This window comes from Symphalangus syndactylus, chromosome 1, assembly GCF_028878055.3.
Source record: "Symphalangus syndactylus isolate Jambi chromosome 1, NHGRI_mSymSyn1-v2.1_pri, whole genome shotgun sequence".
NCBI lineage: Eukaryota > Metazoa > Chordata > Mammalia > Primates > Hylobatidae > Symphalangus > Symphalangus syndactylus.
This window is the reverse complement of record NC_072423.2, coordinates 69,198,391-70,351,823: the sequence shown is the minus strand read 5'-3', so window position 1 is coordinate 70,351,823 and position 1,153,433 is coordinate 69,198,391. Positions and strand designations below refer to the sequence as shown.

Here is a 1,153,433-nt window from a genome sequence, read left to right as displayed (position 1 = left end):
TTCCCCCGGTAGCAAGTCTATTCTTTAAAGCTAGTTTGGAGCCCCTGTTGGTGGCATCAGTGATTCTAGTGTTTTAAATGAACTCCCTGGACCCATCTTTGTCTTGAGATAGTCTTCTAAGCACACAAGATAAGTCAGTTAGGTGAGAAACAGTGAAAGCCACTTTGTATTAAGTGTAAGAGTGTAAAATGTCAATCTTCAGAACAATAGGGACCTGTTGTGTCCCCTCTCACTGTCTATTTTTATCATTATACATATATATTTATATTTTAATTCTCAGAAAGTGGCAAACTTGCTTTGAAAGAAAAAAATGGCACTTTGAAAAAATGTTCTTTGTGTTGTTCTTTGAATAATTCCTGACACAGTGCTGGACTTAAGGAAATACGTTTTTTTTTCTTCCTTCCTTTCACTTGCAATTAATTATGAATGTTTCAAAGTAGTGTCTGAATTCCAGAAACTATCCAGATAAAATGACATAGGAGGTATTGTAAATCTGTCATCTATGTTGTATTGATATATGCTTTTTCCACCAGTGGAAAATGGACCACCATGTTGCCCTCTGATTTGGATTGCCTTGAGGGATACCCATGGCATTAATACTCCTGCTTTGGCGCGGGTGTTCTAGGTGCTGATGTAAACCTAATTTTGAGTTATAGTTTATAATTGCAGGAAAAATCCCTTTTCTTTTTCAACCACTAACTGAAGTTCTGAAACCTCACTTATGAATGTGAATATTTTTCCAGCTATGTGTAATCGAATGTACTTAAACTTAAGTAGTTGCTTATATTCTTGTTCTTTCCCGATACAATGAAGGTACCATTCTCTACCACGATTATTCTCTTAGTTATTTTCTCAAAGAACTAGTAGGATATAGTTGCTTCTATTTTTAGCATTTATTTCAAGATCATAGGAAGGCATGGGGAGAAGCCTTTTTTTTTGTTATTATTTTTGTTTTAAAATCAAACTGTTAGGTGCCTTACATAATCAGCCCATGTCTAGCATATGGGACTATTGTACTGTCCTGCCAGAGTCTTCTGTGACTTTGCTGTATTTGTCAGTCCTTTATGCGTTTTCCTCATATTATTATAATCTCTGATTTCATAGGATTTCCTTTTAAATTGACATTTTCCTTTGAAAGACTTTGAAAAGAGATACAGAAAAAAATTATGTAGAATAAGAAAATACAGACTCCATTCAAATTCATTAGATTTATTTTAACCCTCAAAGCTATTTCCCAGTAATATATGTAAGAGTAAATTAGTTTTCATCTTTATGTAATATTATATGTTTTTGTCGGCTCATGATAGCTGTGCTTTTATTGTCTACCTTGGGTATTACCTGTGGCATTTATATTTTGTTGTTGTTTAAGCTTTATTCCAACTTCTTCCTTGCCGTGTTTTCTTGCGGTCTCCAGAGCAGCAAATGTAAACTCAGTCAAATAATTGTTAGGAAGGAAAACTGACTTCACAGGAAAAAAATCAAACTGTATTTCAAACTCAGCTAGAACTGAATTTTGAGTTATCTAATGCTATTAAATGAGATTTCACTTGCTCTCATTCATTAATTAATATCCTAAAGAGTTATCTATTCTTTCCAAGTCAAATACAGTGAAATACTCATATGCTTATAAAAACAAGAAACTGTTGGATAAGGAACATTTTTGTCACGATCTTCCCTTCACTACACCTTTTGCACTTTCCTTCCTCAAAAGTCCTGTGACTTTGGTGTCTGGCATGTGGTATCTCTGCAGGCACACTGATCCTGAGAGCAATTTGACAGAGGAGTTTTGACTGGGACTGGGAAGTTTAAAGGTTGATGAGCAGATAGTTTGGGAAGGAACTGCCTTCCCACACTATCTGAGCAAGTGGGAAAAAGGGCTGCAGAAGGGAGCCAGGGAGAAAAAAATATAAGTGAGACCCAATTCTTCTTCTTGATATTTCATAGCCTAATTACTTAAGTGTGAAACCTTCTCCAGAATAGCAAATAGATCTTGCAAATAACCCATGGACGCTCAACTACAGTTTGGCAAGAAAAAATAATAATAAAGAGAAAGAAAGGAAGAAAAAGCTATTTCCATTCCAAGGGACAATCTCAACCTTTTAAATAATTATTTAAAAATTTGCATGCACATAGGAACAAATTTCTCCATTTTAAAATGTAACAAGACTTTGATTTGCATTATTAAAATATTTCATAAATATAATTTATAATTTGGCAGGAATATAATCAATGGGGGAGGGAAACTTTGTCATCAGAATTTTTGTTTGTATTTTAAAGAATGCATGGCGAAATATTGCCTATCATTTAAAAATTGTTTTGTTAAGGAGAATTTTTCACTAAAAACATCTTTTATTTTCTTTTCAAACATAGATAACATTAAGCATTGTTATTTTAATACCGAGTTTTAAAAATGAAAATTAAATAACTAGAATTTTCATTATGTGGGTAAAATTACATTATTTTTCTGAATTTTAAAAATTCAACCTATATATTCCAGCTGTATTTTAGTTGATCAGAGGGAAGTGGACTTTTTGGTGGAACTTCAGTACTTGGTTTATAGATCAGGTAAGCATTATATGCTCTCAATCCACATTAATGAGTAACCACTCACACATTGCAATGGACACTTTTAAACAGCAGTAGGGCCTATAACATATCAACTTTAAATTTTGCCAACATTTCCAAATCAGAACTAATAGTACCTACCATTAATTAATGTAGAAAATACACCTTTAATTTGCAATATTATTCAGAAGAAAAAGAAATGGTAAGAATATCTTTAAACCTAGTATTAGTCATGGTCAGAGTTCTACCATAATTCGTATATTGAGCCATTATCTTTTGCAATATAATACTAAGTGAAGATTTCAAACTGTGCTATATTGTTGGAGATAAGAACATCTATAAATCTGTACAATCTCCATTAAGGCTGGCTTGACCTGTAAGCATTCCAAATAATTGCTTTGGGAGACAGGGAAATTTTGGTGAGAGATGTGGTGAAAAAAATAAGCCAGACTCCATTTGCTGCTGGCTACAGACTTATCATTATGGACTCTAATGGTCCTTTTGACTGTCTTCTTTTTACTTCCTCTAATTTTTCTTTTTGCAAAGCAACTTTTTACCAATTCAGCGCTTTTTTATAATTAAAAAAGCAATACTCTACAATGGTAACATCCTAATGTTAAAAAAAATTGGCTTTGAGATCCGATTCTGTTGTTCATGGGCCAAGTGATCTTGAAAATGTCATTTCACCCTGTCTGAATCGTTCTCATCTGTAAAATAGAATTAACCATGTCTTCCCGGCCTGCTTCCCATAGTTTTCTTGAAGAGCAAATAAGGCATTTTCTTTGTTATTTTGAAAATGACTCTGCTAAGTGAATGTGTGAGGTTATTATATTTTAATTCCTAACATTAATAATATAAATAGAGATACCTGTTTCTGATAAACCTGTTTTGTTCACCAATTTAAAAGTAATTTCCTAAAATTTAGTGGATTAAATGAAACATTATAAGTAATATAGATGTGAGTTTATGACCTCTTATACATCTTAATGTCCTAAAGGAGTGTTAATATTATCATAGCTAGATTACATGAAGACATTGACTTCTGATTAGGTACTTATTGGCCAAAGAGTGGTGAAGTTCAGTTATTGCCAAAAGGGATGATAAATTTTAGTGTTCTCTGAAAGCTGTAATCAGTAGCCCCCTGCTATTGGATTGTGTAAGTGCTGAGGCTACTTTCTCTCAAGGAACCCTGGAACTTTACTCTCCCTGTCTGTGTCCCCTCAGTGTGGTGCTTAAATCACCTAGGTGCTTGTTAAAATATAGATTGCTGGGCCCTTGCTGCCTGCAGCCTTAAAATATAGTTTAGAATTTGGCAGGAATATAGTCAATGGGGGAGGGAAACTTTGTCATCAGAATTTTTGTATTTTAAAGCATGCATGGTGAAATATTATCTATCATTTAAAAATTGTTTTGTTAAGGCAAATTTTAAGCTAAAAACATGTCTTTTATTTTCTTTTCAAACATAGATAACATTAAGCATTATTGTAATACCAAGTTTAAAAATGAAAATTAAATAATTAGATTTGTCATTATCTGGGTCAAATTACATTATATTTTCTGAATTTTAAAATTCAACCTACATTTTCCAGGTATATTTTAGTTAATCATAGGGAAGTTGATCAAATTCCTTATGATCAACGGGATTATGCTTTTTAAAGAAGATCTCCAGATGCTGCTGACACACACTAATGATTAAATATCACTAGTTCTTGATCGCTAAATTCTCAGTCTGACAATAAGTGTAATTCTTCTAAATTTTATAAGCAGAAAACTCAGAAGGAAAAAAAAATACTTTCTCATGCCTAGTATAGTGCCTGGTACTTTTGTTCTGGATCTGTTTTTACTGGCAGTTGTGGCTTTTTTCTTCTATACAGAATAAGCAGCATGGTTTTTGCAAAGAAAGTAATTTTAAGAATGCAAAGATGAGGTTAAAAGATTTAAGCTTCTTTCACACCTTTCATCCAACCAGGGTCTGTGATTATTAACTGAAAAATTGTAGAATCCGTTTTGACAAAGGAGTTTTGTGTTGTGAGCTGTAATAGGAATTGGTTTGGCTCCACCTCCAACTGAAATAAATGAAACTTTGGATCTGATCATTAACCATTTTGGAGTGCCTCTGCTGACATTAGTAATAGTGTGTCACTTGATTTCCTGTTGCCTGCATGACTTACCCAACCTGATACTCTTTGGCTGATACTTCTAAGTAATTTGGAAGATTTTGACATATTTTTAACTACCCAAGGAAGAGAAGAGTTGACTTGTGTTTGAGTGTGAAAATAAGGACCTGCAGTGTATTTACAAATAGTAAACTTCAGTAGGGAGGATAGGCTGAATTCAGGGAAAGGAAATCTTTGAAACTTTGAGGCCAAAGTGGATTGATCTATAGCAGAGCTTTTAAAGTGTGATTCCCCAGCCATCAGGTTCAGTACACAGTGGAGGTTGTTATACATGCACATTTTCAAGCACCACCACGGATCAGTATTCTTGCCTGTTAAGTTAGCCATGATATGATGCCATCAGCTCTTGAATTTATTTTCTCAACTTCTGACTTTGTCCAAAGAGTCTTAACATCTTGGCCTCCTCAGTCACAGAGGTTGAGCCTTAGTTTCAGCTGCTGTGTCTACCGGTTGCTCCCCCGAGAGCCCCACAAAGAACATTCTGTGTATGTCCTGCAGTCTTTATTTCATGACCTTTACACTTAGTGACATATATCCATGAAAATACACATGGGACACAGGAAAGAGCCAACCTGAAAATTTCCTTCTCTGGATTGGCCCCAGTGGCCCAGGCATCATCTGCCCATTAGCAGATGCTGTAGCAGCAGGTTTGAAAACTCAGCCTGTCCTTTTTCCGTTCCGAACAGCAGCAGGAGAGGAATTGTCCTTTATGAGACATATTAGGTCAAAACTTGAATGTTTTCATAGAATTATTCAGGTCACCTTGTCCCCAGAGAAAATCAACCTGATCAGCCACCTGTTAACATCTTGTCAGAATCTTTGATTGTTTCCTCTAGTCCTAAAGGGAACACCAGCACCATGCTTGGCTGCTGGAGGAATGGGGAGTGCAGGCAGATGCTCAGGGGCGTGCTGCTCAGGGGCGTGCATGCGTGGATGTCCCGGGTAGTGGTTCAGGAGGAGGCCCTGGGGATGTGGTGCAGGTGGATGCCTGGCAGAGGTGGGGAACACGTGGTACAGGAAGCTGCCTTCGAGAGTGGTGCAGGTGTCACTGCAGATCCTCGATTTGATGACATCCCTATACTTTTTTTATCCAGGGCTTTATTAATGATGCTGTCAGGGCCCTTCTGAAACTAGACATACCTAGCTTTTAACCCAAATCAGGTTGCTGTTTAGTAAGCATAGTAATGAGTTGGTGCTTTACCGGTATTTATACATTGAAGGAGAGAAGGCAGGTCTTGGGAAATATAGGGCACTTACAGAATAGATTCTTTAGCTCCCTATGAAGTGAGGGATATTCTTCTTCATTTTTTTCCAATAGATGTCTCTCTCTATGCCTCTTACTTCTCTACCTGCCTCACTGGAGAAAGCCAGCCTCTGCACCTGTAATTGAAAAGTAGTAAGCTTCACATCCTGTGGGTTTAATTATGCTGAATCAGAGTGCTGGCTTTATCCCCAACAGTCTCAACAAAGGATATCTGAGGAAAGATGGAGAAAAAGCTATCCTAAGACATTGTAAAATAGTGAAAAATAACACTGACATCAGCTGCTTCTGTTTACATTTTTATTTCTCTACTCATTAGCTGTTTAATTTTGGACAAATAAGCTTTCTGACGCTCAGTTTCATCACCTGTAAGATGGGATTCTAATAATACTTATTTTACAAGGATTTTTCAAATAAATGTAATTAATATAAGGTAAATGCACATAAATAGACCCTGAAACACTAGTAGCTATCATTTGTTACTTTTGTTGTTTTAAAGAATCCTTGTTGGTAGTAGTAGATTAAACATTTCCAGTGTAAAAAAAGATAATTCTGCTTGGTGTCAATAGTTTTTTAAACATAGAAGTAAATCCTTTCTTTTTAACAATTTGACATTGAAGTGAGTTATCAAAAAGATACTTTGAAATCACCTTTCCTAATGATTTTTAAAATGGGTCAGTCTAGGCCAGGTGCGGTGGCTCATGCCTGTAATCCCAGCACTTTGGGAGGCTAAGGCGGGCGGATCACGAGGTCAGGAGATCGTGACCATCCTGGCCAACATGGTGAAAACCCTTCTCTACTAAAATAAAAAAAATTAACCGGGTGTAGTGCTATGCGCTTGGAGTCCCAGCTACTTGGGAGACTGAGGCAGGGGAATCGCTTGGAACCTGGAGGCAGAGGTTGCAGTGAGCCGAGATCACGCCACAGCATTCCAGCCTGGCGACAGAGTGAGACACCGTCTCAAAAAAACAAAACAGAAAAACAGCACTCTTGATCTGGAACAGCCTGGCTTGTCTTACATGGCTAAACTCTAAAAATTCTTCCAGGTTTTTGATTTAATGAATTACCCCTGGCTTAATGGACACATAGAGTATTGATTTAAGTAACACAGATGAAAGCAAAGGGACAACAGTTTCTCTCCATTTACCAATTTCCAGTGTTTCTGAAGTGGCTCCTATATTTATCTTTTCATAGCAGCAATAATGCCTTCAACGTCCATCACCACAATCATCTTCCATCAGTTTCAAAACATTTTCTGTAATAGCTGTTAAGTTAATAGACACTACGGGTCTGCTACACTGAGAGTTGGTAAACAATTTGTCCAGGATCAAGCAGGGCCAGGCATGTGTAATTTCAGTTGGTATGTCCATAGCATATCCACTAACTGTAATGCAGTTTCCTCTTTCACTGTATTTGACTTCAACTTCTAAGGTCACTGGAGAAAGTGAACAGTCACATTTCTAGTAATGAAAAAACATTTGCTTTATTAAAGTCTGTTTTTTTGTATTCCTGCAGAAAAGCAATGGGGACAAATTGGGATTTTCAGGAATTCCTATTAGATGTTTGCCTATTTGTACTTAAAATGCTTAAACAGATGCTATTCTTTTTCATTGTTTGCTATTCATAGATATGCCTTATCTCCTCATATGATTTTGTGTGGCCTATGGCTCTGAACACATACAAAATTTTATGAATATTTATTAACATTAATTTCGATATACATTGGTATTTCTAAAAAATAAATGGCAGAAACAATACACATCTGAGTATATACCCCTTAACTAATAGATCATATTGCATCCTCCATTCTCTATTTAGAATTATGCCTTAGGAAGTCATTACATCTTAAAAATAGAAGCACACACTAAATGAGAATAACATATTGATGAATGATCTATAAAACAGCTTTTTTTCACTCATAAACCCTGCTCTTATTAGCCAGATAAAAATGTCCTGAAAAAGATGATTTAAGAAATCTTTACCTCTGGCTGATTAATTTAAATTGTAAATACCACTGGTACCTAATATATGGTAAGATTGATCTACAAAAATTACCAATTTATCCTTATGTATCTTAAAATTTTATAAACTAAAAACATAATAATGGTTGAAATTTACTTATTTCAGCTCAAATAATTCCAGATTCAGGACAGTTTTACTCCATTAGCTTGTGGCTTGTACTGCTTATGGAAAAAAACACTTGTTATCTCTGTAAGGTGCAATAAAGAGTAAGGAGCATATCTGAGGAAAAAATGTTTGAGGACTTTGCATTTCTGTTACAATATACAAATGCATGCTGATAATTTCAAGTGAATATAATCAGTTCAAAGAAGATGAACATAGGATCCAAGAAGTGCTTTGCTATAAAGTGTGGTTTCAAAGTACATAGAAGTAATAAATCAGATGTTTAAAATGTTATTACCTAGACTTTACTAATTTAAAATGATCTATTTTAGTACTTACTCTGACTTTTATGTCAGTTACAAGTAACCAAAATCAGCTTTCTGAAGCCAGACTAAGGAAATATAGCCTTCTAATGACATAGTTAAGTCATGGTTGTTGAGGAAACCAGTACTAGTAATAATGACTACAACAACTTGTTATACATGCTACACACTAGGTATTATGCAAAGGACTTTAAGTGGTTTATTTTATTTACTTCTCTCAACTACCCTATGGTGGAGATACTTTACATGCCTATTTGACAGGTAAAGGCATGGAGCCTCAGAGTTTAAACACTCTGCCTTGGTTGCATAGCTAGTGAGTAACCCTGGGATCAGAACTCAGGTGTGTCTGGCTCCAGAGCCCACGTTGTTACCTTTTGGCTCTAGAACCTTCATTCCATGGCATCTTTACCCCTTTGTTTCATTCTTTCTCCACTGTGATTTTATTGTACAAATGATATTCTAATTAGCTTAGAGAGCAAATTTGTACACATTAAGCAATATGGGTTTGGGAAACCATTAGCAAAACCCAGCCAAGGGCTCTTCATTCAGTGAACCACAGACACTGCCCTCCAGCATGCTCACCCTCTCCACCTGTCTGGGAGACTCATCCCTCCCTCTGGCTCTATCTTCTGGTAAAAAGATATAGGAGGTTTTTCTCTCTCTTGCTCTTCCTTTTGTACTTCTTTTGGTCACCTAATCCCCAGCATGAGTTTCTACCTTTCCAAGTGAACCAACCAAATTGTTCTTGAGAGGGAAGAACATGTGGCTTCCTCTCAGAGACCCCCAATACCCAGCACTACTCAACTCCACATGACTTATCTATAGGAAACCTTCCTTGTACTTTGATTCCTGAGAAAGGCTTTTTCCTTCCTATCTCTCCGACTTCAGAGTAGCAGAAGACCATAATTCTTGAGAATAACCCAATCTCTTTCTTTAATTTTGCTATTTTGGATAAACTCTGGGTCCTCATCATCATGAAGGACACTTCTACTGCAGAGTTGCTACTGTCCATGTCATTGGAGTGGCTGTGGAATTCCATGCTGGATTTCTTGGTGGTCATATTCTTTTACAAAGTGGGGCTAATGAACCTTTTGGAATCATGGTCTTTGTGTCTTTGTTGAACATCCTTTGGATGTGGAAACTTCATCGATTTGCTGCTCTCTGCCTTTCTTTACACTTTTCTTCCTCAGACTGGGTATTGAATGTTAAATTTGTATTTGCTCTTACTAAGTCATAGAGGCAAATCCATCTAGAAAAGACTAACAATATCTTTTAAACCTCTACAGCCAATTACTCTAGCTTTTCCCGTGCCTGCAGCCGGTGGAGTTAGAATGTCTGTTAGCGGATACTCCTTCATATGTTTGTATTCTACAGGGTGCATATTTCTTGGGTTGAGGAGGCCGTGGGTCTTCTTCAGGTAGACTCTGTCACTTTTCCCATGGTCTAGTGTCAGAATGTAAGTGATCTTGAATTTGTCTTTATCATGGTGTTTAGGAACATGGTAACTGCAGCTCCCACATTCAGCATTACTTGGGCATTTGATTATGAATGTTTTTATATTTCTTTCTGGTATTCCAGCAAGGCTGTATAGCATATCCCCTCTCTCTCACAAATTAGGAGTTTTATTATTTAATGGGTATTGACTTAAGTAGATTCTGTTATAAACGCTTGTATTCAAAAATCATTAGGTTGGAAAAATGTTATTTGGCTCTCAAAAGATGTATATTGTGTTTATTTACTTTTACCAGAAAACACCGTTTCATCTTTCCTTCACCCGTCTCCACCCCTCCATGTTAATGAATGGCACATCTTTACAGAGAACCAGCTGCATGGCCAGCAGGTATCCCAGCTTAGGAAACCATCAGTCTCTGGCTATAGGTAATGCACGGAGCCCTCGTACTAAGGTAGATGCTAGAAATAATAATTCTAAAAGTAAGGCAAAATCTTGTTTTTACTTTATACCCCCTATTTGATTTTGATTAAGTTTATCTTGGTTTTTTTTGACCCAGAGAAAAGCGATACTTACCTCCCCAATTTTTTAGAGATGGTAACAGGGATATAAAAAGGAAAAAGAAAATATTACATAAAAGTTAATACCCATTTGGAATTTTATTTTCTCTTTCTTTTTCTTTCGTATGTCAATAGGGGAAAATGTGAACTTAGGTAAAGAATTCCCAATGCAATGTGCTATTTCTTTTACAACTTGTGTTTTGTGTTGGAACACTTCAAAATTAGGCATAAAACTCAAATGAAAGTCTGAAAAATCAGAAACTGGAAAATTAACATTGAAATGTCTGGGTAATTTTTAAAGACTGTTACTTGTTTCCTTTGTTCAAACACCATTTTCTGACTATTCTGGGCAAGATTTTATGTCTGGGTAACTACTAACTTTCAGTACCAAATGGCTTAATTCAGCACAGTAGGGCCGAATGAAGGTATTCCTGACCTGTCTCATGTTCACTTGTGCCGGCTGAGCATGCTTTATTTTCAATAGATGAGAACTGAAATTCTGTAAAGCAATTTATGAAATTCCTTAAGAGAAAAGAGATCTAAAAATATCACTATTGGCATAAGAACCTTACTAATTTCCGTGATCATCAAAATCTTGATTTCTAAAAATAGGTTTGTTCCCACCTATTTAAAATTAATTATCTGATTCACTGGCAGAGGAATTTGTATTACAAAGAAGATATATTTTAACAATGAACTATAGTTTTCATTTAAAACCTACATTTTCATAAATAATTAACTAGGCTAATTATTCAAAAAAATCCATTAAACCCAGTGATTAGAGGCATTCTATTTTGGGGATTTTTTCCCCCAAATTCTTCTCCAAGGGAATCCTTCCAAGTAGATGTGCATTTTTCTGGATTTTTATGTTATTGTTTAAATATTGTCACCTGAACAATTACTTAGTTTGAAGTCAGTTCTTTCAAAATGCCAGTGAAATAATGAATAAAGCAAAAGGAAATTTATTCTTAAATTCTTATCTCACACACCTTCAATAGCTTCTTGTTTCTTCCTGATTAAAGAACAGTAGACATTTGATAATTGATACTGATTAGAATTGTGCCCACTTATTAGCAAAAGCAAAATCCATGTCATTTAGTAAATGAATACTTTTTTTCAAGGCTCATGGAACTCATAGTCGTCCTGACAGTGGCTTTCTTCTTTTTCTGTTTGTCTTCACATATGCAGAAACTTTCTTGTCACCTTATTATGTTTAGCCATATAGCTACTTTTGTATTCATTTATTCAATAAATATTTATTACACACCTTCTATGTATTGGTTGTTCTAGAGCAGGGATCCCCAACCCCTCTGCCATGGACAGTACCAGTCTCTGGCCAGTTAGGAACCTGGCCACACAGCAGGAAGGAGGTGAGCCATGGGTGAGTGAGCATTACCGCCTGAGCCCCGCCTCCTGTTACATAAGCAGCAGCAGCATTAGATTCTCACAGGAGCGCAAACCCTGTTGTGACTGCACGTGCAAGGGATCTAGGTTGCACACTTCTTATGAGAATCTAATGCCTGATGTTCTGAGGTGGAACAGTTTCATCCCTAAACCACCCCTGCCCCTGGTCTGTGGAAAAGCCGTCTTCCATGAAACCGGTCCCTGGTGCCAAAAGGGTTGGGGACTGCTATTCTAAAGAAGGGCGACTCCAGGTGAGTAAAAGAGTAAAACAGATGTAGAGTTCATGTGCCAGCAGGAGAGACAAAAGCAATCAGACAAATACAAACGAAAATTCCGTTACAAATTGTGGTGTAGCTACATCAACAAACTAAGGTTGAGATCCAGAATAATGGGAGGGGTTGCCATTTTAAATAGATTGGTCAAGGAATGCCTCTTGAAGAAAGTAGCATTTGACATGGGACCCAAATATGACAAAGAATCAACCATCTGAAAAATTAGAGGTAGAGTCCATTCCAGGTAGAGTACAGAGAGTGTGAAAAGGCTCTTGCGTGGGAAAGAGACTGGCATGTTCATCAAATGGGGAAACACAAAAAGATGACTGTGGCTGAAGCATAGTGAGAGAGAGCCATGGAGTACAATAGAAGAGGAGTCTAGGTATGCAAATAAATACGGGTCTTGGTAGACAGAGTTTTCATAGGCTGCAGTAAGGAAATAGGATTTTATTTTAAGTGTTTTATTTATTCTGTTTTAAGGCAATCAACAAAATTGTTCAAGCATGCAAGTGACAAAATCTAATTTATGTCATAAGAAGATCATTTATTTTGCTGGAAAGAAACCAACTGTAGGAATTTGACAACCATATGAGGGCTGCTGTAAGTGGTAGACGATAAAAGTCTAGTTCAAGTTGATGGCAGAGGATGTATATCAATTCCTTATGTATCTTGGAAATACAGTACGCATGGCTTGCTGATGAATTACGTATAAGGCATGAGGGTGAGGGAGAGGGAGGGAACAAAGATGACTTTTACATTTCTGGTTGGAATGGTTGGCCGGGAGTGCCATATCCTAAAAAGGAGAGGGCTGGATTTGGGACCAATTGGACATCAGGACTCAAGAGTTTTATTTTGCTCATTCTAAGTTTGCAGCGTCTTTGAGACACCCAGGTGAAAATGCCAAGTAGACAGTTTGAAATGTGAGGCTGGATCTCAGAAGTAAGACTTGGCCTAGGGATATAAAATGATGTTTAAATCCATGGGCCTACAATCACTGTAGACTGTACAGTTATTACAGAGATTAGTAGATTATAAAGCTTCCTGTATTATATGAGCCTTTAAAATTTGAATAGGTGGATCAGCACTCTCTTTCAACTAGTTGTCCTCAAGAAGGCATTTTTTAAAGTGTGTTATGACACAAGATCAAATTCCTTTTTTTCTTGGAGCATCTGAAACTTGGATACAGCCTCAGAATAAATAATACATTATTAAATGGTCTACAACGAGGACCCCTAGAACTTTGTTAATTTTTCATGGGAAAATTCTGGTGTATTTTCACTCACATTTTAAGGGCCCAATCAAACAATAAGTGAAAATATCATGCAGCTTCCTAAGGGAAGGCAGAGAAGTCCCACCTGGATGTGAGCAGCTCATCCGCTAACATACCATAATGATGTGAAGCAGGAGGTCTCTATCCGTGAATCTCAGGCTGTGCTGCCTACCAACTGCCCCTCAACAGGTTTTGGGCTACCCATCTGGGTTGCTGGTGGCAATTGCTGGCTCTGGAATCCATTTTTTATGACCTAGTAATCAGGAGAAAACTGGCTTCATTTCCCTTGACCCACTTTCGTCAGGGGAAATTAAACTTTTGGTTCATGAGAAGAGAGCCATCAATTGAATTTCTCCTTTTAAGGGTTTCTAACCAAAACAAATGACAACAACAAATCAGTAACTGATTAAAAACCAACTACCTCAATCGCCTTTGTAGTGTGACTTTTTTTCTTTAAAAATATTTTTAGACCAAATAAAGAGGGTACGGTATCAAAGCCACGTGTGGATGTGGAGGGAATGAGGCTGGACTGCTTCTCCATTGCAGTAAACTACTGTTCTGGAGACATTCAGAAACTCCTTTGGCTCCCATGAGGTAAATGTTTAGCCCAAGAACATGTGTTTCTGGGACATACCTTAATAAAGGGTGTAGATCTGTCTGACTAAGAGGCAAAATAAAAGTCAGTATTTCTACTTGAGCAGTCCTGAAGGTTTATGCTTCTAGGAAGGACCAGGTTATTTAAATTGCAAGCTGGAATTCAAAAGGGATGTTATGGACTATGTAGTCGCTTCTTCAATTTCCTTCAAGCTAAGGGGATCTTCACCAATCAGTACCACAGAAGTCACCGAAAATAGGTGTCAGCCAGCTATGGATTGGGGTGAATATTTTTCGGCATTTGAGGTAGCAAAGAAATAACCACTGAGTGAACACTAGAGGATGGTGAAATAGGTAAATAGGACTATTTCCCAAGCAAGAAATTGAGATGCTAGAAATTATGAAACCCCACCGTGGGTCAAACCGGCCAAAGGCAAAAGCAGGATGAAGAAAGCAAACTTTCTGAGCACATCTTCCACAACTGGACTCTGCCATTTTTATTAAATGAAGGAAGGGTGGGAAAAGTGACCCAGTTGAGTTTCCCTAGTTGCAGAGGACTCCTGCTCAGTGCTGTTGAAAAACAAATGCTTGCATTTGAGAAAGTGATTGCAAGAGGAGCATCTTCCTTGGGAAATATGTATGTCGGTTTTGTGACATAGATAAGCTCTTCTGGGAGATTATGTTTATCTGGCTTAAAATAAATTTATATAAAAAGGATACACTGGACTTGATCATATGTGTCAATCGGGATAGGCTAAGGTAAATTCAGGTAACAACGCGTTTAAGGTATATGACCATTCTGTACTACTGACGATACCAAGCTTCTTTCTTCCAAGACGAGCGCAGGCTGATGGAGCAGGCCCAAGAGGAGCACTTCCAGTTACAGGTCAGAGACAAAAGAGAACATGGAGGAACCATGGAAAACAGTGTTAAAGATCTCAACGCTTTGCCCAAAAGGGGCCTCTAGAACTGCCTATGATTTTTATAGAAATTTTATTCATAATTGCCAAAAACTGGGAGGCAACCAAGATGTCTTCCATCAGTGGATGGATAAACTGTGGTATATCCAGACAGTGGAATATTATTCAGCTATCAAGCCACAAAAAGACATGAAGGAAACTAAATCCATACTAAGTGAAAGAAAATAATCTGAAAAGCCTATGTACTGTATGATTCCAACTGTATGATGTTCTAGAAGGGTCAGAACAATGGAGATAGTAAAAGGATTTGTGGTCACCAGGGGTTAGGAGGAATGGAAAGATGAATAGGTTGGGCACAGAGAATTTTTAGGGCAGTGGAACTATTCTGTATGATACTACAATGGTGGACACATGTCATTATACATTTTTCAAAGTTCGTAGAATGTGCAACACCAAGAATGAGCCCTGATGTAGAAACTGTGGACTTTGGGTGATAGTGATGTGTCAATAGAGGTTCATCAATTGCAACAAGTGTACCACTGTGATATGGGATGTCAATAGTGTTGTGAACATGTGGGGACAGGGGTGCATGGGACCTCTGTCCTTTCCTTTCAATTTTCCTGTGAACCTAAAACTGCTATAAAAACATAAGGTTTATTAATTAAGAAAAAAGGGGGAGGAATACATCTTTTTATTCACACAATTTGTTATGGGCCAACATGGTATGGGGACGTATATTCTTTCCATAAGGAAGGGCAGAGAATATTTTGGAGAACAATATAATACACCATTAGAATGTATTTCTTAAGATCAAAAACCATACCTCCTTTAGTCCTGTAGCCATTGGAGGGACTAACACAGTGCCCTACATGTATTTGATGTTCAGTTAAATTAAATGAATTAATCTTGAAGTAGAAGTATCTTAGAAACATGAAGGAAATAGACATCTAGATTTAATAATGAAGACTATTCACCAGTAATATTTAAACTATGCATTATTAATTGCAGGTTATAGTAATTGATGTGCATCTTAATAGACATCATTGTGTGCCAACAGCAGACTCGTGACACAGAATATAACAGAATAATGCAGCTGCTCTGAAAGCACATTGGAGATGTACATCAATTTGCGTATAATGGGTAGTGTGAACTGGTTCATTGGAATAACTTCTATTTTGACTATAAAAGGTACACATCCCGTTGTAGTAATTTTGGATAATCCATGAAGATAAAGAAGAAAATAAAAATCATTTAATTTAACCAATCATAGAAAATCATTCTACAGTCAATCCGTTTTTGCTGTCACCATTCCATTGCTTTATACAATTTTCCATTGTAGTAAATTACACAGAATGTTAAATTTACCATGTCAGCCATTTTTAAGTGTATAGTTCAGTAGTGTTAAGTACATTCATATTTTTGTGCAATCAGTCTTCGGAAATTTTTCCTCTTTACAAAACTGAAACTCTATGCCCATTAAACAACTCCCCATTTTCCCCTACCCATACCCCCTGGCAGCCATCATTCTACTTTATTTCTCTTGCTGTGAATTTGACTATTCTAGACACTTCATTTAAGTAGAATCATAAAGTATTCATCTTTTTGTGACTGGCTTATTTTACTTATTATAATGTTCTCAAGGTTCATCCATGTTGTAGTGTGTGTTAGAATGTCCTTCCTGTTTAAGGATGAATAATTCATAGTTTCTATATATCATATTCTGTTCATCCGTTCATCCATCGATGATCAGTTGTGTTACTTCCACTTTTTGGTTATTGTGAATAGTGCTACTATGAACATAGGTGTACAAGTGTCACTTTAAGACATTGCTTTCAGTGTTTTTGGCCATATACCCAGAAGTGGAACTGCTGGATCTTATGACAACTCAATTTTTAATATTTTGAGGAACTGCCAAACTTCTTCAGAGTGGCTGTACTGTTTTACACTCCCATCAACAGTAGACAAGGGCTCCAGTTTCTCCACATCCTCACCAACACTTGTTATTTTCTTTTTTTGTTTTTGTTTTGATAGTAGCCAACCTGATGGGTGTGAGGTGATATCTCATTGTGATTGTTACTTTCCTGATACATATATGAGCTAATTCTTAAAATTATATTGGATACTTTACAGTTAAGATGTCTTTGGCTGTAAGTAATAGCCAGGTGGTGGGGGAGAGTAACTTTTTCCTTCCTAATTTGAAGTCTGAAGTTAGTAAAGACTGTGATAAAGAAAAATTTGGGCATCTTACCTGCAATAGTTTCAGTACAGCATGACTCCTTATTTTTCTTCACCAATTTCTTTCTGCCTTTACCCACTCCTTAAATGCCATTGTCCTAATGGTTCTGTTCCTGAGCTATATGTACCCTCTAGGCAAGCTCACCCTTTCCCTCAGCTCCAATGGCGCTCTTCACTAAATGACCCCTAGCTCTAGTGTCTCCAGGTGAAGGAATCTCTCCTGTGTTCCAAGCTGCATATCCATCTGCCTCCTACATATTTCCCTATGGATGTGCCACAGACACATGTACAAAACTGAAACCATTTTTTCCTTCGAAACCGTCTCCTTGATCATTAGCTTCACCATCCTCTAATCAGAAACTTAAGTGTCATTCTTGAATTTCCCCTCTCTATGTTTTACTTTACTGTGTCCTTTCTGCTGCATTTCTTAACACTCTTTAGCATTGCCCTTACCCTAATTCAGAGCCTCATTTCTCTCTTGAAATATTGCAAAGATTTAAATATGACTTTAGCTCACTGTTATGCCTAGCTTCCACTCCATGCTCCACACTGCTGACCCCGATTCTTCCCCACTAGACACTCGGTCCCTGTAGAGAACAGCCCAATTTCCTGAGCTTGGCAAAAGAGACACTTCATTACCTGGGCCTTTTGAGTGTGTGTGTGTGTGTGTGTGTGTGTGTGTGTGACGGAGTCTCTGTCTGTCACCCAGGCTGGAGTGCAGTGGTGCGATCTCAGCTCACTGCAACATCCACCTCCCAGGTTCAAGTGATTCTCCTGCCTCAGCCTCTGAAGTAGCTGGGACTACAGGCACACACCACCATGTCCGACTAATTTTTGTATTTTTAGTAGAGACGGGGTTTCGCCATGCTGGCCAGGCTAGTCGCGAACTCCTGACCTCGTGATCTGCCCGCCTCGGCCTCCCAAATCCGTGCCTTTCTTTACTTTACTTCCTCAGCTGCATTTCTTCTTCATTCTCCCCTTCTGCTGTATGTGCATTTATTCTAGACAGCTTAGTTGTCCCCCAAAATGTCATAGAGAAAGCACTGGACTTAGAGATAGTGCAGATGACAGTTTGTTCTTATGAGCAAGAGACATAATTAGAAGTATGCCTTAGAATTAGTAGCATAATATTCATGAAATTAAAATGAAGTGTATTTATTTCCATTTAAGGAATGTACTTCCACCACAATTACTTATAATAACATTTTAAAATCATCGTCTGGTCAAATATATGGCCCAGCATAAATCTTTATTACATTAATTACTTACATATAGCCTTGTGTGGTTTATTTTCACTCAAATATGGCTTATTTCCCAATCAGACTGTTAAATTCTTTTTTTACTCCCCAAAGAATCTAGCAAAATGCTGTGCAGGCATGTTTGTTATAGAGGCTTAATAAATGCCTCTTGACTGATTGATATTGCCTACCTTTTCACTCAACCTTTCTCCCTCATTTCTTCATCTTACCCTTTTCCTCCAGTCCCATGGTTTTTAATACAATTCCAATGAGGGTTTAGGCATTTAGAACACAATGGGTGGTCCCTAAATATTGAAGAATAACAGCATCATCCCCATACTAACTTAATCTTATTTCATTTGCAAGTGACTTAGAAAGGTAGTTTACTCTTATTTATCTCAGAATATTATAAAGGCCACATTTCTCTTTCACCCCAAACACTCATGCGCCACAGATTTTATACCCTAATTATCCCTATTACGCAACTTGATGCTCTCCTATCTTTCTTTCTTTGCCTCATTTCTTTTGCTTTAACTGGCATCTTCTCCATTCTAAACATAGCCCTACTTTCTGTTTGCTTATTTTCATTCTCACATACCTAGGCCTTAGAGTGTTGTTCTCCCAGACAGTCAGTTTTTAATGGTCTCTAGAAGAGTTGCTGCCCATAACCCTATTTCCTTATAAATACTCTGCCTATGTGATCTTTCTCATTACTCTACAAACCTAAGAAAACTCATGCCCATATTTTCCCATTATTACCTGTATTAACTCTGAGCCAGCTCTTTGACCTTGGACAGGTCGATTGGCTATACAACTACAGCTCACTTAAAACTGTTTCATCACTGTCACTCTTGCTTCTACATATAGCTAATGTGACATTAATCATGATGGACTGTAGTTATATTTGATAATTTGCCATATCCAGTGGACTATAATCTCCTGAAGGAATGTTTGAGTCCCTAATGTCAGTTAATGGAAAATTTGGGGTTGTTCGTGTTTACTAGGTCAGTGAATAAGATAGATTTTTTTTTTGTCTTCTAATAATAAAAAGAAATTGAATACTATTCTGAGAAGACACTGCCTGTGAAATTACAGGATCTAACCTTCAGATAGGCTAGGTAGTCTTTCTCGATCTGGTCGGCATTCTGACCTTTGTGATTGTCAAAGTGATAAATGAGGATAGGATAAATTTAGCTATATTAGTATGAGGACATAAGAAGAAGTCATAGCTATCATTGTAGCCACCCCTTCCCCAGCCCCCAGCAATCCCTTGTCACAAACGCATTCAAATGTTTGTTGAGGAAATGACCCTTAAATGTGACACTTCATTTAGCCCACACCAGGCCATTTTCTAAATCCTCGAGGCAGCTTCTTAAAGTCCCAGTGCTCATTCCATATATTTCCTTGTGCTTTTCTGTGCTTGAAAAGCTTTCATAAGCTTTCCTCTAAATACCTACAGAAAGTTCGTATTTTCTACAAAAATGATTTCAACAACAGCATAACATTAGTGTCAATTTACGGGCATGTTTACTCTAACTGGATTCCACATGGCTCCACCACTACTATGAAATTATTCATAACGAAAGCGATGAAAGTAAAATGTAAAAAGGTTAATTTACTTTCCAATTTATTATATTTATGTGTATTTGTATTATGTATCTTGTTTTAGAAGTCTCTGGATGTTGACAGCCCTGAATCTGTAGATTTCTTTTCCTGGAACAGCCTGTCAATTGGATGCTAGCCTGTGGTTTCTGTGAGGTGCCTACTGCTCATTCCCATGGCTCTTGTTTTATTTATTTATATAATGTGACACATTATTCCTGGCAGCAACCAGCAATCTGAATCTCTCAAATCAGATGTGATCAACAACAGAGTTTTCTGCTAAGGTATGGAAAAAAATGAAAGTATTGTGATGATGTAACTAAAAAAGAATGAAAAACAAATATCCAATCTAATACCATTTTGACCCAGATTTCAGGGGGTCTGAGGAGGGCATTTTGAGAGCTAACTTTTCCGGAACACAGAGGTCGTACACTAGCTATGATCTCAAATAATTATAGAACAAGTTTCATTGTCTCACTGCTACTTTGGCATTTTCTTTATTCAAAATCTATATGCTGCCTGAGATCATCGGAGAGTATGTATATGAAAATGAGAGTGAAAATAAGAGAGGAATCTAGTGATCTAAGGACTACATTAAGGGAATAGTTAGTGTCAGTAAGTCTGAGTTCTATTTCTGAGTCTACCCTGCCTTCCTACTGTACAGCATGCCTAAGCTTTCATTATTACTTATTGTATTGTATTGTTTTTTAAAGTGATTATTTCCATGGCAACGAGGCACTGTTGCAGGCATTAGGGAGGCATGACAGCCACAGTGGAGTTGGGAATCAGCAAAGAAGGTAAAGGGAATGGAGAGAAAAGGAGCAGGGGTCAGAAAAACTTCGAAAGCAAAGATGTAGGATGAATCCAACAAAGCATCAAAGGTATTCTAATTTCTAATGTCAGTTAATGGAAAATTTGGGGTTGTTCATGTTTACTAGGTCAGTGAATAAGATAATCAGATTTTTGTTTGTTTTCTAATAACAAAAGACAATAGAATAGTATTCTGAGAGGACACTGCCTGTGAAATTACAGGGTCTAGCCTTCAGATAGGCTAGGTAGTCTTTCTCGATTGGTCGGCATTCTGACCTTTTTGATTGTTGAAATGATAAATGAGGATAGGGTAAATTCAGCTATATTCACATGAGGAAATATAGAGAGAGTATTTGATCTAGAGTTAGCCCTGATGTTAAAAAATAACAAAGGAAAACTCACACTATTGCTTTTAAAAGGTTCAACCTGTTTTCCAAAGATGAAAAATAAAATTCCTTTGATGAACAAGATATGGTGTATGAAAATGGACTAATCCTTGCTATTACATTCTGTCATCAAAGTGGACTAGATGGTTCCACATGAACACAAAGATAGTTATCAGATCAGTAATAACAATAATTATAAGGATCTCAACTTGCTGAGCACTTACTAAGATCCAGGTGCTAGTCTAATAAATTTCAACATATTAACTTAATAACTTCTCTGAGAAGAGAAAGATCTTTTGAAACCAGACTTAGTGTGTGCAGTTGCCTTCACAATGAAAATTTAGCTCTGCAGATGTCCTCCCTGGACCCTAAGAAACTTGGATAGAGCCGATATTAGGTAGGTTAAACATTTGCTTTTCATTATACATCAGATATAATATTGAATAATATCTTCGATTCTGTCATTAGCACTCAATTTAGGAGTAAGTCTCATTGCTGTTGACCAAAGTTATTTGAGAGGATGAAATTGCTTGTTGTCGCATGGCTCAATTTACCATTTTATGACATTACCATAGTGTATGGAAGCTGTTTTGACTTTTGTACATCTTATTAGCAGAGTGAAAGGGTGTTTTACACTAATCTTTTCCATTTCCCTGAGTCTGGATAATTGATCCAGAGCTATTTTATTTATTTGGTAGGAATCATTGAAATGGTTGCACTTAATCTCATCCTCAAACTTGTGGATTAGATGTGCCGGTAGAGTAGGTTCAAATGGAGATGGAACAATTCTGCTTCTTTCCTTCAGTATCATGATATTTGTGTTTTCTCCATTTGGTTACTTAAAACAGTCACATGGTCATATTATGTGGGTTATCAAAAGGAAGTATAATAATCCGTGATGTTTAATCACTTCACATTCTACATAGCATAGTCAGAAAGCAATTCTATTTGATTCTCATAAGTAAACATCCATTTTTTTAATGAGCAAGGATACTCGGTTTTGTCTAAGTGCATACAGAGCTTGTTCAGTAACTGATAGGTTTAAAACCCAGGTCTTTTATCTCCCTGTCTAATACTGTTTCTAGTACAAGCTGATGCCAGTAAACTAGAGGGAGATATCTTACATGCCAATTTTATTAGGATTATATTTTCAAAATTTAATTATGTAAGGAAAAGGAAAATGAATGCTAATGAAAATGAATGCTAATGAAAACCATGAAAATCCCATTAATGTACTAAATATTTTGAGTTTATGCTTGCACAGTAGTTGGATTTTAAAAGTTAAAATTCTAGAGATAATGACCTTTCAGTTAGATGAATATTAGAACATTATTCCCCAGGTAATGTTTCAGTGTTTTGTTTGTGCTTTTGTTCTATCTGGATAATGATGCAATAATTCTTAGGACATTTAGCTTTTGTAAAAAGGAGTGAAGGTAATTAACCTCTGATTTCTTTGCTAAACTCTGTTAGCAGGCAGATCAGTCATTTGACCTCTATTAGGCAAGAAAATGCAATGGAAAGACATGGCTGGTTATCCCCTATGAATTCTAAATACAGTTACTGATATACTGGCTGGCCCTATACACATTCTTTGGTTTCAAAGGTTCTTAGTTGCCCTGGCTTTCAAGTAATCCAATGTGTGGCCATTTAACCTGTTACTGAACTGTAGGGTCAAATTCGTGTTTGATTTAAACAACTTCAGGAGACCCATTTAATAAATCTTTATTAAATCCTGGCCTGGGCGCGGTGGCTCACGCTTGTAATCCCAGCACTTTGGGAGGCCGAGGCGGGCGGATCACGAGGTCAGGAGATCGAGACCGCGGTGAAACCCCGTCTCTACTAAAAATACAAAAAATTAGCCGGGCGTGGTGGCGGGCGCCTATAGTCCCAGCTACTCGGAGAGGCTGAGGCAGGAGAATGGCGTGAACCCGGGAGGCGGAGCTTGCAGTGAGCCGAGATTGCGCCACTGCACTCCAGCCTGGGCGACAGAGCGAGACTCCGTCTCAAAAAAAAAAAAAAAAAATCTTTATTAAATCCTTATTATGCCTAAAGTAGTATACTGAAGTGAGAATTGTATACATGTGAGATAGCACGGAATACACAACAAAGAATACAGAAAAGGTTTCATTTTTCATATAGCCTTTTCCAAAAACTGAATTAGCATTCCTATCTTTTAGAGTTAGCAAGTAAATATTTTATTTAAACCCAGGAGCTAAAGACCCGAAATATACAAAAGATAGGTTTTTTTTAATTGCAAAGTAATTGATTCTTCTCCAAACTTGTTCCAGTGGTTTTATTAGTTACAGAGTAAGGAACTTTACAAAACAGTTTCATACCAAGAAGTAATACTTAAAAAATAAAAAAAAAAAAGCATAATGCTGTTTTTATTGGCCCCAGAGTTATTTTTTTTCTCATGGTCAATTAGTAGATTTTTCTTAGAGAAAAAATTTCAAAATATAGAAATAAGTGCTGACAGCCATAATGCATAATTTTTAAATATCTAACAATGGCTAAACTTTATTGAGTACTTAATATTTTGAAAGTGCTGCAAGGTAACTCTTACAATTATCCTCATTATATATATGAAGAAATTAAAGTTTAGTGAGATGTACTGGGAATGGGACTCCAGCTGCATCTGACTGCAGAGTCTGACTCTTAGCCATTCCACTCTACTGGGTGACATAAGAACAATTAGATAAATATAAGAGATATGGCTTGGCTGTGTTCCCACCCAAATCTCATCTTGAATTGTAATTCCCACAATTCCCACATGTTGTGGGAGGGACCTAGTGGGAAATAATTGAATCATGGGGGCAAGTCTTTCCCGTGCTATTCTTATGGTAGTGAATAAGTCTCATGAGAGCTCATGGTTTTATAAGAAGTTTCTTCTTTCACTTGGCTCTCACTCTCTCTCTTGTCTGCCGCCGTGTAAGATGTGTCTTTTGCCTTCCGCCATAATTGTGAGGCCTCCCCAGCCACGTGGAACTGTGAGTCCTAAACCTCATTTTCTTATAAATTACCCAGTCTTGGGTATGTCTTTATCAGCAGCATGAAAACAGACTAATACAATAAGCAAGTGCCTGGAACCTTAGAGGGGAAAGAGAGCCTATCAGTATGAAGAAATCAAGAAAGATCTCCTAAAAATAGTGATGTTTTAGTTCGGCTTTGAAGACTGAATAGGATTTGAACAAACATGTTAGAGAGAGAGGAAGGTTAAATGTCAAAGGAGTAGGAAATGGGGGACTCCTTTGTCAGATTCTTAATCTGCTGGAACATGGAATTAACAGGAAGGAAAAGCAGGACAGAATGTTAGAAAGGAGGTGAGAAACACATCTTAAGTATGAAATAACAGACAGCATAATTAGTGACACCCGTCTAGATACTTTTATTTATTCCATAGAAGATTATTTTTGAAGATTTTGGAATAAGTATAAGATTCATCAGTTATTACCTGAGGACTGATTCTTTTGAAATACGCTCCCTATAGCTTTTATCAATTGGGCATCATTGTGCTTATATTATATGATGTAAATGCACTGCACTGTTGAATATTTATCAGATTGGTCATTTTTTATATCCATCTATTTATTTATCATGCAGTCATCTCTGAAAACAATTGTAGGCCCACTCCAATAGATAGAAGAATGGCCATACAAAGTCAAACTTCTAGGCTTTAGGGAGCAAAAGCACAGTAATTTTAACATGGGGAAGTCTTTTTAATCATCTCTATGTCAACCATTTTGAATCATTAACTATAAAATATATAGTGTTAACCACCTGGGAGATACTATGTATGATAAGCCAGTTGGAAGTTAATGATTGTTGGTTGGAAATAAATTAAATGAGTATTCTTGATTGTTGGCTAAAGCTCCTCGAATGTGAAAATAGGGTGTGCCTCACACTGTGATACATCTGCTTTAACCAGGTCAATAGGGAGAGAAGTCACATGTATGTACTAGTGGAGAACCGAATTGGCAGCTGCATCATTAAGCTGCCTTCTGGAACATATCTCAAGAGAGGCTGAGTCCTGATGCTGGAACAGTGGATCAAATGATAAAGATGTATCTCATCAATGCTGTGTCTGAGTTAAGGAGATGAGGTTCATTAATTAGTATACAAGCCAAGAGTTAAGATTCTGGGAAACATAGTAATGATATGGCAAAGACTGAATGGGATGGACAAATAGGAAGTCAGAGTTTGGTAAAGATTAAAAGAGAGTTTATGGTGAATATCTGCTAGATTAGATTCTATTCTCCATTATATCCCTTAAGCGCTTAGCTTGGTGTGCTTCTTGAGACTGGGAGCATGTGTAGAAGTAACCAACCTTCACATAGATCATCTTTAGTAAAGGGGGAGAGGGAGTGGATTGTGAGTAGAAAGCAAAGGAAAGAATGTGTTAATATCTGACTCCCTTTCTTCTATGACTGTTTACCCTCCATTTTTATTTATTGGTAGACTTACATTCTGCAGTCAAGGGCAAATGCCCAAGACACTCCTCTAGTCCTTGTTAAATTGGCAACTTCTTAAAGGTCATTGTAATTTTGAAGAGGTGGTGATTTTCTTTTGTTTTAGTGGAAACTGTAACAAGAATAATTTTCAAAATGTAATGATATTCGTTTTATTTTCCAGTAAGTAATATTTGGGAAATCATCAAGAAGTGTATGTTTGTGATATTATTCCTCATTATTAAAATCCTTAAACCACAAGTCCTATTCATAGTCATGAGTAAAATTTTACTTGACTTTTTCATCTATCTCATTTATTCTTTTCCTGGAAGGACATTTGTGTGTAAAGAGTACAACACATTAACAATAATATTTCACTTGCATTATTTTATTTCTCCATGAGATTGCATCTGAAATTTGAACATGGGCTTAATGCTTGCCACGTGTACTTTAAATATCTAGGTAATGTATATTGGTTTATTCATTTTTCAAAATTGGCTTAAATTTTCTAGCACAAAACACCTTTTTAAGGATCTCTTCTTTCATTTAAATATTCTTGTTAGATCTCAATGCCTTATATTAGAATCTATACTTAATTACTTATTTCAGTTGAGTGAGATTCAGTTATATTTTTGGAACATGGGCTCAGCAACTTAATTAACATATTTCTGGAATGTCTACTGGAGTGCTCCAATTATAGAAACTATTGAAGAAATACAACACTTTACCTCTGCCCTAAGGAAGGTTTCAGTCTAGTAAGTTACAGTCTATCAAAGGCATTGTTTCACAAATGAAAGTTGCTCCCATCTAAGCTTAAATTGTGAGGCACAGATTTTGTGTGATGTATTCAGGGATGATTGGTATGAGCTGGCATCATGTCCTTATCTTTTCATGTGATTCAAGAAAAAGGAAGAATTTGGGTGGGCCTTGAAAGATGTAGAATTGATATAGGGACAGTCAAAAGGGAAGTTCCCCATCAGATATCTAAGACACAGAAAGCCTGTCAAATTAGCTTCTCTAAGAAAATATTTATTAAAAGATGGCAGTAGTATTCAGGAGAACCAAAGAAAATGAAGACACACTGGGTTTTCTTGGGAGTAGAGCTAAAAAGCCTGGAGAACAAAGCAGCTATTTCTGTCCCATCTCCTCTACTCTTCTTTTCTCCTCTTCTCTTGTTCTCTCATCACCTGGTTCCTGTTTCTGCTTTTAAATGTCTGCAACCTGACTCTCTCTGCTAAATAATTAGTACACATAGCCCCTGGGGCTTCCATAGTTTCCGATTTTATATGATTTTCCAGCTCCACGAACTACTGGTAATTGATTCAGTCTTGACTCTGTTAGTTAAATTATTAAGAGAGAAGATCTGAGCTGTTTAGATCGTGAGTAAAGGATCAACCCTTGGTCTTATCAACTGCGGTCACATGGCACAGGAGATCACATGCTGTGAACATGGATAAGCAGCGACTCACTCTCTCTGGAGGGGAGTGGTGGGTGTGTAGTTGTCAAAGAGCTCCCAGGAGAGAGGATGTTAGCTGAGGAGGAACCCCAAGTTTATTAAATGCAGAGCTGAATAGTAAGAATGAATGAGGTTCATGGAATGGTGTTTATGGAATTGTGACACAACCAAGCTGTTAGGAGGGAAGATCTATTTAGGAAAGAGTTGGAAATAAAAACGGATAAAATGGGTTCAGATTAAGTAGTGAGTTAAAGTTCTCAAGAGGACAAGATACCTACTCTGATGGAGTACATATCAGGTACAGAGCACCATAGGTGCTTTCAAATTGTGTAGTGTGCCTCCCCACCACCAATTCTTAAGCACTCTAAGAGCTTGATTTTATTTGTTGATTTTGGTTTTAATAATTCAGTTTGTAGATTCATAGAAGATAAATCTTGATATTTCATCTCAAGGTATCAAACCTACTTACCAATAGGACAATCAAACCTACCTCAATTTAAGTGTTAATTCTATTTCCTGACCATACTCTTTAGATGTTTAATTATACAGAATGATTTTGTCGTTAAAAAGTTATAATGTATTGCATTGATCCTGCTAACATACCTTCTAAATTTTTAATTGAAAAGTGATAGAGTTACATGTTCAATGTAAATAACACAAAACTAAATGTGAAAAATAAAATGTAAAATGTGAAGACCTTTATTCTTACCTCTTTCCTGGCTTCCCCATTCCACACCTCCCCCATTCAGTAGTCTTCCCTATAGATAACCATAGTTGTAGTATCTTTGCAGAATTTTTTCAAATATATATAATATAAATTTTATATATAATATTTCTAATATATGTTATATATTAGAAAAAAGATTGAAAAGTGATATATATATTTTATAATATGTATATATAAAAACACATAGACAAAAATAGATAGATTTCATGTCAGTCTGTAATATGGATTTAATTTGGCCATACTCCAAAGTACATGCTCAGTAAGGGTTAAGTAATTATGCTATTATTAATGTAACAAATATTCTCAAACATAGTTTTGTGCATATATGATTATACTTATAAATGATGGATTCCAAATTGTAGAATTTGAAAATCAAAGGTACATACTCTTTATTAATACAGCCAAGTTGTCTTCTGAAAAGGCTCTACTGATTTACACTGCCACCAACAGTGTATGAGATAAGCTATTTTCCATTCCCGCACCATTTTTATTAAAAATTTTTTTGGCATCTTTTCAAAGTGAATCATGACTGTGTGTATATTACTCAATAGTGTGGATTATGTATTTTATAAGAAAGTAATAATTTACATGTCACAATATAAGGACAATATAAAAGAATTTTTTTTGTAGTGATTGAAGATTAAGTTAATTTAAAATTCCTAAGGAGTATAAGCTCTTCAATAAAACTTGTTTATCCTTTGAAAGGAAATGTTTATTATTCATCTCAGTGAGATCAAAATATACTCCATGTTTTCTCAAACTGACAAAACCATGGCCAATCACTAAAGTTCATTTTAGAGTTTTTATAAATACTTGACATTTTTAAGCAATGTATTTTCATAAGAAAATTAGCTCAGAATCTGGGAATCATGAATTTAGGGGAATATGATAGTTCTTTTCTATTCAGAACTTGATTCTCTTCTTTAGTGGATGAGAATGGTAGTAAATGCTCCCTCCAGTTTGCAAAAGGCAGGGTGCATCACTGGTCATTTCTTATTCTCTTGTGCATCCAGTTTTAGAGGGAGCATCATCCACAAATGTAGCCATTATGCCTGAACTCTGTGTGTGCAAGCGTGTATGTGTGTGTGTGAGAATGAGAAATGCATAACAGTGACCTCTGAGCCCCTGGAAATGCCTGGGTTGTATGGCAGAGTCACAGACCTTTGAAGGTTTAATATGTTGGGAAGTGAACAATTCTTTCTATTCAATCACTGGATGGATTCAGAATTTATGAAGTCAGAAAGTTCTGCCAAAGTTATACTCACACCAGATCACCTAATCTATAAGTAATCTAGATAACCATTGTTAAGGAAATTATATTTTAAGTGTACTTCGGATGGTTTTAGGTTAATATTTTAGTGCCCCGATGTACAATGCCAAGTTCGAACACCTGAAGACCCAGGGCTCTGCTCTGTGTCCAATAAGTGCCTGATGAATCTGCTAAATAAAATTAATTCCACCTCTACCGAGGATTTACAGAGAGAAACACAACCCATTAAGAATCACTGACCAAGTGCTCAGAATCATTCTTGAAATACACCCTGACTTTCTTACAAGACCATTCTTTTAAGACTGAAGGCCAGTTATTCTTCTGATATAGAAAGTTTCCTCTTGACATTAGTTATCTTTGGTCTAAAACTATTATATCCTAAATTAATGGATATTCCTTCTTAAGAAATGATAAAGACCACAGCCTTGAGATAGGAGCACTAGGATTCCTATTATCTGTGGTTGCAGTAAAGATTGATCACTTTTATTTCCACTGAAATTCAAATAACCATTAATAACAGTATGGGGTATGTGAGATAAAGCAAAGGGAGGAAGAACACAGAATTCAGTGATTTCTACATGGATTCCACAAAGGGAGTTGTGCTTTTACATCATGGAAAATGTAATCAGATTGAAAGCTCTTGAGATAGACGAGAACAGGTTATGGAACTGGAGTATGTGCCAAAAGTAATTACTGAATATACTCAAAAATAATTTTGTAAGTTGCATAGGAGAGCCCAGTGACATTAACAGCTGGTTGGTGCCTTGGCCCACATACTGTATTTGAAATAATGCCGTTATAGGTGCCAAGCATTATTTAAGTTCATGATGGCTTTAGATATCTATTTGATACTTTCTATCATCAAGTATAATTCAGTGTTTTCAAGCTCTTCTGAAAGGTTCTTCTCCTTGTATAATCTATAGAATTACCTTTTATATTGATATATCAAATAGAGATGCATTATAAATTAAAACCATCTGTGTTTGCCAAATTTCTGTATATCACAGTTATAAATTGTGAGTTTAAACTGATGAAGAGAAAAACAGTTGTTTTTGCATATCTGTAAGCAATGAGCTCGATGTATGGATAGTCTTAAATATTAACTAGAAATGAGGATGTACTCTGTTTGAAGAAAACATTTAGTATGATAAATTCAACTCTCAAATCATAATTCAATTGAAAGGATTTTATTCTATTGCTTCTTACTTACCAGGCTTTTGCACAGATACATCTTGAGCCCTGCCATAGTGTGTACAGACTAGTATGATGTTTAAAACTCACAGTGATTAGAGTGAAATAACATTGTTCCACTGCTTCTTCCTTGTAATGTTGAAATCAAATCAGTGTAGAAGGCTCTGGTAAATCAAATAAAGCTTAGAAAATCATTTGCTTTAGAAAGAAGAACATAGCTTTGGTCTCAGGTTAGTTGGTCTCACTTTTGAAAACCTAAATCTATTTATCACCAAGTAGACAACTGGCTTTTGGAGCTATATATTGTTGTGGCGCAGTGCTGAGCAAATAAAAGACAGAATATGTTTGGTTGCTTAATATGTAATTGAATGCTGACAATAAAACTTCTATTCCTGTTGAAGCTCAAGTTGGGTGAAAAGTATTAACAGGACCAAAATTTTTGGATTAATTTAATTCAACGAATCCAAATACTGCTGTATGATCTTTGACTGTCATTCTGTAGCTTCATTCCTCATCAGCATGCATTTATTAATATTTCACTGAAAAACACATTTGGAACTCTTAGGTGAAAACTACCAAATCAGTGGAAAGTGCTATGGTGAAGTGATAAAATTGCATCTAATAAAAGTTAGAAGAAAGAAGAGATCACAATCATAGAGTGCTCAAATACAATTTAATTTCTGGATTTTCTTCCAAAATTATGTCGGTCAAATTTATTTTTGTGAATTATGCATTAATTATTTGTTTGAAAAGCAATAAATCCTCTAAATAACTAGAAGATAAGTGATATTTTATTTTTTCCTTGTCAGTTTTTCTATTAATATAGTTAAAATTTGTCCATTTCCTTTTCTTTATTTCCAATCTAGTAGATATCTTTAAACTACAAATTGACATGTTACCCATACTTATATCTCATTAGGACAGTATTTTTTTTCCACTCCCTAACATGGTCAATGTTGAAATAACTGTATTTTCTCACTTCTTAACTGTTTGTCATACCACGTGATTGTATTTCTTAACATTTATCTTTTTACTGGTAAATTGTATTGGTATTTTACTGGTAAATTGTATTTCTTAACATTTACCTTTTTACTGGTGAACACACTGAAAACCATCATTATGTGATTTATTGGATTTAAATGATATATCATCTCAAGATTTAAAGAAGAGAAAATGAGAATCTTTAAACTACATGTCATTTTTTTACTCTTTTTCAACTTTTCTTGTAGTATCTGTCTTCTCTTGTATAGCCATAATCCTGCATTTGTTTACCTTTAGTTATGCCATTGAATAGATTCAGTGCCCCTGCCAATCTAGTGCTATAGTTTTTTCATTCATCTCTGGGTAGCTCTAGTACTTTCAATAATAAATTAATACTCATGGAAAATATATTACTTAATGTTTTTGCATTTTTAAAAAATATTGGTTTGTTTCTTTTTTACCTCCATGCCATCTTGGCATAGTATAAAATTCCTAAGTTACATTTTTCGTTCCTTTCTTTTTGTGTGTTTGTGTTTTCTTATGAATTTTGGAAGCATTGTTCCATAGTCCTCTAGACAGTGATATGTGGTCAGTGGCCAGCCTGGTCATGCGTTCCCCGTATAAATAGTCTTTTTGCCTGGCTCTCCAAATACTTTCTTCTTTAGTTTTACAGACAAGTAACTTTGTTAGATTATAAGTTAGTGTTGATCATTTCTGTGATTAATTTTCTCAGAAAACCATGTCCCTTTACATCTATAGAGTGAAATATTACTTTTATTGTCTTTATACTCTCCTTGAATTATATTGTTAAATGCTTTCAGGTTCCTTTTTCTTTTCTTTTTTTTTCAGTGACTCCAATTGTTGCCTACTTAAAACAATATATCCAAAACAGAAATACTTATCTTTCCTAGCAAACTTGCTCCTTTCTATCTAAATTTATTAGACAGGATAAATATGTTGAACTAAGTGTTTACACCAACTACTGTCCAGATTCCTGAGAAATGCAAGTCTAGGGAGGACCCTTTCTTTGACTGAGTGGGGCATGAGAGATGAATTAAAGAAAAGAAATAAGGGCTAATAAATATTCTATGTGATAAAGGTGTCAACTGACAGTTCCAGAGTGTGTATGTTGCAGAGGTGAGAGGAAGAAAAAGAAGAGATGCAGACGAGAGGAAGGGATTACCAGATTGTGTGATCGTTCATATGCGTGTATGTGCACCTGGACATATGTACTTATGTGTGTGCAGATGCATGTTTTGATCTAGCTAACCTAGAGGTGGGCACCAGGTGCAAACAGTGGTGGCATGAGACAGCCGAGTTACATTTCATTCATCCTTGGATTCCCTTTCCTCCATGCTGGAATCCTAGGAGCTTCCTTTGATGCCTCCCACTTCCTCACTTGCTTATTTTCTCACCTCCATTGCCCAGTGTTTATAGCTTCCACTTTCTACGGATTCTGCTTCTACCTCCTGAATCTGGCCCTTCCTGTCCATTCCTCCTGCTTGTCTTCAGTTTCTGCCTTACTCAGGCCTTCATTACTTTCTCTTAGATTATTACTGTAGCTGTTTTATTTCCTCCTCACCTGTAATCCATTGTGGACACCATCATTATTAGAGTGATCTTGCCAAAATTCAAATGCGCCTTTCTCTTGATTAAATGTACTCAGTGGCTGCCCGCGTCTACACTAAGCAGAATCAAGGCCGAACTTTTTAGTGTAAGCTGACTCTAGGCGCTTTGTTGACCATCTCCCATGCACCCCTAGTGCCTCAGCTGTACACAGTTATGTGCGTTATTTTCCTTTATTTTGTTTGTTTTGTCTTTGATCTGTACCTTTTCTTTTTTTCTTTTCTGTTCTTTTTTTCTTTCTTTTTTTTTTTTTTTGAGATGGAGTCTCGCTCTGTGGCCCAGGCTGGAGTATAGTGGCTTGATCTCGGCTCACTGCAACCTCTGCCTCCTGGGTTCAAGCGATTCTCCTGCCTCAGCCTCCTGAGTAGCTGGGATTAGAAGTGTGCACTACCACGCCTGGCTAATTTGTTGTATTTTTAGTAGAGATGGGGTTTCACCATGTTGGCCAGGCTTGTCTCGAACCCTTGACCTCAAGTGATCCGCCCGTCTCACTCTCCCAAAGTGCTGGGATTACAGGCGTGAGCCACTGCGCCGGGCCCGATCTGTACCTTTTCAAAGGATGTTTTCCTCTGCTTTTGTTTCTTCAAGACTCAACTCCAGCAGCAGTGAGATTTGCTTTTCTATTAGTCCACAAATCTATACCCCTTCCTCTACCACTAGGACTTCCAGTCAGGAGTAGTGACACTCTTCTATTCCTCTTTACATGCTGTGGGTATCTCCAGCACATGCTATTTTGAACTTATAAATTCAGCACATATTTATTGAGTATTCACCATCATGTCATCACTCAACTGAACCCCTCACAAGGCCATATCCTGGCTGTCCACTGCCACTGCCTTCCATAGTGCCTGTAAGCGGTAAACACAAGGTAAAGGCTTGTTGAATGAATGAAGTAGTAATGAAGAAATACTAGTATTTATTTGTACGATATGTATTAAATGTTCACATTAATATTTGGATTTTAGCCATTTTATGCCTGGTTGTATATACCTTGTGACCTAGCAAGCCCAAGTTCCTCAAGACATAAACCGTATATTGCATCTCTCTTTAACTCCCTCTATCTCCATCTTAGAATATTTTCTACATATTAAGTACATTGAAATTACATGGCTTTTAAGAATATCTTTGGTGTGCAGCTTGACTGCTGACAGAAGCATGTGCTGTAGTGTAATTTGAAGGAGGAGATGATTTTCTCTACCCAAGAACAGCAGCCTGATCTTAATATTCTATGTTCGGAGAGATACATTAATTTGGGTTAAGAATTAACACCTGTTACTTTGTCCTTCTTCGTAGTTGGAAATTAAAACAGCAACACCTTGATATCAATTAGGACATGAAGGTGATGGGACAGGATTAAGTACTGCAGCAAAAGGGCTTGCTGAAGGAAGGACCAAAAGGGAGGATGATGTATTCAGAAAGCTGACTTTACCTTTTTCACCATTTTGCCTCACACTAATCCCAAATACAAAATATTTACTCTCTGCGTGAAAGCTTCATACATTTGTAATCTTCCTGCATTTTTATTCCTAATAGACTTAGATACATAAAGCCCAATTTGAATAGGCAATGATTAAAGACTCAATGATTAAAAACAGAAGTTATAAGGGTGACCAAAAAGCTTAGGGCAGTCCTAAATAGAGCAGGAGAGCAAATAACATTTGAAGTGAAGTAGGGTTTGAGTCATCTGATTCTTTGTAGGTTAAGAGGGTTGTCTGTTGAAATCACAAATGCATGTGATGCAATCTGCTCTAACAAATATTTTATGGAAAGCAAACAAAATGCAAGTTCTAAAACCAAGATGTTAAAGGCAAGATTTCTCAATGCCATGCAGTTGCATAGGAGAGGAATGTACTTCTTTCTCTTCCATTGCTCTTCTCTCTCAGACCTGTACTAAGCCACATATATTTGACTTCTTAACAAAGTCTGTTGTAATCATTTATTTATTTATTTTTATTCATTTGTCTATTTTGTTGGCTAGACTGTAAACTCCTTGAGGATATTGGCAGTGTTATGTACACTTATATCTCAGACACCTGTAAATGTACTTAAGACAACTAATTGTTGTCAAATGAATGAATACAACTACAACAACTGCTCTTCTCTACTGGTCATGCTACCTCTATGTCTTCTGAATCTTTTTGTTTTGTTATTGACTTTGATGGCATGCATCTGTGTGCATGCGTGCATGCCTGCACTATCTTCTTGTTGTTATGTTGCTAATTTTGACTAAAGGATAGGAGAGGTACGTACTTCCCATCCTAGTGTACAACACTAGGCCCACTATTGTGGAATGATATATTATTGAAAAGATAATTGGCTGGTTACTTCAGATGGGGGAGGAAGTGATGAGTGTTTCCTTTGTACTTTTGTATTGTATAACATGAATATCACAAACATGTCTTATTTCCGAAAAAAGCCCCACACATATGCATACACATACAGCAGAATTTGGGAATGGACAAGCAGTGTAGAGATATGGAATAAAAAGCTTTTACTTAGAGGCACTTCTTCCTCTCTCTTCTCAGAATCCATAGCAACTCAACCTGCCACATTCCTCTGGAGGGGAAGAAGATCCAAGTTCACTCATTTTTCTTCTGGGAAGAAGAGACAGTACTTGGTACCATTAAGTCCTAAGCAAGATTAGGTAGATAATGTAGATAAACAGACTGAGGACTAGGGGAAAAGTCGATGAGAAGTGATCCCAGTTTAACAATGGTGCTTTGCCCAAGTGATCTCAGTAATTACCATAGTTTTAACTCCTCATGTACTGCTGGTCCTGAAATCTCTATTTCCACCTTGACTTCTTTCATGAGCTCCAAACCCCCATATTCAATGGATTAGTGAACCTCTCCGTCAGAATGTTCCACAGGAACTTTGCGTTCATGGTGTTATCATCTCTTTCCTACTTTTCTTTCCCTTGCCCTGATCTGGATCTGCTTTTCTGTCTACATTTTCAAGCTCAGCTAAAATTTTTGGATTTTTCTTCATATTGTTTCTCCCTCTCATCCAATTCTAAACATTCAGCAGGACCTGAATTTTTTGCTGCCTAAGTAGTTTTTCAAATTCACCCCTCACCTATAGCTTTATTACCTGTGTCCTAACACTTGAGTCTTTGCCTTGTTTCTCTTCCAGTATAAAGCTCTAGCTTCCTAATTAGTTTTCCTGCCTTCAGTCTTGCTCCCTGCTTCTCCTTCTGTAACAGCAATCGTGACAGCAATGCAATCATAACCATATCACAGCCTCCTCCAGGCTGCTCCAGCTGGGTCCCCTTCCTGGCCCTTTGTGTGTCCATAGCCCTGATGTGCTTTAGTTTCATCACCCAGATCACTTTTCTTCCCCCCGCCTTTTTTTTTTTTTTTAACTAAGACTTTCTCCTTTCAACCTTTAAGATTTATACTAGGATTTTTTACCTCTATGAATTCCTCCCTAAACACATTCACTAATCCCCCAGCCACATTCACACACTCTCATTCCCTTTCACTCTGGGCAAAATTTCTGTCCTCTTTATTCCCCGAGAGCCTGGGCCCATCTGTCTGTCAAACACTGACTATGGCACTGAAGTGAGTCATTGCCTCTGTTCCACATTGCGTACCTGGCTATTCAGTAGGCATTTTAATTTAGGTGCAGGAAGAATAAGACAAGGTCCTTAGATTGATATCCTAATTCCAGTGCAAACAGACACTATTAAGTTATTTAAATTAAAAAAAAAGAAATAACAGTTGTGGGTAACTAAGGCATTGGATAATGATTCTAGTTCTTGATTACAATTATAATTGGAAGATAAGATTTGGGATCTCTTGTCAGCAGGAGACAAGGTAAGAGAACAAACATATATTGTTTGCCAGGTATAGGATTTTTCACTGAAATACACACACACACACACACACACACTCATATGCATGTATACACAAACATATATGCATATATACTCAAATACGCACATATGTGCACACAGGTTTATATTTATATGCATACATATTAAGGAACATACACCTAGGAAAAGTTATTCCAGTTGAAGAGTACATCTCAGATATAAGGAGAGGCAGCTCTATTTCTGGCCCTTCCATCAGAGGTTTTGTGACCTTAGAGATCCATCTTTGCTTATCTGAACATGTTTCCTTCTCTCATAAAAAGAGCTGCATATCCCTGATGCAGTGGGATGCTGGTTAGCTGTGTTGGTTAAACTTGCCTGCAGTCTTTAACCTACTTTGCTCCACAGTTACTGCTCATCGGTATTTGCCATAGAAAAATAGAGGGAATGGGAGAAATATTGCGTGCTCTACTCTCCTGTCTGTCCATCTATCCATCCAGCATCTCTTTTTATCTACATAGACAGAACCATGAATTTTAATAATTTTTGTATTTCAATATTATATTGGGCATTATTAATACTTACTTTATTAAAACCTTTAGTAATATACCATCTTTAAAATTAGAAAAAATATAAATCTATAGTAGTCATGGTTCTCTAGAGAAACAGAACCAATAGGATGTGTGTGTGTCTGCATGTCTGTGTGTGTGTATGAGAGAGAGAGAGAGAGAGAGATTTATTTTAAAGAATCGGTTCATACGAATTTGGAGGCTGGCAAGTCTAAATCTGCGAGGTCAATGTGGGCAGCAGACTGGAGACCCAGGAATAGTTGACGTGAGTCTGAATGTTGTTTGCTGGCAGAATTCCTTCACTCTTGGGATAGGTCCTCCTTTTTCTTAAGGCCTTCTACTGATTCGATGAGGTCTGCCCACATTTTGGAGAGTAATCTGCTTTACTGAATGTCTACTGATTTAAACTTTGATCTTAAAAAAGACTACCTTCACAGAAACGTCCAGATGTTTTAAATAAAATATCTGCTTACTGTGGTCCAGCCAAGGTGACATTTCAAATTATCCATCACAATATCTAAATCATAAAAACTTAATACCATTGGCTAAAGTGGGAGATAAAATTGTGGCAGGTAAACAGTATAGACTTGTTAGAAATTTCTTTAAATTTTAGAACAAAATTTAGCCAAGATGCTGCCTCTGATTGATTATCCTTAAAACTTTTTAAATTGTATTTAAATTGTTTTTTTCCTTAGAATCATGAATATAGTCTAATGTGTTGCCCTTCGTTTTAAAGGTCATTAAAAATGTGTGCATTGCCTATGCGTATAATGTCTATGCTTCCTTATACAAATGAAATGTTGATAAAACAAGATTCATCAAATTTTTGCTTCATCAAGATTCATCAAATTTTGAAAATTGTTGAGAAAATACATGGCCAACTAAATACTAAAGTAGTAATTTCTTTAAAAAATTTTAAGTTTCTTTTTTTTTTGAGATGGAGTCTCGAAGTGTCGCCCAGGCTGGAATGCAGTGGCACAATCTCGGCTCACTGCAAGCTCTGCCTCCAGGGTTCACGCCATTCTCCTGCCTCAGCCTCCCAAGTAGCTGGGACTACAGGTGCCTGCCATGACACCCAGCTAATGTTTTGTATTTTTAGTAGAAATGGGGTTTCACCATGTTAGCCAGGATGGTCTCAATCTCCTGACCTCAGGATCCACCTGCCTCAGCCTCACAAAGTGTTAAGTTTCTTGAAGAAGCTGATTTACTATTTCTGAATGTGCCCTCTATTCCTACATATAATTTTTTTGGAATAATATTTGGTAGAACTGCTAAATTTTTAAGGAGTAACTTGATTCTTTTTACTGAAAGAAGTAGATACATTGAATTCAGCTAGGAAGTTTTGCAATTTTTTTGTTGTAAAAGAAAACTTACTTGGTAAGATGGAGTGAAAGCAACTCAGGATAAAATTAGGAAAGGGATCATAATGGATACATCTTTGAACTCTAAAAGTGATGAATCAAATCAAACTAAGATTTGACATTGGCTAGTTTATTTTTCAAATAATTCTGAGAACGATATGTGCACTAACTGTTCTGAAGTTATACTGCGCAAGTTCTTTTAATCCATCTATGTTGCTACTTTTGAATAACTAACTATATTACGTACTAGATGTAATTAGTGTTTAAAATTAGTTTCCTTGATGGTCTTGAAGTCAGTCCTTTATAATTTAGGTCAACAAAGAAAATGCCAGTGTACTAAATTAGCACAGTTTTCACTGTTTTTATTCAGCAGCTGCAGGATAAGAAAAGTACAAGATTTTTTTTTTTTTTTTTTTTTTTTTTTTTTTTTGCCATTGACAGAGCCGTATACTGGATTTTTACATGGAATTTACATATTATGAAAGTAAAAATCAAAAGATCAATTTTTCTGTGAGATAACTTTGTAATATGCTTATATGTAATTATTGTGTTCGTTTGATTTATGGCTTAAAGATAAGAAACAATCTTGATTTTTTGGATATAGCCTCTAGATATGCTCTAGAAATGTTTCTTGCATTCTTAATGTCATTTCACATTATCAAGTAGAAAGAGTTCAGTTTTGTAAAGGTAACCCACAGGTTCTTACCTACAGTGAGTTTTTTTTTTTTTTATGGAGGTTGGGAGGTAGAGCCAAATAAATTGATTTATCTGTAGAAGTGTCTTCTATACCAGTGTTTCTCAGTATTTTTTTAAATTATCTCCCCACTAAGGATTATTTTCAGATTTTTTTTTTTCTGAATGTTCTCCAATGACACTTTAATATCACAGGTATACTGTATTCGGTTTATGTACTCTGGCCCTAGGAAGGCCACAGATCATGATAGTGTCTAAGATTTTTCACTCCCTACAAGAAATAATTCTTGTATTGACAGTGCATGACATGCTCTTTTTAGTTCTTATCTTTTCCATCAATTTTAGAAATGAATGGGCTTTTAAATTGAAAGAATCTAAATTATTTTTTCTCAGAACCCTAATTTTCCAAGAAAAATTCAATTCCCCAACTTCCCTTAATATGGTTCAAAATTTCCCATTCCAAATGGTTTGATTTAACATAGATTTATTTACACCTAAAAACATTTTTAAAAGATTATTCAATATTTGGGACCCAGATGAATTCTTTTCAGGGTTTCAGGATTGTGTAAATCTATTTTATATTGAAATTTTGACCAATGGAATTCAGATTTATATCAGTTTTATTACAGAATGTTGCCCCTGACTATATCAGTTGAAAATATATCTCAGTCATTTTGACAATACATATACAGTACGTCTATAAATCATTCACCAAAATTACTGTGACTTACTTCAACCTTAATATAATTCCACTTGAAATCAGTGTATCTTGCTAAAGAGATGAGATAAGACAAATTTACGCTGATAATATTTAAAAAACTTATGAGTAATTGCCAAGCTATTTACATCATCATAGAAATACAGAGCCAGCTTTTGACTTAATACCTTAGGGATAAATAATATTTAGTTATTAAATAAAACTTTTAATTTCAAAAGTTGTCAATAGCCAAATATTATATTTAAATATTTTATTTTTAATGGGTAAAATTAGAAGAGGATATTTTATTGACTACACAATTTTAAGGAACAGGATTAAATAAGTTTCTCATTTTCAAATTCATGCCTGTGCTTAACACGGAATAGCTCAATTTAAGAATATTGAATTTCTTTAATTTGTGGTACATACACATATCCATATGCATATTTTCCACTGCCAATTGGGTCATTATATTTTAATAGTTTTATTGAGGTATAAATTGCATACAGTTAAATTCATTCATTTTAGTTGTGTAATTCAATGATTTTATGTCCATTTATAGGGTTACATAATCATCATTCTAATTTAGTTTTAGAACATTTTCTGTCACTTCAAAAGGATTCCTTTAGCCTGTTTACAGTCAGTCTTCCTCCCCACCCCAAGCCCTAGGCAACCAGTAATCTGCTTTCTGTCACAATAAATTTGCCTCTTTTGAAACTTTTCATAATAAAATCTGTTGGCTTTGGGTTTAGTTTGCCCTTCTGCTTCCAGTTTTTTAAGGTAGAAGCTTAGGGTACTGTTTTCAGATTCTTCTTTTCTAATATTGCTGTGTAAAACTGTAAATTTTCTTCTTAGCATTGCTTTACCTACATCCCACAAGATTTGATACACTGTTCATTCATTTTCATTCAGGTTGAAATAAAGGCTATTCACAAGGAATATTCACAAGGAAGATTAATTCCTTATGATCTCTTCCTTGACCCATGGAGGGTTTTGCTTATGCAAAAGAAATGAAATCATAACAATCAATCTCTTGAACCACAGCACAATCAAATGAGAAATCAAGACTAAGAAATTCACTCAAAACCATACAATTACATGGAAATTGAATAACTTGCTCCTGAATGACTTTTGGATAAATAATGAAATTAAGGCAGAAATCAAGGTCTTCGAAATGAATGAGAACAAAGATACAGCGTACCAGAATCACTGGGACACAGGTAAGGCAGTGTTAAGAGGGAAACGTGTAGCCCTAAATGCCCACATCAAAAAGTTAGAAAGATATCAAGTTAACAACCTAACATCACAACAAAAATAACTAGGAAACCAAGAGCAAACAAATCCAAAGCTAGCAGAAGACATGAAGTAACCAAAATCAGAGGTGAACTGAAGGGGATTGAGACACGAAAAACCATTCAAAAGATCAACAAATCCAGGAGTTGGATTTTTTTAAAACTACACATTTTAAATAATATATGGCAGCTGCTCGATTCTGGGCGTTCCCTCCCATGTTTTATGGCCATTACTGTTTGTTTCATTTCTTGTCTGAACTAATTCTATGAAGTCTGTATCCCCTGCAGTGTATACATATTGATGACTGTGCATCTTTAAAAATCTTAAGTCTGGTTTCCTGGAAGTTACCACTCACTGTGTTAGGACAGCTTAGTTATCCTGTGAATTATTACAGTGTATGTTTAAACACCTTTAGTCAATGAGGCTTCCACCTTTTCCCAGGGATCCCTGTGTAGGTTGGGTAACATCAAGTTTAGTGATATTCTGCCGCAGCTTTTTATTTCCTGTGTCTCCCCTGTGTATGTGCAAGCACGCACATGCAATCAGGGATGTGTGGATAGCCCAGGCCCTTCCTTGTCTTCCCTGTGTGCATGCAGCCTTGCCCATGTGTGCATATTTCCAGGCTTACATTTACATTTTTGATCCCCACAAGGAATATCAGGGAGCTTATCAAGGCCACTATGGCCATTTCATTTCCTGGGTCTCCCTGTAAATCTTAGGTCAGTATGCCAAGTCTGTTGCTTGCTCCAACTAGAATTGCAAACTCAGGTTAGCTGTGATGTTGGCTTTTCTGGTTTGTTTGCCATCGACATTGCTTCCAGTAATGCCAAGGGGATTGGGGTTTTCCTTGCTCCTCTCCAAGTCAAGTTGGCCCTCCAGCAGTGAAACTGCTGTTTTTAATGGCTTGTCAGAGACTCCTGCTATTCTTAGCCAAAGTTCAGTATTTTCTCTTGATTAAATGCCTTTCAATTGCTTATATGTCTTTGTTTGATTTACAGAGTCCTCAAATTGTTATTTTTGAACATTTTCATCCAGTGTTTTTCATTATGGTAAAATGTACATAACATATAATTTACTATCTTAAACATTTTTACCATTTACAGTTCAATGGCATTGAGTACATTCATATTGTCGTGCAACCATCACCACCATCCATCTCCAGGGCTTTTTTCATCTTGCAAAACTGAAACTCTTTACCCATTAAACAGTAACTTTCCATTCCCCACATCTCCCCAGCCCCTGGACTCCACCATTCTACTTTCTGTCTCTGTGATTTTGAATACGCTAAGTACATCCCATTAGTGGAATCATACAGCATTTGTCTTGTTTGTGACTGGCTTATTTCACTTAGTGTAATATCCTCAAGGTCCATTCATGTTGTCAGAATTTTATTTCTTTTTAAGGCTGAATAGTATTCCATCATATGTCTATCCCACAGTTTGTTTATCCATTCCTCCATCAATAGACACTTGGTTCACTTCCACATTTTAGCTATTGTGAATAATTCTGCTGTGAACACTGGTGTACAAATATCACTTCAAGACCCTGCTTTCAATTCTTTTGAGTATTTGCCCAGAGGTTGACTTGCTGGATCATAAAGGAATTCTATTTTTAATATTTTGAGGAACTACCATACTACTTTTTATAGTGGCTGTAACATTTTACATTCCCACCAACAGTGTACAAGTGTTCCAGTTTCTCTACATCCTCACCAACACTTGTTATTTTATGTTATTTTATAGTAGCCATCCCAGGAGGTGTGAGATGGTATCTCACTGTAATTTTTATTTGCATTTCCCTACTGATTAGTGATGTTGGCCATCTTTTCATGTGCCTTTTGGCCATATGTACATCTTCTTTGGAGAAATGTCTATCTAACTCCTTTGCATACTTTTAAATTAGGTCTTTTGGTTTTTAGCTGTTGAATTTTAGGAGTTCTCTATACATTTTGGATATTAATCCCTTATCAAATATATGATTTATAAATTTTTTCTCCTGTTCTGTCTGTGGCCATTTTTTTCTCTGCTGTTACTGTCTTTTGACACACAGTTTTTAAAAAATTGATAAAATTATTTTTTGTTGCCTGTGCCTTTTGTGTTAATCAAAAAAATAGTTGCCAAATTAAGTGTTTCAAAGCTTTTGTTTTATCGTTAAGGGTTTATAATTTTAGATCTTACATTTACATCTTTGATCCGTTTTGAATTAATTTTTATATGTAGCATTAGATGAGGGCACACTTTCATTTTTTTGTTTGTGGAAATCCATTTTTCCCAGAAGCATTTGTTTAAAAGACAGTCCAGTTTTCACTGAATGGTCTTGGCACCCTTGTCAAAAATCATTTGACCATTAATGTAAAGATTTATTTCTGAACTGTCTATTCTGTTCCATTGGGCTGTATTCTGTGTTTATGCCAGTACCACAATGTTTTGATTACTGTAGCTTTACAGTGTTGAAATCAGGAAATATGAGTTCTCCATATTTTTCTTCTTTTTAGGTACTGTTTTGGCTATTCAGGATTTCTTGAAAATTATTATTTTCTGCACAATGTGTTTTACTTCAAAAGAGATAATTTTTTGAAGTAAAATTATTTGCACGTATCAATAAAATATATTGTTATTTCATAGAAACATTATTATTAAGATATTAATTTCTTAGACACTCCCTGAAGCCCTCTTCTGAAATTTTCTTCAGAAAGTTTCTTCCAAAATCTTGACAGAAAAACTATAATTTCTGTTGATTTCTTCTACAAAGAATGTATCTATAGATAAGGTTTAGGTTTATCTTTGTCTCATCTTTTGACTCTTTTCATAACTAATAGGTAAGTATAAACACACTTTTTTTTTTTTTTTGAGATGGAATCTTACTCTTGTTGCCCAGGCTGAAGTGCAATGGCTGCCTCTTGGGTTCAAGCGACTCTCCTGCTTCAGCCTCCTGCGTAGCTGAGATTACAGGTGCCTGCCACCATGCCTGGCTAATTTTTTTGTATTTTTAGTAGAAACAGGGTTTCGCCATGTTGGCTAGGCTGGTCTCAAACTCCTGACCTTAGGTGATCCACCTGCCTCAGCCTCCCAAAGTTCTGGGATTGCAGGCTTGAGCCACTGCGCCTGGCCCAAACACACTTTTTTGATTCTCCTTTCATTCCATCAACATTCTCTGTTCCTTTTCACTCCCTACAGCAAATCCTTTTGACTACACAGTGCTGTATTCATAACACTGGATTATAGACTTCACTTTTCTCACCAGCCTCTCCAAACTTGCTTTATTTATCTATGTTTATCGTTATTTATGTGTGTGTGAAAATATTTCATTGCGTAATTCCACTGAAGATGAAAGTCTTCATTTTCACTTTCGTGAGTTCCACCTTTTGATTCACAGTTCTCTTTTTTTTTTTTTTTTTTTTTTTTTTTGAGACGGAGTCTTTCTCTGTCCCCCAGGCTGGAGTGCAGTGGCGCGATCTCGGCTCACTGCAAGCTCCGCCTCCCGGGTTCACGCCATTCTCCTGCCTCAGCCTCCCGAGTAGCTGGGACTACAGGCGCCCGCCAACACGCCCGGCTAATTTTTTGTATTTTTAGTAGAGACGGGGTTTCACCGTGTTAGCCAGGATGGTCTCGATCTCCTGACCTCGTGATCCGCCCGCCTCGGCCTCCCAAAGTGCTGGGATTACAGGCTTGAGCCACCGCGCCCGGCGATTCACAGTTCTCTTCTATCTCCATTTACTCTCACATCCTACTTACTTAGCTTCTGCTGTGTAAGTCTGTTCTAGACACTCCTTTTGCTTTGTCTCACTTTTGTCCTTTTTCTAATGTAACCCTATAAAATGAAATACATTAATTCCTGTTTTATAATTTTCTATTTTAATTTGCTCCCAAGTACACATATTCCATTCCACCCTGTCTAATGCCACAAAATTAAACTTTAGCACACTTCTTGGAGCTCTATCCTCAGCCATCGTCTTTTTTCTGTCTATATTCTTCCTCTAAGCAATTCCATGGTGCCCAGTGGATTTAAACACCATCTGAAAACTCCCAAATTCATGTTATTTTTCCAGACCTCTCTACTAGGCTCCATAATTGTCTACACAACTCTTTACCTGAGAACACACTTGGATAAGTCACTATTCATTACCTACAGCTACTCAAGACAGAACCTAGAAGTCATATTTGATACTAACTTTTTATGATCCCTACATCAGGCTTATAAATCCCTTCAGTTGACCTGTTTGTTTGCATGTATATTGTTTGCTTCCCTCCAACTTTCAAATATAGACTATATGGAATCAAGATTACTGACTATTTTCTTCCCTACTTTATCTCCAGTGTCTACAACAGGGCCTGCTTCCAGGGCCTGCTTGAATGTATATTCCAATTCTTTACCCTTCTCTCTCTTTCTACTATTATCAATCCTAGTCCAAGGCACCATCGTATCTATCCTAAATAACTATAGTAGTCTCGTGCAGAGGGATTCTCCTGCTTTATCTTTTCCCCACCAATTGCTAGGTTCATGGCTGAGGCCTTTATAACAAAAGACATTAGCAAAAGAAAAGCATACATATTTATTTAATATAAGTTTTATGTGACACGGGAGCCTTCAGAAATGAATATTTAAAGAAACAGGAAAACCTGTGTACTTGTATGGTAAGTTTGATGAAGAGGTGTATCATTGTGAAGAAGTATGACTGGAAGAAGGGGGGTATGATCTAATGAAGGGAATGTACAAGGCCTGTTTGTTTGGATTCTTCTCCATGTCCCTGTATCTTCAGCAATAGGTGCCTTTTCCTCCAGAAAGGGCACCTCTCACATGAGGGTCTTATGATCTACTCCAGAGAAGATCAGAAAATTATTTCTAGGTTTTATGAACTGGTTCAGAGGAGAAGGAAGGAGAAGTCAGAGAGATCATCCCACTTCTGCATTGTCTTCAAATACCGAGGTGCCATATTTTAGGGTAGCATGTCCTGAACCCCATCACTCCTCACTAATATCTTTGCTTTTCATTTCCCTCTATCTGTAATTCAGTCCCTAAATAAAAGCTAGAGTCATCTTTTTAAAACATAAATTACATAACTGTATTTCTTGTTCAAAAAAGAAAAACATACAAGCTTCCTTTAGGAGTTTGAGAGGGAAGGCTGTTAATTATAACTCCCTCATCCCCGCCAGCGTTTTAAAGCAGTAGAAGGAGACAAAGGAGTTAAACACATGGAGAACGGAGTGTCGGCTCTATTACTAACAGAGCTCTTGGAGAATGTGGCAGAGTGAGTGCCAGCCTGGGCTTCCTGCTGCTGCACCAGAATTAGATGAACTGACCCAGAAGTCACAGGCAACACCGAATACCTGCACAGCAGGTGCTACAGAGGTAAGCTGTGGCCACAAAGCTCAGCCCTAGGCCCAAAGCAGACAAGAGCCCTGCTCTCTGCAGGCAGGAGGAAGGGACTGAGCCTTTAATGCCCAGCTCTTCCTACTAAACTCACCAATCAAAGGCGTGAGAACAAGAGGGAGGCCCTAGGTTTCCCTTCACATGAAGAAAACAGTGGAGAGTGAGTAGTCTGCAGTTACATCTCTAATGCCTTTGCATTTGGAATAAAGCATGAACTCTTTACTTGAGGTCACTGGGATTGTCTACTTCTCCATCTTCATCTTTTCTAACTCCCTCTCACTCCCTAAGCGGCACACACACTGGCCTTCTTTCTTTGTTTCTCAAACATGCCACACTAGTCCCTACAGGCCTTTTAACTTTCTTTTCCTTCTTTAAGGACCATTCTGCCCTCAGGACTAATTATTTTTCATTATTCACATTTGTGCTCAAATGTCACCTCAGCGTAATAACATGATCACCCAATTTCAAAGAAATCTTTCAGTCATTTATCGTCTTATTTTATTAGATTCACTGAACCAATCATTATCTGAAATCGTATTGTTTATCTATTTGTTTGCATGTACATTATTTGCTTCCTGCCAACTCTCAAATATCGACTTCATGGAATCACGATTACTGGCTGTTTTGTTCCCTGCTTTATCTCCAGTGTCTAGAACAGGGCCTTCTTCCAGTAGGCCTTTTGTAAAGATTTGTTGAGTGAACGGTTTATGCTCTCTGTTACTCCATCTGATCCTTCCAACAGGCAAAGCTCGAGTTATAAGCTCCAGCCTTGGGCACGCACAGATGTAAATATTTATAATCTACAAACTCACAGTGCCGACTACACTGGGGCTCAAATTTCAGATTTTGTGGGTTGAGAAGCAATGAGGAGCACAGGTAACTACCTTCCTGCCAGCTGCATTTCTCGCTGCCATAGGACTGTGGAATCCCTGGGACTAAGGTGGTACATAGGCCCTGCCCTCCAAAGGGGCCTGTTTGTTATTCAGTGGAGAGGCGCTGCGAAGCACTGGGCCCACTGAGTGGCAGACCTTGCAGCAATGAAACGGTGTCAGCTGCTCTTGCCAGAGATGTCAGTCAATGGAGCAGATGGGCTACTCTGGTTTTTCAGAATTCTCAGGGTGTAGGCTACTCCAGCTACACCAACTCTTCTGTTATTTGGAAATAGAAAATTACTTGCATAATTGGTTAAATAATTCATTCAGGCCACGATTATATATTGACTTATCTTCTGTATTCCAGGCAAGATTTAGACACTGGGAATACAGAAGTGAAAAAACAGACAAAAATCCTGTCCTATGAAGTTTACGTTTGAGTAGGAATCCACAGATAATAAAGAAAGAAATGGTAGGAGGCCAAGGTGGGTGGATCATTTGAGGTCAGGAGATAGAGACCAGCCTAATTAAAATAGTGAAACCCCATCTCTACTAAAAATACAAAAATTAGCCAGGCATGGTGGCACACACCTATCATCCCAGCTGCTCGGGAGGCTGAGACAGGAGAATCACTTGAACCCAGGAGGTGGAGGTTGCAGTGAGCCGAGATGGTGCCACTGCACTCTAGCCTGGGCCACAGAGTGAGCCTGTCAAAAAAAAAAAAAAAAAAAAAGGAAAAAAAAACAAAGACAAAGAAAGAACAAAGAAAGAAATTGTATATCATACACACACACACACACACACACGCACACGTATATACACACAGAGAGAGAGAGACAGACAGATGATGAGTCCTATGGAGAACAGCAAGGCGTGGAAAGATAAGAAGGGTCATCTATAAAGGTGTCATGTGGGCACCTGAATGGGGAAGAGGGAGTGTTATCCTTGTGGCTACCCGTGCTGGAGGAACAACAAAGGCTAAGGTCCTGTGACATGTATGTGGCACATCCTAGAAAGACCAAGGAGGCTAGTGGACTACAGCAGAGCAAACAAAGGTGATAATAGGAAGGGAAGAAGTCGGAAAAGTAACAAACAACAAAATGTCTAAGGTCTTTTTGGGCAGAGGAATGTCATGCTCTAACTTGTGATTTAGGAGGAGCACTTAGTTTACTGCACGGAGCAGGCATGTAGGGAGTGAGGGCAGAGTAGCAACATAGAAAACTATTTCAAGAATCCAGTCAAGAAATAATAGTGGGCAAGAATAGGATGATAACAGTAAAGGTGGTGGGAAATGCTCGGATTCAGGATGTATTTTGAAAGTAGAGCCAACAGGATTTTCTGATGGATTGGACAAGATGCATGAGAGGAGAAATTCATGACACCAATATTTTTGACTTGTGTTGCTAGAAATACAAAATTGTCCATTGTTGACATAGGAAAAAATGGGGATGGGCAGGTTTGGTGGGGTATCTGGAGTTCAGTTTTGGTCACGTAAATTTTAAGGTGCCTACTGGTAATTTATGTAGAGATTTGCAGTGGCTGTTAGATACAAGTCTAAGATTCAGGGAAGAGACTGGACTAGAGGTATAAAATAGGGAGTTGTCAGCGTATAGATAACTATTTAAGCCTAGGGGTCTGGATGAGTTTACCAAGGGAATGGGTCTCTGGGAAAAAGAGAAGAACCTCCAAATGAGACCTAGAAGGAGCCACTCATCAGGAAAAAAAATCCAGGAGAGTCTATGAAGTGAAGACAGTCCACCTGAAGACAGAGTCCAACTGACTATGGTGCACTTCCTGCTGTCAAGGCAGTGTTGGGCCTGGAGTGATAGATGTGCAATGGAGATGAACAGCTGACCCCTAGACAGGAACATAGATGTCATTGGTCATCTTGACAAGGGTGGTTTCCTGGGAGCTGGTGAAAGAATCAGAGCTATGATTGGAGCAGATGCAAGATAGCATAGAAGAGGTATTAAAGGCAGCACATAGATAAATTTTGAGAAGTTTTCTATAAAAAAGTAGAAGAGGAAGCAGAGAGCAGCAGCTGGTCTAGTATGGGAGACTCAAGAAAAGATTTCTCTTTTTTATTTTTATACTTCTTATTTTGAAATTATAGATTCACAAAAAAATTGCAAAAAAAAAAAAAAAAAAAAAAAAAGATCCTGGATGGTCCCATGTAAATTTAACCCAGTTTTCTCCAAAGATAACTTGTGTAACTATAGTACAATATCACAACCAGGAAATGAATGTGGGCACCATCTACAGAAGTCACTACAATTTCACCAATTACACATGCACTTCTGTGTATGTGAGTGTGTGTGAGACAGTGTGTGTTCCATTTAATTTTATCACGTGTGTAGATCTGTGTAACCACCAGCATAATCAAGATCTAGAACCTTCCGTAACTACATGGCACCCTTGTTCTATTCCTTTAAAGCCACACATCATTTATTCCTAACCCCTGCTACCCACTAATCTCTTCTCCATCTCTATAATTTTGTTATTCCAATAATATTACATAAATGGAATCACACCACATGTAACCTTTGAAGGGCTGACTTTTAACACACAGTATATAATTGCCTTGAGATTCATTCAAGCTGTTGTGTGTATCAACAGCTCCCTTTTACGGCTAGGTAGTAGTCCATGGTATGGACGGACCCATTCAGGGACATCTGGACTGGTTCCAGTTTTTGGCTATTATGAGTAAAGCTGCCATGAACATTTGTGTACAGATTCTTGTGTGAACATAAATTTTCATTTCCCTGGGACAAATGCCCAAGAGTGTCATTGCTGAGTTATATTTCAAGAGTATGTTTAGTTTTAAAAGACACTGCCAAACTGTTTCCCAGAGCGGCTATACAATTTTACATTTTCACTAGCAATGTGTGAATGACCCAGGGTCGCTGCATCCTGGCGAGCATTTTGTGTTATCATTATCTTTTGTTGTAGCCATTCTGATGTGTGTGTGAGAGAATTTTTTTTTTTTTTTTTTTTTTTTTTTTTGGTGAGAGTAATTGCAGAAAAAGCCAGGAGGCTGCCTGGACCTCTAGTTTCTTCTTAGGTAGCTTGACTATTGTTAAAAATCCAGCCCATATTTAACAATAATGAGTGGCTGTTGAGACATGTGTATACAAAGATGGGTATTGTGTGCCTTAGATATGGATGTGTGGAGATCATCTTGACCCATGAAGATGAGGAGCAGTGTAGGGGCAAAAAAGATGTGATACCTTTCCTCCCTATCATGAGGGTCACAGCTGACACCCCTATAACAAAAGGCAGGTTAACAAGAGAAAAGCATAGCAAATTCATTTAATCAAAGGTTTGCGTGACATGGGAGCCTTCAGAAAATGAAGAGGCAAAGACTTAAGGAAAACTGTCTGTTTTTATGCTTAGGTTCAATGAAGAATGTACAGCTGTGTAGAAACGTGATCGGACAAAAAGATATTCATCTAAGGGTAATAAACTAGGGTCTGTCCAGATTCTTCTGGTCCTTCTGTGTGGCATTCCCTCCTCCTGGGTTTGGGCAGGGACCTTCTGGAAGGAGATAGGTCAGATTTCTCAGTGACCATCTTCCACATAGCAAGGTGGGGGAAGGTTAGAGTAATCGTTCTAGGTTTTATGATTGGCTTTTGAGGAGAGGGGTGCTAGTTTCTGTGACTCACCTTGGGGAAGAGAAACCCTAGTTTCTATGGTCTGCCTTGTGGGAGAAAGGAGAGTAGGAGAAAGAAGGGCAGGAGAAGGCCAGAAAGAGGCTTTGCTTTTGAGGCCCCTTCAGTGTCCTACAGTTCAAAGTACTGAGCATGCCAAAGTGCCATAATTCAGGGAGTCGTTTTCCGAACCCCAACAGCAGCAAGCATGTGCGAGCCGCAGAGACTCCATACCTGTCGATGGCGGTAACAACAGCCAGTTCACGCTGCTGTTTTGCCTCAGTCTGAAAGTCTCATTCATCTCAGTTGTACACGTTTACCCACAAAACCTACTCAGCTTCTAGGGTTAAATTTACAGTAGCTCATAGCAACTTAGGCATTATAAATTTGACTTCTCATGTTTGTTTGTCTATTGATTTTTCAGAGCGACAGTGATTTCAAAGTGCCTAAAAGTTGATATAACTGATTAGCCCAACACTAAACTTCAGGATTAAGAAAACCCTTGAGAAACAGAGTAGAGAAAAAATACATATTTAGACATATATTAATACATACATAAATTATATGTTTATATATCATGTGTATGTTATATATCATATATATTTAAATATAACATTTTAAATATCTTACACTAGTTTCACGGTTTTAAGACGTAAAATCCTTTTCCTTCTCAGTCTGAAAATGTTTTCTCTAGGTCAAATTTGCTCATTATAAAAAAGAGCCAAAAAGCAAAAGGCTGCAGAAAGCTTTTTACAATGAGGAGGAAATTATCCTGTGATGGAGAAAGCCAGACCGTAAAACTGCCAGTCACACGGAGGTTGCAATCTCTTGGGAACGGGAAGGAGCCGTCTTATGGTTGTTTGCTCAGAATGCGGCTCACTCTCAAAGGTCCTTGTAATAACTGGACTGAACAGATGTAGCTACTTCAGGTCATTTGAAACGTCAGCTTGGGGTGGGTGATCATCAGGGAATTGTGACTCGCTGCCCTGTGCTCAGTGGGAAGCCTTTACTGAGCCAATTTATCCCCTGGGACCTAGAGAGAAAGGAAGAACAAGATAAAACAAAGCAAAACAAAGCAGGAGATAAGCAGCCAAGTGTTCTGAAGGCAGAGAGTGAACAGTTGAAGACAGAAAAGCTTTGGTGTGTGAGGGCTTGTATTTTAACTGCTACAAATTCCTGACATGATAGATCTTTTTAAACAGAAGAGTTTGCTGAGCCAGGATTGTTGCCCAAATGCGGGTTTTCTTGCAGATGATAACTGTACTTGACTACAGGCTTTTGCCATGCAGTTCTGCCCAGAAGACTTTTCGGGAGTGAGGACCATCTGTAATCCAGGTGGATGATTGTCATACTCACCAAGGGCTCCAGTGCTTAAACGTGCTCAGTGCTCCACAAGTTAAAAGCAGTTCCTCCTCCCACATTTACAAAAGTAATGGAGATTCACATACAGAAAATCATTGGTAGAGAAGCATTAAGTCAAATAAGTGTAAAGACTGAGACATTGCCATGAAAACTGGTCGTGAGTGTGTGTTTTAAGGGCATAAGGAAAGAGTGAGTACAGAATTCTGCATTGTGGTTGTCCTGGGTAGGGAAATGTTAGCTTTTCTTAATTCAAACAGAAACGTTATGGAAAAGACAAGTTGTCAAGTGTGGGTAAGTGGGTGAGAGATTGTTTGACTGCTAGAAGATGAAGGAAATTCAGGCACTAGGGGCTACTTTATGTGACAAACAAATAAAGAGGACATTTATCTTTGTTTACAGAAAGCCACTTCATGTCCTATGTATACCTGTATCCCCCACAACAAGCAGAGCAGTGACTTTCATTGAGCAGGTGCTAAGTAAATGTCATAAGCTTGATCGATAGGACATTAAGAAGGCAGAGGGTTGCCTTATCAAGCCATGGTTAGAGAAAGCAGTATTGATGAGAATGCCACCTACAAACATATGAGGGGCAAAGTGCTGAGGAGAGGGAGAGGTTTGAGAGCATTTTTCTCTGAAGGCTGGAGTTCTCAGCATCTATAATGAAATTGACCTATCATACTGCAGACAGAATCTAGAAGCCTGATACGATGCTTCTGTTTTAGGTTGCATGAGACAACAAAGTAAGGGAAGAAAGAAAACTGGCAGGAGATAGCAAGGTGTGTCCTTGTTTTGATAAAGTTGGCAAATGCCTCTGAGTGATTCAAACAGGTGGCTTGATGCCATTTCGAAAGTTTATGTGAGCTTTTCTAGAAATAGTACTGTGAATATTTTTCTTCCATGATGATCTTATTCTTTTGCACCTCATGGTTTTATTCCGGATTTGTAAATTAAGTGTGATAAGGCAATCGTGAGGTACGATTTTTATGGAAAAACTACATGTTGCTTTTAACAGAAAGATAAAAAACACATTTGAGTGTTTGAAATATACCTAAACAAGCTTCTTACTAGAGTAAGGTTATTAATTTTAAATCTTAGCATAGTGCAAACAAAATGTATAGAACAAAATAAATTTGAGCCTAGTATGTCTTTGATTAATGATTCAATTTGCAGCACCACATTTGTACAACAAATCTAAACTATTCATGATGAAACTCATACTTTGATAACTGATAACTGACTAGCTATTCAGATTTATCTATGTTGGACAGGAATCAGAAGAAACTGAAGCAGAAATGCATGGTTTTAGATATTGATTTTTTGCAGTCTATTTTCACTTGCCATGGATTCAAAAATATTTTATTGTCCCATGTATGTATGTATCTTTTAAATTAGAAACAGAAATTAAGTCACCTAAGAGACCCTTAGCTAGATTTCGAGTCAGAATAATCTAAGATTTTAGCATATGTACTAAAAAATTAAATTATTTATCTCAGAGCTACTAATAACTTACAAATATGACCCTAGAATAGATAAGTATAGCTATTTTTATAAATTCTTACAAACCAGAAAACTCCTCTTCCAAATATGTCAAGCTTAATTTTCTGCTCTGTGGAGCACAGCTAGTGAGGCAGCAAAGCCCAGTGACATTTTCCACAGTGTCAGTTGCCAACCACTAGAAGCCTGTGGCAGTGTTTAAATCTACAGCAAACACTCTAACAATTGGTTGAAGAAAGGATTATGTAATTCCACCTTGATGTTCCTTTCTGTGTTGCTTACATCAGTGTCAAAGAATCATAAAGGCAGAACTGGGTGAGTGCTAAGGTAGCATTTTCTCAGTTATGAGCCAATTTAATCTTTATGCTTTCTGGAGATTACTTTAGTCAATCTCTCCATTTTTACTAAACTCCTAAAGAAATGAATCTTCTTTGAGTGTGGCTATTTCAGTGTGTGCTGGGGCTCTCATTTCAGTGGTCATTATTTCTGCAGAGTGGTCTACATTAATTCCAAAGTCTCCTGGAGACCATTAACTAGTGAAATAATAACATGCCTCTACCTAGATTCTAATAATGTTTTGGTAATTAGATTAAACCTACTATTTGAAAAATTGGTAATGGCAGAAGAGAGAGTTAAATTCTGAGGACCTGGAAAACTTTATTGTGTGAATAGCATAGAATAGAATAAAAGTCAAAAGAAGACCTCTAAAATATAATGGACAAAAAATATATGTATGTTATGAAATTCTATTAAAGTTCTAGGGGAAATATGATTATCCAAATTGTCCTACTGCATTGCCCCAGCTTTGTTCCCAGATCTGTAAATGACTTTACTTGGCAATATTGGTGAACAGAAGAGTCATAAATAAGTAAATTTTCTAGATAACTGGAACATATTCTCACTGCCAAACTTAATTTATTATTTTAAAATATTTGAATGTATATTTATTTCTCAGCCTTCTTTTAACAGAAGATGTTGATCATAATTTAATATTTTTTTTTCCTTAAAGGTATTACTTTTTGTAACTTAAAAAAACATTTATATTGACATCTGGCTGCATTCAAGACATGTATTAAAGGCCCTAATAGGGATCTTGAACATCTCACATTCTATTGGTGGAAACCAATACCTGTGTGACTACTATTCACATTTCATATGTTAATTACAGATGTAGTTAAATTGTAATTATCTGTCTTCCCCAGTAGAATGTAAAATGCCCAAGGAAAGGGACTGTATATTACTTATTTGCTTAAAAGTACTACTTTCAGGGAAAAACTCGTGGATGGTGGCTGTTTAAGAGATTTCAAATTAATTAATGTTGGCTAATTGGAGTTACTACAGATGAAGAATTCTGGAAATTTTACAATTAAGAGAAAATTATATTTACTTTTAGTGTTGAGGAAAATTGAAATGCATTGCTTTGCATTAGCACCTTTATATAGCTAGAGACATTTTGATAGTTTAGGAAAATATAATATCTCATTTAAAATTTGTTTTTTTCTTTAAAAACAATCAGTTTTGTTACACATATGTTAAAAATATTTTGCTAAGATATCTCAGGGTGCTGTATCCAATAGCTAATATTTCCCTCCATTTTTTGAAGAAGAAATAAACACTTTGAACAGATGGAATAATTAGCATTTATAGCAAAAACCAGGATATTTCCTTTTCTCATCATCGAAAGTGATAAACAGATATCTGAAGCATACATTTTCAGCAAAGGCATTGAAGAAGAAAACAATTCTGCTTCTCTTCTGTTGTTTTATGAAGAAGTGCAATCTCAGAAGTTAATACTTAGTTTTAATTGCATCCTTTAGAAAGTTCTGTCTGATAAAATGGCACGTTTAAACTATGAAAACTGAGACAGAAGAATACATTCAATAAATGTTTTTTCATAATTTTCCACTAATTAAAACCTACCTATGATAAAGTACTGGATCTTAAGTGTACAGCTTGGTGAGTGTTATGGATTAATACACATGTATAAGCCTCACAAATAGAAAGATACAGTGTATTATCATCCACCCAAAGGCCTTTCTGTTACTTGTCCTAATTAATACCCCCAGAAGTACTCATTAGAATACATTTTTTCACTAGAAATTCATGTTATCAGTTTTTTTTAATTTCGTATAAATGGAATGACACACTATGCTCTATTTTGATTTTCTTCCTCCATATCATCTCTGTGGGGCTGATCCATGTTGTATAATTTGTAACAGTTTGATCTGCTTTGCTGATGTAGAACAGTAAATTTTGTAAATATACCGTAATTTTTTTTTCATTTTTATTCTTTTACTTTTACCCTTTGACTAACATCTCCCTTTTCTCCTATCCGCCAGATCCTTGTAGCCACTATTCTACCCTCTGTTCCTATGAGTTTGTGCCACAAATGTCATTTTTCTGTATTAGGATCCAATCCAGGATCACAGACTGCATTTACTTGTTAGGTCTCTTTACTCTCTTTTGATTTGGGGTACTTCTTAGACTTTCCTAATCTTTTATGGCTTTGACAGTTTTGAAGAGTGCTGGCCAGTCATTTTGGAGAATGTCCAATTCTGGTTTGTCTGATGTTTCTTCATGACTAAATTCAGGTTTTAAAAATTTTTGCATGAATACTGCAGAGGCTACACTGTGACCTTCTCAGTGTGTCATATCAGGAGTTACATGATGTCAACACATCTCATTCCTGGTGATGTTAATTTTGATCACTTGACTGAGGTGGAGTCTGTTAGTTTTCTCCACTATAAATTTATGTTTTTTCCCTTGTAGCTAATAAGGATCTTACAGTGAGAGAGTTTGAGACTATGCCAATGTCCTGTTTCCTCATAAACTTTTGCCCACAAGTTTTAGCTTCCATCAATGATTCTTACCACCGTATTTGTGAGATGATTATTTTCTATATCCATCATTCCTTTTGTATTTTGAATTTGAATTTCATTCTAAGGATTTTGTCCTTACCTATTGATTCAATTACTTATTGGTGGTATGGACTCAAGGATCTTTATTTTATTCCATGAGATAAACTTCATTATTATCATCGTTTAGTTTGTTGCTCTCATTCTAGAATTGGCCATTGGGGGCTCCTTCAGGGTGACTCTGATGCCACGAAATTTTGAGCACATGCTTACTGTGGCACTACAAGATCTTGCAGGCTCATCTTGCTCCATTTCCTCATCTCGCTAATATCTACCCATTCCCAAAATCAACCTTTTTTGAAGGTTGTTTGGCTCTTTTTCTTAGCGAAAGGTATTTGGAAAACAAAATCTGAGTGCTAGATGTGCTCACTGCTCTTCTGCCATTGCTTCTAGGTCACCTGACAGAGCTAGGAAATATGTGTACATATACATCCACATATGTGTACACATCTCTACTTTATGTCAGTTTGTACAACACACACACACACACACACACACACACACACACACATTCCTGATCATCCTGAGGCACCTGATTCCAATCCAGCATCACAGGGTTCATTCTAGCCAAATCCCTTCCATTACTTGTAACTCCTCTTTTTAACATTGAGAAACTTCACTCTCAGTATCCTCTTTTTAACACCAAGAAACTTCACTCTCAGTATCATCAATTTATTTAATTATTTGCTTAATCTTCATATACACACAATGTAGTCTCACAGTCGCAATTTCATACCACTCTGAAAAACAAACCTTTAACCAGAGTACAATATGTATGGATACTTTTCCTTGTCTTTGGGCTTGGAGTAAGCAGTCAAAACACTGTTTTCTAAGAGTTATTTAGCTTAGTTCTATTCTTTCCCATCCCCTTCACTGTGGTTATTTATAATGCAATGTACATGAAGGATTAATATCTTAATTTATGAATATTAATTTCATATCCTGTTGCCTTACTAAATTGTTTTATGATTTAGGGATTAACCATATTAATTATTATTGATTCTTAAGTGTTTTTCAGGTATCATATCATCTATAAGTAGGGATACTTTTACCTCTTCTCTACCAATTCTAATACCTTTAATAGAATTGTTTTGTCTAATTGCATTTTTTAACACTTTCAGTAAAATAATAAATAGTAATGGAGATAACTAGCATCTTCCCCTTGTTCCTGATGTGAATAGGAATGCTTCTAGTGTTGTCCAATTAAGATACCGATATTAGCATTGAGAAATATATATTTTTAATATGTTAAAGATCACATCCAATTGCTTGAATATTCTTATAATGAGTGAATGTTGAATTTCATTAAGGTCTTTCAGCATATATGGAAAAATCATATTGCATATGATAATAATAGATTTCCTAGTAGGAACCAACCTTGAATTTCTATAATAAATCCCACTTAGTTGTATTCATTATTTTCTTAATATGATGTATAATACTATGCTCACCGAAATTTCTTTTAGTACTTTTGCATTGATATTCATGGACAATATAGGTCTATAGATTTATTTTCTTTTGAACAAAGTTTTTTAGGTTTAGGTATCAACGTTATTCTGGCTCAGTAAAAGGAAACATTGTCTCTTTCATTTCCAACGTTTTGCAGCAATTTGTAGAGTACTGAGATTATTTGATCTTCAAATGTTTTGTAGATTTTTACCATGACACTATCTGGGCCTGTTTGTTTTTTATGATATTCATCCTTAATAATGTTCTCTATTTCTTGTATGGAAATTGATCTCTTTAAACTTTCTCCATTAATGGAGTCAATTTTAGTACACGTGATTCCCTGGAAAATTGTCTCTTTTATCTAAATTTTCAAGCTTGTATACATAGACATCTGTAGTCAGTTACGCTACTTATTTCATTTTATCTTTTTTCAATAGCTAATTCTTCATGTTATTTCTTATTTTGTGTAGTTTTACCTTCTGTCTTTTGTTTTCTGATCAAGGTTACCAATGGTTTGTTTATTTTGTTAGAGTTTTTAAAAACTGAGGGTATTTATTTATAGAGTTACTGTCTTCTGATTCTCTGAGCATTAATTTTTACTTTAATCTTTATTATTTCTTCCTATATGCAATTATTTAGTTATTTAGCTAGAAATGTATTTTATTTTAATTCTTTCATTTCTCCTAACAAAAGCATTTAAATGATATACAGAAATAATGCAATGCTATTGTATCACAAACGATGGTTTTGTGAAAATTAGCCAACTGACTCTAAACTTTACTATATTCTCCTCAAATGTGAAAAAGGCCAGCAGATGAGACAGACGTGTTTTAAGTTCCAAATCCACTGTTTCCTTGTTGTCTGACTTCAGCAAATATCTAATTCCCCGATTATCAGTTTCCTAATTTGTAAAACTGAAATGATAACATCTCATCTGAAGATTAAGTGAGATAATTTCTGGAAAACACCAACTCAGTGCTTAATATTGTGTACTCCATAAATGGGCCCTCTCTCTATCTTTCTGAGTTAGGGATAAAATAACTACTCTTTATTGAGCATTGTTAGAAGCATTTTGTTAGTAATACCTTATTTCTTTTTTTCACAGTCTTCTGCAAAGGATGTGCATAGCTTGCCCTTAAATACGAGTAGGTCCAAATTTTGACGTGAATTCCATCCATCTGACTTGGAGCTCATGCTCTTTAAAAAAAAATCTGATGTACTTTTATTTACTTATTTTAATTGACAAATAAAGTTCATACTCTTGATGACTAAGCTAGCCTGCCTCTGAACTGTAAGTTAAAAGATTAAGACTGCTATTCATAAGGTTTAACATGTATGAGTAACATTGCAAAAGTAATCATGAAGCTCCATTAACAGACTTGCCTTCCTTCTTTGTCCCCTTCTGCATTTCAGCACATCGTGAGTGGTGCTCTTGAGTCCCTTCAAGTGATTACTACTTAGATCTTCCCCTGGGACACCTTCTTGAAAGGACCAGCGTGCATCCACTTTGCGTAGATATAATCCCAGATTAGTGGAGGTGTTGCAAAGCAGACTTCACTTGTCTCACTAACACTGGGTAAGAGTTTGAAAACTATATTTACTGTTTGCAGATGATATTTGATGTCATGACCTGATCTGAAATATTTCCGCTTTCTTGTAAATTGGAAAGCTATATTAACTAACTAGACACATAGCAGAAGGGAAAAAGTAGGCTAGCACAAAAAGGCATTGAACGTCGATTGAGGTGTTTATGATTAGCTAAGCATATGCTGATGTATTTGAAGATATTTTTCATACTTACGTAAAGTAGAAGGAGCTAACGTTTAGTGCAAGTGGAATTTCATGACAAGCATTCTTATTTTTTAGTATAACTGAAATACAGTTGTGTGAAACCTATAATTGCTACAATTTGTGTTGTTTCTGCCACTGTAAAACCAATACCTATAAAATGGAGACGCTAACTCCTTTAAACTGGTGATGATAAAAGTGTGCCTATTGTGATTATCTATATGCAAATCCTTCCCTAACTGTGGGGTTCCCTTACATGTACTGCTAGTGCATATAAGTTTACTTCCATCTATCTTTTCCTCAAACTTAAAAGTCTTCTGTTCCAAGATATTACATTGCCAGTTTTACTCTAGCCGGGATTATTATCAAAACAGAATTGGAGCTGAGAAAAGACAATAGAGTTGAATCGAACGGCAGAATGGGAATAGTTAGTGTAGGCAATCCTTGGGAGAGATTTAAAAAAAAGGGGGAGCTATGAGACTAAGAAGACTTTATGTGTCTTAGAAGTGCATTCCAGTGACTTCTAGGAGAGCAGAAGCTAAGGGATGTAAATTGGCGCTTGGGCCATGACACGGACTTATCTTGGGTGGACAGATGTTGAGAAATAAAGGTCATCCAAAGGTTTTCCCTCTCAAGCACACAGGTTATACTGCATCTCAAAGCCCTGAGATTCAAGAATGAGTCAGTATCTCTGAGACATAAATCAGAGAGATATTGAATATTAACATGGAGGACTAGGTCTCTTGAAATGCACATTTATCTAAAATGCGTAACAACTTTTGCAGTGTTTTATGTCCTGTGTAGGAAAAAGGTATCTCAAAAATGTCCTAGTGAACAAGGCTTGGTAAATGAAAACTGGGAAGATTGAAGGTGTATAAATGCCCCGGGTCATAACGCGGCGTCTGAGAACATGGGCTGTGGGGACAGATGGGTTTCTCTGGTCTGAATCCTGACTCTGCCACCTTTTGGCCATGACTCTTGGGGTAGTTGGGAAAATTAGATGTCTAATTTAAAGAGTGCTTAATACCAGACCTGGCACATAATATGTGTTCAATAAATAGGTATTTTATGTTAAGTGATTGTACAAATATTTTAAAAGCTTTGTAGCCTCACCAGTGACCTTGACCTTAATGCTTTTCTCTATTTTCTCTATGAGGACTTAAGTTTCTCATCTGTAAACTCTTCTACTATGTTGAATTTTCCTTAATCTCACTTAGCAAATTATAGTTGAGATGATATTACTATTATTTTCAAGAGTGGATTTTTTGTCTTTAAGTCTGGCATGTTATATTTCTGAAAACACTTGATATTTTAAGTTTTATCATCTCAAATCTGCCACTTTCTAGCATCACGATATTGGTCAAATTACCTAACTTTTCTCAATCTCCTCATCTTTGAAATGGGAACAATAGAGTATCTGTCAGAATCATTGTGGAGATTAAATGATATAACGCATAGTGCATGACAAAAAGTAACCAATACATGTTAGCTACTGCTAACAGTATCGCTACTGTCATCATTATAATTATTCTTCTTAAATGCATTCTTAACTACCTCTGGTATGATTGCTGATGTTGTCTGTCTTTAAATTGTGGAATTTGAAACAGGACACTTTATAGAATTTTAAATAAAATATTCATATATTCAAAATCTCAGGACACCTTTTCACTTTTGAAACCACAATTCATCATCATCATTTTGTACCCTTGTAATACAGTTTATTTAGCTTAAGCACAAATCTCATGTCATGAGGTTACTAAATTATCTCCAAGGACAATTTCTTTTATGAACTTCCCAGACTTGATCCTTTCCAGAGGAGATTATACAACTTCCATTTTAATTTAAAATAAATTTTAATTTATAAAGGGAAGTAACTTAAAAAATTTATTATACTTTAAGTTCTGGGATACATGTGCAGAACGTGCAGGTTTGTTACATAGGTATACATGTGCCGTGGTGGTTTGCTGCACCCATCAACCCGTCATCTACATTAGGTATTTCTCCTAATTCTATCCCTCCCCTAGCCCCCCACCCCCGAACAGGCCCCAGTGTGTGATGTTCCCCTCCTAAAAAGGGAAGTAACATTTTAATTTAGAAAGGAAAGTAGCATTTATTTAGTGCTCACCATATGCCAAACTTTATACTTTGATGGTTCTTAATATCACAGTTTGGCTGGGTTACCCTTATTTATAACTTTAAACTGCTGACCCAACCTAATAAATATTAAGTAATAAGGATACTACCACTATCCACAGCTCACTCTGTATAACTTGTCCAGATTTGTACTCAGGCTTATCTCCATGGTTCTGCATGCTTAGAAACTAGTTCCATAATCCAAACTTTTTTTTTTTTTTTTTTTTTTTGAGATGGAGTCTCGCTCTGTCACCCAGGCTGGAGTGCAGTGGCCTGATCTCGGCTCACTGCAAGCTCCGCCTCCCAGATTCACGCCATTCTCCTGCCTCAGCCTCCCGAGTAGCTGGGACTACAGGCACCCGCCACCACGCCGGGCTAATTTTTTGTATTTTTAGTAGAGACGGGGTTTCACCGTGTTAGCCAGGATGGTCTCGATCTCCTGAGCTTGTGATCTGCCCGCCTCGGCCTCCCAAAGTGCTGGGATTACAGGCATGAGCCACCGCGCCCGGCCCCGTAATCCAAACTTAATGTTCAACTATGATTTAGATTATATTTATCCCAGTACAATCCTGAATCTGAAATAATCCGTGGGCTTTAGGAAGCCAAAAATTTTGGCTCCATCTCTCATATTCAGATCTGATATTGTTTATGCAAAGCTATTTACTAGGGTTGATAATAATGTTCTCTTTGAATTGTTGTAAACAATTAAATCAAAAAATTTGTAAAGATTTTCTATCTATTAAATATTCTTCATTTTGGGGGGTTTATTTCCAGTGTCTTTTAAAATAACTTAATTGTATAAGCAAGCAGGTATAAGAATGATACGTCAAATCTTTCAACATACATCTAGAGATTTGTGGCAAATGTAGTATTAACCAAAACAAAAACAAATACATTTTCTTTTTTTTTTTTGAGACGGAGTCTCGCTCTTTCACCCAGGCTGGAGTGCAGTGGCGCGATCTCGGCTCACTGCAAGCTCCACCTCCCGGGTTCACGCCATTCTCCTGCCTCAGCCTCCGAGTAGCTGGGACTACAGGCGTCCGCCACCACGCCCGGCTAATTTTTTGTAATTTTAGTAGAGACGGGGTTTCACCTTGGTCTCGATCTCCTGACCTTGTGATCCGCCCGCCTCCGCCTCCCAAAGTGCTGGGATTACAATTTTCAATAGAGCTAATTTACCTCTTTATGTAATCTCAGCCTAAGCCAGATTCTTGGAAAGAATTATGTAATTAAATTATTTCATCAAAGCATTTACAAGTAAATGCACCATATGATCTTTCAAAGTGAGCAATGAAGTAACATTAGACCATTTGATCAAAGTTAGAAATGGCTCTTACTTAAAAGAAAGCAAAGTTTTAAAACCATTTAGCCTTAGTAGTGCAAGATATTTCCTTTCCAATTTTTAAAATGTAAGATATTTTGGAGTGTTTATCCATTTAACATATTCTATTTATATTCATAAGTATAATATTTTATATTTCAAAAATACAGATAACATCTAATATAAAAAATCCTCGCCTACCATTAAAATGCAAGCAGAATCAAGTTCAGGGGCTCTGTTGTAGGTGATCCCAGTGTTACCATTTCTAGAAACACCCTACTGCCAAACTGGGTGTCAGAAGACACTACCACTTTGAGTCTATTGCATATTGCCAGGTATTGAATCTTGTGTCTTTTAAAATTCTGTGGACTTGGGAAGGGAAGTAACATTTATTTAGTGCTCACCACATGCCAAGGACTTTATCCGCTCAGAAATTCTGAAGATGATCTTGTGTGGCAGGTTCAGCTATTCATTTTTACTTGTGGATAAAATGAGATTCAAGGAATTCAGTAATTTGCTCAAAGTCACACTACCAAGAGATGCAGAGAGAGAGAGAGAGAGAGAGAAAGAGAGATATCAGTTTAATTCACATCAGTTTAATTTCAAAGCTATCTTTCATCACTTTATCATGCTTTTCACTTCAGTATTCTTTCAAAGACTCTTTGAGAACAAAAAATTCTTCCAAGTAAGAGCTAAAATGAATCCCTCTTATGTTTGATGTCCGACAAAAAATATGCAGTATCCAGTATATCAAATACTATTTTAAAAAAATTCTAGACTATTATTCCTATTTCTTGATAGTCTGTAAGGACTGCTTTTCTTGTTTCTTGGAAAAGGCAGGTGTAGGGTGGGGATAGGTTTGTAGAAGCGGGAAACATAAAAGAAACCCCAAATGTCTGAGTATACTGTTAGTATAACCCAGGGTAGCTCCTGGGAAGAAATATTCTATCACTTCTCTACTGTTCTGAAGGAAATTAAGTATTTGGTATTGATATTAGTGGTTAATGAAAATTTAAGGTCCACTGAAACATTATGTCCTTTCATTAGATCATTACCTAGTCATTTTGGTATTGATTACTATGGTGTTCATTGATAATCCAGTTGTCTTGTTTTATTAATTTGTTAAGAGGTGTTGGGAAGGCTTCAGAGACAAAAATTTCTTAGTAAATAAGCGATTTTTTTTCTAAAGTGCATGATGTATTATTAGTACCTAATATTTCTACTGAATCCTGTTTTTGCTTCATAAGAAAATACTTTCCCCTCTTCTTCAGATTTTTCTTTATATATATATATTCCTCTATTCTTAAAGCAGATAGATAAAATAGCCGTAATTCATAGTTCTTAGTGTGAATCGAGAGGAAAGACTATGGAATTTCACTCAGGCCTAGTATTAAGTAGATTACATTTGTGAGATACTTAAGGGCTCCTTAACTCTTAAATAATATCAAAACTAGCATTATTTCATATGTTATCTCTTCTTTAAGTTTCTTTCTGTAACATAATTGCAAAGATTATGGTCTCGTGAATTTTCCTTACATATTTTTTGTAAAAGTCTATTATTTAGTAATAGAAGTATTTTTAGTGCATTTCTTGGCAGATTTACTCAGAGAGAGCTGCTTAGGTGTGTCGAAACCTGAAAGTGACATTCATCATGTTGAAGCAGGGATGATTGTCAAGCAAAGAAGACTAAAGTGGATGCACAAATATCTTCCACATTCTTATATTCACCCTAAAACTAAATCTGTTTGTGAGAGAGAAAGAGTGCTGGACTTAAGGGCAGAGAACCAAGTTACTAACTGTGATTTTAGGCAACTCAATTTCTTGATCTCTTCAACTATTAGTTTTTTGGGTTTTTTTTCTTAATAACAACAACTTACTGGGCTGTTGTGGACATTAAATGAGATAGTGTTTGTGGAAGTGTTTTTGAATTTTAAGTCTGCATAAAAATAATGCTTTGAATGTTGCTGTTACTAAGGGTGTACAGCAATCCCCTTATCCATGCCTCCATTTTCCATGATTTCAGTTACCCATGTTAAACTGCAGTCTGAAAATATGAAATGGAAAATTCCAGAAATAAATCCTAAGTTTTAAATTGCATGCTGTTTTGAGTAGCGTGATGAAATCTCACTCTGTCCTGCTTTGTCCTTCTGGGATGTGAATCATCCTCACATGTGGCATCTTCACAGTGTCTACACTCCCCACCCATTAGTCCCTCAGTAGCCATCTCGGTTATCATACCAACTATCAAGATACCACAGTGCTTGTGTTCATATAACCCTTATTTTATAATATGTCATTAATAATATTCAACTAATAATTTAATTATTAGTTATTGTTGTTAATATCTTATTGTACCTATTTTATAAATTAAACTTTACCAAAAGTATGTATGCATAGGAAAAACATTGTGTATATAGGGTTTAGTACTATACGTGGTTTCAGGCATCAGCTGGGGGTCTTGGAAGATATCCGCCATTGATAAGAGAAGACCGATGTAACATAAAACTTTGTTATAAGAGAGTTAAGGGTTTAAATGTATAAGTCTAAAATCTTGTAATTTAAAGAATTCCAAACTTAAACATCTTCAGTAGACTTGACATTGTTATATCCTATGTCAAGGCATAATATCTTCTTTCACTTTTTGTGCAAGAATTTATGCTTTTTCATTGGCAGGACTTGTACATTCAGGTTAAATGATGAGTATTGACATTCAATATTGTATTTTTGTTAAATATTAAATCCATCTTGGATAACTGAGTCTGGAAGATTCAGAGTTCCTTGGCATTGGTTTCAGATAAATTTTAAGTAAGGAATAATAGAATCTATAATTTTAGGGATTCTGATGAAGTCAATTAAAATTATGAATATTTCATAATATAATTGGAAACTGGAGTGAGCTCATTATTGTGTGATCAGGAAATACAAATAATTGATAAGTGGCATCAGTTTGTCTGTATAGACTGTATTTTTTACATTTAATTTAATTATATTTTATTTTATTCTAAGTTCCAGGATACATGTGCAGGATGTGCAGGTTTGTTGCATAGGAAAACATGTGCATGGTGGTTTGCTGCACAGATCAACACATTACCTAGGTATTAAGACTCACATGCATTAACTATTTGTCTTGATGCACTCCCTCCAGCTGCCTTCCCAACACACACATAACAGTGTGTGTTATTCCCCTGTCTGTGTCCATGTGTTTCTCATTGTTCAGCTCCCACTTATAAGTAAGAACATGCAGTCTTTGGTTTTCTGATGAACTGTATTTTTTGACACCAGCAGAAAGTTTTTACATATAGATGAAAACTTGGTCCTGACTTAACTCAGTAGACTGAAAGAGTCAATAATTCATGGGAATGGAGTCAAAACCCAGTTTTGTGTGAGTCTAAAGTCAGGACCCTTTAGCTCTTAACTAACCTTCCGCATACATATTCTAAATGAAATCATTGATCTGCAGTGTGTTAAATGACTATTTTGTCCCCTTCAGTTAGACACAGTCTCAGAGCTATATAAATTGTAAAGCACTTATATAATAAGTTATTTTCAAGGAAATTTTTAATATATGAGCAAATAACATATTTTTGAAGGTCCACTATAATAATAGGCCATTTACGTCGAATAAATGACTCTTTTAATGTCCTGATCAGTGCCTTGGTGACCTATGAAATTATTCATAGATGATCACATAGGGGAAATAGTTAATTTGCATAATGGAATCTGCAATTATACTTCTCAATCTATGTATAAAGAAACAAGCAGCTCCTTGCTGTAAATTTATTTAATGTCTTATTCATTCACCATCTGTCGTATTTATCATCTTGCCATACAAAGAATGTACACTCCTCTGTTTACCTTTTCATCGTGAACTCCTAGAGAGAACTGTCTATAATCTATTCATCTTGGTATACTTTCTCTGAGCCACAGTTCCTGATATATAATAGGCACTCAGTAAATATTTAGGAAATGGATGCCTGAAGGATCAATATAATCAGGTACATGTCCAGGGTCATTTAACAAACCTGTGTTACAATGGATAAGAAAAGGCCTTTTAAAATTTCCCAACTATTGACACTTGGTATGATTGATTTATTTACTCTAGAAGTATTATTGGACATGTACTATGTACTCAGCGCCTTTCTGGATTTTGGAAATATCTCAATAAACAAAACTGACAACAATTTTCTACTTTTAGGGATCTTACATTCCAGCTGATAAAACTGTGTCTGACCAAACTTCTAAATCCTTTAAAAATAAAAATATAGTTTCTTTCCAAGAAATTATTTGTGATCATGATTTGAAAATGGATTGCCTTGACAATGGAAAATAGATGTACAGTTTCACAAAATACTCAAAGATCTACAAACTGAGACTGATTGGAATTTTTTAATGGATGCTAAAATTAGTGGTAAGATTAGTTTCTATTCAACATCCATTATTATCTTACATACAGCAGAGAGATAAAAGCTATGATTCACTCTGTTTTAAAATATGTGGTGTTTCAAATGCCACTGATAATTTTTTAAAAGCAAAACAGAAGTGAAGGGAAATGTTGACACAATATGGAAAAAAAATGACCCCTGACAAAGCCTTCTGTGAAAAGAACATTGTAAAATACAGCACTGAAATAGCTGAAATGAAATTTCAGCTATGAAAGTATGAAATAAAAAGAACTAAAATGGCTCCAGTATAAGAGTAGCAGTTTGATTCAAATATTCCAATACTGCCAGTAATGTTCTCAGTGATGTTTATGAGAAAATTGTGACTTTATATATGTATCTATGTATTGTTTTTTGGTTTGGGCTGGTCAATTATTTTTCTTATTCATTGGAATTGACAATTGGCTCCCAACACACAACTCTTGAGGAGATTTGTATGATTTTTATAGAATACTAGAGCTAAAATATTTCTCTCTAAAATGTCATACATTTGTAAATTGTTCTTACAATCTTCTTAAGGATATGAACTATAATTGTTTTAAAAAGCCATCTCTTTTCCGGGCACAGTGGCTCACACCTGTAATCCCAGCACTTTGAAAGGCTGAGGCAGGTGAATCATTTAAGATCAGTTCCAGACCAGCCTAAGCAGCATGGCGACCCCGTCGCTACAAAAAGTAGGAAAAATTAGCCAGGCGTGGTGGCATGCACCTGTAGTCCCAGCTACTCTGGAAACTGAGGTGGGAGGATCACCTGAACCTGGGAGGCAGAGGTTACAGTGAGCCAAGATTGCGCCACTGCACTCCAACTTGGGTGACAAAGTGAGACCCCATCTCAAAAAAAAAAAAAAAGCCAACTCTTGGCCTATCAATGTATCAACTGACCTACTACTACTTTTGCTGTTTTTTTTCTTTTTTCTTTTTTTTTTTTTTTTTTTTTTTTTATTATACTTTAGGGTTTTAGGGTACATGTGCACAATGTGCAGGTTTGTTACATATGTATCCATGTGCCATGTTGATTTCCTGCACCCATTAACTCGTCATTTAGCATTAGGTGTATCTCCTAATGCTGTCCCTCCCCCCTCCCCCCACCCCACAACAGTCCCCGGAGCGTGATGTTCCCCTTCCTGTGTCCATGAGTTCTCATTGTTCAATTCCCACCTATGAGTGAGAACATGCGGTGTTTGGTTTTTTGTCCTTGCGATAGTTTACTGAGAATGATGTTTTCCAGTTTCATCCATGTCCCTACAAAGGACACGAACTCATCATTTTTTATGGCTGCATAGTATTCCATGGTGTATATGTGCCACATTTTCTTAATCCAGTCTATCGTTGTTGGACATTTGGGTTGGTTCCAACTCTTTGCTATTGTGAATAGTGCCGCAATAAACATACGTGTGCATGTGTCTTTATAGCAGCATGATTTATAGTCCTTTGGGTATATACCCAGTAATGGGATGGCTGGGTCAAATGGTATTTCTAGTTCGAGATCCCTGAGGAATCGCCACACTGACTTCCACAATGGTTGAACTAGTTTACAGTCCCACCAACAGTGTAAAAGTGTTCCTATTTCTCCACATCCTCTCCAGCACCTGTTGTTTCCTGATTTTTTAATGATGGCCATTCTAACTGGTGTGAGATGGTATCTCACTGTGGTTTTGATTTGCATTTCTCTGCTATCTACAACAAACCCACAGCCAATATCATACTGAATGGGCAAAAACTGGAAGCATTCCCTCTGAAAACTGGCAAAAGACAGGGATGCCCTCTCTCACCGCTCCTATTCAACATAGTGCTGGAAGTTCTGGCCAGAGCAATCAGGCAGGAGAAGGAAATAAAGGGTATTCAATTAGGAAAAGAGGAAGTCAAATTGTCCCTGTTTGCAGATGACATGATTGTATATCTAGAAAACCCCATTGTCTCAGCCCAAAATCTCCTTAAGCTGATTAGCAACTTCAGCAAAGTCTCAGGATACAAAATTAATGTACAAAAATCACAAGCATTCTTGTACACCAATAACAGACAAACAGAGAGCCAAATCATGAGTGAACTCCCATTCACAATTGCTTCAAAGAGAATAAAATACCTAGGAATCCAACTTACAAGGGATGTGAAGGACCTCTTCAAGGAGAACTACAAACCACTGCTCAATGAAATAAAAGAGGATACAAACAAATGGAAGAACATTCCATGCTCATGGGTTGGAAGAATCAATATCGTGAAAATGGCCATACTGCCCAAGGCAATTTATAGATTCAATGCCATCCCCATCAAGCTACCAATGACTTTCTTCGCAGAATTGGAAAAAACTACTTTAAAGTTCATATGGAACCAAAAAAGAGCCCGCATGGCCAAGTCAATCCTAAGCCAAAAGAACAAAGCTGGAGGCATCACGCTACCTGACTTTAAACTCTACTACAAGGCTACAGTAACCAAAACAGCATGGTACTGGTACCACAACAGAGACATAGATCAATGGAACAGAACAGAGCCCTCAGAAATGATGCCGCATAGCTACAACTATCTGATCTTTTTTCTTTTTTTTAAGACGGAGTCTCACTCTGTCACCCAGGCTGGAGTGCAGCGACACAATCTCGGCTCACTGCAAGCTCCGCCTCCTGGATTCACGCCATTCTCCTACCTCAGCTTCCGGAGTAGCTGTAACTACAGGCGCCAGCCACCACACTCGGCTAATTTTTTTGTGTGTATTTTTGGTAGAGACGGGGTTTCACTGTGTTAGCCAGGATGGTCTCGATCTCCTGACCTCGTGATCTGCCTGCCTCTAGATACCATGATGCTAACATGAGCTAGATTAGATCTTATCCTCAAGGAGTTTACACTCTAATAGGAGAGAGACTCAATTCTATAAGCTTCTACAACAAACTAGAAAAGTTTTATTCATTGAAGCTCCTTTGTTCGATACATGTCCATATCAACTGTTAATATTAAAATGCTATTAATTAAAGTAGAGTGGATGTTAGGCTTTGAATTAGCCACTGACCCAGCCCCTTACATGACATAAGATTAGATGCCACAGGACCATTTTGATAGAAGGAACAGAAGCTTTGGTGAAGGGCATTTACTGGGATGGCACACTAGTATATTATGTAGGTATGTCACAGGAGCTCATCCTGGCCTAGAAGTAGCCATTACTTTCCTTAGCTGCCAGCATCTTTGGGCCTCATTGCCTCTCTTTCATTCTTTCTTCGAATTCACTCGTCTATGTTTTTCTACCTTCAGACCAGCTTCTTCCACAATTGTATGTGGCCAGCACAGTGGTCCTCAAAGTGTTGTTTCCACGGACTTTCCAGATCAGCTGTCTAGAGCTAACAGAGTCCACCTCTGTGGACCACATTAGATTTCTGGGAATAATATGATTGGTCAACCTCGAATTATTCACTTATAGCCCAATAAGCAGTAGTTAGAAGAATGGAGTTGTATGGTGCATATATAACTTTTCCTGTGCCAATGGGCAGCAAAAGTACCTATGGATGGTGTGTGGGTCAGGAGGGCATCATCGGCACCTGCACTGTAATAGACATATTGCAGTGTGCTAATAGTGATAACAGGCAGATTGGCATTGATAGTATATTTTGTTGCTTCTTGTGTGATAAATTGAAGCTTGTATTTTTTTTTTTTTTTTTTTTTTTTTTTTGAGACGGAGTCTCGCTCTGTCTGTCGCCCAGGCTGGAGTGCAGTGGGGCAATCTCGGCTCACTGCAAGCTCCGCCTCCCGGGTTCACGCCATTCTCCTGCCTCAGCGTCTCCCAGTAGCTGGGACTACAGGCGCCCGCCACCATGCCCGGCTAATTTTTTGTATTTTTAGTAGAGACGGGGTTTCACCGTGGTCTCGATCTCCTGACCTCGTGATCCGCCCACCTCGGCCTCCCGAAGTGCTGGGATTACAAGCATGAGCCACCACGCCCGGCCAAAGCTTGTATTTTGATATATCAATTTGTGCCCCAAGTGGCAATGGAAATCAACCAATAGTCTTGTATTTCTAAATCATAAAAATGTCACAAATAATTCATGGCATGTATTTCATATGCACACTTTAAATACCTGGCTGTGTATTTATCTTCCAGCCATCACAAATAATTCATGGCATGTATTTCATATGCACACTTTAAATACCTGGATATGATAAATTGCTGATAGAATTTTCAATTTCAAAAGCCCAGTAGAGTGCACACTTTTTTTCTAACACAGTCTTTCAATTCTGTGACATTGCTGATTGCTCCTTTAAAACACATTTTGCACCAAACATTTTAGAATATTTGATTCCTGAGGACTTAAAACAGGACATATGTAATTTCATTTTTCTTTTTTGTACATTCTCAGGTTTAGTGCATAAGCTTGGATGTGAAGCCCTGGAGTTAGCCACATTGCTTTGAAAGAGGACCTTGTTTCCTCCAGACAGTACTGTCTTATGTTTCCTTCCTTTTCCAGAGCCAGGTGAAACCACAGGACTTCCCATTGCAGTTAAAGTAATCTGAATTTTCAACTGACCGGTCAACCTAAAAATTCAAGTCCTGATAAAACAAGCTTAAGCAGTATGATGAGGCTTCTTGGCTTTTTGAACTATTAAGTTATGTATTCACCAGTTATTGTTTTACTGATATTGTGCAAGGCACTGAGTTCCAGAGGACCTAGGAATAATCCTTGTCTTTTCTCTCATGTAGTGGATCATGCTGTGGAAGGTGGGAGGGGAGGTTAAAAACAGCTTTATGATTGGCTCTACTTTTATCATTTAGTCCACTGTTTCTGCTCATTCTTTGGGATGGTTTTGATGCCAACCACATAAATGTATTCATTTCTATTCTGGACATTCTCACCCATAAGAAATATGCTCCTATTGGGATAATTGTTTATTGCTCAGTCAACTGTTTTTTAATTGTGATGAATTAACTGCTCGCTGCCTTATTGTGTCTTTCTGCAGCCATTTGGCCTATAATTCATAAAGAGAGAGATTCTTGAACCAACAATTTCTTTTTAATAGTATTAGTGTCACAATACAGCTATTGCATGAAATGATGTATACATTCACATTCAATGTTAACAATTGTTCAAAGCCAAATGTAAACACTACTAAGCTTGTTAAGATTTCTCTTGGCTTTCTTCACTGTACCTTTTATTTTCTCCAAAGACTTGAAGAACCATTAGGGTGCATTACTATAGTCGTGATTTCTATAATTTAAATAAAGTCAAACTCAAAGGAATATATTGCTTCTATTTAAAATCATTCTTAAAACAGATGCAGGTGGAGGCAGGTTTGAGGTTGAGGAGTGGTATTAGTGTGGTAGCAGCCACTGTTGTTTCAAACCTCTTCCCACCCTGCCCTAAGAAGATTGGAAACCTCTCCTCTCTCTTGCATTTTGTATTCCTGTACAGTTGATCCCTCAGTAGAATGCAAAAGTTCATTTGCATGACATGTAGTTGCTGAAGACACATGACCTATCCCTAAACTCAGACTAGGACATTTTTACAAATACTTTTGCAAATTGAAGTCAGGAATCTTCCAGCCATCATTAGGGCTGTAGGATTTCAGTTTGCTATGGCAATACAGAGATACTTCTGCAGTACCAGGAAGGAAATTCATGCTAATTTACAGATTTCACATTGCCCAGTCGAGAAGTTGAGTTATCCCATTTCTTTTGGCCAATGTACATGCAAATGACACTAAAGTATTACCACAAAAAAAATCGAAGTACTTACTTTGTCATAGAGACTAGTCTAACATATGAAATAGACTGAGATGAGGGGTTTTTTTGTTTTGTTTTGTTTTGTTTTGTTGGAGTTTCAATCTTGTTGCCTAGGCTGGAGTGCAATGACACGATCTCGGCTCACCGCAACCTCTGCCTCCCGTGTTCAAGCAAGTCTCCTGCCTCAGCTTCCCACGTACCTGGGATTACAGGCATGTGCCACCACTCCCAGCTAATTTTTTGTTTTTAGTAGAGACAGGATTTCCCCACATTGATCAGGCTGGTCTCGAACTCCTGTCCTCAGGAGATCCACCTGCCTCGGCCTCCCAAAGTGCTGGGATTACAGGCGTGAGCCACCACACCTGACCTGAGGTGAGGGTCTTTTATCAGCCTGTTCATTTAGTTAAGCATTCAGTTAAAAATATGGCCGGGCGTGGTGGCTCACGCCTGTGGTCCCGGCACTTTGGGAGGCCGAGGCGGTCGGATCACGAGGTTAGGAGATAGAGACCATCCTGGATAACACAGTGAAACCCTGAAAATAGCCGGGCGTGGTGGCAGGTGCCTGTAGTCCCAGCTACTTGGGAGGCTGAGGCAGGAGAATGGCATGAACCCAGGAGGCGGAGTTTGCAGTGAGCTGAGATCACACCACTGCACTCCAGCGTGGGTGACAGAGTGAGACTCCATTTCAAAAAAAAAAAAATATATATATATATATATTATATATATATATCTTTTTTGAGTGCCTTTCATATATGCATGGCACTGATACTAGGTTCCAAAGAAAATGCTTCTTTTTTTTTTTAATCTAAAGATATGGTCCATTATAAAAAATGACCACAAATTATTTCTCTCTCTGTATTGATAGTGACATTATAGGTCTTCCTATCCAAAAGTGGGTTGCTTTGGCCACTGAGACAGTTGCAAAAATGATTTGAGTAGAATCGTGAAAAGCACTTGTATAGTAGAGCTTACCCTCTGGATGCTTTTAGTACCCAGTACCCATGGGAATAAGCACAGGCTAGCCTGCTAGATGATGAACACAGTGTGACCCAGTCACCAGCCAACTGCCAAACCCATGAGTGAGGCCATCTGGGATGAGCAGCCCCTGGCTGACTCTCAAACTGACTTCAAATGCATAAGCTGACCTAGCAAGATCAGCAGAACCCAACCAGGCCAGACAAACTGCTCAGCAGAATCGTGAGCTAAGTAAATGGTCGTAGTTTTTAGCCATTGAATTTTGGAGTCATTTATTAAACATCAATGGTTAACTGATTTGAGAGATGCAAGTAGTGCACCTATGAAACAGTTACACAGGGAAGCAGGATAGTATGTAGCTAAATATCACCAAGATTAGATTACCAGAACTTGCTGACAGAGAAACTTTTATAAAGATGAGAATTGAGGGAGAAGAGTTTAGTTTTAAGCTTGATTTTTTAAAATAAATAGAATTTGAGTAAATACGGGTAGGCAGAAATAACATTTATAGGTAAATAAGACATTAGTTAATTTCAGCATAGCTGAGAGGCCAGAAGGAAAATGGGGCTTAAATGTGAAATGTAAAATCACACTTTGAAGTCAATTTGGAGGAATATGTCAAGTGATTTGAAGTATGGCACCATTTGGTACATTAGATGACTAACTTTACCTCCAACCTAGGCCATTTGAGGTGTCAGCCCCAGAAACAAATGTGAAATATTCAAATGTCTCTGCCCTTTACATTGGTCCATTCTGCCTCTAGTTTTAAGTCCACATCAAAAGAAGAGTTGAATTGTTTTGGCATCTTTGGATGAGTCCTAAGGAATGCAGTTTTGGAAATGAAAGTATTTCTTGTTTTTACTAATCTTTACTATCATTAACATGTGTTTTTATTTTACTAAATTTACTAGTTAGGAATCAGTTTATTTTTTAAAAAAAATACCTTGCTATTACTCTTATAAAAAAATCTTTTCTATCTCACAATGCACAAAATATTATTCCTCTTCACTGAAATAATAAACCCATAATTTTACTTTCAGATAATATGACAAGATTGAGCCAAATTGAGCATGTTGTAACTAATTACTAATCATGATTTGTCTGATCAAAATTGTCATACTGTATCTTGTTAACCATACATATATATGAACTAAAGTTTTGATTAATATGATTTTCCTCACCACTGGATTCACAGTATGCTGGTTAACTCCTACTCCCTATTCCAATCATGGTCAAAGAATCCATCCTCAAGAAAGCCTTATTTACAGCCTCAGTTGATTTCCATTTTATTATTGGTTTCCATAGAGCTGAGCTCACTTTCTTTATGTGACTTCTTTTAGTGCATATTTGCACTTTCCTGGAGTGATGCCTGTCTGCCCCATTGAATTGTAAGCTCCTTGAGAACAAGGACCAAATATCTTTAGGCTCACCATTTCCTTCTCAGCATGAAGCTTAGTGCCGGACATCTTGTATGCATTGAACAAATATTTGTTGAGAGAATGAATGAATAAAGTGATAGCACTTTTGCATGCTTGCAGTCTCAGTTTAAATGCTAATAATGGAAAGTACTCAGGTGAATTTATTCCAGGCAGAGGCAATAGCTGAGGCTCTAGATAAGAAAGAATTTCATAGAATCAAGAAACCGAAAGACCAAGAGGAACCAAAGTGTGGTGGTCCACAAGGAGAAATGGGCTTAGAGAGGAAGTAGGGCACCAGTCATCTAGGGCCTTCTTGGTCATGGGAAGGAATTTACATTTTGTTCGAAGTGCAATGGGAAGGGACCAGAGGACTTAAAGCAGGGTCATACTGTCACGTATGCTAAGATCATCCTTGCTGCTGGTACAAGAAATGGCATGAAGGTGGGTTACAGAGGGAGCTAGGAGGTAGGTCAAGAGCTCTAGAGTCATGAAGATCTTGACCTCTTTTAGGTTTGTACTGTGGATATGGAGACAGGTAAATGAGTTTTTTGTGTTTTCTGAAGAATCACTAGGATCCCCTTGATGGGTAGGAGAAAAGAGGAATGGAGTTATTTCCCAAGTTTGTGTCCTGAGCGCTGTCTTGTGTCCCATTCACTGACACATAGAGAGCTTGAGAATGGGAGTGATGCACTGATGGAGGGGTGGAGAAAGCACAGTCCTGTGATACATTTAAGCAAGACATTAAAAGTGAAAAGCTGAAAATTGGTGTGCCACACAAGCAGTAATCAAAAGAGAACTAGGATGGCTTTGTTAATGTCAAATGAAGTAGATCTTAGACAAGGAATATTACTGGGGAAAATAGGGACATTTTGTAATAATAAAGAGATCACTTTATTAAGAGGACATTACAGTCCTAAACGTTTCTGCACCTAATGACAGAGCCTCACATCATAAGAAGCAAAACTTGATAGAGCTACAAAGAAAAAGAGACAAGTCCACAACTAACTACAGTTAGATATTTCAACACTGTACTCCCAGTAACTGATAGGACAAGTAGAGAAAATTGGAAAGAGTATAGAAGACTTGAACAAACTATCATCTGACATGATTTGCTTGAATATTTCTCTCATCAACAGAAAATACACACCAAGAACATAACCCAGAAGAAACCACATGCTGAGCCATAAGACAAATCTTAATGAATTAAAGAGGATTGGCATCATGTGAAGTATAATCTCTGACCACAAAGAAATTAAACTATAAATCAATAACAAGAGTATCTTGAAATTTGGCAGCTATTTAAAAACAAAAGAACACATTTGTATATAACCCACATTTCAAAGAAGAAATCACAAGAGAAATTAGAAAATATTTTGAACTGACTGAAAATGAAGTTACCATGGAACAAAATGGGTAAAAAACAGCTAAATAATAATTAGAGAAATATTTTTGCACTAATTGCTTATTTTAGAAAAGAAGAAAGTATCAAATCAATGGTCTAGGTTTCTATCTAAAGAGACTATATGGCAAGAAAAGAAAATTAAAACCAAAGCAAACAGAAGAAAGGAAATAGTGAGTATAAGTCAAGGACTTAATTAAATAGAAACAGAAGAACAGTAAAAAATAAATTTAAAGAAAACAAAAGTCCGTTCTTGGAAAACATTAATAAAATTGACAAATCCTTAGCCAGTCCAATCAGAAAATAAAGACAGAATACAAATTAATAATATCAAGAAAATTATATGAGTATCACTACAGATTCTACAGAAATGAAAAGATGGTAAAGAAGATGAGCGAGCATCTTTAAGCCAATAAAATTGACAACTAAGATGAAATGCAAAATGTTTTTGAAAAACACAAACTGTCAAAGTTCTGTCAAGAAGAAAGTGGTAAATGTCGAAAAGCTCAATGTCTATCAGAGATTTGAATCTATGGTTTAAAATATGAAAAAAAAAGTTCAAACTCAGGTGGCTTCACTGATGATTTCTACGAAACACTCAGGCAAAAAATATTTCCAATTCTGCGGCAGAGCGAGACTCCGTCTCAAAAAAAAAAAAAAAAAAAAAATCCAATTCTATAGGAACCCTTCCAGAAAATAGAAGAGGTAATTCTCGAAACCCCATTTTATGGGGTCAGCAATATCCTGCTATCAAAACCAAAGACATTATAACAAGAGAAAACTGAAGACCAGTATCTCTCATGAACATTAATTGCATTTCTCTATACTAACACCAATCACTAAAAATTGAAATTTTAACAATGTAATTTATAATGGCATAAAAGCATTAAAGACAGAAATAAATGTAACCCATGTTTTCAAAATCTATAGACTGAAAACATAACCAAGAAATTTAAAACGAACTCAATGATGGAGAGATATTCTCTTTTCACAGATTAGATAACTCAACCGTGTTGAGATATTATTTTCAAAGTGATTGATAGTTTCAATGTAATCCTAGTGAAAATCCTATAAAACATTTTAGTAGATTGACCACTCAGTTCTGAAAAGTACGTGAGACTGCAAAAAACAGAGTAATTAAACAAAATTTTAAACAGAAAACAAAGCTGGAGAACTTACAATATTTGATTTCAAGTCATACTCTACTGCTAAAAAAGTCAAGATAGTGTGGTATTGAAATAAGAATACATATTAGATCATTAGAAAAAAAAAATTCAGGAATATGGTTAATTGGCTTTTAACAAAGGACCCAAGGTGATTCAATGTAGAAATGCTCGTTTTTTCAAAAAATGATGCTGGAACAATTGGAAATCCTTGTGGAAAAAGTAAACCTCAACCTCACATCCTTCATACAAAACAATTCAAACTGGTTTATAGAGCTATAAACTATAGAGAGAGCAGTGAACTATAAAACATAGAAGAAAAAAATAAGAATATCTTTGTGACTTTCAGTGAGGCAAAAAGCACAAGTCATAAAAGAAAATGTTGATACATTGGACATTTTAAAGTTAAAATATTTGTTCTTCACAATATACCACTTACAAAATTAAAAGACAAGCTACAGACTGGGAGAATATATTTGAAGAGCATATATGATAAGAAATTTATATCTAGTAGATATAAGAGCTCTTATGACTTAATAAGGCAACCTGATTTTTATTAAAAATACATGCACTTTATTTGAAGAGAGACTTCACAAGAGAAGATAAATGAATGCCAAATAAGTACCTAAGTAGATGCTCAACATCGTTAGTAATTAGAGAAATGCAAATGGAAATTACAATGAGACACTACTTCACACTCACTGGGGTGGCTAAGATGAAACGGTCTGGCAATAATAAATGATAGTGAGGATGCAAAGCAATTGGAAACATACATTACTGGTAGAAATGCACAATGGTACAACTTATTGGAAAATAGTTTTACAGTTTCTTAATAAGGAAAGTAGACCCTGTGTGGCCCAGTAATCTCACTACTAGGTATCTCTCCAAGAGAAATGAAAACATACATTTATGCAAAGACTTGTTTTCAAATGTTCTTGCAAGCTTTGTTTATAATAGTCAAAAACTGGAAACAACTCTAAGTGCCCATCAACTGATGAATAGGCAAGCAAATTATGTAATACAGATACAATGGAACACTATCCATTATGAAAAGGGACAGATTATTGACTCATACGACAACATGGATGCATTTCAAAATCATTTTACTAAGTGAAAAAAGATGTAGGGAAAGAAAAAATTTTCTGTTTTCTTTAGTTCATTGGCTGAGCCCTTGTAAATTAGACTGACAAAACACAGCTTAAAGAGAGAGATAGCGGGGGAAAAAAGCAAGTTTATTAACATATGCGTTGCTCATATACTTGGGAGTTCTCAGTGATGAGTAACTCAAGAGGTGATTGAATTTGGGGTCTAAATATCTAACTTAGTAGGGGAAGGGGGGAAGAAAGAAAGGGCCCTTTTGGAAAAGAAAATTATTTTGGAAAGATAAATGAGCTCCTAAGAAAATAGATAAGCGATGGTGGTTGCTCTGGGGTAGGGGATTTATGACAATTCAGTTTTTTCATATTACATTAGGAGGCTCTGCTTTAAGGCAGATAAGGGATTTCAGGAACTCAAATGTCTTCACCTCAAAATAATTTTTGTGCTAATATGACACATGTCGGCATGGTATATACTGATTCCCATCAAAGCAAAACACAAACATTGCATCCTGTACGATTCTATTGATATGAAATTCTAGAAAAGAAAAAGTATAGTGACAGGAAGCAGAACAATGGTTTTCAGGAGCTGGAAGTGGAGTGACACTATTGAATACTAATGGATGCAAGAGAGCTTTCACAAAAATATTCTATATTCTGAATATAAAACCTGAGTATATCTGGAGTGTACCCATTATGCAAGAGTATATGTTACAAATTAAGATGTATGTGCACAATTGATAAATTTTATTGTGTGCAACATACATTTCAATAGAAGAATAAGTTTATATAATTCATACAGAAATATTGATCTGCTACAGAGACCTCAAAGCTTGATCAATTATACTTCCATATTGAATAATTTCTAATTCTACTAAAATTGATTTTTTAAATTCTAGAATCTAAAAGCTCTTGATTACTTATAACTTCATAAAGTGAAAAACATTGAGCAAGTATAATCGCTTCTTTTAAATTTAAATTTTTATTTTAATTGGCACATAATCATATATTTAGGGGTACAGGATGTAATGTGATGTTTTGATATATGTGTACCTTGTGTAATGATTAAGTTAAGCTAATTAACATATCCATTACCTCACATACTATCTTTTCTTTGTAATGAAAACATTTAAAATCTACCATGTTAACAGTTTGGAAATACACAATATATTATTATTAATTATAGTCACCATGCTGTGCAGTACATCTCAAAAACTTATTTCTATGTCTAACCGAAAATTTGTATTCTTTAATTAATTTTTTTTTAATTCCTTCATTCCCACCCCCATGCCTTTGGTGACCACCATTCTACTCTGTATTTCTATAAATGTGACTAGGTCCAGGGGTACATGTACATGTGCAGCTTTGTCATATAGGTAAATTGTACATCGCAGGGGTTTGGTGTATGGATAATTTTGTCAGCTGGGTAATAAGTATAGTACTCAATAGGTGTTTTTTCTGATTCTCTCCCTTCTCCTACCCTTCACCCTCAAGTAGGTCCACTGTCTGTTGTTCTCCTCCTAGTAACCATGTGTTCTCATTGTTTAGCTCCCATTTATAAGTGAGAACATGCAGTATTTGGTTTTCTGTCCCTGTGTTCATTTGCTTGGGATAATGGTCTCCCACGAATGCAGCACCATCCTTGTTGCTGCAAAGGACATGAGCTCATTCTTTTTTTATGGCTGCATATTATTCCATGGTGTGTATGTATGACATTTTCCTTATCCAGTCTACTATTGATGTGCATTAAATTCACAAATGCCTTTGCTATTGTGAATATTGCTATAATGAACATATGCGTGCATGTGTCTTTATGGTAGAACAATTTACATTCCTTTGGGTATATGTCCAATAATGGGATTTCTGGGTTGAATGCTAATTCTGTGTTCAGTTCTTTCAGGATATGCCACACTGCTTTCCACAATGACTGAACTACACTCCTTGTATATAAGTGTATAAGTGTTCCTTTTTCTCCACAACCTTGCCAGAATCTGTTACTTTTATTGTCTTTTTAATAATAGACATTCTGACATCTGTGAGACAGTATCTCATCGTGGTTTTGATTTGCACTTGTGTAATGATTAACGATGTTAGCATTTTTTCGTGTTTATTGGCTGCATGTGTGTCTTTTTAAAGTGTTTGTTCATATTCTTTGTCCACTTTTGCTTGTTTTTTGCTTATAAATTTGTTGGTTTCTTATAGATTCCGGATATTAGGTCTTCCTGGGATCCATAGTTTGCAAATATTTTCTCCCATTATGTAGGTTGTCTGTTTACTGTGTTGATAGTTTCTTTGTAATGTAGAAACTCTTTAGTTTAATTAAATCCCATTTATCAATTTTTGTTTTTGTTGCAATTGCTTTTGTCATCTTCATCATGAAATCTTTGCCAAGTTCTATGTCTAGAATGGTGTTTCCTAGGTTATCTTCCAGGGTTTTTATAGTTTTAGGTTTTACATTTAAGTCTTTAATACATCTTGCATTTATTTTTGTATGTGGTGTAAGGTAGGGGTTCAGTTTCAATCTAATGCATATGGCTAACCAGTTATCCTAACACTTTTTGAATGGAGGATCCTTTCCCCATTGCTTGTTTTTGTTAGCTTTGTCAAAGATCAGATATTTGTAGGTGTGTGGCATTCTTTCTGTGCTCCCCATTCTATTCCATTGGTCTGTGTGTCTATTTTTGTACCAGTACCATGCTGCTTTGGTTACTCTAGCCCTATAGTATAGTTTGAAGTTGGGTAATATGATACCTCCAGCTTTGTTTATTTTGCTTAGGATTGCCTTGGCTATTTGGGCTTTTTGTTTGTTTGTTTCCTATGAATTTTTAAATAGTTTTTTTTTTTTTAGTTATGTGAAGAATGTCATTGGTAGTTTGATAGGAATAGCATTGAATCTGCAAATTGCTTTTGGCCATATGGCCACTTTAATGATATTGATTCTTCCTATCCATTAGCATGGGATGTTATTTCATTTGTTTGTATCATCTCTGATTTCTTTCAGCAGTATTTTATAATTATCATTGTATAGATCTTTCACCTCCATGGTTAGGTGTAGTACTAGGTATTTTATTCATTTTGTGACAATTATAAATGGGATTGTGTTCCTGATTTGGCTCTCAGCTTGGCTGTTGGTGTATAGGAATGCTAATGATTTTTATAGATTGATTTAGTTTCCTGAAACTTTGCTAAAGTAGTATATCAGATCAAGGAGCTTTTGGGCCAAGACTATGGGTTTTTCTAGATATAGAATCTAGAAACAGAATCTAGTTATCTGCAAACAGGGATAGTTTGACTTTCTCTCTTCCTATTTGGATTTCTTTTCTTTCTCTTGCCTGATTGTGCTTGCCGGGACTTCCAATACCATGTTGAATAGGAGTAGTAAGAAAGGGGATCCTTGCCTTGTGCCAGTATTCAAAGAGAAAGCTTCCAACTTTTGCCCATTCAGTATGATACTGTCTGTGGGTTTGTCATAGATGGCTCTTAATATTTTGAAATGTATTCCTTCAATGCCTAGTTTATTGATGGTTTTAATATGAAAGGATGTTGAATTTTATCAAAAGCCTTTTCTGCATCAATTAAGATAATCATGTGGTTTTTGTTTTTAGTTGTTTATGTGATTAATCACATTTATTGATTTGTGTATGTCGAACCAACCTTGCTTCCCAGGGATAAAGCCTACTCGATTACAGGGGAATTAGCTTTTTATGTGCTGCTGGATTTGATTTAGTAGTATTTTGTTGAGGATTTTTGCACCTATGTTCATCAAAGTTATTGCCTGAAGTGTTTTTGTTGTTGTTGTGTCTCTGCCAGGTTTTGGTATCTGGATGATACTGGCCTGATAGGACGAGTTGGGTAGGAGTCCCTGCTCCTCAATTTTTTGGAAGAGTTTTAATGGGAATGGCACCAGCTCCTGTTTATACATCTGACAGAATTTGGCGGTGAATCCATCTGGCCTTGGGCTTTTTTTTGGTTGGTAGGCTTTTTATAACTGATTCAATTTCAGAGTTCATTATTGGTCTCTTCAAGGATTCAATTTTTTCATGGTTCAGTCATACGAGATTGTATGTGTCCAAGAATTTATCGATCTCTTCTAAATTTTCTAGTTGCTGTGCATAAAGGTGTTTATAGTAGTCTCTGATTGTTGGTTGTATTTCTGTGCGGTCAGTGGTAACATCTTGTTTGTCATTTCTAATTGTGTTTACTTGGATCTTATCTTTTTTTTCTTTATATGTCTAGTTAGTCATCTATCTTACTAATTTTTTTCAAAGAACCAACTCATGAATTCATTGATCTTTTGTATGGTTTTTCAATCTTAATTTCCTTCAGTTTCACTCTGATTTTGTATTTCTTGTCTTCTGCTTCCTTTGGGGTTGGTTTGCTCTTGCTTCTCTAGTTCTTCCTGTTGTTATGTTAGGTGGTTAATTTCAGATCTGTCTACTTTTTGAGGTGAACGTTAGATGCTATAAACTTCGCTGTTAACACTGCCTTAGCTGTGTCCCAGAGATTCTGGTATGTTGTATCTTTCTCCTCATGAGATTCAAAAATTTTCTTCATTCCTGCCTTAATTTCGTTCTTAACCCAAAAGTCATTCAGGAGCAGCTTGTTTAATTTCCGTGTAATTTTATGGTTTTAGTGATTTTTTAAGTATTGGTTTTTATTTTTATTTTGCCATGGTCCAAAAGTGTGGTTGGTATGATTTGTTTTGTTTTTTTTTTTTTAATTTGCTGAGTCCTGTTTTATATCTGATTGTATGGTTGATTTCAGAGTATGTATCATGAACCACATTTTCTCTATTTATTTGTTGATGGACGATAAAGTTGATTCCTGATTCCCTACCTTAGCTATTGTGAACAATGCTGCAAAGAACATGGGGATACAAATGCCTCTTCAGCATACTGATTTCAATTCCTTTAGATATATAGCCAGAAGTAGGAATGTTGGATTATATGTTAATTCTATTTTTATCTTTTAAGAAACCTCCATATTGGTTTCCATAATAGCTGTGCTAATTTTTATTCTAATGGTGTACAAGGGTTCCCTTTTCTTCATGTTATTTCTCAAATTTATCTTTTGTCTTTTAGATAATACCCATTTTTACAAGTATAAGGTGATATCTCACTGTAGTTTTATTAGCCTCTTCCTGATGAGAGTTATGATGAGCATTTCTTCACATATCTATTGACTGTAGGAATGTCTTCTTTTGATAATTGTCCCTTCAAATCCTTTGCTCACTTTTTAATCAGATTATTTGTTTTCTTGCTATTAAGTTCCTTATGTATTTTGGATATAAACCTTTCATCAGATGTGTGGTTTGCAAATATTGTCTCGCAGTCTGTGAGTTGTTTCTGCAGTCTCTTGTTTCCTTTTCTATGCAGTAGCTTTTTCCTTTTTTTTTTTTTTTTTTTTTTTTTTGTGAGATGGAGTCTCGCTCTGTTGCCCAGGCTGGAGTGCAGTGGCGTGAACTCGACTCACTGCAAGCTCCGCCTCCCAGGTTCATGCCAGTCTCCTGTCTCAGCCTCCTGAGTAACTGGGACTACAGGTGCCCGCCAAAATGCCAGGCTAATTTTTGTATTTTGTTGTAGAGACGGGGTTTCACCATGTTAGCCAGGACAGTCTCGATCTCCTGACCTCATGATACACTTGCCTCTGCCTCTCAAAGTGCTGGGATTACACGTGTGAGCCACCACGTCTGGCCTCAATGCAGTAGCTTTTTACTTTGGTACAATCCTATTTGTCTATTTTTATTTCTGATGCTTGTACTTTCAGAGAGTGATATCCAAAAATAATTGCCCAGATTACTGTTGTGGAGCTTTCCCCCTATGTTTTCTTCTAGCAGTTCTACAGTTTCAGGTCTTATGTTTAAGTATTTAATCCATTTTAGTTTATTTTTGCATATGGTATGTGATAAAGAGTCCAGTTTTACTCTTCTGCATGTGGATATCTACTTGGGTTCCCAACATCATTAAGTGAAAAGACAGACCTTTTTTCATTATGTATTCTTGGCACCTTTGTTGGAAAGCAATTAACTGTAAATGTGTGAGTTTATTTCTGGCCTCTCCTATTCCACTCCATTTGTTGATGCTTCTCTTCTTATGCCAGTACTATGCTGTTTTTATTATTATAGTTTTGTAATTCTTTTCCCTTTTTCTTTCTTTTTTTTTTTTTTCTGAGATGGAGCCTTGCTCTGTTGCCGAGGCTGGAGTGCAATGGCATAGTCTTTCTTCACTGCAACCTCTGCCTCCCAGGTTCAAGCCATTCTCATGCCTCAGCCTCCCATGTACCTGGGATTACTGGTTCCCCCCACCACACCTGGATAAATTTTGTATTTTTAGTAAGGACAGGGTTTCACCACGTTGACCAGGCTGGTCTAGAACTCCTGAGACCTCATGTGATCCACCCCCCTAGGCCTTCCAAACTGCTGAGTTTACAGGCGTGAACCACCCGCACCCAGCCTGTAATATATTTTGAAGTCAGGTAGTAGGATGCCACCAGCTTTGTTCTTTTTGCTTGAAACAACATCTGGCCTCATGCAAAAAGCAAATATTTATAAAAATTGTTTCAAGGTGTACACTTAATTTACTTCTCCTGCCTCGTTTTATCACATAATACCTAGAAACAAGAAATGTCTTAACTGATAAAATAATATAGTAAGTTCTTGTAGCCATTTCTAAATTCTTATTATTTTGTATTATTTAACCTAATTGGTTTAGTATTTGTTTCAGATGGTCTGCTCTGAATTTTCTAGGAGTGTTCAAAGGCTGTTTTCAATATCTGTATGGATACTTGAATTCTGGAAATCATTGGTGTCTGTATAGTTGGATTTTAATGTGAATGGGATCTGTGGGGTGGGGACTACTTTTAAGTTGGAAGTTGCTAGAGATAAACTTTCCAGTACTATGTGAAGCCACTCTGGTGTTTTTCACTGCAGTAGAGAATAAATGACAAACTACCCTCATGCTCAGACTTGAAGCTGTTGAGTAATTTTCTGTAGTTACATTCTTTGTCAATGATTGAGTACTTTTACTATGATCATAAAATCTAGTAACAGGTAAAATAATAATGATGATGTATCATAATACTTGTAATTAATGTTTTATGGCTAACTCAGATTGATTCTGTGTAAATCATTTCCACTAACTCATTTTATGTTAGCATTAATCTTATATATTTATAAATTTACAGTGAATATTAGGTGCTGACAACATCCAGGAGTCTCTCATCTCAGTCTGCATATGGAAAATGATGTTTTTGTTATCTGCAGGAGACTGCAGAGTCCTCAAACTAAGAGATGAGAAAAAGGGGATTAATAACAGCACTTTTCAAAATATTTTTCTTTTATGAATGATGACGAAGTTAATAAATATTTTTCACTTGTACTTAGAGATATTTACTCAATAATGTCTATTTTTCCATCCTGAAATTCTGGAATTAAAAGTGTTATGAAGGTTATTTTAATGTCAGCGCCCAGAAAGGCTTTATTAAATTTCACAATACACAATAAATACTGGGACAGCATTGGCCTTTGGTAATTTTTCATTTTCATTAAACATCTCAGAATTGCGAAGTATTCTTTTTAGTCTTGCAGGTTTTCCTTTTGCATTGGTATTCTGTGTGTGTGTGTAAAATTGTAATTAGGGTTTCCACCACAGATGTTTTAAAGCTTGGAAAGGGCAACTTTAATTCCTTATGCATGAGGGCAAGAATGAATTAAAATCAGAGCTTTTGATTGTGTTTACAGGAGAGTGAATGAGGGGACTCAGGCACATTGATTATACAGTTCCACATTTCACATCTTGCCTGTTGGCTTTCTGTATTTGCCTCCCACTCAGTTTTGCTACTGCTTTGGCTAAGAAGAGAGTCACAGTGTACTGTGGGGGTGTGTTAAAGAGAACAAGAGATTATAACTCATGAGACAATGACAGAATATGTCATTTATAGAGCTATAATAAAAAATAAATATATTTAATTCAAATAACTTTAAAAAGTAACTCCAATTTACCTGTTCAGCTTGAATGCATCTAGAAACAAAAAGGGAACTCATCAAATAGGCATGTTTTTCCATATTTGGAGTTGTTATGGTCACTTCCCTTAGCCCACCAGCTAAAATGACGCAAGCAGCTGTGAAAATCGTGGGAGGAAGAAACAGAATGAGCAGTTAAACAGTATCTCAAAAAAAAAAAAAAAAAAATAGTATCTCACTCTGTCTTTCTCATAATTGCCTCCTTTCAAAGCATGATGTTTAGGGGGGAAATGCCCCTAGGACCTTCTACTCTGCTCTCATTACCTTTCTGAATGGCATTCTTATGAAATTTAATTAACATTGGATTATTAAATTCTCACAAGAAGGTTATAACAGCAAAGACAAGGTTGGAGGGGGAATGGAGGGGAGACAAGTGATGGATGGAGTTCCCTCCCAGAGTGGGAGGGCTGAGACCCCAGAATGAGTGGATGGAGAGGCCTCGGAATTGAAGAGAGAAGAGGCAAATGTGTATATGAAGGAATGAGGGAGGCTGGAATTTCCTCTAAATATTGTGGAGTCGTATTCCCAAAATTCAAATATGATTTTCCTGTTTAGAAACTTTCAGTGACTATTGCCTAAGCCAAATGGGGATTTAACGACACAAAATGCCAATCAGCCTCATCTCTTACTAGTTTTTCGTTCTCACTTTAGTACTGTCCCTTGAAATGCTGAATCCTGGGCACAGTAAGTAGAGTTGAGCCTTTTCAACAACCGCCTTCTCTGCCTCTGTTCTTGTCAATTTTTATGAAAATCTTCTGGACCCACTTAAAATGTCTCCACCTTTCTATATCATTCTACGATAATCATCTTCAAGAATTAAAGTTAATTTCTCCTCCTAGGATCCCCCTTCTGATTATTAACATGACCCTAATGGAGCTTGTCTCATATATTAGTTATATTTGTTTGGTCCTCAAACTAGACTGAGTACTCCTTTGTTCAGCCCTCATGTTGTTTAGCATAATTAGACATCCACTAAATGTTTAAATTAGGATATACAGAAGAAAATAATTTAGGTCAGTATAATCATTAAAAATCAAAGCATGAAGGGCTACATAAGATAGTGTTACTGTTCTTTTGTTCCAGAGGTGATACATTTATAAATTTTTAACTGTTACCACAGAGGTAGCTCTTAGTAAAACAAGTGTATGCTAGGAATTTTGTTTTAAAAAAGCCATAGATATATCTTTTTAAACTAATTTATTTTTTACCTCACAGATAACAATTGTATTTATTTATGGTGTGAAACATGATGCTTTGATATACGTATACATTGTGGAATGGCTAAATCAAACTAATTAAAATATCCATTACCTCACATTGTTATAATTTTTTGTGTTATGAAAATATTTTAAAATCCACTCTCATAGCAACATTTAGGTATATAATACATTGTTATGAACCATAGTCACCTTGTTGTACAACAGATCTTTGGAACATATTCCTCCTATCCAACTGAAATTTTGTGTCTTTAGATGAAAACATCTGCATTATCTTAATCAGAAGCCCTGTAAAATGTTTTTGATATTAATAATGATAAACATAAGACAACTTCAGTACCTGGATCTAAAAGATTATTTTCAGTGTAATGCCCTTATTTAAACAGATGAGTACACTGAGTTTTTTTATTGAAATATGGTAGCATATGATGCACATTCTTAATGAAGCTGCAAATAGAAAATGACATTTTCTGAAAAATAAATAAAGGAGACCTTGCTGTTCCTGATTTCTTTTTCTCAAGGTGGGACTCCTGCACTGACTCCAGAAAAGCCTTTGTGTGTATATCCTACCAATTCTTGCCCCGATCTATTCTTTCATGCATTAAAAGGGATTCCAAGCAGGTCCACATTGTAAGCAAAGGCTTAATGCATTGTTCTCGATTCAGCCCGCACTTGAATTGGTCTTCGATTTTTATATCATGTTACAACTTTCAGATTTCCTACCGTTTTTCAAGCAGGGCAGCTTCATGGTTTAACAGCTCACATCTTAATAATTCTTATTCTCTATACGTATTTGTAAATTTTGCTATGTCAAGCAATAGAAATGCACTGAATTTTCTTTTTTTTTTTTTTTTTTTTTTTTTTTTGAGACGGAGTCTCGCTCTGTCGCCCAGGCTGGAGTGCAGTGGCGCAATCTCGGCTCACTGCAAGCTCCGCCTCCCGGGTTCACGCCATTCTCCTGCCTCAGCCTCTCCGAGTAGCTGGGATTACAGGCGCCCGCCACCAAGCCCGGCGAAATTTTTGTGTTTTTAGTAGAGACGGGGTTTCACCGTGGTCTCGATTTCCTGACCTCGTGATCCGTCCGCCTTGGCCTCCCAAAGTGCTGGGATTACAAGCGTCAGCCACCGCGCCCGGCCTGCCCTGAATTTTCTTTCAGGTTATGAATGGTGAAGCCACAGAGGAATGTTTTAGTGATGCTGGAAATAAAAAGTTTTCTGGGAAGTATTTGAGCCATTTGCTATATTTGGGTATTATGGTATGTCTTTCTTTTTTAATATCACTTTCTCATAGCTGGGAAATATTTCTTTTAAAAGGAAAGCTTTTATGGCCAGGCGTGGTGGCTCATGCCTGTAGTCCCAGCACTTTGAGAGGCTGAGGCAGGTCTGGCCAACATGGTGAACCCTGTCTCTTCTTAAAATACAAAAATTAGCTGGGCGTGATGGTATGCGCCTGTAATCCCAGCTACTCAGGAGGCTGAGGCCGGAGAATCGTTTGAACCCACGAGGCAAAGGTTGCAGTGAGCCGAAATCACACCACTGCACTCACATTCTGGCTGACAGAGTGAGATTCTGTTTCAAAAAGAGAGAGAAAGAAAAGGAAAGCTTTTAGCTCTTTTTATATATTTTACTTGTTCTATAACTGCCCAATGGCAATAGCTGTTAATCATCCTGGGGATCAAGTTCCAATTATGCTTCAGCTCTATGCCTCTCTTCCCCATCCTGTATCTGCACTTGAGATTCGAGAGGAAAACAAAAGAGATACTTAAATAGAAACAAGTTTCTGGGTGAATAGGGAGTATGCAAACTTTTAAATATCTGAATTCAGTGAAAGAGTTATTGATGAAAGAGTGACTGTACGGCCCTGGAAAACATATTTTTCCCTCAATCCTTTCACTGCTAACTTCAGAAACAGAAAATAGAGCAAGAATAGACTCCTTTATTGTGACAGTGTACAAGAAACTACATGGAATAGAATTTCAAAGGTAATTCTATGTCATGATACCTTAAAATTATCATGGATCTGATTTTTTTCTATGTCATGACCTGTCAGGTGGTACTAGCATAGCAAATATGTTATAAGTCCAGCTCAGTGAGCAGAACATATCATTTGAAAAAGATGGTAATAGATGAAGAATTATATAAGCTGGTGAATGTGTCAGTAACAAGGATGTGACGGCACGACATGAATAGGTGTCCCAACAGGTGGTAAAACCATGCAGTGAGGAATCTGAGATCATCAGTAGGACTGTGAACATGGATGTGAAATAGGAAGGCATCTGGCGATCTCCTTTCCCCCCTACACTTTCACATTTTGCATGGAAATATTAAAACCTGGCCTGATTTCAAAATAGGCCAGTGACATCTCTGCTGATGGTATCTCATGTCTAGGGTATCTCCAGCAGGGACCTCACCAATAGACCTGGGTGTAGGTCATGAGGGAAGGAAGGCAGAAGCAGAGGAGGGACTGCTGGTAGAAAAAGCCAACTAAGCCCCTAAATTCCTGCAAGGCGAGGGGCAACCGCAAATTGATGTCCCTATCCTAAATAAGCTGGAGAGCTCAGCAGGGATGGGCATGGGAAAAAATTATAAATCTAGTGGCCAAGTTGTGGCATAAGGTCAGAAACCGGACTCAGGAAGAGATTGATGCTGCTAATTTAATCATATCGGCACAGTACAGTGTGAGAACCAAGTGTCAAGTGTTCAGCTCGAGGGCCTTAAATGCTCCGTGCACATAGTCAGCATATGGCTGCAACCGTGCAGAGAGAATGTACCGTGGCAGGAAACTGTACAGAGGCCAACACTGTTCTCAGAGGCCTCCATCATTGTTGTCTTCTGTGCTTGGGGTCCCCTCTACTCTTACATGTCTCTCCAGGGCACACGTGGAGCCATAGGAGAGGACTGTGGTTTTCTGGGATATCTCTGAGTAAGACTGTGTCGGAGTGGCAGTTTCATTGAAGCAGGCTTGCTAACTACAACTGTGCCACCCGACCCTGCCTGATTCCCATCTTCCCTATCAAACATGTGATAGCACTTTCTACAGGATGGAGAGTAGAGGTAGAACCACTTGTTTTCTATAGTGTACGCCTGTGCATGGCAACCAGAACTTGTGGTGTTTTCATATGCAATATAGAGTTTAAACAGTTAATAGGCTATTACTCTCATTACTACTTTCAGCCTACACGATGCCATGTGACACACAGATAAACAGGCATTAGCAGCTCAAAGTTAATGAGAGAGATTTAGGGAAGAATTTTGTGATGGATCCAGTTGGGCTTAAGAAATAGGCTTCTGGTTTCCCTTTTAATCTGTCATATTTTCAACTAGTAGTTAAAGAAGGCATAGATAGCAATGAAACCAGATTGTACAAAAAAATTCACTCTTATATCAGTTCTGTTTGTGTTTATACCTTATGTTTTTCTCTGTGTTTATAGCAAGAACCTGTAGTACAGTTTTTGATAAATTTTTAATAGTAATAAGACCCAACCGTCCTATGAACTCCTTAGGCCATCTCATGGGAATACCATCAGTTCAGCCATTCATTCAATCGGTATTTTTTGAGCACTTACTATGTGCTGAATATTGTGCTTTTTCACTCATTTCTGCTTCAGAATCAAAAAATTACTAAGACGTATCATGCAAATGTTAGAGGCAAATAATCTGAATATTTAGGAAGTATATTTCAAAAGTTTGTGTAATTTTACCAGTCTTTAAAATATCTGATACCTGGGCTGAATTAGCTTTCATTAGTTTAAGTTTGCAAAACACTTTATTTTAAAATTAATTGACCTTCAGACTAATTTAGAAGGGATAATTGTAATGAATTTGGTAATTATAAGCATAATAAATTGCATTCAATGTATAATACTTTAAAGATTGTAACTTTTTACTTGTCTACTTCTAGAAAGCAATTGAGGTAATTTAGAGTTTTGAAAGTTACATAAGTCAATATAATTAGAGAGTGGTTAAAATATAAATCAAAAGCTAATTAGCAAGAGAAAGAGAATTGCCAGGTACCCAGGAATGTTTGCTGTGGCAAGCAAGCATTTAATTATTTCCAAAATGTCTAGATAATAACATGGCAGCCTGTATAGTCCATATTATCAGTTAAAAGTGTATAGATAGTAATAACAATAATAATCAATTTACATCCCACCTGCCATAGGCTAGGCACTGTTATAGGCACTTTAAATATATTGTATAAACACCTTCTTTCAACCCTAGGGCTCACTTTGCAGTTGCTCTCCCAGTTTGGCAGATGAGGAAATTGAGGTTAAGCATCTTACTCACCTAGTGAGGGACAGAACTGGGAGGCCACCCTAGCAGTTTGACTCCAGGGTCTATGCTCACAAACCTTCCCTTAAATTATAATTTAATACCTATGTTATAGGTAATGTTTTAAATAGTCTAAGTAATAAATTTCGTAAGTCCCAAAATTTAATTTTGGGGAGAAACGTAGATATTCTTTAGATAAATGTTTCTCGAATTGTCCCTCGGTAAACCTGGGAGCAATAACAGTGCTTTAAATGATTGAAGTCAGCACATATTCTCTGTATCTGTAGGCTCTGGGTATTTCATTTATCTCTTCTTGTCAACTGCCTTTCTAACAATTAGACTTTTTATTTTATTCTTCACCACACCCTTATGTGCCATCCTATGAAAATAGCTAAGTACATTTTATGTCATAATCCCTCTCAAGGTCTTATGTTCTGGATGTCTTCACTGATTATTTAGGGGAATGTTTATTGTGTGACTCCTTTAGGCACTGGGCTAGGTGTTGGGGAAACAACAGTAAGACCAACAAGCCTGGTTCTTACCTTTTTTATAAAACATATTTTAGAGAGATACATGCTGTAAATCACTATTATAGAATTAGTTATATAATATTCCATTATATAATTGTTCAATATAAGTGTAATTATATTTTAATTACCATTGTAGAAATCCTCTGACATTGCAAAGCCAGGCAAGTTTACATAGTAGGGGATTTGAGAAGGCTTCTTTTAGGAAGTAAAATTTGAGTCAAGGAATAAATAAAAATAACAAAAATTACAAATTTGTGATTAGAGAAATTACAGAGGTTCATAAAATCTTATTGAGTCTTCAGAGCACTTATTGCTTGGTTTATACTTCCAGACTTCCTTTCTCAGATCGTGGGGCATTAAGAAGTAGCAGCTGGTGTCCCCCAGTCAAAGTTCCTAGACTTCAGAATCTGCTTACCCAGTTCTGAATCAATGTGCTGCCAGGTTGCTCAGAATACAGATAAAGGTCAATCATTTGGAAAATGGGCTTCCAAATTGTTTTTTTTTTTCCTAGATGCAAGTCCCTCGGCTTTGTCCCATTTACATCTACATGAGGAAGGGGGTCTTTCTTTAGCTCAGAAAGATGCCTCTCTTCTCTCCACTCTTGTGGGGCTTCAATGTTTGCAGTCAAAGGTCTCTGATTTTTGCTTCTGAAACTCCTGTGCTTATCCTTGTCCCCATGGCAAAGGCGGATAGTTCTCCATATGACCTGCAGACATTTCCCGTGGGCTGCACGTTAGCTAAGAGTCTTGGCTTTATCCATCCAAGTCTTGTTGAGCACTGATCTGGGTCAGTTCTAGTCACTTCTTTGTTAACAATTTATTTATTCATTGCTTCTGCAACACGCTTACTAGCCATTTTTTAGGTCCTAATCTGTAGTGAAGTTCAACTTGTTATCTATTCTTTTTCAATGTATTACAATAGTAAACACCATCATTTCAGAAGCTTCTCTTTTTGTTCAGAGGATGTCCAGGGGAATTTTCATTTTTTGTCTCAGAAATACTGCTAAGCCAGAGCCTATTTGCAGGACAGAAACTATGAGTGTCCTGCATTTGTTCATTATCAATCTAGCCCTTTACAGCTCATTTTCACCCTTAATGAACTGTCAAAGTTTTGTCTAACACCCCATTTTGGTCTTCCTATTCACAAGAATGAGCATTTAAAAGCAGTTTTAAGTAATAAAAATATTCTTGACTGACCAGGTTGCACTCCCCTCATATAGCTGCATGGCTAACTCTATCTCTTTCTTCTCTTCTCCTTGCACAGGTAGCCATTTCTCAACGGTACCAACCAGGACCATGCTATTTAAGGATACAACTGTCTCTACTCCCATTACCCAGGTCTCTCTATCCACCCAATCCACATCTACTTTTTCTTTATTCCGTAGCACATACCACCTTCTAACCTACTATAAAAGTTCCTTATTTAGTTCTTCTATTATTTATTGTCTGTCTTCTGATACAAGCTTCATGCAGTGACGTTTTTCTGTTTGTTTACTGATATATGCCAAGCACCATAAACATTGCAAGCAGTAAACATTTGTTGGACGACTGAGTATGACTTGCAGAAAACATTACAAGCAGAATTTTTTAGGAGAGGAAAATGTGGGTCATTTTCTGCTACTCTTAATAAGGCTAAGAAGTAAGTAAAATGAGGACACAATATGGGAAAGCAAAGCTTAAGTGAGTTTGTGTGTGCATGTACTGGCACGCATGTTTGCACAACTAACACTAAGATATTACCATAGAGAGTTAATAATGACTTTCATTTTCCCTAAACAAATTTTCTAAGGCTATGATTATATTTTAAAGTCACTTAAATTCTAGTAAAACTTAGGAATAACAAAAATCTGTTATTTCTGTACTTTGGCACAGAAATGATTATATCATAAAATTATTCAATAAATATAATATTACAAATAAAATATGGTAAAATAAAACTGACAGATAAATGTAATGATAAAATGCTACAATTATGTTTAATAGCTTTTGTCAGAAATTTTATGATTCAAGTCAATGTTTCCAAATTGAAGTACAGATGCCCCTCATCTTGCAGTGGTATCACATCCCAATAAACCACTGTAAGTCAAAAATGTCAGTCAAAAAGACATTTCACACCCTGACAAGCTTAAAATCAAAAATTGTAAGTTGAATTATTATTAGTTCAGATGCTCTTCCACTTATGATGGGGTTCTGCCCTGATAAACTCATCATAAAACTGAAAAATTTTTTAAGTGGAACCATCATAAATTGGGGACCATCTGTACCACCTTAGTTAGTATTGTATAATCTTGGTGTAGGATGTAGTGGTAAGACCATGTTCAAATTCTAAACCTGTGTATAAATCGTAGGCATTGCTTCTTGGTTGTGAGACACTAAATAAGTTTTAAAATACCTGTCAATTTTTATGTGTATATAATCACTGAGAACAGTACATGGCAAACTCTTATTACTGAATTATCCCTTAGAAAATTTTTAATGAAATTATTGGCATTGGACCAGGCACAGTGGCTCATGCCTGTAGTCCCAGCACTTCGGAAGGCCAAGGTGGGCATTTCACTTGAGGCCAGGAGTTTGAAATCAGCCTTTCTAACATGGTGAAATCCTGTCTCTACTACAAATACAAAAATTAGCCAGGCATGGTGACTCACATCTGTAATCCCAGCACTTTGGGAGGCCAAGGCTGGCGGATCACTTGAGGTCAGGAGTTCGAGACCAGCCTGGCCAACAGGGTGAAACCTTGTCTCTACTAAAACTACAAAAATTAGCCGGGCGTGGTGGCAGGCACCTGTAATCCCAGCTACTCAGGAGGCTGAGACAGGAGAATTGTTTGAACCTGGGAGGTGGAGGTTGCAGTGAGCTGAGATTGCGCCACTGCACTCCAGCCTGGGCGACAGAGCAAGATTCTGTCTCAAAATACATACATATATTTAGTTGGCATTGGATCTAGAGGAGCACGTATTTAAATTTAGAATTAAGTATCAATAGTGCACTACTGAAAATGAGAAGAGAAAATGCTCAATGATCCACTAATGGCCTATAATTTCTAGCATTGGAATCAATATAAAAATCTCAAGAAGAAAATAAATGAAACTTGACTCCAATGTAGCCCCTAGACAATTCAAAAGGATTTGTTACTAAAAGATATTAAAAACCTGGTATTAACATTTCACAAATGTTATTCTCATATATTGTATTCAGTGCTAAAGATAGAAACTGCTAAGGCATCCCTGGCCTTTGAGCTTATTATCTAAATAAAGCCGACATGAGTGAAACAACCACCGTAATTATCCCAGTGGGCACTCTTAAAAAGTAAGGCTGATGAGTAAATGAGGAGGACTTATGAATTAGAGGGTAAAAAGATTTTGCCTTTGTCAAAGTCAAGCTGTCTGCAATAAAATGTTTATAGTTCTGCTCAAGTCAGTATCCAGTAGCACTGATTACAGATGAATTTTGCCCTAAGGGAGAACACATCAAGTAGGCCTGAGGTGTTGGAATTGGACTTTGACTAATGCCTGGGCTTACTTTGTATAATGCTGCAGAATTTTTTTAGTTGTTTTCTCTTTAGACCTAGGCTTTGAAAGGAAAAATAAGTCAGCATCCTTTACATGCAAGCATAGAGTAAACGTGCATTTAGTGGGCTAAGAATTTGAAATAATCAAACCCAGCAGAGAGAATTACTAAGGTGTTCTGTAAGGCACCTAAGGTGTTCTGTAAGGCCTTCTAAACAATCGGAGAATTGCTAAGATGATGTAAAGAACTGGGCTGGGGAGGCTGTGTCTTATATATGAGAATGATGTGAAGAAGTATTGAAGCAAGAATGAATGAACCTTTTGGCATACAGAATAATGTTTACTATTTAAATGGGAAGGGACAGGATGACATTTCTCTTGCTTCTAGATAAGTATCTTGTGTTCTTACCTACTGAGTGCATCGTTATATGCCAGAAAACTAAACACAGGATACAACGAGGAATAAGAGAGTTCTTGTTCCCAAAGAACTCACAGCCTAGAGTCAGAAAATGTACGTAAACCTGTACACTGTGACAAAGCACAGTGCTAAAGATGTGTTCAAGGTTGTAGGAAATCACATAAAAGGGGTACCTAACCTAATGGGAGGAGAGGAGTAAATCAGGAAAGCAGGGGATGATTCCAGCCTTCTTGAAGAAGTGGAAATTGAACTCACCTTAAAGAATGAAGTGGGAAACCTCCTGGGGAAGATGGCAATTGAAATTTTATTGTGGATGTTTAACTTTTTCAAAACACCAGTTGTTTTGTGTTTCAAAACAACGCACGCATGCATTGAGCATATGCACACATGCAAGCTGACTAATGTTAACAGTAAAAACAACAAAAAAAGGAAAATATGTAATCTAATGCAATTAAAAAAAAAACTCACAGCCAAGAAACTGGAAAGTATCTTCTGAATGAGGAGTCTCATTTCCCACAGGAACGATTCTAACCCAACCAAATCCTGGTATAATTCCTTCACAGAAGTATCTCCTAGGTGAGGTCAGAGCCTAGGTCTTCTAACAAAATGTGTTAACTGAAGCTTTCCCATTTCTCCTGCAATTGAATTAGATACAAAAATATGGCTAAATCACACAATATTTAGTCCTCAAGTCTAGCTTGGAGTGGGAAAAATGATTTCATAATATCACCAGCATCCAAGAAGCCACTCACACTGAAGCAGAGTAGATACTCAGGCCCTTCTCTAGACGTGGAGAACAGAAAGAGAGAAGAGAAAGAAGACACAGAGAAGAGAAAGACGTGGTGTAAGAGAAAGAAGCTAAACATTATCTCATATGAATTTAATTTTCAAAAAGCCCGTGGAGCCTTTTTTACTCTTTGACTCTTAACACCCCCATTTGATACATAAGAAAACTGAGGTTTAGAAATGCTAAATAAGTTGTCCTAGGTCACAAGGGGAGGAAACTTCTGGAGTGAGAATTTGACCTCATTCCTAGAAATCCAAAGCTGTCACTTTTTCTTTAAGACATCATGTTGCTTCCTTGGCTTTCATAATTACAGCATCTTTCCTTCTCCACTGACAGTGGGCATTGGACTAAGGAAGAAAAAAAATAGGCTAAACGACTTTTTATTTCTCTTTGTATTTCAGTTCTGTGATTATAGTTTTGGGGAAGATAGAGGCTGTTCTTAGTGCTTAGTTCATCCTGACTCAGCCTTCCAGAGCTGACCTCCTCATCCATGCCCCGTCCTTCTACTGTTCTAAATCTCATCAAATCTGCAAACTCTGCAAATTCTCTTGCACTCTCTCGCTTTTGAAACCTCCATCAGCATTTTAAAACTTTTCTCACCGGACCCACAAAATTCAGCACTGGCTTATCTTCCACCATATATTTAGTGCTATTGCTATGTGCACTCTTTCCATTTCCCCAAGTGGTTTGAAGGCCTGTAGTACATGTATTATACTGTAAATTTATCCTTGAACCCCAAAGTACAATGCTGAACAAAGTGTGTATTCTCAATGGATGCTATCACCAGAAACTATACAGGTAACCAAGCCCTGAGTTGAAAGCAAAGCCATGTGTGTTGTCGTATCTTACCTGCCTACCTACATCTTACCTGATAACTGTAGAGGCCTACAGTGTATGGAATATTTCCATATGTGTTATTTTATTTTATACTGCATCAAATATATTTATATGACTTAGTTGTTATAATGACCACAAGGTGTTTACTTTTCAGTCCACTTGTTAAGGAATGAAGCAATTACATTTGTTATTCTGGCCTCTGTATCTTTAAAGGGCTTGGATTTCACACGTCTTACCATTTAGTAACTTATTTTAGCTTGGCTGGAGCTTTTAAAAGATGAAGTTCATTTTATTTGGCAAAGGGTAGAATAGCAGCTTCTTCGCCTGAGGCTTTGTGTTGTTAATTAGATTTGCTGCCAGCTCTTCACATAGAAATTGAAGTCGTTCCGGTTGTTTTTCCTACTTTAGTCTCAATCATAGACCTACTACTATTTGTACCAATTTAAACCTTTTAATTTGATTCTTTGTCAGGTAAGTTTGGGGGTAGTCCTTGTGTTTTTATTGTTAATCTGATGGAGAGGTTTTATGATTTTCCTATATCTGAATAAAATTGGATGTTTAAAGTTACACGTATGGTACAAAAATAGTTCTTTCCATAATTGGAGTTTTCTTGTTCAATTTATCTTCCATAAAGTTGAAAATGTCACTGGAGCTATGACAGCTTATAATACACAAATTATTTTAAAGAGCAGCCATTAGATACAGTAGTTTTGATCACTGTTTGATGATTCTAGCATATTTATCATATTTATTAGATATTTTTATGCAGCTCAAAATAAGTTTATGTTTCTTAAGTACTGGTGGAAATCAGTACAGTTACAGAGTACCTCTGCACGGTTGCAGATATTTGGTAGAGCAAAGGCAGCAGAGGGCAGTGAGTAGAAACTTGGGCTGTAGGGGCAGGAAAGAGTCTTTGGGTCACCCAGTCACCAATTATCAGACAAGCAGTCTTCCTCAAGTGACTTAGTCTCTATGAGCCTCAGTTTCCTCTTGTGCATAGGTGAGTAACAGTAGTGCCTTGCTCGTCAGTTTGTGGTAACATTCAGATGGGATGACAGGTATGAAGTGTAGTACAGGGACAGGTATAAAGCAAACCCTTGGCCAGTCACGGTGGCTCATGCCTGTAATCCCAGCACTTTGGAAGGCTGAGGCAGGGGCATCACCTGAAGTCAGGAGTTTGAGACCAGCCTGGCCAACATAGCGAAACCCCATCTCTACTAAAAATACAAAAATTGGCCAGGCGTAGTGGTGCATGCCTGTAATTCCAGCCACTCGAGAGGCTGAGGCAGGAGAATAGCTTGAACCCAGGAGATGGAGGTTGCAGTGAGCTGAGATCGTGCCACTGCACTCCAGCCTGGGTGACAGAAAAAGAGTCTGCCTAAAAAAAAAAAAAAAAAAAAGTAAACCCTCAAGTTTGCTACCTGAAGGACACTAGAGTGCTGGGGGGCAGAGGGCAGAGTGTAGAGACTGCAGGCCCTGCCACCTGGCTCTGCCGTGTTCTATTTCTGTGGCTGGTGCACTGTTTTCTCTAAGCCTTAGTTTCTTCCTCCGTTGAAAGAGATCATATTACACTGGAGTATTGTTGCATATACGTGAAATAATTTATGTAAAGCACCTAGAATATTGTGTGGCATTTAGCACGATTTGGACAGATGGTGGCTGTGTAACTTTGTGTGTGAAAAACTATTTACCAAATGAATAAATCAATGCATTTCAAAGGTGGAAACCAGAGATGGCATTTGAGAGGCTCTGGTAGAACAGAGCTTTTGGTTGAAAGAGGAGAAGGAGTCCGTCACTTAGCAATGAGTATCCAAGCAGAAGGGAAAAGAACCTTCTGGAATGTCTTAAATATGCGTCTCTTCACTATTCAATGCTAAGACTTTCAATTCTATTGGATTAAGTTGGTCTTTAAGGATGTGTTTCTTCCAGGACAACCTGGATACACACAGTGCCCTCTCCTATAGCACATTAACACATTCTAAAGGGATTTTGGTGCTCAAAGAAAGCCTCACTGTGTAAAATCTAAAATTTCCCAGGTGTGAATTTGGGTGATTTATTTATTAGCACTAAACTTTTGATAGCTGTTATTTGTGTTTCTTGTGATTCAATTATGAAATCAAATTGTATGCCTTTTAAAGTTAAAATAACGTGCTATTGAGAAGGACAAACAAAAAAAAAAGCTCACTGATTCTCTGAAGAATTTTATACCATTTACCTATAACCTAAGAACATAAATGATCTACTTCACTGGAATAAACAAAATTAATAGACTTAATAAGTTCTTGTGAAAATTACTCAACTTGCCTTTGGATAGATAACTCAAGTCTTAGGTTTTGAGGTAGCAAATGTCATTTGAAACAGGCACCACATCCCTCAAAGAGGCTTTATAAGAGAATGTCAGTTAACTGAATCCCTAAAAGTAGTACTCTAACACTTCTCTATCATTTGGGAAATTTATTATAAAATGTAATAGTAAGTTATAATACTTTCTAAATTTAGATTTAATTTTTGCAAAGCTGTACAAGGAAATAGTTTAAAGCATAACCGTTTTACAGGGCTTCTGTTTTCCTCTCCCACTCCTTCCCCTTTCCCTCCTTTCTTCTTTATTTTCTTCTCTGTCTCTCTCTTACACACACACACACACACACTCTTACTTTCTCTTTTTTTCATTCTCATATCCTTCTAATATGATTATATTAAACTTTTGGGAGGGACAGCAGTATGATAGTTTGAGAAAGTAAAGCATGGGTCTTCCTTCTTCTAATATAGGCTTTCTGTCAATCCCTCTACTTGTGTCCCCTTTGTAGCCAACTTTCCTCGCAATGTAGAAGATCTGACATGTGAATCAACTTGCCAGTAAGCTTTCTTCATTCAGAGCTCAGGCAATTGCCTTCCTGGGATCTGGTTAAGCAGTCATTCGTTATCCATCAGTTTTCCAGATATCACCTATCTGCTGTTATTTAATTTCTCTCCCTCTCTCTCTCTCCACCCCCCCTCCCCCCAGTGTGTGTGTGTGTTTGTGTGTGTGTGTGTGTGTGTGTGTGCGCGTAATGTTTTGGGAGTTGTTTCATTAATGAGACTGATAGCATTCTACTCAATAACTTCCCCAAAACTAAAATCTAAAATTCCTCTTACAAAAAATAATAATAATAATAATAATAATTATGCCAAATTTTGTTGTACTGTTTTCCCAGGTTCCACACACTATCTTTTCTCACCTCGTGTAGATTTTCTTGTTTTGTTTTAACATTAGAAGGGATAGGTAATATCATAAAGTGATTTAAAACATAGGCTTTGAAGTAAAATGACCAGAGACAGATACCTCAAATTACGAATTTTCTGATATTGAGAATGGTATTGAATAGATTTTCTGAGCATGATTTTGTCATTTGTAAAGGTGAAATAACAATAGTACTTTACTTAGAAAATTGTTGGAAGAATCATCTGAGACAGCATGCATGTAAAGGTTGTGTCTTCATGGACTAAAACAACCTATGGTTTTTCTTTTACTTTTTTTTTTTTTTTTTGAGATGGAGTTTTGCTCTTGTTTCCCAGGCTGGAGTGCAGTGCTGTGATCTCAGCTCACTGCAGCCTCCACCTCCCAGGTTCAAGCAATTCTTCTGCCTCAGCTTCCCGAGTGGCTGGGACTTACAGGCACGTGCCATCACACCCAGCTAATTTTGTATTTTTAGTAGAGACAGGGTTTCACCACGTTGGTCAAGCTGGTCTTGAACTCCCAACCTCAGGTGATCCACCCGCCTCCGCCTCCCAAAGTGCTGAGATTACAGGCGTGAGCCACCACGCCCGGCTGATTTTTCATGTTATTGTTCATTCTCATTGTCATTATGCTTTGTCTGCCTTTCCTTTCATATCCCTACTCTTCCTTCAGAACATATGCACACCCAGATCAGGAGTTTTGAACTCAGGGTCTGTTCCTTTTTCTGTGTCCCCACCACAGGGCCTGGCACATGGTAGGAACAGAAACATTGTTTTAATTTATTCCATGAATGAATTAATATTTATTAGTGTCAAGACTAAAAGGAGTGGGCAAGGAGAGTAACATACAATGTTAGGAATGACTTTTAATGAATAATGTTAGCAAAGTTCACAATGACTACTTTTTTTTTTTTTTTTTGAGACAGAGTTTTGCTCTTGTCACGCAGGCTGGAGTGCAGTGGCGCAATCTCAGCTCACTGCAACCTCTGCCTCCCGGGTTCAAGCGATTTTTCTGTCTCAGCCTCCCAAGTAGCTGGGATTATAGGTGCCCGCCACCACACCCAGCTAAATTTTGTATTTTTAATAGAGATGGGGTTTCACCATGTTGGCCAGGCTGGTCTCGAACTCCTGACCTCAGGTGATCCACCCGCCTCAGCCTCCCGAAGTGTTGGGATTACAGGCGTAAGCCACCACGCCTGGCCAATGACTATATTTTAGTTAGTATTATTTTAGATACTAAGATACTAACTTTAGAATACATTTTCTTAAAGAAGCTTCTGCAATATTAACAGTGTGTAAAATCTGCAATAGTGACAAGGCATCATTAACTAATTACATCTTTCCAAAATGTGTTCACAGAATCAGCTAGCAATTGTTTTTCAAGTGGAATTGAATTATGTGTACAATACTAACAACTGCAAACATTAATATGAAAAAGCACAAATAGGTGTTTGAAAAATTTTTGAATAATGGTTTCTAATTATTGAGGGTTCCCCACCCAAGGTAGGCACTGGGATCACCATTTATTTTATTTTGGTTTAGTATACATAACACAAAATTTACTATTTAACAATCTTAAAGTGTACAGTTCTATAGTATTAAGTACATTCACATTGTTCTACAACCATTACCACCATCAATCTCCAGAACTTTTTATCTTCCCCCACTTAAAATCTGCACCCACTAAACACTAATTTCTCATGACCTTCTCATAACCAACTTTTCATTTCTGCACAGTTTTATTAATTCAAACTAAAAAATGTACATGCCAAGATCAACAACTGCTTACCATGCATCCACAAGTATGTCTGACAGGGGAAAGCATATGTTCTCAATTGGGAAATAGTTAAAATGTTTATAATTTTGCTTAGGAATAACACATGGGTTTTCCTTTTTTGTCAATGTTATCCTAAGTCATCTTCTCTTGAGCACTTTTCAAAACCAGTTCTAACAACCAGCCAAAAATAGAATTAAAAAGGAACTAGGATTTTCAGGACCAACAAGGTATTCTAAGCCCATTTGCATTTCTCCTTCTTCTAATACACTTCAGATACACTCAACTAAAATAATAAGGACCATTTCTCTAGTAGGCACAGAAATCAGGGAACATTACTCTTTGCATAATTGAAGTTCCTTCAGATTATGGAAGAAAATGAAGTAGGTGCCACACCAGGGTTCACTCCCTGCAAGGATTGAGATGATGAGTTAGGGAGGAGTCCCAGCCTTGCTATGCCACTTCTTCTAAATTAACATTGGCCAGTTTGGAGAAAAAAATTTGAATTGTCAATGCAATCAAAATTTGATGGTGCTGTAGCTTCTCACATGGCACTGCTGTTCTTGGGGACTAGAATCCTGGGGCCCTCACTGCTCTGAGAGAGGCCAGCCTGACTAACAGAGGGAGGTTTGTGGGGGTTGCTTCTTGCCAGGTTCCACTCTCAGCTGTGGTTGCTACAGCACACAAGAGAGATCAGCTGCCCTGATGAATGGAGGTGCCTACATGCAGCTGTGATGTTCTGCCTACATTTTTTTTCTCTCTCCACATTAACCTGATCTCCCAACATTGCTAATGAAAAAAAAAATAGAATAATACCTTTCTCTTCTTTTGGCTCAGATAGAAAGAAATGAACAGAAGCCACACATTCTTTTCCAGAGCTCAACCAAGCTACCAATATCAGACAAACTGATTTCATTCATTCATTCACTCATTCATTTAATCAACAATCGTTTTAATGGCCTCTATGTGCCAGTCACTATTCTGGGAACTGGGAACCCAGCAGTCAACAGGGAAAGTTCCAGCTTAAGTATTAGTGGAAGGAAATAAACTAGTAGAAGGAAAGTGCCACAAATAAAATTACACAGACAATCCCATCTACAATAGCTACAAAAATTAAAATACTTAGGAATAAAGTTAACCAAAAAAGTAAAAGAAATAAACACTGGAAACTCTAAAATATTAAGGAAAGAAATTGAAGACATAAATAAATGGAGAGATAGGCTGTGTTCATGTAGTGGAAGAATTAATATTGTTAAAATGTTCATGCTACCCAATGTGACCTATAGATTCAGTGCAGTCTCTATTAAAATTTCAATGTCATTTTTCATAGAAATTAGAAAAGTTTCTAAACCTCATATGGAACCACAAAAATTCCCAAATAGCCAAGGGAATTCTAAGCCAAAAGAACAAAGCTGGATGTATCACACTACCTAATTCCAAATTATACTACAAATACTAATTTAAAAGCATGGTTCTGCCATAAAAATAGACACATTGTCAATACATTAAAAACTTTGTGTTATACATGTTTAAAAAAGTACTTTATAAAAAATAAAAAAAAATTAAAAATACACACTGACCAGTGGAACAGAATAGAGGCCCAGAAATAAGCTCACGTATGTACACTGATTTTCAGCAAAGGTGCCAACAACATACAATGGGAAAAGAATAGTCTCTTCAATAAATGATGTCAGGAAAACTGTATATCCACATGCAGAACAATGAAATTGGACCCTTATCTCACAGCATATACAAAAATCAACTCAAAATGGATTAAAGAATTAAACATAAGACCCCAAACTATAAAACTACTAGAAGAAAATACAGGGGAAAAACTACACAACCTTGGTCTGAACTGTGATTTTTCTTTTATTTGACTCCAAAAATGCAGGCAACAAAAGCAAAAAAATAGAGAAATGGGACTGCATCAAACTAAACAGCTTCTGCACAACAAATGAAACAATATACAGACTGAGGAGATATCCTATAGATTGAGAGAAAATATTTGTAAGCCACACACCTGGTAAGTGGTTAATATCCAATATATATAAGAAACTCAAACAATTCAATAGCAAGAAAACAAATGACCTGATTAAAAAGTAGGCAAGGGACCTGAATAGACATTTCTCAAAAGAAGTCATACAAATAACCAACAGATGTATGAAAAAAAATTCAATTTCATTAATCATTAGAGAAATGAAATCAAAACCACAATGATTGTGACCTCACACCTGTTAAAATGGGTATTATCAAAAAGACAAAAGGTTGTTAGCAAGGATGTGGAGAAAGGGAACCCTTGTACACTGTGAGTGGGATTGTAAATTAGTCTAACCAAACTAGATGTAGGTTCCTCAAAAAATTTAAAAATAGAATTATTATATGATCCAGCAATCCCACTTTTTGGTATTTACCCTGAAGATTTGAAATCAGTGTGTCAAAGGAATGTCTGCATATCTGCATATCCATGTTCACTGCAGCATTGTTCACAATAGCCAAGTTATGGAATCAACCTGTGTGTCCACCAACCGATGAATGGATGATGAAATTGATATATATATACAAACACACACAATGGAGTACTATGCACTTTTAAAAAGAAAGAAATTTAATTGTTTGTGACAACATGAATAGAACTGGAGAATATTAAGTTAAATGAAATAAACCAGAAACAGGAAGACAAATACTACACATTCTCACTTTGTGTGGAATCTAAAACAATCTAACTTACAGAAGTAGAGAGTGGAATGATGGTTACCAGAGGCTGAGAAGTGGAGTAATGGGGAAATGATGGTCAAAGGGCACAAAGCCTCAGTTAGATAGGAGGAATATGGGTTGTTGTTTTTCTTTTGAGATTTATTGCATAGCATGGTGAATATAATTAAAAATAATGTACATTTCAAAATCACTAAGGAAGTGAATTTCAAATGTTCTCACCATGAAAAATGATAAGAATTTGAGTTGATAGATATGTTAGTTTGTCTGATTTAATTATTCCACATTTTATTCATATATCCTAATATAACTTTGTACCCCATAGACATCTACAACTATAATTTGTCAAATTATAATAAATATATTAATTAAAAAATTAAAGAGGATAAAATGATCAGAAGTCAAGTGAATATTTTTGGATTGGGTTGTTTGCCAAGGAGAGATAACCTTTGATCTAAGAGTTGAATGACAAAAAAAACCCTAACGTTGGAAATAGGGGAGAAAGCTTTCTTTTTTTTTTTTTTTTTTTTTTTTTTTTTTGAGACAGAGTCTTGCTCTGTCCCCCAGGCTGGAGTGCAGTGGCGCAATCTCGGCTCACTGCAAGCTCCGCCTCCCGAGTTCACGCTATTCTCCTGCCTCAGCCTCTCCGAGTAGCTGGGACTACAGGCGCCCGCCACCACGCCCGGCTAATTTTTTTTGTATTTTTAGTAGAGACGGGGTTTCACCGTGGTCTCGATCTCCTGACCTCGTGATCCGCCCGCCTCGGCCTCCCAAAGTGCTGGGATTACAAGCATGAGCCACCGCGCCCGGCGGGGAGAAAGCTTTCTTAAAAGAGCATGGTAGAAAGCCCTTGATGTGCAAGACTATATAACAAATCCTTACAAGTCAGTAATAAACCTATCATTCCAGAGGCAATGACAGAAAAATGTTTTAACATATGAGAACTCAAAGTGTATAACCATGTACACATAAAATCGTGAAAAAGACACTGTGCCATCTAGACATACTCAGAAAGGGAAGACATTTTAAGAGCAGAAAGAGGGGTGATCAGTAATACCAGTAGAGCTCAGAATCAAGTCTAAACTATTATTGCTGTTAGTGTGGCTGTAAGGCTTAAAACAAATATAAAAAAATTTCTAGAGTATTGCAAGAGTTTTTTTAATTGTAAAATCAAAAGAGACATGTAATTGTGTTTGGAGAATGAGTTTGTGGGTGTATCTGTACATAGGGTGGGAATAGGTTTTAGGGCAAAGCGATCAGTAAAATTTGCTCAACATTTTATCTTGCGTGTGATATTAGTAGAGATTCAAACATTTTACGATCTACATATAAACCATAGTAGAATATGTTTTGTGTGCATAATTTATAAGTGGCAGGAAAACTTTTAAACACTATCGTTTTATCAAAATAAGACAAAATATGTATTAAAACCATAATCACGTAGTATTAAATAAGGTAAATAATAAGATTAAATATTGTTATTGTCATGGATTATCATTGTGGATTAAATTCCTTTACTAAAGGACAACACTGTTAAATTGAATCAAGTATTTATCTATATGCTTTTGTATAAAAAGGACACACTATTTGCAAATAAAGACATGGGCAAAGCTTTATCGCACAAATGAGAAATAAAATTTGTTAGTACAGATGAGATTGCTTTTTTTTGGATATTCTAAATAGGTTTTGCTGGTACATAGCAAAGCTATCGATTATTTGAAAGTATGAATTTACAGATTTCTTATTAGTTTTAATAATTTTCCAATTGATTTGATTCTAGGGATTCCTTAGAGTGCCGGGTAACTTTTTATTGTGATAAATAGTTAAAAATATCACTTTTATACATCATACTGTAGATGATGAATTGCCTAAATAAATTACAGTTTATGGGAATATTTTACAGCCATTAAGACCTGATACTTGATATTGTCCTAAGGTAACCTTCTGGCATTTTTTTTTGTTTTTTTTTGTGTGTGTTTTTTAAATAAAATCTTGCAGGGAGGAATACAGAACATGTATCAATAACTTTTAATTTTTTCACTCTCTTTTATATTTGCTGAGTAAGTTTTATGACAAGTAAGCACAATTTTAAAAAGCAAGACATTTCTACTTAGTGACAGTGTGACAAAATGGGCTATTTATTTTCATAGATGCTCTGTACGGATGATTATTTTTGGCTCAGCCAAGTAATATAGTATCTGAAATTGAGGAAACTCTTCTAATTTACACTAAATTCTGGTTGTGAGTGCAGAGTTTGTACTACTATTAAATATTTGAATAAAAAAACTCAAACACATGGAAGTGATTTCTTCAAAGAAATCTTAATTCTTTTAGAGATAGATCTGTTGTGTTCTTTCAAAATGAATTTGTGTTAGCAGGGCACTGTCAAATGGAGCTACTGTTACTAGAAACATATGAATAGAGTATGTTTTGTGGTTTGTAAATCTTGGTGTGCACTGGAATTACATGAATGGCTTATTAAAGCATAAATTGCTGAGCTCCACCCCAGACTTCATATTCAGTGAATCCGGGCTGGCGCCCAATATTTGCTTCTATTTTTTTTTTTTTTCTCTTGAGACAGAGTCTTGCTCTGTCGCCCAGGCTAGAGTGCAGTGGTGTGATCTGGGCTCACTGCAAGCTGTGCCTCCCGGGTTCACGCCATTCTCCTGCCTCAGCCTCCTGAGTAGCTGGGACTACAGGCACCCGCCACCACGCTTGGCTAATTTTTTGTGTTTTTGGTAGAGACGGGGTTTCACCATGTTAGCCCGAATCGTCTCGATCTCTTAACCTCGTGATCCGCCCACCTCAGCCTCCCAAAGTGCTGGGATTACAGGCGTGAGCCACTGCTCCAGGCCAAGAATTTGCTTAACTATTCCCCAGGGCTGACGTGGGAACACACTTTGAGAACTTCTGATGTTAATTTAGAAACTGAGGAGGGTCTCAGATTACAGTTGACCCTTGAACAACATGGGTTTGACCTCCACAGATTTGTGTATATGCAAATTTTCTTTCAAGCAAACACAGATTGAAAATGCAGTATTCACGGGGGATGCAAACCTCACATCTAGGAGGGGCTGACTTTTTGTATATTCAGGTTCCTTAAGGTGGACTGCGGGACTTGGGTATGCACAGATTTTAGTATAGGTGTGGGTCATGGAGCCAATCGCCTGCATATAACTGAACTCTACTTGCAAGCTAACAGGTTAGCCTTGCACAGTTTTATGCATATACCGACAGAAGACACCAGAGCCCGGGGCAGAGACACAGAGCCTTATGACTCACAGAAAAGCAGCAGCCAGAGAACTGTCTTCCCTCTGGCTTGTGGTTCTAGTTCCCAGTCCTTTCATGGCGATGCTGTAAGAGTCAAAAGTTTACCTGCGTTTGCATTAGGTTTGCATCATGGGAGAGGAACCCCCAAATTAGGAAAGACTAAACTTTTATGGGCTGCTGGCAACTCTGCCTTGCCTGAGAAAGAGCAACAGCAATAGATAGAGAAAGGGAGAGAGAGATTGAGAGAGAGAGAGAGGAGAGATTAATTATCCATTATACCAGCACGTAAGCAAATCTCATCCGGAGAATAGAAAGGAGAGAGCCTTGTCTCCAGATCTCTCCCGTGCCGTCTATCTTAATGGAGACATTACTCTCTGGCTTCCGAGGCTGTCTGTTAAGCAAACATCCTTGCAGTACCCTTTGCTCAGAAGGCTTAGGATCATACTGAAATGTGAAAATAACCAAGGATAATAAAATAACCAGGGATAATTGTTTCCCAACAATAAGTTTAGAGGATATGTTACAACGTCAGCTATTTTAAATTTCTAATTAAGGATCTTTACCTTTGTCTCTTCGTGAATAAGTTCTAGTCATAAAGTTTTGTTGATTTTTCCATGTGGATATTATATTTCAATAATTTTTTTCCCATGGCATGGAGTGTCTTAGGCACCACCAGACATTGATGGTTTTCTACAGGTCATGGCTCAGTGTGGTGGGAAGAGAGGATGTCTTCATATTCACCTTTATGGGACTCCCTTCTCTGCCCCTTCTTGGCATCTTACCTTGATGCTAATCCTTACCTAAATCTCTCTGAGCCCCAGGTGCCTCATTTATAAAATTGGCATATCTTCCTTATACTGTTGTTGAAGATAAAAACAAAATTTATCCAGCACTTTCTATAGCATCTACTATAAAAACGGTGTTCAAAAATTATAGTTATTATGGGATGCATAACAGTCATAGGTCCTCTGCACAGACCTGTTCCACCCTTAATTTAGGTGAAGTACCTGTCAGGTTCAAGTGCCATTACCTGAAAAATAACTCCAGATGATGCATCACTTCTGGGGAAGTGCTATTTGGTGATGAAAGATGTTGGAAGTTTAAATCCATCCATTGCCTGCGCGGAAAGTGGCTACTTTTTCAGGCATAGGATAGCTGCTTGGTCAGATGCCACCCGCTCTGTCTTTCAGTGCACAGGTAATGGGAGAAGACAGGAAAATATGGTTTCTGATGGCAATAGCCTGGCCTCAGGAATGTAGGTTTCAGTTGGTTATTTATTCTTTTGATGCTGAAATTGCCAGCATCTAGAGGTAAAGAATTACTTTGGAACAAAAAATGTTTTGTCCACCGGAGAATGTAGACATTACAGAGCTACTAATCAAGACAGCCAAGCTGAAAGTGATTTGAACAACAGGATTTAGGAGAGAAGGAAAACTGGAATTAAACTATAAGATGACTCAAGGTTCAAGGGGGATGAACTAACTGAATTACAGATTTTAGAAATTCAACAAATTGTACAGGTATAACACTGTGAATGCAAGCATGTGGTTCATTTGAGTGGTCCAGTTCTTCTGTTCATTGCTAAAATGTTTCTGAGAGTGGCCCTCCTTTAACCTGCTGTGTCTTTTCCAACAATGTGGATCTACTTTGCCACTTCTCCTCTTTTTGTGTGTTTGTGTATGTGTTTCTGTGTGTGTGCACCTGTGTGTACACCAGCTTCAGGCTGTGAGAGTTATAAAGGTGAGTTACACAATCTCGGTCTTCAGAAAATGTACTGTTTACTAGAAGGTAAAGGATGGCAGTGTGCTTAATTATAATAAGGCAAGTTCTAACAAAATTAAGACGCAGGGTGGTGGGGCCATAATGTGTGACTAGATTCATAGAAGGTTGCTTGAATGTTGTATATTTGCTAAGATCCCGGATTATGAGATGAGAAGCACAGTTTTGATGCTTTCTCCTTACTAACCTTGTGCTGGTTATACTTTTTTAAAACTGTTGAGTTAATTTTGCAGTGGTATAATCCAGTGAGAATAGATGACTGGCTCAAAGTAAGCACTCAATAAATATTGACTCTGTTGACTCTCATTACTTTAATCATTAGTATCTTTAAATACACTTAATAAAAGCTTTTCTTAACAAGCATAGCTGGAGGCCTTTCAGGAAACAATAAGATGATAATAACTAACACTTACCGAGCACAAATTTGTGTTTTACACACTCTGCTAAGCACTTTACTTACTTTTATTTGGTTTTATAAACAGTGCTAAGAGCTAGGTATTCTTTTTGTGTCCACTTCACAGATAATGAAATAGAAGATCAGAGAGTATATGTGATTTGTCTCAGGTTGCATAGCTAGGAAGTAGCACAGCCAGATGAAATGGTGCTAGCTCATTTAGTATTATAGGTCCTTGACCTCCATTTATTTTTATGTGTGCTTGTTTTACTGCTTTGTTCCCACCCATGAACACTGCTAGAAAAATTAAACTTGGTTAATCTATTCATTTAGTATCTCAACAATCTTTTTTAAAGCTTCTAAGTGCTAGACATTGTGCCCCGGGGGAAATAAGACATGATACCTACTTTAGAAACACAATTCAGTGCAACTCAACCATTTTATTGAGGCCCATCTAAGAATCTTGCACAGGGAACACCATTAGTCTACTGAAGAAACCAGACATATAACCAAATTCCCCAGTGTGGTGTGATGAGCACTAGAATGCAGGCAAATATGAACCCTTTTAGAGCAGAGGGAGAAAACATAAACAGATGAATTTCATGTCTGCACCGACTGGGTACCACACATCTTTATGATGCAGAAAGGAGACAGGGAAATACTGGGTAGAAGAGGGCAGTTCCCCAGCAAAGGCCCCACCCTCTAGCCTGGATACAGGACAGGCATTCCTGTTTTCATGCCCAAAAAGTTGCCTTTTGACCTGCCACGCACCCTGTCCTGTACCTGTATAAACTCCAAACCCCAGGCTCCAGGAGCAGATGAGGAGACAGGAAACAAGGAGATGAGGAGATTAGCAAATTGAATGGCAGAACAATGCAGCAGAGAAGGAGAGAAGAGAAGGACTGTTAGGAGGAGTTCAGCTGGGGATGATCAGAGAATCAGCCAGTGGATGGCCAAGCTCCAGGGGAAGATGATCTTCCCACTCCATCCCCTGTCCAGCTCCCCATCTATCCTGCTGAGTACCACCTCCACCACTCAATAAAACCCCCACATTCATCCTTCAAGTCCCTGTGTCACCTGATTCTTCCTGGATGCTGGACAAGAGCTCAGAATACAGAAAGCTGTCACATTGGCCCTCTGCCCTTGCAAAAAGGCAGAGGGTCCACTAAGCTAGTTAACACTTGGACAGCAACACCAAAAGAGCACACTGTAACATGTGCCCACTTGGGTTTTGGGAATCACAGAAACTCACCCCTAGACACTGCTGTGGGGAGGGAGTCCAAAAGCTCTCGCTCTGGTTCCTGCACCTGCTCATCTGCATGCTCCACCTCTCGTAAGGGGTTTGAGCTCATACCAGCCAAAAAAAGAGCCATATCCCTGTCACACGTCCTGTGAGGGGGACCAGGGAACTCTCCCATTTCACTTATACGCACCTCTGAATGACAACAGAGGACATGTGTGGTCTTCCCACTCCACCCTGACTCTTAACCCTGTGGAATCAGGGGTGCTCTCAAGGAGGTGGTGACATTGGGGTTGTGTCTAGAAGGATAAGTAGTAAATGTTAGAGAAGGCATTTAGCTGGGAATATAACATAACAAATGTGGTCAGCTCTGGAAAGAATATATAGTTTGGCCTGACTAGAAAATCGTGTATTTTCAGAAGAATGAGGAGGCAATATGGTGGTGAAAGTTGTTTAGAACCAGCTGATAAAAGGTATTGAATCATACCAAGATAGATTCTTGAATCACAAGTGGGAAACAAAGGTTATGTCCCAAAAGAAAAAAAAAGGAAGGGATACAAGATACCCAAACTTTGTGTTCAATTAAACCCACTGGAATTTCTAACACACTGATTTCCGTACAGTTTGAGATGGGAGAAAGAAGCAGAAAAACAAGTTTAAAAGATATAAAGTTTTTGGCAGGTAGGAAAGTCTAAACATGGATTAAAGAAATAAAGTAAAAATATATTACTTTTAAGTGATCAATCTCATTCTTAAAATCTTAATTATCTCTGGTGGAGGTTGAGTGGAGGTGAGGAAGGAGTGTGGGGACAGGGACAGGGTAGGTGGGAAAAGGGCTACAGAAAACCCTTGAATTATACATTATGCACTATAGTTGTCAATTATTTTAAATGCAATAAGGATTCTTCTGAGCTAAAGCTTTTTGTCACTAAGATATTCATTCTATATTCAGGAAAACACAGATAAACATAACCTTTTTACCAAATACCAAAGGGTCTTGTACATATCTGAATGAAAATGAGACTTAATAAGGACATACAGTCTCAAGAACACGGTATCCTGTGACCTAATTGTTTTGTCTTTGCATACAGAAATCTCTAAGAGGAAGTTCTGCTTTTACATGATTCAGTATTGTTTTGGAGTGCGGTTTAATCTGATTTTGCAAAAAGCAATGTTCTTATTTTGATCATTGTATTTATGATCTCTACTAATATCATTGAATTAATCACATAAACTGCATCTTCTCTGTCCTTTCTCTGTCAAATGAGGAGACTTGTTTCAGAGCCAAACTTGACTATCCACTGAGTCTGCCACAGGTATTTTTTAGAGATATTGCTGCAGGCAGTCTTTTCTCTACTCCAAAGTGGTATACATGTAGTCATCACATTCCTCATTATTGGAACCAGATCCCACCTTTGTTCATTTGCTTCAATCTTCTTGCTCTATGAGAGAAGGCAGACATTTCTGTGGTCATTTCCAGACATAGAATCATAATCACCTTTGTCCTTAAACAGCTCCTTGAACTTCCACTGATTTCATCTCCGTTTCCTTGTGTTCTTTGGAACACTGTGCATATTGTAATCACAGCCTTAGCTAAATAGGTAAGTAAATGTCAACCTTTCAAAGTTATCACCTATAAAGAAATCCTCAAGAGAACTATAATGGATCTTCTCTGTTCACTCATGTTGTTGGCAGTTCCTAGGAAGACTGGGACAGGGATCAGCTAGGTATCAATCACATATTGATTTTGTATTCAGCTTCTTTGATAAGTTGTTTGGTCCCATCTCACACGTTTCTTACCAACTTTCTAACTTGTTTCTCCTGTCTGATTTCTATTTCCCAGTGGAGAGAAAAGACTACCCTTGAAATTCTATCTGGCCTAATATTTAGTTGCAAGAATTTTTAGTTTGTGTGTGTGTGTATTTAACCTTCAAGCCACATTCCTGGAAATATATTGCTTTAAAGATGTAGAAATTATTTATTTCAAAGACGTAATTAAAGAGCAATCTTTGTAATAGATAATTTTCTTCTAATTCTCAAATAATAAAAATTAGTAAAAGTATAGTATGAGCAAAGATAAATTTTAAAATGTAATGTTGTAAGAGATTATCCAGCAACATAGGAAATGCTCATATTTTACTACATAAAAAATTTGCTAAAATACAATCTGGTGATCTGACTTTAAAATATACATATTTTCAAATGAAAAAAAAATTTGGTAGCTGTGGCAACCATGGAACATTTTGATTTTGGCTGATTCTATCTGCTTTTTGTTTTTATCTCTGTTTTCCAAAAATAGCTGTATTTTGCTTATTTTAAAAATTAAACAATGATAAAGTTGAATTTTTTTGTAAACAGATTCATTTTTTATTACTCTGGACTATTTTTATGGTTGCTAATGCTGCCTAATTAGGGCAATTCCATATTGCTTATGCTATTCAATTTTGAACAATGGAGTTCATTAATGGCAGAATACAGATTGGAAATATCTATTTGTAATGTTTTAAATGAAAGTCATCTAGCAGTGATTTCTGTAGATTGCTGGATTTCTAGTTAAATATAGTTATTGGGCATCTACTGATTCACGGTGTGTATGTGAGAATCTGACAAATGTAAACAGTGCCCCAGAGAATTCTAATGTAGAGCCCAAATTTGCAACTTCTAGTCTACAGGCAGATTTGACAAAACAGTTTCCCTTTCTAACTTTGTTTTTATGCAATTCAAACATTTTTTTCTTTTCTAATGCTCCTCCTTCAAGATCAATGCTTCATACTATTTCTCACATTTATAATTATCAATATTCATTAAATTTATAAGTGTGTATAGGATTGGCACCTTAGTAGATCATAGGCTTCCTTTGCCAGCTGAAATTTTAACAGTAAACACAATATAAATTAATAATGAGACATAAAGTATTTTATAGCATCTTATTTCTCATGGTAGCTACTCAGGTACCTACTTTATTGTCATAAATGAGACCTACTGATGATATTAAAAATATATGTATGTATGTATAAAATAATCCAAATGTGTGTATGTATGTATGTATGTATAAAATAATCCAAAATTTATTATTTAAGAAACTGCTATATAGGTATACATGACACACCTGGTAACAATTGGAATTTGGAAAGATAGCTTTCACTGGACTGTCTTGTTGTGAAAAGTTCTATAAACAATATGCTTAATGAATATTTAATTGAGTGAATATTTAATAGTGTTTTGTGATAAAGACCACACCTATATACATAACACCATAAAACCAAGCAGGAAGAGCCACGATGATGCAGGGTTACCCCTCTCTGGACAAAACCAAAGAAATGCCAGTAGCCCTGTACTTATTTGTACAAAGTCCTTCCACTCATTTTCTAATGAATCTTAACATCTACTCAGTCTGTATTATGGTTTCCATTTATATTATCTGCCTGAACTGCACCAAGAGCAGGAAGCCTACATGTCATCATAAATGTCATCACCCATAATATAAATATTCCAAATAGATTCCTTTTAGTTTCAACATCTACCATTTTGAGCTAACAGGAAATATTTGTATGAAAGTGAAAACTAGATTCTCAGGTCTTCCTATTCCTCCCCTGACTATGCTTTTGATTTTTAAAAAGATTAATAATATTCAACTGCATTTCAGTTTGTATTATCAAATGCGCATTTCCTTATTCACACAAATGAGAACTATCAAAACATGCTGAGCACTCCATACAGGGCACTTCACGTCAGGGTGGCTAGAAGTTCATTACAGATTGAAAGCGTGAAAAAGACCACATGTGGGTTTGGTTTTTCTTTTCATGTTTTTTAGAAAATTTTCATTTTCTCTCCCTTTTCAATACTCATAACTTGATATTAAATCAAAATACTGTAAACTGTAACCTCAAAACATCTGAGTAATCATTGACAGCTCAAGCATATGGGCTTTTCTTGTTTTACTGTTAGTGGACTTTAATCAACAATTTAAATCTTCACCATTGGGAAACTGGAACTGTCCGTCTTTGATGAATTCTAAAAGATGACTCGAGACAGACTGAACTTCTCCCCGACAGTGACCGTGCACCTTCTATCTGTGCACTTAAGAGCAGTTGCCTGCCTTGCCATTTGGAGTCCACGTTACCTTTCATCACCACATACATGTACACAGCTATTGTCTCCTGGTAACCAAGAAAGAAGGGCTGATAGTTAGATTTTACAGATTATCTCAACTAACATTCGTTTTATAGAATGTTCCATTCTCTGTTTCCACCCATATTCTTTAAATTGCACCTGCAGAATGCATTCTCACTTGAGTTGTTTTTGATAATCTAAGTATTTCTCCTGATGCTTATTCTTTTTCTATTGGTTGTGAAACCATGTGCATAATACCTAGTATATAAATGCTAACAGATAAAAAGTATTTTTTGCAAGATTTGAAATGGTCCATTCATCTTCCTGGTGACAAGCACAGAGACAGTAAATTTCTAACAACAGTTCAAGCTACTGTGTTTGAAAAGTTTGCAGGGGGAATGAAATATACAAAATTTACCAGATGTAGTAGCACTTCTGTAAAATAACTTCTGACATTATTTCCTTTTTTACATAGAATGTTATATAAGAACAAACTAAGAAAAACAGAATATGCTTTTTGAAAGATAGAGTCTCAAAGATAAAAATTGAAAGGAGACAGAAAAATGCTCTTAATACATGAATGTTGTAATTGGGTGCATAAATGATTTATACCATTTAGTGTACAGAGCTCTTATAATTATGCAAAAGCTAGGTTTCAAAATAAGTACAATTATTTCTAAGTTCAGGAATGACTAAGAGGGATTTAAACTCATAATTCTAGGACAGATGCATTGCCACCTTAAAAATTTAAAATTTAAACATTAAAATTAGGTTTACTCATTTCCTCATTTTGCTTTCTAATGAAGTTTTTGTTTAAATTTTCATGAAAAAAAGTTTTCTTTTAAAATCTGTTGAAGGAAATACCTCCACTCCTACTACCCTCCTACCACCTGCACTGAAAATCTCCCTGAGGAACATTTTAACAGTTACGGAATCAAATTTGGCCACTTGGGTATTCACATGGATGTTGGAAGAGTTGACACAGTCAGAATTCATGGAACAATCTGTGATTTTGACCATATTTTCAGCAGCATTTTCATCATGTTTTATTTTTCTGATTTCAAACAACTCCTGTCATTCTTCAGAAAATAGAAAACTGCCCAACACATGCTCATCTCTGGCCACACAGGCTTTTCCATTTTGTCACTTACTTTTCCATACATCTTCCTGGTTACTGCTGCAAACGTAGGTAGAGAATGATTCACCGTTTGCAGAATGCTGCCATAGCCCTCCCTTCCACCCTAGACAAACACACAAGAAAGAACAATGGCACATAAGAAAAATCTGCCCCCATCTTCATTCAGCCAGTCCTTCTTTGTTCCTGGGAGAGTGAGCAGCTTGCCCTCAGAAGGCTCTGAAATAGGTCAGAACAGGGCAATATTTCAGTCATCTCCAAGAACACTCCTGCCCTGGGCAGAAGATTTATCTGTTATTCCGTTTTCATATTCATATTTGCCTAGACACTTAACACAATAGAGTAAGACAGGAGAAGTTTTACAACGGGAGCCACATGACAGAACAGAGGCCAAAATACCCAGCCTCTACATCCAACTCCCCAGATTAGAAGACAGACCTCCCTCTAGCATCATTTTATCCCCCCCAAAGAAATTAAAGTTAAAAATGAAAACCTGTTATGCAAATCAAATTCCAGTTACACCAAAGAATAAAATTCTGCCCTCGTGGATTGCTTTTAAGCTGTCTTCTAGTGTGCCCTACGTTGAAATGATTCTAACCCCTAAAACATACAAGTGTCTCCCTCTTTCTCCTTTTTACCCCTGCGAGAGCTGTGCAACACATGAAAACACGGCACAGCCAGACCCACCCACGAAATTGCAAAAACACAAGCAAATCCTCAGGGCCTAGAGCAGTCATCCAGGAAAATTGATATACATTTGAATTAATACATATTATTAACTGGAGCTGCCCTTCAGATAACAATCATGGAACCGGGTAGAGCTTTTGAGTTCTTTGAAGAAACGAACATATAACAGCCATAAAGGAAAAGCTAAAATTCTCTTGCTTCTGGCTTTTGCATGGTACTCGTCAGTCCTTTCCAAGTTTCTGGAGTCTGTGACTTGTTAATTCAAACTCCTTTGGGAGAATTTTTCCATTAAAACGTTAATTGTGACACTATGCCTCCCATATCCTTAGAGAAAATCCCCAGTGCATAGTGCTACTTTCTTGTAGAGTGGAAATTAAACCTCACCTGCCTTATTGCAAAACTTAACATTTGTCAAGTTGCCACCTTTATCCTCCTGACCTGACTCAGTTTCTCTCTTTGCCTTAATTCTTAACACGTGCCTGTAAAATGTTTACTTTCTTCTCTGTACCCCAAGGTGACATGTGTACTGAGGCAGCCTCCTCTGCCTTTGTTAGCAGGGTACCCGCTCTTTTTTTTCTTTTTAAAATTATTTATTATTTTATTTTATTTTTTTGAAGTTTTTTATTATTATACTTTAAGTTCTGGGATACATGTGCAGAATGTACAGGTTTGTTACATAGGTATACATGTGCCATGGTGGATTGCTGCATCCATCAACCCATCATCTAGGTTTTAAGCCCCACATGCGTTAGGTATTTGTCCTAATGCTATCCCTCCCCTTGCCCCCAACCCTCTGACAGGCCCCGGTATGTGATGTTCCCCTCCCTGTGTTCTCATTGTTCAACTCCCACTTATGAGTGAGAACATGTGGTGTTTGGTTTTCTGTTCCTGTGTTAGTTTGCCGAGAATGATGGTTTCCAGCTTCATCCATGTCCCTGCAAAGGACATGAACTCATTCTTTTTTATGGCTACATAGTATTCCATGGTGTCTATGTGCCACATTTTCTTTATCCAGTCTATCATTGGTGGGCATTTGGGTTGGTTCCAAGTCTTTGCTATTGTCAATAGTGCTGCAATAAACGTATGTGTGCATGTGTCTTTATAGTAGAATGATTTATAATCTTTTGGGTATATACTCAGTAATGGGATTGCTGGGTCAAATAGTATTTCTGGGTCTAGATCCTTGAGGAATCACCACACAAAAGCATTCCTATTTCTCCACATCCTCTCCAGCATCTGTTGTTTCCTGACTTTTTAACTGATGTGAGATGGTATCTCATTGTGATTTTGATAACAAATTATTTATTCTCAGACTTACGTTTATATGTTGACTAAGCTCTGTCTATACCAGACTGGTCTTGGCTTGGCTTGGTTCCAAACTACCAGCTGTGATCAGATCTACTATATGTGCTTTTTATTCTCCATGGTCTAATGAGCTACCCATGACATGCTTTTCTTAAAGCAATAGCAGAGGTGCAGAGGTACCCGCTCTTTTAACAGGCACCTCTTCATGGCCTCGAATTTATCCTGCTCTTGAGTCTGAAAGGGATAGATTCCCAAATATCCATGTGAACGTTCACTCCCCCAATTATCGTTAAAAAGTCATCTCTTTCCCTGGCCACTGTATTTTAGCCCTCAACCCCAATGCTTCATATTCTTGTCTATTTACCTTTTTTCTTTTAAGATCCTCCCTAACAAAATTATTTCTCTCATTTGTCTTGCTTATTTTCTGTAACCTTCCTGAGAATGTGAGTCCTGAAAAGACAGAGGTTTCTGCCTCTCTTGTTCCTTCACAATCAGTACTGACTAGTTCCATCATGAACACTGCCTGGCTCTCACTAAATATTTCTGAAATGAGTGACTGAAGGGTCAATCCCAAACTCTGCTCTTCTCTCTGTATTTCTCCATCCCCAGCAAGACCCTCTGACACTTTTAATCCTGTGCTAAATGGCTGCTGTACTCCGTCTGCTCTGAAATTCTGGAGTCCTAAAAGTCCTGTGTCCTGGGGGTGGCTTCCTCCCAGATCCTCAGCATTAGCGTCATCCTCCGTGCTTGAAATGAGTCATGTATTGGTGCTTTTCACTGCTTGTGCCCTAAGGGACCCCAAACCTTAAACATTCTAGGTTCAGAGGACAGTACTGTTTGGAATAGTTTTCTTTGTAGTGAGGGGTCTGCCTCTGGTGTTCTGTTTCCTTTCAAATAGGCTCAGCTGGATTTACTTGGTTGGTTTCATGTTTGTTTGTTTGATTTTATTACCTGCTACTTAATTTGGCCCATCTCTCCTCTACCATATAATACTGTTTTGCTCACAGTCATTTCTTCATCCTTCCTTTTTGGCTTCTGGATCCCAAAATTGCATCTGTGAACATTTTTGCCCAGACTCAGTCCTTTGACAGTGTCTCTGAGGAAGAGACATAAGCTGTTGTATTCTGAGTTTGCCAGAGCGACACTTTGTTTTTCAAATAAATTTTGTCCGCATTCCTCTCTCTCTCTGAGTGAGGTAATTTCACTGTCAGTCCAGGACCAGGCTACTTTAAAGGTCATCAGGAGGTTGTTAAAGCAAACTAAATATGGCCTGAGAAAAACTCCGCACTTCTATATTTGAGTCCTTGTGGATGAACTGTAGCCTGGATTAATAGGTAGACGAGACAAGATTGAAAACCTGACTTAGGAGTTTGCACATGTAACAATAGCTGAGTCTTGGCCAATCCCAGTGGCCATATTTCAACCACTCATAGACTGCTAAGCGTTCAAACTGTGTTCAAATAAGGCAAGCTCCAACCTGTAACCAATCTGTACCTCACTGCTGATTTCTGTATGTCATTTTCCTTTGTCTATAATCTTCTTCCACTATGTGGCTGCCCTGGAGTCTGTGAATCTGCTGTGATTCTGGGGACTGCCTGATTCATGAGTCATTCATTGCTCAATTGAACTCCATTAAATTTAATTTGGCTGAAGTTTTTCTTTTATCAAGATACATAATTTCTTTTCCCTTAAAAATCTGACCTGCCCTATATGTTCTTGAACATTCTCATCAGGTAAATTTTCTTCTCCTTGCACTCTGGCAACATCCTATTTTCTTTTCGGTTCCATTTTCTGCCCCTCTTCTTACTTTAGATACTTGTTTTTAACTAGTTCATTTCTCCTTGAGTCTCATTTTGGGATTCTAGATAGAAAGATATCTCTGGGCATGAGAGTTTTCCATTCCCCTTTTATCTTCAGTTTTGTAATAATTGTAGTGAACTTTTCTCTGTGGGTACTTGCATAAAAAGCATTAATAAGATTTCCCCTCATTCTACTTTTTAGCAACTAGAACTTCCACCTTGGGCCTGGGTCCCTGATATCCATATGATGAACAGGATATATAGGGATTGCCAACTCTGGTGAAAATAATATCTTTACAAAGAGTAAAAATTATTACTTTATACATTATTTTTGTAAAAAAATAGTTTTACAAAAAGTAAATAACATCCTCCCTTTCTTTATCTTTCCTAGTGCAAACTTTTAGGAGCATTTACTTTATTGTGAAAGCACTTTAACTCATCAATATTTCTTTTGAAAAGTGACTCTCAGAAATCAGCATTATACATCAGATAGGGTCCAATTTGCATAGAGTACAATGGGATTATTACTCTCCCTGTTGCATTCATTACTTCAGTTCTTCAGCCTAATATTTTATTAGCTTCTTTTGATAGCCATGCATACAACAGACCAATTGAGCCTGCAGTCTACTTCCTATAGCTTGTCACCTGAGACCTGTGAAGCAGTCACTCCAGAAGGCCATGGGTCTGACCCCACCTCCTTAGTTGTCCCCTACTGAAAGCCGAGCAAAGTAGCTGATCAGGTGTGTGGGACATCAGTTCCTAGTGACTAAGTATGTAAAACTTAGGAGTGCCAGCTTCAGCATCACCTGTAATAATTCTGCTACTACCATACATCAGAGGCTACAGTGGTGCCTATGACACACCTTCTAAAACTAGAAACCACAACTGTTTCCCCACAGGCTCTTTGACACTACATTTTAGCCTTGGTACTCGAACTCAAGATCTCCTTGTTCATAGGCCTTTGATGGGATAAAGTGTTTGATGCATTAACTGGTTTCCCTTCCTACTATTGTATTTTGTTTCCTCTGTGTCTTCCCATTCCACCTTCCCAACCTGCCTGTGTTCGGCTGTTTACCTCAAGGAAGAGTCGACATTATACCTCTGCTGCTGAAAGGCTTCTCCCTTGCTTGGAGGGCCACACTTGATTTTTTTTTTTTTTTTTTTTTTTTTTTTCAGTAGAGACAGAGTCTCACGATGTTGCCCAGGCTGAAGTGCAGTGGCTACTCACAGGTGGATCATAGTGCACCTATAATCACAGTGCATTGTTTGAGTCTCAAACTCCTGGGGTCAAGCCATCCTCCCCCCTCCACCTCCTCAGTACCAGGAACTACAGACACACACCATGCCGGGCAGGCACACTTGATATTTAATGCTCTTATGTGTGTTTCCTTTGGGGAAAGAAAGAATCATCTGTTTGTTCCTGCCTGCAAGCCCTTGTCTTTTATTTAACCCTGTTTGACTGTCAGGACTGAGCCTCGGATTTCTTGGATCAGACAAAAGCATATTCATTCGCCAATTTGGATATAGCTGTATGTTATTTGAAGTTACAGTTATACATAGTTTTATAAAAAAGAGTGCTTTTCTAATTACTTGTTAACTATATTGAATAAAACTTTTGTGCAAGTACATGGATAACTTCTTGGCAAAATCTGTTTATGAATTTTATCTTCATTAGCATGTTTAGTATTTTCAAAAAAAGTCTTTATCTCAAACTATTTGATCCCTTTAAAACTTTCTTTGTAAACTCTATTGATGAGGAAACTTTACGCACTCTCCCTTTATAAGTTGCACACAAGGTTTCTTGAAGAAAAGGGTGTGTGGAGTGAAAAGTAAAGAAATTATTTTCACTAGAGTTGGCAGTCCCTGTCAGTTATTGTTTTTATTTATATATATATTTATATCTTACAGGGCCCTTTACCCATTGGTGGTAACTAGTATATTTTTGTGTTTGTACTAACTAGTTCAGGAAATCAAAATAAATCTAATCCTTTTGCTACATAATATTGCCTCAAATATTCAAAGACAAATATTTCTCTAACTCTCCCATGTTACTTAAGAAATGTCTTCCATTTCTTTATCATTCCTAGTACAAACTTTCAGGAATATTTATTCTGAAAGCACTTTAACTCATCAATGTTTCTTTTTAAAAGTGACTCTCAGAAATCAACATTACACATCAGATAGGATCCGATTTGCATAGAGAACAATGGGATTATTACTTTCTTTGTTGCATTCATTACTTCAGTTCTTCAGCCTTATAGTTTATTAGCTTCTTTTGACAGACATGCACACAATAGACCAATATTGAGCCTGCAATCTACTTCTTATAGCCTGTCCCATTCATTTTGTCATTTTTCACATGGCATAATGTCAAAACAAGTTTTCCCCATCCTGTGTGGCTAAAGTTGACACTTTGAACAGACTGATTACTATTTTTGAAACTAAATAGGATAAAATGACATGACTGAGACAAAACAGTCCAGACAGTTTATTACAGTGTCTGCTAATTTATGACATATTTCCTGGAATTATTTGCTATGATCATATCCATATTTTTAAAAATTGAACTTTCAGTCAGAGGCATGCTGCTATGTCATAACTGGTAAAGCAGGCTCTTCTCTCGCAATGCCAGCCGCCAGTTATGTGATCACAGAAAAGTTTGCTTCTATTTTTTATGTGCATAAATTTAGCAAGGTTTTGTCAACAGGTATAAAAATTTGTTAATGCTTCTATGGCAAACTCTTCTTTTCAGATCTAAAGCATTTCATTATTTACTGAAATGTTGTCAGTGCTAAACATACATCAGATGTATTACTTGCATTGGAATGGAAACTGATGTTTATTTAAGATTAATTTACGGCTTTGTACATACTTACTATTTCATTTCTATAAGGGACTTATGTATTATAATATGTGTTATTATCCAGCACCTTATCTGTACGAGCTTTATTCACAAATCATTTTGTTTTAACAGCAGAAAATTCTATCATTTTTACTCCTTTTTTTTTTTTTTTTTTTTTTTTTTTGAGTTTAAGTCTTGCTCTGTCGCCCAGGCTGGAGTGCAGTGGCGCAATCTCGGCCCACTGCAAGCTCCACCTCCCGGGTTCACGCCATTCTCCTGCCTCAGTCTCCCGAGTAGCTGTGACTATAGGCGCCTGCCACCACGCCCGGCTAATTTTTTGTATTTTTAGTAGAGACGGGGTTTCACCGTGTTAGCCAAGACGGTCTCGATCTCCTGACCTCGTGATCCGCCCGCCTCGGCCTCCCGAAGTGCTGGGATTACAGGCATGAGCCACTGCACCTGGCCCATTTTTACTCTTTTAATGAAAACATTGTCATAGACATTGATAGCAATTGGGAATATTGATCACATTGATTATTAAACATTTTTAAATATTTCCTAAAGATACAAGTACTTGTAACAAAGTGGAATGCATTTAGAATTCATTATAGACTACCCTTCGTACATGATAGATGTTTCACACAGAAAGTCTCTTCTTTGATACACAGAATTATAAACATAGGAAATAGGTATAAATATTTATAATATGTGTACATCTTATGCATTTTATATGTGTATGTGTCTCTGTGCATGTGTGTGTCTGTAAGTGACTGTTTATACAACCCCTGAAGGAAATTAAGAAAGGAGCTCAACTTTGTATTTTTGAGGGAAAGCCTGAATATTTTTTGACCCTACAGAAAAGTGGCTATATTCTCTCCACTTGGTGTTGTGGGAAACAGTGGAAAACAACTGGTGCAAAGAAGTGAAAGTGAATTATTGCAGATGTAACCAATATCAATGCAATTTTCTAGATGGACCACTGTTTTTTGAGATGGAGTTTCGCTCTCGTTTCCCAGGTTGGAGTGCAGTGGTGCAATCTCGGTTCACTGCAACCTCTGCCTCCTGGGATTAACCATTCCCCTGCCTCAGCCACCCGAGTAGCTGAGATTACAGACGCCCACCACCATGCCCGGCTAAGTTTTTGTATTTTTTTAGTACAGATGGAGTTTCATCATGTTGGCCAGGCTGATTGCGAACTCCTTTCCTCAGGTGATCCAACCATCTTGGCCTCCCAAAGTGCTAGCATTACAGGCATGAGCCACTGCACCCGGCCCCACATTTTAAGAAACTTGAAAACAAACAACAAACAAAATATAACTTTAGACTGTAACATTTCTCCAACTTTTCTCAAACATATCCCAAAAGCAGCTACGTTCAGACCATTGACATAAAATACATATAAATGTTAGTACTTAGCAAGTATTACTTTACTGGAATTTCAAATGATGGAAGATGCAACTAGAAAGACATTATTAGGCTGACAGTTTGTTCCAAAATTAGCAGGCATAATTAATCTGTTTCTCATAGGATATCTCAAGTTATAAGTCCAAGACAATTTTAGGGTTAAAAAGAAATTTATATTTCCACCAAGCCCATGAAGAGAAAGACAAATAATCTCATTTTTGAAAGAATGCTGAGGGTGGAATTAGTAACAATGGCATAAAAATTATCTCAGAATTATTTATCAAAGCTAATCAGTCATCAAGTATTTCACACCAATTATCTATGCCCAACCACTGTGAGATTCACGAGTTTAAGAGGTCATCGTTGCTTACTTCATAATTGGGAAGGTAAGACCATGGAGCCTCCTCCCTAGAAAGGAACCAAAAGGGAAATCATCACTGCAAATGGTAAAAATTGTATTGTTTTTATCAGACTGTAGGAAAGTCTAATTGCAGCAATTGTTAAGTTACTGTTCAGAAATCATTACAAACAAGTGTGAGGTGGTGTGGTGAGAAGAGAAAAAGGGACAGTGTGGAATTGTGGGAATATCCCTAGTCTGGGAGTTGACAGACATGGATTTTAAGCCCTTCTCTACCATTAACTGGATATACTGTGATATGAAGTCAGGGAGTAAATACTCAGCACTATACTAGTTGTGTGCTTTTGATCAGTAATTTCTTCACTCTGTGCTTCAGTTTCTTCATTTGTTTTAAGTAAGACCATGAAGACAGGGATTATTTTATTTGTTATGTTCATCCATGTATCCCAGACACTAAGAACAGTTCCTGGCAAGATTGTTTCCGATAAATATTTGTTAAATATATGAATAAACTAATAATTGCCAGGGTGGGTAGATTTATTAAAATTATATCATGATTAATTGGCCCTTTGAAGGGCTGGCAGGACTTATACATGCTTACATTTTTTTAATCAACTTATACAGATATTAAGATTTCATCGAATGTCAGAAATGTGAAGTTCATGTTGAAGCTAAATAGCAACCAACAGCCAGTATGTCATATTTAACAAAATCAATGAAAAAAATGTAAATGTTAGAAAAATGTTGGTAATACTGCAAGAAAATAGCTTAAGATGACAACTTGTTTTTATTCATTATAAATTGAAAATAAATTGGGTACACTATGATTTAATGACTGTTTAATGAATAAATCAGATTTTTGGTTCAAAAACAGCCATGAGTATACTTCAATGTTTAGGATAGTAAGATGAAATAACATCAATAAAATTAGTTGGCATGGTTAATGCAATGCATATAATTAATGAAAACTAAAACGTTGAGATATGCTTAAGTTTTATCATTCTTCAAATAATTGAAGAAATGATTTGTTAGTAAATTTGACATAAAAGAGTTTATCTGCTTTACAATAAAAGTTTAGTTAAGAAAAATAGCAAATTATTTAGAGTTATCTTACTAATATTCAATATGTTAGACACATTTAAATCATTGTTGTAATTGGACATATAGGCACGCAGGTGTTTGTTGAGCTAGAGGGAAAACAGATCATTTGTTTTACCCACAGCTTTGTCTGAATCTTACACATCAAGCACTTCCCCACCAGCACCAAGATTCAGTCAATGGTTTATTTTTTAAAGCCCACGTGGTTTTTCTCAAAGAAGCAGGAGCTTTATTACTTTACTTTAACCTAAATACTCACAGTCTTTTGAAATCACTGCAAAAACATATTACTTGGTGTATCTAAAATGCCCAAGGCAAGAGATATTAGCCAAATAAAAATTAATAGATATCAGAGCTTCTTCTTAATCTAATGGTAAAAAAATTATTTGGATGTTCAAGGATTTCTATTTTAGAATACACTTTCCTGTATGTTACTAAGTGAAGTGAAGTGTTATTATCCCTGTTTCATGTTAGAAGAAACACAGAAAATTAAAGTGACCTAAATAGAGTTATACAGCTACTAAGAAATAGTAAGAATTGAACCCCAGGTCTGCCACTTCCACTCCAGCACTTGTTCTGCATGTTAACTGTTGCCTGTGTAACCATTGCCTTTGCAGAAGGCTGCTTCCAGCATGATTTTTGTTTCTCTTAGCCAGAAAATAGACACACTCCACTGGTGTTTACAACTGCCTCCAAGGTCAGGAATATCTTTTGTTTGCTTTGTACTGGAAGAAGTATTTTAAGGTTTTTTCTTGTTTGCTTAAAAATAGATCCAGCAATCCCACTAATGGGTATCTACCCAAAGGAAAAGAAATCATTATATCACAAAGATACCTGTATTCCTATGTTTATTGCTGCAATGTTCACAGTAGCAAAGATATGGTATCAGTCTAAGTGTCCATCAACAGATGATTAGATAAAGAAAATATGTGTGTGTATAACATTTTCATATATATACACACACACACATATATATATGAAAATGTTATGTACACACCCACACACACACATACACACACACACCATGGAATACTATCCAGCCATGAAAAACAATGAAATCATGTTCTTTGCAGCAACATGGATGAAACTGGAGATCATTATCTTAAGTGAAACAACTCAGAAAGTCAGATACTGCTTGATCTCACTTAAAAGTGGGAGCTAATGTGTACACGTGGACATAGAGTGTGAACTAATAATCACTGGAGACTGGGAAGAGTAGGAGAGTGGGAGGGCTGAGGACTGAGAAATTATTTAGTGGGTACAATGTACACTAGTTAGGTGATGGTTCTCTAGAAGCCCAGACTGCGCCATTACTCAATGTATCCATGTAACAAAATTGCACTTGTATCTCTTAAACTATACAAATAAGTAAAATAAAATAAAAGACAAATGTAAGCAAACTTCCTTTAAAAATAAAAGACCATAATACTCATTTAGCTTATCACTCTGAGAACAGAAGTATTATATAAATGCAAAAATCAGCCCCATAGCTTTTTTGTATACATATTTAACTCACATAACATGCTGTATTTAAAAAACTATAGATTTGTAACAAAAATATTGTTACCAAATACAAAACAACAACAATAAAAAAGAATAAAAAAGAGCCAAAGGTGAGTAGCTTTTCTCTTCTAAATCAATTTGAACATGTCCAATGATCTAAGAAAAAACAATGCAATCTCTCTCCCACTTATCAGGTTCCTAAGTAAAGGACTACCCAACAGTAGGTTTTTAGGATAAGAAGGTGGGAGAAAAGGCTTTTAGAGTGGAGCAGACATTGAATTTCCAAGGGCTGAAACTCCATGAAGAATAAAATGTAATGCAATATTACCAATATTTGGACAAACAAAAATTCAGACAGCCAAAACACATAAAGTGAAAGTGGGAGATAGCTTTGTGCCACCCCTGCTGAGTTCTATCACAGTAGTATCTCTGGAAATTGTCTGGGCTACAGTAATGTGAGATAACAATCCACCAAAAATAATTTGCACTAAATAACCCAAAAAAGAGAATTAGAACAAGTGCAATTTCATAATGGGTTTTATACAAAGGAATATTAAAGGGAACTTCAAAGTTTCCTTTTAAAATAAAAAAATAAATAAACCCACAACATTCTACGGTTCCTAATCTCATAGACATCCTTCATGGAACCTATGACATATATCTTACCCCACACAAAACCCACACAAACTATTCTTACTTTCAGAATGCTAACAAGCCTTGGGTTCAAAGTAACCATGACATCGTAAAATTATCAGAATACGTATTACAGTGAAACAGGGCACATAAGCTTACACACACAAACACACACACACACACACGTTCTCCATTTGTGAAACTGGATTTTAAATAAAAATTCAAGAATTCTTTAAGCAAGTCTTAGGTTAAGTAACATTATGCAATTCCATGTATTCATCAAGGCTATTTCTGATAGAAATTTGCAGCATTATTGGATCACAAGGGCATCCTTTGCACACAGTCCTCAGTTGGAACACGCCCATTTCTTACAGTCATCTCTATCACCTGTATACACAGGAAGATCATCAAATGCCATCATACTAGCAGGGAAAAAAGCCTCCCACTGTTTTGGTGATGAGATTTTATTTAAACTTTTTCTTCTTTTTAAAAACAGCATAAGCTAAGTTACTACACGAATTTATTTATGGGTTAGAAAATATATTCATTAAAGTCTAGCAAGCAAATGAAATGTGTAATGAGGCTGGAGCCAATATTTATGCATATTTAACAAATAATTTGAGATACACTTTTTAAAAATCTTACATATGCATTACTGTTTCTATTTATACTTACAGATACAACTCTAGTCAGGCACACAGAAATCTGTATTTCTTATTTAAACTTCACTTAAGAATCACACAAAATTTAGAGTACCAGATATTCATTTCTTGAGTTTCTCTGACCTTACACATAAAAAATAGACTTTTAAAATTACCTATTGGTAGAATTATACTGTAAGACATTTTACTTTTACCATGAAATACTCCTATGAGAAAATATATTTGTTTAATTTTTTTTTTTCAAGTCGGTGTCTTGCTCTGTCATCCAGGCTGGAGTGCAGTGGCGAGGTCTTAGCTCACTGCAACTTCTACCTCCCGGGTTAAAGTGAGTCTCCCAACTCAGCCTCCCAAGTAGCTGGGAATACAGGTGCATGCCACCACACCCGGCTAATTTTTGTATTTTTAGTAGAGACAGGGTTTCACCATGTTGGCCAGGCTGGTCTTGAACTCCTGACCTCAAGTGATCCGCCTGCCTCAGCCTCCCAAAGTGCTGGGGTTACAGGGATAAGCCACGCACCCAGCCTTGTTTAATTTATTTTAACCTCCATCTATAAACAGAAATTCTAAAAAGATCCTGAATAATCAGAGCTCATTGTAATTCTCCACACTATAGCCAAAGTCAAAGTTAGCTCATCAAAACATAATTCTGATCCTATTTCTTATGCCTCCCCGTCTCCTGCCCTGCATAAAAAAATCAAGCCCCCCCGCCCCCAACCAAAAAAGAGACACATCAGTGGTTTCCCATTTTTCTTGGACAATAGACAAAACTATCATTCAGCCCATAAGGTCTTTTCCGGCTGAACCCTCATACCCTCCTGCTACCCCATACAGTCCTCTCTCTTTTTTCTGCTCCTCTAGCCACAGAATATTTGCATGTTCTCTTTCCCTTGTAAACTCCTGCTTATAGTTCATATCTCAGTTCAAGAATAATTTTCTGATATTTGAGCAAAGGCTTTTCTAACCAATGAACTCAATTCTAGATATATTTTCTTTGTTATATTTTCATAAGACTTTATTTCTTCAGAATTAATATGTATCTCAATTTTATATTTTATTGTATATGGTTATTAATTAGCCTCCATCTCTGCCACTCAGAGATAAACTCCATGAGAGCAGTGAACACGTTAATTTTAACACATTATCTAATAGTATGACTAGCACAATAGTTAGCATCTAGTAAGTGCCCAATAAGTATTTCTTGCAAGAATGAGCCATGCTCAGTTTTGGGCATTTATGATATTCTAGAGAGAGAAAGAAGAATAAAAAACAGCTAACATCCTTGCTTTGTTAGGATTTACATTCTAGCATGGGGAGAAGGACCAAAACATATACATAATAAACAAGTAAATTAGGGAGGGTATTAGAAAATGATAAATTTATTCAACATAGAAAAATTTATATTAGAGTAAGGGGATCAAGATTGCCAACAGTGGGAGAGACATGGGGCAGGTTGAATTTCAAATAGGATTTTAAATACCTGTTTCAGAAGTAACATTTGAGCAGACTTGAAGGAAATAAGGGAATTCACCATGAGGATCTCCAAGGGAAGAGCATTCCTGTGAGAGAGAACACTCAGTGAAAAGATGGGAGAGCTCCTAGAATAGCAAGTAGCCAGTGTGGCTGGAGTGGAGTGAGCAAATGGGACGGTACTGGTCAAAGTCATTAGAGACATCATGGAGACCAGACACCTTAATAGAAATAATGAAAAGTATAAGATTTTTAAATGCATTTTGATACTCTCTCATTACCAGTAACTACAATTTATAATGCTGATTACAATTTGCTAACAGATAGATGTATGATTATTATATATTCCCATATTAATTCACCAATTTCCCAAATTAGAAGTCAGTCCCATTTTGATAAATTCTTTGAAAGATTATTTCTTAAATTTCAAAAATATTATTTAGTGGCATCTTACCAATTTGTTCCCATTAATGATCAATGGAGTCTATTTTTTCTTAGAACATTCACGGTCAGGACTGGTTTTGTCTCTCACTACTCTGTAATAAGTCCAGTCAAATATTACTTATGCAGTTATTTAAATGGTTTAGTGTGTTCATTTATGACAAAATAAACATCATTTCTACTTATTATCTACTAAAAGCAGGGTTTTCAAATACTCGATTGTTGTGGTTTTCTCAATTATAGCTGTCACAATTATGATGCTATTAAATTACAAGTGCAAGTTTCTGCAATGATTTAAATGAAGGAGGCCTGCATTGATGGGTAGTGCCTATCTACCTGTATTAACATTTGCATAAACATAGCCTGATTATAATATCAAAGCTCTCTAATGTGAGTCAGATTTCAGTGAAGAATTGGCTATATATTATTTCTATTTTAAGTTAGAATTAAAGATATTGAGTAAATTCTCGACTGTCCAAAGTGAGAGGGAAGAGGACTGTTTTCCAGAATGGACCACATACTAGTCCATAAAGCAAACCTCAACAACTTTAAAAGGAAAGAAATAATACAAAGTACATTTTCTGACCAAAATGGAATGAAATTAGAAATCAATAGCAGAAAAAAATTTGGGAAACTCACAAATGTATGGAAATTATATGACACACTCTTAAATAACCAACGAGTCAAAGAAGAAATCAAAAAAGAAATCCGAAAACACTTTGAGATCACTGAAAATGAAGGAAACATAGTAAGACTTATGGAATGCAGATAAAGTGTTACTAGAGGGAAAGTTATAACCATAAGGGCTTATGTGAAAAAAGAAGAGTTAAATAAATAACCTAACCTTCCACCTTAAGACGGAGGAAAAAAAAAGCAAACTAAACCTAAATGAGAGAGAAGAAAAGAAATAATAAAGATTTGAGCAGAAATTAGTGAAATTTAAAACTACAAAAATTATAGTAAAAATCAATGAAACTAAAAGCTGGTTGTTTGAAAAGATCAAAAAAATTGACAAGCCTTTAGCTAGATTGATGATCAAGAAAAAAAGGAGAGGAGACAAATTACTAAAATCAGAAGTAAAAGTAGGGATGTTACCAATGATTTTACAAAAATAAAAAAAGCATTGTAAGAAAATACTATGAACAATTACACACCAACAAAGTGGATGACGTTGGACTCCTATTTCTCACCGTATGTAAAAATTAACTTAAGGAGGGGCACAGTGGCTCACGCCTGTAATCCCATCTATCTGGGAGGCTGAATTGGGAGAATTGCTTGAGCCCAGGAATTTAAAACCAGTAACAAGGTGAGACCCTGGGTTTTCGGATTTCTTTTTTGATTTCTTCTTTGACCCATTGGTTATTTAAAAGTGTGTCATATAATTTCCATATATTTGTGAGTTTCCCAAATTTTTTCCTGCTATTGATTTCTAATTTCATTCCATTTTGGTCAGAAAATGTACTTTGTATTATTTCTTTCCTTTTAAAGTTGTTGAGGTTTGCTTTATGGACTAGTATATAGTCCATTCTGGAAAACAGTCCTCTTCCCTCTCACTTTGGACAGTCGAGAATTAACTGGGTAACAGGGTGAGACCCCATTTCCACAAAAAATTAGCCAGGCATTTTGGCACCCACCTATAGTCATAGCCACTCGGGAGGCTGAGGTGAAAGGATTGCTTGAGCCCAGGAGTTTGAAGTTACACTGAACTATGATCTCACCACTGCACTCCAGTCTGGGTGACAGTCTTGCTTTCATTCTGTAAAAACAACATTCACAGAATGGTTGTAATGCTGTGCCATGGAACATCGTCAGTAATACCTGGTGGTGCTGGGTAAAGTATGTGAGGGATTTCTTGGTTCAGCGAAGACCAGGAAAAGGAGAGCAAGTACCAAGAGGAGACCCATGTATGCTGGGGAGGCAAGAGCGGGAGAGGCAGGGTGCATGGAGGGTTTAAGAGATCAGGCTATTTCTCAACATGGTGAGAAGTTAACAAATGATTGCTTTCCTTCTCCACACTCAAATTTGCTATAATGGAAAGTTTTTGTTTCAATGCTGTATTAGTTTCCTGGAGGCTGCAGTAACAAATTACCACAAATAGGGTGTGGAGAGGTGGTAAAGCAACAGAAATTTATCCTGTTACAGTTCTAGAGGCTAGAAGTTCAAAGTCAAGGTGCTAGCAGGACCTTCCTCCCTCTGAAGGCCCTAGGTGAGAATCCCTCCTTGATGCATCCTAGCTTCTCATGGCTCCCAGCAATCCTTACTGTTCATGCCTTGGCTTGTAGCTGCGGTCTCCACCCCTGTCTTCACAAGGTTTTCTCTGTGTGATCTCTCCTCTTCTTGTAAGGATACCTGTCGTTGGATGTAGAGGCCACCCTGAACCAGTGTGATCTCGTTGTAACTAATTATGTCTGCAAAGAACCCATTTCCAAACAAGATCACATTCACAGGTTTCAAGGGTTAGCACTTGAACATATATTTTGAGGGCATACAATTTAGGCCACTATAAAACGCTTTCCCGGAGAAGAGTTAGGGCAATAGGAAATCCTTTTATATATATTGAATCTGTGTCTCTGGCTTTTTACTTCACATGGTGCTGCAAACAGTCTGATCTCACGGTGGCCTGCTGATGGCAGAGAAAATAGCCTGGAATTACTCAGCCTGGGGGCTAAGGGACTAAGTGGGATTATTATTTGACAAGTTTAACATTTTCCAGTATTTTGTAACTGAAATGCCATCACATGGCTGCTATGTTGCTCTGCATGGTTGACAGGGAGTTTTAGCTCAGGGATACTATTTAGTGAGAGAATATATTCATCTAATATTACACATATATTTCATACTTAAAAATCTCTCCTGGCTTTAACCCAAAGAACAAAAAAAGGTAAAATAAACTGAATTCACATCACACCTTATACTGTAACTTTTTGATGCATTCTTCTAAAAGGCTACAGATGAGGAAATCTTATATAAGTTTGTAGATGACAGTTTTTCAGAAGCAATTTTAATGACAGTAGACAAAGAATTACGCAGTTTTAAGAAATGAGATAAATATATATTTCTTATGCAATACACCATTTAATACTATTCATACTCTTCTACCTTAATATTAGCCTAACTTCATAAAGTTGGAATACACTGCACAGATCATAAACCTAAAATATAAAAACACCTGAATACAGACATGAAAGAAAAAAATGGATAAAGAATTGCAAGGAGGAAACTTGGTCTCAGTCTTCAAGTGCTTTCTCTTGCAGAAGAGCCATTCCTGTGTTCTCACCACAGAGCCTACTAAACATGAATTGTGTGCATCAGAAAAGGTACTTGATTTAATGAGCATGATTACCTGTTTCCTCAAGCTTTAAGGTCTTCTCAAAATATATTAAGTCATTTCAGCATAATCAATATTTACATCATTAGATTTGAAGCAGAAAGGTCAAAAGCAAAGGGAAATAGGTGGGTTAAAATCACTAAGAAGTAATAATTGAGACTGAGGCGTGATAAGAATCACCACCTCCAAAAACTTTCACAACTCTGATACCATTTAGTGGAGGGGTAGAAATATTACAAAGACAAGCTAATAAAACCACAGGTGTCTACAATGATAATATTGAACCGTCAAGAAAAGATTAAATAATGTTTAGTATATTTTCTTCAAGGTATAGACTTACATAATATTTATTAGAAAAATTCCCAATGAATTTGGTTAAATATTTAATATTCACCATTGATAGGCCAAATTTCTCTTATTTGCAGTATTCTTTCATTCATAATAATCATTCCCAAAGGATACCAGACAAATGGTGTGTTTCTCTAAGATTGCCTTACTTGCTGTCAATTCATATATGTGAAATTAGGTAGTATCATGAAAAGCAAGAACAACATGGTAAAGTATTTGTAGATGTTCTAACTAGAGGTTAGAGGTTAATGATTAACAATCATTAGAAGTACTTCAGGAGGGAGCTTCAAAAATATTGGTCCCGGGGCCTACTCACCACAGGCCAATTAAATCAGGACCTCTCGGGACTGGGTCTGAGCTTGAGTTCTTTGTAAAACTTCCCCAAATGATTCTAGTGTGAAACCAGCTTGGAGACAGCTGTCAACCACTTTCTAAGTCAAGAAAACTCCCCCTTTACAGAGGGGATTGTGAATCAGCTGGCTTCTGTGTCTTCTGGAATATGAGTCAGGATGGAAAGCTGCCTTTAAAATTATGTTTCTAAGCTTTGGAAAATAATCCACAAGGGAAAGGAAAATTCTCTGACGAAAACTGTTACTTCATAAAATGTTCTAGTGATAGGATCAAACAATAAAAGGACATAGTGATTAAGGAATCTCATTCACCATGAAAACGACTTAAGGTATAAGTCAACATCTGCAAACAGCATCTCAGAAATGCCCACACAAAATACATGACTGCAGTTCTACAGAAAGTTGTTCTTGGAACTTTACTTTTGGAAAGTAAGCTTACAAAAAAGTACCTGATTACTAAATTAAAATTGAACCTACTAGTAATAGCCATAGAATGCTTGTCAGAGGCTTTGGAAGGTATATTTGGAGGGAAGAAGAGGGATGGGGGAGTGTAAGTGTTCTTTATTTTCTTGTAAGTGTTCTTTATTTTCAATAAAGGCTCCTCTTCAGAAAAATATATTCCAAACATTAAAAATTATTAGTTTTGTGTGATAAAACCATCAATGTGAAATATTTTGGAAAAATATTATGTTATGACTAAATTAATTATTCTTGTGAAAAGTCATTTACTCAAGTTTTAAAGTAACAAATCATCTGTCCTACACCAAATGTTTTATATGCCTCCCAAATGATGCCATTTGAGCTAGTGGGAGAGACATTGACACAGTGAGCTGGAAGGAGAAATGTTGCTGCCTAAGAGTAGGATGTCCCCAGAGGAAGAGCAAAGTGAGGCTTGGCTTTGCACTTTATGTTAAATAAGCTGCAGGGTAATAAGAGGGGAAAATGAAATAAAGCCATTGCAAAACAACCTACCTGAGAGGTGCCAAGTGTGAATGCAACTACCCTGTATTAGTGATGACACAGTGCAGTAGTGCATCTCATCTACAAAGGGACTTTCTCAGAGAATGAGAGAGATCTGGTTCCTTAATAAGAGGAACTTGAGCCATTTTGTCAAAAACTAAATTTTAACACAGAGCTTCTGAACATTTAAATTGTACTACTGTAACAGGTGAAGGATCCTATTGTGAATAGCATAAATTTCTATTTCAATCATTAGCATGCTAAAGTGAAACAAGCTGCAATAGAAAAGGCCTTTGTAAAGGGAACCTAGAAAGAAGACTTTACAAACAGAATTTAAAACAGACAGGAGTTCAGGACAAAATTATGCCAGAACTCAAGAAATTCTCCCCCTAGTACTCACAGTCAGACCTAGCATTTTCTAGATAAATGTATGCATTGGTAGAATGTCTGTGATGTTTAATAACTAGACTTATCATTGGCCATTTTAACTTTATAGCTGTAACATTAATTATAGACTATGTCAATGGCCCTTTCAAATGGCTTTTATTTCTCGGTGAAAATAAAGTAATATTAGAATATGGCTGGGCGCGGTGGCTCACGTCTGTAATCCCAGCACTTTAGGAGGCCGAGATGGGCGGATCACGAGCTCAGGAGATCGAGACCATCCTGGCTAACATGGTGAAACCCCGTCTCTACTAGAAATACAAAAAAATTAGCCGTGCATGGTGGCAGGCGCCTGTAGTCCCAGCTACTCGGGAGGCTGAGGCAGGAGAATGGCGTGAGCCCGGCAGGCAGAGCTTGCAGTGAGCCGAGATTGTGCCACTGCACTCCAGCCTGGGCGACAGAGCAAGACTCCGTCTCAAAAAGAAAAAAGAAAAAAAAAAAAAATATATATATATATAATAATATGAATATTAGAATATGAATGGTATTGTGATTTGTTTTCCAAAGAGAAATTATTTCTACTTTCAGGGAGTCAACATTGTAGTCAATATTACGTGAAAATTAAGTAGATATATGGAAAGATCAGGCTGGTGTTTGTTGGATACATTTACTATGATATCTTACTGCAATTTGGGAGAAATTCAGTAAGTAGCAATGGATTTATTTAATCCTTTAAAAGGGATTTCTTGATATTATAAGAGTTAATATTAACTGGGACTACTCTGATTTACCAATTTTTAATAATCCATCAATCTGACATGTACATTTTGGCTTTGTTCAAATTATGTCCAAAAAACTGCTAATAGCTAAGCAAGAAAAACATTATATATAACACAATATTGAATAAAAGAACTCTTGAAAATTATTATTATTTATACGGTGGATTTTATTCTTTACTGATCTCTGTATTGTGTAATTTCTTAAAATTGGTACTGGACCAATGTAAAAGTTATTAAAGACATTGATTTTAGTCCATTGATTTTTATATGTTTTCAAGCAAGAAGCAGACATGAAATCTATTATCTTTAAAGTAAGAATGTATATTTATGGAGTATTTCAACTTCAGTAATTATTTCTTCCCAAAATAATAGTTTCTATATTTAATATCTAAAATAATTCTTATAGAAACCTAACGATTCTGCCATATTTTGCTGCAAATTACATAAATGAAATTGTAGTTACGAGATATTAGAATGGCTCTAACCCACAAACCCTGCTATTAAAACTAGAAAATAGAAAATTAATCTGATACTATAAGGAGAGAAGAGAGGAGAGATAAATTACAGCCAGTGTGGCAAGAGTTGTGGGATAAATGTTATCCTAATACCTACTTCAGCATCAAACAGGTATTCACTCCAGTCTGTCTATATTCATAATCTCCCTGTCTCTTTTATTCACTATTTTTTTCTTCCCTAGCATACTTTCTATTTAACTACACTGTAGGATAAAATTATTTAAAAATACTGTTTATTCCTTTTTGAAATTTCCAAAAATAACAGTCAAATTGAAATGTTCATATTCCAATAACTACAAGAGTATATAAGCCATCAACATCAAGGGAATTGTACTTGTTTCTTTCTCCTCATCTCTAATGAAGTTAAATTTTGGCCTGTCTGAGAAGAGCTGGTCTAACAGTTTTAATTGTGCAGAGATGGAATAGGCTGCCACCTGAGGTAGTAACCATCCTGTCAGAAACTGAACAAACATCTATGACAGCCGGCCTCCAAGATGGCCTCTGCTCACCACCCTCCCCTGGTTGGTATTCACACCTTTGTGTGATCTTGTCCGGAATTTCAGTAATGACATGTGACCAATAGAATATGGCAGAAATGATAGTATGTCTCTTCCAAGATTCGGTTGTAAAAGGCACTGCATCATATATTTTGGTCAATCTCTCTCACTCCCATGGATCACTCACTCAGGGAAGCCGGCTGCCATGTTGTGAGTGGCCCTGTGGAGAGACCTACGCAATGAGGAAGTGAAGCCTCTTGTCAACAGCTTGTAGAAGTGGATCCTCGTGCCACAGCCTAGTTGTCAAATGACTGCAGCCCCAGCTGAGAGCTTCACTGCAGCCTCATGTGCAATCCTGAGCCAGAACCACCCAACTAAACTGCTCCCACATTCCCAAACCTCAAATTGGGTGAGATAATAAATGTGTGTTGTTTTAAATTGCTAATTTTTGGAGTAATTTTGTATGCAGCTGTAGATAAGTAATATACCATCTGACAGGAATATTTCCTTTGGGTGCAAGATGAGATTTTATGATTTCTCACATATCTTCTAATTCTTGTGTTTGTTAAAACAAATGGAGGTGGGGAGAAATTTCCCGTTAAGCATTTTATAACCAGACAATGTAACTGTGGAGTTTAACCAAAGTAATTTGTAAGGCAACAAAATGTTTGTAATAGCAAGTAATCTTTGTAGTTTCCCATTGATAGTCCATTTATCTCTACCACAAATTAGAAGTTGTAAAGATTAGGTGCACAGGTGGGCAGGTAAGACATAGCATTAATCATAGTATTAAGACAGTAGTTGACTGTAATATTAGGCTCATTAGATAGGTAGATAGATACACACACACACTCATTACAGTGATAGAAACAAATATTGGTCTTCAATCTCACCAGGATATTGTGTTTGTGATAAGCTGTTATCATAAAATGTCCCAAACCAATATAGAAACCTAATAAAAACTCAGGCAAAAGAAAAAGAAAAGGCAAATAGATGCAAAAGAGTGAGGTAAGAGTTGTTCAGCTAATTCAGCTATCAGTGGGTGGGTGAGCACATTAGTAAACTCAGCACCTGAGATGAGTGTATGGATATCAGACTTGATCAAAATGCCACATTTATATAAAGATTACACTTGGAGTCTTTTATTTGTTTGTAAATGTTATCTAATGAGTTACTAAAAATTATACATATAGCCCACATGCTGATTTCAAAAATCATTTTTAAAAAATCACAGACAGTTTGTTTGCCCAGAATGCAGTTGATTTTTGATCATTGTTTTCATAAGACATGGATGTATGTAATCTTCTGAAATTTACCCAAATATCATTGAGCTTTTAGTTTTGACTTTACAGCAACTGGTGCACCTGGAGAAACTTGTGCTGTCTGCTGTCTTTAGACAGAAATTTGCTGGAAGTACGAAAGAGCAATTGAAATAATTATTTTTACTTTCTTCATCTCCTCTTGTTGCCTGCTAATCAGGGAAATAAAGAAAAAAGTGAACAGACAAATAAAGAAACAAAGGTCCTGCCCAGTCAGCTCTGAAGATACGTATGCTCTGTGCTCCCTGTTGATCTAGCGAGGCCTTCAAAAATGATTTAGCCCACTAGGAGTTCTCCAGTTCTTAGGATGAGCATTTATGCCCAAATTGCCATTATAGTGATTTTCTGTGCCCCCTAGTCTGTGTCATTGTATTTTTATCATCCAAGCAAGTGATTAGTGGAATATATTCATGCTTTATCTGTGGCAAACTCAAATTTACATTCTTTCCCAGCTTGAGGGCTGTATAGTTAGATGGAGTGTAGAGCTACTTATAAAGGGCCTGCAAGAAGAAGTGATGGAGGTTGATTGGCTAATGGGTAGTTTTATTCAATATAATTTATTTTGAAAAATCAGCTAAATGAAAAGTATCTGCATGTCCAAAATGATCTTTTGTGTATCCTACAAATTTCAAATTCCATTATATCACCGAGATTAATAAACACATTATAAGAGCAAAATATCTTAAGAGAGTTCCTCATACTGAATTATTCAGTGTTAATTATATTAATAGTTGGGCATGGTGGGTGATGCCTGTAATCCTAGCACTTCTGGAGGCTGAGGAGGGAGGATCGCTTGAGCCAAGGAGTTCAAGACCAGCCTGGGCAGTATAGGGAAACCCTATCTCTCCAAAAAACAAAAATAGTAGCCAGGTATGGTGGCACACACCTGTGCTCCCAGCTACTGAGAAGGCTGAGGCAGGAAGATCAGTTGAGCCAGGGAGGTCAAGGCTGCAGTGAGCTATGAGCGCACCATTGCAATGCAGCCTGAGCAACAGTGAGATACTGAAGAGAGGAAGGAAGGAAGGAAGGAAGGAAGGAAGGAAAGGGAGGGAAGGAGGGAGGGAAGGAGGGAAGGAAGGAAGGAAAGAGAGGAAGGAAAGAAAAAGAAGAAACAAAGAAAAAGGAAAGGAAGGAAGGAAGAGGCTGGGTGCGGTGGCTCACACCTGTAATCCCAGCACTTTGGGAGGCCGAGGCGGGAGGATCACGAGCTCAGGAGGTTGAGACCATCATGGTTAACACAGTGAAACCCGGTCTCTACCAAAAATACAAAAAAATTAGCCGGGTGTGGTGGTGGTCGCCTGTAGTCCCAGCTATTCAGGAGGCTGAGGCATGAGAATGGCGTGAACCCAGGAGGTGAAGCTTGCAGTGAGCCGAGATTGTGCCACTGCACTCCAGCCTGGGTGACAGAGGGAGACTCCGTCAAAAAGAAAGAAAGAGAGAAAGAAGGGAGGAAGAGAGGAAGGGAAGAAGGAAGGAAGGAAGGGAGGGAGGGAGGGAGGGAGGGAGGGAGGGAGAGACGAAGGAGGGAAAAATTATATTAATATGATTAAGATTTACCAGAAATCTGTCGTTATTTGAGAGAAAGAATTTTGTCTGATGCACAGAGAAAGGAAGGGGAGCCTGAGAAGTTCTAGGTGGGTATGTTTTGGCTAGGCAGGGGAGCACTGGAAAGCCAGTGAAAAGCACAAAAGGAAATTCAAAGGTAAGATTCAAAGATTCCAATCTTCCTACCTTCCTCATGGTTTTGCCGAGGGCTGTTTCAGCAGTTGGTGCACCTGGAGAAAGCCTTGCCATCTGCTCCCTTTGGACAGCCTCAAGTTTGCCTCTGCTGGAAGTGAGCTTCCAAAATTAGTCTGGAACATTAAAAACCTCAGTTTCCATTAATTCAGCTCAAGGTCCCCAAGGACTAGCATATTTAATCTAGATTTAGCTGATTAGCCTGCATTTCGCTGTGTAATTCCCATCCTTGGCTGCTAAAATGGGAGGAAAAAAGAGCAAGTGAAAGTAACAAGTCCTGTCGGGATTTGGCTCAAGGCAGGAGTTAGAGAAGCCAGGTGGCAGACTGCCTGGGAGGAAGTGCAGAGTGGGAAGCAAGGGTGAGGCAGAGGTAGAGTGTAGAGTTGAAGGTCAGTGAAGGTGAAGAATGAATCTTATGAAGTAGTTATTGATGCAAGGGCAGGAATCTAGCTACTGACAGATCATCAAGGATTAAGAGAAAATCTTACACAATACTTACCAGAGAACAATGACATTGGACTTTGTTCCTCTGACCGGATGTGGATCTCAGACTGTGAGTTCAGTGTGGGAGCCAAGCCAGCACATACATCTGCTGGCTTAGAGGAAAAGGATCTCCAGTATGGAGATGAGAAAAGCAAATGATTGCCTTGGAATGTTGAGAGCAAATGGATGCACTTTCCACATCTTCTCTTTCCCTCTCTATTTTTAGTTCAGTATACAAGGGTTTCTGTGGCTCCAAGAAATCTCAACATCCTTTTCCTAAAAATACAGGAAGCTCCTGGATGGACTTTATGAATTTTCCAATTTATAATTGATTTTGCCTCGCCAACTCTGGTCCTACAGAATGTAATTTAACAAAGCACATATGACTTATTTATATTTATGAGAAGTTGTGGGAAGATATCTTCATATGTGATGCTTAAAGAAATATTGACTTCAAAAAGACTATTTGCTTTTGTTATCATAATAATTGAGCCAATATTAACCAAATTATTTTTAATGAGTAGGGAGTCATTCATTTTGAGAGAAAATGTTTATAAATCATATCTTCTCATTCATGCAGTTTAATGTTCTGAAGTAACTGAAATCTATCTAAAAGAAAAAACACATTAAAAAATACAAAGATGATGTACAAAGAGCACCTTTTGAATTTGTTAGCAACTGCCCTTTCATAGGATATGCTGAGATGAACCAGAATTGATTAATTGCACATTTATCCATTTATTTTTCTTTTAAATATTGAAGTTCTGGGCACCAAATACCAAGATAAAGTGAGGAGGAGGACATAGGCCTTGGCTTTATTCAACTTAAACATTTAATGGAAGTATTTTTCATCTAGAATTTTCTTTGTCCTCTTTGGCCATATTTGGTAGTAGATCAGATTTTAGGACTATTCATAAAGTCTTTTTGTATTTCTTAAGTTTTGCATTTAATATTTACTTAAATATTAAAATATAGCACTTTGAACAAATTTTAATAAGAATTCATTTAAATGAATGGAAGAATTTTTAAAATCTCATATATGGGCATTTTAGGTAATTAAAAGCAATATGGAAAGATACCTACTATGTTAGTTTTCTAGTCAGTGATATTATTTTACTTTGTATTGATAGTTGTAGAACCACTCAGTATGAAAATGCGTCCTGGTATAATAATAGAAGGCAGGCCCGGTGCGGTGGCTCACGCCTGTAATCCCAACACTTTGAGAGGCCGAGATGGGCAGATCACGAGGTCAAGAGATTGAGACCATCCTGGCCAACATGAAGAAACCCCATCTCTACTAAAAATACAAAAATTAGCTGGGCGTGGTGGCACGTGCCTGCAGTCCCAGCTACTCAGGAGGCTGAAGCAGGAGAATCGCTAGAACACGGGAGGCGGAGATTACAGTGAGCCGAAATCACGCCACTGCACTCTAGCCTGGTGACAGAGTGAGACTTCGTCTCAAAAAAATAAAATAAAATAATAATAATAGAAGGCGATATTGTGAATACTTACCATGTTACACCTCTGTTCTTAGTGCTTTACAGGAGTGATCTCATTTAATCCTCCTCTCTCAATTCTATGACATAAGTCATATTACATCCATTTTACAGATATGGAAACTGAGGCATACTGAAATTGAGTAAACTTGCCAGGGACACATAATTAGGGATTACTGAGGGTGGTTCAAACCCAAGGAGTCTGGGCACAGAGAGTGTGCCCACTGGCACTCTGCTGTGTTGCCCACGTAGCACCTGGATGTTGCTGTGTCCCTGAGGATTTTAAAATCTATTGCTTTTCATGTCTAGACACAGGATCAGGAGCCATTTGAACAATGACCAGTTTTATTCCTATTTCCTTGCAAGTAATTAAATGCTAACAATCGTTTAATTTAGTGTCACGTAGTACAAAATGCATTCATTTGTTTTATTTGTCCCGCAGTGTGGCCACTGATTCCTGACAGTGCAAGGGCACACTGTAAGGGTTCAGTGTCTTCTCCTCAGTTATTTCTGATAATATAACCCACTTAGATATGCACAGCATCCCTGCATGAACACACACTGTGAACACACACACACCTACACAGGGACTGCCCGGGAATTCCTTTTACTTTCTTAGTTAAGGGAATTAGATAGAAGAAGTGCTAAGTACTAGCTCACATTTTTGCAGTTTGTGTCTGTCTGTATCCTGCTTCTCTGCAGCAAAAGTTTTCTTTGAATAGCTTTAGTTTTAATTACATGTAGAACTACATGGCTATGGATATGTCATTTAAAGATGAAAATGGATCTCCTTCACCTTTGAAATGGGGAATAAGTAGTTGAGACTATAGAATGTTAGGATTGGAAGAAATCTTAGAAAGTACCTAATGATCTAATATAGCCTCCCAATCATGAAATCATTTTTATATAGTACTCCTTGCACTATCAATGATGGTTAACATACTTTATTACCAGGTATTCTTTTCCATCTTTAAGCAAATATGGTTATTAGAAAGTTGTTTCATTTTTTAAATGAGTTTCTATTCACTTTTTCTTTCCTTCTGGTATTGTCTAGCTCACTGAGCTTTACTGCTTGGCACTCAGTAGGCACTTAGTATACATTTGTGATTAAGGAAGTTCATTTACCTTTTAGCATGATGAACATCGAGCCCATTTCATCAGATGTCTTTTCACAGCCACTAGCAGTAGAATCTCTGCTTAGCAGTTCACCAGCTACGGAAGACAGTCATACATAGATCATTTTAATTCACTATGTGCTAAAAAAAAATATGTATAAGATGCTACAGGATTCCAGAGAAGGGGCATTGGATGGGACAGAGAGGTGGAATAGGGACGAAGGGGGTCACAAAATGTTTTCTAGAGTAGATAAGTTTGAGCTGAGTCTTATTGAACATGAGGATGATTTATCCCGTGAAGAAGAAAAGCAGAGATAAAAGGGCACTTCAAGGGGAAGAAAAGTAGCAAAATAGCATGGAGACACAGCAGCATATGAGGGAAATCTAAGGGGCTCCATAATGTTAGAAGATAGAGTAAAAGTAGGAGCAGGGCTAGAGAATGGGGGAAGCCAGGTCATTGGAGGCCGTGAGTGCTGCGTGTGATCACTTCATGTTTGTGAGAGCTGGGGATCAAGGGAGGCATAGAGTCCCACTTGGACGGCTACCCTGTTTTCATTAGTGCAGCTTCTTTTCAGGCAAAGCAGCTATTCCCTTTCTTTCTCTCTCTCCTCTGTGACATATTTTCAGTGCAAATCCCATCATGGACATACTCTGCCTTTTAGATACCAATGTACCACTTGAAATGAGGATTCAGATGCTGAACTGAATATTCTAGAGGTTTCCTGACAGAATCAGGGCATGAAAAGATTCGTGTTTGTCCTTTACACACTCTCATTTCTTTAACACAACTTGTCTGTGTTAACTTTTTGGTAAGCTATGTTATGCTGTTGATTTGCGTCTATAGCCAATTAAAAAGCTAGATGTTTTGTGAGATGTCCTACTTTTGTGGCCAAGATTTTCCAATAGTTTCTGGATGTTTTTCCATTTTGTTTAACCTATGTGTATTTGTTTGTATTATCCAGTTCACCGTGTCTTATTATTAGTTCCTGATGAGATCATTAGAAGGCAGATATTGTCTCTAGTGTAATCACCAATTTGCCTTTTTGCTATTTGCCTATTTGATAGGCATGTCTTTGGATCTTGGGACAAAACATCATGGCTATGTTTCATCCTATCCCATATAAAACATATGTCTGATATTTATCGAGAAATATAGGTACTAAATAATGAAAGCAATTTAGCCATATGAGATATTCATTTATATTTAATATATCTTTGGTTATAATAAATTAAAATGGAGACTTGAATAATCTATGAGAAGACTAAGGCCTCATAAGTCACCTTAACTTTGCTTGATTTGCAAACATAAGTGAAACTTAACTTGAGCTTTTTCTCGTAAATTCTTATATTAAAGAAAAATGAAACTTAAGACTAATCAATCAGAAGTCACCAACTTATACTTCCGCAGGTTGGGACTTTCCAGCAGCATCGTAAGGTAATTGTATAACTGTAACCCATCAAAAACTTGCTTTGCTTCTCTGTTCATCCTATTAAAAAGCTTTGCCTTTGTGTTCCCTCAGCAGAGTCCCCAACCCATTTCCAGTTTGGAGTTGCATTTAACATGTCATTGTGCCTCAGTTTACCGTTTAACAATTTACATAAACTGAACCACATTCTCCTAAAGAAGATAATGTTAATTTGTTTTGTTCTCATGTTAGGCAGAGGTGGAGACATTATTAAATATTTAACCATAAAATAGATGCTTCTTGTTTTCAACTTATATGACCCTGAGTTTATACATAATATACTTGATTTTCATGGTTGTGACCTTTTTATTATATAAAATTGTTTTCATCTTCTTTTTTTTGTTTTTTTTTTTGAGACGGAGTCTCGCTCTGTCGCCCAGGCTGGAGTGCAGTGGCGTAATCTCGGCTCACTGCAAGCTCTGCCTCCCGAGTTCACGCCATTCTCCTGCCTCAGCCTCTCCGAGTAGCTGGGACTACAGGCGCCCGCCACCACGCCCGGCTAATTTTTTGTATTTTTAGTAGAGACGGGGTTTCACCGTGGTCTCGATCTCCTGACCTCATGATCTGCCCGCCTCGGCCTCCCAAAGTGCTGGGATTACAAGCGTGAGCCACCGCACCCGGCCCTAAATTGTTTTCATCTTCAAAGGAGGTCTGGTCCTTGATGTTATAGAATAGAATCTTTAGAAAGTAATAGAGAATTTAATGCATAAAATAGAATAATAAAAGATAGCAGTAGACCTAACACAGAGAGATTATTCTGATGGACGTTAGATGTTTTGCATTTGGAAATGTCTGCTTCATTAATCAACTCATCCTCTCTCTAAGGGCACAATAGGCCCATTGAAATTAGCTAACTATTTTATTTTTGTTCTTTATATTATTTCTATAATTTAAATTATCTATCAAAACACATTAACCTTGCTGCTGAATATTGAGTCTTACACTATGTAATAGTATTGGTCAACCACTGAAGCCAGTGAAGCTCAAGGGGTTATTTAGATTTCTTAGCAATCTGGTTTATTTCTAGAGATCACATTGCCCTTCATTCAGAGTGATGCAGACCCAGAAACTAAGCCTTGCCACTACAGCTGTTGAATATGTAATCTCAGTAAAAATTTCAGATCACAATCTTCTGTCTACCATTTGCCAGGAGGAAAGTTGACTGTGTGAATTAATGAATAATTTATCTGTGCCTTCTCTACCTCAGAGTATCCAATTTGTGTATGAGTTAGGCACAAGTCTAATTCACTGTCTTCTAAATGACTTTTTGAGGAGTTCTTTCAAGTGAAAACAGTAAAGTATTACATCTTTGAGTTTGTTCCACGTTCCATCCCACACACCCTAGGCTCTTCTCAGTGACACCACTAGGGCTTTCTCAGATTCCCTTTCTTCTCTTCCCTTCATTTTCACCTCTGCTGTCTCTAGATCTGACCTAACCACCTATCGCAGTGGTTCCCCACCTGTTAACTATGTACTATCTGGAGGGGGAATGATTGCTAGGAGTGCTTCAGTCCATTTATGTACCAGGCACGGTTAAAACAAAAATCACGGATGCCCGGCACATATGTACAACGAATATATTCAAATATATCTAGGTGCTTTAGGGACTAATAAAATATAAAATAATGTAAAAGCATTGCAGAATTTGCTTGGCAGTATTCCTAACTGATCTATAAGGACCACGTTCTATGAGATTTGCATTAGGAGTGTAGGAAGATGAAGGGTTGGAAGGAGTCTCTGCTTGGCTTCTATTGTTCCACAAGATTTAAGATCATGCAGGGCTTTTGTTCATGACCAAAGAGTAGGAAAAGGCAAAGTTTCAGAAACTTAGTACTTTCATCTCCTTTATTTTGCTGATCATTTCTATTTGAGTAAATGCACTACGATAAGGAGTGGTATTGCTATAACGAACGATAATCAGTTAAGGAACTATTGAAATGAAATCAATTAAATGTTATTAATTTTATCCAATTCACAATATAATTTAGTTGCGGTGTATAGTATTTTAATATTATATATTTTTTCACTTTTCCCACTTTGGTGTTTATATTTTTCTTTGTGTAGGAAAATGTTCACAATTATATCATGCTTTTTTTTGTATTTTTCACATAAGCACGTATGTAAAAGTGATGCTTGATAAGTCTTACTGCCTATAAGGGAAATGGGATATAAAACAAAATGTGACTCCAGATCAAAACATTTTGTCCTTCAAAAATGGAAACTTGAGAAATGGGCATTCATCAAGAGGTGGTCTTGATGGCTACGTTGAAAACAGGCATCCTGGGCTAGGCGTGGTGGCTCAAGCCTGTTATCTCAGCACTTTGGGAGGCCCAGGTGGGACAAACAGTTGATCCTAGGAATTCGAGACCAGCCTGGGCAACACAACGAGACCTCATCCTTGTCTCTACCAAAAAATTTAAAAATTAGCCAGGCGTAGTGGCGCAGGACTGTAGTCTTAGCTACTAGGGAAGCTGAGGCAGGAGGATCACTTGAGTCCAGGAGCTGTGATCGTGCCACTGCATTCCAGCCTGGGTGAATCCCATGCTTATCCAAGCTAAATAAATAAAGTTACTTTTTGCTGACAGAATTCAACATAGGTTTTTTATATATATATATGTATGTGTATATATATATATATATATATATATGTATATGTATAACTCTTGTTGTAATCCATAACAATTGCTAAAAAATGAACTGGGCCGGGCGCAGTAGCTCACGCCTATAATCCCAGCACTTTGGGAAGCCGAGGCAGATGGATCACTTGAGGTCAGGAGTTTGAGAGCAGCCTGGCCATCATAGTGAAACCCGGTCTCTACTAAAAATACAAAAATTAGCCAGGCATGGTGGCATGCATCTATAGTCTCAGCTACTCGGGAGGCTGAGGCAGGAGAGTTGCTTGAACCTGGGAGGTGGAGGTTGCAGTGAGCCAAGATCGTGCCACCTCACTCCAGCCTGGGTGACAGAGTGAGACTCCGTCTCAAAAAAAAAACAAAAAAAGAAAGGAAAAGAAAAAGAAAAAAAATGAATTTGTTAAAAGAGCTTTGGGTCTTCAACCAGAGTTTATAAAAATTCTAGGAGATAGTTCATTGAGGGATGTAAATGATAAAATGTATAAATTTCTTTGATGAATAAGGTTTTAAAATAAGATTTTGTTACAATTTAAATATTAAAACAATTTCCTTATTTAACCCTAACTATTTAGCCAGATAATGCCAAGTGGAGTAACATATACATTCACTGTATATTATAAATTCCAAATTGTAGATTTAACCGGGTAACCAGTTGACATCAGACTCTATTTTCCCTTCTGAACTACAAGACTTCACTGAGTGCCCTCCTCCAGCCCCTAAATTTTACCATGTTGATGCTTTAGGCATCCACATACCATTTGGACATTTCACTCAATATTTCTCTCACTTCCTTATTATAGATCACAATAGCTTTCTGCTTACCCAGGCAATTCTGTAGCCTACACTGTCAAGAAATTATTAGTGGTTTACACAATTATCAGTGTAAACATAACTAACCATAACTAACTCCCTTACTCTGCTTTCTGTAGGCTTCTTCTTCCTTTCTACTGTGAGTGCACATGCTAACATTCGCATCCTGGGCAGTGTGTCACTCTGCTGTTCGTCTCAGCCAGAATCTATGCCAGAGTCACACTGTGTGAGTGCTGACAGTACTGTTCACACGTGCTCTGTGCTGGGGAGAAACCCAGCATTTATGGTCCTTCTCCTCCTTTCCAGCTGTCTTCGCCCTTCTTCTTGGTAATGTCATGTTTCCTGTACCCTCAGGCTGTCGAGGAAGCCTGGCATTAAAAAGCAAAAAGAGTGAAACCATCTTTATAGCACATTATGCTTCTCAAGGAAAATGCATGCCCAATGATTTGTACAGTTTCACTACTGAAAGTTCTCTCAGGAGAGAGTAAAAGCTAGAATATTAGTATAATCTGAAATATTTTATCAAAGATTGTATTATTAAAAAAACATTCATGTAACAAGAAAATGAAAACTTCAGCACTTATATATGATTTTCCCCAGAAGGACACTGAGTTGAGTACATTTTAATATAGACACATGCACACATACCCACATATTTCCTCCTAAGGAATCTAAGTTGAGTAAGTCTGAGTAAATTTTACAAAACACAGTGGAGTAAAAGAAATTCTGTTTAAGTAGGAGAACTTACATACAGAGATATGATTTTTGTTTTATTTTATGTATTTATTTCTTATAGAGGGGATCTCACTGTGTCACCTAGGCTGGAATGCAGTAATGCAGTCATAGTTCACTGTAACCTCGACCTCCTGGGCTCAAGCAATACTTCCACCTAAGCCTCTTGAGTAGCTGGGACCACAGGCATCAGCCACCATGCCCAGCTAATGTTTTGTTTGTTTGTTTGTGTGTTTGTTTGTTGTAAAGATGGCATCTCATTTTGTTGCCCAAGCTGATCTCAGAAGAAGTATGATTTCTATTATATAGTATTGCTTTTGATTCGTTGTGGCCACAGGACTGGCCAGAAGAGCAGGGCATCAGAATGACTTGCTTATAGTAATGTGGAGAGTCAGTGGTTCAGCTTGGATTAGCATCTACATCCTTATTAGCTGCCTTGAGTTGTCAGAGTTCTCTGTGCTTCCCTTCAGTCCTTGTTCTTACACATAAATATTAAAAGAAACTTGGGTAGAGTGGTAAAATCTGACCTTTCGTTCTCTCACTAAAGAAACCAAAAATGATTGATATTGAATTTCCTTAGGATTTGTTGAAATTTTCTAGATAAAATATCTCTAATATTTTATGTTAAAAATAGCTTTTTTATATGTTTTCTCTTTCAAAAGTTAAAAAACATTAAATTTATATTTAGTTTATTTGGGGAAAAGTATAATTTTTATCATTTCACTTAGAGGTTTAGGTAGTAATAACTGGCTTCAGTGTTAGACCTGACATATGTGGAGATGATTCCTAAGCAATAGCCCAGATTTCAGGATAGATGGAACTGTGCAGAAAGATGCAAGGTTTCATTGGTGGTGGTCTTTTCTCCATGCTTAAAATTGGCACTTTACTGAATAGGGAAAATAGTGGTCACTAATGACTACAGTTGGAAAGAAAAAAAAATATATATATATATATCTTTTCAACTGTATATGTATATATATATATATATGTATCTCTCTCTCTTTTGGCTGTATATACGTACAGTTGCAAAGAGAGAGAGTAACAGAGAGAGAGAGTCAGTTTAAAAGAAAGTCAGAATAAAAGAAGAAGAAAAATACAATGTACTTGGGGAAATGATGGACAGCAATATTCTGTTGAATAAACACATGAATTAAGAGTTCAGAAATCTGCCACTTAGGACTGATGAAAATGAGTTTTCATATTCATTTGTCAGCTTCCTTGTTTCCACCTCTGCTTCTCAAGTAGTTCAGTAAGTCAAGGCAGAAGGCAATCTAAAGGATAGATGAACTTGACTGTGCACTCTATTCCATAATGCATCAAGTCTAAATCCCTGTGCACAGGTTTTAGTCTGGCATACGTAAAACTAACTTCTGCCATATTTCCCGCTGTGCCCCAGCACTCGACTGTGCTTTGACCAGGTTGGTTTCCTCACTAGTCCATCATGCTAATTCTGCGCATTCCTTTATGCTTTCTCCCTTGGCCTCTTCAAGGCTGAGCGTGTCTTCCTAGATTACGTTCCATTGAACTCCATTCTATTGCATACAGTTTAGCACCTTACTACAGACTGTCTTGATTCATGTTTTTGTATGTCAGTATTTCCTCTGCAAGGAAGCTACTTCAGGTCCTGTCTTATTCATTTTTGTTTCTACAGCTGTCAGAGAATCAAAGGGAACTCCAAAGCATTTCTTGATTCATTGTGTTTCTCTGAGAATTAGGAAGTAGAGTCATATGGGAAGAAAATATGTTCATTTTAGTCTCTTTCCAATTTCATAAACCAGGACAGAACAACATATGCATATTTCTTGCTTCCTGACCTTAGAATTTGGTCTCAATGTCTGTCCTCTAGATAATATGAGATGATATGGTTCTGAGCATTATTTTAGATTTTGGGTAGTGCTCCCAAAAGCAGGACAAATATACCAGGAGATAAAAGTGATGTTTTGGAGAAGTCCTGGTTGAGTTTAATAAGACCTAGATATTCGACCTGACTCAATTAAGAACAACTGGGTATCTCAGAATTAACATTTTGAGTGATAAAGCTTCTACTTACAAGCTGAATAACCATCAGCATGATACTTACTTTCTTTGGACATAACTGTCCTTACCTTTAAGTCAGAATGGACCAGTTGGTCCATCTCTAATCAACCTTTCAGTTCCCAAGTTTCAGTTTCCATTTAATTGTTAAAAATTAGGATCATCAACAGAAGCAGCTCTCTATACAAAATAAGATACCTATATATCATGGCACTTGGAGGGGGCAATCACTTCGAGAAATCAGGATTCCAAATTCATAAGAAGAAGGTACCTTCTATGAAACTTGTGCCGTGGATGAGTCTTGTTCTTGCTCCTATCAACAATTCCTGTCTGACATAGTACAATGTGGGAGAATAAAAACGTGCTGATCTTCAAAGTTATTGTGCATCGTGGGTTATATGGAAGGGGTGGAAACACTTCACTGAACCATGAAAATTTCAGAAAGGAATGGGGGAAGTAAGGGACTGACATGAAGGTGGCAGTCTCAGGCTGCCAAACCTGAGGACTGAAGCAAGTAGAAACAACATACAAAGTACAAATATAAATCAGGGAATCACTGGAATTTAGTTGAATTCCAGTGGAATAGAGTCTCGTCTCTTGCAAAATCTACCAGAGATTGGGTAAGTATTTATGTTTTTCTGTTCCAAAACTATTTCTATCTAGAGCCTTAACTGTGATCGCCATGGATAAAAGGGTAGTGTCTTGATAATAATAGTTCTGCCAGGCACAGTGACTCACACCTATAATCCCAGCACTTTGGGAGGATGAGGCAGGTGAATTCCTTGAGGCCAGGAGTTCGAGAACAGCCTGGGCAACATGGTGAAACCCTGGCTCTACTAAAGATATAAAAATTAGCTGTCATGGTGGTGTGCACCTGTAATCCCAGCTACTCCGGAGGCTGAGGCATGAAAATCATTTGAACCCAGGAAGTGAAGGTTGCAGTGAGCAGTGATCGTGCCACTGCACTCCAGCCTGGGTGACAGAGTGAGACTCTGTCTCAAAATATATATAAAATAAAATAAAATAGTTCTAAGAAATATCTCTGTTGTGTTTACTATGTTCAAATATTTCAGAATATTATTTTCCTTTTCTCACTGAAACTTATCTTTTGGGTAAATCATAACCCCACTGCTTATTCTTTTGTAATTCTTCATTGTATCTAACACAGCATCCTGCAAAGGGTTAGTTAGGGCTAGGTGAATGGAGTTGATTGGCCATAAAATCCTACTGCATAATGCATTAGTATGTTTCTTAGGATTCTTTCCTTTATGTGACTTTACTGAGGTAGTGAATGATTCTTTCCTACTTCCCCAGAAGCAGAGAGAGTTGGTGAGTATGCTGACATACAGCTACATAACACCGCATACTGCAGCAATCGCCTGCCTGTGTTTGTCTTCTCCCAGGGATTCCAAATGCCAGCTACTGGCCCTGGGCCTGTTGATAAAAATCTTCAGCTGCTGTGATACTTTAAATTGGAAGATCAATCTCCAAGTATCTTGAAAGCATTCAGCTTCAAAAATTCTTGAAAGTAAGAAGAATATGACTTTGTTTAAGAAAAAAGGTAGCTTGTGATTGGTGCTACAGCCATTGTGATGTGTGAATTGGTTTCTAATGTTCAGCTCTGTAGCGATAAATAACTCTGACATCTGGGGCAATGTTCTCTCGTCTCATAATCAGCAAATGTTTTGTCTTCAATGGCTGCATTTGAATTCTGCAAAAATTATTACGGTTGAAATTGAAGGGAAACCTAACAGTTTTGTTTTGTTTTGAATATTTGGCTTTTGTTTCTTTAGCTATTAGTTTAAAGGAAAAGTTCAACTGTTTTGTAAGCCAATTGCTGTAAGAGGGTCATGAGTGCTCTTTTGTGCAAAACAAAGGAGTCTAAAGCATAATACTGCATACAAACACTGCTTTTTTTCTTTTCTGACTCTCTCAATATAAGTATGCACAAACTTTCTTTCCAATTTATGCAGTGAAGCTGTTGCCTACCTCAACTTCAAATACTTTTCTCAGTTCCCCCATCAATACTTGAAGAGGTTGTTGTTAATTTCTGAAAAATATCCCTTCCCCCAAATTGCTCATATATCAGGCTACTATTTACAGTAATCTAAGTGAATAGATATCATTCACACCCTCACAACCTCAGAATTACAAAAATGAGGCAAAACAGAAATAAGAGACTAGCTCAAAATTCCGTAGAATACCTTCCTTCCTAGTCACAGTAGAATAAAACTCTCCTAATTTGCAGACTGAAGCCTCCCTCCATGAAGGTGTTGCCTCTCCAGTGACCCAAGCCACCGGGCCAACTCTCTGAAGGTCATTCAAGGCTTGAGATGACTCAGTCCAACTCCAGTTGGGGCCACACTCTTTTTAGTGGCAGGTGCCTGGGCACTTATTAAGCTGTTTAGTCCAGAACTCTGTTGACTCTTTTCCAGAGCTCACAGAGAGCCAGACTGGTGCCTGGAACAGAGCAAATGCTCAATCCCTGGGTATTACCTCCCCATCCCAACAACACTGCCAAAAATAGATGTTAGGGCTTGGGAAGGAGAGCCATATAAATGGTGAATGGCTTAGAAATAAATAAAGAAGTTCAGGTTGTCTTAGAGACATGTAAGCTGAAAGTGATACCAATATTCTTCCTCCTGCAGGGGTAGCACAGTCATGCGTTCATGTTTCCCTCTTGAGGCTCACTATAGAGTGGGAGTCAGGAACCACCCCCTGCTTCTTTAGACAAACTCAGCTTCCACTGTTTTTTAATAGTGGCTGTTACATACAATTTTATTTGTACCAGGGATTGTAGGGCTACCACATATTTTTAATCCTATTTTACAAAGAAAAAAGTTTGATACACATGCTCTATTTTCACTGGATTTTAAATGAGATAAAGCTGTCATGGGCATCTGCTTATTCATCTGTCAAATGAGACATTGAATTCTTTTACTCTAAGCAAACTGCATAACTCTCCAAGGAGATTGTAGTAGGTGGGTTGTCTCTGACATTGGTTACTAGAGACAGGCATCGGGGGAGAAGTTAGGACTCCTGTGGTCCAACCCTGCCTGCCCGCAACTCACTGATCTCCTCTGGCTCTGGTGCTTCCATCTGTAAAGTGAAGTTCTTGGACTAAATGAGCTCTGACAGACCTTCCAGCTTTAAAAGTTATATAATCTCACGTCTGAAAAACTTTCTTAAGAGAAAAGCAATTTGTAAGATTTATGTCTAAGAGGATTTTAAGGAGAAAGATAACACCCATCTGTCTTTCTCTCTATCTATCTATCTCTGTCTCTCCCTCTCTCAAATGCATGTGAGAGTGTTTTTCTGAAGGCCGGGAGGATTTAAAGACCCTTTCTTTAAAGACTCTGTCACTTCTCTGTTTCTAGAGTTTTCAATTCTCTAATACTCCAGTTTAATGCTGTTTCCTGGGGCATTATAGATTTCACTTGTGTAAATTCTTCCAGAAATGAGTTTTGTTTCTTTATTTCTGTGGCTGTTTTTTGTGGGTTTTTTTTTTTTTTGTATTGAATATAGTAGCTGACTTAAGTTACATGGTTATATTCTTCCTAAATTCATACTTTAGGGTTTTATTTTCTTTTTTCAGCTTCATGTAGGTCTGCTTTTGAATAAGTCATTGAAGCAATTGAATGATATTTTTGAAATCTTGTTTTATAAGTTCACTTCCACACACCAGAGTCTATTAAATGGAAGGGACGTATTTTCACTCCATAGTGGAAAGTTAATACATAGAACAGGTACCAAGACTCAGCATTTCTCCATGTTTGAAATCAAGATGCTTTTTTTTAGCAAAAATCTTGCTAAAGTATGAGGTGACAGGCATGAGAAGGTACAATGCCACTAAATATGAACCACATTATAAAAACAAATGTTCCTGAGCTGAAAATAAAAATTAGCTCCGCAGTAACTTAATGAAACATGAAGTATAAAATGGTAGCAAAATAATCTTTCATAGTGATCTTCAAAATTGTTGGCATCAGGACTTTCTCAAGTACAGAGGAACAGTGTGACACAGCAGCTGACGACATTATTTTTCGTTCCTGTTAACTACTCAAGGAGGTGACAGCTGTGAATGTTGTACCTAATAGCAGAAGTGAGCTCACCACAAATTATAAATACCAAGGGTAATGTAGTGATAACTTCTCTCACCTAAATATTTTGCCCTCTTGGTTAATAAGCCTTCTGTTTCACCTAAGAGACCATTTCTTTTTTGAAATTGCTGTTGTGAGCCCAAGGAAGAGAAAGTATCTTGGAGCAGAAGAGAAAAAAGCAGTCTCCCCAAACATCTATAAGCCCTGCCCTGCCTCCAACAAACTTCCAGCATCTGCTGAACTCCGAAGTGCAATTTGCTTAGTGGGATCTAAACCCTTCGCTCTATAAAGAGGAACAGAGGTAGTTACCTACCCAAAGATCCATGGCTGAAGGATATGAGCTTAAAGACTATCTGACGTAACTGTGGACAGTGGAATCGGACAGAGAAGAGTTTATAAATATATGGATATGGAGAAATTGAAACTTACGTGGCCACGCTTGGTGGCTCACGCCCATAATCCCAGCACTTCGGCAGGCTGAGACGTGAGGATCACTTAAGCCCAGGAGTTCGAGACCAGCATGGGGAGCATAGTGAGACCTCCATCTCTACAGAAAGCAAAATAATTAGCCAGTAATGGTAACACATGCCTATAGTCCCAGCTACTCGGAAGGCTGAGGTGAGACGATTGCTTGAACCACGGAGATGGAGGCTACGGTGAGCTGTGATTGCACCACTGCACTCCAGCCTAAGCAATTGAGTGAGACACTGTCTCAAAAGAAAAAAATAAATAAACTTGAGAAACAAATGCAGAAATCCATCATTACTGAATGGTTACTGTACTTCTATACAGTAAAAGTGTTGCCTGACTCCTTTGAGTACGCATATCTAATATGCATAGCCAATATTCACTTTTTTTTTTCTTTTTTTTGCCAGAACATTCAACCACGTCAGGCCATTAACTTGACAGGCTCCTTAGTACTCTCGTGTAGCCAGGTGCACTCTTGCTCTTTTTCACATCTAGTCTCTTTATTTTAAAAAACAAAATTCCATGCATCCTTCATTCGTGTATTAATTCAAGAGCTCTACACTGAGCATTTTACTTTGTGCCTGGCAGTGTTCTCTGCATTGGAAATGAAGCATGAGCGAAAGAGACTGAAATTTGTCCTCATGTAGTTCACATCTGGAGGGAGTATACAGCAATGAACAAAATAAGTGATTACAAATATAAGGCATAAGATATGGTGATGAGTACAATGGAGAGAAATAGAGCAGGGAAGGGGAGGGGAGTGCCTCAGGATTTTCAATAGGGGAGTGAAGGGTACTGCCTCGCTGAGCAAGGCATATTTGCATAGAGACAGAAATAGATGCACAAGTGCCCTATGTGGGTATCTGAGCATTCCAGGCAGAGGCAGCATATACATGGGCAGGAGGCTAGAGGGTGCCTGACCAATTCAAGGCACTGCATGTGAACCAGTGCCCTGAAGCAGTGGGAGTAATGGACAAGGATGTGGCCGGCGGGGTATGAAGGTCAGGCAGGGACTCGATGATGACTTGGCCTTACTCTGAGGAACAAAGGAAGCCATTCGGTAGGTTTTTAAGAAAGGAGTAACATGATTCGACTGACTTTTTAACAGGATCGCTCTGCTGCTGTGTTGAGAATAGTCTGAGAGGGAGAGATTGGAAGGTCATTTTTAAGCTTGAGAATGGTAATAGGCATCCAGGTGGAGATGACTAGGCAGCAGATGAGTCCGGAGTTCAGGGCAGCTCTCCATCGATATTTCTAGTTCGTTTTGTCTACAGTCATGGTAAGTCAACGTGTCTAAATATCTCCCCTCTCCCCCCTTGAATAATTAAACAGATTCGGCAGTCTCTATAAGAAAATGTTAAAACAGGCAGTTAGGCAGTTAGTTAAAGTAGAGAGCCATTTGTGAGCCTGATATGCTGGAAAATAATAAAGAAGAAAAGAAAGCTTTACATCAGGATAAGAGAAATCCTCATGCGGTAAACTCTTCAAAAATGTTACAGACTCCAACGAGTCAATATCCTGAAGGAACTGAAAGTATGGTTCGGGCTCCTGCTCTGTTCTTCATTTCGCCATGAAGGTTATTGTTAATTATTTCCTTTGAGCTTTAAAGTCAGCATTCATGCTTGTTTCCTCATTTTTTTTCCACTAAGCTAATTAATGCAGTTGTATAGGAACCCCAAGACAGGCTTTTGGAGAGGCAGTAAGGGTTTGCAGTGAAGACCCGAGTGAAGGCCCAGGGAACTCAAGTGCCAAGTCTAACGTTACCATTTGAGAGTGACTTTGACCAAAATCACGATATTTTTTTCATCTCTCGCACCAAATGCCATATTAATACTCCCAAAATTAAAATGGTTTTGCTTTGTCACTGGCATATTGAATTTTAGATCTCAGTATATCCTGAGTTCTCAGATAGTGGGAATTTGAAGATCAAATAGAAATAAGAGTGAAAACCTAGGTTAAATCCCAAGGGCCGTGATTTAGTGACCTTCCAAAAGACATTTAATCCTCTTGACTGCAATATCGTTACATCTCAAACCTTGCTGTGAAAAATATATGGGATAACTTTTTTTTTTAAGATGGAGTCTTGCTCTGTCACCCAGGCTGGAGTGCAGTGGCGCGATGTAGGCTCACTGCAACCTCCACCTCCCAGGTTTAAGTGATTCTCCTGCCTCAGCCTCCGGAGTAGCTGGGATTACAGGCGCCTGCCACCACGCCCGGCAAATTTTTTGTATTTTTAGTAGAAACGGGGTTTCGCCATGTTGGGCAGACTGGTCTCAAACTCCTGACCTCAGGTGATCCACTCTGCTCGGCCTCCCAAAGTGCTGGGATTACAGGTGTGAGCCACTGCACCCGGCCTGGGATAACATTTTTAATGACACTTTTCACAGGGAAGAGGCATAGAAATAAGGCAGTATATTGTAGCTATGAAAACCACGGAAGCTGAAGCCCAGGCTACATGGGTTCGAATTCTGGTTCTCTTCCTTACTAGCCAGGTGAACTCAGCCAAGTGTCTTAACCTTGTATGCTTCAATTTCCTCATCTGAAAAATGGGAATAAGAGTATAAAGTCTAATATAGCTGGTGGTTCTAAAGATTAAATGACTTAATACGTGAAAAATACTTACATCAGTGTGAAACACATGAATGCACTCAGAAATGATTTACAATAAATATTACTATTACTGCTAGTAATATAGTAATACTATTGTTACTGCCATTTTCCTCTTTCTCTTCCTCATCCTTCTTCTCCTCCTTCCCTTCCTTCTCCTCCTTGTGCTATTACAACTACTACTACTACTCCAATTCAGGTGAAATTCCAAACAACCAAAGCTTTTTAGAGACTAACAGAATTCTAAGCCATTATCATTGAATAAAATAAGAGAGCTTATCTCTCATGGGGCTTTACAACCTTGAAACAAGATATGATGATGAAAGAATTGGTATCTTATTCCCATTCTCTCTCACTTTCTCTTTCTTTCCTTTTCTTTTTCTGAAGGAAGAAATAAAGGTAAAATGAGCTAACAAATGTCACAACAAATTGAAAAGAAACTAACAATTAACTAACTTGAGTGCTTCTTAGACAACCCTTCTTGCTTTTTTTCAACCTTTTTTGTCACTCTTCCTTTGTCCAGTGGTAAATTAATAGAACCTTGTTTTCTGTTCTAAGCAATTACCCTTGAGACGGAAGTCCTGACAAACAAGAAAGAGATGCTGGGGATAGAGGGTGGGTGTGTGGGGAGACACTGAAAGCACCCCTGACCTTTCACCCTGGGGTTTGACACTGTGCGTTCCCAGGCCAGCACTGGCCCTGGGAGGATAGCTGACTCCTCACTGCAGTGAGAGGTTGTGACCAATTCTGTTCCTTGCTGAGTTCTCTGCACCCCAGAAGTTAGAGTTTCGAAGGTGTGACAATGTCCCAGATTGATGCTAATAATACAGTTAGTGTGCACTTTTATGTTACTGGAAAATCATCCATTTTCACCCAGAACTGTTATACATAAATGCTTTGTCTTAGAAATTCTAAACAAAATTTATTTGGCCTTCCTGAAATATCATCTGCCATGGCTATTTTTTTTTTCCTTTTTTTTTTTTTATCAAATCGGGAAGTGAAAAATGTCAGAACATTTCCTCAGCATCTATGTTAAGAACTTCATAAAACCTAATTACATTTTACCACGTTTTATAATTCTGTCATGCTGCTCCTACTGGGGAATATCATACATGCAGCCCCCAAATAGCCCCAGGATACACACACATACTTTAATAGGAATAAACACACAAACTTTTCAGTGATAATGAGATGAAGACATATAGGGAAGGTTTGTTTCCCATCACCAAGTGGTACTAAAAAGCTTACAGGTTTTCAGTGGTAACATTTGAATATATATTTAAGCGATTTATTATGAAAAGCTTCCCCCATTCCATGAGGATGACTTGAAGTGGAGACTTGCACAGGCAAAACAGACGAGTCGGAGCCCTGTCCCCAAGCTCTTGGCTTTGTTTTCAGCTTGTAGGTGTGATCATATTAGGTGAATAAAAGAGTATGTTTGCATTTCATTGATATAAATGCTCCCAACCTCTCTAGAAATAGCAGAAAAATCAAATCTTACTTGAAAAGGAAGCCTAATGCTTCTTGGCAAAGCGATGCCACCCAAGCGGATTCTGATGATACATCATTATTTCCTGCTGTAAGGTCAATGAATTGCTCTGGGACTCTGTGTTATCTCTGTGCTGCTGTAGTCTGGAACTTGCTGCTCATTTGAAAATCTAGGGCTATTGCTTATAAAAAATAATAGCTTTGCTAAGATTAATACTTTTGAGGGATTGGAATGTTTGTTTTGTTTCATTTGAAAAACAGAGCAATAGAGCAGCTAAAACAACAAGCTTTGCCTTTTTTCTGAAATCCCTTACTTCACTAAAGAAATGTGCAGGAAAATCTCTTTGTAATGTAAGCTCCCAAAAAAGTACATATGTCTTTTGTAGATTTTATGTCACAATTGTAACTCATCACAATATATGTTTTCATAATGCTGATGAAAGAAAAGTTGTGCACAAAATATTGAAACATCAGTAGCAATTAATATGAAAATATTTGGATTTTACAGAATATTATTATACTGATAATACCCCTCATGAATTGAATGTCAAGTACCAAGCACTTTCCCAAGCACATGTACAAACTTATACACTTTGAATATTGGAGCAATGTTCTGAGTTATACCAGTAGCAGTTAACAACATAGCAGACCACAGCTATCACAATTGCTAGGTTGAACAATATGAAATTGCTAATATAAGATCACTTTTAACCTATAAAATGGTAATTTCCTGTGGTTTCATCTTGCTATATTTATAACAAGAATAAGGGAGAACTGTTTATGGAATCTTACAGACTCTTCAGAAAATGTATTACTAGACACTTGCTGCATTATGAGAAAAGTTCTAATATGATAGGCTATCCTAAGTACTTGGCTAAGAACCATTTCGTTACACTGGATGATAGCAGATATCATTGAGATGCATACAGCTTGGATTTGTGTTATGCCCTGGCACCTATGAACTAAAAGCAATTCTATCCTATACCCATTAGCCTTTTAATATCCTTGTGATGTTGATGGTCATATAATCCTACCTATTTTATGGCTGAAGAAAATGACACACAGAATATGTAACTGATCCATTGTCTCTTAAATATTTTGGCTCAGGAGGGGAACAACCTTTGATATAGAATCAACAAAGAATGACCAACAGTATTTATTTTATTTTCATTGCCATTTCCCCCATCACTGATTTGGCAACTCATAGTTCTTATTACTCTGTTGCAACTAAAGCAGTATTTACTCCAAAAGATATACCGCATGAACTTCTATAAGAGTAAACAGGTGAATTGTGTAAATTAGGTAGTTTTTTTTTAATTTTCAAGAGTGAATTTAATATATTATGGTACTATCACAAATCTAGAAACATCTCAAAAAGTCTACAAATTAAAAGATGTTATTTAACATGTAATTTTTGTTAAATGGAAAGCTAAAGTCATTTGTTAAATTCTTAACAAATTCACAGTAATCTGAGCTGAGTGTGGTTGTCTTAAGCATCTTCCCCTCCTACACAGGACTTGAAGGGGGAAGGTGACCCTTGTTAGTCCGGATTTCCTACTGACACTCTTATCCAGGAAAATATATTTCAAATTATTATCTTGATAGAATGGACTACATATTAGATAAGAGATATTTTTGATGGACTTATGATTATGTGGGATATATGAGTTCTTAAGATATGCACAATGTCTACAACTTCAGATGGTACAGAAAAAAAAAGATAGCAAGAAAGCAAAATAATAATCGACGAAGTTAGACAGTGGGCACCCAGGTGTTTGTGGCATTACTCTTAATTTTTCTAAAGGTCTGAACATTTAAATTTTCAAAGGTAGGGATAAAATGTTCCAAAATATAGCTACCTTAATTTTTAAATGCCATTTTGACATTCTGTACCTTTCAGCCACAGTGTAGGGTAAAAAAAGATAAGCAGATTTCATTTTTTTCCAAAAATCAGAACTACACACCTGACTGAAACATCCCACTTTCCTTATTTCAAAATTAGTAAACATTTCTGGTGCCAAGGAGATATCCCAAAATGATAATATTTATCACTGAAGTAAGTGCTCTTAGAAAGAAACATCATGGGACATGAGGATATCACGGAAGATCACGTTGCTGTGACATTGTTTTGTTTTGTATTCAAATTTGTCTGTGTCATCATGAGTTGGTTACAGAATCTCTAACATATGTACTATAAAGTGACCTTGAAATAGCTTATTATATGACGAGATCATTGATGAAGAATACTTCTTGCCAAGGGGATGAGTTCTTTTCTCATAAAGCCCCAGAAATGCAGAGCCTTGGGAGGATCTGGCAGGAAGTCCACAAAAGCAAAACTGAGGACAATGCTGTCCTCAGACTGTGCCCATCCGTGGTCAGTCCACCTCCAAATGCCTTAGAGATGATAGCAATCAGACTTATGAGTTTTGTTTCGGTTATGTAAGGAGTACTTGTTATATTCCAGGCACTGTACTCTGCAGAGGCACTTTTTATCCCAAAAGAACTATTAAGGAACTATTATTGCATCGATTTTACAGATGGGAAACTTAGAAATTAGGAAGATTTTAAATAATGTGTTCCAAGAAACAGGTGTTTTAGGTGTCCAAGAATGATTCTACTAAACACTACAGTACAAGGCACAAGCCTCACAACACACCATCTAAGAGCAGTGAGAGGGCAGGTGATTCAACTGAGCACTCTCCCCTTTCTCTCCGACACTTTCTCACCAAACCAGTGTGATCAGGGCCACTGAGGACTGCTCCAGGGCCACTTTGTGTCAGTGCGTCTCTAGTCCTCACAGTGAGTACTCTTTGTGTGATCTAGCCCTCATCATGGGTACCACATGTGTGACCTAGCCCTCATCATGGGTATTACGTGCATTATCTAGTCTTCATCATGGGTACTACATGTGTGACATAGCCCTCATCATGGGTATTACATGTGTAATTGCCCTCATTGTGAGTTACTATGTGTGTGACCTAGCCCTCATCATAGGTATTACATGCATGATCTAGCCCTCACAGGTATGCTACATGTGTGATCTAGCCCTCAAGTGGGTATTACACATGTGATCACAGGCCCACCAGGTATCGGGTTCCTAGTGTCACTGCCTGCCCTTCCCGCTTTCTTCCTCCCAGGTGTGCAAATGTTTCTGAAAAGAATTTTTGAATGAGCATGCAAAGTGCCTTTGTTCTGTCACTTCCCAAAGAGAGTTCTGACTCTTTTTTTGAAGTGGAAAGTTTTTCCTAAGTTTGCATTTCTAAGAGCAGATTTACCCCAAATCCTCCTTAATGCCTGGCTGCTTGTGTTCTCCTTCATTTCAGATCCATGTGCCAGAATTCTGGGCGGACTTTCTAGCACCCACTGGAGCAGTCAGCTGCGAGAGCTGATTGTGTCCTTGAAAAGGTGATCCAAGAACAAAGTTAATTCCAGTGGATTAAAAAAAGAATGCATAAAATATCTCAAGATGAATCTTGATAGGTTCGTCATATGGAGAATAGTCTTTTGTCCCCTAAAAAGCCTGGGGAGAAAGCTATAATCTTCCTAAAACAAAGAAATGGAGTGTATTTTATTGTAATGGAAAGACACATTCTACAAAAAATCAGAATCATACAATACTAGGTCGAGGGCTTTGAGGATGAAGGAGAACAGCTATTGAGAAGCAGATATGTCTGGCGCCTGATGGTTTTCATGATGGAAGCAAAATAATGTATCATTTTTCTACATAATGGCAGATGGCCATCCCAGATAAATAACTATAAGGGATAGCTTGATTTACCCTTTCCACAATGTATGTATATTTCGAAACAACATGTGGTACATGATAAATATATACAATTTTTATTTATCAATTAAAAAATAAATTTAAAAATGTTTAGAAAACTAATGACAAGGAAAAAAATCTTAGGACAGTATCATTGGCCTGTCAATAGTCAACAGGTTTGCCTAAGTTTCTTTCCAAAATATTCAGGACAACACCAATGTGTAGGAATCTAATGGCAGTGCACAAAAACAATTTTTAGAAAAGCAAAGAAATACTTAAAATACTTTTTATTGGTGGCATCCCATATCCTCTAGCCAGTGCTGTTGGATATTTCATTTCTATTTGTTTCAGAATGATGGTATATTATTTCCTTTTCCTCCTTCATCCATTTAACTAAGATTTATCTCTTTGTAAGTGCTCTGTAATTTCTATCGTATGTTTGCATTTCATATGAGACCATTTTTTTTCTAAGAGTTGTGTTCATAGCTGACACAGCTTTGATGTTACTTTATGGACTTACAGTGAGATTTCATTATCATAACTGACAGGAAATGAAAGGCAGTCTATGAAAATTCACAGACTGGTTCATTTACCAATGCTGTAAGCAATGTGTGTTTCTCAGATAATAGCATCAGCATCACCTGGGAACTTGTCAGAAATGCGAACTGAGGGGCCTAACTCCAGACTTACCGAATCAAGAACTCTAGGAGTGACCTCAGCAATCAGTGTTTTAAGAACCACAGGCCACTGGAATCCCCAGGAGGACTTGTTCAATCACACGTTGCCGTGTCTCATCCACATAAATTCTAACAGACATAACCAGTCACAGGCAAGTTTTGTGCAGTGATAAAACATGTGACTCAAGCCCTGGGTAACTTATTGTTTTGGCTTTTAATAAACCAAAAATGAATTGCTCAAGTTAACCAAAAAAGAAATGAAAAAGATAACTTTTTTCTCCTTTAGTTCTCAGTACCTCAATTAAACTGGGGAGTAAAGTAACAGTGAATGATAGGCCTATGAATGCTGAGATGAAAGAGCAGGCACATCTTGTGCTATATTTGTTTTCCATCATCATTTAGCCAAAATGAAATTGTGTAAGTTCGTATGATTGCATAGAAACCACATGGAACTTTTGAGAAGCCCATCATTTGTTGATCTTTTCAACAGCATGCATTGGAAGAGATTTGAAACTTTTGCCAATTTCTAACAAAATACTTTCCAAATTTCAGTGCTCTCACAACTCAGTTCACATCAGAACAGAAGAAATTATTTCTATGGATCATAACTGGAATTATCCAAAAGGCTCTGATTATGTGAATTATGTTAGGACACTTATGATTTTTATTCTATTTGTTTCATTTTCATAGTTATCTATGTATACGAAAAGAAAACTGATGCACAGTTTAATCTCTTTTTTAACATTTTCATTCTGGTCTTACATAAGTTCTACTTTCACCAGAAAATCTGATTTCAAGAGATTATAATTAGTCTGATATTGATGTTCCAGAAACCTATTAAAAGACTTACTTTCTTAGGAATCTATGTCATTTTCTTTTTTCTCATTTCCTTTCTAATATCTTTATTTTGATTGTATTTTCCTCTAGCAGTGTATTTGGTAAATAAAGTTAAGGCATTATAGTGGTCATTCTTACTGATAAATTATACCTACTAGATTTTAATGCATAAATATAGATGTAATAAGATACATTATCAAGGCTATAAGGAAAACTACAAGTAAGAAAATTCTACACATTTTTTTAAATTAAAAAAATGCATATAAACACTGTGGAAACTATGTAAACAGTAATTATTCACTGGAATTTCCTGGCCTATTAAAAACAACTATTTGAATCTGAAAACCAGTTTGCATTTCAGTAAAGGACTATTTGGTTAATTGACAATTCCTAACACAAGAAGTAAATTACAAGACAAAGGAAATGTCTCTTTGGAGGGCTAACTTGACATGCTTGAAAGACTAAGAAGATGAAAAAAGAGGTTTAAATAAACAAACAGAGCATGGAAAAGGAGGATAAAACATATGGGGAGGAAATTATATTAAGTAGGTCCTAATGGATTCGATGTGGATTTGCAGACCCATATCCAGATTGAAAAATACTCTTGAAGTTGGACCAACTTGGACAATCTGCACTGCGAAAAGTGGTAGTCTCTCTTTGTAAACCTTCCAAATAAATATTATTTTAGATGCTGTTTCTGAAAATATCCATCAACACGCAGACAACTAAGGAGGCCTGTATAGTTTGATTTTAAATTGAAGACACTTTGTTTAGCATCTCATTTGAGGAAATGGGTGCTGAGACGCTACAATTTTAGTTGTGGCTTCAGAGCCACTTACCCTGAATATCACATGAATGTGAGCTAATTTTTATAATGGGAGACTATTTTTTAAAGCAGTATTTGGTACCACTTTCATATGAAAAAAAAGAAGAAATCAATTTTTATAGGTTTTTTTTTTTTTTTTCTTTAGGGACCTTCTGAGTATGTACTAAAAAACTGCAGACTAAAAGCTGATAATTCTCAGCAGGTAAAATTGTTTATTCAATACTTTAATGATCCAAAATTTCTCAACAAAAGATTTTCTTCTTCAGTTCCTTTGTTTAAAAAACCTAGAATTCATCAAATAAATGATGAAAAAACTGATTTTTTTTAATGATGTCAATTATCCCTTTAGGATTTAGGAGATAGATCAAAACACAGCCCTTCACACATCTCATGCTTGATGACATTGTAAAGCTGAAGATCTGAAAAGTGCAAATGTGATAGATTCTCTCAGTTGCTATTTTGGTAACTTCTCCTTGGCAACCATAAGATATGAATTAAATCTTGCAATCAGAGCTGCTGTACAGTATAGACTGTGATACCAACAGCACTGTCTGAAGTTGTGCACTGCACAACACTCCCAGCATCATGTAGTGGCCCACTTTGACTATTGCCTGCTCGGTGATAAAGTCTACCACAGATGATCCGAGTTACAGTTCTCAAATTTTGGTGTTCATGCAAATTATGTGAAAAGTTTTTATTGATGATTTTCCTGTATTCTACTTCTTCAGACATTATAATTCAATAATATGGGGTGGAGAGGGGCATTTTTCAAATTCACCTTATTGAAAAGTAATTCCAAGTAATTTGGATGCAGATGGTCCACAGATTACTCTTAGAGAGATCTTTGCCTAAAGGGCACCCATTTCTAATAATCTGAAAGCAGCTCCTATTGCCAGATTATTTGCTTTCAGTAACCTGAAAGGGTAGTTATGTATTTTGATTATAATTAATAGTGCTGCTATACATATATAATCCCTCATTATCTTGTATCATCATGTTCATATTTACTGAATAAAACTTCTCAATAAGTAGTTACTAAGTTTTTTGAAGGAAGGATACCAAAAATAGAGAGTGAAAAAGAGGTATTATTTCTCAAAACTTCTACGGTGTATTTACGTGGTTAAAAAATTTCAACACTGAGACGTCTTTTCTGCTTCTGTTTAATTAAAGGAGAGCACAATTCATCAAAATGTTGTCAAGAAGTTGTCAAATTGACTTAAATTAAAAAGCTAGCTTTATGCTTTCTTATGATCTAAGTAACTTCAGATGTCAGGCTTTTTTAGTCTATGTATCAAGGATATAAACCTGACCTTGGGTTTTCAATAGAAAATAGTTTGGAATGACTATTTAGATTGGGGTCATAATTCACAGAAGTTCTTCTAAGAACTTTTACAGATACCATCTCATTTAACTCACAATATTTTGAAGAAAATAGCATTATGTTTTATAATTGATGAGACAGAGAGGAAGCCTACCTTTTACAAGTAGAAATACAAATTGAGCATCCCAAATCCAAAAATCTGACATCTAAAATGTTCCAAAATCCAAAACATTTTGGGCACCAACAGGATGCTTAAAAGAAATGCTTACTGGAGCATTTTGGATTTCAGATTTTTGGATTTGGGATGCTCAACCAGGATGCTATACCTGAAATATTTAAATGGCATATGGCATCTACAGATTTTTTTTCAGGTAAGAGATTTAAAGGAATGTTTCATTTGGCATGTATGATAATATTGCATCATAATATTTTTATTATAGCTTTACAACTCATAATAACTCATTTGGCACTAGTCATGATCAGTGATATGAAATAATTACAAAGTGATTCATGTTAACATAACTTAGTTTAAGTTCAATAATTCCCGCTGTCACTGCAGCCATTTGTACATATTGAATTTAATCTAATCATAACTCAGGCAAAAATTGCTTCCTTTTTTTTTTTCTTTCTAAATGGAGTCTTTTAGAGCCTCTTGCTGAAAAAAGAAACTAACTCTGGATAACATAAGCAAGCAAGAACGTATTAGAAGGATCCTGAGGAAACTAACAAATTTGAAGAGAGGGCCGCAGAGTCAGTCTCAGAAAAGGCAGGAACCTGGACATTCCAGAGCTGTGGGTGGCAGGAACAGTGTGGCTGAACCACTCAACCCCTCTCCTTCCCCAGAATCAAGGCATTAACCCTGTTTCTTCTTTCTTTCATTTCTCCACTCAGTTCAAAATCCTAACAAAAGGAGGCTCCAGGGACTCCTTTAGCTTCTAGGATTTATCATCATACCAAGACTGCACCCACTGGAGGGAGGGAAATTCCCCAAAAAGAACTAGGTATACTGCTGAGAAAGGGAATGAATATTACTAGCAAACAACAACGAGTACAAATTTAGAGTTTCCAGTGCAGGATCTACAGGTCTATCCTATCCTTCAGATCACAAATAGGCAAGGACCGAAGCTTCAGAGAGCGTGGTAATTAATTGGCGAGTTCAGGATTAGTAACAGAAAGGTACACACAGTCATTTCCCGACTTCCCTCTGTCCTAACACTGAGCTACTCGATAGCTGCAGACGGTGAACTCTGAGAAGAGTGGAGAAAGCACACTCTTGACTAAACCCCTAATGTTCTATGTCGGGGTGAATATGCCTGAACCAGAAGGAGCAGGGGAGGCATGGTTCATTTATTTAGTTTTCAAGGATAGGAGAACTGTTGATATGTTTCTCCCATGCTAAATTGTGCCACGAAGCACATGTCTTTGAACTGCTCAATAAATGTTTGCTAAGTTAAAATGAAGGAATAAGAATAAAAGACCTATATGCAAACAATTGGTTATTCAATATTCTAGTGACTGGTAGGGACATGGCCTTACATGTTTGTAAATCAGCTAGAAAAGACAATTGCGCAGGTATTATTTTATTTTATCTAGTAGAAGCCACCTCGCTTAAGATAAATATCAGTGAAAGTAGCTCAACATGGAGAATGAACAACATGGCATTAAAGCAATAAGATAACTCATTTAAGGGAGGGAAAAAATTATTTATAAAACTTGAAGAGTCTAGGCTATAAAGTGCAGCCTGGAAATCAGGGTGTCACTTTTGACTGACCTTTAAAGATATTGGCTCAGTATGAGGCAGTGGCACATAAGCGAACAAATTCCTAAGCATTGTGAGGAAGAGGTGTAAAAGCACAAGGAAAATGATTGCAATCTCCTTCTACCATGTGCCACCATGCTTCAGTGGCACATTTACTAGGTGCAGTTTGCACACTATCCTTCCAAGAGACATAATGGACTTGATGAAGACCCAGCGAAAGGAATGTTAAATGACTAAAGGAATTGTGTCACTTCTACTGATAATCATTACAATTATGTCCAACACTGCTTTAGTCCTTACTGTATGTAATCCATGTGGGAGTTCATTTTCATGTACTTTCTGATTGAAACCTCGCAAAATCCTATGAGGCAGGTAATATTATTTTATCTTCATTTTACAGATAAAATTAACAAGGATCAGAGGCTTAAATGGCTTGTCCAAGTCAAAAAACTAACTAAGTGGCTGAGGCAAGATTTGAACCTAGGCAATCTGGTCCTAAAGTTCATGCTACATGAAGACAGAGAAAAAACATTGAGGCCAGGCATGGTGACTCATGCCTGTAATCCCAGCACTTTGGAAGGCTAAGGCAGGCAGATCACCTGAGGTCAGGGGTTAGAGACCAGCCCGGCCAACTTGGCGAAACCCCTCCTCTACTAAAAATACAAAAATTAGCCAGGCGTGGTGGCGCATGCCTGCAATTCCAGCTACTCAGGAGGCTGAGGCAGGAGAATTGCTTGAACCCGGGAGGCGGAGGTTGCAGTGAGCCGAGACCATGCCACTGTATTCCAGCCTGGGCAACAGAGTGAAACTCCATCTCAAAAAAAAAAAAAAAAAAAGACATTGAAATTGAAATTTATAAAACTGTAAACCATTCTGACAGACATAACTTGGGTTTATCTTTTATTTCTCAAAACACTGAAAATAGGTTGTATTTTCAGTCAAATAAGAGAAAGTGTTCATTTAAGCAGTGCTGGCAAAAACAAATGAACAAATTTTTATTTCACACTTATTCCAAATGGTGCTAGGAATTAAAAAAACAGCAGGTTCAAACAAAGCTTAGATAATTTCATAGATTATAGTTCGATTTGCAGAGTAACTGCTATTTTACAGACAAACATGAGCAATTCCCAAGTGGTTCATATGATGTTACTCTCACAATGTCTCCTCTGGCCCCCAGTTACCCTTCACATTTGAGGGGGAGGAAGTGCAGCAGGCTCAGTGCTTCCCCAGTTTTCTCCATTGAATATATGCAATTTTTGAATTTTTAAAATAAACAAGTTTTCTAAAATTCAACTTAATAAGTAGTTAATGGGTGTCCACTATGTGGTGGGCCCGTGAGGGTACAAAATGAATGTGTCATTCTAATTTCAAAGAGTGCTTCACCATAAGCTGGAAAACAGGTTTGAGTAGGGTGTTCAAAGAGAGACAAAAATATTGTGGGTAAGCGCAGAAAAGGAAACAACCCTGACTGGGCAGAAGTCAGGAAGCTTCACAAATGAAGTAAAGTCATCTGTGAAATTTTCTTTTTCTTCCCATATCAAGAAAGGGAAGGGAGAACAAGGGAGAGGAGGAAGGAAGGAAGATTTAAACACAAAGTTCAGGGTTCACATGCACATCCTTTTTTATTACATGACTTTCTTTTACTTATTTTAAATTATTCTTTTAGATTTGTTTTCATGAATAAATAAAACAGAAAAAAAAAGAATGTGAGCATCTATACAAATTGCCATGAGTTGAAATGGGTGTAGTGAGAGTTGATGCTGAGACTTGTAGAGAGTTGACATAGTAATGTAATTACTACAGTTATCTGAGTGGCACTAAATTTGTTCACCTGTCATTCTTCTACTGGTATATATTTGCTAAAATATGATTCAAAGAAGTGTTATTGTTTTTATAATTTGAAGAACAAAAGGCCTGTATTATATAAAATATTTTCCATTTAATATATTCTTTCTATAAAAGTTAAAAATCCAAAGAAATATTTCAAAGTAAATTATTATTCTCAGAAGGAAGGGTAGAAGAGTTTGTATATTTGAAATTAAATTGACTAGGTGCATAACTAAGAACATATTGAAAATGTACACCACTTGAACCCTGCTGTGTTATCATCATAGTGAATCACAAGTTTTGCTTGGTTACTGTCAAATGGAAATAGAAATTAAATTTAAACAGAGCTTATTAAGAATTGTTAGTCTGAAGAGCACTTCATCAGCTTTAAAGTGTATGTAAGTGTCATGGCTAATTAAAATTGAGTTTTAATGCAACTAATATAATTTGCTGTCTTAAAAATATGCTATCTGGGAACCTCTCCAGTACTTTGTCAAGATGTTCTTGGTACCATTATTAGTAATCATTAGGGACCATTATAGTTAATGTCTATTTGACCTTCCATCCAAGAAACTAAAAAAAAAAAATAGCAAAAAAGAAACTTTACATGGCTTGTGTTTGGAGGACAGTTCTTTGGTGTCGTTTTTCGTAGATGACTGGACTTTTTCTCAAACTGAGTCAGAAGTGAAAATTAAGATATTTAAATATTGAAATCATGCTTCTCAAAATATTTTAAAAACGTATGATGTAGTATAGCATGACAGGAGGAAAATAGAATACATTTGTATTATGTTTATTTGTATTAAAATAAGTATAGGAATAAAGAAATGGTAATGCACGTGAATAATCAAAATAAAGTTGAAATACTTTCACAGATTCCCTGTGATGTTATCTGTTTCCTATACAGCCCTCTATCTCCATCAAAAAGTATCTTTTATCTCCAATTAAAAACTAATTGATCTCTGAGGGGGTTTTAACATATGCACATATTCCTTGATAATACTCCCTCCAGGAGGTGGAGCTTAATTCCCTTCCCTTTGAGTGCTGGCCAAACTTAATGACTTCCTTCTAACAAATAAAGCATGGAAAAGGAGAAACAGTAAATTTACAGTAGAGAGAGCCAGCATACAACATCATAACCAGGCCGAGGTTCACAATAGCAATGATAAATCATGTTGATACAATGTATCATCACGTGATATGACGTGATGAGAAGGCACCTCACCTCTGAGGTAATCTCCCCCTAAATCCATAACTCCAGTCTATTTGTGAGAAAAATATCAGACAATCTCAAACTGGAAGACCTTATGCAAAATATCTGACCAGTAAGCTTTAAAATGTAAAATTTTTAAGGTCATGAAAGACAAGGAAATACTAAGGAATTGCCACAGATCAAAGGAAATACTAAGGAATTGCCACAGATTAAAGGAAATACTAAGGAATTGCCACAGATTAGAAGAGACTAAGGAGACACGATAACAAACTTCAATCTGTTTTCTGGCTTAGATCAGGGCCAGGGAAAGAACATAAGTGGGAAAACTGGGGAAATAAGTAAAATCTACAGTTTAGGTCATAACTCCATACCAGCGTTTCCTAGTTTTTGATCATTGTGATTTGATTATGTAGGATGTTAACATGGGGGGAAGATGGATGAAAGGTATGGGAGACTGTGCCAATCTTTCAACCTTTTATAAATCTAAAATTATTTTAAAATAAAGCATTTGAAAACTAACAAATTCATGAGCAGTCATGATTCTCCTCATTACTCAGTAGCTAAGCTTCAAGGTGGTCCCTGTAATCGTGCCTTCCGTGTTCTCACACTTGTGTGGTTTCCTTTGAAAAGGAATCAGAGCTGACCTGTGTACAAGATTTCTGCAGAAGTGAGGGTCTGTGGTTTCTAAGGCTAGGTCACAAAAGGTGCTGGCACTTTCACCTTGGTCTCTCGAGTTGCTTGCTCCAGGGAAAGCGAGCTTTCATGCTATGAGGTTCCTTCTGCTGCCTTAAGTCCCATATGAGAGGAGCTAGTGCATTTTTCCTTGACCATGGATTGAGTTACATTCCAGAGGTCGACAAACCAGATAGTGTAAAATTTCTTACATTTGTTATGCTGGAGCTTTGTTTCCTTGTTCTTAATGTCTGATTTTAAAGTTGATAGTAAATTTTAGGCTCTTGCACTTCTTTCTGCAAAAAATGGCTTTTACATTACCACGACATTGTCTTATAAATTCTCTTGCACTTTTATAATTTTAAGACCTTCATTAATAAAATGACACATTCATTACATCAGCCATTAGACTCTTTCAAGGTGCTGTTTTGTTGCAAAAAGTTCATTATTGAGAAAACAAGTCTAACCATTTATAATTTCTCACAATTTCTCTCTTTGGTGTGCACTGACTTCTGACTAATTTCTCTCCTATATAAATAAGAATACCTTTAGCCACATTTAAATTCAAGTTAAGCTTCTTTCAAATGTGATTTTTAAAAAAAATTTAAGGACCCATCAATAGAATAAGAGATCACATAATTTTTTGCTTTAACGAACATTACATTTTCTGACCAAAAACATCTATTTCTTTGTTGGATGGCAGGAATTCTTGGGATAGTTTGCAGGTTTTATGCTCATTGTTTTCTCTTTGTAAAATTAATAGGCGTAAATGTGACAAAATGCATCCTTGATTTCATAATACCTTACTTTTAAACTTCAAGCTCATCTCTTAGTAAACTCCAAATAATTATGAAATAGTTATTATTCAATTTATTCAGTTCTATATGAACTGAACAACTATGTATTAATACTATTATTAATAATGGACACAATGGGCTTAACCTATTAGGGATTGAACAGTGACCAGTAGCCACAGAATTTCATTCACAGTGTCAATAGCATATTCCCTCCTAACGTGTGCGTCTTGTAGACATTTAATATTCATTTCTTCTCTACGAATATTCTTTCCTCTCAATTAGATATATTAGTTTTGATTTAAACACCTTCTGAATCATTCATTGTCCTGGAAGGAAAGAGGATTTACTCAGATGAGTTAAATGAAGAAAGTTTTGAAAATAAAGAATTTGTTTACTAAGGAAAGAAATAGAGGATATGGAAGGGTCCAGAGAATAGACATGGTAGGAATGAGTGATTAAAAAAAAATAAAACTGAAAACAAGGGAAGGAGCCCCAGGGAGGGCTAGAGCTCTTACAGAGAGATCACACAGTGGGAGTGGTAGTCTTTAAAAATCTAATTGCTTCACAGTAATTTTGCCAAAGCAGTGAAGGTGCAGGGAGGAAATACCCCAATTTCTCTCTCAGCCTATCTGATAATCTCTTGCTCTACTGCCATTGCTTCCCACAGGCAAAATCCATTCAGAAGCCAGCTAGCTTGGCAGGCTGTCCTAGAGATCAGCCACCCAGGCTTCCAGAGCAGGGCAGAGAAGTATGAAAATTGATTTTGGAAAGGGGGCTAATGGAGAGCAAACACCATAAGAAAATGCTTTATTGGCAGCAGGCATTTTGTCTTTCCAGGTCATATTTTAAATATGCTTAAATATAAGGAGAAATTTGTATGTGTTTGAGATTTCATTTAAATATTTATATAAGTTGAATAATTATAATATTCCTGAGTATGACATTTATTTCTTCTCAAGAGATAATATTTCTGACAATAAATTAGGAAGAAAAAAACTACCTGGTAGGTAATCTTGAAATTAATTTGTATAAATTTGAGCAAGTATTGAAACAAACCAAAGTGGACTCCTGTTCAGGACTGTGGACAAGTACCACGGACAGCTACCACGGACAGCTACCACGGACAGCTACCACAGTGCTGCTTTTTAGGTTTTTTGTTTGTTTTATTTCCAATTATTTATTTTTAATTTTGGAGTATGTAGTAGGTGTATCTATTTATGGGGTACATGAGATATTTTGATGCAGTCATGCAATGAGTAACAATCACATCAGGGTAAATGGGGTATCCATCACCTCAAGCATTTATCCTTTGTGTTACAAACCATCCAATCATACTTTTTAAGTTATCTTAAAATGTACACTTATTATTGACTGTAGTCACCCTGTTGTGCGGTCACATACTAGATCTTAGTCATTCTTTCTATTTATGTACCCATTAACCATCCCCATTTCCTCCCCACCCTCCACTTCCCAGCATCTGACAACCATCATTCTATTTTCTATCTCCATGAGCTCAAGTGTTTTAATTTTAGCTCTCACAAATAAGTGAGAACGTGAAGTTTGTCTTTTTGTGCCAGGATATTTTACTTAACATAAAGACCTCCAGTTCCATCTATGTTGTTGCAAATGACAAGATCTCATTTTTTATGGCTAACAGTACTCCATTGTGTTTATATACCACATTTTCTTTATTTATTCATCTGTTGATGGACACTGAGGTTTTTTCCAAAATTTGTCTATTGTGAACAGTGCTGCAATAAACACGGGAGTGCAGATATCTCTTCGATAATACCAATTCACTTTCTTTGCATAATATATCTAGCAGTGAGATTGCTGGGTCATATAATAGCTCTATTTTTAGATTTGGAGAAACTGGCAAACTGTTCTTCATTGTGGTTGTACTAATTTACATTGCTACCAACAGTGTATGAGGGTTCCCTTTTCTCCACATCCTCATCAGCATTTGTTATTGTCTGTCTTTTAGATAAAAGCCATTTTAACTGGGGTGCTATAGCATTGTAGTTTTAATTTGCATTTCATAGATGATCAATGATGGTGACCACCTTTTCATACACGTTTGTTATTTGTATGTCTTCTTTTGAGAAATGTCTATTCAGATATTTTGCCCATTTTTAGTTGGATTATTAGACATTCTTCCTATAGAGTTGTTTGAGCTGCTTATATATTCTGGTGATTAATCTCTTCTCAGATGGGCAGTTTGCAAACATTTTCTGTGGGTTTGTGTCTTCATTTTGTTGATTGTTCCCTTTGCTGTGCAGGAACTTTTAAATTGATGTAATCCCATCTGTCCACTTTGGCTTTGGTTGCCTGTGCTTTTGGTGTATTAACTCAGATTGAGTTTCCCCATGTTTTCTTGTAGTAGTTTCATAATATGATGACTTAGATTTAAGTATTTAGTCCATTTTGCTTTTTTTAATATGGCAAGAGACAAGGGTCTAGACTCATTCTCCTTCATATGGATGTCCAGTTCTCCTAGGACCATTTATTGAAGAGACTGTCATTTCCCCAATATGTTCCTGGAATCTTTGTTGATAATGAGTTCACTGTCGATGTATGGATTTGTTTCTAGGTCCTCTATTTTGTTCCATTGGTCTATGTGTCTGTTTTTATGCCAGTGTCATGCTGTTTTGGTTACTATAGCTCTGCAGTATAATTTGAAGTCAGATAATGCTAGTCTTCCAGTTTTGTTCCTTTTTCTCAGGGTAGCTTTGGCTATTCTAGGTCTTTTTTTAGTTCCATATAAATTTTAAGATTGTTTCTCTATTTCTGTGAAGAATTTCATGAGTATTTTGATAGAGATTGTATTCCATCTGTGGATTGTTGTAAGTAGTATGGACATTTTAAGAGTATTTATTCTTCCAATCTATAAACATAGACTATCTTTCCATTTTTGTGTCCTCTCTGATTTCTTTCATCAATGTTTTATAGTTTTCATTATAAATCTTTCACTTCTTTGGTTAAGTTAATTTCTAGGTATTTAATTTTATGCGTAGCAATTATTAGTGGGATTACTTTCTTGATTTCTATTTCAGGTTGATTGCTGTTGGCTTATATAAATGTTACTGATGCTTTATGTTGATTTTGTATCCTGCAACTTTATTGAATTTATTTATCAAATAATTTTTGTGGAGTCTAGGTTTTTCCAAATATAAGATTACATACTTTGCAAACAAGGATAATTTGACGTCTTCTTTTCCAGTTTGGATGCCCTTTTTTTTTTTTTTCGTTGACTGCCCTAGCTAGGAGTTCCAGTATTATGTTGAATAAAAGTGCTGAAAGTGGACATGCTTGTTGTGTACCAGATCTTAGAGGCTAGGCTTTCAGTTTTTCTCCATTCTGTATGATATTAGCTGTGGATCTGCATATATTGACTTTTACTGACTTTTGTTGGGTATTTTCCTTCTATACCCAGTTTTTTAGGGTTTTTATCATGAAGCAATGTTAAATTTTATCAAATGATTTTTCAGCGTCAATTGAAATGGTCACATGTTTGTTATCCTTCATTCTGTTGATACGATGTGTTGATGGATTTGCATATGTTGAACCATCTCTGTATTCCTGTGATAAATCTCACTTGGCCGTGATGGATGATGTTTTTAATGTGTCATTGGATTCAGTTTGCTAGTATTTTGTTGAGGATTTTTGATCCATGTTCATCAGGGATATTGGCCTGTAGTTTTCTTTTTCTTGATGTGTCTTTGTCTTGTTTTGGTATCAGGGCAATACTGATCTCATAGAATGAGGTTGGAAGTATTCCCTCCTCCTCTGTTTTTTAGAACAGTTTGAGTAGGATGTTTAAATGTTTGGTAACATTCAGCAGTGAAGCCATCAGGTCCCAGGCTTATCTTTGCTAGGATACTGTTTATGGCAGCTTTGATCTGGTTACTTCTTATTTGTCCATTCAGGTTTTGGATTTTTTCGTGGCTCAATCTTGGTAGGCTTCATCTCACTAGGAATTTATTTTTTCATTTCTTCTAGTTTTTCTAATTTATTGGCTGACAGTTACTCATAGTAGCCTCTAATGATCTTTTGAATTTCAGTGGTATTGGGCTTAATGTCTCCTTTATCATTTCTAATTTTGTTTATTTGGGTCTTCTCTCTATATATTTTGTTAGTCTGGCAAGAGTTTTCTCAATTTTGTTTATCTTTTTAAAAACAAATTTTTCATTTTGTTGATCTTTTGTATTGTTTTCTTCATTTCATGTTCATTTATTTTTGCTTTAACCTTTATTATTACTTTTTCTCTAATAATTTTGGGTTTGGTTTGCTCTTGCTTGTCTAATTCTTTAAGATGCATCATTAGGTTTTTTTTTATTTGAAGTTTTTCTACATTTTTGGTGTTGGTGCTTATAGTTATAAAATGTCCTGTTAGTACTGTTTTTACTGTGTCCCATAGGTTTTGTATATTGTGTTTCCATTATCATTTGTTTCAAGAAATTTTTTAATTGCTCTCTTAATTTCTTCACCCACTTACTAATCATTTGGGGGCATATTATTTAATTTCCATGTGTTTGCATAGTTTTTAAAATTTCTCTATTGATTTCCAGTTTTATTACATTGTGATCTGAGAAGACGTTTGATATATTTCAATTTTTTTAATGTCTTAAGACTTGTTTTCTGGCCAAACATATGGTTTGTTTTGGAGAATGATTCATGTGCTGTGGAGAAGAATGTGTATTCTGCAGCCATTGGATGAAATGTTCTGTAATTACCTATTAGGTCCATTTGGTCTAGGTGCAGATTAAGTCCAATGTTTTGTTGATTTTTCTGTCTGGGTGATCTGTCCAAGGCTGAAAGTGGGGTGCTAAAGTCTTCTTCTATTAATGTATAGGGGTCTACCTCTCTCTTTAAGTCTAACATTTGCTTTAAATATGATGGTGTTCTAATGTTGGGCGCATATATATTTACAATTGTTATATCCTCTTATTGAATTGACCCCATTATCATTATATAATGACCTTATTTTTCTCTTTTTATAGTTTTTGTTCTGAAATCTATTTTGATGTAAGTATAGCTACCCTGCTCTTTTTTGGTTTCCATTTGCATGGATTATCTTTTTCCATCCCTTTTATTTTCAGTGTATATATTTCTTTATAAGTGAAATGTCCTTCATGTAGGCAACAAGTCTTTTTTAAAAAAATTTTATCTATTCAGTCACTCTATGTCTTTTGATGGGAGAGTTTAGTCCATTTACATTCAATGGTATTACTGACAAGTAAGGACTTATTCTTGCGATTTTGTTACTTGTCTTCTGGTTGTTTTGTGGTCTTCTTTTCCTTCTTTTCTTCCTTCCTGGCTTCCTTTTAGTGAAGGTCGTTTTCTCTTGTGGTCTGTTTTCATTTATTGCTTTCTATTTTTTTGTGTATACACTGTATTTTTTTTTAGGTTACCATGAGCCTTGCACATAATATCTTATAATACACTACTTTAAACAGATAATGTCTTAACACTGATTACATAAACAAATTAACAAGCAAAGAGAAAACTAATAAAAACTCTATTTCTTTGTCCCCACACTTTTTAACTCTTTGTTGTTTCTATTTATATCTTATTATACCACCTATGCCTTGAAAAGTTTTTGTAGTTATTATTTTTAATCAGATTATCTTTTAATCTTTCTACTCAAGATATGAAAAGTTTAACCACCACAATTACAATGTTATTATATTTTGTTTTCCTGTGCATTTACCATTACCATTGATTTTTATACCTTCAGATGATGTCTTATTGGTCATTAAAGTCCTTTTCTTTTAGATTGAAGAACTCTCTTTAGCTTTTCTTATACGACAGGTCTGGTGCTGATGAAATATCTCAGCTTTTCTATTGGTCTTGAAATGTCTTTATTTCTCCTTCATGTTCAAAGAATATTTTTGCTGGATATTCAGCAATTCTAAGATAAATGTTTTTTTCTCCTTCAGCACCTTATATATATAAGGCCACTCTCTCCTGGCCTATAAAGTTTCCACTGAAAAGTCTGCTGCCAGGTGTATCGGAGTTTCATTGTATGTTATTTGGTTCCTTTCTCTTGCTGCTTTTAGGACTCTTTCTTGAATCTTGACATTTGGGAGTTTTATTATTAAATATTTTGTAGCCTTTAGGTTAAATCTGCTTGATGTTCTATAACCCTTTTGTATTTGAATATTGCTACCTTTCATTAGGTTGGGGAAGTTCTATGTTATTATCCCTTTGAACTTTCTACCTCTATCTCTCTCTCTCTCTGTCCTTTTTAATGCCAATAACTCTTCTATTTACCCTTTGGGGGCTATTTTTTTTAGAACTTGTAGGTATGCTTCATTCTTTTTTATTAATTTTGCTTTTATCTCCTCTGACTGTGTAGATACAAATACCCTGTTTTCAAGCTCACTAATTCTTTCTTCTGCTTGATCAGTTCTACTGGTAAGAGACTCTGATACATTCTTCAGTATGTCATTTGCATTTTCAGCTTTTTTCTCCTTGATTTCTTTTAATAATTTAAGTATTTTTGTTAAATTTATCTGATCGGATCTTGAATTCCTTCTCTGTGTTTCCTTGAATTTCATTGAGTTTCCTCAAAAAAGCTATTTTAAATTCTCTATCTGAAAGGTCCTATATCTCTGTCTTTCCAGGATTGGTCCCTGGTGCCATATTTAGTTCATTTGGTGAGGTCATGTTTTCCTGGATGGTCTTGATGCTTGTAGATATTCATCAGTTTCTGGGCAGAGAAGAGTTAGGTATTTATTGTACTTTTCATGGTCTGGGCTTGTTTGTACCTGTCCCTCTTGGGAGGATTTTCCAGGTATCTATGGGATGTAGGTATTGTGATCTAAGTTTTAGGTCACTGCAACCCTAACTGCATTAAATGGCACCCCCATCCTTGTAATGCTGTGACTCTTCCAGCCTCATAGAGGCTTGAAGATCTGACCACTGAAATGGATGATTCCCCCCTGGCTAGAGCTGGTTTAAGTGCTACCTTCATGGTTCTTGGTAGTATTGCATGAGATACAAAAGCATTTTCTGGATTACCAGACAGAGCCTCTTGTTTTATTCCCTTACTTTCTCCCAAAGAAACAGAGTATCTGTGTGTGCATGCATGTGTGTGTGGGTGGGTGTGAGTGTGTGTACCTGAAGCTGGGGGAGCAGTGATATAAGCCTTCTGTGGCCATCACCACTGTGAATGCACTAAGACCTGAAGCCAGCACAGCACTGGGTCCCCCAAAAGCCTACTGTAAATACTTTCTTGCTACCTCCTATGTTTTCTCAAGGCCCTAGGGCTCTACAATCTGCAGGTGGCAACACCAGCCAGGCTTGTATCCTTCTATTCGTGTAGTGAGACCCCCGGCCCCAGGTGGGTCCAGAGATATGGGCCCAGAGCCAAGGCCTGGAGACAGATACCTTTGGAACCTATCTGGTGCTCTGTTCCACTGCGGCTGAGCTGGCACCCAAACACAAGACAGTTCGTCCCACTCTTCTCTCCCCTTTCCACAGGCAGAGGAGTCTTCCTCCGTGTCCGCCACCACCACAGGCCTGCAGGTTGTATTGCCAGGCTACTGCCAGTGTTCACTCAAGGCCCAAGGGCTCTTCAGTCAGCTTGTGGCGAATGTGGTCAGGCCTGAAACTCACCCTTCAGGGATGTGGGTTCCCATGTGGCCCAGGGCAGGTCTAGAAATGCTGTCCTAGAGCTTAGCCTGGTATCACGGACCCCAAGATCCCCCTTGGTACTCTACCTCCTTATGGCCAAACTGATACCTAGTCTGTTTTCTTTACTCTTTTTTCTGCTTTGCTCAAGAAGAAGGGGTCTCTCCTCATAGCCATGACAGCTGTGAAACAGCTGGTCACACTTGAAGTCAGCACATCTCAGAGTCTCACCCAATGTCCAGAGTGTGTGGATGCCCACAGTGTGTGCTACCTGGCTACTGCTGCTGATTATTCAGGGGCCAAAAGCTCTTTAGTCAGCAGGTGATGAATCCTGCCAGGACTGAGTTCTTCCACTCAAGGCAGCAGGTTCCCTTCTGGCCCAGGTTGTGTCTAGAAATGTCATCCAGGAGTTAGGGCCTGGAATGAGTGTCTCAGGACCCTGCTCAGTGTTCTATGCTCATTCTCATTTCTCTAATTAGAATTTTCCAAGTTGTATTTAAATGATTGATGCTACTGTCTGACTGGTTATATAAAAATGTTATGAGGTTACAGCCAAGAATTAAGTTATGATGATTTAGCTCTTCAATGTAGACATTCACCTTCCTATGGCAATGATTATGTGCCATAAGGATGCTCTTTGGACTACTGCTCTGTTCTCTGTATAGACTGGGAGGGGTGATATTTTATGTTATAGTAGTGGATTCTGAAAAACTTGAGTCTGACACCACTAATACACTTTCAAGAAAATTTTGCATTTCTGGCAAGGAAATATAAACATTTAGAGTAGCATTCAGAATTATAGTAATGCCTTTACATATCTGGTGACCATTTTAATATCTATTGTTGTTACATAATCTTGAGATTTATTAAAATAAATGATGAAATTCTGCATGACTTCACTAACCACACTTTTCTAACTATGTAAACTAGATTATTTCCTGTAAACAAATGCGATGATACTGTCATCTTTGCACATCTTGTTCAAATGTTGTGAGCACCCGCTGATACCTCAAAGTGCTATATAAAAGGCTGCAACTATTTTGGTACATAATTGTAGACTAACACACTGAAATACAAGGTTTCAAAACATGGATCTGTTCTTGGAATACTTCTTCCATTTGGAAAATATAAGAAACAGTGAACTAGGCCAGTCTCACTCTCTAATAAATTATACATTTTATTCCTGCAGAAACATGTTTCAAACTCAGCTGGAGATAAGAAAATGCATTTTTATATGTTTATTAAATATTAATTTAAAGGTCAGCAATATTTATAAAACATCTGTAGCATATAAAGTATAAAAATGTACTAAATGCTTCACACACCATTTAAAAAGAAAATAATAACAGTATTTTATTTTATTTTATTTTATTTTCTTAGAGAGACAAGGGTCTTGCTATGTTGCTGTTATGATGGTCTTAATCTCTTGAACGTAAGTGCTTCTCCTACCTCAGCCTCCAGAGTAGCTGAGACTACATATTTGTACCACCATATCCAGCAAAAATCTTTCATATATGTTTATCATTTCTTTTATTTCTTTTCTGCTTATGGTCATTCCAATATTTAATTATGTCCTCTTATTTTCTTTCTACATTTTAACTCCCCCAAATTAGACATTATTATGGTTTTATTCAGTGAGTGCCTGTATAAATTTACCCACATTTTTGCCACTTTCCTGTCCATCATTATTCTTGCATCTCAGCCTTCCATCTTGTATCATTTTTTTTTCTGTCTAAAACATATCTTTTGGAATTCCCTATAGGGAGACACCACTGGCAAAACAAACTCTTCATTTTTTTTTAATTTATATTAAAAAGTCCTTAATTCTGCCTTGTTCTTGGAAGATGTTTTTACTCAATATACTATTCTAAGTTGATAGTATTTTCTTGCAGTTTTTATATTACTCCACTAACTCCTGACTTCCACTGTTGTTGCTGAAGAATTAGTTGTCTAACTATAGTAAATCAACTAAGAAGCAAACTGCAAATGATCATATCTTTATCTGCAGTTTTACCCTGATGTACAGAATTGTAAATTGTTTGATTTATCATGCTGGGAATTTTGGTGCCTTGTACATCAGGTACTCCAAGATTCAAAAATGGGCACGGGCTCTGCCTCATGGAGTTTATGAGGGGAGGAAATGAGAGAAAACAAAATAAACACCAGAAACAAGCATGGTTTGGGGCAAAAGGTTAAGCATTATGTTTGGGGCATATTGAATATCGCTTTAAGGCATGTAAGTAGAGACATAAAGTAGGCAATTGGATATATGTATCAGAAATTCAGAGAAGTTTGGACTGAAAGCATATGTTTGAACATTATTTAAGTAAAGAAAGAAAATAAAATCATCAGATGAAGTTGTCTAAGAAGAGAATATAGAATGAAAAGAGATGATGTTTTAGGAGACAAAATTGAGAAACTACTATATTTAATAGTCAAGGAAACGGGGAATGAGAAGGACTGAGGGGCAACAACAAGGTATTAGGAAAAAATCAGGAATATTCTGTGTTCAAAGATGCAAGAGATTCTTTTAAAAAGACTTTCAAAAAGAAGGTAGTGATCAACTATTTCAAATGCTGCTTAGAGAGATCAGCTAAAGTCACACTGAAAAATCGCCTTTTAACTTATTGACATGTAAATGTGAAGAGATAACCCTGAAGTCAGATTTTAAGCAGGTTGAGTAATGGGGAGGGAGAAAACGGAGGCAAAAAGTCATGTACAAGTCAACATAGGGTAAAGTATGAGGCAGTAAAAAATACCTTTAAAATTTCAGCGGGCACACTATTGCAAGTGTTGATTTTGTACTCAAACTACCATGTACTGTCAGTCAGCTTCACCTCTGCTGATGGTCCTGCATCTTCCAGGACCAGGGTGAAGCAGCAGGTGTTATTCTGAGGCATCGTCGGTCTTATGATGGAAGAAAAAGAGAAAGGAGTAGGTGCATGCAATTACTCTAAAAGCTGCCTCTTGGAAGCGGCACACATAACTTTCATATATATTTTATTGATGAGAGAAAGTCACATAACCAAACCTGATGTCAATGAGGCAGCAATAGAGTGGGAATATTTTAATTAAATATATAATTTGTCATATGTACAGAGAGCTCTTTTGATTATTTTTTATTGTGAATGAGGAAAATGGGAAACAAGAAGCCATATAAGTTGAGAGAATTTTTTTAATGGAGATAATTGATAATGTTTAATTATAACAGGCAAGGGATTCAACTGTAAGAAAATTACTGAATATGTGGGAATGAGAGCGGATGGTTGCTATTTTGAGGTTCCCAAAAACATAGGATTCAAGTTACAGTCTTGCATTGCATAGTAACCAGAATACATTCTGAGAAATGTGTTGCCAAGCAAATTCATTGTTATGCAAACATCAACAAAAACCTAGATGATAGAGACTACTATGTACTATATGATATAGCCTATTGCTCGTAGGCTGCAAACCTGTACAGCATATGACTGTACTGAATACTTTAGGTAATTATAACATAGTGGTAAATATTTGTGTATCTAAACATATCTAAACATAGAAAAAGCACGGTAAAAATATGATATTATAATCTTATAAGACCACTGTCACATATGTGGTCCATTGTTGACCTAAATATCATTATATATTGCATTGCTGTGTAAGGAGAGGCCCTGGACCTAGATAGAAAGAATTTCTTTCCTGCTCATCAAATAAACATTTTTAAAAAGAGTAAGAGTTCACCTAGATAGATTTGTAGGTTTGTTAGGGAATACTAGATGGAATTTCTATATATATGATGGTTTCTTGCGTGAAGTAGATCACAAGAAATTTACTGTGTCAATGGAGAACATTAAGGAATTTGTCTAAGCTTGAGGCAAATGGAAACGTTTTGAAACAATCACTATGGGAGAAAGTAGAGAGAGTGGAAAAGAAAAATATAGTCAAATTGCTTATCCGTCCTGAGGGCCATTTGATGTTGTTGATGACAAATTTACAGTGTCACCATCCACCCTCTTCTGATTTCCCCACCTGTGCTTGCACAAATGGAGGCAAAATAAGCCAGTTGAGTTGCACTCATGCACAGTTGGGATTTTGCCAGATGGAAGTGAAGAAATGAGAACAAAGGATACTAAGTTCTTGGCAAGAGTCTTAATGAAATTATGAGCCATAGAATCTAAACTGGAAAAAGAAGGAAAGAAAGATTTTACGTACCGTCTTTGTTCACAGATGTAAAGAAATCGATCCCATTCAAAACAGCATAAAAAATACTTAGGTGTAAATTTACCCAAGAAGGTGAAATACACTGAAAACTATAGAACATTGATGAAGAAACTGTAGACGACACAAATAAATGGAAAGGTAGTCTGTGTTCACAGATTAGAAGAATTAATGTTAAAATGCCCACACCACCCAATGTGATGTACAGATTCAGTACAATCCCTATCAAAATTCCAATGTCATTTTTCTTAGAAACAGAAAAAACAGTCCTAAAATTTATATGGAACCACAAAAGACCTAGAATAGCCAAAGCAATCTTGAGCAAAAAGAACAAAGCTGGAGGAATCATACTATCTGATTTCAGAATCTATTACAAAGATGGATTAATCAAAACAGCATAGTCCTGGCATAGAAACAGACCTACTGAACAATAAAACAGGATAGAAACACCAGAAATAAACCCAGCCATTTATAGTCAATTCGTTTTTGACAAAGGTACCAAAAACTCACAATAGAGAAGGGACAGCCTCTTCAATGAATAATATTGGGACAACTGGATATCCACAAACAGAAGATTACAATTAGATGCTTAGTTAATACCATATACAAAAATCAACTTAAAAATGGATTAAAGATTAAATAGACTAAAGACGTGAAACTATAAAGCAACTAGAAGAACACATAATAGAAATCTCCATAACATTGGTCTGGGCAGTGATTTTTTAGGTATGACCCCAAAAGCACAGGCCACAAAATAAAAAGTAAATAGTATTACATCAAACTAAAGAGCTTCTGCAGAGCAAAGGAAACAGTAGTGTGAAGAAACATTGCATGGATTGGGAGAAAATATTTGCAAACCATATATCTGATAAGGGGCTAATATTCAAAATATTTAAGGAACTCAAACAACTCAATGGCAAGAAAGCAAATAACCCAGTCCAAAAAAATGGGCAATGGACCTAAATAGACACTTCTCAAAAGAAGACATACAAATGGCCAACAGATATATGCAAAAATGTTTATTATCCTAATCATCAGAGAAACACAAATTAAAACCCCAATGAGATATCATCTTATACCTGTAAGAATGGCTTTTAACAAAAAGACAAAAGATAACATGTTGACAAGGGCGTGGAGAAAAAGGAACTGTTGATGGGAATTTAGATTATTACAGCCATTATGGAAAACAATTTGTAGACTCCTCAAAAAAAAAAAAAAAAAAGAACTAGCATAAGGCCCAGCAATTCCACTGGGTATATATATATCTAAAAGAAATGAAATAAATATATCAAAGAGATATCTGCACTATCATGCTTATTGCAGCATTATTCACAATAGCTAGGATGTGAAATCAACCTAAGTGTCAATCAGTGGGTTAATGGATAAAGAAAATGTATGTGTGTGTGTGTGTGTATACACATTTTCTTTATCACTTAGGTATATACACACGACACACACATAGCCTTAACCTGGAGGATATTATGCTAAGCGAAATAAGCCAGGCACAGAAAGACAAATACTGAATTTTACCTATATGTGGAATCTAAAAAAGTTGAATTCATAGAAGTGTAGAGTAGAATGATGGCTATCAGAGGCTGGGGTGGGACATGAATGAGGAAAAGGGGATGTTGGTCAAAGGGTATAAAATTTAATTTAGACAGGAGGAGTAAGCTTTAGTGATCTATTGCCCAGAATAGTGATCATAATCAATAATAATGTATTATATATTGCAAAATTGCTAAAAGATTAGGTTTTAAATGTTTTCATCACAAAAAAACGTAAGTTATGTGAGGTGATAAATTTTCTATTTAGCTCAATTTAATCATTCTACATTGTAAATATATATCAAAATATCACAATATATCACCCCTACAAACATATACAATTACTATTTGTCAACTTTAAAGGTTTAAAAAGGAAAAACTACAAAGCTACAATAATTAACACAGCATAGTATTGGTGAAAAGACAGAAAAATAGATCAATACAACAGAATAGAGAGCCCAGAAATAGACTCATGCAAATATTGTCAACTGATCCTTGACAAATAAGCAAAGGTAATTCAGTGAAGAAAGGACAGACTTTTCAACAAATGGTCCATATGCAAAAAAAAAAAAAAATTCTAACATATCTTACACCTTTCACAGAAATTAAATAAAAATAAATCGTAGACAGACATGTAAATTGCAAAACTGTAAAACTTCTAGAAGATAACATAAGAGGCAAAAATATACATAACTTTTGTTTTGGCAATAAGTGTTTAGATATACCAAAAGTACAATTCATGAAAGAAAAATATTGATAACTTGGATTTTATTAAAATTAAAAACTTCTACTTTCAGAAAAAACCTTTTTATGCATCTATTGTTTTATTGAGGGATCTCCATACTGTTTTCCAAAAGACACAATAAAGATAATAGAAGGACAAGCCACAGACAGGGAGAAAATATTCACAGAATATGTGTTTAGTAAAGCGTTTGTATCCAAAGTACACAAAGAAATCTTAAAACTCAACAACAAGAAAACAACTAACCAAGGAAGTGGGAAAAAGGTCTGAACAGACATCTCACCAAAAACAATATACAAGCTGAATCATGGCACCAAACATATATATATATATATAAAATGTGTGTGTGTGTGCGTGTGTGTGTGTGTGTGTGTGTGTGTGTAGATGGTAAGTAAGCATATGAAAATACGCTGAACATCATCTATCATTAGGGAACTGCAATACCAAATGCTGGCAAGGATGCAGAGAAACAGGAACTTTCATTCATTGCTGGTGGAAATGTGAAATAGTACAGCCACTTTGGAAAACAGTGTCACTTACAAAATATAACCACATGTACTAGCAATCACATTCCTTGGTATTTATCCAGTTGAGTTAAAAACTAATTTCCACACCATAACCTGAACATGAATATTTATGTCAGCATTATTCATATTTGTCAAACCTTAGAAACAACCAAGATATCCTAGGTGAACATTTAAACAAACTATGGTACAAAAATAGAATGAAGTGTATTATTCAATGCTAAAAAGAAATGAGCAGCCAAGCCTCAAAAAGACATGCAGGGACCCTTACATACATATGACTAAGTAAAAGGAGGCAGCCAGAAAAGGCTGTATTGCATCTTCTCAAGTATATGACATTCCGGTATAGGTGAAAATACAGACAGAAAAAAGATCAGTGGTTCCCAGGAGTTCAGAAAGAGGGAGAGAGGGATGGATATATGGAACACAGGAGATACTTAGGGCAGTGAAACTATTTAATATGGTACTGTAACAATGGATACATAACATTATTGGTTTGTCAAAATTCCTTGAACTGTACAACACAAATGGTGAATCCTCATGTAAATTATGGACTTTGGTTAATGATAATATATTAATATTGGCTCATCAATTGCAATAAGTGTACCCCACTCATGCAAGATGCTAATAATAGAGGAAACTGAGTGATGTGGGGTTTTATGAGAACTTTCCATACTTTTCATTCAGTTTTTCTGTAAACCCAAAACTGCTCTAAAAGTAAGGTCTATCAATTAAAAAATTCAGTCATAATCTCTTTAATCCTAACTCTATGAGAGAGTAAGATAGAAGTTGTCTATTCCAAGCGTTCTGTGCTTATGTTAATAATGGAATCCTACAAAGAGTACAAGGTAACTCTACAGATTCAATCATTGTGGCATTAAGCTAGGATATATTTATTCATGCTTAGCAAAATCATGTGAATGTGTCTGTACATGTGTTTGTGTATGGCATGTCCGTATTTTTTCTAAACATTCAAAATGGTGTTTAAAAAATTTGACTATGAACATGAATGAAAATAAACAGGAGAAAATTAAAGAGTGTAACATTTAAAATTAGTTGGTAGATGATATGGTTTGGCTGTGTCACCAGCCAAGTCTCATTGAATTGTAGTTCCCATAATCCCCATGTGTCGTGGGAGGGACCTGGTGGAGGGTAATTTAATCGTGAGAGCAGTTACACTCATGCTGTTCTCATGATAGTGAGTGAGTTCTCACAAGACCTGATGGTCTTATAAGGGGCTTTTCCCAACCTTCACTCTGCACTTCTTGTTGCCGCCATGAGAAGGACGTGTTTGCTTCCCCTTCTGCCATGATTGTAAGTTTCCTGAGGCCTCCCCAGCCATGCTGAACTGTGAGTCAATTAAACCTCTTTCCTTTATAAATTACCCAGTCTCAGGTATGTCTTTATTAGCAACATGAGAATGGACTAATACATTTAGGAGACAGTGAATTTAAAGGATGCAGTACATTTTTGTGTTCTAAAATTGTTTCAAGTGTATTCCCTTTTTGTCTATGTCCCTAGTGTAATCTTTAACCTTCTTTCAGTGAATTTTCAGTCTGCGTCTTCCTACCCAAATGTGTTCCTGCTCCCACTTTTGGCAGGAAAAAGGGACCACCGACATCAGGAGGAGATGCCAGAGATGTGATGTTTTACCTTTGCTATGAAAATTGCATTACTGCCTGTTTTAAAAACACGCCAAGCCATTACTTGAGTGTTAAAAATCTGCCAATATCCTTGGCATAGAAAGGATGCCCCAAATTAATGCCGATTCGCTTTTGGACAGTAAATGAACCCATCTGTTTCAATGAAAGGGGAAAAAAATGTCCCTCTTACTGGCCACATAGAACCAGAAATACTGACTGCAGTATCAGGGAATGGTTGCTGTCCCTCCAAGAGTATTTACTTTTAAGGTTCATTTGTTAGATCTATTCGGTGAAAACACAGCATCAAGGCTGACAGAAACCTGGATCATATGAGATATGCCATTCAAAGAATGAGACTCTGCTCGTCCCCTTATTTGTTAATATCTTCACTGTTTCTCATGAAAATCTTGGAATTTGTGTAAAGCCTGTCTTTAAATATTGACATAGATAATTGGTAGCAACATAAGTGTTGCATAAAATAGCATCTTGTCGTACATAATTTTATTTTAAGATATTTTTTGTTGATACCCCTGAGTTGATGTATATCTAGATAATTTTTAATTTTTAATTTAAATTAATGCAGTAAAAATAATTTATGCAGATAGCATCATTTCAAAATATTTTAGCTTATCACTTTCTCGGCTATCTGGTATATTAGATATTGATAATACAAAATTATCTTGCATATTATGAAAAGGGAAACTGGAGCAAAATATAATAAAGTGAGAATAAAGAGAACAAATTTGATATTACAGTATAATAAATCTCAGCTTTCCCGATAAGTTAACCTGAACTCTTTATCTCTTTCCTTATCTATTTATTGGCCTAAAATGTCATTCTCTTTATTGTACATTTTCTTATCAGAGGAAAGACACATTGTATCAAGAATTGTATTAAAATCCTAATAATTATGGAAAAAATTCTGGTGCTTGTGTTTTCTTTTGTTGGGATTCTCTTCCTAAATGAACCAGATAATTAATTTTGTTCGCCAGAACAGAAAATTGCCCTGATTAGACTAAGTTCAAATGGAATTCACTGCTAAGGTGAATTAATTATAGTCCCCTGGCTAGATTTATAACTAATGTATCTATATAGTGGTCAACATTTAAAAGATTGCTGTTTGCAATTATGTTAAGGAGGGTGAACTATTTTAATATTGGTTTTCATGTCTGAGAGATAGAAAGGTATACAGGGCTTTCCACTGCAAACTGTAAATCAATGCTAAGATTTCCACAGATTGCCTTGGATTAGAAATGTACGTGTGTACCCTCTGCCTCCACCCCATCTCCAGCAGGGTGGGCTTCTTGTGGGCAGGGACCTTGTTTGATTTACCACTGTATCCTCTGTGTGCCTAGCACAATACCAGGATGAAAGAGGCCTTCACTGAGTCTTGCTGAATGTATAGGAAAAATGCGCCACCCTGTGAGTAAAATCAGAGTCAAACGCAGGGTTTTATACTGAATCCTTCTCCCTCACCAAAAAAAACTCTGTTTCCTTAACCTGTATCTGTATGCCCTGATCAGTCTGTAATCCACGACTCCGGTTGCCATCTCCTGCTGCCACCTTCCTGTTCCTCAGTTTCCTTCACTTTCTTGTTGCCTTTGATATTCCCTTCTCTTCTGTCTCTTTCTTGTAAGGGTTAGACAGGTCTGTCTTCAAACAAACAAAGTCCAAAGTCCTCTTTTGACCTTTGATCCGTCCTGATGGGTTTCGGCATCTTGGAAGCATTGTCCTGACTTCATGTCTCCACCTTATCTTCTGTAGCAATGACTCCTCAATCTAGGGCACTCTGGCGTCCACTGAAATGTCTTGGGCCACTGTCTCAGGAGACTCTTTGGTGCCAAATCAAGAAGACTTCCTACATGGACTCTGAATCACCTGCTGCCTCAGCCAGGTCCTGTTTCTTTACCGCTGGCTCCTGGACTTTAACACCACTTACTATGTTAATTTTCCTCCTGCTCATCTGAGTATTCTCCATTCTTCTTGTCAGGCTTGTCACTACTTTTTTTTTTTTTTTTTTGAGACGGAGTCTCGCTCTGTCGCCCAGGCTGGAGTGCAGTGGCGCAATCTCGGCTCACTGCAAGCTCCGCCTCCCGGGTTCACGTCATTCTCCTGCCTCAGCCTCTCCGAGTAGCTGGGACTACAGGCGCCCGCCACCACGCCCGGCTAATTTTTTTGTATTTTTAGTAGCGACGGGGTTTCACCGTGGTCTCGATGTCCTGACCTCGTGATCCGCCCGCCTCGGCCTCCCAAAGTGCTGGGATTACAAGCGTGAGCCACCGCGCCTGGCAGGCTTGTCACTACTTAAATCTTGGAAGCCCAAGACTTGTTCTTGTATTTGTCTTGTTACTCTCCGAAAACTTTCCTTGAGATATGGGGGAGGTCCCCATTGTCTTCTGTAGCTATTTGACACTGTTAATGCGTATATCTCTATAGCCCCCACTGAAATATCTCCCCTGATCTTCAACGGGTACCATTTCTACTAAAATTTCCCATTGACATTTCTGATATAAAATGTCCAAGTTTGATCTCATGTTGTCCCAAGGTTAAACCTGCTATTCTTCCAGAGTTCTACATCTCTGAGTGGCACCATATCTGCCCAGAGACCCCAATTAAAGTTTGGAAATAATCTTCCCCTAATTAACTCCCAAGCTAGTGGGTTTTACACTCTTGCTGTCACTCCAATGCATCTACTCCTTTCCATTCTTCCTCCTGACTCGATGTTACTTCAGGGGTAAACTTGGCATCATTTCTTGCCTCCGTTTCTGCCATGCCCCTCCAACTGGTTCCCTCAAATCGTTTCCCAAGAGAATCTCCATGCAAAGCTGATCATCGCTTTGCTCCTCCAAACCCTTCAACGGTTCTCTTTGCCCTCAGAGTAAAGATGAAATCCCTTGGTACCAACTCTCATGTTTTCGCCCCAATTTGCTTTGGCATCTGCTTCAAGGAAGGGCAGAGACTGTATCTCATTAATCTTTATACCTTCAAAGTGTAATTTCACTCTTTGTACTTAATCCCCAAAACATGTTTGCTCAATTAATAAGCAAACAAATGAAAGTAATAAGTACTATAATTATGCTTTAATATGTGAGAAAGTACCTTATGAAATAATGTAAATATAATTTTTTTGCACTTTATTATCTATAGATTGTTGGTACATCTTTAGATGACATAATCTCTTTTTATGACAAATATAATTGTTCATATAATACCAATTTATCAGGCCTTCCTGAAACATTTTTTTGAATGATTAAAATTGATAAGGTATAATAAATATGATTTATGTGATGGGATATTTTTATACTGAGTAAAAACTTTATAATCTATGTGATGTATATTGATTCCCAATTAACCAGAATATTTGTATTATGAAGGATATTATGAAAAGTATACCAATTAAGCTATTTAATTTTCATAAAGGACCTGTGATGAGGTATCATTATTATCCTTTTTTTTTTTTTTTTTGAAATGGAGTCTCTGTCACCCAGGCTGGAGTGCAGCAGTGCAGTCTCCTGCCTCAGCCTCCCAAGTAGCTGGGATTACAGGCACGCACCACCACACCCAGCTATTTTTTTTTTCTTTTAATTTTAGCAGAGACATGGTTTCACCATGTTGGCCAGGCTGCTCTCGAACTCTTGACCTCAAGTGATCCACCCACCTCAGCCTCCCAAATTGCTGAGATTACAGGTGTGAGCCACTGCGCCCTTTTAAAAATTAAATCACCTTATTTCCTTTTCCTTCATTTCCAGATTACTAGCAGAATCTGTCAGTTTGGGAATAAGTGACATATATGGTATGATTTAAGGACTAGATAGCTCTGGCAGTACCTATAGTCCAGCAGGACTCATCTCAAAGTCGTTGAGTTTGATGACATTTGGAGTTCAGTGTCCTTTGCCCTGCCTGTCAGTGCTATGCATTGGGCACCAACCTGCCTGCCTTCCTTCCTGTCACAGCATTAAGTAATGTACAATTTGACCTGTGTAGATTCTAAAACTGCAGGAAAAATGTATTTCTATTGGGAATACCTGCTTCTGCAAAAAGAAACTGTATATATAAAGTGCGGTAAATGCATACATTTTCAAAAACGCATACAAAATACAGACATGTTTGTATTTTTAAAAAGAGTTTCTTGGGACTGCTGAACATATGAAAAGCTGCTTGCATTCTCTCCTGAATTTGGTAAACAAGCTGCAAAAGAATGATCAAAAAAAGGAGAAGGGGTGAAGAGTGAAGCTAAAATCTAATTCAGAAAATATTCATTACTACAGTGACTTTTGTTGACATTATGTGTCACTTGCCTGTAGTGATTCATTCATTTTACATAGGGGTGTACTGCTTTATCCTTGTCTCGAGAGACTAAGGAAAATGCTGACCATTGTTTCTCTGTGGAAGCTAATTGAGTGATTGCTGATCTTTCTGGCTAAAATGCAGGGAATCATGACTCACCATCAAACCCTTTCATTAGGATCTGTGCTCATATGTACTCGCCTTATTGGAGAGTCCCTAGGATATTCCACTGAGGAAACATTTAAAGGCAGAGGTCTCACTGGGCTCTAATACAACATCAATTGGTATCACTCTCTGTCATTTGGAAAGATTAGGTCTAATGCCTTCCAGATTCACACTAAGGACCTACCAAAAATGGTAATTAAACAATCTCCCTTGATAACCCTTTCTAACATTTACTAATGGAAACAGTTCATACATATCCAGCCCAAGTCAGTAACACTGTCATGTTGGTCCATCATTTTTCTTCTGTACTTAGGCATTATGAAGAACAGATGTTTATCATTCTCTACAAGCTGCTCGTGATTCATGCCATTAATAACTCACCCCTCAACATAAAACCCCCCAGCCATCTGCAGATTCATTGTCATCACAGGTCTGGAAATCTGTGAGGTTCTGTAGGTTTGCTGTGATCTTAATGCACTAAACCAGGTGGCTACATTGTGCAGTGTGGACCCATCTCATTCTCGAGCTTCAGAACTCAGGTTGAGAGAACTAGTTTCTACCTTTAACTTCAGAAAGGTAGTATAAGTAGATAAAGCTACATTGTTCTCTTTGAATTTTATTCTTCAAACTTATGGGTAATTCTTTTGCCACTTTAGAGCTAATGCTGTGAACCCTGACCTCAAGGTCAGGAGACAGAAATTTTAGTCCTAGCTCACGACCTGCACAATGTCACTGAGCCTCTCCTGGGCTTCAACTTCCCTACATGTAAATGAAAGGGTTAAACTAGATGAGACATTCTCTTTACACATCAGGATTGTCTGAAGAGTTGTAATAGATCCTTAGGCCCCATCCAGATGTAGCACAGTCTCCTGGGATTGAAATCAGCAATCTTCTAAATTTTGGTTTTTATGTAGCTGTTCTCTATCTGGAAGCCACTGCTGCAGATAAACTTTATGTTCACTCCATCCCTGCCATTTCTATTCTCTGAGAGGCCATCGTCCTCTTTCATCTGCAGAGTTTTCCATTCCTGTTGCTCATTTTCCTGAGAGACGTCGTGTATATAGTAAATATTGAATCAATCAAGGCAGTAAGAATCATGTGAAAAAGTCTGTTCCACTAGAATCGTCTTTTCCTTTTCCTAGCCCAGCATAAATGAGGCATTAATGATAACTCTTGAGTCTACTTTTCCAATCAGTAGTGTCCCAATCAACAAAAAGATATCCAAGACTCCCTATGAGCTGAGTACATTTCCACCTTCATCTCCCATCACTCTCTGTTTAGAACTTAATATTTCTGATTATTATATCATATAATGCCTCTTCCATTCATATATCATTCATTTATTCATCAGATACTACACAACACCTTTTAATGACCATACTCTTGATAGGGGAGTGAATTTGATAGTGAATATAACTGGTGCCACCATTCAGGGAGCTAACAGGCCAGTGAAAGACTCAGACAATGAATTGACTTTTCAAAATTACGATTCATGGGAGAGGACATGAAGCATTCCATGGGAAGGTGTAATTCACCCATTCTGTGTGGTTAGGGAAAGTTTCTAAGGATGTGAATTTTAAACCCAAACAGAACTGCTAAAGATAATTTAAGCTGAATTAGGGCATGTTCAAGTCCCATGAAAAACCATATAATGGCTCAGGAAGAGAAGTTTTATTGGAGTAGAGCTGAAGTCAGATTGCAATGAGTAGGTGGGAGACCAGGAAATACAGATATTGAATATTTTGTGTCCTTGCTTTGGTTTTTCTATTATTTCTGCTATGCCTTATCTTCCAAGAGGGCAAGAACTGTGTCGTTCTTATACACTATTATATTTACTCCACCTAACATAGATCTTGGCACCAATGTGTACCCCCCAAAATTTTGTATGGTGAATTAACCTTTATAAATGATCATTAAAATTCAAACACATATTAAGTAATGTAGTATCCTGCTTTATAGTATATTTGTTTATACATGTTCTTGTTCCCCTCAAAAAGGATTTACGTTTGATATAAACAAATTAAATATATTTAAATATGAGGCCTATGATCTCCTTTAATTTTACTACATTAAAACAGGAGAGTATATACCTCAAATGCGTGATAGCTGTATCCGTTTCAATGACTCAAATAATTAATAAGTTGAAAGACTTATTAAAATGAGTATTTTGAAACACTAATCAAGGTAAATCTGCTTATCAAATATTCAGGATTGAAAGGGCAGGCTTTGACTCGTATACATATAACTTGCTACTATCCATTAAGTGAAAATGGTGTTTCTCTTTATGGCCCTTTTGTCTTCTGGAAAGAGTAACTTTAGTTTGTCTCTTTTGGCCTCTTGGCATGGCTCCAGTTCAGTCTTCCTGGCAGCTCTCAGGCTGCCTGGTGGAGAATCACCACCGCCATAACCCCAATCCTTGCCTCTCCAGCACCACAGTGAAAGGAGTCTCAGGTCCCCTGCCTTCTGTTGCTGGTAGATGTAGAAGCAACATTATTCCCACATGAGCCTCACTCTCAGCACCATCAGTTGACTCTAAATCCCTCCCTCCCTTCTTTTTAATGAAGGGAGCAGCTTTCCACCCGGCCTCACCGGGGAACAATTACCGTTATTTACTTCTTTTCCCACTACTTGACAATTTAATTGCCACTGACAGTTGTGGTCACGTGGGAGCTCCCTCTGCTTTCTGCAGGTAATGAGTTCTCTGCCTGTGATAGCTGCCATTTTGTCTTCCATTTGAGTGCATGTCTAGGTAGTTAAATAGTTGGCTTGTTCCCACAGCTCTCATTCATTCTCTCTCTCTCTCTCTCCCCCTCAACCTCTCCTTCTCCCTTTTCCTCTCTCCCTCTGTCTTTCTCCCTCTCCCTCTGTTCTTTCTCTTTCTCTCTCTCTTTTTCTCTCTGTCACCCTCTTGGTCTTGGTGAGAGAGGGAGCATCTTGAATACTTTGAGTCAAAAGCTGGTGAAAATAAAAATTTATTTCTTGGCTCAAAACCCATTTAACCATCTTTCCCTGTTACAAAACTCCCAAACTACAGTCAGTATCTTCCCACTCTTATTGTTCCATTCACTCTAAATTCCAATAACGTATGTTACTGGCATAATGGAAATAGATCAAAATGAGCTCCCAACTCCACCTATGGCTCAGACTCCAGCATTACATTAGTCAAGTCATTGGGCTTTGCATTGGTTCAAAAAGTGTTTTAATGTGTGTAAAAGAAAAACAGATCATAATTACATTTGCTATTTCCTATTATTTCATGTAAATTTATGGTATTTCAAGTATATTGTGTATCAAATTTGCTTTTATGAGCTGGTCTGGAAACATAATTACAATTTATAATATTTTTTCTATGGAAATTATTTTAGATGTTCCAAACACAAAATTTACAAGTGAACTTCCAAAACACAGCCTGCTCCTAAGGTGGAGACAACCTTACAGGAAATCTTAATGGCAGAGATTTTATGTTTTATTTCCTCTTTGATTGTTGTATCAAGAATAGAGCAATTTTCATTTTTAAACTTAATTGTGTAGAAATTTTCTCTGTGCAGCTGTACTTTCACTGAAAGTGAAAAATATTATACAGATGAGGATTCTCAGGGTGAGGTAACATTGTAAGTATTTGAACTAAAATGGACACCTGGTATCATTTAGAAAAAGTAGCAGGTTTATTATTTCAAAAAAATGTGGATGATTTCTAGTAGATAATACAATATGAGGCATATATTCTGCTCCACACACATAAATGATTTTTTAATAGGGGAAAAAAGAAAGCTTAAAAGACAGACCTAGAATTCAAACCAAGATAAACACATTCCTGGACAGAAATACAAATCTGGGATTTGGGTCCCCAAACAGGCAATGGTGGATAGCAGTTTCGCTCTTTGGTGGTTGGCTGGACTAAAAGCAGCTCATGTGGAGGAGTGGGTGGATCCAGAGGCAGATCTGTGTTTGGCCTCTGCCATGGCTGCAGAAGCTGCTCCCAAACCCTCCCAGAAGTCAAGATACCTGTGAAGCTACATGAATAGGGGGCCAAGCTGAGCCACGCCGCAGGTGGGCTTGTGACTACCTCGGATGGTAAATTCTGTTGAAGCCTTTGGGATTCAAATTAGATGTTCCCTTCTTTGCGGTCTGCATTCTTGCCTCCTAATACGGTTTGTCTCTGTCCCCATCCAAATCGCATCTTGAATTGTAGTTCCTGTAATCCCCAGGTGTCATGGGAGAGACCAGGTGGAGATAATTGAATCATGGGGACATTTGCCCTCATCCTGTTCTTGTGATAGTAAGTACTCACAAGATCTAATGGTTTTATAAGGGGCTTCCCCGTCTGCTTGGCTCTCATTCATCTTCTCCCTGCCACCATGTGAAGGATGTGTTTGCTTCACCTTTCGCCATTATTGTAAGTTTCCTGAGGCCTCCACAGCCATGCTGAACTGTGAGTCAATTAAACCTCTTTCCTTTATAAATTACCCAGTCTCAGATATGTCTTTATTAGCAGCGTGAGAACAGACTAATACACCTCCTTTCCTTCTGTGATAATGGAAGAGTGGTCTTTCCTCCACCTCAGTGCCTACCCGTCATCTGCAGTTGGATCCTGTTGCCTCCAGCTTCTTATGAGACATACCAACAATCCTTTCTCCTCTGTAACTTCAATGTCTTCGTCTTTACTATCTCTTTTACATTAATATTTAAACGTATTCAATTGCGTCCCATCCTAAAGAAATTCTCTCAGCTTCATGTCTTCCTCCATCATTAATCTGTTGTATTGCATGCCTTCTGTGACTTCATTTTTGCAAACCAGGGAATGAATGGGGATGGCTTTCTGTGAAACAAGCAGGAAATTGATGGAGATGAATGAAGGTAACAGAATTTAGAAGTGGAGTGTACCTCTGTTTTCTTTGTGATGTAGAAGACTTAGTCAAAAGTGAAAGAGAGGTGAAGGGGCATAAAGAAGGAGGAAATAGAACACTGTAGCAAGGAATTCTCTTATCTGACAGTAGGCAGAACCAGGCATGCTGATGTGGGCCTTCTCCAAACTAGTGTAAAGACTGGAAGACACGGTTTCTTTTTCTTGGCCTGAGGAGTTTTCCCTCCCATGGGCATCACTGACCCGCAGATCTTGGAACTAGGGTGACACCAGGAAAGAGCAGCCACTTCCCGGTGCCCTCAGCTGGCATAGTTCCTTTGCACTGCTTGTTTGCAGGTTTGGTAGCAAAATGGAATGAAAAAGCCTTAAACCCAGACTCAGTCATTTTTGCAAACTTAAACTTCAACTCTCCTTTCTTGTTTAACCTAGCTTAAAAACTTCTGGAATCATGAGAAACTCACAATGCTTGTTTGGGGCAGTTGAGAAAGGAAGTGGATTGTAAAGGAAAAGGACTGGAAATTACTTTTGAGACCTATTCACTTAAAGCTCCTCTTTAAGTCCCTAAGTCCCAGGCACCTCAAACCCAACAGATCAAAAAATAAACTAATCTTTCTCCAGTCTACTATAATTTCCTCTAGTGTCTTCCCGTTAAAGTGTTACCATCCGCCCAGGCATCTATACCAGATACTTAGCAAAGCCCTCTCAATTCTATCCCTGGAAATCTTCTGAAATAGGCAACTCTCTCCACCTCCCCATAGTTAAAGTTTCAGGTGAATCGCTAAATAGTTTCCTTCTCACTGGCCCTCTACCCCCATGCCCATCCTTCACACTACATGAGTTACTTCTTTAATCAAGCACAGTTTACATCAAGTAAATCTCTTATTTACAATTAGCAATTGTATGTGGCTTCTCCTTATTTAAGCAGCACTGTCTATTAGTATTTGGCTTGAAATGGAAACATTCTCTGTGTTATCCATTATGGTAGCCATGAGTCACATGTGGCTATTGAGCACTTGAAATGTGGCTAGTGCCTCTGAGGAACTGAATTTGTGGATTTATTTTTCATTGACATTTAAGGCTGGGCATGGTGGCTTATGCCTATAATCCTAGCAGTTTGGGAGGCTAAGGCTGGAGGATCACTGAAGCCCAGGAGTTTGACTTTACTGTGAACTGTGATCACACCACTGCATGCTGGCCTGTGTGACAGAATGAGACCCTGTATCAAAAAGAGAAAGGAAAAAAAGAAATGTAAATGGCCACAGGTAGATAGTGGCTATCATATCAGACAGTGCAGCTCCAAAGGATAAAATCTACAATCATTGGCATAACCTGCAAGATCCTTCACAGACCAACCATAGCTTCTCATCACCCCCTCCTATCCCATCCACTCAGCGCGATATGCTGTAGACTCACACAACCATGGCACCTCTTCAGATCTCCTAAAGGACCACTTGTTCTCACCTACTCTGTATGTGTGCTGGTTTGTATATGGTTTTTTCTGATATACTCTTTCTCTTCTTAACCTCCCAAGAACATCTACAAATCCTGAAAGGCCATGCTCACATGACTTCTGAAAAGCCCCCTATTACCTCCTCAGGCATCTGTCAACATGCTTTTCAGGGCTCCCACAACAACTTACATATTCTGCACTGAAGCATTGAAAGTACTCCCTGGTAATTATTTGTTTTCTTGTCTGTTATCTTTAATCTTAATTTTCCCCTTAAGCAATCAGTTAGAAAGCAGATTTCAAAATTATTATGTATGATAGATAGTTAATATGTTGGGGGGAAGAAGAGTCAAGCCAAAGTTCAAATGGGTTATGAAAGAAAACAAACCACAAAAAAAAAAAAAAAAAAAAAAAAAAAAAAAAAAAAAACGGGAGAAGGCTCACCTCAGTTACCACCACTGAATACTTCCATGCATATAAGTCTTTTGAGGGAACTTAAGGAAAGGAATTGACTTTGACCTTCATGGAACATCCAACATTTCCCTTTACAATTCTAAACTGATTTTTTTAACTTCTTACTTCATCTATATTTCAAATGTATTCCTGTTTGATGTCAAACCTCTTAAAACTAATTAAGTAATAGATTTTTCAATTGAGCACACCATATATCTTTCAAGGTTAAGCAAGAATAAAACACTTTGCGTGGATTTTCCACTGTGAAATTGATGGTGAGGAGGGAGGGTGTTTTTAATGTGATGCACTACAGTTGGAAAAAAAAAAAAAAAGCCACAACAGTCCTGTCAGTTAAAACTGCTAGATATAGCCATCTTTATGAATGTTTTATAATCATTGTAAAAGATCAAAGTGAATTAATGATATTTTTGAAATTTCCTGAGAAAATGACTTCCTGCCCATTGAATTGTCTTGGCAAGATTCCCACCTTTTGAGCTTACTGGAGAATGAAAAGAATAGCAACCTTCTTGTCCTGATTTTATGGAAAGCGAAGCAATCTGCTGTGTTTTTGAGGTTGCTGTTAGTACCATTTTTTTAAAAAGAAGATTATCTTAAAGGAGTTTGCTCCTTAGTACCTATTCAAACTCTTCTAGTTTTATTGACACTATTATGTACAGACAGTTGAAAGAATTATGGCGATTAAGCCGAGTTAAATATTATAGAACATGAATGCATAATGACTGGGTTTCTGTTACCTCCTGTTTTCACAATGAAGAGTTTTGTAGTCAACTAGATTTAAAATTATGGACCATGTGTTATTTAACAATCAAATCTAGAAGCATGGTAAATCCTAAGCCTCTTGTGTTTGCGGAGATGCTACCAGGAAAGCATTTTGAAAAACAGCTGAAGCGTTAATTCAGTGCCTCCTCTTCTGAGTTCTTTCTGACCTCCTCGGGCTGAGTAGGAAGCTGCTCTTCTGTGCCTCAAAGCACCGTGTGTTCATATACATTTATTAATGAACTTACTGAGTTGTACTGTAATTAGATGTGTATATTTCTGCATTTCCACTGACCTATGAACTTCCGAAGCCAAGTACCATGTTGTATTAGTCATCATTGTGTTCCCCTGAGCCTAGCATGTTGCCATGAACCAGAGAGGCCCTCAGTAAATGTTTCAGGGAGGGAGAAAAGGAAGAAAGAGTGGTTGTTTTCTGGGCCTGACTGAGTCATGAGCATGTTCTCACGAAGTTTTATGAGATCTAAAAGCTTAAATGCCCCTACGTTTTTTTTTTTTTTTTTTTTTTTTTTTTGAGACGGAGTCTTGCTCTGTCGCCCAGGCTGGAGTGCAGTGGCGCAATCTCGGCTCACTGCAAGCTCGACCTCCCGGGTTCACGCCATTCTCCTGCCTCAGCCTCTCCGAGTAGCTGGGACTACAGGCGCCCGCCACCACGCCCGGCTAATTTTTTGTATTTTTTTAGTAGAGACGGGGTTTCACTGTGGTCTCGATCTCCTGACCTCGTGATCCGCCCGCCTCGGCCTCCCAAAGTGCTGGGATTACAAGCGTGAGCCACCGCGCCCGGCCGCCCCTACGTTTTAAGATACCTTAAAGCTAAAACGTGTGTCAAAGTAGAAGCCCAAATAAAAGCTCATGGCAAACAAAATGTGTTTTTAAAAGACTAATTGATATCTGCTTCTATATTAAAGATTTGAAAAATGGAACTCAATTCTACCTGTTCTTAAAGTATTTCCTCATGACAAATGTGGACCCTTAGAAAATATTTAATGACTATTTCAAGGATGCATTCTTGCAACTAGAGAGTATTTTACACTATATTTATGCTTTAAAATAACACCCTTTTATAAGAGTATCTTTTTTTTTTTTTTTTTTTTGTATCTCTCTGTTGCCCAGGCTGGAGTGCAGTGGCGCGATCTCTTCTCACTGCAACCTCCGCCTCCCGGGTTCAAGCAATTCTCCTGCCTCAGCCTCTCAAGTAACTGGGATTACAGGCACCCGCCACCATGCCCAGCTAATTTTTTGTATTTTTAGTAGAGACAGGTTTCGTCATGTTGGCCAGGCTGGTCTCGAACTCCTGACCTCAGATATCTGCCCACCTCGGCTTCCCAAAATGCTGGGATTACAGGCATGAGCCATGGCACCTGGCCAAGAATATGATATTTTAATCAGGTGATTTAAGGACTAATTCAGAGAGAAAATCTGCCTGTGTTTATTTGTACTTCCTAGAATGTAACATGATTTAAATTATCATTTTACTGTCAAAAGATATGTATTTAGTGTAGAACGTTTATTCTGGAATAATATAAGATAAAACTTTCTAGTCAGAAGTGGTAAAATCTTATTGTAAAACCACTCCTGTCTTCCTCCTGCCAGAAAAAGAGTAAAATTATAAAATACCATGAATTTTGTTAAACGTTCCTGAATCCATGTAGATTGGAAAAATTGAGAGTGAATAGTTGCTAACATTAGTGTAATGTTGCATCTTTTACCTTTCATTAATATCAAATACAAAATCTATGCTTGATTTTTTTCTTTGAAATGTTTAGAAATATTCCTGGCTCGCCATAATGTGTTGGTTTTATCACTATTGATTTTAACTAGCTTTGATTTTTCTATTGGATATAGCCTATCTTTCTTATCAAAACTTTTTCATTTCAATAGTTTTAGGGATACAAGGGGTTTTGGGTTACTTGGATGAATTGAATAGTGGTGAAGTCTGGCCATTTACCTATTATGCAAGTAAGTGTACATTGTAACCAACAGGTAATTTTGGAATCTCCCTTTCCCCTTCTGAGGCTCCAGTGTCCACTATGTATTCCTCTTTGTACCCACAGTTTAGCTCACACCTATAAGTGAGAACATACAGTATTTGTTTTTCCATTCCTGAGTTACTTCACTTAAGAAAATGGACTCCAGTTTTATCCAAGTTCCTGCAAAAAACATCCTTTTATTCTTTTTATGGCTGAAGAGTATTCTATGGTGTGTGTGTGTGTGTGTGTGTGTGTATACATACACACACACACACACCCCACAATTTTTTTATCTACTCGTCACTTAATGGGCACTCAGATTGATTTCATATTTTTGCAATAATGAATTGTGCTGCAATAAACATAAAAGCGCAGGGGTCTCTTTGACATAATGACTTATTTTCCTTTGAGTAGATACTCAGTAGTGGAGTTGCTGGATCAAATGGTAGATCTACTTTCAGTTTTTTGAGAAATCTTTTATGCTGTTTTCCACAGAGGTTGTACTAATTTACATTCCCCCAACGGTATAGAAGTGTTCGCTTTTCATTGCATCCATGCCAACATCTATTGTTTTTTGGCTTTTTAATAATAGCCATTCTGACTGGGGTAAAGTGGTATCTCATTGTGGCTTTAATTTGGATTTTCCTGATGGTTAGTGATGTTGAGCATGTTTTCATATGTTTTTTGGCCATTTGTATATCTTCTTTTGAGAAATGTCTGTTCACATCTTTTCCATAGTTTTTAATGGGATTCTTTTGTTTTTTTTTTCTTGGTGATTTGTTTGAAAGCCCAAGTAGCCAAAGCAATCCTAAGCAAAAAGAACAAAGTTGGATGTATCACATTACCCAGCTTCAAATTATATTACAAGGATATAGTTACCAAAACAGCGTGGTGCAGGTACGAAAATAGACACACAGACCAATGGAAGAGAATAGAGAACCCAGAAATAAAGCCAAATACCTACAACCAACTTATCTTCAACAAAGCTGAAAAAAATCATACACTGGGGAAAGGACCCCCTATTCAATAAACAGTGCTGGAAAAATTGGATAGCCACATGTAGAAGAATAAAACTGTATCCCTATTTCTCAACATATACAAAACTAACTGAAGATGGATTAAAGACTTAAATGTAAGACCTAAAATCATAAAAATTTCTAGAGGAGTTACTCTTCTGGACATTGGCCTAAGCAAAGAATTTGTGACTAAATCCTAAAAGCAAATGCCTCAAAAGCAAAAATAAATGAATGGGATTTAACTAAACCAAAAAGCTTCTGAACAACAAAAAGAAGTTGTCAACAGAATAAACAGACAACCTATAGAATGGAAGAAGGTATTTGCAAAGCATGCATCTGACAAGGGACTAATATCTAGAATCTAATCAAATTTTACCTAAAGTCTAGCGGAGATGTTGAGCAGAGCAGATTCTCATTACAATCTTGTGAAGTTGTGAAAATAAAAATGAAGTTACTCTGATAATTTGTCAAAGGCCTGCAAGATTCCAATATTTCCCACCTCTGAAGTAAATCCTTTATGTCAGATAAACAGAAATGTAGTTTACAAGATGTAACATCACTATAGGGATTGTGACCAAATATTTGCCTTACATGTAGAAATTAAGGACAAGAATTGCCCTAGTTTTAGCATATACTAAAGTTAGCCAATTATAATTCACCTGTGAAGTATTGCTGACATTTGTCTTAAAATAAATGTATGATAATGGTGCTTAGTATCACCCTAATTATTTAACATTGTTTTGAAAGTTCTGGCCACTGTAGTAAAAAAATTTTAATATTTTCACAATTTTTTAAAATTTTTTAAAGTATTAAATATTTAATATTTATTCCTCTAAATATTAGGTATAAATATTAGGAACAGCAAAATATGTCATTCTTTATGAGTGATGTCATATATCTTATAAATCAAAAGGGATCGACTAAATTGTAATTAATAAGACGTTGGTAACTTGACAAGATAAAATATTATAAATAAGCAATTGTAATTTTGTGAATGTTCTTTTAGAAAATAAAATAGAAAATAATTTTATTTATGGTGGCAAAAATATATAAAAATATGGTAATCATTTTAATAAGACAAAGAATCTATGTGAATTACTGAAATTATGGGGGCATATTTTTGAAAGAGTGGTACATAGTATAGATATTTTAATTCTCTACAATTTGACCGATTTGTTAAAATCCTAATAAAAATTTCAAAAACATCTTTACAAATATCTCCAAATTACATTAGAAATATTGAGGAGGAAATGTACAAACATGTGAATACTGGATACTACTCAGAAAATACTTAGAATCCAATTGTAACAAAATAGACACAAGACAAAAAACTGTATATACATACAATAACAATGTAAAATATGGCTATGAAACAGACTAGAAGGAAATATATCCATAATACTAAGAGTTCTGTTTGGATGATGAGACTCTGATTTTGTAATTTTGACAGTGAAAAATACATTGAAATGTAGGACATTTTGAAGGACAGAGTTATTTATCTGGGGAGCCAAACTATCACTATGCTGCTCAATTTTCTGTAAAGCTCTTGGGGGAATTGTTTTCAACCACAATGAGACCCTTACATCCTTTTTATAACATCAAGGATGCCAACATTTTCAGGAAGGAAAGCTGCCTCTAAGAATTAAGCAAAACACCTTGCATTCTTCTTATCTCTTCCATGGTCCTAAAGCTAACCCATTAAAATAATTTCCCCATCAAATAGTTTTCCAAAAATGCTTAATTTCTAAACGCAGATCCAGAAGTCAGTCTCCCTGTAGATGTGGCTGTTATATTAAGGCAGTGGTTAAATGGGAGAACAGTTTCCCCAGTTCACATATGCCAGAAGATATTAACATGGATGACAACCTCTTATTGGCATGACCAGGATTATTCACAGTTATCTTAATTCACCAAATCTGACACCCGTCGTAAAATACACACTATGTACCAATGAGTCAGAATACAAAAATGTTTCCAATTAAACAATGACATGTTGTTGATTATAAGTATTCTTCATAGATGATGAAATGTTTTTAAAGGCATACTAAAATTAATGAAAACATTGATATAATATGCTTGCAATCACTCTTCTTTTATGCCACGCAGGAGAAGATGTCTGAAGGCAAACAAGAAGACAGAGATGCTTACAACCAGCATGAGTGGGAGGCCCGCCCTCCTCCAGGACAAAAGGTCCAGGCAGGATCAGCAGTGCTTCTCTGCTGGCTCCCCAAGCAGCTTGCACACAGCCTTAGGCTGATTTTCCACTGTTTTCCAATTTCACACTTGCAAATGCTCCTCTCATTATTCATTGCCAATAAAAAGTACAGTAGGTGAGGGGCAGGGCCTCTTCTTGTAAAACCGCACAAGGTTCCAGCTGCAGCTCCATTTTGGATGATGAGCACTTGCAGCAGAGCAGCCTCTTGCTGGCCCTCCACCCACTACAGTGCCCACCTCTCACTACGATGCCTGCTTTTCTTTTGAGCCACAGAGGTTGTGGCATTTGCCTCCCACTCCACTGCAAGTTAATTAGAATGACATTGTTAAAAGGATTATAGTGACTCTACCTTAATTAATTTTAAATCTATTCTCCAAAAACTTCAGAATGTAATACATCATTTGATATGCACCTACAAGGAATTTGAGGAGAAAGGTGAATTGTACCTTGAGGCCAATCTCTTATCCTTATTCTTGTTAAATTTCTGGCAGATTAAATGATGTTAAAGATACAGTTTTGAAAACTGCAATTTACTGACATTCTTGCCAACTCATTCATTCTATCAAATATATGGATTTCATTTTCGAGATTAAAAGTTTTCATAATATTATCGATGACCATCCTAAACTATTTTTAAAGGATTAGAAAGGGTGACAACTGTCTGATGCATTAAATGTGCATTATTCAAATATGTTCTCTAATAATATCTATTAATTGTTTAGTGGACCCATTACAGTACCTAAATGAAGAAAAAGAAACACACGTTATCATGGCCTTTGGGGACAGAGCTCATTGCTTTCATTGACAACACTCTTATTTGAGATCCTCTTGGGTTCTGGCTTCTTCCATAGATGAGAGATAAATCTCAAACAGGCCATGACCATCTCTTAGAAATCCAATAATAGGTACTTTTTTATATTATTATTATTTATTTTATTTATTTATTTATTTATTTTGAGACAGAGTCTCACTCTGTTGCCCAGGCTAGAGTGCAGTGGCACGATCTGGGCTCACTGCAAGCTCCGCCTCCTGGGTTCACGCCATTCTCCTGCCTCAGCCTCTAGAGTAGCTGGGACTACAGGCGCCCGCCACCACGCCTTGGCTGATTTTTTGTATTTTTTTAGTAGAGACAGGGTTTCACTGTGTTAGCCAGGATGGCCTCAATTTCCTGACCTCTTGATCCGCTCGCCTCAGCCTCCCAAAGTGCTGGGATTACAGGCGTGAGCCACCGCGCCCAGCCACAAGAATAGGTTTAAACATCTTTTTCCACAAAACTTTTCAGCTTCCCATGTATCATACTGCGGCAACTATGAGGGCCCTGGGAAATAAGTGCTGGATGCCCACTCTTCTCATTCAATAATTTCTCCCTACTTCATCTCTAATATTCACGAGGTTTTAGCTCACACCTGCAGGTAAATAATTCCTAAAGGTTTGCATCCTAACCTCTTTTGGAAATTCCAGCCTAGATATTCTGTGGGCAGCTTGTCTGGAGTGGCACCCATCATCCCTCTCCATACCTGTCCCTACTCTCTTTTGTATCCCATTAAAACATTACCATCTTCTCAGTAGTCCAGGCTGGAAACATTTGGAACTTCTTTAAATTTGTCTTCTCTCTTGTCTCCCTTGTCAAATCCTATCAATCTGGTCATGCTCTGCCACTTCACAATGTCACCATTGTTATCTTCCTCCAATACAGACTTGACCGTCGCTCCCCTTACACTGCCAGACACTCATATCTAAACTCTTTTGTCTACCATTCTAGATGCTCTGTATTTTGAAATCAACCAATTTTTGCTAAATTTATGCCCTATATACCACCCACCCCAGGGCCTTGTACTCCAACTTACCAACATGCCTCCCTCTCAATCAGATTCTTTATATTTCCTATCTCTGTACTTTTTTCTATATTTGAATAGTTCTCATTTGGGAAGCCTTTCTCTGGAAGGGTTGCTGCTGCCTTCTTTTCTTTTTTTACTTTTTTTTTAATTTGAGACAGAGTTTCGCTCCTGTCCCCAGGCTGGAGTGCAATGGCACGATCTCGGCTCACTGCAACCTCTGCCTCCCAGGTTCAAGTGATTCTCCTGCCTCAGCCTCCCAAGTGGCTGGAATTACAGGTGCCCACCACCACACCGAACTGATTTTTGTATTTTTAATAGAGATGGGGTTTCACCACATTGGCCAGGCTGGCCTCAAACTCCTGACCTCTGGTGATCCACCCACCTCGGCCTCCCAAAGTGCTGGGATTACGGGCGTGAGCCACTCCACCCAACCTCTTTTATTTTTATTTTTCTAATTTTCTTTTAATATTTATTTAATTGTTCTCTTTGTGAAAAGTTTTAAGATGTTTCACAAAAAATGCATACATATACAACACTTTGTAATTAAATGAGATAGAAGTGAGAAAAATGAAATAAATGTATACACATAACAAAGCCAGAAATAAGGTTACTTAAAATAAAAGAAAGAATGGCAACAGAATCTATGCGTCGCACAAGGCAGCTTTGTCATTGGGAGTGTCCTCACATGTCTCTTGTGCTGTTTCTGGCTTTCTTTGCTCCTCTGTCAGTTCTCAGCACATCCTGCTGTGTACAGAGTAATAAATCTTTCTGTCCAGCTAATCAGTAAGCGTGTTGGAAGTGGACGTCTGTCACATTCACACTGCCAAAAGTGTTGAGTAGGCACTGCTCATGTAGTAAGCAGTGTTTTTATAAATGAATAATACATGAATACTGTGTGAAACTTTGCAAATAACACCCACATGGCAATCAGCATTTTTGCTTTTGTTTTTTGAAGTTGGAAGCAGAGAACTTTCATTTCATTTCCTAAACATAGTGTTCATGGAAGCATTGCCTGTACTCAGGCAAGGTCAGTTTCCACCCCTGTGTTCTCTTACCTACCATTTCTCCATGGCCTGTTTTCAGTGTGTAGTAATTTATACTTTAGTGAGCTCTCCTATCTGTCTTCTTTAATGTCCATAAGAGTAGACACCCTGCCTGTCCCTTTGCACAATGACAACCCAGTGCCTAGATGGACTTTTGATGCTCAGCAGTGTTTGGTGCATGATTGATAAGTATTGAATGAAGCATTGGATGAAGGAGCACCAGTCCCATGTGGATTTTCTTTGATCTCGCCCTTCTTAGCACCCACAGGCATGAGAACCAGCTAACCAACCGATGATTACAATAACAAAGACACAGCAGACCGGATTATCTGTGCCCTATTTTTCTTATTCCTAAGGTTTATCTGCAAACTCCCTCTTCAAACATGTCCTCTGTTGTGCAGAATGGGGTCTTCCTTAAAAAAGTAGTCAGGCCAGGCGCGATGGCTCACGCCTGTAATCCCAGCACTTTGGGAGGCCAAGGGGGGTGGATCACCTGAGGTTGGGATTTCGAGACCAGCCTGACCACCATGGACAAACACTGTCTCTACTAAAAATGCAAAAAATTAGCTGGGTGTGGTGGTGCATGTCTGTAATCCCAGCTACTCAGGAGGCTGAGGCAGGAGATTCTCTTGAACCCGGGAGGCAGAGGTTGCTGTGAGCTGAGATGGCGCCATTGCACCCCACCCTGGGCAACAAGAGCGAAACTCCATCTCAGAAAAAAAAAAGTAGTCATCTGTGAAAAACAATAACACCCAACAGTTGAATGGCAATTTTAAAACCAGTCCTTTTGAGTAGCATGCAAATTTCGCATCTTTTATCATTTTTAGAGCAAGACAATTGGGGCTGACTAGAACCAGCCAACAAAGTCCCTACTGCAGCTGGAGCTTACTCCACTTATGCCTATTCGTAGGCTTAGGAGTTGTGAAAGATGCCTGTTGTTTCCTTAAATGGCTTGTTTATCCAAGGGTAGTTGCTTACGAAGTTAAAAAAAAAAAGTTCAAAGTCTCATATGTTGTACTGTGTCTCATGAATCTTGAATGGGAATGGCTTAATTTGGATGGCTTCAAGTGCAGAGAGACAAAATTTTCTAGAGTTCATGTAGATAAAACTGTAGTATTCTAAACTACACTCCGTATATTTAAAACAGTAATCATTAGTGATGGCAATTTCAAATATTTTGGTATTTGGCTTTTTTTTCTTCAAATGATATTTGTAAGTTACAAAGTTTCAGGTAGACAGGAGGAATAAGTTTTTAGATCTATTTCACATCAGGGTGACCATAGTCAACAATAATGTATTGTATATTTCAAAGTAAAAGAATAAATTTCAAACGTCTCACCACACACACAAAAAAAAATGATAGGTAAGGGAGGCGAGGTCTGTGTAGAGATATGTGTACACAGAGAGATCTGTGTACATACGTAGAGATATACATATAAAATTGTTAATGGGAAGCCTTTATTGATGTAAGTTCTAAACAATTTCAAAATTGATTTGGCCTTAAATTTACTAATCCAATTTGATATGATATTTTATCTGCAATAAAGCTAATGATTTAATGATTGGACAATAAATGTGTATCTTAATCTTTTTATCTCAGTATTTTTCAGCAATACCAAGAGATATTTCAAAATTTCAGCTTTAATCTGAGGAAAATAGAGGCCAACATTATCCTAAAGAAATTAACGCAGGAACAGAAACCCAAATACTGCATGCTTTCAGTTATAAGTGGAAGCTAAACATTGGGTACTCATGGGCTTAAAGGAGACAACAATAGTCCCTGTGGTCTACTGGTGGGGAAGGGAATGGGGCAAAGTTGAAAAACCAACTGTTGGCTACTATGCTCAGTACCTGGGTGAAAGGATTAATTGTACCCCAAACCTCAGCATCACACAATATACATATAACAGTTGGGGTTATAGGATAAGTAACAAACCTGAACATGTAGCCACCAATTTGAAAAAAAAAAAAGTTGAAATTATAATAGAAAAATAGGGGCCAGTAAAAATCTTTTTTAAAAATCTGAAAATTAATTTCTTTCATCTATGTTATTCTGTTTAATTTCCAGATTTTCACATTATGTTATGGATCTAAGTCCTTTACAAGTTTTCTTATTGTTGGCAGTGTTACCAAGTTCACTGGGGCATTGAAAATATATTCAAAACAGAGAAAGCAAAGTGCCAATATAGAAGAGAATATGCAAAACTCTAGCTTTTAGCTTTCTCTGGATTTCCCTTCTCAAGTTCAATATTTCATTTTTAGCCAATATTTATAAAACACTAACAAAAGTCATATTTTTCTCCAAATACCATAAAAAATGTATCCATTTATAAAATTCTACAAGATATGCTTGTTTCTGTAATCAAGTCTTTTCTAACCCAAAACTACAAAATTGTTTCATTTTATATTGTTAAATGAGTCTTTCTGTAGATTCCAGGATGGAAATTGGTGGCAGCCTAGCATTTGACTGTTTTTTTCCCCCAAAGCTGTTGTTTTTGGGCAGCTTCACAGAGTTGTAATGTTGGCTCAACCTTCATACAGCCACAAAGTTTCTCTAGGCCGTTCTATTTGGATGGGACAAATTGCAGAAGTGTCATAAATTATTAACTGATGATTTTACTTTTGACCTAGTTTCAATAATCTATGCAAAATTTGGAATATATAACGGAAACATATAAAAAATGAGATCAAATATGAATTCTAGCCACAGCTGGCCATGTATCAGTACTGAAGTCCAGGCCAGGCCCACGTCCAGCTGAGTCTCTTCTCTGCAGCATGCTCCTGAGAAGACGTATTGTCCTAGCAAAGAGCCTGGAGACTGTTGAGTCCTTAACAAATCTCATGGGCTATACCAATGCACTTGATAACACTGAATTCCAGTTCTATTCAGTGGCTGACTCATCAATGCAGGCAGTAGCCTGCACAAATGACAAACATTAGAAACTTAAAGTGAATCTCCATAAAGAAAGGTATGAAAATCTACTATATTGGCTGGGCGCGGTGGCTCACGCTCGTAATCCCAGCACTTTGGGAGGCCGAGGCGGGTGGATCACGAAGTCAGGAGATCGAGACCACGGTGAAACCCCGTCTCTACTAAAAATACAAAAAAAAATTAGCCGGGCGTGGTGGCGGGCGCCTGTAGTCCCAGCTACTCGGAGAGGCTGAGGCAGGAGAATGGCGTGAACCCGGGAGGCGGAGCTTGCAGTGAGCCGAGATCGCGCCACTGCACTCCAGTCTGGGCGACAGAGCGAGACTCCGTCTCAAAAAAAAAAAAAAAAAAGAAAAGAAAATCTACTATATTATGTAGTTTTGCAATACCCTTCAAGATTAAGTGGATTAAGATGTCTTTTTTCTGGAATTTGGATTATCAGTACCTTTCTTCAATGAGAAGGTAATTCCTGTCTTTGCCTCTCTTCCAACATGAATAACTTCTGTCAACCCTGTATCCAGAACATATCCTAATTTCCCCCCGAGCCTACAAAGCTCGTGATTTGGCATCTCCTTACAGCGCTAACCTCACCTCTAGTCTGCAGCATCCACGTTGGCCTCATTTGGTTCCATTGTCCTACCTTAGGGAACATTTATTCTTTTATTTGCCTGGAATTTGCTTCCTCTACATCTTCACTTGGCTGCTGCTTCTTGACTTTAATGTTAATCCCTCTCAGGGGCACATAATATTGTTATACTGTCATAGAAATAGGAAAGATCAAAAGAGGTTACATTTACAAAGGCTGATAAAATTGTGTTTGGCAGCATACCTTTCGGAGCAGGGTAGAGGGGAACTTCAAGTTAGTTGGGGTTACAGGATAAGTACATTCCAATAATAGCTTTGCTTTTAGGGTTAAATTAAATTTATTGTATTACTATTTCTAAGTGCTGGCCGTTTGGGGAGGAAGAATGAGTTGCAGTCGTTATCAAATGACATGCTTATGATAGTCTCATTCTTTCTTTGAAAGGTGAGCATTGACAAGCCATCATTGTTCTATCATAAGCCATTCTACTTTCTTTTACTCAATTGCTTATCAGGCACTTTAAAGCAGAACAGAAATTCAGACAATGGTTTTGTGTTTTTTATTTGAATGATTTTCTGAGGATAAAAGGAGAGATATCATGAGAAATAGGATTCTCCTCCCTTACCCTTGAGAAATTTTATAAATAAGGGCTTTTTTTATGATCAGGAGAAAAATGATGTGCCACACCAACTATATTGATGAAGTCATTTCTTCATTATGTTAATTATATTATCTAAACTTGAATACACCTTCCCCTTTGTCATATCTTTACTGTGAGTCCTAGTGTTGCTTCAGGGTTCTCTTGGTGTTAGTTTAGTCATTTAAGAAATAATTATTGAGCATATATGTGGTGAGCCCTGTGGTAGGTTTGGAGGACAGATATACATTTTGTGCACCCATGGAACTCTCATTCCATTAGAAGAAATGAACAGCAAATGTGTAATTACACAAATCACTGAGTCATTGCAGTTGGACAAGTGCTCTAGAGGATGCAACACATCCTGAGACTGCAAGAGGTGTCCTGACCTACACTGCAGAGGCTTAGAATGTGCCTCCCTAAGGAGTTACACTGAAGCTGAATCCTGAAGAATGGGGGACAATTAGCCGCAGAGGAGGGGAGAAAACAGTAAACTGTATGCTTAGAGACTTCGGAGGATTTTGACACAAATGTGATGGATCAGATTGTGCTTAGGTGAGATCACTATGGCCACGCTGGAGAGAATGGATTAGAAAGGAGAAAAAATGAAAACAGAACAGTTAGGAGGGAATTACAGTTGCCCATGAAAGAGATAGTCACAGCTTGGATAATGTACTGCAAATGGAAAGAGTAGATATATTTTTGAGTTATAATTAAATCTTATGTAAGTACTGTAGGGGACTGGCAGACTTCTAATTAATAGCATATCTGTGGTTTTCATCATTTAGTATTTAGACTCTATGTAAAGTAAAATGTATATAAAGAAGTCTTTGGTATGAATTATTCGGTTAAAGGAACATTTAGAAATATGCTTATACTTATAGAGTAATCAAAAAATTCGTGATGCAGTCGTGAAATGTGTAGAAATAAAATCAATGTAAACCTGAAGAGAAAAATGTCATTTTCATCTGTCGTTATGGCAAACATATTTTGATATGCTAGATGTAGCAAAATGATTGATTAAAGGAAAAAAGTCAATTTCAGGTATACGTCCATGAAAGAAAAAAATTTTTGTAACTTTTGGTAAGAGGGTTTATGTGAAGTGAATTCTTTCTAGATACTTTCTCTTTCTAAATTAAGGGATTAATGAAAAGACTCCTTTAAACCATGAGTTTCTTATTTAATGTATTTCACATAAGACTATCATACTTGGAAATATTTCAAAATGAAAATAACTTTTCAAACTTTAAGAGTAACTGCGTTGTATTTCTGGAAAAATATTTAAAACTTTACTTGTATTTTAAAGAGAAAAAAAACTGTATTATAGTCCTTAGAACTTATGTGGACAGAAAACTGACTGCCATTTATTCATAGCTCCAAACCTAGACACAAGGACTCATTGGAAAATCATAATGGGTTAAGCAAGCAAAACTATATACTTTTAAAAATAGACTTTGTTTTTCGAGAAGTTTTAGATTTACAGAAAAGTTGTATAGAAAGTACAAAGTTTCCATATAATCCCTTCCTTTCTGCACACAATTTCTCCCATTATCAGTATCTTGCATTAGTAAGGTACGTTTGTTACAATTGATGAGCTAATATTAATACATAAATATTCACTAAAGTTCATAGTTACATTAGAGTTCTCTTTGTGTTCTGTACCCTGTGGGTTTTGACAAATGTATAATGTCATGCATCCACCATCGTATTATCATATAGAATAGTTTCAATGCCCTAAAGTTTTCTTGTACTTCAACCATTTATCCCTTCCCCTGAACCTTCTGAAACCCTGGCAACCACCGATCAATTTATTGTATCTATAGTTTTGCCTTTTCCAGAACATCATATAGTTGGAATTATATACCATGTAGCTTATTAAGACTTCCTTCTTCCACTTAACAATATGTATTTCAACTTCCTCCATGTCTTTTAGTAGCTTGATAGCTCTTTTCTTCACATTACTGAATAATATCTCCTTGCATGAATATATCACAGTTTGTTTATTCCTTAATCTATTAAAGGATATCTTGGTTGCTTGCAGCTTTCATGTGCAGGTTTTTGTGTGGACATAAGCTTGTAACTCACTTGAGTAAATACCTAGGAGTATGATTGCTGTATCTTATCACAAGCCTTTGATAAGGTTTGCATAAAACTGCTAGGCTGTCTTCTAAAGTGACTGTACCATTTTGTATTCCCATCAACAATGTATGGGAGCTCCTGTTGCTTATATAGTCTGTGTCTAGATTCATTTTTTCCATGTGGAGGTCCAGTCTATCTTTTCTCCATTGAATTGCCTTTGCTTCCTTGTCAAAAATCAGTTGATTCTATTTGTGTGGGTAAATTTCTGGGCTCTCTATTCTGTTCTATTGATGTATTGTGTATTCATTCATGAATACTGTACTGTCTTAATCATTGTAGTTTCACAGTACATTTTTAGTTGGATAGTGTCAGTCCTCTGACTTCCTTCTTTAATATTTTGTTGACCGTTCTGGTTCTTTTGCCTTTCCATATAAACTTAGGAATTAGTTTTTTATATCTGTATAATAATTTTCTAGGATTTTGATTGGGATTGCATTGAATCTGTTGATTGAGCTGGGGAAACTGACATCTTTTTTTTTTTTTTTTTTTTTGAGATGGAGTCTCGCTCTGTCACCCAGGCTGGAGTGCAGTGGCTCAATCTCGGCTCACTGCAAGCTCCGCCTCCCGGGTTCACGCCATTCTCCTGCCTCAGCCTCTCCGAGTAGCTGGGACTACAGGCGCCCGCCACCACGCCCGGCTAATTTTTTTTTGTATTTTTAGTAGAGACGGGGTTTCACCGTGGTCTCCATCTCCTGACCTCGTGATCCGCCTGCCTCGGCCTCCCAAAGTGCTGGGATTACAAGCGTGAGCCACTGCGCCTGGCCCGACATCTTAATAATGTTGAGTCCCTCTTAATATCTCTTCAGTTTATTTAGACCTTCTTTGACTTTTCTTATCAGAGCTTTGTAGTTTCAAAGCTCACTTCTTAGATGACCTGTTGGTTGTGCAAGTTAAAATTTCTAAACCCAAATATGATATAGTTTTATTAAGACTTATACTTTTAAGCTACAACTGTTCTTATATAATAGTCTCCAGTAATCAAAACAGAAAAAAAATAAAAAGTTGCAACATCTGGGAAGGACTTAATGAAATAAAAATAAAAATCACATCAACAACAATTGGAAATTACCAAGAAAAAATATTATTCCATTATCTTTATATGTATAATACATACTCATTGGTAACAAGCAGGCCCTAGTTATAGAGCATTCATTTTATGGAGATGATGTTCATCAAAATTGAAATTCTTATTTCTGATGGTATTCTTGGATGTTTACAGCATTCATTATCATACAAATCAGAAAAGAACATAAAAAAGTAATTATCATTTTTAAGAGTTTTTACAGTGAGACAGATGAACTTTGAATATGATTAAATATAAAATAATAAAACATTGATGACAACATCGTTCAAAAATATCTCCAGTAAAGAAATCCAGTGAGTAAAAGGTCTTCTGGGTAAATATATTTGATTTAATTTAATATGTCAGTGACTTTATGTGACGCTTTGCATGTTGCAAAGAGAATATGAAATAGCTTATATGAATGAGTAAACCATTCTACTATAAAGACACATGCACATGTATGTTTATTGCAGCACTATTTACAATGGCAAAGACTTGGAACCAATCCAAATGCCCGTCAATGTTTGGCTGGATAAAGGAAATGTGGCACACATACACCATGGAATACTATGCAGCCTTAAGAAAGAATGAGTTCATGTCCTTTGCGGGGACATGGATCAAGCTGGAAACCATCATCCTCAGCAAACTAACACAGGAACAGAAAACCGAACACTACATTTTCTCACTCATAAGTGGAAGTTGAACAATGAGAACACATGGACACAGAGAGGGAAACAACACACACTGGGCCTTGTTGGGGTGTGAGGGGCAAGGGGAGGGAGAGGATTAGGACAAATACCTAATGCATGCAAGGCTTAAGACCTAGATGACGGGTTGATAGGTGCAGCAAACCACCATGGCACACGTATACCTACGTAACAAACCTGCACATTCTGCACTTGTATCCTGGAACTTAAAATTAATTAAAAAAAAATATTGCCTAACATATTTTCAATAAATATTTGAAATTGAATAAATGAGTGGATTCTAGAATGAATAAATTGTCAAATAAATAGGGATAAAAGAAAAGTAATGACAGAGTTTTAAGATGAAACCAATTAGCGCACAGAAATACAAAAATTGCTAACACAAATTTTTGAAATTTTATCACCAAAAACAAGGAGGGAAAGATAATCAGATGCCAATGTCCTTTTGATTTAAATTTGTTATAGCATTTTTTCTTAAAACAATAAAATTAAATTGACAATTTAATGGGTTTGTTTTGTTTTTGTTTTTATTTTGAGACAGGGTCTCACTGTCTCCTAGGCTGGAGTGCAGTGGCACAATCTCTGCTCACTGCAACCTCTGCCTCCCAGGGTTCAAGTAATTCTCGTGCCTCAGACTTCCAAGTAGCTGGGATTACAGGTGCACACCACCACACCTGGCTAATTTTTGTATTTTTAATAGAGACAGAGTTTCACCATTTGACCAGGCTGGTCTCAAACTCCAATCCCAAATTGCTGGGATTACAGGCATGAGCCACCATGCCCAGCCGACAATTTAATTTAAAATATTAATTATTTAACAACCCACATTACTTTCTTTAGTCAAATTTTCAATGAGATAACTTTGTGTAGAAATAGCCCAGATCTCACAGCAACAATACAGAAAATGGATGATACTAATCATACTCTGCTTTTCATCTAACTGAATTTATAAATTTGCATTTATACACACAATATTAATGTACTAAGAACTGAAAAGGAAAGTTTCTGTAGAAAATGTTTTTGTTCTTAATATTTCAGCACTTAAAATCTATGTATAAAATATTAAGACACTTCAAAGAGAAAACACTTTAAATACAAATTTTGGGGGGTCAGTATCTTGGAACATTTAAAGGAGCATTCACTGGGCAAAAGCTGGAAGCATTCTTCTTGAAAACTGGCACAAGACAAGGATGCTCTGTCTCACCACTCCTATTCAACATAGTATTGGAAGTCCTGGCTAGAACAATCAGGCGAGAGAAATAAAGGTCATCCAAATAGGAAGAGAAGAAGTCAAACTGTCTCTGTTTGCAGATGACATGGTTCTATACTTTTGATCCAAAAGCTCTTTAAGCTGATAAACAATTTCAGCAAAGTTTCAGGGTACAAAATCAACATACAAAATTCACTAACATTTTTATATACCAACAACAGTCAAGCCAAGAGCCAAATCAGGAACACAATCTTATTTACAATTGCCACCAAAAAAAGAGAATACCTAGCTAATCAGCGAGGTGAGAGTGCTACAATGAGAAATACAAGACACTGCTGAAAGAAATCAGAAGACACAAACAAGTGGAAAAACATCCCATGCTTGTGGATAGGAAGAATCAATATGATTAAAATGGCCATACTGACCAAAGCAATTTACAAATTCAATACTATTCCTATTAAACTACCAATGACATTCTTCACAGAAACTATTTTAAAATCCATGTTGACCAAAAAAGACCCTGAGTAGCCAAGGCAATCCTAAGCAAAAAGAACAAAGCTGGAGGCATCACATTACCTGACTTCAAACAGTACACAGGGCTACAGTAACCAAAACAGTATGGTACTGGTACAAAAAAAGACACATAGACCAATGGAAAAGAATAGAGAGCCCAGAAATAAGACCACACATCTATAACCATCTGATCTTTGACAAAGATGACAAAAACAAACAATGGAGAAAAGATTACTTTTTCAACAAATGGCGTTGGGATAACTGGTTAGCCATATGCAGAAGATTGAAAATTGACCCCTTCCTCACACCATGTACAAAAATCAATGAAAGATAGATTAAAGACTTAAATGTAAAAGCCAAAACTATAAAAACCCTGGAAGACAACCTAGCAATACCATTCTGGATATAGGAACTAGCAAAGATTGATGACAAAGATGCTAAAAATCAATGAAAGATAGATTAAAGACTTAAATGTAAAAGCCAAAACTATAAAAACTCTGGAAGACAACCTAGCAATACCATTCTGGATATAGGAACTAGCAAAGATTGATGACAAAGATGCTTTCTCAACAAAAGCAAAAGTTGACAAATGAGATCTAATTAAACTTAACAGCTTCTGCACTGCAAAAGAAACTATCAAAAGTGTAAACAGACAACCTACAGAATGGGAGAAAATATTTGGAAACTATGCATCTGAAAAAGCTCTAAAATCCAGCATCTATAAGGAACTTAAACAAATTTACAAGAAAAAACACCACCATTAAAAATTGGGCAAGTGACAGGAACAGACACTTTTCAAAAGAGGACATACATGAGGCCAATAAGCAGATGAAAAAAAGCTCAATATCACTGATCACTAAAGAAATGCAAATCAAAACCATAAAGAGATACTATCTCACACTGGTCAGAATGGCTATTATTAAAAAGTCAAAAAATAACAAATGCTGGCAAGGTTGCAGAGAAAAGGGAATGCTAATACGTTGTTGCTGGGAGTGTAAACTAGTTCAATCATTGTGAAAAGCAGTGTGATGATACCTTAAAGAGCTAAAAACAGAACTACTGTTTGTTCCAGCAATCCCATTGCTGGTGTATACCCAATGGAATACAAATCATTCTACCATAAAGACCCATGCATGCAAATGTTCATTGCAGCACTATTCACAATTGCAAACACATGAAATCAACCTAAATGTCCATCAGTGGCATTCAACCCAAATGAAATCAACCTAAATGTCCATCAAATGTCCAAAATGTGGTACATGTACACCATGGAATACTATGCAGCTATAAAAAAAAGAAAGAAATCATGTCCTTTACAGGAACTTGGATGGAGCCAAAGGCCATTAGCAAACTAACACAGGATCAGAAAACCAAATACCTCATGTTCTCACTTATAAGTGGGAGCCAAATGATGAAAACACATGGATAAATACAGAGCGGAATGAAAGACACTGGGGCCTATTTGGGAGTGGAGGGTTGGAGGAGAGAGAGGATCAGAAAAAATAACTATTGGGTACCTGGGTGGTGAAATAATCTGTACAACAAACCCCCGTGGCACAAGTTTACCTACATAAGAAATCTGCACATGGACCCCTGAACCTGAAGTAAAAGAAAAAAAAAAAACTCAAATACTTCATGAAAATCTTGTTTCAAATAGAAACCAAATTTTATTCTTGTCTTATTATATTTAATATTAAATCTAATTTTAAAAATAAAATATTAGAAAAAAGGAGCATTCACTCACACCTTTTGTAAATTTACTAAATATTAAGGTAAATACTATTTAACAGACACTGTCCAGGACCCTGGGCATAAAAAGATGAATGAGGAAAAGATAACTAGGAAAGTATCCAGTCTAGTGGGAAGACAGGGATGTGTGCAGATCGTTAAAATCAACTGCATTAAGTGATCTCTAACGTATTAGAGTGTTCACAGAACATCAAAGGAGTCAGGGAGTAGCTGGAAGAAGAGAAAGAATCTCTGAGTGACAGTGCAGGACACTAGGTGCATATAGCTCAGGCCTCAAAATATAAATGGCTTTTGTAGGGTGCTTAGAATGGAAGAAACATTCCTCCATCCGTCAGAGATGTGTATGCGATAATTTGCACAAGTATCACGGAATCCCAGAACTTTAGTTTAGTATGGCAAAATAAGTAGGTTGCACTCCAAAAAAAAATATACAAACTCATTGATTTCCCTTTTATCTTAAAAGAAGAAAAGGCAGGGTGATGTTGGCTTTTTATCCAAGTAGTAGGGTCCTGGGTAGTGTGTTTACTCTCTAAATAGGCTTATCAGTGATTAGAAATACCATTGAATGAAATCAGCATGTCTGTGAGGGCTATGTACAATACCAATTTATTGAATAGATTTAGAATAATGACCCAGTGTTTACACTGAGGGATTTTTCTTCTCTGAGTTAACTAAAATTATGGTCTACCAAAGCCCAATAGGAGAATTCTTGACTTTTGAGACTATGTATTTTAATGCAGCATTAGCCAGGAAAGATCTAGTTATCTGGTCAACCAACAAAATGATCTTTATCTCCATGTTAATAAATGTAAATAATTATTGTACCATTTGGTAATGTTAGGATGGCTATGGCTTTTCATCCCAAGGGGTTTTGGTTCCAGTGCCAAATGTAGCTCTATAAACTGTGCAGAAGCAAATTTAGGTCACGATCAATACAAGCAATTAAGCCTTTGCAAAAGTGGCTAAGCCTTTGAATTCATTTAATTATGTTAGACCCAATGTAGGAGAAGAAAAGGTTACCTTTTTTCTTAAAGTTTATCCAGAATTTTTTCAAATATTTAAAGCTCTTCTTTCTGCAGTACAGATTTGCTTTGCGTAAACTGGCTCTATTAATCTAAAAATAGACTGCTTGTAGAATATTATTAACTTTCCTGCGTGGGCATTATGCACATTCTGTACCATCACTCTCTGCAACAAGATGAGAAAATACCCTCAGGTCTGTCTTTTTACTGGGAAAGCTTTCTGTAAAAATAAAATGAAAAGGCTACTTAGGCCATATTTGATGTGGCCATACTGAAGAAAAAGAACAGTATTTTCAGATGTTAGTTGTAGACCAAGAGGGAGAATTAATTTATAGGTATGACTAGTGCTCAGTCTTGTTAAAGAAATGGTTGTGCATGAAACCCAGGTAAAGATTATCTGACGTCTTCCAAGGAAACCTACATGGCAATTAATTCTTCGTAGCTTCTAGCAGGAAGGTTGGAATCCATGACTCTTCCCTTTCCGGAGGAAAGAGGAAATGGACGACTCAAAGGAGCCACGTAATTTAAAAAAGCAAAGGAAAATGTACAAAGGTCAAGAAACAAGGTCAAAAGTTTAAGAAAGTTAAATTATAGTGCAAAAGGTAATTTTGTCAATAAAGTGGCTTGTACCTTCAAATAATTTTTTGATTTTTTGAAATGCCTACTTTTGATAGACATATATATATAGAAATAATATACAATGAAATGTTCCCTTTAGTCTGCTTCTTCTCATGTAATCTATGAAATCCTGATATATCCCTCTTTTTTCTAAATATTTCTTATTTCTTCAGTTAGCCTCTCACATTGTCAATTAAGTCATTTTATTTTGCACTAGAGTTAAACTTGTCTATTTTTCTTAAATCTCAATTGGGGAAAATTGTTTGCCTGGTAGTCATCAATTTATGCACAAAAAGGACTGATAGTTTTCAGTATGACTTGTATATTTAATTTTCTTGCATACTCAAAATGCCAAGAATTTGATTTAATGTATTTTCTTCCTATAAAGCTTTTTGTTCACATATTTCTGATGGTCTGTTTTGGTAGCTTATGTTTCTGTAACCATCAGACATTGGCCTACCTTTGAAATAATAGAGACATGTTTATAATTGCCATTTTAAGGAGCCCAACTATGATTACCCTTATCTGAAAAATGTTCCTTCCTTGTTCACAATCTCCTGCAAACATTGTTTTCTTCCTCTCTACCCTTATGAAGTGAATTCAGTGTTATCAACTATTGACAGACAACAGCTTCATTAAGGGCAGCACATTATTATTTCACTTGATTCTACCCGTCCATGGTCCAGCATTTCTAAAACCCAACTACCCCTTGTAGGTGCTAGTGTGCTGGTAACATTTAATAACCAGTGTAGGGGAAGAAGAATAATTATTATCTCAACCCTGATAAGTTCTAAGTTGGAATGGACCCCATAGCAAAGGACACTTTAAAAAGAGAAAAACAAACAAGTTTATTAATACATTTATTTAATACATGCATGGAAGATACCTAGGGAATGAGTAATTTTCAAAGAGGTGGCTTGAATTCCAACTTATGTGGGAACTTCTACAAAGAACAGTCAATGCTTAGAGAAGTGACAAGACAAAAAAAAATAAACATAAAAAGGCTTTGTATCTCTAGGGGCCACAAGGTGGGGGAAGGAAAATAACTGGCAGAGAAAGGCTGGTTTGCAAAGCTTGCTAACATAGTTTCCTCTGGTGCCATCTTCCGTCCCATAAGGGTGAAAAGCTCTCTTCAGTGGTTAACCTTTATTCTTTCAGAGAGGGGAGCTTTTGTCTTTATAAATTTACATCCCAATTTTAGGCAAATAGAGGGCAAAGAGCCTTCCTGCTTCTGCTTGTTCTTAATTCCTTCAGCCCAATCAGACTTCTGCCAAAGAGGCACATTTGGGTGTAGTGTATTCTGATTTCCCATACCTGCTGTCAGAAAAAAGGTTGGTAATATTTGCCAGTTTCTGCAGTGCGTGTGCTTTTTCCATGGCTAGCTTCAAGCTACCAGCAAGTCTTTCCCGACCCCTGCTTTGGAAAGAAATGGGTATGGTCTCCCTAGCCAGTCCCCACCATGCCAACTGAAAAATAGGTTGGAGCAGGGGGATCTGCAAATCGCTATCATCTTCTCTTTAATTGAGTGCACTTAGTGCTACAGATTGGAATACATGTGTTGCTACTGGTGTTTCTTCTAATGGAGGAAAACAGCTCCCATATTTATTAGTAGTACTGCTATTACTTTCTCAGTAAGGGCTCCCCTAATTTCTTTTTTTGGAGCAAACAAAACATTATCTACCAAAAGCTGTAGATGTGTTTGTTTATTAGTACCATACATAAATACAGCCCACGTGAGAAGTCAGAATGTCAAAATACCACTTTTAAAAAAAAAGAAGAAATCCAAAGACACTTAAGGGAACAATAAAGGAAAGAAATTAAAGGTTGATTGTTGTCCAGATATAGTGGCACATACTTGAAAATGTGTCCTTGAAAGTCTATTAAAAGATCAGACACAGGAGCTTTCGGTTTTGCTATGAATAAGAGTGTTTTCAACCAAGATAGTAGTGCTTCTCCTTGTTCACAGAGGTATTGACTTCTATCACCCGTAGCTCCTGCTGCATTTTCTCCTTTATACTGCCACAGTACATATTTCAACCACCTGTGAAATTAAAAATTTGTCCCTGTAGCAGTTGGATTCAGTTTGTTAGTCCATGTCTTATCAAAAACTGTTTAAATGTATCTCTGGTGACATTTCAATGATAATTAAAAGCAAGATTCCAAGTTTCAGGAGGGAAGTATATTTTCAGTTACATCTTAACTCATCCAATGTAACTCTGCCAAGAGATGAGTTCATCACATGAAATAACAGGAGTCTAATTCTTCCCATAATCTTTCATTTTAACATTTCATTTATGAACAACCAAGATGAGAAGATGGATGTGATCAAAGGACTCTATTTTATAAAATAGATGTGAAAAATCCTAGACATAAATCACCTTATTAAGTTAGGTCAAATAGTCAAGAAAATGTGAAACACTCTTATCTACCTTGAGCACTAAAAGAATATTATTTTATTTTTGCTCAAACCCATCAGTATCTCTGTCCATTAGTAGAAGTCCTTGGTGCCTGGACCTCTGAGCAGCTTCCTGACTGATCCCTCTGTCTCCAGCCTGGCCTTCTTTCTAGACCTCGCTGAACACCCTTGTAGTTGCCATCTTCCACAAGCAGAGCTCTGAACATTTGACTTCCCAGCAAATCTTTACTGAAAGCCAGTTTCTCCATTATTTCCTCCTGGTTAGAAATGATTTTCCCTACCTCTGAACATATGTCTATGCTATGATAAAATTTTGTAAACCTTCCCCATCTAAAGAATATTATATGTGTGTGAGAAATGGAACACAAATGATAGAGCAAAGTGGTGAAATGTTAATACTAGGTGAGCCTGGGTAAAAGTTGTATGCATATTCTTTGTACTAGTATTGAAACTTTTTGTATTTAATATTTATTTCAAACTAAATACTTTTAAAAAACCTTCAACATCAGATCCCAGTTTATTAAACTCTATACTAATTCTCCCATTGGTGCCACCTGCTCCAGTTACACCAGGTGATGATGGCATTGGCTCTAAATTAAGCCTTCCAAGATGTGCGCTTCCTGATAGAGCAACATAAAGGGCAATGTCAAATGTGTGGAAATTTGGGAAAGTGTAATGTCTTTGGGGTGACTGGCCACCTCTCCCATTTTGTTTGGGACTGACAGGTTTCCAGACACGGGACTTCCAGTGCTAAAAGTAGTAAAGTCCCAGACAAACCCAGATGAGTTAGTCACCCTCCTTTGTGGGACTCTGCTGGATGAGTGTAACTGAAGCCAAACACTGGTGTCAGGAGTGCTGGGAAACAATCCGAACGAGAACATTTCTGTTTCATTCTGTGTGAAGTAGGAAACCTGATAAGCTCTTTCAACTACAAAGGGAGAGAGTTGTATTATGAAAAGCGTAAGTTGTGTTAAAAAAAATTCATCTTTGATGCACACATGATTGTGGAGAGAGGGAGATCACAAGGGAGATCCGTGTTGCTGTGTTATTTGAGGATTTCCATTGCCTGTCAGTAAAGTCCAAATTCCTTAGCTCAGAATAGAAGACTTATTTATAAGGACTACCATGTATCCAGGGCAATATAAATGACTTTCACTCACCCCAAAACAACTGATAAAGTTAATGCCATTATGCCCAATTTGAAAAATACAGACACTGAAGATCAGAGAGGTAAAGTGCCTTCCCCAAGGGACTCAGCCGAGATTTAATGGCTCGATATGTGTCGAGTGAGGTTACTGGGGGAAGATTTCAAATTGCCAGAGGTTTTGATTCTAGGATTCATGTACTTAAAATAGGAGAAAGAGCTTTCTTTTTCATTTTATTACAAATAAACTTATTGAGACACTAAAGCACATAGGATATGTGTGAGGCTTTAAGAAGCTACAATTTGGGCATAAGTGTGAGAGCCTAGGCTAACATACTGCTCATAACCAGCTGTGTGACCTTCAATAAGTTACTCTGTGTCTCAGTTTCCTCATCTCATAGAATGATGATAGTCTGTCTTATAATTAATGTAAGACACTTATCACAATACCTGGTACTCAATAGGCACTGAATCAATAAGAACAATAATAACAAAAGGCATCATGACTACTTTAATGTTAAAAGGAAATGGTCTTAAGTTAGGAACTTAAATGTAAGCAGAAGCTAGCTCTATTTTATTGAATAGGGAGCATTTCTGCCTGTGAGCATCATTAGGGCCTTTACTTTTGACAGCTGTTAGAGTTGCTGGTGTCATTTAGCAGAATGCAGGGCACTCTCAGATGATTCCTATGAACAATGGTGACTTTCACTTATCATATGGTGACATTTTTATGTTTCATAATCCTTATCAGTTTGAAGGTTACAAAAAAAAGAGGTACAGACTTATCCAATAAATAAAAACCTTATTTCTTTGTCTTAAGCTTAAAGGACAGAGTTGCATTTTAATCTCTGCTTTGTTGTCCTGCAAAGGAGCTACCTTTACACAGATTGCTCTCAACATGTAAATGTTTTATTGTTTTAGGATAGGAATCATGTTCCTAAACACATAACATAATAATTTTCCTTGGAATGGATGGGTTTATTATAAATAAAAATGTTATGAATAAAGTTCTATTTCAAGATAATCTAGCATCATGTATGTAATCATTTTCAGTAGATATTACTTTAGACATTTCTATATTGCATACTCTTTATAACAATATGTTCACACTCTAAAATGTAATATGAAAATACATTGACCTTAATATATACTTACTATTTATTATTTAAGTTACATTAGATTTATCAAGCTCTGTATATTTTAAGATTCTTGGAAAAAGCTCTTGGAATGTTTTCATAATATAAAATATGACTATAAAAAGCATTTCCTTTACAGTCAGTATAAAATAATATCATTCTAAACCCTAGTGAGTGTCATTGGTTAATATGCAAAGAAATGGGTATGAAAAAATATTTACTGAACCATATAGTAAACAGACATTTAATGAGCACCTTATTCTATTTCTGAAGCACCATACTAATCACTATGAGATACACAAAGATAAATAAGGTTTAGCGTCTGACCTTAAGATTATTCATATTGGAAACTAAGAAAAGTATGCAAAAAATTATAAAACAAACTATGATGTGTTCTAAAACATGTTTTAGAATCAAGTAGGCAGAGATTTAAAAAATATAGTGGTGTGTTCTTATAGTTCCATCTAGGGAGGCTGAGGCAGGAGGATCCTTTAAGCTGAGAAGTTTGAGTTCAGCTTGGGCAACATATGGAGACCCCTATCTCTCATTCTGTGTGTGTGTGTGTGTGTGTGTGTGTGTGTGTGTGTGTGTGTATTCCAGGACCCATGGGATTTCCGCAGGTAGAGATAAGGAAGAGAGAGTAAGACCCCATAGTGGGATAATCTGAATCTCAGAAGTAGATAATATTTGAATGGAATTCAATAAAGATTTGAGTGGAAGTGGTGTGGATGGTGTGGATTTGAATAGAAAGAATAGGATTTGAATGGAATAGGATTGGATGAGGGTTTGAATGGAAGTGGAAGGGTGTATGTCTGGAAAGTTAAAGATAAAAGAATTAGTCTCCATAAAGACACATGCACCTGTATATTTATTGCAAGACTATTCACAATAGCAAAGACATGGAATCAACCTAAATGCTCATCAATGGTAGGACTGGATGAAGAAAATGTGGTACATATTCATGACGGAATACTACACAGCCATAGAAAAGAACAAGATAATGTCCTTTGCAGCAAAGTGGATGAAGCTCGAGGCCATTATCCTAAGCAAACTAACACAGTAATAAAAAAACAAATACTGCATGTTCTCACTTATAAGTGGGAGCAACACGTGGAGTATACATAGACACAAAGAAGGGAACAGCAGACACTAGGGCCTACATGAGAGTGGATGGAGGCAGGAAGATAAGGATGGAAAAACTATCTATTGGTACTATGCTTATTACCTAGGTGATGAAATGATCTGCACACCAAACACTTATGACACGCAACTTACCTATATAACAAACCTGCAAATGCATCCCTGAACCTAAAATAAAAGTTAAAAAAAAAAAAGAACCAGTCTCTAACTAAAGAGTTGAAACCAAACTTGGAAGCAGCAGCAAGCCAAGGAAGTGTGTGTGTGTGTGTGTGTGTGTGTGTGTGTGTGTTTGTGTGTTCAAAGTCAAGGCATATGTATTAGTCAAGTTTTAATGATGAAAACAGCCACTCTAAGTATTGTGTAAATCAAGTATTTAATATGGGAATTCCACTCTGCACAATTGTGGGACAAGGTGAGAAAGGGAAGATTTGTAAGGGGCATATACTGAAGAATCAAACAGTCACTAGCTAGACCACGTTAGGGTGTAGCCTGCAAGGAACCCAGGGAGCCTTGCACAATCTGCCACTGGCATGTGTCTGTTAAAGAAGAGCTCGACCCACCTCTATGCCTTCAGTGACAAGTTCAGAGAGATGGATGGAACTGCCAATCCTGGTGAAGCTGCTGACCTGGGACAGCACCTGTCTCTGAGGGTCTGCATCCCAGATCCAGCTGTGATCCTGGGGCTGATGTTGGGGCCAACAGGTAGGAAAATATGCTGGGCACACAGTGCATGAAAGCAAGAACAAGCTGGACCCTGATGGGCACCTCTGCATCTTTTATCACCATCATTTACCATGATAAACTTCCATGAACAATGGCATCCGCTCCATTCCTTCTTCCAATTCTCACACAAAGTCCTGTCTTGGCCAACTTAACTCAGAACAATAGAGAAGCAGAGGATTCCAGGAAAAGTAGTTTCTAGACTTCACCAAGTTGACATAAATGACCAAGAGCTTGACCAGTGCTATGCATTAGTAATAGTATTAATATCAGCAACCTGTAGGCTAAAAGCGGAGCAGAGCTGGGAAGGAGGGGAAAGGAAACTGCTGTAGTGTTGCAGGAGATTATAATAAAGATCTGAATAAGGGTAAGACCAGTAGAAATGAAGAAGCCTCCTCCTAGATGGAGCAGATAGAGTAGGTTAAGAAGTAGGAGTTAGCTCTGGGGCTTTGAACTCACATAATATGAATGGTTGGTCCATTAAAAATATACACCACATGAATGGCTGCTAGTTTGAAATAGAAATAAACTTGGTTTTAGATGTGTGGTGGTGCTGCATGACTATTGAAGAGGATATACAATAAATATCTGGAAATGAAGGGCTGGAACACTAGACACAGATTTGGAAGTCATTCACTTGGAAATGATGATTAGTCACTGTCCATTTACAACATGTAGTGAGAAAAGGGTAAACTTCTGACCTACATGAAGGGACTGATGAAATGAATCAGTGTGAGTCGCTATAAAGAGAATAAAATACCTAGCTAGCAAGGGATGTGAAGGACCTCTACAAGGAGAACTATAAACCACTGCTCAAAAAAATAAGAGAGGACACCAACAAATGGAAAAACTTTCCATTCTCATGGATAAAAAGAATCAATATCATACTGCCCAAAGTTGTTTATAGATTAAATACTATTCCAATCAAACTACCATTGACTTTCTTCACAGAATTAGAGAAAACTACTTTAAATTTCATATGGAATCAAAGAAGACCCCGTAGAGCCAAGACAATCCTAAGCAAAGAACAAAGCTGGAGGCATCACACTACCTGACTTCAAACTATACTACAAGGTTACAGTAACCAAAACAGCATGGTACTGTTTTGAGCATAGTACCAAAAAAGACATATAGACCAATGGAACAGAACAGAGGCCTCAGAAATAACACCACACATCTATAAACATCTGATCTTTGACAAACCTGACAAAAACAAGCAATGGGGAAACGATCTCCTATTCAATAAATGGTGCTGGGAAAACTGGCAAGTCATATGCAGAAAACTGAAACTGGACCCCTTCCTTACATGATATACAAAAATTAACTCAAGATGGATTAAAGAGTTAAATGTAGGCCGGGCACGGTGGCTCACGCTTGTGATCCCAGCACTTTGGGAGGCCAAGGCGGGCAGATCACGAGGTCAGGAGATTGAGACCACAGTGAAACCCCGTCTCTACTAAAAATACAAAATTTAGCCAGGCGTGGTGGTGGGCGCCTGAGTCCCAGCTACTCGGAGAGGCTGAGGCAGGAGAATGGCGTGAACCCGGGAGGCGGAGCTTGCAGTGAGCCGAGATTGTGCCACTGCACTCCAGCCTGGGCGACAGACCAAGACTCTGTCTCAAAAAAAAAAAAAGACTTAAATGTAATAGCAAAAGCCATAAAAACCCTAGAAAAAAAACCTAGGCAATACCATTCAGGACATAGGCATCGGCAAAGATTTCATGACAAAAAATGCCAAAAGGAATTGCAACAAATGTCAAAATTGACAAATGGGCCGGGCGCAGTGGCTCACGCTTGTAATCCCAGCACTTCGGGAGGCTGAGGCGGGCGGATCACGAGGTCAGGAGATCGAGACCACGGTGAAACCCCGTCTCTACTAAAAATACAAAAAAAAATTAGCCGGGCATGGTGGCAGGCGCCTGTAGTCCCAGCTACTCGGAGAGGCTGAGGCAGGAGAATGGCGTGAACCCGGGAGGCGGAGCTTGCAGTGAGCCGAGATCGCGCCACGGCACTCCAGCCTGGGCAACAGAGCGAGACTCCGTCTCAAAAAAAAAAAAAAAAAAAATTGACAAATGGGATCTAATTAAACTGAAGAGCTTCTGCACAGCAAAAGAAACTATCATCAGAGTGAACAGACAAGCTACAGAACGGGAGAAAATTTTTGCAATCTACCCATCTGGCAAAGGTCTAATATCCAGAATTTACAAGGAATCTAAACAAATTTCCAAGAAAAAAAACAACTCCAACAAAAAGGGGGCAAAGGATATGAACAGACACTTCTCAAAAGAAGACATTATGTGGCCAAAAAACATATGAAAAGAAGCTCATCATCACTGGTCATTAGAGAAATGCAAATGAGAACCACAATGAGATACCATCGCATACCAGTCAGAATGGCAGCTATTAAAAAGTCAAGAAATAATAGATGCTGGTGAGGCTGTGGAGAAATAGGAATGCTTTTACACTGTTGGTGAGAATGTAAATTAGTTCAACCATTGTGATAGACTGGATAAAGAAAATGTGGTACATATACACCATGGAAAACTACAGAGCCATGAAAAAATGAGATCATGTCCTTTGCAGGGACATGAATGAAGCTGGAAGCCATCATCCTCAGCAAACTAATACAAAACAGAAAACCAAACACCACATGTTCTCAGTCATAAGTGGGAGGTGAACAATGAGAACACACGGACACAGGAAGGGGAACAACACACACACCAGGGCCAGTTGGGCGGTGGCGGGTGAGGAAACTTAGAGGACAGGTCAATAGATGCAGCAAACCATCATGGCACATGTATACCTGTGTAACAAACCAGCATGTTCTGCACATGTATCCCAGAACTTAAAGTAAAATAAAATAAAATAAAGTAAAATAAGGCTGGGCACGGTGGCTCACGCCTGTAATCCCAGCACTTTGGGAGGCCAAGGAGGGTGGATCATGAGGTCAGGAGTTCAAGACCAGCCTGACCAAGATGGTGAAACCCCGACTCTACTAAAAATACAAAAATTAGCCAGGCATGGTGGTGGGCACCTGTAATCCCAGCTACTTGGGAGACTGAGGCAGGAGAATTGCTTGAACCCGGGGGGTGGAGGTTGCAGTGAGCTGAGATCATGCCACTGCATTCCAGCCTGGACAACAGAGCAAGACTCCGTCTCAAAAAAATAATAATAATAATAATAAAGTAAAATAAAATAAAAACAATGAAATTAATCAGTGTGTCCACAGGCAGCTCAGGGCAGGTGTTAGCCCCTGACTTAATGACTGGAATTCTACCACAGATGGGGAGCTCCTTCTTGGGCCTCTGGGTTGGGATTCAGTGTGGTTAGAATTCACGTAATTGGGAGTGCTGTGTTTGGGGAATATTCCCAGGCACCTAGGACTAATGCCCTGAAGCACTGAATAAAATGTCCAATTAACATTCCAGAAAACTGGAGAAAGAGGGTGGAGGTTGAGTGAATCCTGGGTCAAGGAGAATCACTGATGTTTAATTTTTAGCAGGGGAGGTGAGGGAAAGGGAGGCCAGGTAGGGGTGCAGAAGGTGGAACTTATGCAAATAGTGATACAGGTCATTCCTCTGAGGATAAAGGAACTGGAGATGTCCCGAGAGCCAGGTAGAAACCATGAGTGGATCTAACTGGGTGCAATAATGGGTCAAAGGAGGAAAAGGACCACATATTTGAAATTGCCCCTTTGTCAGGGGACAAGCTCTCAGCAGCCATTACATATATTGAGCTTCCATCAGGTCTGTTTACTTCACTGTCTTATTTTTCACCAAATCACAGAAGGTTTCCCTGGCTCAGAGTCTGGCTGGATTCATATATGCATTTCTCTTCCTCCTTTTTACTGAGACTTTGCAGTCTACAATTGGGCTAGGCTGCAGTGTCATGCTTCCCATGTGAAGTCCAAAACCTTGAATTTTAATAAGTAGAGCCTAGGATTTTTTTTAATTTTCAAATAGAAACCATGAGAAACGAGTTGATTAAAATAACCAATGTCTGAAATCAGTTGAACATCATCCCACTTTCTACACTTAATAGAGCAAATGTCTAATATCCCTGAGGAGAGAGGCATTTTATGGTCATATCGTCTCTACTGATCATAAGGAATTTTACCCCACCTTTCAGCCTTCAGCAACAAGTTGAGAAGTCTACCTTGACTGATTGTAATTGTATGGGCTTCTAGAGAAATCAGCATGGAATATTAAAGAAAGTCTGTATATCTAGCTAAATCCTGAGATTGGGGCTCTGCAGAAAACCTTGCATTCCCTACAGGTCAAATTACTATGAGGGTACATCCAAATATTATTAGGCTCTTGGTTATTCCAGCTGATGTTTCACCACCATGCTTCCTGGATCCCTCAGGATGACATCATCACCATTTTAATCAATATATTTCCTTTTAGATTTTAATATTTCTCAAGTACTGATTATGTGGATTTCTAACCAGTAAATCTTTCTCTCAAATGATCGTTTTTTAAAATTGTGGAAAACCTTCTATCTTAGCAAAATAAATGGTTGAAGAAAAGATTGTTCTCTAACATTGGAAGAAGCATAACAGTTTGAACAGTTTGGATGAGAACAACCTAGGAAGTTTTAGCTTCAAAGCACTTGGCCTTGAATATTGGAATCAAAGTGGCTTTCAGCCTGCACTAGAGCATTTACAGCTGCTAAGGAATTGTATCATTTAACACATTCATGCTTACAGTTTCTTTTGTTGCAGAAAAAATGTCATATCTGACTTTAACATGGATTATGCTTTTTTTCCAAGAATATTTCTTCTAATTTTTCTGGGTTGAAGCAGCTGCGGTTGCTATGCCATCAGCTCTGTTGCTATGGGGGATGGCTTGGGTGTTTGCCAAACTATGATTGGTTATTTCAGCACCCTTATGTTCACCAGTTGACATTTTTCTATGTTGAATCATTCTATTTTATTTTAATTTGATGGGTAGGCTCGATAATGTTGATCAGCTTTGAAATAACTGAAATTAGATATAAAGGAATCCCACCATTTCTCTCCTTAGAAAACTTACTCAGAATTCAAGTGGTATGTATAGGAATCATGCATGTATTCACGCACATACAAGACCAAATGGTGATATATTTAGAAAGTTGCCTGTGTACAAGACATGTGACTCTTAAGTCATGAGACTCAGAGAAATTAAAAGGGACGAACATTGGCATTTACATAGTTATCTTGAACAGAAAAATTATTTCAAATTGGAGGTGGCCACATCCTGTCAACTTCAGTGACAGCTGTCAAAATTAACACAATAACTTCTATTTATGGTTCATTCTCCAAAAATGCAGTTTTCTGCTGTACTTTTAGAGGAACATTAAGACATATGTATCTGAGGCAAAGGTTCTCTACCATTGGATCAACTTTCTAATCAGCTGTCTTTGCCTCTGAAATATGATGATGTTATTGAGTATTTCAGAGAATTACAAAACCCAAATCTAAAACTCTTTGAAAAGGAAGGAAAAAACTCATTATCATAATGATTGTCTTCCATCTGATCTTCTTTATCTCAAGTGGTAGAAGGAAAAATCTTTGGAAAAAAAAGATCCAGGAGGCTCTGTGCCCTGGTTGCTTAGCCACTAGTCTATTTAAACAGGACAAGATGCAGTTTGTAATTTTTTTCCAATATAAACTCAGAAGTGAACTTGTGAAAAGGATGTAAGTAAGTTGGCTTAATACTGGGTAATCAAGATTTTACTACTTAGAAGTACTTAATAACCATATTTTGTAATTTTTTTTCTATGGCATTTGTGCTCTTCGATATTAGAGAACACTGAAAGCTAGGTTTATGAGTGAATTTGACATTTCTATAATAAAATTTATTTTAGAAAATAACTTTGAATCATTACCTGAAATCATGTATTCTCAACTGCTGAGTGGGTTTTTCATCTCAATAATTCGCCTCCTAAAAATACTTTCTTTTTTTTTTTTTTTGAGATGGAGTCTCGCTCTGTCACCCAGGCTGGAGTGCAGTGGTGCAATCTTGGCTCACTGCAAGCTCCGCCTCCCGAGTTCATGCCATTCTCCTGCCTCAGCCTCCCAAGTAGCTGGGACTACAGGCGCCCGCCACCACGCCCAGCTGATTTTTTGTATTTTTAGTAGAGACGGGCTAATTTTTTGTATTTTTAGTAGAGACGGGGTTTCACCGTGTTAGCCAAGATGGTCTTGATCTCCTGACTTCGTGATCTGCCTGCCTTGGCCTCCCAAAGTGCTGGGATTACAGATGTGAGCCACTGCGCCCAGCAAAATACTTTCTATCTTTAACAATTAAAGAGGCCTTATGCATTTGGCTTGCAGAAAACACCATTTAACATTGATTTTAAGGAATTATTTACATCGTACTTTTCAGACTAGTGTTATATATGGACAAATAAATGCAGATATTGTATTGTTGGTTAGAAGTTTTTTTCATTCTATATAGAAAATGATTACTAGAGGATTTTAAAATATGAATAATATCCTATTTATGATATTTACACACATATATGAGTGCATATACTCATGCAAATTTAAGCCTTAAAATTCTAATATGTTAAAAAACAGAGTTCGCTGAGGTGCAAGAACAGACACATGCAAATATGGTTCTAAAGCTAGTTCTCCTCTCCCACTTGTATATAACCCCCATCAAAAGCAAACAAACAAATAAAGGTAAAATCTAAATGAACATTAATACTCTTTTTCAGTTATTTGAAAAATAACTGGAATTATCCTTTGTTGTGGAAGACGATAAGTAATTTTATTCTTATTTAAGTAAGTAAGGTTATTATTATATAAAGATTAGGTTAGATTAAGCTATTAATAGATAGCTTCACTCCTTTTTCCTCACTCAGATTTGCTGCTTCTCCCACACCGTGGTAAACTCTTATGTAGTGTCCCAAGTCAGATGTCCTGGGGTCATTCATGAGTCTTCCCTGTCTCTTATATCTCATCTCCAGTTTATCCTCAGTTTCTGCTAAACTCCGTTAAATCTCTTATTTTTTTCAGGCCCTACTGTATTCTTGCTTAAATTATACCATTGGCTTTCATCTGACCTCTCTCTCCATTCTCACCTGTCTTCAGGGATTTTTCCATAATATAAATCGGGCCTCCCTACTCATCATCTTTATTAGAATGTCTAATAGACATTTTAAAACTTAACATATCCGACCTAACACTTGAGCTTACCTACCACTGGAAAGTTTTCAACCTCAGTCTTCATCAAAGTAAATGGAACTCCATTAATCTCATCTCTAGAGCTAAAAATCTTGAATTCTTCCTCTACTCCCCTTTCATGCCCAATGTTCAATAAAAAAGCAAATCCTATTGACTTGGCATTGAAAACATATTTAGAATCTTACTATTCCTACCTATCTGCTCTGCTACTGGCTTCCTCTAAACCATCATCACTTGATGATGGAAAGTGGAAACAAACTTCCATCATTGTGGAAACAACCTTCCATCATCATGTGTCTTTTAAATAGTCCCTAACGGTCTGTCTCTGCCCATCCCTCACTGCATTGCCTTATTTAATTCTGACAGAGCTGTGTAATGTAGAGTGAGTGGATTATTTTCACATTTTACAATAAGGGCCCTGAGACTCTGAAAGTTTAGCTATGAATGATGGAGCTAGGATTTGACTCAGGCTCTGATTCCTAAGCTCATGCTGTCTTTACCTAAGACAACTGAGTCTTATAAAGGGTTAAGTGACTAGTTTACAATGGCACAACTATGAAGAAGAGAAACACAGATTGGAACTAGACTCAGTGCTCTGCCCATACAAGTGTTGCATAATTTATACAAGTAGAACGTTAAAGATGTATTTATTTTGACTAATAAGACTTTGAAATGAAAATACTCCTGGGACTTCAGCAAGCTGAGCTCTAGTTGATTCTACTGGGAAACATGAAACTTTCCTATGATGGTTGAGATCGGAGCATTGAGGGAGCTGGGATGTTTTTAAGCAGATTTCTAACAAAAAGTATGTGTTAATGATAGCAACTGAACCAACAGATACTTTTAATTTGCCATATATGTTTTGTTAGGTTATCTCCCTTGAGTATAACTAATACACGGACATTTATTACATAAGATTCAAAATAATTTACTTTTCTAATCATAAAGGGTAGTACAAGTTGTGTTCTTTTCACACTTAAATTTTTTAAAAATTATTATCATTAGGGAAATATACATTAAGAAAATGACAGTGAGGTACCACTTCACACCCATTAGTTTGGCCATAAGTGGTATAGTGAGATACCACTTCACACCCCTTAGTTTATACATATAAAACAGAATATAACAAACACTGACAAGGATTTGGAAAATTCAAAGTCTTGTGCATTGCAAGTGGTAATTTAAATGGGGTAGCCACATTGGAAAACAATATGGTTTTTCCTCAAAAAAATTACACATAGAATTATTGCATGATCCAGCAATTGCACTCTAGAAACATACTCAAAAGAACTAAAAGCAGAGATTCAAAGAGATATTTATATACTAATGCTCATAGCAATATTAACTCACAATAGCCAAAAGGTGGAAACAACCCATGTGTCTATAAGAAGATGAATGGATAAACAAAAAATATCCATACAAAGGAATATTATCCTGCCTTTAAAAGAAATGAGAGCCAGACATAGTGGTGTACACCAGCAGTTCCAGCTACTTGGAAGGCTGAGGTGGTAGGATCACTTGAGCCCAGAGGTTCAAGTTCAGCCTGGCCAACATAGCAAGACCCCCATCTTTAAAATAAATTAATTAATTAATTACTTAAAAGGAATGAAATTCTGATACATGTTTAAATATGGATGAACCTTGAAGACATTGTTCTGAGTGAAATAGACCAGTCAGAGGAGGACAAATATTGTGTTTCCACTTTTATGAGGTCCCTAGAGTAGACAAATTAATAGAAACAAAAAGTAGAATAGTGGTTACTAAGGACTAGGGAGACGGGGGGAATGTGGAGTTATGGTTTAATGAGTATAAAGTTTTAGTTTGGGAAGGTGAAAAAGCTGTGAATATAGATAGTGGTGGTGACTGTACAACATTTTTAATGTACTTAGAATGTAATTGTGAGTTAAATTTTGTATGAGGCATGATGTTTGGTTTGAGGTTCATCTTTTTTGCTTATAGATAGTTAATTGCTTCAACAATATTTGCTGAAAGATTCCCTTGTTCCATTGAATTGCTTTCGTGCCATTGTCAAAAACCAGTTGAACATATTTTTGAGGACCTATTTCTGGGTTTCCTGTTCTGTTTCATAGAACTGAATGTCTGTTTCTCCACCAATACCATACTGTCTTGATTACTACAGCTACATATCAAGCCTGAATATAAGTAGATTGAGTTCTCCATTTTTATACTTCATTGTCAAGATTATTTTAGCTATTCCAGTGCCTGTTTATTTCCATATACATTTTTTTAAAAGCTTCTCCATGTTACATAAGACCTTGACAAGATTTTGATAGGAATTGCATTAAGCCTATAGATCAGTTTGGGTAGAAGTGATATCTTTAGTGTGTTGAGTCTTCCAATCCGTGAATGCAATATGCGTTTCCATTTATTTCAATCTTCTTTTATTTCTTCATCAGAATTTTATAATGTTCAACATACAGATTCTGTACGTATATTTTTGTGTACCTAAGTACTTCATTTTCTTTGCAGCATTTGAAATTATACTGTGTTTTCAATTTGTTTCCACATGTTCACTGTTACTATGTAGAAATATGATTGATCTTTGTCTATTGGTCTTGTATCCAGCAACATCGCTGAAATCACTTACGTACTCTGCTATTGTTGGATATAGTTCTGCATATGTCAGTTAGAATCTGTTATTTGACTGTGTTGTTCAGCGCTTCTATGTACTTGCTAATATCCTGGCTAGCAGTTTTACTGGTTTCTAAGAGAAGGTCGTTGAAGTCCCCAACTATGATTATAGATCTACTTCACCTTGCAGTTTTATCACATATATGATAGTGCTTCACATATATGATAGTGCCATGTACCCTCTTAGGTGAAATTTCTTTCAAGTTTCATTTGGTACATACATATTTAAGATTCAGGGGTTATATCTTTCTAGCTAATCCTGTATTGTGATATGTCCCATATTGTGATATGTCCCTCTTTTTCTCTAGTAATTTCTCTTGTTCTGATGTCTACTTTATCTGACATTAACATAGCCACACTTATTTTTTAATTAGTGTTTGCATGATACATTTTTTCTATTGAATTTGAAATAAATCTCTTCCAAACAGCATATAGTAGGGCCATGTTTTTATTTACTCTGTCAATAATTATCTTTTAATTGGTGTATTTAGATAATTTATATTTAAGATAATTATTGAAATGTCAGCATATAACTTGGCCATTTAATTACTTATTTTGTTTATTTCCTCTGGTTCTTTTTTCTGTTTCTCTTTACTTGCTTTCCTGTTATTTGAACATTTTTTGGAGTCTGTCTTGATTAATTTGTAGTGTCTATTTATTATGGTAAAATATACATAATGTAAGGTTTATCATTTTAACCATCATTAAGTGTACAATTTACTGGTATTAAGTACATTCATATTATTGTGCAAACATTATCACTACCCATCTTCAGATATTTTCATCATTCCAAACTGAAACTCTGTATCCAACAAGCAAGAACATTTCCTCCTTCTCCAAGCCCATGCTAATGACTATTCTACTTTTTGTCTCTCTGAATTTGCCTATTTTAGGAACCTTGTGTAAATGGAAACATACAATATTTATCTTTTTGTGTGTTTGGTTTATTTCACTTAGTTCGTCCATGTTGCAGCATGTGTCAGAATTTCATAGGGCTGGATAATATTTCTCCATACGGATATACCCCATTGTTCATTCATTTATCTGTTCATGAACACGTGGATGGTGTTTCTACCTTTTGGCTATGGTAAATTAATGCTGCTGTGGACAGTAGTATACAAATATCTGTTTAAGCCTATGCTTTCGATTCTTGGGTATATACCCAGAAGAGGAATTGCCAGATCCTGTGATAATTCTGTTTAATTTGTTGAGGAAAGACCTTCACCTCCCATGTTCAAGCAATTCTCCTGCCTCAGCCTCCATAGCAGCTGCACTATTTTACGTTCCCACCAGCAATGCGCAAAGGTTCCAATTTCTTCACATCCTTGTCAACACTCATAATCTTATATATATATATTTTATAACAGCCAAACTAATGGATATGAAGTAGTAACTCATTGTGGTTTTGATTTTCATTTCCCTAGTGTTTAGTGATATTGAGCATCTTTTAATGTGCTATTGGTCATTTGTATATATTCTTTGGAGTAGTGGCTATTCAAGTCCTTTGTTCATTATTTAATTGAATTTTGTGGTTATTGTTTATTTGTTTGTTTTAGATACAGGATCTCTGTCTGTTGCCCAGACTGAAGTGCAGTGGCATGATCATAGCTCACTGCAACCTCAAATTCCTGAACTCAAGTGATCTTTCTACCTCAGGCTCCTGAGTGGCTAGTACTGCAGGCACATGCCACCATGCCTGGCTATTTTTTTCGATTTTTTTATAGAGACAGGATCTCACTGCATTGTTCAGGGCTGGTCTTGAACTTCTGGCCGCGGGCCATCCTCTCACCTCAGCCTCCCAAAGTGTTAAGATTACAAGCATGAGTCACTGTACCTAGCTTGATGTTCTTTCTGTATTCTGGATATTAGTCCCTTACCAGACATATGTTTGCAAGTATTTTCTCTATAATGGTTTTGAGTGGATCTCTTTGTATGGTGTTTATAGTGGTTGCTCTGGATATTTCAATATACATATGTGACTTTTCACAGTCTACTGGTACCAGCATTTTACCTTTTTAAGTAAAGTGTGGGAGCCCCACTTCCATTCAGGTTTCTTTACCTTCCCCACTTTTAGATATGATTGTCTTAAGTGTCAGATTGCATTTTACTGTTTTTTTAGTCATCAAATATATTTTATGAAACTCACAATATACCCATATTTCTGCTCTTTTACTTGTTCCTGTTTTTCTTATGCTTCTAGATTCTTTTATTATTTTCTTTCTGTTTGAAGAACTTCCTTTAGCCAAGTTTTAAAGTTAGGTTTGGTAGTGACAAACTTTTCTAATTTTCCTTTACATAAGAATGCCTTTATTTTCTCTTCTTTCCTTAAGACAGTTTTGCTGAATGTAGAATTTGCTGTTGACAATATTTTTGTTTTATCACTTGAAAACTGTTTTGCCACTTCCTTCTGGCCTTCATGGTTTCATATGCAAAATCTGCTGTTATTCAAATTGCTGCATTCCTAGAGACAGGCATTATTTTTCTCTGACTCCTTTCAAAATATTTTCTCTGCCTTTCTTTTCAGTTTAATTTTAATTATTGTACACTTTTTGGGGTTTATCTTGTTTGGCGTTTTCTTGACTTGTGAATATGTGTATTTCACCAAATTTGGGAAGTGTTCAATCATTATTTCCTTGAATATTCTTTCAGCCCCACCCTCTCTCCATTCTTTTTAAGGATATGAATTTGGATTTTTGTAATCGTCCTAAAGGCCCCTGAAGACTCTGTTCATTTTGTTAATATTCTATTTTCTCTCTGTTGATAAGATTGTGTGAATTCAATTGATCTATCCTTAGGTTCATCAATTCTGTGTGCTGTTATCTTCACTCTGCTTTTGAGTCCATCTACCAAGGTTCTTTTTTTTTTTTTTTTTTTTTTGAGACGGAGTCTTGCACTGTCTCCCAGGCTGGAGTGCAGTGGTGCGATCTCTGCTCACTGCAAGCTCCACCTCCCAGATTCACGCCATTCTCTTGCCTCAGCCTCCCAAGCAGCTGGGACTACAGGCGCCTGCCACCACGCCCGGCTAATTTTTTTGTATTTTTAGTAGAGACGGGGTTTCACCATGTTAGCCAGGATGGTCTCGATCTCCTGACCTTGTGATCCACCCGCCTCGGCCTCCCAAAGTGCCGGGATTACAGGCTTGAGCCACCGTGCCCGGCCTGAGGTTCTTTTTTTTAAAAATAATTATGTTTTTCTATTTTTTAGTTCTAGACTTTCCATTTGGTCCTTTTTTTATAATTTCTGTTTCTTTGCTGAAATTCTCTATTTTTTCATTTGTTCCAAGAGCACTTGCATTTGTTTTTGGTTGTTGTTGTTTTGTTTTGTTTTGTTTTGTTTTTTTGAGACAGACTCTTTCTCCGCTGCCCAGGCTGGAGTGCAGTGGTGCAATCTTGGCTCACTGCAACCTTCGCCTCCCAGGTTCAAGCAATTCTCCTGCCTCAGCTTCCCAAGTAGCTGGGATTACAGGCACCCGTGACCACACCCAGCTAATTTTTGTATTTTTAGTAGAGACGGGGTTTCACCATGTTGGCCAGGCTGGTCTCAAACTCCTGACCTCAGGTGATCACCCACCTTTGCCTCCCAAAATGTTGGGATTACAGGTGTGAGCCACCACACCCAGCCCCGGTGGTGTCTGATCGTTTAAACAGTCTTATGATAGCTGTTTTAAACCCATCAGATAATTTAACCATCCGGTTCATCTCAATATTGGTGTCAGTTGATTGTCCTTTGTGATTCAAGTTGTTGTTTCCTTGATTTTTGTATGACAGGTGATTTTTCTTTTTTTAATGGTATCTTGGGCCTTTTATCTGTTAAATTAGGGACTCTGGGTCTTGTTTAAATCTTTGATTTTAGTGAGGAGTCACACTGTTATGTTTAGCATGCAGGTTCTGGCCTACTTCTGTGGGCCATGGTTCCAATGGCAGTTTAGTTTTCAGTGCTTTCCATTGCTATTTTGGTCTGCTGGATTCATCTGGTGCTGCCAGGGTTTCCACTCACCCGTGCTAGTACTACATGAGTGAGCTGAGTGAATTTTCACTGGCCAAGCCCCTGGATGTCTCTCAGTGAGGGAGGAGCATCTTAGATGTACAGGGACAAGGATGCTTCTTGGGCTGGACCACTTCTTGTGGAGAATTATAACTTTAATGAAGGGAAATTTGAATAATAATATTTGAAAAAGAAAACATCAAAATGGAAAAGAGAGGTACAGAAAAGGGACACAGAAAAGTATGGAAGAAAATGTAACCCTCTGTCACGGCATTTTCCAGAGATGGCCCTACAAACTTTCCATCCATGATGGAAGCAAAGGAAATAAAAAGAGGCTCCCAGCATTTCTGTTCACTGTTTTTGCTTCTCGAATGGACTGTCTTAGCTAATTACTATATCAACAGAATTACTGCCTTCTATTTTAGCAGACATTTTATTGTGATGGCATTGGCAGTGGGAAGTATGTGCACAATTTACTTCTACAAATCTGTGCCCATTGTGAACCATGTGGGAACTAATGAAAATAAGTTACAATAAACTGCATTATTTGGGCACTCTGCAGTTCATATCACACTTTCATGTGGATTAGCTCACTCTGCTACCTGGAACACCTTTTCCCCACTGGGCCTTCTAAGGCACTGTAAAGAATAGTAGTGGGTACAGATACACAATGTTGTTCAACTACGATTGCTAAGCTCATAGACTTTTCTCCCACAGTTACCATTTAGTATATTTTCTGAATGTAAAGTTGTGTATAATTGCCCTTCCAAAGTAGTGAATAAGGAATTCATTAAAGATGAAAGTACACCACTGAAGAGTGGGTATATGTATATTAGAAGATGTATGTCCAGCAATTTAGCCCATAGACAAGCTTATGAGCAAAGATGAGTGGTTATGAATTTGTAACATTAAACTATATTTTGGGTTTAGATGTCTTTCTATTGCTGGACATTAGTTAAGATGTCTTAGTGCTGGCCTACAATGGGGACAGAATATCAGCTATACCTACTCAACACTCTTAGCAGTGGGAGAGTCAGACTCAAGCATTTAACATCATGGAAGACAACAAAGCATACTTCGTGACTTGCTCAAAACAGAACAATATTATTTAAAAAAAATACTCTGATTATTACGGATAATGGTGTGCATTGACATTGCAAAATATTGTAATTAAGGAACAGGCTTAGTAGAGCACTTAAAATAGCACAGCTTTCTGTTTTCCATTATTGAATAGCTTTAGGGTGACTGTTTCTATTCAGACTAATAGCACATGCCACCACACCTTGTGACCAGGAGCTCAATTTTGCTGCTTTATTACAATAATTATTGGCAAGAAGAAGATATATGTTGACCTAGAGGCAAATTTAATACTTTATTGTTGTTATATCTCTGACACTGGACATGTTCATATAAAATCAGGTATAGAACCCTTTCAAAGACTGAAATGGATTGATTTCAGAAAATTTAGGTGGAATTTTTGGATTTCAGATTATTTACTTCCTTATAGTTATAATTGACTTGGATTAGTAGCTGCACACAATGATTTTTATCTGTTAGGGTAAAAGATAATTTTTAATGTGACAAAATTTTCTTTAAAAAGTTTAATTGGAAGGTAAAACATTTCCTTTAATCTACATGACATACTTCATCCTTAAGTTCCCTGAGAGCAGAAAGACCCTATCTTATCATCTCTCCACTGGTACCACATAACCCACACCATTCCTATTTATTGATACCAATAATCCTTTCAATGTAACTAGTAGGCTTTTGAGTATATGCACAAAACTGTAACTCTACTAATAAGCTCTTCTGCCTATGAGACATTATAGCTTTGGATCATCCTTATTTCAATAACAGTTTGTTCCATTCTGCCATTACAATGCCAGGATGTAAAGCTTCAGGGGTGCAGGAATCTTTTTTTTTTATTTGTTTACTACTCTGTCTCCAGCATCTAGAACATTGTCTGGCACAGGTAACCACTCAGTATTTGCTGAATGTGTGAATACATTTTTTTAAGACACAATAACAAAATGGCTGCAGAGATTGCTTTTGTTGCATGGGACAAAGACCTCAGATTTAGTGTCAGAAAATCTCAATGATTGTCCCAAGCTTGCTATGAATTTACTGTGTCATCTTAGGTATGCCACTTAATCTCTCTGTGCTTTTCTTATATATGAAATGATGATATTAGATCTGAGGCATAATAAACTTCCATCAACCTTTAAAAGTACATAATTCTCTGCTTCATGATTAGCAGCATGCATTTTGCAAGTGGCTGTCTGGGAACAGAGTTACATTTTGTGGCAGTGGAACCAGCATTGCCAACTGGCATATACAGGCTTGGAAGTAAGATTTTGGTCTCTTTGGCAGCTAAAAATTTGGCTCTAACAAATGAACTAGTCACCAACCTGATTCTTTAAAAAATAAGCCTCTTCTGTACTTTGGCATAGAAAATTGATTTTTAAGAACAGGGAAAACTTATGTTCATTGCAGCACTATTCACAATATCAAAGACATGGAATCAACCCAAATGCTCATCAATGGTAGACTGGAAAAAGAAAATGTGGTACATACATACCATGGAATACTATGCAGCCATAAAAAGAAATGAGATCATGTCCTTCACAGGGACTTGGATAGAGCCAGAAGGCATTATCCTCAGCAAACTAACGCAGAAACATAAAACCAAACACCACATGTTTTCATTCATAAGTGGGACTTGAACGATGAGAACACATGGACACGTGGGGTTGGTGGGGGAAACAACACACACTGGTGTCTGTCCTGGGGAAAGGTGGGGGGAGGGAGAGCATCAGGAAGAATAGCTAATGGATACTGGGCTTAATACTTAGGTACTGGGTTGATCTGTGCAGCAAACCACTATGGCACATGTTTATCTATGTAACAAACCTGCACATCCTGCACATGTACCCCAGAACTTAAAAGTTGAAGAAAAAATAAATAAGCTATGGAATGTATTGTTCAGCCTTTAAAAAAAAAAGAATAAGGAAAACAAAATCTGACACAGAAGAGTACAATGTAGCATAATGACAAAAAGAACTAGATTTAAGGCCGGGCGCGGTGACTCACGCTTGTAATCCCAGCACTTTGGGAGGACGAGGCGGGCGGATCACGAGGTCAGGAGATCGAGACCACGGTGAAACCCCGTCTCTACTAAAAATACAAAAAAATTAGCCGGGCGTGGTGGCGGGCGCCTGTAGTCCCAGCTACTCGGAGAGGCTGAGGCAGGAGAATGGCGTGAACCCGGGAGGCGGAGCTTGCAGTGAGCCGAGATTGCACCACTGCACTCCAGCCTGGGCGACAGAGCAAGACTCCATCTCAAAAAAAAAAAAAAAGAACTAGATTTAAATCTTGGTTCCAGAATTTTCTGTGAGATCTCACTGGCTAAGTAATATAATCTCTTAGTGCCTCAATTTTGGTATCTGTAGAATGGGATAATGATAATAATATCTAAATGAAGTAATGTATTTAAAGTTCCCAGGACATGGTAAGCTTTGAACGCCTTACAGACAGGCTTATATTAAGGAATTAAATAAGAAGGGGGAAATTAATTCATAAAAAATAAATCTGCACATTTGACTTGAGACAAACACTGAGAGGTGAAGTTGAGACCAGACTGCCTAGGTCTGTATATACGTCCACTTACAGGTGTAATATTTTGATTTCTTAACATCTCTAATGTTGAGTTTCTTAACAGCTCTGCATCTGAGTCTTCTGAGGAGTAATAATCATTGAACAAAGTGGTAATAATCATTGAACCTACCTCATTAGGCTTATTGTGAATTTTAAATGAAATAATCGATGTATTAATAATATGCTTACAAAAGAGTCTGGCATATAAAATGTACTCAATAAATTGTAGCCTTTCTTATAACAGAAGTTAAGCTTATACAGAGGGGGAAAACTGAAAGAGATGTGAAAGGCAGTCAGCCCAGTGGATGGAGAGAAAGTAATGGGACTTCAGTAGGGACAAACAGATTATAGTAGTCTAGTGAATTTTACTCTCAGAGATTTTAAGAAAAAAAAATGCCTTACAAATGCAAGACATGGAGAGTTCCCACGTAAGTGATTGACAACAAATATCAAAATCTCCAGTTGATCCCAGTGCTTGGGTGATAAACCTCCTTTTAGCCAAGAATTCTACCTTAGGGAAAAGGATTTTTATTCTTCTGCACACGGATTATAAGATATTACCAAATAGTGCAATATCTTAGTTGTAAATAAATTGTAAATCTTTTTGTAACAAGACAACAGTTGTGATATCACAATGAGTCATTATGCACTTTCTGTTCATGGAGGATCCCAAAATCATCTTATTTGCAAAGAAGTGAGTTGGTGTGGGAGGCAGTACCTTAACATTTCAGCAGAGTCCTTTAGCCAAATTCCTGAAGCTGCCAAGCTTCCCCAGGCGGACTGAGATATAAGGACAAGAGAGAATAATGCAGACCAAAAAAAAGTACAAACAAGAGAATGGAGACTAAGTTTCCAACTAGCACTACATATTTTAAAGTGCTTTTCTTTTTGGTGAACTTTGAAGAAATGAAGGCCAGGTGCGATGGCTGACACCTGTAATCCCAGCACTTTGGGAGGCCGAGGCGGGCGGATCACGAGGTCAGGAGGTCGAGATCATCCTGACTAACACGGAGAAAACCCGTCTCTACTAAAAAAAAATTACAAAAAAATTAGCCGGGCGTGTTGGCGGGTGCCTGTAGTCCCAGCTACTCGGGAGGCTGAGGCGGGAGAATGGCGTGAACCCGGAAGGCGGAGCTTGCAGTGAGCCGAGATAGCGCCACTGCACTCCAGAGTGGGGGAAAGAGCGAGACTCCGTCTCCAAAAAAAGAAAGAAATGAAATAAGCCTATATATTTTGTGATTGAAAGGCCCTTTTCAGTTTACTGGAAAATATCTGATTATATTTGAGTACACATTACTTCATTTTTTTTTTTTTTTTACATTCAACCCACATTTGTATAGTACCTACAATGTACCAAACCTGAGTTTAGGTGCCAAAGATATCAGATGAACAACACAGGTTCATTCCGTGGGGAACTTTCATTTTACTGAGAAAAACAAATAGGAAAAGAGTGAAGAAAGGGCTGCAGAGAAGAGGCTTAATTTTTGGTGTAGTCATGAAGGGTAAGTAGGAGTTTGCTGGACAAAGAAGAGATCAGCAAAGATTCAATTGGTCCATGGACAATTATTCAAAAGCTGGAGGTTGAGTTCAAGAAAGCAGTTTGGTTCTGTTGGAGTTTACAGTGTCAGAGAAGGAAAGGAGAGTTTCAGGGCCAGATCATGAAGGGCACTGACTTCCTAACCAGGGAGATTGTATCAGACCCCGCAAGCAATTGAATTTAAGCCAATCAGGTTTACACTGTCTAGTATTTTAGAAGGACTCTCTGGCCGCTACTTGGAGAATGGATGGGAGAGGAGAGTTGAAGACAGGAAACCAGCTGGGCAGCAAAGTACTATGTGCACATTGTGTCATCTTTAAATAAATAATGTGCAATTGTTCAGAAACAGGGAACTGCTCATTCTTTCAAATGGATTAGGGTAGAAGGGCCTTCTTAGCAGAAAGTAATACGAAGCTTTCTTCCTTTAAAATATTGTTTCTTACTTATTAAGGTCATGTAGGCCTAAAAAGTGGTTCTTTTTTTAAAATAGCTTTATTGAGGTATGATTGATTGCAAAAAGCTGTACATACTCAATATATGCAATCTGATGAGTTTGGACATATGCTTACCTTAATATCCCTCTAAAGTATCAATTATTTTCATTATTCACACCTTAGACTAAATTTCTTTTATCACTGACTTTTCTCTCTTCCCCAGCTGAATATTTGACCTTGAGGGCAGTGGCATTTCAAATGGAAGATTAAAATTAAATTAAATTAGAACTCAAATTGAATTAAGAGCTGGGGGACTTCTGAGGAGGATTAATTTGAATTAGGAACTTTGATCAAATGTCCAAGAAGTCAGTTGGAAAATGAGAGAAGACATTGAGGAGAACAGAGAGCAGATTAATTCAGTTTGCAGTTGTACTAGGATTTTCAAAAGAAGGTGTTCTATTTCCAAAGTTCTCTATATAATACTTAAGCTGTAAGTTAATAATGCTGGAAGCACTTGCTAGTGTGTGTGCCAGGTCATAACATCAGGGTGAATGTTAATGGCTACACAATTTGCAGGGCCCAGGGCAAAGTGAAAATGCAGGCCCCTTATTCGGAAAGCAGGAACGAAGGGCCATTAAAGGTGATAATGTATAAAACTGTCCTTTCTTCTGCCATTCCTCTCTTGACTTTTTCTACTAGTTTTTATTTGATATTTCACATTATTCCAAGTAAATAAAAAACAAAAATATAAACAGCACAAATTTTAGCATTCACTTTGTATTGTGCAATGCAACTATAAGAATAGTTGATTTGCATGCAGAATCAGCAAAAATTAGGTATTTCATAGATCGTACATATGTATGTCATCCTTACCCAAACAGTGGAAATGATATACAAGATTTAAATAACTGTTTATATTTCATTTCTGGATACACTCTCTCCCTTTGACTTACTCATGAGTAAGAAAGGATTGCAAGAAAAAGAGCTGCAGTTTGCTCTTTCTTTCTCTCTCTTTGTATGTCTTCATTTTCAGCATAAACAGTTGGCTGATACAGGGAATTATTCAAGGAACAAAGGATGCAATAGGCTCCCGTGGTCATCTGTGTTTCTTAGAACCCTTTGCCTTCTTGCTAAGTTTGAAGGAAGTTCTGGTTCCAGTGGCGAGCATGGCCTCTTGGGGCTGCCAGCTTCCCCACTTACTCACAGACATAATACACTTACTCGTGCTCTCATGTTGAAACACACCAGACTCCCATGAATTGTGCATCCCCCAGAATTCACCATTATGAACACCATGTGTGAATGAGGCAGCACAGAATGGCTGAGCATGTGCAGAGTGTGCAGACAGCCCCTGCTCCCTTGATGCTCACTGTCCTATTGGACTTTGCCCACAAAACACAAGTTCAACTACTAAAATCACTGAACAAAGCACAGGGCTTTTCTGAGCATGGGGTCCTCCCTCTGAAGCTGCATGGGTCACACACCCATGAATCCAGCCTGCCTTGAAATTTCTTATACACAAATGAGGAACCAATTAGCAAAGTGATTTGGAAACTGACTAGTCTTCCTTCTTTTATTATGTGAGCTAATGCTGTCTCGGACACATGGAAAGTCACAGAATAAATGCAGACTTCATTCTGGAATTTATTTCTAAGATCTGCTGGAGTGAAGCAGATAGATAGTTTACCATTGTTTTCAAACCTACATAATTGTTTATGGACTATAAGGTAAAATTTAAGTAAAATTTAAGATAAAATGTGAGATTTAAAACAAATGATGCTCATTACATAAAACAGGGAGTTGGGTAAAACAACTTAAGGAAACTATTTGAGTGCAAAGACAAGCACCCAGAGTTAAGTGAGCTGGCGGCCCGGTCCCACCTCTGATCTTGGTGGTCCGTGATCTCAGACAAGCCATGTCTCCCTCTAGTTTTCATAAACTTCATCTCTAAAACAGGATTTAAACATAGATGGTTTCTGGTTTAAAATTTGTTCTGTGAAAGAGGCATTTATAAATCAAGAAACTCATTTTCAAGATACAATTGTAGACCTGAAAGATTTCACCCTGGAACTTCCAGAGTTTCTCAGCCATCCATGCCTTTCAGAAATGTTCCTCCTCAGCTGTGCACTCGGCCCTATGGTCATGATCATGTTTCTCGTATTTCTGCATCTTCTTCATCTTAGAGGACTATTAATCATTTCTTAAAAAAAACATTCTTAAGTGCTAGAAGATAAAGTAAAAAAGGAGATCTATGTCCAAAGAAATCCAGGGAGATCTGAGAAAAGTTTAGGGTTTTTTTAGGTCTATAGATTCATATCTGTTCAGTTTTCACTTTCTCTGTAGACCTTTCATCTCCTATCCAAACAAAAATTTACCTTGCTTCCTGGAAATTCTCTTTTATGACTTACTGTGTACAATTATCAACGTTTTATCAGGAGATTATTTCCCTTTGTTTTAAAAAGGACTGCCAAAATGTAAAGTATGATATTGTGTCTTGCAGAAATTGATTGTTTTTTCACAGAAGGATAAACATAATCTTATAATATAGTCAGCAGAAAAAGATATATTTATAAATAATGGCAGGAAACAGAAGGGAATTAAAATATGTTGCATTCCTGTTACATACCAGGTACTGCGCATTACATATATTATTTTATTTAATCCTTGTATAATCATCTGTGGTGGTGGAAATAGGAAAAACTACCAATTACCTATGCTATACTAGGAAGCTTCTAACACAAACTCCAGCCCAGACTTCTCTCCCACTTTCCAGTGTTGTATATCCAACCACCTATGTGGCAAGTCCAGTTGGCACTGATAATTCAATCAATATGGCCAGACTGAACACATCAGCTTTCCCTAAAAAGCCTGCTCTAGACTCAGTCTTTCTCATCTCAAGCGACATCGAGGTCGCTCTTCCAGTTGCTTAGGCCAGAAATCTTGGGGTCATTGTTGTCTCTTTATTTTCTCACCCTAATCACCCAATCCATCAAAAGGTCATGTCAACTCTTGCTTCAAAACAAGTTCAGCATGGATCTGACTGCTCCTCAGCCCCACCCGAGTCGGAGCAAATGTTGCCTGTCTTCGGGTGGTTCACAGCTTTCCAGCTACCTGCATCCTGACCTCTCCTATGTACTATTCCAGACCAGCAGCCAGGATGAGGTTTTGAAACATAAGCCATGTTGACTGTAAGCTCAAACTCCTGCCATGGCCCCCTTTTCACTCTCAGAGTAAAAGTTGAAAAGCCATGAGCCATCCTTGACCCACTCCTTCTTCCACTTCCCCACAGCACCCCACCACCCACCATGTTTAATGTTACAAACTCATAACAACTCATGTTTGCTCATAAGCTTATCTAAGTACTGAATTGCTGGACACATATCTTTCAATATACATATACCCACTTTTCAGTAGCATAGTTTCCTCTTAATGAATTCCTTATTCACTACTTTGGAAGGGCAAATATACACATCTTTACATTCAGAAAATATACTAAATGGCAACTGTGGGAGAAAAGTCTATGAGGTTAGCAATTGTAGTTGAACTACCTTGTATTATCTGTACCTACTACTATTCCTCACAGTGCCTTAGAAGACCCAGGGAGGAAAATGTGTTCCAAGTAGCAGGGTGAGCTAATCCACATAGAAGCATGATGTGAACTGTAGAGTGCCCAAATAATGCAATTTGTTGTGACTTATTTTCATTAGTTCCCACATGGTTCACAATGGGCAGCAGATTTGTACAAGTAAGTTGTGCACATACTAATCTCCTCCCTCACTTCACTCCATCCCATGACTTTCTTGCAATCCCAAGACCAACCAGGAACACCCCCACCTTAGCACTATAACCCCTGCAGTTCCCTCTGCCTGGAACTCTCTTCTCTGGCATGGCACTCACTGCCTCACATCTCTCAAGTTTTTGGTCAAATCTCACTTTCTTGGTGGAATCCCTTCCCCTCCCTACACCTCCCTACCCGTGCACTTCTGATACCTCTTACCTTGGTCTATTTTTCTTACATCTATAGCATGTTTAACCTTCTAAACTGCTCTATAATTTACTGCTTTACATTTAGTATTTACTTTCTGTTTATTTGTCTTTACTAAAATGAAATGTTCACTAATGTATTCTCATCCCCTAGATAGTGCTTGGCATATGACAGATGCTCAATAAATCTTTGCAGAATGGTGGGGCGAATGAATGAATGAGAGAATGAATGAGTGCTTTCCCTTGTTCCTCATACTAACCTGACTAAAGTTAGCCAGGAGGTATTTTACAAATAAGGATATTAAAACTGAGAGAGGCTAGGTAACTTTCACAAGGCAGAAACTTTATAAGAGTCAGATCTGAGATGAAAAGAGGACTTTCTGATCGGGACCTTCTCCACTTTATCACACTTCAAAACATGTATTTGATGAAAATATAGGTGTTCCATAAAATGCAATACCTTTGTAGTGTGTATTCTTCCTTCTGCACACTCTCAGCCAATAGTTTTTAAATAAGCCTCTTAGAATACTGTAACTAAAGTGACTGGTTTATAGAGTAACACACATAAAATGAATGATATGAGGTGTGTTCATCTTGACTCTGGCTGCAGAGTTACAGAAACAAACTAACTTGAGTTAGCTTAAGCCAAAAAAATTAATTTAAAAATAAGTAATGTAATTTAAAAAAAAAAAAAAAGGCGGAGGCCAAGGCAGGAGGATCACTTGAGGCCAGGAGTTTGAGACCAACCTGAGCAACATGGAGAGACTCTATGTCTACGAGAAATTAAATTAAAAAAAAAATAGCCGGCTGTGGTGGTGCACATCTAGTCCCAGCTACTCTGGAGGCTGAGGCAGGAGGAGCACTTGAGACCAGGAGTTTGAGGCTGCAGTGAGCTATGATCGCACCACTGCACTCCAGCCTGGATGACAGAGCAAGATTCCGTCTCTTTATCTCTTATGGATACATGAGCCCATGAAGGCCATAGGAAAAAATGAAAAAGAGGGAGCAGGAGGCAGATGAGTTGAGAGAGTTCTTGTTCCACCTTCCATGTGTGCCTCTTCCATTCTTCCTTCTCCATGGTTTACCCATCACTCTTTAACCTGGACAAAGCTATAGTCTCACAGTCCCAATTATGGGCCTGGTTTGGGAAAAACACCTCTCCTGGTCCCATCAGGGATGTCCAGGAACGAGGACCCCTTTGACAACTGCAGGATGGAGAGTGCTGGGCAGACCCCAAAGAAAGGGACTCAGCAGACAACTCCCAAGTAGCTGATTCTAGAAAAAGACAGTGGAAGAGTAGGAAGCACATGATTGAATCGAACAGCTGAAGTCCAAATTCCTGTTCTTCACCTTTCATCTGTGTAAATGGTTGCTAATGAGAAAACATACCTGAATCTTCTGATACTCCGATAATTATAGTGTACTTGTTCTTTTACGGTTGTTCTTTCTCAGATATAGATGCTAAATCTTGATTATGTGGTGGTTAAAAAAAAAGAACAGGAAGAAAAAAGTAAAAGAGGGACACTTGGGGTAAGGAAAAGAAAAAAAATTGGAGAATCAGGAGGTCTGCATTTTAATCTCAGTGCTGTCACCAAGAAGCAAATGCCTTGGGCAAGTCAATTCTCTGGTTTCAATGTCCTTCTCTATATAATGAGTAAATCAGACAGAATTGGCAGGTTTCCCAACCTGCTTCATCAGGAGAATTAGCTGGGAGCATTTTCAAAATGCAGATTTCCCCTCCCTTACCCATGAATATTCTGATTTAAACGATCTTGCGTGAAATTCTGTAATTGTATTTTAATGCAAATTTCCAGATGACTATGATGATCAGCCACATTTGGCAACCATTAGACTAGATGACATTTAAGACCTCTCCTAGTGATTAATATATTTGTTTACCTAACAATTATCTAACTTATAAAACCAATTATAATAAAATGAATTTCTTCTTGTGTTTCTGGGTGTCTTTTTCAGAAATTACATAATCTTTCCACTTTGTTTCCAAAGAAAATTAAGAGTACTATCTAGTAGACAATAAATTCTCAATAAATAGTTGTGAACGGATAAATGATCAGTTCTATATATTTTTAGAAATTAATAATTTTTCATTATCTCCTGAGTTACTTAGTCCTCATATATGTGGGGAAGAAATTCCACTCAGAGCTTGTCTGGTTTAATGGAATATTGAAGATACTTAGCAGGATAATAGTATATAAATCAGGGCTCATAATCTTTAAAGTATGACTAAAAGCTTTTGATGATGGAGTCTCATTTTTGTCTTCTATGGCATGGATAAAGAGATACGTGTGAAAGTCAAATGTTCCTCCTGTGCGTTATTATCATGCCTGAGGCTGTTGTGTTTCTGTTGTTCTTGCCTTTTACCACCCACGGCACTTTCATACCTGTCAGCTTTGCCAGTCTCAAAATATTGCTTTAACAAATTCTACAGAGAATTGTACTAGCCCTGAACGTTTTGAAAGTCCAGTGTTCTTTTTGGAAACAAGATGTGAGTTTCTAAAGAGACTGAACTTCCAGACAGAGCATCTGGGACGTAATTCTGCCTCTGCCTCTGTGCCTATTCACTGCATAAAATTGATCGAGACATTTCACCTCTTCTGACATCTACTTCCTCTTCTGTAAAATGAATTCCACACTCATTTAAACACTATAATTCTTATAAATAATTAGGATGTTAAAAAATGCAAATTATATTCTCAATTCTGAATATCACTACATTTCTGCTTATTACTTAGATTTATTATTTTTCTCATTCCCTTCTGACAATATTTTAATATGCTACCTAGATCCAAAAGAATACATTGCTTACAAAAAAATAGAAACAGATCTTTACAGGTACTTACACTTTCCAACATCAGATCATTTTTCTATGTGACCCAAGTTCTTTTCTATGTCACTGTTCAGAAAGGAAACTCATAGCTCAGCCATATAGCATGTGATATGATCTGGAATAGTTACCTCTTTCATAAGTGTGGGTCCAGTCATACATTCCATTTTGTCACTTTTCTAAGAAACTATTTTTTAAATATTATTATCATTTTACTTTAAGTTCTGGGATACATGTACAGAACGTGCAGGTTTGTTACATAGGTATACCTGTGCCATGGTGGTTTGCTGCATCCATCAACCCATCATCTAGGTTTTAAGACCCGCATGCATTAGGTATTTGTCCTAATTAAGGATAGTGGCTTGCACCAGCAAGTCCCTAGTAGCACACTTGGGAATATTATGCCATGAATGGCATCCTCCTGTGGTTTTTTTCCAGAGTGAAAAGAACCACTCTGGAAAAAAAATGATACATTTTAGCCCTTTTTAAAGTCACAGTGGCTTAGTTGTACTGTTGATAAAACAAATAATGCTCAGGAAGTGAATACAATCGCATATGTGTACTATGTCTTACAGAATCGGATCATTGATGTTTGCATTTTATTGCTTTTTAAAGAAAATAAATGATAGGAAATGTATATTGTAGAATATCAAATCTATTTATTACAGCAGCATTTTTTTTCTGTGTGATTGATTTTATTTTCTGAAAAGCATAAAAATACAAAGTGTGACATCATGCAAGAACACGGCCATGGCGGGCCGGGGCGCCCGGGGCCGGGGCCGAGGCGCGGAGGCGCGGGGCTGGATTCCTAGGGCCGCGGCGCTTCCCGGCATGCTCCGCTGCAGGCCCGCGCCTGCGCCCGGACTTTGCCATCGGCGGGGCAGTCGCGGGATGCGCCCGGGAGCGGCAGCCTGAGGTCCTCAGGTCTCTGAAGGTGTGGAGGAACCTAGCACCTGCCATCCTCTCACCCAATTTGCCACTTCCAGCAGCTTTAGCCCATGAGGAGGATGTGAGCGGGACTGAGTCAGGAGCCCTCTGGAAGCATGGAGACCGTGGTGATTGTTGCCATAGGTGTGCTGGCCACCATCTTTCTAGCTTCGTTTGCAGCCTTGGTGCTGGTTTGCAGGCAGCGCTACTGCCGGCCGCGAGACCTGCTGTAGCGCTATGATTCTAAGCCCATTGTGGGCCTCATTGGTGCCATGGAGACCCAGTCTGAGCGCTCTGAGTAAGAACTGGACGATGTCGTTATCACCAACCCCCGCATTGAGGCCATTCTGGAGAATGAAGACTGGATCGAAGATGCCTCGGGTCTCATGTCCCACTGCATTGCCATCTTGAAGATTTGTCACACTCTGACAGAGAAGCTTGTTGCTATGACAGTGGGCTCTGGGGGCCAAGATGAAGACTTCAGCCAGTGTCAGTGACATCATTGTGGTGGGTAAGCAGATCAGCCCCAGGGTGGATGATGTTGTGAAGTCGATGTACCCTCCGTTGGACCGCAAGCTCCTGGACGCATGGACGACTGCCCTGCTCCTGTCTGTCAGTCATCTGGTGCTGGTGACAAGGAATGCCTGCCATCTGACGAGAGGCCTGGACTGGATTGACCAGTCTCTGTCGGCTGCTGAGAAGCATTTGGAAGCCCTTCGAGAAGCAGCCCTAGCTTCTGAGCCAGATAAAGGCCTCCCAGGCCCCGAAGGCTTCCTGCAGGAGCAGTCTGCAATTTAGTGCCTACAGGCCAGCAGTTAGCCATGAAGACCCCTGCCGCCATCCCTAGGTGGCTCAGCTTAGCCTTCTACTTTTTCCTGTGGAGTTAGTTGTTCTCCACGGCTGGAGAGTTCAGCTGTGTGTGCAGAGTAAAGCAGGAGATCCCCGTCAGTTTATGCCTCTTTTGCAGTTGCAAACTGTGGCTGGTGAGTGGCAATCTAATACTACAGTTAGGGGAGATGCCATTCACTCTCTGCATAGAGGAGCATTGAAAACTGGTGGACTGTCAGCTTTATTTAGCTCACCTAGTGTTTTCAAGAAAATGGAGCCACCGTTTAAGAAATCAAGAGGTTTCACATTAAAATCAGAATTTCTGGCCTCTCTCGATCGGTCAGAATGTGTGGCAATTCTGATCTGCATTTTCAGAAGAGGACAATCAATTGAAACTAAGTAGGGATTTCTTCTTTTAGCAAGACTTGTACTCTCTCACCTGGCCTGTTGCATTTATTTGTGTTATCTGCCTGGTCCCTGAGGCGTCTGAGTCCTCCCTCTTACAGGTTTGGGTTTGAAGCTGAGGAACTACAAAGTTGATGATTTCTTTTTTATCTTTATGCCTGCAATTTTACCTAGCTACCACTAGGTGGATAGTAAATTTATACTTATGTTAAAAAAAAAAAAGAAAGAAAAGAAAAGAACACCGCCATGTAGATTTTCTATGAAACTCTCTTCTTAACAACATTGAATATAATGTCTGTCAGAATAGTTCTTATGAGATCATTTTTAAGTGTCTTTTTGTTTCAGGCTAGTTATTACATCTAATTATTGCATTGTTGTGTTTCAGAGCAGTTGAACATCAGATACCCAGAGTGACATCAGGTTAAAAAAAAGCCTGCAATTTGGATCTTTTCCTGCCTCGGAAGCAAGGAAAATGGACAATTGATAATCAAAGGTAAAACTGCCCCCTTTCCCCTTACTTGTATAGGAAGTAGTTTCTTAAATAACAGCTTCCTCTTCAGCTATCCTATATGAAACATTTTTTTAATAGCATGGTATATTTGAACAAAAATATTCCTGGCATACACTTTCCAGACATATTAACAGTCTGTTGAATTTAAAGCCTATGTTTTTTAACTTCCTAGCTATCTGTACAGAATCTAGGCCAGATGTATTTTATATATTTAATCTTCTTCTTGTTGTTAATCTGGAATGGCATATTGGGCAAATGCCATTTTTATAAATCTGTGGACCCAAATATTGTACATTAGGTAGGTTAGGTATGAAATTATGGAAGTAAATGGCATAGTGTTAGCTTTTCTTAGCATACTGAACAAATTTGCATTTATCCACACAGACATGTTCAACATGATGTAAGTGTGCTAAGAAAGGCAATGAAAGGCAGGGCACAGTGGCTTACGCCTGTAATTCCAGCACTTTGGGAGACCGAGGTGGGCGGATCACCTGAGGTCAGGAGTTTGAGACCAGCCTGGCAAATATGGTGAAACCGCCTCACCACTAAAAATACAAAAATTAGCCGGGTGTGGTGGCAGGTGCCTGTAATCCCAGCTACCTGGGAGACTGAGGCAGGAGAATCACTTGAACCTGGAAGGCAGAGGTTGCAGTGAGCCAAGATTGCGCCACTGCACTCTAGCCTGGGTGACAGAGAGAGACTCCATCTCAAAAAAAAAGAAAAGAAAAGAAAGGCAATGAAAACACTTGAGTCCTTGCTATCATCTCCACTCCTTTCATTATGTAGTTTTTGGAGGGAGAAAAAAAGAAGGGTCTTACCACATATAAATCAAATATACTACAGAAGTGGTGTCAGATCAGAAGGAGATTAATATTGCTGAATAATAAGCTATTGTCTTTGGGTTACTTGCTTGAGACAGTGACTTGGGTATGGCAATTTATTAGGGAGCTGATCCAAAGATCAAGAGTTAGAAGCAGGAACAATGAATCAGGGAAGAAGCACAGGTCAGATTGCAGGTGGGTTAGCAAGTCCATCACGGCAGGCAATGGGAACTTGGTTCCTCCCAGGAGGGGTACAGATGCCCAAATTTCTGTTAGAAAGATGTGCAGCAGGAGGTTTACTAACTGACTTTTTCCCCTTGGTTTTGGATTCCCCCCAAGGAGCATGAATTCCCTCACAATGCTGGGCTGTGCCAGCCATGCATGGGCAGAAAGCAGAAAGACACTCAGTTGTCACTTGAGGTGTACACTGTAAGGCAGTGGTCCAGGGACGGGTTTCATGGAAGACAATTTTTCCATGGACAGGGTGGGGAGGTGGGGAGATGGTTTCAAGATAAAACTGTTCCACCTCAAGTCATCAGGAATTAGATTCTCATAAGGAGCACATACCTAGATTCCTCACATGGACAGTTCACAATAGGGATCATGCTCCTATGAGAATTTAATGCTGCCACTGATCTCACAAGAGGCAGAGCTCAGGCCGTAATGCACGCTGGCCCACTGCTCACTTCCTGCTGTGTGGCCCAGTTCCTAACAGGAACCAGTACTGGTCTGTGACCTGGGGGTCAGGGATCCCTGCAAAGGCAAGGAGACTCCCCTGTAGCTGTGGCTGACATCCAAAGTGAACCCCGGAACATAATGCAGGGAGCCAGCCGCATCTGTTGCAGCTCCTTTTACTTTATTCTAAATCAGCATTTTTCTCCTCAATGAAGTATCTCCAAGAAAAAAAAAAGTTTTGTGTTTTAAAGACATTAAATAATTATACCTAAATATCATGGAATCCGAGTGAGTTCTGTTTTGAAACTAGCTTCTTCATGAATAAATTGTCCATGTTCAGTAAATGGCATAGTGTCAGCTAAGTAAGAAATGCATGTGAGTCCACATGTATATTTGAGACATTATATAAGATTCAAAGTATGACCAACATGCTGGAATAGTCAGAATTAATATAACAACATTTAATTATAGCTATATTTGTTACTCACTTTATATTGTTTCATTTACAAGAAGGTGTCTGTGTATACACAAAAATTTAATTTTTGTCTTTCCTATTTGGAAACAACCCTGTTTGTGTGAAATGCAAGACTGAAATTATATATATATTATCTGGGCATAATGTTAGATGAATGGTCAGCTGGCAAAACAGATTTAGCACATTAAGGTGAATCAGAACTTCTTTGTTTTGTTTTGACATGAGAACATTAAACAGATTGAAAATAAAGTTGGATAAAGCCTGTGGTTGTGTTGTGACCTAGAAGATCATATGCTCAGAGGAAGAATATAATTGATAAACTCTCTAAGGATCAGCTATTAAAAATAAAACAGACAACAACAAACATTTAAAGTGATGTGCATTTGCATGCAGATTTCCTTGTGAAGGAAATGAAAGTGAAGGGGACAGGAGAAAGGGCAGCAGAGAATGGTAGTGCAGGGAAACCAGGAAAGTCGTAGCAGATGCTAGGCAGAAATACCAAAAAGAGCAGACAGAATCAAACTAGGGATGAAGAGGATCCATGACATGCAAACTGAGTGAAGGGCCCCAGTTCATTTGAGGCTGGACATCCTCCTGAATAACCAAAGAAAAATTACTGTGTCTTCTCACCTGAACAATGTTATTGCCCCTCATTAGTTTACCTCTCCCTGGTCTCCTTTGGCTCCAAAGTCTTCCAGAATCACAGCTCTGATCATGTCTGCTTTTTGCTTGGAAAATGTTCTCTGATTTACCAATTCATCATCATCTAAATTTCTTAAGCAGACATTTAAAGCCTGCCACTCTAAGGTGTTAGACTTATTATTTTTATTATTTGACCTCACTTACCAGTGGCCTAGCCCATTGTGTAGAAATGTAAGGGCTGTGATTTTTTTCACGCCTTCCAAGTGATTTTAAGGCTTTGTGGTTTTCAAGCACAGATTGGCCTAGAGCAAGCTTATCTAGCCCGCTTTATTTTGTTGTTGTTGTTGTTGTTGCTGTGTTTTGTTTTGTTTTAGGCTTTTAGCAGTCTGAAGCCATGGCTTTTGGTTTCTGTCTCTAGTGATAAATGGAAAAGAGAGACAAGGATGGGGCTTTACATGCCCAACCAGAAACAGAAACTAAGAACACATAACTGTATTCTCTCCCTTGGACACCCCTGTTCTGGAGTGAGGCCCAAGAATGTACATTTCTAACATGTTCCCAGATGATGCTGATCTGTTCCATGAGACCTTAACTTGGAGAACCACTCTGTAAACTAAATGATCCAGGCTGGCACTATAAGTTCTGCATTACAGTTTAAGTCAAAGACTGATCACAATGAAAAGTCTTCCTTGCCAACATCACCATTGCGGGTGGGTGTGTTAGTTTAATAACAAGCTCTGAGTTTTCTGGTCAAATACCATCTTAATATCATAAAATTCCAAACAGTAAGATTTTTGATGCATTTTTATATCCTTTACTGTGTCATAGACTTTGGAAACCCATAAATATCTGTTGGATGGATAAAGGATGGATGGATTGATGGATGGATGGATGGATGGATGGATGGATGGATGGATGGATGGATGGAAGGAAGAATGGATGAACAGGTTTAACAACCAAGAACTGGTTTCAGCACAAAACTTAAATTCCTACAAAAAAACTACTCTGGCTTGTGCCATAGAGAAAGATAGTTTTCCTTCACACAGAAACCTTATTATATAAGCCCATACTCAATATATAAGACCTTTTATTAGATGAAATAACACTACGTAGTTAAAGCCCAAGCATCTGGGTGTCAATAGTATTGTGCTCTTTAATAAACAGAGTCTCTCACGAAAGACTTTTTGCTACTTGATTGAGTACAACCGGGGAAATGTCATTTCTATCAAGATAAATTGTACATTTTACTTTGTAAAAGAGCCACTGGTTGTGTGAAACCAGCAAATCACATCTATTTAATAAATTCCTTTGCAAATGTCTTTTCCTTGAGTTTAAATTTTGCAGCTGCAGCATAATTTGAATGTTTATTCACATTTAGGACAATTATGCTTTCTGGTTTTTTTGCTTTCTTGCATTCAAATATGTTCATGTGTCAGTGTTGCACATTTTCTCTCTACATCTTTTATCTGCATGCATCATCCCATGATTGGCTTGGTAAATTTTTCCTACTTTTCTTGCTAAAATAACTGTTCCTTCTGTTTTCTGCCTACTCTTTGATTTATTCCAGAAATTGGGCTCAATGCCTACTTTTAGAGCTCAGTGTGAAATTTATTTTGTATGTTTTTAAACCAAGTTTCCACTTATTTTTTTGTTATGTATTCCGTAGTGGAGTCAACCTCAGAATGCATTCATGAAAAAGCCTGTAATCATATATTAGCATAAATAACAACAACAGATGATAATATGAATGCTTGAAAATTTATTTTTTAAATGTACTTCATAATTCACTTTTGTAAGAGGAAATTAAAATGTTCATTTTATGTTGTGGCTTGCCTAATAGTAAAGCTTAAAATTAATTAAAACGTAAATGTCCTAGCCCCAACTTTGTTATTACCTTGATGTATGTTCTTGGCGAGTCCCTAGGCTTCAGTTACTTCCATTATAAAAAGAAAGGTTTAGGATAAATAACCCCTGGAATTCATTCTAGTGCCTTATCTTGCAATTTCAAGGTACAGATCATATGAAATCCTACCTAAAATCCGACACAAAATTATGAGTGAGTCAATCAGTCAACTAAGGGCACATATTTGAAAGTAGAGTTGAAAAGGCAGGATTTGGGATTCAGAAAGACTTGAGTTCAAAACTCAGCTCTTTCATTTATTAACTATGTGAACGTGGCAAATGGACTGAACCACTCTATGTACTTTAGTATCTTCATCTGTAAAATGAGGGCAGTGTTATTATCTGAAAGGTCACTTTAAAGACCAGAGGTAGTGTATAAAATAAATCCAGCATCTGGTAGGAGCTGAACATACATAGCTAGAAGCTGACCAGAATCCCACCACGGTTTTGGAGGTTAATGGAGATTACTGTATACCCTTCTTTTCCAATATAATTCTACAAGAGTAAGAAACTTTTATTTAGGACTTTAAAACATGAACACACTTTAGAAAATGTATCCATAATTTAGTCATCTGAGACTGAAAGGCTAGTGGAAAAATTCATCATTTTTTTTATCTACACGGGATAACTCTGGTTCTATAAACTGCTGATGGTTACATGTGTCAAGCCAGGCGTTTTCCATCAAGAGTGATTCCTCAGTGTCAAGCATGAAGTTTGCAAATTACATTTTGTTTTCTGCCTTGTAATCTAGCCATGGCTTGGGGAGAAACTAAAATAAAAATTCTTCAAGGCAAAAGTTTAACCTGAATAAATGTTCATATGGCCTCAATTTTTAACTGATTTCAGAATGACTAAAATTATTCATTTTTTTTCTTCTCATTCTCCAAAAAATTATTTTCATAGCCAATTTGCCAGATGCAGCTTTATACCCAGAGGCAAAAGAAATCAAATTTCTGGTCAATAGAAGATTCATTTACTAAGAGATTCATGCAGATATTGAATACTTTTCTGGTCTTTTTTATGTTTTTGAGTTTCAGTTGTCATTTTGATATTGGTTAACCCCAGTACTTGCCAGCAGAAATTCAAAGCTGCCTACTTCACAGGAGTAGATCAATAAAGTTTTGCTGGAATATTTCATCAATCTTAGCACAGGATTTAATCCTTTTGGCTATTTTTCTATTTTAATATTCTATAAATCCTCTCAAGTTAATGTGTTGTGAGATAAATCTTACTATTTCACTATTTTATACTTTTTATGTCAGAAATAATTTAGAAACTAAAAACTGCTATTGCTACTTGATACCTTGATTTTTTCAGACATCTGTAAGATACAAAATCTAATTGTAGAATACTGTGTTTATTTGTCATGTCTCAGAGTCCTATCACTATCAGGATGATAATCATACTGATGAGGCTGTCTCAAACCTTATGAGATATAGATATAGATATGTAAATATATAGACATATTGTGGGGGTGGTGATATTGTTAATTGGGCAACCAAGTCCTTCACAATAGAAAAGGTGTAGGCAATTATTACTGATATTGGAATTTTTAATAAAATGACCGATTAAGTACTCTCAGAGAGAAACATAAATGTTATTTTTAGATGATGAGATACTTTCTTTGTAAAACAACAGTATAATAGAATTTATTACAAATCACATATTTGAGTATTTGTTTATACTGTAAGAATGTTCAAGGACAACATTTGACTATGCAGTAAAAAGGTGCAACTTGACAAGAATTATAAGAAAGGAAGAAAAGGCATATTGACTGGATTTATTTTCTTTTTTCTATATTCTTATCATGTGCTAGACATTTTCACCTAAAATTTTTACCTGTCTTACTTATTTTTTTTCTTTTTTTCTTTTTTTTTTAATTATACTTTAGATTTTAGGGTACATGTGCACAATGTGCAGGTTTGTTACATATGTATCCATGTGCCATGTTGATTTCCTGCACCCATTAACTCGTCATTTAGCATTAGGTATATCTCCTAATGCTGTCCCTCCCCCCTCCCCCCACCCCACAACAGTCCCCGGAGTGTGATGTTCCCCTTCCTGTGTCCATGAGTTCTCATTGTTCAATTCCCACCTATGAGTGAGAACATGCAGTGTTTGGTTTTTTGTCCTTGCGATAGTTTACTGAGAATGATGTTTTCCAGTTTCATCCATGTCCCTACAAAGGACACGAACTCATCATTTTTTATGGCTGCATAGTATTCCATGGTATATATGTGCCACATTTTCTTAATCCAGTCTATCATTGTTGGACATTTGGGTTGGTTCCAACTCTTTGCTATTGTGAATAGTGCCGCAATAAACATACGTGTGCATGTGTCTTTATAGCAGCATGATTTACAGTCCTTTGGGTATATACCCAGTAATGGGATGGCTGGGTCAAATGGTATTTCTAGTTCGAGATCCCTGAGGAATCGCCACACTGACTTCCACAATGGTTGAACTAGTTTACAGTCCCACCAACAGTGTAAAAGTGTTCCTATTTCTCCACATCCTCTCCAGCACCTGTTGTTTCCTGCTTTTTTAATGATGGCCATTCTAACTGGTGTGAGATGGTATCTCACTGTGGTTTTGATTTGCATTTCTCTGATGGCCAGTGATGATGAGCATTTCTTCATGTGTTTTTTGGCTGCATAAATGTCTTCTTTTGAGAAGTGTCTGTTCATGTCCCTTGCCCACTTTTTGATGGGGTTGTTTGTTTTTTTCTTGTAAATCTGTTTGAGTTCATTGTAGATTCTGGATAATAGCCCTTTGTCAGATGAGTAGGTTGCAAAAATTTTCTCCCATTCTGTAGGTTGCCTGTTCACTCTGATGGTAGTTTCTTTTGCTGTGCAGAAGCTCTTTAGTTTAATGAGATCCCATTTGTCGATTTTGGCTTTTGTTGCCATTGCTTTTGGTGTTTTAGACATGAAGTCCTTGCCCACGCCTATGTCCTGAATGGTATTGCCTAGGTTTTCTTGTAGGATTTTAATGGTTTTAGGTCTGACATTTAAGTCTTTAATCCATCTTGAATTAATTTTTGTATAAGGTGTAAGGAAGGGATCCAGTTTCAGCTTTCTACATATGGCTAGCCAGTTTTCCCAGCACCATTTATTAAATAGGGAATCCTTTCCCCATTGCTTGTTTTTGTCAGGTTTGTCAAAGATCAGATAGTTGTAGATATGCGGCATCATTTCTGAGGGCTCTGTTCTGTTCCATTGATCTATGTCTCTGTTGTGGTACCAGTACCATGCTGTTTTGGTTACTGTAGCCTTGTAGTATAGTTTAAAGTCAGGTAGTGTGATGCCTCCAGCTTTGTTCTTTTGGCTTAGGATTGACTTGGCCATGCGGGCTCTTTTTTGGTACCATATGAACTTTAAAGTAGTTTTTTCCAGTTCTGTGAAGAAAGTCATTGGTAGCTTCATGGGGATGGCATTGAATCTATAAATTACCTTGGGCAGTATGGCCATTTTCACGATATTGATTCTTCCAATGCATGAGCATGGAATGTTCTTCCATTTGTTTGTATCCTCTTTTATTTCATTGAGCAGTGGTTTGTAGTTCTCCTTGAAGAGTTCCTTCACATCCCTTGTAAGTTGGATTCCTAGGTATTTTATTCTCTTTGAAGCAATTGTGAATGGGAGTTCACTCATGATTTGGCTCTCTGTTTGTCTGTTATTGGTGTACAAGAATGCTTGTGATTTTTGTACATTGATTTTGTATCCTGAGACTTTGCTGAAGTTGCTAATCAGCTTAAGGAGATTTTGGGCTGAGACAATGGAGTTTTCTAGATATACAATCATGTCATCTGCAAACAGGGACAATTTGACTTCCTCTTTTCCTAATTGAATACCCTTTATTTCCTTTTCCTGCCTGATTGCTCTGGCCAGAACTTCCAGCACTATGTTGAATAGGAGCAGTGAGAGAGGTCATCCCTGTCTTGTGCCAGTTTTCAGAGGGAATGCTTCCAGTTTTTGCCCATTCAGTATGATATTGGCTGTGGGTTTGTCGTAGATAGCTCTTATTATTTTGAGATATGTCCCATCAATACCTAATTTATTGAGAGTTTTTAGCATGAAGCATTGTTGAATTTTGTCAAAGGCCTTTTCTGCATCTATTGAGATAATCATGTGGTTTTTGTCTTTGGTTCTGTTTATGTGCTGGATTACATTTATTGATTTGCGTATGTTGAACCAGCCTTGCATCCCAGGGATGAAGCCCACTTGATTATGGTGGATAAGCTTTTTGATGTGCTGCTGGATTCGGTTTGCCAGTATTTTATTGAGGATTTTTGCATCAATGTTCATCAAGGATATTGGTCTGAAATTCTCTTTTTTGGTTATGTCTCTGCCAGGCTTTGGTATCAGGACGATGTTGGCTTCATAAAATGTGTTAGGGAGGATTCCCTCTTTTTCTATTGATTGGAATAGTTTCAGAAGGAATGGTACCAGTTCCTCCTTGTACCTCTGGTAGAATTCAGCTGTGAATCCATCAGGTCCTGGACTCTTTTTGGTTGGTAAGCTATTGATTATTGCCACAATTTCAGAACCTGTTATTGGTCTATTCAGAGATTCAACTTCTTCCTGATTTAGTCTTGGGAGGGTGTATTTGTCAAGGAATTTATCCATTTCTTCTAGATTTTCTAGTTTATTTGCATAGAGGTGTTTGTAGTATTCTCTGATGGTAGATTGTATTTCTGTGGGATCGGTGGTGATATCCCCTTTTTCATTTTTTATTGCATCTATTTGATTCTTCTCTCTTTTCTTCTTTATTAGTCTTGCTAGAGGTCTATCAATTTTGTTGATCTTTTCAAAAAACCAGCTCCTGGATTCATTAATTTTTTGAAGGGTGTTTTGTGTCTCTGTTTCCTTCAGTTCTGTTCTGATTTTAGTTATTTCTAGCCTTCTGCTAGCTTTTGAATGTGTTTGCTCTTGCTTTTCTAGTTCTTTTAATTGTGATGTTAGGGTGTCAATTTTGGATCTTTCCTGCTTTCTCTTGTGGGCATTTAGTGCTATAAATTTCCCTCTACACACTGCTTTGAACGTGTCCCAGAGATTCTGGTATGTTGTGTCTTTGTTCTCGTTGGTTTCAAAGAACATCTTTATTTCTGCCTTCATTTCATTATGTACCCAGTAGTCATTCAGGAGCAGGTTGTTCAGTTTCCATGTAGTTGAGCGGTTTTGAGTGAGTTTCTTAATCCTGAGTTCTAGTTTGATTGCACTGTGGTCTGAGAGACAGTTTGTTATAATTTCTGTTCTTTTACATTTGCTGAGGAGAGCTTTACTTCCAACTATGTGGTCAATTTTGGAATAGGTGTGGTGTGGTGCTGAAAAAAATGTATATTCTGTTGATTTAGGGTGGCGAGTTCTGTAGATGTCTATTAGGTCCACTTTATGTAGAGCTGAGTTCAATTCCTGGATATCCTTGTTAACTTTCTGTCTCGTTGACCTGTCTAATGTTGAGATTTGGGTGTTAAAATCTCCCATTATTATTGTGTGGGAGTTTAAGTCCCTTTGTAGGTCACTCAGGACTTGCTTTATGAATCTGGGTGCTCCTGTGTTGGGTGCATATATATTTAGGATAGTTAGCTCTTCTTGTTGAATTGATCCCTTTACCATTATGTAATGGCCTTCTTTGTCTCTTTTGATCTTTGTTGGTTTAAAGTCTATTTTATCAGAGACTAGGATTGCCACCCCTGCCTTTTTTTGTTTTCCAGTTGCTTGATAGATCTTCCTCCATCCCTTTATTTTGAGTCTATGTGTGTCTCTGCACGTGAGATGGGTTTCCTGAATACAGCACACTGATGGGTCCTGACTCCTTATCCAGTTTGCCAGTCTGTGTCTTTTAATTGGAGCATTTAGCCCATTTACATTTAACGTTAATATTGTTATGTGTGAATCTCATCCTGTCATTATGATGTTAGTTTGTTATTTTGCTCGTTAGTTGCTGCAGTTTCTTCCTAGCCTCGATGGTCTTTACAATTTGGCATGTTTTTGCAGTGGCTGGTACCGGTTGTTCCTTTCCATGTTTAGTGCTTCCTTCAGGAGCTCTTTTAGGGCAGGCCTGGTGGTGACAAAATCACTCAGCGTTTGCTTGTCTGTAAAGTATTTTATTTCTCCTTCACTTATGAAGCTTAGTTTGGCTGGATATGAAATTCTGGGTTGAAAATTCTTTTCTTTAAGAATGTTGAATATCGGTCCCCACTCTCTTCTGGCTTGTAGAGTTTCTGCCGAGAGATCAGCTGTTAGTCTGATGGGCTTCCCTTTGTGGGTAACCCAACCTTTCTCTCTGGCTGCTCTTAACATTTTTTCCTTCATTTCAACTTTGGTGAATCTGACAATTATGTGTCTTGGAGTTGCTCTTCTCGAGGAGTATCTTTGTGGCGTTCTCTGTATTTCCTGAATCTGAATGTTGGCCTGCCTTGCTAGATTGGGGAAGTTCTCCTGGATAATATCTTGCAGAGTGTTTTCCAACTTGGTTCCATTCTCCCCATCATTTTCAGGTACACCAATCAGACGTAGGTTTGGTCTTTTCACATAGTCCCAAATTTCTTGGAGGCTTTGTTCATTTCTTTTTATTCTTTTTTCTCTAAACTTCCCTTCTCTCTTCGTTTCATTCATTTCATCTTCCATCAGCAATACCCTTTCTTCCAGTTGATCGCATCTGCTACTGAGGCTTCTGCAATCTTCACGTAGTTCTCGAATCTTGGCTTTCAGCTCCATCAGCTCTTTTAAGCCCTTCTCTCCATTGGTTATTCTAGTTATCCATTCTTCTAATTTTTTTTCAAAGTTTTTAACTTCTTTGCTATTGTTTTGAATTTCCTCTCGTAGCTCAGAGTAGTTTGATCGTCTGAAGCCTTCTTCTCTCAACTCGTCAAAGTCATCCTCCATCCAGCTTTGTTCCGTTGCTGGTGAGGAACTGCGTTCCTTTGGAGGAGGAGAAGTGCTCTGCTTTTTAGAGTTTCCAGTTTTTCTGCTCTGTTTTTTCCCCATCTTTGTGGTTTTATCTACTTTTTGTCTTTGATGATGGTGATGTACAGATGGGATTTTGGTGTGGATGTCCTTTCTGTTTGTTAGTTTTCCTTCTACCAGACAGGACCCTCAGCTGCAGGTCTGTTGGAGTTTACTAGAGGTCCACTCCAGACCCTGTTTGGCTGGGTGTCAGCAGAGGTGGCTGCAGAACAGCGGATTTTCGTGAGACCACAAATTCAGCTGTCTGATAGTTCCTCTGGAAGTTTTGTCTCAGAGGAGTACCTGGCCAAATGAGGTGTCAGTCTGTCCCTACTGGTGGGGTGCCTCCCAGTTAGGCTGCTCAGGGGTGAGGGACCCACTTTAGGAGGCAGTCTGTCCGTTCTCAGATCTCCAGCTGCGTGCTGGGAGAACCACTACTCTCTTCAAAGCTGTCAGTCAGACAGGGACATTTAAGTCTGTGGAGGTTCCTGCTGACTTTTTGTTTGTCTGTGCCCTGCCCCCAGAGGTGGAGCCTACAGAGGCAGGCAGGCCTCCTTGAGCTGTGGTGGGCTCCACCCAGTTCAAGCTTCCTGGCTGCTTTGTTTACCTAAGCAAGCCTGGGCAATGGCGGGCACCCCTCCCCCAGCCTCACTGCCGCCTTGCAGCTTTATCTCAGACTGCTGTGCTAGCAAACAGCGAGACTCCGTGGGCATAGGACCCTCCGAGCCAGGTGCGGGACACAATCTCCTAGTGTGCCGTTTTCCAGGCCCGTTGGAAAAGCGCAGTATTAGGATGGAACTGACCCGATATTCCAGGTGCCGTCTGTTACCCCTTTCGTTTTTTTTTTTTTTTTGAGACGGAGTCTCGCTCTGTCGCCCAGGCTGGAGTGCAGTGGCGCAATCTCGGCTCACTGCAAGCTCCCCCTCCCGGGTTCACGCCATTCTCCTTGTTACCCCTTTCTTTGACTAGGAAAGGGAACTCCCTGACCCCTTGCGCTTCCCGAGTGAGGCAATGCCTCGCCCTGCTTCGGCTCACACACAGTGCGCTTCATCGACTGTCCTGCACCCACTGTTTGGCACTCCCTAGTGAGATGAAACCGGTACCTCAAGCAGAAATGCAGAAATCACCCATCTTCTGTGTCACTCGGGCTGGGAGCTGGAGACCGGAGCTGTTCCTATTCGGCCATCTTGGCTCCACCCCTGTCTTATTTATTTAAAGGCTATGTTTAGAGAAACAATGATACCATGTTAAAAAATAGACATTAGCAAAATTGAATAGTAAGGGAGGTGGAGCAAGATAGCTGGATAGAGGCCTCCACTGTCATCCTCTCTGCAGGATCACCACATTAAGCAACTATCTGCACAAATTCACCGTTATAAGAACTAAAAATCAGGTGAGTGATCACAGTACGTGGTGTTAACTTCATATCACTAAAAGAGGCACTGAAAAACAGTGTTGAATTGCCTACAGCACCCCTTCCCTGTCTCCCAGCAGGGGCCCTGTGGCTCAGAGAGGAAATCTGTGTGCCTGGGGGAGGGAGAACACAGTGATTGTGGGACTTTGCATAGGAACTCAGTGCTGCCCTATCACAGTGGAAAGCAATGTGGGACAGAACTTAGCCAGCACTCATGAAGGCAGCACTTAGACTAGTCCTAGCCAGAGGGGAATTGTCTGTCCCAGCAGTCAGAACTCTAATTCTGGCAAGCCTCACCACTGTGGGCTAAAGTGCTCTGGGGTTCTAAATAAACTTAAATGCTAGTCTAGGCCACAAGGACTGCAATTCTGGGGCAAGTCCTGGTGCTGTGCTGGACTCGGAGCCAGTGGGCTTGGGGTGCTTACGATCTAGTCAGACACCAGCTGATACAGCTAAGAAAGTGCTTATGCCACCCCTCTCCCAGCACCAAGCAACACAGCTGGCACCCTGAGAGAGACTTCTTCCTTCTGCTTGAGGAGAGGAGAGGGGAGAGTAAAGAGGACTTTGTCTTGCATCTTAGATACCAGCACAGCCACAGTAGGCTAGGACACCAGATAGAGTCCTGAGGATCTAGCTATTGCATGATATATCTAAAGAAAACTTGGGCCAGAAAGGAACCCACTGCCTTGAAGAGAAGGACCCAGTCCTGGCAGAATTCATCACTTGATGAGTAAAAAGTGGGCCCTGAATATTTAACTGTGGCAGCCAGGTAGCACTTGCCATGGGCCTTGATTGTGACTCAGAGCCATGCTGGATGCACATGTGACCCAGTACATCCCCAGTTTGGGTGACTAGGGGTAGAGACTATTTCTGCTTACGAAAATGAGAGGGGAAAGTAAAGTGGACTTTGTCTTGCACCATAGGTACCAGCTCACCCACAGTGGAGTAGAGCACCAAGCAGGCTTGGGGTACCCAATACCAGGCCTTGTCTCTTCACTGGCATTTCTAGGCCTTCCCTGGGCCAGAGGGGAACCTGTTGCCCTGAAGAGTGAGTCCCAGGCCTGGCAGCACTCACCAGAAGCTAACTCAAGAGCCCTTGGACCTTGAGTGACCACCAGCAGTACCCTGGCAGTACTCATCACGGGCCTTGGGCAGTGGTAGCCACGGAGAGAGGTTCTTCTCCTTGTGGAAAAGGGAGGGAACAGTGGGAAAGACTTTGACTTGTGAGTACCAGCTCAGCTGCAGTACAATAGGGCATCAGGTTGATTTTTATAGTATCTGACTCCAAGCCCTGGCTCCTGGATTGTGTCCCTAGACCTCCCTGGGACAAAGGGGAACTTGCCATCCTGAAGGATAGGATACAAGCCTAGCTGGCTTTGCTACCTGCTGATTGTAGAGCCCTAGGGCCTTGAGCAAATATAAGTGGTAGCCAGGCAGAGGTTAGTGCAGGCCTTGGGCGAGACCCAGTACCATGCCGGCTTCAGGTCTGACCCAGCACAGTCCCAGTGGTGGTGGCCACAGGTGAGCTTGTGTCACCTCTCTCCCAGCTCCAGGCAGCTCAGCACAGAGAAAGACTCTGCTTGTTTGGGAGAAAGTAAGAGAGGAGAACAAGAGTCTTTGCCTGGCAATCTAGAAAATTTTTCCTGATCTTCTCCAAGACCACCAAGGCAGTACCGCTGTGATTCTGCAAGAGCAGAATCACCTCACAGCATTGCTGGGCTTGGGGTGCTGCCTAATACAGATATGCCCATAGTGACAGAAAAACTTAGATCATAATACTCATATACTTTTGAATACCAATACCTGGAAACCCTTCCAAAGGATAGGTACAGACAAGCCTTTTAATCCTGTTGGCTATTTTTCTATTTTAATATTCTATAAATCTTCTCAGGTTAATGTGTTCTGAGATAAATCTTACTATTTCACCATTCTATACTTTTTATGTCAGAAATAATTTAGAAGCTAGAAACTTCTATTGCTATTTGATAACTTGATTTTTTCAGACATCCGTAAGATAATAAAATTTATTTGTGGAATACTGTGTTTATTTTTCATGTCTCAGAGACCTGTCTCTATCAAGATGAGAATCTTACTGATGAGGCTGTCTCAAGCCTTATGAGATACAGACAGATATAGATATGTAGATATATTGTGTTGGGTGGTAATGTTGTTAATTGGCCTACCCAGACCTTCGCAATAGAAGAGTTATTTCTTCATGGGCGATTATTACTAATATTGGCATTTTTAATAAAATGACATATTAACTACTCTCTGAAATAAACATAAATGTTATTTTTGGATGATAGAATAATTTCCTTAGAAAACAGATTACAATAGTATAATGGAGTTTATTACAACTTACAATTTTTGAGTATTTGTTTAAATGGTAAGAATGTCCAAGGACAAAATTTGACTATGCAATAAAAAGATGCAACTTGACAAGAATTATTTTAAACAAGGACTGTGAAGACTACAATAAGTACTTAATTCTTCAATGCTCAGACACCAAGGAACAACTACAAACATTAAGACCATCCAGGAATACATGACAGCACTGAATGAACTAAATAAGTCACCAGGGACCAATCCTAGAGATACAGAGATATGTGACCTTTCAAACAGAGAATTCAAAATAGCTGTTTTAAGGAAACTCAACAAATTTCAAGATAAAACAGAGAAGGAATTTAGAATACCATCAGATACATTTAACAAAGAGACTGAAATCATTAAAGAGAATCAAACAAATTCTGGAGTTGAAAAGTGCAATTGACATACTGAAGAATGCATCAGAGTCACTTACCAGCAGAATTGATCAAGCAGAAGAAAGAATTAGTGAGATTGAGGACAGGCTATTTGAAAATAGACAGTCAGAAAGGACAAAAGAAAAATAAATACAGGTGATGTTTAAACACCTAAAAGTGTGGTGATACCCATACTCAAAGTATGGTTTCTGGAGATCTCCAAGATTTTTCAGGGAGTCCAGAAGGTCAAAACTATTTTTATAGTATTAAGACTTTAAGACTTCATTTGCCAAAACTTTCATACTTAGTGAGCATATAGTGGAGTCTTCCAGAGGCCATATGACATGGAATGATGTCATGTAAAAGTGGAATGCATGCTTGTGTATTCTTCTGTTTTCCAGGGTTTTCTAAAGTAGTAGGTTTGGACTATAAACATGTGCATTTTCGAAGGTTCTCTCAGATCATTTTCAGAACTTCTACAGGTCCTTATTAGCCATCTTTGGTGTGCCTACTTAGTCTCTGTAACCTTATTTTCACCTAATAAATTATTCATTTGAAATCTTGGGAAAAACTGAATAAAGAAGAATGAAGTATACCTACAAGATCTAGAAAATAGCCTCAAAAAAAGAAAATCTAAGAGTTATCAGCCTTAAAGAGAAGATAGATACAGAAATCAAGGTAGAAAGTTTATTCAATGGGATAATAACAGAGAACTTACCAAACATAGAGAAAGGTATAAATATTCAAGTACAAGAGGCATATAGAACACCAAGAAGATTTAACCCAAAGAAGACTACCTCAAGACATTTAGTAATTAAACTTCCAAAGGTCAAGGATAATGAAAGGATCCTAAAAGCCCCAAGAGAAAAAACAAATAACATGCAATGGATCTCCAATATATCCAGCAGCAGACTTCTCAATGGAAACCTTACAGGCCAGGAGAGAGCAGCATGACATATTTAAAGTGCTGAAGGAAAAATACTTTTTATTTATTTATTTATTTATTTATTTATTTATTTTTTTTTTTTATTATACTTTAGGATTTTAGGGTACATGTGCACAATGTGCAGGTTTGTTACATATGTATCCATGTGCCATGTTGATTTCCTGTACCCATTAACTCGTCATTTAGCATTAGGTGTATCTCCTAATGCTGTCCCTCCCCCCTCCCCCCACCCCACAACAGTCCCCGGAGTGTGATGTTCCCCTTCCTGTGTCCATGAGTTCTCATTGTTCAATTCCCACCTATGAGTGAGAACATGTGGTGTTTGGTTTTTTGTCCTTGCGATAGTTTACTGAGAATGATGTTTTCCAGTTTCATCCATGTCCCTACAAAGGACACGAACTCATCATTTTTTATGGCTGCATAGTATTCCATGGTGTATATGTGCCACATTTTCTTAATCCAGTCTATCATTGTTGGACATTTGGGTTGGTTCCAACTCTTTGCTATTGTGAATAGTGCCGCAATAAACATACGTGTGCATGTGTCTTTATAGCAGCATGATTTATAGTCCTTTGGGTATATACCCAGTAATGGGATGGCTGGGTCAAATGGTATTTCTAGTTCGAGATCCCTGAGGAATCGCCACACTGACTTCCACAATGGTTGAACTAGTTTACAGTCCCACCAACAGTGTAAAAGTGTTCCTATTTCTCCACATCCTCTCCAGCACCTGTTGTTTCCTGCTTTTTTAATGATGGCCATTCTAACTGGTGTGAGATGGTATCTCACTGTGGTTTTGATTTGCATTTCTCTGATGGCCAGTGATGATGAGCATTTCTTCATGTGTTTTTTGGCTGCATAAATGTCTTCTTTTGAGAAGTGTCTGTTCATATCCTCTGCCCACTTTTTGATGGGGTTGTTTGTTTTTTTCTTGTAAATTTGTTTGAGTTCATTGTAGATTCTGGATAATAGCCCTTTGTCAGATGAGTAGGTTGCAAAAATTTTCTCCCATTCTGTAGGTTGCCTGTTCACTCTGATGATAGTTTCTTTTGCTGTGCAGAAGCTCTTTAGTTTAATGAGATCCCATTTGTCGATTTTGGCTTTTGTTGCCATTGCTTTTGGTGTTTTAGACATGAAGTCCTTGCCCACGCCTATGTCCTGAATGGTATTGCCCAGGTTTTCTTGTAGGATTTTAATGGTTTTAGGTCTAACATATAAGTCTTTAATCCATCTTGAATTAATTTTTGTATAAGGTGTAAGGAAGGGACCCAGTTGCAGCTTTCTACATATGGCTAGCCAGTTTTCCCAGCACCATTTATTAAATAGGGAATCCTTTCCCCATTTCTTGTTTTTGTCAGGTTTGTCAAAGATCAGATAGTTGTAGCTATGCGGCATCATTTCTGAGGGCTCTGTTCTGTTCCATTGATCTATGTCTCTGTTGTGGTACCAGTACCATGCTGTTTTGGTTACTGTAGCCTTGTAGTATAGTTTAAAGTCAGGTAGCGTGATGCCTCCAGCTTTGTTCTTTTGGCTTAGGATTGACTTGGCGATGCGGGCTCTTTTTTGGTTCCATATGAACTTTAAAGTAGTTTTTTCCAATTCTGTGAAGAAAGTCATTGGTAGCTTGATGGGGATGGCATTGAATCTATAAATTACCTTGGGCAGTATGGCCATTTTCATGATATTGATTCTTCCAACCCATGAGCATGGAATGTTCTTCCATTTGTTTGTATCCTCTTTTATTTCATTGAGCAGTGGTTTGTAGTTCTCCTTGAAGAGGTCTTTCACATCCCTTGTAAGTTGGATTCCTAGGTATTTTATTCTCTTTGAAGCAATTGTGAATGGGAGTTCACTCATGATTTGGCTCTCTGTTTGTCTGTTATTGGTGTACAAGAATACTTGTGATTTTTGTACATTAATTTTGTATCCTGAGACTTTGCTGAAGTTGCTAATCAGCTTAAGGAGATTTTGGGCTGAGACAATGGAGTTTTCTAGATATACAATCATGTCATCTGCAAACAGGGACAATTTGACTTCCTCTTTTCCTAATTGAATACCCTTTATTTCCTTCTCCTGCCTGATTGCTCTGGCCAGAACTTCCAGCACTATGTTGAATAGGAGCGGTGAGAGAGGGCATCCCTGTCTTGTGCCAGTTTTCAGAGGGAATGCTTCCAGTTTTTGCCCATTCAGTATGATATTGGCTGTGGGTTTGTCATAGATAGCTGTTATTATTTTGAGATATGTCCCATCAATACCTAATTTATTGAGAGTTTTTAGCATGAAGGGTTGTTGAATTTTGTCAAAGGCCTTTTCTGCATCTATTGAGATAATCATGTGGTTTTTGTCTTTGGTTCTGTTTATATGCTGGATTACATTTATTGATTTGCGTATGTTGAACCAGCCTTGCATCCCAGGGATGAAGCCCACTTGATCATGGTGGATAAGCTTTTTGATGTGCTGCTGGATTCGGTTTGCCAGTATTTTATTGAGGATTTTTGCATCAATGTTCATCAAGGATATTGGTCTGAAATTCTCTTTTTTGGTTAAGTCTCTGCCAGGTTTTGGTATCAGGACGATGCTGGCTTCGTAAAATGTGTTAGGGAGGATTCCCTCTTTTTCTATCGATTGGAATAGTTTCAGAAGGAATAGTACCAGTTCCTCCTTGTACCTCTGGTAGAATTCGGCTGTGAATCCATCAGGTCCTGGACTCTTTTTGGTTGGTAAGCTATTGATTATTGCCACAATTTCAGAACCTGTTATTGGTCTATTCAGAGATTCAACTTCTTCCTGGTTCAGTCTTGGGAGGGTGTATTTGTCGAGGAATTTATCCATTTCTTCTAGATTTTCTAGTTTATTTGCATAGAGGTGTTTGTAGTGTTCTCTGATGGTAGATTGTATTTCTGTGGGATCGGTGGTGATATCCCCTTTTTCGTTTTTTATTGCATCTATTTGATTCTTCTCTCTTTTCTTCTTTATTAGTCTTGCTAGCGGTCCATCAATTTTGTTGATCTTTTCAAAAAACCAGCTCCTGGATTCATTAATTTTTTGAAGGGTTTTTTGTGTCTCTATTTCCTTCAGTTCTGCTCTGATTTTAGTTATTTCTAGCCTTCTGCTAGCTTTTGAATGTGTTTGCTCTTGCTTTTCTAGTTCTTTTAATTGTGATGTTAGGGTGTCAATTTTGGTCTTTTCATATAGTCCCAAATTTCTTGGAGGCTTTATTCATTTCTTTTTATTCTTTTTTCTCTAAACTTCCCTTCTTGTTTCATTTCATTCATTTCATCTTCCATCAGCGACACCCTTTCTTCCAGTTGATCGCATCTGCTACTGAGGCTTCTGCAATCTTCGCGTAGTTCTCAAAACTTGGCTTTCAGCTCTGTCAGCTCCTTTAAGCCCTTCTCTCCATTGGTTATTCTAGTTATCCATTCTTCTAATTTTTTTTCAAAGTTTTTAACTTCTTTGCTGTTGTTTTGAATTTCCTCCCGTAGCTCAGAGTAGTTTGATCATCTGAAGCCTTCTTCTCTCAACTCATCAAAGTCATCCTCCATCCAGCTTTGTTCCGTTGCTGGTGAGGAACTGTGTTCCTTTGGAGGAGGAGAGGTGCTCTGCTTTTTAGAGTTTCCAGTTTTTCTGCTCTGTTTTTTCCCCATCTTTGTGGTTTTATCTACTTTTTGTCTTTGATGATGGTGATGTACAGATGGGATTTTGGTGTGGATGTCCTTTCTGTTTGTTAGTTTTCCTTCTACCAGACAGGACCCTCAGCTGCAGGTCTGTTGGAGTTTACTAGAGGTCCACTCCAGACCCTGTTTGGCTGGGTGTCGGCAGCAGTGGCTGCAGAACAGCGGATTTTTGTGAGACCACAAATTCAGCTGTCTGATATTTCCTCTGGAAGTTTTGTCTCAGAGGAGTACCTGGCCGGGTGAGGTGTCAGTCTGTCCCTACTGGGAGGGTGCCTCCCAGTTAGGCTGCTCAGGGGTGAGGGACCCACTTTAGGAGGCAGTCTGTCCATTCTCAGATCTCCAGCTGCGTGCTGGGAGAACCACTACTCTCTTCAAAGCTGTCAGTCAGACAGGGACATTTAAGTCTGTGGAGGTTCCTGCTGACTTTTTGTTTGTCTGTGCCCTGCCCCCAGAGTTGGAGCCTACAGAGGCAGGCAGGCCTCCTTGAGCTGTGGTGGGCTCCACCCAGTTCAAGCTTCCTGGCTGCTTTGTTTACCTAAGCAAGCCTGTGCAATGGCGGGCGCCCCTCCCCCAGCCTCGCTGCCACCTTGCAGCTTGATCTCAGACTGCTGTGCTAGCAATCAGCGAGACTCCGTGGGCATAGGACCCTCCGAGCCAGGTGCGGGACACAATCTCCTAGTGTGCCGTTTTCCAGGCCTGTTGGAAAAGCGCAGTATTAGGGTGGGACTGACCCGATATTCCAGGTGCCGTCTGTTACCCCTTTCTTTGACTAGGAAAGGGAACTCCCTGACCCCTTGCGCTTCCCGAGTGAGGCAATGCCTCGCCCTGCTTCGGCTCGTGCACAGTGTGCTTCACCGACTGTCCTGCACCCACTGTTTGGCACTCCCTAGTGAGATGAAACCAGTACCTCAAACAGAAATGCAGAAATCACCTGTCTTCTGTGTCGCTCAGGCTGGGAGCTGTAGACCAGAGCTGTTCCTATTCGGCCATCTTGGCTCCACCCCCCGCCCGATACAATTTTTAATGAAAAGACAGTGCTGAGATACTGCATTACCATAGTGTAGTCCGGACAGCCATATGCTTGCCCAGACTATTATATATATACGTGTAATACTTGAATTTAGATCAGAAATTGGAAGCTCCTTATGAGTTTCTCTTAAACAAAGAGAATCTTTAAAGGTGCTAACTGTCTTCATTGCCAAATATCATTACGTTAGTTTTTCTCTCTGTGGAATTTATCAAAAGGATTCTTTTATTTTCTTGTGCCTCATGCAATGAGCACTAATTTAGCTGTCACATTTCGGTAGCCCCTCTATTATGATTTTAATAATTAGGTGTAAATAACACAATTGTACTTAAAGATGGCCTTGGACTGCAAATGCCCCTTGCCCCTCCCTTCCTTACCAAACCAAAAAAAACTTCTATTCACTCTATGGCCTCTGTTATTGTTATGAACTTAGCCTTAACTTATTCTCGAATACTGAACACAACCTTTAGAAGGAAAATTTCCAGGCATTTTAGGAAAACTGTAAGTTAAAAAAAAATGCCAGTGTTTACCAGGAGTTAGTTGTTCAGTCAAGGTCTTCAGAGTAGCGTAATCTTCTGTGATGCAAAATGTCATATGGAAAGTCAGGAGATCTTGTGTTGGCTTCTGTCATTGACTCCCATCTTGGGCATGTATTTTTCTCTCCATTGGTAAATGTGGTCCAGCCTTGGAGGTTTGGGGTATTAAGTTGGGCCCTCACTGATAGCATGCTCCTTGGTCCTGCTTCTTCAGGCCAGTATTACTTTTTAAGGACCCATGTCTCTTTGTAGGAACTTAGCAGTTGGAGATGTTTCCATGGTTCATGCCTTCCTGGGTACTGGGGGCTTTCTTTTCTGCTTATTTGAATCCCATAGGAAATTGTAAATCATTTAGAAAACAAAAAGTGACACATAAATGACGAGTACTATAATCACATTTTCACGTTGGAATCAGCAGTTGCAGGAGATACATGCAGTCATTCCTTGGTATCAGAGGGGGATTGGTAACAAGCATGCCCTTGGATCCCAAAATCCACAGATGCTCAAGTCTCTTATATAAAATGATGTAGTATTTGCATATAGCCTACTCACATCCCCCCTGTATACTTTAAATCATCTCTAGATTACTTATAGTACATAGTACAATGTAAATCTTATATAAGTAATTGTTATACTGTATTGTTTAGAGAATAATGACAAGAAAAAAAGTCTGTATCTGGTCAGTACAGATGCAATTTTTTTCCTGAATATTTTTAATTAGTAGTTGATTGTATCCATGGATGTTGAACCCACAGATATGAAGGACCAACCATGATTGTCTCTAGTGACATAGAATGCTGTTACTGAACTTAGTGCTGTTATTGAGGGGAAATATTGTGTAGCTAACAAAGGAAGAAATGTCCCATAAAAAACAAGATTTATGTCAAACTCAAAATGCTTTTTGACAAAGCTCAGTCTTACTGTGGACTACTGTAGTCAGTGATTTCTTTTGACACATGAACCTATTGCATAGTGTTGAACCATGTAAAATGAATGTTTTACATGTGTTTCTTTTCACAGTGATTGGATAATTTAATTGAATAAGCCAAGAAATTACATATGAAAGCTTCAACCAGTTTGTGGCATACCTGGGATAAGTATTTTTAAATCTCCTGTGTTTCAGGCCTTATTTTCTGAGGTCTTAATTCACCATTTCATTAGATGACAAATTAGCAATAAAATAGTATTTTAGTATGTTTTCCTATTTTGTAGCAAATATGTGATTCTTACAATTATGTTCAGTTATGTTTTTCAGATAATATATTTTATTTCGAAAAATCATTATCAAGTCAATTGCTAGGGAATACACTAGTGAAGTAGCCCCAATTTTGCCTTGTGAAATCAACTGACTTTTTTGTTTCATCAATGGATCAACTAAATAAATGCTTCCAAATGTATTCTTCTGAATTTGAAATCTTCCATTTACTTCCTTTTCCTCTTTCTTTTCTCTTCTCTCTTTTCTACATTGTATTTTTGTACCTCTCCATTTTTGAAGTAAAATGACTAATGATTACCAAAAAATGCAAGTAGCCAATACCCTGATAGGGTGGAAAAACGAGACTAAATCATGGTTTTTCCCCTTTTGAAAAATACTTATTCTTTTAAAAGTGTATTATTGACTGCTAATCTATTTTCTCAGCCAGCCGGTACCACACCCTACTTTGAGAAGGGTGTGAAGGTGCATGCTGGCTTTTGAATAATCTCAAATTACGCATCGTAGCTCCTGCTGATGTTCAGAACTGCCACCTTGCTTACAGGTTCAACTCTGGTGGCTGCTTCCAGTTCCTCTTCTAAAATGATATAATTATTCTTGGAAATTTTCAACTGATATTACAGTGTCATAAGCCAAATGATTAGGGATACAAAATATGATTATGCAAATCTGATCTTAAGGCAGAACTGAAGGGTTAGTGCTATAAATGAAATGAAGGAAATTCATCTTCTGGAGATACTGTCATGCCACCTTTTGCTATTTCCTGTAGGATGTTCTCATTTCCCTTGAGGGAGAAAGGTTTCATTAATCTGGGACAGCTGTCTGAAGAGGTTTTATCCTTTTTAGAAGTTGCCTTTGAAAAGTGTCTTTGATATCTGTATTTTTGGGTTTCTGTGATTTAAAAATAAAAAATCTTGAAGCACCATATGTAACCACTGTTAGAGTAATGAGATTGCTGCTGTGAGGTTGCACAACAGACTTGTGGCAGGTCAGGGGAAAAGCCATTTTATGACGCTAAGCACCTATAAATTTCTAAAGGGATCTTCCAAGAAGAAAAGCATTCTCATTTCTTTTTTTTTTTTTTTTTGAGACGGAGTCTCGCTCTGTCACCCAGGCTGGAGTGCAGTGGCGCAATCTCGGCTCACTGCAAGCTCCGCCTCCCAGGTTCACACCATTCTCCTGCCTCAGCCTCTCTGAGTAGCTAGGACTACAGGTGCCCGCCACCACGCCCGGCTAATTTTTTTGTATTTTTAGTAGAGACGGGGTTTCACCGTGGTCTCGATCTCCTGACCTCGTGATCCGCCCGCCCCGGCCTCCCAAAGTGCTGGGATTACAAGCGTGAGCCACCGCGCCCGGCCAAGCATTCTCATTTCTTTAGGGCTATAAATGCAGGGCTAATATATCTACCTGCATATAAATATATATTTACCCTGTATGTGTGTATATGTGACACATACGCACATATGCATACTCCATTTATACAACTATATAAAGCAAACAGGTATAGAGATGTTTAAAAATGTGCTGTGCAAGTATTTTAAACTGTGCATTTGTGCATGGTATTGAACAGGTTAATTCAGGCTAGATGGCAAACAAGCTTTGTATTTTCCTGAGAGATGCGATCTTAGAAGTTGTCCCTTTGTACTTTTAAGCGAATGAGTTGGTGCACTGCTGAGTTGACTATTGCTATCTCTGCACTTAAGGGCAATATAAAATCAGCTCTGAGACAAAGTGTTTAATAATATACATAGGTCTGCTATATCCATCTTTGCAGTAGCTTTTATTTATTTTTTAATGTGATCCCCCTACCCCTACCCATGAAAGGACTCACTTACAAAAAGCTACAGCTGTGTCCCTGCTCGGTGCACGCTGCCTTGGCCAGGTGCTTCAAATTGCAAGCTTCCATCTATGAGCCTGAGTCCAGCTGTGCTGGGATTGATTCCTGCCACACAGGAAAGTAAAGAGGAAGCCTGAACTAGGTCAGAAAACTGCCTCGCTCATCAAGTCTCACCCAGTGCGGCTTGTGCCCTTCGTTTTCTGTTTGCTGATGCTTCAACCCTTGGTCTCTGTGATTCCGTTCCTGTGGCTCCAGTCACTGGGACCCTGGAAATGTTCGTAGCATCCACCTGTGAACCCAGTGCCCTGCTCTAATTTTAGGACAAATTTTTGGCCTGAGACCAAGACATAAAAACAGTAAATCTCTGGCCAAGAAACAGGTCCAGGTGTATCTAGTTTCACTGCTTTGTCAACTTCAATCTAGTTTCTTCAACATCCGTTACTTTTCCCTGTGATTAGAGTTCGTGCCCTTTGTCCTAATACAAACCCTCCTGGATTTGTTTTTGTTTTTGTTTTTTGTTTGTTTGTTTTTGATTGTTTTAAGTGCACAGCTCAGCCTTCCTGGGTTACCATACTTCCCGGGCCCTGACCATGTCTCATGCAGACCTGCCTCTTGAGTCTCCACTATTCCAGCCCTATGTCTACACAGATAGACACTGAGTCTGGGGCTTTTTGCCAATATTGCTTGAGTCTGCAATCCACAGCAACACAATGTGAGGCCAGCCCGTTTTCCCTAATGACAAAAATGCTTCTCTCCTTTGTCTGGTGAATTGCTCTGCATCTGTTATGACTCAGCTCAGGCATCCATTCCCCAGGAAGCCTTCTCTGGCCTCCTCCTGTAGCCCCCCCACTTCCTACTGCTAGGCTGGGCTGGAGGCCCTTTCACTGTGCTCTCATGATGACCTGTGCACATTTCAAACATACGCACTGCTGTGTATTGTAATTGTCCATTTAAATATCCATCACCCATAAGCACCCCTCTTCACTCATCTGTGTGCCTCCCAGTGCCTGGCATAATGCCTGATACTGTGCTTTTTAAATGTTTCTATGCACTAAGTCTACAATAAGTGACCCCTTGCCTTGCTCCTATATACTGATATCCAAGCTTCATCCAACTCTATCACTGGCCTTTGCTGGCATTGTCATACTGAGGCTATGACATTTGCCCATCAATGTGGACCCCATGCTTGCTTGCCATGCTCGACCCTGATTCCGGGGTACCTAGTCTTGCCCATTAACTCTGGCTAGTGGTGGATGGTCTCCAGGAAGGTCTGTCAAAGTTTCTACTGCTGGTAACAATGGCTAAAATCCTGGGATGTATGCATGGCCTTTCTCTGTTTCAGGCTAGGAAATAACCCATATCAAGATAATGTGATTCTCATGAACTCTGAACCCCGGGGAGAAAACACTAAGCAAGTAAACCTTCCTCCTTAATAGGAAAATAAAAAGTATTGAATGAGTCAATAATTTTATTCCTCCTTAATAGAAAATACAAAGTATTGAATGAGTCAATAATTTCATTCCTCCTTAATAGAAAATACAAAGTATTGAATGAATCATTTTTAATACTTTTAATGGTGACTGATGAAATAGCAAAATATTTTATGGTGAAGGATTTCTGAAAACAAGGCCATTGTTCCAAATTGAGCTGATAGTGTCAGTGGAGACCCAAGCTCTGCTTGAGGCCAAAGCTGTTCTGTATCTTACGAGCCAGAGGCCCTGGCCTATCATTATGTGTCTAGATTCTGAGCCCAAACTGCTGAGCTCTTTCTTTCTTCATCTACTCCAAAGTTCAATATTCTAAGCTATTTACAGTTGGCAAGAGATATAATGACTTTTAGAGGCATGAGGATTATTCGGACATTTTTTCCCAATAATATTAAATTCTGGTAGTATTCATTTTGGAGGTGTAGGGGTGAAGAAATTCCACCTCCATCCTCCTAGGGTCCTGGCTGAGTTTGAGAGTGAAATTAGCATAACATAGATTCATAGGAGAAAGCATATTACAAGTTTTTCCAGGCACAGGAGCTCTCAGGAAGAAATGAAGACCCCAAGAAGCAGTGTCAGATATTCTATGTCGAATTGGACAAAGAGTAGTCAATTGTGAAGAAAACAACTAAATTATGTGGGGAGCCTTAATGGACAGAAGTTAGTTTAGCAATATCTGTTCAGAATTCTCTTGGGATTGGCTTTCCATCCTTGATGATAAGAATATTGCTTCCTCTAGGAGTGCATCTTTAACATGGGAATTTCATCTTCTGCTTTTAAGAAACACCAAGAAGCTCAGAGTGATCTTTTCACACCTGCTGATGTTCACGTGGCCTTAACTTAAATGGTCAATATGCCAGAATAGTGCATTTTAACCCCTCCAGGGGCAAAAACAACCCACACATTGTTACCAGAAATCCACCTTATAAACAGTGTTCTCTTTTGCCCAAAGTCTCTGAAAAGTTGAGTGTAGATTAAGACCCTGAGAAAGGGAGAGGAGGGCCCTCCACTTTTTGTATTCACAGGGCAATTGCTGACACGGTTCCATCGCAGTTTCCACAACTCATGGGTTATGCTCTGTTCATTCAGCAGCTCCAGTGACTTCCCTCTTGATTGAAGAGTAGATCAGCCTTCCTAATTGTTCTACCCAGCTGGGCATGTAGGGTCATTTAGTAATATTAGGTAAGCATTACTTAAGATGGTCACTTTTTATGTTCCTGAACATTGTTTCTGTCCCCCAGTCCGAGTATATTTCCACGAGTAGACTTTATTAGGCCCTTCCTTTCTTCTTCCCTCCCTCTCCTCTGCGCATCCTTATGCATGTAATTATGGAGGGTCTCCTATGGCCCTGAGAGTGTATATTGTCCCAGTTCTACCTACTGGAAACAGTTTCCTCGGCCTACATTTAACTTAGCAGTCAAACTGATCCCCCTTTCTCCTTTCCTGCACCTGGAATGCAGGAAGTGAACTGGCCCAGAGTCCAAGCTCCTTGGTCACTAAAACTCCCCTAACTCCACCCCTCCTTCCCACCACCCACCTACATGGGCTGGTGCTTCCCTCCTCCCATCTCCATTGATGCCCATGAGGGAGAAAGAGCTGGAAGGATAGTAAGTTTCCAATTCTATATTTACTAATACTACCCTGAATGGAAACACAAGGTTTCTGGAGCAGAACAGATTAATTATCACTCCTTATACAATAATTTCCACTCCAGATCGCTTTAGCCCCAGTTCTTACCCTTGGGGCAATGCAATGAGAAGCAAATAGGGTCCACTGTAGGCAAGAAATCCCCCAAATATGAACCTGGGTAGTTATATAGGAGAGGGACAGCCATCTCCCCTTCCCTCCTGAAAGAGAAGGGAGAAGCTTTGCTCTTTGGCAAGGATCCTGAGTTCCTATTCTTAGCCTTTGGAATGCAAACAAATCCCTCCAAGGAGCAGACAAAGTCTCACCTCTCCAGCTTTACAACGCTAGGATGTCTCCATGGTCTCAGGTCTCATTCTCCCCTTGAAATGAAAATACAAATACTTACCTCCAGGGAGGTAGATGTCTCTGGATGGTCTCTTACCATCTAATCAATCATCATTTAATTTGCAGGCTTGCCTTTTAGCTCAGGTCCTAGAATTTAGTACAATTAGTTCAGAAAGTCCTAACTGTGCAAAAAACGTAAAAACATTTTCACTACAGTTCCACAGGGACTTGCCAGCTTGAGGTTAGACCTCATGATTAACCTGTTCTGGAACAATAACTTCATTTATTTCTCCCGCATCACCCCCTCAAAATAAGAAAGCGAAAACACAATAATCGTGGGGGAAAAGGCCTTTCTTGGGAATTACAGAATAAGATTTCAGTCTGAAATGGACACAACTACTTAGCTAAAGACTAAAGTGAACTATCATTTAAGTTTTCGCCTGCATGTGATGACTGAACTGTAACCATGCATTTGCTTTTTGGTTTAATATTTTTCCCCTCTTGTAACCCCTCCTGCTATAACATTTGTCTTTTTCTGGTTATAAATATGCTGAAAGCAAAGGTTGTGTCTATGAACCTTTCTCTGTGGAGCTGCTACTACACCATCACAGGCATAGGGTGTGCCGTACATATTTTTGGATAATGATAGAGCCCTTGTCTGTCCTGCTCACTTCCACATGATTGTATTCCCTCTAGTACTAAAGCATAGTATTTAAACTCACAGATGCTGGAATCAGACAACCTTGGTTCAACTCCCAGTTTTGCCTGACTTAGGATTTAGTTTCCTCACCTTTAAAAAGAAAATAATACTAATACCTACTTTCTGAGTTTGTCATGGGTATTAAATGAGATAATACATGTTAGTTTCTTAGAGGAGCTGACACACAGCAAACTCTCAGTAAATGCTGGTCATCATTATATTGCTACTGTTAAAGAAAAAATTATTCAATGGTACTTGTTAAAGTATGATAAGGAAGATTTTATTCAGGACTATCATGGTAGGTACAGGGACCACTGCAACAGGGTCTTGCAGTGGGGGAGAGAGATTGGGCCCAACTCTGAGTATGGCATGAGCATGTGGAAGTTAATAGTCAAGGGGCAGGGGGGCGGTCAGTGGATGGGAAATTGCTAGGAAGAAACATCAGGAGTAAGAGGGATTCTGGCTAAATTGACGTAACAGGATTCTTGCTGAAGGCAGGCCAGGATAACCAGACATCACCTGGGGGATGGTGGAGGATGAGGAACCTGATCAGAATCGAGAGTGATCAGATATTGAGGACGGGGGGTGAGGGGTTCTTGCCAAAGTGACTTAGCAGGGTTCTTTGCTAAAAGTAGATTTTACAAGGAAGTGCATAGATGGGCCTAGGAGAAGGTTCAGAAGCCTAAATAAAGTCTGGCCAACCAAAGATGCTTTGTCCCTTCATCCTCTTGCCCATCCTGACTTCCACAGCATTACCTCCTCCACCTCAATCTATCCTTGAGTTCCTACACACCCTTTCCTGTCTCAGGGATTCTGCTCTTGCTGTTTCCTCTGCCTGGAATGTTCTTCTCACAGTCAGTTCCTTCTCACTCTCAGGTCTTAAAACAGGTCTTTCCTAATGACCTAACTGGCATGGCCCAATCTCTATCCCACCTCACATACCCCCACTTGCACCCCCACTCCAGACAAGTTCTGTCACATTAACCAGTGTCCGTCTTGCCTAACAGCCACCATAACCAGAACTCATCTTGCATTTGTTTATGCATTCACTGTCTGTGCCTACCTCCTCCAACCACCACCATGAGAATGTGAGTACTGAGAACAGGGTCTGTGTCTACCTTGTTCTCTGCTATATCCCTGTATCTAGCCTAGCCCAGTATCTAGCCTAGTAACAAAGTGCCTAGCCTACTGTAGGCATTCAGTAAATATTTGTTGAATTAATAAAAGAAAGAGAAAGAGAGGAGATAAGAAGGGAGGGAGAGGGAGAGAGAGAAAGAGAAAGGGAGGAGGATGGCAGGAGGGAGGGAGGGAGAGCGGGAGGGAGGGAGGGAAGGAAGGAAGGAAGAAAGGAAGGAAGGAAGGGAGGGAGGGAGGGAGGGAGAAGGGAAGGAAGGGAAGGAAGGAAAGAAGGAAAGGCAGACATTGCAATTGGTTTGTTTGCATGACTGAGTACTTTTAATTCAGAAGAAAAAGAAACAGTGGAAATGGTGGGCAATTACTCTGCCATATTTTGATCTCTTCTCTTGTCAGGCAAAACCTTTAGACCTCCCTAGCTGCTTTGAGCACCGATCTCATTCTTACCTGTCTATCATTGCTTCGCTGACATTGCAGATTTTATGATTACCAGCTATGTCTCAGTGATTCACATCAAGATTAAACTGTGGACAATGGTTATGAAAAGCCAAGAGTGATGTGCAATTCACTTTTTCCTATTGGCTTTCTGTCATGCTGCGGATTAGGTACAGAACTCATGTTGTCTGATTGTTTCCTTTAGGGTGAAGGATTTAACTTCAGCCTTTCCACCAGTCAGTGACGCCATATGATGACCTGTAGAAATTTAATTGGGCACTCTGATATATTTAGTAGCAGCTCACTGCTTTTTTTAACAGTTGCTAACATAAATGTTTGAACAACTAGGAGCTTTATAAGTGTTTTTCAAACAAGGGACGGTTTTTAAAGGTCTCCTAATAAATAGCATTATAATTAATCTTCACTAATTTTCAGTCAAAATAAATATTCATTTTCAAAGTAGGGATTGTATTGAAAAGAATCCTTCAGTTAAATGATGAATTGTAATTCAGCAGTCCCTTTTATTAATTCAGCCAGCCCCCTCTGCTGTTAAAAGGTTGTTTCTTTTTTTTACTTTCAATGGCTTTTTTTAAACCTCAAAGAGATACTTAAAATTCAGTCATTGTATCAAATAAATAGGTGCCTATGTCAAGTAATTTTGCCAGTGAGAATATTTATATATACAAATGATGCCTCATTTCATAGGAAATCTTACCAAAAGCACAAGTTTCATTGCATTGTTACTAAATTAAAATATAGAAACAGAAAATTTCCAGATTAATGGTGATCCACATCTTTGTGGGTAGATAAGCTCCTACTCCAGACATAAAATAAGCAGATTTTTTTAAAGAGTGCTTTTGTCTAGTTCACTCTTTTTAGGTTGGAAGAGTTGGAAGTCTGGAGCCCTGATTCTAGTCCTAGCTCTGCCAGAACAACCTGTGTGCCTTTAGCTGTCATCCTCACTGTATTCCATATTGCTAAACACATTCCAGTCACTTTCCAATGAGGACAAAGTGCTATTATCATTTCAATAGCATTGTGAAACAATAGAGTGCTGTTCAAATGCAGATCGATTTAGTGAGGATTAGCTCTTTGCTCTGTCCTGCAGTGCACTAATTGTTGGTGGCTCTATTATTTAAAATACTGAGATAAGCTGACTGCAGTGGCTCACACCTGTAATCCCAGCACTTTGGAAGGCTGAGGAGGGAGGACTGCTTGAGCCCAGGAGTTCAAGAACAGCCTGTGAGACATAGTGAGAACACATCTCCACAAAAAGAAAAAATAAATTAACCAGACATGGTGGCACATGCCTATAGTCCCAGCTACAGGGGAAGCTGAGGCAGGACGATCACTTGAGCCCAGAAGTTCAAGGCTACAGTGCACTGTGATCATGCCACTGCACTCTAGCCTGGACCACAAAGTGAGACCCCATCTCAAAAAAATAAAATAAAATACTGAGATAAAGTTATTAGTATATAAAACATATGTAGAAGTAATAGAAGAGAAAATTTTCATTATGAAAAAATGTGTACCCAAAGGTAGGGGTCGTTATTTGTGTTATTTGAATTATTTGTAATGCAAAGGGAAAGATGACTCGAGAGAAGAGCGAAGAGTCCCTCAGAATCTCTCCCCAGTAAACATCCATTTATCAGGAGGAAAGCATTTTTTAAAAACATAGTTTTTTAAAGAGAATAATCCTAAGGACATAAAGTAAATAGAGTAATATTCATTCAAGAAAATGAGAAAATCAGCTAAATCTCATTAAGACAGGAGTCTGTAGCATTTCAGTCATGACCCTTACCTTCCACCCCGAGCTTAGGGAAACTGATTGAGGAGCTCTAATCCAGGGAGATGCAACCAAGAAAATGAGACTCCCCACCACCACCCCAGCTCCCCAGTCTGGGGCTACAGTTTCACCGTGGGAGGAATGGGCTGACAGAGTTTCTCATCTTCCAGCCCCATTTTACAGAAATTCCATTCTAGGCAGGGGTGACTAAGAGGCCCAGAGTTCCTTTCCTCCACTTAACTTCTATTCGTAGGACTGAAGCTTTTCCCCAGGCATAGCTAGGAAAGAATAGTGAGGCCCTGACCACCTTCATCCCAGCTCACTTCTAAGGCCAAGTTTCCATACAAGGAAAGGCAAGCCAGGAAGGTACATGCCACACACACTCCGTACCTGCTGGCAGAGCAGGATGTCACTCTGGGACAAGAGTGGGTTCTACCCCCAGCTCTTGTGCAGTGGAACAGAAGTGCTGCTCAGGAAGAGGCAGGCCAAAGAGGCAGATCTCAGGGTCTACGAACTCCACAGCTCGGCCTGCGGGGGCTGGCTTTGTTTGGAACAGAGCGTGGAGAATTCCATGCTTAAGGACATTGTCAAAAGCAATGAGCATCTTGTTGGAGAGCAATTTAGAAGGCACTCAGAGCTCCATGATGCAAGCTACCACATGTAAAATGGCAGAGCAATCAGAAGTGTAACAGAGTACAATGGAAAGACCACCAAGAAGAGCCCTCTTGGGATGCCACATAACCCTGGTGGTCCTGAAGGCTGTGTGCAGTGCAAGGCTGTACCTAGCAATAGTCAGAAGCAATCAGAGCTAGATGTGGGCAGATTTGAAAACACCACTAAACCACACACAGAATAATCCACAAACGGCAGAAACCTCACTGGCACTAGAGGCTTAAGCACAAACTTCACCAAATCAGGCTGAACCATAAGCTACTCTAACCCAGAGGCAACTCCTAGGAAAGCAGGCTTAAGAAGAAAAACCATGCTGATCCCTGGCAGCCTGAAAGTCCATGTACACACCCAAGACTGTGCCTTCTCCGGAGTGATGGGAGAAGAAAAATCCAAGCTAGTAGTCCCTCACAAAATGTGAAGGCAAACACATAATTACTTAAATTGCAATAGCAGCCTCCAAGCCACAAACACATCCAAGGTAAAGAGTAGAAGTATAACTGGCTAAACGGGCTTAAGCACAATCTATAACCAGTGATTTTATGCTGACCTGGGGAAATCTCTACATAGCCAGGCTCAAAGATATAAACACGAGGCTGCACACTGTGTGGGAAATAGAGTTTAAGTCATCAAAGTGTAAATAAATGGCCAAGACAACAACATCAATCCCCTGGGGTGGAGGAGGGGCAATCAATAAGCAGTGTTGCTACAATGTATTATGCAAAAGTTCCAGTTTTCAATGAAACAATTACAAGACATGCAAAGAAACAGGAAAATGTGACCCTGTATTAATTTGCTAGGGACACCATAACAAAGTACTACACAGTATGTGGCTTAAACAACAGAAATTTGTTTTCTCAAAATTCTGGATGCTGGAAGTCTAAGATCAAGATGTAAGCAGTGTTAGTTTCTTTTGAGCCCTCTCTCCTTAACTTGTAGATGGCCACCTCCCTCCATGTGGTCTTCACATGCTGTCTTCACATGATCTTCCCTTCGTGTGTGTATCTAATCTCCTCTTTTTGGAAAGACACCAGTGGTATTCCATTAGGGCCCACTCATATGACCTCATTTTACCTAATTACCTCTTTGAAAGTCCCTGTCTCCAAATACAGTCACGTTCTGAGATATTAGAAGTTAGGACTTCAATCTATGAATTTTGGGGAGAAACACTTCGTCCCATAACATATTCAGCTCATAGTAGATACATAGAAGAAAGGCAGGGAATAGAAACTGCTTTTGAAGGAGCCTAGATAATTGACTTAGCAGACAATGACATCACACATTATAAATAAGTTCAGAGAACTGAATGAGATCATGTCTAAAGAATTAAAGAAAATATATGATAACAGTATCTAATCAAATAGAAAATGCCAGTAAAAGAGAAATTATTTTTAAAGGTACCAAATGAAAATTCTGAATTTGAAAAGGACAAAAATATAAATAAAACAATGACTAAAGGGGCTCAACAGACAGTCTGAGCTGGTAGAAGAAAGAAACAGTGACCTTGAAGAAGATCAGTAGAGATTATGTAATCCAAAAGAGAAAAAAAAGAATGAGGAAAAATAAATAGTGCCTGGAAAAATAAAGTGGAACACCATTTAGTGTACCAGTTTATGCATAATAGAAGTGTCAGAAGGAGAAGAGAAAGAGAAAGGAGCAGAAAAAAATATTCAAGGAAACAATGTCTGAAAAATTCCTAAATATGATGAAAAGCATTTTTCTACAGAGTCAAGAAGCTCAATAAACCCCAAGTAGGAGAAATACAAAGAAATTCACACTCGGACACATTATAATCAAAATGTAGAAGGAGAAAACAGCAAGAGAAAAATGACTCACCACTTACAAGGGAATCTCAAAAAGATTAACAATTGTCTTCTTATTAGAAATATTGGAGGCAGTGGTATGACATATTTGAAGTGCTAAAAGTAAAAGAGGTTAACAAGACTCTACCAAAATTATCTTTGAAAAATGAAGGCAAAATAAAAACATTCTGAGATAAACAAATGCTTGTTAGGGGGGTTTGTTAACCCCCCTAATAAGAAATACTAAAGAGAGTTTTTAAAGACTAAAAGCAAACCACACCAGAGAATAATTTGAATCTGCACGAGAAAAGAAAGAGTGCTAATAAAGGTAATGATGTAGGTCAATAAAAAAGACAGTATAATTGAATATTCATTCCCCTTTCTTCTCTAAACTGATTTAAAGGACAAATTGTACAAAAATATGTGTATCATTATATTACTGAGTTTATAATATATAGAAATTTAATATTTTTGACAAAAACAGTGCAGAGAAGGTTGGTAGGAGCAAAACTATATCAGAGTAAGAAAATGACACCAGATGGGCCAGGCATGGTGGCTCACGCCTGTAGTCCCAGCACTTTGGGAGGCTGAGGTGGGCAGAGCACGAGGTCAAGAAATTGAGACCATCCTGGCTAACACGGTGAAAACCCGTCTGTACTAAAAATACAAAAAAATTAGCCAGGTGTGGTGGTGGGCACCTGTAGTCCCAGCTACTCTGGAGGCTGAGGTAGGAGAATGGTGTGAACCCCGGGAGGCGGAGCTTGCAGTGAGCCAAGATCTCGCCACTGCACTCCAGCCTGGGCAACAGAGCCAGACTCCATCTCAAAAAAAAGAAAGAAAGAAAGTGACACCAGATGGTAGTTCAAATCCACAGAAAGAAATGAAGAGGATTGTAAACAGTATATAATAAGGTTAATATAGCAAACTATATAAATACATACTTCCTCTTCTTTCCTCAGTTTTGTAAAAAAAAAAAAAAAAAAAAAAAAAAAAACATAAGATTATGTAAAATTATAACAATGTATTTTTTGGTTTGTAACATATTTAGTTCAATATACACAACATTAATAGTACCCAAAAGAGGGGAAAGGAATAGACATATATATGAGTAAAATTTCTTTATTTTGTAGGAATGAATTTTATATAAATCTGAAGTAGATTTTGATAAGACATGCATGGTAAGCACTAGAGACATCACTAAGAGAATAATACATATATTATTTAAAGATCATTAAGATAAGTTAAATAAATATCACACTAGAAAATATTTGCTTAACACTAAACAAGGCAGTAAAGAAGAAAGGAATGAAACAACATGAGACATACAGAAAACAATGACAAAACAAAAACGATGATAGATTAAATCTAAATATTACAATAAAATATTAAATATATACAATCCAATCAAAAGGCAGAGACTATCAGACTGGAAAAATAACAAAGCCCAACTATATACTCTACAGGACACATTTTACATTCAAATATAAAAGTAGATTGAAAGTAAAATGATAGAAAAAGATATACCATGCAAACAGAAACCTTAAAAGAGCTAGAGTGGCCATATAAATATGAGATGACATACATAAACTAAGAAACAAGAATATTGCTAGAGATATTGGGAAATATTTCATAAAGATAACAGGGTTAATCCACAAGGAGAATATAACAATTATAGACATATATGCAGAAGTCATACCCAGAGCAACCAGACATGAAAAAAGAAATAAAAGGCATCTAAATAGGAAAAGAAGAAGTCAAACTATCTCTCTTCACTGACAGTAAGATTCTATACCTACAAAACTCTAAAGACTTCATCAAAAACCTCCTGAAACTGATAAACAACTTCAGTGAAGTTTCAGGATACAAAATCAATGTACCAAAATCAGTAGTATTTCTAAACACCAGTAGCATTCAAGCAGAGAGCCAAATCAAGAAAGCAATCCCATTTACAATTGTCACAAAAAATAATAATAAAGTAAAATATCCAGGAATACAGCTAACCAAGGAGGTGAAAGATCTCTACAAGGAGAGCTACAAAATACTGCTGAAAGAAATCACAGATGTCACAAGCAAACGGAAAAACATTCCATGCCCAATACATATTGGAAGTATCAATATCATTAAAACAATCTGTAGATTCAACACTATTCCTATCAAACTAATATCATTTTCACAGAATTAGACAAAAAGCTAAAATTCATATGGAACCAAAAAAAATTATCCAAAGCAATTCTAAGCAAACCAAAAAAAAAAAAAAATTCCAGAGGCATCACATTACTGAACTTCAACTATACTATAAGGCTACAATAATCAAAACAGCATGGTACTGGCACAAGAACAGACACATAGACCAATGGAACAGAATAGAAACCTAGTAATAGAGCCACAGAACTACAGACATCTGATCTTTGACAAAGTCAATAAAAATAAGCAGTGGGAAGAGGACTCAGTATTCAATAAATGGTGCTGGAATAGCTGGCTAGCCATTTGCAGAAGGATGAAACTAGACCCCTACATTTCACCATATACGAAAATTGATTCCAGATGGATTATAGATTTAAATATAAGATTTCAAACTTTTATTCTAGAATAAAAGCTAGGAAACACCATCCTGGACTTCTACCTTGAGAAAGAATTTACGACTAAGTTCTCAAAAGCAGATGCAACTAAAACAAAAATTGGTAAGAGGGAACTAATTAAAGAGTTTCTGTACAACCATACAAACTATCAGTAGAGTAAACAGATAACCTAAAGAATAGGAGAAAATATTTGCAAACCATGCATATGACAAAGGTCTAATACCCAGAATCTAAAAGGAATTTAAACAACTGAACAAGCAAAAAAATAATAATAATAACCCCATTAAAAATGGGCAAAAGACATGAACAGACACTTCTCAAAAGAAGATTCACAAATGGCCAACAAACTTTTGAAAAAAGTTTAACATCACTAATCATCAGGGAATGAAAATCAAAACCACAATGAGATACCATCTCACACCATTCAGAATGGTTATTACTAAAAAGTCCAAAAACAGCAGATGCTGGTGAGACTGAAAAGAAAAGAGAATGCTTAGACACTGTTGGTGGAAATGTAAATTATTTCAGTCACTGTGGAAAGCAGTTTGGAGGTTTCTCAAATAATTTAAAACAGAACTATCATTCAACCCAGCAATCCCATAACTGAATATATATCCAGTGGAAAATAAATTGTTCTACTAAAAAGACATGTGTTCATATGTTCATCACAGTACTATTTACAATAGCAAAGACACGGACTCAACCTATTTGCCCATCAGCAATGGATTGGATAAAGAAAATGTGGTACATATATACCACAGAATACTATATAGCTATAAAAAAAGAATAAAATCATTTCCTTTGCAGCAACATGGATTCAGCTAAAGGCCAATATCCTAAGCAAATTAACACAGGAACAGAAAATGAAATACTACACGTTCTCACTTTTAACTGGGAGCTAAATATTGGATACATGTGGATATAAAGATAGCAAAAATGGACACTAGTGACTACTGGAGGGGGAGAGAGGTGAGGGGCAAGAGCTGAAAATGTAACTATTGGGTACCATGCTTAGTGATGAGATAAATTGTACCCCAAACCTCAGCATCACACAATATTCCCAGGTAACCAACCCTAAATGTATACCCTAACTCTAAAATAAAAGTTGAAAATATATGCTATAATGCACCTAACAACACAACCCCAAAATACAACAACAGAAATTGACAGAACTGAAGGGAGAAATAGATAATTCAATAATAATAAATGTTTCAGTACCCTACTTTCCATAATGAATAGAAATACTAGAAGATAAACAAGGAAATCAAAAACTTGAACAACAGTATAAACTAACACGATCTAACAGACATCTATAGAATCCTCCACCCAACAGCAACAGAATATCCTTCTGAAGTAAACATGAAACATTTTCCCAGATAGACCATATAGTAGTCCATAGACAAGCCTCAATAAATTTAAAGAAATTAAAATAATAAAAAACTATTTTTTCTTACCACAACAGAATTAAATTAGAAATCAACAACAGAAAAAAATGGGGAAATTCTCAAGTATGTGGAAATTACATAACGCATCCTAAATAACTAATGAGTCAGAGAAAAAAGTCACAAGGGAAATTAGAAAGAAATGAAAATTAAAATACAACATACCAAAATGTATGGATTGTAGCTAAAGCAGTGATCAAGGGAAATTTATAGCTGTAAGTGCCTACATTAAAAAAGAAGAAAGATCTCAAATAAATAACCATCTTCCATCTTAAGATGCTAGGAAAAAAAACTAAATTTTAAGCAAATATAAATAATAATTATTATTATGTTATTTTATTACAGAATAAATAAAAACAAAAGAGAAAAATCAATAAAACAAAAAATTTATTATTTGAAAAGATCAACAAAGCTGGCATCCCTTTAGTTAGAATGACCAAAAGAAGAAAGATGAGATTCACATTACCAAAATCAGGAATGAAAAAGTGAACAGCACTACCCATCTTACAAAAATAAAAAGGATTATAAAGAAATATTGTATAATAATGTGTACCCACACATTAGATAACTTAGATGAAATGGACAATTTCCTAGAATAACACAAATTATCAGACAAATAGAAAATCTAAATCGACCTATAGGAGACTGAATCACTAATTTAAAAACTGTAACTTAAAAAATTGAATTAGTAATTTTTAAATTTTCCATAAAGAAAATCCATAGTTCAGATGACTTCACTGATAAATTATTCCAGAAATTTTACTATGAAGAATGAATACCAATCCTTTATAAAGTCTTCTTAGTAATAGGAGAGGAGAGAACACTTCCTAACTTATTCTATGATGCCAGTGTTTTGCTAATACCAAAACCAGGCAAAGACATCTCAAGGAAAAAAACAACAAAACTCTGCAAACTAATATCCCTTATGAATATAGACATAAAAATCTTCAACAAAACACTAGCAAACTGAATCAAGCAACATAGAAAAAGGATTATTCACCTTGACCTAATGGGATTTATTTCAGAAATATGAGGTTGGTTCAACATTCAAAAATCAAATAATATAATACATCATATCAATACAACAGAAAAAACTCACAAGATCATCTCGATAGACACAGAAAAAGTATATGACAAAATTCTACAGCCCTTCATGATAAAAACACCACAAATTGGGAATGGAAGGCAGCTTCCTCCACTTGATACAGACCTAGGAAAAAACCACGGCTAATGTCATAACCTTTAGGTGAGATCAGCTTCATGAAATGAAGAGAGCTTCATTTGCATTTGGGAGGAAAAAGGATTTGTAAGTTGACAGGACTTTTGGAAGAAGAGCCCACCTGGGACAGGGAGCATGGTGCTGTTGGCCAATGAGGCAAGATGGGCAGTCAGAAAATCCCAGGAATCTCAGGGGACTTTCTGAGCAATAGAAGAGGAATAAAAGTAAATTAACGAAATGTGCAAAGAGTGAAAAATATAAAAAGCAAACTATTTCCAAATATTCTCCCAAATAGCCCTACTCAATAAAAAATAAGGAGAAAAATTTTCTTTTGTTCCCAGAATCCTGATCTCTATTACTATTACTACTATAATTCATTTTCATTGTGGGCTAATTAAACCCACAGGGAACCCAGAAACCTAACCAGCATTTTCTCCAAAATATAGTATCTCTAGGACTAGGCTGTAAACAATTGACTAAAAAGTAATCTAAGGAGACCTGATATATTCATAATTTGGAAACTGCCTGTGCACAGTATTTTTTATGGATGATTTGTTTTCCTAATTATGATTTGTTAAGCTTAATTCTATAGTCAGTTACCATTCCATGAGTACACACTGGGCGGATTAATGGCTTAAGAGTAATCCATATTACCAAGGATATAGACAGTCATGCACCACATAATGATGCTCAGTCAACAATGGGCTACATGTAGGATAGTGGTCCCATAAGACTATAACAATGTATTTTACTGTACTTTTTCTATGTTTCAATATGTTTAAATAACACAAATACTTACCATTGTTACATTTACCTACAGCATTTAGTACAGTCACATGCTGCACAGCTTTTCAGCCTAGGAGCAATATGCTATACCATATAGTCTAGGTGTTTAGTAGGCTAGATCATCCAGGTCTGTGTAAATAAATTATGTGATAGTCACACAATGACAGATTTGGATAGCAGCACATTTCTCAGAAGGTATCCCCATCGTTAAGCAATGCATGACTGTGTATCCTTTCTTTGGAGACGAGAGAAATCTTCTACACGTGTGAAACATATATGTATGTATGTATGTATAAAGACAATATAGATAATATGAATATATATATTTCACATTTCAAGACTTGAGTCCTGTCCCCACAAAAAACAAATAAACAAACAAAAAAAAAACACCTAGAGAAGGAAAACCGAACCCAAATCCTGCTTCTTAGGAGAAATTAAGAAAGAAGATGATAAAGAAGAATGATTTAAAATAAAAAAAAATGGGGGAAATAGTTTGAGTTAGGATTAATGGTGATTACATTCATTAAAGTTAGATCTGGACAAGTTTTGAACTTGGTATAGGCTGGAGTCCTAGAGATTCTAGGACTGAATGCAGGAAGGAGAGGACCCGGTTCAGGAGCAGGGGCTCAGGAAAGCTCCCACTGGTGTATATTTGGTGATTGTTTCATCAAGTTGGAAAGAACCTTCCTTCCAGCATCAAGAGCTGAAAAAAAATACAGGTCTCCAAGTAGTGAAGCAGGAGCTCTAAAGTCAATGGACACTTTGGCCTCCTCTGAACACTACAGTAACCATGGAATATTTTAATTCCAGTCTCCCTGTGAAGTACAGAATTCTAAGAATGGCCTAATGCCCCATGCTGATGTACAATTGCCTCCTTTTGAGTGTGGGTGGAACCTCTGAAGATGAGGAGATATCACTCCCTTAATTATGTTATGTTAAATGGCAAAAAGTAGATTATTTTAGTGGGCCTAATATAATTACATGAGCCTTTTAAAAGCTGGCATAGGTGTGCTTTGGCAAAATGATCTGATCATCAAGTGATATAGCTTAGTCCACGCTCAACCACTTCCCCAAAGGACACCCCCAGTGCCGGTTGCGGATGGCACCAGATATCAGTCACAAGCTGGACCTGGAATTAGCACATCCTTCCCACAGTATAATCATTTCCAGGTCATGAACCACACTTCTGAAATAGGAGCTCACTGTTTAATGAAGTAACTCACTCCCATTTAGACAGCTCCAAACGTTACGGAGTTCTTTCGTGTCTCGTTAGAACTTATACCTGTTGTATTATTTGTAAAACAAATACAATTTTATACTGTAAGAGCTATGTCAAAGAAGTTCATTCTTTCACATGACAGCCCTTCAGTTATTTGGAGGTAGAAATAGGTTTCTCCTAAGTGTGCCTGAGCCCTTTCTCTTTCTACTGGAAATATTCCAGGCTACACTGTTGTTTAAAGCTAACACCAAACCCCAGATGTGTCTGACCAGTACCAAGTAGAAGATACTTCCTTCCTCACTGTTAGCACCTTTATTAAATGCTGCCTAAAATTGCTTTAAAATATTTAGCTGTTATATCACATGATGAAATCATTTTCATGTAACAGGAAGTCATTTCCAATCTTGTTTTGCATATATACATATAATTGGCGTTAGTTAATAAATAAAATTTTCAAATAGGACAAATACAAGATATTATTGGTTTTTTTTTTATTGTGTAATACAGAGTATGGGAGAAATGATAATACCTTTTCCTCATCCAATTACAGGTTCATGGCTGAGACCCCTATAACAAAACACAGATGAACAAGAGCAAAACATACAGACTTATTTAATATAAATTTTACCTGACATAGGAGCCTTCAGAAAGGAGACCCAAAGCCCCAGGGAAAACTGTATTTGTATTGACAGTCACGCAGAAGTGTGATTGGAGGACAAATGGTTGTGATCTAATAGGGATAAACTGGGGGAACTGAACAAGGCCTGTCTGTTTGGATTCTTCATGTCCTCTCTGTGTGACATTCCTTTCCTCAGGGTATGAGGGCTATTATGGGAGGAGACAGGGAGATGGTCAGAGAGTGGTCTTCCTGTGTTTTATGACCTACTTCAGGGAAGAAGGTATGAAGGGAATTCTAGCATCTATGGCCCACTTCAGGGGAGTCAGGGGACAGAAGAATGTCAGTTTCCATGGTCTGCTTCAGGAGAGAGGGAATGGGAGAAAGTCAGAGATGTCCCTGCTTCCACTGTTTTCTCAAGTTACTCAGTATGCCTAGGGGCTATATTTTGAGGTAGCATTTTCTGTACCCCATGTATAGATTTTTCAATTCTTAGAGTAAATAAACAAAAACCAAGACTTTCGTCGGACCTGAAGCACTAAAAGGAAAATCTAGAAAGAAAATCAGACACACAAACACCAAATGGAAGAATAAAAAAATTAAAAGGAAACAGAATCTGACAATCAAATAATGTTGCTTTGACTCTCATTTTAGCTAAAAAGCAAGCGAGTTTAAACATTACTATTCATTACATTACATTCATTTCTATCTTAGAGATAAATCAATTTATTTTTAACAGGTTTATTAAGAGATAATTTACACACCACTTAGTTCACCAATTTAAAATGTGTAGTTCAACGGTTTTTAGTATAATTAGCAGTGCTGCGCAACCATCACTACAGCCTAAGTATTAGAACGTTTCAATTTCATCCCCCCAGAAAGAAACCCTGAAATCCCTTTTTTCATAGTGGTAAGGTAGAAGGCATCGTAATCCATTCTGGGTCATGGGGAACAAGTAAATTGGGAAGTGGAATAGGCAAAGGGGAGCCAGACATGGCTAGAGGAGGGTCGGTATTCTTCATCGATCGCACGGGCTTCCTGTGCTTCTACTAAAAGACAGCTTCCAAACGGCTTTCTCTAGTAAATTTAGCTGGTTGAAAATTCACTGTGTGATTCCATTTAAGCCTAATGGGAGTGTCAGGCCTTATAGAAAGGCTGAATTGTGAATCACATTCCACTACAGCGTTCTCCCGTTCCTTTCAGAAGGAGTTCAGGCTGAAGTAGAATCTAAGCACAATGTGTGTTTTGCTTCAGCAAAGAGGCAATTGTAATCAAGTGGCGCTGTGTTTTAGCTAGGCAATTTTAAAACAAATACTTGAATTGGGTTGCTTTTGTTAAGCCGTGTGGCTTTCTTTCTGTTTAGAGACCACAGTGGTAAAGTAAATCTAGTAAATCTAAAAAAGTAAAGTAAAATGCACTAGGTCTAGTGCATTTTATTTTAAATGATCAGAATGTGACTAGAATGTTCATTGGCATGAAACAACTATAACAAAATTCACAAATCTTTTCCTTTCTGAGAATTATACACTCTGGATTGACCTAAGAATTGACTGAAATTTGCACACTGGACAGCTCTGTATTCAGATCTCTCCTGCCTCATCCCTGCCACAGTTTGGGTGAATCTGGATGTCTTGACATTGGACACATCAAATACTAAAGTGGATATATTATTCTGATATTAAAAGCCTTGGTGAAAGTCCTCCTTCAAAAATGCTATTCTTCTATGTACAACTTTTCTAAAGAAACAAAGGAAAACATAGCTTCTGGTTTGTGTTTTGGTCTATGAAGACAAGCAGTGCATTGTTCTGTGAAGTTCTGTTCCTCTGTTCTGCCCTCTGCCGGCTGAAGGAAGTACTACTGGCACTTCGTGGGTTTCATTTATGTATTTATTTTAGCAAACCTGGGCACATTTTCTGACCTGCACAATTAAAATAGCTAAACGCAATGCAATGGTCAAACTTAAAATTACCAAAGGCAAATACAATTTCTTCTACCCACTCTTCTTCCTAGCCTCGTCCTACACCCACGGAATGTGGAAAGGTGATGCATGCAGGGCTGGGGGCATGAGAGCTGATTGTGCAGCCTGCCTTTCTGCCAGTGAAATACTCGCGTAATGATTGGAAAAAGGGGTGAATTCCAAGGGCAGAAGTTTCCCTTGGAGTTCTCAGGACTAGAACCTGGGTTTCTGTGTGAGCTACAGCCACATTGTAGGTTTCTTGGCACTGAATGTGCTGCCTTATCCTCTGAGTTGAGATGAGCAATCTGTCTTTTCCTGGCCATGTATTGTCTTTGAGCTAGAGACAGTTACCAACTGCTACTTCTTAAAACAAAACAAAACAAAAATCTTTTAAAAAAATTAAGCAGTTTTTAGTTTAATTGCAACTTTTTTTTTTTTTTGAGACAGAGCCTTGCTCTGTCACCCAGGCTGGAGTGCAGTGGCGCGATCTTGGCTCACTGCAAGCTCTGCCTCCTGAGTTCATGCCATTCTCCTGCCTCAGCCTCCCGAGTAGCTGGGACTACAGGTGCCCGCCACCACGCCCAGCTAATTTTTTGTATTTTTAGTAGAGACGGGGTTTCACCATGTTAGCCAGGATGGTCTCGATCTCCTGACCTCGTGATCCACCCGCCTCGGCCTCCAAAGTGCTGGGATTACAGGCTTGAGCCACCACGCCTGGCCTAATTACAAGTTTTAAGGCCTCCTTTTCTCCTGATTTTTGGATATTGGAGATAAAAAAGCAACAAACATTTGTAGAAATAGATTGCATTTAAATTACTTTAAATAGCAATACATTTCTGCCATTTAGGTGTTTCTTTGGGTTAACCCAAAAGTTCAAAGGTTAAATCAAAATTTATAAGTTGAAGTAAATACATGTTATTCACAAACTCAATGATAAGTGAGTATAATATGAATTTAAGTAATGTTGCTAAAAATATCGGAAGTAATGTGAGATTTAGACTAAATTTATAGTTTAACTTACAATGGTCTTTCCACCTCTGAAATAAAAGACTTTTATTTCACTTTGATATTATTAAGTTACATTGATTTTCCTTTCCCCAAAGAAATGGTATTTAAAATTCCTGGGCATGTGTGCATGGAGGACTTTGCTGCTAACTTGCATAGAGGAAAGCACACTAAGCATGGCCTTGAACACATGCTGGCATACTTGAGTGTCCCGTGGACTCAATTCATGCCACTTCCTGAGCATCCATCCCTGACTGCTCGTCTTGCTTTGAGAACACTCAGTACACATCTCTCTAAAGCATGGTCTCAGTGGATTATGCACCATGTGAGTGCTTCTCTCCACTCCTCTCAGGGCTTCTTTTATGCAGTGGACCTTGTTTGACTCCTGTGTGTCCTGGCAGCCAGCACAGTGCCTAGCCCCAGCGTGCGTGCGTGTGTGTGTGTGTGTGTGTCTTTCAATCCTTGTACATTGAATGAGTAAATGTGGTTCAGGCACTAGGCATTTCCATTGTCTGTTTGATGGTTGCATTTGCTCAAAGTTAACATGAAGGAAAACAGGAAGATCAGACAAACTTAATAGAATTGGGGTGACTTTTAAATAATTGACAGAACTATAAAGACCTGTGCCTTATGCTGTATTATTTGAACTAGAGAAGAACGTTGGTTGAGTCACCAAGACCCACCCCTTCTTATTATATTCTTATTTTCTAATATGTATTCTGGAATGAGAAAGAGAGACAGAGACAGAGAAGAGATGTATACTATACGTAATCTGCAATCAAAAAACAGAATGTGTCTCAAGAAGAATGTGATCAGAAAAGCATTATATTTGAAGACTTTCAAAAATAGAAAAGCATAAGCCAGAAATGATCAAAATGAAAAAATAAACAATACTAGAGTTGAAACAATAAATCAAAACCTGATTTCTTAAACTAACCAGGACAATTGACAAATCCTTGGCAAGGTTCATCAAAGGGGAAAAAAGAAATGCTACAAATAAGTGATGTTAGAAGTAAGAAAGGGGACATAATTACAGATAAATGTATGGGATATAGCTACAGTTATATAATCCCTGATATACTCAGGGATTCAGGAAAGCATGAGAATATTTTGTACACATCTGAAAATTGTAGACACAACTATTAGCTTTCAAAAATATATACATTACCAAAATTGGCTAAAATAATAGAATATTTCAAGACAATAAGAATCACAGAAGAAAATAAGGTGGTCAAAAATCTATCTCTAAAATAAGCATGAAATTCAGAAAATGTTACAGATGATTTCTACTGAATCTTTAAGAAACAAATAATTTTTATATTCTGAAACTGCATCCAGGTAGTAGAAAAAGACTGGAATTATCTTAACTAGAAATAGAAATTAGAGTGGAATTAGAAAAGGCTAGCAAAACTCTTAATACCAAATTAGATTGTAGAATACACACAGAAAAGGAAAACTGGAAGTCAGTCTCACTTGTAAATGGGGATGTAAAACTCCTAAATAAACTATTAGGGATTAAAATTATAAGAATGACTCTAAAGAATTAAAAATGTGGACAAAGTGCCATTTATATGAACTATGTGTAGCTAGTTCAATTTAGAATATCAATTAATGTTTTTATCTATGTCAACAAATGAAAGAAAAAATGTATTATTTGATTCTGAAAAAATACTTAATAAAACACAAAACCTACTTGATTTTCAAAGAAATAGCGAACAATAGACAAAACTTCTATCTTGCTGTGAACAGCAAGCATCATAATCAATGGTAAAACATTAAGTGCTTATCAATAAAAGTTATGAATAAGATATGTATACCTGTTATCTCAGGTATTATTCAATACTGTAATTCCTAGTCACTACAGTTAATTCAAAACGTGTAGTGGGGTGAGAGGAGAAAACTTTTATTATTTAAGATATTATTATCTATGTAAGACTAATAAAAGATTTAATCAAGTTGGCCAGAATAAAAATTAATAAGCAAACACAAATGGTTTTTCTTACACACCACCCTACCAATTATATTTTTTTAGTGCTCTTTACCATAGTAATCAATGTCATCAAATAGCTGGAAATAAATATATAAAGAAAAATATAAATACAAAGACAACTATTAAACTTTTGTGATATACTATACATAGAAGCCCTGAGTAAACAGAAAAATATACCAAGCTCCTGAACAAGATACCAGTTCCTCTAAAGTTATTATATGAAATTAATACAGTTCTGATCAAAGGGCCCAGAAAGTGTTTCCATCAGTTCTAAAATGCTGACCTAAAAATGTATCTAAAAGAGGAAACGTGAAAGAAGAGCCAAGAAATATGAGGAAGAAGAAAGGGAAAAACACTACAGAATATGGAAACGCTTTCTCCACAAAGTATCCAAACATACTGTTAGCCCCAGAAGAAGCAGAAAAGGAGTACACACTTGCAGGCCCTGCAGGTCCCAGAGAGACAGGGCAAGAACTCCACGTTCTCAGTCACATAAATCATTTTTCTTCCCAAGGGAAGGAGAGAGTTAGTATGGGAGAGAGAAGTGAGAATTCCCCACTAGGAAACATGGGACTGAGTAATAAAATTTCTCTAACACAAAGAATAAAGTTAAAGAAATTAAAACACTCTAATGTTGGCACAGGAATAAACATACTGCTTATGAGAATAGAAATAAATACCAAAATACATTCAAGTATGTGTAGATATTTATACATAATAAAAAACTGTGTCAGTGTGATCATTTCAGCTATAAGTAACAGAAAGCCTAATTCATATTAGCTTCAAAATTAAAGAGAACTTGTTGACTGAGATTATGAAAAATCTAAAGGGAGATGAAGGAAGCGACTTCATTTTCATGGAGTAAGTAGGGCTTACTCCAGGGGCCTTGAAACATCACCAGTGATCCTGTGTCTGCCTTTTGTCTGCTCCATTTTGTAGGATGTTGCTTTTATTCTATAGCTGAGTCTTCTCGTAGGTGTTCAAGGGCTTTTTCCTTTACATCCAGCACAAAAGAGATCATTTCTATCTCAGCATTTCAAACAATTTCCCAGAGTTCAGTCTAGTTGGCTTACAGCATGTGCCTAAACCCAATATGGCTGTTGTAATAAAGTGACTGAAGTTTATAAAACCCACCTTGAATCCTGAGTATGAATTCCATTTACACAAACCATAAGGCCAATGCCAAGACAAAAATCGTTTCTCAAAAGAAAATGCATAGTACTGTTTCCAGAAAGTGACACAATAGATACTTAATCACCAAAATGACAGAGGTCTGCTACTGGAGTCCTTTAGAACAGTTGGGGAAAGAAATAAAAGTTGAACATCTATTTTGGGTAAAAAGTTTATTCCTTTGTCAGATTATTTTCAAAATTTCTTATGCATTGGTATATGTTAAAGCAGTCCTTTTAAAGCATATATATATGTGGCTCCCTTTAATACGCAGAAGACTGCTTTAATGCTTTGATATATACCAATGCACCTGAAATTTTAATACACAAAAGACTGCTTTAACATTTTATATATCTATAACTGCTTGTATATGTATAAATGCATATATATATGCATTATACACACATATGTAATATATATGAATATAGATCTGTAACTGCTTATATATGTACAAATGCATATGGATTTATACATATATAGGCAGTTACAGATCTATATTCATGTATATTATATATGTGTATAATTATTAAATATATACATATATTGGCGTTAGGAAACACTGGAAGAATAAAAAATTAATTTCAATTGTTACATATAGTGGCAAGGGAGAAATAGAATAAAGTCAGAGTTGGCAGCAAGACTCTTCAGTACACAGGAATACCTCATTTTATTGCATGTCACTTTTTTATGCTTGGCGGAAATTGTGTTTTGTTTCAAATTGAAGGTTTGTGGCAACCCTGCGTTATGCGAGTCTATCAGTGCCATGTTTCTAACAGCATGTGCCTACTTTGTGTCACTATGTCACATTTTGCTAATTCTCACAATTATATTTTCAACTTTTTCATTAGTATGTTATCTATTATAGTGATCTGTGATCAGTGATCTTTGATGCTACTATTATAATTGCTTTGAGATGTCATGAACTGCACCCATATAAGGCAGCAAACTTAATAAGTGTGTGTGTTCGGACTCCTCCATTCACCAGCTATTCTCGTGCCTCTTCTCATGCCTTCATATTTCCTGAGACACAGCAATACTGAAATTAAACCAATTAGTAATCCCACAGTGGCCTCTAAGCGTGCAAGTGAAAGGAAGAGTTGCATGTCTCTCACTTTAAACCAAAAGCTAGAAATGATTAAGCTTAGTGAGGAAGCCATGTAAAAAGCTGAGATAGGCCAAAAGCTAGGCCTCCTGGACCAAAAAGTTAGCCAAGTTGTGAATGCAAAGGAAAAATTCTTGAAGGAAATTAAAAGTGCTACTCCAGTAAACACACAAACGTTAAGAAAGTGCAATGGCCTTACTGATAATATAGAAAAAGTTTGAGTGGTCCGGGTAGAAGATCAGACCATCCACAACATTCCCTTAAGCCAAAGCCTAAACCAAAGCAAGGCCCTAACTCTCTTCAATTCTATAAAGGCTGAAAGAGATGAGAAAGATGCAGAAGAAAAGTTTGAAGCTAGCAGAGGTTGGTTCATCAGGTTTAAGGAAAGAAGCTGTCTTTCTAACATAAAAGTGAAAGTGAAGCAGCAAGTGATGATGGAGAAGCTGCAACAAGTTATCCAGAAGATTTAGCTAAAATGGCTAGTGAAGGTGGCTACAATAAACCACAGATTTTAAATGTAGATGAAACAGCATTGCATAGGAAGAAAATGCCATCTAGGCCTTTCAGAGCTAAAGGGGAGAAGTCAATGCCTGGTTTCAAAGCTCAAAGGACAGGCTGACTCTCTTGTTAGGGGCTAATGCAGCTGGTGACTTTAAGTTGAAGCCAATGCTCATTTACTATTCTGAATATCTTAAGGCCTTTAAGAGTTATGCTAAATCTGCTTTTCCTGTGCTCCATAAATGGAACAACAAGCTTGGATGGAAGCATATCTGATTACAACATGGCTTACTGAATATTTTAAGCCCACTGTTGAGACCTACCACTCAGAAGAAAAGAGATGTTTTTTTCAAATATTACTATTCAATGACAATGTCCCTGTTCACCCAAGAGCTCTGATACAGGGAGATCAATATTGTTTCCATGCCTGTTAACACAATATCCATGCTGTAGCCCATAGATCAAGGACTAATTTTGACTTTCAAGTCTTATTATTTAAGAAATACATTTTGTAAGGCTATAGCTGCCATAGATAGTGATTCCTCTAATGGATTTGGTCAAAGTCCATTAAGAAACCTTCTGGAAATAATTAATTATTCTAGATGCTATTAAGAATATTCACTAGCCTGGGCAGCATGGCAAGACTCCATCTTTACAAAAAGTAAAATAAATCAGCCAGGCATGGTAGCATACACCTGTAGTCCCAGCAACTCAGGAGGTTGAGGTGGGAAAATCACGTGAGCCCAGGAGGTTGATGCTACAGTGAGCCATGATCATGCCACTGCCCTCCATCCTGGGTGACAAAGACCCAAACCTGCACATTGTGCACATGTACCCTAAAACTTAAAGTATAATAGTAAAAAATAAAAATAATAAAAAAATAAATAAAAATAAATAATAAATAAATAAATAAGAATATTCATGATTCATGCAAGGAGGTCAAAATATCAATGTTAACGAGAGTTTGGAAGATGTTTATTTCCACCCTCGATGACCTTGAGGGATTCAAGACTTCATTGGAGGAAGTAACTGCAGATGGGGTAGAAATAGCAAAAGAACTAGAATTAGAAGTGGTGCTGAATTGCTGATAAAGTTCTCTCATGATAAAACTTGTATGCGTGAGGAGTTGCTTCTTATGGATGAACAGAGAAAGTGGTTCCTCGAGATAGAATCTACTCTTGGTGAAGATTCTGTGAATATTGTTGAAATGGCAACAAAGGATTTTGAATACTACATAAACTTAGTTGATAAACACCATCAGGTTTTGAGAAGATTGACTCCAATTTAGAAAGAAGTTCTACTTTGGGTAAAATGCTATCAAACAGCACTGAATGCTACAGAAAAATGTTTCATGAAAAAAGAGTCAATTGATAAGACAAACTTCATTGTTGTCTTATTTTTTGAAATTGCCACTTGTAATCCCAGCACTTTGGGAGGCCAAGGTGGGAGGATCACTTGAGGCCAGGAGTTTAAGACCAGCCTAGACAACATATCCAGACCCAAGATTTCATCTCTAAATACAAAAAAGAGAAAGAAATTTACTTGCATGTGGCAGCACACGCCTGTAGTCCCAGCTACTAGGGAGGCTGAGGCAGGAAGATAGCTTCAGCCCAGAAATTCAAGGCTGCAGTGAGCCATGATTGCACCACTGCACTCCAGCCTGAGTGACAGTGCAAGACCTCAACTCTAAAAAAAAAAGTAAAAAAAGCAAAGAAATTGCCACAACCACTCCAACCTTCAGCAACCACCACCCTGATCATCAGCAGCCACCAACATTGAGGCAAGACCCTTCACCGCAAAAAGATTACAACTCCCTGAAGGCTCAGATGATCATTAGCATTTTTAGCAATAAAGTATTTTTAATTAAGGTGCACATATTATTTTTAAGACAATATGCTATTTCACATTCAATAAACTACAGTGCAGTGTACACATAACTCTTATACACATTGGGAAACTGAAAAAATCATGTGACTTTCTTTATTGCTGTGGTCCAGAACCAAACCTGCAGTATCTCCAAGGTATGCCTGTAAAAAGATAGATAGATGATGATTAGATAGATAGATAGATAGATAGATAGATAGATAGATGATAGATAGATGATAGATAGATAGATGATAGATGATAGATGATAGATAGATAGATAGATAGATAGATAGATAGATCTCTTTTCAAGTTCCAGGCTCTCTGGGAAGCAGCTGAGGTGTAGAAATAATATAATGGGTAAAATTTGTTAAGACTTTAAAATATGCCAATTATTTAAGTGCTTTATATCATCTAATTCTTAACAATAAATCTAGAAGACAGTTTTGAGGTGGAAGAATCAGTTGAGCCTGGGAGGTCAAGGTATGGATGGGAAATGCAGCTTAGAGGAATTGAAGTAACTTATGTAAAGTTACAGAGCTAACAACTTAAGCAAGTAAATCCAAAGCTGGTCTGATACCAAACCCAGTGCTTGTAAGGGTACTAGGAGTCCAAACCTTGGGTTCACGTTCAGACTTCTGGACTTAGGATTTTAAACAACTTACTTAAACTATCTGACTTGCCCATATGTCTAAAGGTCTCAAACAAAATAATAAATATTAAAGGGCTTTTTAAAGTATATAGTACCATGCAAATATCTGCTGCCCTCTGGATATTTATACCTGAACATTTTACCTTTCTACAATCTCAGTTTACTTAAAATTGCATTTCATTTTTTCCTTATTCTTTCTTCCACTGCCATCCCCAATAATTTCCTCCTTTTTTCCATATTTCTATTGGCAGTTTTCTCAATAGATTAAAACGTTGCAATATCTTAAACTAGTCTTTCTCCATTGCCCCTATTTAATCTCCATTTCCCATTTGTTCTTTCTTTAAATCAGCTTTGCTTCTCCTTTCCTTTTATCCTCTTCACCACAGCTGTTCTCCAATCCTAATCACCACAACCCTGGACTAGTGAAACAGCCTCCTCTCCTATCTTACCAACTGCATTATCTCCTGGGGTATAAAAGCCTTATCTTACATTTTTTATATCACTCAGTGACTTATGATAAATATTTGTTGATTGATTTATTCTGTGAAGACATTTAACCTTTTCCCCATATTTTGTAACTTGAATACTCATATTCTTGGTAGATTTTAATAGACATTATCTTCTTATATTTTTATTTACTTTAATTTGACTGCTGATATGAAATCTGCAACCAGCTGGGCACGGTAGCTCCTGCCTGTAATCCCAGCAGTTTGGAAGGCCGAGGCAGGAGGATCACTTGAGCCAAGAGGTGGAGACCAGCCTAGGCAATATGGCAAAATCCCGTCTCTACAAATACATAAGAGATTAGCCAGGCATAGTGGCATGGGCCTGTAGCCCCAGCTCCTCAGAAGGCTGAAGTGGGAGGATCGCTTGAGTCCTAGAGATCAAGGCTGCAGTGAGCCAAGATTGTGCCACTTCACTCCAGCGACAGAGTGAGATCCTGTCTCAAAAAAAGAAAAAGAAAAAGAAATCTGCAACCATCAATTATATGAGTGATTGAAATTATGCTGAATGATTAGTATCAACTTCCTCCTTCGTAGAAAAATATCCCACTATATTTGTTGACATTCAATGGTTTCTGACATCCTGTGGGAAAGTATATCTATCTGAATATTTTTGTCGAAACATTTAAAACTTTTGTTTTTAGCAAGTTAAGAAGCTCTGCTGTATGATGCAGCAAAAGTAGAACCAAGAAAATTGCTTTGTGTACTAGAGTTCTTAACTGGGATTTATCTGTATTGATTCCACTCAGAATAGTAACTATCCATTGCACTCCCATCGCATGAAAAGCGTGTGGCTGGAATTTTAGGGAACACACAGATAAATCAGCCTAAACTCCTGCCTGTGAGGTGCCTGGAGTCAGAAGGGTAGGAAAAGTGGAGGATGACTACATCCACATTACAAGAAGCTATAGTTCTCAGTACCACATGATGAGCACTTTTGACAAAGTACAGTGGGGCTTGCAAAGACCAAGAGATTACATTTGATGGGGAAATTATGATTGGCATTCTGGAGAAGGTAGAATTTAAATCTGCTGAGATAGATATAAATGGGGAAGATGGAAAGCGCCAGGGGCAGTAAGGACAGCTCTGAGGCAGAAAAGAACAGAGCAATTTCAAGGAAACAATCAGATCCCTACCACGGCCTGAGCATAATGCAGTGGACCAGTGAGAGGTGGGGACGAAGTCCTGATCCCTGTACCAGAATTATTTGAATCCCAAGCCAAGAAGGGGGTCCTTAATGTGGTAAACAATGGGAGCCTTTGAAAGTGTTTGTTCAATTGAATAATATATGTGGGTCTGTGCTGCAGAAAGGTTAATCTGGAAACAAAACACAAGATAAGCTGGATTGGGAAGAAAGAGGAGACCCCTGTAAGAATAATGATGACAACAATATACCAACCAACACTTACACAATGTTTACTTTGTGCCAGGCACTAATCTAAGCACTTTCATTAACTTAATTCATGTAATCTTTACAACTTTGTCAGGTACCATTGTTAGCTCAGTTTTATAGGTAGGTAAACTGAAATCCAGGAGGGTTAAGTGACTTGCTCAGCCTTCACAGCTAGTAAATGGCCAAGTCAGGACGTGAACCCAGGCAACCTATAAAAAAGCTTCTGCTTCAGTCCAGCAGACATAGATTTTAAACATAGCTGTGAGTCACGGGAAGGTTGTCTGAGGACTCTGAACCTATTCAGCTCCATTCTACCTTGAGATCTAAGAGGACAAATCTGGCAGCATCCTTAAGAACTGGGAGGGTCCAAAGGAAATATAGGTCAGTTGACTCACTCTTCATTCAAGGATGAGATAAATGAAACCTAGGAAAAGATTCCAGGAAAAAAAAAAAAAAAAGAATGGCAAAAAGTACCTTAAGCAAAGGAAAAAGCATATCTGTGTAAAGGACATATAGCAGATGAGAAATGTATACAGCTTTTTCTGATAAAATATGGTGGGTTTACATTTTCACAGGCCATGACGAAGCCTATGTGAAGAAATATTTTCTTTACTTTTCTATAACTTACTTTGATTCTTTTCTCGATTCCACATTCTGGCCGGGTGCAGTGGCTCACGCCTGTAATCCCAGCACTTTGGGAGGCCAAGGCGGGAGGATCACTTGAAGCCAGGAGTTCGAGACCTGCCTGGCCAATATGGTGAAACCCCGTATCTTAAAAAATACAAAAAATAGCCAAGCATAGTGGCACACACCTGTAATCCCAGCTACTTGGGAGGCTGAAGCAGGAGAATCACTTGAACCCAGAAGGTAGAGACTGCAGGGAGCTGAGATCGCAACACTGCATTCCAGCCTGGGCGACAAAGTGAGACCGTCTCAAAAAAAAATCCCCAAAAACATAGATTCCACATTCTGCCTAAAGGTAAAAAATAATCATCATCATCTCAGGCAGTTTCAGATAAACACAGGCTCTTTAGAATTTGTTTCTGCTGATCAATTCGGGTTTAAATGAAATAATTTCAAGGATTCCACCTACCCCTCCTTCTTTCTAAGGAGGCATCTATGTTCTCGGGGTGGAGAAATCTGATGTAGCTTCATGGCATTGGAGAGAAGTCAAATCTGAAGTTGTTTCCCTTTCCTTCTTGTCTTTATTCATCAATGTGTATCCCAATTGGCATCTAGTGTGTTATATTATGTGGTTTCCAGTTGAAGGTTGATGTCAAATTCCACAGACGCACCCTGTCACCATCATGATGCAGCCCCTCCAGGGCCACCAGCCCTATCTGTCTTTCTGGCCCTGACTTGGGGCACAAGGAAATTTCTTATGTTCTTAGGTCTTTACTTGATCATCTCTTACTACCTTGTCACCTATACTCTTTATGTAGCCTGTTAGCGAGAAAAGACTTCTCTACAAGGTTAGAAAGCACCCCTGGAAAAGGAGGTACAATTTGTCTCTGTTTCCAGATCACTAGAACTCTTTAGAGGTTCTGTTGTTCACCCAGACATCTCATGGGGATACATCTATGTCTAAAAGCATCCAAGCCTAAGCTTTTCCCCTCTATAAATCTCCCTCTCACTCGCATGAAAAAATGTGTACCTGATTGGGGAAGGTGGCCAGTGTCTCTGTTTATTCTCTTTCCAAAACTTTGTTAATGGCACAAATTTATGAAACCGGAAAAAAAATCTCTTTCAAAAGTCCCACTCTTGCCATATCTTGTCTTGGTTTTAAGACTTTTGTCTTTTCTGAGTTTTAGAGCTGGTCCCCTCTTGAGGCACAAGGAAATATCAAATGCTCTCAGGAAGATATCTGAGGTCCTCTTTACTTGGTCATCCAAGCAAGATTCTGAATCGTGCTCTTTATATTAGGTTGAAGGTGTTACTGCTGACTGAATGAACGGGAAGAAGGGCATGGAGGAGTGCACCCTTGTTTTATTATTTAAAATGTAATCCTACTAAAAAGATAGGAAAGGTAAGTCTAAACAAAATTGCAGATATCAAGAAAAAATAGGCAACCAGTCACAGTGGCTCATGCCTGTAATCCCAGCACTTTGGGAGGCCAAGGTGGGTGGATCACCTGAGGTCAGGAGTTCGAGACCAGCCTGGCCAACATGATGAAACCCCGTCTCTGCTAAAAATGCAAAACTAGCCAGGCATGGTGGCGCATGCCTGTAGTCCCAGCTACTTGGAAGGCTGAGGCAGGAGAATCCCTTGAACCCAGGAGACAGAGGTTGCAGTGAGCTGAGATCATGCCACTGCACTGTAGCCTGGGTGACAAAACAAGACAAAAAAAGAAGAAAGAAAAAAAGAAAGAAAGAAAGAAAGAAAGAAAGAGAAAGAAAGAAAGAAAGAAAGAAAGAAAGAAAGAAAGAAAGAAAGAAAGAAGAAGAAAGAAGAAGGAAGGAAGGAAGGAAGGAGAGAGAGAGAAAGACAGAAAAGAAAGAAAGAAAGAAAGAAAGAAAGAAAGAAAGAAAGAAAGAATATATATAAATAAAAATATAAATATAAAAACTGAATTTATTTAAGGCAATAAGAAAAGAGTCAATTCTACAGAAAACAATATACATGATATAGGACACAAATAAGAAAAGTTCATTAGAACACAGACTATATAGAGGTAACAACTGAAATGCAAGATAAAGATACAGAAAATTAATTTTAAATTAGCAGTCAATGTTATACATAACCGTGTACCATAAAGGCATTTTCAGTAAAATCAGAAATGTGACAAAAATTACCATCTTCACTATTTTTATTGCTTCCAAAAGTTCTGACCATGCCAATAAAAGGAAAGAGATAAGATTAATATGTAAACAGCTAAGAGATAAAACTAAGGAACAAAGAAAAATTAAGAAAAATCTCTTTGCATTAATGTCAATTTTAAAAGTCCCACATAATACATATCAGTATTTTTTTTTATTCCAGTCATTACAGTAGATGACATAATTGGAGGCTGGGTTGATTCATAAAGGATGTAAAAATCATAAAATACTAAGGAAGAATCCTAACAACAATGATGTCAGAACCACATGAAGAAAATTATAAAAGTTCACTTTGTGCTCTTAAAAGATTTAAATAAGTGGAGAGTCTTAAATTAAATTGAAGTTTAAAAGCAAGAGGTCAGGATATGAGGTTGAAAAGTCTGGGAACATTAGCATGTCAAAAGTGTAAGGGAGAGAAGAGAGGCTCATCAGAATTAGAACCAGAAGGGTATAGTTTCACAGAAGCCACAGGAAGCAGGAGTGCAATGAGACCAAGAGAGATAAAAACAGGAAAAAAGCCATCAAATTTTATAATAAAAAGACAAGCTGATTGCTTGTAGAGGTAGAGAACAGCTACCATGCCCCTAACTATTCAGTGAGTAACAGACACACAAAAACAAAACAAACTCTGCTCCTATAGAGTTTTCCAATTTTTATACCTCCTTATTGTACAAACTTCGAGAAGTATATCAAAGACTTTTTTTTTAAATGATTAATGTTTAGATTCAGAGATTGAATTTAACTTTTGTTTTCATATGCACTTATGAAATAACCTTCTTGTCCAAATGAGGAACTCTTCAAAATCCACTTCTTAAATATTTTTAAGAGACTAGTAGGCTTCCCACATTCTTGTCTGGTTTCCAGTGTTAAATCGGCATTTGGTCTCTCTGGTGCCCCACAGAACCTAGTTCAGATAAAGAACATTAAGAAATTCCTATTTCCTTCTTCCCCTTACTGGGAAAAAGCTCAAAGCCTAGATATAGTCACATTGGCTTTTCCTTTTTTTAATTATCCCTGTTTTCTTCCTTAAAATATTCTCATTCAATAGCTCTAATGTAGCCTTCACTTTTCTAAGCTGTGTTTTTGAAAGGAAACATGAACCACATGCACATTGCACACACATAGTTACATCCATACACATACAATACATATAATTGAACAAATCGCCACTTCCACCAAGGCTAAGGAAAGGCAAGATAAACTACCATGTCATAAATTTTCTTAAACCCATCAAAGAGCTGAGGTCACACATAAACAAGTAGCCTGAAATCCTAAGAAAGACAAGCTCCTCCAGGACAACGTGGTTGTGAGCACAGGAGGAAGAGGCATCAGGCTCCACACAGTTAAAGAAGAAATCAGCTAAACCTTTTAACAAATTGCTAAAGGCCAAGTGTGGGCTAGTGTGTGGGTGCAGAACCCCAGAAGCTACAGGCACAAAGGGAACTCCTACCCAGTCACAGGCTCTTTTCCACAGACCTTTACTGGTGCCCACAAGAAGGATCAAGGACAGAGCTGGAGACAGGACAGAGCCTCTCTAGGCGGTGTAAGCCTGGAGGATGGGCCACTTCAGGAAAAATATTAAGCAACATCTGGCCTGCCCCTGTTGTGGAACAAAAGCCTTAAGCCGATAGAGAAGGAGCAGCAAATCATGCTGCCTCTAGGCACAAGTGTGACCCATTTTGTTTAGGGAAAGAATAAAAGGAAAAAAAACAATCTCCATACCTGGATGAGGGGTACAAAAGAGTCCTAAGTCCGAGATCCTACACCAATACCATTAGAGTCTCCTATCACAAGGGGAGGGACGAGAAACCATCTCTCACGGGAGATCTACCAGATGCAAGGCAGAATTTGGTTGACACTGGGAGGAGGGGCAGGATCACAGAGAAAGCCCCACTCCTAAGATCCAGACACGCAGGGCCTCCCTAAGACTATTGGTGGGCCAGGACAACAGAGAACCTCTTTGCTGCTCCACTCCCGTCGGTCTTATAAGCACCAGGTAACAAGCAATAGCACTCTACTTCTGAGTGGGGAGAGCAAGAAAGAGCTCCCTGTGTGTTGGAGACACTCAAAGAAAGCAGAAAGCTGACAGCCGAGCAGGGACATTGAGACGCACCCTTTGATACCATAGCCCCCACCTACACACAAGGTAGCGCTAGAGGAATTTGAAGCTAGTAATATACTGAGGTTAACCATAGCAATAACAAAACCCAAACCCAGCCCAAATTCTAACTAGATTGACCAACTCCAGCCTACTAAAAGAAGTGTGCCATTTCCAGACATAGATACTATTTATCTTAGCCCATACTGTCCTATCCTTGATATTTGTGATTCACTAAAAAATTTTGAGATGTACAAAAAAGCATGTGGAAAAAAAAACATGATCAAGAGGCAAAATTATCAATATAACTAGACTCAAATATGACCTAGATATTGGAACTATCAAACAGAGAAGTTAAAATGACCATGTTTAATATGTTAAAGGATCCGTTGGAAAAGCTGAGTAACAGTCATGAACAGATATGGAATTTCACAGAGAGATGTTGACTGTAACAAAAAATCAATTGGAAATGCTAGAAAAAAAAACAGTGACAAACATGAACAGTGCCCTTCATGGGCTTATCAGTAGGGTGAACACAGTCATGGAAAGAATCAGTGAACTTAATAGGTCAATAGATATTACCCCCCTGAAAGAAAAGAGTGAAAAAGGAGTTGAAGACTGAACAGAGTATTGAAGAGCTGTTAAACAGTATCAAATGATTGAATATATGTATAATTGAAATGTAAGACAGAATATAAAGAGAAAATAAGGTAGAAGTATTTTAAGATGGAATTGTTGAGAATTTTCCAAATACAATGAAAGAATCAAAGCAAGAATCCAATACACTCATAAAACCTCAAGGAATATAAATAGAAAAAGAAATCCACACACCTACACATCATATTCAAATAGCTGAAGTCCAAAGATCAGACGTCTTAGATTCAGAAGAACAAAGATAAGAATTTTATTTTATTTTATTTTACTTCATTTTATTTCTGGGATACATGTGCAGAACGTGCAGGTTTGTTACATAGGCAAACATGAGCCATTGTGGTATATTGAACCTATCAACCCATCACCTAGTTATTAAGCCCCGCATGCATTAGCTATTTATTCTGATGCTCTCCCTACCTCCACCCCAACAACAGGCCCTAGTGTATGTTGTTCCCCTCCCTGTGTCCATGTGTTCTCATTGTTCAGCTCCCACTTTTGAATGAGAACATGCAGTGTTTGGTTTTCTGTTCTTGTGTTAGTTTGCTGAGGATAAGGACTCCAAGCTCCATCCATGTCCCTGCAAAGGATGTGATCTCATTCTTTTTTATTCCTGCATAGTATTCCATGGAGTATATGTACCACATTTTCTTTATCCGGTCTACCATTGATGGACATTTGGGTTGATTCCATGTCTTTGCTATTGTGAATAGCGCTGCCATGAACATACATGTGCATGTGTCTTTATGATGGAATGATTCATATTCCTTTGAGTATATACCCAGTAATGGGATTGCTGGGTCAGATGGTATCTCTGGTTCTAGATCTTTGAGAAATTGCCACACTTTTCCACAGTGGTTAAAGTAATTTACATTCCCACCAATGGTGTAAAAGCATTCCTATTTCTTCACAGTTTTGCCAGCGTCTATTGTTTCTTGACTTTTTAATAATTGCCATTCTAACTGGCATGAGATGGTATCTCATTGCGGTTTTAATTTGCATTGCTCTAATGAACAGGGATGTTGAGCTTCTTATCATATGTTTGTTAGCCACATAAATGTCTTCTTTGGAGAAGTGTCTGTACATGTCCTGTGCCCACTTTTTGATGGGGTTGTTTTTTTCTTGTAAATGTGTTTAAGTTCCTTGTAGATTCTGGACATTAGACCTTTGTCAGATGAATAGATTGCAAAAATTTTCTCCCATCCCGTAGATTGTCTGTTCACTCTGATGATAGTTTCTTTTGTTGTGCCAAAGCTCTTTAGTTTAATTAGGTCCCATTTGTCAATTTTTGCTTTTGTTGCAATTGCTTTTGATGTTTTTGTCATGAAATATTTGCCCGTGCCTATGTCCTGAATAGTATTGCCTAGATTTTCTTCCAAGGTTTTTATAGTTTGGGGTTTTACATTTAAGTCTTTAATCTATCTTGAGTTAATTTTTGTATAAGATGTAAGGAAGGGGTCCAGTTTCTTTTTTTGTTGTTGTTTAGACAGAGTCTACCTCTATCGCCCAGGCTGGAGTGCAGTGGTGCAATCTCGGCTCACTGCAAACTCTGCCTCCCGGGCTCACGCCATTCTCCTGCCTCAGCCTCCTGAGTAGCTGAGACTACAGGAGCCTGCCACCGTACCCGGCTAATTTTTTGTATTTTTAGTAGAGATGAGGTTTCACCGTGTTAGCCAGGATGGTCTCAATCTCCTGACCTCGTGATCTGCCCGCCTCGGCCTCCCAAAGTGCTGGGACTACAGGCGTGAGCCAGCCACCGTGCCCAGCCAGGAAGAGGTCCAGTTTCAATTTTCTGCATATGGCTAGCCAGTTTTCCCAGCACCATTTATTAAATAAAGAATCCTTTCCCCATTGCTTGTTTTTGTCAGGTTTGTTGAAGATCAGATGTTTGCAAATGTGTGGTATTATTTCTGTTCCATTGGTCTATGTGTCAGTTTTGGTACCAGTACCATGCTGTTTGGTTACTGTAGCCTTGTAGCAGAGTTTGAAATCAGATGGTGGGATGGCTTCAGCTTTGTTCTTTTTGCTTAGGATTGTCTTGGCTATACAGGCTCTTTTTTGATTCCATATGAATTTTAAAGTAGTTTTTTCTAATTCTACGAAGAATGTCAATGGTAGTTTAAGGGAATAGCATTGAATCTGTAAATTACTTTGGGCAGTATGGCCATTTCACAATATTTATTCTTCCTATACACGAGCATGGAATGTTTTTCCATTTGTTTCTGTCCTCTTTTATTTCCTCGAGGAGTGATTTGTAGTTGTCCTCGAAGAGGTCCTTCACATCCCTTGTAAGTTGTATTCCTAAGTATTTTATTCTCTTTGTAGCATGTGTGAATGTGAGTTTATTCATGATTTGGCTATCTGTTTGTCTATTGTTGGTGTATAGGAATGCTCGTGATTCTTGCACATTGATTTTGTATCATGAGACTTTGCTGAAGTTGCTTATCAGCTCAAGGAGCTTTAGGGCTGAGATGATTGGGTTTTCTAGATATAGGATCATGTTATCTGCAAATAGAGACAGTTTGACTTCCTCTCTTCCTATTTAAATACGCTTTATTGCTTTCTCTTGCCTGATTGCCCTGGCCAAAACTTCCAACATTATGTTGAATAGGAGTGGTGAGAGTCTTGCACCAGTTTTCAAGGGGAATGCTTCTGGCTTTTGCCCATTCAGTATGATATTGGCTGTGGGTTTGTCACAAATGGCTCTTGTTATTTTGAGATATGTCCCTTCTATACCTAGTTTATTGAGAGTTTTTAACATGAAGGAATGTTGAATTTTATTAAAGGCCTTTTCTGTGTCTATTGAGGTAATCATATGGTTTGACATCTTTAAAGGGCTGGAAGGAAAAAATCAACTCAGAATTCAGATTAAAAACCTCCCAAAACCACAGCAAATAATAACTTTTTCAAACAAATGAAAGGTAAGAGAATTTACTGCCAGCAGACAGTGCTACAAGAATGGTTAAATGCGCTCATTAGGCAGAAACAATCTATAATGAAAACTTGGATCCTCAAAAAGAAATGGGAAAGTTGAAGATATGTATGTTTGTAAATGTGTATACACACACACACACACACACACACAGGAAGGGAAATTATGTGAGGGTAAATAAAAAGATACCTTTCTTAATTTTTAGTCATGCTATGAGATAGTTGACTGTCTAAAGGAAAACTAGTAGCATTGTGTTGCTGGTTTATAGCATATGTAAAGGTAAAATTTTTGACAACAGCAACACAAAAGATCAGAGAGAAACACTGGAAGTATATTGGTGTGAGACTCCTACCTTATATATAAAGCAGAATAAAATTATTCAAGGATAAACTACAAATAATGATGAAAGTATATCATAAACGCAATAGGAAAAAATCCACATTTAAAATTTTCCTATAGGAAATTTTTTCTATAGGAAAAAAATCAATGTTTAAGAAATATAAATAAGAGATCAATAGTTGAGGAAAATTGAAATGATAAAAATTATTTAATTAAAAAAACAGAAAAAGAGGGAAAGGGGAAAGAGTAACAAACAGAACAAATAGAAAACAGCTAGCCAGATGTTAGATTTTAATCTAAACATAGCAATGACACAAATGTCAATGGTCTCAGCGTAACAAATAAAGACAGATCTTGTCAACTCAAAAAAGCAAAGCCCAACTACACAGTTCACATGAAACCCATTTTAAAATAAAGAAACAGGTTAAAAGGATGAAAATATGTATATATGCCATTTAAATATATATAGCACATAAATGTAAAAAAAACACCATGTAAATGTTAATTAAACGAGATATATAAATATATATATATGCCGAGATCAGCTCCATCGTGGAGACCCTAACCCAGTGGCACTAGAGGAATTAAAGACACATACACAGAAATATAGAGTGTGGAGTGGGAAATCAGGGGTCTCAGAGCCTTCAGAGCTGAGAGCCTTGAACAGAGATTTATCCACATATTTATTGACAGCAAGCCAGTCATAAGATTTACTAAAAGTATTCCTTACAGGAAATAAAGGGATGGGCCAAAATAAAGAGATGGGCTCTGGCTAGTTATCTGCAGCATGAACATGTCCTTAAGGCACAGATCGCTCATGCTATTGTTTGTGGTTTAAGAAGGCCTTAAGCGGTTTTCCGCCCTGGGTGGGCCAGGTGTTCCTTGCCCTCATTCCAGTAAACTGACAACCTTCCAGCATGGGCGTCAAGGCCATCACAAGCATGTCACAGTGCTGCAGAGATTTTGTTTATGGCCAGTTTTGGGACCAGTTTATGGCCAGCTTTGGGGGCCTGTTCCCAACATATATATAGCCACTGGAGCATTCTATAATCTCCACCTTTCAAATAAATGAATTTGGCACAAACAGCCTTCTTCTGAGATATATATAATATATATCTCAGAATATATATATATTATATATATCTCAGAATATATATTATATATATCTCGGCCGGGCACGGTGGCTCACGCTTATAATCCCAGCACTTTGGGAGGCCGAGGTGGGTGGATCACGAGATCAGGAGATCAAGACCACGGTGAAACCCCGTCTCTACTAAAAATACAAAAAAATTAGCCGGGCGTGGTGGCGGGCGCCTGTAGTCCCAGCTACTCGGAGAGGCTGAGGCAGGAGAATGGCGTGAACCCGGGAGGCGGAGCTTGCAGTGAGCCGAGATTGCCCCACTGCACTCCAGCCTGGGCGACAGAGCAAGACTCTGTCTCAAAAAAAAAAAAAAAAAAAAAAAATATATATATATATATATTATATATATCTCAAAATGTATATAATATATATATCTCAGAGTATATATAATATATCTCAGAATATATATATAATATATATATCTCAGAATATATATATATTATATATATAAATCTCAAAATAGACTTCAGAACTAAAATATTAATGAGGATACAGAGGAGTATTAAATAATGATGTGTATGCACCTAACAACACATCTTCAAAACACATAAAGCAAAAACTAATAGAACTAAAAGGAGATATAAATAAATCCACAATTATAATGGAAATTTTAACACTTCTGTCTCAGTAATTAATAGAACTAGTAGACAGAAAATCAATAAGGATATGGAACTTAACAACACAATCAACAAACTTGACCTGACTTAAAAAGAATATACATTCTTTTTAAGTGCATATGGAACATTCACCAAGAAAGATCATATTGTAGGCTATAAAACAAACTTCAACAAATTTAAAAGAATTAGAAACATACAAGGTATGGTCTCTGACCACAATGGAATTAAATCAGATTAAAAAAACAAAAACAGAAAAATTTCCTAATATCTTAAAATTAAATAACACAGTGCTAAGTAACCCATTAAAAAGTCACAATGGGAATTTAAAAATTATTTTCAATGGAATTAAAATGAGAACACAACATATCGAAACTTGTGGGAGACACAGCTAAAGCAGCGCTTGTAGGAAAATTTATAGCATTATATGCTGATGTGAATTGAATAAGTTTTCAGTCACCTTAGTTAACTACGGTAATTAGTAATAATAGTGTTTTTATTTAGCACCTTCCTGTTTAGAGCACAGTTTTTTTCATACTTTGTTATTGGGTCTTTACACAGAGGTGATGAAGATGAGGAGAGCAATTGAATGACTAAATCTAAACCAGCTTTAGTGCTCTTCTGGGATGCCCTTTTAACCTTCTTTTTCTCAAATTTGATCCAGCAGCTTCCCAAAGTCCTTCATCACCCCACCCCATCCTACCACATTCTTATCCTGCTCTGTTCCCATGTCAAAACTTTATCACAGCTCAAATGGTCCCCACACCAGAAAGAAGCAGAGTTGGACATTCTATAATCTTCACCTTTCAAATACATGAAAGGTAGTTATTTGACAAGAACAACCTCTTTTTCTGTTTCTGCCAAGCTTAGGTTTTATTTATGTTACCAATTTATTAAGTCAAACCAAGTTGAGAGCAAAGTCAGTAATCACTTTCAAAAGAAGTTCCCACAGTAAGCAAAATAGAGATAATTGAAAAATCAAAAGGAAATGAAAATAGAAAGAGCTGTGAAACATTGGAAGAAGAGGGAGTTAGGTCAGAGACAGCAGCAGAACTATAACTTCAGATTGACTGGACCAGATAATTGTGTTCTGAGGTTATCTAAAAAAATTCATCTGTGTTTAAAGGGGAAAAATACATTTTGTTTCCTTCTGGGACAAAGACAGAACTCAAGCAGGGTGAGTTGTCAACAAGAAGTCCTGTGATTTGAAAGCTACATCAAAGGAACACAGACTTGTAAAGTTTGTAAAACAGATATTGGCAGTTAGAAGGTTTTGCTCTCAAAGTATTTCCTTTCCCTGGGTCAGTCGAGTCTATTTCTAAAAATACTGTGTGACAACTCTGGATGTAGACTAGATCTAAACTTAGTCTTGCCCAAAATGTAAGGAAAGTTTCTCCTGTGATAAGGAGGGAATAAAGGCCTCCTGGGTAACAAACTTCTGACTTAAGCAGGTTTTGCTGAAAACTTAAGCAGGTTTTGCTGAAAAGGAAGCAGATTCCTCAATGAAGATAATTAGCATATAAGTGAATCAGATGCTGATGCATATAATCACTGCTTGGTGGAAATAATCAAACCCCAAGACCACCCACATTTTTTTTCTGCCTTGGTGACTTGTCTGTGCAGTAAATAATTAGCTTCTTGATTTTTTAAAAAGGCTGACAATTACAAGGATTCTGCAAATAGTATTTCCTCTTTCCTTTTTTATTTACCCATTTAATTCTACATTCAGTTGCACCAAGACTGCCTGTCCTGCCTCGGTCATTTTCTTTTGGTGTATATAGAATAATATAGAAGAATCCATTCTATTTTCATGCCACATAAGTACAGAAAACGTCCCTGGTTCATAGACTTGCAATCTGCAGTTTTGAGTGTGTGATGTGTTCCCCGTTAACCAGCCTGGACTTATCTGATGCCTGCTCCTTGCAGCATGCCCTCTTTGATTTAGATTCAATCATAAACAACAAAACTTAAAAAGAATAAAATGTAGGGGAGGAAAGGCTTTCCTTCACTCTTCCTAGGGTCCCCTGGCTGGGTCTAAAAATCAAACTGACAAAGACAGATTGATAGCAGAAAAGCATGCCAATATATTTAATAAGTGTTGCATAACATGAGAGTCTTTATCAGGAAATGAGAGCCCAAAGAAATAAGTAACCCCATATATTTTTATGCTAAGTTTGGTAAATAAGTAGTTAATCGTGGAAAAGTAAGATTAGACAAAGGGAGAATGATCTAATGGCAATAAACTGGAGGGAACTGAGTAAGGCCTGTTTGTGCAGATTCTTCTGTGTCCCTGAGTCTTAGAGATAACAATGCTCCTGTCCTGTGGGTATAGGGTGGACACCTCTCACACGAGGGTCATAGGAGAGAAGGGGAAAAGGGTAGAAGAAGGTCAGAGAGACTTTCCTGCTTCTGTGTTTTTCTCAAATTCTTTCAGCTTAAAATATTAAGTATGCCAAGGGGCTATTATCTGGCCCTTGTTCTGAGCCCTGTCGAAAACAAATCTAAATTTTTAACAATGGAAAGATTGTTAAACAAGTTACGGTAAACAATCATTTTTCCTATAAGGAAAATCCTTAGTATAGTTAAATGAAAAGAGTAAAAACCTACAGGATTCAAATTCAAATCGTGAATACTACTATAACCACTGCGTGCTGCAAGTCATTATACTAAGACACCAGGTTGCAGCAGAGAAGGAAGTTTAATCGCAGGGCTGCTCAAAGAGGAGATGGGAGGAAACCTCAAGTCCATCTTTTTGAGGAGTTTGGGGGCTAGGATTTTTAAGGGTTTTGGGAGATTGTTCCCACTCCATCCGTCTTCTGGCTCCCATCCATCTTCTGGAGCTACTTCCACCACTGAATAAAACCTTGCACTCATTCTCCAAGCCCACTTGTGATCCGATTTTTCCAGTACGATAAGGCAAGAACCCCAGGAGACAGAAAGCCCTCTGTCCTAGAGATAAGGCAGAGGGTCTAATTGAGCTAATTAACACAAGCCACCTGCTGATGGCCAAGCTGAAAGAGCACCCTGTAACACTTGCCCACTGGGGCCTCGGGAGCTGTCAACACTCAACCCTAGACGCTATCATGGGATCAGAGTCCATGCTCCCCCATGACCTGCTCGTCTGCATGCTCCCCCTAGGAATTTAACTCTAGGGCACCAAAGAAGCAAGCCACACCCCATCACATGCCCTGCAAGGAGGATAAGGGAACTTTTCTAGTTTCACAAGGTAACTTTCAGCAACAAGGAAATGGATCAAAGTACAGCATGATTAATGCTTCATTATATTTCTGTACAAATTCTTGGTAACCCTGTAAGAATGGCTTCACTATGATTCCAATTAGAGAGTTGATAGATATCAGTAGAAATAAAAATATATACTGACTCATATATAAATGTACTTTAAAATGATGTGTACCAAAATGTTTTCTCTACTTGGTTAATTACATGTAATTTTTTTCATATTTTCTGCAGGAAACATTCATTACTTTTATAATAAAGAAAAAGACACACTGTTTTTATAGAAAGAGAAAGATGGGAATGAAGTAGAAGTGCTTTGTCCCTAATGTAACCAGCAGAAATTAAAACAAAATATTACAAAACAAAACAAAATTAAAGTCATTTGGTCAAAAGCCAAAACAGCAGAATTTATAAGATCAAATCCCTGTTAGTGCATAAATCCTTACAAACATTTATGTGGAATAATTGGGGTGTTCCTTCTTTGAACAACTTTCTACTCTACCCCCTACCAATAGTAGGAATCACATGTACATTTATCTCTTCATTAGCAGAAATGATCAGAATTTCTGACTTTTGAGTTGGAAACCTTTGGGGGATCATAGCCTGAAGCAGCCATGGCAGTGAAGGGAGCTACATAACTAGCAAGGCCCTGTGCAAAATGGAAAGGCGGGGCCCCTTACTCAAAAATTGTTAAGGATCTCAGGGTAGCTACAGCAGAGCATTAAACCAAGCTTGCGGTCCATGTGCGTTACAGCAGACACATGGGGCCCTGTGTGACTGAGCAGCTGGCACGTCAATGAAGCCAGCCTTAGAAAAGAACCTGTGCCCTTGGCCAGACAGACCTCAACTGGAATCTTTCTTGTTCTGACACCAGTTGCCTGAATTTCTCAACTTAACCTGTCAGTCCCTCAGTTTCCCCACCTGCAAAAATGGAGTGTAGGGGCCAAAGGAAAACTTCCCCTTCATCCTATGAAGGATTACTGAAAAATCAGCTCAAAAAGGCAGGTTAATAGGAGAGAAGATATGCGAATTTACTAGCATGCATGGTAGGTGGCTCACTGAAAGATTACCCCACCATGGAATGGGGTACTGATGGTTATATACCCTTCTTTTTTTTTTTTTTTTTTGAGACAAAGTCTCACTCTGTCACCCAGACTGGAGTGCAGTGGCACAATCTCAACTCACTGCAACCTCTGCCTCCCGGGTTCAAGTGATTCTCATGCCTCAGCCTCCCGAGTAGCTGAGATTACAGGTGTGCACCACCACGTCTGGCTAATTTTTTTTTTTTTTTTTTTGAGATGGAGTCTCGTTCTGTCACCCAGGCTGGAGTGCAATGGCGTGATCTCGGCTCACTACAACTTCCCCCTCCTGGGCTCAAGGAATTCTCCTGCCTCAGCCTCCCAAGTAACTGGGATTACAGGCATACGCCACCATGCCCAGCTAATTTTTTTGTATTTTAGTAGAGACGGAATTTCACTGTTTTGCCCAGGCTGGTCTTGAACTCCTGAGCTCAGGCAATCCACCCGCCTTAGCCTCCCAAGGTGCTAGGAGTACAGGTGTGAGCCACCGTACCTGGCCTTTTTGTATTTTTAATAGAAACAGTATTTAATCGTGTTGGCCAAGCTGGTCTCAAACATCTGACCTCAGGTGATCTACCCACCTCAGCCTCCCATAGTGCTGGGATTACAGGTGTGAGCCACTGCATTGGGCCGATATACCCTTCTTCTTAAGGAAAAGGGAGATGGGAAAGTGTGAATGATTTTAGGAGTATAGAAAAATGATTTTTAGAGAAAAATGACTAGACTTGAAGAATATACAATGGCCTGGGACAAAGTCTGTTGGGCCCACAGAGCAGACAATGGCTGCTAAATGATTCTCTCTAAAATACCAAATGGGACCAAAATAGAAGGCAATGGTTGATGACAAATTTGTCCTGGTGCGTTGACAGACTTTAGTCTTTCTTCCTGCAATATGAGTTAAATGAAAACTCAGGGAAGGGACCAAGGTAATTGTTGTCTTCTTTGGCAGGTCTGGACTATAAGCAGATGAGACAACTTCATCCCTTGCTTTAGGAGAGAGAGAGGATTGAAAGGTGGGTGAGGGGTGGGTCAGAGAGACCTTGTGACTTCTTCAGTTCAGCATGTCAAAGCACTATATTTTGGGGTATCAGTTTCTGAGCCCCAACAGGAGGCATGCTGTAGGAGTCTTATACAAACAGAGAAAGAAATATAAGAAAATTCCTCTTTTTCACTTGGCCCCTCTGAAGGTTTGTTGGAAGGTCAACTGACAAAGGCAGATTACTTTTTTTTTTTTTTTTTTTTCCTGAGACGGAGTTTCACTCTTTTTGCCCAGGCTGGAGTGCAATGACACAATCTCAGCTCACCACAACCTCTGCCTCCTGGGTTCAAGCAATTCTCCAAGGCAGATTAATTTTTTAAAAGAAAAGGCATTCAGCCGGGCACCGTGGCTCACACTTGTAATCCCAACTCTTTGGGAGGCTGAGGCGGGTGGATCACCTGAGGTCAGGAGTTTGAGACCAGCCTGGCCAACATGGGAAACCCCATCTCTTCTAAAAATACAAAAATTATCTGGGCGTGGTGGTGCATGCCTGTAATCCCAGCTACTTGGGAGGCTGAGGCAGGAGAATCACTTGAACCAGGGAGGCGGAGGTTGCAGTGAGCCAAGATTGTGCTATTGCACTCTAGCCTGGGCTACAAGAGCGAAACCTCATCTCAAAAAAAAAAAAAAAAGGCATTCAAATCTATTAACATGCATCGGGGAGAACAACAAGGTGATGATTTCCCCTCATGGGGCTCAGGAGCTTATATATCACCTTCAGGTTACAGAAAGAATGGTGGCTCACAGGATGACCAAAAACAGGTTATAGTGGTAAATCAGGTTATTGTGGCAAGACAGGTTATGGGAGGAAGAGAAGAGGAGGCCTGGCTAGCAAAGGGGGTCTTGTTCTGTAGATGAAGCTTCCCAGGGAGCAGCCCGCAGAGAGAAGAGATGGTAAATGTTTCTTTTAGACCTTTAAAGGTATCAGACTCTGTTAATCATTTCCTAGATCCAAACAAGGCCTCAGAGAAAGCCTGACTGCATCAATGCAGATTCTCTACAGATGCAGATCTCCCCCCAACAAAAGAGAGCTTTGTAGCTATTCTCGTATTTCCAGCCCTTCCTGAATAGCCATTTTGCAATATGTCAAAGCAGTATATTTTGGGATGAAATATTTTTATTTTCTCCCACAGAAAATAAGAAAAACAAACATTTTGCAAGGTCCTGCTCATTTCTTTAATTTATATTTAACTTTATCATTAATAAAATGATAGCATTATCATTAAGAAATGATTTATTAGTTATCATTGATAAAATTGCGTTAAGAGCCATAGTGTAGCACAGTGAAATAAAATTTAATATTAAAATGTGGTTCCCCAGAAGCAAATTTTATAAAGGAAAGCACTGCAATATGTCTATTTTTAGGCATAAAGAACTCTGAATCTATTGTTTCTTCCCTCACTTCATATTCTTGGTAAATAGGAACATAGCTCTTTCACTAGACGTCATCAAGCTAGATGTCAGAGACTCTGGGATGAAACCCAGAAATTTAACTGTTAACAAGCTAGTGATTCTTATCCATGTTAAAGTTAGACAACCACACCCATATAACATCTATCTAATCATGTGGGAATAGATGAAAGATGAGTGATTTAGTAAGACCCCGAACGTATAAGGAAGAGCTTGCTTTCTGCTTCTTTTCTCTCTCCTTGACAAGGCAAGTCTATTGCTACTCCTAGGATGTAAGCAGGATTTTTCCCCCTTAACTCAAGCACCAGATCCTGAATCTGGAGAAAAGGAAACCTAAAGTGGTCCCTGGGGTTATATCTGTGGGAAGAACTTACCCTCCACATAAACACACTGATTTTCTTTTTAAAAAATATATATATATATATATATATATATATATATATATATATATATATATATATATATTTAATTTCAATAGCTTTTGTTGTACACATGATTTTTGGTCACATGAATGAATTGTATAGAGGTGAAGTCTGAGATTGTGGTGCACCTGTCACTCAAGCAGTGTACACTGTACCCAACAGGTAGTTTTTTATCCCTTACCTTCTCCCACCCTCCCCACTTCTGAGTCTCCAATGCCTGTTATGCCACTCACTATGCCTTTGTGTACCCATAGCTTAGCTCCTACTTATAAGTGAGAATATATGGTATTTGGTTTTAAATTCCTGAGTTACTTTGCTTAGAATAATAGCCTGCAACTCCATCCAAATTGCTGAAAAAGCTATTATTTTATTCTTTGTATGCTGAGTAGTATTCCATGGTGTGTGTGCGTATATATATATATATATATATATACATATATGACATTTTCTTTATCTACTCATTGGCCGATGGGCACTTTGCAGTGGTGAATTGCTCACATTACTTTTCTGTCTCTCCTTGTCCCCAGCTCTCCACAAGCCAGTGGATGCTGAGTGGACAGCATATGCCTAATGAGGCCAGCAGCTTAGGCCTGCCCCATCTATGCTGGGCTGTCCTTAAATTTACATGGGAAGTCTGTGCTCTGATCACCCACCACCAGTGTGGGCTGGACGTCAGGTGTCTTCTGCCAGTGATAATGGTTTTTTCTTCATCAAACCACACTTCTTCATCTAAGGGTTATGAACAAGAATATCTATTTGCAAAACAAAGTTTGGGAATATAAACTGTGGCCATAAAATAGAAAAAAAAATGCTAACTAGTCCATAATGGGGACTGAATCTGTGGTCTTTTTAACATTATCACAGGGCTATAAACCTGAGGTTGGCAAACCATGTTTCACTTAAGAATCCTCAAGTTTCAAGGAAACATGGACTCATTGATATATCCATTCATACCTCCCGTCTTCTTCCCTTGAAACCTGCATTCTCCCACCCAAGAAACATGACTGAATACCAGGTTTTCAGATTGTGTAAAGTTACTTCAGAGTAAGTTAGATAGATGACCAGTGTTTTGTAAAATTGTAGCACTCACACTGATATATGAGTTTATAGAATCGCTTTGTTCATTTTTTATCTAAATAAGGGAGGTTTTGAGGATTTAATTTTATCTGATGTGTGAAGTGTCTAGTGCCTAATTTCACATTGATTCTTTCAGCTGCTCTGCACTTTGTCAGCACTCATTTCAAGAGTAACCATGGAGAGCTATTAGAAACATCCATTCCTGGGTCCCTCCCCGGAGATTCTCTGTGTGCTTTATGGTCATTTGTCTTACACTCGGCTATCTATTCAGTGATTTCTATTTAAATATAAATGTGTGTAACTTCCAGAAACTTGAAAATGTGTCAAGGGTTTTCTGAGTCACATTGGCTCTTCCAGTGTCATCCTGCCTCTCAGTTATTGATTGTAGGTGCTTAAATCTCTCAATATTTTAGTGTTACTGTTATCAGTTGTACAGAATAATCTGTCTAGAAGGATATGTATGAAGATAGTAAAGATTTGATCCCATTGTAACTCTGCTAATTCTGTAAAGCTTTAGTAACTGACTTCCCTGAGAAGAGGTCCCATTTACTGACAGAAGTATCTGTTGTTTTCAATGAATAGAAAAAAACTCTTAACCTTGTAAACCCCGTGACATTTTCCACAGCAGTCAGACTGGTCCCCATTGTCTAGGCCATATTCCACCAGAGGCTTCAGCATTCTGCCTATTTACACAGCCTGTTTAAATTCCTATGAAGCAAACTGGCACTTTCTATGGTTCAGAGCTCTTGAGTACCGAGTGCCTTCCTTCACAGAATGCTTAAATGACCTGCAAAGATTTCCTAATAGTTTGCTTAAATTTACATAAGGGATTTGGGACCTGTACACTGCTGTCTTAATCCATCTGGTGTTGCTATAAAGGAATCCCTGAGGCTAGGTAATTTATTTTTTAAAACAGTTTATTTTACCCATAATTCTAATATCCGGGAAAGTTCAAGATTGGGCATCTGCATCTGGTGATGGCCACGGGCTGCTTCTGCTTGTGGCAGAGGGGGAGAGAAGCCAGTAATATGCAGAGATCACACAGCAAGAGAGGAAGCAGAGTGGGTCGGGGGGCAGTAGGATCTTTTAACAATCAACTCTTACAGGAACTAGTAGAGTGAGAAGTCACTCACAGCCCCCCACCCCCACCCTCTGCCACAAGGAGGGCATTAATCTATTCATGTGGTTCCACCCCCATGGCCCAGACACCTTCCACTGAGCACCATCTCCGACACCAGGGACCAAATTTCAGTATGAGGTTTGGTGGAGACAAACAAACCATATCCAAACAATAGCAACTCCCAAATGGCTGTTTCTCCCAGTATCACTTCAAGATTTAGGAAGTTAAACATGAAAGTGAAAATTGATTTCAAGCATGGCTCTTCTCTACTTAGAGTTAACACCTTTTAAATTGGTGTCACCAAAAAAATCACTGGGTATTTTACTTGTTTATCGAATCTCTTTCCTTAATGTATTTACATTAACTATGCATTTAGATGATAAAATACTGAAAGGACAAGATCTGATTATTTAACCGTGACCCTTTGGGTAGCATAGAGTGAAGGTCATTCATTTATAAATCAATTCAACTGATGCACACTAGAACCCTTCTCTGAGCAGAACTGGTCCCTGTTCTAGTAGAGCTCAGCCTTGCAAGTGACAAACATTGAGCCAACAAGTACTTAACATATAATAACAAATGGTGATAAATACTATAAAGAGGCCAGGCACCGTGGTTCACACCTGTATTCCCAGCAACTTTGGGAGGCCGAGGCAGGTGGATCACTTGAGGTCAGGAGTTCAAAACCTGCCTGGCCAACATGGTGAAACTCTGTCTCTACTAAAAATATAAAAATTAGCCAGGCGTGGTGGTATGCACCTGTAATCCCAGCTACTCGGGAGGTTGAGGCAGGAGAATCACTTGAACCCTGGAGGTGGAGGTTGCAGTGAGCCGAGATCACACCACTGCACTCCAGTCTGGGCAACAGAGCAAGATACTGCCTCAAGAAAAAAAAAAATACCATAAAGAAAGAAAACAGAGTGTTGTGAGAAAAATGGGAAAACAGTTTATATAATGATGAGATTAAAGTATTTAAATCAAAGCACTAGGCCCTAGGCTTTAGTAATGATCTTAAATGATAGTTTGCCTCCAAATATAGGATGCAAACCCTTTATTTTCCGAAATGTAATTCTTTTGCATTAGGGATTTTCATTTATTTTTCTCTACTTTGCTTATCAATATCTAATTTTAGTCAATTCCATACATCAGTATATAGTTCCTGTACTTAAAAGGTGTGGATTAGGTTTTGAATGCCTTGGTAGAAGAAGCTTTTATTCTACCTGTGTTTAACTCAGTTCTAGCAAGTTTATGCCAGATTTAATCAAATGTACTGGCTACAATAAGCTCTTTCCATGACATATAATTTTTTTTTTTTTTTTTTTTTTTTTTTTTTTTTTTTTTGAGACGGAGTCTTGCTCTGTCGCCCAGGCTGGAGTGCAGTGGCGCAGTCTCGGCTCACTGCAAGCTCCGCCTCCCGGGTTCACGCCATTCTCCTGCCTCAGCCTCTCCGAGTAGCTGGGACTACAGGCGCCCGCCACCGCGCCCGGCTAATTTTTTGTATTTTTAGTAGAGACGGGGTTTCACTGCGGTCTCGATCTCCTGACCTCGTGATCCGCCCGCCTCGGCCTCCCAAAGTGCTGGGATTACAAGCGTGAGCCACCGCGCCCGGCGACATATAATTTTTTTAAATAAAATATATGGTGTGTTTCTAAGGAGAAAAGAAAAACAGCACATTGGGAGGAAACTAAACTGAGCTGAGAACCAATAAATGAAGTTTCAGCTCTCTCTTCTGCATTTCCAAACTGTGTGGCCTCACTTCAATGAGTTGTATACTTATTTTTGAGGAAATGCAATAGGCATTGGCAGACAGAGAGAGAGAAAGGGAGAAGGAGAGGGAGAGCGACCAAGAGTTAACTGCAAAAGAGGCCTAGAGCTATAGCGGGTTCAGGACTGACAATAAGCTCCATGATTCGATTTCAGACAACAGATTCTGATAAAACAACAACAACAACAACTTTAGATTCTTCTTTAAATAATCAGCATTCTCTTGTAAAGCAATAAATTCATGTTGTATTTAAATACAACTGAACAAAGAACAACTCTATAACGAGAAATAGTGCTTGCCTTGTTGTTGGAAAGAAATACCAAAGTTGAATGTATTGTTATCTCACTTATTGTTATTATTAATACTTATGTTCTAGATAATTAAATAGCATTCTCTGCCTGTTGTTGTTTTCTAGCCTAATAATGCCAGACAAAACCAGCTGTCTCTTTAAGTCTTGTTCAATGAGGTCTTGTCACTAAATGTTGACTATCCATATTTTAGGCACAGTGCTCCTGTGACTTAAATAATCAAACTAATTGGGACCCAACCACATTTTTCCTATGTAAATGTAGCTGTAGGGAAATATCAGTGCTTTCAAATGGGGTACAGTAGCTAAAATCTTCTCTAGTTATTGGATATACCATTTATTTCTCTACAAGTTGGTTGCGTGATTTTTTAAAATTTTGTTGGGTCTAAGAAAAGAGAGAAAGTGTTATATTTGCTTTCTCTCTATTTCTTTTTACACTGTAGAGAAAGGTTGACACAGTCACAACTCAGAAGACTAGAACTAGCTATCGTATTAAAATGTTTGAAGATTTTTTGCTGTTACTCACCAGCACAAGATGGCATTGAAATAAGAATGCATACCTGGAGAAACTATTGCCACTGATTTTTTAAAAAATGTAATGATGCTAAAAAAGCATTTTAATGTCAAGTGGCTGCCCCCATGAAGTAAACAAGAGGAAAATACTATTGGCGAATTTCAGTGGTTCTAAAGTAGAAAAGGCATAAGTCATTTTACTGTCAAGAAAACTAATGAGACGAAAGCTTTGACCTTCAAAAGGTTAGATGAATGGAAAAAGGAAAGTGTTATGAGCAAGAAACAAAGTTTCTTTACTAGAATCTGGAAGTTTTAATATTCTGATTTGTCCTGTGTGTGTTAGGCATGGTGATTCATCCATTTATTCAGTAAACGCTTTCTGAGTGCTGACTGTATGCCAGTATGAGATGTATTCATTCTCCAGTGAAAACTTACATTTACATTTTCGGGACAAGAAAGAACAAGTTTGAGATTACAATCGGTCTTTGTCTGGGGTTTTCAGAAAACTGCATGTTGTGTTTGTTCAGTTAGGAATTTACGGTATTGGTTAAACTGTATGATTGTAGATGAGCTATGATTTGACACCATAAATAAAATGTTAACAACAACAAAAGCAACAACAAAAACTCATTGGACCTGGGTAGAAAAGGCAGTTGGCATAACATAAGTGGCTAAACGATTTTTAAATTCTTTATATTAACATTTTTAAGCTTTTGGCAATTGATTTGCCTTCCAAATTTAAGACTAACATTAAAATGAGTTTCTAGGGGTCATGCTGAAATTACAGAAAATCTAGAAATATTAAACAGAATTATTTCTGCAATAATAGATTCTCCCTCCCTCATTTCCTTCTAAAAATTTTCATTTTTATGAAAATTTAAGTGAGAGAACCTTGCTGAACTCCTTCAAGCCCTTAGATGATGTATAATCAAAATAGTGTGTCTAGCTAGAGTATGAGAGGTAGAACCTAAGAAATAATATATCCATCCAATAAGCTATGCCAAAAAAATTTACTGATGCACAAAGACATGAATATACTTACCCAAGTTTAGGCAGTTAGTAGAACTAAGTCTAGAATCCATTTATATCGCCTCCTAGTTTATTGGTCTTTATTCTACATAAAACATTTTCATCTACTGTATGCATATGTCTTGAGTATGTCAAGCTTTATAAACTATTAATTGTGGAGAAAGATGAATTTCACTTATTTTCTTCAAAACCATCTATGCCTATGAATAAGGTTATCTGCTCATAAATAGGCTACGAAGAATGTTCTCCAATGTCTTCATCTTCACTTTATGCTTTTTGTTGAAAATATTGACCTTGTTTCATTCTTTTTATTTTCATTTATCTATTTTAAAAAGTCTTCATTGGTTGTTTGTGGTATTTAAATTATCAGAGTTTAAATAGTTAGCTAAACAAAGCTTTACTATGAATAATCTGACTTTCATTGACTCATTTGACTAAGGATCTCCAAAATAGGGTGATGATATCTAAATATCTTCTCTTACCAGTGTCAATTTTTTTTTCTATTTCTTATTGAGCAGCTAATTTATTTTTTAAAAAACATTCATTGGAAATTAATAGAATTTCTGTCCACTTAGTTTTTTGTAGGTAAGGAACCTCTTTGCTTATTTATTTCTGCCTAACATTAAAATAAGGTCACTTTGATTTATGCATTAAACCACTTTTATCAGAACTCTTAGATATGCTTCTATCTCTTTTTTCCCCCTTCATTATCCTCAGATAGCACTGCCTGAAGGTGACTTCCCTGATTTGAAAATGTAAAGCCAGAAGATTAAAATGAATTCATGTACTCTCTGGAAGAACGTGCTGTTTTGGTGATGATAGAGCATTTTAATATCTTAGTTCTCTTCTTACTAAAGTGTGAACTCCTAATTCCATTTTCCTCTTAGATAAACAGCTGTATGTGCTAGGGCTTGCGTAGATTTTTACCTTAGAGTCTATTTTGCATCAGAAACTGGGATTTACCAAGCCCTGCTCTTTTTCAAAACATTGATTATGGGTTAAGAGCCTGGTTACTCAGACTTCTACAGGTAACAGCACAGATGTAAGGGAGGAAGCCTAGTAAGCAGGCTGATGTCATCCCGTTTTTCTAAGCTCTTTTCTTTCCACAGTTTATACTTCTCCTCTTCCCCATCCCATCTTAATCTCTTTGGTGTGTGTCCATGATTATGTGCCACTGTTTCAGATGAGGAAACTAAGAGTCAGGGAAGATGAGCTTGCATGCAGTCACATTGTTCGTAATGGGGAGTCCAGATTTTAAATCCAAGTAGACTTACTCTGAAGTCCACGTTCTTACTCCAACATTACTAACTCCGGGACCCTATGCAACTTAAATTATCTGGCCTTTGTCTCTTTATCTGTCAAATCAAGGTGTAATAGTAATAATACCTTCTTCATGAGGCTGTTGAGATAGTTGAGTTAATACTTATCTATAACTCATAACATTAAAAGTGGTTACAAAAGATAATGATGGCCTGGCTTGGTGGCTCACACCTGTAATCCCAGCACTTTGGGAGGCCGAGGTGGGTGGATCACTTGAGGTCAGGAGTTCGAGACCAGCATGGCCAACATGGCAAAACCCTGGCTCTACTAAAAATACAAAAATTAGCCACGTGCAGTGGCATGCAGCCGTAATTGCAGCTACTCGAGAGGCTGAGGCAGAAGAATCGGTTGAACTTGGGAGGTGGAGGTTGCAGTGAGCCAAGATTGCACCACTGCACTCCAGCCTGGGCAACAGAGATGACTCTGTCTCAAAAAAAAAAAAAAAAAAAGATAATGATGTTGAAAATGATGATGATGTTGATCATGATGATGATGATAATGAAAATGATGATGCTGATGAAAATGAAGATGAAAGACTATGATTTCTAATAGGATTGATACATTGACTATTTAGGACACATCATATCTAAGAGAAGCCAATCTCAATCTATGAAAAAAAAAGTTTCATCATTACCAGTGAAGTCAGATTTCAACTAAAAATGCAGTGAAGTTGTCTTTTTGTGCCCCTAAATTATCTGGGCTCCTTAAAGTAATTCTTCTTAAGAGAAAGTCTTCAAAAAAACATAGACTCTAAGTTTTTGCTTTATACTGCTTAACATCTACACAGAACTGATGCTACCTGTTTAATATTCACCATTAGTAGTACTGGGGCCTCCAACACAGACATGCACAGCATATGTCCCCAGCCTCTCCAAGGCAGCCACAGGAACCAAGAGATAATTAAAATTTAGACACACATATGTGAGCACATTCATTATATTCCGTATTTAAAAAGTACTTTTCAGTGGGGGAAGTGACCGTAAGTCAAACTGAAACTCCTCTCTTGAAGTACAACTCTGAGGGGGCTGCAATATACTTAGGAACAATGGGAACTTTGAATTAACAAAGTTGAAATTCTCTCTGTAATGATGAATGGGTATTTGAACAGAATAAGAAAATCATAATGACAGGCTGCAAGTAAGAAGGCTCTCATTGTCTTTTCCACCTCTCCTTCGAGACAATTCAGACAACCAGACCCATCCTTTTGGACCTATTACAACGTCAGAGACAAACTTTTCTTGCAGTGAGGGATTTCAGAATAGTGTCATTATCATACATTGTGAAAGAGTAAGCACTAATATAATGGGACTATTATTAGAGGTAATTCTACCTTAGAATGCGGTGATGGCTGTGTAGTTTTCCTGAGACAACGCTGACAAATGTTTCTTGGGAACTGTGGGAGAGGGCACTGCCCTGGGAAGTCGGAGATTTGGTTAGTTGTGCTTGAAATCATTAAAGGAAATTATAAAGCATTTTAAATAGCAAATTGATCACCGAGCAGAACTTAAAATAATTACATTTATCATTTTGATGTGCATATTATTATTTCCTATGAAAAGTTGGTTATATTAATATTTAATTTTCCCAAAGAAAGATTCCAATCCAGACCACAGATGTCTCAATAATTTGGGTTTTTCAATAAATATTTTAGTTAAATATTTGAATACACACACACACATGCACACACACACACGTATATCTTTATATAAAGTTTTAGCTTTTAAATTTATATTTTCCCATTTCTAAAAGTCAATTCTAAGGAAATAAGTCAAATATTTATTTCATAGTTATAGAATTACGTATAATAGTGAACATGTAAATATCTTGAATAGACAAAAATAATTATTTACTGTGTCTCCTACATTTGCTTAGATTATCTCTGATTGAAAAATCACATTTCTCATAAGTTACTAGGGGCTCCAAAGAAGCAAATCTCAGTTGAGTAGAGATGAGAATAAAAGTTGCCTTAAGACAACACCAGCTTTTGAGATGGGACCAGTTTCCAATGATTCTTATGTCCACTAAAATCTGAGAAATAATGAATTAATACTTTTTTATTTTTTAATAGAATATGATAGATTTCTGAGAGGCATGTATTAAATTCTCTCAACATGACTTTTAACTTCTTATATATATTGTTTTTACTTCATATAATTAAAGAGCTCTGTTCTTGTTTACATTTATGATTATTATATCTTTGTGGAGCAAACGTTTTTATCCATATGGAAATGCTTCTTTTAGCCCTGTTTAAGGCTCCTTGCCATGAGTTCTATTTTATCTTATATTAATACATAATTAATTAATAAAATAAAGAGAGTTGCTTTTCTGACTGCTGTTTCTCTTAGCATAGATCTTGGAAAATGAAGAACTGTTTTATAGTTATCATATATGGGAAAAACTGTTATGCAAAAAAAAATATTTTTATGAGTAACTTTTATATAACTTCTTTTTACTTGAATTTTCCAAAACCAATATTCTCTTTTCAGATGTTGATTAATCAGTGTGAGTTTCCATGGTGTAATAGTGAGCACTCTAGACTCTGAATCCAGAGGTTGATTAATCATAAACAAATGATTTCTGTGGAGGTACCGAAAAACTCTAGTATTTAGCTGTTGTGAAAGAAAGTCGGGTAGAAAATGCGGAATTAGGCCAGGTGCTGTGACTCATGCCTGTAATCCCAGCACTTTGGGAGGCTGAGGTGGGCAGATGACTTGAGGTCAAGAGTTCAAGACCAATGTAGCCAACATGGTGAAACCCTATCTCTACTAAAAATACAAAAATTAGCCAGGCGTAATGGCAGGTACCTGTAATCCCTGCTACTCAGGAGGCCAAGGCAAGAGAATTGCTTGAACCCAGGAGGCGGAGGTTTCAGTGGGATGAGATCATACCACTGCACTCCAGCCTAGACGACAGAGCAAGATCCTGTCTCAAAAAGAAAAGAAAGAAAAAGAAAATATGGAATTAAGCCTTTGTCTATTGTCTCAGTTTGAATTAAAAGTAGTGAAGATAACTATTCTGAAATATGAGAACTAGAAATTTTGATTTGCATTAAACACGCTAACATAGTCACAGATTAGGGCACCTCATGAAAAACAAATGAAGAGATAAATTGGCCAGTGTATTAGTCCGTTGTTGCGTTGCTATGAAGAAATACCTGAGACTGGGTAATTTATTTTAAAAAGAGGTTTAATTGGCTCACGTTCTGCAAACGGTACAGGAAGCATGATGCTGGCATCTGCTCAGCTTCTGGGGAAGCCTCAGGAAACTTACAATCATGGCAGAAGGTGAAGAGGCAGCCGGCATGTCACATGGCCAGAGCAAGAGCAAGAGAGAGCACGGGGGAGGTGCCACACACTTTTAAAAGAGATTTCATGAAAAGTCATTCACTGTCTCGAGGACAATACCAAGGGGGATGGTGCTAAACCATTCATTAGAAGCCTGCCTCCATGATCTAATCACCTCCCACCAGGCCCTACCTTCAACATTGGGGATTACAATTTGACATGAGATTTTGTGAAGACACATCCAAACCATATCAGTCAGTATGACTTGCACTTTACAACAAAGAATCATCAATCCCCAAGACATGATTTTCAGTGTAATTTACAATGATTTGTGAGGGACCCCAATTCTCATCCTTACTCTCATTCAGTTAATCAAGAAATACTTATTAAGTACTGACTATGAACCAAGCGCTTTGAATACTTATGTCACTGAGAATTTCAAGGAAAAAATGCCTTTGCTGTGGAAGAACTTACACTTTAGTAGGATAAAAATAATTACCATTTCTTAAGCACAGTCATGATTGTGCTCTGTGCCGAGTAATATCTATCTATATACTCTCAGAGCAATCATAAAATGTAAATAGCACTAACCCCAAGAGGACATTGAAACTGAGAAAGGCTAAGAAACTCAATGAAGGCCATGTAGCAAAATACTAAAGCCTATTTGACTCCAGAACTCGTAGCCTTGCCAATAAGCAGCACTTCTTCCACAGTGAGCTCTACTAATAACAAGAGAGACAACAAGCCTGCAAGCCACTTAATTTCTGTTGTCTCTGTTTCCTCACCTATACACGTGGACATCAGATTAGATGTTTTCTAAAGTGCTCCCCAGTTCCTGGCTTTTACACATTTGACATGTTCACTGTAGTTTTACCAACACACAGCAGATGGCAGTACAGAGCAAGAACCGGCTAACCTAGCTGCTTCTCTTCAGGTCCCTATGATTCCAAAAATAATGATTTCTCTTCATTTCTATTATTTATTAGGTATTACATAGACACTACAAGTGTAAAAACATTCTTATACAATAATGTATACTATAAAGCATATTTTATTTTATGGGTTAAAAATGCATAGTTATGCATCATGTTTATTAATATCTGAAAATCTAAACATCTAAATCAGTTTATGATATTGTTGGTATATTAAATATCACAGAATCAGAAGATTAAAGTTATGGTTTCCAAATGTAAATATATGTAAAAATGTATGACATTAATATATAGTGTATATCATATATGTAATATGCATAAATATGTCTACATACATAAACACATGTAACATTAAAATATAGTTTAATATTTATGCCAAAACACAAAGTGTATTATGTGTTCATTCATTCAATATTTATTGAGCAACTACTGAGTAAGTCACTGTTACAAGCCTAGAGATACAGTAGTAAACAACTAATCCTCCCCTCATCAAGCCCTTTTTGCACTGAGGAGGCAATGATTGAATAAAAAGAGAGATTAGTATATATAGTATGCCATATGGTAATACATGCAAAGGAGAAACAAAACAGAGAAAAAGAATATGTCTACATGAGAAGGAGGGTGTGCTTTTATCATAGTTTATATATCTATTAGTATAATACATATTATGTATACTAAGTGTGTCAATGAAGAGTCAAACTCTATAAAATATTTGAGGTTGATTCTGAGCCAAATATGAGTGACCAGGGCCCAAGACACAGTCTCAAGAGGTCCTAAGACCATACACCCAAGGTGGTTGGTCTACAACTTGGTTTTATACGTTGTAGGAAGATATAAGACATAAGTCAATACATGTAAGGTGTACATTGATTCGGTCAGGAAAGGGGGATAACTAGAAGTGAAGGGAGGAGGTTCTAGGTCATAGGTGGATTCAGAGATTTTCTAATTGGCAATTGCTTGAAAGGGTTAAGTTCTTAATATTATCTGAAGACCTGGAATCAATAGAAGAGAGTGTCTGGGTTAAGATAAGGGGTTGTGTTATGCAGGTGAAGCCTCCAGGTAGCAGGCTTCAGAGAGAATAGGTCTTAAAAGTTTCTTATCAGACTAAAAAAAAAAATGCCAAACTCTCAGTTAATTCTCTCCTGGGTTACGTTGGTATCTTATTCCTACAAAGAGTCTGCATTGTCAGTCTCAAGATGTCTGTTTTAATGTTAATGCTGGACAACTGTGCCTGAATTCCAAAGGGAGAAGGATATAGTGAGGTATGTCCAACCCCTAACTCCCACTTCCCATTCTGGCTTTAACTATTTTTCCTTCCTTCCTTCCTTCCTTTCTTCCTGTCTTCCTTTCTGCCTTCCTCCCTCTCTCCCTCTCTCCCTCCCTCCCTCCCTCCCTCATTTCCTCCCTTCCCTTCTTTCTTTTTTACTTTTATTTAAGTTCAGGGGTACAAGTGCCAGTTTGTTACACAGGTAAATTTCTGTCATGGGTGTCTGTTGTATAGATAATTTCATCACTCAGGTATTAAGCCCAGTACCCATTAGTTGTTTTTCTTGATCCTCTTCCTCCTCCCAACCTCCACCCTCAGGTAGGGCCCAGTGTCTGTTGTTCCCCTCTATGTGTCCATGTGTTCTCATCATTTAGCTCTCACTTATAAGTGAGAGCATGTGGTATTTGGTTTTCTCTTCCTGTGTTAGTTTGCTAAGGATAATGGCACCCTGCTCCATCCACATCCTTGCAAAGGACATGATCTTTTGTATGGCTGCATAGTATTCCATGGTGTATATGTATCACATTTTCTTTATCCAGTCTATTATTGATGGGCATTTAGGTTGATTCCATGTCTTTGCTATTGTGAATAGTGCTGCAATGAACATACATGCATACATACATGCATGTGTTTTTATAGTAGAATGATTTATACTCCTTTAAGTATATATCCAGTAATGGAATTGCTGGGTTGAATGGCATTTCTGTCCTTAGGTCATTGATGAATTGCCACACTGTCTTCCACAATGGCTACAATCTTGCCAGCATCTATTATTTTTTGACTTTTTAATAATAGCCATCCTGACTGGTGTGAGATGGTATCTCGTGGTTCTGATTTGATTCACATTTCTCTAATGATCAGGAATGTTGAGGTATTTTTCATATGCTTGTTGGTCCCATATATGTCTTCTTTTGAAAAGTGTCTACTCATGTCTTTTGCCCACTTTTTAATGGGGTTGTTTTTTTTTTGTAAATTTGTTTAAGTTCCTTATAGACACTGGATATTAGACCTTGTCAGATGCATAGATTGCAAAACTTTCTCCTATTTTGTAGGTTGTCTGTTTACTCTTTTGATAGTTATATTTTTTATTTCTTTATTTTTATTTTTTTGCTGTACAGAAGCTCTCTAGTTTAATTAGAACATATTTGTCTACTTTTGCTTTTGTTGCAATTGCTTTTGGCATCTTCATCATGAAATCTTTGACTGTGCCTGTGTCCTGAATGGCATTGCCTGGGTTGTTTTCCAGGGTGTTTATGATCTTGGATTTTACATTTAAGTCTTTAATCCATCTTGAGTTGATTTTTGTGTATAGTGTAAGGAAGAGGTTCAGTTTCAGTCTTCTGCATATGGCTAGCCAGTTATCCCAACACCATTTAAGAGAATCCTTCCCCCATTGCCTGTTTTTTATCAGGTTTATAGAAGATCAAATACTTGCAGGTGTGTGGTCATATTTCTGACTTCTCTATGCTGTTCCATTGGTATACATGTCTGTTTTTGTACCAGCGCCATGCTGTTTTGATTACTGTAGCCTTGTAGTTTAGTTTGAAGTTGGGGCGCTTGATGCCTTCAGCTTTGTTCTTTTTGCTTAGGATTGGCTTGGCTGTTCAGGCCCTTTTTTGGTTCCGTATGAATTTAAATTTTTTTTTTCTAGTTCTGCAAAGAATGTCAGTGGTAGTTTAATGGGAATAGCATTGAATTTATACATTGTTTTGGGCAGTATGACCATTTTAATGATATTGATTCTTCCTATCCATGAGCATGGAATGTTTTTTCATTTGTTTGTGTCATCTCTGATTTATTTGAGCAGTGCTTTGTAGTTCTCCTTATATAAATCTTTCACCTCCCTGGTTAGCTGTATTCCCAAGTATTTTATTCTTTTTGTGGCAACTGTGAATGGGAGTTCATTCCTGATTTGACTCTCAGCTTGGCTGTTATTGGTATATAGAAATGCTAGTAATTTTTGCACATTAATTTTGTGTCCTGAGACTTTGCTGAAGTTGTTCAGCAGCTTAAGAGGCTTTTGGGCTGAGACTATGGGGTTTTCTAGAAATAGGACCATGTCATCTGCAAGCAGGGATAGTTTGACTTCTTCTGTTCCTATTTAAATGCCTTTATTTCTCTCTCTTGCCTGACTGCCCTGGCCAGAACTTCCAATACTACGTTGAATAGGAGTGATGAGAGAGGGCATCCTTGTCTTGTGCCGGTTTTCAAGGGAAATGCTTCTAGATTTTGCCCATTCAGTATAATGTTAACTATGAGTTTATTATATATGTTGCTTATTATTTTGAGGTATGTTCCTTCAATACCTAGTTTATTGAGATTTTTTAACATGAATGGATGTTGAATTTTATCAAAAGACTTTTCTGCATCTATTGAGATAATCATGTGGTTTTTGTCTTTAGTTCTGTTTATATGATGAATCACATTGATTTGCGTATGTTGAGCCAGCCTTGCACCACGGGGATGAAGCCTACTTGATTGTGGTGGATAACCTTTTTAATGTGCTTCTAGATTTGATTTGCCAGTATTTTGTGGAGGATTTTTGCATCAATGTTCATCAAGGATATTTTCCTGAAGTTTTCTTTTTTTGTTGTATCTTTGCCAGGTTTTGGTATCAGGGTGATGCTTACCTCAGGGAGGATCCCTCCTTATTAATTTTTTGGAAAAGTTTTAGTAGGAATGTAACAGTTCTTCTTTGTACATCTGTTAGAATTCATCTGTGAATCCATCCAGTCCTGGGCTTTTTTTTTTATTGGTAGGCTATTTATTACTACCTCAGTCAGAACTGATTATGAGTCTGTTCAGGGATGAATCCTGGTTCAGTCTAGAGAGGGTGTATGTGTCTGTGAATTTATCTATTTCTAGATTTTCTAAGTTATATGCATAAAGGTGTTCATAATATTCTCTGATGGTTGTTTCTGTTTCTGTGGGGCCAATGGTGATATCCCCCTTATCATTTCTGATTGTGTTCATTTGAATCATCTCTCTTTTTTTCTTTATTGGTCTCACTAGCAGTCTATCTATTGTATTAATTTTTTTCAAAAAAACCAGCTCGTGGATTCATTGATCTTTTGAATGGTTTTTCATGTCTCTGTCTCTTTCACTGAACTAGTTTTTCAAATTAACTTTGGAATGTCCTTGGCTGAGAAGAGGGGTCCATTCAGTTGGTTGAGGGGCTTAGAATTTTATTTTTGATCTACATATGTATATAGTTTTGTGATAAGAACTGATTGGAGGGTGTAAAAGATATATGAGATACTGTCTTTCTAATTTAAATGAGAATTCCTTAGTGGAAAAAAAAAAGACAAAACCTAAGTAGTAGATTATATGGTACAGATGATTTCTCTAGAATATCAAATCAATGGCAACAAAGCTTTTGACTGATGATGCCAGATGCTAAAAGACTGAGTAAGTTTTAGATCCAGGAGGACATGCCAGGTGGGTGAAACTACATTAGGAAACACTTGGATTTGTGAATGAATTGTGGGGGCCATAGGCTCTCAGCCCCCTAAAGACTCACTAAAAATTGATGACATGAGGTGGATTGATTAATAGAAAAAAGGGCCTACAAATTTATTTAATATACATACATGGGAGCCTTCAGAATGAAGACCCAACTACCTAATGAGTTACAGAAACCACCCTGAGGCCACGTAAAGAATGCAGCCTCAGAGCCTGGCCAGAAACAGGTAAATCAGCTTTAGTGGCAACAAAGGTTAAGAGAGAAAGGAAGGAAGAAGCTTGGGTAGCAAGGTGGCCTTGTTATGTAGATGAAGGCTCCCTTAGTGAGAATAGATAGTAAATGTTTCTTTTCAGATTTTTATGGGCATAAGACTCCTTATCTCTCCTAGATCTGAGAAAAGGCATAGAAAGTAGAGGGGATATGACTGCAATGGAGATTCTCTAAAAATGCAAATTTTCCCCACTTAAGACAGCCTTGTAAGTCCACTTCTGTCAGGGTGGCCAACCAATAGCCATTTCAAAATATGTCAAAAAATATATTTTGGGGTAAAATATTTTATTTTCCTTCAGAATAAAATATCCTCTCGTCTATAGCTTATAGAGTCAGATAAATAAGAGACTTTCCTGCTAGCTTCATTGCCTTAGCCAAGCTTATCTGCAGACTTTTGAGCTCAAAATGTAGTTATTCCTGAATAGCAATGGCAACAAAACAACCCTTCATGGATTGTAGTAAACTCCAATATTGAATATATTGATAGGAGAATATACGTGTAACATTGCTTCAGTGACTTTACTGTATTATATATGCTAGCCATTTGTTGCCTCCCATTAGAGAAGTTCTACTCTGTATCTGTTACCAAGAAAAATTCTCCTTTTGGATACCAAGCTTTTCATAAAGTATAGCCTCTGAGTCCCAAATTTTCTATTAATGTTTTTAGCCAATTTATTTGTCTAAACATAGAAAAAGCATTAATAAACCTGGATGATGTTTTCAAAGGAATATATATAATGTATGTATGTGTGTGTATATGTTAGCAGCAATGAAATCTTTAATATTGAGAGAACGGTATCCCTCACTAAGGATCATATGGAACTTGTTGGCCCATCCCTCTTGTTTCTTCTGAGCTGTAGCCAGAGATCACTGGTTGGTTCACAATAAGAAACAGTGTCAGTCTAAATTGCAGGGAAAAAAAGAAAGTTAAAACAACTGATGAGACTAGAATCTAATAACAGGTATACTATAGTTCTTGAAACATAATTTTTCTCTCCCCTTCTCATTTTTATTAAAAACAAATCATAATGAGACTGATTTGTTTGCAAAATAAACTTTAGTCTTATTACACTTGGCCTGATTATTTGCATGAAGAACAGCAAAAATAATTATTTGCCATATAAGTTTCTTTTTAAATTGGCTTTGATGGAACTTCATTCCATAAGAAATCTCAGATAATAACTTTAAAGCCTTAAGCCCAGCCATAGGTTTGTGCCATCAAACCTGTATGAGTTTGGTAAGCTTCTCTCCTCAAGGTCCCAAGATAACTTGGAGTTCCTGGGTCTGTCAGAAAGTGACATTCTTTACTTACCACAAATCAGGTACCCTGTACACGGACTGTGTAGATGAGGTATGAGGCCAGTTTTCCCCAGGGGCTTTTATTGGCTTGATAGTCAAATTTGATTGCTTAAAGGAAAGCATGCCATTCCAGTTAAAACCCTGGTAAAATGACCAGTTTCTCCGATTGTGTCCTGTTGTAAAAGAAAACAGATTCTTATTGCACTTAGGCAAATCACTATATTGCCATAAGTTAAGAATACTCACAAATAGTTTCCAAATTTTGGAGTACTCAGGTAGAAAGAAATATGCTCCAAATTTTGTTTAGAAGAATATACTTTCTGAAAAACAAAGGATCAGCAATATTTTAAACAAAAAGTCACACAAGGATTACTTTGGCTACTTAATTCCTGTTTTGCTTGATATTTATGAACACATTAGTTTTCCAAAAGAGTGATAGAAGTTCTTTCCTCTCCATTTTAATGTCACAATCTCCAAAGTTATCAGCATCCTGCATTTAAGAGCACCTGTTAAAGTCCTACAGGTGATTACTGCAGGGGCAGATCCCTCATGGAGAATCTTTGCTAGGGCAGTGTAGAAGGGAAATGTGGGGTTAGAGTCCCCACAGGGTCACCACTGGGACACTGCCTAGTGGAGCTGTGAGAAGAAGGCCACCATCCTCCAGACTCCCAAATGGTGGATCCACCAACAGCTTGAATTGTGTGCCTGGAAGAGCTACAGACACTCAGTGCCAGCCCATGAAAGCAGCCAGGATGGGAGCTGTACCCTGCAAAGCCACAGGGGCAAAGCTGCCCAAGGCTATGGGAGCCCACTCTTTCATCACCATGACGTGGTTGTGAGACACGGAGTCAAAGGAGATCATTTTGGAACTTTAAGGTTTAATGACTGACCTATTGGATTTTGGACTTGCATGGGGCCTATAGCCCCTCTGTTTTGGCCAATTTCTCTTATTTGGAATGGGTATATTTACCCAATGTCTGTACCCCAATTTTATCTAGGAAGTAACTAACTTGCTTTTGATTTTACAGTCTCATGTGCAGAAGGGACTTGCATTGTCTTAGATGAGACTTTGGACTTGGACTTTTGAGTTTATGCTAGAATGGGTTAAGACCTTGAGGGACTGTTGGAAGGGCATCATTGTGTTTGAAACATGAGGACATGAGATTTAGGAGGGGCCAGTGGCAGAATGATATTGTTTTACTGTGTCCCCACCCAAATCTCATCTTGAATTGTAGTTCCCATAATCCCCACATGTTGTGGGAGGCAACCAGTGGGAAGTAATTTAATCATGGGAGTGGTTACCCTCCATGCTGTTCTCATGATAGTGAGTTCTCACAAGATCTTATGGTTTTATAAGGGGCTTTCCCCCCACTTTGCTCTGCATTTCTTCTTGCTGCCACCATGTGAAGAAGGATGTGTTTGTTTCCCCTTCTGCCATAATTGTAAGTTCCCTATGACCTCCCCAGCCATGCTGAACCATGTGTCAATTAAGCCTCTTTCCTTTCTAAATTACCCAGTCTTGAGTATGTCTTTATTAGCAGCAGGAGAACAGATAAAACAGGTGAGGACACAGAGCCAAGCCATATCACAAGGTAAATAGAAAAATGGGGTAGCTAAGATCCAGGAGTGTGATACACCTTTGAATTTTGCCTTGTTTATTGGTATCTTAAAACTAACCACCATGGTGGACTTAAGGAGGCTGCCCTCAAAAGAAACAACTGCAGTTTCAAAGACACAAACTGTTTGGTAAAACAAAAGTCATAGTGCTATATAAAGAAAAAGGAAGAAGAAGCAAGTGACATATAACAACACATTCTGATGACCCTAGTTAAATATGACAACAGATGATAATAGGATGAGCCTTCTCCATGAACGGTGATGGAGAGGAAAATGGCACAGTAGAACTTCAGTCATGAATCAAAATCTCAAGTGTTCTTTGGAAAATGTTTCCTGAGCTACCTGCTGTTTTTGTCAGGGTTTAGTAATGAGCTCACATCTTTCAAAGATAAGAGGCAAGTGATTTCATCTTTCCACCTCCCCACTTGGATTCATAGATTAAAGTAATAAACAGTTAACAGAATATAAATCAATACTTCAGAGTTCTGTGTGTTATCTTTTGTCATTTTTCTAAAACAAGTGACATAAAAGACTATCCTGTGAACATTAACCTGTTTAAAAATATAGACGGCAATAACTGGAACTGACATTCTTAAGATTTTGGAAACTGTGCAAGTTTCCATTGAGTATTAATAAAGTGGATAGAAGCCTATATTGACAATAATAAAGCTTAATTTTAGTTTCAGCTGTAGGCTTTGCTAAAACTATTTTAACTTTTATGAACCGTAGTTTCTGTTCCATGAAGTGAGGATGAAAATAATACCTATCCTGCATATACCTCACAGGTATGCTCTGAAGAACAAATAATATCTGTAAATAAAAGTATTTGCATATTTCAAAACCCCATACAAGTCTAGGGTATTATTATGTAAATATGTGTGTAATATTAATGCTTGCTCTCCTGACTTGGAATGATACCATTTTTTTTCTCCTAAAGTTCTCAAAAAGAGAACTGAAAATACTAGTCTGTTTTGCCTCCACAGAGTAAAGCTGTGTGCACTTAGAGAAATAGGGCAACACAGAAGTATAGGAACTTGGCATTGGACCCACCCACTTAGGCGACTTATCACACTCTGTTGTAAATGTTTCTTTAACTTCTGTCTCCCTTGCTAGAGGAGGGATAATATCTGTCTTAGAAACCATTGTTTCTCTACCACTAAGCACAGAGGCTGGCATAGAGTAAGTTCTTAATAAATGAGAGAAAGAATAAATGAATTAAAGGATGGATGGATGGATGGATGGATGGATGGATGGATGGATGGATGGACCATTGGATGGATACATAGGTAGATACGTGAATAGACTGATGGATAAATGAGTAGGTAGGTGTTTGGGTAGCTGAGCGGATGTATGGATGGATGGAAAGATGGAAGGGTGGAAAATCCCAGAGGCAATTGTGATGATAGTCAAGGGTAAAGTAAAAACCTAGTCTAAGCGCATGATTGCAATGGGGTAAGCAGTCCACCAGGCAGTCCACATCTGAGGAGTCTGTCTTTGCGTGGCATGCTGGAGACAGGAACTCACAAGAGCAAGGACTAAGGCAGATGGCCCAGCTCCCAGAAGAGAGCTGGAATGCTTAGCAGTTTATCAGAAAAGGAATTCCCTAAGGAAACTGAGGCAAAATCCCAGACTTATAAATTAGAGCTCAGAGGGAAGTCAGGTTCGGAGTATAATTTTTAGAACAGGGATATGGTGGCAGGCTGGACTTGGGCAAGCAGTTAAGGAGCACAGAGGCTCCAGAGTGACGGCCAGCATGAGTGCCTCGGCTGCATGGGAGGAGGAGATGGGAAGCCCCTCAGACAGGATTGGGTACTGGGGCAGGGCTAAGTTGGCAGGAGGGCAGCTCCCATGAATGCAGTCACAGAGCCAAATATAGCCCAGGCCATGGCTGACATCTGTGTGGCAGGAAGTTCTACGCCCAGGCATATAATTTTTTTTTTTTTTTTTTTTTTTTTTTTTTTTTTTTTTTGGAGAAAGAGTCTTGCTGTGCTGCCAAGGCTGGAGTGCAGTGGCGTGATCTTGGCTCGCTGCAACTTCTGCCTCTTGGGTTCAAGCAATTCTCCTGCCTCAGCCTCCTGAGTAGCTGGAACTACAGAGATGGCCACCAAGCCCAGCTAATTTTTGTGTTTTTAGTAGAGATGGGGTTTCACCATGTTGCCCAGCCTGGTCTCGAACTAGTGACCTCAAGCGGTCTGCCTCCCTCGGCCTCCCAAAGTGCCGGGATTACAGGTGTGTGTCACTGTGCCCAGCCTCAAATTTTTAATTCTGAAGTGAGAATAAGGGTTACATGTGAACTAATGACTTGCAAAGGATAGAAATATTTGAAAGAACTATACATACAAGTAGTCCTCAGTTGATAATGTATTATACTGAGAAATTGTTGTCTTAGAGATAGTGACAAAAGTCAGCTTTTCTTTTTCATCCCAAAGCAGCCTTTTTCTATGCTTTTGCTTTGGCAACTAACATTCAGACTTTTCATAATTGCTGGCACTTATAGTCAGAATTGTCCCTGTACCCTCCCCGGGTTTGGTGAAAGATTGATCTAATGCAGGCACAAGTTGGTCAGGCCACAGTTTTCAGATTCTCTCAGTCTATCAACATTATAGGATTTGTTTGTCAAAGACAAAAATTACCAAAACCCTCCTTAAGTCTTGCTTAAATTATTACACTGGATGAGTGAGTAGGCACTGAGTGACTGACAGGCCTTGTCAAGAAAATGCCACTTCTGACCAAAAAAGATTTGGCAAACTGCAAGCTTCATGCTTGATCATGCTGTGAAAAACTCCAAGTAATTTAGAATCAATATGGTACAAGATAAGGATAAAAGGCAAAATTTGAATTTCATTACTTTCAAATGTCAAGAATGAGCTCTGATGGCTTAGACTAGTGCTTTAATTCTTCATCTTAAATATAAGCAATTACATTTCTTCAAAAACTAACACATTTTTTTAAAATGGCTGAATAAATGTTTTTATATACTCTTTGCATTATGTAATTCACAATTCTACATTTAATTTGTTTTTCTAATAATCTATTCATTTGAACATTATGTAATTCACAATTCTACATTTAATTTGTTTTTCTAATAATCTATTCATTTGAACATGGGATAGTTGAGATGAACAACAGTCTCCTTCTAATTCAAAAAGAAGTTTTTAGGACTGGGTGCTGTGGATCATGCCTGCCATCCCAGCACTTTGAGAGGCCAAGGCTGGAATATTGCTTGAGCCCGGGAGTTTGAGACCAGCCTGGCGGTGTAGTGAGACCCGATCTCTACAAAAAATAAAGAAAAAATTAGCTGGGCATGATAGCATGCACCTGTGGCCCCAGCTACTTGGGAGGTTGAGGTGGGAGGATCACTGGAGCCTGGGAAGACCAGACTGCAGTGAGTTATGACCAAACCACTATACTCCAACCTGGGCAGCAGAGCAACTCCATCTCTAAAAACTAAAAAATAAGTTTTTACTTTCTCATTCAACCTCAATGATCTAATGGAAGAAGCCATTTTACAGGTGATAAGCAGATTCATGCACTATAAAATAGCTCAGTTCTTGATCTGGATAAAGGTGATTGACCAAGGTTTCTTCCTAAAGATAATATGTGTCTTGAGACATCTGATACAAATGGACTAAAAGTAACAACTTTGGCATTCACCCCTGGCTACGACACCTAAGTCACATGGGATTTGGTTTCTAGTTTGTCAACTTATCTTAGTATGTATAACCTTTGAAATTATGTTTCATAGCTAAATATTCTTTATTTCATAATTATCTGGTCTGTTTTATTTCATAATTATCTGGTCTGTTTCTTGTATCCATTTATTACCATTGGCTACTTTACATAGAGCTTGATCATGATGCAAGCAAGATGGTGCAATACAATTTTTGGTTATAACTAAGTCTCATTACATTTACTCAAGTAATATTTATACAATATCCTTCCAAAAAATATGTTTTGCATAATAAGCAAATCATTATTCCACTATTTGCCACATACAGATTGATATGCTAATTATGCATGTGTTATTATAGTTAAAGCAAACCATTTTATTTGTCTGAAAATTGCCTGAGAATTTCTTGTAAAGACAGGAAGCTCCGGGAGTGGAATTTAGAAACAGTTACATAGACAACATAAATGTTCTTTTTGCATGGTTCTGCATTCAAAGTAGGGTTAAGCAACATTTGACTCTAATTTGCTTCTGGAAATTCAACATCGAAGTAAGTTATTTGAGTAGGCTGGAAAATATACTTTCCTGTAATTCTGTAAAAGAAATCTCTTGTTCTAGGATGTGGAGGCAAAGAATAAGGGTCATTAGCATCTCGCTCAGGTCTTATCAATCTGACATCCCAAAATTGTCACATCTCCTGCAGATTTGCACCTTTTATCCTGAGGCCAGCTTAGAGAGTAAAGGTAAAGGCACTGTTGCCCCTAGACATGAACTTCAGACCCATGTATCTATCTCCAGCTATATATGTTCCACAGACACTTCAAACTTAGCCTCTCCAAGGAAGAATTTCCTATCAACCCACAACCTCCGAGGATAAATGGTTCCAATGTATTCACTCCTTTGATTACTAGTGATGTAAGTTTTATCAGTTGTTTATTTTTCTTTCAAAAAATATCTATTGAGAACACTTCAGACGCTGAGCTAAATACTAGCCAGAGACTTAAGGAGATAATGCCCAAATACTCAGAATTAATATGTCCAGCACGTTTCACAGACCTATATTCTGACACTTAATTATTTGTTGATATCTATGGTTTCTTATCAGATTGTGCGCCCCTGGGCATATTTTAGAAGTTCATTTTTGTATTCTAAGAATTGTTTAATCTACATTTATCACCATACTCACCCCAAATGATCCTACTCACTTTTGGTCTATACTTAGGCAAATATTGCTATTATTGGGATTTTGGCAATAGATATGCAATCTTTAGAAGATCTACCAATAAATAAGTGAATAAGTGTACAACCAACCATAAGAAGTGAATTTTGGCCAAAAAACTATGCACCATTTTGTTAATCAGAATTGGAAACTAATCAGCTTACACGTCAGTTCTGTTCTGGTTAGCCCCTTTGTATAATTGGCAGGTTAATGCCAGATGGGGACCTACAGACTGCAGGTAAACTGAAGCTTCTTGTGGAATCTGATAATTTTAGTGCTGTAAGATAAACTTGGCTCTTATGAGGTCCTTATTATTCTTAGTAATTTTTTAAAGTAGTATCTGGTTTTTATATCTTTTAAGAAGTTTAAAAGAGCCAGATAAGGTGGCTCACACATATAATCCCAGCACTTTGGTAGGCTGAGGTAGGAGGATTGCTTGAGGTTATAGTGAGCTATGATCATACTACCGCACTACAGCCTGGTGACAGAGCAAGATGCTGACTTTAAAAAAAAAAAAAAAAGTTTAAAAGATTAACCTTTTAAACAAAGAATGCCAAATAGTAGTAAAATATACTTGGCGTGATCAACAACAACAAAAATCTAATTAACATTATATTGCTCTTAATTAAATGGTAGGAAAGAAAAGCAGCAATGTGATTATGATAGCAAAAATATGTTGGGTTTGTTTGTTTGTTTGTTTGTTTGAGACCAGGGTCTTGCTCTGTTACCCAGGCTGGAGTGCAGTAGTGACGCAATCAAGGCTCACTGCAGCCTCAACCTCCCAGGCTCAAGCGATCCTTCCACCTCGCCCTCCCAAGTAACTGGGACTACAGGGGCAAGTTTTTTTTTGTTGTTTGTTTGTTTGTTTGTTTGTTTGTTTTTGGAGAGATGGGGTCTTCCTATGTTACACAGACTGTGATCTCTATTTCCTAGAAACGCAAATCTTAGGTAATTCTAGAAATTGGGAGCCAATGATCCAGAATTACTAAAAGATACCAAGGAGTTATCAGTTCCTTTTTCCTTTTATTTTCGGCACATATGAAACTACTTTTTTTATTGGAGAAAGTGAGATGATTAGAAGAGGGTTTCATGGATGGCTCCTAAGGCAAGAAATGTGAAAGTTGAGGGACAGTGCAGGGCAGTTAAGTTAGTAGGAGATGAGAGTGGCTCGCCATGGAGGACTGTTGCCCATTAGAACAGACTATCTCTTAGAAGGAATAAAAATATAATGTTGACCTGGGAAATAAATTTGGGTTAATTATGATTATAACTTGTCTTTAGTTACTCATCTCTGATTGACATTGTTCTTTGGTTTACCTTGGTGTTTGCTGGGTTGTTTCCTCTATGGGGAGAGGGGGTGGTGATATGCAGTGTTCCCCAAGCCTGAAGAATGAAAAAATTCAACAAGACATTTGTAAACATGATCCAGTTACCTCCCACCAGGCCCCACCTTCAACACAGGGGATTAAAATTAACATGAGATTTTGTAGTACTATTTCTTTTACCTGAGGTCAACCTAGGTTTTTGTTTGTTTGTTTTGTTTGTTTTTTTGTTTTGTTTTTGGTGAGGGAGTCTTGCTCTGTTACCCAGGCTAGAATGCAGTGGTGCAATCTCGGCGTACTGCAACCTCTGCCTCCTGGGTTCAAGCAATTCTCCTGCCTCAGCCTCCTGAGTAGCTGGGATTACAGGTGCCCACCACCGTGCCCGGCTAATTTTTGTATTTTTAGTAGAGACAGGGTTTCACCATCTTGGCCAGGCTGGTCTTGAACTCCTGACCTCATGATCCACCTGCCTCAGCCTCCCAAAGTGCTGTGATTACAGGCGTGAGCCACTGCGCCTGGCCGAGATTTGTATTTTTAACAAGTGTGTCTGTTGATTCTCAACACTGGGCAATTTGGAGAAATACCTACTTGGTTTTCTGTGCTGATTTGGGTGTTCAAATTGGAGGACTATAAAGATGTTCCTCGTGGCTTTTTACTGTTGGAAGTTACACTCCTTTTATGTGAAGCCATAAACAGCATTTAGATGGAGATGATTTGGTCTGGGGTGGCCAGGACTATAAATATCCCAAAACCCAGACATTAGATAAAGTGGCTGAACTTTCCAGAAAGAGAAACCCAGACTTCTGTAAACACTGTAAAGGAAATATTAATATTACTTGTCTTTTGTATTTTGTGCTTGTCTCCTGGAAGACATTTCATATCCCTGATTTTCAAATTTTTTGAAATAATTCTAGTTTGCCAGAGGCAAACACAGAATAGAGGAAATGTCTTACATTACCCAATCGCATTTAGTACTAATTTTAAATATTTTTTAAATGCACAGTTATGACATTGGTCTGTCTTCGTTACACAATGCTAAGATGATATTCAAAAGTTTTATCAATTTCCCCTCTACATGGTTCTTATTTATTAACACTTAAGAAAATGATAGTATATCAACACCAAGTGTCTGAATCAGCTTTTAAGTTGTTCTCAATAAGTTTCTGCTGAGATTTGCTGGTCCTGTTGCTCCAATGTATCCTTGAAGGATACACACAAAGGGAAACACAAATCACTTCTGTGGATATTCTAAATCAGAACTGTGATCCATAAAATCTTCGGGTGCTTGCTTTTCTGACTTATTAAATCAAACTGGGGATGTTGAAATATAAAAGAAAAGATGTATCTGTCTTTTCAACACAGTCTTCAGAGATAAAAGGCAAAAATAAATAAATAAATAATATGTAGGTTACATCTAAATTGATCATCCTTTTGAAATCTTCCACACAAATATTCTCCACCTGGGAATTTTGGCTGAGCTAAATATAACATATGGTTTGTTGAAGAGGTTTTAATGTAAATAAATGCTAGTTTTCATCAGAATACAGAAAGACATCTGCCCAGAAACCATGGAATTAGATACTATTATGATTCATACATTTCTGCCTTGACAATTCTGTTTTAATTTCAGACATTTGGTGATTAATTTCAGGCTTGTCATTTTCTACATTTGCATAAGGTCCAGCCAGACTGGCTGTGCAAATGCCTTTTGTTAATTAAATTTGATTGTTTTGCCTATACTGGGTATAGAAATTATATTTACAACAAATATTTCCAATAGAAATTAAGTATGTGCAAATATTACTACAGTAATGAAAATCATATGAGAAGGTCTTCTCTTCCCTCTGCTTCTAAAAAAAGAGATCGACAGAAAATTTAAAACCTAAATTATGTCTGTGGACAAATATAAAAACATTTTTCAGTGGTTGGAACATAAAATGTTATATTTTGTTTCAAGTAAATTCAAATCATATAAATGAATCTCTTTTAGAAGAGAAAAATTATCCTATGTTCCGCTGTTAACTATTAATCATATATAAACTTTTAATATTATAAAGTATTTGGTTTAGCCAAAATGATGATCTTTTGGGGAAAGTTGGATGTTTTAATACGGAAACTATTAAAAATTAAAAGAAGTGATATACATCGTTGCTGTGAACCATAATTTTATTTCATTTTATTTTACTATTTTATTTTATTTTATTTTATTTTATTTATTTATTTTTTGAGACGGAGTCTCGCTCTGTCGCCCAGGCTGGAGTGCAGTGGCGCGATCTCGGCTCACTGCAAGCTCCGCCTCCCGGGTTCACGCCATTCTCCTGCCTCAGCCTCTCCGAGTAGCTGGGACTACAGGCGCCCGCCACCACGCCCAGCTAATTTTTTGTACTTTTAGTAGAGACGGGGTTTCACCGTGGTCTCGATCTCACCTCGTGATCTGCCCGCCTCGGCCTCCCAAAGTGCTGGGATTACAAGCGTGAGCCACTGCGCCCGGCCCATTTTATTTTATTTTTGAGACAAAGTCCCGCTCTGTCAGGCAGGCTGGAGTGCAGTGGCACGATCTCGGCTCATTGCAACCTTCGCCTCCCAGGTTCAAGCAATTCTCCTGCCTCAGCCTCCCGAACAGCTAGGACTACAGGCGCACGGCACCCCTGACCAGCTAATTTTTTGTATTTTTAGTAGAGACAGAGTTTCGCCATATTGGCCAGGCTTGTTTTGAACTCCTGACCTCAGGTGATCGGCAGACCTCAGCCTCCCAAAGTGCTGGGATTACAGGTGTGAACAGGCAGTGTCCTGAAGGCTATCTTGGTGAAAAATAACTGCCTGTGAATTCTAGTCTTGCAGATACAAACTTGATATCAAAGTATCAGAAAATATCATGCAATGTAATATTGAAAAGGAATTTAGGAAAGTCTGAAGTGGTTTATTAAACCATAAATTTGAAGTAAGTTACATTTGATGGGGAATGAAAAAGAGTATTACTTCCATTAATCAGGACACTTGAAACGTGATTTTTGCAAACCTTCTAAGTGACCTGAATGGTTGTAATGGTACACTGCAAAATCCATTAACCCAAAACTGTCCAATCTAGTATTATGGGAAGAATGGTAACTCTCTAAGAAAATAAAATGTGGCACATCAATTACAGGATTATGTATTTATTCTGTTGCTCTTCTTTAAAGGAACACACAATTCTTAGAAACGTGGATGTCATCAAAACATCTCTATAACACAATGGAATGAGAAAATTATTCTTTATAAAAATCAGCTCAAGTTATTGTTTATTTCATTCCATACCTCTGCCCACAGCTCATTAGATCAACCCTAGATTTCCCATATTTTCTTTTAAAAAAGATTCACAGAATGAGATATCAATGCCTTTATTGTTAATCTCTTTGTATCTTATATGCCCTTTAATATGTTGTTTAAATCTCTAACAGAGATGAAGAGCAATAGGTCACCATCTTTTGTAGGAAACAGATGTGGTTGTGTGGACTTTCCCGTGAATCCCACTCCACAGGGGAACTAATGAGTTCTTTCTTGCTATTGGTCCAGGGGTAAGGGTGGGATATTGAAAGAGTGGGATAAGGAAAGTTGTGTGAGTGGAAAAACAAGATAGTTCCATCCTTATTCTTTGCTTTGGTTTTGTCATAATAATTATGCTAATATGAACATGTTTCTTTTGGGAGTATCAGTAAAATACAGAAGACACTTTTAAGTTAGAAATAGATCAGTTATAAAAGAAAGATGCTCAAACATGAAACATTACCTAAAGAAGACAGACACCAGGACAGGGAACTCAGTAAGCATGTCACATGTTGATGTTGCAAATATTTCTTAACTTTGTAACAATCTGACCTCTGTAACTGTAGCCTGCCTGGGAATATTTTCTACTCCATATTCCTCATTTATGAAAAGTGTTCTAAGGACTGCCATGACAATCCTATAAAATCCCTCAGATAAATGTGGTGTAACATGCTATGATGATGATGATGATGACATAAATAAGCATCAACCAACTACAAGGAAATAGAACATATTTTACATTGACATCTCCCCACTATTGCATCGCAAAACCAGGTTTCTAGATATAAAATTAGTGCAAAAGTAATTGTGTTTCTTGCCATTAAAAGTAATGGCACCAACATAATAGTTGGAGGAACTCTTCAGATGCTGCGTTTGCTCTCTGTTCTAGCTGCTGCTATTGCTTCACCCTGCTGCTTGTGAGTCTGTACCAAGGGCATGGAAATGAGGACTCCATGTCTGTTCAGGCAATGCTAGATTTCCTCCCTAGGGAGAATCACATTAATGCTGGGTCTCTCGGGATCAGGCCTGTGGCAGGTTGCTCACTAGCAACCATGTGTGAGTACTTTTAGCCACAATGATAAAGCTGTTTCTTGACATATAGTAGTTAAGCAGCCCTTTGTCTTATTGAAACTTGCCTAAAAAGAACACAATGCTGAAACCCCATGCCTGCTTTGAGATTCTAGTCCTATGCTTGTAGCAGATTTTCACATTCATATGTCAGCTTCCAAGACCCTTCCAAGACATTGTCTTCCAGAACTTCATCTCCTAAATAATTTGCCATGAGCACCACTTATCAAAAAGCTGGTATCTTGGCTGAAATGAGTCTTCACTCAAATTTTTTAATGGTATGTCAAGATTTGTGTGACAGGGAAAAAAGAGATAGCAAAGAAACTACTAATCGCTTACTTCTTAGTTTCTACCACATTGTGAAAATGAAATATTTCTTTTTTCTCCCTCTTTACTTGAGCAAAGATAGAAATCTCTCTGCATCCTAGACCTGTTATGGATGAATGTTTTGAAATTGTATAAGAAAGGGCCATCCATTAAATTTAAGTAAACCTCTATTTATACTTTATCTAAGTTTTATCAACAATAAAATATAGCTATTTTATAATGACTAGAATTATAATAGCCAACATTAAATGAGTGTTCACTGGTATACTAGTGTAATTTGTTTACATATATTAACTTATTTAATCCTCACAACTATATATGAGGTAATATTTTTACCTCCATTTGATAGTTGAGGAGCTTGAAGCAAAAAGAAGCTAAGGAATTTCCCCAGGATCACACAGCGGATGAGTGGTAGAGTTACAATTTGACCCTAGAGAGTCCAAACTCTTAACCATTAGGCTACAGCTGTTCTGAAAGGTGTATTATTCTAAAACATCTTTAGAAAACAAGAATAGGTACTGTTTTGCTCAAACTGGAAGTCCTTGAGTAGAAGGCTGTTCTATAGATTAGCAGAAAGGGATTAAAGCGAAGGAAGGCATTTTTCCAAATTTTTATTGTGTCCTCAACATGGAAATGTATGATGCTGACTCAAAGGTAATTTATCTCAAGTAATAATTAAAGCTATCATTTGCAATGTTGTAAACAGAACTTTCACACGTAGTTCTCTTAATTCTATGAAATTTGATTTAGTAAATGCAAGCTAAGTAGCATGGGGGTTAAAAATATTGGTTCTTAATTGTTTTATCACTACTTTTATTTGTATATTCTTTAACCACCTCAACAAATAAGTTAGTGTTATCACCATCACCATTTTATATTTGAAGAGTCATACTCTAAAAAGGTAAAAGATTAACCCATGCTTACTTTACGAATACAGTAATGAAGTGTACCTTGCAGGACCACATTCTTCTCATTCTTCTGGCCACAATGTATATTCCCTTTCTATTCTGTCACTTTGCCATTGATGTTTGATTTTTTTATATTTTGCTTCACATTTTCTTACAATTTTCTAGGTTTATTTGATGGAATAATTAATAATAAGTTTTCTCTTAGGAAAGAGAGAAAGAGGTTTTCTTCAGCAATATCCACTCTACCCTACCCCAGCATCCATCCTGGACATCTTCTGAAGGAGGATAGAAATGGACGGCAGCTATACTGCTGAGCCCTAGACAGTCATTCAGAGACATTCACTGGGTATCTCCTGTTGGGAAGGTTCTGTGTCAGGCTGTACAGAGGATAGTGGGGCCTGGGTCAGAGAAGGAATAACTATAAATAAGTAAACTATCATCTCCACCCTGAAGGATGTTGGTGTTGAATATTCTCTTATTCTCTAGAAAAATTAATTTGCATTCCAATTTGTATGAAAAAAAAATTTCTAAAAGCTGAGCTGAACTTTTTTTTCTTTCTTGTTTTTGAGGTTGAGGGCTAAGGTAGTAGCATAAACCCTAGAGTAACTGATCAAGTTAACCCTCTTCTTCCTCGTGCTGCCATTTTCCTGTGTGTGCTTGTGTGCTTGACCGGAAGAAGTGGGAGGGAATGCAACCCTTGTGGCACCTTGCTTTTGACTTAGTGGAATGGATTTCAGACTTCAGACATCAGAACTGTCAGAGAATAAATGTGTAAGGTTTTAAGGCACCAAGTTTGTGGTAATTTGCAGTACTACAGCCAGAGGAAACGCATACAGCCACTCCGCAGAACTCCTGTACCTCTGGACTATATCTTTCTTTCTTTACCTGGGGCAAAGATCCCTGTCCAGCCTCAGAGGCAGGATGGCAAAAAGAGGAAGAAAAATGAATTACCAAGAGGAAAAATGCTCCAGAACATATTTTGAAAATATTTTTTGTGTCTTGATTATTCCTTCAATATTTGTGGACCGTCTAGATCCTTAACTGCCTTCCTTCTCTGTTTTCACCCTCGTGTTTTGTCTGTTTTACCTCTTATTAAAGAGAATGAGAAGATGTTAAAAATAAAACTACTTTACAGAAAATTTGAAATATGGAGGGAGATAAAAATTAGCACAGAACTATCTGCAAGCGGTTTTCATTCCTGCCCCTCTGTGGCTGCTCTCCTATAGGCTTCTGTTATTGGCTGTGAAATATGAAATGGGTCATCCCTAACCACCCCAGACTGAAGCCCATACATATTTCCTTCAAGAGTGTGTGTTTATCTGAATGTATATGAATGTGGCTTATTAAAGGTTACCAATTCTGGCAAAAAGAATGGCATGAAGCAATAGGCAGAATCAACTGAATGAGTGAAGTTAATACATGTTTAAATCATTATTTAATGTTGGTTGAAACGTGTTATCAAGTCTTTTGCCTTAATATAGGACTGATTCTCTCATTGGAACTGTAGCATCTAGGATTAAGAAATCACTCTTTGGAGCCATGAAGAATCATGCCTATATTGCATGATTACATATCTAGAGTTATTAGAGTGAGCAAATTGATTATAGAAGGACTATCAAAAGAAACATATGGATATGGCAGTCATGTTTTTGCCTCTGATCACATGACAGTTAAAAGGTAATTTTTTTTTTTTTTGAGACGGAGTCTCATTCTGTTGCCCAGGCTGGAATGCAGTGGCATGATCTCAGCTCACTGTAACCTCTGCTTCCTGGGTTAAAGCGATTCTCCAGCCTCAGCCTCCCGAGTAGCTGGGATGACAGGCATGCACCATGATACCCAGCCAATTTTTGTATCTTTGGTAGAGATGGGATTTCACCATGTTGGCCAGGCTGGTCTGGAACTCCTGACATCAGGTGATCCACCCACTCTGGCCTTCCAAAGTGCTAGTATTACAGGCATGAGCCGCCACACCCAGCCGAAAGGTAAATTTAATCTATGTTCCCTGAGTCTAAAAAGTTCTATCCAGAGTTTCAATCTGGGGACCCTTGTCTTTGCTGAAGAGCCCCCAAAGTAGAAAAGGCGTGGCTCAACTCAGAACAAAGGGAAAGTAAGAGAAGGGCTCCCATCTTTAATTATAAATGAATAAAAAAATCCATGTTCAGATTTGTTACAATAATATAATATGTGTCAATTAATGTGGATTTAACCAAGTCTAAGAAGTTTTAAAATGAAATCTTCACATGATACATACATATAAGTAAGTGAATGTTAAGCTCACTGGTTATGTGCATGAATTGAAACAATGGCTATCGCCTTCTCCACTTTTGCTCATAAGCTGGCCGTTTTTCTTAGGATAGACTCCATATCCATATATCCATATTAATAATATTAATTATTAACTTTCTGTGGTCACCAGTGGAATGATATACTTTGCAAATCAACCCTAAACTGGTGTTCTTCATCCTTCTTATGTATTGACAGTATATTTCCTAACTGACACATTACTACTCTTTCTCAACTCTCTTCATCTTCTGAAGTACAACTTTGCCTTCTAGTATTTCAGTGCCAGCCAATTATCACTTCTCACAATCAATGAGCAAAGAGTCTGTGGCACTATACAATATGAACTCTCTTATTAATGAACAGACAGAAATAGGCTTTACAATTTGCACACTACTCAAAGGAATTTTGTCAGACAAAAGCAGTTTCATGGCAATTCACTCATATTAAGAAACCGTTGCCAGAGTTTGAAGGATAGAATATACTGAAGAGAAAAATAATGCTATTTTTGTTTATTGAATACTTACCCTGTTGGGCTTTATTTATTTTGCTATTGAATTCTATTCTGAGTTTTTTTTCTTCATCATTCTTAAGCGTGAGAAACTTACAACTCCCCTTCTTTCAGGCTTTTCCCCCCTGAAAAATTCTCAGATCATAATGATTGAATGGTACACAGCCGTGGCTTAAAATGTATACTTTCTGTTAAAAGAGCAAACAAGCTAAATGCATTCTTCATGTTAATATGACAATCTTAAATTTCTGTTGAAAAAGTATTTAGAACGCATGTTCAGTGATGCAAGTAATCATGTGTCTTGGCAAAGAATCTGTGAAGTGACATCCCAGTACTTTGTAAGGATCCTTGAGATAGAAATACTGATATACAGTAGCAAGAAAAATTCTACTTAAGTTAAATGAACTGTCAAACTTGGGGAAGGGACCACTATGCCAAATTCCAGGTTAAAAAATCTTTTCTATGTTTAATAATGTTAGGACTCAGTTTCTTCATTTTAAAATTAAGAGTTTTAATTAAATGCTCTCCAAGATTCTTCCCAGGTACTGCATTTCAAAATGCAGTGCCTTGCACCTTAGACTGATTTGCATGTCCTCTTCACACCCATTTGAGTTTTAACACATCTGCTTTTAAAGGATGCTTAAATTGATGGCCATCTGTGTTTCTCCTAGTATTACCTCATATCAAGGACTTTTATACAGTAATGTGTAATCAGCTTAATAAACATCATTAAAATCTGTCATAGAACTTGCAAATGGAACTACTAGTTTTAAAGGTATCTGTTCTATCTTTCCATCCCTGAAAATAAATAGCTAAATCATGCCTTTTACCAAATGACATATCTGTGATACCTGTAGGTTTCCCCGGTACTAAGTGTCCAAGAAGTAGACATAAATTGTAAATATTGAATCAAATGTCACCAAAATTAGACTGATTGTGTACTTAGGAACTTTCAAGATGGAACAGAACTGAGTGCTGTATCACAGAATCAGATTAGCCAGTGGACTGAGATTGATCTGGAAAGAGGTGATCCCTTGGTGATTAAGCCAAAGAAAATCAAATCCTAGCCAGAAACCATTAGCAACCAATTAGTGTCAAGTGACTAGGTGGTTTTGTGGCAGCATGAAAGCTTTTTAAGTGGGTAAGTGGCAATTTCCTGTTGTTCTGAGCTCAACAGATTTATTTCAGGAACATTCCTAAAGCTCAGAACCTAAGGAAGTAAAGGTATATGATCTCCTCTCACTTTAGATATTTTTTCCTGTGGAGTAAATAATCAATTTTTGTGTCTTCTCATCCCTGCAGATTTTTAAAAATCCTTTTTTCTCATCAACAGCCATGGAATGTGAAACATCCCCAAAACATCATATACGACTTATTTTATTTAATGATATTTCAGTATCTTCAATCCTAACTCAGATATCTTATCTTATAAACTTTATTTGTTTTTGTTTTTGTTTTTTGAGACAGGGTCTTGTTCTGTCCCTAAGGCTGGAGTGCAGTGGCACCATCATAGCTCACTGCAGCCTTGAACTCCCAGGCTCAAGCAGTACCCCCTTGTATTCTCAGCCTCCTTAGTAGCTGGGAGTACAGGTGCACATCACCATGCCTGGCAATTAAAAAAAAAAAAAAAAAAACTTGTAGAGATGGGATCTCCCTATGTTGCCCAGGCTGGTCTCAAACTCCTGACCTCAAGGGATCCTCCCACCTCATCCTCCCAAAATGCTGGGATCATTAGAGCCTCCCAAAGTGCAGGGATTACAGGCATGAGCCACTACTCTTGGCCTGTAATTTAATAGGTATTCTTTTCTCTGTGGTCATAAAGAAAGTAAATTTTAATCTAATGGAGTAAGACAGCTAAGTAAAAATTTATACAGATAACAGAAATAGTTTTCTGCCAGTTACGTTTTGGAAATTATAGGTATAATTTTGAGTGGACATTTGGTCATATGGCATATTTCAATAAGAATACCTGAAGTGAGTGAGACAGGCAAAATACAAAGATAGAGAAGAAATAATAGTGAAGTGTAAATGCTGTTAATAGAAGTTGGACTTAATAGAACAGACTGGTTTCTAAAAGCTGACATACTTCAAAATCTGAGGTTAGAAAATATTAATTGGCCATGTGGCTAGTCACTACAAAATAATAGTTAGCTTTATGTTATTCAAGCACGTATTGCCATGATTGTGCTGAAAAATCTTGAGTTGGGGCCAGAATTAATAGACTTCTAGAGACATCGTGTTCCTTCTAGTGGCTTTAATGTTAAATATATGAAGGCTGGTTCTGTCTAATAATTTATGCTTCCAAAGCTTCTTGAAGTCACTTTGACTTAACATGCTAAGCTAACTAAAGCCGTTGAGAATTTTACAGATTCTCATTAATGCCTAATAAAATAATAACATAAATTTCTTCAGGTGGGTGCTAAGGCATAGTTATCCATTGGTGACGGGTTTTGCAGCCCCCAGCCCACCTCCTCCCTCCTTCATTTCTTCCCACACACTCAATTCCTCTACAGACATGGTGACTTTTCACCAGCTTTCAGGCCATTATCCTGCTTTCAGGGCTCAAGTTCTTTGTCCTCTTGTCAAGAATAGCAAAAAAATAAAATAAAAAAATAAAAATTAAAAAAAAAAAAATGCCGGGCTTAGTGGCTTATTCCTGTAATCCCAGCACTTTGGGAGGCCAAAGCAGACGTATCACTAGAGGCCAGGAGTTGGAGACCAGCCTGGCCAACATGGTGAAACCCCATCTCTACTAAAATACAAAAAAGCTTGGCAGTGGGCACCTGTAGTCCCAGCTGCTTGAGCGGCTGAAGCGGGAGAATCACTTGAGCCTGGGAGGTGGAGGCTGCAGTGAGCCAAGATGTCACTACTGCACTCTAGTCTGGGCGACAGAGGGAGAATCTGTCTCAAAAAAGAAAAGAAAATGCAAAAAAACCCCATGTCCAAAATCTATCTTTGAAACCAAGCAAAACATTTCTGTGGGCTTCCTTGTCTTTTATGTAAATTTTGTCTTTAATGCAAAATGGAGAGAGTTTTGTGACTGAATCCCAGAAACAGGTCTGAAATTTTCTCTGCACAATAGCAACTGCATATCTCTAGCACTGCCACCCCGTTGTGAGCAGTGGGCAGGCAGTGTCACAGGCTGGGGTCTTTAGGAGCCATGGCTAAGTGGGGGATTGGACACGACTCGTCCTCAGCTGCCTGTCTGAACCAAGAAGAATCCAGATTTTCAAATATCCTTGGCAAAGCAGACTTGCAGAAAAAGTTTACTGAAATATCAAGTTCACTAAGAAGGTGGAGAACAAAATCTGGAAGCCAGAGGAGAGTATCTAAAGATGGTAAGGTTAGAATCACAGGGTAGGCACAAAAGGCAAAGCTTGGAGAGACCCATGAGGCATTTGGGGAGGGAGGAGGAAGCAGCCTTCCAGAGAAGCCTATAACTGAGTCTCTGAGAGACAGAGAGAAAGCATGAAGATGCTGAGTGGTTTGGGACACGTTAGTCATGAGTCTTTCCTGATATCTCACCAATGGGTTCTTTGAGAGCTTAAATTTTTGAATTTTAGAACATGAAGTCTCTGTAGACTTTTGTCCAGCCCTTAGTTGCACATTTGAATGAGTTTATTGTCTACTGTGCATAGAAAGAAATGAAACAGGCCAAGTGAGACTGGTGAACTGGGGAGTCCATAACCAACAGGTAGAAGTTGCGCCTGGGCTCCAGCTGGTGGGTAACATGTAGGACAATGTACCAAGTGGCCAGATCATCCAGGATTTCAAAAAACACTTGAACTACTTCTTATCTCATGTGAAATCTCTTTTTTTTTAATATTGGAAGATGAGTCAAGGAAATTGAGTTTGCATCCCTCAATCTAGCCAAATCTTTTGTTTTACTCAATAAAACACAAAAGTTTAGAAAAGTAATCACGTCATACATATGTTTCGTGTCAGAGCCTAGGCTAGAATGCAGTCTCTTGATTCTGAGTTTAGTCTTTTTCATACATGATTATAAACAGGGAGGTTGTTTGTAAGTGAAGTAGGCTGGGAGGAAGAATTTCAAGTTATAGTATTTGGTGAACTAGAGTAAAATGTAGTTCTCTAAAAATACCTCAAGTATTTAAATTTCCTTGAATTTGAAACTATCTCAATTATTTTCACCAAACCAGTGAATTGTGAGTGATATACAGGAGAGGTTTTTTAGACTTACTAATTGAAAATTACTTTCCTAGAATAAACAGAAAAACACATTATTACTGAGTGTAAACGTTAAGTTGCCTGCAATGGAAATCTGCCTTGTCCTTGATAATGACACTTTATTTAAATAAAAGCAAACTTATTTCTTAAAAACTCTGTAGAATTGCTTATGACAAGTATGGTTTGAAAATAATAAAGAACTATATGTTTCTTCTTTTGTAATAATTGATTTACCTTAATAATCCCTGTTCCAAAAAATTATTAGCTCAAAAAATATCCAGCATTACATTTAGTTACTATTCAAGGGGTGTGTGTGTGTGTGTGTGTGTGTGTGTGTGTGTGTAAAAAGTATCTTTACTAATATTTTTACGTCTCCGTTTATTCTCTTTCACCCAAACACTGTCCATACCATTCAGTTTTGCTTAGGTGAAAGAGATGGAGGAGATGGAGCTGTTTCTGTGCATATCACATAAGTCAATTGTTAATTTTTACCAATAGATTCTTATAGTCTTGTCTACTTTGATCATGATTATGTTACTGGACAGTACAAGAAGACTCTTTTTTTTTCTTTTCAAATGATGGTAGAATTAGCATTTAGTGCAGGGGAAAGTAATGAGAGTATGTAATTTTGGGCATTTGAAAGTTTGCTGTGACTGAATTGCTGAATTCATTACACTTGTAATATATTTGTTTCTTTGATGGGCCCACCACAATGCTAGGCACAAAGGCTGCAAAAGTATAAACCTCATGTCTGTACACAAGAAGGTAATGTTAGTGAGACAAGTTTCACCTACAAAGTGAAATAAGTGATGTTCTCTTGAAGTGAGGCTTGTTTGTCCAGAAAGGTGACCAACTTGGCTGTCACCAAGTGTTGGAAGTAGGAAGCATTCCAACTCCCTACTGAGGAAGATTATAAAATCTGTAATGCTAGAGATCTTTTCAGGAGCCACCGAATAGATAATTATATATTTGTGAATAGTTTAAAGGTATGGTTTTGCTTACTATAAGGCAACAGGACTAGATAATTTGTAGTTGTGACTTCTGTGGGTTTTTAATGATTTTTATGTTTTTAATATGATTTTAATGTAATTAATAATATGTTGGCTAAAATGGACACAGTGACAAATAGTATATAAAAACTTGCAGCCAGACACGGTGGCTCATGCCCGTAATCCCAGCACTTTGGGAGGCCGAGGCGGGTGGATCACTTGAGGTCAGGAGTTCAAGACCAGCCTGGCCAACATGGCCAAACCCCATCTCTACTAAAAATACAAAAAATAGCCAGGCATGGTGGCGCTTGCCTGTAATCCCAACTACTCAAGAGGCTGAGGCAGGAGAATCGCTTGAACCCAGGAGGCAGAGGTTGCAGTGAGCCAAGACCACACCACTGCACTCCAGCCTGGGCAACAAGAGCGAAACTCCATCTAAAAAAAGGGCGGGAGGGGAGGCCAGGCACGGTTGCTCAAGCCTGTAATCCCAGCTCTTTGGGAGGCCGAGGCAGGTGGATCACGAGGTCAGGAGATCGAGACCATCCTGGCTAACACGGTGAAACCTTGTCTCTACTAAAAATACAAAAATTAGCCGGGCATGGTGGCATGCACCTGTAGTCCCAGCTACTTGGGAGGCTGAGACAGAGAATCACTTGAACCGGGCAGTGAGCCGAGATCACACCATTTCCCTCTAGCCTGGGCAACAGAGTGAAAAAAAAAAAAAAAAAAAAAAGTTGCTAAACTTCAATAGTAACCAGGGAAGTGCAAAATAAAGAAGACACCATTTTTCACCCGAATTGTTTGGAAAAAAAAATTTAAATTTGATAATAGAAATATTTTGGCAGAAGTGTAGAAAATGCATATGCTCTACATTGCTGGCAGGAATGTAAATGTGGTGAGCCATTTTTTTTGGATGGTAATTTGGCCATATTTGAATTTTTTAATTTATTATCCAACAATTTTATTTCTCAGTATCTGGTCTAGGATCCAAAGATGTTCACTGATACATTTCCCCTAATAGCAAGTCTTGATAACACATAAATGTCTATCAATGGGAGAAAACTAACTTATGGTACAACCATTTTATGGAATCCTCTGCAGCTGATGACAAAATTTTAAGTTATTTATATTTCCTAAAATAGAAGGACCTTGAAGACAATCTTGTGTGCCAAACAGACTCCAAGCTTTCCAGCTCTGAGTGGGAACTGGTGGGTGATGGTCAAGAGACACATTAGCCTTATCTGAGCTGTTTCAATGTTTTACACGTCATAGCATATGAAATTAAAAATAATGAATGAAATTAAATAATGAATAAAAATAAAAATTAAATAACTAATGATTAGAGCAGAAACTAGGGAAAGGTTGAGAACTATTATTCTTGTACCTTCCAATCTAATGGAAATATATCATTGATTAAGGAGTATTTTATTTAAGAGCTACACTTGGAAAGAATTTTTAGTTCCTCTGATCCAATATCAATATTCTGTAGCTTACAGGAATATTCATTCATTTATTCATGCTTTCTGTCATTAATTCAATGTGTATTTACTTATTCAACACCAACTAAGACCCAGACACTGTGGATACAAAGGTGACCATAATGGTTGCTGTCATCAAGAAGCTTACAGAGACAGAGAGACAGAGACAGAGAGGCTTGCAACTGTATTGAGAACAATCCTTAAGATAATTTAAACACTCCTATAGTGAATAGTACCAGATATGATGAGAGTACGTGGGCTCAGAAACCTTCCTAGTAGCCCCTAACTCCATTCTATAAACTTTAAAACTTTGGCTTCCGAGTGGCTTATTTCTAAACGATGTGACATGATCATCCACCCCTGGATTTTAGCTGGCCCTGCTGTAGAAACTGTCTAGAGACAGGCTTTGATTTAGCTGTTTCTCTCTTTGGAGAGAGGTTTCCTCTTTACCTCCTGACCCCAACAATTAGATATAAGGCCGGTCTTCCTCAGAAAATTTTCAAGGACAAAGAAACCTGGACTCAGCTTTTTTATGTCTTGTTTTCTTATTTTTTTTTATGTTCAAAACTTTATTGGGGAAAAACCAAGGTATCTGTGTGCTTAATGCACTGTTTGCTAATGGTGCACTGTAAAACACTGGTTTTCTCACAATATCAATAGGTAGACTACAGAAATTTTCAGACCCTTTAATTAGTAGTTGCATCATGAATCTCCAAAAGACATCAAAGCTTGTTTTACCTCACATCCCTTGGGTCTGTGGGTGATGCAGCTATTATCTGGCAAATTCAGAAAGCACAGTTTTGGAAATTATCTTCAAATGTCACTATGAAAATGTCAGTAATCACCTTCCATTTGAATCAAGTTTTCCTTAGTTACCTTAGGTAAACTACTGTTAATATCAGCAATGCCCCATGATCAATATGTTTGTATTATTATTTTACTCCTTATAATGTGAAGTATCAAAACTGGGAAACTAGAGAAGAGGGATAATTTTGCTTGTTACTCATAATGTCACCTTTAAGTTTATCTGTGTGCATATGTTCATATGACCTAGCCACCACACATGGTTTCATATATGTAAAGAATTTAATATTGTTTCATATGATTTTTCAAAGTTGCTCTGTGGTCTTTATCATCATCATTTTAATTGAAGCACTATTTTCTTGTCAGTAATTTATGAATCATTTCCTTGCTTGAAGGAGTTAGTTTCCTTCCAATCATCTCCTATGGTAAAAACTGTAAAGAACACTTTAACCTTCATTATATTTTCATTATCATCAGACAGATCCCTCAAAGACTCATCCTCCTTTGAAACTGACTATTGTAAAGCTCTTTCATGCACCTTACTGAAGATTACTCTTTAAACTACCCAGCCACCCCTGTGGTTTTAACAAATGGTTCCTTGACAAACACTGTTGTTTATTTCCCATCAACCACCTCTAAAGGGGCTGTAACAGCTCCCTATTCAACCAGTGAGACCGCTTTTGGGTGAACAAAATGAAATATTGATGGTACCCTTCCCGGGTGCACTTACAGAGGATTTTCATAAGTGGGCCATTATTTTAGTTAAAAATTTAGTTGATGGTATAGTCACCAATGCTTTCAGCAGTTTGGTAGCAATATGTTTGTAAATATAATATATATTTTATTGTATCATCTAATAGGAAGCCAACTTTGGATACTGATTAACCAGCTAAAACTCCACCTTCCTTTTTTTTTCAAACCAGACTTTGCTCAACACATAATTTCATATACCTTCTCTACCAGCAGAAAAAAAATAAATAACTTATACATCTCTTTGTTATTGAACTGACTTATTCAGAAATCAAACTCTGTCAAGTTTTAATCATTCAGACCAATGATTTGTCATGCTGGACCCCTGTTGACTTCAATAGGAATGGCACCATGTTTGAGAGGCCAAAGAAGAGGCCCAGAGCCAGTGAACGAGATATAGGGTTTAATGAGGGGATTGACGTAGGGTGGTCCAGTGGCGATGGGCTGGATAGGAGAACAGCTACCGTTTGTGAAAAGCTTGCAGTAGTTTTTTGTTTTTGTTTTTGTTTTGAGACTGTGTCTTCTCTGTCACCCAGGCTGGAGTGCAGTGGTGCAATCACAGCTCATTGCAACCTCCGCCTCCCCGGGCTCAAGCAATCCTCCCACCTCAGCCTCCTGAGTAGCTGGGACTACAGGCACATGCCACCAAACCCAGGTAATTTTTTGTATTTTTGGTAGACAGTGGGTTTCACCATGTTGCCCAGGCTGGTCTCGAACTCCTGGGCTCAAGCAGTCTGCCCGCCTCAGCCTTCCAAAATGCTGGGATTACAGGCATGAGCCACTGCACCCAGCCAAAAGCATACAGTTTACATAGCAATTTCATTTACAACCTTCCAACTAGCTACCTCCACTTGGCAACCTTCATTCAATCCAAAACAAAAGGCCTCAATCCCCTGTATGACCTCGATTCCATGGGATGGGCTGGAGGTTCAGATGTTCCTCGCCGGAAAAGAATGAATCTCTGGATTGGCCATTCCTGGATTCCTTAGCTTGGAACTCTGAACACACATTCTTCTTAGCCCATAAGGTCATTCTCAGAGTGTGCTTCAGTTAAGTTTCTGCTGTCAGGTGCATCTGCCATATATGATTTTCTTAACAAGTATTTATTGAGCACCTATTATTTGCCAGGCAGTATTCTAGCCCTAGGAATACAGTCATGAACAAGACAGACAAAAATATTTTCTTGGCTGAGGCAGGTGGATCACGAGGTCAAGAATTTGAGACCAGCCTGACCAACATGGTGAAACCCCATCTCTACTAAAAATACAAAACTTAACCGGGAGTGGTGGCACATGCCTGTGATACCAGCTACTTGGGAGGCTGAGGCAGGAGAATCACTTGAACCCAGGAGGTGGACATTGCAGTGAGCCGAGATCGCGCCACTGCACTCCAGCCTGGGTGACAGAGCGAGACTCCGTCTCAAAAAATAATAATTTCTTAATGGAGTTTACATTCTAGTGGGAGGAGAAAGGCAATAAATAAAATGTGAGAAGGTGATCAATGCTGTAGAGAAAAGAATAAATCAAAACTGAAAGGAATGCCATGAGTGGAAGGAGGTTGCCAATTTAAATAGGGCCATCGTGGAGGGCCTTACTGAGAAGGTGACAAATGAGGAAAATCCTGAAGTAGGAGAGACAGTAGGGCACACTTGAATTTAAGGGAAGAACCTGCCTGGTGAGAACAGCAAGGACCAAGAATTCAATATTATTGGGAATTATGTCTACTAGGAAGACCACTGAAATTAGGAATTAGGAAACGTAGGCATGAGGGTGAGCTCCTGGTATATCCACCTGTGTGGGCATTAGCAAGTCACTTAGCATCTCTAGCATTCAGGTATAAAATACAAGGATGGGCCTGAGAAATGGAATCATTTTGGAGTTTCTTGCCCACTCAACTATTTGTTTAATAAAAAATGGAGTCATTAAGCGGCCGTTAGATGGATGTGGAGGAAAGGGAACCCTTGGTGGGAAGGTAAATTAGTACAGCCATTATGGAAAGCAATATGGAAGGTCCTCAAAAAATTAAAAATAGAAATACCAGCAGTCCCACTACTTGGTATATATTCAAAGGAAATGAAATCATTGTATCAAAGCCATATCTGCACTTTCATGATTGTTGCAGCACTATTCATAATAGCCAAGATCTGGAATCAGCCTAAGCATCCATCAGTGGATAAATGAATAAAGAAAATATGATATATATACATAGGGAATACTACTCAGCCTTAAGAATAAGAAAATCTTGTCATTTGCAACATGGATGAACCCACAGGACATTATGCTAAGTGAAATAAGCCAGGCACAGAAAGACAAATACTACATGATCTCACATGTGTAATCTAAAAAAAGTCAGACTCTTAGAAGCAGAGAGTAAAAGAGTGGTGACTATGGAGAAGGTGAGGTTTAGAGAAATGATGATCAAAAAATACAAAATTTTTGTTGAATGGGAGGAATAACTTCAAGAGCCCTAGTGTCCAACATGGGAACTATTGTTAAAGTATTGTATGCTTGGCCGGGCGCGGTGGCTCACGCTTGTAATCCCAGCACTTTGGGAGGCCGAGGCGGGCGGATCACGAGGTCAGGAGATCAAGACCACGGTGAAACCCCATCTCTACTAAAAATACAAAAAAAAATTAGCCGGGCATGGTGGCGGGCGCCTGTAGTCCCAGCTACTCGGAGAGGCTGAGGCACGAGAATGGCGTGAACCCGGGAGGCGGAGCTTGCAGTGAACCGAGATTGCGCTACTGCACTCCAGCCTGGGCGACAGAGCGAGACTCCGTCTCAAAAAAATAAAAATAAATAAAAATAAAGTATTGTATACTTAAAAAAAAATTAAGTAAAAGTGCTACTTGCTTGGAAAAAAACAAAGAGTTAGATGGCATTTAGCCCATTTAATTCACAAAGCAGGGAAATAATGTGATGCATTTAAGAAGACATCCCATCACAAATGCTTACAATAAAAGGTTCAGTGCTTAAATGTTAAACTTCAGTAGTCTGGAAAATGTAATTACACTGATGCCTCATTTCCTGAAACTGATCAGTGGGGTGTGACTAGATGTGATAAAGGTAAAAAGATGTGAGGATAACAGATTTCACTTTTTCTTTTAAGTTTTATTTTATTTTGTGTTGACATATTTGTACATATTTATGGAATAAGGTATGGTGTTTCAACACATGTATACATTGTATAATCAAGTCAGGGTGAGTAGCACTGTTCATATTAAGCAAGTTTCTATTTAGTTTGATCATTTCAACATTTGGCGTGATGTGCCCTGTGCCTGCTTTTTTAAAACTGAGATCAGATAATAACGTTTTTGCTGCCACCTGACTGCACAAGCAAGTCGGGAGACTGACACCCCCTCAGAGCAGAGCAAGATAATGCTGCTTTCCACATGTTACTTTTATGGTCTACTATGTGTTTTGTATTTTTTTATATAAATATGCTTTGCATAGAGTCACAAATAAAAGTAATGAATAGCTATATAAATACAGAGAGACAGTTCCCTGTATATTTACATATTTTGGGTAACCTATGTTGATTAAAATCCACAAGGCCTCAGATTGTTTTTGCAATATCAGCCCCTCATCTAGGAAAGGAAGAGCTAAGTTTTAGAATCTTCTCGACAACCTTGGGTTTGTTTCTAGATTTTTCTACTTGGTAGCACTTTACAGCCGTTTCTAGCAAAGAACCACACATTCTCTTTCTCCAGATTGAAATGTTTTTTCTTTTCTATTGAGGTAGGTGACACTGCAACTGATTGGTTATCAAGGGCCATTTGAGGAAGACATGCTACTTAAGCAAAACCATCTTGAAGGCACCACAAAGAATGGTTTTAAGGAGCAGCTTAAGTGAAGTAAATCAAATTCAAGGTCACTCATTACTCAAGCTCTCCCTAACACTGCTGAGCTGGAAAGCAAATTATCTGAGTCACCCTAATCTGAGGTGTTTTATGTGTTACATTTTGCTATCTCTCTGTTTTTGCAACAACAAAGTTCTAAGTTGATCTCAAATAAATTACAATTTTATATAACAAGGGAATCTGTATTAACATAAATGATCGAAATCACTTCTTCCTACAGAGAAGGGAAGGAGTATGAGGGGACTAACATTTTTTGCATCCTTACCATGCCCCAGATTCTAAGCTCACTAGGTAAGTGTGCCATCTCATTTAATTTCACTAGAGCATATCATTATTCTTTTTTTTTTTTGAGACGGAGACTCGCTCTGTCACCCAGGCTGGAGTACATTGGCACAATCTTGGCTCACTGCAACCGCCTCCTCCCGGATTCAAATGATCCTCCTGCCTCAGCCTCTCAAGTAGCTGGGATTAGAAGCATGCACCACCACGCCCAGCTAATTTTTGTATTTTTAGTAGAGATGGGGTTTTGCCATGTTGGCCAGGCTAGTCTCAAACTCCTGGCCTCCAGTGATCCTCCCACCTCAGCCTCCCCAAAGTGCTGGGATTATAGGCATGAGCCACCACGCCAGACCACATTATTTCTATTTTTAAATGGGGAAGTGAGCCTCAGAGACATCACACAAATCATATATTAGGATATATCAAAAACCTCCAAAATTTCTGTGCTTCTTCCTAAAAAGTATGCTGACTATCTAGTAACTTATCCTACTGCTGTTGTTAATATTCACCTGACATAAAACTTAAGAACAGCAGTGTGGCTGCAGTAGAGTCAGGGTAATCCAGGATGCAAGGAGCCTGTCTCTTCTCGTGCTCTCGACTTCTACATAGTGAGGTTATTCAGGCCGAGCCTCAGTTGGGGCTGAGCCACCACCTGTACAATTCCTATCTTAGTAACAGCAGCTAGTGCCTAAACCTTGGAAAGGAACAATACCCTCAGGCTAAATCAGAAAGTCGCATGCCAATTTACAATTAATTTTGTGAGATATTCCAGGACAAAGACTGTGAAAAGGTTTTTGCATGTCTTTTATGATAACTAGTTTCACTGAATAGACTATTTCATAGCCCAGAAAGTCCCTGTGTGACCAAAGAATCAGAAATAGAAAATTTGGCACCACTAAAGGATAGTTTTCTACTTAACAGATTATGATGTGATCTCCTGATGATTTTTCCAATCTGGAGAACCAGAAATGATTGCTTATAGTCAGAGCTCCATCTGATAGATAGTGCTATAGAAAGAAAATTCCTATTCTCTCGACTCTTCTCTTTTTAACCCTTTGGTAACATCCAACCCCTAAGTACCTGTGGCCTGTGTACCTGTTCGGTCTGTGAATTTTAAGTATTCCACCCTGAAAAGTGCAAAACCCCTTCTAAACTGGAGCAGAAGAATTTGGCTTCATTATACTTTTAATGTAGGCTTTGTAAAACCTTCTTGCTTCCTGCTCAGAATGACATTTTAGAATATGGATATCTCACACTGAAAAACCTAGACATCTGTATGACCCTTTTAGTGAAAAATCCAACAACTGACCCCTAGCATGGTTTCAACAGTTCAGAAGCCTTTTTCTAGCACTTCTTAAACTAAATTCAACTTAACCTAACTAGTGACTGTGCATGTTTGTGTGTGTAGATGACAGAGGTCAAGAGGAACCAACTTAAGAACCGTAGTCACCTTTTATAAATGAAAGCATTATTGCTGCCACAAGAACCTAACAACATTTTGTGATGTGATGCTGTTAATACTACAAGCCTGAAAAGAGTGGGGACTGTCTTGACACTGAGACTCACTTCCTGCAAAGAGAAAACAGATTCTGATTTAATTATCTTATGGCTGCCTATATTTGGCTATTTTAGAGATGAGACTGCTTTTATCATAACAAGAGATTGTTTCAGTTCAAAGTAACTGTTTTTTAAAAATACCTTCAATATATTCACTTGGCTTTTAAAAATGTCAGTTTGGAGAATCCCTTAGCAGTCATGTAAAACAATTTTATATATATGTATATTTGATATTTATAAATTGTATATATATGGCTTGAATTATTTTCAAAACTTGGTAATTATCAGCAGAAAATAGAACTCAGATGGAAAACAGTAACCTTAGAAGGCAGAGATCTAAACTCTGGAAATTTATAATATGTTTGTTCTGTTAAAAATGACAATGTTATTGTCCAAAAATAAAATGAAAAGGGCCTTTAGAGTCAGAAAACCAGGACTTGGATCAATTGCATGACCATGGGCCAGTCGCTTTACCACTCTGAAGAAATGTTGCCTCATTGGAAAAATGGTTATACAGGTTGAGTGTCCCTTATCTGAGATGCTTGGGACTATAAGTGCTTCAGATTTCAGATTTTTTTGGATTTTGGAGTATTTGCATTCCACTTACCAGATCAGCATCCCAATTCTGAAAATCCAAAATCTGAAAATTTTTGCGTACTGATGTGACACTCAAAAAAAAATGCTCATTGGAGTATTTTGGATTTCAGATTTTTGGATTTGGGATACTCAACCTGTAATAGCAGTACTCACCTCTTTGAGTTCTTGCATGTTTCAAGTGAGCCATGGGTATGAAATACTCAGCGTAGAGTGCACACACATGACCTTGGACAGGGTCTCTCCCCCTGTGCACACTCAAGGCCTCAGACACTCTTTTTGTTTTACTTCCTCCACTTGTCTTTTCACTGCTAAATCCCTAGAACCTAAAATAGTGCTTGCCACTTTATAAGTTCACAAGAAGTACTTGTAGGAGGCAGGAGGACAGAGGGCAAGTAGGTGGGTTCTTGTTTTGTCTGATTTCCCCAGTATCCGAGTCTCCTGCTCTCTGCCTGGTCCCTTCATATTGATGACTTGGTAGCACTGCCTGCCTAAGAACTTGGTTTCTGTTTCACTCCTGGATTACTGTTTCATGAGTCAACCATCTGGCTCTCAAACACCACAGCTCCCCAGCAAGCCCATCACCTTCCCAGGTAAAGTCCATGCTCCTTAGAAGACACTCTCATCTCTAAATCTGGCCAATGTGCCCTTTGATTAGGCACAGCTATACTATGTAAAGGCACAGGGTGTCATTGTCATCATAGTCAGAAAAAGTGAGGGTTGCAGACGGTGGTTGTCGTTAGTAGTCTTTACCAAATATTTCTCCCCGCTTTCTGGGTACATAAAAGAATTGCACTCCCCTGACCCCTTCTAGACAGATATGACCACGTGAGTTGCTTTAACACCAGCTTGTGAGCATGAACAGACATGTCACTCCGAGCATAAGTGTTAAGAGGGGAATTTGCCATGTTCCCTTTGCCTGTCTTGTTGAACTCGGAAGCCAGTTTCCATGAAAAAGCGTTAGTATCACCATTGTGGGGATAGCACTCCCTTGATCCAGATCAGGAACATGGGGTTCTTCCCAGCTGTGGTGTTCACTTCCTATTTAGGCCTCACCAGGAAAGTGTGGATTCTACAAGGATGGGAGATCAGGGGTCCATTCTCAGAAGCTCCAGACTGAAGTGCAACATGACCTTCAAGTCCTGATATTGAGAATCTTTCTGATGCCAATACTTTATCTTTGACAAGTCATTCATGTATGATTTAAGAAAAGAGCTGAACAATTAATAAGTAGGATGATATTTGTATATACTATCTCAGAGATTACCAAAGAGAGGAATTTTAATTTGACTTCCAAAGTTTGAGTTGGAATTTTACACTTCTAAATTAGATTTAAGAATTTTTCAAAGCTTTAGAAATAATAGGAAATTTACCAAGACCAGAAACCTCAAGTCAATTACATCAAGATAAATGCCAATGATAGAGGGGAAGAAAAATACATAAGCTTTACAAAAAACAGACACTTTAACACAGAGATACCCACACAGACATGTGATCCATATATAAACCTTTTCTACTAAGCAAAATAGAAACCAAAAATTCTTTAAATTACGTTAATAAATGAAAAGAAAAACCAGATTCAATGCTAGGCCATTCCAGTTTTGCTACAGCCTGTGTCTCCTAAATAGCTTCAGGTGACTTCTGTGGTCTTCCATCTCCTATTTGAAAAGCATGTTGTTGAACTAGATGACACCTACAGCCATGGAATTCAGAAGCCTATTGTCACTTTAAGGTGAGTGGGAACACATTTTGTTCTAGCAAGAAGACCAATTTAAACTAAACTGGAACATTTTGAAAAAAATAAGCTTATTGATTCACTTATGCCTGACTCCTTCAAAACATCTTTTCAGTTAGGTTATGACAAGAGACATAAAAATAAAGTTAATAATAACATTGAATGCAAAAATTAGGTTCCAAGAAAGTACAAGAATGCGAATACACTTGCTGAAAGGGAAAACACAGCTGTGATTACACGTCAAATATGCTGTAAGTTTCTTGAAAGTCAAAGTCAATGCAAAAAAGTTTACCCATGACAGTTGTATAGCTTTTAGGAAAGCCCAAAGTTTTCCTAGTGTTAAAAGCCTTTAAAAAAGACTCTCCATATAATACATTTTTAAAAAGAAAAGAAAGGAGAAAAAGAAAGAAAACTTAAAGAAAAAAAATAAGCAATGTCTCTGAATAGGCAATTCACAGAAAGAGAAACCTAAATGGGTAGTAAATATTAAAAGATACCCAAACACTTTCAAAATTAGGAAGATACTAATTAAATCATTGATAAAGTGTCAGTCTATAATCATCAGATTGACAAAAACTAAAAAGTTGCATAACATCAAATGCTGGTGAAGATATATAGAAATGGAATCCCTGATACCTTGCTGGTGAGAATATAATCTAATAGAGCTATTTGGGAAAATAATCTCACTGAGTTTGCTGACATTTAGTATAGATACACCCAATAATCCAACACTTCTACTGCTAAATATACCCTCCACAAATCACTCAGGTGCTCAAGGATAAGGTGTGTTCATGTTCATGGTAGAGCTATTACTGTTAGTAGACTTACCAATGTATGAATAGCATGGCATATGATGGAATGTAAAAATCAATCACTTAGACTTATATGTAGCATCATGAGTATATCTTTAAAAACAGTGTTGAATAAGAAAAGTTAGAAAGATACTTATGCCACACTATCTATGTGAATTAAGCACAATGAATGCCAAAATTTTTCACATCTGTGTGTGTGTGTGTGTGTGTGTAAAAGGTAGAATGGATGAACATATATATTATAAATATTATATATTTCATATATATATTATAAAAGCTGACTGGTTGGAGGGGGCTGTGAGATTAGAGACAGAAGATAATAGAGAACAAAGTAAAACCAAAGTAAATGAAACAAAATAGAAGCATTCTGTGGATTGATGATGATAAAATGTCATGCAGTTCACAATTATCTTAAATTTTCTTATCTGAAGTTCATATTTAAAAAATTTTTCTGAATATTTATAAGTTGAGGAAAAAACAAAATTAAGAACATGTGAACAATACTATAAAAACACCAACTCTATTTGAGAGCCTTCATGAAAGCTCAGCTTGAGTCTCATACAATGTGAACTTACAGTAGTTTTAAAGAATTAGTCTTTCTCACTTGGGGACAGAAAATGTAATAACACCTCCTTACAGTTACTGCAGTTGAGGACAGAACTCATTCATAAGAGTTCTGTGTTAGTCTGTTCTTGTGTTGCTATAAAGAAATACCTGAGAGGCTGGGCACAGTGGCTCACGCCTGTAATCCCACCACTTTGGGAGGCTGAGACAGGCAGATCACCTTAGGTCAGGAGTTTGAGACCAGCCTGGCCAACACAGGGAATCCCTATCTCTACTAAAAATACAAAAATTAGCCTGGCGTGGTGGCCCATACCTGTAATCCTGGCTACTCAGGAGGCTGAGGCAGGAGAATTGCTTGAATCCGGGAGGCAGAGGTTGTAGTGAGCCAAGATCGCGCCATTGCACTCCAGACTGGGCGACAGAGCAAGACTCGGTCTCAAAAAAAGAAAAAAAGAAAGAAAAAGAAAAGAAAAGAAATACCTGAGACTGGGCAACTTTACAAAGAAGAGGAGTTTAATTCTGTTGAGGTTCTGGAGGCTGTACAAGCACGGCACCAGCATCTGCTTGGCTTCTGGGGAGACCTCAGGGAGTTTTTACTTGTGGCAGAAGGTGAAGCAAGAGCAGACATGTCACACGGCAAAAGCAGGAGCAAGAGAGAAAGAGAGACAATGGGAGATACCACACACTTTTAACCAACCAGCTCTCACAAGAAATCACTCACTGTGGTGAGGACAGCCCCAGGCTATGAAGGATTTGCCCTGGTGACCCAAGTACCTCCCACCAGGTGTAACTGCTCAATGGATTCTCCTTGCCCGCTGCCTAGACAGAGCTGGTTTATCAAGACAGGGGAATTGCAATAAAGAAAGAGAAATTCACGCAGAGCCGCCTGTACAGGAGACTGGAGTTTTATTATTACTCAAATCAGTCTCCCCCAAAACTTGGGGATCGGAGTTTTTAAGGATGATTTGGCAAGTAGGGGCTCAGGAAGTGGGGAGTGCTGATTGCTTGGGTTGGAGATAAAATCATAAGGCATCAAAGTGAGTTTTTCTTGCTGTCTACTATTCATGGGTGGGATTGCAGAGCTGGTTGAGCCAGATTACAAGTCTGGGTGGCGTCAGCTGGTCCATCAGAACAGAACGCAGGGTCTGCAAAATATCTCAAGCACTGATCTTAGGTTTTACAACAGTAATTTTATTCCCAGGAGCAATTTGGGGAGGTTCAGACTCTTGCAACCAGAGACTGTATGGCTCCTAACTGTAATTTCTAATCTTGTAACTAATTTGTTAGTCCTATAAAGGCAGACTGGTCCCCAGGTAAGAAGGGGGTTTATTATCATCTTTGTTTCAAAGTTAAACTATGAACTAAATTCCTTCCCAAGGTTAGTTTAGCCTACATCCAGGAATAAACAAGGACAGCTGAGAGATTAGAAGCAAGATGGAGTTGGTTAGGTCAGGTCTCTTTCACTGTCATAATTCCCTCAGTTATAATTTTTGCAAAGGCGGTTTCACAAGGCTCTACCTCCAACACCAAGGATTATATTTCAACATGAGATTTAGTGGAGACGTATATCCAAACTACATCAAGTCCTAATTTATATGAGGTCCTCCTCCCCAGCTCAGGACCTGGCACATAACGGTACTCAAGAAGTCTGTAGAATGAATGAATTAACATTTTAAAAGCATAGAATTATTATTCATATAGCTAAACCTTGGGACGATAAACCAAAAATAAAATTCAAAGGCCCCACACAACCATCTGAGTGGACTTCCTCCTCAGCCAGGCACTCTAAAATTTAACCTGAAAGACTGGTTCAGGCCATGACAGGACGTGGGGGGTTGGACGTGCCTCACAATACCCCTCCAGCATTACCATCAACACAGACCTTAAGTCTAGTGAGAAACATTTACAGTCTATTCTCTCTGAAGCCTGCCAATTGCCAATCAGAATATGTTTAAATCTACATAAAAGGTGAGTTGTCCCACCCTTCCAGATCAAACCAATGTAAATCTTACATGTATTGATGGATGCATTATGTCTCCCTGAAATACATTAAATTATATGCCCTTTATAGGTCATAGAATTTGCTCTTGGTGAAATTTCAGGTTTTGGGAGAGAAGGGTGCGTGTGTGTGTGTGTGTGTGTATGTGTGTGTGTGCGCGTGCGCGTGCCTATGTGTCTCCTTTCCTAGATTCCCTGGACAGGCATAGCCAGGGACCCTGGTTAAAAATTGATCCTGCAACACAGAAGAAGTTGCTACTTAATAATCTAGTTAAATGATATATTCTAATGATTAGAACAAAATATTTTAATCATTAGAACAAAAAATTCCCCCAAACAACCTGACTATCCTAAGGTACAGAAACAAATTGGTGAGGTGCCAATAAGTTATATTTGCCTTATATGGACAGAATATTCTTCCCCAAAGATATTGAAGAGTTATAAAGGCAAGTCTGGAAAATACACATTTGCATAATGAAAACTAAAAGGACTTTTCATTTTAAGAAAAGACTCTTTTGCATAAAAAATTATATCTTGTAAATATATGAAAATATGTATTTATAAGCTTTTAATCAGATAAATCTTAAGGGACAGAAGTGTTTATAGGTTAAGTGTTAGAATCTATTTTGGTATGAAGACCACTGAGAAAAGAAGATAAAGCATCTTTGAAATTAACCATATAAGCCCCTGGATAAAATAGATTCTAATTTATATAACTTTATAAAGTAAGGGGCATCTTCTAATGCATAATGTCGGGAAAATGTCTTTGTGATTAGATAGCTGGCTGCAAGATGAGCATGCCCAGACACTCTGAGGAAGAGGAACTGGATCATTAGATGGAGCAGAATAGACTGTGCTCAGAAATGACCTTCCCAAGAATTTTAGATGTTGATTACTGTAGTTGAAAGAGCTCCAAGCAGGAAGAGTCATTAATTTTGGAAAAATTCAGTCAATGATGTTTTTCACTTCTTTCAGCTGCTTCACACAGACTAATTATTTCCTTTTTAAAGCCGTGAGTTTTTCTGTCAAATTCTTATGTAGTAGAATGATAGCCCTTTCCCAGTGAGTGGGGAACCCTCACTTATTGAATCTTGATCCCCCGAATCGGAATCCCTTTTCCATCTTTCCCCTCTAGTTTGCTGTAAAGCTTAAATTCAGAATTTGAATAATTAAATCTAATGACGAAGTCATAATACAGATATCTAGGCTGGAAGTTCTTCTGCTCTGAGTGGTTTATTATTATAATTCTGTATTTGTCTTCAGCCTTATTTAAATCCCTTCTGATGGAGTTTAAATTCACTACTTATCATTCTTCCATCCTAATAACCACTCATTTATTCATTTGACAAATATTTCTTAAATGTCCTTTATATGCAGGTTACATGGGAAGTACTCATTCCTAAATATTTTGTTATTTAAATTTGCCAGTTTTAGTGGATGCTGTAGTTGACGACCCAGATACTCCTTCAGAGCCAAGGTACTCATTCTGCCAGCTGCTGGAATTGGTGGCACCTGATGGCTCTCAGCTGTATCCCCTCTGGAAAATTGCCTTTGGCCAAAGGGAGCTGCCTCACACGAGGTCATGTTTCCTCCCTGGGCAGCCCACATCCAATGTCTGGCCACTGAGGGGAATACAAAGACTCATCCCCACTGCTTCAGTTTGGGCCAGTTCTGAAGGGCATCCCAGCTCGGGTCTCCAGCATGCCCCTCCCACCCGATCCTTCTTCCTTCACTGCTGTCACAGTGGTTTTGCCCAGAGCACACGCCAGTGGAACTCCCCACAGATCTCCATCTCACAATCAAACCTCCATGGAAGCAAACCTAAGTCAGAGTAAACCACAGCATCACTTGTCATAGCCAATCTTCACAGTCGCTGCTATTTCTATTAATATAATCATTGTTAGTATCCAGAGAAACAATGGATATTTTGGTTACCAAAATATCCATTGCTTATCAGACGCCAGGCATCCAAAAACAAAACAAAATCTCTGACATTTTCCCTCAAAACTTTGCAACCTAACTTAAGGCATGTGAGTGATTCTCTGCATCCAGGTTATACTTAAAGAGAGTAATAAGATTAATGCTCTCTGCTGGTATCTTTTGAAAAGCAAACTGAATCATTAACTGGTCCAACCAAACGTTGCCAATTGATGCCTTCTCCATTGACCAACTTTCTGGAAAAAAAAAAAGTATAGCCCATTAGGCTTTAGGTAGACTTACTGGTAGATTTCACTAATCAGCAAAGCAAACATTGATAACTGGCAAACCATTCACCTGGGAGTCTTTGTTTGTATTATGCAAATGAACTATTACCTCTCGTCTCAGCTGTATTCTGCTTACGTATAGTGAAGTTTAAGGCTGGGCCAGGAGAGGGTGAGAGAGCTCCACCCTGGAGGGCCTTTGCAAGATAACAGCAGTTTCGGCAGGGGCACTCTGCTTTATTTGTAAGCTATTGCTACGTAAGGTTTCCAGAAATCGTTTACTGATGTTTATTTGTTTGGGGGCATTTTTGGGGGTATGTGCTTGAGGAAAATGAATAAAAATCTAATATCTTTTTCTGTGGTAGAAAATTAAAGACTTTCTTTAACTTTTTTGTTAGAAATAATTATTTTATTTATGCTGAACTCCAGGGAAAACAGGGTATGAAGTCCCAAAACATTTCTGCTTTCTTTCTGAGTATTTAATTCAGTTTATCAAATATTTATTGAGCATCAAATCTGTATGAGGATTCTACATACTTGGGGTACACCAGTGAACAAAACAGACACAAGCCCTGCCCTGAGTTCTACTTTCTTTGCTCCACTACCCTGTGGGAGAGAGAAGGAGGAGTGAGGGAAGGATGCAGAGATGATGTGCAACGTATTTCCAGGTTTTCTGCACAGGCCTGCTTTTAATTATTCTGTCCTGTTCTCAGAACACATAACTCACTTATTTCCTTAGATTATATGGTCACTTATTTTGACTACTCAAACGTGATCTTTGGTGTAAATAAGACTGAAAATTCTCACCTCTTATTCATCTGAAAATATTGCTGGGGAGATGAGGGGCTGAAAGGTGAAGGGAGGGAACTGGTATTTGTTGAGCATTTAGTATACTCCACGTGCTTTACATGACATGCATTTAATCTGCACAGTCAATCTGCAAGTTGGATATGACTTTTATCCCTACTTTATGTATGAAAAAACTGAGACTGAGAGGTTGACTAAACAACTTTGCAGAGATCACATAGGAAGTAAGGCATTGACCCTGAACTGAGCTCAGGGCCCCTGCCTTCTCCTTTGCGGTGCTGACTCCGCTGGAGCCTCGCAGGTGTAAGTATCACACTTATGGTCTACCAAACTTGTCAGCATACCTAGAGCTTGAGAAAGAATTTTTTTAATTCAATGAACACTTACGCAGGTCTTGAAACCAGTGTGCTTTAAAATGAACTTGAGCAATAGAGCCTCCTGGGCCTAAGAAATTCAGAAGAAAAGTATTGCAAAGATTTGTGTAACGGTTAAGCCTTCCTTCATGATGATAGCCACAAACCTCCCCAGAGGTAATCTGTTGTGGCTCAGATTCTTCTACAGAAGCGTCTCCCAAAGAATGTACACAAGGTTTTCTGTGCATCCTACCCATCCAGCCACTTCTCTCCCATGTATCTTTGAACTGGGAACAATTCCACACTTAAATAGGGAAGTGTGATGAGAAAAGACTGATGATAACAGGTAAGGCCGCTCACCAGCGGCTGCCTTGGTGGTCTGGGAAACTTGTTTTGGAGAAGTTATTTGAACTAGTAATTTATTTATATTAAAAATGAACAACTCTGAAGACCACTGTAGATTTATATTGCTTTTATATTTTAAATTTTTTTGTTCTTTCTCCTATATAAAATTTAAGGCTAAATATCTGTCTCTAGGGAAAAGAAGTTATTCAGTCATACTGGAGAGGAGTATGAAAGGGAAGGCTTGAACCGTAGTTAGTCAGATACTTAAATCTGCTGATAGCATGTGTTCATTACTCTTCAGTCTTAAAGTTGGAAAATTAATGAATTTTCTGAAGCCAAAGGAAGGAGAACTTTTGTTTTTCGTGGGAGAATTAAAATATTAACATCTATACAATATTATTTGTTTACCTTTATATATCTTGATTTGTTCCACAAAGAATTTGGGGTGGCTTATAAGAATTGTTAGCTCAACAGTGGGATAGATTGATGGATAGAGATATAAATAAAAATTAGTATCATTGTATGATTTTTGTTATAGTATGCTATGCAATTATTGACATTAAGCCGATATTCCTAAAAGCAGAAGCAAAGAGGAATACTGTATATTATGTCACTCATATTTTGTCCTGAAAGAATAAAATTCTTCAGTGAAGCAAAGATTTTCCTGACACTTAGGTCTGACAAGGACGTTTTTTCTGATATGTCATGGCCAGTGTTTTTCGATGACATTCTGACAAAAAAGTGAAGGCAGGTGTCATGGGAAACTTTTTAAAATTTTCCCTAAAAGCAAGCTGAGGATATAATGACCAAGTCCAACTCAGTGGAAGCAATGTTCTGGATAAATTAGAAAGTGTGTGGTCAACATACACAGCTTGCTAGTAGTCTACCTTAATTTCCAGAGTAAGGATACCAAAATCATAGCCTGTGGCCCAGCAGCTTCCTCACCCCAACTTAGGGTGTGTGGCTCCATCATAGAACTCTTTTCTGCTTAGACCAAACTGGGCTCCGATCCATTTCAAAACAGTGCTCTTGGTCTTCACTACCAATTGATTACAGATGGCAAAAACTGAAGCTTATTTTTCATCATGGACAGAACCCTCTAGGGCGTCAATATGCACTTCAAGAGACAGCACAGGCCTCTGAAGTTATACACACCATTATCTGTGTAGATCTCTCTGTTTTTCCAGTGTGGGACTTCAGAGCTTTCAATCCACGAAAGAGTCACCATCAGGAATGCATTGACCACACGTCCTTTAAGCACTTTTTTCTTTAATATTTCTGTCAAGAGCGTTCACTAAAAGGTGAGCAGCAAACAGTTCAAAGGCATCTTCTAGCAAGAGTCTGGGCCCAGTGTTCTGTGCTGTTAATCAAAGGCAGGGCCGTAGGAACTAAAAGATCAAAGCGCACCATCCACCGACACACTCTTTAGAACTTAGAGCCTCTCCCAGGCTAGCACCTGGCATCCACCTGCACCTGGTGAGGTTGGGGTAGAACCTCTGCAGGGCCCATCAAAAATTCTTCTGCAATGTCTACTGGGTGCCAGAAAATGAGGATACGGTGTTGAACAGGTCCTTGTCCAGAATGGCCCTAGTCTAATATTTACACTATAATTAATTACTATTTGGGTCTTTTGTTTGTATTTATTTATTTTTATTAGTATACAGCAGTTGTGTGTATTTTGGGGGGATATGTGATATTTTGATACCTGCATACAATGTGTAATGACCAAATCAGAGTAATTGAGATATTATCACCCTAAACATTTATCTTTTCTTTGTGTTGGGGACCTTACAGTTCTTTGCTTCCAGCTACTTTGAAGTGTACAATAAATTTTTGTTAACTATAATTTCCCTAGTATTCTGTCAAAGACTAGAACACGTTCCTTTTATCTGACTGTACTTTCGTACCCCTTGACCAACATCTCTTCACCCCCACTAATCACTATGTTTGTTATTTGCTGTGAAGGATAAGGACGCCTGGACTTGTCCTTAAAAGTTGGCTAAGTAGGCCGAGGTGGGCAGATCACGAGGTCAAGAGATTGAGACCATCTGGCCAACATGGTGAAACCCTGTCTTTACAAAAAATACAGAAATTAGCTGGGCGTGGTGGCACACGCCTGTAGTCCCAGCTACTCAGGAGGCTGAGGCAGGAGTATCGCTTGAACCTGGGAGGTGGAGGTTGCAGTGAGTCCAGATCATGCCACTCCGCTCCAGCCTGGGCAACAAGAGCAAGACTCCATCTCAAAAAAAAAAAAGTGGGCTAAGTATCTTCCAGAACACAAATAAAAGAATAAACATGTTTCCGAAATTCTCACCAAGTATACCAAGTATACAGTATTGATTTTCATAGTCTCTTACAGATTGATAATCATCTTATTAGTTTAGGAATAAATAAATATATTGTTTATATTATGAACAGATCTCTATTTATCTTGCCAGCTTAGGACTATAGAAATATGTTCGTTATGACTTTGGTCATAAAATGGTTTTTTGGTGGAATTCAGAGAATAGATTACTCAGACAATCATCACAGGTAGATTCATTAAAGTTACTTTTAAATATTTAATAGTTACCATCAGATAAATCCACAAATGGACAACTTTTAAGGAATTCAGTGTTTCATAATTTTACGATTGTTAGAAGCATCCTATTGCAATGGGGACAAAAGTGTGTGATGGCTGTCATCTGGTGCTTTCTGTTTCTCCAAGAAGTATGAGAAACCTGCACTGAAAAGGAAAAAGAAATGCCAGAGAGTTGAGGAGAATGGAGCATATAGAAATTATTATTGTGATTTGTCCTCTTTACACAAAAACAGAGAAAGCCTCTGACAACTGCCTACATTGACTAATTTAGTGCTTGAAACTTTTAACCACAAACAGATATCCAAAGTGCACTACCCATTTGAAAGGAAGACTAGGGTCAGACTGTCTGGATTTGGATCAAACTCCTTCACTTACTAACTGTGTGGACCTTGGCACAGATCAGTTTACTTGCCTGTGTGAGGGAAATCCTGTGCCTCAGTTTCCTTATCTCTATATTGAGGTTAGTAGTAGTCCTTACCTTAGAGAGGTTTTTTAAATATTAAATGATTGCATATGTAAATGCTTATAATAGTACCTGGTAAACAATAAGCAAGCATTAGCAATCATGATTTGAGGCACCCCAACAGCACAAGACACACTAGAGCTAAAATGAACATTCAGAATAAATGACACCAATGGAAACAGAAAGAATTTTTTTTAAATAAGAAAACTTTTAGAAACTACAACTTAATATTACTAAATTAGTTTTCACAGAACATTGAGAGGATATTGCAGTCACAATATAAGAATATAAACAGGGTCTGGCCTGGTGGCTCACACCTGTAATCCCAGCACTTTGGGAGGATGAGGCAGGAGGATCGCTTGAGCTGAGGAGTTCAAGACCAGCCTGAGCAACATAATGAGACCCCCTGTCTCTATAAAATAAATTATTTTTAATTAGCTGGCCATGGTGGCGCATGCCTGTGGGCCCAGCTACTCAGGTGGCTGAGGCAGGAGGATCCCTTGACCCCATGAGGTCGAGGCCACAATGAACCGTGATCATGCCACTGCACTCCAGCCTGGGTAACAAAGTGAGACCCTGTCTCAAAAAAAGAACAGGAGCAATCTGTTAACAAGGTAGTCAAAGAAAATTTACAGAATAAAAAGAAAAGGACAAATGTCAAATACATAGACCAGTTTAAAGGACCCACAGCAGACAGCCTGCTGCTCAGCAAGACCAGCTTTCTCTTCCTCTTGTGCCACAGCCAGACTGCACTTCCCAGGCCCCCTTTGGAGCTTGGGATAGCCAGTGGAACCTGAAAAGGAATATGTCTCATGCCCAGGCCTGGCTGCTGAAACTCTCCGCAGTACCATTCTGTGTTGTGAGGCTGTGGTGCAGTTATACAGTGGCAGATGTTTTTGCAGTGGCTGGGGGATTCTTTGTGTGAAAGTGGCAGAGTGGGGGCTGTCAGGTGGGCAGAGGTGTCAGTCAGAACCATCAGTGCTGCTCTGAGGAGCCTGAACTTTGCTTTGGGGCCTTGGGAATCCACTAAACTGTGTGCTATGTGTAGATGGGTATAACAAGCAGATGTGCATTTCAGAACATTCACTCCCTTGGCTGGGGGAGGATACTGAAGAGGCCAGGAAAGGTGGGCATGGCGCTGAGGCTGGAAGCAGTTAGGAGGTTTTGGTAATTACCAGGTGGAAAGGGATCGGGCTTGAATTCAAGCAGTGTTAGCGGGATGAAAGGGAGAGATAGATGCCCAAGGACATTGTAGAGTCAACTGTTCTGTTGGGTGTGGGGAGCTGAGATGCCACAATAAGAAATAAATGTGGATACAAGTGTCATCACATTTGGGGATGCATCATGACTTTGGGTGCTTATACTCATGGCTGTTATTTTCTCTGAGAAGTTAGAAGACTTTTTTAAAATTTGTTTGGTTTTGTGTTGTTGTTGTTGGTGGTGGTGGTGGCGGTGGTGTTTGAGACAGGGTCATGTTCACACCACTGAACTCACCCAGGCTGGAGTTCAGTGGTGTGATCATGGCTCACTGCAGGCTTGACCTCCTAGGCTCAAAGGAACTTCTCACCTCAGCCTCCCAAGTAGCTGGGACTACAGGTGTGCACCACCACATCCAGCTAATTTTTTTATTTTTTATTTTTTTGGTAGAGACAAGGTTTCACTGTTGCCCGGGCTGGTCTTGAACTCCTGAGCTGAAGCAACCCTCCTGCCTCAGCCTCCCAAAGTGCTGGGATTACAGACATGAGCCACCATGCCCGGCCCAGAGGACTGTTATCAGCACCCTCTCCACTGCCACATTCTATACTCTATCCATCTCAAACTATTGGCTATTTCATTTATTGCTGCCCCTGTAGGTACTATTGCTCTGTCTGAAATATGCACATCCCCTTGACAATCCAGAAAGTTTCTAAACAGCCTTTTACCTACATCAAGTCTTCTGGGAAGGCTTCTCTCACTTCAGAAAAGCCTGGCTGCACCCCCTTTGAGCCTTTTCTCTCCCATGCCCTCTCCCTTCTGGTGGCATTTATAAAAGTGGGGTCACCATGCTCACGACCTCTTTACAACTAGACAGAGAGCATCTGATGGCAGGCAAGGATTTTTTTTTTTTTTTTGAGACGGAATCTTGCTGTGTCTCCCAGGCTAGAGTGCAATGACGTGATCTCGGCTCACTACAACCTCCACCTCCCGGGTTCAAGTGGTTCTCCTGCCTCAGCCTCCCAAGTAGCTGGGATTACAGGGGCACATCATCACGACTGGCTAATTTTTGTATTTTTAGTAGAGATAGGAGTTCACCATGTTGGTCAGGCTGGTCTCAAACTTCTGACCTCAGGTGATCCACTCGCCTCTGCCTCCTAAAGTGCTGGGATTACAGGTGTGAGCCACTGTGCCTGGCCGGAGAGATTTTTTTTTTTTCATCCTGTGTTTCCGATGACTAGTCAAGGGCCTATGATAAATAGGTGCTCAGTAGACATTTGATGAATAAGGTAATTCATTAATGAGAATAAGGGACAGGAAAAAGATGTGGATCTTGAAGTAGTAGCATCCCCATCTCCATTCTTATGAGAATAGAGGAGCTGAGGAGCAACCTCTGAAAGGACCAATAGCATTGAAAATTTGATAAATAAAGTTGAAAGCAAAAAAGTATACATTCCACACAGTTGTATGATTCCTGTGCTTTTTGTTGCCTCAAATGCTTCATTCTCATGATTCTTTATCTTTTTAAATTTTATGTATTTATTTTTAGACAGAGTCTCACTGTCACTCAGGCTGGAGTGCAGTGACATGATCATGGCTCACTGCAGCCTTTACCTCTCAGGCTCAAGCATTCCCCCAACCTCAGCCTCCCAAGTAGCTGGACCACAGGCTTGTGCCACCACACCCGGCTAATTTTTTAATGTTTTTTTGTAGAGACAGAGTCTTCCCATGTTGTTCAGACTGGTCTTGAACTCCTACGCTCTAGTGATCCTCCCGCCTTGGCCTCCCAAAGTGCTGGGATTACAGCCATGAGCCACCGCACCCAGCAACCCTGATGATTCTTAATCTGATTTTACTTTTATTTTACTGTGTCGGCTTCTAAGCAAACACTACACTAAACTGTGTAGCAATCAAAGTAAAATCAGATTAAGAATCATCTGATTACAAACTTTCATCTCAATGGAATATTTAGAGAAATGGTGTGTAACCCTGCATCATGTTCTGTGGTAGAGTCTGTTACAAGAAAACAAGGCAATTGTGCTCCTTGTGGATCACAGATATGCTCACGTTCTAGAACAGAACTTGCATGATCTTGTAAGTAGTGCAGATCATGACTTGCCCTCTTTACATCTTCAGTCTTTAGAAAGTCAGCCAGATATGGGAGTCTAAGAATCCTTCTAACTTTTGGAGCTTTTCTCTTCTCCTCAACCTCCCTATCCATGCATGATCCAGCTCCATCCTGCTACTGTTCCCTTGGTCCAGTGAGAAGACTCATTCACCTAAAGGTTCCTATTCCTGGGAGGGTGGTGGACGCTGTCATTCCTCAGCTTGAAAAAAACTGCTAAACAAACCCATCTCTACCATGGGAACATGAATCCCACTCATGGCATAACTTCCATTTGTTATTATGCAAAAATTTTCTATTTCCAATAGAGTGAGGAGAGGAAGGAAATAAAGGAACAAAGCAGGAAGAGAACCCTATCCTGCCATGGGCATGTTATGATATGTGTCCTCCAGGAGACTTTAAGTTCATTGAGGGAAAGCACCCCACCTTCTTGCTCCTCTCTATCTCCAATACCTAGGAGATTACCAGGCACATTCAACAATATTGCTGGTTAAGTGAATGAGGAAGCGATTGAATAAACAAATGTGTAACAGCGAGGCAATGTTTGCTGCTGCTGTGGTGGTTGTCCCAGTATCGGCTGCAGTACAATAGGAAACATGGATCTCAATGAATGCTTTCTGTAGTTAATGCTATTCATACAAGATTAGTGATGCTAGACAGGAAAGCAGCGACCTGATGATCTGCATCCACTCATTTGCAGACGGGGTCAGAAGTCAAGAGGAGCCTGGAGCGCAAGTGGAGCCTAAAGAGACTCGGTGGCGGCCAGGCACAGTGGCTCACACCTGTAATCCCAGCACTTTGGAAGGCCGAGGCGGGTGGATCACGAGGTCAGGAGATCGAGACCATCCTGGCTAACGCGGCGAAACCCCATCTCTACTAAAAATACAAAAAAAATTAGCCGGGCGTGGTGGCAGGCGCCTTGTAGTCCCAGCTACTAGAAAGGCTGAGGTAGGAGAATGGCATGAACCCGGAAGGCGGAGCTTGCAGTGAGACAAGAATGCGCTGCACTCCAGCCTGGGCGACAGAACGAGACTTCTTTTCAAAAAAAAAAAGAGAGACTCGGTGGCTGTCAGTCTCTTCCCACGTCGTGTAGCAAGGCTTCATCATCATCAGCGTTTCTTCTTCTTCTTCTTCTACCTTTGAATAATCCAGTTCCCATTTTGTGCATTGGTTCAAAAGTCAGAAAAGTAAAAACGAATACAAAAAAGCAACATATTGAGCACTGAACTACCTGAATCAAAAGCATATGGTAGTTGTATAGGAGTTGTTATTTTTTTCCCCGTCACTGGTTTTGGTTTTTCTGCCTTTCATTGTATGAGAATAAAACACTTTCACAGAGCAATTTGGAAAGTTCAAAATTGCTAGGCATGAAAAATGATTTTTCATTTTTGGACAGATATGATATATCTTCAGAAGCCATTTATATCCAACTGCTGTACCTGTCTTTGGGAAATTTGACTTAAAAAAAAATTGTAGCCTGATACAAGACACGACAGCTTTGTGTACAGAGACTTTGCTAAGCCTTCCTGCTTGGATTCAAAGATAATAACTATATGGCATACAAATACCTTGCGAAAATGGGTATTTTTTGTTTAACTATACCTGAAAAAATATAACTAGATGTGCAATTTTACAAAGGGATGACAAGTTGATGTTTATTTTACGGAAGAGCTGGACATAATAACTGTTGTTACTTGGTGTATATGTGTGTGTGAGTGTGTGTGTGTGTGTGTGTGTGTGTATTTATTTATTTATTTATTTATTTATAGGGTTTGGTTCTGTTTGGGGCATCAGGCATCCACTGAGGATCTTGGAATGTATCCCCCATGGATAAATGGGGGCTACTCTGTGTCATAAAGTTCAGTGGAAAAATCCCAGTGGGTGAGGAGTCCAGACAGAGGAAACAGCCCAGCAGGATTTGTTAGTGACGGATTCCAGTTTTAAAAAATAGTTTATGTGATAATTAAGCAAATGAATAGTCATATTTTCCAAATGTGAGTTTTTAGCTTGCCATTGACAGAAAAAGAAGCTGCAAAAAGGGGAACCACTCTTACATGCAAAATAATAGAAAGAAAACTCAAGATAACCTAAAAATACAGACAGGTTGAATTCCTGAGTGAATGCTGACTAGGATCCACAGTGTTTGCACAATAAGTGTTTATAAATCCTTGAGATAAGTCACCACAGCATGACCGAATAGCAAGCCAATACACACACACACACACACACACACACACACATTTTCCCTTTTGAGAAAATTTTAGGGTTTTATTCTGATGCCTCATAGCAGTGAAATGCTTTTTTGCTTGTTTGTTTGTTTGTTTGAGACAGAGCCTTGTTCTGTCGCCCAGGCTGGAGTGCAGTGATGCAATCTCGGCTCACTGCAAACTCTGCCTCCCGGGTTCAAGTGATTCTCCTGCCTCAGCCTCCCGAGTAGCTGGGATTACAGGCGCCCGCCACCACGCCCGGCTAATTTTTGTATTTTTTAGTAGAGACGGGGTTTTGTCATGTTGGCCAGGCTGGTCTTGAACTTCTGACCTCAGGTGATCTGCCAACCTCTGCCTCGCAAAGTGCTAGGATTACAGGCGTGAGCCACCGCACTCGGCCAGCAATGAAATGATTTTAAGGAAGTAACAAAACAGCACGAGGAGAAATGTGGGGATTGGAACCCAAATGCTCCCTTAAGGGTCACTCACTCTTCAGCCACTCTTCAGTCCTTGACCTTTCAACCCTTCCAGTCAGCACCTCCTGGTGCTGCCCCAGGAGCAAGAAGCCCTGCCTCTGCCTTAGGCTCCAAAGACCATAATTATTCCCAGGGAGTCTTTTTGAAATATCTGACTATGATGAAGATAATATGTGTTACCAGGGTTATTCTTGTACTGAGTGCTTAGCATGGACCAGGTGCTACATTGATAGTTTTAACCTTGTTATCCCATTCACTCCTCACTACAGCCCTATTTCTATACAATTACTGTATGTTTCTTACTCAGTTAAACATTGCACTTCATAGAACACTGCATTGTTCCATGAAGTGTCTGGGTGCAGTGGCTCACACCTGTAATCCCAGCACTTTAGTAGGCCAGGGTAGGAGGATAACTTGAGGCCAGGAGTGCAACATCGAGCTGGGGAACAGAGTGAGAACTTGCATCTACAGAAAAATTTTAAAAATTAGCCAGGTATGGTGGTAAGTCCCTGTAGTCTCAGCTATTTGAGAGGGTGAGGTAGAAGGATCACTTGAACCCTGGGGGTCAATGATGCAGTGAGCTGTGATCGTGCCACTGCACTCCAGCCTGGGCAACAGAGCAATACCCTGTCTCAAAAAAAAAAAAAAAAAAAAAAAAGCCAGGGATTGGGTGGGGAACAGAGGCACTAATTTTTCCAGGGACACATAACTCAAAAGGGTTGATAAGTTAGGCTGCTTGTGATAACTATGATTAACACTCCTCCAACTGTGACTGCAAAAATTCAACAGCTAGAGTAGCCCTCTTAGAGTGACCTCTGTTCTTATCAAGAAACAAACAAATTTATACTGGTTGGTGAGAATAGAGTGGTAGTTTTCTTGGGGACAAGGAAAAGAGAGTATTAATGAAGAAATGAGAAATGAAATGGTGCTTCCCACGGAGAGAAGAGAATGCTGGAATTTCAAGTGCTTCTTGGACTTCTTCTAAGAGAAAATTGGAACAACTCATTTTCTGTTCTTTCAAACACAATTTAGCCCTGCCCTGGCCCTAGAAGACAAACAGGATGCAGGGGCTTTGCTAGGCTCCCATGGTTGCTATTTTCCCTGTAATCAAAATGGCAAGAGAAGAATACTTGATAAAATGAAGATGTAGCAAGAACTTACTGTCCATCATTAGGCATTAAAGATGGGGTAAAAGGAACTAATACTTACAGAAAGCTGAGTAGGGTAGCATTTCTTGGCCTCAGTGTTGTCATGTTCTAGTGGAATGGACTGAGTGGCACAGGAATACCAATGTAATCAGTAAAAGTGAAGTACAAAGAACTAGACACACAGAGGAATGAACAATTGTCTCTTGTCTGGAAGCCCAAGGAAATCACCATTTAGAGATTACATATGAACCAAGCCCTCTACAAAAGGGTTCCTAGGCATCTGTGTCAAAAACAGACAGATTAAAAAAAAAAAATTACCAATGCATTTGATGCAGAACCAAGGTTGAGAACTACTGGAAGAGGTTAGAGAGTGAGAAACTGGATTTTGAAGCTGTAGCTTTTAGGCTCCCTGAGACTATGGAGCACTTGATTGCTGTGGGCCAGGTGTGATGGAGAAGGCTCCTATCAGAGCAGCTGCAATAGGGATGGGAAGGAAGAAACTAAAGACACAGGTGCACTTGACGGGAGGGAGAGGATGCAGAAAGGGACCTGCTAAATCGTGAACTCCCAAGGGTGGGCACTAACCTATCTCTCCATCCCAGAGTACCCAGTACATGACTCACACAACATGCCAACAGAATAGATACTTGTTGAATAAATAATTGAACTGGGTAAATATATTTTAAAAATTTGGAAAACTGGGCACCTGGGGAATAGAGAATCACAAAAACACAACAAAGAAATTTGAAAGGAAAAATGTTTAGAGAAAAAAAGTGAATTCAGTCTTAGACCTTTTCAGTTTAAGTAATTAGACATAATAATTTGAAGATTCAAGCATCTGAGAAGTCTGTCTAATGTGCAAAAGAAGGTCAAGTCATAGGGCCTTCCTAAATTCCTATATTTTGTCACCCCCTCCTATTTCATTTGTATGTGACCAGGAGACTAAAACATGCATTATGCTCCCAACAGGCTAAATCTATTCTGGGATCCACTGAATGCCACTAGCGGGTCTGCTCAAGAGAATTCCTGATTGAATGACAACGGCGCTAAGAACAGTAAGTCATGATTGGGAAGCAGTAAGGGAAGAGTGGAGCCCAGATATCCTAAATTAAAATATAAAAGGCTAACGTTATTGGGCATGTACATCTAAATTTCAAAGTAAAATGCCAACATCCCACTACGCCTCCCGAATCCAGCACATTCCACCTAACACACACATACACACACACACACACACACACACACACACCCTTCCCTCTGAGGCAATTAATGGGCCCAAACTGACTTTTTTATGAAATCATAATATAGAAAGAAATGCCCATGCCGAAAATGTCAATGCACAATAATTTATCAGAAATCAATGCTCTATTCTATGTCCCCAAGCTCAACACTAACGTTGTAACCTCTTAAATGTGCCTTGTTGTCTGCAGCTTGAATTCCTTTGTGGTTTCACATACGTTATTTGGATGAAGGCTGAAACTCTCACACACTGGTTATTATAGACTGTGCAGTTGAAATTAATAGACTAGAGAAGCCCTCTGTTTGAAAACTCACTATTTTTCCTCTTCTGACTCATAGTTTCTCTTTTTTGTTTTTTTCGCATTATTGATCAGTGAATAGTCTAGTAATCTAACTCATGTGTATTTCAGGGCTAAAAATGGAACACTAACCTTGAATGGGGAAAGGGGCTGAATAATGTTAACATTCAGGTAAAGAACAGGTTAATTCGGAAGGGAAGCGGGGAGACAGGACTCCCTGGGAGAGCAGGAGGAAGGCAGAGGGCCTCAGGTGTAGCTGTTCTCTGAGCTATTAGGTACTTATATCATGCGCTCTGTCATATCCAGGAAACAGGAAAAGAAAAACAATCATTGGGAAAAATATTAATACCATAGAGAGGAGAACTATGTTTCAATTACCTCAATTCCTATGATCCTTCATTAGTAATGGAAGATGCATCATCCACAATAGAGAAAACATAAGTGCCTCAGAAATATAAAGTTGTCTATTTCTCTGAAGTCAAAATGACAGTATTTTTGCTTGTAGCAGAAATGTCTACTAACTTACAAATGAACCATCTATAAGAATTATTTGTTTAATTATATGACCCTCAGTTACTAATGTGCCCTGGACACTGTAGCTTCTGTGGATTCCTCAGAAATTATCCTGAATATTATAATCTGCTAAGCTCTTACATCATACACCAGGACTCAAGTCAGACCATCAGTTCTTTGATACTTCTCTGTCTTCAAATCATCTTACCAAATACCTGACCATCTTCCTTCCTTAGGGCCTGAGGCTGTACCAGTTCTGGCATTCATATAGAGCATTAATACACCCACACAGTGCCTTTATTTTTCTGTGCACAAGTGAAGATAAATATACTTATGAAATTAGCAGTTTATGGCCATGTCCAGCATCCACTTGCTGCTACCTATCTCTTACATCCCCTTCCCAGCCCAGCCCCTCTGCCTTCCTGTATTCTCTCCCTCTATTAAAACAGCCACAGATCTGATGTCATCAGTTTTTCTTTGATGGAGACACTTTCACCCCAAATGCCACCTCTTTCAAACTTTCCCATTCAATACCTTTTGTCTCTACCTGTAAAATGAAATACTTTGTTTTCTGTTTAGAGGTGAAAGAATTTCTTAGCTAGACATTAAGCAGGAATAACTACAAATGCTTTCAAGATAAATCTGTTACCTTTCAAAAAAAAGCAATGATATTAAGCACCTGAAAAAGAAGATGGGTCCAAAAAGAAATCACATCTTTGGGCTCCTGCCTTCTTTTCTCTCTTTTCTCCTATCCCTTAAATCTCAGTCAGTCACTTCCGAGTCCTGTGCCTGAGGATGCCCAGGTAATCTGGACCCATGGCCGATTCCATGGCACCCTCCCTGTCTCTACCAAGAGCAGAGGATCCAACTACAGTCCTGAGGAGGTCTATTAGAACCAACTGGGAAGCATTTATCAAACTATTGTTTCCTCCCAGTATATTCCCCCATCATTTTAATATGTTCCCACAGGGGTCGTGGTTCTCTAAGACTTATCCTCTACCACCCTGATGAAGAATCAGGGCTCAAAGCCTGTTAGGGGAGGAAAGGAAGGAGAGATGTTTGTGACTGTCCCGTGGCCTAGTAATCACACAGGAGCACTTCAGATGGACAATCCACTTTCAATTGGCCTTGTATCAGCATCCAGAACACTCAAGACAGTGGCAACAAAGAGACACGCAGAGACTTTTCACAGACTGGGAAGGGGAGAGAGAGATAGAGACCTGGCAGTGTAGAAAGACATCATAGATCCCTGAACTATGGACATATTCTCTATTGAGGGCTCAAGTATTAACAACATGCATGGACGTCAATATGACCATGCTGATTAAACAATAGTTGACCCTGGAATAATGTGGAGATTAGGGGAACCAACCCCAAAGGGTCACAATTCTGTGTTTAATTTTTGACTCTCCAGAAACTAAACTACTAATAATCTATTATTGACTGGAAGCCTTACTGATAACATTGTCGTTGAACACATATGATGTATGTTATATGTAATATGTATTACATATTGTATTCTTATCAAGTAAGCTAGAGGGAAAAAAAGTGTTATTAGGAAAATAATAAGCAAGAGGAAATATATTTCATTAACTGGAAGTGGAGTGGGTCATCATAAAGGTCTTTATCCATATCCTCACGTTGAGTAGGCTGAGGAGGAAGAAGAGATGGGTCTGGTCTTGCTGTCTCGGGGTGGCGGCAGCCGGGGAGAGGCAGAAGAAAATCTACTTGTAAGTGGATCCATGCAGTTCAAACCTGTGTTCTTCAAAGGTCAACTGTATAGTGCATCAGAAAACCTGTTAACATAGACAGGCAGGTAGATGCTTACTAACAAAGTACAACAGAAGTAGACTAAAAGTTTGGTTGCTTAAAGTAATTAGGAAAGTGGTGGCAAGGTGGCATAATTTTTCCACCTCTCCAAATCACCCCATGGAAACAGAGCAACTAAGATAACAAAAGCAAAACCTCCCAGATAACATCTCCAATAAAGCAGCGGGAAAAAACATCCCTATAAACCTCCAAATATGTGCGGTTTGGAATAAACTACTGGTGAGATTAAGACCTGTACAGTGTCTTTAACACGTCAGAGGAAATAAAAAGAGGACAAAGGGACTTCTGATGGCCCCAAGAGGCAGAGAAACAGAAACAGTTCACAAGTACCCACTGTAAGGCTTGGTGGGCCACTCTGGGAAGGGCAACTGAAACCCCTAGAGTCCTGCTGCCTCCAACTTGTGGGTGAACACAAGAGAACCAGCTTGTGCTGGAGGAGCCTGTGCCCCATGGACCCTCAAGGGACCCTAAATAGCCGTCTCCTCCACAGCAAAACCCCACATTGAAGAGAAACTACTGGAATAGAATCCAAATTAAGCAGGAAATAGACGATAGGAGCAAAGGAGGCAAAATAAAGAAGACGCAGATACAAGTGGAGGGGGGAGCAAAGAGCCAACAGATAGCAGATACATATACACATCCGAAAATAACAGAAAAGGCAGCTCTACATCTCTAGAGCTAGGAAGCTATCCTGGTTCACTCTTCTCTTCTAAGAGTACAAGAAAACTCATCTCACTTAAACATTAATAAAGAAAAAAATGGCCATCGAATCTATCATAAAGAAAAATGAATTGAGGAATGTAATGTCTCTGCAGACAATAAAAGCATGCCAGAAAAATATGCAAACAAAACAGAAGAAAATTTAGCCTAATATTTTAAATCAAGCTGAAAAAAAAAGATAGAAGCTTTTAAAGAACAGCATAACCCAGAATTTTAAGAACTCAAAAAGAAGCTAATTTGAAAAAACAAAGACTTGAAAGGAGTTTATAGAAATAGAAAAATATTAGAGTTGAAGGAAAAACTTATTCCAAAATTTTAGACTAGACTAAAAGAAACAAAATAGTGAATGAACACCAAAGAAAGTTCCTTAAGAAAAATAGAAAAGGAAAGAATGTATTTGTAAAAGAAAAAGATTTAAAACATATATATGAAAAAGGCATAGAAAATAGGAATAGGAGAACAAAAGAACATATAATAGAAGTTCCTGAAAAAGAAAATCAATGTAATGAAAGAACAAATATTATCAATTATAATTCAAAGACTACTTTTCTGACATAAAAATACACTTGCCCAACATTTGAAAGGACGTACCTGGTGAAATTGGCCCAGAATGGGCTACATATAAACATAGTCTACTAAAACTATTGACCTTTAAATAAAAAGAAAAAAGAGTTCTTTTTTTGGCACTAGTTAAAAGGTCAATATCCCTTATAAGAGAAAGAAAATCAGGTTGTCATCAGACTTTTTGACAGCAGTACTTTATGCCAGAAGACAATGGTATAAAATAGTTAAGAAATATTAAGGAAAGCAGATGTGAGCTAAAGATTTTATACCCAGCAACATTGATCTTTAAATACCATGGTCACAATTCTTAATAAACACACAAGAACTCAGGGAGTAATATTCCTATGAGCCTTTCCTGGGGAATTTATGGAGACCAAGCCTCAGAAAACCAATATGACTAAAGAAACGTTGACAATAGAACTGGCGGTGAGCATTAAGTAGACATTTTTTTGTATAACTCATAATGCTTGTAGTTTACAAGGGAGAGAGTATAAAATGTGATGGCCATTTGCTCTATATACAATTAACTGTCAAAAAATGAGGAGGGGCATACATTGGAAAGAGAATATAAAAAGTAGAATAAGCTCTGTGATTGCCTCAAGGATATCAATGGAGAATAAAAACATATCCGTTGAAAATAGACACCAGGGAACAGGGGAGAAGGTGAAGAAGGGGTTATTAGCTAATTTCAATTTTATTCGTAGTAGGATGGGGAGAAAAGTAAAAATGGGACTAAAGGTATTATTTACAGATATTAATAAAATTATAGATTATATGAAGATGTTAATAAAAAGGGCTCAGAACAAAATAGCACAAACATTTCTAAATACAAAAAGAGGCTGGGTGCACTGGTTCACACTTGTAATCCCAGCCCTGTGGGAGGCCGAGGTGGGAGGATTGCTTGAGCTCAGGAGTTCAAAACCAGCCTGGGCAACAAAGTGAGAACCCTATTCCCTACAAAAAAAATTTTAAATTAGCCAGGCACAGTGGCATGTTCCTGTAGTCTCAGCTGTTGAGGAGGCTGAGGCGGGACAATCCCTTGAGCCCAGAAGTTTGAGGTTGCGATGAGCTATGATGGCGCCACTGCACTTTAGTCTAGATGACAGAGTGAGACCCTGTCTCAAAAAGAAAACACAAAACAAAAAGATAGTGAGAGAGAGAGAACACATGTGCACAAGCAAATAATGTAGGCAAGTGTTTCTCAGACTCTGTAGTGAAGGGCCACTTTTTTTCCCCAATAATTTGTAAGCGACACTTGTAATATACAAAATCATGTGCTTGAATTTAGTGGCAATATCAAATTACCTTAAATGTTTCTAAATGTGTCTTGTTGTTGTTGTTGTTGCTTTCTATTCACAAGTCATCATAGCTTGGTAGCAAACAGTTCATGGAGCAGCCTTGATATTGACCACATAGGAAAAGAGTAGAAATGTAAGGCAATAAAGATAGAGGTAGTCACGGGTGTATAGATGTGAATACGTTTACATGCTTGTATGGATGGAAATACATGTAACAAATGTGACAAAAGTGATGCCAAGCATTTGGATCCTAAAAATAAATTTACTGATTAAATTTACATTTAAAAAAAGATTTCCAGATTACCTAACAAAGCAAAATCCAACAATCCAGGTTATATACATATAAACTTTTAATAGTAATATATATGTTTCTTTCAGGTGGAGAAAAGTCTGTGTACTATGCTACCAATTATCTAATAAAGGAGACTGGATAAAAAATACAAATATATATCAATTTTGTATAATTTGTATACAAATTATATACAAATATATACTAATGGACATATAAATCACAGCATTTAAAAATAAAATATTTAAAGGTAGAGGAAGGAAATAAGATTGAGGAGACAGGGAGAAAAGCTAGACTTGTTTTGTAAATTTGACTTTAGAGTCATGTGAAACTTTGCATTATTATAAAGCAAAATTACATTTAAAATGAAGTGATTTCTGAACATCAAAAGTAAAATAAGACTATTGAGCCTGTCTGTCCAGTAGGTGGCAGAACAGCACCAAAGGGACTATTCCAAGTGAGTGTAAAGCACAGTAATTTGACTGTTTTAGCAGAATGTTATCATAATGACAAAAACAACTGCAAAGTATCTTAAGCTGATTTTTGTAATCATTTTGCTAGTGGTAGTCTTATATTTATTCGAGACTGTTGCATATGTGTATTATGAATACAGCAAATGAATAATTATATTCATGTCAATGAAATTTGAAATTTGACAGGGAAAAGGACACTGTAAAAAAAGTCCTCTACTTGAATTTGAATAGGAAACATTATCATGAATTCATGATGAATATTATTTTATTAAAATACATGTTTTCTAGCTTTGTTCTCTGAAAAGACAGAACGTGCTCAACCCTTCACACACAGATAATGTTCTCTACATACCATTTTCCACTAAAAGGAATCAAAGGCTCCCTGAAGAAATAGCTGATTACAGGTCTGTGGAAGGAAGTGTACAAGACGGACCTGGAATATCATAAACTGCTTTGGTGATATCAGAACTCTGCAATTAAGTTAACTCTGTAATGAACTGAAACACATCAAATATTAACATTCATGAATTCCTAATGATACTGTTAAAATAAAATATTATTGATCATCCTTGCAAAATGCAAGGAAACCAAAATCATTATTTTAAAAACTGGCAAATAAAAGGAAGAGATCAAACATTTTTTCTAACTTCCCTATGCATATTATTCCAAGTAACCAAGTAGTTGATGAGATGTTTCTCTTGATAAAAGTATTCCATCTAATAAATGAAGAAGGAATTTTAAAATTCTAGTATTGCCGTTTTGCAACCTTTAATGAATTATTGGGTGTAGACAATGGTAATCAATGACTGCCAACATCACAAAAAAGCCACCAGACTTATGCTTCTGTATGGAGGTACACACCACCACCTATGGGGTATTTTGGCCAAAAATTGAACCTCAATCTGATGATGTCCCTGGGTCTACTGAATTCAGTACTAGTCCCATGTGGCTACTGAGCATTTGAAATGTGGATAGGCCAAATTGAGATGTTCTGTACACGTAAAATACACACCAGATAGCAAGAACTTAATATGAAAAAAAGATGTAAATTATCTCAATAATTTTTAATATTGACTACATACATAATATTTTTGACATATTGGGTTAAATAAAATTATATTATTAAAATTAATTTTAATTTTAATTTTTTCTTTTTTTAAATGTGTATTTTAAATTTTTAAATTATATTTGTGGCTCATATTTCTATTGTATGGTTCTGTTCTTAATTCTAACTACAACTTACAGGAAATACACTGGACAGAGGAACATGTTAAATGACACCAGAAGGATAGAAACAGTAAAACCCAGGCTTTAGAAAACTCTGCAACTTATATTTCTAATCCAATTTAATGGTGGAGTCAAAGTAACTAAAAATTTATAAACATGAGCACTGTAATTAATGTGTAATGTAGTCCTAAACATCAATATCTGCAAAATCATAGATTTGATATCTCAGTTTCATGTTCACTATTGCTCAAATAATGCATATCAATAAAAAGCCTATATATTTGCATTGGCTAAAGTAATTTATCACCAGTGGTATGTGAACTGCACTATGGAAAACAGATATATTTTCAATTTTTCAACCTTTAATAATCTGAAAACTTGATTCTCTCAGTTTATTCAGATAGAGGAATACATAGTTATGATTTCTATACTATTAGCCTTTTTTTACCAATATAATTAATTTTAATAATATATTTTGTTTGACATATCTAAATATAAATTTCAACATGTACTAAATATAACAATTATTAATGAGAAATATTACATTCTTTTGGCTTTGTACTAAACATTTTAAATGTATATTTTTCACTTATAGCATATGCAATTCAAATGCTATATTTTTATTAGGAATATTTAACCTAAGTAGATATCTTAAAATTTACATTTGAAAAAAATAGATTCAGATACCTAAGTTACCTAAAAGTTTTCAATGACTGAATTGAGTATCTATCAGTTTTAAAATTTAAATCAGTGAAATTAATTAAAATGAAATGAAAATTTAGAAACTCCATTTCTCAGTCACACTGGCCACATTTCAAGTAGAAAGCCTTTGTTTTTAATTCACTTTGTCCTAAAGCTGCAAGTAGAATTTCTACATCTTATCAGAATTGACTTGTTTAAAATACTTTTCAATTAAAACATGATACGAAGCCACTTAGATATGTAAAATTTAACAATTCTCCCTTTTCTCTCTTCCATCTTTACTGTTTTCCCCAAATTTGAGATCAAATTAATAAATATATTTACAATGTCTCTAACTTTAAAAGTTAAGTATTGAATTAGGCTTACTTAGACTTCACTTTTAATACAGTATTTCTTACATGCCTAACATAATAGGTGCTCAAAAATATTAGGTAATTTGTCTCCGTTTATTAGATCAGGAATTATTTAATAGTATCTAAACTTTTACTTTTGCTTCTACCCATTTATGAAAAAAAATCATTACAGCTTAGCATGCTTTAATATCTTATTGGGATAAATAAATAAGATTAAATATCTAAATAATTTACAGAAAGATATCTTACATTCTCTATAGCAAAACACTGATGAATACAGTAAAGTAAATCTTGGTGTTTTTTTTTTACTCACGTTGCACCAAAGCGAGAGAACACTAGGGGGCAGTGTTGTTAGAGCAGAACTCTCAAGAGGCTTGGAAAGGAGCGCTCAAATCACCAGCAGCTAGTGCGATAAATGGGGTTTAATAGCAAGAAAAGAATGCATTCGTTTAACTTTACTTTGTGAAGTTATGTGGACTATATGCATATTATTCACAAGGTCTTGGAAGAGACGCTTTGTTCAAACCCTGAGCCTATAATCTTAGGGACAAGCTCTTCCTGGAAAGGTCTTTCTTACCGAATTTTCTGTCCCAACGAAGATACAAAAGAGTAGAGCATTGCCAGAAAGTAACAATTCATAAACGCTAACCCCAAATGCCAATATAATATTTAGTTCCTACTTCATTTTAACCTTCACTTGTATCCACCATTCCTTTTATTTTCTTCTACTCACCCAGGCTTCTTTGCAGCACAGTCATTTTAAGAATATTCTGAGAGCATCTTAGCTCTCACTCCATTTCAGCTCAGTGAATTCTAAGGCAACAAAGGTGTATTAAGTAATTAATCCATAATGCCAGCCACTACCTAAAAAAAGGATAAGGCCAAAGCTAAAAAAAAAAAAATCAAAAGCTAGGAAAACTTATTAACATCTTCTAAAATTACATTGTTGTTGTCTATTTTAAGGGCATGAGTAGTGACTTTATGCTACATTTTGCAAAAAGTATTGAGCATAATCTATAGATACTTAATGTATAATGAGGTAAACATTTACACCTCAGACTCAGAACAGGCAGACAGCTAAGTTCTCTTGCTTTTTAAATATGCAATGAATTTTCTAATAGTCAAGTAACAAATCTATTTTTCTTTCTCTTTTAGAAAATTAGAATCTATATGTATTAAAGAGCTGTGCTCCAAATTGTGAGTCTGGCCTACTTAAATTTGAATAAAACATTCTATAGAGTTGACATTATTTAGTTTTGGAAAATTCTTGAAGTCTTTTTGGACTTTATAATTTAGCAGCAGGTGGTTCTGGTGATTTTAAAAGTCCATGATTAATATTGTTAATCCTAGTTGGTGTTTAGTCATCTCTTCAGATCTTTTGTACCTGGAATTTCTATAGCCTATTTGCCTGAAACTGTATAAATAATAAATGGTTTGCTGTCCTCTATATAGTGGCAAGCATCCAGGTTTCTGCAACTCGAAATTTCAGCTCCTCTCAGCTTCTATCAGGTTTGAGATATTTTTGGCCCCACTCTATCAGTCAGAATCCCATGAAAGAGAATCCCATTAACAGGGCTGAGGTGAATTTAGAGAAGGGTCTGTTTACAGAGCAGGGAGCAGGGTTAAGAAAATACAGCCAGAGAGGCTGAGGTACCCAGAGATAAGCACCGTGGGAAGCCCTCGCCACTCTAGGCCTGAAGAGTCAGATGAGGGGAAGGACGGGGTCCCCAAGCCTATGGGCACTAGAGCTGTGGACAGGCTGCCATCGCAGAGGGGCAGACTGCTGCTGAAACCCAAGCACAGGGAGGAAGTGGCACAGAAGGACCCAGAGCTGTCTCCCCCACCCTCGGCACCCCCAGCCAGGGCCTTGCCTGGATCACCTGGTGCAAGGCAGGGAAGAGCCAAGCACTGGGGAAGGTGGCCTAGGAAAGGGAGGGTCACAGGCCACTGAACGTTCTCACTCTTAATAAACAGAGTTTTACACTTCGAGGGGGTCTCTGTGGGTTCTTCTCTCCTTATCTTTTTACTTCACTCACCACATTCTTACCAAACCAGAGGGAAAGCAACAGTGGAGGGAAAGTCTTACACACGTCAGGCTTTTAGATAGAACCTTTTATTCCTCATCTCATATACCTTTTCTGCTCTATAAAAAACTAAAACTTTATCTTCTCAACATCTCGCTATGATAAGCTTTTAAGTGGGTCTTAAGCCCACTTAAAAGATGCTGCACCCTGATTTTGTTGCTGCTCCTGATTTGGGGAAGCTTAGTCAGTGATCCCATGAGAAGGGAAACTATGAGAGATTCATTCTCTCCTGAATCGCTTAGGAGGTCCCATTAAAGCCCCTGCTAAACTCATCATCCCCAGCCTGGACCACGTTTGGTTAATTTCCAGTTTTTCCTTTCCTTGCAATAACCCACTTGAAACTCCATCAGGGAAAATAAATAATAATTCAAATGCAAAACGTATTGTCACTTTTATAAAATACTGCTCTCCTTGCCCCACCCTCACCACCTCCCTTTCTCCCCTTCCTGATTTTTACTGAAAAGAGAAAAGACAAGGAAATCTCAATGGTTTCATTCTCAGCACACATTCTAAGTCTGTCATTAAATGACCGCTGATTTTGTCACATACATATGGACAAAACTCTGTAAGAAAGCAATTGATTAAAGCCAATGAGAATTTGCTGCGCTGAAATGGAATCAGTGAATAAAAATTTATTCTGTTTCTTTTCTTTTTTCTAAGAGTCCTCTCCATTATTCAAAAGAAGCCTGTCTTATCTTGTTTCCAAACTCCTTTTCCTTTTCTTTCCCCTATGCTGTTGATTTCCTACCTTCTTCCCACGTGAGTCGCCGGTGCAAGAGGGGGGTTCCTGCTTGGGTACCCACATCAGTAGGTTTTGTCTCCTCATCTGCTTGTCTTCTGAAGATAAATCGTTGGCAGAACTGAAAAAAAAAAAAAAAATCATGGAATGGCTTTTTTACATTTCTGCCAGGGGGAGGCTATTTTGTAATCTTTTTGCAGCCTTCCTGTGCACAACCCAATCCCAAGCTGACTTGATTATCTCCTTAACTGTTTAGAGCAAAATTCAAAACTGGAATTTGTTACCTGCCCTAGGAGCAGATGCAATGCTGCTGAGTTGTCTTGTGAATTGCCAGGGTTCCTTTTCTCTTACAGACAGATCTTAAGGGTCTTCCAGAGACCCCCTATTAGCCAAATAACCTTGATAGTTATTACAGAGAAATTGTAATTCTTTTTGAAAGTATTTGTGCACTCATCCATGCCAATATTTATAGTTCATTTGATTTTTCCAGGTTGTATAAGTTGCTAACAATGGAACTCCATTTATTTATTTACTTATTTAGAGACAGGGTCTGGCTCTGTCACCAAGCTAGAGTACAGTGGCATAATCACGGCTCACTGCAGCCTCTGCCTCTCAGGCTCAAGTGATCCTCCCGCCTTAGCCTCCCCATTAGCTGAGACTACAGTTGTGCAGCAACACACCTGGCTAATTTTTGTCATTTTTGTAGAAAACAGATTTCACCATGTTGCTCAGGCTGGTCTGGAACTCCTGGACTCAAGCATTCCACCCGCCTCAGCCTCCCAAAGTGTTGGGATTACAGGCATAAACCACTGTACCCAGCTGAGACTCCATTTAAATAGGTGGCTTTTATGTGAATTATTAATTTTGATAAAGAGAAGAGAAAAGGTGATAGACCAGTGTTTAAAAATCATTTCATGAACTAAGTTCAAAAGAACAACTAGGGCCTCCAGACTTCCCTACTTTACAAAGTAATGGCCTGGCCAAGGATATTTCAAACAAGAAATCTTTTCAAACAGTGCTTTAAATCATTAAAATAGGGAGACCAATATGAGTAAACCAATATAATGAGGCAGACTAAGTAGGAGATTTTTTTTTTTTTTTTTTTTTTGAGACAGAGTCTCGCTCTGTCACCCAGGCTGGAGTGCAGTGGCGCGATCTCAGCTCACTACAAGCTCCGCCTCCCGGGTTGACACCATTCTCCTGCCTCAGCCACTCCGAGTAGCTGGGACTACAGGCGCCCGCCACCATGCCCGGCTAATTTTTGTTATATTTTTAGTAGAGACGGGGTTTCACCGTGGTCTCGATCTCCTGACCTCGTGATCCGCCAGCCTCGGCCTCCCAAAGTGCTGGGATTACAAGCGTGAGCCACCGCACCCAGCCTAAGTAAGAGATTTTTAATGAACATTTTCAAGGCACAGGGAAAGAAGCCACAAAGAGCAAAAGGATTGTTCTGCACATACTGTCTTATTAATCTAGATTTATCTTGTATATCATGGAACTATGGGATTGGGTTAGCCATCAGGAGAGAGAAGTACTCTATGATATAAAAGCTCAGTCTCCAGAGATAAAAATCTCTTCAATTTGTCATTTTTCAAAATATCACAAAGAAATCAATGTTTCCATGGTCTTCAATAAAAAAAAAGCGTGTCAAGGCAAGATATACACAAAAAAAGAAGTCAAAGCGTTTAGTTACAATGGGATAAGCAACAACTACACTGAAAAATTCTGTATGTAATGCAGTTTTCTTTTTGTGTGGAAAAGGGTAGGACAAGATATGAGATTCCTGGTCTGGAGAGTGGGCGAGATATTAACATATTAAAGCAGGAATGTCTGAAACATGCATTGTGTATTTTCCGCTGTCTCAGCCCAAATCAGGTATAGCTCTGGGGAGAAGGGAGAAGGGTAATACCAACCAGAAAGTATCTCTGTGATTCTTCAGGCTGCTTGGGCAGTCAGCCTCCAGAAGAGACCTCACTCACCCCTGGGTCATCCAGGCACACTGGCCACTCACCACCTCTGTGGTGTTATTTCAAGGATGTTAACCCCCAGGTTCCCACCACTGCCACTGGCCAATATCTGAAATTCCCCTGACAAAGCTTCCTCATTAGCATAAGGCTTTGACTCCTGAAATAAACCAACCATGTCTCTTACCCTTTTCCTTGAACTCTATCCCCCCACCTGAAATACAGAGAGGAGATGAGCAAATACAAATATATAAGAATTCTATTTAATTCTAATCATTTCAATATTTATTGAAAAAGTCTGAGCAAGACATCAGTAAAAAACTATAAAATCTCAGAATGGGCTGGTGCTTTAGAGATACAAGAAATGAGGTCTTTTGTTTTTTGGTTTTTTATATTAATATTTACTTTATTAGAAATTAAAACAGAAATTTTAAAAAACATTTGAAAAATTACCTATAAGGTTTTATGCTGATTACCTGGGTGACAAAATTATCTATACACCAAACCCCTGTGACACACAATTTACTCATGTAACAAACCTGCTCATGTACCCCTTGAACCTAAAATAAAAGTTGGAAAGGAAAACTAATAATAAACTCCATTAAATCTTCACATAAATAACATACATTTTAGAAAAAACCATTTTGCCAAAAAAAATTGAGTGGTTTTATTTTACATTTTTATAACTAATAACTGGTTTAATAGAAGGCAGCTAGATAACTATATCTGCCTTTTTATTCACTCTGTTGCATGTACTATGTTCTCTTGGTCAAACTGTAGAAGGCAAATCTGGCTTTACACAGATATATTATGTGAGAAAAGAGGAGTATTTAATAGCAGATATATTTCTGGTTATTCTTTTTTTAATACTTAACCAAAACTCAACAAGTAGTAATTTCTTTTATTATTATTATTATTATTATTATTATACTTGAAGTTTTAGGGTACATGTGCACAACGTGCAAGTTTGTTACATATGTATACATATGCCATGTTGGTGTGCTGCACCCATTATCTCCTCATTTAGCATGAGGTACATCTCCTAATGCTATCCCTCCCCCTCCCCCTACCCCACAACAGTCCCTGGTGTGTGATTTTCCCCTTCCTGTGTCCATGTGTTCTCATTGTTCAATTCCCACCTATGAGTGAGAACATGCGGTGTTTGGCTTTTTGTCCTTGCGATAGTTTTCTGAGAATGATGGTTTCCAGCTTCATCCATGTCCCTACAAAGGACATGAACTCATCATTTTTTATGGCTGCATAGTATTCCATGGTGTATATGTGCCACATTTTCTTAATCTAGTCTATCATTGTTGGACATTTGGGTTGGTTCCAAGTCTTTGCTATTGTGAATAGTGCCACAATAAACATACGTGTGCATGTGTCTTTATAGCAGCATGATTTATAGTCCTTTGGGTATATACCCAGTAATGGGATGGCTGGGTCAAATGGTATTTCTAGTTCTAGATCCCTGAGGAATCGCCACACTGACTTCCACAATGGTTGAACTAGTTTACAGTCCCACCAACAGTGTGAAAGTGTTCCTATTTCTCCACATCCTCTCCAGCACCTGTTGTTTCCTGACTTTTTAATGATGGCCATTCTAACTGGTGTGAGATGGTATCTCACTGTGGTTTTGATTTGCATTTCTCTGATGGCCAGTGATGATGAGCATTTTTTCATGTGTTTTTTGGCTGCATAAATGTCTTCTTTTGAGAAGTGTCTGTTCATATCCTTTGCCCACTTTTTGACGGGGTTGTTTGTTTTTTTCTTGTAAATTTGTTTGAGTTCATTGTAGATTCTGGATATTAGCCCTTTGTCAGATGAGTAGGTTGCAAAAATTTTCTCCCATTCTGTAGGTTGCCTGTTCACTCTGATGGTGGTTTCTTTTGCTGTGCAGAAGCTCTTTAGTTTGGTCCTTTGTTTTTTAACTTCAAATCAAGACTGACAACTTAACGTTTGTTTGGGGGATCATTAAGACAAAATAAGTCTCGGATGGATGGTTAGTGCTGCATAAAGCTCATCTGGTCAAGCTACACATCCTGTTTGGATTCATTTGTCATCCCTGACGAGTTATCATACAATGGCTGTGTGGATACAGCCTCGGTGTAGATACCTCAGTGGACAGGAAGTCTTCCTTCTCTTCATTGACACACAGCCTCCTGAGCCTGCCACTTACCAGCAATGTTCCTGCCCATACAGGCTACAGGAATTAGTGGAATCCCTCTCTCCTGTGCTTTGCCACTTTATTAAAACACAGGAACTCTCAGAACCTTCTCCTTCTCATCCCATGCAGCTTTACTTTCTCACATGATATAGTTTCCATTTCCCAACTCTGCTGGACTCACTAAGAAAAGACAGTGCCATCCACCAGCAAGGACCTGCTCCAGGGAACTGGGGAACCATGACCAGCAACTCCCTTCCCTCCAGGAGCACAGGGATCGGGCCCTGGGAGGGAGAAGCACAAGATCCTGAGCGACCCAGAGCCTCGGAAGCGCAGCAGTGGAGGCGGGAGGGAGCAGGCCGGGCCTGTGATGCCTTCCATAACTTCATATTCCAGAAAAGGACAGTGACGAGGAATTTCGTGCTCAGATTTGCATTCAGCTGTTTATCCCAGTTAAGCCATGGCAGTCAGGAGCTGGAGCTCAGGAAATGTCTGAGCACATTTACAGCTACCCAGAGCCACAGCCGTGGACTGGCATTAAAAACTGATTTCCAGGTCTGGTTGACAGCAAAGAAACAAACAGTATAAGCTAGGGGTCCCCAGCCCCCAGGCCACAGACTGGTACTGGTACAGTACACAATGCAGCTTTCAGACATTCCTGCAGTACGGGTCCCTGGCCTGTTAGGAACTACACTGCACGGCAGGTGAGTAGAAGCTTCATCTGTATTTACAGCCGCTCTCCATCGTTTGTATTACTGCCTGAGCTCCACCTCCTGTCAGATCAGCAGCAGCATTAAATTGCCATGGGAGCGCCAACCCTACTGCGAACTGTGCATGCAAGGGATCTAGGTTGCATGCTCCTTATGAGAATCTAATGCCTGATGATCCAAGGTGGAGCTGAGGCAGTGATGCAATCACCAGGGAGTGGCTGCAAATACAGGTTAACATTAGCAGAGAGGTTTAACTGTGCAGAGACCATAATAAATCAATTGCTTACAGATGCATATCAAAATCCTATCAGTGAGTGGCAAGTGACAATTAAGCTGCCTTTGGTGGCAGGCTTTATAGTGGCAAGTGAGTTGATGTACTTCAATTGTATAGCTGCATCTAGCGTCCTGAAATGTGTGTGTTTGAGAGAACTTCAAATCCCCATAGGTTCTGGGTTAAAGTCAAGGCGGAATATCCTGAGATTGCACTGACAGCAACCAAAACGAGATTACAGAGTTAACTGGACATATGCAACACACTTTGGTGTCACTGTCTCCCATCACCCCCAGATGGGACCATCTAGTTGCAGGAAAACAAGCTCGGGGCTCCCATTGATTCTACCTTATGGTGAGTTGTATAATTATTCCACTACATATTACAATGTAATAATAGGAATAAAGTGCACAATAAATGTAATGGGCTTTAATCATCCTGAAACCATCCTCCGCCCTGGTCCATAGAAAAAATGTCTTCCATGAAACCAGTCCCTGGTGCCAAAAATGTTGGGGACCACTGGTATAAGCCGCAGAGAAAGTACATACATAGTCTAATGTATAATTTATAAAGTATAGTACATACTGTTAGTCTAATGATTTCAAGATGAAATCCAAAAGTTAAAGACAAAACGCTCTTTAAAATATGCATAGAAATCTGTAATTGGAGCATATAAGAAAGACAATATAATGATTACATTTCATTAAATAGTCATTGTAGGAATGTTAGTTTTGAATAAATTATAACCTCAAATGTATCTAAGAAAATTATAAAAGTGAAAATAAATATCTCTGAACATACACTTTTTAGACTTTAATAACTGTAAAAATAATTATAACATAAGCATAGTTCTGTGGGTGAAGTGAGTTCGAATATGCAAAGCACTTGGAATGGTGCCTGGTACCGACTAGGCCCAATGTAGCTATTTGCTCTTGGTAGACAGATGCCATTCTTTTTGTTAATTGTAGTTATAATTGAATTTTAGAATTTTTAAATAGGATGAAAGATTAGTGCTCATTGAAGCTAGTGGTTTTATTTTTCTAAACTTTTTTTTAGCAGCAAAATTCAGTTTTCAAAATCCTTTCTCCAAACAATCAAGGAAATGGGGACCCCAGTGAGTAGGCCTGGAGGAGGAGCTGCTCTGCAGGAAGTGGGGCCAGATTTCTATCTATTAGCAATCTCCCCTTGAGGCAACTCTGGAACCCAGTCTGAACACTAAGCCAAGGCACTCTACCATTTGACAGATGAGGAAAATAAACCCTAGGGAGGTAAATAAACCTAGGGAGGTAAATGCTCTCATTCTCAAAGCTAGCATAGTCAGATTGCTTTCCAGAAAATAATTAATACCTAACATACCTGGAAACAAGTGCTATTTGCAGGGTGATATTCAAGATATTTAACCAGTGTCCAATCAAAATGGCTCTGCGTAGTCAGAGCCTTGTCCTTTGTCGGGCATTAACTTTTTAATTGCTAAATCACAGGACATTTTTGTGGGAGGCAGGGTGTCACCGTTGAAGGGTTCAGTATCGGGGGGGCTCAGGACCATAGGTAATTACCAACTGGTATAAAAGTGATTTTAGCAAGGTACAATCATACCAGATGGGTACCAGCTAAATGTCAGCCCTGGGCGTTTGAAGATGTCCTCCGCAGGCTAGAAAAAAAATCCACATTGGATTGGAATTCTGCTGAGAATAGCTACACTATAAATGGAACTCTGGAGACTGTGTCTGTTTCTTCTTATTTGGTCTTTCTAGAAATCAAAGTTCTCCTCTGGACTCTTCCAAAACATTTAGACATTTACTGGCTTCCAAAAGAAGGAACTCATGGTGATATTGACCATTTTTAAAGAAAGTAAAAGCATGAAGCCGAGCATGGTAGTACACACTTGGAATCCCACATATTTGGAAGACTGAGGCTAGAAGATTGCTTGAAGCCAGAAGTTCGAGACCAGCCTGAGCAACATGGCAAGACCCCATCTTTAAAAAAAAAAAAGTTAAATCAAAATAAAATTTTAAAAAGATGAGAGTGGTTGCTTTGTATTTATCATTCAAAATAAGTTGAAGGATAGAAAGTGATAGCTGAATGCCACTAATTGTAGAAGTTGATCTGTGTCTCCATCTTTACAAAAGGATTTGTTCATTTGCTTACACTTATTAAAATAAATGGCTTCTGCCAGCGCTCTTGATGCAGACTATCTACCTGCATAAGAAACGGGCGATGGTGACAGAAGGAAAAAAAAGAACAAAGCCCTGCCGGGTGCCCCAGTGGGAGAATTGGTACATTGGATTTGAATGAGAAGAGGGAGGATGTTCCAGAGGTGTGTGGGGAGAGATGGGAATAGAAAATGAAGGACTGTGTTGTTATAAGAACAAGCAAAGCGTATACAAACAGCTTATGAATTTGAGCTACGATGACTTTCCGCTACATCATGGAGTTTAGATTCCCTGTGTCAAAGGCAGATCTCTGTATCTCTTTTGTATTCCAGAAAAGTATCTGCACATCACTTTTCTGGCTCTTGGGGGAGGGAGAGAGGCATGGGAGAAAATTCATTTAAGTGTATGCCTTAAAATGAAGTGCATTTGGCTAATGAGAAAGCAGCTGTTTAGTTAAGCAAATGACTCATACTGGGGTATTTATAGAGCACAACTATTTTTCAAGCCTGTACAAATTTAAAAGAAAGAAGTTTCCCTATAACCCCAAAGCAGATGTTTCTACATTTATGAACAAAATACTACTGAACAGTAAGCCCATCCTTCAGGTTTATCAATGCATCTATTAAAACATATGTTAGTCTTCCTAGGAAGTACATATCTCTTTATTGAATACAGAACATTTATAGAGTATTTATTTTGTTCTATGTTAAAAAAAAAAAAAAGTAAGTCAAAGGCCCAGCCTTTAAGAAGTAAAGTCTATCGGAAAGTTATATCATATGCCCAGAAAATATAGCTAATAATGAAAAGTGAGATTCAAAAATGACAACCACAGGAGTGCCATGAGCTGTAATTAGCTTAACTTTTTATTTGCTGTAACTTAATAGCTAATAGCTAATATTTTTTCAGCGCTTAGTATGAGCCAGGCCTGGAGCATTTGAGTCCTCTTGTTGAAAAAGCATGTTTTCCAAAGAGACTTTAAAATGGAACTGAAAGCAGTAACATAAATCACATCAAGAAGAGAGGGAGACAGTATGACATTGGGGCATCACATGTGGCTCAGAGGTTCTTGCTAATCAAGGTAGAAAGAAGACCAGGATATGTTAGAGGAACTCAAGGAGGCAGATGCATGTGGCTGGTATCTTTGAATAAGGGTTCACACAGTCATGAGATGTGAAATTATCTTTAAAGAACGGGTTAGGATTAGATAAATGCAAGTGATTTCCAAGAAGGGACAATGGCTTGAGCAAAAACAATGAGGGTGGAAATAAGACATCACTCCTCACTGAGTGAATACAAGGCATGATTGGAATGCATCAATAAACCTGTCTGAATGGAGGACACAGGCAAGGGACAATGGTGAATACTGGTGGGGAATCAAATATGCCAGGACCTTCAGAACCGGCTGAGCTCTGTGGGAAAAAGAAAGGCCCAAACACCGAGATGGTTTAGCAGGGGAAAGATGAACCTGGGCTGGTGAGACATGCGTTCAACAAGGCAGGACTAGGGGCAGGGGATTCAATTAGGAGTTGACTGTGGACTGGCCTAACATAAATAGGCCTCAACCAAGGTTGAGGCAGAGAAAATGCCAAAGAAATGAAAATGAAGGAATGGCAAGGAAAGGGGATGGCTGCTTGGCTGTGAGAAGCACTGGGAAAGAACATTGAAGATGGCTTTAGAGTCCCCAGCCTGGGTGACAGGGTGAATGGGAGAGGAGTACATCAGTCTCATCAGAGGAGGAATTATTTTAGACACCTGGAGCTTAGAGTCCTGTCAGAACAGACAAGTGAAGCAGTCTCAAGGCAGCCAAAAATGTGCAACTGAGACTTGGTCAGTGCAGACTTGGGATTTCCATTTGAATGATCTAGCACAGGGGAGACTTGGGGTAATTGAAGTGATGTGACCTCTGAGACACTGTGGAGACAGAAGCTACCCTGAGTCAGGGGAGGCCACTGAAGGGACCTGCCCTCAGAAGGGATTTTGGTTTTCTCAGGCCACCTTGAGAAGGGACCACAGACTGACAGCTGAAACAACAAAAATTGATGTCCTCACAGTTCTGGAGGCTGAAGTCCGAGATTGAGGTGTAGGCAGGGTTGGTTTCTCCTGAGGTTTCTCCTTGACTTGGATGGCCAACTTCTCCCTGTGTCCTCACATGGTCATTCCTCTGTTTGTCTGTGTCCTCATCTCTTCTTATAAGAAATCCAGTCATATTGGATGAGGGTTCACCCATATGGCCTCATTTTTACCTTAATCACCTCTTTAAAGAACCTATATCCAAATACATTTACATTCTGTAATAGTAGGGGTTAGGGCTTCAACATATAAATTTTTGGGGGCGCAATGAAACATATCAGAAGGTAGGAAAATTCATACATGGGAAGAGAACGAGCATTAAAGCTGAACCAGAAGCAAACGATCAGAGAATGCCACACTCCTCTTTCTGTTTGCATGTTAAACAGTGGCACCAGGGCGGACCTCCTTGCAGCTCTTGTCCAATTAAAATCTCATATTGCGTAATAAGTAACATTGCAAAGTTAATTGCTCTCGTTGTATCTTGTCAATTCCGTGTCATGGAGCACAGTGTGTGTATTGAGTCAAAGGTGATCTGAAGAAGGCACACGTGCATGTATACGTTTACCGAAGTAGCTGAGAAGCATACATGACACGGAGACAGTGTGACTTTTAGAGGTAAACTTTTTAATGCCAATAAAACCTGTGTCCTAAAAAGCAAGGTGAAAGTCACAGTGAAAAACGATTAAGATCCTGTATGCTTTGTCTTAGGATTTTCTGATTATTTTTTTCTCTTTCTAAAGACTACAAATTGGAGAAGTTTCAGAAGCTTTTCCATTCCATGAGGATCTTTTATTTTCTTTTATCTGTCCCCAAGAGCCTCCTTTTTTCTTCTTCCCATTATTTCTGACCAGATAGGCTCTCTGTGCCTGTCTTTTGTTGGGAAAGAAACCTTTACCACAAGTTACAGTTCCATGTTCCCGGAGAGCATTTCTGTGGTGGTAACTGCGGTCATTATAGAGGTGTTGTCTAAGAACCTGCCTAGCTGCAATGGTCCTGCTGATTGTGTTTTTTATCTCTTTAAACAATGCGGTGGATATTAGAACGGGCTAATGATTTATTTTCCCATTCTGGTAAGTTTTACAAGTGCTTCTTTCATAATAGGAGAGTCTTTTTTAAACGGGGGTAATTTAGATTTGTTTGTTCTTGGAAGGAGGGTGGGGTATCAGGAATGCCATAATCTTACATTATGGTATTAATCATTCTTTGTTCAGTTTGTTCTTTTTACAGGTTTAATCTTGCATTCAGTTTCGATAGAGAATATAAAGCATTTTTTTAACCTAATGATGTCTCAGGTAGCAGTGGTACTCGAGATGGCTCATTTTGTACATTACTTCATGGAAAATAGACTCTTGGCACCCCCAACAACTAGTGTGAGCTGGCAAGCCACAGATCCTTGGAGGTTTAGCTGCTTCCTCTGTTAAAAGCAGATACTGACACATAGTGAGTACATCAGGCAAATGAGCTTTATTTGGGGAATGTTGAATTTAGGGTCCTGTTAGAACATACAAATAAATTTGTCCTTATAGCACTGTTTTGAGATTATATAAGTACCTGGCATAATTAAGTAATGGCAATCACTATAATTATCATTATTAATTCAAGGTACCTTTTTCTTTTTCCTGATGGATAACCCTTACATTCTTACAAATACTAAATTAATGAGTAAGAAACAAATGTGCATATAATTTTGCTTTGAAATTTCAAATAAGGAAAAATAAATCTAAAAAACAAATATTTTCTATATTCCTTTGACTCTGAAGAACCCCCCAAAAGAACCCTCTAATAAGTATGCACCTAATATTTTCTATAAGCAAGTTTTTTGGGAACCTTTGTTCCTGATATGTTATTATAATTCCTCAGATACAAACAATAGTGAAACCATTTTATTCTTTAGTCATCATATTAAGGTTTTAGTAATTATAGAAAATGACACTTAAGAAAAAAATTCAAAACAAATTTCATAAGATATATAAGCAATGATGGTTCATGTTTTGATTTTTCACCATTCCATCACATTCTCCATTTAAATTTGTAAGTAATTATTAATTACCTAAGTCTGCGACTCACGGTGCTAGAATGTTGTGGAATATACCAAGAAGTACAAAATGGGCTTCTTGCCATCACTGAGCTTCCAAACCAGCTGGAGAGAAAAGACTTAATGATGAGGAGAAGAAGGGCTATAAATGGAATGAATGTCTTAAGGGCTTACCATGTGTCAGGCACATAGATAATTAGAACTTATCACAGGCTATCCCATGGAAACCTCACCACGTCTCTGAGAGGTACCCCCACTGATGTTCAGAGAAGTTAATTACCAGCACCAAATCACAAGTCTGTCTGTCCTATTCCAAAAGCAAATGCATTTTCTATATTATAGGAAATAATATAGAAAATATTAATTGCAAAGTTAATCGTTCACATTGTATCTTGTCAATTCTGTGTCATGGAGCACAGTATGTGTATTGAGTCAAAGGTGATCTGAAGAAGGCACATGTCCATGTATAAGTGTGCCGAAGTAGCTGAGATGAATATATCACATGGAGACAGTATGACTTTTAGAGATAAACATTTTAATGACAACAAAATCTGCATCCTGAAAAGCAAGGTGAAAATCACAGAGAAAAATGGTTAAGGTCCTGTATGCTTTGTCTTAGGATTTTCTGATTTTTTTTCTCTTTCAAAAGACTACAAACTGGAGAAGTTTCGGAAGTTTTTCCCTTCCATGAAGATCTTTTATTTTCTTTTATCTGTCCCCAAGAGTCTCTTTTTTTTCTTCTTCCTATTATTTCTGACCAGATAGGCTCTCTGTGCACTACTTTTTATTAGAAAATGCATTTTACTTTTACCCATCAGGAAAAGAAAGTTAAATAGTAACCAATAATATAATATAAAAAGTAGTCAAGATAACTACAGAAGAGTTGTCATAAGGCAATAGCAATGAAAAGTATGTGTTGTAGAAGATCAGAGGAGGGAAGAACACTAGATTAGGATGATTAAGGAAATTCCTGTGCAACAGAATCCACCACTACATTACATATACATATAGATGGTACCATACACCACAAAATCTCTATTATCCAGTTCAGGCCATCCTGGGACACCCTGAAAATAGTCAATCAGTCCTTTATTTCAATCTCAAGCGTTTTCTCCCAAGCCATGCCGAATCTGAAGGGCACTGGAGATTTAGGGGGAGTTTTTCTCACCTAGTCTACTCATTCTCTTGGTTGTCCCCAGTGCCCTGTTCTTAGCTATAGAGCCTTATGGGGCGTCACCTGCCATCCCTTTGCCTTGGGCAGAGAACATTCCCCAGAAACTCTTCTCTTCCTTCCCTCCCTCTAAGGTCCCTACATCTTTTTGCAACCTTTTAACTCCCTCACCTCACATCCCTGCCTCCTACACGTATGGCCCTAGCAGGAGCTGTGGTCTCCGCCAGGTCTGAATCCTCATGGGTCGGGATGAGGACGGAAGCCTCAGAGTGCAGCATCAGAAGGCACTCATACTTCACGTGTGGGGACACAAATCTTCAGTCACTTCTCCCCATGCTGAGTTATGCTGAAGTGTGTCCTTTTCCTTGCTAGCTTTAAATCAAATCACAAAAGGTGACAGCGGAGCAAGTGCAGGGGAAAACTCGGTTTTCTCATCAATAAAATACTGTTTCTTCTGATGGGGGCAAATATCCGGCATTCCACCCATACGAAAATATAGGCCTTTGGAGACAAACATTCCTACTTTTTGAATTCTCTCACATTCTGAAGTTCCACTCTTTCCAATGTATTTGCTAACCATGCATTCTTTAAAAATGAGAATCTATATGAAAAAGAACTAAGATCTTGTCTTTAAAAAGTGACCTTAGGGCATAAGTCCAAGAGATCTGTTGAACAAGATGGTGACTATAGTTAACAAAGACGCAATGTATACTTGAAAATTGCTACAAAAGTAGAATTTTAAGTATTCTCACCATAAATAAATGGCAAATCTATAAGGTAATAAATATGTTAATTAGCTTGATATATGTATATGAATATATGATATGTGTATACATGTTTCAAAACATCATGTTGTATACCATAAATATATACAATATTTATTTTTCAATTCAAAAAATAAATTTGTAAAAAGTCACCTGCAAAAATGGCAGTAATAAGCATATGGATAAACTATTGGGACCCTAGAGAGAGAACAGTGCAGTGAAAATTGCTGAGCATTGTGGTACCAGTACCATGCTGTTTTGGTTACTGTAGCCTTGTAGTATAGTTTGAAGTCAGGTAGCGTGATGCCTCCAGCTTTGTTCTTTTGGCTTAGGATTGACTTGGTGATGCGGGCTCTTTTTTGGTTCCATATGAACTTTAAAGTAGTTTTTTCCAATTCTGTGAAGAAAGTCATTGGTAGCTTGATGGGGATGGCACTGAATCTATAAATTACCTTGGGCAGTATGGCCATTTTCACGATATTGATTCTTCCAACCCATGAGCATGGAGTGTTCTTCCATTTGTTTGTATCCTCTTTTATTTCATTGAGCAGTGGTTTGTAGTTCTCCTTGAAGAGGTCCTTCACATCCCTTGTAAGTTGGATTCCTAGGTATTTTACTCTCTTTGAAGCAATTGTGAATGGGAGTTCACTCATGATTTGGCTCTCTGTTTGTGAGACATAGATCAATGGAACAGAACAGAGCCCTCAGAAATAATGCCGCATATCTACAACTATCTGATCTTTGACAAACCTGACAAAAACAAGAAATGGGGAAAGGATTCCCTATTTAATAAATGGTGCTGGGAAAACTGGCTAGCCATATGTAGAAAGCTGAGACGGGATCCCTTCCTTACACCTTATACAAAAATTAATTCAAGATGGATTAAAGACTTAAATGTCAGACCTAAAACCATTAAAATCCTACAAGAAAACCTAGGCAATACCATTCAAGACATAGGCGTGGGCAAGGACTTCATGTCTAAAACACCAAAAGCAATGGCAACAAAAGCCAAAATTGACAAATGGGATCTAATTAAACTAAAGAGCTTCTGCACAGCAAAAGAAACTACCATCAGAGTGACAGACAGCCTACAGAATGGGAGAAAATTTTTGCAACCTACTCATCTGACAAACGGCTAATATCCAGAATCTACAATGAACTCAAACAAATTTACAAGAAAAAAACAAACAACCCCATCAAAAAGTGGGCGAAGGACATGAACAGACACTTCTCAAAAGAAGACATTTATGCAGCCAAAAAACATATGAAAAAATGCTCATCATCACTGGCCATCAGAGAAATGCAAATCAAAACCACAGTGAGATACCATCTCACACCAGTTAGAATGGCCATCATTAAAAAGTCAGGAAACAACAGGTGCTGGAGAGGATGTGGAGAAATAGGAACACTTTCACACTGTTGGTGGGACTGTAAACTAGTTCAACCATTGTGGAAGTCAGTGTGGCGATTCCTCAGGGATCTAGAACTAGAAATACCATTTGACCCAGCCATCCCATTACTGGGTATATACCCAAAGGACTATAAATCATGCTGCTATAAAGACACATGCACACATATGTTTATTGTGGCACTATTCACAATAGCAAAGACTTGGAACCAACCCAAATGTCCAACAACGATAGACTGGATTAAGAAAATGTGGCACATATACACCATGGAATACTATGCAGCCATAAAAATGATGAGTTCGTGTCCTTTGTAGGGACATGGATGAAGCTGGAAACCATCATTCTCAGTAAACTATCGCAAGGACAAAAAACCAAACACCGCATGTTCTCACTCATAGATGGGAACTGAACAATGAGAACTCATGGACACAGGAAGGGGAACATCACACTCCGGGGACTGTTGTGGGGTGGGGGGAGGGGGGAGGGACAGCATTAGGAGATATACCTAATGCTAAATGACGAGTTAATGGGTGCAGCAAAACAACATGGCACGTGGATACATATGTAACAAACCTGCACATTGTGCACATGTACCCTAAAACCCTAAAGTATAATAATAAAAATAATAATAATAATAATAATGATGCATGCAGGGCTTAACACCTAGGTGATGGGTTGATAGGTGCAGCAAACCACCACGGCACAGATTTACCTATGTAGCAAACCTGCACATCCTGCACGTGTATCCTGGAAATTAAAATTAAATTAATTTAAATTAAAAAAAAAAGAAGTGATATTTCTGAGCCCATTGAGCCTTTATATAAACAGATGAATATCCAGCCCTAATAACTAAAAAGAGGCTATCTTGGAAAATGCTTTGTGATGTGCTGTTTCATATCACTGAATGAAACCTGCGTTTTCATTAAACAGGTTCCAAACACACGTTTTGTTGAATCTAAAAAATGACATTTCAGCTGTTATTAGGCCTATATTAAGAACATACAAATATCCAGGCCTAAGAACTAAAAACAAGCTATGTGTGAAAAAGCTTTGTGATGTGCTGCTTTATATCACTGAATGGAACCTGTGTTTTCATTAAACAAGTTCCAAACAAACACACACACCAAACAAAAAAAAAAAAAGGAAGAAAGAAAGAAAGAAAAGAGAAAAGCAGAAGTGCCAAGTAACTATTGATTAGCTTAATTTCCAGTCTGAGGGCTGAACTACTCTGCAGAGGTTCATAGGAGGCCCCAGAGGGTGAAAATTCCAACTGTTTATGGTATAAAGAAGTGATTAAGAGCATTGTTTTGTTCCTTAAAAGATGTCTGATGATATTACCACACAGAAACCTAGTGAGGATCTTTCATGTCTCTCTCTCTCGATATATACACACATATATGTGTAGACACATAATTTTGTGTTAGCATTTCAAAAATATCACAACTATTTGTGAAAAAAACAACATTCTGGCTTCAAGTCTTGGGTGGGTTGGCTTTCTTCAACTAAATACTTTCTGTTAGTGCTTAGAATATGTGGAAATCAGAATTCTTAAGAATAGCTGCTATGCATACAATGCATGTGGTTGATTCGCTGCTGTTACTACTTTCCATGCTTTATCACCAGCTTGGCCCTTTCACTGTCAAATCAGATCACCCTGATGAATGTTTTGTCACTCCTCTACTTCATACAGTATTTTTTTTTGCTGTATACCAAACAAAAAATAAATGTACAAACATAAAAAAAAAAAAGAAAGAAAATTGCTGAGCATTTTGGTTTTTTCCTTTCTGGAAAGGAGTAGGAAAGCTACGTGGCAGAAACACCTGTACATCTAAGCAAAGCTCTGGTATTCAGCTAGGAATTAGGAGATGCCCTTCCTTTTGCAAACACATTTAAATCACACTGAACAAAATTACTATGGGTAAGGATGAATATCCCACTTCATTTTGGACACAAATTATTATAATGCCGTAAGCACTTTCTGCTCCTGCTCATCAAGTGCAGCTGCAAAGTCTGGTGTCTCTCCTGTGGCAGAGCCGTCTTCCTCTATGCTCCTGTTAGGAACTGGGCTGCTGCTTCCGGGTCCTGCTGCTTCCACCAAGCCAAGACTCACTTGAGGCAGTAGGTGCTGCGTCCAGATAGGCCACGATGCCTGAGATCAGACCCCCGCAGCCTCTCCTCTCCTCCTGCCACACCATCTCTATCTCCCATTATCTTTTTTTGTTTTTTACTTTTTACTTTATTTATTTATTTATTTATTGAGATGAAGTCTCGCTTTGTCACTCAGGTTGGAGTACAATGGCACTATCTCAGCTTACTGTAACAACCACCTCCCTCATAAAAGCAATTCTCTTGTCTCAACCTCCCAAGTAGCTGGGATTACAGGCATGTGCCACCACGCCTGGCTAAGTTTTTGTATTTTTAGTAGAGATGGAGTTTCACCATGTTGGCCAGACCGGTCTCGAACTCCTGACCTCAAATGATCCACCTGCCTCAGCTTCCCAAAGTGCTGCGATTACAGGCGTGAGCCACTGCACCCAGCTATATTTTTACTTTTAATTGACAAATAATAATTGTGTGTATTTGTGGGGTACAAGGTGATGTTTCGATCTATGTATACACTATAGAAGGATTCAATCAAGCTAATTAACATATCTGTCATCTCCCAATTTATCATCTTTTGTGGTAAGAACTTAAAAAATCTATTTTAGCAACATTGAAATAAACATTATGCTTAACTGTGGTTACCATGCAGGGTAACAGTTGCAGTGTAACAGTTGCAGTGTGATAGTCTAACTGAAACTTTGTACACTTTGACCAACATCTTTTCTTTCCCCATCTCTTCATCTCCTCTCCAGCCTCACCTCAGGTAACCAACTTTCTACTTTCTCTTTCTAAGAGATATGCTTTACAGAAATCCACATATGAGTTAATACAGTACAGTCATGTGTCACTTAATCATGGGAGTACATTCTGAGAAATGCATCATTAGGTGATATCACCGAGTGAACATTATATAGAGTGCAACCCTAGATGGTAGAGCCTACCCCACAACTAGACTATATGGTATAGCACATTGCTACTAGGCTGCAAACCTGTACACATGGTACTGTGCTGAATACTGTAGGCAATTGTAACACCGTGGTAAATATTTGTGCGTCTAAACATAGAAAAAACATGGTAAAAATAGGGCTTTATAGTCATGGGACTGCCACTGTACATGCAATGCAGTCTGTGGTTGACCGAAACATTATTGTGTGGTGCACGACCATAGTTGTTTTTCTGTGCATGGCTTATTTCATTTAGCATAATGTCATCCAAGTTCATCCATGTTGTGCAAATGACAGCATTTTCTTCTTTTTATGGCTTTGTAGTATTCCATTGTTTATATATACCACATTTTATTTATTCATTTATCTGTTGATGGACAGATAGGTATGTCTTTATTACTCAATGTGGTCATTTCACCAGAGAGGTGGATTTACATACGTACACTTTCCACATACTTTTCATTTAATTCTTCCTCTAAAACCTCACTAATGCTATTCCCCCTCCTCTGCCTCTGTCCATCAAGATCTGTCCTATACAACATAGTAAATTCCAAATAGAAGAAGTTAAGTGTGCAACATCAACCCATAAAAAAAACTAGGGGGAAAATTGAATCGTCTTCGAAAGTTCTAGACCAGGAAGAGCTTTGGAACAATAGAAGAAACCATAAAAGTAAGAATCAGGCTCTCTGCTCCTCCCATTTGACAGACAGCTAAATATTCTTATGCAGGACCAGCCATGTGCCTGAGACACCATGGTAAAGGTGAAGGCTATATGACCAACGAACTTGGTCGTATTGGGTACCTGGTCACCCGAACTGCTTTTCACTCTGGTAAAGTGGATATTGTCACCATCGGTTACCCTTCATTGACCTCAACGACATGGTCTGCATGTTCCAGTATGATTCCACCCATGGCTAATTCCACAGCACCATCAAGACTGAGAATGGGAAGCTCGTCATCAATGGAAATTGCATGACTCATCATCCAAGGCGAGATCCCACCAAAATTAAATGAGAGGATGCTGGCACTGAGTACATTGTGGAGTCCACTAGTGTCTTCATGACCATGGAGAAGGCTGGGGCTCACTTGCAGGGGGTACCAAAAGGGTCATCATTTCTGCCCCCTCTGCTGATGGGCATGAACAATGAGAAGTATGAAAACAGCCTCAAGATCATCAGCAACACCTCCGGTGCCACCAACTGCTTTGCCCCCCACCAGCCAAGTTCATCCATGACAACTTTGGAATCGTGGAAGGACTCATGACCATGGTCCATGCCATTACTGCCACCCAGAAAACTGTGGATGACCCCTTCAAGAAACTGGCATGACAGCCACGGGGCTCTCCAGAACATCATCCCTGCATCTATTGGTGCTATCAAAGCTGTAGGCAAAGTCGTCCTGGAGCTGAATAGAAAGCTTACTGGCATGGCCTTCCTTGTCTCCACCACCAATGTGTTGGTCATGGACCTGACCTGCCAGATATGATGACATGAGGAAGGTGGTGAAGCAGGCATCAGAGGGTACCCTTGAGGGCATCCTGGGCTACACTGAACACCAGGTTGTCGCCTCTGACTTTAACAGCAACACCCACTCTTCCACCTTCAAAGCTGGGGTGGGCATTGCCCTCAACAACCACTTTGTCAAGCTTATTTCCTGGTATGACAATGCATTTGGCTACAGCAACAGGGTGGTAGACCTCATGGTCCACATGGCCTCCAAGGAGTAGCAGCTAGCTGGACACCAGCCCCAGCGAGAGCACAAGAGGAAGAGAGAGGGGGAGTCCCTGCCACACTCAGTCCCCCACAACACTGAGACTCTCCCCTCCTCACAGTTTCCATGCAGACTCCCTGAAGAGGGTGAGACCTAGGGGAGCCCTACCTCACTGCGTACATCAGTAAAGTCCCCTGTACTCAGAAAAAAAAAATAAATAAATAAAAACAGAATAAACATAATTCATTAACTAACATTTCAGCATTTTAATACAGTTTAAAAATAATAAGGCTGGGTGAAGTGACTCACACCTGTAATCCCAGCACTTTGAGAGGCCGAGGCAGGCAGATCACTGGAGCTCAGGAGTTCGATACCAGCCTGGGCAACGTGGGAAAATCCCATCTCTACTAAAAATACAGAAATTAACTGGGAGAGGTGGCACACGCCTGTGGTCCCAGCTACTTGGGATACTGAGGCAGGAGAATTGCTTGAGCCTGGGAGGCAGAGGTTGCAGTAGGCCGAGATGGCACCACTGCACTCTAGCCTGGGCGACAGAGTGAGACTCTGTCTTAAAAATGAATAAAAATAAATAAATAAAATGAGAAGAATCAATCAAAGCTATTAACAAGTCAGCAGAAATTGTGTCAAGACAATTTTTTAAAAAGATTGTATAGCTACTAAAGAATCGTATTGAAACCTTTTAACAATTTAACCTTACTTGTAATCTAAGAGAAATGCAAATTTAAATCATGAGATATATTTTTCCTATTAAATTAACAGATTTTAAAAATGGTATGACCTAATCTTTGATGAGGTCATGATGAGAATAGTACCTTTATAACTTGCTGATAACGTTATAATTTAATACAGAGTTTTTGAAAATCAATTTTTCTTGTATATTAAATGCTAAAAATGGATTCATGCCTTTAACTCCAAGATTTCATTACAGGACATTCTCCTAAGAAAATAATGTAAAAAGTCATAAGCACAAAGTTATAAGTACAAATAATTTAGCCTCAAATTATTTTCCAAATGAAAAAGAAATAAACAGTAATTTTCTCTTGATATAGGTATAGATTTAATAATTACAAAGACTTCCCAGTAACATGAAGAAAATTAATACTATATAAAAATATGCAGGGAACAGAGAACACCAGAAGAAAACATAACAGTGGTATGCTAGGGTGCTAAGAATTATGGGTGATATTTACTTCATTTTTTCTATTCTCTATATTTTCATTAATGCATTTGTTATTATGGTAATATGTATAACATAAAATTTACCCTTTTAACCATTTTTTTTTTGAGACAGAGTTTCGCTCTTGTTGCCCAGGCTGGAGTGCAATGCAACCTCTGCCTCTCGGGTTCATGTGATTCTCCTTCCTCAGCCTCCCAAGGAGCTGGGATTACAGGCATGCACCACCATGCCTGGCAAATTTTTTTTTTTTTTTTTTTTTTTTGTATTTTTAGTAGAGACGGGTTTATCCATGTTGGTCAGGCTGGTCTCAAACTCCCAACCTCAGTGTGTACAGTTTAGTGGCATTAAGGATTTCACATTGTTGCACAACCATCACCACCATCCATCTCCAGAACCTGTTCATCCTCCCAAGTGGAAACTCTGTACCCCTTAAACTCTGACTTCCCATTCCCTCTCCCCCAGGCCATGGTAACCACTATTCTACTTTCTGACTCTATGAATTTGACTTCTCTAGGTACCTCATGTAAATTAAATTATACAATATTTGTGTTTTTGTGACTGGCTTATTTCACTTTGCACAGTGTCTTCGAGGTTCATCCATGTTGTAGGATGTGTCAGAATTTCCTGGCTTTTTAAGGCTAAATAATATTCTATTCTATATGCACATCACATTTTGTATCTATTCATTCTTCTAAGGACGCTTGGGTTGCTTCACTTTTTGGCTATTGTAAATAATGCTGCTATGAGCATGGGTGTACCACTATCTGTTTGAGTCCCTAGTTTCCATTTTTTTTCAGTATATACCCATAGTGGGATTGCTGGATCATATGGTAATTCTGTGTTTAATTTTTTTAACAACCACCAAGCCATTTTTCACAGTGACTGCGTTCAAGGGTTCCAATTTCTCCACATCTTTGCCAACACCCACTTTCTGTTTCTTTAAATAATAACCATCCTAACTGCTGTGAAGCAGTATCTCACTGTGGTTTTGATTTGCACTGCCCTAATGATTAGTGATGTTGAACATCTTTTCATGTATTGATGGGCCACTTGCATATCGTGTTTGGAGAAAGGCCCATTCAATTTCCTTGCCCATTTTTAATGGGGATGTTTGTTTTCTTAGTGAGTTGTAGGAAGTGTTTGTTTTGCATATATATTTATATATATAATTTTTATTTTTAATTGTAATTAAAAAACACATAAAAGTAACCATCCTTACTTTCTTTGAGTGTACAGTTCCACCGTGTTAAGTACCTTCACACTGTGGTGCAACGGATTTCCAGAAATCTTCCTCTTGCAAAACTGAAACTCTGTACCCATTAAATAACAACTCCCCATTTATTTCCCCTTGCCCAGCCCCTGGCAATCACCATTCCACTTTCTGTGCCTATGAATTTGACTACTTTAGTTACCTCATATATGTAGAATCATACAGGGTTGGTCTTTTTGAGACTGATTTATTTCACTTTAGCATAATATCCTCAAGATTTATCCATGTTGTACTATATGACAGGATTTCTTACCTATGTAAGACTGAATAATATTCCATGCTATGTATTGCTTTTATATTTTTTATTTACAAATTGTAAAATACTACTCATCAGTATGAATCTTATACTGTCCTCTTCCCTGTTTCAATCACCTAAAACCTCTTTTCTATATTAGGTCTTTTGACATTGAATGTTTTCAGTGTCATACTTTCATTTACCTGATTAATAATAAGTTCTTTATGTCTCACTTTTAACCAAAGCAGGAACACCGGGGCAAATAGTCCAGTAAAAAAGAAAAGCAGAGTGGCCATGCCGAGAGTGAAGCAAACCCATGATATATTCATGGAAAAGCTGGATTTTTTCTCTCCTTGGAAAGTGAGATCTTTTGTGTGAAGAACTATTGAAATCTGAAGCTTCTCTTAGGAAGTTAAAAGTTCTTTTGAAAATATTTAAAAGCCCTGAATTAAAAGATCTTAATACAGTCACATGCAATACAACTACATTTAGGTCAAGGATGAACCGCCTATAGGACAGTGGTCCCATAAGATTATAATAACGTGTTTTCAAGATCAGGAGATTGAGACTATCCTGGCCAACATGGTGAAATCCAGTCCCTACTACTATACAAAAAAATTAGCTGGGTGTGGTGGCGGGCACCTGTAGTCCTAGCTACTTGGGAGGCTGAGGCAGGGGAATTGCTTGAAACCAGGAGGCAGAGGTTGCAGTGAGCCGAGATCGCACCATTGCACTCCAGCCTGGCGACAGAGTGAGACTCCATCTCAAAAAAATAAATAAAGTGTTTTTACTATGTCTTTTCTATGTTTAGATAGGGTTAGATACACAAATACTTCCCACGGTGTTACAACTGCCTACAGTATCCAGGACAGTCACATGCTGTGCAGATTTGTAGCCTAGGAGCGATGGGCTTTAGCATATAGCCTGAGAGTGTGGTAGGCTATGCCATCTAGGTCCATCTAAGTCCACTCTATGTTCACACAAGGACAACAGCAGCACATGTCTCAGAACGTATCCTCATTGTTCAACTGTGCATGACTCTACAGTATTATCTTCTGCTGTGTTTTCCTTGTGAACCCTCAGCTAGTTAACATGGATCCCGAGCCCTGGGCCTTCCCCGGAACTTTCTAGCCTAGATCTAGTTTGTCAGGTTTCAGAAAGAATAAAATTATCTAAAATTGAGGGAAAAAAATTTGGCAGGCAATTTGGAGAAGACTCTCAGTTGGCCTGCCAACAACACTGGCAGAAGAAATGTAGTTGAGTTGGAAGCCTTCCAGCATGTTCCCTAGGGGATGCTCACACAGGAACCACAGGTGAACTAGGGAAGCCCTGGCTCCTAAAGCCTGAGCAGGAACCATATACTCCACCACTCCCCTCCTAAAGTGAAATTGAGTCCCAAACCAGGAGTAACAGGAGCACAAAGGTGACGGAGCTCATACAAGCTGAGATGAATTGCAGCTTCCAGGACGGAAATGACTAGTAGCTTATTATTTGTCATTGGCTCCAGATAAATCTTACAGCCTGCTTAAAGCAAATGTATTGACTTTTTTTTTTTTTTTTTTTTTTTTTTTTGGCTGTGGCTATTCTGACTATTCTCTTTTACTGAAAATGGTTTTTTTCTAATTAGATAGCAGCGGCCTGAAGGTAGGACCATCTTAGTTTCTCTGTGTTCCTTATAGAATCTAGGAAATTATTTTGTACATAGTAAGTATTCAATAAATATTGGATTACTCAACTTGAATAAAAACAGCCAGATGATAATACCTTAATAGTCCCAGAATTAAGTTTCTTTGGACAGTGATTTGTTGATATTTTTAAATTAGCTATTAGACACAACACCCTGCAGCAAAAAGGCTTTGCTTACTTGAGCTCACGCTTGTTGTCCTTTTGGAGTCTGAAGCCTAATTAACGTAGAATAGAGCCTCTTTCGGAATAAAAGTCCTCTATCCTACGGGCTTATTCTTTGGGTCTCTAAACACAGATTGGGGAACAGAAAAGAAATTCATTTGGCTTCAGGCTAGAGATAGGCACCTCCCCGCCCATCTGCCTCTCAGTGTTGCTGGCCAGGGCAGGGGGAGCCAGTGTGATTTGCCCAAACCTCCCTCCCTGAGGTGTCATGTTGCTGTGATGGTGTCACAGGAGTCTCAGGAAAGCTGAGAACTCAACATAACAAAGTTCCTACATGGACAGTGGTGCTCAATACTTGCTTCTTAAAAAATAGATTAGTTAGGACTATCTGAGGCCAGAGACTGAACCTAGTCACTTAATAATCAGGTTCCCACAGATCTACTTATCTATATCCCAAACACTGTATAATTCTAAAACTATGAGAAAGAAAGAAAGAGAGAGAGTGTGTGTGTATGACTCAACTGCCTCAAACACACCAGGGAAACATGTTTGAGTATAAATAACTGAAGACAGAAAAGACAGAATGAATCAACCAGAGGACTAGGGAGAGTTACATATAAACTGATATAGATACATATAATTTTTTAAAATTATTTTTAAATAGAGACAGGATTTTGCCATGTTGCCCAGGCTGGTCTCGAACTCCCAGCTTCAAGTGATCCTCCCACCTTGGCCTCCGGAAATGCTGGGATAACAGGCGTGAGCCACCATGCCTGGCCTAGTGATATAATTTTTTTTATACATGCCTTGAGGTGTTGTATTTTTTATAAGTGGTATTATAGAATTTATAAACTCATAAAAAATTTAAAAACAGGCCAGGCGCGGTGGCTCACGCTTGTAATCCCAGCACTTTGGGAGGCCGAGGCGGGCGGATCACGAGGTCAGGAGATCGAGACCATGGTGAAACCCTGTCTCTACTAAACGTATAAAAAAAAAAAAATAAGCCGGGCGCGGTGGCGGGCGCCTGTAGTCCCAGCTACTCAGAGAGGCTGAGGCAGGAGAATGGCGTGAACCCGGGAGGCGGAGCTTGCAGTGAGCCGAGACTGCGCCACTGCACTCCAGCCTGGGCGACAGAGCAAGACTCCGTCTCAAAAAAAAAAAAAAAAAAAAAAAAAAAAAAATTTAAAAACAAGGTAAACTGTAATATTTTAATTGAAAACACTTCTTTAGATATATCCTTGAAAACTGAAAACTTACACATTACAGGATTGTTATCCTGTTAGTTGGACACTGTTAAATGACCAAAGCTATTCATGGTCTGCTGATGAGAACCCAAGTAAAGAGTCTTCCCTTAGTGAATTCACAGGATCCTCCCTGACTCAACTGGACCAGCACTTTACAGTTGCATAAAACCCTGGTTTTGAATTGTTCTTGTCCCTCAATATCCACTGAGGCTGTCATGAAAATTATTATGCTTATTAATATAGAATCCCATGGATTGCTTAATGAAAGATACTTAAAATAAGAATTTGCCAGGTTTAATTTTTATTGCTATTTAGAGAACAAGATTTTCTAAACCTATAGCCCTGTGACTCTTCAAAACCATCAGCCAGGAATCCTTTTTGGATACACTGATATTTCTCTATGTTATCCTTAGTACAGCTTAGCTTACCAAAGGATAGATGGACAAAAGAGTCTTAAAGGTTTCCAGTTTCATCCATGTCCCTACAAAGGACATGAACTCATCATTTTTTATGGCTGCATAGTATTCCATGGTGTATATGTGCCACATTTTCTTAATCCAGTCTATCGTTGTTGGACATTTGGGTTGGTTCCAAGTCTTTGCTATTGTGAATAGTGCCGCAATAAACATACGTGTGCATGTGTCTTTATAGCAGCATGGTTTATAGTCCTTTGGGTATATACCCAGTAATGGGATGGCTGGGTCAAATGGTATTTCTAGTTCTAGATCCCTGAGGAATCGCCACACTGACTTCCACAATGGTTGAACTAGAAACTGGAAACCATCATTCTCAGTAAACTATCACAAGGACAAAAAACCAAACACCGCATGTTCTCACTCATAGGTGGGAATTGAACAATGAGAACTCATGGACACAGGAAGGGGAACATCACACTCCGGGGACTGTTGTGGGGTGGGGGGAAGGGGGAGGGACAGCATTAGGAGATATACCTAATGCTAAATGACGAGTTAATGGGTGCAGCACACCAACATGGCACATGGATACATATGTAACAAACCTGCACATTGTGCACATGTACCCTAAAACTTAAAGTATAATAAAAAAAAAGAGTCTTAAAGGTTCAGTCTTGGAACAATATAAAATGCAGTCTGCAAACACTTGGGGGTGCATCATACCAGTCAATTACACATACCAATACTTTTTTAGAAAAAAACAAAAGAATAGAATAGGCAAAATACATCGGACTTATTTACAAAACATGTTTCAGGTATGCATACACATATGTGATATTGTCATATATACGTTAGCATACATTTTATAAATGTCTTATGTATGTATTTACCTGTATATATACTGGTCAGGATGTAAAATTTGTTACTATCGGTAGCAGTCAAAAAAAATGTTAAGCCACTGATTTAGAGGACTTAATTCTAAACTAACGGAAAGCACTTACCGTGAAAAGAACTCCTACCTCTGAATAGAAATAATAGAAACTACCACCACAAACTGGTCAACAATTTACTGCAAAGTTCTTGCCAGAGGCCAGAGTCTGGCTCATGTTCTAGGTCAATGCTACAGACTGAAAGGTGGATGGAGAAAAGCGACCTTGAGGTTATGCTGTAGCTACCAAAAGAAGGCAGGTGGAGGGGGCTGTTACTTTGGTTGCAATAACCTGGAATAGATGTGGGGTGCTAGAGGAGGACAGATGTGAAATTGGAAGGTGGTTCCAGCTGTCTCAATGCTTGATTAGGCCTTAAATCTGTATTCCAGCATTTCCCACTTCTGGAAATAAATGCATACCTAGCCCAGAGACAAGGGCAGAAGCAGACCTCATAGGCCCAGGGTGCAGGGCTCCTATGGGGACCTCGGAACTAGGGCGGGGGCTTATATTTTATTCTTGAAACCCAGTTGATATTAAAGTGGATTTCAGTTCAATTTGGGGGAAAAAACCCTTTTGCTTGCATATTTTTAATGTTAATATTAATGTCAAGATATCTCTAATATGATTTAGTAATAACATATCCTTCGTTCTAAATTTAGTACCTGTTTGAGAATTAATTGATTAAAAACTAAGAGTGAAACTGTATTACTATTTTGCAGTCTGATATGGGGCAAGATGTTTATCTTCTTCATGTCTCTTTATTTTTTAGATTTTCTAGAAGATGTACTTCTTGATGAGGCCAACATTTCTCTCTCATGTCCCACACATTTCTATTATATGTTTGCTATAATTTGTAGCACTCACATTTGTTGTAAAATCGCTTTTGACAGTGTATTTGAGTTAAACTACAAAGGTTCATTACCAAAGCTCTCTTTCTTTAGAGGGCTTTTTATTATTAGTGCTACAAAATTGATCCTAATGGCTTCAATAAGAATACCTAATGGCTTTCAATAAGAAAGATGAAAGTGTTTTATTTTCTTTTCCTTTGTTTCTAGTTGTCATATTTTCCTGGAACTCTGAGGTTTGAAAATATGCAAAGAATTCATCTCATTTATTCTCTATGAGATTTAAAACTAAAACTGATTATTTAGCCAAAATAAAATTCAATAAAATCATATTTTTATATGAAAGAGAGAAGGATGACAAGGGTAAATTGCAGGAGTACAATGGTAGTCAACTCATCTTAAATTCTTCATTTTCATTTTTGTAATATGTTTGCTTCATATTGCTCTGGAAAACTGTGTTCTGTTGCTTTACCTACAAAGACAAACATTAATCAAACTTACCACTAGTATTAAGCACTGATTAAACACCCACATCCTAACACAACAAATCTGCTGACTTCTCTTCGTGTGCTTTCCATCTTAACACACAGACACAGACAAGACTGATAGTCTTAAGAAGGCCCTTTATCAGAAGTATTTAATCCTAGAGTCTTTTCCTTTACATACTCTATTCAAGAAAGGCCCTTTACATGAAACACATTAAAAAATTAAATAAGGATCATCGCTGGATAGAGCCTCCTTAACTGCAAGCTGACAGACATAGAATAGTTGGCAGAAGGAAGCTGGCACTCTTATTAAGGGCCTAATTTTGATTTTGCATAATTTGTGGATAGTCACTACTAAAATAAAATACTGACGAGCTGCATCTGTGCTAATTTCTTTGGTAGGATTTTTTTTTAAGAATAGACTGAAATCGTGAAACTGCTATAACTTGGGCCACGGTTTTTCTGCAAGGACGGGTACTTTTACTTTATTCTGGATCTCTTTTACAAATAAGGTCTTAAACCACTGTCTTCTTTCTGTGTATATCTATTTTGTTTCGAGAACAAGCACCCTTTTCTCTTTAATATTCTTTTCCTACGGCTAGAATTGGTCAGCGGTGTAATACACTCAGTCAACGCCTAATTGAGTAAAATGTGACAGAACATTTTGCAAAAACCAGTGGTAACCATAGAAGACCTCACTGTTTTTCTTTGCCACTTAGTCTTCAAGAAGGAAGGACTAAAAGTTGTATTTCTTTTCAGATGACAATTATTGGTGTGTTGATTGACTACATGATCATTAGTGAGATTTCTAGTATATTGTTTTGTAATAGTAGAATTGCTATAAAATTTGGCAGATAGAAGTTCACACAGTTTGACCTGGAAAGTTGAACTACTTCAATCTTCAAATTTTTCCTTGTAAACTCTTTCATAGTAGCAAAATAATCATAATTTTCTTTGAATATTGTTAAGGAAAATAGTATTTCTCTTTCAGAATATACATCCTACATCCCCAGTGCTGTTCATTCATTAGTTAACTTCTTTCCTTTGTTGTCTCGCTGGTCTCTTGCCACCTGCAAAATGTCTTTTAAAAGAAAGTTGGAGAAAGAATGCCGTGTCATTTTTCTTCAAAAGAAATCAATAGTTTTGTTTGTTACCAGGTCCTCTTAATTATTTCTCTTCTTGTTGTTAATTATTTTGATTATTAGTTCCACATAGCTGGGCAGGGACAAGGAAGAAAAAAATAAACCTCCCTTGCATGGTATTACTTATTAGCTGTTCCAATAAAAGTTTCATTGGGTATGATGATTCAAAGTTTTCAGGAAAGGCATTTTCTTTGAATTTCAATTACCTCCACCTGTTCTAAATAATATTTGCACAAGTAATTGAATATTGGTTTGAAATCAACCTCCAAATATTACTGTGTTCTTTCTAAAACTTCATCAGACTGTGATATGTCTTTTGAAAGCCAGGAATACAAATATAAAGATGTTAACTATTTAAAACTTCTATGATGGTCTGTTTGGGTAAAGAGATTGCCCAAAATATGTTTTTCAGCAACTTTCTGTGTTTTCAAATTTTTTTAAGGTATATATAGTTAGCCATTTTATTCAGCAAGTCTTAGTTGAGTGCCTGCCATGAGCCAATGACACACTCATTAATAGGGATACAAAGGGAACAAGATAGACAAGTGCTAGAAATTTTACTGCATAAAATAAAAAGTGGAGATCAATAGCTGCGTAAAAATGATGTGAAACTGGGGTAAGATCTAGCATTGCCTTTTAAGATGAAAGAGTATCTTAGCATATTTAAATATTAAAGGAAAGATACTAAGGGTCCGTGAAGGATTTAAGATACAGGAGAAAGAAGTGGGGCAGGGTGAGGTCCCAGTAAATTTATGCTCAGATTAGAGCAGTTATGTCTCCTTCATCTAAATATGATCAAAAGCAGAGAGATGTGACAGACCTAGGTACATATTCTGGATTAGTGTCAGGAAGTTTTTCCAATAACTTATTTTATCTGTGAAGAGTAAGCAGTAAGATGATTTACTGGTAGTGATAAGCAAATAGACAAATGAAATGTTCAAAACAGCTACAAGGAGAATGTGAAGCACTGCTAAGAAGGGAAGTGTGGCTTGCCTCTTGGCGTTAGGTGTCCAATGCAGTTGAGAGGCACACATTTATCCTATATGTGTGTATGGGGATCAATCTGCGTAGTTGGGTGATTTTCTCAGAAGCCCTCAACAGTTTTACTTAGTTGTGGAAATACATAAACTCAAATTTTTAAAAATAGCTCCACATAGTCTGAAGCCAAAAGTAGAGTCAAATGCTCTTTAAGACAAAATAACCAAGTATGGGCTTCAGAAATGAAACAGAGAGTGATCAATACTACCATTACGTCTATGTTTTACATTTTCTCTTTAGAGACTATAAAGTTTAAATGGAGCTTAAATGACAGCTTTGCAGAGGACAGCCTGCTCTCCTCCTTACCAGTGGTTCTCAAACTTCAGCAGGCATCAGAGTCACTTGCAGGGCTTGTTAAAACTCAGGTTCCTGGACCTCAACCCCAGAGTTTGGGATTCAGTAGGTCTGGGGTGAAGCCCTAGAATTTGCATTTTTAATGAGTTCCCAGGTTCTGCAGAGTCTGTTGATCGGGGCACCACATCTTGAGAATCACTGTTCTAAATAAAACTCTCAAATGCCAGGACAAATATCTGCAAAAGTTAAAGTCACTGTGAGCTCATCAGTTCATAATCTATTTCTCATTCCTTGCTGATGTGCTCAGTGCCTACCACAGTGCCTACCAGTGCCTGGCTAGAGCCCAGCAACTGTTTTGAGAAATAAAAATAAGTTAGTATTTATTGAATGCCCTCTACAATGTGGTAGGCACATTCCCTCCACCAATGTAGGCAGGCACAGCCATATTTACACAAACATATTAAAATAAGATTAGTCACTCAGCAGTTTGAGCCGGTGGACTAGTCCTTCTTTTTAAACTACTCTCTTCTCCAGGTCCTGGACCACCTCACCTCCTGGTTTCCCTTCTGCTTCACTGGCCACTTCTCTTAGAAAACCTGGCTTTCTCCTCCTCCTCCTCCTCCTCTCTTGGACCTCAGAATATTGAATGCCCCAAGGAGCTCTTTTCCTGATGACCTTCTCCTCTATTCCTAGATGATCTCATTAGTCCCAAGGCTTCAGATAACATCAACACGCTGACGTCATCCAAATCTGTTATCTCCAGCTGAGACGTCCCCTCTCACCTGATACTCATTAATCCAGCTGCCAACTCGGCCCCTCCACTTGAATATCTAATAAACGTCTCCAATGTAACAGGTCCAAAACAAAATCCTCACTTACCTCAAGCCTACTTCTGTCTCTTCTTTCCTGCCTCAGTAGATATCATTCCCATATATCAGTTGCTCAGGCCAAAAACTTAAGCCATTGTAACTTGGATTTCTTTTTTGTGCTACCTTTCCAAAACCCCTTCGATCAGTTTTGGCTCCAAAACAGTTTCTAGTTCAATTTCTTTTTACTATCTCATCTTCTGCAACCAGAGATTTTTCTCATCCCCTAATCCATGGCAGTAGCTTCATAATTCATTCCTCAGTTCCCACTCTTACCTCCAATGGTTCATTCTCCACTGAGCAGCTGGAGTGATTTTGTGTTAGGGTGAATTAGATCATAACAGTTCCCTGGTTAAAACCTGCTAAAGGCTTCCCCCCCAACAAACTTCTTAAGGCAAATAGAGCACTACTTCTCCATCCTCATCTCCTACTACTTCCCCACCCACCAAGCCCTATGAAACTCTAGCCACCCTGGCCCCCTTTCTCCTTCTTGAACATAACAAGCTTCTCCAGCCTCTGAGCTTTCACCCTTTCTAGCTGCTGTTCCCTGTAGTGCTCCCCTCCAAACACATTAGCGAATGTGGTTTCTACCACCCTATCATTCTGTGTCCCATTTTTATTTTCCTCAGGGCACTTATTATTTAAAATTATTCATATGGTTGTTTACTTAAATATTTGTCTGTATCTGGCAACTAGATTGTTAACTCCAAGCAGGCCAGGATTTTGTCTTCTTAATAGCTGTACTCTATTTTTTTTTTATTTTTATTTTTTGACATGGAGTCTCACCCGGTTGCCCAGACTGGAGTGCAGTGGCAGGATCTCGGCTCACTGCAAACTCTGCCTCCTGGGTTCAAGCGATTCTCCTGCCTCAGCCTCCTGAGTAGCTGGGATTACAGGTGCGTGCCACCACGCCTGGCTAATTTTTGTATTTTTAGTAGAGATGGGATTTCGCCATGTTAGCCAGGCTTGCCTCGAACTCCTGACCTCAGGTGATTGGCCCACCTCGGCCTTCCAAAGTGCTGGGATTACAGATGTGAGTCACCATGCCTGGCCTGTACTCTATTATTTAGAACAGTACTTGCAGGGTAGTAGACACACACACAAGCATGTTGTTGAGTGGAGGAATTTTAAATCTATTGTTCTTTCCACAACACCATATTGATGCCTCTTTAGGTATTATGTTATAATTTGATCACAATCTACTCCACTATCTAGATAATGGATTGTTCCAATCAGTGATAAATTCATACATTTAAATCTGTTATTAAATCCCAAAAGCCAAAATTCCAAAAACAGATGCTTGAGCTGCTAAGCAGAAATCTCATGCCTTTGTCTTCATGTTGTTCTTAAGATTTATTTTGGATCCACCACTATGGTTTTAGCTCAACATAAACCTTGTCTGGCTACTGATTTTGCAAAACATTAGAAACACGGTCAAGTTTTTCATTCAGGTCCTCCAGAATATCCTTGGACTTCAACTTAAGAATTAGTCCAAGTTCCCATATTGATATTTTGACAGTGATTCTAGGCTTTGTGGTGTTGTTCAGTGTTTTGTGTTACAAATATAGGCCACAGAAAAGAAATAAAGTGAATCCATGCCTCTGTTTGTTTACAAAGAGATCTTTTCACCTTTGAAATTCTATCACTATAGCCTTAAAAACAACAGGAATCTCCCTCTGGCTGGGTGGTTAGGATTTGAAATGTCTTTGTACTCTGCTTTAAATTGGAGTTCACATAAATTTGGTGACATTTCCTACTGTGGCTAAGTTAAGTCTCTTAGTAGAATCTTTCATAAGCGTGCAAGAGTAAGAGCGAGATTTGTTCATTCCAATCAAAAGCAAAGTGAGACTCCCTTGTTCCCAGGGCAAACTCTCTTTGTCCACAGTTTGCACTTTCTCCTTCTCCTGTTTTTGTGCCACCTCTTAAAAACCCTCGATTGATAACATGCTTCGCTGGTTAAAGTACACCTGGTATTCTAGTAACTCCTGAAACACTAAGTGGCTACCATGTATCATTGCTATGTGAGGCCTTCACGTGTAGAAGTTTATGAAGGTTCTTCTTGCTGATACCCTCTTTGCCTTCAAGGCTCTTCCTCATCAGCACACTCTTCAGTAGTGGGCTTCCTGATGCTCCAGCACTGAGGCCTCCTCTCACATTGCGTGCTCCTGGCGATTTCATCCACTGCAGCGACAACTCCCAGCGAAGATTCCCATCTCTTATCTCCAGCCTTATGCCCTTTTCCCAGCATTGCTCACTCTGTCATCTATTTATTGAACATGTGGACAGTCCAGGGACATCTCAAACACTGCAATGCAAAACCAAACTCGTTATCTTCTCACCACCACTGCCATATTCGCTCAGACTCTTTTCTCCTTCTACAGCTTCCCAGTGCACATCATTAACAGGACAACTATTGGCCCATTTTCCCAAGCTGGAAACATTGAATTCTTTCCTGAACCTTTTTTTTGCGTTTCCACTAATGATAAATAGATCCCTAAATCACATAAATTCTGCCAAAGAAAGTTACCTCTGGTGTTCTTCCTGTCTGCACTGCCACTTTTTTAAAGAGTGTAAATTATCTTACACTTTTGTGTTTTATGCTGAGATTCGAGAATAAATAGGAAGTGTGTATACATATCCAGCTCATCATCTTAACCCACCCCTCCTAATTTTGTCTTAGGAATGACGCCTCCTGCAGTGTAGAGCAATAGAAATATAACCCAAGCCATTATGCAATTTTAACTTTTCCAGTAGCAACATTATAGAAATAAAAAGAAAGAAATGAAATTAACTTTAATGCTATGTTTAAGCCAATGCATCCAAAATATTAAAATTTCAAACTTTAATTGGTATTAACATTATTATTAAGGTCTTTACATTCATTTTTCTTTGTACAAAGTCTTCGAAATCAAGGGCTCAATGGTCACATGTGGCCAGTGGCTGTCACAGCAGATAGCCTAGGTGTTGGAGGTGAGCTGAAGGGGCTTACACTAGAGATCCCACAGAAGATACACCTACAGCCTTGGTGAGGGACAAGGGCATATATCAAGGTACTTGCAATGGAAACAAAGAATCAATCCATAATCACACTGAAAACATGAAGCAGAGAACCATAAGGCAAATGTAATCCAATTAAGTATAAAATTGCATTTAAAAAAAACACAGCCCAAAGTACACAGAAGAGAATGGACCTTCAAAGGTAAAAGATAAAAACAAACCACAGCCCAGGAGAGAAGCTCAGAGACAAACTGTACTAGAAAGGGACCTGGGGCAAATGTGTCAGTAATTAGGAGGTGGTCTTGGAAAAGCAGGGTAGCCTGGGCACCTCATCTTCATGTACATTTGAGTCCAGGCAGCTGCACACTTTCCTTCAGGCTCACAAGGCCCAGGAACTGTGCTCTCAACAAAGGAAAAGCTCTTCTGCTGGTTTATATTTATGAGAAGCAGAGTAGAACCCTGGGGGTGAGGGGGACAATGAAATGGAGGCTTTGAAGCTGGAACTGGCCCAGCTTCAGGTGAAGCCTCCAAGTGGGTATTCTGAAGTAAGAACTGTAACAAGAGAGGCCAAGAAGCCTATGCTCCAGTTAGGGAAAAATCCCCTCTGGCACCCCCAAAGCAAAGCAGTCTCCCCCATCCTGCTCTCCTCACAATTATAGAAGGCAGATGGAATAGATCAAGATGCACATGAATAGAAAACAGCATTTCTCATTTGGATTGAGGAAATTTTCAGTCTTCAATCAGTCCTTCAACATGAGTATGAATCGATAACTGAGAATCACCAAACTTTGAAAGAACACCAACACCTACAAGAAGCATCAAATCAACAAACTGAAGAACTAACTCACCCCAAAGAGATCTTGTCAATAGAAAAAAAAAGCAAAGACAATTTTCAGATAAGCATAACAACCAAAGAAATGTAATAACTTTGTCCTCAAATATTCAATAAGATAAGACCAAGCCACTCTTTTTAAAACTCCTGGGAGATACACGCTGTCAGTCCAAAGCAAAATGCATACAATTAAAGAATAAATGTCCTGGTAGGATTCCCAAAAATATCATGAAAACAAGCATAGGGATGGAAAGAATGGGAAGAGTGATGTAGGAATGATGGATAGAGCCAAACCTCAAACGTCTATCAAATAGGAATTTCAGAAGAACAAAAAATGGAAGAGGGAAAATACTGACCAAATTAAAAGAAAATTTCTGTGAAGTACACAGCTTGGTATATGTTCAGAATATTTACATATAAATAAATATATGACTATATAAAGGTTCCAGGATGCAGAGAGAAGTGAACACAGATTACTTACGGGGAATGAGGAGCAGGTAGGACGAGACATTCCATCGCAATTCATTCTACACTCCAGCAGTCATTGGATCAATTCTCCCAAGTGCTCAGGGAAAATGAATACTAGTTTGTTACCAGTTCAAACTCAAATTTAATGTGAAGAAAAGATGAGTGATTGGGCAAAGTTTACCCGATGACGTCCTTTCTGAAAGAATAACTAGGGAATTTATTTCAGCAAACGAATCCAAAAACGAAGGACTGCAGATATTATAAGTGGTAGCAAATAAAAATTCTTACCACTAAGATGTAACTGCCTGATTGTGCATCATATATTTTTTTAATCTCAAACAAAAATTCCCAGATCTTTTTGAGAATCAATATCCTAAGGTAATATCTTGTACTATCTTGTACCAAAGAAGGATCAAAGTGTTGTGCATGACCTGTTAATACACGACGAAGGGATCCTTTCCTGTATGTGACTCAGAGTCCAAGAATCTGGTCAACCACGTTAGCATCCTGCATCCAGTTCTCCCTGAAGCCTGAGCAACCCAAGCCACTTCCCTGTGCCCTGTGTCAGAAGATCCCACTGTGGCTTTCCTCTGTCCATGCCCTTCACAGCAGCATGATGAGTCTGCAGGCCCCCAAGCCCATGCTTCCCCTTGCCCCACTTGGGGGCCATGCTCCAGATACCTGGGATGGTAGAATTCCCAGTCAGATGGCCCTGAGGCCCCTTCCAAGGCCTGCAAAGCTGTTCTCCAAGTCTGCCCTCCCACTGCTGACCGGGCATCAGTGTGTGCCCTCCTTGGATGAAGGATGGCCAAGGAGTGAGGTTTTGCCGGGAGGAGGGAGTGATGGACAAAACCTGGACACACTCGCAGGTGCCCTTGTGTATGCTGCTCACGGTATGGTGTGGATCCAGGTGTGGGAAGAGAAATGGGTGGGGCAGAGGGCCAGGACCCTTCATTTGTATTCCTGTCCTAAGTCCTGAAAATGTCAGGGACTGGCCTGCTGTCGTCTTTTACAGAGCAAGAAAGACATGAAGGAAGGAGAGAATTCAGTACATGAAGTGGGATTGAAAAAAAGGCTTCAGAAAAAAGCCAACCAGACATAGCAATTGGAGGAGGAAAAGGTGGGAGCTTTTGAAGTGTTGGAGGTTTCCTGCAGTAAGTACCAGAAAACCCAGCTACAAATGGCCCAAAGGAGGTGTGTACTCACCGTCACTCATACCTCAGGAAAGAGGCCTCAGGATGCTCCCTTCCTTGCTCAGTGAACTCCTCAGGGCTCTGGAGCCCTTCTGTCTTCCCTCCCTGTGTCTGAGGTTAGTGTGCAGCTTGGCCTCTGCGGCCTGCTCCCCCAGGGGCCCAGGGCAACCCATAGTTCTGGGTGATGCCCCCAGACCACAGTGTCCAGAAGCAGGAAGAGAATAAGCCTACCTCGTGTCCCTTTTCCAGAGTAAAAAAAACTCCTGGACTCCCCTTAGCCCCAGGTCTCGTTTGTCAGAACCAATCACTGGCCAGAAGAAGTTCATTTCCCATGTGCCAGGATTCACTAATACAAAGTCAGCCATTACACCATGAGGGCCAGTCAACCCCAAGGCCCAGGCCACCTGGACACTGCACAGAATTGGGGTTCCCACAGCTGCAAGAGGGGGCCTGGCTGGGGAGCAGGCACCTGCAGGAAGCAAGGCTAGCAGCGCCAAGGACTGAACCTCACAGTGGTTCTCAAAGTGTGGTCTCCAGACTAGCAGCCTTGGCTTCACCTGGGAACTCACTAGAAATGCAGATTCTTTGCCTTCACCCCAGATGTCTAGAATCAGAAACTCTGGAGGTGGGGCACAGCAATTTAGGTTTCGAATTTTTGTTTATTATTTTTTTTGAGATGGGGTCTCCGCTCTGTCACCCAGGCTGGAGTGCAGTGGCACAATCATAGCTGCAGCCTCGAACTCCCGGGCTTCCCCCATCAACCCCCTCTTCCCCAACCCCCAGTAGCTGGGACTATAGGTACAGACCACCATGCCTGGCTAAAGCAATTTAAGTTGTAAGAAGCCCTCCAGGAGAGGCACTCTATAAAGTGTGGGAACCACTGGCTTTCCCAACCTCCTTCTCTTAGGGGTCAGAGTGCAATGAATCAGCAAAGGAGACACAAGAAGAGACCTAACAGGCAGTAGGAAAAGGCACCTAGGGCGGGGAAGCAGCAAGTCGTCAGCAACAGCAAATGCAATGAAAAAGCCTTGTGTTCTATTTAAAGAGCTCGTCGTGGATAGGAAATTGAGAAATGAAACGTAAAGTGGTTACAATTCAAGTGAAGAGTTTTCAAGGAAGTGCTGTGCATGTTTCAAGGCAGAGAAAAAGAATCCAATGCAAAGTTAAAGATACTGGAGATAAACTAATACTCAGGGGAGGATTTTCCTGAGGTCTGTGAAGGATGAGATGCTAGACCTCACTTTCCAGTGTATTAACTACTGGTCATGTGCAGCTATTGAGCTCTTGAAAAGAAGCTTCTCTGAATTGAAATGTGCTGTAAGTGTAAAAGGCACACTTCATTCCAAGCCTTAGTGTAAAAACAGAGAGTGTAAAATAGCCCATTAATAATTGTATATTGATTACATGTTGAAATAATACGTTTAGATGCATCGGGTTACATAAAATATATTATTAACATTAATTTCACCACTTTTTTTCTTTTTTCTTTCTTCAGTGTAACTACTAGAAAATTTTCAGTTACGCTTGTGACTCCCATTGTGCGTCTTTCTTTTTTTTTTTTTTTGAGACAGAGTCTTGCTCTCTTGCTCTGTCACCCAGGCTGAAGTGCAGTGGTACGATCTCAGCTCCCTGCAACCTCCACCTCCTGGGTTCAAGCGATTCTGCCTCAGCCTCCCAAGTAGCTGAGCTTACAGGCGTGTGACACCACGTCCGTCTAATTTTTGTATTTTTAGTGGAGGTATGGTTTCATCATGTTGGTCAGGCTGGTCTCGAACTCCTGACCTCAAGTGATCTGCCCACCTCGGCCTTCCAAAGTGCTGGGATTACAGACCTGTGCCACCACACCCGGCACCAATTGTGTTTCTGATTAAGAGCTCTGGTCTAAACCATAAGAAAGTCTAATAGGTTTGGAGAAAAACTGTGTGAAAGAGAGTGTAGACATTTTAGGTAAACAAAAGGACCTAAAGACGAGGTCAGGTACAACTGTTTAAAGATTCCTCTCGCTAAAATTGAGTCTTCAAATATTGAGCAGAAATATTTCTGCCTCTTTCAAAAAAAAAAGCTGAGGTGATTATAAAGATGTAGAAGTTAGCCTACTGGCTACTAATTTAATACTGACAAGAGGAGTTGTGTTCATTGAATGAGAATATAATGTGGTGCTGAAATTTCATCTGTGCTTCAAAGAAATCTTTGAACTAGGTTGGACACAAACTTTTGGTGGGTAGAAGAAGCAAAGTGACCCAACATCACACTTTGCTTTTTTGGTTTCATGCTTGAAAGGGGGAAGGTTCAAGGTCTAAGAATATGATAACTAGAAGCCTTCCTTGAGATATTACAGGCAGTCCACTTCAGAAATGCATCAAATGTCAAAGCACAGGACTTGCTTGGGAAAAATCTGGCACCACAGACTAAAGTCAAATGGGAGGACGGTGCTCACCTGGGGCTTTAACCAGTGGCTACTCATCAGCTCCTGAGAAGCTGTCAGTGAGAAATTCCTCCCAATGCCTAGAGGCAGTCCAGGTGAAAGGAATAATGCTGCAGGAAGCATCCTGTTTATAACTCCAGATTCTCAAATACCAGAAAACCTGCCACAAAGCATTTTTTTTTTTTTTTTTTTTGTAAAGAGGATTAAACTCTCTAAGGCCTTCTGTTTCTCAAATTCTGAACTCTCTTCATCGCCTTTAATGAATCTTCATTTGTTTGTTTTCTTGGCCAATCTTGAGTACTTGACTTAGCCAGAAGACTTCTTGTTCATACCGTCCTCTTTTTTTTTTTTTTTGCTTCTCCTAATTTGCAATCTCTCTTCACAATAGTATTGAAGTCCCAGCTGTCATATGAGACGGTCCCTAAAGTCCTGCTTCTTCTACCTCCTTACTGTGTCCGGAATTGGTGGGTTCTTGGTCTCACTGACTTCAAGAATGAAGCCGCAGACCCTCGCGGTGAGTGTTACAGCTCTTAAGTTGGCGCGTCTGGAGTTTGTTCCTTCTGATGTTCGGATGTGTTCGGAGTTTCTTCCTTCTGGTGGGTTCGTGGTCTCGCTGGCTCAGGAGTGAAGCTGCAGACCTTCATGGTGAGTGTTACAGCTCTTAAGGTGGTGCGTCTGGAGTCGTTCGTTCCTCCCAGTGGGCTCGTGGTCTCACTGGCTTCAGGAGTGAAGCTGCAGACCTTCGCGATGCGTGTTACAGCTCATAAAAGCAGTGTGGACCCAAAGAGTGAGCAGTAGCAAAAGTTATTGCAAAGAGCGAAAGAACAAAGCTTCCACAGTGTGGAAGGGGACCCGAGCAGGTTGCCACTGCTAGCTCCAGCAGCCTTTTATTCTCTTATCTGGCCCCACCCATGTCCTGCTGATTGGTAGAGCCGAGCGAGCGGTCTGTTTTGAGAAGGCGCTGATTGGTGTGTTTACTATCCCTGAGCTAGACATAAAGGTTCTCCACGGCCCCTTCAGATTAGTTAGATACAGAGTATCCATACAAAGGTTCTCCAAGACCCCACCAGAGCAGCTAGATGCAGAGTGCCGTTTGGTGCACTCACAAACCCTGAGCTAGACACAGGGTGCTGATTGGTGTGTTTACAAACCTTGAGCTATATACAGAGTGCCGATTGGTGTATTTACAATCCTTGAGCTAGACATAAAGGTTCTCCAAGGCCCCACCAGAGCAGCTAGATACAGAGTGTCAACTGGTGCATTCACAAACCTCGAGCTAGACACAGGGTGCTGATTGGTGTGTTTACAAACCTTGAACTAGATACAGAGTGCCAATTGGTGTATTTATAATCCCTGAGCTAGACATAAAGGTTTTCCAAGGCCTCTCCAGAGTAGCTAGATAGAGTGTGGATTGGTGCATTCACAGACCCTGAGCTAGACACAGGGTGCTGATTGGTGTATTTACAATCCCTGAGCTAGACATAAAGGTTCTCCACATCTCCACCAGACTCAGGAGCCCAGCTGGCTTCACCCAGTGGATCCTGCACGGGGGCTGCAGGTGGAGCTGCCTGCCAGTCCTACGCCATGTGCTGGCACTCCTCAGCCCCGCGGGAAGGCAGCTAAGGTCCGGTGAGAAATGGAGCGCAGCGCCCATGGGCTGGCACTGCCGGGGGACCCAGTACACCCTCTGCAGCCGCTGGCCCGTGTGCTAAGTCCCTCATTGCCTGGGGCCGGCAGGGCCAGCCGGCTGCTCCGAGTGCAGGGCCCGCCGAGCCCACACCCACCCGGAATTCCAGCTGGCCCACAAGCACCACGCGCAGCCCCGGGTCCCACTCGCGCCTCTCCCTCCACACCTCCCTACAAGCTAAGGGAGCCGGCTCCCGCCTTCGCCAGCCCAGAAAGGGGCTCCCACAGTGCAGTGGTGGGCTGAAGGGCTCCTCAAGTGCTGCCAAAGTGGGAGCCCAGGCAGAGGAGGTGCCCAGAGCGAGCGAGGGCTGTGAGGACTGCCAGCACGCTGTCACCTTTCATTATCATGCATACGTAACTTCCTTATTGTAGTTGTTGTTTTTAAAAGTATGGACTAAGGCTGAGTGCACTGGCTCATTCACACCTGTAATCCCAGCACTTTGAGAGGCCGAGGCGGGCAGATCTGCCCACCTCAAACCACCTGAGGTCAGGAGTTCGAGACAAGCCTGGCCAACATAGTGAAACCCTGTCTCTACTAAAAATACAAAAATTAGCTGGGCATTGTAGCGGGCACCTGTAATCCCAGCTATTCAGGAGGCTGAGGCACGAGAATCACATGAACCTGGGAGGCAGATGTTGCAGTGAGCCGAGATCATACCATTGCACTCCAGCCTGGGCAACAAGTGTGAAACTCCATCTCAAAAAAAAAAAAAAAAAAGTATGGAATAGGGAAGAATGTAAAAATGACTCCACTGAACAAGGTACCTTTATCAAATACACACTTTAGGATTCCCATACTGGGCTCCACATAATTTAATATGCAAGAGAGATGAATGACTAAGACAGAAATTCCTTTAATTTCTGTCAACTATGAATTCGAGTGATTTGCTACAATGACAATAGGTTTTAATCATCAATGATTTTAAATTATTTAGTAAGTAAATAATAAAGTAATAAAATAATCTTGAAGCAGAAAATGTAATTTTTTTCAAGATTAATTTATAGTAAATAGAAAGGAATTAGTGTGGATATTAACAAATGTCTAACGATTTTAAAAATATCTAAGATACATGTAAAATCTACGTGGTTAATCAGTCAATTAGAATGTGTCATCCCCTGAATGTAAGTGTATTAATTTCCTAGTGCTGCTATAACAAATTACCACAAGCTTAGTGGCTTAAAACAACATAAGTTTGTTATTCCACAGTTCCAGAGGTCAGAAATTCAAAACAGGTTTCACTGGGCTGTCAGTTAAGGTGTCCACAGGGCTGTGTTCCTTTAGAGGCTCTCGGGGAGGACCTTTTCCCTTGCCTTTTCCCTTACAGGCTTCCAGGGGCCACCAGCATTCCTTGGCTCCTGGCTCCTTCTTCCATCTCCAAACTCAGCAGCAAAGCATCTTCAAATCAATCTCTGGCTCTGACTCTCTTGTTCTTCTCTTTCTCTTACAAGAACTCTAATAATTACATTGGCCCACATGGATCGTCCAGGATAATCTCCACATCTCGAGATTAACTTAGTCCCCTCTGCAAAGTCCCTGTTGCCATGTAAAGTAAATATTCACAGGTCCTGGGGATTAGGACCTGAATGTCTTGGGGGACCATTATTTTGTCTATTGCAGTTTCAAATCCTGGAAAAGAAATGAGTAAATAAGAAATGTTGGCAGAATGTGGTGGCTCATGCCTGTAATCTCGGCACTTTGGGAGGCTGAGGCGAATGGACTTCTTGACCTCAGGAGTTTGAGACCAGCCTGGGCAACATAGTAAGACCCCATATCTACAAAAAATACAAAAATTAACCAGGTATGGTTGTGTGCACCTATAGTCCCAGCTATTCAGGAGGCTGAGGTAGAAGGATCACTTGAGCCCAGGAGGCGGAGGTGGCAGTGAGCTGAGATTGCACCACAGCACTCCATCCAGCCTGGGTGACAGAGTGAGACCCTGTTTAAAAGAAAAGGAAAAATAGGCCAAGTGCAATGGTTCACGTCTGTAATCCCAGCACTTTGGGAGGCCTAGGGGGGCGGATCACGAGGTCAGGAGATCGAGACCATCCTGGCTAACACAGTGAAAACCCTTCTCTACTAAAAATACAAAAAGTTAGCCGGGCGTGGTGGCAGGTGCCTGTAGTCCCAGCTACTGGGGAGGCTGAGGCAGGAGAATGGCATGAAGCCAGGAAGCAGAGCTTGCAGTGAGCCAGATCGCGCCACTGCACTCCAGCCTGGGCGACAGCAAGACTCTGTCTCAAAAAAAAAAAGAAAAAACAATGTTAAAGGGATTCTTTCAGGGTGAAACATCTTCATTTCATCTTCATTTTTAACAGACATTTTCTTGGGTATAGATTTCCAGATTTAAAAATGGATCTTCTTACTTGTATTGTTCCTGTGAGAAATCTACTACCATTTTACTGTGTTCCTCTATAAAGAACACCTTCTTTCTCTGGCTGCCTTTAAGATTTTTATCTTTATCGCTGGCTTTATACAGTTTGATTATGATGTGCCTTTGTGCAATTTTCCTCATATTTCACATGTTTGGAGTTCACTGAGCTTCTTAGATTGGTATATATATAGTTTTCATCAAATTTCAACCATTATTTCTTCTTATGTCCCTTTCAGAAACTTCAATTGCACATATATTAGTCTGCTTAACATTATCTCACAGCTCACCAATGTATTTTTTTTTATTTTTGAGGAATTGTTCTTTTTTCTATGTGTTTTATTTTGGAAAGTTTCTGTTTCTGTGTCTTCAAGTTCACTAATCTTTTCTTCTGCCATGTCTAATCTAGCATTAATGTTATCCAGTGTATTTATTATTGCACACATATTAATTTTCTCTTTAGATGTTCAATTTGGGTGTCTTTTATAACTTTCATGTCTCTACCTAACTTTTTTTTTTGAGACGGCACTCTTGTTGTCCAGGCTGGAGTACAATGGCACGATCTCGGCTCACCATAACCTCCACCTCCTGGGTTCAAGTGATTCTCCTGCCTCAGCCTCCCAAGTAGCTGGGATTACAGGCATGCACCACCACATCCAGCTGATTTTTTTGTATTTTTAGTAGAGATGGGGTTTCTCCATGTTGGTCAAGCTAGCCTCGAACTCCTGACTTCAGGTGATCCACCTGCCTCGGCCTCCCAAAGTGCTGGGATTACAGGCGTGAGCCACAGCGCCCGGCCTGTCTCTACCTAACTTTTTGATTGATGGGCAGACATTGTGAATTTTACCTTGTCGGGTACTGGATATTTTTGTATTCCTATAAATGTTCTTATGTTTTGTTCTGATGCAGTTAAGTCTCTTGGAAAGAGCTTGATCTTTTTGGGTCTTGCTTTTATGATTTGTTAGACAAGTTGGGAGCATGCCCAATACAAGGCTAGTAATTCCCCACTTACTAAAACAAGAGGTCCTTGAGCACACTACCCATTGCCCCATAAACTCTGAGTTTTTCCAGTCAGCCTGGTAGGGATAGGCACTCTTCCTAGCTCTGCAAGGATACCAAGCACTGTTCTCTAGTCTTTTCTGATGTTCTTTCCCCGTCCCCCCGCTCCCCCCTACCTCCAGCCTGGAGTAATTTCTTCACATGCATTTGCCGGTTGGATCCTCTGCGATCCCTAGGCAGCTCTCTTCTCTTTGGTACTCTGTCCTGAGAATTCCAGCTGCCTTTATCTCCCTGCAGTCTCTCCCCCCTGTCTCCTAAATTCAGAGAGTCTGCTGGGCTTTGCCTGCCCCACAGCACTGCAACTTTATGAAGTAAGCAGGGGCAATTTGGGGGCTTATCTTATTTGTTTCCCATATTTCAGTGATCACTGTCCCTTCATTGTCCGTATGTCCAGTGCTTTGCAAACAGTTATGTCATATGTTTTGTCTGGTCTTTTTGGTTGTTTCAGGCAGGAGGTAAATCTGCCCCTCGTGACACTATCTTAGGCAGAAGTATCTCATCCCTTTAGTGATTTATAGACCCTTTGAAAAGTTCCTAATCTTGTATTTATCATCATCTCAAAAGGCTCCTTCACTTGTTTCTTGTAGATAATTCTGAGACTTTCTCTTTATTCGAACACAATGCTGTGGCACTAGAGAGATAAGTCACATTTGCTTTAAAAATCATTAAGTGTGACTGACACCTTCTTGTGTAAAATAGTTTTATTATTTTACTTACTAGTAAAAATATTGTTTAATGTTCATTGAAGTACATTCAGTTTGATCCTTCACACATCCTATTACTCGTCTTCAAATGTGTCAATTAAAATAATATCTGTTCACACCACTTAACATCAAAAATCCTGTTTTGGCAGCTTAGTATCAGAGCTTCTGAAATCCCTATGGGGCCTTTTATTTTTATCCCTCAAGTGGAATCCTATGAACATAGTTCTAATTTATTATGAAATGAGAAATGTTTTTAAGATAATATGTTTTTAGGAAAATAACTTTAAAAAATACTTGATCTCTTAATTCTTGAAGTCATTATCTTTTCCACATTTGACCATTTACTTTATTAAAATAAAAATACCTAGTTACTTTGAATGATAAACAATTTTCTATAACTTTTATATATTAAGAGAAAACCCAAATATCAATATTTACCTAATATTAAAAGCAAGTGATGAAATATTCCTTATAACAGTAATGTTAGAAGTGATTTCCCTTCCTCAGGACAATCCGATGGTGATGATGATAAAAAGCTCCAAGCACAAGGCCTCAGATGGAACAACTTTATCCAAGCCATGGACTCTCTTTGGCCATTTTTTCCCATCTTACTACTTTAGAGATACCACAAAGGATTAGAGTATGTTTCATACTGATTGAAATATCAGATACCATACCATCATCCTTTAAGCATCACTATTTTAATGGTGAAAATATTTCCATTTAAAAACACTATGGAAATTTGTCAAAGAACTAAAAATAGAACTACCATTCAATTCAGCAATCCAAAAACTACTGGGTATATAACCAAAGAGAAAGAAATCATTATATCAAAAAGATACTTGCACTTATATGTTTATCTCAGCACTAGTCACAATAGCAAAGATATGGAATCAACCTAAGTGTCCATCGACAGATGATTGGATAAAGAAAATGTAGTGTACATATATGTGATGGAATACTACTCAGCCATAAAAAAGAATGAAATCATGTCTTTTGCAGCAACGTGGATGGAGCTGGGGGCCATTATCCTAAGCGAAATAGCTCAGAAACACAAAGTTAAATACCACTTGTTCTCACTTACAAATGAGTGCTAAACAAAGGGCACACATAGACATATCGAGTGAAATAATAAACATTGGAGACTATAAAAGGTGGCAGGGTGGGAGGGGGACTGAGTGTTGAAAATTACCTATTGTGTGCAATGGTCACTGTTTGGGTGATGGGTATGCTAAAGGTCCATACTCCTCCACTATACAATATATGCATGTAAGAAACCTATGCTTATACCCCCTAAACTTATAAGAATTTAAAAATATTTTTCATTTGGAAAATACAGAGCAGAACCCTGGGACATATCATTTCAGGAGCTAAAGAATAAGTTACTCAAAAATCTGAGGTATAGCAATTTCTCAGGACAATTAACTTTTGAAAAATTTAGGTTACTTTCTGTTTTGCATATTTGATATACAACTAATAAACTTAGAGATGGCTTTCAGTCTTCCAAGGGCAGAACACAGAGTCTAGCCCTAGTAGGAACTTAAGAAAATAAGCAGATGAATCCTTCAGTAGTTAAGAGGACAAATGGCCCTGGACATCAAGAAGGTGGCATGTAGCCATCCGTCCTGAGTGAGTGAAAGAGATTCCAAGTGCTTTTTTACTTATTGTAAACTCTCTCCTGCCTATAATTGTATTCCATTGCTTCTGATTCTGTAGCAATAAAGACAATTGTTCAGTACCCTCTAACATCTTTCATACGCTTATTTCATTCAATAGACATCTTTCTTTATGCAAGATAATCTCATTGAAGCTTGACCAATGAGTATATGATCAGTTAAATGATTAACATTTATCCTTTTCTCTGCAGTTACCATGGTTTTGTTCCTACCCTCAGCATGCTCTTTTGTGTCCCTTCTCAGCTCAGTAGCAACACCAGGCTAAGTGGGGCTGAGGCTGCAGGTTTGTGGCTATGGTCAACCAGTTCACCCAAGTGGGAAATCAACCCCTTGCCGTGGTCTGGTGCCACCCTGTTATCTCCATTCAGGCACCTGATTAATGCAAATCAGTAGGGGGAGTGGTCAATAGTGTGAAGTTAAAACAGCCTTCGTCCTCAGTGGGAATCCTCCCCCTAAGAGTATAGGGTTGGTCCCAGTGAGCCAGAGTACCATTATATGATACATCACAATAAAGAGCTAAGGAGATTAAAGCAAACTTCCTTGATATTTTTCCCTCTGGCATTAAAAAATAAAAGCAGTAAAAAATCATCCCTTAGGAGGGGAAATGCTTTTTTCCTCCCCAAACTGTATGATCTGAGTCGTGTTAATTAACTTCAGTCAGATGCTCCCACGCATGGTTTTAGAATCCGTCTTATAAAACGACTAATCACTAGCAACAATGTAATATAACATTCCTATCTCTCTATTATAGCAATTTCTCTATGTTTTTCTACCATGCTGTTTTTTCCATAAAATGTCTTAATAATTCTAATAACCTAAATCTTCAATAAAAGTGATACTCAGTTAATAGGTTGTATTAGTCCATTTTCACACTGCTATAAAGATACTACCCGAGACTGGGTAATTTATAAACAAAAGAGGTTTAATTGACTCACAATTCTGCATGGCTGGGGAAGCCTCAGGAAACTTATGATCATGGCATAAGGGGAAGCAAGTACTCTCTTCACAAAGCAACAAGAGAGAAAAAAATGTGTGAAGGGGGAAGAGCCCCTTATAAAACCATCAGATCTCTTAAGAACTTGCTCACTATCATGGAGAACAGCATAGGGGAACCGCTCCCATGATCCAATCACCTCCCACCAGGTCCCTCCCCCAACATATAGGAATTACAATTCAGATTGCAATTCAAGATGAGATTTAGATAAAGACACAGCCAAAACCATATAATAGGCCAACTCAACTTTTCTTCTCTGAAAAGCATCTTTCTTTCCCATGACACAGCAAGCCTCCTGAGGGCAAGGACTGTTTCCAATGTTGCTTATGTAACCAGAGTTTCTTGAAATTACAAAAAAATTTAGTGGATACATTTGAAATTAAATTCAGCTAGAGAGCTGGACCAATCAATAAATAAATAAAGAAAAGGAAAAATGAAGAACCAATACATCATTTTCAAATTAGTTTGACAGCTATTCTCCAAAAGTTTTCTAAGTAATTTATTCATCAAGAGACACCTTTACACTACAGTTACACATCAACCATTTAAGAATTAGAAAATATGAACTTAAATATATTAGAAGATTCCTTCCCCAGAAGTATTTCGATGTATGTGTTTGTATATGTGTGTAATGTGAGGTTAGTACTGAAAATGCAGAACCACTGCAAAACCACTGTCACATTTTAACTTGCTAATTTTGTTCTGATTAGAATGTTAATGCTTAAATCAGCTCTAGATAAATTGCATTAGTCTTACACCATGGGGCAAACATGTAGGAACTAAATGAGTTTTCTTGTTGTCCAGGCTCTGCCGACCCCAAAACACTTGACATTTTAAATAGGAAGTGCAGAAAAGGTAACTTCTGAGCTGAATGATTATTTGCCTGATTCATGTGCTGTTTAAGGGACACTTTCTCATCTGTTCTCTCAGGTTTGGACTCTCCTCCAATCTTGTCATTCCTTGACCATAGATGACTGTCAGCCCGTATAGTCCATTCATATCAATACCTATATTTTTTCTTTAAATTGCTGACCTATCAAAATTCTCTTTCAGTTTTATTGTTAACACTAAAATTAGAATACACAATAAAAAACAGTCCCTTCTAAGGGCTGGTAAAAATCAGATAATCTTTGCCAGGTGAGTCTGCCTCAGGCTAGGGTAAATGGAAGCAGCTTTCAGAAAAGCCGTGGAGCACTCCAGCAGATATCAGGGCTGGTTCCAGTGCCATCACCACTTCTGAAACTTGAGAAGTTCTGTGCCTATTCATCATTCATTCATTCACTCATTTGACTGGTCTGCACTGAGTATTTAGCATGTGTTATTCACAAGGAGAATAGTCATAAGCAACATTGGAAACAGTCCTTGCCCTCAGGAGGATTGCTGTGTCATGGGAAAGAAAGATGCTAATCCAATAATCTAGCAAAGAAGTGCAGACTTCAGTGTGATATGTGCTTGTGACGTTAGGCCTGGTACTGGCACACTCTGTTGTTCCAGAGGGGATTTGACTCCATGAAGAGGTGCCAACTGGCTCAAGATTTGAAGGATGAGAGGTGTTAACCAGGCAGGAGAGAAAACATTCCAGCAGGAAGTATATGTGTGTGAACCTATTCCTTAATTTGAAACCAGCAAAGATGGTTGCACAACTCTCCACAAATAATGAAATACTGGCTCTGCCTCTTTTTTTGGAGTTTCTGTCATAATTAACTAATTTTGTGGGATTTTTAGGGGTACTCAAGCTATTATTCTCTAAGTGGTAAATCCAATAGGCAAAGAGCCTAGATCAGATTGTTCTTGAACATGGAGGTGTTTAGTTGGTATGAAAAAATCTCAGTAATATAGAACTCACTTCTCACTGTACCTTCAGATCTCAGATATTGTTAAAAGGCTGCATCTATTCTAATGTTTTTCCTAGCATCTACCATCTGTGTTTTGGGATTTATATAAATGAATTTGTGTTCCTTAAAGAAACAAAATATCATATGGACTAAAAAAGGTGTAGACAGTTGGTCTTCAATAAGATATATTTTTCCAGTGTGATTTATGCTATTTGGTGTAATCATTACTAACATCTCACCCATATTATAAATGATCTTCTTAGAAAATAACAGATTTTTAGAACGAAATATAAGCTTGTGTTTGTGTCAAATATTTTGCTTATGTGATGTTAAATACAATTGCACATTATATTGGGTCAACCATATACAACGAATCCAGTACTACATAACTCAGAGAGGATGTCCTGCATCGACAAAGAAGTGCTCTGCTAGTGAAATTTCCTATAGTAAAATAATGCGGATATAACAGCCAGGGTCCTGTGAGGAAGACAGAACCCACATCACGTGATTTAAGAGAAGGAATTGTTACCAAGATGGTGGGAAGAGCTAGAAAACAGATTAGCAGCAGGAAGCCTACACAACCTAGACCTGTGGTGTGAAGTCACAGGGAAAAGGTACCCAGAACCCAGAGCCACAGCTGGGTCCTGAGGCCACTGAAGCCCCAGGTCTGGAGCTACAAAGAGATGGAGCCACTTGAGGCAGAGCAGAAGAAACACCCTGACTTCTCTCTTGCTCCCACCAAGCCTCCCACTGAAGGACAAACAAGTTACTATCTAATTTTTTGAACCTAATTCAAGCCAATTGTAAGGGAGGCTGGGAAATACAGTTTGCAGTGAGCCCTTTGGTAAGGGCAAGAAAGAGATCAGAGCCAAGAGACAGATGCGTGACACAGAGCCAGAAAAGTTTTGCTGAATGATATCATGTATGAAGGTCCAGGGCCCTGTGTTATTGGTGCCTCTTTTTCTTAAACTTTTCTTCATAACAATATTCTTCCTGAAAGCCATTTTTATGGGAAACATATTCCTTTTTTATTATGAAAGAATTATTGATAATTTCTGTTTAGGTTTGTAACGATGTAGTTTTTCTTAGTCCATATTTTTATTTATTTTTTTTAAATTTTTTATTTCCACAGGTTTTTGGGGAATAGGTGGGATTTGATTACATGAGTAAGTTCTTTAGGGGTGATTTGTGGATTTTGGTGCACCCATCACCCAAGCAGTATACACTGAACCCAAGTTGTATTCTTTTATTCCTCACCCCCTTCCCACCCTTTCCCCTGAGTCCCCCAAGTCCATTGTATCATTCTTATGCTTCATAGCCTAGCTTCCACTTATGAGTGAGAGCATTCCTGAGTTACATCACTTAGAATAATAGTCTGCAGTCCCATCCAGGTTGCTGCAAATGCCATTGATTCATTCCTTTTTATGCTGAAAGTCATTTTTAACTATTCCTTACTGAATGTGTTGTTTCTTCCTAACAGTCTTTCACCAACTTAGGCATGCGTGCTTGGCTCTTACCCTGTACAAGACAACACGCTAGATCCACTTATCTGCAGTGCTAGAGAGAGGCAGGCAGTAGGAAGGAGATCGTCACAGGCATATGCAGAGGAAGAATTCTGTGAAACCCTAACAGCAGGAGACAAACTTGCCACTTTGCATGAATTTTCAATAGTGGAAAAAGGAAGGGGGATCTGGCTTCTAGTGAGCTGAGTAACTGGCAGTGTGCATGACTCACTGTCGCCCCTACCTTCTCTGGCATCATTCACAGCAAGAGAAGCTCTTGGGCCGGGCGCGGTGGCTCACGCTTGTAATCCCAGCACTGTGGGAGGCCGAGGCAGGTGGATCACAAGGTCAGGAGATTGAGACCACGGTGAAACCCCGTCTCTACTGAAAAATACAAAAAAATTAGCCAGGCGTGGTGGCGGGCGCCTGTAGTCCCAGCTACTCGGAGAGGCTGAGGCAGGAGAATGGCATGAACCCAGGAGGCAGAGCTTGCAGTGAGTCGAGATTGCGCCACTGCACTCCAGCCTGGGTGACAGAGCGAGACTCCGTCTCAAAAAAAAAAAAAAAAAAAAAAAAAAAAAGAGAAGCTCTTGGCAAGACAAGAGCAGGACGAGCTCTTGGCAAGTTGATGAGGTTGCCATCAACTGGATATCTTTGGCCTGGAAAAGATCTTCAGCCTCTGCCTTCCAAAGCACTAGCTGGGTCTTGCCTGGCCTTGGTTATCTCCCTTCAGTTGGTCTCTTCTGTGTTCCTAACCAAACCCCAGCAGATTGGATGTATGGGAGTGTACTTTGCTTCCTGAGCCTACCATTTTGGGGATGTGCATTCATTTACCTTTTGCTTTGAGCTGAAGGCCCAACTCCTCCTCACTTCTTTCACCCACAACTACCTCTATTTCCTGAGATGCACCCACCAACACCACCACTATTTGGAACAGAGACAAGATGTATTACAAATCTTAACTCACTCAAAAATCAGGTAGTAACTTGTTTGCCTTTGAGGCCTTGGATCTCCTGGATTCTTCTATTAATATAAAAGGATCTCTGAGATCATGGCTTGTTGTGGTAGCACTTTCCATTTTAACATTATATTCTCCAACCGGTAAGATTAGCTAATAAGGAAATGGGATATAGGGCAGGTTCTTTTCGGCAGGGGGAGTGTGACCAAATGAGCTCACAAATGGTAGTGAAATTGGGGTGGGGGGAGTCCCCTTAAACCTCAAAGTGTGGTAAAGCATATAAAGTATTTTCAATGTCTTACAGAAGTCACTGAGCATTTCCTTTAACATACATATGTGTATCTTAGTTTTAAAACAGAGTTGGTCTGACTGAGAACTGGGACTAAGCGAGTGGTTGATGCCCAGAGTGCAGAGTAATGAAGACCAGTGTCTATGTGAAACAAGAGAAAGATGGATCGTATCAAAACAGCATGGTAGAGGCAGAGATTGAGGGGACAGGGAGAGGTAGACATCTACCGTTTTGGAAGAGATAAGCCAGACAAGGGCTGAGAACAGCCTAGAGTCAGCACCATGATCAGACAAGCCTAGTTTGTGGTTAAGGTAACCAAAGAGATTAGACACTGAAAGAACTTGGAAGTATCGGCTCAGTGCTTTGAACACACAAAGAGAGTTCTTTCTATTTCTTGGTAGGAACAATCCCCTAAAAAGATCTTAGGTTGTAAAAAACACTAGTCTATACCCAACCCAATGTGTGTAGGCTGGAATGCAGTGGTTGTGTGTAGCCTAGGAAAAAACGGTGGGTTTAGGGATTGCAGGGAGGGGAGCATTGGGAAAGTCAAGACGTATCTCTCCTCTCTAGCTGCCTTCATTACTGTTGAACACCCATTCAAAGAATAAAACAAGGAGCTTTATCCCAATAATCATGTAAGTCTCCCCCCTAAAATATCAAGAACTTAGTGGAAAATCCTACAAATATATCTTCAAATTAAAGCAGTAAGTTCTAAAAGCATCACATCAAGGTTTAAATGAAATGAGATGAATGCAATTTATTAGTTTTTTTCTTTCAATCAAAATTCAAGATGAATTTTAGCAGTGACTCAGATCATTTTTGCTATCTTTTATTAGCAATAAGTCAGAACCTTTAATTATGAATAACCTTGGTGCCACAAAGAAAATGATAGGACTCTTCCAGAAAGGTTTTCATTAGTTAGAGACCAAATTAATTTTAATACTTGATAGTTTTTTTCCACAGAGGGAATACTTTGCTTTAAAGAGTGTTTTTGTTTGTTTCTCTGATTGTTTTATATTTAGTAAATTCCCAGAAAACCCCCATTACTGATATAATAGTGTAAATAATTGAACCAAGTAATAAAGCATACAAATAATTGATCAAATCTATTTTGATTTGGCTTGGAAAATGACTTAACTTCTTAATGTTTGACTTGAAAGGTAAGATGCTAATTTCCTTTTATTTGATATTTGTTGCTTGTGAAAACCATACCATTGACACATTAGTTGAGCCCCTGGACTGACCTGGTCTAATAATTATTATGACACATGGTGAGCAAATGAACCAAGCTACAGTCTCTATACTTCATGTCTGTCCACCACATTCAGACTGGACCATTCATGGATCAGAGGAAATCCACCCAGTTGCCCTGCCATCCTTAGAGACAGAAATGAAGAGTAAGGAGGATTTGATGTTAGAAATTCATCACTTTTTATTCTTTTAAAGTTATTTGTGCAACCAAAGGACTCAAGGTAAAAAAAAATAAGGGAATAAAGTACCTATGTCATAAAATCTCTAATCAGACAAATGTTGATATTAAGTATACCTACTATAGCTTTCTACCAAAATAAAAAACCACTTATTAAGCATTATTAAAATTCAAGCTTTAAAAATCAATTTCTAGAACATGAGTTTCCAATGGTATTATCCCCAGTCTTGGCTTATCTAATAATTTTCATCGACAGATTCTGAATGTGGTCTAAAATTATCAGCAGCATCTATTCCCATAACTATGATAATATTTTCATTAAATTTAAAGGAAACCCCATTATTTGAAACCACTGTTTAAAGAGCATATTAACTCTTAAAAATCCCATAAGAAGATGCTATTGTCTTTATTTTACGTAAAAGATATTGAGCATATATTTTTAAGAATTCTTGGGCTTTCTTTTTTCTCTTTGAAGATTTACCTTGATATTCACTTTAACCTGATTTTATCTCCACATAACTATTAGAACCAATCGTACCACTCAGTGATACTTCTAAGCCCTACATTCTACTCCAAATGTAACCATTTTATAAGTGTTTTGTTATATACTCCCAAAACACAAAATATGGAAGGATCAAAGAATGATGTTTATTTGTTGCTTCAAGCTTGCTTCCATCTGGTAAGATGTTTCATACTTTGCCTAGGGATTCCTGTTTTCTTCCTAAAGCAAACTATTAGGCACAGTTGGAGATATTCTGATAAGTAATGTTAATGAACTCCCATACCAGGCACTATTCTAAGGATTTTATATGTGTTAACTCTTTTAATCCTCACATCAACCTGATGATAGAAATACTATCGTCATTCCCATTTTAGAGAGAGGGAAATTGGAAGCACAGAGAAGTTAGCTAAGAGCATGTGGGATTCAAACCCAGCTTATCTGGCCCCAGAACCTGGCTTTCAATGGCTATGCTGAGATTCTCTGAGATTCTTACCCTAGATGTAAGAAACCATAAAGATTTTTGAGAGGAAAACAAAGTTAATATAAAAGGCCACCCAATTGTGTATTTAAGGAAACCAAACTTGGCTGTTATGTTAGTAAAAGAGCCACATTCACACTTTTCTCCAACGATACCATGGCTAGGTTCCAATCTCATCGTTTTTTTGCAGAAGGCTTGGTGAGTTTCTCCATTTTTAGGTATGTCCTTCCATCCACCTCAAAGGCCCAAGATAGACGTGCAGCAAGGAACTCTCAACAAAGTAGTGATTCTCAACTTCTTCTTACCTTCACAACATTCTAAAAGGAAATAAATATACTTTCCACAGTAACAATGCTGATTACAGCAGTAATTCTTACCCAGGGATGAGCATGGTTCCTAGAAGTGGTATCTGTCAGTCATATGGGGCCTCAGCCCCAGCTCATACTCTAAGCAGAAAGTTGGCTGAGGCAGCTAAGAGTCAGTATTAGAAATAATCTGTGGGAGCCCAGCTGATTTTCAGAGTAGCCACAATCACCTTGCATTTTTTTTTTTAACAGAGTCTCCATCTGTAGCCCAGGCTGGAGTGCAGTGGTGCAATCTCGGCTCACTGCAACCTCCGCCTCCCAGGTCCTTGTTCAAGCAATTCTCCTGCCTTAGCCTCTTGAGTAGCTAGGATTGCAGGCACGCACCACCATGCCCACCTAATTTTTGTATTTTTAGTAGAGATGGGGTTTCACCATCTTGGCCAGGCTGGTCTTGAACTCCTGACTCCATGATCCACTCGCCTCAGCCTCCCAGAGTGCTGGGATTATAGGCGTGAGCCACCGTGCCCGGCCCTTGCACTAATTTTTACTTTCATTTTGAGGAGTACTGAGCTAGAAAGATAAAGACATTTTCTTCAATCTCATCTTGTCAGTACACGCACAGACACACACATGTCCTGTGGGTACAGAAGTGATGAAATGTGCACGAGAGACTGGAATCATTTCTTAGAGCTGCCATTAAAAAGTACCACATACTGAGTGGCTTAAACAACAGAAATTTATTTCCCTATGTTCTGAAGTCTGGAAATCCAAGATCAAGGCGTTCACAGGGTTGAGTTGTTCTGAGACTTCTCTTCTTGACTTGCAGGTGGCTGTCTTTTTCCTCTGTCCTCACATGGTCCTCCCTGTGTGTCTGTGTCCTAATCTCTTCTGAGGAAGCCAGTCATGTTGGATTAGGGCCCACCCACAGGACCTCATTTGAACCTAATTGCCTCTTTAAATGCCCTATCTCCAAATACAGTACAGTCACATTCTGAGACACTGGGGGTTAGGAATTCAACTTATGAATTTGGAAAGGACACAGACCTAAATAGATGGTCTCATTTAGAAAGAAAAAATGAATTATAGGCTGTTTTATTTTAATTTGGGTTTCTTTTTCATGCCAGTTTTTCTCAGGTATGCTTGACAGTCTCTGAGTTATCTCCCCTTTCCAATGACTGACCAGTTCTACTGATTTGCAAATTCATAAAAGGAGTAATCTGGTGTTAGGCCCAGACCATTTCCTAGCAGTGATGTTCTTTTCCTCATGCCAGAAAAAAAAAAAAAAAAAAAAAAACTCTCTTTCACAGTAGATAATCCTCCATCTTTGCAGTTTATCACCTTAAAAACCTTGACATGAGTAAGCTCTTTGATGATACCAAAATAAAAATAGTCTTTTATAAATAAGTCAGCAAAGCCTGGCAATCTGCGAAGGCAAACTTCCAAACATCCAAGCGAAGTTTGTTGTTCCTTTTTCCCTTTCTTCTTTCAAAAACAGATATTTGTCAATTTAACCTCCTTGCTCCATGGAAAATGACAGAGGCGTGCAGATTCACAAAGGGAAGACAATAAAAGCAGGTGAAGTTGAAGATAGGAGATTGATGCCAGGGAACTAAATAATCAGAAAAGATGTGAAATAGAAAACCTAACTGAGAGCACAAAGAAAATGGTAACCAATTTTCTCTGAAAGTGAACAGTAAAGAAAGCTGAAGATGAAACTACCTATTTATTTTTAATAGCTGCTTCAAGAGATTGCTTAGGTAGAAAAAAAATCAAAAATGTTGCTGGTTCTGATTATCATCCTCAGGCTGAATCTATCCCACCTGGTATCCCAGCTCCCAAATTCTACTCAAACCATTACCCCCGTACCAAAAACATGCATATTCATAGTTTGAACAAAACAAATAATTTTTGGAAACATTTTTCAATTCAAGAAACATTTACTGTTTAGTAAGTGTTAGGTACTGTTCAAAATGAATTCCTGCCCTCCAGGAGAGCAAAAGCCCAGAACAGATTAAAGGTTTCTGGTCTTAACTCCAGCTACAGGCTGGCTTGGCTCACTGTGAAGGGGCAGATGCGCTTTATCCTGTTCAGTTCTTTCCATTCTATTTGGATGAATGTGAGACCAAGATACTGCAGCCCTTCCTAAGACAAATTTGGTTGGCACAAATTCAGATGTCATCGCTTTGTTGATCCTTCCTAGAACTTATTTACTAGTCTGAATATAATTTCCCAAGATAATCTCCTCTGTCACCAGGACCTGGAAAACGTATTCTGAAGCTTTCCCCTCCGAGGCTGGAGGTCCTGTAATACAGAGGTGGAAAGCTCCGGCTCTGCAGTCAGATGCCTGCCTTCGGACAGCAGCAGTTTTAGTTTCAACACCTTAGACACATGATTGAACCTCTCTTTCAGCCTGTTTCCTCATTCACAAATTGGAAGATAGCAACACTCAGAGGGCTGTTGTGGGAACATAATGGGAACATGCATGTAAATCCTGGGCACAGTGCCTGGCTTATAGTGAAGGCTCTTCATAAATACTAACTTCTAGAAAATGAGGCTCATTAGCTCACTTCAGGTCACAAAGTTGGGATGAAACAGGACCACTATCTGAATCCAAAACCCATGATCTTCACTATACGTGTTGTCTGTCTCCTAAGAAAGACCTGGTGATTGCCTTTGTCTAATTTTCATCATCATCTCAAATTTCCCCTCAGATGATTAAAGACCTATAATTCTTTGGGAGGCTGAGATGAGAGGATCTGCTTGAGCCCAGATATTCAAGACTAGCCTGGGCAATGTAGGGAGGCCCTGTCTTTACAAAAAATTTAAAAAATTAGCCAGGTGTGCTGGCATGAGCCTGTAGTCCCCACTACTTGGGAGGCTGAGTTGGGAGGACCACATGCGCCTGGGAGGTGGAGGCTGCAGTGAACTATGATCATGCCATTGCACTCCACCCTGAGTGACAAAGCAAGACCCTGTCTCAAAAATAAGGACTTATAATTACAATATAATGTTATGTACCTTTTCCAGAAAAAAAAATGTGTTTATGTTACAAAAAATATTAAGTTCTGTTATTGTTAATGAGGTGATGACTGTTATCTTGGATAAAGAAGATATTTCTCTCTCTGAATCCCAAGGGTCCTCCAGGCTTCCGATTTTATAATTTTCCTCTTTGTCCTTTCTGGAATTCTATAGATTCTGGGAATCAACCTCTGCTTAATCTATGTTCCTCTGGCCTATTCTATTAATATTTATCAGCCAGTTGTTAAGGCGCCTAACTTTGCCCAACCTTGGTTCCTGTTTCCAATACTCTCCTGAACATCTCAGTTCAGGCCTCATGGCTACCTGGAAGGGGTCACACATCCTGCAGCCTGAGCTGCAGCCAGGCCCCTCCTTGTCTCAGTGCGTTCCGTTTCCATTGTGAGCCACGAACCCTACTACCCTACTGCGGTGTTCCCTGTCTGACAAGTGCAAACCATTGGCCAGGCAGAGATCACCGACAAATTCTGAATTCAGTCAAAGGTAAGTGTTTGTACCTCCAATTACAGGTTCTATTCGCATTCTTGGTTTTCTGATTTACTAGAATTTAATCATGACAGTTTTTTCCTTACTGTACATTTAAAGTAGTATGGCAAACTAGTAGACATCATTTCCAACAAGGGAGGAAAACGCCATTCCCACTTTATATTCTGTGCTGTCTTTACTGTGATGGACTAAGGTTTTCACTTCTCCCACCGAGCTGCTTAATAGACCAACAGGATCTTTCATATGCCAGTCTCTCAGGACATGCTCTCTCTCTGTCACTGTGGGAAAGTTTTAAGTCCTACTAACAATGAGGAAATGCAAAATTATTCCACTCATTTAAGCTCATCAGTTTTTGATGGGTACTATTATAGATCTGTCTTAAAAGGTTGTAAAGAGAGCAAAGAGAAAAGGTTTCAAAGCAAGGCAATGATTTTTCAGAAGTCTACATGATATAGAAAAGGAAGCATTAATGAAAACCACTGTGGAATCCTAGGACTCATTTGTCTGTTTAAGGATGCTTCTATGGTTATCTGCAGTGCCAACATTTGATTTTATATGGTCCAATTTTATAGGACTTGATTTTACCTGAACTAGGTGGTTACTCATTTTGACTTAAATTATGGCTTCTGGCACTTTTTCCAATAGGAGGGAAGGAGGAGATAATGAGAAGCAATGAATCAGTCCCAAGCCAGACAGTCCTTTTACTTCTCAGCAACTCTTAGTGAAGTAGTTCTGAAGGAAAGAGTACAGAGCACTGACTTAAATGGGGTCCATTTAATCTATTATTGCATAACAAATTACCTCAACACTGAAAACTTAAAACAGTAATAATCACTCGTTACCCCACAGGGATTCTGTGACTCAGGAATTTCGGGAGTAGTTTATTTGGGTGCTCCAGCTTAGAGTCTCTCACGAGGTTACAGTAAAGATATGGGCAGGAGTCATCTGTAAACTTGACTGGGGCTAGAGCATTTGGTTCCAAGGTGGTGCACTCATGTGGCTGGCAAGTGCCATAAGGTAGCTGTTGGAAGGAGGCCTTACTTCCTCACCATGTAGACATCTTTACAGAGCTGCTTGAGTTTCCTCACAACATGGCTGCTGGCTTCCTTCAGAGCAACTGATCCAAGAGAACAAGGAATAAGCCAAAATGTCTCTTATGACCCAGCCTTGGCAGTCACACATTGTCATTTCTGTAATATCCCATTGATTTGCAGGTCAGCCCTATTCATCATGAGAAAGAACTCAACAGGTGCATGAATATTAGGAGGCAGTGATTGTTGAGGACCATCTGGGAAGCTAGGGACCACATATACCACAAAAGTAAAATGATTTTATAAATTATATGTCCTCACAGAGAAACTGGTCATTAATGGTCGGAGTCAAGGGGATTGTTTTCTTTGTGTTTGAGCCTCAGAAGCCAAGATTTAAATGCATTCCTTCATGTGGCACATTACCACCATATTTTTTATTATTATTCCTTTTATCTCAATTTCTCCTTACATTCCTCTCCTCACTACCCCTCCACTCCCAGCCTCCACTAAACATCAACTCAAAAGAGCATGAAGTTTAACTTTGGATATGCAGATATGTAGATATGTATCCCTGTAAGATACTAAGATACATGAGGTTTAATGGTCATTTCTAAATTACATGAATGGAATGGTGTCATAGGTATTTTTCCAAAATGTATATTCTATGCCACTTGTTTTTTTGTTTGTTTGTTTTTTGGTTCTTGGTGGTTTTTTTTTTGTTTGTTTTTGTTTTGTTTGTTTGTTTGTTTTTTTGGGACAGAATCTCACTCTGTCACCCAGGCTGGAATGCAGTGGCACAATCTCAGCTGACTACAACCTCCACCTCCCAGGTTCAAGCGATTTGTGCCTCAGCCTTCTGAGTAGCTGGGGCTACAGATGCCCGCCACCACACAGGGCTAACTTTTGTATTTTTAATAGAGACAAGATTTCACCTTGTTGGCCAGGCTGGTCTCAAACTCCTGACCTCAAGTGATCCACCCACCTCGGCCTCCCAAAATGCTGGGATTGCAGGCATGAGCCACCACCCACCTAAGCCACTGGCCCACATTTTTAATATTTATCCCTGTTTCTGTTTGCTATCAGGTTCATTGCTGCACAATTTTCAATAAGACACTTCTGCCACCTCTTCCCTGTCTACTCCCTTACTATTGGTGAACTAGTCCTCCTCCAGTTTCATCCTCTATCAAGTTATGCAGTGATGAACATAGTGTATACCTAGAACTGGGGCACTTGTCATCACCTTCACTGTCCCTTTTCTAGTTCGAGCTCAATCACCTCCAGCCTGGATTATTCTGCCACCTGCTTGCTTTGTTTCCAGTCTTGTCCACTACTGTGTACTCCCACTCAGCAGCCAGCGTGCCTCCAGCCACCTCCCATTATTCTTAGAGCATCTCTGAAGTCCCCACCATGGCCCACGGGCCCCATGTGGTCTGCACCCTGCTGTCTTGTGAACTTCCTCTTGCACCACACTTCTCCTTGCTTCCAGTGCTCCAGCTACTCCTGTCTCCTTGCATTCATGTATTCAAGAATATTAATTGAGCAAATACCACCTATCTGACATTCTCCTGGGCACCTGGGGTATAGCAGTGAATGAAATAGACAAACAAGTCTCCCTCATGGAAGTAGCATTCTAATGATCTAAAAACTCATCATGTACAATAGAGGCTCGCGACCTTGCACCTGCACTTCCCTCGGCCAAGAATGCCCTTTCCCAGGTTTCTACATGTGTCACACTCTCGTACATCTAAGTCTCAGCTTGAACGTCTCCTCCTCAGAGAGGCTTTTTCTCATCCCCTTACACTTCTTCTTCCCAGGCCCTTCTTTATTTTCCCTCGTACCTTCTGTTGTATCTGATATTATGTGTTCATCTTCAGTCAAATCTCTACCACTGAGCTACAACCCCCATGCATTCTTCTGTTCATGTTCAGCTCCCTAGTCAGATGAACGTTTCAAAAGGACAGGGAGTTTTTAATGTTTTCCAATGACTGGGCCAATAGCCCCAAACTATTGCCCTTTTTTAATGTGTATGTTTCAGCTTCTAGTGCCTGTATTGCTGCCAAAACTTAGTTGCCTTAGTTTTCAGCACACTTGACTTAATAACACCATTTTCCTCACTGTTTCAAATTCACTGTGAGATTAGATGCTAGATAACCACATTTCGTAATAACTAATACTTGCTGAGTACTTTTATCCTAACGACAGCCCTGTAAGTATGGCCTATTGATCTTTCCACTGTACAGCTGAGGAAACTGGGGTGCAGAGGGTCTAAAGAGCTCACTCATAGTGACTCACTTCGCAAACATCAGAGCCAGATTGGAATGAACGTAGTCTGCTCCAAAGCCCTCATGTTTAATCGCTATTATATGTGCCCACTTCCGTCTAGAATCACATGTGAAATAAAGATAAATTGGCTGTGAGTAGGTGTCTGATGGGACCTCCTATAAGGAAACAGCATAAGCTTTATTACATAAATTTTGTGATAAACTCAGCTACTTTGTTCATATCTGATTTATCATTGCTAAATTCGATTACTTCTGATTTAGCACTGCATCTCAGAGAGGTGAACATGTTGGGTAGCTAAATTGTAAGTGTGCTGGTTTGATATGGTTTGGCTGTATCCCCACCCAAATCTCACCTTGAATTGTAATAATTCCCCTGTATTGAGGGTGGGGTCAGGTGAAGATAATTGAATCATGGGGGCAGGTTCCCCCATACTGTTCTCGTGGTAGTGAGTAAGTCTCATGAGATCTGATGGCTTTATAAATGGGAGTTCCCCTGCACAGGCTCTCTCTTGCCTACCACCTTGTAAGACGTAACTTTGCTGCTCATTCACCTTCTGCCATGATTGTGAGGCCTCCCCACAATCACAGTGGAACTGCGAGTCAATTAAACATCTTTCCTTTATAAATTACCCATTCTCAGTATGTTTTTATTAGCAGCCTGAGAACAGACTAATACATGGTTGTTATCATGTTATGTAAGCAGGAATTGCAATAAGTGCAATGTAGTAGTTTGAAAGCACACATCGAGTCACGAGGTCTACAGCAATCTCCTCCCTTCCTGCATACATTATTTCAGAAGCTGGCCTCTCCAAGGCGTGCCCATGTTTTAGCCTCCATGTAGAGTTTATTCTTTCCCTGCATTACACTTTCCATGTGCTCCTCCATTTGTTCTCTGCAAACTGGTTTTAAATAAGAGCCAAGGAGCATAGCCTACATGTCAGAGTTGACTAGTTTCCAATGCCCACACAGAATAGGTGTGTGTCCCTCCCTCCACCCACTCTCCTTGGATTTCAACCTCCTGATTAGAGCTTCTCAGTGATCGTTCATCATTCTTGCTTCTTTGTTCTTGGGTGAGCTAACAGTTGCCACGTTACCCCATATATGCCTCCAAATTGTGAATCGTTTTGTGGATATTGAGATACTGGAGGAACCTTTCTAGAATGCTTTTTGATAACATTTCACTCATTTATTCATTCAAACATCATATTTAAACCTTTACTACTGGCCAGAAATTAGGCAAACGTGAGAATCAATCAACAGAACTTTATCTCAAGTTATTCACAATCTAATAGACAGGAACATATTCAGAAGACTTTAATACAGTGTCGTTGGGAAATAATGGCCAAATGCATATGGAATTATGGAGGCACTTGGGGGAAGAAGCACCTATTCTGGAACAAGGGGGAAGCCATCCTTTTCAAATGCTACCCCTATTAGGAGGAATTGGGGAAATGAAAATGTAAAGGTACAGGAAAGGAAAAGGCTCAGCACCAACTGGAAATGTCATGGTCTGTGGGGCAAACAAGAATTTTATGTGTTACTTGGGGGCAAATTGTAAAGCAAGGAGTGGAGCTGAGAGAGGCCCAGGCCAGGTGATGAAGGCCTTGATCACTGGGCTTCAGAGCTCACTCTAGACTCAGAGAAAACAGATGACTTTCAGCAGATTCACATCAGTATGAGACTGTGTCTTAGAAATGCTCTTATTGTCTGTGCAGACATGGGCTTGCAAAGAAAGAGTAGTAGGAGGCTGATGTGGCAGATAAGTCTCTGGTGGGGGGGTTCAGCCTGTACCCCTGTCACAGGTTAAGACTCTGTAAGATGGCGATCTGACCCCAGCAGAGGCTGGAATGCCCCTCAAGAGAGTACTCTCTATTGTGGGCTGGTTAAGTCTTTTCTTGGTGTCGTCAATAAAGTCCTTAAGGAAGCCAACATTGGGGGTTTGACTCTTTTGCAGAGTTTGCATAAATAAAATACTTCCTTTGCTGTAATAAAAGACAGTCTCCCAAATCCTGAAGGGAAAATAGCAGAGTGGAAAAGGCTTAGACTTTGGAATGAGAGCTGATTTCAAACCTGTATTCTCAACACTAGCTCTGTTACCCGGTTATCAACCTCTCTGATCATGACAGTCCCCATCTTCAACATTTTGAAGATTCAGTTTTATTATATAAACACAGTTCCACTACCCTGTTGATACTCAGACCCCCTAGCTATTATGTCATTTGTATTACTGTCATTATCTTTATCATCACTTTGCAAGGGAGGAAGAGGCAAACAAGAACAGCAGATGGGGGGGTGGAGCCAAGATGGCCGAATAGGAACAGCTCCAGTCTACAGCTCCCAGCGTGAGCGACACAGAAGATGGGTGATTTCTGCATTTCCATTTGAGGTACCGAGTTCATCTGCCTAGGGAGTGCCAAACAGTGGGTGCAGGACAGTTGGTGCAGCGCACTGTGCGCAAGCCGAAGCAGGGCAAGGCATTGCCTCACTTGGGAAGCACAAGGGGTCAGAGAATTCCCTTTCCTAGTCAAAGAAAGGGGTAACAGACGGCACCTGGAAAATCAGGTCAGTCCCACCCTAATACTGAGCTTTTCCAACGGACTTGGAAAACGGCACACCAGGAGATTGTGTCCCGCACCTGGCTTGGAGGGTCCTATGCCCACGGAGTCTCGCTGATTGCTAACACAGCAGTCTGAGATCAAACTGCAAGGCCGCAGCAAGGCTGGGGGAGGGGTGCCCGCCATTGCGCAGGCTTGCTTAGGTAAACAAAGCAGCCAGGAACCTCGAACTGGGTGGAGCCCACCACAGCTCAAGGAGGCCTGCCTGCCTCTGTAGGCTCCACCTCTGGGGGCAGGGCACAGACAAACAAAAATTCAGCAGGAACCTCTGCAGACTTAAATGTCCCTGTCTGACAGCTTTGAAGAGAGTAGTGGTTCTCTCAGCATGCAGCTGGAGATCTGAGAACGGGCAGACTGCCTCCTAAAGTGGGTCCCTGACCCCCGAGCAGCCTAACTGGGAGGCACCCCCCAGTAGGAACAGACTGACACCTCACTCGGCCAGGTACTCCTCTGAGACAAAACTTCCAGAGGAACTATCAGACAGCTGAATTTGTGGTCTCATGAAAATCCGCTGTTCTGCAGCCACCGCTGCTGACACCCAGCCAAACAGGGTTTGGAATGGACATCTAGCAAACTCCAACAGACCTGCAGCTGAGGGTCCTGTCTGGTAGAAGGAAAACTAACAAACAGAAAGGACATCCACACCAAAAACCCATCTGTACATCACCATCATCAAAGACCAAAAGTAGATAAAACCACAAAGATGGGGGAAAAAAACAGAGCAGAAAATCTGGAAACTCTAAAAAGCAGAGCACCTCTCCTCCTCCAAAGGAACGCAGTTCCTCACCAGCAACAGAACAAAGCTGGACGGAGAATGACTTTGACGAGTTGAGAGAAGAAGGCTTCAGATGATCAAACTACTCCGAGCTACAGGAGGAAATTCAAAACAATGGCAAAGAAGTTAAAAACTTTGAAAAAAAATTAGACGAATGGATAACTAGAATAACCAATGGAGAGAAGGGCTTAAAGGAGCTGATGGAGCTGAAAGCCAAGTTTCGAGAACTACGCGAAGAATGCAGAAGCCTCGGTAGCCGATGCGATCAACTGGAAGAAAGGGTGTCAGTGATGGAAGATGAAATGAATGAAATGAAGCAAGAAGGGAAGTTTAGAGAAAAAAGAATAAAAAGAAACGAACGAAGCCTCCAAGAAATATAGGACTATGTGAAAAGACCAAACCTACATCTGATTGGTGTACCTGAAAATGACGGGAAGAATGGAACCAAGTTGGAAAACACTCTGCAAGATATTAACCAGGAGAACTTCCCCAATCTAGCAAGGCAGGCCAACATTCAGATTCAGGAAATACAGAGAACGCCACAAAGATACTCCTCGAGAAGAGCAACTCCAAGACACATAATTGTCAGATTCACCAAAGTTGAAAAAAAGGAAAAAATGTTAAGGGGGGCCAGAGAGAAAGGTCGGGTTACCCACAAAGGGAAGCCCATCAGACTAACAGCTGATCTCTCGGCAGAAACTCTACAAGCCAGAAGAGAATGGGGGCCGATAGTCAACATTCTTAAAGAAAAGAATTTTCAACCCAGAATTTCATATCCAGCCAAACTAAGCTTCATAAGTGAAGGAGAAATAAAATACTTTACAGACAAGCAAATGCTGAGTGATTTTGTCACCACCAGGCCTGCCCTAAAAGAGCTCCTGAAGGAAAGCACTAAACATGGAAAGGAACAACCGGTACCAGCCACTGCAAAAACATGCCAAATTGTAAAGACCATCGAGGCTAGGAAGAAACTGCAACTAACAAGCAAAATAACCAACTAACATCATAATGACAGGATCAAATTCACACATAACAATATTAACTTTAAATGTAAATGGGCTAAATGCTCCAATTAAAAGACACAGACTGGCAAATTGGATAAGGAGTCAAGACCCATCAGTGTGCTGTATTCAGGAAACCCTTCTCACGTGCAGAGACACACATAGACTCAAAATAAAGGGATGGAGGAAGATCTATCAGGCAAATGGAAAACAAAAAAAAGGCAGGGGTTGCAATCCTAGCCGCTGATAAAATAGACCTTAAACCAACAAAGATCAAAAGAGACAAAGAAGGCCATTACATAATGGTAAAGGGATCAATGCAACAAGAAGAGCTAACTATCCTAAATATATATGCACCCAACACAGGAGCACCCAGATTCATAAAGCAAGTCCTGAGTGACCTACAAAGGGACTTAAACTCCCACACAATAATAATGGGAGATTTTAACACTCCACTGTCAACATTAGACAGATCAACGAGACAGAAAGTTAACAAGGATATCCAGGAATTGAACTCAGCTCTGCACAAAGTGGACCTAATAGACATCTACAGAACTCTCCACCCCAAATCAACAGAATATACATTTTTTTCTGCACCACACCACACTTATTCCAAAATTGACCACATAGTTGGAAGTAAAGCTCTCCTCAGCAAATGTAAAAGAACAGAAATTATAACAAACTGTCTCTCAGACCACAGTGCAATCAAACTAGAACTTAGGATTAAGAAACTCATTCAAAACCGCTCAACTACATGGAAACTGAACAACCTGCTCCTGAATGACTACTGGGTACATAATGAAATGAAGGCAGAAATAAAGATGTTCTTTGAAACCAAGGAGAACAAAGACACAACATCCCAGAATCTCTGGGACACATTCAAAGCAGTGTGTAGAGGGAAATTTATAGCACTAAATGGCCACAAGAGAAAGCAGGAAAGATCCAAAATTGACACCCTAACATCACAATTAAAAGAACTAGAAAAGCAAGAGCAAACACACTCAAGAGCTAGCAGAAGGCTAGAAATAACTAAAATCAGAGCAGAACTGAAGGAAATAGAGACACAAAAAACCCTTCAAAAAATTAATGAATCCAGGAGCTGGTTTTTTGAAAAGATCAACAAAATTGATAGACCTCTAGCAAGACTAATAAAGAAGAAAAGAGAGAAGAATCAAATAGATGCAATAAAAAATGAAAAAGGGGATATCACCACCGATCCCACAGAAATACAATCTACCATCAGAGAATACTACAAACACCTCTACGCAAATAAACTAGAAAATCTAGAAGAAATGGATAAATTCCTCGACAAATACACCCTCCCAAGACTAAACCAGGAAGAAGTTGAATCTCTGAATAGACCAATAACAGGTTCTGAAATTGTGGCAATAATCAATAGCTTACCAACCAAAAAGAGTCCAGGACCTGATGGATTCACAGCCGAATTCTACCAGAGGTACAAGGAGGAACTGGTAGCATTCCTTCTGAAACTATTCCAATCTATAGAAAAAGAGGGAATCCTCCCTAACACATTTTAGGAGGCCAGCATCGTCTTGATACCAAAGCCTGGCAGAGACACAACCAAAAAAGAGAATTTCAGACCAATATCCTTGATGAACATTGATGCAAAAATCCTCAATAAAATACTGGCAAACGGAATCCAGCAGCACATCAAAAAGCTTATCCACCATGATCAAGTGGGCTTCATCCCTGGGATGCAAGGCTGGTTCAACATACGCAAATCAATAAATGTAATCCAGCACATAAAGAGAACCAAAGACAAAAACCACATGATTATCTCAATAGATGCAGAAAAGGCCTATGACAAAATTCAACAACCTTCATGCTAAAAACTCTCAATAAATTAGGTATTGATGGGACGTATCTCAAAATAATAAGAGCTATCTATGACAAACCCACAGCCAATATCATATTGAATGGGCAAAAACTGGAAGCATTCCCTTTGAAATCTGGCACAAGACAGGGATGCCCTCTCTCCCCACTCCTATTCAACATAGTGCTGGAAGTTCTGGCCAGGGCAATCAGGCAGGAGAAGAAAATAAAGGGTATTCAATTAGGAAAAGAGGAAGTCAAATTGTCCCTGTTTGCAGATGACATGATTGTATATCTAGAAAACCCCATTGTCTCAGCCCAAAATCTCCTTAAGCTGATTAGCAACTTCAGCAAAGTCTCAGGATACAAAATCAATGTACAAAAATCACAAGCATTCTTGTACACCAATCACAGACAAACAGAGAGCCAAATCATAAGTGAACTCCCATTCACAATTGCTTCAAAGAGAATAAAATACCTAGGAATCCAACTTACAAGGGATGTGAAGGACCTCTTCAAGGAGAACTACAAACCACTGCTCAATGAAATAAAAGAGGATACAAACAAATGGAAGAACATTCCATGCTCATGGGTAGGAAGAATCAATATCGGCCGGGCGCGGTGGCTCACGCTTGTAATCCCAGCACTTTGGGAGGCCGAGGCGGGCGGATCATGAGGTCAGGAGATCGAGACCATGGTGAAACCCCGTCTCTACTAAAAAATAGAAAAAATTAGCCGGGCGTGGTGGCGGGCGCCTGTAGTCCCAGCTACTCGGAGAGGCTGAGGCAGGAGAATGGCGTGAACCCGGGAGGGGGAGCTTGCAGTGAGCCGAGATTGCGCCACTGCACTCCAGCCTGGGCGACAGAGCGAGACTCCGTCTCAAAAAAAAAAAAAAAGAATCAATATCATGAAAATGGCCATACTGCCCAGGGTAATTTATAGATTCAATGCCATCCCCATCAAGCTACCAATGACTTTCTTCACAGAATTGGAAAAAACTACTTTAAAGTATGGGAACCAAAAAAGAGCCCGCATCACCAAGTCAATCCTAAGCCAAAAGAACAAAGCTAGAGGCATCACGCTACCTGACTTCAAACTATACTACAAGGCTACAGTAACCAAAACAGCATGGTACTGGTACCACAACAGAGACATAGATCAATGGAACAGAACAGAGCCCTCAGAAATAATGCCGCATATCTACAACTATCTGATCTTTGACAAACCTGACAAAAACAAGAAATGGGGAAAGGATTCACTATTTAATAAATGGTGCTGGGAAAACTGGCTAGCCATATGTAGAAAGCTGAAACTGGATCCCTTCCTTACACCTTATACAAAAATTAATTCAAGATGGATTAAAGACTTACATGTTAGACCTAAAACCGTAAAAACCCTAGAAGAAAACCTAGGCAGTACCATTCAGGACATAGGCATGGGCAAGGACTTCATGTCTAAAACACCAAAAGCAATGGCAACAAAAGCCAAAATTAACAAATGGGATCTAATTAAACTAAAGAGCTTCTGCACAGCAAAAGAAACTACCATCAGAGTGAACAGGCAGCCTACAAAATAGGAGAAAATTTTTGCAACCTACTCATCTGACAAAGGGCTAATATCCAGAATCTACAATGAACTCAAACAAATTTACAAGAAAAAAACAACCCCATCAAAAAGTGGGCGAAGGACATGAACAGACACTTCTCAAAAGAAGACATTTATGCAGCCAAAAAACACATGAAAAAATGCTCATCATCACTGGCCATCAGAGAAATGCAAATCAAAACCACAATGAGATACCATCTCACACCAGTTAGAATGGCCATCATTAAAAAGTCAGGAAACGACAGGTGCTGGAGAGGATGTGGAGAAATAGGAACACTTTGACACTGTTGGTGGGACTGTAAACTAGTTCAACCATTGTGGAAGTCAGTGTGGCGATTCCTCAGGGATCTAGAACTAGAAATACCATTTGACCCAGCCATCCCATTACTGGGTATATACCCAAAGGACTATAAATCATGCTGCTATAAAGACACATGCACACGTATGTTTATGGCGGCACTATTCACAATAGCAAAGACTTGGAACCAACCCAAGTGTCCAACAACGATAGACTGGATTAAGAAAATGTGGCACATATACACCATGGAATACTATGCAGCCATAAAAAATGATGAGTTCATGTCCTTTGTAGGGACATGGATGAAACTGGAAATCATCATTCTCAGTATACTATCACAAGGACAAAAAACCAAACACTGCATGTTCTCACTCATAGGTGGGAATTGAACAATGAGAACTCATGGACACAGGAAGGGGAACATCACACTCTGGGGACTGTTGTGGGGTTGGGGGAGGGGGGAGGGACAGCATTAGGAGATACACCTAATGCTAAATGACGAGTTAATGGGTGCAGCGAACCAACATGGCACATGGATACATATGTAACAAACCTGCACATTGTGCACATGTACCCTAAAACCTAAAGTATAATAAAAAAAAAAAAAAGAAAAAAAGAACAGCAGATGGACCACTGCACATGTCTTATTGGTGATGAGGAAATGATGTCAAATTGAATCAGCAGCCCATCGTGAAGTGTAGTAACCTGATACTTCTGTTAGCAGCAACACCCAAAATACTTGCCTTGGAGGCATACTTGAGTAACTCCTCCATCCAATTTGCCTACCACTGCCAGATTACCCTTCCCAAAATACTGCTAACCCTTCATTTTTCTGGTGTAGACTATTCGCTGGTATCCTATTACCTACTGAATTAAATCCCAATGCCTAATTAATCCTCAAGTCTTCGTTTGAGCTAATCGTAGATTGTTTTTCCATTTATTTCTTTTTCTCTATTTTCCTAAGGAGGGGTGTATAGTAAAAATCTCCAAGCACCCATAAAATGAGGATATTTATACCTGCTTTATCCATGTCACAAGGTTATGGTGAAGGCCAAATGGCTAGTATCTATGGAAGTGTGTTATGTGTTATAAAACATTGTGTACAAGAGGTAAGGGAACTGGCATTTGCCTATGCCAGGCCAGTATGTATTCTTTTCTACCATCATTACAGAAACTTCATTAGACAGATGGTTTTGTTCCAGTTTCAAATATTTAAAAAATCTGAGGCGCAACAAGACTAAGTCACTGCTCCGGGATACACAGCACTAAGAAATGGAACGGGGTTTGAATTCAGAGCTGCTTTGTTCTAAAACCTGTGCTTTTGATCCTTCATCACACTGCCTCATGCGTCTTTTAAAAAGACCCCTCTCACTCCAGCCAGACTTGTGTAGTCACTGCTCCATGAACACTTTCTCTCTTTGTGTCTATATACATTTTATCTCCCCTTCACGGCCTACTCAGGACCTGCCCTGGCTGTGCCTCTTTGATCAGTCATTTCCATTCCCTTGGCCTCTGTTTGGTTCTAAATCATGACATAGATAGCGTGTGAGATCTTTGATACTGCTGTCTGCCATTACTCTTAATTCTGAAAATATTGTTTTACTGTGTGCATATGTATACTCTTATGTCACCAAAAGGTCTGTAAGTGTTTTGAAGGCATAGAATACCCCTTCCCTATAATACATATTATTCTCTCTCTCTCTTTCTCTGTCTGCCACTCTTCTTATCTCCCTCCCTCCCTCTCTCTCTCCATACATCCCTCCATCAATCCATCTATACCAACATATAGCAGATGCCCCTAGATATTTAAACATTTATTGAGCGAGTGGAGGAATGAATCGGTCGATGATTATGAGTTTGAGTTAACTCATCTTTGCAAGTCTCCTCTGGAGAGGCTCTCCTTTCCAGGGGGCTGCCTGGCTTGTCTAACATGTATAGGCCTTGAACGCATTCTTTTCAGAACCAGAACCTTTAGGGAAATTCACATCACTGCAATCTACTTTTACAGTGTTGTGGCTGTGGTCACTAATTAAAATGAATGAGGAAGCCTTTAAGGGAAAAGCCTGTACTTTGTCACTACATCCTTTTAGTAAATGCTGTTCCATTTTTAGTGATTAGGCAAATTCACTAAATAAAATTACTCTTACCTAGAAGATTTACCCAGAGAGACTTCCCTCCTTGCATGGCTGCTGCCTGCTGAGTGTGGCAGAGGCTCAAATCCATCATTTAGTGTTTAATGGCCCCCAATGACCTCGAGTGACCCCAGACTCGGCACCTCATTGATGCCCTTTGACAGTATGACTATAGGAGACTGGGGATACTGTGGAGGAAGATAGGGTCTCTTTAAATACTATCATTTTGACGAATCTACCAATTTTTTTGTGGCTACTGGAAAACATTGTATCAGACTCTCTCCTTTTAGCCAACCTCTTCCTCTATCCCTGCATTCTGTCTGAACCACAGACAGATACAAAATCTAAAGGAGTATGAGAAAGGGAGCATTCACACCATGTCTTTAGTTTCTCCCCAAGATGGGACTGGATGCAAGGGTGATTAAGGCCAGCGGCCAACCACCAGGAGGGCTAGGCTTTCAGGAAAGGAACAATAGACAGCCAGAAAGCTGCTGTGTTATTTTTCTGCTCCCAGATGCAAACCTAGAGAGGAAGAATGGAGGGGAAACCTCCCAAGAAGAGACAAGAGTCCTTTCATTAATCAATAAGCTCTGAATCCATCAAACTTGATTTCTAAATTGGCTGTGAAATTACCAAAGAGGTTATGAAAAAGACCCCTTGAACTCCTTAGCAGAAATGGGGTCTTGAGAACAAATGGAGTTCACATATGAGAAAATGGAGAACATTCCATTTCTGCAACCTGAATCATGATGATAAATTCTGAGCCCACTGCATGTATTTGGTGATCATTTTATTCACATCCATTTTCCCACCGCACTATAAGCTACAGAAAGGCAGAAGCCATCTGAATTCCCCTCTTATTTTAGCTTTAGCTCCTAGTAACAGGGCCAAGATGGTGACTCAGGAAGAGCACAGCCTCTGAAGTTAGAAGTCCTAAGTCTATAGAATATTAGTTGCATAAATGCATGAATTCCCAAGTGCAATGCATCACCCAGTGATCCACTATCTTGAACCAACTGCAACTCCCAAGGTCAAAAGTTTCCCCATGGAATCAGAAGAGATTTTCATGTTGCTCTAAGTGTGGAACTCGTTTGGACAGCAAGCTGAGCCCCTAACTTCTGTCACCTCCCCGAGTCCAGTCCCCAGTCTATCCTTTGGGTGGTCCTTCAGTAGGAATCAGGCGTGGCCCAGCTTTTCCTACCTGGCTTCCATACTGCGTCTAGGAGCATATTATCTAAGCTGAATCTAATTCTTTTTCTTTCTTGAATTTTTTTTCTAATGACGTGTGCACCAATTGATTTAAGTGTTTTATGTTTCTGGCCAGTTAGTGCCTGGCACCAAGTGGTCAAATGGATATGGAATAAGTATTTAGGGCTGGGAAAGTGATTGTTTTTACACTGGTCCTGTTCATGTTTTTTATCTATGAGACACATTGACAGAGACCAGGCCAGACTCCTCCAAATGTAGCCCTGTCCCTGCTGCCCTTGTCACATTTCATACTTTCTCCCCATTGTCAGCCACACCCCCTTTGGCCACGTGGGAAGCACAGGAGGTAGATTTGGCTTCTGCTGGTGGGCAGGGCCTGGGCTCCCCCCCAAGGGTATTTCTGCAGTGTTCCATCTTAGAGGCTGATATCACAGCTTCATTCTGGCACAATCCTTGTGGGGGTTGTTCCCATCTGCCACTGAGCTTCAGAAGATGCACATGAGGCACTTTTTGTTGATGTTATTGGCTGGCTGTCTAGAGGGAAAAATTGCTCAAGGGAACTTTTTGACTCCTGCAATCTGTGGGAGGTGGGATGTCATGAATTCTTTGGCCTGGGCTATATGTATCTACTCACCTACCAACCTCAAGCTGCCAGGACAACCTTCATCTGCCCAGGGGCCCTTTAAAAAGGGCCCTTCCCAAATGGATATTGACATGCTTTGGATTCAACCATGTGGGCGACTTTAGAAGCAGCCTTATTAGGATGCTTAAGTGTATTTTGGACACCCTTACACAACCTTTCTACTTCTGAGACCAGGCCTGTCGGTGTCTGGTGTCTGCCACAGCAGCCCTCATTATGGGAGATGTGCAGGTAAGAAAGCAGGAACAAGAGAGTGAGAAACCAAGGGTGCACAGCAGAGGACGTGAAAGCTAGAGCACTGTAGATTCATCAACCTTGCAATCTCTGGATGAGGAGATGAGTCACCATCAAGGCCAAGGTGGTTTTGAAAGTCAAATGTGAACTCCCAAATGCCTTACTGGGTGCTATATTTATAGGCCACACTTGCAAAAAGCAATCTTCTTTAACTGGTATTAATCGTTACTACAATCATCTTACATTTAAAAAAATTATCTGTGCAAAGGTGGCACTAAAGGGCCATTCAGGTTTACAAGAAGGAGGATGTTGAAAGCAATATGTCCTTAGATGCTTTTGGCCAGGACAGGTGACCTACTTGACCTACTCCCAATTCACTGCTTTCCAAAGGCCAGACGAGCTGCATTTGAATTACCTTGTGCATAATTAATGAATTAATTAATTACAAATATAGATTCTCATGTCCTACCTTACCCTATTGAGACAAAGGGAAACAGGGCCCAGGAATCTAGATTTAACAAATGTCCTAATCCATGCCAAAGCATATCCAGATTTGAAAACCACCACCTGACCATTTTCCACCCCCTGCCCTTCTGCTGCAGTTCCAGAGAGGAAGCAGGTGATTCCTCGTCCCCAGGCACAGACCCAGTGAACAGGGCAGAACTGAGTGAAGAGCTCCTTCCTCAGCTTCCACCAGCCTAATGGGCCAGAGCCAAAGCAGATGGAAAGACTGCTTTTGCCTATTTCAACCCCAATTCCCAAGCCAAAGCTTAAGTCTTACCTCTCCAAGTGAGGAAAGGCAATGACAGCCAGTGAGATGCCGGCGAGAAGCTGAAGGGAGCCCAGGCAGCAGCATATATGTGGCAAGTCCAGACTTGGTAGAGTGAACTGGTGGAGGCAGGAGCAGTTCGTGGGACTGGCCCAGCCTTAAGCTTGGCACAGTGACTACACCCAGCAGCCATGCCGGATGCTTACGGTCTTCTTGGAGGAGAGGAAGGGGTAGGCAGTAGAGAAAATGGTGGAGACGGGTAGTTAGGCCCCAGCCCAGATGCCAACATAGGAGCCATTTTAAACCAGCTTTTGCGTAACCATGGCAACAGGGTAGACAGTTTCCAAAACCACAAGAGAAATGTCTCTGCCTCACGATATTTTGAGGGCTAGTGGGTCGTTGCTGTTTTTCCTCAATCATAATCCTGTGCAGTTTTCAAGAGGTGCTTGGGTAAGTGTCCAAGAGCTCTCTGGACCACTGTGATCCCATATTTTAGTGTCACTGGAAAGTGGCATCAGTGTCCCTCAGCATGTTGGCCCTCAAGGTTCTGTCCCTTTGGGATCCGTAGAAGAGCAGGCATAGAGCGATGCCCATGGAGCACCTGGAACCTAATTCTGAGGTCCCCAGCACAGTCACAGGCCATGGCGTCCGGGGTAGCGACTGAGTACACGTACCTTCAGGCTGGGACCCAGCACCTTCCTATTGCAGGACACGCTCAGAGCCGCACAATCTCAGGGGCAGCCTACACAGGCCCCCACTCAAGATGTTAGATGCTAAAAATGAACTAATGTAGACTTCTAAAACAGACTGCTCCAAAAACTCCCTCAAGAAATAGGAGTGATGATTTCACAAGAGGGTATTTTAAAACACAAACCACCTGGGAAAATATTTGCCATAAAGAAGATAGCAGTGAGCTTAGCACAGTACCACACCCATGGCAACTACCAGCAAGTTGTACTTAGGGTTGTTTTCATGAAAACCGAGTTTTATATAAGTCAATAGAAAAATAGGAAAAGAATGTGTTCACAGCAGACAGTTCACCAAAGAACTTCCTGTGGCCCACAGAGCACATAAAATATTATCCTCATTAGAAATAAAAAAGTTTGCATTAAAATAATAAAACACCATTTCCCCACACATTGAATTGGCAAAGTTTGCTTTTTGTTCTGTTTAAGATAATACCTGGTGTTATTAGCCCAGCAGACACTTACTTATACACTGCCTGGTGACACTGTAAGCTTTGCAAACTAGCACCATGTATCTGCAGAGTGATCTGGCAAGTTTATGGTACAAGACTGCAAGCTTCAGAATGTTTGTATAGACTTTGGTGCAGTCATTCCACTTCTAGGGAATTCATCCTAATAAAAGAAATAGAGTATGTACAAATATTTATCTACAGAATGTTCCTCACACTATTTTTTGAGAAAAAATTTAGACGAACAGCAGTTTTGCTCATGGGTAGATGACCAAAATCCACAGTATAGAATTTAAAGTTCAGCTGAGAGAAATAAATTTGGTTTGTATTACTGTTTCTCCTGCTAAAATGCACATATCATAGGAATAGAACATGTTTATGGGCTTCATCTGCCCCCAGAGAGAAATCTATAGAGCCCTTTCTGTACACACACCCACAGACTCTGGACGATGGCCCCAGAATAACGCATAGTAAGGCTTCCTGTTGCCTGCTGAAGGTTATAATCAGACAAAAGGGCTTGGAAGAGCACTTCCAAGTATTGGCATCTGTGTTTGAACTTAGAAAATCACAAACATAGCTTTGACTTTTGAACCAAAACCTATGGTGGGGCTTCTCTCTTTGCTACAGAGACAGTGACCTAACTCTGTTTCTGGAGTGGTCAGAATTGTGGAATCTGCTTTGTCAATTCATTTCCTTTCAAATTCATTTGCAAATTTATGGGGATAATGTGCTACACCTTGATAGCTTTAGACTGTGAGGTCTTGGCTTAGAGTGTGATTAGATTAGGCAAACAACCTTACTTTACTCTCAAGTTTCTTCTATCTAAAAATGAAATTACAGAAAAAGGTGACTGTATTAGTCTAGTCTCACATTGATATAAAGACATACCTGAGACTGGGTAATTTATAAAGAAAAAGAGGTTTAATTGGCTTACAGTTCTCCATGGCTGGGAAGCCTCAGGAAACTTACAATGATAGTAGAAGGCGGAGGGGAAGCAGACATGTCTTCACATGGCCAGAGCAGGAGGAAGACAGAGCAAAGGGTTCCTTTCAAACAATCAGATCTCGTGAGAACTCAATCATGACACAGCACTAGGGGAGATGGTGCTAAAACATTAGAAACCACCTTGAAAAGCCAATCACCTCCCACCAGGTTCTACCTCTAACGCTCGAGATCACAATTCAACGTGAGATTTGGGAAGGGACACAGAGCCAAACCATATCAGTGACAAAAGAAAATTTTGCATAGAAATCATAAGGCATATGAATTCAGCATAGTGGATGAAGATCCGTACTCTGGGGCCAGACCACCTGTGTTTAGCCCAGGTTCCATGACTTACCAGCTTTCTTACTTTGAATAAGTTACTTTACTTCTCTGTGGCTCAATTGCTGCCTCTATAAATCAGGGGATAATTGAACCTACTTTAAGGTGTTGTCAAGATTAAATGGACTAATGTATTTGAAGTGCTTGGAACCATGCCTGGCACATAATAAGGTCTCTATATGACAGAACTATTATTATTAACATCACTATTAAATTATTAGTATATTTTCTTCTCTCTTCACTTGTGCTAAAAACCATCAATAAATTAAACGACTTAATTCCAATCCCCTTTCTTGCATCTTTAGAAGTATTTTGAAGGAACATAATGAACTTTCAGCATAATTACTGAGGTGAGAAATATGTCTCTATGTTCAAATGCTCTTCCAAGAAAAGACTTGAGAGCATCAACATGGCAACAACTCAAGAGCCAATGGGTTTTGTTCCATAAACCAGATACCTAGCGGGTTAAATATGAAAAACTACAAGTGTGTTGTTGTAGTCAGATGAGTTCAACAAATGTCTTGAGCATTAGATGCTGTTCTGGATACAAATGCAGATAGAAACTACTGGTGCAGACAGAATACCATAAGAAGCAGAGAAAAGAAATAGCAGTGTGTGTGGATGGCGAGCAGAGGAATGTGAGCTACTAAATTACATAAAGCATAGAGAAACCATAAATGGTGGGGTGAGCCATTTAGGAGGGAAAAATTCCCCAGCAGGTAAGTCTTCAAGGTCTTTTGGTTAACACAACTGGTGTGCAAATCAGATCATCTCAGCTTTGTAAAAACTGTTGTAATAGGGAGGAACTATTGATGTACAAGCCAACAAAAATCTAAATCACTCTACATTTTTAAAAAACATTCATGCTCCTTGGGAACCTATGGATTATATTGGGAAAAAAATTCATGCTTCTTAATGACATAATGTAAAATGCACAACTTTTACTCCTTAATAATAAATTCACGTGTTGGTATTTCCATCAGTTTACCATAGTGAGACTTCGTATTTAAAGACTCTATGAATACAAAGGAATAATTCAAACATGACTTTTTTACTAGTAGATATAGGTTTTTTTTTCAGCATCAAAACTCTAAATTATATGTATAGCTGAAGGCCTAACATTTAAAACTTCTCTGCTGATACAATAAAAATTTATTTAGCCTAAGAAAATTGCAGCCAGCTACTCTGCTCATATGTCATGATGGCACCTTTATGATTTTGATATTGACACAACAGCCATATATTATATTTAATAGGGATATATTATTCATTTGTTTAACAAATATTTATTTTGCCAAGCATTGATGCTGATAAATATAATTATACGTGCTCATTTGACTCTGGACTCTACCATAATTTAGACGTCTTTCTCTCGATCTTTCAGTAAAAGCACTTAGGCAAGATGACAATCACATGTTCCTCAGTCAAGCTGATGTCTTTCCAAAAGTTGTAAAATGTAAATATACTGTTACTCACCCACTTTCACCCACTAGTTTTAGCATCCATTGAATTACTGTTGCCTGAATCAATTACTGCCAGCCTGTGTGATCTTCTAATGATGGAATCATTACTATTCTACATTCATTCGTTGAGATCCGTTAGTTGAGTAGGGAAGAGCTCTCTTTTTCTCTCATATATTTATTTAGTATGGACTGTGTAATCTTATTTTATTAAATTATTATTCATTGTACTGCTTAAATTTTTTTAATTTGCTGCCCCAGATTTGGTGAGAGGGAGCACCTTCAAGCAAACTCCTATGTCATTTTGATATGTTCCCATCATTTTTTGAGCTTTTCTTACTTTCTGGCATAACATGTTACAGGCTCACCTCATGTTGCCCCAGCCCCAGTCCTGGAAGAAACCATTTCTCCAAAATGCCCAGGCTCTTTTTAGTCAAGAATGGTGTTACAACTCAACCCCTGGGTGCTATAGGTGCTCATTGCTACTAACATGTCATTGCTGCCAAGTCTCAAGAGACAGATCTAGGAAATATGTGAATGTGTACATATATACATACATGCAGACACATCTCTCTCTCTATATATATATATATTTATACCTATAGATATATACAGAGCTCTATGTAGATATCTAGAGATGTGTCTTCATGTATCTATCTATATATGTGTATATATATACAACATATATAGAGAGAGAGATGTGTCTGCATGTATGTATATATGTGCATATGGTCAAGTGGCATATATACTTATATATATAATATTACATACATATGCACATATATACATACGTGTGTGTGTGTATATATATATACACACACACACATGCATGTATATATATATATATGCCATTTGCTTACACTAGTGAGTCTCCACAGGGGGGCAGTTTTGCCCCCAGGGAAATTTGGCACTATCTGGAGATGTTTTTGGTTGTCACAGCTGGGAAGGGGAGTGCTACTCACATCTTGTGCATAAAAGATAAAAACCAGGGATACTGCTAAATATCCTACAAGACACAGGACAGCCTCCACAACTGAGAATTTTCTGACCCAAATGTCAATAATGCTGAAGTAGTTGGGAAGACCTGGCTTATACAATGACCTCTAATTTCAATCTGACACCACACTGTTCACTCCAGCCTGTCCTTCTCCGGCAATGAGAAACATAGCCTCCTTTAACACATAGGCAATCTAGAATGCACTGAAAGTATGTTTCCGAATTGCTGTCCCATACCTCAGCAGGAAAACAAACCTATTTCCTAAAACTCAATGTGATAAAATGGGATTTTTGTGTTTTGTTTGACTTGGGTTTGAGTTTGGTTTTTCTCTTCTTTCTGGCTTTCTTTGGCCATTAGCCTGAGGATACTCAAACACTGTGTTCAAAAGTTACTTAAATTATTTGGGTTGTTTTGAGTTCTTTCCTGAATGTAATTAATGAATGAGAACAACTTGAGCTTTTTGGGGTTTTTTTTCTTCTCTGCACCTGTGGCTTTGAAAACAGACTATGTCTTACTTAGATCTATGTGCCCGGAAGTAGGAAGGTCTTTAAACATATTAGCTCTATTGACCTGTGTGATTTTCTGGATAAACTTTCATATCAAAGGAAGTTATTTTCCTAATATTATTTTTTCATACACATTTTCCTGAAAATATGAGGTTATGACAATCCCAGAGCACACCAGAGCGATAACAGGAAGGGCCAGGGCGTCCCAAGGCTGAGCCTGAAGGGGACTGGGGAGGGTTAAAAATCAGTAGTCTAAGTGGAGGTAAGTAGGAACTTCTTAGCATGGGTAGACTACTATCAGGGACCATGGTAGAGGTAATGCAAAATACAACTGCCCTATTTGCAGATGACACGTTCTTTGGGATCTTGGAATTAAAAAAAAAAATCCCACAAATCTGTTATTAGACTAAAATGCAACTGCTGGGCGCAGTGGCTCACACCTGTAATCCCAGCACTTTGGGAGGCTGAGGTGGGCGACTCACCTGATGTCAGGAATTTGAGACCAGCCCGGCCAACATAGTGAAACGTCCTCTCTACTAAAAATACAAAAATTAGCTGGGCGTAGTTTCACACGCCTGTAGTCCCAGCTACTCGGGAGGCTGAGGCAGGAGAATTGCTTGAACTCAGGCAGTGGAGGTTGCAGTGAGCCAAGATCACACCACTGCACTCCAGCCTGGGCAATGGAGCAAGACTCTGTCTCCAAAAAAATGTAACAAAAATGGGCTTTTATAAAGTAATGCTACTGGGTCACTTTACTCATGGATGATGTATTTTGAACTTCCATCTACAACTCAAAAACAGATGTTAGATGTCACCACAGAGTACAAGCAAAAAGTGGGCAAAACAAACAAACAAAAACCCAAAACACAATACCTTTGACACCCATTGGCAGAAGTAAAACTAAAGAGTAGAAATTGCAAGATTCCAATTTCAGTTCCTTGGAAAAAGTAACTATATTATAATTAGTACTGCCTGGAAACAGATTTGGCTGCATCAGAAGGTCAAGTATGTTTCGTCACCACCAATGTGGGGAAAAGGGCTAGGTAGCACCTTATAAGGCTATGGCTGGAAAAACTCACACTTTTGGGGGAGGAAATGAACAAGGTCACCTCAAAGGGTTTTTTGTAGGGTTTTTTTTTTCCCCAAAAACTTGAGATTTGTATATGCTAATGGCATCGACTTAGTAAACTGCTTTGTGGAGAAACTTTTGGCATCTTGAAAGAGAAGGAAAACATAAACAGAAAATCTAGGGAGCTTCATGAGAGAATAGGGTGGCGGTAGGAGAGGAAGTGGAGGGTGTGGACCCAGGGCACCACACCTGGGAGAGTGTAGTGGAACTGGTTTCGTTTTCTGAACTGTTCAACCAAAAGCTTTTTACATTTCCCTGTGGTTTTCCAGGCAACTGATTGAGGAGGGTATATGCAAGATGATAAATGGGCTTTTCACTTCTTTCCACTGGGGCAGCAGTGATTCTATGGCGATGTAGCGAATATGATGTGAGATAGTCGGTTGCTTTCTAGCCTCTGCCAGGCTCACTATTTCTGTAATAGTGACACTCCATGAAATAGTTATTTCTGTGACATCACTGACACTTTTAAACAACAGATAGAGGAAAGATGTGAAAGTTCCATGTCTCTACATGTGGCTGAACTCTCAGATGTGGTTAGAGAATCATGTTTTCTCCAATGCATTTGAGCTGAATAGTAAGCAGGATTGCTTGGTGAGTCGTCATTAGATAGTGACTCAACACCAGCACCATCTCCTTTAAGATACTGGTTTTGTCTCTAACTCAGATGCCATGACTTTGATGTAATTTTATGATTCTCCTTTCTAAAAGTGAATCAGCAATACGATAAAAATTTATTCAAAAATGTGTTAATACCAAAACAACAGGATTACTGTTTTAGTACAGAGGAATGTAAGGGACTTTGGTTACACTTCCAGATGGCAAGAGTGACGCACGATAGAAATTGGTATCACCAAAGATTAAGGAATCACCTTTGGAATTTAAAAAATGGAAACTAAAGTGATGTTTTTTTAAACTCAAAGTTGGGAAAACTTTTATAAGCACGATGTAAACCAGATTTTGAAGTAAAATATTTATAAATTTGGCTACATAAAAACAACAAACAAGGTTAAAAAAGGGATTAAAAAAGAAAAATATCTGTAAAACATATGACTGACAAAGCAATAATTTCCCATAAAGCCAATGAATTTTTACAAATAGAAATTTTAATTTAATGAAAAAGAGCAGAAGTTACTTTCTGCTCATGTTACAGAAGTTTACTTTCTGTAAACAAAAAGTTTACAGAAGAAATCCAAAAACAGCAAATAAACATGTGAAAAGTTGCTCAAATTTATTTATAATAATGTGAAAATTAAAACAAGATATCATTTTTTAAAAATCAAATAAGATACTGATTTCATCCAAAAGATATTTAAGAGTTTATTATACCCAGGACTGGTAAGATTGGAGAAGATGCTGTTCTTCTCCAATGAACACTGTTCAATGAACAGTATGGACACTGTTAGTGGGAGAAAAATTAGTGCATGCTTTTTTTTTTTTTTTTTTTTGAGACAGATTCTTTCTCTGTCGCCCAGGCTGGAATGCAGTGGTACAGTCTTGGCTCACTGCAACCTCTGCCTCCTGGGTTCAAGTGATCCTCTCACTTCAGCCTCCTGAGTAGCTGGGACCACAGGCGTGCGCCACCATGCCCAGCTAATTTTTATATTTTTGGTAGAGATGAGGTTTTACCATGTTGGCTGGGCTGGTCTCAAACTCCTGACCTCAAGAGATCCTCCCCGCTCAGCCTCCCAAAGTGCTGGGATCACAGGAACGAACCATGACGCACGGCCTAGTGCATGCTTTTTGAAAACAAATTTGACAATATTTATTAAATCTGAAGCTACCTAAATCCTTTTACCCAGAAGTAACTCCATTTGTAGTAATTTACTTAATGGAAATGGATATATATGAAAATAACTGAGAGATAACTTCAAATAGCACAAAGCTAGAAACAAAAACATTCCTCCATAAAGGGCCAGTTAAATAAATCCTGATCAAGCCATAAGGTAAAATAATATACAGCTATTAAAAGGAATTATTTTGAACCTCTTTTTGATGATTTGCAATATGTCCAAGATTATGTAGTATTAAGAAAACAAGTTGTAGATTATTTTGTGCGTGACACAAAAGAAACAGAAACCATTAACAATGGGGAATGGAATCCAAAGATTGTAGCTTTATTTTCCCTTTATCTCTAGAGAGTAATACATGAGCATTTCATCTTAAACACGCACAAATGACAACGCTATTACTGAGGAATTCTTCTCCGGGGTAAGGACTTCATATCCCTAGTGCCTGGCTTAATGCCGGGCATCTCTCCTTTTCATTCATTGTCAAGATCCTAAAAAGAATTGTCAAACCTGTTTTTCCTCACTTATTTTCTTTTAATTTATTATTTATTTAACTAAAACGAAGCTTTTTTGGACCCTTAACTCCAGCAAAACTGCTCAGACAAAGGAACTCAGCAATCTCCCAACTGTCAAATTAAATGTTCTTTTTTGGTCTTGATCTCACATTTCCTATTTGTGGCATTTGTTACCGATGACCACTTGCCTCATTTTAAACTGCTGCCTTCCCGATTCCCTGTCTCCTGCAGGAGCCCTTCTGCCTCTTGCTTTAAATGTTGGCATCCCCTCGGGTGTGAGGCGGCAACTGTCCTACTCTCATGCTATAATTTTCCAAATCTAGATCTCTCAACAGAGCACTCTTCCTGAACTCCAGAACCTCATATCTAACTGTGTGCTAGTCATCTCCTGCTGGGTCTCACAGCCATCTGACGTTCATCAAGTTTAAAGCTGATATTAGCACAGTTAATTCCAATTACTTGTTGCAAATTAACTGTTTTGATACTGAGCAGAGAACTGGAACTTGCTTACCTCCACAGCAGAGCTCAGAAACTAGATAAGGAAATAGTTGGCTCTATGACCTATTTAAATCCTTACAACATGAGCTTCTGTGCTTATGTTCTCTTCTGACCCTAAAAATGGCTTACCTGAGTTTATCTAATTTATTCTGACATTTACATACGACTTTCCAGTTTACAATGTGCTTTGACAAATATCTTCTCATTGTCTAGCTATGGTCTCCATTTAACCTCCTGCATTTTTAATTTTTTTTACTAGAAACTCATCCAGTTAATAACATTCTCTAGTTCTTACATATAGAATTGGATAGAGCCAGACTTCAAACCTGTGTCTTCTGAGTCTACCCTCCATGTTCCTTCCACCACACCATGCTTTCTAACTAGTGTAGATACTGCAGGCACTGTGTAAGTTTCTCTGGTGGTGATTTTATCGTCATGCTCTGGGAAACAACTTTGCACACATACCCATTTATTTTTTTTCTCAAATAAATAAACTGTTACAGGACTGTAAAGTTGTCTTCTCATTTTATAATTGCAGAAAATGTGGTTCAGAATATTGAATCGCCTTGCCCAAGATTGCCCAGGTAGAAAATGACCAAGCTAGAACAAAAGCCCAGGTTAGAGTTCCTGGTTTAATTTTCTTTCCTTGCATTTGTGGTTTATGAAAGAATGCTTCCCAGGCTCATGCTGTCTACTTCTATTGAGCTATAGAACCATTCCAAGTTACATTACTATGTTGGAAAAATAAATAATCCCTTTGGCCATGTTGTGATTATAAATGTAGCAGAACTGCAGTTTTACAAACATACAAGTTGGATTTTTGATGGCGAGAGCTGTTGTTGAAAAGGCAAAAATTACCTAATAATCCTTTCTAGCAGTTAAACATTTCAATTTTGCCAGAGAAACATAAAAACTCATAAAATTCCTAACATGTATCAGACTTCAGCTCTCAATGTTTAGTGAAACTATTGAAAATGGGAAGCAATTAAGAAGTAACTCTTTCTGGAAAATAAGATGTGTGTATTGATCGCTGTCAGGTCAAGAAGACCTTTTACATTAGTAGACATTGCTTCCTGGGTACCTTGAAGTGTATCCTTTGGTGGAGCAGAGTGGGAGAGAGAGAGAGTTTCGCCCTAACTGAACGCCAAGTGCAAGGCAATGCAATGCAGTGAGATGCAATGCAAACATATTTACCTCCTAGCTATTGGGGAAAAATTAAGGGGTGAGAAATGTGAAGATAGACGTACTGAATATACTCTGGAAAAAAAGTGGGGCATAAACTGAAAACGCCCGGTGGCAGCAGAGGGAAGGTAGGAAACTTGAAGATGCTCCACTATAGTTTTAGTAAATCTAATGGTAACCTGGTATGTAACACATCACGAAAACAGATCAGGAAAATACCCAATGCTTTTTTTTTTTTGGACAGAGTCTCCCTCGGTCGCTGAAGGCAGAAGTGCAGTGCCGCAATCTCTGCAACCTCCAGCTCACTGCAACCTCTGCTTTCCAGGTTCAAGCGATTCTCGTGCCTCAGCCTCCTGAGTAGCTAGGACTACAGGCATGCACCACCACGCCTGGCTAATTTTTGTATTTTTAGTAGTCACGGGGTTTCACTGTGTTGGCCAGGCTGGTCTCGAACTCCTGACCTCAAGTGATCTGCCCGCCTCGGCCTCCCAAAGTGCTAGGATTACAGGCATGAGCCACTGTGTCTGGGCCCAATGAATTTTTAAAATGCTTTTTTACATTCAAGGTGTTTGATGTGGAAGGAAAGATTTCATTTCTCAGTTCTATAACATCCTGCAGAAAATCCATCTGGGAGATGACTGTAGTCTCCCAGGCAGTTGCATCTAACTGTGCCTCTGTTTCACAGTGCTATGTGTTCACTCTTTCTTATCTTTGTCACTTTCTTAGCTTACAGGCTGAGAGCACAGATTTGAAGTTCAACCATGGCTTTGTCACTTACTAGCTGCTGTGTGGCCTTGGACCACATTTACTGAGCTTCCATTTACTTTTTCATAAAATGCTAGTGATAATATTGTAGAACTGCTATCAAGATTAAGTGAAATAACATAGATGAAGCACTTTACTTAGCACAGTACCTGGCTTATCATAACATGCAATCACTTGTAGCTATTACAACTTATCACCTTAATACCTAGCACATTTCAGGCAGTTCCTGTTTATAGCACGACTCAAGAATTCTACCTTGACCATTGGATTTTTCCACCACTGCCATATTAGCTTGCTAAGGTAGTACTATGGCTATGGGACCACCTTGGGCAAAAATCATCTGTAGCTCCCTCTTACCAATCCAATAAATCCAAAATTTAAAGTCATTCACTAGCCTCAATCTAACTTTCAGTTTTATCTCCCAGTTAAACTCACCAGGAATCTATATGCTTTGTATGTGATACATTGTGCATTTTTAGTGAACTAAAAGACTGCTATCCTTGCACTTGAAAATTTTGAAATGTCAGTAGATGGTATCAAGTTCCCTTGCCTACTAAGGGTTACAAATTTGCCCATAGGTACCTTCAAACAAAGCTAAGGATTTGAGGTGTGTGAATTTCAAGTGTTTCTCAAGTGCCTACAAAGGAGATTAAAATTACCCAAAATGCCTAAGAAACTAAATACCAGAAAAAGGTCAAAGCCATTTCACCAATCTTTCTTGTTGATCAACTTTACCTATATCCAGGCATCTTCTCGACATGGTATTAATGTTATTTTGACAAAATTCTCATTGGGCTGTGCATGTCACAAACCATTCAAATTCTTTTTGTCTGTCACTTTGCAAATAGACTGTGTGTATCTCTTGAGAAGGCTGTGTAGATCCGTGCTGGTAGGCTGCCCTGTATACAGGTTCCTAAGCTATGCATCTCTAGTGCTTGCAACATCTTTCATGAGCTTTGTCTTTCTTCCAGCTTTAGCTTCACAATATTTCTTCCATCTGCCCCTTTCTCTCCAGTCTCTGCCTCCAACCACTCTATTTCAAGACCTCATCACTAAGACCTGTGGTCTATCGACACATTCAACTTCTTGGTTGCCCTCCTTCTACTTTCTCTTCCTGCTCACAATCCCCAGGAAGGGTAGTCTCTGTTCAGAATGCCAATCCCTGGAACAACCCATAACACAGGTAGAAACCATTCTTTCAGAGAAAACTTAGGGAGAAAGTCTCCAGAAATGTATTTAATGGCTTTTCCAGGGACCTCTAGTTCCTGAATCCAAAGTTCTGTGATTCACTTCCCTGAATGGCATTTTATTCCCCCTTTGATGTCTGTGTTTGGTTCATTGTTTGTTGGTTTCTGTCTCTTCTCACCTAACTTTGATATGTTAAAAAGAGCCTGGAAAACGTCTAGCAAAGTATTTTTATTTCACAGAAGAAACTGAGACTCAGAGGTTAAATGACTTATTTGGCATATGCTCATTCAAAATTAGAATTATTCTGTGTGCTGGCTTCCACTGTATTCAGTTTATGTACTTGAAATCTTAGTCTGGATGGCTTCGTTTTCATAGCAACGGACACGATATTGGAATAACAACAACAAAGCATATTTGGTCCACGAGCCCAGTAATAACAGGTATGGTGTATTTCACAGCTCAACTTGAATAGAGAGATGATTGCAAGAACCAAAGAAATGCAAATATGCAAGCAATCTTGATTCTTCAGAATGTTATCCTAGCACTTCCTTCTATATCAGATCCTCTAGTTTATTGTCAGACTTAAGGAAACTTGTAAAACTGATTCCTTTCTTTTTAATACAACTGCTGATGATTATGAAGGAGGGAGAGCCAAGGAGTGGGGTACAGTGGCTCCTTGAACCTGGTTTCCTTTTCTTTATCTCCTTTCTACAGTCTTCACCACCACCACTACCCTTTCATATCCACAATCTATATAGAAAACCATGTGCTTATTTTGATTTTTTTGCCTTAGATTTTTCCTTTTCCCCTAGGTACCGACTCTCCCATATACACAATTTTCACAATATAAGCAAATTTAAAATGATCGTTGTCGCTCTAGCAGAGTATTTACTACATAGCCTTACATATCTATAATGCTGAATTAAAAAATCACCCGAAGTGTGCTTCACAATTGTCAGAGCCAGTCTTCTCTTACTTATACTGAAATTTACTTAATAGCAAATGATGGATGAATAGAGCAGCTCTTCGGTGTTTACTCAGTACATGTCTAGTGACTTCACAAACCCACACATTTATAAATTCTAGTGTAGATCATTACTCTATAAAATGATGTCAAATATTATATAACATATACAATAATATTCTAGCTAACTCCTCCAGAAATGAGAACACGTAGGTAACAACAAACTGACTGAGAAATGGATATTAGGCTCCTTGGACTTTAGCCATCACTCTTAAACTCACCTCCAGTGCTTCCCCCTTGTAGCCCATGGGTGCGAGAGCTGGAATGCTGCTGACTGCCATCTGCAGGGTCCTCAGCCCCTAATGCAAATCCCTGCCTTCTGTAACAAACACCGCATTTGCTTTCTGGGAAATTTAGTAAAGGTGCTTCTCAACTTACGACAGGATTATGTCCCAATAAACCTATTGTAAATTGAAAATATCATTAAGTCAAAAATGCATTTAATACAGCTAACTTACCAAACACCATAGCTTAGCCTTTATCTAACCTACTTAAATGTGCTCAGACCATTTACATTAGCCCGCAGCTGAGCAAAATCATCTAACACAAAGCCTATTTTGTAATAAAGTGCTGACTAGCTCATGAAATTTGCTGAGTATTGTACCAAAAGTGAAAAACAGAATAATTGTATGGGTACTCAAGGTACAGTTTTTATTAAATGTGTATTGCTTTTGCACCATCGTAAAGTCAAAAAAAATCCTACACCAAACCATCATAAATCAGGAACTGTCTGTATAGTGTATGTGCAACATGGAACATCCTGATGCGTTCTCTATGCTGTTTCTTCCTACCCTTTCCACCCTCTCCTCCATGCACATCCCTGCTACAATGATCAGCTCATTCCCCACACCCTTCTACAAACATCAGCTCCTAGATTAGGTAGGAGGTGGTGAAGCCTAATGGTTACAAGCACAGACTCTGAGGCAGGCCTCCCTCCACTGGCTTCCTGGCCCCTCTTATTACTTGGGATAAGTTACTGTGTGCTATGCTTCCTTCATTTGTAGAGGAGGAAATTAATAGTGTCTACAATGCAGAATTCTTAAGAGGATTTGATGAGTTAGAATATATAACAAATTTAAACAGGGCATCTGAAACAGAAATATAGTCTTTTAGTGTATCCTGTTCAATAAATAACTAAACTATTGGTGGACACTGTGGAAAAATAACTCAGAAGTTTCAGAGTATATAGTGATTAATTTGGATGAGCTTTCTACAGAAATCATCATACTAACCTTGTATGGCTACCCAGGGCCACCCCTTACATAGGGTGGTTATGTTAATTGTATGTTTTATATTGTTTCACTTGGCCATTTAGAGATGTTGTTCTGAGTTTGAAGAAAGGGTTAGATTTTCAAGATAAAGGGGAATGATAGAAAACTCATAATTTAGTTTTCTAATAAAAACAATTCCCTCTGCACCTGTCTTACCCTACCCATTAGGAGCAGAAGTAGAAGTAGAAGAAGTGTGATACATAGGTCTCGGTCTCATCCGTGAAGATATTACATTGTGCATGTTCTTAGAAGCTAAAGGGAAGAGTTCCAGGGTAGCAGTTCAGTAAATGCTGTTGTTTATAATGATAATGATGATCATGATATTATAGCATGTGAGTGAATGTTCAAGCTCCATACCAACTGAGCAATGGGTCAGGATTTTCTCCCCTCAAAGTCATATAGGTTATGACTATGAGAGCTTTAGGTAGATCTGAGAGGAGTGGAACCAAGTTGTGACTGTTGTACAGTTTTTCATAGTCCCCATTTGAAAACTGTTCTTATCTGAGGCCAGCAGACCTTTCCCTGTGGAAAGTGTTATCTACCAAGCATTGGTGCAGATTGGGATTGCACGCGCTGTCCTGCCCACTCTTGACAGATGGCAGGGAGCCCAAGCCGTCCATATGCTGCTCTGTTCTCTGAGAAGACACGGGCATGAAAACAGATTTGGCTGGTGCAACTGTGACCGTGGGTGTCTCTGAAGCAGCGTCCCTGTCCTTGGGCTATTCAGCACCAGACAAGGTTCCAGCAGTTGAATATAGTCTGTGGTGGACAGCAGAGAGCAAATCCAGCCCTCAGATGTTGGGAGAGAAGCCTACAGATGTCCTTGGGGATATTAATTTGTTCACTTGAGCAAGGGTGCCCATAATTCAGTGTCGATCTGCTTCTACACTGTCCTTTTCTGCTGATGGGCATCTTGCTATAGTAGAGTACGGAATTTTCTCTGTCTTCATCGACTTTTACTTTATAGAAGTTCCACAAAAAATTAAAAATAGAACTACCATCTATCTAAGGTCTAAGACTTGTCAGGACTTACTATTCTTTCCTAAAAGCAGTAAGATGTCTTCAGATGACCACAGAGGAAGACTACAGGAAAAGAAAAAAAAAAGGTTTCAAAATAAGTTTTCAGAGAGATGACATTCTCCCAAAAAGGAAAACTTGAAATTTTGCATCCAAATGTAACTGATATTTCAGAAATAGCTTGTTCTATGCCAGTATGCTGTTTTCCTTGTTTTAACTTTTCTTCTTCCTTGTGATCATTATTTTTAAGATGCAAAGACTTAATTGGTCTCAAAATCCTCCAAGTGCACAAAAGAATTCCCAGGAACAGATCAATCATATGTTTGGAATTAGGTTCTAAATGCCCTTTTTAAGTTGCAATTAGCAGCTTCCATCTTTGTTCCTTTTAAATCTCCTCAATTACCTTGCTAAGTCATAACTGGCCCCCTCCTTCCGTGAGCTGCACTGCAGTGAACTGCCACTTTACCAAGTCACCCACTATTTTAGGTCTGCATGAGGTTCACTTCACAGGGACTTTGACTAAAGCTCAGCTAGTGTGCTTTTGGCATTCTCTTATTTTTATACATAATTGTCACAGCTGAGCTTATTAAACTCAGCTTATGATAAAACTATTAAAATTCTTATTAAAAGAAGCCATAGTTTCCAGAGCAAGGAAACAAATCACCTGATTTAAAAATGGGCAAAGGACCTGAATAGACATGTCTCAAAAGAAGACATACTAATGGCAAACAGGCATATAAAAAATGATCAACATGACTAGTCATCATGTTGTAAAACCACAATGAGATACCACCTCACACCTGTTACAATGGCTATTATCAGCTGAATGTGGTGGCTCATGCTTATAATCCCAGCAGTTTAGGAGGCTGAGACAGGCAGATGGCTTGAGCCCAGGGGCCGAAAACCAGCCTGGGCAACATGGCGAAACCCTGTCTCTACAAAAATACAAAAATTAGCCAGGTGTCGTGGCATGCACCTGTAGTTCCAGCTCCTCGGAAGTCAGGAGGATCGCTTGAGTCCAGGAGGCGGAGGTTGCTGTAAGCCAAAACTGCACCATTGCACTCCAGCCTGGATGACAGACAGAGACTCTGTCTCAGAAAATAATAATAACATGACTATTATCAAAAGAATGAAAGACAGCAAATACTGGCAAGGATGTAGAGAAAAGGGAACCCTTGTACACTATTGGTAGGAACATAAAATAGTACAGCTGCTATGGAAAATAATATAGAAGTTCCTCAAAAAATTAAAGTACCATCGAATCCGGTAATCCAACTTCCAAAGGATGTATCCAACTTCCAAGATATATATTCAAAGGAAATGAAATCAGTAGTTGAAGGGAGAGCTGCACCCCGTGTTCACTGCAGGGTTATTCACGAGATGGAATCAATCTAAGTGTCCATCAGCAATGAATGGATAAAGAAAATGTGGTTTATATATTAAAAATTGAACACTATTCAGTCTTAAAAAAGAAAGAAATCCTGGCACTTGCAACAACATGGATGCATCTGGAAAACATTATGCTAATAAAGAAAACCCAGAACAGAAAGACAAATACTGCACGACCTCACTTAGATGTGGACTCTAAAAGACTGGAGCTCATAGAAGCAGAAAGTAAAATGGTAATTACCAGAGCCTGGGGGAAAGGGGAGGATGGGGAGTCCTGAAAGTATACCAAGTTTCAGTTAGACAGGATAAATAAGTTCTGCGATCTACTGTACAGCATGATGACTGTAGTTAACCTATGCTCCACTGTACTTGAAATTTGCTAAGAGAATAGATATTAACTATTCCCCCCACTCATAAATAAAATAAAATAAAATTACCTATGGTGGGGAAAAAGAAAGCCATGGTGACAATTGGAAGAGCTTTTCATTAAGGCAGCGTTGGTGAGTAGTTATGAAAGTAAAATGTAATCAGTTTCCAGTTCAAATTAGTAACAGGTTTCCCATTTGTCATTTATTTCAGTATTATTCTTTTGGTTTCTGTTTGGAAAAATATATATCATCCTTGTAATGTTTCATGTAATGTTTCTTGTAACATCCGTGCAATGTTTCTAAGCTAGCAAGACATGCCATAGTAGATTAGGGAGAAGACATCATTTTCAGCCACAGTATATTCATACATAGAAAGATAACTAAAGAGTGAAACTTAGTTTTAAGGAGCAATATTAATGAGAACCTAAAATTATCAGATATTTTACTTCTGTCAGCTGAGATTTGATCTATTCTGAAATTTTAAGTCCAAAAGCATCTATATTTCAATCCAGCCATAGAAAAGCAATTGTTCTCTCTGATCTTCTATTAGCATAGAAAGTAGAAAAAGTAAATATGTGCTTCTTAAGGAAAATTCAGAAATTTTTTATATTCCATGTAGAGTGATAAACAGAGGCTATGTTTAATAGAAATATTTACCATTTTACCTGTAGTTCCATAACAGCTTCCTGCAAATAATTCAAAATATCTCTTTCTGGCTGAGGATGGTGGTTCACGTCTGTAATCCCAACAATTTTGGAGGCTGAGGTGGGAGGATTGCTTGATCCCAGGAGTTCAAGACCACTTGAACAAAGTGAGACCCCCTCAAAACAAAAAATTTAAAAATTAGCCAGGTGTGGTGGTGCATACCTGTAGTCCCAGCTACCCAGGAGTCTGAGGCAGGAGGATCACTAGAGCCCAGAAGGTCGAGGCTGCATTGACTCCAGCCTGGGTAACAGAGTAAGACCTTGTCTCAAAAACAAAACAAAACAAAAAACAAAGTATCTCTTCCTACTAAGGAATCCTAATGAAGAAGTAAAGACTGTAGAACCACAACTGGAACAAACCTGAGATCATCTAGTTCAGTGGTTTGTTTTTTTTCTTCAGCTGTGGAAAACATTTTTCAAACAAAAACTTACACCGAAGGGCTGATCTATAAATAGGTTATGGTTCTGGATGGAGCAGCAGACACAGAGTTCCCCCAGCTTGGCTTCCCACCACACCCAACCCTACACAGTCAGCAAAGGACTTTTTCAAATCACAATATTAGCCCCACCTCAGACTCTTTTAGAACCAAGGAAACAAAGACATGGAAAGAAAATTTGACTTGGTCGAACTCACCTACCCAGCCACAGAGCTGAGGCCTCAGCAAGTCAGGACCTTTGTGGACACACCAGCCTCCCACAGCTCCATGTGTTTCCATCGGAGGCACGCCCCATCACCTCCCTGATTTGGCATTTCGCCACAGCACTTGTGACCTGCCAGATATTTATTTTATGTATTTATATATTTAAATATATGTTTATTCTTCTAACATGTTCGTTCTGTTTATTTTCTGTTTCTTCCACTAGACTGTAAGCTCCTTGAGGGAAGGGCTTTGTATTTGGTTTGTTCCCTGAGCTATCTCCAGTGCCTAGACTAGCTCCCATCTCATAATAGGTGCATAATAAGTAATAGTACCTGGAAGAATAAACCTGGCACACTAGGCCTCATATTAGGTCAGTCTCCCCGACTAGATTGTGAGACCCTAAAAGAAAAGAGCAAGTTTCATTCATTTGCATTTCCCCCACAGAACTTAACACAATAGGTGCTCTGACAACAGTTATTGATGTGAATTGACATTGTCTCACCTAAAACAACAAAACATATGAGGTAAAGCATTAGAGTTGTTGGGAGCACAAGAAATCTTATTTTGGTTTATTAAAGTTTAGATATCCATAAAGAACAGATTAATATGTAACAATCTTTATTTCCAAAATATAAATGAGTCAAGAAGAATAAATCCTTTGTTGTTTCTTGGGGCATTAAATACCATACATCAACAGTTTCAAAACTTGAGCACATATCAGCCTGAAGCGCTTAGTAAAACACAATTTTTGATTCAACAGGCCTTGAATCTGAGAATTTGCATTCTAACAGGCTCCCAAGTGATGCTGCTGCTGTGGGCCCAGGGACCCACTTTGATAACCAGCTGCCATTGAGTGACTTTTCACTGCTGTATGCTAATTTGACATTAAGTAAATATTCAACCTCTGGCACATGCTGAGCCTATAGCAGCTAAGTAGATGTTATCAATTCACATCTTTGGCAGCGCAGCTGCAATAAGAGAGGAAGGAGAAGTGCTATGATTCAGTAAAAAGAATCAAGTCTTGTTTATTTCAGTTCCTGCTAAATAGTTCACAAAAGAGCCATCAATCAGCTCATTAGAAAACTGACTTGGATTGCTTTTCTGTAGGATTGAAAATTTATGTAATGCCCTTGCTGGGTGATTCAATTAGCTAGAGCATACCATGTCACCATACACCCCACAATGAGATATATTCTAGTCACTGAACAACTTGAAAATGAGCAAACAACTTCCTAGTTATTCCAAATGTTCTAATCCATCTACTGACAGAGTCTAGGGAATACATTTCTCCTGATAATCATATAAAATGAAAGTTCCAATTATGAGGGAAAAAGAAGAAACTTTCTTTAAATAAAGATCCAATCTTGATTTATTTGCATGACTAATACCTCTATTCCCTTCCGCTACCCTCAGAAAAAGGGTTTATTTAATTCATTTGAGATAATTTATGCAAAATCAATTCATTCAACAAATTTTATTGATTACAGTTGATAAGCCAACCACTGTGCAAAAAGTAATCAAATATGTATAAGATCCAGACTTCATCCTAAAGAACTGCACAAAAACTGCACCCTAAACATGGCTCGAAGTAGGTGCCCAGTCAACGCTTTTGTCCTCAGGGAGAACACAAGTTTACCTGATAGGCATTTACCATCTAAAACTTTCTAATAGGAATTTGCTCTGTTTGTACTCATCTAAGGCTTTCTCAACTTGCAGCTGGAGAAATTAAACTCTGGAGTGTTTAAATGTCTTATCCTCCAGCAATTCGTGGGCCAAAAACCAGGATTAGAACTATGACTCCTTCGAATTCCCAGCAAGCAATGATCCTTACAGGTTTTACAGAAATCTTGTCCCACCTCCACCCAGCCTTCTCTGTTGGTGGCTCATTTTTTTTAGACACTGTTGATGTCATCAGAAAGATTCCTATTCTAATTTTCTGCAATATTTTTATATATTTAGAAAATGAGGTATCCCTTCCCAACCCTTTATTTCTGTCCAAGAAAGGAGGTGAGTCACTCCATTGAAGCTTGCTACAAATACAGCTCCATAATCAACTTCCCCCGGACACCACAAAGGCAGGCACTAGCAGATGGCAATGATTCCCAATCGCCAATTTTGCCCTTTTGCCAAGCAGCCATTTTCAGTTTTCATTGTTCTGGAGTTCACTAAGAAGATGGAAAAACTTCACTTTACCTGAGGTCACCTACCCAAATGTTTCTGTTTTCTCCTAGCTAAATGGCTATTGAATTTGAATTTGGCCTATAGGAAGCAGCAGGTTTTAATGGATGAAAATTTTGGTCTCAGACTACTTGTTTGTTTGTTTCCTTAAATCCAGACATCACTCTCCGTGCTTTATCTTAAATCATCAAATTTCTCTCTCTTAATTCCCTTTCATTCTGCAGTGGATAATAGTAATAATACAGAAATTGCCAACAAATGTATTACCTTCTCACTACTTGGAAAATGGAGATGTAGGGAGACAGCTATCCTCAGTTTAGTAAGATAAAACTCCAAATCACTGCTTTTGTGACTGTCTTTAGCATTTGAATAATGATGTGATAATCCACATGCTCATTGGAAAGAGGATATTTTCATTATTCCTTAATATTAGCTAGGGATACTAGGTAGCCGACAGCAGGTATTCATTTTCGTAGTCCAACTATTAACTTGTAAAAGTTTTTAATCATGAGAAAAATGGCACATGATGACTTCCTGTTCCTATGCTTCTGGGAAGGACACTCTCAGGAACTTCTCATTGAACCCGTAAGAAATCACACTAGATCAAGAAAGCTGCAGTTTTATCTGTGTGATTCCTGAACTTAAATTGACTTAAAAATAGGTTGTGGGGAGTGTATTTTTTCTCAAAAACTCAAAATTGGTTAAACATATTAACTAGGCAAGAGAAAATTATGTAGGTAATAATCTAATATGGAGTTTTCCAGAATTCTAGGTAAATAGAAAGGTGAAATTCATTGAAAGTGTCTTTTAAGATGGGCAATCAAAAACAACCAACCAGCGGTGTGCAGTACACTGGAAAGACACCAAAAATAGAGCATGTATATGATCCCTGCTTTTCAAAGAATTTTCTGTCTATTGACTGTTGCACTATTTATTGGAAGAATCAAGAGAAAGAGAGAGAAAGAGTTTTTATTTTAACCACTATCTCAGTGAAATAAAAGTAATTATCAACACAAATTAATAAAAAAATCAAAAGCAAGAAAAGAACCCTAATCAATAATATCAAGAAATTAGTATCCATTGTTCTTGGGTGTTAGTACTAGACAATCAGTCCCTTTTGGAACACAGCTCGAGACTTACAAATTGCAGTTAATGGTTCACAATATGACCAGTGGCATTAATATGATACAAAAGTGCAGGTTAACTTTATTGTCAAAGACTGAAACCTTAACTTTTATCTAATCACTTGGTTTTTGGGATCTTGAGTCTTGAGTAAGGGGACTTAGGTGCTTGAAAACCTGTAGGCCAGGACCCTAAGCAATCTTTCTTACCTGTGGTAGAAAGTCTCGCTTAGGAAAGATCTTCAGCAATTGGTTTCAACTGTTTAGGACAGAAACTACTTTTACCACCCTTTGCCTCCGATCACTAAAGGCTGTCATGGCAATAAACACTCAGGTAATTTTTGGTATAAAATTATCACTGTTCCTTAGATTTTCCAATGTAGAGAAAAGTTCATTTCTAACTTGTGATTCTAAATATCACCACCATATTTTTATAGAGTATGCTTTGTTTCTACTGATTTCAGCAACCCAGGCTAGGATTTTCAAAACACAAACTATACCTTGTGACCAGAACAGTAGAGAAGATGAATGAGGGGTCCTATTACTGTGCTGTAAGCATTTTACAAACTGAAATATGCAAGCCTTTGCCTCTTAACATTTATTAGTCTAGATTTTAGGAACACGTTACCCCTGGCATGATGCTTCAAACACATTTTTGTAGGTTTATTACTTTTCACGTAGTTTACTAAAAATGTATTATAATCAGTGCAAAACTGGATGTTACGTGCTAATCTTATCATGTTTAAGGATGTTTTCTTATGGAGAAAAAGTATATTTGTGAGTTAGCCTAAATGGTTTATTTCACTCTTCTTAAGAATGGCAGATAAACATATAAGCAAGCATAAATAGTGAATCTATTAAAAACACACATGGCCTCCTATGACAGTGGCCACCAACCTGAACTGCACATCAGAATTATCAAGAGAACATTCTGAAAATACAAATGACCGGCCAAACCCCAGGCTTTTAGGAATGAGGGCCAGAAATCAGTAATTTTTCAAGAGTACTGATGAGGATCTTGAATCACAGCTGGCCAAATTTAAGAGCAAAATTCTATAGTTATGCACTATTTTTGAGATATTTAATCTATTAAACTATGAGTGCATAGTTTTAATCCTGTATGACAACTACCTCTAAGTAATACATCATGAGATTATTTATACCTCCTAAGTATGCCACATTCATAATCATGCATATATCCCTCTCCCCCATTACACTCTCTTTGTATGTTGTGTTCTTCTCATTTTGCCCATGAGCCAAGTGAACAGGGAATTCTGTCCTACTCTGTTCAGTACAATGCCTAGAACATTGGCACTGAATAACTGTTAAAAATAACAGCAAGAACTGCACATTGCTTTCATATGCCAAAAATTTTTTCAGTGCAGGTATAGCAGGTTGAAAATTTACAGTCACAAATTATATGTGCAGGGGTATAACTTTTTATTAGTTTCTACAACTAAATTAGACCTAGCTCTTAAGGCTCCAATTACAGTCAACACAGAACTCAGAATTCTGCTGCCATGAAGTCTGTCTCTTTTAGATAAATATTTGATGAAACTGAATATTCTTCCATCCTGCTGGGAGGCTCACTGAGCATCCTGAATGGGTTATGTCCTCACAGCCTGGCCTCGCTGGCCTCTGACCTGTGGCTCATCCCTCCCGGCCTTCGAGTCTTCTATATGATCAACTGTTGATGATACCTGTGGTCTCTTCCACAGCCTTTGATCTTGAAGTGGGTGTACCTGTGTCCTCCATGCCCACCCACATGCCTCTTCCTGCATGTTTACAACTGCTGGGGAATGTTCACCTCTTCCTTCCTCCTCTAGCCAAGAAGTGAGGGGCTCTCTGAGATCACTTATCCTCCACATCAGCTCCAGCCTGAATCAAGCCTACACTGGAGGTTTCTATTACAGGCTTGCTGGGATAGTTTCCTTACATATTTTATCTGAGTATTTCTATTGCCACACCAGGTATTGACCCTAGGAGTTGGTAGAATGAGATATGAACCTTCTGGTAGCACCAGTCATTATTTATACACTTTTATAAAATGAGGTTCAAGAAATAATTTAGTGTTCATGGCCAGTATTTTTAAGTGAAATAGAAGAGGATATAGGCTAGGAAAGATCAAATAGAGTAGAATATATTGCAGTAGTGCTTTGGTTTTCCTAATACTGTATCAGGAAGTAAACTACAGTCACCCGATTTGGGGAGTATTGGTTCCAGGACCCCCACCCTGCCCCCACTGACGCTAACATCCATGGATGCTCATGTCCGCAGTATAAAATCATATAGTATTATAATATTTACATATAATTGCAATGCATATCCTCCCATATACTTTAAATCATCTCTAGATTACTTTTAATACTTAATACAACATAAATTGTTGCTATACTGAATTGCATTTTATTTGTATTACTATTACGATATTGTTGTTTTTAAAATACAAACGTATATTCATTCGCTAATGTTTTCTTGAAGGAACAAGGTGGTTGTCGTTTTTAAAGGAATCTATTGACTGGCGTTCCAAGTTCTCTTTCTTGCGTAAACCACATTCATGGTGTGTTATCTATAAATTCCAATGTCAGTTTATTTAAATGTAGACATGCAAAGTAATTTGAGTCCAGAATCTTTCTAAATTTTCACCATTTTTCCAATTATTTACATTGGTCTCACCCACAGCTACTTCAGCAGCAACCTTAACAGCTCATGTCTATCCAACCTTTACACAGCTTACCATTTTATTTTTAGAAAAATGACTCTTGTTTTCTTCACTCATACTTCGGCACTTTTTGTAACATTTAAATTACATAATTATAATTTCAAATTACGCTAACATAAATAGATTTGAGGAAACATCTAGAAAAGCTCTAGAATAGCTTATTGGTGTGAGAGTTCCTGTACTCAGGCAGCCTGACTGTGTTTTCAGGGGGAATAAAGAGTGTCCCTTAAGCTGGTGAGTGGATTAGGTGGAATTTTGTTAAAGGACTTCAACTATACTGAGAGAAAAAAATAAAAGACTCAAGATAAGATAAAGCAAAATGCGAGCTATAATAATTTCTGAAAAGCATTCCCATAGCATGAAAACAGCATTTTTTTGACGGGCAAAGGACAAAGCAGAAGTGAAGACGTTCTGGTTTCTAGACCCTGGTTAATTAGTAACCTTGGATAAATCAGCTAAACTTCCCAGATGGAGTTCAGTTCTTTTCTACTATAAAGATGGACTAAGTTTACATCAATTTCAAAACCCTGTTATCCACACTTACCCAAGATTCTTGTGAGTAAACTACGGATTAGGTGAAAGGAGAGTGAATCACACTCCGTTTCCTCATCTATAAAAGGAGGGACTTGGGATCGGTCAGCAATTCCTCAGGTATGTTTTGCAGAACAGTCATAGCAGTCATTTCAAGCAATGGCTAGAGGTACTCTTCAAAAGAGTTCAAGGACCAGACTGTTTTGCAAAATGCCGTGGTAAAACTATTCAAAAGCTTTCTTTCCAAAACTTCAAACCCTTTTGTAGAGTAAAGGGTGCTGTACCTCTAAGTGAGGATTATGATAACCAGCTTCCCTCAAACACATTGTGCCAAACCTCTTCTCACAGAATATCTCTCAGGACTAGAGATCCACATAACACACTTTGGGGATCTTCTGACATGGCTATTTTTATGGTCCTTTTCTAGTTCTTAATTCACTGCTTAGCTGGGGCCTATCGCATTGTCTCATTAAAACTTTTAACAAACAAGTGATTTGAAATTTCCAGAGGGGCAATGGGAATAATTTTTAAAAGGCAAAACCTTGAACTAAGTCAGGAAGAAAGAGGGAGAGTTACCATAGCCTTCTTTAGATGTTTCCTTGTTACCAAGTAATGAATACCCCTCAAGTTGGTAATTATAAACAAATTTTTGTACGGAAATGGTATTGATAAGGGTGACTTCCCAATTATCTTTATACTTTTTTTGGTTCTTCCCTTTATTCAGGTACATTTCTTTTTTTTTTTTTTTTTTTTTTTTTGAGATGGAGTCTCGCTCTATTGCCCAGGCTGGAGTGCAGTGGCGTGATCTCGGTTCACTGCAAGCTCCAACTCCCAGGTTCACACCATTCTCCTGCCTCAGCCTCCCGAGTAGCTGGGACTACAGGCATCTGCCACCACGCCAAGCTAATTTTTTGTATTTTTAGTAGAGTTGGGGTTTCACCGTGTTAGCCAGGATGGTCTCGATCTCCTGACCTCGTGATCCGCCCGCCTCAGCCTCCCAAAGTGCTGGGATTACAGGCGTGAGCCACCGCACCCAGCCTATTCAGGTACATTTCAACTGTCCTGGTTTATTTTTCTAATGTCAGGGTAAGAACTAGTTAGAGAAAATGGAACAGATATTAAAATAATAATAATAATGAATAATAGGGCCAAGGTTTCTATTAAGAAACCCCACAAAGCCATGCATATTCAGTAGTCCAGAAAATGTATCTACTATGCCAAATGAGTGGGGTACATGCTTTTATTACTTTTATATTTTATGTGCAAGATGTAAGTGAGCAAGATCCAAAGTATGTCTTGAAAGACGGAGTGATCTTAAGGTTTCTTAAGGAGTGAAAAGCACTTTCAAGCATTATCAATTAATATTTGTATCAATTATATTCCTTTATAAAAATAACATATTTAATCTTAACAGCCTTGCTTTAATTATGAGGGCTGTGTGTCCCTCAAACACTGATTCATTAAGTGGTTAAACTATAGGAAATCAGGAGCATTTTCTCCTGCTTTGAGTAGATTCTTTAACCATCACTAAAAACCCACCAAATGGTAACTCCAAGAATGTCGATGATCAATGCTATTACAGTTCAACTCCATAGACTTAGGCTCTGAGGCAGGACTAGGTGAAACCCACGGGTTACATTTTGTCTTGGCTTAACCCCAGGCTTAAGGACTCCCATAAGAATAAATACAATTTCTAAAATTCTATTTCCCTAAAGGGTTATGTCATTCTGAAGCCAAGCCAGCATTGCCATAGTGTTTGCAGACTTCCTTAGTGCCACCTACCACATCGCCACTATTGACCACAGAGCCATCAAACCTCATCTAGACCTGATCCTGCACTGCTTGGCCCTTGGTGGGCTGTGGAGCAGTGCAACATGCCCTATTTGGCCTTGTTCTGGGTAATCTTCTGAAAAAAGAGATCAGTCTAACATGCTATAATTCACAGCCATTGGTTACTTAGGGGATTTATCCCCACTTAATGTAAATGCTCCTGAGAGTGCATCTTCTCAATTCTGTTGATGGCGTCAAAGGAACAGAAGGAAATTCTCACTAGACTAGGGTCAGGAAGGAAAATTTTTCCTTAAGCCCAGAGTTTTAGGGTTGATTAGTGATGTTTCCTTATGAAAGTGACCCTTCTCTCTAGGAGATCATGCAAATGAGACTCAGGCCAGTATTCAGCCCCAGGATAGTGTCTCTTTGTTTTGTTTTTTTTGCAGAATAGTTCTAGAAACACTAATGTTTCTAACATTGCTACCTTTGCCATTTCAATATTGCTATTTTTCCAATGAGGCATCTGGTGTGAAACAAAACAACAAATTAAATGTTACGAGTCAGCTATTGTAGGAGGATCTTCTAAAATGTTTTTCGTGGTACTATCACTTCCCCCTGAAAGGAATGGTCAACCTAACAAACCCACAGACATCTTAGATTTCTCCATTCTTCCTATAAAACATCCAATAAGTATTAGACCCAGTGGAGTGAAATACGTGCTGTAAATATGGCTCTTATTTTTTGTGGTTGCGTCTAAGGTTAAGAGAATTTTATAGTGTGATTCATCTGAGGTTTAAAAGATCTACTGCAAAAGAACCCTAGGACCATTTTCCGCATGCATATTTGCAGCATGAATACTGTGCTAGTCATATGTAAATCCATGGGTGTCCATACATTATGCTTGTAATGTTATCTCAATTTTCCTGCCTCTAAAATAGAGGGATTTGGACTTAATTATAAATAATGGTTTTTGAAAAGTATTTTTAGCTGGGCGCGGTGGCTGACGCTTGTAATCCCAGCACTTTGGGAGGCCGAGGGGGGTGGATCACGAGGTCAGGAGATCGAGACCACGGTGAAACCCCGTCTCTACTAAAAATACAAAAAAAATTAGCTGGGCGTGGTGGCGGGCACCTGTAGTTTCAGCTACTCGGAGAGGCTGAGGCAGGAGAATGGCGTGAACCCGGGAGGTGGAGCTTGCAGTGAGCCGAGATTGCGCCACTGCACTCCAGCCTGGGCGACAGAGCGAGACTCCGTCTCAAAAAAAAAAAAAAAAAAAAAAAAAGAAAAGTATTTTTAAAAATATGATTGCATATCCTTTTTTAAAAGGAGGTAGGTTCCCGTAATCTAATTGGGTCAATTACCACGTTCATGTTCCCAGTGAGCTTCACTTTCTACTGGGTTTGCTGTTCATTTCTTCAGCTCAAGTAGCATTTGTAAGCAGGTCATTGATTTTTCCATATTTCCTTCCCTCAGTACATCCCCAAATATCTCCATTCATTTATTTAATTCAGTCAGTAACAAGATTAGAGTAGAGATAGAAAGATGTACGAGAACTGGTTCTTGCCTTCCAAGAGCGTGCAATTGAAAAAAGAGTACCGGGCGCTAAAGGAATATCTTAAACACAGTGTACACATGGTGAATATTTCCTCACAGGCAAAGTGCTTCTGGGTCTCAGAAAAGAGGCAGGTCACTCTCAGCTGGAATTAAGAGAGCTGATCACTCTCAGCGAAGGTTTCATGGAGGCAGGATTTGAATGAGTCTTAGAAGATCTGTGGGATTCTGAGGGCTTCCCACTGAGAGGAAGGCTCAAGGCCAGGAAGACTTCCCCTAGTGTCTGGTCTAGAAATCACAAATATACGCATGGTTTATGTAGGAGAAATTCGGCTGACACACGTGGAAAGATAGATTGGAGCCAGCTTCTGGAGGACTTTGAATATCTGACATCAGTCTTTAAAGTTAAACTAAAAGAAACATGGCACGTTTATGAGTAGGTCATGCTAGTGCATGGTGGGGGCTGAGCAGAAAGCAGATACAGTACTATAGCTCAGAATATGAGACAAGCACAGTAATACAAATTTGAGGCCGAGCCAGATCTATTGTGAAATTTATAGAAATTGAAAGAAGAGAGAAGATGGAAGAGAGATTCATTTATCCATGAAGTGAACATTTATTGAGCACCTACTGTATGCCAGTGTTTTCTAAACATCCATCCTTTATATAGCATCATCATGATTTTGGCCAGGTCCATTTCTACTGATGTTATATTTTAACTTAATAGTTTTCCACAAATAGACTTAGTTTTATTTGAATACATTTGTTAAAAGCAACTTGAGATTACTTCCATTTGCCTTGCCATTTGGGATAAAATTAACCATAAAAAAAGAACAAGGAAAACAAAGCAAGCTACTCATTTCCAGGTAGATTACTGTGCCCACTGAAACCTGCTTAAAAGGGAGGAAAAACAAATGTTAAAGGGCTGTTCAAAACACACAATCAATTTTTTTCTGCTCTGCCTGAACTAAAAGGATTAAAAGAGAATGGAAATGGAAATAACTTTCTCACTGTGAAATTCAATGCTGGTATTGAGGTTCTGTGCTCTAGGCAGCTACTGTGCTGGGAAGTGGGAATGCAGACATGCACTTCACTTTATTCTCTGAGAGCTTGGTGGAGCGGAAAGACAAGCCCACAAATGAATGTTGCAAAGTGCGAGAAGAAAAACCTCAAGAGTACCACGGACACCTTAGGGTTCTATTGGCCAACTGAGAGGTTGAGGCATTCCTATTAGACTTCTCCTTCAGCTCATTATCACTTGGGAATTATATCCTAATTCTAGGGTTTAATTTAATTGCCACTCCATATGTATGGATTGCTTCCCTCTCATTGCGCAGAACTAATGTAATAACCCATTTGGTTTTCTGAAAAACACAATGAAGGAGGGGGAGATTTCTTAGACTGAGCAGAAATGTTAAAGTGAAAATACCCCATGTAGGTGGTAAAATATTGCCACCCATGAGGACGTAGGGGACTGTGGGTCAGATGTCAGATCCTTCCTCCTCACCATATCTGTGTGCTGACATAGGTGAGCAATCACATGTCTCACAGCCAGCAGCATGGTGGCCAACATCCCTAGGGAACCAGCTCCAGAGTTCCTTCATGTGGTTCAGCTTTTATAGTTTTGGGAGATTATAAAGCTTGTTATTGACAAGCAGTGGATTGGGTGTAAAGCAGAAAGTGTATTGTCCTTACGTGTAACTGTGGTCACCCCACAGTGGGAGAAGAGAGGATGAGAAGGAAGGAAATGAGTGTAGGAGACAATTGCAGAGCCTTACTAGATTTGGACAGAGCTCAGTGTGAAAAGTGAACGAGAGATGGTGGGTGGAGGAGCAGTTAAATTTTGAAGGATGAGTAGGAGCTGTGTAGGCAGGGAAGGGCATTGCTTAAGTGGAGGACGTAAGCACCATCCTCAAAGTCATAAAGAACAGGGAGCCAGGGTGGGTAAGGAAAACTGCAAGTCGTTTGGTGATTGCAGCCCAGGTTTGAGGGAGCGGCAGAAGGGAGGAGGGATGAAGGTGGAGGGCGTTCACAGCAAGGCCACGAGGGGCTGTCAAGCTATGCAAGGGTGCTAGTCGTCATTTTGAAGGGAAAAGAGACCGTTTTGTTCAGGGAAGAGACATGATCAGATTTGGAAGTTAGAAAGATCATCCTGGAGGAAGGAAAATGACAAGGTCGAGGGGGAGATGGGAGAGGCGAGGTGGCTTGGACAGAATATCTTTGAAACCATTTCTAAATATCTTTCTCCTTGTCCTTTTGGTTATCAGTACCCGAAACCAAATAAGGAATATCCAAAGGCGGGATTCTGTTACATCAAACTCCCACATTGAAGAAAATAGCTTTCTGAGGCTAAATTCTTTTTTTCCTCTAACCAACCCAATCTAATCTAACACAATCATGTGTGATTCCTCCTGCATCCCAAGGGCATAATGTTCCTCTTTTACAAGTCTTGGAGTATCCATTTATTTATGAGACACAAAAGTGAGCCCACAAGCTGATAGGCTTTCTTCCCCTCCTTTTGTTTTATTCATTCAGGGTTTACTGAGTGCTCACTCTGTGCCTGGCATTGGGGTAGTTGCTGAGCAAACAAGTCTGACTGTTAAAGAATTCTCGTTAGGAGGGAAGACTGAATAATGTGCAAATAACTACTCAGTAGTGAAGCAAATGTTTAAAAGGTGCTAAAGTGTTATTTCCAAAGGGCCTGGTGCCCAGAAATACAGACATCTGTGCTGGAAAGTAGAGAGATAGTTGGGGGTCCTGAGGAGGGAGCTGATGAGAAACAATAATGTCGGTATCAGGGCAGACAGAATTGTCATCAGTCACCTCAAACTTCCAGCAACTCACAGGAGAGACATACTGTGTTGCCAATGTCAGATTTCTTTTCCACATCTCCTGTTCAATTATTTTATAAGCTTTGGGGTACAGAGTACATTTCTTCGGTACAGTCCTCCATTACTTATGGGTCCAATCTTACAGCATATCTACCTGCCACTGAATTCCAATCCTTTTTGCAGAGTTCGTATTTGTACTTACAAACATTTGTCTCCACAATTTATTTCTTCAGGGTTTTTGGTTTGTTTGTTTTTGTTTTTTGTTTTTGCATATATGCCATGATGCAGAGAAATTCCCAGGGTCTAAACAAAAATCAGCCTTGATAGAAAGGTTAAGTTACCTAATTCTAACAGGACACAGGATGTTGATCATGTTTTTAAAAAGGTGAAGTAGCAGCCAGCTATATGCCAAAGATCTTAGCAGGAAAACTTGCAATTTATAGATCTGATTTTTCCTAACAAGCTTTCCCAGGGGAGAAAAACAGAGGTAGAGGGAGAAAGAGAACAATACATTTCTAAGCTCACACTAGCGGAAAGTGGGATAGTGAGAGAAGATGCCTTCTTTCTGGTTAAAGATGCTATGGTAGAAGGAAACTAGACAGAAATTCAAAGCAATGGGAAAGACGTTTTCTGAAATTGGACCAAACCTGGATACAGAGTGTAAGGAGACTAAGAAAGCAATAGCAGCCCGAATTTTGAATCTCAATCCCTAAGTAAGCATCCAAAAGGTTTCCTCAAATACGAAATTAACGATTTTCCTTCAAGCAACATCCTTTTAACATTCTTGCTGTTGCCCAAAGCCACTTCTCTGACTTACCCAGGTACCATTCATTCTGGCCACAGGCACTCTTGCCAGCGCCAGTTGCTCATACTCAGATCTGGTCTGCTGGAATATAGGCTGCTTGTTTATTTGTCTGGGAGATGAAACTTATAGCCATACTTCAGTGGAGTTTTTTCCTGACACAGATTTGGGTAAAGGAAGCAAACCCCTTCAGCAGTCAGAGGAAAAGCTGCCATGGGCGGGAGTTGCTAGACAAACACCCGTCAGTGCAGACTGCCCATAGGATGCCACCCAGTGAAGTGTTTATTATGGGTTCATTTCCCCTCTTTATTTCTTTCACTTGGCTTGCAGGTCTTTGCTCATAAGTGTAGTGTAGGACGCCTCCCTGAATGAAGTGAATTGCCTCCCACCCTGTGCCAACATAAGCAGATGGTGAGAAGTGGCCATACGGAAATTGGAAGCTCCAGGTTAAGCTGAGAGGTGTGAGCATTTTGTATGGAGAAGTTCATCATTTCCTCCAAATTGCTAGCATCCTTTACTTTACTTTAAATGGCCTATCTAAAGTGTAGATGATGTATACAGTCAGCCTATGTACATGTCTCTGGAATATACATGGCTTCCATGTTTTCAATTATTGTCTTATTGGAGAATAACAATAATAATAGATGAATAATTTTATTTCTAGTTCATGTTGGAAAGCGTGATTTTTCTCCAGTGTCTTCTTAGTGTGCTTATGTTAAGATATATTCAAGTTAAAGGACATTGCCTAACTGCACATCAGTGATAGCAAAGCAACAGATTTGCTGCATCACACAAGGTCAGCTTGCCACCCCCATCCCCAGCTGTGCTGTATGCAATTTATGCAGCCATATGCTGCAACCTTGGTAACATCCCATCACTGTGTTGAGTGACAAAAGGTAACATTTGTCATTGACAGTGTAGTGGTGCCTAAACTGTGAGCTCTGGAATCTGACTTCCTGGATTAACTACAAGTAAATTATTTAACTTTCCCATACCTCATTTTCCTCCTCTGGGAAATGAAGATAATAAGAGTACCTGCTTCATAGGGCTGCTGTGATAATTAAGTGGGATAATACATATAAGATGCCTAGGACAGGGTTTACCATGAGACGTATCCATTTTTCTAATATTTTCTGGAACATATTGCTGGTCAAGCATCTCAAATACAAAAATCCAAAATCAAAAATGCTGTAGAATCCAAAGCTTTTTGAGCACCAACATGAAACTCAAAGGAAATTCTCATTGGAGCATTTTGGATTTTGGCGTTTCAGATTTGGGATGCTCAACCAGTAAATAAAGTAAATTGCAAATGTTCCAAAACGTGAAAAAAATCAGAAATTCAAAACACTTCTGGGTCCCAGGCATTTTGGATAAGGGATTCTCAACCTGTAATGAGTGCAAATTTTGCTATACTTCCTCTTTAATAAATAAGCCAATATTTTTGTAAAACTTTCAATGCCTCCAAGTCAGCAAAGAGTTTATAAAAGATTGCTTACAGAAGGCAGTTATATGTCATCACCTAAGACATGATGCCATCATCAACATTTTATACACAATATTTTTGTTTATTGTCTGTCTCCCAACAGAAGAATATAATTGTCATGAAGCCATGGACTTTTGGAATTGTGTTCATTACTGGACCCCTGTTCCTAGAACTGTACCTGTCATTTAGTAGATGTTGAATAAATATTTGTTGGGGAAAAAAAATACATGAATGTTAGCTCTTTTGCTAGCTTTTGTGGATAACTGAGAAGTTATTTTCTGCATTGGCTCTCTTCTATATCAAGGTTAAAATTATTCACATTGTATCTACAGGTCTTGGTAGTGGAGAGAAAAGGTTGTGAGTAGCTATGGCCTTGAGCTTAGCAGCATTCCTCAGCCAGCATTTTTGGCTTTGTAGGGGCAGAAATGTATGATACCTTTCCTCACCTATCATAATGGTCACTCCTATAACAAAAGACAGGTTAACAAGAGAAAAGCATAATGAAGGTAATCAAAGTTTTATGTAACATGGGACTCCTCAGAAATGAAGATCCAAAGACCCAGGGAAAACTTTTTTTATTCTTCAGTTTGATGAAGAATGGACAGCGGTGTAGAAATGTGATGGACTGGCCGGGCGCGGTGGCTCACGCTTGTAATCCCAGCACTTTGGGAGGCCGAGGTGGGCGGATCACGAGGTCAGGAGATCGAGACCACGGTGAAACCCCATCTCTACTAAAAATACAAAAAATTAGCCGGGCGTGGTGGTGGGCGCCTGTAGTCTCAGCTACTCGGAGAGGCTGAGGCAAGAGAATGGCGTGAACCCAGGAGGCGGAGCTTGCAGTGAGCCGAGATTGAGCCACTGCACTCCAGCCTGGGTGAAAAAGCAAGACTCCGCCTCAAAAAAAAAAAAAAAAAAGAAATGTGATGGACTAAAGGGTGTGATCTAATGCTGATAGACTGACCAGGGGACCCAGCGAGGCCTGAATGTTCAAATTCTTCTTAACCTCTTTGTATAACCCTCCTGAATATGGGGCAGGGCCCCTCTGGAATGAGGGTCTTCAAGGGAGAAGGGGGAAGGCAGAGAGTGACCTTTCTAGGTTTCATGGCTTCCCTTGGAGGAGAGGGGTTCCAGTTTCTGTGACACACCTTGGGAAGAGGAATTATGGTTGCCATGACTCACTTCATGGGAGAAAGACAGGTAGGAGACAGGAGGTTGGGAGAAGGTCGAAGAGACATTGCTTCTGAGACCTTTCCGATGTCCTTCAGTCCACAGTACTCAGCACACCAAGGTGCCATACTCTGGGGTATCATGTTCTGAGTCTTGACAGCTTGTACAAAGCTGCTGAGTTATGAACATGATCTCAGGGCCACTGATCCGTACCTGATGGTATGCATTCCCAGAGGGCAGCTTGCTGGTTAGCTTCTTAAACATCAAATGTTTAAGCTGGATGAGACTTCTTGTATTAAAACGAGACAATATGATGAAATATGGTAGTATTATCCTTTTTGTATATTCATCTTTTCTTTTAGCAGCTAAATCTTTCTTCAGAAGAAAGTCTAAAAGACGGTGGAGATGCACTGATTGACAGTGGTCTCTGCTGTGATGTTCCTGGCAGCCTAGAGTCTCTTGGTGCTTAGCAGGAAAGCTATTGAGGAGCAGGAAGAGCATGTGCTTTAAGTCTTACGACCTCAGTTGAAGTCCTAGCTTAGCTGCCTACTAGTTGTGCCCTGTGGGCAAGTTATTTAACTTCCATGAACCTCAGTTTCTTCATCTGTGAAAAGGGAAGAAACCATGTCACACTTGCAAGCATGAGAAGGTGCATATATCAAGTTTTCAGCACATACATGTAATAAGTCCATTAATAAAGCAAAGCTTGTATTTTTCTAGATTCAAAAATACTAGTTAGATAATTCTGTAGCTTACCGAGTGGCCTTGTTGCTCACAACAGAAAGAGAAAAAATCTTCCCTCATGACAAGAGTGGATTAGCAGCCAGGTTCTACCCAAAATGTCCTTGTCTTCAGCGACATACCGAGAATTTGGCGTGGATGTTTCAACAACAGTTTCTTCAATCGTTGCCATTGTAGTTCAGGAGCCTCTAACTGTGGAGGAGGTAGAAGAAGGACAAATGAGCCCCAGGACAGATGCGGCCTGTGTGCTGTGGATGAAATAGAAAAGCAGGCTTTAGCAGTCTTCATTAGCCGCTGCTCCAATACTTCCCGATCAGCACAGTGGCTCCGCTCTGTACGGTGCTGGCGGTAACGATGCGTTATTCCCAGTACGAAAATAGTCATTTTACTTACAAATTATCACACTGTTCCCATGAAAATATCTTGTTTCCCAAGCAGGAAAATTCCCATTCATGTATTTATTTGGCTAACATTTATCAAATGCATCTGTGCGTTGGGACACACAGCTGATTCTGATGCACACTCGAGTTTGAGAACCATTGTTACAGTCAGCGGATGATATCAAGTAAGGGAAAAAGCATATTGACATATTTTACATAATACAGAGGTATCTGGGTATAGATTTGCTACCTCTACTACAATTTGTTTCCACAAGGGATTAAAGTGGTTTATGAGATTATGTGTGGGTGTGTGTATGTATGTGTGTGTGTGTGGAATAAACATACAAGGGAAATACAATGATAGTAGAATAAAAATGGAAAAGTACTAAAACCGTCATGATTTTGCCGTAGCTTTTCCTAATAATCTTCCTGGTATTCAAGCTGGTGGAGCACACGCTGCTCGAAGTGGAAACATACTCATCTTACAAGAGTAATAGCACCTGCACGATTAAAGGCAGTTGTTAAGCACACAGTTTTGTTAATACTGACACCTGAGAGGAATTTACCACATGGCACTGTATTCAGAAGTCACTCTTTGCTGAGACAGGCAACATCTCAACAGTAAAAACCATAGCAAGTATAAATGCCTATTTCGTATAGTTCCCTTACATAGGCTAGTGGCTTAACATCTAAGAGCAGTTGAAAGGGACAAACAAGGAGGTCAAGTCTGTAGCTCTCAGACAATCTGGCCAACATCTGAATAGTATCATCAAAGATCATATCAGAGGTAGAAATGGAAGGCCTTGAAAAAGTAAGAGGAGTACTCACTCCAGTAACACATATGCTAAACTGGGAATGACACAGAGAAGATTAGCATGGCCCCTGCACAAGGATGATATGCAAATTCATGAAGCATTCCATATTTTTAATCCTAAAATTCGTATAGAACCAAAAAGAGCCTAAACTGCCAAAGCAATACTAAGCAAAAAGAACAAAGCTAGAGGCATCACATTACCAGACTTCAAATTATACTACAAGGCTATAGTAACCAAAACAGTAAGATACTAGCATAAAAAATAGATACATAGATCAATGGAATAAAAAACAAAACCCAGAAACGACTGATCTTTGACAAAGTAAACAAAAACATACACTGGGGAAAGGATGCCCTATTCCATAAATGGTGCTAAGAAAATTGGATAGCCATGTGCAGAATGAAAACTAGACCCCTATTTCTCACTGTATACAAAAATTAACTCAAGATGGCTTAAAGGCTTACATGTTAGACCTGAGAGAATAAAAGTTCTAGAAGAAAATCTAAGAAAAACTTCTGGATGTTGGCCTAGGCAAAGAATTCATGATTAAGACCTCAAAGATATAAATGCAATAAAAACAAAAAGTAAACAAATGAGATTTCAATTAAACTAAAAAGCTTCTGTACAGCAAAAGAAATACTCAAACAGACAGCTTACAGAATGGGAGGAAATATTTGCAAATTATGCAACTGACAAAGGACTAATAACCAGAATATACAAGGAACTCAAGCAACTCAACAATTTCAAAAACCAAATAATCCCATTAAAGAGTGACCAAAGGACATGAACAGACATTTTTCAAAAGAAGACATACAAGTGGCCAATAAACATATGAAAGAATGCTCAACATCACTAATCATCAGAAAAATGCAAATTAAAAATGCAAATTAAAACCACAAGGAGATACCATCTTATACCAATCAAAATAGCTATCATTAAAAAATCAAAAAATAACAGATGTTGGCAAGGATATGGAGAAATGAGAAAATGTCTATACACTTTTGGTGGGAATGTAAATTAGTATAACGTCTATGAAAAACGTATGGAGAGTTCTCAAAGAACTAAAAGTAGAACTACCATTTGATCCAGCAATCCCACTACTGGGTGTCTACCTAAAGAAAAAGATACCTGCACTCATGTTTATTGCAGCGCTATTCAGAATTGCAAAGTCACGGAGTCAACCTATGTTCACCAATAGATGATTGAATTATTATTATTATTATTATTATTATTATTATTATTATTATTATTATTTTGAGATTGAGTTTTGCTCTTGTCACCCAGGCTGGAGTGCAGTGGTGCAGTCTCGGCTCACTGCAACCTCCACCTCCCGGGTTCCAGCGATTCTCCTACCTCAGCCTCCTGAGTAGCTGGAATTACAAGCACCCATCACCAGGCCCAGTTAATTTTTGTATTTTTTTAGTAGAAAGGGGATTTCACCATGTTGGCCAGGCTGGTCTCGAACTCCTGACCTCAGGTGATCCACCTGCCTCAGCCTCCCAAAGTGCTAGAATTACAGGCATGAGCCACCACACCCGGCCAATGATTGCATTTTTAAATGTGGTTTATATACACCATGGCATACTGCTTAGTCATAAAAATGAGTGAAGCCATGTCTTTTGCAGCAACATAGATGGAGCGGGAGGCCATCATCTTAAGTGAAATAACTCAGAAAAAGAAAGTTAAATACCACATGTTCTCCCTTAGGAGATAAATAATATGCACACATGGACATAAAGAATGGAATAATAGACATTGGAGACTCAGAAGCATGGGAGGGTGGTGAGGGATGAGAAATTACTTAATAGGTACAATGTACACTTTTTGGGGGATGGCTACACTAAAAGCCCAGCCTTTACTTCTACACAATGTAACAAAACTGCACTTGTATCCCCTAAACCTATAAAAAATTATATATATATATATAAATATATATATATAATTTTTTTATATATATAAAAAGCCAGAGGAGAAAGGAAGTGGTTAGATTTGAACAAAATATGGAACAGGAATTGCACACTGTCCTAAAAACCTTGTCTTTGAAGAATTTGCTGCTCTGAGCCAGCTACACCTCCTAAATTGAGATGTTTTCACACTCCTTAACTCTTGCATCTTCTAGACTTCTTTTTTCCAAAGCCTTTTACTTGGTGCATTACATATGCGACATGTACCATGCAATCTAGCACTTGATTAGATTCTGACTTGTATTGTTTGCTGATTGTTCACGTTCATGTGATTTATTTTCTCAACTAGATCGTAAATTAGATGAAGCCTATCATTTCCATGATTCCTTTAGTCAGAGAATATTTTAAGAAGGAGGTTATATTTGTACCTACTCTTCAAGAAGGAATAAGAATTTGTACAGAGAATGGAAGTGAGTATTTTAGAGAGCATGAAACACAGAGTCAATGGGGAATGTGGCATATGGGGAAGAATACAAGGAGCCCAGTGTCACTGGAGCTGAGCTGTGTGGAGTATGGAGTGGGGAGACAGGGCTGTCTGGCAGATGGACGCCAGGTCAGGGAGCCTCCCACCTTGAGTCACATTCAAAGGCTTAGATTATATTGAAAAAGTGTAGAGGGTCTGAGAAGAATTTAAAGTGAAAGAATGGCATAATCAGGTAGCAAAGGTCATATTACAAATGACCTTAGCAGTATGAAATTGTGTGTGTGTGTGTGTGTGTGTGTGTGTGTGTGTGTGTGTGTGTGTTAGAGGTGATAAGAACAGTCATTATGGCCTAGTGATTAAGAACATGCTGTGTTCAAAATTTAGTAACTAGGGCTGGATACGGTGGCTCATGCAGATAATCCCGGCACCTTGGGAGGCTGAGGTAGGAGTACTGCTTGAGGCCAGGAGCTCGAGACCAGCCTGGGCAGCATAGTGAGACCCCCATCTCTACAAAAAAATGAAAAACATTGTCCAGGCATGGTGGCACATTCCTGTAGTCCCAGCTGTGCAGAAGGATTCCTTAAGCCCACGAGTTCCAGGTTACAGTGAGCTATAATCCTGGGCATCAGAGTGAGATCTTATCTCTAAATAAAAAATTAAAAATATATTATCTCAGACAAGTTATTTCCTTTTTAAAAGTCTGTTTTCTTATCCAGAGACTAGTCCCTACCATATTGGGTTGTTTGAGATTGAAATGAGATCATGCATTTAAAGTGGACAACACGTGCCTGGTATATAGTTATGATTCCTAGAGGCAGAGACCATTCCATTTTTATTCACTTGATATTTATTGGTTACCACTTTGTTTTCCCAACCAAATCTAGATGAGAAATAAGGAGTAGACTTGAGGGCTTAGAACAGCTGGAACAGAACCAGGACACCCATCATACTATTCCTAATCAGCTTTGGGAGTAGAGCCAAGAGTGGACACTGGGAATTTGCCATGGCACCAGTCCCATCCCCAGCGACACTCAGCAGCCTTTGTGTCGAAAGAGAGAAGGACAGTGGCATCAGTCTTTGATGTATATTGTCCACAGTGAGTGAGGTAGAAGGATCATAGAGCAAGGGACCTGAGGGGGCTAACAAAAAAAGTTTGACCTGCTGTCTCTCCTAGGCTGGCAAGGGAGGAAGTGAAGACCACCAGGGATGGATAGAATGGGAGAAGAGGGCAGAGCTGAGGAAACAGTGTATGGAATAAACTATCATGAGAACCATCAGAGGGCAGGAAAAGTGGGAGCAAGGTAACAAGAAAACTTATGAGACAGGAAGTTGAAGGTGTAATGTTAAGAATCTTCAATTCTTGCTACAGTGCCCAGTGCACTGCATGTAATAATAACTATTCAATAAATAGTTGTTGAATTAAAGTCATATGTATTGATTTGATTTGACTTCATGCTCAGTACAGTCAAAGACTATTTGGCTGATACCTTACAGGCCAACAACACTCTTATCTGCCAAAACTTAATCCAGAAATAAGCTGGTGCAGTGGTGCACATCTGTAATTCCAGCATTTTGGGAGGCTGAGATGAGAGGATTGCTTGTGCCCAGGAGTTCAAGTCTGCAGTGAGCCATGATTATGCCAGTACATTCCAGCCTGGGTGATAGAGCAAGACCCTGTCCCTAAAAAAATAAAATGTAATACAAACAAAAATACTTTAATCCAGAAACAATGAATGTCATCATACTTCTTTCTCTATCACAGCAAAAAATGTTTCAGAAAGTTGACTGGATGTGGATTTGTTTGTTTAAAATTTAAGACTGGGGGTAGAATTCTAAAAGACAATAAAAACCAGTTCCAAAATGAAAAAAGTTAAAAGGGTCAGATTGCTAGATGTGTGAAGAGTCAGAATAAGGCACTTTAAAAATGATGGGAAGACAGAAGCAGAAGGAAGGGGCAGTGTTTGAGGAATTACAAATCTAATTCCCATTAACAGCAACTATTGCAGAGGTCAGGGCAGGCCAAACTCACTGAAGGAAAAATACTCTGTAAGGTTTCAAAAACAGCCGATTGCAGAGATTGTCCTTCTCACTTCCTACATGGTATCTGACCACCCCTCTCTCAAGCAGGCACTGATGATAGTTTTCAAAAAGTGAATGTATAATCTGAATTAGCATGCATAATGTATCCAAGCCAATAAATACTTAAATGGGTATAAAGCTGTATGAGGATAACTTAGCCAATTCTGTTGGGGCCACTTCAGAGACTGACTCACATTGGCCCCACTCGGATGTACACCACAGTGGTGGAGGTTCTGTATGCTTGCAGTTACCCACTGGGCAGGAGGGTCCCCTTTACTTGGATGAGTAAGGTTTTGTGGGCCTGCCCTGGTTCTGCTGCAGATGACCACAGATTCTCACCCTCTGGGCAGGGAGCCAGGCCTGACTAGACCTACAAGGCCATTAGGCAGCTTCTGTCTGTTTCTTTCCCTGGGGTTCCATGGACTCTGGACTGGCTCCTCTCTTCCCTCCACACACACTCCCTCTGTAGGGCCCATGGCTAACGCTGCCCCACAGTTCAATAGCATCAACTCTGGCTTCCAGTGGGGCTGACATGGGCCCTTCCTTTACTTGACCTTGAAGATAAGCTCACCAGAGCTGGAATCACTGGTGATTCTAGGACATCCCCACCTAAATTTCCCAAAGTGAGCATCTCATTAGCTCAGCGAAGGCTCTGCATGGATGCCCCTGAGTCCAGTCTTCCATCAGCTCAGAGAATGTGGTGATCGCCTTCAACAGTCCTGGCCACAGTGTCATCAGGAGATGCTGTGAGTAGGGAAGAAATTCCCAAAAGCAGGTGTCAGCTGAACAGCTACCACAAAAGGGCTTAATGTCTGCACTTTTGGGGTCTCAGCACTAAGGAAAGTAGATTTGTACAGCAAACTTGGTAAGAAGAGCAACAGCATTTAAAGAAAGAGACTTTATAAGAGAAAATTTGATTCAGGTAAATATATATATATATATATATATGCATGTATGTATATATAAAATCTGGCTGTGAAACAAGTTGTCTAGAATGTGCCAGAACATGTTCACAAGACTACTCAGCTAGTCATGAGCAATCTAGACAAAAATAACTTGGTTTCATCAGAGGCTATTTCCACTGCTTCTTTTCAAGTTGCATTGTCATATTGTTTTGATTGTCATTGTTTTTGTGTTTTTCCGTCTTCCATCACGGCTGTCTTTAGGTACCATTAAACAGCTTTATTCTGTCATCATTTCTTCTTTCTCCTAGGTTTATCAGTAGTTTGCAAGTTTTTCCCAACTTTTTTTGGAGTAAACGCTGATGAGTTTTTCTCTTCTCTGTGAATATTCTACCCCCATCAATTGTACCCCCATAAGACAGGCTGTCCCCCTGCTGCAGCGCCTCCTGAAGGGCACTGTCCATCCATGGCTGGTCAAGGTAACCACAGTCTCCTAACTGGCTCCCAAGGGAATTCATCTGTCCATTTAGCTGAGATAACCAACCCTCTCCTGGAAATCCAAATAAGAACAATTCCATAGGAAGCATATCTCCGAGGTCCCATAGAGTCAGCACAAGCCCATTTGAACTCTGTCAGTCCAAAATAGGAGATTCTTCGTTTACTGCCTGGATTATCTTCACATAAAAATCACCTCCTAAATTCTATGACATTTTTCTCAACCACCAATATCAATGATGACCTATTAATCATTTTTCAAAGAACACTACCTCCCACCTTTTTATTCTCAAAAACTGTTATGAAACCACTTTTTAAAAGCTTTGTGTGGAGATGCAGGTGATTGTAATTGTGCTGCCTACTGTGACCAAATTGGAGAAGATTTCAGTTGAGTCGTTGTTGTTTTTTTTTTTTTTAAACAATACCATATCTTTTGAAAAGGAAATGCCTCCGAAGGCATTTATGTGTAGGAGCAGACTGATTGACAGAGGTATTCACAGACGAAATCAAACTGCAGATGATTAGGACAGCAATTAATGTTAATGAAAATCCAAAATACATTCTGCATCTATAAAATGGCTCAGCATTGTACTTTGAGTAATATAATTGGTATATTTCAGAATGTGCTTATTCAAAGGTATTCTAATAGTACTTGTATAATTTTAAGTACACAACACATGAAAATCTTCAAGTAAGGAAGCCTGGAAAAGTGAAAGAACATGACATTCAGTTATCATCTGCAGGTACAATTTCAAAAGGTCAGAAAATATCCTAACAGTGGGCATTTGGACAATGTTAACTCACATTCTCCCCTGTTAAGTTTTCTGTTTCTTTTTTTTTTCCTTTTTTTTTTTTTTTTTTTTTGAGATGGAGTCTCGCTCTGTTGTCCAGGCTGCAGTGCAGTGGCATGATCTCGGCTCACTGCAACCTCTGCCTCCTGGATTCACGCCATTCTCCTGCCTCAGCCTCCCGAGTAGCTAGGACTACAGGCGCCTGCCACCACACCTGGCTAATTTTTAGTAGAGACGGGGTTTCACCATGTTAGCCAGGATGGTCTCTATCTCCTGACCTCATGATCCGCCAACCTCAGCCTCCCAAAGTGCTGGGATTACAGGCATGAGCCACCGCCCCCGGCTGTTTTCTGTTTACTTTTACCCAAAAGTGCCATGGTTTCATTTTTTAGTAGTAAGAACCATTTTCTTTTCTTTTTTTTTTTTTAATTATTATACTTTAGGTTTTAGGGTACATGTGCACAATGTGCAGGTTTGTTACATATGTATCCATGTGCCATGTTGGTGTGCTGCACCCATTAACTCGTCATTAGCATTAGGTATATCTCCTAATGCTGTCCCTCCCCCCTCCCCCCACCCCACAACAGTCCCCGGAGTGTGATGTTCCCCTTCCTATGTCCATGAGTTCTCATTGTTCAATTCCCACCTATGAGTGAGAACATGTGGTGTTTGGTTTTTTGTCCTTGCAATAGTTTACTGAGAATGATGTTTTCCAGTTTCATCCGTGTCCCTACAAAGGACATGAACTCATCATTTTTTATGGCTGCATAGTATTCCATGGTGTATATGTGCCACATTTTCTTAATCCAGTCTATCGTTGTTGGACATTTGGGTTGGTTCCAAGTCTTTGCTATTGTGAATAGTGCCACAATAAACATACGTGTGCATGTGTCTTTATAGCAGCATGATTTATAGTCCTTTGGGTATATACCCAGTAATGGGATGGCTAGGTCAAATGGTATTTCTAGTTCTAGATCCCTGAGGAATCCCCACACTGACTTCCACAATGGTTGAACTAGTTTACAGTCCCACCAACAGTGTCAAAGTGTTCCTATTTCTCCACATCCTCTCCAGCACCTGTTGTTTCCTGACTTTTTAATGATGGCCATTCACCACTCCTATTCAGTAAGAACCATTTTCTTATTTTAAAAAATAATAATTTAAAATCATCAGCCTGTTGGGCATTCATCATTCTCAATCTCTGTAGAATTGGGATTTATTATAAGTAAACGGGAAAATTAATTTTGTTCTGTCTAAAAATAAAATGTCATGTATGTGTTCAGACTGTGGTTGGAGCACACATGTGTGAGCAAGGAGGTCTGAATCAGGAGACACTGCCATAGCTGGCCAGGACATTGTCCTCCTCTCTTGGTATACTCCTTCTTTTCTTGCAGTCTTCTCTCATAAACCGCTCTTGCAAGAAATCATTGCTTCTTTGAGATCTTTTTGCCCCTCCCCACTCCCACATGTATTCTCTAACTACAGCTAGAGAAATCTTTAGTGTAAGTGTGACCATGTCACTGTCTTGTTTAAATTCCTCTAATGGATTACCACCACCTGCAAATACAGTGCTGCATCCTGACATAGTTTCACCAAGGATCTCATGATTTTGCCCTGACTACCTGTCTCACTTAGGAACAGGTGCAGATGCAAGGTTCAGTACACAAAATTACAGAAAGCAAAATAACCGCGAGCTATTTTGTCTCCTGTCTCCACACATGCTCCCTCTGCAGAGCCCTTGGCTAAAGTTGTCACGTGGTTCAATAGCATGGGACTCTGGCTTCCTGTGGGGCCAACGCAGGCCCTTCCTTTACTTGATAAGATAAGGAAACAAGATAAAGGTCTATTTTTCTCTCAACTAAACAAAATGCAGAGGTGCACATCCAGGGCTGATATGGCACTCCGCTGTAGGTCAGAACCTTTATCTTTTGTTTCTCTAATCCTCAAACTGTAACTTCCACCTCATGGGAAAGATCACTATTCACCCAGCCCCCACAGCTGCATTCCAGCCAGGGAAGGGGTAAAGAAGGGTATGCCCCTCACTTTAGAGATGTTTTCCAGAAATCGCACATGCTGTTTCAAATTATACTCCATTAGTCAGCATAGTCACCCAGGCACATCTAGGGAGAATGGAAAATGTAGTCATTGTTCAGGGCTGCTTGTACTTTTCAACAAGAAAATCCTTTCTTTCACTTTAGTGGAATGTTATAACCTGGCATGGACAAGCTTCAGGCAGGTGGAGGGATGCCAAAAAGTTGACTTGAGAGATAGAGAGTAGAAGGATGATCATTTAGAGGCTGGGAAGGGTAGTTAAGGGGGTGTTGCTAAGGTGGGAGAGTGAGGATGATTAATGGGTACAAAAAATAGATGCAAGTCCAAATGAATGATAAGATCTAGTATTTGATAGCATAATAGGGTGACTATAGTCAGTAATAATCTAATTGCACTTTTAAAAATAACTATAAGAGTATAATTGGATTGTTTGTAACAAAAAGGATAAATGTTTGAGGTGACGGATATTCCATTTAACTTGATATGACTATTTTTTTTTTTTTTTATACTTTAGGGTTTTAGGGTACATGTGCACAATGTGCAGGTTTGTTACATATGTATCCATGTGCCATGTTGATTTCCTGCACCCATTAACTCGTCATTTAGCATTAGGTGTATCTCCTAATGCTGTCCCTCCCCCCTCCCCCCACCCCACAACAATCCCCGGAGCGTGATGTTCCCCTTCCTGTGTCCATGAGTTCTCATTGTTCAATTCCCACCTATGAGTGAGAACATGCGGTGTTTGGTTTTTTGTCCTTGCGATAGTTTACTGAGAATGATGGTTTCCAGTTTCATCCATGTCCCTACAAAGGACACGAACTCATCATTTTTTATGGCTGCATAGTATTCCATGGTGTATATGTGCCACATTTTCTTAATCCAGTCTATCGTTGTTGGACATTTGGGTTGGTTCCAACTCTTTGCTATTGTGAATAGTGCCACAATAAACATACGTGTGCATGTGTCTTTATAGCAGCATGATTTATAGTCCTTTGGGTATATACCCAGTAATGGGATGGCTGGGTCAAATGGTATTTCTAGTTCGAGATCCCTGAGGAATCGCCACACTGACTTCCACAATGGTTGAACTAGTTTACAGTCCCACCAACAGTGTAAAAGTGTTCCTATTTCTCCACATCCTCTCCAGCACCTGTTGTTTCCTGATTTTTTAATGATGGCCATTCTAACTGGTGTGAGATGGTATCTCACTGTGGTTTTGATTTGCATTTCTCTGATGGCCAGTGATGAGGAGCATTTCTTCATGTGTTTTTTGGCTGCATAAATGTCTTCTTTTGAGAAGTGTCTGTTCATGTCCTCTGCCCACTTTTTGATGGGGTTGTTTGTTTTTTTCTTGTAAATTTGTTTGAGTTCATTGTAGATTCTGGATATTAGCCCTTTGTCAGATGAGTAGGTTGCAAAAATTTTCTCCCATTGTGTAGGTTGCCTGTTCACTCTGATGATAGTTTCTTTTGCTGTGCAGAAGCTCTTTAGTTTAATGTGACTATTAAACATTATATGCCTGTATCAAAATATCTCATGTACCCCAGAAATATATACACGACTAGGTACCCACAAAAATTCAAAAAAAAAAATTTTAAGACAGGTTGACCCTGAAAAGATTCATGGAGATTTCCTCTTCCTGATGTCTCCTCAAACAAGAACACAGTGCCCCCTGTTCTCCTGGGCAGGGTCCACAACTTTCTTTCTGATGTAAGTCATGATTGCCTGCCTGTCCATCCTCATGGGGTAAGACAGAGGAGGGCCTTCAGTATGCTCTTATTTCTGCATGTAAAGAAAAATCAAGAAAAGCAGCTCTAAATAAAGACATGCACAAAAATTAAAATGGAATAAGAACTTGCCAGCTTTGCAAGACTATTTCCCCTTTGTCAGCATCTTCTAATATGTGATGTGTTTGTGTTTTCCTTGGGTCTAATAAATTACCTACCTTGAACATTTCCTTTATAGTGCTGGATTATTCTTGTTTTGATCATCATCTGGACAGTGATAATTCTGCTCCAGGTGTGGGAACTCTGGAAAAACTGTGCATCTCACACTCTGAGCTTGTCTCACGGCTGCAAACAGAGTCAACAAATTATCCAAGCAAAAAAATCAGGAGACATGGCACAGTGGTAAAATTGAACTTAGAGGGACAATAAAACAGAATGTTGAAGTCACAGTGAACAAGAAAAAATTAGAGATAATCACTGATAGTCATAGAAACCCTCATGAAGACATGTTGACCACAGTCCCCTTCCTTGCTCAAAGAACAAGGCCTGAAAGGCAATTTCCCTCTCTATTTCCAGCAATTGTTATCATCACTTCAAATCTAATTGAGAGGCTAGCATCCTCTTTTTTCAAGAATGCATAGAAGAATGAGAATTGTTATTTATCTCTTTTCATATTTTTTCATGGCTAGGTCATGAAGTGCATACACTGAATCCCTAGTGGCCAAAGGGCTTATGACATGGCTCTCACAATATATCATAAGCCCTCTGGCCACTAGGGATTCACTGTAGGCATTTGGTCATCTTTGCAGCGGCAGGCAAGGAAGGGATGTTCAATTAATGCTTTCTAATGATACTCTTGGTCACACCACAGGTGGCAGCAAGTGGTGCCCATGGATACAACTTATAAACATTAATTAGGGGAGGGGGGAAAAAAGAAGTGACAGAGATAAATGTGCTGGAAAGGGAGTTTAAGAGTAAGGCAAGAGGAAAATGAAGAATGAGAGAAGGAAGAGCAGGACCTCCATAGTAGGTGCCACCAGTAATTGTCTACCCTTTGCCAATGGCCTTAGGATTTTAGATCATTTGCCCTTGCTCACCAGGAAGTCACAGAATGTGTTTTCTTTTATAATCACAAATTGACCTATTTTCATTTTAAAATGACAAGACGATAGAAGAGAGTGTAAGATTTGTTATAGAAAGGGCCATGGTATTAAGTTGTTTATTTGGCCTTGACCAGAAAGATAGATTTAGCATTTAGAAATGTTTATTGCCATTTTTTATGACCTTATTTTCCCACATCACAGACAAAAAGATCAAGATCTCAATATCTCTTTTACAAATATAAGTAAGGAAGGAGGAATGTTAGCTTATTTATTCTGGATGCAATTTGTTGCCCTCCAAGAAAATAGAGGTGCTGGTCCTGTGCTGAAAATAGCCCAGTTAAATTTTAGTAAAAAACACACTGTGTATGATTAATTTACAGAAATTATCATCGATTACATCATTTAACTTAAATCATCATTAGTGGCCTTAAGCAGCTCTTCGTTTGCTCTGCTTGTCCTCGGGTAACATCATCTTGCATGGAATGTTGCTCACATATTAAACATAATTAAATAGTGAATACCTGATTAAAATAATCTTGTATATTTTGGAGTAAGCATGTATAATTCATGCTTTCAGCTCTTGCCAGTTTCACATTTTATTTAGCAGAAAATATCTACCCAAGACTCAACCGCTTGAGAAGGAAAGTTTGAAACATTATTCCATATCATTTTATATATTGAGATTCTACTATATGTGATCATAAAACTTAGTATGTGTCTATAATCCTAATAGAATCTTGTTTTTGCTTTTTATAAGTCTGTATTTGAAAGGCAAAAATGTCCTCAGTGGAACCTGGTTTGTAGAGAGAGACTTTCTTATGCAATGGATTTTTGCATCTAAGTTAGTTTGTGCCACAGTTTTGCTAAAAACACATACTTAACCCTCTTACATTCTTCCTTGCCACAGCCTACCTTTAGGACCATAACTTCATACAAAGCAATCCCAAGGTTTTCTCTTTCATTAGTCTCTCACCAGTGGACACGTTTTTTACCTATTGGTTCTTCCTTATCCACAGGTATCATAAGTCCTGAATTCCCTTTTTGTCCCTTCAAGAGTCAGTTTCTCTCTCTCTTCCAGGCAGATTGCCCTCTGTCTAAGCATCCTGTAGTCAGCAGGTTAGGCAAACTCCCCAGACTTTACTTCCAGACAGGTAGAACGGCAGAAGGTACGGTATTGTCCAGTGAGTTGCAGAGTTAGAAGTCAAAGGTATATAAGTCAGAAAGAGTGTTCACCAGTCTGCTTCCTGCCTTGCTCTGAAGACTACTAGTCTTTGCAATGGTCACCCTGATGGAATGGTCCCCCCAACTATTGGGCATCTTTCCTTGGCCTTGCCCAGCCTGGCCTTTGCCACACAGTCATGTTTTCATTAAACAGATGCTACTTGAATCACAACATGAACCACTTCGGGAAATTTTGCATTAATGCATTAAGTAATTGAGTAAATATTCTACTAACTTAATTCCCACTATCCACTAGGATAGCACTTTGCTAAATACTGGATGGGTGAAACATAGTCCCTACTCTTAAGGATGTCACAATTTAGTAAACTAACAAATTTTGTTTGTCTACTGTACTAACAAAAAATTGACTGTACTGATTAAAACCTAAAAAGAATTGACTGTACTGATTAAAACCTTTCATCATTATTCCTGAATGGTCAATCCAGAAACTGGGAGACAGGAGGAAGAAAGGAGCTTCACAAGGCATGGATAGAGATTGCCAACATTGTCATGAGCTCCCAGATGCAGTATGTCTCATGGAATAGACAAGACCTGGCCTCTCAAAAATCTTTTTTCATGAGGCCCAGTGTGGGTGTTTTATATATTTGTTTGTTTTTGTTTGTTTGTTTGTTTTGAGATGGAATCTTGCTCTGTCACCCAGGTTGGAGTGCAGTGGCATGATCTCGGCTTGCCGCAACCTCCGCCTCCCGGATTCAAGCAATTCTCCTGCCTCAGCCACCCAAGTAGCTGATATTACAGGCTCCCGCCACCATGCCAGGCTAATTTTTGTATTTTTAGTAGAGACGAGGTTTCACCATGTTGGCTAGGCTGGTCTTGAACTCCTGACTTCAGGTGATTCACTTGCCTCGGCCCCCCAAAGTGCTAGGATTACAGGCATGAGCCACAGCACCCAGCACTATATGTTTTGTTTCTTAATTAAACCACATATCTGTCTCTCTAGGAATATCTTAAATGACATTAGTGATATTTTAGAGAGTCACGTTGGCTTTCCAAGATGACTCTTTATATGGCAATTTTTGTATAGTAGGAAGTCTTGAAAGAAAATCAAGCTGTCAGAAGGAACTTGGTCAGGCACTGACTTTAACACTGTTTTAGAGTCCAGAGAAAATACTCTGCCCTGATGGAATAGCAGCCTCTGTTAGTTACTAAAGCTCCAGAAGATCCGAGCTCGGAAATGGACTGAGATACCCTACATGGGATATGAATGAGTGACTTTTCCCTGAGGCTGAGCTATTAGGTCTGGGGTCCTTCACTCATGTCCTCAAGAACTTTTCAAGGGCCATCCTTTGGTCATTTTGCCATTGTCTATTAACTTTTTTTTTTTTTGAAACAGGGTCTCATTATGTCACCCAGGCTGAAGTACAGCGGTGCATTCACAACTCACTGCAGCCTCAACCTCCTGGGTTCAAGCAATCCTCTCCCCACTTGAGTGGCTGGGACTACAGGCATGCACCACCACTCCCAGCTAATTTTTTTTTTTTTTTAAGACTGGGTCCCACTATGTTTCCCAGCTTGTCTCAAACCCCTGGGCTCAAGCGATTCTCCAACCTTGGCCTCCCAAAGTGCTGGGATTACAGGCATCAGCCACCATGCCTGGTCTTGTGCATAAATATTCAACCAGAAACCTTAAACTAGGAAGAAGAGATACATGATCCTCAAATTAGCCTAGTCAAGCTTACTTGTTCTCTCAGTTTGTTTAGAGAAAGCTCTTGACCCTCGATTGACGGAAATACCTGGGCAGATTTTCTCTACATTTATGATTTATTTGCCATATCTTTACTTTTTCCCACTCTGAGTAACCTGGGGGGATTGTTTGTGTGGTGAAGTTGTTCCTACAGAATTCAAAAAGGAAAACATGCAGCAGAAGGCAGAGATATCCTAAAGATACGAGGTGCCATTGGCTTCTATTATTCATTTTAGTGTTTGTTTGTTTGTTTGTTTTGAGACAGAGTCTCACTCTGTTGCCCAGGCTGGAGTGCAGTGGCAAAATCTCGGCTCACTGCAAGCTCCGCCTCCTGGGTTTACGCCATTCTCCTACCTCAGCCTTCCGAGTAGCTGGGACTACAGGCACCTGCCACCACGCCTGGCTAATTTTTTGTATTTTTAGTAGAGATGGGGTTTCACCATGTTAGCCAGGATGGTCTCGATCTCCTGACCTCGTGATCCACCCGCCTCGGCTCCCAAAGTGCTGGGATTACAGGAGTGAGCCACTGCGCCCGGCTCATCCTGTTTTTTAACTCACATTTTCATTCACATTTATGGAGTGCTATTACTGTGTGCTTACATGGCTGGATCAACACTAGGTGGGGGTACATAATGTGACTAATAGACTGGGCGGCAAGGAACGTAAGCCAGAAGAGAGATCCTGAAGCAAGCAACTCCGTAGTTTCTGGGGAGTGAGTTTCAGATGTGGTGGAAACACAACCGAAGAACTAATTCTTTCTGCTAGGAGAACCAGCAGAGGTTTCCCAGAGGAACTGAGCCTCTCTCCAGTTCTATCTCTAACAATTAACATGTAGAGACTAGCCTGACCAACATGGTGAAACCTGATAAATACAAAAATTAGCTGGCCATGGTGGCAGGCACCTGTAATCCCAGCTACTCTGGAGGCTGGGGCAGGGGAATCACTTGAACCCGGGAGAGAGAGGTTGCAGTGAGGCGAGATCGTGCCATTGCACTGCAGTCTGGGCAACAGAGCAAAAACTCCATCTCAAAAAAAAAAAAAAAAAAAAAGAAAAGAAAAGAAAAAGAAGAAAAAAAGAATAAGACCTGAGAAGCAAGAGAAAGATACATCCAGTTATTGGGGTCGTAGAGGGAAGGAGAGTTACTGTTTCAAATAATTTAAAAACAATTTGGCTTTTTTAAAATATAGTTTCCTTTTCCTAGTTTTCTTTTTCTTTTCTTTTCTTTTTTTTTTTTTTTTTTTTTGAGATGGAGTCTGGCTCTGTCCCCCAGGCTGGAGTGCAGTGGTGCCATCTCTGCTTACTGCAAGCTCCGCCTCCCGGGTTCAAGCAATTCTCCTGCCTCAGCCTCCCGAATATCTGGGATTACAGGCACCCACCACCATGCCCAGCTAATTTATGTATTTTTAGTAGAGACACGGTTTCACCATGTTGGCCAGGCTGATCTCAAACTCCTGACTTCAGGTGATCCACCCATCTCAGCCTCCCAAAGTGCTGGGATTGCAGGCGTGAGCCACCGCGCCTGGCCTCCTTTTTCTAGTTTTCTAGCTTTACCTCCACCTTCTCTCCCTACAGGCTTTGGAGTCAGCTTTCCTGCCCCACAGAGATGACAGAGCTTTTCCAATAATGCATTCAAGCTGTTTTAGGGACACTGATTAAGTTCTGCCAAAAAAAGAACACAGTCGCAGATGGCACCCTCAAAAGATCAATACCAGGCCTGCAGGGTTGCTCACGCCTGTAATCCCAGCACTTAAGGGAGGTCAAAGTGGGAGGATAGCTTGAGCCCAGGAGTTTGAGACCAAGCCTGGGCAATATAGTGAGACCTCGTCTCTACAAAAAATTAGCCAAGCGTGGTGGGGCCTGCCAGTAGTCCTAGCTACTCGGGAGGCTGGTGTGGAAGGATGGCTTGAGCCGAGGATGTGGAGGCTGCAGGAGGCAGAGATGGCGCCTCTGCACTCTAGCCTGGGCAACAAAGCAAGACCATGTAAAGTGCAATACCTAATTTCCAAGAGAAATATTAACGACTTTGCCCTCTTCTTCATTCCCCCAGATCCCTGCCCAAGACGGGTCTGGAACCTGACTTCCAGGCGTCCATGACCCTGGCGGCTGCTTCCCGTCAGCAATGAAAGGGCTATCGGGCAGCCGCAGCCATCACCACGGGGTCACCTGTGACTCTGCCTGTGACTCGCTGTCGCACCACTCCGACCGCAAGCCCTACCTGCTGAGCCCAGTGGAGCACCACCCCGCGGACCACCCGTACTACACCCAGCGGAACTCCTTCCAGGCTGAGTGTGTGGGCCCCTTCAGCGACCCGCTGGCCAGCAGCACCTTCCCCCGCAGGCACTACACCTCGCAGCAAGAGCTGAAGGACGAGTGTGCTCTGGTGCCCCGCACCCTGGCCACCAAGGCGAACCGCATCCCCGCCAACCTGCTGGACCAGTTCGAGCGGCAGCTGCCACTCAGCCGCGATGGCTATCACACTCTGCAGTACAAGCGCACGGCCGTGGAGCACCGCAGCGACAGCCCTGGCCGCATCCGCCACCTGGTGCACTCCGTCCAGAAGCTCTTCACCAAGTCGCACTCCCTGGAGGGGCCGTCCAAGGGCAGCGTCAACGGGGGCAAGGCCAGCCCTGACGAGGCGCAGGCGGCGCGCTATGGCAAGCGCAGCAAGAGCAAGGAGCGGCGCGCGGAGCCCAAGGCCCGGCCCAGCACCTCCCCGGGCTGGTGGAGCTCGGACGACAACCTGGATGGTGACATGTGCATCTACCACGCCCCCTCGGGCGTGATGACCATGGGCAGGTGCCCCGACCGCTCGGCCTCACAGTACTTCATGGAGGCCTACAACACCATCAGCGAGCAAGCGGTGAAGGCCTCCCGGAGCAACAACGACGTCAAGTGCTCCACCTGTGCCAACCTGCCGGTCAGCCTGGACACCCCGCTGCTGAAGAAGAGCGCCTGGTCCTCCACGCTCACTGTGAGCCGGGCCCGGGAGGTTTACCAGAAGGCCTCGGTGAACATGGACCAGGCCATGGTGAAGTCCGAGTCGTGTCAGCAAGAACGCTCCTGCCAGTACCTGCAGGTACCATTTCTGTCAATGATGGAGGCTTAGAAGTAGTACCTGGCATGCTTGTGTGGGCATTTCTCCTGGTTCTAGTCTTGGCACTACTCGGAATTTTCTATTAAGATAGGAACCTGTGCAAATTATTTGGCATCTCTCTGCCGAATTGCTCCTGTGGGGAAAATGAAAAGAAACAAATGCTACCGACCTCATTGGGTTATCTTAAGATACTAGATATCCAAGTGCTTTGAAAAGCACTCCTATGGAAAGGCAACGAGTTATTATGGCCTTCCTCTTTTGTCTGAGGGATCATAGGATGGGAAAGAGAGGAAAGGGAATTCTACAGAGAATTTTAAAATAAGTCCACCTTTCTTTAATTCAAAAATAAATGATGATCGTTTGAATTTTGGAAAGAGTTTCATTAGATCTATTCAGGGTTTTGTGGGGTGGTTTCCATTGTGAAATCCTGCCTGCAGCTATGTTAGAACACTGCGATGGTCATCACCATAACCATCAGTAACTACACCCCGACCTGAGCTTCCACCTCGAGGGCACAGCAAATCAGGAAGACGCCCTGTGCCCTAAGGAGGTGGGGAGCTGGCCAGTTTGGGAACCTGACAAGCACAGCTGCAGACACCCAGGACAACAGAGAGGAGGAGGAAAAGGAGGAAGGATCAGAGAAGTAAAATACAATTAGTGTCAGCGTGTGAATCCCACACACTTACAGAGCCACGGCAGGCTGCTCTTCCCCTGCCACTGTCTCCTTGTGTTTTCCTCCAGTTCACTGAAACCAGATGTTACCTGGATGAAAATAGAGGAGAGAGGTGTTTTGCTTCCCTACCTCCTTACTGTAGTATTGTAATTTTTCCCAAGGCAGAATTTTCCATAAGAACTCTCATCTTTTCCTTTTTCAGAGTGTCTTTTCTTCTCTGTTCTCTCCTGGTAGCCTCATCTTTAAAAAAAAATTATTGAGCTATAGAAGTATAACATACCCACTCCCATTTTACACTCCCACCTTAAGAAGAAATGCGAAGAAAAATTCTTCCTTTGAGGAGTTCATCTTTTTTGCTCCCTTTGAACTCCTCCTGACAAATCTGGCTCCCTTGGGAATGCCTCCATCAATCTCTGAGAAGACCCCAAGCTGGCAATCCCTGGACAAGGGCAGTGCCAGAGCCTGTTCTTGGAGTTCAGAAGAAGCCACCAGCACATGGACAGTTTTCAAACACAACACACAATTATGTGGTCAGTATTTCCCACTGAAGCTGGTGTTGCCTAATTTCCCGTAAGGTTGCTATATGTTATAAGTTATCAAGAACTATAACAATTTCAGAGCTCAGAGAATCATTTAATCCACTTAGCATAAGAAAAAGTAGACACAAAGAAAGGTAAATACTTAGTGGGTTAAACCATTAGCATGTGGCAGAGGTGGGACTAGAACCTAGTCTCTTAACTTAGAGAAATGGCCATTATGAAGGTTGCAACTGAAAGCTCTAGAAACTCTTTAAGAACATAAAGCTAACCCACCACTGAAAGTAAAGTGTTTCGATAAGGATCTCTGTCTTACAAAAAGTAAGGAGTAAAGAGATAAAAGCCCTAGAGTACCACACATTTTGTCTGCGAAGGTTCTATGACCAGTGGCAAAAACAAAACAAATTGAAAGAAAAAAAAAACACCTGTACTTAAGTAAGTAATGATGAGATTAGATGAGAAGTATCAGAGTAAAGGATGCTGTGTATGGATCTAGCATGAGCCTTTGTTAGTAATGAAATGTTTTCATTATATTTGCCTATATGCCTACATTCTTCCTACCTTAGGTTCATTTTTCTTTCTTTTTTATACCTTTTTGGAGTCGCAATCTCAGGTAGTGGTGAAAAGTGGGAGGATAAGGAAAGAAAGAAGGAAAGTGATATTAATTGAAAATCTACTATATACTAGATGCTATAGCAAATGTGTTCCCATTTCTTATTTCATTTAATCTTTGTAATAATCCCGAGATTACTGAATGTAATAACACTCTATTTTTATAAGGCAAGAAACTGACACTTAGAAATATCAAGTGATTTAAAGCCCCACAATCTGGAGGTTGTACAACTGAGATTTAGACTCAGGTCTGTTTGATGCCAAAACCAAGCTCTTTCTAATATGCCCTAGCACAGACCTAAAATCAAGGGCATGAAAAATGGTGAGCAAGAAGAAAATAAAATCTTTAAAATAAGCATATTATTATTAAAGTTTTTCAGTAAAATGAGAATGAAATCTTAAAGGCTTAAGTATGGGATTTAGTAGTAGCATTATTGAATCTCCTACTATACAGATTTGGAAATTCTATTTTCAAATTATTTACCTTCTTTAAGCCATTTTTTTAATGAAACATTCGAGGCTTACAGAAAGGTATAAAGAAAAAAAAATAAAACACCCATGTATACATCACCCATCATACAAAACTAAAACATTCATTACAATGGATCATACACACACTCGTATTACTTCCCTTCTTCCCCAGAGTAATAGCGAACCTGTCTTTGACACCAAAGCACCTTTGTTTTTAATTCTGAAATTATTGAAAGGTTGAAAACAGTTTAACACATTCTGTCCTACACTGGGCAATAATTAACCAAGCTAGTTCAACCTTTTAAACTAAACTCCAAGTTAATCCTTATTAATAGATACTGAATTTATTAAGCTTCTATTTTATGCAAGGCTTTCAAACTAGGGGGAAAAATCTATATTTCAGTATTGGGAGGTAGTATGTTAGTAAGTGAATTAAATGTAAAACAGTGTACACCTCCCAACTCCTGTGCTGTGGCTGAAGAGATGTGTAAAGAAAGGGAAGAAAGAGCCATATATTCATATGGGGTCAGAGGAGAATAGAAAATACCTCCTGAGAACTGGGCTCCTGCTCCCTTCTTGCTTCTAGGAAATGAAAAGAGGATCTGCCACCCCGTGCAAGCTCTGCTGAGGAAGATAGGGTTAGCCCGTGCCAGCTAGCTCCAAGGGAATAATTTCATCTATAGGCTCATTCTTAGAAGTAAATTTGGGAAAACAGAGAGGGAAAGAGGGTTTCTTTGGAGTTCTTTTTTTTTTTTTTCCAGCTCTATTGCCTTAATTGCCAACTAATATTGGAGCTGGATTTACAAATGGATTTAACTTCAATATTAGAGATTTAGTAGGCAAAGCACTATTCTACTAGTTCCAAGAGCGTTCTAATCCTTATTTGCTGCTAACTAGTAACATGACCTAGAAACATTCTTTCAGCTCTCTGGACCTCCTTCCTCTGCTAGAAAATGAGGCACTTGGTCCAAAAGATATATGATCTCAGTACGCATTTTCAAACTCGTAAATTACATGTGTCAGAGTACTAATTAGAACTATTTTCAAGAGTTAGAAGTCCCAGGACTATCATTTCAGAGATGCCTACTATGTGTTTTTCAAATGTTATCAAATTTGCTCTTTAAAATTCTAGAGATATTTCACAGTTGAAGAAGCTAAGATTTCGTAAATTAGGTTAAGCAACTTGCCCAAGGACACACAGCTAGTATGTGGCAAAATGTTGGGTCAAAACTGATTTGTCTGCCTTCAAAGTCTGTATTCATTTACTATGCCCAATCTCTACCTCCTCCAAATACATAGCAGAGGAAGGAAGCAGTGTATATCAAATATCTATTATGTGCCAGAAACTGTGTATATCTCATTAAGTACTCAAAACAACTTTGTAGAGTATTATTTACTTTAGTTTTATAGACAACAAAACAGGCACAAATGCTTAAATCATTTGCCCAGGAACACATAAACAGTAAGTGGGGGAGCTAGCACTTGATCCCAAATCTATCCAACTCCATCATATGCTTCAGTAACGGAAATGAGTGCATATTTTTTATTTTGTTACTTGACTTATTTTGTGGTAAATGTATGTGTGCATTTGACCTCATATGCATGTGAGAAGTTAAGAGGGCACGGATATGAAATTAGACTAACAATGAAACAACTGATTATGTCCCTAATTTGATTCAAGACTAACAAAGATGAAATTAATAATCACCAATAATAAAGTCTAAATACTAGCAAACCTCTGCTTCTCTCTTTGCAGAATTATCACTTAGAATTAGCTTAATTTAGGCCATTGCCATGATTCTATAGAAAATGAGAAGTCTATAGTTATTTAGCCCCTGCCTGACATTGACTTAGGAATCAAATACTATAGCTTGAAATAATTGCAAGTCCCAGTTAATACGGTCAATTGTATTATGAGTGATAAGTGCTCACTCACAAGCTGTCTGCAGTTAATAAAAAAAGGGACTCCTTTTTTTTCCAATATTGTTATTTTTAAATGTCAAGAATCAGATGTCTGCTGTTTAGAACTATTGTACCGCTGCCAGTGACTGTCTGTATTAGGGTTGGGAGCAGGAACATGGATTTGAAGACATTAAAACTGTTTAATTCTCAGTTGAGATGTGGTTGGCTCTTATACATTTGGAATAAAGCATTTATGGCACATCTCAGGGTAAGTGCTTAATAGTTAAATAAATAAAATAGGAAGAGGTTCAGAGATAGAATAAAAGGTGGTTTTTGTTGTTGTTTTGTTTTTGCTTTTAAAAAGCAGAATTCTTGGTTCTGTTTATGCCTCTTTATGTAAATGTTGTATGTTGAGTGACTGACATATAAAGCCATTCAGAAGAGCAAGATTTTAGATTTCCAACTGTTAACCTAAAAGAAAAATCCCTTCAAACAGTGTATTTTGCATTCATTCAGCCGTAGAAACAGGAAAAGGGAAACAAAACGCTCTCTCCCCGGTAGAAGTGGAGAGAGAGAGACAGAGGGAGCGAGAGAGAGAGCAAGACAGACCGAGAAGGAAAGCACTCCCAGAGATGAAATTTTAGGAAAGCAAAATGATCGACCTTATTAAGGCTGAGTGGGTTTCTTCAGTTTGTGTGCAAGTTTCAAGAAATGGAAGGACTGACCAGGTTTGGGTATAACTCTTTTATTACTTTGTATTTGATAATAGTGTGTTGTTGATTTGGATGGTTTTTGTGGTAGGGAAAGGAAGGGGTAGTATTTGTGATTTTATTTCTCCTCTAAATAATGGCTAGAGAGACTGGAAGAGCTGACAAATTAATGTATGTAGATAGTAAAAAAGCAGGTGGAGACATCAGATATCTACAAATCTGTCTCTCCACAAGGGCTTTATAAAATCTTTAATTGACACATGATCTCCTTAGATCTGCTAGGTGCTGTTAGAGGATATTATATGGCTGGTGATTGAAATATGATCGGTTGTTTTCCAGGACCAGGATTCTGAATAGTTACTGTTCCTTTGCAAAATTAACATTTATGATGATTGCTCTTTTTGGGGGTGGGGGTCTGCTTAAATAAGGCACCACACAAGATCACTCAGGAAGCATTCATAAGCATGAATCCAGGATCTTTTAAATACAGGTAAAATTATTTTTTCAATAATCCGTTCAAGATTATTTCCATCTTTGCCCAGTGGGAGTTTTCTTTCCCTGGCTGAGTTTTCCTCCCTCTTGTGTTAGAACAATTTTAAGTCTCCCAATTCAGCTAAAACTACTTTACATGCAATTTATGAAAGTGCTGAACAGTTCTGCTAATGACTTTGGCTACTGGGATGTTTCTTTGCTGCCTTTTTCTGAAATCCCATCCACCACATTCATTGATGATTTTCTTTATTTTTAATTTAAATTGCCTTAATAATCCAGCAAGTGAATGTCAAGGTTCTGAATGGATTTCCTATTGGGTTTGCACAATCTTCTCCCTGTTTTTCACTGACCTTGGTAGAGATGCCCCTCTTCATTCATAAAAAGATGAGATTGCTCCTGCCTGGTGCTAACTTTGGATGTGGAATCAGTGATCAGCAGCAGAATTCTGTTAATTCTCTCTCTCTGATTCTCTTTTATTCTCACTATTGTCATGTCCAATTAATAGAGGGAAAAAAATTGACAAAACACTGTGAGAAAGCAGGGGTCCAGAAAGACTCAGTGGTAGTAAAGGGAAGATCAAAAATATATAGGAAAGCCTTCTTGGAAGTTATTAAAGAAACTTTATTATTCTTGGCCTCCAGTGTCATTGTTTTCTAAAGAAATTTTCGGCAACACCAAAGTGCTTGGTTAGCCACAGTCAGAGGTTTCTGCCTGTAACACACACTTTCTGATCTCACAGAATTCCAATCTACTAATTAAAGGCACAGCATTAGTTAGCAAAGAGTGAAAGAGAAAAACTAGCCTTGGATCTCTCAGTGGCCAGTAGATTTTATTTCCCCTTTTTCCATTCTCCTTAGAAGACAGTTTGCTTGATTGCAAATTAAAGACAGTAAATCAAGGTAATCATTTACCATTCTTTAAGAGAACTATTCACCCACAGTCTCTGGCCCACTTGAGATCATGGCATTACACAATTTTACACAGTGATTTGTGAATGGTAGAACACATTGCTCTTTTGTGTCAGGATTTTTAGGAACTGCTAAAAAATATATGCAATATTGCCAAGCTGACTTTAATTTGTAATTAGATTATGTTTTCCACCACTTTGGTTTTAGGTTCAAAGACAACAATCTGTCTTAGCGGGTTATTGCACAGGGAGAATTTTTTTTCACATTATTTTGGTAAATTCATATTTAAGTGTTTTTCCAAATTCTTAAATTAAAACCACAATAGGGAATTGCATTAATTTTTTTTCAGTGACTGATTTATTTATATTCAACCCAGTCCTCTATGTTTATAAACTAAAAGGTAATGATATAAAGAATCAATTAATTACTGTTATACAGAGATAAAGGAGAAAATATTGTGTAAAGAAAGGCATAACATTTACTCTTACTATTACTTTTGACCAAATTCTTGTTTTTAATTTTTTTTTTGTCTTGGAGAGCACTCACGTGATTAAAGAAAGACTTCTTCTGATTCCCTGATCTTTTAAATATAGGAATATTTAGGACTCTCATTAAAAACTTTTTGTTTCATTTGCTAAAGTCTAGCAATATGCCTGCTTTTTTTCCATTTCTAAGATATATTTATACAATGAATTTTCTGGCTTTGTAGGTCTTTTTTGTGTATATTAGGTCACTGTTCTCTGTCAACTGGAGTTTCTACTCATTGTTTCACAGACTTAGGAAACTTCCCGCAAAAATCAGGCTTGTGATATCACAGAACTGTCTATGAAGCAGAATTATGTGAGCCTGCGGTTACTGCATGCCAGGTGCATGTGTGCAGGTTTATATATACACCTTCTACCTGCATAGGTATCCCTGCAACAATACTTCTAAAATATGCATTTATACACATGCTGTCTTTGATCTCTGATGCATGAACTCAGATCCATTTTAAGAGTGCCATTTCACAAAGTCCATGGAAGAGGTATGACTATGAAGTGGAGAAACAGATTTTTCATAGACGTTGGAAAATTCATTACTGTGCTTTTCCAGTGATTATATTGAACTTCACCTTGGACCATTAGTGTAGACTAGTTAGGGATGTTCTGCTTCTCTGGTGTAAGAATAAAGAGGTTTTAGTCCCCTTAATAAGGGGGCATCCAAGAATCAAAAAAGAAATGACTTTTGCTCTCCTTAATTTCTTTAACCACAATTTAATATACGCTTGCAAGATTGTCTAACTTCTCCCTGATTTAATTCTCCGAGACTCTAAAATCATAAAATAAATAATTAAAGGACCAGGCAGAGTTGGGTTTTTTTCCCCTTAAAATGACAATTTTAGAATAGTAGAACCTCCTGATCAGAAGGTCGTCTGGTATAGCTTCCCATTCACACTAATCTCCCTGCAATGTGGACATTGTATCTTCCTATCTATTTTTCATCTAATAATCTCCTGATAAAAGAAGGCTTTGAAATTATTTAGTCCAATTTAGTTTTTTGAAAAGAGAAAAATCCTAAGGAAATACCTCGATGAAATCAGTCATCTTGTCAGTGGAACCTGGCACTCGCAGGCTCACTGCCTGGCTACCAGTGCTGTTCTGTTCCCATTATGTTGTACATATTCTATTATCCATTCTCATAACATCCTTTTAAGGCAATGGGACCAAGGCACAAGGAAGCAAAGGGAGAAGCGACATTATCTGAAAGTTAGAGTTGAAGCAAGTTTGTGACTCAAAAGTCTCAGAAGAGGCAAAGATTAACTAAATAATTGCCTGCAATTATTTATTTTAACTTCCAAAGAAAAGAAATTGATATGTTTCTCCTTTTATGGATGAGTCTTTCCTGCATCATGGTAAACCACATAGCAAAGGAGGACACGTGGAGCAGAACACATTAGTATATATGATCTTTAGGGAATTCACTCAGAGCCCTGGTTAGATTTTGAAGATAGCATGCATCCTTCCAGCATCTTCCACTCCTTTGAAATCAGCATCCCTCATCTTACTTCTCTAGGATAAAAATTAACATAGCTGTTACTATATTTGCAAAAGCCAAACTTTATTATATATATATATATGTATTTATGTATAAAATATGTATGGTGTGACAGGTAGGAATTACGTATTGGACCAATGGGACCATGGGACCAAATATATTAAATGGGAGCAACTGCAGCAAATCTGAGAGGAATAGTGTGCAGGATACATACACTAAGAGCTACAAGCTAATCTCTTAGTTATTGCCCCTACATGTAAAAGTAAGTGATTGGAAAGGATTTATCTCTAAAATTGGAAATGCTACATGAAACATTGTAAAGTGGAAGCAATATGGGTACACATGGGCACAATAATATCAAATGTATGCCTGTAGAGAATCATATATATGTATAGCCACTTGCTCTATCATTGAATATTTAGAGGTAAAGGTTCCTTAATTTTATGTGCACAAGAATCACCTTGAGAGTGTCTATAAAATGAGGATCTCTGGCATCCACCCAAGAGATTCCGATTTCATAGATATGGGATGATTCTGACAGTGATCAATCCCAGAACTGCATTTTAAGTAACCCAATTCTAGGGAACTGTAAGGCTTAATTTCTCATTGTATTTACTGAAGGGGGCAGTAGAGCCTAATAGATGAAAATATGGGATTCAGGAGCTCTGACTGCAAGCTTTATTGATGCTGGCTTGCTACATGATTTTGGGCTCTCCATACTTAGTACTTCTATTTCTACATCTGTAAAATGGACATAATGATATGACTGTGTTTGCTTCAGGTCTTAGAAACAAATTTAACTTCAAATTTGAGAAATAAATGAAAAATACAGTGTGAAAATATTCCAAGTTTATAGATCCTCAAACATCAACAAGCTTTATCTCTTTCCCATGTTTCATGTACCATACCACTTTTTCCTTTATATTTCACTTCATCTAGTTTTTATTAAGCTGGCACTGGGATTAACATATCTGATTCTGTGGTAAAGAAAAGCCCTTTCCAATGTGGGATGACAGTAGGTCTTAATCACAGTGTAGGTGTAAAAATTCATTGTCTTGTGTGCCGACTAAACACAGAAAGCTTTCGTCTGAAGTCGAAAAGTATCACAGTCAATCTTTTTTTCTTTTCTTTTTTGAAAGACAGTGTTTCCCTTTGTCACCCAGACTGGAGTCCAGTGGTGTGATCACGGCTTACTGTAGCCTTGACCTCCTGGGCTCAAGCGACCCTCCCACCTCAGCCTCCAGAGTAGCTGGGACTACAGACTCAGGTCACCGTGCCAGGCTAATTTTTTATGTAAAGACGGGGTTTCACTGTGTTGCCTAGGATGGTCTTAAACTTTTGGCCTCAAGCGATCTTCCCACCTCGTCCTCCCAAAGTGCTGGGATTGCAGTTGTGACCCACTGCAGCCAGCCTGGATTAATCTTTTGATAGCTCAGCCTCAGTGGATCAGGTTTTCCCATGGCTTGATGTTGGCTGATGGAATATAATTCTGGCTTCTTCAAGCTTTAGTGTATTCATACAGAAAAAAAAAAAAAAAAAAAAAAAACACACAACACACACTTGCTTTTGTTTTCATACGTTAAGTCTGTCAAGCCCCTGCTGCCTTATTCCAGACAGCTCTGGTAAGTCAACAGGACAAGCTTAATTAGTAATAACAGTCATGGGAGGTGTCTACAAGGGAACTCTATCCACCATCATCACCTCTTCAATTGGCTTAGGAGAACCAGGTTCTCTGTGGAGTGTTTCCTCTGTGGTGCTTTTCCACCATTGATAGAAGATGACCAAATGTCCTTGCCCATCACTCTTCTTTGCTCGTGCCCAAAGTCCCTAAGCCAGGTATATCATTCTTCTAATGTTGTAGAAATTGAAAAGAGCAAGTGAACACTGAAGCCAGATCTCTCTCATGACCTCTTCTCCACAGAACCATTGGAAGTTCAAACTTCTTCTGTAAGCCCTGTGACTTTGGGCAGTCTAAATTCTACCTCTCCTGCTTCTCCAATGTCACCAAAACAATGAAAACAAAACCATTCAGAATTCACAGGAAGGGTTTAATACATTTAATGAAATTATATCTCTTAATTATGAAAACTTGACCAAATAGGCTTGCCATTTTTGGTTATAAAAGCGGAAATTAGTGATGATAGAGATCATCCTATGGACACTGTAAGACTCTGTAGGCCATCCCGGGACCTGCAGTTTACACTCTGAGTGCCACCTGCCAGTCTAAGCTCCTCTGTGGATGTCCATCTGGCTGGCATCCCCTTAGGCAGTAAATAAGTAGGGAGAGAGGCCTTTCTACAGGACTTTTCCTTTTAAAGTCCTTTAAAGGAACCCAACTACCTGTAATCCTTAGAAATTTTATGTCTTTGTCTTCTCTCCTTAACTAGCAAAAGTTTCAAAGGCTTATCTGTAACTCAAGGGGTGTCGGTGAAACTAACTGTCATTTGTTTGCAAATGAAACCTGAGCTTTCTGAAAATGACTCCCCTGCAAAATAATTCCCCCATAACACTCCTCCAGCCTTCTAGTTGATTTTAGATCGTTTCCTGTTCTCCCACCTCTTGGAAGTATTCCATGGCACGCTGAGCAGACACTTTTAGTCAAAAACGCCTATAAATAGCTGATTTTCCCTGCTTACTGCCTTCTCTCTAAGGCTCTCACAAAGGAGGTGAAATGAATCCACTAGAAACAAGAGCTTTCTGTGAGGGGTGTGTGGTGAGGCTTATGAAAAATCAAATCCACAGGCCGAAAATTATCGTGTAGGTTGCTTTGCCATATTTGAGTTACGCAATCACTGCATGGAAAAAGAAATATTTTATTTCATGCCAGATGATCTCAGGAACTGAACAAGCCATCAAGTGTGTCTCATCTGAACTTTCATGCTTCTTTAAAAACATGTACTTTAACACTCTGGGGACTGTTGTGGGGTGGGGGGAGGGGGGAGGGATAGCATTAGGAGATATACCTAATGCTAAATGACTAGTTAATGGGTGCAGCACACCAACATGGCACATGTATACATATGTAACAAACCTACACATTGTGCATATGTACCCTAAAACTTAAAGTATAATAATAATAAAATAAAATAAAAATAAAAAAATAAATTAAAATAAAAACATGTACTTTGACTTTCACACTGCTATAAAAATAGAAAAATAAAAAAATAAACTTTTATTTATTAGATTCTATTTGTAAATCTAGATAACCAGTTCCTGTAGCCTTTCCATCATGGGAAATTTGAAATGATTTTCCCCATCCCCATTTCTTCTCCCAACAGCCCTTCTCTTTTGCTTCTGAGGCCCCACCCGTGGTCCACATCACAGAGCCCCCAGAGTGGGGCATGACACTCCTGGAAGACTGTGCCCATGCTAGGCAGGACCTTAATTTCTTCCTTCACTGATCGTACTGACGCAAGCCTTAGAAACCCATACCAGTGGTTAATTTCATCCTCTCCTCCTTCCTTCCCCACCCTGTGAACCCTCTTTAGCAAGATAGCTGAGCTCAGCAATACTGTCCCCTCCCCAGTACTCTCTTCTCTCACTTCTTTTCCCTTTCCTTTTATGTAGCTATTTTATTACATAATTTGGAAGGGAATCCTAGTCCAAGATTGTCAGTTTACAGATGAGAAAACTGAGATCTGGAGAGGTTAAGTGGCATTTCCATGGCCCTCGGTTGTGGAGAGAGGTGGAGAAAAGCAGTGGCACTCAAAAGTCAAGCTCCTCTTATTTTCAAGTCCCTCAATCTCTAGCAAGCAGCATGCATTTATCTTGATGTTACTCACACTGTTACTCACAGTATTAATAACACTGATTCTGGCCAGGCGCAGTGACTCACACCTGTAATCCCAGCACTTTGGGAGGCCAAGGCAGGCAGATCACAAGGTCAGGAGGTCAAGACCAGCATGGCCAACATAGTGAAACCCTGTCTCTACTAAAAATACAAAAAAATTAGCCGGGTGTGGTGGCACATGCCTGTAGTTCCCAGCTACTTTGGAAGCTGAGGCAGGAGAATCGCTTGAACCCGGGACGCAGAGGTTACAGTAAGCCAAGATAGCACCTCTGCACTCCAGCCTGGGCGACACGGCAAGACTTTGTCTCAAAAAAAAAATAGAAATAAAATAAAAAATAACACTAATTCTACACTTGATGGATATTCAAGACATTTCCTTCAGTCCCAGCCCCTGCCCTTTCCACTCTGGTGGCTGGATCTAATTTGCTGTGGCCTACACCCTGTCTATTGCTAAAGTTTCTAGAAAGATCATCTCATTATGCCTTTCTTTATTAATTTTCCAAGAACACACACCATCAATAGAAGCAGGTATCTGGAAGAACTCAAAGTATCATTTAGCCCAGTGCATTTTGTACTTTTTAACCATCAAAGTCTGTGTTCAAATAAAGCAAAACATGTAAAACAATTTAAAACAGCACTACTCACATGGACACAAGAACAGGAGGTTTCAAATTTAAATTATCTCCCCAAGCCACCCCACCCCATCCTGTACCTGGGCTTTCTACAATTTGAAAACTACTGCCCATTCCTTCCCCATTAATCAATCTAAGCTGTCTAAGAAAGAGTTTAATGATCCAGGAGGGAAATTTCTGTATCTGTTCTTAATAAGCCCATTCTTAATAAATCACATCAATCGGAAAGCCCTGATAAGTTCCCCAAAAAATATTGGGATCTCTATTCTGAGCTTGGAAACTTATCCATCCCCAGTGTGGTAAGTTGTATTAGCAGCAGCAGCTGTCCAGGCTGCAGTCCTGGTGCCCTGCCCTTCGTTAAAAAGACAGCAATTGATCCTGGGACTCCAAGAGTTCCTGATTGACTCAGACTACAAAATCACTTTTGGGCTTTAAGCTCTGATAGACAAATTCTTATGTCACCTTCATACCTTTTCTCCAGCTGTGACCCAAAAAAAGAGGAATTGACTTTTTTAGGAACACACAGGCCCCTTGACTCCCAGGCTAGTGCTCTTTCCACAGCACCATACTGAACATCTTTTCATCTCCATCCCATGCTGGATCCACTTTTATGTGACAATGACTAAGAATAAGATGAAGATGGGTTAAAGGGAAGAAGAAGGAGAGAAAGAAGGACTATAACTTACTGAGAAGGTTCTATGGACTTGTGCTTACCATACATTGTTCTTACATTGTCTTTATTTCTGGAAGTTTCTGGGGTAGCCGTTCTGACCCCTGTTTTATATGAACAGGAGGGTATTAAATTTGCTCAAGATTATTCTGCTCGTAAGTGACAAAACTGAGATTTAAACCCTGGCCTGTCTGATTCCACAATCTGTTCGCTTTCCATCATAACATGCTGCCTCTGCTTTGTAAATATTTCCTTTTGTCTTCTCTTGAAGGATTTTTAAATGAGAATTTCTTTTAATAACAATTAAAAATGAATAATTATGGTTTAAAAAACAGGTTCTACTTCTATGATTAGGTGTAAAACTAAATCTAGTTTGGAAAGTAGACATGTTTGAAAACAAGTAATACATGAGGTTGATTTGCAAAGTGAGATATATAAAAAGGTTGTAATAGGACATTACTTCATGTGAGTGGAAATGTATATCTTAACCTATGAAAGAACCTTCACTCAAGGCTCCTTGTGTTTATTTGCTTGTCTGTTTCAACAAAAAACAATACTATTGACCCCGTGAGACTGCCAGCCTAATTGTAGTTATAACATTGTTAATAACACTATAAGGTTCTTATGGACAAATATGCACTGTCTGCCCATTTAATATTCTTTGCTTAATTTAATTTTGGAATATCTGCTTCTGAAATGATTAGGAAGTAGACTGGGAATCTTCAAATCCAATTAAATTAAACCCAAACCCAAAACCCAGACTTACAGAGATAAGTCAGTGTGATTTTATATTTTGTCTATCCTTACTTTTTGGGAGACCAGATGGTTCTCTCTCAGCATACTGTGAACCAGAATTCTGCTTGGTACATGAGGCTCATATATCCCAGAGTGTTAACTAAGTGTTTGGGAGATTTACCCATTTTACTATTTGTTAAATTACTAGTCCAGGTTTGAAGGAAAAGATATGTTTCTCTGAAGATCTACCCTTAGAATGTTACCTAATTACCCATCAAAGTAAAATTGAATTAGTGAGTCATGTGCTCTCCAAGGTGGAACAGTTACATGTGCTACCTTAGAGGTGGCTGCAGGTATCCACTGCATAAATGGTGCTGTTAGAGAATATCAGTAGAGTTTATATTAAATCCTTATAACAGACAACAATGCAGAATAGTAAGACTTTGGAAGTCTGTCAGAATAAAGGTGCCATACTCAGTCATGAACTTAGAAGTCAATGTAGTCTTCGTAATCCTGCTTAGCTGGTTTTGAGTATTTCCTCATGTACATGTATCACATTGCAGATAGTTCAGTGTTCCATAGCAAACTCTTGCTTAATGCCCTCCCCTCTTTTTTTAAGCCCAGATGAAGTTAATTTAAAATAAGGGTTAGTCTTAATATGGCCATGTTTAAAAGCCTCCACTTCCTTTTGGTTCAATATTTTATAACATATCACCATGCATAAGAATGAAATAGTAATTATTCACTTAACAGGGACTTCTAAGGAACTGAGAAGTGAAATAATCCCCTAAAATTAAACCATGCCAATCTGATCTCATTTATGTTTTTGAAGGTGTTATTAGATTAATAGATGAATAGAACTGAGTGTTGCATTTCTTCGCTTCAACCCACCGTGATTCTGCCTGTTGTAACATGGATTCCCCTCACGTTTTTTGTCCGCAAGCATATAGTGAAAAATTCTGTTAAATGATTTTATAATACTGTCATTCTCCATGAGTCTTTTATTCAACCAAGATTTCTTTAGCACTTGTTTGACCCAGACTGAACTCTGGGGACAGTGGCTAGATAAAAGCAGGAAGGAAAAGACCAGATGGGTAGCTGACCACTCAGCTGGTAGAAATAAGCTAATGGAGAACAGAATTTATTCCTAGTTGACAAGATAATACAGGATTTTATTTTCTAAGGTACCCAAGTTTCCCAAAGATGGAAGATATGGTCTAGCCTGGAGGCAAGGCCCAAGAAATTTAACCTCTGGGCAGCATTTCTCAGGGGAACCAATGGTATGAGGATAGGAAAAGAGCAGGGAGCTGCTTCCCAGAGGGGCCTGGGAGGTTGCAGCCTCCTGAGCCCAGCCACTAGACAGCTGGCTTCAGAGGTGGTGGGGCTGACCAGGCCCTGGGGAAGAAATCTAGCAAGCAGCATTACACTGTTGTGAAGGAAAATGCCCTCAGATTCACATCGCATCCGTGCACTCAACATCAGTACCAGTGGTCAGGATGGAATGGCATGGACGCTGTGGATAGCAGCAGCAACACTGTGCACCCGGAGAATTTAGATGCCTCTGGGGCCACCCTCAGGGATCTAAATGCTTCCAGGTGTGAGAAGAGCAGAGATAGCTAGTTGGGAGATAACCCCAGGGAATAATGAATGGGTTTATTACCAAAACTTAACTTTACCTCCAGATTATAACACCTGAAGATGTAGCTATTAGATTAGGATGATTTTTCTAACAAAGGCGTCAGATCTCAAGTAAAAGGAAGAGTTTCTTGTTATTAAAAATGTGTAATGAGAAACTGGATGAACATATGAGGCATAAAGCAAAGGACATTTCCCTATTTGGTGAAATGAGGGCAAATGAGCCCTAGGGTTCCTCTTAAATCAGGTAGTCTAGTTCTCCGCTGTCCCACGTGGTAGCCACTAGCCACATGTGGATCTGTAAATTTCAATGAATTAAAGTTGAAAAAAATAAAAATCCAGTTTCTCAGTCACCATAGCTACATTTCTAGTGGTCAGTAACCATGCTTCCTATTGTTTATTAATCCCTCAATCAGCATTTCCGTCATCACAGAAAGTTGTATTGGATGGCATTGCTCTAGTTGTTTTTTATTCTCTTGACTTCTAGTAGATTGGGGCTTTGCCATAAAAAGGTAATACCCTGTGGTGATGTCCCAGTGATTAGAGGTATCCAAATTGCCTGGTAGTTTTCTGTGTGCCCAAAGCGGGGCAGGGAGGCCCAGTGAGGGGGAGGGCTGCCCTGTTTGAATGCCTGTCCTCCATGCCCTCACAGTGTGGCATTAAATAAATCATTCCACCATTCAAAACTTCTTTTTCTTCATTTGCAAAAATACTTAACTCGTAGAGTTGTTCTGAGGAGTCAATTATGTAACATACCTAGTTTTTAGTTAAGTACAACTCACTTCCCGTTAGAAACATGAGGACTAACATGGTCCTGGGGTTTTGGTGGGATTCTTACCCACCTTTTATTAGTCACTCAGGATGTGCTGGCCATTGTGCTGGGCACGTCATGTGCATTGTCTCCCTGGATCTTCCCACCCACGTGGCGCTGTCCCCTCCACATGCCTATCGGCCCCTCCTCTGCGTTTTGTACCTCCCTCACCATTAGCCAAGTAGGCAGCACCTTACATAATATTTCCATTCTCACGCTGAGTTTTGGACGGTAGTTGCCGAAGCTCTCTTTTGGACAGTAATCCTCATCTGTGATTCTCTTCCTCATTTAAGAAACATGTCTGCAAAACTTTTCTTCTCCTCACATTTACTTGTAAATTACAATGTTTTGACACCTCTAGGAGCAATATCTGGGTGCAAATGGATTTGGAAGTTGGCAGTACATCATCGTATCTGCTACAGCCAGTCCCTTGGCTAGTGCCATTCAGACAGGGCCCCTCATCCTCCGACAGGTTCAGTTTACATGTTACCCGAAAGACTCCTGTCTACCCCACATTGATTATGCCTTTGGCCAAAGGGAAGGAGCTTTCCAGAAAGGCCCTTGGAGTGTTCATTATGGACTATCCAGGGTAGTGATTTAATCGAACCCTGTTTGCTGAGACAAGTGAGTCTCAAACCTTTCCAATGCACATTGAGAAATGAACATGATTGATTTAGAGGTGTCAATGTCTGGCTTCATTTGTTTACTCACCAGACTTCCAAAGCTGCATTTTTCATATCGCTGTCTGAAACCAGGCCCTCTTTTGCCATCTTTGAGGCCTGGAAAGAGAGAGATCACTTCAGCCCAACAAATCAGAACAATGTCATTGGTGGCAGGCCCATTGGAAAAGCTTATTGAGGCAGGATTCCCTAATGTGGACTGTCAGAGAAAGATAATGTTCAGGATTGGAACATCAGCAGGGTTGTCACCGGTCAGGCTGGGGCAGCACAGAAGCAGAACTGATGAGATTGCACATTTGACTGACTTCTGAAATAATCCTATCTCAAAAAGACCTTTGGGTGGGGTAAGGGCAGGGTAGGGGCGTTGGGCAGAAAGTGAAATGCAGAAGGGCAGGGCATCTCATCCACCTAATTCAGGTGTTCTCTATCTGAGGCTGTGACCTGTAGGTGTGCAAGATTGGACTCTATACAATCAGTGAACTCCTGAAATTATATAAAAGTCAGGGGAGTGGGTGAGATGTTCATCTTGCTTAGAAGAAAAGTTCTTAGCCTTTATCATGTCCCCAAAAGAAATAAGGAGTCACTAACAAGTTTAAATTATGACATTTAAAAAATTATATGCTTTTTCCTTAAAAGCATAAAATTGATGGCTTTCCTTCTTCCTTATGATGACAGTTTATTAGGAAAGCCTGTAGAATAATTTGAGGAATATAAAGTTTTTAAAGAATTATTATTGTGGATGAATATTAGCTGAAGTGAACAGATCCTCTATTGGAATTTGGAGTTCCTATAACAATGTAATCCCTGCCATAGGATTTTTAGTAAAGGAGCTTTTCCTGAATAATCGATTCAAGTAACAAAAAATGAAGATCTTCTCTATGTAAGCATTGAAGTTGATAGGGAATGGGAATTCAAAGACTTCTAAAACAGTTCCTACTCTCAAAAAGTTTACAGTCCAGTGGAACATTAAATAAATAAATACATGGGCAAAAGGAGAAGTATAAATGTATCTGAACAAGGAATAGGGAAGTTTACAGAAAGAATTTAAACCTGGATTGTAGGTAAGGAAGGATGGAGGATAAGGAAGTTTCCTCATTTGAAATATCATATCTCTGAAGCCTTGAAAGTATTTCTATGGGAGTATATCGGGAGAGATTTCTCTTAGCATTTTCTCATTATTTGTTAATCTCTCAATAATTCAGCCCTATATCCCCCATGCCTAACAAGTACCTGAAAAATCACTTAATTCCATCTGCAAAGTCCCTTTTTCCATGAAACATCACAAATTCCAGGGCATGACACCAGGAGGTGGAGATCATGGGAGCCAAAATTCTGTCTACCACAATAATTCAACAGTCAACATAGATGGTAAATTAGTGAGGCGTTCACCTTCATTGACAGCCATGCAGTTCAAGGGCCGTGAAGTTCGTTCTGGGAAGAGTAAATATAGCTTTGCTACCAGAAAGCTGTGTTCAAATCCTGTGTTTTAGCAATTATACAACATTGAGTGAGATGTTTTATGTCTGTCTGCCATGGTCTCCTCCTCTGTAATGTGGAGATAATAAAAATACCTATCATACAGGGTTGTCAAAAGAATTAAATGTGTTAATACATATGGAAGGTGCAGACCAGTGCTTGGAAATGGGACATTATATAATGCCTCAATAAATCCTATTATTATTATGCCTGAAAAAACACGGTGGTAGCAGTGTGAACTGAAGCAAGAGAACAGATGTAAGAGACATTGCAAAAGTTATTGTTAGAGATCACAGTTTCACTCATCAGGGTTTTGAGCACATGAAACCCTTCAGCATCTGTATTAACTTCCTATGGCTGCAATAACAAAATGCTCCCAATTTAGTACCTTAATACAACGCCAATTTATTTTTATTTTTTATTTATTTATTTATTTATTTATTTATTTATTTATTTTTGAGACAGAGTCTCGCTCTGTCACCCAGGCTGGAGTGCAGTAGCGCGATCTCACTGCAAGCTCCGCCTCCCGGGTTCACGCCATTCTCCTGTCTCAGCCTCCCGAGTAGCTGGGACTACAGGTGCCCACCACCACACCTGGCTAATTTTTTGCATTTTTAGTAGAGACGGGGTTTCACCGTGTTAGCCAGGAAGCTCGATCTCCTGACCTCATGATCCGCCCGCCTCAGCCTCCCAAAGTGCTGGGATTACAGGCGTGAGCCACTGTGCCCGGCCCACAACGCAAATTTATTATCATACAGTTCTGCAGGTTACAAGTCCACAATGGGTCTCAATGAGCTACAATCAAAACATCAGTAGGGCTATGTTCCTTCTGGGGGTTCTAGAGAAGCCACCCTTTTCTTGCCTTTTCAAGCTTCTAGAAGCCACCTACATTCCTTGACTCCTGGCCCCTTCCTTCGTCTCCAAAGCCAGCAATTGCATCACCCTGATCTGTGTCTGTGCCCACATCTCTCTCTCTGACTTTCCTTCTGCTTATTTGTGATTATATTAGGCTCACTTGATAATGCAGGACAATCTCCCCATCTCAAGACCAGTAAATTACTCACATCTGTGAAGTCCCTTCTGCTACATAAGGTAACATTCACAGGTTCCATGGATTAAGATATGAGCGTCTTTGGGGAGTCCTTAATCTGCCTACTACTATCCAAAACATAAGACATTTCTTAAACTTAATACCATTTTTTTAAACTTGGTGTGAAAGACGTGTGAAATTATATATCTAGTGCATATCAGCTAAATGAGATCATTGTATATATGCACTGGTCCCTGGATATTTCATGTATATGGTGATGAAATGAAAAGACCATCCATTTCTGTGTTTTTTTAGATTATTTTAAAAGAATGCTCTTCTAAAATAGTTTGGCAGCATGTCCATTCAAATCACTATTTCAAGTCAGAGCACTTGTAGATGGTGTACTCACTTACATACTCTGCAGTATACAGTCATTCACTCTTAAATATTGTTAATTTTTGAGTTGTAATTAATTTTTAGTCCATGTTAAAAATTATCGCCTGCTCTAACATCTCACTTAAAATATACCTATAACCTCATGTATAGAAAAAGCTCGGAAGCATGAAAGTTCTATTGTTCACTCTTCTTGAAATATAAGCATTCAATAGCTTCATCCACCACTTTTCTTCTGACATTTAAAGTGTTAACTCTTAGTGTCATCTAAAAGGAGTGTTCCTTTCTTGTGAGACGGTACGCCCTCTAATGTTTATCATGTGAAAGCTCATTTAGTAAGCTTTTTAGAGCAGAAGAATCTCATGCCAGACAATTTTTTAGTTTATTAGATCTAGATTCCCCTTTGCCTATGAGTAACATATTTGCTGCTTCTTATTTGAAATTTTTATTAGTCTCTTAACTTTATAGTAAAACACCAATTATTCATGTCATTTGAAATCCCCTTCCAGTATCTATACATGTAAATGCATACATCTTGCACATTTGCAATCAGGTGTTATATATATATATATATATATATATATATATATATATATATATGTTTCCCTTTTGTTGTATATAATATAATTTTTAATTCAAACACTTGTGAGCGCTAAGTATATTTCAGGTTAAGGGCTCTGTTAAAGGCTGGGAATACAAAGTTGAAAGGACATGACTCTTGCCCTCAAAGAGCTCTCACCAACCTGGGAGGAGAGGGGAACTGATGGTTAGAGTTTTTTAAATAGGAAAAAACATGTTTTAAGTATAGAATCACCTGGACTTAGTGACTGAACTACTGAGGTGTCTGGAAAGAGAAAAGTAAAAATGATGAAAAATTTATAGTTTGAAAAATTGGGTGCCTGTCAATACTTCCAACTGAGATAATTAATATAGGAGAAAGAATACATTTAGATGGAGAAGTTGGTTTTTTCTCGGCCTGCTGAATCTTATATGCCTGAAGCATATTCAACTGAAGATGTCCCATAGGCAAATGTTCATTTATTCAGATACTATTTGGGAAGTTATTACAGTAAACCAGATAAGAAATGATTGTGTTTGGAATAGGATCGAAGCAATAAAGATGGAGAGAAGTAAACATACCCTTCTACTGTATCTTGAAGGTATCAAGTTGGTCAAGAATTGAGTGGGATGGATGAAGAAGAGGGAGGAATGAAGGCAGTTGGATTTATGATTGTGAAGTTCTGGAAGACATTAGAACTGGAGAAAGGCACTGGGGAGTTATCACATAGGAGGCTGAGAAGAGTTTGAGAGTGAATGAGGTCACACTGGGGCATGTGTAAAGTCAGAAGATGAGACATCACAAGCCAGCCTCCCGGGCTACACAGCAGGAATCATAGGAAAAGCAATAAGAAAGGTCATAAAAATAGGCCAGAAAAGTGTGGGAGCAAAGGGAGAGGAAGAGGATTTCAAGAAACAGCAAAAGTTTAACAAAATTAACTACCAAGGAGTGGTCCAGTCAGACAAGGAATGGAAAGCCTGACCGTGAATTTGGCAATTGGGAAGGAACTATTGCACATGCCAAGAGTTTCCTTAAACTGATAGGGTAAAAACATTTTGTATCATTTTGATAAATGTTTATTATTTTCAACAATAATCTATCATTTAATGAAAATATGTATCGTTATTAAAGTATGCAAATATACCATGGCTAGAATATTCATTTCTAATTCTATTCATTGTCATTTGAATTTTTAAACAGCTTTTTACCATTATGAATAGTACCATAAATGTCATTTTCAATAAAAGGCTAAAACTCTTTTCCTGGTTAGAATTCCCAAATATTATGCACATCCTTCAATTTGAAGAAAGCAATGCAAGTAATTCTTAGCATCTTAAAATAATTTAAATATTCTAATTTTAAATAATAATCTACAGAGGTTTTCGGCTCTTTTTGTTATTTTCAGATGGAGACATCACAAATGTCTGGGTCAATACCTAGCCTAGAGTGCACACTTATAGAGCAAGCATTTTCTTCATACTATATACTGAAGTCCTCTATGGATGTAGCACTATACTAAATAATCAGCTGTATTTCTTTATATTATAAATAATTTAATACACAGAGCGAGCACTTTCTTCATACTATATACTGAAGTCCTCTATGGATGTGTCATTATACTAGATAATCAGCTGAATTTCTATTTTTTTTTTTTTTTTTTGAGACTGAGTCTCACTCTGTCGCCCAGGCTGGAGTGCAGTGGCGTGATGTTGGCTCACTGCAAGCTCCGCCTCCCAGGTTCATGCCATTCTCCCGCCTCAGCCTCCTGAGTAGCTGGGACTACAGGGTCCCGCCACCACACCCGGCTAATTTTTTGTATTTTTAGTAGAGACGGGGTTTCACCGTGTTAGCCAGGATGGTCTTGATCTCCTGACCTCGTGATCCGCCCGCCTCAGCCTTCCAAAGTGTTGGGATTACAGGCATGAGCCACCGCGCTTGGCCTGTATTTCTTTATATTATAAATAATTTAATACCCACTAGTAATAGGTTTCTTCTGTTCCAAGTGACTAAGGTAATTTCCCACCTATTAGCTATTTCTGTTGACCTCACTTCACCAGAGTTCCTCAATCTAAGTCTAATTTTAGCAATCACAATTCTCTCATCTAATTAACAAAAAAATTGGGCCATTGCCTCAGCGTCCTGCATTCAACCTTATTTTGACTGGCCATTTTCTAATAATGTCTCACACTCTTTTTTACCTCAGTGCTTATAATTGTAGTTTCTGTTCCATTGAATTCATTCTCTTTCCCAGCACTCTTTGCTCTTGTTAATGTTTCTTTCACATTTCTTTTTCTTTTCTTTGTATTTACTTAGTAACCTATTCAAATTCTTTACAGTTACAAACTCTTCAATAATCATCTAGTTGTTTATTCAGGAAAAATTCCTGGAAGTATGAGCCAGGCCAACAGTCATGCAAAACACTAAATATTACACATAGATTGACTCCTCGCACATATTACCAGTGACCTCTAGAAAAGTGGCCTGGATTCCCACCCCAATGGCACTTTCCATTCTTGACACACTTTGTAGACGATTCTTCTCTATTGTGAATCCAAATCCACTTCTCTTTGAATTTGTCTTGGAGCCATAAAATAAGAATAAATTTTTTGGCCGGGCGTGGTGGCTCATGCCTATAATCCCAGCACTTTGAGAGGCCGAGGCAGGCGGATCACGAGGTCAGGAGTTCCAGACCAGCCTGGCCAACAGAGTGAAACCCCGTCTCTACTAAAAATACAAAAATTAGCCTGATGTGGTGGCACACGTCTGTAGTCCCAGCTACTCGGGAGGCTGAGGTGGGAGAATTGCTTGTACCAGAGAGGTGGAGGTTGCAGTGAGCCAAGACCATGCCATTGCACTCCAGCCTGGATGACATAGTGAGACTCCATCTCAAAATTAATTAATTAATTAATTTTTGAAAATCTACCTCCCCTTTATTGATTGTAGAACAACAGGAAATATACCTAATTACTCCTCCACACGGCATTCTTTCAAATGTTTAATGCAAACCATTATTTGCCACTTAAGTCTTCATTTTTCCACCATCAATAGAACTGGTTCCTTCAGCTTTTTTTTTTACTTTTATTTTGGGTTAAGGGGTACATATGCAGGTTTATTACATAGGCAAATTGCCTGCCATGTGGGTTTGGTGTACAGATTATTTTATCACTCAGGTAATAAGCATAATACCCGATAGGCAGCTTTTTGATCTTCACCTTCCTCCCTACCTCCACCCTAGAGTAGGCCCCAGAGTCTGTTGTTCCCTTATTTGTGTCCATATGTACTTAATGTTTGGCTTAAGTGAGAATATGCAGTATTTGGCTTTTTGTTCCCGTGTTAGTTCACTTAGAATAATGGCCTCTAGCTCCATCCATGTTGCTGCAAAGGATATAAGTTCGTTCTTTTTTTGGCTGCGTAGTTTTCTGTGGTGTATATGTACTACATTTTCTTTATCCAGTCTGTTGTTCATGGGCATTTAGATTGATTCCATGACTTTGCTATCGTGAATATTGCCTTCAGCAATTCTTTAAGAACAGGACTTTGAGCATCTCATCTGACAAGTTGTATCTCATCCCAAGAAAAGCATCCCTCTTAGCTTATGGTGTCACAGTGTGAATATTATTATTTCATTTGGGTCCGGACTTCACAGCATTCAGTGGAACTCTTTGGCCATGAACTTCTATCAAAGTACCAGCTTGTCTGGTAATCATGTCAGGCTGCCTCACACTCAAGTAAAATTTCTAGGACCATTTTTTCACATGAAATCATACTGACAGTTTTCCCCACACTCTACTGCACACTCAGGTGGTTTAACACAATGTAGGTATTACATGTGTCTGTATTAAATATTATTATATAGATATGAGTATATTCCAAACAAGGTCCACTGGTTACTAATGTGCAGCTTGTGCACTACCTAATTCTAGGGAGCTCCACTTACGTTAGTAGTCATCTTAGAGTTATTTATTTATTACTATAATTTTCCAGAAAATGGCAGTAGAATCTTGAAGGAAGAACAACTTGTTTCTAAATCACTCATCTAAAAGTGTCATTTGAATTACCAAAAAAAATGTTTTCAAAACAATGACAAAATTGGGTTATGCTAAATCCGAGATCCAATATTTTAAATATTTCCCCACAATGTACAATATTTTAATTCTCATAATTGTATCCAATATCTCATTGTTGAAGTTGGCAATTTTTAAAAGTTCAGAATAGGGCTAGAAAGAAAGACTCTGCCTCTCGCTAGAGACTGTCCTGTTCCTTTTCATGAAATTATTTAGATACCATTCAGGAAAAGTCATTCAACCAGTTATGAATCTCTTATCCAGTCTACATTTAAAAATTTTATTTAAAAGCATATTACTTTGTTACAGGTGTTATTAGGAGGAGGGGTTCATAAAGTTAATATGCGTTTATTGGGGACATTTTGTAAAATACCTACAAACATAAAGAAGATAATAGAAATTCCCCAGACATAATCACTGTTAGCAAGTTTGTGTTGTTGCTGTTCTTTGGAAAAACGGATAATATTAATAAACCTCTGAGTAAAGGAGGGAAAAAAAAAGCACAATATAAACACTAATAGAAATGAAAAAAGGGCCATGGATATATACACAGTAGATATTAAATCTATCATATGAGCAAAAAGAGAAACAAACTTCATACAAATGCAAGTTGAGTGTCCCTAATTTGAAAATCTCAAATCCTAAAATGCTTCAAAATCCAAAACATTTTGAGAGCCAACATGACACTCAAAGGAAGTGCTCATTAGAGCATTTTGAATTTCAGATTTTTGGATTGGGGTTTCTGAACCAGTAAGATGGTAACACAACCAGGCATCACTTAATGACGGGAATACCTTCACAGAAACACACCATAAGGTAACTTGGCTGCTGTATGAACGTCATAGAGTTTACTGACACATCCTAGATAGTAGAGCCTCCTACATCCCTCAGCTATGATATAACCTATTGCTCCTAGACCACAGAATCTTACCACCTGTTACTGTGCTGAATACTGTAGGCAATTATAACACAATGATAAGTATTTGTGTGCCTAAACATAGAAAAGATACAAATATGGTATTATAATCTTATGGGGCTACTGTCTTACATACAATCATCATTGACCAAAATGTTATTTGGCCCATGACTGTGTTCTAAAATCTGAAAAAATCTGAAATTCAAAACCTTTCTGGTTCCAAGCATTTCAGATAAGGAATACTCAACCTGTACCTTTAAAATATAAGTGTTCAGTTCCCTGGAAAAATAAAGCATTCAAAACTCAGTAAAATCAGAAGCCTTGAATATATCCATAACAACTTAAGAAACTGACATATTAAAATTTAAAATTAGTTTAAAATTTACTCAGAAAAAGACCAGACCCTATTAGTGTTATAAAACCTACAAGAAGAGGTAATCCCTGTCGTATAAAAATTCTTCTAGAACTTAGAACAACAACAACAACAACAAAAATAGATGCCCAACTAGTTTCAGGATTTAATATAGACTTAAACCAGACAAGGGCCATTTAAGAAAGAGAAATTTAAATGCAATTTCTTTCATGAATCTGACATAAAAATTCTTAACAAACTTAAAAATATAATTAAATAATTAAAAATAATGTAAAATAACATGGCCAGATGACATTTATTTATTAACAAAAAGAAAGATTAACATTAGAAAAGAGATTCACATAATTCGCAGCACTTAAAGATTAAAGGAAAAAAAGCACATAGGATTGTCTCAATATATGCAGAAAAGGTATTTCCCAAATATTCAACAGCCATTAGTGATCTAACAAAAAAATTATTATAACAAATTGGGAATAGAAAAAAATTCTTAAAGGGTGTATATATGTAGCCAACAGGAACTTCCTGTCATGTTGGATCATTTAAACACTGGCCACTGGTTCTTTTGCCAACATTTCTCTGTTGATTCATGTTAGTCTATAGCACCTCGTTTAGGATCTTCCCCTAGAAAATATGAGGAAGCAGTATTACCCAAATCCTGGCAGGCTCAAAGCTGTCTTTTTCCTCGAGTCTTGATACTTGAAAGTGAGTGTTATTAGAGAGAAAATCTTTGACTCCTGCCTTCTAACTTGGTATCTTATGGATCCTGCTGCACTCTGTGCTGAAGTTAGATGTTTCTGTGGATACGTCTGATGTCAACCTCATTTTCTCTTCCTTAACTGATTTTTATCTTTTTCCTTGACTACCTTAAGGATTCTTTTCAAAAATTTTTCTGGGATATGTCTTTGGGCTGATCATTCTAGATGACTTTGCACTGATACAATAGATATCTTTTTCATAAGTAGATTTAAGGCTTTTTTATTTTAGAAAAGTTTTATTGAATTATATTTTAAAGTAATTATTCTATTGCCGTTGTTTTGGCTTTCTTCTTCTGAGATTACAACTATGCATATGATGGCTCTCCTTTGCCATATTCAATATATGTCCTTTTCTCTCTAATCCTTCTTTATCTTTTTTCCCTCTGTATAATTTACTTGCATTTTCATTTTTTATCTTTTATGCCCCTTCCTTTACCTTCCTTTCCTTCAATTCTGCCAGTTCCCATTTGACATCCTGTAGCAGTCTACCAGTGACCTCCTGTTTTCTTCTCATTTCTTTCCTGAGTTCTTACAATTCTGCTTTGTGATCTTCTTTTATAGTTATAACTGCTTCATTAATTATTGGTTTAATTAATAACAGAATGTTGGGTTATGCTTTTAATCTTTTTTGTGACAACATATATTTCAGTTGAGTTTTCATTATTTACAAGAAATTCCTGACTGTAAATAATTCCTAATTATTTATAAGAAATTCATTATTTACAAGAAATTCCATTATTTACAAGAAATTCTTCATGTTTCTTTTACTTTTTTACTTTTAAACTTTTATTTTAGGTTCGGGATATTGTGCAGGTGTGTTATATAGGTAAACTCATGTCATAGGCCATATTTCTTATCATATCTGTATGTGTATTACTTGTATATTACTCCTATTTGAATCAGTTGAATTTTCCTAGGAAATCAAGAGTGTTCCTGTGGAGGGAATGATGCGCAGTAGTTTTCCAAGCATCAAGCGCTTCCTATGCTGCTGCTACAATTGTTTCTTCATAATACAATCCATCTATGTAGTCACACATCATCTGACTCAGAACCAAACCTAGTTCTGTTCTTCCTCAATTACTTCGTGGATCACTTCACAGGCTGCCTGTCACATGGGAACACAAATGATGCCGTCACTTTCACTAACACTTTTAGAATTTTCCCGACCCTAATGAGATTTGCCATTTACCCTCCACCTGCTGCGTAAATTTCAGTCTTTTCTGCAGCACTTTCCTCTTGGATTAAGGCCCTTACTTTTGGGGAGTAGATATTCAACAGAGATTTCTGAGTTCTGCTGTATCTAGAACCCCTTCATACCTCCCACTTACCTACCACAGTATTAAGACTTTTCTCCTTGGCTTCCTGACTGACTCTGACTTTGGAGTTTGTGGATTTTCTGCTGGTTTTTCTGAAAATGTAATTTGTGGTTGTTTCTTTTCATTTTGTTGTATTGTTGTTTTGTTGTTTGGAATAGATTCCAGAAGAAGTGGGAAAATTCAGCTCCTGTGAAAACCAGTCCTGTTACCATTTAGAAATCTTTTTCTCCTGTTTTATTTTCTATAAAGATGAGTTTGTATAAGAAATCTCAGTGTGTGTGTTTACCTATCAACCAAGTTAATCTTCAAAAATAAAAAATAAAAATAAAGCACAGTCAGCTTAGCATACTACTTCTTTGTAAACGTGGGTTGCTTCTTTAAGCACTCACAGACCTTCCATTTAACAGCCTGTTCTAGGATGATGCTGAGATATAAAGTCAAGCCTATCATGCTACTATATACAGAACATATTTCTTTAAAGCTTCAAAATTCTTGTCTACCTTCAGTGTTCTCCACCACCATTTCTTTTAACAATCTTTAAGAATGCCCAGGTTGATTGGGGGGGCCCTACCAAAAGTTCTTTGTGTTATAATTTGTCAAGCATAAAAACTCAAGCTTAACATTTTTAGGTGTGTCTTCTTTTTAAAAAGAAAAATGTCTTCATTGGGAAAATTAAATTATTAATCTAATGGATCTTTTAATATTTTAAATCAACATCCCACATGCTAATTTTTTTATTTCTTTTTTTTTTTTTTTGAGATGGAGTCTTGCTCTGTCACCCAGACTAGAGTGCAGTGACACAATCTCAGCTCACTGCAACCTCTGCCTCACTAGGTTCAAGTGATTCTCCTGCCTCAGCCTCCTGAGTAGCTGGGATTACAAGCAGCCACACAGTGCCCGGCTAATTTTTGTATTTTTAGTAGAGATTTTTGTATTTTAATTTTTGTATTTTTAGTTTCACTATGTTGGCCAGGCTGGTCTTGAACTCCCAACCTCAAGTGACCCGCCCACCTCGGCCTCCCAAAGTGCTGGGATTACAGGCGTGAGCCACTGCACCTGGCCTCAACATCCCACATGCTAATTTTCTAAGCAGAATGTATGTATTTGACTAATATTGAATCTTCATGCTTTAATGGCATCACAGCATTATTGGCCAGAAAAGATATAGAAAGATCAGATTTATAAACAAGAACACTAGTACTAACACTCTATATAAAACACTTGGTTTCAAGTGTTTTGCTAATCGCAGTTAATGCTGTCATTACCCTCTCACCACAGCCTAGCAATTTAAGAGCTCTGTCATTCATTCATTCAAAAATATTTATTAAATGCCTACTATCACTAGGCCCTGAGTAGAGGCAAAGGATACCATGATGATCAGAAACAGATATGATTCCTGCTCTTGTGCTCCCATTGTTCAGTGGTGAGATAAATATTCTCAAATCAATCACACAAATGAATGTCAGTTTACTACCATGGTAAGGGCTGCTGTTGAACTATTCTGGGAGCCCTGCCCTGGTTCTCTGGCAGTGAAATGTCTGAAATCAGGGCTGTCCCTTTCTTCATTGGGAGAAATGATAGCAGAATTCAACTTTCCACTGGACTAGGGCCCTACCGAGTCTAGGGCATGGGGAATTGGTATTTCTTAGCACTCCCCTGTACATCTAGCACCTGAGATCTTCTGTAGTGTCCTTGATCTCAAAGTGTTTATTTCCTGCCTCCCTCTGTGCAATGCACCCCTCATACTCATCCTATTAGAAGGGTGGCTAGCAGAGAGTCAATTCTCTCCACAGTGAATTTAACAAAGAGACTCAACCTTAAGTGAGTCTCTTTGAAGATACTAAGAGTGTAGTGACCCGTGAGTCTCTTTGAAGTTACTAAGAATGTAGTGACCCATGCACCTTTTGAACCTTCTGCTCATAAGTAAAGCAGATCCCAAATGTTCACTTGGCTCAATACCTACAGAAGAGATTAGGTAATCGCATATTGACTTGAGATGTTCAGCTAAGCATGCCCTAGGAAGTAAGACTGGGATGAGGGCTGAAGAAAATCTAGACTTAATTAGACAATGAGCCAAAGGAATCATGCCTCAAGTAGAGGGAAGAGTGTATGCAAAGGCAGAAAGAAACAAAAGGGTGAGAAATGAATCTAGCATGGCTGGATCACCAAGATAGTGCAAGATGAGTCTGGAAAGATGCAGGACCGTGTCACAGGGCCCCAGAGGTCACGTTTAACATTCGAATCTTTATATCCTTGCTAGTGTTGGGGGGAGGAGCAAAGAAAGCTAACTATCTACTTTGCCCTCTGAAAACATCCTTTTGGATGGAGTGGAATGAGAAGGATGATGGAAGAGGAGAATCAGTTAGAAGACAAATATAATATCCAGGTGCAAGAAAATGGTTACTGGGACTAGGATGGTGACAGTGATATTGAGGTAAGTGGGTGGTTTCTGGAGATTCTAAATCAATATCTCTTGGTGATATGGCAGGAGAGGGAAGTGTCCAAAAAGAGTACCCAGGTTTCTGACCTGCATAGAAGACAGTGGTTCCATTCACTGAAGTACAGAACTCTACAGGAGCCCCAGTACGTTTACTGCTGGGGTGGAGATGGGGGCGGGAGAGTTTGGTTTTGAAGGTGCTATGTATGCAGCACTTTGAAGTATCTAAGTGAAGTTGGCAGGTACCTGACTCTCACATGGGAGTTCTGGAACAAAAATATAAATGCATGAGTCATCTGCATAGAAGAGGTTTTGCTGGGGTTCAAATTTCTCTTTACCATGCATCTTCTCCCTTTTAAAATTTGAAGATCATGTCCTCTGATAGAGAAAATAGTAGAAAAATAAAAATATGAGAGTTTGATATTTGTCCTTCTCCTCCCTCCTCCCTACTGCTCCTCCTCCTCTTCCTCCTCTTTCATTATCATCTGTTCACATTGTACCATCTGGAACAAGCCTTGGGATTTTCCTTGTTCTATTCATTCCAAGCCATCTCTTTTTTAAAAAGTCTTTTTTGTGTTTACTGTCCTTGGCTTTTTTTTTTTTTTTTTTTTTTTGAGACAGGGCCTTGCTCCATCGTCCAGGCTGGAGTGCAATGGCACAATCATGACTCACTGCAGCCTCAAGCACCTGAGCTCAAAGGATCCTCCCACCTCAGCTTCCTAATCAGCTGGGACTACTTGCATGCTAATTTTACCTGGTTAATTTTTTTATTTTCTGTAGAGACAGGGTCCCACTATGTTGCCCAGGGTGGTCTCAAGCATCTCAGCTTCCCAAAGTGTTGGGATTACAGAAGTGAGCCACTGTGCCTGGCCCTTGTCTCTTTTTAAAATTCACAAACCTCATTTTATTCTGGGCTTTAGCCCTTTTGGGGCACTTTGTGTAGATGCTTATCACTTACCTGTGTTCTTTCTTGATTGTGAACCCATCTCTCATGTTTAAAACAGGTTTCTTTCATTGGAATACTTCAAAACCCTCATTGTGCAATTCTTTTGGTTTCTTTCTAGGCTTCTTTTATTCTCGTCTGGATCATTTGGTAGGATGTTGCTATAATTACGTTTTGTGATCCTACCTTCCCTTGAATCGCCTGCCCTTTCATGCTCTTGATCAAACACAGCTCTCCCCACATCTTATTCTCATCTGTCTTCCTCTTCCTCTTTCTTTTACTTCCTCCCTTTCATCTTCATTCTCTTCTTCCTTTTCCTCCTAGTCCTGCTCTTTTTCCTGGTGCTCTCACTCTTGCAGATTTGGGCATTTGTTTTCTTACTGAAAATTAGCCAAGATAAAACACTGGCACAGGTGGTTCTTGAGATACGTCTGCAGCCTTCTAGTCCTCAGGAGCATCCCACATTTGGGGTCATCCTTTCTCTTCCCCAACCTCTCCCTATCTGCTTTGTGTAGAATGTGTTACATATAACTCATCCATATAATTATAAACATACGACAATGTTCTTTTGGCAAATTAATAATTTTATAACATCTTTTTTTTTTTCGGAAACATGATTTATTTTCTTAGGCCAATGCTATCCTGATACCAAAACAAGAAAAAGATATTACGAGAAAAGAAATTTACTGACCTATCTTCCTCATAAAATACACATGCAAGCCCTTAACAAATTGAATACATCAATATATTTAAAAGATCATATATCATGAGCAAGCAAATGTTATCTTAGGGATGTAAAGTTAATTTAACATTCACAAATCAATGTAATGCATCATGTTAAAATAAATTTTATTGTGATATTATTTACCCATTTAAAGTATACAATTTAATGGTTTTAGTGTCTTCACAATTGTGCAACCATCACCAAGATCTAAGATAAGAATATTTTCTTCACTCCAATAAGGAATCCTGTACCTGTTAGCAGTCACTCCTTGGTCCCCCTACCCCAGGTCCAGGGCAACAACTAGTCTACTTTTCTGTCCCTATAGATTCTGCCTTTTCGGGACATTTCATGTAAATAGAATATTATAATATGTGATCTTTTGAGACTGGCCTCTTTCAATTATCATACTATTTTTAAGATTTATCCATGTTATAGCAGGTATCAATATTTCATTTCTTTTCATTCCAAATAATGTTTTATTGTATGGATATACTACACTTTTAATCCTTTCATCAGTTAGTGGATACAAGGGTTGTTTCCATTTTTTGACTATTGCGAATAATGGTGCTGTGAACATTTGTGTACAAGTGTTTGTGTGGACATTTGTTTTCATTTCTCCTGGTATATGCCTAAAAGCGTGATTGCTGGGTCATATGGTGACACTATACTTAACACTTTGAAACAAACCAATCATTTAATTATGATTTTCCTTATCATTTCTTATTAAATGCACCCATGCTTTTATTAATTCAGTCGAGGAAAGTTTTGGGGTTTGGTTTTGTATGGTGACGAAGAAAGGAAAGGTGTAAGTCTTTGCTCTAAACTGAAATTGTCTTGCTCAGCCATATTGTCCTTGTCTATTGATAACCTAAAAGTGATCTTGCTGATGTGGTTGCAGATTGCACTCAGTAAAGCTGGATTTTAGTAAATGCTGCCCACTTAAAACTTATAAAGTGAAATACTTGGAAGAGGACACTGCAACAGTTCCTTTGCCCCATCCCGAAATGAGACACACACACACTTTAAATAAGTCTTTCTGGGATCTTTCTCTATGGAAGTCAATTTTTAAAAAAATGAAAAGTGTTTGCCAAGAGGTTTCTAAAACATTTTTAATTCTTTGAAGAAAATGAATGAATTGTTGAGAAGTATTACCTAATTTTTCCCTAAAAGAGAATTTGATATCTCAAGGATGGAAATCTATTATTATTTTACTCCTTAAAATCTCTCTGTTTGTTAGCTGACTGAATGTTCTATCCAATTTGTGCATGTGCACACTTCAACATTGTAAAAGGCATCTGTCTTTCCATCACTAGTCAGACAATCAGGCATGCTTCTTTTAGCAAACTGCAAGGATCATTCCCTGATGAGGACTTCCCTTTCACAGAATATACGTTACTCCCTATATGTGCTGCAAAGTGATCAATAGCCCAGAATTTACTGAGATAATGAAAGATAGCAATATGATTTTGCTGGGACAGTGAGCATGCCAGACACTACAAGTACAACTGCTATGCAAAATTGCACAGGCTGAAAAATCTGCACTAAGTATTCACTTAAGTGTTATTCTTCAGCTATAGGGTTTTATTTCATTAAGTATCTTTATATGAATGAAAATGTAAAGTTGCAAGTCTTGAGTTGTGAGCCATGACCAACCACTCTCCCCCCACCCCCAAGTCCTGTGTTTACTGCCTCACTCAACCACTTAGAATCGGCAAATCATAGAGAGAAGCTAAATGCTCTCAGCTGCACTATACCAAATCAAAGCTGAGATGAATAATGAACTTAATTTTCCATAAAGACATTCTGTTTGGCATTCCAGCTAATAAGGTAAGCTAATAGCAATTCTGGGCTATGGAAAGGAAAATAAATCGTTTCTTTGGGCTTGCTTTCTGTGCTAATCCATAATCTTTCTTTTAACATGCTGGAGTTAATTTCATGTTTCATGATGTCTGTGAATTGGGGATGAACAGTTTTATAAAGAGTACCCCCAACATACCCTTTTCCTCTGATTTGGTTGCTTATGGTACTTGCAGGGCTAAGGGAGAAATCCAGCTTTTTAATAAGAATGAAATGTGTATATTAATATTTTTATCATCTATAGTACGGAGTGAATTTAGTTAAACAGCAGAATATTTAGATGCAGCAAAGACAGGCTAAATTACTTAAGCACTGATTGTTGAATACATTTAGTATGATATAGTGTAAATTGATGTTGAATTTGCTCTAAGCTGCAAAGAAAAGCAGAATACATACATCATGTTGATTTCTGAATCATTTCATTTCTAAGTACATGTTATTCTAGAGAAGGTAGTAATTTTCAATTGCTAGAATTATTCCACAGCTTCAGTTTAGGTGAGTTTTATTTTGTAAAATTGGATTTTTAAAATAACAGCATGCTGGTAATGTGGATTTTCGTTGTTACTTTTTTGATTCACCATGGCGGCAATGATTTTGGCTCATGTGGAAAATGTACTTGTCCACTAAGTTTATGGAATTAGAAACCATCAGATCTCTCTGAGACTTCTATTGCTACCTTGGTTACTCTATCTCAAAAACAAGAAGTGATGAGGCAATTACTAGGTTGGCTTCACTTTTTGTGATATAGCTTTTTGGTGTTTAACGCAGGGATTTTGATTTTCATCAGATGGTAGCAGAAATTCCTGAAACTAACAAAGGCTTAGCAAGCTGCAGAAGAAATTATCATATTTTCTTTTCTAGAAGAATGACAAAAATGGAAAATATAACTAAGATTTATGTTTTCAGACATTCTGGGCTTGCTGCCGTGTCACCTGAAAAATCAGAGACTTTAGGCTCACAAAGTAGGTGACCTCAAAAGATATTTCAGAAGGTCTATTCAAAAACAGCCAAAGCATGTGGGAAATATTGGAGAAATAGAAAATGTTCCTCCTATTCCTACTGTCTCATCTTTGCATTCTGTTTTTATGCATGGGAGACGAGCTGTGGGCACAGGTGTTTTTGTTTCATGGAAGCCTTTAAACACCACAATCAGACTTTTATAGATAAAGAAGAACATTTATTTCATTCCTTGAAATTGTTCACATTTCATATGTCTTTCCTAGAAGTATAAACAGGATGCTGAGAGCTTGAGCACAAGTATTTAGCTACCACATATAACTTACTTCCACCCAAAATATCATCGATGGTTCACCTAAAATTTTTAGGCATTTCTCTTGAAATGCCTGTAATTTACTAAATCATCAAGAAGTAGTAATGTGGAATGGAATTTCAATCTATCACAGTTAATTTTTAACAACAATAAGACAGACATATGTTACCTATTCATACTTAAATGTTTGATTTCATGGCTATTCTGTCTTTGTAAAACGATATTGGAGGCTCAAACGTGGTGCATTGTTTTGGATTTGAAAGGTGTTCATTTTGTTTTCTTCTTTTCTCCCTTTCTCTCTCACCCCTCATCACTCCAGAGCATCCTGGGCTGCCCCATGCACTTTTATGCTTATTTAATTCTGCTATTTTTCCCATTTCATGTCTCCCCAATATTACTAATTCAGAACCTATAGATTGATCTATGTTCAATTTAAAGCTGGCAGAAACAAAGTAGGAAATAAATTTTTGTAACCACCACGATGTTGTCTTTTATTTCCTGCCATTTGTACAGTAAGAAGATTTTTATACTAGCAGAGCTTTTTATCCACAATTGCTACATAAAACCAACTTGAGGGTGAAAATGTGCAAGGCCCTCTTTGGCCAGCATCAGCTTCATGATCTTTTGTCTGTAGTGGTCAACCCATGCATGCTGAGAGATGAGAGGCAAAGTTGTTAGCCCTTGAAGGTATTTTTAGCAATGCCAAATGCAAGGCATGTGTTATTTACAAACTCACATATTAGCTCTGTGTTAGTTAATTAATAGAGAAAATCTAGAGAAAGCAGCACCACCACCTTCCCTATATGTACACACACACATCAAAGGCCATAGAGCAGGCACCAGCTGAGGACAGTGGTGACTGAGGCAGCAGCATCAGTACAGATGGCCCACAGTCATAAGAAGTTCTTGGCACCATTGCAAAAAGGCCTGACAGAAGGCAGCAAACAGATTTGTTCCCAAATACACGTGAAGCTCGTTCTTGTGGACAATCAGAATTAACTGGGGGAGGAACAAAGATGAGAGAGGACTAAAGTGTCACTGGACTTGGTTATTACTGTTAATATGACCTCATCTATTCTCACAGGTTGGGGTACACAAAGATATCTAGGTTACAAAAATAAAGGCATGACACAAAAACCTATCATGTCAAAAACTGCACTCGGTATCTTCCCCAGAGCCTGCTACCCGTGTTTCCTACCCCTGTAAATGGCACCACTATCTACGCTTTTTTTTAACCCTGAAACATGGGGCCAATCTTGATACCTCTCTCTATCTCACCCTCATGTCATTCCTCCAAGGCAGACTCATAAAAGTTAGTTGAATGAATGAATGAGTGGAAAAAAAACACACCAAATCTTATTTCTATCCACTTCTTGCCATTCCTTTTGCCACGATCCCAGTTAAACCTCCATCATTTCTCAGCTAGACTATTGTAAATAGCTCCTAGTCGTCTTCCTGCCTCTAGTTTCTCCTCAATCCAGTTCATCCTGCACATTATAGCCCAGATGATCTTTCTAAAGTACAGATAAAATCATTAAATCTTCTGCTTAAAAATCCTTCGCTGGTTCCTCTTTACCCTTGGAATAAAGTCCAAACTTTTGAACGTGACTTAGAGAGTATGATGTAGCTGGGGACTTTTTTCCTTCACAATCACATTTCCTAACACTCCCTCTGTCCACTCCGCATTTCAGCCATACTGGTCTGCTTTTCTCTTTCTTAGCAGTGCCATGTTCTCTTGCCCAGGACCTTTGCATGAGCTGCTTCCTCCTTTGTCTCTTCTGCCTGCCTACAATCCCCTCCACCCCTCACCCCCACCCCTGCCAAACTCCTCTCTTCCCTACTTAACCTTTTAGCAACTTTCCATTCTCATCTAAGATAATGTTTCCTCCAGGAAGCCTTCTCTGACTGGCCAAGTTTAAGTGAGGTACCCTCTCCCGATATGCTCTCATAGCACCCATCATTTCCTTATCATGCTTCTTCTATCTTAGGTAGGATTGTCTGTTTTCTTGTTTGACTCTTCCACTAGATCGTTTCGTGAAAGAACATAGCTGGTCTCTTATTCATAGTTGTGGCCCGTGATCCAGCACCATGCCTGGCAAAGAGTGAATTCTCTCTGAATGCACAAATAGCTAGCTGGACTCTTTAACAAGCTGTATTACCTTTTGTCTTGCTGAGGTTGAAGAAACCAGATGCAATGATTCTTTATGCTACTCATTCCTGCAAAGTACTGTGCTAAGGTGGTTCATATAATTTCCTTAATCTTCGTGTTGTTGTTCCCATTTGGCAAATGAAAGAACTGAGGCTCGAGTTGTCATGTATGACACTGATATTAAGGAATTGACCCTCAGTCTGTTTGACTCCAGGGACTAGTTCTTTCTATTTTCCATGTGATTTACTGCCTCCTTAGAATAAAAGAAAAAGTTTATTCTTAAAAATATATAAGGATCATTTTTTAAATCCTTAATTTCTCACTGCCTGCCAGTGTTCATTTGCCTTCTGATCTCCAATAGTCGGCCCTGAGTGTATTTTTCCCTTAAATTAAACTGAAAGTACTTCTCTTTGTTCTGTATTCTTTATTCTCAAGCTTTTTTCTACAAGCCTTATGTCTACAGGAGTTTTCAGCCTTTCTCACTTTCTCTAAGAGAAAGTAGCTGGGTCTTACATTTCTGTTTCATTTCCATTGTCCTTTTAAACAGGCATTATTTTCCTGGACCTGCTCTGTGATTACTCTTTCCATAGCACTTTGCCTGAACTCAGTTGGCCCTTCATGTTCTTCAACCGTAGCCTGATGTCAGACTACTTAGGGGGTCTTCCACTGGTATTTCACTGGAGAAGCAAACTGCTACTAACCTAACCAGTTAATTAACTATGCTCTTTGTGGAAGAAATATCTACAAATACAGCTAGAGAAGGGACATGTGCAGTTTCTGGAAAATTTTCCATTTTGTGTTGGCCATGAGAGTTTATAGGTTCCTTTAATTCAAACCGGAACACAGACACACATGGTCAGTTGCAAAATGTGAGAGGCAACAGGGTGTTCCTTGAATGAGTGACAGCTTTCCAGTTGAACAGACCTAGATTTGAATGCTCTTTCTACCACTTCTCTGTCTATATGACTTTACTAAATTACTAAAGCTTTCTGTGCCTCAACTTCTTCATCTGTAAAATGGAGATAATGATGGTGCCTATCTCATAAAATAACGCCTGGCACAGAGTAAGTACTCAATTAACAAAGGTGTTAGTGTGGGTGGTCGTAGCTAGTGGAATAGAGGCTCCAGATGGGGCCACACTCTAATCTGAGGAAACTGAGGATGTTACCTTATGTGGAAAAGATGACTTTGCAGATGTGATTACATTAAGGATCTTGAGGTGGGAGATTGTCTTGGATTATCTGGGTGGGCTCTAAATGTAATCACAAGTGTTCTTTTAAGAAGGAGACAGAGGGAGACTATGTGGCCGTGGAAGCGGCGAGAGATTTGAAGATGCTTTGCTCTTGGTTATGAAGATGGAGGAAGGGACCATGGGACAAGGAATGCCAGGAATGCAGCTGTGGGAGGTGGAAAAGGCAGGGAAATGGATTATTCCCTACAGCCTCCAAAGGACGCCCAGCTCTGCCATCTTGCTTTCAGCTCAGTGAAACTATTTTGGATTTCTGGCCTCCACTACTGTAAGAGATTAAATATGAGATTTTTTAAGCCACTGGGTTTATGGTAATTTGATGCAGTAGCCAAAAGAATACAGTGGTGATATTTTGGGAAATGAAAGATGGCTCCAAATGAGCTGATAAAGAGGAATAAGATGTTAATATTAAAAAAAAGATGATATTACAGGGTTAAATGTGGAGTAGAGAGGCCCTCTAAATATTATATGTGTGCCTAAATATGTGGTCGGAGGAATTGCAATGCTGGCGCTAGAGGAAGTCTAGAAAGAGAGGGTTGAAGGAGTAAAGCCATTTGTGGGGCTTTAGACATAAAGAGAAGTGAGGTCTCCTTGAAAAGGGAGGTGATGCCTGGTGATTGAGGGTGGGGCTGACAGCCGGGGTGTCTGAGCAGATGGCGGAATGTCCTGTTCAGAAGAGAGTGATCAGCTCAGAAGAAAGGCTGGTTTGAGGAATTTCCCTGGGCAACCAGGCATGAATCTTAGAAAAGAGGAGGTGTGTCCCAGAAACAAAAGGAGCTGTTTTCTATTGTTCTCAGTGCCATGTTGGTGATAGAAAGAGGCTGTCCAAGAAAATAAATTCTGAAAAAGACCTTCTGGGTCTTTAAACCAAGTCCAGACTATTAGCACAAGCTGAATACCTTCAACAAAATCTGTTTCTAGCAGTACCCTGAGAGGCCCTAGGTCCGAAGTGAAGCTTGCTGCTTCCCATGAGTATACATCGTGCCTGTTTATGTGCTCATGTTTCTGTTTCCACTTCTGTACTGCCCTCCTCTCTTCTCTTTGCCCAGTTGCCAAAGTCGTTCCCATCGTTCAAGTCCCAAGACAAGTATGACCTTCTTAAACTAGCTCCCATGCTACCAATGCCTAAGTGTGGATTTTCTAGCAATTTTCACACTTTGCTGACACCAAGCTTGAGGGCTTGTTGCTCCCTCCCCTCCAATAATTCTACCTGTCCCCCAATAGACAGTAGACCCCCAGAGACAAATATAAGTCTATTGATTTTATTGATTCTTTTGGTTTCTACTCCCACAGTGCTTGGCACACAGGAAGCATTCGATAAATGTGAATGAGTGGATTGATGAATTAATTCATTAATTGTACCCTGTGGGCATAGTTATCATAAGATAAAGAGAATAATGAAGTTCATGAACCCCAGGGTCAGTGTCTAAAGAAAATAAGCCCTTCCACCTTAACCTCTCAAAAGCAAGAAATTATAAAAGAATGTAATAGAGCTGCTTCATGCATGAAATAGACATTAATTTCATTATCATCTATTTAGTAGTTCAATATCTAAGATAAAATTTAGGAACAAGTTTTCTTCACTCCCAGATCTAATTTGCCATCTCTTTTATGACACGATTTTTTTTTTACCAAAGCAGGCTATGAAAGGAGAATAACAAAATACCATGTGAAATGCACGCTAATTTATTTTCAAGTACAGTAAAACCAGAGTTTGGTTTTTACCTCGTGTATTGCACATTTGAGGAAAATTTTCTAAGATTAACAATTATTTTCTTTGAAAAGATAAATGTGTCATGTTTAATGCAAAATTTATAAATGGATGCAACAATTATCTTTTTATTAAATAGTAAAAGTAGTGGTAAAACATCGTGTTCACATTTGAAACATAAATCATCTTAGATTAATTAAATGTATCACTAATGAGTTATCAAGTGATTAAATATCTACAGCATATACCTACAACAAGCAGTTCACAACCTGGCTCTAAGAGTTTACCCATTGCTGTAAGCACAAAAGGGTGCAGCTCTCTATCAAACAGAGTGCTTTCAGGGGAGAGTGAAATCCTACACTTCTGTCAAACATTAAGCATGTAGTTTTGAACTTTTTGTTTACGCAAGGGACAATGCCAGGCACTATCAGAGATATAAATATGTGTAGCAACCATGCCCAGTTACGATGCTTTACCACTACTGAGAATTTCTAGTCATATTTACACATAAACCATACAACAGAATATTTCTTAACAACTGAAAGAATCTGATTAGCATGACTAAACTTGAGAAAGAACAATTGACATGTTGGTATTTCCTTAGCTCAAGTGGACTAGTTACATTTTTACTAACTTCAAATACTTTATGATCAAGCCCTGTGCATGTGGTATGAGGGTAATCTTAGATGAAAACATCAGGAAAACTCAATTCTTTCATTCACTAACTGAAGCTTCCCTTTTTCCACAGACAGTTGGCTGTTATTCTAAAATTGTCTCTGCCTTCTATTTCTCTCTTTTCCCCATTGTTGAATTCTGTGGCTTCATCCCAATCTACATTTTTTTTAAATTACTAAGACATTAGATGCCATCAATTAGTAATATACTGGTTTTTAAAAAATGGTTCTTTTCCAAACTATCATAAAATCAAGAGAGAGAAATGTGTACAATTTGCATTTATCCCTGTCCCTGACTTTTTTTTTTTTTTTTTTTGACAGAATCTCACTCTGTCGCCCAGGCTGGAGTGCAGTGGCTTGATCTTGGCTCACTGCAACCTCTGTCTCCCAGGTTCAAGCAATTCTCGTGCCTTAGTCCCCCGAGTAGCTGGCTTTACAGGCACACGCCACCACGCCCAGCTAATTTTTTATATTTTTTGTAGAGACGGGGTTTCGCCATGTTGCCCAGGCTGGTCTCGAACTCCCGAGCTCAGGCAATCTACCAACCTCAGCCTCCCAAAGTGCTAGAATTACAGGCATGAGCCCCTGTGCCCAGCCTTTGTCCATAACGTTTACGATCTGGGTTACTTTGCTTTCTCAAAGTGAAATTATCAATTATGTCTATCTTTTTAAAAATTTAGTATTGTTTCAAGTTTTGTTTATGAAAAGAAAGAGGCTACATCTATATAAAGTGTAGGATTTATAATATCCATTGCTGCATAAATTAATATATACAGCTGAGTCTAAAACCATATACAAATAGAACTGGAAGGATCTGAAAGAGGGCCATATGCCTAATATCACATTTCTAAATGCTTCCTTTTTATAGAAAATAAACTCTAAATTATTGAGGAAGGAAAGCTAATTCATCATAATGGAGATTTAAACATAAAAGGAAAAGAAGAAAGAAAATAACATATGCTTGGATTTCAAAATCCTGTTACATCATAACACCCAAAATTGGAAGGAAGATAGAAAACACATCTTGAAAGCCTATTTCGCAGGCTTGGCTCCACCTCACAAAATCCCTGTGCCATTTTCTTAACAAACTTCTTTACACGTAGCAGTTGGATCTAATGAGAGGCTAAATCTTGCCTTTGTGTTAGAAATTGATTTATTTTTTTCCCTCGTTCTGAGTTCTCCTGTAGCCAGCCCCAGCACTCAAGAGCCTGCTTCATTGTTCATCATTAGTATTTATCACTTTTACAGACTGCCACAGGGTGCTCAGAAATCTACCACGCTCTTCAAAAGGAAACACAAAATCCCTGCTCTTAGCAGGGGACCAGCCCATTAAAAGCATTGGCAGAATCTAAGAAAAGAAAGCTACAGTCGTGATGAAACAATGCATCCGGTAGGAGGGCCACTTAGGCTACCTCTGAGAGGTGGATTTTGAGGGGAGATGGAAAAATGTGTGGCTGAGAACACTTGCTCCCTCTTCACCTGACCGCCCTTGCGATGCCTTTAGGTCAGCGGCTACCTCGGAGCAGTAGCAGGTGGCAAGCCCAACATGGTGTTCAAGTCACATCCTAGGAGGGTCGGAAAGTGCAATTCCTCCTCAGTGGACAAATCTTGTCCACCTGCGATCTGTGTGACAGTATTCAAGGTGAGGAGAACATTTGACAAAGGAAGAAAAAAAATCTAATCCCATTACCTTTGATGAGTGCTCAGAGGAAACTCCTATAAAAACTGAAGATTAAAATGTTGCATAGTGATGGCATATACCCATGCCCTCACACAGACCTCATTTCCTCTTTCATATTACCCGATAAATGCAGTTTTCTCCTAAAGTGTATTTTTTTAATAAATAAAATCAGTAAGATCCTAAGATAGGTATATTATTCTGAGTAGGAAAGTGATATGTTTGCTTTCATTTCCTCCTGGTGTCATCATCCTTTGCCATCAGCAATGCTACCAAGATTGGAACACTGATTTTAATATTTCATACTTTAATTGACTATAGTTCTCCTGTATACCTACCCAGTTTGCAGTTTCAGGTGACAGTATATTTTCAGCTTAACTTATGTTAATTCTTATCTTGGACTCTGTGGAATTGTATGACAGCAGGTTTAAGGCTAATATTAATCACTTCACATTTTTGGCAGGTTGCTATAATTATTAAATAGGTATATAAGGTCAAGTTAAATATAGTCAACATCATCTTTATATTTGTTTTGTAACAACTGTGCTTCCCACGTAGCAGACACACAATAAATAGTTGATAAAAGAATGATGGCGATGGCGGGAGGCACTACATAATTGGAAGGGAGAAGGGAGAGAAAAATCTTCCTGTGCTATTATTGGAAACTTTCCAAACATGTTTATGTTTCCATTAAATTAATTATAATCATCAAATAATGAAATTCATGTGGGATGCCCTTATATATGCAATGATTGTGACTGGTTACAGAAGAGCTATAGCTTTTATGTTAGAAAGGAGGATATTTTCTTTTTTTTCTTTTTTTCTTTTTTTTTTTGAGACGGAGCCTTGCTCTGTCGCCACCCTGGAGTGCAATGACGTGATCTTGGCTCACTGCAACTTCCACTTCCCAGATTCAAGCAATTCTCCTGCCTCAGCCTCCCAAGTAGCTGGGACTACACGTGTGCACCACCACACCCAGCTAATTTTTTGTGTTTTTGGTAGAGATGGGGTTTCACCGTGTTACCCATGATGGTCTTGATCTTCTGACCTCATGATCTGCCCCCTCAGCCTCCCAAAGTGCTGGGATTACAGGCGTGAGCCACGCCACCGTGCCTGGCCAGAAAGGAGGATATTTTCTATGAAGGACTCATTCTATAAAAACTTGCCATTCTTATATAATGTAAATGGTAAATATGGCATTAGTGTTCTGCTTCTTTCTCCAAAGGGTATTTTTTTAAAGAACCCACAAATGTCATCTCATCTATTTTTAAGTGTAGGGCTGCTGGATAAACAGCTAAATCATCTAAATCCAATGGGAAAATTCAAAGTTTAAATAAGCTATTTTATCTCATTGAAAATAAGTGGTACAGACTGACACAGACCATATGGGTTTTTGCATACAGTTACATGTAAATTTTCTTAACTTTGAATATAAAATTCTAGTTGAAGCTGAAGAAATGAAAAAGCAAAATATAATCTGTAATGGTGATTCTTTATTTCTGATTCTCTGGTCCAGGTTTCATCAATTTCCAGTCAAAGCCTGTTCCTTAGGTTATCTATGTACATAATGGAGTTGTATCTTTAGGTTGAGATAATGTAAAGACAACACAAATTCTAAAACGCGGATCTCCGGTGGTCGTACGTTTGGGGTTCTTTCACAGAATTCATTTTTTAATAAAAGTTACAAATGCTAATTTTGAAAATTTCAAATAGTACAGATTGATACAGGGTTAAAAGTAAAAGCCCCCTCCCCCACCGTGTTCCAGTCTTATTTACCAAAGGCAGCCATCACTGTTACCATTTTAACATTCTCCTTCTGCTATTTTCTACATATAGTCTAACATACAAATATGTATATGTGTACGTACACATTCACCTATGTACATATATTTGATTATATGGGGTGTTCATTCATTTGGCAAATGTTTAATGCTTATCTACTGTGTGCCAAGCTCACTTCCAGACACCGGGAACACAGGATTGAATCAAATCAAAATTCTTTCTTTAATGAAGCTACTTTCTACTATATTAACATCGCATATTAAAGAACTAGTATATTAGCAATACACACTGAGGAACAGTATTCACTACCACGCATTTTGCTTTTACAACCAGTGCTATGATTAATCATCTATTACATAAATCTTCTTTTTTTTTTGAGCTGGAGTCTTGCTCTATCGCCCAGGCTGGAGTGCAGTGGCGCGATCTTGGCTCACTGCAAGCTCTGCCTCCTGGGTTCATGCCATTCTCCTGCCTCAGCCTCCTGAGTAGCTGGGACTACAGGTGCCCGCCACCACATCCGGCTAATTTTTTGTATTTTTAGTAGAGACGGAGTTTCACCATGTTAGCCAGGATAGTCTGGATCTCCTGACCTCGTGATCCACCTGCCTCGGCCTCCCAAAGTGCTGGGATCACAGGTGTGAGCCACTGCGCCCGGCCCATAAATCTTTATACCAATTTATGAGTTGGATAAATTGCAGGAATTATTTGTGTATAGTCAGTCTTTAGGTCAATGTTTTATTTGTATTATCAACTTCTTTAGAAATGGATTCTGAGTTTTTTATTGCTAATCAAATTAATGCAACAATAGAATTTTTACACTGTGGTACTTAATCTTTTGTAAACCAACACCTTCAAGTATCTTAATAAAGGTATCAAAATTTTATCATTCAGATAAATTATTCAGATAAATTTATCATTCATACAAATCATTGTATCCTTGTAGATTCATCTATGAGAATGCTCCAAAAGGAAATCAGTTCAGAAGTCCTAGTTGCCCTCTATTTTCATTGATCACACATGCTAGAAATCTCTGATTTAAATATTTCATGATACCCAAATGCCTCCCAAACAAAATAGTTATCTTTTTGTTTGTTTCTGTGTAACAGAAGAGAAAAATAAAAGCTGTTTAGTAAATCAAAACAGTCCAGGTGCAGTGGCTTACACCTGTAATCCCAGCACTTTGGGAGGCTGAGGCGGGCAGATCACTTGAGGTCAGGAGTTTGAGACAAGCCTGGGCAACACGGCAAAACCCCATCTCTACCAAAAATACAAAAATTAACTGGGTGTGGTGGCATGTGCATGTGGTTCTAGCTACTCGGGAGGCTGAAGTGGAAGGGTTGCTTGAGCCTGAAAGATCGAGGCTTCAGTGAGCTGTGATTCCACCACTGCACTCCAGCCTGGGGGAGAAAGTGAGACCCTGTCAAAAAAAAAAAAAACAAGAAGGAAGGAAGGAAGGAATCTTTTAATTCATAGAAAATTAAAGAAAAAAGAAAATTATGCCACCAATGTAATTGGGCACAGTAAAAGCTACTGTTATTTATGAGATTCTCCTTTAGAAAGCTATTTGATCTTCTCTTACTTCTATGCCTCATGTATTTATTACAACTGAAACCAGGTCAAAATTTACATCCAGGAGCAGCCTCAAATGGAAGGAGAGAAGTTGACAGACAAGTGGGTGTACAAGGGAGAAAGGTGCTCTCACTCCTCTGCCTCAGTGATGGGGGGGCACTTAAGCTCCCTCCCATTTTCCACCCCTGGATCCCCCACAAGGGCCTTCTTGCCCCTACTTTGTATTTTCTGTTTCAGACTTCTTCCAGTAACCTTGAGAGCGTATGGCTGGTTTGGGCAGAAACTAGGAAGCCACATAAATTATTTTTCCTGACTTAGAATTATGTTCCCTCCTGGGAAAAAAAAAAAAAAAAAGAAAAGAAGGTTCTCTGTGGCCGTTCCAACACAAAACATTTTTTTTTTTCTGGATGTTTATCTATATCTACTGCAAGGAAAAATAACATGATTCCTTTGTCAAATGAGATATCAAAAATGAGGCTTAATTTAATGTTTTTCTATTGATTCAGAATTTTTTAGTCTAAACAAATAATTACTAACTGGAGTAGGTGGCTAAGTGCCTACTCGTGTAGCTGTAGTGGGTCATTTGAATTGCAGAAAGCCAGCATTGTTACGAGGAGGAAGCATGAGTATCTGAACAATCTCACCCATCAGGTCAGCTTGACTCATCACCAAAAAGGTAAAGAAAGAAAATGACAAAAGAAAGCCTTTCTCAAATGAAATATATCTGCATTGTTACTGTCCATGGGTAGTTCACAGTTTTCGTAATAGGAAAAACATCATCACTGAATATGAAGTGTGCTTGTGCGTTCATGTGTGTGTGACCGAGAGAGGATACTAAAGACTGAATTCCAGTCAATGTCGGGAGACAGAAGGAATAATGGGGTGTGCATGCATGGGTTCTGGTTATTTCTATATGCAAAGGTAATCATTTATTATCTTGATGAAGCATTCTTCTCTCATTACAGTTTTTACCATCAAAAGGTTAGCATGATTTAGGTTCTTGGTGTAAAACACAAGATGTGACCCAAACCTATTTGTATAGATCAGTGTCACTTACATGTCTCTATTACCACCTTTCATTTGCACTGATAACTTGAATGAAATATATCCTGGCACAGTCTTGACACAAAATATGAAGTTTCCAAAGACTGAGTCCCTCCTATACACAGTAGCCATTCCTTCATGTTTATATTCTACATACTGATATAGGGAGATCAAAACAGTTTCACAGAAATTGTTGAAAGGTATTCATGAAGAGTTCAGTGGTGAGATAAATAGTTGCAGTGTGGTGAATGGGGAAAGTGCACTGGCCCAAAGGAGATCTGAATTCTAACCCAGTTCTACCACTTATTAGCCATATAAGCTGTAATTTACATTCTGGGTGTCAGTTTCTTTGTTTGTATGTGAAGAAGTTGACATTTCCCAAAGGATGATTTGAATAGATATTAATGTGAAGAAAAGGAGTTGAATTTGAGAAACTGAGTACTATATTCAGAATTCTATATTGGCAGACATCCTAGAATCTTTAAGATGCTCATATGGATGGAAACTCTTTAAGAGAACAATACAATATAAAGCATCTCCCAAACCCTCTTGGAACCACATTTCACAAAACATTTCTAAGGATTGGTGATCCAACAAACCTGAATGTTCTGCACATGTATCCCAGAACTTAAAATATATATATATATATAAAAAAAAAAGGATTGGTGATCCATAAAATGTGCTTTGGAATACACAGGGTGAGATGATAGTCTTCAGATTCTGTTTGACTGGTCCCGCCATGATCTGGTAATGGGGCTCTCTGGGCCTAGTAGGGTTCAGTTGACCCTGCTGGGGGTTGTGGCCGTGCTTCCCCAAATATCTCCACAGCAACATCCAACTGCAGCTCCTTGGATGCCAACAGAGCTTCTCTTCTGGATACTTGTCATTCGTGCCCCCTCCACACACATGCACCAGCAACTTCGTGCATGGAGATGTGTTCCTCCATGATCCCTGTTTGCCCACATCCATTGCCAGGTTTCTTCCCTGCCCTTGGTAGAGGAAAATCTGGGATGAAAGGTACCCATACTTTATTTCTCAGTTGAATAAAATAGGTACAACCTGAGTGATGTAATTAGAGATTTCATGAGCACTTTTACTTTATTGTATGTTGTTTTCTTTTATACTCTGCTTAGAACTAGAATTATAGGAATGAATAATGGTCTCTGCTAGACAAATGACATCATCCCTCCTCTCAAGTTGCTTACAGATTGGTGGGTGAGACAGATCTATAAACAATGGTTTTAAAACAATGTGATCAGTGTTACATTAGTAGTATGTGCAAGTTGCTACAGTAAATCTTGATTTTTTTAAGGTTAGCTCTATATTTGTTTTATCAAGGCAGGGCATTATGGAATTCTTTGTCTTTCAGAATATAACAGGCTTAAATAAAAGATGAGTCTATAAATTTCCTGTTTATTTATTTTTGAGACGGAGTCTTGCCCTGTTTCCCAGGCTGGAGTGCAATAGCAAGATCTCGGCTCACTGCAACCTCCGCCTCCTGGGTTCAAGGGATTCTTCTGCCCCCAGCCTCCCGAGTAGCTGGGATTGCAGGCATGCACCACCACACCTGGCTAATTTCTTGTATCTTTAATAGAGATGGGTTTTCACCATGTTAGCCAGGCTGGTCTTGAACTCCCACCACGCCTGGCCAATTTCCTGTTTATTTACCATGGTGGGATGTTTCAGGTGACTGTAGATTTTCCTGTTCATTTGTCAACAAGAAATAAAAATTCCATGAATGACTCTTTTGCCCTTAAAGAACATTGTCAATGAAATTGACATGCCAGGCACCTTGCTAGGTTCTGGTACAGAGCCAGTAAGAGGCTCACTTTGCTTACATGGCCTTTGTGGGTCTCCTGAGCAACCAGTGAGGAGATGGTCTTTACACTCATGTCTTTGACCCAAACCATAGTTCCTCAGAAAATGAACGGAGCACATGCAGCTCACAACTGAAGAGAATCTGAATATCAATAAGCCCTGCAGTGGCCCTGTCTGCCCATCAAGTCTCCCTCCTACTGCCTCAGAAGCTGCCACCCGAATTCCTGTCTATATGGTTAGTTCTGTGCAGCCACCTGCTGAGTTTAGAGTACCCAGTGCCCAATCAAACCCTAATCTAGGTGTTGCAGTGAAGTAATTTTATACACGTGGTTAAAATCTATAATTAGTTGACTTTATGTAAAGAAGATTACCCTCCATAATGTGGATGGGCCTCAACCAATCAGTTGAAAGGCCTTATGACCAAAAACTGAGGTTTTATTGACAAGATTCTGTCTCAAGACTGCAGAATCAACTGTGGCCTGAGTTTCCAGCCTGCCAGACCACCCTGTGGATTTCAGACTTGTTACTCACCACAGTCATCCCAGCCAATTCCCCAAAATAAATCTTTTTTTCTCCTGTTCTCTTCTGAGAACCCTGACTGATCCACAGTCCCCTATACACAGGCCTCTAGAGATTCCCCCAAGTGCACTAATCTTCCCCACCCTCAACCCCCTCCCACCCCCAAGCTTAGAGAGTCTTGGATCTATTGCACAATCCATTAAGGGTCAGCTCTATCATGAATGAAACAAGCTTTAAGGGTTTGCACCATGTGGGAACTTAACCATCATTTAAACCTGATTACTATATGAAAAAGCAACCTACAAATACACTTTGAATGAGTTGACATGTCATATGTTACTTTATATCATCTCTATCTTTGTAATCAGTCTCTGAAGTAGGTATTGCTATCCTCACTTTATGTTTGAAAACCTGAAGTTAAAAGATGTTCAGGTAATTAGGCCAAAATCACATGTCTGGTCTAAGTAGAGTCACATTTGAACTCAGGTTGACCTGATGTACTGTATTCATTGCACCATCCTCCTTCCTTATAAGTGAAAAGCTACCTAAGTAAGAATTACATGGTGGAAAAATATTTTATTTTCTTCTGTGCCACTTTTGTAAGCATTCTCTGTAGAGAAGAATGCTTATAACATTTATTGAGGATTTACCATGTACCTGGCTTTTGTTTTTAAGATTCTTTAAATGAAATGTCTGGGTTAAATTATATATTGTTTCTGTAGTTGGACATTTCAAAATTCTAAGACATTGTTAGTACTAATGATTTTCCCAGCTCCACTGACTTCGGGTCATAGATATGTAATGAAAGATTTCTACTCCCATTTTTAAATAATCAATGTTTCATATTGACATTGAATACTATATAAATTATAATAAAAAGATGGGATTGTTCTTGAAATTTTTTTTTTTAAGATTTTGTTTTGTCTTTTAGTCCTTTTTTTTTTTTTCTTTTGAGATAGAGTCTCGCTCTGTCACCCAGGCTGGAGTGCAGTGGCCTGATCACAACTCACTGGAGGCTTCAACTCCTAGGCTCAGGAGATCCTCTCACCTCAGCCTCCCAAGTAGCTAGGACTACAGGCACATGCCTCCACACCCAGCTAATATTTAAACAGTTTGTTGAAATGAGGTCTTGCTATGTTGCCCAGGCTGGTGTCAAACACCTGGGCTCAAGCAGTCCTCCCGCCTCTGCCTCCCAACTTGTTGGGATTACAGGCGTGAGCCACTGTGCCTGGCCTGTCTTGTTTTTAAAAACATTTTGAACACCAGTGCCCCTGGCCCCCAGAGGCTGATGTACAAGAACATGAAAAAGCATTCAAACATCAGGCTTCCTGCCCTAACTTTGCACATGTGATAACCCAGATGATGGACTCACTTCATCTGGGCAGTCATCTCCAACCCTGGCCAGTGTTTTCTCTGACTCTTGGCTACACAGGGACCTCTTTAAAAAGACAAGCAGGTGTGTATTTATTCTGAAGACACAGAGCTTTTAAGAAATATTCTTCTACATGACTACAATCAGTACAGAAGTACAATCAGTAAAAGTAAAGGTAACTAAAGACCAAGGAGCTCAATTCAAGAAGTATTACTTTAAGGTCTCAAAACTATTCATTCGGCAAGCATCTATTAAGTACTTGCTTTACAGAAGGTACTTGAGGAGGAATGAGGATGAATAACAGTGTCTCTCTGATTAATAATGAATGTGGCAGAGCCCTGTGGCAGACACCCTAACAGTAGTGCTTTTCTAAGCAATAGTAGCAACCAATTAGTGGTAGTGAAATCAATTTAATGGGTCACAAACACCATTATTTTTAATTAAATAGAATACAATAGAAGAGAATGAAAATAAAGGCAGAGTGTACGGCATGCCAAAAGGTTAAGTATTTCTCTCTGTCTTTCACTTGTACACGTGCTTATACCGGTTTCCAAAGTAAGATGTATTTCTTACTGTGAGATGTAGCCAAAAGCTATTTAAAAGCCACTGCTGTAGAGAGAGAGAGAAAAAGAAGAAAACAAAAGCCTTGCTCTCAAGAAGTTTGCATCTTGCTGGGAAGATAAAGCTATTCATGAACAGCAGAATCCTTTGTCTATGGCAACTGATGACTAAGAGATAAAATTAACGTTGCTGACTTAGTGTCCCATGGGATTAAGATCACGGGAAAAAGTCAATGTGACAGTATGTTACTCCTTTCTCTTTGAAAAACTTTCTTCACTCAGCTTCCAGGATGGACAACATACCCTTGTTGACCCTTTTAAGCCTGCCTAGTTTGTGGTTTCTTAGATCCAAACTTCTAAGGGTGGAGCAATGCTGAGTGGACATGGCTCTTGGACCATTTCTCTCTTCTACCAACACTCACTCCTTAAGTCACCTCCTTCATTCTCAGAGCTCTAAGTCCCAGGTGTATGCCCACAGGGACGTTTGCAGCCAGGTTGCCTGAAGCCCCAGTCTTAGATAGCCAGCTACCCTATTCAACATCTCTGCTTAGATGACCCATGGGCATTTCAAACTTCCTACATCCCAAACTGAACTCCTAATCTCCGTCCCGAGTCTACTCCTTCTTTAGGCCTTGTCATCTCAGCTAATGGGAATTCAGTCCTTCCAGTTGATCAGGTCAAAAACCTTGGAGTCGCCCTTAACTACTGTTTCTCAGTCCGCACATCCAGATCGTCGTTAACAAACCTCTTGGCCTTATCTTCTCCCTCCACCGCTGCTCTGCCCTGGCTCCTCCCTTTTAGCTACAACCTAGTTTATTGCATGAGCCTCCAAGGGTCTCTGATTCTACCCTTGTTGCCCTTGAGCCATTCTCAACTTGGCAACCTGAGTGATTCTCTTAAACTAGAATGTGTCTGTGTCTCATCAAAGCCTCCATTCTATTCCCATCTCACCCCGAGTAAATGCCACAGCCCTTACCACAGCCTATAAAGCCAATCACTGTCCTCACCTTCTGCCACCTCTCACTCCACTCCACTCACCTGGCCTCCCGCTGTGTGCATGGCAGTCCTGCCCTTTCTTCAGGACTTTCTCATCTGTGCTTCTTTCTGCCTTGAGCACTCTGCCGCCAGACCCCAGGGCAGAGTCCCTCACTCCATTCAGTTGGTAGCTAGAGTTCTCTTAACGTGGCCTGCGATGATGACACTATTAACACTGCCTATCCCACCACCCTCCTCTCCTCCACACGCTCTTTCCCCCTTTCCTGCTTTCATTTTTCCATAGCACATATCATTGCCTAACATACATTTTGCTTATTTTATTAGTGTCTGTCCTCTCCCTTCCCCATGAGAGCAGAGCTTTATTTTTTAATTTTAGATTCAGGGCATACATGTACAGGCTTGTTACGTGGTTAGATTGCATAACACTGAGGTTTGGACTTCTATTGAACTCATCATCCAAATAATGAACATAGTACCCAGTAGGTAGTTTTTCAACCCTTGCGCTTCACCATCCCCTCTTTTGGAGTCCTCAGTGTCTACTGTTGCCCTCTTTATGTCTGTGTGTAGCCATCGTTTAGCTCCCACTTACGAGTGAGAACAGGCAGTATTTGGTTTTCCATTTCTGCATGAATTCATTTAGGATAATGGCTTCCAGCTGCATCTGTGTTGCTGCAAAGGACATGATTTTATTCTTTTTTATGGCTGCATAGTATTCCATAGTGTATATGTACCACATTTTCTTTATCCAACCTACCACTGATGAGCACCTAGGTTGATTCCATGACTTTAGTATAGTTTAATAGGGCTGTGATCAACATGTGAGTGCAGGTGTATTTTTGGTAGAGTGCTTTATTTTCCTATATATACTCAGTACTATGATTGCTGGGTCAAATGGTAGTTCTATTTTTAGTTCTTCGAGGAACAGAGATTTTTTCTCTGCCTGTGAATTGCGGTATCCCCAGTACCTAAAATAGCACCTGTTTCATGATACAGTCCTCTCTATGTATCCATCAGTTCTGCATCTGTGGATTTAACCAACCATGGGTCAAAAATATTTGGAAAAAAAATCCACAAAATTGCACAAAACAAAACTTGAATTTGCTGCACCCTGAGTACTATGTTGAATCCACACAAATGAAGTGATGTGCAGGCATTGTATTCGGTATTACAAGGAATGTAGAGATGATTTAAAATATATGGGAAGATAATGCATAGGTTATATGCAAATACTACACCATTTTATATCAGGAAGTTAAGCATCCATGGATTTTGGTATCCTGGAACCAGGCCCCCACAGATACCGTAGGGTGACTGTATATACTCAATAAATATGTGTTGAACAAGTGAATGAATACTTTTAAAGCATTTTGATAAGGTCACAGAAGAAGTGGAACTTTTAACTCCAGCTTAACCACAAAGTAATCAGTTTAAAGTGAAAGAAGAGGACCCTGTAATGAATACTCCAGTTGGAACATTTCCTTTCAATGGACCTTGAGCTAGCCCGGAAGCACTGATTTGGATAACTATTGAGTGTATCATACTCATCTGCACACATGTTTGTGGGACATCCTCTGTTCATTATAGATATCTTGCTGCCTGTGGAAAGTAGATTGAAACGTAGCTTAAAGTACACACCCTCAAGAGGCAAATTCCCTGTGTGATGATTATGAAAGTGGAATTTTGAATCACACATGTGCATGAGGACACCAAAATATTATTCAGTTATTTTCCCGATTCAAGAACTAGATGCATGTGGTTTGATGGTTTCATTGCATTAGAATGGATGGGATTCAGGAAGGAAAGATTATTTTGGCCCATTTGAATGCCGTATGCTTTCAGGTGTTATAAATGTAGCTTGGAATAAAAAGTCCAAACAGCCCCAAGATGCAGTGGGAATCAGATGATGATGACGAAAAGCAGGAGCCTCTGAGTTGTATCTCTTCTTAAATCTATTGGGATTTTTCTTTGTTTATAAATGTCAGATATGTAAGTTAATGATTCACAAGTAAGCCTCATTTGAGAAAGTTAATATTTCAAAATTGATAATAGAGAGACCAAAGGAAAATATTTGCTGAAATCTTTTTTAAAATTTATAATTTTAAAATTAAGTATTAATACTTGAGATGATGGACTTGATATTTTATAGACTCTAGCTATACCATTTGTTACCAATAACATTATCAGATTTTGTGTCCTAAGGAAAAAATTCATATACAAGTTTGACAAGTAGTTGGGTGTGTATAGCAACAGACATATGTGCTGAGAGGTTTATGTGATTTTAGACAACACCAAGGATTAGTGTTGATTAATGTTTCCACATGTGGGCTTCTATTGGCAGCAAGAGGAAGGTCACTAATCTTCTACCCACATCTCTGCTTCTGAACACCAGACACAAAATTCTACTTTGCCTCAGGGAATTCAGTGTTTGCAACTAGGAATTATAACAACAAACATCATAGTATATGGTGGATAGACACCAGCACACTAGTAACTATAACAATAATGGAAAGCTATGATGGCTCAACTAACAATTCCAAGCCAACAGATATGCCTCCAATACACCAGAAAATGAAGTCACATTAAAAACTAAAAAGGGGCTCTAAGTTAGCTTATCTCCTATATAGTCAGTGGAAAAGATATATTTACCATAGACCTAGACCTCTATTTTTTTTTTTTTTTTTTTTTTGAGAGGAAGTCTCACTCAGTCACCCAGGCTGGAGTGCAGTGGTACCATCTTGGCTCACTGCAACTTCCACCTCCTGGGTTCAAGCAATTCTCCTGCCTCAGCCTCCTGAGTAGCTGGGATTACAGGTGCCAGCCACCACGCCTGGCTAATTTTTGTATTTTTAGTAGAGATGGGGTTTTACCATGTTGGCCAGGCTGGTCTCAAACTCCTGACCTCAGGTAATCTGCCCACCTCGGCCTCCCAAAGTGCTGGGCCAAGCATCTAACACTCAGTACTTGTTACAAGTTCCAAAATGCTATGGGATTTTATCTCCCAGCAACTTAACACTTGAATTTTAGGTTTAATAGAAAATTACTTTAACAAAGTTTTGAAACTCTTATAGATAGCAGCCTGGTGTGATGAAAAGAGTGTAGAAATTTGAGTAAGACAAACCTGTCTTTCAATTCTGACAAGCTGTAACATTTGGTGTAAGTTATTTAATACCACTAAGTCTCAATTTTTTCATCATTGCAATGGCATTAACATAACGTAGGGTTTTTGTATTACGTGAAATTACATTTGTGTATTAGATGTTATAAAATGGCTACCAACAAGTCCTAAGGTCACATGCATCCCTATTAATGTATTCAGTGAGAGAGGAGGTATCTTTGTCCTGGCATTTCATGCACAGGTCCAGAGATGCTTGCTGACTGAGTAAGCTTAGATCATTCACCTCTGCCCTGAGCCAAGCAATGAAGCCAGGAAGTGTGATTTGCTGATTGTCCTACCCCAACTCTTGGGCTACTGCTGAAATACATGGACCTCGAGTTGAGGAGAAAGCTTTTCCCAAAGCAAAATCAGGAGGCTTGGCTATAAGAACCAGAAGTGGAACTGGGATAGCTAAACCTATATGTATTCACTACAGTCAAAATAGTGGGTGAATAATTAATAAAATTCATTTCCCTTCTTGTCCCTACATCATACTAGAATCTTAATATCTTGTCTCACTGTGTTGCCCAGGCTGGTCTTGAACTCCTGGATTCAAGTGATCCTCTCCCCTCAGCCTCCCAAGTAGCTGGGACTACAGGTGCATTCTACCACGCCCAGCATCTTAGTTATTATTTCTTGATGTGATGTCACGAGAGTGTCTTATCCACAGGTAGTGCCCCTTTTAATGTCATCCAGCACCTCAGTAACATTTTCTACTAATCCCCAAAGGCCCATGGCTCCCCAAGCCCTTGGGGACCACAGACCTAGCCCCTCTGCCATTCCCCTGCAGGGCTGTTTATCAGTGGCATTTGCACTTCACACACATGTGTTCAATTTTTAAGGAACAGTTTCATCACCAGGAAAGGGGATTTATGGGAACAAACTTCAAACCCAGTATGAAATTCAGAGGTACTGAGATTTAATACTCGACTCAGCTTGACTTACTTAAAGGTGCTTTTTACTCGTTTCCTTCATCCACCCTCCAGATTCACCAGATCCACTCAAAACTTATAAACTCCTTTAACACCAGAGACTGTGTTTTATAAAATGTTTTTGGTGTATTTGCCCAGCCCCTGCTATGGTGCTGGGTACCCCGTAGATACTATAAATGTTTGTGGGTAAGAATAATTCTATAGGGTCGTGGCAAGCAAATTACCATTATGTATCACTGTTTACAACGTTCTATTCTTTCAAGATCATTTAAAAAATGTTATTTGGAAGAGCTGTGGCAAAGGGCATAAATTCTATTTAAAGAGGTAGGTATTTACTCTTATCCTTAAAAGGTAATTTTAAGCAATCTAAAACAAATTAAGTTTTCCACCAGTTTCGGGCTTCCAAGGGAGTAAGAAAGGGCGGTTGCCAGGGAAATCTTCTCCTGATAGGGATCTGCACATTGCATAATTGTAATTTTCCTATTCTTGCTCTTTTTTTTTTTTTTTTTTTTTCTGTTTTTGCTATGAGAAGAGCAAGCTAAAAAGGCTAAAGGGACATTTAAGCCAAGTCGCATTTGTCAAGGTGAAAGCTGTGTGGAGCAGAAAAGCAGTTCTCCCAGCTGCAAAGAAGATGCAAAGAAATCGAGTGAGTAGGGAATCTGAGAGCCCACTAAAAGTGCTTAGAAGGCCAACACATTACAGCCATTTCTCTAAAAAGTTGTAGGCAGGAACCTAAAGTCCAGGGTGGAGCCTTCTTACAAATGCTAAAACGCTATTGGGATGCTTCAAGGCTCCCAAGCCACCCTTAAAGGTGTGGCTGTCCTGCAAGTTTTCTAATCACCCACCCCCCACTCCAAACTGTTCATGTTTGTTTAAACAGCAGCTGCAAACAATACTTGGTAAGGCAGCCCCGGACCAGAAAACAACAACACTCTTTCACTTCAGAATTAAGTATTTATTATTTTGAACCCTCTTTTAGCAGTGCTAGAAAATTAGTGACACGAGAACGTTTATGCTTATTTGAATGGTTACATTTTATTTTAAAAACCACGACTGTTGAGTGGGAGTGTGCACCCCGTTCTCTTCTTTTTTTTTAGTTTATTGGTTCATTCACTTAATCATCACGGATTCATCAGAGGCAAGGTAATATTATTAAAATCTTTGGTGTCAGACAAATGCACGTTTCTACCAATTATTATGACCTTGGGCAAGTCGTTTCATTTTTTTTTTTTTTTTTGACACGAGAGTCTCACTCTGTCGACCAGCTGGAGAGTGGTGGCACCATCATAGCTCACTGCAGCCTCAAACTTTTGGGCTCAAGCAGTCCTCTTGTCTCAGCCTCCCAAATAGCTAGGACTACAGGCACATACCACCACCACACCAGCTACATTTAAAAAATTATTTTGTAGAGATGGGGTCTTTCTACGTTGCCCAGGCCCGTCTCAAACTCCTGGAATCAAGTGATCCTCCTGCCTTGGCCTCCCAAAGTGCTAGGATTACAGGCATGAGCCATTGCACTTGGCCATTTTACCTTTTTGAATCTCAATTTTGAAGCAGTAAGATGGAAATAGTAATGCCTATTTCATACAACTGCTGCAAAGATTAAAATAAAGTAACATAGGCACTGCCCCTAGCTCATTGAGATTATTCCATAATTGTCAGATTTTTTCATGAATGTCAGATGCCCAACTCTCCTTTCATAATGTACATTTTTCTCTTCCTATTTACCATTCCTTTTCAAGCACAGGAAAGGCCAAACAGGTTGACCCCTAAGTCACTGCCAAGCACCCTTATTTACCTGGCTGCTGTCATTGAAATACCTTGTGCTTGGAAAGCAATCAACAGCTGCTGAGGGGTAGCTGTGCAAATAGAAACCTATCCCTCATGCCCACCATTCAGTTGCTACTTTTCTTTGTTCTACTGCCTTTGTTTTCACCAAATCAACCAAATGCCTAGGTTCCTTCCTCCCAGTTCTTTGGTTCCTGATGAAATAGAACTTTGCTTTATGCACTCACAGCCTTAGGTTCATCAGTTTTCCTCCCAAATCTCTGCAACCCAGAATAGCTCATGGAATCGCACAGGCCTGCCTTTGTATATTTTCAGGACATATGCTCCATTTCAGCTGTCCCGGCTTTCTAAGTGTCTTCATTCCTTTTGTGGCTCTCAGATTTCCCAAAATCTCACACATTCTCATTACTCCACACCTCACCATGCAACTTCCCATCCTGAGATAATCCGCTCTCAAAGAGTCACGTGCACATGGCTTCATCTCTCAACCATCGTCTCGCAGACCATCATTGGCACAGACTATAATCTGTTTAGTTACACTTTGATAACTGCAGCCCAGCCAAAGCGGGGCACTCAAGCAAGATGCCCTTGGGGAGAGACTTTTAAAACTAAGCGTTCCTAAATCTGATAGGGTAGTTCTTGTAACTTTTCTTTCAAAGGGTTGTAACCCACTATTTGTTTATTAATTTTTTCCTTCAAACAGACCTCAAAACACTATAATATTATTTTCTTATCTAAAATATGTGCTTTGTAGTTTATTAAAAAATAACAATTGTTACCCAAAAGACATGTCAAAAGACATATATGAATATGCTAGAGGGGGGCGGGGGAGATTCCTGAACTGTGAATGGCAGACCTCAGCTTGGGCACAGTGTCACCCTACACTAGTTACTAATCTCTCCCGACCTCAGTTTCTCTATTTGACAAACTGAGGTTATAATATTTACTCTTCATATCCTTCATGATAGTTGTAAGGATCATAAGACATTATGCGAACTTATGATTTTTTTCAAAGCTCATGACATGATAAATGTAATTGCTGTTATTAATTTGGTCATTACTAAATATGAACATTAAGTTCAACAATTACTATCCCAGAATACATTCATTTCTTGTTTTTCTTCTCATACATATTTTTAAAAGGTTTTTAATTGATTCTAAGAGCCATAGTTTCCACATTTTAGCATTTTGGATACTGGGATAAATCATATATTCTATGGAGTGTCAGAATTTATTGATGATGTTTCTTTCTTTCTTAGTGACACAAAAAATGTTGGTACAATTGCATTAGTATCTTAGATTCAGTAAAATGTGCAGTGGCACAATCTCAGCTCACTGCAACCTCCGCCTCCTGGATTCAAGCGATTCTCCTGCCTCAGCCTCCGGCGTAGCTGGGATTACAGGCACCCACCACCACGCCCGGCTAATTTTTTGTATTTTTAGTAGAGACGGGGTTTTATATCTTGGCCAGGCTGGACTTGAACTCCTTGCCTCATGATCTGCCCGTCTCGGCCTCCCAAAGTGTTGAAATTACAGGCATGAGCCACCGCGTCTGGCCATATGTTCCTCTTTCAACTGAGTTTAGGAAAACCTAAGGTGGCGGGGAAATGTCAGCACCAAAAGATACTCCACTTCCAGCAGAGAGACAAATACCTTTTTGTGCCCATGGGCCAACTTAGGAGAACCGTTTTCTTATCATGAAAGAAATTTTTATAAGTTTGCAAATTATTTTTATATAGTCCATTTGCACTTATATTCTTATACTAGAATATATAGCGGACAGAAATATGGCAGCCACTGCTTTTAATCCACTTCTTTTAATAATAAATGCCACTGCTTTTAATCCCCAAGATTATTATCATTGGCCATATACTTTAAAAGTAGCCGCTGGGCGTGGTGGCTCATACCTGTAATCCCAGCACTTTGGGAGGCCAACGGGGCAGATCACTAGGTCAGGAGATCGAGACCATCTTGGCTAACACAGTGAAACCCCTGTCTCTACTAAAAATGCAAAATATTAGCCAGGCGTGGTGGTGGGCGCCTGTAGTCCCAGCTGCTGGGGAGGCTGAGGAAGGAGAATGACGTGAACCTGGGAGGCGGAGCTTGCAGTGAGCCAAGATCATGCCACTGCACTCTCCAGCCTGGGTGACAGAGCAAGACTCCGTCTCAAAAAAAAAAAAAGTAGCCATGAAGAAAGCCAGGTGTGGTGGCAGGTGCCTGTAGTCCCGGCTATTCAGGAGGCTGGGGTGAGAGGATCACTTGAGCCCAGGAGTTTGAGGAGCAGCCTGGGCAACAGAGTGAGACCTCATCTCTACAAAAATTAAAAAGAATCAATTGGAAGTGGAGAGAGACTATTTTTGCTCCTAATTGAAAGTAGGCATCAGAGTCTTGGAAAGCCAAAGTCATTCATCATCAGGGGGTGTCTGTGTGCTCAGTAATATGGCTGAGTACAGTGTATAGTGCAGAACTCCCATCAAACAGAACTTTATTAAGCACTTCCTGTGTGCTTGTGGACATTACCTCATTTCGTCCACACATAATTCTATGGGATAGGAAACTGAGGCACAGATAAGTTAATTAACTCACCCAAGGACGTACCTAGTAATTTACCCAGCAAAAATTCAAACCTGGAATTCAAGCCTGTGCAGTTTAATTGCACAGCCCACCCTCTAACCCTTTGGCAATATGGCTTCCCCCGATTTCAGTAAGCTTATGGAGTAGTTGGAGAGATGAAACAAAGACAAAGAGGGATGTCCATAAAACACCATTTAGTGATGATTTAAGTACTCAGTATAATCATGTGGACCGAGGGTTAGCATACTTTCTCTGTGAGCCATATTGTCTCCATCGCTACCATAAAGCTCTGCCCTTGTAGCTCAAAGTTAGCCATAGATAACACAGAATGAATAGGCATGCTGTGTACCAATAAAACTTTATTTACAAAAATCGATGATGAAACAGATTTAGTCTGCAAGCTATATTCTGCTGACCCCTTATATAGATGGTACATGCTATAAATTTCATAAAGGAAAAGATTAATTTAGGCTGAAGCAGTTGGAGGGAGTCTTGGGAGAGCAGATTCAACTTTAAGGAAGACTTGAGATAGCTTAAGACGAGCTACGTGACCTGACCCCCTTTGCTTCTCTTCATGTCACGTCTCTCTTGCTCAATGCTCTCTGACAAGGCTGGCATTTTCATTCCTAGGGCTGGGATTACTCCAATCTTCTTCTTACTCTAGATACTTTGCACTGGCTGATCCTTCTGCCTGGAAGCTCTTCCCCTAGATCCTTCCAAGGCTTGCTCTTCTGGTCATCAAATCTCTCAGATGTTACTTCTTCAAGGGGGCTTCACTGAAGGACAAGTTAAAGCAGCCCCCCTCCAGCTACCCTAGCACATCACCTTATCTTATTCCTCGTAGCATTTGTGCTTCCTGAAATTATCTTGTTCATTTATCAGGTGCTTGTCTATTATCTGTCTCTTCTAGCTCTCTTTCTAGAATATAAATTACATGGAACGAGACCAACATTTGTATTATTCACTGGTGTGTATTCCCAGCACCCAAACCATGGCTGGCAAATAAACAACAAAAAAATACCTGCAGAAGTAAAGAAATAAGGGAGGGAGACAGGAAGAGAGACAGAAAATATGAGCATGCCCCATCAGGTGGTGTTTTATTTTCTCCTGTTCTGTGACTGAATAGACTATAACCTTCATTAGAATGGCCCATCCTTCAGTGCCCGTGACATCATTTCAATTCAGAAAGCATTCTCATCCTGGCTGGGCACGGTGGCTCACCCCTGTAATCCCAGCACTTTGGGAGGCTGAGGCAGGCCAGATCATGAGGTCAGGAGTTTGAGACCACCCTGGCTAACATGGCAAAACCCCGATTCTACTAAAAATACAAAAATTGGCCCGGCATGGTGGCAGGCATCTGTAATCCCAGCTACTAGGGAGGCAGGAGAATCTCTTGAACCCCGGAGGCAGAGGTTGCAGTGAGTTCAGATCGTGCCACTGCACTCCAGTCTTGGTGACAGAGCGAGACGCCGTTTCAGTTATAGATGGGCTATCACTGAAATAAAGAATGCACACTAATCCTCATTTTGTTTCTTCAAAAATTAAGATCTCTGTTGGAGTGCTAACGCTTAAACATATAATTAAAAAGCAATTAATCCTTTTTTCTCATCCATAGCTACTATAAAATCTAACCTGTATTAGTTTGCTTTTATTATATTTGTTTATGTTTGTTGAGTCCAACCCCCTCCTAAGATGGTGCACACAAGCAGGGCATCCCCCCAGCCTGAAATCAAGAGGACCTGCACTCTTTGTCTCTGCTCCAGCTTTCCTTCTACCAAGACTTCCAGCTCCTGAAACTGCCAACACAGTAATAACGCAGGCTTTTCTGAGACAGCTGCAAGGTTATCTTTTTCTTTGGACTTTCCTAAATCTTTTCTCTTTGTGCAGCTGAAATGGAAAGACACAGCAACCTCCCAGCTCACAATAGCAGCTGCAGCCATGTAATTCTCCCTTCCTTTCCAATCAAAAGGGAGTAACATTTCACTCTTTGGGCCTGGTATGCTTACCACTTTATATGCTTTCTTCTAAAACTATCTACCTAAGCAATGTCTCCCTTTTGCTTTAGTGTTTAAGAAACAAAAAATAAAAGCTGACTCGATTATGTCGATGTTAATGGCCCTTACAGTTCAGCAACTGTGTTTTTCTTCTCCAAGGTCTTGATTTTCTGTCTCTACCCTTTCCCTAGAACTGATTACTGTATTATTTTATGTGTAATCTTGTTGTATGCTACCTTTAGGTATATAAATAATGTATTACTATTCAAATTCCACTCCAATGGAAGTCCCTTCCACATAACTTCTTAGCTGCTATCATTTGAAAAGTATGATTAATTGAAAGATACACAGATTAAATACTTCTCAGCTGGTTCCCTAAACAGCAGTTACAGACTGTTTCTAGTATGAGCCCAAATTTCTACCATAAACTAACTTTCAAAAAAATATCTGAACAAAATTTGTCATGTTTTGTTGCATAAGCCGTATGAGCTAATCAGTTTGTCATTAGTCTCTGACATACTCCAGAGAGCAATGCTTATGAACTTCACATCAGGATTGAGAAATAGCAAGTGTGGGGTGCATCATCTATGACCCTCAGCTGTACCAAGTTAATTTTTAAAATGTAATTGCTAAGCCTATAATGAGGCTCTGAACATGATCATATCTATGCAGTGAGTCACCTGCCAATGCAAGGAAAACAAGACTGTTCTCAGCATTTATAATTTCCTGAGAAATCTTTGTTGCTGTGGTGATTTTGATGCTTTTACCTAAAAAAAGTAAAAACATTACATTGTTACTAGCGTAATTAATAAATGGCAAGTGTATCAAATGTGATGAGCACACAGGTGTCCGGGACTATAATTGCTCAGTTCTGCAGGCGCCACAAAGCACAGCCTAGAAAGACAAGGAGCATCAAACAGTGGTCAACACATGGCCCTAGGAACTGCCTCATTGAAACTCAGCCCCTTCTTAGCTGTAACTCTGAGTGAGTTACATAACTTTAGTGTCCTCATTTGTAAAATGGGAATAATAATAATACCACCCCTCTGCTGTGTGGATCAAACGAGCTGACATTGGCCAGGCGCGGTGGCTCACACTTGTAATCCCAGCACTTTGGGAGGCCGAGGCGGGCGGATCACGAGGTCAGGAGATCGAGACCACGATGAAACCCCGCCTCTACTAAAAATACAAAAAATTAGCCGGGCGTGGTGGCGGGTGCCTGTAGTCCCAGCTACTCGGAGAGGCTGAGACAGGAGAATGGCGTGAACCCAGGAGGCGGAGCTTGCAGTGAGCCAAGATTGCGCCACTGCACTCCAGCCTGGGTGACAGAGCGAGACTCCGTCTGAAAAAAAAAAAAAAAAAAAAAAATGAGCTGACATTTATAAAGCACTTAGAACAGTGCCTGCACACAGGAGCACAATATAAGAATTTACTAAATAAAATGAACATGCTGCAGGTGATGCTTCGTCTTGATTAGTACTTTTCAGAATTAGAACCTACAAACCACTGTTTTCAAGACCATGAATAGTAGCGTCTCTTCAATCTGAAGTTCTTAGATCTAAACTTTCAAGTTATACAGGTGAATTAACAATTAAAAAGGAAAGAATTATGCTCTTTTAGTAGAACATCTATTCTCACTTCCTTAGAACCTATAATATTTAGAAATCTCTGTCTGATATGTGTGTGTGCTATTGTGGACAATTTTCTTAACACTTTAGGTTTCAAAGTGATATATTATAAATCATAAAATTTTGATTAATATAATTTTGATCTTAGGAGTTAAACACTTCGGACCCTAATGCTGCCGTTTTAGCTGTGTGTCCTTTGGCAAGTTACTTACCTTCTCTGAGCTCCTGCTTCTCACCTGAGAAAAACAGAAAGATATGCACAGGTTGTTGTATGGATGAAATGAGATCTTGTAGGCAAATTTTTTTAGCAGAGTTAAATGTTGATAATGAAGTACCATGTTATTTTAATGGATAAGCAGTAAATCGTTAACATCAAAATATTAAAAGCCTTTTTATTTTCTCATTGCAAATCTGGCCAATTCCAGGGAGCCTTTCCTGGATCCTCCTTTCCCATCACCATTATTGCTAACTCTCGTTTCTCTTCTCGTCTCTGTTATAAATATGTTGAGGGCAAGAACCAGCCTCCCCCTTTTTTGGTCTCTTTTACTTAAGCCTTGTGTAGTGCTCTGTCCACTGTAGGATGTTTGCTATGTTACTTCTTAATGAATAAAAAGAGTGGCTATTATGCATTTTTTTCACATCATGAAAAATGAAGAAGGTATGAGATCTAGGTTGAGTTCATGTTGAAGTGGAAAATCTAAGAGGAACTTAAGAGAAAGTCATGAAGACGGCTTCTAAAACATAGTGCAGTGTTCTGCTGAACTCAGAAAAAATGATTGTGGAAAGAAAAAAAAAGAGCAGTGCACTGACAACATGATTTTGTTGTGGTACCCACAGTTAGGGACTTAGAGTAGGATCCAGCAAAGCAAAAGGAAAGGAACAATTCAGACAAGTAGTAGCTACACCAGGTAAGTCGAGCAATCAGAAGGCCAAAAGGGGAGAAACTTGCAAGACGTGTTATTTGTATGTATGTGTGTGCATGGGTGTGCAGAGGCCAACAAAAAATAAAAGCAAGAAAATGCCATTATCTTCCATTAGGAGACCATTGGGAACCTTTAGAGAGTGCTTTAAGCAGATCTATGGGAGCTGAATTCAAATTAAGAAAGATTCAGAAAGAATAAGTGACTGGGGAGTAAATGCAGCTGGTGGAGACCACTGGTTTAGGAAGAACACAGACTGGATACGAGATGGTAAAGTTGAAAGGTTCAAGGAAGGCACAGATCAATCAGAAAACATTCCTGAATCTTAAATGGCAATTGAAAACAAATCACTGAAAAGCTCAAATAAAATTGCTCTCCTTTCAAATGGCATTCTTATGCCTGACTCAACTATTATCAGCATGAGAAAACTAAGATGTACAAATGATTCAAAGCCAGTGGTTTTAATTTTGCTACTACATGAGTCATGTTAAAGACTGAGACGTGGATTTGTACATATTCAAAATATTTTTGAGCCTATTACAATAAGATATTGTTATTGAAAGGTTAATGTCTAAAGTTTCAGATAATTATATTACCAATATCCAGCACCATACCAAAAAAAAAGAAAATACTTGGTCTTATTTATACATTTTAAAATAACTAAGAGAATAATTGGAATGTTTATAACACAAAGAAATCACAAATGCTTGAGGTGATGGATACCCCATTTACCCTGATGTGATTATTACACATCGTATGCTTGTATCAAAATAGCTTATGTACTCTATAAATATATACACTTACTACATACTCATAAAAATTAGAAATGTTAGCCTGTAATCCCAGCACTTTGGGAGGCCTAGGCGGGCTGATCAAGAGGTCAGGAGATCAAGACCATCCTGGCTAACACTATGAAACCCCATCTCTACTAAAAATACAAATAATTAGCCAGGTGTGGTGGTGGGTGCCTGTAGTCCCAGCTACTCAGGAGGCTGAGGCAGGAGAATGGCATGAACCCGGGAAGCGGAGCTTGCAATGAGCCAAGATTGCACCACTGCACTCCAGCCTGGGCGACAGAGCAAGACTCCATCTCAAAAAAAATAAAAATAAAATTAAAAATGTTAAATCTAAAAAAAAGGAAAAAGAAAAGAAAAAGGTAGGATTTTATAAAAAGTGAGTTATCTGTTTTCTGTCTGAATAGGTTCCTCAAGATGAATGGACAGGGTACACCCCTCGAGGAAAAGATGATGAAATTCCATGCCGAAGAATGCGGAGTGGCAGTTATATCAAGGCCATGGGGGATGAAGACAGTGGAGACTCAGACACGAGTCCCAAGCCTTCTCCAAAAGTTGCTGCACGGAGAGAAAGCTATCTCAAGGCTACTCAGCCATCCCTTACAGAACTCACCACACTCAAGTGAGTAGTCCTAACCCTGCCCTTGCGATAGTCCAGGTGCTTGTATTATCACCGAGGCTCAGATGGTGTGTCTCCTAGAATAAGTGGGGCAGAAACATCCTACGGGTGGAGCAGTGCAGTACATTGATTGTGACTTTAGATCTGACGTCTGTACCACAGTGCCTTTGTAGAGAGAGGCAACAGATGTGTTCTGCATTGATCATAAGCTGAACCCCTCATCTCTAAGAAGCAGAAGCAATCCAATCTTTTCAGAAGCCATTCTATATTTAAAAGAATCCAGAATGGCTTCTGAAAAGAATGAAAATTTCTGGTCAATGAGAATATACATGTATCCCAATTCTTGAGTGTTTGCTCAGGCACGAAGTACACACAAGAACTTTTTCTTAAGACTCTTGAATTTTTCAGATAATTGAGTAACATAATAGAGGAGATTGTCTTGGAGAAGTTATAGAGTGTGGCCATGCTTTAAAATTGGATATGTGAAGGTTCTTGACATACGTTTTTAAACTTGGGCACTCAATATGGATTACAACTGAAGGCCTTAAAAAGGTTTTGTTTTGAAAATATAAATGTAGTCATACATTATTTAATGATGGAGTTACATTCTGAGAAATGCATCATTAAGCGATTTCACTGTGCACACATCATAGAGTACACTTACAAAAACTTAGATGGTCTAGCCTACTACACACTTAGGCTATATGGTATGGCCTATTGCTCCTAAGTTGCAAACCTATACAGCAAATTACTGTACTGAATGCTGTGGGCAACTCTCACACAATGGTAAGTATTTGTTTATGTAACTATATCCAAACATAGAAAAATACAGTAAAAATATAGTATTATAATCTTATGGGACAACCATATTATATGCATCATTAACTGAAATGTTGTTGTGCAGCATATGACTGTAGTCCTTAACTGTATTTGTGCTGTTTTTAAACAAAGAATAGCGCTATGCAGGAAATCACTGAGATTGATTATTTTAAGCAAGACCTGATTTAATTCTAAATGCTGTTTTTAGAGAGTAAATTCTTTAGAGTCTTGGAATGTAGAAATAGATAGAATTCCCTTTGGACCTGAAAAATATATTACAGATAATTCGTATTTTTAAGTGCCTTTGATTCCATATTTTGATGAAGTAAACATTACTATTCATGCATTTATATTATGTTACTAAATAAAATATTAAAATGCAAAATAAAGCAAAAAATCAAAGCAGTCGAGTTAAGGAAAACAAACCCAAATGTTAATCAAGAGCACTGAAAAACAGCTGACTATTGTGGGATGGAAATTTATTTAAATAGCAGAGTATGTTGTATTTTAAAGATCCGGACAGAGACAACCTCTCATGAATTATTTTTCAAGGGTTTGTGTGGAACAATTCTGGATCATTTTAATCAAAAATTAATACCAATGCATTAGTAAATTAAGCCAAGAAAAAAACCTCTTCCTTGTTTCTTTGGCTTCCAGTTGCCCTTCCTCTTTGCCCTTATGACTACATATGTTACTTTTCAAGAATCGTCAGAACAAACTACCACAAACTTGGTGGCTTGATTAGATCTACAAAGACTCTATTTCCAAATAAGGTCACATTTACCAATAGTAGGAGTTAGAACTTCAGTATATCTATTTGGAGAACAGAATTGGACCCAAAACATTGCCACACAAGGTAAAAAAAAAAAAAAAAAAACATGGAAATAAAAAACAGAAATAAGTCTTCATTGCACTTTGGCACATCTAGCAGAAGCTCAGAAAATTAAATTAAAAGAACTGGATTTGTAAGAAAGGCAGTGGACCAAGGTGACATGAAATGAGGGAGGCCAAGGACCCTTCTGAAAAAAAAATATTCTTCTATGGACCTTAAAATATCTCTCCACTAGACACAATGTTAGGTAGTCATGGCCATAGGGTTAACATCTTCCAGAAGATGCAAGAAAAGGATTGCAATGGGCAAGAAAGTCACTTAAACTGGCAACCTCCAGAGTCCTTTCCACCCCCTGAGTATCCCGTTAGGTTGTCATCAAGATGCATTGGTCACATTCGCTGAGTGACACTTTGGGTCTTGGGTGATAAGATAGAGGAATTGCTCTTGTCCACAGCAATACCCAGGTAAGAGGAGAACAGAAAGATGCAGAGCCATGAGGAAGATGAGGAGAGTGCTCTGAGGAGACTGAGGACAGGGGTAGAGGGTAGGGGCTGAAATCAACTTCACAATCATGCCCTGGGCTACTCTCGTAGCTTCAGGATGTGGACGATCACTCTGAAGTCATTGAAACTCTTTCTTTCTCATTTGCCTTCTTCACAATATGACCCTCCTCTAACATCCTGGACCATATTTTTGTGACCACCATATATTTCTTTTGCTGCTCAGAAGTTTTTAGAGCAGAAAGAGGCAAACATGCAGATGACAGCTAGGCTGATGGTAGAGAGTCAGCTCCTTCAGACAGTGAAGTTGTTGAACTGAGAATGAGTTAGTGACGCTATTTCGTCCCTCCCCACTTACAGAAATTCAAAGTGGTGATAAATGGACAGGAGAACACCTACTAAACTGAATACATTTTACTTAGGATGGAGTTTCCCCAAACCATCTCTCTAGTCCCCTATTCTTTGGCAGGAAAGAGAACTTTTTTTTCCTATGTTTATGTAAGATGGATAGTGTGCCAACATCATAACAAGGTTTGAAGGAAGCACATCTCATATATTACTGTGAGAACTCAATCATCATGATTATGATCCACAAAAGGATCACAGGAGAATCTCAGACAACCATTCAAACATATCTTCCTTCCCTGTGCTACCATCACATCCCCTAAAATCATTTCTCATAGTTCCACTTACCTCCATTCCTTTCACATTCACCTTTTTTATGAGTTCCCTTTGTCATTACAGTCTACACATTAAACCTCCGTCATCTTCAACTGCATACAATTGTTAGTGACCTCTAGTTTAACCAGACTGGCCAGGCATGGTGGCTTACACCTATAATCCCAGCACTTTGGGAGGCCGAGGTGGGCAGATTGCTTGGGCCCAGGAGTTCGAGACCAGCCTGGGCAACATGGCAAAACCTTTTCCCTACAAAAACTACAAAAATTAGCCGGGTGTGGTGGCGTGTGCCTGTAGTCCCAGCTACTTGAGAGGCTGAGGTGGGAGGATCATTTGAACCCAGGAAGTTGAGGCTGCAGTGAACCATAATTGAGCCTTGCACCCCAGCCTGGGCAGCAGAGAGAGACCCTGTCTCAAAATTAATTAATTAATTAATAGTTTAGCCAGATTGAAAGAGATACAAAAAAAAAGGAAAATACACTATAGAGGCAAAAATTCAGACATGACATGACTTATAATCAATTCTGTCTTTCATTCCTTGATGATGTTTTGACTGCAGATCATTATTTTTCTAGAAGTTTGAAGGATTCAGTCCCTTATGAGAAAAAAGATCCCCATATCCTGGAATTCTAGTTCCTCAAAAAAGAAAACTATATTTATGTTCCTACTTCTTTGACATTTAAGCCGATTTTTTTTCCCTCCTTCCTCCTCAGCAATTCACAGCTTTAGGGATGAATCATAGCCCTGAACCAAGATAACTAAAATTAGGCAAGTGAGATTGGGGCAACATTTTGTTTAAGGTTTTCAACTCCCATCTTCTCTCAGAAATGTTGAAGAGAAGGCACTCCTACACTTTCTTACATTGTTTTTCTCTTTTCTTTTCTATTTTCCAAAGGCATCTTGAGGATTTATTTATGTGGGTGATTTTTCATCAGCTGCTTACTGTTAGTTATTGGGTCCTCAGACATATAAGGCCTAAGGTCAGTTAAACATTCTGGTGTTAGGAGTAGTTTTGAGACAATGAAGTCCATCTTTGGGCCAGCAAAACTCCTCCTGTAGCTACTCTTGGAAAACCATTATTTCGGTCACTCTCTTCTCTTATCCCACAGCTATTAAGAAATCGCTCCACCTCATCACTAGCTTTTCCTTCTTCCTTACTTATTAGCTAACAATAAATTTGAAATGGCGTATCACCCAAGAATATTAGTATTTTCAAAAAAAATTCTGAATGTTTAATAGTAAATTTCCAGGCAAGTGGAGGAGACATTTAGGGGCCAGAGTTCCCTCAAAGCATGTTGTTGCAGCCTGGCACTGATGAAGAACTTAAGTCTCTTACTTGGAGTGCTATTTATTCTAGAACTGACACTACTGCCTGCTGCCATGATTAGTTAAAACCAAGTCCAAATCCCATCTGAGACTTTTATTCGATACACTGCAGAAAGAACTTTTTAAAAATTATACTAAGTGGGGTGTCATTTAAAAGATTCTGAAGTTAAATTCAAATATCTATTAATCCTGCATGAATAATAGTTTAAGTGTCTTAATACTTCATCTCTTTATCCAAGCACTAAGAAAAATTCTCCCCCTGGAAGAAATAGTCAGTCTATAATATTACAGATTTTGAAACTCCTCTGAAATTGAGGAGAAGGATTCCAGGCTGTCGCAAGAGAGCCAGTCAGAGCTCCTAGCAATTTTGATAAAGTGTCTAACAAAAGGCTTCAGGAAGATTTATTTTCAGTTCTAAACGCCTTGAAGACAAATCATTTTTCATTTTCAGGATGGTTAATCCTCTTAATCTTCATTTTTCCCCCTGGACCTGAACCTTTTTTTGTTTGTTTGTTTTAGATAAATTGGAAAAATGTAAATTCAAATTTGGAAAAATACTAAGTAGCTGTGTGCCTTTTGGCAAATGGATTAATGTCTCTGAACCTCCTCATAAATGAGAGTCTCAGTCTCTTAGCATGGATGGCACCACTTAGGCGGCTCTGCCTACAACTCCTCCCACCCCAAACCTGTGGCAGACAGCATTAGCCAATCCCAGCATTGATGGATCCCATCACCCTACCCACTGAGAACAGACTGAGCCCCTGAACCAGTCTCAATGCAGTGCTCCAGCCACCATGATTCATCGATCCGAGATGCCCACAGGTGCTATCCTTAGTCAACAGGAAATGTCTCCCAGGAACCTTTCAGCACTGACGTGTATAATTGTAAGAACAAAGCACAGTAGAGTGGTGGTTCACAGTTTAAAGACAAAAGGAAGTAGTATTGGTAAAGAAAATAATCTGAGAAGAGGTAGATGGAGTGTTCTTTTTCAACTTTAATTCTGGATATTTTAAATGCATTGATTTCTACGTGAGGAACCCAAAACCATAGCCTCTTGCTGGAGTCTCTTTTGTTATTGTTGTTGTTTATCTTGTATACGTTTTTTGCTCCCCTTTTTTCCTCCTGAACACGCTGTGTCCTTGCCTGTTCCTCATGTCATATACTCCCCTCCTACCTACCTACTGCTCCTTGTTTTCCTTTCCTTGCTAGAGAAAGAGGGGGATGGGATGAAGATTGGAGCATCGCTGTTTTTTTCCCCAAAGATATGAACTGTATTGCGAACATAGCAATTTGTATCATCCCATCTCTGTTCTAAGTAGCATGAAATGTCTCTGTTTTGCCTAAACGCTTTTTTATTCCTCTCCTACCTGTTCCTCCGTATCATTATAACGTATAATAGCAAATGCTCCTTACAAAATAGGGAGAACAAGAAAATACAACCTGCCACACAAAATTGTGAATTTACGTCCTCAGTGATCAGTGATATAAACTCAGCGTAGTGTCCCATTCTTCCCTGACTGTAATACTTTCTTCTATTATCCTCTATACCTCTAACTCCCCACTCCCACTTTCCAATATAATAAGAAACGCGACATGTTTAAAACAGGGAAAGTCATTCTTGCTTACAGAAAAATCATCACTTGCTCATCTACAAATTATCTAAATACCTTTCAAATCTTTGTTAGAAATCAGCTTGATTTAAAAAAGAAAAAACAGCTAATACAAGCAATCATCTATTACATTCAGTTCCAGATCACCACTCTAGTTTTTAAAAAAATGTTCCTTCATTGAGATATGAATGCTGTCCTCCAAATGATGTGGGCATGTGTGAGTATTGTAGTCTGTACCAAATCCTGGTTTCTTGCTATATAATTACTCTTTAGAAAAGCCTGTGTTGAAAGGAGGCCTGCATAGACTGAAAAGTCTCTACGGTGTTCATGACTACAGAGAGGAGAGAACTCCTTGTATGTCTTTAAAGGAGGCAAAAGAATAAAAGAAAGTCCCAGTACTTTTCTAGAGAGAAGGAATGAGACATTCTTAAAAGTTAAGAGTCAGGGATTGGGGGAGGGAGAGCATCAGGATAAAAAGCTAATGCATGCTGGGCTTAATACCTGGGTGATGGGTTGATAGGTGCAGCAAACCACCATGCACACGTTTACCTATGTAACAAACCTGCACATCCTGCACATGTATCCCAAAACTTAAAATAATTTTTTTTTAAGTAGGAGGGATATTTACATTTTAACAAGGTTGTAAGTGCCTGACTGAGTGCTACGGGCTTTACATACGTGTTTTCTTTTGATCATCATAACTCTATGCATGCAATTTTGCCCATTTTACAAATGACAAATTTGCATCTCAGAGAGATTAAATAACTTTTTTAAGGTCACCTATCAATCAAATGTCAGAGCTAAGATTTGAGCCCAGGTGTTGAAACCAGAAAAGATAAAAAGCTGGATGGAAAGTTGAACTTACTAAGACTGCAGTGATGAGCTATTTAAAAGACGTTTAGTAATGGAGGGGAAAGGAAGATCAACTGGGTGTGGACAACTGAGAAGTGGTACCCAGGAAAAACAGACATTCAAAACAGATTGTGAGAGTGAAGGATGGATTTGAAGGGGCGTCAGAAGCCTGCAGTGAAGTGAGTTCTAAGTCACAAGTGTAAACATCAGACATGCAGCTGAAACAGGAAGGATCTTGAGAACATCTTGACTCAGGCTTAGCCTCAGGTGCAGGAAAGAAGAACCAATGACCAAAGGATCAGAGCTGCAGAAGGCGCTGGCTGACACAGGACACAGGAAGAAGGGACGTACTCTTAGGAGCCTGGGTTCAGCTCTGTGGTGACTAATACAATAATGAATCCTGGGCCTGTCTGTGTTCTGTGGCTTACCATGTGTAACCTGAACCTTCTTCAAAGGATGGCAGACCAGGTTTGCCCCCTTGACAGCTCGCTTCAAGGGGCAGTATAAACAAAGCCCTAAGACAGCAGAGGGAGGGGAGCGGGGAAGTCCCTGGCTAAGGGTTCTGGAAACAAAGACTCCCCACTTCCTTTAGGTAGTGCTGATCAGAGATGCTGCCCACTGTCCTCCAGGATGGCTTCTCTTTGCAGAGAGTCTTAAAATTCCTTCGTCTTGTCTGTCTGCCACCTGCCATTTATTCAATTTAATATCTATGTTCCCATTAAAGTGCAGACAACAAGGTAAAGAGAACACCCTAATTACAATCAGAAATTATATTCATGCAATCACTCATTCACTCATTTATTCATGCAACAAACATTTGGTACCTTTAATAATTTAAGTACTGTGTCCATCATTTATACCTTGGTTTCAATATTCACTAGATGCTTTACTAAAATCTGGTTTTCCAGAGTCAACTGGAAGAGAAAAATACACACAGACACACACACACATAGACGAGTCTAAGAATGGCAAAAGCAGGCACTACAAAGAAGAAAGGAACTTAAAATTCAGAGGCTGGTGGTGTTAAAATTGATAGTTTTGGTCAGAATTATTTTCTGATGAGAAAAATCTGCATTGCCTGGCATAAGAAAGGATTTTGGTTTTGTTTCTTTTTTGTTTTTGTTTTGTTTTGTTTACAGGTTACTATTTTGTCAGCAGCGTTCGTTATTAGCTTCACTTTTGCTGTATCATTTATTATTAAATAAATTCTTCTTATCCATGCAGATGGACGGACATTTTGCAGGAATGAGAAAAGCTTCTTTAAAAGGAAGCCTAGGCGGACATATTAGAAGCTGCCTCTAATCCTTTTTAGAAGCAAGCTGGGTGTAAGTCCTAAATAAATGTATCTTTACAGAAGATGCATTTGAAATAGCAAAATCATCAACATTCCTATCTGTAAACCAGGAGGAAATGAGATCAAAATTGCAGCCCAAGGAATTCAGGTTAGCTGCAAGGAGGAACTTCTAAGTGCAAAGTTATTAATTATCAAATCAATTAATTTGGAAATTGTTAGAGAAAACTTCCAAGGCCTCTTTTGAAACAAGCTGAGTTATATTCCTCCGAGACCTTTGATAATTCTGCCTGAGCAGGACAGACAAAATATCTATATAAGATCTTTCCAGCCTGAAGAGTCTAAGACTTTAGCATAAGATCTGCACCATCATCTGATCATGTGCATTGATCCTGTATTTTCAAGCTCAGCATTCAGGAAGAAGAGATTTCAAAGCACCCACATAACACAGTAGTCCCTAAATATATCACTTCTCTTCCTGACACTTCCCTTTCTATCAGTGGAATGACCATTTTTTAAATACAGTCTTGAAACTTTGCGACTCACCTCTTACCTCTTCCAGCTTTACTATTTTTCACCTGAGTGATTGCAATGGACCAATTTGTCTTGATGCCCCCGGTCTCTCTCTGCTCCAGCTCCTTCTCTAAGACTTTCTACCAGGTTGCTAAAAAATTATCTCTGAATCCCATGTTGCCTAGGCACAAAGTTCCAAATGTAGCATTCAAAAGTGTCACAGTAAGACTCCATTCTCCTTTGAGATCTTCTTTCCTGCTATTCCCTTACAAGCACAGAACACTTGTATGGGAAGTAACATCAAGCCACTTTAACAAGCCACTGGTTGTTCAAGGGTAATTATGCAGATTCAGGAAGGTTCAGTGTATGTGGCGCACTTAGCACAGTCCCTGGCACGCAGTAGTTGATCCATATATGTTAGCTATCACCATCATTATTATCAGTTTTGGCCACCTACTACGTGCTAAGCATTGGGATATATTATAGTAGTCAGGATTCCCAGTACAACAGAACTTGCGATCTAATGGGAGAGAAGATGAGAAGAAAGTCTCCATTCTTTTAAATCTTCTTCTCAAATTTAACCTCTGGCTGTCAGCCATTATTTCTTCCTCCTAAGAATTCCCAAAGCACTGTGTTAACATTTCTCAAGGTAATATAGCTTTCTTAAACACTGGTCTATTTTCTCTGTCCCTCGTGTAGAAAGAGATTCAATGCTATCTGAAAGAATGTTTTTGAAGCACTTGGCACAGAGTCGTCATCCCAAAGGGGATGTTGAACAAATGCTAACGCATCATTACGCAATCCCTCTATGCCTAAGGTGCCCTGAACAGTACCCTCCATGAGTAACTTTAATGCGCAGTGGTTGAGTTGAGTTGCCATCTAACATCTGCCCAGCATCCTTTGACTGCGTCTGTGTTCTCTTCAATTCTTCCCCCTCCCTCTGCTCCTGAATCTGTGGTTCTCTGAAAAACTCCCTGTTCCTTCTCAACACTACTTTGCATTGGCAGCCCACCTGGAGGCTGGGAGCTCAGTCTGGCAGGTACACATTAGCATGTTAAAAATATCCACGCAGCCATCCCTGGTATTGTTATCCACTTTGAACGTTAGCATATTTCCTTCAGTTCATCTGGGGAATCCCAGTTCCTTCTAGTTCTATGAGGGGGCAGGGAGCACCAGCATTAACTATTCCTTTTGAAGTTGGGAAGGGTCCTCTTCAATGATCACATTAACTACTGCAACATTCTTTAAAAATTATTTGTGGCTAGGCTTGGTGGCCCACGGCTGTAATCCCAGCACTTTGGGAGGCCAGGGCAGGCAGATCACTTGAGGCCAGGAGTTCAAGACCAGCCTGACCAATATGGCAAAACCCCATTTCTACTAAAAATACAAAAATTAGCTGGGTGTGGTGGCGTGCGCCTGTAATCCCAGCTACTCAGGAGGCTGAGTCACTTGAACTCGGGAGGCAGAGGTTGCAGTAAACCAAGATCTTGCCACTGTACCCTAGCCTGGCCGACAGAGCCAGACCGTCTCAAAAAAAAATAAAATATATATGTATATATATATATATATATATATATATATATATATATATGAACCCACATAAACCAATGAAGAGAAAATATCATCTATCCTGATAGCTAGTAATATTTTAATTTTCTTCCTATTGTTTAACATAAATAAGTGTAAATAACAGTCATCAAATGTTTTTAGTACATATGCTAAGATCCTCCCAACGGTGTCAGAAGGAATTTCAAGTTGATTTTTAACCAACACTTTGCTGATACACCAAGGCTTTCTCATGGTTGTGAGCCTCACGAGGCAGAGCCTGGGTCTTCAGCTCCAGCCGTCTACTTTCTCTCCAACTTCTTTCCTCCCACTGACTCATGAAACTCTGAGGACTTTTCCCTGAACAGTCTGGAGACTGTTTCCACCATCTGTACATTGTTCTTGACTTACAGCTCAGAACCTTCTTTTAGTTCTTTGGACCACACCTCTTTCCCAGAAAAAGCAGAGCTGAGAGCTCTCGGAACAGATCCAAATTACCAACCGCATATAAAATTGCCACCACCTCGGTAGCATCATTCCTGTGCCAGATTCCAAGAGAGATGGACACTGCTGTGGGTACAAGCGCCTGAGAAGACTGGCCTGCTCCTGGGGTTTGTGCCTTCAGAGCCTGGGTTTGAAAAGCCAAGCTGGGAGCACTTTCCATTGTCGTCGCCTTCTCCACTCAGTGAAGAAAGATTGTGTTGGAGTTTTAGAGTGAGAGAAGCTAGAGTCGAAGCTGGCTGGCTGTGCTCATCTAGCCTGAGGCTGCATTTCTTCATTGAAAGGAGCCACTCCACAATGCTAGGAGGGGTTCCAGTCGTCCAATGAGAGCCAATGGTGGACATCTCTTCCCAAGTCCATATTCAGTTTTGTCATCCTGGGGGCCTGATATTGGCCATGATGGAAATATTTACAACATGGAAATCAACATGCTCTACAAGGCAGAGCTTCTTCATCCCAAAAAGTCAGTTTCTAAACATTTACCACTTTACCAAAACATTATTTTTATGTAGCCTTTCTTCAGAGGTAGAATAAATAAAAAATCTTAGAAGCAAAACTAAAAGGAACCTCAAAGATGATTCCAACCCTTTTATATTACAAATGAGGATATGGAGGCCCCAAGGAAAGAGGTGCCTCACTTAAGCTCTTCAGCAAGGTTTAGGACCCAAGTCAGCTCACTCTTAACCAAGACTTCTTTCCAGAGGAATCAAAGTTTTCAAGCTACTAACTGACCTGGGGGAGACAAGTAAGCTATAAGGCTCTGTCTCCACTGCACATATACAATTCAGTGCTGCCAAGAGCAATGAAAACAATTTTATATCATTATTTGTAAGTTCTGAAATTACATTATGTATGTTACCTCTAACTAAAAGTGCTATATTTGTTCAAAAAAAAGAAAAATTAATATGAATTGAAAAGGGGAAGGGATGACTTCATGAAAGAGAAAGGATTCGATTTGGAATCTGAATAATCACTGAGAGGCAACAGACTACGGAGGAGGAATTTTGTCTCTGAGTATAAAGAAATTAAGCTGACTGATGTATTAGAAGAGTGTTTAAAAATGGGAAGCCATCTTTGGATAGAAAGTGAGGACTTTTCTAAGTAAGATCCTTAAATATCCAGAGAATTCATTTTGTTTTAATAAAGTGAGCAATGGGAAACCACTGATAGCCGAGCCAGATAATGAAGTAATGTAAGTGTTGTTTTAGAAAGATGGCCTGCGTGGCCGGTGACGGTGGCTCATGCCTGTAATTCCAACACCTTGGGAGGCCAAGGAGGGCAGATCACAAGGTCAAGAGTTCAAGACCAGCCTGGCCAATATGGTGAAACCCCGTCTCTACTAAAAATACAAAAATTAGCCAGGCGTGGTGGCACACACCTGTAGTCCCAGCTACTTGGGAAACTGAGGCAGAATAATCACTTGAACCTGGGAGACAGAGGTTACAGTGAGCCGAGATCATGCCACTGCACTCCAGAGACAGAGCAAAACTCCATCTCGAACAAACAAACAAACAAACACAGATGGCCTGTGTGGTGTGGAGTCAAAAAGCCAATTACGGGAGATATTTTTTTTCTCATTTAGATGAAAGTATATTCTATATTATTTACATGAGTATATATGTATGGAAGGATATCTTCTAACATCTCAGCAGTCATTCTTCTCGTGAAGAGGCTTTCTGGGTGGTTTTTGCTGCATTTCTTGTGCTTTTCTCTTACTTTTTTCTTTTGGCTTCTTTATTTGTTTTTCTTGTTGTTGGAATATATCTAATTTTAACCCCCCTAAAAAATCACCTTGAAGAATAGTAATGACTAACACTTAGAAGCACTTCCTCTGTGCCAGACACAGTTCACATAATAACTAATAGTACCTATAAGACAAGAATTATTATTAACTAAGTTATACAAGGAGGAAACTGGGGCACATAAATTTAATTGACTTTCCAAGGTCACAGAGCTAGAAGTGTCAAAGTCAGGATTTGAATTCAGAGCCCATGTCATTAACCACTATACTAGCCTGCCTCCAGATGAGATAGAGAAAGACAAATTGAAGACAGTTTGAAATCAAGAAAGAGACAAGAGAAACTTGTACTGCTGCAGGGATAGAATGGTAGAAGCAGAGATTAGGGTGGTACCAGAAAGGGCTGATATACGAAGTTACACAGATAAATAAGGACACCAAAAATCAAAAGCCAACCAAGGACGGGTGGTATAGTTTGGGTGTTTGTCCCTTCCAAATCCCATGTTGAAATGTAATCCCCAGCGTTGGAGGTGGGGCCTGGTGGAAGGTGTTTGGGTCTTGGGGGTGGATCGCTAACGAATGGCTTGGTGCCGTCCTCATCAACACGACTGAGTTCTCACTTTGAGTTCATGCAAGATCTGGTTGTTCAAGAGTGTGGCACCTCCCCACCCTCTTGCTGACATCCTTTCACCTTCAGCCATGATTGTAAGCTTCCTGAAGACTCACCAGAAGCAGCTACCAGCACCATGCTTCCTATAAACCCTGTAGAATCATAAGCCGATTAAAACCCTTTTCTTTATAAATTACCCAGCTTCAAGTATTTCTTTCTAGTGACCCAAAAACAGCCTAATACAACAGGTCAGATCTCCTTGTTGCTGCTGCTATTATTTTGTCTTGCTTGCTGTGGTGATACGCCATTCCCTAATATACACCATACCCACACATGTCTCTTTTTTATTTAGAAATAATGGGAAGATTTCCTTTTTTATTATTACAAAATATAATACTCATAAAAATTGTACCATCACCAAGAAATATTTTAACAATGTGTTAAAGTCCCCCTCCCCTCTTCATTCCCTTTTTAGCCCTCCATAGAGGTAAGAATCCTGTTTCTCATGAATCTTTTCAGAAATGTTCTAGGCATATATTATATATACCCATGTCTAAACTTTCTTTACACATACTGTTCTACAATTTGCTCTTTTCACTTGAAATTAGGTCTTAAACATTGTTTTATATAAATGCTTGTGGGTTAACCACACTCTTTTTAACAATGGCAAAGTATTCCATTATATGCCTGTACTATAATTTACACAACCACTTCCCTAGTTGAATGGGTAATATTCTTTATGCAAAGGAATGGAAGACGAAAAGGCCTAGTTATAACAAAAAGAGATATTCACAACATATCAGCATGGTCATGGGAGTACAGGCCTTGGGCAAGAGTGCAGGAATTAGCTAAAAGTGTAAAAGTAACTTCAATAAACATGAAGGCTTGGCATCTCAAAGCACTTAATCATTTAAAGAAAATGAAAATGAAGCAAAAAGCAGGATATAAAGTAAAATATGTTCCCACCCACCAAAATAAGAAAGTATAATCATAAAACCTGCTGTTCCAATTCCCTGCTGGGAAGACTGGGTTCTGAGACTATGCCACTCGGGGTTGAGTATAAGCAATCTACCATGGGAAGAACAATCCAGGGTCCATTTTAAAAATAGGTGGATTTTTTTTTTAACTTAGAGCAGTGGTAATATTTGATCAGCAGTTAGAATTTTCCAGCTTCTCTTCCTTTTTGAATATTTTGAGATGGACTTCACTATTCAGATAATAGGTTAAGATCCTCATTCTCATTTCTCTTTCCTTGGCTGTCTTAAAGAAAACAATCATCTCAGGTAGAGGAGTATTAGTGGGAGGGAGGAATGATCCTTGGGGAAAAATTTCTAGGTGTTTTGTTTTGTTTTGAATTAGGTAAATCCATTAACTGCCTGCACTCTGCAGCCCTCACTCCCCACACTTTCCCTGAGTTTATTTAAGTGGTTGCCCATAGCAACCACCTACACTTTAAGTAGCTGAGCTAAGTATTGCAGGGAAACAGCTTGACAAGCCTCTGTCTAGCTTCCATGATCATTCACTGTGCCCTGGAGGTAACAATATAAAATTCAAATGATAATTTTAAAATATTAGCAATGGTTTTGTGCTTCCTGTATTTTAAAAAAAAAAAGGCACTACATTTTTTAAGTGAATGGTACAACAGGGTCTGCTGGTCACCCTCAATACCACTGGAAATGGAATAATTTCAAGAATGAGAGGAACGCTGTGAAGAAACCCCCGCAGAAGGGACAGCACGCCTTAGCCACACTCTTCTTCTTCCCTCTCCCTTTCCCGCAGCACCCATGCCCTTAGGATCCCAGTCCTGCTGACTTAGAGGCAGCCTGAAATAATAAGAGAAGGCAAAACTATGTACATATCTGGACTTTACAAATTTGCAGCCTTATGTGAGTGACTTCTCTGGTTGTGGCTTTTTGTTTTTCATTTTAAAAATGGGTCTATTGCCGGACACAGTGGCTCACGCCTGTAATCTCTTTAGGAAGCCAAGGCTGGTGGATCACGAGGTCAGGAGTTCAAGACCAACCTGGCCAAGTTGGTGAAAATCCCCCATCTCTACTAAAAATACAAAAATTAGCCAGGTGTGGTAGAGGTGCCTGTAATCCCAACTACTGGGGAGGCTGAGGCAGGAGAATCGTTTGAACCTGGGAGGTGGAGTTTGCAGTGAGCCGAGATTGCACCACTGCACTCCAGCCTGGGCAACAAAGGAAGACTCCCTCTCAAAAAAAAAAGAAAGAAAGAATGAAAAGTCTATTGAGGCCATTAAGTGAGATCAGAATGTTAAAATTTTTAAATTAAAAATGGTTCTAATTATCTATTATTAAATAAATATTGTGAGAATTAACTGAGCCAACTTATGTTAAGCACCTCACTTGGAATGCCCTATACAGTAAGCATATACTTAGCATCTCCTGTGTGCAAGCTACAAATGTTACTCAAAAATACATAAGTAAATAAATAAACAACCTTAGAGGGAAAAGACAACGATAAAACCATAGAAACAGATACGCTCAGAGACCGGGGTACTCAACCACCCTCCGTGTGCCAAGTCCCAGGAGGCTCTTCCTCAGGGAATTGGAATCCTACTTTCCTCTCCAAGTCAGTCCCCCAGGGTCGGCCCTGGACTATGTTTTTTTTCTACATTGTAGCTGCCTGTAGCCTTTGATCCCTGTAGGTCCATCTCTGTGCCTGTCTCTGTCCCTAAAAGGAAGGTACTTCCTTCCCTCACTGACCCCAAAGGGCTCACTGGCTGACCATGAAGCAACCTGCTCCACCAAGCTGCCCCCAGCTTTGTCCTCTGACTGTGGATCTGTGTGGCTGCTTTTGTGTCTCTGTCTTTTATTTATCTCTCACTGACTCCTCTCCTCTGTTGGAAGTGTTTCACTGGCAAGTTGAATGATTAACCTCGGGTTTGGCTACACTAAGTGTTTTACCTATTCTAAACTAGTGTCTTTGCCTGTGTTTACAGGAATTCAATGACTAGGGGTATTAGTCCATTTTCATGCTGCTGATAAAGACACACCCAAGACTGGGTAATTTATAAAGAAAAAGAGGTTTAATGGATAACAGTTCCATGTGGCTGGGGAGGCCTCATAATTATGGCAAAAGGCAAGAGCGGCAATGAGAGCCAAGCGATAGGGGTTTCCCCTTATAAAACCACCAGCTCTTTTGAGACTTATTCACAATGACAAGAGCAGTATGGGGGAAACTGCCCTCATGATTCAATTGTCTTCTACCAGGTCTCTCCCTCAACACGTGGGAATTATGGGAGCTACTATTCAAGATGAGATTTGGGTGGGGACACAGCCCAACAATATCACTGGGGAAGCAGGGCTTACAGTATCCCAGATTGTTTTTCCTAGTACATTATGATACACTGAGTCCTTGCCTCATTTGATCAATTTGGGCAAAACACACCCTTCCAACACTGTGTGTTGTGACCCACCTGACCCCTCCCTCCCTCTTTAAAACTGTTCAGAAGGTTCTGTTTTCATGCTCACCAGCCTTTAACAGTACAAAGCTTTCTTTCTTCTCTTATTATTCATATTTTTCATCCTTTGACCTACATCTGGTAGTTTTCTCGGGCTGCTATAACAAAATGCTGTAGACTGGGTGACTTAACAAAAGTTTTTTTCTAGAGGCTGGAAGTCTGAGATGAGGGTGCCGATATGGTCAGGTTATGCTGAGGGCCCTTTTCCTGGCTAGCAGATAGGGCCACCTCCTCACTGTCTTGATGTGGCAGACAGAGAGAGAGCTCTTGAGTGTTCTTCTTCTTTTTTCTTTTTTTCTGAGACAGAGTCTTGCTCTGTTGCCAGGCTGGAGTGCAGTGGCACGATCCCGGCTCACTGCAACCTCTGCCTCCTGGGTTAAAGCGATTCCCCTGCCTCCTGAGTAGCTGGGACTACAGGTGTGCACCACCATGCCCAGCTAATTTTTTGCATTTTAGTAGAGACAGGGTTTCACCATGTTAGCCAGGATGGTCTCGATCTCCTGACCTCGTGATCCACCACCTCAGCCTCCCAATGTGCTGGGATTACAGGCGTGAGCCACCGTGCCTGGCCTCCAGTGTCTCTTCTTATAAGGACACTATTCCCATCATGAAGTTCTCACCCTTGTGATCACAGCTAAACCTAATTGCCTCCCAAAGGCCCCATCTCCAGATACCATCACACTGGGCATTAGGGCCTCAACATATGAATTGGGAGGAAAACAATTCAGTCCACAGCATCTGATACTATTTTCTGTCTTTGAGTATAATAGCTCATGGAAGGGTCGTGATGCACCTCAGCCATGAAGAAGAAACTATGAGTAAATGCATTTTAAGTTATTAAAATATGAATTCTGAGCATTATTTTTACCAGCAATGTGCCTGCTTCTGGAATTTGCTTTGATAGCATGGTGAGGATCCAACAGTTTCCATCTTGTGCTGACTTCAGCTCTTAGCTCAGTGGCTGAGCGGCTGTTACTGACAGGTCTAGAGCATATTCATGGATCGAGCTCGCCTTACGTGTCTGCTTCCTCCCAGGAGCTCTTTGATGGGCTGTCACTCAGCGCATGTTCCCTCTCTTTAGGGCCTCTTAAGAGAACATACTACCTGACTCCTACCAATGGAGTGTTACAATTATTAGAAACATTTTTCATATACAGTACTCATGAAATCATTAAGTTTTCATGTAGTTTTTATAATTGTAAAAGTTTGTCATTTGTATCTCATTTGATCATTAAACAGCCCCTTTGTATACAGGAGAATCTGTTGCATTAATGACAGGTCATGGACAGAACCAAAGTGTAGCCCAGGACTTCTCACTCCACAACCAAAATGTTTTTCATAGTATTAAATGCCAGTGAGAAATGAGAAGAGAAGAGTTTTTCCCTTCAAATCTTCATTATGGAAGATTTCCCAGGACAATCTTGAGTCTACAGTTCTGAGTGCTTTGCCTGTCTTAATCACAAATTAATTTCTCTCTCTCTATGTCTGCATTAGAACCCAGAACAGAGATACAGAAGGGCGATATCAATAATCAATACCGGTGATAATGTTTGCTTGGGGCTGCTGGGGAAACCTGGCTGCTAATTGGCAATAACCCAGTGGGCGAGGTTAGTCCTTAACTCCTTAATTGTATTAACCCTTTGACCATCAGATAGCATCCCTTTAAGACTGGCCCAATCCTGCAGCTCTGCTCATTCCACCTGCTCATTCCTCCCAGCACTTCCAGATGTCCAACGAGATCATACAATACAAGGATAACAAATTTTTTTGTGGGTTTTGGTTGGTATATACAAGGAGAACTTTTGCGTTTTATTTGGATAATTTGTATTCAACAAGCCCTGGAACCCTAAGAAAATAGGTGATGTGCCTATCTATCTATCTCCTGGTCTAGCTACCTGGGAGGCTGAGGTGGGAGGATCGCATGAGCCCAGGAGTTGGGAGTCCAGCCTGGACAACATAGTGAGACCCTCATGTCTAAAAATAAACAAACAAATAAATAATACAAGTAAATTTAAAAATAGAAAACAGGCCAGGCACGGTGGCTCATGCCTATAATCCCAGTGCATTGGGAGGCCAAGGTGGGCAGATCACGAGGTCAAGAGATCGAGACCATCCTAGCCAACATGGTGAAACCCCGTCTCTACTAAAAATACAAAAATTAGCTGGGCGTGGTGGCAGGCGCCTGTAGTCCCAGCTACGCAGGAGGCTGAGGCAGGAGAATCGCTTGAACCCGGGGGGCGGAGGTTGCAATGAGCCGAGATCGTGCCACTGCACTCCAGCCTGGCAACAGAGAGAGGCTCTGTCTCAAAAAAAAAAAAAGAAACGAAAAGAAAAAAGAAAACAGATGAGGACAATGGAGAAAATATATTTTTAAATAAGTGTTTAGCTTAGTTTCCAATAAGAAAATCTCTGTGTCTGTTTCAAGGAATTTGGGGGTTTCTTCCTGGCTTTTCATGACATCCATCTCTCCTGTCACTTAGGACATTCAGTGGGTGTCTCTGTGATCTCTGGATCCTGGCCAGAATGAGTTGTATATGTCCACTGAGTCTTACGCTCGTGCCAATTTGGAAGTAAGTGAGTAACTCACAAGAGAAATTGGCTTCAGTTATGTTCTCCCTGACCAATAAATAAGTTTTCATTGGATCGTTTGCATCTCTAAGATATTCCATATTCTTCAGGATGCTGACTCCATCACACAGGAATGAATGCCTAAGGCCTCGCAGTGGGAGATAAGTGGGAGAGAAGCTGCTTTGCAGAAGTCAGGCGTGGTGCGAGAGGAAACCAGTGACGCACTTTTTCTCCTCCATATGTTCTCAGATTAGCCAAATCCTATGTGCTGAGAATTGGCAGAGCTTCCTCCACTGCTGAATAGATTGGGCAGTAACTCCCAGCCACACAGCCACCTTGATAATTAGTTGACATTTCTGCCAACTTCTGCAATCTGCCCTCTAGGGGGGCAGTGGGCCAAGTCACACCTTTGTGGCCACGTGTGGTCCCACATGAATCACTCAACCCCATTGTTTTATGTCAGCCTTTCCTGTCCCACACAAAAGCCCTGAGTGTGAGAAGCTCTCTTTACACATAGAGGAACCTTCCACCTTCAGCCCCATGGTCAGTGCTGACTGACAGTATCCTGGGTGGGTTCTTCACGGAACCCTTTCCAGGTGCCATTCCCCATTGCTACAGTCAAGTTCAACAAGGTAGTAAGAGCAAGATTTTTGACACGGAGAGTTTTGAAGTCAGAAAAAAATGAATCCATGCCTATAATTGAGATGGGCTTTGAACATGTATCACAATAATGCACGCTGTCAGCTGCACTGAGTCTCTTCTGTATATGTTCTGTCCTAGCTAACAAGTTTCCTGCCTCATCACTGAACTCCAAGCTGTCACCTTCCATGCTGCCACAGTTAGAGAAGGGTTAAAGGAAGTTGTGTAGCCAAACAGGAGAGTCTGAGGGCAGGTGGAACTAAGAGACAACTGGGACCTAGCCAGCCAGGCCCTTCTTGACAAAGGAGAAGGGAGGAGACATGCAGAGTTAGGAATGAAGCATTTAAGTATATGTGGTGTCCTCGTTCATTCATGGGTTCATTTGTTCAGCTGGTACCTAACATTGCTGTGTACCAGGCACTGTGCTGGACACTGAGGATACCACAGTGAACAAAACAGGCAGTAGCCCCTGCCCTCACAGAGCTTGCATCCTAGTAGGGAAGACAAAAACCAGCAAGACAGATAAGTGACATAAAGAGCAGGGAAGACTAGGATAACAGCTAAGAAGGAAAAAGTTAAGCAGGAGGAGGTGCTGTTCAGAGAAAGTGATTATGAAAGGCCACACTCACAAGGGGATAGTGTCAGGGGGTCGCAGAGGGGGCCATGCAGCTGTGCAAGGGGAAAGTGAGTCAGACAGAAAGCAGCAGGTCCTGGAGGTGCGCCTGGTGTGCAGGAGGCCATTCGGGAGAGCAGGGGCGGCTACAGCAGAGAGCGTGAGGAGAGGGCTAGGCTCAAGGAGGCAGGAGGGAAGGGAGCAAGGCAGCATGGGCCGCGGGGAGCACTTTGAGTTGTACTCTAAGTGACACGGGACTCTAACAGCCTTGGGTGGAGGAGCAGCACTTTAAGGGAATAAATCTGGCTGCTCTATCAAGAAGAAATTGGAAGGGGGAAGAATGGAAGTCAATACTTCGGGTTGTACTCTGAGTGACACGGGGACTCTGACAGCCTTGGGTGGAGGAGCAGCACTTTAAGGGAATAAATCTGGCTGCTCTATCAAGAAGAAATTGGAAGGGGGAAGAATGGAAGTCAATACTTCGGGTTGTACTCTGAGTGACACGGGGACTCTGACAGCCTTGGGTGGAGGAGCAGCACTTTAAAGGAATAAATCTGGCTCCTCTATCGAGAAGAAATTGGAGGGGGGCAAGTATGGAAGTCAGGGAAAGCCACACAGCCCTCCGGGACAGCGAGAGCGAGAACAGGGTGGGGCAGTGGACAGGTATGTGCCCATCCTGAGGGCAGGGCTGGCAGGGTGCGTTCATGGATCAGACGTGGGCTGTGGAAGAAAACAGAGCTGACCATTGGATCACATGGGCAACTCTGGAGAGGCCATATGGAACGATGGTGTGCTGAAACAGTCCGTCTCAGAGAGAGAGGGCAAGCAATTCATCTGCTAATTCCTCCTGGTCTCCTGCCTTTCATTGGTTGAGTCGCATTCCATGGGATATTAACAGCGCCGCACTTCTGAGCTGTGATACTTACTGAGGGCCTTGAGACTCCTAGTGAAAAAGCCTCCACAGGCCCAGCGGCTCAGTGGGGTTGGGCAAAGCCTGGTCCCCGTCCCTGAGGGAGGTCGAGACACCAGCAGTGCCGCAGGTGGAGGAAGAAGCACAGTGGCCAGGCTTCACAGATGGCAGCAGCATGAGCCACCCTGAGGCTGCTCTGTCCAGGAAGCAGGGCCAGCGTCCAAGGCTGAGGGGTCAGGCAGGACCAACAGGATCTGGGAGGTACATGCACAAGCCCCAGTACATTATTCCAGCAGTTCAGCCAACACAGGCTCAATCTGGGCTGACACAGGTGCCCAAAGAAGCTAGTCTGTATGGTGAGGTGTGCCCGCAGATGGTGGTGACACACATTGTCAGGTTAGTGGGACCATTCCATTCCTTCTGGTCTGCAGTGGAGGCCAAGACAGCAAATGGAATTGCAGAGCTCAAGGTCCAAACTCCATGCAGAAGGGGTTGAGAGAAGGGAAGTGAGAAGTCAAAGTCTCCATCAAAGAGATCAGTATGACGCCAAGGCAGAATGTCCCATCATAATTTTTTTTTTTTTTTTTTTTGAGATGGAGTCTCGCTGGAGTGCAGTGGCATGATCTCGGCTCACTGTTGCAATCTCTACCTCCTGGGTTCAAGCAGTTCTCCTGCCCCAGCCTCCCAAGTAGGTGGGAGTACAGGCCATGCGCCACCGTGCCTGGCTAATTTTTGTATTTTTAGTAGAGACAGGGTTTCACCATGTTGGCCAGGTTGGTCTCGAACTCCAGGCCTCAAGTGATCCACCTACCTCAGCATCCCAAAGTAATGGGATTACAGGTGTGAGCCATCACGCCCAGCCCCATCATAATATCTTAAGTACCCACAGCTGGAGTTAGGGAAGAGGGCTGCTGCCCTGCAGGCCCGTGAGTACCCAGGGCCAGCTGGTTACAGGGCTGGGGCATGGGGCTTCTGCAGTGCGATGATACCAGGTTAGATGTGGCCTGGGTAGGGCTCTAGCCAGCCAGCTATAGTGGGGTGGGGAGTGGTCCTCAGTGTGGACGTGGGAGCAGACAAGGTAATCCTTACTTTGCTGTTAAAAAATGATAAATTGCCCATTTGCCTATTTTTTAATTTTATTTTTTAAATGCAGAATCTCACTCTGTTGCTTAGGCTGGAGTGCAGTGGCACAATCACAGCTCACTGCAGCCTCAACTCCTCAACTCAGGCAATCCTCCTGCCTCAGCCTCCGGAGTAGGTGAGACTACAGGCGTGTACCACCACACCCAGCTTCATTCGCCTATTTCAATTGTGCTTCATTTCAGTAGATTACATTCAGTAATACTGAAATGGTTATACTCTCTAGGAAAATACATTTTAATTCACATAAAATACATGACTATGTATAATGCCATGTATTACATAATGATTATCATTGACTCCTAAGTAAATATTGTGTTTTTGTCTGGATAAGATTTCTATCAATCCATCTCTTTCTCTGTCTTACACACACACACACACACACACACACATGCACACACACACGCACATGTGCACATCACCTTGTTTCAATAAATGGCATCATACAGTGCAAACTAAGCTTTGACAGCTCTGGACTGAAGCCTAAGAACTTTTGGATCCATTGTTCTTATAAGCCACTTTGAGCTTTCTGACACCATCGTAGTAACAAATGTGTATGAAATTACAAGAGAAAAAAATGCTGATTTTCACAGCTTTCCCATCTGCGCTGATTTCTAGTGAGTACTGCTACGCTATATTAAGCCAATTTTGATTAGTAATTATCATCATGCCTTGCAAAGTTCCTAGAAGATAAGGTGCTTGTCAAGTGTATTATTACAATGCCTGTGCCTACTTTTCTGAGGGATATCATTTTTCATAACCTGAGGAGCTGCCACATATTCCCCCACCGTTCTCCAGAAACATCATCATAGTTGACAGGTCTTTATTGCCGCAGCCCAAAAGCCGTGTCGATGGTGTACCATCTAGGTGAACCTGCACTAATTGATTCTGTCATTTCTAAGAGGCAGAAACCACATCTGCGGGAGCCTGGTTGGTTCTTTTGTTTTAATGAAGCGAAAGTAGCCTCCATGTTTGTCTGTGCCTGTCTGCAAAGTGACAGTGATTTATCTCATGCTGAAAGCAAGTTCAGGGGCCTCCTAGAGAAGTACATAAATCTACCAACCCCCTTGTGACAGATGCTGAAGCCCTGCCAAACCCCTCACAATGACTCCTGCAAAGGAAACCTTCCCCACTGCCTGCCACCACAAATGCACTATCCACTTCCCTACAAGCCATGAGTCCTTCCCTTTTCCCCAAATTCTTTCGTGGATATATCCAATTTAAAAGAAAATGCAGGCAAATACTCTTCCTTGAGTTAAATCTGATGTCTGTTTTCTGCTTTTCTCTAATCAACTAGATAATGAAAATCACAACCTAACCCGATTCATTTTAAAGATTAAATTTTATTCATTTTAAAGATTAAAGAAACAAAGACTGGCCAGGCACCACACCTGATGCTTGTAATCCCAGCACTTGGGAGGCCAAGGCAGGAGGATCACTTGAGCCTGGGATTTTGAGACGAGCCTGGGCAACATAGTGAAACCCCATCTCTACACAAAATTTTAAAAATTAGTGGGTATGGTGATGCACACCTGTGGACCCAACTACTCAGGAGGTTAAGGCAGGAGGATTGCTTGAGCCCAGGAGTTCGACACTACAGCGAGCTATCATCATGCCACTGTACTCCAAACGGGGTGACACAGTAAGACCCTGTCTCAAAAAAAAAAAGAAAAAAAGTAAAAGAAGCAAAGACTCAGGAAGATTTTGAAACTGTCCAAACAAAGAAGAGGCAAGTTCCACCATTCACTAGGCATCTGCTTGTCTACCAACTGAACAAAGAGAAAGAAGGTCATTCTAAATTTTTTTTTGGAGACTGAGAATTTTACAATTTTCCACTGATTCTAACATACCATCTGGGGACTAATAGGCATCTCCTCAAACTAAAAGTCAGCTTCTGTACCTAGTTGACATTTGAAAGCCATGAAGAACTTATCAACATTTGCCCACATTTAGGCTAAAAGAATCTTCTTTGACTCTGAAATAATCTGTGTCAGAGCTACTGCTTATGATATTTCCTAAAACTTAGCTTCTGACCATTAAAAATATCATTGCTAGTTATCTTAGCATGGTGCCTAAATTCAGATATTTCCTTTTTATTGTTGTTTCATATCTGTTACCTCCTTGATATTTCTCATTAACACTTGGGTCCTCATCACTCTTAACCTCACTCATGTCCTCCCAAATGCCACAGCCGAGGGATATTTCTGCAAGCTCATCTTTTTTTGACATTTCCTTAATATTTTTCAATGTTGACCACTATGTTCTAGGAACTTTCCTGTTGGCTTAAGTGATGACCCTCTCTCTTTGCTCTCCTCCTAAAAATCAGGCATTTTCTCCGTGTCTTTTGGGGGTCCCCTTCCTTCATTGTCCCTTTAAATATTGATACACCCTATGGTCCTGCCTTGATCACTGCCTCTTCTCATCCAATATAGTCTCTTTAGACAATCTCATCCACCCTTGCAGATTCATCTATTATCTGCTTGGCTTTAACCCCCAAACTTACCTCTTTGGCCCCTGCCTTCCGTCTGAGCTCCACATCTCTGAGAAGTTTCCAGCTTTTTCTGGATGGCTCTCTGGCACCTCTGTGTTGAAAGTTATCACAAGGGGGCTTTTCATGCTCAGACTCTTACCTGTTCTTTCCTCTCTGTTTGTTGCCATTCTTCCCACAGCCTCTATCGCAGTAGGCTATTAAAGTCTATTAATTATATCTTCTAAACATTTCTCTAGTAAATTATCCGAAAGGCCCTCATTACGAGACATATTGCACTGTGTCAGAACTGTTAGTCTACTGTGTCTCTCCCCTGCTAGATTCAGAGCGAGGGCTCAATCAAGGACTAGCACCATAATATCCATCTGTTTCTTCTGTGATATACTAGCACTGTAGGTGCTGGCACAGAGTATGTGCTAAATTAATTGTGCGAATGAATTGAGAAATGTATAAATGATCTGTCACATTAGAAGAATGTTTGAAAATGAAACAATTAGCTGTAATATCACCACAGAACAGGAATGGTTTTGTTGTAGCTGTTGTTTGTTTTCAGCATGTGTTTTCACTGTTTTGTTCATAGCAGACATATTTTTAGGTGGCTGTAACAATAATGGACATGTAGTTTTGTGTTCTACTCTTTTTTCACTTAAACATTGATTCATAACCATTTCTCTGTGTATTTACAGGTGCTTTGTAGCTCTCCTTTATAATGGCTACATTATATGGCAAAAGTAGTTCTAGAATGATGATGATAGGATTGCCAAGCCCGACCCTGTAAGGATTACATCTGATTCACAAAGCTGAGTGCCAGAAGAGCCTGCCAACGTGTAATGACCTTGAAAAGCTACTTAACTCAAAGAGCAAATTTTCCCATTTGCCAAATGAACCTAATCATAGTTGTTTGTAATCCTCAGAAAAAAAGGTGTTGTAGAAGTAGAAATTATTTTTAGTATCTCACAGGTTTGAAATGTTTGTGGGATAGAAACAACTCACTCTCCGTGGTCTCTTCCTTTGAAGGCAGGGCAGGTTAGTGAAAATTTACTTTTCCCAAGTAGTGAGGATTGAAAGGATTAAGCAGGGGGGAATGAGGCAAAAACATCTAGCTTACTCTGTCGTTTTGGAGTCATCTATTTTCATCTTTTAAAAGTTTCCTCCCTACCTTTCTGCCATATTATCATCTTTTCCCGATACGATCAAATTTTAGCACTGGAAGGAAACTGAGGAATTATAACTAGTCCAACTCGCACGTTTCAGATGAAGAAAGACTTTGGAAAAAGCACAGATGCTTGTATAGCCCTCTTCTTAGGGAAAAGAGAGATGGAGAAGTGTGGATGCTTTTACAGGGGTAGTAAATTCTTCTTAGGGGAATCCAATGAGCTTGAAGAACATGCAGTGGCCTGAGACAAAGTCTATTGGACCCACAGAGCAGGCAATGGTTTGTGACAGAAGTCAGTCCAGGTGTGTTGACAGATTTAAATCTTTCTTCCTGTGATATGAGTCCACTTAATAAAGACTCAGGAAAGAACCAAAGGGAATTGTTTTTTTGACAAGTCCAGACTTCAGGCAAATGAGGGCACTTCAGAGAACTTCATCCTGTGTTTTGCAAGAGACAGAGGATAAGAGCTTGGGGCGGGAGGTCAGAGAGACCTTGAGAGCCTTCTTTAGTTTGGCATATCAAAGTGCCATGTTTTGGGGTATTGGTTTCTGAGCACCAACAGAGTCAAAAGGAAGCCCAAATTTTGCATAGTTTTCTGGTAATATTTTAGAAGGAATGAATACCAGTAAGAACGAGATAAAACTGCCAAAAGGATCATGCAGCCTCCGTTGTACTCATGGTAATACTACTTTCGTATGACTCATCTTGGTTAAATCATACAATCCACAGTGAAGTCACGAGGAAATTCATATTAATAGAAGCTCATTTTCCTCTAGTGTACCTTTTTTTTTTTTTTTTGAGACGGAGTCTTGCTTTGTCACCCAGGCCAGAGTGCAGTGGTGCAATCTCGGCTCACTGCAACTTCCGCCTCCCGGATTCAAGCAATTCTCCTGCTTCAACCTCCCAAGTAGCTGGGACTACAGGTGCCCGCCACCACGCCTGGCTAAGTCTTGTATTTTAGTAGAGACGGGGTTTCACCGTATCAGCCAGGCTTGTTTTGAACTCCTGATCTTTTGATCCACCTGCCTCAGCCTCCCAAAGTGCTGGGATTACAGGTGTGAGCCACCACGCCTGGCCCCTCTCATTTACTTTAATGTGACCATATATCTATGCCCAAAAAATCCAAAGCCATTTCATGATGTTCCAATTTTGATTATCATGAGCATTTTTCCTAAACTTGTTTTTAGAAACCTAAATTCTCTTGTAATGCTCATTACTTCTGCTTGTTGCACAAATAACCACTGCTAATTCTCCCATGATGGGATTCAAGATTCACCATTTGGTACTTATTCACTGCTTTCGTCTAAGACAATGTAAAAATGCAAACAACACACTCCATGAAATCTCTATTAGGTTGTGGTTCCTCATTGAAGCACATTCATTTTCCACTGTTCTTTGACTTTGAGCTAGAAGCCAGAGTTCTTCATTAATGCCAAGCTTCTGATAGCTAGAGGAGACATTGTCCAAAAATTTATTGAGCTGAAATGTCTTGTTTTATACAACAGACGCACCACTTGAAAGCAATTTAAAAATAAACATTGTAGTCATTCACTCCTATTTTCCATTAACTTAGCTTAGTTTTGAGGTACATTTAAAAGGCTTGGTCTTTGCTCAGTGAGGGCCCCATGTTCTCACTTGTGACTGCAGGTAATTGGTCAAATGCTGAGAGTTCCTGTTAGAACCAAGGACTGTTTAAGTTGGAGGGTTCCATGCTGGCATGCAGCATAGCTGGTCCAAACCGAAGACCACACATACCACTGATAGCCTTTTCCACGGATGACATATTCTCTGCATTAGAAAGATATTATTCACTAAACCCACATGTACCTCTGTAATTTTTACTGATTTATTCTCATTAAGTATTTTAATAGGTTTATTTCTATTATCTGTAACTATTTTTGATTTCCTAGTACTGCATAGGGGCCTATCTAATCATCATCGTCATCATAAAAACCAAATGGGAGCATTTGGTGCAAAATAATGCATTTGAATTATCTCAGCCTTTGACCTCTGTGGATGGGAGAATAATGCCCCCCAAAGATGTCTAAATCCCAATCCCTAGAACCTGTGAATTTGTTACCTTACATGACAAAAGGGACTTTGCAGATGTATTTAAGTTAAGGATCTTGAGATGAAGAGATTATCATAGTGAGATCAGTGTCATCTGAGGGATCTTCTAAAAGGGAGGCAGGAGGGTCTGGGTCAGAGGAGGAGATGACAGCAGAAGCAGAGTTGGAGAGAGAAGGAAGCATTGGAGGATGCTGCACTACTGGCTTTGAAGACGTAAGAAAGGGCCACAGCCAAGAAATATAGACTGCCTCTAGGAGGGAAAAAAGGCTGAAGGAAGCCAGCACACTTTACCCCAAAATATGACTGAACTACAGAAGTAGCCTCAAAGTCCTCGAGATCTCTCTGACCTGCTCCCCTGCTCCCTTTCAATCCTCTGTTTCTCCTAAGGCATAGGATGAAGCCTTTTTTCAGTATTCTCTTATCTACCTGGGAACCAGACCCCAAAGAGAACCACAGTTGCCTTCCACCTCCCATACCCGTAAATCTCATTCTCTATCTCAGAAAAGAACACTGAGGATGCAAACCCACCTGGACAGAATTTTTCACAAGACAATACCTCCTGGGTTCATTCAAAATCCAAATTCCATTTACAAGTTAATTTCTGACTTCTAGGCCCATTCATTCTCCCTAATGATCATTTACTGACCCTCAAAAGAATGGTCTACATTCCCTCATGTCCCCCTCCCCTAGGCTGAAGGCGTTATAAGATCTGTACTCCACTGGGTTATTGAGTACTCATTCTCCTGCAATTCTCCCATGCTATGCACATTAGAATAAATGTTTCATGCCTTTTTTTCTATTAATCTGCTTTTTGTCAGCCAGTTTTTCAGTGACCCTTCAGAGGGCGAAGGGGATGTTTTCCTTGGGCCCCTACAAAGCAAAGGAACAGGCTGTCCCCTCCAGCATCCGTAAGCAACTCAGCCCTGCTGAGACCTTGACTGCAGCCCTTAAGACCCATTCCAGCCCTCCAGCCTCCAGAACTGTAAGATAATAACTCTATGGGTTTTCTAAGCCTCTAAGCTTGTGGTAATTTGTTACAGCAGCAACAGGAAACTAATACAGCCTGTCCTTTAAAACTACTTCCATCAGTGGGAGCACAAATGAAGTGAATGAATGCACAACTGCTGCACAGATTATTTAAAAACATATGAGAAGGGAAGCAGTCATTACTTTTTCAGTCTGTAAAGTAAGGTGGATTTTTTTTTTAAAGGAAGAAGTACCTGGGTTTTCATTTTACAAACCCAGAAAATGCCTTGCAGCAGGAGCGTGGTTGTCTGATACAGGGAGCAGCAAGAAGGCCAGTGGCTGGCAGCAGGAGAACAAGGGACAAGGGGTAGAAGACGAGGCCAGGGAGGCGGCCAGAGCCCTGTCACCTGCAAGTTTACACGTTTCACTTGAATTTTAGAACCATTCTAGAAATTATCTTTGTTCTCTCAATACAGTTTTTAACAAAATAAAATTCTGGCAGCACCCTTTCCCCAAGGCTCTTGCTCATTGCACTGGATCCAGACTGGGCCTGGAACGTCCCCCTTTTTTCCTCGTCAGGAGCAGTTCTGCATGGGCACCCCAGGAGCATCGCGGGCACAGAGCCGGGCAGGGATCCGGCCATCATCAAGAGGCCTAATCAGAGAACACACTGACATTGTGGGTGGGTTGCCGTTGATTGGGAGAAAATGTCTTCAGCATTTGGACACCTGAACAGAGGAGTAAAAATAGATTCTCCAGGATTCTTAAAAAATAACACATACACGGCAGACCCAAGTCATTCCAGAGACTATAACAGCTTAAGAAAAAGAAGAAGAAAATGGAAAACAAACCTTGATAGAAAAGAAGGCTAGGATAGAGGATGGTGAGTACCCGGCCCCCAGGTTGTTGCTACACATCGAGACCCAACAACTGGGGGGTCCAAGAAAGAAGCAGCCGAGGTGAGGTGCCTTGTACGCCTAAACAGGCCAACTCGGGGGAGCCCAGGACGCAGCACACAGGAACAAACAATGGCTTGGGGCTGACACTTCTCCCTTCATTGGCCTCCCACTTACACATGGGCTTGCAAACATACACACAAACACAATTTGTTTCTTTACACTCTAGTCTGTGCAATGACTTCCACTGTAGACAAAAGACCTCATGCTCAAATTTGGAAATTATGCTTTTGTTGGACACACAAGATCAGCATACAGAGAGAAAAATGAGCCCACCAGCCAGGGTCCAGGAGCAAAAAGCAGACAAAAAGCAGATTAATTTAAGCACTTTACCTCAGTGCTTAAACATCAATTTCACTTATGAGTACACGTAAGATTCTCGCCACCACCAGTACTACCCCTCTCGGAAATCGCTGTGGCATACACAGAAAGGGAAAAGCCTTATATTCACATGTAACCAACTTCCAAAGGATATTGCTTTTTGTAGTAACCACTTTATTTAGATATAATGCACATACTATATAACACACCCGTTTAAGTGTACAATGCAATGGTTTTTTTGTATCTTCACAACTGTGCACCACCACTATCAATTTTAGAATGTTTTCAGCACCCCCAAATCCCCATGCCTATTGGTAGTCATGCCCCATTTCCCTCCAGCCCTCCCCACAGCCCCAGATAGCTCCATTCTACTTTGTCTCTATGAATTTGCCCATTCTGGACATTTTGCATATGTGACCCTTTCTTTCATTTAGCATAATGTTTTCAAGGTTAATCCATGTTGTAGCATGTATTAGTAGTTCATTTCTTTTTAGAGCTGCATAGTATTTTACAACCCACATTTTATTTATTCATTCGTCAGTTGATGAACTTTTGGATTGTTTCACTTTTGGCTATCATGAGTAATGCTCCTATGAACATATGTGTACAGGTTTTTATGTGGGCATGTGTTTTCATTCCTCCCGAGTACATAGCTAGGAGCAGAATTGCTGGTTCTTATACTAACTTCATTTTTAACCTTCTAAGGAACTGCCAGACTGTTTTCCAAAGTGGCTGTACCCTTTTTCTTCCCACTAGATGTGTATAAGCGCTCCAGGATGTGGACAACATATTCTTATCTATCTGTTTTTATTGTAGTTGTCTTAGAAGGTGTGAAGTAGTAATTCATTGTGGTTTTGATTTGCATTGCTCAAATGACTAACCATTTGAGAATCTTTGTATATGCTTGTTGGTCACTTGTGTATTTTCTTTGGAGAAATATCTATTCGAATTTTTTACCCATTTTGATTGAGGTATTTGTCTTTGAATAATTGAGTTGTAGGAGTTGGTTATATATTTATATTCTAGATATAAGTTCTTTATCAGAGATATAGTTTGCAAAAATTTTCTCCCATTCTTTGGATTGTCTTTTCAATTTCTTGAGGTGTCCTTTGACTCACAAAAATTTTTAATTTTGATGAAGTCCAACATTTAAAAAACAAGAAAAGTCACAATAATTGAGGTCAAAGGCATTTTAAAAGAAATTCAAATATAAGTTTGAAAAGATGGGAAGTCACGTTCTTATTTAAAAGAACAAAGAAGAATTGTGCATTGAAGGTCTGTAAAGATGTTTGATAGCTCATCAGTACAGTGAAAACATTTTGGTGAACTTTGGTGAGTCATTGCCATTTAATTTTCTTCCCCCCACCCAGAAAAACTTGGGCCATTCTAAAGGCATTTGAGATCTCCCTTGAGCTCTTCTGATTCATGCATCATCAACACCTGCAAAGTCTCTCTTCTCATGATTAGTCTTTGTTCTGTGCGGAATGCTTCACACTTTAAATCCTGGACCAAGGCCGGGCGCAGTGGCTCACAACTGTAATCCCAACACTTTGGGAGGCCAAGATGGGTGCATCACTTGAGGTCAAGAGTTCGAGACCAGCCTGACCAACATGGTGAAACCCCGTCTCTACTAAAAATACAAAAATTAGCCAGGAGTGGTGGCATGTACCTGTAATCCCAGCTACTCTAGAAGCTGAGGCAGGAGAATTGCTTGAACCCAGGAGGCGGAGGTTGCAGTGAGCCAAGATTGCACCACTGCACTCCAGCCTGGACAACAGAGCAAGGCGCTGTCCAAAAAAAAAAAAAAAATCTTACAGCAAAAGTGAACTTTAATGATCATTGAGGCATTCTTTGTGTCTCCAAACCAAGATGGTCACTGGGAACAGCTTGGAATACATAAAATGCCCTTAGAGTTTTTAAACAACAAACAAATAAACAACAATAACAACAACAAGGATAGATGTATTTTAATCAAATCAAGCGTGTTTAATCAAATGTAGTGGTGTGTACCTTGTACCTAGATGAGAAGTAGTTGAATCAATCAAGAAAAGATCTGAACTTGTTGAATTTCTAAGAATTTGAACAGCAATATGTTTTTAAAATTTCTACTTTATTTAATGGTATATAATATGTAAATACAGGTCAAAATTTTTAAATGCCACTTGAAAATATAAATTATCCTTTGCTCCCAGCAGGTCCACTTACGGGTATCTCTGCTGTAGATAGTCTTATCTAAGGACACAAACCAGGACACAAATCTAGGCAAAAAGAGCAAGATTCCATCTCAAAAAAAAAAAAAAAGAAAGAAAGCTGCTACAATTTCTGTCCATTAGTAGGAAAATATTAAGTAAACCATGAAATATTCATGCTATGGGATACTGTGCAACTGCTAAAAATAATGAGGGCCTCTGCATGAACTGACATAAAAAATGCACAAGATAAATTATCTATTAAAAAACAAGATACATAATATCACATGTCTGGTATCTCACACCTTTAACAATCACATATTTAAAAATAAATATTGGGCCAGGCAGAGTGGCTCATGCCTGCAATCCCAGCACTTTGAGAGGCCAAGGCAGGAGGGTCACTTAAGCCCAGGAGTTCAAGACCAGCCTGGGAAACACAGCAAGACCGACCACATCTCCACAAAAAATGTTTTTAAAAATTTTTTTTAATTAGCTGGGCATGGTGGTGCATGTCTGTAGTCCTAGCTACTTGGGAGACTGAAGTGAGAGGATCACTTGAGCCCAGGAATTCGAGGTTGCAGTGAGCTAAGATTGCACCACTGCACTCCTGGTGGGCGACGTATAGCATGACCCTGTCTCTAAAAAATATATAAATAAATCCTTTTCCATATTGATATTGATATTATAAAATAGGAGAAATACATGGAAGGATCTTGTGGGAGACAGAATAATAGCCTGCAAAGATATCCACATCTTAATGCCAGAACCTGTGAATATGTTATATGGCAAGGAAGAATTAAGATTGCAGTTGGAATTAAGGTTACTAAACAACTGACTTTAAAATAGGGAGATTATCCTGAATGATCTAGTTGAATAATCACAAGCAGCCTTACAAGTGAAAAGGGAGGCAGAAAAGTTAGTGTTGGAGGGGGGCACCTGGACAGACCCAGCCAACCACTACTGGCTTTGCATGTGGAGGAAGAGGCCACACATCCAGGAATACAGGAGGCTTCTAAAAGCTGGAAAAGGCAAGGAAAGAGCTTTTCCCCTAGAACCTCCAGAAAGGGACACCGCACTGTTGACACCTTGATTTCAGCCAATGAGACCCATTTCATATTTCCGACCTCCAGGAATGTAACATAATAAGGTAATGTTGTGTTAATCCACTAAACTTGTGGTGATTTATTACAGTAGTAATAAGGAATAAATACAGATACATGATAATAACTTATCTTTAAATAACTAAACTGTGGAGAAAGGATACCTTTATTTTTTACCCATGCCAGTTATTACGTTTTCCATATAAGCATGTCTATATTTTGTAATTTAAAATTTTTTTTAAGCCTGTGGGGTTGTCTATGAAAGAGTAACAGGCCAGGAGCAGTGGCTCACGCCTGTAATCCCAGCACTTTGGGAGGCCGAGGCAGGTGGATCACTTGAGGTCAAGAGTTTGAGACCAGCCTGGCCAACATATAGTGAAACCTCATCTCTACTAAAAAATACAAAAATTAGCTGGACGTGGTGGCATGTGTCTCCCAGCTACTTGGAAAGCTGAGGCAGGAGAATCGCTTGAACCCAGGAGGCAGAGGTTGCAGTAAGCCGAGATCACACCACTGCACTCCCAGCCTGAGTGACAGAGCAACACTCCGTCTCTCAAAAAAAAAAAAAAGAAAGAATTAAAAAAAAAAAGGGTGCACTGACCACTCTATATAATAGCCCATTAAAGATGTTGAAAAGATGAAGAGGCAGCTTCCTTCTCTTTGCATCAGAGCAAGCAAGCTTCCTGGAGGAGATGGGATTTAAACTGGATCTTAAACAATAGATAGAATATTGCCATGCAGAGATAGAGGAGATCAAAACAATGGGGCAGCATGAACAAAGCAATGAGGCAGGCCCACTGGAGGACAATCAGGTGCCATCTTTCTTGTCCACAGCAGTGCAGCATTACCTGTATCCTCAGAGAGTGTTCAGGCCTGATCCGAGGGGGCTTGGATGGATTACTATGGGTTTGGGCTTAATTTGGTAGGCAATGGAAACCACTGAAGGTTTTAGAGTTTTGGGGAAAAAACTGATTGCTGGGCCAGGCATGGTGGCTCACACCTGTAATCCCAGCACTTTGGGAGGCCAAGGTGGGAGGATCACTTGAGCTCAGGAGTTCAAGACCAGCCTCGGCAACATGGCAGACCCTGTCTCTAAAACAACAACAACAACAACAAAACTGGTGGCATTGCTTTTTAAGGATTAATCCTTCCATGCAGAGAGAGAAAGGGAGACAGGACAGGAGAACTCTACCAGGATCTAGGCTCTGAGATCAGGACAGAAGGAGGGAGGACAACACAGACAGAAATTTGGGAGCTAGATTTGGAAAACTTGCTCACTCACCACCTGTGGGTGGTCAAGAAAAGGAAGAGTGGTCTTTGGGCCTGGGTCGTGGGGGGATGACCTAGTCAGAGTAATATGATATGGAGGGTGAGCTCAGGTTGGGATAGACAGGGTTTTGCATGCCTCTGCAGTGCCCTATATAAATGCCACGTGACTTACAAGGCTGCAGGATTGGCTGGGGCCAAGGAGAGAGGACCCTGAGCCACGCTCTGTCTCCAGGGCAGGATCTCCTTTTCTGTCAGGTCCTCATCCCCTCTGCTTATCCATTTGCTTCCTGGCCAGCTCTCCCAGGGAATATTTTTCCTTAGAACATAATGATCATTTCTTCCTCTTTCCCGTATCCATGCCTAGCCTTTCTGGTTCACAAATGGAGTTGTCTGGCTCTAAAGTCATCCACTCTGGTGCATCTTAAGGGGTTTGAATCTCTCCCCACTTGCTGCTGCTGTGCACAGGTCTCTCTGCCTGGGCCTTCTAGTGAGAGATCCCCAGCAGCCCTGAAAAACCTGCCTATACAGCCCACACTATTGAGAAACCTGTTTTTATTGCTAACCTAGATCCTTTGGTCAAAAGTCTTCTCTTCCTTATATCAGCTAAAATAAGAGGCATGACCTGCTTTTTTTTTTTTTTAAAGATGGAGTCTTGCTCTTGTCGCCCAGGCTGGAGTGCAGTGGTACAATTTCGGCTCACTGAAACCTCCACCTCCTGGGTTCAAGAGATTCTCCTGCCTCAGCCTCCGAAGTACCTGGGATTACAGGTGCTTCCACCACGCCCAGCTAACTTTTGTATTTTTAGTAGAAATGGTGTTTCACCATGTTGGCCAGGCTGGTCTTGAACTCCTGACCTCAGGTGATCCACCGTCCTCTGCCTCCTAAAGTGTAGGGATTACAGGCATGAGCTATCATGCCTGGCCTTGACCTGCTTTTTACCTGTACCCAAAAATATAATTAGTTCAAGGCTATGATGTGTGCAATTAAATTTTTCTCCTAAAGATATATCTTTAATCAGAAATTCTAGAGTAAGTCTCATTGATAAGAACACAAAGTAAAGGGCTGGTAAAAAGCAAAAACAGAAGAACAGATGTGAGAGGCTGCTTAGTTACGAAGGATTCATTCCATTTGAGTTCTACAAACACACACACACACTACACGCCCCCCCGCCCCCAACCCCAGCTCAGAAAAGGACTGCCCACCGAGGATTCTGACTTTAGAGCTAAAGAACTTGTTTCTGGTCAGCCTTTTCTCTTAATATCTGAGGGGTCAGGGGGCCAATTCCTATTAGTTCAATTATGTCATTGTACTGAAAGAAACAATATTGAATATCAAAATGCAAAACATTTTTCTTGTCTTGCTGACCCAAATTTATCACTGATTTGGAACCCCTTTCAGAATTGAAACATACTGTCTACCCCAAATGCCCTTGGAATGACATTTACATCTCTTTTGTTTTTTCAAGAGGAGATGATCATAATAATATTGTATGAAAATTTCCAAATAAAAAGGCTTAGAATTGCTTTGCTTCCTTTATTCTCAATATGAAATAATAACGAACAGAGCTCTAAGAAATTTATTTTAAGATATAAACTTATATAACCCATCTCTCCCTCCTCTCCAGCCACATCTGCGTATTCTTCCACCACCTCCACTTTTATAAAATTATCTACACTTTCTTTTTGTCTCTAACATATTCAGTTTCTTCCCTGAAATGGTCACTTGATTCACATGGGCTTGTATTGAAATGCCTTGCCCTGTGAAGGATGCACTTTATGATGAAGTTTCTGGTCCCTGGGGGTATTTCTGAATTTCCTTCTGAATATTCATCTAAGCCCTTTCCCCAGTCTCTGCCAAAACACCCCAGCCATACCTAGGAATGGGTGTTTAAAAAGAAACTGAACTATTGTTTAAATGTAAGTTTTTTTAATGTATGGGGCCTTGAAAATTTGCTTTTATAAGCATATATAAAATAATTTTCCCAAAAAACATATAAAAAATAATTTTCTGACCAGGTGCAAAAGCTCACGCCTATAATCCCAACACTTTGGGAGGCTGAGGCAGGAGGATTGCTTGAGCCCAGGAGTTTGAGACCGACCTGGGCAACATAGTGAGACCCTGTCTCTACAAAACAAATTCTAAAAATTAACCAGGCATGGTGGCCACACTTGTGATCCCAGCTGCTCATGAGGCTGAGGTGGAAGGATAGCTTGAGCCTGGGAGGTCGAGGCCGCAGTAAGTCATGATTGTGCCACTGCACTCCAGCCTGGGTGACAGAGTGAGAACTTGTCTCAAAATTAATTAATTAATTAAATGAAGTAATTTTCCCAGGGATCTCTGAATCTTTTTTTTTTTAAAATAGCAACTAAGCAAATGTTACATAATTTCCTCTTTATCACTTTCGGGCTTAGAGAAATAGCGTAATGTCCCTAAAGAAATGTGCTGGCACTGGCGTGGGGAAGGCAGGGGGTGAGGAGAAAAAGCATCTTCACTTTCTGGTTATAACAGAGAGTTGGCACAGCCCCAAGAGTGGTCACACTCCCTGAGCAAGGAAGCCAAGAACTGGCCCCATGTTAAAGGTTAAGCATGCATTTGTTCCTCCAAGAGGCCGGTCTCTTGGATCTAGATTGAGGCCCATGCAGCATGGAAGATGAAAAAACAGAAGAGACTGACTACTTTCAGAGGATTCATTTCACTGGGGTTGTACAAACACCGAAAAATACACTCCTCCTGACTTTCTAGCACTACTTTCCCTGGAGACAGAGAGCTCCAGATGATGATTATGAGACTGGTAACCTTTAAGAGCCAAAGTTAATGTTTCCTCTAAAATTAGCCAAATATCCTCTTCTAGATTTCTGAAGACCTATAGTCCCTTTCTGAATACTGTTTTCCGTTCAGTGCACACGATCTGTTATTCAGAGGCTGGTGATCCCATATACGGAATGCACAAACTCACCAACTTCCCCATCTTTTCCCTCGGGCTGCTCACTGGTCATTTCTCTGCTCATCAATCCTGTGCCAGCTAGGGGTGGAAAACTCACAGAAGCTGATAGTTCTTGAGGGCTGAGTGTCTTGGCAGAATATACAGTGACATGGGCGTTCATTCTGAATTCCAAGGACATGAGTTCAAGCTGCGCCTTTACCATTTACTAGATCTAGACATCATTTATCTCAAGTTCAAAAGCAGACCAAAAGAATCTATGGTATCAGAAGCCAGGGTTGTGTTTATCTCTGGGAAGGGGAAAGAAGCTAGTGTTTGGCAGTGAGCCTCTGGGATATAACTAATGTTCACTTTTTGGATTGAAAGTTGATTCCATGGGCACATTCACTTTGTGACAATTTTTCGAGCTGTTGTAGGGGCCAAAGGGAAACCTCCCCTTCACCCTCTGAAGGTTTGCCGAAAATCAACTTTTAAAAGGCAGATTAATAGAAGAAATGGCACACAAATTTATTTTAATGTATTAGTTCGTTCTCACGTTGCTATAAAGAACCACCTGACACAGGGTAATTTATAAAGAAAAGAGGCTTAATTGGCTTATGGTTTCATAGGCTGTACAGGAAGCATGCTTGCTGAGGCCTCAGGAAACTTAACAATCATGGAGGAAGGGGAAGGGGAAGCAGGCACATCCTACATGGCTGGAGCAGAAGGAAGAAAGAATGAAGGGGGAAGTGCTATAGGCATTCAAAATCCAGATCTCTTGAGAACTCTCTCAAGAGAACAACAAGAGGGAAGTCTGCCCCCATGATTCAGTCACCTCCCACCAGCCCCTTCCTCCAACTTGTGAGGATGACAATTTGACATGAGATTTGGATGGGGACACAAAACCAAACCATATCGATGTGCATAACACAGGGGAATGGAAGGAGAATTATTACAAAATAACCCAGTGGGATCCAGATGCTTACATACCCTTCTTAAGGAAAAAGAAAGATGGGGAAGTGTGTATTATTTTAGGGAGGTACTAAATGATTTTTAGGAGAATTCAATGGGCTTGAAGAACACACAGTGACCTGGGACAAAGCCTGTAGAGCCTGCAGAGCGGACAGTGGTTTGTGAAAAAAGTCTGTCCAGATGTGACTTTCTTTACCTGGACAGACATCAGTCTTTCTTCCTGCGATATGAGTTCAGTTAATGAAAAGGCAGGAAAGGGACTGTAGGCAAGGGGTGCGGGAGGTGGTGGGAGGAAGGGGGTGGTTGTTTTCTTTGGCAGGTCCAGACTTTAGGCAGATGAGGGAATTTCAGAGAACAACTTCATTCTATGTTTTCAGAGAGACCCAGGATGAGAGATTGGGACTGGGAGCTCAGAGAGACTTGAGAGGCTTATTCAGTTCAGCACGTCTGAGCTCCATATTTTGGGTTATTGGTTTCTGAGCCCCAAAACTGTAAACTTATGACCTGACCGTGCACTTTTGCATTTATGTTATATTTCAGTAAAACCGTGTTTTTAAGAAGTTAGGCCAAATAACCAGAATGGAACGACTGGGCCCACCACCACTATCCCCCACCAGCCCCTTTCATAAGAGGCATCATCTCCAGGAGCCAAGAGGCAAAGCAGCCGTGAGCAAGCCAGCCCTTCCAGCAGGACAAATATGTCACCTTTCCATGACACAGCTCCTGTCATCTGAAACAGAACCCCTCAGACATCCCAGACACAGACTCTCCTAAATGGGCTAAGAAAAGGCATCACTAATATTCCATCCATCTATCATATCCTATATGATACTCACACCATAACGACTTCTCAGCACCCCTGCCTCTAAGACTCCACAGTTACCACAAGTCCTGCCATCACTGACCATTACACATTCTTCCTCTTGAATTACCTTGTCACTAACGAGGAAAGGCTTTGGGTACCTGGCAGACCCAGGTTGAACTTGACCAGGCTTTTGCTAAGTCCTTAACAGGATATCTCAGCTTTCTGTATCCTGGCACTCACCAAGAGGAACTGTTTGGCACTGAGTTATTGGAACAGCTTAAGGATGCCGCCTAAACCCAGAAGTTGGCAACTGCTGCAGACCTTCCCTCAGACAGCAGCTGAAAATTATTCCTAATAAGTAGGAGGAAGGAGGTGAGGTGGCAGCTGCTGGGAGTTGCTGGGGGAGGTGAGCACCCCAATTTGAAAGTAGAAGACAAGGCAAAGAAGTCTCATTTCCCAGCTTGGATTCCCAATCACAGAAAAATATTTTTTGATTCTTCCTGTTACTTTTTAACTTGGCAATTGAATACTTCTAACATCTGACTGTCGGGCTACATGGAAATATTAGCAGAAAGTTTATATCCATTTCCCTCTATTATATGCTTGAATTAATGTAGCACCAGTCTTTCGTGCTCCCAGAACACAGTGAAATAGATTTACAAATATGTGGCATGGAAAATAATCAGTTAAAAAGAAATAGCACTTAGCTATCAGTTAAAAATGAATTTAGCTAGATGTTGTTATCAGTGTGGCAGGAAGTTATTTATGAACACTATTGTTAGGTACACCAGAACTTGCTCTGCCAGTTCTTGTTTTCAGCACCAGGGGATCAAAAGTCATCTTATCCAAAAGCAAACCAGATAACTGAAATCATCAATCCCAATTGCTCAATTCTTGCATGAATAACAATAAAATATTAACTATTCTAACTAATTAGGAAAACATTTTGTTCCTAGAGGGTACTTTTTGCGCAGTGGTCCTTCCATAAATACTTATCTACCGTTCTTGCTGCCAACAATAGTTAGTCACCTGGTATATACAAAACACTGTGTTATGCTTGGTAGTATAATAAAACAAAAAAGAAGATAAATTATCTGCTAATATTTGTTTATTACCAAATGTTCTTATATCCTGAGAGCCCAACAGAGTTTATGTGTGTGTCAGTTTATGAGTGTGTTATCGGTGAGTGAGTCAAATACAGGCAACAGAGCCCACCTAGAAACTGGTTTCCTTTTTTCAGTTCCCACGAGTTTCTTGTATATCAATAGTGCCCTTTCACATTAAAAAAAAAAAAATTTAAGTCCCATCTGAGAATACACAAGGAGCTCATTAAGAGCTCCTTCATTCCAGTATTCCTTCAGCCTGATCTTAAAGCACAAGTAAAAATGTTCTCTTCTTTTAAATGGACTCTGCCAAGTTAATTATGGACAGGAACACTAAGGTAAGGACCAGGGGCCCCGTTCAACACCATGCTAAAGAGGTGAGGCCCTCTGCCAAATGTTCACTGGAGTTATCGGGGGCTTAGAGTTGGTCTTTTCAAACTTTAGTGCACTTAAGAATCACCTGGAAGTCCTGTTACAATGCAGATGCTAATTCAGCGGGTCTGAAGTGGAGCCTGTGATTCTGCATTCCTAACAAGCTCCCAGGGGGCGCCAATGCCACTGGTCCAAGAACCACATTTTGAATAGCCTGTTTTTAAAAACACCCTTAGAGCCTAAGTTAATTGTTCTGGGGTGGGGCTCAGAAATTGAGGATATAGTAATATTATTAATAAAATTCCCAAAACGATCACATGAATGTAAAATTCACAAAGCCTCCTTTTTCCTAAATATATTAAAAGATGACAGGCAGCTACACTAGACCAGAAAGAAAAGAAAGAATACACAAGGAGCTCATTAAGAACTCCAGGAAAGAAAAGAAAGAAAAAGAAGAAAGAAGAAAGAAGAAAGAAAGAAAGAAAGAAAGAAAGAAAGAAAGAAAGAAAGAAAGAAAGGGAGAGAAGGAGAGAAAGGAAGGAGAGACAGAGAGGAAAGAAGGAAGGAAGAAAGGAAGGAAGGAAGGAAGGAAAGAAAGAAAGAAAGAAGAAAGAAAGAAAGAAAGAGAGAGAAAGAAAAGAGAAAGAAAGAAAGGAGAGAAAGAAAGAAAAGGAGAGAAGAGGAAGGAAGGAAGGAGAGAGAGAAAGGAAGAGAGAGAGAAAGAAAGAAAGAAAGAGAAGGAAAGAAAGAAAGAAAGGAAGGAAAGAAGGAAGGAAGGAGAGAAAGAAAGAAAAGGAGAGAAGGAGAGAAAGGAAGGAGAGACAGAGAGGAAGGAAGGAAGAAAGGAAGGAAGGAAGGAAGAAAAAAGAAAGAAAAAAGAAAGAAAGAAAGAAGAAAGAAAAGAAGGAGAGAAAGAAAGGAGAGAAAGAAAGAGAAGGAGAGAAGAAGGAAGGAGAGAGAGAAAGAAAAGAAAGACGGAAGGAGAGAAAGAAAGAAGAGAGAAAGAAGGAAAGAAAGAAAAAGGAAGGAAGGAAGGAAGGAAAGACGGAGAGAAAGAAAAGAAAGAACGGCTTAGTTTTTAACTGTTTTTACCATCAGAGTCTATGGTTGTTATAAAATAGTCAAATATTGCAATCTATTCAGAATTCTATTGTATTTTAAATTTGTGCTTCTGTTCCCGAAATAAGCTTCACCACTTGCAGCTTAAGCCACAGAAATGCGAACTCAGAAGGCACTGGGAGAGCAGAGAATGTTCTTTCAGTGTTAGAAATTTATCTTGTAAATAGAAGCTGGCAGTGGCCACATGGATTTTTTTTTTAAGAGCTAGGGCGGGCTGTTAGTAGACCTCAGTTCCAGCGTCAGCTCTGCCACTAACTAGCTAGTTAGACCCAGAGCTGCTCTGGGTTTTTTATCCGTTGAAGGAGAGCCGTTGAAAGAAGATAACAGCAATCCAGGCCCCTGACATCCTTTGATTCTTTTATTAAGTCACCAACGGCAAACATTTAAAAACTTGAATGAGCAAATCGCACAGGATTTCCTAGAAGGCACCCTGACTTGGAGAGTTGTATTATGCAAGTCCTGCAATACACACGGCACGTCTTGCCCGGGCGGTCCTGCGCAGTCCTCAGCCTCGACCACCCCCTGCCGGTCCTCCCAGGGACTGACGCCGCCACTCGCCCCCGGGCCGAGCGCGTCTCCATGGAAACACAGACGCACTCTCTGCTCTCTTGGACCCACGCCATTGTCCCCCCACCATCCTTCCATGGGGGCGCAGGAAGGAGTGGGACGAAGCATAAGTGCCTTTTTTATTAGAATAGACACAAAGCACAATTAATAAAGACTCAGAGAAGAGGAAGGGAAGAACAAGACCCAGGGGTTAGAAGAGGGAAGAACAAGAGCCGATTCTCAGCCATGGGACCGCGGCTTGTGAAAGGGGAGCTTTGTTTATTTATTGTCTAATATCCTTGCGGCACTGAGCTCGTGCAGCACGTTCCTTATCGGAATCTTGGGAGCTTGGGAGTTTCCACAACAGAATATGTCGAATAGCTTATATTGCTAGCATAATAGAGTACATTTTGACCAGAAAGCTTTTATCCCTTTTTATGTGTTAGTGTTTGTTCGGTGCTTCTCTATAGAAAAGTTAAACCATCCTCAATACGGTGAATATTGTCTTTCCATTCTTTCACCCAAGGCATAAGAAATTACTGTAATTTACCATGGCATAAAGATAATAAAAGTGGGTAGAAGTCATCTTTCCAACAACACCTAAACACCTATCTGGAAAAGCTTTTGACTACCAATAGTACTCATTATTTCTGTCTTTGTACCTAATTGATTTAGTCAGAGTACCTGTGGCCATTTAAATACTATGTGATTCTGGTGATAATGGATTGATGGGGCATGTTTCCATTTCACTCACAAGTGCTTTCAAATATGTTTCTGCCTTATAGCATATGCAATTATACTTTCTGTTCAGACTCTGTGAAGTTAATGATTCTTCACATTTCCTGGAAAACTTTTATGTTTTTGTTCAGATGAATGAGTAGTTATTTTCTCTAAGTATAAATTTCAGAGCTGTTGCATTTCTACAGCTGAAGCCCATGTAAAACATAGCCAATGAATGGGCATTCATCTGTGTTTCATGGCACATCAAAATGTATTTTAAATGCCTTTTCCTATGGCCACCTCCAGTCTTTTTTGCCTTAATTATGGCATCAGGGTGACTATTAGGAGTCTGCAGTAGCCAGCAATGTGGGGGTAAAGCAGGAGCAATATTCAGGACATGTGTCTGGTCATTAAGAAGTACCCGAATTTCTAGAGACTCAGAGAAGAATAAGAGGAAAATTCCACCACCTCCCTTCTCCTGTCTTCCTTCCCTCTCCCACAATGACAGCACTGACCTATCAGGCAGGGAAAATGGAAGACGCAGGCCTTATACATAGTAGTGCCTGTCTCCAACCAGGTCCCAAGTCCACCCATGAGTACATTCAAGTGTGCTTTCCTCACTGCCACACACACAGACCCTAGTTCATCATGGCAGACTTTTAAAAATTTGGAGACTAACTTGGTTCTACTTATTCTTAGGCACAAACTCAGTTCCAGTGTCCAGCTTTGAACTAGATAGTGGACCACACTATTAGTTTTTCCTACATCCTGACTCATTCATTTTTTTAATTAAAATTTTATTTTGAGATTAAAATTATTTTGAGATAATTGTAGATTAACATGTAGTTGTAAAAATAGTACAGAGAGATCTCATGCACCTTATACCCAGTTTCCCCCTCTCCACTCATCATGGTAACGTTTCAAAAAATTGTAGAACAATATCACAAAGAGGATATCGACATTGATAGTCAAGATACAAACATTTCCATCACTGCAAGGGTCCCTCATGTTGCCCTTTTATAGCCACACCCACTTCCCTCCCAACCCCACCACTTTCTTTACCCCTCGCAATAAGCAATCTGTTCTCCATTTCTGTAACTCTGTCATTTTACGTGAATGGAATCATACAGTATGTAACCTTTTGGGACTGGCTTTCTTCACTCAGCATAGTTCTCTGGAAATTCATCCAGGCTGTTACTGAGAAGTATTCCACGGATGTACTACAGTTTAACCATTCGTTCTTTGAAGGATATCCTGGTTGTATGCAATTTGGGGTGACTATAAATAAAGCTGCTGTAACCATTCCTGTAAAGGTTTCTGAGTGAACATAGGCTTCATTTCTCTAAGACAAATTCCCAGGAGTACAATTCTTGGGTCATATAGTAGTTGCATATTCAGGTTTTAGACAAACCTTCAAACTGTTTTACAGAGTGGTTGTACATTTTACATTCCTACCAGCAATGTATGAGTGATCCCTTTTTGTTGAATCCTCACCAACATTTGTTGTTGTCATTATTCTTTGTTTTAGTCATTATGATAGGAGTGGAGTACTATCTTATTGTGAATTTAATTTTCATTTCCTTAATGACTAGTGATGTTGAACTCTTCTCCTGGGTTTATTTGTGAAATGTTTCTTCATGAGTTTTGCCCATTATCTAATTGGATTGCTTGTTTTTTACTGTTGGGTTTTGAAAGTACTGTATTTATATTAGATACTAATCCTTTGTCAGATATGTGATTTTCAAATATCTTCTATTTCTAGCTTATCTTTTCTTCTTGTTAATTGGGTATTTCACAGAGCTAAAGTTTTAATTCTGATTAAATCCAATTTATCAGGTTTTCACTTTATGGATCATTCTTTTAGTGTCAATTCTAAGAACTCTTTGCCTAGCTTAGAATCCCAAAGCTTTTCTTCAATGTTTTTTCTAAAAGTTTTATAGTTTCATATTTTACATTTAAGCCCTTGATCAATTTTGAGTTTGCATAAGGTGTGAGACTTACATCCTTTTGCCTGTGGATGTCCAATTGCTCCAGCACCATTTATTTAAAAGGCCATCTTTCCTCTTTTGAATTGCTTTTGCACTTTCATCAGTAATCAGTTAGGGAGATCTGTGGGGTCTATTTCTTGATTCTTCATTCTGTTGCATCGGTCTGTGTGCCTACCCTTTCACCAATACTACACAGTCTAGATTACTGTAGCTATAGAGTAAGTCTTTGAATAGAGTGAATCCTCCTACTTCATTCTCCTTTTTCAAAATTGTTTTAGCTATTCTTGTTCCTTTGACTTTCCATACAAATCTTTTTAAAATCTTGTCTATATCTACAAAAATCTTTATGAGATTTTGATAGGAATTGCATTAAACCTGCATATCAATTTGGAGAGAATTGACATTTCTACTATTTTGAGTATTTCAACTCATAAACATGGTGTCTCCATTTATTAAAATCATCTTTGATTTATTTCATCAGTGTCGTGTACTTTTCAGCTCACCAGACCTGAACGTATTTTGTTAGATTTACACCTAAGTATTTTATTTTTCTAAGCAGTTGTAAATGGTATTGGATTTTTAATTTCTGTGTCCAGGTGTTCATTACTACATAGAGAAATGCAACTGATTTTTGTATGTTAGCCTTATATCCTGTGACTTTGCTGAATTCACTTAGTTCCAGAAGTTTTTTTGTTAAGTTCTTGGGATTTCCTTTGTAGGCAATCATGTCATCTGCAAACAGATGACAAGACAAAACAGGGACAGTTTTGAACCAGGTAGTGGTTTTGAGCCTAGGTGAATTAGGTTCCTTTCCAACTCTATGTCTTTTATTTCCTTGCTATACTGGCTAGAATTTCCAGAACTTTTGAATAAGCATGATAAGAGTGGAAATCTTTGTCTTGTTCATGATTTTAGGGGGAAAACATTCTGTCTTTCACCGTTAAGTATATCATTAGCTGTAGATCTTTTTAGATGTTCCTTATCAAATTGAAGATATTCCCTCTTATTTCTATTTTTCTTAGACTTTCTATCATGAATGAGCATTGAATTTTGTCACATGCATTTTCTGCATCAGTTAATAGGGTCATATGATTTTTTTTCCTTAACCTCTTAATATGGTATTAATAGATTACACTGATGTTCAGATATGGAACGGGCCTTGCATTTCTGAAAGCGGAATATCCCATCCAGGTGGAGTAAATTCCACTTGGTCATGGTGTATAATTCTTTATATGTATTACTGAATTCTATTTGCCAATGTTTTGATAAGAACATTTGTGTCTTTATTCATGAGGTCTATAGTTTTCTTTTTTTGTACTGTCTTTTTCTGCTTTTGATATTAGGGTAATACTAGCTTTATAAAAATTCATTTTATAATGGGAATGTTTACTTCTCTTCTATTTTCTGGAAAAGATTGTGTATAATTGGTTTTGGTTTTTCTTTAGAAGTTGGTGACATCCTCCTGTGAAACCATCTGGACCTGGAGATTTCTTTTTGAAGAACTTTTAAATTACAAATTCAATATCCTTAAGAATTACAGGTCTATTATCTGTTGAAAATTAGGTGAATTGGGGTAATTTTTGTTTTTCAAGCAATTGGTTCATTCTGTCTAAATTGCCAAGTTTACAAGTGTACGGTTGCTCATAGTATCCCTTTATACCTGCAGAATCTCTAGTGATACTCCATTTCATTCCAGATATTGGTCATTAGTGTCTTTTCTCTTTTATTCTTTGTCAGGCTTGTGAAAAAATTGTCAATTTTATTGACCTTTTCGAAGAAGAGCTTTGATTCTTTTCAAATATTTGATCTTTTATATTGTTTTTCTGCTTGTTTTGAGTTTATCTGATCTTTTTTTAGGTTCATGAGGAAAAGCTTAATTATTGATTTGAGACTTTCCTTCTTTTCTAACATATATATTTAGTGCTATACGTTTCCCTCTCAACACTGCTTTAGCTGTGTCTCAAAACTTTTAATATGCTTGTTTTAATTTTCCTCCAGTTCAGTGTATTTGTTTATTTTCCTTAAGATTTCCTCTTTTATCTATGGCTTATTAAGCTTTGCGTTTTTTAATTTCCACGTTTAAAGGTGGTCTTGTTATCTTTCTGTTACTGATTTTTCATTTGATGTCATTGTGGTTGTAGAACACACTATGTATATTTCAGTTCTTCCAAGTTTGTTGAGTTTTTTTTTTTTTATGGCCCCAAATATGGACTATCTTGGTATATGTTCCATGCGCACTTGGAAAGAATGAGTATTCCGCTGTTCTTGGGTAGAGTGTTCTCTAACGTCTGTTTGAGCCTATTGGTTTATGGAGTTGTTGAGTTCTTCTCTATCTTTGCTGATTTTCTGTCTAGTTCCGTCAATTGTTGGGAGGTAGTAACTGAGATCTCCAACTACAATTGTGAATTTTTCTATTTCTCCTTTCAGTTCTATCAGTTTTTTCATTCAGTATTTTTTAGCATAAACATGCTGTTGTTTGCTGCATAAACAAGCAAAGATTGCTATGTCTTCCTGATGAATTAACCCATGATATAATATGTCATTATATAATGTACTTCCCTATCTCTGACTTCTTTTACTTTGTAGTGTACTTTATCTGATGCTAATAGAGCAACTCCTATTTTCCTTTAATTAATGTTTGCATGATATAAATTTTCCATCCTTTTGCTTTCAACTTGCCTACATTGTTATATTTGCAGTGAGGTTCTTAAAGACATGTTTTTTAATTAGTCTGAAAATCTCTGCCTTTTAATTGACGTATGTAGGCTATTTACATTTAATGCAATTATTGACATGTTAGGGCTTAAGTCTGCCATTTTTTATTTTGTTTTCTGTTTATTTTGTCTGTTGTTTCCCTATTTTCTTTTTCCCACCTTCCAATGTGATACTTAATTTTTTCAGGATTCTATTTTTATTTATAGTGTTTTTGAGTGTATCTCTTTGTTTTTTTTCCTTTTGAGACAGAGTTTTGCTCTTGTTGCCCAGGCTGGAGTGCAAAGGTGTGATCTCAGCTCACTGCAACCTCTGCCTCCCAGGTTCAAGCAGTTCTCCTGTCTCAGCCTCCTGAGTAGCTGGAATTACAGGTGGCTGCCACCATGCCTGGCTAATTTTTTGTATTTTTAATAGAGACGGGGTTCACCATGTTGGCCAGGCTGGTTTCAAACTCCTGACCTCAGGTGATCCACCTGCCTTGGCCTTCCAAAGGGCTGGGATTACAGGCGTGAGCTACCGTGCCCGAGTATATCTCTTCGTACAGATTTTTAAGGGTAGCTTTAGGTATTATAATTTATCAGAATCTAATGACATAATCATTTTACTAGTTTAAATGAAGTGTAAAAATCTTAAAAGTGTGCAAGTATGGGGCCAGGTGCAGTGGTTCACGCCTGTAATCCCAGCACTTTGGGAGGCCAAGGTGGGCAGATCATGAAGTCAGGAGATAGAGACCATCCTGGCTAACACGGTGAAACCCCATCTCTACTAAAAATACAAAAAATTAGCCAGGCGTGGCAGTGGGTGCCTGTAGTCCCAGCTACTCGGGAGGCTGAAGCAGAAGAATGGTGTGAAGCCGGGAGGCAGAGCTTGCAATGAGCCAAGATCGCGCCACTGCACTCCAGCCTGGGCGACAGAGTGAGACTCTGTCTCAAAAAAAAAAAAAAAAAAAAAAAGTTTGCAAGTGTGCATGGAGATTCTGAGCCTTCCAAAGCAGCCAGGGAATGCCCATCCACCACCTACATAAACAGATACAACAAACACAGCCATGCACACAAACAAAATTGAGGCTGTGCCCAGACTCAACTACACCTCTGGCATCTACTAGGGTTGCTTTTCTCATCCCCCTTCTTCCCTGTGGCCCCTGATTCTCATCTCCTGCCCAATTCCAAGCTGACAAAGTTGACACCACTTACATAAGCTCAACCTAGAACCAAAACCAGATAGCTACCACAAATAAGAAGTCATATAAAGCCATGAAAATTTTGTTTCCATCCAACTCAGATATGATTGCAGAATTACTATTGGTGATATTTTAGGAACCATGAGGAATGTACCAGGAAAAGAGTAAATGTCATCTCGCTTTCCCGAAGAGAAGATCTTTTTAGACTGCAAATATTTACCTTCATATGAGTCTTGCAAAATTCTAAAATAAGCTTTAAAATCGATGGTTTGGGATGATTTCGAAAATGGGAAAACAACATAGATGTATTAACAAGGGGTATATAGAACTACCCATATTTCCCTCTTTGTCTTAGTTGAGAGAGATACATCACAGGAATGTAACTGGACTTAGGATAGCATTGGGAAGAGTAGATCACAATTACCTTGCAGGAAAAACAAACAAACAGACGAGGCCTGGGTAATAGGAACATATGTAGTTGGTTAAACAGCTTTTTAGTTAATGGACTGAGCCAACTCACTGATCACTGATCACTGGTGTTACCAAAGGAGATTACTGATTTGCCCAATCTTAGTGAATAATTTGCTAGTGTTTGAGTAAGGATATAGATGACATGCTTATGGGAGGGTACAGGATGGTTAAGACTACAGAAGTTAGAACCAGCTTTCAATTTTGAGTTTACAAACTTGTCGGCTTCAGCTTCCTCATTGAAAATAGGTATAATAATACTTCGTAATTATTATAATAATCCTTAATACTGGTGTGATAAGATACTGTAGGTAAAGCACTTAAATGCATAGGGCCATGTAACACACTCAGTAAATTGTGGTTTTGTTATTTTTGCTTTTCTCATCACATTTGCTGCTACACATGACTGGCAAGAATAGGTGATATATGCATGTATTGCATAAGAATGACAGAATAGGCCAGGCGCAGTGCTGCACACCTGTAATCCCAGCACTTTGGGAGGCCGAGGCAGGTGGATCACCTGAGGTCAGTAGTTCGCGACCAGCCTGACTAACGTGGTGAAACCCCAACTGTACTAAATACAAAAAAAATTAGCCAGGCGTGGTGGTGCATGCCTGTAATCCGAGCTACTTGAGAGACTGAGACAGGATAATCGCTTGTACCTGGGAGATGGAGGTTGCAGTGAGACGAGATCACGCCATTGCACTCCAGCCTGGGCAACAAGAGTGAGACTCCATGTCAAAAAAAATAAAAAATTAAAAAAAGGATAGGCCTTTCATTTCCCTTTAACTGAAGCAAAGGATCAAAATTTGGGATAATTTAACATCATTTGATATAAAGAAGATCTAAAAGTCACCCAAAAAGAGCTTACCAGAAGTCAAAAATGAGATTATAGGCCGTGTGTATTAGTCAGCGTTCTCTAGAGGCCAGAACTAATAGGATAGATGTATATATACAGGGGAGTTTATTAAAGAGTATTGACTCTCATGATCACAAGGTAGAGTCCCACAATAAACTGTCTGCAAGCTGAGGAGCAAGGAAGATAATCCAAGCCCCAAAATCTTAAAAGGAGGGAAGCCGACAGTGCAGCCTTCAGTCTGTAGTTGAAGGTCCAAGAGTCCTAGGATGAAGAACTTGGAGTCCGATATTCAAGGGCAGGAAGCATCCAGCACAGGAGAAAGATATAGTCTGGAAGACTAAGCCAGTCTAGTCTTTCCACGTTCTTCTGCCTGCTTTTATCCTGGCAGTGCTGGCAGCTGATTAGATGGTGCCCACCCACATTAAGGGTGGGTCTGCCTTTCCCAGTCCACTGACTCAAATGTTAATCTCCTTTGGCAACACCCTCACAGACACACCCAGGAACAATACTTTGCATCCTTCAATCCAATCAAGTTGACACTCAATATTAACCATTACACCATGCAATCCAAAGCTTTCCCAGGCTGCATCCCAGCAGGATTTCCTACAGAATGTGGATGATAATGGTCATTCTGTATTCCTCACTTGTCAGCCACATTTGAAAGGTAGAGTATCATTCGGAGTGCCTTGTTGTCAAAGAGAAATTGACAATTTGTCTGACTTTAGAAAAGAGTCATCAAGATTATGGAGAGCCTGGAAATGTTGACATAAGAGGAATAGAGGGTCATGTCACCTAAAGAAAGGAAGGCTTGGCAGATACATGATTGCTATGTTCAGAACCATTGAAGGCCTTTACATAGAAGAGATACCTTATTTGTGACCTTTCAGCATGCCGATAGTGAGTTCAGATAGACATAGAGCATTTAATAATAGGGATTAGAAGAAAACCAACATTAAAAGAATTATTTAAGAGTCTCTCTTTAGTTGCTCTTATAATTCCTAAAGTGAAGTCTGAATAGCAATTTGTGGAAAAAAAAATCTATCAAAATACTTTTACACTAGCTTTAACTGCTCCAATTTGTCAGTGTCAGCTTGCATCTGTGTACGTACATCTGCTCTCAAAATTGAAAGAAACACATTGTATTCAGCTCAAAGCAGCATGTAGGTCACTACTTCCATCCCTTCCTAAGAATTACTATTGTGGGCTGCCTGGTACAATTTAAATTGTCATTACATCTTTCTTAGCGATAAAGTTCTTTCTTTTCTTACTGGTTCATAAACTGATACTGTTGTCAACAGTCTTTCAGCAATCTCTAACTGCTTATGAAATTGTTTTTCTGGATGTCTTAATCTTGGCAATACAATCAATTCTCAACAATATTATATTGAGTTTTAATTCTATTACTGTTTTTCGCCAACTAATAGAAGTATCATTTTTCTATTTTCAGCCATGGCCATAATCGTCCCTGAAGTACTACTATATTATTTAGCATCCTTAAAACTGGCACTGAATTATCAACCAAGTGCCTCCTCAGGGTGGGGGAAATGATGGTTTGTTTTTATTATGTTGGTCCCCAAATGTTGGTAGCAAAATTACTGAGAAATGAAATAGAAAAGATTAAGTTCTCCTGTTAAAGAGAGATTCCTACTCTGGGTATACACCTGAAAGAATTGAAAGCAGGGACTGAGGCCGGGCATGGTGGCTCACGCCTGTAATCCTAGCACTTTGGGAGCCTAAGGCTGGCAGATCACAAGGTCAGGAGTTTGAGACCAGCCTAGCCAACATGGTGAAACCCCGTCTCTACTAAAAATACAAAAATTAGCCCTGCGTGGTGGCATAGGCCTATATTCCCAGCTACTCAGGAGGCTGAAGCAGAAGAATAGCTTGAACCTGGGAGACAGAAGTTGCAGTGAGCCTAGATCATACCACTGCACTCCAGCCTGGGCAACAGAGTGAGACTCTGTCTTAAAAAAAAAAAAAAAAAGAAAAGAAAGCAGGGACTGAAACAGATACACTCATACTCATCACAGCATTATTCACAATAACCAAAATGTAGAAGCAACCCAAGTGTTCATCTATGGCTGAATGGATAAACCAAATCACATTCAATAGAGTATGATTCAGCCTTGAAGGAAGGAAATCCTGTCACATGAGACAATGTGATGGACCTTGAAGACATTATGCCAGGAGAAATATAAGACAGTCACAAAAACACAAATTTTGTATGATTCCACTTATATGAGGTGCCTACAATGACCAAATTCATAGATACAGAAAGTAGAATGTTGGTTGCCAGAGGCTGTGGGAGGGAGGAAAATGGGGAGTTAGTGTCTAATGGGTACAGAGTTTCAGTTTGGGATAAGAAAAAACTTTTGGAGATGGACAGTGGCAGTGATTGCACAAAAATGTGACTATCCTTAATGCCACTGAACTGCACCCTTAAAATGGTGAATTCAGTGCATTTTATATTATGTGTATTTTGCCACAGTGAAGGGGGAGCACGAGAAAGACAGAGAGACAGACAGATGTTTATTATGCAGTAAATTCACACAGTTCCATAAGGTGGATATTGTTAGCTCTGTTTTAAAGAGGAAGCTGTGGCTTGCACAGTACCACGGACCCAACCAAAACTCAGACTGATGAACCAATATTCAACGAATTGAAGAGCCAAATCCACCAGAACAAACTTCCCGCTGTAAAACTATTTATACTAAAGGGAACCACCCCCCACAGAAAATCACATTTTTCTCTGGATTGTTGTAATTGATTTGGTGATCAATTTGGTCCTACACAAATGGAAATTAAGTGAAGGTAATTGCAGGAGTTATTTTGAGGCAATGCATAAGTATTATTTTTATCAAACTGGCAGCCCTGGACCAGAAGGAGGAGGTGCCCCACTTAGCTTTAGTTGCTGTTCAGTTCTGGACAGTGATTTGCCCACATGTGTATGCACCGCGTTCTCACACAGACCTCCTGCGATCATGAATGCAGGCTGTAGCCCAAAACTCCTGCCTGGCATGCTTTGGAAACAATTCTTTCTGTACTGCCTGCTGTATCCCCAGCCAGCTGGCAATAAAACTCTGTAGGCACATTGAAGTATTAAGATAGATTATTTCCTTACTGCTCCCAAAAAAAGAAACTAATTCCCCTGGGCCTGACTGTACTCTAGATATCAGGTAAAAGGTGTCGCCACTTGCCTCCTGTCACCCAGGAGCAGAGCTCGGCAGGTCTGTCTTCTCAACTGCTTCTTCTTGGATTGGCCCTGTGCCGCCCCTCCTGTCTTCCTTCCACAGTTCCCTGATTTTCTCCAGGCCCTCATCACAGTCCCACTGGGCCTCTTGTCACAATGTCTTGGCCAGGCTTCACACCCTACCTACCACCCCTGCCCCACACACACTTACATAACAAACATATAAGGAGGCCTAATACATGTCGGACACTGTGCTGACATTGGGGATTACAATGATGTATTCCCATGATGCCAGCTGTGGTCACTGCCCTCGGGAAGCCCACGTTTTGATGAAGAAACTGACCAGCAGAGCATTACACCACACTTCAATAGGCCTCTGACCAGAAAAGGCTTAGCTTTGGATACACCGGCATCCTGAGTGTCTGGCATCCCGGCTGCTGCCTATACCTTTGCCTCCAGGCTTTTGCCCTTGCAGCTCCCTGGATCTGGAATGACTATGTCTGGCTCACTTTTACTTGGTGACAGTCTTACCACTCAGGGTCTAACTCAAAGCCACTTTCTGCCTGAAGCTCTCTCTAATGCCTGCACTCCAAATTAGTCTCTTCTTTTTCTACTCTCTTATGGTTGCTTGCTTGCACATCTGTTATAAGCTTAACATGGATTACACTGAAGTCAGTTCTGCATGTTCATCTTAACCTGGAGATGTGAAATTCTCAAGGGCAGGAATCACATGTCCTCCATAACATCCAGCATAAGCATCGTGCATAGTCGGCGTTCATTCTGTATTGCTTTAAATCTAATGTTGCATAGCCTTGATAATTGAGGAAAGAACATTTAAGTTCCAAGTGCCACAAGAGTCTAAATATGATGGATAAACATATTTGACATGCTGAAAGAATTGCATTTTACGTTGATAATTTCTACGTCTGATGAATTATTATGGAAAGGACAACACCTTCATTTTGGATAAAGCCAACGTGATAACTAAAATGGGTTATCCCAGCTTCTAGCATGTGGCTTTGCACATAGTGAGCCTGTGGTTTTCGAACAGTTTCTCCAGTTGAACATTCAGAAATCCCCAACCAAATCAGGTTGTTTTTTGTTTTTTGTTTTTTGGTTTTTTTGGCAGAGCAATATAGATGGAGCAAATAATAAGTTGCAGCATCAACTGAATCCCCAATATTATTCTCTCGACTCCCTTTCACCCTACCCTGAACCCTGAGCTTCTAGGAGATACCAAAGTCTACAGCTCTTCACAATAGCAATGTCTCCCAGAAATAATGATGACATTTATGCCCCATGTCAAACCTTTATGGAGGAAGAACAAGAATATAGAAGGGGTCTATAGGAGTTTGTTCCTCTAATTTGTATCTTAAACTTTAGAAGTTGTCCCTGTGTATAAACTGAGATCTTCAGATGGGGCACATTGGTTGTTGAAATGGATCCCTTTATTAAGTTACACTCCTAAGAAACAGGAAAATTGATGTTTAAGGAAAACGTGTTGTTGCAAAAATGTAAAATTTGAAAAGGGTCTCTGGCTGGCAATGCAAGTATCTGGCACAAAGGAAGGAAAAGTCAGGCATCTGCAGTCCTACTATGCATGATGCTTATGCTGGAGGAGTCATATGCATGACTAATCCGACTATGCATGACGCTTATGCTGGACGTTATGGAGGATGTGTGATTCATGCCCTTGAGAATTTCACATTTCCAGGTTAAGAAGGACATGCGGAACTGACTTCAATATAATCCATGTTAAGCTTATAATAGATGTGCAAGAAAGCAACCATAAGAGGGTAGAAAAAGAAGAGACTCATTTGGAGTGCAGGCATTAGGGAGCGCTTCACACAGAAAGTGGCTTTGAGTTAGACCCTGAGTCTGTAAATAAAAATAGTCTATAAATAATTTTGGCCAATAATGATCAATATCATCAAGAGATTTACTGTAAACTGAAGCTCCCATTATTATAGCTTCATACAAATTTTGAGCTCTCTCATTTTACAGATTAGAAAACGGAATCCCAAGAGTTTAAAGTCATTTTTTTCAGTCTTTCAAATAGTTAATGACAAAGCCAAGACTTATTGTCCAGTGTCCAGATTTCATTGGTCAGGTTTGAATACATTGTGTATTGTGTAAAATTTTTGTTCCTGTTTCTTGACTGTTTGTACTGGCTAGAAACTCCAATAATGATGCTGAAATGAAGTGACAAGAATAGTTATCCTCGCCTTGCTCTCAGTCTTTTTTTTTTTTTCTTGAGATAGAGTCTCGCTCTGTCACCCAGGCTGGAGTGCAATCTTGGCTCACTTCAACCTCCGCCGCCCTGGTTCAAGCAATTCTCTGCCTCAGCCTTCTGAGTAGCTAGGATTACAGGTACCCACCACCACACCTGGCTAATTTTTTTGTATTTTTAGTAGAGACGGGGTTTCACCATCTTGACCAGGCCGGTCTTGAATTTCTGACCTCATGATCCACCCTCCTTGGCCTCCCAAAGTGCTGGGATTACAGGCAAGAGCCACTGTGCCCACCCTCTCTCAGTCTTATAGAAAAAGCCTTCAGTCTTCCACCATTAAGTGTGATATTCCCTGCTGGTCTTTAGTAGATGCCCTTTGTGAGATTAAAAAAGTTTTCTGCTATTTCAAGTTTATTCAGTCTTTATCGTTAATAGCTGTTGGATTTAATCAAATGCATTATCTACTATGTGAGATGATCTTGTGGGTTTAGTCCTTTGTTTCATTAATATGGTTTTTTAGATTAATTGATTTTCAGATACTAAACCAACCTTGCATTCCTGAAGTATGTCGGACTTGGTCATCATGTGTAATCCTTTTTGTATTTTGTGGGATTCCATTTGCTATTGTTTTGTTGGGAATTTTTGGGTATATATTAATGAGGGCTATTAGTAGGTAGTTTCCTTTCCTTGCACTATTTATTTATTTATTTTGAGATGGAGTCTTGCTCTATCACCCAAGCTGGAGTGCAATGGCACGGTCTTGGCTCACTGCAATGTCTGCCTCCCAGGTTCAAGCGATTCTCCTGCCTCAAGCCTCCTGAGTAGCTGGGACTACAGGCACATGCCACCACACCAGGCTAATTTTTGTATTTTTAGTAGAGATGGGGTTTTGCCATTTTGGCCAGGCTGGTCTTGAACTCATGACCTCATGATCTGCCTGCCTCGGCCTCCCAAAGTGCTAGGATTACAGGCGTGAGCCACCATGTCCAGCCTCCTTGCAGTATCTTTGGCTTTGATCTCAGAGTGATACTACTCTCATGGATTGAGTTTGGAAATATTTATTCTCCCTCTATTTTCTGGAAGGGTTGGTGGACTATTGACATTACCTCTTTAAATGTTTGTCATAATCCACCAGTGACAGGATCTGAGCCTGAACTATTATTTATGGAAAGATTTTTATTTAAAAATTAAATTTATTTACCTGTTGGAGATCTATTCAGATTTGTTATTTCTTCTTGAGGCAGTTTTGGTAATTTGGGGGTTTTTTTAGAATTTTTTTCTATTTCGTCTCAGTTGCTGACTTCAGTATTCTCTTTTAATCTTTTTACTTTCTGACGTCAGTCATAATGTTTCCTCTCCTTTTTTCTAATTTTGATCATTTGTTTCTCTTTTTTCTTGTTAAATCTTGCTAAAGTATTGATTTTTTTAAGGAGCCTACTTTTGTTCAAAAACAACTAATTTGTTTTTCTTTTGTTTTCCATTTCATTTATTTCCACTATAATACCTATTATATGCTTCAGTCTGCTTGCACTGGATTTAAATTGCTCTTTTTCAAGACTATTAAGGTGAAAGTTTAGATTATTAATTTGAGATAATTTCTTTTTTCTAACATAGATATTTAAAGTTATTAATTTTCCTGTAACTACTCTTTTAACTGCATCCTGTAAGTTTTCATATGTTGGGTTTCTATTGTTATTTAGTTTAAAACACTTTGTAATTTCCCTTGCAACTTTTTCTTTGACCTACAGTTTTTAAAAATGTGTGGTGTAGGCTGGGCGCGGTGGCTCACGCCTGTAATCCCAGCACTTTGGGAGGCCAAGGTGGGCAGATCACGAGGTCAGGAGATCGAGACCATCCTGGCTAACACGTCTCTACTAAAAATACAAAAAATTAGCCAGGCGAGGTGGCGGGCACCTGTAGTCCCAGCTACTCGGGAGGCTGAGGCAGGAGAATAGCGTGAACCCAGGAGGTGAAGCTTGCAGTGCGCCGAGATTGTGCCACTGCACTCCAGCCTGGGTGACAGAGCAAGACTCTGTCTAAAAAAAAAAAAAAAAAAAAAAAAAAAAAAAATTTTAGTGTAATTTCTAAATTATTGTGTGGTTCCAAAATTTCCTTTTGTTACTAATTTCCAATTCATTTCTATTGTAATTACTGAACATACTTTGTCTACTTTCAATCTTCTAAAATGTATTCAGGCTTGCTTTATGTAGACCTATTATGTGGTCTATTCTAGAGATAGTTCAGTGCACTTGAAAATAGCATGTATTCTGGTTTTGTCTGGTGGAGTGTTCTATAGATATCTGTTAGTTCTGTTTGGTTGATCGTGTTGCCAAGGTCTTCGGTTTCCTTGTTGATTTTGTCTAATTGTGTTATCCTTACTGAGAGTCAAGTATTGAAGTGTCTAACTACTATTGTTGAATTACTCATTTATACCTTCAATTCTGTCAGTTTGTGCTTCATGTATTTTGGGACTCTATTGTTAGGTGCATATGTTTATAATTGTAACATTTTTCCTGATGTACTAAGACTTTTGCTGTTATAAGATGCCGCTTGTGTCTTTATTAACTTTGTTTTTTGTCCTAAAGTATATTTGGTCTGAAATTAGTATAGCCTCTCCAGTTCTTTTTGGGGTTTTTTGTTTTTTTTTTGTTGTTGTTGTTGTTGTTTGTTTTTTTTTGCATGCTATATTTTTGCAAGCCTTTTACTTTCAACCTAGTTGTGTCTTTGAATTGAAAGACTCTGACAGACTGCATAGAGTTGGATTCTGTTTTTTATCCAGTCTGACAATCTCTGCCTTTTGATTGGGAAGTTTAATCCATTTGCGTGTAATATTTCTATGGTAGGATTTAGATTTGCCATTTTGTTATTTGTTTTCTATATGTCTGTGTCTCTTTGTTGCCTCTGTTCCTCCATTATTGCTTTCTTTTGTGTTATATATATTTTTTCTAGTGAAAAAATCCTTTGGTTTTCTTTACTAAATATTTTAAAATTATTTTCATAATGGTTACTCCAGAGATTACAATATGTATCTTATCTTAATCTAGTTCAAATCAATATTATTATAGTAGTATGATATGAACTACAATGAATTATAGCAGTTATAATTTAATACTGCATCTTTACATTTGCCTACGTTTCTCTCCACTGCAAATGGTGCCATGCATGGTCTATAAATTTTCTTGTGCATATGTTTTAATAAACTTTAATTTTTTATAATACATATATATATATATGTTTTGTTTCTTTTTTGAGATGGAGTCTTGCTCTGCCACCAGGCTGGAATGCAGAGGCACGATCTTGGCTCACTGCAACCTCTGCCCCCCGGGTTCAAGCAATTCTCCTGCCTCAGCCTCCCAAGTAGCTGGGACTACAGGCGCACACTGCCACGCCCGGCTAATTTTTTTTTTTTTTTTTTTTTTTTTAGTAGAGACAGGTTTCACCATGTTGCCCAGGCTGGTCTCAAACTCCTGAACTCAGGCAATCCGCCCGCCTCAGCCTCCCAGAGTGCTAGGATTACAGGTGTGAGCCACCCCCCACCCCTCTTTTATAATATAGTTGTACATATTTTATGGTAGTAAGTTATAAAATAAACTAGCGTCTACATATACTTTATGCATTCGTGATATACCTAATTCTTTTTTAATTTTTAAAATATTTCTAGGCCACAGTTTGTCTGCAACTTTTTTCAAATTGTTGCAAATCTTCAAAAAAAAATTCCAGTACGTTTATTGAAGAAAACCAGTGCTCAAGTGGACCCGTACAGTTCAAACCTGTGTTGTTCAAGGGTCAACTGTATTCAGTATTATAAGTAATCTAGAGATTATTTAAAATAGGAGGCTGAGTACGGTGGCTCATGCCTGTAATTTCAGCACTTTGGGAGGCAGAGGCAGGCAGATTGCTTGGACCCAAGAGTTCAAGACCAGCCTGGACAACATGGTGGAACCTCATCTCTACTAAAAATACAAAAAAATTAGCAGGGTATGGTGGCATGTGCCTGTAGTTCCACCTACTCAGGAGGCTGAGATGAGAGAATCGCCTGAGCCTGGGAAGTTAAGGCTGCAGTGAGCCGTGATCATGCCACTGCACTCTAGCTTAGATGATGGGAGTGAGGCCCTGTCTCAAAAATAAATAAAATAGATGGGAGGATATGCATAGGTTATTTGCAAATACTATACCATTTACATAAGGGACTTGAGCGTCTCCAGGTTTTGGTATTTGCAGGGAGTCCTGGAACCAATCCCCCACAGATTCCCAAGGACAACTGTATTTTTAAGCCTGGCTTCCTTGGGTTCACTGTGAAATCAGCGTATAGTTTAGTGATCAGCCAATGATTGGTCAGAATATGTCCTTAAATACCTTAAGCCAACAAGACTTCCACCTTTGCTAAGGGAAACTGTATGTGAAGGCATACTTCCAAATTTCAGGCAGCTTACAAATCAGCCTTAGCATTTACTTCCTTCTTGTACAGGATCTCAAGGTCAGCCACAGGTGAGCGATGGAGCCCCTTTCCTTTCCCAGGTCTTTCCTCAGCATGCACACATCCCTGTAACATGCACAAAGTCTTCTAGATTCTCAGCAATATATCAGAACTTTTCAAGTTCCCTAGGTCTTTCTTTGAAATTTTGAGCCAAGTTCTTTGTTGTGTTCAATAACAGCCTGGGGATAGGGCTTTTCCACAGAACAGAGCTTCCAATCAGATCAAATAGTTCCAATGCCCTGGGATCCAGGCTTTCGAGGGAAGCTGTGAGACCAGTAAAAATATTAACTGTTCACTGGAGATGGTGGTTTCAACAGAGCTCCAAAAGCGTGCATCCCCTCTGTTGGCTGCGAGGCTGCCATCTATTCACAGCTAGCATGCCAGCGCCGGGGAGCAGGGCAATGGGCCTACCCCCAAGTTAAATCTCCAAAGACCCCATTGTTTTCATCTAAAATCAGCAGTTTTTCTTGGATAAATGAGCTTGTTTGTTCTCTGCCTTTGGTTACTTAGTTCAGGAATGGTTGATTTTAATAGTTTTGCCAATATGTTAACCTAATTCCTCTCTGTTATTCCAGAAGTCCCACCCCCCTATGTAAAGTTTCTTGTTCATTTATCTCAAATGTTTTCCTATAAAATTTTTATATGCTGACGCAAAAACTTTTACATGATTGTTTATTACAGCATTATTCATAATAGCCAAAAAAACAGAGACAAGCCAACTGTCCATCAACTGATGAATGGACAGATTTTGGCATATATTCATACCATATTCAATATTATGCAATATTATTCAGCTATACAAAGGAATGAAGTACTGATAAATGCTACAACATGGATGAACCTTGAAAACATCATGCTAGGGCTGGGTGCAGTGGCTTGCACCTACATGTAGTCCCAACTACATGGGAGCTGAGGCAGGAGGATTGTTTAAGCCCAGGAGTTGGAAGCTGCAGTGAGCTGTGATCATGCCACTGCACTCCAGCCTGGGCAGCAGAGTGAGAACCCATCTCAAAAAAGAAAGGGGGGGGGGTAGGGGGGAGAGGGAGAGAGAGAGAGAGAGAGTGGAGAGGGGAGAGAGAGAGAGAGAGAGTGGAGAGTGGAGAGAGAGAAAGAGAAGAAAGAAAGAGAGAAGGAAGGAAGGGAGGGAGAGAGGGAGGGAGGGAGGGAAGAAAATATCATGCTAAGTTAAAGAAGACAGATACCAAAGGCCACGGATTGTATGATTACGTGTACATGAAGTGTCCAGAACAGGCAAAGGCATAGAGATAAGGGGTAGATGAGGTATTTGGGCTAGGGAAGAATGGAGAGTGACTATAATGGGCATAAGATTGGAGGGGGGATGATGAAAATATTCTAAAATTCAGTAGTAATTATGATTACATAATTCTATGAATATACTAAAAATCACTGAAGTACACTCTTTAAAAGGGTGACTTTTATGGTACTGTACACAAATTATATCACAATAAAACTTTATGAGCCAGCCGTGGTGGCTCACACCTGTAATCTCAACCCTTTGGGAGGCCAAGACAGGCAGATTACTTGAAGTCAGGAGTTTGAGACCAGCCTGGCCAACATGCTGAAACCTGTCTCCACTAAAAATACAAAAATTAGCTGGGTGTGGTGGTACATGCTTGTAATCCCAGCTACTTGGGAGGCTGAGGTAGGAGAATCACTTGAACCTGGGCAGCAGAGGTTGCAGTGAGCCGAGATCGCACCACTGCACTCCAGCCTGGGTGACAGAGTAAGACTCCATCTCATTTAAAAAAAAAAAAAAAGAAGTCCAGGCACAGTGGCTCACACCTGTAATCCCAGCACTTTGGGAGGCCAAGGCAGACAGATCACGAGGTCAGGAGTTTGAGACCAGCCTGGCCAATATGGTGAAACCCTGTCTCTACTAAAAATACAAAAATTATCCAGGCCTGGTGGCACACACCTGTAGTCCCAGCTACTCAAGAGGCTAAGGCAGAAGAATCACTTGAACCCGGGAGGCAGAGGTTGCAGTGACACAAGATCGTGCCACCGCACTCCAGCCTGGGTGACAGAGTGAGACTCCGTCTCAAAAAAAAAAATTTTTGTCAGGGCACAGGAGGATCACTTGGGACCAGGAGTTTGAGACCAGCCGGGGCAACATAACAATACCCTGTCTCTACAAAAAAAATTTTTAATTAGCCAGGTGTAGTGACACACACCTGTGGCCCCAGCTACTCGGGAGACTGAAATGGGAGGATTGCCTGAGCCCAGGAGTTCGAGGCCTCAGTGAGCTGTGATTGCACCATTGCACTCTAGCCTGGGCAACAGAGTGAGACCCTGACTCAAAAAGAAAAAAGAAAGAAAAAGAAAAATTTTTTACAGCAAACTATTTTAGGTCTAGAATAATGATCAACTGAGTTACCCTCCTCATTTATTTATTTACTCATTCATTTCATGAGATGATTTAAAGACAATGCCTGGCATAAAGAAAGCACTCAAGTGTTAGGGGTTATTAGTGGTAATTAAAGTAAGACATTTAAGTGCCAGTGTACCACTGTGTAACAAAAATGAATGAGATATTGATTCTGCTTCTAAGAGCTCAAAAATCTGAAGAGTACACAAACATGTAACCAAATATTAATAATTACAACAATGGGAAAAGTGTGTAACAGAGAAGTATAACAGGGGTACTATAGGGGTACGGATGGAGGACTTTAGTCTAGGAAGAACAAAGGAGGCCTTCTGAAGGAAAATGACCTAAATAGATGTTCTAACACCCAGTGACCTGCTGAAATGAGTTGAAGAGTTTGGTGGGTGGAAAGCGGAGGAAGGAGGGCATCCCAAGCCATAGAAACAGCGTGTGCAAAGATGAAGCTTGTGAGGGCATGCATGATCACGTGGGGAAATAGCAAACGAGGAGACTGGAAAATCGGGTAAACAGTTTAGAGTTTTTCCTGTGGTTAAGAGGATTCACCCAAGGAGCCTACGTAAGAGAGTGTCGAAGTAACTAGCAGGACAAGAGAGATACATTCAAGGGTACAGGACTCGTGATAGGAGCATGGTTAGGAGGATCAAGGTGAAGCCTGGACTGAGGAAGCAGTAGAGCAAGAAGTGCTGAAGGAGAGAGAAGCAAGAACTGAATATGGAACTACCATTCGACCCAGCAATCCTACTACCAGATAGATATCCAAAGGAAAATAAATCCTTCTACCAAAAGGACACACGCACATGTATGTTTATTGCAGCACTGTTCACAATAGCAAAGACATGGAATCAATCTAGGTGGCCATCAGCAGTGGACTGGATAAAGAAATATGGTGCATACACACCATGGAATACTACACAGCCATAACAAACAATGAAACCATGCCCTTCACAGCAACATGGATGCAGCTGGAAGCCATTATCCGAAGCAAATTAACACAGGAACCAAAAACCAAATGCCACATGTTCTCACTTATAAATGGGAGCTAAACAGTGGGTACACGCAGACATAAAGATGGGTACATGCAGACATAAAGATGGCAACAACAGATTCTGGGGACTATTAGAGAGGGGATAGAGGGAGGGGGACAAGAGTCAAAAGACTAACTGTTGGGTACTGTGCTCACTACCTGAGTGATGAGATCAATCGTACCCCAAAACCTCAGTATCACACACAGTATATTCATGTAGTAAACCTGCACATGTAACCCCAAATCCAAAAAGTTGGAAATAAGGAAAGAGAGAGAAGAAACTGTATTTAAATGTATATAGGAAGTAGAAACAAGAAAATATGATGATCAGCTGGATTTGGACAGTTAAGAAAAAGAGACAGGATGAATTTCTGGATTTCTAGTTTGGTTGACTGGGTAGATTTCAGTGCCATTCATCTCAGTGTGGATTAAAAAAAATAAGAAAATTTGAGGAGAAAGGTATGTGTTCATTTGGGGCTCATGACAATTTTTTGGTACTTGTGGAACATCTGGATAGAAATGTACAGTAGTTACTTAAAACTTCAGTTTTGAAGTTCAGGAGATCTCTAGACTACAAATAGATTTGGGAGTGATTAGCATAAAGTTGGTAATAGAAGCCATTGAGGAGATGAGATTGTCCATAAACAGAATGTACAATAAAAACAGAATATAAACAATTATAAAGTATTAGGGAATAAAAGCATGTAAGGGCAAGTTAGAGGAAGAGGAACCCAAATGAGAATCCAGGCTGGAATCTCCAAGAAATAGGAGATGTTGGCCAGGTGCGGTGGCTCACCCCTGTAATCCCAGCAATTTGGGAGGCCAAGGCAGGCAGATCACTTGAGGTCATGAGTTCAAGACCAGCCTGACCAAAATGGTGAAACCCCCTCTCTACTAGAAATACAAAAAATTAGCTGGGTATGGTGGCACCCGCCTGTAATCCCAGCTACTTGGGAAGCTGAGGCAGGAGAATCACTTTAACCCAGGAAGCAGAGGTTGCAGTGAGCTGAGATTGCACCACTGCACTCCAGCCTGGGCAACAGAGTGAGACTCTGTCAAAAAAAAAAAAAAGAAGGAGGAGGAAGAGGAGGAGAAGGAGAAGGAGAAGACAGAACAGGAATGTGGAGTTAAAAGGCCAAGTTTCCATTGGAATTACCTTCAACACTATGTGATCTCCCAAAGTCATGGTTTCTTTATCTGTAAGGTAGTATTAACGGTAGCCAGGCATTGGAAAATGGTAACAAATGTCAGGTATTATTATAAAGTAGAAATAAGAGGCAACTACAAAAATAAACAACTTTAATGAAAGTTACACTTCTATACTGTTTATAAAACCATTATAGGTAAGGTTACTGAAAAGAAAGACTTCGTTTTACCAAAGCAGGTTGACTAGCAAAATGCCCTGTGTTTAATTCCCTGAAACTAGTTCAACAGAGAACTGTCACCTACTAAGTACCATTTTCCACACCAAAGCCCAAGGGATCAAAGTCTCTCAGTTTAAGCCATTAATGTTTATGAGTATGATTTGATAAAAGTGTCATGACCAAGGCCAAATACTTTCATTTTTGAAATACAATGAAGTTAGATTAACCTCCTGAGGCCATAAAATGTTTCCTCTGGGTCCCGTGGAAGAGTCTTATATTCCGATACTTTTGTAAGTCAGAGAGAAGACAACATGAAAATGAACAAACTTAGGGTGCAGATGGCTCCATAAGATGGTCCATCACCTCCAAAGTTTCTCCCATTAGACTCCGTGACCTGGAAGCATTTCCTTCTTTGGGGGAAAAAGCATCCCAGCCATCTGAAGTTATTTTCAGTAATATGTTACAAAGTTAGTCATTTTGTCTTTTGACACATTGGTTTAAAACTTTGTGGTCTGATGATTACTGCACATGCTCTTCTTTGCAATGGCAGCCTTCCAGATACAAAGGGTCAAGCTTGTTTGTGTGGTTGGCTCACTGTCACTTAAGAACTTCCCATCATTGGTTGTACTTTAAAGTCATGATAATGAATGGAACCTACCAGCCCAACAAAATCAAAATCTCCCTTTAGTTCTGATAAGCTAGGAAAAGTTAAGCATAAGTAATTTAGGGAGAAGGGTGGAAAAAGAAGAGTGTCATTTCGTTAGACCAACATTGAAAATAATTAATCTAACATGAGAGAGTTAATGTTTCTGAATATGCACACTCTCTTCTGAGCAGATCAACTTTCTTTTGAGGTAAAGATAAAGTCATCGATGCACTATTTTGGTGTTTCTTTAATGAGCGTTTCTGCATCCGGAGCACATGGGCATATAGTTACCTTTATATTGATAGCGGAGGGCTCTGTTCTGTAAGTGGACAAGATAAAATAGTTCATTTCCTTATATTTTGTGTTATTAATGTATGTATTGTTTTATCAGGAATGACTCACCAAAGAAGAACTATTCAATTCCTTCTGAATGATGTTTCACTTTGAAATTTGGGAATTGTGCCTTATTTCATAATGAGTGGCACAGAGTGAATGATTGTTGCAATGATGCCTCATTTCCCCATTCAGCCAGCGACACTCATTTTTCAAAACGCCGGACTTTCACTTCTTCTCTGAATATACACCATTTATGAAACAGCCACTCCAGTCACTGCCCTGATAACATTTGGAATAGCATCATCATTTATGTTGGCAATATCATTGCTCTGGGTCAGGTTGCAAAATAGCCAAAGAAACACATTTGTCATCTAACGCGCAAGTTCTAAGTTCGAGAAGTGAACTTTAGGTTATAAATGCTTCCAGCTACGGCTCTCTTTTTCTAAAAAAAGATCTCAAAAGGAAAATGAATTTTTCAGTTTGTTTGTTGGTTGAAATTTTTGGCATTGGTATTATAAAGCGATGCAGTAGGAATCACCATAATAGCACATAACACGTGGAAGATACTACCTTGACCTGGCAAACTATTTTCATGTTTGACCACTACTTGAAGGATCCATAGGGCACATTTCTAGAATAATTTTTTTTCTTTTACTTTTTTATATTAAAAAATACAGACAGGGCCTCACTATGTTGCCCAGGCTGGTCTGGGCTCAAGCATTCCTTCCACGTAGGCCTCCCAAAGTGCTAGGATTACAGGTGTCAGCCACACTGCACCCAGCCGAGTTTATCTTTTGTAACAGTAAAATGCAATAAGAGATTTACTTTTGATGTTATATTCTAGATCTGTCTTAATTTGGTTTCTCCTTCAGTGCAGCTGCAAAAAGTGGTTGCTTATCACATTCTCAGGGTTTAGTATTATTAAGAATGGTTTTTCACATGAAAAAATGCTCATCATCACTGGCCATCAGAGAAACGCACATCAAAACCACAATGAGATACCATCTCACACCGGTTAGAATGGCCATCATTAAAAAGTCAGGAAACAACAGGTGCTGGAGAGGATGTGGAGAAATAGGAATACTTTTACACTGTTGGTGGGACTGTAAACTAGTTCAACCACTGTGGAAGTCAGTGTGGCGATTCCTCAGGGATCTAGAACTAGAAATACCATTTGACCCAGCCATCCCGTTACTGGGTATATATCCAAAGGACTATAAATCATGCTGCTATAAAGACACATGCACACGTATGTTTATTGCAGCACTATTCACAATAGAAAAGACTTGGAACCAACCCAAATGTCCAACAATGATAGACTGGATTAAGAAAATGTGGCACATATACACCATGGAATACGGTGCAGCCATAAAAAATGATGAGTTCATGTCCTTTGTAGGGACATGGATGAAACTGGAAATCATCATTCTCAGTAAACTATCACAAGGACAAAAATCCAAACACCACATGTTCTCACTCATAGGTGGGAATTGAACAATGAGAACACATGGACACAGGAAGGGGAACATCACACTCCGGGGACTGTTATGGGGTAGGGGGAGGGGGGAGGGATAGCATTAGGAGATATACCTAATGCTAAATGATGAGTTAATGGGTGCAGCACACCAACATGGCACATGTATACACATGTAACAAACCTGCACATTGTGCACATGTATCCTAAAACTTAAAGTATAATAATAAAAAAAATGGTTTTTGGCTGTTATATATAAGTAATTCCATACAAGCGTTAAGAATAGATGCAATTGTATACATTGCTACTAAGAGGACACTTAGAATATAGGGAATATCTTTACAATTTGAGGACATCGAGTTGGATGTACATGAATGTAATGTGTAAATGTATGTTTTTTAAAATCCACATTTCTCTAATTACTAGTGAGATCGAGCATTTTGTCATATGCTTGGTGATACATAAAGTTACTTTCCTGTGAATTTATATATTTATTTTCTTATGATTCCCTCTTTATAGGGTTTGACCATTTTTTATTGTGTTGGTTGCATTATTTTTTATTCATAAATTTTTTTTTTTTTTTTTGAGACGGAGTCACGCTCTGTCACCCAGGCTGGAGTGCAGTGGCGCAATCTTGGCTCACTGCAAGCTCCACCTCCCAGGTTCACGCCATTATTCATAATTTAAATATTATGCATGTGAACCCTTTTTGCTGCTTAGTGCTGCAAATATGTTCTTATACTCAATCACTATTTTTCTTAACATTGTTGACAGGATCTTTGGCTGAACAAAAGTTTTAAATTTTTATGTACTTCCATTCATTAACCTTTCTCTTTATGGCGTCTAAGTTTACCACGATGCTTCTAAAGTCTTTCTCTACCATATTCCTTTGCATTTCTTTAGGCCTTTTTATTGCCTTTCATAAGGCTTTATAGGTTTTTTTATTCATAAAACGTTGATAAATTTCTCTTTAAATTGTTTAAGTATGGAAATTGAGATTATAAAATATAATCTATACTGTATTGGAGAACTTTAAGTTTTTAAAATATTATTTTTCATCTATATGCTTAGCAGGAATTCATTTTTCCCCAAGTGGATGCAAAAAAGGTCTAACTCCATTATTAAATACTTGATCTTTTCCTTGCCTATTCCAACTGCCACGTTTGCAATATATTATATTCAAACACATATTTAGTTCGTTTCTGGAGTCCTTATTTTATTCTACTGATTTATGAGTTCCTTTACTAACACTACCCTTTTTCATCATTGCAGCTATAAAGTATAGCTGAGGCCAGGCATGGTGGCGCACTCCTGTAATCCCAGCACTTGGGGAGGCCAAGGTGGGCAGATCACTTGAGGTCAGGAGTTTGAGACCAGCCTGGCTAACATGGTGAAACCCCTTCTCTACAAAAATACGAAAATTAGCTGGGCTTGGTGGCATGTTCCTGTAATCCCAGCTGCTCTGGAGGCTGAAGCAGGAGAATCGCTTGAACCCAAGAGGCGGAGATTGCAGTGAGCCGAGATCACACCACTGCACTCCAGCCTGGGCAATAAAGCAAGACTCCATCTCAAAAAATTAAATAAAAATAAAATATAAAATATAGCTGAGATCACATAAAGGGCATTCCTCCCCTTGTTTTTTATTTATTTTTATTTTCTGGCTGTTCTTAGAACCTTTAGACCTCCTTACTCATCATCCACGTTTAATTTTCATGTGGATTCTCAAATCTATCTCTTCTTCTCTACTACCACTAATACTTAACTGAGCCCTTTTCCCTTGTTTAGATTATAGCAACATTGCAACCACCTTGACTGGCCTTCTTTCTCTAGTATTGCCCAGTTTAGTCTACCCTCTAAACTCCTTAAGGAAATCTGATTATTTTGAGGACTCACGTAATTTTTTACAACAGCTTTGTTGAAATATAATACACATAACATATAATTCACCCTTTTCAAGTGTACAGTTTAATGATTTTCATATATTCAGAGTTGTGCAACCAACACTATAATTTTAGAACTGTTTTATCACTGCAAAGAGAAACTCCATACCCTTTAGATATCACTTCCTAATGCTACCATCTTCCCATGCTTTCCCCACCCAGCTCTAGTCAACCACTCATCTACTTTCTATCTTTAGCAATTTGCCTATTCTGGACATTTTATGTAAGTAGAATCAAGTAACATGTGGTCTTTTGTAATATGAGGCTTCTTTCAGTTAGCATGATGTTCTCAAAGTTCATCTGTATTGTAGCATGTATCAATACTTCATTCCTTTTTTTAGCCAAATAGTTCATTTACCACATTTCATCTACTCAGCGTTAGATAGACATTTGGGTTGCTTCCGCCTTTTGTCTGTTATGAATAATGCTGCTCTGAACCTCATATAAACTTTCAAATGAGTTTGTTACATTTGAATAAAATTTCTGTGGAGATTTATGGGGCAGTGGCTTATGCCTGTAATCCCAACACTTTGGGAGGCCAAGGTGGGTGGATCACTGGAGGTCAGGAGTTTGAGACCAGCTGGGCCAACATGGTGAAACCCCATCTCTACTAAAAATACAAAAATCAGCCAGCCGTGGTGGCATGCGTGTGTCATCCCAGCTACTCGGGAAGCTGAGGCAGGAGAATCACTTGAACCCAGGAGGTGAAGGTTGCAGTGAGCCGAGATCACACCACTGCACTCAGCCTGGGCGACAGAGTGAGACTCTGTCTCAAAAATAGAAAAAAGGTAAAATTTATATGGAGATTTTTGTCGCAATTACATTAAATTTATAGATAAATTTAGGGAAAATTTAAGTTTTTTTACAGTAAAATTGTTGTGGGGGTTTTTTGCATTAATTTAGCACTTACTTATTGCCTTCCATAAATTTTATTATTTTCTTCATAAAATTCTGATGTGTTTCTTTTTTGTAATTTCTGTGTATTTTATGTTTTGCAATTTTAAAGAGAATTTTTTTCATTAAAATTTAATTTGATGTTACATGGAAAACTGTTAATTTATGTATTGTTACCTTGTATCTAGCTACCTTGAGGATTTCCCTTAAAAGTTCTCATGGTGTTTCATTTGATTTTCTCTTAATTTACAGATAATTGATTACATAATCTATAAATACTCAAAACTTATCTCTTTACAATGTTTATATTACTTATTTTTAAAAATTTTCTAATTTCACTGGCTAGGATCATAAATAATAGCAGCTGTGGGGGCATACATATTTTTCCCTATCAACTTTAATTTATTTAATTAGGAACAATGTTACAGCCAAAATTAAAGAAATCTAATAAAGAAAGAAAAATTGCACTAATACCATGTGAAAACAAACTTTAAAAATAACTAACATTGGCCAGGCACAGTGGCTCATGCCTTTAATCCCAACACTTTGGGAGGCCGAGGCAGGCAGGTCACTTGAGGCCAGGAGTTCAAGACCAGCCTGGCCAACATAGCAAAACTCCATCTCTACAAAAAGTACAAAAATTAGCCAGGCATGGTGGTGTGTGCCTGTTGTCTCAGCTATTCAGGGGCTGAGGCACGAGAACTGCTTGAACCCAGGAGGCGGAGGCTGCAGTGAGCCAAGATCACGCCACTGCACTCCAGCCTGGAAGACAGAGCGAGACTGTCTCAAAAATTAAAATAAAATAAAATAACTAACATTAAATTGATTATATATGAATAGAAAGACTGAGGAAGAATATACCCCAAACTGCTATGAGTAGTTCTTTTAAGGGTATGGAATTCTACAGACAGGAACAAGGGGAGACAGGGGGACCCACCTTCTACTTTGTGAACATCTGTATAGCTTGGCTATTTGCATTTAGTATTTTCTACTTTTATAATTTTACAATGCATCCTAGAATAAATCCAAAGAGTACAAAGTGTGTAGTGACTTGTCTTTACATATAAAGATTGAGACGTATGCCTTTTTAGTGGCTAAGGTGTAAGTTCTGTTCAAGAAGTTCAATTTCAACTATATTAGAGAGTTAAAGATGGAAGGAAGGAAGGAAGGAAGGACAGAAGGAAGGAAGGAAGGGAGGAAAGAAGGAAGATAAATTGATAGATAAAAATATAGATATAGGTATATACCCACTTACTGTTACCAAACAGTCCAAAAACAAAAAGATGGCCACAGGAAAGAAATAGGTACAAAGAAAAGCTTTACAAATTACACAAGTCAGAATTCCAGAGCAGGATAATTGCTGCTTATTATCTGCTTCCTAGGATGGCTAGGAAAATGTGAATGAGGCAGTTAGTTCATGGTTGAGGAGAATGTTAATTGCTCTCTAATGTCATCAGATCTTGATGATTTCCTATCAAAAGCTCTGACTTCTGAGACACTGTGGGGGAGTTTAGTAATCATAGAAGGGCATCTATGTCATTACTCCCAGTATTTAGGGTGCTACATAAATAACAATAGTGCCACATCTTATTGCTTTCTTCATTTTGGAATGTGACTAATGCACCTCTTCCATTGCTCCCTTCCAGAATCTCCAATGAACACTCACCCAAACTCCAGATCCGGAGTCATAGTTACCTGAGGGCAGTGAGTGAAGTCTCCATCAACCGGAGCCTGGACAGCCTCGACCCTGCAGGCTTGCTCACATCACCAAAGTTCCGCTCCAGGAATGAGAGCTACATGCGAGCCATGAGCACCATCAGCCAGGTGAGGGCTGTCAGGGCAGCGGTGGTCAGGAGCCATTAGCGGCAGGAAGGTTAGTGAGAACTGAGAGGGTGTGAGGTGGGGAGGCAGTCATTCATCCAGTAGACCATTGACGGATCAGACAGAAGGTCCAGTCAAGTGCTGCAAAGAGCATGCCATGGGTTCAGCTGCAGTAAGCCCCCGGTATCAATGGTCTGCCGGGAGGTGGGGCCCTCTGTAGGTGGATAAAGCACAATGAAGAGGGTCCTTGGAAATTCACTTGAGATCAGGAGTTCAAGATCAGCCTGGCCAACATGGTGAAACCCTGTATCTATCAAAAATACAAAAGTAAGCCCGGCATGGTGGCATCCATCTGTGATCCCAGCTACTCTGGAGGCTGAGGCAAGAGAATCACTTGAAACCGGGAGGCAGAGGTTACAGTGAACCAAGATCATGTCACTGCACTCCAGCCTGGGCGACATAGCAAGACTCTTTCTCAGTTTAAAAAAAAAAAAGAAAAAGAAAACTTCGGCTTTTAAACAAGCAAGTGATATGAATCTAGCTTTGATGTAGGATAATTAATCTGTCAAAAAAAAAACAGAGGAAAGATTGGAGAGAATGAGAAGCTAGAAGCAGAGAGGCTAGTTTGGAAGACACTGTGATCATCAAGGTAAGAATTAATGTTACTGATGGTGGTGGTGACCATAGTGATGATGTTAGTGTGTTGGTGATAATGATGGCAGTGATCGTGATGATGGTGACGGTGGTGATGGTGATGGTAGCAGTGATGATGGTGATGGTCGTGATGATGGTGATGGTGTTGGTAGTGATGATGGTGGTAATGATGGTGATGGCAGTGGTAATGGTAGTGATGGTAATGGTGATGCTGATGGTGATGGTAGTGGCAGTGATGATGGTGATAGTGGTGACAGTGATGGTAACAGTAATGGCAGTGGTGATTGTGATGGTGGTGATGGTGATGGTGGTGGTGGTGGTGATGGTGATGGTGGTGGTGGTGATGATGGTGATGGTGGTGGTGGTGGTGATATGATGGTGGTGGTGGTGGTGGTGGTGATGTGATGGTGGTGGTGATAGTGATGTGGTGGTGGTGATGGTGATGGTGGTGGTGATGTGATGGTGATGGTGGTGGTGATGGTGATGGTGGTGGTGGTGATGGTGATGTGGTGGTGATGGTGATGGTGATGGTGATGGTGATGTGATGGTGGTGGTGATGTGGTGGTGACGGTGATGGTGGTGGTGATGGTGATGGTGGTGGTGGTGGTGTTGTGATGATGGTGGTGACGGTGATGGTGATGTGGTGGTGATGGTGATGGTGGTGGTGATGTGATGGTGGTGGTGATGGTGATGTGGTGGTGATGGTGATGGTGGTGGTGGTGGTGAGGTGGTGGTGGTGGTGGTGATGTGATGGTGGTGGTGATGGTGATGGTGATGGTGGTGGTGGTGGTGATGTGATGGTGGTGGTGATGGTGATGGTGGTGGTGGTGATGGGTGGTGGTGGTGGTGGTGACAGTGGTGGCAGTGGTGGTGATGATCATGATGGTGGTGGTGGTGTTGGTAATGGGTGGCAGTGGCAGTTGTGATGGTGATGGTGGTGGCGGTGGTGGTCGTGATGGTGGTGGTGATGATTATGGTAATAGTGATGGTGACAGTGGTGGCGGTGGTGGTTATGATGGTGGTTGTGGTGACTGTGGTGATAGTGATGGTGACAGTGGTGGTGGTGGTGGTCATGATAGTGATTGTGATGGTGGTAGCAGTGACAGTGGTGATGGTGATGCTATGGTGTGGTGCTGGTATAGATGAAACAAGGTATTCAGAAAAAAATTATGAAATGGTAGGCTGATCACTGAAACATCTGTCAAAATAAGACCCTGAAATAGGAACACTGCTCTCGCTCTGTCCCTAACAACGAAATTAAGCTAACTGCTCTAAATGGAGTCCTGAAGAAAAAAATCAGGAGCTGCAGGGCAGGCTCCAAGGGCAGAATAGGGAGGGAGCCAGGCTAAGCTGTCATGTGGGATTTCAGTGCCGACCCATCATGTGTTTCCTTGCTTTACAGAAATCTCCAAGAACATGCAAACCTATCTGTGCTAGTTACTGCTGGTGCAATGATGTACATTATCCCAATTCTCAGGGAAATAGCTGGAACCTCATTTTGGTGCATTTTGGACTTGTTTTGCATTTTTTTTTCACAATAAATAACATTCAAAAATTCTTGGAGCATGTATTTATTCTGCATGGCCTAAAGGTCACACAGTCATTGAGAATTATAAAATGATCTACAAACCTAGGGGTCATACATGCAGAATACATCAGTGGATTTAAAATATTCTGTTGGAAAAATATTTATATACATTCATGGCTTTCATAACTTTATGGAGAACATTTAATTTCCCCCAGCAGCACACTACCCTTGCAGTTCACTGTTTTTAGTCCCTGGCTGCACATTTGACCTTCTTTAGGGCAACATCACTTTCCAGTGATAGCTTAGTAAGATATCAACAAATCATTGCACAGACACATGGGAGAAGTAATGCTGTCAGATCAAGCACTGCAATCCCATGATGTAGCCATTTGGCCTTAGGTAAAACACAGAAAGAATGGCCAGCTGAAATGGATTCCTAATGATACATCATTTTTCTAGTTCCATATTCAATTTTCAAGTAACACAGTATCTTTAAGGATAATTTCAAACCTCCTTTTGTAGTTGCAACATTGTCATTATTCAAAGGAGAATAGTTTCCTGTTCAAAGCAATGCTACTATATATACCCTAGACTTTTCAAAAACAGGTTGGCTTTTAAGATGTTAGAGCTATTTTCTCAAATAGATCATTAGTAGAAGCTATAATACTATAGAATTTAAGTGCATTATATCTTATTTCCCTTTAAAACCTGACATATTATTCATCAAAGGCTCCTAGAAAGTTGAGTACACCAAGGAGTTGGTCTAGAATAACTAAATTGCTTCTGTCATTTATTACTCACAGAAGTAAAAGACCCCTGAAAACAGATTGTGCTTGGATGATAAGGAAGAAAATTAAGTATGTTATTATGTTTATTATTTTATATTTTTACCATAGGTACATCTAATTTAAAATGAGGGCTTTTAAAGGAGGGCTTGAGAAGGAAGAATTATATTTATAGAAATTCCGATATTTTAAAAATATGTCATGTAGTCACTGTCATTTCCAAGTTAATTTATGTCTTTATTTATTTCAAGTTCAAATCCTAGGTATTTTCATCTGGAATGGCAAACTAGAAGCCCGCAGACATATTTTCTCTGGCAACATGTTGGGTTTCTACATCCTTTTCTAAAATTAATGTAACTAGGCAGCTGTTTTAGTACCAGCAGCTTAGCTGTGACTTTGACTTAGGCCATCCCTTCATTATGTGTGTGTGTGTGCATGTGGCATGGTGTGTGTGCGTGTGTGTGTGTGTGTGTGTGGAGAGAGAAAGAGAATGAAATGGAAACCTAGATAAATTAATTGTCTGTGGGTACCCAGCCAGTCAGTGACAGAGGCTAGGAAACCCAAGTGTCCTGACTCTTAACTGGTAAATGACTTCAATGCCTGCTGGCATTGGTGGCAATAATATTGCTAGTAATAGTAGTATTAACAGTAGAAAGAATAACAATGGAATAATTAGTTACCATTTTGTGATTACCTGATACATGCTAGTAGCCTTGCTTATTATCTAATTAATTTCACATCTATTCTGTAAGAAAGATCATTTTTTAATTTATGAATCTCAGTCTCAGAGAGTTGGACTAACAAATTTGTTTCCTACTACTATTTTCCCACTACACTATCACAAAAAATAATATCCACCATTTATGGAGTGTCTACCATATGCCTAGACATATAATGTGAATTTTGGGCCAAGCACGGTGGCTCACGCCTGTAATCTCAGTATTTTGGGAGGCTCAGGTGGATGGATCATGAGATCAGGAGTTCCAGATCAGCCTGGCCAATATGGTGAAACCCCTTCTCTACTAAAAATACAAAAAAAAAGTTAGCCAGGCATGGTGTCACATGCCTCTAGTTCCAGCTACTCAGGAGGCTAAGGCAGAAGAATCGCTTGAATCTGGGAGGCAGAGGTTGCAGTGAGCCAAGATCGTGCCACTGCACTCCAGCCTGGGTGACAGAGTGAGACTCCGTCTCAAAAAAAAAAAAATGCATTTTGACATTATTTTATTTTTATCCTTAAAGTACTCCTATGAGATAAGTATTATTGTACTTATTTTACATATGAGGAAAGTGAAGCTCAGAGAATTCAAGCAAATTGTCCACTATATAATTGAAGGAACACTAAAATTCTTCTTCATCCCATGTAAAAAATACATCTAAGTAAATTTAAAAATCGAAGCAATAACACAAAGTAACAAAATGCATTAAAATAAATGTTAGGAGAATATATAGATACTATTGTGGTCAGAATTATTACTTGTAATAAAACACAAATTCTAGAAAATATAAAGTAAAAGAAAAGATCTATTCTAAATAAAATTAAATATTTCTGTGTGGCAAAATATATGATAAAGTTAAAATACAATTGGTGGGAAGAATATTGACACACATTAACAAAAAGGGTAAATGTTATAGTTGCTTAAAGTATTTCTACAAATTAGTAAGAAAAGATAACCCAAAAGAATCTTGGTCAAAGCTTATAAATAAAAATAATGAGAGAAAAAAATACAAAAGCCAGTAAGTAAGTCAAAAGCCAGTAAATAAAGTGACAGGTGCCTATTCACATTTGTAAGATGTAAGTCAAAACAGCACAGTATAATTCTTGACATAGAGCAGCAAAAACTGAGCTAACATTCTATTCTGGTGACCATGCTGAGAAATGAACTCTGTATTACTTGCTGTTTGGACTGTAAACTGCTATGTTTTAGAAAGTAGGTTAGTAAAATCTACAAAAAGGTAAAAATACACTAAAAAAAAGGAACTAAAATGGAAGGAAAATTTTAAAATCAAAAAGAAATGGGACTGAGTGCAGTAGCTCATGCCTGTTGTTCCAGCTACTCAGGAGGGTGAGGCCAGAGGATAGCTTGAGCCCAGGAGATTGAGGCTGCAGTGAGCTGTGATCACACCACTGCACTCCAGCCTGGGCAACAGAGCTAGACCCTATCTCTTAGAGAGAGAGAGAGAGAGAGAGAACACAAATGAAGAGTTAAAAAGAGAAATTGACAAATATCAAAAACAAACAAAGAAGATTAGATACACAGATAATAGAAGTCCCTTCAGAAGAAAATCAAAGGAACAGAACAAGTAAGAAAAACAATGAATTTTTTTAAACTTTCCTGAAATAAAAAGTTGATTCGAAGCTACATATTGGAAGAACACACCATGTAAACACACCATGGACCTGAGAAATTGACCCGAAACAATCAACATCAGGACATATTCTGGTAAAATTACAAGACTTTAAAGAATTTCTTAAAAAACACTTTGGATTTCTAGACAAAAAGAACAAACTGACTTAACAAAATGAAAACTGAGTTATCATTGGACCCTTTAACAGGAATGGTTTATGCTGGAAGAAAATGATGTGTGTAGCATTTTAATACACTCAAGGAAAAATATGTGAGTCAGATTTTTATATCCAGAAAAACTGACTTTCAAGTATAAAACGTACAAACTGTTATAAGCATGGATGAATGCGGGGAATATTGATTCCATGAACACATTCTGAGACATGTACTAGACAATGAGCTCTAAACAACCAAAATGACCAGACATAAGAACTACAGATGCTCCTCTACTTACAATGGGATTACATCCCTGATAGACCCATTGTGAGTTGAAAATACCTTAAGTCAAAAATGGGCATTTTGTAAACATGATGGGATGTGAAAAAAAAAAACCACAATATCCAAAAAACACTGGCAACACGGTACACTTTGGAGTATCAGTTATTTACCCTTGTAATTGCATGGCTGAGCACCTACCCAGAATCTCGAGAGAATACTATACCACATATCAGTAGCCCAGAAAAAGATCTAAATTCAAAATTCAAAGTACAGTTTCTACTGAATGCATATCAATCTTGTATCATCATAAAGCAGAAAAATCATAAGTCATGGACCACCTGTAGTGGCAAATATTAAACATAATTATTTGTAGGACTAAGACTAAATGAGCGTTCACTGGTTGGGGAGCATAATAGGTTTATTTGCTCTGATGATGTAAATATAGCACAACTATTTAAAAATAAGAAAAGAATAGAGGGACCGCATGTAAAATAAAATTGTTTGCTCTTTAATCATATGTGGGCAGGGGTAGTATTGGTACTGTTTTCTGTGCGTATACTATGGGATAAAGCAAATGGATAGTTATAGAATATTCCAACTCCATCATCTCCCACATCCTTGAGAACCAAGATTCTTAGTATAAAGATCTAAGAATAAATATATATCGAAGAGGTTACATAAGAACCCTATAGTATTTATATCCTAGTTCTTCTCACTGAAAAGGCCTAAGAACGATGATTAACCCAGTAGCAATGACAATATATCTCCCTAGTACCCAGATTGTGTTCTTGTAATACCATTTCCCACTAAAAAAAGAAAGGGCTTTTTGGAAACATACTGATTCCAGGACTGGGCAGGAAAGGTTTAAGTTGAGTTTAGAATACCTTGTCATACCACATATCAAAGAAATTCTCAAAGATTACTACTTTCATGTCAAAAAGACCCCCAAACCAACCTAAAAGGCTCCCACTGACCAAAGATGGGACAAATTTGAGTTCATTAAGGATAATTATTTCAACTGACTTAAAACCATCAAATATTTTTAAATCTATGAGTTAATGTGATATTTTTAAAAAATTGATTACATATGGAATATAAGACAGAACAAATTTATCTTGAAAATTAGTAAATAAAGAGGGGAAATCAAGCATTTATCCTACCATTCCTATATGAACTAAATCATTAACTAAACAAGTAATGTGAAAGAGAATATTCCAACTAGTAGTTGTAAAAGTAATTATAGAATATTGCATTTTGCAGCTCCCAAGGATTAACAAATCTAGGCATTGAGCATAGAAGACTCTTAACAACAAAAAAGAGAGACAAACTAGACATAATATGCCTCCTGATGAAATAAACGCATGGCCTGTAGCCTTGCCAAAAAGATTGAATCTGAATCTCATCAAATCTCTGAAACTGGATTCCAATTTTCAGGCAATACAAAATACAGAAGAACATGATGAACTCCACCATGAGTATGAAATCAGCAAAACCCAGACTATGGGAACCTCTATGGGGCAAACAACCTAGATTCTCAATAGATAAGTCAAAATAAGTGTACGTTAAAGGTGAATTTTAAAATGTATCAGATTTTTTAAATGGGTAAGACAAACTAGAGCCCAGGGATGCACACTTGGGTGAAATAAAACATAAAGAAGTGCACAAAAGTGAACGCAATAAAAGTCAGGGTACTAGTTATGTACTATTAGAGGGAGAGTGGAGATTGTGAATATGGGGGCATGTGGAGGGCTTCTAGGGTGTCCGGAAAGGTTTTGCTTCTTGATCTGGGTAGTGGTTCCAAGGTGTTTGCATTATTATAATTCATTAAATTATATATTTATTTTGTATGGTTTTCTGTATCTGTGTATAATGAAAATAAAAGGATAAAAGGGAATGAAGAAGAATTATATTAAGAATATAAGTTTAGCCAGGAGCCGTAGTTCACACTTGTAATCCCAGCATTTTGGGAGGTGGAGGTGGGAGGATAGCTTGAGACCAGGAGTTTGAGACCCGCCTGGGCAACATGGTGAAACCCTGTCTCTCCAGAAAAAAAAAAAAAAAAAAAAAAGCCAAGCATGGTGGTGCATACCTGTGGTCCCAGCTATCCAGGAAACTGGGTCAGGAGGATTGCTTGAGGCTACAGTAAGCCTTGTTCGTGCCAATGCACTCCATCCTGGGTGACAGAGCAAGATCCTATCTCAAAAAAAAGAAAAGAATATAAGTTTAACCTAGAGGGTTAACTAAAAAACCAACAAGTTGCAGAATTATATTTACTACATAATTCAAGTTTTATACTTGAATTATCCGAGGAAATATAATCATCCGAGTTTAATGGTTGTTACCTTGACAGAGATATTTTGCTATCTCTTTGTAAAGTTTGGCATGTTGATTAAAAGGGGAAAAAAATGAATAAATTATATACATATATTATATATATGTCTTTGTATATATACACCCATACATTTGCAGATGTATATAGACATACACACATATATATTTGCTTTATTTTTGGCTTTGAAATAATTGCAACCTTAAAAAAGAGTCACCCATGTAATACAAAGACTCCTGTATATCCTTGACCCAGATTGAAATGTATGGATTGCTGAGATTTTGGCTCACTTGCTCACTCTTTCTTTCTCTCGCTCCATTTGATAGTTGCAGATACGTTCCTTTACCTCTAAATGTATGTCCATGTATTTCTTTAAAAACAAGAATATATAGAGATATAACTTTCTTTTTTTTTTTTTTTTTTGAGATGGAGTCCCACTGTCGCCCAGGCTGGAGTGCAGTGGCGCAATCTCAGCTCACTGCAAGCTCCGCCTCCCGGGTTCACGCCATTCTCCTGCCTCAGCCTCTCCGAGTAGCTGGGACTACAGGCGCCCGCCAACACGCCCGGCTAATTTTTTTGTAGTTTTAGTAGAGACGAGGTTTCACCGTGGTCTCGATCTTCTGACCTCGTGATGCGCCCGCCTCAGCCTCCCAAAGTGCTGGGATTACAAGCGTGAGCCACCGCGCCCGGCCGAGATATAACTTTCTGATATGGACATACATAGTTATTAGCCTGGAAAATGTGCAGGGATTTCACATAACAAATTAGATAAAGAATGTGAAAATAGCATTTTTAAACTGTAAAGAATTCCTATTAAAAAATGTATGTCTCTTTCTATTGATATGCCTTAAGGTAACTGGTCACTTTTATCTGAAGTTTAAAGAAATTAGTCATTACTGGAGCACAACTTCAGGTAATACAAAATGAGGAGACAGCCAAAAATTGTAATAGTTTTCAGGAAGTGTTCAAAACCTAATTGTAGTTTAATTTGTTAAATTCTCAGTGCCTCATGAATTTGATATTAGGAAAATAGAGATAAGATGTCCTGGAAGGTAACAGAAAATGGAGAAATGCTCCCAAATCTCTAGCAAGTCAACTAAAAAGTGAGAAGTTGACTAGAACATCTAGTCAGTTTTAAGTGTGGCTCAAACCTAATGTAAGTTATATGCAGGAGGAATATAAATCAATAAAAATTTATTCTTCAAAAAAAGAGGGCCCTCGTTTCAAAGATTTTTTTCCAGTTACGCCAAATATTTCTGTATCAGGTTTTTTTGTTGTTGTTTGTTTGTTGAGACAAGATCTGTCTCTGTTGCCCAGGCTGGAATGCAGTGGTGCAATCAGGGCTTACTGCAGCCTCGACCTCCTGGGCTGAAGTGATCCTCCTGCCACAGCCTCCCAAAGTGCTGGGTAATAGGTGCGAGCCACCACACTCAGCCCATGTGGGCTTTTTATAAAGAAGACTGAAACTTGTAAATAGTTTGAAAATCTTGATGGTGCTTTTCAAGATTTTGACATATCTGAGTTTAGTCTATTTTTGTGCAAAATGTGAGTATCTTGCCAGAAAATATAGGGCATGTTTCCATACTTTGCACTAAATTAAGCTTAACACTGAAATTATTTAACAAACTAGTCACTTCAAAAGGCACTGTAAAAATACTTGTTTCTAAAATGTTTGTGCTAAAAAGTTATACCGAAATACATGAACTCTGACAATGGACTGATAAAATTCTTCTCCAAGTTTGCGTTTATAAATAGGAATATCATGCATTGGAATAAGCCCCACATTTCCTCGCGTTCTACAAACAGTGCCCTTTTTTCTTTGAAATGTAATCAAGGCTGGTGGTGGTAGCTCATGCCTGTAATCCCAGCACTTTGGGAGGCCCAGGCGGGTGGATCACTTGAGGTCAGGAGTTCGAGACCAGCTTGGCCAACATGGTGAAACCCTGTCTCTACTAAAAATACCAAAAAAAAAAGTGATCTATTGTTTGGAATTATAAGCTGGATGCCATTCAATTATAGCCTGTAACAGAAAGGAAATAAAATGCATTTGAGCTTAACATAACCAGACGCTGTTTTTTCTTCTGGGGATTGAAGTTCACAGATGCTTGGAGAGGTTGATCCTCCACCAGGTGGAGGCGAGTGTCACAACGCCTGTGTCTGCCCGCAGGTGAGCGAGATGGAAGTGAACGGGCAGTTCGAGTCCGTGTGCGAGTCCGTATTCAGCGAGCTGGAGTCGCAGGCCGTGGAAGCTCTGGACCTGCCCATGCCAGGCTGCTTCCGCATGCGGAGCCACAGCTATGTGCGGGCCATCGAGAAAGGCTGCTCCCAGGACGATGAGTGCGTGTCCCTGAGGTCGTCCTCGCCGCCGCGCACCACCACCACCGTTAGGACCATCCAGAGCAGCACGGGTGAGTGCGCTGGCCCGCAGCCAGCCTGTCCTCTGTGCTGGCTACGGCACGACTGTCCCCAAAGACTGTGCCCTTGGTGTCGTCACACATAGTTGCCAGGAACAAGATACCACCCATGTCCTACAAACCAAAGGTTTTCCTTCCCTATCTGCCTCTATCCCCGCCTCTGGCCACTCTCCCACACCTCCTTCCCATCTCCATCTCTGGCATCCACGGGGGAAACTGCAACTACAGCACCATGAGGGAGGGACAGCACAGCCCAGCGGGGAGGAACTTCCAAGATCCCCACACAGGTCCTAGGAGCTGATCCCGGCCAGCTCCTACTCCCAATAATTAGGCTCAGCCTTTTAGGGCTGTGACCCTAAAATGACCAGACACTGCTTATGACCCGTCACAGAATTGAAATGACTGTTTTATTCCAAGATAGCCACAAAGTGACTATCCCAAAAGACCTGAAATATCACTGTGAGAAAATAAGAAGAAATGGATGACCCAGTAATATTGGTGGCACATTTTATGAGTTTTATTAACAGAAAGCAGATTTATTTCACTATTTTAAAACTTCTATCTATCCTGTATAAATAGCACCTCCTTTTCCCTCTAAACTGTATTTAAGTGTGTGTGGTTAAACTGTATTTTTGTCAGTAGATTTTAGGCACAGAGACACAGAAAAGCTTAACAAGTTTCCGTGACACTGGAACCTACATAATAATATAGCCGTGGGCTATATATGAGAATGTGTGCATATGAAATATATATATATATATAACATTTGAGTTCCAAAAAGAAAATCCCACTGTAACTAGGCTTAGCTTTATGATTGAACTCAGCATAACTTCAATATAGAGTATTCTACAAGAAGATCATCAAACTTAGAGTCAAGATAAATAATGATGAATAAATTGGAAAGAAAAGCCTGTGTCGGAATATTATATCATTTCATTTTAGTGCTAGGTGCATCAAATGTCAGTAATTATCATTCAGTCTAGAACTTTTGCAGGCTTAAGAGTTAAAAGGTCCTCAAGTCCAAGTTAAAATCTTTCTAACTAGATATATGGAATTGAGGTGATAATTTTATTTAAAATAAATATATGGGTTAAACAAGAGGAGTTCATTCTTGACCACCACAGACTGAGATCTCAGTGTTAAGAGAAAAGATGCTTCCAGACCTGCGTTGGCCAAACAGCTCAGCAGGGAGCCCAGCAGCTCAGACCCTGGCTGGCTACCTCCAGACCAGAGATGGTGGATGTCCACATGTTCTTGCTCTCTAGGAAATTCTCCAAGAACAGCCACAGGTTAATAAATTAAATGAGAGTTATTTATGAAGAGAAAATATATATTTTTTTGAAAAATCAACGATGAGCATGTTTGTGTGTGTTTGCATTCATGCAGTAAGTGTGATTTGGAAGGTCTGCCCTGTCCCTGTAGCTTATCACTATGTGTTTTGGTGTGTCCCGTTTTCACCACCCCTACCCAACACACAACCTGTTCCCAGTGTCTGGTCCATTCTTCTGTATGATGAACTCATTGCCTGCCAGCTGAAATCGCTCCTTAAATATGTAAAATGCAGATCCTGGCCCAGAAGTCACAAGGAGTGCTCTCAGGAGAACAGTCGGGAAGGAAAGGGCTGCTGGCTCACTCCTTCCCCTCAGGAAACGGTGTTGGGGATAAAGTAACAAAAGACTTGGAATGGTTTTTCTCTGCTCACCTGTCAGATTTGCGTGTTTTTGTCATTTTACTTACACTTCCTGCATCAGCGTCTGTCCCATGCTCTTCGCTCCAAACACACGTAGGGTCTGCCCTGCTAAGACACTTCTCAGATACTCTGGAGGCTCCCAGAGCTCAAGCAATAGAGTTGCCAAATAAAATCCAGGTGGTCCAGTTAAATTTTAATTTCAGGTAAAGAGTGAATAATTCTGCTGGATAGGTATATCTCAAATATTGCATAAGAAATACTTATACTACAGAACTATTTGTCGTGTTTGTAGTATTTTTCTAAAATCCAACAAGCCTATCAGGGCAGGAGATGAATGAGCCCTAGGAGGGTGTCTCATGTTGTTCCATTTTTAATCCAAGTTGAATCTAAAGGGCTTTAGCCAGAAATGCTATGTGGGAAAACACCCAAAACAGGGAGAAGTGAATCAAGCTGCACAGAGGGGATCGCATTCGCTCCTTCTTGGGCTCTATGAATCTTATCCTAAGTACGGAGCCACCTCCACCTGCAGCTCTCTTGGGGAAGGCTCCAGACTTGGCTGCCCCTGCAAGGATTTAAAGGCAGAAAGGTGTGACTTGCCCCTGGGGTTGGTGATGCATAAAATGCCAAGTGTTTGCACAGGGCAGCTGTACTTCACCCAGAATCATTAAACTAAACATAATGTATCATCTTCACAGGCGTGGAAAAATAAACAGTTTGAGTACTAAACCATTATAGTAGATTCTAACTAAGTAAGCATATAGGATATTTTTCCAATATTACCTTTCACAGTTTCTCTATGACATGGATTTGTTCTTTAAAAATTCTTTATTTTATGATATGATAAGGGTCTATGCCCTTCATTCTGCCCCTCCTGCTACTCCTGTGTGCTATTTCTCTCTCTCTCTCTCTCTCACACACACACACACACCCCACACACGCATTTCCTTCTCTTTTTCTCACATGATCTCAATACTGTCATATTCATTTTCTTCCTCTAGTTTCCTTTTTACATTGAATCAAGTATAATTTCCTGTAGAAAAATGCAGAAAATTGATTTTCTTACAAGACCTACTAATTTTTGAAAGAATACACTCATCTGTGAAAATTGGGAAATGACTTTGCTCTAATTTTATTGATTTCCCCACATGCACGGGTCAGATGCACATCTCGGTTTAGTAGGACTTGATGTAGATTTGTCCTTTTCTTTCTTCCTTTGCTCGTTATTTTCAGATACTCACAACAGATTTTGTTTTTCCTAAACTTACCCTTTGTCCTGAAAAAATTCCTCATTTTGTCAACTGCACTTATTAGGTAGAACTTCTCTCCACAGCAATCCACATTCTTAAATCTTTGACATTTGGGTCAGCCCATTTTAATTGCTCACATTTTCAGCAAAATATGCTATTAAATCTTCCTTTTCCAGCCGTGTTCTTTATTCATATTCATAAAATGAAATCACAGACAAGAGTCTGATGCCACAAGAGAGAATTATGAAGATGGGCTCAGCTCTAGGTGGCCGCAGGGATCCTCTAGCTATTAGTGGGTGAGCAAGGATGAATGGAGATATCTCAGCAAATCAGGACAAATTAAGGATGAAGTTACAGCAACTTAAAGTTATGCTTCCTTGGGCTTATTGGCTTCTTGGCTTGTCTAACTATGGTAGAATCTTAGGTTCTTTCAGCCTATAATCTACTTCAAGCACCCAAATTTCTCTCCATCCAATAGACTCAACAAGTTTTCATATAAACCACAGTGCCTGGGACTATTAGATTAATATTAGAGGAGGAAATATTAGAGCAGTTAATATTACAGTAGGAATATTAGGGTAGGAAAGTAGAATGAAAACATGATTCAGTTAACATCATGACTGAAAAAAAAAGAACCCTCACCTCAATCATCTAAAATATCTTAGGTAACAGTAGAACTTGATGCTGGAAATACACCCAGACCTCCACTTCAGAGGATTGAATTAAACCTGCCTCTGAAGGAATACACCAATACAATTCTATGTGTTTAAGGGGAAGTTTTTGTTTTACTTCCTGTGCTGAATATTTCCTAGGACCTATCAAAAGGCATTATCACATTGTAGCTAGGCAGACTTGTATCTGGTGATACCAATAGTCTAAATAGGCAGAAACATTGTCTAATAATCATATGTGGTGATCTAATTATTGTCTAATAATCACACATCAGGCCAAATACAGGCACACACTCATAAATGTACAGAAAAAAACCTCAAAAAGGACACAAAGTAAATCATTTGCAGTGATTTCCCAGAAAGCAGTAGGTGGGGAGAGGCAGATGGTAAAGAGACAGGGAGGTATTAAAAATAAGTATTTAAGACTTTTTATGATTTTAGTGCCAAATATAACATTTGAATAGAAATAATGCTCCTTGACAGAAGTAGGCAAACTATCATGATATATATTCTCTGGTGGGTTTTTCTGTTTGTTTGCTTTTGTTTTTCTGAGACAGAGTCTCCCTATGTCACCTAGGCTGGGGTGCAGTGGTACAATTATAACTTACTGCAGCCTCCAACTCCTGGACTGCAATCCTCCACCTCAGCCTACTGAACGCAGGTAGCTGGGAATACAGGTGCACACCGCCATGCCTGGCTAATTTTTTTTTCATTTTTTGAGATGGGGTCTTGTTCTGTCACCCAGGCTGGAGTGCAATGGTGCAATCATGGCTCACTGCAACCTCCACCTCAAGTGATCCTCCCACCTCATCCTCCTGAGTAGCTGGGATTACAGGCACATGCCACCACACCCAGATAATTTTTTGTATTTTTGGTAGAGATGGGGTTTCACCATGTTGGCCAGGCTGGTCTCAAACTCCTGGGCTCAAGTGATCCACCCGCCTTGGCCTCCCAAAGTTCTGAGATTACAGGCATGAGCCACCACACCCAACAGATTCTCTGGTCTTTTAAGAAAATTCTTCACTTTGAAATTCCAAAGAAGCTTTGTGTAGCAATAATACAAGTTTTATAAAGAGTAAATAGGTTCATTTGCCATGGCTGTTACCCTTAAAGCTTGGCCTGTGTGCTATATTTTGCTCTGTTGCCCAGGCTGCGGTGCAGTGGTGTGATTATGGCTCACTGTAGCCTTAACCTCCCAGACCCAAGTGATCCTCTCACCTTAACCTCCAGAGTAGCTGGGACCACAGGCACATGCCACCGTGCTCAGCTAACTTTTAAAAAAAAATTTGTGGGGACGAAGACTTGCTATGTTGCTCAGGCTGGTCTCAAACTCCAGAGTTCAAGTGATCCTCCCACCTCAATATCCTAAAGTGCTAGGATTATAGGTGTGAGCCACTATGCCCCACCAATACTCTAATTCTCTTATTAGAGGAATTTATTAAACAGTGATAGAGTTGAACTGTTCTCCTCTCCTTCACATAGTTCAGGAAGGGGAGTAAGAACTTAGGGTACAGTGTCCCCCATGGGAAAGCAGTGCTTACCTTCTTGGATGTAGCTTGGGACCACAGTTACAGAAGTATTTACAGTTTGATTTTTGTAACAGGAGAGATCATATTTTCCTCTAAGTTGAGACACTTTCTTCCATCTTCCTACCTTACACCCTCCCCCATTCCTGGCAGCTCTGAGACACTTGCTCAAGCCTTGCTTAATATAGCAAAAGCAGCTTATCTGTTGATCATCTGAGGTCAGAACTAACATTCAGAAGGTTCTCCTAAGGGTTTGGGTCTTCATTCCAAGTCAGTCATCCTACCCAGGAGACCACACCTCACCCACCTTTATGCACTCCACACTCCAATCCCACACACCTTGCTCCCCACTTCCCCCACACATAAACCCTAAACCCTAAGCAGAATGTCATTAAGATAATTTGTAATTGCAATACACACAGCAGGCATTCAAATATGGAAGAAGAAAGGAAAAGCTGCAGACAAATCTTTAGGTACTCCACAAACTGCACAAGCCACAGACGATTGAATAATCAAGGTGACTTTCCTAGGGAAATAGCATTGCTATTAAAACAAGCTGAGTCATCAAATATTAGCAGTTAAAAAAAACTTCTACATCGTCCAGTCTAGTGGTCTGCAAACTATACCCTATGGATCAAGTCCAACCTGCTGCCTGTTTTTGTAAATTAGGTGTCATCAGACATAACTCACACCCATTTGTTTACCTGCTATCTGTAAACAGAAGTTTCAGCAGAGTTGAATAGTTCCCTCTTTTAAAAGCAGAGTTGAATAGTTCCTGCAGAGTAGTCTCTGTAGGAATGTTTTGGCCCACAAAGCCAAATACATTTATGATGTGGCCCTTTACAGAGAAAGTCTGCTGCACCTATCTAATTCATTAAACCCATTCAAAGGTAAGGAAACTAAGGCCCAAAGTGGTGAACCTCCAGTAGAAGGCAAAGTCAGAATAAGAAGCTCAGGTCTCTCAGTAAACAGCCCTTTGTTCCTTTGGTGCCCAGCTCTACAAATTATTTATTGCTTGAGTATGAAGTTAATTTGAACTTCAGTTTCTTCATGTATAAAATGAGATTACGATGCTAATCCTCTTCCCAGCATTAATGACCATTTTTGGAGAATTCTTAAGAGTTCGGGGAAAGCTCAATTCTTTCTGCCAAGCACCAAGTTAATTAATAGATTCTTGTTATAAAGCAGAGAGGCAAAGGTTCAGAAGTCAAAAGGACAGATATCAATCAGAAGCTTTCTGAACAAAGCACCTTTCTCTCCTATTCAAGATAAAATCAAATAATAAATATTCAGATATTGCCTGGACTGGTTCCTTGTCCCTCTGCTAATGAGTTTTCCTTCTTTGAATCTCTCCAAGTGGAACTGGAGACATCACGTACTTCCACCCTTGCAGGCTCAGACGAAAGAAAAAAGAGCAAGATTTATGATACAACCTACTCCACTTGTGAGGCAACTTATCCTTGTCTGCTGTTACATTGAAGGAAACTGACAGTGATGATTTGCAGGAGACTTTTGGTTATAACTTCTTTCTTCTGTGGGGCACTCGAGGTAGGATTCCTCTATAATATTAGGAAGTCATAAAAATGCAAAAGTCCTATCAGACACAGAGCAAGATTTAAAATCTGAGGAACACCATGTGCTTCCATCTCCTGCAGTTGTTTTGAAGTACATAAATCACCTCTTGGGAACAGAGTGCCAACCTTGAGGGGCTGTGCCTCACAGACAGCCAACAAGCAAGTCCACCTTTGCCCACATTCGGGGTTATCGCGTGGCGAACAGTGAAGGGGCTTCCAGGGTTTTCTGGCACATTGGCCTTAAAGGCTGTTGTAAGGTTCACATGAGATCATTCACAAGGAAGCATTATGCAAATTACAAATTAGAATGCCCTACTTTGGCTTTGATTTTAAATCTCTCAATCTGGCTTAGTTTAGTAATAATGATAATAGCTAACCTTTAAGCACTTATTATTTGACAAGCATAGAAACAGCTGCACAGATTGTCTAATGTAACCGTAATGAATACTCTATGACTTGTACATGATATTATCATTTAAATCAGAGGAAAAAAAAAATAAGACTTAGAGGGTTTACACAACTTGACCAGGCCACACAGCTAACAAGAGAAATGTTGTAATCACCAATAAATGCCTTAGAAACTATGGTATAATCTGAAATAATTTAATACAAATCCATTTCTGGAATAAAAGGCCTAGGAGCTTTTTTCTTTCATTCTTTCCTCTCAAAAATATGCATTTAGCTTCCTGCCATATTTGAAACCTGTATTTTCTATAACAATTTCTGAAAAATTCTCTTTTTTAAAGAAACGTTTGTTCACATATTATTGACATGGCCTCTCATGTTGGTTTGTCTGTGAAATATCTGTTTAAAGAAAAAGATGAAAAAAATAGACTGAAATTAAAGTAAATTTTTTTAAAAGCCTATGAAAAGAAAATACTCTCTGGGTTTAAAATTTCCTGTTACACGTAGTCGTTTGCACGTTATGCAGATTTGGAAGATCAAATATCCAATCCCCTGATCTAGTCATGGTGTTGCCAGACAGCACTAAATGGAAAAAATAATTTTTGCCAACTCATGTGTAAATTAAGCAGGTGACAAATTCTGTTTTGAGGCTGATGAAGTGGTCAGATGTCTGTGCCCTTGGGTTAAGTAAAAAAATACTAAACTAATGTAATTCTGATCTGACTGGTCTCTTGATTGAACTGTAGAGCAAAGATGTGAACAATAGCAACTCAGTTACAAAGGTCAATCAGAAAACACAAACTAGAAAAACAGGCTCTCTCAATGTGAATCTTTATCATTCACTTTTGTCTTCATGATACCTCCACAGACACCTTTTTTTTTTTTCTGGAGGCAGGGTCTCACTCTGCCACCCAAGCTGGAGTACGGTGGTGCAATTCCAGCTCACTGCAGCCTCAACATCCTGTGCTCAAGCAATCCAGTAATCCTCTCAACTCAGCTCCCAGGATAGCTGGAATTATACCAGGCCCAGCTAATTTTTTTTTTTTTTTTTTTTTTTTTTTGGTAGAGTCAAGGTCTTAATATGTTGCCCAGGCTCATCTCAAACTCCTGGGCTCAACCAGTTCTCCTGCCTCAGCCTCCCAAAGTGCTAGGATTACAGGTATAAGCCACAGTGCCTGGCCCATAAGCACTTTTATGATGGAAGAAACTGCCATTTAAAAAAGCCTTCATATAATCCAGAGTTGTCTGATCCAGTTCATATTAAACATTAACAAATATAGCAAAGTAATAGCAGTTAGAAACTGTCCATGTAATTAATACTGGCAGTTGGACAATGCAGCAAAGCCACTTTAAGAGCAACATTATTCAGCCCCAGGTGGTAAATCCAAGACCTGAAGTTTTGTATTTCTGTCTATACCTACTGCCATTGACTTTCTGTCAAGTTTTCAGGGCAAACTTTTCCTGCTGCCAAGTGTTCTTGATTAAACACAGAGAAGACCAAAATGAATAGTACCATGATTTTACTATATTGGCATTTGAAACAGTCTCACATTTATTTTAATGACAAATCAGTGATTGTGTAACTATCAACATTTTGAAAGCTTTCTTTGCCATCTGCTGGTGTCCTGCTGACATGCAATTTCTACCAACATACAAGAGAATTTTTCTTTTGTTTTACCTTTTTCTTCCAATTACCAATATTACTGGGAATACTAATTCTAATTCTATAACTTCTAATTAAACTTATGGAAGAAAATAACTAGTCTAAGTTATCTCTAAAAATATGACAAACTGTCAAAGTTTAATTAGCTTTTATCCCTAGAATATTTTGTGGTTTCAAAGGGGTACATAATATTATTACACTTAACATTGATTAACCAGTTTCATGCTGTAGAGATGTATGTCTGACAAGAAGTATCAGATCTAATCAAGACAGAAGTTCATCCTGAATTTCTGGGTAGGACTGCCATCCTGTCTCTCTTCAAATCCAACCTTAAATTTCTTTTTCACCTCACATTCTTATTCCATTACATATTTGCCCCTTAATGAAATTTTAAAATTTATGAAAATTAGTGAGTCCATCTCATCTACTACGTTGCTTTTGAAAACCTTTCTCTTTTCTAAAATGTTGATTGTGGCCACAGAATCACAGTGATACTTTGATGTTTGCTTTTATCATTTTCAAGAAACTTCTTTCAATTATCTTTTATTTTTATCTTGTTAATTAGAAATAATTATAGATTTATAGGAAATTACAAAGATAGTACATAGAGGTCCCTGTACCCCTCACCCAGTTTCCCCAACAGTTACATCTCAACAATATCAAAACCAAGACATTGACATTGTTACAATGTGTATGAATAGTTCTTTTTTTTTTTTTTTGAGACAGAGTCTCACTCTGTCGCCCAGGCTGGAGTGCAGTGGCACTGTCTCCGCTCACTGCAAGCTCCGCCTCCCGGGTTCATGCCATTCTCCTGCCTCAGCCTCTTGAGTAGCTGGGACTACAGGCGACTGCCACCACCCCCGGCTAATTTTTTGTATTTTTAGTAGAGACGGGGTTTCACCGTATTAGCCAGGATGGTCTTGATCTCCTGACCTCGTGATCCACCCGCCCCGGCCTCCCAAAGTGCTGGGGATTACAGGTGTGAGCCACTGCACTCGGCCGAATAGTCCATAATTTTATTACGTGTAGATTTCTGTATCCACCACTATAAGCAAGATGTAGAACCATTCCGTCACCACAAAGATCTCCTAGTATCCACATTTTGCCAGTTGGATGAAGTATAGAAACCTTACCTCCCTTCAAGTCTCTTTGCCCTCTCCCACCTAAAATTATCTTAAATATTTCCTACACATACATGAAGAGTAACATCACACAATGTTATACTTTTTGTTTCAAATGTCAAATATAATTTAGAAAATTTTAGAGAAGGAAAGTCTATTGAATTTGCTCGTATTTTTTTCCCAACTTGCCAAATTTGAGAAATTTTCAGCCATTATTTCTTTTTTTTTTTTTTTTTTTTTTTGAGACGAAGTCTCACTCTCGTCCCCCAGCTGGAGTGCAGTGGCGCGATCTCAGCTCACTGCAACCCCTGCCTCCCAGATTCAAGTGATTCTCCTGCCTCAACCTCCTGAGTAGCTGGGATTACAGGCACCTGCCACCAAGCCCAGCTAATTTTTGTATTTTTAGTAGAGACGGGGTTCACCATGTTGGCCAGGCTGGTCTCAAACTCCTGACCTCAGGCAATCCACCCGCCTCGACCCCCCAAAGTGCTGAGATTACAGGCGTGAGCCACTGCACCCGGCCATTTTCAGTCATTATTTCTATGGCTACTTTTTCATCCCCCTCCTTCTGAGATTCCAGTGACACAAATGGCCACAATTCTGTCAATGGGGGTTTGGGGCAGGGCGGTTTCCTTAGAAGCGGATAGGTGGGCAGGCACTGTTTCATCTCCATCATATAACATCATCTGCTTGTTGAATCCAAAAAATATTTCTTCCACGAACTCTAGAAATGCCTCCATCAAACATGACCCAACTTTCACATGGACAGCCACAAAGGGGAGACCAGTCAAAGTTACACTGAGCCACTGTACCCAGCACACAGTGCCTCTTATTGGTATAAGACCACGCCCGGCTAATTTTTGTATTTTTAGTAGAGACGGGGTTTCACCGTCTTGACCAGGCTGGTCTCGAACTCCTGATCTTGTGATCCGCCCACCTCAGCCTCCCAAAGTGCTGGGATTATAGGCATAAGCCACTGCGCCAGGCCTTTTCTGGTTTTATTAATAGTGCATTTGCTATATCCCTTTAAATGAAAAGAATGTTGACATAAATCCAGGTTAAACTGACGCAAATTAAAGCAACTTTCTTTTTATTTAAAAATTGGTAACAAAACCTGAAGAGCTGTTCTCGTTCTCAGAAAAAGAGAACGAGAAACTCACAATCCAAAAGCCTGTAACACTTTCTAAATTAGTTAAATAAATAGGATGCAAGCACTTGACTTTGGCACGTAGCAGTCTTGAAGTTCCTACCAAGAACTTCACTTCCTACCACTCTAATATAAGATCTCAGCTACTACCTTGTGTTCCTACAAGGAGTTAAAGATTTTAAATACCAGTCACTTTGTAGCTTTGCAGTGGTTCAGCAATTAGCCATCTAAACACAAAATCTATAGTTCTTATACATAGAATTTGCCCCATGAATATCTGTTAATTGAGAGGTGAGAACATAAGATTTCCTTGGAAATTTGCTGCTCCAGTGAACACTGTAGCTTTCTGGGATGACTCTGATGTCTCCACAGAGGCATAAAATTCTTTACTGTTTTTTCAGTCACCTGAAAATAAACCATTTCAGAGAGAGTGGGGTGGTCACATGTCACCCCAAACCATTTTGAGGGACAAAGTTTCAATAATTTCTTACTTGGAAAAAAAGAACCTCTAGAAATGGGTGATAGCAAGAATCCGAGAGACTGGTAAGTGCTAACTTCTGCAGAGAAAGCCTTCCTTGTCTTTCTCAGGCTGTTCATCCACTTCGTGTTCTTTCTCTGCACTTTCTTGTCCAAAGCCCCATGGAGGTGAAATTCCCACCCACCCTTCTTTCCTTTTCCCTCTCTTATCTGTAAATAAGTAAGTGGTGCTAATAGAACCTTGGTACTAACCTGGTCTCAAATCTCTGTCTATAAACATCTAATTAAAGAGACTTCATGGACTGCTGATCACATTTCTAGAGTGAATATAAAACTACGCAAAAATCTACAGAGGATTTACATCAACATATATTCTATTTTTTTCTAGTTTTCTTTTGAAATGCAGCATATTCCAAAAGGCTTACAAGATAGTATAAAGCTGCTGGGATGGAGGTCTCTTCCCTGTTTTGAATTTCCACTAAAAAAAAAAAGGCAAACTCACACTCTTTGCACCAATCCAAGCCATAAGAAACAACCCAAAATACAGTAAAAATCTCTAAAAAAAATTTTTAAATTTTTTTAGAGACAGCTCCTCACTATGTTGTCCAGGCTGGTCTTGAACTCCTGGCCTCAAGCAATCTGCCCGCCACCGCCTCCCAAAGTGCTGGGATTAAAGGCACGAGCCACCACACCCAGCCCACAAATGTTTAAAAAAAGTTTATAATAATATGGGAAGGGGGAGGACTTTGGTATTATATTAAACTAGAAATCCACAGGACATGGGAGCAGTATCCAAAATAGTGTGTTTTTGTACATACACACATAACTCAGAATGTGTCAAGAATTTTTGCTCAGGAAAGAAAAATACTAGAAGGAAATGCACTAGAATGTTAAAGTGGTTATCTTTGATATTGGAACCAAAATGGTTTTGTTTTTCTCCTTACACTTTAGTTTTCAAATGTTCTGAGGTGTGCATGTTTCACTTTTATAATAAAAGAAAAAAATTTGAGACAGGGTCTCACTCTGTCACCGAGGCTGGAGTGCAATGGTGCAATCACAGGTCACTGCAGCCTCAACCTCCTGGGCTCAGGCAATCCTCCCACTTCAGCCCCCTGAGTAGCTAGGACCACAGGCAGAAGCCACCATGCCCAGATAATTTTTTAAATTTTTTGTAGAGACAAGGTCTCACTATATCGCCCAGGCTGGTCTCAAGCAATCCTCCCACCTTAGCCTCCCAAAATGCTGGGATTACAGGAAAGAGCCACCATATACGGCCAAGAAACTATTTTTAATAAAGAAATAGCTAGTGTTTCATTGGTTTGGTCCTACTGGAAGCAATAATACATCTCATGTCAGTATATCCTTCAGGTTTCACCTTTTCTATATTAGTTTTCTTGATTAAATGAAATCTTTTGGATTCGGTGATTGGGCAGGATCATTGGAGACGATCTCCAGAAAGGTGCTGCTATGCTACTGTTGTTATTTATCTAAGTATATAATAAGTATATATCTAAGCATTTCCTTCTAGTATTTTTCTTTCCTGAGCAAAAATTCTTGACACATTCTGAGTTACGTGTGTATGTACAAAAACACACTATTTTGGATACTGCTCCCATGTCCTGTGGATTTCTAGTTTAATATAATACCAAAGTCCTCCCCCTTCCCATATTATTATAAACTTTTTTTAAACATTTGTGGGCTGGGTTACATCTTCTAGTAAGGAATTCTTTTTAAAAATTAAAACTAAATTTTTAAAAAATATTCTTTCCCTTGCTTTCCTTTACTCTCATACTGGTAGCAAGTGAGGTTTTGTAGATTTTTGTAGGGCTTTTTTCCCCCTTTTCAGATGTCAGAGGCAGTTAATTTGCAAACCACAGTTGCAGGTGGCTTTTGAAGTGGAGGGAGTTTAGGACAAAGGAATAAAGCTACATAAAACCAGCTCGTGGTGTCTTTAAAAATATAAATCCATGCCTTTGTAGTCCTTACTCTAACAAAAGCTCAGCTTTCAAGGGCATGCTTTCAGTTGTACCTGTGTTCCAGCCAGAAAAACTCCCCAAGCAATTATGGTAAGAAAAAAAGGTTTCTGTCACAGCCACTATCTAATATAATAGTGTAAACCATCTGTGTTTTCAGAAAGGGAAAGTGCTTTTGAAAATAGGAAAAGTGAAGTGCTGGGTGGAATTGTGAAGAGTCATGGCAAATCACCATCATCGTTATCCATTCAGAGAGAAAGTGATATTGACAAACCTACGCTAAAAGAGGATTAAGAAACCTTGCATTGTGAGCTGTGTCAAAGCAATGAAACAAAGGATAATGCTTTCTCGGACACCTGTACACCTCAGTGCAGCACTGTGCAAGCTCTAGTAGGAATGGCACTACTGAGTTAGCTGGTGACGTTCGTTGCAGCCTGTGCCTTTCCCTTCTCCAACCTCTTCCTTGACTTTTCCTTTGCCTTCCCTTTTTCTTACTCTTTTCCAGAGAGAGCTCAAAGGCATTTGTCCATTTCTCACCCATTCCAACAGCTCTAGGGGAAACTTTAGGAAAAGTAAAAATAGCCATGCTCACCAGTTCTCTCTTTTCTGACCCATGTTCTTCTGGAACTCTCTGTTTGAGGGAATGTGGCAGGAGTGAGATCCTAGAAATAAGCAGTTGAGCTTCTTCCATTCATATGGTCACACTGCCTTGGACAAGAGTACCAAAGGCTGGTATTTCCCAACCCATATTTTGTAGGACAAGTTACTTCAAAGCATTGTGAAGCCTTCATCTAAAAGAAAGAGAAACTACATCTGCAGTGTTGTCTGCGGAATTTTAAAACCTTACTGGGCATGGTGACTCACACCTGTAATCCCAGCAGTTTGGGAAGCAGAGACAGGCAAATCACCTTGAGGTCAGGAGTTCGAGACCAGCCTGGCCAACACGGTGAGAGCCCGTCTCTACTAAAAAATACAAAAATTAGCCAGGCGTGGTGGCACGTGCCTGTAATCCCAGCTACTCGGGGAGGCTGAGGCAGGAGAATCTCTTGAACTTGGGAGGTGGAGGTCTCAGTGAGCCGAGATCACACCATTGCATGACAGAGCGAGACTCCATCTTAAAAAAAAAAAAAAAAAAAAAAAAAAAACGCATAATCAGTTAATTATTTTAAGCCTATTAGTATGCTGTGGCAGTCAAGCTGAATGTGTGCAACGGGAGGCTTTCAACCCAAGATAATGAGCAAACCGAAGCTTATTTTCAGCCTAGTGCTTAGGTTTTGTCATGAACATTAATAGGAACTGTACACGTTACCCAGAGCCTCCCATCTGGGGGTGCATCTCCATCCTTCTGGGGTTGTATCGTTATCCCTTCTGGGATTGTATTTCCATCCCTCTGGGGCTATACATCCATCTACTCATGCGCAACCTATGGCTGTGTTTGAGAAACAGTGGACTATTCAAAACGGCATGTACTTTGTAGTGATTCTTTCCAAAAACGACTCTTCTAGATTTCAGCTGCATAGCAGAAAAACCCTAAACTGTCAGAAAATCATACATTGTTTTGCTTTGCTTCCATGTTAAGTCTTCATGGGATTATATGACTGAACAGGACACCCATATCTGTCTCCCCTGGAATTAATTTCGAATCAAAATTTTTTTTAAAAAAAGGATATTAAGAAACTTGTAGTGCTTAGATAAAATTCTTTCTTAAGAAATTGTTTCTGATGTTAACACCGCACCTCCAGAAGCATTGAAACAGAATTGGTTGATCAAGTCGGCTTCCTAGGGCACATCCTCTGACGATGCTGTGAGGAAATATGGGTGTTTCAGAACAGGGCGGAATCCTGACAGTGTCCCCACTTGGCTGCCTGTTTTGCTTTGTAATCCAACATGGTAAATCATCCTCAAAACCTTTTATTTTTGGATTTCCCGTATGTTCAAATGTGAGTACTCTGCACAGCAGTCCCACCGTGGACACCCACTGAACATCTGCAGTGCACCAGGCTCTCCTGGGTGCTCTGTGTCATAAACATGTTTCTTTCTATCACACAAGTGTCACACTTCGTATCAGAGGAAGGACCACCAAATACTTACGATTACTGAAGGTACAATCAAGTGGAAGACCTAAAGCAAATTCTGAAAATAGAAGTATAAGAAAAGGCATAATTCGTCAAAGTGCTGCTTATTACTTCTGCCTCCACTGAGCATACTTCTATCTTATACCACATGCCTTAATTTGATCTCAAATGGCAATTTGCACATGCTCATTCTTCTAACTACTAACAAGCCACTGTAGCATTTACTCATTTCCCCTTTGAGACTGAAGCCTCCCCCAGATGCACAAATCTTTCCAATTACTGTGAAAACTTCAGTTATCTGAGTGATGTGTCCACAGGCCTTCAACGCCATCCATCTCGGATTACCTTGTCCTCATTTTTATCATTCTTTGCTCCTAATCTTCTCAGTTGTGGGGTTAATATCTCTTTTGCAGATTATGGCACCAATTGCATGTTCTGGAAAAGGCAACTGGGAGTCCAATCAGTTGCAGCTGTGCAAACTCTAGCTCAGCTGATCCGGCTGTGAACAGCAGCAAAGAAGCAGGGAGACAGAGAAACGGTAGAATGGTCTTGAGTCCACATGAACCCAGGTTGTACTTGTTGGTGGTTCAGGATCTATCCTGTGTATCTAGATCTCCCAATAGTCTGCGTCTGGTTTTTGCACCAAGGCAGGGTTTGATGAGGATTGATTGAAAAGAATAACAGCTTAAAGGCCAGTACTAGAGCTTTTGCAAATATTCACTGTGTCCTACCCCATCCTTCTGCGCACATCTGAAGGATAACTCTCCAAAGGAAACAGTGCCAGTAGAACAACTTCACTCCCATGAATTTGCCTTTCAAACTGGGTAAGTCAGTTAGGAGTGAATTGATTCCGCTTCTATCTTTTTGGTGCACTTGCTTAAACTTATAGTCCTGCTAGCTACAAAAAGTAGTAACTTAAGCACTTTAACTAAAACTTGTGATTGCCTCCATCATTTTCCCATATGCACTGTGGGAAAGCCCCATGATGTCAGCTGCAATAAGCCAAGGAATGATTAGAAGGGCAGTTCTGTGGCTTGACAAGCTCCCCAGTAATTAGCCCCCTGACACCACTGCCATTTCACACACCATATTGTCTCCCTGTAATGGGCCTGCTTAAAATCAGAGCCTATTTGCTACTTGGAGAAAATAACACTATGGGTCACTATTAGCTCTTAATAACTGAGGTTAAATAATTCCATGAGATGTTTCTGTAAGGAGGGCCTTGTGGGAATTAACAGGTACAGGTGAGAAGCATGAGCCCCAGGTGAGACTTTCCAGTGGGAAATCCTGGGTATCTAGGCCTTGGCCAAGTGCTACAGAGACCCTGCGTACCTAGTAGGGAGGGTCAGGACAGAGACAGGTGAGCTGCTGGGAGTGCAAGCCCCGCGGCGAACGCTGCTCTTGCTCCCAAAGTCCACCCCTGCTCACTACCACAGTGATGCTGGGCTGACCCCCACTACAGTCCAGGCTGTTTTACACCTCTTCTAGAACACTCAAGAAATAAAGGTGGGGCTGCATTTCTCAAGGAGAATTGAGAAGGCAAAAAGTGCAGTGAGATCCCCACTCAGTAAGTATGTGTTCTGGGTTTGCAGCCTCAGCCTTCAGGAGCAGAAAGAAAACCCAAACTTCTAGCCATTAACTGGCCATGCTCCACCCACGCCACCCCACCAGGGTCAGTGTGATCTTCACAAAAATACCTCTAGCCAGAACCCAGGAATAGTTTGTTAGGACTCACGCCTCCTTATACATTTCTGTATGCCTCCCTTCCCACAGGCCACCCCCACACTCCCCATCTCTAAACCACATCCTCATACTTCGATGCATTTCTGTCTTCCTTTTTTTATTTTTTTCTCTTTCTTTCTTTTTGAGACAAGGTCTCACTCTGTTGCCCAGACTGGAGTGCAGTGGCGTGATCATGGTTCACAACAGCCTTGATCTCCTGGGCTCAAGCGAGCCTCCCACCTCAGCCTCCCAAGTAGCTGGGACCACAGGTGGTGCCACTGAGCCAGCTAATACCGTAATTTTTTTTGTAGAGATGGAGCTTTGCTGTGTTGCCCAGGCTGGTCTCAGACTCCTAGGCTCAAGTGATCCTCCTGCCTCGGCCTCCCAAAGTGCTGGCATTAAAAGCATGAGCCACCACACCCGGCTGGATTTCTGTCTTATTCCTCACCACAGTCAACACAGCTGATGATCTGGGTGGGATACGTGAGCCACTTTCAGGTGATTGAAGTTGAAGTTGTCTCACCTAAGTGGGTATTTTTATTTTTTGTTTTACATTCTATTTTTGTTCCAATAGACTAATTGGGCATAAACATTTCATAAACAGGTCGATTTAACCTGGCTATTCTTTAACACAATTTTTATCATTCATAGCGATATGATCTGATTCACTTGTATGATGAAAGCATTGATCACTGGAGTCATTACAGAAGGGGCATCAAGCTGCAGCTTTTATCCTCTCCAGCTATCAAGTTCTTATCAGATTTAAATGCCTGAAACAACAAGGATATGCCCTTGGCTTTGTTTTTACTTCCTTTTGTGCTGCCCTCTTACACTCTGTGGCTGAGATCATCATGTGTATAGCCAAGTCACTGCCAGGCCTTGCCCAAGGCGGCCCCTCCTGGCTCTCTGACTTCCTCTGTCGTGTTTCTGGACTCTTCTGTTGCAGATGCACTGGCCTTCTTCTTGCCCTCACTCCCATGTTTCCCTAGCCCTGCCCTCTGGCCTCTGTGTGCCACCTTCTCAGGAACACCTGTTACTTATTAGACACTCACCAGGGAACCGTGACCCACACATGGAGAGCTCTGACCTTCTGGAACCCAGCAAGCTTGTTCCTGCCTTAGGGCTCTGGCGCTGCTTCCACCCACCCCCAACCCCCGTGCCTGGAGTCCTTCCCCCACCTCCCAACTCCATGTTCACATCTCTGTCTCATGGCCGCTTGGCTCTGCCGCAAGTCAATCTCTTGTCCTTTGCAATGCTTACTTTTTCTTCATGACACTTACTGCCACATGAAATTAAATATTCACTTGTGTATTTGTCATCTCAATTCCAGCCAAAAACTTTTTGTCTTGTTCACTACTATGCCTCCAGCTCTTAGAACAGTGACATCTATAGTGAATGCTTTAAATATATATATATGGAATAAATAAGTAAAAGAGGGCTGTGCTTTCCTCACCACAGTCATTGATGCCGTCCTTGACGGGAGCTTTGCTGGGAACGGTGGGGAGAACATTAGACCAGAGTCTTTAACCTTCTAAACCTGTACCTCTTCTTGATAAACTAACTAACAAACAAACAAAAAATCAAATTCACGTCCCTCTGCAGAGCCTGAAGCTGGGTGCGGAGGAAAAAGGGTGGGGGATGAAGTAGGGCCCCCATCAAAAATCTGCAGTGGCAGGTGAGAAATTTTTGTCACAAGGAGTCTTGAGTCCCAGCCCTTCAAATCATTTTCCCTCAATATTCCTTCCTTTTGGTAGGAGTAGGATAAGAGTGTGTGAGAAGTTTTCCGTTCATGGTAGCTTGTCTTTCCTAGTGTGCAATGAAAGACCATTGGGTATTTATGGAGAGAGCCCACTGCACAGAGAAGCATAAATCCATCCATGTCCCAAGCTATATGTGCTAAATGTAGCCACACAAGAAGAATCACTTCCTCCACTACAGAACATAGCAGCTTCCTATTTTAAATGTGCTTCTCATTGGCTGTAGGAGTAGCAGTAATTCATCTTCTATAGACCTGAGTTTTAGTTTTGTGAACTGATGTATAAAGGAAACCAGGTTTGGGCCTGTCCTGGGCTCCTTAGATCTCAGAGGCAAGAGACCATACCCTTATGCCCATGCTGTCTACTTCTAATTCCAGTATTAACTGGGCATGACAATGGTAGGAATGAAGAGAAAAGAGGAATATCAAGTATTATTGAATCCTTCAGTCCTGCAAACACTGAACACTTCTCTGTGCCAAACCCCAGGTGCAGGGCTGGGGGAAATCATGCCTGCCCTGGAGGGGTTCACAGTCTTGCATGGAAACCTACACTTTTCATGTCAATACCATGTGCTAAATCCTCAATTTCTGCACTGCTGCTTTACAGTGAGTCTCTAGGACCAGTGCAAATAGACATGTTCTGCATGGACTGAAAAGAGGCTGAAAAGCCTGGTGTAATCTATCTCCCTAAATGACCAAGGGATTGTATACAGTTGACATGTGCAATTACTTTCAACTCTACTGGTACGTTGTTGAGAACTCAACTTCAGGTCAATCGTGCTAACAGTTCAGCTCACATTCGAACAAAGCTTATCAGATCAAAGGAGCTGGCACAATACTGCTCTGTGGTTTACCGGTGTATAGTGAAGCATTCTTAAAATACATTCTTCAGTCTTAGGAAGGCTCCTAAAGGGGTGTCTTCGGTAAATATTTGGAGGCAGATTGGGCCAGCACAGAGTGAAGGAAGGTGCGTAGGGGGTTGGAGTGCATGTCAGGTTGCACAGCAGCTTTCTCATTTTATTTAGGCCCAGGACTTGGGTTCTTCTATGTAGTTTTTCTTCATAGCACTTGCCATCATTTGCAAATGTATATTTATAGGAGCACTTTGAAGGAAGGACTATGTTTTTTCCATGATTATATAACCAGTATCTGGCATATAATAAATACTCGGTAGATATTTGTTGAATAAATTAACTAAACAAATAGACTTTGTAAATTTTTTTCTGCCCCAGTCTTTTTGGAGAGTGGATTCAACCAAATTATAGGCTTCTGAAGAGGTGCAAGGCATCTCAAAGGCACACAGAGATTTCCCTGAAAAATCTGTTTTTAAAGAAACCTAGTCCTCTCTCCCTTCTTCCTTCTGCCTGATGTGCACCTGGGAGAGAAGCTTCGGAAAGTTATATCTGAGTCACAATGAGGAGTCTCTTTACAGGTACTGTCAAGTACGCTCTTACAATTTATTTTCTCCAAGAAAAGCTAATTCAGGTCCTTTTGTATCCTTTTCCTTCATTACCATTTCCAAGCTTTAGCTTACTTACGATTGTGCTTACTAAGCTTTTAAATTCTTGTTGTAGAGTATGCCCCCAAATTTAAAGCCACTTAAGTCCAGATGCCCATCCCAAACAGATCCCCTCATCCTCCACCCTTCCTGAAGGTGCTCTTGGAGAGGAAGGAGGCAGGAAACGGAGCAGAAATGAGACACTTGTGTTGCTCTTTGCAGGGAGCCTTGAAAAGAAGCTGGAATCCTGGGCGCTAGGGTAGGAAGACATGACTCCTCCACCCCTCATACCACTCAGGCAAAATGGGTAAAGATCACCCTGTATGAACTTCACCTTGGTGAATTCACAGCTCTCACAATAAAAAACATTTTGTTTTACAATGGTCAGATCTGTGTTCTTGCTCAGATAGGAATTACAGCTGGGCACAGTGGCTCATGCTTGTAATTCCAAAACTTTGGGAGGCTGAGGCAGGTGGATCACTTGAAGTCAGGCATTCAAGACCAGCCTGGCCAACATGGTGAAATCCCATCTCTACTGAAGAGTACAAAAATTAGCTAGTTGTGGTGGTGCACACCTGTAGTCCCAGCTATTCTGGAGGCTGAGGTGGGAGGATTGGTTGAGCCCTGGAGGTGGAGGTTGCAGTGAGCTGTGGTCACGCCACTGCACTCCAGCCTGGGTGACAGAGTGAGACCCTGTCTCAAAAAAAAAAAAGGAATTACAAAGGATGAGTTGTATGCAGTTTTTTGCCATTTTCTCCTGGATGAAACAATGTCATTCTGAATTTCAAAAGAGATTCCAGACCTGGCCAAGAAGAGGATCCTTCTGTGGTAGTCCTCTGCTCCTAAGCACCAAGTAACCCAGTGGCCCCAACATCCTTTCTTTAGAAGAACTTTATTCCTGTGCCTGTTTAATGTGACCAAAGAGCTCCAAGGAGCCCCTTTCAATCAGGCAGACATAATCCTTGCCTTCATAGAAACTGATTTCTACCTTCCAGAAACGCAACACCAATGCAGGAAAACAGACAAATATATCCATGATTACAATGCAGTATTCTAAGTGCAACGAAAAGACAGGCACAAGATAATCTAGGGTCTGCTTTCTTTTTTTTTTTTTTTCTTTGAGATGGAGTCTCACTCACTCTGTCACCCAGGCTGGAGTGCAGTGGTGTGATCTCGGCTCACTGCAACCTCTGCCTCCCAGATTCAAGCAATTCTCCTGTCTCAGCCTCCTGAGCAGCTGGGATTACGGGCACGCACCAGCACATCCAACTAATATTTCTGTATTTTTAGTAGAGATGGATTTTCACCATTTTGGCCAGGCTGATCTCAAACTCCTGACCTCCAGTGATCCACCCACCTCGGCCTCCTAAAGTGCTGGGATTACAGGCATGAGCCACTGCGCCCAGTCTAGGGTCCATTTTCTTCTGCTTCCGTCAAAAGCATGAGAGGAAGTTCTCTTCCAAAGACGGAGATCTTCATACCCTTTCTCCCTTTCTTTTCTCAGAGCACAGAGGTACAATGAGAGAACTTGCAAGAGTCATGAAATATTAAGATATAAACTGTATTCAGATAGGTAGGTTCAGGTGGGTAAATAAGAGATAAGCAAACAAATACTAGATCTTGGCTTACTTATTAATCAGTCCCTTAACAACACATTTCTCCATTATATTCTCCATATAACCCACAACTGCATGCGTAATACTTTGATGTCATTCAGTTCTCCCTTGCTGAACTCAGTTCTTCTCTTAAATTCCATATTAAAATTCCTTTTCCGCCCATTCCCAAACTCAGTGGCACTGATATCTTGTAGATGTTGGTATTCTTTTGAATACCTCTTTGTCAAGTTCTCATTTGGGGAAACTTTTTTCTACCAGGACGTATTACTTTAGTGCTGTGTGCTTTCCTGAAGTTTCTTGCTTACTTGCCCCTAGTAGGTCAACATACCCTTCTGGCTGGAGTCGCCTCCCTGTGGTCTGTATCAAATCATTCCGTCATCTCTTCAGTTTCTCTCTGCATCCAGATCACGATGTTGCTCGACAACATATCGCTGACGTCACTCAGAGTCTCACATGTGCAAGCCTTCCATAAGCTCCATCTCCAAGATCAACATTTATGCTTGCAGACTCCCATTATGTTCTCATACCTACAAGCTTTGGTGAGAAAGCTTTGGGTAAGAAAATTTATATCCTATTTTCCAGCTCCTTGGTCTTTTATTTTTGCCTGGGAGCTGTTGATACTTGCTCTTTGCAGGAAGGCTGAAGGGAAGGAGTCCGCCTGTCCTCATTAAGCACGTCAGTGCTGTTCCTGAGTGTGGAGACACAATGGCCCTTATGTGTCCATCACCCTGCAAGTTCCAGGGCTGGTATTAAATGCATGGTGGCCATTTATTGTATCTTCCAAACTGAGTGTGAAAAATGCACCATTTGCCAGGCGTGATGGCTCACTCCTGTAATCCCAACAGTTTGGGAGGCCGAGGTGGGTGGATCACTTGAGGTCAGGAGTTTAAGACCAGCCTGGTCAATATGGTGAAAACTTGTCTCTACTAAAAATACAAAAAGTTAGCCGGGCATGGTGGCGAGTGCCTGTAATCCCAGTTACTTGGGAAGCTGAGGCAGGAGAATCACCCAAGGCAGAGGTTGCAGTGAGCAGAGATTGCGCCTAGGCAATCCAGCCTGGGCAACAGAGTGAGTGCGATTCCATCTTAAAAAAAAAAAAAATGCACCATTAATAATTATATTGGGGGCCAAGCATGGTGGCTCACGCCTGTAATCCCAGTGCCTTGGGAGGCCAAGCAGGGAGGATCACCTGAGGCCAGGAGTTCGAGACCAGCCTGGCCAACATGGTGAAACCTCATCTCTACTAAAAATACAAAAATTAGCTGCACAGGCCTGTGATCCCAGCTACTAGGGAGGCTAAGGCAGGAGAATCACTTGAACCCAGGAGGCAGAGGTTGTAGTGAGCTGAGATTGAGCCACTGCACTCCAGCCTGGGCAACAGAGCACGACTCTGTCTCAAAAATAATAATAATAATAATTACTATTATTATTATTATTATTATACTGGGATATATGGTCACTCTAATTAAAATGACATTTTGAGTCTGGAATTGTGTTTAAGTCCTGGGCCCTTGGTGAAACAATATTTTAATGCTCCTTGGGGTCTGATGGTTTGGGCAGAGTAGCCTCTTATGAAGAATTATACTGCGACTAAACAAGTATGATATGTTTAGCTCCATGTTTTCCAGCAAATTTTTAAGAGATAAATACAGATAATTCATTGCAACTATAATACTGCACCATACAAGCACAATACTGGTTGACAAGGAGGTATACAGAGCAAAGCAAAACTGCATTTTAACCGCCTGAAGTTTCCTGACAAAAAAAAAAAGTAGCCTGAAAAGTTGAAAATGTTTCTTTCCACAAAATAAACTGGAATAATCCCTTCATTTATTTTAGATTCCTTTCAGATAGGCTTGCAGATGGTTCGCTGAAGTCATCATGCCAACAAAATTCGTTTGGCTCAAAAATTTAAATAGCCCTACCAAATTATGCGTGTTTCTCTTCTAATAAAAAAACTGAATGTCTTATTTCTATCTGCTAAGCTTATTCCACTCTGCAGTTTGTGAAATGAACTACAGAAATAACTCCTTGGAGAGGCATACTTTTGTCCTCTATTACCCAATTCTGGAATCCCCAAATATAGTGTTATAAATGCTGACTTTTCTCATTTGCTTTTGCATGTATTCATGTCTTGTCTCTTTACACGAGCCTGCTATCCAAAATATCCAAAAGGCATTAAATACTAATATTATTGAATCATAAAGGTGTTCTTTCTTCTTCTAATTGCATGCATTCCTGCCAGTCTCTATGACCACAGCTGAGTGACAGATAAAGCCCAAATTAAAAATACTTCCCTCTTGGCAAGATACCTCGACCCAGTGGGCCGCTCAGTTGGAAAGCTGGGAAGTGGAGAGGCATGAGTCACTGTGCTCTCTCAGACATTTTAATTCAGAGGTGTCTAAGAAGATTTAAAAAAAAAAAAAAAACAAGCAATGGACCCCCAAAATGACCATTTCTCACTAAGTCATGAAATTTAATTTTTTCTTTTTCTTTTTTTTTAGATGGAGTCTCTGTCACCCAGGCTGGAGTCTGGAGTGCAGTGGTGCAATCTCGGCTCATTGCAACCTCTGCCTCCCGGGTTCAAGCGATTCTCCTGCCTCAGCCTCCCGAGTAGCTGGGATTACCGGCGCCCGCCACCATACCAGCTAATTTTTGTATTTTTAGTAGAGACAGGGTTTCACCATGTTGTCCAGGCTGGTCTTGAACTCCTGACCTCAAGTAATCCACCTGCCTGGGCCTCCCAAAGTGCTGGGATTACAGGCGTGAGCCATCTCACCCGGTCAATTTTTTCTTTAATGTGGGAAACAGAATTGCCATCTCTCCCTGCAACACCCGAAAGGAAGCATGGTCTCTAGGCAAAGCCATTCTTGCCAACTTCTGGGGTCCCTGGCACGTGGCACTCAGCCCTTCCTGTGGGCCCCACAGAGCATCCTCCTAGGGGCTAGGATGTGGAGAAATGCAGTGAGGTGACTCAGCTGCTGTGCCCTTTCTGCTGTCACTGCTGTCTTGTTCTTACATTTTTTAAAGCATCTGTTCTTGGGTGCTTATGGTTTTACAAAGCAGCCCTAATGTTCCCAATGGTATTATTGCCCGATATAGCCATGCCTGCTGCTCTGGGAACTGTCAAGATTAGAAGCCCTGCCTGTGAAGGGGAACATGGGGAGTAATTTGTATCATGTAGGGTGCAGTAATCCCCAAGGAAAGTCTCTTCGCTAAAACCGTGTGTGGAAAGTCTCCCTCTGGCGGCTGCTGAGATGTGTTCATGGGGAAAGAATGCATGTCAGCCATCATGGAGTCCACGAAGCTGCAACTAAAATGTTTCCAGAAAACAGGGCATTTGGTTGCATCTTCAGGAGGAAAATAAGAAACAATTCTTTTCTAGAATTAAAAAAAAATAACAAAAAAGAACGAAAAGAGAAGAAGAATACAGAGAATGTGTCCATATCTAGTGAACTTTCAAATATCCCTCCGTCTTCTAAAAAGAAACAAGTGAACAACAGCCACTCGCTCTCCTCTGAACACACATCCTCCTCACACTCCTACAGAGATCAGGGCCACTACACTTTCGTGCTTGAAACCGTTCTGGGAATTTCTCTCCTCTATTTTCTGTGTCTGTCTAATTCACTACCAATCTCATTTATTTGTCCTTTATAGTATTTCTTTATGATACTTCTCATGTTTTTTTGCCCTTCCTATTAATTTCTCCAACCTATGCATGGACTACTGCCCAATAGCATTTGGAGTAAATGTAATAAAATTCAGAGCATGTGAATCAAAGGCTCTCAGTTGGCAAGAAGTTCAGATCTTTTGTCAGGACAGCGCCACATTCCATCCCAAGAACCAGCTATATCTAGTGATCCTAAGACACAATCTTGACACCACTTCAAAGATTCTGGAATTTGGAATTCAGGACCTCTAGTGCCATCATGGGTCCCCATCCTCCTTCCTAACCCTTGTTTTCCCTGAATGGCCTCATGACCTGTTGGCACCATCAGGCTCCACATCTTAACCAGCTCTGGGCTGATCCTGCCTTCACAGAATTGAGAACACTCCAGAGACCCTTGCTTGCTTTTGTCCTAGCTAGTAAGCTTTCATGTCTATTTCTAAGACAAAGTTTCCATCTTATACTCCTTTCTGGGACTTGGATCTCTGTCCTCTCTCTTCTCCCTCTGTCCCTTACTGCTTCCTGGATGAACTGCCTGTACCTGAGTGGCTGCAGGAGCGAGCCTGTCATTCTCCTCAACCCCACTGGTAAGGGCCCTGCCACTGAGCTGCCCTGACCTTTCAGTTGTTACTTATTCCTCATCCAGCAGCTGTCTCCTTCCAGATCTGAGCCCTCTGGCTCCCCACAGAGATTTACTTAAAGTCTTCCAGCTGTGTGATTTGCTAAGATGCCAGCTACCTTGCTGTATCTGATTACTTCTAAGATGATACATATAGGATCCCATAGCCTGCCTCGTTCCCTTGTCTCTCAAACCCAGGGAAGGGTCTAGGAAGAAGCCCAGGATCCTAGGGCGCCTGCATGCAGGAAGTCCACACCCCTGCCAGGCTCTCCCCTAGGGATCTGTTGCTGCTTCTCTTGGGAACTTGTCTATTGCCAGCCGATAGAAAGGTGGCAATTTATGCCTTCCTGGTTTTGATAACATTTCCCAAACGTGTTTACTCCTGTGAAGCATATCCAATTGAGCACCATGAAGCATACCTGCTATTTTAAAATTCAAGGTAGACGTCAGGAGCGGCTCACGCCTATAATCCCAGCACTTTGGGAGGCCGAGGTGGGCGGATCAGCTGAGGTCAGGAGTTTGAGGTCAACCTAGCCAACATGGTGAAACTTCATGCCAGGCATGGTGGAAGACACCTGTAATCCTAGCTACTTGGGAGGCTGAGGCAGGAGAATCACTTGAACCCGGGAGGCAAAGGTTGCATTGAGCCGAGATTGTGCCATTGCACTCCAGCATGGGGGATAAGTATGAGACTCTGTCTCGGAAGTAAATAAATAATTAATTTAATTAATTTAATTAAAGGTAGTCTCAGGGTACTCATACAAAGAGAATAAGATAAATGTATACATCTCAACCTTACCCTGACATCTTGGCACACATTTGAAATCTTTTTTTTTTTTTTTTTCACTGTTATGTAAAAGCTTTATTCAGGTTTCTCTTGCCTGTAATCATGCCTTGAAAAAGCTCCTATTTTAACAAATCATGGGCCATATCTGTTTGACAGAGAAGCTGACGAAGCAGGTCTATTTTTCTTTTTTTTTTTTTATTCTTTTTTTTTTTATTATACTTTAGGGTTTTAGGGTACATGTGCACAATGTGCAGGTTTGTTACATATGTATCCATGTGCCATGTTGATTTCCTGCACCCATTAACTCGTCATTTAGCATTAGGTGTATCTCCTAATGCTGTCCCACCCCCCTCCCCCCACCCCACAACAGTCCCCGGAGTGTGATGTTCCCCTTCCTGTGTCCATGAGTTCTCATTGTTCAATTCCCACCTATGAGTGAGAACATGCGGTGTTTGGTTTTTTGTCCTTGTGATAGTTTACTGAGAATGATGTTTTCCAGTTTCATCCATGTCCCTACAAAGGACACGAACTCATCATTTTTTATGGCTGCATAGTATTCCATGGTGTATATGTGCCACATTTTCTTAATCCAGTCTATCGTTGTTGGACATTTGGGTTGGTTCCAACTCTTTGCTATTGTGAATAGTGCCGCAATAAACATACGTGTGCATGTGTCTTTATAGCAGCATGATTTATAGTACTTTGGGTATATACCCAGTAATGGGATGGCTGGGTCAAATGGTATTTCTAGTTCTAGATCCCTGAGGAATCACCACACTGACTTCCACAATGGTTGAACTAGTTTACAGTCCCACCAACAGTGTAAAAGTGTTCCTATTTCTCCACATCCTCTCCAGCACCTGTTGTTTCCTGATTTTTTAATGATGGCCATTCTAACTGGTGTGAGATGGTATCTCACTGTGGTTTTGATTTGCATTTCTCTGATGGCCAGTGATGATGAGCATTTCTTCATGTGTTTTTTGGCTGCATAAATGTCTTCTTTTGAGAAGTGTCTGTTCATATCCTCTGCCCACTTTTTGATGGGGTTGTTTGTTTTTTTCTTGTAAATTTGTTTGAGTTCATTGTAGATTCTGGATATTAGCCCTTTGTCAGATGAGTAGGTTGCAAAAATTTTCTCCCATTCTGTAGGTTGCCTTTTCACTCTGATGATAGTTTCTTTTGCTGTGCAGAAGCTCCTTAGTTTAATGAGATCCCATTTGTCGATTTTGGCTTTTGTTGCCATTGCTTTTGGTGTTTTAGACATGAAGTCCTTGCCCACGCCTATGTCCTGAATGGTATTGCCTAGGTTTCTAGTAGGATTTTAATGGTTTTAGGTCTAACATATAAGTCTTTAATCCATCTTGAATTAATTTTTGTATAAGGTGTAAGGAAGGGATCCAGTTGCAGCTTTCTACATATAGCTAGCCAGTTTTCCCAGCACCATTTATTAAATAGGGAATCCTTTCCCCATTTCTTGTTTTTGTCAGGTTTGTCAAAGATCAGATAGTTGTAGCTATGCGGCATCATTTCTGAGGGCTCTGTTCTGTTCCATTGATCTATGTCTCTGTTGTGGTACCAGTACCATGCTGTTTTGGTTACTGTAGCCTTGTAGTATAGTTTAAAGTCAGGTAGCATGATGCCTCCAGCTTTGTTCTTTTGGCTTAGGATTGACTTGGTGATGCGGGCTCTTTTTTGGTTCCATATGAACTTTAAAGTAGTTTTTTCCAATTCTGTGAAGAAAGTCATTGGTAGCTTGATGGGGATGGCATTGAATCTATAAATTACCTTGGGCAGTATGGCCATTTTCACAATATTGATTCTTCCAACCCATGAGCATGGAATGTTCTTCCATTTGTTTGTATCCTCTTTTATTTCATTGAGCAGTGGTTTGTAGTTCTCCTTGAAGAGGTCCTTCACATCCCTTGTAAGTTGGATTCCTAGGTATTTTATTCTCTTTGAAGCAATTGTGAATGGGAGTTCACTCATGATTTGGCTCTCTGTTTGTCTGTTATTGGTGTACAAGAATGCTTGTGATTTTTGTACATTGATTTTGTATCCTGAGACTTTGCTGAAGTTGCTAATCAGCTTAAGGAGATTTTGGGCTGAGACAATGGGGTTTTCTAGATATACAATCATGTCATCTGCAAACAGGGACAATTTGACTTCCTCTTTTCCTAATTGAATACCCTTTATTTCCTTCTCCTGCCTGATTGCTCTGGCCAGAACTTCCAGCACTATGTTGAATAGGAGCGGTGAGAGAGGGCATCCCTGTCTTGTGCCAGTTTTCAGAGGGAATGCTTCCAGTTTTTGCCCATTCAGTATGATATTGGCTGTGGGTTTGTTGTAGATAGCTCTTATTATTTTGAGATAGGTCCCATCAATACCTAATTTATTGAGAGTTTTTAGCATGAAGGGTTGTTGAATTTTGTCAAAGGCCTTTTCTGCATCTATTGAGATAATCATGTGGTTTTTGTCTTTGGTTCTGTTTATATGCTGGATTACATTTATTGATTTGCGTATGTTGAACCAGCCTTGCATCCCAGGGATGAAGCCCACTTGATCATGGTGGATAAGCTTTTTGATGTGCTGCTGGATTCGGTTTGCCAGTATTTTATTGAGGATTTTTGCATCAATGTTCATCAAGGATATTGGTCTGAAATTCTCTTTTTTGGTTATGTCTCTGCCAGTTTTTGGTATCAGGACGATGCTGGCTTCATAAAATGTGTTAGGGAGGATTCCCTCTTTTTCTATCGACTGGAATAGTTTCAGAAGGAATGGTACCAGTTCCTCCTTGTACCTCTGGTAGAATTCAGCTGTGAATCCATCAGGTCCTGGACTCTTTTTGGTTGGTAAGCTATTGATTATTGCCACAATTTCAGAACCTGTTATTGGTCTATTCAGAGACTCAACTTCTTCCTGGTTTAGTTTTGGGAGGGTGTATTTGTCGAGGAATTTATCCATTTCTTCTAGATTTTCTAGTTTATTTGCATAGAGGTATTTGTAGTATTCTCTGATGGTAGATTGTATTTCTGTGGGATCAGTGGTGATATCCCCTTTTTCGTTTTTTATTGCATCTATTTGATTCTTCTCTCTTTTCTTCTTTATTAGTCTTGCTAGCGGTCCATCAATTTTGTTGATCTTTTCAAAAAACCAGCTCCTGGATTCATTAATTTTTTGAAGGGTTTTTTGTGTCTCTATTTCCTTCAGTTCTGCTCTGATTTTAGTTATTTCTAGCCTTCTGCTAGCTTTTGAATGTGTTTGCTCTTGCTTTTCTAGTTCTTTTAATTGTGATGTTAGGGTGTCAATTTTGGATCTTTCCTGCTTTCTCTTGTGGGCATTTAGTGCTATAAATTTCCCTCTACACACTGCTTTGAATGTGTCCCAGAGATTCTGGTATGTTGTGTCTTTGTTCTCGTTGGTTTCAAAGAACATCTTTATTTCTGCCTTCATTTCATTATGTACCCAATAGTCATTCAGGAGCAGGTTGTTCAGTTTCCATGTAGTTGAGCGGTTTTGAGTGAGTTTCTTAATCCTGAGTTCTAGTTTGATTGCACTGTGGTCTGAGAGACAGTTTGTTTTAATTTCTGTTCTTTTACATTTGCTGAGGAGAGCTTTACTTCCAACTATGTGGTCAATTTTAGAATAGGTGTGGTGTGGTGCTGAAAAAAATGTATATTCTGTTGACTTGGGGTGGAGAGTTCTGTAGATGTCTATAAGGTCCACTTTATGTAGAGCTGAGTTCAATTCCTGGATATCCTTGTTAACTTTCTGTCTCGTTGATCTGTCTAATGCTGACAGTGGGGTTTTAAAATCTCCCATTATTATTGTGTGGGAGTTTAAGTCCCTTTGTAGGTCACTGAGGACTTGCTTTATGAATCTGGGTGCTCCTGTGTTGGGTGCATATATATTTAGGATAGTTAGCTCTTCTTGTTGAATTGATCCCTTTACCATTATGTAATGGCCTTCTTTGTCTCTTTTGATCTTTGTTGGTTTAAAGTCTATTTTATCAGAGACTAGGATTGCAACCCCTGCCTTTTTTTGTTTTCCAGTTGCTTGATAGATCTTCCTCCATCCCTTTATTTTGAGTCTATGTGTGTCTCTGCACGTGAGATGGGTTTCCTGAATACAGCACACTGATGGATCCTGACTCCTTATCCAGTTTGCCAGTCTGTGTCTTTTGATTGGAGCATTTAGCCCATTTACGTTTAACGTTAATATTGTTATGTGTGAATCTGATCCTGTCATTATGACGTTAGTTGGTTATTTTGCTCGTTAGTTGCTATAGTTTCTTCCTAGCCTCGATGGTCTTTACAATTTGGCATGTTTTTGCAGTGGCTGATACCGGTTGTTCCTTTCCATGTTTAGTGCTTCCTTCAGGAGCTCTTTTAGGGCAGGCCTGGTGGTGACAAAATCACTCAGCGTTTGCTTGTCTGTAAAGTATTTTATTTCTCCTTCACTTATGAAGCTTAGTTTGGCGGGATAGGAAATTCTGGGTTGAAAATTCTTTTCTTTAAGAATGGTGAATATCGGCCCCCACTCTCTTCTGGCTTGTAGAGTTTCTGCTGAGAGATCAGCTGTTAGTCTGATGGGCTTCCCTTTGTGGGTAACCCGACCTTTCTCTCTGGCTGCCCTTAACATTTTTTCCTTCATTTCAACTTTGGTGAATCTGACAATTATGTGTCTTGGAGTTGCTCTTCTCGAGGAGTATCTTTGTGGCGTTCTCTGTATTTCCTGAATCTGAATGTTGGCCTGCCTTGCTAGATTGGGGAAGTTCTCCTGGATAATATCTTGCAGAGTGTTTTCCAACTTGGTTCCATTCTCCCCATCATTTTCAGGTACACCAATCAGACGTAGGTTTGGTCTTTTCACATAGTCCCAAATTTCTTGGAGGCTTTATTCATTTCTTTTTATTCTTTTTTCTCTAAACTTCCCTTCTCTCTTCATTTCATTCATTTCATCTTCCATCAGCGATACCCTTTCTTCCAGTTGATCGCATCTGCTACTGAGGCTTCTGCAATCTTCGCGTAGTTCTCGAAACTTGGCTTTCAGCTCCATCAGCTCCTTTAAGCCCTTCTCTCCATTGGTTATTCTAGTTATCCATTCTTCTAATTTTTTTTCAAAGTTTTTAACTTCTTTGCTATTGTTTTGAATTTCCTCTCGTAGCTCAGAGTAGTTTGATCGTCTGAACCCTTCTTCTCTCAACTCATCAAAGTCATCCTCCATCCAGCTTTGTTCCATTGCTGGTGAGGAACTACGTTCCTTTGGAGGAGGAGAGGTGCTCTGTTTTTTAGAGTTTCCAGTTTTTTTGCTCTGTTTTTTCCCCATCTTTGTGGTTTTATCTACTTTTTGTCTTTGATGATGGTGATGTACAGATGGGTTTTTGGTGTGGATGTCCTTTCTGTTTGTTAGTTTTCCTTCTACCAGACAGGACCCTCAGCTGCAGGTCTGTTGAAGTTTACTAGAGGTCCACTCCAGACCCTGTTTGGCTGGGTGTCAGCAGCGGTGGCTGCAGAACAGTGGATTTTCGTGAGACCACAAATTCAGCTGTCTGATAGTTCCTCTGAAAGTTTTGTCTCAGAGGAGTACCTGGTTGAATGAGGTGTCAGTCTGTCCCTACTGGGGGGTGCCTCCCAGTTAGGCTACTCAGGGGTGAGGGACCCACTTTAGGAGGCAGTCTGTCCGTTCTCAGATCTCCAGCTGCGTGCTGGGAGAACCACTACTCTCTTCAAAGCTGTCAGTCAGACAGGGACATTTAAGTCTGTGGAGGTTCTTGCTGAGTTTTTGTTTGTCTGTGCCCTGCCCCCAGAGGTGGAGCCTACAGAGGCAGGCAGGCCTCCTTGAGCTGTGGTGGGCTCCACCCAGTTCGAGCTTCCTGGCTGCTTTGTTTACCTAAGCAAGCCTGGGCAATGGCGGGCGCCCCTCCCCCAGCCTCGCTGCCGCCTTTCAGCTTGATCTCAGACTACTGTGCTAGCAATCAGCGAGACTCCGTGGGCATAGGACCCTCCGAGCCAGGTGCGGGACACAATCTCCTAGTGTGCCGTTTTCCAGGCCCGTTGGAAAAGCGCAGTATTAGGATGGGACTGACCCGATATTCCAGGTGCCGTCTGTTACCCCTTTCTCTCACCAGGAAAGGGAACTCCCTGACCCCTTGCGCTTCCCGAGTGAGGCAATGCCTCGCCCTGCTTCGGCTCGCGCACAGTGTGCTTCACCGACTGTCCTGCACCCACTGTTAGGCACTCCCTAGTGAGATGAAACCGGTACCTCAAGCAGAAATGCAGAAATCACCCGTCTTCTGTGTCGCTGGGGCTGGGAGCTGGAGACCGGAGCTGTTCCTATTCGGCCATCTTGGCTCCCGCCCACATTTGAAATCTTAAACAGTCACTTCAAGAACTCCCTATGTCTCTCTGTCTCTCACACACACAGAGCCCCTCCTACGACTCTTCTCACTCTTGACTCTTGAGGTCATCTTGTGTTATTTCTCTCTATGTCCATCTGCCAGATCTCAGCAGAATTATCTCAATTCATCCTAGAGAAACAGGTCCCTCTTTGCTCTGAACCCAAAATATACCAGCCCAGCTTCAGATGGTATCTTCTCTCTTCTTCGTCACCCAAAGTCCAAACAGTCTCCTGGACTCAGCCCATAAAGCTTCTCTGCACCAACCTCTTCTCTACTTTAGACCCAAATGGACTCCTTGGCCATTTTCTCTGCTTCTTTAGCTGAAACCACAGATTCTCCAGCAACTTCTAATCTCTCAGATTCCCCCAGCTCAACTAGCTGGCACCAAATTTATCACATAAGCATGTGTCGAATCCTTCTGCTTTGCCCAGCTTTTTTCTTTGATGTTGCAGCACTGTCATTCTCTTAATCACATATTATTATTTCAGCATTCTTCAGCAACCAGGATTCTCAATGATTTGTAGGGAGGGACATGATTGCTTTTGGAGGCCCCAACACAGGGTCATTGCTTTGCCTTCTCACCCTTAACAGGAACACCACACATAGACACTAAGAATGAAGAATAGCTGAAGAAGGGTTTCACCCTGGATCTGCACTGTTTGGTTATTTCTTCTTGAGTCATGTGGCATTTGGCTCCTCTGATGAGATCATTAGTACACTTAAAAAGCCATCATCAGGCCAGGTGCTGTGGGTCACACCTATAGTCCCAGCACTTTGGGAGGCCAAGCCTGGAAGATCATTTGAGGCCAGGAATTCAAGACCAGCCTGGGTAACATAGCACAACTCCATCTCAACAAAAAATTTAAAACTTAGCCTGGCATGGCAGTGTGCACTCCTGTAGTCCTGGCTACTAAGGAGGCTGAGGCAGGAGGATCGCTTAAGCCCACGAGGTCAAGGCTGCAGTAAGCTATGATCCCACTACTGCATTCCAGCCTGGGCAACAAAGTTGGCTGGGCACGGTGGCTCACGCCTGTAATCCCAGCACTTTGGGAGGCCGAGGTGGGCGGATCACGAGGTCAAGAGACAGAGACCATGCTGGCTAAAACGGTGAAACCCCGTCTCTACTAAAAGTACAAAAAATTAGCCGGGTGTGGTGGTGGGCGCCTGTAGTCCCAGCTACTCGGGAAGCTGAGGCAGGAGAATGGCATGAACCTGGGAGGTAGAGCTTGCAGTGAGCTAAGATCACGCCACTGCACTCCAGCCTGGGCAACAGAGCGAGACTCTGTCTCAAAAAACAATTAAAATTTAAAAAAAATAAAATTAAATGCTAGGTGGCTGGCAAGAGGCTGAATAGGAACAGCCCCAGTCTGCAACTCCCAGTGAGAACAACACAGAAGGCGGGTGATTTCTGCATTTCCAGCTGAGGTACCCGGCCCACCTCACTGCAACTGGTTAGATAGTGGGTACAGCCCACAGAGGGCGAGCTGAAGCAGGGTGGGGTTTTGCCTTACTCGGGAAACACAAGGGGTTGAGGAACTTCCTCCCCTAGCCAAGGGAAGCCTTGAGGGACTGTGCTGTGAGGAACAGTGCATTCCGGCCCAGATACTATGCTTTTCCCATGGTCTTCACAACCCGCAAACCAGGAGATTCCCTTGGGTGCCTACACCACCAGGGCCCTGGGTTTCAAGCACAAAAACTGGGTAGCTATTTGGACAGACACCTAGCTAGCTGTGGGAGTTTTTTTCATACCCCGGTGGTGCCTGAAACACCAGCGGGACAGAACCATTCACTACCCTGGAAAGGGGGCTGAAGCCAGGGAGCCAAGTGGTCTAGCTCAGTGGATCCCACCCCCACAAAGCCCAGCAAGCTAAGATCCACTGGCTTGAAATTCTCAATGCCAGAACAGCAGCCTGAAGTCCACCTGGGACACTTGAGCTTGGTCAGGGGAGGGGCATCCACCATTACTGAGGCTTGAGTAGGCAGTTTTCCCTTCACAGTGTAAACAAAGCCATGGGGAAGTTTGAACCGCAGCTCAGCAAAGCCACTGTAGCCAGACTGCCTCTCTAGCTTCCTCCTCTCTGGGCAGGGCATCTCTGAAAGAAAGACAGCAGCCCCAGTCGGGGGCTTATAAATAAAACTCCCATCTCCCTAGGACAGAGCACCTGGGAGATACCTCCCAGCAGGAGTCAACAGACACCACATACAGGAGAGCTCTGGCTGTCATCTGGCAGGTGCCCCTCTGGGGTGAAGCTTCCAGAGGAAGGAACAGCAATCTTTGCTGTTCTGCAGCCTCCGCTGGTGATACCCAGGCAAACAGGGTCTGGAGTGGACCTCCAGCAAACTCCAGCAGACCTGCAGCAGAGGGGCAGGTTAGAAGGAAAACTAACAAACAGAAAGGAATAGCATCAACATCAACAAAAAGGACGTCCACACAAAAACCCCATCTGAAAGTCACCAACATCAAAGACCAAAGGTAGATAAATCCACGAAGATGAGGAAAAACCAGTGCAAAAAGGCTGAAAATTCCAAAAACCAGAATGCCTCTTCTCCTCCAAAGGATCACAACTCCTCGCCAGCAAGGGAACAAAACTGGATGGAGAATGAGTTTGACGAATTGATGGAAGTAGGCTTCAGAAGGTGGGTAATAACAAACTCCTCCGAGCAAAAGGAGCATGTTCTAACCCAATGCAATGAAGCTAAGAACCTTGAAAAAAGGTTAGAGGAATTGATAACTAGAATAACCAGTTCAGAGAAGAATATAAATGACCTGATGTAACTGAGAAACACAGCATGAGAACTTCGTGAAGCATACACAAGTATCAACAGCCAAATCGATCAAGCGGAAGAAAGGATATCAGAGATTGAAGATCAACTTAATGAAATAAAGCATGAAGACAAGATTAGAGAAAAAAGAATGAAAAGGAATGAACAAAGCCTCCAAGAAATATGGGACTATGTGAAAAGACCAAACCTATGTTCGATTGGTGTACCTGAAAGTGATGGGGAGAATGGAACCAAGTTGGAAAACACTCTTCAGGATATTATCCAGGAGAATTTCCCTAACCTAGCAAGACAGGCCAACATTCAAATTCAGGAAATACAGAGAACACCACAAAGATACTCCTCAAGAAGAGCAACCCCAAGACACATAATCGTCGGAGAGAAAGGTCGGGTTACCCACAAAGGGAAGCCCATCAGACTAACAGCAGATCTGACTGCAGAAACCCTACAAGCCAGAAGACAGTGGAGGCTAATATTCAACATTCTTAAAGAAAGGAATTTTCAACCCAGAATTTCATATCCAGCCAAACTAAGCTTCATAAGTGAAGAAGAAATAAAATCCTTTACAGGCAAGCAAATGCTGAGAGATTTTGTCACCACCAGGCCTGCCTTACAAGGGCTCCTGAAGGAAGCACTAAAGATGGAAGGGAACAACTGGTACCAGCCACTGCAGAAACATATCAAATTGTAAAGACCATTGACATTATGAAGAAACTGCATCAACTAATGGGCAAAATAACCAGGAAACATCATAATGACAGGATCAAATTCACACAAACAATATTAACCTTAAATGTGAACAGGCTAGATGCCCCAATTAAAAGACACAGAGTGGCAAATTAGATAAAGAGTCAAGGCCCAGCAGTGTGCTGTATTCAGGAGACCAAACTCATGTGCAAAGACACACATAGGCTCAAAATAAAGGGATGGAGGAATATTTACCAAGCAAATGGAAAGCAAGAAAAAAGCAGGGGTTGCAATCCTAGTCTCTGATAAAACAGACTTTAAACCAACAAAGATCAAAAAAGACAAAGAAGGGCATTACATAATGGTTAAAGGGTCAATGCAACAAGAAGAGCTAACTATCCTAAATACAGGAGCATCCAGATTCATAAAGCAAGTTTTTAGAGACCTACAAAGAGACTTAGACTCCCACACAATAATAGTGGGAGACTTTAACACCCCTCTGTCAATATTAGACAGATCAATGAGACAGAAAATTAACAAGGAAATTCATGACTCGGTCTATTAGGATTAAGTGGACCTAATAGACATCTACAGAACTCTCCCACTCCGAATCAACAGAATATATATTCTTCTCAGCACCACATCACACTTATTCCAAAATTGACCACATAATTGAAAGTAAAACACTCCTCAGCAAATGCAAAATAACAGAAATCATAACAGTCTCTTAGAGCACAGTGCAATCAAATTAGAACTCAGGATTAAGAAACTCACTCAAAACCACAAAACTACATGGAAACTGAACAACCTGCTCCTGAACGACTACTGGGTAAATAATGAAATTAAGGAAGAAATAAATAAGTTATTTGAAGCCAATGAGAACAAAGACACAATGTACCAGAATCTCTGGGACACAGCTAAAGAAGTGTTTAGAGGGAAATTTATAGCACTAAATCCCCAGAGGAGAAAGCAGGAAAGATGTAAAATCGACACCCTAACATCACAATTAAAAGAACTAGAGAAGCAAGAGCAAACAAATGCAAAAGCTAGCAGAAAACAAGAAATAACTAAAATCAGAGCAGAGCTGAAGGAGATAGAGACACAAAAAACCCTTCAAAAAAATCAGTGAATCCAGGAGCTGGTTTTTCGAAAAGATTAACGAAATAGATAGACCACTAGCCAGATGAAGAAAGACAGAAGAATCAAATAGACACAATAAAAAATGATAAAGAGGATATCACCACTGATCCCACAGAAATGCAAACTACCATGAGAGAATACTATAAACACCTCTATGCAAATAAACTAGAAAATCTAGAAGAAACTGATAAATTCCTGGATACATACATCCTCCCAAGACTAAACCAGGAAGAAGTCGAATCCCTGAATAGACCAATAACAAGTTCTGAAATTGAGGCAGTAAGTAATAGCCTACCACCCAAAAAAAGTCCAGGACCAGACGGATTCACAGCCGAATTCTACCAGAGGTACAAAGAGGAGCTGGTACCATTTCTTCTGAAACTATTCCAAACAATACAAAAAAAGGGACTCCTCCCTAACTCATTTTATGAGGCCAGCATCATCCTGATACCAAAACCTGGCAGAGACACAACAAAAAAAGAAAATTTCAGGCCAATATCCCTGACAAACATCAATACGAAAATCCTCAGTAAAATACTGGCAAACCGAACCAAGCATCACTTCAAAAAGCTTATCCACCACGATCAAGTAAGCTTCATCCCTGGGATGTAAGGCTGGTTCAACATATGCAAATCAGTAAACGTAATCCATCACATAAACGGAACCAATGACAAAAGCCACATGATTATTTCAATAGATGCAGAAAAGGCCTTCGATAAAATTCAACACCACTTCACACTAAAAACTCTCAATAAACTATGTATTGATGAAATGTATCTCAAAATAATAAGAGCTATTTATGACAAACCCACAGCCAATATCATACTGAATGGGCACAAGCTGGAGGCATTCCCTTTGAAAACTGGTGCAAGACAAGGATGCCCTCTCTCACCACTCCTATTCAACATAGTGTTGGAAGTTCTGGCCAGGGCAATCAGGAAAGAGAAAGAAATAAAGCGTATTCAAATAGGAAAAGAGGAAGTCAAATTGTATCTGTTTGCAGACGACATGATTGTATATTTAGAAAACCCCATCATCTCAGCCCAAAATCTCCTTAAGCTTATAAGCAATTTCAGCAAAGACTCAGGATACAAAATCAATGTGCAAAATTCACAAGCATTCCTATACACCAATAATAGACAGAGAGCCAAATCATGAGTGAACTCCCATTCACAATTGCTACAAAGAGAATAAAATATCTAGAAATACAACTTACAGGGGATGTGAAGGACCTCTTCAAGGAGAACTACAAACCACTGCTCAAGGAAATCAGAGAGGACACAAACAAATAGAAAAACATTCCATGCTTATGGATAGGAAGAATCAATATCATGAAAATGGTCATACTGCCCAAAGTAATTTATAGATTAAATGCTATCCCCATCAAGCCACCACTAACTTTCTTCACAGAATTAGAAAAAACTATTTTAAATTTCATATGGAACCAAAAAAGAGCCCATATGTCCAAGACAATTCTAAGCAAAAAGAACAAAGCTGGAGGCATCACACTACCTGACTTCAAACTATACTGCAAGGCTACAGTAACCAAAACAGCATGGTACGGGTACCAAAACAGATATATAGACCAATGGAACACAACAGAAGCCTCAGAAATAATGCCACTCATCCCCATCTGATCTTTGACAAATCTGACAAAAACAAGCAATGGGGAAAGGATTCCCTATTTAATAAATGGTGTTGGGAAAACTGGCTAGCCATATGCAGAGAACTGAAACTGGACCCCTTCCTTGCATCTTATACAAAAATTAACTCAAGATGGATTAAAGACTTAAACATAAGACCTAAAACCGTAAACACTCTAGAAGAAAACCTATGCAATGCCATTCAGGACATAGGCATGGGCAAAGACTTCATGACTAAAACACCAAAAGCAGGCCAGGCTTGGTGGCTCACGCATGTAATCCCAGCATTTTGGGAGGCTGAAACGGGTGGATCATGAGGTCAGGGGATCAAGACCATCCTGGCTAACACAGTGAAACCCCATCTCTACTAAAAAAATACAAAACAAATTAGCCAGGCATGATGGCGGGCGCCTGTAGTCCCAGCTACTCGGGAGGCTGAGGCAGGAGAATGGCATGAATCCAGGAGGCAGAGCTTGCAGTGAGCCAAGAGCACGCCTCTGCACTCCAGTCTGGGCAACAGAACAAGACTCCGTCTCAAAAAAAAAGAAAAAAAAAAAGACACCAAAAGCAATAGGGACAAAAGCCAAAATTGACAAATGGGACCTAATGAAACTAAAGAGCTTCTGCACAGCAAAAGAAACTATCATCAGAGTGAGTAGACAACCTACAGAACGGGAGAAAATTTTTGCAATCTATCCAACAAAGGGCTAATATCCAAAATCTACAAGGAACTTAAGCAAATTTACAAGAAAAAAACAACCCCATCAAAAAGTGGGCGAAGGATATGAACAGACACTTCTCAAAAGAAGACATTTATGCAGCCAACAAACATACGAAAAAATGCTCATCATCACTGGCCATCAGAGAAATGCAAATCAAAACCACAATGAGATACCATCTCATGCCAGTTAGAATGGCGATCATTAAAAAGTCAGGACACAACGCATGCTGGAGAGGATGTGGAGAAATAGGAATGCTTTTACCCTGTTGGTGGGATTGTAAATTAGTTCAACCATTGTGGAAGACAGTGTAGATCCTCAAGGATCTAGAAACAGAAATACCGTTTGACCCAGCAATCCCATTACTGAGTATATACCCAAAGGATTATAAATCATTCTACTATAAAGACACATGCACATATATGTTTATTGCAGCACTATTCACAATAGCAAAGAATGGGAACCAACCCAAATGCCCATCAATGATAGACTGGATAAAGAATATGTAGCACATATTTACCATGGAATACTATGCAGCCATAAAAATGGATGAGTTTATGTCCTTTGCAGGGACACAGATGAAGCTGGACACCACCATTCTCAGCAAACTAACACAGGAACAGAAAACCAAACACAACATGTTCTTACTCATAAGTGGGATTTGAACAATGAGAACACATGGACACAGGGAGGGGAACATCACACTCCGGGGCCTGTTGGGGGTTGGGAGGCTAGGGGAGGGATAGCATTAGGAGAAATACCTAATGTAGACAACAGATTGATGGGTGCAGCAAACCACCATGGCACATGGATACCTATGTAACAAACCTGCACGTTCTGCACATGTATCCCAGAGCTTAAACTATAATAAAAAAAAAAAAAAATGCCATCATCAGCTTACATCAGCCACTGATACAAACAGTGCAACACCAGCCACTGATACAAACAGTGCAACACCAGACACTGATCATGACACTGAGATGCTAAGACTAAATGCTCCTCTAGCAGCTTCCTAGTGCAATATGGCTTCCCTTTTGTCCTTTTCAATAAACAGATTTTCAGCAGAGAATAATACTTCCATTTTAAATGTATTGGGGTCGTCTTACTTCAGCTGTGAAATCATAGAGAATTTATGGTCCTCAGTATAATTATATGCCAAATTGCACTGAGTCAATTACCCCTGGATGTGTGAGTTTCTCTTTTCTTTTTAATCATCTTCAGCAGGAAGCTGTACCACTAATTTGACTGGCACACATCTCTGCAGTGATTGCCTTCACATTAAAATCCGTTTTCTAACATGTTTCTGCCCATGCAGTATAATTAAATATTTTGCATTTCTTCAACATGCAGATTAGTGTACATGGAAGGAGAAAATCAAATGTTAGAAGATGTAGTTTGCGACCAGACACTATGGCTGATGCCTGTAATCCCAGCACTTTGGGAGGCTGGCAGGTTGAGATGGAAGAATCACTTGAGCCCAAGAGTTCAAGACCAGCCTGAGCAACATAGGGAGACCCCAATCTCTACAAAAAAAAATAAAATAAATAAGTGAGACATGGTAGTGTACACCTGAAGTCCCAGCTACTCAAGAGGCTGAAGCAGGAGGATCGCTTGAGCCCAGGAGTTATAGGCTGCAGTAGCTATGATGGCACAACTGCACTCCAGCCTGAGTGACATAGACTCTGTCTCTGAAAAAGAAAAAAGAAAATATAGTTTGCCTCACATTCGTTCCTTGACATTAGCAGTGCAAAGAAATGTAATGGCTTTTATACTGAGAAAGCCAGAATATCTTAAGCCAAGACTTAAAGAGCTTTCAGTGATCCAGGGTGCCTGCTTCATGATAATCATGCTGCATGGCTTTCATCGGCATGAGCAGAGCCTTGAAGCTCCAAGTCCAGAATTACTAACCTAGGTCCCAGTTCTGTGTTGCCATCAGGCCCACCTCATTTGCTAGTTCTGGAACACTAGAGAAGTTGTTAGAATTTCTAGGGACAAAGTTTCTTGATTTCCTAATGTAGAATGAGAAAAGTTAATAACAGAAGTTGTTACAGGAGGATAATTCTAAGATAATATCCCTCTCCCAAGGAGTATATGTGAACTCAGTAACAGGAGAGTGCTTTGAATCTTTAAAGCACTGAGTAGTTAGCAAACAGCTGCCATATGCAGATCTCAACCAGACCTGACCATTTGTCCCTCGCTTGCAGAAACAGGGTTAACTTCCCAAGACCTGAACCACTGCCAGTGTAAATAAATGGAAAGAGGTATTGAGCGACCTTGAAGAGCTTATGCCTCCCCCATCCTGCTGTAAATTGGGAGTGAAGGTAGGCCATCGTGTACATTGTCACAAGACACTCTGATGCCTGGTAAAAGGATAAACTACTAATTAAAATGATAAAATTACATTTGAACTCTGGAGACCATGAGAACTTCATAATTGACTCATAATGTGCTTTGGCTGCACATACGCGGCTACTAATGGTTTGTAGAGGGGAAAGTCCATTTCATTTTGTATTAACAATAAAAACACTCCAAAAAATACACATAATGGAAATGATTACTTCTCTCCTCTGGTAAGAGGCACTTAACCTTTGATCTTGTGCTAAGTTACATTACCAGAGGTAGCTTACCAGCAGCCAGGAATTTGTTTCCCTTGGTATTGTTCTGATGATATGTTAAAATAATTAGTAAATTTTTCAGAGTCCTCCTAAGGATAGCTCTTTCTTGATTAAGATGAACTAAAGAAAACATTGACAGGCAAATACAGTGAAAAATACAAACCACCATTATGTGGATTCAAGATTTTCTATTTTTCCTTCCTTATATGAAGTATTAAATGAACTAATTCCTCAACCCTTTTATTATTTTTTTTTATTTTTTTTGAGAGAGGGTCTTGCTCTGTCACCCAGACAGGAATGCAGTGGCATGATCTCAGCTCACTGTAACCTCCACCTCCTAGGCTCAAGCAGTCTGCCCATCTCAGCCTCCCAAATAGCTGGTACTACAGATGCATGCCCGCCACCACTCCCAGCTAACTTTTTTTTTTCTTTTTCTGTAGAGACGGTTTTTCACCATGTTGCCCAGGCTGTTCTTGAGCTTCTGGGCTCAAGTGATCCTCCTGCCTTGGCCTCCCAAAGTGTTGGGATTACGGGCGTAAGCCACTGTTCCCGGCCTCCTCAATCCTTTTTTAAAATGTTTGGTGGAATTATAAAGGACTTCTTTTGTTTTTCTTTTAGGCTTGTATTTATCTTTATGTTGTTACAATAACAAATGTAAATACAGGCCCATAAATGTAAAGATAAAGATAAAAATAAAAAGGTTTACTTGCTGGAAATCATACACATGTTCATTTAACTTTTGTGAGTAATTTTTTTCTTTTTTTTTGAGACAGAGTCTTGCTCTATCGCCCAGACTGGAATGCAGTGGCGTGATGTCAGCTCACTGCAACCTCCATCTCCCGGGTTCAAGGGATTCTTCTGCCTCAGCCTCCCCAGTAGCTGGGATTACAGGTGTTCACCACCACGCAGTGGAGATGGGGTTTCGCTGTGTTGGCCAGGCTGGTCTTAAACTCCTGACCTCAGGTGATCCACCTGCCTCCACCTTCCAAAGTGCTGGGATTACAGGCATGACCCCCTGCACCTGCCCTTTTTCTGAGTAATTGATGTTCATCCTACTTATGATTTTTTGAATTAGCATATCAACTACGGAAATCACCTGGCCTGAGAAAAAAAGGGAGTCAGACCCCTTTGTCAGGAATGGTCTTTATGTGAGTGTCTCCACTAAACCAGACCCTTATATACACCTTCCACCTATACCAAATACTGTTTTGCATGGCAGGTCGATACTGTACCATTTTCCAAAGTTGTATTTATTTCCTCAGCACATGATTAGAAGCCCGCTACCGTTAGCATGTCTGAATCATAAGTCTTGGCCTCAGTGATTGGCAGCATGAGATGTAGAGCCTAATTCTGTTGGTGGTGGTGAAAAAGACTAATAAATTAGGAAGCTGGAGGAAAAACTACGGTATATGAAAACAAAAAAAGAATAGATATTATAAGGAATTTCTCCTTTAAAGAAATACTTGAGGAAGAAATAGGGAAGCAAAAGAACTAATCACTTCCTTTCCTTATTCCTTTTTAAAAATTACTCTCTTCTCTACATGTGTTATTTCAGCCTGTACTCCCTCTGGGAACTTTCATCACTTTATTGCTCTAGCAGGTGATTCCAGGCCAGTCTGAGGTCTTGGGGCTTCAGAATCAATCAAGGGCCCCAGCTCCTCTTTGGATATCTCAAAGATGTCTCCAAGTCATTGGAATCCCCAAAGGCTTTTTGAGGAGCTAAACCAAGGCAAGGAAAAGCTCTCCTTCACTGATATTGTTTAAAAATACCCTTGCCCTGGGTTGGTAGCTCACACCTGTAATTTCAACACTTTGAGAAGCCATAGGGGACAGATTGCTTGAGCCCAGGAATTTGAGACTAGCCTGAGCAACATGGCAAAACCCCAACTCTACAAAAAATACAAAAATTAGCCAGGCTTCATGGCACACGCCTGTAGTCCCAACTACTTGGAAGACTGAAGTGGGAGGATCACTTGAGCCCAGGAGTTCAAGTCCGCAGTGAGCCGTGATTGCACCAGAGTGCAACAGACTGAAACACTGTCAAAAAAAAAAAAAAAAACCCTCACCCAGCCCACAGGGTACTGTTAATAATCCTAAAGTTCAGAAATTCTCAACAATGCTTAGGAATTCCACCAAAAAAATGGGAATCAAGGGCGAGGCTTGTCGGCCTTTCCAAACTATATGCCAGAATTTTATGAGATGTTCTAGAAATAAATTTAAAAACAATAAAAGTATATCTTACCCTATTTACAGGTTGTAAACCTCTTAAGAAATCACAGTGCTCCAAGAAACCCTACAATCAAGAAACCTCTTTAATTCTAATTGATCCAGAATTTTCCAAATTAACCACAAAACTTTTTTTTTAAGACATACTTTTATATCTCTCAGAACTGGTCTTCCAAGGCATCAATTTGAGAGATACTTGAACAATAATTATGACACATTGGCCTGGTTGTATTTGTGTGGGTCCTAGACCTAGACACATGGAAATATACCTTTAAATCAATCATTCATGTTCTGATTTGCTGAGGTGGGTAGCAATTCTCCACACTTACCAGCTTCCCACTGAAATGGCTGATTACCTTCTCTTCTTGATGGTATTTAGAGAAGGGAAAAGATAGGTCTGCTTAAAAAAAAGGATACAATGATACCATTTGTCTGATACGTACAAGGCCAGAGATTATTTTTCAGACATTTCCAGTGTCACCAAAATGAGGGCAACCTGACCCTGGGTGATGGGGTATCTAAAATTACATTCCTGAAACCCATTAACGGTCAAACAGAGAGGAGAGTTTATTTGGCAGCCAGGTTTTTAACTTTGTTGCTCTAGCTGATGAAAAGGTTTGTTGTTTGAGGTCAGCAATTACAGTTTGAGGTTTAGGAGTCCTTTGGCTTTAACATGAGCAGAGAGATAAATGACTTTAAATTCTTCCAGAAACCACAGATCCTGCATTGCAAATAATACAATAAATAATACAAAGAATCTTCTTCAAATATTATTTTTTAACTTAGTAAACGTTCATTCAGTGCTTTAGTGTGCAAAAACATTGTGCCTGGAGGAGACAGAGCAGAGGGGTAGGACCTTACAGTCTTTCTAGAGAGGCAGACATGCATAAATAGATCAGGAATGCATGAAACCGGATCTGCTAAAGGTAAACTGAGTGTGAATGAGCTAAGCCCAGGGTTCTCCATGACAGCATTCCCAGTATCAAATCTGTTTCTTATTAACACGTCCCTGCAGTGGAGTCAACAGTAAAGGGCCGCGGAGGGTTCTGGAGACCAGAAAGGAGGCCGGATGAAAGAGGCCAGTCTCATGCACCATCAGACATTCCTGCAAATGTGCAAAGAATCCATGAGGAGGGAGAGGGAGGGCAAGCATTGCCAGATGTCACCAAGCCAACCCTTTAACCCATTCCTTTACCTGCTTCCCACCTTCAAGTTTTGTTTCTTATTTTTGGTAGGGTTTTGTGTGTGTGTGTGTGTGTGTGTGTGTGTGTGTGTGTGTCTTTTTTTAATACCTAGAATATATCTTAAACTGATGGGAAAAAAGCAAATATTATCAACAGTAACAGTCTAAAGTTTGTTCTGAGACATTGTAGTAGTCATACATGAACAGGCATTTCACATTTTTCTTTTTTTTTTTTTAATAATTTTCCAGCATTTCACTTATCTTTCCCTTAGGGTGCCAAGATGCCTCAAGGGTTGCATCCCATCCATCTCTAAGGGTAACTGCCCTCTGCTTCCTTTTAGAGGGCTGGATTTCTACTTTGCATCTCACATCTTTGTCTGGTTTTAAGTCACACAGATTCTTTCATATGAATCAAGAAATTCACATTTGATAACCATTAACTATATCCATTTTAGATGAGAAAGAATTACCTTGTGATTAAATTTTAAAACAGTCTCTGGGCCGGGCGCAGTGGCTCACACCTGTAATCCCAGCACTTTGGGAGGCCGAGGTGGGCAGATCCCCTGGGGTCAGAAATTCAAGACCAGCCTGGCCAACATGGTGAAACCCCGTCTCTACTAAAACAAAATACAAAAATTAGCTGGGCGTGGTGGCACATGCCTGTAATTCCAGCTATTCGGGAGGCTGAGGCAGGAGAATCGGTTGAACCTGGGAGGCAGAGGTTGCAGTGAGCCATGATTACACCACTGCACTCCAGCCTGGGTGATGGAGCAAGACCTTGTCTCAAAAAAAAAAAAAAAAAAAAAGTCTCTGAGGACTGGGATAATTGTACTCATTATTATAAAGCTATTGTTTGGTCAGAATTTCTCTTTCAATGTTATAGGTTGGTCATTTGTTTACTTCGGCCCTTTTCATATTCTATATACATACTGCACTTCCTGGCATAAAATTTGTTTTGCTTTTTTTTTTTGGCATTGAGTTCTGAGTTTTTTCTGTGAAAGTCCTGTATACACTTTTGCAAGTTATTGTTTTTAGGTTCATAGCTATACCTTCAAGTATTTCTGAAAGTACTTTTCCATTGTGATGACTATATATAATTAGTTAATAAAGCTTCATATATTAAGACTTAGTTCTTCATTTTAAAGAGTAAATGCTCTTAAAATTCGCAAGGATTTTAAATTTGTAAGACAATTTCTTGTCAGATCTGATAAGATCATCATCATGTTTCTAAAGTGATTAATGAAGAGCTATATCAAAGCAAGTCAACATTTTATTATGTTGTTGGCATATGCTGACATTATTGGTATTATCGTTAATTCTTTTACACCATCTGTCCATTTCATGAAGCTAATTCAGAGAAAACTAGATCATATAATCAGAAAAGCCTCCTACCTGGGCACCCACAGGCTGAAGCACTTCAACGTGAGCTGAATACAAAAGTGTAAGAGAGAGTGCCTGTATTCACTTCTTATGGCTGCTGTAATAAACTTGGTGACTTACATGAACACATATTTATCACCTTGGAATTCTGAAATGTCAGAAGTTTGATACGGGTCTCACCAGGCTAAAATTAAGATGTCAGCAGGACTCTGCTCCTTCTGGAATCTCTTGGGAAGAATCCATTTCGTTTTCTTTTCCAGTTTCTAGAGGCCACCCACATTCCTTGGCTGGTGGCCCCTTCCATCTTCAAAGCCAGCAATGGTTCACTGAGTCTTTCTTAGCCTGCAACACTCTGACTCCCCCTCCACTTACAAGGACCCCATGATGACATTAGGCCCACCCTGATAATCTGGGATAATCTCCCCACCTCAGGATCCTTAATCAGTTCTGCAAAGACCCTTTGGCCAGGTAAATTAATGTTTATAGGTTCCAGGATTAGAACTTATGTATCTCTGGGGGAGGAGCATTATTCTGCCTCCCACAGAGCCTCTGACATCTGTTCTAGAACATCGGTTCTATGTGCAGGGTCCCGCTTTCCTAGTCACTCTTGGAGGGTGTGTGCACCCTACTTTATAGATTTTAAAAGTCAACTGAGAACCTGACCAATGATTTCTTTGATCTAGGCTAGATCTCTTCACTTCCTGAGGCAACTAAAGTCTTTTGTTCAATAGTGAAAATGCACAGGACAAAAGAAAAATCACAGGAAAGAAACATCTTTGTACGGAGCCCTCATTGCTATGCATAGCATTGATATAAGGGAACACCGCCTTTGCCCTATAATACATAAACTGAATAAAAATATGCAATATTTATTATTATCATAACCAACATAGTCTTTAAATAATGCTGTTAATTCTATTAAAAGTGTGCTTTGCTACAGTTCTCAAAACAAGAGCTGTCTAAACAACCTTCTCCCCGTGATTCCTTAATTGAAGGAATCTGTTAGGGATTCCTAGTGCTTTTTGAAAGGGTGTCATACTTGATCAAAACGGTCAGGTTTCCAAGAAACACCCTTACACAGCATTCTCTTTCTATTTTCATTTTATTTATTTATTTTAGTTTATTCTGTTTGTTTGTTTGTTTTGAAATGGAGTCTCCTCTGTCACCCAGGCTGGAGTTTAGTGGCGCAATCTCAGCTCACAGCAACATCGCCTCCTGGGTTCACACGATTCTCCTGCCTCAGCCTCTCAAGTAGCTGGGATTACAGGCACGTGCCACCACGCCCAATTACATTTTTCTGTATTTTTAGTAGAGACGGGCTCTCACCATGTTGGCCAGGCTGGTCTTGAACTCCTGACATCAGGTGATCCTCCTGCCTTGGCCTCCCAATGTGCTGGGATTACAGGCATGAGCCACTGCGCTTGGCCTACAGCATTCCTTTTCTAAATTTTGCTGCTGTATCATTATATGATGGCACGGGCCTTGAAGAGCAATTGTGTTGTATTATATAATGTGCTGCTAGGTTTCTTGGTTTATTCTTGTCTTATAATGAGAATTTAAAGGGTAGCACCTTGGGCTGGGCACAATGGCTCATGGCTATAATCCAGCACTTTGGGAAGCCAATGCAGGAAGATTGCTTGAGGCCAGAAGTTTGAGACCAGCCTGGTCAACATAGTGAGATCCCCATCTCTACAAAATAAATAAATAAATAATTAAAGGGTACCATCTTTGGATTTTTTTTTTTTTTTTTTTTTTTTGAGATGGAGTCTCGCTCTGTCGCCCAGGCTGGAGTGCAGTGGCGCAATCTCGGCTCACTGCAAGCTCCGCCTCCCGGGTTCACGCAACTCTCCTGCCTCAGCCTCCCAAGTAGCTGGGACTATAGGCGCCCACCACCACACTCGGCTAATTTTTTATATTTTTTAGTAGAGACGGGGTTTCACTGTGTTAGCCAGGATGGTCTCGATCTCCTGACCTCAAGTGGTCCACCCGCCTTGGCCTCCCAAGGTGCTGGGAATATAGGCATGAGCCACAGCACCAGGCCCCATCTTTGGATTTTTACCATGAGACACTTAATACTAGAGAAATACACCTTGCTCTATGTCGTGCTCCTTTCTCTTGGTTGCTGATATATCATGCTTAAATCTGCTTTTCACTATGTGATGCATTTACCAAAAAACTTTATTAAGGCAATAACTAAAATCAAGAAGCATGGAAGATACGCTCATTTTTTACAAGGTAATGCAGGCTTCTCAGCAATACTCAATATTTTTATTCCAAATGTTTAGGGGGGAAAGTTAGTGCTTTATAAATAATGCCAAACATTAAGTTGTGGCTACTAAAAGGAACACCCAATACAGGATTACTGTGTTTTCAGCTTTTCATTTGAACAATCCTTAGAAAATTTTCACTGTATGCAAATCCTTGTTTGACTTTATCAAATAAGTTACTAAACTATGCTGCCTTCCCTCCCTACACGATTTTGGTTGCAATGTTGATGGCTAATGATGACCTTTTACGTACAGGTGTGGTCTAAGTGACATTTTTTTCCTGTTTCATCAGAATCTCAGCAATTTTTCTCCTGTAGAGAAAGACCCTCCCTCCCAGGTTTTGCCTAGTCTCTGTCAGTGAACACCGCAACTGCCCTGAAGGGGTGCCCCAACCCGTTGTCTTTTCTTCTTTCACTTCTTATAGAGGATTAGTTCCTATAGCGTTGGAATAGTAGAATCTTGGGTGAATTGCTTTTCCTGTTGTGAATGATTCATGCAACGAAAGTGGAAGATCACTAATTTTCAAGGCAATATGGCTTAAATAAAAACATTTTGGCCAGGTGTGGTAGCTCACATCTTTCATCCCAGCACTTTGGGAGGCTGAGGCAGGAGGATTACCTGAGCTCAAGAGTTCGAATCCAGCCTGGGCAATATAGCAAGACTCCATCTATGCTAAAAAAAAAAAAAAAAAAAAAAAAAGTTTAGCCAGGCATGGTGGTGCATGCCTGTAGTCCCAACTACTCAGGAGTCTGAGGTGAGAGAATTGCTTGAGCCTGAGAGGATGAGGCTGCAGTGAGCTGTGATTGCACCACTGCACTCCCTCCTGGGGGACAGAGTGAGACCTTGTCTCAAAAAGAAAAGGAAAAAAAATTTTAATTAAAAAAAAAAATCTTACCCAATCATATTATAAATATATGGTACTTTAACGAAGTGTCATCTCTCCTAGAGTGCATTTTTCATATCAATGATAGAATACAGCTATTTAACTAGCTGGATCAAACATCACCTTGTTTCTGTTCCTGAATAACAATAGGCACCACTTACTGACGGCTTAATGTCTGAGAACCAGTTCTTTGTGCCCTTATTTAACCCTCGTGTCCCCGCAGTGAGGAAGATATTACTTGCTCCGTCTTAAGAGCAAGATGAAATTTTTTCATTAAGATGAAAAAATTAAGAATCTTGGAGAGTAAGTGATTTCCCGAAAAACATACCTCCAGTAAGAGATCGCAGTACCACACTCCCTCCCAAACACTAATTGTATTTCCTTTGCTTTTTCTTACCATCATTTCTCAACAATACTGCTAACGATGTTTGCCTTTTACAGTCTTACAAGTGTTCTGAGATGATTTAATACTCTTTAATTATTTGCTTAATGCCTCATTTCCTCTCTATGATGATAATCCTTTGTCTGAGCCTCATTACTGCTGCACATCCCTCATATAGGGAAAACAGCAGCTATATTTATTTCTAGCCCACTTAAGCACTTATTATTTCATCCTTGGTTTTTAGTTGGTTCTCTGAAACTGAAATGCATCGTTTATCATCCCAAATAAAGATTTTTTAAAAATGTTCCTCTCTTGATAGATTTGGAGGCTTTCTAAGTCTAATCTTTTCTCTGTAAAACTTCAGGCTAAGTTTAAATAAAACTATTTTTACAGGATTGTATCAGAACAGTTCTTGCTTATATATTGTTGATATTTTTGGTTTGGGTTGTTTATTATAAAGGGACACTAAATTGATCTCTTGATGTGTTTTACATGTTTGACCTTTTCTCACCTGATTTCATCTACCATCAGCTCCTTCTCTGTAACTGATCAGTAAGAGCACTCAGTAGGAAACATACCACTCAATGGATTTTCTTCCTCAAAGCTTTGGATACGGCCGGGTGCGGTGGCTCACACCTGTAATCCCAACGCTTTGGGAGGCTGAGGCAGGTGGATCATGAGGTCAGGAGTTCGAGACCAGCCTGGCCAACATGGTGAAACCCCCATCTCTACCAAAAATACAAAAATTAGCCAGGCATGAGGGCACGTGCCTATAATCCCAGCTACTCAAGAGGCTGAGATAAGAGAATCACTTGAACTGGGAGGCAGAGGTTGCAGTGAGCTGAGATCATGCCACTGTACTCCAGCCTGAGCAATAGAACAAGACTCCATCTCAGAAAAAAAAAAAAAAAAAGAAAGAAAGCTTTGGATACTAGTCTTCAATCAATCAAATAATGCTCATAAATAATCAAGATGCTCTAGGAGTCCTATGTTATCAGTGCTTTCCCTAGAACCCAGTTAGAGTCCAGTGCCTACACCCCACACCAGTCCTCAGAGGGCTACAGCTGACAGGACCTTTGAATTCATCTAGAGTAGCTGCCTCACTACAGATTACACAACTAAGACCAAAATAACTTAACCATAGCCAAACACCTTCTTAGAGAGAGTCAGGAGTTGAATCTAGGCCTTCTGACTCATAAATGAATAGCATCTTTATAAAAATCAGAAACATAGAGAGGATCAGGCCCAACTTCTTTTCTCGTGTATTTTCTCTACTACACATCTAAACCTCTGGCCTCGGACTTTATATCTAGAGCTTTTCCAAAAAGGCCATGTGTATTAGTCCATTCTCACATTGCTATAAAGAAATACTTGAGACTGGGTAATTTATGAAGAAAAGAAGTTTAATTGACTCTTGGTTCTGCAGGCTGAACAAGAAGCATGATGCTGGCATCTGCTTAGCTTCTGGGGAGGCCTCAGGAAACTTACAATCATGGTGGAAGGTGAAGAGGAGGCAGGTGCACCACATGGCCAGAGCAGGAGCAAGGGAGTGTGCGGTGTGAGGGGGAAGGTGCCACACACTTTTATTTCATTTATTTATTTATTTATTTATTTATTTATTATTTATTATTTTTTTTTATTTTACCTTTTTTTTTTCTGAGACAGAGTTTCACTCTGTCACCCAGGCTGGAGTGCAGTGGCGCAATATCAACTCACTGCAACTTCTGCTTCCCAGGTTCAAGCAATTCTCCTGTCTCAGCCTCCCGAGTAGCTGGGATTACAGGCATGTGCCACCACACCCAGCTAATTTTTGTATTTTTAGTAGAGACAGGGTTTCACCATGTTGGCCAGGCTGGTCTCAACCTCCTGACCTCAAGTGATCCACCCACCTCAGCCACCCAAAGTGCTGGGAGCCACTGCGCCCAGCCACCACACACTTTTAAATGACCAGATCTCACACAAATTCACTCACTATCATGAGGACAACATCCAGAAGGGATGGTGCTAAACTATTCATGAGAAACCATCCCCATGACCAAATCACTCCTCACTAGGCCCCACCTTCAACATTGGGGATTACAACTAAGCATAAAATTTGGATAGGGACACAGATCCAAACCATATCACTTGGTCTCTTAGTAATCACACAGCTGGCTTTTTGGGGAAGAAAGTTACTTATTTCACGTGAACCCAAGCATAAGGAATCTGCAGATTTTTTTCCAGCAATATCAATTTATGTAAATACTTCATATTCCATTCTTGGAGGAGACAAGCGTTTCATTTAGTCATTGTTCCAATCATATAAGGTAACTAGAGATCAAAGTTCTTTGAAGAAAATGGTTATAAGAAAATACCCTTGAATTTTAAAATGCCTTACACTTCTATTAGCGTCACACAATGAATATTTGTCATTCTGTGGACTGTAAGCATAGTTTTCTCTCTGAAAATCCTGGCAAGGGAAATCCTTTTTTATTGACTTTCCTGGTCACAAATTATTATGAGAAATGCCCTTTTTTAGACATTATCTCTGACTCTAAGAAACTAAATGACAAAAAGTGAGAGGACAGTACTGTTTTCAAGTCCACTTAAACCACTTGAAATTTCTCTAGGATGATGCCAATTCATAGCCCCACTCTGGTGCTGGAAACAGTCATTGAGCTGAACTCTCATCAGCCTCCATTTTGTGTTGAAGATGCGCATGCCTGTAAACTGAGATGAAATCTCAGCACAATTTATCCTACCCTTTTTCATGTCTCACCAGATCAACTGGGATTTCAGACTTACCATCATCCCATTGGGAGGAAGCCTTCTTAGCCTTCTCTCTTCATCTTTCACGAGGCTTGTGGAAACCAGAGTTTGCAGCATAGATTCAGGCTTCTTCATTCTTCCTAGGCCCAAGTGTGCAAATGGTAGCATTTGTTTGTGAAAAACACTACCATGAGTCATGAGTCAAACAATATTTTTCCTCCAATTTTTTTTTTTTTTTTTGAGACAGAGTCTCGCTCTGTCACCCAGGCTGGAGTACAGTGGCGCGATCTTGGCTCACTGCAAGATCCACCTCTCGGGTTCATGCCATTCCCCTGCCTCAGCCTCCCGAGTAGCTGGGACTACAGGTGCCCGCCATCACGCCCAGCTAATTTTTTGTATTTTTAGTAGAGACGGGGGTTTCACTATGTTAGACAGGATGGTCTCAATCTCCTGACTTCGTGATCTGCCTGCCTCGGCCTCCCAAAGTGCTGGGATTACAAGCGTGAGCCACCGCTCCCGGCCTCCAAATTTTCAATGGCTAAGCATTGAGGGTTAAAGAACAGAACATGTCTGACAACAGAATAGGTTAGGTAAAATCATGACTTTCTCAGAAAGCTGAGACTCTGTGACCACTGTACCCACCTGTACCCCTTCCTTCTGCCCTCAGGCCTGTGGCTGCCACTGCTCCTTCTCCAGGTCCCCACACTCTGTGGATGCCCTGAGGACAGAGTTCATAGCTGCTCTTCCTGTGGCTTCCTTCATTTAACCCTAAGCAATTTGGAATGACTTTTGGTTTTGTTTCGCTCCCTTCTGAAGTCCCAACCATAATAGAGATGACAGATGGAGATGTCAAGCCAGGCTGTCCCGTCACCCTACTGGCCGGTCACCATTTTGCCAACCATTAGAGAGAGGAGGGCCACATAGATTCTGCAACCTCAACCAAGACCCCTGGTGAAGAATGGCCATGCTATTCTCTTGAGAAATGGTTCACATTTCATGCTATTCTCGTGGGAAATAGCTCCACCACCTAGTAAGAAACCCATGGCTGGGCATCGTGACTCATGTCTGTAATCCCAACACTTTGGGAGGCTGAGGTGGGAAGACCATTTGAGTCCAGGAGTTCAAGGCCAGCCTGGACAACATAGCAAGAACCCATCTCTATTTTAAAAAAAAAAAGAAAGAAAGAAAGAAAAGAAGAAGAAAGAAAGAAAAGAAAAGAAAAAGAAAATCATAATGACATTTCATGTCCCTTTGCTGTTTTTCTTTCTTTTCTTTAGCAACACAGTCTCACTATGTTGCCCAGTCTGGTCTCAAACTCCTGGGCTCAACGATCTTCCCACCTCAGCCTCCCAAAGTGCTGGGATTACAGGTGTGAGCCACTTGTGCCTGGCCTGTTGTCTTTCTTAGAGCCAAACTACCACAGAGCTCATCGGCCCTATCTAGTAGCCCGTATACTCTCTAATGCCTCCTGCCTGTGTGTTGCAGTGACCCATAAGAGGTAGGCCAATGGGGTGGCTGAACAGAAGGAGATGATGAAAACTGCAGGTGATCATCAAGTGCTCGTTGCTGGTAGTCTGTACTTAGTCATTCTTGGCATGGCTACACATGTTCAGTGTATTCAAGCTAGAGCTGTGTTTTTTGGGAAGTCAAAGTTGCTATTCATTCTCGCAACAGAAAGAATGCTGACAAGTAGTGTCATGTCACACAAGTAGTTTCATAATTACAGAGACCTCACTCTTTTTTATGTTGGAAAGGCCAACTAGTACAGAATTAAGGAATAATTATAAGAGAATGGAGGTCAACAAGAGCTTCTCTGAAAAGATAAAAATCCATGGGGATGGGAGTAGGAGGTGGGGAGGGAGAATGAGAAACCAATATTTGCTGCAAAGACGCGGGGGCCTTGTTGATCAAGAACAAAGCCAGGCACAGTGGCATGCGCCTGTAATCCCAGCTACTTGGGAGGCTGAGGCAGGAAGATCTCTTGAGCCCAGGAGTGTGAGCTCAGCCTGGGCAACATAACAAGATCCAGTCTCTAAAAATAATTAATTAACTGATTTTTAAAAAAGAAAAAGAAGAAGAACCAGTGATAGTTATAGCTGTTCCTCTTCATTCACCATCCTCTGTGAGCTAAGAATTTCCCCTAACATATATAAATGCAGGACACATCCCACACATGCATTTGCCATATAAACATCCTATATATTGTGATGCATAGCAGAAACAAGTGTTCACATCTTCTTTTACTGGAGGTTTGTTTTATATTTTGGTAGAAAATAATAGTTTCTATAATAACTAGGGGAGGGAAAAATCCTATTCTGAATTTCTATAAAATTTGAGAATTAAGTTGCATGGTATAATAACCTATCAGAACATTGTAATGCTTATTTTGCCCTATTTTGCTTTCTGATCCTTGTTCGTTCTTGGAAAAGAAATTGTAAATGTATTTTATCCAAAGCCATAAAGCAATTATTTGATGTAGTGGAGACTCTAAGAACAAATACAAGCATCCTCAAGAAGTTCAGCCTATTAGGAAGATAAGACACAAAAACAATGATCATATTAAGCAGAACGTGCTTTGCTTTATAAAATAAGTAAGCAAACACAACGGTAAAGGAGAGATGGGGAAATGAGAGAAAACGTGAAGGAGATGTGATTTGAGCTGGGTCTTAAAGAATCTATGGTAATTCAATAGGCAGAGATAGATAATTCCAAGCAGAAGGAATCATCAAACAAATGATCTGGAGGTGGGAAAGTCCAAGGTATGTTAAAACAAGAGCAAGTAGGCTGGGAACACTGGCACACGCCTGTAATCCCAACACTTTGGGAGGCTAAGGCAGGCAGATCACTGGAGGTCAGGAGTTCAGGACCAGCCTGGCCAACATGGCAAAACCCTGTCTCTACTAAAAATACAAAAATTAGCCAGGCATGGTAGCACACACCTGTATTCCCAGCTACTCGGGAGGCTGAGGCAGGAGAATCGCTTGAGCCTGGGAAATGGAGGTTGCAGTGAGCCAAGATCGCACCATTGCACTCCAGCCTGGGCAACAGAATGAGACTCCCGTCTCAAAAACAAGAAAAAAGAAAAAAGAAAAAGAGAGCAAGTAGCTGGATGTGGCTGAGCACTGGATCCCTGAAGTGGATGGTCATAGGCACACTAGAAACATGGACCTCTGTCTATTTAGCTGAGAATTCTGGATTAAATTCCTGGAAAGCCGCTGAAGGCTTTTAAGCACAAAAATGTCTTCAGAACTGCTTCAGGAATATACAGTACAGGTAATGAGTAATTTTAGAATGGACGTAACTGGTAGGGAAGAGGACAGAGAATTCTCTTGTTGGAATGGCTAGCTTTGAGGGTCCGGGTCAGGTTAAGACAATAAATGAAACCAGTAGAGAGCTGATTCACTGGGGCAAAATGGAGCCAGGCTAGCGTTCACAAATGGCCCTATGGCAGATTCAGTGGACCTGAAGGAGTGATTATGGTGCAGGGTAAAGGGATAGTTATCAAAGGAGTTCTTGACTTTTCCATAATTTAGAAATGGAACTGGTGGTTCAATTCCTCAACTGGTGGTTGAGGAACTGGAGATAAAGATTCTTGAAGTTGGGGAAATTTGTGAGACCATAAACATGAATGTTGAAGTCTCAGAGGATGGGATAGAAAGCCCAATGAAACAGGGGCTGAAGTCGCTACAGAAGATACTCCAGGAATATCCCGGAAGTTGGTAGATAACAGAGAAAACTGTATGAGTGGAATTAGCCTCAAAATTAGAGTTTAAAGGGTGGTGGCAACAGAAAATGTATCTATAAAGGGCAATGGGAAAGAAAAAGTATGTCGATACACATGGAAACTGAGAACATTGACTGCATTCAGGGAGAGAAATCTGGTGATTGGAAAAGCAGATAGCAGAGAGAGTTTTCAGTGACTACCCTGTTGAATTTGGGATTTTAAACCATGAAAATGCTTGAATTAGAAGAGTACTTTTTCTAATTAATTGGTTAATGTTTGTTTGTGTATACTGACCTCACTATTTCTTCTAAAAAAAAAAAGGAGAAGTAGCCTCAAATTGGCAAAGGCTTGAGGGTAATGGTATTATCAAGGAAAAATCCTTGGTTCCCTTAAGGCAGAGGTGTGAAAGAAGGAAGTTGCTCATTGCAAAAGGAGTTTTTGTAGGATCTTGAAGCCAGCTTATATTGAAGCTGCTACATTGTCTGGAGTAAATAAGCGGTGTTTGTCATCTCGCGGCAGGAAAATTTAGGACATGGACACTCATGAGGAGTTTAGGAGCAGAAGTTTAACAGGCAAAAGAAGGAGGAAGAAAAAGAAAGGAAAACAGCTCTCTCTCTCTAGTGAGAGAAGGGTCTTCTGAGAGGACCAGCCAGTGGTGGATGTGCCAGATTTTATAGTCAGGTTTGAGGAGGTGGTGTCTGATTTACATAATGCTCACAGATTGGTTCAATTAAGTGTGACATTTACATAGCGGGCAGGGAAAGCTGGTTGCCCCACCCTAATCATTATGCAAATAAACTTTCTCCTTGGCCTGCGCCATCTTATCTGCTCCTTACTGCACACGCGGCTGGCAGAGGAAAGATGGGACTGCCATTTTGAACATGATTGGCACAACTGCCGGCAGCTATGTCTGCAGCTTGATTTTACAGGCTGCTGTTTGTTAGAAAGGAAAATAGTTTGGGGCTGCTTTTCATTAAAAGGAAAACATTACCAAGGACTTCCGTACCCTCACTATCTGCCTAAGTAATTTCTTCTTAACTCCTGTATCAATACTGGCTCATGAGAGCTATGAAAGTTTTAATAATTTTTTCAGCTGGTTGACATCAAGTTGGTTGGTACAAAAAAAAGTCATGTGGCAGTACTTACACCATGGAAAACAGCAAATGCTACAAACAAGAAATCCCCTCTGGCCGGGCACGGTGGCTCACGCTTGTAATCCCAGCACTTTGGGAGGCCCAAGCGGGCAGATCATGAGGTCAGGAGATCGAGACCACAGTGAACCCTGTCTCTACTAAAAATATAAAAAAATTAGCCGGGCGTGGTGGCGGGCACCTGTAGTCCCAGCTACTCGGAGATGCTGAGGCAGGAGAATGGCGTGAACCTGGGAGGCGGAGCTTGCAGTGAGCCGAGATCGCGCCACTGCACTCCAGCCTGGGCGACAGAGCGAGACTCCGTCTCAAAAAAAAAAAAAAAAAAAAAAGAATTGGGGGAATAAATATAAATGGGAGAAACAGCTGTCCAGGAAGTTATCAGTTGCCAGGTTTGCTTGTAATGCAGAGAAATTCCCAGGAAGTCAAAGAGTGTTCATTGGTGATTGCACGTCTTTTGAAATCGCATCAGAGGTCTCCATTTTCTAACCTCTTCTCTTGAAAATGAGTATGTTTCCAGTCTCCCACAGGATGTATAATTTTGCATGATTGTTAGTAGCTATTGGCACCATTTATCTCTCTGGTCATCCACTGTTCCATTTTGTATAAGTCTGAATATGCTTTGCACACACACTTCAAAAGACAGTAGTTAAAACGATCTCACTTTGATCGTCCTACTCCAGCAATACAATTTTTAGGGGTTTGTTTTGTTTTGTTTTTAAACAATATACTCTTTTCCTATCGTCATAATGAAATGGGAAAGGTTCCCTTGTTCCCATCGCACACCCTATGTGGCTCACTTCAGCGCCTCACTGCTCATACCTCTAGGGGAGCATACAGACAGGCAGGCTGTAGGGCTCCCACCCCACGGCAGTGTCTAGGGGTTAATGTTTACAGCTGAAGCCCCAATGGTCGTGTGTCACAGGGTGCTGTTTTAGTTTAGCCCTACAGGCAGCTTATGTTAGTTCAATTAGATCCCCTTCCTCATCACAAAGAGGACTTTCTGTATCCGGGTTCTTGCCTTGGTGTACCGGAAGGATTCATCACATGGGGGCTTGGAGAATGAGTGGAAAGTTTTATTGAGTAGAAGTAGTTCTCAGCCCTTGAGAAAGCCGGAAGGAAGATGGCCTTCCCCTAGAGTTAGGCCACCCGCTGCCCGGCTCTCCTTTGACTGCCCCGGCCAAAGTCCGCCTCATTCCGCAGGTCGCGGGTCGATGGCCTGTCGCGGGTCGATGGCCTGTCGCGGGTCGATGGCCTGCCGCAGGTCGATGGCCTGTCGCCGTGCCGGCGTCTATCGATGTGCTCTTCCGCAGACATGCTCTCGAATGACCAGACACATGACCAACCATTTGTGTCTTCTGCCGATGTGCTTCTCAAGACGTCCAGCCGCTTGTGTCTCTTCCTTTCTAGGGTCTCCAGTTTTTATAGGCCCAGGTTGGGGGCGTGGTGGGCCAAGGTGGTCTTGGAAAATGCAACATTTGGGCAGGAAGGCAGGAGTGCCTGTCCTCACCTAGGTCCATGGGGGTAGAACCCTAGCCAGGGACCACGCCCTCCTCTACCCAGCAGTTCCCTTCCCCTCTTCCCTATCATTTAAAGGGATCACGCTCTTCCTTTCCCAGCACTCCTTATGAATAATACGCAAGATTTTAAAGATGCAGTGCAAAATAAGAAAAACATCTGGAAGGTTTGGAACCCTAAAACCAGTCTGCGTTGTCTTTCTTAAAGACTAAAATTGTACAATATTTATTTTCATTTAACAAACACCTATCACTTGTATTTGTCAGCCTTTGCTCAAAGATGCTGTACGAATATTAACATGTCAAATATTATGTAGAACATTCTATTGCTGTTTATTTATTTATTTATTTATTTATTTATTTATTTATTTATTTTGAGACAGAGTCTCACTTTGTTGCCCAGGCTGGAGTGCAGTGGTGCGATCTTGGCTCATAGCAAGCTCCGCCTCCCAGATTCAAAAGATCTCCTACCTCAGCCTCCCAAGTAGCACCTGCCACCTCGCCCAGCTAATTTTTTTATTTTTAGTAGAGACGGGGTTTCACCATGTTGCCCAGGATGGCCTCGAACTCCTGGCCTCAGATGATGCGCCTGCCTCGGCCTCCCAAAGTGCTGGGATTCCATGTGTGAGCCAGTGCACTGGGCCAAGCATTCTATTTCTCATTTATGGTGGGTTTATTTGCCACCACTGCTTCGACTGAGGAGAGCATGGCACAAGATGTGAAGCTTGTTTTGAGGGCCTGAGCAGAGATTTTTTTTTGCACAGTGGAGTCCAATATTTTGCCAAAGGCACAGAAGAAAGTACGGAAGATGAAAAACTTTTCCCCAGCCTGGGCAACATAGTGAGACCCCCATCTCTACAAAAATTTGCAAATTAAAAAAATTAGCTGTGTGTGGTGGCATGTGCCTGTAGTCCTAGCTACTTGGAGGCTGAGGTGGGAGGATCACTTGAGCTCAGGACTTTGAGGCTGCAGTGAGCTATGATCACACCACTGCACTCCAGCCTGGATGACAATGTGAGACCCTATCTCTAAAAAACACGGAAGGAAGGAAGGAAAAGCTGTTCCTTTACCCTCTTAAGTTCAGTGTTTTGGGGGCTGCAAAAGAAAAGACAGGCTTCTGTTCATTATGTATGGGAGTTCTCAGGAAAATATGCCTCAAGGGAGCACTTACAATTTGGGGCTTATGTGCTGTCTTAACAAGAGAAGGGGAGGAGGAGAAGGGCACTTAAGGAAAAATAAATTACTTTTAAGAAAGATCATGGGCCTTTAGGAGAATAGATGGGAGATGACAGTTTTGTGACAATGCCTGTTTAGGTGTGCTGTGGGCTTCTCTTTGGTATTAGAGTCAACTTTCTCTGGTGGCAGAAAAATCTGTGGGAAGGGATTTATGACAATTGAGTTTTGGGAGGAGGTTCTGCTTTTGGGCAGATAAGAGAGTTTAGAAATCAGCCTATTATCAAATGCCTTCAGCTCAAAATCATTTTTATGCCACAGTGGCATATTCTAGAGGAACCTGGGCCAAGGAAGACCACCCTTGGCCTTACTCCTGGAGTCATTCCGGCTCTGGCCTAGCCTTGGGGATGGAACTCTGCCCTGGTATGGACAAGAATGGACCCTCTCAGGCCCGAGCATATTCTCAGAAGTCCAGTCACACAGACCTGGAAGTGTCAGAGATGTACTTAATTCTAGGTTTTCACTGAGGCCAGGTAGAAACCGCGGTACCTGGAACATTTCTTTGTGTTTTGGGGTTTTAATAGACTTGGCCAGGAACCAAGTCCAAGCCCTTTCAACATCACAGAATGTTTTTTAATCTTCCCTAGTCTACCGTAATGGAAAACTCATAGTTCTCATCATTCACAAACACTTAAAGGGTGTTTACGAGGTACTAGATGGTGTATGCTACTATTATCAGCCTCATTTTGTAAGTGGAGGAGACAAAGAAAGGTTAAGTGAGTTTTCCAAGTTCACATGGATGGTAAGCGGCACAGTCAATATTTGTTGACTGTGAGGCCGAGGCAGGTGGATAGTTGGAGATCAGGAGTTCGAGATCAGCCTGGCCAACACGGTAAAACCCAGCCTCTACTAAAAATACAAAAATTAGCTGGGTGGTGGTGGCGCGTGTCTGTAATCTCAGCTACTCAGAAGGCTGAGGCAAGAGAATCGCTTGAGTCTGGGAGGTGGAAGTTGCAGTGAGCTGAGATGCACCACTGCACTCCAGCCTGGGCAACAGAGTCAGACCCTGACTCCAAAAAAATAAAAGATAAAAAATTGACAGATTAGCAACCGGGCACAGTGGCTCAGGCTTGTAATCCCAGAGCTTTGGAAAGCCAAAGCAGGAGGATCACTTGAGGTCAGGAGTACCAGCCTGGACAACACAGTGAGACTTCATCTCTAAAAAAAAAAAAAAAAAAAAAAAAATTGAAAAATAAGAAACTTAGCAGGGTGTAGTGGTGGGCATCTGTAGTCACAGCTACTGCAGAGGCTGAGGCAGGAGGATCCCTTGAGCCCAGGAGTTCAAGATTGCAGTGAGCTATGATTGCACCACTGCACTGCAGCTTGAATGACACAGCAAGACCCTATCTCTAAAACAAATTTAAAAATTGTTTAAAAAAAACTTTTTAAATTGACAGATTAGAATCTGATCAGTTTCTTTCCAGAGCTACTTGAACATCTCAGGAGATTGTGCTAAGGATGGAAAAGGAAAGAGTTTTAATTTCAAAGTTTCATTCCATGTCTTGTCAAACCAGGTCTAGATTTGCCATTTAGAACTGCATTCTCTGATCCTATGTTTTAAGAGAGGTTTCTCCATGTAGATGAAACCAGGAGCTGCATCCTTTCTCGGATCGGTAGGTGTTCCATGGGCTTTATATGTGCGGCGTAACAACAGCACACAAACGCCAGGGGGCAATGCAGTTTCACCGAAGAATCCTAGGAAACTCGGGTCTGGCTTTGACTAAGAACATTGGCAGGATCCTGGGGCAAAGGTGAAATCCTTATTGAAAAGAGTTCCGCAAAGGAAAAAATGTTTAAAAATCCTTTCTTTGAAAGCTTCCTGCATTGTCATCAAAATTGTCTTTCAGTATTTGTGCACAGCTGGAAGTTTTGTGATATTATTTGCAAAAGATTTACTTTTCGTTTTTTCTTAATGCGGCTGCCTAGTCTTTCCTGGAAGGTTTCCTGGGTCTTTCTGCGTAGGAAGGATTATTCTAACCAACTCTCGGCTAGTCTGGATCACATTGTTAGGACTCTGTTGCGTCCTCTGCCTGACCGCGGGACTCTCTTCCCCCAGTGCCCATTCAGCGCTTCCAGCTGCCTCTGCGGTCGGAGCCGGGCTCCCTTTAAGGTAATTCCAGTCTGGGCCTGTGTTTTGTTTCCAGCTCGGCAGCCGCCAGGTGTCTGCCCTCCCTTAACCTCCAAGGATGAGAGATCAAAGGTGCCCCTACATCTGCCTCCTGCCCAGCTCTTTAATCTGTTACATGTTCAAAAGGGACAAATGCAATATTGTGCACTCAGGGAGGGAGGACAAATCAGAGAAGTGGAAATGGGCAGAGCCTCAGAATGTGTTAACTTACATAAATGATATGGAATATGCCTGTCTACATATTAGCCCTGCCACTGTGGAGGTGTTTTCTTCTTAAAAGAGCAAGAATATTACGGAGAAATGGAAATCCTCTTTTCTCCAGTTGGAACCCTACTAAACCCATTTAATGAAATATTGTACACAAACCCATTTGGAGGTCACTATTAGGAGAAATATAACGAGGTAAAACAAAATATTTTTTAAATTTATGAAATGGAAATTACAAGGGCACTTGTAGAGACCTGGGCTTATTTTATACGTGGCAAAAATGATAAACTAATCTTTAAGTAGAGCAGATATATTTTAAGAAAGACTATTTCCAGCGGAGCATGTATTTTCCATATCCGTAGAGCTAAGTAGGGGAATGCATTTTAAAACAGTAGGAATACAGATTAGGTATTAAGAAAATAATACTGAGAGCAATGGTTATGGAAGGTACAGAATTTATCTATCAGGACTCAGGAAGCAGCAATTATTTCTTCCATTTTTAGAGGAAGGGGTTGGGGGGTGGGGGAAGAGCTCCTGATCTAGTAACAAATTGTTTCTAAACTTAAATTTAGAAACATTTTAAACAGTTTGAGCATCCACGATTTTCTTTAGACTGTTAGGAGAGCTCCCTAATTTCCAACTAAAGACATAAATGTGAACAGTCACTGATTACTTTTTTCTCTACACATTCCTGCGCCCACACACCCAGAGGCTCTCTTATGCTTCCTCTTCCCCAGCGGTTACAAAAAGGAACTCCAGCAACTTCAGTTGTGCTTAGCTATCTTCACAGACAATAGCAAAGCAGGACCAGTGGCCTCATATTAAGTCACACTCTTTCCCAGTTACAATGGCTGAGGACCCAGATTTTCACAAGGTGCAAAGAAAAGAATATTGACATGGTTATTAAAAGTTATGGTGAGAAGGGAGCCTTTATCAGCTGCTTCAAATATTTCATTCACCTTCTTAACAAATGTTTATTCTGCACTTACTATGTCCAGACATGGTGCTGAACTCGGGGAATTCACTGGTGATCAAAAGCAGGCTTACCCTTTGTTCTCATGGAGTTTATCATCTAAGGGTAGAGACTAGCATCCATCAAATAATCACAGAGATAACTGCGCTGAAAGAAAGAGACAGTTCTTGAGGGAGAATCTCCTGTAACAAAGGGACTAATCTAGAGGCTCAGGGAGAACTTCCCTGAGAAAATGCTCATTAGCTGAGAGTCAAAGGATCAAGAAGGGTGAGGGACGGCACATGCTAATTCTGCATTCAATATTAGTAGAACTGAAAGGGTGATGTGGCTGGTGTACCAAGAGCTAAGGGACAGCGCACATGTGTAGTCAGAAAATGTATGCACAGCTGACTATGTCTGTCATCTGTTGCTACATACCTTATTACCCCAATGTGGAGCAGCTGAAAAACAATCATTGTATTATACCTTATGATTTTGAATCAGGAATTTAGGTAGGGTTCAGCTGGGCAATTCTTCTGTTCCACATTCAGCTAGAAGTTGGTGTATTAGTCAGAGTTCTCCAGAGAAGTAGTATATCCGTGTGTGTGTGTGTGTGTGTGTGTGTGTGTGTGTGTGTGTGTGTGTGTGTGTGTATACTGACCCATAATTATGGAGGCTGAGAAGTCTCAAGATCTGCAGTCAGCAAGCAAGCTAGAAACCCAGGAGAGCCAATGGTATAGTCCCAATCCGGGTCCAAAGACCTGAGAACATGGAGAACAATTGTGTAAGTTCCAGTTCAAGTCGAAGTCCAAAGGGAGGAGAAGACTGATGTCCCAGCAGAGACAGAGAATTAATTCTCTCTTACTTTGTCTTTTTGTTCTATTCAGGACTTCAACTCATTGGACAAGAACCACCCACCTTAGGGAGGGAAGTCTGCTGTACTCAATGAACTGATCCAAATGTTAATCTCATCCAGAAATACCTTCACACACACACTGGGAATAATGTTTGTTCAAATCTCTGGGCACCTCATGGCCCAGTCAAGTTGACACACAAACTAACTATCACAGTTGGGCTGGTCTAGAGAGTCCAAGATGGCATTATTCACATGCCTGGCACTTTGATTTCAATGGCTGGGAGTGTTGGCTCCTGATCAGTAGCAATATGGTAACTGTTGACTAGAGCACCTGTAATTGGCACCTCCAGCCTTGCGGCTTCAAGACTCCTTACATGTCAGTTCAGGGCTTCCCGAGAGAGTTCCTATCCAAGAGATAGGAAATCTTAAGGTCTTAAGGTCTGAGCTCAGATACTGGCAGAGCATCATTTCCATCATATTCTTGGTGACAGCCAAAGCAGTCCACAAACCCACTCAGACCAAAGGGAATAACGAAGATGCCACCTCTCAATCGGAAGAGTTTCAAATAATTTGTGGTCATCGTTAGTCATCCATGCTTCAGCCTCTGGACACAAATTATTCACATCTTCTGTAAGGCAAAATATACTCACCCCTTCTAAAGACTTCAAAACCTCATCTCAAGCTCAAGTTTGAGATTCAGGTTCTTTTTTTTTTTTAGGGGGAGTCTCACTCTCTTGCCCAGGCTGGAGTGCAATGGGGTGATCTCGGCTCACTACAACCTCCACCTCCCAGATTCAAGCGTTTCTCCTTCCTCAGCCTCCTGAGTAGCTGGGATTACAGGCATGCACCACCACACCCGGCTAATTTTGTATTTTTAGTAGAGATGGGGTTTCACCATGTTGGTCAGGCTGGTCTCGAACTCCTGACCTCAGATGATCCACCCATCTTGCCTCCCAAAGTGCTGGGATTACAGGCGTGAGCCACAGCACCCAGCCGAGATTCAGGTTTTTACCGTCTAAATAAGGTTCAGTTGCTGATGGGGCGCATTTGATGCTGTTGTCTTATACAATTTCTCTCAATATGAAGACCTCTCAATATGAAAAAGGTATTTGCCTCCTATGTGTCCAACATATACTGATAGTACAGGGATGGGATAAGTGCTTGGGATACTCCCACTCAAAGAGTGGATAAACAGCTATACGCCAGGCATTATCATAGCAAGTCTGAAATCCACATGCTGCCAGTTCCTTGGCTGGAGAGCCCAGTCCTGCTCTCTGGAAAGATTCTCTGCAGCTCTTGGATCCACCCTCCAGACTCTTGTTGCACCTTCTGAGTTGTCCCCTTTCCATAAGAAATAGCACTTTCATCTGAATAATCTTCTCAGCTTATGTTTCACCCATAAAAGTTTGGGGGCTCTAAGGACTCTTTGCTCTTTACCTCTGCCTGCTTTGTCCAAGCTGATTATGTGTCCACTAATACACTTCTCTCATAACCTTTGTGGGTATCCTTTGAATCTTACTGGATTTCATTCTGTTAAATGAAACACATATCTACAATTCTCTTCAAGATAGTCCCTTTTTTGGTCTGGGCTCAGAGTTGGAGTGCTGTGGGACAGTACCCTTAGGATCCTTAAAAGCCTTTTTGTCTGTTTTGGAAACTCTATGAGGTACATCCTTAAATATTTCTACAGTCATAAAAAAGTATTTTACAGTCACCCCCTAGGAGTGTTAAAACAATTTTTGTTTTGTTTTGTTTTTACTCAACACATTCTAGCTCTTTATTGTCTCCAAATTTTGTTTGAAAACTGAACAGTTCTTTTTTGACTCGTCTTTCTCTACCTGCACCTTTTATTGTGTGTAGCTTTAAAAAAATAAAAAATAAAAATTTTAAATGGCACTTTAAGCATTCTGCCTAGAAGTTCTCTTACTAAAATCCGTGGGTTCATTGGGTGTATTTTCTATTTTCCACATTACTACAAGTGATAATGTTGGCAAATTCTCTGCCACTACATTAATAGAGTTCCCTTTTCTTCAGGCTCCAATGACAATTTTTGGTCCTCCCAGGCTTCACCAACAGTCTCCTCAAGACCTTACAGCTGGCTGGGTGCAGTGGCTCACTCCTGTAATCCTAGCACTTTGGGAGGCCAAGATGAGCGGATTGCCTGAGCTCAGGAGTTCGAGACCAGCCTGAGCAACATGGTGAAACCCCATCTCTACTAAAATAGAAAAAAAAATCATCCAGGCGTGGTGGCGGGCACCTGTAATCCCAGCTATGTGGGAGGCTGAGGCATGAGAATTGCTTGAACCCAGGAGGCGGAGGTTGCAGTGAGCCAAGGCCGTGCCACTGCACTCCAGCCTGGGCAACAAAGCGAAACTCTGTCTCAAAAAAAAAAAAAAAAAAAAATAGACCTTACAGTTTCTTCCCTCTACCTAAACTTGACACTTAGCCTCAGCTGATGTTTATCAGGGTGTCTGCACATGGCCTTTCCATCAGAACCGTCTCAGGACTTGTAACCTGCTGTCTCAGGCTTCCCAGAGGGAGTGGTCCATGACACCAGAAGAGAAGCCGCCTGTTTCATGAGATCTGGGCAGACAGCATCATTTCCTCTGTCTTCTAATGGTCAAAGCAGCCACGGAGCTTACTGAGATTCAAGGAGAAGAGACAGCCTCCACCTGTCTGTGGGAGGAGTGTGGAAGAATTTGTGGCCATTTTTATTCACCTATAAGTGACATCATAGAGGGTTTTGCAGGTCATGTTAAGGCTTTTTATCTTAAGAATTTCACTGGGCAGGAGGATCACTTGAGCACAGCAGTTTGAGACCAGCCTAAGCAGCATAGTGAAACTTCATCTAAAAAATAAATGAATAAAATAAGAGTTGGAAGGCTGTCACATGACCTTTTGAAAAAGTCTCTCCAGCTGCAGCATGGGAATAACTTAGAAAAAGGATATTAAAGGCTGAAGTTCTTTTTTAGTTCCTCTTTCTCTATTGTGCCTTATCATACAGTTTCCTGTGAACATTGCTGTCATAATTTGGCCCAGGGTGATGACAGTTGAGACAAGAGAACTGCAGATTATTGAGGTATTTGAATATAAAGTTAATTAACTAATATTTCTTGAAGTCCATTTAGGGCATAATTTTGTCTCCAAGTAGCCAATAAACTTACTTGTCAGAGATCTTGCTAATATTGGAACCTTAAAACACCTAAATATTTACTATAAGTTACGTGTATTCACTCTACACATAGATTTTGACTAACTCCCTATAAAGAACAGCCTCTGAGTAGAAATAGACAGTGGTCAATATAATGAAATCTGAGTACTCAGCTCAGTAACATCCATAATTGAAGTAACATATTTGAAGTACATGTGCTGGGATTGATGAGATCCTCCTTGAGGATACTCGGGAGTGATCACTTTTTCATTCAGTAAATATTTTTTGTGTGTTTGCTCTGTGCTACAAACTTCTAGGCAGAGGAGTTACAGCAGCAAACAAAACAGACCAGGTTCCTGCTCTCATTCTGATTATATTCTAATGAGGAGGACAGATGTAAACAAGGAAGCAGATGTGAAATCAATGAGATAACTGCAAACAGTGATAAGTGCTATTTTTAAAAAATAAAAGAAAGCCAGTTGTGGTGACAAGTACCTGTAGTCCCTGCTACTTGGGAGGCTGAGGCTGGAGGATTGCTTGAGCCCAGAAGTTCAAGGCCAGGCTGGCCAACAAAGTGAGACCCCTCCCCTCCATCCTTTTAAAAAATAAAAATTAAGTAAATAAATAAATAAGAGCAATGGGGTAGAGAGTTATTTCTGGCCTGCTCTAAATACAGTAATCAAGGAAGACTCTCTGAGGAAGTTATATCTGAAGTCAAATGTGAACAAAAGAAAAGAGCTGGCTATAGGAAGATTGAGCAGTTTAAGGCAGCAGACAAGAGGGAGCAAGCAGCAAGTACACTAGCCAAGGGCAGAAAGGAAATAGCATTGCAAAGCACAGAGAGAAACCATGTGGCTAATGGGTCTGGAATAAGGGGAAAAGTTATGTGAGATGAAGTAGAAGAAATAGGGAAATAGGCTGGGCGCGGTGGCTCACGTGTGTAATCCCAGCACTTTGGGAGGCCGAGGCAGGCAGATCATGAGGTCAAGAGATCAAGACCATCCTGGCCAACATGGTGAAACCCTGTCTCTACTAAAAATACAAAAATTAGCTGGGTGTGGTCAGGCGTGCCTGTAATCCTAGCTACTTGGGAGGCTGAGGCAGGAGAATCGCTTGAACCTGGGAGGCAGATGTTCCAGTGAGCCGAGATTGCACCACTGCACTCCAGCCTGGGCGACAGAGGGAGATTCTGTCTCAAAAAATAAGAAAAAAAAAAAAGATATTGAGCTGAGAGAAAAACAGTTGAGTTTGTTTTTTGTTGTTGTTTTCAATCGTATTTTCAAACACTTCTGCAGACTAGAAAAAAGAAACCAAGGGGGTGGGGTGGTAGCATCCGTGTGTGTGTGTGTGTGTGTGTGTGTGTGTGTGTGTATAAATGTATGTGTTATGGCTTACTCTGAATTCCAGGCAATGTCAATGTCAGCCACTCACCAGATAATGTCTATTGTGTGTCCTAGAAGTCAGCAGTGCTATGTGTAACTTTTTAACATCAACATCAATCCTTTCTTAAATATTCAAATTTTTTAAAAACATTTACATTTTAAGATAAATGATCTTTCCCACTCGTTGTACAATTTTGTGTACCATGTTAATATAAGGTGTCTAACTAGATATAGCTAATTCTAAATTTTCACTGTAACGTAGTTACTTCCCAATATAAAGGCCCACTCTACTATACAGAATACTTTGACTTGGGGTTTAAAAATATAAGAAAAGTCTATTTGGAGCTAATGAATCACATGTTTTTCTTAAAATAAGGTTTATAATTAGAGATCTAATTTTTGTTTGTATTTGAGCTTACCTTGTTTTCCCAACTCAGTAAATCAGTATTGGGCTCTCCTTCACTGCCACCCCTGTCTTTCCTGATAATTTGTTTAAATTTTCTTGTTTTCTTGCATAAACTCTGTTTCTAGAGTTTATGATCAGAGCACATTGTTGTCTTTTCAGTTGAATGACATTAGCTGACACCATGATTATACTCAAAAATGAATATGGCTGAAAAACTTGATATTCTGATGTATATAAGAATTCTACTCTGAAAAGATGAGGTCATTGCTTAATAAGTCAATTACTTGTACCTGACTTTGCGTCTTCGTTTAGTTGCCTGATCAAAAGAATGTCAAATCCATTTATACTGTGATTATACTAGTTGATTGTCAATGACTGTTATTTCTAAGGTGACGTATGTATAGTTTATTTTTGCAATGAAAGGCTTTACAGGTTTGGAAATAACTGGCAAAATAATAGTAAATCCTAAGTTTACTTCCATTTGTCTTGTTCAATTAAATGGTAACCCTCTTTATGAAGATCTCAGGAAGTATTCTGAAGTTCAAGGTCTTCCCTGGGCCTGAGCACAAAGAAGCATTAGTAATGGCAGTGGTGTCCTAAAGCGAGTTCATACCAGCTTGCAAGAGCCAGATGTTACAGTTTCAGGCATTTTAGAAGCCCATTATTACAAATTAAATTGTATAACTTACAATTAGATAAATTATATCAAAAACAAAAGTCATAAATATTTAAAACTCATCATTTCCTAGTCATGTTTCTATCAATGCTCTTGAGGCTACATTCTACCATACCCATATGGTGGAAATACTACATGCTGGTGTGGTCACTGCACATCTCTGCCCAACTTTATGTACAGTGACAAATATGCCATGGTATGCGTACTGACATAGTATTGAAGCTGAAAGAGGCTTATTTAATAAAAATAATTTATATCACATAAAAGATATAATAACAGTAAGTTTGTTGGGAAAAGGGCAAACTGGGATGCAACTGAATGAATGATTGATCATGGTTGAACTGCTGGCTACAGATACAAGAGTTTGGCCAAGATGAACAAAAGAATTCCATAGGAACCAATTCACTATATGGAATTTGCCATAAAGAATACCGTATATGTCATTGTTACTTGTAGACTGTGTGCCACATATCCTTCGTATCAGCAAAATTTATAATAAACATATGGACATATATATGCATACTTCCTCCCCTAGAGAGTTTCTTCTCAACGTTGGACCAGGCACCACTGGTTATGCAGGAAAGATGAAATTCAATAGGAAACAAACTTAAAAGCAGCTTTTCCAGAAAGTCATAAGGAAGAGCAATGTGAACATAATCTGTTAAAATCAGCATATGTTCATACTGATACCAATTTGATTTACCAGTATTGAAAAGAATTTTGTTTGCAAACTCCTCCAGTTTGAAAGAGAACCAGGATTTCAACCAAATGAAACTGCAGACATTTTTGTTCAGCCTAAATGATCATGACTATTGCATAAGATTAGATAATATTATTTATTTATAACTATGACTTATAAAAAATGCTCTTTAAATCAAATGATTGTTACCAGGTCTAATTTATCTTAGTTTGGTGTTTTCACCTTTAAATTCACTGAAAGGCCAGACACGGTGGCTCACGCCTGTAATCCCAGCACTTTGGGAGGCGGAGGCGGGTGGATCACAAGGTCAGGAGATCAAGACCATCTTGGCTAATACAGTGAAACCACGTCTCTACTAAAAATACAAAAAATTAGCCGAGCGTGGTGGCGGGCGCCTGTAGTCCCAGCTACTCGGGAGGCTGAGGCAGGAGAATGGCGTCCACCCAGGAGGCAGAGGTTGCAGTGAGCCAAGATCCGAGATCCGAGATCGTGCCACTGCACTCCAGCCTGGATGACAGAGCAAGACTCTGTCTCAAAAAGAAAAATTCACCGCAAAGGTGCATAAATATCAGTCAAGGGTACTGACTTGCTTCATGAACAACTTGACTTGCTCAGATAACCCGTTCACTCTCTGACTTGAGGGAGCTGAAATCTAAACCTATCAGACCAAGAAAAGGGCTCTGGCCCAACTACCCCAGAGAAGAAAGTTACCAGATCACACCACGGTTTTTAACCTCCTGTTACATGTTTCAACAGAAACTCTGTCCTAACATGCATCAAATGATCTCTATATACGGTACCAAAGAGGAAGTGCTGGTCCCTGGCGTCCTATTGTGTGAACTTTTATTGATCCATAATCTGGTATAATTTATACACAGAAATAGTCACTCAGACAGACTTGGCCTTTGTCCCATCCAAAAACATGTTTAATCCCATTTTTAGTGAAAAATTTCCCCAAATGGTTTTAGTGGGGGAAAAGAAGACATCCATGAGACCTAGTTAAGACTAAAAATTATTTTATTTTTGAAGTTGATATTTGTTTAGTTACATTCTTGCAATGCTAGCAGAAAAAGAAAAATCCAAATCTAAAGCATGCGTGTGTTACGAGAAGCCTGGAAAAGGCGATTTGGGTCCATTATATAACTGCCACTTTTTGTTTTTATTCAAGGTGTCATAAAACTGAGTTCTGCAGTTGAAGGTATGTTTTTACAACCACAAAATCAATAATGTTTTGCTTAAAGGTTGCATAGCGTGGCTTGTAGCTAAAAAGCTTCTGTGGCAGTGGTGTTTGACGCCATGTGCGAATTGCCAGCTATTGCCATTGCATCTGTGTTTCTCCTTGTTCTGGTCATTTTATGCTGCAAAGCTCTCAGCCCTCCTCAAGTGGCGTTTGCACTGACCTGAGAGGGCAGCACCAACATGTCTGTTTCTGTCTCCTGATGTGACTGCCTCAGAGCCGGTGCTCCTCAGAGAGCCTGGGCTCCTCGGTGGCCTTATTTGAGGCTGGACATAGTCTTGTCAGGATCCTTTGCCCTGGATCTTTCAGCATAACCTGGTCTAGAGCGTCCTTTATCTCAACAGAGCAGACATGTTTGCCCAGGAAGTATGTGGGCACCAAGAGTCATTTAAGCTTCTTCCTGATGAGAAAATGAGATGGTTAAGGCATTTGCCAGTCTCATTGCGGGTTCTTCCTGGGCAGTGTGACCCACCACCACGAGGCATAGTGAAGACCAAGTTCCTTTACTGTTGTCCATGTCGGTGAGTGGCAGTTCCCTTCAGTCATACATTCAAAAAGCCGAGAAGAAAAGGAAGAAAGATTTAAGGAAAGTACAAAAGAGATGTCCAAGCAAAGTGTTTTGCTGAGTAACCCCAAGAATATTAAAATGACCTCATTTTCTGAAACGATTTATTGGTATAAAATTGATCTCCCTAGCCCCATAGGAGTTTCACAAATCAAGAGTAGAGAATGTGTCATTTTCTTCTTTTGTGAGTTTCTATGTTTGTTTTGGGGGGGTGTGTGTTCTCGTTTATTGGGAGTTTGTCGGCCATGCTTTGGAGGTTTCTCCATCCTCACTTAATCAGGGGAGGCTGCATGGAAGAGGTAGTGGGCTTCCGGGTGAGTTTTCAACTTAAAGGGAGATGTGGCTGGCTTGGTGAATGGGCAATGCATGGAGGTGGGGAGTGGGAAATTGCAGTGGGGGTTGGAGTGGTGAGGCCGTTCAGGGGGCTGGAGTTTCAAGGTTGGGAGGTGGGAGAGTAGGTCAGTTATGTACCCATGGGACTGGCAAATCCAAAGTGAGGGTGCCCTATCCCTTTGGTGGATTTAGTACCATCATATTTTACAAAACCAAGTTGAAAAGGCAGTATTTCTGGCATTTGTGGCAGAAAGTATGTTGCTACTCTAAACTGAGCAAAAGGTGCAGGCAGCAGTGTTTCAGGGTGGAGAGAAAAAGACCTTCTCACCTCGAGGAGAAAGTGCACGTTGCAGGCCTGTGGTAGCCCAAGCAGAAATTCAAGTTCCCTTTGCGCATCAAAGTGGAATTTTACTGAAGGACAATCCAAGTTCCTCCCTGCCTAACAAGATATAAGAGACACCGAAACAAAATCAAGCAGCACCATGAGAATGACCTTGGCTGCAGAAACTCCCAGTAGCAATTTGAGCACTGAGTTTCAGTTAATTATCTGTTGAATTACAGATAACAGTTGGTTCACTCTGGGCCGTTTTGATGTTTTATCAAGGAATGGCTTTGAAGTCATAGTTTTACATTGCCTGCTTGGTTTGAGTGCAGTATTCCACTTGCAACAAAAGGATATAGTGACAAAATACAATTTTCATTTTAAAAGTCAGAAAGTCAAGAAAGCATTAAGTAATTTTAAAACTATTGTTTTGCTAGAGGTTACTAGTGGGTTTCATGGCTTGTCTGCACCCCCAGGACAGGGTTCTGTTTTCTCCAGAAAGATGAGAGTTTGAGGGAAAACGAAGGCAGGAAGCAGAGTGACTGCTTGGGGCTAGTCTGGCAGCCTCTGGCCACCTTCCTCATCACTCGGCCTCCTCTGAGTCCCCGGGGCTCACAGGAAGTTCTCTGGAGTGGCTGCGGATACCAGAAGTCAGGCCCACTGTGACTGTTGCTTGAGCATCTTTTGGGCAGCTTATTGTCTGAGGCTCGGAAGCATGCTGTGTTGTAACCGTGTTAGAATATATGTGTGCAAGGGCAATTTGGGAGTGCGGTTGTTGGGCTGGGGGGACGTGTGTTCCATGCATGCATTCTCAGTGCATCTGAAACGTGGAACTCTTATAAGCATGCTCAGTGGCACGTGTGTAGGACACTATCTCTTGATGAGAAATCAAACCTCAGATGGTCGGCCTTGCCACTGCTTAGCTAATTACCGTACTTGCAACTTTCCATCTGCAGAATGAATTCAAGGCAGCTTCGTACAGCTTTTCATGTCAAAGAGTGTGCACATCAGTGGAAGAAATCCACTGTCAGAAATGAGACATATTTCCTTTTTTTAAAAAAAGAGACTCTGCTCTATATTATCTCAGAGCTCTGAAACTAGTATTAATATTTTAGGTAGATTCTCTTATTCTTTTCAAGGAAAAATAATTGTCAAAGTCCTAAGAGAAAAACAAACCAAGATTCCATTTGCCACTCCCTACCAAGTGTCTATGGCAGGCAGTTTTGTTTCTTCTTTTCTGGAGCGGGGTGCCCTCTTCTGCACTGTGCAGCTTCATATCAGCTTTTTAAATCAGCAAAAAGAAAAACCCATTTTGTATCTCACAAATGCTAAGGTTAAAGGTGGAATGTCCTTTGAGTTTAAACAGAAACACTCATCAATGCTTTGAATATTTTGCGATGAGGAAAAATAAGTGAATAGGGAAAAAGTTCAGTTTGAAAGAAATAATTGCAAAGTTTTGTTGATAACACTGATGAATTCTCACCTCTGATTTTAGATTTATAATCCCAAACTCCGAGAAAATTGGGGTCAGAGAGAAACATGTAGACAGCAATTTGACAGAAGGGGGAAACAGTCGCACCAATGGCAGGGAAAGAAAAGCACTTACAGCAAGAATTTCACAAGAGTCTTCTAAATATTTCTCTGAATAGGGTCTTTTCTCTTAAAACTGGAGCAGGGAGATAGATGTAGGGCTACATATTTTCACAAGTAGGGCCAAAACATTGGCCTTATCAAGGAGAAGTGGGAACACAGGTCATGGAAGTGCTGAGTCACCCCTAAGTCAGAATGACTCTGATATTCTATAGGCAGCTATTTATTTCTAGGGAAGGAGGTGCCACCCGAGCTGGAAACTCTTGGTCCAACCGAAGTGGTGTATTCAGACACGGGGAGTGGGAGTGTTCCAGCAGGCACAGGCCTGGAGGGACAAGATGAGCCAGCCGTGGTGGTAGGCTGATGCAAGTCTTTGCCACTGATAACTAGCGTGTGTTCTGTGTTGAGACTTGTCTCCAAGGCGATTTGTTTATACCTCGTAGGCGAGAATCCAAAACGCCAAAAGGACATACATTCTTTTGAAAGTCCATATGAAAAAAATGAAGGTTGTCTTCTTTGGAAAAGTTCCACGTTTCTAAATATAGGAACAGATGAGCCTCTCTGAAGAAATCAAATAAATGAGGGCTGGGTGCGGTGGGTTCACACCTGTAATCCCAGCACTCTGGGAGGTTGAGGCAGGAAAATAGCTTGAGGCCACGTGTTCAAAGTTCGAGAGGGGCGTGAGCCACAGGGCGATTCCCCCTCATGTCTAAAAAAAATACTTTATAAAAGTTAGCTGGGTGTGGTGGCATACACCTGTAGTCCTAGCTACTTGGGCATCTGAAGTGGCAGGATCAGTTGAGCTCAGGAGTTTGAGGCTGCAGTGAGCTATGACTGCACCACTGCACTCCAGCCTGATCAACAGAGCGAGACCCTGTCTCTAAAATAAAAACTTTTTAAGGAAATTCTGTTGTTCATAGTATGACAAGCCAGGTGTCCAAAAATACCTCAAAGGGATTTAATGTATTAAAAATATTCCTACTGTATTGATGTCATTCCCTCTGTAGGTGAACTCTGCCCTTGTCATTGTGTCTTTCTTTCTTTCTTTCTTTCTTTTTTTTTTTTTTTTTGATACAGAGTCTCGCTCTGTTGCCCAGGCTGGAGTGCAGTGTTGTAATCTCGGCTCACAGCAACCTCCACCTCCCAGGTTCAAGCAATTCTCGTGCCTCAACCCCCTGAGTAGCTGGAACTACAGGCACGCTCTACCATGCCCGGCTAATTTTTGTTTTTTGTTTTTTGTTGTTGTTGTTGTTGTTGTTGTTTTTGAGACAGTCTTGCTCTGTCTCCCAGGCTGGAATGCAGTGGCATGATCTTGGCTCACTGCAACCTCCACCTCCTGGGTTCAAGTGATTCTCCTGCCTCAGCCTCCCAAGTAGCTGGAATTAGAGGTGCACACCACCACGCCTGGCTATTTTGTATTTATAGTAGAGACGGAGTTTCACCACTTTAGCCAGGCTGGTCTCGAACTCCTGACCTCAAGAGATCCACCCACCTCCGCCTCCCAAAGTGCTGGGATTACAGGCGTCAGCCACCGCACCCAGCCTAATTGTTGTATTTTTAGTGGAGACGGGGGTTCGCCTTGTTGGCCAGGCTGGTCTCAAACTCCTGGCCTCAAGTGATCTGACCGCCTCGGCCTTCCAAAGTGCTGGAATTACAGGCATGAGCCACCTTGCCCAGCTGAGTCTTTCTATTTTTAGAGCAAAGCCATATGCTCAGTGTGTCAAGGTAGACTGTGGTAAATCCTTTAATAAACAGACACTGACGGACTTACCTCCAGTAGTAAACTGAGAATGAAGTTTCAACTTTTTGTTTGTTTGTTTGTTTTTGTTTTTTAGGCGGAGTCTTGCTCTGTGGCCAGGCTAGAGTGCAGTGGCACGTTGTCGGCTCCCTGCAACCTCCACCTCCTGGGTTCAAGCGATTCTCCTGCCTCAGCCTCCCAAGTAACTGGGATTACAGGCGCCTGCCACCATGCCCAGCTAATTTTTGTATTTTTAGTAAAGACGGGGTTTCACCATGTTCGCCAGGATGGTCTTGATCTCCTGACCTCGTGATCCACCCACCTCAGCCTCCCAAAGTGCTGGGATTCCAGGCGTGAGCCACCGTGCCCAGCCAACTTTTTTTTTTGAGACAGAGTCTGGCTCTGTCGCCAGGCTGGAGTACAGTGGTGTGATCTCGGCTCATTGCAACCTCCAACTCCCTGGTTCAAGCAATTGTCCTGCCTCAGCCTCCTGAGTAGCTGGGATTCCAGGCACACACCACCACGCCCAGGTAATTTTTGTATTTTAGTAGAGACAGGGTTTCACCACGTTGGCCAGGATGGTCTCGAACTTCTGACCTCGTGATCCGCCCACCTTGGCCTTCCAAAGTGCTGGGATTACAGGCGTGAGCAACCATGCCTGGCCAGTTTCAACAATTTTACTACCGGAAATCAAAATGTTAGTCAGATAACTGACAGAGATAGGGTAGAGCTATCTCCCAGAAGGAGTTCCTTCCTTCCTTCTACCAGCGTGGTAGGTGGCAGTGTGTCAGGAATACTAAATGGAATATTATAGAAACTGAGAACAAAACTCAAGAAACTTGTTTCTGCAAAGAAACCCAGACATCCTGTTTATAAGAGTGACGTGGAGGCTGGAGCACCACACTAAACAAAAGAATGTTCTCTTCTCAGATGTATCTTTACTTGTCATTATACTTTTGGCTAAAAGTTTCTTTTTTTTTTTTTTTTTGTAGAGACAGGGTCTCTCTATGTTGCCCAGGGTAGTGTTGAACTCCTGGCCTCAAGCTATCCTCCTGCCTTAGCCTCTGCATCCAGCCAAAATATTCCTATGAAATAGAAATGTTTCAACCAGGCACGGTGACTCACACCTGTAATCCCAGCACTTTGGGAGGCTGAGGTAGGAGGATCACTTGAGGTCAGGAGTTCAAGATCAGCATGGCCAACATGGTGAAACCCTGTCTCTACTGAAAATACAAAAAATTAGCCAGGCATGATGGCAGGTGCCTGTAGTCCCAGCTACTCAGGAGGATGAGGCAGGAGAATCTCTTGAATCCAGGAGGTGGAGGTTGCGGTGAGCAGAGATTATGCAACTGCACTCCAGCCTGGGTGACAGAGCAAGACCCTGTTTCCAAAAAAGAAAAACAGTAATGTCTCTGGGAGCATTGAGAGTTTCCCAAATAGCTTCCTAAGACTGGGACCCTCCTGAAATGGCAGAGATGGAGCCACGTGACCCAGAAACTGGAAGATGTGTGGAAAGAAATTTCCAAGGGTTAGCCATTTGTCGTCTTGGGATTACCCTCCCCTCAGATAAAGTTGACCTCAAATGACCAACCACTGACCTCATCTCAGAGCTCTCTCACATTTATCTTTTTACTTTTTTTTTAAGTGTATCTTTTCCCCTTTTTGTTTCCCTCTCCCTCCTCCTCTATTCCAACTGCCTTTTTCTATTTCTGCATAGTGTAGAAGAAAGTTTAAGGGGGACACTAAGCAATAGAAAGCCAACCAGTGCCTGGAAGGGTCTGGCAAGGAACTGCTATTTGCCTCAGTGTCCTCACCAATAAAATATAGACTGCTCTTTGGGCAGTTGCAGAGACTAAACTAGATGCTAGAGAGAAAGCCTTAACACAGTGTACAGAAGGCAGTAGGCGCTCTCCTTCCCACTTTCCTCTTTCCAATGTCTAATGATCACTTCCACTAGAATCATGGTGTAGCACACTGCTGAGAGTTTCATTTTGGGCAAAACCACAAACAGAGCCAGCATAAATCCTTGCTTCTTCCCTTTGAGAGTACTTAGAGGGAAGCGACTCCTCGTGTTGGATAGAGCTCTCTGATCACCTTTCTGGGACCTGTGGCATCTGCCAGGGGACAGTCACAGCCCCAGTTTGGAGTGTTCGATTCAGATGAGATTGTCCCCCAGTCTGTTCTTTGAGTCCTGGAAGGTGGGGAGAAGAGGTAAGGTTTTCAGGCAACAAACAAGTGCTAATTGAAGACTCATGTCATCAATATTAATTGTGTTTTATTACAAAAGAGTTTATACTTGCACAGTGTTCCTGAGCGAGCCATTTGTCACCACTCATCAAAGATATGAAAGTTTTTGAATAAGGAGAACCAAAGTGAATACAATCACAGCTATCCAGAGAGAAATAAATTTTCATAAATCTTTGAACTGTATAGCCAAAAACTAATCAAATCTGTGCTAAATAAGAGGCCTTGAGCACTTAACAACAAATTAGCATAACCCAGAAGACAGTGTGCATCCCAAGCACCATAACCTACCCTTCACCCTCCTCCCTGGGGCAGGAAGTAGGCATTTATAAATCAAAGGCAAGCTGCAAACGATAATCTGCCACTTGTCACTGATTTATTTTCCCTCTTTTTGTTTTTCAAGAGTATAAGTTTCAATGTCTGTGTATTTGCTTTAGTTATTTTGGCAGTGTAGTGAAAGTTTCAATGTAAACAAAACTCTTACTCTTAAAGAACAAGCAATTCTATTACATTGCGTAAGAAGGCAGTTCTTAAAGACAATGGTCTAATTAGCAGTCTTTGAAGCCAATTCAATAGTAATATCAAAGCCACTTCTAGTATTTCAAGCCTAAATTTAGAAAATGGCCTTGATATTTTCAGTCTAAAACTATAGTCTGATCTTACTATTAATTTTGGAACACACCATAATGTAGACAACTGCTGAAATCACTTAATGTTATGAACCTGGAAATCACACCCTTTTAAACGATACATCACACCCATTAAAATTAACTGTAAAATCCATTTTGTATTGATTTTGTTTGAATTTGATATTCAACTAAGATGCTTTACATACGTAAATATTGCCACAGCTGTATATACAATGGTTTTGTTGAATCCATTGATGCTTTAAGTTGAAAGAGCATACATTATTGGTTTTGTTTGGTTTCACTGAGAAGAAGGCCAAAGGATTTTTCTAGCAATGTTTCAACAAAATGCAAAATTAGATGCCAGTCCAGAAGCCTTAAGGATGTGAAATGTTTTGAAAATACAGATTTTCAGTTATTTCCTAGCTTTAACTGACATGTGTGCTTAAGTGAAGGGAGAAGGCAACCTGGTACACCTCTGTTGAGTACAATGTTTCTTATACATGCACCTGTTAAGAGACAGAGAAGCAAATTTAATTTCCTTTTTAGCCTTCTATATCCCATTGTTGATTTTATACATGCCCTCCTTAAATATGAACTCCTAAAATTGTGTTTGGAACACATATTGGAAGAAAGTATAGAACGATATATAGGACAGTCCTAGGTTCAAACTTCATAGCCATAACTTCCTGGCTGTGTTGTAATCTGGAGCAAGTTACTCTGTCTGTACCACACTTTCCTCATCTGTAAAATGGGGTAAAGCTATTTAGCACTCCAGATGATTAAGAAGCTTAAATAGACCGGGCGTGGTGGCTCACACCTGTAATCCCAGCACTTTGAGAGGCCAAGGAGGGCGATCACCTGAGGTCAGGAGTTTGAGACCAGCCTGGTCAACATGGTGAAACCCCGTCTCTACTAAAAATACAAAAATTAGCCAGGTGTGGTGGCGCACACCTGTAGTCCCAGGTACTCGGGAGGCTGAGGCAGGAGAATTGCTTGAACCCCAGAAGCAGAGGTTGCAGTGAGCCAAGATTGTGCCATTGCACTTCAGCCTGGGCGACAGAGCAAGACTCAGTTTAAAAAAAAAAAAAAAAGAGCTTAAATAAAATCAGACAATGTTGAAGTACCTGGTAAACTGTTTAGCATGTAGGCATTCAATATATTTTAGTTATTTATTTATAGTTTTGTTATCATTTTTGTTTTTATGGGCTCAAAAATTAAATTATAAAAAATTCATATGCTGCTGCTTTTGCTTGATGTTATATATATATATATAGACATATATATCTCTATATTTTATTTTTTTATTTTTTTTGAGATGGATTTTCACTCTTGTTGCCCAGGCTGGAGTGCAATGGCACAATCTCGGCTCACTCCAACCTGCGCCTCCCAGGTTCAAGCGATTCTCCTGACTCAGCCTCCCTAGTAGCTGGGATTACCGCCATGAGCCACCACACCTGGCTAATGTTTTGTATTTAGTAGAAACAGGGTTTCACCATGTTGGTCAGGCTGGTCTGGAACTCCTGACCTCAGATGATCCACCCATCTCAGCCTCCCAAAGTGCTGGGATTACAGGCGTGAGCCACCACGCCCGGTGATGTTACAATATATATTTTTTATTTATTTATTTATTTATTTTGAGATGGAGTCTCACTCTGTTGCCCAGGCTGGAGTGCAGTGGCACAATCTTGGCTCACTGCAAGCTCTGCCTCCCAGGTTCATGCTATTTTCCTGCCTCAGCCTCCCAAGTAGCTGGGACTACAGGCGCCCACCACCACACCCAGCTAATTTTTTGTATTTTTTAGTAAAGACGAGGTTTCACCGTGTTAGCCAGGGTGGTCTTGATCTCCTGACCTCGTGATCTGCCCGCCTCAGCCTCCCAAAGTGCTGGGATTACAGGCATGAGCCACCACGCCTGGCTGTTACAATATTTTTTAAAGAGCAATGATCATGTGTCTATGTGTCTAAATAACATGAATTTGTTTTTTACTAAGTTAAATATTATTTTATGACATGTAATCTAATGGAAATCTAACTAACGAGCTTGATGCAATCAAAATCACTCAAGAAAAATGATCAGAATTCGCTACACGACTGTTTCCTCTTCTTTTTTTTTTTTTGAGACGGAGTCTTGCTCTGTCGCCCAGGCTGGAGTGCAGTGGCGTGATTTTGGCTCACTGCAAGCTCCGCCTCCCGGGTTCACGCCATTCTCCTGCCTCAGCCTCTCTGAGTAGCTGGGACTACAGGCGCCCACCACCACGCCCGGCTAATTTTTTGTATTTTTTTTTTTAGTAGAGACGGGGTTTCACCGTGGTCTCGATCTCCTGACCTCGTGATCCGCCCACCTCGGCCTCCCAAAGTGCTGGGATTACAAGCGTGAGCCACCGCGCCCGGCCTGTTTCCTCTTCTTTATCTGATTATGGCTTTGGTTTAAGTATGGAGTGCTTTATTTGTTTTCTTTTCTTATCTTTTTCTTTTTTTGGAGACAGGATCTTGCCCAGGCTGGAGCGCAGTGATGTGATCTCAGCTCACTGTAGCCTTGACCTCCTAGGCTTAAGTGATCCTCCGTCCTGGCCTCCCGAGTAGCTGGGATCACAGGTGTGTGCCATCACGCTCGGCTAACTTTTTATTTTTGTAGAGATGAGGTCTCATTATATTGCCCAGGCTGGTCTCAGAATCCTGGGTTCAAGCTATCTTCCTGCCTTAGCCTCCTAAACTGCTCGGATTACAGGCATGAGCCACCTCGCCTGGCCTCCTTTTTTTAAAATATTGTTTAAGAGTAGCATTAGTTGAGCGAATACTCATCAAATTAAAAATAAGACATTTGAAAAATACCACCGTCAAATGATTTAGGGCATGCCAGTCTCATATAGAGTATTTGTAAGGCACGATGACATAAAGGATTCAGGCTGCTGAGGTCTATGGCAGGAAGCACAGAAAGATTGTTTCCAAACATGACATATTATACTTTATTGCTTCATGCTTGTTAACCTATTTATGACAAAACTCATGAATAAAGTTAATAAATGCCCATACTACTATCTCATGCCCTATCCCAGGCCATGGGGACAGAAAGATGGAAAGATGAGCCAGACATGGTTCTTCTATCTAGAGAAGGCAGCATATGTGTGAACAGGCCATTATGACTTAATATAATGAATGCAGTGGCAGGAATATATAAAAGGAATTATGTGAACATAGAAGTCAGCCTAGGAACTCTGCCTGGGTGGATCAGAAGGATGCCCCAGTGCACATGTCTAGGTTTTGCAAGCTATGCAGAGGCAAACAGGAAGGGGAGGGCTCACTGAGGCATACCTAAGCCTGCACACAGACAGAAGGATGAAAAACGCCTAGCCCTCCAGGAGTCACATGTGGCTGCAGCTCCATGCCCACAAGGGAAAACAGCCAGGCATGAAGTTGGGAATGCCGGTTGGAAACACATTTTCAAAGCTCCTATAGGCAATACATAGCCAGAAAAGGATGTTATTTATTTATTTATTTTCATTTTCTGTATTAAAAATATATATATATTCACATAGCTCAACAATTGAAATATGGCAGCCTGGACTACATGGTGAAACCCTGTCTCTACAAGAAATACAAAAATTAGCCAGGTGTGGTGGCATGCACCTGCAGTCCCAGCTACTCGGGAGGCTCAGGTGATCCTCCCACCTGGGAAGTCGAGGCTGCAGTGAGCTGTGATTCCTCCACTGCACTCCAGCCTGGGCTATAGAGTGAGATCCTGTCTCAAAAAAGAAAAACAAAAAAATTAAAATATGAGGGAAAAATGCATTGACTCAATACACAGTTCCCATTCCCCTTAACAGGTAACCTACCATGACCAATTTTCTTTTTTCTATATAGATATATGCTTTTTGCATATTTAAACATTATGAGTATGTATTTTCCCCTTTTTTACCCAAAGGATAATACACTATGTACACTATTGTACAGCTTGCTTTATTCACTTAACAATATGTCTTAATAATATTTCCATATTTCCATAAAGAACTTTCTAGTTATGTTTTACAGCTACATAGTATTCTACTATATGGATATACTACAATTTACTTAACCAGTTTCTTCTTTGCCACACATTTAATTAGTCCCAATATTTAGCTTTCTCATACAGTGCTTTAATAAATAAATAATAGGCTGGCCGCAGTGGCTCACGCCTGTAATCCCAGCACTTTGGGAGGCCAAGGCGGGTGGATCATCTGAGGTCAGGAGTTTGAGACCAGCCTGGCCGACAAGGTGAAACCTCATCTCTACTAAAAATACAAAAAAATTAGCCGGGCATGGTGGTGAGCGCCTATAATCCCAGCTACTCAAGAGGCTGAGGCAGGAGAATCACTTGAACCCAGGAGGCGGAGGTTGCAGTGAGCCAAGATCACACCATTACACTCCAGCCTGGGCAACAAGAGCAAAACTCTGTCTCAATAAATAAATAAATAATATTGTAAACATATAATTTTGTCCTAATTTGTCTTCAGGATAAATTCCTGAAGTGGAGTTGCGAGGTCAAAGGTTGTATTAATGAGGTTACGTTTTGCTACAGTAACAAACAACTCTCAAATCTGGCACTAAACATACCAAAAATATTCCAACCCCTAGTACATGTCCTGTGATGTTCGTTTTGCAGGAGATTCCTGCTCCACACAGTCTCTCAGAGACCCAGGCTTGGGTCTTGTGCCTGCACCATCTGGAACCCACAGCCTTCACAGTCATTGCCACAGGAGAGAGACAGCCTTGGACCAAAAGTGACAAACATTATTTCCACTTATATTTTATTGGCTAGAACTAGTCACATGGCCCTGCCAAACTTCAGGAAGGCCAAGAAGTACAGTTTTTTTGTATGTTTCTGGTAGGAGAAGAGAGTACAATATGGGTGAGCCCTAATTATATCTATCAGAAAGCATGCATGCTTTTTTCATTGGCAAAAGTCTGCCAAATTACCCTCCACAGGCTTTCCCACTGGACACTACTAGGAGTGCCACCAGCACTGTTGAAAGCGCCTCTTTTTCCACAGTTTCATCAACATACTCTTTCATCAAACTTTTGGGTTTTCCATTTGTAATACTCTTATTATGAGCAATATTGAACCTATATTTGAGTCATTTGTATTTCCTTTTCAATGAACTGTCATGTCATATCTTTCAGCATTTTTTTTTTTTTTTTTTGAGATGGAGTCTCACTCTGTCACCCAGGCTGGAGTGCAGTGGCGTGATCTCAACTCACTGCAACCTCCACCTCCGGGGTTCACGCCATTCTGCCTCAGCCTCCCTAGTAGCTGGGACTACAGGTGCGTGCCACGACGCCCGGCTAATTTTTTCTATTTTTAGTAGAGACGGGGTTTCACCGTGTTAGCCAGTATGGTCTCGATCTCCTGACCTCGTGATCCGCCCGCCTCGGCCTCCCAAAGTGCTAGGATTACAGGCATGAGCCACCGCACCCGGCCTCCTTCAGCATTTTTTAGATGACTGTTAGTCTTTTTCTTACTGAGTTGTTGGAGTTACATATTAGGGAGAATACCCCTTTGGTTTTGACTTTCTTTCTCTTTCTTTCTTTCTTTCTTCTTTCTTTCTTTTTCTTTCATCTGTCCTCCCATTTCTACATACACAAAAGGTGGCATATTATACACTCTCTTTGCTTTTCAAAATTCCGTCGTATATTCTGTAAATCATTCATTTTATTGAAATCTTCTTCCTTCTTTGCTAGGGTTGCATGGTAGTCTATTGGGTGATTGTACCATAATTCACTCACACGATCTTCTATGGATGAGCAGTTTATTTCCAATATTTTGCTATAGCAAATAATGCCACAATGAATAATTTGAGTCTAGTTGTTTCGTATGTGGGGAGACATATCTTCAGATAAACTCCTAGAGGTTGAATTGTTGGGTCAAAGTGTCGAAGAGTATCTGGTTTTACTAGACATTGCCATATGCCCCTCCCTAGGGGCTGTACCTTTTGTACTCCCACCAGCAGTATATTAAAATGCTTAGCTCTTGGGTGTGCTTTTTTAAGTTCTGGACAAAGAATGTATCTTATCAAGAAGATATGAAGGCTTATAATGATACAAACACCTAACATTTTTGAGCACTTTATAATATGTTCATAATTATAGTAAGCAAAGGCAAGTCATATGTTATCTCATTAATACTTCACAGTAACCCAGTAGCTACTCTTATTATCCCTTGATTTATAGAGGAGAAAACCAAAAAAGGCATGGAAAAGATACTAGCTTAAGGTCATAAAATTTCAAACACAAGACTGAGTGAGTAATAATTGAATCTTTGGAGTCATCCACAGTAGTACCCTCCTTTTCAGTACTTATCTCTAGATAGGGCTAAAAGCAGTTTAAACTGTCTAAGAGAGATGGTGCATAGTGAAATCTCACGTTTACATGTGCCAGGTAAGCCTCCCAAATTCAAACATCTGAAATCCAAAATGCTCCAAAATCTGAAACTTTTTGAGCACTGACATGATGCTCAAAGGAAGTATTCACTGGATCATTTTGGATTTTGGATTTTCAAATTTGGGATGCTCAACCAGTAAGAATAATGCAAATATTCCAATCCAATTCAAAAAGATCTGAAATCCAAAACAGTCTGGTCCCAAGCATTTTGGATAAGGGATAGTCAGCCTGCAGTACCAATGCTTCCAGGCACAATCTCATGCGATGGGGTGAGGGAGTAGTGGGGGAGTGTTTGTGGATAATGACAATGGACTTCAGGTAAATGAACATAATTTAGCACGTGTGTCCACAGTGACAGGCATTGGTCTATGAAACACTGTTTAAGAAGGGGACCTAGGTGTTGGTGGAGACAGATCCCTGAAGACAGAACAGAAGTAGCACTGTCCCACACAGACCAGTTAAAGATTTAGTGTCCAAAGGCATTTAACTAAATTTTTATTAGTTTTGATTTTGCAGTTTTCTGTTCATGGTTTAGAGCCAGTAACTCTTTTTTCAGGACTCAAATATTTGTATCCTCTTGAAAGGCTCATAAGCCTAGGCCCATTATCTATAGTACATATGAGACAACCACCTGTTCTACGCCCTTACATGACTGCTGTGTGGCTAAGTGAGATGATGAGGTGAAAGGACTTTCAAACTGTAGAGTGAAATATAAGTATTTGTTATGAATTTATTACAGAAAAACCAATCTACTACTGTTACCATAGAGGACAATATTATATACTCTGTGTGTGTGTGTGTGTGTATATATATATATATATACACACATATATATACACACACATATATATATACATACACACATATATATATATACATTGTCTTATGTTCTTTTTTTTTTTTTTTTTTTTTGAGACGGAGTTTTGCTCTTGCTACCCAGGCTGGAGTACAATGGTGCCATCTCAGCTCACTGCAACCTCCTCCTCCCGAGTTCAAGCAATTCTCCTGCCTCAGCCGCCCAAGTAGCTGGGATTACAGGCGCCTGCCACCACACCCAGCTAATTTTTGTATTTTTAGTAGAGACGGGGTTTCTCCATGTTGGTCAGTCTGGTCTCGAACTCCCGGCCTCAGGTGATCCGCCTGCCTCAGCCTCCCAAAGTGCTGGGATTACAGGCATGAGCCACCGCGCCTGGCTTCTTGTCTTATTTTCAGTGGAATGACTGCCCCGAGAATCCTTTGTAATATATATTAATTAATAATTATTTATTAATATATGATATAATATATACTAGTTATATGTAATTAAGTAATACATGTTCATGCACACATATGGTATTACATATGAATACATTGTCTTACTTTTATGGAATACTAGTGTAATCTTGTTTGCTGTGCCTCATGAAGAAAATGTTTTGTACAGTGTATTGTTAAGAATTTAGTTCTAGGTTCTGACTGCTTGGGTTTGAATCCTGGCCTTCCTGCTTAGTAGCCATATGACTGTGGGCAAATTAACTGACTTCTCTGTGTCTCTCTTTCCTCATTAAAAATTTGAAGGACAATAATAGTAAGGATTAAATTATATAATACATAATAAGGTCTTAAGACAATGTATGGCACATTGTTTGCACTCAATAAATGGTGATAGTACTTGTAATAGTAACAGTAGTCGTATTGGCGGAGGAAGGAGATTGAGAATGATTCTGGGCATAAGCAGACATAAGGTTTGCTGTAAAGCACAGGAAACTGCAGGGTTGCTCCACTTTGGGCATTGGTCATCACGTCTTCGGCCCTCAGCTAGGAAATATCTTTCATTTGCAAGCATGGTATAGGAAGAGCACAGGATCAGATGAGATGACCCCAGGGTTCTGAGTGCAGCAGTGGGACACTGGGGAACCAGCCCTGGGGCCTGACCAGCCAACGTCTCCACATGCTTGGTTTCTCCTCAGTTTGGGAGCTTTGGTGGTTTCCATCACTTGTTCAACCAAGAATTCATTTCAGACCCCAGCTGAGAGCGCCCGCTGCTGTGTGTCTCGCTGTGTAGCAGGTCCTGACTTTCCTGGTTGCTTTGAAGTGCTTTCGAAGATTGTATACTATTTTTGCATGTTGGAAACAATTCTGGCTTTGCTCCTAAGAGTGGGCCATTCTCTGTTGCTTGGGCTATAGATCAAGGACTTCAGCATGTAGTTTGGAGTGAGAAGACAACAGGACAACATGGTACTTAGCCACAGCAGTCCTTAAGCAGGACTTTTATGCCAAGCTACCCCTATATTTCTTTATATCTATTTTTTTAAATAAATATTTATTAAGCATCTATCACAGGGAAGACACGACTATCCTAGCAGCTGTGAGGGATACGGAAAAAAAATAATGTACCCTATCTCACTAGGCTAATTAATTTAAAAGGCAACTCTGGGGCCGGGCGCCATGGCTTACGCCTGTAATCCCAGCACTCTGGGAGGCCGAGGCAGGCGGATCACGAGGTCAGGAGATTGAGACTGTCCTGACTAACATGGTGAAAACCCCATCTCTACTAAAAATACAAAAAATTAGCTGGGCGTGGTAGCGGGCGCCTGTAGTCCCAGCTACTCAGGAGGCTGAGGCAGGAGAATGGCGTGAACCCGGGAGGTGGAGCTTGCATTAAGCCGAGATGGCGCCACTGCACTCCAGCCTGGGCGACAGAGCAAGACTCCATCTCAAAAAAAAAAAAAAAAAAAAGGCAACTCTGTAGATAGCAGGAGAACAGTTATGTCCAATGGTGTATTATGTTCACCAAACTGTTACTTCATCATCATCTGCATCAGAGATTTCAGAGGCTTTTTGCCTGAGTCACTGATATTATGCCAAGCTGGCCCTTCAGAAACCTCATCTGTGATCAGATTTTAAGGCAATGGGCTGTGATTCCCATACAAAATTCTAGCCCTATGAACGCCAATGCCCTGTGCTACCTCCACAAAGCAGCACGTTGGTGCTCTTCCTGTGCTTCTGTGCGGGCTCCTCTGGACGCTGCTAATAGCACCCAGGTCATGGTTCACAGCTTTGGGGATTTTTCTTTTCTTTTCTTTCTTTTCTTTTCTTTTCTTTCTTTTCTTTTCTTTTCTCTTTTTGAGATGGAGTCTTGCTGTTGCCCAGGCTGGAGTGCAGTGGCCTGATTTTGGCTCACTGCAACCTCCATCTCCAGGGTTCAAGCAATTCTCCAGCCTCACAAGTAGCTGGGACTACAGGCACCCACCACCACGCCTGGCTAATTTTTGTATTTTTAGTAGTGACAGGGTTTCACCATGTTGGCCAGGCTGGTCTCGAACTCCTGACCTCAAATGATCCACCTGCCTTGGCCTCCCAAAGTGCTGGGATTACAGGCGTGAGCCACTGTGCCTGGCCAGATTTTTCCTTTCAAAACCAACAAGGGTAAAAAGCTGTCTTAGGAAACTGAAGGCACAGTGTAGCATTAGTTTTTGAGCTCTTGTGGATTTATCACTAAGTGTGGTTAGATAAAGTAGATGAAAGGAAATGAGATTTATACAACGATTGCAACCTTATCTAATATCCACTTTGATACCATAAGTCAATGTGACCCTTTTAGGATCTTATTGAACTTTATGTTATAATCAGACCCATTTAGGGTTGTTCTCCTGATAATGTAGGAATCAAATACTAATGGTATCAAATACTGATGATATTGAATGTTTTCCTGATGTTAAAAACAGAAAGTACATAATGCCTCAAGAATTTGATATTATTCTTAAAATTTTCACACTGTTAAAAACATAAGATTAACAGAATAGTCACTGTGATCCTTATAAATATCTCATTAACAAGATGACATCCAAGGCAGTAAGATATACATTAATGTGACTGAGGGAAGAAAAACAAAATATAAAATCACAAGATGGGGGGGGAGGGGAAGACAGCCATGTTGGCTCACACCTGTAATCCCAACAGTTTGGGAGGCTGAGGAGGGAGGATCACTTGAGGCCAGGAGTTCAAGAACAACCTGGGCAACATCATAAGACCCTATCTTTACAAAACAATTTTTAAAAACTAGCCAGGTATGGCGGTACAAGTCCATAGTCCTAGACACTCAGGAGGCTGAGGCAGGAGGATCACTTGAGCTCAGGAGGTCAAGGCTACAGTGAAAAAACCCACAATAGTGATAATGCAACAAACCATAGATTTATGACTTGAAAATACTTTAGGTGCCAAAGAAAAGTAAGTCAGGCATTAGTCTTTCTAATATATTTGGAATTGGATAAGTTTTAACAAAACTCTGTGTATTATATTGATGTAATATTTAAATAACTAGAATTTGTTTTTTTAATTTTTGAGACAGTATCTCACTTTGTTGCCTAAGCTGGATTGCAGTGGCACAATCATGGCTCATTGAAGCCTTGACCTCCCAGGCTCAATCAATCCTCTCACCTCAGTGTCTTCAGTAGCTAGGACTACAGGTGCATGCCACCATGCCCAGCTAAATTTTTTTTTTGGTGGGGGAGACAGGGTTTTACCATGTTGCTCAGGCTGGTCTTGAACTCCTGGGTTCAGGCAATCCTGCCACCTCAGCCTCCCAAAGTCCTGGGATTACAGTTGTGAGCCACTGCGCCTGGCCTAGAAAAACATTTTTAAAAGAGCAAAATCATAGATACAGGAAAGTGCTACCAGGAGCGAAGTGTGTCTCCTTTACCAAATAAACTAAACATGTTTCTAGAAGGCAAACAAGAGGAGAGCCTCAGATGGAGACTTTTCTAGAGATTTGCACTTATCATTTTATATTACCAGACTGTGGGTCTTAAAATTAGGAAGAAATGAAGTTCCTTGATCAGCCTTTGCCCCTTTCTTGCTCACTCACTATCCCTGCAAATATCCATAAACATACACAGCAAAATTTTACAACAATCAAAAGGATGGGGTATCAGTGTTGCCTATTGGGTAATCGGGGATATCCAGGGGTTCATTTTGTGATAGTTCAGTTTTGTTCTTAGGAAAAGATTGAGTTTCCTTAGAAAGACATATGAACTCATTTAAGATATGTAAAAGTGGCCGGGCGCAGTGGCTAACGCCTGTAATCCCAGCATTTTGGGATTCTGAGGCGGGTGGATCATGAGGTCAGGAGATCGAGACCATCCTGGCCAACATGGTGAAACCTCGTCTCTGTTGAACATACAAAAATTAGCCGGGTGTGGTGGCGTGCACCTGTAGTCCCAGCTGCTCGAGAGGCTTAAACCCTTGAGGCAGAGGTTGCAGTAAGTGGAGATCACTCCTCTTCACTCCAGCCTGGCAACAGAGCAAGATCCCATCTCAAAAAAAAAAAAAAAAGATGTAAAAGTGGCCAGGCGTGGTGGCTCACGCCTGTAATCCCAACACTTGGGGAGGCCGAGGTGGGTGAGTCACTTGAGATCAGGAGTTCAAGACCAGCCTGGCCAACATAGAGTAATCCCATCTCTACTAAAAAAAAAAATGCAAAATTTAGCCATGCATTGTGGCGTGCGTCTGTAGTCCCAGCTCCTCGGGAGACTGAAGCAGGAGAATCACTTGAACCCGGGAGGTGGAGGTTACAGTGAGTCGAGATAGTGCCACTGCCCTCCAGCCTAGAAGACAGCGAGACTCCATCTCAAAAAACAAACCAACAAAAATTATATACAAAAGTATAATTGAAAACAAATTCTATTGAACTGGGCACTGTATAGGGTCTGGACTCAGAAATAGTGAGGACATGGGTTCTTATCTCTTGAGGAGACAGAAATCTGTATTAGTGAATGAAAGGTGTAAGAGACAGCCTTTAAAGGCTAAGAGAGCATGAGGACAAAGCAGATAACCTAGGAAGGCCTCACAGGAGAGGTGACAGCACACCTTAAGGATGATAGGAGTTGGCCAGGTAAAGAAAGGGAGGGTGGAAACTCCAAGCAGAGGGGCTGCATGTGTCAAGTCAGGGAAACAGGACCACATACATATTTGAGAAAAGAGCGAAAGGTATGTGGGGAGAGAATAAGAAGAGGCAGAAGATAAAGGGCCCAACTGTCAAAATCCCCTCAAGGAATTTGGATTTCATTCTTTAGGAAATGAGGAGATATTGAAGATCTTTAAGCCAGTGAATGAAGAATTGAGTTGCTTTCTTCAAAATACAACTCAGAAGGCATTTCGAAGAGTGAATTAGGAAGGGTTTGGATTAGAGGCAGAAAATCCAGTGATTATTGAGGAAGGCCTGTCAAGACCAAGTCATCCATGGGATAAGGAGATTGAATTCATGGAATTGCTGATTATTTAAACATAGTTATGAGGGGAAGAATGGGGGCTTACAAACTGGATATTGCCAGTTTTTTTCTTTTTGAAGATTAGAATTCAAAGTAAGGGGGTTATATTCCAAGAGAGAGCTGGGTTAAACATAAGTCGTCAGCAAGTAACTGACTCAAGACAGAGATGGTGGCCATCTGCTGGTGAGTGTTCTCATTAAAGTACATCCCCAGCAGCTTCCTTGGTCCCCAGGAGGTTGTCCTCAGCTAGTCACAGTAGAGGTCACCACACTCACTGCTGCAAGAATGAATGAATGGGCCGGGCGCGGTGGCTCACGCTTGTAATCCCAGCACTTTGGGAGGCCGAGGCGGGCGGATCATGAGGTCAGGAGATCGAGACCACGGTGAAATCCCGTCTCTACTAAAAATACAAAAAAAATTAGCCGGGCGTGGTGGCGGGCGCCTGTAGTCCCAGCTACTCAGAGAGGCTGAGGCAGGAGAATGGCGTGAACCCGGGAGGCGGAGCTTGCAGTGAGCCGAGATTGCGCCACTGCACTCCAGCCTGGGCGACAGAGCGAGACTCTGTCTCAAAAAAAAAAAAAAAAAAAAAGAATGAATGAATGAGTTGGCCAAGAAGGTGGAGTTCCTATTTGCTGACAAAAAAAATGGGACAGACAGGCCGGGCGCGGTGGTTCACGCCTGTAATCCCAGCACTTTGGGACGCTGAGGCAGGCAGATCACGAGGTCAAAAGGTGGAGACCATCTTGGCTAACATGGTGAAACCTCGTCTCTACTAAAAATACAAAAAATTAGCCTGGCATGGTGGCAGCGCCTGTAGTCCCAGCTACTTGGGAGGCTGAGGCAGGAGAACGGCGTGAACCCGGGAGGCGGAGCTTGCAGTGAGTCGAAATCACGCCACTGCACTCCAGCGTGGGTGACAGAGCGAGACTCCGTCTCAAAAAAAAAAAAAAAAAAAAAAAATGGGACAGACAACCAGACTCTTGACTAGTTTGTATATGAAACTTTCTGTGGTCAGTAGGAGAGAACATTTGGACATTTCATGTATTTTCTACTGTAGTGATTTCTATGTTTATTATACACACTTCCCTACTTCATTCCAAACCCTGCTCTAACAGGAGCCAGGAAATATGTCTCTTTTCCAATGTTATCCAACACGCCTCATGTATGTCAGATAATAAAGTTAGAAAATTTGCTGTGCTTAAAATAATTGGACGTCATTGAGTTGAAATATCAAGTAGGAAATTTAATGTTTGGTAAAGATTAGAATTACTTTGTTCACCCTCGGATAAATTCATCTGTACAAATATATGACAGGGAGAGTCCTTCAGTCATTCAGAGACCAAGATCATTATGTAAGAACATGGTATCTTTCCAATTACCTTATCTCATGTGGTTGACTATAACAGCATAATTTGAATTAATAATCCATGAACCAGTTTGTATTAAAATCATAAAGTGTGCCTTAAAAGGACATAAATTAAGCGAATTCATATAGAAATGAAGGCAATATTCTCAATACAACTTACATCTATCTGGATTTTATTCTTACAATGTCAGGGCATTACACATAAATAAGAAATTGAAAACTTGAAGAAGAGAATCAAAAGCAAGATGATCAACCAGTGATGAGTCAAGTCAGGATGGAAAGTCCAAAAATGTCTTTTAACCTTTAGGTAAACAAAGAAGGAAAGGGAGATCAAAGTTTTCAGCTACAGAAAAGGATCTCATTTGAATAGCAAAAAATACAAAGTCACTTTTTTCTTTGGAGTAGATTATAAATAAAACATTATATGTTATAAAAAAGATTCACCTTTTAATTAACTTGAATTTTTCTTTAATATATGCAAAAAAATTATACAAATTCATAGTGGGGGGATGTTCAAAAATAACTTATTTTAAAGAAAAAAGTCTCTATAATACTCATTCAGCCACATTGTCCAAAATTCTTATGAATTCAGATATTTTCTATACACATACACAAATGGAATCATAACATACATAATACATTATATACAACCAAAATTATTCTAATATGCTGTGCAAATTGCTCTTTTTACTTGACATTGTATCTTTAGCATCTATCTATATTGGTAAATATAAAGTTACCTTCTTTTTAATGTCTTCATAAAATTCAGTTTTCATGCATGGCCATAGTTATTTAACTATTCCTTTACTTACAGAAATCCAAGTAGTATTCAGTATTTTTAGAGCTTACGTTCTTATACTGACTCCATGAATGGACTTTAGAGGGTCTCTTAAACCATTTGAAGTTATAATAAAAATGTATACATGTGTGCAATATGTGAATTACCTCTGGAGAAGAGTGTCTATAGCTTTTAGCACATTATCTAAGGAATCACAAAATATAAAGGAACTTCATTACAGAATTTGTAGAATTGCAATTTCAGTGAAATTTTAGAAAACAGGATTGAATACAGTTACAGAATTGTGTTTCTAAACTTTTAAAAAATCCAAGCTACGTTTTTATATACTGTACATACATATACATAATTATCCCTGGCAGAAATCACCACCTTCCACTCTTAATTCTGATAAATTTCCCTAAGGGAAGCATGCAATGCACTCCCCCTCGCTATCTATTTAGCCTGACCTTCAGTTTAGGCTTTTTTTTTTAATTTGAGACGAAGTCTCGCTCTGTCGCCAGGCTGGAGTGCAGTGGCATGATCTCAGCTCACTGCAACCTCTGCTTCCTGGGTTCAAGCGATTCTCCTGCCTCAGCCTCCAGAGTAGCTGGGACTACAGGAGCCTGCCACCATGCCCAGCTGATTTTTTTCTTTTGTATTTTTAGTAGAGAGGGGGTTTCACCACGTTAGCCAGGATGGTCTCAATCTCTTGACCGCGTGATTTGCTCGCCTTGGCCTCCCAAAGTGCTGGGATTACAGGCATGAGCCACCGTGCCCAGCCCAACTTAGGCTTTGATGGTACCTAGAGTAAGTAGAAGCAGACTTTAAAGCCCAAAACTTGCCCAAGGCATAGCCTAATAGGAAAATTCTATCCCATAAACCTGGCACCCCAAAAAGATTATACCCTAAAGGTAAAGATGAGCAAGTAGTCATTGCCATATGATCCACTCCCCATCTCAACTCAAAGCACAAAAACAAAAACTTGTCTTGGTACTAAAATTGGGGATTATCCATTCATGAGAAGTTGTAACCATGAGCTCTCATTCAAACCTGAGCCCAAGTTTGCATCACCAGAGTGGTCCAAAAAACTTCAAGCCATTAATGATGTATTTCAAATGATAATCCTCTACAGAAAAAAAAAGACTATTTTTCTAGGCCACATATAACCTTCCAAAATAAGCTCCCAAGGAAAGTAATCTTCTCACTGTCAAAAATAACCAAGCATACAAGGAAACAAGGCATCATAAATGAGAGAAAAGACCCACCAAGGATTAAGACATTGGATTATAAGAATTAGGCTGGGCATGAGGGCTCACATCTGTAATCTCAGCACTTTGGGAGGCCGAGGCAGGCAGATCACCTGAGGTCAGGAGTTCAAGACCAGCCTGGCCAACATGGTGAAACCCCATCTCTATGAAAAATACAAAAAATTAGCTGGGCATAGTGGCGTGAGTCTGTAATCCCAGCTACTTCGGAGGTTGAGGCAGGAGAATCGCTTGAACCTGGGAGGCGGAGGTTGCAGTAAGCAGAGATCGGTCCACTGCATTCCAGCTTGGGCAACAAGAGCAAAATTCCATCTCAAAAAAAAAAGAAAAGAAAAGAAAAAAAAAAAAAGAAAAAATATTTTTCCGGAATGAAGACAAAATAAAGACACCCTCAAATGAAGACTGCAGACCACCGCTAAAGGAAATTACAAATGATTTATTTTATGTAGAAGAAAAATGATCCCTGATGGAAGATATGAGATGCAGGAAGAATGAACAGCAATACAGTGGTTAATAATTAGGTAAGGACGCATGGGCATTGATAGTGTAAAACAAAGATAACAACATCTTGTGAGGCCAGGCACAGTGGCTCATGCCTGTAACCCCATCTCTTGGGGAAGCCAAGGTGGGAGGATCACTTGAGCCAGGAGTTGGAGGCCAGCTTGGGCAACAGAGACCTCACCTCTACAAAAAATAAGAAAATTAGGTGTAGTGGTACACACCTGTGGTCTCAGCTACTCAGAAGGCTGAGGTAAGATGATGGCTTGAGCCTGGGAGGTCGAGGTTGCAATGAACTATGATCACGCCACTTGTACTCCACAGAGCGAGACCTCGTCCTGCAAAAATAAAATAAAAATAAAAAATTACATCTTGTGAATTATTTTATTTAATTTATTTACTTATTTGAGACAGGATCTTGCTTTGTTGCCCAGGCTGGAGTACAGTGGGGCAATCACGGCTCACTGCAGTCTCTACCTCTCAGGCGCAAGCAATTCTCCCGCCTCAGCCTCTCGAGTAGCTGGGACTACAGGCACATGCCACCATGCCTAGCTAATATTTTTACTACTTGTAGAGTCAAGGTCTCACTATGTTGCCCAGGCTAGTCTTGAACTCTGAGCTCAAGTGATCCTCCTGCCTCAGCTTCCCAAAGTGCTAAGATTACAGAGTTGAGCCACCACAACTGTCCAGAATATTTTTTAAAAGACAGAATTAAAAATACATATAACCTAGTAGAAGTCAGGAGTTAAAGTGTTTTCAGTACCTTGTATTTTCTAAAAAGAGGTTAAGGGTATTGATTAAGTCTAGATATCAGTGAGTTAAATATGTGGATTAGAATTTCTAGACTAACTCCTAAAGTCATATAAAAAGAGTCAGCCAGGCATGGTGGCTCACGCCTGTAATGCCAGCACTTTGGAAGGCCAAGGTGGGCAGATCACCTGAGGTCAGGAGTTCGAGGCTAGCCTGACCAACATGGTGAAATCCCATCTCTACTTAAAAAAAAAAAAAAAAAATTAGCTGTGCGTGCTGGCGCATGCCTGTAATCCCAGCTACTTGGGAGGCTGAGGCAGGAGAATTGCTTGAACCCGGCAGGCAGAGGATGCAATGAGCCAAGATTGCACCACTGCACTCCAGCCTGGGCGACAGAGGAAGACTCAGTCTCATAAAAAAATAAATAAATAAAAAGATTAAAACTGCAAATTAGAAAGGTGTCGATTCACTTAAAACATCTATAAATTTAATGCAATATCAATCAAAAACCTGAATTTTGTTGTTGTCGTTGTGTTTTAGTTTTTGCAAAGTGCCACATACAGCCAAGATACTCTTGAAAAGCAGCAAAATTAGAGGATTTGCCCTATTGAGCATCAAGATTTATAATTAGCCTATAGTAATAAGACATGGTGTTAGCACAAGGACAGGGCAGTGGCCCAATAGAACAGACTACAGATTACAGAAATAGTCCTGTGCTCATATGGAAGCTTGAGAGGCATCTTTGCAATTCAGTGGAGAAGGGACAATATTCAGTAGATGGTGCTGTTACTGAGGAGTATTTATTTGGAAAAAAAATAAAATAAAATTGGACTATACCTTTGTATTAGCCAGGGTTCTTCAGAGACACAGAGACAACAGGAGGGAGAGAGAGACAGAGATTTATTATAAGGAATTGGCGCACACAGTTACAGAGGCTGAGAATTCCCAAGATCTAGAGTCATCAAGCTGAGGACCCAGGAGACCCGATGTATACTTCCAGCTTGAATCCAGGAGCCTGAGAACCAGGAGAGCTGATGGATAGTTTCAGTCTGAGGACCTGCAGGCTCACAACCCAAGGAGAACCAATGTTTCAGGCCAAGTCTGAAGGCTGGAAAAAAACAATGTCCCAACTTAACCAGTCGGACAGGAGAAATTCTCTCGTAGTCAGCCTTTTTATTCTATTCCGGTCTTCAATTGATTGAATGAGGCCCAACCACACTGGGGAGAGCAATCTGCTGTACTCACTCTACTGATTCCAATGTTATTCTCATTCGGAAGCACCATCACAGACACACACAGAATAATATTTGGCCAAATGTCTGGGCACCACATGGCCCAGTCAAGTTGACACATAAAATTAACCATTACAACTTTATACTCCAGCCCTCCTAATCAATTCTAGTTGAATTTAAGACCTAAATGTGAAAAGCCAAACAATAAAGCTTCTCAAAATGACGTGGGGGTAGGGGAAGTTTCTGAAATAAAATATGAAGAGTATGAACATTTTAAAAAAGATTGCTACATTTGACTATTGTGTTCAAACTTTGTCCTTCACAAGAAAGGGCATCAAAATATCAAAACCTGCAAAAAGTGCTCATCTCATTAGTAATCCAAAGTAAGTAAATTAAATCCACAGTAAGATACTAATACACACCTACCAGGTTAGCAAAAAATTATTTCATTATTTTTTATTTCTATTTATTTATTTTATTTATTTATTTATTTATTTATTTTTTGAGACAGTCTCACTCTGTCCCTCAGGCTGGAGTGCAGTGGCGCGATCTCGGCTCACTGCAAGCTCCGCCTCCCGGGTTCACGCCATTCTCCTGCCTCAGCCTCCCGAGTAGCTGGGATTACAGGCGCCCACCAACACGCCCGGCTAATTTTTTGTATTTTTAGTAGAGACGGGGTTTCATGGTGTTAGCCAGGATGGTCTCGATCTCCTGACCTTGTGATCCGCCCGCCTCGGCCTCCCAAAGTGCTGGGATTACAGGGTTGAGCCACCGCGCCCAGCCTATTTTTTATTTTTATTTATTTATTTGTTTGTAGACAGAGCCTCACTTTGTCACCCAAGCTGGAGTGCAGTGTCACAATCATGGCTCATTGCAGCCTCAACCTCCCAGGTTCAAGTGATCCTCCGACCTATTTTTTTTTTTTTAGAGATGGCGTCTTGCTGTGTTACCCAGGCTAGTCTCAAACTCCTGTCTTGGCCTCCCAAAATGCTGGGATTGTAGGTGTGAACCACTGTGCCTGGCCACAAAAAATTATAAAGTGTAACAACATCAAATATTGGCAAAGATATGCAGCAGCAATAGGAATTCTCATGCACTGTTATGGGAGTGTATGTTGGGACAATATCCACATTTTTAAAAAGATTATTTAACATTATGAAGAAACTCATAGCAAACAACCCAAACATTTTCTAGAAAAGTCTTTACTTGTGTGCCAAATACAGGACAGGAATATTCATGGTGGCATTGTTCAAATACCAAAAAACCCTAAATATCCATCTATAGTAAAATGTGTTTTTATTGTTTATTTCCATGCAATGAAATGGTATTTTCATATAGCAATGGAAATTGACAAGTTGTATGTAATTACAATACAGGTGAAGCAACCCACAACATTAAGTGAAAGAAGCAAAATACAAAAGAATACATATATGTAATACGCGTCTTTTAATTTAAAGTTCAAAAACAGGCATAATCAAGTTTTATTGTTTAGGAATGCATGCAGAAACCCCGTCTCTACTAAAAATACAAAAAATGAGCCAGGCGCAGTGGCGGGCGCCTGTAGTCCCAGCTACTCAGGAGGCTGAGGCAGGAGAATGGCGTGAACCCAGGAGGCGGAGCCTGTAGTGAGCCGAGATAGCGCCACTGCACTCCGGCCTGGGCTAAAGAGCGAGACTCCGTCTCAAAAAAAAAAAAAAAAAAATACAAAGATTGTCTGAGTGTGGTGGCACATGGCTATAATCCCACCTACTTGGGAGGCTGAGATAGGAGAATCACTTGAACCTGGGAGGCAGAGGTTACAGCGAGCTAACACCACTGCAATCCAGCATATGTGACAGAGCGAGACTCCGTCTCAAAAAAAAAAAAAAAAGAATATCGCAGAAGGCCAGGTGCAGTGGCTCACGACTGTAATCCCAGCACTTTGGGAGGCCAAGGCAGGTGGACCACTTGAGGTCAAGAGTTCGAGACCAGCCTGGCCAACATGGTGAAAGCCCGTCTTTACTAAAAATACAAAAATTAGCCAAGTATGGTGCACGCCTGTAATCCCAGCTACTCGGGAGGCTGTGGCAGAATCACTGGAACCTGGGAGGTGAGAGGTTGCAGTGAGGTGAGATCGCCCCATTGCACTCCAGCCTGGATGACAGAGCGAGACTCCATCTCACAAAAAAAAAAAAAGAAAGAAAGAAAGAAAGAAAGAAAGAAGGAAAGAAAGAGAAAGAAAGAAAGAAAGAAAGAAAGAAAGAAAGAAAGAAAGAAAGAAAGGAGGGAGGAAAAGGGAAGGAAGGAAGGAAGGAAGGAAGGAAGGAAGGAAGGAAGGAAGGAAGGAAAGAGAAAGAAAGAAGAAAGAAAGAAAGAAAGAAAGAAAGAAAGAAAGAAAGAAAGAAAGAAAGAGAAAGAAAGAAAGAAAGAAAGAAAGAAAGAAAGAAAGAAAGAAAGAAAGAAAAAAAAAAAAAAAGAAAATAGCAGACGGATTAATTAGATGGGCAGTCTCAGCTACTTGAAAGGTTAAGTCAGCAGGATCACTTGAGCTTAGGAGTTTGAGGTTGCAGTGAGATATGATTACGTCACTGCACTGCAGCCTGGGCAACAGAGGAAGACCCCATCTCTAAAAAAATTATATATATATAGCAGAGAAAGAAGGAATGCCCCGCAACTAAATATTATATTACAAGACAAACTACTGTATGTTTTTTCAAATTACAAAAACTACCTGCTCTTCACTTTCTTCCTCCTCAAGATTCTGATACACCCACCTGTTGGAGAAGCATCCAGATAGCATGTAGGACTGTAGAGTGTGGGAGAAGGACAGGAAAGATGGGGGATAAGAAAGCAAACATATATGCATAACATTCCTCTATCTCATGGAGCTGTACGAAGGAAACTGACAACACATTGGACTGAACAAATTCACTCACTGCATTTGCCTGCCTGGGACTCGGTCAGTGCCTTCCCTGAGCTCAGAAGCCTATAAACTTCTCCAATCTGTTCTTCTCAAGAGCATTGTGTTAGTAATCACACGCCAGAAACAACTGACAAAAAATTACTAGCACTAGGCCAGGTGTGGTGACTCACTCCTGTAATCTTAGCACTTTGGGAGGCCGAGGCGGGAAGATCACTTAAGCTCAGGAGTTCAAGACCAGCCTGGGCAACATAGTGAGCCCTCATCTCTATTAAAAAAAAAAATTACTAGCACTAATAAAAATGTTAGCAGTACTTTCATGAGACCATGTAATTCTTTCAGGTACATTGTTAATGACCTTATTGAAATATGACTCATATGTCATAAAATCCACTTGTTTAAAGTGCGCAATTCAGCGTTTTTGTGTGTGTGTGCTCACAGAGTTGTACAACCATCACCACAGTCTTAGCTTCAAATATTTTCTTTTCTTTTTTTTTTTTTCTTTTTTTTTTGTGAGACAGAGTCTCACTCTGTTGCCCAGGCTGGAGTGCAGTGGCGTGATCTCAGCTCACTGCAACCTCTGCCCTCCCGGGTTCAAACGATTCTCTTGCCTCAGCCTCCCGAGTAGCTGGGATTACAGGTGCACGACACCACACCTGGCTAATTTTTATATTTTTAGTAGAGACAAGATTTTTCCATGTTGGGCAGGCTGCTCTTGAACTCCTGACCTCAAGTGATCCGCCCACCTCCACCTTCCAAAGTACTGGGATTATAGGTATGAGCTATCACATCCAGCTTTCTTTTCTTTGCTTTTTGTTTGTTTGTTTGTTTGTTTTGACAGGTTCTTGCTCTGTCACCCAGCAGGGTGGAGTGCAGTGGTGTGATCTCGGCTCACTGAAGGCTTGACCCCCAAGATTCAAGTGATCCTCCCACCTCAGCCTCCCGAGTAGCTGGGACTACATACGCCCACCACCATGCCCAGCTAATTTTTGTATTTTTTGTAGAGACTGGGTTTTGCCATGTTGCCCAGGCTTGTCTTAAATTCCTGGGCTTAAGCAATCCTCCCACCTCGGCCCCCCAAAGTGCTAAGATTACAGATGTGAGCCACCATTCCTGATCTTTTTTTTGTTTGTTTGTTTTTTTTTTTGAGACTGGGTCTCACTCTGTAGCCCAGGCTGGAGTGCACTGGCGCGATCACTACTCATTGTAGCCTCAACCAACCTCGGGCTAAAGTGATCCTCCCACCTCAGCCCCCCAAGTAGCCGGCACCACAGGGATGTGCCACCACGCTGGGCTAGTTTTTTTATTTTGTAGAGATGGGTCTTCCTATGTTGTCCAGGCTGGTCTTGAATTCCTGGGCTGAAATGATCCTCCTGCCTCAGCCTCCTAAAATGCTGGGATTACAGGTGTGAGCCATGGCTCCCAGCCACATTTTCATCTCCCACAAATCTAGGCAAGCACAAGTCTACTTTCTGTCCCTCAGAATTAATATGCTTTTGGAAAATGAATATATGTAGGCATGCATGAACAGAGATTTGATCACATCCTTTGAAAAAACTATTCAACTCCCTGGGTCAGGGGAAGTTAGTTCAGCATTGGTAGTTCAAGGAATTTGTGACATGCCAGAAATTAAGAACTCAGGTTGAGACCAGTGATAGTTGCATTGTGTTAAGATGAAATTGATATTTATGATTTCCTTTTTGTTTGTTTGTTTTACAAATGCTTTCTGAACTAACATGATGTACTAATCTCTAAGGAAAATAAGCCTAATTGCCTCTCACTTAGATTGCAATCATAAAGGTCTAATTTTTCTGTAAAAACGTTACTCTTCTTAGATTACAACATATTCATAAACAAACCCCCAAAAAAGGCATGCTTTGGGTTTAACTGCCTTAAAACAAGCCGATTTCTATTGTGAAAGCTTGAAGTTGTCCAACATCTAATCTCCTAGAAAATAATTTGCTAATTTGCTACGATTGTTTTCTGTTTGGGGCATTATGTGAAGTGGTGCCTCCTTGAAGAACTTCACACACACAGGAAGCAGCTCCACTGCAAGGTGACTCACCTGAGGAGGTCTCTCCTTCCCTCCATTACCTTCCCAGCCCCCGCAAACACACACACAACCTCTCACAGGGTGGGAGGACAGAAACTGTCCGTGCAACTGCACAGAGATCTTGGCCACCAAAGCAAATAGGTGGAGTGTTTCCATACCTGATAAAGCTTTCCAAATAGTCATAGAATTTGGCAGTCGTAACATCACTAGGCATGTAATGACTAGGGCTCCATTTCTATGAAGGGGGCTGTGAAGCCTGCTCCGGGGAGAGGAATGAGGAACCATCTCCTTAGAGAAGTGGGTTGGTAGAAATCATTTCTTATACTTGGCAGGGGTGGAGGACAGGCTCCATGAGTCACGACTCAGGCGTTTAGGGACTTGTGGCTTGGGTTTTTCCCTTCTGCATATTCTGTGTGTGGTAGGTAGACTTCGCCTCTGGGAGCATCTGCGGGAGACCACTATTTTTGGTTCTTATGATAGGCAGGTGGAGCGTTCAGTGAGTACCACCTGGGTGGGTCTTAGTGGTCTATTTCTTGGAGTTTAGGTTAGTTTGCTCTTGAGATTCCCCTTGGGTGCATATTGCCTAACTCAGATGTGATATGATCAAACCTTCCCTATAGTTAAGCAGAAAAAAACAAAATAAATTTGAATTTAAAAGGGGATGGGTATGCTCAGTCTGTTTTCCCTATTCTTTATCATGACTTTTGGGGATGTCTTGAATCTTAAAAAATTGAAGTCTTCCAACGGGGAAAAGTAAGTAGGCTTTTCATTTCTAAGAAGGGTAATGCTTAACATTTGTGGGATTTTGGTGATAAGTTTCCTACAAAACTACTCCTACAGTTCAGAGAAAATGACACGGCAGAAATGAGCCACCAGCAGGGCCAGGCTGTCGGCTTTGAAATTCCAGAGGCCTGCCCAGCCCTTTTGGTTTCCTGGAATGCTTTCATTCAGTCGTCATGTGGTAGGTGAGGAAAAACCCTATAACATCAGTGTTGAGCTGGAAGAATACCTCATCTGCCGTCAGGGGACAGCGGCCCAGGGCGACAGGCACACATCCCTGCCTGTGCTCAGCGGCACAGTCAATGGACCGTGGGGCGGGGGCACGCAGGCTGGCCCAGCAGCAGTGTCAGACCTATGAGCACAAACAGACGGTTCATGCCCAGGTCACAGACGCCCGTTGTCTCCTGGCCAGAGGTTGACGCACAGGCCAACCGTTGGACAGGCTCATGCTCTGTGTCATGAGAAAGGTGGAGCAAAGATGACTCAGGGAAAGGCTGCTTTCCCCTAACATTGGCATTTGATTAATCTCATCTCAAATGCTGTCACTCACCCAGAAAGGGCCTAAATGTGCCTTACTTCCACTGCTGGAGCGGTGGAATGTGGCTGTGGCAGCAGCTGTCTGGATGATGTGGAAGCCCAGCACCAGGAGGAGGGAGGAAAAGTACCAGATCCCACTGAACCGGTCAGAGGAATGCAGGCAGGAGGGGAAACGGGCATCCGCACGGGGACCGGCCACATCCTAAGGCTGGAGGCTGCCCTGCTGAAAAAGGCCCATTAGCAGGGAAGCAACAGGAAAAGCATTTTCTAGGGGGGGTTTTCCTTTTTTTTTTTTTTTTTTTTGAGATGGTGTCTTGCTCTGTCGCCCAGGCTGGGGTGCAGTAGTGTGACCTCAGCTTACTGCAAGCTCCGCCTCCCAGGTTCAAGCGATTCCCCTGCCTCAGGCTCCTGAGTAGCTGGGATTACAGGCATGCGCCACCACGCCCAGCTAATTTTTGTATTTTTAGTAGAGACACATTGGCCTGGCTGGTTTCGAACTCCTGACCTCAGGTGATCTGCCCGCCTCAGCCTCCCAAAGTGCTGGGATTACAGGCGTGGGCCACTGCACCCCGCTGGTTTTTCCTTTTCACACAGCCTTGAAGAACTTCAAGAAGAATTGTCATTAGCAGAACCTAAGACGGACTGAATCCCTTGTGTAGGTGAATTTGTGTCTAGGACCTCTTATACATGCAAAGCCTGGAAATGGAAGATAATGTCAGGGCTCGTGGAAATAATCATAGCTATTAATTATGACATGTCATTAACCACAATTAATTGCATTAATAACAATAGGATTAAACATTTACTTTGTTCCAGGCCCTGATCTAAGACTTTTTCCTTGATTATCTCATGTGATCCTCTCAACAACTCTCCTAAAGCAATGCTTTTAGCATGCCTGTTTTACCAACGAGGACATGGGGACACAGAGAGGCAGCACACAAGATCACCCAGCTGACATGAGGCCATTCCAGTACTGAAATCAGGCCAGGCTGGTGGCTCATGCCTGTAATCCCAGCACTTTGGGAGGCAGAGGCAGGCAGATCATTTGAGGTCAGGAGTTCAAGACCAGCCTGGCCAACATGGTGAAACCCCTTCTCTACTAAAAATACAAAAATTAACAGGGCATGGTGGCACATGCCTGTAGTCCCATCTACTCGGAAGGCTGAGGCACAAGAATCACTTGAACCTGGGAGGCAGAGGTTGCAATGAGCCAAGATTGCGCCACTGCACTCCAGCCTGGGCGACAGAGCGAGACTCTGTCTCAAAAAAAAAAAAAAAAAGAAAGAAAGAAAAGAAAAAGAAAAAAAAGAAATCAATGAATGTGTAATTTCAAGCTCCAGGCTGTGGCTGGAAGGGCTGACCTCACTCATGTTTTCAAAAGTGATTATCTTTCCACTAGCCAAGTTAGGATTGCCTCTGGCAAGCAAGAAATTGGGGAAAGATGAGAGGAAACAGCCCCCTTCTGCTTGCCCCAGTCTGGGACAGTGGTGTGGCAGTGCATGGCTGTCAGCCTGGATCTCGTCCTGTGGACACAGGCATAGGCTGGGTGAAGGAGGCCAGACTTGTGGCCACTTGGAAGCCGAATTCTGGACTCTCCCTCCTCCCACATTCCCCAGGGGGCAGAGCCAATCATTGAGAGAATAACTTTCCCCATCATTCCCAGATCCCAAGTCAAGCATGAATCATGAAATAATCAGCTTAGGACGAGTGCAGTGGCTCATGCCTGTAATCCCAGCACTTTGGGAGGCTAAGGCGGGCAGATTACGAGGTCAGGAGATCGAGACCATCCTGGCTAACACAGTGAAACCCCGTCTCTACTAAAAAATACAAAAAATTAGCCAGGCGTGTTGGTGGGCGCCTGTAGTCCCAGCTACTTGGTAGGCTGAGGCAGGAGAATGGCATGAACCCGGGAGGCGGAGCTGGCAGTGAGCCAAGATCACGTCACTGCACTCCAGCCTGGGCAACAGAGCGAGACTCCGTCTCAAAAAAAAAGAATCAGCTTAATTGTAGAGTCAGTGGGTACACACACAGCCAACATACACATACACTACCCATACACATCAGAGGCTCCACAGGTACCCTCTGTTGGCAAAGCAGCAGCCCAGGTCACTTTTAACTTATGTATTTATTTTGTAGAGATAGGGTCTCACTCTGTCACCCAGACTGGAGTGCAGTGGTGTAATCATGGCTCACTGCAGCCTCAACCTCCTGAGCTCAAGCAATCCTTACACCTCAGCCTCCCTGCTAGCTGGGATTACAGGCATGCCACCATGCCCAGCTAATTTTTTTTATTTTAAGTTTTTGCAAGGACATGTTGAAAGAAAAACCTTAGCCAAATTAAGCTTAACAAAGTTTAATTAAGCAAAGAATGCTTTGCGAATCAGGTAGCCTCCCAAGCCAGAGTAGCTCAGAGAGACTCCAGTGCAGCCAAGCAGTGGAAGATTTATAGACAGAAAAAAGAAAGTAACGTATAGAAAACAGAAGTGAGGTACAGAAACAGTTGGATTGGCTACAGCTTGGCATTCGCCTTATTTGAACACGGTTTGAACAGTTGGCCCCCTTTGGCCAAAACTCTCTGATTGGCACAAGAGTAGGTTACAGTGGATTTATACCTCCATTTAGGTTGTATATAGTTCACTATGTACAGAGAAACCTTTAGGTTGAACTTAAAATATGTAAGGAGGCCACTTTAGGCTAAACTTGATTTAACAGACAAGGTCTCACTATGTTGCCCAGGCTGGTCTCAGACTCCTGTCCTCAAGCCTTCTTCCCGCTTCAGCTTTGATGAACCTCAGGAGGGGAGGTCATTAGCAGAACCTAAGATGGATTGAATCTTTTGTGTAGGTGAACTCTTGTATAGGATCCCTATATGTGAAGCTTGGAAACAGAAGATAATATCCGGGCAGGTATAATAATCATAGCTATTATAGCAGCCTCCCAAAGTGCTGGGACTACAGGTGTGAGCCACTGAACTCAGCCCCAAGTCACTTATCTTTAAGGTGAACCTTAGCATGCCTCAGAATTACAGAAGGACCTGTTCAAACACAGGGTGCTGGCCCCGCCTCCGGAGTTTCTGACCCAATAGTCCTGGGTGGAGCCTGAGGATTTGACCCACGTGTTCCCAGGTGCTGACACCGCTGGTGGGAGACCAGCCTTTGGGAACTACTGTTTGAAGGGTGAAAGCTCTAGAAATATGTATAATTTCTGGTCACACATCACTGCCTGTTTAAATGTGATACCAGGCCAGATGTGGTGGCTCTGGCCTGTAATCCCAACACTTCGGGAGGCCGAGGTGGGTGGATAACCTGAGGTCAGGAGTCCAAGACCAGCCTGGCCAACGTGGTGAAACGCCGTCTGTACTAAAAATACAAAAATCAGCTGGGTGTGGTAGTGGGCACCTGTAATCCCAGCTACTTGAGAGGCTGAGGCAGAAGAATCACTTGAACCCAGGAGGCAGAGGTTGCAGTGAGTTGAGATCTTGCCATTGCACTCCAGCCTGAGCGACAAAAGTGAAACTCCATCTCAAAAAAATAAAAATAATAATAATAATAATTAAATGTGATAGCAGTTGTTCTCGAGGATTTTCATCCTTGCAGCCTGTATGCTTTCCTATTGCTGCTGTCACCAGTTACACCCGCAAGCGGAGTGGCTTTACATAGCACAGATCATCTCACTGTTCTGGAGGTCAGAAGTCAGAAATGGGCCAGCAGGGCTGCTTTTCCTTGTGGAGGGCATAGGGGAGAATGTATGTCCTTTTTGGGCTTCTAGAGGCTGCCTGCGTTCTTTGGCTTAAAACCCCTTCCTCTATCTGCAAAGCCAGCAGCAGAGGTGCATCTTCAACCCCTCTGCTCCTCTCTCACACACCCACACCTCTGCCCCCATCATCACATCATTGTCTTTGTCTTTTTCTCTGACCCTCCTGCCTCCCTCTTATAAGGACCTCACGATGACATTGGGCCCATTCAGGTAGTCTAGGACAACTTTTCCATTTTAAGACGCTTACTAACATCTGCCAAGTCCTTTTTTTCCCTAGAAGGTAGCATATCCACAGGTTTCAAAGATTAAAAGATGAGTGTCTTTAGGGACCAGCCACCCATCCTACCATCTGCTTAAACTCCAGCAGGTGGCCAGGCATGGTGGCATGCACCTATAGTTCCGGCTACTCAGGAGGCTGAGGTGGGAGGATTCTTTCAGCCTAGGAGGTCAAGGCTGTAGTGTGCAATGATGGGGTCTATGAGTAGCCACTGCACTTAAGCCTTGGCAACACAGCAAGACCTCATCTCAAAAAATAAAAAACAAACAAACAAACAAACACCAACTCCGGCAAATATGCTTCCATCCCATATCTCCCACCAAAAAGAAAAAGGAAATACTAAAAGAGCATCAGGATTTGCATGACGCTAAGTCAGAAGGTAAAGCCAAATTTTCCCCTTCTTCTGACTTACCTGATAATAAAGCAGTGTCGCAGGACGGGGTGGTGGGAAAAGTCAAAGAGACTGGAAGAGGAGCAGGGAAGGAAGGACTGGGGCAGCTAGAAGAGGGAAGGGGCTAGTGACATGCATCAATATGGGCCTCTTGACCATGCCCCAAACACCTACTCAGTCTCCCTGCTACTTTCTGGACTTTCTAGGACTGGAACCCTGGTCCCTTCCCTTTTGAGTCAAGAGACCTTAGTGACCCCACTAGACTTGCAGGTCAGCAGTGCCCCTGCCCAGCCCCCAGCACTGCTTTACGATCCTGCCTACAGGCCACCTGGGAAAGATGCAGAAAGAGAAACTGTGCTAAAAGGCTAGACTCTTGCATGTTGAAATTTCTGCTTATTGCCTTTGGAACTTTTCTGAAGTCCCAGCCTTAAGGCTGTGAATTCTCTGTTTGTGGGTGTGTTAGTTTGCTAGGGCTGCCATAACTAAGCACCATAGATGGGGTGCCTTAAACAACAGAAGCTTATTTCCTCACAGTTCTGGAAGCTGGGAGCCCGAGATCAAGGTATCAGCAAGGTAGTTTCTTCTGAGGCCTCTCTCTGTGGCTTGCAGGTGGCTCACTTGGTCTATGCACGTAGGTCCTGCTGTCTCTCTTCTTATAAGGACGCCAGTCATATTGGATTATGACCCTAATGACCCAATTAACTTAATCATCTCTTTTTTTTTTTGAGACGGAGTCTCGCTCAGTCACCCAGGCTGGAGTGCAGTGACGCGATCTCGGCTCACTGCAAGCTCCACTTCCCGGGTTCACACCATTCTCCTGCCTCAGCTTCCTGGGAGCTGGGACTACAGGCACCCGCCACTTCACCCGGCTAATTTTTTTTTATTTTTAGTAGAAACGGGGTTTCACCGTGTTAGCCAGGACAGTCTTGATCTCCTGACCTCATGATCCGCCCGTCTTGGCCTCCCAAAGTGCTGGGATTACAGGCATGAGCCACCATGCCTGGCCTAATCATCTCTTTAAAGACCCTATCTCTCAAGACAGTTACATTCTGAGTTAGGACTTCAACATATGCATTTGTTGTGGGGGTGGGGGACACAAGTGGCCATAACATTGGGCTAAGACCCTGGGAGGTTAAGAAAGATCACTCAATTCTTCCCTGGTGTAACAGGTGGACTAGGCCCAATGAGGATGAATGCTGGGAGAGGGAGGCCAAGCTGTTAACATTAAAAGTGTGCTCTGGGGGCCAGGCGCCGTGGCTCACGCCTGTAATCCTAGCACTTTGGGAGGCCGAGGTGAGCGGATCAGGAGGTCAGGAGATCAAGACCATCCTGGCTAACACGGTGAAACTCTGTCTCTACTGAAAACACAAAAACAAAAAATTAGCTGGGCGTGGTGGCGGGCGCCTGTAATCCCAGCTACTCGGGTGCCACTGCATTCAAGCCTGGGTGATGGAGTGAGACTCCATCTCAGAAAAAAAAAGAAAAAGTGTGCCCTACAACCCAAAACTGCCTGTTTTGTTTGTTTGTTTGTTTTTTGCTTGTTTGTTCTGTTTTTTGAGACAAAGTCTCACTCTGTCACCTAGGCTGGAGTGCAATGGTACAATATCAGCTCACTGCAACCTCCGCCTCCCAGGTTCAAGCGATTCTCCTGCCTCAGCCTCCTGAGTAGCTGGGATTACAGGTGCACACCACCAAGCCCGGCTAATTTTTGTATTTCTAGTAGAGTCAGGGTTTCACCATGTTGGTCAGGCTGGTATCAAACTCCCGACCTCGTGATCCGCCCGCCTCGGCCTCCCAAAGTGCTGGGATTACAGGCGTGAGCCACCCCGCCTGGCCCAGAACTGCCTTTTCATAGCTATGTTGGGTTAGGGTTGGGAAAAAGGCAGAAAAGGTCAAAGAAGCCTCCAAAAGCCCAGGCTTAGCCTGTGTAAGCAAATAGCAACATTTATGGCTAGCAGTCACCAGTGCCAACTCCCTGCAGGTTATTTATTTGATGCACAATTCACAGCTATTCCCCTAAATTCCACCAAGTCCATACATACCCTGGACACAGTGGAAATAAAGGAGCAGCCAGTGAGTGTTTGTATCGGATGTTCTTTGAAAGGGCTGTTTGACAGAAATGATTTCATTCTCAAGGCATGGCTTTGATAGGGAAGTCAAACAGCCCGCAAGTTGAAACAAACCAAATAGCCTTATCTTATTATTGATTCATGGGTTTCTCTCTCTTCAAAGCCCCTTAAAGCCCGGACTCTGCGAATTGTAACTTGTTAGAGTAATTGCTGTTGCAAAGTGCTTCCTGGAACAGGTTGTATCTTTGACTTACAGGATCTGAATTCTCTGACATTTTTCCTTGATAAACCTTTGTTAGACTCTGGTCAAACTCACTAGCCAATATAGGTTTAAATACAGGCACATATTGTTTAATTGCGCTTTTCTTTCTTTCTTTCTTTCTTTCTTTCTTTCTTTCTTTCTTTTGAGACGGAGTTTCACTTTTGTCACCCAGGCTGGAGGGCAATGGCGCGATCTTGGCTCACTGCAACCTCTGCCTCCCGGTTTCAAACAATTCTCCTACCTCAATCTCCTGAGTAGCTGGGATTACAGGCACCTGCCACCATGCCCAGCTAATTTTTTTGTATTTTTAGTAGTGACGGGGTTTCAGCATTTTGCCCAGGCTGGTCTCGATCTCCTGAGCTCAGGTGATCCACCCGCCTTGGCCTCCCAAAGCGCTGGGATTACAGGTGTGAGCTACCACTCCCGGCAATTGCACTTTTCTTTATTAGGTCTCGCAGATGTGTTTTTCACAAATCAAGGGTTTGTGGCAACCATGCATGGAGCAAGTCTATCAACAGCATTTTTGCAACTTCGTGTCTCTGTGTCAGCATTTCTTAGCAGTTTTTTTTTTGAGACAGAGTTTCGCTCGTGTTTCCCAGGCTGAAGTGCAATGGTGGGATCTCAGCTCACTGCAACCTCCACCTCCCGGGTTCCAGCGATTCTTCTGCCTCAGCCACCCGAGTAGCTGGGATTACAGGCACCCGCCACCACGCCCAGCTAATTTTTTGTATTTTTACTAGAGACGGGGTTTCACCATGTTGGTCAGGCTAGTCTTGAACTTCTGACCTCAGGTGATCCGCCTGCCTTGGCCTCCCAGAGTGCTGGGATTACAGGTGTAAGCCACCGCCCCTGGCCAGCAATATTTTTTATTTATTTTTAATAGAAAGATCAGGTGATTGGGCTCAGGCCAGCCTCGATTTGAATCCCATCTCTGCCACTCACTAGTTTGGGGAAAATGTTCTGTTTCTTTCTATGCAACAGATCACCCCCAAAACTTAATGTCTTAAAGCAATCATCTATCTCATCATTTCTCAGTCTGTAGGGGTCAGGAATTTGGGGAGAGCTTCGGCGGGGTAGTTCTGGCTCAGCATCTCTCCTGAGCTTGCAGTCTCTCCAGGTGAGGGCTGGTGCAAATGGGGCTGGCTGAGCATCTCCTATACTTTCAAGGCTTTTCAGGTGGTCTTTCACATGGACTCACTTGGGCTTCCTTACAGCATGGCAGCCTCAGAACAACTGGGCTGCTTATGTGCTCACTGGTAACAGTTACATCACCTGTTCTGATCTAGCCTCAGAGGTCATGCAGTGTCACTTCCTTCCAATTGTCTTAATTATAGGCAAATCACAAACCTCTCGGATTCAAGGAAAAGGGAATTAGTCCACCTCTTTTTTTTTTTTTCCTGTTTGTTTCTTTTTGTTTTTTTGAGACAGGGTCTCCCTCTGCCGCCTAGGGTGGTTTAAGTGGCACAATCACGGCTCGCTGCAGCCTCAACCTTCTGGGCTCAAGTGATCCTCCCACCTCAGCCTCTGGAGTAGCTGGGACTACAGGTGCATGCCACCACACCAGGCTAATTTTTTTTTTTTTTTTTTTTGTAGAGATGGGGTTTCACCATGTTTCCCAGGCTGGTCTCAAACTCCTGGGCTCAAGGGATCCTCCCACCTCAGCCTCCCAAAGTGCTGGGATTATAGGTGTGAGCCACTGCACCTGGCCTAGACTCTACCTCTTGAAGGGAAGCAGCAAAGTTCTAGAACACAGATTGGCAAACTATCACCCTCAGACCACCGAATGGGCTCACCTCTCAAACACAAACAAGCCTGTACACGTACACATCGCCCAGGGCTGTGCCACAGTGATAGTCAGGTCAGACAGTGAATGATCCACACATCCTAAAATACATGCTGGATGGCTTTTAACAGAAAAAGTTTGTGAACACCTGTTCTAGAACGACATGTCAGATGCAAGATATTGTTGCAGCCACTTTTGGAAAATGCAGTCTCCCGAGGGCTGGTTAGCAGCCTCTCAACTTTAGCTCCACCTCCAAATCTGTAAAATGGAATAATAATCCCATGTACAAATTACTCAGCAGAACTCTATGCCTGTGACAGGCAAAGTATACAATTTCATTTCTCCTTCCTGGGCTTCATTATGATTTGAGAGCCACAGAAAGGTCTTAGCTGCACTATGGGTCTATTAGCAGTGCCAGAAACTCCCCACTGTAAATACCCCTTGGAGTTAAGGCCAACTTTATAGAAACCTCCCTTTTAAAATACACATTTATTGCCCTTGAGGGAAGAAATGTTTGCAAAAATTCCTCCTAAAATGCCCCCTCCCCACCTAAAATGCATTCTTTTATCGAACTAGCTAAATTTTTAACCTCTCAAAGGCAAGTGTCTCAGGGAATGAGACAGTGAGTTAATTTGGGCAGGAGCCAGTGGGGGGAAACAGGCTGTCAGCGTGTCTCCAGTTGCCTACAGAGATAGACTTGAGAAATTTTAGCTACTGCGCGAGTGTGCCCAGGGCTCACTGCTTCAGACAAAGCAACGAAAAATGCATGTTTCTTGGCCTCCCCCATCTCCATCGGCTCCCTTTTCCTACTGCCCAGACTTGCTTCAATGCCCTCTCTGCTGTCAACATCTCCCTTGGGTGTTTTCTCTCCTCACCTGGGCGTGTCCAAGGCCAATCCTCCAGCAACCCCTGAGATTATCTCTTTGTGACCCAGTTTTCCTCCCTGCTGGAAATTCAAACAGGGTCGTCCTGAAGCCTATTTGTTAACAGGCATCTGTGCTCTTTCTCTTTAGAAGTGAGTTTCTAGTCAAGAAAATAGAGGCTCTCCAACCAGCACCAACTATGTGGTAACATTATACCTTCCGGTCCCAGCTTTTCTACTCATTTACTCAAATACCACCAAAATTATCAACTCTATTTATGCATCTTTTTAAAAATTATTTTGTCGGCTGGGCACAGTGGCTCATGCCTGTAATCCCAGCACTTTGAGAGGCAGAGGCTGGCAGATCACATGAGGTCAGGAGTTTGAGACCAGCCTGACCAACATCGTGAAAACCCATCTCTACTAAAAGGTACAAAAATAGCAGGGCTTGGTGGCAGGCGCCTGTAATCTCAGCCACTCGGGAGGCTGAGGCAGGAGAATCACTTGAACCTGGGAGGCGGAGGTTGCGGTGAGCTGAGATTGTGCCATTGCACTCCAGCCTGGGTAACAGAGTGAGACTCCATCTCAAAAATAAATAAATAAATAAAATACAAATAAATTATTTTGTCTCCTCTCCGAGTTATGTTTGACTCAAATAACTTTTTTTTTTTCTTGAGACAGTTTCACTCTTGTTGCCCAGGCTGGAGTGCAGTGGCACTATCTCGGTTCACAGCAACCTCCGCCTCCCGGATTCAAGCAATTCTTCTGCCTCAGGCTCCCGAAACTGGGATTATAGGCATGCACCACCGTGCCTGGCTAATTTTTTTTTTTTTTTTTTTTTGTATTTTTAGTAGAGGCGGGGTTTCTCCATGTTGGTCAGGCTGGTCTCAAACTCCTGACCTCAGGTGATCTGCCCGCCTCGGCCTCCCAAAGTGCGGGAGACTCCAGTAATTCTTAAAATCTACTCAGCTTCACCCTACGCTGTACTTAAAGAATAGTTTCTTTTTGATACAGCTATTTGCCACCATGGTGTTTTCGTATCAAATATTATGAGTGTTTTGGGGATGGTTGGGAGGGGAAGTGTGCAATTTATGATTAGAGACCATTTCTTTTGACCCATATTAATTTTTGCAGCATTTTCTCCCTTTCTATTCAGTCTAAATGTACATTTATGCAAATTGTATATAATACTTTGCGGTATCCTGGAACCCCAGTTCAATACTGGCTGAGGCCAACACAACTTATGCTGCTCCAGGAAGAATTGTGGTTTGGAAATGTTACTCAGCTGGACCACGGAAAAAGTGACAACTGGCCGGGCGCGGTGGCTCACGCCTGTAATCCCAACACTTTGGGAGGCCGAGGCGGGCGGATTGCCTGAGCTCAGGAGTTCGAGACCAATCTGGTCAACGTGGTGAAACTGTCTCTACTAAAAATACAAAATTTAGCTGAGTATGGTCGTGGGCACATATAATCCCAGCTACCTGGGAGGCTGAGGCAGGGGAATCGCTTGAACCTGGGGGCGGAGGTTGCAGTGAGCCGAGATCGCGCCACTTCACTCCAACCTGGGCGAAAGAGCGAAACTCCATCTCGAAAAAAAAAAAAGGAAGAACTGTTACTGGGTAGCTGCTGCGGCTGCTTTGCCTAACATATGCATAGCACTTGGCAACTTACAAAGGGCTTTTACATATTTTAAGTCTTTAATATTCACTGTAACAGCCATCCTATAGTTATTATCCCATTCCACAGATGGTAATAAAATGAAGCATAAAACTGTATTGCCTTTGGACACAGACCAACCAATTTATACCCAAGGTCTGTTAACTATCTGGGCGTTAATTGTTCATAAATTCATACTTCCTAAGAGTACTGGGCACTGGACACTACGGGCCAACATTGCTTCCTAGCCAGGCTCATGCCTGTAATCCCAACACTTCGAGAGGAGGTGGGAGGATGGCTTGAGCCCAGGAGTTCGAGACCAGCCTGGGCAACACAGGGAGGCCCCATCTCTACAAAATTAAAAATTAAAAATTAACCAGCAGGCCGGGCGCGGTGGCTCACGCTTGTAATCCCAGCACTTTGGGAGGCCGAGGTGGGCGGATCACGAGGTCAGGAGATCGAGACCACGGTGAAACCCCGTCTCTACTAAAAATACAAAAAATTAGCCGGGCATGGTGGCGGGCACCTGTAGTCCCAGCTACTCGGAGAGGCTGAGGCAGGAGAATGGCGTGAACCCGGGAGGCGGAGCTTGCAGTGAGCCACTGCACTCCAGCCTGGGCGACAGAGCAAGACTCCTTCTCAAAAAAAAAAATAAATAAATAAAAATTAACCAGCAATGGTAGCATGCACCCATGGTCCCAGATACTCACGAGGCTGAGGCAAGGAGGATCACTTGAGCCCAGGAGGTCGAAGCTGCAGTGAGCCATGATTGTGCCACTGCACTCCAGCCTGGGCAACAGTGAGACCCTCTGAAAAACAAACAAAACAAAACAAAAGACAATAAACCATTGTTTCCTTTACTCCTTTCTCCAGAATGCTAACTTTTTTTCCTGAGAAGGGTTTTGTATCTAATATTACTTATGAAGTGAGGTGCTACCAACAATTCATGTAAGCTGAAAATTTGTCTTCAAAAACCTACTTCCTAATCTAATTCCTCTTACATTAGCAATAGAAAATGGACTAAAAGGCCAGGCGTGGTGGCTCGTGCCTGTAATCCCAGCACTTTGGGAAGCTGAGGCGGGTGGACCACCTGAAGTCAGGAGTTCAAGACTAACCAACATGGTGAAACCCCATCTCTACTAAAAATACAAAAAAATTAGCCGGGCATGGTGGCAGGTGCCTGTAATCCCAGCTACTCAGGAGCTGAGGCAGGAGAATCGCCTGAACGCAGGAGGCAGAGGTTGCAGTGAGCCGAGATTGCACCATTGCACTCCAGCTGAGTGACAAGAGCAAAAACTCCATCTCAAAAAAAAAAAAAAAAAAGGAAATGGACTAACCTATTGTGATAGACTTGAAGATACATCTAACACAAAGGTTTTGGTTGATTTTTACATCAACAACCATCTGGGAATAACTAAAAAATGTGTATGAGATGGTCAATGTTTCAGAACTTCTTTTATGAAACTGTAATTCAAAGGTCCTATGAACTCAGAATTCTGAGTGTGTTACAGGGGTTCCACTAACGAATGAACTGAACAGCAGAGTTGCAGCCTGTGATTCCGTTGTTTCATTGCACACCACCCGCCTGGCACTAAACTAGATACTAGAGACATCTGGTTGCCATGGATACGGGATGGCATCATCTGACCACGTTGGTGTAGAAGTTAGCTTCAGATGTTCTCAGACCTTTCACAAGGGCCACGGGTCCCCTGGTCAAAATGAAGGGATTCCCCTTATGGAACTGTTGATGCTGTTGTTGCTGTATGCCGTTTACTGAGTTAATACACTGAACATTTCCCATACATTACTTCCTTTCAGCCTCTCAACAACCCTGTAAGGAAGTTTTTCATTCTTACCCTCATTTTAGACTATAAAAACCAGATGTTTATAGAGATTAAGCAACCTTCCCTAGGTAACACACTTTTAAATCAAGGTCTGCCCCCAAAACTTACATTATTTTTTAATATTTTGAGATCGGATCTTGCTATGTTGCCCAGGCTGGACTCAAACTCCTGGGCTCAATCAATCATCCCACCTCAGCCTTCCAAGCAGCTGGGACGACAGAACTGTGCCATATTCTTAAACATCATAGAATATTGCCTTTCAGGCATGAAAAGCAAAGGGAATTATTTGTTCATTTGATAGAGCTTTAGTCATGTAAGTGGATACACTTAGGGCTAGTCCTCTGGCTTGTTACCATGGTAAGCTAGGGAAATATAGTTGAGGGGCCTGTAGCAGAGCTTGGAGAGGGTCTGGGATGTTAAATTCTCAAGTACTTGAACTTGGCAACAGGACTTGGTCCCATCCACACCCTGCTGTCCACCCCAGCTGGAAATCATCAGTGCTGACTATGGAGGCAAAGGGAAACATACTTGTAGGTTTTTTTGTTTTGATTTTCCTTGGGGTTTCCTTTTTGTCTTTTCTGAACTGGAGGGTGATCGAGAAGGTATGGAAAAGGTTTGAAACCACTGGCAGGGGTCCACCCTACAAGCCCTGAGAAATGCGTGGTAATTTCTGCCATTTTCCAAGGTGCAAGGAAGCAGGGGCTGCATCCGGTCCTGCTATGTAATTTCGAGGTGGGAGGCGGGGACGTGTTAACAGAAATGACAAGCAGGGGCTTTGGAAAGACTTCGTGGGGTCTTGGTCATGGGGAGAGTGAAGGCTGCTAACTAGAAATGTAGAGAATCTGGAGACAGCTGCCATTGGAAGGCTGAAGGGCTGGGGCGGGTGCAGTGCTAGAGCTGGTCAGGACGGGGTTGAATGAGCAAGCCGCAACTTTGCACTGCCCCCACCCCAACACTTCTAGTTTAAAAAGATGGAGCAGCAATTTTATTTTCTCCAGGCATCTCAAATCAGTTAGGGGGCTGCGGGCCTGGGATGGGAGGGTGTGAGGCTGCTCTAAGCTGGGTGATCAAGGGAGCTGTAGGGAAGTTTACATTTTCCCCCTGAAGCCTTGATAATTTGAGTCTATAAAACAAACAGTAAATTAACCGGAAAAAAAAGTATACACTTTTTTTTTTTTTTAAAGACAGGGTCTTGCTCTATCGCCCAGGGTAGAGTGCAGTGGTGCCATCATAGCTTACAGCAGCCTCAACCTCCTGGGCTCAAGCAATCCTCCCGCCTCAGCCTCTGAGTAACTGAGACTACAGGCTTATGCCACACCTGGCTGGCATACAAATTTCACTAACGTGCACATATGTGCATGAGTCATACAAATTATGAAAACTCTTCTGCCATAGGAAAAAGATACATATGAAAACTCCAAAAAAAAGAAAAAAGACCATACAGTTAATACTTTTATACCATCTTTTTTTATTTTTTTGAGGGACAGAGTCTCACTGTCGCCCAGGCTGGAGTGCAGTGGCATGATCTCAGCTCACTGCAGCCTCCATCTCCTGGGTTCAAGCGATTCTCCTGCCTCAGCCTCCCAAGTAGCTGGGATTACAGGCATGTGCCACCACATCTGGCTATTTTTTTTTTCGTATTTTTAGTAGACAGCATTTCGCCATGCAGGCCAGGCTGGTCTTGAACTTCTGGGCTCAAGTGATCTGCCCACCTTGTCCTCCCAAAGTGCTAGGATTACAGGCGTGAGCTACTGCGCCTGGCTGAGTTAATGCTTTTATACCATCTTGATGTTACTGAGGAGTAGGGACTCAGAGCATGGCAAGATAGGTTATGGCAGGGAGGGGAGAGGGAAGGTGAGGGCACAGGTGGGTTAAATCTCACAGGTAGCAGTCCTCAGAGAGAACAGAAGGTAGTCTGTGGTTAAGTGTTTCTCTATCAGATTTTCAAAGGTGTCAGACTCAGTTTATCTCTCCTAGGTCTGGATAGGCGGAGGGCCTCAGAGAAAGCCTGGCTGTTTATTTCATTGCTGCAGATTTTCTCTGCAGATGTACGTCTCCTCCACAAATGGCAACTTGGCAGGGCTGTGGGCCTTCTGAACAGCCATCTCAAAAATATGCCAAAGAAGTATATTTTGAGGTAAAATATTTTTAGTTTTTTTTAAAGCCCTCTCGAAGGAGAGGACATATGAATTGAGAACAGTGATGAGATGAATTTTTATTTTTTTAAACAATTTTTTATTTTATTTTTGAGACAGTCTTGTTCTTGTTGCCCAGGCTGGAGAACAATGGCGTGATCTCGGCTCACTGCAACCTCCGCCTCCCAGGTTCAAGCAATTCTCCTGCCTCAGCCTCCCGAGTAGCTGGGATTACAGGCATGTGCCACCATGCCTGGCTAATTTTTTGTATTTTTAGTAGAGATGGAGTTTCTCCATGTTGGCCAGGCTGGTCTCGAACTCTCGACCTCAGGTGATCCGCCCCTCAGCCTCCTAAAGTGCTGGGATTACAGGTGTGAGGCATCGTGCCCGGCCGAGATTAATTTTTAATATTAAGCACTAGGAAAAGGCATCTCAACATCTGCATTCACACACACTCATTGCAGGGCTCTTCATGCAGTAGGAACCAAAGCATCTTAGAAGTACGAGCTTTCCCCCTCAAAAAAGAACCCTCAGGGAGTTTCCAAGACGGTTTTGAGACAGTGTCTCTGTAGCCCAGGCTGGAGTACAGTGGGGCGATCTTGGCCCACCACAACTTCCACCTCCCAGGCTCAAGCCATTGTCATGCCTCAGCCTCCCAAGTAGCTGGGATTACAGGCATGCACCACCACGCCCAGTTAATTTTTGTATTTTTAGTAGAGACGGGGTTTCACCATGTTGGCCAGGCCGTTCTTGAACTTCTGACCTCAAATGATCCACCCGCCTCAGCCTCCCAAAGTGCTGGGATTAAAGGCGTGAGCCACCACGCCCGGCCTCCAAGATGGTTTTCATATTTGAATTTTGTTGCATCACATAATCTAGCAAGGAAAGAAAAAAGAAGAGCACCTACTTCCTATATGTCACAGGGTAAGTGGAACACTCTATCCCCTTTCACTACATTAACTTTTTCACTCGCCTCATCACACTATGAGATAGGTGCTGTTACCCTAACTGAACAGATGAGGAAACTGAGGAAAAGATGATTTAATAGTGTAAAGTCACTTAGCTTGTAATTGGCAGGTCAGGATTTGCACCAGGCAGACACAGCCTTTTCCAGCTTGTGGAAGAAATATCTATTCCACACCCATCGCTCGGTTCATGGCTGAGACTCCTATCACAGAAGACAGATTAATAACAGAAAAATAAGCAAATTTATTTAACATAAGTTTCACATGATACAGCAGCCTTCCAAAGGAAGACTCAGGCCCGGGTGAGGTGGATCACACCTCAAATCCCCGTACTTTGGGAGGCCAAGGTGGGAGGATCACTTGAGCCCAGGAATTTGAGACTAGCCTGGGCAACATAGTGAGACCATATCTCTACAAAAAAATGTTTAAAAATTGGCTGGTGGTGGTGGTGCACACCTGCAGTCCCAGCTACTTGGGAAGCTGAGGCAGGAGAGGCTGAGGACACTGCAGGGGTGAGTATTACAGATCAGGCCGGGTGCAGCAGCTCATGCCCGTAATCCCAGCACTTTGGGAGGCTGAGGCTCACTTGAGTTCAGGAGTTCGAGACCAACATGGCCAACATAGTGAAACCCTGTCTCTACTAAAAGTATAAAAATTAGCCAGGCATGGTGGCACATGCCTGTAATCCCAGCTACTTGGGAGGCTGAGGCAGGAGAATCATTGAACCTGGGAGGTGGAGGTTGCAGTGAGCCGAGATTGTGCACTACACTCCAGCCTGGGTGACAGAGCAAGACTCTGTCTCAAAAAAATGAAAAGTTTCAGACTTTGGAGTATTTCAGATTTCAAATAGAATAAATTTATTATCTAACGGTAACAAACAACTGGGGGCCAGTAGGGCAAGAGCTGTCTGTTCCTTCTTCTTTGCCTCTGGGTATAGCGCGAGACCCCTCTGGAATGAGCATCTTATGACCTACTTTCAGACAAAGATAGGTCAGAGCATTCCCTCATGGCCAGCTCTCACAGTGAGTGACCTTCTTGCTCCTTCAGTTTTCTCAATTGCCAAGTCACCATATTTTAGGGCATCATGTTCTGAGCCCCAACACATAGACAGCATCTACAAAGTCACTGCGTAAGTGCCAAGCCAATCAAATCAATAAGCAAACAAATGCAACTTAAAAAATAAAATCAAAATGACTAAGATGGCAAAATAATTTATTTTCTCAAACAATACCAGGTCCAAAGGTAGGGCAGGCAATGAATTTACCAAAACCAGCAAGTTCATGACAGCTGGCCTTTCTTCCACCCGTCATCCCCAGTGTGAGCTCATCTTTTTTTTTTTTTTTGAGATGGAGTTTCACTCTCATTGCCCAGACTGGAGTGCAGTGGCGCCATCTCCACTCACTGTAACCTCCACCTCCTGGATTCAGGCAATTCTCCTGCCTCAGCCTCCCCAGTAGCTGGGATTACAGGCATGCGCCACCACACCCGGCTAATTTTGTGTTTTTAGTAGAGACAGGGCTTCTCCATGTTGATCAGGCTGGTCTTGAACTCCCGACCGCAGGTGATCTGCCTGCCTCCTCCTCCCAAAATGCTGGGATTACAGGCGTGAGCCACCGCGCCCAGCTGAGCTGTTCTTAGGCCAGTACTTTCTGTGGTCCCCCGATGGCAGCCACAGTTCCAGCATCCCCTGCAGATGACAAAGTCCAGAGGAAGAAAAGGGATTTCCCTGACTTGGGTGGCTTTAAATACTGAGGTAAACTTTCCCAGAACATTCTCATCCAACCTCCCTTCTCATCTCTTTGTCTTGTAGACCAGTGAAGATTCAGCCTCCACGTCTAGGGAGGGGCTTAGCCACCCCTAAAACTCACAGCTGTGTGGAAAAGATCAACAGCACTGGGGTCTCATTAGCAAGCAGGACAGGGAGAATGGTTATGAGGAGGCAAACAACAACGTTTGCCACTGGCGTAAAGGCATGCAAAAGGATGGTATGTTCTGGAAATGATAAGTAGCCAGATAAGAAATTGTCAGGAGAAGGTAATAAAATACGCTGCAGCCCAGTTGTAAAGGAGTTACCGGCCAATACTTGGCTGCATTGTATGGGTCCATGTTCCTTAAGCTTTCAAAGCCAGTTAGATATCAAATAATGTTAGCAGAGTTTTAGTATTCCTTTTTTATGTAGTAATCATATAAAATTTCCTTCAAAAAACAAATGCTCAAGGCCGGGTGCAGTGGCTTATGCCTGTAATCCCAGTACTTTGGGAGGCTGAGGAGGGTGGATCGCTTGAGCCCAGGAGTTCAAGACCAGCCTGGGCAACAAAACAAAGCCCCATTTCTACAAAAAATATAAATATTATCTGGACGTGGTAGCAGCGGCCTGCAGTCCAGCTACTCTGGAGGCTGAGGCGGGAAAATCACCTTGTTGCAGTGAGCCTGGGTAACAGAACAAGATCCTGTCTCAAAGGAATTAAAAGAAAAATAAAAAAGGTTCAAAACAAAAATCAAACAGCAACATATATGGTAACACAAAAATTTCATAATCTAGGCCGGGCGCGATGGCTCATGCCTGTAATCCCAGCACTTTGGGAGGCCGAGGCAGGTGTATCAATCACCTGAGGTCAGGAGTTCGAGACCAGCCTGGCCAGCTTGGTGAAACCCCTTCTCTACTAAAATTAGCCGGGTACGGTGGCAGGTGCCTGTAATCCCAGCTACTGGGGAGGCTGAGGCAGGAGAATTGCTTGAACCCGGGAGGTGGAGGTTACAGTGAGCCGAGGTCGCACCACTGCACTCCAGCCTGGGCAACAAGACCGAAACTCCGTATCAAAAAAAAAAAAATTATAATCTAGTCATGTCATAGCAGTGAAGAAATAATAGTGTGTATAATTCTTATTTGTACTTTTTTATAATTACAAAATAATGCAGGTTCTTTTTCAAAAAATAGGAAAATTCAGAGAAGCCCAAAGAATAAAGTAAAAATCACCCATAATCCCATCACCTGGCTGTAATGACTTGATGTCAAAGTTGGGACCTCACATACATAGTAATTTGGTATACAGTTACAATAGTGATTTTCTTTTTCCTTTGTAAGAATCCACTTCAAATTCAGTTTCTTCTTACCATACTTTTCTGTCAAACAAAGCAAAACTGCTTGTCAGTGTAGAAGGGGGAAAAGCAACAAATGCATATGGTGGCTTATGAAGTACAACATATTACATTAAGCAAAGAAATAAGTATTACTGCTGTTGTATTTCTGACTTGCTACTCATACAACTGGTTATCTAAGCCCAAACTCTATAATGTAAGGAAGTAATGAAAAAGTCTGTCTTTGAGAGCAGCGAATTCTTTAGTGTGGTTCTGGCAGGGGAAGGAAGGGGGTAAGGGTTATAAGAACCGGGGCCACATTTCATTCTGGCGAGTTGCAGCTTTCTTCCTGAGCGTAGTTACTGGTCAAGGCACCAGGGCTCAGGAATGAGACAGACTTTAGCTTGTTTTGGTTGGCACCTCTAGGATAGTTTTGTCTGCACACTGTGCCTCTGAGGAATGGCCTCTACAAAGGGTCAGGATGCCAAAATTCTTTAATCTTTCACTTTCATTTTGAAAATGAAATCTGAATATCTCTGCATCTAATAGCAAACCACAGCGAGACCTTTCTTTTCTTAATGTCCAGACCTGCCTAGGCAGGAATCCATTATGGTGGTTGTTGATTTTAGTGTTTTGTTTGAAGTCTCCTATTTCTTCATGAATTCTCTTTCACACAAACTTGTTCGTGGCACTCCGTTTCCGCGGTAAACTTTTTGGGTTTTGTTTACTGCTAGCTTTTAAAAATCTATAGACAGGCGGCCGGGCGCGGTGGCTCACGCTTGTAATCCCAGCATTTTGGGGAGGCCGAGGCGGGCGGATCACGAGGTCAGGAGACCGAGACCACGGTGAAACCCCGTCTCTACTAAAAATACAAAAAAATTAGCCGGGCGTGGTGGCGGGCGCGTGTAGTCCCCGCTACTCGGAGAGGCTGAGGCAGGAGAATGGCGTGAACCCGGGAGGCGGAGCCTGCGGTGAGCCGAGATCGCGCCACTGCACTCCAGCCTGGGTGACAGAGCGAGGCTCCGTCTCAAAAAAAAAAAAAAAAAAATCTATGGACAGGCAAAAAATCTCCTGCCGCTAAAAAGCTGCGTGACCTTGGAAAAGTCACTTAACCTCTCTGGAGAAAGCTCAAGTTAGAGGGTCAGAGTAGTGGACTGGAGAGGATTTTAGAGATCAGAATTCTGCCCTTCCTGTTTACAGATCTGACATTCAGAGAGGGTGACTAACTGGCCAGAAGTCAAACAGCTTTCTTGAAGTTTTATTATTTTGATTTTTAAGGAAAGGAGTCCAATGAATTTGCAAATTAACCAAGCAGTGTTTGAAAAGAAAATATGCAAGAGATATTTAAGTGTTAAAGGAAACCAAAGCTTTGAGAACTAGAGATAAGATACTTTAAAATAACTATCCAAATTGGTTTGTAGGAAGCAAACGTGAACTGTGTAAAATGTGGAGCATTTAATGCACCAATAAATATTTACTGACTGCCCACTTGGAACTTAAAAGTTCAGTTGGGAACCAAGAAGATAATTATAATGTAATAAGTGCTCTGCCTGATTAAAAACTGCTGTGTTCTCATGAGAACTAGGAAAGGCATTCAGAAGGACATTCCTGATGTCTTCTTGGAAGAGGTCAAACATAAGCTCATATCTGAAGGAAAAACCAGAGGAAAGAATATCCCTAACGAGGAATCGATTGCACATGCAAACCTAGGGAACTTGATGGGTCGAATAACTAAAGGAAAAGTGGTCAGGAGGAGGCAGAATTCTGAGACCTGAAAATGGTGAGCAGGAACTCCTATCCTGAGGGCAGATTTGTAAACTGCAGACTGACAGGACCTGCTGGAGAGTTTCCACTCTTCCTCTAAGTGTACGCAATAGTTTGGAAACAGAGAAAAACAGACCCAGTGAGACTAAGTAGAAAAGTATTTCTCCAAATATTTTGACCTACAAAATGCATTTTCCCTGTTGCCCAGTATGTACACAGATCCGGGGACACGCACACACAAACTGAAAGAAGTTTCACAACAAGACTTACTTTTTCTACACAGGATGTACGCTGACATTTTCTACCTAACCTTTTGCATTTTCTAAATGGTGAAACTGCATGACTCATCTGATTTCACTACCCATTAAGTGACAACTCAGAGTTGGAGAAACCTTGAGTTAAGGAAGTTGCTGTGATACTCCAGAAGAGAACATTAAAACTGTAGGATCTAGGGAAGCAGAAAGATGCACAGAAGGATGTGGAATGACTCCACAGGGATTTAAGAGATCGGAGAGAAGGAGCCAAAAGAGTGCTTACAGATAATGCTGAGTTTTGGCTTGAACTCGGGGCAGGCAAAGGGATCGTGTACTGAGATGGGGAACCGTAAGTGAAAAATAAGGAGGGTAAAGGTATCACCACTTGAGAAATGCCCGATTCTTGTGTGTGTGTGTGTGTGTGTGTGTGTGTGTGTGTGTAAACATAAATATGCTCCTTAATTTGAAGTACATCCCAAGAAAAACATATAACTCCAGAAAATGTCCAAGTTTTATTAAAAGAAGAAGGCAAATGGCAGAAATGGAAAGAAGGGAATCAGTGGAGAGGAGTGGGCTCTAGCGCTTAGGCACAAGATTCCACTTGGAAAGGACAGGCAAGCTTCAAATCCCTGAGGAAACAGACAGCGCATATCAGACTCACCTGATGCTTCGCTGCAGCTGCCATGGGGCTTTTGTAAGCTGGGAATGGGTTAAGCATAGCCCCAGCTGTTCATTCAGCCACGATGTTGGCAGGAGTTAGCTTCTTTACACATAAAGTTGGCATCAAATTTGGAATTCACAATCACTAGTTCATGAACGTCACAGGCATTTCTTAGGCGCTTCTTATATAAATGGAAATACCATTAACTTTCTTCTTCATGCACGCTCTCTGACAGCATCGGGTCAAAGGGACTTTTTTCCTGCCTCTTTTCATAGCTTCCACCGTCCCCATCCTTCTAAATCTTTAATTTTGCAAAGCCATAGGGAGTGGTGGTAGCCTGTGGTGAGTTGAAGATTTTGAACAATAGGTGTTTCTGAGCTGGGTTTATTGAAAGGGTCTTGTCTGTGTCCTGGGGGAGATTGTAAATGAGATGTCAACAGGAGCTCTTTTGTGTGGATGGCATTCATCCTGAAAGAGAGGAATTCCCTTACTGTGCTAGTATTTAAAGTACATTTGTTGCTGCTTTTGCTAAAACTTTTTATCCAACTGCCGGAGCTAACAGCAATGAATGAGTCACTTGGTGTGATTGTAACTTCCTTCCCTCCTTAGCAAAGCAATGACTCAGTCATTTACATTTAGAAAGGAAGGCTCCTAAGAAGATTTCTTGGATTTTCATCAGCTTGAGCCTCTTTTCTTGACCATCACGTGGGCCTGATCTGTCAGCAATCCTGTTAACCCAGGGTGAGGGGAGTCTAGCCGGGCTGTTTTTCTCACTCCCTGGAAAACTTCTTGCTGTTTTGCTCGTTTCTTTTTTAAATCCCAGGAGAAAGACAAACACAATTTCCTGCCTTAAGCCCTTTTCCTTTCTCTCTCCCTCCCCCTTTTTTTGTTGTAAAGGACAGGCAATTTCAGTTTACTATAATTACCCTGGGCTGAGGTTTGACTAACTCCACCTTTAGATGATAAGGCAACTGTTTTATTACTTCGCAGCCAGGTGCCTGAGGGTGACAAGACTTGCCTTTATCTGGTGACCTGACAAGGTTATCAGCAACTGCAAATGGGCTGAACCTCGGAGCAGGGGCCATCAGAACGCTTCCCTCCCCTTGATCCATTTCCCAGCCCTTTATTGGTAATTCATTTCAATCTGAAGACTAGCTCTAGTTTCTGCAAGTTTTTCCACATTCCTACACCTTAGCTCTGTCCTCTTGTGTTCTCTTTGGAACACAGGCAGCGGCAACAGCAATCTTAATTATGAGCAGTCAGCTGCCCCCATGAGCCCAGAGCACGAGCATGAAGTCTCAACCACAGTCCAGCACACAACACGCAGGATATATTTGTGTCCTCTGGTTTAGTCGATTTGCAGTATTTATAGTTGCTTTTTCAGAGTTGATACTTAATAACATCTTTGACCTATGATGCTAGAAATCCCTCCAAAATAAAATCGTATTGCTTGTACCTTCTATGGTTCCTTTCGAAAACTGGAATATAATCCGCACCGGGAGGCAGTGCTGTGCTTGAGATAATAAACATATCTAGTGCTCGATCTATTTATATCTGCAGTTCATTAACTTATTTGTCTACCAACACAAGTTTCTTCTTTTTTTTTTTGGATGGAGTCTCGCTCTGTGGCCCAGGCTGGAGAGCCGTGGCGCGATCTCGGCTCACTGCAAGCTCCACCTCCCGGGTTCACGCCATTCTCCTGCCTCAGCTCCCGCGTAGCTGGGACTACAGGCGCCCGTCACCACGCCTGGCTAATTTTTTGTATTTTTAGTAGAGACGGGATTTCACTGTGTTAGCCAGGATGGTCTCGATCTCCTGACCTCATGATCTGCCCACCTCGGCCTCCCAAAGTGCTGGGATTACAGGCGTGACCCACCGCGCCCGGCCAAAACAAGATTATTCTTTAATTCAAACTATGTTACGTGCACTGTCTTGGTTATCTGGTGTGTGGGAAATGTGGTATAAGAACACGCATTTTGGGAAATGGTTTCCAAAAAGTGTGTACTAGGCAGAGCTTGAATGAATGAAGAGAGCACTTGCAGACACACTTTTAGGCCAGTGTCCTGGGCAGCATCAAAGCAGCATGGCACCCGGCTTGTACCTAGCATGGAGCTGCCACCCTGTAGTGCAAAATTATAGTAGGCCGAGGTAAATAATGTAGGCTTTATTTATTTATTTATTTATTCATTCATTTGAGAAGGAGTCTCGCACTGTAGCCCAGGCTGGAGTGCAGGGGCCCGATCTCCACTCACTGCAATCTCCGCCTCCCCGGTTCAAGCGATTCGCCTGCCTCAGCCTCCTGAGTAGCTGGGATTACAGGCACTCGCCACCACGCCCAGCTAATTTTTTTTTTTTTTTTTTTGAGACGGAGTCTCGCTCTGTCACCCAGGCTGGAGTGCAGTGGCGTGATCTGAGCTCACTGCAACCTCCGCTTCCTCGGTTCAATCGATTCTCCTGCCTCAGCCTTCCAAGTAGTTGGGATTACTGGGGTGGGCCACCACGACTGACTAATTTATTTGAATTTTTGGTAGAGACAGGGTTTCACCATGTTGGTCAGGCTGGTCTCAAATTCCCGACCTCAAATGATTGGCCCGCCTCGGCCTCCCAAAGTGCTGGGATTACAGGCATGAACCACCATGCCCAGCCGTAGGTTTTATTTATTTTTCTATCTGTGAAGTCGAACTGTAGCCTGAGGGTAGCAGATGGGAAAGGAGGGGTGGGGAAGAGAATGGAAAAGATGAGTTAAAACACACACACACACACACACACACACCCTTGCAAACGTGAAGTGTTTATCTATAAGACCACATCAGATTACTCCATTCTGGGCCGGGCGCAGTGGCTCACACCTGTAAACCCAGCACTTTGGGAGGCTGAGTCGGGTGGATCACCTGAGGTCAGGAGTTCGAGACCAGCCTGGCCAACGTGGTGAAACCCCGTCTCTACTAATACAAAAATAAGCTGGGAGTGGTGGCACACACTTGTAATCCTAGCTACTCGGGAGGCTGAGGCAGGAGAATTGCTTGAACCTGGGAGGTGGAGGTTGCAGTGAGCCGAGATCGTGCGTGCCATTGCACTCCAGCCTGGGCGACAAGAGGGAAACTCCATCTCAAAAAAAAACCCAAAAACCAAAAAAAAGAATGTTTCTGAGTACAGCGTGTGAATCACACGCATGGTGATGAACTAATGAACACCCAGAACTCCAACAGGAGACAATGTCAGGAGGATTAACAAATCTGACCTTGACCCTGGGCAACATAGTGAGACCCTGTCTTTACAAACAGTTTTTTTTTTTTTTTTTTTTTTTGAGACAGAGTCTCGCTCTGTCGCCCAGGCTGGAGTGCAGTGGCGCGATCTCGGCTCACTGCAAGCTCCGCCTCCTGGGTTCACGCCATTCTCCTGCCTCAGCCTCTCCGAGTAGCTGGGACTACAAGCGCCCGCCACCACGCCCGGCTAATTTTTTTTGTATTTTTAGTAGAGACGGGGTTTCACCGTGGTCTCGATCTCCTGCCCTCGTGATCTGCCCGCCTCGGCCTCCCAAAGTGCTGGGATTACAAGCGTGAGCCACCGCGCCCGGCCCAGTTTTTTAAAAATTAGCTGGATGTGGTGGTGTGCGCTTGTGGTTCCAGCTATTCTGGAGGCTAAAGTGGGAGGATCGCTTGAGCCCAGGAGTTAGAAGATGTAGTGAGCCATGATCACACCACTGCACTCCAGCCCGGGCAACAGAGCGAGACCCTGTCTCTTTAAAAAAAAAAAAAAAAAATTGGCTGGGAGTGGTGGCTCATGCCTGTAATCCCAACATTTTGGGAGGCCAAGGTGGGCGGATCACAAGGTCAAGAGATGGAGACCATCCTGGCCCACATGGTGAAACTACATCTCTACTAAAAATACCAAAATTAGCCGGGCGTGGTGGTGCCCTCCTGTAGTCCCAGCTACTCGGGAGGCTGAGGCAGGGGAATCGCTTGAACCCAGGAGGTGGAGGTTGCAGTGAGCCGAGATCACGCCACTACACTCTAGCCTGACAAGAGTGAGACTCTGTCTCAAAAAACAAAACAAACAACTCTGTCCTTGGAGCTGTCTTTTCCTTGCACACCTGTCACCACTCCATTGCCACCCTTCACAGGTGGGCTTAGTTAGCACAGAGCTCCAGAACCTGAGATGCCTCTGCAGGTGGCAGTAGGATGGCATCCTTCTGCCACAATTCTAAAAGCCACTAGCCAAACTTGACCTTGGAAACTATTTACAGTGCGGGGATGCCACCTCTCCCTGCAGACAAATTCAAGTACTGCATTAAGGGGCGTTCCCCAGACCTTGCTGGGCATGCCCAGATGAGCCTCCTTTTCATCTGCAAGATCCTGACTTCCTATGCAGGGTTGTTTTTAATTTGATGAGCCTATAGGTAAAGTACCTGGCTTTATTAAACACTCAGCCAACGAGGAGGAGGATGGGGATTTGTAGAGTAAATTGGTATAGATTTTAGTACTGACTTCACAAGTTCCTAGGTTCCTAGATTGTTTTTATTTAATTTTGGCAAATGACAAGTACCTAACAGAAAGGTAGTATTTTAAATGCAGTCTTTGCTGGGCACAGTGGCTCACGCCTGTAATCCCAGCACTTTGGGAGGCTGAAGCGGGCAGATCACTTGAGATCAGGAGTTCGAGACCAGCCTGGCCAACATGGTGAAACCCCATCTCTACCAAAAAGACAAACGTTAGCTGGGTGTGGTGGCGTCCACCTGTAGTCTCAGGTACTCAGGAGGCTGAGGCAGAAGCTTGCAGTGAGCCAAGATCACGCCACTGCACAGCAGCCTGGGTGACAGAGCAAAGCTCTGTTTCAAATAAATAAATACAGTCTTTAAGGGACACTTAAGGAGTAATGGAGGGGACCGGGCACGGTGGCTCACGCCCATAATCCCAGCACTTTGGGAGGCCAAGGCAGGCAGATCGCTTGACGTCAGGAGTTCAAGACTGGCCTGGCTTGGCCGGGCGCGGTGGCTCACGCTTGTAATCCCAGCACTTTGGGAGGCCGAGGCGGGCGGATCATGAGGTCAGGAGATCGAGACCATGGTGAAACCCCGTCTCTACTAAAAAATAGAAAAAATTAGCCGGGCGTGGTGGCGGGCGCCTGTAGTCCCAGCTACTCGGAGAGGCTGAGGCAGGAGAATGGCGTGAACCCGGGAGGGGGAGCTTGCAGTGAGCCGAGATTGCGCCACTGCACTCCAGCCTGGGCGACGGAGCGAGACTCCGTCTCAAAAAAAAAAAAAAAAAAAAAAGACTGGCCTGGCTAACAAGTTAAAACCTCATCTCTACTAAAAATACAAAAATTAGCTGGGCAGGGTGGCACGCACGTGTAATCCCAGCTACTAGGGAGGCTGAGTCAGGAGAATAGCTTGAACCCAGGAGGCAGAGGATGCAGTGAGCCAAGATTGTGACACTGTACTCCAGCCTGGGTGACAGAGCCAGACTCGGGCTCAAAAAAAAAAAAAAAAAGTAATGGACGGGGAAAGAGCCCTGGGGTTGCCTGGACAAGTTCTTCTCTGGATCTGTGTCCTTCTCTATCAGTGACAAAGTTGGATAATAAACGAGGCAGAATTTTTTTTTTTTTTTGAGATGGAGACTCACTCCACTGCCTGGGCTGGAGTGCAGTGTGGCGCAATCTCAGCTCACTGCAACCTCCACCTGCCAGGCCCAAACGACTCTCCTGCCTCAGCCTCCCGAGCAGCTGGGACTACAAGCGTGCGCCACTATACCCAGCTAACTTTTGTATTTTTAGTAGAGACGGGTTCACTATGTTGGTTGGCCAGGATGGTCTTGATCTCTTGACCTTGTGATCCGCCCACCTCGGTCTCCCAAAGTGCTGGGATTATAGGCGTGAGTCACCGCGCCCGGCCCAAGGCATAATTTTTTTAAGCACTAACCCTGTTATCTGAGCATCAGTAAGGAGCTGGTATCCTTTCTGGGCCAAGTGGACTGATGTAAACAGTATTACACAGGTTAACCCAGATACGTTTTTCTGTTTTTCCTTTGAAAATGGGGGTTTCGGGAGGGCAGAGAAAAGGAGGAGGATGAAAAATTAAGTGCCTAACTACACAGACCAGGGGGGCCTGCAGTCTCCCACACGCCTGCTTTCCAGATCCAGGTAATTATTCCTCATCGTGCTGACACCAACAGGAAGGAATGGTGGATGCATTTTCTTTCTTCTTCACCATGCATCCTGTTTTCCCAGGTTTGGAGGTTTGAGCAGGCCTTGTGAAAAAGCTCCTGTGCCAGGTCAAGCCCTGGCTCCAGGCCCTCTGTTCCTAGAGCGGTGGAAGCAGTGGGCTGCTTTGGTGGAGGGTCAGCCTTTTCTCCAAAGTCCAGCGAGCCTGCCGGTGAACCAAGGTTACTGATGAATCCACGCTCAAGTCTTGGTGAGGACTCAGCCTGACCGGGCTCTCATTAGATGGGATGGACCCTGGTTCATACACAGGCCACTCACTCAGCACAGCCACCCCATTTACTGAAGCAAGATGAATTGGCAATAAGTGCACGATACCCTGGTCCCATCTAGCAACAACCAGCTACTCCGCAGTCTCAGGGTCAGGGATGCTCAAGTGCTATTTATTCTGTTTATCAGACATACAGCAGCCGGGCAGGGAGACTTCATAGCCTGTTGCATCATGTGATTCCATTCCAGATTTTTCCTTTTATTCCTGTCTCCAAGGCCCCATTGTGCAGGTGCTACTAATTCTCATGAAATGATATTAGGAGATAAAGAAAGTTCGCTGGCTCTCAGATATCCATCTGTGTGCAAGCGGAATACAGAAAAATAAGTAGAATAACAAAGTTCCTAGTTCTGTGTGGGCTGAGCATGAAAAAAAAAAGAGTAACGAGGAGTGAAAAGAATGAAGAAGACAAACAGCTGCACAGGAAAAGGGCAGTGTCACAGGTGCCTCCCACGGTCCTTTGCTGAGGGCCTGTGGGGTAGGCGAAGTGGGGAGAATGGGGGACATCAGGTGGACAACCCAGGGGACCAGCTGGTGTCAGACAACGGTAGATTAGGATTTGGCCTGCTAGATCATGTTGGCGGGATTGGCCAACATCAAACACGAGGGGGCTCTGGTGACAGGATATGACACTGCACCATCAGAGATCACAGCGAATGGCTTTGCTGAGGTGTTCACTTTACTCGTGCCCCAATCACCTCCCTTTCCTGATTGTTAGTCCTTTTTGTTTCTACAGCAAGTCTCTTCTCATCCCTGTTCATGCTTTCGTGTAACAAGCATTTATCACACTAGTACTGTGAGCCACGCGTGTGCTGTGGTTACATCCGTGGATCAGACAGACAACAGTGCCTGATCTTGTAATTCTTCCACCCTTTAATTCCTTTCTCTCAGTCTGGCAAAAAAAAAAAAAAAAAAAGTTCTCCTAACAGAGAATATAGGAACAGGTTGCTGAAAAGTGACATCTGACAAGAAATGAAAGCTGGTTGATGAAAGATTTAAAAGAAAAATGTCAGGCCGGGCTTGGCGGCTCAAGCCTGTAATCCCAGCACTTTGGGAGGCCGAGGCGGACAGATCATCTAAGGTCAGGAGTTCAAGATCAGCCTGGCCCACATGGTGAAACCCCGTCTCTATTAAAAATATAAAAATTAGCTGAGCATGGTGGCGGGTGCCTGTAATCCCAGCTACACTAGAGGCTGAGGCAGGAGAATTGTTTGAACCTGGGAGGCGGAGGTTGCAGTGAGCCGAGATCGCACCACTGCACCCCAGCCTGGGTGACACAGTAAGACACGGTCTTAAAAAAAAAAAAAAAAAGAAAAGAAAAATGTCCTTCCCTGCTCCTGGCACTCTCCCCGCCCTAGCCTCCTGGGCATGCTATCTCTCAACAAGACCCAGTCTGCCCCAAATTGAGGTGTTGCTAGACCAGCTGCCCAAACAGGAAACCTTATATAATTCTGTAACCCTGACCTTGGGCCCTGAATCTTCCCCTTCTATAAACAGTCCATTCAACCCAGGAAGACCTGCAGACCTGGCTGGGACACATTTTGAAAAACACACACATTGTTAAAAATGTTGCAAAAAGTCCCTAGGTCTAAGAGGAAGTGATCTGTCTGACTCAACAGTAGAAATCACTTCATACAAAGTAATGGAACAAATGGAAATTTAATCCTAACAGATGTAACTGCCAGGGCAGTCACTTGTGTACATGGATGACTTGATTGCACCTGTTGGAAAGGCTGGGAAAATGAGCCGTGAAATCCTGATCACATTCCCTACTGGAAGCAACACTCCTGCCTTGCAAATTAGTAAGCCTGATGTTCTCAACATCCTGACTTCAACATGTGTGCCCTAGTTCTGTGCAGGCTATGACTCAACTTAGCTACTGGTCAAATGATTCTTACTCAGAGCCCTAGGTTTCTAATCTTTAGTGTTAAGTGGTCTAGGCACATACTAGCCAAATGTCTACTTTTTTTTTTTTTTCACATGCCTGTTTCCCAGTCTGTGTCCTTTCAAGATATTCCCTTGAAATGACTGATTTCAGGCAACAACTGGATTTACATATGGTAGCCTTCAACTTCCTGTTTAACTTACTGCCAAACTTCAATAGAAGTCCAGATTAGAAGTTTTAGACCTCAGCCTCTGGCCCTGGGCCTTCTGAAATGACCTTCCTCCAAACACCATTTAATTTCCGCTAATTTAGTTAATGAATGGAACTTTCTGAAGAGAGCAGTTACTTTGATCTGAACCCCTTTCCTAGTTTCCAGTTAACATAGCCAGAGGGAGACAGAACGGGTGCCCTCTCCTCAAAGGGTGCCCTCTCCTCCTGCATGGCTAGAGCGCTCTCAGCTGTAGTTATTCCTCTAAAGCAGAGAGAGCCGCACAAAGCAATTCCCAAAAGGAAGAAGGCAGGTTACAAATACTGCTGTTGGCATTTTCGTGGGTGTTTCCCCCCACATAGAGATAAAAGCGGTAAGGTGGGGCTTTCAGGCACACTCTCTGGGTAGCTGGGCCTGCAGTCTGGAAATCCTAAGTAATCCTCGCAAATAGGCTAACTGGAAGCCAGCAATACAAATGAGCAGTGCTTCTGGCCTGAGAGAAATGTGTCTGCATTCAAAGTACAACTTCAGATAAAAATGGAAAATGCCAGTCCCTCCCTGCAGGAATCCTCAGTTTCTGGGCTGTTTATCCTCACTGCCATCCACCCTACCCTTGGTTGTGACTAGGATGTGAAGAAAGAGATTGGGTGGAAAAGGCTACCGCAGTTCTTGCTCCGTTTAACTCACCACCTTAAAAAACATGGCCTTGGCTGCTGCTTTAAAACAACAACAACGAAAATCCCCAGCCCCAACCCAGAGGTTTAACCCTGCAGCTAAGGTGAAGTTTTTGTTAAGGTGATAAGGTAAAAAAGCACGCCATTCTGAGCCTTGACTTTCACTCTTTATGCTTTTCGGAAGACAAGTCCAGCAAAGACCTCCACCCCTTCCAAAGAGCGACTTACCTCGTAGCTGATCCACAGATTGCAATGTACGGATGTGATGTTCCAGGCTTGGCCACAAGGGGACACTCGAGAGTAGGACTGCCCGCGTCAATGTTTTGTTTTTTACATACTTTTGGTTGGGAGGGAGGGAGTGGGGTGTGGGAGTGGTGGGGGAGATGCTGGCTTTAAAAAAAAGTCCATTTGTTCCCTGAGATTGTGCCACTTGCCCTTTTATAAGTCAAAGGTTGCCACGTTACCTGTTGCCAGGTTCCTGAGAGTGTTTGGGGAAAATGTGGGCGAGAGAGGCACAGCACAGTCCTCCGGCTTGGTAGGTTTCTAGCTCTTTTGACTGGGCTGGCGCTGACATTTGCAGGGGCAGCTGCTGCGGATTGCCTGCGCATTGTTTGGTTGTAGTTCTAACAGAGGAGTGGCTGCGTCTGACATCATTTCCAGGCCTCAAGTGCCTGGGGCTTTTTTTTTTTTTCTTTAATGACTAACTTTCTGATCCCTCCCTGCGTGGATTTTTGTACAGTACATGCACTGTGCAAAACAGCCTCCACTCAGGAAGCCCAAGTTTTGTAGCAACTTGTTAAAACAACTTGGGTGCCTTTAAAAAAAAAATAAAGTTGTGACTCTGAAACAAACCTTTCCATTCTTCCTCCTTGCTGAGAACAATGTTGCGTTTGATTAGCAGCGTAGCCAGTGCTTTCTGAAAGATCTGCTCTCCCCAGAAGAGGCGGCTGCTATCAGTTGAATAGATCTCTAAGCCAGACACGCCGAGACTTGGGGGCATTTGTCTGGCGTTAGGAAGTGTCTGGAATACTAGCAACTACCAACTGGCGTGTCTTATGACTACAGGAATTATTACAGTACCCTCCATCTCATTCACATCCCCTCTCCTCCCCTTACACACACACAAGCATATTTTTTCTACTTTAAAAAAAGTTGAGCGAGTCATCCTGTGGTTTCCGCGGAGGATGTAACTGGGAGAGAAGACTGTGGGATACCTTGTGTCTCCCAGAGTGGGGCCGGGAATCATGGTGTATGCCCCACCCCAGCAGCCTGTGATCTCTGCCTTCTCACCACTGACCGCCACGCTTTGGGTGGCCTTAAATGTGAAGCTGTAAATATTTTGAAATAAGGTAGTGATTTTTCCATGTGCATTTTGTTTTGTGGCATTTCTCTCCTGCAATATTTTAAAGTTGCAACTATGCACCCCTTGTTGACCACTCCAAATTCATTCATTCACTGAAACTTTGATGAGTTCTTGCAGAGTGAGGATGGCTGTGCACGAAGGAGTCCCTCGTGGAAAGCATGGTGCTTTAGTGGACAAGGTGTTTAATAGAGAGTGTTTACTGGCGGGGGGTGGGGGAGATAAACAGAGGTGGTTTGAGTTAATGGTCAGATGGGATTTGGAGCCCTGAGTACTCTAACTCTGTCACTGAATCTCTAGATGAGTTAGGGATGTCCGTTGCCTGCTCTGAACCTTAATATTTTCATCAGTCAAATGGGGATAGTGGGATCTTTCACATATGTGAGATCATGTCCATTTTTTCTTTTCTTTTTCTTTTTTCTTTTTTTTTTTTTTTTGAGGCAGGGTCTTGCTCTGTCACCTAGGCTGGAGTGCAGTGGCACAGTCATGGCTCATTGCAGCCTCCACCTCCCAAGCTCAAGTGATCCTCCCACCTCAGCCTACCGGGTAGCTGGGACTTCAGGCGTGCACCACCATGACCAGCTAGTTGTTGTTGTTTGGGTTTTTTTGAGACGAGGTCTCACTCTTTTGCCCGGGCTGGTCTCCAACACCTGGGCTAAAGCGATCCTTATGCCTCAGCCTCCCAAAGTGCTGGGATTACAGGTGTGAGCCACCACACCCAGCCCCCCTGTCTATTAAGTTCTTAGCACAGTGTCCAGTACACAGAGTAAGGATTTGCTCTCTGGTGATTAGGAAGATCTAATAGCATGTCATGGGTCTGGACTGAATCTCATCTCATCACCTTTGTTGTTGCCAGGGTTTGCGAATTTTTCCCGGTGGAGGACTCCAGCCAGACCGCTGATTTGTCTGGCATTTGTTGGAAAGTCCGGCCAGCATAACACATCACCGCAAGGAGCAGGAGCCCTACGATGCACTGTTAAGTGCACAACTATGGGGTCTGCTTGGCTGGAAGCAGCAGCAGCAAACTTGTCTATTAGTAATTTTGTCCTCATCAGTGCCAGATGCTTTCCCAAGATGCCAGAACATTCATCATTGCTACCAGACAGCCTCGTTGGAGCTCTTTCTCTGGCCTCCTTTTTTGGCTTCTTTCTTCAGCTCTTTAGCATCATTCTCTGTGGGACCCTCCCTAGTTTGCAAATTCTTGTCTAAATTTCACTCATTATCATAACCATCCAATTTGAAAGAAATCTTGTCATCTAGTTGAGCCCCCTATCAGATGTTGGTACAATTGCTATAACTTCCCAGCCAAAAGATGCGCTGGTCTGTGCTTGAACAGGTCCAGGGGCTGAGAACTCCCTCTGCTATGAGGTCCTCATATTCCTTCTATGGACAGGCAATCAATGCCTGGAGAATTATTCTTTATGCCTCTCTGAGCCCTTGCCTTTGTTGTTCCTTTGGGGACTTATACAAAACAGGCCCATGCCATCCTCTAAGCAAGAGCCCTCCAAATAATTGAAAACCCCCCTTTCTTCTCTTCCAAATGAAACACCCCATCTTTTTATTTTTATTTTTTATTTTTTATTTTTGACGTAGTCTTGCTCTGTCGCCAGGCTGGAGTGGCGTGATCTTGGCTCACTGCAACCTCAATCTTTTGGGCTTAAGCAATCCTCCCGCCCCAGCCTTCCAAGTAGCTGGGACTACAGGTGCCACCTACTTGGAAGGCTGGGGCAGGATTCTACCACTCCTGGATAATTTTGTGGAGATGGGTTTCACCATGTTGCTCTAGCTGGTCTCGAACTCCTGAGCTCAAAGAGATTGTCCCGCCTGGACCTGTCAACGTGCTGGTATTACAGGAATGAGCCACTGCAACAGGCCTAGGTCCATACTTCTAATCCTACATGCCTTTCCTGAAATAGACACCTTACCTGACATTAGAACCATAAGTCCAATAGTTCCCATTCTGTATTTCTACAATAGAAATACACTTATGTCCCCAGTTTAGGTCCTTCCATGTTTCTTTTTTTTCTTTTGGCCTCTTCACATCATTTTGTTTTCTAAAACAGCCTGTGGCTTCAAGTTACCTCTTGAATATATTCTTAATCTCACTTGTACTACCTCTGCCTTGTTCTCTGGATTTGCAAATGTTCTTTTCAGTGCTTCTCAGACTATCCCTGGTAAGGGACCAGTTTGTTTGTTTGCCCTCGATCTGCTGCAGATCAGTGCTTTGGTAAAATGCAACAAAAAAGAATTACTAGAAAGAGGACTTTTTTTTTTTTAAGACAAACAAAAAACAAACCCATAGTTTTTTGGGGTTTTTTTGTTTTGTTTTGTTTTTAGATTCAACAGGTAAAACACTCTATAAAATTGCTATAAACGTTTCTAAATGCTTACACTCAATTTTCTTTTTTTTTTTTAGACGGGGTTTCATTCTTGTTGCCCAGGCTGGAGTACAACAGCACCGTCTCAGCTCACTACAACCTCTGCGGCTCACTGCAACCTCCACCTCCCGGGTTCAAGCAATTCTCCTGCTTGAGCCTCCTGAGTAGCTGGGATTACAGGCGTGTGCCACCACCCCCGGCTAATTTTTGTATTTTTAGTAGAGACGGGGTTTCACCTCGTTGGCCAGGATGGTCTCAAACTCCTGACCTCAGGTGATCCGCCGGCCTCGACCTCCCAGGGTGCTGGGATTACAGGCATGGGCCTCTGTGCCTGACCCTACACTCAATTTTCATAGCATATGTCACCCTGCACTGTGACATAGTTTGTGAACGGGCACCACTCTGCAGACCAGGCTTTGAATAACCCTGCTCTGTACACAGAGGGGTGTTGGAAATGCTTAACAACAGGCTCTCTGATTGAAGAAAATCCACAGGGGGGAACCTGCAGATTTCAGGCATTTGCTGATTTCCATGGTGTAAATACACCAAGGTCAACAATTTCAAGCTAACGGTGAAAAGTGACTGAATACAGAGGTAGAAAGAAATGTGCACAATCGAGCTTAGCAAGCTGAGAAGAGCCAGTTCTAGAACGCTTCCATCAACCCCATTAGATTTTAAAAATCTTTTTAATAAAGCCCTTTTGGGCAGGCACAGTGACTCACACGTGTAATCCCAACACTTTGGGAGGCTAAGGGAGCTGGATCACCTGAGGTCAGGAGTTCGAGACCAGTCTGACCAACATGGCGAAACCCCATCTCTATTAAATAGAAAAAATTAGCCAGGCGTGGTGGCACATGCCTGTAATCCCAGCTACTCAGGAGGCTGAAGCAGGAGAATTGCTTGAACCTGGGAGGTGGATGTTGCAGTGAGCCGAGACGGTGCCATTGCGCTCCAGCCTGGGCAACAAGAGAGAAACTCTGTCTCAAATAAATAAATAAAGGCCTTTTTGAGGGCTTGTTGAACAACGGCTGATCAGCTGGACCAAATCAGGAGAACTTTGCCCTCAGCAGATTTTAGACAGTGGACCAAGGCAGCCCTTCTCTCTGGTAGTCTTCATCTCAGTAAGATGACACCATCTGATAGAACTCACAGCAAATCCAAGGTTGCTTTCCCCATGAGCTCTGTGTAGGCACTGCCACTTCTCAAGGATGATCAAATCACAGCTTGCTTGATAATAATAGTTGCACTTAATAACAACACCTTAGGGTAACAACATGTTTACATCGAAAAGATGTTACTTGACTCTGGGACATCTGCATCTATATCTATGTATAATTTAATTTATATGTAAGTTTAATTACTTTGTCGTATTGTGTTTTTATTTGTGGTTCCTTATGTACTTGCTCTCTCATATTTTAAAGAATTTCTAAAATGCAGTAATAAGGAACTGCTAAATAGTTTCTCTACATAGCTTTATGGTTTATCATCCATTCGCTTAGCCAGTAAGGGTTTATGAATAAAAAGGCACAAAAAGGGAGTTTGATCTCCCATCTGTTTTGTGGCCACCTGACACTTGTGTGTTGTTAAACATGAAGGATAACCAGAGTGGAAAGAGAGTCTGGATAATTTGTCAGAACACCTTCACCACTACAGAATAAAATCATCTCTGGCCCAGGCCTTCCTGAAGCTTGCAACACTTTTTTTTTTTTCTTTTTTTCAGATGGAGTTTCATTCTGTCACCCAGGCTGGAGTGCAGAGGTACGATCTTGGCTCATTGCAACCTCTGCCTCTTGGGTTCAAGCAATTCTCTTGCCTCAGCCTCCCAAATAGCTGGGATTACAGGCGCCTGCCACCATGCTGGGCTAATTTTTTTTTGTATTTTTAGTAGAGATGGATTTCACCATGTTGACCAGGCTGGTTTCGAACTCCTGACCTCAAATGATCCCCTGCCTTGGGCTCCTAAAGTGCCAGGATTACAGGCATGAGCCACCACGCCTGGCCGCGTTATCTTTCCGTACAAATGTAGGCAATATTCAATCATGAGCTAGAAGCTGAAATGATAGGAATGTGTTGTTTTCTTTATAATGTCTTTCTTTCTTTCTTTTTTTGAGATAGAGTCTCGATCTGTCACTCAGGCTAGAGTGCAGTGGCGCGATCTTGGCTCACTGCAACCTCCGCCTCCCAGGCTCAAGCAATTCTCCTGCTTCAGCCTCCTGAGTAGCTGGGAACACAGGCGCACACCACCGCGCCTGGCTAATTTTTGTATTTTTAGTACAGATGGGGTTTCACCATGTTGGCCAGGATGGTCTCGATCTCCTGACCTTGTGATCCACCTGCCTCAGCATCCCAAAGTGCTGGGATTACAGGAGCGGGCCACCGCACTCTGCCGTATAATGTCTTTCTTAAAAATATAACATATATTTTTTTTTGAGACGGAGTTTCATTCTTATTGCCCAGGCTGGAGTGCAATGGCGCAATCTCGGCTCATCGCAACCTCCACCTCCCAGGTTCAAGTGATTCTCCTGCCTCAGCCTCCAGAGTAGCTGGGGTTAGATGCATGTGCTGCCACACCTGGCTAATTTTGTATTTTTAGTAGAGATTGGGTTCCTCCATGTTGTTCAGGCTGGTCTCGAACTCCCAATCTCATGTGATCTGCCCGCCTCAGCCTCCCAAAGTTCTGGGATTACAGGCGTGAGCCACAGCGCCCGGCCCCAAAAATATATCACTTCTTAAATGTAAATACCAACCTCTGGTCTCTGTGCACTACAGTATCCACTGAATGAAAATGTCACTGAAATCTGCAGCTCTGGTTCTGCAACTCTCTCATAAATGGATAAGAGTCCTTTCAGCCAGATGAGGAAAAAAATCATTTCATTTGAAATGAACAAAAAACTTATCAGGGCAAAGGAAAGCAGTAATAGTGATAAAAATACAGCATCATTTCTTTTTTCAAGTTCCACTTACATTTTAAAAATCATTCTTTTTGAGAACGTCATTCTGTGTCTGGAATTTATTCCTTCTTGTGGGTTCTTGGTCTTCCTGACTTCAAGAACGAAGCCGCGGACCCTCATGGTGAGTGTTACAGCTCTTAAAGCTGGTGTGTCCGGAGTTGTTTGTTCCTCCCGGTGGGTTCGTGGTCTCGCTGACTTCAGGAATGAAGCCGCAGACCCTCACGGTGAGTGTTACAGCTCATAAAGGTAGTGTGGACCCAAAGAGTGAGCAGCAGCAAGATTTATTGTGAAGAGCAAAAGAACAAAGCTTCCACAGCATGGAAGGGGACCCGAGCGGGATTGCCGCTGCTGGCTGGGGTGGCCAACTTTTATTCCCTTATTTGTCCCTGCCCACGTCCTGCTGATTGATCCATTTTACAGAGTGTTGATTGGTCCGTTTTTACAGAGTGCTGATTGGTGCATTTACAATCTTTTAGCTAGACACAGGTGCTGCTTGGTGTATTTTTACAGAGTGCTAATTGGTGCATTTACAATCCTTTAGCTAGAAAAGTTCTCCAAGTCCCCACTCGACCCAGCTGGCTTCACCTCTGAATTCTTCACCTCTCAATTCTTGCCAGGAGTGGTGGCTCACGCCTGTAATCCCAGCACTTTGGGAGACTGAGGCAGGTGAATCACCTGAAGTCAGGAGTTTGAGACTAGCCTGACCAACATGGTGAAACTCTGTCTCTACTAAACCCACAAAAATTAGCCAGGCATGGTGGCGCAGGCCTGTAATCTCACCTACTCCGGAGGCTGAGGCAGGAGAATTGCTTGAACCTGGGAGGCGGAGGTTGCAGTGAGCCGAGATTGCGCCATTGCACCTGGGCAACAAGAGCGAAACTCCGTCTCAAAAAAAAAAAGAGAACGTCACTCTTAAACAAATCAGATGTTTCACTTACTATATAGAAGCTGCTCGTTTTCTCTTTTTCTCTTTCCCATTTTCTCTTTCTGTTTTGACCAGGCAAGACAAACATATTGGCTGGTGTTTCACCCTCCTTCAGTCTCACTCTTGTCTGTCACACACCGGCTGGTGCTCAGACCTTCTCAGTGGCTTCTAAATCTTTCCTGGCACTAAATTCTGAGAGTAGAACTGAAACAAACCAAACAACAAACAAAATACACTTAGGAGAGAAGCGTGGGTTTAGGGCTTAGACAGCAAATCTAGGAAAGGGTGATGTTGAGGAAAATGGACGGATTTCGTTGTATGAGTTTTGGAGTGCAGAAGAATTGGAAAATGAAGAAGGGGACGATGGAGAAGCGTGAGCTGTGATTTGAATCCCCTTTCCTCTCCTTCAAATGGCAATCTTAAGCCGGGAGTGGTGGCATGCGCCTGTTGTCCCACCTATTCAGGAGGCAGAGGGCGGAAGATCTCTTAAATCTGGGAGTTCAAGGCTAGCGTACACAGCACAATGAGATCCTGTCTGTAGTTGGAAAAAAAAAATCATGAAGATTTGAATTCCTTTCATCTTCCTAGTCCATGACTGGACAGTGCTGCTCACTGCAGTGAAGCCTCATAATAACGAGTAACGTCCCTCCGCATAACAGCATGGGAGATGGTTCCTGTCCTTAAGCCTCATAATAATGAGTAATGTCCCTCCGTATAACAACATGGGAGATGGTTCCTGTCCTCCATTCAGCTCCCTTATTCGAAGTTGGGGGGGATCTCAAAATCTTATCTTCTTTGGGTGTTGGGGGCTGGACCACCCTGTTGGAGAAGCCATGTCTCCAGTGTTCTCCCTGACCAATCTAACCATGGTAGATTTCAAGCATTACGGGAACTCTGCGAATGTCCCTGTTGAGCAAGGTATCCAGTTATCCCTATCGACAGCGAAGATGAGCTGACAACAGCCACCAGGTGGCGTCCAATTGCAGTTGGCCTGGGGAGTGTAGGAGCCACACTGGAGGCTCAGGTCCCCAAGGTCAGTCATGCATTGGAAACGATGTGACCTAGCCCTGCGCCCTCCCATCCCCACTTACCACATCATGGCAGGATTTTTACTGTATGTCACAGCAAATCAAATGATTCTATATTTGGCTGAATTATCTAACTTTTTTTTGGACGGGGAGTGTTTGGTTTTGTTTCCTAATTGTGTAGAGATGGGATTTCGTTATCTTGCCCAGGCTGGTCTGCAACTCCTGGACTCAAGCAGTCCTCCCACCTTAGCCTCCCAAAACGCTGGGATGACAGGTGTGAACCACTGTGCCTGGCCTCACTGTCCAGTTTGGATTATCCACACTGAAAGAAGAAACCAAGGAGAGCTAACAAGAAGCAATACATAATCCAAAAGATCAGACATTTGATGTTGGAATATGTTATTTAGCTTCTTGAAATATCAGTGGGCGGAATGTCCTGAGAATCCATTTTGAACAAAATAATGAGTTCACATTGTAAAGACATGTCTTAGGTGAAGTGGTACAACGCTGTAGTTTCATTCAATTTTAATAGGGAGAGCTTCTATCCTAATTACGGCTCCCACCCACTCTGGGTCTTCAGCTGAATCACTGAGATGAGCGTTACTCCCAGCAGGACTACCATCACTCATGCCTCTCTGGGAACCAGAGCTCCACCATGGTTTGGATGCAAGAAACTAAATTGAGTGAGGCAAGATATTTACAATGTATATGCACTGGCATTGTTTAGCCAGAGGCTTAGCTGTGGGCCAGTGGGAAGAACCTGAGGCTGGCTGGCTCTGCTCCTGACTCTGCACCTTGCAGGCACTGTATTTTCCCTGAGTCGTATTTCCTGTCAGGTGCATTAGCTAAAAAATGAGGAAGTCGACTGCTTATTGTTGAGCTGCATTCAAATGATAAAAATGGGCTGGGTACGGCATAGTGGCTCATGCCTTTAATCCCAGCACTTTGAGAGGCCAAGATGGGAGGATCGCTTGAAGCCAGGGGTTCAAGACCAGCCTGGGCAACACAACAAGACCCCCATCTCCACAAAAAATAAAAAATTAGCTGGATGTGGTGGTGCACACCTGTAGTCCCAGCTGCTCAAGAGATTGAAGTGGGAGGATTGCTTGAGCCTAGGAGATCGAGGCTGCAGTGAGCCATGATGGTGCCACTACCCTCCAACCTGGTGACAGAGTGAGACCCTATCTCTAAAAAAAAAGAGAGATAAAGATGTGTGTTTCATGAGTCAACATAGATGGGAAGTTCTCCTGGGCTGGGCCTCTGCCAGTCATCCACCCAGGGAATGAGGGGAGACTGCCTCTATGTCATGCACCTTGTCTTCCCCCATCCCGGAGTCCATATGATATTGTAATGAGACATTTGCTTGATTTATTCCTCCAATACTCAGGCAATCCCTGGGAAATAGCCAAACATTATTGTCTCTATCTATTTTATGGTTAAGGAAATTAATCCAAATCACAGGCTACCGAAACAGCAGGACAGCATAATAGAGTCCTTTTGTTTATTGTTCCTTATAGGGTGTTTCCTCTGAGTGGCCAGAGGAAACATCTTCAATGTTGAAGCAAGTATTTCATTCAGTGAGATGGCCCGAGTTGGCAGCTGGAACCGTAGGTAACAAGTTGGGACTGCGTGGCCAGGTCTAGCTGATGTGATGGAGCCACAGTGACACCACCTGCGGGAGTGGGTGGGCTGGAGTGGGGTGGGGAGGAAATGATGGAAGCATAATTATTTGAATGAATTTATAATAGCTGCTTAAGGAATTGTGCTTCACTGACCGAAGTCCAACTTGGAAACAATTCATTTTTTATCCTTATTTTCTTAAATCATGCTTTACAAATGAGAACCTGAAAGCCAGTGTGTAAAGCTTCTTCAAAACCCTCAGTGTTGTAATCAAATGGCCAGAGGGAGGGGCTGAGGCTGCTGCTGGGAGCCTCCAAACAGACCTTGACCCCCCTTGTACAGGTCCAAAATTGTACTCAGCAGCCTAGATTCAGACCCCCACCATTTTTTTTAGACCGAATCTCGCTCTGTCGCCTAGGCTGGAGTGCAGTGGCACGATCTCAGCTCACTGCAACCTCCGTCTCCCGGGTTCAAGCGATTCTCCTGCCTCAGCCTCCCGAGTAGCTGAGATTACAGGCACCCACCACCATGCCCGGCTAAATTTTTGTATTTTTAGTAGAGACGAGATTTCACCATGTTGGCCAGGCTCGTCTCAAACTCCTGACCTCAGGTGATCCACCCGCCTGGGCCTCCCAAAGTGCTGGGATTACAGGCGAGAGCCACCGCGCCCAGTCAGATTCAGGCCCTTGACTCGACCAAGTTGCCCTAAAGGAAGACACTTTAGGGAGTGACTCATACAGACCAAACCCACGAAGACTGATTTATAAGCTAGCATGTGGATTAATTTCTACAATAGGAGACTTTTGTACAGTGTCAATACTCTCAGTGAGTAGTTCTGCTCAGAAACAAGCAAAAATTCAACAAAAGGAGTTTATATAGTGGGAGCTTACCCAGAAAAAGACAGGGAGAGAGACAGGCAAGGTGGAAGCGAAGAAGGAAGACAGAGAGGAGGAGGAGGAGGGGAAAGACAAGAAAGAGGGAGATGGAGAGAGAGAGAAGGAAAAGGAAGGATGACAAGACAGGAAGACAGAGAAAAGAAGACTGAAGGACAGAAGGAAGGAAAGAAGAGAAGGAGGTGGGAAAACACAGAGGGACAGAGAAAGGGAGGGAGGGAGGGAGAAGAGAAGGAAAGAAGGAAGGAAGGAAGGTCTGTCAGTCAGGCAGAAAGACAGAAAGGTGGGAAGTGGCCAGGCCCGGTGGCTCACGCTTGTAATCCCAGCACTTCTATGTGTCTGTCTCTCAGGATATAGGCAACAGCCTTCTTTTCTGTCCTCTGAAAGGAGGCCTAAGGGAGAGGATCTCTTGAGCCCAGGAGTTCAAGACCAGCCTGGGCAACACAAAGAGACCTCCTCTCTATTTTTTAAAAATATTTTTTTTTTTTTTTTTTTTTTGAGACGGAGTCTCGCTCTGTCGCCCAGGCTGGAGTGCAGTGGCGCAATCTCGGCTCACTGCAAGCTCCGCCTCCCGGGTTCACGCCATTCTCCTGCCTCAGCCTCTCCGAGTAGCTGGGACTACAGGCGCCCGCCACCACGCCCGGCTAATTTTTTTGTATTTTTAGTAGAGACGGGGTTTCACCGTGGTCTCGATCTCCTGACCTCGTGATCTGCCCGCCTCGGCCTCCCAAAGTGCTGGGATTACAAGCGTGAGCCACCGCGCCCGGCCCTAAAAATATTTTTAAGGGAAGGAGGGAGAGAGGAAAAGCAGGGAGGATGGAAGGAAGGAAGGAGGGAGGGAGGGAGGAAAGAAGGAAGGAAAGAACTGGCTTCGATAAATGTTGCAGCAGCTACGATGGCGTGTGTATCCTTCTCCCCCACACACCTCGTCCTTGTTATTAGGATCAGAACACACATCCTCACAACCTCTTTGCCTTCCTTTTTTCTTTTTCCATGTTTATTATCAACCACTGAAATCTCTTCTAATGAGTTACTCTATTTAATATTAGCTATATTTAGTGTTTTCCCTGAAGACAGAAACTCCCCTCACCTTCTCTATGTGCCTATACAATTTGTTGGCTGGGAAGGTTTCGACAGAGGGCTAATCATGTCTAGTTTATGTTGATTCATATTAATTTCCATTTCAGAAACTTCCATTTCAGAGATTGATATTTCCCAGTGTTTTTCTCCCTCAGTTTTGTGGAAGTGTCACCTCAGATGAGACCCAAACCACCTCCGGAGAGCAGGGGTCTCAGCCTGTCAATGGAACTTATTTTCCTGTTAAATGTCTCAGTGTGTTTCATGTGCCCTAATTTCCAATGGCTGTCAGTTACAATATCAGAAATTAAAACCCACGCAGAAATCACAGTGTCTTTGTTTTCACTGTCTTCCAGTGTCATCTTGCATTACAACATATAAGAAGACACCACCTCCAGTCCCACCCAGAACTACCACGAAACCTTTCATTTCTATCACAGCCCAGAGTAGCACAGAGTCAGCCCAGGATGCCTACATGGACGGACAGGGCCAGCGAGGAGATATTATCAGCCAGTCTGGACTCAGCAACTCCACCGAGAGCCTGGACAGTATGAAGGCTCTGACAGCTGCCATCGAAGCTGCAAACGCCCAGATCCATGGCCCTGCCAGTCAACACATGGGCAATAACACTGCCACCGTCACCACCACGACTACCATAGCCACCGTCACCACAGAGGACAGGAAGAAGGACCACTTTAAGAAAAATCGATGCCTGTCTATTGGGATACAGGTAACAGCCTCCCTTTCTATCCTTTGAAATAGGAACTTAAAACTAAGGAATGTAACACTTTTTGTTTCCCCAGAAGATTTGCTTTCTTGCCGCTTGGAATCATAGATCTATGCGTAGGACCAGATTTTCAAGTGATTGGCTGTGGACTCCGTATATTGTTAAATGTGACCAAGATTATGAAAGTATTTTCTTTGTAGACATTATTAGCAGCTATTATTTTTGTTCTCTAAATTGAATGTGTGACTCAAACTGCAGGATAATTCGAAGAACATGAACACAATCAAACATGAGGTGCTTTTAATTCCTAATGCACATTTCTATTTTTAGAAAATAGAGTGGACTTGCAAGAATAGCCAGGGTCATCGAGCCACATAACAGTATGTTCAACACTATTGAATGACCATATGAGAACAAAAATGTGAATCACTTCCCATAGATGTGGGAGTGAAGGCGAGCAAGACCAAAGTGACTGATAGTGTGGAAAGCAATAACTCACATCACAGCATCATGAGGAAAGAATGTGCACTAGTTTCAGCCTCATCAAGCATTTCATGAAAACGGTAGAAAACTCAGTAGGCTTCTCAGTTCGGTTCACTGTTTTTCTGCTTTTCAAAGATAAGATCAGACTTATTCCACCTTGTTTCTTTTACATCTGTTTAGCTTGGGTTACCCTGCTAGAAACGTTCTTCTAACAAAGAAGAAAAATCATCCTCTCTCTCCATTTTTGTTGTGCTATGTCAGTCTGCGGGTACCCTTTGAATAATAACTTCTCAATTTGCTGTTGAATAGATCCATCCACATTGAATCCACTCTAAGGCTAATTTAAAAGCCAGGCGTGGCCAGGCATGGTGGCTCACGCCTGTAATCCCAACACTTTGGGAGGCCGAGGCGGGTGGGTCACCTGAGGTCGAGAGTTTGAGACCAGCCTGACCAACATGGAGAAACTCCGTCTGTACTAAAAATACAAAATTAGCTGGGGGTGGTGGCACATGACCGTAATCCCAGCTACTTGGGAGACTGAGGCAGGAGAATCGCTTGAACCCAATAGACGGAGGTTGCGGTGAGCCGAGATCACGCCATTGCACTCCAGTCGGGGCAACAAGAACAAAACTCCATCTGAAAAAAAAAAAGACCGTTTTAACTATTTTTACACGTACAGTTCAGTGGCACTAAGGACATTCACACTGTTGTGTGACCATCACTATATCGTGTATGTTTAGTCGTGATGATGCACCCACTAAACTATAACCTCCACAGGGAGCTAGATTTTTTAAAACAGTCTCAGAATAATAATAATTATTATTATTTTCACTCAGTAGGATGGAACTAGACTTAAATCCACATATAACATTGGGGAGAAAAGTTTTTACTTGAGACATCATCTCATGTCTTAAATAGTTGGATATTTAATGAATTAAAAAATTGTTCTTATTCTTCCTCTAATCATTGTACACTGCTATATAAATTATAGCAAAGTACTGAGTACTTCACGTGACACTCATTTAACTCATCCAACGATCTTACGGCATAGGTGTTGGGATCAACTCTACCCTACAGATGAGAGCACAGAGAGGTTGGAAAACTTGCCCAAGGTCACCTGCTTTTTCTTGACAGAGCCAAGATTGTACCCAGTGTCTAACATGATCACATTATACTACTTCTTTGATGGAGAATAATAAGAAAAAAAAAAGGCCGGGCACAGTGGCTCACGCCTGTAATCCCAGCACTTTGGCAGGCTGAGGTGGGCAGATCACGAGGTCAAGAGATCGACACCATCCTGGCCAACATGGTGAAACCCCGTCTCTACTAAAAATACAAAAATTAGCTGGGTATGGTGGTGCACACCTGTAGTCCCAGCTACTTGGGAGGCTGAGGCAGGAGAATCACTTGAACCTGGGAGGCGGAGGTTGCAGTGAGCCAAGGTTGTGCCACTGCACTCCAGCCTGGCGACAGAGTAAGACTCCATCTCAAAAAAAAACAACAACAAAAAAATTAAAGATGCAAACTATTCATTGAATTTCGTTATACAGAAATCAAATTTAAATGCAAGTTCCCAAAATATGTCACACTAGGATCTTGGACTTCCTCCCATGCTTTCCCTCTTAGGGCCAGTTTCCAATCCTTTACCAAAACTTTAAATTTAATTCATACCCAATAGCTAATACTACAACTACTTACTTTATAACCTCTGTGAACTTAGATCAATTACTTAGTATTTCTGTATCTCAGATTCTTCATCTGGAAAATGAGAATAATGATAGTCCTTATTTCATATGGTGCATTTAGGGTATGGTAAAAATTAATTGATAAAATATATGAAAGGCTGTAAGCACAGTGCCAGGCATAAGGGTTCAACAATTATTAGATTTAGTTGTTATGATTAATATTGTCCTTTAAAATTATAATTAGCTAAATATGCTGAACTAAATATGCCACGGACTTTCTCAATTATTATTTTTTTGGACAGAGATCTTATATCCTGCAATTTCTTTTACAATTTTTGAAAGCCACTTTATAAATTTAAGTAGATTACCCTAGATACAATACATAAAAGGTGCCATTTGCCAATATTTGGAGCTAAGAGTAAAAAAATCACAGAGATAAATTTATATACAATGACTAAAGCTTAGAAGATGCTAATACTTGATGCAAATGAGCTGGCAGTTCTAGGACCAGTGGGGATGAGGCTTGGACCAGGAAGAGAACAATGTCCTCCATTCTTGTTCTGATGAACCCTGCTTCTTTTTTGTCTCCTCTTTTTTATGCATGAGGATCGTGCTTCTTCAGGGAAATAACTACCATGCATCTTCTGAAAAAAGTTTCATTGGATAGTTTTATACCAGCGCATAGTGGAAGACACAACATCCTACTTTGGCTGACATCCTAAGTGTTTTTAATTTACATGAGTGTAGTCATATGGAATTGGTTAAAATCCCATCCAGGAAATCACAGACCAGGCTCACGTCTTAAACAGAGACAGCTTAATACAGAAAATTGGTTACACAGTTATGGGAAGACTGAGAGAGCAATAAAAGGAGCAAGAAGGAAAAGGTGGGGTTACCAGAAGTTTAGGAGCTCAGAAGAAAGGCCTGGGGTAGCCTGTGCTCAGATTGTGAGGTGGCAGGGTCAGGTGGTGCTGGGACTTCAGAGTGGTGCAGAGCAGCTGATGCATGGGCTGTTGAAAGGAGCTGAAGGGCCAGGCACGGTGGCACACCCCTGTAATCTCAGTACTTTGGGAGGCCGAGGTGGGTGGATCACCTGAGGTCAGGAGTTTGAGACCAACCTGACCAACATGGTGAAACCCCGTCTCTACTAAATAAAAAAATTAGCTGGGTGTGGTGGTGCATGCCTGTAATCTCACCTACTTAGGAGGCTGAGGCAGAAGAATCACTTGAACCTGGGAGATGGAGTTTGCAGTGAGCCAAGATTGTGCCATTGCACTCCAGCCTGGGCAACAAGAGTGAAACTCCGTCTCAAAAAAAGAAAGGCCGGGCATAGTCGCTCACGCCTGTAATCCCAGCACTTTGGGAGGCCAAGGCGGGCGGATCACCTGAGGTTGGGAGTTCAAGATCAGCCTGACCAACATGGAGAAACGCTGCCTCTACTAAAAATACAAAAAATTAGCCAGGCATGGTGTTGCATGCCTGTAATTCCAGCTACTCGGGAGGCTGAGGCAGGAGAATCGCTTGAACTTGGGAGGTGAAGGTTGCAGTGAGCCGAGATCGCGCCATTGCACTCCAGCCTGGGCAACAAAAGCGAAACTCCATCTCAAAAAAAAAAGGAAGGAGATGGAGCCGGCTGCGCTGGCTCATGCCTGTAATCCCAGCACTTTGGGAGGTCAAGGCAGGCGAATCACGAGGTCAGGAGTTCAAGACCAGCCTGGCCAAGATGGTGAAACCCAGTCTGTACTAAAAATACAAAAAAATTAGTTGGGCATGGTGGTCGGCACCTGTAATCTCAAGTACTCGGGAGGCTGAGACAGAGAATTGATTGAACCCGGGAGGTGGAGGTTGCAGTGAGCCGAGATCACGCCACTGCACTCCAGCCTGGGAGACAGAGCAAGACTCCGTCTCAAAAAAAATAAAAAAGGAGCTGGAGGGTGGAGCCATAGCTGCCTTCACATGCAGGAGTGATGCCAGAAGAAGGTGGAAACAGGAAGGAAGTTCCTTCTCTTCTTCCACCTTCCTTTGTTAGAACACAACTGGAAACCAGCTGACAAGGAGGCCTAGGAAATGTAGTTTGGGAGTCCTGGCCCCAGTGTCGAAGAGCAGCTGAATGTAGAAGATGGGCTTGGGGCTGCTAGACAGTAAGCAAATCACCAAAACAAAGCTCTTTGTCTGATAAATAAATAATGTGCTGTTTCCTTCAATCAGCATGTGTGTTAAAAGGCCTAAAATGGACATGATCCATGTGCAGTCTTGATTCCTATGTTCTTATGGGAGCACCTCATGGCACTCTGATTCTAGAATATTTAAAGATATGAATTTCTGTATAATATGGCACCAAAACAAGTCAAGTACTTTATCTGGTGTTTTTCTTGATGCCCTAGTGCTGGGGGTGAGGGGGGCATTGTGGGGACTGGCTGCTCTGGATTTAGAGCAAAGTTGTATGTCTAAACTAAAAGTCATAGGCACCTTTAGGGTAATTTTTTTAAATTTTCTTATAATTACAAAGTGAGTAATTCATGTAAACAGTGTTATTATAAAGAGTTCGTATAGTACAGGAGTGTATAGAGCAAAATATGAGATTTCCCCTTCTTTCCCACTCCCACCTCCTATTCCTACTGTACTCCCCAAAGGTGACCCCTGGCAACAGTTGGTTACACTGTCTTTTAGTCTCTCGAGAGTAATTCTGACTACAGATGAGTTTCATGTCCTACCTTTAGGCCCCGACTCCTCTGCCTCCCGATGGTACATTATGATTTCCATCTATTATTTAACTCAAGTTGCAAAACAGATTAAAAGAACAGCTTAATCCTTCACATTATGTGAAATGCAATGGCTTTCTGTATTCTTTGAATTAAAAATAAAAGAAAATTTAGTTATTTTAGATCGTACTCTTAAGGCTTATTTATTTCCTTAATACCTGTCCAAGTGTACAGAGATATATTAATATTTTATGCTTATGTGAAGAAACAAGTCCAACTGCAGATAATGAAACTTGTCTCTGCCAAGTAAAATACAAACCAAAGGAATTGTTACTATTTGAAAGAAAGCTTTGAAAAATAAAAAGGCCCATGCGTGGTGGCTCACTCCTGTAATCCCAGCACTTTGGGAGGCCTAGGTGGGTGGATCACAAGGTCAGGAGATCAAGACCATCCTGGCTAACATGGTGAAACCCCATCTCTACTAAAAATACAAAAAATTAGCCGGGCGTGGTGGCGGGTGCCTGTAGTCCCAGCTACTCGGGAGGCTGAGGTGGGAGAATGGCGTGAACCCAGGAGGCGGCTCTTGCAGTGAGCCAAGATTGCGCCACTGCACTCCAGCCTGGGCGACTCTGTCTCAAAATAAATAAATAAATAAAATAAAAAGGCACATTATTTTGGATTCATAATTTATTGACTTAAAATAATAAAGGAACACTAAGGAGATAGTTTCAAAACATTTAAGCCTTAAAGACTTTATTTTGATGGCCTGGAAGTCAGCATCAGTGTTTATTTGGAAAGAGATTTTTGGAGGGACCTCTCTCGAGTCAAAACTAATGAACCTTATGGAGATCATTTTAATGAATTCCAAAAAGAAGAAATAATCAGTCATGTTTGCCAACCATGATGCATTAAAAATTAGAAATTAACACTAAACAGATAACAAAATCTAACCATTTGAAAATGTTAAAACATCTAAATAACATTTGGATTACAGAAGGAATTCAAGATTATTTCGAAATAAATGACAGCAGGAATCCTATAAATCACCACTATGGGCTGTGGCCATAGTGATGATCTAAGAAAGATTTTTAGCCCTATGTTCTTTCATAATTAAGGAAGAAATATTACAATATAAACACTCAATTTACAAAGCTAGAAAAAGAAAAACAGATTCAAAAGAAGGAATTACTAATGATGAAAGTACAGATAAATGCATTAGAAAACAAAACAGAGCAATGGCAATAACAAGTAAAGTGGAATTGATAAACCAAAATTGGTTATTTGAAAATACTAAATAAATAGACAAATCTTATTGAGAGAGGGAAAATAGAAATCAACAATATTAGGAATGAGAATAGTATATGACCTTTTGAAAAATTATAAAAGATTCTTGTGACAGCTTAATGTTGGTAAATTTTAAAGTCAAAACAATATAGACACTCATGTATATTACTAATACCGATGCAAGAGGGAGTATTAAATCTGGGGAAAGAGGTCAGGCTCAGTGGCTCACGCCTGTAATCCCAGCAGTTTGGGAAGCTAAGGTGGGTAGATGGCTTGAGCCGGGGAATTCAAGACCAGCTTAAGCAACATAATGAGACCTTGTCTCTACAAAAAATAGAAAAAATTAGTCGTGCCTGCTGGCACACACCTGAGTCCCAGCTACTTGGGAGACTGAGGCGGGAGGATCACTTGAGACCAGGAGTTCACAGTGGCAGTAAGCCATGATTTTGCCACAGCACTCCAGCTTGGATGACAGAAACCCTCTCTCTAAAAAATAAATAAATAAATAACATAAAAACCTGGAGGAAGAAATCTTATAACCATAGAATAAAGTGCAAAAAACGTAAAGAAAAAAAAAACCTTTCACAAATGTTATGGACTTGGATCATTTTAACAGGAAAGGTTTTCTCAACATTCATGAAACAAATAATTCCTATGTTATTTAAAGCATGTAATATTACAAGAAAAGATCAAGATTCTTTTTTTTTTTTTTTTTTTTGAGATGGAGTTTTGCTCTTGTCGCCCAGGCTGGAGTGTGGTGGTGTGATCTAGGCTCACTGAAACTTCCATCTCCTGGGTTCCAGCAATTCTCCTGCCTCAGTCTCCCAAGTAGCTGGGACTACAGCCACGCACTACCACGAACAGCTAATCTTTGTATTTTTAGTAGAGACCGGATTTCACCATGTTGGCTAAGCTGATCTCAAACTCCTGACCTCAGGTGATCTGCCCGTCTCGGCTTCCCAAAGTGCTGGGATTCTGGGATTACAGGCGTGAACCACTGCACCTAGCCAAGATTCTTAATATATTTTAATCAATTAAGCATAACTCTAATACCTAAATTTGAAAGAACACAAGAAAAAATAATTATAGAATAACATGCTTACAAAAATAGATGTAAAAATTACCAAATTTGAGAATTAATCAAAGTGTATATATATTTTTAAAAATGATATACTTTTACTGATCTTTTTGTGGTTCATAAGCATGATGATTGGGTCTTCACACAAACGTTTAAGATGTGCCTCCCTCACATCTTAAACGTGAGGGAGGCACATCTTAAATTCAGCATATTTCCTGTCTGAAGTAAGAAAAATTAAATAAAAATTAAAATAATATACTATTACCAAGTAGTGTATGTCACAGAAATTCAAAGTTATTTTAGCCTTTGGGGGGAAAAATATGGTATCAAGATAGACAGTAAAAAGTATTGCATTTGGTAAAAATCAGAAGCCATTCCAAGTATCACCATGATAAAAAGCATTTATAAGAAACCAAACTAAAGGCCGGGTGTGGTGGCTCACACCTGTAATCCCAGTACTTTGGGAGGCTGAAGTGGGTGCATCACTTGAAGTCAGGAGTTTGAGACCAGCCTGGCCAACATGCAAAATCCCGTCTCTACTAAAAATACAAAAATTAGCCAGGCATGATGGTGCATGCCTGTAGTCCCAGCTACTCTGGAGGCTGAGGCAGGAGAATCACTTGAACCTGGGAGGTGGAGGTTTTAGTGAGCTTAGATTGCGCCACTGCCCTCCAGCCTGGGCAACAGAGTGAGACTCTGTCTCAGAAATAAATAAATAAATAAATAAATAAATAAATAAATAAATAAAACCAAACTAAACTTCTGCTTAAAGACGGAATGCTAGAGATATTCCAGAGTCAGAAGTCAAGTAAGGATGAATATGTTCATAGGCTTATTCAGTGTTGTTTGCCTTTACTGGCCAAGACACAAAGCAAGAAATGAAGTGTAAATATTTCAAAACAAAGCAAAATTGCTTTTATTCGTAGATAATATGCATGTGCACCTTTAAAATTCTAGCAGAAACCGGGAGTCTGAGGCGGGAGAATCGCTTGAATCCCAGAGGCATAGGTTGCGGTGAGTCGAGATTGTGCCACTGCACTCCAGCCTGGCGACAGAGCAAGACTCTGTCAAAAAAAAAAAAAAAAAGAAAAAAAAAGAAAAAGAAAAAGAGCCGGGCGTGGTTGAGCGCACCTGTAGTCCCAGCTACTAGAGAGGCTGAGGCAGAGAGAATCGCTTGAACCCGGGAGGCGGAGTTTGCAGTGAGCTGAAATCACGCCACTGCACTCCAGCCTGGGTGACAGAGTGAGAGTCCCGAGACTCCGTCTGAAAATAAATAAGTAAATAACCTCTGTGCATGGTCATGCACACCTGTATTCTCAGCTACTCAGGGGGCTGAGGCAGGAGGATCACATAAGCCCAGGAGTCTTGGGCTGTAGTGCACTGTAGTGATGGGGTGTCCACAGTAAGTTCAGCATCAGTATGGTGACCTGCCAGGGGCAGGGGACCATCAGTTTGCCTAAGGAGGGGTGAACTGGCTCAGGTCAGAAAAGAGCAGGTCAAAATTGCTGTGCTGATCACTAATGGGATCAACTTTGTGAATAGCCACTGTACTCTAGCCTGGGCAACATAGCAAGATCTCGTCTAGCAAATAAATAAATAAAATATAATACTGTAATAAAAGAAAAATTATTCAATATTCCTACACAGGAATACTACATAGTAAAAAGACAACCATCTCCTGAAAATTAATACAAATATTTAAAGAAATTCCAATAAAAATTCCAATGTGATTTTTATCACTTGGTGGAGGCTAACAGGACGAGCTTGACAATTTGATGTTAAAGTTTACCTAGAAGTTAATACTCCAAAATAACCTAGAGATTTTTGTTTTGTTTTTAAATTACCTTTTTTTTTTTTTTTTTTTTTGAGACACTGTCTTGCTCTTTCACTCAGGCTGGAGCGCAATGGCGTGATCATGGCTCACTGCAGCCTCCACCTCTCAGGCTCAAGCAATCCTCCTTCAGCCTCCTGAGTAGTTGGGAGTACAGGTGCATGCCACTATGCCCAGCTACTTTTTTTCTTATTTTTTGTAGAGACAGGGTCTTGCTGTGTTGCCCAGTCTGGTCTTTAACTCTTGGGCTCAAGTGATCCTCTCACCTCGGCCTCCCAAAGTGCTAGGATTACAGGCATGAGCCACCTCACCTAGCCTAATTATATTTTTTGAAAAAAGAACTACAGGAGGAGACTTGTCATAGAAAATATCAAGACTGATTACAAAATTATATTAGGAAAGGCCAGACACGCAACCAGCACTTTGAGAGGCTGAGGCGGGCAGATCAGCTAAGGTTGGGAGCTCGAGACCAGCTTGGCCAATGTAGCGAAACCCCATCTCTACTAAAAATACAAAAATTAGCCAGGCATGGTGGCACACGCCTATAATTTCAGCTACTTGGGAGGCTGAGGCAGGAGAATCGCTTGAACCCGGGAGGTGGAGGTTGCACTGAGCCGAGATCGCACCACTGCACTCCAATCTGGGCAACAGAGTGAAACTCCATCTCAAAAAAAAAAAAAAAAAATTATATTTAGGAAAAAGGAGAGGGAAGGTCAATAAGCCCAACAGATCAATAGGCAGAAACAGGTCTGTATATATGTGTCACTTAATGACAGAGATACACCTGGGAAAATGTGTTATTAGGTGATTTCATCATTGTGTGAACATCATAGAAGGTACTCACACAAACCTAGAAGGTAAAGCATACTACACACTTAGGCTATGTAGTATGGCCCATTGCTCCTAGGCTATAAACCTGTACAGCATATGACTGTGCTGAACACTGTAGGCCATTATAACATAATGGTAAGTACTTGTGTATCTAACCATAGAAAAGGTACAGTAAAAATACAGTACAAAAGATACTTCTGCACAGGGCAGTTCCATTATAATCTTATGATCACTATGGTATATGTGCTCTATCGTTAACAGAAATGTCACTATGTGTGTCATGACTGTAGACGGGAATGCCTATATGAGAATGTATGGGAAAATATATGTGAGTAAAGTTTGGTATCAGATAAAGCTGGTATCTCAAATAAAAAAGCGAATTAGTTAATAAGTGGAGCCAGATCCATTGATAACCCAAGGGAGGTAGTACAGGAGGGTAATATTAGATCTCTGCATATGTATCTTTGACAGAAACATTTCAGGATGATGGATTTAAGAATTAAATACGAGGCGGGCGGATCACGAGGTCAGGAGATTGAGACCACGGTGAAACCCCGTCTCTACTAAAAATACAAAAAATTAGCCGGGTGTGGTGGCGGGCGCCTGTAGTCCCAGCTACTCCGAGAGGCTGAGGCAGGAGAATGGCGTGAACCCGGGAGGCGGAGCTTGCAGTGAGCCGCGATTGCGCCACTGCACTCCAGCCTGGGCGACAGAGCAAGACTCCGTCTCAAAAAAAAAAAAAAGAATTAAATATGAAAAAAAGATAACATGAAAGCATAAAAGAAAATACAAGAGGACTTTTAAAAATATGCTCAGAGAAAAAGCCTTTCCAAACCATAAAAGCTGGATGTGACTACCTAAGATTCTCTCCAATGAAGGACAAAGTTTAAAAGACACATGATAAACTGAGAGAAAACATTTGCAGTATATGTAACAGAGAAAGAGTTTAGGTTCATAAGATATAAAGAGATCTTATGATAAGAAAATAAAAAACAGCCTAATTAGGAAGAAGGAGACTAGTAAAGGATATGAACAGACAATTTACAGATAGAAACATAAGAAGTCAATAAATATTTTTGGCCAGGTGCGGTGGCTCACGCCTGTAATCTCAGCCATTTGGGAGGCCGAGGCACTCAAATCACGAGGTCAGGAGTTTGAGACAAGCCTGACCAACATGGTGAAATCCCGTCTCTACTAAAAATACAAAAATTAGCTGGGCATGGTGGCACTCATCTGTAATCTCAGCTATTTGGGAGGCTGAGGCAGGAGAATCACTTGAACCCGGGAAGTGGAGGTTGCAGTGAGCTGAGATTGCACCACTGCACTCCAGCCTGGGGGACAGAGTGAGACTCCGTCTCAAAAAAATAAAATAAAATAAAATAATCATTTAGGCCAGGCGCAGTGGCTCACACCTGTAATCCCAGCACTTTGGGAGGCTGAGGCGGGCGGATCACGAGGTCAGGAGATCAAGACCATCCTGGATAACACAGTGAAACTCTGTCTCTACTAAAAATATAAAAAATTAGCCAGGCGTGGTGGCAGGCACCTGTAGTCCCAGATACTTGGGAGGCTGAGGCAGGAGAATAGTGTGAACCTGGGAGGCAGAGCTTGCAGTGAGCTGACATCGTGCCACTGCACTCCAGCCTGGGTAACAAAGTGAGACGCCGTCTCAAAAAAAAAAAAAAAATCATTTAAATATATATATTTAGACATATATATAAAAGAAGATAGACAAATATACATCAAATAATTGACAATAATTCTTGGGAGACTTTCTCTTTCTACATTATATATTTCTGTATTTTAATTTTATATAACTTACATTGAATTGTTTTTATATTTAGAAACAATATTTCTTAAACACATAGTAGGAAAAAGGAATAAACCTAATAATTCTAAAATTTTCTTCAAATTTGGGTTGGGGCTAATCTGTTGCATAGGTTATTAGTTCTATATGGTATATTTTCTATATAGCTGTAATATACACACAGCTATTTAGAAACTATGGAGTGATATTCAATGTCAATTCTTTATTTAAGGGGAGAAAAATGAAGACACTCTATAGTTTATATTAATAAGGTTAATATCTAAATCTCCCAATGTCAACAATTATAATTACAATACATAAATTTTCCTCTTTATTTTGTATGTTGTTATCTTCAAATTCAAAACTTCCAGGTCAGGCGTGGTGGTTCACACCCTCAATCTCAACACTTGGGAGGCCCAGGCGGGCAGAACACTTGAGATCAGGAGTTTGAGACCAGCCTGGCCAACTTGGCAAAACCTTGTCTCCACTAAAAATACAAAAATTAGCCGGACATGGTGGCACATGCCTGTAATCTCAGCTATTCAGGAGGCTGAGGCAGGAGAATCCCTTGAACCTGGGAGGCGGAGGTTGCAGTGAGCCGAGATCACACCACAGCACTCCAGCCCGGGCGACAGAGGGAAACGCTATAAAAAAAAAAAAAAAAAGTTCCAAGAGCACATTTCCATGTAGATTCCCTTCTAATATAGTATTTACAGTAAGATACTTAAGTCTAAGTACAGACTTGCAAATCTGTGGAGGAATCATAAACATTTATCAGCTACCTTGAGAGTGAATAAAATTGCAGTTTACTAAGAGCAACAGAGTCAAAGAGCATGCAGTGAAGGTAGTGATGGCTCCCAGAAAATACACAAATATTGAACAAGGAGGTTACAAATTACAAAACATTCCAGTAATATTAGAGATTTTTCTGATAAAATGTGATGTTTGTTTTTCAAACAAGATGACTGAAATGGAACAACTCTATTTATTTGATTATTTCTCCAGGTGGATGATGCTGAAGAACCTGACAAAACAGGGGAGAATAAAGCACCCAGTAAGTTCCAGTCCGTGGGAGTGCAAGTAGAAGAAGAGAAGTGGTAAGTCCACATGCATGCGTCCTCTTTTGTCTTGATGTTGTGAAGTAAGGTAAAAGTATTTTTCCCCATGATAAATCTACAAAATTCAATGATATTTTCCACTAAGTTTTGGGAGTATTTAAAGGGTGAAGTTGAATCAATATTAGTTCTCTCCTGTACTTTAATACTAGAGACCACTGCATTTGAGTTTTGCTTGCATAGTACTGTAAGCATATTACATACATGTAACTACTGTGTGCAGTACTCTTGGGTTGCCAAACTATACCTCTGAAAAAAAAAAAAAGAAACCTTCCCATTTGAGACTGTGGACTTTTTATGAGAAGAGAACTTACCTTATTTCTATTTCTATTCCCAACACTTAATAGTGTCTGGTGTTTAGTGTGTGCTCAATGAATGATGAATGAATGAATGAATGAATGAATGAATGAGGAAGATATTCCCTGTCATTATCCTGAATCACCAGTCCTTTAGATTACTCTTTACCTACTTTAGAGCCTTAGTATCTATAAATAGGAAATGTAGGATTTCATAAAATTACAGAATTTGGGGTCAATAATTTCATTTTGTAAATGAGAACTTGATGGAGAGAGGCATGTGAATGTCTCAAACTGGGAGGTTCTTGGTGGGTAGAACCATGTTTTATTGATAGTAGTACCCCCCAGCTTCCAGCATTGTGATTTGCACATACTGAGTATACAGTAAATGTTGGCTGAATAAAGTAAAACTGGAGTTATGCTAAGAGAAACTGCTCTAAATTATAAATCAGTGTATCATCTCAACTTTGCTACTAACTTTCAGTTGTTAATTAGGAAGAATCATTTGAATGTCACCTATCCATCCTTCCATTATCCATCCATTCAATAAAATCTATGGAATGCCTCCTATAATCAAGGCTACATGTAACATAAACTGAAAATCTGAAAAGGAGGAATTTATCAGTTTATGGAAATGGTCCTGTTTTAGAACCTCTCACTATGGATTGACACTGTACTTTTAAGAGGTGTGTATATATATCATATACATATAGTTAATATATATTTATTAATAAATTCTATGTGTGTATATGTAATATATATAGTGTGTATATATATATATATATATATATATACATATATTGTGTGTGTGTGTGTATAATATGGCAAAAACCTCAATTACTTGTGCACCAACCTAATATAATTATGCAATGCTGGAAGCCCGGAAAACTGGTACAATCATTCTGGAAACAAATATGACAAAAGTTAGCAATAGTTACACATCTATCCGTACCAATTGACCCAAAAATCATACTCTTGGGGCTTCAATTAAATTACTCAATGAAAGATAAACAATGGTGAAACATTATTTATCATTGTAAAAGAAAAACACTAATTATCAAATAACCAATAATAGCATGCTTTTGTAATTTATAGCACCTCACCAAGGTAAACTATTATACAGCTATTAGATATCATTTATTTCAAAAGGTGGAGAAACATGGGGAAATTCCCATGATCCAATGTTAGGTGAAAAAGTTTAATATATAATATCCATGCATAGTGTTCCTGTAGATGGACAAGGACTGGAATGTAATATGTACAAATGGTAGGTTTAGGAGTGACTTTTTTCTTCTACTCTAAGAAGTTTTAGTAATCTTTTTTTTTTGTTTTTTTTTTGTGTGTGTGTTTTTTGAGACAGAGTCTCACTCTGTCGCCCAGGCTGGGGTGCAGTGGCACAATCTCGGCTCACTGCAACCTCAGCCTCCTGGGTTCAAGGGATTCTCCTGACTCAGCCTCCCGAGTGGCTGGGACTACAGGCACGCACCATCAAGCCCAGCTAATTTTTGTATTTTTAGGAGAGACAGGGTTTCACCATGTTGGCCAGGATGGCTTTGATCATCTTGACCTTGTGATTCACCCGCCTTGGCTTCCCAAAGGGCTGGGATTATAGGCGTGAGCCACCGCGCTGGGCCGTTAATCATTGCTTTAATGTCCTTGGCATATGTTTCTTTATTAAGTGTTTTAGAAAAATTTTTGAAAGTATACATTTAGTAGACATTAAAGAAAATATATTCCTGGCCGTGGGCAGTGGCTCACGCCTGTAATCCCAGCACTTTGGGAGGCCGAGGCGGGTGGATCACCCGATATAAGGAGTTCAAGACCAGCCTGACCAACATGGTGAAACCCGTCTCTACTAAAAAATTACAAAAATTAGCTGTGCGTGGTGGTGAGTTCCTGTAATCCCAGGAACTCGGCAGGCTGAGGCAGGACAATCACTTTAACCTGGGAGGCAGAGATTGCAGTGAGCCAAGATCACGCCATTGCACTCCAGCCTGGGTGGCAGAGCTTACTCTGTCTTAAAAAGAAAAAGAAAATATATTCTTCCATCTCCCACCAGCCCAGCTTGGTGCCTTTTCTCAATGATGTAGTGGTTGACGGCACAGACTCTTGAGCCAGAACACCAAATCCTGGCTGTGCCCCTTACCAGCTGAGGGGCCATAAGCAAATTACTACCCATCTTTGTGCCTTAGTTTTCTTATATGTAAAAAGGGGGTTACAAGCAGTTTCCACTATAAGCTAAAAGGAACTCAGAAGTCACCACTCCATCTTAGCAAGTAAAAATCTCAACAAACTAAAAAATCAGCATCTCTTTGTATATCTCTCAGAGAAGGGAGGTCACAGGGCACACTGCTTCTCCCAAAATTGGAGAAACAGACAGACAGATACAGAGAATTACAACTTACTGGAGTAGAAACACAAGTAGAAATGTCTGCAGGAACCAGCACAGGGTAAGAAAACGTAAGCAGTAACTGAAGAATTGTTGGAGGCTCAATATTGACAACTCTGAGAGTTAAAAGCTCCAAGGAAACCCAGTCATAGGGAGATCTCACACTTTTGTGAGTTTAACCTCCAGGAACTCTACCAGGTCCTCAAAGTGAATATCAGAGAAAAAAAATCTCCTTGTGCTTCCAGAAAGGGGAAGGAAAAAAGAACTACTTTGAAATACGCCAGCACTTTCTCTTCTTACTCACAAGGCCTGCACGCAGCAGAAACTATTTTACCAGAACCTTTTGCTGGCTGGGGTTTTATCAGAGCCTAGAACCTACCTGAGGGAAGGAAAACACTCAGCTCTAGTTCCCTCTAGCCTTCCACATGGGGGAAGGGACATACCCAATTTCAGCCCCCTTCAGGCATCTTATCCCACATAAGAGAAAAAAAACAACTGAGAAACACTGATGAAGTTCACAGTCCAAGAGCACAGGCTCACCAAAAGGCTGAGACTAATCATAGAACTGTAGAGCACTTTTCCCTCACACGCACCTTACCAGTACATTACTAAATGCCAATTTACCGCAGTTCCTTTCACCCAGTACATCATGCCCACTTTTCAAAAAATTACAAGGCATACTAAAAGGTAAAAAACACAGTTTGAAGAGATGGAACAAGCATCAGAACCAGAGCCAAATACAGCAGGAATGTTGGAATTACCGGGCCAAGATTTTTTTTAAATTATGATTAATATGCTAAGGGCTCTAATGAAAGAAGCAGAACATGTAGAGAGATGGAGAATGAAAAAGTATTCTAAGAGAGATTTAAAAAGAAATGCTGGAGATAAAAAACACTCTAATAGAAACAAAGAATATATTTGATGGGCTCATTAGTAAACTGGACACTAATGTCTAAGCTTGAGGATATAACAATAGAAACTTCCAAAACTGAAAAGCAAAGAGAAAGAAGACTGATAAAAAGCCAGATCAGCTGGGCACAGTGGCTCACGCCTGTAATCCCAGCACTTAGGGAGGCCGAGGTGGGCGGATCACCTGAGCTCAGGAGTTCAAGACCAGCCTGGCCAACATGGTGAAACCCCATCTCTACTAAAAATAAAAAATTAGCTGGGTGTGGTGACACATGCCTGTAATCCCAGCTACTTGGGAGGATGAGGTAGAAGAATTGCATGAACCCAGGAGGTGGAGGTTGCAGTGAGCCAAGATCAACCTGGGCAACAAGAGTGAACCACCCCCGAAAAAAAATAAAAGCCAGAACAGATTATCTGAGAATGGTGAGACAGCTACAACAGGTGTAACTTTACCTGAGAGAGGAATACAAGAAGGAGAGGAAGGAGAAAAGAACAGAAGCAATATTAGAAGCAATAATAACAGAATCCCCCAAACTAATGTCAGACACTTCAGATTCAGGAAGCTCAGAGAATACCAAGCAAGATAAATGCCAAAACAAACAAACACAAACCAAAAAACTACACCTAAGCACATCATATTCAAACTTCAGAAAAATAAAAGACTTCAAAAATCTTGAAAAAAGTTAGAGGGAAAGAACATCTTACCTATAGAGGAGCAAAGATAAGAACTAGGCCGGGTGCAGTGGTTCACATCTGCAATCCCAGAATTTTGGGAGGCTGAGGTGGGCAGATCACTTCAGCCCAGGAGTTTGAGACCAACCTGGGCAACATGGCAAAATCCTCTCTCTACAAAAAGTACAAAAAGTTATCTGGCTGTGGTGCATGCCTTTGGTCCCAGTTACTCAGTAGGCTGAGGTGGAAAGATTGCTTGAGCCTGGGAAGTGGAGGTTATAGCGAGCTGAGATCACACCACTGCATTCCAGCCTCAGCGACAGAGAGAGACCCTGTCTCAAAAATAAACAAACAGAACAAATAAACAAAAAAGATAAAAGATAAGAATTATATCTGGCCAGGTGCAGTGGCTCATGCCTATAATCCCAACACTTTCGGAGACAGAGCAAGACTTAGCTTAAAAAAAAAAAAAATTAACCAGGCATGGTGGCACATGCCTGTAATCCCAGCTACTTGGGAGGCTGAGGCAGGAGAATCACTTGAACCCAAGAGGTGGAAGCTGCAGTGAGCCGAGATCACGCCACTGCACTCCAGCCTGGGCGACAGAGACTCCATCTAAAAAAAAAAAAAAAAAAAAGAGGGAGAGAAGAGGGCTTGTGCAGGGAAATTCCCATTTTTAAAGCCATCAGATCTCATGAGACCCACTTGTTATGAGAACAGCATGGGAAAGACCCACCCCCATGATTCAATCACCTCCTGCCAGGTTCCTCCCCCAACATGTGGGAATTGTGAGAGTTACAGTTCAAGATGAGATTTGAGTGGGGACACACAAAACCGTATCAGTTGCCCAGGATGGACTTGAACTCCTGGCCCTAAGCAATCCTTCCACCACAGCCACTTGAGTAACTGTGACCACACAGATATAATTATTATTATTATTATTATTTTGAGACTGAGTTTTTGCTCTTGTTTCCCAGGCTGGAGTGCAATGGCGTGATTTCGGCTCACTACAACCTCTGCCTCCCGGGTTCAAGCAATTCTCCTGCCTCAGTCTCCTGAGTAGTTGGGATTACAGGTGCCCGCCACCACGCCTTGCTAATTTTTGTATTTTTAATAGAGACAGGGTTTCACCATGTTGGCCAGGCTGGTCTCAAACTCCTGACCTTGTGATCTTCCCGCCTCGGCCTCCCAAAGTGCTGGGATTACAGACGTGAGCCACGGTGCCCGGTTACCCTCTTCTCTTGTCTACCACCATGTGACATATGCTTTTCACATTATGCCATGATTGTGAGGCCTCCCCAGCCACATGGAACTGTAAGTCCTATAAACCTCTTTCTTTTGTAAATTGCCCAGTATCAGGTATGTCTTTATCAGCAGCATTAAAACGGACTAATACAGCAACATAGCGAGGCTTAGTCTCTATAAAAACACTCAAAAACAAAAAAAATTAAAAGAAGTATATCCAACTTCTCGGAAACCATGCAAGAACAGAGTGAAATATTTAAAGTATTAGGAGAATAAAAAACCGAAGACACCCATCTAGAATTTTGTACGCTGTGAAATTATCCTTAAAAGTGAAAGAAAAATAGACTATTTCAGATAAACAAAAATTGAGGGAATTTGTTGCCAGCAGACCTTCAAGAAATATTAAGAAGTTCTTCTGAGAGAAGGAAAATGACATAGGTCAGAAACTAAAATAAAAACTTTCATTTTTCTCTCTGTTTTTTTTTTTTTGGAGATGGAGTCTTGCTCTGTCGCCCAGGAAGGAGTGCAGTGGCAGGATCTTGGCTCACTGCAACCTCCGCCTCCCAGGTTCAAGTGATTCTCCTGCCTCAGCCTCCTGAGTAGTTAGGATTACAGGCACCTGCCACCACATCTGGCTAATTTTTTTTGTATTTTTTTTTTTTTAGTAGAGATGGTGTTTCACCATATTGGACAGGCTGGTCTCGAACTCCTGATCTCTGGTGATCCGCCCACCTCAGCCTCCCAAAGTGCTGAGATTATAGGCGTGGGCCACTGTGCCCAGCTCATTTTTCTCATTCATAATTGATCTAACAGATAAGTTTATTCAAAATAGCAATAGCAAAAATGTATTTAAATACATGTACATTTATTTATTTATGTATAAGTGAAATGAATGGCAGCAATGATACAAGGAATAAGTGGTAGGAATTGGAAATATTTAATTATTACAAAGTACTTGCAAAACCTGTGAAGTGTCATAGTGTTATATGAAAGTGGATTGGATTCGTGGTAAATACATAATGCAAACTCTAGGGTAACCACTAAAAAGAGGTAAAAGAGAAGTAAAATTAGTATGCTAAGAAAGGAGAGAAAATTCAATCACATAAATGCTCAGTGGAAAATTATTAACAGCAGAAAAACTGTGAAATACAAAAATAAGAAGAAAGAGCAAAGGCAAAAAAATAGAAAATCGTAACAAATATGGTCGATGTTAATTCGACTAGATAAATAATCAACCCTTTTCCCATTTAGAAAAAAATGTGCAGATTGCTGCCAGCGCTCATTTAATTTTACATAAACATGCTTTTTTTTTTTTTTTTGAGACTGAGTCTTGCTCTGTCACCCAGGCTGGAGTGCAGTGGCACAATATTGGCTCACTGCAACCTCTGCCTCCCAGGTTCAAGCAATTCTCCTGCATCAGCCTCCCGAGTAGCTGGGATTACAGGCACGCGCCACCACACCTGGCTAATTTTTTTTTTTTGAGACAGAGTCTCACTCTGTCACCCAGGCTGGAGTGCAGTGGCATGATCTCAGCTCACTGCAACCTCCGCCTCCCGGGTTCAAGCGATTCTCCTGCCTCAGCCTACCGAGTAGCTGGGATTACAGGCACACACCACCACACCCAGCTAATTTTTGTAATTTTAGTACAGACGGGGTTTTGCTGTGCTGGCCAGGATGGTCTTGATCTCCTGACCTCGTGATCCGGGCATCTCACCTTCCCAAAGTGCTGGGATTACAGGCGTGAGCCACTGCACCTGGCCCATTTTTCTCATTCTTAACTGATCTAACAGATAAGTTTGTTCAAAATACTAATAGCAAAAATGTATTTAAGTATATGTACATTTATTTACTCATGTATAAATGAAATGAATGGCAGCAATGATACAAGGAACAAGTGGTAGGAATTGGAAAGTATTAATTATTACAAAGTACTCGCAAAACCTGTGAAGTGTCATAGTGTTATATGAAAGTGGATTGGGGCCGGGAGCGGTGGCTCATGCCTGTAATCCCAGCACTTTGGGAGGCTGAGGCAGGTGGATCACGAGGTCAGGAGTTCAAGACCAGCCTAGACAATATGGTGAAACCCCGTCTCTACTAAAAATACAAAAATTAGCTGGGCATGGTGGTACGTGCCTATAGTCCCAGCTACTCGGGAGGCTGAGGCAGAAGAATCACTTGAACCCAGGAGGCAGAGGTTGCAGTGAGCTGAGATCGTGCCACTGCACCCCAGCCTGGGCGACAGAATGAGACTCCGTAAAAAAAAAAAAAAAAAAAAAAAAAAAAGTGGATTGGATTCGTGGTAAATGCATAATGCAAACTCTAGGGCTCTAGGGTAACCACTAAAAAGAGGTAAAAGAAAAATAAAATTAGTATGCTAAGAAAGGAGAAAAAATTCAATCATATAAATGCTCAATAGAAAACTATTAAAAGCAGAAAAAATGTGAAAGACAAAAATAAGAAGAAAGAACAAAGGCAAAAAAATAGAAAATAATAACAAATAATGGTAGATGTTAATCCAACTAGATAAATAATCAGTTTAACCCTTTTCCCATTTAGAAAAAATGTGCAGCTTGCTGCCAGTGCTCATTTAATTTTACATAAAGACACTCCTTGAGGCTGAAGCAAATATGACTGATTTTCAATGTGCAAATAAAATGTAAAAACTGTTCTTCGATTTATTTCTAAACAGAACTAACATTAGAATCATTTGAATCATCAGAATCATCTATTTCAGAAAAATTGGATTCATCAGATGAATCTTGGCCACAACTCTTGAGGACAATGTTAATGTCACGTGTAGGAATGCTACGTTTTCTAGGATTTGCCATTTTCAGCAATGGAGAATTACTATATTTTCTAAATGCAAATACCACTACTAAGACCAGAATGCTATAAATAGGATGATGTCTTTGTTTCCAAAGTCAATATACTAGAGCAATGTGAAAATAATAATAAAACAAAATATTTTGTGGCAAAGTTATCTTGGGTTAAAGGCTGTAGCCGCAGGTGCCACCAGCAAGTATTCTCAGGGCAAATAGGAACAGGGTTAAACATTAGTATTTTACATACACCATTAAAAGACAGAGATTGTCAGAGTGGATAAGAAAACAAGACTTAACTATATGTTGTCTACAAGAAACCCACTTTATTTTTTTTATTTTTATTTTATTTATTTATTTATTTATTTTTGAGACGGAGTATCGCTCTGTCACCCAGGTTGGAGTGCAGTGGCGCAATCCCGGCTCACTGCAAGCTCCGCCTCCCGGGTTCATGCCATTCTCCTGCCTCAGCCTCTCCGAGTAGCTGGAACTACAGGCGCCCGCCACCACGCCCGGCTAATTTTTTGTATTTTTAGTAGAGACGGGGTTTCACCGTGATCCGCCCGCCTCGGCCTCCCAAAGTGCTGGGATTACAAGCGTGAGCCACCGCGCCCGGCGAAACCCACTTTAAATATAAAGACAGATATAGATTAAAAAGTAAAGGAATGGAAAAAGAGAAAATGTATAGCACTAATAAAAAGAAAGTGGGAGTAGAAATATTAATCTCAGACAGAGCAGACTTCAGAGCAAAGAAAATTATCAGGGATAAAGATGATGATAAAGTAGTCAATTCTCAAAGAAGACATAAAAATCTTTAACATGTATGCACCTACCAACAGAGTTTCAAAATACATGAGTTCTAGCTGGGCCCAGTGGCTAATACCTGTAATCCCAGCACTTTGGGAGGCCAAGGTGGGCGGATCACCTGAGGTTAGGAGTTCGAGACCAGCCTGGCCAACATGGTGAAATCCCATCTCTACTAAAAATACAAAAAATAGCCCGGTGTTGTAGCACGTGCCTGTAGTTCCAGCTACTTGGGAGGCTGAGGCAGGAGAGTCACTTGAATCCAGGAGGTGGGTGTTGCAGTGAGCCAAGAGCACTTCAGCCTGGGTGACAGAGTGAGACTTAGTCTCAAAACAAACAAACAAAAACTACAAAATACATGAGTTCTTGAATTGATAGAACTGCAAGGAGAAAAAGATGTATCTACTATTACAATTGGACTTCAACAATTCTCTATCAGAAATGGACAGATCAAGAAGGCAGAACATCAGTAAGGACATAGTTGAATGCAACAACACTATTGAACAACTAGATATAGTTAACATCTATAAACTACTTCATCCAACAACAACAGATTACACATTCTTCTCAAACTCATATGGAACTTCACCTAGATAGAGCAGAACGTATTCTGGGTCATAAAACAGATCTTAACCATTTTTTTTTTTTTTTTTTGAGACAAGTCTCGCTCTTGTCCCCCAGGCTGGAGTGCAATGGTGCGATCTTGGCTCACTGCAACCTCCACCTCCTGGGTTCGAGCAACTCTTATGCCTCAGCCTCCCGAGTAGCTGTGATTACAGGTGCCCGCCACCACGCCCGGCTAATTTTTGTATTTTTATTAGAGACGTGGTTTCACCATGTTGGCCAGGCTGGTCATGAACAAATTTTTAAAATTATAAATCATATCATATCTGCTCTCAGGCCACAGTAGAATTAAACTAGAAATCAATAACAGAAAGATAGTTGGAAATTCCCAAAATACTGAGATTTAACAGCACACTTCTAAATTACAAATGAGTCAAATAAATCTCAAGAAACTAAATATTTTGAAATAAATGGAAATACAACTTTTTTTTTTCTTTTGAGATGAAATCTCACTCTGTCGCCCAGGCTGGAGTGCAGTGGTGCAATCTCGGCTCACTGCAACCTCTGCCTCCCGAGTTCAAGCGATTTTCCTGCCTCAGCTCAGCCTCCTAAGTAGCTGGGACTACAGGGGCACGCCACCACTCCCAGCTAATTTTTATATTTTTTTAGTAGAGACGGAGTTTCACCATATTGGCCAGGCTGGTCTCAAACTCCTAACCTCGTGATCCACCCACCTCAGCCTCCCAAAGTGCTGGGATTACAGGTGTGAGCCACCTCGCCGGGCAGAAATACAACTTATTAAAATTTATGGAATGTGGCAAAAGCAGTGGTTAGAGGGACAGTTATAGCATTGATTGCATGTATTAGAAAAGAAGAACAATTTAACATCAATTATTTAAGCTTCCACCATAGGACACTAGAAAAAGAAGAGCAAATTAAATCCAAAATAAACACAAGAAAATAAATAAATAAAATTAGAACAGAAATTATGAAATTGAAAATAGTAATCAATAGAGAAAAATTAACAAAACCAAAACCTGACTCTGAAAAGATTAATAAAATGATAAACCTTTAACCAGGCTAACTAAGAGAGAAGACACAAATTACTCTTATAATATCAGACATGAGCAATCCATATGCCTTGGCCTCCTAACGTGTTGGGATTAGAGGCGTGAACCACCTTGCCTAGTCAACAGTTTCTTACAAAACTAAATATATTCTTTACCATACAAGTCAGCAATTTTGTTTCTTGGAATTTATCCAAAAGAATTGAAAACTTATGTTCACTCAAAATCCTGCACATGGTTATTTGTAACACCTGTATTTACCCAAACTTGGAACCAACCAAGTTGTCCTTTAGTAAGTGAATGGACAAATAAACTCTGGTACATACAGATAATAGAATATTATTCAGCACTAAAAGTAATAAGCTATCGAGCCACAAAAAGACGTGGGAAAAACGTCAACGTATTATTACTAAGTGAAACAAGCCAATCTGAGAAAACTATATACTGTATGATTCCAACTATGTGATACCCTAGAAAAGGCAACGAGACAGTAAAAAGATGACTAGTTGCCAGGGCTTGGGAGGAAGGAGGTATGAATAGGCTGAGGATGTCTAGGGCAGTGAAACGATTCTGAATGTATAATGCAATGGTGGATACGAGAATATACAACACAAAGAGTAACCCTACTGTAAACCATGGACTTTGGGTGATAATGACAGCCAGTGTAGGTTCCTGAACTGCACCAAAAGTGCCACTCTAGTGTGAAATGGGGATATTAGTTGAGGCTGTGTGTGTGTCAGGGGAAGGGGTGTATGGCAGTTCTCTACTTTGTGCTCAATTTTGCTGTGAGCCTAAAACTGTTCTAAAAAAACAAAGTTTATTAATTTTAAAAAGGGGTTGGAGGAAAGTGGATTATAGCATTAACCTCAGTGTGTTGTCCTAGGGTGTTTTGTTTAATATACATAAAACTTTTAGAGCAATACCTGATATATACAATGTTCTGCGTGTTTCCTAGTCTAATAAGCACTCAAATAGAATCTCTCTAAAGAAAGAAGTTTCAAGAAAATAATTATGCTGCCTTTTCTTCAAAAAAAAGGGGAGAAAATCATCTCCTTTACTTCAAACATTTCTCCTGCAATCAGCCAGTCTATCTTTCCAGTTTTTTATTTTTATTTATTTATTTATTTTTGAGACAGTTTTGCTCTTGTTGCCCAGGCTAGAGTGCAATGGTGTGATCTTGGCTCACTGCAACCTCCGCCTCCTGGGTTCAAGCGATTCTCCTGCCTCAGCCTCCTAAGTAGCTAGGATTATAGGTGCACGCCACTACACCCAGCTAATTTTGTATTTTTAGTAGAGATGGGGTTTCACCATGTTGGTCAGGCTGGTCTCGAACTCCTGACTTCAGATGATCCACCCGCCTCGGCCTCCCAATATGCTGGGATTACAGACGTGAGCCACTGCCCCCGGCCTCAGATTTCATTTCCACAAGAATGCTAAATATTGCATTATTTGGTCATACCTAGTAGCAACCTAAAAAACTTCACACGAGCCATTTTTATCATTTTTTTTTAAAGTTGAACTTTATTTGAATTATTGAAGTTTGTAGAATGGTCAGTTCCTCAGTAAACTCAGTAAAATATTTAGAATTCATCCCCAAAACGGTTGGCAGGCCAATTTTAGTACTTAGGTTTCCAAAACATACCCTTCTTCAAAGGTCACTTTATAGTTAACCACTGTAAAGTAAATAAGCATTTAAATTGATGTTAATCATTGTTTTCAACCTCTCCAAAAGAAATCCATTGTCAAACAGGAAGAAGGGATTACCAATACCTTCTGTCTCTAACTTAATTCTTTTATGATTTTGCTGGTTGTAATTCATTTAGATAGGATCTTAAAAAGCAGTATCGGGCAGATGGGATTACTTAATGACAGCTGAGGGATTTTTTTTTTTTTTAATTATCTGGTGATAAAGATGAGGCTGTTGTTTTCACACTGAATGGCCAGTAACAACTTATCTCTTCCTTTTTCAAATAAACAGACTGATAAAAGACAGCAACCTAACAAAAAGTGAGAAAAAGAAAGAAAATTGAGCTGAGAAAAAGATAGTGCAAAGAAATGATTAAAAGACCTTGTAAGAGGCCGAGGGACTCATTTCCTATTGAATCAATTACAATTTAGGAACAAAAACTAACCCAGCAAGGCCCACCTAACTGATTGATCTATTAAGGAGTAGACTTGTAAATTTAGTGTGGTTTTCAGTGTTCCAAATCAAAACAAAAAGAAGTAAGTTAAAAACTCATTAGTAAAAACTAAAAGGCACCAGGTAGCCCTATCTGCTTCAATAACAGGAGTTGAAATAGAGCATCACAAATATCCCTGTTACATTTGCAGGCCACCATGACATTCTCAAAATGCCATGGATCGCAAATGCACATTGTCCATTCTCTGGGGCTGCCTCGCGGTGGGGACCGTGGACAGAGGAATGCTGTCTAAAGATCACTAGTTTAAATGCCGTGGCAGCAGGAAGCCAGGGATAATGAATGCGTATGTCGTTTTGAAAGGAGACTGCTTCTCTCAAGCCAGTGCAGAAACCCATCATCTTCATCAAACATTAGCTGTTTTCCCCCAATTCCTGTTTCACAGGTCAGCTAGTGGTACCGCTCTATAGGACACACATAGCATGTGTTTGCTGATATGCAGGACTGATCCTGGGTAAAGCAGGCAAATCTTGGCAACACCTCCCCAAGGGGCACTCGCCTCCGCCAGTGCCCCCATGCAGAAGTCTCCAGCATTATGTCCCGATTGTCTCTCATCCTTTTGATGGTCCCCAGGAATTTGTATGAGGTCCTTTTGTCTTTCAGCCTGATAATTAGCAAACCTAGTAAGCCAATCCTTTCTGTTGACTTAGGTGAGAAAGCTAAGAGGCTCCCTGGAATCTCCCATTTCCTTCCAAATAACAACTGTATTTTAACAGTGGCTTCAGACTAGACTTTCTTGCATTAGCCCATTAGTGACTCTAAGACTCCAGCAGTGGACACAAAGAGGAAGAATATTACTGTTTTCATTACAAAAGCAGTATGTAAATTTACTTGGAAGAAAATATATCTAAACATATTAACAGTTTTTTAACTTCGATAGGCTTTGGAGTAATTTTTTTAAAAACTATGTGTAGGCTGGGCGTGGTGGCTCACGCTTGTAATCCCAGCACATTGGGGGACCGAGGCGGGTGGAACACCTGAGGTCAAGAGTTTGAGACCAGCCTGGCCAACATGGTGAAACCCTGTCTCTACTAAAAACACAAAAATTAGCCAGGTATCATGGCGCACGTCTGTAATCCCAGCTACTCGGGAGGCTGAGGCAGGAGAATTGCTTGAACCCGGAAGACGGAAGTTGCAGTGAGCCGAGATCATGCCATTGCACTCCATCCTGGGCGACAGAGCGAGACTCTGTCTCAAACAGACAAAAAACAAAAAAACTATGTGTGTATGTATCTTCTTTTTTTTTTTTTTTTTTTTTTTGAGACGGGGTCTCGCTCTTTCGCCCGGCCGGGAGTGCAGTGGCGCAATCTCGGCTCACTGCAAGCTCCGCCTCCTGGGTTCACGCCATTCTCCTGCCTCAGCCCCCCGAGTAGCTGGGACTACAGGCGCCCGCCACTGCGCCCGGCTAATTTTTTGTATTTTTAGTAGAGACGGGGTTTCACCGTGTTAACCAGGATGGTCTCGATCTCCTGACCTCGTGATCCGCCCGCCTCGGCCTCCCAAAGTGCTGGGATTACAGGCGTGAGCCACCACGCCCGACCTGTATCTTCTTTTTATGTATTATCTACCTTTTCCACAGTAATTACATATTATTGAACAATGCAATTAATGATAAGAAAAACAAAGTTGTATTTACATTGTAAAAATGTATAAATTACAGAAATAAAATAAAGTCCCCCATAATCCTATCCATTAACCGTGAACAAATAAGTATATTTTTACCCACACTTTTTCCAGGAACATTTAAAAAGTTGGTGAAATAATCCTATGTATACAGTCTTACAACATCTTTAAAATCAACAAACATTATTTAAAAAGTTTTCTTTTTACTATTGAAAATTCATAGCAAACACCTCTTTTAATGAATGCACAATACTCAAATTCATAGGAGGACCATAATTTCTGCCCCTTTCTCCTTCCGCCGGATTATCAACATTACTTTTAGATGATTTCTGTTTAAAGATGGTGAAAAAAAAGGATACATATGTATCTTCGAGGCCTTCTGAAACTAAATGACAATAAAAAGAATTTTTGTTTGCTTTGGCATTAACTGCCAAGGAGGAAGAGAACAAGAGAGAAAAAAACAACAGCAAAATTTAGCAAGCTAGAAAGCAGATATGGAAGAGACAACCGATTTGGCAGACCAGAGAAAGCTGAATCGAAAGCCGGTAGTGCAGAAATCCAAGATGTAATCCCATTTAAATTTAAGAACCCACAAAATGCATGTGGATGGGTGGCATTGGGCGCTCTGAAAGTGGGGATGAAGATGGAGCTAAAAAGTCCTTGAATCTGCGGAGCCGAGTGACAGTCCTTCCCTACCCTGACAGAGACTGAGGGTATCTCTTCTTCAGAGGCTGAAACTAAGGGTCTCTGGCATGGAGGAGACCAGCATAGTTGAGAGCAGGGCGACTATACTGAAAGTAGGAGGATTAAGTGAAGACATACAAACAGTGTTGAGGCACACTGCTCTGAGCCTTCCTAGGCTCGCTCAGCCCCCAGGGTCCCGACAGCAAGGCACAGAACCCTCTACATGGCAGTGTGACAGAGTCCATTGTGGAGGGCTGACCCTTCTGAGCCCAAAGACCAAAAGATGCTGACATCAGGGATTTTGCAAGACGAAAGCCCAGCCAGATCATCCTACAGTGAGGATTAGAGAGGATAAGCTCTTTCCAAAAGCATAGACTTCTAAGCTGGGTTTAGTGTGCTTCTCAAGAATGAGAAGACAAGGATCAGCAAACTCAGGGAGATAAGACAAGAGCCAGAAAACTAGAAACAAAAATTGTTCAGGAACATTCAGAAAATTAAAAAGTTATTTTTGAGAGAAAAGAGAGGAAAGGTGAGTAAAGAAGCGTCCATGAGGGATGTGGAAGTTGTCAAGGTCTTCCTCAAAGAATTTTCTTATCCACCTGGGAGAGATGAGGGAAGGGGCAGAAGTGAAAAGTGCTCCTGCTAGGAGTGGTAGCTCATGCCTAATCCCAGATCTTTAGGAGGCCAAGGCAGGAGGATTGCTTGGGCCCAGGAGTTCTAGGCAACATAGTGAGACCCTCTATCTACAAAAAATAAAAAGAAAGAAAAAAAAACAATTTAAAAATAAATTAGCCAAGTATGATGGCGGATGCCTGTAGTCCCAGCTACTTGGGAGGTTGAGCTGGGAGGATCCCTTGAGCCTGGGAGGCAGAAGTTGCAGTGAGCTGAGATTGTGCCACTGCACTCCAGCCTGGGTGTCAGAGTGAGACCCTGTCTCAAAAGAAAGAAAAGAAGGAAGGAAGGAAGGAAGGAAGGAAGGAAGGAAGGAAGGAGGGAGGGAGGGAGGGAGGGAGGGAGGGGAAAAGAAAGAAGGAAAAAGAAAGAAAGAAAGAAAGAAAGAAAGAAAGAAAGGAAAGAAAAAGAAAAGAAAGAAAGAGAGAGAGAAAGAGAGAGAGAACGAAAGAGAGAGAGAAAGAAAGGAAAGAAAGAAAAAGAAAGAAAGAAAGAAAGAAAGAAAGAAAGAAAGAAAGAAAGAAAGAAAGAAAGAAAAGAAAAGTGCTCATAGAAATAATAGTGAAACTGTGGCTGGGCATGGTGGCACACACCTGTAATCCCAGCACTTTGGGAAGCCTAGGAGGGCAGATCACCTGAGGTCAGAAGTTCAAGACCAGCCTGGCTAACATGGTGAAACCCTGTCTCTACTAAAAATACAAAAATTAGTTGGTCATGATGGGCACCTGTAATCCCAGCTATTCAGGAGGCTGAGGCAGGGGAATCGTGGAACCTGGGAGGTGGAGGTTGCAGTGAGGCGAGATCGCCACTGCATTCCAGCCTGGGTGTCAGAGCAAGACTTCGTTTACAAAAAAAAAAAAAGAAAGAAAGAAAGAAAGAAAAAAAGAAATAGTAGCAGAACTGAAAAACCCAAAAGGACTTGGAAGATAAATTTCAGAAAAAAAGCATGATATATATATATATATATATATAAAATCTTAGTCAGTTTGGGCTGCCATAACAAAATACAACAAACTGATGTCTTAAACAACAGAAATTTATTTTCTCCCAGTTTGGAGGCTAGAGGCATAAGTCTGGTTCTGGTGGCCTGGACGTGGTGGCTCATGCCTGTAATCCCAGCACTTTGGGAGGCCTAGGTGGTGGATCACCTGAGGTCAGGAGTTTGAGACCAGCCTGGCCAACATGGTGAAACCCTGTCTGTACTAAAAATACAAAAATTAGCCAGGCGTGGTGGTGGGCCCCTGTAATCCTAGCTACTCGGAAGACTGAGGCAGTAGAATCACTTGAGCCCAGGAGGCAGAAGTTGTAGTGGGCTGAGACTGAGCCACTGCACTCCAGCCTGGGCGACAGAGTGAGACTCTGTCTTACAAAAAAAAAAAAAAAAAAAAAAGTCTGGTTCTGGATCAAGACGTCAGCAGTGTTGATTTCTCATGTGGTCTCTCTCCCTGGCTTGCAAATGGCCATCTTCTGCCTGTGTCTTCATAGCGTCTTTTCTCTGTGTGTGTCTATGTCCTAATCTCCTGTTTTTATAAGGACACCAGTCATACTGGATTAGAGCCCACCCTTGGGGTCTCAATCACCTGTTTAAAGGCCCTATGGCCAGGTGCAGTGGTTCACACCTGTAATCCCAACTCTTTCGGAGGCTGAGGCAGGAGGATCGCTTGAGTCCAGGAGTTCGAGACCAGCCTAAGCAAAATAGCCAGACCCTGTCTCTTAAAAAATAAAAAAAATTAGCTGGGCGTGGTGGCATGTGCCTGTAGTCCCAGCTACTCGGGAGGCTGAGATAGGAGGATGGCTTGAGCTCAGGAAGTTGAGGCTGCAGTGAGCCATGATTGTGCCACTGCACTGCAGCCTAGGTGACACAGTGATACCCTGTCTCAAATACAAATACAAATTAAAAATAAAGGCTCTGGCCGGGCGTGGTGGCTCATGCCTGTAACTCCAGCACTTTAGGAGACCGAGGCGGGCACATCATGAGGTCAGGAGTTTGAGACCAGCCTGGCCAACATGGTGAAACCCTGTCTCTACTAAAAATACAAAAATTAGCTGGGCATGGTGGCATGCACCTGTAGTCTCAGCTACTTGGGAGGATGAGGCAGGAAAATCGCTTGAACCTGAAAGGTGGAGGTTGTGGTGAGCCAAGATTGTGCCATTGCACTCCAGCCTGGGCAATAGAGCGAGACTCCATCTTAAAAATAAGAAAATAAATAATAAATAAATAAATAAATTAATTAATTAAAGGTCCTATCTCCAAATACAGTCACACACTAAGGTACTAGGTGTTAAGGCTTCAACGTATGACTTTAGGGAAGGGGCCCACAATTTGGCCTGTAACATATTCGGCTGTGAATGATATTTCCTGGTCATAATAATATAGTCATAAAAAACAAGTTCTGAATATAGTTATCCAAATTGATAATACAGCTATATCAGGGGAATGGAAAAATACAGGGACAGACCGGAAGTGCGTGTGCGTGTGTGTGTAAGAAAGAGAGGGCCGGGCGCGGTGGCTCACGCTTGTAATCCCAGCACTTTGGGAGGCCGAGGCGGGCAGATCACGAGGTCAGGAGATCGAGACCACGGTGAAACCCCGTCTCTACTAAAAATACAAAAAAAAAAATTAGCCGGGCGCGGTGGCGGGCGCCTGTAGTCCCAGCTACTCCGAGAGGCTGAGGCAGGAGAATGGCGTGAACCCGGGAGGCGGAGCTTGCAGTGAGCCGAGATTGCGCCACTGCACTCCAGCCTGGGCGACAGAGCGAGACTCCGTCTCAAAAAAAAAAAAAAAAAGAAGAAAGAGAGGCCAGGTGCGGTGGCTCATGATTGTGAGTGGCCAGGTGTGGTGGCTCATGCACTTTGGGAGGCTGAGGTGGGCGGATCATGAGGTCAGGAGTTTGAGATCAGCCTGACCAACATGGTGAAACCCTGTCTCTACTAAAAATACAAAAATTAGCTGGATGTCATGACACATGCCTGTAATCCCAGCTACTCAGGAGGCTGATGCAGGAGAATCCCTTGAACCCGGGAGGCAGAGGTTGCAGTGAGCCGAGATCGCACCACTGCACTCCAGCCTGGGCAACAGAGTGAGACTTTTTTTCAAAAAAAAATAGAAAGAGACAGAGCGACAGTGAGGAATAGGAGTGGTGGAAAGGTGAGAGAAATCTAAATCTTCAGCATTCCTAAGGACAAACACTAAAAAATGTTGAAAGATTTATTTTTGTTATTTAGAAATAGTGTTTAAAAGTGGCTGTCTCTGAAGTAGACAATTGCTCTATAATTGGGCCAGGCATTTCTATTTTTCATAACCAGCCTTTTAGAACCATTTGATATTTTAAAACTGTGCATATATAACTGTGATAGCATTTCCTGAAATGAAATAATCCAGACATTTAAAAAATACTCTTTTTTTTTTTTTTTGAGATGCAGTCTCGCCATGTCGCCCAGGCTGGAGTATGCAGTGGCACAATCTCAGCTTACTGCAACCTCCGCCTCCCGGGTTCAAGCGATTCCCCTGCCTCATCCTCCCGAGTAGCTGGGATTACAGGCACGCGCCAGCACGCCCAGCTAACTTTTGTATTTTTAGTAGAGATGGGGTTTCGCCATGTTTGCCAGGCTAGTCTCAAACCTCTGGGCTCAAGCAATCCACCTGTCTCCACCTCCCAAAGTGCTGGAATTACAGGCCTGAACCATCTCACCTGGCCTAGTGCAATGTTGAGTAGAAGTCATGAATATGGACATCCTTGCCTTGTTACTGATCTTAGGTGAAAATATGTAGTTTTTCACCTTTAAGTATGATGTGCAGTGGCGCGATCCGAAGTGTACCACCACACCCAGCTAATTTTTGTATTTTTTGTAGAAACGGGGTTTCACCATGTTGCACAGGCTGAGCTTGAACTCCTGAGCTAAAAGCAATCCACACCCCCCTCAGCCTCCCAAAGTGCTGGATTCTAGGCATGAGCCACTGTGCCCGGCTAGCTTTAGGTTTTTTTTTTTCTTTTTATAGATGCCTTTTCATTTACTTGAGGAAGTTCCTTTCTTTTCCTAGTTTGTTGAGAATTATGATCAGGAACAGATGTTGGATTTTGTCAAATGCTTTTTCGACATCTATTGAGATGTTAAAAAGTTTTTCATTTTTAGACTGTTAATATGATGAATTGCATTGTTGATTTTTTTTAGAAAAATTATAGTAAGATACATATAACACAAAATTTACCATTTAAACCATTTTAAGGTATACAATTCAGTGGCATTAACTACATTTACAACATTGTACAACCATCATCACGACTTAGTCCCAAAATATTTTGATCATGACCAACAGAAATCTCATACCCATTAGTAGTCACTGCATTCCTTTCTTCTCCCAGTCTCTGTAACTACTAATCGGCTTGCTGTCTCTACGGACTTGCCTATTCTAGATATTTCTTATAAATTGAATCATACAATATGTGGCCTTTTGTGTGTAGCCTCCTTCATTTAGTGTGATGTTTTTGAGGTTCATCCATGTTGTAGCGTGTGTTAGTACTTAATTCCTTTTTATGAGTGAATAATATCCAATTGCCTAGATATACCACATTTTGTTTATTCATTCATCTGTTTATGGATATTTGGGTTTTTAAAAATCTTTCATCTGTCTATTTATCCATCATGAATAGAGCTGCTATGAACATTCATGTACAAGTCTTTGAACATGTGTTTTAAATTCTTTTTTTTTTTTTTTTTTTTTTTTGAGACGGGGTCTCGCTCTGTCGCCCAGGCTGGAGTGCAGTGGCGCGATCTCGGCTCACTGCAAGCTCCGCCTCCCGGGTTCACGCCATTCTCCTGCCTCAGCCTCTCCGAGTAGCTGGGACTACAGGCGCCCGCCACCACGCCCGGCTAATTTTTTTTTATACTTTTAGTAGAGACGGGGTTTCACCGTGGTCTCCATCTCCTGACCTCGTGATCCGCCCGCCTCGGCCTCCCAAAGTGCTGGGATTACAAGCGTGAGCCACCGCGCCCAGCCTTAAATTCTTTTTGATATATAACTAAGAATAGAATTACCAGTTAATATAGGAATTCATTCCATAGTGGCTGCACCATTTTACCATCCCCACCAACAATGTATGAGGGTTCCAGTTTCTCCACAATCTGGCCAACACTTACTTTCCTCTTTAAATTTTTTTCCCTTATGGCCATCCTAATGGGTGTGAAGTGGCATGTCATTGTGGTGTGGATCTATATATCTGTAATGACTAATAATGTTGATTGTCTTTTCATGTGTCTATTGGCCATTTTTATCTCTTTGGAGAAATGTCTCATCATGTCCTATACCTATTTTTTAATTGGGTTATTTAATTGAGTTGTTTGTCTTTTTGTTGTTGAGTGTTTTAAGAGTTCTTTATATATTCTGGATACTAGATCCTTATCAATATATGATTTGGAAATATTTTCTCTCATTCTATGACTTGTTTTTCCACTCTCTTGATAGGGTCCTTGGATCCACTACAGTTTTTAAATTTGATGAAGTTGACCAGATGCTGTGGCTCACGCCTATAATCCCAGCAATTCGGGAGGCCGAGGCAGATGTATCTTCTGAGGCCAGGAGTTCGAGACCAGCCTGGTCAACATGATGAAACCTTATCTCTACCAAAAATACAAAAAATTAGCCGGGTGCAGTGGCTGGCACCTGTAATCCCAGCTACTCAGGAGGCTGAGGGAGGAGAATCGCTTGAACTCGGGAGGTGGAGGTTGCAGTGAGCCCAGATCGCGCCACTGCACTCCACCTTGGGTAACAAGAGTGAAATTCCGTCTCAAAAAAATAAAAATAGGCCGGGCACGGTGGCTCACGCCTGTAATCCCAGCCCTTTGGGAGGCCAAGGCGGGCGGATCACGGGGTCAGGAGATCGAGAACATCCTGGCTAACACGGTGAAACCCTGTCTCCACTAAAAATACGAAAAGAATTAGCCGGGCATGGTGGCGAGTGCCTGTAATCCCAGCTACTCAGGAGGCTGAGGCAGGAGAATGGTGTGAACCCAGTAGACGGAGCTTGCAGTGAGCCAAGATTGCACCACTACACTCCAGCCTGGGTGACAGAGCAAGACCCCATCTCAAAAAATAATAATAATAAAATAAATAAGATAAAAAATAAAAATAAATAAATACATTTGGTAAAGTTTAATTTATGTTACTTAGGCTGGCCTTGAACTCCTGGGCTCAAGTGATCCCATCTCCTCAGCCTCCCAAGTAGCTGGGACTGCAGTGTGCACCATCCCAGCCAGCTTACTTTTTCTTTTGTTGATTGTGCTTTTTGCTTTCAGTGTCATATTTAAGAAGTCATTGCCAAATCCAGGGTCCTCAGGATTTGCTCCTGCATTTTCTTCTAAGAATGTTAGTTTTAGCTCTTAAATTTAGGCCTTTGATCCATTTTGAGCTAATTTTTATATATGCTAAGGATCCAACTTCACCATTTTGCATGTGGCTATGCAGTTATCTCACATTGATTGATTTGGTTCTTTTTTAGTTTTGAGACGGAGTCTCGCTCTGTCGCCCAGGCTATAGTGCAGTGGCATGATCTCTGCTCACTGCAACCTATACCTTCTGGGTTCAAGCGATTCTCCTGCCTCAGCCTCCCAAGTAGCTGGCATTACAGGCACCTGACACAATGACTGGCTAATTTTTGTATTTTTAGTAGATATGAGGTTTCACCATGTTGGCCAGGCTGGTCTCGAACTCTTGACCTTAGGTGATCTGCCCTCCTCGGTCTCCCAAAGTGCTGGGATTACAGGTGTGAGCCACCTCGCCTAGCCACATTCATTGATTTTTGAATTATAATCTAACCTTGTATTTCTGGGATATACCCAATTTTGTCATCCTGTGCAATCCTGTTTATATATTATTGGATTTGATTGGTTATAATTTAGCTAAGAACTTTTGTGTCTATATTCTTGAGGGCTCTCTTTCTGCAGTTTTCTTGTCTTTGTGTCTTTGGTATCAAAATAAAGCTATCTTCATAAAGTAGGAACTATTTTCTTCTTTTCAGTTTTCTGGATGATTATGTGTAGAATTGCTAATTTTTTTTTTAATTAATGTTTATTGAAGTCACCAATTAAGCTACCTCGATCTGGAATTTACTTTCTTTTTTTCTTTTTTTGAGACGGAGTCTCGCTCTGTTGCCCAGGCTGGAGTGCAGTGGCACAATCTCGGCTCACTGCAAGCTCCGCCTCCCGGGTTCATGCCATTCGCCTGCCTCAGCCTCTCCGAGTAGCTGGGACTACAGGGGCCCGCCACCACGCCCGGCTAATTTTTTTTTGTATTTTTAGTAGAGACAGGGTTTCACCGTGGTCTCGATCTCCTGACCTCGTGATCCACCCGCCTCGGCCTCCCAAAGTGCTGGGATTACAAGCCTGAGCCACCGCGCCTGGCCTGGAATTTACTTTCAGGGAAAGTTTTTAATTATAAATTAAATTTATTTAAAAGATGTAGGCTATTCAGGCCATTGATTCCGTCTTATTTGAATTTGATTATTTGTACCTTTCAATGAACTTGTTTATTTTATCTAAGTTATTCAATTTATTGGTATAAAGCTGCTCATCATATTCCCCTAATATTTTAATATTTATAGAATCTGTAGTGATGTCGCTTCTCTCATTCCTTTTTTTTTTCTTTCTTTTGAGACGGAGTCTTGTTCTGTCACCCAGGCTGGAGTGTAGTGGCGCTATCTAGGCTCACTGCAAGCTCTGCCTCCCAGGTTCACGCCATTCTCCTGCCTCGGCCTCCCGCGTAGCTGGGACTACAGGCACCCGCCACCACGCCCGGCTAATTTTTTGTATTTTTAGTAGAGACGGGGTTTCACCCTGTTAGCCAGGATGGTCTTGATCTCCTGACCTCATGATCCGCTCGCCTCAGCCTCCCAAAGTGCTGGGATTACAGGCGTGAGCCACCACACCCAGCTCTCATTTCTGATATGTCTTCTTTTTTTTTTTTTCTCATCTGTCTGCTAAAGGATTATCAATGTTATTAGCTTTTGAAAAGAACCAGCTTTTGATTTCATTATTCTTCTGTATAGTTTTTCTGTTTACTCCTTCATTGATTTCTGCTTTTATCTTATAATTTCCTTTATTCTGTTTACCAAGAGTTGCATTCGCTCTTCTACTTTTAGTTTAAGGTGGAAGCTGAGCATTGATTTGAAACCTTAATTCTTTTTGACTAATGGTGTCTAGTACCATATATTTCCCTCTAAGTACTGCTTTAACTGCATCCTACAAATTTTGATACATTGTTTTTTCTTTTTCATTCAGTTTAAAATACTTTCTATTTTCCTTTTTGATTTTTTTTTTCTTTAACCCATGGGCTACTTAGAAGTGTGTTACCTAGTCTCCAAAAATTTGGGGATTTTCCAAGTATTTTTTAGCTATTGATTTCTATTTAATTCCATTGTGGTCAGACAACATACTTTTTCTTGAAACCTTGAAAATTTACTGAAACTTGTTTTTTGGGCCAAAATGTAGTCCATCTTTTTAAATCCTCTGTGTATACTCGGAAAAAATAATGTGTACTTTTTTTTTTTTTTTTTTTTTGAGACAAGGTCTGGCACTGTCACCAAGGCTGGAGTGCAGTGGCTCCATCTCGGCTCACTGCAATCTCTGCCTCCCTGGTCTCAAGGGATGCTTCCACCTCAGTCTCCGGTGTAGCTGGGACTACAGGTGCATGCCACCATGCTCGACTAATTTTTGTAGAGACGGCATTTCACCATGTTGCCCAGACTGGTCTCAAACCCCTGGGCTCAAACAACCTGCCTGCCTCGGCTTCCCAACTGCTGAGGTTACAGGCGTGAGCCACCAAGCCTGGCCTAGTTTTTAGTGGAGTGCTCTATAAATGCCAATAAGGTCAGTATAGCTGCTGAATTCTTCTATGCTCTCTAATTTTCTGTCTAGATGTTTTTTAATCAATTATCAAGAAAGTATTGTTGAAATAGCTGACTGTAATTGTGAATTTGTCTATTTCTTCTAGTAGTTCTATCGGTGCTTGCTTTATGTATTTTGAAATTCTTTTATTAAACTCATAAATGTTTAGGAATATTATGGTCTTTTGATTAATTGATCTCTTTATCATTAGAAAACATCCTGTCTCCTACTTGGTAATATTTTTGGATCTCAAACCTACCTTGTCTGATATTAAGACAACCAATCCAGCTTTCTTTTCATTAGTATTACCATGGTGTATCGTTTTTCATCCTTTTACTTTAAACTATTTACGTCTCCATTTTTATTTATTTTAGTTTAGTTTAGTTTTTGTATTATTAGTAGAGACAGGGTTTCACCATGTTGGCCAGGCTGGTCTCGAACTCCTGACCTCAAGTGATCTGCCCACCTTGGCCTCCCAAAGTGCTGAGATTACAGGCAGGAGCCACGGCTCCCGGCCTATTTATTTCTCTATTTTTAAAGTAGGTTTTTCATAAGCAATATATAGTTGGGATTTGCTTTTTATTCCAATCTTACAACCTCTTCCTTTAAATTGGAGTGATTAGACCATTTAAATTTAATGTGACTGTTGATATGCTTGGGTTTAAGTATGCCATATTGTATTTATTATTTGTATCTCTTCCTATTTTTCATCTTTTGATGAAATACTTTGAAAGGTATGAAGTATTTGAAAAATACTTCTTTGGGGCTAATTATCTTTCTATGATTCCATTTCTTTTATTTTTCTTTTTGTTTTGGAGACGGGGTTTTGCTCTGTCACCCAGGCTGTGGTGCAGTGGCGTGATCTCACTGCTCACTGCAGCCTCCACCTCCTGGGTTTGACTGATTCTCCTGCCTTGGACTCCAAAGTAGCTGGAATTATAGGCATCTGCCACCACTCCTGGCTAATTTTTATATTATTAGTAGAGACAGAATTTCACCATGCTGGCCAGGCCATATTGGTCTCGAACTCCTGACTTCCAGTGATCTGCCCACCTTGGCCTCCCAAAATGCTGGGATTACAGGCATGAGCCACTGTGCCTGGCCTCCATTTATTTTTTTAATGGAGAAATTAAAATGACTTTACTGTTGTATATATACAAAATAGAATTTAATAGAGGGCAAAATTTATTGAATTGTATACACTGCACCTATAGTCTCAGCGACACACGAGGTTGAGGTAGGAGGATCCCTTGAGACCAGGGAGGCAGAGGTTGCAGTGAGCTGAGATGGAGCCACTGCACTCCAGCCTGAGCGACAGTGCCAGACCTTGTCTCAAAAAATAAATAAATAAGTAAATAAATAATAAAAGCAAAGTACACATTTTTTTTCTGAGTACACACAGAACATTTAACAAGGTAGACTATATTTTGGCCCAAAAAACAAGTTTCAATAAATTTTCAAGGGTTCAAGAAAAAATACGTTGTCTGACCACAATGGAATTAAATAGAAATCCGTAGCTAAAATAGATTTGGAAAATCCCCAAATTTTTGGAGACTAGGTAACACACTTCTAAGTAGCCCATTGGTTAAAGAAAAAAAATCAAAAGGGAAAATACAAAGTATTTTAAACCTTTCTTACAGGGTATGACTGCTGGCGATGAATACTTTCAGTTTCTTTTTATTTATTTATATATTTTTTGAGATGGAGTCTCGCTTTTTCGCCCATGCTGGAGTGCAGTGGCACAATCTCAGCTCACCACAACCTCCACCTCCCGGATTCAAGCAATTCTCGTGCCTCAGCCTCCCAAGTACCTGGGACTGCAGGCACATGCCACCACACCTGGCTAAGTTTTGTATTTTTAGTAGAGATGGGTTTCGCCATGTTGGCCAGGCTGGTCTTGAACTCCTGACCTCAGGTGATCCACCCACCTCAGCCTCCCAGGGTGTTGGGATTACAGGCGTGAGCCACTGTGTCCGGCCTACTTTCAGCTTCTGTATATATAAAAAAGTCCTTATTTTGTCTTCATTTTCAAAAGATATTTTTGCCACATACAGCACTCTAGATTAATGGCTATGTTTTTGTTTGTTTGTTTGTTTTCTAAAGAGGAATAAAGATATCCCAGTCTTGGATAGTCATGCATTGAACAGTACTTAGGTGAATATGCTATTGGGACCCGTGCAGATCTCAGACCTTCACTCTGTGCAGTTCTCTCCTCTTCCATATTCTACCATGCAAATTCCAGCTGCCTTGTCCTACTCATATCCCTAGCAATGTCTCATTAGTCAGGGAGACTGCCGACTCCCCATGGGGACCATTCCCTGGAAACTCGCTCCAGTCAGTCAAAGGCCCCATTTGTTTCCCATATCTCAGTGATCACTGTTCTTCATTGTCTGATATCAAATGTCTTGAAAACAGTTGTTTCATATATTTTGCCAGGTTTTTAGTTGTTTCAGATAATATAGTAAGTTCAGTCATTCTTACTCCATCGTTGCCATGCACAGAAGTCGTCCATATAGGTTTTATCTGGCCTATATGTAAGTAAGGCAAGCCCTGTTATTTAGCACTACTCTCTGGCTTTGAAGGTCTTGGAATGTATTGGAAAAATGTTGGAGTCATGGGGCCGGGCGAGGTGGCTCATGCCTGTAATCCCAGCACTTTGGGAGGCGGAGGTGGGCGGATCACAAGGTCAGGAGATTGAGACCATCCTGGCTAACACGGTGAAACCTGGTCTCTACTAAAAATACAAAAAATTAGCCGGGCGTGGTGGCGGGTGCCTGTAGTCCCAGCTACTGGGGAGGCTGAGGCAGGAGAATGGTGTGAACCTGGGAGGCAGAGCTTACAGTGAGCCGAGATCGCACCACTGCACTCCAGCCTGGGCGACAGAGTGAGACTCCGTCTTAAAAAAAAAAAAAAAAAAAAAATTGGAGTCATGGGAACAAAAGAGTACTCTAGTTTAGAGATCCAGATTGAAAGTCGCTTTACCTCTCTGTCTCTAAAATTTGGGAGTTGACTACTGTTAACATCAATAACCTTTTTTGGTGTAAGTCCTCTGATTCAACACCATCAGTGTTTCCTCAACTTTAGGGTTGTGTTACATATAGATAGAGACTCCTAGTTGAAGTTTAGGACCTATGTCCTGGATTTTGCCTTTCTGCTTATTACCATAGTTCCCAGGTAGCTATATTGCTGTCATAATCTCCACTTCAGAAACAAGAGATAAGTGTGAATAAGTGTGTAGTACAGGTTCTGGCTTCCTGCCTCCATTCCAACTCGGCTACGTTTCCTAAAGTGAGATATTTCTGATGTATTTTGTAATAATGTATAAAGCAATCATCTCCCGTCTTCACAACTGCAAATGTTAAGGGGAGGCAGAAACTTTGCAATTGCATACTCCTTGTTTCCTTACCGACAGGGTCAAACTAACAAGTGACAACAGTCATTCTTGGTTGTATGCAAAGAAGTTACTGGTCTCATAACAATGTTCTGGAAAGCGAATTCCAGGATGTTATTTTTCTGGTGTATGTATACTTAATATTTTCATCTGTGCCTTTACAAATGATTTATCCACTGTCCGGGATCTTCAGAGATCATCGGAGCGGAATTCAGTATTGCTGCGAGAACTCTTTTCCTTCAGCATCCAGAAAATCAGAAGAGAAAATTTTTCCTAGAATAAAGGGATGGCAAACCACTCTGTGGCCTCTTTTTCTGCCTCATCAACTTTCCAGCCTTATCAATTTTTAATAAACAGGTGAAGTTGACTCATAGTGAATGTCTAGAGCAAGCTTTGTGTGTTCAGAGGTGTGTATACCTAAAGGGAAAGCCAGGATCTTTTCATTTATGTCAGTGGGGTGGAAATGGGAGCAGATGCGTATTTTGATGATTTGCATAAAAGTTTCTGCTCTTTCTGATCTTCTGTTGGTGGAGCAACCTCCTTCTCTCCTAGTATACCTTTTATACATTACATATAACATTTAGACCTCCAGGACATACTTAATGTGAAAGAGAAAAAATGCTGGCATTAAATATGCCTGTGAATGGCGCCCATCATTCCAGTAGGTCTGTGAACGCACAGATTGAGTCAGAGGTGTTGAAGGAAAGCCCCGGTGACATATTATGAGAACTACTCCTCGTCTCTAGAAACAAATGCCTCAGTGAATAGGACTGTTACCCTTTTTTTTTTTCACCAATATTGCCTCTGTTTCCATTTGCATTTCCAGAAGTGACCCAATTCTGAGTTTTTAAAATCTTCCTTGCTTCACACATCAAAGCTCACAGCCTTCGTAACTGGGTGGAACAAGCAAGTGGAAAGGTAGCATTGTTTTCTCTTATAGCACAATGTCAGCTACTATAAAAGATCTCTTTTGATCGCAAGGGACTTAAATATGTAAACTTTAGGGTTTGTAGTGATTTGTGCCTTTTCAACTAAGCAGGATATTAAAACATAAAGCCAAAATTGAGGCAACATCCGACAGTCAGTTCAGGGACCACAGACTTGGAAAGGCCTTTGGCAATCAAAAAACATTCCTTGTCAACCCAGGAGCTTTGGATCAATCCCCGCTCCTCAGAGTTTCCTTGGAGTATCTCACAGCCCAGTACCCACCCTTGAAATTGCACTTGAAAAGTAATCTCTTTTCTTTGCCAAGTTAACAATACCATGACCTAGCCAAATAGTTCCTTACTGTACACCTGAGTTTTAAAGGCGTGGCATTCAGGCGTTTCAAATTTCAAAAGCCTGAAACTTGGCATAACTCCTGATAGCCTCATAGCTTCCTTTTTCTTTTCCTTTTCTTTCCTTTCTTTCTTTCTGCCATCCCTCCCTCCTTCTCTTTCTCTCTCTTTCTTCCTTTTTATGTATTTTTCAAGATAGTTGGCAGAAAGAAAACCATCTGACTCACAAGCCTGTGGCCTCCATTTGACAAGATTCAATAAAACTAATTGTTAGTGAGACCGCTCATGCTTTGTTAGTTACCTCGGGTCAGTAGCCAAGGAGTGACCTAACCCTCCAGTTGCGGAGGTAAAGCAGTTCCTTCTGGGGCACATTCAGTTCCAGGATGTTTTGTTGAGACTCCTAACCAGGGTTCCTATAGTGACAGCCCATCAAAGGTATTAGCACCTGCCCAGCTGGTGCTAAAAAGAGGCTGGCAGCACGCTGGGCCCTCTCAGAAGTTACCAGATGACAATACATCCACTCTCATTATTTTCCATTTCCTCCCTTTATTTTATTTGAGAAAAACATCACAATTATTTGGGGTAGAGAAACTTTTTTTATAGAAAGCCTATCCTATTTTCCTTTGCTTTAAAGACATCTTCAAGCATGATGTATTTAAGCAAAGGAATGATGAACATAGAGGATTTGAAATAACTGATGAATGTTTGTCTTGAGATAGTTTTAAAATCTGGTGATAGGACAGTGCTAACCGTGTATAAATGGAGGGTAGGAGGGTTCCTCCCACCTGAATTTTTGAACAAAGGATGCATTATGCCTGCACTCTCTCATGCGTGATTCTAATTTGGAAGCTGATCCAAATTAGTAAACCTAAGTAAACCTCTTTTCAGGGAGCTTGAATTTTTTTTTTTTTTTTTTTTTGACATGGAGTCTCGCTCTGTTGCCCAAGCTGGAATGCAGTGGTGCAATCTCGGCTCACTGCAGCCTCTGCCTCCCGGGTTCTTCAAGCCATTCTCATGCCTTAGCTTCCTGAGTAGCTGGGAGTACAGCCACGCACCACCATGTCAGGCTAATTTTTGTATTTTTAGTAGAGACGGGATTTTGCCATGTTGCCCAGGCTGGTCTCGAACTCCTGGCCTCAAGTGATCTGCCCGCCTTGGCCTCCCGAAGTGCTGGGACTACAGGTGTGAGCCACCACACCCAGCCAAGCTTGAATTCTTGATCTCAGTCTCCTCATGCCCATGCCTTATTTTGATCTGTCTTTTATTTTACGTAATGAGACATCTTGGTTTTTACATCAGTGAAAGGGTGCCATTTCATAAAATACCAAGATGGTTGCACTTTCCAGGAGTAGCATTTCAGATCCCACATATATTCAGCCTTGACAGAAGGCTTAGTTTAAAGTGTCTAAAGGCATGTACAAAGAAAGAAAGAATAGCAAAGTGCTAGCATTGCTCCCTTTGAAACTGGACTTAGCCTTGAAAAGCAGCCATTATGTGAATGAGAGGGATAAAGAGGCTAAGCAGAGGCCAGGGGATTCTATTATGGAAAGACTAAACTACTCTCCTAAAAATAAGTTCATGACTTGAGTCTCATCAGTTGAGTGTCTTGTAGTTCCAAAGCATGGATGTCATAAAGATAATGACTGTGCTTAGTTTTTGTGCACAATTTCTTTTGTTTAACTGCAACTCTATCAGACAGGGGGACAAGAATGGAACCTCTGCAGTTTACCCATGTATATTTTGATTTGTAACTTGCTGTACAGAAAAGTTGTAGGAAGTGGGGGAGGGTAGAAACTCCTTTAGTTAGAAATATAAACTTGTTTCATAGAAGGAACATAAAGCAACAGCAGAAGTGAATGCTAACAAGTGACTTTCTTCTGGCTATTCAGAACAGACAGAGTATTGTGTTCCATACTGGTTGATCCAGTCTTTGCTTTCATGGTTTTCTGCTCCTTGGGCCAGAATATTGGCCGGCATTTTTCAGAAGTTGTAATTATTACACACTGTGCCTGCAGGGGCATGAAGAGCCAAGGAAGCTTCAAGATTGAAAACTGTGGGTTGGGAAACAGCAAGCCACTGGGTTCAGCTTTTGGGTTTATATCATCAACCAGCAACTGATCAATTCTTTCAAAAAATAAAGAAATTAATCTAGGGACCTCATTTTGTGTTCCTATCAAAATTGCAGAAAAACAATAACAACTTGACTGCACCCTTCACCCAGAAGGAACTTTGCTCATGAAAGACATAAATCATTTTGTAGAGCAGAACATTCTTTGAAAGCTCTGAGCAGAAGAAAGCACTTGCTTAAGGAACTTAATTGATAGAAACTAGCAGGTTGGACAGGGCTGCCTGAGTTCAAAGGCGCCGCTTTTAATCCCAAACCATTTTAATTTTACTTAACTTTTATTTCTTTCTGAGTGACTACACTGCAGACTGCAAACTTCTATTAATCTACTGCCAAGTAATTTTTCTTAAGAAGGTGGATACTTTGCAAGATCCATAGCCAGGAGATGGCTGTCAGGAATGCGGGTAGTAAGTTTTGTGTAGATAAAAACAGAGGCACAGGAAAGTAGGTCATTCTGTTTTATATGTGGAACAGACTCTAGCTCTGGCAGTTTGCTCTGATTGAAAACAATAAGGGACTAGTACTTCTTTAAGTTTGGAAATGTAATGCCTCTGGCAATACAGGATCTTGGAGCGTGGAGGCTAATGTTTTCATAGTTGGGATTTCATGTTAGTAGAACAGCCAAAATGTCAACTGTTTGCAAGGAGAGTCATCCAATTCACACATATGCAGCTGGAGAGAAAGCTTAGCTTCAGGAGATGACAGTTAACATTTTGGGGATGAACAGGAAGAATGCAGAAATAGCCTACTGCAGCCAAGAAATGAGTGGTTGTTGGAAGAACCACTTTAGCAAAATTGTTCTTTCTTTCATTGCTAGCACAAGAGACTTGTAACATTGCATTCAGATTTTTACACTATGTGATTTTTTTTCTTTCTCTCTTTTTTTTTTTTTTTTTTGGCCCATTTGAGAGTTAAGAGCTTACAAAAGTGACTGGGTTGGATAACTTCAGCAGAATTGATTGTCTGAAAACAGCAAATGGGTCAACTTTGGCTAGTTTATCTTCATAAAATGGATGGCCAGAATCACAACGTATTTGGTCATTATGGCCATCTTAATAAATGACACAGATCAATACCTTAGCCACTTTTTTTCTTGACATTTATTCTCTAGAGAAAAAACTGATTTATTGAGATGATTCTTCCTTTTTGTGACTCTTAGTCTTTCTACAGTCTTGCGAATAACTACTTGTCTGTATTGTTCTGGTCATACTTTATTTTTGATGGACTAGAATATTAGTTTTTATTGGCTTCAAGAGCATGGTCCAGGATAGTTTTTTAAAATCCCACATAATCTGGTGTATTTAGTGTTGTATAAATATTGTTTAGTGCACTATCGTTTAAGGCTGGCACTACTGAATATGAAACAGTTGAAAATCAACTGGCCAAAAAACTATCTTAAAATGGCACAATCACGAGCTACTCAAAGAAATGTACCACCACCTCACACATTCAAAAACACAGAAATCACACAACACACATTCTGTCAAAAAAACAGAAAATAACAAATGTTGATGAGAATGTGGAGAAATAGGAATCCTGGTGCACTGTTGGTGGGAATGCAAAATGGTGCAGCCACTCTGGAAAATATTAGGGTTGTTCCTCAAAAAATTAAAAACAGAATTACCATGTGACTCAGTAGTTCTACCTCGGGATATATATTCAAAATAATTGAAATCAGGGACTCAAAGAGTTATCTGTATACCCATGTTCATAGCAGCATTATTCACAATAGCCGAAAGGTGAAAGCAACTTAAGTGGCCATCAGTGGATGAACGGGTAAGCAAAATATGGTAAATACATACAATGGGAATACTATTCAGCCTTAAAAAGGAAGGAAATTCTGACATATGTTACAACATAGATGAAACTTTGAAGATGTTATGTTGAATTTAAAAAGCCAGTCACAAAAAGACAAATAAATACTACATGATTCCACCGATAAGAAGTACCTAGAGTAGTCAGACTCATAGACACAGAAAGTGGAATGATGATTGCCTGGGGCCAGGGGGAGGAGGAAATGGAGAGTTAGCATTTCATGGGTACACAGTTTCAGTTGGAAAAGATGAGAAAGTTGACATGGATGGTGGCGATGGTTGCACATGCAATGTGAATATATTAAGTATTGAATGCCATTGAACTGTACATTTAATAATGGTTCAGCTGGTAAATTTTATGTTATGTATATTTTATCATAATAAAAAATAAGTAAACTATTAGGCCAGGAAGCGACTTTAAGAAAAAAGACACACAGGGCATCGTAACAGACACATGGTGCTATCTTCAGTGGACTTATATTCCGTCATTGTTTCCTGCCTTCTCCAGAGGCAGCAAAGCTCTTTTTGTATGTCTTAAATGACTTCAGGCCCACGCCTTCCTTGCCCCTTGTCTGAGAAAGAGTTCCTTGCTTCTCTCCTCGTGTCTCTCCCCTCCCACCTTCCACATGTTCTCCCCTTCATCGCAGGGTTCAGCCAGAGATATATAGGGCGCTTTGGTTGAGAAACACTGATCTCGTGGACATCCATGTAAAATGCTCAGCCTTAGTCTGTGAACAAGGTGTCTTTCATCACCTTGCTAGAACTGTGAAAAGAAAATTAAAGGCGCAGGAGAGGGCAGAAATACAGAACCCTGGCCGGGCGCGGTGGCTCACGCTTGTAATCCCAGCACTTTGGGAGGCCGAGGCGGGCGGATCACGAGGTCGGCAGATCGAGACCACGGTGAAACCCAGTCTCTACTAAAAATACAAAAAATTAGCCAGGCGTGGTGGCGGGCGCCTGTAGTCCCAGCTACTCGGAGAGGCTGAGGCAGGAGAATGGCGTGAGCCCGGGAGGCGGAGCTTGCAGTGAGCCGAGATTGCGCCACTGCACTCCAGCCCGGGCAACAGAGCGAGACACCGCCTCAAAAAAAAAAAAAAAAAAAAAGAAATACAGAACCCTAATAGAGAGCTATAAGCTGATGTTTGCGCCCAAGGCTTTGTACCTGTATGACTAAGAGAAAGGTAAACCCTTACCAGGCAAATTAGTTTTAATTTTAAGAGGAAAGTATTGAAACCTCAGTTTGGGCTGGGTGTGGTGGCTCACACTTTGTAATCCCAGCACTTTGGGAGGCAGAGGCAGGCAGATCACCTGAGGTGAGGAGTTCGAGACCAGCCTGGCCAACTTGGCAAAACCTCAACTCTACTAAAAATACAAAAATTAGGTGGGCATGGTGGTGCATGCCTGTAATCCCAGCTATTCGGGAGGCTGAGGCAGGAGAATTGCTTGAACCCTGGAGTCACAGGTTGCAGTGAGCTGAGGTTGCGCCACTGCACTCCAGCCTGGGCAACAGAGCAAGACTCTGTCTCAGAAAAAAAAAAAAAAGTAAGAAAGGAAAGAAAGAAATAGGAAGGAAGGAAGGAAAGAAAGAAACTTACTTCAGTTTGCTTTCAGGAAGTCTTAACTTGGTAAGAGTTGCCCCTGGAAAAATGTGGCTTTGCAGGATTCATGATAGTTTTGGTCCAGGTTAGGTTATGTTTTTCCCATTTTTTTTTCCTTTCTTTCTTTTTTTTTTTTTTTTGAGATGGAGTTGCCCAGGCAGGAGCGCAATGGCATGATCTCAGTTCACCACAACTTCTGTTTCCTGGGTTCAAGCCATTCTCCTGCCTCAGCCTCCCGAGTAGCTGGGATTACAGGCATGCACCACCATGCCCAGCTAATTTTTTTTGTATTTTTAGTAGAGTCGGGATTTTTCCATGTTGGTCAGGCTGGTCTCGAACTCCTGACCTCAGGTGATCTGCCCGCCTCAGCCTCCCAAAGTGCTGGGATTACAGGCGTAAGCCACTGTGCCCGGCCTTTCTTCACATTTCTTTCTTTCTTTTCTTCTTTTTTTTTTTGTTTGAGACAGAATCTCACTCTGTCACCCAGGCTAGAGTGCAGTGGCGCGATCTCAGCTCACTGCAAGCTCCGCCTCCCGGGTTCATGCCATTCTCCTGCCTCAGCCTCCCGAGTAGCTGGGACTACAGGCGCCCACCACCACGCCCGACTAATGTTTTGTATTTTTTAGTAGAGACTGGGTTTCACCGTGTTAGCCAGGATGGTCTCGATCCCTTGACCCCATGATCTGCCCGCCTCAGCCTCCCAAAGTGCTGGGATTACTGGCGTGAGCCACCGCGCCCCGCCCTTTCTCCCTATTTCTAAGCAAATTACCCAGACTAAGATACTAGTGAGTTGTTTCCTTACTCTTCACCAACCTGAATTTCAGGACTTAAGTCACCCCAAATTTGGGGAGGAAGTTGGACACTTCAGGTAATGGATGATAGAGCTGGACATTCTGCTGGTTTTAATAGTTCAGCACTTTTCCACCTATAAAATTTCTCTTGATACACTTTAATATTCCATATTGAGCAAAAATGAGATTCGTGCTCTTCACATTGAAGCTATGATAATCAATATGCTTGCCTCAAGGGTCTACCCCTGCCACCACCACCCCCAAGACACACACACACACAGAGAAGATTGAGAAGATGAGACTTCTAATGGTCACACCGGCCAAGTAAAGTAGAAAGTAGTTTTGCTTCAAGAAATATCCTTGCCAGGCACGGTGGCTCACACGTGTAATCCCAGCACTTTGGGAGGCAGAGGCAGGCAGATCACTTGAGGCCAGTAGTTTGAGACCAGCCTGGCCAACACGGTGAAACCCCTTCTCTACTAAAAATACAAAAATTAGCCAGATGTGGTGGCATACACCTGTAATCTCAGCTACTCGGGAGGCTGAGGTGGGAGAATCGCTTGAACTCAGGAGGTGGAGGTTGCTGTGAGCCGAGATCGCGCCACTTGCACTCCAGCCTGGGACACAGAGTGAGACTCTGTCAAAAAAAAAAAGGAAGGATGGAAGGAAGGAAGGAAGGAAGGAAGGAAGGAAGGAAGGAAGGAAGGAAGGAAGGAAATATCCTCTAACTAAATTTCTTTTTTCTATTCTCCCAAGCTTCCGTAGGTTCACTCGATCCAACAGTGTGACGACAGCAGTACAGGCCGACCTGGACTTCCATGATAATCTGGAAAATTCTCTGGAATCTATAGAGGACAATTCGTGTCCTGGCCCAATGGCCAGACAGTTCTCCCGCGATGCCAGCACCTCCACAGTCAGCATTCAGGGCTCAGGAAACCATTACCATGCCTGTGCCGCCGATGATGACTTTGACACGGATTTTGACCCCTCTATTCTGCCTCCTCCGGACCCCTGGATTGACTCTATCACTGAAGACCCTCTGGAGGCCGTGCAAAGGTCAGTGTGCCACCGGGACGGCCACTGGTTCCTGAAGCTCCTCCAGGCAGAGCGAGACCGCATGGAGGGGTGGTGCCAACAGATGGAGCGGGAAGAACGGGAAAACAACCTGCCCGAAGACAGTAAGTAATGCCACCGAGTGCCACACCCATCCCCTGGGGCTGGGGTTGCTTTGCGTGTGCAGACCTTGTTGTTTTCTTCTCTGACAGCTTCACTTGTATAACCTTGACGTTCCACACCCCAAACCAGAACATGCAGGAGAGCTAGGCGATTCCAGCTGAGTCCAGAAGTCCCTGCACAGCAAAAAACCAAGAAAACTCCTGGGTAGATATAACACCGTCCTTAGCTCTAGGCCCATGACGTTCTTTTTCTTTCTGAAAATACCAAGCTCTGTGTGGAGGTGCTTTCATGTCTCTAACTTGGTCCCTCTTCTCCGAGATGATCCTGGAATGTTGCTGATCCTCAGGGGATTGAAAATAATTCTAATCAAAATGTCTCGTGTATCCTATGAATATATACATCTACCAAATACCCACTAAAATTCTTTTTAAATACAAAAAAAAATAATTCTAACTAGCCCAGTGCAGTGGTGCCCACCTGTAGTCCCAGCTCTTCGAGAGACTGAGGTGGAAGGATCACTTGAGTCCAGGGGTTAGAGGCTGCAGTGAGCTATGATCACACCACTGCACTCCAGCCTGGGTGAGAGAGCAAGAACCCATCTCTAAAAATAAATATATAAATAATACTAACTTTTTCAAGGTCCATAGGGGATTTATATTCTTTATGATTTTGTTATTCTCATTAACATACAGCATTTAAACAAGGCTTATAATGTATAGGCCAGTAGAAACCCCCGCCTATTGGTATTCTTAAGCATGTTTGACAGGCACTTTCTCTTAGGATTTGCAGAGGCAAACCCTTTAGCTGCTAAAGAAATACATTTTATAATCTTATTACGATTGAATGGGCTAACGTGAAATACATGATGAATACATAAAATAAATAATGGATACTATTTTTTGCACACTATTCTTTTCTTTCTTTTTTCAGACAGGGCCTCACTCCTCACCCAAGTTGGAGGGCAATGGCGCAATCATGGCTCACCCCAGCCTTGACCTCCCAAGTAGCTGGGACTACAGGCATGCACCCCATGCGCAGCTAATTTTTGTATTTTTGGTAGAGACAAGGTTTCACCATGTTGCCCAGGCTGGTCTCAAACTACTGAACTCAGGCAATCCGCCCGCCTCGGCCTCCCAAAGCGCTGGGATTACAGGCATGAGCCACCGTGCCCAGCCTGCATACTATTATTTTCAAACTTGACCTTTTAACATTTGAAAGAGAAAAATTAACAATTGAAAAAGAAAAATTGTCAAATTATATTAACAGTTGAAAAAGAAAAATTATCAAATTACCTCAATTCTGAGGCATATTTTACATGTTTTCAACAATTCTGAAATTAGAATGTAGCTTATTTATAGTCAGTATGTATTTTAATGTTGTATGTTTATTTTCCTCTGAAACATTATTATTAAATTAATGGTGGATCCTCCAACTGATGATATTTTTGAAACAAGGAAATTTGGTGGTAGGTATTAATGCCTGCTTCAAGTCTGTGTGCGAAGCATCTAAAAGAGTATTGCTATGAAGTAACTTTTTAGACTTGTTTTTTAAATTACTTTTTCAATTTTTATTATGAGCTTTTTCTTTTTTTTTTTTTTTTTTGGAGACGGAGTTTCGGTCTTGTTGCCCAGGCTGGAGTGCAATGGTGCGATCTTGGCTCACCGCAATGTCTGCTTCCTGGGTTCAAGTGATTCTCCTGCCTCAGCCTCCAGGTAGCTGGGATTACAGGCATGTGCCACCACACCCAGCTACTTTTGTATTTTTAGTAGAGACGGGGTTTCACCATGCTGGTCAGGCTGGTCTTGAACTCCCGATCTCAGGTGATCCGCCCACCTCGGCCTCCCAAAGTGCTGGGATTACAGGCATGAGCCACTGTGCCTGGCCTATTATAAGCATTTTTAAACATGCGCAAAAGTAGAGAGTTTAACATCATGAGTCCCCATGTACTCGTCACCGGCTTCAACAACTGGCCAGTCTTATCTCCACCATTTGTAGTTATTGTTGTCAGAGTATTTTTAAGAAAATCCAGGGCCAGGTGTGGTGGCTCATACCTATAATCCCAGCACTTTGGGAGGCCAAGGCAGGAGGATCGCTTGAGGTCAGGAGTTCAAGACCAGCATAGCCAATATAGTGAAACACCATTTCTATTAAAATTACAAAAATTAGCCAGGTGCAATGGCACGCGCCTGTAATCCCAGCTACTTGGGAGGCTGAGGCAGGAGAATTGCTTAAACCCAGAGGCAGAGGTTGCGGCAAACTGAGATTGCGCCACTGCACTCCAACCTAGGCAACAGAGTGAGACTCTGTCTCCAAAAAAAAAGAAAATCCAAGGCATTGTGTCACTTCCCTATGTAGCTCACACTTATAGAAAACATTTTTTTAAATATAATCATAGGCCATGTGCAGTGGCTCACACATATAATCCCAGCACTTTGGGAGGCTGAGGCGGGTAGATCACTTGAGGTCAGGAGTTCTAGACCAGCCTGGCCAACATGGTGAAACCCCATCTCTAGTAAAAATACAAAAATTAGCCACGTGTGGAGACGGGCCCCTGTAATCCTCAGCTACTCGGGAGGCTGAGGCAGAGAATGGCTTGAACCCGTGAGGTGGAGGTTGCGGTGAACTGAGATCGCAGCTACTGCACTCCAGCCTGGATGACAAAGCAGGAGTCTGACTCAAAAAAAGGTAAAATATTATCATGCATTATCACACCTAACAAAAACAACAATTTTTTTTTTTTTTTAAAGACAGAGTCTTGCTCTTGTCACCCAGGCTGGAGTGCAATGGCATGATTTCGGCTCACTGCAACCTCTGCCTCCTGGGTTCAAGCGATTCTCCTCTCTCAGCCTCCTGAGTAGCTGGGATTACAGGCACCTGCCACCATGCCCAGCTAATTTTTGTATTTTTAGTAGAGATGGGGTTTCACCATGTTGGCCAGTCTGGTCTTGAACTCCTGACCTCAGGTGATCCACCCATCTCGGCCTCCAAAGTGCTGGGATTACAGGGGTGAGCCACAGTGCCCGGCCAATAACTTCTTAATTAGATTTAACATCTACTATAAATCATGTTAAGTAAATTTACTAAATGCACCAAACTAGTGGTGTTAAAGAGTAGTGAGCTTTTCCCTAGGGGAATCATTTTTTTAATGAAATGGAGTCTGGAAAATAACGGTTGTCATCAGATTGGGGATGTCCTCACTGTGTCCACTCCCTCACTCACAGCTCCAGTCTGCTCCTCCTGCCTGACCCCTGTCAAATGACTGACTAGCTTATCTCTTGCCTTTATGAGCAAGTTAGGAAATTCATTAACGGGGTTCTGTAAAACCCATAAATGGGTTTCCTTTGCTTCTTCATATTATGAGTGCAAACAACTTGGCAGTGGAAAAGTAAATCTCCTTGACATTTGCCCCTGTTAGTGCCACTGCAGACTCACCTGAGTGTTGACCCCCAAGCACAATTAGGTCTTTGCCCTGATGACAGGTAAACAAGGTACGTCTCAGCAGCAGTGGGAGCAGGGGTAGGTTTCAGTAAGAAAGTCTTAGTTGGATCATCTTATTCACTTTTCTCCTTGTGGACATACTCACAGTTTATCAGATTTTCCTAGGAAAAATGCCAGCAACTAAGGAACAATGACATCCTGTGCCACTGCTCAATGGCACAAACTTACAGATTTCAATTCTCAAATTTGGTTCTCTTTCTAGCTTCCTGATTGGTGTTCTCTCTCTCATTCTTTCTTTTTCTTCCTTTCTTTCTTTTGTTTTTTTTTCTTTCTTTTGGCAGAGGCTTGCCCTGTTGACCCAGGCTGGAGTGCAGTGATGGGATCTTAGCTCACTGTAGCCCAAGTGATCCTCCCACCTCAGCCTCCTGAGTATCTGTGACTACAGGTGTGCACCACCATGCCTGGCTAATTTTTAAAAAATTTCGTAGAGACAGATTCTCGCTGTGTTGCCCAGGCTGATCTCAAACTCCTGGCCTCAAGCAATCCCCCCACTTCTGCCTCCCAAAATGCCAGAATTACAGGCAGGAGCCACCCACCCAGCTCCTGGCTGGCTTTCAACAGGACTCTTGGAAACTACTTATCTGATGTTTTCTTTTAATGGGCCTTTCAATCTGAGACTTGATCTACCTCTCTCAACCCAACTCTATAATGATGTGTGAGGATACTCATTGTATAAAGATTTAGGAAAAACTAAAGGAGCTAAGAAAACAAGTCAGTTGTATTCTAATACAATAACATATATTTGAAAGGTTGAAAATCTTGTCAGAAAACCAGCTTCTCAGCCTATGTTCAGGATGAAAGAGAAACGTGTTTGCATTTTGAAATGTACACTGCTGGCAAAGTCCCAAGATAATGAACATGAGGGAACTGCCCAACCATCTGTTGTTCCAGGCCTAATTTGTTGTTCAAGCTGAACTGGGTATCGCCGTGGTGCTCCTGTCATGCCCTGTGTATTTGTCCTTCGGGTACTTCCCACATTATTTTATAATAATTGATGTATCTTTCTCTTCCACTAAAAAGTAAGCTTTCTGAAAACAGAAACTATTCTTGTCTTACTCACCTTTATATCACCAGACCCTCTGATGCATAACAGGGGATCAGTAAATATGTATTTGAGTCCTTGAAATATTCTGGAAATTCTGTTTTATAAAAGTATTTTACTTAGCAAAACCTTTCTTCCCAATTAGCTAAAAAAAATACTCAATAAGTGATACCTTAGTCCTTCAGGCTGGTATAACAAAATACCCTAGACTGGGTAATTTATAAACAATAGAAATTTATTGCTCACAGTTCTGGAGGCTGGGAAGTTCAAGATTAAGATACTGGCAGGTTTGGTGTCTGGCAAGGGCTGCTCTCTGTTTCAAAGACGGCGCCTTCTTGCTGCAGCCTCATGATGGAGGGAGCAGACAAGCTTCCTGGGCCTCCTTGATAAGCGTAGTAACCCTATTCATGAGGACTCCGCCTCTGTAACCTACTCACCTCCTATAGGCCCCCTCTCTTACTATTATACATTGGTAATTAGGTTTCAACATATGAATTTCAGAGGAGCACAGACATTCAGACCATAGCAAGTAACTAACGGTTCTTGTTGCCAAAAGCTGGAAAGGTGTTCCTGTGACAGATGATGAGCTCTTCTGATCAGGACAAGGATGTGGAAGAGAGAGATGGGCACCTGCCACAGAAGCGATGGAAAGCACTTCTGTGTGGGACAGGTGGCTAGTCCAGATGAACCTCGTGTGTCCTGTCTCATTCTTAAGACACAGTTCCATTCCACAAACACTTGAAGCCTGTCTCTATTTTTTCATGCTTTGAGAGACACGAAATAGGAGCTTCAAACTACTAGGATTCCAAAATTCTAGTCAGTGCAGTGGCAAACCCTGCGCCCAGGACAGAGTCACCAATTTCAAATGTGGCCAATCCAGATCAGGGAGAATTGGACCATAAAGCAGTAGCAACCCTCTCCAGGAAGAAGGGAGAATATCAGCGCATGAAAGAATATTCATCTTGTCCTTACAATACCCCTGACGATGGCCTAGAGACTTTGACAGGTGCTGTTTTATTTGCCCTCACAACAACTCTCTGGCAGTATCTTGTCCAAGGTCACAGAAAACAGAAGTGTCTGATAGAACAGATACACATGAATAACATTTGACAAGATAATGATACTTTGTGTTGCCTGGCACTGTCCTCCTTAAAGCCCGCCATACAGATCTGTCCCTGACTCCTTGGCAACCACCACTCTGTTCTGATAACTGGGCCTAGAGTTGCAGAGGGCCTTTGTTTCACTAATTCTCTGACTTAACCTTTTCTTTTTTTGTTAGAGGGGCGGTAAGGAAGAGAGGCCAATCCCACTTGGCAGGCATAGCCAAATTCTAAGCAACCAGCTTTTGTTTGTTTTAGTTCTGTGCACACCAGAAAAATAGCTTTGATAAATGGGTCAAGTACAGATACCTCTATCCCTTGGCCAAGCCAACGGATGTTTTGGACCTGCAGAAGGAGGGCCTCTCTTCAGGGTGCCTGACAAACGTGGTGCCATAACAAAATCCCCCCAGGAGATCTGGTCTTGAAGTCATCATGGAAAGATAAATAGGATAGAGGGAAAAAACAGAAGATTCTAATCACACAATTTATTTTGTGGGGTACCAGAATTATCCTAATTTTTAAATATTTTAAAATGTTTGGTGAATGTACATAATGCCTCTGAATGGTACACTTAAATATGGTTAAAATGGCAAATCTTATGTCTATTTTATCACAATTTTAAAATACCCCCACTGGGCGTGGTGGCTCCTGCCTGTAATCCCAGAACTTTGGGAGGCCATGCCATGAGGATCGCTTGAGCCCAGGAGTTCAAGATTGGCCTGGGCAACAGAGACCCTATCTCTACAAATATATATATATTTTTAATTAGGCAGGCTTGGTGGCATGCACCTGTGGTCCCAGCTACTCATGAGCCTGAGGTGAGAGCATTGCTTGAGCCCAGGAGGTCGAGGCTACAGTGAGCCGTGATCGTGCCACTGCACTCCAGCCTGGGAGACAGAGGGAGACTCTGTCTCAAACAAACAAAAAACAACAAAAACAAAACAAAATAAAAAAACTAAAAAAACAAACTCAGAAATAGGCAATGGCAGCTAAAGATAAGCAGAACAACCATGTTCATGTTCATATTTATGTAAGAATGTATTTTGTTAAATGACTCCCTGAATTCAAAATACAGTGCATCCATGGCAAAAAAAAAAAAAAAAAAAAAAAAGTTTGGAAAATAACCTGTTTACTCGCTGGAAATTTGAGGTTCAGATATTGCATGTGGGGTGGTTGTAATCATCTTTCTCTGTTAGAGAGTTGAAGAAGGAAGAGTCCATCTGATTTTAAAGTTATTTAGTTATTAATTATTTTGTGATGTCATTATGCTAATTGTGACAGCTGCTTTTGGCCTCACAGGGCTGGAAAACACTTTCCTAGTTCACCTGAAACTGACTAAATGTGGGTAACAAAAGGCAGACTGAAAACAAGCATTTAGAGTAGCCAGGAACCTCAAGCTATCTTTTGAACAGTGTAACTATACATTCTTTGGGTGCCTGGAGTTACTATTTTCTCTGATAAATGCAAAGCAGAGCAAAGACTTTAGTTCTTGTTTTAAACCTTCAACCCCAACCATCGACAGTACTTTTTTTTTGGCTTGATAATAAAATAATGAAACTGCAGTGAGTGAGGTTTCCTCCAAGCCAAGACAGCTGACAGAATGCTTGTTCCCGCAGCACTTGAAGTAAAATGATACGAGCTCTTCTCAGACAATGAAGCCCTTGTGTGAAACAGCTGTCTCAGGGAGATGGCTCAGTGCTATTTGACAGTGGCTTGTATGTTACATAGATACGTCTGGTATTATCTAACTGGGGATGAAACGACCAGATGGAGCTGAATGCCTCCAACTAGGAATGCAGTCTACCACTGTGGGGAAAGAACACAGGCTCAGATTTCAATGGCCCTAAGATGAAATACCGGTGATTGTACTTCTAAATCTGTCTTTGCCTTCTGAATTGTAGACAACGAATACGTGGAATTTTCAGGCTTTATCTAAAACAAACTGATAAACCTACAGCATGTGCCGGAGGCAGATTAATTCTTCCACTTTAATTTTGCCTGGTAATAGCATCCAAGCTAGTGAAACTTGGCCTTCAGTCCCCCAGAAGGCTTGGGACCCTTGGCAGCGAATGCGGGGCTGGTAATGACACCTGAGATGGGGTTTGCCTGGTTTCAGGTTTGGTTACGGAAGCTGTGCACAGTTATTGTGATGGTCTATCGGTGCCATCACCCAGGGTTTATCCGCCTGGGATTGCCTCTAATGTGTCTCTGCGGCCTGTGAAACAGTGGGTGGCAGACAAAGTTGTATCTCTGAGTTCTGCAATTCATCTGCCTCCAGCCCGTGTGTGTTTCTAAGTGGGGAGCAATGGCTGCATTCTAGCCTAGCTCCTTTCTGTTTTATTCTCATCTTACTCTTGCAGTGAACCCTCAAAAGGTCCCTCCCACTCCACCACACACACAGAAACACACACTTGCATGTCTCTTTTTGTAAGCTCCAGACAACCTGAAATTAGTGACCACAGAGGAAGTGGCAGTAATGAAAAGGAAATCGGCTGTAATGTGCCATATGTTTAACCTCGAGAATGCTCCATTCATGCCGCTTTGCACAGCACTGGTGCCAGAAGGCCATTAGACACCATCCTTTTGTGGATGTGCTTCTTGAGGGTGGTGTCTCCCAGCTCAGGAGGGCAGGCAAGCATGAAGAGGTGAAATGATGTGGCTAATTGGGGGCAGAACTGGGCCTGGAAACAGATCTGTTCTAGGCCAGTGGTGTTTCTGTCATTCCAGAGATGGCAAAGAGAGGGACTGGCTCACGGAGCAAGACCTCCTATCATTTCCTCCAATAACTGTTTCTGTGAAATATAAATGCAATGGACTGGTGGGGCGCAGTGGCTCATGCCTATAATCCCAGCACTTTGGGAGGCCAAGGCAGGCAGATCATGAGGTCAGGAGTTGGAGACCAGCCTGGCCAACATGGTTGAAACGCCGTCTCTACTAAAAATACAAAAATTAGCTGGGCTTGGTGGCGCATGCATGTAATCCCAGCTACTCGGGAGGCTGAGGCAGGAGAATTGCTTGAACCCAGGAGGTGGAGGTTGCAGTGAGCCGAGATCACGCCACTGCACTCCAGCCTGGGTGACAGAGTAAAACTCCATGTCGAAAATAAATAAAAAAATAAATAAAATAAATGCAATGGACTTCAAATAAAATATACAGTTTTTTTCATTTAGATTACCTAGGGAAACATAAACTAATTTCATTTCATCCAAATTTCAAAGGCTCAAAACTGTCTTTATCTATATGATGTATATGATATTACCATTTTGTGGCTGACATAAGTCAAGATATTGATCCAAAGAATGACCATCTTCTACGAGTAAGACTCCTGGAGGGGTTGGGACTGGGAAAAAAAAATTAAAATTAGCTGAGTTTTTGAAAAACTTGCTCTTTAAAAACAAAATAATTTTTTTTTTGTTTTTTTTTTCCCCAGAACACTATGGAAACTCTGGTGTTAGTCTATGGGAAAACTTCTACTAGAGAATCCATTCTTTATTCATTAGCCACCAAGTTTCAGCTAAAAACAAAACAAAACAAAAAAAGCACTGTTGTGCAATGCAGATCAGCAACTGCCAGTCAGGAATGAAACAGATCCACGTTTTCTATGGAGACGTTTTGTTGACAGCAGCTCCGGATCACAAGTGTGTCTGAGAAGCAGCTGCTGGGCAGTAGGTTGGGGAGATTTTTGCCACAAGGACACACTCGTAAATGAGAATGTCTCCACATGGATAATCCCAATGCCATGAAATCACACAGACTCAGACTGACAAATCCGCATGACTTTCATTTATTTATTTATTGAGACAGGGTCTCACAATGTTACCCAGGCTGGTCTTGAACTCCTGGGTTCAAGCGATCTGCCTGCCTCAGCTGCTCAAAGTGCTGGGATTATAGGCAAGAGCCACTGTGCCTACTTGACTTAATTTTTTTGAAATAAATTTTGTGTATATTTGAGGTTTATATGCTATAGGATACAGATAGATAGTAAGTTGGTGACTATTATGAAGCAAATTAACATATCTGTCATCTCACATAGTTACTTTTTTTGTGAAAGAGCAGCTAAAGTCTACTTATTCCACAAGACTCCCTAATACAAGATAATTTTTTTTTTTTTTTTTTGAGACAGAGTCTCGCTCTGTCGCCCAGGCTGGAGTGCAGTGGCGCGATCTTGGCTCACTGCAAGCTCCACCTCCTGGGTTCATGCCATTCTCCTGCCTCAGCCTCTCCGAGTAGCTGGGACTACACGCGCCCGCCACCACGCCCGGCTAATTTTTTGTATTTTTAGTAGAGACGGGGTTTCACCGTGTTCTCAATCTCCTGACCTCGTGATCCGCCTGCCTCGGCCTCCCAAAGTGCTGGGATTACAAGCGTGAGCCACCGCGCCCGGCCATGCAAGATAGTTTTATTAGCTGTAGTCCTCATGCTGTGCATTAGATCTCTAGACTTGTCCTTCCCATGTATCTCTTACTTTGTAACGTTTGACCTACATCTCCCCGTTTCCTCCCCCGTAACCACTGTATCATTCTCTGTCTCTGTATATTTGATCTTATTTTCTCAATTCCAATATAAATGATATAATGCAGTATTGTTCTTTCTGTGTCTGGCTTATTTTACTTAGCATAATGTTCTCCAGTCCATCGATGTTGTGGCAAATGGCAGGAGCTCCTTCTTTTTTAGGGCTGAATAATATTCACTATATATATGTGGTATATATATATACCGCAGTTTCTTTCTTTTTTTTTTTAAATTGAGACAAGGTCTTGCTTTGTCACCGAGGCTGGAGCACAGTGGCGTGATGATAGCTTACTGCAGCCTTAACTGCCCAGGTTCCATCAGTTCTCCCACCTCAATCTCCTGAGTAGCTGGGACCACAGAGGTGTGCCATCAGACCCAACTAATTTTTAAAAAATTGTTATTTGTGGATACAAGATCTCACTATGTTGCCTGGGCTGGTCTTGAACACCTGGGCTCAAACATTCTTCCTGCTTTGGCCTCCAAAAATGCTGAGATTACAGAGAAGAGCAAATGCACCTGGCCTCTTGTTGTGTCTCCTTTAGAGATATGTCTGTTCAGATCTTTTGCCCATTTTTGTTTCTTCTGGTTTTGTTTGTTTGTTTTTTGTTTTGTCTTATTCAAACCCTGTGTCAAGGACCTTTGCCCTCCTTTTGTGTGTGTGTGTGTGTGTGTGTGTGTGTGTGTGTGTGACAGAGTCTCGTTCTGTCGCCCAGGCTGGAGTGCAGTGGCGCCATCTCAGCTCACTGCAAGCTCCACCTTCTGAGTTCACACCATTCTCCTGCCTCAGCCTCCCAATGTAGCTGGGACTACAGGCACACACCACCACGCCTGGCTAATTTTTTGTATTTTTAGTAGAGACAGGGTTTCACCATGTTAGCCAGGATGGTCTTGATCTCCTGACCTTGTGATTTGCCCTCCTTGGCCTCCCAAAGTGCTGGGATTACAGGCATGAGCCACTGCGCCTGGCCGGACCTTTGCCCATTTTTAAATTGAGTTTTTTGGGGTTATTTGCTTTCCTGCTACTGAGTTGTAAGAGTTCTTCATTAATTTTGGATTTATAGTCTACAAACCTTATTGGTTATGTGGTTTGCAAATATTTTTTTCCCGGGTTGTAGGATGCCTTTTTATTTTTATTTTTTTAATTTTTTTTTTCTTTGAGATGGAGCCTTGCTTGGTTGCCCAGGCTGGAGTGCAGTAGTGTGATCTTGGCTCACTGCAAACTCCGCCTCCCAGGTTCAAGTGATTCTCCTGCCTCAGCCTCCTGAGTAGCTGGGATTACAGGCATGCACCACCGTGCCTGGCTAAATTTTTTTGTATTTTTTAGTAGAGACAGAGTTTTACCATGTTGGCCAGGCTGGTCTTGAACTGCTGACCTCAGGTGATCCACCTACCTCAGCCTCCCAAAGTGCTGAGATTACATGTGTGAGCCACTGTGCCTGGCCTTTTTATTTTGCTGAGTGTTTCCTTTGATAACAGAAGCTTTTTCATTTTATACAGTCTCATTTATTTATTTTTGCTTTTGTAGCCTGATCTTTTGTTGTGATATCCAAAACATTATTGCCAAGGCTAATGTTGAGGAACCTTTCCCTTCCCTTTTCTTCTGGGAGTTGTGTGGTTTCTGGTCCTACACTTAGGCTATCCTTTTCCTATTATATCCTCTTGGTGCGCATGTCAAAAATTAGTTGACTGCAGGTGGGTGCAGTGGCTCACACCTGTAATCCCAGCTCTTTGGAAGGCCGAGGCGGGCAGATCATCTGAGGTCAGTGGTCTGAGACCAACCTGGCCAACATGGTGAAACCCCGTCTCTACTAAAAATGCAAGAAATAGCTAGGAGTGGTGGCGGGCCCCTGTAGTCCCAGCTACTTGGGAAGCTGAGGTGGGAGAATTGCTTGAAACCGGAAGGTGGAGGTTGCAGTTAGCTGAGATCGTGCCATTCCGCTCCAGCCTGGGCGACAGAGTGAGGTCTCAGAAAAAAAAAAAAAAATTAGTTGACTGCACGTGTCTTTAAAGTAAGTGGATAGACCCACTTTTTAAATTTCCCTTCTCTTTCTTCACCCCTAAAGTCTACAACATTGGGGAAAAAAGCCAGGTGGGAGGCCAAGTGCAGTGGCCCACGCCTGTAATCCCAGCACTTTGAGAGGCTGAGGTGGGTGGATCACTTGAAGTCAGGACTTTGAGACCAGCCTGGCCAAGATGGTGAAATCCAGTCTCTACTAAAAATACAAAAATTAGCTGACCGTGGTGGCATGCGCCTGTGATCCCAGCTACTCGGGAGGCTGAGGCAGGAGAATCACTTGAATCCGGGAGGTGGAGGTTGCAGTGAGCCGAGATTGCACCATTGCACTCCAGCCTGGGCAACAAGCATGAAACTCTGTCTAAAAAAAAAAAAAGAAAGAAAGAAAGAAAAAGGCAAGTGGGTAAAAAAAAAAGGCAAAACTTGAATATAAGGAAATATAATTCATCATCCACAAACACAACTCAACTTATCCTAGATGGTGTGACTTTTCCAGGCTAGTCACTACAACGATTGCATGACAAACAGCAATGCAAGAGGAATAATACCCCAGCTAAGACTATATCAGCTAATTAGTCAACACTATAATTTAAAAAGTGGTGCTAGACATGATAAAACTTTAAAGAATTAGAATGCTCAAGGATCAGAATATCACAGGTAGTTTGTTTTTCTGGTTGATACAGAATCTGTAAATAATTCAGTTAATTTCAAAACGTATTCCTTCAGTGGAGATAATCGGAGTTAGTTACATGGGCACAGTCTAGGCCATCAAAGAGCTCACATTCTGGTTGGAAATCAGACATATTAACAGAACATGTTGAAAAGAATGAGGAAAAGGCAAAGACAGCTATGCAGGGGAATTCTAGGAGCAGTGAGGTGGGAGAGGTGAAAGGAGTTAAAGCTTTCTGGCAAGGTGCACCCAAGCTGAATCATAAGGATGAGGACTTTGCTAGATACAGGGAGAGGGGCTTGCCTAGGGCACCAAGGAGAGGAGACAGTCTCAGCTTAGTGCTTGGTGTGAAGAAGACACTCAGGAGAGAAAGACCTTGGGGGATTTGGGAAGCCGTGGGTGCTTGGAGCATTGGAGGAGTCAGCAGAGAGAAACTGGACAGCTTGGCCCGCACCTGCCCTGCTGAAGGGGGCCTGGGGCTTATCACATGGAGCGGGGGAACCAAGGAAAAGTTGTCAGCATGAGAGTTACATGAGATAAGAAAACCCTGTAGTTCCCTTAATGAAACCAAATCTCCAAGATTGGCAAGGGATGGAGAACATTTACACTATGGATGGATTGATCAAACCTTGTACCCCTAATTGTAATCAACAAGGGAATCCTGAGGGGAACACAGATTGGGGAGACAGGAGGTGTTGAGCTAGTGGTTGCACATGCTCCTCTGAAGCATCTGGGGTCAGTACACAGTGGAGTCACAAATTCGAGAAAGTGGAATGAGGGAAGTGAGTGGAGAAGTGAGCTCGGGATTGCATTTTGTGTTCAACATTTACAAGGTGGAGTGAGAGAAATTCTACCAAGCACAGGGAAGGCAGAATCGGGGAAGGGCAGAGTCAGCCAGAGAGGGTTGTTGGGAGACCCAGGGGATCTGAGTTTCCTTTGTGCCAAAGGCAGAGTCCAGAAGGTGAAGTGGGTGGAGACAGCTGGGCTGCAGGGAGTGGAGACAATGGAAAGCAGAAGAAATATGAGAGCAAAGGCATGCTGCCCTTTGGAGAATGGGGGTTTAAAGGGAATGTAATAATTTGCTAGGGCTGCCATAATAAAGTACCCATGGAGCAGGTCACTTAAACAGGAGAAATTAATTTTCTCATAGTTTTGGAGGCTGGAAATTCGAGATCAAGGGGCTGGTTTCCCCTCAGGTCGCTCTCCTTGGCTTGCAGACCACCACCCTTTACCTGATTCTCCTCTCTGTGTGTGTGTCTGTGTTCTCATCTCCAATTCTTATAAGGACATCAGTCATAGTGGATTAGGGACCATGAGAATGACCTCATTGTAATTTAATCATCTCTTGTTTTTGTTTTTTTTTTTTTTTTTTTTTTTTGAGACAGAGTCTCACTCTGTCGCCCAGGCTGGAGTGCAGTGGCGCGATCTCGGCTCACTGCAAGCTCCGCCTCCCGGGTTCACGCCATTCTCCTGCCTCAGCCTCTCCGAGTAGCTGGGACTACAGGCGCCCGCCACCACGCCCGGCTAATTTTTTGTATTTTTAGTAGAGACGGGGTTTCACCATGGTCTCGATCTCCTGACCTCGTGATCCGCCCGCCTCGGCCTCCCAAAGTGCTGGGATTACAAGCGTGAGCCACCGCGCCCGGCCTTTAATCATCTCTTTAAGGACCTTATCTCCAGAGTCACATTCTGAGGTACTGGAGGTTAGGAATTCTACATGTAAATTTTAGGAAAATGCAATTCAGCCAATAACAGGGGGAGAAGAGGAATTTTATGTTAGCTGGAGGGGACCAAGAGGTTGGGAGGAGTTGCCCCACTTAGAATGGGAAAGACTTGAGGATGCGGCCAGACATCTCAGGTAAGGCACTGGCAGAAGGAGTTCAGAGAGAGGCAGTGGCTCACACAGCAAGGCCTCAGGGTAGCAGGGAGAGAATCAGACCAAGGACACAAGTAGATGGGAATAGTGGATGTAGAGAAGACACTAGAGTGGGGGCAGAAAGATTTAGGGGATTGGTGGGGGAGGAGTATTAAGAGACACAGAACATTGAGAGTATTTGTCTTTGTTTGTGTTGCTCCAACAAAATACCAAAGACTGGGTAATTTTTTTTTTTTTAATTTTACTTTAAGTTCTGGGATACATGCGCTGAACGTGCAGGTTTATTACATAGGTAGACATATGCCAGGGTGGTTTGCCGCACCTATCAATCTGTCATCTAGGTTTTAAGCCCCACATGCATTAGGTATTTGTCCTAAGGCTCCAGCCTGGGTAATTTTTTTGTTTTTTTTGTTGTTGTTGTTGTTTTTGAGACGGAGTCTCGCTCTGTCACCCAGGCTGGAGTGCAGTGGCACAATCTCGGCTCACTGCAAGCTCCGCCTCCCGGGTTCACGCCATTCTCCTGCCTCAGCCGCCCAAGTAGCTGGGACTACAGGCGCCCGCCACCACGCCCGGCTAATTTTTTCTATTTTTTAGTAGAGACGGGGTTTCACCATGTTAGCCAGGATGGCCTCGATCTCCTGACCTCGTGATCCGCCCGCCTTGGCCTCCCAAAGTGCTGGGATTACAAGCATGAGCCACCGCGCCCAGCCAAGACTGGGTAATTTTTAAACAATACAAATTTACTTCCCATTACTCTAGTTGCAGAGAAATCCAAGATCAAGGTGCCAGCAGGTTGTGTGTCTGGTGAGGGCTGCTCTCTGCTTCCAAGATGAGGCCTGTTGCTGCATCCTCCAGAGGGGACAAACCCTGTGTCCTTGCATGGCAGTAGGGTCAGAAGGGCAAGAGGCAGTCCCTTCAACCTTGAGTCCTTTAATAAAGGCACTAACCTCATTCATGACAGCCGAGCTCTCATGACTTAATCACCTCCCAATGTCCCGCTGCTTATTGTTATTGCATTGGGGATTCAGTTTCAACATAAATTTTGGAGGAGACACTATCATCCAAATCACAGCAGTGTTCATGCCTGATTCCCTCCATTTTCATCTCATAGGAGGCAAGGTTGTTGAAGATGAGGGAATAGGGGTTGAGTTGAGAATGGATAAGATTCAGGAAATTAGAGTTAGAGAGCGAGGTAACCAAACACATTGCAAAGGACTAACGGGCAGCAGTGAAGGATCTGCCAAGTTTGGGGACCATTGGTTTATGGTGTCATCAAGTCACACGGCTAAGCACAATCTGGAAAATAGGATGGGACTATAGCTGTACAGGCTAGTGGGGTTTATCTGCCATCATCTCTGTACCTGAAGGTGGACCTTGATTTGCCGTAGAAGCTGCCATTCTTGAGGAGGGCTCTGACCCTTCATTTTGCAGTGAGTCTGTTTTCCGAGCAAGGCTCTGATTGAATGTCCAGTGTGCTTTAAGGTCCTGTCTCCTCTGTGTGTCTGTCACCCAGCAGCCAGTTGGCCACTGTTCTAGCTCTGATGGCTAGGGGAAACTGTGCTAGATTATACAGAGAGGCACTAAAATCTGAGCCCCTGAAAAATTGTTATGGATTTCTTATACACATAAAAAAAGAAATTATTCACCAATCAGTGACACTTGTGAAAATCTGCCTGAATAAAAGTCAGCAAAAAAGAAAGACATCAAATTAATCCACACTACTGGGGAGAGAGGTTGGAGTGTGAAGATTTGCAGGAGAAATCATGTCCTTTTTTGGGTACTGCCACCTTTTAGGTAAATGCCCAAGAACTAAAGAATGTGGATCAGTTATAGGAGTTATAATTCCTACTGCATTCTCATGTTTACCTATATTATTCCATGAAGTAATCAGCAATGCTATGAAGATGATATTATGGCCATTAAAGGAAAAAGAGTCTGAGTCTGATAACTTTCCCAAGATCAACAGCTGGTAATTGGTGAGCTGATTGTTCCTGACCCCCTACCTACACTTTTTCCCACGCACAGGTGTACCTCATTTTATTGGCATTGCTTTATTGCACTTTGAAGATACTGCTTTTTTTTTTTTTTTTTTTAACAAATTGAAGGTTTGTGGCAACCCTGAGTTGACCAAGTCTATCAGCACCATCTTTTCAAAAGCATTTGCCCATTTTCTGTTTTTGTGTCAGACTTTGGTAATTCTCACAATATCTCAAGTGTTTTCATTATTATTCTGTCTGCTATGGTGATTTGTGATCAGTGATCCTTGATATTACTATTGTAATTGTTTTGGAGCTCCATGAACCGTGCCTGTATAAGATAGTGAACTTAATCAGTAAACGGTGTTTATGTTCTGACTGCTCCACCGACCCGCCATTCCCCTGTCTCTCTCCCTCTCCTCAGGCCTTCCTATGCCTTGAGTCACAATAATATTTAAATCAGGCCAATTAATAACCCAATAATGGCCTCCATGTGTTCAAATGAAGAGTTACAATCTGTCACTTTTAATCAAAAGCAATAAATGATTAAGCTTAGCGAGGAAGGCATGTCAAAAGTCAAAATAAGCCAGAAGCTAGGCTTTTTGTGCCAGATAGCCAAGTCGTGAATGCAAAGGAAAGCTTCTTGAAGGAAAATAAAAGTGCTACCCAAGCGAACATATAAATGATAAGGAAGTGAAGCAGCCTTTTTGTTGATATGGATGAAGTTTGAGTGGTCTGGAGAGAAGAACAAACCAGGCACAACATTCCCTTAAGCCAAAGCTTAATCAGAGCGACACTGTAACTCTCTTCAATTCTTTTTTTTTTTTTTTTTTGAGACAGAGTTTCTATCTTGTTGCCCAGGCTGGAGCACAGTGTCATGATCTCGGCTCACTGCAACCTCCGCCTCCCGGGTTCAAGCCATTCTCATGCCTCAGCCTCCTGAGTAGCTGGGATTACAGGCATGCGCCACCATGACTGACCAATTTTGTATTTTTAGTAAAGACGTGGTTTCACCATGTTGGTCAGGCTTGTCTCGACCTCCCGACCTCAGGTGACCCGCCCACCTCAGCCTCCCAAAGTGCTGGGATTACAGGCATGAGCCACCGCGCCCAGCCAAGTCTCTTCAATTCTATGAAGGCTGAGAGAGGTGAGGAAGCTGAAGAAGAAAAGTTTGAAGCTAGCAAACGTTGGTTCATGAAGTTTAAAGAAAGAAACTGGTTCATGAAGTTTAAAGAAAGAAACTGTCTCCATAATATAAACATGCAAGGTGAATTCCTAGTGATGATGGAGAAGCTGCAGTAAGTTATCCAGAAGATCTAGCTAAGATCATTGATGAAGTTGATTACACTAAACAACAGATTTTCAATAATAGACAAAACAGCCTTCTATTGGAAGGAGATGCCATGTAGGCCTTTCATAGCTTCAAAGGACAGGCTCACTCTCTTGTTAGGGGCTCAGGCAGCTGGTGACTTGAAGTCGAAGCCAATGCTCATTTACCATTCTGAAAAGTCTCGGCCCCTTAAAAATTATGCTAAATTTGTGTGCTTTTATAAAGTGTGCTCATAAGTAGAACAACAGAGCCTAGATGAGAGTATCTCTATTCACAGCATGGTTTACTGAACACTTTAAGCCCACTGTTGAGACCTATGGCTCAGAAAAAAAGATTTCTTCCAAAATATTGCTGCTCATTGACAATGCACCTAGTCAACTAAGAGCTCTGATAGAGATGTACATGGAGATGAATGTTGTTTTCATGCCTGCAGACATGACATCTGATTTGGTTTGGCTGTGTCCCCACCCAAATCTCATTTTGAATTGTAGCTCCCATAATTCCCACATGTTGTGGGAGGGACCTGGTGGCAGATGACTAACTCATGGGGGTGGTTCCCCCATACTGTTCTCATTGTAGTGAATAAGTCTCATGAGATCTGATGATTTTATAAGGGATTTCCCCTTTCGCTTGTCTATCATCATTCTCTCTTGTCTACCGCCATGTATGACATGCCTTTCACCTTCCACCATGACTGAAGCCTCCCCAGCCATGTGGTACTGTGAGTCCATTAAGCATCTCTCCTTTATAAATTACCTAGTCTCAGGTATGTCTTTATCAGTAGCATGAAAACAGAGGAATACAACATCCATTCCGCAGCCTATGGATCAAAGAGTCATTTGGACTTGCAAGTCTTCTTAGTTAAAAATACATTCCATAAGGCTATATCTGCCATAGATAGTGAGTCCTCTGATGGACCTGGGCAAAGTCCATTGAAAACCTGGAGGATTATTTGTAATCCAAAGGATAAATGCTTGAGGGGATTGCTTGAGGGGATGGATACCCCATTCTCCATGATGTGCTTACTTCACATTGCATGTCTATATCAAAACATCTCATGTACCCCATAAATATATACACCATGCACCTACAAAAATTTGAAAAAATAATTTAAAAATTAAAAAAAAAGAAAACCTTCTGGAAAGGAATCACCATTCTAGATGCCATTAAGAACATTTATGATTCATGGGAAAAGGTCAAAATATCAACATTAGCAGGAGTTTAGAGGTTGATTCCAACCTTCGTGGATGACTGAGGGGTTCAAGACTTCAGTGGAGGAAGAAACTGCAGATGTGGTAAAAAGTGCAAGAGAACTAGAATGAGAAGTGAAGCCTGTAAATGTGACTGAATTGCTATAATTTCATGATCAAACTTGAACAGAGGAGAAGTTACTTCTTATGGATGAGCCAAGAAAGTAGTTTCTTAAGATGGAATCTACTCTTGGTGAAGATGCTGTGAACACTGTTGAAATGACCACAAAGGATTTAGAATATTACATCAACGTAGTTGATAAAATAGTGGTAAGCTTCGAGAGGATTTTGACTCCAAATTTTTTGTTTGTTTGTTTTGAGACAGGGTCTCCTCTGTTGCCCAGATTGGAGTGTGGTGGCACAATCATGGCTCACTGCAGCCTCAGCTTCCCAGGCTCAGGTGATCCTTCCAACTCAGCCTCCTGAGTAGCTGGAACTTCAGGGATGTGCCACCATGCCAACTAATTTTTCATATTTTTAGTAGAGATAGGTTTTTACCATGTTGCCTAGGCTGGTCTTGAACTCCTGGGCTCAAGCAGTCCTCCTATCTTGGCCTCCCAAAGTGCAGGGATTATAGGCGTGAGCCACCATGCCCAGCCTTGATTCCAATTTTGTTTTTTTTTTTTGAGATGGAGTCTCGCTCTGTTGCACAGGCTGGAGTGCAGTGGCATGATCTTGGCTCACTTCAAGCTCTGCCTCCTGGGTTCAAGCCATTCTCCTGCCTCAGCCTCCTGAGTAGCTGGGTCTACAAGTGCCCGCCACCATGCCTGGCTAATTTTTTCTATTTTTTAGCAGAGACAGGGTTTCTCCATGTTAGCCAGGATGGGCTAGATCTCCTGACCTCGTGATCCACCTGCCTCGGCCTCCCAAAGTGTTGGGATTACAGGCGTGAGCCACCGCACCCGGCCCCTGGACTCCAATTTCGAAAAAAGTTTTACCGTGGGTAAAATGCTGTCAAACAAATATTGCATGCAACAGAGAAACCTTTCATGAAAGGAAAAGTCAATTGATGTGGCAAACTTCATTGTTGTCTTATTTTTAAAATTGTCACAGCCAGCCGGGGCAGTGACTCATTACTGCCTGTAATGTCAGCAGTTTGGGAGTCCAAGATTAGTGGATCGCTTGAGGCCAGAAGCTTGAGACCAGTCTGGGCAACATAGCGAGATCCTGTCTCTACAAAAAATAAAAAGTGAAAAAAAAATTTATTTTAAAAAGAGACATTGCCACAGCCACCCCTACTTTTAGCAACTACCACCTTGATCACAGCAGTCATCCACGTCGAGGCAAGACCCTCCCTCCGCAAGAAGATTATGACTTGCTGATGGCTCAGATTACCATTAGCATTTTTTAGCAATAAAGTATTAGGTACTTTTTTGTGACATTATGCTATCGCACACTTAACAGACTACAGTATAGTGTAAACATAACTTTTATATGCACTGGGAAACAAAAAATTCATGTGACTCACTTTATTGTGATATTCATTTATTGTAGTGGTCTGGAACTAAACTCACGATATGTCTGAGGCATGCCTGTATTGCCCAGAGAGAAAGTTAGACTAAAATGAAACATACTAGGTGAATTACAGTGTAGGTGGCAGAAAAATGTGACGAGTTCTATGTAGCATATCTACTGTAGTAACCTTCACCACGGGGAGCCAGTCAGAGGTAATCCATTGCAGGGGTGTCTGTCGTATCCAGGCTTCAGGGAACCTACTTTGAGGATATAAGAAATATGTCTATTCTTCTCTGTTTCTGAGCCTTAAAGTAAGGTCTGATGATCGTGGAGTTAGGTGTAGCATCATGTAAGAATTAGACGCAGTCAGAGAGGCCGGGCACAGTGGCTCATGCCTGTAATCCCAGCTACTCGGGAGGCTGAGGCAGGAGAATCACTTGAACTCGGGAGTTGGAGGTTGCAGTGAGCCGAGATCGTGCCACTGCACTCCAGCCTGGGTGACAGAGTGAGACTCTTGTCTCAAAAGAAAAAAAAAAAAAAAGAAGCAGTCAGAGAAATGAGCACGTCTGCCTTTTCAGTACTAGAGACCTAACTCCTCTTGAAATAGCAAAGGATGCATATGCTAATTATGCTTAAGGATTTGTAATCCTGATTTTAACCCAGCAAAAAGATCACCAGCACACTGAAACTCCTTGCAGCTTTGCCATAGACCCACTGGGAGGGTTAAAAGAAAGTGTTTTTTCTCTTCATCCCTGTGCCTCTTATACTACCTTCTTTTCTCAAAATAACAACCTATCCCACAGAGGTCGGTGGGAAAGAGGAGGTACGCTCTCTTCTAAATGGCTGGGTCTTTGAATGTAGTCAGGAGATTTCAAATCATAGTTTGCATAAAAGACTCCCCTTTCCCACAGCCAAAATAGTTGTTCTCTGCTTCTCATTATGACATATAATCTTTAAAAGAAAAACAGAACTTGAAACACCCACCATCTCTTTCAAGGTGTCCCTGGTTCCTCTTTTCTGTTCAGGATTGAAATTGCCTTGCCTGCCAGTCACTTCAGGTAGATGGATTTGCTTTGTGCTCTTGCTTCCTAATGTGGAACAGTGATCAGGCTTGGCAAATTTCTTCCAACTCTCCCACTAACTTATTATGCCACTCGCCCCATCCATTGGCACTGGCTGGAAAATGTTGATAAAGAAATTACATGCAGCCTGGCATGGTGGCGCATGCCTGCAGTCCCAGCTGCTCAGAAGGCTATGGCAAGGAGTTCAGGGCTATAGTAGCCCATGTTCATGCCTATGAATAGCCACTGTCCTCCAGCCTGGACAACACAGTGAGACCTCATTCATAAATAAATAAACACATAAATAAACAGAAATCACACTCAGTGGATAAATGGAATGTGGTATAAATATACAATGAAATATTATTCAGCTTTGAAAAAGAAGGAAATTCTGCCATATGCAACAACATGGATGAGCCTGGAGGACTATATGCTAAGTTGAATAAGCCAGTCACTGGAGAACAAATGCTGCATGATTCTGCTTATGTGACGTATCTTAAATAGTCAAAACTCAGGAAACAGAGAGTGGAATGGTGGGTGCCATGGTCTAGGGGGAGAGGGAAAGGGGAATTGCTGTTCAGTGGATCTAAAGTTATGCAAGGTGAATAAGTTCTCGAGATCTGCTGTACAACACTGCGCCACAATTAACAAAACTACATTGTGCACTTAAATATTTGTTAAGAGGGTAGATTTCATGTTAAGTGTTCTTACCACAGTAAAGAAAAAAAAAGAAGGAAATCACACTCGGATAGCTTCCACTTAAGTAGATTCAGACACAATCTTCTGTGAGTGTTAGAGAGAAGAGAGCCCAAATAGACTGGGGTCAGAAGATGGGGACTGGCCACAGCAGGTGTCCGTGGGGAAGAAACTTTGTAGTTTGAGCACAAGTTTTCTCAAATGAAGTTGTCTGCTCTGCCTCACAGGGTCCTGCGAGGATCTAATTGGATGCCTGTTTGTGAGTTTTGAAATACTAAGTGATGATAATTTAAGTAAACACATATTCACAAAGGCCTCCCAAAAGTTCCTCCTGACTTTATGTGATTCACTAACCCAGGCCTGTCCTCTCTATTGTGGGTCTTCTTAAATATCTATTGTGGAGTGAGAGGTTTGAAGAATTGTAAGTGGGGGAGTTTATAAAGAGTGCTTACTTCTTAAATAGGAGGAATTCCATTCAGCTGCATTTTCTGTTTTGTTTTGTACTTCCACTGAGGGACAGATTAACAGAGTAGCTGGGGAAGGAAAGGAAAGGGAGGAGTCTATAGGCCTCACCATCAGGTGCCTTTACGGTGTCTGGGGAGGCTGGATTTACTTATGTAAAAAGAACTGCCCAGCAATAGAAGGCTTATTATCTGATTAAGTATTACACAAATAGATGGTATGAGTCATGGTTAAACGGCTTGCCTGGGTGACACAGCAGAGAAAATTATTCTGTAAGATGCACTTGAATGTGCCCTAAGGGAGATGGGTGGCAAAAACTGTTAACCACATCTGGGTTGAACAATCTGTAAAAAAAAAAAAAAAAGCATGACCAGAATGTGAAAGAGATCAACTCAATATCCATAGAGCTTTAAAACCCCCATTCTAACTTTCAGAGAAAATCTGCTGATGTTAGCTATGGGTGCTACTGTGCTAGTGAGATTGCCCCAATCTAACACTCAAAAAGACCCTTAGCTATCACCTTTCCAGGACCAGAAAACAGACCTTATGAACTCAGTGATGGGACTGAAATAGTCATTCTTTACTGCAATGGTTTCCTCTGGGGATGAAAAGGAATGGGATAGGAGTGGAGAACATATATTTTATCTGTAGGGCTTCATTTCATAGGAAAGAGAGAAAAGGGAAAAAGAAAACAAATTCAGCAGGATGCGGTGGCTCATACCTGTAATCCCAGCACTTTGGGAGGCTGAGGCGAGAGGACTGCTTCAGCCCAGGAGTTCAAGACCGGCCTGGGCCACATAGTGAGACCCAACTAAGGTTGGTTTAACTCACAGATGCAAAACCTCATGGATACAGAGGGCCAACTGTTTTTTTTTTTCCACCCTGAAGGTTGGTATTGAACATTTTAGAGTAGTTTCAAAGCAACATCGAGATGCTTCTTTCTTCTTCATTTCATTTCTTTACCAACTTTCAGCCTTTTTATTTCCACTTTTTACTTCTAGTGGTGTTTACCATTTATTGTTTATTAATTTCAACTTCCTCAAGGCATGTGCAACAAATGTGAAATTTACTTTTGGAAGAAAGCACTTACCTCACACACACAGTGAGTGTCTAATGGAAACAAAACAAAACAAAACAAAACAAAAAAAAACCTCCATTACAGCTTCTTTCTTAAAATTAAAGTGAGTTTTTAGTTCTCTGGTAAAGAAAGTGTGGAGGACAAGGAAATATGAGTTGTCATCTGCTTCTCCCAAGCTTCCCTGTTTCATGATCTCATTCTAGGCCCAAGCAGTCATCTCCCCACCCTGGGCCTAGGAAAGGTCATCTCCTGGACACAGGAAATGCAAGTATCCTGGAGCCAGTAGGGAATTTCCATGCAAGGAACATAACAGCAAAAGCCCGGGAAACAGAAGGGCCACAACTCCACCCCAGATACTTTGCCAGGGCTCTTACCAGGCCATGCTGAATGAAGAAAGATGTCCCTTGTTTTACTTTTGAGAAGACATCTGAGTTAGCCCCAACTTGTGTGGTTGCATGTTGCCCGAATAATGGCTTAGAACAGTGCTGTCTCCTCTGTTGAGAATCACTGTCTTACTCAGTTACTTTTATTATGGCAGTCTATTATATAGCTCAGGTATCAGACATAATTGAGAACCATCAGCTCAAAGTTTTTAGGTAAGTCAGAATAGCTGGAGTTTCTGCGATAGCTCCCAGGAGCTACGGAACCCAGCCATCAAAGTGGAGACCTAGGTACCCTGGTCATAACCTCCCAGGATTCATTCTGAGATTTGCCAATCTCACAGTCCTACCCTTCAGCAAGATAATTCAGAGAGGTTTCCATAAACCTCAGAGCTTACCTACAGCAACATGCTCACTTAGGAAGTGCCTGCTCCATATACCTTCTTGGAGCTGGAACAGGTCACCCAGAGAGCATACCTGTCCCAGGAGACCAAGATGTCCAGTCACCTTAGATCATCCAGACTTTGTTTTTTCCTTTTCTCTCCTAGCCAGGGCAAGTGTGGCTCTCACAGTGGGCACACCCATAGAAGAGGTAGAGGTTTCTGATCCTAGATAATAACAAATAATTATTAAGTGCTTACTGTAAATCCAACACAGTCCTAAGCAATTCAAATACACTAACGCCTTTAACCTTCCCAACAACCCTCCAGATAGGTACCATTAGCCCATTTTACATATGGGAAAGTAGAGATAGTGACTTGTCCAGGCAGTAGCTGGTTAGGACTCTGGCCCACTCAGGCCTTGTGTCTCCATAAGCTGTCCTTTCTGGGGATGTTAAGAAAAGGAGAGGAGGTCTTGCACAATTGATTTATTAGTTAAAGAGGAAAAGGATAACCATCCCAAGAGATTTTAAAAGCAGAGCAGAAAAATAGTTAAAAACTTAGGCTTAAGAAATTGCTGCTAGACAGCTGTCAAGGGAGACCCCCTCGAGATCGTGGAGGGAGGGGGCAAATATCCGCCTGTGAGCTGTTTGGTGTGGCTGGTAACATATTAGAGGAAATACAAATGCACAGAGTGACTTGTGGGAACACCGAAATAGTTGAGTAACACCTAGGTAGAATGTGCATCAGAAACCATTATCTAGCCTAGCAGTTTAAAACAAATAAAGGAGCAAATTGCTAGAAAACCCTGGGCCAGAATGGAGTTTCTTATTTTTCGGTTTCCGTCGCTCAGAATTTGTGGGGAATGAGGTTGAGAAAGGCTTCATTCCACTCGGGTACCTGGCTCTGTAAATTCAGAACAACGGGATTGCTTAAATCCTGTGCTATGTCTCCCCGTGAAGATTTCCAGAGGGGCAAGTGCTCTTCTGAGAAGTTCTCCTGCTCTAGTTTTTTATTCCTTCCTTCCTGACCATAAGAGCATGTTAAGAACACCCTGGTGGGTAGCAGGGCAGCTGCACCCAGTCCCGAAGGGTGCAGGCGAGCCCCAGGGACACTGCAGAGCTGGGCATTGCTCAGCGGAGAGCAGCTCCGCTCGGTCTGAGCACGCCTACCGATAGCTGAAAGGTGCCTTAGACTGCTGGGGAGACAAGAAGTAGCCTGCTTGCAGAGACGGAGATTTTCAGCACAGTGCCTGGGGAATTCACCCTATATTAACAAAAAGATTGGGCTGCAGAGTGTAAAAGCTGGGACGGCCCTGGCGTTTTCTAGGCAACAGGCTGAACATGTTCACTCCTTAGAAAATTTTTCGATCAGCCACAGCTCTTTCCTGACAGTACCAGTGGCTGAGCTCCGGAAAAATAAGAAAGGATATGGACGGGATATGGTGAGTGCCAAGAGATTCCCCCTCTAGTTTAGTATTGCTTTCCTTGTGTTTGGGCTTGTATTAGAAAAACAAGCCAGTCGACCATGACGGCTGACTGCATCAATCCAGAACTATACTGGTAAACACTTGAAATTCATCCTTGCGGTAAAGGAAGTTAAAAAAAAAAAAAAAAAAAAAGCAACAACTGTTTGCCTCTTCTCTTGGTAACATCCAGTTCTTGGTAAATTCAGTGCTGGAAAACTCCATTGCTCCCAAGAAATATGCAGGAGGAGCATGTGTTTTTCCAAGTTGATTTTACTACTTTAACCCAGGAGCCTCTGTGACATACACCAACAGGGTAACAACAATGATTGGGCTGTCTGGGTGGGCATGAGTGTTCAGTGTGTGTGTGTGCCATTTTCCCTAATTATTACAGCATAACTTCCTCTTTGCTTTACCAGACTAAATCTCAACAATGAAGCGTGATGTGTAAATTTCTTGTATGTTTGCTCTTTTCAGTTCTAGGAAAAATCCGAACTGCAGTGGGCAGTGCCCAACTTCTCATGGCCCAGAAATTCTACCAGTTCAGAGAACTGTGTGAAGAAAACCTGGTAGGTAACACTCTCCTTCTACAATTTCCCTGCTAGTGCCATGAGAAGAACATGTCACCAAGACTGGCCCAACTAAAGTAAAACTGATTTTGAACCAAGTCAAGGTCCATTGGAGTCTCTCACTTGGAACAGAGAATTTTCTGATGAATCTTATTTCCTGGTTGTCTTAAAATTAAAATATTTATTTTTCACTTAAATAATCTTAGAAGAAAAAATTCAATCAAGTTAAAATTATTTCCTGCTTTTTTTGTAACTGAAAATTTTCCATTTTCCTGGCTTTCACATGGCTTTTCTGATTTTATTGTTCTTATCAAAATATAAAGCAGCTTGATATTTCAAAAATAATATTGCCCAAAAAAAATCATTTTGGATAGTGATTTTCTTTCTAAAATAGCAATCAATGACTATTTCCTAATCTGAGTTCTCTGTTTTAATTCAAAAGCCAGAAGTCAAGGGCATCACAAAGTGTAGATTTGATCTTCTTGAAACAAATGAAGAATTCATCCTTCTTGGACATGCAAAAACAAAGCAAAACAGGCTGGGCGCAATGGCTCACACCTGTAATCCCAGCACTTTGGGAGGCCAAGGCAGACGGATCACCTCAGGTCAGGAGTTCGAGACCAGCCATGCCAAGATGGCAAAACCCCATCTCTACTAAAGACACAAAAATTAGCTGGGCATGGTGGCGGGTGCCTGTAATCCCAGCTACTCGGGAGGCTGAGGCAGGAGAATCACCTGAACCCAGGAGGCGGAGGTTGCAGCGAGCTGAGGTTCATTGCACTCTAGTTTGGGCCACAGAGTGAGACTTCGTCTCAAAAAAAAAAAACCTTCAAGAATAGCTTTTATTGCTCAATTGTTGGTCAAGCTGGATCTAAAACAAAGAAAATGAAAAGCAATTTGTTTACCTTTTGGCAAGTGAAGACAATTATTAGCAATCTAAATTACTTAAAATATGATCTTAGAGGTTTTTTGTTTTTCTTTTATCCCCAACAATTGACAGGCATGATTTTTGAGATTTTTTTCTTTTTGAGATGGAGTCTCGTTCTGTTGTCCAGGCTGGAGTGCAATGGCATGATCTTGGCTCGGCTCACTGCAACTCTGCCTCCCAAGTTCAAGTGATTCTCCTGCCTCAGCCCCCCGAGTAGCTGGGACTACAGGTGCATGCCACCATGCCCAGCTAATTTTTTTGTTTGTTTGTTTGTTTTAGTAGAGACAGGGTTTCATCGTGTTAGCCAGGATAGTCTCAAATCCCTGACCTCGCGATCCTCCCATCTCGGCCTCCCAAAGTGCTGGTATTACAGGCGTGAGCCATTGCACTTGGCCAGTTTTGGAGTTTTAACCACTTCTTGTTAACAAGGAGAAATATAGACGGAAAGAAGTTTATGTAGACAGGGATCAACCAAGAGAAAATATAAAGTATGGAAAAGTTGGTAGTCTCCATCTCTCTTTTCTCTTTAGGGCTAGTCCCACACCCTTCCACCCCCTGCCCAATACACATACATTTATAATTCATTTTCCCCTCTCTCAGAAAAAATAAACTCACTCTTCTTCCAGTTTTTCAGAAATTTATTCTGGTTTATGAGATCATTTATATTAGTAAATGTATTAATAAGTGAATTCAAACCAACAACTATTCTATCAAGCTTTAGCTGTGGGCCAGGTACAGAACTCCTGCTAATTTGCAAACTTGCTAATGTGTCACAGATCTCAATCAACATGATTCTCTGTGCCTTAAATATAAGAAAGCTCATATAAAGCCATATTGCTCAAACATGTACATGAGGAATAGGTACATAAGGAAGTCAATGTGTACACAATACAGGGAAAACACAACACACCTTGTTAAAAGAAATATATGATGAGCAAGTATATTATGAAGAAGAGTGTAAACATTGTACAAATTTTAAAGATGAAATTGCAGACAAAAGTTTTGAAAAATTTGCAGATTTCTTTTTTTTTTTTGGCATGGAGTTTCACTTTTTTTTTTTTTTTGAGACGGAGTTTCACTCTTATTGCCCAGGCTGGAGTGCAATGGCGCGATCTCAGCTCACTGCAACCTCCGCCTCCTGGGTTCAAGAGATTCTCCTGCCTCACCCTCCCGAGTAGCTGGGATTACAGGCATGCGCCACCACACCCGGCCAATTTTGTATTTTTAGTAGAGACAGAGTTTCTCCATGCTGGTCAGGCTGGTCTCGGACTCCTGAGCTCAGGTGATCTGCCCTTGGCCACCGAAAGTGTTGGGATTACAGGCATGAGCCACTGTGCCCGGCCGAGTTTCACTCGTTGCCCAGGCTGGAGTGCAGTGGCGTGATCTTGGCTCACTGCAACCTCTGCCTCCTGGTTCAAGCTATTCTCCTGCCTCAGCCTCCCGAGTAGCTGGGTTTACAGGCACCTGCCACCACACCCAGCTAATTTTTTGTATTTTTAGTAGAGATGGGGTTTCACCATGTTGTCTAGGCTGGTCTTGAACTCCTGACCTCAGGTGATCCACTTTCCTCGGCCTCCCAAAATGTTGGCATTACAGGTGTGAGCCACCGCACCTGGCCCAAAAATTTGCAGATTTCTAGAAAACGTTAACCTCCTTAAAGCCAGCTTTTGACGTTTCCTAGTTCTTGATGGGCTCACATTCCTTGGCCACTAGAAGGGCATAGGTGGTAAAATATGCTTCTTATATTTTAGGTAGACTGAGGCACAGTGGGGGAAGAGAGTCACAATGCTGGTCAAAACAGGCCCCTCCAGAAAAAAAGTCAGCCTAACATGTGCCTGACACCATGCTGAAAGCGTTTAGATTTCTGGTCTGGTTACATGCTCAAAAAGAACACATGGAGTTGATAGTGACTTTTTTTTTTTCTTTTTTTTGAGAAGGAGTCTCACTGTGTTGCCCAGGCTGGGAGTGCAGTGGCGCAAACTCAGCTCATTGCAACCTCCGCCTCCCGGGTTCAAGCAATTCTCCTGCCTCAGCCTCCTGAATAGCTGGGACTATAGGCGCCCACCATGACACCCAGCTAATTTTTTATCTTTTTAGTAGAGACGGGGTTTCATCATATTGGCCAGGCTGGTCTCGAACTCCTGACCTTGTGATCCTCCCACCTTGGCCTCCCAAAGTGCTGGGATTGTAGGCATGAGCCACCTCACCTGGTCCAATAGTGACATTTTAATGACAGTTTACAGATTAGGAAAATGGGCACGGAAAAGCTAAGAAACTTGTCCACAGCCCCATGGTAAAAGGTAGAGCCAAGATTCAAATCCCAGTCTATTCAACCACAATCCTTATAAATCCCACCCAGGATCTGAGTTCACTCCTCCCGCTCATGCAGCGGACTCAGCTCCATGCTCCTTTGCCCCAGGAGGCACAGTGGCCTGGTGGCGGCACTGCTTAGGTCCACAGCTGCATGAAAGTGTCACCATGATTCATCAGAACCAGACCCAGCCTCCTTTCTTGAGTTCCTATTCTGAGGAGAAAAATCATAGCTCTATTTTGAAAACACTTACTCATTATCCCAAACTAGACTCTCAGGCTTAGAATGAGTAGACAAAAGTTGGCCTCTTCCAACATAACTAAACCAAGGACCCCAGCCTCCCTTGGCTCTCCCCACTCTCCCCTCCAGCACCCACCTCTGGTCTCCAAGGCAGCCTGTCTTGGATTAAGGAGTGAGCTGCCACTGTTGTGCATGGTATGTCACATGACTCACTGATTTGGAGAATGGCTGAGCCTAAATGCCTTCTCTCTGTTTCTCTATCTATCTACTTAATGATGTGGGAGCAAGGAGATTCTTTATGAGAAGGGAATGAGTTGCCCATTATACAGAGTCAAATACATTTCAGAAAACATCGGCAGGGCAGAGTGGCTTGTACCTGTAATCCCAGCACTTGGGAGGTCGAGGCAGGAGGGTCTTCTGGCCAGGAGTTCAAGACCAGCCTGAGCAACAACGTGAGACCCCATCTCTACAAAAAAACACAAAAATTAGCCAGGCATGGTGGTGCACACTTGTAATCCCAGTTACTCAGGAGGCTGAGGCGGGAGAGTCGCTTGAACCTGGGTGGCAGAGGTTGCAGTGAGCTGAGATTGTGCCATTGCACTTCAGCGTGGGCGACCAGAGTGACGCTCTGTCTCAAAAATAAGTAAATAGATAGATATATTTATAAATTTATAGTTCCCAAAGTGCCTAATAATTCTAAAGTTCATTAAAAAAATAAGTTTTAAAGTTTGTAAGTGTTCGATTCAGTATTAAAATCTATTCTAACAATGCCTGAATTAATGAAAGGGTTTCCCTGTAGTATTCTGATTTAGTAAATTAAAAAAAATTTACAAACTTTCAAATGTATTTCTTCTAATGAACTTTAGAACTTGTGGGCACTTTGGGAACTATAAATTTATAAATCTATCTATCTATTTATTTATTTATTTGTTTATTTATTTATTTATTTTTGAGACAGAGTGTGACTCTTGTCACCCAGGCTGGAGTGCAATGGCACAACCTTGGCTCACTGCAACCTCCGCCTCCCAGGTTTAAGCAATTCTCTTGCCTCAGCCTCCTGAGCAGCTGGAATTACAAGTGTGCGCCATTGTGCCTGGATTATTTTTGTATTTTTAGTAGAGATGGGGTTTTGCCATGTTGGCCAGGCTGGTCTCGAACTCCTGACCTCAGGTGATCCACCCGCTTCGGACTCCCAAAGTGCTGGGATTACAGGGGTGAGCCACCAGGCCCAGCCTTCATTTATTTTTATTTTGAGGTAGGCCAATAATACTGGTGCACCCAAGGACTTAAAACGTCTTTCCAATCCATTATTTTGATGGTCATCAACCTTGTACTTTCCAAAATTCTGATATCATTTTTATTAGGGGTTAGTTTTAAAAGCATACGCTGGCCTCATGTTATTATATGACATGGAGTTTCACAGTCTGTCCAGTCACCAAAACAGATACCAGCTAGGATCTCTTGACATGTGGAGGCTGCCACCCATCTAACCATGAATGCCTTTAGCTACTGCTGCAGGTAGTGATTAACAAAGAGTATGACATTTTCAGTCTTCTAGCTGTATTTTTTCTGTCTTAGGGCATATAAATTCAGGTTTATACGTTCTGTTATCAGAGATATGTGGATGGGGCAAAGAAAGTCAATCCTGAAACAATAAAGAATGTTTACTACTACTTAGCAAATGGGTCATTATAGACATATAGATATCTGTATGTAGAGATAATGTGTTCTCACATTTGCTATATTATTTTATGGTCAGTTTAAAATGAATGAATTTCCAAATGATTTTGTCAAAGCAGTCATATGATAAAATTACTTCCTATGATAAAATTACTTCCTATATTAGTAAATGTCTTAATTATTAAACACATAGTGCTTTGAAAATCAATATTTTATTACTAATCATTTGTTTACCCTAGTGTTTTACTTAACATGAATATTTAAACTAATCTTATTTTAGATTCCATATCTGTTCTCTGAATAAATTGTACGCCATGTAGTCGAATACAAACTCTAATAATAATACACTGTATTTTTTTTTCAGAAATGGCATTTTCATTTAAATATGGTGTTTTGAAATGCGTCCTGTAGTAGATCACACATTCTGGAATTTTTCATATGTTTAGACCTTTCCCCCATACCATATTGAATTGATAGATGTGGTATCACAACAGAAGAGATTTACAACCTTGACATTTGAGAATCACTGACTCAAACGGATGAGTGTATAAAAAGTGTAACCTCACTTTTAACTCGTCTGAAAACCAAAAGGAACTCGTCCTCCTTATGTTGTTTGAAATATTTGAAAATGCCTTTTTGGCCCTGTGCTTGTCAAGAATTGCCTCTAAAGCATGAATGTTTTTCTTTCTCTTGTGCAGAATCCTAATGCTCATCCAAGACCCACCTCCCAGGATTTGGCGGGGTTTTGGGACATGCTGCAGTTGTCCATAGAAAATATTAGTATGAAATTTGATGAACTTCATCAGTTAAAGGCCAATAATTGGAAACAGATGGATCCTCTTGACAAGAAGGTAGAACAATGTAGATTTTGTATGGTTCATTTAAAAACCTGCACAAACACTGGACAGTCTAAATAGGCTTCTGCATTCAGTCCTGCTGTTTACAATGTGAAATGGAGCTGATATCATATTAATTTCATTGTAATGACAATGTTTACATAGTAATCATTTGGGATATTATCTGTAATATGTTTCAGGCATATTTTTAAAGAAAAACCTGTCTTTGTGAATTGGAAAATGGGAATGTGGCTTTTTTTGTTAATTAAACTTTAAGTTAAACCATTTTAGTCACTGGAAGGAACTGCCTCCATTTTGCTTTTTAAACTAAAATAAATGACATCTTCAGTGCATGAATCCATAAAACAAGAGTTCAACTTCCTTACAGCCCTAGGATGTGTTTTCAAGAAAAATAGGATGCCCTGAAAAATAATTGACTTTGATAATCATTTCATAAATATAGTAATAAAGAAATTACTGTTGTTCAAGTCTAAAATTATATACCATAAAGTTTCACAGTAATTACATAAATGTTGGGTTTTTTTTTCAAGAGAGTTTTGTTTTTGGTTGATTTGCCTTGGGGAATATTGTTCACTGGGGTCCTCATGCAACAGTTTAGAAATAAAGACTTAAATTCTTTTACTTTAATTAATCAACTGTAATTTTCACATTTGATTATGGTGTTCCACGAGGCTCACACAGGTATCCAATGTCCAGCTCCCCAGGCTGGCATGTCAAACGTGACTTTTTTAACCCTTTGCTTTCCTATGGCCTCAGGTCAAATAATTCCAAGAGAATCAACCTCTGAAAATTGGAATGGCTGTTCCCTTGAAATGCTGGTGGCCCTATTCTTTTCAGGTCCCCTCACCTACCAGAAAGCTAACAGCAATCTAATCCATTCTGCTACCGCATATCATGTTTTCAGGGTTCTTGGTGTCAATGGGCTCCCAGGAAAATTCCAGTCCCAAGGGACCATCTGTACGTGACAGGAGGGTGATGCTCTCATCACTGTCCCCCATTTCCTATTCTGTCACCATCAAAATGGGGGTTGTAGTGTTAAGTTGGAAAGTACTGTTGATGTACACGTGGCCTCTCACTTGGGAAGCCAAACATTTGTACCCAATCTAGTTTTCTTTAATCTGTGTTTAAAACTGTCTGCTAGATAAGCTTTAAATCAGTCTTATTTTAAGAAAACACTACAAATGCACACACACTGGTAATTTAGTTTCCAGAGCTGATCCACCTAATTTCTCATTCATTATTATTATTATTATTATTTAAATAATCATTGTTGGCCGGGCACGGTGGCTCATGTCTGTAATCCCAGAACTTTGGGAGGCCCAGGCGGGTGGATCACTTGAGTCCAGGAGTTCAAGACCAGCCTGGGCAACAACATGGTGAAACGCCGTCTCTACAAAAAGTACAGAAATTAGCTGGGCATGGTGGTACACACTTGTAGTGCCAGCTACTTGGGAGGCTGAAGTGGGAGGATTGCTTGAACTCGGAGAGTTTGAGTCTGCAGTGAGCCGTGGTTGCGCCACTGCACTCCAGCCTGGGTGACAGAGCGAGACCTTGTCTCAATAATAATAATAATAATAATAATAATAATAATAATAATAATCATTGTTTAAAAAATCAAAATGTATAAGGAAAGGAAAATGACTAAAAAATATCCAGTTTTCATATTTCTAAAAATATCCACTGAGTTATTCCACAATGAAGATTTAAAATGTCTAAAAGAAGTGATGCTAAGAATTGGTATATGTAACCTATTGATATTTACATAGTAAATCATTAGTTAGCTTGATTTTTAAGTTTTTTAGTGGACTTTGCCTATGATCAGAGCTTTTCATCACCCCATGAACCGAGGAGAAAAATGAACCAGCACAACCAGAGTTGGTAGAATATAGTTTGCACTCCAGGCCCTCCTTTTTTCTCTTTTAAGCCACACAGACTCCACCTTAGACAGCCGGTGGGGCAGCTCCAGGGTGAGAAGTTGAACTAGGCACTTGCTCTGGCAAGCAGGGAGGAATTGCTGTGCTGAGCATTGGTGTTAAGACGCAAAGAGTACTCTTTGGAGAATCACCGAAACCATATTTTAAGATAATGTTCACGCTTCGTTTTATGAGAATGGAGGGTATTTTATTTAAAATGAAAACATCAGTTTTATGTGCACCCTTTCACGGTCTACAACTTCAACCTTCTTTCCCTAAAAATCCTTTGTGGTCTAGATGCCATTCTTTCCTGCTGCTTTTTTTTTTTTAATGCCAAAGAGATGACTGTCTTTTGTTTTTGCAGTGGCATTGAAAATATCCGCCCGTTTCATAGTTTGCTGCTGATAAGAGGAATGACCTCTTTCATCCTGTGTCAACTTTTCATGGCACAGTTTCTGCCCCTGTGATTGGAATTGCCTCCTGGGCCACCACAGTTATCCCGAGGCCCCTAGTCAGAGTCACCTTGGAACTGACTCAACTCTCGAGTGTAGGAAATATCAATGGCCTCCCTCTCCCGTGACCCTGTATATTGTATATTGCTTGTGTGTTCGTGTGTGGTGTGCAAAACGGTCTAACCTGGTGTAGCACCAACAAAGCTAAAGAACACAATCTGATATCTTTTCTTCCTCCTTTGTTTATTTAGGTTTGGTGGGAAGGGGACGGTGGGCGGGCGGGGGACAGGGCGGAGATGTTTTTAAGCTCTGAACCAAGCTTGCACCCGGTGACTTGCATCCTTAGAGGGGGGATGCAGGGGTTCTAAAATGCTGCTGCAGCCGCTGCTTCCTGGCCCATCTCTGGCACCGGGAGGAGTTTGGAGTCTCCAGAGAGAACCACACTCAATGTGCTGGGAGCCGCAGGCTTTCCGCAGGGGGCCTTTAAAATACCCACTTCCTTACCTTGGAGAGACCCAGTTCTGCAGCCCAGCCTTACCCTGGGCCTTAAGCTTACCGGGATTTTTTTTTTTTTCCTGCATCTTTTGAATACCCAAGCCAGAATAATGAAGAAAAAAGTAGATATGCAGTGTGCAGATCAGAACTAATCACCCCTAGGTAAAAAATGTGTGTTCTAACTACTGACCTATCCCAGTTTTTCCCAAGCTTGTCCTGAGAAGCTGTGTAATGTCCTGAACCTTCTGCTTTGATCAGGAGAGAAGGGCCCCTCCTCCAGTGCCAAAGAAGCCGGCGAAGGGCCCCGCGCCGCTGATCCGGGAGCGCTCGCTGGAGAGCTCGCAGCGCCAGGAGGCCCGCAAGCGCCTGATGGCCGCCAAGCGCGCCGCGTCCGTCCGCCAGAACTCGGCCACCGAGAGCGCCGAGAGCATCGAGATCTACATCCCCGAGGCGCAGACCCGGCTCTGAGCGCCCTGCAGCCCGGCCGCCGCCGCCAAGTATCTGTCCCCTCCTCCCCCCTGCCACCCCTCTGCCGACTCCCTCTTCCCCTCCGAGCCCGTCTGTTTCCGAGCTCAGTGACTTCCACTGTCGTGGTGTAGTTGTCCATCTCGCAGGAGCCGCTCCCCAGTCCCCCTTTAGCCCCCCACTTCCCGTACCCTACCCGTTTGCCCATCTTCTTCTTCACCGAGCTTCGCCCCCTGTCCTGATGCCGTCACCCTGCCTCATACTGAGATCCAACCCTTTATTTTCTGGGCAAAGCCAAACCCACCTGTGTAGAAGTGATGCCTTTAGGTCACCCGCCATCCTCAGTTCTCTCGAGCTAGTCTGTTCAGCAATATAAAACCATAGAGTATTTCAGAAATCCAGTATCACAGGGTGATCCTTTGGGACTTACCGTCTTCCACATGAAAGAAACTAGGCCTCCGATTCCCTTTATTTCCCTAAATGGTTATTCTTTTTAAAAAGCAGATGGAGCACTTTATTCCCAACCTCAGAAATCACACCATCTCACTGGAATCCATGAGGGACACAGAGAGAGGGGACCAAGCCTGGCCTGGGGGTGGGGGACCTGGATGTGTAGCAAGGATGGGAGAAGCGAAATCTGCAGGTGCTGGGGGCACCTGCACACTCACAGCTGCACAAACTGCCTCACTGTTACTTCATCAATCACAGCTTCAAATGTCTCAATCAGCAGAAGATTGTAAATTCGATCTTTCAGGGAAATTAATCTATTCTGAAAGGCAATAACATGAAGCAAGGCAAAGGAGGCACTGATGGTTTAGGATACTACATAAGGGATTTTTTTGTTCTATTATTAAGAAAATCTAGACCTGAAATGTTTTCTCAACTCTTATTGTACTGTGTATATTTATATTGTTGTCGTGGCGGCTGTTTTTAAAGGGAAAGTGTCGGTTCTATTAATTTGTTAAGTGTCCATCCAGGTGGGCCTACCTGATTCCACATATATAAGTACATATCTGCTTATAAAGCGCTGTAAATGGCAGCAAGGCTGTTTTCGGAGAAGAGTTTGGGTTTTCCTACCATCCCTTTGAATGCTACACATCCGTCTGTTTTAACCCAAGTAGTTCATATTTCAGATATATTTTCTCCTTTCGTCTCCTCTCACTACTAGAGTCCAGTAATAGCTAGCATAGGATTCTGTCCTATGTCAAATGGCTAAAATAAATTTTTGCCCCTATAGACATGCTGCCTCATTTAAAAGAGCTGCCGCTGTCATCTTGAGGTTCCAGGTAGTGAGAGAAGAAACTTGACCTGCCAGGGTCAACAGCCATGAAGAGGTGGGGGGAGTCATGATTCATAAACACTGAAAGAAATCAAGGCTTTTGGCAGTGTTGATTTAGATTTTTAGTCTTGATTGATAGGCAGTATGCATCGGTGTCTAGCTGAAGTTGTCTTTAAATGCCCTTACTCGTCGCAGTTTAAACACTTAGGATGTGGCAATCTTAAGTATCAGTGGCATTTTATGTCCAGCTCACATCCTAAAGCATTAGAAATTAAAAACGAAAGACTTTTAAAAACATACATCAAACATGCTTGCACCAGAGAAGCTTTTTAAAATAATACACTCTCATAGCCAGGTGCTAATTTAATTTTACTTATGAAATTAAGAGAGGTGATGGGTTCTAGCAACAAATATTTTCACGGACATATTCTAAAACCACTAGAGAATTCGCTACCTCTCAGAGCCATCGATGCTTTGAGCTACCTTTATAAGCAGGGCACAAATGTTTACTGCTGTGGTTTACAAGAAAAGGGCTACTCACTTATTTTGAAACCAACGAACCAACTTTTAACTAGGGTGAACAAAGCACTTTGAGTGCTTTGTGAAATTGGAGCATACAGAGATTTTGAGTTTCAAGTATTTGCTAGTTTTAAAAAGAATACATCTTTTCTTTACCTTGTAGCAGCAATTAAAAGTCACACAAAGCTTGCATCGAGTAGGGCCGACTGCCACTTGGGTAGCCTATGGTCACATTCAATACTGAGAATGACTTGGAACTCACAGATTAATATGAAAGAAGCAGCCTTCATCCCAAGACCCATGCTCACAATTACAGCTCCGTGCCCTGAGGTGGAGTTAAGATTTGGATTAAGAAATAGATTTCTAATACGATTCAAGATCATCCTACAATATTTTCTTTGGAAACTAATTTAGCCCATGATATTTTAAAGAGAGACAAGAGAAGGCCTATTTATCTTGTCTAAGTGAACGGTATTTGTATATTCATAAGCTATTTTTGGTAAGAATTTTAAATCTTTTAGCTCAAGGCCTACAGGGCATCATGATCTTTGCCTTCCTTGAAAATACAATTTAAATTGTACAAACACTTTATAAAAAGCTAATTATTGATGTTAGAACATGACCCCACACAATGCTGCTTGACCCCTGAAACTGACATTCATGAGCATAACCTTTGTTACATTGTTCTTTTTGATGTAATTTGTAGAAATGTTTTTTAGTTCATAATGGAAAATGTGTGTACCCTGAAAAATTACTTATTTTGTTTAACTTTGGTATAAAGGTGTTGGGCATTTTCTTGGGGAGGGGGGGATTACAAAAGAAGTTTGTCTCCCACATCAAAAAACGTTCAAAGAAATTAAGTATTTATTATATTTTTTGCAGATGTTTCCATACAATTCACATAACCTTTTTGTAAAGAGAGATGAAGAAATGGATTAAAGATTTTTAATATTTGAAATGGTAAATAGAACTAATTTATTGTAATATATTTCTGTTATTTATAGATGTTTCCTTAATGTTTTACTGTGCATTACCACTTTCATTTAAGCCTTATCCTTGTGAATTTACCATTTCTTTTTTAAAACATGTCTAGATGCATATTTTAAATAACTGGAATGTAAATCACTAGCATATCTGAATTCCCAAATGTAATTTTTAAAAATTATTTTGGTTTGGAAAAAAAAGATTCATTTGAAAGCCTTCAGATGGAGGGGTGGGGAACATTTTTATGGCTTTATGAATTGGAATTTCATAGGCTTATTTACCTAGATTGTGTGTGAACAAAAAAAATTGTAAATAGATGAATGTTTCCCATAATGTAAAAAGAAGAAATTAATAAAATAATTAATGCACTGCTTTCAGGTCTGTGTGTTTTTACTAGAGTCCCACTTCTTCCAAAATATAACTCATTGTCTTTTGACGGGAATACTTCTGCAATTAAGAAACGTATCATTCTAACTTTCACTGTACAGCACATGTGCTATTCATTGTTGACGTAGGGAGAACTTACATCCTGTTTAAAGGGCTGTCAATACCGAAGAACTAAAAAGTCCTTTTACTCTGATAATCCCACTCGTGAAGTTTCAGTTCAGAAGCTGAGAGTAACTGTCTATTTTATGAAGGAGTGATGAGCCTTTCAAATGTGCAAATTCATGTCAGTTTTACCTACTTTGATTTCTTTGCATACATTTCATCCACTTTGTTTCCTACACAACTCTCAAGTGTAGGAAAATCAGAAAAATGCTTTGTGGCTTTCATTCCATCCTTGCAATAATGAAAAAGTGTGCCTCACTGAGGTTTAGTGACTTGCCCAATGTGCCACAATTATTAAAAGACAGATTTGAGTCCGGAACCCAAGGCTTTATTGAGCTCCTTTAGTGCCATCTCTGTCAGACATTCTTGCCACATTTAAAATTGGTAATTATTTGCAATTGTCAATTTTATCTGGTTTTCATTTAGGTCATATTTGTAAACATTATATAAAAAATACAAATTTGGCCAGGCTCAGTGGCTCACGCCTGTAATCCCAACACTTTGGGAGGCCAAGGTGGGTGAATCACCTGATGTCAAAAATTTGAGACCAGCCTGGCCAACATGGTGAAACCCTGTCTCCACTAAAAATACAAAAATTAGCCAGGCATGGTGGCACATGCCTGTAATCCCAGCTACTTGGGAGGCTGAGTGAGGCAGGAGAAACGCTTGAACCCAAGAGGTGGAGGCTGCAGTGAGCTGAGATCGCACCACTGTACTCCAGCCTGGGTGACAGAACGAGACTCTGTCTCAAAAAAAAAAAAAAAATACAAATTGACCCCCAAAAAGGGTAAATTAGAATTTTTTATGATGTGCACTTGCACTTATTTGATGCCTGAAAATGCTGCAACTCTAAAACTTGTTTCCACAGTGATTCCTCCTAATCCCCACCAACTTTTCACCTACATGCAACAACCTTGGAAATTAGTAAGCACATGAGCCACTTTTTCTGATTTTTGTACATAAGCAAGACCTATGCCAGTCACCAGAATAACACACTGTACTTTTGAAATTGCTTTGAAAGAGGAATGATCAAGTGACTGAATCTCTGTGAGGTTACAAAGGCCTCATTACTTTGGTTCATGCACTGACTATTCATGTAGTCTGAACCGTGATTACGCTTTTTGCCTTTTCACAAATTAGTTCATCTGTTTCATCGGGGCTCTTTAAACATTTTAGCTAATCCTAAAACAAAATGAATTAGCTTTTGCATCTAGAAATCTGAATTTCAGTGAAGCCATTTCCCATATCACAGAGTCCACCCTCCAAAAAAAAAATGTAATTTAGGTTTTATACAGAAATTGAACAAAATTGTTTGTTCCGAACATGACTTTTCTTTTTATATCTTTGAAATCCACCCCCTGAGAATATAAACTGATTTTGATTTAAATAAATGACATCTTAAAAATCATAGCGTCTGAATGTGTTCATTCTCGAATGCCATTGACACTAAAGGGTGCTGAAATTCACCTCGGGTTTGCTCAATAGGTTGTTTGACTTGCAGCTGCTAAGCCAAGATCGAATCAACTCATTTTGCAAACAAACTAGTGGCCCTGTCTGAAAACCCTCTCTCAGCTCTAATTCAATTACCAGCACAAGTTTACTTGCAGTGACTGTAAGTCACTCATCCTCTCCCATAAAGCATAGAGAGGGGAAATAGCGTGCTACCCCCTAGTCCTATGCCCTCCTCTGCGTTTGCTACTGGTCCACGAAGGCGTCATCAGAAAATCACAGGAATGTGAAGCCCCAGTGTGATTCCTGATTCCTGTGTCTCGACTTAGACAGCCAAGGGATTATTCCAATAGGTCTTCTTTGTAAATGAGCACAGGCCTCAACTTAGAGAAAATGGCTGAGAGCAAGCAAACATTTTCATAAATGCCAGCTCAAGCTCTGCCATGCAGCTGATTGAACTGTTGCTATTCATGGGGCAAAATATTTTCACTAGTGCTGATTACGATTGCCACGTTCCCTCTTCACACTTCTTGTCTGTCTTCTTGAAGAAGGAGGTGCTAATTTCATCTGGAAACTTGATAGATAAATTAGTGTTATTAGCAAGCTTCTTTTGAGATCTCAATGAAGAGGTTCTTCAGTTGAAAAACTCTTCCTTTCACTTTGGAAAAGGGGAAGTAGGAGCAAATAGAGCCTGCGTTTTCTCCTCTGTTACAGAGGGGGAAAATGCCTTCTTCCTGTTGACTCTACAAGGAGATTATAGGCAACAATTTCAGATTTCTGTGGTCTTAAATCCAGATGCTTTTACTGCTTCTGAGGACCAGTGCTCTACAAATAAAAACCATTCCAGCATAGCTACCCTTCAGAGATTTGCATATATAGTTTTCAGCTGATGAACACTTCCTTCTTTCTCTGAGCAGTTTCAATTATGAAAAGTAAGCAGAAACATTTAAGGAGCTGGAAGATACAATAGGTGTCCCCATAAGGTATTGTCGAAGAAACATCTCCCCACGTTTCAATAAAAATATTCTACCAAGTGTGTTTGTGTGTGTGTGTGTGTGTGTGTGTGTGTGTGTCTTAGGGAATAAACACTTGCTATATGAAAATGTGTACTGCTATATGTGACATTTTTTAAAAATACCAGATTTGTCACACTTTTTCCTTTCTAGAATAAAATCTAATGTGCTTTATAACCTCAGCCAATATGATGTTTGTCTGTAATTCCCAAGTGAGAGAAGAAGCAAATTTCAAAGACAGAACTTGAGCTAAAGTGAAAAGGGGATAGTTTAAATAAGTTACCCTTAGATTCCTTTCCTGTTTGGTTTAATTTAACATATTTCTTGAGAAGCCCCTCCTCCTCAACATGCTCCTGGAAAAAAGTCCTGCTTCCTTTACTGAGGAGGGGTTGAACATTTCTCTGCAGCCTGGCCACTGGCCGGAGCAATACCTGGGAGGTCTTGGTGAACCTGGCACTTCCAACATTGAGTTTGGCAAACATGAAAGCAACTCAAGGGCTCCTGAACTTTTCCTTAACATTAGTCAAGCAAGGAAATGAGTCTGGAATGACTGAAGAGGGATCCTTTCCAAGGAGCTGGTGCCTGTGTGTCTAGTTTTGAGTTAATGCACCAGGGATACCTTGACCAGCAGATTGTTCAAAATGAAATCCAGGGAATCTTGCAGAGAGAGTGAAAATTGATCAATAGTTTGGAACATTGGAACAGTGGAGAGGGGTTGGCACAGGAAAATGGGGATTTCCAAACTGAATTCAAGTGAGGGTTAAGCACTTTGTCAATAATGGTGACGTGGGGAATGATTATTTAGATAATTCCGGGTAATTCTGCAGACAAAGAAAGAAAGGAAGGTTTACCAAGGAGACCTAAAGTCTACCGAGGAGGACCTAAGATGTTTTGGCATCTGCCTATTCGAGGATCCATCAGTGACTAAACTCATCATGCTCTCAAGGGCACTTCATTTGAAGATAGAATGAGGAGGCCAATGACCAACTATTCTTCTAGCAAAGACAACACATTAGAATTGAGTTAAATATTCAACTGAGAGAATTTGGGTTAGATATTAAAGAAATGCTTACCTAAAAGAAAATACCAGGTCTCAACAGCCATGAGAAACCCAATACACCTCCCGAGATAAGCCCTTCTGACAGAACCATGTCACTGGGACGAGCCTCATTAAGAGGGCAGGTCTTCCACGCCTATTAAGTATTTGTCTGTTGGATGGTAGATGCATAAAACACAGGGCTCACTACTCCATGATCCCTGTTGGCTTCAGCCCAAAGTAGTGATTCCCCAGTAACTCCAGAGTCACAAAGGCAGGGGGGAAAGTCCTCACATACTCCACCAGACACACCCAGGTGTCATTCTGATGATCACATTCTGGCTTGGGGTCAGATAGGAAAGCATTTCCATGAGCTTATAAGATGGTTACAAATATTTCCAGCATTTCTCTTGAAAGCTTGACTCACTCTCTCACCAGCCTTAAAATTTTGCCTAGCAGGTTCAGGGCCATTCTATAAGTGGGTAAGAGCCTAGATTAGCCACACTACCTGGTTTGATCCCAGCTCTACCCTTTACTAGCTGTGTATTTTTGGCAAGTTAGTTCATCTCTCTGAGCCTCATTTCCCCCATTTGTACAATTAGGATGAAAATAGTACCCATTTCATAGGGTTTTTATAAGAATTAAATGAATTAATTTATGTGCAACTGTTAAAACAATCCCAGGTACATGGTCAACACTAAATAAATGTTAAATGTCACTATTATTATTATTATTACTACACATTTGTGCCCTGGCTGGACTGTTTCATGTGTATTCTGTAGCTCAATCCTGAAGATAACCCTGTGCTATGAGGTGGTCACTACAAGTGAGTTACAGAGCTCTTAGGGAAGCTCCCAAGGTTCCTGGCAAGTGACAGAGCTAGTATTTGAATTCAGTCTGACACCAGATCTTTTGTTCATACATGTGTGATACATTCAAGACAAAGCCATTTGTTTGTTGTGTTCTTTTTGCTGATAAAAAGTACACATGAAATTTTTAAAGACAACAAAAGGATAGACAGACAGGAGGGCCACTTTACGTTCTAGTTGTTTGCTGTGATACTGAACATCTTTGAACAGCTTATTGTATGTACATCCTGTATGTTTATTGTATGTATATCCTTCCACATTTATCTATGAATATGCAAATGTGCATATAATTTTTTCCCACAAAATGGTAGCATGCTGTACACATTCCCTTTACTGTTTGCCTTTTTTATTTTGTAATGTATTCTTCCATTGCAGAAAACTGTGATCTACCTTTTCTCTTTGATGGCTTCATACGTTTCCATGTTATGAATGAGCCATAATACATTATCTAGTCCATCTATTGATAGACATTTAGGCTGTTTCTGTTGCTTGCTATGATAAAAAAAAATCTGCAGTGAAAATCATTTTACAATATATCTTCAGTACATGTGGAAATGTATCTATAGGTTCTTTTCATAGACAAATAGATATGCATTTTTGTTTTTAAATGTTATCAAATGGCTTTCCAAAAAGGCTGCATTGATTTCCACTTCACCAAACATGGATAAGTTTTAGCACCTACCTTTGCAAACAATGAAACAAAGTATTCACAAAGTAAATTTGAAGAGATGCTAAAAAAAAAAAAGAAAAAGAAAAAGAAAAAGAAAAAAAGAAAAGAAAAGAAAAAAAAGGCCAGGTGCGGTGGCTGTAATCCCAGCACTTTGGGAGGCCGAGGCGGGCAGATCACGAGGTCAGGAGATCAAGACCATCCTGGCTAACATGGTGAAACCCAGTCTGTAGTAAAAATTTAAAAAAAAAAAAAAAAAAAAAAAAAATTAGCTGGGCGTGGTGGCAGGCGTCTATAGTCCCAGCTACAGACAGGCTGAGGCAGGAGAATGGCATGAACCCCGGAGGCTGAGATGGTGCCACTGCACTCCAGCCTGGGCGACAGAGCGAGACTCCGTCTCAAAAAATAAAAAAACAGAAAAACAACAAAAAAATCAAGAATCTTCCAATCTTCCAGTTGGCTTTCAATGAGGCTTGCAGGGTGTATCTCTAGAAATGTGTAGGGGAGGTGGTTTTAGTGCAATCTTTTCTATAATTCCAGAATAAAGCCACTAGAACTGAAGGAAGAAGTAAGCACAGTCTTCGCCCTATGTGAACGCACCTGGGAATTGGGTCTATTTGCACACACCTCAGATGCTGGCGTAAGAACCCTCTACTGAACAGGGCAGGTGCTCAACATGTGGGACCAGTCAGGAAGTAGACAGAATAGAGTGGTGAGGTTTATGCCACAGGACACCAACTCTTAGGCTTGGCAGTTGTTGTTTTTTTCTTCTTCTTCTTCTTTTTTAAATGAAATTCTATTTCTAAAAAGACTTTAAAATGCTTTACAGAATTAAAGCATAAAACACACAGCCACAAAACAGAACAAAAATGTCCTTTTCAGGAACATGGATGCAGCTGGAGGCCGTTATCCTAAGAGAATTAACACAGAAATAGAAAACCAAATGCCACATGTTTTCACTTATAAGTGGGAGCTAAATGTTGGGTACATACAAACACAATGACGGTGACAATAGACACTGGGATTTCAAAAGGAGGAAGTGGGGAATGGGGCAAGGGTTGAAAAACTACCTGTCAGATACTGTGTTCACTACTTGAGTGATGGCGTCATTAGAAACCCAAACTTCAGCACCATGCACTATAGCCACGTAACAAATCTGCCATGTACCCCTAGAATCTAAAATTTAAAAATAATAAGAAGAAATAAGATATAGGGCCGAGCGCGGTGGCTCACGCCTGTAATCCCAGCACTTTGGGAGGCCAAGGCGGGCGGATCACGAGGTCAGGAGTTCAAGAGACGGCCAACATAGTGAAACCCCGTCTCTACTAAAAATACAAAAAATTAGCAGGGCATAGTGGCGGGTGCCTGTAATCCCAGCTACTCAGGAGGCTGAGGCAGGAGACTCGCTTGAACCTGGGAGGCGGAGGTTGCAGTGAGTGGAGATTGCGCCACTGCACTCCAGCCTGGGTGACAGTGCGAGATTCTGTAAAAAAAAAAAAAAAAAAAGAAGAAAGAAAGAAAGAGAGAGAGAGAGGGAAGGAAGGAAGGAAGGAAGGAAAGAAAGAAAGAAAGAAAGAGGGCTGGGCGCGGTGGCTCACGCTTGTAATCCCAGCACTTTGGGAGGCCGAGGCGGGCAGACCACGAGGTCAGGAGATCGAGACCACGGTGAAACCCCATCTCTACTAAAAATACAAAAAATTAGCCGGGCGTGGTGGCGGGCACCTGTAGTCCCAGCTACTCGGAGAGGCTGAGGCAGGAGAATGGCGTGAACCCGGGAGGCGGAGCTTGCAGTGAGCCGAGATTGCGCCACTGCACTCCAGCCTGGGCGACAGAGCAAGACTGTGTCTCAAAAAAAAAAAAAAAAAAAAGAAAGAAAGAACAACAAAGAAAGAAAGAGAAAGAAAGAGGCCGGGCAGGGTGACTCACACCTGTAATCCCAACAACTTGGGAGGCCAGGGGTGGGGGAGGGCGGATCACCTGAGGTCAGGAGTTCGAGACCAGCCTGGCCAATATGGTGAAACACCGTCTCTACAAAAAATATAAAAAAATTAGCCAGGCGTGATGGTGGATGCCTGTAATCCCAGTTACTTGGGAGCCTGAGGCAGAATTGCTTGAACCCAGGAGGCGGAGGTTGCAGTGAGTCGAGATTGAGCCATTGCACTCCAGCCTGGGCAATAAGAGTGAAACTCCACCTCAAAAAAAAAAAAAAAGGAATAAGAAATAAATAAAGCACATGGCCAGGTGCGATGACTCACTCCTGTAATCTCAGCACTTTGGGAGGCTGAGGCGGGTGGATCACGAGGTCAGGAGTTCGAGAACAGCCTGGCCAACATGGTAAAACTTCGTCTTTACTAAAAATACAAAAATTAGCCGGGGTGGTGGCGGGCGCCTGTAATCCCAGCTACTGGGGAGGCTGAGGCAAAAGAATAGTTTGAACTTGGGAGGTGGAGGTGGCAGTGAGCCGAGATTGTGCCATTGCACTCTAGCCTGGGTGACAGAGTGAGACACCAAATCAAAAAAAAAAAAAAAAAAAAAAAAGCAAGCATTAAAAAACCGAACAACTTTTTAAATGAAAACAAACAGACTAACAAAAAGCACTGAAAGACAGTAAAATAAAATTGGTAAATAACATCTTCAAACTCCTAGGTCCCCGGGGTCCCTGAGTTGTGGCCAATGAACATGAAATGTCTTTCTAGGCTTCCTGGTAGCCAGGGCAAAGTGAACAGCATCTTAAAAAGTTGGTCTCTGGAGTAGAGGCCGTTATTCTAAGTAAAGTAACTCAGGAATGGAACACCATATACCATATGTTCTCATTTAAATTGGGAGTGAAGCTATGGGTACACAAAGGCATCCAGCCTGGTATAACAGACATAGGAAACACAGAGGGAAGAAACAAAAAAACTATATATCAGGTACAGTGTACCTATTTTGGTGGCTGATGCACTAAAACCTCAGACTTCGTCACTATACAATTCATTCATGTAGCCAAAAACAACCTGTACCCCTAAAGCTATTGAAATAAATAAATAGAAAAGGTACTTGAAGTGCATTTAGCCACCAAAATATTAACTTGATAGAAATAAAACAAGCAGGCCGGGCGCGGTGGCTCATGCCTGTAATCCCAGCACTTTGGGAGGCCGAGGCGGGAGGATCACGAGGTCAGAAGATTGAGACCATCCTGGCTAACACGGTGAAACCCCGTCTCTACTAAAAATACAAAAAATTAGCTGGGCGAGGTGGCTGGTGCCTGTACAGCTACTAGGGAGGCTGAGGCAGGAGAATGGCGTGAACCCTGGGGGCGGAACCTGCGGTGAGCCGAGATTGCGCCACTGCACTCCAGCCTGGGTGACAGCGAGACTCCGTCTCAAAAAAAAAAAAAAAAGAAATGAAAGAAGCAAAGAAAATGACCATGCAATGTCCTCTTCTTTCAACTCTAGAATAAAAACTGTTTGAGCAGAAAAATAGATTGTGGCAACTCCTGCCACCTAAATTTTCTGAACATAGAATCAGTTTCATAATTAACATTCTACAATAATATTGTAGTCAATGGCCATCAATTTATTAATATTTTATAATTATATTAATTATGGGATATAATTATAAATAATTATATAATGAATATTCTGTAACTAGTTAATATTCAAACAGGAAACAAGAAAATATTTCCAAAAGCCTATTATGAATACTTAGAAAATCTCATATCAGGCAATTGGAAATGCTGTATTTTTTTTGATCTTTATAAGAAGAAAGAGATAAGTTCACAACTTCTCAGATCTCATTCTATAATTCCTAGCTACACTAGAAAACAAAGATGATTGACTGATTTTCCTAAAAGCCTTTTATTAGGTAGTGGGCATTATGCATACATCATTACCTTATTTAATAAAATGTCTGTTGTTCTGTTAGAAATTTTCTACTTGTTATGATGTTATGATGTTGATATATACCATTTGGAAATGTGAATTTATTTTTCTCCTAGAAATAAAAAGACATTTTCATGTTTGGAAATTTTTAAGAAAAGAGTCTCATTCACTTTGCAGACACCAAAACTTTCAACACCTCTTCTCTTTCAGAAAGCTACCAAATGATTCTGCATACATTGCAAACCTAATGTGTGAGCTCACAGGAGCACAACTTGCTCATCACAACATTGATAAATGACCACATAGAATGAAGTACAGCTATTGCATCTTTAAAATCAACTCTCTTTTATTTAACTGGTTTAAGTGACTTTTAGTTCTTGGCAAGCAAGTGGTCCCAGAATAAGGTGGGGTTAATTCTGACATCCTTGTTAAGTTCAACATCCTTTGGGGTTCAGTCCAAGAATGTGTCCTTCTCTCTAGGAAGTAAGCAATATTTCAGTCAGTATTTTTTTTCTTTTCTTTTCTTCTAAAGCAGACCTGACAGATGAGACGTCCTGGTTTTCCTGTTCAGACAGGGCCCATATCAGAGCCCATGACTTTTGAGACCTGCTCGTCTGTGAGCAGGAACTCTTCATTTCCCAGATGTATCCCTTTGTCACGCTCGAGGGTGCCACCCTTTCCGCCCTGCAGCCTCAGCCTCTCCTCGCTGGGCAAAAGACTTATCATGGGTGTCTGTGCTGTGACCCTGGACAGTAGTTTCAGCTGCGTTTAAGCCAACAGCTCTGTGCCTTTTAACACACATTAGGACGACTCTTCCTCAGTGTGAAAGAGCACACAGAGGACTTCACATAGCAGCTGCCATTTTCTAAGGTCTGTTTAATATCTCTGGCCCAGATCTGGAAAGACTATGCTTTGGCACTGAATTTATTCGGCAATTTCTTTTCTTTCTTTTTTTTAAAGACGGATTTTTTGCTCTTGTCGCCCAAGCTGGAGTGCAATGGTGTGATCTCGGCTCACTGCAACCTCCACCTCCTGGGTTCAAGCAATTCTCCTGACTCAGCCTCCCAAGTAACTGGGATTACAGGTGCGTGCCACCATGGCCAGCTAATTTTTGTGTTTTTAGTAGACACGAGGTTTCACCATGTCGGTCAGGCTAGTCTCGAACTCCTGACCTCAGGTGATCCACCCGCCTTGGCCTCCCAAAGCTCTGGGATTACAGGCGTAAGCCACTGTGCCTGGCTGATTTCTTTATTAAATATAAAACAATGGACTAAGCTGTCCCCACCCTCTTGTGGCCACACTCTACTGCTTGAAAGGTGAGAAAGAAGGAAAAGGTTGCACACTGCAAATGCAATAGAAGCAAACCCAACAAAAACTGGAAAACGGCCAAAGCATTCTACCTTTTACAAAATACACTCATAGACACACAAAGTGATGAGTTGGAGTGGAGATAGGCAAAGATTTATGGAAGAAGTGGAATCTGACTTGCAGGCTTTTGACAGCCTTCAGAGCAATGATTCTCAAACATCTGCGTTCCTAAGAATCGCTTGGGGCCCCCGAGCAGATCCTAACTTCGTAAGTCTATTCTGACAATCTGCCTGGATTTTTCACAATTCACCCAGTTGAGGCTAATGCCAGAAATCATGGGCCAGCCTCCAAGACTCTGCTGTCCAGCAGTGCTTTTCGACCTGGGAAGCTTTGAGAAACCTGCCCAGCAAACCAATTATATTAGACAAATGCATCTATGTTTTGCAGGTTTTTGTGCAGCTGAGGTTGAGAATCCCTACTGCAGAGGCATTTGAAGCAAAAGAAGTAGGCTGAGCCAAGACTAGGAGGAAGGTGGGAGCAGTGAGTATTTGAAAACTCAGTCACAGGGAAGTGTCATGGCTAGAATGACCCACTCATCATGGGAGTTGTATCTTAACTCATATTACAGGGCAAAGACAAGTAAGGACTAGTGGACTGTGTACCAGGAAAAAAAAAAAATCTATCCTCACCTAAAGCATTACTAGGAAATGTATGACCCACTTACTAGTGGGACACAAACAATTTCTCGATTTGTATCTAAGGGGCATTTGTCTGGGGCATAAATGAGTGTATCAGTCTGGTGTGTGGTTTCTTGTTGAGGTTAAACTTCTTGGTCAGCTTGGCTCTTTGGCAGTCATTCAGAGAATTAGAACGCAGCAGGCAGAAAGCTCAACATTGCACAGCACATTCTGATACAGTGACTAGCTTATATCGGTTTATTTTCCAAAATATACTTTGCAATAATAATAATATGTGAATTAATTACTATGAAATGAGACTTTTCTGCATAGATTAGGTATCTATGCAGAGAGAATCAGCATCTTATAAGGAATGACCTAAAATGACAGTTTTCTTTTTATTTTTTTAATTTTATTTTTATTTATTTATTTATTTTTTTGAGATGGAGTCTTGCTCTGTCACCCAGGCTGGAGTGCAGTGGCGCGATCTCGGCTCACTGCAAACTCCACCTCCCGGGTTCATGCCATTCTCCTGCCTCAGCCTCCCGAGTAGCTGGTATTACAGGCACCCGTCACCACGCCCGGCTATTTTTTTGTATTTTTAGTAGAGACGGGGTTTCACCGTGTTAGCCAGGATGGTCTCGATCTCTTGACCTCATGATCTACCCGCCTCAGCCTCCCAAAGTGCTGGGATTACAGGCATGAGCCACCTCGCCCCGCCTTCTTTTTTTTAAGAGACAAGTTCTCACTATGTTGCCCAGGCTGGTCTCAAAGTCCTGGCCTCAAGTGATCCTCCTGCCTCAGCCTCCAGAGTGGCTAGGATTACAGGAACAGCCACTGTACCCCACGACAATTTTCTTATCTACCACATTCCTGCTTTTATATAACCCCAGAATGGAGACTAATTGGTCATGTGTAGTCCATTTTTAACATAGTAACTAGTACTATTAATTCTCAGTTAGGAGCCCAGCACAGTGGCTCACACCAGTAATCCCAGCACTTTGGGAGGCCAAGGTGGTCAGATCACTTGAGGTCAGGAGTTCAAGACCAGCCTGATCAACATGGTGAAACCTTGTCTCTACTAAAAATACAGAAAATTAGCCAGGCGTGGTGCTGCATGCCTGTAATCCCAGCTATTCGGGAGGCTGAGGCAGGAGAATCACTTGAACCCAGGAGGCAGAGGCGGAGGTTGTGGTGAGTCGAGATCATGCTGTTGCACTCTAGTCTGGGCAACAGAGTAAGACTCTGTTAAAAAAAAAAAACAAAAGAGGTGGGTGCAGTGGCTCATGCCTGTAATCCTAGCACTTTGGGAGGCCAAGGCAGGTGGATCACTTGAGGTCAGAAATTCAAGACCAGCCTGGCCAACATGGCGAAACCCTACCTCTACTAAAAATACAAAAATTTGCCGGGCTTGGTGGCACGTACCTGTAATTCCAGCTACTTGGGAAGCTGAGGCAGGAAAATCTCTTGAACCCAAGAGGCGGAGGTTGCAGTGAGCCGAGATTGCGCCACTGCACTCCAGCCTGGGAGACAGAGTGAGATTCTGTCTTTAAAAAGAAAAAAAAAAAAAATCGCAGTTATGGTCTTAAAATCTGAGAGGCCAATTCCTATACAAGAAAAAGATGGTGATAGTCTCTGTCATGAAAAGATCCTCAGGCACACTGGCCTGTGGACAGACACCTTGTTGCAATCAACCTTTACAGCAATCAATTTCCTCTACAACCAAGCTCAAGATTTCTCTCTAGATACTTTATACAAGAATGAGATTTGAACAATAAGGAAGGAAACTGCAGATCCTGAATTTTCCAGGACAATTTAGATGTTAATCGATTTTGTCTATAGGTATCGGTATTGGTACACATACAACCCAGAAAAAAAAAAAGTCCTTTGTCAGAACAAGCGTCCTGGTTTTTAGTTCAGAAGCATCGTGTTCTTCCTTCCCTCAAATCACTGCTGCTTCCTCCTCTCTCACTTGGAAATCTATGTGGATTTTCCTACAGATTATAATTTGCTGATCTAACTAGTCTCCAGATTCATCTCTCCTGCTCCTCCCTGCTTTAAAACAGCTCACAGGACTGCTGATCGTATTTATGTATGTACATGTAGACTTAGATGTGCATAAATATCAGAGATTACATAGGCTTTCTGTGGCCCAAGAGGTGACATTATTTTGAGCTACCCACTCCATTTTCCCTCCTCTCCCCACACCAGTTCTCTATCTGTGGAAGCCCAAAGTAATTGCATAGGATTTCTATTAATTCTCCAGCAGAGACTTAGAGCCTGGGGTCTTGTTAGCCTTTGGGTTCCTGCTTCCAGATATGATGCTTCTATTCTGTATCATGTTGATTTGGACCTAAACCCAGTACCTTCTTCCATGTACACACACACACACTCACACTCACACATGCACGCAGTCCAAATGACTCCATACATTCAGGATGTGGGGTACAAGGAGAAGAGTAGATGTCAAAAGCACCCAAAAGCAGTCTGCATAAAATGGTTCTTAAACCAGCCGGGCACAGTGGTTCAGGCCTTTAATCCTAGCACTTTGGGAGGCCAAGGCAGGTGGATCTCCTGAGGTCAGGAGTCTGAGACCAACCTGGCCAACATGGCGAAACCCCGTCTCTACTAAAAATACAAAAATTAGCCAGGCATGGTGGTGGGCGCCTGTAATCCCAGCTATTCAGGAGGCTGAGGAAAGGAGAATTGCTTGAACCTGGGAGGCAGAGGTTGCAGTGAGCAGAGATCGCACTACTGTACTCCAGCCCGGGAGACAAAGCGAGACTCCATCATCAAAAAAAAAAAACAACAAAAAAAGAATAAATAAACATATATAAGAAAGAAATTAACTTTACACATTACAATTCTCTCTCTCTCTCCCTCTCCATGTGTATATATACACATATATACTTATATATACAGTAGGGAACAATCTTTTTTTTTTTTTTTTGAGACACAGTCTTGCTCTGTCGCCCAGGCTGGAGTGCAGTGGCGCAATCTCGGCTCACTGCAAGCTCCGCCTCCCGGGTTCAGGCCATTCTCCTGCCTCAGCCTCTCCGAGTAGCTGGGACTACAGGCGCCCGCCACCACGCCCGGCTAATTTTTTGTATTTTTAGTAGAGACAGGGTTTCACCGTGGTCTCGATCTTCTGACCTCGTGATCCACCCGCCTCGTCCTCCCAAAGTGCTGGGATTACAAGCGTGAGCCACCGCGCCCGGCCACAGTAGGGAACAATCTATCCAAATTTTCCATTCATATAGAATTGTCATTAAGAACAAACACCCATTTGAAAGATGTTTGGCCTGGGTTAGACAAATGGTCTCTTGACTGTGAGGTGCAATAAAGTGAACTGGGGCATACAGAAAGCAAACCTACAACACTGTTTAGTTGTTGAGACTCATGGAGCAATTGACTTAAAGCTACTTGTGCCACAATGACCCACAACCCCAAGAGATGAGGGATGGTCAATCAAGAAGGATTTCAGAGCAGGCCAGGCACGCTGTGTATATGTATATATACACATATATATGTGTATATATACATAAATATATATATGTATATGTATGTATGGGGGTGGGAGGAAAGGAGACATTAACTGTAGAAGATGAGGTGACACTTTGGCAAAACTGAAAATTTGGAGTAGATGTCAATACGAATGTAAGCTCCTGGATCCCTCCCCTAAAATTCTCAGCAATATTGGTGGTTGGAGGGAAGTACTAAATTCTCCCCATCCGGTAAGATGAGGGCTACAGTACATTTAGACAATTTTTTAAAGAAAGGGTGGTTGAACCAGAAGCAGAAAAACTTGAAATTTGAAACCTCAAATTCCAAAAATACACAAAAAAGAAGACACAACCACAGCGACCCAGAGCTGATGCAATGAGAATTCATGGGATAATAGAAATATTACAAGCCAGAAAGCCAGCTTTTCCGTATCTGAAATGTTACTACATGCTCTCTGGAGCAATTTGCCTCAAGTTGAATTTGGGTGAGAGGTTTATAATCCAGGAAAATCCTATATGTAGTTATACTGCCAAAACTTTAGAAATTTTAAAGCACACCCCTACATGTCTATCTTATTTGATTCTCCCAACATCTTCCTAAGGACCCCTCACAGTGCACACAGCCACTGAGCCATGCCGCCCTAGTTCAGGAGCTGGGGCTTTGCTTCCTCCACCACTGAGCCGCTGGTGTCAGTTATCCTGCCCTGTTTTGTGTGTCCATGTGGAGAAAGTCTGGGGCTTTATCTATAGGATGAACCATGGGCAGTAGGCGGGCAGCTGGAGGAACAGCTGCCTTGACTCAAATAGCACAAAAGGCGATACTCTCTAAAACAGAGCCTGCCACCAGGGGTGCTGTAGGGGAGAAAATATTCTTTTCCTTACCCATTGCTAGGTCCGTGGCTGAGGCACTTATAGCAAAAGACAGATTAACAAGAGCATACCAATTTATTTAAATTTCATGTAACACAAGAGCCTTTGGAAACCAAGGCTCAAAGAAACAGGAAAACGTGTTTTTATGTTAAACTTGATAAAGAGGGGACAGTGGAGGAGAAGTGTGATGAGATAACGGGAGTGTGATGTAATAGTAATGAACTAGAGGGAACTTAGCAAGGCCAGTTTACTCAGATTCTTCTTTGTGTTCCTGCGTGTTCATTGCCAAGGATTCTTCGGCCCAGTGTGTGGCTCATGTCTATAATCTGAGCACTTTGGGAGGCCCAGGTGAGAGGATCCCTTGAGCCCAGGAGTTCGAGATCAGCCTGGGCAACACATGGAGACCACTGTCTCTACAAAAAAAATGTAAAAATTAGCCTGTAGTCTCAGCTACCTGGGAGGCTGAGAGGTGGGAGGATCGCTTGAGCCCAGCAGGTCAAGGCTGCAGTGATTGTGCCACTGCACTCCAGCCTGGGTGACAGAGCAAGACAGTGAGGACTTAAGTCAAAAAAAAAAAGAGTGCTCCTTTTCTCTGGGTATACAAAGGGCACCTCACACATGAGGATCTTATGACCCACTCCAGAGGAAGGTCAGAAAATTCTTTTATGGCCTTCTTCAGGGGACCATGGCAGAGAAGATCAGAGAGTGAACTTCTTGCTTCTTCAGTTCTCAAATATCAAGGTGTCATATTTTGGGGTAGTGAGTCCCAAGCCCCCAAACTGCACACAGTGCCTAGCATGGGCTTGGTTTGGAAGACTTTCATTTGCCTGACTCTTTTGCTGTCTCCCTTTGTATCAGCACCTCTCATCACCAGCCCCGACTATCTCCAAGGCCAGGATGCCCCATCTTTCTCTTCCTCACCCCTGCAGCACTGGTGATCTTTTGTGGTGACCTTGGCCTCATCACCCTCATCCCCTCACCTCACTTCCCTGCTGGGGTGAGTCTGCCAACTCCTCACTTCTCTTTTCATCCTATTTTTACAGCATAAACCCTATGGCTTGCTGCTCCATTCCCTCTTTTGATTTCAAAAGTATACTTTGAGGCCAGGTGCAATGGCTCACGCCTGTAATCCAAGCACTTTGGGAGGCTGAGGCAGGAGGATCTCTTGAGGTCAGGAGTTTGAGACCTGCCTGGGCAACATGGTGAGACCTCATCTCTATAAAAAACAAAAAAATTTGCCAAACCTGGTGGTACATACCTGTAGTTCCAGCTACTTAGGAGGCTGGGGCAGGAGGATCCCTTGAGCCAAAGAGTTTGAGGCTGCAGGTAACTATGACCTTCCCATTGTGCTCCAGCCTGGGCAAGAGCAAGACTTTGTCTCTCAAAACAAACAAACAAACAACAAAAAAACGTACTTTGAAAGCAAAACCAATGAGCAAGACGTATGTCTCTTTCCCTGCCCTTTTGCCATCACACTCCTTGTGGTCCTCAAGGCCTGTGGGCATCTCTGACTGAACCCGGAAGAGGATGCATAAAGAGGTGAGGAGGAGGAAAGCACAGAGCATCATGGTCTTTCTCCATACATGTGAGATTTATTACCTGCATTTGCATATGAAGACACTGGGGTGGAGATTTGTAAGTGACTTATGCAAGTTCAGTCAGGCCAGCAGCAGCAACACGGCTGGAAACAGAACATCCGACCCATGCAGGCAGGCAGGGAGGGAGCTTTTACTGTATTGGGTGGCTGCTCAGAAGCCCACAGGGATTGGCTAACATATTCTAGACGTATAACCCTAACTTTATCATCGACTTTATGACATGTCAATAAGATTAAAGCAGCAGGCAGGCTGGGTGCAGTGGCTCATGCCTGTAACCCCAGCACTTTGGGAAGCCAAGGTGGGAGGGTTACTCGAGCTCAGGAGTTTGAGACCAAGCATGGTGGTGCACACCTGTAGTCCCAGATACTTGTGGCTGAGGTAGGAGGATCACTTAAGCCCAGCAGGTTGAGGCTACAGTGAGCTGTGACCATGCCATGGCACTCCAACCTGGATGACAGAGCAAGACCCTGTCTCAAAAACATAAAAACAAAAAAAAAAGCTCTACAAATAATTCACCATGTTTGTATAATATTTATGCTTTACCAAGCACATCACCGTCCATCACCTCATTTATCCTTATGAAATCTCCATAACACGGATGCTATTCCCATTTTATAGGTGAAGAAATTGAGGCTCAGACAAGGTCATAAAACTGAGAATTTGCATAATCAAGAATTAAAGGCTGTTCTTGTCTTTGAAAGTGGAGGTCATTCTCCTGCAGCTGGCTGCTCTGAAATCCTTTTATGTTGTTGTTGTGGACAAAGAGTTTCACTCTGTCACCCAGGCTGGAGTGCAGTGGGGTGATCTCAGCTCACTGCAGCCTCAACTTCTCAGGCTCAAGTGATCCTTCCACCTCAGCCTCTCAATTAGCTGGAACTACAGGCGCAAACCCACCAGGCCTGGCTAATTTTTGTATTTTTCTGTAGAGGCGGGTTTTTGTCATGTTGCCCAGGCTGGTCTTGAACTCCTGGGCTCAAGTGATCCTCCCACCTTGGCTTCCTAAAGTGCTAGGATTACAGGCCTGAGCCACCGTGCCTGGCCTGCTCTGAAATCCTTCATGATTGACCATCCCTACATCTCTTGGGGTTGCGGGTCACTGTGGCGCAAGTAGCTTTAACTCAATTATTCCATGAGTCTCAACAACTAAACAGTGTTGTAGGTTTGCTTTCTGTATGCCCCAGTTCACTTTGTTGCACCTCACAGTCAGAGACCATTTGTCTAACCCAGGCCAAACATCTTTCAAATGAGTGTTTGTTCTTCATGACAATGCTATATGAATGAAAAATTTGGATAGATTATTCCCTACTGCTACTGGAAAAGTGCTTGCCATAGATGCCTTAGTATTAGACATGGCATGAGAGCCTGTGTCAGTTAGGATATAGACAGTCACAATTAAGAGGAAAGGTAACTAGACCCGGTTGAAACTATAACATAATTTTATTGGTTCTTCTAAGTGCCAAGTTTACAAACCACATAATCCTCAGGTATGGAATTATCTGGACATCTATGACACAGTCAGGGCTCCTGGACTCCATTCATTATCTCTACCCTCTTCCAAGTATTTGGTTTCTTCATTGTTCTGGCCTCTGTCCTAGTGGTGTAATGGACACACCAGTTCTTGTTTCCACATCTGTGCATACCCTGTCTGAAGGAAATGAGATTAGTTTTGTTCCAGAGGTCTAGGCTAAGCCATGAATTTTATTCTTAACGGACTGGTGGAGTGCCATGCTGGAACCAGTCATCAAGGCCAAGGCCATGGATGCACCAATTGACTTAGCCCAACTCTGCATTCACCCTTCAAAGCCAGGGTGAGTATCACCTTTTCCTGAACCATATGGTCCCCAAATGGAAAACATACACTGTTGGAAAGGAGAAAGGGGGAATGGCTGTTGGGGAGGGAACATCAAGTGTCTACTCCTGCAGAGCTTCCCACTCCGTATGCCAGGGCATGTGGAGTGACTAGGTTAAGATATGCTGAGATCACAGCAGGCCTTGGAGCTCACATAAGGCTGGAACAGCGAGAGCACCCAGTGAGATCTCCATCCTTGAGCCATTGTATACACTGTACAAATGTGTCTACTTTCTAAGCTTGCCATGATAAGAAAGAATTGCCAAGTACTGTGCTACCGAGTCATTTTGATGATTCTTATGCCATGAAAATAATTTCACAGTAATAGCCTCAGACAATCTTCTCCTGACAGTAGTACTTTTATGAACTATCTTAAATTTCCATTTCTAGAAAAGGTTGTGGAAAAACTAGTTTGGATAGCACCTAATATCTGAGCCTGAACATAGGGTAAAGTATAGCTTTGATATCCAGAATCGATTGAGTGCTCTTCACCAACTTTCCCCATAAGTGGGTTTGGGATTTATCCAGCTAGGTTTGATTGGAGACGATACTAGACTTTAGCCCTCTAGCTCCCCTAGACCAGGGTTTCTTATCTGGGGGCCTCAGAGATAAGCACTCTGCCCACAACCTGGCTTCCATCATAGAGCTTTGGTTCCCAAGGTCTGAAAGCAAAATGTAGGGTGAGGAGGAAGGGTATATCCCTCCCCAATGCCTCAAGCTGGTCCAACTCTTAAAGTTACAAAAATAATCTATCCAGAGTTTTTCCAGGGCTGACCTGAAGCTTGGTGGTAGTGAACTCTTGAACTTACACTGAAAAATGAGGACATAGGAGGAAAGGGAAAGAAGGGGCTAGCCAGAGTCCTTTCCTTTCCATCCTTTCACCCAGGCCTTTAGCAGGTGATTGGGGCCTGGCTCTTACTTTCCCCTCACCCTGCCTTCATTCTAGAGACCCTCAGTGCAAAATGTAGAGAATATACCACCCTGAAGTAAGATGTGTGTTGAGGAATGCTGAGCTGGGGCCAGGGCCACTCATGAGCATGCAGCCCCTGGAGTCACAAAGGGCTCCTCCCTCAGAGGGCCCTGCACTCAGACCAGCACTTTGCTATCCCCATCCTAAAGTAAGATGACAATGAAGTTTGACACATCGATGGACTCTGCCTTTCATGAAAGATTTTTCTGTAGCATGTGATGCTGTTTGATGGCATTTTACCCACAGTAGGACTTCTTTCAAAATTGGAGTCTGATATGGTTTGGCTGTGTCCTCACCCAAATCTCAACTTTTTTTTTTTTTTTTTTTTTTGAGACGGAGTCTCGCTCTCTTGCCAGGCTAGAGTGCAGTGACACAATCTCGGCTCACGCAACCTCCGCCTCCCGGGTTCAAGCAATTCTCCCGCCTCAGCCTCCCGAGTAGCTGGGACTACAGCCACCCGCCACCAGCCTGGCCAATTTTTGTATTATTAGTAGAGACGGGGTTTCACCATGTTGGCCAGGATGGTCTCAATCTCCTGACCTCGTAATCCGCCTGCCTCGGCCTCCCAAAGTGCTGGGATTACAGGTGTGAGCCACCGTGCCCGGCCTTAACACTTCTTTTTTTTAAAAAAATCAAGTGTGGTCTTTAGTATTTTTCTATTGATTGAATGTTTCATAAAATGAGACTATTTATACAGTAGTATATGGATAGAACTTATAAATAAACAGATATAGGTAGTACGCCCCCAATTTTTTTTAATTGAGAATACTTGATCATAAAAGTGCTGGAATTACAGGCACAAGCCACTGAGCCCGGCCAAATCTCATCTTGAATTGTAGCTCCCATAATTCCCAAGTGTTGTGGGAGGGACCCAGAGGGAGATAAGTGAATCATGGGGGTGGTTCCCCCATACTGTTCTCGTGGTAGTGAGTAAGTCTCACCAGATCTGATGGCTTTATAAGAAGTTTCTTTCCCCTTTTTGCTCGGCTCTCATGCTCTCTTGTCTGCTGCCATATAAGACGTGCTTTTTGCCTTACGCCATGATTGTGTGGCCTCCCCAGCCATGTGGAACTGTGAGTCCATTAAACCTCTTTTTATTAGGCTGGGCGCAGTGGCTCATGCCTGTAATCCCAGCACTTTTGGAGGCGGAAGCGGATGGATCACCTGAGGTCAGGAGGTAGAGACCAGCCTGGCCAACATGGTGAAACCCCATCTCTAATAAAAATACAAAAAATTAGCCAGGCATGGTGGCACATGCCTGTAATCCCAGCTACTCGGGAGGCTGAGGCAGAAGAACTGCTTCAATCCGGGACGTGGAGGTTGCAGTGAGCCAAGATTGTGCCATTGCACACAGCCTGAGCAATAAGAGCAAGACTCCGTCTCAAAAACAAAACAAAACAAACAAACAAACAAACAAACAAACAAAAAACCAGCTGGGCGCAGTGGCTCACACCTGTAATCCCAGCATTTTGGGAGGCCAAGGCGGGCGGATCACCTGAGGTCAGGAGTTCAAGACCAGCCAGGCCAACATGGTGAAACTCCGTTTCTATTAAAAATATAAAAACTAGCCAGGCGTGGTGGTGGATGCCTGTTATCCCAGCTACTCGGGTGGCTGAGGCAGGAGAATTGCTTGAACCCAGGAGACAGAGGTTGCAGTGAGCCGACACAGTGCCGCTGCACTCCAGCCTCAGCAACAGAGTGCGACTCTGTCTCAAAAAAAAAAAACACAAAAAACTCTTTTTATTTATAAATTACCCAGTCTCGGGTATGTCTTTATCAGCAGTGTGACACTGACTAATACAGAGTCAATTCTTTCAAACCCTGCCACTGTTTTATCAATCAACTAAGCTTCCAGAATATTCTAAATCCTTTGTTTTTTTTTTTTTTTTTTTTTTTTTTGAGACAGAGTTTCACTCTTGTCGCCCAGGCTGGAGTGCAGTGGTGTGATCTCAGCTCACTGCAACCTCCACCTTCCTGGTTCAAGCGATTCTCCTGCCTCAGCCTTCCGAGTAGCTGGGATTACAAGCGCCCGCCACCACAGCCAGCTAATTTTTGTATTTTTAGTAGAGACAGGGTTTCATCATGTTGGCGAGGCTGGTCTCAAACTCCTGACCTCAGCTGATCCACCCGCCTTGGCCTCCTGAAGTGCTGGGATTACTGGAGTGAGCCACCGTGCCCAGCCTTTCATTGTCAACAGTGTTCACAGCATCTTCATCAGGAGTAGATTCCATCTCAAGAAACAACTTTCTTTGCTCATCGTTAAGAAACAGCTCCTGATCCATTCACGTGTGATCATGAGATTGCAGCAATTCCATCACATGTTCAGGCTCCACTTCTAATTCTAATTATCTTGCTATTTGCAGCACATTTGCAGTGACTTCCTCCATTGAAGTCTTGAGCCCCTCCAAGTTACCCATGAGAATTGGAATCTTCCAAATTCCTGTTAATGTTGATATCTTGACCTCCTCCCATGAATCATAAATGTTCCTAATGGCATCTGGAGTGGTGAATTCTTTCCAGAAGGTCTTCAGTGGACTTTGCCCAGATCTATCAGAGGAATCACTCTGGTAGCTCTAGCCTTACAAATTGTATTTCTTAAATAATAAGACTTGAAAGTTGAAATGACTCCTTGACCCATGAGCTGCCAAATGGATATTGTGTTAGTAGGCATGAAAACAGCATTCATCTTCTTGTACATCTCCATCAGACCTCTTGGGTGACTAGCTTCATTGCCAATAAGCAGTAATATTTTGGTAGGAATTTTTTTTCTGAGCAGTAGATCTCAACAGGGGGCTTAAAATATTCAGCAAACCAGCCAGGCGCGGTGGCTCATGCCTGTAATCCCAGCACTTTGGGAGGCCGAGGCGGGTGGATCACGAGGTCAGGAGATCGAGACCATCCTGGCTAACACGGTGAAACCCTGTCTCCCTAAAAATACAAAAAAATAGCCGGATTTGGTGGCAGACGCCTGTAGTCCCAGCTACTCGGGAGGCTGAGGCAAGAGAATGGCATGAACCCAGGAGGCGGAGGTTGCAGCAAGCCGAGATCATGCCACTGCACTCCAGCCTGGGTGATGGAGTGAGACTCCGTCTCAAAAAAAAAAAAAAAAAATTCAGCAAACCATGATGTAAACAGATATGCTGTCATCCAGGCTGTATTGTTCCATCTGTAGAGCACAGGAAGAGTAGATTCAACATAATTCTTAAGGACCCAAGGATTTTTAGAATAGTAAGTGAGCATTGGCTTCAACTTAAAATCACCTGCTGAGGTAGCCCCTAATAAGAGAGTCAGCCCGTCCCTTAAAGCTTAAAGGCAGACATTGACTTCTCTTCTCCAGCTATTAAAGGTCTAGATGGCATCTTCTACTAGTAGAAAGCTGTTCTGTCTACATTGAAAATCTGTTATTGAATGTAGCCACCTTCATCAATTACCTTAGCAAGATCTTCTGGATGACTTGCTGCAGCTTCCCCATCAGCACTTGCTGCTTCACCTTGCACTTCTATGTTATGGAGATGGCTTCTTTCCTTAAACCTCTGGAATCAAGCTCTGCTAACTTCCAGGTTTTCTTCTGCAGCTTCCTCACGTCTTTCACCTTTTTCTTCTGCACCTTCCTTCACAGAACTGAAGAGAATTAGGACCTTGCTCTGGATTAGGCTTTGGCATAAGGGAATGCTGTGGCTGGTTTGATCTTTATCCAAACCATTCAAACTTTCTCCATATCAGCAATAGGGCTGTTTTGCTTTCTTATCACTTGTGTGTTCATTGAAGTAGCACTTTCAATTTCTCTCAAGAACATTTGGCCAGGCGCAGTGGCTCACGCCTGTAATCCCAGCACTTTGGGAGGCCGAGGCAGGTGGATCGCCTGAGGTCAGGATTTCGAGACCAGCCTGGCCAACATGGCGAAACCCCATCTCTACTAAAAATAGAAAAAATTAGCTGGGCTTAGTGGCGGGGGCCTGTAATCCCAGCTACTTGGGAGGCTGAGGCGGGGAGAATTGCTTGAACCCCGGGAGACGGAGGTTGCAGTGAGCTGAGATCACGCCATTGCACTCCAGCCTGGGCAACAGAGTGAGACTCTGTCTCAAAAACAAACAAACAAAACCATTTCCTTTGCATTCACAACTTGGCTAACTAGTTGGCACAAGAGACCCAGCTTTTGGTTTGTCTCAGCTTTCAGCATGCCTTCCTCACTAAGCTTAAGCATTTCTTGCTTTTGATTGAAAGTGAAAGACCTCTGACTTCCTTTCACTTGAACTCTTCGGGGTGATTATAGTTATTAATTGGCCTAATTCCAATATCATTTTATCTCCGGGAATAGGGAGACCCGAGGAGAGGGAGAGAGATGAGGGAACAGCCAGTCAGTGGAGCAATCAGAACACACACGTTTATTGATTAAGTTCATTGTCTTATATATGTGGTGTTCATGGTGACTCCAAACAATTACAATAGTAACATGAAAGATCACTGGTCGGCCGGGCGCGGTGGCTCACGCCTGTAATTGCATCACTTTGGGAAGACAAGGTGGGTGGATCACAAGGTCAGGAGTTCAAGACCAGCCTGGCCAAGATGGTGAAACCCCGGCTCTACAAAAATTAGCCAGGCACAGTGGCAGGTGCCTGTAATCCCAGATACTCGAGAAGCTGAGGCAGGAGAATCGCTTGAATCCTGGGCAGCAGAGGTTGCATTGAGCCGAGATCGTATCCCTGCACTCCAGCCTGGGCAACAGAGTGAGACTCCGTTAAAAATAATAATAATTAATAAATAAAATCACTGTCACAGAATACCCTAACAGATATAAAAGTCATGAAAAAGTTTGAAATACTGTGACAATTACCAAAAATGTGACAGAGACCAAAAGTGAGCATATGCTACTGGAAAAACGGTGCCAACAGACTTGCTTGACACAGGGTTACCACCAACCCTCATTTGTAAAATATGCAGTATCTGGAAAGTGCAGTAAGACAAAGCACAGTACAAGGCTAGTACAAGGTGCACTTGTATTAGCCTAACACTGATGCTGAAAATAATGACATACAAAGACAGGGAAAGGGAAGGTACCCCTCAGTTCCTTTTCCTTTCAGTCCTTCCTTACTAAGCCAAAGGTACAGTGATGGTAGGATATGAGCATATTAAGAAGTGAAAAAAAAAAGCCAGTGCAGTGGCTCACACCTGTAATCCCAGCACCCTGGGAAGCCGAGGTGGGAGGATCACCTGAGCCCAGGAGTTCGAGACCAGCCTGGGCAACATAGCGAGACCCCATCTCTACAACAATTACAAAAAATTAGTGGGGCTTGATGGAGCATGCCTGTGGTTCTAGCTACTCAAGAGGCTGAGGCAGAAGGATCACTTGAGTCCAAGAGTTCAAGGCTGCAGTGAGCCATGATGGCACCACTGCACTAAGCAACAGAGCAAGACCCCATCTCATAAGAAAAGAAGTGAAGAGGCCCTGCACAGTTGCTCGCACTTGTAATCCTAGCACTTTGGGAGGCCGAGGTGGGCAGATACCTTGAGGTCAGGAGCTCAAGACCAGCCTGGCCAGATGGCGAAAACCTGTCTATACTAAACATACAAAATTAGCCAGGCTTGGTGGCACATATCGGTAATCCCAGCTACTCGGGAGGTTGAGGCAGGAGAATCACTTGAACCCGGGAGACGGAGGTTGCAGTGAGCCCCTATCGCATCACTACACTCCAGCCTGGATGACGGAGCAAGACTCCATCTCAAAAAAAAAAAAAAAGTAAAGAAAAAAAACTTAGTTACTTGTATGTAGTGTTTCCCCTGCTCTAGTAAAAATAAACATATATCTACGCATAAGCAATGAAATAGAAAGTGTGTAACTTAGGTGATTCCGCATCTAAGTTAAATGCGCTTGTCTTTCCGTTGAAAACTGCTATTGCACAATGTAAAGCCAAGTGGTAAAAATTCATGCGAATAATTTTAAATTGTAGTTTATCTCTACTTAAAACAATTTTAAATAGCCAACAGAAAACAACAAGACAAGTTGGCAGAGAGGAAAGAGACATTTGAGTACCTTTAATGGTACTGTTTTTTGTGTTTTCGAAAGGGGCTATGTATGTGTACTTTGCCCTGAGCCCTGTGAATTCCAGAGCTGGCCCAGGGCTGAGCTTAGACACCTGCATTGGAAAACCACTGCCAGAAGATTCAGGTGCACAACCAGAGCTGGGGATCTTGGGTCTATTTCAAAGGCTTCGGAGTCCTCTACTCCTACCTGCCCGCTTCACTGCACACCTGGCCCCTCTTCACGTTTGCCTAAGGCAGTCCTGAACTCAAAGTATTCTGCCTTGCTTAGCTGCAGCTCTCTCTCAAATAAGACTTACCCTATGTGCTTAATTTTTATTTTTTTATTTTTATTTTTTGAGACAGAATCTTGCTCTGTTGCCTAGGCTGGAATGCAGTGGCACAATCTCAGCGCATTGCAACCTCCACCTCCCAGGTTCAAGCGATTCTCCTGCCTCAGCCTCCCAAGTAGCTGGGATTACAGGCACGCATCACCACACACAGCTAATTTTTGTATTTTTAGTAGAGATGGGCTTTCACCATGTTGGCCAGGCTGGTCTCGAACTCCTGGCCTCAAGTGATCTGCCCACCTCTGCTTCCCAAAGTGCTGGGATTACAGATGTGAGCCATAGCGCCTGGCCAAATGTGCTTAATATTAAAGCCTACACTTGCCCAGCTGCTCTGAAAGGACAGCTCGGTTTTAAAAGCACTATGTCCTGACTGCAGGTGTTACACATTTTTATTCCTTGAAGTAACAGGCTCTTTTCTCTCGGTTTCCAAATGCTCCTTGACTTCTCAACTAAGTGTACATTGATGCAATCACAGTCATTTTCCTAATCAACTCCTAATCAATAACAGGTTTTCCATCCTTGGAGGTCCTTGAGGCTCCCTGAGGTCTTCCCACCTTCTTCCTCCAGTGAAGAACATCACCCTTGGTCTTAGCAGGGCTGGCCTGGCTCCACCCACCAGGCCATGATGCCCCCTCTCTTCCTGCCTCTGTCTCCTCCACCCCTTTCTGTTCACCCTCCCTCTTCTGCCCTGTACCACCCTGGTGTTCTGCTCTCCACCCTCTGCCCTGGCATCACGGGATGCTTCCTCTTCACATCAATTCCTATTACTTCTACTAAAGCAAAACCCTTAGACCAGACTGTTACTTTCTTTTTCTTTTTCTTTTTTTGGGATGGAGTCTGACTCTGTCTCCCAGGCTGGAGTGCAGTGGTGCGATCTCAGCTTACTGTAACCTCCACCTCCCAGGCTCAAGTGATTCTTCTGCCTCAGCTTCCCAAGTAGCTGGGATTACAAGCATAGGCCACCAGGCATAGGCCACCATGCTCGGCTAATTTTTGTGTGTTTAGTAGAGATGGGGTTTCACCATGTTGGCAAGGCTGGTCTCAAACTCCTGGCATCAAGTGATCCATCGGTCTTGGCCTCCCAAAGTGCTGGGATTGCAGGTGTGAGCTAAGCCACCGTGCTGGCTGACTGTCCTTTTCTCTGGACAGAAATGTCATCCTGAAAGTTTCAAATCACCCTATTGATGGTTTTGCCCAAAGAAACCAATCATTTCATCATTCTGAGATCCCCTCTACTGAACCTTTTTATTTGCATTTTCTTCTATGGCAAACCTTTCACCTAGACTTAGGATGAGAGGTATCTTACGGAACTTTCACTGATTTCAAATAGCCTACACTGTTATTAGATCTATATGTATTATTTATGTCCTTAGAAAGTTAGAGCTTTCAGAGGCCTAAAATATCATCTAATCCAACTCTATGCTTTACTGGCAAGAAAACTAGCTCAAAGAAGTTAGTTTACTCCTAGCCACCTAGCTAGTATTATGCTGGCCTAGTGTCATAGTTAGGTCTTCTGGAGCTAAGCTCAGTTCTCTTCCTTCTGTATCAGGGTGCAGCTTTGGTTACTGCATATCAAAATCACAAAAAGCAGAGTGAAGCTTCTTCAGAGTGTTCTACTTACGTGAGCCCAGAGGGAGAAGGAGAAAGCAGATGAGAGGCTCTGGGTGGTCAGCCTTTTAGTAATTAAGAACCGGTGTTGGGCCGGGTGCGGTGGCTCACGCCTGTAATCCCAGCACTTTGGGAGGCCGAGGCGGGTGGATCACAAGGTCAGGAGTTTGAGACCAGCCTGGCCAACATGGTGAAACCCCGTCTCTACTGAAGATACAAAAAATTAGCTGGGTGTGGTGGCATACGCCTGTAATCCCAGTTACTCGGGAGGCTGAGGCAGGAGAATCACTTGAATCCAGGAGGTGGAGGTTGCAGTGAGCCGAGATTGCACCACTGCACTCCAGCCTGGGTGACAGGGAGAGACTTTGCCTCAAAAAAAAAAAAAAAAGACCTGGTGTTATTTTCAGCATTATAGGAATGATGCCAGTGGTTAAAAAAATCACACAGCTTAGTTTCAGGGATGATGATGACCTCATCAGCACTATAACAGCCACCGCTATCTCCAGCCTACAGTCCCCACCTGAAGCCCTCACACTACTTCCTTGTATAACATCATAGGAGAGAAGTAAAGACAGCATTAAGGATCAGGGGGAAGGGAACTTTGCTGCTGCTGTTGTAAGAAACGGGAGAAAGGCAGACTAGAGGTGTGGGAAATAGGCGAGGCCAGGACCCAGCAGGACCAGCTCAGAGGTGGACTTGGGGACAATCACCTCCCAGGCGGCAAGTGGAAACCAGAGTCAGAACCTGAGCCAGGTAGATTTGCTCATCTAAGATCCAACAATAACATGCATTTGTAGGTCAATCAGCTTTGCTCTAAAACTCTAAAGAGTTTCTACATTGTTACCTCATTTAATCCTCAACAACCTTGAAATTTAGATATTTGTTTTTTTATATAATGAGAAATGAAGAAGCCCAGATTTAGAGATGCCAAATGACTTAAGCAGCTACAGAAGTTCAGTTCTCTTTCCCCTGTTTCCTTAGTGTTTGTTGTTGTTGTTTTTGAGACAAAGTCTCACTGTTGTGCAGGCTGGAGTGCCGTGGCACAATCTCAGCTCACTGCAATCTCCGCCTCCCAGGTAGCAGTGATTCTCATGCCTCAGCCTCCTACTCATGTGTAGCTGGAATTACAGGCATGCGCTACCATGCCTGGCTAATTTTTGTATTTTTAGTAGAGACAGGGTTTCGCTTTGTTGGCCAGGCTGGTCTTGAATCCTGACCTCAAGTAATCCACCAGCATCGGCCTCGCAGAGTGCTAGAATTACAGGTGTCGGTCACCGTACCCACCTTCCCAGTGGTTCTAAAATATCTCCCAATGCAATGTAAAAAATACATCAATTTTTTAAAATTCCAAACATGGGAGTGTAAGACTCTGGAGGAGAGTTAAGGGAAATGCAAAGGGAAATAAAGCCCAAGGGCAAATATGAACCTGTCATTGAGAGTAAAAAGGATGAGAGGCCAAGGGCAGTGGCTCATGCCTATAATCCCAGCACTTTGGGAGGCTGAGGCGGGAGGATCGCTTGAGCCCAGGAGTTTGAGACTGGCCTCGGCAACATAGAGAGACCCTGTCTGTACAGATTTTTTTTTTTGAGACGGAGTTTCGGTTTTGTTGCCCAGGCTGGAGTGCAATGATGCGATCTCAGCTCACCGCAACCTCTGCCTCCCGGGTTCAAGCGATACTCCTGCATCAGCCTCCCGAGTAGCTGAGATCACAGGCACGCACCACCACACCTGGCTGATTTTGTATTTTTAGTAGAGATGGGGTTTCTCCATGTTGGTCAGACTGGTCTTGAACTCCCAACCTCAGGTGGTCCCCATGTCTCGGCCTCCCAAAGTGCTGGGATTACAAGCGTGAGCCACTGTGCCTGGCCTGTACATTTTTTTTTTTAATTAGCCAAGTGTGGTGGTGTGCACCTGTAGTCCCAGCTACTCAGGAGGCTGAGGTGGGAGGATCACTTGAGCCTGGGATAGTGAGGCTGCTGTGAAATATGATTGTCCAGCCTGGACAACAAGTGAAACCTTGTCTCAAAAAAGAAAAAAAGGGTAAGAGCTCAACTTTTCAAAAAAATATCCATGCTATCTGACCTACCGCCCTGGCTTAGTAAAGGGTATTGCCATTATGTTTCTAGCTCAGAGTTCTCAATCCACTGCCAAAGCCCCAGTTACTATCACCCAAACCTGTAAACAAGTGTCATCTTCATGGACAGAATATGTTGCACTTAGCAGCTGCATTATGATAATAGAGTTCCCCGCAACTGAACTGTTGTTACTTCCAGCATTAGACGCAGGCATTAATTTACATATACCTGCATACACATCACTGGAAACGAGCCTGAGTCCAGATTCTCCTTTTGCAGAGAGATTTGATAGCCCCCGGATGTGGGTGCGGAGCTTCACATCCTGATGCCCGGGATGATCATCCATAATGCACAATGTGGAAAATGCCCTTCCAGGAAACCAGGCTGTTGTGTGTGAACCTAGTGAGCAGGCATAGAAACAGGAAGGCTGAGATAGAGCCTGCTCTACAGCGTTTTGATGTTTCCCGAGCCACTGCTGAGGCTCTGAGAGCTGATCAAAGGTACCTCTGCAGGCTCAAATTAACACAGAATTGGTGAATCAGGCCAGCACCTGCCTGCAAATAGCAGCATATTTCACCAAATCAGGTTAATCTTTTCATCAAGGCAGGAGGTGGCAATCCTTTCATAAAACTTTCACAAGTTAAGTTTATTCTTGTTGTACCTTAGCTTTCTGAAGGAAAAGTAATGAATGGCCTGTTCAATATTCTTCCCTTGGAGGTACATATTTATTTTAAAGCTGATCTTTACCTCACGGTGTATACCATTGAAGACCTCCAGCCCTAAAGAACTTGCCTTGTTTCAAAAATGGTGGAGGTTTTGGAGTTGAAAGAGAAGAACAGGAAGGCATTGTCATAAATCTTCACTTTCCTTTTAATGCAGGTGGGATTTGTAACTTCAAGTATTTGTATAAGAGCAGTACCTCACCTGTTTGGGGAAATATAGCTAAAAAGCCATAATTTTTGCAGAGAGAAAACAGAAAGGCGCAGCACAGAGTAAACTATAGCCACTAGGATAGACCTAAGATTCTAACAGAGCTCAAATAAAAACCAGAAACTTACTTAAAAAAAAAAAGGTACTAGCCTAAGGGTGCAGGCTCAGAAAACTGATACCTAGAAAGGGAAATGAAATGCATCGAATAATAGATTAAGTGTTAAGTTAATACTTACGCAGAGAAGCTTCAAAACAGATTTCTTGCCTTGGAGGAGTTCATTATTTCAGGCATTGGCTAGTCATAAGACTTAGGAAACCAAGAGGATGCGTCAGATCCTGCAAGTCTCTCCAAGAAGCAGATGTGGTCACAAGGAAATGGAATGGGGGAGGGGAGGGAGGAATTCGAGAGAGCAGAAAAATAAGTTGAGATATTTGGAAAATAGAGCTTGCATATGATCATCTGCCAAAGCAACCCCCAAATTTTTATTGAACAGTATAATAAAAATGGAGACAGTTCCAAGTTGTTTCATCGGGGATAGGGTGTGGAAAGAGTGTGAGCTCACGGAATCACCCCAAGACTGTGGGCCCCATTACAGCTGGTAACTACAGACAAGCTGAACTTTGAAGAGTCTCAGTTTCCTCAGCTACACAATGGTAATAACACGTCCCATTAGGGTTGTGAGGACTAAATATGTATATATGGTATTCAATAAATACAATAATAATATAATAGATAATAATTTAATATAAGGTGTTTGATAAGTATATCTTTTCCTTCTCAAATTAATCCAACACTTTCACTTCAATACTGGGTTTACAGATGATACCAGAAAATAACACTATAGTGGAAAGGGCTATTTTTATTTATCTATTTGTTTTTGAGATGGAGTCTCATTCTTGCCCAGGTTGGAATGCAGTGGCATGATCTCCTCTCACTGCAACTTCCACCTCCCAAGTCCAGGTGATCCTCCTGCTTCAGCCTCCCAAGTAGCTGGGATTACAGGCATGCACCACCATGCTCTGCTAATATTTGTACTTTTAGTAGAGATGGGCTTTCACCATGTTGGCCAGACTGGTCTCGAACTCCTAGCCTCAAGTGATCTGCCCACCTTGGCCTCTCAAAGCACTGGGATTGCAGGCGTGAGCCATCACGCCTGGCTGGGCTATTTTTTTGTTTGAAGTTTCTTACTTTTATTTTTTTCAATTAACAAAAGTATATATTTATGTTATACAACATGGTGTTTTGATACACGTATACATTGTGAAATGACTGAATCAAGCTGTTAATTAGAGAATTTAAAATAAATGATGTTCTAGATTGTGTAGATTTATTGTACGAGCAGCCTAGGGGAAAAAATGTTTTGTTTCGTTTTGTTTTGTTTTGTTTTGAGATGGAGTCTCGCTCTGTCGCCCAGGCTAGAGTGCAGTGGCACGATTTCGGCTCACTGCAAGCTCCGCCTCCCAGGTTCACGCCATTCTCCTGTCTCAGCCTCCTGAGTAGCTGGGACTACAGGTGCCCGCTACCACGCCCAGCCAATTTTTTGTATTTTTAGTAGAGATGGGGTTTCACTGTGTTAACCAGGATAGTCTCAATCTCCTGACCTCGTGATCCACTCGCCTCGGCCTCCCAAAGTGCTGGGATTACAGGCGTGAGCCACCGCGCCTGGCCAATGTTTTGTCTCTTTTTTTTTGAGACAAGGCCTTGCTGTCTTGCCCAGGCTGGAGTGCAGTGACGCAACCATGGCTCACTGCAGTCTCAAACTCCTGGGCTCAAGCAATCCTCCTATCTCAGCCTCCCAAGTAGTTGGGACTAAAGGTGCACGACACCACGCCTGGCTAATTTTTAATTTTTTTTTTTTTTTTTTTTTGAAACGGAGTCTCGCTCTGTCGCCCAGGCTGGAGTGCAGTCGCGCAATCTCGGCTCACTGCAAGCTCCGCCTCCCGGGTTCACGCCATTCTCCTGCCTCAGCCTCTCCGAGTAGCTGGAACTACAGGTGCCCGCCACCACGCCCAGCTAATTTTTTTTTTTTTGTATTTTTAGTAGAGACGGGGTTTCACCATGGTCTCGATCTCCTGACCTCGTGATCCGCCCGCCTCGGCCTCCCAAAGTGCTAGGATTACAAGCGTGAGCCACCGCGCCTGGCCAATTTTTAATTTTTTGGTAGAGACAAGATCTCACTATGCTGCCCAGACTGGTAAGCCCCAACGCTCAGCTGGGAAAAGATGTTGACTAATGTAATACACGTTGGCTTTTCACAGAATCATTTAAGTAAATCAAATTTCAAAATGAACATCAGGCTAGGCACAGTGACTCACACTTGTAATCCCAGCACTTTGGGAAGCAGAGGCAGAAGGATTGCTTGAGCTCAGGAGTTTGGGACCAGCCTGAGCAACACAGCAAGACCTCATCTCTATTAAAATTTTAAAAGCTAGGCCTGGTGGAGCTTACCTGTAGTCCTAGGTACTCAGGAGGCTGAGGCAGGAGGATCATTTGAGCCCAGGAGTTCTAGATTGCAATGAGCTATGACCACATCACTGCATTCCAGCCTGGGTGACACAGCAAGATCCTGTCTCAAAACAATAACCACCACCACCAAAAAATCCCTGAAAATCATTGGAAAGAAATTAAAAGCAACAGCCTGGCGTAGTGGCTCACGCCTGTAATCCCAGCACTTTGGGAGGCCGAGGCGGGTGGATCACGAGGTCAGGAGATCGAGACCATTCTGGCTAACACGGTGAAATCCCGTCTCTACTAAAAATACAAAAATTTAGCCGGTCATCGTGGCGGGCGCCTGTAGTCCCAGCTACTCGGGAGGCTGAGGCAGGAGAATGGCATGAACCCGGGAGGCAGAGCTTGCAGTGAGCTGAAGAGATCGCACCACTGCACCCCAGCCTGGGCAACAGAGCGAGACTCCATCTCAAAAAAAAAAAAAAAAAAGAAATTAAAAGCAACAAAACATTAATAATCAGACTAGGTAAAAAGTCAAAAAGTTGTTTTGATTTGTTAAACAGGATAATTTTTTAAAAGAGGCATATGTAAAAATTTAAATGTGTACCTTTTGTTGCATTTCAACATATTTATAGTCTCTGAAAGCCCTATCCTCTCATTACAATTTATATGGAGATAATTTATGCCTTTCAAGTATTAAAATATATATTAGCAAAAATCTGAGACAAGATAGGAGAATTGAATTTGTCCTAAGATCATAAGTTAGAATGATCTGATCAAATAAGAATATGTTCAAGTTTCAGTAATTTTTTTTATAAAGAAAATTCTTTATAAAGAAAATAATTTGGAGGTTGGGCATGGTGGCTCATGCCTGTAATCCCAACACTTTGGGAGGCCGAGGCAGGTGGATCATTTGAGGTCAGGCGTTCAAGACCAGCCTAGCCAACATGGTGAAACCCTGTGTCTACTAAAAATGCAAAAAAAGAGTGGGACGTGGTGGCACACACCTGTAATCCCGGCTACTTGGGAGGCTGAGGCAAGAGAATTGCTTGAACCTGGGAGGCGGAGGTTGCAGTGAGCCGAGATTGAGCCACTGCACTCCAGCCTGGGTGACAGAATGAGACCTTAACTCAAGAAAAAAAAAAAAAAAAAATAGTTTGGAATATTTTTTAAAAACAAAAAAGCTGACACTTCCTAGAGTAACAATTTGTCTTCTGAAATCCCTCCATGGTTTTATTTTCCTTACCTGTATGTTAAATGTTTGTCTATAAATATGTTCCTTCTAAACTTGAGTAAATTTCCATCATTGGATTTGGTTTCCTTTGTAAGTCACCCACACTATGCTTCAAAGGTTGCACATTCTATTGATGTCTGTAACACATTTCATTCAAAAACCCCATTTCCTTGATATTTAGTTAAATCCCTGTACTACTTATTATTTTTATTCATTGATTTCTCATGCTTCCTTTCTTTGCCAGCTGTGCTATTGTAACCATCATCCCTAAGTTACCGCTCTTCTTTCAGCCACAAAGCATTTGTTGAATGTCTCTCTTTTCAGCCTCTGAATCATAAAACTCAGCCCAGAACATAGCCTGTTTTTAGAGGTCACGATTTTTGGAGGTTAAGACTTGACACATTCTCCTGTTGATGAGCTGAATGAGACCTAAAACTGATTTCTAAACATTGCTTTTTGCTCTCTGCCCAGTTTCCAGAGATAAATTTTACTTTTTGATTTAATACAAATGAATATTTTGTATTCCTGCAGTAAGTTTTGGGGTCTATCACTCAGAGGCTTAGCTTTACGTATGGTATAAGCTATGTGTATATAGTGCTAAATATCAAATTTATGCTAAACTCTAATTGAACAAGCTGACCTGGGTGACAAAATAATTCTACAGCAAATTACATTTCTGTAAGACTCTAATTTTCAGTCCTTCTGTCCAAACAAAAAGACTACAGAAACAATTTTTGTTTTGTTTTGTTTTTAGGTCTGGAAAAAGAATGGTCAACTCCCCATGTTCTGGATAAGGAGAGAAACAATGGCTGATTTAAAGAATTATTTAAGGCAATGGTTCTCAATCTTTGGAATCACTAAGAGATCTTCTAAAAATTCCCAACTCGAGGCCACAGTATTTTTTTTTTTTTTTAGCTTTATAGGTGATTCCAGTGTTAAGTTTGAGAACCACTGATTTGGAGTTTCAAAGTAACTATAGTAAAATTCTAGTTTCTAGTAATAGTGGATTTTTTTTTTTTCCTTTTTCAGACTAATTCCCTCCAGGTAACAATCATAAAGTGTGAATGAACAAAAAGTTAAACAAACAAAAAGCTAGTTGAAGGCCTGAAGAGTAACCAAAAGCAGAAACTGGAGGTTTGTCTCCCCCTAAAAGAAGGGAACTTCAAGATGTACAAATGTACCTTTATGCCTGAAGGCAGTCCTCATTCTTCAGAAGGTTAGGGGTGGCAGAAAGCTGCAACTTCAGTGGCTTGAGATGTTAAGGACAGAAATGGGGTAGGCAGAGCAGAGCAAAAGTTAAGAAAGTTAGGAGAAGAATTCTGGAAAGAGGGGAACTGAAGAAGGAGCAAATCTCAACCTCTGAATAGAAATTTTGTTCAAATCCCTAGTTGGTTTGTGCAGCAGAGGAGACACCAGTGGGTCCATTGAAAGGCAGCAGCCGGAAGCTGAAAACTAATCAGAGACTTCGGCTGCTATCCATTACGGGATGGTTTGAAGTTTCAGTTCAGGCGAATGAGCTGCTTGAGGACAAAAGTTAACTGTTCTGAGGAATGTAGCCGAATCCATAGTCTTTATTAATGTACCATCCTACTGTCCAGCATATAATAAAAAATCACTAGACAAGAAAAAAAAAGTGACCCCATACAGAAGTGAAATATAATAAATGGAAACTGATTCTGATTAGGACATGTTACAATTAGCAAACAAGTATTTAAGGCAGCTATTATAAATGTTTATAAGGATATATATTCATAACTAGTAATGAGGAATCTCAGAGAATTAGGAATGCTAAAGAATCAAGTGGAAATTTTACATGTGAAAAATACTAGCACTATAATGAAAGTCCACTGGATGAGTTCATGAGCAGACTGAAGACAGTAGAAGAGTTAGTGAATTGCAAATAAATTACACAAATTATTCAAGACTGAAGAAAAAAGAGCTTCAGAGACATGCAGGACAACCTCAAGTGATCTAATGTAAATTTGCTGGAGTTCTAGGAGGCAGGAAACCAAGAAATAAATTGAAAAAATGGCCAAAATGTCCCCAAGTTTGATTTTAAAATAAATAAAAATAAAAACTTAAGATTTACAGATCCAAAAGCTCAATGAACCCCCAGCTAAACAAGTACAAACAAACCATACCTAGGCACATTTTAGTGACACTGCTGAAATTCAAAAATAAGACAGCCAGAGAAAAAGACATAGTATTTATGAGAATAATGATACAAATGACAGCTGATGTCTCATCAGAAACAATGGAGGCCAAAAGACAATAAATGCCTGCCAAGTGCTGTAAGAAAAAAAGCTATCAACCCAGAATTCCCCATCAGTGAAATGATCCTTCAAAGATTAAAGTGAAATAAAGTCATTTTCCATGAGCTCATTTTCAAAGCGTTTCAATGAGCCTAAACTTGTCACTGGACTACAATTCTCAAAGAAATCATTCAAGCTGAAAAGGAAAGACCTCAGATGTCACTCAAATCTACAGGAGACAATGAACATCAGAAATGGTCAATATTTGGCAAATATAAAAGACACATACATTCTTTTTTCTCTTAATCATTTAAATGACGCTTGTTTTAAGTGAAAATGATAGCATCATACTGTTGCGTTTATTATGTATGTAGCTGTAATATATGTGAAAAACCAAGGAAGAGAGGAGAGGGAGGGTGAATGGAACTATACTGTTGCAAGGTTCTGTATTTTATGAAGCTGTATCATATTAACCCTAAGTGGATTGTCGTAGGTTAAAGATGTATGTTGTAATACCTAGAAGAACCATTTAAAAAATATGGTGTATAGCTTATAAACCAAAAGAAAAATTAAAACACAAAACTGCACTTGTACCCTCTAAACCTATAAAAATAGGCCGGGCTTGGTGACTCACATCTGTAGTCCCAGCATTTTGGGAGTCTGAGGAAGGCAATTCACTTGAGGCCAGGAGTTCAAGACCAAACTGGGCAACATGGCGAAATCCCATCTCTACTAAAAATACAAAAAGATTAGCCCGGCATGGTGGTGCATGCCTGTAATCTCAGCTACTTGGGAGGGAATCCCTTGAACCCAGGAGGTGGAGGTTGCAGTGAGCCAAGATGATGCCACTACACTCCAGCCTGGGCAATAGAGCGAGACTCTGTCTCAAAAAAAAAAAAAAAAAAAGAATACTTTTTTAAAAAGAAAAATTAAAACATAATCAGAGAAAAAGACATTTTATATATGAGAATGGTGATATTAATTATATATCTTAATATATAATAATATATGATAATATGATATGAGAATAAAAATATTCAACCTGAAAGAAGGCAGGAAAAGAGGAGCAAAGAAAAAAGCCAAATGGTAAACTCAATCTAAGCATATCAATAATTACAGTAAATGTAAACTGACAAATGCTAAGTAAAAGGCATTTGTCGTTTACATTTACTGTAAATAAAAAAGCAAGACCCAAACTATATGCTATGGGATGAACTTCAAAAACACAAACAGGTGAAAAGTAAACAAATTAAAAAGATATATTGCACCATGTAAATTATAAACATAAAAATCATTTCTATTTGGCTTTGATATGAACAGCTTTTTACATTTATCTTTTCAATTAAATGTACCTGTTTTTAAATAATGGATTACATTCATTCAACATCAGCTATTATCAACCACGACCTGTAACAACCTCAATAGGGAAAAAATGAAGCAAAACATAGGGAATTTAAGGTGACTTACAGTTTTTCTTTTAAATGAGTCATATGGCTCCTTTCCTTCCCCTTCCAGTATGAGTGATGAAACACCGTAACAGGGCAAGCCCTTTAGGACTTGCTCATTTCCCTCATCTATACTAAAGCAAAATGTTCAGCCTTTGATCTAGCTGTTGGAGCAAGTAATGATTCTTGATCACCTTTGCGTCATTCATTTTTATTAATGTTTATTTTGTTCCTTGTATTTACTAGTACTTTTTGGGTTTTTGTCTATTTCTGTGACTCTCTGAGGTGGGGCCAGACCATTCTAAGCTGATGTGCCCTACGAAGCTGCACCCCACAGGCTAGAGCACAACATTCCCTCACCTAATTTTCTTACACCTCTTGGTAGTCATCCAGCAGTTTTCTTCTTTCACTTACAAGAGAAGTCTGACTTTAGCTCTTTCTATAGTAGGGACTTTCTAAAATAGTTTCAAAATCAGACAAATTTGTGAGTATTTTTCTACATTCTTGAAACAATACTGAAGCTCTGATGCTCCCTCACACTTAAACAATTCATAGCTGGGGCAGGGCTGGAAAGAACATGACTGTAACAACAAAGAAAGCTCGTACTAAGCATGACTACAAAGAATGGTTTTGTGGCATGTGACAAATCTGCTCAACCATACAAGTGAAAGGAGCAACACCAATTCCCTTCTGGCCATCTGGGCTTTGTTAAGTGATTGTCTATCCCAACAAACTCCACTTGTACATAGCACCATTTTTTCACAAACCGTGACCTTGGAAAATACTCACCTAATAAACTAACAATCCCACCATAGACAGAACCCCACTATTTCATCATTTTAGAAAACATTTTGAGATGTTTTAAAAGGTAATTTCTCTGCAAATACTATGCTACTTTTGAATACAAATGCCTTAACTAAATGTACCACTGAACAAAGGTTAAAGGGTAACGTGGAAAAAGGGCAAGAGTTTGCTTGCGTTGTTTTTCTTCTGAAAACTTAGCAATAACCGGATGCTTCAAGACTTTTCTTTACAACACAGCCATGTTTTAAACTATGCAGGACAGATCAGTAAGGGATTTAGTGGCTAGCTAAACACTGAAATGATTCATTTCAATTTGCCATGCAGTTTAAGTAAAGCTCTAAGGGCCTGCTATGCCTCCTATCAAGAGTAAATATCACACATCCTGTTTATGCAAACTGGTTTGTTGTCCACAGGTTTTCAAAGAGCTGGTGACACCCCCTAACACTGCACCCTACCCCCCCAGCTTCCTGCTCACTGGGGTGCTATATTCCTACTCATTTTTAAGAAGCGCCTCCCTCAACAGAAATACTCTGAATTACAACAGTTTTTAAAGAAAATACTTTATTATGTCATGAAAAAAAGGCATCAATCAACTAGATTTATACTTGTTTGAAAAAAAATTGAAAATTTATTAATTAGACAGTATGTGGGCATCCTGTTCCACATGGGAATGAGAAGATGCTATAGGTTCTCTAAGTATTGCACAGTCTGAAAAAATAACAAAAAAGGGGAAGGGGAGGAAAAAAAAAATCACATGATATTGGGAACCATCTCACATTATGAATAATCTACCAAGAAACATTTAAAAAAGAAAACCCTTTGTTTCTACAGTAGCTTTGAGTTTATAGTTCTTGGAATGACTGTATTCCATTGAAGACATCTCAGTAACAGGAAGCTGTTTTAGCAATCCCATGTGCAAATATTAATAAAAAATATATAAAATAATGCAATTCATCTCTTGCCTTCACCCCGGCAATCATGACATTTCTGAGAACTGTTTTGCTTGAAAATGGGTTAAGCTGTAAGTTTTGCCTGAAGCTCCATCTCTGCAGCCCGTTTGAGTGCAACATCCACTAGAAGCTGAAATCCACTAAAGTCCTGGTTGAGGTCCGGTGGAGTAGGGGGAGGAGTATTGAAAAGACCACTCTGTGTGTTTGTACTTGGTCCAGATTTACACGTGTCCTCTGGGTACATGAGAGAGGTGTCTGTAAAGTTGTTGGCCGCTATCTGCTGTATATCTGTGTTTTGTCCCACACCAACCGACTGACAAAGAGAGAAAGGGACATCTTTTAATGCAGTCACAGTGGTATGGCAGATCACTGATGGACGAGCCAAAACTGATCCCGGGGATGACGGCTTAGGAGACAGTGGCCTCCCTAGGGTTGGGTTTGGCCCAGCTGTACAGGAATGAAATGGAGTCTCCTCTAGAGCTGGCATGAAGTTTTTGATGCCCATCATGGACTCCACAGAGCTCGTTTCAGAAATCTTGGCCCCACGGCGGGAAATTGTGAACTGATTTGGATCTTTGCCATCCTTTCTCAGCATGTCAGGGAGGAGCCTGCGGCGGGCGTTGATGAACCAGTTACAGACCTGAAATCATATCGGTACGCTTTAACACTTTCCTCATTCACTCAGCCAATGGGTTCTGAGAATGTTCTATGGGGTACCTAATTGATCTTGCTCTCCGTATTAAAGAAAGCATGAAAAGGCTTATCTGAACTTACAATGTTATTTCAAGGTATTTGAGCTCTGCCAAGAAAGCAAGCTACCAAAAAATAAAAAATAAATAAATAAAAGAAAGCAAGCTACCACCTGTCATAAACCTTCTTCTAGTTTCTAATACAAATTTCCTTTTTTGTCTCTTCATACTTAAACCTTTTCAGGACGAAGAAAAAGATATAAAATCTCAAATGCTTAAAAATGATTTGAGAGAGAGGTTTACCTTTTAAGTCTTCCCATTTTAACCTATCACCTACTGCCCCAACATTTAAGTTAATCAACTACAGGAAAACCTCTCCTTATGAAAAGGGCCACTCCTCCCAGTAACTGATTTTTCCCAGTTCAAATGACTATGTCAACAGACATAACATGAATTACCTCACTGAAGTCCTCCTTGTTTAAATATCAAACCAGTTTCCTGGACAATAGAGTAAGGTTTAACCTCCTTTTAATGTCTGTTGCATAAAGGAAGGTTCTTTTGGGCATTAAAGGAAATGCTATCTGATAGGTGACTGTCAAGTGTTTCTGTGTTCTCTAAATAGCTAGTTATTAGCTTTTAACACTATCACGTTTACAATAAAAAGATATTCCTTCTGTCTTTGAGTGGCGAGGAGCTTAATGACTTGACACACACAGGAATGCCATAAAATGACTTTGAAAATAAAAATGCATCCGTAAACCTCATGCTCTCTTTCTTTACCTGTAGTGTAGACAGGTGTGTTTGCTGGGACAGCAATGCTTTTTCTTGCTCCGAAGGATAGGCATTGTAACGGTGCTCATACAGCCAATCCCGAAGAATCTGCACAGACTCCTTGGGTAGGTTGCCCCTTCTCCTTCTCTTGCCTGAGCCAGCAGATGAAGAAAGGTCCAAGGGAATGTCCATGCTGTCCTCATCCTCAGTCTCACTGCCAGATGCTGCAACAATACCTAGGAAAGGACAAGGGCCAGTTGTCAATTGTTTTATAAGCACAGCAACTATTGCAAAGCTCACTTACGCTGACCATTCAATGTAACCATGTTTTCCCAACAACTGAGAGCGAGGAGAAGGAGCAGTGTTTTCTGTCCTGAATTCAGGGTACAAGTAAAAGTAATTTGACTAGCACCACATGGGAGGTTCTCAACCAAACACCAGATGCCTTTTCTCAGCCGCTTTCCTCTAGGATTCATTAACTTCTCACATTCCTTTTGAATGATGCTCAGAAAACTCTTTTGTCTAATCATTGGAGGAGACAAACTGCACCCAAAATGAATAACCTGCCACATTTGAAACAGGAAGGGTGCTGTGGCAGTTGGAATGTGCCTACCAACCTTCTTTCTAAGATCAGTGCTAACTAGGAAAAGCAACCTAATCAGTATCCTAATGTACATTTTAAATGTTACTCTTCCTCCTTCCTCTACTGAAGGTTTGAAAAAGGGAGCACTCCTACTTTTTTCACGGATATAAGGAAGGAAAATTACATACTACACTGAACCCAGTTAGTATTCTAAAGGTAAAACACATGTTAAAATTTTCTGCTAACACCATGCATGGTCATTTCTTATTCATTGCTATGTACATTTATTCAAAGTTAGACATCTACTTTAAATGGGCAGTACTAGTCACCTTTTATTAAATACGACCACTGATGTTTTCAGTTTCATCACACAAAAACATTTTTCTACTACTGGTACTTTAGTAAGGTCAAAAGATGCCTAATACTAAATGAATTAAAAATGTCTCCTAGGCTGGGCGCAGTGGCTCACGCTTGTAATCCCAGCACTTTGGGAGGCCGAGGCGGGCGGATCACGAGGTTAGGAGATCAAGACCATGGTGAAACCCCGTCTCTACTAAAAATACAAAAAATTAGCCGGGCGTGGTGGCGGGCGCCTGTATTCCCAGCTACTCGGAGAGGCTGAGGCAGGAGAATGGCGTGAACCCGGGAGGCGGAGCTTGCAGTGAGCCGAGATCGCGCCACTGCACTCCAGCCTAGGCGACAGAGCGAGACTCCGTCTCAAAAAAAAAAAAAAAAAAAAGTCTCCTAAATTTCAGCTACCAGTTTGATCTCAACCTGGAATAGAATACTACATATCAATAAGCAGAGTTTACTCTTAAATGACTACATGACAAAGGAAACTGAATATGCAAGCCCCAGAGGAAGCTCTTTTGGCTGTAAGTACTTTAATCCTGTCAGAAATTTTAAGAATTCACAAGCCATAGAGAATATTTAAATCACAGATGGACTCGGTTCAATAAAGCTTCAGAACTGGCCTTTACAGATATTTAAACAGCATTCTGAACTTTAAAAAAAATTAAATAACAAACGCTATTAATTCCACCTTTCAAAAACTACAGCAGCCTACTCCGAATGACTAAAGAAATACATTCTTTTGCTTGTTGTAGACAACCTAGAATCTTAAAAACAGAAATGAATTACAAACAATGGCATGCTTGAAAAAAATCAGTACTCTATATTAGGGGAAGTAATTAAAATAACAAAACTGTAAAGGTAAGCATTTTTAGCTTTTATACTTTCTTTCCTCTGTAGTACGTAATTTTGGTTGAAAATATGACTTGACCTTAATTGAGCCAGTTCCCCTTGACAGGAAATAAAAACGGAATATTCCTCTTAAGCTAAAGATCATGTTTTTTAAAGGAATTTTTCCCACCCTTTTAATTGACTCTGACTTGGTGACACATTTTTAGTTTTGGACTGCAGGGGGCAGAAGGTGCTGCAGGGTATTCCTACAAAAGGAAGAACTCTCCAAAGACGAAAGTAAAGCAAGTTCTAACAAAGAGGTGGATGAACTTGCAAATTCACTTTAGCTCACAGCTTAATAAACAGCTACGAATAAACCGCACAAGAATCCTAAGTTTTAACTGCCATGTATTTGAAATTCCCCTCCCCTGATGATTTAAGTTTTTAAAAAGTTTTTCAAAAGTGCCCATTTAAAACTGAAACTACTTTCACTATTGACAACATGAGACTTTCAAAACCCATATTGAAATCTGGGTGAAGAACTATTAATAAAATAGCTTAAAGAAATTATAGCTGAGTTCCTGTCTCACATTGGCTTTAATAATTAAAGAAATCGAACTCTTAAAAAAGGTGTCAAGTTAATTAAATGACTAAAGCAAATTTGAATAAAGCAATTTGTTTAAACTCTCCAACGTCTGAAAAGCCAGATATTCCTCTCAAGGCTATTATCTCCTACCTTTTTTTAATCTAGAAAAAGTGTGAAAATTTGCTCATTGAACAGTGAATTCCCAACTGTAAACTGGTAATCACAAAGAGTCTGAAACAAAAAAAGCCCCTGAAGGCTGCCCTTTGATCTGCTTGCCTAGTTTGACAAGAAGCCTGATCTTTCAGAATAGGTTAGTGACACACAAAAGCAGGTTTCAGTTAAGCAACACCAAACTACAGCGCGACTTTACTCTGTTCTCAGTTCATTTAAATAAATGAATGCCAGGCCTCTGGAACTCTTAACAAATATTTCCAATATGTGCACAAAAGCTGAAGTAACAGGAAGTTAAGACTTCAGTGCCTTGGCTACGCCAGCTGATATTTCACTGCAGTAAAACCACGTTTGCTGCTGTCAGGACTGTTTTCATTAAAACTCTCCCTCCTGGTTGTGGCTCAGCTTGGAAAAACAAAGACTTTTTTCCTTCTTACTCATTTCCTATTGTAACAGCGCTTTTGAAAAGTTTCCCGGTTAAGACTTGTTTCCAAACGTCTTGCTTTGCTTACACTTTAAAAAATGTGGCGGTGGGGAGGGTGGGGGCAGAATCACAAGCTTCTTTCACGCTATCCGCATACAAGGAAATGTTGTGTAGAAAGCCGCAACATGGCCTGAGGATCCCGCCGCTCTAAGCAGCGACTTTGTTCCTGCACTTTTTTTTTTTTTTTTTTTTTGAGACGGAGTTTCCCTCTTGTCACCCAGGCTGGAGTGCAATGCCGCAACCTCGGCTCACTGCAACCTCCGCCTCCCGGGTTCAAGCGATTCTCTTGCCTCAGCCTCCCGAATAGCTGGGATTACAGGCAAGAGCCACCACGCCCGGCTAATTTTGTGTTTTTAGTAGAGACGGGGTTTCTCCATGTTGGTCAGGCTCGTCTCGAACTCCCGACCTCAGATTATCTGCTCGCCTAGGCCTCCCAAAGTGCTGGGATTACAGGCGTGAACCACCGCGCCCAGCCCTGCACTTTCTTTTCTGAATAGCTCGGTAACATCATGAGACAGGGAGGCAGGGAGACACTGATTGTGAAGTGACTCTAGAAAAAAGATTGCTGGGAAAAGTCGAGATGCACAATTAGGAAAAAGCAAATTAACCCAACAAGTTTCCTGACCAGAAGTTCTCCTTTGAGCTGGGAGCAATGTCTCTTGCCTGTAATCCCAGAACTTCAGGAGGCCAAGGCGAGAGGATTTCTTGAGCCCAGGAGTTCGAGACCAGCCTGGGCAACATAGCCGGACCCGGTCTCCAGGAAAAAAAGAAGAAAAAATCAGTATCTCCTTGGGAGAAGCAACAGGAATCGAACACTCAAACCACCAAATCCAAGGTGTGGTTGGCTACCCCAGCCAAAGAGCAATCCCAAAGAAGGAATTCAACAGTTAAAAACTGGGAGCAAAAAGACTTAGTGGGTTTTCCTTATCAATCTTTCAGATTATTTTTAAGTCATTTTAGGCGATCTTTTGGCGTCACTCTCAGCTTTCTGGGAGGACACTATTATCACAAACCAGTCTTACCAAACCCCGGGCTCAAGAATGGAGCTGAAAGTGCACTTGTTTTAAGAAAACTTGAATAGATTTGCAGACTTTTATAAGACAAGACAGTAAGGAGGGCCCGATTTCCTCAGGAGTCTTTCCAGAGCCGACGGGGAAGGCTCCCCCGTCCAAGGTAGTTTTAGAGGAGGACCGCGGAGGAGCACGAGAGGGAGGGGCCCAAGGAGGAAAAGCAAGTAGCTTTTGTTCTTGAGAGTTCCTCGGCCTCAAGTGAAATAGGCCAGCCCGCACACTGCACGAGTTAGCACAAGCAAAGAAACTCCAGGACCCAAGAAACTAGAAATGAGGCCGTGAATCCCACTTTCTCAGGGACCTGCCCACCCCAGACGACTCGCCAGGGAAACCTAAAAGGGAAAAGAAACCCGGGTAACCTCGGCAGCCTCGGCTCCCCTGACAAGCCCTGAACCAGTGGCAAAGTTTCCCCTTCAGCCCATCACCTCTCATTGTTTCCATGAGTCGGCGCCGAGGAGCTAGACCCTGTGCGCCCTGGGATGGGGACCGCGGAAGTTCCCACCGATGCGGCCGGCGGGGCCCAGCCTTGGTCCCCAGCTCCGGGGAGAGGGCACGCGGCTGTGGGCGGCGCGCCGGTGGTGGCGGGGGTGGGGAGGCAGGAGGACCCTGGGAGTGCAGAGGGGGTCGCCAGGGAGGACCAAGGCGCTGGGGGAAGGTAGACCAAAGTGCCGCGGGAGAGTCGGGGGGACGCCAGAAAAGCCGTGGAAAAGGAGCACTGGGGATTCCCGGGTTGGGGGGCGGGTCATGGAAAGTAATCAGAGCCGCCCCCGCCACAGCCCGAACAATGCGGGGAGCCCACCCCGGCGGACTCCCGGCTCTGCGCTAGAACCAGCCTCGAAACACAGAGCCCCTCACTTATTCCGGGGAGGCCCACCACAACAGACAGCGAGTCTCTCTAGACCTGTCAGCCCTCCCAAGGGTCGGCACGGCTTTCACGGGGCGTCTCGGACGCTCCCCGCGCGTTTTCTCCCAGAGCCAATTCCCTGTCCCGAGTCCTCCCTCCGTCCCGCGGGGAGGGGTCCTTAGGGCGTTCTACCAACAACGACTACCAGTTGACCCGATTTTCACGTTTAATTTCACTCTCGCTGGGAAAGCCTGGCGGCAGAGGGAAGCTCCGCGCGTTTCAGGGCCTTCCACAGAAACGCAGCCGAAGGAACGCCGCTGGCCTTGCGGCTACCCCCTAGGAACGCCCCCCAGCGGGCCGGGTCTGAAAGAATGTGGAGTTCCAAACTCCAGGCGGCTCCCGGGCATGCGCAGTAGCGCCGCCCCGTCCGCTTCCCGAGTGATTAACTTCTGTTTTGAACCACTCCACATAAATCACAACAGAAACGCCATCTCCAGCCCACGGTGGAACACTCGGGGGACCTCCCAGCCAGGGACTCAAAAGTTAACTTCAAAAGGGACTTCACATTCTTTGACCTTTCAGGGTGTTGTGTGTGGTTTCTACACCGCCCGTCCCCCTCCGGTGTATTTTGTTTTTAAACCAAACTGACGGCAAGTTTTAGTTGTAAAGCTTCCAGAACGCTTCGTGGAAACAATGACAGCCTTGCTCTTTGCACTTACAACCAACCCTGCTTGTCACATTTGGACGCATTTTGACTGCATGTCGCTTGAAGTTGCTGGCCCTGGGTCCTAACTCTTCCTCCTGCCCCAAAATTCATCGTGGGAAAACTTTGAGAGACTGGGAATTTGTAAAAGTCTGGCTTTCCAAAGCTGTTTACACCCGAGGGCGATGAGGGGGTCCAGAATCGCATTCCTTCGATCGTAAAAACACCACATCCCTAAAAAACAGTGCTAGGGCCCGGCTGGGAGTAGGGGGGCGGCGGGGGCGGCGGGGGCGGGGGGAGCCTAGGAGTGGAACTTTCAGACAAAGGCGCGGCGGTCCCGCGGCCCCGGCCGCCTCGGGTCCGGATCGGGAAAAACGAGGTGCTGGGTCCCTCCCTACTCGGACCCCATATCCCCAGCACGCGAGAAAGAGCGAGAAGCCACGCGGCGGCTGGGCCGAGCGTGGGGTGTCGGCGGAGACAATGAAACTTGCAGGCGCACAAACAAGGCGCTGAGCGTGTTTCTTGACAACGTGCCAGCAGCGTGGAGCGGCTCGCCCCACAACAGCCCCTCGTGTTGTGTCTAGCAGGAAAACAACCGCTGCCGTTTCAGACGCAGCCTCAACAAAGAGCACGGCCGCCACTCCAGAATGAGAGCCCCTGGGCGGAAAAGTCCAAGTGACTCCGCGCGGCACGGCCCGGCCAGCACGTTTCCCCGGACTCGCGTCTCCTGGTGCGCGCAGCCCGCGGCCGCCTTACCTTTCTTGCCTTTCATTCTGGATCTCCCCTCCCAGCGCGAGGCAAGGCTGGGGTCTGAAGGGGCCAGGAGCGGGGACACAGGGGACAAGCGAACGTCTCCTTCACAGCCGACTCTCCCGTAACTTGTAGGACGTGCTCCAGCCGTTATTGCTAAACAGGGCGCTCTGATCCCAGGCGCCCGCTCCTTGGGTGGAATTCAAGTGACACTTGGGCTTCCTCCCGCCGGGATCTTCTGGCAGCCGGCCGGGGGCTCTCCCTCGCCCAACTCTCTCCCCTCCCCTCTCCGCTCCTTTGTTCCCTGCTCCTGCTCGGCGCACCTCGGCGCTGTCAGAGTGAGAGAGGCGAGGAGGGAAGGTACAGGAGGTCCTGCCTCCGCCCCCAGCCGCCCGCCCCGTCCCCCTCCCGCTGCTCCTCCGCCCCTCCCCCGCACCTTCCAGCCGGGAAGACTGGACCGAGCGCGGCGGCCGCTGTCACTCGTCCCTCGGGGGCAGCGGCGCGGACTCGGGGGGTGGCCGGGTCCAGAAACACGATCCTTTCCGCCTGCCGCGCACTGACCGCCCGCATCCCTCGCCCGGCGGTGGGGGCACAGCCGAGCGCCCCAGGTTTCTCCCTTGGGCCTTTCTTCCCGGGGCTGGCGAGGGTGCATTTGGTTCGGAAACTGCAACAGATGGAAAAAAGGACACCTCCCTCCTTCCCTCCTCCACCCCAGGGAAGAAAAGTTTCCCCGTCTCGTTTTTGACAGCTGCCCCGAACCCTCCTGTCCCTGCTCTAGCCGCACAAGACAGCCGCCTCTGATTCAAGGGGCGGGGCATGGGAGGAAAAGTATTCGAGACAAGAACCAACTTCTTCCAGAATGCGCGGCTGCCATTGACACGCGGGCGCGGCGCGGCGCACCCTTCTTCTCCCGGGGCTCTTCCTCCAGCAGCAACAGTGGGGGGTCGGCGGGGGTTGGGGGGGAGATGATGAGACACAGCCTAAGCGAACGTCTGTTCCCCCGGGCTAAAGCTGCGAGTTCCGGACTGGATTGCAAGGCAGTTTCGAAATCTTGACACGTTGCGGACAGACACTTGTCATGCTCACATGCTCTTTAAACGTCTCTGCCTGGGGACGGCCGGGCGCGCGCCCGCCTCGCCAAGACTCCGCCTGACACCGCGAGTCGCCGGACCCCGGCAGCGGCCACTTTTATAGCTAAGGGGTGACCACGCCGTGGCTGCTTATCTGTTTCGGTCAACAGTGTCTACTTTTAGGACTGGAACCCTGCTAGGGGATCCCTCCTCCCCTGCGGTATTTCAAACAGAAACTAGCCATTAAGTAAACACACGTTCCTGCTGACTTATTTTGGTCCACAGTTAGGAGGGATCCAACAGGAGTTTCTTGATGAAATTACGCTTTCAAAGACCAGATGCTGTTTGACTGACTTAAACGCATGCCCCCTCCTCTGGTTCTAGTTTTCGCGTGGTTACGTCCTGTTGTTTTGAAGCAAACCAACTGTCACATGCCACACAATGAGACTTCCCCCATCACTTTAAAAAAAGGAAAAAAAAAGCCCCAAACGTAAATAAGCCTAGCAGAGACAGCGCCCGGGTCTGCCTCCAGTCTGAGCTCTGTGCTGTTTTTGTTCGATAACCTCGGTGGAGATCCCGGCAGAAGAAACTCTGTGGAAATAAGATTAAACCCGAGGAGTACTAAGACGGCCAAGGGATAACTAACTCGACTTTGGAGCGTCTGTTTCAGGATTACGCCGAAAATTAGAGCTAGCCTGCCATCCTCCCTCAAAAAAAAAAAAAAAAAAAAAAAAAAAAAAAAAAAAAAAAACACCCCCGCCCCTAGAATGCGTGGAGGCCAGAGTTTAAAAAGCCTGGCTGGTTTTTCCAATTAAAGGACTAAAATGAATCAACAGGGAAAAAAAGCGTAAAAAAGCGTCTCTCTAAGAAGGCAGCAACCTTATGATTTTTTTTTTTCTGTGGTTTGCTGACTGCTGGGCACAGAAGAGAACACACATCTAAAACGGCTCGCGGGGAACGTGGTCCTGGGGAGAAGCCACCCGCCCCGACGCTGCCCTGCAACTGCCGGGAGCACAGTTCCTTCCCGGACCTGGCTGCAGATGAATCAGCTGCTGCGCCCGGTGCGGGGCAGATGTGGCGCAGGGAGGGGGCCAGCGCCCCCGCCGCCCGTTAGAGGGCCGCCTCGCTATTTCATTTGAAGGGTTGTTTGTGGCTGGGATTGGTGGCTCATATCCGCTGGGGAGCCGGGAGCGGAGGGAGGAGAGACGCCGGGAGGAGGAGCCGGGGGCTGGGCGACGCTGCGACTCCGCGGCCTGAGTGGCAGGAGCCTCGTCTGGAACCGGGCGGTTACTGGGGAGACGCTTTGTTTGCTAACTTCGAAAGCGGCTTCGGCTGCCTCGGCCGCTTTCGAGGCCACTCCACAAAACACGCCTTCGGTCGGTTGAACCCTGCCATCCCCCGCCCGCTTTAGCCAGCTCGAGACAAAAATGTTTCCCTCTTCCCCGTGGTTCTCCTTGGCCACGCGGTGGCTCTCATTATGTACACAAAGGTAGCTTTGCTTTCGTCCAAGCGGACTTGGCTAATGACTGCGATTCTCAGGCAACCAAGATGGAAACTGAGAATTGGAAAGGGTTCATAGCTTGAAAACAAACTTTCCAGGGGAAGGGGGGAGCGGCGGAGACAATTAAAAGCCTCTTTTAATGGAGGTGTGAACTCACCTTGGCTAGAAGTCAGGCTTGATCGGGCCAATGCACACCTTTTGCCTGAGCAAGTCATATCCAAACAGTTATTAAAGCTGGCGAGGCACTCCAAAGAGAAACACTGGCACAATTCTGTGATGCAGCGAAAGCTTATTATAGCTCAACCGCCCCCGTAGATGCACCCCCACTGCCTCCCCGCTACCAACGCTGATCCCAAACTTGGAGTTTTGGATTCTTGGTGCATTCTGGGAAGAAAGTGCCTAGGGTCAGCGCAACGTAACAAAGGGAACAGCCTCAAAAAAGTGGGCTTTAGATACCAGCAATTGCTTAGGGGTATTTTTTGTTGATTCGTTTTTCTCGAGGTGGAAAAACAAGTTTCAGTTCTAGCTCTGTCAGTCCCTTCCAGTCTCAGGGCCTTGCTATAAAACGGATTCAATGACTTAAGATTCTTTCCAGTGCCTTTAAAAAAAAAAAAAAAGTATATAGATTCAAATTTGCTACATATTATTTGCTGATTCATATGAATGTTAATTGAGTTGGGAAATTGCTTGAGTAAAATTGAGGCGTTGCTTGGTGCTGGCGGAGGCTGCTGATAAACATTTTTCACCATTATTTTTTTTCTCTCCAGGCACACATAGTTCCTTTTGGTGTCTTATCTTCTGAAGCTGCCTCAAGGCCAAGCAAAGAAAGTTGTTAAAAAGTTAAGTTACTTTTCACAGCCTGCAAACCCTTCAAAGGCAAGAACTCAAATAGAAACTTGGAAAGGCAGATAAGCCAGGAAAGTGTACTAATAAGTGCACTTAATATGATTATTTTTTGATGCCAGGTCCACCAAGTGAAGATTGGAGGATGTATTTGTTTCTTCTACTCAACAACAATTGATGAAGCATGATTTCCATCAAGGACTGTGTTCTAGGTGGAGAAAGGATGACTCACCCAGTCATTGGATCTCTTTTACTTCCAGTCTCTGGAAGGCAGGTATCTTTATAAAATATGCAGACAGCTAGGTTCTAAACACTGGACAAGAGGTCTGTAATCATCCAGTCACATCTCAGGTCAGAGGGTCTTGGGCTGCTTAAGAAAGAGCTGACCATTGTCTTAAGAGCCTGGGGCTGGCCTAGAGCCATCTTGAGGTGATTTTATCAGCCCCATCAGGATAATTCTCCTCATCTTCCTTGCATGAATAATGTAACTGGTGCTACTACTTTTGTTTTTAGTCAGTTTTCCTAGCCTGCACTTCCCTTCCCAGCCCTCGTTTCTCCTCTGTAGCCAAGTCATCACTTCTATTTACCCAAATGAGTTTTGGAATCCGGGGGATAAAACGGAAAGATAGGCTGGGCGCTGTGGCTCACGCCTGTAATCCTAGCACTTTGGGAGGCCGAGGTGGGTGGATCACCTGAGGTCAGGAGTTTGAGACCAGCCCGACCATTATGGTGAAACCCCATCTCTACTAAAAATACAAAAATTAGCTGGGCGTGGTGGCGTGCGACTGTAGTCCCAGCTACTTGGGAGGCTGAGACAGGAGGGTTGCTTGAACCTGGGAGACACAGGTTGCAGTAAGCTGAGCTCGCGCCATTGCACTCCAGCCTGGGTGACAGAGCAAGACTCTGTCTCAAAAACAAAAACAAAAAAACGGAAAGATAATTCCTTGAGCACAGGCTTCACTCTCCTTATTCTCAACATCTGTGTCTATATTATTCTTTACAGTTTATGAAACACTTATTTAATCTCACTTAATGCCCAAACTAGTGATGTTAGTTATTTTTTTAAAAAGTTAAGATCACTTAACACATCCAAATATAATAAAGTTAAAAGGCATAAAACTGGGTACCGAACATAAATTATCTGATTATAAATCAAGTGGTCTCTGGGAAATCTTGTCATTTCAGAAGGTCAGACGGATGTGGAGGGCAGAAACTGACCTCAGATTATGCCAGGGACGCCAGGGCCTCCTGAACACTGGGTGGGGGGGTTGTGCTCTGAAATCCAGTTTTACAAGAAGCTCTCTTCCAATCTGTCTGCGTTTTTTTTTTTTTTTTTTTTTTGCTTTTCTTCTCATTTTTTAACTACAAAAAAATTTCTCAAAAATTGAAGCAAGAAAGAATATACTAAGTGAGACATGGCCGACCTGGTAACTGCCCCCTTCCATTCTTCATTTAGGCATTTGTATATTATGCACAAATGTAATGGGTTTTCCGTTGTTATTTGTTCCCACATCCCCTCTGCCCGGGATGGTGCTTCACGGTTTGTTGCTCCTCTGGCAGTTTCTCACCAGTCAAGGCTAGGCCTAAATGTTACTTCTTAGAGGAGTCTTCGCTGATCACCTGACCTAAATTAGGTAGCCCCACTGCCATCGTGTAGCTCAGAGGTTCTCAACCATAGCTCTATTGACATTTGGGGCTGTATCATTCTTTCTTGTGGGGCTGTCCTGTGCATTGTAGGATATTTAGCAACATCCCTGGACACTAACCAGTGTGTGCCAGTAGCATCCTTCCCCCAAGTTGTGACAAACACAGATGTCTCCACATGTTGGCAGATGTTCCATGGGGACAGAAATGGGGGAGGGAGATCACCCCTGGTTCAGAACCACAAATCTAGCTCAATCCTTTATTTCTTCCATAACATCACAGTTTTCAATTATTTTGCTTATTTGGCTGTTGGCTTGGTTTTTTCCCTCTGACCTCCCACTCAAATGTATGTTCATTATTAAATCCTTTTTTAAATTTTTTTATTTAAAAAAAATTTTCATTATTAAATATTTATGCACTTAAGTGAACCGAGATCTCACCACTGCACTCAAGCCTGGGTGACAGAGTGAGACTCCGTCTCAAAAACAACAACAAACAACAAAAACAAACAAACAAAACCTTTATGCACTTAACACAGTGCCTAACACATCATAGGTACCCAATATTTATCAAATGAATAATGCATGAAAGTGAGACTATATGGGAGCTAAATGATAAGAACTTACGAACACAAAGAAGGAAACATCAGACACTGGGGTTTACTTGAGTGAGGAGGGTGGGAGGAGGGAGAAGAGCAGAAATTTTGGGTACTGGGCTTAATATCTGGATGATGAAATAATATGTACAACAAACCCTGTGACATGTTTTCTTATTTAAGAAAACTTCACATGTACCACCAAATGTAAATTAAAGTTAAAAAATTTTTTAAAAAGACACTAAAAAAAAAAAGAAAAGAAAATGAGACTATAAGAATAATTAAAAATAAGAATAGAGGCTGAGTGTGGTGGTTCATGCCTGTAATCCCAGCATTTTGGGAGGCCAAGGCAGGTGGATCACGAGGTCAGGACCTCGAGACCAGCCTGGCCCATATGGTGAAACCTGTCTCTACTAAAAATACAAAAATTAGCAGGGCATGGTGGCACAGTGGTGGCACGCGCCTGTAGTCCCAGCTGCTCGGTAGGCTGAGGCAGGAGAATCGTTTGAACCCGGGAGGTGGAGGTTGCAGTGAGCCGAGATCGTGCCACCGCACTCTAGCCTGGGCGACAGAGCAAGACTCCGTCTCAAAAAAAAAAAAAAAGAAAGGATATAATCATTTATTGTATACAGCATGCCAGGCGGTATGCAAATACTTTCCTTCTTTTATTTTATTTACTCCTTAAAACAACCCTAAGAAGTACTCATGGCCAGGTGTAGTGGCTCATGCCTGTAATCCCAGCACTTTGGGAGGCCAAGGTGGGCAGATCATCTGAGGTCAGGAGTTCGAGACCAGCCTGGCCAACATGGTGAAACCCCATCTCTACTAAAAATACAAAAATTAGCCGAGCGTGGTGGTGGGAGCCTGTAATCCCAGCTACTCAGGAGGCTGAGGCACGAGAATTCACTTGAACCTGGGAGGTGGAGTGAGCCGAGATTGCGCCATTGCACTCCAGCCTGGGTAACAGAACGAAATTACATCTCAAAAAAAAAGTACTCATTATTATTATTTTCATATTACATTGGCTGGGCTTGGTGGTATACACCTGTAGTGCATAGAGGTAGAGCCCGCAGAGCCTGGAAGTTCAAGGCTGCAGTGAGCTATATTGCACCACCGTTCTCCAGTCATGGGAGACAGAGCGAAACCCCATCTGGAAAAAAAAAAAAAAGTATTATTATCCCCATCTTACAGATGAAGAAGTTGATGTCTGTGGGAGTTAATTAATTTATCCTGCCAGTATAACCCGTGGGCCAATAATCTAAACAATACTACTATTCTGCAATTTGCTTTTTTCATTTATTTTCTTAGTAATGAGCATTTAATTGTTTCCAATGTGTAACTCAGCACAAAAAGATAGTGCAATTATATTTGAAATATTTAACAACTGGTAGAATATGCGCATCAACCAATTAGAAGAGCCCCTTCTGATTGTGTACTGGGGCATACTGATAATGAACCAGCTGGGCCCAACAGAATGTTAGTTTGCATACAGACCTTTTGGGGCTTCTGTGAGCATATCTGTAGGAGTTTCTGGGAGGTGGCATAGCTGCATCAAAACGTGTTTCATTCAGAATTTTGAGAGATATTGCCAAATGGCCTCCAAATGATCTTACCTATTTAAAATCTCACCAAAGTTATGTGAGATCTCTTTCTTTGTGCCCTCACTAATGCTGAATATTATCAATCAATTTCCTATTTGTCTATCTCCCAGGTAAGTAAATGGAACCAAATGTTTTTATTGTTCACATTTCTTTGAGAGGGTGAGCCCATTTTTGTGTACGTATTAGTCATTTTTATTTCTTCTTCTTGCTTATTCATAACATTATTTTTAAAATATTTTTTATTTATTTAATAAAAGTAGAGATGCGGTCTCACTATGTTGCCCAGGCTGGTCTTGAACTCCTTGGTTTCAAGGGATCCTTCCGCCTCAGTCTCCCAAAGTGCGTGGATTACAAGTTGAGCCACTGCACAATCCTGTTCATAACTTTTGCCAAATTTTCTATTGTATTGATTTTTAAAATATTTTTTCTTTTCTTTTTAAAATGATAAGTAAGAAGGCCGGGCGCGGTGGCTCACGCTTGTAATCCCAGCACTTTGGGAGGCCGAGGCGGGCGGATCACGAGGTCAGGAGATCGAGACCACAGTGAAACCCCGTCTCTACTAAAAATACAAAAAAATTAGCCGGGCGTGGTGGCGGGCGCCTGTAGTCCCAGCTACTCGGAGAGGCTGAGGCAGGAGAATGGCGTGAACCCGGGAGGCGGAGCTTGCAGTGAGCCGAGATCGGGCCACTGCACTCCAGCCTGGGTGATAGAGCAAGACTCCATCTCAAAAAAAAAAAAAAAAAAAAAAAAAAAAAAAAAAAAAAAAAATGATAAGTAAGAGACAGCCTGTTTTTGTATTAGCTCAAAAGCTCATCTGACAAAGAGGAAAAAGCAGTGAACTAATATAAATGCAAGAAGGCAATGTGTCCCCATTTGTTTTAAAAAAAATCATTTGTCTAAGTACTATGTTTATACTATAAAAGACCTTCAGAATACTGTACCAGTTTTTAACTTATTCCTTTTCTTTCCATTAAAGGGTTAATTCATCCACGTTTCCATTTATCACAGTTACTTCTTCCCAAAGCTCTAGAGTAGCCATTTATAATAGCAATAAAATGATGAAATATCTAGGAATAAAACTGACAAGAAATTTGTGCAAGTTTTATAAAGAAAACTTTAAAACCCTACTGAGAGACATAAAGGAAGACAAGTAAAATAAAAGACAACTTATTCTTTCTAGCAAGACCCAATAGTGAAAGTTATATAAAGATGTTTATTCTCCCCAAATCAGTCTTTAAATTCAAAGTGATTTTCATTAAAATACCAACAGGGCTTTCTTTTTCTTTTTAATTGATGAAACAATGCCACAGTTCATTGAAATTAGAACCTCACAGCAGCTGGGGAAATTCTGAAAGAGAAGAGCTGGTATAGGGGAACACTGGGGAAGCCTTCCAAATATTAAAGCATATTTTGAAGTTTATAATTTAAATGTAAAAGTTTTATGTTGGAGAAGTAATAAAGAGGAAACAATAATGAGGCAGATTAGAATATAATGGGGATTTAGATTTTGGCAAAGGTGGCTTTTCATATCAGAGATAAATTGAATTGGGATAATTGACTACCTTTGGTTCAAAAAATAAAGCTAAATCTCCATTTCACTCCCTTAACATAAGTACAATTCATCTGAATGAAATGTAAAAGTAATTTAAAATGCACCTATGTATATTCTAGAATAGTGGTTCTCAAAGCAGGGTTTGTGTGTGGCAATTTTCCCTTCCAGGGAACATTTGACAATGTCGGGAGACATGTTTGGTGACTGCAACTGGAGAGGAGGTGTTGCTACTGGCATCTAGTGGATAGAGACCAGGGATGCTGCTCAACATTCTACCTCGCACACCACAGCCCCCACAACAAGAATTCTCCTGTTCAAAATGTCAGTAGTGCCAAGGGTGAAACACACACTTCCAGAAGAAAGCATGAGTAAATATATGATCTTGGAGTGGGGAAGGTCTTTCTAATCAGAGCACAAAATCAAGAAATGATAAGAGATATAAATGTTTATAAGTATTTTGTTTCTTAGAAAGAATTTATGTTTAAGGAAAAATTGTATAAAATTTTCAAAAGCTAAGAAACTTGGAAAAATAGTTGTAGTACATGTCAGGCATAAGCCCAATTGACTTAATTCATGAAGAGCTTATACAAACCATAGGAAAGAAAAACTCTGTGTTTAAAAAGCTGGACAGCCTGTAGATTCGTATTTTAACTAAAAAGGAATCCAGATAACCAAAAAACATGGTGTGGAGGTCGGAAGGGGGGACATGAAAACTTTGCTTTTCTGTCATTGCAACAATAAAGTAAATCAGATTTAATTGATATGGAAAGATTATTAATAGATGTTAAGTTGTTTTATTTAAAAGCAAGGTATACAACTCTACAATATTATCCCTTTTGCATAAAATTTTTGTATGCCTGTATTTGTATTTTTCTGGAATGATAAGTATAGAAAGACTTACAGTTACTACCTTTGGAGTGATACAAGTTTGGAGAGGAAGACACCAGCCCAATCTTAGGCTGACTCGGGGAGGCTACATCCATTTTTAACAACTAAATAATAGTCCATTGTAACTATGGATATAATTTATGTACCAATGCCCAATTATTGGACATTTAGGTTTGGTTCTCATTTGTATTAAAGGAGATTTTTCACAAATCTTGTGTAAAAACCTGAGCAAGGATCTGAAATGGGACACAGTTGTGTTTAGAGTAGGGAAGACCTTTCTAATCGGGGTAGAAAGTGGTAAGTTGAAGTCTGTCCCTGGAGTCCAAGAGCCATTGGTGGTTAATCATCAGCAAATGTGAATAACCCCTAATGACACTCTGGGAGCCAATTATTCATTGTCTTTTACAAGAAATAAGAACAAACACTGTCAAACCATTTACCAACCCAAATGGCTTTGGATTTGGATGACCAAATCTGCAAAACTGTAAATGTTAATCCTGATGCAGGTAATTTTTTTTTTTTTTTTTTTTTGGAGTAAGATTCTTGTTCTGTCATCCAGGCTGGAGTGCAGTGGCATGATATCAGCTCACTTGCAACCTCTGCCTCCCAGGTTCAAGCGATTCTTCTGCCTCAGCCTCCCAAGTAACGAGGAATACAGGCATGCACCACCATGCTTGGCTAATTGTTGTATTTTTAGTAGAGACCGGGTTTTGCCATGTCGGCCAGGCTAGTCTCAAACTTCTGACCTCAAGTGATCTTCTCTCCTCAGCCTCCCAAAGTGCGGGGTTACAGAGTAGATTAGTAGAACTCCTCTTCAAGGGTGAAATAAATGTCTAAATCAGTATTTTTTTTTTTTTTTTTTTGAGACAGGGTCTTCCTCTGTTGCCCAAGCTGGAGTGCAGTGGTTCGATCTTGGCTCACTGCAACCTCCGCCTCCCGGGCTCAGATGATTCTCTCACCTCAGCCTCCCTAATAGCTGGGACCAAAGGCGCCCACCACAATGCCTGGCTGATTTTTGTATTTTTTTGTAGAGACTGGGTTTCACTACGTTGCCCAGTCTGGTGTTGAACTCCTGGGCTCAATCGATCCGCCCACCTCGGCTTCGCCAAGTGCTGGGATTATAGGCATGAGGTGCCACGCCTGGCCCCGTCCATATTTTTCTTTTCTCCTTTCCCTGAGACTGGCAGCAATTCACACACGTCTACTAGTCCTGAATAAATTTTATTAAAAAAAAAATCTTTAGAGCTGGGCACGATGGCTCATTCCTGTAATCCCAGCACTTTGGGAGGCTGAGGTGGGCGAATCACCTGAGGTTGGGAGTTCAAGACCAGCCTGACCAAAATGGAGAAACCCTGTCTCTACTAAAAATACAAAATTAGCCAGGCATGGTGGCGCATGCTGGTAATCCCAGCTAATTGGGTGGCTGAGGCAGGAGAATAGCTTGAACCCAGGAGGAGGTTGCGGTAAGCCGAGATCTGCCACTGCACTCCAGCCTGGGCAATAGAGCAAGACTGTCTCAAAAAAAAAAAAAAAAAAAAAAAAAATTAAAATAGTGAGATGACTTCAGAAACAAGGACTCTGTTGTGTCCAGAGTGTTTTTGTTTGTTTGCTTTTTTTACTTTTGATTATGGAAAATTTTAAATACATACAGTAGTGAGGAGATCCTAGTGTAATAAATCCCCAAAGAACCATCACCCAGCTTCAACAATGATCAATTCATGACCCATCTGGTGTCGCCTTCTCCCTTACACACTTCCTCTTCACCTATATTACTTTAAAGCAAATTCCAGACACCATAAGTCTTCTGGATAAGCTCTCATAGTGAATGATCCGGCTTGCCTGATCAGTAACTACTTATTCCTTGGTCTAAGTGATTTGTTTACTAATGGGGCCAAGTAGTCCCAGAATTATGCTCTATTGTCTTTTTCTTTCTAGCTATTTATATTCCTATGTTTATACAATTTCTTCTTGTCAGACAGAACAATTCCATTTTATTTTTAGATGGAACTTTAATGCTTTTAGTTCTACTAGCTTATTTTAGACCAATCACAGAGGGAAAACTTCTCTTTTGGACAGTCCTACTCTCAAATATTTATTTCCACTTCTGTTTGCACCGGTCAGCCTACGCGCCTTGATTTTTTTGGTTCAGGAAACATGTTCACCAAATCAGTGTCTTACTTTGAGATCGCCAGGAACATTGTTTTACTTTATTGACTAGACAAAATTAATTTTTAGAAAAAGTAATGGGTAATGATTTCCTTCTCGTGCGCGCGCGCGCGCGTGTGTGTGTGTGTGTGTGTGTGTTTGTGTGTATGAAATGATGGGTATGGAAGATGGGGGAGTGAAGTCTAGAAGGACTTGATACATCCAACATGGAGCTGTTTTTAGCTAGCACAGCCAGATGGTGACATAGAAACACAAACAGCCATATTACAAAATTTTAAAACATAACATTCTGACCTTTAGGTTTGAAAAAAGTAGGAGAATTTCAGGTAACTTAACTGAATGCTTGTCCTCCCTCCCTCCCCTCCTCTCTCTTCTCCCATCTCTCATAACTCTTGCACACATGACCCTCCACTGGAAGTCACACATCTGTAATTTGTGACTAAATATTTTTTTGCTTCACGAGAATCCCATTTGGTTTTAAAAACTAAACCAACTTGGCCAGGCGCGGTGGCTCACGCTTGTAATCCCAGCACTTTGGGAGGCCGAGGCGGGCGGATCACGAGGTCAGGAGATCGAGACTACAGTGAAACCTTGTCTCTACTAAGAATACAAAAAAAAATTAGCCGGGCATAGTGGCGGGCGCCTGTAGTCCCAGCTACTTGGAGAGGCTGAGGCAGGAGAATGGCGTGAACCCGGGAGGCAGAGCTTGCAGTGAGCCGAGATTGCGCCACTGTACTCCAGCCTGGGCGACAGAGCGAGACTCCGTCTCAAAAAAAAAAAAAACAAAAAAAAAACTAAACCAACTTTTTCAAAAGCAGGGTCTAAATTGCTTGACTTAGGTTCATTTTGCTTTCAACTAATAAAATGATATATTGATTCTATCAGCTTCTTTATGGAAAAAAATACAACAACAACCTACACTAACTTATATTTAATTAGTCACTTATCACTTTTTTTTTTTTTGAGACGGAGTTTTGCTCTTGTCACCCAGGCTGGAGTGCAATGGTGTGATCTCGGCTCACTGCAACCTCTGCCTCCCGGGTTCAAGCCATTCTCCTGCCTCAGGCTCCCAAGTGGCTGGGATTACAAGCGTGCACCACCACACCCGGCTAATTTTTGTATTTTTAGTAGAAATGGGGTTTCACCATGTTGGCCAGGCTGGTCTTGAACTCCTGACCTCAGGTGATCCGCCTGCCTCAGCCTCCCAAAGTGCTGGGATTACAGGCATGAGCCACCGTGCCAGGCCACTTGTCACTTCCTGTCTGATCGCAAAGTGCATTTTCCAAAGGGATTAGTGATTCTATAACCGTATGTGCTTTGCCTTCTGTCATCATTTTGCTGAGTTTCCAAGAAGCATTTCTTTGAACCACCACCCCCAGCCAGAAATACAAGCCCTTCTGTGTAGCTTTGAAATACAATTAACAAATAACCTCTGTTTTTCATACTAAAATTGCTGTTTAGAAAAAAGCTTTCTCTCTAATATAACTTCAATATACACTTTCCGTTCCCATTTCTCCCTCACCCACTCCCAAAATGTATCACTTATTATTTTGCAAATGATAATCATTGAAAATGCAAAATAAATTTTAGACCAGGAAAAAAATAACATAAATTATGTATTGTTGGACTTCAAGATAGGTAAAGGTTTAATTAATTTACTGCTAGGAAATCCTTATCTGGTAACAGGTGGCCTAACCTAGAAACAAGAAAACGTATACTGGAATGGGATGTTTACACTCATTCCTCATTGATTATCTGCAGGATAAGAATGCAGATCCCCCATGCTCGCACACCTCCACACACAGAGAAGTCATGTCAACTGTCGATTGTTCTTGAAAAATACAGTTGAGAAGATTTGGAGGATATGCAAAAAGAGTTGGCACTCTTTTTTCTGGGTAAATAAAATTGAGAGTTTATTTTATTTTATTATTATTATTATTTTTGAGATGGAGTCTTGCGCTGTCACCCAGGCTGGAGTGCAGTGGCATGATCTTGGCTCACTGCAACTTCTGCCTCCCGGGGTCAAGCCATTCTCGTGCCTCAGCCTCCCGAGTAGCTGGGATTACAGGCATGAGCCACCAGGCCTGGCTAATTTTTGTATTTTTAGTAGAGATGGAGTTTCACCATGTTGGCCAGGCTGGTCTTGAACTCCTGACCTGGAATGATCCACCCACCTCGGCCTCCCAGAGTGTTGGAATTACAGGTTTGAGCCACCAAACCCAGCCGTCTTTTTTTGAGTCTCCCTCTATCTCCCAGGCTGGAGTGCAGTGGCACGATCTTGGCTCACTGGAACCTCCACTTCCCGGGTTCAAGAGATTCTCCTGCCTCAGCTTCCTGGGTAGCTGGGACTACAGGAGTGTGACACCACACCTGGCTAATTTTTATATTTTTAGTAGAGACGGGCTTTCACCATGTTGGCCAGGCTGGTCTCGAACTCCTGACCTCAGGTGATCCACCTGCGTCGGCCTCCCAAAGTGCTGGAAATACAGGCATGAGCCACCATGCCCGGCTACATTCAGGGCTTCTTTTATTTAATCTGGGGGCCTCTAGATTTACACCCTAACCTACATCCACTGCAGACATTATTTGAATGTTCATAGAAACAAAGCAAAACACAAATTAAAATTTTGTGCCTCTCTTCTGGGATTCAGCTTCATCTGCTGGATAAAGTTTGACTATTTGTCAGCCAAAATGTAAATAATGCTTATGCCCAAGTTGTGGGGTTATGGCTCTTCACTGTTTTCAGTCTTTTGCAAGTTTTCTGCAATTAGCTGGTACTGTCTTACTTTTATCATCATAAAAAGCAATAGGCATTATTTTTTAAGTTAATAAAAAAATTTGCTGAAATAGTGATATTTGCACTTGACAAATATTGACAAATATTCCTGAGGGCTCACTATGTGTGAAGTATTAACCTGGCTGATGTGAAAATAAGTAAACAAAGAATAATAGAGGAATGTGCTCAGGCGTTCAGAGGAAGAGAAAAAATTAGTAGCTTGGGAACTTCAAAAATTGAAGGAAGGCCAGGTGCACTGACTCACACCTGTAATCCCAGAAACTCAGGAGGCAGGGACAGGAAGATCACTTGAGCCCAGGAGTTCGAGGCTGTTATGATGTATGATAATGCCACTGCACTCCAGCCTGGGTGACAGAGTGAGACCTTGTCCCTAAATATATATGCATATATATTTAGTCCTCCTTTATCCCAAACCCTTACCAACTAGCTTGGGGAAAAGGAGACCTTTTGTTCACAGCTAGTGAGAGAGCAACTCATCAATGCATATGCAAAATTTTGAAAATGCGTACAGTCTGTGGCCCAGCAATTATTGGGGATTTATTCTAAAATTTGGGAGTCTAACTTGACAGCTACAGAAGGAATAGCAAAAGGGAAACCTCAAAAGATACACTGAGGTCAAGTTACTAGATTGAGGTGGGATCAGTGCCTTAATCTGTAAGAAATGATGACTATGTGGCAACAGTTGAGGAAGATGAAGTTTGCAATTTTCTCCAGAATCAATTAGAGAAAGAGTCTGGTTAATAGGGTTTTAAGGCCGAGAGCAGTGGCTCACACCTGTAATCCTAGCACTTTGGGAGGCCGAGGCGGGCGGATTGCCTGAGCTCAGGAGTTCGAGACCAGCCTGGGCAACAACGGTGAAACCCCATCCCTACTAAAATACAAAAAATTAGCCGGACGTGGCAGCATGTGCCTGTAATCCCAGCTACTCGGGAGGCTGAGGCAGGAAGGAGAGTTGCTTGAACCCAGGAGGCGGAGGTTGCAGTGAGCCGAGATCACACCACTGCACTCCAGGCTGGGCAACGGAGCGAGACTCCGTCTCAAAAAAAAAAAAAAAAAATAGGGCCGGGCGCGGTGGCTCACGCTTGTAATCCCAGCACTTTGGGAGGCCAAGGCGGGCGGATCACGAGGTCAGGAGATCGAGACCACGGTGAAACCCCGTCTCTACTAAAAATACAAAAAATTAGCCGGGCGTGGTGGCGGGCGCCTGTAGTCCCAGCTACTCGGAGAGGCTGAGGCAGGAGAATGGCGTGAACCTGGGAGGCGGAGGTTGCAGTGAGCCGAGATCGCGCCACTGCACTCCAGCCTGGGTGACAGAGCGAGACTCCGTCTCAAAAAAAAAAAAAAAAAAATTAAAAAAAAAAAAAAATAGGGTTTTAAAAGATTAAAGTCCTGAAATTTCATTGTGCCTTTGAAAATGGAAATGAGTTTTTCACTTGGTACTTTAAGTTTTAAAAATAAGACAAGATTGACTATGCCTTGGTATTTGACACTTACAGGCAAATTACTACAGACACTTAAAGCATAAAAGACACTTTACCATTGCTTATACTGTAAAAAAGCAATGAGTAACCTTAATGAGAAGTGAACCCACTTCAGGCCAGGTCCATGCCAGAATTAAGACTGTATAAGTCAGCTATTTTACTTGGCTTTATTTTTCCTGTTCACACTGCAGAGGTCAAAGGGTGTGAAAGGGAAGAACTTGCAAAATGCCTGGTTCCTGAGGGTCATGGGTCACCAAGCATGCTTGGGAAGTGTTATCATGAAGTCGTCGCTGTTGTCTAATTGCTGTAGTGTTTACCTCCTGAGCCTGCTCATAACTATATTTATTTATTTGTTTATTTTTGTTTTTTGAGACAGCCTCACTCTGTCGCCCAGACTGGAGTGCAGTGGTGCAATCTCAGCTCACTGCAGCCTGCGCTTCCTGGGTTCAAGCGATTCTCCTGCCTCAGCCTCCCGAGTAGCTGGGATTACAGGTGCATGCCACCACGCCTGGCTAATTTTATTTATTTATTTATTTATTTTTTTGAGACATAGTTTAGCTCTTGTTGCCCAGGCTGGAGTGCAATGGCATGATCTTGCCTCACTGCAACCTCTGCCTCCTGGGTTTAAGCGATTCTCCTGCCTCAGCCTCCCAAGTAGCAGGGATTACAGGCATGCACCACCACGCCCAGGTAATTTTGTATTTTTTGTAGAGACGAGGTTTCTTTTTTTTTTTTTTTTTTTTTTTGAGACGGAGTCTCGCTCTGTCACCCAGGCTGGAGTGCAGTGGCGTGGTCTCAGCTCAGTGCAAGCTCCGCCTCCCGGGTTCACGCCATTCTCCTGCCTCAGCCTTTCTGAGTAGCTGGGACTACAGGCGCCCGCCACCATGCCTGGCTAATTTTTTTGTATTTTTAGTAGAGACGGGGTTTCACCGTGGTCTCAATCTCCTGACCTCGTGATCCTCCCGCCTCAGCCTCCCAAAGTGCTGGGATTACAAGCGTGAGCCACCGCGCCCGGCCTGAGACGGGGTTTCTACATGTTGGTCAGGCTGGTCTCGAACTCCTGACCTCAGGTAATCCACCCATCTCGGCCTCCCAATGTGCTGAGATTGCAGGCACAAGTCACCGTGCCCTGCCCAAGGCCCAGCTAAGTTTTATATTTTTAGTAGACATGTGGTTTCACCATGTTGGCCAGGGTGGTCTCAAACTTCTGAATTTAAGTGCTCCACCTGCCTCAGCCTCCCAAAGTGCTGGGATTATAGGCGTAAGCCAGCGCATCTGGCCCGTAACTATTATTTAAATGGGCTGTTTCTCACTTCGATTGGCAAGATGGTACAAGATCTCTGGTAGGGGCCGGGCGCGGTGGCTCACGCTTGTAATCCCAGCACTTTGGGAGGCTGAGGCGGGCGGATCACGAGGTCAGGAGATCGAGACCACGGTGAAACCCCGTCTCTACTAAAAATACAAAAAAAAAAAAAAATTAGCCAGGCGTGGTGGCGGGCGCCTGTAGTCCCAGCTACTCGGAGAGGCTGAGGCAGGAGAATGGCGTGAACCCGGGAGGCGGAGATTGCGGTGAGCCGAGATTGCGCCACTGCACTCCAGCCTGGGCGACAGAGACTCCGTCTCAAAAAAAAAAAAAAAAAAAAAAAAAAAAAAAAAAAAAAATCTCTGGTAGGGAAGGAGGCTCTTCCTTAAATGTTTTTACAGAACGAAACTGCATTTTGTAATCAGTTCTGGGGAAGACGTGCCAATATTGTAGTCAAAGTATAAACCTGGGACTGTCAACCCTCATTTACTTTTTTTGTATATGTGGTATAATATACGTAACATAAAATATACCATTTTGACCATTTTTAAGTGTACAGTTCAGTGGCATTAAGTATATTCACTTGGCTGTGCAACCATCATGACTATCCATTTTCAGAACTCTTTTCATCTGACAAAACTGAAACTCTTCAAGGTTACATTGAGCTATTATTACACCAAAGCACTCCGGACTGGGTGATGGAGCTAGAGCCTGTCTCTAATATAAAAAATAACCTCTTTACCCATTAAACACTAAGTCATCGTTCTCTCCTCCCCACAGTCCCTAGTAACTTCTCTTCTGTATTCTAGTTCATTCTAAAATGGAGGCTTTCCGTCTTAACGTCCATGAATTTGACTATTCTAGGTTCTTCATGAAAGTAGAATCACAGTATTTGTCCGTGTCTGGCTTATTTCACTTAGCATAGTGTCTTCAACCTTCAGCCATGTTATAGAATATATCAGAATTGTATTATTTTTGCATTTACTTTTGTCTTGTAATTTTTAATCTTAAAGTGATTTTAGTCTTACAGAAAATTGATAAGGGCTGGGCATGGTGGCTGACGCCTGTAATCCTAGCACTTTGGGAGGCTGACGCGGGCGGATCACGTGAGGCCAGGAGTTGGAGACCAGCCTGGCCAACATGGGAAAATCCCGTCTCTACCAAAAATACAAAAATCAGCCTAGCGTGGTGGCAAGTGCCTGTAATTCTAGCTACTTGGGAGGCTGAAGCGAAAGGAGTGCTTGAGCCTGGGAGGCGGAGGCTGCAGTGAGCTGAGATTGCCCCACTGCACTCAAGCCTGGGTGACAGAGTGAGAATCCGAATCAGTCTCAAAAAAAAAAAAAAAAAAAAAAAAGAAGGCCAGGCGCAGTGGCTCATGCCAGTAATCCCAGCACTTTGGGAGGCCAAGCTGGGCGGATGACCTGAGGTCGGGAGTTCGAGACCAGCCTGACCAACATGGAGAAACCCCATCTCTACTAAAAATACAAAATTAGCCGGGCTTGGTGGCACATGCCTGTAATCCCAGCTCCTCGGGAGGCTGAGGCAGGAGAATTGCTTGAACCCAGGAGGCGGAGATTGTGGTGAGCCGAGAGATTGGACCATTGCACTCCAGTCTGGGGAACAAGTGCAAAACTCCATCTCCAAAAAAAAAAAGAAAAGTCTTAAGAATGGTATAAAGAAATCTCATATACTCTTCACCATCCAGATTCTCCAGATTTGATCCATTATTTTCCACATAGACAAACACAGGCGCACACACTACATATAATCATTTCCCATATATGTTTTTTATTCCTGAATCATTTGAGAGCAAATTGCAGATATGTTGCCCTTTGTGCCCTAAATACTTCAGTGTGTACTTCCTGAGAACAAGGACATTCTCTTATACGTAAAAGAATGTATTACAATACAATTATCAAAATCAGGAAATTAACATTGATATAATGCTATTACCTAGTATACTGACCATATTCATATTTTTTGTTGTCAAATAATGTCCTTCATAAGAAAGCAAAAATTTTCAGACTAAGATCCAATCTAGGATCACGCACTGTATTGAGTAGGCATATCTCTTTAGTCTCCTTTAATGTAGAATGGTCTGTATTTGTCATTCATGACCTTGGCATTTTTGAAAGTAAAGGCCTGTTATTTTATAGCACATCCCTCACTTTGGCAGTCCCATGTTTCCTCATGATTAGATTGAGGCTGTGCATTTTTGACAGATATATCACAAAATTGATATTACGCCTTCCTTAGCTTTCTTAGTGCTTTTTTTTTTTTTTTTTTTTTTGACAGCGTTTTGTTCTGTTGCCCAGGTTGGAGTGCAATGACACGATCTTGGCTCACTGTAGTCTCCGCCTCCTGGGTTCAAGCGATTCTCCTGCCTCAGCCTCCCGAGTAGCTGGGACTACAGGTGCGTACCACCATGCCCAGCTAATTTTTGTATTTTAGTAGAGATGGGGTTTCACCAGGTTGGCCAGGATAGTCTCGACCTCTTGATCTCATGATCTGCCTGCCTCGGCCTCCCAAAGAGCTGGGATTACAGGCGTGAGCTACAGCACCCGGCCCTTAGTACATTTTATTAGGTGGCACGTGATTTTAATGTGGGCTTGTCCCCTTACTGGTAATGTTAACTTTGATGATTAACTTTGATGACTTGGTTAAGGTGGTGTTGGCCAGGCCTCTCCATCTGAAATAATAATAAAGTTATTATTTCTCCCTATTTTGAAACAAGATAGATGTCCTATTCCTCAAACTTTTACCCTTTAGTTTTATCATCTATCATTTCTTCTACATTTATTTGTTGGTTTTCTACTCTATGGAAAAGCTTTTCCTTCTCCATTTGTTTGTTTGCTTATTTGTATCGGTATGGATTTGTGGAGCCCTATTTTATTCCCTAGGTTAAAAATCCATTACTATTATTTATTTATTTATTTATTTATGATTTAATTATTTTATTTTAGTTTTAGTTTTTATTTTTTTTGAGACAGAGTCTCACTCCTGTCACCCAGGCTGGAGTACAACGGCACAATCTTGGCTCACTACAACCTCCACCTCCCGGGTTCAAGCCTTAGCCTCATGAATAGCTGGGATTACCAGCACCCACCACTACACCCGACTAATTCTTATATTTTTACTAGAGATGGAGTTTCACTATGTTGGCCAGGCTGGTCTTGAACTCCTGACCTCAGGCTATCCGCCTGCCTCGGCCTCCCAAAGTGCTGGGATTAAAGGTGCGAGCCACCACGCCCGGCCTCCTATTATTATTTATTTCAGTGCTCAGATTATCTTGGATTTGGCCAGTGGAAGCTCCTCAAATTGGGTGCCTTATCCTTTCGACTTGCCTCCATCACTCCTTGAGGATTTTTTATTTTCTGGCATAACAAAATGTTCCAGGTTCATATCGTTTTCTCCCTGCCCCAGCCCTGGAATCAGTCATTTCAGATCATACAGACGTGTATATTTGTTATTATACAATAAGTAGTAAGTCTCAGATTGTTTTAGGCTCAGGACCTTTTCACCCTATTAAAAGCTACTGAAGAGCCAAAAAACTTTTGTTTATGTGGACTATATCTATTTACCACATTAGACACTAAAACTAGCCGGGTGCAGTGGCTCGAGCCTGTAATCCCAGCACTTTGGGAGGCTGAGGCAGGAGGATAAGTTGAGCTCAGAAGTTTGATAACAGCCTGGGCAACATGGCGAGACCCTATCTCTACCAAAAAAAAAAAAAATTAGCCGAGTGTGGTGGCATGGGCCTGTAGTCCCAGCTACTCGGGAGGCTGAGGTGGGAGGATTGCTTGAGTCTGTGTCAGGTGGAGGCTGCAGTGAACTAAGATCGCACCACTGCACTCCAGCCTGGGTGACGGAGCAAGACTTCGTCTCAAAAAAAGAAAAAACAGAACAAAACTAAACCAAAACTGAGAAATTGTAAAAATACATATTTATTAAATACATGTAAAATAATAATATAAATTCATGACATGTAAATATAAGTAACATTTCACATTTTTATGAATAAAAACTCCATTTTATCAAATAAAAATATATAAAGAAGGATAGCATTGTTTTATATTTCTGCAAATCTCTTTAATGCCTGGTTTAATAGAAGACAGTTGGATTCTCATATCTGATTCCTCTAGTAATCTCTTAAAATATGTTGTTTTGGTAAAAGCTTCTAAAGAAAACTTGGCATCAAACAGGTATGTAGTTGGATAAAGGACGAGTATTTTCACAGCCTTTTCTCTTTTGTTGAGACAGAGTCTTGCTCTGTCACCCAGCTGGAGTGCAATGGCACGATCTCAGCTCACTGCAATCTCTGCCTCCCATTTCAAGCAGTTCTCCTGCCTCGGCCTCCCGAGTATCTGGGATTACAGGTGCCCACCACCATGCCTGGCTAATTTTTTGTATTTTTAGTAGAGAAGGGGTTTTGCCATGTTGGCTAGGCTGGTCTCCAACTCCTGACCTCAGGTGATCCACCCACCTTGGCCTCCCAAAGTGTTGGGATTACAGGCACGAGCCACCGTGCCCAGCCTCAGCCATTTCAGGTACGTTGGCCAGGATGGTCTCAATCTCCTGACCTCATGATCTGTTTGCCTCGGCCTCCTAAAGTGCTGGGATTACAGGCATGAGCTGCCACCATACCCGGCCAAAATAATTTTTAAAAATCAAAAACAATTTTAATTAAAAAATTAAAAATGATGTTCATGAAAAAATGGCTACCTCATCTTGCAACTCAAACAACTGCAGAAACAGTGTTCCAAAAGATCACCATCATATGCCATGCACATCGGAAGTGCTCTTGTGAACCTCCCATTTGGTCACACAGAATAGTACAAAGATGTGAACTCAGAGTCAAGTTTTGATAAAATTACCAATTTTTACTGCTTCATCAAGGAAATTCTTAAGTAAAACTGTCTCTCCCTCCCCCCAGCCTCCAGAGTGTGTGGCAGTGGAGAGCTTGCCATGGCCTTGATTTGTGAAGGGCTAACAGTTTCATGTGCATCCGTTCCACATCAACAATGCAAATGTCAGCACAGTGAAAAAGGCAAACAATGCATTATTTGGAAAATAGTTTTAACCTCATGGGCCACCTGAAAGTTTTAACCTCATGGGCCACCTGAAAGTGCGTCAGGTGCCCCCAGGGGTGTGGGCACCACGTTTTGAGAATGGCAGCCATAGATTGTTTTTGGCATTTTCCTTTTTTCACTTAAGAATATATTCTGAGGCTGGGTGCGGTGGTTCACACCTATAATCCCAGCACTTTGGGAGGCAGTGGCAGGCAGATCGCTGGAGGTCAGGAGTTTGAGACCAGCCTAGACAACACGGTGAAACCCTGTCTCTATACAAAACACAAAAATCAGCCAGGTATGGTGGTGTGCATCTGTAGTCCTAGCAACTTGGGAGGCTGAGGTGTGAGAATTGCTTGAGCCCAGGAGGAGGACGTTGCAGTGAGCCAAGATTGTGTCACTGCATTCCAGCCTGGGCAACAGAGCAAGACCCTGTCTCAAAGAAAAAAGAGGACCCTAGCCAGAATTGGGCCTGAGATTAGGGCTAAGGTCTTAGTGTATCTCAGGAAATTCCAAAGCCTGAAAAGACATCCCAAAAGGCCAAATCTTAGGCTCTACAATAATGATGTTATTTACTTACAGGATTAGTTGGGGAAGTTGCAAATCTTGTGACTTTCTGAATAATGGCTGGTAATTATTTAACTACTCCCACATCTTAGTAGAATTCAGGCCCCTCTCATCCTCCTCACTTCATGCTGTTCATCAGTTTTACAAGTGTAGTTTAGTTTTTGGAAAGAGCCATCATCACATAAACTATAAACTGAATTTCTCCTGTGGTTAGCTTGGCCTATGCCCAGGTGTGAGCAAGGACAGCCAGTCTGTGAGGATAGAAGCAAGATGGAGTTAGCCATGTCACATTTGCAGTCATAATTTTGCAAAGGCAGTTTCATCCTCTAGAATTCAGTTCAATTCTGACACCATCTACCTGAAGGTAGCATCAGACCTCACGGGTTGAGAGTTCAGTCCCACAAGACTGCCCTACTTCAGACATCACAAGTAGTAAGTAGGTTGTAACCAATGCTTCTGACCAACTGGCTATACATCAGGGTTCCCATACCCCTTCCACAGGTTTGATTAATTTGCTAGAGCAGCTCACAGACCTTTGGGAAACATTTACTTATGTTTACCTGTTTATTATAAAGGATATTAGGATACAGATGAACAGCCAGATGGAAGAGATGCATAGGGCAAGGTATGGAGAAGGGGTGCAGAGCTTCCGTGCCTGCTCCAGGCATATCACCCTCCCAACACCTCCAAGTGTTAAGCAACTCAGAAGCTCTCCAACTTCTATCCTTTGGGGGTTTTATGGAGGGGTCATTAAGTAGGCATGATTGATTACATCATTGGCCATTGGTGAACAACTCAAACTTCAGCTACTCTCTCCTCCCTGAGGCTGGGGGTGGGGCTGAAAGTTCCTACCCTGTAATCATGTGGCAACCACTATCCTGGGGCTATCCAGTAGCCCCTACCCACCCACCCAAAGGTCAACTCATTAGCACACAAGGAGATTCCAAGGATTTTAGAAGTTGCTTGCCAGGAAATGGGTAGAAGACCAAGTTGTATTTCACAATATCACACGAGAGAAATCTGGTTTGCAGAAGCTGTGTGAGAATGACCTCAGTTACTGATGGCTTCTCTATTTCCTGTTTCAGATCCTGCAAGGTGTGGCTGAACTTCCCACCCTTGGATTACAGTAAAAACTTAACTGCATGTGATCCTTTGTAGTTAATAACATGATGATTGTGTTTTCACACTCTCATGTGAGATATGCCTCTCTCAAATGTTGGCACATCACCCATCTGACATTAAAAAAAAACAACTTACTTTGCTGATGTTATTACTGATGATTACTTATAATAAAATAATCATAATTAGAGAAATAGCTACAATACAATGAGATATGTACTTGATCATAAACCTACATTAATTAGGTCGCAGCTTGAGTTGCTCTCACATAGACCCAAATAAACATGAAAGAATTTGACTTGTCTCTGTGTCACAGTGTGAACATAAGCACTCCAGGGCTGCGGAAGCTCCACAATGTTGGTGACGCAGACCACTTCTGTATTGTCACTCCATCATGGCTGCCCTCTTTAGTTTAAGATAGCTGCTTTAGTTCTCTCTGCCTCTCAACCTTTAGGCCACTGGAAAGAGAGGAAGAAACTAGGGCAGGTGTGCCTTTTTTTGTTTTTGTTGTTTTTGAGACAGAGCACTGCTCTGTCACCCAGGCTGGAGTGCAGTGGTGTGATCATAGCTCACTACAGCCTTGGCCTCCTGGGCTCTATTGATCCTCCTGCCTCAGTCTCCCGAGTAGCTGGGATTGCAAGTGTGCACCACCACACCCAGCTAATTTTTAAAACTCTTTTTTTTTTTTGAGATGGGAGTCTTGCTCTGTTGTGCAGGCCGGAGTGCAGTGGCACGATCTCGGCTCACTGCAAGCTCCGCCTCCTCGGTTCACGCCATTCCCCTGCTTCAGTAGCTCCTGAGTAGCGGGACCACAGGCGCCTGCCATCAAGCCCGGCTAATTTTTTGTATTTTTTTAGTAGAGACGGGGTTTCACCGTGTTAGCCAGGATGGTCTCGATGTCCTGACCTCGTGATCTGCCCGCCCTGGCCTCCCAAAGTGCTGGGATTACAAGCGTGAGCCACTGCGCTCAGCCTTAAAACTTTTTTTTGTAAAGACAGGGTCTCACTATGTGCCCAGGCTGGTTGAGAACTCTGGGCTCAAGGTACCCTCCTGCCACGGCTTCCCAAAGTGCTGGGATTAGAGGCCTGAGCCACCACGCCCAGCCATGCCTATTTTTTCTTTTTTTTTTTTTTTTTTTTTTGAGACAGAGTCTCGCTCTGTCGCCCAGGCTGGAGTGCAGTGGCTCAGTCTTGGCTCACTGCAAGCTCCGCCTCCCAGGTTCACGCCATTCTCCTGCCTCAGCCTCTCCGAGTAGCTGGGACTACAGGCGCCCGCCACCACGCCCGGCTAATTTTTTTGTATTTTTAGTAGAGACGGGGTTTCACCGTGGTCTCGATCTCCTGACCTCGTGATCCGCCCACCTCGGCCTCCCAAAGTGCTGGGATTACAAGCGTGAGCCACCGCGCCCGGCCTTATTTTTTCTATAGTACAATATATGATATACATCAACGACGGGGAGACATTCTGAGAAATGTGTCTTCAGGTGTCAGGCGTGTACTTAGGCCAACTTAGAGCCGACTACATGCATTAGGCATATAGTATGGCCTATTGCTCCTATGCTACTAGGAGTGATGTAACCATATGAGTACTGTAGGTGATTGCAACACAATGGTAAGTATTGATCTATCTAAACCTAGAAAATGTGTAGTAAAAATATGGCATAAAAGACAAAAAAAGGCTGGGCGCGGTGGCTCACGCCTATAATCCCAGCACTTTGGGAGGCCGATGCAGGCGGATCATGAGGTCAGGAGATAGAGACCATCCTGGATAACACAGTGAAACCCCGTCTCTACTAAAATACAAAAAACTAGCCGGGCGTGGTGGCGGGCGCCTGTAGTCCCAGCTACTCGGGAGTCTGAGGCAGGAGAATGGCGTGAACCCAGGAGGCGGAGCTTGCAGTGAGCCGAGATCGCGCCACTGCACTCCGGCCTGGGTGACAGAGCCAGACTCCGTCTCAAAACAAACAAACAAAAAAGCAAAAAAAGGCACACCTATATAGGGCACTTAACATGAATGGAGCCTGCAGGACTGAATGTTGCTTTCTGTGAGTCGGTGAGTGAGTGGTGAGTGAATTCGGGAAGGCCTACAAAATATTACTGTACACTATTGTAGACTTTATAAATGATATACACTTTGGCTGCACTTTATTTTTTAAAATTTCTTTCTTCAGTAATAAATTAACTTTACCTTACTATAACTTTTTTATTTTATAAAGTTTTAAATTTTTAAAAACTTTTTGACTTTTGTCACAACACTAAGCCTAAAAACAAGCACACTGTACAGCTCTATGAAAATGTATTCTTTCTTCATGTCCATATTCTATAAGCTTTTTCTATCAATTTTTTTTTTTTTTTTTTTTTTTACTTTTTAAACTTTTTGTTAAAAACTGAAACACAAACACACACATTAGCCTAGGCCTACACAGGGTCAGGATCATCAACATCACTGTCTTTTATTTTTTTTTTTGACGGTGTCTCACTCTGTCGCCCAGGCTGGAGTGCAGTGGCGCCATCTCTGCTCACTGCAATCTCCGCCTCCCAGGTTTAAGCGATTCTCCTGCCTCAGCCTCCTGAGTAGCTAGGATTACAGGTGACCACCTTCATGCCCAATTAATTTTTGTATTTTTAGTAGAGACGGGGTTTCACAATGTTGGCCAGGCTAGTCTCGAACTCCTGACCACAACTGATCTGCTCAGCTCGGCGTCGAAAAGTGCTGGGATTACAGGCGTGAGCCACTGTGCCCGGCCAATATCACTGTCTTTCACCTTTATATCTTTCCCACTGAGAGGTCTTTGGGGCAGTAACACTTATGGAGTGTTCAACTTCTATGGTAACAATGCCGTCTTTTGCAATACCTCTTGAAGGACCTGCCAGAGGTTGCTTTACAGTTAATTTTTTTTAATAAACAGAAAGAGTACACTCTAAAATAACAATTAAAAATATAGTATAGACGGGCATGGTGGCTCATGCCTGTAATCCCAACACTTTAGGAGGCCGAGACGGGTGGATCACCTGAGGTCGGGAGTTCGAGACCAGCCTGGCCAATATGGAGAAACCCTGTCTCTACTAAAAATACAAAATTAGCTGGGCTTGGTAGCGCATGCCTGTAATCTCAGCTACTCGGGAGGCTGAGGCAGGAGAATCACCTGAATCTGGGAGGTTGAGGTTGCGGTGAGCCAAGATCACGCCATTGCACTCCAGCCTGGGGCAACAAGATGCAAACTCCGTCTCAAAAAAAAAAAAAAAAAAAAAAAAAAATATATATATATATATATATATATATATATATGTATATACATAGTATAGTAAATTCATAAACACGTAACTTAGTCATTTATTATCAAGTACTAGTACCATCAAATACAGTAGATTTGTTTACACCAGCATCAGCGTCACCACAAACATGTGAATAATGTGTTGCACCACAAAGTTAGGATAGCTTTGACGTCACAAGGCAACAGGAATTTTTCAGCTCCCTTATAATCTTATGGGACCACCATCACATACGTAGTCTGTCTTTGACCAAAATGTTATGAGGTACATGACTGTGTATAATTTCTCCTCACATCCCATTGACTAGAACCAAGTCACACTGTCAAACTCACCTGCTAAGGAGTGTAAGAAATATAGCCTTTGGGCTGGGCGCAGTGGCTCATGCCTGTAATCCCAGCACTTTGGGAGGCTGAGGCAGGCAGATCATTTGAGGTCAGGAGTTTGAGACTAGCCTGGCCAACATGGTGAAACCCCGTCTCTACTAAAAATACAAAAATTAGAAGAGCATGGTGGCGGGTGCCTGTGATCCCAGCTACTCGGGAGGCTGAGGCAAGAGAATTTCTTGAACGTGGGAGGTGGAGGTTGCAGTGAGCCAAGATTGCGCCATTGCACTCCAGTCTGGGTGACAAGAGTGAGATTCCATCTCAAAAATAATAATAATAATAAAAGAAATATAGCCTTTGGTTGAATAGCCATGTGCTAGAGAAAAAGAGAGCACATGTGAGACAACAAGTAGTCTCTGTTACAGTCCACTCCTTGTTACCCAAATATTCATGCTCCTCCTTCTTTTTTCTATATATAAGACATACTTTTCTCCCTTCCAAGTAAAATAATGCAGTGTTCCATCCAGCTACTGCCTTCAGTTCAAAATCTAGGACCTCAGTGATATTAAGTCCTCTTCATCAGGACCACCGATGACTCAGGCGAGCATCTTCTAAAAGACAAGTTATCTTTCTTCCCACCTCCACCCACCAAAAAGATAGTGGTGAATCAGGAATGGCTTAATAAAAGCCCTCTTTCAGGAAAGAAAAGAAACGGAGGGAAAGAACAATCACTGGACTACTGCAATGATAAAATTCCTACTGAGATTAAATTGCAGATTTCCCAACGTAGTATTGCCAAGTACATTTGATGCTGATTCTGTCGAGGAATCTCCTTGCTCATTGTCCTTTCTGTCTCTTGGCTTTGCCTCCGAAAGATTCTTCCATTAGTTATCCTCCATAGCCACATCTAAAGTGACATTGAAGAGTATGCTCTTGTGTAGGTTCTGTTTGGGTGGCTCCAGGGGATGCTTTAGAACTTGGAGAGCTACAGATTATTAAAGGCCAGTCTTGTGCATTCTCAATCTATTTCTGATGTATTTTCTTCCATTCAGTTATTTGGGCAAGTAAAGTAAACACAGCCACAGATCTTTTCTGGAAAGAGTGCTTTTTTTTTTTTTTTTGAGACAGAGTCTCGCTCTGTCGCCCGGGCTGGAGTGCAGTGGCGCAATCTCTGCTCACTGCAACCTCTGCCTCCCAGATTCAAGCGATTCTCCTGCCTCAGCCTCCTAAGTAGCTGGGATTACAGGCGTGCACCAACACACCCAGCTAATTTTTGTATTTTTAGTAGAGATGGGCTTTCACCATGTTGGTCAGGCTGGTCTCAAACTCCTGACCTTGTGATCCACCCACCTTGGCCTCGCAAAGTGCTGGGATTACAGGCATGAACCACCACACCCAGCCTTGGAAAGAGTTCTTAAGGCTGAAGACTTTCCTCTTTTACTCACTAGCTGGTATGTGGCATAAACTCCACACTTGCAATATTATGATGGATACTCTGAGGCTGTATAAAGCAATATCCTTGGGCTGGAAGGCAACTTTACTATTCTGGCTGGCTCTCATTGTCTGGTTTGGTAAAGAACACTCGAGAAGCCTTTACAAACCCTCCTGTGAGGAAATGTATTCCATTCTAGTATGCTTTCCAACTGGCTAATTCTTGCCTTGGTTCATCGGTCTCACAGAACTTGCCCAAAAGCAGCAAAAAGCAGTCAAAATACATAAACATTGATATTTCTTAAACACCCCTCCTAGAACTAAGGGCTAAGGGCCTGACTGACATGTGAACTGTCTTCCAAGATATTGCAGGAGATAATTTGTCTGAAATTAACATAGCTACCATAGCTTTCTTTTGATTAGTGTTAGTGTGGCATATCTGTATTCATCCTTTTACTTTTTACCTGTGCCTGCATATTTAAAGTGAGTTTCTTGTAAACAACATATAGTTGGGTGTTGTTATTTTATCCACTCTGATAGTCTCTGTCTTTTAATTAGTGTATTTAGATCATTCACATTCAAAGTGATCATTGATATAGTTGGATTAACATGCACCTTAATTGTAGTGTATTTTATTTCATTGCTCTTATTCTTTGTTTCCTTTTTGTTTTCCACTCTTTTTCTTTCTTGTTTGGTTTTATTAATATTATTTTTTTTTTTGAGAGGGAGTCTTACTCTGTTGCCCAGGCTGGAGTGCAGTGGCATGATCTCGGCTCACTGCAACCTCCACCTCCTGGATTCAAGTGATTTTTCTGCCTCAGCCTCCTCTGAGTAGCTGGGATGACAGGCACCCACTATCAAGCATGACTAATTTTTGTATTTTTAGTAGAGATGGGGTTTCACCATGTTGGCCAGGATGGTCTCAAACTCTGCCTGACCTCCAGTGATCCACCCACCTTGTCCTCCCAAAGTGCTGAAATTACAGGCTTGAGCCACCATGCCTGGCCACTTGTTTGATTTTAACTGAGCATTTACATGATTCCATTTTTTCTTATTTCTTTGTATATCAATTATACTTTAAAAATGTTTTCAGTCTTTGTCCTAGATTTTGCAATATATATTTACATATCTGTCCACTTTCAAATAACATTCTACAAATTCATGGATGGTACAGGTACCTTATAACATAGTATTTCCAATTCTTCCCTCCCATCCCTTATAATGTTGTTGTCATGTATTTCACTAATCCATAAGCTATAATCATCCAATATATTGTTGCTATTATTTTGAACAGACTGTTTTTTGTTAGATCAGTTAAGAATACCAAAACAAAAATATGTTATTTTACTTTCATTTCTCAATGCTTTATTTCTCAAATACTTTTTTTTTTTTTGAGACAGAGTCTCACTCAGTCACCCAGGCTGGAGTGCAATGGCATGATCTCAGCTCACTCTAACCTCCACCTCCCGAGTTCCAGCAATTCTCCTCCCTCAGCCTCCCAAGTAGTTGGGATTAAAGGCTCCTGCCACCACACCCTGCTAATTTTTTGTATTTTTAGTAGAGATGGGGTTTCATCATGTTGGCCAGGAGGCTCTTGAACTCCTGACTTCAGGTGATCCACCCGCCTCAGCCTCCCAAAGTGCTGGGATTACAGGCGTGAGCCACTGCACCAGCCCTCAAACACTTCTTTTTACACAGATGCAAGTTTCTTTTTTTTTTTTTTTTTTTTATTATACTTTAGGGTTTTAGGGTACATGTGCACAATGTGCAGGTTTGTTACATATGTATCCATGTGCCATGTTGATTTCCTGCACCCATTAACTCGTCATTTAGCATTAGGTGTATCTCCTAATGCTGTCCCTCCCCCCTCCCCCCACCCCACAACAGTCCCCGGAGTGTGATGTTCCCCTTCCTGTGTCCATGAGTTCTCATTGTTCAATTCCCACCTATGAGTGAGAACATGCGGTGTTTGGTTTTTTGTCCTTGCGATAGTTTACTGAGAATGATGTTTTCCAGTTTCATCCATGTCCCTACAAAGGACACGAACTCATCATTTTTTATGGCTGCATAGTATTCCATGGTGTATATGTGCCACATTTTCTTAATCCAGTCTATCGTTGTTGGACATTTGGGTTGGTTCCAACTCTTTGCTATTGTGAATAGTGCCACAATAAACATACGTGTGCATGTGTCTTTATAGCAGCATGATTTATAGTCCTTTGGGTATATACCCAGTAATGGGATGGCTGGGTCAAATGGTATTTCTAGTTCTAGATCCCTGAGGAATCGCCACACTGACTTCCACAATGGTTGAACTAGTTTACAGTCCCACCAACAGTGTAAAAGTGTTCCTATTTCTCCACATCCTCTCCAGCACCTGTTGTTTCCTGATTTTTTTAATGATGGCCATTCTAACTGGTGTGAGATGGTATCTCACGACACAGATGCAAGTTTCTGACCTATAACAGTTTCCTTCCCTCTGAAGAACTTCTTTTAGCACTTCTTGCAAGGCAAATCTATGGGAGATACATTTCCTCAATTTGTATTTGTCTGAGAAAGTTTTTATTTCTCCTTCACTTTTGAAGGATAATTTTACTGTATACAGAATTCTAGGTTGCTGGTTTTTCTCTTTCAATGCTTTAAATATTTTATTCTACTCTCTTCTTGCTTGCATGATTTCTGAAGAGAAGGCCAATGCAATTCTTGTCCTTTTTTTTTTTGTTTTTTGCTCCTGTGGCCCAGGCTGAAGTGCAATGGTGTGATCCTGGCTCACTGCAACCTCCACGTCCCCGGTTCCAGCAATTCTCCTGCCTCAGCCTCCTGAGTAGCTGGGATTACAGGTGCATACCACAACACCTGGCCAATTTTTGTATTTTTAATAGAGATGGAGTTTCACTATGTTGGCCAGGCTGGTCTCAAACTCCTGACCTCAAGTGATTTGCCCACCTTGGCCTCCCAAAGTGCTGGGGTTACAGGTGTAAGCCACTGTGCCGGCTGCAATTTTTATTCTTATTCCTCTATACATAAAGTGGTTTTCCTCACCCTCTGGCTTCTTTCTAGACTTTCTTCTTGTCTTTGGCTTTATGTAGTTTGAATACGATACACCCAGGTGCAGAATTTTTGTTGTTTGTCCTGCATGGTATTATCTTAACTTCTTGGACCCGTGATTTAGTGTCTTTTGTTAATTTTGGAAAATTTTTAGCTATTATACTTAAAAAATTTCTTTTGTTTCTCCTTCAGGAAGTCCAATTGTGCATATGTTACACCTTTTGTAATTATCCCACAGTTCTTGGATATCCTGCAGTGGTGTGATCATAGCTCATTGTAGCCACAAACTCCCAGGCTCAAGTGATCCTCCCACCTCAGCCTCCCAAGTAGCTGGGACTACAGATGAATGCCACCTTGCCCAGGTAATTAAAAAAAAATGTAGAGATTAGGTCTCAGTTTGTTGCCCAGCCTGGTCTCAAACTTTTTAAAAAATTGTAGTGAAAAATGCATATAACATTTACAATCTTAACTATTTTTAAGTGTATAGCTCTGTAGCATTAATTATATTCAGGGATCTCTGCAATTTTTAGTCTTGCAAAATTGAAACTTTATACCTATTAAACAACAATTCCTTATTTCTACCTCTATTTTACTTTGTGTCTAGTAAACCACTATTTTACTTTGTGTCGCTATAAATTTGACTATTTTAAATACATTATGTAAGTTAAATCATATAGGACTTGTCTTTTTGTGACTGGCTTATTTCACTTAGCATAATATCCTCAAGATTTATCCATGTTATAGCATGTGACAGGATTTCCTTCGTTTTAAGACTGAATAAGATTCCATTATATATTTACACCATTTTGTTTATCCATTAATCCATTGACGAACATTTGGGTTGCTTCCACCCCTTGGCTATGGTGAATAATGCTGCTATGAGCATGGGTGTGCAAATATCTCTTTGAGGCCCTGCTTTCATTCTTTTAGATATATACCTAGAAGTGGAATTGCTAGATTACATGGTAATTCTATTTTTATTAATTTTTTGAGGAACCACCATACTGTTTTCTATAGTGGCTGCACCATTTTACCTTCCCACCACCAATGCATAGGGCTTCCAATTTCTTTACATCCTCATCAACACTTACTTTATTTATTTATGTATGTATGTATGTATTTTTTTTTTTTTTTTTGAGACAGAGTCTCACTCTGTTTCCCAGGCTGAAGTGCAGTGGCGTGATCTTGGCTCACTGCAGCCTCTGCCTCCCAGGTTCAAGCAATTCTTTCACTTCAGCCTCCTGAGTTGCTGGGATTACAGGGGCGCACCACCATGCCTGGCTATTTTTTGCATTTTTAGTATTTTAGTAGAGACAGGGTTTCACCATATTGGCCAAGCTGGTCTCAAACTCCTGACCTCAGGCAATCCTCCTGCCTCAGCCTCCCAAAGCTGGGATTACAGGAGTAAGCCAGTCCTTATTTATGTATTTATTTATTTTGATAGTAGTTATTCTAATGGGTGTGAGGTGGAATCTGATTGTGGTTTTGATTTGCATTTCTCTGATGATTATTGATATTAAACATCTTTTTATGTTTCTTGGCCATTTGTATTTTATTTTTGGAGAAACGTCAAGTCCTTTAACTGTGTTTAAATCAGGTTATTTTCTTTTTCTTCTTTTTTTTTTTTTTTGAGATGGAGTCTTGCTCCATTGCCCAGGTTGGAGTGCAATGGCACGATCTCGGTTCACTGCAACCTCTGCCTCCCGGGTTCAAGTGACTCTCCTGCCTCAGCCTCCTAAGTAGCTGGGATTACAGGCAGGCGCCACCATGCCCAGCTAATTTTTGTATTTTTAGTACAGGAGTGGTTTCTCCATGTTGGCCAGGCTGGTCTTGAACACCTGACCTCAGGTGATCCACCCGCCTCGGCCTCCCAGTGCTGGGATTACAGGCATGAGCCACTGTGCCCAGCCTGCTTTTTTCTTGTTGAGTTAGAGACTAATTTTTATATGGAGCATATAGAATCAGATACACACCTAGGGTAGTCCAGTGATAGGAATTAGAAGTCATTATGTGGATTATTAGTTTTGTGCATTTTATCTATCAAGAAGATTAACAAAAAGAAGATCAACATAAAAAAGACTGCTTCATAAGAAAGGACAGAAAAAACCAACTAGCCAACCAGCTAACCAACAAAAACACAAAAATAGAAAGCATTCTCCTGACCTAATATAAGCATGGTGTCTTCTATATGTGGTGTATGGTTTGCAGTTCTGGTTGCTGAAGGTCAAGGAAAAGATAATTATTCTCAATAAGATCCAGAAATCTGTAGAATGGGAAACCAACTAAAGCAGGGGTCATAATCTGGTTGCCATTTTCATCTATATTTCCCTACAGAAAGTTAAGTCTTTATGTGGAATGAATTTTGTCATTTAATCTAACTTTGTTTTTTCCAAATGGTTTTCCAATTCTCTCAACATTATTGAGTTTATTTTCCTCCATCTTAATTTATATGCTTGAATCTTATATGAATTCCAGTATATTTATGGTTGTCCTAGTCTTTTTATTTATTCCTGTGCCAGAATCACAGTATTATAACTATTGTACATTTTTATTTATTTTTAAATTTTTTTTGAGATGGAGTTTTGCTCTTGTCACCCAAGCTGGAGTGTAATGGCACGATCTCGGCTCAATGCAACCTTGGCCTCCCACGTTTAAGAGATTCTCCTACCTCACCCTCCTGAGTAGATGGGATTACAGGCATCTGCCATCACGCCCATCTAATTGTTGTATTTTTAGTAGAGATGAGTTTTCACCATGTTGGCCAGGCTGGTCTCAAACTCTGGACCTCAGGTGATCCGCCTGCCTTGGTGTCCCAAAGTACTGGGATTACAGGTGTGAGCCACCACGCCCAGCCTAGATTTTTAACATCTAAATAAGAGTCCAATGAGTCCATCTCTCACTATTCCTAGTCATCTTTAGTAATAATCCCTTCCCCCTAAATTTTAGCTGAACACACACACACACACACACACACACACACACACAGTTGGCCCTGGGTTTCCATGGGTTCTGTATGCGCAGATTCAACCAACTGTGGATAGAAAATGTAGTTAGGCCTACTGTAGTTGCATCTGTACTGAACAATATAGTATAACAACTATTTATATAGCATTCGCATTGTATTAGATATTATAAGTAATCTAAAGATGATTACAAGTATGCAGGTGGGTATGCACAGGTTATATGCAAATACTATGCCATTTTATATAATGAACTTGAGCATTTGCACATTTTAGTTTCTGAGGTAGCATCCTGGAACCAATCCCCTGTGGATACCAAGGGACAGCTGTACATGGGTGACAGCCGGAGACTATAGATCCCAGCCTGCCTTCTTGACTGATGTGGTCACATGACTAGGTTCAAGCCAATGGTGAATGAAAATGAAGTGTGCAACTTCCAGGTCATCCCCTTAAAGAAATATCTACTTACCTTGGATTTTCCCTTGGGCTGGAATGTGGAAGTGGAAGTTAGCCAGCTTCTACCACGTGGAAAAGACACCAACCTAGATAACAGCAGCACAAAACCAGGATCCCTGAGTAACTTTGTGGAGTACAACTTCATTGTAACACTGGGCCCTTTCACCGATAGACAATTTGGGGAGAGGAAAAAAAAACCAACTTCGATCATATGTAAGTCCTATATTTTTTGTCTCTCTGCCTTTAGCTTAACTAACAGAAAGCTGTTAAGAATAACTCCCCACTTTTTTTTGTAGAGATGGGGTCTTGTTATGTTGCCCAGGCTGGTCTTGAACTCCTGGGCTCAAGGGATCTTCCTACCTTGGTCTCCCAAAGTGCTAGGATTACAGGCATGAGCCACTGCACCCAGCCAGAGTAACCATTTTACTATTCCAAAAGTGATATATGTCAATTGTAGAAAATTCAGAAAACAGTGAACAAAAAGAAGAAATATAACATATTTCTTAATAATTCCATTATTGAGAAATGAATATTTGGAAATATCTATTTTTGTTTTGTGTGATCTCAATAATGATAGATATATACACGAATAGGTAGCTAAATTTACAATAACAGTTATATAGACAAAAATAGATATAGTTATATAAACACAAATGGGATTATACTTTACATGTTGAGTTGTGATATACTTTTTAAATCTAACAGTGTATCACAAACGTTTCCACGTAATGAAATATTTCTCTGGTTGTAGTAGAATTTATTTAACAAACAGGGCTGGGGCGGTGGCTCATGCCTGTAATCCCAGCACTTTGGGAGGCTGAGGCAGGCAGATCACCTGAGGTCAGGAGTTCGAGATCAGCCTGCCAAACATGGCGAAACCCCATCTCTACTAAAAATACAAAAATTAGCCAGACTCGGTGGCTCGTGCTTGTAGTCCCAGCTACTTGGGAGGCTGAGGCTGGAGAATAGCTTGAACCCGGGAAGTGGAGGTTGCAGTGAGCTGAGATTGCACCACTGCACTCCAGACCAGGCCACAGCACGAGACTCCTACTCAAAACAAACAAACAATGAACAACAAAAAACAACAACAACAACAACAAAAAACAAACAAAACCTTGCTGGACATCTAGAGTGCTACAAAATTTTAACCACTATAGATAGTATTTAAATAAACATCTTTGTAAAAATATATTTATGCTTATCCATAATGATTTACTTAGGATAAATTCAGAGTGAGATTTCTATTTGTAAAAAGAGTATCAAATTTTATTTGATTTTATTATAAATCTTTTTGTTGTTGTTGTTGTTTCAATACAAAGTCTTGCTTTGTCGCCCAGGCTGGAGTGCAATGGGACGATCTTGGCTCACTGTAGCTTCTGCTTCCTGGGTTCAAGCGATTCTCCTGCCTCAGCCTCCTGAGTAGTTGGATTACAGGGGTGCGCCACCACGCCCAGCTAATTTTTGTATTTTTAGTAGAGACAGGGTTTCACCATGTTGGCCAGGCTGGTCTCGAACTCCTGACCTCAGGTTATCTGCCCCCCTTAGCCTCCCAAAGTGCTGGGATTACAGGTGTGAGCCACCCAGCTCGACCTTATTATAAATCTTAAGCCATTTATTGACCACTCACTTTTCTTAAAAAATGCAAACATGAGAATAAACTAAACACACCCAAGACTCACTAGCCCTTGCAGGACAGGAGAGGCCCTGGACAGAGAGCCTGCAAATGCTTTTCTTTTGTTTTTTTTGAGACAGAATCTTGTTCTGTCACCCAGGCTGGAGTGCAGTGGTGTGATCTCGGCTCACTGCAACCTCTGCCTCCTAGGTTCAAGCGATTCTCCTGCCTCAGCCTCTGTAGCTGGGATTACAGGCCCGTGCCATAACACCCTGCTGATTTTTGTATTTTTAGTTGAGACGGAGTTTCATCATGTTGTCCAGCTGGTCTCAAACTCCTGACCTCAGGCAATCCACCCACCTTGGCCTCCCAAAGTGCTGGGATCACAGGCGTGAGCCACTGTGCCTAGCTGCAAATGTTTTTCTTTATACCTAATGTCCGAGCTTCCTCACACATTCTAGGGTTCCATGTTTTGTCACCTCTTACAAGGGAAAGGAAACTGGCTAGAAAATTCATGTACAAGAAGGTCATAACAACTTTCTAGATATCTGATGCTAGTGGTTTCTACATTCCAGTTTGCAACTCTGAGAAACAATATCAAATAAGCACCGTCAAATACCTACTCCCGGCTGTCCTTTATATTGTTACTGTTCTTTGAAATTATCTTTGGGACTAGTTACGTTCTCTCAAACTGTAGCTTTGGTGTATTCCAGAGTACAAACGCTAAAGTCCACACAGAGTCTCCATGTTCAAGTATAAAAATCTGTTTTAGGACAATCCCAGGTACTATAGTGTTTCTTTATCTCTCTGTAGTGTCTACCGGGTGTTGTATCCTTGGACAGGCTGGCCAAATGGCAGCACAATGCAGGGGACAAATTGGTCAACATTCCCACTGCCAAACTTGCTCACCATTCAAACTGGACACTGCCCACAGCCAAGGCTGAAATCTTGAAATCAGTGAGACCTTGGCCTATCTTCATTCTGAAGTTGCACTCTTATGTAACCAAAGTCACTTCTTCACCAATAATTAAATAGAGCTTTCAAAAGGGGTTGGGCATGTTCCTGAGAACCGCCCTGGGCTGGAGCTGGAGGGTCCTGGTCTGCGGGCTCTAAAGGGGGCGCTGGCACCGTTGCTGTCTTCTGGGCACCCAGGAACTCTTGATTTGCTTGTTCCATTGGTGGCCTGAGGAGGTGGTATAATTTTGGATCCTCTGCCTGAGAAATAACCCTGTCTACTCCAGCTTCCAATGTCCCTGACTGAACCTCACTCTGCCTCTGACCATTTTGCAATAGGCTTTTGCGCATCATAAGATTCTAGTCCTGCTCATTCAGGTGTGTGGACACCGAACGCTCAGCTTTCCGCCTCCGGTTTTGGTAAGCTGGCTTGGTGTCCACCGGGGCCAGGCAGCATCGACAGAAGCTGCCAAACAGGCCTGGCTCTTGAGCTGCTCCAGGATGAGAGCAATGAGCTCCGGGTCGCCGGAAGGCAGAGCCAGGATCATGGTGCCCGCGTTGCCTCTGTCTCACCAATTGAGGGAGACCAAATATGGCTTCTTCTCCAGGACAGGGGTGGTGACAGGGGCAGAGGAGAAGGAGACCAATAAGTAAGATTTCTGAGTCAAGGAATATGCAAAATTTTTACATGAATTGTCAAATTGCCCTTTAAAAAGAATTTAGAAGTGTAGTGTAGAAAAGTATCACTTTCTCCTTGATCTTTCTGACATTGGACATCGGGGCTTTCAATATTTTTATTTTTTAGAGACATGGGGAGGAAAGGTCTCTTTACTTTTCCCAGGCTGGCCTTAAACTCCTGGGTTCAAGTGATCCTCTGATCTCAGCCTCAGAGTAGCTTGGACTACAGCTGTGCACCACCATGCTGGCATAGATATTAGGGGTTTTGATGAATAAAAATTGTTGAAATTCCTTATTTTCTGTTTTCAAAGATGTTTGAAAGGAATGTTGGCAGAGATTTCATCTGTTGGCAAAAGGAAACTGGACTTATATAGGATGGGGTTCTGAGGTCTAGAGAGGACACAGATGGGTCACCTCTTTATTTAAGTTCACTGGGTACAGCCAAGGGATCATTACTAGAACTATGTCATAAGAAAGTACCAGATTAGATTCATGGTAAACAGGATCACCAACCTAACTGGGGCTAGACTTAGAGATGAACTCTGGCTACAAAGCCAGAAAACTGAAGGGAGGTGGTGGAGAAGGTTTGAAACATGTGGATCATGCTAGAGTGGCCTGGAACATGCTATAGTAAGGTGCAGCAGCTCTTGAATTAGTTGTGTAATTGAGAATATGAATTCTAGACTCAGACTGCCTGGGTTCACAGTAAGTGTTAGGGATTATTGTGATCATTATTTCCATTGACAACAGCATCATATACTCATATCCACTGAATGGAAAAGAGTTTAGAAGTATTTAAGTGAGAATAATTACTTAACATTGTAATATAATTATGACCAGTTCAGTTAAGTGTAGAACAAAAATTGAACACATAGCCCTTGGGAAGAGGAGACAAAATTGTCATGTTGTATAAATGATACAATTGTGTATCTAGAAAACCTAAGAGAATTAATTAGTGCTTAGTAATGAACTCTGTGACCTTAGGCAAATTATGTCATCTCACTGGGCTTGTTTTTTCATCTACACATTAGGATAATAACTATAATTAATTTATAGGATTAATGTGAAGATTTGCTGAGAAAATACATTCAAAACTCAAGACATAGTGCCTGCCATTTGGCAACTGCTCAATACTGTAAGATACAACTGTACTTTTTGTATCACTCTTGTTATTTTTATTATGGCAGCTATAGGATGAATTTGTAAAAATAATTCCCTTCACTATATATCTTCTATAAACAGTTAAAACCACGAAGGAGAGAAAAGTTTCATTTGTAATCAGAAAAACAATTCTTTTAATTGAAAAAATTATAGAGACGTCTCCCTGTGTTGCCCACGCTGGTCTTGAACTCCTCAGTTCAAGTGATTCTCCCGTCTTGGCCTCCCAAAGTGCTAGGATTACAGGCGTGAGCCACCGTCCATGCCAAAAAAAACCTTATAAAATTCTCAAGAATAATCTTTATAAAGAATACTAGACCCTATGAAGAGAACTCCAAAATCTACTCAGAGAAAAATAACAACTCGAATAAGCAAAGGAAACTATCATTTTCCTGAAAGTTTCAATATTATAAAGATGTCAGGTTTAATAAAATTCGAATCAAATCTCAACCTAATTTTGGGGGGAGAAACTTTAATGATTCTAAATAAATCTCTCTGGATTAATGAGTGGCAAATGAGATAATGGTAGTTAGCAAACTTTATTGTACAAAGGCAGGGCCAAGAAGAATAAAAATATTCATAAGCCATGTTTCCCTCCTTTAACATAAAAACAGTTCCACGAATTTAATTTTTAAAAAATCTTCATTCTTTTTTACTCTATTAAATGAAAGAATGCTAACGAGACAATGAGCATTTCTTTGTAGACATTACACTATTAATAATCCGGATGTATTTGAGAGTTACATATATTTTATCCCCAGTATTTCTGAATTCACCAAGGGACATTCAATATATTATCTCACACCTGGAAGAGCCTTGTGAGGTTTTTGGTTTTTGGGGACAGAGCCTCGTTTTGTTACCCAGGCTGGAGTGCAGTGACGCCATCACAGCTCACTGCAGCCTTGAACTCTTGGGCTCAAGATATCCTCCTGTCTCAGCCTCCCAAGTAGATAGGACTACAGGCGTGTGACGCCACACTCAGCTAATATTTTATTTTCTTATTTTTTGTAGAGACAGGGTCTCCCTGTGTTGCCCTGGCTAGGTAAGTCTGTTTTGTCATCAGCTCTAACGAGAAAGGGAAAAACCAACTCAGGCAAGGAAACTTGACAAGGGCAAAGAATGAGTCAACGGCAAAGGCCGGAATGCAGTCATGCCACTCAGTACAAGGAACCATAGCCTGTGCCAGGTCCTGGGGGATACAGGAAGGATGCGGCCTACCTGGGTTTCTCTATGAGGAGCTCCTGCGGTATGGAGGGAGCCCCGCGCAGCACCGAGCATGCGCAGGCCTCGGGATCGCGGCGGGACTGGAACCGCAGGCTCGGGTCTCTGGCTCCCTGCGGCGCTCGGCGAAGGCTGGGCTCTTCCGTCAGGACTGGCCTTTGCCCCGCTGAGGCAAGTCACTGTTGTCCTGGAGGTTTCTTTCCCCCTTGTAACAGATATGTTTTTGAAAGATACCCGACCATGCTTCCTTAAGATAAGCTGGTCTGTGTTTCCTGAACCCTTCCCAACCTGAGATGCGGGCGGGAGTCACTCCGGGAAGGAGGAGCGTAGGATAGAGGCTCTTCCAGGCTGGAAGAGGACAGGCAACTCCCGCCCCTTCTGCTGGGGTCCCTGCAGGTAGCCAAAAAGAGCGGGGGAACGGGATGGATGGTCAGATGTTCCCAATGTCTGTTTTTGGGCTGAGATGAGGTCATGCAGCGTGGTTCTGGGGCGGAGTAGGATGGTCTTGGTCCCCAACAAGTGTCACCAGGCTCGGAAGCTCCTGCAGGTCTTTTGGATGGAGGAAGACACAGAGGTGGCTGACTTGAGGACCAGGGGCCCTATGGGTCCCCAGAGGGCAAGAGCGAGAGGGCTTGACAGCAGGAGCTTGTGTGGTTCCAATAGGGGAGAGTTTTGGTGGGGGTTGTGGCATAGGCTCAGAGGGAGTGACTTTACTGGAGACAGCCCACTGGGCACTGACCAAGCCACGAGTGATCCCAGCAGCAAATTTCACCCCCAACAGCAGCAGAGCAAACAGTAACTAGGCAGGCATGGGGCATTGCCTCTGAGACCAGAGGAGGCCTGAGACAACATACCACTCAGGAACCCTTTTATCCTACAGACATCACAAGGATATAGTAAGTCCTGCCCTTTCTACCAGGTCAAGGAAGAGGAAGAAGAGACTAAATGTGAGAGATAGAGTATTTTACCTGAAAACATTTACTTAACCAGGTAAAGATTTTCATTAGCCCTAGGGGGAAGTTGAACTTCGAATGGACCAAATGTTTACACTGAAACAAGCCTGTATAAATGGGAAGAAATGGAAATATTGTAATGAGATTAAATCTAGCCTTTCCCCTGCTACCTGGGAGGTGAAGAGGAGCAGGTGTGCTTCTAAATGAGCAAGCATAGGGAAAATGCACTCTAAATTCTTTGCACATCTGGGAGGTGGTACGAGTAATTTTTCTAGCTTGCTGCATCCTATCTTCTGTGTGTTGTATGAAGTGAAAGACTGCATTTAAGATTAAGTGGGCTGGCCGGGCACGGAGGCTCACACCTGTAATCCCAGCACTTTGGGAGGCCGAGGTGGGCAGATCACTTGAGGTCAGGAGTTCCAGACCAGTCTGGCCAACATGGCAAAACCCCATCTCTACTAAAAATACAGAAAAAAAAAAAATTGCTGTGCATGGTGGTGGACACCTGTAATCCCAGCTACTCAGGAGGCTGACACATGAGAGTTGCTTGAACCTAGGAGGTGGAGGTTGCAGGGAGCCGAGATCGTGCCACTGCACGCCAGCCTGGGCAACAGAGTGAGACTCTGTCTCAAAAAAAAAAAAAAAAAAAGAGCTACTCTGATTCAAGTGAGGTAGGATCCAGGGTCCAGACCAATCCCTGGGACATTTCCATGAAAGTATCTTTGTAGCACACCAAAGTGCCACCGAAATGATCTGAAAACTATTACCTTACATGTCACTCCACTCCCAAACCACTTCAACCTCCCCCATTTCCACCCATAATTACTTGGTGTTGAAAGCAGAGAGTCTGACATCAGCTTTTGGGTACAGAGTAAATCACAAACAGGACAGTATGGTAGGAGGAAACATACCAGCTAAATGTAAAGACATAGACATGGTTTAATTGATCTTCTTGCAACATACTAACTACTATTACTGTTTGAACAGTGCTTTGGGGCCAATGATTGTTGAAATATTATGACTTTCCATGATGTGAACATTCAGCCTGCTGGTCAAAACTGAGAGGCTAATGAGGAGGATTCTCCGGGTGAAAACATCCATTACCCATTAAGGCTGTGTGTTGGACATCTGAATGAGAGAGCAGGGTGGTCGAGAGGAAATTCTACAAGAGGTGACAGCAGCAGGCCTGCCAACAGACTGCTCTGAGCTGTTTCCATTCACCCGGTACAGCTGTCTAGAGGATTATGCCAATGAGGAGAGGGCCTTTTGTCAGAAACCCTGTCCCATCCGACCATTTGTAAAGCTGCCTCATGAGACAGGGCTGGCGGAGGCTCTGCAAACATTCTGGTGACCCCCTCCTGGACAAAGCAGACCTTCACAAACAGACTCTCAGAGCGGGAGGACTCTGCCCCACCTTGTGTATAGCCCCTCTGAAAGCATAATTTTTCAATGGTTCATTATAAGCATACATGCCCTAGGTTAAAAAAAAATTAAACAGTACAGAAGGATTTATAATGAAAATCAACAGCTCTCCTCTCACAGTCCCCATCCCAAAAGGGAAAATTCTTTTTAACTAGTTGAATCGTCTCTGTTTTTATTCTTATGGTGATTGCCTCATATCCTTAAATAATATGCTAACGCAGGTATTATTTTGCTTTGGTTGTTGTTTTTGTGAGACAGGGTCTTGCTCTATCACCCAGGCTGGAGTGAAGTGGCACCATCTTGGCTCACTGCAGCCTTGGCCTCTCTGGCTCAAACAATCTTCCCACCTCAGCCTCCTGAGTAGCTGGGACTACAGCTGCGTGCCTCCATGCCTGGCTAATTTTTGTATTTTTTTGTAGAGATCAGGTTTTATCATGTTGCCCAGGCTGGTCTCAAACTCCTGAGCTCGAGTGATCCACCTGCCTTGGCCGCCCAGAATGCTGGGATTACAGGCGTGAGTCACCGTGCCTGGCAGTTGTTTCTTGATACAGTATTTTATAGTTTTGTTTGTTTTGTTTTTAGAGACAGGATCTTATTCTGTCACGCAGGCTAGAGTGCACAATCAGCACTCACTGTGACTTTGAGATTCTTGAGCTCAATCCATCTTCCCACCTCAGCCTGATGAGAGGTTACAAGCATCCATCATCACACCTGGTTAATTTAAAAAATAATAATAATTTTTTTGGCTGCGCACGGTGGCTCACGCCTGTAATCCCATCACTTTGGGAGGTTGAGGTGGGTGGATCACCTGAGGTTAGGAGTTCGAGACCAACTTGGCCAACATGGTGAAACCCCATCTCTACTGAAAAAAATACAAAAAAATTAGCCAGACCTGGTGACTCATGCCTGTAGTCCCAGCTACTTGGGAGGCTGAGGCAGTAGAATTGCTTGAACCCGGGAGGGGGAGGTTGCCTTGAGCTGATACTGTGCCACTACACTCCAGCCTGGGCGACAGAGTAAGACTCCATCTCAAAATAATTAATTAAGAAATTAATTTTTTTTTTTAAATGGTGGTCTCATTATGTTGCCTCCAGGCCTCAAACAATCCTTCTGCCTCAAGCCTCCCACAGTCTTGGGACTAGAGGCATGCACCACCTTGTTTGGCCTTAATATAGTATTTTCGGGAACTATCTATTGACTTTCTTTTTATGCAAAATGAAGATTTAGTGCACCTTTACCCAGCCCCTTCTAACAATAGAATTATATTCTTATTTTGAATTCCTCTTTCCTTGCATTTATGATTTTAAATTAGCACCTTCATTTCTCATGATGTCGCCTATTGACATTATCTCTTCCCATTTTCTTTCATCTCTTCTCTTTTTAAGTTTCTTTTTTCTTTTCTTTTATTTATTTATTTTGAGACAGGGTCTCACTTTGTCTCAAACAAAACAAAACAAAACAAAAAACAGGTTGCTGGGATCCATTCACAGGCATTCCAATTCAGTAGGTCTGGGGCAAGACCCAAGAATGTACATTTCCAACAAGCTCCTGGGTGATGCTGGTGCTCTCAGTATGGGAATCATACTTTGAGAACCATTGGTCTAAGGGAAGCATGGCCACTGCAGTAATCGGGATATTGCTTTGGCTACTTTAGGAAGTTTCTGGGTTTTTTTGTTGTTTTGTTTTGTTTCGTTTTGTTTTTTGAGACAAAGTTTCACTCTGTTGCCTAGGCTGGAGTGCAGTGGTGCGATCTTGGCTCACTGCAACCTCCGCCTCCTGGATTCAAGCAATTCTCATGCCTCAGCCTCCCAAGTAGCTGGGATTACAGGCGCCTGCCACTACACCTGGCTAATTTTTGTATTTTTAGTAGAGACAGGATTTCACCATGTTGGCCAGGCTGGTCTTGAACTCCCGACCTCAGGTGATCCACCCGCCTTGGCCTCCCAAAGTGATGGGATTACAGACATGAGCCACAGCACCCGCCACTACTTTATTTATTTATTTATGAGACAGAGTCTCACTGTGTCACCTAAGATGGAGTGCAATGGCATAATCTCGGCTCACTGCAACCTTCATCTCTCAGGTTCAAGCGATTCTCATGTCTCAGCCTCTTGAGAGCTGGGATTACAGGCGCCTGTCACCACACCAGGCTAATTTTTGTATTTTTAGTAGAGATGGGGTTTCACCATGTTGACCAGTCTGGTCTCAAACTCCCGACCTCAAGTGATCTGCCTGCTTCAGCCTCCCAAAGTGGTGGGATTACAGGCATAAGCCATCACGCCCAGCCTAATTTCTTTACTATCATTTTAATGGGGTCACAGAAGGATGATCACATAAATAATGTGTCATTCCCCATTTTGAATGACAAGTTTTATCCCTTTCTAATGAGACTAATACATAATTCAGACTTTGAAACTGAGTCATTAAGTTGGATAATTCGCATTACACTACTCTTGGAAAGACTATCATTTTACTATTTCTAAAAATATATATTTTTAGCATATAATTAAAGGAATAAACTTTTTATAGGGAGTTTTCATCCACCACATCTCTTGTGTGGGCTACTTCCTTTCCAGAGTGTTCTTTAAACTAGGGGACTAGAGTTTCTTTGACTGAACAGAACTGTAGAGCACATAAATAAAATGGTTGTCTATTTCCCATTAACTATGAATAATTCATTTTTTTATCATTACTGACAAAAATGTTACTGAACATCCAGGTCACTAGAAGTTCAGATTTATAGACACTATTTTTTTTTAATTATTGAGAAGAAAAAAAAGCTCTTAATTTCCATGACCACATAAAATAATATTAACGGACCACTTAAATGAGTTCATATATACAGGTTGTAAATTAGTATTTTTTGAGAACCTATGTGCCCCATAACTTTCATATATTCACCAATCACCAATTGATGCCTTCAACAATACTTTTTTTTTTTTTTTTTTTTTTGAGATGGAATCTTGCTATGTTGCTCAGTTGGTCCTAACTCCTGGGCTCAAATTATCCTCCTGCCTCAGCCTCCTGAATAGCTGGGATTATAGGCATGCACCACCATGCCTGTATCTTATGAAGATCTTATTTCTATCATGTTGCTGAGGAAATAGGCTACCCTAATTACCCTGTGTAAAGTCACATAGGAAAGAATTGACTGGGTTGGGGTTAATTTCCATTTCTGCTGGACCCCAAAGCCTATGCCCTTTGTACTACTTCATAGACCTAAAGACAGCTGGGTACAGCTGTTCCCATCTGTTTTTATTCCCCAGGGTTGTGATAGCAAAATATCACAGCTGGGTGGCTTCAGAACACCGAAATTTATCATCTCATACTTCTGGAGGCTGGAAGTCTGAAATTAATGCATTGGTAGGGCCATGCTCTCTCAAAGGCTCTAGGGAGAATCTGTTCCATGCCTTTCTCTTAGCTTCTGGTGTCACAAGCAGTGCTTGGCTTGTAGCTGCATAACTCTAATCACTGCCTCTGTGGTCACATGACATTCTTCCTGCGTGTGTCTGTCTTCACATGGTTATCATCCTGTACCAGTCATAGTGGATTAGGAGGCCTCCCCGTTCCAGTATGATCTCATGTTAACTAATTAGATCTTCAATGATCCTATTTCCAAATAAGGTCACATTCTGAGGTTCTGGAGATTAGGATTTCAACATATGTTTTTTGAGGGGACACAGTTCAACCACCACACCATCTTAATTGGGTTTCCTTGTTTAAAAGGACTCAATTTCAATCACTTACTGATGAATAAGTGTATGATTAGCTAAAAATTCTCAAAATTAACTTATATAAATGCCTACACAATTTCCTAAAAGGAGAGTAAAATTCCTTTTGAAGGAAACCTGATGTTTTCATCTTGAATCTGTATTGGAATCATGTCATTGAAATATTTCACACTAGTGGATGGTTTTTATTTTGAGTTAAAATTTTGCAAAGATTGAAATGTACCCAGGAGTTACTGTTATCACATTAGAAGTAACAGAATCACATTCATTCCTAAAAAGCATAGTCTCACAGAAAGTAGTTTTAGAGTATTAAACAATGCATCATGATAAAAATTAGATCTTTTTAGAATGTAAAGATTTTTTTGGAGTACTTCTTTTTTTTTTTTTTTTTGAGACGGAGTCTCGCTCTGTCACCCAGGCTGGAGTGCAGTGGCACAATCTTGGCTCACTGCAAGCTCCGCCTCCCGGGTTCACGCCATTCTCCTGCCTCAGCCTCTCCGAGTAGCTGGGACTACAGGCGCCCGCCACCACGCCCGGCTAATTTTTTGTATTTTTAGTAGAGATGGGGTTTCACCGTGGTCTCGATCTCCTGACCTCGTGATCCGCCCGCCTCAGCCTCCCAAAGTGCTGGGATTACAAGCGTGAGCCACCGCGCCCGGCCAAGGAGTACTTCCTTCTTTGTAGAATCTGAAGAAAAACAATAACTAAAATCAGTGTGGAGTTCACCTCAATGCTGAGTTTAATTATTGTCTTGCAAATATTTACAATACTATTGTTTTATTGCAGATGGCTCTTCCAGAAATGTCAAGCTGCCCATTATGACTGGATGTACATACTGTATACTAATATTTTCTTTCTGTTAACAGATAGCAGATTATTTCAAATATACAAATAGGATTATCTCATATATGTAAATAATTACAGGCTGTTTTTTGTTACTCAGATATCTACTGTATTCCTTATAAAAATGAATGTCAATAGAACCTGAATTCCCCTGGTCGAAACAGTGATCTCTCTGGGCCATAGCACAGGGCCCCTCTCAGATGTCTAAAACCATTAGGAGTGACAAAGTTGTACTTTCAAAAAGGCACATATTTACATATGGCTTGAATAAATAATTTTCCCTCTAGTTGCAGTTCTGTTACTTGTATGGTTTCATTTCCCTTCACTTACTATCGATCACCGTCCCCCATCATCCACAAAGACAGTCTGAGTATAAGGTAATATCATTTTCTGGTTATATACATTTCTCTTCTAAGATTCAGGATATATGGTAGTTCATGTATTTAACAAAAGTAACCTGAATGTTCCCTGGGTCCTCCAGCTTTCAACATGCTTGTGGGCGTATGTATGAACTTGGGTGTGTATATGTGGCCAAGGGAGCACGTCTATTTAAAGCCTATACAAAGCAGCTGAAACTCCCACCCTACTTGTCTGCAGCAAGTCCAATTTCCTCCACAGCCGTTTCTGAGTCTCCTTCAAGGTAGGTGAGGGTTGCTTCTCTTTTTCACATTTTCTTTTTTTTCTTTTTGAGACAGAGTCTCGCTCTGTTGCCCAGGCTGGAGTACAGTGGCATGATTTCAGCTCAGTGCAACCTCCACCTTCCAGGTTCAAGCGATTCTCCTGCCTCAGTCTCCAGAGTAGCTGGGATTACAGGCACCCACCACCACGCCTGGCAAATTTTTGTCTTTTTAGTAGAGATGGGTTTTTGCCATGTTGGCCAGGTTGGTCTTGAACTCCTGATCTCAGGTGATCCACCTGCCTTGGCCTCCCAAGATGCTGGGATTACAGGTGTGAGTCACCATGCCTGGCCATCCTTTTCACACTTTCATCCTGGTTATCTTGTATCAGATCTTATACTCCCGACACCTCAAGGCTTCTTTGCCATTTACCTCTGGCTGTTTCATAACTATTTCTCAGCCTGCTACCCTTCTCCCTAACCTCTTCCCCTCCTACACTAGGTGCAGAGCCCTGTGCCTTATTTTGCAAAGGATGGAAGGCAAGGCTGCCATGTTTAAGACTTTATATGGGTAGAGATGAACACAAGGGAACTGTTCTGCAGAAAAGGGAACCTTAAGTCTGGATATCTATTATCACTGCTAGTGCCACCCATTGGCCACACTCCTTCAGTTGAAATCCCCTTGGGCCATCTGTTTTCCATCCCCAGCCTACCACTTTGTTGTTCAGGCTCAGTTCCTCCTTTTCATCTCCCTCACTTCTACCACTTTCTGGTACAAGAAGCAAAAATCTTGTAGAAATTATAAAGAAAATCTCTGCTGAAGACAAAGACACTCCCCGCCTTAGTCCATTTTTTGTTGCTTTAACTGAATACCTAAGACTGGTAATTTATAAAGAAAAGAAACTTATTTCTTATAGTTCTAGAGGCTGGAAAGTCCAAGAGCATTGCACCAGCCTCTGGTAAGGGCCTTCTTGCTACATGATAACATGAAAGAGAGCATCACATGGTGAGAGGGCAAGAGGGTGAGTGTCACCTGAGGGTTCTCTTCCTCTTCTTGTGTAGCCACCAGTCCTATTGTGGGTCCCCCACCCTGATGACCTCCTCTAATCCTAATTGCCTCCGAAAGGACTCACCTCCAATCAGCATTTGAATTGGGGGATTAAATTTCCAACATGTGAAGTTTGAGGGGCACATTCAAACCACAACATTCTGTACCTTTACATTATTGAAAGTTATATTAATGACAGCATTATATTATTAAACAACACCTACCATCTCAGTCTGAAATATGTGCATTCAGATTATTCAACTGCTAGCTATCCTTAAGAAAGATGAAATGAAAAGGCTCAGAAAAGGTCCCTTCTAGAACAAAATAAAAATATCTTTCAAGCTTCTACTTCAGAATGCAGGCACCACTCCAGTTTTAAACTAGCACTTTAAAATTCTTTCTGCTACTGAAATTTTTTTTTTTTTTTTTTGAGACAGAGTTTCACTCTTGTCACCCAGGCTGCAGTGCAATGGTATGATCTCAACTCACTGCAACCTCAGCCTCCCAAGTTCAAGTGATTCTCCTGCCTCAGCCTCCCGAGTAGCTGGGATTACAGGCACCCGCCATCATGCCTGGCTAATTTTTCTATTTTTAGTAGAGACTGGGTTTCACCATGTTGGCCAGGCTGATCTCAAGCTTCTGACATCAGTTGATACACCCACCTCAGCCTCCCGAAGTGCTGGGATTATAGGTGTGAGCCACTGTGCCCAGTCTCTGTTACTGAAATCTTTCAACAATATCTATTTAAGATCTCTTATGGATTATGTATTACCATATTAGTGACATGAGAGATCTCAAAGAATAGGGACTTTTTCTGGCCTCCAGAGGTTCCATCACATAAGACCACTCACTGAATTTGAATTCTAGTGCTGGCTGTGTTATGTGTTGGCTAAGTGACCTTGGACAAGTCACCTAAGCTCTCAGTACTTTAGTTATGTCACCTGTAGAATGAGGAGAATAATACCAGCCTCAAAGTGCTTTTGGGGTTTTGTAAGAAATAAGTGAGAACATTTGTTAAAAAAAGTAAGGACTTATACAACTGTGTGCAAATATACACTGTTATAAGTACTAAATCTTGGTTTATTCTAAGAAGTTCTTGTGATGAGCAGACATCGTGAAAAGTATTTTTTATGGATTCCAGGATGTTTCTTGAAGCTGGTTAGAAGCTAGAAAGAAGAAAGGGGGGCTTTTTGAAGGCAGAGTCACTCATAATATCTCTGCCCAGTTCCCCAACGTTATATCAGACTCCTGAGCAGATTGGGGTACTATAATTATATTAGTCAGGATTCTCCAGAGAAACAGAACCAATAGGAGGTAGATACAGATAAAGATGCAGCTATAGATATAGATAGGATACAGAGATTTATTATAAGAAATTGGCTTACATGATTAGGAGGCTGAGAAGTCCCATGATCTTGCCATCTGTAAGTTGGAGACTCAGGGAAGTGGGTGGTGCAATTCCAGTCCTAGTGTGAAGGCCTGAGATCCAGGGAAGCCCACGTTGTAAATTCCAGTCCAAGGGCAGGAGAAGACCTCCCTCAACTCAAGTAGCCAGGCTGGAAGCAAAAGGGGCCAAATTCTTTCTTCCTCCACCTTTTGTTCTTTTCAGGCTGGCAATGAATTTGATGGTGCCAACCCACATTGGAGAGAGCAACCTACTTTACCAAGTCCACTGATCCCGATGTTGATCTCAGACAGAAACACCCTCACAGGCACACCCAAACCATATTTATTTATTTATTTGTTTGTTTGTTTATTTATTTTTTGAGATGGAATTTTGTTCTTGTCGCCCATGCTGGAATGCAATGTGTGATCTCAGCTCATCACAACCTCCACCTCCTAGGTTCAAGTGATTCTCCTGCCTCACTCAGCCTCCCAAGTAGCTGGGATTATAGGAACCCACAACCATGCCTGGCTAATTTTTGTATTTTGTAGAGACAGAGTTTCACCATGTTGGCCAGGCTGGTCTCAAACTCCTGACCTCAGGTGACCTGCCCACCTGGGCCTCCTAAAGTGCTGGGATTACAGGCGTGAGGCACCATGCCCAGCCCCCTAGAACAATATTTAATCTGAGAACCCCTGGCACAATTAAGTAATTTTAAGATGTGTTAAATTAACTATCACAATAATAAACTAAAAGGGGAAGGCCAAAGAGCAAGCTTTCAAGTGTGTGCATTGTATGAAAACTGGAGCTCCAACTGGGCGCAGTGGCTCACGCCTGCGATCCCAGCACTTTGGGAGGCCGAGACAGGTGGATCACTTTAGGCCAGGAGTTCAGGATCAGCCTGGGGTAACACAGTGAAATCCGTCTCTACTAAAAATAGAAAAAACTAGCTGGGCATGGTGGCACATGCATGTAATCCCAGCTACTCAAGAGGCTGAGGCATGAGAATTGCTTGAACCCAGGAGCTGGAGGCTCCAGTGTGCTAAGATGTCACCAATGCAGTCCAGCCTGGGTGACAGAGCAAGACCCTCTCTAAAAATATATATATAAGAAAACTGGAGCTCCAGCCTCCTGGGTAACAGCTGAGTTCCTCGATTCAAAATCTTGTCCTGACACTAGCAGCAAGACCTTGGCCAAGCTACTTAAACTTTATTTATCTCAGTCTCATAATTTGTCAAATGTGCATCCAATCACACCTGTTTCATAGTGTTCCTGTGAGGAGTCAATAAGCTAATACATCTAAGGCTTTGGGAGGGTGCATGACAATGGCATAATGCAACAAATGTTAACCACTATTTTAGCCGAACAGCTTGAAGGTAGAGCTTATCCCAGACTGGGGGAGACTTTTCGTTTCCCCTTAAGCTCAGAATGCTTGACTTAAACCTTTGAATTTGATCATTGGATCTTATGCTTCTGCCAGCAAATGGTGGGAACTAATCCCCACAGTTATTCCCTTCTCACTACCTTGCTATTTCTTTAAATGCAAGCACTCATATATTTATTGATTACTATTGCACTTGTATAAACATCTTAGTTTTTATTTACTCTGTCCTCACAGTTTGTTTTCTTGACTCTCTGCTATGATTGTGGTTCTGCCTGCAACAATACGCTACTTGTGTCTTCACTAGAGAGGGCCAGAGAAAGAAATAGAATTGTCTTACAGACAATGCTTTCATTGAACATCCTCACACACTGTGTGTGTGCCTGTTTCTGTTGCTTTGCTGGCGCATATCCAGCTTGTGGCCTGCCTTCTTTCCTAGACTTTCTTCCCTGTTCCATCTAATCAGTGGTTTTCCAGTTTGTGTTTATGGAATGTATTCCTTCCTTATCCACAAAAATCTACCTCCATAACCTCAAAATGTATGTGGGTGTGACAGTCAGAAGCAAACAGTAGAGGCGTTGTGTCTTGGAGCCAATTTATAAGCGTAGGAGGTCCTGGGACCTGAGCATTTCATTTAGGCCCAAATATGAAAAGCTGGTATCTTTGTGGAATGATCTCAAAACTCTCTGGGGTGAGGAAACGGGAAAGGTCTATGGGCAGTTACAGGTTTAACCTGTTTGGTTTCTTTTTGCTAGAGCAAGGTGAGCATGGTTTAGGCTTTGCTTTCTCTGATCTGAAGTTTCAGAGCTTCCATGGTGAACTTGGAGGTGAATGAGGTAACTGAGATCAACATTTCACTTTATCTAAACAGGGGGCTACTTTGTAAGCCAGATGATCAGCCTAGTATTCCAGCCGAGAGAGGAAAGTTCTTCAAAAGTCAGAGATACTTGGGAAAGCATCACCTTCCCTATGCCAACATACTTAGTAAGCTTAAGAATCATAAACCCAACAAAGGCAGTTAACTCTGCTACCAAATATTTTTACCAAAATATAAAAATCTATCATGTGTCTGTCTGCTCTGGGATCTCTCTACCTCTGGTTCTTGACACTGATGCCAAGAAGCCTATGTTTTCTTGCCTTTCTTTCCTGTTTCTAGAATTCTTTTGATTATCTCAATTTCCCTTTTTTCCTTTGTTCTTTTCTTTTTTTTTTTCTTTTTAGATAAGGTCTCGCCCTGTTACCCAGGCTGGAGTGCAGTGGCACAATCTTGGCTTACTGCAACCGCAACCTCCCAGGCTCTAGCCATCCTCCTACCTCAGCCTCCTGAGCAGCTGGGACTATAGACACGTGCCACACACCCAGCTAATTTTGTATTATTTGGTAGACGTGAGCTTTCGCCATGTTGCCCAGGCTGGTCTCGAACTTCTGGGCTCAAGCCGTCCTCCTGCCTTGGCTTCCCACAGTGGTAGGATTACACATGTGAGCCACTGTGCCTTGACCTTTATCCGTTTTTTAACTTCATATTACTTTCTAATCATTAAAAATGCACATTACGTTCATTTACATATGATGCATTTAGAATTTTATTGTGCTTTTCTTTTTTTCTTTTTTTATTCACTTAGTATATTTTGGGAATTTCTCCATGTAATCAAAATCTTTTGAAAATATAACTCTTGGCTGGGTGTGGTGGCTCACGCCTGTAATCCCAGCACTTTGGGAGGCCGAGGTGGGCAGATCACCTGAGGTCGGGAGTTCGAGACCAGCCTGACTAACATGGAGAAATCCCATCTCTACTAAAAATACAAAATTAGCTGGGCGTGGTAGCGCATACCTGTAATCCCAGCTACTCGGGAGGCTGAGGCAGAAGAATTGCTTGAACCTGGGAGGTGGAGGTTGTGGTGAACTGAGATGGTACCATTGCACTCCAGCCTGGGAAACAAGAGTAAAACTCTGTCTCAAAAAAAAAAAAAGAAAGAAAGAAAGAAAGAAAAAAAGAAAAGAAAATATAACTTCTGAAGATTATTTAATATCACAACATATACTATAATTGCTTAACCACTCTGTTTTTTGACATTTAGATTGTCATTTTTTTAAGAGTTGAAGTCTTTGCCTGCCTGTATCAAAACATTTCATGTACTCCATTAAATATATATACCGACATTTACCCCCAAAAATTAAAAATTAGGGCCGGGCGCTGTGGCTCACGCCTCTAATCCCAGCACTTTGGGAGGCCGAGGCGGGCGGATCACGAGGTCAGGAGATCGAGACCATCCTAGCTAACACGGTGAAACCCCGTCTCCACTAAAAATACAAAAAAAAAATTAAAAATTAAAAAAAAAATAGAGTCAGGTCTCACTATGTTGCCCAGGCTGGACTCCAGCTCCTGGGCTCAAGCAATCCACCCATCTAGCTTCCTGAGTAGCTGGGACTGCAGGTGCATGCTGCCAAGCCTGGCCTGTCACTTTTCGATACTGATCTCATTCAGATGTTGGCTAGCTTTGTCATCTGCATGAGATGACTCTTGGCAAGTCCTCTGCCGGCTATGACACAAAATCCAATAAAGTGATATTAACAAGTTAATGAAATCATACATTCAGGTGTATCTGTGTTGAAGGCCAGTGGTCTTCACTAATATTCACATCTTCTTCTTCTTCTTTTTTTTTTTTTCTGTTTGACAATGAGGATACTTATTGAGGGTTTATTGGGTGAAGGGAGAAGGGCTGGATGACTTGGGATGGGAGGAGAGACCCCTCCCCTGGGATCCTGCAGCTCCAGGCCTCCATGGGTGGGGTGAGGGCCGGGGACCTAAGAACATTCTGTATGGGCCATTGTCTTCTCCAGGGTGCTCCCTTTATGCATGGCCCAGCAGCTGTAGCTGCTGCGGGATCTCCACTCTTCAGGCACCAGGCTCAGGTAGCTGCTGGCCTGTTTCTTGCTCTGTTTGGAAGGCTTAGTGGTCTCCATGTCCTGGGTGATGATGACGCCGTCTGCCTTCCAGGCCACTGTCACGGTGCCCAGGTAGAAGTCACTCATGGGACACACTAAGGTGGCCTTGTTAGCTTGGAGCTCCTCAGAGGAGGGCGGGAACAGAGTGACCAAAAGGGGAGCCTTGGGCTTACCTAAGACAGTGAGCTGGGTCCTGCTGCCAAACATGTGCGACAGTGAATGATGCTTGGATCGAAACCCTTAGGGCCAGAACCTGGGGCCAGTCCAGGAGCTGGGCTGGAGCAGAAACAATTATGGTGGAAGGGGAAACAAACATATCCTTCACATGGCAGCAGGAGAGAGAATGAGCATTCACATCCTCTTCTAAAGACTTCTGCCTCTAACAAGCCCTCCCACACCACTCACAGCTGATTGGACCAAGGATGGATACCTGACTCAAGACAGGCCAGATACTGTGGTGTTGGCCAGTGGGAAAAGGTAAACTGGGTCACAAAGAGGAACCATGAGAGTAGGAGGCAGCTACCCTAGGGAGCCAGAGATGAGAACATGCAAAGAAAAGCTTTGAGGGAGAAACCACAGTTGGAGAAAGACTGGAGATTACAGCTCCCAACCTGGCTCTGCCAGCTGGTTTTGTTCCTCAGCTTTCTTGAGCTGTAATTGATAAAGAAAAGTTGTATGTGTTTAAGGTATAATGTGACGTTTTGATATACATCATGAAATACATTATGAAATGATTGCCATAATCAAGCTGATTAACAATACGATCTTAACTCACATAGCTACCATTTGTATGGTGTGATGAGAACATTTAAGATCGACTCTCTTTACAAGTTTCAAGTAAATAATACAGTATTGTCAACCATAGTCAGCAGACTGTACATTAGATCTCCAGAACTTACTCATTTTCTAACTGAAACTTCACACCTCTTGAACAATAGCTACCATTTTTCCCACCCCCCAGACCCTGGCAACCACTGTTCTACTCCCCGGCTCCTGTGAGTTTGACTCTGTTAGATTCCTCATATAAGGGAGATCATGGGACATTTCTGTGTCTGGCCGACTCTACTTAGCATAATATCCTCCAAATTGTCACAAACGATGGGATTTCTTTCCTTCTTAAACTCCAGTAACACTCCATTGCACATATATACCACATTTTCTTCATCCATTTATTCATCCACATTTGTATAGGTTGTTTCTGTACCTTGGCTATTGTGACTCATGCTGCAATAAACATGGGAGTGCAGATATCTCTGCAAAACTGCTTTCATTTCATTTAAATTCTGCCACTTGATCTTGAGGAATCAACATAACTCCTTAAACCTCTGTTCTCAGCCGGGCGCAGCGGCTCACACCTGTAATCCCAGCACTTTGGGAGGCGGAGGCGGGTGGATCACCTGAGGTCTGGAGTTAGAGGCCAGCCTGACAAACATGGAGAAACCCCATCTCTACTAAAAATACAAAATTAGCCGGGTGTAGTGGTGCATGCCTGTAATCCCAGCTACTCGGGAGGCTGAGGCAGGAGAATGGCTTGAACCTGGGAGGCGGGGGTTGCAGTGAGCCAAGATTGCGCCATTGCACTCCAGCCTGGGCAGCAAGAGCGAAACTCTGTCAAACAAACAAACAAACAAAAAAAAAGCAAACGAAAAACAAAACCTCTGTTCTCGTCTATAGAAGATTAGAGATAGTGTATATAAAGTATATATAACGCAACAGGACCTCAATAAATGGTGGCTATATTACACATAAAAGGATTTTTTAAAAAAGAAAAGAAATACTGTGAAATCTTCTAAAATAATCACTTATAATAAAGAAAGGAGTGCATAGAGGAAGTAAAAGGTTTATACAACACAAAAGCAAGGTTTTAAGCTCTTAAGACATAGTCTGTTTTAATCACCCGTTTATACTCAGTACTTAGCTCAGTGCCTAGCAAATCTTTAAGTGCTCAACATGTGTGTATTGCTTTCAATAAATAGCTTCAAAGCAAGATTTTTCTTTGACTCAGGTATCTAGCTGATTGGGCATTTTTTACCCACGGAATTGCCCTGTTGTAACTCACTGAGCCCCTTGTATGTGAAACCACTGCAGCAACTCTAATTTCTCTCTGAAAGATTGGCATTTTTGAGGTCATTTTCCCTTCAGTCTTTTCCCCCATTCTTATTTATTCCATCATATTTCACAGGCAAGCAAAACAAAAACAAACATAAGAACTTTCATAAAAGTAACTTCCCACTGTTAACTCCTTTCCCTGAAATCTACTGGGAAGACAGAAAAAGAAAAAAAGAATCACAAGAGAGATGAAAATGCAAGCCCATGCAAGTTCCCCAAATCTGTAACAGGATATGTGTGTGTGTGTGTGTGTGTGTGTGTGTGTGTGTGTGTGAAAGACTCTGAAAGGCCCTGAAAATAACTCTTAACTAGAGGCAGGACAATCCAGGGGAAAGAAAGAGAATACAGCTAGGGCACATTTCCATACCAAAGCGTGTGAGGTGTGGTAGACATCTGTTGCTTTTGTCCTCTCAACAAAACACTCCTCTTTACACTGGAGAATTGGTCTTCACAGATCCCATATGATTCCCATGGGCCTGGCTATGGGGTGGGTATACAATCCACCCCCGTCCAACCGCACCACCCCAGCCGTGTTTACATAATACAATTGGGCATTGACCCAATCAAGTCCAGTCATATTTCTTTCAAGAAACTTAATACAGGAAATACTGGGAAAGGGAGGGAGTGTCTCGCTTTCATACCATGAATTGTAAGTTTATACACAGGATTGGGACTACCAGCAGCCATCTCTCCTGCCACATGTAGTGAACATATTTGTGTCAGGAGAGAGTGAGGCCAAATGCAAAAAGAGGCAGAGACAAACATAACCTGAGAGGAAGAGTGAGAAATAGAATCTTGATGACGTCATTTGAACACCTGAATGCACTTGTAACTAGAGCCTTCAGTTGAGCAGATTGTAAGGGTAGAAATGAGTTCTAAGTTCCCCAGGCCCACCCCACTCCCAACTCCAGGCTTGGTAAGTTGGTAAGAAGGTTTTAAGGAAAGAGAGAAGTTACTCTGCACACACATGGGGGCAGAATTTGGGACTGGGGCCACTGTCTATGAGAGAGGAAACAAGGAACAGAAGGTCACAAACCCTGAAAGCTTAAGGAAGCTGGTGTTAGTTGCTTTCTTGGGAAAACCAATTAAAAAAAAAGGTATGAGTTTTATAGCTGTGGGAATATGAAGAGAAACAGAGACAGGATTTAGTTGAAATTGTGAGGTCTATGGTTTTTATAGGTCTTGGAGCTGGCTGGGACTTAACCAGTTATCTAGATCTCAAAAGGCCAAGTGACTTTAGCTAACATCTGAGTCACAGATGTGAAAAGAAACAAGGAAGATTCAGCACACACATAATACGCATTCCCAGGGAAAAACCAACAAAAATGGAACAGAAAAGTATTCAAAGATTTCATAGGCAATTCTCCTGAAAGAAAAGATCTAAATCTTCAGGTTGAAACAATGTATGGAGAAAAAACTGATCAGTTCTAACAAGATAAAGACATATGCTGATGAAGTAATTTCAAGGATAAAGAAAAGTCTTGCAAGCATCCAGGCAGAAGAAACTTGTCAACTTTAAAGGGAAAGAATATATATCAGGCAGGCTTTAGACTTCCATCCACAGCAACATTAGATGAACAAGATAATGGGAAATGTTGAGAAGAAAAAATAGAACACAAGAATTCTTACTTAGCTAGGATATCTTTCAATTTTAAAAGCATGGGAAATACATTCTTTTTTTTTTTTTTTTTGATACGGAGTCTTGCTCTGTCACCCAGGCTGGAGTGCAGTGGCGCAATCTCGGCTCACTGCAAGCTCCGCCTCCCGGGTTCACGTCATTCTCCTGCCTCAGCCTCTCCGAGTAGCTGGGACTACAGGCGCCCGCCACCACGCCCGGCTAATTTTTTTGTATTTTTAGTAGAGACGGGGTTTCACCGTGGTCTCGATCTCCTGACCTCGTGATCCACCCGCCTCAGCCTCCCAAAGTGCTGGGATTACAGGCGTGAGCCACCGCGCCCGGCTGGGAAATACATTCTTAAATATGCAAGAACTGGCTGGGTGAGGTGGCTCATGCCTGTAATCCCAGCACTTCGGGAGGCTGAGGCGGGCAGATGACAAGCTCAGGAGTTTGAGACCAGCCTGGCCAATATGGTGAAACCCCGTCTCTACTAAAAATACAAAAATTAGCTGGGCGTGGTGGCAAGCGCCGGTAGTCCCAGCTACTTGGGAGGCTGAGGCAGAAGAATCGCTTGAACCCAGGAGGCAGAGGTTGCAGTGAGCCCAGACTGTGCCACTGCACTCCAGCCTGGGCGACAGAGCGAGACTCCGTCTCAAAAAAAAAAAAAAAAAATGTATATATATAGATAGATAGATATGCAAGAACTTTATAAGTTTAGCATTAATACAATCTTCCTGAAAAAATGTACGTGAAACAACTGCTGTCCGAAAGAAGAACCAAATTAATAATTTACAAATGGAGGCCAGGCATGGTGGCTCATACCTGTAATCCCAGCACCTTGGGAGATTAAGACAGGAAGACCACTAGAACCCAGTAGTTCAAAACCAGCCTGGGCAATATAGGGAGACCCCGTTTATATGAAAAATCAAAACATTAGCCAAGTGTGGCAGTACATGCCTATGGTCCCAGCTATTCAGGAGACTGAGGCGGGAGGACCACTTCACTTGGGCCTGGGAGGTTGAGGCTGCGGTGAGCCGTAATTGGGCCACTGCACTCAAGCCTGGACAACAGCGCGAGACCTTGTCTCAAAGAAAGATAAATTTTAAAAAAGATGCCAAAGCAATAAAATGGTAGAGTGCTGGAAAGCAAAGAAAGAGAGCAGACTACAAAGCTACAAGTAAATATGCAAGATACAGACAAGTTTTCAGGACCAAAAAGAGGGAAAATACCACAGTCCAAAATATCAGATGGAAGAGAGAATTTTCCTGAAGACGCCTCTGGAGAAGCTCTACAGCCAACAAATTCAAAGCATTGGAGAAGGAGGGGCAGCACCCCAGTTCCAGCCCTGGCCTTGAAGAGGATGGACAGCTTCCACTTCCTTCCTCTGGAAACTGTCAGCCCCAGTTGTCATGCTGTGGAAAGCAGAAGCCACATAGAAGGGCCAAGTGAGAGTCCTCCAGCCAACAGCCAGCATCCCTGCCAGCATTGGAGGGAGCCATCAGAATAGTGTCAACTGGTGGAAAGCCCCGATGAGTTCAGGAGCAGCCCATAGCACTGGGGACAGAAAATTGGCCCGACTGAGCCCAGTTAACCCACAGAATCATTGGAGCTAGTAAAATGAATGGGCTTTGCTTTATGCCACTAAGTTTTAGGATTATTACGTAGCATACACAACCAAAACAAGGGCCCTGGGGCAATCATAAGTTATTCAAGAATGTCATGGAATTTTTGGGCCAGTTTAACTCTATCCCCTTTTTTTCCCCTCCTTTCTCCTTTCCCTTTCCTTCTCTCTTCCCTTCCATGGAGCTTTTGAAGCTAGACTTGTATTTTTAGTCTTATTAGCATCAAAGTGGGAGAAGGCAAAAAGGTTTCTCCTGACATGCAGGAATTTAAAAACTATGCAACTCCTAAAAAGAACTTTACTCCTGTAAAAGGAAAAGGAAAAAAAAATTTTCAAATGAGAACAATATGAAATCTTTTAATGCAGTGACAGATTTAAGGAGCTCCAGGAAAAAAGCAGAGACAGGAGAATCTATAGAACTGTGGTGCTGGAGACAGTTTCCTTTGAGTGGTAGGGAGGGCTTTAGTGTCATAGAATGACAGTTTCCTCCCTACAGATCTCCTCTCATTCTGCAGAAAATGTTGAAATGGTTATTACACTAAAAGTGGGATCCTAGAGTTTTTTAAAAATTCAATAAGCAAATAAAAAATGTTTAAAGGATGACAGCAATATTCTTTTTTTAAAAAAAAAATGAATAGCAACAAAACAAAATAATGAATTAGAAGACTCATTAAATAACTCATTAAATAAGTTCTTGAAACACAACAAAAACAAAACCTATCCTATAAAACAGAATAAATGTAGACTAGCCATGGGGAGCATTGTAGAAAGCCTAAATATACAAAGAACCACAAAGGAGAAAACCCAAATGGACCCCTCCATTCCACTTCATTAGTCTGTGGCTCCTGGCAAGAGCACCATTTCTTCAGGTGTCTCATTTGTGAAGTCACAACCCAGGAGACTCTGGCATCAACTCAGACAGAGGTAAATTCTGAGAAGTGAGTCAATCACTAAAACAACAATCATATTAATGTGAAGTCCTCAGGGCAGAGTGTTTCTCTGGTGCAGTTTAAGATCGAGAGACACAGCCGGGCATGGTGGCTCACTTCTGTAATCTCAGCACTTTGGGAGGTCAAGGTGGGAGGATTGCTTGAGTCCACGAATTCCAGACCAGCTTGGGTAACATAGCAAGACCCCGTCTTTACAAAAATAAAAAATAAATTAATTAAAATAAAAGAAAAAGATTGAAAGTCACACAGCTGTAAACTAATGAAAGTTCGCTTAGAGCAACAGGCTTTGTCATGGAGAAAGAGCAAATCCTCATTTGATTCGCCGCTGATCAAACACCCTTGCAGGCACCACTGAAAATGGATGTGGAAACCACAGTTGATGTGATCTCGCGGTAACAAGAGGTGTTGACTCAAAAACAAAAACGCTGCCACTTCTTACTGTACAATATGATGTCAAAATAATATTATCATGTTGGTAAAATACTATTTAATTTAGCCACATCTTGACAAGTTTTTCTTTTATTGAGTCTCTCATCTCTTCTATTTCTTCTTCTTTTTTTTTTTTTTTCTGTTTTAAAGGTTAATTTGTTTTTTTTTTGTTTTTTTTTTTAGAGATGGGGTCTTGCTCTGTTGGCCCAGGCTGGCTTCAAACTCCTGGCCTCAAGTGATCCTCTTGCCTTGGCCTCCCAAAGTGCTGCGATTATAAGTGTAAGCCACCATGCCTGGCCTTACTTCTCTTTCTTTATAGCTAATAAATTATCTGGTGTATATGCCAGATAATTGTTGAAGTGTTTGCTATTTCATTTTTTTCTTTTTTCTCTTACTCATTTCAATGGCCATGATGACAAAGATCAGCAAAAAACAAATCCATTCAAGGAAAATGCCACTTTCTTCCATGATTAGCATGCCCACTGTACTTTTATATGTTAACTTCATGTGGTCTATAACTTCATAAGGTTAACAAACAAAATCTATATGCCTTTCTTCATGGGATAAAAATCAATGTTTTTCTTGTATCATTGTAAAACTGAAGCTCAATTCATAATTTTTTGTGTACATAAGTCTATGAGAAAAAATATTTGAAGGAAATTGATTCTAGAATCTAGAAGTTCTTCCTCTATGTAATGCATACTGATGTTTAAATGCATTTATAGTTAAAATTCCAAGTATCTTGATTCTTTAGAATTTAAAATTTCATTACTAGTTTTTTGGTTTAGCACATTGTGGTCAGATAATGTGTGCTATATGTTTTCTTATTTTAAATTTTATCAGTATTTTCTTTGTTGACTAATACATCTCATTTACATCGGGAAAAAAGTATATTCTCCATTGTACAGCATAACATGCAGCTATTAAAGTAAGTTTGTTGGTTTTACTATAACATCCATAGTCTAGTTTATTTGTTGCTTGTGAAATTTGTCAGAGACTGAGAATGATATATTAAAATATCCCGTACTGTAGTCCCAGCGACTTGGGAGGCTGAGGTGGGAGGATTGCTTGAACCCAGGAGATCAGGCCTGTGACTAGCCACTGGACTTCACTCTGGGCAACATAGTGAGACCCCCCTCTCTTAAAATAAATCCTGTAGCATGCTATTCATTTCTTCTTCCGCATTTATATTTCGACACAATAGTATTCACTGTTTCCAAGTACATGAAGTGTAACCTTTATTAACATATGGGACAGTGGTTTCCTTTCAGGAACAGCTGGGTTCATGGGTGTGGCCAAAGTAAAATTAAACTTTAAATTTTATAAGGTTCTGTATTGTCTCTACTTTCTAGAGTATAGTTTCTCTCTCTAAAAGATAAATAAGCAAAAAATACAGTGAAATAAAATAGCCATTTGTATCTCATTTGAGGCTTTTGCCTTGATTTCTTCTCTGTATGTTAGTATTGTTATCATTGCTCTACGTATTTACTTTTTGTTTAGGCATGTTTGATAAATCTTTGAACATCTTTTCTTTTCTTATTTATATCAGAAACTACAGGATAATTCAATAGTAAAAAATATATTACTAGCAGGGTGTGGTACTCACGCCTGTAATCCTGGCACGTTGGGAGGCCGAGATGGGAGGATCACTTGAGGTCAGGAGTTTGAGACCAGCCTGGCCAACATGGCAAAAACCCGTCTCTACTAAAAATACAAAAATTAGCCAGCTGTGATACCTGTGATCCCAGCTACTTGGGAGGCTGAGGCACAAGAATTGCTTGAACCTGGGAGGGGGAGGTTGCGGTGAGCTGAGATTGCACCACTGCACTCCAGCCTTGGTGACAAAGCAGGACTCTGTCTCAAAAATAAAAAAGAAAGAAAGAAAATGTGTTACTATAATGTGTTATATTAATAGTCCAATACAGTTTTTTTTAAAGCAGCATATTTAAGAAAGCATTAAAAAATTCAGCATCTGCACTTTTAAGTTGTTAGAAAACTAGGAAAGAAAGCACTTTCAATGTTTTCTGATTTTTTTTTTTTGAGACAGGGTCTTGCTCTGTCGCCCAGGCTGGAGTGCAGTGGCGCTGTCACTGCTCACTGCAACCTCTGCCTCCCGGGCTCAAGTGATCCTCCTGCCTCAGTCTCCCGAGTAGCTGGGATTACAGGCATTCACCACTATACCCAGCTAGTTTTTGTATTTTTTGTATAAAAATGCCTTGTCTGCCTCAGCCTCCCAAAGTGCTAAGATTACAGGCTTGGACCACCACATCTGGCCTCTGATACTTGTTTTTAATGACAACCCTATAAAATACCATACACTTGGAGTTGGATGTTGTTTTTTTCGAGTCAGAGAATCTTTGTCTTTTCATAAGGAGTTTAATTTATTTATACTCATTTTTTTTTTTTTTTTTTTTGAGACGGAGTCTCGCTCTGTCGCCCAGGCTGGAGTGCAGTGGCGCAATCTCGGCTCACTGCAAGCTCCACCTCCGGGGTTCACGCCATTCTCCTGCCTCAGCCTCTCCGAGTAGCTGGGACTACAGGCGCCCGCCACCACGCCAGGCTAATTTTTTTGTATTTTTAGTAGAGACGGGGTTTCACCATGGTCTTGATCGCCTGACCTCGTGATCCGCCCGCCTCGGCCTCCCAAAGTGCTGGGATTACAAGCGTGAGCCACCGCGCCCGGCCCTATACTCATTGTTATAACTGATAGCTGATCTTTCTTGTGTTATTTTGTCTCATAACTAATTTTTAAATTCTGCCAGTGAGTACCTTTAAGCTTTTCACATAAATCAGCATTTCTCTAAACGACAAAGCCAAAAGTGACATGGTGCTATGCCCAGCTCTCTACCCCCATTCAAGATAAGAAACATAATACATGTCTGCATTTCTTAACAGCCAGGTGTTCCTTGGTCTTTGTTACTATAACACATGCATTTAAATCCAGATCATTGTTACTTTCATATTTTTCTATTATGTGTCATTTCCTTCAATATCTCCATGAATACAGCTGTAAATATTAGCGAAATATTAACAAATAAAATCCAACTAATAAACAAAAAGGGTAATATATCCTCACTAAGATAATGCAAGCTTGGCCTACTGTTTTTAAAAAAATCAGTCAATGCAATTCACTCTATTAGCAACAACGTAACAACACAAAAAGGAGAAAAACCATAAGAACATTTCAAAAGGTGCCAAAAAATGGCAAATGATATGAATGATTGATCATTTGTTATAGTCCCAATAATACCTGAAATCTGAAGCTCTGTTTTTTTTTTTCTTTCTCTGTCATTAGGTTAGTCATTTCTTTTGTTCTGTCCTCAAGTTCATTAAACCTTCACTTTGTCACTTCCATTCTGCTATTGAATCCATCTGTGAGTTTTAAAAAAGTTTGGTTATTGTATATTGCAGTGCTCCCCAGCTAAAATAACAATACAAAATTAAAATATTGAAACTTACAAGAGCAAAGAGAATGGGAAAAGGAGACAGCAAATATCCACAGATATTTGCAAGGTGGTAAACTTATGATGGAGTTTCCACTACCTTGGCAGGGAATTTGGATGTGCTCCTAATCCTGGCAGAGCAGGGCACCCATGAGAAGTAAGACAATTATCTAGAGAAACTGAGAAGCCCAGGACTCAGAGGCACCAGGAAAGGATGTATGGAATGTGGGTGTCTTCAAGCAGAGCCTGAGAAATGTGCTCCTATGCAGATCGTTGATGTTGGGAAGTGGTTCTAATGTTGGGAAGAACTGGATAGGATGAAATAGGGGAAGGGTGCATTTTCAAACTGTTCATTGCTCTAGGTAACTGGAGTTTAATCCTGCTGGAAAGTCTCCGAGGAGCCACGTATAATTCACCCTAGAATTGTCCCCTGGCAGGACAGAAGAGGATACTATTTATCAAGTATTTCCCAATCCCCTCAGATCAAAGGTCATTACCAGGTGACACATGTGTCAGAATGGCCCAGCAGAAACTGAGCCACATAAGAGCAAAACCATGCTGCATTCATAACTATTAAATCGGGTTTAGCCCAAAGCAGCCTGCTTACATATTTTAACTTTGGCCTAAAGCTTTCTCTGTACATAGTGAACCATAACCTAAATGGAAGAGTAAACAGACTGTAACCTACTCTTGTGCCAATCATCAAATTTTGGCAACTTAAAGGGGGCCAACTGTTCAAACCATGTTCAAATAAGGCAAACACGGAGCTGTAACCAATCTGACTGTTTCTGTACCTCACTTCCATTTTCTGTTCGTCACTTTCCTTTTTCTATTTACCTCTTTCCAACACGTGGCTGAGCTGGAGTCTCTCTCAGCCTCCTCTGGGCTCCGGTTCACGGATTGTTCTTTTCTCATTTAAAGTCTGGTAAATTTAATTTGGCCAAGGTTTAAGATTTCTTCCAGCTTTAAAATTTCCTGACCCCAATTTCATCTTCTCATTCACCATCCAGCCATGCAACATGATGGCCCATTATGGCCAAATTCCGACAAGGTAGAATGTTTGCTCTTTACAATTTCCTTAATTTACCAAAAGCATAAACTTCAGGCCAGGGGAATTTAACTGCGTTAATTGTCTATTACATGTGGTCCAAAATAATTACTGTGTTTAAAGTACTAGAAAATAGGGCCAGGCGCGGTGGCTCATGCCTGTAATCCCAGCACTTTGGGAGGCTGAGGTGGGTGGATCACGAGGTCAGGAGATCGAGACCATCCTGGCTAACACGGTGAAACCCCGTCTCTACTAAAAATACAACAAATTAGCCGGGCGAGGTGGCGGGCGCCTGCAGTCCCAGCTACGCGGGAGGCTGAGGCAGGAGAATGGCGTGAACCCAGGAGGCGGAGCTTGCAGTGAGCCAAGATCGCGCCACTGCATTCCAGCCTGGGCGACAGCGAGACTCCGTCTCAAAAAAAAAAAAAAAAAAAAAGTACTAGAAAATAACTTCCAAGCCTCAACATAAAATTTCACAAGACAAGGTTGAGAAAAGAAAAACTGGGCTCGGTGGCTCACGCCTGTAATCCCAGCACTTTGGGAGGCTTAGGCCAGTGGATCATGAGGTCAGGAGATCGAGACCATCCTGGCCAACATGATGAAACCCCTTCTCTACTAAAACTACAAAAATTAGCTGGGTGTGGTGGTACGTGCCTCTAATCCCCGCTACTCTGGAGGCTGAGGCACGAGAATCGCTTGAACACCGGAGGCGAAGGTTGCAGTGAGCGGAGATCCTGCCACTGCACTACAGCATGGCGACAGAGCAAGACTCTGTCTCAAAACAAAACAAAACAAAACGATAAAACAAAACTAAACAACCTTCTTTCTTTCCTCTTTTTTCAAGAGTCAAGGTCTCACTCTGCCACTCAGGCTGAAGTGCTGTGGTTCGATCATGGCTCACTGCAGCCTCAAACTCCTGGATTCAAGGGGTCCTCCTGCCTCAGCTTCCTAAGTAGCTTGGGACTACAGGTGTGAACCACCATGCCTGGCTAATTCTTTACATTTTGGGGTTATGGGGAACGAGGCCTCCCTATGTTGCCCAGGCTGCTGTTGAACACAAGCGATCCTTCCACCTCAGCCTCCTGCTTGTCACTGGGATTATAGGATTGAGCCTCAATGACTGGCTTAGAAAAAAATCTATTATCTGAAGAATGAGAGTCCTTTTAAATTATCAGGACCAGAGAGCCATTAAAATGAGACAGCAATCACGTCGCCCTTAAGCTATATATTCATCTCTTGAAACTGTTTGCTATTGTCACAAGCAGCTATAGATTACCCTAATAATGCCACACTGGACACTATCACCCACACCCTATAGTTTAGCAGTGTATAGCCAATCACTAATCCCTGTTATTTCTGTAAACCAAAGATAATTCCTTACAACAACTTTGTATGAGCTCACTCCCCGTCCCTCTTTTTTGCCTTTAAAAACTTGCTGGTAACAAAGGCTGGACGGAGCTCACATTCAAGGTTTCTTGGGTCTAAATCTTCTGGGCAGCTGTCTACACTTTGGCTCAGGTAAACTCCTTAAATCTTATTTTGTGCCACAGCCTCCTCATTTTATGTAGACAAGGTAAGACAAAGACAATGTTAAGCAAAAATATGGATAAATCAAACATGCATAGTAAATAACCTTTTACTAGAGTTTTTTAATGTAATTTTTCCTATTTTCTTTTGAAAAATTTTGAACCTATAGACATGTTAAAAGAATAGCACAGTGGGGAGGGGGGAGGGATAGCATTAGGAGATATACCTAATGTTAAATGATGAGTTAATGGGTGCAGCACACCAACATGGCACATGTATACATATGTAACAAATATGCACGTTGTGCACATGTACCCTAAAACTTAAAGTATATATAAAAAAAGAATAGCACAAAGAACTTCCCTTATAATGCTATATTCCTATTTAATTCCTAAATCCTAAGAAAAAGGATCTTTTCCTATATAACCACTTTACCTTGATCATATTCAAGAAATTTGACATTGATATACTATTATCAAAAATTTACTTACTATTGAATTATTTAAAATAACCACCAATAATCAAGTTTCACCAGTTGTCCCAATAATGCTGTTCATAAACTCTTCTTTTTTAAAAAATCAGGGATTCAGCCTAGGATCAAGTATTGCATTTAATGTCATGTAGCTTTCATCTCCTTTAATTTCAAGCGGTTCTGCTGCCTTTTTTTTTTTTCTTTTGAGATACAATCTGTAAAGTGTCCAGGCCAATTGTTTTGTAGACTGTCTTGGAATTAAATTCAGATTATTCACTTTGGCCGGCCTAGGTGGTAGTGTGTTCTTCTCATACCAGCAGGTGTGTCATGTCGGTTTGCCTTAACATCAGGGATGTTGTATTTGATCATTTGGTTAAGGTATTATGTGCCAGATATCTTCTTCTCCTATTTGCAATTAATCAATAACCTGTGATATTTGGATTAGTGTATATCCACTGGGTCCCAGCAATTTTTACCTATAGGTTTAGCATCCATTGTTGATACTTGCTGGAATCAGTCACCAAACTGGTGAAGTAATAGTGATTTTGAAATCAGTTATTCCTTCTATATTTCTTAGCTGAGATTCTTCTGTAAATAAGAGCCTCTCCTTACCCCACTTTTTGTTGGAGAATCCTGGACTCCTGTTTTAATTCAATTTGCTTTAATCCATTGCCAACACTATTTTTTTTTTTGGATGCTCAAAGTTTTCCAAATTTGGCCAGCAGAAGCCTCTTCTAGTAGACTCCTATGTCTTTTTTTCTTTTTTTTAATTAAATGGAGACAAAGTCTTGCTCTGTCAGTCAGGCTAGAGTGCACTGGTTCACTCACTACAGCCTCCAACTCCTGGGATCAAGGGATCCTCCCACCCCAGGCTCCCAAGTAGCTAGGACAACAGGTGTGGACCACCATGCCCAGCCAATTTCTAAAAAAATTGTATACAGATACGGTCTCACTATGTTGCCCAGGCTGGTTTTGAACTCTTGGCCTCAAGGGGTCCTCCCACTTGGACCACTTAAAGTGTTGGGAATACAGGCGTGAGCCACTGCACTTGGCTCCTGTGCCGTTTCTACCTGTCTTCGTGTGTTTTTGAACACTTTCTTATCTTCTGGAACAAAAATGATCCAGGCCTATCTTGTTGTACTTTCCCTGCCCCCAAACTGAAATCAGCCATTTTTCCAGACAGCCCTGGTTCCTTTTAGTGGGAATCCTATTTAGATTAATGTGCTTTAATATATAATACTTTTATGTTGTAAAATATTACTTTTGGATAGTTTGCAGAATTGTGATAATTTACTTTAGAATCTATCTCTTCCATCATACATCAATTCTATGTACTTGCTAATTATGGAAATAATTTCTGAGAATTGTCTTTCTTTTTTCTTTTTTTAGACAGTTTCACTCATCACCCAGGCTGGAGTACAGTAGCACCATCCCGGCTTACTGCAACCTCTGCCTCCTGGGTTCAAGCAATTCTCGCGCCTCGGCCTCCTGAGTAGCTGGGACTACAGGGCTATGTCATCATGCCTGGCTAATTATAATTTTTTAAAAAAATGTTTATCATTAGACAATGGTTTTCCTTAAAGTAGGAATACTATTTAGTTTTCCCTAGAGCAGTCTGTATAACTTTATAAAATAATGGTTCACAGATTTAAAATGTATTATTCAAAGTGATGAGGCTGGGTGCAATGGCTCATGCCTGTAATCCCAATACTTTGGGGGGCGGAGGAAGGAGGATCACTTGAGGCTGGGAGTTCAAGACCAGCCTGTGCAACATAGTGAGACCTCATCTCTACAAAAAAAAATGTAAAAATTAGTCGGGTGTGGTGGTGCATACCCATAGTCCCAGCTACTCAGGAAGCTGAGGTGAGAGGATTGCTTGAGCCCAGGAGTTTGAGTTTACAGTGAATCGTGATGATGCCACTGCATTCCAGCTGGAGTAACAGAGCAAGACACCTTCTCAAAAAAAAAAAAAAAAAAAAAGAAGAAAGGTGATGAGATAGAGGGGAAATGTTTAACAATTTTTGGTTTCTGAATGAATAATTTTAGTACATCATCTTAAAGTTTTCTTCTAAAGCAATATGATATGATTTTGAAATGAATGGCAGCGGCCTCTACAGGAAATGATCATGTAATTGCTTATTTAATTGAATGATTCATTGACTATGACACATGAGGGAATTGTTTCTGTCACACTATGGTATTGTCTGTCTAATGTTTAGCTATAGGCAATGGATGAGAAATCCTTTTTTGAGACGGACTCTCTCTCTGTTGCCCAGGCTGGAGTGCAGTGGTGCCATCTCTGCTCATTGCCGTCTCTGCCTCCCAGATTCAAGAGATTCTCCTGCCTTAGCCTCCGGAGCAGCTGGGATTACAGGCGCATGAAACCACACCCTGCTAATTTTGTAGAGACGGAGTTTCACCATTTTGGCCAGCTAGTCTTGAACTACTGACCTCAAGAGATCCGCCCACCTTGGCCTCCCAAAGTGCTGGGGTTACAGGCGTGAGCCACCGTGCCTGGCCGAGAAATTCTTTGTTGAATCACAAGAACAGTTATGCAAAGTCTTGCACATATTTTAATACTTCTAAATATTTAAACATTTAATAATAATATTTCAGAAATTTGCCCTTTACCCACTTTTCTTGTGTGTGTGTGTGGAGGGGGAGGGTTATTGATTTCTTAATGCAAGAAAAAATGAGGAAAAGATAAAGTATTATCAAGAGAATATTAATGGACACAATTGCTGGATATACATAATATTGGCATCTTTTCAGTACGAAAACATTTTAAGCTCTTTAGAAAATTTATCTCTGCTAGAGATGTTTATAGATCTAGAGTCCTGCTCTTTTAAGGCCCACTTAAACTTGAAAAATATGTGTTTTTGTTTTGTTGCTCTAGTGCAGCAAAATATCGTTTTAACCATTTTTAGGTGTGACAGTTCAGTTGCAATAAGTACATTCACATTGTTACGTAATGAAAAAGGCATGGTTGTAAGTGGCAGGTATTTCCCTATGGAGGTCTATTTTGAGTTGTGTCAATCACAAGGGGAAATCTCTCAGAATATTGCTTTATTAAAGTCCGTATGGAATGGAAACAGGAGTCAAGGTATATAACATTTCATCTAGTGAGGACAAATACTTCATATGTAAAATAAGAATGCTTTAAAGAGAAATAACTTTTTATTATATAAACCCACTTAAAAAAAACAACTAAAGCCTTTTGAAACTAATATATAGAGGGCAAATGCTATAGACAAGCCACAAAATGTAAGAATAATAAAAAGATAGTACTATGAATGACAAAAGAGCAAAAATGTATTATGCTTTATTATAGGTCAAGTGCTGTTTTGGCATAGAAGCATTTGATTCTATTCTGTTACTTAATCCCGGTAACAATCCTATTAGGTAGATGCTGGTACACTGGAGAAGCTGTGCAGTGTTAAGAACATAGTTACTGGCCAGGCATGGGGCCCCACGCCTGTAATCGCAGCACTTTGGGAGGCTGAGGCAGGTGGATCACTTGAGGTCAGGAGTTTGAGACCAGCCTGGCCAACATCAGGAAACCCTGTCTCTACTAAGAATACAAAAATTAACCAGGCATGGTGGCCCATGCCTGTTGTCCCAGCTGCTCGTATGGCTGAGGCAGAATAGCTTGAACTGGGGAGGCGGAGGTGCAGTGAGCTGAAATCACGTCACTGCACTCCAGCCTGGGCGAAGGAGCTAGATTCTGTCTCAAAAATAAAATAAAAATAAAAATAACCTAGCTACTGCAGCCACAGTTCATCACCTGGGTTTAAGTCCTGGTCTTCCACTTGCTGTGTGGCTTTGGGAGAGTTACTTAACTTCTCTATACTTTAGTTTTCTTATCTGAAAGATGGAGACTATGCCAAAAATAGTACCTACCTTATAAGATTGTTGTGAAGATTAAATAAATCACTGTGTGGAAAACATTTGGAAACTTGAGCCAGATACATTTTTTTTTTTTTTTTTTTTGAGTCAGAGTCTCGCTCTGTCGCCCAGGCTGGAGTTTCAGTGGCGCGATCTTGGCTCACTGCAAGCTCCACCTCCCAGGTTCACGCCATTCTCCTGCCTCAGCCTCCAGAGTAGCTGGGACTACAGGCGCCTGCCACCACACCCGGCTGATTTTTTTGTATTGTATTTTTAGTAGAGACGGGGTTTCACCTTGTTAGCCAGGATGGTCTCGATTTCCTGACCTTGTGATTCTCCCACCTTGGCCTCCCAAAGTGCTGGGATTACAGGGAGCCAGATATATTTGACTTTAAAGCTCCTGGCCAGGCTCAGTGGCTCACACCTATAATCCCAGCACTTTGGGAGGCCAAGGTTGGAGGATGGCTTGAGCCTGGGAGTTCGAGTCTGCAGAGAGGTATGATGACACCGCTGCACTCTAGCCTGAGAGGCAGAGGGAGGCCTTGTCTCTGGGGAAAAAAAATAATAATAATAAGGGAAAAAATACAGCTTTTACTCACTTTAGTATGCTCTTCCAGTCATCCATTCATTCCACAAATATTCACTGGCGATTTACTGACATGCTAGGCACCATGCTAGGTGCTGAGATGCAATAGTGATGAAGAAAGCCGAAAACAGCTTTCCAACTTGGGCCAGGCAGAATGACTCCAGCAAACAAGGGTAGCGAGAAGAAAGGCCATTCTGCCATCAATATTCACAAGTGCATACATAGAGTGGGCTTCAAGAAGTGTGCCCCTTGGGCACTCAGAGAGATCCAGAAACTTGCCATGAAGGAGATGAGAACTCCAGATGTGCTCATTGATGCCGGACTCAAAAAAGCTATCTGGGCTGAAGGAATAGGGAATATCCTCTGCTGTATCCATGTGTGGTTGTCCAGAAAATGTAATTAGGATGAAGATTCACCAAACAAGCTCTATACTTTGATTTCCTATGTACCTGTTACCATTTTTGAAAGTCTACAGACAGTCAAAGTGGATGAGAAGTAGCCAATGATCATTGAATACATCAAATAAATTTATAAGACCACCAAGAAAAGGCCAAAAAATCTCTGCCACTAAAACTTACAACATGGAAATTGTTCAGCCTCAATGGTATTCAAAGAAATGAAAACGGTGTTAAATGCTAAAAGGCAGTGTCAACATAGGTTTACTGAAGTGATATTCTAATATACAGGAAATGAGTATGAAATTACTGTAGCTAAGCAGGGCACAGTGGCTCACGCCTGTAATCCCAGCACTTTGGGAGGCTGAGGTGGATGGACTACCTGAGGTTGAGGGTTCAAGACCAGCCTGACCAACATGGAGAAAACCCGTCTCTACTAAAAATACAAAATTAGCTGGGCCTGGTGGCGCATGCCTGTAATCCCAGTTACTCGGGAGGCTGAGGCAGGAGAATTGCTTGAACCTGGGAGGTGGAGGTTGCAGTGAGCCGAGATCACACCACTGCACTCCAGCTGGGCAACAGAGGGAGATTCCATCACAAAAGAAAAAAAAAGAAATTACTGTAGTTATTTTAGAAAACAATATAGCTATAGGTATTAAGTCATAAAATATTACATGATTTATTGCAACAATCCTAGAAAAAAATCCAAAATACAAAATTCTATTTAAAAGGTGTCTGTTGTAATATCACTTATTACAGGAAAAGAAAAACAGATGCAAGTTGTGTCTCTACTAAAAATACAAAAATTAGCCGGGAATGGTGGCACGTGCCTGTAATCCCAGCTTCTCAGGAGGCGAGGCAGGAGAATTGCTTGAACCTGGGAGGCGGAGTTTGCAGTGAGCAGAGATCGCACCACTGCACTCCAAGCCTGGCGACAGAGCTAGACTCCATCTCAAAAACAAAAATAAAAAAAATAAAAGTAGTGTTTTGTAGCAATAAGGACATTCAAAATAATAATCGTAGCAGGCAGATGAGTGTCCTCCTGAAGATAGCCATGTCCTGATCCCCAGAACCTGTGACTATGTCAGGTTATGTGGCAAGGGGGAGTTAAGGCTGCTGATGAGCTGACCTTAAAATAGGGAGATTATCCTGGATTACTGGGATGGGGCCGATGTAATTACAAGGGCCTTTAATGTAAAAGAGAGAGGCAGAGAACCAGTATTGGGTGATGCACTGGGAGAAGATTTGATCGGCCAAGGCTGGCTATGAAGATGGAGGAAGGGACCATAAGCCAAGGAGTCTGGGCAGCCTCTAGAACCTGGAAAAGGTGAGGAAGCAGATTCTTCCTGGAGCATTTGGAAAGGACCACAGCTCTGCCAGCCTCTTGATGACCTCCAGAACTGTAACATATTTAATTTGTGTTGGCAAAGTCTAGCTCTGTGGCCCAGGCTGGAATGCAGTGGTGTGATCTCTGCTCACTGCAGCTTTGATCTCCTGGGCTCAAGCGATCCTCCCACCTCATCCTCTGAGTATCTAGGACTGCAGGCACACACCACTATACCCAGCTAATCTTTTTATTTTTGTAGAAATGGGGTCTCACTATGTTGCCCAGGCTGGTCTTGAACTCCTGGGCTCAAGTGATCCTTGCTCCTCGGCCTCCCAAACTATCGAGATTTCAGGTGTAAACCACCACAAGCAGGCAATTTGTGTTGTTTTAAGTCAGAAAATCTACAGTAATTGGCCGCAGTAGCAATAGAAAACTAATGCAATAATCTTGGGTGGGAAGGTGCCACCTTCTTCTGCTTCTGGGAAGCATCTCAACTGAGTGTTTAAAGTGAGCATGGCCACTCCCATGGCAGGTGGTGAGTGAGTGGCGGATCCTAAGGAGAGGGAAGAGGATGGGCAGGAAGATGGTTTGAGTTCTTGAGTTCCAATTTTATCTTCTGCTGAATCCTTCATTTTCCTTCCTCAACTGATACTTTTCCCAGTTTGACAAGTAATATAGCTTTTCAAATTCGGTTGGCTTCAGACAACCAGATATGCAACACTTTTGGATTTCCTTCTGGGATAAAAAAAAGAGATCTCTAAGGAAAGCTATGTTTTCTTCCTTCTTTTCCTTCAGCTAAGTGTGTCTCTTTACTGTAGCTCCTTCCTGAAGGCTAAGGATGCATACAATGTCATGAGTTTTTCCCACCAATGATGCAGTTCCACTCACTGATAGAAAGACAGGCATTTTTTTTTTTTGAGACAGAGTCTCGCTCTGTTGCCCAGGCTGGAGTGCAGTGGTGTGATCTCGGCTCTCTGCAACCTCCGCCTCCCAGGTTCAAGGGATTCTCCTGCCTCAGCCTCCTGATTACAGAAGCGTGTCACCATGCCCAGCTAAAAAAAAGTCTACCTTCACTTTCAGGAGTTAATATCCTTGTTTAACTTCCCATTGCCTGTCCCAGAGAGGCTTTCTCATGTAGCTCAGTAATTCCTGTAGTTTACAAACAGGAAAGTGCCAGAAACTTTAAGAACAAATTCTGAAAGACCTATGAGCAAATGGTGCTGAATTTAAATATGGCTTCTTAAAGTCACATTTCATTGTCTTAGTCAAAGCAGAATTATTAAGTGATTATTTTAAATTAATTTTTAAAATTAGCAACTTCAGGTATAATAACTTTGAAACTAGAATAAATATTTATTTTATATTAATACAATGAATTGTGCCAAAAAAAGATACCCAGCTTCATGGTAACCAGAGAAACGTGGATTTAAAACACAGCAAAAGGCAAGTACTAGAAACAAACATAAAATCTCAGTCCAGCTACTTCTATGCCCAATTCCAATATGACATGGTCTCATGCCCACCCTTTACAGTCACAATTATTGATGCGTGGGCACCCTGACTGGAGCACCTCCACCCCTGGGGTCAACTGGGAAGCATCTGGTGCTGTGATCGAGGCACCTCCAGAATCATCGCACTGAGTAAAGAGAGAAACCTTTCAAAGGAAGGGATGCTTGGCAGAGGAAAATCAGCACTCCCATCATAGCGTTCAAGTAAATAAATTCAAGGTAAGTAAACTGTCGTAAACTTGAACAAATCTCTTTACATTTTCTCATTGGCAAAAGGATGATCAAAAGTCTATGCTCACTTTAAGGAGTTAGTATCTAACGTGCATCAATCTTTAAATCTGATGACTGTTGTGAAGTCAGCCTCAGAGGGGACTACATGCCCTTGTCTTATTCCAAAAAATGTCCCACCACTACCTCACTGATAAGTTACAATTAGAGGCATAACGCATTTCATGTCTATCATTTGGGGATCTCCAGCTATGATAAGGAGGTGTCATAAAAGATGAATTTAGGATAAATGTATGGTGTCTGACACAGCACCCTGCTGAGGAGCCCTGACTTGGGAGGGGACCACGGTGTAGCCCCAACGGCAGGCAAGCTGAAGGAGGAGTGTGACCTCTGAGCCAGCGGGGAGCAACTCAGTATCGAGGCACCGCACACACACACACACACACACAGCTCTGCATCCCAGATATCCTCCCACCCAGCCTGCATTCCCCAGCTGGAGAAGGCAAGAATGAGCCACCTGTCCCTTCCTCACTGTGCAGCTGAGCTGTTGGGGCAGCTACAGCCACAGGAATACTCTTGAGAAAGGAGTGTAATACCTGTGTCCTCGGGGAGGGCTTGGAGGGATAAAGAAGGAGCCTGGACAAGGACAGCTCGAGGGGTCTTTGCTTCAAGCAGACACCAACAGGATTCAGGAAGTCCAGTGACTGACCCCTGGACAGCAGGCAGCAGGAATGACTCCGAACATGCTTTAAAACCATGGTTTAAAGTCACACAAATTTTATCAAAAAAAAAAAAAAAAACTTTCTGGAACTCAAACATCCAAAAGTGGATCCAACTTCAGGCAAATCTGGACATTGGGAGCCTGGTAGTGTCATCAGGGTATTTTTTGCTTGTTTGTGTGTTTTTGTTTGTGTATGTGTGTCTGTGTTTTTTAATGCCTCCCATCCTGAGCTTCTTTTTGCAGATAGAGTCTCCTCATGAGGCTGAGAGGTCAGCTGCCAACATCCTCAGATTCACTTTCTCTGTTTGGGAACCAGAACAGAATATAAGCCCAGTTCAGCCCAGCTGAAGTACTGGTATAGTTTGGACATTTGTCCCCTCCAAATCTCACTTTGAAATGCAATTCCCAGTGTTGGAGGTGGGGCCTGGTGGAAGGTGTTTGGATCATGGGGGTGGATTCCTTGTGAATGGTTTAGTCATCCCATTGGGAATAAGTGAGTTCTCTCTCGAGAGTTCAGAGATCTGGTTATTCAGAGTCTGTGACCTCCTCTCCCTCTTGCTCCTGCTCTCACTGTGTGATATGCCGGTACCCACTTCACTTTCCACCATGAGTAAAAGCTCCCTGTGGCCTCACTAGAAGCCAGGCAGATGCTGGTGCCATGCTTCCTGTATATCCGCAGAACCATGAGCCAATTCAACCTCTTTTCTTTATAAATTACCTGGTCTCAGCTATTTCTTTATAGCAATGCAGAAAAGAACAAACACAAGTACCTTCAGCCAAATGAGCCCCAAGTGGCTAAAACAGATCCACCTAACACATGGTGTAGAAGGTAGTGCCCCAAACCAGTAATAATGAAAGCAATAATCTAAAACATTAATAAACACTATTCAGAATCACTGAAATAATTATTTCAGTAGCAATGATAATACAATATATTGAATTCTTACCAAGTATCTGGCACTGTCCTTTACAAAGATTCTCTGGTTCAATCTCTACAGCCCATTAGGTAGCTGTTATCCCCATTTCACAGATGAGAAAACTGTTCCATCATAGGTTTTGCATCTCTAGTGCCAGTGGAGCTGTCAGATGCCATGGCTCTCTTGCTCGTGTTTCAATAATCAGTTCTTACTCTCCAGTCCCATTTTTATCGAGCATAAAATGCACTAGTACCTCTTATGCTGATTTTATAATCTATCTTGGCCACTATCCCTAGATTCACCCATCAGCAGCCCTATCCCAGGGTGAGTTGCTTCTATGACAGACATACTAGTTGACGTCTGCATTTTTGTTTCAGAGGCTAATCTTTTAGGCAACCTCGTCTCCAAACCTGGAGAATGTGAAGAAGCTGGCTCTAAATATGAGTAAGATCCTTGGCCTTCTCCACAGACGTGAGAGAGGCATCCAGACAAGTGACTGTCCTGCAATAGTCTGTCATAGAAGTGTGCCATTTAAAAGGGAAGGATGAAGTTCTGTAGAGGAAACTGAGGCAAGTAAACTCCAGGAGGGCAGAAATTTGATGTTTCTTCATTGTGGAATTCCCAGCTCCTGGAACAGCTTCATAGAGCACATGGGAAACATCTATCTAATAAATGGATGAAGCAAGTGGCATTTGACTTGACTCTGAACAGATGAGCAGTGCTCCAGGCGGGGCCAGCATGTGCAAAGACACAGCAGGATCAAGACCTTTGTATGAACTGTATGCGAACACTTTGGACCCAATGTGGTGGCTCATACCTGTAACTCAGCGACTTGGGAGGCTGAGGCAGGACGATTGCTTGAGGCCAGGAGTTCAAGACAGACCTGCCTGGGCAACATAGTGAGACCCGCACCCCCCATCTTTAAAAAATAAAATAAATTAATTCCCCTCCCAAAAAACATTTTGGGATGTTTAATGTGGTTCCCCCATCCTTTTCACTCCTTTACACAAACATATGCTGGGAGAAAAAAACTGTGTTTAAAATGCCATCTCTAGTGGCAGTATGGACTAGAGAAATGAGTCCTTCAGAAAGTTAGTAAAAATGATTTTTTTTTTTTTTTCTGAGACGGAGTCTCGCTCTGTCGCCCAGGCTGGAGTGCAGTGGCACTATCTCAGCTCACTGCAAGCTCCGCCTCCCGGGTTCACGCCATTCTCCTACCTCAGCCTCCCGAGTAGCTGGGACTACAAGCACCTGCCACCATGCCTGGTTAATTTTTTTTTTTTTTTTTTTTTTTTTTAGTAGAAACGGGGTTTCACCACGTTAGCCAGGATGGTCTCGATCTCCTGACCTCGTGATCCGCCTGCCTTGGCCTCCCATAGTGCTGGGATTACAGGCGTGAGCCACCACGTCCAGCCAAAAATGATTATTAGAATGATTGTTCTGAAATACCTTTTGCATGACTCCTTTGTGATATTCATCAAATATTTCTTGGTCTCCACCCTCCAGACACATGGTAGGGTTGCAGTTTTCTACTCCACTCCCATTGACCTTTGGGTGTGGCCCTATGACTTACTTTGCCTCCTAAAATGTAATAAGACAGAATAGAAACTTTAAGTCAGAGGGCAGAGTCCCCACTGAATGAATGGGTGGCAAGAAATAAACCATCAATGAATGGAAAGCAAGAAATAAACCTTCTTGTTAGAAGCCACCCTACACCTTCACTCTTCATGGTTTCATTTAATCCTCACAGAAGTCCTATGAGGTAGATATTATTCCAGTGTCCCAAAAAACGAAATCGGGGTTTATTCACAGCCAACATAACTCTGGAGCTGTGTCCTTCAACACCACGGCCACCAGCCCCAAGCGGCAATCAAGCATTTGAAATGTGGCTAGTCCAATAAAACACATACCAGATTCAAAACTGGCATGAAAGAGGAATGTAAGAATCTCATTAATAGTTTATATTTTACCTGTTCTTTGTTGTTGAAAAAAATAGTTTATATTAATTACATGATGAAATAATATTTTAGAGACACTGGGTGAGTTAAAATATGATCTTAAAATTAATTTTGCTTGTTTATTTTTACCTTTTAGAACAGAGCTTCTAAAAATGGAAAAGTACATAGGCAGCTTGCATTTATAATCTGTGCTATATTTCTCTTGGACAGCACTGGTTTACTGGTTACAGATTGAGGAAGCAAAGACTAGTTGCTCTGAATCTAAATTCAGGGCTCTTTGGAGCATGTATTCCTCCCCTCTCAAAGGGAATTTATCTGGTGGTGGTGGTTTGACTGGCTGCTCATCTAAATGTATTTATTCATGGATTTATACAACACATATTTATTGTGCAGTTACTGTATACAAAGCTCTGCAGGAGGTGGTATGATTGTGCTCTACCCTGAACTCATAGTCCTGCCGAGGACAAAAGTTTTGTGGGTGAAGAGCTGATAAATGGCCAAGTTTGAAGGTAAATGAGATGCTAATAGGAATGCTGTTCGGGAAAGGGAAATCTGACCTTGCTTGGAGTAGTTAAAAAAAAACCTTTTTGAAGACCATACTGCCCCAGCTTTAAATGCAATTTGCTCCTTGAACTTTCCTGAAAATACTCACAATTCATGTAATCTCAGCAAGTCTATACATTAACCCACTTCTACTCTCTACTTGTTACTTTAAAAAGAACTCAGTCACTCTACATGCAAGTGCTTACCACGTGGGGAAAAAACACTAAGGAATTCAGCTTCGTTTTGTCCCAATTAGGCTTATTGAAATAACAAGATCAATGCCATTATCTCAGAGGTGAAAATAACTGGACAATTCCACTATTTATTCTTCAATGATTAATTACTAAAAGGAAAACTATATCTAAAATGTGAGCTGATGAACCAGTATCACATTTTCATTTCTAATGGTTCAAAGCTCATGTCAAATTCTTTGATTTTCTTTTCTTTTCTTTTCTTTTTTTTTTTTTTTTTGAGACGGAGTCTTTCTCTGTCCCCCAGGCTGGAGTGCAGTGGCGCGATCTGGGCTCACTGCAAGCTCCGCCTCCCGGGTTCACGCCATTCTCCTGCCTCAGCCTCTCCCAGTAGCTGGGACTACAGGCGCCCGTTACCACGCCCGGCTAATTTTTTTATTTTTAGTAGAGATGGGGTTTCACCGCGTTAGCCAGGATGGTCTCGATCTCCTGACCTTGTGATCCGCCTGCCTCTTCCTCCCAAAGTGCTGGGATTACAGGCTTGAGCCACTGAGCCCGGCTTTTCTTTTTTCTTTTTTGAAATAGGGTCTTGTTCTGTCACCCAGGCTGGAGTGCAGGGGCATGATCACTGCTCACGCCAGCCTCAACCTCCTGGATTCAATTGATCCTCCCAGTTGAATGATTGCTCTGAAATACTCTCTGCAGGACTCCTTTGTGATATTCATCAAATATTTCTTGCTCTCCACCCTCCAGACACATGGTAGGGTTGCAGTTCATTACTCCACTCCCATTGACCTTTAGGTGTGGCCCTGTGACTTACTTTGCCTCCCAAAGTGTATTAGGACAAAATAGAAACCTTAAGTCAGAGAGCAGAGTTCCCACTCTGAGTAGCTGGGACCACAGGCGCACGCCACCATCCCCAGCTAATTTTTTATTTTTTTGGAGAGATGGAGTCTCGTTGTGTTGCCCAGAATGGTCCTAAACTCCTGGGTTCAAAGAATCCTCCCACCTTGGTCTCTCAAAGTGCTGGGACAAGTGTGAGCCACCATGCTTCACCAAACCCTTTGCTTTTCATGTAATTTTTTAACTAAATCTTGTGGGTAATGAGCAATTTTCTTTCTTTCTTTTTCCTTCCTTCCTTCCTTCCTTCCTTCCTTCCTTCCTTCCTTCCTTCCTTCCTTCCTTCCTTCCTTTTCTTCTTTCTTTCTTTTCTTTTAAAGATGTATTAGTCTGTTTGTGTTGCTATAAAGGAATATATGAGACTGAGTAATTTATGAAGAAAAGAGGTTTATTTTGGCTCACAGTCCTGCAGGCTGTACAGGAAGGGTGGTGCTGGCATCTGCTTTTGGTGAGGGCTCCAGGGAGCTTACAATCATGGCGGAAGGTAAAGGGGGAGCTGCTGTATCACATGGTGAGAGAGGAAGCAAGAGAGAGAAGTAGGAGGTCCCAGACTCTTAAACAACCAGATCTCGTGTGAACTAAGTAAGTAAGAACTCACTCATCACCAAGGGGATGGCGCTAAGTTATTCATGAGGGACCCATCTCCTTCATCCAATACCTCCCACTAGACTCCACTTTCAACATGAGATTTGGAAGGGATAGACATCCAAACCACATCAAAGCTCTTTTTTGAGACAGAGTCTCTCTCTGTCACCCAGGCTGGAGTATGGAGTGCATTGGTGTGATCTCAGCTCACTGCAGCCTCCTGAGTTCAGGAAATTCTCCTGCCTCAGCCTCCCAAGTAGCTGGGATTACAGGTGCCAGCCACCATGCCCGGCTAATTTTTGTATTTTTAGTAGAGATGGGGTTTTGCCATGTTGGACAGGCTGGTCTCAAACTCCTGACATCAGGTGATCCCCTGGCCTCAGCCTCCCAGAATGCTGGGATTACAGGCATGGGCCACCACGCCTGGCCTTGAAAGCACTTTTTTAGGATGTTCTTTATCTTTTATATTTCTCTGCCAGTGATTTTCACAGTGTGATATATAGTCAACCCCACATCAGATCACCTGGAATCATTGTCAATATTGGGTACAACTTGCCTCACCCCAGAATTTCAAGGAGTGTGACCTGTGGGTCTGTATTTTTACCAGGTAATTCCTATGTTTGTTAAAGTTGGAGAAGCATTGCTGTTAGTCCAGGAAACAAACAAGTTGGTCTTTTGCATTCTCCCTGACAAGATAAAAGGGCAGTAGAAGTAAGGACTAGAAAATATTTTGAAAGTCCTCCAACAGTCAAGGGGAGTGGAAAGGATTATTCATAACCCTTTGCTGCCAAGAAATCTGGAACTTCTAAAGCTATGGGCTAATGCATCTTGCATTAGCAACTTGGCATGCAGGAAATCCCCCCACCCACAGTGCCAGGGGCACAAGGAGTCTTGTCGTCCCTTAAATAAAACAAAGTTGGGATTTTCAAGTTACCCAAGGCTTCTGATTTCCTACTTTGTTGTCTGAAAGAAAACAAAATGATTATATTCTTTTCCCAAGGTTGGTGAATATACGTGATAATTTTTCTTAATGGCATAAATGAAACTGTGGCTTGAGGGGAAGTAATGAACAAATGGTTCAGGAAAAGGGAATTGGGAAAAGCCTGTTCCTTGATGAGAACAGATCAGCCTCTTAGGTGTTGATACAGCCTTTCACTTGCTGCAGCACAGCACAGTGTAGTGTTCTTGGAGGGTTCAGACCTCCTTTGGGGTCCAGATGTAGCTTGGATTATCTTTAAATTGGGGCATTGGTTGGATCTAAATACTTACTTTTTAGCTTTTTGTTTTGAATTACTTTTAGACTTTCGAGAAGTTGTAAAAATAGTACAGTGTGTTCCCATCACCCTGCTTCCCCCATTGATAACATCTTACACAGCCACAGCATATTTTCAAAACCAAGAATTTGAAATATGTGCAATATTATTACCTACACCACAGACTTGGTCCCTGCTATAGTCTGAATGTTTGTGTCACCCCAAAAATTCATTATGTTGAAATCTTTCTCCAATGCATTAGTATGAATAGGTGGGAAGTTTATGAGTTGATTAGGTCATGAAGGTAGAGCCCTCGTGAATGGGATTAGTACCTTATAAAAGTGGTCCTTTGTTCCCCTCTTTCATCATGTAAGGACACAGCAAGAAGGCCTGAGGAACAACCCTTACCCAACAGTGAATCTGTTCGCACGTTGATCTTGGACTCCTCAGCCTCTAGGACTGTAGGAAATAGATTTCTGTTATTTATAAGATATTTTGTTATAGCAGCCAAAATGGACTAAGGCAGCCACTTTTGTGTAGCATATAGGCAAGATGTCTCAGGAGCAACCTTAGGAAGCATCTTATGATACATATTGGACATGTGCACAACACACATAGAAAAATAGTTTGGTTGCAGACCCTATTGGTGTTTTGTTTCATAAGAGCAGCCACAGTGCCCTGTGGAAGGTGGCACCATCTTCTTTTCCATAAACATTAGCCATGCCATCTACTATGAATGACAGAGATTTTTCAGTTCAAGTTTCTGAGGACCGCAAACAAGTATCAAAGAGCCAGATGTTTCTTTGCATTAAACCAGTTTTATTACTCTGCCTTTTGCCTTATACACTTAATAAATACAATTTTCTACATTTCTATGGTGTTTTAAATTTACAAAACCTTGATATATATCTTAGTTTATTTATCCCTTGCAATCAGCCCAGAAAATTATGGTCCATACTATAATTTGTATTTTATATGTGAGGAAACTGAGTCTTACAGAGGTTAAAAGACTTGGGCCCCAGCCTCCCATTCTGGTAATTACCTCATTACGATGCCTCTTTTATTGTTTCCACACTCCGAATATTTTGTTGTTATTTATTATACATATCACTTTAATGAATGAAATGATTCTATAAGGTTTACTGTAAAAAAGAGCAGTCCCTTGCACTGCCCTTTCTTTCTAGTTCTGATTGTCAAATGTCTAGAAATGTCTTAGTCTATTTTGTGTTGTGATAATAGAATACCACAGACTGTGTAATTTTTTTTTTTTTTTTTTTGAGACGGAGTTTCACTTTTGTTGCCCAGGCTGGAGTGCAATGATGCGATCTTGGCTCACTGCAACCTCCGCCTCCCAGGTTCAAGTGATTCTCCTGCCTCGGCCTCCCGAGTAGCTGGGATTACAGGCACGCACCACCACACCCAGCTAATTTTGTATTTTTAGTAGAGATGGGGTTTCTCCTTGTTGGCCAGGCTGGTCTCAACCTCCCGACCTCAGGTGATCCACTCGTCTCAGCCTCCCAAAGTGCTGGGATTACAGGTGTAAGCCACCACGCCCAGCCTCAACTGCGTAATTTTTAATGAACAGAAATTTATTGGCACACAGTTCTGGAGGCTGAAAGTCCAATATCAGATGTCAGCAACTGGTGATGGTCTTCTTGTTGCCACATAACATGGTGGAAAGCGCCACGTACTGGAAGGCTCAAAAGAGGGTGAGAGAGAGCACAGAAAGAAGTGAACCCATTCCCACAATAATGCAGCGTGAGTCCATTCATGAGGCTAGAGCCCTCATGACCTCATGAACACTTCTTAAAGATCCCACCTCTTAATACTGTCACAATCACAATTACATTTTCACATGAGCTTTGGAGGGAAAAACATTCAAATCATAGCAGAAGGAAACTACTCTCAAACTTTCAGCGACAACTGTTGGTCTTTATCTTCCTATCACTAATAGCACACTTACATTGCTATTTCTTGATTTTTCACTTTTAGGTACCATCTGCTGACTTCCCACATCAGAAGGTAAGCACTTACTTCTTCGCTGCCTCCTTCCATGTCCCCATCTCCTACACATATTACTTGACCACCTCCTATACTCCCATTACATATCCCAATTTTGGCTACATCGTGATTACTATGACCCTAAATGCTAGCCACTGCTGTGTAGCTGAGCCATACAGTATACGATGATTACCTTTCCTCTACTGCTAACTTTGTATTTTCGCTGGAGTTAGTAAATGTCAGTTATCTTCCTTTGCTTAGTTTTCTAAGCAACATACAATAATTAATATATTTCTAAATTTTCCCATGGTCTAAATCTCCTCTCAATACATCTGATTTTCTCTCAATCTCTTCATGGAATCATCCCTACCTGAATGTTCCAACCTGCCTCTCTCTGGACTGGTGACTGTCTGGGCTTGCAACAAAGCCGTCTTCCTGGGTCTTCCTCATCTTTTCCCTGGGGGTACTGTTCACATCCTTCTTTTGTTGGATTCCCTAAATTCAGTGTCTTCTTCTTTTAGGTTCTTTCACTTATTTTGGTGGAGTACTTCCTCTAGTATCTTTCTGGGAAAGGGTACTCAGAGATCAATTTTTTGAGACCTTGAACATCTGGAGATATTTTCATTCCAGTCTCATATTTAATCAAAATTTGACTTGAAAGAGAAGTCTAAATACAAATATCATTTTCCTGTGAATTTTTATGTAATTTTATTTTATTTGCATACAATGTAGTCATTAAGAGGCCCAGAACCATTCTAAAGACCTGTTCCTTTCTAAGAAATCAGGTTTTTTTTGGAAGGTTTCTTTGTTTTGTTTTTGTTTTTAGAGATGGTGTCTTGCTTTGTCACCCAGGCTAGAGGTGTAGCCTCAAACTCCTGGGCTCAAGTGATCCTACCCTCCCAAGTAGCTACAACTATAGGTGTGCACCATTATGCCCTGGTAAGTTTTAAAATTTTTTTGTAGAGATAGGGTCTCACTATGCTGCCTAGGCTCATCTCAAAATCCTGGCCTCAAGCAATTCTCCCACACTGGCCTCCCAAAATGCTGGGATTACAGGTGTGAGCCACCATGCCCAGCCCTGTTTGGAAGCTTTTAAGATCTTTTAAGTTCTTCATTCTTCACAATGATGTACCCTAAAGTCTTACTGTAACTATGCTTGGCACTTTGTGTGCTCTTACCATCTGAAAGCTCTTTTTTGTTTTTGTTTTTAAAATTGAGACAGGCTCTTGCTCTGTCACCCAGACTGGAGTGCAGTGGTGTAATCATGGCTCACTGTGGCAGCAAACTCCTAGGCTCAAGTGATCGTCCCACCTCAGCCTCCCAAGTAGCTGGGACTACAGGTGTGTGCCACCACACCGAGCTAATTTTTAAATTTTTTTGCAGAGATGAGGTCTCCCTATGTTGCTCAGGCTGGTCTCAAACTCCTAGGCTGATGTGATCCTCTGGCCTCCCAAATTGTTGGGATTACAGGTGTGAGCCACAGTGCTGGGCCTGAAAACTCTCATAGGTCAGTTTCAGGAAATGTTCTCAAATTATTTCTTTGTTGTTTTCTCTCTCCATTATGTTCTGTTCTCTCTTCTCTTTCAAACTCTTGTTATTCATTTGTTGGACTTTCTGGTTTGATTCTCTAATTTTCTTATCTTTTCTCTTTCCTTTTATTTTTCTGTCTTTTTTTTCCTACTCTCTGAGATATTTCTTAAATTTTATCTTCCATCCGTTCTAGTGAGTGCTATTTTTTCTTTTTTTTTTTTTTTTTTTTGAGATGGAGTCTCACTCTGTCACCCAGGCTGGAGTGCAATGGCGTGATCTCAGCTCACTGCAACCTCTGCCTCCCAGGTTCAAGCAATTCTCCTGCCTCAGCCTCCTGAGTAGCTGGGATTACAGGCACATGCCATCACGCTGGCTAATTTTTGTGTTTTTAGTAGACATGGGTTTTCACTGTGTTAGCCAGGATGGTCTTGATCTCCTGACCTTGTGATCTGACCGCCTCAGCCTCCCAATGTGCTGGGATTACAGGCGTGAGCCACCGTGCCCAGCCTGTGACTGCTATTTTTTAAATGTTCTTAATTAATTCTAAGATGCATGTTTTTCACAGTTTATAACCTCTGTGATCAGAATGTACTACATAAATAATGAACCATGACAATGACTATTGTTCAGGCACCAGTCACAGCATCATTGCCATTGCCTGTGTATGCACAAGCTTGCCATCTCCTCAGTTGAGTTATATGCATGGTTGATGCCACACATGTTGATACTACATGTCAGGAAATGCAACTGAAGGCAGTAAAAATGTCAAATCCTTTGGAATAAATGAGAAAACTTTCAAAGCAACAAGGAGTTGGTATGACCAATTTGTGCATTGTACAGGTTTATCACTGAAGCATTAGAACTTAGTTTGTCAGAAGCTTCCTCAGACCTTGGACCGAAACACCATGACATTCAGTGATGTGATTCGATGGAGAAAAGGTGAAATGATTATTTAAGTTAAATAAAGCCAAATTAAGCGCTAGCTTCAAAATTAAAAACTTGGTATCAATAGCTTAGAAAAAAATCCCTGACACACTAGTGGAACAATTGGCTAAAATATAATGCATCATCAATACTCTTAATGATGTAGAGAAAGATATTAAATGGGGAAAAAACAATGTCAATCATTCTGAGGTGGGAACTGGTTTCAGAGGACTCACACTTTAAATGCGAAGATGTTTACGAATTCCTTAAGTAAAGTGTTTTGCTTATTTTTTCTTTTATATATACAAACAATGGTGATATTTAATACATTTATCTCTAAGTAACATTAAAAGGCTTTTTCAATAGGCAAAACTTATGTTAAGCAGTGTCATACATTGGTTAGCAGTTTTTCTTTTTTTTTCTTTTCTCTTCTCTTTTTTTGAGGCAAGATCTTGCTTTGCTGCTCAGGCTGGAATGCAGTGGGATAATCATAGCTTACTACAGGTGTTTACCACCACACAAAGCTAATTTTTATCTTTTAATTTTGTAGAGATGGGATCTTTCTCTATTAGCCAGGCTAGTCTTGAACTCCCAGGCTCAAGCAATCCTCCTGCCTTGGCCTCTTAAAATGCCAGGATTATAGCAGTGAGCCACCGTGTCTGGCTTTCTTTTTTTAATGGTAGAGAAAATAATGGGGTGTCTTATGGTTACAGGCATCTTAAATGTGGGTACTTTAATTTTTTAAGAGTTGGGTTGCCAGGCACAGCAGCTCACGCCTGTAATCCCAGGACTTTGGGAGGCCGAGGCAGGTGGATCACAAGGTCAGCAGTTCAAGACCAGCTTGACCAACATGGTGAAACCTCGTCTCTACTAAAAATACAAAAAAATTAGCTGGGCGTGGTGGCGGGCTCTTGTAATCCCAGCTACTTGGGAGGCTGAGGCAGGAGAATAGCTTGAAACTGGAAGGCGGGAATTGCAGTGAGCCAAGATTGTGCCATTGCACTCTAGCCTGGGCAACAAAAGCAAAAACTGTCTCAAAAGAAAAAAACAAAAAACAAAGAGTTGGGTTTTTTCCTGAAAAGTTTTTTGGTGACATCTTGTTTTTGTTGCATGGATAAAATATTTGTTCATCTCTGTGAGAATGTTCCTGATTTTTTTTAAGTTTTCACTTCTATGTATAGTCCAGGTTTCCTCTGAATTGATTTTTTCCCCCTAAGTGATGTTTAGAACTACACCTTTCATATGAGAAACTCCCCCTCAGATGTCTGATCATCCTTGGCTTCCTGTCTTTGCATAAAATTTAACTACTAAAAAGCATGAATACTTTGCATATATGGAAGGGGGCTTGGGCTTGCTTGGAGGCTGAGCTTCTTCAATGAGGACATTTCCACACCCTCAGTTTCAGGATTTTTAGGTATTTTTCTCTCATGCTGATCAGCTTCCCCAGAAGAAAAAAAATATTAGATTTCTTGCCTGGGAGGTTTACACCTGACAGCCAACATTCAGGAAGCAACTTGCACACCCCCCCTACCCCCCAACAAGGTGGGGCTCACTCAGCTGAAAGTTTAGAGGGAGGGTCCTAAGGATGTACCCAACCTGTTCCATTCCCTCCTTTATCTCTCTTCCAGAAGGAACTGCCATGCCATTTCCCCGGCTGCCTTGTGCTTCCCGCGGGAAACCAAGCTGCCTTATGGGAGCTGAGTCAGCTCACCACTCTTTCTGCTCTCGGCCTTTGCTATTGTTTTCCCTCCTGTACTCTTTGTTCTGTGTGTTTACAGCTTTTATTTGTCCCTTTGCCATAATTTCAGTCATGCTTCTGGAAGAAGAAGCAGTAAATGCGTGTGTTCAGTCCACTGTCCATCAACAGAATCTCCTCATATTCCCTGGCCTATCGACGTGTTTTCAAACTGAGTTGCATAACGTGCTTTAAGGTCAATATTTGTAGGTGATTATTTTCTTTTTTTCCTCCTCACTTTATTCTCTCCAAAGCATAATCATTTTATTTTGTTTAACTTCATTTTTATTTTTATGTGACAGAGTCTCGCTCTGTCGCCCAGGCTGGAGTGCAGTGCTGCGATCTCAGCTCACTGCAACATCCGCCTCCTGGGTTCAAGCGATTCTCGTGCCTCAGCCTCCCGAGTAGCTGGAATTAGAGGCACGCCCCGCCAAGTCCAGCTAATTTTTATATTTTTAGTAGAGACAGGGCTTCACCATGTTGGCCAGGCTGGTCTCAAATTACGGACGTCAAGTGATCCGCCCGCCTCGGCCTCCCAAAATGCTGGAATTACAGGCGTGAGCCACCGCCTTAACTTCATTTTTATTTGGTGAGAGAAGAGAAATTTAATTTTGGAAAACGGAGAAGGGAAGGGACAGGAATCCAACTTCGAGAGTTAGTTCATTTAACGCCCACGCAAACCCAGCAGGACAGGCACTAGCACCCGTTCCTTGGGGAAAAGGGCAGGAAGTTTCCACAGCTGGCTCATGGCTGCGCGAGGCCCCTAAATGGCAGATCCGCGAATGCACTCAAACTCCACCTCGGAGACTCCTCGTTGTTTGCTGAGAAAAGATGGGAAATACCAGAAGCACGCGCTCAGACGTCTTTGCTATCTTAGACGGTATCTTTTTTAAGCCATCTCCTAGATCTTTCCCTTCCTTTTACAGCCGTGGCAGAACATATTTCCTCCTTCCCACCTCCCTCAACCTCTGGGCACTTCCTCGGGATCTGTCAGCCCCCGCCACCCTCACCCCTAACCCCTAACCCCGGCCAGCTGTAGATCGACAATCTCGGCTGAGAGCCTCTATTGGGGAAATCACTTAAAGATTTTGTTTCCCAGCTTAGAGCTGGAAAGGCTGATGTGCGGTCATTTCCAGTGATAAAGAGAAATGAAAGTCAGCCTGCCCCGGAAGCCTAAAAGGGGCATTGGTTCTTATAATCAAAGTTAAGGTAACCTGGGTCCGTGAGGCCTGGAGCGGCAGTGAGAAGAGAGCGTGACAGAGGCCGGGCCTGAGGGGCGTGGCCCTACTTTGCTGCTGAAGGACGCAGGGCTCATCAACAACAGGGGTCAGTGAGACAAGGCACGCTTTGTCAGGCTCTGGAGTGGGACAAAGGGCTGCTGGTTCATTGGGATAGGGAAGGACTGCCAGCTGACTTGGAATTTCATGTAAACAACTGATCATTCTTCAGTATAGATATGTCCTATGAAAAATATGGGACATACTAATCCTAAAAAACTTTGTTACATATCCAAAATTCAAATTCATTTGAACATCATGTATTTTTACTTGCGAAACCTGCTGCCCTTAAGTGGGAGGGCGGATATGAGTAGCCTCCAAAGATAGTTATTACTATAAACCATCTTGAAGGATTTTTTTTTGAAACACAATCTTTCAAGGATGCCAAATGTGATGGCTAATTTTAGGTGTCAAGTTAAAGAACTGATAAAGCATTATTCTGGGGTGTGTCAGTGAGGGTGTTTCCGGAGGAGACTGGCATGTCAGTCTGACACGCCTAAGTGGGGAAGATTTGCACCATCCAATTGGCTGGAGTCCTAGATACAACAAAATCAGAGGAAAGGCAAATTGCTCTCTCTCACTCTCTTCTAGAGCTGGGAAACGCTCTTCTTCTGCTTTTAGACAGAACTCCAGGCTCCCTGGCCTTTGCACTCCAGGACTTGTACCCGTGGCCCTCAGGTCCTGAGGCCTTTTTACTTGGACTGAGCCATGTTACTTGCACCCCAAAATTCTCCAGCTTGTAGATGGCCTATCAAGGGACTTGTTAGCCTCCATCATAGGGTGAGCCAATGCCTCTAACATGTCCTCTCTCATCTATTTATCTATCCGTCTACATATTTATCATCTCTTCATTTTATTTCTCTGAACAACTCTGACAAATACAACAAATACATGTTTTGAAAACAGGAATAAATCTACTCAAGTTGAAGCAGTTGTAAGGGGCCTCTCTCCCATTAGGCTTCTCCCAGACTCCCTTTCCTGTAATGGCTGAGGCGCCACAGCCAAATGTAAAAATGCACTGAAGAACAGGCAGCAATGGGAGGAAAGGGGGATGATTCTTGGGTTATTTCTGCAACCGCCTTAGGAAAGTGCTGCCATGCCCCTCAGTGGAAATCCTACAGTGAGAGTTGACCAGCTTTGGAGGAAGCAGAGGCTTCCCTTGCAGCAGTGCACAGCATCAGCACCAGGTGGCTGGGTGACATCCCTCATGGGAACTGGGACTCATGCAGCCAATACAGGTTTTCAGTTGGTTTGGTCCGCGAAAAGGCCAACGTGTAAGGTTTTGCAGGCCTTCTTTGGTATCCAGAGATCTGATAGATCAGCCATGAATGGGCATGTAAGTATGTTCCCTGGACAGGAAGCATGGAGAGAAAGAAATATGTACCTTCTGATACTGACATCATTTATGGAGAACAGAATGCTGTGATTCAGTACATGATGTATGTTACTTCTGATACTTACTCATTTAAAAATGTTGTTGGTAATATATGACAAAGACTCAAGACTAATTCAAAACTCAAAGGAATAGGGAAAAATAGAACTACATGTGGAATCCTTCAGTATGTTTATAATAATACAAATTAATCTATCATATCAATGGATCCTATAGTCAGCAAGGGAATCTTTGCAGCTCTGGATAGTATATCTTGAATTAAACTGATATCTACTTAATGAGATTTTGCAGCGTAAAGGATATATGGGACAGCGAATAACATTTTGCCCTGATAGAACCAGGAAAGACAAAAAGAAAGATCATCAATGTAAATGAAAAAATGTAATGTATCTGATAAAACAGCACAAAAGACAAAGCTTTTGTTTTCTCTCTCAAGCGGAATGATCTTCAACCCAAGACACAGGCAAAGAGAGCATCTAACTGCTTAAAATGAGAGCAGGGATGGCTGTTGGCTTAGATAGATGGCACCCCAGAGTCCTGAAAGAACTTGCAGATGTGATCACAGGACCATCTGAACCAGAGAAACCGGGGGGAATGGAGAGACAGCAAAAGACCGGAGATGGGTAAATGAGTTCCAGATTTTCCAACATAACAGAAAAGGTGACTTACTGGTCTGTGTGCTGGTTACATTTAATGTTAAGCTTCAGCAAAACTCCGGAACAGATGATTGAAGGGGTTTTGTGCGTATTTATTAAAGAAAGTAATGATTGCTAGGCACTCTCATGAGTTCCCCGAAATCTGAGCTCGTGCCAGACAACCTTGTTTCCATGCCGTAGCACTCCACTGGATGAGCAGGAAAATATCATAGTCAGAAATGACTTATTTTAGCAAGACACTTAGCAAAAGTCTCACATGACACCCTTGTGGACCGAGGAATGTGGACTGGTGGTTGCTTTATGTCCACATTTCAGGGGACCCACTCAGGGTCCTCCTTATGCCCATGTCTTTACACGAAACCTCAGCCACAAAGGTGCAAGGGAAATAAAATGACTGTCACAGAGACAATTGCTAATGAACTTTTAAAAAACGAATGACTTATTTTTTAAAATTTTTATTTTTCGATCAACAGAACTAAATTTATTCTCAATGTTATAACTATGGAAAATGGAAAAAATTGCTACTTCTTACTTTCTTATCCCTTTTTAATTGAATATATTTGAGGTGTATAGCACATTTTCATATACTTATCTTTTTTTTTTTTCTGTGAGAGACAGAGCCTCACTCTTGTCTAGGCTAGAGCATAGCAGTGCAACCATGGCTCACTGCTGCCTCCAACTCCTGGGCTCAAGTGATCCTCCCACCTTAGCACCCCCGAGTAACTGGGACTACAGGCACATGCCACCACGTCCAACTAATTTTTTTTTTCTGTAGAGACAATCCTCCTTCCTCAGCCTCCCAAGGAGCTGGGACTACGGGTACACACCACCATGCTCTGCTGATTTTTAAATTTTTTGTAGAGACAGGGTCTCACTATATTTCCCAGGCGTGTCTTTAACTCCTGGACTCAAGCAATCCTCTGCTTTTGCCTCCCAAAGTGTTGGGATTTCAGGCGTGAGCTACTGTGCCTGGCCAATATACTTATCTTGATATGCATATACATAGTGAGGTGGTCACTATAGTCAAGTAAATTGATATACTGGTACATTATCTCTATAGCTACTTTTCCTCTGTGTGTGCGTGTGTGTGTGTGTGTGTGTGTGATCAGAGTACCTAAAATCTACTCTCTTGTCAAATTACCAGTATAAAATAGAATATTATTAACAGTAGTCCTCATGTTGTACATTAGATTTCTAAACTTATTCAACAGTTACGCAACTTTGTATGCTTTGACTTATATCTTCCCATTTCGACCCTTCCCCTCCAGGCTGCCTTCACCTCTGGTATCTGCCCTTTTACTCTCTGGTTCTACATATTCAATTTATTGAATTTAGTTTTTTAGATGTCACTTAAAAGTAAGATCACACAGTATTTTTCTTTCTGTGTCTGGCTTATTTGACTTAGCATAATGTCCCCTAAGCTCATCCATGTTGTCACAGATGGCAAGATCTGCTTTTTAAAGGCTGAATAGTATTCCGTTGTGTATCTATGCCACAATTTCTTCATCTAGTCATCTGTTGATCGACACTTTGACTGTTTCTATATCTTGGCAATTGTGAATAACGCTGCAATGGACACGGAAGTGCAGATGTTTTTACGAGGTGGTAACTTCATTGCCTTTGGGTATACACCCAGAAGAAGGATTGTTGGGTTATATGGTAGTTCTTTTTCTACTTGCTTTAGGAAACCCCCATACTGTTTTCCATAGTGGCTGTACGAATCTACATTGCCACCAACAGTGTGCAAGAGTTCTCTTTTCTCCACACCTTTACTATTTCTTTGTAAGAAGGATTAATGACTTTTTGGTAAAAGCCATCCTAACAGGTGTGAGATAATATCTCATTGTGGTTTCTATTCACATTTCCCTGATGACTAGTGATGTTGAGCACTTTTCATTTCACCTGTTGGCTGTTTTTGTATCTTCTTTGGAGAAATCTCTATTCAAGTCTTTTGCCCAGAGTTGTGTGAGTTCTTATACATTTTGGATATTAACCCCTTATCAGATATGAGGGTCACAAATATTTTTTCCCAATCTATAGACTGACTTTTCATTTTGTATACTGTTTCCTTTGCTATGCAGAAGCTTTTTAGTTTGATGTAGTCCTGTTTATTTTTGCTTTTATTGCCTGTGCTTTTGGTGTCCTATCAAAAAAAAAATTGCCAAGAACAATGTCAAAGAGATTTTCCCCAAATCTTTTTGTAGGAGTTTTTATGGTTTCAGAGCTTCTGTTTAAGTATTTAATCCACTTTGAGTTGGTTTTTGTAAATGGTGCTGGATAAGGGTCCAATTTTATTTTGCACGTAGACACCCAGTTTTCTCAGCACCATTTATTGAAGAGACAGTGCTTTCCTCATGGTGTCTCCTTCTGCCTTTGTTGAAAATTTGTTGATTGTATGTGCTTGAGTTTATTTCTGGGCTCTGTATTACGTTCCGTTGATCTATGTATCTATTTTTTATGCTGGTACCATACTGTTTGTGATGCCTCCAGCTTTGTTCTTTTTGCTCAGGCTTGCCCAGGCTATCCAGGGTCTTTGATAGTTCTATATGAGTTTTAGGATTTTTTGTCAATTTCTGTAAAAATAAATGTCACTGGAATTTTGATAGAGACCGTATTGAATCTGTAGATCACTTTGGGCAGTAAGGCTTCTGGTCACAACAGCTCCTTGTCTAGATGACCTGTGGCATCTACCAGAATCACTTCGACACAACTTTGCTCGTTGCGCCTTATCTTCCCTTTTATTTGGTCTGAATTGCCTTTGGAGCACTTTCTAGTTGAAAGGCACATGTTCTTTTTTTGTTGTTGTTTTTGAGACCAGAGTCTTGCTCTATCACTCAGGCTGAAATGCAGTGATCATGGCTCACATCAGCATTGACCTCCCAGGCTCAAGCAATCCTCCTGCCTCAGCATCCCAAGTAGCTGGAACTACAAGTATGTGCCACCACCCCTGGTTAATTCTTAAATAGTGAAATGGGATCTCACTATTTAAGTGAGTGCTGGGATTACAGGCACCAGCCCCCAGTGGGCCCAGCCAAAGACACGTGTTCTAAAGAATTTGAGGAAACCCTTTCATTAACAATGAGATAGCAGGCCCGGCGCGGTGGCTCACACCTGTAATCCCAGCACTTTGGGAGGTCGAGGTGGGAAGATCACGAGGTCAGAGTTCAAGATCAGCCTGGCCAACATGGTGAAACCTTATCTCTACTAAAAATACAAAATTAGCCAGGTATGGTGGCACACACCTGTAGCCCCAGCTACCCGGAAGGCTGAGGCAGGAAAATAGTTTGTACCTGGGAGGCAGAGGTTGCAGTAAGCTGAGATTGTGCCACTGTACTCCAGCCTGGGCAATGGATTGAGGCTCTGTCTAAAAAAAAAATAAAAAAGAATGAGATAGCAGACACTGAGATGTGTGCAGCATGATGTTCCAGTTGACCCTTGTGAGCCAGGAAAATTTTATTTTTCAACTTTAACTTTTAAAGAAAGTTAAATATAGTCTAAAACTTTGGTCTATATCACTGACCTTTTCCCGCCCACTAAAGCATACAGCAGCAGAAAGTTTCAGGCAATCATGATCAGTAAGTCTGTTTCTCTCTCAGTGAGGCTATGAGAGAAGCTCCTTTTCATGCTTATTCAGTAAGTCAAAGAGTCCGTGTGGGTAGAGACACTCAGAACATCTCTGAGGACACACATGGTAAGATGCAAAGTATTGCCACAAAGTATTTTCCAAGGTTACCTGCTACTTGCTGTGACTGATTTTGTTGTAGGCAAAAACCGTCTTATGGAAATGAATCAGTTCAGATTAGGAGCATTAAAAAAGCTCAGAATACCCATGGCCTCAATAAGGCAGAAGTTTATTTCTCTCACAGAGAAGTACAGGGGCTAAGAGCCCAAGGCTGCCGTGACTGTTCTGTGAAGGCATTTCAGGGCTCAGTCCAACGGAGGAAACAAGACCAAGAACACTCTTCTCTCTCAAAGTCCAGAGGAGAGAAGTCAGCTTATTCTTCCTCTGTAAGGATCTTTTATCCCAAGTCAGATGTTAAACACAGGGTAGAGCTGACAAAGAACATGTCTTTCCCCCATAAGGAGAAAGGTGGAATCTTGAGCTGTCACATCTCGTTGACCTGAACTTGGTCTCGTGGCCACACCGGGCTGCACGGGAAGCTAAGAAATAAAACCTAACAATTGAAGTTCTATTTTTAAACTAGAAGGGAAAAGAAACATTGGGAGGTAATTATTAATCCTATTAGTCTCTACATGTGTACTGTCCAATATGGCCACCATCAACCACATGTGGCTACTGGGCACTTGAAAAGTGGCTGCTTTGCTGATAGGATCATTCCACAATGTGTGCATGTCTTGAAACATCACATTGTATCCTGTAAATATATAGTTATCATTTGTCCATTAAAAATACAAGAAGACTTTTTTTAAAAAGGAAATGCTGCTGGTCCAAATTGGGATGTGCTGTAAGTATAAAATACACACAGGATTTCAGAGTCTTAGTATGACAAAAAGAATGCAAAATATTTCTCAGCTTTTATATTGATTACATATTGAAATGATACTATCATTGAAATAATACCCAAATATACTGGTTTAAATAAATGTTATTAAAATAATTTCATCTGTTCCTTTTTACTTTTTAAAATGCAGCTGCCTGGGCACAGTGGCTCATGCTTATAATCCCAGCACTTGGGGAGGCCAAGGCGGGTGCAACACTTGAGGTTAGGGGTTCATGACCAGCCGGGCCAACATGGTGAAACCCTGTCTGTGCTAATAATACAAAAATTAGCTGGGCCTCGTGGCAGGCACCTGTAATCCCAGCTACTCAGGAGGCTGAGGCAGGAGAATCGCTTGAACCTGGGAGGTGGAGGTTGCAGTGAGCAGAGATCGCACCACTGCACTCCAGCCTGGGCAACAAACTGAGACTTCATCTCGAAAAAATAATAAAATAAAATAAAATAAAATGCAGCTACTGTAAAACTTCACATTATACATGTGCTGCACATTGTATCTCTATTAAGCAGTGCTGCTCTAGAATAACCCATACAGTCTTCTGAAAGACTCCAGGCTTGGAAAGTGGGACAGAGATGGGAAATTTAGCAAGAGAACAAAGAAAGAGAAACAAAAGAGTTTCAGAGAGGAAGGGAGGGAGAGAAGGAGAAAGGAAAGAGAAGGAAGAAAGGAGAAAGGGAGGGAGGGAGGGAGGGGAGGCACCAATGATGATTAAGTCATGGATGAGTTCTAGACTGCAAGGTTGACTTCCCCAATGGAGTGGAAGGAAGAATTTGAGGAGATCCAGGGATGCAGAAAAGATGTTGAAAGATGGCTTTATTGAATGAACCAAAAGGAAAACTGCATTTTTGATTTTCCAGGCCTGGACGTAAAGGTCTGAACCCTGGGGACTGCACATAGAAAATCCAGGATCAGGGCCCCAGCACTCTAGGGCACTTCTGGGAGCTGTCTCAGTGACTCCATATATCTGTCAGTTGTCTACCACCCTGACTCCCCTCAAACTTAGGCAGTGGCCGCAGAAGACTGTGGCAGCAGGCAGAGCAGGGAGCCCTGTACCGTCGTCCTGGTGCCTTGTCACAGATCCCAAAGTGCCTTTACTGGAACTCTAGGACAATTGAAGTTGTTGCAGGGTCCCTGGGGACTGTCAAACATAAGCCTGGCCCCACAAGAAAACTGGGCCACGCACTGATGAATGCAAAGAACACTCTTCTGTCTCCCAAAGCTCCAGAGGGGAGAATCCAGTTCACTTTTGCTTTTAAATGAATTTTTTTTTTAAATCCCAAACCAGATGTTAAGCACAGGTAGAGCTGAAAAAGAAAATGAAAGATTTGGCAATCATCTGGTGAATTTCAGCTGGATAGAGAGCTACCCTCGATCTGCTTTGGGAACTAATTGATCTTGGTGAGTTATTCACATTGATGCAAAAAGAAAACAGAAAAAAAGTGCTCCCCCTTCATTTTGAGTGTTGATCTATAGTGAGAGGAAACCAAAGGTCTCTTTGTTCCTGAATAATATTTTCACCAACCATTACTCCCACTGTCATGAGCACAAATGGAGCAAAACATATTGTTAAATACTTTGTGTTATTAGAGGAAAGGGATGCTTTTGCTGCCCCCGCTTTTTTTTTTTTAATTATAAAGACAGCGTTTTGCTCTGTCACCCAGGCTGAAGTGCAATGGCATGATCATAGCCCACTGCAACCTGGAACTCCTGGGCCCAAGTGATCTTCCCACCTCAGTCTCCCCAGCAGCTGGAACCACAGCCACGTGCCACCACGCTCAGCTAATTTTTTTAAAATTTTGCGGAAGGTGAGGTCTTGCTATAATGTCCAGGCTGCTCTCAAACTCCTGGCCTCAAGCGATTCTCCTGCCTTGGCCTCCCGAAGTATTGGAGTTACAGCCGTGAGCCACCACACCCAGCCCAAACATTTTTATAATAATAAGAATTTTTATTATCGTTAATGTTACTTTAAAGGCAATTCAGCTCTTCTAACTCAAAGTCTTTCTGTTGCAATTTAATAACTTTAAAAAGTGTTATTAAATATACTTTTCAAAGATTTGAACTTTTTGACAAAAGTTTTCAATTTAGATCCACTGGAATTTGTATTGTACATTTCAATGCATTTGGTGTGGCCATATTTAAATAGCTATTATGTTTTCTTTTACTCCTAGTATTAGAGTGTCGGGAGTTGCAGGCTTTCCACCAACGTCAGACACCTGCTAATGGGTTTTGTTGACATTTAGAGTGAAATAATTAAGGTACAAAACATAAATGTGGGTAACTGAGGAATTATTACCTGCACAACGAGCTGACAGTGGGTAGAGTGTGAGGCCTAGGGAACTCATGGTTACGGCCAGTCAGTAAGCAAGTAAACACAGTGAGTGCGTGGAAGTTTCGCACCTGGGAAATGGCCCAAAGAGCAGTAATTCCAGAATCCTCTGAACCTGTTCAGACAGTTGGGGTGGAAGGTTTATGATGCTATCTGACTCCTCCCTCACTTGGAGCGTGAATATGCTTGTGTCATGACTCAGAGGGTTAATTTCCTTTTAAAAGGAGGCTTGTGGGCACGGGCCAGAGGCAATTGCCTTTGAACAACTGCTCCTTTGGCACGTTTTGCTAATGAAGAAGAATGAATGCTGCTATTATTTAATAAAGATTTTTTTTTTTTTTTTTTTTTTTTTACTTAAGGTTCAGTCCTTTCCATTTTATGGTTTTGGTTTTTATTTTTCTTTCTTTCTTTTTTTTTTTTTTTTTGAGATGGAGTCTCGCTCTGTCACCCAGGCTGGAGTGCAGTGGCGCGATCTCGGCTCGCTGCAAGCTCCGCCTCCCAGGTTCACGCCATTCTCCTGCCTCAGCCTCTCCAAGTAGCTGGGACTACAGGCGCCCGCCACCACGCCCGGCTAATTTTTTTTTTTGTATTTTTAGTAGAGACGGGGTTTCACCGTGGTCTCGATCTCCTGACCTCGTGATCCGCCCGCCTCGGCCTCCCAAAGTGCTGGGATTACAAGCGTGAGCCACCGCGCCCGGCCTTATTTTTCTTTTTTTGAGACAGTCTCACTCCCTTCTCCCAAGCTGGAGTGCAGTAGTGCCATCTTGGCTCACTGCAACCTCTACATCCTCGGCTCAAGCGATCATCCCACCTCAGCTTCCGGAGTAGCTAGGACAACAGGCACCAACATGAGGGGCTAATTTTTTATTTTTGGCAGAGACAGGGTTTTACCATGTTGACCTGGCTGGTCTCCATCTCCTGGGCTCAAGTGATCCACCCCTTCTGCCTCCCAAAGTGCTGGGACTCCAGGTGTGAACCACCACGCCCAGCCACATTTTGTGGTTGTTATTTGGCAGTAAAGCTGGAGGTACTTTGTCCTCTAGCTGAAACTAGCTAAGTGGTGATACTAACTCTCTTCTCTGAGTTAGGAAATTCCTGCAGCCTACAAAAGCCTGTTGAGGAATTGTCAAGTCAAAGAGTTCTAGAATGCCAAGAGATCTTCAGTCCAGCTGGTCTTCAGTCCAGCTTGTTTCACACTGAGGAATCTGACCCTCAGAAAATAATCAGATACCCGGAGCTCACTAGTGGCAGAGCCGGCGACACCCGCTCCTCTCCAGCTCTCTCTTTAGGGACAGAGAGGTATTATTCTTATTTTTAATGAAAACAGCTGCATATATTGTGGATAGAATTGTTAAAATATCTAATTGTATTAATTAGATACGCACTTTTAAATATTAAGCAATATTTTGGTTTCAACCCGCAAGCCACACAAAAATACAGAAATCCTCCACCTCAGGCCCTCTTCCCTGGTTCCTCCGCCGTTACCAATATGTGAACCATTCCCAGGATTTGAGCTGAAGTGTGGGGGAAGGAAGGAAGCTGTGTGGCAGCCGGTGGAGCTGATTACAGGGTTGGACGCAGCAGAACTAGAACCCGTTTCTCTTCATTCCCAGCCCAGTCATCTTTACACAACTTTTTCTTTCTTCCTTCCTTTTTTCTTTTTAGAAACAGGGTCTTGGCCGGTCGCAGTGGCTCACGCCTGTAATTCTAGCATTTTGGGAGGCCGAGGAGGGTGGATCACCTGAGATCAGGAGTTGGAGACCAGCCTGGCCAACGTGATGAAACCACATCTCTACTAAAAATACAAAAATTAGGCCGGGCGCAATGGCTCATGCCTGTAATCCCAGCACTTTGGGAGGCTGAGGCGGGCGGATCACGAGGTCAGGAGATTGAGATCATCCTGGCTAACACGGTGAAACTCCGTCTCTATTAAAAATACAAAAAATCAGCTGGGCACGGTGGTACTCGCCTGTAGCCTCAGCTACTCAGGAGGCTGGGCAACATAGCAAAACCATGATTCTACAAAAAAAAATTTTTTTAACTAGCTGGGTGTGGTGGTGCGTGCCTATAGTCCAAGCTACTCAGGAGGCTGAGGCAGGAGAATCACTTGAACCCGGGAGGCGGAGCTTGCAGTGAGCCAAGATGGCGCCACTGCACTCCAGCCTGAGTGACAGAGCGAGACTCCGTCTCCAAAAACAAACAAACAAACAAACAAACAAACAAAAAACAAAAATTAGCCGGGCGTGGTGGCAGGCGCCTGTAATTCCAGCTACTCAGGAGGCTGAGGCAGGAGAATTGCTTGAACTGGGGGTGGAGGCAGAGGTTGCAGTGACCCAAGATCGCGCCACTGCACTCTAGCCTGGGCAACACAGTGAGACTCCATCTCAAAAAAAAAAGAAACAGGGTCTTGCTCTGTTTGTTACCCAGGCTGGAGTACAGTGGCACACTCATGGTTCACTGCAGCCCCCAGCTCCTGGGCTCAAGCGATCCTCCCGCCTCAGCCTCCTGAGTAGCTTGGACTATAGGCACACACCACCACACCCAGCCAGCTTTAAAATTTTTTTTTGTAGAATCATGGTTTTGCTATGTTGCCCAGGCTCGTCTCAAACTTGTGGGCTCAAGTGGTCCTCCTGTTTTGGCCTCACAAAGTGCTGGGACTACATGTGCACACCATCGCATCTTGCCTTCAACAACTTTTAATTGTTCCTTTTACTAGGGACAAACAGCAGCAGTAACAACATCCCTCTCACACTACTGGTAAGTTGTTTTGATTTCTTTTTTCTTTTCTCTCTCTCTTTTTTTTTTTTTTTTTGAGATGGCATCTTGGTCTGTCACGCAGACTGGAGTGCAATGGCGCGATTTTGGCTCACTGCAACCTCCACCTCCCAGGTTCAAGTCATTCTCCTGCCTCAGCCTCCCAAGTACCTGGGACTACAGCGCCCGCCTACTTTTTGCATTTTTAGTAGAGATGAGGTTTCGCCATGTTGGCCAGGCTAGTCCTGTACTCCTGACCTCCAGTGATCCGCCTGCTTTGGCTTCCCAAAGTGCTGGGATTACAGGCGTGAGCCACCGCGCCTGGCTGGTTGGTTTGATTTCTATCAGACATATTTTAATTCCCTACATTATTTAATGTGTAAATGTAGAATTTCATGTTCTTTTTAGTGAAAGAATTTCAGGTCTTCAGGGTATAATGAGGTAGGAAGGCTTAGTCATCTAGGGAACCTATACCATGTACTTATTATCTTTTTAGTGTTGGGATTAGGGTTGCCAGATAAAATACAGGATGCCCCACTAAATTTGAATTGCTAAACAACAGGGACATACTTAGACACAAACATTATTCAGTGTTTATCTGAAATTCAAATGCCGCTGGATGTCAGGCATTTCTGTTTGCCAACTCCAGCAGCCCCAGCTGGGAGGTGCCCCCTGAGCTCCTCTCCCTGGAAGTCCTCTTACCTGCTGTCAGCTGAGCAATTTGCCAGGCTTGCTTTGGGAGCTGGCTTGAAGTTATTTGGATTTGATGACTTTCTTTCTCTTCTGTACAGGAATCTACTTACCAAGATGGCAGGAGCAAGTGGTTATCAGAGCCTGCTTTCTAGAAATACAGTTAAATAAGCAGCCCCGTCTCTTTTTCTCCACTTTCAGTCTTGGGGAAGGGATTTGTAGATTAAAGTCATTCCACCTCTTTATTTAATAATTCTGTTTTGCATACCCCTTACTGGATGATCATTCCTTAGAGAGGTTTGCAGTCAAAAGCCCCATTCTTTATTGTATTAAACATCACAGAGTCCCATGTTTTCCTTCAGGAATATGTGAGCAGGAGAGAAGGGTCATGTTGGAGCAGCCAGGACTCAGAGCATTTCCGCAGACTGAGTCTGGATCCTTTCCTTCAGCCTCCAGGAATACTCCTGGCTCCACACCCAGAATGGTAATCCAGGCAACGGCTCTGGTGTGTGGCCACGCTGCCACCTATTACCTGTGGGTCCAAATGCAGTGACTCAACTTCTCTGTGCCTCTCTTTCCACATGTGTAAAATGAAGATAATGTTGCTATTGTAAGAATTGCATCAATCAATACACAGCACTCAGTGAATCTGTTAACCAATCAGTGGATCACGCCTTACATGCTGGGCATGTTCCCTCTTCTCTCTAGGACCTCAGTGACCCCAGCTGTGAAGTGGCTATAGCTAATCCACTTGGTCTATAGGATTTGTAAAGGAACATGTTAATAACCCTCAAGTGACTGCAGAGAATGGGGCCATTCTTTTTGGGAAAAATATAGATTGTTTATCATCAGGGATGAATACTTAAAAGAAAATCTGGGAATTTTTTTGTAAGTCACAAAGAAGGATTTGGGAGGGGTTGCACACTTTTGAATGGGATTGCCTCTCTCGGAACTGTAGGGAAATGGGTGACACAGAAGTACTAGGGGTTTTGGAGCTGTTCTGAGTGAACACACAGGTCCAGTGTGGCTACTCGGGGGCAGGGCCCCTGGAATTTATCCTGTTTTGCCTGCAAAGCTGATTATCCAGCTGCCTCTTCTCACCACCACGATATTATCACCAAGCAACTGACAATAATTAAATCTGAGGACTCAACAATCACGCACTAAGATAAAAGACTACTGTGCTGTTGTGTTTCAGTAGGTATATAGAGAGAAGTGGGAAACTTCAGGATTAATGAAATGTAGATAATATCAAGAAATGGCCAAAACACTGAAACACTAAATTAGGAAAAGAGTCTTATGCAAATATTTGGTACCAATGCCTGCTTTATTTTTTTACATTTTGTAGTTTAATTTTTGTTTTTTGATACAGGCTAGAGTGCAGTGGCACAATCACGGTTCACTGCAACCTCTACCTCCCAGGCTCAAGCTACCCTCCTGCCTCAGCCTCCCAAGTAGCTAATTTTTCTGTGTTTTCAAGGGTTCTCACTATGTTGCCCAGGCTGGTCTCAACTCCTGGACTCAAGTGATCTTCCTGCCCTGGCCTCCCAAAGCACTGAGATTACAGGCATGAACCACTGTGCCCGGCCAATGCCTGCTTTAAACAACAGGAATAGTCACTTATCAGACCCTTAGAATGGCGTGGGTGTCCAACTGGAGTGAAGCCTGGGTATGGATGGTTTTGAAAAGCTCTAGGGGTTAAGAGTGACTACCTTAATGTATTCGAAGTCCCATACTTTCATTACATTTTAGTGTAGACAAATTTGAAGCTGGTCCAAGAAACTCACTCTATATTCCTTGCAGTGTGCTGCATGTTTATGTAAACTGTGTGGTCAACTGTACATCATGCTCATTCCTTGGTGTGCATTCATTCCTCATTACCTCCTTTTGTTGCTTTATTGGTTCTGATTTGAATTACCCTCCAGATATTGGATCTAGATAACTCTTGGGATCAGATGGCTTTCTCTAGCCATGAGAGTCAAGAGGATAGTTTCAAGAGTGGGAAAGTGTACGTAGCCCCTCCTGCGTTGCACAAAGTTAGCCAAATTTATGTCTTTTTCGTGTGCACCATATGAGGTGTAAGTTGGAAGGATGAGTAGGCTTGGATATAGAGCTGCAGCATGTTGGAACCCGTTCATAAGCATGTTGGACATCACAGAGGCTGGAGCCCTGCAGAAGAGAATTGTCGTATTCAAATGTTATTGTGAAATCACAGAAAGAGAGCTGACCTGCCGGCAAGAAACCTAGATCTTCTATTACTGAGCACGTGACCTTGTTGGATTATTTTAAACCTTCAGAATCACAGTTATAACACCACCCATCCTAACTTCCTAAAGAACAAGTGAGTCTGCACACATGTGGAGACCGTAAAACCCTATCCAAATGCAATGCGTGATTAAATAAGCACATGCTTATGTAAGCATATTGTTTAGGTTTAGTTTGCCCTGGAGGTTGTATTTATTATATAGTCTCCAAGAGCAAGAAACCATGTCCCACTATATGATATTCATGTGTGCTAACTACGAATTCTCTGAAAATGATTCTGTTATTATTACCAAAGGACAAGGGCTATAAGAGAGTTTTATAAAACAAACTTGAAGTCTGTCATTTCTATAAAACATCCTTATTTGGGTAAGCAGAGAGGCTTCCACAGGTTTACAAATGATTTCACAATCAAGTCTCAAATTAGTGACAGCATCCAAAAAGATCTTTGGTGTCTTTCCAAACTGCTCCAAGCATTAGACTCTCCCAAAGGGAGTGTTCCATTAAATCATCACAGAGCTGGCCTATTCTCTGTCCAGTCTGGGGTCCATTCTTTGTAGAATTATGACCTTGTCAGGGCATCCACAGGTGAATAGTTTCTCAGATTCTGACTCACATTAATCAAATCCATAAGAGAGTGGTATATATATTTCTCGGATTCTGACTCACATTAATCAAATTCACAAGAGAGTGGTATATAAAATAGAATATCAATGCATTGATTAATTGCTATATACTATCAATTAATTGATAGAAATATTAACAAAGCAGATACTCATGTTTGCTGATGAGCACATTCATTCCCTGAAGGCAAATCCATGAGGAAATCCTGTTAAAATACTAAAGCTTCCTGCAGAGCGTGAAATCAGAATGAATTTCCGATTCAGCTGGAACCTCCATTTCCAGCTCAGGTGATCCCATCACACCAACCAGTGGGGCCTCCCTCCTGCCCTGTGAGGTTGCTAAATGAGTTGAGTAGGTCAGGGTCAGAATTTTTAAAATAAATAAATAGAAGATTAAAATAACAGAAAGCATCATACCTAGCAAGAGTAAGATTTGTTTCATGAAACTTGTTTTAATTTAGATGATAGATAGATAGATAGATAGATAGATAGATAGATAGACTGACAGAAGTATTGGGTCCTATGTGAAAAAAATAATGTGTTTCTTACAGTGACTGCTTTCCAAAAAAATGTGTGAACATCACTGCTATAGAGATGCTAACATCTTTTATTTTTAAATAAATATTTATTATGTGCCTATTCTGTAATCTTGTGGAGATTATAACGTAGGGGAGAGATTATGAGAGAGATGAAAGACAGGCAATAAACAAATACCAATACCTTTGGGTCCCCTACCTCTTTCTCTAGTCTGATGCCTCCAGTGGTACATTTGCTCTTCCTACAGATATAGCTCGGGATGGACTCATCAGTTCTGTCCTAGGATATGCTTGGCCTTTGAACTGGCCTGTGCCCAGGCAGGTGGTCTCTTAGGCTGGATCTGTGCACAGAAGGGGCTGCTTTCAGCCACCACCTGCCTAGTTTTCCTTTTCTTCTTCTTTTTTTTTTTCTTTTAGATGGAGTCTCTCTCTGTAGCCCAGGCAAGAATGCAGTGGTGCGATCTCGGCTCACTGCAACCTCCACCTCCCGGGTTCAAGTGATTCTCCTGCCTCAGCCTCCTGAGTAGCTGGGATTACAGGCACCAGCCACCAGGCCCTGCTAATTTTTGTATTATTAGCACAGATGGGGTTTCACCATGTTGGTCAGGCTGGTCTCGAACTCCTGACCTCACGTGATCCACCTGCCTTGGCCTCCCAAAGGGCTGGAATTACAGGTGTGAGCCACCGCACCCAGCCTCCTTTCCCTCTTTTAACTCTTCATTGTTTATATCACCCACCGACCTTCTTGCAATAGCTGCTTTTTTTTTTTTTACTCTGTCTAAAGATAATCAGGCAAAATATCACATAAATGTACAGTTCAGGGGCCTGGATGAAGAAAACTACAGTGTGCAAGAGCTGGAAGAAATCCTGGAAATTCTCTTTTCAACTGTCTTATTTTTAGATGAAGAAACTGAGATTCAAGAAGGCTGTGACTTGCTCAAGGTCAAAGTCATCCAGTAACAGATCTGACACTAAACCCTGGATCTTCAGACCCCATGCCCAGTGCTTCGTCATTCTGCCACACAGCCTATCGAAAATAAATCTGTTCAATCTGAGGAAGCAGATTACGAAAAAAAAAAAAAAGCCATAAAAGAAATCTGACTTTAGAGAACACCAAGAATGCTTCCTTCTCAGGTTACTGAAGATGCATCATTATTCTGTGTTGTGGTTCTACATCAATAACAGGCATGGAAAAAACTGATTGAGATATTTTCATGATGAAAGATAGAAGGAGCACCACTGAGATTAAAAAAAAATTCAAGGCAGCCTTATATTTATAGTCTTAACAAATCTCCAACCTAGGAACTGGTTTTATTTATTAACTTTTTCATTCACTCAACCAACTATTACTTACCAAGCCCTACTATGAACCAGGCAGTGTTCTAATTGCCAGTGTTATATCAGTGTTTATTAGACAACCAGTCTCTGCCCTCAGGAAGTTTTATTATCATGGTTGGGGGAGGTGGGTGGGTATGGTAGACACAAAGCTGCTCCACTCAGATCCCCCTTCAAGGAAGAACTTGTTGCCCAGCTGTGGGGCGTGGTCAGCAGCAGACTCCAGCTGTCAGTTCCTTCAGGGCCAGCCTCAGTTGCAGGCTGCTATTTTGCCCTAGGTCATGCCCTTCCCAAGGCAACCCTCACCCAGTGGTTACACAAAGCAAGAGTATAGAGGCCTGGCCATTTCTACCTAATACAGACAACTCCGATGGGCAACATTTGCTCTACGACTCTCTGCCAAATTGGCCAGTGTTTTGTCAAGCCTGTATCTCAATTCAAGTTCTCCCTCTGCTCCATTCTGCTTCTCCCATATCTTCCTTTCACAGGCGCTGAGCCTTAATAAACATCCTGCACCCCAAACTCTGTCACTCTGTCTCAATATCTGCTTTCAGAGAACCCAACTTGCAACAGGGTGTGTGTGTGTGTGTGTGTGTGTGTGTGTGTCTGTGTATGACTATTTTATATAAGGTGGTAAATGAAGACATTTTTAAAATAAAATGAGATTTGAGCATCTGAGCAGAGACCTGAAGAATGTCAGGAAGTAAGTCTTAAAGAGATCTGAGGAAAGAACATTCCAGGCAGAGGGGCGATCGAGTGCAAAGGCCCTGAGGCAGGGAGCGTGTTTGGTAGGTGTGAGGAACCGCACAGGGCCATAGGGAGTTGGAGCAAAATGGAGAAAGGAGGTAGAAAATGAGATGCAAAGGGCATGTAGTGTGGAGTGGGGAATGACACTGTCCCATCATGCAGGGATTTGTAAGCTGTGGTAAAGACCTGGTTTTTACTCGGAGATAAAAGGGCAGCTTCAGAGAGTTTTGAGCAGAGGATTGACATGATTCAACTTATACTTTTAGAGTTTCACTCAAGACAAAGGTGGAAGCAGGAAGGTCAGATGGGAAGCTATGGTGAGAATTCAGTATGAAGTAAAGGTGGCTTAGATCCAAGTAAAAGAGCAGGTGGTGAGAAGTCAGAGGCTGAATATGTGTTGAAGGTAGAACTAGTATGGATTGGAAGTGAGGCATGAGAGAAAGAGAACATGGGTATCTTCAAAGGTTTGTGTCTCAAAAACTGAAAGGAAGGAGTTGCCATTTGCTGGATCAGGAGTTAAGTTTGGGACATGTTATGTTTGCAAATAGAATCTGTTATATCCCTAATTAATATAACTTATTATCCAAAGGGGAAAACTTTTAAGAATAAAAGAGGATGTGGTGAATAATTTCTGTGGTGTAAACCAGGATTATCCATGGCAAACCAGAGCATATGAGCCTGGGGTAGCCCAGGACTCAGGAAAGGGCCCTGCAGCATGTGTTGGGAGAACTGCACTTAAGCTGACACTCTGTCATTGCTGTTAGTAGGTGTATGGCCTGAATGTATATGTCCACCCAGAATTCACATGGTGAAATCTAACCCCCATGGTGATGCTTTTAAGAGGTGGGACCTTTGGGAGGTAATTAGGTCATAAGGGCTGTGCCCTCATGAATGGGATTAGTGCCCTTATAAAAGAGACCTCAGGGAGCTTGTGAGCCCTTTTTTGCCCTTCTGCCATGTAAGGGTCCAGCAAGAGGCATCATCTATGAGGCAGAGAGCAGGCCTTCACCAGACACCAAATGTGCTGATGCTTTGCTCTTGAACTTCCCAGCCTCCAGAACTGCGAGAAATAAATTTCTACTATTTATAGGCCAGGCATGGTGGCTCACACCTGTAATCCTAGCACTTTGGGGGGCCAGGGAGGGTGGATCACCTGAGGTCAGGAGTCCAAGACCAGCCTGGCCAACTTGGTGAAACCCTGTGTCTACTAAAAAAATACAAAAATTAGCTGGGCATGGTGGCAGGCGCCTTAATCTCAGCTACTTGGGAGGCAGAGGCAGGAGAATCATTTGAACCCGGGAGGCGGAGGTTTCCGTGAGTCGAGATCTAGCCATTGCACTCCAGCCTGGGGGACGAGAGCGAGACTTCTCTCAAAACAAACAAACAAACAAATCCTAGTATTTATAAATTATCCAGTCTAAGGTATTTATTAATAGCTGCCCAGACAGTCTAAGAAGAAAATTTTTTTCTCTACTCACTTTGGCTCAATGGTCAGAGGCCTGAGAATTGAGTAACAATGGACAGATTAACAAAAGACAGGACAAGGTTTATTTACATGTACATGTGAAATACTCAGTAATGGGCAACTCCCTGAATACTCAGAGGTAAAGGTCTTTGGTTTTTTGTTTTTTGCTTTTATTTTAAGTTCAAGGGTACAAGTGCAGGTTTGATACATAGGTAAACGTGTGTATTGAGGGTTTGTTGTACAGATTATTTCATCACCTAGCCATTAAGCCCAGTACCTATTAGTTATTTTTCCTGATCCTCTCCCTCCTCACAACCTCCACCCTCCAGTAGGGCCCAGTGTGTGTGGTTCTCCTCTATGTGTCCATGTGTTCTCATCCTTTAGCTCCCACTTATAAGTGAGAACATGCCATATTTGTTCCTGTGTTAGTTTGCTTAGGATAATGGTTTACAGGCTCCATCCACTTCCCTGCAAAGGACATGATCTCATTCTTTTTTATGGCTGCAGAGTTAAAGGTTTATATACCAACTTAACAGAGAGGGGGAGTGGGGTTTGGACTCCATAGGAAAGTAGGGAAGTTTCTATTGGGCCTTGTGATGATAAGGGACAGCTAAATCCTCACTCACTGATGCTAGGATGAGTCTTCTCACAATTGGGAAACTCCCTCAGAGGGGGGTCATAGAAGCTGTAATTCAGGAGGCTTTGCCTAAGTTCAGATAATGTTTCTTTCTGTGGCTGCTGATTGTGAAGATGTTTTGAGTTTAAAGTAATTTTCATACCATTTTGGTGGGCTGTTAATTCCTTCCTTTTCCCCATTTAATACTTCCCCAGATGTTTCACAAACAAGGAACTGGGTTTATTGAAGACACTGGTCAGGCCTTGTGAGGTAAGGATCTGCAAAGGGAAGGAACATACATCAGAACAAGTATCAGTCAGCACCAAAGGCCTAACGTAAGCACACTACACTGTGTTTTGTCCAACCAATCTCCTAGTCTTGGGCATGAGGGGTATTTTTATGGAAACATAAAGAAAAACAAAGATTAATGGTGAGAGCAGATGATAGACCCAATTTCTGAGCCCACAGTTCAGCCAGTTGAGATGATTTCTAGACACTGGGCTTGAAGCATCATTAGATGATATAGTGAAGATAGCAGTGGCAATCTGACCGATTTCTCAGTTCACAGGTAAGTATTTTTGGTGGCGGTATAGACATTAGAGTCACAGTCTTGGTTACTTCCCAGATCAGATCATGGAAGATATGTGTGTTCTGGTGAACTTCCTCAGTGGCTCACACTGTTGTAGTGATGAGTCCTTTGAAGTTTATATCAAGTCACCCAACTTCAGTTTATAGGGCTTTGGGCAAAGGACAGCCATAAGACAACCTAGAGTCTCAAAAAGGATCTCAGCAATCAGGTCTCAACAACACCAAGTCAGAAAGGTGAGAGTAAAAATTGGAAATGTTAATTTGGAGGCTGCTGATATTGAAGAAAACTAGAAAAAATGAGAATTTGATAAAAATGTAGAAGATGGTAGAATTCAGTCAAGTTTATAGGTAGATAATAAAACCTCAAAGGCAATGAACAAGACTAGAATATGATAACTCACAATGTTTGATGATAGTTTTCTATTGAAACATAAAATTTCTCTCAATCGCTATCCCTATTTTGATCAAAAATAATCAAAGTAAGATTATTGTTGTTTACAAGTCTAGTCTCATTAAGCTTGGACCGATTATTTACATAAGTGCAGCAAGAAGAGTAACTGAACTCAGAGACTTTTAAAGTTTGCTTTGCTGGAATTTTCTATACAGAATCACAGATTCGACTTTTAAAAGCCTCTTGAGGCTAGGAAGCCAAGCCAGGAACTTCCTGTCAGACTTTGGCAATACCTATACATTTGGGTGAATGCTTCTCTTCTTGAGGTCCCCAAAATATCCTAAGTTTATTGGACTTGCCAGGAGGTGACCTCATTTACTCTCTTGAGGGCTGGGAACCCTATAAGTCAGGTACCGGACAGTTTTTCCAAGAGGACTTTGTAAGCACTGGCTCCATAAGTCAACCTTAGTTTTTAAAACTGTCTGGTAGAAGGGGGAGGGTGGGAGGGGGGCCAGGGTTGAAAAACTACCTGTCGGGTCCTATGCTCACTACTCAGGATGATAGGATCATTTGTACACCAAACCTCAGCGACATGCAAATTACCCAAGTAATAAATCCGCACATGTACCCTCTGAACCTAAAATAAAATAAAAAAAAAACTGATCATATCTGATTCTATGCACATCATTCTTAAATATGACATACTAGTCAAAGCCTTAGTTATACAGCCAATGTTTCTAATCATGCCTTGTTATAAGAAGAACAAATTTCTATTGAATTTATGCAAATAAGTATGAAAATAAGAGTACTCATTGAGAGTTAATGAATTCTGGAGGGATCGGGCAGAAAGAAAAGAAAAATTTTTCATTTTTGTTACAAACATTTAATCTATTTAATTGTTACAAGTATAGGTAACTTATGAGAAAAGAATAAGACATTCCTTAAATCCAGAAAATGGAACATTAAAGACACAGAAATGTTCCAAAAAAAAAGCCATAATTATCTTTCATCAATTTATTTAGTCCCATGTAACTAATTCTTGTTCTACCTGATCTTGGACTGGTAGTTTTATGAACCCATTAGCTTCTCCACTAGAGTTCTAGAAACCCTTACTCAATTCAGTGATATGATTTCAGCTATTTAAGCAATGTCACCAGAAGCCTGTGCCCCAAAGTGCCTGGCATGGTCCTCTTCATGGGTGTCTGAAATAGTCCCCTTTTGTTGAAGATGAAGCATTCTGGCCTGTAGTTGATGGCAAGAGCTTTTAGAAAAGCATTGACATAAAACAATTGCCTGTGGATGACAAAAGACTTAAAATGTCCATGGTTAAAAATCTGATGAGAGTTCATTATAAAAATAATGCAATTTGAGAAGAGAATTTGGTTGTTTCGTGGCATGCAACATTTAAAATAATAACCGAAGTTGCCACTGATAATATTATACTGTGGTTGTCTAATAGCAGGGATGACATTACCAGGACACGTCATGTACTGTGAGGGCATTGCCAAACTTCTAGAAATTTTATACAACTTCTGAAATAGTTATAGTAATAATATTTACCCACATGAATATAATTAGGGAAGGTTAAGCATCTCTTCTTCCCTGACAATGCTTTTCATGCAATTCAACATATCAAAAAAACCTAATTTTAAAAAATTGAGGCTGGGCGTGGTGGCTCATGCCTGTAATCCCAGCACTTTGGGAGGCCGAGGCGGGTGGATCACGAGGTCAGGAGATCGAGACCATCCTGGCTAACATAGTGAAACCCCGTCTCTACTAAAAATACAAAAAAATTAGCTGGGCCTGGTGGCGGACGCCCGTAGTCCCAGCTACTCGGGAGGCTGAGGCAGGAGAATGGCGTGAACTCCGGGGTGTGGAGCCTGCAGTGAGCTGAGATCGCACCACTGCACTCCAGCCTGGGCGACAGCGAGACTCCGTCTCAAAAAAAAAAAATTTTTTTTGATCTCTTTTTATTATGTAAAATAACAGATTCTTTAAGATTTTCCAGAGGCCTTCAAAGTCAATTGAGATTAAAATTTCATCTAGGATTTGAATTTGGGAAGGCAATATACCTAAGGTGTAAAATGTCAAAATGTTTGAGAAGTAAAGATAAATTTTTCATTTGTACTTCATTCAATAGGATGACAGAGTACTGCAAAACAACAGACTTACCATATTTTCAGCTTACAATGGGTTTATTCAGATGTAATCTCATCGTAGTAAGTCAAGGAGCATACTAAATGTGTTTTACCTTAACACTATCATAAAGTCAAAAAATTGTAAATTTAACCATCATAAGTTAAGAGCTGTACTTAGTTACCTATTTAATCAAAGTGATAAAGATTTCAAAGGTAGATATAGGAGGTAACACGATTGTAAGGAAAATCTTAGCTCTTTTAAAAATGAGGTTTGGTTCCCCTAAATAATTGAGGACATCATAAAGACAACAGAGAAAATTATCCTGTTAAGGCATAGAATCTTTGTTTTGTGGGTAGATTACTTAAAAGGTAAGAAAAACTTTTTATAGTATTTTATTAAGAGTAGACCAGTAATCCAAGAAATTTTTGTCATTTTAAGAAAGATTGAAAATTAAACTCTAGTTTTGCATTCGGTTACTATTAATACTAAAGTTCATTTTATTTTATTTATTTTGAGACAGAGTCTCGCTGTGTCACCCAGGCTGGAGTGCAGTGGTGCAATCTTGGCTCACTGCAGCCTTGACCTCCTGGTCTCAAGCGATCCTCCTTTCTCAGCCTCTTGAGTAGCTAGGACTACAGGCATGCACCACCACACCCGACTAATGCTCTTTTTTAAGAGATAGGGTCTTGCTGTGTTGCCCAGGCTGGTTTTGAACTACTGGACTCAAGTGATTCTCTGGCCTCAGCCTCCCAAAGTGCTAGGATTACAGGCATGAGCCACTATGCCCAGCCCCTTGTGTTTGTTTCCCTTCACTGTTATTATTTTTAGTAGTTTAATTTACTTATATTGGTTATAATTAATTTTTATCATTAGCAACCTTCCTTTTATAGAGAAAACTAGACAGTAGTGAAAAGTAGACAATTGTGAATTGTCTGTCGTATTCCAACATTCCATAGCAGGCTCGCAGTTTATGAATATATCATTTGATAATTCTTATATGCCTCTTCATAATACAATTTTTCAGTATGACAAAAAAATGTTTATTTACAGACTCAAGTATCTTTAGTCTCTTTGTAAAAATAAGAAATCAAGGCCGGGTGCAGTGGCTCATGCCTGTGATCCCAGCACCTTGAGAGTCCAAGGCAAGCAAATCACTTGAGCCCAGGAGTTTGAGACCAGCATGGGCAAGATGGTGAAACTCCATCTCTAAAAAAATACCAAAATTAGCCTTACATGGTGGCGCATGCCTGTAGTCCCAGCTACTTGACAGGCTGAGATAGGAGGATCACTTGAGTCTGGGAGGTCGAGGCTGCAATGACCCATGATCGTGCCACTGCAGTCCAGCCTGGACAACAGAGCAAGACTCTGTCTCAAAAAAAAGAGAAAGAAACTGAAAATATATAAACTTAAACTTTGGTTTAATAATGAATGTTTCAGGAGATCCTTACTTAGAAATTATCTAGATTTTTAAAGAATATCTATTCATTAGCATAACTCTAAGGTTGCAAGTCACCAAAAGGGTTTTTGAAACTATCTTAAAGCATACATATTATAAAACATAATTGTTAAAAAGCCCATTCATATAATTTTTATCCCACTTATATCAACTTAATAAATGTATTCTTAACAATTCTGTTTGGGTTGTTCATGGAAATTCTTTCCTTTTTTTCTTTCTTTTTTTTTTTTTTTAGAGACAGGGTCTTGCTCTGTTACCCAGGCTGGAGTATAACGGTGGGATCATGGCTCACTGCAGCAAGCCTTGAACTCCTGGGCTCAAGTGATTCTCCCACCACAACCTCCTGAGTAGCCAGGACTACAGGCATGTACCACCATGCCTGGCTAATTTTTAAATTTTTTGTAGAGATAAGGTCTCACTTTGTTGCCCAGGCTGGTATTGAACTCCTGGCTTCAAGTTGGAACTCCTCTTCCCAAGGTTCTGGGATTATAGGCATGAGCCACCATGCCCTGCTAAAATTTTTTTTTTTTTTTTTTCTGAGACAGGGTCTCACTCTGTCACCCAGGCAGGAGTGCAGTGGTGCTACCTCAGCTCATTGCAACCTCTACCTCCCTGGCTCAGGTATCCTCCCAGCTCAGCCTCCTGAGTAGCTGAGACTACATGCACACAGCACTATGCCCAGCTAATTTTTGTATTTTTTATAGAGATAGAGTTTCGCCACGCTACCCAGGCTGATCTCAAACGCTTGGTGTGAAGTGCTCCACCAGCCTTGGCCTCCCAAAGTGCTGGCATTACAGGCGTGCACGCCACTGCGCCCAGCCTGAAAATTTCTTAAGACATTAAACAAAGCTACCCATCATCTCAAGTTATTTTTCTGTTAACTTATTTCATGTTAACTTATTTCAGGCAATTATCAAAAAAATCAAAAAAGCAAATAACCTAAAAGAAATAAAACTAAAATTTAAAAAGTTACTTTTTTTTCTGTGCTTCATATACAAGAAATAATGGATATCATGCAATTCATTTTTATTGCATCTTTACTTGTACATTTGTTCTTTAGGTTAAGTTTATAGCTTTTTAATCTTAAACATCTGACATATACAAGGTTATTTGACTGGTAAACCCAAGGCGAATAAAATGCATACTTGTTTCATGCTTAATGCTGATAACTTGGAAGACATACCACCTGTTTTTATTAAACCAACAAATTCAATTTAGTCTTATTTACCAAAGATTTACCCAAATTACATGATCTTGAAAAACATTTGAGTTAGTTTCTCTACTTCTGAAAATTTAGGAATATTTTAATTTAGATAGCCCTTGTTTGTCTAAGCCAATTATAACTCCTTTAAGGGATTTTAGAAATTAATTTGTCAATACCATTCAGAGATAGGAACATATCACATATACATAACATACATGCATGCATACAAACTGGTACAAATAGAGATCTGATGGCTTTCATCCTAAAATTTTTAGCTATCTGTAACAATAGTCACAGCACCCAAGGCGTGAACACAGAATTACAAAATGCACCGGTTTATAAGAGTGGGTTCCTGTCTTTACTCCCCTTTATATTTTTAACCAAATTGTATTTTTATTTGATGGAATGTATGTTGAGATTACCAGCTCAATATGAGGATTAAAACTTTCCATGGATATTTGCAGGAAAGCGTTTAAGATTTTTTTTTTTTTTTTTTTTTGTAATCTAATGGAATCTGTGGACTAAGATTTAGGACTGAGTTTGTGGACGAAGGGACTGAGCGCACATCAAGAGGTTGTGTGGATGCCTCCAAATCCCATCTGAGTGGATGAAACATCCATTCTATTTTCTATAAACCTTTTTAGCCTCATATGATTGCATTTGGGGGCCCCTGAACCCCTCAAGAGCCCCTGTTGAGGGCAGGAGACCTAAAGCTTGAGTGACTGTAAAGAGATGGGGGGCTGGAGTGGGAAAGGAAAGATCTGACAGGGGCAGACAGAGGGATGGAGGAGGTAGGGCCTTGAAGGGGACATATTGAAGGAGCTGAAGGGAAGACTCAAGGCAATAAAAGGAGGAGGAGAGATGGTAAGAGAGAGGTTTTAGAGGAGCTAGTTTGGGGAGATCTTAAGTTTTCCAAAAGGGCCACTAAAGTCCCATGATTTTATCCTTATTAAAGTCTTATCAATAAGAAAGAAAGTGGCCAAAGTTACCACCAAACGGAGTCACTCACAGGGGCCCCAGCAGAGACCCAGGAGTCTAATGCTTAAGAAGGTTAACCTTTACCAGCTTGGTCAGATGTCTGAGATCGCTGCCGTCTTTAGATTGAGTGGGGAGCCCTAATCATTCTATCCTACACTTGCTAACAGTGTAGAGAGGAAACTTTGTTTACCTACTGATACGGGTTGGCTGTGTCCCCACCCACATCCCATCTTGATTTGTAGCTCCCATAATTCCCATGTGTTGTGGGAGGGACCCAGTGGGAGATAATTGAATCATGGGGGCAGTTTCCCTCAGACTGTTCTCATGGTAACGAATAGGTCTCATGAGATCTGATGGTTTTAATAAAGGGGAGCCCCTTTTTGCTTGGCTCTCATTCTCTTTTTGCCTTGCTGCCATGTAAGATGTGCCTTTCGTCTTCCACCATGATTGTGAGGCTTCCCCAGCCACATGGAACTGTGAGTTCATTAAACCTCTTTTTCTTTATAAATTACCCACTCTCAGGTATGTCTTTGTTAGCAGCGTGAAAACAGACTAATACACCCACTTACGTGCAAAATGTTGGGAGCCTGAGAATTAACTTACAATAGACAGATTAGCAAGAGAAAATAAAATACAGTGTTTATTTACATGCACATGTGGGAATACTCATTACTGAGTAACTCCCTGAATACTCAGAGGTAAAGAATTATATACCAACTTAATAAAAAGTGGGAGTAAGGTTTGGGCTTCAATGGGAAAGTAGAGAACGTTCTATTAGGCTTTTTTATGCTGACAGGTAGCAGAATTCTTACTTGCTGATGCTAGGGCCAGTCTTCTCCAAATCAAGAAACTCCCTCAGAGGGGGATCATAGCAGCTGTAATTCAGGAGGCTCTGCTTAAGTTTAGATAATGTTTATTTTTGTAGTTATAGATTTCAGATATTTCTAATTTTTATACCACTTTGGAGGGCTGCTACTCTTTTCATTGGCCAACTTTATAAGTTGGGCAAATGACCGTTCTCTAACCAGAGGCAAGAGTTATGGCCCATAGAAGGTTTGCTCTGAGAGAAAAGTACCCCATACAGTTAAGAGCCCAACCACGTGATTTCCAGGTAACTCGTATAGCCTAAAGTATGTCAGTTGAATTACCTTGCAAGTTGTAAACTAATCGACAAACTCAGAATCTATTGGATATCATTTTAATACCCTATAAGAGTTATGAAATCCTAAGAATAAGAATACATGTAGGAATCAAGCAAATTCAAAGTTCTTTAAAGGAATAAGGAAAACATTTACACATCTTTGCCAAAGAGATGCAAAATCCAATCAAGTGATGCGAGTGGGGTAAACTCTTCTGAGAGAATCAGAAGGGTCTTGGTTTTGGGCTACTTGACCTATCCCTCTCCTGAAATTAAGGAGTAATTGACATAGCAACCACAAATAGAATTCATTTAGTTACCAAAGAACTCAGCCTCCTGGCCAAAATCTTTGGTGGTTGGGCAACCTCAAGCTACAGTTACATGGGAAAATTGTAGCCTGAGTGGGAAGTGCCTTACCCCAATAAGTTTTGAGAACAAAACTCACCATATTTGTATTTCGGGGTTAAGGAGTTTATACATATTTGATGTTTTATAAACTTATCATGTTTTAAGATGATTGAATTATTTTAAATCCATTTTAAAATACACAAATGCATAATTGATTCTGATATGTGTAAGTTTATATCCAGGTCTTAATTATTTAAGAGAACTTCATGTTTAACATATTATCAGTTTAATTGAACATATCAAATTTAAAAGAATTATTTAGTGCTCAGGAAGGTTTCATTTATTAAGTCAGATAATTGTTTAATAAAATTAAATATGAATTAAATTTATAAGTGCAGTATAAAAGGTTCTAAAATATTTGATTTTGTTTATAAATAGGACCAAGTTTTAATCAAAGTTCTCTGTAGGCAGGATTCAGTGGCTCATACCTGTAATCCCAGCACTTTGGGACGCCGAGGTGGGTGGAACACTTGAAGTCAGCAGTTCAAGACCAGCCTGGGGAACATGGTGAAACCCCATCTCTACTAAAAATGCAAAAATTAGCCTGGCATAGTGGTGCATGCCTGAAATCCCAGCTACTCAGGAGGCTGAGGCAGGAGAATCGCTTGAATCCCAGAGGTGGAGTTTGCAGCGAGCTGAGATCATGCCACTGTACTTCAGCCTGCGCAACAGAGCGAGACTCTGTCTCAAAACAAAACAAAACAAACAAACAAAAACAAAAACAAAAAACAAAGTTCTCTGTAAGGTGATTACCAAATTCACCCAACTTAAAAGAACAGAATTTGTAAGGTGGACTTAAAAACCTAAGGAAGTATTAGATTGTGAGATTTGTATCTTAATATATTGAATATTAATATAACAATTTAAATTAAATATTCTTTTCCTGCAAACAAATCCAGCTGTGAGGATAATCCAAAAGTCACATTTCACATAGGTCATTGTGAAAATTGAAAGTGATAATCACTGTGAAAGTACTCTGAAAACTTAAGCATGCTCTGTGAGTATAAGGAATAAGGGAGACAGTGATTGGCTCTGCAGCACCTATTCAGCTCCTCTAGCTGCTCATGGCTCTCCCGTGCCCTTGGAAATGCTCAGTTAGGAAAAGGCCTGTTGTTGTGTCTGGAGGTGATGACTAGGATCTCAATGGCCATCTAGGGAGAGGATTCAACCTAAAGACGAAGCCTGCACAATGTAAGGGAAACAGCAGAGGTAGAGAAGGAAGCAGAAGTGCCCACCACATCATGACTGGGGCTGCCCTATCTCCGGACTTCCTATGGAAAAGAATACGTTTCTTTATGGTTTATATGGATCCAAATTGTGTTTTTCTATTATTTGCAGACAAAATAATCTCACAGACATAAGAGGTTATTAAAATCCATAAAACAGTGCTTTCTGACCATTTAAATGAGTAAGTGGCAGAGCTGGGTTTGATTCCACTTAATAGCCACATGTCTTTGGGCAAGTTATTTGACCTGTAAGTGAAACAGCCTCATTGTCTGGAGTCACACCCGAGGTTTGTTGTCTCATGGCCACGGAGAACAATAATGAGGACACACAAAGATTGAGGTTGAGAGCGGAAGTTTAACAGGCAAAAGAAAGAGAAGAGTTCTCTGCTGCAGGGAGGGGTCTCGGAAAAATGGGTTGCCGGATCCGCAGTGAAATGCAGGAGGTTGTATAGATGAGCTGGTGGGGAGGCGGTGTCTGATCTACATAGGCAAGAAAGGGCAAGAAAGACTGGTTAGACCAGTTGTGCTATTTGCATAGGGCGCGAATCTCTAGTATCCCCCATCCAAACCTTTTTTATTATCCAGGCGCGTCTCTACCTGAGGTGCACCATATTGCCCATTTCTTTATTACTGTACACGTGATAACAAAAAAAGGGAAGATGGAGCCTCCGTGTTGGACATGGCTGCCCCCAGGTAGTCCTTTTCCTTTTCTATTGGCACAGCTGCCGTCATTCCCCTGTGCAAGCTTCCATCTTGTTTATCTATGTTTGCAACTCAATTTTTCAGGCTTCTCTTTGTTATGAAAAGAAATGATTTTGGGGGCTGCTTTTTGTTAGAGGGGAAGCCCTGCTGAGGACTCTTGGGGCTCTCACTATCTGCCTAAATAATTTCTTTCTACCTCCTGTATCATCAGCTTCACTTTCTCGCAGTGTTGTTGTAAATGCAGAGCTATATAGGTAAAGCAGGTAGTTTTAGTGTCAATTTCTTTAACTGTAAAATGAGGACATTATTAGTATCTAGCAAATACTAAATGCTAGATATCTAATGGTATCTAAAACCTCATTGTTATGAGGATGAAATGAAGATCTATGTAAAGACCTTAGAACAGTGTCTGATACGCAGGTATTTTTATCATTGTCATTTTCAGAACACCAGAGTGGATTACAAAGACCCTGAGGGAGTGTGTCCTAACAGTTGGGCCTAATGGTGAAATTTTACAGCCTTGCACAGTCCCTCTCACAGCCACACTATCTCCTATCTCCACTGCCAGGTCTGCAGTAGAGAATTTAGAGAATTTATGGGTCTTTGGAATACCAGTAGTTTTGGAAATATTGCCCCAAGGGATTCTGGAGATTTAAACCAGAGAAGACGGAGTTCTAAAAGTAGTTAATATTTGTCACTTATTCCTCCTGGCAACATTTATTGACACGGGGGTTACAGAGATGAACCTGACCCTCATAAACTCAAACTTCAGTGGAAGGAGAGAGACCTGTCCCTGAAAAAATTTACACCAGGTGCTGTGACGAAACTATGCTGAGTGCATAGACGGCCACAAGGGAGAAGGATGCTTCTCTTCCTGGAGGAGTCAGGAAATGACTTACAGGTGAGGTGATGATTGGGAATGTTGAGTAGAAGCTTGAAAGATTGATTGAGATGGGGAGGAGGGGCGGGGAAGCGCTTCCAGGGGCGGAGGCAGGGAGTTAAGGTGGTGCCTTTCAACTCTGGCTGCACATTCAGAATCACCGGAGGAACTTCTAAAAAATACCCTTGCTTGGGCCACACCCCTGAGCAGAGTAATTGGAACCTTTAAGGGTGGGCCCAGGCATTGTCTGTTTTTAAAACTTCTCACATACCTCTAATTTGCAGTCAAGGGTAGAACCATGGATCGAAGAGTAGGTTTGGAAAAAAGTGGGTGGTATGGCAAGGTTGGAGAGCTTAAAGAGAGAGTCTGGTTTGAATTGGGAAGACTGGCAGGAGTCATAAGGACGATGATAAAACATATTGTTTTGCAAGTAGCCTTGTTCCTAATTAAAAACAAAAACAAAAACTAACCCGAACACCACTGGCCTCAAGGGGACTGCTTTCATAGAGATGGTAGCATCAGCACTTAATCTTTATCTAGTGAATAAATGAGTCCACCAAGAGCCCAGTCTTTACAAGTTAAATGACTTTTTAGGGGTTTCTTTAGAATCCTTACCAGTTTCTCTTTTTTTCCAGTCTTCCAATCAAAAGTCTGGCTAGCTTTGCAGTGATAGTGATCACGAACCAGTATTCAGAATTTTGCTTGCTCTAGAAAGGCACTTCCTCATCAACCCCTAACCTTGGATGAGGCTAGCTGCTCCCAATCTAATTTCAGCAGTTCAGATTTCAAGCAAAGTATCTACACAACTAATAACCTCATCCTGTTAACATTCCCCTAATCTTCTATGTCTAGTGTGTAATTTGAGGAAGCAGTTGGGCCCTGAAAGCTCTTGGCAGACCTCTTGTCTGATAAATATTTTAGTACTTTCAGTAGCCCTTTAAAATTGGCAGTTCTTGCTCTAAAGATTCATTCAAGTGCATGTGATAATTTGAAATTAACATGCTGCCAGATTTTGTGTTTATACAAGTAACTTTGATAGTGCAGTACCAACAAAGGGATTTTGTCAGCCATGAAGGGATAAACACAGCTGTTTTCTTTACTCATGAGAAGGATAGAAAACTAAAATTATAGGGTAGCCTATGGGCCTATGATTTAAATTCTTACACTGACTCTTCCAAAGTCTAAATAAATTAATGATGTTTATTGGGTTAAAAAAAGTGCATTGCAGTCCATGGTATAAAAATCAAAGGTTTTAGAGTAAAATTGTCTTCATAATTTTCTAAAATAGTCAAAGGAGTGCCTAAAGCTGTTTAATTTACTTGAAATCCCTTATTGGGTAAAGAGAAAAACCCGTAACTCTCTTTAATTCACAGAATCTTAAGGCATTCTCTTTTTTTTTTCCACTAACTACTCAATTGTACAAAAAGAAGAGTATCTTCAAAATATGATCTGTAAAATCTCTCCCAATTTAAATATCAAATAGAAGATAAATTTGTGTAATTAGAAATAACCTCTGGAGAGGAGTAAGTCTAAAAGAAGGGTGAAATATATAGGTAAATAAACATTCTTTTTAGAATGTTAATCACATAGTAAGTTATTTTCTAGTTTTAGCTTGGTAAGAAATTAGCTTGTTCAGTAAGATATGAACAACTAATCCCTATTAATCTTCATTTGTTCATTCATCTATTGAAGGTCTACTTGCAAATGATGAGACACATGATTAAATTACAGTCCTAGCTTGGGTCACCTTACAAGTTACTGGGGAAGACGGACATGTAAATATATCATTATAGGGTAGTGTGGTAAGAGATGTAGATAAGATATTGCCAAAGAACTACCAAATTGTTGGGAAAAGAATAGCTAGTTTTTAGAAACCAATGCCAATGGATTCTCCATAGAGGAGGTGCTGTTTGGACTAATCTTTGCAGAAGGGGTAGTCCTACTTCTTGGGTAGGGTGATGCACTCAGGGCTATATGCTGATATCTTCCAGATCTCCATCTTCAGCCTAGATCTCTTCATTGGCTTTTGGATTTGTACATACAGATGTCTACCAGGGAACTACATCTAGAAGTACCTCAGGCATCTCGAAGTCCAAAACAAAACCTATTTACCCCACCAAATCTATTCTTTCTCCCACATTGTCTATCTCAGTTAATAATATCACCCTCCCTCCAGTCACTCAAGCACAACCTGGTGTGTTCTCTGCGTTCTGGCTCTTTAATGCTACAAAATAAACCTCCCCAAAACTCAGTGCTGCAGCAATTTCTTACTGTTCTTCCTGATTCTGGAGGTCCATTGGCTCAAGCAGGTAGTTCTTGTTGGGTTATCTTAGGTCATTAAGGGCAGATGTTGTCTGGGGCTGCCATCATCTCATGGCTCAGCTGGACTAGCTGCCCAATATGGCTCACTCCTGTGGCTGGTGGGTGATGCTGGCTGGTAGCTAGGAGCTCAGCTGCGTGGTTTGGGCTTCTCACGGCGTGAGAGCTGGGTTCTCACTCCAAGAGGCCCAGGCAAACCTTCCTCCAACCTAGCCTTGGAAGTCATGGGAAGTCATGTAGTACCATTTTGCCTCATTCCATCAGTTTGAATGGCCCAGTCCAGAATCAATGTGAGACAACACTACTGGGTGTGGTTCACTGGGGACGATCTTTAGAAACTAGCTACCACACCCTGACTTTACCCTTTCCTCCATTTGCTTTTGAAAGTTCCCTAATCTCTCCATCCCAGCTATTTATGTCCTAGTCCTGCTTCTTGTCCCCTGACACATGGATTATTGCAATAAAAAGCCTCCCTCAACCCAGCTACTCTTCTTGACTTCTATCATGCTTCTCTACAATTCATACAAGACACTCTTCTCAAAGATGGCAAGAGATCCTTAAAGAAAAAAAAATAGACTTTAGGCACAGTGGTAATCCCAGCACTTTGGGAGGCTGAGGCAGGAGGATCACTGGAGACCAGGAGTTTGGGACCAGCCTGAGCAACAAAGTAAGACTCCATCTCTACAAAAAAATAAAATAATTAGCCTGGCATGGTGGCATGTATCTATAGATCTAGCTACTTGGGAGGCTGAGGTGGGAGGATCGCTTCATCCCAGGACGGTCCAGGCCACAGCGAGCTATGTCCACACCACTGCCTTCCAGCCTGGGTAACAGAGCAAGATCCTGTCTCAAAAGAGAGAAAAAAATAGACTTTATATTTAGCAATACAACCTGCTTACAGCAAAGGGCATAGAATATAAATGTACAGCTTAACACATTTTTATAAAGCAAGCTTCCTATAACCACAAGAAATCAAATATTGCCAGCATCCCAGAAGCCCCCTCACATTCTTTCCCAATCACACCATTCATTCCCCTGCCCCGCCAACCAGAAGTACTGTCTTGACTTTTGTGGAAACTACGTCTTTGCTTTGTTTGATTATTTTATCACCTAAGTATTCATCTCCAAAATACCTAGTTTAGTTTTACTTGTTTTAAAATTTTATACAAATGGAATTATACAATACATAGTCTTGTGCCTGGCTTCTTTCATCCAAAATTGTGCAGATGTATTCATCTCATGCCTGTATCTGTAGTTCATTCATTTCATTGCTGTAGAGTATTCCATTGTATGAATATGCTACATGTTATTTATCTATTCTAGAAATTGAGCACACTGATTACTTCTACTTTATTCTTCTTTTTCAAAATAATTTTTGTTATTCTAGTTTCTTTGCTTTTCTATGTAAATTTTAGACTAATCTTGTCTACACAAAAATCTTGCTGAGATTTTGATAAGAATTGTGTGAAACTTGTTTATCAATTTGGGGAGAATTAACCATTTTTCTATGCTGAATATTCCAATCCATGAACACAGGATGTATCTTCATTTATTTAGATCTTTTCCAGTTTCCATCATCAGCATTTTGTAGCATTTTGTGCATGAGTCCTATACATGTTTCAAATAAATAAATAAATGAAATGAAACATGAGTCCTGTACATGTTTTGTTAGAGTACACTCACATATTTCATTTCTTTCATTCATTCATTTATTTGTTTATGTATGTATGTATTATGTATTTTTAGAGACAGGATCTCGCTCTGTTGCCCAGGTTGGAGTGCAGTGGCGCGACCATGGCTCACTGCAGCCTCGAACTCCTGGGCGCAAAGCGATCCTCTTGCCTAGCCTTTAAACTCTCTTAACATTTGTTTTTTTAATGAATAATTGGTACCTATTTGACATTATAGTCACAACATCTATTGACATATAAAGTATATGGGAATAAAAGTTATTTAGAGAAATATTACTTAAGAGAGAAAGCTTTCTGTTATACTATTTTAAAATGTGTGTTAAACAAATGCTTTATAAGAAAGAACTCAGCTTTTGTTGCAGGATTTTCTAGCTGGCTCAACCAGTTAAAAATAACTTACCTAAGCAGCATTATTTGAAAGGTAGAAATTTGGAATTTGGTCTTCAATGTCTACTGTATCCACTGAGATTCTTAGTCTGTAAAATGGTGCTGGTGCCTACTACTTGGAAACACTAGATATTTCTAGAAGGTGTTTAATGTTTGTAAAAGATTAACGTTATTATTACAGTTACGTGATTGAACACCTTCTTTAGTCTAGGCATTGTGCTAAGGCTTTTACATACATTACCTCTTTTAAGAGTCACAGCAGGCCGGGCGCGGTGGCTCACGCTTGTAATCCCAGCACTTTGGGAGGCCGAGGCGGGCAGATCACGAGGTCAGGAGATCGAGACCATCCTGGCTAACACGGTGAAACCCCGTCTCTACTAAAAATACAAAAAATTAGCCGGGCGTGGTGGCGGGCGCCTGTAGTCCCAGCTACTCGGAGAGGCTGAGGCAGGAGAATGGCGTGAACCCGGGAGGCGGAGCTTGCAGTGAGCCGAGATTGCGCCACTGCACTCCAGCCTGGGTGACAGAGCGAGACTCTGTCTCAAAAAAAAAAAAAAAAAGAGTCACAGCAACCCTGCAAGGTACAGATAATAGCTGTTTCCTAGGTGAGGATCCTGAAGCCACAGGCCACAGTCATGCGGCGGCAATGACCTCTCTCCATTGTCTTTGCTTCCGTGCCACCACACTGCGCAAGGGCTCTAACAATTCTTGTCCATTTTTTTAATCGTTCCTAAATCAATTTTAAGATGTTGTTTTTACTTTGATTAGATAGAACTGGAGCTTTTTCTATGGTGTTTGGCTGGACCAAAGTGGCTGTTGTCTAAGTGTTCTGTTTTGCTACGTTGTTCCTCACCTGGTCCTTTGACTAGAGAGACGAGGACTTTGTTGTTACTAGGTTGGTGCAAAAGTAATTGCCGTTTTTGCCATCAAAAGTGATGGCAAGAACCACAATTACTTTTGCACCAGCCTAATATTTTTGCCTGTACTTGCCATCACTTCTGGGTTGTTGACTTCTTCAGCTCCAAGTATTAGCTATACATGGCAAAAAGCAAAGCCAAGCAACTCATCTGTTTGTTACTTGAGTCTCAAGTTTCTTAATAGAGCTACTGTTTTCTTTCCACTTTTCAAAGTTTTCTTATGTGTGTTCATACGTTATGTCCAAGGTTTAACATTGTACCTAACGGGAGGAACAGAGAAAATTACATCTACTCTATATTTCCTGAAGCAAATTTTCCCTTCCATATTTTTAGCATGCATTATAAATGTTCTCTAAATATCTCATTAGTAACATGAATTCTATTTTACATATCTAATAATACTAGTAGGTGTCCTAAGAGAGCCTTTCAAATGGACACCTATGACCTTGTGTAACTGGTGAAATAAATTAGGCTGGACCAACACAAATTTGAAAATAATTCTACCCTCTCCTGTTGGCCCCTGGCTGACCCTGTATTCTTCAGCCTGACTCACCACTTCTCTTTTGTTCGTTTCTAGTCTTCCTCTCCAGCCTCTCCATCTGTCGTTCTCTAACTTCTTCCTTTATTTCTCCTTTTCTCGGTTTCATTGTGTTTTTTTTTTAAAAACCACGTCTGTGGCAAAGATACCCACAGGTACTTTTTAGAAGGCTTAATGACAGTATTTATCAGCAGACTCTAGAAATGTGTTCATGACAGATCAATGCTTATTTTTGTGGCTCAAAGGGAAGTTGTAAAAATTTTTAGAAATTATTAGTATTTTCTTGTGGGAATAGTGAAAGTTAGTTATGTGTGATCATTTTTTAAGCATCAAAGATTGGAAAGTCTGAAATTGTATTTCAGGTGTGTTCCAACCTACTGACTTTGAATTCATCACTTATTGTTACTGAGGGTCATTTTTCCCTTCTGTAAATATACACATTTCCACCAACTATTCCCATGGAAATCTAGGAAGTCAGATGCAAATAGAAAATGGTTGATATTCAACAATATTCTGCCTGAAGCAATATCAAGATAGGGTATGTACTCTGCCCTTCTTGAAGGACTAGCTGTAGCTGTTAGGGTGAATCCTACTGGATCAGTGAGGAAAATCTACAATGAGCTAACCTGAGAAAACTGTGCATGCTTTGTAAAGTATAATCTATTTTTCTCAGTCGTTCTAGGAGCTGCCATATCACAGGACACAATGCAGCCAGTGACGTGTGTGTTCTGCTGTCAGCTGTATCAGTTAAATTACAGAAGGGCTGGACACGGTGGCTCACACCTGTAATCCCAGCACTTTGGGAGGCTGAGGCGGGCGGATCACGAGGTCAGGAGTTTGAGACCAGCCTGGCCAACATGGTGAAACCCCTTCTCTACTAAAAACATAAAAATTAGCCGGACATGGTGGTGCATGCCTGTAATCTCAGCTACTCAGGAGGCTGAGGCAGGAGAATCGCTTGAACCCGGGAGGCGGAGGTTGCAGTGAGCTGAGATTGCGCCATTGCACTCCAGCCTGAGCAAGAAGAGCAAGACGCTGTCTCAAAAAAAAAAAAAAAAAATTACAGAAGATGTGCCCACTAGGGGGCACATTTTCTGAAACAAAATGAGGTACTAAAACACAATGCAAATGTCAGGCAAGTCTTGATACTTTTTAGTTGCACAAGCAAATCTAATTAATTGTTAAACTTCCAACGTTATCATATACTAAATTGACAGCTGACAAATGCAAAACAAACCAGTTAAAAATGAAAGAGCCTCTTTGTTAGGCCAAATATAAGGAAATAATCAATCTTACATCATTTAATTCTGATCTTAAAATCTCACTTGCCGGCCGGGCGCGGTGGCTCACGCCTGTAATCCCAGCACTTTGGGAGGCCCAGGCGGGCGGATCACGAGGTCAGGAGATCGAGACCATCCTGGCTAACACAGTGAAACCCCGTCTCTACTAAAAATACAAAAAACTAGCCAGGCCAGGTGGCGGGCACCTGTAGTCCCAGCTACTCGGGAGGCTGAGGCAGGAGAATGGCGTGAACCCCGGGGGGCGGAGCCTGCAGTGAGCCGAGATCGCGCCACTGCACTCCAGCCTGGGCGACAGCGACACTCTGTCTCAAAAAAAAAAAAATCTGTCACTTGCCACGTTTTTATTTATAAGTGACAAAAAATGTTAAAAAATGGATAATGCTCAGTGTTGGAAAGGAGGGACAGAGAAGAGGCACCCTGCTATATAGTCAATGGAAGGATAAATTAGCAAACATTTTGGAAGGGTAATTTTACAGTCTTCCAAAATTTAAAACACACATCATTTGACCCAGTAATTCTACTACTGAGAATTTACCTTATGGGATACATTTGCAAAAGTATTAATTAAATGCGTACAGAGATGTTCATTAGAGCATTAATTGTAATGAAAAAATTCTGGGCCAGGCACCATGCTCAAGCCTGTAATCCTAGCACTTAGGGAGGCCAAGGTGGGTGGATCACTTGAGGTCAGGAGTTCAAAACCAGCCTGGCCAACATGGTGAAATCCCATCTGTATTAAAAATACAAAAAAAATTAGCCAGATGTGGTGGTGGGCGCCTGTAGTCCCGGCTACTCAGGAGGCTGAGGCAGGAGAATCGCTTGAACCTGGGAGGCAGAGGTTGTAGTGAGCCGAGATGGAGCCACCGCACTCCAGCCTGGATGACAGAGCGAGACTCCATCTCAAAAAAAAAAAAAGAAAAAGAAAAAATTCTGGAAATAATCTAAGCATCCATTAGTAGGAGACTAATTAAATAAATTGTGGCATGCAATGAAATAATGTGCTGCTGTTAAAAAGAATGAAATAAATTTACAGATTTCATGTAAAGACTTCTAAGACATATTATGAAGTGAGAAAAATGGCAAAATATACTCAGTATTTACTATATCATTTGTATAAATGTTTTCAAGACTATACACATATATGCTGATATTTGTATAAACAATTCTTGAAGGATAAATAATTACAGACTCTAATTATATTTAAAGAAAAGGGCTGGAAGTTGATGGAGAGGGAGACTTCATTTTATATCATTTTATACTGTTTGGATTTTTTTTTTTGCCATCTATGTAGCTTATGTTTTAAAACATCGCCTCTCCCATGGGGAGAGATAACTGCCCAATACATCCATTCAAACAGTTCATAAAACTCAAAATTTTATAGTCTCATAATTCTAGACTTGAGATCTTCTTGTCTCATAAATAAGAAAATTGAGGTCGAGAGCATTCAGATGATTGAGACTTGAAAGTGATTCAGCAAGCTGGTAACAAGCCAAGATGAGGCAGGTCCTCCTCTGACATGGCCCCAGGCCAAGCGACTGACTATTGCACTCCACTATCTTGATTTTGTGGTGTCTGGGAAATTTCTCCAAGTGTGCCTCAAATTTCAATTCATTTAGACCCCAGTATTAGAAAACCATTTCCTGAAAAGTGTCATACATTATATGTATTAAGCAATGGCCTCAAAGTTAGTCATTGTTTTTCACTTAAATGCATGGGAACTACAATCCCCTTCAAACTGAGGTTACTGCTGGTGGTCAGACACCCTTCAGATTCATGGGTGATTCAATACACCTGCGAAGTGCAGTGTAGCCTTTCAGTCCACAATTGTGTTCACGGCACACACGTGTGAGCTGTCAGGCAGCTCAGGGCATTGTATGAAGGTAACTAGAAACACAATTTGCATCTCTTTATAAACTAGTGTAGTTCAAATCTTCCCTCATTTTTAAGTTCTTTTTTATTGAGGTGTAACTTACATTCAGTAATGTGCCAAGTCCTGAGTGTTCAGGTCAATAAATTTTTACAAACACACACATGTGCACACCCCCCTATAGCCACCACCCAGATCAAACACCCAGGGGGCTTCCTCAGGCTACCTCTTATCAATTTCCCACAAAGGTAACCATTATTCTGGCCTTTAACACCAAAGGTTCATTTTCAAGGCTTCACTATTAAAAAACAACATCAACAACAAAAAACAAGCAACTGATGGCATGGGGTCGTAGGCTGGATAAGGAAGGGCAGCCAAGAGTGTTTTAATCTATTTTATTAAAAAAAGAAAAAACAAACAAAAAAACTCTGTTACTGTCTTTTAACTTATCTTCCTTGCTCACTGTGTTCTTTTAAAATATAACTGTGTGAAAGATCTTAGATTTAATACATCTCTTTTAAAGGAGAATTTTTCTAGACTTCTCTTTTTATGGTTTATTTGTGCCTGAACTTTTGGCATGCTCTAGAGATCAGAGAAAGCCTAACGACGCGGAAGGAGGAAAATAATTTCAGGACATTGATTTTCTTTTTTAGTCTTAAGTTCAATTTTCATACCTGTTCTATTTCTCACTGCTTTGACTCTGGACCAACACTTAGCTCTAAATATTCACCAATGTGTGTGCATACTATTGCAGAATATACATATAGAAATATTATTGTTTATTATTTAGTGCTTTAGAATAACTGCAGGAAGATTACATAGTTTCAGCATAGAGATTTCAGGGAGGAAGCAGGTTCTGAAATGGATTTTGTTTAAAGTGTGGGGGTAATTACTCTGGAGTCCCAAAGCAGCAACTTAAAGGATGCTGAAATTGGACCCGAGTGCAAAGGGAGTGTCTGGTATGGAACATCAATGTACTGGGGTTGGGGGTAGCTCCTGATTGGGTGCAACCCAACCCAGAGTTCCACATCTGGCCATCAGCTGACCTAATGTGACCCTTCCTACCAAAAGTAGATGCCCTCTGCTGGCATCTGTTGGGACTGAGAACACTCCAACACCCTTTCAGCTGTGCTGAAGGAAGCTAACAACTTTCAAGAGGCTGGAGGTGGCAGTGGCAAAGCCAGCTCTGTCCCCTACAGACAGTAGCCCTGTCCCCTACAGACAGTAACCCTGTCCCCGGACACTTAAAGTCAGAGAGCTAAGACTTCAATAGAAAAGCTTACAAAACAACTGGATGCAAACTTCATGCAGCATCATAGTGAACAGTAAAGATCAGATTCATGGCTGATCTGGTATAAAACTATAAAAGCACTCTTCTCTATACGTTAAAAACGTGGAAACAAAACTGATTATTGATATTTATTTAAAATCTTGATTGTCCCACCATGCCACATACTTTCCCTTTTGACTACTCTTTACAACTATTTTCTGACGCTATTTAACAACAAATACAAACATATTGAGAGTGATGAAAGAAAACAGGAGTGCTCTTAATTAGAGGTAAAACCACAAGCTGACACAAAATGATATTTTGCTCTAGAAATGAGAATTAGGAGGTGGGAGGCTGATGCTGCTTTCTTTTCAGATGGAGCCCTGGGGGGCCGTGGCTGGCCTGGAGCTGGGGTGGCAGAGTCTCTCTCCTGGTTTTGCTCTCGCAGAGCGTGACATCTCCCTGGAGCAAGGTGGGACCACTGCTGAGCTCACATCAGTCACTGTACTTCCTAGGAAGGTTTCTGATACAACGCCATTCCCTATAAGTTAGGATTTTTGCGCATGGGACAAAACAAAGAAAACAGCTCATCTCTCTTGACCCTGGTAGGCATTTAAGTGAAAACCCGAATCAATGATACATTGCCCTGGGATTTATATTTTTCTGGAAAAAGAAAAGAACAATCTCTGCCTACATCTGCATACCTAAAAGATGGATATAAAATGAAAGCCTCCTCCACTCCAAAAGGAAAGCAAAAGAGTGTTAATGAAAATCAAATGACCAAGGTCATTGACCATGTTATAGTACATCTGAGTGATGCAGAGGGGTAGTAGAGGTGATAGGAAACAGGCACACACAAAGGGGAAGCTGCAATTTTGTCTTCCTTTCAGGAATGTGGGCAAGAAAGTGAGTAAGCAATATATGACAGTTCTCCGGACCTGTTAGGTTAGTATTATAATCTGGGAGTAGGGGGGAATGTCTACAACATAAGTGTCTCATTAAAACAAAGAGGAGGGGACCGGGCATGGTGGCTCGTGCCTGTAATGCCAGCACTTTGGGAGGCCGAGGCAGGAGGATCACTTAAGGCCAGGAATTCAAGACCACCCTAGGTAACATAGTGAGACCCCATCTCCACAAAAATAAAAGAAACTTAGTCTGGTGTGATGGTGTGTGCCTGTAGTCCTACTTGGAGGATCAACTGAGTGAGCCCAGGAGTTCAAGGTTATAGTGAGCTACAACTGTGCCAATGCACTCCAGCCTAGGCAACAGAGCAAAACCCAGTCTCTAAGAATAAAAAGTAAATAAATTAAAACAAAGAGGAGGGGAAAGGAAGGATATTTCCATGTGAAATAAAAGAGTATAATTTTGAAAGAAATAGTTGCACTTCTTGGCTGGGCATGGTGGCTAACGCCTGTAATCCCAGCACTTTTGGAGGCCAAGGGGGGGTGGATCACCTGAAGTCAGGAGTTCAAGACTAGCCTGGCCAACATGGGGAAACCCTGTCTCTATACTAAAAATAATAAAATTAGCCAGGTGTGGTGGCCGATGCCTATAATCCCAGCTACTTGGGAGGCTGGGGCAGGAGAATTGCTTAAACCCAGGAGGTAGAGGTTGCAGTGAGCCAAGACGGCACCACTGCACTCCAGCCTGGGCCACAGAGTGAGACTCAGTCTCAAAAAAGAAAAAAAAAAAAAAGAGAGAGAGAGAAATATTTGCACTTCTTTATGGCATTAAGCTGTGCTTAAGCAAGGATATTATTGGTAAGCACTTGATAAATGTCAGCTATAATTACAGGCATATCTCATTTTACTGTACCTTGCTTTACTGGGTTTCACAGGTATTGCATTTTTTACAAATTGAAGGTTTGTCCCAACTCTGCATCGAGCAAGTCTATCTGTTCCATTTTTCCAACAGCATGTATTCACTTCCTGTCTCTGTGTTACATTTTGGTAATTCTTGTGATATTTCAAATTTTTCATAATTATATGTATTATGACGATCTTTGATGTTACTATTGCAATTTTTTGGGGGTGCCACAAACCACACCCATATAAGATGGCAAATGAAATCAATCAATATTGTGTGTTCTGACTTCTCCACCAAATGTGCCACTGAGTGGCCATTCCCTCATTTCTCTCCCTCTCCTTGGGCCTCCCTGTTCCCTGAGGCACGACAATTTTGAAATTAGGCCAATAAATATGCTTACAATGGCCTCTAAGAGTTCAAATGAAAGGAAGAGCACACATCTCTCTCTTTAAATCAAAAGCAAGAAATGATTAAGCTTAGTGAGGAAGGCATGTCAAAAACCAACATAGGCTAAAAGCCAGGCCTCTTGTGCTGAACAGCCATGTTGTGAAAGCAAAAACAATGTGAAATGCAAAAGAAGAAAATGTAAAATGCTACTCCAGTCAACACACGAATAATAAGAAAGTGAAACAACCTCATTGCTGATATAGCTAAGGTTTGAGTGGTGTAGATAGAAGATCAAACCAGCCATGCCATTCCTTTAAGACAAAGCCTAATCCAGAGCAAGCCCCTAACTCTCTTCAATTCTATGAAGGCTGAGAGAGGTGAGGAAGCTACAGAAGAAAAGTTGGAAGCCAGCAGAAGTTGCTTCAAGAGGTTTAAGGAAAGAGGGCATCACCATAGCATGAAAGTGCAAGATGAATCCCAAGCGCTGATGAAGAAGCTGCAGCAACTTATCCAGAAGATCTAGCTAAGATAATTGATGAAGGTGGGTATGCTCAACAGTAGATTTTAAATGTAGACAAAACAGCCTTCTGTTGGAAGAAGATGTCATCTAGGCCTTTCATAGCTAGAGAGAAGTCAATGCCTGGCTTCAAAGCTTCAAAGAACAAGCCGACTCTCTTGTTAGGGGCTCAGGCAGCTGGTGACTTTAAGTTGAAGCTAGTGTTCATTTACCATTCTGAAAATCCCAGGGCTCCTAAGAATTATGCTAAATCTACTCTTCCCACACCCCCTAAATGAAACAACAAAGCCTGGATGACAGTATATCTTTCTTTCTTTCTTTCTTTCTTTCTTTCTTTCTTTCTTTCTTTCTTTCTTTCTTTCTTTCTTTCTTCTTTCTTTCTTTCTTTCTTTCTTTCTTTCTTTCTTTCTTCTTTCTTTCTTTCTTCTTTCTTTCTTTCTTCTTTCTTTCTTTCTTTCTTCTTTCTTTTTTTTTGAGACAGAGTCTTGCTCTGTTGCCCAGGCTGTAGTGCAGTAGCACAATTTCAGCTCACTGCAACCTCTGCCTCCTGAGTTCAAGCAATTCTCCTGCCTCAGTCTCCCAAGTAGCTGGGATTACAGGTGCCTGCCACCACGTCTGGCTAATTTTTATATTTTTAATAGAGATGGGGCTTCACCATGTTGGTCAGGCTGGTCTCAAACTCCTGATCTCAAGTGATCTGCCTTCCTCGGCCTCGCAAAGTGCTGGGATTACAGGTGTGAGCCACCATGCCCGGCCAACAGTATATCTCTTTATAGTATGGTTTACTGAATATTTTAACCCCATTGTTGAGACCTACTGCTCAGAAATAAACATTTCTTTCAAAATATTACTGCTCATTGACAGTGCACCTGGTCACCCAAGAGCTCTGATAGAGATGTACAAGGAGATTAATGTTGTTCTCATGCCTGCTAACACAACATCCATTCTTCAGCCCATGGGTCAAGGAGTCATTTTGACTTTCAAGTCTTATTATTTAAGAAATACATTTTGTAAGGTTAGAGCTGCAATAATGATTCCGCTGACAGCTCTGAGCAAATACACTGAAAACCTTCTGGAAAAGACTCACCATCCTATATGCCATTAAGGACATTGGTGATTCATGGAAGGAGGTCAAAATATCAACACTAACAGAAGTTCAGAAGAAGTTGATTCTCTGGAACCTCAAAGTTGAACCCCTGAAAGTTAATCCTCATGGATAAAGTTGGACCCCTCAAAATTCATCCTCATGGATGACTTTGAGGGGTTCAAGACTTCAGTGGAGGAAGGAACATCAGATGGGATGGAAATAGCACAAGAACTCGAATTAGAAGTGGAGGCTGAAGATGTGACTGAATTGCTGCAATCTCATGAACAAACTTGAATGGATGAGGAGTTGCTTCTATAGATGAGCAAAGAAAGTGGTTTCTTGAGATGGAATCCACTCTTGCTGAAGATGCTGTGAACACTGTTGAAATGACAACAAATTATTTCAAATATTACATGAACTTACTTGATAAAGCAGTGGCAGGGTTTGAGAGAATTGACTCCAATTTTGAAACAAGTTCTACTGTGGTGGGTAAAATTCTATTAAATGGTATCCTGTGTTGCAGAAAAATCTTTCATGAAAGACAGAGTCAATCAATGACGCAAATTTCATTGTTGTCTTATTTTAAGAAATTGCCACAGCCATTCCAAACTTCAGCAACCACATCCCTGATCAATCAGTGGCTATCAACATTGAGGCAAGACCCTCCACCAGCAAAAAGATTACAACTTGCTGAAGGCTCAGATAATCATTAGCGTTACCAACCCAAATGCTCAACAATGATAGACTGGAGAAAGAAAATGTGCCACATATACACCATGGAATACTATGCAGCGATAAAGAAGAATGAGTTCATGTCCTTTGCAGGGACATGGATGAAGCTGGAAACCATCATTCTCAGCAGACTAACACAGGAACAGAAAACCAAACACTGCATGTTCTCACTCATAAGTGGGAGTTTAACAATAAGAACACATGGACACAGGGAGGGGAACATCACCCACTGGGGCCTGTAGAGGGGTAAGAGGCAAGGGTAGGGAGAGCATTAGGACAAATACCTAAGGCATGAGGGGCTTAAAACCTAGATGATGGGTTGATAGGTGCAGCAAACCACCATGGCACATGTATACCTATGTAACAAACCTGCATGTTCTGCACATGCATCCCAGAACTTAAAGTTAAAAAAGGAAAAGAAAAGAAACCAGTAGTTGCCCCTACTATCTGTTCTTCCTTTTTCCTTAGCAGAAAAATCTACACGTTTTTATTGGGCACAAGGCCTACTCAGAAGAAAATATATATTTCTACACCAGCGTTGTAGCTAAGTGCAACCACAGTGGTGAAGTCTTATGCAATATGTAAATCTTGTTTTTTTTTTTTTGTTTTGTTTGAGACGGAGTCTTGCTCTGTCACCCAGGCTGGAGTGCAGTGGCGCGATCTCACTGCAAGCTCCGCCTCCCGGGTTCACGCCATTCTCCTGCCTCAGCCTCTCCGAGTAGCTGGGACTACAGGCGCCCGCCACCACGCCCGGCTAATTTTTTGTATTTTTAGTAGAGACGGGGTTTCACCGTGGTCTCGATCTCCGGACCTCGTGATCCGCCAGCAATATGTAAATCTTGTGAGAAGATATTTAAATGGAGTGGACATTCCCATTTCCTCTTCTTCTCTCTTTCTCCTGGCTATAAAGTAGATGTGATGGTTGGAGCTAGAGTGACCATCTGGAACCACCTGGTGAACTTGAGCTTGAGACTCTAACACTGCAGAGTGTCATACCAACTGTGATGATCTACTCAGACTTCTAAGTAAGACAGCAATAAACTTCATTCTGATTTAAGCCACTGTTACTTTGAGCTTTTTCTATTACAGTCAAGTCTAATCCTAACTGATATATGCTCCCTTCAACTTTTCCTCAGGCACTGAGAGAAAAGACAGAGCACAAAAGATGCAACCTCAAACCGAATTTCTAAGAGGAAGACGAGTCTCAGGGCAGTGGGAAAAAGTAATAAAGAAAAGTAATAAATAAAAATTCATCCACATTGTAACTGCAAAAATAGAAAACATGGATAGAGCCCCACATGTTAAAGAGTAGTATGGAGAGGAGGATTATATGAAAATGCAAAAATACAGCAAAAAAAAAAAAAGGAACGAAAGATTCAAACTATAACTGGAAAGAAATATACCTTTAAAATGTGAAGGAAAATTCCTAAAACTAAAGTTTTGTAGTCTAGGAAAAAAATTTGAAGTACAGATGGTCCCTGATTTATGATGATTTCACTTGCAATGTTTTGACCTTACAAAAATGCAAAAGTGATATGCATTCCGTAGATGATGTTTGGTAGGTTAGCTGTATTAATGCATTTTTTTTACTTACATACAATACTTTCAACTTATGATGGGTTTATCAGGACATAACCCCACTGTAAGTTGAGGAGCATCTGTGTATGAATTCAATGAAACAAGAAATCAAAGGTGACGTAAGGCAACAGAAAACTGAGATTGCAATGTGTGATGGTTAAATTTATGTGTTAACTTGATCGGGCCAGGGTATGCTCAGGCATTTGGTCAAACATTCTAGGTGTGTCTGTGAAGATGTTTCTGGATGAGACTGAAATTTGAATCAATAGACCAAGTAAAGCAGATTGTTCTCTCTAATGTGGGTTGGCCTCATGCAATCAGTTGAGGATCTGAATAGAACAAAAAGGCTGAGTAAAAGGGAAGCTCCTCCCACTTGACTGCTTTGAGCTGGGACGTCAGTCTTTTCCAGCCTTTGGACTCAGACTGAAACATTGGCTCTTCTTGGGTGTCAACCTTGCACACTTCTGGATAGGAACTTACACTATTGGTTCTCCTGACTCTCAGGCTTTTGGGCCGAGTTAAATCTAGACTACAGCCTAAAATTAGTTTTTACATTTGTAAGTCATTTAAAAATAGTTTTGACATATGAAATACAAATGTGTCTGTCCATGTAATTTCAACTGGAACACGGCCACACCCATTCATGTCTTACTATCTAGGGCTGCATTTGCTATATAAGACAAATATGTAGTTGCAATAAGACTATGTCTGGCAAAGAGGAATATTTATTATTTTTCCTTACAGATCTGATTTAGATAGAACAAAACGTGGAGGAAAATTTTTTTTTTATTAATTTTTTTTTGCACACAGAACAATAAACATTTTCTAAAAATACATACAAACAAAAAGATGCATATCAAACATATTAGGAAGGTTGCAGATGGGAAGACGGGGAATAGACATGGGGGGTGGGAATGAAAGAAAATAAATGAGAGAGGGACTTTGTATGGATAAATGATAATAACTCAATCCTCTATGTCTTTGACAAAGAAGAAGAAGGAAGAGGAAGAAAAAGAAAGTGGGATAAAGGATCAGAAAGGGAGGAAAATAGAAAAAATTAGAGTATGACTCCAGGGTAGACCTGTTTTGATGTTGCTGGGTTGGTTGGTTGGTTTATTTGTTGTATTTTTCATATATTTGGCCATGTTGGCCAGGCTGGTCTTGAACTCCTAGCCTCAAGTGATCAATCCGCCTCGGCCTCCCAGAGTGCTGGGACTACAGGCGTGAGCCACCACGTCCAGCCCCCACACTGTGTCTGGCGTCTGTGGTAGACCTCCCAGATGGGGCGGCTGGGCAGAGGCCCTCCCCACATCCCAGACAGGGCGGTCGGGCAGAGGCGCTCCTCACTTCCCAGATGGGTCGGCCGGGAGAGGCGCTCCTCACTTCCCAGATGATGGGCAGCCGGGCAGAAGCGCTCCTCACATCCCAGACGGGGCAGCCGGGCAGAGACGCTCCTCACTTCCCAGACGGTGTGGCCAGGCAGAGGCACTCCTCACTTCCTAGACGGGGTGGCGGCCGGGCAGAGGCGCTCCTCACATCCCAGACAGGGCGGTCGGGCAGAGGTACTCCTCACTTCCCAGATGGGGAGGCCAGGCAGAGACGCCCCTCACTTCCTAGACGTGGTGGCGGCCGGGCAGAGGCGCTCCTCAGTTCCCAGACGATGGGCGGCCCGGCAGAGACGCTCCTCACTTCCTAGACGGGGCGGTCGGGCAGAGGCGCTCCTCATTTCCCAGACGATGGGCGGCCAGGCAGAGACGCTCCCCACCTCCCAGACGAGGCGGCGGCCCGGCAGAGACTGCAATCGTAGCACCCTGGGAGGTCAAGGCAGGCGGCTGGGAGGCGGAGGCTGCGGCGAGCCGAGACCACGCCACTGCACTCCAGCCCGGGCAACACCGAGCACCGAGTCAGCGAGACTCCGTCTGCAGTCCGAGTACCTCGGGAGGCCAAGGCGGGGAGAGAGAGAGAGAGAGAGAGAGAGAGAGAGAAAAGGAAAATTTAATAACCCTTCCTCCAAACCAAATTGTCTGCGTCTTCCTTAAAAATAAATAAGCTAAAAGATTTTGAACAAAAATTCCATAGCCTAGATCTAAAAGTAAACAACCAGACTTCCAAGTTCCAAAAATAAAAGTACACACTTAAAGCAAAGAAAACAGAAATCATTAAGCAAAACATAGGTTGTATTAAAACTATAAATATATTCTGATGAAAAATTAACATCAAGTATATGACATATAAATAAAATACATGTAGTAAATACATAGGAGAAAAAAATCAGATTGGGTTAAAAAAAGATTACATGTCATATATAAGAGAGTTAGAAACAAAGTTATTCAGAAAGATAAAAGGGAGGGCCAGGCGCCGTGGGTCACGCCTGTAATCTCAGCACTTTGAGAGGCCAAGGCGGGTGGATCACCTGAGGTCAGGAGTTCCAGAGCAGCCTGGCCGAAATGGTGAAACCCCATCTCTACTAAAAATACAAAAATTAGCCAGGCGTGGTGGCACGTGCCTGTAGTCTCAGCTACTCGGGAGGCTGGGGCAGGAGAATTGCTTGAATCCGGGAGGCAGAGGTTGCAGTGAGCCGAGATCAAGCCACTGCACTCCAGCCTGGGTGACAGAGTGAGACTCCGTCTTGAAAAAAAAAAAAGAAAAAAAAGAAAGGTAAAAGGGAAAGATAGATTAATAAATCTCAAGACAATGAAAGCAAAAAGAGAGCTGGTATCAATATCAGTCAAGGATGAATTCAAAACAAAGAAAAAGTTGAAAAATGATAAAGAGAAATTTTATGATGATAAAGAAGTGAGGCTTTACCTATGATAAATCTTTATGGACTAAATTGCATATTCTTCAAATACATTAAGAAAAAACTGCAAATGCACAAAGAATTTTAAAAAGACAATAAGAGTAAAAAACACTAATTCCTTGGGAAACTCATTTCCAGTTCTTTGAAAAATACTATAGAATAGGCTGGGCACGGTGGCTCACGCCTGTAATTTCAGCACTTTGGGAGGCTGAGGCAGGTGGATAACGAGGTCAGGAGACTGAGACCATCTTTGCTAACACGGTGAAACCCCGTCTCTACTAAAAATACAAAAAATTAGACAGGCATGGTGGCGGGTGCCTGTAGTCCCAGCCACTCAGGAGGCTGAGGCAGGAGAATAGCGGGAACCCAGGAGGCGGAGCTTGCAGTGAGCCTAGATCACGACACTGCATTCCAGCCTGGGCGACAGAGTGAGACTCCATCTCGGAAAAAAAAAAAGAAAAGAAAAAGAAAAATACTAAAGAATAGCTAGAGGCCAGGCGCGGTGGCTCAGGCCTTTAATCCCAGCACTTTGGGAGGCCAAGCCAGGCAGATCACCTGAGGTTGGGAGTTTAGAGACCAGTCTGGCCAACATGGTGAAACCCCGTCTCTACTAAAAAAAAGAAAATACAAAAATTAGCTGCGTGTGATGGTGCACACCTGTAATCCCAGCTATTCAGGAGGCTGAGACAGGAGAATCACTTGAACCCTGGAGGTGGTTGCAGTGAGCTGAGATTGTGCCACGGCATTCCAGCCTATGCGACAGAGCAAGACTCCGTCAAAAAAAAAAAAAAAAAGAAGAGCTAGAAAATAAGGAAAATGATTATGCAAAAAAAAAAAAAAATACTAAAAGAGAAGAGAATTGAGGGAGACTAGTCCTAACAGAAATGAGCATTGATTCCAAAACTTCAACAATTAACCGACCAATGGAGTAGATGAAAAAGTCCAGAAATAAAACCAAAAAAAAAAAGAAGTATTTTTAGGTGATAAAAATCTGTGGGACAAAAGTAATTATTCAATAAACATTGTTGGTTCAATTCACTAACCATTTAAAGAAAAGCATATTTTAACTCTTGCCTTACTCCAAAATAAATTTGAGGCAGAAATATGAAGCAATTGAAATGCTAGGAAATGCTAGAAAAATTGTGAACAAAGTGAGAAAATTTTAAGTACATATTGTTGAAGTAGATCTTCTTTCTAAGCAGAACACAACCCCACAAGCCAAAAAAAAAAAAAAAGGCATACATTTAATTTGATGAAAATATAAGGTTTCTGTTTAGCTTTAAAAAAAAATCACTCAATATAGTTTTAGAAAACAAGCAACAGGCTGGGTGTGGTGGCCCACAACTGTCATCTCAGCACTTTGGGAGGCCGAGGTGAGTGGATCCCTTGAGCCCAGGAATTCCAGACCAGCCTGGGCAACATAGTGAAACTCCGCCTCTACAAAAAATACAAAAAATTAGCCAGGTGTGGTGGTGGGCCTGTAGTCCTAACTACTCAGGTGGCTGAGGTGGGAGAATCGCTTGAGCCCGGGAGGTTGCAGTGAGCCATGATGGGGCCATTGCACTCCAGCCTGGGCAACAGAGTGAGACCCTGTCTCCAAACAAACAAACAAACAAAAACAGGGAAGTAGTTGCCACGCACATCATTGAAAAGGGCTAATTTCATTGACAGATTTAAAATTTCTTATTCAAAAAATATTTGATAAAATTGAGTTTGTGGAGTGTGTGAGTAAACACATTACAAACTCCTGAAAAACCTTTTGTTTTAGTTTTAAAAATTATTGAGATAACATTGACATGTAAAAAACTGCACATATTTAAATGATTTGATCAGTTTTGACATATAGATAAATCTGTGAAACTATGACAGCATGAAAATAATGAAGATATCTGTCACCTCAAAATGTCCTTGTGTCCCTGCAATCTCTCCCTCCGTCACTCCTCTTTTCCAGCCCCAGTCCCCAGGCAACCACTGAACTGTTTTTTTGCTCTTACGGATTAGTTTGCATTTTTATCATTGTATACACATGGAATTATACAGTAATACTCTTTTTTTGTGTGGCTTAACTCAGCATAAATATTTTGAGATTCATCCGTGTTGTTGTATATATCAATAGTTCATTCTTTTTTCTTTTTTAATTTTTTTTTTTGAGACGGAATCTCCCTCTGTCGCCCAGGCTGGAGTGCAGTGGCGCGATCTTGGCTCACTGCAACCTCCGCCTCCCAGGTTCAAGCGATTCTCCTGTCTCAGCCTCTGGAGTAGCTGGGATTACAGGTGTGCACCATGCCCGGCTAATTTTTGTATTTTTAGTAGAGATGGGGTTTCGCCATGTTGGCCAGGCTGGTCTCAAACTGCTGACCTCAGGTGATCTGCCTGCCTCTGCCTCCCAAAGTGCTGGGATTACAGGCGTGAGCCACCATGCCTGGCCAGTTCATTCTTAATCATTGATAAGTATTCCATCATCAGAATGTTCTACAATTCATCTAGCCATTCACCTGTTGATGGACACTTGGGTTGTTTCCAGGTTGGAGTTATTGCAAATGGAGCTGCAATGAGCATTGGCATACAAGTGTCATATGGACATATGCTTTTATTTCTGTTGGATGAATATCTATCTAGGGGTGGTATATCTTGATATAGAAAAATATCCAAGATATGTCACTAAATTTAAAAATTGAATATAGCATGTATACTTGAGTCTCATTCATGTACATTTTTAAAAGATACACAATTTTATATGTGCTTCACCACTAACTTCACAGTTTGGCTGAACTCCAAATGTCTGGCAATTAAAATCAATATTTCATTAAAACAATAACTAAAGCATATTATACCACCACAGAACGAAACTGCTGGGTTACAAGAATAAATCTGGAATTAATTTAAAAATTCAAATATTAGTTAAAAATTTACTAGTCATATTTTTAGATGATAAACGTCTGTGGGACAAGAGTAATTACTTAATAAGTGGTGTTGGTTCAATTGGTTAACCATTTAGGGAAAAATATGTTTCAATTCCTGCCTTATTTCAAAATAAATTCAAGGCAGTGTTTCATGTAAAATATAAAGTAATCAAAATGGTTGAAAATTTTGTGTGAAATGTGAAATTTTGAAATATAATTTTGAAGTAAATTTTAAATATAATTTTGAAGCAGATCACAACCCCACAAGTGAAAAAATAAAACATGCAATTAATTTGTGGAAAATATAAGGTTACTGTTTGGCCAAAATAAAAGTTACATAAATATAGTTTTTAAAAAACAACCAATAAAACTAAGAAAATATTAAATACCAAATAACTAAATAAAACTCTTAAGGTGTATTTGGCTTACCTACTTCACCAAACAAGTCTACAGAAATTTGAATTTTGATACTCTCTGATCTCAATTATTCTTCCTCGTATTAATACTTTTTTTTTTTTTTTTTTTGAGACGGAGTCTTGCTCTGTCGCCCAGGCTGGAGTGCAGTGGCATGATCTCGGCTCACTGCAAGCTCCACCTCCCGAGTTCAGCCATTCTTCTGCCTCAGCCTCCTGAGTAGCTGGGACTACAGGCGCCCGCCACCACGCCCGGCTAATTTTTTGTATTTTTAGTAGAGACGGGGTTTCACCGTGTTAGCCAGGATGGTCTTGATTTCCTGACCTCGTGATCCGCCCGCCTCGGCCTCCCAAAATGCTGGGATTACAGGCTTGAGCCACCGCGCCCAGCCTAAGTTATCAAACTATTTTAATCTGTGCACTGCCAGTCTATTGCCTTATTTATTTAACTATTTGAAAATTCTTAATATATCTACATGAATGAGTGTGCTAAGTTGCAATAAATATTTACAAAAGCAGAAGGGAGACTAGATTTGGCCGAAGAGCTGTAAAGTGCAGATCCCCTGACCTGGGTGATAATTGATCATGCCCTGAGAATGCTAGAATGGATGCTGAATTTGGCATTTGGCTATTAAATCGACCCCAGGCCAAATACGAAACCAAATAGATTTTGGCAGAACATTGAGACCAAGCTGATCTACAAAGCTTCCATAATATACACCAGTAGAAGCATCACAACATTTTTAGAAAGATAAATAATTGTCTTGGTTATGTCTGGGGAGTGGAGAGGAGGCTGGGGTAAGGAGACTTTTGCTTTTCATTTCATATTGTTTACTTTGAAGTTTTTATCATGTGCATTTATTACTTTAAAACAAAGTCGGCTGGGCGCAGTGGCTCACGCCTGTAATCTCAGCACTTTGGGAGGCCGAGGCGGGCGGATTATGAGGTCAGGCGATTGAGACTATCTTGGCTAACATGGTGAAATCCTGTCTCTACTAAAAATACAAAAAAATTAGCCGGGCGCGGTGGCGGGCGCCTGTATTCCCAGCTACTCAGGAGGCTGAGGCAGGAGAAGGGTGTGAACCCGGGAGACGGAGATTGCAGTGAGCTGAGATCGCGTCACTGCACTCCAGCTTGGGTGACAGAGCGAGGATCCGTCTCAAAAACAAAACAAAACAACAAAGTCAAAGGGCAATTCCTTGCTAAAGGACAGGATACACAGAATCAGAAAGTTTGCTGTTTGGTATCAAATAAATATTTGTTGTTGTGGCATTTTCTTTCTTTCTTTTTTTTTTTTTGGACAGAGTCTTGCTCTGTCGCCAGGCTGGAGTGCAGCGGTGCGATCTCGGCTCACTGCAACCCTCGTCTCCCATTCAAGCAAATTTCCCCTGCCTCGGCCTCCTGCGTAGCTGGGACTACAGGTGCGTGCCACCATGCCCCAGCTAATTTTTTGTATTTTAATAGAGACGGGGTTTCACCGTGTTGGCCAGGATGGTCTCGATCTCCTGACCCTCGTGATCCGCCCGCCTTGGCCTCCCAAAGTGCTGGGATTACAGGATGAGCCACCGCGCCCGGTGGCATTTTATTTTAAATAGAAGATTAAGATTAGCAGACCACTTTTCTTTACCATCGTGGTGTGTGCTTGACTTCACTTCTCCCCATGTCTCCTCACAAGACTTTCAGGATTAAGCGATTCCTGGCCAAGAAACTAAAGCAAAATCGTTCCATTCCCCATTGGATTCAGATGAAAACTGGTAATAAAATCAGGCACAACTACAAAAGGAAACACTGGAGAAGAAGCAAGCTGGGTCTATAAGGAATTGCACGTGAGATGGCACACATATTTATGCTGTGCCAAGGTCAGACCATCTTACCATATCAAGCTGAAAATGTCACCACTATCTGGACAGTTGGACATATTTTATTGGGAATATATTTTTTCTTTCTATGTGTGCTATGAATGGATTGGTTGGCTGGGTTCAGTAATGAATGTGTGAGGCCTTTACTTCAAAAAAAAAAAAAGATTAGCAGACCTCTGAAATGCCCTTCTGGTGACAATATATGACAATTCCTGTATCAGGATAATTGACTTAGTTGTGTTTTGGCACCCAACAATCGTTGCACAGGCAACCTAGGATATATTCAAATGCTATAAAGGAATAAGGAACATATTTAACATATTGGACTAAACAATATTAAAAGACATGAAAACTTTAATTCAGTTCATTGATTATGTTTTTATTCTTCTCTTATATTTATCATATCTTTGATTCAAATAATTTTTACCCAAAATGACTTTATAATTAATGATAATAGTGTGCAACAAGACAGAATATTGATCAATGAACCTTGGAGAAATAGGAATGACTAATGTCTCTTGAGCACTTATAATGAGCCAGACACTGTGCTAAGTGCTTACCATGAGCTGTAATAATCACTGTTCATAACACCCCTGTGAAGCGTGTGCTCGTATTTTCTCCATTTTACAGGTGATAAACATGAGGCTTGAAAGGGTTTACAATTTTGTCCAAAATTTAAAGTAATATATATTTACTTTATATTTTACATGAAATGCTGCCTTGAATTTATTTTGGAATAAGACAGGAATTGAAACTTACATTTTCCCCTAGTTCTGAGATTCCAACCTAAGCAATGTGATTTGATACGTGCCTGTTATTTCCTGTTACTCTTGCTACCTGCCCCACGGGAGAGGATGGAGAGGATGATTCAGAACGCATTTCAGAACACATTTCAGTTGCCTATGGAAGACACTTTATGACTTCCCAGTGGGTCAGGAGGGACAAGGATAGGGAGGGTTTGAGGGGACAGAGTCACCTCCCCAATGAATAAAATTGGCATTCCATTTCTGACAAAATGTCATTTGGACTCAAGAAGAAACCTGTACTTTTCAGAGCATCAGTAAAATTTGTTCAGATTTTTAAATGGATGGTGTCAGGTATGACTCTATCTGCTCACAGAAGAGTAATTGTAATGAAAAAAGACCTCAATTCAACATCACCAATTCTTCCTGTAACCTAAATACTCTGATGCAGTGGAAACACTACAGCGTTTCTCAAAATGTGGGGGAATGCCAATAACACACACTCGGCAGCAGGCTGACCTTGGGCGACGGCCAGAGGAAACAGAAGACAAGAAGCAACAGAGCGGAGGAAGCGATGAGCTCAGGTCTGAGGGAGAGGAGCCAGAGCTTTATCTGCTGCATGTGAGTACGAAGCAACCTGTGACTGGAAGAGGAAATCACAGAAACATTTTAACAAGGAGGCTCCCTCTAATCCTTAGAAGTCCATGCTTGCCCTCTGAATGACCGAAGCTCATAGAAAGATAAAATTAACAAGCCAGTGGTTTGCTGCAAACATTAGGGCCACAAGAGACAATCCAGCCTGATAGGTCAGGGGCCCAAGGTTCCATGGCCCAGAAAGCTCTGGCCACTGTGTTCAAATGTTCCACTGTTGAATCTTTTCTCTTCTTGGTAAAGTTTGGCTTCGTGACTGTAAACAAAGTACTGAAACTTGTAAATCACTTACAAATTCTGTTTCCATTTTTCTTGTCTGAGATCCAATTATTCCGGAGCCTGGCAACTCTAAGTTCATCTAATTAATCTGAAAATTCAGCCTAATTGGTATGTGAATGGTGCAGTGTACAAAAGCACCAACACCACATTCCTGCACACAGGTAAATGCACGGGCTGCATTCATGCCTCAGCCGGTAAATGAAAAAACACATCCAGACTACCAAGTGCCCGCCAAGTATGAGAGTGCATGGAAACCCTAGGCACTGAATAAATGCAGCCATGAGTCACTTAACCACAGGACATGTTCTGTGAAACACATGGTTGGCAACTTTGACATTGTATGAACATCATAGAGTATACTTACATAAACCTAGATGGTCTAGCCTCCTACACACATAGGCTATATGTGATATCCTACTGCTCCTAGGCTACAAACCTGTACAGTATATTACTGTACTGAATGCTGTCAGCAACTATAACACAACGATAGGTATTTGTGTATCTAAACATAGAAAAGGTAGAGTAAAAATATGACATAAAAGATTAAAAAATGGTACGCTTGTATGGGGCACTTACCATAACTTTTATACCAAAAGCTATAAAGATAGCAGTGGAAAACTTCCAAATTGCTCAAATGTATATTTTGGAGAGCACATTAAAAGTTACAAAAAAGAAGATTGTTTCCATGCAATTCAGAAGATCCAACCATCAGTTTAGAGGGAACAGAAAAACATGGTAATGACATCATGATGCAACCATCAGAACGCAGACTGCAGGCAGCTCTAGACTTTGCTACTCTTAAGTGTGGTCCATGGATGGGCAGCATCCGCCTCACCTGGGAGCTTGCCAGAAATGCCACATCTCAGACCCCACTCCAGATCCCTGCGCTAAAGCAGAATCTACTTATTTATTTATTTATTTATTAATTTTTGAGACTCAGTCTCGCTCTTGTTGCCCAGGCTGAAGTGCAGTGGTGCGATCTCGGCTCACTGCTCAACTGCAACCCCCACCTCCTCCTGCTTCAGCCTCCTGAGTAACTGGGATTACAGGCACCTGCCACCATGCCTGGCTAAGTTTTATACTGTTAGTAGATACGGGGTTTTGCCATGTTGGCCAGGCTGGAGAATCTACTTTTTAACAAGATCCCCAGGTGGTCTGCATATACTTTAACATTTGAGAAGTAGCACTCTATTGGAGAAGACACCCAATTTCTTCAACAAATAAATTACAACCAAAAGAAAAAGAGGAAGGTAATAAATAGATTAAAAGAGATAAGACAGCCTGAGCAACATGACAAGATCCCATCTCTATAAAAAATTTTTTAAAATTAGCCAGACATGATGATGTGTACCTGTAGTCCCAGCTACTAGGGAGACTGAGGCAGCAGGATCTCTTGAGTCTAGGAGTTTGAGGCTGCGGTGAGCTATGATCATGCCACTGCACCCCAAGCTGGGTGACAGAGTGAGACCCTGTCTATAAAATAAATAAATAAAAGAGATTAAGAGACCTTCAATAAGATTCAATGTGTGGACTTTGCTTGGATTCTGAGATTTTATTTTTATTTATTTTTTATATAGTTTTTAAAATTTCAATAGCTTTTGGGGTACAAGTGGTTTTCAGTTACAAGGATGAATTGTATAGTTAAGTCTGAGATCTTAGTGTACTCGTCACCTGAGTAGTGCACATTGTACCCAATATGTAGTTTTTTAAAATCCCTTACCCCTCTCCTACTTCCCCTTCTGAGTCTCTAGTATCCGTTTTACCACTCTGTATGCCTTTGCTTACCCATAGCTTAGTTCCTACTTATAAGTGAAAACATACGGTATTTGATTTTCCATTCCTGAGTTACTCCACTTAGAATAATGACCTCCAGTTCCAGCCAAGTTGCTGCAAAAGACATTATTTCCTTCTTTTTTATGGCTGAGTAGTATTCCATGGTGTATGTATACCACATTTTCTTTATCCACTCACTGGTTGATGGCCACTTAGGTTGGTTCCATATCTTTGCAATTGTGAATTGTGCTGCATAAACATATATGTGCAGGTGTCTTTTTGATATAATGACATCTTTTCCTTCGGGTACATACCCAGTAGTGGGATTGTTGGATCAAATGGTAGATCTATTTTTAGAAATAGATCTACCTGGGCTGGGTGCGGTGGCTCACACCTGTAATCCCAGCACTTTGGGAGGCCGAAGCAGGCAGATCACCTGAGGTCAAGAGTTCGAGACCAGCCTGGCCCACATGGTGAAACTCCATCTCTACTAAAAATACAAAAATTAGCCAGACGTGGTGGCAGAAGCCTGTAATCCCAGCTACTCGGGAGGCTGAGGCAGGAGAATCACTTGAGCCTGGGAGGTGGAGGTTGCAGTGAGCCGAGATCGTACTATTGCACTCAAGCCTGCGTGACAGACTGAGACTCTGTCTCAAAAAAATAAATAAATAAAATGAAATAAAATAAAATAAAAAAGAAATAGATCTACTTGGATGGGTGTGGTGGTTCATGCCTGTAATCTCAGCACTTTCAGAGGCTGAAGTGGGTGGATCACTGGAGCCCACGAGTTCAAGACCAGCCTGGGCAACATAGGGAGACCCCCATCTTTTTTTCTTAAGATAAATACATTGTTTAAAAAAGAAAATCGATCACTTTGATAAATCTCCATACTGTTTTTATAGAGGCTGTACTAATTTACATTCCCACCAGCAGCATATAAGTGTTCCTTTTTCACCATATCCACACCAACATCTATTGTTTTTTGACTTTTTAAAAATGGCCATTCTGGCTGAGGTAAGGTTGTATCTCATTGTGGTTTTAATTTGAATTTCCCTGATGATTAGCGATGTTGCACATTTTTCGTATGTTTGTTGGCCATTTGTGTATCTTCTTTTGAGAAATGTTTTTTTATGTCACTTGTTCACTTTTTAGTGGGATTATTTGTTTTTATTTTCTTGCCAATTTGTTTGAGTTCCTTGTATATTCTGGACATTAGTCCTTTGTCAGATGCATAGTTTACAAATATTTTCTCCCATTCTGTGGGTTGTCTGTTTACTCTGATGATTATTTCTTTTCCTGTGTAGAAGCATTTTAGTTTAATTAGGTGCCATTTATTTGTTTTTATTTTTGTTGCATTTACTTTTGGGGTCTTAGTCATAAATTATTTGTTTAAGCCAATGTCCAGAAATATTTTAGCTGGGTTTTCTTCTAAAATTGTTATGGTTTCAGGTCTTAGATTTTTTTTTTTTTTTTTTTTTGCGATGGAGTTTTGCTCTTGTTGCCCAAGTTGGAGTGCAATGGCACAATCTTGGCTCACTGCAAGCTCCGCCTCCCGCGTTCAAGTGATTCTCCTGCCTCAGCCTCCTGAGTAGCTTCAACTACAGGCGCCCGCCACCACGCCTGGCTAACTTTTTGTATTTTTAGTACAGTCGGGGTTTCACCGTGTTAGCCAGGATGGTCTTGATCTCTTGAACTCGTGATCTGCCCACCTTGGCCTCCCAAAGTGTTGGGATTACAGGCGTGAGCCACCACACCCAGCCTCAGGTCTTAGATTTAAGTCTTTTATCCATCTTGAGCTGATGTTTGTAGACAGTGAGAGATAGGGATCCAGTTTCATTCTTCTACATGTGGCTATCCAGTTGTCCCAGCACCATTTATTGAATAGAATGTCTCTTCCCCAATTTATGTTTTTGTATGCTTTGTCAAAAGATCAATTGGTTGTAAGTATTCAGCTTTATTTCTGGGTTCTCTGTTCTGTTCCATTGGTCTATGTGTCTACTTTTATACCAGTAACATGTTGTTTGGATAACTATAGCTTTGTAGTATAATTTGAAGTTGGATAATGTGATGCCTCTGTGTTTGTTCTTTTTGCTTAGGATTATGTTGGCTATTCAAGCTCTTTTTTTGGTTCCATATGAATTTTAGGATGGTTTTTTCTAATTCTGCAAAAAAGAGATGTTGGTATTTTGATAGAAATTGCATTGAATCTGCAGATTTCTTTGGGTAGTGTGATCATTTTCATGTTATTGATTATCCAGACCATGAGCATGGGATGTATTTTCATTTGTTTGTGTCATCTATGATTTCTTTCAGCAGAGTTTTACACTTTTCTTGTAGAGATCTTTCACCTCCTTGGTTAAGTATAGTCCTAGGCATTTCATTTTTTTATAGCAATTGTAAAAGAGATTGAGTTCTTGATTTGATCCTCAGCTTGGTTGTTGTTGGTGTCTAGCAGTGCTACTGATTCATGTACATTGATTTTGTAACCTGAGATTTTACTGAATTTGTTTATCAAATCTAGAAGACTTCTGGTGGAGTCTGTAGAATTTTCTAGGTTTATGATCATGTCATCAGCAAACAGATAGTTTGACTTATTTTCTAATTCAGATGCTTTTTATTTCCTTTTCTTGCTTTATTTCTCTGACTAGGACTTACAGTACTATGTTGAACAGAAGTGGTCAAAGTAGGCATCCTTGTCTTGTTCCATTTCTTAGGGGGAATGCTTTCAACTTTTCCCCTTTCAGTATGATGTAGGCTGTGGGTTTGTCATATATGGCTTTTATTATTTTGAGGTGTGTTCCTTCTATGCTTAGTTTGTTGAGGGTTTTTATCATAAAGGGATGCTGGGTTTTATTGAATGCTTTTTCTGAGTCTATTGAGATGATCACATCGTTTTTGTTTTTAATTCTGTTTATGAGATAAATCACATTTATTGACTTGGGTATGTTGAACCATCCCTGCATCCCTGGGATGAAACTCTTTTAATCATGGTGAATTATATTTTTCATGTGCTGTTGGATTCAGTTTGCCAGCACTTTGTTGAGGAGTTTTGCATCTATGTTCATCAGGGATATTGGTAGGTAGTTTTCTTTTTTTATTGGTAGGTAGTTTTCTTTTTCTATGTCCTTTTCTGGTTTTGGTATCAGGGTGATACTGGCTTTGTAGAATGAGTTAGGGAGGAGGCTCTCTTTCTCAATCTTTTAGGATAGTTTCAGTAGGATTGGTATGAATTCTTCTTAGAATGTCTGGTAGAATTCAGCTGTGAATCCATCTGGCCCTGGGTATTTTTGTGTAAGTGGTAATTTTTTTCTTTGCGATAGGGTCTCACCTTTCACTCAAGTTGCAGTACATTGGCACAATCACAGCTCACTGCACCCATGACCTCCCAAAGCTTAAGTGATCCTCCAACCTCAGCCTCCCAAATTGCTAGGACTACATGTATGCACCATCACATTTGGCTAACTTTTGTATTTTTTTGTAGAGGTGGGGTTTCGCCATGTTGCCCAGGCTGGTCTCTAACTCCCGGGCTCAAGCGATCTGCCTGCCTCTGCCTTCCAAAGTGCTAAGATTACAGGTGTGAGCAACCATGCCTAGCTGCTAATTTTTTATTACTGATTCAATCTCACTACTTGTAATTGGTTTGCTCAGGATTCCTGTTTCTTCCTGATTCAAACTTGGAGGGTTGTATGTTTCCAGGAACTTATTCATTTCCTCTAAATGTTCTAGTTTTTGTGCATAGAGGTGTTCGTAGTAGTCTCTAATGATCTTTTGTATTTCTGTGGTATTCGTTGTAATGTCTCCATTTTTATTTCTAATTAAGCCAATTTGAATCTTCTCTCTTTTTGGTTAATCTGGCTAATGGTGTATTGATTTTATTTCTCCTTTCAAAGAACCAACTTTTTGTTTCGTTAATCTTTTGTAATTTTTGTTTCAATTTCATTTAGTTCTGCTCTGATCTTTGTTATTTCTTTTCTTCTGCTAGTTTTGGGTTTGGTTTGTTCTTGTTTCTTTAGTTCCGTGAGGTGTGATGTTAGATTGTCAATTTGTGACCTTTCAGACTTTTTGATATAGGGATTTAGTACTATAAACTGTCCCCTTAGCACTGCTTTTGCTGTATTCCAGAGGTTTTGATACCCTGTATCACTATTATCATTCATTTTGAAGAATTTTTAAATTTCCATCTCAATTTCATTGTTAACCCAAATGTCATTCAGCAGCAGATTGTTTAATTTCCATGTATTTATATAGTTCTGAAGGTTCTTTTTGGAGTTGATTTCTAGTTTTATTCTACCGTGGTCTGAGAAGATACTTGAAATGATTTTGATTTTTTAAAGTTTTTTGAGACTTGTTTTGTGGCCTGTCTTATGGTTTATCTTGGAGAATGTTCCATGTGCTGATGAGAAGAATGTATATCGTGCAGTTCTTGGGTAGAATGTTCTGTAAATGTCTGTTAGTTCCCTTTGTTCTGGAGTGTAGTTTAAGACCAGCATTCCTTTGTTGACTTTCTGCCTCAATTATCTGTCTAGGACTATTAGTGAAGTGTTGAAGTCCCCTACTATTATTACGTTACTGCCTATCTCTCATCTTAGATCTAGAAGTAATTGTTTTATGAATCTGGGAGCTCCAGAGTTAGGGGCATATGTATTTAGGATTGTAGTATCTTCTTGTTGGATTCATCCTTTTATCATTATGTAATGACTTTTTTGCCTTTTTTCTACTGTTGTTGCTTTAAAGTCTGTTTTATCTGATTTAAAAATAGCTACTTCTGCTCACTTTTGGTTTTCTTTTGCACAGAATATTTTTTTGCCACTCCTTTAACCTTGAATCTATAAGAATCCTTATGTGTTAGGTGAGTCTCTCAAAGACTGAAGGTATGTGGTTTGTGATTTTTTTATCCATTCTGCCAATTTTTACCTTAAAGTAGAGCATTTAGACCATTTACAGTCAACATTAATATTGAGATGTGAGCTACTGTTCCAGTCATCATGTTGATTGTTACCTAGATATTTTGTTTTCTTCATTGTGTTATTGTTTTATAGACCCTATGAGCTTTATGTGTCAAAAGGTTCTGTTCTGATTTATATCAACCTTTTGTTTCAAGCTTTAGAAATCCTTTGAGTATTTTTTGTAGGGCTGGTCTGATAGTGACAAATTCCCTCACCATTTGCTTATCTGAAAAAGACTTTATTTTGTCTTTATTTATGAGGCTTAATTTTACTGAATACAAAATTCTTGGCTGAGGGCTATTCTGTTTAAGAAGGCTAAAGACACTTTGGGAGGCTGAGGTGGGTGGATCACAAGGTCAGAAGTTTGAGACCAGCCTGACCAACATGGTGAAACCTTGTCTGTACTAAAAATACAAAAATTAGCTGGGCGTGGTGGCATGTGCCTGTATTCCCAGCTACTCAGGAGGCTGAGGCAGGACAATTGCTTGAACCTGGGAGGTGGAGGTTGCAGTGAGCCAAGATCGCACCACTGCACTCCAGCCTGGGCAACAGGGTGAGACTCCATCTCAAAAACAAAACAAACAACAACAACAACAACAACAACAACAAAAAAGAAGGCTAAAGATAGGATCCCAATTCCTTCTGGTTTGTAAATTTTATACTGAAAAGTCTACTATTTGTCTGATAGGTTTCCCTTTATAGCTTATCTGATGATTTGACTCACTGCTCTTAAAATTCTTTCCTTCACACTGACTATAGATAGTCTGATGACTATGTTCCTTGGTGATATCCTTATTGCAATGAATCTCCCAGGGCTTCTTTGAGCTTCTTGTATTTGGATGTCTAAATCTCTAGCAAGGTCAGGGAAGTTTTCCTCAATTATTTCCTCAAAGAAGTTTTCCACATTTTTATTTTTGTTTATTTATTTTTTTTGCTTTTTCTTCTCCTTCGGGAACACCAATAGTTCTTATACTTGTCCATTTTACATAATACCATATTTCTTGGATACTTTGTTCATTTCTATTAATTCTTTTTTCTTTATTTTTATCTGATTGGGTTAATTTGAAAGCCTCGTCTTAGAGCTCTGAAATTCTTTCTTCTATTTGGTCTAGGCTATTGTTAAAACTTTCCAGCTCATTTTGTAATTCCCTAAATCCCTAAATGTGTCTTTCAGTTCTAAAAGTTCTGGTTGATTTTTTAAAAAATATCTATCTCTTTAGAAAATATTTCATTTATATCCTGAATTGATTTTTAAATTTCTATATGTTGTTTTTCACCTTTCTCTTATATCTCCTTGAGTAGCTTAATGATCAACCTTTTGAATTTTTTGTCTGGTAAAGATTTCTCAAATGCCAGTAGTAGTGAACTGGTCACGTGGACAGACTCAGGACCCCCTGGTTAGCCAGAATGATGCAGGCAATGGTGGTAGCTGAGGTCATGCACAAGTTTTCTCCTTCCTTGGTGCAGTGTTATTCTACTTGGAGATGCTGTAATGACTGTCAGTTGGCCTCCAACCAGAAGGTGGCGCTTGCCAAGGAGCATCAGCTGCTGTAGTAGCAGTGGGATTTGTGCTTGCCTCATGTCACCCAGGGGAGGTACTCTGGTGACTCAGGTAATGGGTGGGGCCATAGAGCTCCAAAAAATTTCTGTCCTTTGTGTTAAGCTACCAGACCAAGCGAAGGAGCAAAGCCAGGTGGTGGCTGGGTCAGGCAGGTTCACGCTCTGGCTCCCTACATTCGGGGTAGGCAGTGGCCCCTGTGGGGGTCAGAGAGCATTTCTCTGGCCTCAGGGGTAACGTTGCAGGGAGGGGTGCAGCTGCCCTGCTGCACAGAAGTCTCTGTACAAGGGTTGGGGAGTAGCAGACGGCAGTACGCCCCACCAGCGCCCATGTACTTGGCAAGGCAGGTCCCTCACCCGCAGGGTTCCACTTGCAGCAGCTCGTCAGAATCCAGGCAGTTTGCATTCAGAACTCAAGACTGCCCTATGCCATAAGCCTTCCTCAAGCAGAGAGCAACCAAGGCTTTCAAGCCACACCCCTCCCAGACTGCCCCTGAAGCAGGGGCGCCCAGCTCCTGCACCTGTGGCTACAGCATGTTTCCCATTCACTCCTTGGTTCTGCCCAAGGCGGTTTGTCCCCATTTGGGATTATATTGAGAATCTCAGTTGGGAACTTCTGTCAACCTGTGACTGCTGTCTGCATTAGCTGGCAGATTTCTGCACAGTCCTCTGTGAGGTAGGATCAGGAATGTCTTCCCTCCATCCTCACTGGAGCCTGGGAGTGCATGCAAAGCCTGTCCCAATGATGCTTTTTCTCATAAATTCCCCAGTGCTCACTAAAATCAGCTCCATTGTTGGATAGGGTTAAGTTCTTCCCTCATGGGCCTCGATTGCCAGATTCCCAAGTGGGAGTATGTGTTCCAGAGGCAATTTATTCCTCTCTCACACTCTGGGGACTTAGTTTTCCACTGGCTCATGGTGTAGGCTGCGGCCCAGTGCTTCTTTCAAAGGGTCTGTGGTTTCTTTCAGTTCTCCTGTTAAGTTCCTGTGTTGCTTCTAGGAGAAAAGTTCACAGTGTGAGTCTCTACACACTATCTTGTCTTTCCAAGTGGAAGAGGCATGCTAACACTGCCTCCAATCTGCCATCTTGGGAGCAACAGAGTGAGACCTTGTCTCTTAAAAAAACGTGGGGAGGCTGGGCGTGGTGGCTCACGCCTGTAATCTCAGCACTTTGGGAGGCCAAGGCAGGCAAATTACGAGGTCAGGAGTTCAAGATCAGCCTGGCCAATGTGGTGAAACCCCGTCTCTACTAAAGATAAAAAAAAATTAGCCAGGCGTGGTGACGTGTACCTGTGATCCCAGCTACTCAGGAGGCTGAGGCAGGAGAATTGCTTGAACCTGGGAGGCAGAGGTTGCAGTGAGCCGAGATAGCACCATTGCACTCCAGCCTGGGTGACAGGGTGAGACTCTGTCTCAAAAAAAAAAAAAAAAAAAAAGAAAGAAGGAAATTGGGAGGGGAAGGAATCTTTTCTTTTAGAGATATCTGCTTTAATATGTATGAACAAATATCAGTGATTTGCTGACAAAATGATTTGTCAGTGATTTACTTCAAAGTAATCCAGTGAAGCAGGTAAGAGGGGTGGGAGATAATGATGAAAGGAAAATGGGAGGGGTTATTGATGAAACAAGTTTGGCCATGAGCTGATTATTATTGAAGCTAGGTGACGCCTACATGGGGATCCATATATTATTTTTTCTTTGCAATACAATCCTCACCTGGAGTAAGGTCAAATTTCACAGGTTAAGGGCAGAGCCACTCACAGGACGCTTCTTACCCCAGATACCAGCTATTATATGTTCTAGGGTTCCTGAGCCACCTGTATGTCCTTCTGACCAACTGACTACAAATACAGGGATTCCCACTAACTCCTCAGGTTTAATAATGCACCAGAACGACTCACAGAATGCATACTTAGGCTTGGAGTTTCATTATAAAAGACACGAATCAGGGGCATCCAAATGAAAAGGTGCAGAGAGCAAAGTCTGGGAGGGTCCCAAATTCAAAGCTTCTTTATGCTCAGGACCTGTCATCCTCCTGGCACACTGATGTATGATTATCAACCTGGAAGTTTCCCCTAGCTTTCATGTCCAGAGTTTTTATTTGGGTTTTATTTTTTAGGCATGATTGGTTGAATCATTGGCAGTGTGATGGAATTCACTCTCCAGCCCCCTGCTGCTCCCTGGGGGTCAGAGGTCAGAAGTCAGGCTGATATCCACATTGCTCAAAGCCCCAACCCTCTAGTCACATGGATGGCTTTTCTGGCATGTCCAGCCCCTATCCTGAGTGGTATCATTAATATAAACTCAGGCATAATCTGAGGGTATTATTTTATAGAAATACAGCCTTCCACAAACGTTGGCACTGGTTAAAGAGTCTCTGTAAGACTGTAGTCCTTTCATCTGATACTGGAGCTTGAAGTCCGGAGGGCAGAGAGTTGGAAAGCGACAATGCATATAAAGTGAGGAAGATCAAGAAAAGACTGGAACCCACAGCACGAACTAGAACCCAGCAGGACAAATTGAAACTCATGTCAGTTCATATTCCTTCTGGTGCTGATAGTGGGGACCCATCCTCATGGAACTAAACACACACACACCAGGCCCAGGAGTCAGGGAAGCTGAAGGAAAACCCAGTGGAAGGTAGAGCAGGCCCAGCTGCTGCTTCTTGCTGATGAGGTGAGTCAGCAGATCAGCAACAATGTGTGTGAGCTACAAAATGACTGCAGCTTCCCATCTGCTTTCTGAATCTCACAAGAATCTCCCTTGTGGCCCACCATAACCAGAAACATACAAGAAACAAAATTGTGGAAAACGTAGTTCAGCTTAGCCAAGTCAATACATTACAAGGCCACCACACCACACTTAATAAAAAGTAAACATTTGTAAATCAATCAACCAGTGCCTGGAAGTACTTATTTAAGAGCCAAGTTATTTCACAAAGTAAACTGAAACACACCTGGTGAATCCCACCCACCACTGGACACATATTTGCATTGCCACCCATTAGTCCTTCCCTCTTCTCCTGTAAGAGAATACGATCTCCCATCAATTCTCCCTCCACCTTTTATTCTCTCTCAGTAGTCATGCTTCATCATTTAACTTCTGTCTCTGGCTGTTCTATATCTTCAGCTTATTTTTTTTTTAAACTTCCCATGATTCTGTAAGCAAATAACCCTTTTTTCTCTTTTCCATTACAGCCAAGTGTTGAGTACAAAAATCTATTCATGCTATCGTTACTTCTATAATGTGATTTTTCTATAGTATTTGAGAATATTCAATTCTTCTGTAAATAACAAGAGAAACAAACAAGTAGAACAACAGGTGACAGTCATAAAACATGTTGAGGAATGATAGGAAATGTACTAAGTTAGAAATCTTTTAAGTTAAACATAAATAGCATATACAGAACATATGTTTGATAAGCATAGATTAAAAGAATGGAAATACCAAGTGTGCTACTTGTAGATAGGAAAGGATAGAAGGACTGAGTAAACCTAAAATATTAGTAAAATCACAGATCATGTATCCTCCTGAATGACAGCTATGTCATGTTTAAATCAGCTACTGAATCATGACAGCTATTCTTGCCCCATGTGACCCCTGTCCAAGATATGCAGATAAATCCACAGCTCCTCAGCACTTTACTGGTGAGTTTCAGTTGTGCACAGGCTGACTGACCTCCATCTCTTTGAAAGAGGAAGCATGTGTTGGCTTCAGGCAACTTCAATTTGCTGAGTCTCCTTGCTCACCCTTGACTCTGGTCCCTGCATCGGACCATGCCGTCAGTAGGGAATTCTGATGTGTCTTTGCATGTGAGAGAGATGGGATATGAACGTTGTGTGACACAGGATTTTGTTTGTATGGCTCTTACATCCAACTTGGATCCTATCCTTAGTGTGACAACTTATCTCAGTTTCCACTTCCTTCTTGCTTTGTGTTTAAAATTTACACATAGGCTGGACATGGTCTCACACTTGTAATTCTAGCACTTTGGAAGGCTGAGGTGGGAGGACTGCTTGAGCCCAGGAGTTCAAGACCGGCCTGGGCAACATAGTGAGACCTTGTCTCTAAAACAAAAATAAAAATAAAAAATTAGCTGAGCATGTTAGTGTGTGCCTATAGTCCTAGCTACTAGGGAGTTTGAGGTGGGAGGATTGCTTAAGCCCAGAAGGATGAGGCTGCAATGAGCCATGATGACACCACTGCACTCCAGCCTGGGTGACAGAGCAAGACCCTGTCTTAAAAAAGAAAAGGAAAAATAAATAAACCTTGTGATCCCAGCGTCTTAATTTTCTCTCACCCTGTCTCTTTTGTGAATTCTAGAGCAGCCTGCCTGATAGTGTACTTGGAGGTAGCATGACCAACTTGTCCTGATTTGTAGCTTTTGCACGCAAATCCAGTATCCTAGAAACTCCCTCAGTTCTGTGCAAACGGGGACAATTGGTCACCCTACTTGGAAGTAATTATTATATCAAGTTCATTTCCCACTGAAGCAGTCCACTTACCTCTCCTTTTCTTCTTCAATTATTGTAATCTGGTTTCTACTGACACAAATTGCTATGGGTTGAATGTGTTCTCCAAAGTTCATGTGTTGTAAACTTAATCACCAGTGCAACAGTGTTGAGAGGTGGGACTTTTAAGAGGTAATTAGGTCATGAGAGCTCTGTCCTCCTGAATGGATTAATGCCATTATTGTGGAAATGGATTTCTGATAAAAGGATAAGTTCAGCCCTCTTCCTATCTCTCTCTCACATGCTTTCCTGCCCTTCTGCCTTCCACAATGGGATGATGCAGCAAGAAGGCCCTCTTCAGATATAGGCCCTTCAACCTTGGACTCCCCAGGCTCCGGAACTGTAAGAAATAAATTTCTATTCTTTGTAAATTATCCAATCTCAGATATTCTGTTATAGCAGCACAAAATGGACTAAGACAGCATTCTACCACAAATGTTTTCACTGGAAGCACCAGTTACTTCCATATTGTCAAAGCAAATGAACACTTACTTGATTTCACTGAAGCAATTGACACTTTTGTCACATTTTCTTTCTTGAGATTCTTTTCTCTTAGGTTCCACCACGTCTCTTGCATTACCTAGATGCTTTCTGGATTTAACGTGGACCAGTTGGGTGCCAAGCATCTGTAATTCAAAAAGTTCAGATAAGGGTTATAGGTCTTAAAGAGGAGGTAAAGAGAGAGATGAGAATAGAAAGTTTATTCAACGGAATAATAACAGAGAACTTCCCAAACCTAGAGAAGATATCAATATTCAACTACAAGAAAGTTATAGAACACCAAGCAGATTTAATCCAAATAAGACCACCTCGTGACATTTAATAATCAAACTTCCAAAGGTCAAGGATGAAGAAAGGATCCTAAAAGCAGCAAGAGAAAGAAACAAATAACATACAATGGAGCTCCAATACATCTGGCAGCAGACTTCTCAGTGGAAACCTTACAGGCCAAGAAGGAGTGGAGTGACATATTTAAAGTGGTAAAGAAAAAAACCTTTCTTTAAAGATCCTAAAATGATATGTCCAACAAAAATATACCTTAACCATGAAGGGGAAATAAAGACTCCCCCATTGTACCCCAGACAAAAAAAAAAAGGCCAAGAGATTTCATCAGTGCCAGAACTGTCCTACAAGGAACGCTAAAGGGAGTTTTTCAATCTGAAAGAAAGTGACATTAATGAGCAATAGGAAATCATCTGAAGATTCAAAACTCACTGGTAATAGTAAGAACACATAAAACAACAGAACATTATAACACTGTAATTGTGGTGTGTAACTAGTCATATCTTGAGTAGAAAGACTAAAATAACCACAAGTTGTAGTACCACAAGACATAGTACAATAAAACATAAATAGAAACAACAAAAAGTTAAAAAGTAGGGGTGGAGTTAAAGTGTAGAGTTTTTATTAGTTTTCTCGTTGCTTATTAGTTTGTTTATGCAATCACTATTATCAGCTTAAAATAATCAGTTATAAAACTAGTTTTATTTGCAGGCCTCATGGTAACCTCAAATAAAAAAAAACACACACAAAAAATGAAAAGCAGAAAATTAAAACATACCACCAGAGAAAAATCACCTTTACTAAAAGAAAGATAGGAAGAAAGGAAAGAAGGAAGAGAAGACTATGAAACAACCAGAAGACAAACAACAAAATGGCAGAAATTCATTCTTAACATGGAATGTAAATGGACTAAATTCTCCAATCAAAAGATACAGAGTGGCTGAATATTAATAGATCTTAAAAAACAAAACCTCAATGTTCTGTTGCTTAAAAGAAACACATTTCATATATAAAGTCGCACGTAGACTGAAAATGAAGAGATGGAAAAAGATACTTTATGCAAATGAAAACCAGAAAGGAGCAGAGACAAAAAAAGAGATATTACAACTAATATTGCAGAAATTCAAAGGATCATTAGAGGTTACTATGAGAAACTCTCTGCCAATAAATTGGAAAACCTAGAAGAAATGGATAAATTCCTAGACACATACAACCTACTAAGATTGAACCGTGAAGAAATCCAACAGCTGAGCAGACCAATAACAAGTGATGAGATCAAAGCCATAATAAAAAGTCTCCCAGTAAAGAAAAGCCTAGGACCTAATGGCTTCACTCCTGAATTTTACCAAACATTTAAAGAACTAATACCAGTCCTACTCAAACTATTCTGAAAAATAGGGGAGGAAATATCTCCAAACTCATTCTACAAGGCAAATATTACCCTGATACCAAAACTAGACGAAGATACATCAAATAAAGAAAACCACAGGCCAATATCCCTGACGAATCTTGATGCAGAAATCCTCAAAAAAATACTAACAAACCAAATTCAACGACACATTAAAACTTCATTCGTCATGACCAAGTGGATTTATCCCAGAGATGCAAGGGTGGTTCAAAACATGCAAATCAATCAATATGATGCATTATATCAACAGAATAAAAACAAAAACCATATGATCCTTTCAATTGATGCAGAAAGGCATTTGAAAAAATTCAACAGCCCTTCATGATAAAACCCTAAAAAAAACTGAGTATAGAAGTAACATACCTCAAGATAATAAAAGCCATATATGACAGGCCCACAGCTAGTGTCATAGGGAATGAGGAAAAACTGAAAGTCTTTAAGATCTGAAACAAGACAAGGATGCTCACTTTCACCACTGTTATTCTAAATAGTACTGGAAGTCCTGGCTAGAAAAATCAGATAAGACACAGAAATAAAGGGGATCCAAATTGGAAAGGAAGAGTTAAATTATCCTTGTTTGCAGATATAGAATCTTATATTTGGGAAAACCTAAAGACTCTACCAAAAAACTATTAGAACTGATGAACAGCCAGGCACAGTGGCTCCCACCTGTAATCCCAGCACTTTGGGAGGCCGAGGCAGGTGGATCACCTAAGGTCAGGGGTTCGAGACCAGCCTGGCCAACATGGTGAAACCCCGTCTCTACTAAAAATACAAAAATTAGCTGGCTGTGGTGGTGTGTGCCTGTAATCCTGCCTACTTGGGAAGCTATGATAATACCACTGCACTCCATACTTCAGCCTGGGCAACAGAGACAGACCACCTTGTCTCAAAAAAAAAAAAAAAGGAAGAAGAAGTGAAAGAGCTCTACAATGAAAACTATCAAGCAATGATGCAAGAAATTGAGGACATACAAAAAAATGGAAAGATATTTCATGTTCTTGGATTGGAAGAATCAATATTGTTAAAAATGTGCATACTACCCAAAGCAATCTACAGATTCAATGTAATCTCTATTAAAATACCAATAACATTCTTCTCCAAAATAGAAAAAATATCCTAAAATTTACATGAAACCACAAAAGAACCAGAGTAGCCAAAGCTATCCTGGAGTAGCCAAAGAATAAAACTGGAGGAATCACATTACCTGACTTCAAATTGTACTACAGAGCTATAGTAATCAAAACAGCACGGTAATGGCATGACAGATACATAGACCATGGAAAAGAATAGAGAATCCAGGCCGGGTGCAGGGGCTCATGCCTGTAATCCCAGCACTTTGGGAGAACGAGGCAGGCAGATCACGAGGTTAGGAGTTCGAGACCAGCCTGACCAACATGGTGAAACCCCATCTCTACTAAAAAACAAAATACAAAAATTAGCTGGGCGTGGTGGTGCATGCCTGTGATCCCAGCTACTCAGGAGGCTGAGGCAGAAGAATCGCTTGAACCTGGGAGGCAGAGGTTGGGCGACAGAGCGAGACTCCATCTCAAAAAAAAAAAAAAAAAAGAATAGAGAATCCAGAAATAAATCCATGCATCTACAGTGAACTCATTTTTGACAAAAGGGCCAGGAACACACATTGGGAAAAGGACTGTCTCTTCAATACATGGTGCTGAGAAAACTGGATATCTATACACAGAAGAATGAAACTAGACTCTTATCTCTCACCGTATACAAAAATCAAATCAAGATGGAGTAAACACTTAAATTTAAGACCTCAAACTATGAAAACACTTTAAGAAAACACTGAGGGAACTCTACAGGACATTGGTCTGGGCAAAGATTTCTTGAGTAATACTCCACAAGCACAGGCAACCAAAGTAAAAATACACAAATGGGATCACTTCAAGTTCAAAAGTTTCTGCACAGCAAAGGAAACAATCAACAAAGTGAAGAGACAACCCACAGAATGGGAGAAAGTATTTGCAAACTATCCGTTTAACAAGGGGTTAATATCCAGAATATATAAGGAGCTCAAACAACTCAATAGGAAAAAACATCTAATTATCCAATTTAAAAATGGACAAAATATCTGAATAGACATTTCTTTAAAGAAAATATACAAGCCAGGTGCAGTGGCTCATGCCTGTAATCCTAGCACTTTGGGAGGCTGAGGTGGGGGGATCACTTGAGGTCAGAAGTTTGAGACTGGCCTGATCAACATGGTGAAACCCCATCTCTACTAAAAATACAAAGGTTAGCCAGGCATGGTGGCGCATGCCTGTACTCCCAGCTACTCGGGAGGCTAAGGCACGAGAATCGCTTGAATCCAGGAGGCGGAGGTTGCAGTGAGCCGAGATCATGCCACTGCACTCCAGCCTGGGTGACAGAATGAGACTATCTCAGAAAAAAACAAACAAAAAGGAAGATATACAAATAATCAATAGGTATATGAAAAGGTGCTGAACATCATTGATCAACAGAAATGCAAATCAAAACAGCAATGAGATATCACTCATCCAGTTAAAATGGCTTCTATCCAAAAGATAAGCAATAATGAATGCTGGAGAGGATATGGAGAAAAAGGAACCCTTGTACACTTTTGGTAGAAATGTGTATTAGTACAACCACTATGGAGAAGAGTTTGGAGGCTCCTCAAAAGACTAATCATAGAATTACCGTAATCCAGCAATCCCACTGCTAGGTATATGCCCAAAAGAAAGTGAATCAGCATATCAGAGAAATGTCTGCACTCCTATGTTTATTGCAGCACTATTCACAATAGCCAAGATCCGAAAGCAACCTAAGTGTCCATCAATAGATGAATGGATAAAGAAAATGTGGTACATATACATGGTGGAGAACTATTCAGCCATAAAAAAGAAAAAAGAGTTCCTGTCATTTGCGACAACATAGATAGAACTGGAGATCATTATATTAAGTGAAATAAGCCAGGCACAGAAAGACAAACTTCACATGTTCTCACTCATTTGTGGGAGATAAAAATTAAAACAATTGAACTCATGGAGATAGAAGAAGGATGGTTACCAGAGGCTGGGAAGGGTAGTCGGAGGCAGGGGAAAGTGGGGATGGTTAACGGGTACAAAAATAAAGTTAGAGAGAATGAATAAGATCTAGTATTTGGTAGAGTAACAGAGTGACTACAGTCAACGATAATTTATTGTACATCTTTAAGTAGTTGAAAGATTATAGTTGGAATGTTTGTAACACAAAGAAATGCGAAATGCTTGAGGTAATGGAAACCCCATTTACATGGATGTGATTATTATGCATTGCATGCCTGTATCAAAATATCTCATATATGCCACAAATATGTTTGCCTACTGTGGACCCACAAAAATAAAAAATTAAAATTGAAAAAAAAAGTGTTTAAAACTGAACTCGTCATTTTCTCCCCCAAAACTTTGTCCTGAACTCTCTATCTCTCTTGACTATATCTCCACCCACTCAGCTACTCCATAGGCCTGAAAGTGAGTGATCCCAGACTCCTATCCATCCCCATATATGTGTTCCCTGTGTCTCCTTTAGGGGTCCTAGTATGCTCACCAGCAACTGCAAGTGACCTACAAAATCAGGCCACTCTGGCATCTAGTTGCACTTTCTCCCTTCATTCTCCATCCCACCTGGCCTGATCCTTCAGCTCCCTCCTCCTGGCAAAGTTGGATGCATTTGATACTGCCTTTGCACGAGTTCCCTAGGCCTTAATCTGACATAGGCTTGGATGTTGATATGGTTTGGTCTGTGTCCCCACCCAAATCTCATGTCAAATTGTAATTCCTAGTGTTGGAGGAAGGGGCTGGTTGGGGTGGATGTCCCCCTTGCTGTTCCTGTGATAGAGCTCTCACAAGATCTGGTTGTTTGAAAGTATGTAGCACTTCCCCTTTCGCTCTCTCTCTTCCTCCTCCTCCCGCCATGTAAGACGCGCTGGCTTCCCCTTCAGCCATGATTGTAAGTTTCTTGAGGCCTCCCAGCCAAGCCTCCTATACATCCTGCAGATCTGTGAGTCAATTAAACCTATTTTCTTTATAAATTACCCAGTCTCAAGTATGTCTTTGTAGCAGTGTAAGAACTGACTAATACAGATGCTGTCTGTCCATTTCTACTAAGTTACCTTCAAGTAGACCTGCAGTGACATCCTGATCCCTGTCTTCCAGGAGAGGGAAAGCACGGTGTCACTCCTATCATTTCTGCAACTGCCAGCTTCTTCACCATCTCACTCCTTTTTGGCTGAGGTGCTGCAGGAGTTCCTTAACTAGTCTCCTACTTCTAATATTATAATATTTCCCACCCCCAGTATATTTTTTTCTACTGCTATTAGTGATCTTTGTTGTTGTTTTTTTCTGGGATTGGTTTTCACATTTGTATTGGGGGCCACAGGGAAGGGAGCTCTTCCCTGTCAACAGAGGAGCTCACAGATTCTTCAGCCATTCCTGCTTCTTCAGAATCTTCTTCCAATTCATTCATTCTCTCAATGTCCACCACTCCAGCTCAGATCTTTCTAAGAATATGGGTGTCCCAATGACAGGGCCAGGAAGGTGGCATCCAGGCCCAACCAACACAAACACCAAAGTTCTCACTGTCTTTGCCATAGCACTGCTATCAGAAGCCCCCAAACCCATGGTACTCAAGAGCCACTTGCTTACTTGGGAACATATGTTTGGCCCTTCAACATCTCTGTAGTAAGGTCATAAAGGAAAGATAACCTACTTTAACCTCCCTTCAAACTGAGGTGACAACTAGGATTTTATTCCCCTTATGCCAAGGAAGAAATTGCTCAATGGGACTGCTTTGAGATTTTCCTACTCTTGCAAAGAATATATCCTTTAGTTAAGATGATTATCTTATGTTTTAGTTTTAATGGGAAATGCAAGGGCACATTCTAAAATTTTAAAAAGAAAGTGTTTACAATGTAATTAAGTTTTCCTCTCACCCCTGGCCCATGGCTACTAAATTCCCACCACAACAGCAACCAGCTTCTGGTGTGTCTTTCCAGAGATGTTTGATTTATGGCTGCATGAACACACATGTGCACACATGCATGGAACACGCATATTATATGTGAATTGATTTCAAAATACAATACCTGGGCTCTATTTTTTTTTTTTTTTTGAGAGGGAATTTCGCTCTTGTTGCCCATACTGCAGTACAGTGGCGTGATCTCGGCTCACCGCAACCTCCGCCTCCCGGGTTCAAGTGATTCTCCTGCCTCAGCCTCCCAAGTAGCTGGGATTACAGGTATAGGCCACCATGCCCAGCTAATTTTGTATTTTTAGTAGAGATGGGGTTTCTCCATGTAGGTCAGGCAGTCTCGAACTCCCAACCTCAGGTGATCCACCCGCCTCTGCCTCCCAAAGTGCTGGGATTACAGGCGTGAGCCACTGCACCCAGCCTACCTGGGCTCTATTTTAAACCCAAGCCACAGATTTCCCTATCTGTTTGTCATTTCTGACCTCTGTGACACAAGCACAAAAGCTGGAACACATACTTGTCCCTGACTCACACTGCCCTGGCCTGGACAACCCCAGCCTGCACCACAGGTCCTCACGGCCGGCCCATCCCACCCACAATCTGCTATCAGTGTCTCTTTCATAGGTGAGGAGGTAGCTAATTTTGATACCTATGTCCAATTTAGCCCAGGTACAAAGAAAGTAGGACAATGCCTTTGTATCTTCTAAATCAAATGCTTCTTTTCAAATAAAAGAAAAATGTGCCGTGGAAGAGTTTCAAAATTGAGGTCTGTTTTCACATATTCAGGTAAAGTAGCAAAGTGGTAGCAGTGACATGACAGACAGGTGCAATATACGAGGTCAAAAAGAAAAAAATCACAACAAAAATCATATGCATAAAAACACAGATATGCACTGAAAAGGTAAGCAAGAATCTAACCTTTTCCATCTCCATGATTATGCAGAGTAGAAAAGCTTATTTTTCATCTCTTTAAAATTACCTTGTCTGTTTCCTCTTGGTAATAACTTGGTCACATCCATCTGCCTTCTGTTTCACTTGATTTACTCAGCCCTGGCCAATGCTGCCAGCCTGACAATGAGCCTGGATTTGCACAGCCAGCCCGGATTTGCAGGTCTCTCCAGTGTGGCCGTTGTGGGCTGGCAGTGGGCTCTCTCCTCCGCCCCTCCCCTCCACAGGGCAGGATGGGCTTGCTTCCCATCTGCCAGGCAACTCAGGGTCCGCAGCTCTGTGTTGCAAGCCCATCAGATAAAGAGGGATTCCCGCTCTTGTTTGGTTGGTGTTCCGTGAAGAGGCTGGGGTTGCAGACCCTTTTTGTCTTTTAACAGGGAAGAAATAGCCAGACTCACAAACAAGGGAGGGGCAAGGTTATATAAATGTGGTATTGTTCAAGGGGTGTGCTGATCCCCTAGCTACCTTAGACTGGGAGCTAAAACCAGATCTGGAGCAAGGAGAGAGGCCCACCCCAGAGAGACACAAGTCTTTTTTGCTTGGGAAGAGTTTCTCAGCACCACTGATTAAAATTTGCCGTTATGAATGGCAAATTTTCTAGGATTGCTCAGTTTATTCCCATGAATGCAGGCCTTGTTTCCTGCTTGCTTCTCTGTTTACAGACCCTTGTCTTTTCCTATTGACATCCTTGGTGTTTTCATACCCACGGGGAAGAGGAGAAGAGTGGTGCAGAACTCAAGGGCAATTTAAAAACAAAAGGAAAAGCTCTGGAGTTGGGTAGGGCAGACAGATCCCACTGCCTGAGAAACTGGGTGAGACCACAGTGGCTAAGAAGAAGCCTGGATTAAGAGGCTAGTTCTGGAGGCTTTGGGGCCTTAGTCTTCCAATCTGAGAAGTGGGAGTTTATCTCTCAAGATGCCTTTCAGCAAGTGGCCCCTGCTCCCAAATGTTTATCATCTGGCAGCGATGAAACACAGATAATCTACTGAATTTCTTTAGCTTGTCTGTAAAGTAATCAGAAAATCCTGGATATTTTCAGTATACAACTCTTCAAACTGAGGTTTTTCTATTTCGTGTTTGCTTGAGTTCTCAGCTATGTGATTGGCTGGTATGAAGGTGATCAAGCGGTAGCACTGAGAGAACAAGCATCACTGTCAGGGCAAGCATTTCTTTTTTTTATTATTATACTTTAAGTTTTAGGGTACATGTGCACAATGTGCAGGTTTGATACATATGTTTCCATGTGCCATGTTGGTGTGCTGCACCCATTAACTCGTGATTTAGCATTAGGTATATCTCCTAATGCTATCCCTCCCCCTCCCCCCGCAAGCGTTTCTAAAAGCTCCCTTTGACTTCTTCAGTGAGCGGTTAGACACCCGTCGCAGCTCCTGAACAGCTGTTTGGCACCCTGGTAACAGAAGAGAACTCACATTCATTACGTGCTTCCAAAGTGCTGGGCGTTAAAACACTCCCAGAGAGAAGGGTCCTAGTTTTGCTATCACCCTCGGCTCTCAGATGTAATGTGCACTTCAGTAAGTAAGAACTGAATAAACAGATTGAATAAAAGATTACTTGAGAAAAGTACAGTAAGCACAACCTCCCAAATGAGCCAATCTCAATTTACACTCGGATTATTAAAAAATGCGAGTAGACGAAGGTCTTCAGATTGGTTTTTGCTGTGCTAGTTACCAGTGTCCAAGAGGCAATATGCATCATCATCAAGTTCATTCAGAATGACTGTCTGAAAGGAAGCCTGTGTCCTGGCAATACAATCAACTGCAGTCACGTGCGACTGGTAAAAGATGAGGCTGGTCTCCTGCAAGACGTGTTAGAACAATGTTTTATATTTAAACACACCCATTTATACACACCACACAAAAACCTTTTCGTATCTTTTGAGACCAGCCTGGCCAACATGGCAAAACCCTGTCTCTACCAAAAATACAAAAATTAGCCGGGCGTTGGTGGCAGGCACCTGTAGTCCCAGCTACTCGGGAGGCTGAGGTGGGAGAATCTCTTGAACCTGGGAGGCGGAGGTTGCAGTGAGCCGAGATCACGCCACTGCACTCCAGCCTGGGTGACAGAGCGAGACTCCATCTCGAAAAAAAAAAAATAGAAGCTGTCTCATAGTCATTTTTGCTAGAGCTGTTTTTAATCAGCTTAGGTGCCTTATTAGAGTATATTATCTGGAACTATAATAGATACAGTTCTCAACATTCCTGAGGTGGTAATAATAGCATTCCTATATAAAGCATAATTTTACAAAGTATTTTCTTTTTTTTTTTTTTTTTTTTTTGAGACGGAGTCTTGCTCTTTCGCCCAGGCTGGAGTGCAGTGGCGCAATCTCGGCTCACTGCAAGCTCCGCGTCCCGGGTTCACGCCATTCTCCTGCCTCAGCCTCTCCGAGTAGCTGGGACTACAGGCGCCCGCCACCACGCCCGGCTAATTTTTTGTATTTTTTAGTAGAGACGGGGTTTCACCGTGGTCTCGATCTCCTGACCTTGTGATCCGCCCGCCTCGGCCTCCCAAAGTGCTGGGATTACAAGCGTGAGCCACCGCGCCCGGCCTACAAAGTATTTTCATACATACCCACTAGCTCTGTGCTTTAGCCTTCTCATCTCTAAAATAGAAGTGATAGTAACAAGAACGACTTGTTCAAGTCAGTAAGTTGAGGAAGTCTGGTCTTTTCAGTGCAAAGCCTATGATCTTATGTTCAAAAAAGGTCATTACTTCGGTGTAAAAGCTGCTGGAGCCAAGCTGAGATTCTGGCACTTTCCAAGCACTCAATAAATACTTGTAAATTAATGAAGGAAGGAGGAAGGAAGGAAGGAAGGAAGGAAGGAAGGAAGGGAGGAAGGGAGGAAGGGAGGGAGGGAGGGAGGGAGGAAGGAAGAAGGGAGACAGAGAGAGAGGGAGGGAGGGAGGGAGGGAGGGAGGAAGGAAGGAAGGAAAGAAGGAAGGAGGGAAAGAAGGAAGGAAGGAAAGAAGGAAGGAAGGAAGGAAAGAAGGAAGGAAGGAAGGAAGGAAAGAAGGAAGGAAGGAAGGAAGGAAGGAAGGAAGGAAGGGAGGAAAGAAGGAAGGAAGGAAGGGAGGGAGGAAGGAAAAAAGAGGGGAGGTGAAGGGGAAGGAAAAGGCAAAAGGGGTGGAGAAGGAGAAGGGAATTTGCCATTGGTATTTGTAAAAAGGAGTCCTAGAGATTATTCCCTACACTTGGGGTTCATGAAATAGTATGAATTTAATTGTAAGACTTTTCATCATTTATTTAAGAAACAATTTTGACAAAGTCACAGCATTACTGACAATAATGCTGTCTATATACTCATGATTTGGCTGCTTTATCTCAAATTCATTAGGGAATGGGTTAAGACAGTACTATACTAAGAACAATAGTGACACCTAGTGACACTTCTAGTTATTGTCTCTAAAATTGCCTATGACAACCCTTCTAAAAAAAAAAAAAGATCCGCTTAAGAGACTGTGATGTGTGCAATCCATCATCTTCATCATTTTTCTATACAAGAAACCTTTTCTTGAAATTTTAGTATGTGATAAATCTTTACATCCTTATTCAGATTTCCCAGATGATGTTTCTAAGGGACCTTTTTGTACCCGATTTTTCAGTAGTTTATGTTTCTATTTCAAAAACTGTTTTTCTTATAATTTAAGAAATATAAATTTATTTTATATTTCTGTTTCTTATATTTTGGCACATATCAATTTTGAGATGCAAATCGGTATAATTGCTGCTTTTCAGGATAGACAATATTAAATATATACATTGTGAGACATTCTGATCAGGCTACAGGTACCAATTATTTAATTAGGAAATTATAGGTTTAATGAGAAGCACCCATCTTGGTCAAAAAGTGTAGAAGCTAGACACTTCTCTAGCTTCTTTAGTTATACAAAGTTGAGCAGGTCAGGTAACTTCAGTAATCTCATCTGTGAAATAGGATGACAATTCCTACTTTATCCACTTCCTAGAGTTCTGAGAATCAAGTACAATAACAAATGCTTGTAAAACTGGCTCATGACCATAAGAAACTAGTGATAGTGTTTCCATAATCATTTTCTTGGGAGGAGCACAACCGCCTGGGCTCAGGTGACTGCCCCACTGCTTATTCCTTGTGTAACTTTGGGAAGTTACTTCCTTGCCCCCTGACATTTCATTTGTAGAACAGGGATAATAAAAATACCTACCTCAGGCCGGCCGCGTTGGCTCGTGCCTGTAATCCCAG

The 1,153,433-nt window shown here is 40.3% G+C and overlaps 2 protein-coding genes, 4 long non-coding RNA genes, 2 other non-coding genes and 5 pseudogenes across 39 annotated transcripts; 7 read left to right on the top strand and 6 right to left on the bottom strand.

Moving 5' to 3' along the window:
• Positions 1–259,804: 259,804 nt before the first annotated feature.
• Positions 259,805–425,527, top strand: LOC129459994 (transmembrane protein 98-like; annotated as a pseudogene).
• Positions 393,122–414,358, bottom strand: LOC134736862 (uncharacterized). Of its 8 annotated transcripts, XR_010121262.1 has the most exons (7): positions 413,974–414,358; positions 411,455–412,005; positions 409,212–409,265; positions 408,105–408,196; positions 405,280–405,481; positions 394,013–394,165; positions 393,122–393,679 (listed from the first exon to the last, which is right to left on the bottom strand). It is a non-coding gene; the product is annotated as an uncharacterized lncRNA (long non-coding RNA). The 8 variants fall into 8 exon arrangements; XR_010121258.1 differs by lacking the exon at positions 393,122–393,679 and having other exon boundaries at positions 393,982–394,165; XR_010121263.1 differs by lacking the exon at positions 393,122–393,679 and having other exon boundaries at positions 393,982–394,160.
• On the top strand, positions 402,604–932,091 carry DLGAP1 (DLG associated protein 1). 18 transcript variants are annotated; one of them, XM_055237199.2, is made up of 12 exons: positions 402,604–402,689; positions 542,446–543,474; positions 610,209–610,423; positions 682,497–682,674; positions 692,918–693,158; positions 766,698–766,727; positions 842,601–842,974; positions 855,678–855,769; positions 892,362–892,783; positions 919,504–919,595; positions 925,453–925,605; positions 928,730–932,091. In XM_055237199.2, exons 2-12 carry the CDS (start codon positions 542,518–542,520, stop codon positions 928,937–928,939), a joined length of 2,964 nt encoding a protein of 987 aa, XP_055093174.1. In that variant the 5' UTR covers positions 402,604–402,689; positions 542,446–542,517; the 3' UTR covers positions 928,940–932,091. The 18 variants fall into 18 exon arrangements, with proteins under 18 accessions (XP_055093174.1, XP_055093201.1, XP_055093280.1 ...); XM_055237250.2 differs by lacking the exons at positions 402,604–402,689; positions 542,446–543,474 and adding exons at positions 547,741–547,954; positions 600,636–600,749; XM_055237255.2 differs by lacking the exons at positions 402,604–402,689; positions 542,446–543,474 and adding exons at positions 548,095–548,420; positions 600,636–600,749 and having other exon boundaries at positions 928,730–930,744.
• Positions 429,170–439,011, top strand: LOC129459990 (glyceraldehyde-3-phosphate dehydrogenase-like; annotated as a pseudogene).
• Positions 525,940–526,046, top strand: LOC129461167 (U6 spliceosomal RNA). The gene has a single exon (XR_008650408.1). It is a non-coding gene; the product is annotated as a U6 spliceosomal RNA (small nuclear RNA).
• Positions 613,069–613,172, bottom strand: LOC129461689 (small nucleolar RNA U13). Its single transcript, XR_008650659.1, has one exon. It is a non-coding gene; the product is annotated as a small nucleolar RNA U13 (small nucleolar RNA).
• Positions 800,166–832,475, bottom strand: LOC134736861 (uncharacterized). Of its 2 annotated transcripts, none has more exons than XR_010121254.1 (3): positions 817,997–832,475; positions 810,771–816,691; positions 800,166–807,800 (listed from the first exon to the last, which is right to left on the bottom strand). It is a non-coding gene; the product is annotated as an uncharacterized lncRNA (long non-coding RNA). The 2 variants fall into 2 exon arrangements; XR_010121255.1 differs by having other exon boundaries at positions 810,771–827,125; positions 830,241–832,475.
• Positions 850,308–850,428, top strand: LOC129461734 (uncharacterized; annotated as a pseudogene).
• An 18,447-nt stretch (positions 932,092–950,538) lies between the features above and the next one.
• Positions 950,539–965,410, bottom strand: LOC129460008 (uncharacterized). Its single transcript, XR_008650121.2, has 4 exons — positions 965,370–965,410; positions 963,157–963,256; positions 962,219–962,389; positions 950,539–950,765 (listed from the first exon to the last, which is right to left on the bottom strand). It is a non-coding gene; the product is annotated as an uncharacterized lncRNA (long non-coding RNA).
• A 6,238-nt stretch (positions 965,411–971,648) lies between these two features.
• Positions 971,649–982,870, bottom strand: TGIF1 (TGFB induced factor homeobox 1). Of its 7 annotated transcripts, none has more exons than XM_055237392.2 (4): positions 980,324–981,364; positions 979,894–980,077; positions 973,524–973,750; positions 971,649–972,694 (listed from the first exon to the last, which is right to left on the bottom strand). In XM_055237392.2, exons 1-4 carry the CDS (start codon positions 980,537–980,539, stop codon positions 972,119–972,121), a joined length of 1,203 nt encoding a protein of 400 aa, XP_055093367.1. In that variant the 5' UTR covers positions 980,540–981,364; the 3' UTR covers positions 971,649–972,118. The 7 variants fall into 7 exon arrangements, with proteins under 7 accessions (XP_055093367.1, XP_055093395.1, XP_055093376.1 ...); XM_055237420.2 differs by having other exon boundaries at positions 979,894–980,217; positions 980,324–980,341; XM_055237401.2 differs by lacking the exons at positions 979,894–980,077; positions 980,324–981,364 and adding an exon at positions 982,616–982,870.
• A 21,241-nt stretch (positions 982,871–1,004,111) lies between these two features.
• Positions 1,004,112–1,004,202, top strand: LOC129461738 (uncharacterized; annotated as a pseudogene).
• A 31,053-nt stretch (positions 1,004,203–1,035,255) lies between these two features.
• On the bottom strand, positions 1,035,256–1,035,808 carry LOC129488304 (immunoglobulin lambda-like polypeptide 1; annotated as a pseudogene).
• A 45,513-nt stretch (positions 1,035,809–1,081,321) lies between these two features.
• On the top strand, positions 1,081,322–1,084,186 carry LOC129460012 (uncharacterized). Its single transcript, XR_008650122.1, has 3 exons — positions 1,081,322–1,081,393; positions 1,083,640–1,083,756; positions 1,083,901–1,084,186. It is a non-coding gene; the product is annotated as an uncharacterized lncRNA (long non-coding RNA).
• The last annotated feature ends 69,247 nt before the right edge of the window (positions 1,084,187–1,153,433 follow it).

Bases quoted from the DNA above. Each gene is read 5' to 3' on its own strand.
- DLGAP1 (XM_055237199.2), top strand. From the start codon at position 542,518: ATGAAAGGGCTATCGGGCAGCCGCAGCCATCACCACGGGGTCACCTGT. The intron at 543,475-610,208 runs GTACCATTTCTG...CTGTCTGAATAG, and splicing joins GCTCCTGCCAGTACCTGCAG to GTTCCTCAAGATGAATGGAC. The intron at 766,728-842,600 runs GTATGTTTTTAC...ACTGTCTTCCAG, and splicing joins ACTGAGTTCTGCAGTTGAAG to TGTCATCTTGCATTACAACA.
- TGIF1 (XM_055237392.2), bottom strand. From the start codon at position 980,539: ATGCACCCTCGCCAGCCCCGGGAAGAAAGGCCCAAGGGAGAAACCTGG. The intron at 973,751-979,893 runs GTAAGGCGGCCG...GTCCTTTCCTAG, and splicing joins CAGAATGAAAGGCAAGAAAG to GTATTGTTGCAGCATCTGGC. The intron at 972,695-973,523 runs GTAAAGAAAGAG...ATATGATTTCAG, and splicing joins CACACCTGTCTACACTACAG to GTCTGTAACTGGTTCATCAA.